General features: G+C 38.1%; 14 protein-coding genes, 1 long non-coding RNA gene, 5 other non-coding genes and 4 pseudogenes across 59 annotated transcripts in view; 9 read left to right on the top strand and 15 right to left on the bottom strand.

Moving 5' to 3' along the window:
- The window catches only part of CTNNA3 (catenin alpha 3), a 486398-nt gene extending 158090 nt beyond the window's left edge, over positions 1-328308 (bottom strand). The window contains exons 1-6 of the mRNA XM_073793552.1: positions 327825-328308; positions 325964-326077; positions 242721-242825; positions 225281-225473; positions 156709-156875; positions 134238-134357 (exon numbers count right to left, since the gene is read on the bottom strand). Coding sequence (XP_073649653.1) covers positions 134238-134357; positions 156709-156875; positions 225281-225473; positions 242721-242819 — 579 coding nt within the window. The 5' untranslated portion in view covers positions 242820-242825; positions 325964-326077; positions 327825-328308. The remainder of the gene's footprint in view (positions 1-134237; positions 134358-156708; positions 156876-225280; positions 225474-242720; positions 242826-325963; positions 326078-327824) is intronic.
- Positions 263368-264067, bottom strand: LOC117308473 (arginine-fifty homeobox-like; annotated as a pseudogene).
- A 167-nt stretch (positions 328309-328475) lies between the features above and the next one.
- TRNAS-UGA (transfer RNA serine (anticodon UGA)) lies at positions 328476-328557 on the top strand. The gene has a single exon. It is a non-coding gene; the product is annotated as a tRNA-Ser (tRNA).
- A 19082-nt stretch (positions 328558-347639) lies between these two features.
- LOC117308472 (ferritin light chain pseudogene) lies at positions 347640-348121 on the bottom strand (annotated as a pseudogene).
- A 6217-nt stretch (positions 348122-354338) lies between these two features.
- Positions 354339-388681, bottom strand: DNAJC12 (DnaJ heat shock protein family (Hsp40) member C12). The gene is made up of 5 exons (XM_019936210.3): positions 388468-388681; positions 377622-377700; positions 368117-368256; positions 360717-360921; positions 354339-355254 (listed from the first exon to the last, which is right to left on the bottom strand). Exons 1-5 carry the CDS (start codon positions 388543-388545, stop codon positions 355160-355162), a joined length of 597 nt encoding a protein of 198 aa, XP_019791769.1. The 5' UTR covers positions 388546-388681; the 3' UTR covers positions 354339-355159.
- Positions 388682-401262: 12581 nt separating this feature from the next.
- On the top strand, positions 401263-401369 carry LOC117308603 (U6 spliceosomal RNA). The gene has a single exon (XR_004522694.1). It is a non-coding gene; the product is annotated as a U6 spliceosomal RNA (small nuclear RNA).
- An 11746-nt stretch (positions 401370-413115) lies between these two features.
- Positions 413116-473672, top strand: SIRT1 (sirtuin 1). 4 transcript variants are annotated; one of them, XM_073793542.1, is made up of 12 exons: positions 413116-413287; positions 432489-432555; positions 439953-439994; positions 443979-444433; positions 445772-445888; positions 446972-447213; positions 448505-448657; positions 459838-459985; positions 460681-460760; positions 461585-461771; positions 463660-464223; positions 467281-473672. In XM_073793542.1, exons 4-12 carry the CDS (start codon positions 444061-444063, stop codon positions 467607-467609), a joined length of 2193 nt encoding a protein of 730 aa, XP_073649643.1. In that variant the 5' UTR covers positions 413116-413287; positions 432489-432555; positions 439953-439994; positions 443979-444060; the 3' UTR covers positions 467610-473672. The 4 variants fall into 4 exon arrangements, with proteins under 4 accessions (XP_073649643.1, XP_004320193.2, XP_019791766.1 ...); XM_004320145.4 differs by lacking the exon at positions 413116-413287 and having other exon boundaries at positions 430524-432555; XM_019936207.3 differs by lacking the exons at positions 413116-413287; positions 432489-432555; positions 439953-439994; ... (1 more) ...; positions 445772-445888; positions 446972-447213 and adding an exon at positions 459207-459331 and having other exon boundaries at positions 448519-448657.
- On the bottom strand, positions 473008-707192 carry HERC4 (HECT and RLD domain containing E3 ubiquitin protein ligase 4). Of its 10 annotated transcripts, none has more exons than XM_073793536.1 (26): positions 606576-609634; positions 604488-604792; positions 579114-579273; positions 571978-572054; positions 568659-568880; positions 567459-567550; positions 558193-558323; positions 545854-546014; positions 533631-533687; positions 527899-527975; positions 527152-527276; positions 525582-525641; positions 525332-525443; positions 524609-524798; positions 523079-523251; positions 512662-512781; positions 503601-503624; positions 501095-501193; positions 498990-499157; positions 498620-498763; positions 486489-486655; positions 485773-485839; positions 483265-483347; positions 479690-479873; positions 474558-474660; positions 473008-473672 (listed from the first exon to the last, which is right to left on the bottom strand). In XM_073793536.1, the coding sequence occupies exons 2-26, from the start codon at positions 604711-604713 to the stop codon at positions 473464-473466; spliced, it is 3231 nt and encodes a 1076-aa protein (XP_073649637.1). In that variant the 5' UTR covers positions 604714-604792; positions 606576-609634; the 3' UTR covers positions 473008-473463. The 10 variants fall into 10 exon arrangements, 9 of the variants coding, with proteins under 9 accessions (XP_073649637.1, XP_073649638.1, XP_073649636.1 ...); XM_073793537.1 differs by having other exon boundaries at positions 606763-609634; XM_073793535.1 differs by having other exon boundaries at positions 606592-609631.
- Positions 581790-581894, top strand: LOC117308606 (U6 spliceosomal RNA). Its single transcript, XR_004522697.1, has one exon. It is a non-coding gene; the product is annotated as a U6 spliceosomal RNA (small nuclear RNA).
- On the top strand, positions 634054-710136 carry MYPN (myopalladin). The gene is made up of 20 exons (XM_033842233.2): positions 634054-634268; positions 642422-643324; positions 657138-657313; positions 660425-660476; positions 663843-663957; positions 665090-665161; positions 671865-672006; positions 673786-673809; positions 676124-676240; positions 676731-677103; positions 683978-684568; positions 684944-685082; positions 694631-694852; positions 696179-696328; positions 697448-697530; positions 698700-698826; positions 700064-700271; positions 701838-702003; positions 705284-705417; positions 708254-710136. Exons 2-20 carry the CDS (start codon positions 642423-642425, stop codon positions 708421-708423), a joined length of 3963 nt encoding a protein of 1320 aa, XP_033698124.1. The 5' UTR covers positions 634054-634268; position 642422; the 3' UTR covers positions 708424-710136.
- A 2114-nt stretch (positions 710137-712250) lies between these two features.
- Positions 712251-764614, bottom strand: PBLD (phenazine biosynthesis like protein domain containing). Of its 4 annotated transcripts, none has more exons than XR_004522610.2 (11): positions 764483-764614; positions 756850-756949; positions 756387-756485; positions 754469-754578; positions 754225-754254; positions 751512-751600; positions 751096-751274; positions 748477-748539; positions 746880-747049; positions 744627-744706; positions 712251-712343 (listed from the first exon to the last, which is right to left on the bottom strand). XR_004522610.2 is itself a non-coding variant. In XM_019936205.3 (9 exons), exons 1-9 carry the CDS (start codon positions 764564-764566, stop codon positions 746937-746939), a joined length of 867 nt encoding a protein of 288 aa, XP_019791764.1. In that variant the 5' UTR covers positions 764567-764614; the 3' UTR covers positions 746240-746936. The 4 variants fall into 4 exon arrangements, 1 of the variants encoding a protein (XP_019791764.1); XR_002176564.3 differs by lacking the exon at positions 712251-712343 and adding an exon at positions 741679-742000 and having other exon boundaries at positions 744500-744706; XR_002176563.3 differs by lacking the exon at positions 712251-712343 and adding an exon at positions 741679-742000.
- ATOH7 (atonal bHLH transcription factor 7) lies at positions 720797-741532 on the bottom strand. Its single transcript, XM_073793550.1, has one exon. The coding sequence runs from the start codon at positions 721832-721834 to the stop codon at positions 721376-721378; it is 459 nt and encodes a 152-aa protein (XP_073649651.1). The 5' UTR covers positions 721835-741532; the 3' UTR covers positions 720797-721375.
- RUFY2 (RUN and FYVE domain containing 2) lies at positions 764504-847299 on the bottom strand. 11 transcript variants are annotated; one of them, XM_073793547.1, is made up of 18 exons: positions 847191-847299; positions 837342-837515; positions 833366-833483; positions 828219-828320; positions 826397-826520; positions 826142-826203; positions 825018-825083; positions 822045-822114; positions 819951-820052; positions 819731-819847; positions 818718-818885; positions 816649-816746; positions 814103-814222; positions 805791-805920; positions 805391-805485; positions 800935-800989; positions 794828-794905; positions 764504-764627 (listed from the first exon to the last, which is right to left on the bottom strand). In XM_073793547.1, the coding sequence occupies exons 1-18, from the start codon at positions 847279-847281 to the stop codon at positions 764616-764618; spliced, it is 1782 nt and encodes a 593-aa protein (XP_073649648.1). In that variant the 5' UTR covers positions 847282-847299; the 3' UTR covers positions 764504-764615. The 11 variants fall into 11 exon arrangements, 9 of the variants coding, with proteins under 9 accessions (XP_073649648.1, XP_033698119.1, XP_073649645.1 ...); XM_033842228.2 differs by having other exon boundaries at positions 800941-800989; XM_073793544.1 differs by lacking the exon at positions 764504-764627 and adding an exon at positions 791336-794738.
- On the bottom strand, positions 768466-781958 carry LOC141276767 (uncharacterized). Its single transcript, XM_073793734.1, has 4 exons — positions 781955-781958; positions 781536-781865; positions 780542-781261; positions 768466-770949 (listed from the first exon to the last, which is right to left on the bottom strand). The coding sequence occupies exons 1-4, from the start codon at positions 781956-781958 to the stop codon at positions 770882-770884; spliced, it is 1122 nt and encodes a 373-aa protein (XP_073649835.1). The 3' UTR covers positions 768466-770881.
- Positions 786124-791401, top strand: HNRNPH3 (heterogeneous nuclear ribonucleoprotein H3). 3 transcript variants are annotated; one of them, XM_019936199.2, is made up of 9 exons: positions 786124-786252; positions 786780-786918; positions 787428-787567; positions 788070-788156; positions 788444-788559; positions 789589-789724; positions 790460-790555; positions 790630-790722; positions 791101-791401. In XM_019936199.2, the coding sequence occupies exons 1-9, from the start codon at positions 786141-786143 to the stop codon at positions 791175-791177; spliced, it is 996 nt and encodes a 331-aa protein (XP_019791758.1). In that variant the 5' UTR covers positions 786124-786140; the 3' UTR covers positions 791178-791401. The 3 variants fall into 3 exon arrangements, with proteins under 3 accessions (XP_019791758.1, XP_004324496.1, XP_033698122.1); XM_004324448.4 differs by having other exon boundaries at positions 787428-787612; XM_033842231.2 differs by lacking the exons at positions 786780-786918; positions 787428-787567 and having other exon boundaries at positions 786130-786252.
- On the bottom strand, positions 846233-894798 carry DNA2 (DNA replication helicase/nuclease 2). Its single transcript, XM_004324452.4, has 21 exons — positions 894595-894798; positions 892962-893147; positions 891612-891795; positions 889008-889153; positions 880613-880744; positions 873397-873616; positions 869342-869459; positions 867674-867839; positions 866038-866232; positions 864268-864498; positions 861145-861261; positions 860952-861061; positions 860170-860279; positions 859306-859530; positions 853200-853393; positions 853018-853107; positions 852731-852935; positions 851130-851219; positions 850345-850527; positions 848066-848212; positions 846233-847382 (listed from the first exon to the last, which is right to left on the bottom strand). The coding sequence occupies exons 1-21, from the start codon at positions 894768-894770 to the stop codon at positions 847314-847316; spliced, it is 3294 nt and encodes a 1097-aa protein (XP_004324500.2). The 5' UTR covers positions 894771-894798; the 3' UTR covers positions 846233-847313.
- LOC117308600 (U6 spliceosomal RNA) lies at positions 878026-878132 on the bottom strand. The gene has a single exon (XR_004522691.1). It is a non-coding gene; the product is annotated as a U6 spliceosomal RNA (small nuclear RNA).
- Positions 894799-903280: 8482 nt separating the features above from the next.
- On the bottom strand, positions 903281-938658 carry SLC25A16 (solute carrier family 25 member 16). 5 transcript variants are annotated; one of them, XM_019936180.3, is made up of 9 exons: positions 938409-938658; positions 933357-933449; positions 928463-928596; positions 927683-927746; positions 917718-917839; positions 917404-917470; positions 913006-913168; positions 908515-908583; positions 903281-905410 (listed from the first exon to the last, which is right to left on the bottom strand). In XM_019936180.3, the coding sequence occupies exons 1-9, from the start codon at positions 938527-938529 to the stop codon at positions 905386-905388; spliced, it is 858 nt and encodes a 285-aa protein (XP_019791739.1). In that variant the 5' UTR covers positions 938530-938658; the 3' UTR covers positions 903281-905385. The 5 variants fall into 5 exon arrangements, with proteins under 5 accessions (XP_019791739.1, XP_019791738.1, XP_019791740.1 ...); XM_019936179.2 differs by having other exon boundaries at positions 903281-905162; XM_019936181.3 differs by lacking the exon at positions 903281-905410 and adding an exon at positions 905510-907184.
- Positions 917846-924533, bottom strand: LOC141276684 (large ribosomal subunit protein eL31 pseudogene; annotated as a pseudogene).
- Positions 938659-954209: 15551 nt separating the features above from the next.
- LOC141276683 (uncharacterized) lies at positions 954210-955712 on the bottom strand. The gene is made up of 3 exons (XR_012326610.1): positions 955292-955712; positions 955072-955182; positions 954210-954853 (listed from the first exon to the last, which is right to left on the bottom strand). It is a non-coding gene; the product is annotated as an uncharacterized lncRNA (long non-coding RNA).
- A 207-nt stretch (positions 955713-955919) lies between these two features.
- Positions 955920-1094753, top strand: TET1 (tet methylcytosine dioxygenase 1). 7 transcript variants are annotated; one of them, XR_012326609.1, is made up of 13 exons: positions 955920-956050; positions 963251-965277; positions 993342-993395; positions 1039013-1041332; positions 1043987-1044077; positions 1044615-1044708; positions 1066365-1066576; positions 1071209-1071359; positions 1071714-1071800; positions 1075657-1075746; positions 1077659-1077796; positions 1079627-1079884; positions 1084969-1085102. XR_012326609.1 is itself a non-coding variant. In XM_033841866.2 (13 exons), exons 2-13 carry the CDS (start codon positions 963373-963375, stop codon positions 1085979-1085981), a joined length of 6504 nt encoding a protein of 2167 aa, XP_033697757.1. In that variant the 5' UTR covers positions 955925-956050; positions 963251-963372; the 3' UTR covers positions 1085982-1094753. The 7 variants fall into 7 exon arrangements, 6 of the variants coding, with proteins under 6 accessions (XP_033697757.1, XP_033697758.1, XP_073649632.1 ...); XM_033841866.2 differs by having other exon boundaries at positions 955925-956050; positions 1079536-1079884; positions 1084969-1094753; XM_073793531.1 differs by lacking the exon at positions 955920-956050 and adding an exon at positions 956086-956211 and having other exon boundaries at positions 1079536-1079884; positions 1084969-1094753.
- Positions 1030098-1030508, bottom strand: LOC101327379 (large ribosomal subunit protein eL32 pseudogene; annotated as a pseudogene).
- A 2928-nt stretch (positions 1094754-1097681) lies between the features above and the next one.
- Positions 1097682-1151848, top strand: CCAR1 (cell division cycle and apoptosis regulator 1). 3 transcript variants are annotated; one of them, XM_019936170.3, is made up of 25 exons: positions 1097683-1097854; positions 1098925-1099050; positions 1109922-1110094; positions 1110510-1110554; positions 1112891-1112923; positions 1115394-1115587; positions 1117589-1117703; positions 1117800-1117992; positions 1120582-1120711; positions 1120969-1121130; positions 1123600-1123825; positions 1124415-1124528; positions 1125073-1125239; positions 1125974-1126184; positions 1127001-1127084; positions 1130213-1130398; positions 1135259-1135450; positions 1138469-1138708; positions 1139098-1139209; positions 1146350-1146432; positions 1146841-1146987; positions 1147841-1147961; positions 1148190-1148375; positions 1148909-1149114; positions 1150450-1151848. In XM_019936170.3, the coding sequence occupies exons 2-25, from the start codon at positions 1098978-1098980 to the stop codon at positions 1150507-1150509; spliced, it is 3453 nt and encodes a 1150-aa protein (XP_019791729.1). In that variant the 5' UTR covers positions 1097683-1097854; positions 1098925-1098977; the 3' UTR covers positions 1150510-1151848. The 3 variants fall into 3 exon arrangements, with proteins under 3 accessions (XP_073649631.1, XP_019791729.1, XP_019791730.1); XM_019936171.3 differs by having other exon boundaries at positions 1097686-1097826; XM_073793530.1 differs by lacking the exon at positions 1130213-1130398 and having other exon boundaries at positions 1097682-1097854.
- Positions 1124877-1124941, top strand: LOC117308587 (small nucleolar RNA SNORD98). Its single transcript, XR_004522683.1, has one exon. It is a non-coding gene; the product is annotated as a small nucleolar RNA SNORD98 (small nucleolar RNA).
- Positions 1151849-1153433: the final 1585 nt, after the last annotated feature.

Raw genomic sequence — 1153433 nt, 5'->3', positions numbered from 1 at the left:
ATGAATTCTACCAAACTTTAAAAGGAGAAGTAATGCCAATCCTTTTAAAGCTCTTCCAAACATATTTAACAAGGCCAGCATTACAGTGATACCAAACCAGACAAGGACAATGCAAGAAAAGAAAATTACAGGCCAATATCCCTGATGAACATAGATACAAAAATCTCAACAAAATATCAGCAAACCAAATTCAATAGTAAATTAAAAGGATTATATACCACGATCAAGTGGAATTTATCCCAGGGGTGCAAGGATAGTTCAACATTCACAAATTAATCAATGTGATGCACCATATTAATAAAATGAAGGATAAAAATCATATGATCATCTCAATAGATGCAGAAAGAGCATCCGATAAAATTCACCATCCATTCATAGTAAGAAAAAATAACTCTCAACAATACAGGTATAGAAGAAACATACTTCAACAAAATAAGACTGTATAAAACAGGCCCACAGCTAATTCATCATAATCAATGAAAAAGTTAAAAGCTTTTCCTCTAATATCAGGAAAAAGACAAGGATGCCTATTCTAACCATATCTACTAAACATAGTAATGGAAGTACTAGCAAGAGCAATTAGGCAAGAAAAAGAAATAAAAAGCATCCAAATCAAAAAGGAAGAACCAAAACTGTTTCTATTTGCAGATGACATAATATCATATAGAGAAAACCCTAAAGACTCCACCAAAAATAACTGTTAAAACTAATAACTGAAATCAGTAAAGTTACCAGATACAAAAAAATCAATATACAAAAGTCTGCTGCATTTCTGCACACTAATAATGAACTATCAGAGAAATTAAGAAAACAGTCCAAATTACAATTGCTTCAAAAAGAATAAAATACCTAGGAATAAATTTAACCAAGAATGTAAAGTGTCTGTATGCTGTAAACTATAAGACATTGATGAGTGAAATTAAAGAAGCCTCAAATAAATGAAAAGATATTCCATGATCATGAATTGGAAGAATTAATATTGTTTAAATGTCCATATTACCCAAAGAAATCTACATATTCGATGCAATCCCTATCGAAATTTCTACTGCATTTTTCACAAAAATAGAACAAATATTCCTAAAATTTGTAGGGAACTACAGAAGACCCTGAATAGCCAAAGCACTCTTGAGAAAGAAGAATAAAGCTAGAGGCATCACACTTCCTGATATCAAACTGTATTACAAAGATATAGTAATCAAACAGTATGGTATTGGCATAAAAACAGACACATAGATCAATGGAATAGAATAAAAAGTTCAGAAATACACCCACACATATACGGTCAATTAATTTACCACAAAGGAGCCAAAAATACACAATGGAAAAAAGACAGTCTGTTTAATAAATGGTGCTAGGAAAACTAGACAGCCACATGCAAAAGAATGAAACTGTACTACTATCTTATATCATACACAAAAGTCACTCAAAATGCATTAAAAACTTGAACGTAAGACCTGAAACCACAAAACTCTTAGAAGGAAACAGAGAGTAAGTAGCTCCTCGACAGTAGTGACAATGATTTTTTTGGATTTGATACCAAAAACAAACGCAAAAAACACAAAAATAAACAAGCGGGACTATATCAAACTGAAAAGCTTCTGTACAGCAAAGAAACCTTACAGAAAATAAAACAGATGTCTATGGGATAGGAGAAATACTTTTAAATCTCATATCTGATAAGGATTAATATCCAAAATATATAAATAACTCATACAATCAACAGCAAAACAACAATCCAATTTAAAGATGGGCAGAGAAACTGAAGAGACGTTTTTCCAAAGAAGACAAATGACCAACAAGCACTGAAATGGTGCTCAACATCACTAATCATCAGGGAAATGCAAACCTCAATGAGATATTACCTCACACTGGTTAGAACAGCTATGATGAAAAAGAAAAAATAAAGCATTGGCGAGGATGGGGAGAAATAGGAACCCTTGTGCACTGTTGGTGGGAATGTAAATTGATACAACCCCTATGGAAGACAAAATGGAGGTTCCTCAGAAAACTAAAACTAGAACTACCATTATGATATAGCAATCTCACTTCTGGAAATATAGCCAATGGAACTGAAAGTAGGATCTCAAAGATATATTTGCACCCTGGGTTCACTGCAGTATTATTCACAATAGCCAAGACATGAAAGCAACCTAAATGTCCATTAAGGGATGAATGGATAAAGAAAGTGTGGTATATACATACCATGGAATATTATTCAGCCTTAAAAATGAATGAAATCCCGTTATCTGTGACAATATGGATGAACCTGGAGGATATTATGCTAAGGGAAATAAGTCAGACACAGAAGGACAAACACTACATGATACCACTTACACAATGAATTTAAAATAGTCAATTCATAAAAGCCAGGAGTGGAATATTGATTGCCAGGGGCTTGAAGGAAGGGGAAACAGGGAGGTTTTAAGCGAAGGGTACAAAGTTCCAATTACACACGATAAATAAGTCCTAGAGATCTACTGACAACACAGTACCCAGAGTTAACAATACTGTATTGTACACGTAAAAATTTGCTAACAGGGGAAATCTTGTATTAAGTGTTTATATCACTAAATCTTGTATTAAGTGTTTATATCACTAAAAAATTATAAGAATAACAATAAATAAGAAAGAGGGAGGAAATTTTTGGAGGTGATGGATAAGTTTACGGCATAGATTACGGTATTAGTTTCACAAGTATATACAGGCATACCTCAGAGATATTGTGGGTTTGGTTCTAGACCACTACAATAAAGCAAATATCACAATAAGGCAAGTTACACAAATTTGGGGGTTTACCAGTGCATATAAAAGTTACATTTACACTATACTATAGTCTATTAAGTGTGCAACAGCATTATATCTAAAAATATACATACCTTAATTCGATTTTTTGTTTTTTTAATTAATTTTTATTGGAATATAGTTGATTTACAATGTTGTGTGCATAACTTAATTTTAAAATGCTTTATTGTGCTTCCCTGGTGGCGCAGTGGTTGAGAATCTGCCTGCTAATGCAGGGGACACGGGTTCGAGCCCTGGTCTGGGAAGATCCCACATGCCGCGGAGCAACTAGGCCCGTGAGCCACAACTACTGAGCCGGCGCTTCCGGAGCCTGTGCTCCACAACAAGAGAGGCCACGATAGTGAGAGGTCCGCACACCGCGATGAAGAGTGGCCCCCGCTCAATGCAACTAGAGGAAGCCCTCACACAGAAACAAAGACCCAACACAGACAAAAATAAAGAAATAAATAAACAAAATTTAAAAAATAAAATAAAATGCTTTATTGCTAAAAATGCAAATTATCATCTAATAATGCTGGGTTGCCAGAAGCGTTCAATTTGTTTTTTAAAAAATGTAGTATCTGTGAAGTGCAAATAAAGAGAAACTCAAGAAAACAAATTATGAATACATGTATATGTATGGCTGAGTTGCTTTGCTGTGTACCTGAAACTGCCACGACATTGTTAATCGGCTATACTCCAATATAAAATAAAAAGTTAAAAAAAAAAGTTATGCCTGCACTTATCTCCAAACTCAGGTTGTAGGCACTAATTGTGTACAGCTTCCTGTATGTCAAAAAAATTTTAAGAGCTAATGAAAATAGAGGTTGAGGAAAGGATGATGGTAATCCCTTCACATCACAGATTAGAGTGTATATAGTGAGAGACACTGCTGATACAAAATGTCTTTTAAGTAATATGTCACAATAAACCCCTAAAAGCTTGAACAAATACTCCAAAAAGGTGATGCAAGATATGAGATAGGTTGTTAAAGAAAAGCTCTGTACGAATCCAAAAACAAACCAGAAAAAAAATCACAGGCACTTCCTGCCTGACATCTTTAAATGGTGAAATCTAGCTAAAGAAAATATCAAGGGTCCTTAATTAATAAAACTTCCATCACATACCTCAGAAATAAGAGATGGTAAGTTTTACTGAAGGAGTTTACAAAATAGTAATATGTGGCCAGAAAAAGAGGAAAGATTTACCATGCCAATGCTGATGGTATTTTACAAGCTAACAGCTCCCCAAGACTTCTTGCTCCTCCTTCAGTTCTCCCAACCCCACACTTTCCAGCACACTACCTAGGACCCTTGCCTTGATAGCTTTGGCTCAGAACTTCTCTGGAGTCCTCTGCTGCTGGAATCCTAAACAACACACAAGGATCAAGGCAATGCCTGACTTCTATGTCCTGGTCCATCCAAGGTAAAATTGAAACCATTCTTATAACTGACTTTCCTGGAAAGAGCGTTCTAGAGGAAACAATTCTTTCTACTTTAATGAAAATGCACATGAGAATGGAAACAAATGTTATGTATGCATTGAGAAAAACCTATAGAAGATCCAAGGCAGGGTATAGGGAAGAGGGAAGAGGCAGAAATATAAAGACTAAGAAGAGAAAGTATAGCATTGTGAAGGTTCTGGACACAATCTACCTGAATTCAAACCCTGGCTTTATCCTTGACTTGCTGTAAGACTTTAAACAAACTGCTTATTATCTATGGGCCTCGTTTTCCTCATCAGGAAGTATCCCTTAAAGTTATTCTGTGATTAAATAATTAATAAATGCAAAATGTTTGGTGGATGTCTTCTATCTAGACTTGCTACCTTCTCACTTCTCTCTTCAGTATCTTTCTCATAGAAATGTAAGGGAAATAGACTTGTCAGGTAGCAGAAATTAATATCTAAATCTAATTGACTAAATTATACTAGTAATATACACAAATTGATTTAATACTGATTAAAAATCATAACGTATCTTCACATGCTGAGTTAAAACAATTGACATGAAAAGCTTTCTAAGTCCTGAATCTCTGACTTGTACATAACATGCTACTAGTTAATTTTTTTGTTTTACTTCAACAACTGAGTGTAGTGTCCCAAAATATAAACCACAACACTAGCAGTAGAGGTCCACTCAGTCATAGGCCAGTCATTTCATGAAGAAAAACATTATGCTTATTTTGAAGACTATCCTTGAAAAGTTACACTAGTTAAAACACAGTATTCTAGGTAAGTCTGTATTAGATATTGGGTGCTACTCTACCTACCATCTCTTTCTAAGAGATAGTACACAACCTACAGCCCCAAACTTCAGACTATTTCCTGAGCATCTCAAAATGGTCATTAGGTAACACAGCACATAAAGCTCTGTCCAATGGATGGAAATAATAATTGGTTAGGCAAGTAAGATTTCATCACTCTGGAATTAAAAAGGCTAAAATATGTATAAAATCAACCAGCGGAATTAGGAATTAACACAAAAAAGAAAGAGAGTCATATTAATGGCCTGGTACTACACTAAAGATCCATGTAACTTGTGTTACTGAGAGGACAACAACATTACCTGGCCCATACTCCCAAGGTCCTGTGAGAGTCTACTAACCTATCACATGCACTCTCATAAGACTCCTATTATTCATGTTTTCCATGACCAGAAATTGATGAACTAACTTACACTGACATTTAATTGTCATTCCCCCCCTTGTATGACCTATGTACTTGCTGGATCACCCTTTCAACACTCAAGAAGAGACTAAATTACAGTATCACATCTTTGAGACTTTTTTCCTACATTAAAAGTTAAATGGTATGCATAATGAGTACTGAAAGACTTCATTAATTAAACGTGCCCGTTAAGAGGGCTAAGCATAATGTTCAGATGAAAGAAAAAAATATAGAATTGAATCGAGGTATTTAAATACTGAAAATTAACTTAGAGAGACCCATTAGTCTAACCCCTCATTTGAGAGTAAGGAAATTGGGAGCTAGGAAGTAAGTCACTAGGACCTAAGAGACTTGCCAAAGTTGACACAGCTATTTAAAGGCAGAGGCAAAACCAGGACCGGAGCTAAAAATTTCTACTTCAAAACTTTTTTCTCTTACCATAAGAGAATTTCTATTCTCAAAAAGTTGACTTCCACTCTTGGTCTGAATTGACTCCTTTTAATCTCTTTGCCTTAATTCCAACATCTTTGAAAGATGCTAATATAATTGAGACTATGGAAAGAATGTTATTTCATTTTGTGAAGAAGTCTGAAGACACACAGCACCATTACAATTATGACTGATCTCTAAAAGTTTAATGTTTCAACCTTTACTTATTATTGTCTTTTTATGCAGCATGATTAATGCAGTCTATTTCTTGTGACTGCCACAAGAGCCATGAAATCTCTCACTTCTTTCGTAGTGACTTAGTTTGAAAAAAGCATGCACAGTAACAACTTTCCTTGAATGCTTGTGTACATAAATTTACCAAATAAAAAGCTTATACCATTCACTCACCATCATCAAGTGAAGCAGTATTGCATTTTACAGCATCTCCTAGCTCAATGTTTGTGGGAAGTCTAAACTGCTTCATAAACCTCAGCTGCTCTGCCAAATCTGTAGGAAAATATATGGGAGTGGCAGTATGAGTGTAAGAAAAAAACAGAATAAATGAGGGGGGAAAAGGAAATGAACGTGGAGGATGAGCCTGGGAGACAACAGATGAGGCACAGAGAAATGAAGAAAGATAATTAGAATAGGTATGTGTATGTCAGTATATATGTAGGCATGGGAGTCAGTGAGTGTGTGTAGTGTATGTATGTGGTTATGTGCAGCTGATCACAAGAATACAATCAGAAAGAGGTCATCATTACATTGTTCTGAGTGATCTGTTGCAGAACAGGAACTGTGATAAAAACAGCAGCAAATAAAGTCAACTTAATTTTGATCAATATATAGTGACAACAATAAGTAGTTTCATTATCAATCCATTAATTCTCCAAAGATCTCAAATAACATGATAACAAAGCAAAAATGCTAACCCAATTAATCACACTGTTCCTGGCCAAAGGTAGCAGCATTACACTCCTGAGAGTATTCTGAAAATGTCAGTACAGCATTGTTCTGTACCAAGATCTGTTGGCAGCCTGCAAGTGTATCTTTCTAAAAAATTGCCACCAAGCCATCCAAATTAGAAAAGAAGAAGTAAAATTATCTGTTTGCAGATGACACCTTATATGCAGAAAACCCTAAAGATTCTAGAAAAAAAAAAAAAACCTGTTAGAATTAATAAATTCATAAAAGTTACAGGATACAAAATCAACATACAAAAATCAGTTATATTTCTGTACATAACAATGAACAACCCACAAAGGAAATTAAGAAAACAACTCTATTGACAATAGCATCAAACACAGGCCCCCAGCTCACCCCAGGGCCTGCCAGCTCCATAAACCCCAGGTGGTGTCCCCAGCACCAGGATCCCAGTGGATTCTTGTGAACCCAGGCCCCCAACTGATCCCAGCACCTGCCAGATCCAGCAGCCCAGACAGCTCCTATAGCACCTGGCTCCCAATGGGCTCCTACAAACCCACACTCCCACCATATCCTAGGGCTGGCCAGCTCCTGAGGCCTTCAGTGGCTCCTATGGCCCCAGGCTCCCGATCAGGCCCCAAGAACTGAAGCTCCAGGCAGGCACTGCAAACAGAGACTTCCAACCAGGGCCCACACAAAACCAACTCCTGCAGATCCACGTTTTCAACCCACCCCAGCACCAGGCCAGCTTCCATAATCCAGGCCTCCCAGTCAACCTCAGCACCAAGTTGGCCCCTGAGAACACAGACTCCAGGCCAGACCCCGTGGACCCAGACTTCCATCCTTCCTCAGCACCGGGCCAGCCCCCACGGCCCAAGCCCTGAGGCCAGCTCCTGAGACCTCAGGTTATACACCTACTCCCATGGACCCAGGCTCCAGGCTCATCCCAAAGCCAAATTGCCCCACATTGTCAGAGTGGTCCCTTGACACCTGTTTAGTGCCTGAGGACCCAGAATCTAGAACTACCCATGTAGACACAGGTACGAAGCCCATCATGGCAGACTCAAATTCCCGGCCTATCCTGGTGAATCCAGGCCCCAGGCCCACCCCTGTGGACCAGGCACCAGGCTGGTGATCATGTACGCAAGCATCAGGCCTGCTTACCTGCTGTCCCAGGCAACAGACCTACCCCCCAAGAACTCCAGGAGTAAGCCCACCCTACTCTCAATATTCCTATTCAACATAGTCCTGGAAGTTCTAGCCAGATTAATTAAGCAATCAATCAATCAAAGAAATAAAAGGTGTCCAGATTAGAAAGGAAGAAGTAAAGCTGTATCTGTTTGCAGATGATATGATCTCATATATGGGAAATCCTACGAATCTGTTAAAGTTACAGGATACAAAAACAACAAACTATGTGAAAAAGAAACAAAGGAATCAATCCCATTTACAATGGCATCAAAATGGCAACAAAAATAAAATACTTAGGAATAAATGTAACCAAGGATGTGAAAGATCTGTATGCTAAAAACTGTAAAACATTGATGAAAGAAACTGAAGAGGATACAAATAAATGGAATACAAATAAATGGAAAGTGCTCACAGACTGAAAGAATTAATACTGTTAAAATATCCATACTATCCAAAGTCATCTACAGATTCAGTGCAATCCATATCAAAATTCCAACAGCATTTTTCACAGACAGAAAAAACAATCCTAAAATTCATATGGAGCCTCAAAAGAACTCAAGTAGCCAAAGCAATCTTGAGGAAAAACAAAGTTGGAGGCAATTTACTTCCTGATTTCAAACTTTATTACAAAACTATAGTAATCAAAACTATATATATAAACTATGGAACTGGCCTAAAAACGGACATATAGACCAATGGAACAGAATTGAGAGCCCCAAAATAAACCCACACATTTACAATCAACTAATTTTTGATAAGTGTGCCAAGAATACTGAATGGGGAAAAGATATTATCTTCAATAAATGGTGTTAGACTATTCACATTCAAAAGAATGAAACTGTACTCCTATCTTACACCACTCACAAAAATTAACTTGAAATGGATTAGACTTAAACATAAGACCTGAAACTGTTAAACTCCTAGAAGAAAACAGAGGAAAAATGCTCCTTGACATTGGTATTGGCAATGATTTTTTGGATATGACACCAAAAACATGGGCAACAAAAGCAATTATAAACAAATGAGGCTACATCAAACTAAAAAGCTTCTGCACAACAAAGAAACAATCAGTAAAATGAAAAGGCAACCTATGGAATGGAAGAGAAAATTGCAAACCATCTATCTTATAAGGGGTTAATATCCAAAATAATAAGATTGTGTTTGAGTACACAACTCAAAAGAAAAAAATCCAATTCAAAAATGGGCAGAGTATTTAAATAGACATGTTTCCAAAGAAGACATGCAAATGTCCAACAAGTACATGAAAAGATGATCAACATTACAAATCATCAGGAAATGTAAATCAAAACCACAATGAGATACCACTTCACACCTGTTAGAATGGCTCTCATCAAAAGAGACATCAAGTGTTGCCAAGGATGTGGAGAAGAAGGAACCCTTGTGCACTGTTGGTAGGAATGTAAATTGGTACAGCCACTATGGAAAACAATATGGAGGTTCCTCACAAAATTAAAAATAGAATTACCATATGATCCAGCAATCCCAATTCTGAGTACATATCCAAAAGAATTATGAACAAGATCTCAGAAGAGGAACCAAGATGGCAGAATAGAAGGACGTGCTCTCACTCCCTCTTAGGAGAACACCAGAATCACAACTAGCTGCTCACAATCATCGACAGGAAGACACTGGAACTCACCAAAAGATACCCCACATCCAAAGACAAAGGAGAAACCACAATGAGATGGTAGAAGGGGCGCAATCACAGTAAAATCAAATCCCATAACTGCTGGGTGGGTGACTCACAGACTAGAGAACACTTATACCACAGAAGTCCACCCACTGGAGTGAAGGTTCTGAGCCCCAAGTCAGGCTTCCCAACCTGGCGAATCCAGCAACCAGAAGATGAATTCCTAGAGAATCAGACTTTGAAGGCTAGTGGGATTTGATTGCAGGACTTTGACAGGACTGGGAGAAAGAGAGACTCCACTCGTGGAGGGCACAAACAAAGTAGTGTGTGCATAGGGACTCAGGGAAAGGAGCAGTGACCCCACAGGAGACTGAACCAGACCTACCTGCTAGTGTTGGATGGTCTCCTGCAGAGGCGGGGGGGGGGGGGGGGGGGGGGGGGGCCGGGGCTGTGGCTCACCTTGGGGACAAAGACACTGACAGCAAAAGTTCTGGGAAGTACTCCTTGGCATGAGCCCTCCCAGAGTCATTAGCCCCACCAAAGAGCCCAGGTGGGCTCCAGTGTTGGGTTGCCTAAGGCCAAACAACCAACAGGGAGGGAACCCAGCCCCACCCTTCAACAGTCAAGTGGATTAAAGTTTTACTGAGCTCTGCCCACCAAAGCAACAGTCAGCTCTACCCACCACCAGTCCCTCCCATCAAGCCTCTTAGATAGCCTCATCCACCAGAGGGCAGACAGCAGAAGCAAGAAGAACTACAATCCTGCAGCTTGTGGAACAAAAACCAGATCCACAGAAAGATAGACAAGATGAAAAGGCAGAGGGCTATGAACGTGATGAAGGAACAAGATAAAACCCCAGAAAAACAACTAAGTGAAGTGGAGATAAGCAACCTTCCAGAAAAAGAATTCAGAATTATGATAGTGAAGATGACCCAGGACCTCGGAAAAACAGTGGAGGCAAAGATTGAGAAGATGCAAGAAATGTTTAACAAAGACCTAGAAAAATCAAAGAAAAAAAAAAACAGAGAGAACCAATACAATAACTGAAATGAAAACTACATTAGAAGGAATCAATAGCAGAATAGCTAAGGCAGAATAACGGATAAGTGACCTGGAAGACAGAATGGTGGAATTCACTGCTGCAGAACAGAATAAAGGAAAAAGAATGAAAAGAAATGAAGACAGCCTAAGAGACCTCTGGGACAACATTAAACGCAACAACATTCACATTATAGGGGTCCCAGAAGGAGAAGAGAGAGAGAAAGGACCAGAGAAAATATGTGAAGAGATTATAGTCAAAACCTTCCCTAACATGGGAAAGGAAATAGCCATCCAAGTCCAGGAAGCACAGAGAGTCTCATACAGGATAAACCCAAGGAGAAACACACCAAGACACATAGTAATCAAATTGGCAAAAATTAAAGGCAAAGAAATATTATTGAAAGCAGCAAGGGAAAAACGACAAATAAAATACAAGGGAGCTCCCATTAGGTTAACAGCTGATTTCTCAGCGGAAACTCTACAAGCCAGAAGGGAGTGGCATGATATACTTAAAGTGATGAAAGGGAACAACCTACAATGAAGATTACCCTACCGGCAAGGATCTCATTCAGATTTGATGGAGACATCAAAAGCTTTACAGACAAGCAAACACTAAGAGAAATCAGCACCAACAAACCAGCTCTACAACAAATCCTAAAGGAACTTCTTTAAGTAGAAAACACGAGAGAAGAAAAGGACCTACAAAAGTCAACCCAAAACAATGAAGAAAATGGTCATAGGAACATACGTATCGATAATTACCTTAAACGTGAATGGAATAAATGCTCCAACCAAAAGACACAGGCTTCCTGAATGGATACAAAAAAAAGATCCACATATATGCTGTCTACAAGACACCCACTTCAGACCTAGGGACACATACAGACTGAAAGTGAGGGGATGGAATAAGATATTCCATGCAAATGGAAATCAAAAGAAAGCTGGAGTAGTTATATCAGAAAAAATAGACTTTAAAGTAAAGAATGTTACAAGAGACAAGGAAGGGCACTACATAATGATCAAGGGATCAATCCAAGAAGATATAACAATTATAAATATATATGCAGCCAACATAGGAGCACCTCAATACATAAGGCAACTGCTAACAGCTATAAAAGAGGAAATCGACAATAACACAATAAGAGTGGGGGACTTTAACACCTCACTTACACCAATGGACACATCATCCAAAATGAAAATAAATAAGGAAACACAAGCTTTAAATGACACAGTAGACCAGACAGATTTAATTGATATTTATAGGACATTCCATCCAAAAAGAGCAGATTAAACTTTCTTCTCAAGTGCACATGGAACATTCTTCAGGATAGATCACATCTTGGGTCACAAATCAAGCCTCAGTAAATTTAAGAAAAATGAAGTCATATCAAGCATCTTTTCTGACCACAACGCTATGAGATTAGAAATGAATTACAGGGAAAAACACGTAAAAAACACAGACACGTGGAGGCTAAACAATACGCTACTAAATAACCAAGAGATCATTGAAGAAATCAAAGAGGAAATCAAAAAATACCTAGAGACAAATGACAATGAAAACATGACGATCCAAAACCTATGGGATGCAGCAAAAGCAGTTCTAAGAGGGAAGTTTATCGCTATAAAAGCCTACCTCAAGAAACAAGAAAAATCCCAAGTAAACAATCTAACTTTACACCTAACGTAACTAGAGGAAGAAAAAGAAACAAAACCCAAAGTAAGCAGAAGGAAAGAAATTATAAAGATCAGAACAGAAATAAATGCCATAGAAACAAAGAAAACAATAGCAAAGGTCAATAAAACTAAAAGCTGGTTCTTTGAGAAGATAAACAAAATTGATAAACCATTAGCCAGACTCATCAAGAGAAAGAGGGAGAGGACTCAATTCAACAAAATTACAAATGAAAAAGAAGTTACAACAGACACTGAAGAAATACAAAGCACCCTAAGAGACTACTACAAGCAACTTTATGCCAATAAAATAGACAACCTTGAAGAAATGGACAAGTTCTTAGAAAGGTACCCTTCCAAGACTGAACCAGGAAGAAACAGAAAATATGAACAGACCAATCACAAGTAATGAAATTGAAACTGTGATTAAAAATCTTCCAACAAACTAAAGTCCAGGACCAGATGGGTTCACAGGTGAGTTCTGTCAAACATTTAGAGAAGAGCTAACACCCATCCTTCTCAAAGTCTTCCAAAACACTGCAGAAGAAGGAACATTCCCAAACTCATTCTACGAGGCCACCATCACCCTGATACCAAAACAGAAAAAGATACTACAAAAAAAAGAAAATTACAGACCAATATCGCTGATGAATATAGATGTAAAAATCCTTAGCAAAATACTAGCAAACAGAATCCAACAAAACATTAAAAAGATCATATACCATGATCAAGTCAGATTTATCCCAGGGATGCAAGGATTCTACAATATATGCAAACCAATCGACGTGATACACCATATTAACAAATTGAAGAATAAAAATCATATGATCATCTCAATAGATGCAGAAAAAGCTTTTGACAAAATTCAACACCCATTTATGATAAAAACTCTCCAGAAAGTGAGCATAGAGGGAACCTACCTGAACATAATAAAGGCCATAAATGACAAACCCACAGCAAACATCATTCTCAATGGTGAAAAACTGTAAGCATTTCTGCTAAGATCAGGAATGCAACAAGGATGTCCACTCTCACCACTCTTATTCAACATAGTTTTGGAAGTCCTAGCCACGGCAATCAGAGAAGAAAAAGAAATAAAAGGAATACAAATTGGAAAAGAAGAAGTAAAACTGTCACTCTTTGCAGATGACATGATACTATACATAGAGAATTCTAAAAATGCCACCAGAAAACTACTAGAGCTAATCAATGAATTTGGTAAAGTTGCAGGATACAAAATTAATGCACAGAAATCTCTTGCATCCCTATACTCTGATGATGAAAAATCTGAAAGACAAATTATGAAAACACTCCCACTTACCATTGCAACAAAAAGAATAAAATGCCGAGGAATAAACCTGCCTAGGGAAACAAAAGACCTGTATGCAGAAACTATAAGACACTGATGAAAGAAATTAAAGATGATACCAACAGATGGAGAGATATACCATGTTCTTGGATTGGAAAAATCAATATTGTGAAAATGACTATACTACCCAAAGCAATCTACAGATTCAATGCAATCCCTACCAAATTACCAATGGCATTTTTTACAGAAATAGAACAAATCATCTCAAAATTTGTATGGAGACACAAAAGACCCCAAATAGCCAAAGCACTCTTGAGGGAAAAAAACGGAGCTGAAGGAATCAGACTCCCTGACTTCAGACTATACTACAAAGCTACAGTAATCAAGACAATATGGTACTGGCACAAAAACAGAAACATAGATCAATGGAACAAGATAGAAAGCATAGAGCTAAACCCACACACCTATGGTCAACTAAACTATGACAAAGGAGGCAAAGATATACAATGGAGAAAAGACAGTCTCTTCAATAAGTGGTGCTGGGAAAACTGGACAGCTACATGTAAAAGAATGAAATTAGAACACTCCCTAACACCATACACAAACATAAACTCAAAATGGATTTTAGACCTAAATGTAAGACTGAAGACTATAAAACGCTTAGAGGAAAACATAGGAAGAACTCTCTTTGACATAAATCACAGCAAGATCTTTTTTTATCCACCTCCTAGAATAATGGAAATAAAAACAAAAATAAACAAATGGGACCTAATGAAACTTAAAAGACTTTGCAAAGCAAAGGAAACTACAAACAAGATGAAAAGACAACCCTCAGAATGGAAGAAAATATTTGCAAACAAATCAACGAACAAAGGATTAATCTCCACAATATATAATCAGCTCATGCAGCTCAATATTAAAAATACAAACAACCCAATCCAAAAATGGGCAGAAGACCTAAATAGACATTTCTCCAAAGAAGACATACAGATGGCCAAGAGCACATAAAAAGCTGCCCAACATCACTAATTATTAGAGAAATGCAAATCAAAACTACAATGAGGTATCACCTCACACCAGTTAGAATGGGCATCATCACAAAATCTACAAACAATAAATGCTGGAGAGGGTGTGGAGAAAAGGGAACCCTCTTGCACTATTGGTGGGAATGTAAATTGATACAGTCACTATGGAGAACAGTATGGAGGTTCCTTAAAAAATGAAAAATAGAATTACAATATGATCCAGCAATCCCACTACTGGGCATATACCCTGAGAAAACCATAATTCAAAAAGACACATGCACCCCAATGTTCATTTCAGCACTATTTACAATAGCCAGGTCATGGAAGCAACCTAAATGCCCATCGACAGACGAATGGATAAAGAAGATGTGGTACATATATACAATGGAATATTACTCAGCCATAAAAAGGAACGAATTTGAGTCATTTGTAGAGATGTGGATGTATCTAGAGACTGCCATATGGAGTGAAGTAAGTCAGAAAGAGAAAAACAAATATCATATATTAACACATGTATATGGAACCTAGAAAAATGGTACAGATGAACCAGTTTTCAGGGGAGAAATTGAGACACAGATGTAGAGAACAAACGAATGGACACCAAGGGGAGAAAGTGGAGGGGGGGGAGAAAAAAATTAGAACATTTCACCATAATATTTAGCAACTCAAAATCACTAGAATAAAATAAACATTTTGCTTTAATGAAAATGTAAAAAAAAAAAAAAGGTAAACAGTTTCTGGGTATTGAATGCATAGCACCTTGACTACCTTTAACAATACTGTATTGTATATTTAAAAGTTGGTAAACTTTAAGATGTGATCTTAAAAGTTCTCATCACGAGAGTATAAAAATTTGTAATTATGTGGAAAAAAAAATCAAATACCTGACAAAACTAATTGATAGTCACCAAAAGCATACCTGTGGTTTCCTGTGGCCAGGAATGGGGAGGAGTTGACTGCAAGGAGGCATAAGGGAACTTTCTGGAGTGAGGGAAATATTTTGTATTTTGGTTGTGGTGGCTACATGGGTGGCTACATGTCTCAAAACTCATTCAACCATTAAAATGAGATTTCCTTGTATGCAAATTATATCTCAATAAAACTGATTTTTAAAAAATCAAATGCCTGGAAAAGCACATTCTCAGTCATATATCTAAGTGTCTAAGAGAAAAATAACATCAAAAGACTTTTAAAAAGAATCTTGCATGAATAAACAAAGCAAGGAAAGCATTGAACTATCCTATAGTCTTAAGGAACAATGTGTTCTAGAAGAGTAAATTTTATAGAATATTCAAGCTTACGTTTCATAAAACCTCCTATTTTTCTAACTCATTTCCCCTAGCATCCCCATCCCAATATTCTTTCTACCTCACTGGGTCACTGAATCCATCAATCCTGTCACACATGAGTAAGACACACACACACACACACACACACACACACACACAAACACACACACACACACACACACACTACCCCACCACCAACATACTACATCCCATGTCATGTCTTAACTTGGATTTTAGGAGCTGATTTTTCTAAGAGTTATGCCTAAAAGGCTTTTGAACAAAAGATTTAAATTATATTTGAGGAAAATTATTAAAGGTCTTATGGTTTTCACTGGAGCCCCCATTCAGAAAAAGGGACTAGAGAAGAAACAACTGAACTGAGTTTTGACCAGGTCGACAGAATGAGGAAGAGCATTCTAGGCAGTGGGAGGAGAATACACCAACAAAAGAAATAGCTCAATGTATCAGGGAATTGTAAACAGTCAATTTGGCTGGAAATTGTGAGAGGAGAAGAGGAGGCTGGACAAGCACGTCAAAGAAAGGGCTTTGAAGTCTGAAGTGCTGTGGTCATTGATTCTGTGACAGCAAAACCTGGGTTTTGCTTTCTGGTGTAGCTCTAGGCCCTAGCAAATAATTCCCTAGCAAATAGTGAATGCTCACTAACTATGTGACAAATGAATGAACATATGGATAGATAGATGGATAAATACATGACTTAAACTGTGAAGGGTTTAGTATATTATGGTAAAGAATCTGGACTTTGGTCTAAAATTCAGGTTTTACCAACCATGGTGATAAGTGGCCATTTATGAAGTATTTCACAAGTAATTTTTTAATAATGAAAGCCAAAGTACTGCAATTTGCAAATGATTTATTTTTTAAACATAAATAAGAACCTGTTCAAGATTACCTTACAATATTACCCTCATGTTCATTCCAATATAGTTTACTGAGTACAAGAGTAAAAAATGGAATTTTAGCTAGTTTGCCAGTAACTGCACATAATCTATAGCCTATCTACTCTAATTCATGTTTGTTAGCAAATCACCACTGCTAAACTATCAATAACCATGGCAGTTATAAATTATTGAAGCCTGTACTTCCTAAAAATACACTCTGGAGTTTTGTTAGAATTGGGGTATACTCACTGCAGTATATTAGGCATGTGAATATTATCAGTCATGTGACACTAGTGAAGGCACCAGTCATTGTATAATTTCAAGAAAAAGATTGATATTATATAATTAATCCTAGAAAAAAATCATTTTTGTGACAAAGTAGATGAGTGGAATATACGAGACCTAAGACAGGAGAGTGTGACAAAACTATAGAAGAGACATGGAGAAAGTCTGAACTAAAATAGTAGCAATGGATATGTAGAAAAGAATGATAATAAAAGCATATAGGCAGTAAAATCAACAGACCTATGCATCCATCAGACATGCTAGTTGGGGTAAAGTGGCTTGGCTTGAAAAACAGGGTCCAAAATAGAACCTGGGTAGGATATAAAAGAGGGTAACAATAGGGAGGAAAGATAATAAGCTCCATGGTAGGCATGTTGGATTGCATACAAGGATGCCAAACTTAAAGAGGTCTGGAATACAGGTCCCAATTAAGAATCCAGGCATAGAGATGGTGGATGGAGTAACCTACAAAGAGTGTGTGTGTGTGGAGCTAGCAAAAGAGAATGTCAGACAGAACTTGGGGAAAAACACACATTCTTAAGGGCTAGGACAAGTAATAGAAAACGAAAAAGAAGGTGCACATAGAATCACAGACCATGAGTTCCTCCAAGGATAGTTCCCATTCGTGCAATTTCTGGCACAGTATAGTTACTTGATAATTATAGTGAATAATTTGAAAGCAAAAACTACAAAGGAACTATAGAGATCATCTACAGCAGGGCTGGGAAACAAGTTTAAGTTCAAGACTAACTGCAGTCAATTGTGTATGACTATCTATTTAGAAAACTATTTCAATAAAGATTTTGAGGTCAAGACTGGGCTCCAAAGGAAAGTTGTGGGCCCACAACTATTATGTACTGTTAAAGCTATGGGCTCAGGAGGGGAGAAAGAATCCCTCATGGGTCACATATTGCCACCATGGATACTTCGTTTTTATTACATAAAATTTACTATATACTTCATTTTCTATTATAAAATTTTAACTTTGAAAATCATAAAACTTCATGGTAACACCAAATGATACAAGAATAAAGAAAATATTAATAATTTCCACCAAATTGCTCCGGTCTTATTTTTCTCAGGTAACCAACATCCATAAACAGAAAAATGTTTTGCATGTATGTTCTTACTCCTTTTTCTTGCTCATCTGTATATACAAATACATAGCGTTTTGTTTTTAATATCTTTGTTTTTCTTTCTTTGTTTTTAGTATCTTTATTGGAGTATAACTGATTGACATTGTTCTGTTAGTTGCTGCTGTTTAACAAAGCGAATCAGCTATATGTATACATATATCCCCATACACCCTCCCTCTTGCGTCTCCCTCCCACCCTCCCTATCCCACCCCTCTAGGTGGACACAAAGCACTGAGCTGATCTCCCTGTGCTATGCAGCTGCTTCCCACTAGCTATCTATTTTACATTTGGTAGTGTACATATGTCAATGCAACTCTCTCACTTCGCTCCAGCTTACCCTTCCCCCTCCTGGTATCCTCAAGTCTATTCTCTACGTCTGCGTCTGTATTCCTATCCTGCCCCTAGCTTCTTCAGAAACATTTTTGTTTTAATGCCATATATATGTGTTAGCATATGGTATTTGTTCCTCTCTTTCTGACTTAGCTCACTCTGTACGACAGTCTCTAGGTCCATCCACCTCACTACAATAACTCAATTTCGTTTCTTTTTATGCATGAGTAATATTCCATTGAATATATGTGCCACATCTTCTTTATCCATTCATCTGTTGATGGACACTTAGGTTGCTTACATGTCCTGGCTATTGTAAATAGAGCTGCAATGAACATTTTGGTACATGACTCTTTTTGAATTATGGTTTTCTCAGGGTATATGCCCAGTAGTGGGATTGCTGGGTCGTATGGTAATTCTATTTTTAGTTTTTAAGGAACCTCCATATTGTTCTCCATAGTGGCTGTATCAATTTACATTCCCAACAACAGTGTAAGACGGTTCCCTTTTCTCCACACCCTCTCCAGCATTTATTGTTTGTAGATTTTTTGATGATGACCATTCTGACTGGGGTGAGGTGATACCTTGTAGTTTTGATTTACACTTTGTTGAGCATTCTTTCATGTGTTTGCCAGCAATCTGTAAATATTCTTTGGAGAAATGTCTATTTAGGTCTTCTGTCCATTTTTGGATTGGGTTGTTTGTCTTTGTGATATTGAGCTGCATGAGCTGCTTGTAAAAATTGGAGATTAATCCTTTGTCAGTTGCTTCCTTTGCAAATATTTTCTCCCATTCTGAGGGTTGTCTTTTGGTCTTGTTTACGCTTTCCTTTGCTGTACAAAAGCTTTTAAGTTTCATTAGGTCCCATTTGTTTATTTTTATTTCCATTTTTCTAGGAGGTGGGTCAAAAAAGACCTTGCTGTGATTTATGTCATGGAGTGTTCTGCCTATGTTTTCCTCTAAGAGTTTTATAGTGTCTGGCCTTACATTTAGATCTTTAATCCATTTTGAGTTTATTTTTGTGTATGGTGTTAGGGAGTATTCTAATTTCATTCTTTTATATGTAGCCGTCCAGTTTTCCCAGCACCACTTATTGAAGAGGCTGTCTTTTCAACATTGTATATTCTTGACTCCTCTATCAAAAATAAGGTGACCACATGTGGGTGGGTTTATCTCTGGGCTTTCTATCCCATTCCATTGATCTATATATCTGTTTTGTGCCAGTACTATACAGTCTTGATTACTGTTGCTTTGTAGTATAGTCTGAAGTTAGGGAGCTTGATTCCTCGAGCTCTGTTTTTCTTCCTCAAGATTGATTTGGCTATTCCGGGTCTTTCGTGTTTCCATACAAATTTTGAAAATTTTTGTTCTAGTTCTGTGAAAAATGCGCTTGGTAGTCTGATAGGGATTGCTCTCAGTAGTTTAGTCATTTTCACAATGATGATTCTTCCAACCCAAGAACATGGTATATCTCTCCATTTGTTTCTATCATCTTTAATTTCTTTCATCAGTGTCTTATAGTTTTCTGCATACAGGTCTTTTGTCTCCTTAGGTAGGTTTATTCCTAGGACTTTCATTCTTTTTGTTGCAATGGCAAATGGGAACTTTTCCTTAATTTCTCTTTCAGATTATTTGTTGTTAGTGTATAAGAATGCAAGAGATTCCTGTGCATTAGTTTTGTATTCTGCTACTTTAAAATTCATTGATTACCTCTAGTACTTTTCTGGTAGCATCTTTAGGATTCTCTATGTATAGTATCATGTCATCTGCAAACAGAGACAGTTTTACTTCTTGTTTTCTGATTTGGATTCCTTTTTTTGTTTTTCTTCTCTGATTGCCATGGCTAAAACTTCCAAAGCTATGTTGAAAAATAGTGGTGAGAGTGGGCATCCTTGTCTTGTTGCTGATCTTAGTGGAAATGCTTTCAGTTTTTCACCATTGAGAACGATGTTGTCTGTGGCTTTGTCATATATGGCCTTTATTATGTTGAGGTAAGCTCCTCTATGACTACTTTCTGGAGAGTTTTTTTATCATAAATCGGTGTTGAATTTAGTTGAAAGGTTTTTCTGCATCTACTGAGATTATCATATGGTTTTTATCCTTCAATTGTTAATATGGTGTATCACACTGATTGATGTGCATATATTGAAGAATCCGTGAATTCCTGGGATAAACCCCATTTGATCATGGTGTGTGATCCTTTTAATGTGCTGTTGGATCCTGTTGGCTAGTATTTTGTTGAGGTTTTTGCATCTCTGTTCATCAGTGATATTGGCCTGTAGTTTTCTTTCCTTGTGACATCTTTCTCTGATTTTGGTATCAGGGTGATGGTGGCCTCGTACAATGAGTTTGGGTGTGTTCCTCCCTCTGCTATATTCTGGAAGAGTTTGAGAAGGATAGGTGTTAGCTCTTCTCTAAATGTTTGACAAAACTCGCCTGTGAAGCCATCTGGTCCCGGGCTTTTGTTTAAGATTTTTAATTACAGTTTCAATTTCAGTGCTTGTGAATGGTCTGTTTAAATTTTGTATTTCTTACTGGGTCAGTCTCAGAAGGTGGTGCTTTTCTAAGAATGTGTCCATTTCTTCCAGGATGTCCGTTTTATTGGCATATAGTTGCTTGTAGTAATCTCCCAAGCTCCTTTTTATTTCTGCAATGTCAGTTGTTACTTCTCCTTTTTCATTTCTAATTCTGTTGATTTGAGTCTTCTTCCTTTTTTTCTTGATGAGTCTGGCTAAGGGTTTTTCAATTTTGTTTATTTTCTTGAAGAATCAATTTTTAGTTTTATTGATCTTTGCTACTGTTTCCTTCGTTTCTTTTTCATTTATTTCTGATCTGATCTTTATGATTCCTTCCTTGTGCTAACTTTGGGTGTTTTTTTTGTAATTCTTCTTCTTTCTCTAATTCCTTTAGGTTTAAGCTTAGGTTGTTTATTTGAGATGTTTCTTATTTCTTGATATAGGATTGTATTACTATAAACTTCCCTCTTAGAACTGCTTTTGGTGCATCCCATAGGTTTTGGGTCATTGTGTTTTCATTGTCATTTGTTTCTAGGTATTTTTTGATTTCCTCTTTGATTTCTTCAGTGATCACTTTGTTATTCAGTAGTGTATTCTTTAGCCTCCATGTGTTTGTAGTTTTTACAGATTTTTTCCTGCAATTGATAGCTAGTCTTATAGCGTTGTGGTCGGAAAAGATACTTGATATGATTTCTTTTTCTTAAATGTGCCAAGGCTTGATTTGTGACCCAAGATATGATCTATTCTGGAGAATATTCCATGAGCACTTGAGAAGAAAGTGTATTCTGTTGTTTTTGGATGGAATGTCCTATAAATATTAAGTCCATCTTGTTTAATGTATCATTTAAAGCTTGTGTTTCCTTATTTATTTTCATTTTTGATGATCTGTCCATTGGTGAAAGTGGGGTGTTAAAGTCCCCCACTATGATTGTGTTACTGTCGATTTCCCATTTTATGGCTGTTAGCATTTGCCTTATGTATTGAGGTGCTCCTATGATGGGTGCATAAATATTTACAATTGTTATATCTTTTTCTTGGATTGACCCCTTGATCACTATGTAGTGTCCTTCTTTGTCTCTTGTCTTTATTTTAAAGTCTATTTTGTCTGATATGAGAATTGCTATTCCAGCTTTCTTTTGATTTCCATTTGCATGGAATATCTTTTTCCATCCCCTCACTTTCAGTCTGTATGTGTCCCTAGGTCTGAAGTGGGTCTCTTGTAGACAGCATATATACAGGTCTTGTTTTTGTATCCATTCAGCCAGTCTATGTCTTTTTTTTGGAGCATTTAATCCATTTACACTTAAGGTAGTTATTGATATGTATGTTCCTGTTACCATTTTCTTAATTGTTTTGGGTTTGTTATTGCAGATCTTTTCCTCCTCTGTGTTTCCTGCCCAGAGAAGTTCCTTCAGCATTTGTTGTAAAGCTGGTTTGGTGGTGCTGAAATCTCTTAGCTTTTGCTTGTCTGTAAAGGTTTTAATTTCTTGTTGAATCTGAATGAGATCCTTGCTGGGTAGAGTAATCTTAGTTGTAGGTTTTTCCCTTTTATCACTCTAAATATGTCCTGCCACTCCCTTCTGGCTTACAGAGTTTCTGCTGAAAGATCAGAAGTTAACCTTATGGGGATTCCCTTGTATGTTATTTGTTGCTTTTCCCTTGCTGCTTTTAATATTTTTTCTTTGTATTTATTTTTTGATAGTTTGATTAATATGTGTCTTGGCATGTTTCTCCCTGGATTTATCCTGTATGGGACTCTCTGTGCTTCCTGGACTTGATTGACTTTTTCCTTTCCCATATTAGGGAAGTTTTCAACTATAATCTCTTCAAATATTTTTTCAGTCCCTTTCTTTTTCTCTTCTTCTTCTGGGACCCCTATAATTCAAATGTTGGTGCATTTAATGTTGTCCCAGAGGTCTCTGAGACTGTCCTCAATTCTTTTCATTCTTTTTTCTTTATTCTGCTCTGCAGTAGTTATTTCCACTATTTTATCTTCTAGATCACTTATGCGTTCTTCTGCCTCAGTTATTCTGCTATTGATTCCTTGTAGAGAATTTTTAATTTCATTTATTGTGTTGTTCATCATTGTTTGTTTGCTCTTTTGTTCTTCTAGGTCCTTGTTAAACATTTCTTGTATTTTCTCCATTCTATTTCCAAGATTTTGGATCATCTTTACTATCGTTACTCTGAATTCTTTTTCAGGTAAACTGTCTATTTCCTCTTCATTTGTTTGTTCTGGTGCGTTTTTACCTTGCTCCTTCTTCTGCTGTGTATTTCTCTATCTTCTCATTTTGCTTAACTTACTGCATTTGGGTTTCCTTTTTGCAGGCTGCAGGTTGGTAGTTCCCATTGTTTCTGTTTCTGTTTCTGGTGTCTGCCCCCATTGGGTAAGGTTGGTTCAGTGGGTTGTGTAGGCTTCCTGATGGAGGGGACTGGTGCCTGTGTTCTGGTGGAAAAAGCTGGAAATTGTCTTTCTGGTGGGCAGGACTGCATCTGGTGGTGTGTTTTGGGGTGTCTGTGTACTTAGTGAGATTTTAGGCAGCCTCTCTGCTAATGGGTGGGGTTGTGTTCCTGTCTTGCTAGTGTTTGGCATGGGGTGTCCAGCACTGGAGCTTGCTGGTTGTTGAGTGGAGCTGGGTCTTAGCATTGAGTCGGAGATCTCTGGGAGAGCTCTCACCAATTGATGTTACGTGGGGCCAAGAGGTCTCCCGTAGTCCAGTGTCCTGAACTCGGCTCTTCCACATCGGAGACTCAGGCCTGACACCCTGCCAGAGCACCAAGACCCTGTCAGCCGCACAGCGAGGTACGTGGGAAGTTTCTTACCTTTTGGCAAGTCTGAGGTCATCTGCCAGCATTCAGTAGGTGTTCTGTAGGAGTTGTTCGACATGTAGACCTATTTTTGATGTATTTGTGGGGAGGAAGGTGATTTCCACGTCTTACTCCTCTGCCATCTTGAAGGTCCTCTCCTTGTTTTGTTTTTGTTTATAAAATTATTGACAAAGGAAAACACTATGGCAAACAAATAAAATTTCCAATATTCAAATTTATTGCTGGACTTGCATCTAACTTTATTTCAACATTTTAAAAATATTGTCTATTATTATATATAATATTATATTTTTCATTTTCACTTTTCTTCTCTAATTAAACTTATTGGTAGTTTACCTGCTACATTGATCTTATCAGGGACCCAAATAACTTCTACATGGCCTATTGCAATGTATAATTTCCAGTCTTTATCTTATTCAGCAGCATCTGACACCTTCAGTCACTTTCTCCTTCTTGATATTTAAAGCGTGTTTTCTACTAACACAACATTGTAAAACAACTATACTCCAATAAAAATTAATTTAAAAAAATAATTTAAAAAATTAAGTATGTTTTCTTCCCAGTTTAATGGCAGCTCCTTCTCTGTTATCTTTGGTATTCCTCCTCATTTTTCTGAGCTCTAACTGCTGGAGTGCAAGTAAGGTACAGTGCTAACACCTTTCCTCTTCTCCATCTATACTAACTCTCATCCAATTCAATGTCCTTAACTGCCATCTTTATACTGTCAACTCCAAATGTGTATCTTCAGCCCAACGTCTCTACTGAACTCCAGACTCATTTTCCTACTGCCACTCGACACTCTGACTTCATTGTCTAACATCCATTCAAACTTCACATCAAAACTAAACTCCCCACTCTCTCCCCATCCCAAAATAATACAATTTGATCATTTTAAAATTGATAATATTGCCAAATTTGGCAAACTGGCTATTCAGCAAATTGACTGGCAACTTAGCAATAAATTTACCTCCACCAATTCTATTAAAGAAGTGACCACAAATAATATCTAAAGTACATTAGGGGAGCAAGTGTAAGAATTTTACGTTCAGTCAAGGTATCCATCAACTATCAATTAAATCAACAATCTTAAATATATAAAACTTTGTGAACAAAACACTTATGAGTACTTCCTTAAAAAATTCCTGAGCCACAAAATCCAGCATCCAAGAGCAGAATCAAAACAAAGAACTTACAATAAAGAAATAATAGTAAAAGGGTTGGTGACTGGTCAGAATTAATTTTTAAATGAAACGAATAACTTTGATGAACTTTTTAAATGAATTCAATAACTGATAATTATGGCTACAGAACAAAAGGAAAATATAAATTAAGACATGTATAGAGAATAATACATCAGAAATTAGAAGATGGGGGTATCCGATAAAAAGTATATTTGTATTGCAATATTTTTTCATCTTTCATAGAAAACTACTAATGGTTACACTACTTTCTGGATATATGCTCACTGTGTGCTCTACAGGCCTCTATATCACTCTCAACCATGCCTTGTTCCTGCGATTACCATGGCAACAGTGCACTAGAGAACAACTGAAATAGACTCCAAATGAGTAACGTTTTATTTGAAAATAAGAAATATAAAGTTTAAAAAATAGTGTTGATTCTAAACACTTAAAATAGTTTATACTTTTCCTAACAATAATGGGATATTTTATGCTCTATATTACTGTAGTAAAGAAATATTTTTCTGAGTGAAGTCAACAATTCCTCCAATTTTACTTCAATCTCTTTTCTTTCATTTAACTCAAGTAAATTAATACTTGGTATTTAAAATGCCATGTATACTGTGATCCCATTTTCCTAAAATTATATCTAGCTATATTTTGCTCAATAAAGACACACTGAGAGATGTTTGAAAAGATGTTCACATGTTGAGAACAGTTATTTCTGGAAAGCAGAATTGGGAGTGATTTTCTGCCTTCTTACTTTTCTATGGGTTTAAATTTTCATAATAAGCATATGTGATATAGATTATAAATCATATGTGATATAGAGCATAAAAGACATAATAAAAGTGATTAAAATTTTTGTCTAGAGCTTTAGTACAAACAGAATGATTCTAGTAGTTAAGTCTAGCCAAGTTTATCCGACCACCATCAACAAAAGCAAAGCCTTGCATGGTTACAAATACATAAAAGGAATCAAAACTATGACAGAAAGTCTTCAAGATCTTATATCTTGTGTGTCATATCAAACTTATCTCTTTAATAGTAATAGACATTTTATGCTTATACAGGTTTGATGCCATCTACCTGTTACAGAGCCACTAGTTGCAGCATTGGTTGAGACAATATACATAGCATAAAGTATTTAACAGCAATATCCCAAAAGACTGTAATATAGAAATATTGCTTAACGAACAGAGAATTTTTTTATCTGTGAAATAACATATGTCATGTCTTACCTCCTCATATTCAGAGGATGTAGTTAATGATTTTCCTCCTTGAAAATAAAAAGTATTTTTAAATGCCTATACTTCCAAATACATGTAATAATTAAATAGCTCTGAACCTAACCTTTAAAATTCTAGAGTCCTTTTTACTTTTTGTTTTATCAAAACAACAACAAAAAGGCATTATTAAATTGCCTTCCACAGCTGTCACCAAAATCATATCTTTATTAGCAAACGTACACCACAGACCTATGTGCACCCAACATTCATTTCTCTTTTGTTTAAAAGCAGTAAATGTTTGAAAAACTGCCAATCTTCTTTTCAGTCTGATTTCATTTTGAAAGAAAAAATTAGTAATTATCTGTTGACTTCATAAGAAGCTTATATCATCTTGGGTTTTAAGGTCAAACATGTTGCTTTCTGGATCTATGTTCACTAGATGCTCTTTAGCTGCATTTCACACACCTTTCAACTGTGCCTTCTTCATGTGACTTACAGAGTCGCGAATGAGAGAAGTTAGCTTTATTTTATTTCTATAGCCCTTGTGGAAAACTGCGGTTAAATCCTTTAAAAATAGGAGGCAGATTAATAAGCCTTTTCTTTATTAAAATATAGTAATAATGGGGACAAAACAGGAAGAACCTTACAAGCAATGAAAATAAGATTTTTATGGGGGAAGGGATAAGTGCATTTAATTGAATTATCATACATTCTATAAGAAGGGGAAACTCCCCTATTAGGTGTTTAATATTTGTTTTACCTCCCACTTACCCAGAGATTGGACACTCCAATCACTCTCTATTCTAAACAGAAAGAAATAACTGAATACATTCTGTCTCAACTACCCTGAGGCAGTTTGATGTTCATTTGTTATTAATTACACTAACTTTAGTAAAATGCAATTGAGTAAGTCACTAGGATTTTCTGGAACTTGAGGGAGAGATTTACATTCTACTTCCTATCCTCCATTCTCTTACTGATGACCATGTGATTTTAAACAAGACACTTGTCATCACTTAGCACTTGGTTCTCCAACTGTAAAATGAGGAATTTAGCCTAGATCTGCAGTTATTAAACATTGGGGGTTCATAGAATCTAAATAAATGAAAATTATTGGGTCTTTCCTTAGTGAAGTGCACACATACATAAACCCTACAATGTCAATGTTCTACAAAGGCCAATACAATCTGGCCACCAGTCCTCTCACCCATACTTAACTCTCTGAGTTCACCTCCATGTTAACTCTGATCCAGCTACAGTGGCTTTCGTGCTCTTTCTCAAATGTGACAAGCAAGCTCTCACCTTAGAGTAATTGCACTGGCTGTTTTCTCTGCCTAGGACCTTTTCTTAACCTCTAAGATGTTCAAGTATCACCTTCCCAGTGAGGCTTACTCTGATCACCTTATTTAAAATTGGAACCCACATCCCTTTCCAGCACTACTGGTCCTTGCCTTTTGCTCTAAAATTTTCCCCCAGAGCACTTATCATAATCTATCTATGTACAAAAGAATTAATAGAGCAGGCTTCACTGCTATCCTTGGAAAGCCTTGCTCATAAGATTGGCCCTTGGCTAGTCCCTAGGAACTTGGATTTCAGAAGGATTCTCACATACCTGGAACTGATAAGAGTGGCTCACTCCCTCTAAACTGTTCATGTAGACAATATGGTTTATGCTGAATACCTGTTTTCCTTCAAGGAGTGTACAATAATTTGATATGTGCCAGGCAGAGGATGCCTACATGACCAGGCGCCAGTAAAAACCCTGGGAACTGAGTACCTAATGAGCTTCACTGGTAGACATTTCATTCATGTGGTCACAACTTGCTGGGAGAATTAAGTGCATCCATGTAATTCCATTAAAAGAACACTCTGGACGTGTGTGCCTGGTCTCTCCCAAACTTGTCCCTTGTGCCTTTTCCCTGTGCTGATCTTGCTCTGCACCCTTTTACTATAACAAACCTTAACTGTGAGTATGATTATATGCTGAGTCCTGTGAGTCCTCCCAGCATATCACTGAACCCAGGAGTGGTCATGGGGACCCCCAACACTCTAACACAATATAAAATTTACTGATGAATTATGTTTACTTTCTGTTTACACCTGTAAAAATATAAGCTACATGAGAGCTAGAAATTTTGTTCGGTTCACTGGTATATCCTGAGAGCCTAAGAAATTGCCTAGCACATAGTAGGTGCTCAATAAATATTTATCGACTAAATGAACACACACAAAATTTTGCAACTAACTTAAGGAAGTTAATGGAGCTCCCTAAGGAAGCCCTAACCATTGATGCTACTGAGAATTCCTTGCCAAGATGGTGTCTACTGCCCTTAACAATTTGAACATTCAAAATTCTAAGCAAGAAGATCTATGAACTGGTTTCTGTTTAATTCCCTGAAAAATAGCCTACATATAAGGAAAAGAGGTAGAAGGAAGTACATACGTTTCAGAAGGGCAAACTTGGCAAACACTGTTCTCAGAATTAAGTGTGATAGCATGTTGTAAACTTTGTAAAACCCTGGCTATACACAGCCCTTGAAGGAAATGTGAGGTTTTCATTTTTCATGGATACTAAGGCTTCAGAATTAGACTCTAGAGATTCTCCTAAAGCCAAACTTTTGAAGCTCAGTAATCTTCTGAGCCAAGTTAATCTAGTGGGAGTCTCACAGCCTCTTTTAGGATGAAAAACATGGAAAGTTAAAGAAATTTTGAGGAGGAAATTGGAAGAAGCCAACTCTGAGAGCAAAGCCAAATATTCATCGAATATGTGCAGAACCGATGGGGTGAAGGGAGAGAGGAATGGAGAGTTGTTATTATTGTTAGTTGACTCCTCTAGGAATCAGAAAACAGCATGCAAAGCACTCTAATGTCAGCAATACTTCAACAGAGATAACAATTGGCTTGGAGGCAAGGCTACGTTTTTAAATACTTAATTTTTTCTGGTAGCAAAAAATAGTGCTCAACATATTTATTTTCGGAAAGCTGCCCACTCACAGCTCATAAAACTAAATTTCATGCTGGGTCCACAAAGGGAGCATATGAGTAGATTCAGTTATGGTGGACACGGTAGGAGTTCAAGAAATGCTAGTGAAATTAATAAGTGTGCCTGGTAGGTATTCAATAAATTTTAGTGAAATGAATAAATATGTGTAAGACACTAAGCTATGCACTGATTATAGCCTCAGTGCAAGCCATAAAAATGTCTTAGGCACTTTCTACAGTACATCTAGGCATATTACAGGATTTGAGGGGAATAAAAAGGCAGTCTCTTGCTCAGTGAATTGAAAGAGTAGCATTCAGATTGGAAGGAGAAATTTCTGATATTTTTAATTAATCAAATCCTAAATTATTTTAAATGTAAAAACAGATGCTGTCTTTATTTTTTTCAATTTTTGTCCTTAACTTACTTAGCAACAGCTTCTTCTCCAAACATTCCTCCCTCCCTCCCTCTCTTTGTTCCCCACCCCCTGACCTCACACACACACACACACACACACACACACACCACCTGCCTTTCGGTCCTGTTAAAACTTGTAAGAGTCTTGAATTCCTTTATTAGGAAAATTCTTTGTGGCCCAACACTAATGGCACTTCAATATATGATAGTATGAGAGTGCTGTGAAACTGTGAAAGCTCAAATGTAGCCAATTTTAGAGACAGAACATGAGCACCAATCATTAAATAACCAAGCCCCATGTTTATAGTTGCAAAGTATTATTATTCTAGAATTAATTTTTATCCTTGTCTCAAAGCATCCAAGAGAAGACAGATTAAAGAGATACTAAGGATCCAGAAAGAAATATTCTAAATTCTTTACACATTGAATTCTATGCGTTTCTAGAAGGAGCCCTTAGAATTCTCACATCAACAGTTCTTTAATGAAAGCATTTATTTGATTCCATTCTTCATTCCTACATATGACTTTAACTGCCCAGCTCCCCAGTCAGGACTCAACATGAGTAAGTGCCACCCTAGAGCAGATGGCATGGGTCAAGAGCATCAAGCAGACCAGTGGCACCCAGAGAAAGAGAAATCCACACCAGATTCCAACACACATCATAATCCTTTGATCATAACACATAAATTTATTACCATATTCACCAGGCTAGTTTCAGAGCCCTGTTCTTACCTTGCTCTATACTTTCTTCTTAGATGATCTCAAATATTCTCATGACTTTTCATCTCTATTGACACATATACACTATTGATACTATGTATAAAATAGACAACTGATGGGAACATACCATATAGCACAGGGAACTCTACTTAATGCACTGTAGTGTCCTAAATGGAGGAGATATACGTATATGTATGGCTGATTCATTTTGCTGTACAGTAGAAGCTAACACAACATTGTAAAGCAACTATACTCCAATAAAAATTAATTTAAAAAAAAGAACAATTGAAATGAGAGGGTTGTTCTGGATCTTCTGAGTGGGCCCAATTAATCACAAGGGTCCTTAAATACATCAGAGAGAAGCAGAAGAAGAAACTCAGAGGGAAATATGACTATGAAAGAATGGTCAAGGAGACACATCACTGCTGGCTTTGAAGATGACAGAAGGGAATGAATCAAAGAATGCTGGGGGCCAGTAGAAACTCAAAAAGCCAAGGAAATGTATTGACCTCTGGAGCCTCTAGAAAGAAACGTAAGTTTGCTAACACATCGTTTTAGCCTAGTGAAATTTGTGCTGGACTTCTCATCTAAAGAACCATGAGATAATAGTTTTGTAGTTTACAATAATAACATTTTATGACATTAAATAAATAAATAATATCATCTCTAAAATGACAACTCCAAATTTTGTATCTGCAATGTAAACATCTCCGCTGAAATGCAAACTCATTTATACACCTTGGCATCTATTTTGGATGTCTTCTCACAGACATCTTGAACTCAATATATGCAACATGGAACTGCTGGAACTTCCTTTTCCTCTACCTCATGCCTCAGATCTCTTCCTCTTCAAGTCCCTCCATCTCAATAAGCATCACCTCCCTCTACTCAGTTGCTCAGGTTGAATATGTGTGTCATATTTGATGACTCTTTCTGCTTCACCTCCCCACCTCCATATCAAATCCATCAGTCAGGTGTATCTCTGTGTGCTACACAGATCGCAAAGCTGTCCAACCCCTCTTACACTGACATGGCCCTTGTCCAAGACACTGTCATTTTTTTCCCTTGGTTTTTGGCATGGGGAGAAAATTCCATGCTTATAGTTGAACAAAAATGGACCTTTTATAAAATTATAATACTACAATTTTAAAATAGGCATTTCAGAAAAAAGTCTCATACATGTGTTTAAAGGAACATAAATTTTCTTTTTTTTAATGATTAATAAGACATTTTAGGACTTTAATGTTTAGAGCTCTTATATATACATACATTGATACATGTACATTTTCACCGTAATAATAATAAATTTAATATAATGTCAAATATCAGAATTCTGACTAGTAACATTACAGATAAACCTGCTTTTTACAGAAATCACTCTTTCTAATTGATTTAACCATTGATCCCACACCATAAACGTAACATTTAATGACAGTAAACAATAACTTACTTAAAGTGCATTTGGCAAAGTTTTCCTTTTAAAGTTGTAAGTTATTTTCTATCTAAAATTTGACCTTAATTATTAATTTAAAGGAAAAAAAACTCAAGTTCTATTATTGTCCAATGCTTTATATTTACAGCATGGTTTTGCATGCGGGATACAATATACAAATTGTTCTGCTCTTATAAAATAACTCAATAGATGATTCTGAATATTAAAATGAGAAGAAATTTTAAAAATAGACTCAAATCATCAAGTATTTCTGGAATGCCTACTATGCACAAATGGTAAGCTACTTACAATCCACATTGTCAAGAGGGCATGAAATAAGCAATCAGTTACCTCAAAATTAAAGACACCCAAAATTACAGTGCGGTAAACTAGACAGAAGTCTACTTTGCTCTCACATAAGAGTCTGAAGGTAAGGTGGTCCAGAGCTGGTATGGTTGTTCCACTCCATAAAGCACTCAGAAACCCAGGCTCCTTCAAGTTTTTCATTTCACCACCTTGTCCTCATAGTACCACAGGACAGCTAGAGTTCCAATCATGACATCCATATTCCAAGCAGCAGAACAGAGGCAAAGGCTACAAACAGGCTAACTTTTAGGAAAGTTTTCAGAAGCTGCCCAATAAAAGTTTTACTTACATCTCATTAAGCTTAATCATATCTCAAAGCACAATTACAGGGCTTCCCTGGCGGCGCAGTGGTTAAGAATCTGCCTGCAAATGCAGGGAACTCAGGTTCGAGCCCTGGTCTGGGAAGATCCCACCTGCCACGGAGCAACTAGGCCTGTGAGCCACAACTACTGAGCCTGCGCGTCTGGAGCCTGTGCTCCACAACAAGAGAGGCCGCGATAGTGAGAGGCCCGCGCACTGTGATGAAGAGTGGCCCCCGCTTGCCACAACTAGAGAAAGCCCTCACACAGAAACAAAGACCCAACATAGCCAAAAAATAAATTAATTATTAATTTTTTAAAAAGCACAATTACAGCTATAAGGGACACTGGGAAATTTAGCTCCTTTTTCTACTGGCCATGAATCTATCAGGATTCTGTTATTCGAAGACAAAGAAAACTCATATTGGGGGCAACCATTTCACTACCACATCACTCTCCTGTTTCTTTCCCAAAATTCACATTTCTGAACATTCAGCAACTAGTTTTCCCAGCCATGCTATAGGAGCCAGCATGGAGCAGTTGTTAAACACATGGGCTCTGTAGTTAAACAGCTTAGATTTGAATTCAGTCTCCAATGTGTCTGCATCTGTGAAATGGAGATAACGATAATATTTAACCCATGGAGTTTTTGTGAGAATTAATCAGTTTATACATTATATGCTCTTGGCATAATGCCTCACATATTGGAAGATAAGCTCAATAAATTTTACTGTCATATCAACTCAGTCAAGAAGAATTGGTAGGAACCTAACAGCAGGTTGAATATTCCCTGCAGTGTCATGAACACTCAGTGTCATGGGAGGCCTTCTAGAGAACAGAGAGCTACCACTACAGATTTCACAGATGTGCTGCTGCCATCCCAGTCCCATTCTTAATGAAAATAAAGAGGAACTGACTTGTATACAGTTCTATTTTATCCAAAAATTGGTCCTAATTCACTAACACATTAACAAGAAAATTTAAATACACAGATCACTCCTTAAACCTTCCACAAACAATGCCTGGGTTAAATTAATATTTCATCCTGACAGAGAGAAATAGAATGCAGATAAGTAGGAAAAGCAATCAGAGAAAGTGTGTTTGTTAAAACCTTTCAGCACCAAAGCTAAGATCGAAATTCAATATCCCTCTCCACTAACCCTGTGGACAAAAGAGTGGAATTCATGCTTGCTAAAACCACCTTCACCTGGAAATACTGAGAGACTATCCAACAAATCAGGCAATGAAAATAATGTGAAAGGAAAATTTATCGGGTTTATTTTTTCCAAGATATACTCAAAATTACTTTTAAGCCTGTACTGACAAACGTGACATTTTTTAAAATATATCAATAGTGGAAAAGCTATCAGATTACCCTATTGGAGTAGTGTTGCTCAGGTGTCACCTTTTTTCCATATTTTCCAGGTTTCTAATGTTAAATTTAAGCTCCTGTTGACAAACTGTTTTTCTTCTTTTACCTTTCTTCTGGCACAAAATGATTATCTTACTTCAACTGCCATAGTCTAAGCTTGTGAAATACAGGATGAAGAAAATGAATAAACCATCATGCTCCCATTTCCCAACATCATTTAATGTGCAGTGGGAAGCCCCAGGCACAAGCCACAGGGAACTATCACAAATATAAAACAATTCACTTAGGACTTATTTAGAAGCATGTTAATTTTATTTTATCTCCAGTGTTTGTCTATCCATGCTATAGTAATAAACAACATAGAATTCTTGTCTATAGTGGGAAAAAAATAAGAACAGGAAGGGCTAATTCAGAATTAGAACAGCACGACCCAGAAAGCAATTCTATCACTCAGTTACTCAAATGATGTGACCACCTGAACATCTTTTCCTTACTTAATATCAGAGTAAGATGAATACATATCTGTTAATATCCTCGATATGAGATATGGCATCTTTTCTAGCCAAACATAACCTCACCAAAGCCAACTTATTCCACATGCTTTAGAATACAAAAGATAGTATTTTTAAAGAAGTTGAGAACATCTGGAATTTATCACTAAAAGCAAGTTGCATGGGACTTCCCTGGTGGCTCAATGGTTAAGACTCCACGCTCCCAATGCAGGGGGTCTGGGTTTGATCCCTGGTCAGGGAACTAGATCCCACATGCATGCCGCAACTAAGAGTTTGCATGCCACAACTAAGGATCCCACCTGCTGCAACTAAGGAACCCACATGCCACAACTAAGGAACCCACATGCCGCAACTAAGGAGCCGGTGAGCCGCAACTAAGGAGGCTGCCTGCCACAAACACTTTGGCCCAAAGTGTTCTAGTTGAGTTACCTTGAATAATAAAGGATTAAATTTCCCAGAAAATCTCTGTCCCAAAGTAGAATGATTTTCTACTTCATACGTTTGATGCTTTATAAAATAAAACCACCATGGGTCGGGGAGGGATGGATTGCGAGTTTGGAATTAGTAGATGCAAACTATTATATATAGAATGGATAAACAACAAGGTTGTACTGTATAGTACAGGGAACTATATTCAGTATCCTGTGATAAACCCAAATGGAAAAGAATATGAAAAAGAATGTATAAATATATATGTATAATGTAATCACGTTGCTGTACAGTAGAAATTAACCCAACATTGTAAATCAACTATACTTCAATAAAACAAATTTTAAACAATAAATAAATAAAATAAAACCAAAGGGCATATATCTACTCTTCTTTTTCCCTAGGATAAAATAGTGTTGAAAGTAAAAACTAAGCCATAGTGGGGTTGAGTTTGGAAATATAAATGGCAAACCCGAGGACTCACTAAAGGAAGGTGAATTGGGAAATCATGTTCCTTATAACAGCTCCAGTACTTGTAAAGAAAAAGATAAAACCACTTTCTGTAAACTGTAGGCATATATTTCTCTAAGATGTCCTACTCCTATACAGTAAGTGTTGATCCAAAATTTTAACAAGAACCCAAGGTGGCTCTAATGGTAAAATTTAGGGAGGATGAACTGCATTTCCATGGAAACGCAATTCATTTTTTGAGAAACGCTAACTAAAAAAACTTTCCTGCTCTATAGATGCAGAATAAAATCAGATGGAACCATGCTACACTTCTTGAAATCTACTCAAGTTCAGTTTATCTTCTTAACCTGGATCTATTTCATTTCCTTTTCGAATTAAAAAATATATATATTTCACGTCATTTCATATTCCATGAACCGGAGGAGACTTCTCACTCTCAGTGAGAATGTTCCCACAGTCTTAACTCTGGAACTCTATTTCAATAACTCCCAAACACTCAATAAGCAATATGCTCACACCCCTGAAAGGTTTTTTTTCCTACCTTTAATTTAATTTAGCTCTAAGCTACAGCACATGAATGCCTCTACATTCTTTATGTATCTTTATGTGCTATTGCTACATACCAGCTTCTCTGAAGATACCATATGATCCACAGTCAGTATATAAGTTAACATAAACGTGGGAAGGAAGGGAAAGGTTTAAGTTTTAAATGGTGGAAATCAGGAAGAGGAGTCTAGGCATACTTAACTTTACCAAAACGGTACTGTAATGAAAAGTGTAACACTGCTTTCAAAAGAAAAGATTTGTAGTACATTCATTTCCTTTTTCTTCAAGTACTAGTGGAATTAAAGAAAGAGAAAACAACCAATCATGTACATTAGTGCCTCCTTCTCTCTATAAGTTCCAACATTCATGAGCCTCTGATGATCCAGCAGGACTGAGGCTACAAAAGCTGATGTTACTGAAAACCTCCTGGCTGACTCAGATAATAAGCTGGGATCAAAAGTTAACAACGGGTCAATACAGCTTTTTCCTCCAAGAAACTCTGTTGTTGTCTCATTAGATTTACACTTACATTGAGATGTTAAGATCTTGCTGTATTTTTATGATAATTATAGTTTGATATACATGGTATTTATCACTGACAGCTTATATATTTTGTGTGCTGGTTTTATGCCAGATGTAGTTTGAATGCTTTTCAGGGAATTGTACTTTTTTTCCTCTGCATTTTAAGAAACTGTACACAGGTCAGATGATAATAGTAGTAGCTCAGAAACATGAAGATTAGAAAACTGAATAAGGAAGACTCCAAAAGGACATGGAAGTTTCATACCCATATTATTTTGTTTGCTTACTGAGTAGGATAATGGAGTTAAAGAACACTGAAGCTTCCTGGCCTCTGCCGCCGCAGGCTCGCCCCACAACCGTACCCCTCCGTCCCTCGCCGCCAGAGTGAGCCAGAGCCCCCGAATCAGTTGCTCCTTTAACGCCGTCCTGTCTGAGCGAAGAATAGACGCCCTCAGGCGACCTACATGCAGAGGCGGGGCCACATCCAAAGCTGAACCCCGGGAGCTGTGCGAACAAAGAAGAGAAAGGGAAATCCCTCCCAGCAGCCTCAGGCGCAGAGGATTAAATCTCCACAATCAATTTGATGTAGCCTGCATCTGTGGAATAGCTGCTAGACAACAAATCATCCCAAATTGAGGAAGTGAACTTTGGGAACAAAGATACATATATATTTTTTCCCTTTTTCTCTTTTTGTGACTGTGTATGTGTATGCTTCTATGTGTGATTTTGTCTGTTTTGCTTTTACCATTTGTCCTAGGGTTCTGTCTCTCCGGTTTCTTGTTTGTTTGTTTTTATTACTCTTTAAAATTTTTTTATTAATAATTTTATTTTTCATTTTAATAACGTTATTTTATTTTATCTTCTTTCTTTCTTTCTTTCTTTCTACTTTTCCTCCCTTTTATTCTGAGCCGTGTGGATGAAAGGCTCTTGGTGATCCAGCCAGGTGTCACGGCTGTGCCTCTGAGGTGGGAGAGCCAAGTTCAGGACACTGGTCCACAACAGACGTCCCAGCTCCACGTAATATCAAACGGCAAAAATCTAGAGATCTCCATCTCAACGCCAAGACGCAGCTTCACTCACGACCAGCAAGCTACAGTGCTGGATACCCTAGGCCAAACAACTAGCAATACAGGAAAATAACCCCATCCATTAGAAGAGAGGCTGCCTAAAATCATAATCAGGCCACAGATACCCCAAAACACACCACCAGGTGTGGACCTGCCCACCACACAGACAAGATCCAGCCTCATCCACCAGAACACAGGCACTAGTCCCCTCCACCAGGAAGCCTACACAACCCACTGAACCAACCTTACCCAATGGGGACAGACACCAAAAACAACGGGAACTATGAACCTGCAGCCTGCAAAAAGGAGATCCCAAACATAGTAAGCTAAGCAAAATGAGAAGACAAAACAACACACATCAGATGAAGGAGCAAGGCAAAAACCCACCAGACCTAACAAATGAAGAGGAAATAGGCAGTCTACCTGAAAAAGAATTCAGAATAATGATAGTAAAGATGATCCAAAATCTTGGAAATAGAATAAATACGAGAAATGTTTAACAAGGACCTAGAAGGACTAAAGAGCAAACAAACAATGATGAACAACCCAATAAATGAAACTAAAAATTCTCTAGAAGGGATCAATACCAGAATAACTGAGGCAGAAGAACGCATAAGTGATCTAGAAGATAAAATAGTGGAAATAACTACTGCAGAGCAGAATAAAGAAAAAAGAATGAAAACAATTTAGGACAGTCTCAGAGACCTCTGGGACAACATTAAACGCACCAACATTTGAATTATAGGGGTCCCAGAAGAAGAAGAGAAAAAGAAAAGGACTGAGAAAATATTTTAAGAGATTATAGTTGAAAACTTCCCTAATATGGAAAAGGAAAAAGTCAATCAAGTCCAGGAAGCGCAGAGAGTCCCAAACATGATAAACCCAAAGAGAAACACACCAAGAAACATATTAATCAAACTATCAAAACATAAATACAAAGAAAAAATATTAAAAGCAGCAGGGAAAAACAACAAATAACACACAAGGGAATCCCCATAAGGTTAACAGCTAATCTTTCAGCAGAAATTCTGCAAGCCAGAAGGGAGTGGCAGGAAATATTTAAAGTGATGAAGGAGAAAAAATTACAACCAAGATTACTCTACCCAGCAAGGATCTCATTCAGATTTGATGGAGAAATTAAAACTTTACAGACAAGCAAAAGCTAAGAGAATTCAGCACCACCAAACCAGCTTTACAACAAATGCTAAAGGAACTTCTCTGGGCAGGAAACACAAGAGAAGGAAAAGACCTACAATAACAAACCCAAGACAATTAAGAAAATGGTAACAGGAACATATTGACAATTACCTTAAATGTAAATGGATTAAATGCTCCAACCACAATACATAGACTGGCTGAATGGATACAAAAATAAGACCCATATATATGCTGTCTGCAAGAGACCCACTTCAGACATAGGGACACATATAGACTGAAAGTGAGGGGATGGAAAAAGATATTCCATGCAAATGGAAATCAAAAGAAAGCTGGAGTATCAATACTCATATCAGAAAAAATAGACTTTAAAATAAAGACCATTACAAGAGACAAAGAAGGACACTACATAATGATCAAGGGACGATCCAAGAAGAAGATATAATAATTGTAAATATTTATGCACCCATCATAGGAGCACCTCAATACATAAGGCAAATACTAACAGCCATAAAAGGGGAAATCGAGAGTAACACAATCACAGTAGGCGACTTTAACACCCCACTTTTACCAATGGACAGATCATCAAAAATGAAAATAAATAATGAAACACAAGCTTTTGTGTTTTTTTAAGAAGATGTTGGGGGTAGGAGTTTATTAATTTATTTATTTTTGCTGTGTTGGGTCTTCGCTTCTGTGCGAGGGCTATCTCTAGCTGTGGCAAGCGGGGGACACTCTTCATCGTGGTGTGCAGGCCTCTCACTATCACGGCCTCTCTTGTTGCAGAGCACAGGCTCCAGATGCGCAGGCTCGGTAGTTGTGGCTCACGAACCTAGTTGCTCTGCAGCACGTGGGATCATCCCAGACCAGGGCTCGAACCCATGTCCCCTGCATTAGCAGGCAGATTCTCAACCACTGCACCACCAGGGAAGCCCAAAACACAAGCTTTAAATGATACATTAAACAACATGGACTTAATTGATATTTACAGGACATTCCATCCAAAAACAACAGAATACACATTTTTCTCAAGTGCTCATGGAACATTCTCCAGGATAGATCATATCTTGAGTCACAAATAAAGCCCTGCTAAATTTAAGACAATTGAAATCGTATCAAGTATCTTTTCCAACCACAACGCTATGAGACTAGATATCAATTACAGGAAAAAAAATCTGTAAAAAATAGAAAAACACATGGAAGCTAAACAATACACTACTTAATAACCAAGACACCACTGAAGAAATCAAAGAGGAAATCAAAAAATACCTAGAAACAAATGACAATGAAAAAACGACGACCCAAAACCTATGGGATGCAGCAAAAGCAGTTCTAAGAGGGAAGTTTATAGCAATACAATCCTACCTTAAGAAACAGGAAACATCTCGAATAAACAACCTAACATTGCACCTAAAGCAATTAGAGAAAGAAGAACAAAAAAAACCCCAAAGTTAGCAGAAGGAAAGAAATCATAAAGATCAGATCAGAAATAAATGAAAAAGAAATGAAGGAACCAATAGCAAAGATCAATAAAACTAAAGCTGGTTCTTTGAGAAGATAAACAAAATTGATATACCATTAGCCAGACTCATCAAGAAAGAAAGGGAGAAGACTCTAATCAATAGAATTCGAAAGGAAAAAGGAGAAGTAACAACTGACACTGCAGAAATACAAAGGATCATGAGAGATTACTATAAGCAACTCTATGCCAATAAAATGGACAACCTGGAAGAAATGGACAAATTCTTAGAAATGCACAATCTTAGGAGACTGAGCCAGGAAAAAATAGAAAATATAAACAGACCGATCACAAGCACTGAAATTGAGACTGTGATTAAAAATCTTCCAACAAACAAAAGCCCAGGATCCGATGGCTTCACAGGCGACTTCTATCAAACATTTAGAGAAGAGCTAACACCTATCCTTCTCAAACTCTTCCAGAATATAGCAGAGGCAGGATCACTCCCAAACTCATTCTACGAGGCCACCATCACCCTGATACCAAAACCAGACAAAGATGTCACAAAGAAAGAAAACTACAGGCCAATATCACTGATGAACATAGATGCAAAAATCCTCAACAAAATACTAGCAAACAGAGTCAACAGCACATAAAAAGGATCATACACCATGACCAAGTGCAGTTTATCTCAGGAATGCAAGGATTCTTCAATATACGCAAATCAATCACCATGATACACCATATTAACAAACTGAAGGAGAAAAACCATATGATCATCTCAATAGATGCAGAGAAAGCTTTCGACAAAATTCAACACCCATTTATGCTAAAAACCCTCTAGAAAGTAGGCATAGAGGGAACTTTGCTCAACATAGTAAAGGCCATATATGACAAACCCACAGCCAACATCATCCTCAATGGTGAAAAACTGAAACCATTTCCACTAAGATCAGGAACAAGACAAGGTTGCCCACTCTCACCACTATTATTCAACATAGTTTTGGAAGTTTTAGCCATGGCAATCAGAGAAGAAAACGAAATAAAAGGAATCCAAATCAGAAAAGAAGAAGTAAAGCTGTCGGTGTTTACAGATGACATGATACTACACTTAGAGATCCTAAAGATGCTACCAGAAAACTACTAGAGCTAATCAATGAATTTGGTAAAGTAGCAGGATACAAAATTAATGCACAGAAATCTCTTGCATTCCTATACACTAATGATGACAAACCTGAAAGTGAAATTAAGAAAGCAGTCCCATTTACCATTGCAACAAAAAGAATAAAATATCTAGGAATAAACCTACCTAAGGAGACAAAAGACCTGTATGCAGAAAAGTATAAGACATTGATGAAAGAAATTAAAGATGATCCAAACAGATGGAGAGATATACCATGTTCTTGGACTGGAAGAATTAATATTGTGAAAATGACTATACTACCCAAAGCAATCTACAGATTCAATGCAATCCTCATCCAAATACCACTGGCATTTTTCAGAGAACTAGAACAAAAAATTTCACAATTTGTATGGAAACACAAAAGACCCCGAATAGCCAAATCAATCCTGAGAAAGAAAAACGGAGCTGGAGGAATCAGGCTCCCAGACTTCAGACTATACTACAAAGCTACAGTAATGAAGACAGTATGGTACTGGCACAAAAACAGAAATATAGATCAATGGAACAGGATAGAAAGCCCAGAGATAAATCCACACACATATGGTCACCTTATCTTTGATAAAGGAGGCAAGAAGCTGTGACAAAGTGAGAGAGTGGCGTGGACATATATACACTACCAAACATAAAATAGATAGCTAGTGGGAAGCAGCCGCATAGCACAGGGAGATCAGCTCAGTGCTTTGTGACCACCTACATGGGTGGGATAGGGAGGGTGGGAGGGAGGGAGACACAAGAGGGAAGAGATATGGGAATACATATACCTATGTATATGTATAACTGATTCACTTAGTTATAAAGCAGAAACTAACACAGCATTGTAAAGCAATTATACTCCAATAAAGATGTAAAAAAAAAAGAAGGCTTCCTTTTAATTGCAGCACAACCAGTACAATTCACAGGCTGCTGCTATTTCTCCAGATTTTCAACTGGCATGAATGTATCAAGTTGTTAAACAATATTGCATAGGCTGTGGTTTAAATAAATGGCTTTATAAATAGAATAAAATATTATAATGAGTATAATACTTCACTTAGAAAAGGAAGAAAAACATCTAGTATATTTGTCATGTGTGATGTTTTCTTTTTTGGTGTCAATAGAAACTAAATAGTGCATAGCCTTCAGCATTTTTTTTTTGATTTATTTTACTGAAGTACAGTTGATGCACAATGCTGTGTTAATTAATGCTATACAGCAAAGTGATTCACTCTTACGTACATATATATATATATATATATATATATATGTTCTTTTTCATATTCTTTTCCATTATGGTTTATCACAGGATATTGAATACAGCTCCTTGTGCTATACAGTAGGACCTTGTTGTTTATCCCTTCTATTACATAATAGTTTACATCTGCTCATAATAATAGCATTATTTTTAAATAATCATGTTTATTTAGCATCTTACTGCAAAGAGAGAATTTTCAGAAATTAGGACCCCCAAATCCTACGGTAAAACTTCAATTCAAATGACATTTTTTTCTGTTCGTTATGAAAGGCAGGAAGAGGGTAAACAGAGGAAACAGGCATGGCAAGACAAACAAGTATAAGGTCTCCTGGTTTTTACAATCTAGTTATTGAGCTAAGACATATATACACTTTAAAAGCATAGACAAACAAAAACAAAAGACTGGACTTCATTTGGAAGAGGTAAGGCTTAGACCTCCTTAAAGGGCAGTAGCCGGACAGATTATGTGGAGAGACTTCTAGGTCTAGTCCGAGGTTTTCAGGCCTTGCTAATATTGTGGACATGGATGAAAGATTATTAATAGAAATAACGTGAATTTCTTAGCCCCACAACCTAATGCCAGGCCTCCTTCCTTAAGAATGTCTGTAAATCCTCAAAGAGTCTCAATATCATTCATTCCTGTCTTCCACTTGGGAACCCCTCTCTGGGACAGAATAAAGCCACATGGCTGTCCTTACTACTGGTGCCCTCAGGACAGACCGTGGAGAGGTGACCTCCAAGAGCTGCCTGCCCCCAAGGGGGTCACTGTGCCCTGCACTCCCTGGAGTCCTCCTGGGCCAAAATCACACTGACGAGTGTGAGTGTGCTGGGGCCTTCTCTTCCCCACTCTGTGGCAACTTATTTCAGCTAAGCACCAACACTACACTCATGAAAACAGGTTCTTCAGCCCTGTCTGTGCCCCTCTTCACCAGGCCAGGAATGCCGGTATAAGAGACAAACGGCATGCTATAATGGCTGTGCCAGGGTAACTCCCAGAGGCTTCGCTAATTGCTCCCCTCCAGCCTCAGCCTAGAGCTCCCAGGCAAAGCAACTCCTTATGACTCACCCACTTATTGATCACCCATACTCAGACATGGTTTAATCGCACCTAAACAGCAACTTCTGCAAGCAAGAACCATGTAAAGGGAGACTTCCCTGGCGGTCCAGTGGTTACGACTTCCCCTTCCAGTGCAGGAGGTGCGGGTTCAATCCGTGGTCGGGGAGCTAGGATCCCACGTGCCTTGCAGCCAAGAAGCCAAGACATAGAACAGAAGCGCTACTGTAACAAATTCAATAAAAACTTTTAAAAATTTTTAAAAAGAACCAAGCAAAGATGTCAAGGCACTCAGTAGATTGACTTCCTTATGTTAGAAGATTTGCAGTGATGATTGCGGCAGAGGGGCTGGCCAAATAAAAGTCCTGTGGCAGATGGTGTTCAAATACAAACTGCTGACGTGGATTGAGCCCTGACCACTTGGTGCAAAATGCTTTGTGCAGGTCATGTCATTACCCATTTTCAAAATGAGAAACTAAAGTTTAAAGAAATTAATTTGTCAAGATCACTCAACTAGCATGTGTCAGAGCTGAGAATAAAAGTATGTCTAGCTAATGCCAGAGTCTCTGTACATAAGCACTAGACTATATCAGGGTTGTGAGGGTCAGGGAGGGGTTATGAACAAATGATGGTATGAGGAAAGCAGCACTGTAGAAATGCTGGATCACAGGGAACAATGAGCAGGAGAGACCAGAGGGGTGAGAAACTGAATTAAAACTGTAGTTAAGTGGGGCCCATGTTGCTTTCATTTAGTGTGAAGTCACAAAAGTTCAGTCCTAATCTATAGCAATAGTTAAACTTCCTCATTGCACTATGCGTTTTCCTTGATAAACAGACTAAAGCAGTCACCGGGAATACCAGCATTACACTTAAGTTTTACGATTACAGGCACAAAGATCTCTGTGTTAATGATTAACAAAAAGTAAGAAAAAACATTTGTTTATGTTATAAAAACCCTACCACCACCAACAAAGTTACCCAAGATGATTGAGAAACATCTTAACACCACTATATACCTATTAGAATGGCTAAAATAGAACAAGTAACACCTAGTGCTGGTAAAGATGCAGAGCAACCGAAATTCTCGTAGTTGCTGGTAAGAGACTAAATGGTACAGCCACTAAGAAAAATGGTTGCCAGTTTCTCATAAAGTTAAACATACACTTAATATAAAATCCAGCAATCCTACTCCTAGGTGTTTACCTAAGTGAAATAAAAACCTCTGCTCATACCAAAAAAAAAAGAACCCTATATGTAAATATTTATATCAACTTCATTCATAATCACTAAAAGCTACAAACCACAGGTCCCTCAAAGAAGAATGGATAAACAGCGGTACATCCATACTATGAAATACTACTCGGCAATAAAGAGGAACAAACTATTGACTAATACATGCAACAAATGGATGAATCTCAAGTGCTTTATGCTAAGTGAAAGAAGCCGGATTCCAGAGGCTAAACAGTATATGATTCCATTCATTTATATGACATTCTGGGAAAGGCAAAACAAAACAGTGGTTGTCAGGTGGTAAAGGTGGGGAAGATGTGGCTTTAAAGAGATAGCATAACGTAATGTTTGGGGGGAGGAGTATTGTAAATGTTATGTATCGATTCTGCTGATGGCGGCGTGACCCTACGCATTTGCCAGAACTCATGGAACTGTACACTAGAAGAGTGAACCTTACTATATTTAGATTAAAATAAATTTTAAAAGAAAAAGGAAACATCTCTCCTACAACTAAGCATAAGGCAAAGCTTCACATTTTCTAAATGTTAAAACCACTGAAACATCACTTCACAGAGCACCATCTACAAACAAGATAATGTAACTGAGTATTTAAACCACAAACTAGGCTATAATTTTTCAAAAATTATATACAAGGCATAAAAACATGCTTATTAAAAGCATAAGCGGTTGGCCAGAATGTTGTTTACCACCTCTGAATAGCTATAAAATGTTTACAGATTTTTATACCTTTTACAAATAAAGTGGAGTATATTCATGCAAAGTTACCTTTCTAGGAGAAGCTGTCAAACTTTGCACTTTTGGCCAAAAGGGAATTTGTTATTTCCTGTTATGTTAAATTTGGCACTAAAGCCTGAATGAACCACCCCAAATGGGCTATTTACTATGATAAATACTTTCTCTTAACAAGAAGAAAACTGATGGCCTGAGAAGATAACTGCTGAGATTTTAATGCACTCTCTGAAACACTCTGACACACTCTGCTAGAGAGAATAATTTAATATCCATAGAAATCAGGCTCAAAATTCCATTTCCCATAAAAGATCATCAAAAAACAAATACAGTTTAATTCACCAAACATGTATTAAGTATTTACTATATGCCAAGTACTGTTATAGCCACTAGGTAAACAGAATTGAAAAAGAATATAATATTTGCCTTTAAAGAATGTACAGACTAGCAGGAGACAGACATGTAAACAGTTAACACTTGCATACAGTAATTTAAGTGTGATGATAGAAAGTGTGTTCAGGGTACAGGGATGACCAGAGGGAAAAGTGATAGTCTGAGTATCTAACAAAAAGGATATCAACAAGGTCCTAGGACTCCCTAAAATCTGCCTTCAGTGATAACTGCAATTCTAACAGCAATAAATGGAAGGCTGAATGGATTGAAGAGTCCACTCCTTGATTTTTGCACAAGGGGCTGTGCAAAGAGAGAAAAAGAAAAGAAAAAAGCTCTTCTCATAGCTCATGTTAAGTCCCTGCAAGTAACCATCCTACTAAAAATTAAGAGAGAAAAGCATGAATGTCTCATTTCCTCTGTGTGTTAGCTGTGGTCACAGATAGCACATAATTCCAACTCACTATTTCTAGTAAGGTTGACTATCACCCCAAAGCACCCACCATGGGTTAAACAAGTAAAAGTGACCATTCTGAAATGACAGAATTCCTACCCTCTCCTATGTTTTCAAGTGCCTTCCTGAAACTTCTGGCCCTATGAAGTACGACTACCCAGGGGACCTTCTTTCCTCCCTTATTTCTATTCTATTCATCACAAATATTAATTCCAGGTGTGTACACCATGGTCAAGTGTCAGGAAAGAAATCATCAGAATGTGTTAAAAACAAAATGGTATGGAAAAAACACAAGTGCTACATATTTGAGGAGCAACACCATGTTTTCGAAATTGGAAAGGCTTTATAGCTAGAAGATCTGGGTTCAGATCCTGCCTCTTCCACTTACTAGCTCCATGGCTTTAGACAACTTACCTTACCCGTCTGAATGTCAGTGTCCTTATCTGAAAAGTACTGGCATGATTATTCTTGGGGTAGGTACCATAAAGGAATGATTCTCAAGCTCGCTACATGCCAGAACGCAGCTGCCCCCCACACTGAGATTCTATTTTCATTGGTCTAGGGTGGGGCATGGATCGGAAAAAGAGTTCCCCAAGGTGTTCTACTGTGCAGCTGGGGTGACAACCACTAGATTACAGTATTTGAGAAAACTCCCTAAACTTTAATTCAGTGCTACATTTAGCGGTTTATTATTGTGTTTAAAAAGTACCATTGAATTCATCCTGTTATGCAAGTTGCATGTTCTGAGAGAGCGCTAGTAATTCAATAGCTAAATTTGATGTTTGTCTAAAATGCCTCACTTGACAAGAAAATCATCTTTATCATCAGCAACTGAGAACTGTTCTAAAGAGCTGAATAGAACATGTACAATAAATGACTAAAAGCCAATTAATGTGCCAAATATAAAATGACTTAGATGGTGGGATAAAGTTTATACTGCTTGAAATCAGTGGTTGTCAGGTGGTAAAGGTGGGGACGATGTGAGTTTAAAGAGATAGCATAACGTAATGTTTGGGGGGAGGAGTACTGTAAATGTTATGTATGGAAATATTTGTAAAAATATTTCCAGCATAATGTATAATGCATGGAACTCAATAAATATTTGTTAAATGAATAAATGAATGTGAGAATGAATGAATGGATAAGATAAATAATTTCTACAGGAATTTACCAAGAGTGTCAAAGACGGGAGTGTACGGGAAGGACTTCCTATTGGAAAAATGAGTCTCAGGGGCCCACCAGTGAGGCTACTATAATAAGCCTATAATGAAGAAACCTGAACTTCTCTTTGAAAAGTAAATTAAGCAGCTCTTGGCATTTCCAATGAAATCTTTTGACTAGTAACCTACCCTATCCCCATTCTAGGCCCCAATCCTGACTATCCTCCAATCTTGTTACAATAACAATCAGCAGGAGGGTCGCCTTTCTCAATCAAATTTCACTATTATTAGGAGCATTACAAAAGGCTTGCTTTCTGAGCGTGTATACCTGCTTAGGAGCTAACAAATGCATAGTATAAACCAAAGAAGAAAAAGGATATGGATCTACCCAACTGGATCAGCCAAGGGGCCTGGGAGATAAATGGACCCAATGCACACACACCATTTCACACTCTCCAAAATAACCCTAGATGGTTGCAGCAGAGCTTAAATTAAGGAATATTTATTGCTGAGTTTATTATTTTTAAACATCCTTTTTCTGAGCACCTAGCAACTAAAGTGATAAGTACCTTCAAAATTGCAAGGATAAATGCTGCCAGTATCTAGGCTGAATTCCCCATTTGTATGTTTGAAGTCTGAATTCTCCATTTACATTTTTTATTTCTTAAAGAGGAGAATAAACAACATGACAAAGAAAGGAGATACTAGAAATTTTCATTGATATACATTTGAAGGTTTTCAAGGTGGTAGAAAGCCAAAAGGCTCCTTCAGCAACAGATTTATTCTGCAATCTAATTAATATTCACCAACTACATTATTTATGAAACAAAACAATACATCTAGGGAATGCAACTGCATACAAGCAAAAGTAAGCATATGAATGAGTGAAAAAATCTTACAAAATCAGGCTAGGAAAAGTATGTGCACCGAAAAATAATTTTTCTTCAAAACCGCACTCGAATATTGAGAACAATGGGTGGGTCCTCTTTAATTGCTGGTTTTATAATAAAGCAAATGTTAAATTAGGGTGACAGTGTGAGCTTTCCATGAGAACTCTGCCAACAACAATCTAGGGCATCAACCTCTCATTTGAAAAGGAATGAAGTGCTTCCTATATCTATGTGCAAATGATTATGCAAGACCATGCAAATTCTAGACCAATAAGCTTACCAATTTAATTAATTAATCAAATTCCATATTAATATCCAGTTATTTTCCAAATGATATCTTAAGACTAACATTGATTTATTTATTCCCGTTTCCTTTTTAATAACAACAAGCACAAGCTTATCAATGATCACCAAAATAGGGCATGTCACTAGGATGTGAGAAGAAAATTTCAGAATGTCTATTTTATCAAAAAATAAAAAGAAATTAAGCTTTACTGATATTTAACAGAGATTACAATGGCCCCTCCCCTGTCTGTATGTCAACTGTAAACAAGACAGCCATGAGATATGTAGAAGGAAGCGGGAGGAGTTGATGGTGAAGCCCTCACTCCTCTCCTAGCTTTACAGCACATTGCAAAGTACCATAGTATGTATAGCCACAGTTAATTTACAGATTATATTATCTAGTTTTATCTAAACTAAGCCTACAAAATAGAAAAATGAAAATAACATTCTTGCAAAGAAACACTGGATTGACAATTATACTAACAATATAAGCACAAAGAAATGATGAAGCTGTCATCTCTGCCCCTATGGTGAGTTCTTCATCTGTGATTTAAGTCAGACCTGACAAGAACTCAGGCAAACAAAATTTTTAATATTACAAAATATGGATTTTCAATACAGCATCATTAATGGTAAAGGTCACCTTGAGTACAAAGAGTGCCTTGAGATAACATGTAATGATAGCTCAAAGCTACTGTGATTAACAAACCTTTTTAAAATGTTCCTTATTTCATCTTTATCCCATTCTCCTTTACGTATGTTATACTGTTTACATCCTGTATTAGTTCAACACTATGTGTATATAATTTATAGTCAAGAGGGCGCTCCACACATTCTCATTCTCCAAGTCACTCTCTCCTCTCACAGCCTCCACACCATCACCTGCAGGAGTTATAGCTCCAAAGCTCTACATGCTCCATCCCCACAACATTCACAGCCTTATAACTTTGGAGACCATCAAAAATAATTCCGTCAAGTTCTCTGTCACCACAGGAAACCCAAAGTTCCTAGATTGTCCTTTACCACTAGATATCTCTGATCTATGCATCCCTTAATCTTATCCTATCTTCCTATACCCAACCCAAGTTCAGAACCCATTATACTGTGTTCTCTTGAGATGATAAAGTCCCTTATATGTTCCACATCCTTCTGAATAATGTTGCCACCTTTTTGCGCTAAGTAAAATCCAGCTGAAGCAAGGAGTGATGTCAGCAAAATGGCCACTTAGGAATTTCTAGTGCCCATCCTCTCCCAAAGTCATCAATCTGAATTTATTGAATCAATCTGTGAGTCAAAATAACTTCACAAGAGCTAAGGATTCTAGGTGAGAGGTTACAGCGACTGAGTGAAGCACAGAAATAAGAAAACACATGTTAAGGATGGTAGGAAAGATAGATTCACACTGCTCCCATCACCCTCCTCTCAAGTCCAGGTGGTCCAACCTGGAAAGAGATACCCTCCCTGTGAGAGAAGGAGAGTGAAGTGAGTGCCCAACTCCACCATGGACCCTAGCACCTGCACACTCCAGCACTGGGCCAACTCCTACAGCTCTAGGGGGGGTCCTATGGCCCAAGAAGGCTCTTAGCAGGCTCCCACAAACCCAGGTTCCCAGCACAGCTTAGCACCAGCCAGCTCCCATAGCCCCAGCTCCTGTAGCACCAGGCTCCCAGTGGACTCCACTGAACCCAGGCCCCCAGTCCACCATGGTGCTGGCCAGCTTCCATGGCACCAAGCTCCCAGCTCACCACAGCACTAGGTAGTTCATGCAGCCCTGAGAAGCTCCTACGACACCAGGTTCCTGATGGGCTCCTGCAAAACCAGGCTTCCAGCATATCCCAGCGCCAGCCAGTTCCCACAACCCCAAGTAGTTCCTGAGGTTCCAGCTCCAAGAACCCAGGCTACCACAGGCTCAAGCTTTCAACCCACATCAGCACCAGGCCAGCACTCACAGACCTAGAATCTAGACTGGCTTCCACAGGCTATTATCTAGGCTACCTCAGTACCAGGCCAGTCCCCATGACCCCAGCCTCAAGACTAGCACCCATGGACCATCCCAGCGTCAGACCTGCCCACACAGACTCAATCTCCAGGCTGAGCTCAAGGTTCCGGATTATAGGCTGAGCCCCAAAGCCCCAGGCTCCAGGCCTGGCCTAGTGCCAGACCAGACCCCATGATCCCAATCTCCAGGCTGACTCCCGAAAATCCAGGCTGCCATCCCATACCAGTGATAAACTGGCCCAGAGGAACCACTGGCCAGGCCCACCCCAGTGTTCCCCAGTGTCTGGTTAGCCCATGTGAATGCAAGATTCCTATCTGCCCACAAAGATCCAGGTCCCAGGCCCATCACTACAGGCTCAAACACCAGGCCCACCCCAGCAGATCCAGGTAATAGGCTGATCTCCAAGTACCCAAGCACAAGGCCTACCCAACTGCTGACCCAGACACAAGACCTCCACCCAAGGACTCCAGCAGCAAGCTCACCCACAGACAACCATACGGCTCAAGCAGAACGTCTGGATGGGCTGACTGGTGAAGGCTCTGCCTGCCAAAACCAGTCCATAAACACGTGGAGTGGTGCCTACTTCCTCAAATGCGCAGACAATAATGCAAGGCCACAAGGACCATGAAAAAAATCAAGAAACATGACACCACCAAAGAACCTAATCAAACTCCAATGACTGTCCGTAAAGAAATAGAGATCTATGAACTGTCGGCCAAAAAATTCAGAAGACTCCTCTTAAAGAAACTGAGTGAACTACAAGAAAACAAAGATAGAAAACTATATGAAATTAGGAAAACAATGCATGAACAAAATGAGAAGTTCAACAAACAAAGAGAAACCATTAAAACACATACACACACAAACAGAAATCCTAGAGTTGAAAAATAAAAAAGCATTTAATAGGGATCTTCAACAGCAGATTCAATCAAGCAGAAGAAAGAATGAGTGACCTAGAATACAGTTAATTTGAAATCATCCAGTCAGAGGAGCAAAAACAAAAAAAGAATTGTAAAAAGTTAAGAAAGCCTACATGAATTATGAGATATCATTAAAAGAAACAATTTATATACTATTGGAGTCTCAGAAGGAGAAGAAAGGGAGAAAGGAGCAGAAAGCTTATTTAAAGAAATAATGGCTGAGAACTTCCCAAATCTGAGATTTGGATATACAAGTTCATGAAGCTAATAAGTAAACCCAAAATTTTAGCCTAAAATGATCTTCTCTAAGACACATCATAATAAAACTGTCTAAAATCAAAGACAAAGGCAGAATTTTAAAAGCAGCAAGAGAAAAAAATAATTACATATAAGGAACCCCCAAAAGGCTATCAGCAGATTTCTCAGCAGAAATCTTGCAGGCCAGGAAAAAGTAGGATGATATATTCAAAGTGCTGAAAGAAAAAAACTGCCAACCATGAATATTTTACCTGGCAAAGTTTCCTTTCAGAAGTAAAGGAGAGATAAAGACTTTTGCAAACAAACAAAAGCTGATTATCCATCAGTTGAACCTTGAAGGGTATGTAAGGTTGCTATTGTCATCTAATGAATAGAGACCAGGGATGTTGCTAAAATCCTACAATGCACAGCACAGTCATCAAAATAAAAAATTATCCAACACTAAATGTCAATAACTCTGAGGTTGAGAAACCCTGTCTTAATGAAAAAAATACTCCTCTGTCTCACTGAGAGTGGTCAATGACAATCATATGTTAATTAGAACTGATTTTGGCTAACAAAACTTGAAACAAATGGTAGTTTATTTTCCTGAAATCAAATTTATAAAAATGACTGCCCACAGTTAAGCATCAAGGGCTAATAGCCTCAAGGTCACAAGATGGCTGCTATAGCTACAGGCATCACTACCACATTCAAGGAAGAATGTAGAGATGGAGGAGAAAGCAGTGAGCACTAGACACATCTGTGCCTTTTATCAGGAAAGCAAAACCTAACATCTCAGTGGGAGGATCTACCTTTAAGAGACTTAGTAGACAATTTTAAAAGTGGCACTTGCTTCTTTAATTGACCCACTGGTCACACATTCTGCTTTACATTATACTGTGATTAGATATTAAGTTAGGAAGCAAACAAAAGGAACTGGTAAGCCAAGTACCTCTCTTTTTCTATAGAGTGGAGAGAGAAACTAAAAAGCTATTGATCAGAGACTAACATAGTGAAAAATCTTGGAAACCTTCTTCAGGGAACACTTGGGAAAGCAGTTTAGTTACAGACAACAATCTCAGCTGTTTGCAGGAAAAGCCATTCCTGACTAGCCTGCTGGGGTCCTTCAGAGATATTACGGCCTTGATAAGGGAAATTCAATATATGTCAAAGCTCAGAGATATATGTTAGAGCCCATAGGTATGATGCCTTTTGAATCTGTACAAAGCCAGTGGTATAAATTCAAGACTCTTTGACTTACATTTAAAATGAAAGAGGCATGTTTGTGATCCAATGTGCAGATAAAAAGAGGCCTCTTCCTCTGGGGAAGGACATATCCTAACCAGTCTAATATACTTTAATTTGGATTTCTGTTTGGTACATAAACAACATGGACCCTGCTGAACTTTATATAAGCCCCAGCAGATGTAACATGTTCAGATTTTCAAATGGATATAAAAAGATTCAACCTCTGAGATTGCTGCTGAAAGAAAACTTATGAACTAGAAAGTAAAATGTGTGCACAGCAGCCAGTAGAAAGAGGAAAGAAGGTATCTATTAAGAAGGAGATAATGAGAAGCCGGCAAGAGGGAAGTCTGTCACAATAGGTTAAGAGTTGGGACTAGTTGAAGCCTCCCAGGTCTTTTCAGTTCAGCATGTCTAGAGGGAGATGCTATAGTTAAAGTAATTTCATATGATAAACTTGAATTTCTCATCTTTATACTTTCCAAAGAAAATTTTCTTTACACTGATATTTAACAACTGATTAAAGTAACGGTTCTGGAAATTTTCAGATAAATTATTTTCAAACTCTTAAGGTTTGCTGAAAACTAAGGTTCAAATTTTTGGTTCAGTCTATTCTTTTTCTGCAGAAAGGTATTATTTTATAAAATGTTTTATGCTCTTTAAAATTTATTTAGTTGCTGTCATAATAGGTAGAATAAAAGGGCAACTTCTTGGGGGGCATTTTGGACTGTGAATGGGTAACTGAGCAATTACGAGATTCATGTCAGATAACGGGCACCTGATGCATTTCTGCTGCCATTCATCAAATTCTATTGTCATTTGCCCACAATGACAAATACAGAGCTTCTTTGCTGTATTTATGCACCAAACTATGCACCAACCATTTAAAAAGGAGCTAAAAACGTATGTCTAGGACTTCCAAATATAAATTTTAATGTTTTGTAAGAAACACTCACTACATACATAAACACATAAAAATTCACTATTAGCATAATTCTGTTATATTTTTTTTTTAAATCATTCAAAGGCCACAGTGTATAGCAAAGAGAACATAAAACTAGGAGTCAGAATATCTGTATTTTGGCTCCAGTTTCAAGCTTGGATAAGTCATTGAAAACTCTTAAGCCTAGGGGCTTCCCTAGTGGCGCAGTGGTTGAGAGTCCGCCTGCCGATGCAGGGGACACGGTTTCTTGCCCCGGTCCGGGAGGATCCCACGTGCCGTGGAGCGGCTGGGCCCGTGAGCCATGGCCGCTGAGCCTGCACGTCCGGAGCCTGTGCCCCGCAACGGGAGAGGCCACAACAGTGAGAGGCCCGCGTACCACACACACACAAAAAAAACCCTTAGGCCTCAGTTTCAACCTCTGAAAAGTGAAGGTGATATAGCCTGCTTGCCTAATTCACAGGGCAGCCATTGATTCATTATATGCTATGATCCTCATGAAAGTATTTAAAAATTGTAAGGCTTCATAGAAAGATATTATTAATATGAGTAAATACAAATAAGAATATAGCATGTGGGAAAAAGTGGTGGGAGAAAAGAAGTGAAAATATGTATCTTTAGAAATCATCACTTGAACATGATGAACAACAACATGTTTCTTTTCCCAAAGGCAAAGCAGGAACAAATTCAGATTTTAAAGGCTCTCAGTCACTTTTTCTCTTTAAACAGGGTCAGTATGTGACAGGTCCAAACTTAATACAAACCACTTGATCAAAATAAGAAATCCAAGACTTTAGAGAACAGAGGTAGAAATCCTAAGTGGAGCATAGAATTAATCTGCAGAGCAAACAGAACACTATAATAAGAGAAACAATATGCCTATTATCAAATTAACCTGACTTCTATACAAGGCAATGTTTTTTTTTGTATTGTGCTAAAGATGAAATAGTAGGAATCTGAGAGGTCTTAGGAACCAATTTCGGGAAGATTATATTTTTATTCAAAATGGATCAGATAAAGTTCTCAAGTCTAAGAAACTCCAAGGTACAATATCAGAAAAAAAGAGAACTTACTGTAACCTCTGAAATAGGAATGAAAAAGAAAGTCAAGTAGAAACTTTTCACAAGATATTACTATTCAGGCTTCCCTGGTGGCGCAGTGGTTAAGAATCCTCCTGCCAATGCAGGGGACACGGGTTCGGGCCCTGGTCCAGGAAGATCCCACATGCCACAGAGCAACTAAGTCCGTGCGCCACAACTACCGAGCCTGCACTCTAGAACCCGCGAGCCACAACTACTGAAGCCTGTGCACCTAGAGCCTGTGCTCCACAACAAGAGAAGCCACCGTAATAGGAAGCCTGCGCACCACAACGAAGAGTGGCCCCCGCTCACCGCAGCTAGAGAAAGCCTGTGCACAGCAACGAAGACCCAACACAGACAAAAATAAAATAAATAAATTTATATTAAAAAAATATATATTACTATTCAATGAATAAAAGAATATGCCTAGAGATTAACCGTAATCTTCTGAGAGGCAGGGCTGCATGTAAAAGTTAATTCAACAGATATTCATTAAGTTGGTACCTAAAATATTGTATAGGGTGGGAAGGAATATGTGTTATGATCCCCGCCATGCTCATGAAATACTAAAAGACCAATATTTTTTATAACTAAGGAAAAGTTTAATATACTCAAGTATATAAATGAGTGGTATATATGTTATCACACAGATGTTTCAACATTTGCTAATAAGTGCCAAGAACAGTCAGGAAGATAAAGATAGTTTGGAATACCTAAGAAAGACTTCATGAAAAAGTGGAGGCCAGAAACTGGTCTTAGAGGATTGGTAGGATCTAGGAAGGTGGGAAAGCAACTACTCTCACAAGGGCCAATTACTCATTTGCAGTCTTAGAGAAGGGAAATCCTGAAGGGGCTGCTTCCATGTACACCTTTCATTTTTCATTTGTAACTTTTTAGAGGCTCAGGTGGGTTAGCAGAGGTCACTAAAAAGAATCACCAAGAATTAGAATCCTAAAACCTCAGTGTTTTGGAGTACCAAATAACAAATCCATTAACCTGACCTCAAGCCCCCAGTCCAGTATTCCCCCTTATCCATGGAGGATACATTCCAAGACCCCCAGTAGATGCCTGAAACCGCAGATAGTACCGAAACCTACATATACTGTTTTTTCCTATACATACACACCTATGATAAAGTTTAATTTATAAATTAGGCACAGTAAGAGATTAACGATAGTAACTAATAATAAAGTAAAACAATTATAACAATATACTGTAATAAAAGTTATGGTAGATCTTAGCAACCTCAGATTTTTTTTCCTCTCTTTATTAAGTTGAAAACTCATCTTTTCACTTAAAGGATGTATGCTACGGCTTCTCTTTGGCATATATAAATTGCTAGCATCACTACTCTTGTGCTTTGTGGTCATTATTAAGTAAAATAAAGGCTACTTGAACACAGCTCTGCAACATTGCAACAGTCAATCTGATAACCAAGATCGCCACAAAGTGACTAGCGGCCGGGTAGTTAATACAGCGTGGATACACTGTACAAAGGGATGATTCACGTCCCAAGTGGGACAGAGTGGAAGGGTGCACAATTTAATCACAGTACTCAGATCACCATGCAATTTAAAACTTATGAATTGTTTATTTCTGCAGTTTTCCATTTAATATTTTCAGACCAAAGTTTATCATGGGTAACTGAAATGGCCAAAAGCAAAACCATGGGTAGAGGGAGACTACTGTACCATGGTTCTGATGAGTGTCTCTCCTCTCCTTGAGTACCTTCCACAACTCACAATTTCATGAAGCAATCAATTCCCCCATTCTGTTTCAGAATATTTCACGGATATGAATTGGAAGCCTCTATAGTATTTTAAGTACACAGACAAATATTTCAATTTCCTGGTCACAAAAACACTGAAAATTCAAGGGGAAACATTTGCATAATAAAATGAAAGAATTTCACATAATTTTTAGGTTTCAAAGCTAGACAGTCTGTAAGGAGACTAAAACCCAGACTTGCCTAGGGTCACAAAGCAATTTAGTGGCAGAACGTGGTCTAGAAATTCAATCTCCTGCTTCTTAAGACCTTTCCATTATGTGTTAACTGTCCCTTAAATAATCTCTTGAGATTTGTTTCCCTTCCTCTGTGTATTATAATTCTTTCCAGTAAAGCAAGGTCAACATCTACTTTATGTAGCTCTAAAAATTGTAAGAGGTTAATTAGAAGATCTAACTCAAAGCTTAAGCTAAATACACCACCCCCTCAGCATACCACCACCCTCCTCTCTGCTACCTTTCATATAAAAAATAATACATTTAACTTCTGTTATCCATGCACTCTCTGCCTATGGAAATTGCATGCAGAACATATGGAAATTGCATACAGAACATATGGAAATTCTGCAGATTCACTCTATTTCCATATAACCACTTTCAAAGGAAAAACTGCAAGCACTGGGTGCTTTCTAGAATTGAAAACACTCACTCAGAAACAGAATCTCTAGCCCTTCTTGACATGTGAAGCCCTGTTAATCAATCATTGCCCTACTGCCTTTTTTTCTTTCTGTTTTTTCTTTCCTTTCTAGTAGGATCAATTTGAAAAATATTGCTATCCAGCTGTGAGCTTATCCATCACATTCACACATTCATTGGAAGTTCTTTGGTAACTACTTTAATACTTAAAATTATTACATTAGTTCACTTAAACCACATCCAATAACAAATAGGTCATTAAAAAGCCTTTGTACACAGAAGCTGCTCCACTGACAGTTCATCAGAAACCAATATTAGTTTCTTTTATACCAACTTTTTAATTAGTTTAAACTAAACATAGTTAGGAATGGAGGTTTTCTTCAGCCATCCAAGTCTCTCCAGTTTTCCAGAATGCTTTGTCTAGTTAATTCTTGCAACATCTACTAAAAGGAGTGCAATAATTTCCATAATCAAAGGATTCCTGCCAACACAGAACCCGAGGCACTGAATCCTGTTAGTCACAGTGCTTACACAGTGCACTTAAAATTCTTAATGAAATTGCATTTTTTTTATCAATTTTCCTATCTATTTTTATCAATTTATCCTATTTTCTAAAAGATTTAAAGCAATGTATGATAAATACATACATAAAATAATAAGAATTAAAACAAGAGTAAACTAAAAATCAACTAATGAAGGTATGTTATAGAAATTATTTTAGAAAACCTTAGCTTATAAGAACTACTATTAATCTCCAAGGTTTAGCCATGAACTCCCTGGTAACATCAGTTCTTATCACCTGCTAAACGTGGACCCATTTGTTTTTTACTCTATTATACATTCACATGTATATGCCTCCGTAAGAAGACACTGCAGTGTAATGGCAAAGCATGAACTTTTCACATAAGTCTTGAAATTGTATTCCTTACTTAGTCTTAACATTATATTTCTTAATAAATTTAATTTATCTTATTAAAAATTAACTGTCCTTAATTTTTAATATACTGGATAATTAGTTTAAAATATGTTTCTAAACAGGAAGTATAATGTTTTAATTCATTTCTTCACCTATTTATTCAACAGGAAGATAGAGACAGCCAATTCATTCAGGACATACCCCAGCTTTACATGCATTATGCTCACAACAGTCCTGGAAAGAAATTATTACTACATCCATTTTATGGCTGAGGAGACTAAAGCTAAGAGAGATTAGTTCATACTGATAAGGAACAGAATTGGGATTTGAACTCGTTTACTTAATTGCAAATTGATATTCTCACCACTACATGATGAGAGGTCTCATAACAAGTACTAACTCATCATGTATTAGGCACCAAAAACCAACTCAAAAGCTAGTATAAAATCAGAATCAAAACTAGAATATCGTCCTTAAATTTTAAGAAGTTTACACTCCACTTAACCTCACTACCCTAACTAGAGCTATGGCAGGTACATCTTGAAATTCAATGACTAGTTAACAATAAATTCAAATATATAATCAGCCAGTAGATATGTACTGAGTTCTACTAAATGGTGGCAGCATGCAAAGCATTGAATATATCAAATAAAGCAAAAATAAACCACTTCTAACATTGAACAGTGATGTTCATTAAAATCAGAGACAGACGCAATATGGAGGTAAAAATAATCTATAGGGTTTTTTTAACTGTTTCCTCCAGGTTACTGGAATTTATGTTCCACCTAACGCCAGAACAGCTTTCCTGATTTATTTCTGAGTCAGGATTAATGCTCTAATATTAAGAACCACTAACTGATTCCTTACTCTTTGCACCATTAAATTCTACAGAATTAAGATAATTCTACACTTGTTAAGAGACATTGCTGTCCTCATCATTATTTATATATTTATACATCACCTTGTACCAGAAAGGCTATAGAGTGGCTTATAGGGATACATAAAATACAAATCAGCACAATTAAAAGTTGGTCGAAAGAAAAATTAAGGTGAAGAAAAGTTTAGCTATATATTACTGGGGCGGACTGCAAATGTGGCTCTTTACTTTTTATTAGCCAACTTCACATAGGAAAACATCACTGATAGAATTTACAATTCCAAGGGATTTTTTTTCATTGCCTAAGAGAAATACAGTTATCCTTTGTATTAAGATGTTTTGGTGATTTCTCCAAAACATCTTAAAAAACATACGTGAGCTAATAAACAACTATCTTCATTCTTCATTCACACAATATATGCAACAATATTTTCAAAGATCTGGTTTTTATTGCTCTTGGAATAAAAGAAAAATATTGAGTTATATATTTATAACCTTCTAGATCCTCTAAGAGAACAGATTACTGTTTGTGTAACGAATTCTCAGGCCCCCACCCATTACACAGGCTCAAAGTACTGGGAGAGAAGGAAAAATAAAATAGGTCCCTGAGGCTGGTTTCATCTATTTAACAAAACTGAGCCAGAAAGGAAAGGGAAGAAATATAGGGCGCTTGTACGACTTGGGTTAGAGAAAGAGCTTTCTGGGAGCGTATACCACTGTAAGAAAAGAGAAAAATTCTATAGCTGCTCCATGTGGGAGATCTTGAAAATGAGAGAATGAGAAAAATATTTAAGAAAGCTTTACTTTGTTGTATGCAGTTATTCGCCTTTGGCTGTCTGATAAGACAAAGTAGTAAAGATTTAAATTTACTTTCAATTATTTTGGATGTCACTTTGTTTCTTCGAATGTGAAATGCTACACAGAGCATGAGATGGCTAACTTTATGTAACTCTAATGACCTCAGTATAGAATGGCAGTATCCCAGGCCTCCTGTGGTTCCAACCATCTGCCCACTGTCTCACGGTGGACAAGAAGGGACTTCTCTCCATCTGTCCAGAATTCACGTATGCAAGAACAAGACTTATTAATTTTTTTAAACCTTAGAAGTTTTCTTTCAAAAACTACAAAAACATAATGGGGAAATTTAGACCCAAAAGACCACTTGAACCAAATATCATTTTTCACATGTCTCAAATCTTTACAGAGACCTTTACAGAGAACCTTTCAGTCATCAGATATTGGTTACAGTAGTGTTTTCTGGCCTTCTTCACAAACTTTCATAGGCTAAAGTTCGCAGTATTACCCTTTGACTATAAAAATTCATATGTGTGTATGTAGTTAGAAACACTAGTTTAAATGAAGAAGGAATAACTTACTGGACAACTCTCCAATTCCTCAACCATTCTCCCCTCTTCCCCACTCCACTCTTCTAAACCCTGAGCTCCAGGCAGCACCACCACCAGGGCAAGACAGCTTTGCCCAAGAACCACATGCCCACAGAAGGTCTGGCAGCAGGTGTGATAGCATAAGGACTGGGGGGGACACACCCTGCAGGACCTCAAAGATAACTTGAGGAGTACTGGAGAACAGCAGAAGTCTCACAGCTATGCAAGTGGAGTCTACAAGCCCTTGCAGCAGAGCTTTAATACCCATGTGGCTTCCTAGATGCACCCAGGGTAGTAAGGGGATATTCAAATCATATACAAAATGGAAATAATATAATCTAACCTGCTATGTTTCCATACTGTTTTGAAGATTTAAAGATGAAATGCAGAAAAAGGCACTCAGAAACTATAATATACAATATACGTACATGGTAATGTTATACTAACTTCCAAAGTTAAAAAAATTACTTATCAATTGGCTACAATGTTAACCCTGATCATGAATATCTAAATTGCCATGCACTGTAGGGAAGATGCTTCTAAAAGTATACAACTTATTTGGAGACCCTGAACTAAAGCATGAGTTCTTACTTTTTATATCCAGACATTGAATTTCATTTTATTTATTTATGTTCAGCCCTGTTCTCAATTCTTGGAAATTCTTCTGAGCAGAAATATTTCCTTATACGGTCCTTACATCACACACAGGTCTCAGATTCCACATTCCCTTGCATGTCCATCTCTTTCTGCCATTTCAACATGCCATCCTTCCTCCCCTCTCTTCAGATGGCAAAATGGCCCTTCCTCACATTCTTTTACCTTAAGATTTAACTTCAATACTTGTTTGAACTGTGTCAAAGGACTTCATTAAACACCAGCAAAAACAGACTGTGACAAACTATCCCTGAGGAAAGTGAGCAAAAGGGAGAGAATTCTTCTCAAAATACTGTAGGAAAAAGAGGAAAAAAAAAGACATAATTTAATCCCAGTGGTCTTAATATATGTTTTGAGAAATGTGACAATGGAGTGTGTTAATGGAATATGAGAGTTTTCATTTACTTATGACTAAAACACTGAGGATGATTAAGGTAGGAAATAATGTCTGTTACTTACAAATCACCTGATAGTAAATAACTTAAGAAATCCAGTCACAGCATTAACATGAGCTCCACATAATGTTAATCTCAAAGCAAACCATAAATTTCTTTTTATTCATTCAAGTCTGTTAAAAAAGTATAAAATTCTCATAAAAGTTAAGCACTTGCTCAGACCTCATTCCAATCCTCTACCTTGCCTAACTATGCTCCTTTAAGTCATCTAAAGTTCTGACCTGCAACAGGAAGTCTATTAACTAAATCAGCATGGGAGGTGGGCATTGCTAGAAAACAGCAGCTCACACCAGTGTTGTAAAATACAGAAAATCTTTCATAAAATGAAAAATAGCATGGATATCTGTGAGAGGCACGAATGCTTTGAACTATGTCTTAGGAATCTTAGCACTACACAGTACCTACACAGAGTTACCTTTTGGCAAGGAAAGAGTAATTCTCCAAAACCTTACAATATTCCTGCACAATACTGGCTAAGGTCATTTTGAACCACTATGACTCAGCCAGCTGTCACATTATAATATCTGTATTAGAATGATGATTCTCACCTCTAGGATACTGTCAAACAGGATTCTGATTACTAACTTAAATAAAAATATAGGGAGGGAGCATCAAGTATCCATAAAAAATTGTTTACAGTAACTACAGTCATTAAAGTTATTTCTAGAGAAAGCCTATCCCCTGGGACAAGGTTTCTTTGACATTTTTTTTATTACTGCATAGCTCAAAAGTGCCTTTCATGCTCAGCAGGCACATAAAGGCAAAGAACTGATAAACTGAAAAGCTCGCATAAGAATATAAATCAAAAATCCTATAAAATGTGGCTTATGTGCCCAACATGTCGAAAACATGATACACTATGTCAGTTATTCACCACCAATAAAAAGGAAAGTTGGAAGCATTATATTTTAATTCTGATTTTTACCCATATAGATATCCCCATACTTATCTTAAATGATACTTAGGTACAATATTTTCCCCAATATATATTTTATTAGTATCTTTCCCTTAAAATGAAACAAAATCATAGCAGTTTCTCTTCACATCTAAAAAATTCATTCAGTAAAAATATAACCAATTAAAGTTTCTTCTCTAAAAATAAATCTAACTCTTAACCATAGGCCAATGATTCTTAAAGGAATCTCTTTGCAAGCTGATCACCAGATGGGACATCTCTCCTAGACTGCAACACAAGGAGAAACTGGTGAAAAAATCTAAAAGACTGTTTGTTAGGAGAGGAAGTATAAGGGACACCACAGGAAGGAGCCATTTATAATCATTTTCTCCTTCACATAATTTAAAGCTGTGGACTGGGAGCCAGATGATGGCAGGGGACGTACCTCCCACTAAGTAAGAATTGAGATAACCAGCTCTAATATAAGCAACACAGAACTAACTATTCTCATAAATCCTTTCACAGTGTTAATACAAAATATCAACACTATGGTGTTGATAGCAGCAGGCAGGAAAGTGGTAGAAAATTTAGATCCAGTACTTCCCCTTAAAGTTAGGTTAACATACCACAGTGATATCTATATCGGAAGACTGCAAATAGAACTAGACAGAGCCATGATGGAACAAGTTTGGGAATCTGAATAACAGGAAATATTTTCAGATTACAACATAGATTCTAAATGATAAAGTTACATTAGCAATAATTGCTAAGATTTTTTAACATTTACATTAAATCCATTAACTAACTTAACCCCCCAACAATCTATATATATCAGATTATTTCTCCATTTTACAAACAAGGCAAGAGAGGCTTTCAGGCTATATCTAGTCTAATGGCAGGGCCACAAGTCTTAGTTTCCATTTCAGTGATCTTTCCAATATCTCAAACTGCATATATATATGCAAAGAGAGAAAAAGAGAGAGAGAGAAAGGGAGGGAAGGAAGCAATTTTTTTAAATTAGTTTATTTACTTATTTTTGGCTGCATTGGGTCTTCATTGCTGCACGCAGGCTTTCTCTAGTTGTGTCGAGTGGGGCTACTCTTCGTTGCGGAGCATGGGCTCTAGGCGCGTGAGCTTCAGTAGTTGTGGCTCACAGGCTCAGGAGTTGCAGCTCATGGGCTCTAGAGCACAGGCTCAGTAGTTGTGGCACACGGACTTAGTTGCTCCGTGGCATGTGGGATCTTCCCGGACCAGGGCTCGAACCTGTGTCCCCTGCATTGGCAGGCGGATTCTTAACCACTGCGTCACCAGGGAAGTCCCAAGTAAGTGAATTTTTTAGAGTATTACTGTGACTTAAAAAATCAGAAAATTATCTAAAGATAAATACCAACATTAACTTCTAAACATCAGTTATTCAGAAATGAAATAAAATATTGTATCTAAGAAGATACAATATTGTATCTAAGAAGTTTGAATCTAGAGAAATAGGGTTATATGTTTAACTGTGTAATTTATTTGATATGAGACTATTCAAGAGAACATCAAAAATAAAATGTTAAATGAGATACTTCCAGCATTGACTTAAAATTTTATAGATACTGTCATTAATATAGTCTTATAAACATCATCTTGATAAAATTATCCTCCCAGCTATATAATATTATTGTGTTTTATTATAAGTATGAGAAAGCAATGTAACTGAATTATTAAAGAGTAACAAATACCACTTATGGTCAAATTTTAAAACATTATTATTACTTTCATAGAATTTTATCAGTATTTTTCTTCAAACATTTGCTACATTCAACTCCCTAGACTGATTAAAATCTTAAATCATTTTATTCATAATTAAATAAAATTTGCAGTTTTTGGCTAAGGCATTGAAGGTCCTCCACGCTCTGACTCTTCCTAACATTTCAACACCATTTCCTATCCTTTGATCCAAATATACTGAATATTTTATCCTTTTCCAATTTTACAACTTCTCTAAGGTTTCATCCAGCTGGAACACCTTCCATCACTCCTTGTTAAAATTATACCTGATCTTCAAGGACCAACTAACATGCTGTGGTGGCTTCCCTGACCCTGTCAACTATAGAAGATCTCTTCCTCCACTAGGGCCCCTACCAAAGTTTGTCTAATGTTTCTGATAATTGTCATACCTCCCAAATAACTATAAGCATCATGGTAACAGAGATTGTTTCAGACATCTGAATCTCATATTAACACTTACTTTAGTGCCTTTGATCAAGTGTTCATTGCATGTACTACAAAGTCAGAAAAAGTAGAATTGATATCCTGATTAAAATCCTCTAAATCAAATACTCTTAAATACATACACCAAAAACTTTCGAGATGTCAATAAGAATTTTAATTCTGTTGTGAGTGCTTATCATTTTTAACTATTTGTTCCCATATGTAACAATCTATTTTATCACTCACAAATGTTCTGTACCACGTGAAGGTATGAACTTAACAAATTTCACAATTTGTGAAATCAGAAAGAAATAATAACTAAGAAATAACTAAGAAATCAGAAATAAGCTTATAGATATATTTATTGTGACATCTTGTGTTGATTATGAGAATAACAAAATGAAAAATTCACAGAAAAGTGGTTCCAAATATCAAATCCTGTCACCCTATAAACAGCATATCCTAACATCTATGGAATGAACCCTTTAGGGGAAAGATGATACTGAGATCATACCATTTTATCTGGTTACGAAACAAAGGATTATTTGCAAGAGAAAAAACCTTTAAGGGCTAATAAATAATATACCATTCAATTTTTTTAAATAACCCCAAAGTTAAACACACAAACAAGTGGATTTTAGTGTATGTGTGCGATTGGTATAGGCAGTTATACCACCCTATTATTTACCAAAGTGGTGTTAACAATATGGAATATAATACCCTATAGGATATTATTAGGATATAATTTTATTGGGCTTTTCATTCATAATAAACCACACAGGCTAAATTTCAACCACTTGGAAAATTCATAATTAAATTACAGAGAAGTTTACAACTAAATTAAGAAACTGTCAACTAAAAAGTCTTTATTAACATCTTAAACCATGAGAGCTTATCTAATAACACGACTCTGGACTACTAAGTGTTATGTTTATTTCAGATATAAAATTTTCACATAGACTATTCCCAGGCCAAAACAAAAATTAAAAATATAAAAAAATAAAACAAAAATACCAATTACTAGTAGTCATCACATGTTAAGACAGTGATATCATAAGCATGCCAGGGATAGTACAAAAGCCAGGGATTATCAATACTAAAACCAAAATACCTAATGAAAATCTAAATGAAGCAAAAGCCTGAGAAAAGGGAAGGTATTAAATCAGGGTCTGAGTTTTCATAGTGGACCCACCCTACAAGACCCCTTTAGAAAGTCAGTGTTTTTTAATGCAATAAAACAAGAGAAAGGAAATAACTCTAACACATACGATAAGGTTATATATTATAAAGATGATGTTTCATCTGTATATAAGAGAAAAAATACCTTAATGAGGACAGCCCATTTACCGTATAACTATGAGGAAAATATGTTAAATTTTTTATATTTAATCTCTCCACTTGAAGTCTTACATATAGTGAATAAAACCAAATTTCCATCCAAATGTCAGCATAAGTATAGTTCAGTATGAAATTGTACGTCCACACAAAAACTTGTACACAATGATCATAAAAACATATTCACAATGTTCAAAAGGTAGAAACAACCCAAATGTCCATCAACTGAATAAAGAATGGATAAAGAATATACAATGTGATATATCCATACAACAAATATTACTCTGCAATAAAAAAGAATAAAGTATTAATACATGCTACAAAATGGAAGGACCTCAAATGCAGTTTGTTCAGTGAAAGAAGCCAGACAGGAAGACCACATATTATATGATTCCATTTATTTGAAATGTCCAGAAAAGGCAAATCCATAAAACAGAAGGTAGACCTGTGGCTGCATGGGGCTAGAGGTGGGTACAGGGAATAATTACAAACGGGTATAGAAGATCTTTTGGGAGTGATGAAAATGTTCGACAAATTGGATTGTGGTAATAGTTGCACAACTCTGTAAATTTGCTAAAATAATATAATTATATGCATTAAATGGGTGAATTTATGGTATATAAATTATACTACGATAAATTATTTATACATATAGTTCAATTATTTTAAAAATATAGTTGGCCCTTGAATAATACAGGTTCAAACTTCTAGGATCCACTTATACATGGATTTTTTTTTCAATAAATGTGTACTATAGTACTAGACCACTGAGGTTGATTGAATCCACTGATGTAGAACCACCGATATCTACCACCCACTGAAAAGCTCTATGTATGCACGAAGGGTAGGGGCCCCAATCCCCCTCTTCCCTCTGACCCCCCATTCCACCACTCGCACTTCTTGAAGGGTCAACTGTAATGTCTAATAAAGCTAAATTAAATTTTATGGCTCTCTACCTTCATTAATGAAGACAATGACTGTACATTTAACATGGCAGAAAATGCTTAAAAATAATTTTCCATACAATGTTTCAGTCAGTCCTCACAACTAGGTGAGGTTGCGGGGAGGACATTAGTAGTCCCATTTTACAAATGAGGAAGGTGAGACTCAGATGTTAAATGACTTTATTTAAAATTCCATGTCTAATGGCTGGGAACTAGGACTAATCTAATACTTGTTCTACTACACTACACTGTGTCTCCGTTCACATAAAATGGAACTATGAAGACATTTAACAGAATAAATCTTAAATGAGTTATCTAATTAGATAGGATAGTACCGAAATATGCATCACCCTTGCCTTCAAAGCAAAAGAAGATTTCTTTTCATTCCTCTATACATGCCTATAGAGTAATTTGGCATCAACTGCAAATAAATGAAAGCACTTTTTCATATTCAGGGAAGAATGTAAATGAATATCAGCAAAACAATGGTCTTCAGAAATTTAGAAACCAATGTAAGTTTAATCTTTCATTTGCCAGGGAACATATGTGCCAACTGAGATACTCCAGAGTTATGATTCAAATTTCATTCTTTTACAAAAATAACAGTACAGTAGCTATATTCATAAAATTCCCTTCCTTTAATTACGCACATATCTAATGTACTAGTGTTCCTTCAGGGTTAAACAGGATACATTAAAAGCCATTATCAACTAACAAACTAGCAGCATTTTATTCTTATTAGCGAAAGTGCATTTAAATCTATTTGTGTAGTTTGTACATTCAATCCCCTAAAACAAATTTAAGAAGAATTAACAAATGGTTGTTGTAAAGATTATGCACAATGGTATAAATTTTTTAATTATTATTATTAAAATAGTATCTTTAAAACATCTCAATTATACATTATTTTAAATTATAACATAGTACAAATAACATAGTACATATAACATAGTACATTCATCTAATTGGTAACTGAATAGAGGTAATTTGTTAATACAGTGGACTCACAAGGCAGATTCCCTGGGTTCAAGCCCCAGCTCTGCCTTTTCTAGCTGTGTGACTTTGTAAAGTAATTAAACCTCTCTGTGCTACATCTGAAAATTGTAATATTAGTATCTACCTCATATAGGAGTTTTAGGAGGACTAAATGCACTGATATGTATAACACTAAGAATGTTTTCTGGTATGCAATAGGTACTTCATGAGTTAGCTATTATTATCTTTATTTTCTCAGAGAACAGAGTTTTGTTATAAGACATTAAACGAATTAATAAAATTGTTGACTCTCCCCTTATCACTAATACAGTACCTATAGTTCAGGGGCTAATGAGTCTAAGTTGAAGTAAGGATTGTCTTCTATCAATAGTTAAAAGTTTTTGCTGTTGTTTTTAAGAAAAGTAATTTCAATTCATTTACTATAAAATAATGAAGTATGCCACAGATACAGTGTACATGTAAATGTCTCTGCTTCATAATTAAATAACATTACCTTTATCTTATAATTTTAGAACATTGCCTGACAGCTCCTGTTCAGTAAAGAAAGTCTAGGAAGTAGAAAAGGAAGAAGGTGAATTCCTCTTAACCATCTGAATCAAAAGTCATCAATAAAATCCATGGAGCATAGATTATTATTATATGTATTGACACAAAAGACAAGGTCTTTCATTAATACTAAAGTAAAAGAACTAAAAAATTTGAACATCGCTGCTACTTTGCAGGTTGCAGAAAGTTACATTTAACAGCAAGGAACGTCAGTATAAACTGGAAAACATTCCAGTACAAATTCGGCCTTGGAGATTTTTCCCTATAATTATAATTTCATGGATAGCTCATGTAGTTAAATTCTTTCTACAACCTAGTATTTCAGTGGGTTTTTTTGTAGACTAACCTCATCTGCTCTAACATCCTCATAGTTGCACTTGAAGAACAAACGTGCCTCTAGTACAATAATATATCAGTTTCAGAAGACTAACCACAAGCGCACCTTTCCCAAATCACATGAGGACCATGTACACCTCTTTATACCTCATGGGCTTTGTGTTTTAGGTACATTAAGTATTCAGCTTATATAAAAATTAAAGAAACCTTCTCTAGGTTTCTTTAATAAACTGAATATTGATTTCTTCTTAGACTACTTACAAATCTTCATAAATTATGTTTTTCATCACCAAATGAAAGAAGTCAGTCATATTAATAAGACTTTTCTGATACAGATATTTCCTCATATTCTTTGTAAATTTCCAGAGTAACTAATAAGGTACTCTGCATGTCATATAAACTCAAGAAAAAAGGAAAGGTGTATGCTGAACAAATTAATGTGTTGGTATTGGTAACATCAGAATAAATTCATAGATTTTTATGTAAATAAAGAAACACAGATGTAAGTGTATGTGTATGTGTGTAATATCACTAATATTGGGATAAACAACATCATGTGTACACTGAAAAGGACACAACATCATTTTTGTGCTATTTCTGTCAAAAATGTATAGTCTAAATCTAACCATGAAAACATGAGCCAGACCCAAATTGAAGGATATTCTTTCAAATAACTGGCCTATACTCAAAAAAAAAACAAGGTCAAGAAACACAAAGGAAGCTTGAGAGACTCCTCCAGATTAAAGGAGAGTAAAGAAACAAGGAAAGTCAATGTAATGCATGACCCTGGATTGGTCCTGCACTGTGAAAAATAGTCACAATTTAGGGACAAATGACAAAATTTGAATATGTATGGACTCTAAATTAGGTAAGAGTATTTTATCAGTGTTATATTTCCTGATTTTGATAACTATATTGAGGTTATTTGGGACAATGCCCTTGTTCTTAGAAAATATACAATGAAGTTTTTAAGGGTGAAGGATCAAAGTGTCTCCAACTGACTCTCCAAAAGTTCAGAAAAAGAAAGAGAATAATAAAGTAAATGATACACAATGTAAATAATTAATAAATCTGGGTAAAATGTATATAGGTAATACTATAAATGTTCCTTGTACTATTCCTACAACATTTTTCTAATTTTGAAATTATATCAAAGTTTGAAGTTACCCAAAAATGCAACCATCAAAGAGAAATTGAGGAGTGCTCTTTCTAAAATGCCTAGTCATTCAACAAAGAAGAAAAGGTATTTGATCTTTTTTTCTTTTTTGCGGTATGCAGGCCTTTCACTGTTGTGGCCTCTCCGGTTGCGAAGCACAGGCTCCGGACACGCAGGCTCAGCGGCCATGGCTCACGGGCCCAGCCGCTCCACGGCATGTGGGATCTTCCCGGACCGGGGCACGAACCCGTGTCCCCTGCATTGGCAGATGGACTCTCAACCACTGCACCACCAGGGAAGCCCTGATCTTTTGAATAGAGGAGATTTCTAACATACTTTAGAACTTCCTGATTTGGTCAAATTTATTTTGCAAAGTGATATAACATTCTAGATTACTTTTAATATATTTAGGAAGTTTCTTCAGATAAGTCACAAAAACAATTAAGTTTTACATTTATTTGTGGTAGACATCTGTTATTTTTGTCTGCCAGCATCTTTTAGTCCTTCTTCAAGAAACAGCACCTTTTTTTCCCACTAGCACACTGACCTTCCCTCACTTCATGTGATTCTATAAAGGCTGTTAATATTTTCAGCTTATTTTTCTCTTCTCAGGAATAGGCACAAGATCTATGTTGACCAATCAGAACATCTTGGTCGAAGGTTTTACATGGCCCAGGCAGAGCCAATCGGAGTGTTTGGGGGAACTGACATGGGGAAAGAGGTTAATCATCAGCTGAAAAAAAACAAGAATAAAGTAAGCCTGGAGTTGCTAAGAACCCTCTTTGCTATTATGAAGCAAGTCAGCCTAAGAACAGAGCTAACCCAGAGGAAAGCAAAAGCCAGTATGGATTGTATTCCCAAGACAGAGATGTATCTAATTCAGAAATAATACACATTAAAGGCTTCTTTAGTTTTAAACCAAATTCAGAATAAGAACCTGAATATCCATTTTATTGTCTTATCACAAACTTCTCCCAACCAAACACACCACATAAAGAAAAGAGCCAACACAATGGCAGTACATTAGACAAAATTAACATTACTATGATGATTGATGATAGTGTATATTATTTTCTCAGTCACAGAATAGATACATACATACAGTGCCAAGAACAGAACTTGGCACATAATGGTTGATCAATGTTTGCTGAATGAATGAAGGTTGGCAACACTGAGCTCATACAAACTACTACTGTAATCATAAATGGAAGTGCCTAAAAATAATAACTAACAGAGAATGCACATACCATCTTCCCTTTGAAATATTTTCTAAATTTCAGACATAACTCTTTCTGGGTCTTCTTATTAAGACAGCATTAATGCTGTTTCAGTTAGTAAAATTAGTAGGTACCCAAAATATTAGCAGGTCTATGAAATTTAGGGCAAATGGCTCTAATGAGTATTCTGCTACTTTCTCCCATCTTCACCCATTATCTCTCAGGCGTGACTGATGAGAATGCTTAGATGAATAAACAAATGGATGCCTTCTTCTAGACACTTTGTATTACTGTTAACATTTATCAACAAGCATTCAGTCCCAATTCCTTTCAACAACAGACTTTAAAAGATAATAAAATTCTTCTACAAGCTTCCAATTCAGTGCTCTTGTCATTATAAGAAAACAACTATTAAAGATGAAATGAAAGATATGACGGGGAAACAGCTAATCTGCTGGGAATGTATGGCTATTCTCCTCTTGATGTTCATATGAGTTTCTACATACATACATATTATTTTTGCTTCTACAAATATCATGAATAAAAATTTCAATAGAAAGTAAGTTAATTCATTCCCAATATTAAAATTGTTCCTATAACAACACTTTATTTATTAATATCTTTAAAGATAACTGCAAGGTTCTGATTATACAGCATTTGCTAAGATTTCAAGGTTCCCGGAATAAATTTCCAAATACCTTTCTTTATATTTTGAGGCAACCAATTTCTAAATACTGTTTCTTTCCAAAACTGAAAAAATATAATTATTATATTTGACAATTTTCTTCATACCACTTAACACAACTCTCTAAACAATTATTTCTGTATTTATTTAATTGCTCTCACACACTAAATTATAAGTTCCATGAACAGAGACTGTGTTTGACAGTGTTGTTGATCTTCGTTAACCAGTACCAAGCTCAGCCCATAGTTGGTGCCCAATAAATATTTGTTCAATAAATAAATGGTTTGCCTGCCAACTTGCCCAATCCTTGTGAAAATATTCAAGAAACATTACATTCAACTCAAATTTATTTAGTTCCTACTATTACTTTTAAAAGGTATGTATTAGAAATGCTTCCAGAATTGGGGACTTAGATATCTGTGCGTTTCTTAAAGCACTTAGCATAGTAACTTCTAAGGCGCTCAATAAGTATGAAATTGAAATAAAGTACATGAAATAAAAGTTACTTTGTTTTACTTGTGAAATGCAATAGGGGAAATTTAACAACACAGCAGAATTCAAAGATGACAACTTATTTTTGTTCATTTGTGCCATATCCTTCATTCACTTAACATTTATTACTTACTTACCTACCATAGGCCAAGCACCATACTAGGTGCCAGAGATACCAAGGTAGATGAAACACAGGTTAGTGAAGGACATGCGTGAATGAGTAACAATGGCAAATACAATATGAAATGTCTGAAACAGAAGTATACACAAAAGAGCTGCTGGAGCATAGTTTAGTAGAGAGGTGTAGCAGGGGGTGGGGTGTAGAGAATCAGGAAACTTCAAAGACAATGGACGGGGCTTCCCTGGTGGCGCAGTGGTTGGGAGTCCGCCTGCCGATGCAGGGGACACGGGTTCGTGCCCCGATCCGGGAAGATCCCACATGCCGCAGAGCGGCTGGGCCCGTGAGCCATGGCCGCTGAGCCTGCAGGTCCAGAGCCTGTGCTCCGCAACGGGAAAGGCCATGACAGTGAGAGGCCAGCGTACCGAAAAAAAACAAACAAACAAAAACAAAGACAATGGATGATCAGGCAGAAAATAGGGAATTATTAATTTCATACGAAGGGAATAGATGGAATGTATGGTTGGTTCTGCAAAACTGGATTGCTTCTTCTCTTTCGCCAATGTTGTTCTATGATGCTTTCTGGTGAGAAGAAAACTGCAGAAGCAGAGTCTATCTACTAAGGACTTAGACTTCCTGAACTTTCTATCAAATATGACAGCAAGCAACATCCATATATTATCTGCTCTGCCTCTGCCCTCCATCTGAAGGTGGGATTCTTAAAGTGCCCAAGTGGGGTAAAGCCCTGGAGCTGGTTTCACTCACTCTGTAATGAGCAGAGAGGTCATCTGCTACCCAGAGCTGGGCCACTGAGACCATGAGTCACTCTTCTGAGATGAAGAGGGACAGACAGAGGTCTATGACCACTTTTATTGCTCTTAGCAGAGTGAAAATTATCAGCCCAGGGGCTTTCCAATCACAGCTTCCTTACCTCATATTCTGTTCTGAGGGGGAAGCTGTTGCCTATTCATTTATACAAAGCACAGAAAACATGATTTCTAAATAAAAATACTTTATTCAGGAGATTTGTACACACTATACATTCTCCCACCCTGTTTCTGGAAGAGCCTTGAAGACCAGAGACCCTGGCTTACTTGAGAACTAGGGCCACCCTGTGTTAATCACAAGGCATGGCAGGCCCTAAGGAAGAGAGTTTACTAGAAGGTCATAAATCATGAAACAAACTCATGAATGTTCCAGGATATGGTATGTTCAGAGGCCAGTAAGAACTCCCATGTGTCTAGAACACAGAAAAAATGAGTAGAAGAAGCAGAAAATGATGTTGGAACATTAGGACTAACTTGTGAAGAAGTTTACATTCTATGATAACAAGATTATAATGACTTTATCCTGCTGGCAATGGGGAACCAAAAACACTTTCAAAACAGAGAAATGAAGCAGTATGTTTGGATGATAACCATGTGGCAACATGAAAGATGGACTGAAAATGAGAAGACCATGGGAGCAAGGGAGTCAATTTAACTGGAGAAGCTTATTCAACCTAAATAAGTGAGTTAACATGGTAGACTCAACTGTGGGATTTCTCTACTTATAAAACAGAATATTCTAGCTTGGCTTGACCTAGACCAGTTTGAAAAACATAATCTAATAGTACTAAAGTTTCCTGGGTCTGTCTACTCATTGATTAGCATTAAGATGTAAATTTTTTTCTATTTATTAATGTTTAAGTACCACATGTATGTTTTGTAAAAATCACTTTTCTTACTTCATAAATTGAAAAACATCTCTGAGGAATACACTAACCAAGTAGAGAAATTAAAAATCACTGTGCTGTAAGGTTTGCCATTAAAACAAGTAAGAAAAGGAAAAATAATGTTGGTCTAGAGAGAAGAGTTATCAGTTATTGTGTTTAAAAGAAATGCCCAGGAAATTTTAACAAGCCCATGAACAGCCGCCAAAGATAGCATGATGGGAATTTAATGTGTTCCATCCATAGGATATATTGGTTATATTGTTTTCTAGTATCAGCTGAAGTCTGTCAAGCCTCTATTATTTCATTGAGCTGTCAAGGCCACAGAAGAGACCACTCAGAAACATCTGTTCTGGCAATAGCCACCTGCAACAACTCTAAGTTAGGTGAAATACTTTTGTCTTATCTCACTAAGAATGTGTCAAGAAAGTGATAACTTGAAAGAGTGGTTGAACCTATTTGGAAATTTGTTTAAGTACTTGTTTGTTCCCTTAAATTATAAGTGTTGTCTAAAACTTGCTTTTTCTTAGATGGAGTAGGCATGGAACTATCTCTGAAGAAAAAAAAAAACATAGTGGGAAATCTAGATTATTATAAGTAATAAGATCCTGTATTTTGAAACTGTTTGCAATGGAAACAATACTATGTAATATTTCAAAATTCATTTAAGAGGCAGCACTAAATAGCTAGTTTTGTGGGGAGGGAGACTAAAAGAGGAGAGCAAGCATTTATTCCAACAATTCATCTGGCTTACTGGTGGGAATTCAGGAAAGTGAGGAATCTTTTTCAAAGAAGAAAACTCCTTTTAAAAAGGAAAAGTAGATTTTAGAAATTGGACAGAATCCTGCTTTGGACTATAATGATAAATTCCTTTGTAATCTAATTGATGCATAAGGAAACAGCCACTCTGGAGGTAATGAATAGGAAAAAACAATTCCCAAATTATAAAACAGGGATTTTTGTTTTATAATTTGGGTATTAATGATCCAAGAGTGTGTGGACTACTGTCATTTTTGCCATAGAAGAAAAAACTTTCACCAAATTGCTCTCTTTACCATCTTTTCTTCTTCCCTGATTTCCCTCGACCTGAACACCTGAAATACTGTTCTATTTCTCCAAAGGAAAGATATTTGTTGTTCTCATTCTAACAGTTATTGGAATTTTCTCCATTTTTTCAGGATCAAAAAACACCTGTGTGGTACAATCAGCTAAAAGCAATCATGGGCAGAGTCAAAATTTCTCACTGAGGAGTAAAATGATGCTCAGAGTAAACTGTGAATTACTCCTGGAAAAAAAAATCACTGTGATTAGCTGGCACATCATAGTGCTCTCTCTTATATTCTTTTCTTATTGCAGGATTCCCAACCTAATGCAAAACTCTGTATTTTATCATTCCAAACCCTCCCAACACTGGGGAATTGTAATGGACACACGTAAATGTAAGGAAAAAGAATATTGATCATATATACTTCCCAACTTAAGATTCAAGTTCACAGATCCCAAGTCACAGCAGCAATACTCCTGGCAAGAATGCCTGTGTTTGCAGGGGAAGAGAGCCAAAAAAGATACCTGAGCCCCAAAGCAGAGATACTCACACTTTAGCGTGCATCAGAATCACCTGGAGGCCTTGTTAAAGCAAAGATTGCTGCACCATATTTCCAGAGTTTCTGATTCACTAGGTCTGGGATGGAGCCTGAGGCTTTGCAGTTCTAACAAGCTCCCAGGTGATGTCAATGCTGTTGGTCAACAGACCACACGTGAGCTAGCAAGGTTCCTGATGCCTCCCTAAAATCACCTTTAGGTATAAGAAAAGTGTACACCTTTATTTAGGAAAATTAGCCTCTGACTTCCAAATACAACTCTTTGTTGACAATCCCCCATGAACTATATATGGGGGAATGTATATAATTAAAGCTGGAATTAATGTAACTTTGTAAGAGTAGAAAGTTATAAGTAGTAGAAAGTTGTAAGAAAATCTTGAAACAAAGATGCAATTTCACTAGCTAACCAGTCAGCACATTCATGATACACTAGGCTTGAAGTTTCAATGTATAGGAAACTCCATTTTTTTCTAGAGTCTCTCAGTTATCAAGAGACTGTCAACATGATTATGAAATAGAGCATTCATTTCTTATCATTTCACTTAGTGCAGGGTAATTAATTTTTCATTTTCATCTAAGATAAATGGACAGAAACCAGGTGGTTTCATTTCATGAGCTTTAGGAAAATTATTATGTCACTAATGGTCATATCTGAGTCCTATTCTACCTGACTCTGTGTAGGCACCAGGTATCTTTTGGAAAATGCCTAAAGGATCCACTAATTTTACTTCAGCAAAAGCCTAAATGAAAGTGGAGTGACTAGGCACACACTATAGCTAGATGGTTCCTCTAGGAGTCCCTACCCGCAAGACTGAGGCAATCTCACTGCCCTAGAAATCCACTCTGAGTCCAAGCCCCAAATAAGTTTCTATGTTCCAGAATATTCCTAGAGGGAATAATAAGCCAGAGGCAGGAAGTACTAAAAAAAGGCAAAGTTGTAATTAAATATAACATATTGTTTGCTATAATAGGATAGCATCCCTGCCTTACTTAAACAAATTCATGAAATTTTGACCCCTTTGTTTTGTAAGAATTGTAAAAACTCATAATACTGCTGAGAAATCCCATTGCTTTCTCAAGAGATTACTTTTCCTTCAACTTTTACAGTGGTCCTAGATATTTTTCTCATACATTGTTTTATACAAAATAAACAAAATAAGTAAGATTCAAAATACCCAACCTTGTTAGGTGTAGGGTCTCTTCATGTCTAAATTAATAAAAGGAGCAGGGCAAAATTTGTCAGTGAGTTGGGGGAGGGGGGTCTGAGGGATTCAAATTCATCCATTTCTGGCTTCAGTTTGGTACCACCTGTTAACGCTGTTCTCTCCAGGTTTTGGTCTAGATGAGGATGATTCTGAGTCCTGGGGATGGCTAGACTTGCAGAAAAGTAGTGATGATTACAGAAAACCTCCATTAATACTCTAGTCCTCTTAACCCGTTCCAAGGAGCCTGGGCTCAGGGTCTACCTTTCATCTCCTTGCTCCTACAGAAAATGTCTCCCCACCAAACCTCCCCCTTCCCTCCAGGTCTCCCCTAGAAATTTAGTCTACCATTTTGAGAACAAGGGCTGGGAGGAAAACAGGAGCCAGTCACTAATAGTATTATATCTAAATCAGAATCTGAAATCAATTAGCATAATCATTCACCAACAGTATTTATATGAATAAAGATATCAAATCTCTCAACTCCAGAACACATAAATGAGGCAGTTCAGAAATTAACAATTGGCACCCTAGATTATTACGGTAAGTTAAATGTGCTTACCTAATTCCATAAGCTTGCCTTTATAATTGTGGGGTACTTTTACTATCTAAAATATTTTTCTATTAACTAATAAACAATAAAAGGGAAATCATTTATATACTATTAATGAGTTGAAAATATACACATGAACAAATCATTTTTAATGGGCCTTAGAAATAGAACTATATACATGCAAATTAATTAAGAACATATTTTAATAGGTTTTACCCAGAGCACAACTATAATAATTGCAGTTGTAAAGAGAAATATTAACATTGTAATATAGCATAATAAATGGACAAATATCTGGGGAAATGGATTAATTACCAAAGTAGTTTCAGTCAAAACAGAATAATTGGCAACACTTTCTTTATTCCTGCAAATTTCAAAAAACATACTCCTTCCAGAACTTGATTATATTTGTTTTTATCCTTCTTGGGATATGGTCATCACACATTAACCCTATGAAGTGGCATTTTCTTTGGTTTTTTTTTGTTTTTTTTGCGGTACGCGGGCCTCTCACTGTTGTGGCCTCTCCCGTTGCGGAGCACAGGCTCCGGACGCGCAGGCTCAGCGGCCATGACTCACGGGCCCAGCCGCTCCACGGCATCTGGGATCTTCCCGGACCAGGGCACGAACCCGTGTCCCCTGCATCGGCAGGCGGACTCTCAACCACTGCTCCACCAGGGAAGTCCTGTATTTTTCAAGTATTTATTAGGTTACTAATTAAAACTTTAGCCCCTCCTTACAGATAAAAGCCCCCAAAGTATTAAAATAAGCCCTCAAACTTCTCTCATTTACTTTCATTAAAATAGATTAAGAATAAAATGATCTGGTTTGTATCCATCTTTTTTCCTATTTTGATGTATTTTAAAATGTTTATTATAAAGGTAAAATAGCTTCAACAGGAATAACTGATATTAAAATTTGACTACAATAGTTGTAGTGTGATATTATTAACCAATAAGTGATAATCCCTGTATAAAGATGTTTTAATCCCAGGAGTTCTATTTTCTTAATAATTTTGAGGAGAATGTGAACAGATTAATGATTCCTCAATGTAAGAAATAGCAGGCATTTATTTGTGTTGTATGTAGTCTGCTAAGTAGAACTCATTATTGGCTAGTAGAACTCATCAACCTTCCAAAACAATCTGATCATTATTCATTTCTATTTGCACTTGCTAGAAACAGAAATCAAAGGCAACATTAAGAAAAAGTATACAGAACACCTACACAGACATTTCTCCAAAAGAAGACATACAGATGGCCAAAAGACACATGAAAAGATGCTCAACATCACTAATTATTAGAGAAATGCAAATCAAAAGTACAATAAGGTACCACCTCACACGTGTCAGAATGGCCATCATCAAAAAGTCTACAAATAATAAATGCTGGAGAGGGTGTGGAGAAAAGGGAATGCTCCTTCGCTGTTGGTAGGAATATAAATTGGTGCATCCACTATGGAGAACAAATGGAGGTTCCTTAAAAAACTAAAAATAGAGTTATACCATACAATCCAGCAATCCCTCTCCTGGGCATACATCTGGAGAAAACTCTAATTTGAAAAGATACATGTACCCCAATGTTCATAGCAGCACTATCTCAATACAACAGCCAAGACATGGAAGCAACCTAAATGTCCATCGACAGAAGAATGGATAAAGAAGATGTGGTAGAGTTTATACACAGTGGAATATTACTCAGCCGTTAAAAATAATGAAATAATGCCATTTGCAGCAACATGGATGGACCTAGAGATTACCATACTAAGTGAAGTAAATCAGACAGAGAAAGAAAAACATTATATGATATCACTTATATGTGGAATCTAAAAAGAAAAATGGAAATAGACTCACAGACATAGAAAACAAACTTATGGTTACCAAAGGGGAAAGGGGGGGAGAGATAAATTGGGAATTTGGGATTAACAGGTACTACTATATATAAAATAAACAACAAGGATCTACTGTACAGCACAGAGAACTACATTCAATATCTTGCAATAATTTATAATGGAAAAGAATCTGAAAGAGAATATATATATACATATATGTATATATATATATACATATATATAAAAAACTGAATCACTTCGCTGTACACCTGAAAAAATGTAAATTAACTATACTTCAATTTTTTAAAAATGTCTCCCCAAGTTGATACTGAAAGGAACAAAAAGGAAAAAGAAAAAGTAAAGTATTAAAAACATCCAAGTTTGCAGGGTTTTTTCCCCCATGTCAAGGCCCTTGATACTCTACCCAATCCAGAATCCCCCATCTTTAAACTGGTAAGAGAATATTCTAGAAGACTATTCTCCTGAGAAAAACAATTATACATGTCCTCTCAACGTAAGTAAGCCTAGCAATTTGGAAGCATTGGTTTTTTGTATAGCACGTAAAAAGAAAAAACAAAACTGTATAAGAAAAAACGATCTCTCTCTCTCTCTCTCTCTCTCTCTCTCTGTCTCTCTCTCTCCCCCCGCCTTTCTCTCACTGCCTAGAAACCACAGTCATCAACTAACAGAATCACCAAGAGTTAAACGATAAAGGAAAGTGTTCCACTGATATTTCTACATGAAATTTATTTTAAATGAGGGGAGCATATTATTTTCTCTTGGTTTACACTGGCAAATCCCTTGTCCAAATCCTTCATATTTCATTCTCAGATGGCAAGGCTACTTGGCTCCCAGCTCCATAGTCCTCCTATTCTGAAACATTACAAATATGACAAACAATGCAATGTCCTTAATCTACTGCTTTAGCCACATAATTACACAATTCACAATTACCCAGTGCAACTCAAGGAGCACAGTTGTTTTCCCCAAAAGTACTGGACTAGTAATATGAAGACCTGGGCTATAGTTTTGGAATATAAATTTACCAGACATGTAATCAAGACAGCATCATTCCAACTCTCATAGTCTCTATTTTCACAGGTGTAAATGGTGAGGATTGTATTAATTAGATGACCTCTCAGATCTCTTCTACCTTAATGCAAATATGGGATCTTGTTATGATTAAGAATTGCTACTCCAGAGGACAATTCTAAATTTAATGGTAGAGGGAATTTATATATTTAATGATAGCCTACCAAATTTTTTTAAAAATTTTCACGTGTAAGGGAGATGTAAGGAGATACCAGAAAATAGTTTTGATCTCCTTCTTCATGGATATTCAAGTCATTCATTTAATCAAAAATATTTATTAAGCCTTTGATATGTGCTAGACATACTGAGCACTAAACAGCAGCAAGCAGGTGAAAAACATCCTTTAATGCAGTTTGTGTTCTGGTGGAGGATAAAAGGACATCATATTACATGTAATTACGGGCTGTGAGAAACTGGTCACATGCATCGAATAAGCATGCATGTACACACCTGCACACGCACGCATACACACACACACCCTACTCACACTTTTAGTCTAGGATGAAAACAGTTCTTAGAGTGGGCAAGAAAATATTCTCGTATCCCAAGCCTAAAGGCAGCTAAAGATACTATCTTCAACAAATATAGTAGATGAATTTATGGTTCTTACTTAATTCCTCTAAGTTAATTTATAACTGAAACTTCAGGCAGCTCCTTAGCCAGCAAAATGGATTAAACAGCATGAGGGGTGAATTCAGCCATTAAAGGAAGGCAGTTGCCTTACTCTCCTGCCAGTTACCCTTCTCAAATTATCGTAGATAGAGTGCAGAGGAATCACTCGCAGCTTCTTTTATTTTAGCTTTCAATATCACTTTAGGTCAACAAATAATGAAATACACCTCGTCTTCCTTCTGATGTCAGCATTTGAAGTAAGTACATCCCTATCCTGAAATGAAGAAGGATGGTAGTTATCTGTGCAGCCTTATTCCCTGGGTACCGTAAACTTTGCTTTTAAAAAAGGTTCCCTTTGGGCTTTTCAGAATCTATGACTTCAAACTTCTGTATCACTTACCATCAAGTATCAGTGTGTAAACCACTTCTCCTGGTTGTGTTTCACAAGCGCTTCTCAATGCTTTATGATAAATAACTTATTTAGCTCTAATAACAATCCCAGTACCTGTGTTATTCTCATTTTACAGATAAGCAAACTGAGGTTTCACAACTTGTATGGCAGAGATGGAATTCAACCCAGGCCATCTGGCTTCAGATTCCATGCTTTTAACCACTTAAGATATGGACACTACTGTGCAGCAAATGGCAGAAGATACAAAATAACTGGCATACTGAGAATATGAAATAACTCCCAACTGGGACCCTCCTGGCTAATATGTATTCCTTCCATATTAAATAACCATTCAATTAAGATTAACAGATCTTTTTTTTAAGAGACAGGGTTAAGAGTGTTACTTTTCTCTAGAAAAATAAGAATGAAAGTGAACCCACATGATTTGAAAAGGAGTTAATCAAACAGGAGCCTTGCCAGAGACAGAAACACTGTCTCCTACACCAGCGGTCCCCAACCTTTTTGGCACCAGGGACCAGTTTCGTGGAAGACAATTTTTCCACGGACAGAGCGGGCGGGATGGCTCAGGCGGTAATGCGAGCGACGGGGAGTGATGGGGGGTGGCAGATGAAGCTTCGCTCGCTGGCTGGGCGCTCACCTCCTGCTGTGCGGCCCGGTTCCTAACAGGCCGCAGACCAGTACCGGTCCATGGCCCGGGGGTTGGGGACCCCTGTCCCACACAATTCAGTTTCATAATCCCAAACTAAATCTTTTCCCCAACCATGTTCCTCCTCCAGTGTTCCTACCCTAGTAAATGGTAAACACTAGTCACTTAATTAGACACCTGGGCACCATCTGGACACTAGGATTTTCCCCAGCCCACGCATGCAACCTAAATTCCCTTAGTTTCTGACCCTAGAGAGCACTATAATCCAACCATTGTTTGAAGCCCAAGTCACCATGATCTTTTTCCTGGACCAACATTAATTAATGGCTTCCTAATTAGTCTCTCAATATTATCTACCCTGCCTCTCCATCTCTGTTTACTCCACACCAAATTTACTCTCCACAGCCAGAGATCTTTTTAAAATGCAAATCTTATCATGTCACTCTCCTGCTTAAAACCCTGTAATGCCTTCTGGTTACCTTTTTTAAAAAGTGTAAAAAAAAAAAAAATAGTCTAAAATTCTTAGCATTCCCTGATGCCCTGACAGCCTGATCTATCGGATCTGCCCCCTTACTTCACTTCCTCTCCCACTTTCTCTCCTACCCTTCTCTCTCTCTCTCTCTCTCTCTCTCTCTCTCTCTCTCTCTCTCTCTCTCTCTCTCTCTCTCTTCCTCACTCATGAATGCACTGTGTTTGCTTTTGCCTCTGGGTCTTCAAACAAGCTGGTTCTTCTCCACCATATACCCTGCTTTCCCCCTCCTCACCCACTTCACTTTATTAACTCCTATTCATTTTTTTAGCCCTCATTGTAGAAGTTATATCTTAAGAAGATACACTGAGTGATCAGAATCTCCCATCACTCAAGACCATAGTATGCTGTGTTTCACCTTTGGCAGCCCTTGTTATACTAACGTTTATTGTTTCATTCACATATTTTTTTTTTTCTGAATGTAAGTTTCATGAGAAAAATGACCTTGTATATTTTGTTTATTGTTGTATATCCCCAGAATATAGGAAAGTGCCCAGCAAAAGGATGCTCAATAAATACTTGTCCAAAACACACATAAATGACAAACTTCAAGGTGTGGTCCTGGAGGTAAGTGGCTGAAGTGGAGGGAAAGCTATCTGAAGTTAAAGAAGACACTGGAGTAACATCTTCAAGGTGTTGAAGAGAAAAGTAAAACAAAGATGTTTTCAGACATACAAAAGCTGAAAGAATTCATCACCGGTGGACCTTTGTCAATAAAAATGCTTAAAGGGAGTCCTTCACGAAGAAGGAAAATAATAGAAGATGGAAAATGGGATCTAAACAAAGGAATAAAAAGAACCAGAAATGGTAAATATGTAGGAAATATAAATATTTTTTCCCAATTTTTAAATGACTACAAAATTGACCGCTTAAAGCAAAAAGAAAAGCCAATTACAGTGCATTGTGAGATTTATAACAAATGTATAATGTGTTACCAGCAATAGCACAAAGGCTGGGAGAAATGAAGTATAGAGTTGTAAGGTTCTAACATGAAGTAAAGGTAAATAAACTGTGATAAAGATATATACTATATATATATATCTCTAAAGCAATTGCTATAATACAAAAAAAATTCATAACTAATAAGCCAAAACGGAGATAAAATATATATTGAAAATAAGTCAATTAACCCCAAAGAAGGAAGAAAGAGAGGGAAAAAGGAACAAAAAGCAGATGGGATAAATAGAAAACAAATAACAAGATGGTACATTTAAACCCAACTCTATCCATAATTACATTAAATATAAATATTCTTTATATTTGTTAAATTAAAATGAAGAGCTTTTCAGATTGAATCAAAATCAAAATATTTGCTATGTATAAGAAACCTACTATTAATATAAACAGGTTAAAGGTAAAAGGCTAGGAAAAGATACGCCATGCTAACAATAATCAAAAGAAAGGTGAAGTGACTATATTAATATCAGACAAAGTAGATCTCAGAGGAAAAAATATTATAAGAAATAATGAATGAATGTCATTTCATTAATGATAAAGGGGTCAATTCATCAAGAGGAAATAACAGTCCTGAACGTTTATGCCCTTGTAACTGAGCTCAAATTACATGAAGCAAAATTAATAGACCTGATAGGATAAAGAGAAAAATCCACAATGATTACCGAATATTTAACACCACTCTCTCAATAACAGTATAACAAGTAGACTGAAAATCAGTAAGGATATAGAAGTCTTGAATATTGACATACTAATTGGCATTTGCAGAATACTGCACTGAACAGCAGAATACACATTTCTTTTAAGTGCACTGGAATATTTTTCAATATAGATCATATTCTGGACCATAAAAAATGTTTAAATAAACTTAACAGATATCAAATACTACAGAGTATCTTCTCTGACCCCAATAAATTAAATCAGAAATTAATTACAAAAAGAACTGTTTTCTTTCCACCTTCACATCTATGTGAGTGTTTGTGATATGTGTGCTTATGCTTAGAAGAGACCCTTCCTTTTAGCTAATTCCTTTGCACTCTTTACAACTCAGTTCATGGATTATCGACCTTGGTAAAACCAGAAAGAACGTTTTTTTAAAAAACCCAAATATTTGGAAACTAAATATCACACTTCTAAATAACCCATAAATCAAGGAAGAAATCAAAAAGGGTACTATAATATTTTGAACTGAATAAAAATGAAAACATAGCATATGAAAATTAGCAGGTATAATTAAGCAGTGTTTAGAGGGTAATTTATAGCACTAAATACCTATATTAGAAAATGAGAAAAGTCCACCTCAATAAAAAAAAGAAAGAAAAAGAGCAAATGAAAGCCAAAATAAGCAGAAGAATGGAAATTTAAAAGATTAGATCAGAAATAAATTTGTAAAAGAAAACAGAAAAACTTAAGAGAAAATGAATGAAACCAAAAGTTGGTACTCTGAGGAAGAACAATAAAATGGATAAGCCTTTAGTCAGACTGATCACAATAAATAAAAAGTGAGAGAACAACCCATCCTCAAATCCAAATCAAGGAGGATTCCAGGGTGCTGGGTAATTTGAGGCCTCTCACAACTCCCCACCTTCACATGGCACAAAGATTCTTCACGAGTAGTTACCCACTCTTCTCGAGGCTCAGCTTTTGCTGATCTGTGTGCCCCTCATCTCCAGCCACACTGAATCACTTGCATGTAGGTTCTTAAATGAGTCGATTTTTTTTTTTTTTCTGCCTCCAGGTCAACACTGCTCCAATTCCATCCCCCTCCTCTTCTAACTTCACCTGTACCCTCCATTTTTTCTCTATAAGAGAGACAACTAGTCCTTGTTCTTAGATCCCAGGAAGTACCTCAATAACTCTGGGAGGACTTCTTGCTAGTTAGGTGCCATTCTTATGTGCTTCCACTATATCCTGTTTACATTCAGCGTTTCTATGACCTTGGCAGGTCACTCGTCCTCTTCGAGTGTCAGCTTCTGTGTGTAAAGTGAGGATAGCAACACCCGCCTTACAAAGCCATTGTCAAGATGAAATAACACAATGTATATAAGCAACTAAACACAGTGTGAGGTTCCTTGGATCTGTTCAGTAAATGGAAACACAATTGCTGCTCTTGTTTCAGTTACTCAGCTGTTGTTGCAATTATCAGATTGTATAATAATTGCTTATTTTTCTGCCTTTCCTATTAAACTATGATGAGGGCAGGAAATAAATCTTATATTTTATTGTATTGTCTGTATCAAACACATTAAACACTTGTAGTAAGTATTCAGTGAATTGAATATATATTGAAATATGTAATTATTGGATGAAATGTAATGAATAAGTATTGAATGAATGAACAAATAAATGAACAGATGAATAAACAGTGGAAAGTTTCTATCTGCATCATCATTATATACTCCTTAGACATTACTTCCCACAAGATCTTGGAGTGGACATATCTGAATTACTCCTAGCCATACTACCTCTCTGAAAAATGGAGGAGTTTCAAAAAACTTTTCCCAAAGTTCAGACTTTTACATCCACTAATTATTAGGCAGTCAGAGCTGCCTGCATTTCTTGTACCTCTCTCTCCAACACATTCTTTCTCACCTCTGAGCTTTCTGCCTAGCCTGAGAACAACCTCCTCAGCACACTTTTATAATTTTGACATTTCAGGGACATTTTTCTCTTGAACCATATATTACTCTTTCTTATCTCCCCTATTAATCTGAAACTCCTTCAAGACAGGCTTTTGACTCTATTTTAATATGTCCCTAGAATCTAAAAGAATAAAAGAGCCACAGCTCTGGAATGAGTCAGACCTAAATCTGAATCCTAAGTGTTTGTTACTTAAAAGCTGAGAAGACTTGAGTAAGTTACCTCAACTCTCCATCTCAATTTCCTCATTTGGAAGTTGGCAACAATAGCATCTACCTTATAAAGTTGTCATTAGTATTAAATAAAATGAGGTCCATATATACCTATCACAGTTTCTAGCACATATTAAGAACACCACAAACAGTACATATAGCAGAGATGCTTAATAAATAACAGGGTTATTTTTCCTTCAGGAAAACAGGAAGTTATCACAAGATATGTACACATTTTAACAGTGTCCAAATTAAATCTATTTTAAGTGTGGAAAGCATTCCCTGTTATTTCCTGAGTTTAATATATTAACCATAAAAACTTAGAGGGCACTATATATCTATGTGTTTTTGTCTGTGTGTGTGTTTATGTATAAGTCCAACCTAATAAAAAAATTGTTCCTAATATATGTATCCCCAACAGTTCAACTATATTCATACCAAAACCCAAAGCAAGTCATGGAAATTTAAAGCTGAAATCTATAAGGGATCCGAAAAAGCACCTGATTGACGCCTTCATTAGGAAACCTGATAAGGAACCTGAGGCAGAAAAAGGTCATGGCTTACCAAATTCATGCAGTTAGTACTTGGCAGAGCCTTGTAGCTGCCCCTACAAGTACTTTTTGAAAGTATTACCATTTTCTATCTAAACTCACATTGCCTGAATCTTCTATCTCCTGAATACCTGTCAAATTAGAAAGCAATCTTAACAATAACAAAGGAGTAGACAGGTATACAGATTACTTCCAGAGCAGTGTGACATTATGCCTATCGTTCTGATGTATTGCTATAGGAATATGCTCCATTGTTCTACAAACAACCAATAAAGCGTTTCTCTTTGTTAAATATTCAAATGTTTTTAGCTTTTTAAAGGACTTCTCTCTTTTTCTTTCCTTACTTAACTTTTGTTTGTAATTAGTGTTAAGACATGAGGTCTTTTTTCTCTTAAGTTTTAAACTCAATTTCTATTGTAATTTCAGATGTAATTACTGCTTTTTTCTGGCAAGAGCTCTGAAGTAAAACCCACTTTCATTCTGCTCTACGACATATATAAACTCAGCATACCTCCATTCATTCTTTCACATTTTATTCTTAAGGACAGATTTCAAAATGGCAATAAACAATAAGCTTGAGGCCCAGTAAATGAATTAAGAAGAAAGAGGTGAGCACCGTTGGCTCAAGGTAAAGAGGTCATTCCTGCTTATGAGGCACTTGGCAACTGGGTTATGGTGGGGCATTTATAACCACCACCGCTACCAGCACCACTTCCACTACCCTTGCCTTAAAAGAGAAAAACTTCTGTTTCTCAACATAGGTGAGGCAAAGCTGCCAAAATTATCACTAGTGTGTACATTACATGAAGGCAGGAATTTTTTTAGTTTTATTCACTGCTGCGTCTCACAGAACAGTCGCTGGCACACTGCAGGCTCTCTTCAACATCTGCTGAATGAAGGAAGTACACAGGCCTTACCTGCCTTAGCATCAGATCCTGACAGTGTAATTCTTTTATAACATCACTAAGCATCTAAAATTAAGTCCAACTTAAAAGATTTTTTTCTATAGCAGAGTCAGACAGTAAGCCTCACACAGGAAAGAAAGGAAGGCAGGGAGGAAAGAAGTCTTTTTAGTTCCTAAAGCAATACCAGTATTTTAAGGCAAAGCTAAAAGTACCCTGTGTATAAGTACCCTGTGTATACATTCTTTGTATAATAATAACATCACCAATAGAACTTTTATATTTGCGATACAATTATGGAATTGCATATAAATTTCATCTGAGCAAGTCAGTGCACATAATAGCCATCACAGAATTTATCACCTTGCACTGAAATTGTCCATACATTCATTCATCTCCCCAAGTAGAACAGTGAACTTCCTGAGGGCCGAAAAGCTTCTCATTCATTTTATCCTAGTATCTGGTACATGGCAGATGCTCAATAAATATCTGAGAGAGAAAAGGAAAAGGGGGCAAACCAGTTGACACACTGATCTATTTATTCCCTCAGATGATAATGAAACGTAGTTTGCAGGTTAATCTTTCATTCAGTGAACATTAGATATAGTCTCTGTCCTCAAACACCTTACAATACAGAATGGTAGAGAAGGTGTATGTGAAGAGAGATGCCTAGATTTTAAATGGTATCTGTCATTTGTGAGCACTGTACATTTACTCATCCAACTGAAGCCTCCACCCCTCCTAACCTCTAAACCCTTCCACTGTGCCCCCTAAAATCCATCCATAAGCAAAGTGCTCTCTCCTCTTCTGCCCACCCCCACCCCCAAATCCCCCCTGTAGCACCCTCAAGGACTGAGACCTCCACCAGAACTCTCCTCGGTCAGCCTCTTCAATTCTCCATGAAGGAGAAAGGGTTTCCTTCTAAAATCCTGAAGGAACATCTCATTCCTCTGCTTAGAACTCCCCAGGGCCCCCATCTCGATCAAAGAAAAATCTAAAGTTCTGACCATTTTCATATCATTTGATTCCCTCTCTGACACACTGCCTATACAAGGACAAATAAAAACTAAAAATAAGAGGCCTAATTCTTCCTGTTGAAAATGAGGGAAGAGATCCCACCCTATCCCCCTCTACTTAGAGCATTTTCTTTAGAAAACATGTAATTATAAGACCTCTTTTGAGCTTTATGGCCCAGGAACATCTTTCTTACGGACCCAGGAGCTAACTCTTTGAAATGTACACTTCAAGGGAGATAGCACCATATCTATAAGTATGTTTCTGTAGTCAATATTTTATAACTTTAAATGGAGTATAATCTATAAAAATTTTGAATCACTATTTGTACACCTGAAATTAATACAATATTGTAAATCAACTATACTTCAGCTTAAAAAAAGGAGGTAGGCACCCCATCTGCCAGTTCCTGCAAGGGGACTGGAGCCTAACATAGGTGGGCATCCTTGCTCCAAGCTGCAAATCTACCTCCTGTCATTAAGATATGAGAAGTTTGTTTTCCCTCTGCATAAAGCCAATTACCTAACACAGATGGTCACCCCAATTACCAGATGAATCCAGGATAAACTATATGTGACAAATGGTGCTAAGTCCTTTTCCTCGAGGACTAGTTGTTTGTCTTGGAAACATGTATGTAATGGGTTGCATCTGCTAGGCTCTATAAAAAGGTAAGATTTCCTTCTGTCTTTGCAATCCCCTAGCAGATTGCCTATGATGCATACCACATTCTGGTTTAATACACAATCAATAATAAAACTTTTCTCTCTACTGTCTTTATGGAGAGAGTCCCTAGGGTTGGGAGAAGATTTTGTTTTTAATTATATTTCTCCAACACCTACCACTTTTTCCCTTGCCCTTTTCTCCTTCAAAGAATAGCCTCCACCTTTGCTCTGCCCATCCCCTCTGTTTAGAACATTCCTTACCATTACCCCTCACATCTGCATGGTCCCTTCCCTCCCCAGGTGTCTCTCAAAGGTCACCTTTACAAAAAGGTCTTCCCTGACCAACCTGTATCAAATAACACCCCTCAATCATCATCTCCTCTTCTTGCCTGGCCTTATTCATCCTCATAGCACTTATCACTGCCTGGTATATAAGTATTAATTTATTTGCTCATTATCTGTCTCCCTGACTCTGATAAAATCACCACAAACCAGAAGCTCTTCCTATTTCATTCACTTCTTGTATCCCCAGAGCCTAGAAGAGTGTAGCACAAACAACATTAGTTGTTCAGTGAATAAATGAAAGATCATTATTAATTATACAAACTAAAAGAAGTTCAACTAAAATGCTATTAGAATTGAGCCACTTAATTTCACAGAAAGTGCAACTCTGTATAGTTGTAACTATAAAAGAGCTAAGCATTTAGCTATAGGAATACCTGAGTAAGAATTTACTATAGCTCAGTGCTTCTTGTTACCTCTGCTTTAAAAATATTTACAGACTTGTAATTGGTGGCAGAGAGTTGTCTGCCACAAAAATTTTTTTTTTAAAAAGACTATGTGAATAAATGCCCTTACATGGAAAAACTGATCCTGGGCGTGAAGACAAAGTAAAGATGAGGAATTCTGTCATTTAAAGGTTTATGTCCAATCAGAATACAAATGTAAATTTGTTCAGAACTTGGCAAAATAATTCAACTGAAAAATTAAGCAGTTAAGATAAGTCTTTTTCTAAAAGACATTATGCATCTTAAAACCGTAATAATAAAACAAAGAAAAACTGACATAAAAGTAGATTAATAAAACAGGATAGCTAGTTTAAAATAGAAAGAGAATTTAACTCATAATTTTAAAAACAACCCAATTCAGTGGTTTTCTATTAACAGATTATACATTCAGAGAAAAAAATTAATTTGAACACTTGATTTATATTATATACTAAAAAAAATTCTATATGAGTTAAAGAGTTACAGATGGAATCCCATAAAACTTGGAGAAAAACGGCTATTTATTATCGATATAGAGGGAATGGACTTTCTAGGCTTAGAAACTATAGAAAAAAAATGTAAAGGAATATAAATATGTGGCATTAAATATCCAAAGTAAAAAGTAATTCTGAGAAAAAGTTTTTGCAGTAAATATGACTGATCTAGTTTAACATGTTGACTATACAAAGAAATCAAACAGATAAGAAAAACACTGAAATCTCAAAAGACAAATAAGCAAAGGTCAAAAACAGACAATTCATAAAAGAGAAAATACATCTCGCAAAGAGACATGTGACGCAGGTTCTGCTCTTCTCCTAGATTCTGCTTTTGGTATCCAATCCACTGAGTTCTTGGTTTCACACTTCCTGACAGCCAATAATTGGCCTCTATATTGCTCTTCAACTCTGCCCTTGCTTTTCAAATGGAATTTGATGTTTTATTGCCGCTTCTTCTGTTCTGACCCCTACATAATCTCATATCTGAGACTTACTGTGCCATGCCTTACAGGAGTAAGAAAACTATAGGAAATCTCTACTTTTCCCTGCTTTACCTTTTACCATTTTACTAATTCAGTGCTGCTATATAAAGGTCTAAATTTTTCATCACTTTTACTTTTATACTACAATATCCAAACGAGTGAGCCATGCACAATGATCCATGTTATGATGTTGCAAACACACAGGTAGGGCTCAGTAAGTACTTAGAATGGAAGGAAAGGAGGGAAGAGAAGACTCTCGATGCAATATTTCAATTTAAAGTATCCAAAGCAGCTATGAATTCCAGGGTGGTGTTAATCTACTAGGCACTATGGACAGAGTTTTGGGGACTTAGAATCTTTTCCAGAGTCTATGAAAAACTTATATCAATATCAAAATATAAAAAGAAAAATTGCCCACAATTTTATTATGGTCACTCAATTCACTTTAAATTGTAGCATTATAAATAATTAATTATATACAAAAAGTTTGTACACTAGATGATCTTATGACAAAAGAATTCCAAAAGGTACATAATGATGGCAAAGAAATCACAGCACACATAAATTATTTATTCATAAGAATGTAATTTCAAGGTGTATTTATAAAAAAATTTTCCTGCAGCAACATGGATGGACCTAAAGATTGTCCTACTGAGTGAAGTAAGTCAGACAGAGAAGGACAAATATTATATGATTTTGCTTATATGTGGAATCTAAAAAAATGGTATAAATGAACTTATGTACAAAATAGAAATAGAGTCACAGATGTAGAAAACAAGCTTATGGTTACCAGGGGGGAAAGGGGGGGAGGGATAAATTAGGAGATTGGGATTGACATATACACACTACTATATATAAAATAGATAACTAATAAGAACCTACTGTATAGCACAGGGAACTCTACTCAGTACTCTGTAATGGCCTATATGGGAAAGGGATCTAAAAAAGAGTGGATATATGTATATGTATAACTGATTCACTTTGCTATACACCTGAAACTAATATAACATGGTAAATCAACTATACTCCAATAAATTTTTCTTTTAATTTTCCAAATTTTTCTATATCAAAAACTATATTTAGGGTTGGATCGTGAGTACATTTAATATATTTGCTATGAGGTGACTGAGGCCTCCAAGTATAAGCGTGCTTAAGGCTGCAAAGGTCTTTAATCGTCCTGGTGCGGGCCACAGAAATTCAGACACGTCCAGGAGGAGGGGAGGATTTAATTTGTTTAATGGAACTCACCTTGAAGAAAAAAATAGTCAGGGACACAAGTCTGAGGCACAGATAATACGCTGCAGTTGAAGAGTGATTTTGAAATAGCACAGTAATGTGCTATTAAGATTGCCCTCAGACTCATCTAAAGCCTGGCGGTGGGAGAGAAACACTGCAACAAAATGGCAAATAAAAAAATAATATAACCACATCAGTGAAATTTCTACAAGGAACCATGAACACAACTTGGCACAAGCAGTGGGGAGAGTGTTGGCCACACTTCCACATGTGGCTGTCAGAGTGTTTCTTTGACACTCAGTAGAGAACCAGTATCTTCTACTGTGTTACCAGATCTAAAGGGAGGCAGCCAGTCATACAGGAGCACTACAGTCTGGGCACTAGGCCAGCTACTTCCACTGCTCATCAGCCTGGGAACTGGGCCCATGTAGCCAGTTACCAGCCAGAGAGAAAATAGTGACTGTTTGGTGAGTGTTAAACTCAGAAATACATGTGAAAAACATGTGAAAGTCCCACAATGCTGAAATAGTCAAAGACATTGTGATGATGATGATGATGATGATGATGATGATGTTCATCATGATCATGATGATGGTTACTCTATTACACTCTGGTGAGGCCTGAAGAAACAAGGGTTGTATAAAGAATTCTATTCATTAGACACATAAAAATCCTCGGCTATGCATTAGAAAATAAACACTAATGAGCATCAAGTGATCGACTTCACCATGTTATTTCCTGAAAGAATATTGTACACGGTTTGTGGGAAACTTTCCCAGGTTTATCTTCTGCTTTTGTCCTTGCAAGGACTGTTGTTGCAAACTCATGGTAAAATATTAGTCAGATCTAGATCGACAAGGACACTGCAACGTATTTCCAGCATGGAAAACAAACTTCACTTTCCATATTCCAATTTTGCCAAACCAAGTGATGCATCCATTTGGAAAAGAAACGAAAATAAGGGAACTACTTCAGAGGAAGACTTCATTAAAGAATTCAGAACAGTTTGCTGTAAGCAAAAATGTGCAGACAGGAGTGGAAGGAAAAAAATCTGCAAGATTCCAAGGCCTTGTTGTGATGAATGCACCATGACAAAACAAGCTTGTAAACAGTATTATGTGAAGTTCCACTTTGTTAATTTGGAATTTGAATATTTTAGGTCCAATTTCCTAAGTGCAAAAGTGATCAGTCCTAGAACAACATGATACTGTTTCATGGGACTGTGGATAGAAACCATCACAGTCATACGTTTACTCTAAAACAACAAACACTGTTATTTTTATTTACTTTTTTTTATTTCTCAGAAACCACATACATACAGAATAAAAATTCCTGTGCATGTGAACGATATAAATAAAGTATACATTGCATATGTGATAACATCATATGAAATCTACAGAGAAAGAAATGTTTCTATTTATCAAGCAAAATCACTGTGTTAAAGATGAGTGAATTCTCTCAAGACTCTCAAACACTTTCAGTCTGCCTCTCCTTTAATTTTAAGGTACAATTTTTATTGTAATAATATTTTTTAGACTTGATCCAAGAGATTAAAAAATGTATTTAATCCAAGAGATTAAAAAATGTATTGAAGGCTTCAATAGACAAGAGATGGATCGGAATTCTCTTGGCTATTTAAGAAATACATATATAAGTGAATTCAATTCACAACGGAGACTATGTTTCCTCTATGATGATAAAAATGCTGAAAACAAGTTTCAAGGGGTAAATTTCTCTGGCTTTACTGGAAAGCTCAGGCCAAAGTCAAAGAGAAAGGAACAACTACAGCAATCTAGTTTTCCCCACGTGAAAAAAACTCTATTTCAAAGCAATGAAATGCTGATTCACAGTGAAAATTTCAAGTCAAATAAAAATGAAGCATTGTTGTATAGTGGGAAGAATATTGGCCTCACGTTCAAAAGTCTTGCCTTCCAATCTCACCCTGTTCTTGCTAGCTGATAACCTGTGCCAAGTCTCTTATGTGCCTTACTGAAGAATAAATTAGATCATTTCTAAAGATGTTCAACTCTAATATTTTATGATTCTATGAATCTCTACAAATGGAATCAGTGTACAAGAAAATGAGTCAAACAAAAGAAAGTAGGAAGGTACTAAGGAAAATGGAATAACTAACAGAGATCCGTACACAATTTGCATTGAAAAGACAAAACCTTTTGTACCACTGTAATCCCTTAAATAAAATATAACCAATCTACTATGTACAAAACACAATTTATATAATTACAAAATAAGAATAACCCCCAAATCTAAAAAGTTTATTCTACTACACATATAAGGAATTTTGAAGTTATTAAATTTGGGGTGATATTTCCAGTCTTGTAAAACAGGATAAGATTATCCTAAATTACTGCAAACAAAATTTAAGAAAGAATTTCTTCACTATACACTTAGTAAAAAGTGTTTCTGAAGGAATTTGTGGAACTGTCCTTCGGACAATCAGATTATACTTCATATTATATTGTATGACATCAATTGTAGGAATTTGTGAAACTGTCCTTCGGACAATCAGATTATACTTCATATTATATTGTATGACATCAATTGTAACACAGATTTTTTTCACATTTTCACATGTTTACATTTCTCAAATTAAAATATGTCTTCCAAGTGATGACATCTTAAGTACAATGAAATACAGCAGTTTTTTATATGCATTCCTTATCTTCTCTATCAGATTGTACTTGACAAGGGAGAAAGATTAGAACTATGGAAGAAATAAGAATCAAGCCATGATAAACAAATGGGGGAAAAGAGACCACCTTCCTTACAGACTTTCAACTTCACCTCTGTGGTCTTCCTTTCCAAAACCCATAACCTAAGTCTAACCATGAGAAAAACATCAGACAAATCCCAAGTAAGGGAAATTCTACAAAATATCTGCCTGGTACTCCTAAAAACTGTCAAGGTCATGAAAAACAAGGAAAGTCTGAAAGACTGTCACAATGCAGAGGAGACTAAGGATACTAATGATTAAATGTAATGTAGTACCTGGATCGGATCCTAGAACAGAACAGGACAGTAAAGGAAAAACTAAGGAAATATGAATGAAGTATGGAGTTTAGTTAGTAATAACGTATGAATGTTGGCTTCTCATTTGTGACAGATATATCATAATGTACGATGTTACAAGAGGCACAGAAGAACTCTCTGTACTATCTTTTGCAACTTTTCTGTAAACCTAAAACTATTCTAAAATTAAAAGTTTATATTAAAAAGTCAAGCCATGCATAATTGCATACACATATTCCATAATTAATTGACCCTATTGATCAAAAACAGAAACTCAGAATTCGATCCTAAACAATTTTCAGGTTTTAGAAAAATAACAAAAGTAGTAAGTGTAATAATAAAAAAAAATAAAATGCATCAAGAAATAAGAGGGTCTTATCTTGAGATTGTCATACTGAGTGAAGTCAGACAGAGAAAGACAAATATCATATGATATTGCTTATATGTGGAATCTAAAAAAATGATACAAATGAACTTATTTACAAGACAGAAATAGAGTCACAGATGTAGAAAACAAACTTATAGTTACCGGGGGGAAAGCAGGGGGTGGGGGGAGGGATAAATTGGGAAATTGGGATTGACATATACACACTACTATATATAAAATAGGTAACTAATAAGGACCTACTGTATAGCACAGGGAACTCTACTCAATATTCTGTAATGACCTACATGGGAAAAGAATCTTTAAAAAAGCGGATATATGTATATGTATAACTGATTCACTTTGCTGTACAGCAGAAACTAACACAACATTGTAAATCAACTATAGGCCAATAAAAATTTTTTAAAAATAAAATAAAGTTCCAACAGAAAAAAAACGAGGGTCTTAAATCTCACTGAGGATAAAATTTTTCATTTGTGACAAAACCTGAAGCATATGTTAACTCATTTAATACAAAGTAACGATCCAAATAGTTAAATCCTCAGCTGTTGTGCACTCCTATGGGTAGTAATATTTCTGGAATAATGAACCTTGTCCTCCCCTTTTCTGGTAACTCATCATAACTCTGGATGTCTTGAGTTTCCAGGAAAGACTTACGGGAAAACATGTGAAATAAGTCATTAAACTTGTGCTTCAACTGATGCATAGCTCATAAAACAAATAGAATTAAACTGATTTATTTGAGCCATCCCATTTTTTGCTCAAGAGATAAGGCCAAAACCACTCTTTAGGGTTAAAATGGAATATGCTTTCTGTGTATGAAAGTCAACAGCGTAGTCAGCAATCGCTATGCAGTCTAATTCACTAATAGACTATAAATACCATCAGGCTCCACTTTATGATCCAATTGTTTTTTAAACTTCTGTCCTATCTGTTAGGTGTAATTTATAATACATGTTTCCAATGAAAACAATCATATAAAGAATTGTTAAATTCATAGTCTAGCTCAGAAAAACATTTTTAACCCATAAAGTAAATAAAAGATGTTAAGAGGAAGGTAACCAGAGTGACTACTGGACTGGGCATTCTGTTTCTCATGTCCTGAAAATACGTAGTGAGCCAACTGTAGGCTTAGAAAGAGAAAAAGAAGAAGAAGAAAGAAAAGAATGTGCAATCCTGGGTTATTTTCTACTCAGTTCATGTTTGCTAAGGGGAACAAAAAGTAAGCATCCAGGGCAAGGCAGTTTGAGAATGGAAATAGGTGGAAAAATGGGATTTGCAATGGATAAAAAGGAAGGGCTGCCAATATAAGAAATGCCTGAGACACGATTCCTTTTTCCTGACTTTCAGCAGCACTAGGGTTTCAAGAACTCCATAGCTGGGGACATTTCCAAGGCTCTGAATAGAAAGGCATGGAAAGTACTCCCCTGCTAGAGCCAAGATGTGGTCAGTAAGACTTTGAGCAATCAATAAAGGCACCCAGATAGGAAAAGACACTACCGTGGCCCACTGAGACAGGCAAGAAAGTCCTGAGCCAGGGACCTGCCAAGGATATCTGAGGGATTCCAGGTAACAATTTAAGGCAACATACCAAATAGAGTGTAGGCTTTGGGAATAAACACCTGGATTTGAATCCTCTGCCTTTAGCCCTGTGATCATGAGAATGTTACTTAACTGGGCTCTCAGTTCTCTTATTTATAAATTTAGAATAAAACCACTCATCTATATTAGTTTTATATTGCTGCTGTAATAAATTACCACAAATTTGGTGGCTTAAAACAATACGATCTCTGCTTCTCTCTCTTCTGCCTCCCTTTTCCTTTTCTAAGGATCTTTGTGATTACATTGGGCCCACCCAGATAACCCAGAATAATCTCCATATCTTAAGGTCAACTGACTAACAACCGTAATTGCATCCGTAACCTTAATTTCTCCTTTGCCATATAACATAACATTTACAGGTTACAGGGATTAGGACGTGGATATCTTTGGGGGACCATTATTCTGCTACTGCCTCATCACATACAGTAACTGTGAGAATTACATGCAATAATGTATATAAAGTGGCTGATATATAAATTCGAAAAGTAATAGCACTCCCAGCCTCCCTAGGCTCCCTCCCCATTTACCATCAAAGCTTTATCCTCTAATAAATCTCTTGCGTGCAGTTGGCATCTGCTTCTTGGAGGCCCTGATTAATCAGCTGCATCAACTTCAGCAGAGCATCCATACCGTCAAGAATCACAGTGGTAGAACTGGGAACCATGTAAGAAATCCTCTATTCCAGTCACTTCATATTACAAGACCAGAATGAAGGACGCTTGCCCAAGGTCTATGGCCAGTAGGCAGCACAGCTAGTGCAAAATACCTATAGTGCTTTTAGGATTATTTTACCCCACATGAGGGATTCTAGGGGAGAAGCAAGCTCTTTTCTGGCTATAGGAATTAGAGTTCCTACGTGCAGTTTCTACAAGTGAAAAAGAAGGTTCTAACAGTAATGACTCTTAACAGAGTAGGAGTAGAGGAAAGGGGTCCACTGATGGAAGAGGATCGTTAGAGGGTTATGACTCCTTGGTAGTAAAAGCTCCTATGCAAACTCCAGTAGGAATTGCAGAAGCAGCATCAGCCATCATGCTTATCTGTTCATAAGTGTGGGACTGCTTATGCTATATACTAAGGTATAAGGGAAAACATTTCCAGGGAAACATTTCTAACGGAAATGTAAGGGAAAATGTGTCCAGAGCTTCACCTAGGAATTCAGGCTTCTGGGAACAGCCACCACTGTTTACACTCACAGACCAGGGTCCTTCTCCATCCCCAAGAACATAGATTCTTTCTCATTTTATTTCCTCTAACAAAACTTTTTCTTCAACTCCCTAGAAGTTGGTGGTAAAAGAAAGTACACACCATGGCGACAGCATCAAACAACAGTTTTAAGAAGGTGATGCCTAAAACAGAACAAATATGTGAAAAGGGGGTACCACTGTTAAATACATAAATTGAGTACCATGTCTACTTCAACCACATATTGAATATTCAATATATATCTACATTAGTGCTATCACTAGAAACTCACTATCTTTCTTGTAGTATGCTCATTATTTTCACCCAAATAATAGAGTCCTTTCCCACAATTAGTATGAGTCTGGAGGAAATTATAATGGTCTACGGTGGAACATCCCATGTAATGAGGAACTGGCAAGCGGATGCAGATCCAAGATTGATGCATTCACATTGTTTGAATATCAGGCTTTGCATTGATGGAGGCGTCGAGGATAGGATAATATCAATGTCTCATTTCTACCCATATGGTCAGCCACCATTAGCAGCTTTTGCAGAAAAGCGAACACATGAAAATTAATTTGAGCTTCTCTCTCAAATAGGCTGTTTTCATCTTTTTAAGCTAAGGCACTGCATTTTTTCTTTGATGAATGTTTTATAAGTCTTCTCTATTTTCTCTCCTGCATAGTAACGCTTCTATTGGAAATGAATATGATTTAGAATTCATGACTGGCTGTGACATGTCCTGAAAACTATTTTCACTGCCTCAGATCATAAACTGTACATGTCTCATGTTTATGGAGCAAAAGCAAAATGTCTTCATCACTTTTTAAAATTACTATGTAAGTAAATTACTCCTTTGACATATGCCTTAAGATTATCTTTTCATCTGTTGGCAAAGATAAAACGCCTTAACTTTTCCTTTGCTTTACAAAGATTTAACCCTACTTCATATACCCCCATCTTTGAATCTGACGACTCTGCATGCCAACCAAGCATGCTCCAAAGTCAAAGGTCTCACATATTCCTTCTCTCTCCAGAAGTACTGTAATATCAACTTTCGTTTTTATGACTCTCTTTACCTATCCTCACATTCTTACCATTTCTCATAAATTCTTTCTCCTTCTTTGCATTTTCATAATTCCCTCATCTTGCCCCAGCAACAAGATTAAGGCATATGAGTGCCCCTTCCTTCATACCAATATTCTTTAAATAGGTATTCAACATTTGTTTATATACTTAACACTGCCTAGGAGAAGGGCAAAGAATGCAGGCAGTACTTCCCCATAACTTTGTTTTATTCTGACTGATGAATTAGAGGTAAGCTTAAACTTTAACTTCTGGACATAGGGCCACTGGTTGAACCTGAACTCAAATGAGCTGATGTTATTCCCAGAACATAGTCCATGGAAGAAAAAAAAACAGTATTGTAATTGACTAATACTAGTAATATGTCAAATGTGATATTCACATTGCTTAAATTTGCCCAAGAGATTTTTGTAGTTGATAATCTCCATTTCTATCTATCTATCTCAAAAAAGGATTCACTACAATTAACGGAAACTACTTGAGAGGTTTTCAAGACATATAGATTATTATTCCAAAGGGAAAAAACATAAATAAGATAGATTACTTACTTTTTCATTTTTATTACTTTTACTTCTAGGATGGTAATGTGTTTTAAGATTTTTTCATATATTTATTTTTGCTGCTGAGGGTCTTGAGACTTCTTTTGGCATCCTTTTTGATTACAAGGAGTACAAAAAATGTTTTTTTAAAAAAAATAAAAGGCCATTTGGTTTTCAATACAAATTTAATTATGGAGATGATATTAATCATAGTAGAAGATACTAACCAAAAAATAGAACAAAAAGAAATGAAAGTATATTGTGTCCAGGTTAGGAGATCTCTGAGAAAAGACAACTCAAAATCCCCCAATGCTATACAATAAACTACTAAGGTAATAACGTCCTCTCATGTGAACATCCAGGCCTATTGTATGTCATATGATTTGTGAGTTGGTGGTGTGTGAAGCTGGCATTAAAAGCAAGATCAGTGAGAAATTTAGATTAAATGTGCTGAATTTATAGAATTTACACCACTTAGATACTTAAAATTGTCAGGCATTCTGTCTCACTAAAAGTTGCTGGGGAAAAAGGCAAGTTCTTCCTAGAACAGCAATTCTCAAGCTACAGTCTAGGAACAAGCACTTTTCTGAACATTTGGCTTGGTAGGGTAGAATGAACATACTATAGAGGGAAATATCCCAAGAGGATATTGCAAGAACATTGATATATTAGGTTATTTCTCTTTTTCAGTGAGTTTTCAGAGCAGGACATTTGGAGAACCACTGACCATAAAAATTGTATTCCAAGAACTTAGAAGGACATCCTAAGTATCTGCCTTATGTTCCTATCACTGATGCTCCCCAAACCCACTATTCCTGACCTACTTATCATGTAGTCTATGAAAAAAATGGGATAACAATAATGGGGTAAAGAAAAATGGAAAGTTGTCAATGTGGTATACAAGTTACATTTTTCAATTTGGCATTTAATTATATGGCCATAATTAGGACAGCCTCATTATTTACAGTTTTCTGAATCACCTAAAAGGATTAAATAAAGAAGCAAAAAAGCTTACACAGAGTGACTACAAAAGAGGCACTGAAGGTTACTGCAAAATTTCAGCAGAGTAAGAAATCATTAAATGATTTGTTTCCCATTCTCTATTCCTCTTTGGGCTCTATTTGGTGCAAGTCTTGCCTAGTCAGTACACCTCAGCAAGATACCATTAATCTGTACTCATATCATTGAATATTCTGTTTTAAAACATCACACATACTCCTTTAAACATCCAGCAAGACAATCAACATGACGAGTTAGGATATGGCTAGTCCTGGAAAGAGAAGCTTTGGCTAACCTTTATTTTCTCACATAAGAAATATGAGTTCACAGAAGAAGCCTGGGTGGCCACACTGAGGTCATCTATGCCACTGACCAGCCTCCAGAAAAGAAGTTACTCTGTTTTCAATCACAGCTTTCCAAAGAATAGTGTAATAATTGCATGACTTCCTTGATAAATCAAGAGAAGCTCAGATTCAATTCAGGTTCAATGTACCACATCCCTGGGGGAACAAGAGCAAAAAGCAGTGAGGTCAGCACTGCTCTGTTACAGATTTGGAGATTGCATCAAACATACCTAGGCTGTTTCGACCACTGCTACTGCTTAACCCTGTGATGAATATGTTCTTTTGGGACTTGGTATCCACTGCCACCCTCTTTCATCCCTATCACAAGAGCTGCACGGCTCCTTGCCCTCCTTTATCACAGAAGCAACAAAGCTAAAATCTACACTTCCCCATTACCAGTCAGCTAGAATATCCTATATGCAAACAGGATCTGCCAATGAGGTGCATTCTTGAGATTCAGAAAGCAAGAAGAGAGATAGAAGCCATCTTCTCACTGTGTTGGCACTGGCAAGGAAAGTTGGTGGGTCATGTTTGCAGCAACCAGATGCCTCATTATACTTCCAGACGCCAATTTTTTGGGTGTGAAAGGAAGCTGTTGTAACATAGTAGTTGGTGGTAGCAGCTTCATGACCTCTGGATCTCAGCTCTGAATCTCAGTTTCAGAAATAGCCCCTCTGACTGCCACTGTCCCAGCCATTCCTGCAGGTTTTGTAACCACCTACATCTCTCTATTCCTTTGATTCCTACTGAATATATAATACCTAGAGTGGTTACTATTTCCTGCACTGAACACTCATTGACAGATGCCTTCTCCAGCTCTACTTTTTCAGTAGGAAGTGCTGTAACCATTCAATGTTCAGGTAATCGATATCCTCAGTCAACTAACACACACTCCCAAATGCTTACTTATGTTAAACACACTCACAGTGATCTGAACTCATAAGTATTTTTCATATTACTTAAGGGCACATCATTAAACAGGAATGGAAGAAGAATGGCACCACAAATTTGCATATTTCTCTTCAAGAGAATTTAGAATGAAGCAGAAATGTTAGTCTCATACAAAATCTCAGGGCAGGACTCTGGCTCAACTTGGATCTGGTATCTGGTATGCATCCCTGGACCAATCTATTGTGGCTAGAATGAAACTCATATAGCAAAATATGGCTTTATTCTCATAAATCTGTTTATAATAACTTCTCAAATTTTAATGTCTTAAGGATCTATAGTAATATAGCATTAATTGCTGATACTGTATTTTTTCTAATATAAGCATTTGAAGCAATAAATCTTTCTCTAATAATGTTTTTTAAAAATACACATAGATAGGGACTTCTCTGGTGGCGCAGTGGTTAAGAATCCGCCTACCAATGCAGGGGACATGGGTTCGAGCCCTGGTCTGGGAAGATCCCATATGCTGCAGAGCAACTAAGCCCGTGAGCCACAACTACTGAGCTCATATGCCACAACTACTAAAGCCCACGTGCCTAGAGCCCATGCTCAGCAACAAAGAGAAGCCACCGCAATGAGAAGCCCGTGCACCACAACGAAGAGTAGCCCCCACTCACCGTAACTAGAGAAAGCCCGCGCGCAGCAACAAAGACCCAACGCAGCCAAAAATAAATAATAAATAAATAAAATTTTTTTAAATAAATAAATAAAATTACAAACATAAAATAATAGTACATGTGGCATATAAATCTTGAAAATGTCTCAAATCTTGTTACTCATACTTTGACTCAGCTCAATTGTGAAAACGTCTCCAACATGAAGCCTTCTCCAGTCCTACCCTCCCTTTCTACAACCTTCTGCCCCTTGCTCATGCTCCTCACTTATGCTTCTATGATTCCACAGCTCTATCTCTGAAACAAGCTCCCTCTAATCCCCTCTACTTCAGTTCATCCTCCTTATCACCATCAAATGCATCTTTCTGAAACACTGTGTTACATATACCACTTTCCCACTCAAAATCTTTCCAGTGCTTTCTATTATCTAAAAATGAAGCTCTACCTTGTCATTTAAAACATTCTATAATCTGGCTCCCACTGATTTCCCCATTTTATATCTCTTGTCTTCTATATATATCATCCCATAAACTGATGTACTCATTGTTGCACTTAAATCATCTTTCTTTCTTTATTCCCATCCGTAGCTTTTCCTCACTAGAGGAGCCTTATCCTTCCCCCATCGTCTTTACCCATTTAAATTCTTCATGTTGTTCTACGTCCAGAGAACAAAACAAGTTAACTCCTAAATAAAAAGTTCCTTGATCCCTTTAGTCTCCAGTAATTACCTCTCCTGCGACTCTGAAAATAAAAGTTACTGTTTATATCACTCCTAAGGCCCTTGTCACATACTGTTTACTCACGTAATTTGTGCTGTTGTTGTGGTTGCTGCTGCTGCTGCTACTGCTATTGTTTTATAGGAGCAGCAGACAGACTGTATGTTTCTTGAAAGTAGGGCTGATCTCAGACCTCTTTGAACTTCCCAGCCAACCTTCCAGGGTACTTTGTACATTCACTGACTACACAGTTCAATAAGGCTAAAAGACAAGAAGGCGTCTATGTAGCCCTCTTTGTAGTAAGTGCCTTTTAGCAATTTGCAGTCCTTTTAACACAAAAGGTTTGAAATGATCCTATGAAGAAAAGGAAGGGCACTTTGTCCCCAAGAGAGAACTCCAGGGAATGATTATTCAGGATGTGTATATCTCTGGACTTTTGTTCTGTTCCCCTTTTACCTAGAGCCCTCTATGTAAACCATTTCCATACTACCTATCAAAAGTGTAGGTAAGACATTTTTTTAAAGTACAGATCATTCAGGATTGCTCCTTCTTAGAAGCTTCAAGGGGAAAATGTTTGATGGGGAAGAAACTGTAATAAATGCTTAAAAGATTTCTAATGTTTTGTGAATGCAATTGCCTTCATTTCTGCTGTCTCTCATAACCATAGGTGGGTAATTGAGAGTTAGCGTCACTTCTGTCAGATGCCATGGAAGCACTTAGTTTCAAGCTAGAAAGATCCAATGACATTTTGCATCATTTTAAATAATAATGCCTTATGTATATGGGATCATTATAAACAGAAACTTTTGATATTTTAGGGACTTCTCTGGTGGCGCAGTGGTTAAGAATCCGCCTGTCAGTGTAGGGGACACGGGTTCGAGCCCTGGTTCGGGAAGATCCCACATGCCATGGAGCAACTAAGCCTGTGCGCCACAACTACTCAGCCTGCGCGCCACAACTACTGAGCCCATGCACCACAACTACTGAAGCCTGTGCACCTAGAGCCCTGCTCCGCAACAAGAGAAGCCACCGCAATGAGAACCCTGTACACTGCAATGAAGCATAGCCCCCACTCGCTGCAACTAGAGAAAGCCCACGCGCAGCAATGAAGGCCCAACACAACCAAAAATAAATAAGTAAATAAATAAATTTATTTAAAAAAGGAAACTTTTGATATTTTAAAAAGGTTGCATTCTATTTAGAAAGGAATCCTTTTTTATATAGAATTTTTAAGTAGCTATATTACTCTCATTCTCCAGCCTAAAAACATAACAACTTTTCAACTTTAATTACTCAACACGAGTGTCAGCTAAAATACTCTCATGCAATAGAATGATGGTTTCAAGGTTGTCCTCCCCGAGTATTTAACAGTTTGTACTTCAGATTGTAGATGGGAAAAGAAAAGTAAAAGAGGGGGAAAGAATGAGACTACAATCAGTTTTCCTAGTAAAGTTTCTTTCCTAAAACACAGCTATCTGTAAGACCAGGATCTACTTAGCTTATACATCAAATTATGATGCCTGTTGTTAAAAATGTGAAAATCCAAAACAAACAAACAAATAAATAATAGAGGTTTTAAGTAAACAGCGTATTTCAGAAAGGCTTGATAGCTTTCAGGGAAAGATTTACCATAAAACAATTATCCTTGATACTACTGTATGCCCTTGTTCCCAGCTTTGGTTATAACTCACCCCGGAGGTCAACTCAGCACCCTGGGGAGAAAACTACTGCCCATCAGGAAAATAAACAACAGGAAAATAAAATATATAGGAGACTGTGGAATGTCCTTTTTATTTAGAGATGGAAAGCAGTCTCTCTACTGCACATACACAGAAATTAATAATAACCACACGAATATAAAGCATTTAGTTATTTTTTCCCTATATCAAAAGACTGCCATTTACCCTGTCACCTGAGAACAACTCTCCTCCTAAAGTCATATTTTTGTTTCAATTTAGATATTATTTTCACCTGTATGGTTTTTTCTCTATAGAATTTCTACAGGTTTGTTGTCTGTCAGGTTACTTTTCACTTTATCATTTCAGTTTGCATCTAAAATTTTGTATATGTGTCCTAAGAAGAACTGAGATATTCTGAAGTTAATTGCACTCAATTATCAAATGTTTCTTGGATCTAAAGGCAACCTAATATGCATCACAATTTGTTTCTGCCATAACACATTTTTTCTTCTCATCTGTGCAATGCTGTTTTTTCTGATTATATGGGATGCATTATTAATGGTATCTCTTAGGGGAAATATGCCCAGATTCCTTTTTAAAATGTAAGCATCTAAATATGCTCAAAGTTGTGTCACAGAACAACGAACTAGAGTTAGAAAACAACACAACAAAAGTTTTCGGGGGCAATTAACCCAGCAATAGCTTTATATTCTTAGCCAACTAATCAAATATAATGGTGAAGTGTAAATATTATAGTATAACCAATTGTTTTCTCCTCTTACTACTTAATTATAATTGTTTCATTCTGGAAAAGTTTTTGTGTTGCCATTGCTTTTAGGATAATCAGATATGCAAAGCCAAAAACTAGGATATATTTTTCTCACTAAGAGGAATTTCAAATTTGGCAGTACATTCATGTGTGAACAATTCCAAAGAAGATTGCAAGAGTAAAATGTGAGTTTGTCTATCTCTCCAGAGGGAGAAAATTAGCTTAAGGGGAAAGGAAGGTAGAGAAATATCACAAACTTAGAGATGTAAGCCAATGTTTGACAATCTAAATATTGTCTGTCAGTAGCCAGTATATACACATAAAATTGTTTCTGAAGTATCACAATAGTTTCTTGTCTTCCCAGATTTCTATCACTTTCCTACTGGTTTCTTACCATAACTTAAAAGATCTGACTTTAATCTACACTGCTTTAAATGATCTTCGTCATATTATAGTGAAAATCCACAATAAAAAATAATAATGAGTGGGTGCTCCCTCATTTAAATGTAGAATTATGAGGGAGCAGATTGGAAAGCAAAAGGCATACTGAACAAAAAGAAAAATGTTGAACTGGAGTCAAATCTCATAACAATCACATTTAAAAATTTCAGAGAGAAAGCTACCTTAATCGCTAAAAGTCTGCAGTCTGATCATGCTTAATTAAGTTTTTGACTATACATTACTATCTTGGTAAACCAAACATTGACAGACTATCCCATCCTTTTCCCATGCCCAACAACCATAATGTATATGAGATACCATGATATCAGCCCTGTTCAAGTTTAGAGGATCTCAGTCCTTCATAATTTTCCCTACTTTTAGACTTTGTTTTCTATTAGAATTTCATACCATTTAAATATTGCTTTTTAAAATTCCTTTGTTATATATTCCCTATGTATCACTTCATACAGCCCCTACAACTAAAATAATCATCTGATTCCCATTTACTGAACATTTTAAATAACCTTTTTATTTAACATTTTATGGAAATGTCTTTAAAAACATGAGCTCTGTAGCTGCTTCATTGGGTTGTACTGTGCATAACCACATGACATTAAGTTTCTTAACCTTTCTGGGCCATGATTTGTTCTAAAATTGAGTAATATTTTTACCTACCTCATTAAAATATTTTGATAATCAAATAAGTTAATACACGTAGAACTCATGTTAGTACATGCAAAAAATACATAGAAAACTGACACGGATTATGAACTCAATAAATTTTATAGCTATAAAACTCCACCTTTCTTAACAGAGTAGGAAATATAATTTTTTAAATTAAAGAATTGTTTTAAATATGTGTACCACCATCACAGATATATAACTATATATATTGAGCCAAAGAGAGTTAAGAAATAAGTCTATCAGAAATTGAACAAATTTTACATGGCACATTCTGCCCTGCCATAACTCAGAATTGTGGCTGAGATGCAGCTCAGGCCCCCTTGCTTTCCACTTCTACTGTTTAGAAGCAGATAGTACAGTGGCCACAACATGGAATAAGCTGAATTTATTCCTGCATCCCTGAATCACCAGGTGGAGGCAAGTTGTCCAGCAAGCAGGAACACACATTGGATTGTTCGACAAGCCAGGAAACAACATCTATTGTGAGCACCCCACTGAAATGAGGGGGTTTCTTTGTCACAAAGGTAATTGACACCTTAATTAAAACAACCCATTTTTCTTATTTCTTTTCATTTCCTTTGAGGAAAACTTGTGTTGGTATAAGGAAGCTTAATCACACTGCTCTGAGGCTGATGGTTGCATCTTCCATCTACTGTCAGAGGTAGCTGGGAAAAAAGGAAAGGTTGGAAAAGTGTGCCTGGGACCAATAATAATTGGTTCTGAACATTTCATGAGCTGAAAACTCTTACTAAGAAATCTTTTCTGGTCCCTTAAACCTTTAAAGAGCACTGCATAAAAAAATTACGAGAGCAGAAGGTATTAAAAAAAGATGCATACTGCTATTCATTATATCCTAAAATCATTCTGATTTCCTGATTTTTCTCCTTACTTTTAAGTTTCTTTCTACATCCTAACATTCCCTCAAAATATGTGAAATTTAAAAAATGGAAATTCAAGGATTTCTCATGAAGGACATTTTAGTCCCCCTGAAGTTCAAATCAATTTAATCCTTTGTGAAGCTCCTGCATTCACTCTCTGAGGAAAATACATATGTTTAAGCACCTTTTTTAAATCAATTTTTCAAAGTCACTCCAGTCTTTCAGGTAAATACATAGTTTAGTTGATTTTTTAAAGGCACAAAGCATATTAGGTACCTGAAAGATCACTTGGAGCTTGTCTAGGTACACAAACTGCTTTAAACAAATGATGTTACCTTACCCAACATACTAGAACTGTGTTATCTAGCAAACACACACACAGAGCAATAAGAGTATAGCTATTACCTAACTGGCCTCATCATCTGGTCCTTCCTGGATGTAAGAGAAGTACCATTCAATAGTCTGGTAATAGACCAAACCAAATATCTGTTACTTTAAAACAGGATTTCTCAACTCCAGCACTATTGACATTTTAGACCAGATAACTCTTTGTTGTGGGGGGCTATCTTCACATTGCAGGATGTTTCCAGCATCCTCTACCCACTAGATGCCAGTCACACCCCTCCCCCTCCTCTCACCACAGTGAAACAACCAAAAATGTGTCTAAACATTGCTAAATGTCCACTGGAGGGCAAAACTGCCCCTGGTTGAAAACCACTGCGTAAGCAAAAAGTTTTTATTCCTCTTAGAAGATCACAACATACTAAGAGTATACTAAACTCACACAGCAAGCATCCATTATGAAGCTAAATTTGCATTTCAATGGCTTAAACTTCTGCTGGAGCAATGGTGCTAGACTGCAGTCTATAGTTTTAACTCTGTGGATTTAGTAATTCCTCCCCAACCACAAATTTCCCATTTGAAAATTCTATTACATGAAAATTTAATTCTATTTAACTCTTCAACAACTGAAAAAAAATTGGATTCCTCTAACCAGAGTAGCAAACCCCTCTTGTTGAGAATAATAGGAAAAAGAGGGAACTGGGGCTTAAAACAAGAAGAGAAGCAAAGGAAAAGGAAAAACGAGTAGTTTTTGCATCCATGCCTTCATCTTCCCAAAGGAAGAGGAAGCAATGTAAATCTTGGCCTTAATTTTGTATGCTTTTGTCTCCTTGAGGACGAAGATATATTATTTAGTCAAAATATTTATTATGTGCTGATTAAGGACCAGACACTATTCTAGGGTCTTTCTACAAAGAGAATGAGAATGTTTGCTACAAGTATAAAATGACAGTCAATGTCAGATACATAGACCAATAATGAAAACCACTGTTCTTTTGTCTCCTGCAAACTCTTTGTTAAGACAAAGTAGCAAACCTGTGTCCCTCCTGAATCAAATTCCACCACAAAAACTATATCCTTATAATTAGAATATTTTTCCAAAATCACCATTTAACAATTCAACGATTGGATATTTACTGGTTGTTAGGCACCTTGGCAGATGTGTGAAAGGTACACTTCATGGATTTGTTAGGGAACTGTTGACCCACCTTGGCCAGGCCCGCTTCCCTGAGCTGTCTCACAGCAGGAGATCCCGATAAGGAACATGGTGCTGTCGCCAAAAACTAACCAGGAGAATTCGGGAGGGGACAAAAGAAGGAGGAGACGACCAACCTCCCAGAGCCCTTTTCGCTGGGATCCATCTTGGCTGAGAGATGCTCATGCCACCAGGAAAGACCCTGAGTCAGACTATGGGCCAAGCAAGATGACTGGCCAGAGACAACCCAGAAACTAACCCCATTACCATAAAACCCGAGACTGTGAGCCATGTGGCAGAGCAGTTCTGGGTTCCCTTACCCTGCTGCTCTCCGTCTGGGCGCCCCTTCCCAATAAGGTCTTTTGCTTTGTCAGCATGTGTGTCTCCTCGGACAATTCACTTCCGAGTGTTAGACAACAGCCCACTCTCGAGCCTCGGAAGGGGTCCCCCCTCCTACAACAGATTCACTCACCAGGAAACGCATACATTTTTGAGGGAGTTTTGATTTACAGACTACATTCCAGTCATACTAAACTACTTATAGTTCCTAGACCTGCCCTTCTATTTCATATCTCTGTGTTTTTGCACTTATATTAATCGGTATATATTAGAATTATGTTTTCCCCCTTCTCTGCCTGTCCTGTCCCATCCACCTTTCAAAATGTGACTGAAGAGCCACCTTCTGTAAAACCCTTCATGACCTTTTCCCTAAATGAGATTGATCAGGTCCTCCTTTGTTCCACTTTTATACCTGTATATATGTTTACTCAATTTTCACAAGGAAAATATTGAAGCAAAGAAACGAAAGGTAGCTGTAGTGAAAAAGAGGGGCCCTGGGCCAAGGTAATGACCATAGGATTGTATTCATTACATCCAAAATGCATATCTTTCCCATGTTTTATGAAATACCCAGAAACAATGTCACATTTGTTATATGAAGCTTATTTGAAATTGAGACTCAGATGGCAAGCTGGCCTACAAAATTAAAACTCTCTAGTGACTGTGTTGACTCATGTAAGTCATGGCAAGAGCACCCAAGTCAAGTGGCAGAAGTACAGTGGAAGCTAGACCTGGTTGTGAGAGAAATTAATCCCTATTTCATTTTCTCATCATTAGCTTTTCGTTTTCTACTAGAAACAGGCGTTAATATCCCCTTAGAACAGTAGTATGTGTCTTCACTGCAGCATTTCCAGTTAGAAGCAGAGGCTAATGACAGACCCAGCCAAGCCCACAATCTACAGAAAAGGCCCAGCTTTCATCTGAATCCACTCAGAAAAGCTCTCTTTCAAACAAAGCAACTAGAAGTGTCTTCCTTTGAAGGCCAGCTGTCATCATTTGATAAGAAACACTTCTTCGTTGATTTTCTTTTCTTTCACCAAGACTAGTATTTTCCCCTGCAGGTATATCAGTAATGCCATACCTTCTGCATTTTAAAAATCCCAAATTAGAAGCCTGTTATATAATAAAGCTGCTAAAAAGCAACTCAAACCTAAGGGAATTTCAAAAGGCAGGTCACAGCCAAAGCTGTGAAGTCCAAGATGTCAATTTATGTGGCACCCACACAACTGCATGGGCTATCGGAAGCAGTCTACTCCAAATTCATTCACCTGTTCTCTTTGTGGGACCTCCCAAGCCCTGGGAACAAGGGTCTCCTTTAACCAGAAATATACATAGGTTCTCTGGATAAAGCTGAAGTCTGTGTCCATAAGCAAAGTCTTTTTGCAGATGTCACCTCATATCTGAGGTGGATGTCACACTGCTTATCTGGATACTGATGTTCACTCCCTTGCTTTACCATATGGGTTCATGAGCCACTGCCCTTCCCCAAGCCTTAATTCCAGTGGACCTTCTGGTTCCTGAGAGTCAACTAAGCACTGTGGCTCATGGACACATGTGGCACGTGATTTTTGCTCTTTTAACCACTACTCTTGCTTTACTATCTACTCCTAATTTCTGTATTCTTGCTTGATTTCTTATCTGTGACTTATTTTAACAGCTAGTATTTGTATATGTGTTCAGTTTCTGCTTCCCTCACATATTTTGTAGGTCCTTGTATCCCCCAAGTTTAACTTCTATGAGCCTCAATTTTCTCATTTGTAAGATGAGGAAAATTATAATATTACTGTAGTTAGAACAAGGATTAAAAAAATAATAGGTAAAGTGATTAGCACAAACTGAGATAGTGAAAGCTGCTAGATAATTGCTAACTGCATCCAAGCATATATACACCTGGATAACAGAGCTTTACCTTCTCATTTTGCTCTGCATTCATAGAAGTAGACAATAGCCATTTTCCACAATAAGAAAGACAAATTCCTTTTTTATGCATGAAGAATTATGGAGCCCCTTCTCACCCTTCCCTTCTGAAGGTTAAGTAAATTCAATTTCTTTCCAGTGACTCATGTTTTCTCACCCTTTAGTCATTTTTTCTACTTTCTTCCATTTAAGTTCCCCAACCTTAGTTTGGCAAAAAAGAATACAAATTTCCAATAATGTTGATGCCAAATTTAAAAAGCACTTACTAAAACCTATCCTCCCAGTTGATTACCTGGAGCCCCCAGTCATGATATAGGCCCCTACCAATGTCCCAGGCAGCGCACCTCATTCTGGATAAGGCTTCAGAGGAATCAAGATGCTTCCGACTGCACTAAGCTCTGAATCGCTGCTCTAGCACATGGATGGTGGGAAAAAGAGCAGCAACAAGGAAGCCTGCAGGAAGTGTCAGTTTTCTGTGTGTAGTTCAGTTAAGAGCTAAATAAAACTGACCATCCTAAGCGTGATGATTATGGTTTGACAGTAAGACAGCTTCCTCAGCAAAACTCTCTCCTCCACTGGCTGCACAGTTTCCTGATCATCCCAGCACCACCTGCTGTGCTTTCATTAAGTCTTTGCTAGCTGAAAGGCAGCCAGCCTCTAGACCAAGAAACCCATGGAAGAGTGAATTTGTGTGTCTTCTCTTGGCTTCTGGCCAAGCTGCCCAAGTCAATAGTCACTGAAACATAAAGGTGGCTACCTCCACCAAAGTTAGGTGATAAAGGGAGAAAGGCAGGTAAAATCTCCAGTCACTCAAGGACTACTTTCAGGGAAAGTGGGCCATTTGTGTTTAAGGTCTAAACATGAACCACCCCACACACTGGGTGGTTACCCATGGGGGAAAAGAGGATGCACTCAGAAGAGCTGGAGTTATAACCCAGATCTCTGGGAACATAACTACAGCTAGTGGGAAGAGCTGTGCACATAACTGATAAAGAGTCCGGCAGGCAACCTCATTCATGTGGGAGGAGCAGAATCCTGAGTCCTATTCCTGACAGAAGAGCAGAGACTAGCAATCCCATATCCCTAGCCAAGGTAGTGATGACCCCCAGCTTCAGTTCTGGCCATCCTAGCTATCACAGCATGTCTTTTGGGAAGAGAGGCGAGTGTTCAGACTTGCTGCTATTAGAGCTCTGTGAATGAGAGGGCTCTAAACTCTGAAGCCAGACAGGAGGGTACCTCTAAGAATCCCAGGCTTGGGACAGACAGAGGAGGGCATCCTGCTCACATCAACAGTTTAGCGGGGATTAGTGCATCTGAGTATGTCTGTGAGGGAGGCAGAGGTTGGTAAATTAGAAATACAGATCTTAGTCAAGTTTCTAAATTGGTGGTTCCCAGGCAACAAGAGACAGTATGGGGTCATACAATGTGCTGGGAGGAGAGGAAGAGAAAGACAGGAAATAAATAAGTAAAAATGTGGATAAAATAGTACAGGGGTATAAGAATGGTATTCAGAAAAATAAGGGAATATTAACTTTTAAAAACAAGAAATGAAGACATTGAAAACAAATAAATAGCTCTCTAAAAGGCTGTATGGGGGACTTCCCTGGTGGTCCAGTGGTTAAGAATCCACCTTCCAATGCAGGGATGCGGGTTTGATCCCTGGTCAGGGAACTCAGATCCCACATGCCATGGGGCAACTGAGCCTGTGTGCCACAACTAGAGAGCCCGCATGCCACAACTACTGAGCCTGCACACTCTGGATGCTGCACACCACAACTCAAGAGAAGCCCACGCACCACAAAGAAGAGCCTGCATGCCACAATAAGATCCCACATGCCGCAACTAAGACCCGATGCAGCCAAATAGAGAGACAGATAGATAGATAGATAGATAGATATTTAAAAAAATAAAAGGCTGTATGGGCCAGAGATTCCTTGAATCAGCTGATTTCTTACTGTATTTGATTCTTTTTCCCTAACATGTATCACTACAGCAAGTAGTACATAGGCAGCAAACCAAACTAAATTCACTTTATAAAACAATTATCTTCATATCTCTGTTAGTATATCCGTTACAGATTGCCCTGGGAGTCTTTTTTATATACCTAAGATTTAGCTTTCACTTGTAGTAAATTATTCAAATGCAATTCAAAGTGAAATACATTTTTAATTACTAAAATACATTTTTTTAAGGTCTAAGGCTGATTATAAGTGAATAATTTCTCCCACTCCTCACACAGCTACCTCTGCAATTGCCATCCATATGAGCAAATTAGTCTTTTTGGTTGTGAAAAATGAACCATTTGTCCTCAACCTAAGTTGCAACTTGTCATTTTGCATCTGAGCATTTATTCACTAGAAGCTTATGTGGCACGTGGTTTTTGCTCTTTTGACAAGAACCAAACATTTAAGCATGGAAAGAGGCCAAGAAGAGCACCTTGGCTCACCTCAGGGGCTTCGATAAGTATCCAGACAAAATCAATATCATGAAAATGAAATGCCAAATTGTTTTAAAACTGCTTAGCTCTCACTATTGTACCTAGTACTTAGCTACTCTTCTTGAAGAAAAAACTCATCACAGATATCTTTAGCATAAAAGCACCAATCTTGATGTAATTTTATTCTCATGTATTTTTCCACTGATCATAAATTCTGAAGACCCTAATTTGCTTTCTATCACCTATGTCCTAATCTGAATTTGTCCAAGAATGAAACTGGTGGTAATTCTTACCTTTTCTCTACCTTTCTTAATGGTAAGCACCACATTTGTTTTATAACTTGATGCTGTTGGACAATTTATGTATTCCAACAGAAATGTCACAACACTTATTGAAGAATGTCTCAAATTATTTTTTTCAAAAAAAAATAAATTATATTACTAGGAGATAAATGGGAACATTGTTTTTCAATCCTTTTAAACATTTATGATCAAAATATGAATAGCTAATGTAATGGCAGCCACATTAACTCCAAATCTCCCAGCATACTCTCCAAAAAAATAATTAAAAAGCAAATAAAACTACAGGCATACCTCACAGGTATTGTGGGTTCATTTCCAGCCCACTGAAATAAAATTAATACCGCAATAAAGCAAGTCACAAATTTTTTGGTTTCCCAGTTCATATAAAAGTTATGTTTGTGCTCTATTGTAGTCTATTAAGTGTGCAATAGCATTATGTCTAAAAAAGCAATGTATATACCTTAATTTAAAAATACTTTATTGCTAAAAAATGTTAACCATCATCTGAGTCTTTGAGTCCTAGTAGTAATATCAAAGATCACCGATCACACGTCATCATAACAAATATAATAATGATGAAATGGTCTGAAATATTGTGAGAATTACCAAAATGTGATAAACATGAAGCGAGCAAATGCTATTGGAAAAATAGCACCGACAGACTTGCTTGATGCAAGCTTGCCACAAACCTCCAATCTGTAAAAAACTCAACATCTGAGAAGAGCAATAAAGCAAAGCACGATATAATAAGGTATGTCTGTATGCAAAACCTATTCTCTTCAACAAAACTAAAAAAGAGAGAACAACCTAAATTTCAAATTACTTGTAAATAGAAAATTAATACCAAATCCCAGCTTGCATCCCTCACAATTCTGATACAAGACTTCCTGGATATCAAGGACAGTCTGGGGAAGAAAACTGCACTGAAAATTGAAGAGAGAATCCAGCTGTGATATTTACAATTGATCTAAAAGATCAAGAGAAATTCCACCCTAATTGCAAAACTACTGAAAAAAAGTCCTGGTAGATCAGAGCCAGCTAGAGGGAAGGAGCAGTGTCCCGGACTCTAGGAGGCAGTCTTAGAAAGGCCTTGGGGGAGAAGAGGGTAAAAAGGAATGGAGAGACACACTCTGAAAACTGCACAGTGAACATAAAAAAATTAAAAAGGAAAATTCAGGATCCTGCCACACAAAAGAATATTTATAAAACTGAAGGATTAATAATCCTTCCCCCACCACTCCTTCTGAAAAAAGTCATCCAGGAAATAATCTATACTTTACAAACTTGACAGAAGAACTTGAACTAGGAATCTTGAAAACCATCCCAAACCATCACAGAATGCAGAGGCTCAAGCAATCTACAAGCGTAAAAGACTAATACAACAAGAAAACGGAACTAAGAACCAAAACGATTCAGTTGATGAAAATATCCCCCCAAAACAACAGTGAAGCAAAAGAAAATGATAACACAATACACCAAACTGAATTAAATAGCCTCAGAAGATTATGAAGGCTTCCCACTCCCCGCAAACAAAAAACAAAGAGAGAATGAGATACATACAGAACTATGCAATTACTTGTGCACTTGACGACTAGACATTAAAATGTTAAAACCAACTTTGTCCCTGGCACTGTTCTAGGTGTTGGGGAATAGAGAGAAAAGAATTTTCTCTGTGACTTCAAGGAGCTTATTATATAGTGAAAGGAGACAGAAAAATAAACAAAGTACACTATGACAAGTGATGTGATAAAAGTATGCATGGAATGCTTTCAAGACAGCGTAAAGTGGCATCTACTCCAAATTAGGAGCAGTCAAATCTGCAACTTGAAGTATAAGTAAGAGCCAGGCCAGGAGACTCTGGGAAGAAAATAATCATGCAGACGTAATGGCATATGCAAAGGCATGAAGCCAGAGGAAATGTGATATATTCGAAGAGCAATAAATATTCTGATATGGCTGAAAACAAGGCTCTTATTGGAAGATGATGGGTCTTAAATGCCTTATAAAATTTCGATTTTATTCTAAAGGCAATGGAGAACCGCAGAAGGATTTTACATGAGGACATGCTCAGATTTGCATTTTTAAATAATATTTCTAGCAACAATATATAAGCTGAATTAGAAAGGGGTGAAACTGAACGCAAGAAAATCAATTAGCAGGTATTTGCTAAAGTAGGAAATACAAGTGGAAAGAAGGCACAGGGAAGGAGGGCAAGATGAGATAATAGTCAGTTTTTGATATGTTGAGCTGGAAAAGCCCATTAAGTAACCAGATAAAGTCTGGATTGTAGAGAAATATTTGGGGTAGAAATGAAGATATGGGAATCATCTAATCATCAGATTAGAGGCAGTTATTTAGTCTATGGGTATACATGAGATGACTTTATAGGGTATACAGAGGGTACAGAAAAAATGAAAAATGAGGAGGAAGGAAAAGGAAAAGTATTCATGTTCTGGGAAACATCAACATTTACCCAGAAAGGATCTGACAAATAGGAAGAAATTTTGAAAGAAAAAAAGAAAGAAAGAAAATTAAGATTTATAGGAAGGAAGGCCAGTTAGTGTTAAGCCCGTTATAGAAGTTAAGTTAAAAGGTCTGAAAAATGTCAGTTGGATCCGTGATCATAATAAGAACAGTGTTGGTGCAATTAAAGGGCAGAAACCAGATTACTGAGAAGTAAAAGATAAATTGGAGGTTAAAAAAAGGTATTATATACCTTGTCCAGGGAATACACAAAAATGTTAATAACATATTGCCCTAAATCTGAATGCAGTTTGAAGATCCTTGAAGAAATAAAAATGCTTGTGATTTCTGAAGGTAGCTTTACTGAGAAAAGAAGGGCCTTCCAGACCACACTTCTTTGGTCTCCTATTTTCTGAAGCCTCACCTAGGCCAACCCATGAAAAAAAAAATCATGAAGGGAATATTTATAACACAGCTTTATATTGAGTTTGATTTTATAGGCTTCACACCTATTTGAAAAAAACCTATATTTATATTACCTGTTTTTATTTATTTTCATGGTCAATTTGGGGATTTTTATGGTATCTGATACTTAATAAGACAACACCAGTTAATAATAATTAGCTACAGGAAATATTCAATTCCCTCACTTCTGTCCAAGAACTGATGTAGTTAGTAAGCAGGTTAGCTCACCTAAAATCTTTCAGAAACTTTGCTCTGAGGAATAGGAGATAGGACTGTTACTGGAGAGGATACTGCTTTGAATGAAGGTTGCCAATGTAGTTGCTGTTTGGACCAAACTTTAACAGGTTAATATGCTAGGGAGGAAAAATGAGTAAGAAAGTTGAAACTAAAGAGAAAACAGGCATTCTTAGTGGAGCAAGGTCCTCAGAGAACTGAAGGAAATAGATCCAGAACACTGGATTATTCTGGGACACAAGAGGAAACTAAGTGTAAAGAAAGGAGGTTTGTGACATTGGGATCTTAACACAGTTACTGAAAGCCAACTATCCAAGCTAGGTGAAATGCTTCACAAAATCAAACTGTATTTCACTGAAGTAGAGAAGTGAGTTGTTTTTGTAATTGCTTTATGATTTTAAAGATGCTAATAATTAGAGCTATTTAACTCAGTACAACATTCCTCTAGATGACAACATTGTGTCACTGCACTATTTTGGCTAAACTCCCACTGGTTTGATTTCAGAAACATCCTTTGAATAAAACGCTAAGTTAAAAAGAAGTAGCATCCCATGATTTCTTTAAAATAATTCAACTAATTTCAAAGGCATGATTCCTGGAAAAGATTTCTAAGGTTCCTTTTATAGGCTTGGCCATAAAGGAAGAGTACATTAGAAAAGACAGCAGCAGCTACCTAACCACCCAGATTTTAAGAGTACTTTTCTTTACACAATAAGTATGTTCGTAAGAAGTTCTTTAAAAGTTGAATTTGTATTGTGAAGGCCATTTAGACCTGGAAAACCTGATTCTGCCACTTACTGTTTGTGTGTTCTAGAAAAAGTTACTAAACAGGTTACTTTCTTGCAATTTTCTTAAACTTTTCCATTTCATTTGGCCTGATTTGGGTGTCTCAGAGAGCCACCCCAACCCATCAAGATGAACCAAGAACTGCCTCTTCGATGAAATGTAATATTAATACCTGTTGTGCAGCACCATCTGTTGTCAAATGTCACAGACTGATGGAGTAACGTGCAGGATAGTTTTATTCCTTCACTGGCTAAGTACACCAAAGAGTAGGGTTGCCAGATTCAGCAAACACTTGCAGTCAAATTTCAATTTCCAGCAAATAATGAATACTTTTTTAGGATAAGTAGGTCCCATGCAATATTCAGGACATACTAGAAAACTACCTGTCATTTGTGTAAAATTCAAATTTAATTCGACATATTATATTTTATCTGAATTGATATCTCATCTCCCAGCTGGCTATGGCCGAAGTGGAATACAAAACCAAAGTAAATGATAACACCTCTAGTGCTACACACACACACACACACACACACACACACACACACACACTTACCCCCATCTAAATCCCCGCTGTATTTCCAAACATAATAATGTTCCCTCATTCAGTTCTGGATTTGGAACTTTATAGCAAATACAACTTTCACAGACATGAACATGAAGGTGCAAAAATGTAACTTTGGGTTTTTTTTTCAGCTTTATTGAAGTATAATTGACAAATTTTTCTATAATAAAATTAATTTTTTTCTACTCCAGAAAATTTTGCTTAGGGCAGAAATTTCATTTAATCCCTTTCAAGTAAACTCCGCCCATTTCAGTGATTTCTCAGTCTGCTGAGTTTTATAATTCAATCACGTTCAGGTTAAATTGCTCTCTCAGATTTTTCTCCTGATTCCTCCTCCCTGGGGATGAGTCTAAGCCACAGAAGGGTTCATTCAGCTGCCAACACAGGACAGTTGGGAAGACAGCCATCTATCTGGATCTGCCCTGGTCCTTCACAGGCCTCCTGTTCCTGATGCAACTCTGCCCACCTGCTCTTCAGCACCGGACAGCACTCACTCATATGGCAACTGGACAGTCTGTAGCTCTCTCAGTTCCCCCTGCATCCTGTGGCACTGGTGATAACCTGAGGTCAGCTACGCCCTCCCTCACCCATCCTTCTTCTTTCTGCTTCCCTTGTTGCCTCCATGTGACCAAGCTCCCTGACTCCCTCTCTTAGATGAAACCTGCTCCACACTCTGGTCCCAAGGAAATTATCTGATGTCCTTCCACACTAATTCAGAATTGAAAAAAACTTCTGGCTGACAACATGGCAGAAAACACTCACTCTGCCCTAAGATCTCCAGAAACCTGTCTACTCTCAGGTTAGATCTGTGATTCACTGGTCATCTCAGATGTCCCAAACTTCAATGGAATCTGTTATTTCATGTCTCCCACACTGGTGAAATGGGAGAGTAGTGCAGATAGTGGTAGGAGACAGGAACAAAAACAATGCCTAGGCTTGTCCTACTCCCGTCCACTTCTCCTCCTTCTCCCCAGCTTGGGGGGTGTTTCCTAGGGTGGCAGGAAAGAGGTGAAAAGACAACCTGTTTATGACTACTTGCCTCTCCTTAAAAGATATCAAGAATTTGCAAATTTTTATTATGTAGCCCTTATTTGAAACTTCCCTCCAGTATGGGTAGTCCAGGAGTGAAAATAGAAAAAAGTATATAATTAATTTCTCAAAGTAAAATTATGCCACACAATCTTGCATTTTGCTTCCAAGAAAGTACCCCCAATTCCATATTACCTTGAACTCTAACACTTCCATATCAATCTCCCTTCTTAATATTCCTTTATCAGTTACCATGTGCCCTCTAGACCACTGGTTCCCCTTATGGCTACAAGGTGCTCACCCACACCTCTCCTTGTTAAACAGTGTGTCTTCTGAACTCCCTCCAGACAATCCCACTGCCTGCACATTAAGCATTAGGAGTTCCACTTTGGTCTTTTTAATAAGGAATTGGGAAAGGATGGAGGGGGTAGGGACCAGGACCAACAGGCCTGGGACATTACGAGGCACAGGTCATAACCTTATAATAACATTCCCATCACATGGTAATTGTAAGATTAGGTAAGCTAAAAAACTAACCTGGGTAGTAGACATTCCCACAGCTTCAGAGATGGGAAATCTTTATTCCTATAGAGTGTCAAGTAGGCAGTTTCTCCTAACATTCCAACCTTTCTGTCAATAATCTATAAATGAACAGTTATGTGCACTAGAAGTCCCCTGTTATTTTGTGAATAATTATCACCTATTTTTTTTTATTAAAGTAAAATGTTGCATAGTATGCTTCTTACATCAGAAAATGTTTACATAAGGCTTGGAAGAGTCTATCCTCTTTCCATAAACTCACTTTCTTTATAATTCTATTATTTTTTTACAACTCTTTCTAGTAGAAAATGATTTCCATGCATAAAGAACACAGCTTTTATCTTGCTAGGTGACAGACTCATCATATATGTCTATTTATTTTCAACAGACTAGCCTCACACACTGGTGGGGCTTTTATTCATGAATATATGGCTTGTGTTAGTGCTTAGGAGGAAGATAAATTTTTAAAAATAGTAAAGTACTTTCTGCCTTAATTGAAGCCAAGTTCCAGGTTTTTATATGATTTAATATATTATCTCATTATTTAATGCATTTGCTTTAAAAAAAAAATCCAAGCTTCCCAAATCACTGCATAATAATTTTGAGTTTCCTTTTCAGCAGGAAGTTCTTACCTCCTGTTGTTTATTCCAGCCCTGGCCTAAGAGAACCTTTTGTAAAGCCGAGTTTTAGAGTATGGTTGAGTTAAGGAGAATATTCATTTAAGTGGCTAGATATGAAATGAGTTATTGTTTTGAGAACATGGTTATCTGTTATGAAAAAATTTTTAATTGCTTATACACGATGCAATGAAATGAATTCTTAGCACCGTCCTAATTCCATCAATTTTGGAATACAGTTCACGATCAGATGTAGCAAATAAGAAATGTGGATGATAATTTTCATTATTAATAATAAGATATATATTATTCCTGGTGTCTATAATACCTCTGATACACACATTATTTTCAGAGGACTCGTAGAGACTAATCATTTCACCTTCAACATGCATTATGTCAATCTTAACTATTTTTTATTATTCTAGAGTGTTAATGCTCTTTTCAATTTACTAGTCTTCAAAATAAATGTTTTAATGCCAAATTTCATAAAAATAGTGTTATCACTCTCATCTACCTATCCTAAAAATACTCATAATTACCCATGCTCTTCAGTATCACCAAAAATTTTTTTAGTCTACTCTAAGATCTTAGATTGTATTCATTGACCTCAGGTCTCATACAGAACCAGATGCAGAAATACCTTAAAAATGTAGAATGATAACATCTATTCCACTTATACAAACATTCTGGAAAATTCTCATCTTCAATTTTTTTCATATTTATATCCTAGTGACATTAAGAACTTACTGATTTTCTATAGCAGCAATGTGCACAAATGGTTCTTACATCAAGGGTAAGAAATAAACCATTCCAAACCCTCTTGAAACTACACAGTAACAAATTTATCAAGATATTCTCTATATCTGCAGAACCAGATGTTTGGAGCACAAGAAAATATACAGCCTTTGATACAAGTCTCTCATGAGAACCACATGTTCACAAGTGCTAACTTATCATACATTACTTAATACAGAATCGAATTTGCTTCCTTCCCTTCATAAACACCCTACTGCTGGTATACTTTTATTTTCTCTTTCAGGGATCCAATTCTAGCCCATTATTTTAGCATTAAAAAAAAGGTCAAATACCTTAAGTATCTTAAGCCAGGAGTCATGTACTCCCTGTTTTCAAGAAAAAATGTTTCCTGATAGATTTCAAAGATATTCCAAAGGATAATTTCTTCTAAATTCAAAACAAAGTACAGGTATACTTAGTTCATTTACTTCAGCTTGGTCTTTAGATTTAATGTTTCCCATGTCCTAAGTAAAGTAAACATCATTCCCCAGTTGTCATTTTGAACTTAAGTGTGTCTACTCTTACTATATAATACAGACATGTTTTTATTAGAGTGAGCAAGAGGCAAGCTAAAAGCTTCTATCCACTTTTTCTCAATAAATGCACACTGCTGCTTGCCAAAAATTTTTCTTTATTCCCATGATACAGTATCACACCCCAGGACTTGCTGCTCTGATCCAAAGTGAGAAGTGGTGCCTTAATCCTGAAAAAATGAGCTTTGAACTTAGACTCAAAAACTGACAAAAAAGCCCCAAAGCTTGGAGATTTTCCAAAGTAATTTACCACATTTCATTTCTCTAAATTCACAGATGATGATTATCAAAATTGTCAAAAGTATCCTAACTATTCTTAATGACTCTAACATTGAAGCCGGGGAAATGACCTAAACTCAATTAACTTTAATTTTACAAATATAAATTTAAGATGAAGACATAAATGTATAACTATCTGCAATGAAACATTTGGTAGACCATTCATTCTGCACCAATGAAAGTACCAAGAGAGGCTTCAGTAACTCCCAGTGTTTGGGTGGAGAGCTTAGCACAATAGAGGTAAACACCAATATCTAAATCATAATGAGGAAATACTATAATTTCTTCACTGAGCAAAAAGTAAGGTTACAACAAAATACGTAAGTTAAATTCAGAGCACAAAAAAGGTCCTCAAAATAACGAAAACAGTTTAATCCCCTAATCTATCAACCAGCATATTTGGAAAACCAACCCAGGTCAGCTGTTGATGCTGTATGGATGCAGCCACAGATCATTACCTACTTAATTGTGTATATATCTAATAGGCTCATACAGCTCCTTTGGAACAAAGATTTTATAATAGAGTAGATGATAAATACTTAGCTATGGTGCAACCAAATGCTATAATAATAAAAGCAGCATTTATACAGAGAATATTAGCATGTATTAATGCTGTACGCTACAATAGAGAAAAAATTAGATTCATAAAAATACAGTTAAGGGAAGAATACAATGTAAATTATAGGTTGATTGTGGCATCTTGCTAAAATCCCCTAGGTGATACTAAAAATATTAATAAGCAAAATATGGTTAACTTGATCAATGACTATAAGTGTCAGCTGCCCATAGAAGAAAAGCTATTTACATTGCAAAAATTCAAAGATATCCCATGTAAAATGTACTATGACTTTGAAGAATATTAACTAGGTTAATTTTTTTTTTTTTGTCATTTGAAACCAGAGTGCATGGAAGAAAACCTATATAGGTACATAGCCTTTTAAATCACTGAGCAAAATGTGGAGCAAGCCAGCAATGCTGCCCCGTCTTCCGGTGATACTTCCCCTCACCTAGATGTATTTCAGCATGTGCTTCTACTGCTGTCACATTTGGAGCATGAGAAATAATATAAAAGCTGACTAGCTTCCTCCTAAATAGCAACTTGAAACTATCCAAATATGGTATTTTAGAGAGCAAAAATTGAGTACGCTTTTAAAAAATAAAGGAAAAACTGAATTTCTCATTACATATTAAACTAGCCGCAGGCAATTAACCCCTTACAAACAAACAGCCTAACATCTACAAAAGGCTACATGATTGGTGGGTTCATGTTTAAATCTCTGGTGTCAGCAGAACTGTTGGCCTCATCTAAGCAGCATCAACACTTCCTTTGAATTTTAGCCAGTAGCGCTCTAGGCATGTTCCCAGCACTACTATTAACATGGAGAGCTGTAGCTGTAGCAGTAATCTTTTCACCTGACAAGGACACAGTAACAATCATTGTGATGCTTTCTGATTGTACAATCAGGTAGAGACACACAACTTGGATACACAAATTAATTAAGAATGTGTTTGAGACTTTAGTTTTCATCAGTTGTATAGTAAGTATGTGACCAAGCTTGCTTTTCTGGAACAAATGCTGCTGAGTCAATACCAGCTGGTCCCATGGTCAGTTTGGCCAAGTCACAATGTACACTGCAGTGTTAAAATACTATTGATACATTCTCACTCTTCTTCAGCTTCCTGTACCTTAGACTCAGTTGCTCTCATATTCAGTCTTTCACTTGTAGCAAAAATATACAAAGGACAACTTCTACAACTACTGAAATATGTAATCTATAAAAACACAATACGTACGTGCATAACATGTCTTTTCACATGACAGTGAAACATCAAAATAAACAATATAAAATTTGTGATAAAGGATATTATTGTAGGCTAGCAATATCTTCTATGTCCAAACATAGACACAAATCTTACTACTGGATCATAATTCAAATCCAAAATATTTATTAAGTACTTACTATGTTCCAGGGACTATATTAGGCTCTTGAGACACAACTGTAAATAATGCTCTCCTGCAATTTATTATTAAAACTCCTTTGATACTTGAAGTATGATCCATGGACCATCAACATCAGCATCATTGAGGAACTTGTTTGACTCTCCAGTCTCAATTCAAATCTATTGAATCAAAATTTGTATTTTAACAAAATTCCCCTTGTTATTTGTATGCATATTAAAGTTTAGGAAGCACTGGTTTAGAGGGCACAGGATCTAGAAATTGCCGAAGAAATGAAAATTCCTATACAATAGAAAAGAACATAATGATGTTTTCTGTATTATTTGTGTATCCATGTATTGAAGTGGTTGAACCAGGTGATGCATATAATTTCTACCTCTTCTAAAATGCTGTAATATTATTGCATTGTCTTTTCATTTTAAAAAATGGCACTACTGAATGATCTCCATTTATAGTCATCTCTCAGTGTCTAATACAGCTTATACATATATATGGATGTTATAAGCATCTATAGTTACATTCAGAATACAAACCAGAGATACCAAAGAATCAGTATACAACTGGCTGACTTATGCTAAACGACTCAGAAAAGAACCAAAGAACATATCACCTCCTGTTATTGTCCCAGCTCTACCACTAGCAAAGTGTACAGCTTAACAGAAGACAGCTAATCTCCTTGGGTCTCATTTTTCTTCACATCTAAAACAGTTGAGTTAGATGAATTCTAAAGGCTCCTTAGTTTAAGGTTCACGGATTCTTCTATATCTTCTTTAGTTTTCATCTTAAACCACCAGAGGTCATAATCCTAGCGGTAAAAAGTTATCTGATTTGTATACAAAGGTCATTTTCAAGCTATAAAACAGACTAGCGAAGATATCGTTTTCAGGGTTAACTCTTTTAGAACTTTAATTTCTCATCAATACCAACTTCTAATGACAATCTTATGAACGCGTATGTCAATATAAGACATGCACAAATAACTGCCACATTGATGCAAACACTAAAGTTTTTTACCACTTCTAAAATTCCTATCAGCATTGTAAGTTTTGAAAACAAGCCATGACAAAGAATTAACTATTTCAATGAGCATACCCCACTACAAAGTAGCTATAAGCTCCCCGTAAGATAAACTATCATATAGCAAACAACCTTGTAAAAAAATTAATAAATCTTTTCTGGTGCATAAAAATCAGCTGGTATGTGCTTGATTCAACAGCTTTCTACCTAATTGCCACCAATAAACGAAACCCTTGAGACAACAGATGGAAATAAAATAACAAACCTTAGAACTTAAAAGATTTCTCTGCAATGTTTTTACTTTACTAATTTAATAGAATACACTTACTTGTCATGACTATTAACTATACCCAATGTGGAAATCAAACTTTAGAAGGAGAACAAGTATATAATATGCATCATTTTGATTATTTGTTTTTAAATAAAGGGTGAGGTTCTTATATAAAAATCCATAAGGTTTTTTAACTTCAGACTATAACTATAGAAAAAGAAATCACCCTATAAAGATCTGTAGTTTATGAAGGAGTAAAAATGGCTGAATGGCTATTGCAATAAGCTAGAAATTAGGAAATGTGGATATTAATTCTGAATCTGCTACTGACTCGGAATGACCTTGAATGATGTATCCAACCTTCTTCTCTCTGTCTGTGTCAGAAAACTGAAGAATAAATGTAATGCCATCGCTTTCTTTTTCCTGCGAGACAAACAATTGAATGCAGTTGAATAAAAATGGAATTGCACATGCAGTGGACAGAATAAAGCACATTTGGGTTGGCTTGAAACTTACTGTAGCACACTGTATTATAATCCAGCATTTTTTAAATCTGTGTCATTTTTAAACAATGTCTGAAATGCTCTGGGATCTTCAGAAACAGTTTTATAAATGGCATAAATAATCATTTTACTTGACTGGGCAAATAAGAAACAGAATACCGTCTAAGATAGACATGAATATTTTAATGCAGCAGTCTTTGGTTTACTTACTCTTAAAAGGAAGAATTCAATCAGAACTCTTTCAACAGAGTTGGATTAATTACAGAATAAGGAAGGGAAGGCTCTTCTCCCAATTGAGCCATTAACATATTTCATCTAACAAAGGCCACTGAAGTGAATCTATTCTTATAGAACTATCATTCTAGAAGTTTAGCACCTTACCATAACACTCATTCAGCCCCCAATTATACTCTTCTTTAGACTGCAGCTAAATAATCCCAGATGCATATGTACTTTATTTTTAAAGGTCTTAAGTAAAATATACTTAAAACTTCTACTTTATTGTTAACGTAAATGGGAAGTTAGTTCTCCCTTACACTGTCCTTACAGGTAAACAACTCCCAGTGCAATATCACTGTATATCCCTTTATCCTAGATGATCCATAACATTTTTTATAAAAAATGTTATAAAGTCTTGCTGTAAGTCTTTACGTGGTTAAGGACTATTACTTGAAATCATCAACTTCTCTACTCTATGTTCTATAGCACAAAAACAGCAAAGCCTAACAATCATCCATTTTGTTTTGCTAAGCGTTGATTTCACAGGAGTCCTACATTGCCGTATTGTGTCCCTCAGAGTTCTTGAGTTTCCGAAGAAGCTTAGGATTCTTTTCCATGTGTTCAGTCATTATCCACCTAGAATTTTATTTCTCAATGCAAGGTGTTAACCTGCAGTCATTCTTACTAAATAAAATTCATCTGATTTATTTCTATTTTTCTTCATTGATAAGGGGTCATTTTAAATTCAATTCCTATTCTGTAAGGTATTGTATGCCCTTCAGGTTTTGGAGCTGTCTTAAGGGGTTAACTCAGCTCAGAAAAAGAAAAAGGCAGCGTTCACTCCTGAACATCATCACTAAAGAGAGAACAATATTATGCTGAATGATATCACCTGGAACCACAAAGGAAGTTTAGGCACACATGATGTAATTATAACATGAGTTGGGGTTTAGCCAGAACACTGGGTCTAACACCCTACCTTATGTTATAGTTTGCCACAGCAAAGTACTCAGGACCTTAATTCCACTGCCCATCAAGAGACACTACCTCAAAAACACATTAGAACCAAATACTGCAACTCCCTTCTCAAAAGGTATCAACATTTTTTTTGACAGAGCTCACTAACCACTATGTTACAAATGTCCAAAATAATCCTACCCTCTATGTTCATAACAGTGCTGGACCCTACGTGAAGTACAAAAGTATACAAAACAGACAGTGTATTCTTATGGAACTTACCAACCATCTAGGATGAAGACAGATGAGAATAATACAAAAACAACATTATAATAACTACAGCTTATACTAACCACATGCCAGGCACTATGGTAAGTCCTTTATATACTGATTCCTTTATGTATTTTAAAGGATTTAAAGCATATATGTACTTTACACTTTATATATTGTTTTCTCAAAACAGGTTATAAGTTAGGTATTATTTTCCAAACATTTTAAAACAAAAAGCTGCAGTGCCTAAAGCAGTACAAATAATCTAACAAGATTTGATTGACTGCAAAGCCCACACTCTAACCTGCACTACATGGATCTTTAATAAGTGTGTAATCAGTCAGATTCTAAATTGTATGACATGGATAAAAGCTAAGAATGGCAAAGAAGGAAGAGCTTACATACTGATTGGAAGCCATAGGATAAAGTATCATGAGGGAGGCTAGACTTCAGTTTAGCTTTAAAGAAAGATTAGTAGTTAAATAGGTAAATAGAAAAGGGCTAGATATCCTAAATATCAAGTTTATGAACCTTGTGAAAAGTTCAGAAGGCAAGAATAGCATGCCATGATCAGGGAGACAAGAGGGAGATCAGGGATTGTGACACATTGAAACATGGATGTATATCTGAGGTATGATATTTTAATTTTACATATTTTCACATCAGTGTGTAAATGTGCTTCAGTCTACATAATGTTCAACTCAATAATGTCAAATTTAATTCATACCAAAGGACTTTAAAAGTTTCTGAAAACAGGCTGTGTCTTATAATGCTATTACTTTTTACACTTCTTAATACTTAAAATAGCATTGTAAGAATAGAAGAAAGGAATAAAATTAGAGTCTAGAATATCAAACTTTATTTTATTTTATTCCAGAAAAACAAAGCTCCAAGGAAATCTCTTGATTTATAAACTCTCAAATTAATACATAAACCTGGGCTCTATATAATAGCTGCAGCTTGCTATTACCATTCCTACGTATCATCAACCTGGAGGATAAAAACCAAGCAGTCTAAACAAACTCTAAGACTGCATTTTCAGATGTAGTAAAAACTGAAAAAGTCTCCAGATTCTTGGTAATATGGCTTTGTCATCCATTTACTTCAGATGGCTTCATCCTGAGAATCCCACCACCTCATCTATCACAGCCTCCTCTCACCTTTTCCAACCAAAGCTATTTTTAACATTAGTCTTTTTGACATTAGGAAAATGGAGAAATGCTTGTACCCCAACCTAAAATATAGCCCGAAGAATAGTTGAAGTGTAAGCACTCACTCTTTAAAAGACAAACAAACAGGAAAGAAGCAGGAGCAGAAAAAGGGAAGGGAAGGGAAGGGAAGGGAAGGGAAAGGGAGGGGAGGGGAGGGAAGGGAGGGGAGGGAAGGGAAGGGGAGGGGAGGGGAGGAAAGGCGAGGCTAGGAAAGGCAAGGCAAGGCAAGGCTAAGCTTACACCTAGGAGAGAAAGCACAATAATCCGCGCCCACCAACCCTTAAAAAAAGTAAAAGAATAGAGCAAAGTATTCCAGGGATATATGTGGCCTACGGAAAGAAATCTCTCAAAATGATGTTTAAAATGTCACAGAAAGGGACAGAAAATAAAATCTAATGAAAGAGTCCAAGAAAATAATTATAGTCAGTTTATTGGGCATCCCTAATTCATGGCTAAGATAATATTGATGTTTTGTGTTTGTTTAAAGAAATAGATGTAAAATGAAATATGTTAGGAGAAAACCTAAATAATACATAAGGCAAGGAGCAATCTGTCAACGTTTGGCATCCAGGAAGCCTCAGGGTTAATACCCTTCTGAATTTTAAAAGTGCAGTAGGGCTTCCCTAGTGGCACAGTGGTTAAGAATCTGCCTGTCAATGCAGGAGACACAGGTTTAAGCCCTAGTCCGGGAAGATCCCACATGCCACGGAGCAACTAAGCCTGTGTGCCACAACTACTGAGCCTGTGCTCTAGAGCCCACGAGCCGCAACTACTGAAGCCCACGTGCCTACAGCCCGTGCTCCTCAACAAGAGAAGCCACCGCAATGAGAAGCCCGCGCACCACAATGAAGAGTAGCCCCCGCTCGCCACAACTAGAGAAAGCCCACACACTGCAACAAAGACCCAACGCAGCCAAAAATCAATAAATAAAATATTTTTTTAATTATATAAAAAAAGTACAGTTAAACACATCAATTAATTGCCTATAATCTGAGGCTAAAACTTTTGGCATGCTTCCTTGTTCATAGCAATAACAGCACCAACAAGTATTTATTGAGTGTTAGCCATGGGTCAGATACTGCTGTGAGCACTGCAGAGCATACAGCATTGAAGGTGACAGACAAGGCCCTGTCCTTACAGAGCTTACGTTCTGTCACAAAGAGAAATGATAAATATGGTTGGACCAGGGAACAAAGCATGACTAATTCTCTGGTACAAAGCATCCTGCCTTATAAGGCAGAAGCTTTCTTGCTGAAGGGCAATTTTACAGAGATCTAAATCTTTTCAGGTAGGGGAAACTTACTAATGTGTGTTTATAGGTTTGGGGGACTTTACAGAGGGTAGGATAGGACATAAAAGACAAATCCCACCAAGTCAGAGAAAAGGTAATGTTCTGACTCTTTAAACCCTGCCCATCCAGGAAACACAACAATTCCTCTGTGGCTTTGGTACAGAAGAACCTGGTTAATATAACAAATTTCTAGGAAGTTTTGCTACATTTGGAAGCTAATGGGAAACAAAGTTTGTCTTTCTCTTCTCTGCCACCTCCCTCATTCACTATGTCTTCTTGTAATTATCTCTTTTTTTCCCTTTCTCTATTTTGAGATTTTTTAATTCTTCAAAAATAAACGCTTTAACTTACTAAATGCATGTAGTATAAAATCAAATATAGCTTTATTTCCCTCACTTTATCCCTCTTATCTTATCCCTATAAGTCCCTTTCCCTCTTTTTTACCGCTCTTTGGTCCCTGACTTTCTTTCTACTCTACCATCCTTTTTCTGACCATTTCACTCTAATTCCCCTTCCATCTTTTCCATGTAGAAAAAATGATCACTAGATATAGGGAAAAGCAGAATCAAGTAAAACAAAGGGTTGACAGTATTCTATGTATGCAGGTAAGTCTGTTTCACAAGAATTTGTCCTTTTGAGTTGAAAAAAATTGCTTTGTGTGAATAAATTTCACTAGAACTAGGGTTCCTAGATATAACACTCAAAGATTGTAAACATAAAGTTTTATACATTTTCTTAGCTGTCTGAAGATATTCTTTCAAAAATTCTTTTGTGTTTTTGTCTATACTGAACAATTTGCATGAGAGAAAGAGAGGAGGAGAGAGCTGCCCCTGTCTCTGCCTCTCATCAGATGCCCATTTTCAAATGTCTCTTTAAGCCCCATGTCTGTCCTATCCTAAAATTGTCTTCAAACTGCATGCCTAGAACTCCTCACTTTACTATCCCCCCAGCCTGGCTCCCTGCAGGGATATTGGAGAAAGCCCAGGTTTGGAGTCACTGATACCTATTTGAAGCTCAGCTTTACTTGCCTAGTGACTTTAGGCAAGTTACTTAACTCTCTTAACAGTTTCCTCATCTGTAAAATGGTGCTCATAAAACCAACCTTATTATATCGTCACAATTATTTAATGATCTAATCCATAAATGTTCTAATCACACTATGTGGCAGACAGTTGTCATTTAATAAATAGAATATAAGATTTATATATGCATAAACATACGTATACATATATAAATAACGACATGCCCATCTTTCTCTCACATACACATGCAATTTACCTGTCTGTCGTCAATGCCATTCTCCCAGAGTTATGCCCTTTTGCCCTTGAAGCATTCACATTTTTCCAAATTCCCAATTAGCTAATGTAAGAATCTAATCACTGAAAATGTGCTAATGAGAAAGGATAAGAGAAGAGCACGCTGACTACTGCCTGCCAACTCAAATACCCCCCAGTGGTATAAATATGGCTCTTGGAAACAAAACTGTACTAAAAACTACATAGGCCAGAGCAGTGACTCACAGTGTGAATTTTAAGCAGCATCATTTGGGAACTTACTGTAGTAGCTCTCAGTAACCGTGTAACCGTGATTGCTTCTGTTACATGTGCTGATTCCTAGGCCTTCACTAATATAAAATCAATAAATAAAACAAATGGATATTGTGTCTTTTTTCATATAAATTAAAGTATGTGCAAAGATATTGTATTTGCCCCAGAACACTCTACAAAACAAATATAACTCCTAGGAAAATAAGATCATGAGGTTAAATGCCCACGTAATATCTATTATAAAGCCAAGCTTAGAACACAATTCTCTTTTCAAGTCACTATTTCTAGACCACACCATGTTGACTTCATGAGGTTTAACTAAATAAAGGAAGTACTGCTTTGAAATCCCCCTTCCAAAAGATCCAAAATTGGTAAATTAGGCAACATCAAGAGAGTTACACCCTTTGCCACACTAACAGAAAACAGTCTTAAGTAATGGACTCGGTGGTTGGCTATGGGAGTCAGCCACTTAGTCATTTTTCTAGATGCTATCCATCATTGAGCACATTCCCGAATTTCATGCAACCTAATTTAAACATCTAACTGGTTGTTCTGATCGGAACAAACATTCAGCCCCAGTAAAAGCTTGATGATCCTGACACCTAGTGGATGTGAAGAAACTGGAAAAGATCCAGTTTGGGAAAAGTAGCTAGCTACTATGGCGGTATCTTGCAAACACACAGAACTTAATGATTATTAATATTATAAAATATGAACTCTAAAACCAGCCCTATAAAAGTCTATTTTGGCTCTGGATTTATCTTGTGGTCTATAAAAAGAGGCTAAAAGACGTGCACTTGGAAAGCATGTTTCCCTTTAACCTTACACATTTAGCAAATTTTTACTCATCTTCAGAGATCAAACAAGAAAACTAAAGCTAAACTAAAAAAAAAAAAAAAAAAACAATTTGGCATATTTATGACTCCTTTCTTTAAGCTTGTATGTACATCCACATCCTTTTCTTGGTCTTGAGGTGGTTTTTCTCCTCACGTATCCCCTGTCAAATATAAAAGCCACCTGTTCAAGCTACATAGAGGTTCCCTTTATGCCACTAAGGCATCCTTAGTCAAAGGGTAGTTGAACCTTCACAAACCAGCAGGAGTTTTCTTTAAAAGAGGTAATAAGGACACTCGTGGAAACCCCCAAAGTGCACATATAAAAGCAGGACAACGTTGAATGCCGCAGGAAGCCGTGTGAACACGGCAGGTCAGCACCACAAAGCACAACTTATTTCTGCCCTAAATATTAGAAGATAAGTCTCCCCAGACCCACCTGAGCCTCTGACAGGCAGGAAGGCGAGAAGACTAAAGTGTTCGTATCGTCCACCAAGGAGAGCTCTAAATCCTACCTGCTGACGTTTGAAGGCTAAATAGTCCAGATTTTCCAGCTCCTTCCCAAGCTTCTGGTAGGTTTTCTGGAGGTCAGATTTGTTGGAAACATTTTTAAGAGACTCAAATGTCCTCTGAAACTGAAATCAAAAACAAAAGTAAATCATTAGGATAGCAGCATATTTTTCTCAAATTCCTAACCAGTAACACAGACAAATAGTCAATACTGAGCCTCAGTTTCTCCTATTCATAATACAGAGGTAACAGAGGCTAGCTAATTGCCTTTGAATTAAATAGTTAGGCACAATTATACAGAATTAGAAACTATGTGCTAAGTACAAGCAACATTATTGCATGAATGAGAAGCCTGTTTAGTCCTCATTCTAACAGAAGAACATACTGCATTAAAAAAATTTTTTCTTTAACTCTTCATGTCTGCTACCACTCCTAAAGAAAAAAATTGCAATGAATGTATAATTTCAAATCATAATGAGAAAGTATTAAAAAGAGGTCTCACATCCCAATCATGGAAACAAATTTATGTAAAGGTAGCCACTTGCCTCTATAGAAACATTTATGCAGAATAGGCACCCAGCAAACTTCAGCCAGGAAGATCTCTCAGATCTTATATTTTGAGAAGAAAGGAGAACAAATGTCTTGATGATCGAAGCATATGTAGCATGTTCAGCAAACATTTATTCATTTCTGCTCTATAACGGACATGAGTTAATGAAATCAGTTCTGCTGAATCAGAATGCTCCATTCATTTTTAAGTCAGATACTAGATAAACACAAAGAAGACAAATTGCAGTGTATCACAGAATATTGTTCTGCTACTAATAATTAAGCAAAAGGAGCTCACAAGAAATTGAATTCTTGGTTTATTTTAGTAAACTAGAACATACTTTAGAGGATTAGTGATTGAAAATGTCAAGTAATATTTGCAAGACATTTGCATCTGCTCTTTCTTTATGTCATTTATTTCCCATATTCTCAATGTGTGCCATTAGATAGAATTCTACAGAGACTTCACCATCTTAAACACACCAGAATTCCACTGTGACTATGATGCTACGAGACAGGCTAATAAGATTTTATAGAATATAATTAAGTTTCCAGGGAAATGATTTGACCCTTACTATTTCAAACTCCATGGAATAAGTCATATTATAATGGCATTCTACTGAATTAAATCCTCAATTTCATGAAAGCAACATGTTTATCTCAATCCAAGGTGACAGAGGAAAAAGAAACAGGAAATAATAGTGCTAAACTTTCACAGCAGGACAATAAATTAAATTCAACAAACAATCTTTTAGAGCCTACTATGTACAAGGCACTATGAATATAAAACATACTTCCTGCCCTAAAGTAACTTATAGACTACCAGGGAAATTAGACATGAAACTCAGAAATGGGAAAGATACTGACATTTACTGAGTGCCTGCTCAGTGCCAGGTACTTTATCCTTTCCAAGTTACTCCTCACAAGAACCACTGGAGTTCCTATTTGTCTTCCCATTCTACAAGTAAACTGAGACTCAGAAAGCTTGAACCATTTTTTTTCAATAATACATAATTTTAATTCATAAAAAGATACATTCATTAATTTTTCTTTCACCCAGCCTTTTCTCCTAATCTGGCTTTGTCCAGGTTCTCCTGAGAACCACAAAACCTTATATTAAGCCAAATGTTCCTTTTTTTCCAGTTTTATTGACATAATTGACATATAGCACTGTATAACCTAAGGTGTGCAGCATAATGACTTGATTTACATACATCACAAAATGATTATCACAATAAGTTTAGTGAACATCCATTATCTCATATAGATACTTTTGTAAGAAAGTATTTTATATTTCTTTTTAAAGAAATATAAAAAAAAAATTATTTCCTTGTGATGAGAACACTTCGAATTTACTCTTAACTTTCAAATATAACATGCAACATTGTTAAACATATTTATCATGTTGTACATCAGATTTCTAGTACTTATTTACCTTATAACTGGAAGTTTGTACCTTTTGACTACCTTTGTCCAATTCCCTCTCCCACCGCACCCCGCCTCTGGTAATCACAAATCTGATCCCTCTTTCTACGCGGTTTTTTTTTTGGTTGTTTAGTTGTTTGTTTTTGAAGTATAACTGACCTATGTTAGTTCCTGGTTTACAACGTAGTGATTCGATATGTCTATACATTTCAAAATGGAACTGGATTTTTACTATAATGTTTATGCTTTTTCTACTCTACCATTAACTTTAACACAAGGCAAAGTAGTAAAAGGAGTGCAAAAAAGGATTTAAAAGTAACATGTGGTGGGACTTCCCTGGCCGTCCAGTGGTTAAGACGCCACACTTCCAATGCAGAGGGCATGGGTTTGATCCCTGGTCGGGGAACTAAGATCCTTAATGACGCAAGGCATGGCCAAAAAAAAAAAAAGTAACATGGTAAAATATTAAAAAAAAAACATTGATACTGACAGAGAGACTCAGGTCATATGGAAGACATGAGGGAATTTGAGGTGGGCCTCAAAGGAGTTTTCAGAGCCTTAAATGGGAACTGGTTCTACCCATCAGTTTAAACAGCCAAAGTCTGTTCATTTTCCCCCTTTTGTAGCATAGTAAACAACTTTCTTTTAACATAATTTTAATGACCTTTATATAAACTATTTATCATGTTGTATGATCATTTCTGTGCCTTGCCCACTTCTTGGTCCCTTTTCACTATGTTCAAATCAAACTAACACCAGATCTGAGATTCTAAACAATTTAAGTAATTTTATATATAAATTAACATAAGCTATTTTACCAATCAACCTATTTAATTCTAAAGCATTCATCATCCCCTGCATCTTCTCTTCCCTAAGAAATATAAGCTCTATTTCTTAACTATTTCTTCTTCACATTTATCTGTGAATTTTATACAACTCCAAATAGGAATTTTAGGGTAAACATATTTTCAAGCCTTCAAAATAAGAAACATGAAAACCAATACATCCAGGTAATATTTCCATGGCCAAAGAAAAAAGGGGGAAAATCCAATAATGATACATCCCCACAAGATGTTTTCATTAAACATCAGAGTTTGCATAATGTGGAGATTTAAGCTTGAACTTTCATTATCAGAACTTACATCCTCCATTTATTGATACTAAATAGTTCCAAGTACTCAAACTATGATGATTCATTCATTTAAGTTCATTTTTTCACTTAAAACAACAAATAATTGTCAAGGAGAGGTAATACAAAATCTATAATATAACTTTAAGCTAGATCCCTATCAAACACATCCCATTCCCGTCGGCTCACATATACACTTAAAGATGCTATAGAGTAAAAGCAATAATTTTACCTTGCAGGCGCAGCTGAAGTACAGAAGACAAAAATAAGACAAAGGTTAAGGTGAGATTTATATTTTACTTAAAGAGATTTAATGTTGCCTTGATTTGAAAATTTTTTGTTCCAATAGGCCACTGTGCTTGATAATTGAAACAGACCTCTTGAGATTTTCTACATTAGTTTAGTGCACTGTAGTCTCATTATATTGACTGCTTCTCAAAATAAATGACCTCTCAGTTGAAGCTGGGAAAGGAAGCACAATCTAAGAGATTTTAATATTTCTGGATTTTACCTGTTCAAAGTTTTCAGTGGGAATTTTAAATGAACCAAAACCCCAAAATAATTTGTTGAACATTGAGTTTATCCTGTGTTAATATTTTTAACTCCTTGCAAACCAAATTCAAACTTTAAACAAAAAGCCCAATGAATAAATTTGAATCCAAAACAAACCTAGGTATGTTCTAAAAATGTCAAAACTGAATATTAAAACGGTCTCTGTACTGAGAAAGAAATCCAAATTCTGTCCTATTTGACTACCTTACCAAATTTCACACACAACAGACGAGAATAAGAAGATGCAAACAGTATCTCTAAGCCCAAACAGTAAGTATTGTATACCATAAAATTAAGCAATGTAAACACACCCAGAGTTTTTTTGTTTGTTTGTTTGTTTGTTTATTTTTGGCTGCATTGGGTCTTTGTTGCTGCACTCGGGCTTTCTCCAGTTGCGGTGAGTGGGGGCTACTCTTCGTTGCGGTGCGCGGGCTTCTCATTGCGGTGGCTTCTCTTGTTGCGGAGCACAGGCTCTAGGCACGCGGGCTTCAGTAGTTGTGGCACGCGGGCTCAGTAGTTGTGGCTCGCAGGCTCTAGAGCACAGGCTCAGTAGTTGTGGCACATGGGCTTAGTTGCTTCATGACGTGGGATCTTCCCAGACTAGGGCTCGAACCCGTGTCCCCTGCATTGGCAGGCGGTTTCTTAACCACTGCACCACCAGGGAAGTCCCCAAAGTAGTAATAATAGTAATCCACAAAATAATACAACAGAGACCATGACTGCTCATCTCCCATTAAAATAACTGAAAATCTGCTTTGCAGAAAACAGAAGCATGAGTAAGACAGAAAAGAAAATATCTAGTTTGACTCAGCATTCCCTCTTCCCAAATACATTTTCCTCCTTTTCCTGACAACATGTTTTGAAATAAATCTAAGTCAATGTTCTATACAAACTACACATTCAATGAGTTCATGAAAATTATGTAGATTCATGGAGTAATTTGAGAAAGAGAACAAGAAGAAACCAGCTGAAGCAGCAGGAAAAAATGCAGCCAGGGCTCTGGCAAGTAAAGTTTCCCTGGCACTCACCGCCAATGCCCTGGCTTCCTCTTGTAGTCAGATCAATACAATCAAATAATTCCACAGCTCCAGCAGCCTACTAATTCCCATAATGAAAGAATATTGAGTATCATTGCTCCAAAAGAATAGCCAGCTCAACAGTTGTCATTTTTCCTTATTTAATATTTTGTGCATTTGTACAAGGTACTAGATGTTACCTATAACATAAAAAAAATTCCATACTCACAGCATTATATATACAAAAGAGTATCCTATAAGTACCTGACTGAAGGCACTGAATCACCAAGTGTGATCTTAGTGTCCCTAAAATGTCAGAGTGAAATAGTGCCAAAAGATTCTGGAAACTAAAGCAGACGGAAGTAATGAGCAAAGACTAAATATTAATGCTCTATAAATATTAATGTTTAGAGTAAAAAGAAATTGTTTTAAGCATAAGAAATGGCTAATCCATCCTACTTAAATATGGCAAATACAGAGCAACCAAAATGAAGTAATATTGAGAAAAAAAATTATTTCATTTTCTGAAGTCAGTACATTGACTTTCATACATATTTTCCAAATGAACTTACCAGATGATAATATCACTCATGAAAAGGAAGTTTACAGCTAATGCTGAAAATTAAAGGACACATATATCTCAAATGATTTTTTACTGTAAGGAATGATAACCAAAGTTAAATTAAGAACATAGAACAAAATTGGGCTTGAAATCTAAACTAGAAGTAGTCCTGTGGAGTTTAAAGTACACTGGCCTTGAAGTCTGGGTTCAAGTCCTTGTTATGCCGTTTAATAATTTCATACCTTTGGACAAGTCACTACTACTCCAATTCTTGATTGTGTTACCTGTAAAATGGGAGAAATTGTCCTTGCCTGCCTGCTTTATAAGATTGTTGTGAAATCAGCTGAGGAAAAATGGAACACATTCATTCTACAAATCTTTTAACATGGGCCTGGCAACATGCCAGCCATGAAAGAAATGGAGGAAAACAAAAGAGAAATAGCTCTTGCCCTAGAAAAGCAAATCATCTAGCTTTACAGATTACTGCTTTATAAATTTTAAAGTTCCATAAAATTGTAAGAGACCACTGTCATTAAACTCATGCCCATTCAGTAGTGAATGAGGACTGAACAAAAGAGTAATTCAATAATTATTTATTGAGCATCTCTGAGCAAGGGATTTTTGAGGGAAATAGATACACTTATTTAGATTTTTTTCTTCAATATTACTACAAAACTTATTTTTATTTATTTAATTAATTCTATTTTATTATGGCAGAATACTTAACATGAGATACATGCTTCTTGAATTTTTAAGTATAAAATACATTGTTCTTGTCTATAGGTACAATGTTCTATATGAGATCTCTAGTTTATTCACATAGTTTAACTGAAACTTTATGCCCACTAATTCCCCATTTGTGTGTTCTTGGCACCCTTGTTGAAGATCAGTGACTGTATACACATGGATTTACTTCTGGGCCCTCCATTCTGTTCCACTGATCTACATGTCTCTCTTTATGCCAGTACCATACTGTTTTGTTTACTGCAGCTTTGTAATATTTTTGAAATACAGTAGTGTGATGCCTCCAGCTTTGTTCTTCTTTCTCAGAATTGAGTTGACTATTTGTGGTTTTTATGTGGTTCCGTATGAATTGTAGAGTTGTTTTTCAATTTCTGTTATAAAAATGTCACTGGGATTTTAATAGGAATTCCTTTGAATCTGTAGATCACTTTGGGTATGGACATTTTAACAATATTAAGTCTATCAATCCATGAACATGGGATGTCTTTCCATTTGGGTCTTCTTTAATTTCTTTCATCAATGTTGTATAGTTTTCAGTATTACAAATCTTTCACCTCCTTAGTTACATTTATTCCTAGGTATTTTATTCTTTTTGGTGCTACTGTAAATGGCATTGTTTTCCTAATATCCTCTTCAGATAGTTCATCATAAGTGTATAGAAATGCAACTGATTTCTATATCCTGATTATATATCCTACAACTTTACTGAATTTGTTTATTAGTTCTACCAGTTTTTTTGGTGGAGTCTTAAGGGTTTTTTTTGTATATAATATCATCTTATCTGAAACTAGTGACAGTTTTTCTTCCTCCTTTCCAATCTGGATGTCTTTTATTTCTCTTTATTGCCTAGTTGCTATGACTAGGACTTCCAATACAATGTTGAATAAAAGTGGTGAGAGTGGGCATCCTTGTCTTTTTCCTGATCTTAGAGGAAAAGTTTTCAGCTCTTCATCATCATGTATGATGTAAGTTGTGAGCTTGTCATATATGGACTTTATTATGTTGAGGTGCTTTCCTTCTATTCCTAGTTTGTTGAGAATTTTCAACGTAAGGTAGCTAGCTAGTGGGAAGCAGCCGCATGGCACAGGGATATCGGCTCGGTGCTTTGTGACCGCCTGGAGGGGTGGGATAGGGAGGGTGGGAGGGAGGGAGACACAAGAGGGAAGAGATATGGGAACATATGTATATGTATAACTGATTCACTTTGTTATAAAGCAGAAACTAACACACCATTGTAAAGCAATTATACCCCAATAAAGATGTTTAAAAAAAAAATGATGTTGAATTTTTTTCAAACTTTTTTTCTGCATCTATTGAAATGATCGTGTGATTTTTACCCTTTATTCTGTTCATGTGCTGTATCACATTGATTGATTTTCATATGTTAAACCATTCTTGTATACCAGGTAAAACCCACTCGGTCACAGTGTATCATCCTTTAATATGCTACTGAATTCAGTGTGTTAGTATTTTTTTGAATATTTTTCCATCTATATTCATTAGGGATATTAGCCTGTAATTTCTTTTCTTGTAGTATTCTTATCTGGCCTCATAAAATGAGTTTGAGAGTGTTCCCTCTGCTTCAGTCGTTTGGAAGAGTTTGAGAAGCACTGACATTAATTCTTCTTTAAATGTTCAGCAGAATTCACTAGTGAAGCCATCTGGTCCTGGGTTTTTCTTTGTTAGGAGGTTTTGATTATTTATTCAATCTCCCTTCTTGTTATAGGTCTGTTCAGACTTTCTATTCCTTCATGATTTAGTCTTGGTGGTAAGTTGTATGTTTCTAGGAATTTATACATTTCTTCTAGGTATTGTTCATTGGTGTATAATTATTCATAGTAGTTTTGTTTTGTTTTGTTTTGTTTTGCGGTACGCCGGCCTCTCACTGTTGTGGCCTCTCCCATTGCGGAGCACAGGCCCCGGACGCGCAGGCTCAGCGGCCATGGCTCACAGGCCCAGCCGCTCCGCGGCATGTGGGATCTTCCCGGACTGGGGCACGAACCCGTGCCCCCTGAACCGGCAGGCGGACTCTCAACCACTGTGCCACCAGGGAAGCCCCATAGCAGTTTTTATGATCATTCTTTATTTCTGTGGCCTCAGTTGTAATGTCCCATATTTCATTTCTGATTTTATTTGAGTCTTCTCTCTTCTGTTCTTAGTCTAGCTAAGGTTTGTCTATTTTGTTTATCTTTTTAAAAAACCAACTCTTGGTTCTGTTGGGTTTTTTTCTCATTTTCCTAATTTCTATTTCATTTATTTCTGCTCTAATGTTTGTGATTTCCTTTCTTCTTCATTCTTCTAACTGAGCTTAGTTCTTCTTTTTTAGCTCTTTGAGGTATAAAGTTCTTGCTTGAGATCTTTCTTCTTTTTAACACACTATTGACTGGGGGATTCTTGCAGAAACGAACGCCTCTGGCTGGCAATTTGTTATGTAAGTGAATACTGAAACACCCACGTTTGAGTAAATATCAACAACTTATTTTGCACTTAATGTATTTCTCTGAAGCTTTGTACATGTCTTACTAAACCATTCTAATATTTCATTAGAGTGTGATAGGCAGTATAGCAGGCACCTCTGTGCAGGGGAATAGAACATCTATTCCAAACATACCGTGTTTCACTGTGCTTTACCCTGGAAGAGCAGACTCTACACTTTCTGGCTGCACTTGTCTTTTTAGCCTTGTGGTTATTATTTCCTCTAGAATATGTTCTTTTATTTTACCTGATAGTCGACAAGGTGGATCTTTGCACAGGGCTCTTTTAGAAACACCACAAGAAGGACAAGGTGCAGGACTGCCACTACATTCACCAGAATGGTCAGTTACCCATTCTCTAGGTATTGCTAACAAAAATTGCTTGTAAGTCATTTTATCCTGTGCATTTAGGCTACAATAAATTTTAAAGCACTGAATAAACCATTTTCGAGTTTTCTGGAGGATATTGAAGTTTTCCAGATATTGATCAGATCAATCAACTCCTTTCATATATTTATTATACTCTAATATACAAGTGGGCTTTAGTTATCTGATGGCCAGTCCTCCTGTCTTCCTTTCCTGTAGATGCTATGGGGAGAGGCATCATGAATAGTTGTCAGCATGCAGACTAGCCTCTTGCCTTTCCAGAGAAGAAGAATCATTTCTCCCTTCCATAAGAACGCCATTTCTCCCCTCTGTAGATTTTTCGATTTCTCCTTTAATTGGTTTGGTAGACCACAATTCTCTCTTATAGTTCCACAAACTCTGGCTTTATTTTTCAACAATATTTCAGATGTGGACACACTGTTGTAATAATTGTCTTGGTAAAGATGGTACCATGAACCAAGATAAGGTTGTACGACCAATAATAGTTTCTTGCAGTTTCTTTCCTTCACCCATGTAAATCTCAAGGTTGCATATATATCCAGTTTCACTTTTGCTAACCATCCTGACCAAAATTCCATATTTTGTAAGTTTTCCAGGGTTAAAGGTTTTGAATCTGAGTTGTCCTCCCCACTTTATCATTGCCTCATCAAGTAATAGCTCTCATTTGGGTATATAGATCAATTGAAATTTTGGTAGAAATAATCCAAAAGAGGTTTAACTTTTGAAATTCTGTCTGCAGGAAGTGGAGTTTCTGAGTTATCATTAAAGTGAAGAAATGTCATTATTTGTTCAAACCTTCTTCCTGTCATAATCTTTGGAAAGATAGGTGTTTCAAGTAAGGGATCAGTCGACCAATATTCTCTCCAGTGTGACTTTCTTATTTGTCCCATCAAAATTATTAATCCAAGAAACTTCTTCATGTCACTATTGGTTACATCAGTCCATTTTAAAGCCTTATCATACTTTTTATATGATTTTTCATTCTGTTAGTAATACAAGTTTGTTTGAGAAGCGACCAACTCGAAAAAGTCATTACCAAAAATTAATTCTGTTATTTCACTAACACTTCGCGGGTTATTACATTCAACAGTTACACCTGACGCACCTGTAAAGACTTCAAATTTTCATGAAATGTTGTCTTCAAGCCACTCTTCTGTAGAAGCAAAGGAGCATTCTCTAGCACTGTGAGTTTCATTTTCACTTTCTGTATCAGAATCAGTCACTAAGGTTTTTCGTCTTTTTCTTGGTCTAATATTCAATTCACATCATCTGAATCAGAACTATATTCTGAAGAACTATAATCTTCAGAGACACTAGTATATATGTCACCTGGACAATCAGAGAAAGTATCTGCAAAAAATTCACCAAAAAATTCTTCTTCACTCAAAATTTCATGGAATCATTGTTTTAAATTTTACAGTAATAAACTTGCATTTATAATATATACAAGGTGGGAACAAAAACCTAACAGAGCAAAATGTGAATGATAATGACAATCATAAGTTGTATAATGAACCCCTGATCAATTTTAAGCTCTAACAACTTCGCATGGTGATGTTAATTGTATCACTCTCTAAAAACGTATTGATATGTCTCCGGTCAGTAACGTTCAGGTAACAAAAGATGTATTAATAGGTCTCTGGTCAATAATGTGTTAATGTAGGGATTTATCTCTGTGAACTTCCTTCTTAACACTAGTTTTGCTGCATCCCATAAGTTCTGATATATTTTCATTTTCATTTGTTTCAAGGAATTTCCTAATTTCCTTTCTGATTCCAACTTTGACCTAATGGTTCAAAAGTGTGTCATATAATTTCCACATATTTGTAAATTTTCCAGTTTTCCTTCTCTGTCAATTTCTAGTTTCATTCCATTGTGGCAGAAAAGATCCTTGATATTATTTTAATCTTCTTAGATTTGTTAAGACTTGTTTTGTGACCTAACATGTTATCTATCCTGGAGAAAGAGCCGTGTGCATTTGAGAAGAATGTGCATTCTGCTACTGTTGGGTGAAATGTTCCATATATGTCTGTTAGATCCATTTGGTTTATATTATTGTTCAGGTCTTCTGTTTCCCTATTGATCTTCTGTCTAGATGTTCTATCCATTTTTCAAAGTGAGGTACTGAAGACTCCCACCTATTGTATTGCTATCTATTTCTCCCTTCAGTCTGTCAATGTTTGCTTAATACATTTAGGTTCTCTAATGTTGGATGCATATATATTTATAATTGTTTTATCTTCCTGGTGAATTTACACTTTCACCATTATATAATGTCCTTCTTTGTCCCTTTTGATAGTTTTTGACTTAAACTTCCTTTTGTCTAAATATAGCTCCTGATCCCTTTTGGTTACCATTTGCATGGAATATCTTTTTCCATCCCTTTACATGCAGCCTGTATGTATCCTTAAATCTAAAGTAAGTTTCTTTTGCACAGCATACAGTTGGGTCTTGTTTTTTTAATCCAGTCAGCCACTTTGTGTCCTTTGATTGAGTTTAATCCACTTACATTTAAAGCAATTATTGATAGAGAAGGATTTACTATTGCCACTTCATCAGTTGCTTTTGTTAATCTCTTAGTTCTTTTTTCTGTCTTTTCCTCTCTTGCTATCTTCCTTTATGTTTTGCTGGGTTTTTTATATTGATACACTTTGATTTCTTTGTGTGTGTGTGTGTGTGTGTGTGTGTGTGTAACTTCTACTGTATTTTTTGTGGTTACTTTGGAGTTTACATAAAATGTAACAGTCTGTTTTAAGCAGATAACAACTTAAGTTCAGTTGCATACAAAAACTGCACTTTTACTTCTCTCTCTCACACACACAACACACACACACTTTATGTTATTGTTCTCAAAATTTACATCTATTCATGTTGTATAATTTTACCATATTTTTTAGTCATAGCTATTTTAAATATTTTTTCTCTTAACTTTTATACTAGAATGAAAAGTGATTTACCTACCACCATTACAGTAATACAGTATTCTGTATTTGTCTATATATTTACCATTACCAGAGTTTCATACTTCCTTATGCTGTAGTGTTGCTATTTCAAATCTTTTCATTTCAACTTGAAGTACTCCCTTTAGCTATTCTTGTAGGCCAGGTCTAGTGGTGATGAACTCCATCAGCTTTTGTATGGTAAACTCTTTTTTTAGTTTAAAAAAAAAAAAAAAAAAAAAAAACACCTTCCCTGGCCTTGAGTAGTACCATGTTCACTATGATGTTCTCAAGCTCCACAGGCTGTGGTGCCAACAGGCCCACTGGGCTGAGCCACCAGCCAGGACTACACAAGGGAGCTGGGACCGGATGGCAATTGCCATGGCTCTATTTGGCTCACAGTGACCACACCATAGTTTCCCAAGCCTCCCTGGCTGATGCCGCCTGTCATGTACTCCCCCTCACCTCCCAGTACCACCCTGATAACCTTGGAAATTCTTTATTGATCCATTTTTGAAGATAAGTTTTGCTGGGTATAGTATTCTTAGATGGCAGTTTTTTTCTTTCAGCACTGCCTCTGGCCTGCAAAGTTTCTGCTGAAAAATCCACTGATAGCCTTATAGGGGTTGCCTTGTATGTGACAAGTTGATTTTCTCTTGTTTGTTGTTTTTCACTCCCTTTTTCTCTTTGACTTTTGACAATTTGATTACAGTAGTCTGCCCTTATTGCAGGGATACATTCCAAGACCCCCCAGGGATACCTGAAACTATGCATAGTACCAAACCACATACATACTGTTTTTTCTTATACTAACAGGCAGGTAGCATAAAAAGCATGGATACACTAGACAAAGAGATGATTCATGTCCCAGACAGGACAGAGCAGGATGGCATGAGATTTCATCACACTACACAGAACAGCATACAATTTAAAACTTATGAATTGTTTATCTCTGGAATTTTCCATTTAATATTTTTGGACCACAGTTGACCATGGGTAACTGAAACCAAGGAGAGCAAAACTACAGATAATGGCTACTACTGTATAATGCGTCCAGCACAGATTTCTTTGGGTACATGTTTTTCAGTATCTTTTGGGCTACTTAGATCTGGATTGCCATTTCTTTCCCCAGATTTAGGGTATTACCAGCCATTATTTATTTGAATAAGCTTCCTGGTCCTTTTTCTATCTCTCTTTTCTCCTGCTGATACTCCCATAATGTTTAATGGTATTCAATAAATCCTTTAGCTATCTTCACTCTTCATTTGTTTCTTTTTGCTCCTCTGACTAAACTATTTCCAGTGACCTATCTTCAAGTTCACTGATCCTTTCTTCTGCTTGATCTAGTCTGCTGTTGAATTTTTCAGTTCAATTGTTGTGTTCTTTAGCTCCATGATTTGTTTCGTACTTATTATATTTTTTACCTCTTCGTTGAAATTCTCACTTTGTTCATGCATTGTTCTCTTGGCCTCAGTGAGCATCTTTATGACTGTTATTTTGAATTCACTGTCAGGTAAATCATATAACTCTGTTTCATTAGGGTCAGTTTCTGGAGATTCATCTCATTCCTTTGTTTGGAACATCTTTGCCTGATTCTTCATTTTCCTTAGCTCTCTGTGTTGCTGTCTACATATTCGACAAAGCAGGCACCTTTCCTAGACTTTGTGGACTGGCTTTATGCAAGAGAAGACCTCCCACCAAACAGCTGGGCTTCTACCAACTCTCACTCCCTATGGAGAAACAGGCAGCTGCAGTTTTTGTCTACTTACTCTGTGCTGAGCCAGAGGGGGCAGGGAGCTGTGGTGTTTTACCAGTCTAAGCCACCCCCTCCATTTCTCCCTACCAGGTGGCTAGACTTTGATGGATCCATCAGAACTCCAAGACAGGCAAGATAAAGCCAGTTTTCTGGGGAGCCCCCTCAGAAAGGCTAGAGTGCTGGACTATGAACCAACCCCCAGGGGCAGGGACTCCAGTGAGAAGGTATCCCAAATATCCCTACTGAGGCAAGACTGAACACAAACCTGATTCATCATTCAGTGAGCATTCCACCAAACCACAAGGTCTCAAAGATTTGTGAACAAAGGTTTAAGTTCACCCTAGAAACCTTCCCCAGGTGACCTCATACAAACCAATTGCTTCTCCTAATGCTTACTTCTTGAGGCTTTCCAATCTTATTCGCTCCAAATGTATCTTTCAATGTCTAGTACCTCTCATACATGCCTCAAATCCAATATGTATAAAATCTATAAACTGCTTCTCCTCTATGTAAACAGCAAACCAATGTCCTCAAAGCCCAACTAGATTCCTCGAAGGTTGCTTGATGCTTCCCTTTCCTTCTGAGCAGATTCCAATCACTTTCCAAATTGCAGACTGTTCCTCCGTCATTTTTATCATTCATTCCCCACCCCACACCATCATTTCACAACCAGATGACATCACCTCATCACTGGCATCTCTGCCTCCACTCTGGCCCCCTTGCCCACTGCTACCAGAATAATAGTCCTAAAATTCAAATCTTGTATCATTTCCCTGCTTAAAATCTTTAATAGTTCCCCCTTAGCTTTCAGACTAAAGTTCAAACTTTTTAACTTAGCACATAGGCCTGTCACAAGTAGGTCTATGCCTACCTCTGCAGCTTCAACTCTTGTTCCTCCCACAAAATCATCCTTCATCCCAGCCGTTTAGAACTACTACTGGTCTTTAAGCATGTACTATTCCCTCCAGGTAAAATGCTCTCTGCCCGCACCACTTTCTTTGTCTAGTTAACTCACTCTCCAAACTTAGCCTTGCATTATTCATTCAAAACACTCCCTTGATATAACTGCCATCATGCCTCCACAATAATTCCAGGAGAACAGGACCATGGTAGTGTATTTTCTAAATCTGACTCTCTAGCACATATTATGGTGACTGGCACACAGTAAGCACACAAAAAATAACTGTCTGCTGAATGGACTAATTAATGAAACTCGAGCTACCTGGAATGATGCAAGTCCTTTTTAAAAGTTAAATTTTTTTACATGGCTTAAATTTCCTTTGTCTCTAAAGTTTTCAATATGAAATTCAGCACAAATCCAGCAATTTGTGTCCTATTTGCCTCCATTTCTTATTTCTCCTATTCCATCTAATACCAGTCCTGTGACTTGGTTTTTTCTTTAAACGTTAAAAGCTCTCTACATATTTTGCCAAGAATCTCCTGTAGAATATACTTGGCTTCTAACAGCAATTTAACTATATAGTAATTTCCCTCCTTATAAACTGCTGATATTTTTAAAAATAAGATTTAGAAACCCTTTTGCTGGTACATATCTGCATTTTAACAATAGAAGGTGGCATCAAAAAGTCTCAGTTACCATTATTGTAATGTGTGATTTTCTGTCAATGTTATGAATATTCTTCATATTCAGAATTATTGTTCAGTATACAAATGCTTTATAGCAATGCTTGTAGCAAATATTAAATATGTATTTGACATAAAAAGTTATTAAATAGAGGTGCCATTTCCTATAATGACATCGGTCTATTTTTTAATCCAAAGGGACAAATATTCCCATTTAAAAAAAATAAAACAGGCTATGGTATGATAACAGAAAAAGTCAGAGAAGTTAGTTCAACTCAGGAGTTAATTTATTTCCCTTCATTTTTAGGAATAAGGAGAATATTGCACTGCAGGAGTCGAAAAATGGGAGCAAGGTACCATAGTGCAAAAAGGTAGGACAAGGAAAGGAAGGAAGGTGAAAGAAAATTTGCACCAGTTCTTACAACGTATTTTATATATTATATCATTTAATCTTCACAAGGCCCCTAAGTATTCAGAGTAAGTTTTATTATCCATATAGCTCAGAAGAAGAAACTAAGGTTCACAAATTTTTAATTTTCCCAAAGTCGCCCAGCTAATCAACAACAGAACCAGGATTCAGGCAAGGTCTCCCTGCTGCCAAAAGCCACCTTTGCTCTCCATCTTGCCCTGACCCCCAAAGAAAGCAAGAGATATGCAAGCCAACATTCTCTCAAAGAAAACTGACCCTTACAAAATTCATATGCCAATAAAATAGGATGTGGAATCTCGAGATGTATAAATAGTACAAAAAAGTTAAAAAAAAACTTGAACAGTACCAGAGAGAAATTTTTAAATTTAAATTCCCATAGAAAATTATCAGCAGTGGTGGTAATAAAGCCAAACTGCCTTTCCAAGTTTCTACAATTAATTACATACTGAAATATCATTGCTTTTTTTCTCTGTCCTCTCTTACCTTTGATTTGGACTTAATTCCCCCCAGAAGAAAACATGTACTTCCTTAAGGAACTAGACACATTTAAAACTGCCAAGTCAGGAATCCTTGATATATTTAATTATATATTAACTCTGTATTGGCTGGCAGTACTTATCCTATGGAGAGTTACTCAGTGAATCATGTTTGCATGAGTTGGTGGTCTCAGGCTACATCTTCATAAATGTTTGATCATAACTGCATCTCTGGGACAGTCTCAGTGGAAAGAGGATAATTTAATAAAGATAAGGAATCAGGAAATATATAGGTACGGACTATCAATCAAAAGTAGAGTAATATCTCATTTACCCGACTTATAAAAGGAAATATACCTCAATAGGGATGAAGAATTTTGTTATTTAGAAAAAAATTATAATAAGGAAGAAAAGAGTAAGGCCACTTAAGAAAACATTGTGATAGCAGAGGAATTCTTTGACACTGTGCAATAAAGAATAAATACCAAAAAAAATGTAGCAGGGATTTTTGTGAGTGTTATTGGGGGGAGAAAGCCCAAACTGAGCAGAAGCTTGCATAAAATAATAAGACTGGAGGAGAGGCAGGTCTTTGCCCATCATATTCAAAACTAGGAAAAGAAATAAAAAATTAGGCCACTGCTTTTGAAAGAAGAATGTGTGTCCAGAAGAAGAAATCTAGATCTTCAAAGTTGATGCCCTCCCCGCAAAAAACATAGATTATTTTACAATAGGATGGTGTGTATGTGAGAGAGAGAAAGAGACAGAGAGAAAAAGAGAGAGAGAGAGAGAGAGAGAGAGAGGGAGTTGACTACAGAGTTCTTAGGAAAGGAACAGTTTATATTGAGGAAAATACCTTCAGATGTAATTTAAGAGACATAGTGATATCTGAGGACACAAATGAGCAGAGGCCGAGTCAACGGTGGCTTGACAGAATATTTTACTCCTTAGGGGTGTGAGGGAAAACAAAGGAGAGTAGGTAGGGAGAAAGGAGGTAGAAGGACAATGAGATGAAGTTGCTTCAAACGATTTTGAAGATTTCTAATATACAAACTGAAACCACTTAGAATATATTGTTACACTACAGAACCCCCTCCCTTCCACCTTCCAAGTTTCTAATAGATTTGCCATATACATGAACATGCCTTGTGCAGGAGTATTTGTATGTATATGTGTGTGTTAAAGGGGAAAAGGGTCATCTTCCAAGTATGAATTAACATACTATAGAATAGCAGTAGAAAGACCATCCATAACCTAAAGTAATTCTGTGGAAGCAAGAGCTTGGAGCCAGAGATGACCCTGAGAATATGAGCCTAAGAAAATTTGCAGAAATCTTGGGAGAACATTGTACTTTACAGGACGTGGAATGAGGGTTCAAACCAATTATATCTAGATCTTAAGGGCAAGGAGATGCTAGCAGATGAGTGGTTTATAACCATAAGTAAGTAGGATGTGAGTAACTGAAAAATGAAAGTCAAAAAAAAAAATAGAAAAGGAATAATACCAAGCAAACAATGGTCACTTAGAGCTCTTATGGGGTTATTAAAAGTAAGTCATGCCAAACTAACGTCATTTCCCTTAAAATTGGGGCTACGAGACTGGTAAATCTGTGATGCCACAGATATAATACATCTTGATTTCAGAAAGGCCTTTGAGAAAGTACTAGAGAATAAAATAAAGAAACATGGTTTATTCATTCAAATGAAGTGAGTTTGAAGCTCATTTCAACGACTTTATTCAAAACATGTTAATATTTGATTGATGCTATCTAAAAGAAAGCTATAGCATTAAACAATTTTTAATGAATAAATTGTTAAAGAAATCTGAAAATGACACCAATTTGGGAGGGGAAAACAAATCAAATGTCAAAAAGATCTGGATGGGGCTTCCCTGGTGGAGCAGGGGTTGAGAGTCCGCCTGCCGATGCAGGGGACACGGGTTCGTGCCCCGGTCCAGGAAGATCCCACATGCCACGGAGCGGCTGGGCCCATGAGCCGTGGCCGCTGAGCCTGTGCATCCGGAGCCTGTGCTCCGCAGTGGGAGAGGCCACAACAGTGAGAGGCCCGTGTACAGCAAAAAAAAAAAAAAAAAAAAAAAGATCTGGATGGATATAACAAAAAGACAACTAAGAAGATAAAATGCATTGAATATAAATATAACATCAACCTTTACATATAAAAAGATAAAACTAGTATCACAGGAGGAAGATCTAGATTAAAAGTAGTCTGAGTTCAGAGACTTGGAGGTTTTAATTGCTCACAAAATCAGTAAGAACCAACAGCATGACAAGGCTATCATAATAGGTAAGATAATACTGGACATTAAATCAGGGAGGTAACTGTCCAAGTATAATATGGAATGTTCACATGAAAGCATTTGTTTTTATTTCAAGATGTTTTGATTTCAACATTTTATGGCAGTTACCTATCTAGAATATGCATAGGAAAGGATTTACAGAGATGATTTGGGGGATTTTTGTTTCCTATATTAGCAAATTAGTAAGTCACAATTCAACCCTCTGCTGAAGAAAACTAACAAAATTTGATGAAATATAAAATACTTCATGTTAAAAACATCAAAAAGCTAACAAAACAGTGCGGAATTTCCTGATATAAGTTCCAGAAGAGGTAACATTTAGTATACAAAGATAGCCATTCACATGAGAAGACAAGACACCATGAGCATAACAAAATGACAGCAGCACAAGCAGACACCCAGGGAGTCCAGACACTGAAATTTTCAAATTTTAACCATAAAACAAATCTGCTTACAGTGTTAAAGTACATCAAAAAACTTAAAAGCTTTTGCACAGCAAAGGAAAATATAAACAAGATGAAAAGACAACCCTCAGAATGGGAGAAAATATTTGCAAATGAAGCAACTGACATAGGATTAATCTCCAAAATTTACAAGCAGCTCATGCAGCTCAATAACAAAAAAAACAAACAACCCAATCCAAAAATGGACAGAATACCTAAATAGACATTTCTCCAAAGAAGATATACAGATTGCCAACAAACACAAGAAAGGATGCTCAACATCACTAATCATTAGAGAAATGCAAATCAAAACTACAATGAGATATCATCTCACACCAGTCAGAATGGCCATCATCAAAAAATCGAGAAACAATAAATGCTGGAGAGCATGTGGAGAAAAGGGAACCCTCTTGCATTGTTGGTAGGAATGTAAATTGATAGAGCCACTATGGAGAACAGTGTGGAGGTTCCTTAAAAAACTAAAAATAGAACTGCCATACAACCCAGCATTCCCACTACTGGGCATATACCCTGAGAAAACCGTAATTCAAAAAGAGTCATGTACCACAATGTTCATTGCAGCTCTCTTCACAACAGCCAGGACATGGAAGCAACCTAAGTGTCCATCGACAGATGAATGGATAAAGAAGATGTGGCACACATATACAATGGAGTATTACTCAGCCATAAAAAGAAATGAAACTGAGTTATTTGTAGTGAGGTGGATGGACCTAGAGACTGTCATACAGAGTGAAGTAAGTCAGAAAGAGAAAAACAAATACCGTATGCTAACATATATACATGGAATCTAAAAAACAAAGAAAAATGGTTCTGAAGAACCTAGGGGCAGGACAGGAATAAAGATGCAGACGTAGAGAATGGACTTGAGGACACGGGGAGGGGGAAGGGTAAGCTGGGACAAAGTGCGAGAGTGGCATGGACATATATATACACTACCAAATATAAAACAGATAGCTAGTGGGAAGCAGCCGCATAGCACAGGGAGATCAGCTCGGTGCTTTGTGACCACCTAGAGAGATGGGATAGGGAGGATGGGAGGGAGACGCAAGAGGGAAGAGATACGGGAACATATGTATATGTATAGCTGATTCACTTCATTATAAAGCAGAAACTAACACACCATTGTAAAGCAATTATACTCCAATAAAGATGTTAAAAAAAAAAGACTGAAACAAGATCATACAAGACATGGAAATTCTAGAGTATCCAGAGTAGTCTGAAACTGTCATATAAGGAACATTCAAAGGTCAAGAAATTTTTAGCTTAAATAAGATAAGACATATGTAAGTCCTAAGAGTAACCATCAGTTACTTGAAAACTGCATTTTCCTATTGCCTTGATTCTGTGTAACTCCAGAAAGTAAACTAGAAGCAGTGAATGGAAATAGCAGGGATGCAGCTTTAAGCTCAGTTTGAGAAAAATGTCTTCAGCAATTAGAATTATCCAATATCTGCTTCACTGTCTCACAGAATTGAGATTGCTATCACAGAAAGTGATCACATATATTGTTAGACAGTTGTGTGTATCGCATATTGTAGGACAGTCTATCTACTTCAATAAGATACTAGAGTAGAAGGGCACTGAAGTTTATCCACTACGATTTTTTCATTCTAAGTAGAAATTTAATAGAACCATAAACATTAAAAATATTCTAAGTCACAATATTCCAATGTATGGTCTGAGAATGTTCCGGGATTCATATATTATAGAAGAGTTCTGGGGTCAAGAAATTTGGGAAACTCTGGGTTAAGCAAAGTTAAACAACTTTCTTTGCTTCAATATTTCTCACCAACTTTAATGCTAATGTGCATCAAAAACATTCAAAGGGAATTTCAGTGTGCAGCACTGACCATAATAAAAACTTTTTTTCATGTTGCATATTTATAAGACAGGTTCTGCAGAATACTTTTAGGGGAATATTGGGCTAAATAATTCTAATCTTAATCTCCAAAAATATTTTTCAATTTGCCTTCATTCTATGTGAAACCTTGAAAGAATTGAGTTGAATAATACAATTCAAATATAAATTTTTATAAGGATGAAACAATAAAAAACTATCACAATTTACCACCTCCTAATTGATTATAAAGGCAGTAATTTTCACCTTACCAAAGCCTTTCATTCTGCCTATCCCAACAAATCTAGAGTTAAAACAGGAAATACTGAGTCATTGGAACTAGGAATTACCTGGCATTTAATCTTTCATGCTCACTTCTGGTTATAGCATTTATTAGTGTCTATATTCAAATATAAAAAATAAAGCTCAGAAATTTTCAGGGATTTGTTTAAGGTATCCAACAAACCAGTAGCCAAGTAACAAAAAACATTGTTCAAATATCTCACATACAAATCTATTGGTAGATAGTTGCTAGTGATGAAAACTAATCCCTTTCCTGAAAAGCTACTTAAACAACAGCTACAACAAAAAGGTGCCAAATTGCCTTTTTGCAGTAATAAAACTATCAAAAGAAAAGGAATCTGAAAGTATAAAGGAAAGGTCACTCTACTTTAGGGTTAAAACAAATATTAGTAAGTAAGAGAAAGATTAAAAAAGGTTTAGCTTAGCAATTAGAGAAAATGATTTTGACAAGAAGGTCAATCAGACAAGGCCATCATTTGCCTAATAACGTAGTGATACTACAGTCACCAAGCGCCTTTATGAAAATGCAGATGTATTAATGAACAGAAGAGCAAGGGTCCTATTTAAAGTAGGAGAAACAGCAGCGACTCCAAAGAGTTCTTTGCAACCTTTTCATCTAGACACTATTAATGACTTGGTCAAACTAAATAAATTAAGAAAGTGAAAAAGGCTGAAATAAAATTCTCCTTCTACTAAGCTTCTGCTAAATGGTTTTGTCTAACAAAATAAAGCAAGCAAGATATCTTGCTGCCTTTGTAGTCTCTCCTAGTTAAAATATGTTCTTTACTCTTACTAAATCCATTTATACATTTTCATAATGGATTACTACAGACAACACAGACTACCTGCAAACATGCACTGTTTATCTTAGATCAAGAGGAGCTGGCAGGGCTTCCCTGGTGGCGCAGTGGTTGAGAGTCTGCCTGCCAATGCGGGGGACACAGGTTCGTGCCCCGGTCCGGGAAGATCCCACATGCCGCGGAGCGGCTGGGCCCGTGAGCCATGGCCGCTGAGCCTGCGCGTCCGGAGCCTGTGCTCCACAACGGGAGAGGCCACAACAGTGAGAGGCCCGTGTACCGCAAAAAAAAAAAAAAAAAAAAAAAGAGGAGCTGGCAAAGTAGTTTTCATTTACAAACTAGCATAAGCTTCCACATGCCTTAAGCTTTTAAGTTTCTCGTTCTCAAATTATTTATATTTACATATTTGTTTTCTATATTATCTATATAATTGTTACTATATATATATTTATATAGGGCATAATCATTTAAACGGTCAAAAGCCTAGAACTTTCTCCTAGCCATTTCCTTATCAGTAAGTCATCTTCTGTTTTTCAGTCTCCCACTGGCTTTAAGACTAACTTCTGGCTTCATTCTTGTCAAGTATGCATTAGTTTCACAACCCAATCCAGTCATCTTCTGATGGGTGACATTAAGAAACGTGACTGAGGCCGGGATGCGCTCGGATTGATGCCAGGTTCAGAAAATGGAATTGTAAGTGAGAACAATGCCAAGGTAAACTAAGCCATCTTTTACTTACAGCTGACACATGCTGCAAGAGACACATGACATCAATCATATCTGCGAGGATAAGGAGTCTGGTAACTGCAGCCAACAAGGCACGGGCAGCTTGAACCACAGCCTCCCTTTTTGGGAGATAACAGGGATCATCTGCAAATCTCTCAGCTGATACTTTCAGAGCTTCACCTGAAACACATAATCCCAAATAAGTTATACTTTAATTTCACTTATGCCTGTTGCAGCATTTATCATCCAACCTAATTCCAAGTACATTCCATAACTAAGGATAATATTAAAATACTGTCACGACACTAGAACATCGTCTCTCAATAAACAATGCAGTTTCAAACTGACATTTGTTTTTGATAAATGCTCTGGAGTTTAAGAAGCGGGACACCATTTTCCCGCAAGAAAATTGTGCTCAATTGACTAGCAGCATCTAATAAAATTGCTGTCAACTTCTGCATTTACTGAATCTCATTTGCTATGAAAGGTTTCATTACTAAGACTTCAATCGGAAACAATCTTGTTTATAAAAATAAGGTAAATCTTCACTGAGTTACTTTTGAATTCAATGGATGCTAGAAAAGAGCTAGCCTTTAAGACAGTAAGACAGCAGATCTCTGGTAAAAGTTTAACATAGGCAGATTTATTCTAAACTGTCAATATAATGAACAAACTATACCCTAAACTTAGTCACAGAAATAATATTTCATAGTACTTGTTACAGAAATATGGTACTTGTTACATAATAGTACTTGTTACAGAAATATGTTACAGAAATATGTTTCATTTTTTTAAATGAAAAAATAAGGTTTTTTTCATTTAAAATGTTTTATTATAAAAGTAACAGGTACTCATTTATTTTCCAAAGTTCACAGTTCAGAAAGGCATAAAATAACAAGAAAATGTCCCTCTTTACCCCCACTCCAGTAACATAATTGTTAAAGATTTACCACATCCACTATTTTTTAAATTTTTCAATTTAAACTTACTTTTATTATGAAAGCAATATGTGACTCATTACTTTTAAATAATTCACCAAAATAAAGAGTATAGAGTGCAATTTTTTTTGACTCCATACTAATCCCAAAAACATCCATTAAGTTCTTGTATATCTATCCAGAATTTTTTTTATGAATGTATGCATTATGTGGGGGCTTATGTATACGTGTACACTTATAAATTCATATTATGTTTTATTAGTATATTCACATATATTCATATATTTGAAAGATTTTATGTCAAGAGAAAACATTAAATAGGTATTATATGTTATAAAAGGAACATATAGAAGATAAAGATTCTTTTCACAAACAGTATTATACTAAAAACTTTCAACAATCTGTTCTTTTCACTTATCAACTTATTTTCTTTTCACATTGGGATACAGATGACCACGAAGCAATAGAGCAAAGAACTTAGTGTGGGCAGAAGCCACTTAGCCTCTTTATGTTTCATTTTTCTCCACTGTAAATGGAGCTAATAATAATATCTACAATTTTTATGAAGATTAAATGAGAGCAGTAGTTGGAACTTAAAGACTTAATTAGCTGTTATTGTCATTCTTTTTAATGCTTTAATAAAGTTGCTTTTTATTGATATATTACAACTTATTTTACCAGGCCCCCCCTTTTCTTAGTAAGTTCTTTTTCCAGCTTTATTGAGAAATAATTGGCATCTATCACTGTATAAGTTTAAGGCATACAGCATGATGGTCTGATTTATACATATTGTGAAGTGATTATCACAGTAGGTTCAGCTAACATTCATCATCTCATTGTTTATTTTCAATAAAAAGAAAAGAGAAGATTTGAGAAGCTGGCGGCAGAGTGAAACGCGGAGATGACCTTCCTCCCCACAGATACATCAGAAATACATCTACACGTGGAGCAACTCCTACAGAACACGCACTGAATGCTGGCAGAAGACCTCTGACCTCCCGAAAAGCAAGACACTCCCCACGTACCTGGGTAGGGCAAAAGAAAAAAGAATAAACAGAGACAAAAGAATAGGGACGGGACCTGCACCAGTGGGAGGGAGCTGTGAAGGAGGAAACGTTTCCACACACTAAGAAGTCCCTTCGCATGCGGAGACTGTGGGTGGCGGAGGGGGGAAGCTTCGGAGCCATGGAGGAGAGCGCAACAACAGGGGTGCGGAGGGCAAAGCGGGGAGATTCCCGCACAGAGGATCAGGGCCTACCGTTACTCAGCAGCCCGAGAGGCTTGTCTGCTCACCCACTGGGGCGGGCGGGGCTGGGAGCTGAGGCTCGGGCTTCGGTCGGAGCGCAGGCAGAGGACGGGGGTTGGCAGTGTGAACACAGCCTGAAGGGGGCTAGTGTGTCACGTCTGGCCAGGAAGGAGTCCGGGAAAAAATCTCAAACTGCCGAAGAGGCAAGAGACTTTTTCTTCCCTCTTTGTTTCCTGGTGCGCGAGGAGAGGGGATTAACAGCGACGCTTAAAGGAGATCCAGAGACAGGCACAAGCCGCGGCTATCAGCGCGGACCCAGAGACGGGCATGAGACACTAAGGCTGCCACTGCAACCACCAAACAATGCTGTGTACAAGCACAGGTCACACTCCACACCCCCCCTCCCAGGAGCCTGTGCAGCCCGCCACTGCCAGGATCCCGTGATCCAGGGACAACTTCCCGGGGAGAACGCACAGCGCGCATCACGCTGGCCCAACGTCACACCAGCGTCTGCCGCCGCAGGCCCGCCCCGCACTCCATACCCCTCCCTCCCCCCCCCCACCCCCGCCCCCCCCCCCCCCCGGCCTGAATGAGCCAGAGCCCGTGAATCAGCTGATCCTTTAACCCCGTCCTGTCTGAGCAACAAACGGACGCCCTCAGGCGACCTACACGCAGAGGCGGGACCAAATCCAAAGCTGAACCCCAGGAGCTGTGGTAACAAAGAAGAGAAAGGAAAATTTCTCCCAAAAGCCTCAGAAGCAGCGGATTAAAGCTCCACAAAACACTTGATGTACCCTGCATCTGTGGAATACCTGAATAGACAACGAATCATCCCAAATTGAGGAGGTGGACTTTGGGAGCAAGATATATTATTTTTTCCCCTTTTCCTCTTTTTGTGAGTGTGTATATGTACGATTCTGTGTGAGATTTTGTCTGTATAGCTTTGCTTTCACCATTGTCCTGGAGTTCTGTCCGTCTGGTTCTTTTTTCCTTTAAAAAATTTTTTTTCATAATTATTTTTTATTTCAATGACTTTATTTTATTTTATCTTACTTTATTTTATTTTATGCTCTTTCTTTCTATTTTTTCTGCCTTTTATTCTGAGCCGTGTGGATGAAAGACTCTTGGTGCTCCAGCCAGGAGTCTGTGCTGTGCCTCTAAGGTGGGAGTGCCAAGTTCAGGACACTGACCGCAAGAGACCTCCCAGCTCCACGTAATATCAAATGGCGAAAATCTCCCAGAGATCTCCATCTCAACACCAAGACCCAGCTTCAATCAACGACCAGCAAGCTACAGTGCTGGACACTCTATGCCAAACAACTATCAATACAGAAACACAGCCCAATCCATTAGCAGAGAGGTGCCTAAAATCATAATAAGGCCACAGACACCCAAAATACACCACCAGACATGGACCTGCCCACCAGAAAGACAAGATCCAGCCTCATCCACCAGAACACAGGCACTAGGTCCCCTCCACGAGAAGCCTACAAAACCCACTGAACCAACCTTAGCCACTGGGGACAGACACCAAAAACAATGAGAACTATGAACCTGCAGATTGCAAAACGGAGACCCCAAATACAGTAAGATAAGCAAAATGAGAAGACAGAAAAACACACAGCACATGAAGGAGCAAGGTAAAAACGAACGAGACCTAACACATGAAGAGGAAATAGGCAGTCTAACTGAAAAAGAATTCAGAATAATGATACTAAAGATGATCCAAAATCTTGGAAATAGAATAAATACAAGAAACATTTAAAAAGGACCTAGAAGAACTAAAGAGGAAACAAGCAATGATGAACAACACAATAAATGAAATTAAAAATACTCTAGAAGAGATCAGTAGCAGAATAACTGAGGCAGAAGAACAGATAGGTGACCTGGAAGATAAAATAGTGGAAATAACTACTGCAGAGCAGAATAAAGAAAAAAGAATGAAAAGAACTGAGGACAGTCTCAGAGACCTCTGGGACAACATTTAATGCACCAACATTCGAATTATAGGGTTCCCAAAAGAGGAAGAGAAAAAGAAAGGGACTGAGAAAATATTTGAAGAGATTATAGTTGAAAGCTTGCCTAACATGGGAAAGGAAATAGTTAATCAAGTCCAGGAAGCACAGAGAGTCCCATACAGGATAAATCCAAAGAGAAACATGCCAAGACACATATTAATCAAACTCTCAAAAATTAAATACAAATAAAACATATTAAAAGCAGCAAGGGGAAAACAACAAATAACACACAAGGGAATCCTCATAAGGTTAACAGCTGATCTTTCAGCAGAAACTCTGCAAGCCAGAAGGGAGTGGCAGGACATATTTAAAGTGATGAAGGAGAAAAACCTACAACCAAGATAACTCTACCCAGCAAGGATCTCATTCAGATTTTATGGAGCAATTAAAACCTTAACACACAAGCAAAAGCTGAGAGAGTTCAGCACCACCAAACCAGCTTTACAACAAATGCTAAAGGAACTTCTCTAGGCAAGAAACAAAAGAGAAGGAAAAGACCTACAATAACAAACCCAAAACAATTAAGAAAATGATAATAGGAACATACATATCGATAATTACCTTAAATGTAAATGGATTAAATGCTCCCACCAAAAGACACAGACTGGCTGAATGGATACAAAAACAAGACCCATATATATGCTGTCTACAAGAGACACACTTCAGACCTAGGGACACATACAGACTGAAAGTGAGGGGATGGAAAAAGATATTCCATGCAAATGGAAATCAAAAGAAAGCTGGAGTAGCAATTCTCATATCAGAAAAAGTAGACTTTAAAATAAAGACTATTACAAGAGACGCAGAAGGACACTACATAATGATCAAGGGATCAATCCAAGAAGAATATATAACAATTGTAAATATTTATGCACCCAACATAGGAGCACCTCAATACATAAGGCAAATACTAACAGCCATAAAAGGGGAAATCGACAGTAACACAATCATAGTAGGGGACTTTAACACCCCACTTTCACCAATGGACAAATCATCCAAAATGAAAGTAAATAAGGAAACACAACCTTTAAATGATACATTAAACAAGATGGACTTAATTGATATTTATAGGACATTCCATCCAAAAACAACAAAATACACATTTTTCTCAAGTGCTTAAGGAATATTCCGCAGGATAGATTATATCTTGGGTCACAAATCAAGCCTTGGTAAATTTAAGAAAATTGAAATTATATCAAGTATCTTTTCTGACCGCAATGCTATGAGACTAGATATCAATTACAGGAAAAGATCTGTAAAAAATACAAACACATGAAGACTAAACCATACACTACTTAATAACCAAGTGACCACTGAAGAAATCAAAGAGGAAATCAAAAAATACCTAGAAACAAATGACAATGGAGACACGACGACCCAAAACCTATGGGATGCAGCAAAAGCAGTTCTAAGTGGGAAGTTTATACCAATACAATCCTACCTTAAGAAACAGAAAACATCTCAAATAAACCACCTAACCTTGCACCTAAAGCAACTGGAGAAAGAAGAACAAAAAAACCCCAAAGTTAGCAGAAGTAAAGAAATCATAAAGATCAGATCAGAAATAAATGAAAAAGAAATGAAGGAAACGATAGCAAAGATCAATAACACTAAAAGCTGGTTCTTTGAGAAGATAAACAAACTTGATAAACCATTATCCAGACTCATCAAGCAAAAAACGGAGAAGACTCAAATTAATAGAATTAGAAATGAAAAAGGACAAGTAACAACTGACACTGCAGAAATACAAAGGATCATGAGAGATTACTACAAGTAACTCTATGCCAATAAGATGGACAACCTGGAAGAAATGGACAAATTCTTAGAAATGCACAACCTGCCGTGGCTGAACCAGGAAGAAATAGAAAATATGAACAGACCAATCAAAAGCACTGATATTGAAACTGTGATTTAAAATCTTCCAACAAACAAAAGCCCAGGACCAGATAGCTTTACAGGCGAATTCGATCAAACATTTAGAGAAGAGTTAACACCTTTCCTTCTCAAACTCTTCCAAAACAGAGCAGAGGGAGGAATACTCCCAAACTCATTCTACGAGGCCACCATCACCCTGATACCAAAACCGGACAAAGATGTCACAAAGAAAGAAAATTACAGGCCAATATCACTGATGAACATAGATGCAAATATTCTCAACAAAATACTAGCAAACAGAATCCAACAGCACATTAAAAGGATCATACACATGATCAAATGGGGTTTATTCCAGGAATGCAAGGATTCTTCAATATATGCAAATCAATCACCATTATACACCATATTAACAAATTGAAGGAGAAAAACCATATGATCATCTCAATAGATTCAGAGAAAGCTTTCGACAAAATTCAACACCCATTTATGATAAAAATCCTACAGAAAGTAGGCATAGAAGGAACTTTCTTCAACATAATAAAGGCCATATATGAAAAACGCACACCCAACATTGTCCTCAATGGTGAAAAACTGAAACCATTTCCACTAAGATCAAGAACGAGACAAGGTTGCCCACTCTCACCACTATTATTCAACATAGTTTTGGAAGTTTTAGCCACAGCAATCAGAGAAGAAAAGGAAATAAAAGGAATCCAAATCGGAAAAGAAGAAGTAAAGCTGTCACTGTTTGCAGATGACATGATACTATACATAGAGAATCCTAAAGATGCTACCAGAAAACTACTAGAGCTAATCAATGAATTTGGTAAAGTAGCAGGATGCAAAATTAATGCACAGATATCTCTGGCACTCCTATACACTAATGATGAAAAATCTGAAAGTGAAATGAAGAAAACACTCCCATTTACCATTGCAACAAAAAGAATAAAATATCTAGGAATAAACCTACCTAAGGAGACAGAAGACCTGTATGCAGAAAGTTTTATAAGACACTGATGAAAGAAATTAAAGATGATACAAACAGATGGAGAGATATACCATGTTCTTATATTGTAAGAATCCACATTGTGAAAATGACTATACTACCCAAAGCAATCTACAGATTCGATGCAACCCCTATCAAACTACCAAGGACATTTTTCACAGAGGTAGAACAAAAAATTTCACAATTTGTATGGAAACACAAAAGACCCCGAATAGCCAAAGCAATCTTGAGAACGAAAAATGGAGCTGGAGGAATCAGGCTCCCTGACTTCAAACTATACTACAAAACTACAGTAATCAAGACAGTATGGTACTGGAATAAAACCAGAAATATAGATCAATGGAACAGGATAGAAAGCCCAGAGATAAACCCATGCACATATGGACACCTTATCTTTGATAAAGGAGGCAAGAATATACAGTGGATAAACGACAGCCTCTTCAATAAGTGGTGCTGGGAAAACTGGACAGCTACATGTAAAAGTATGAAATTAGAACACTCCCTAACACCATACACAAAAATAAACTCAAAATGGATTAAAGACCTAAATGTAATGCCAGAAACTATCAAACTCTTAGAGGAAAACATAGGCAGACCACTCTATGACATAAATCACAGCAAGATCCTTTTGACCCACCTCCTAGAGAAATGGAAATAAAAACAAAAATAAACAAATGGGACCTAATGAAACTTAAAAGCTTTTGCGCAGCAAAGGAAACCATAAACAAGACCAAAAGACAACCCTCAGAATGGGAGAAAGTATTTGCAAATGAAGCAACTGACATAGGATTAATCTCCAAAATTTACAAGCAGCTCATGCAGCTCAATAACAGAAAAACAAACAATCCAATCCAAAAATGGGCAGAAGACATAAATAGACATTTCTCCAAAGAAGATATACAGATTGCCAACAAACACATGAAAGAATGCTCAACATCATTAATCAGTAGAGAAATGCAAATCAAAACTACAATGAGAGGGCTTCCCTGGTGGCGCAGTGGTTGAGAGTCCGCCTGCCGATGCAGGGGACATGGGTTCGTGCCCCGGTCCGGGAAGATCCCACATGCCGCGGAGCGGCTGGGCCCGTGAGCCATGGCTGCTAAGCCTGCGCGTCCGGAGCCTGTGCTCTGCAATGGGAGAGGCCACAACAGTGAGAGGCCCGTATAATGCAAAAAATAAAAAAAAAAAAAAACTACAATGAGATATCATCTCACACCAGTCAGAATGGCCATCATTAAAAAACCGAGAAACAGTAAATGCTGGAGAGGGTGTGGAGAAAAGGGAACCCTCTTGCACTGTTGCTGGGAATGTAAATTGATAGAGCCACTATGGAGAACAGTATGGAGGTTCCTTAAAAAACTACAGATAGAATTACCATATGACCAAGCAATCCCACTACTGGGCATATACCCTGAGAAAACCATAATTCAAAAAGATTCATATACCAAAATGTTCATTGCAGCTCTATTTACAATAACCAGGACATGGAAGCAACCAAAGTGTCCACTGACAGATGCATGGATAAAGAAGATGTGGCACATATATACAATGGAATATTACTCAGCCATAAAAAGAAACGAAATTGAGTTATTTGTAGTGAGGTGGATGGACCTAGAGTCTGTCATACAGAGTGAAGTAAGTCAGAAAGAGAAAGACAAATACCGTATGCTAACACATATATTTGGAATCTTAGGGGAAAAAAAAGTCCTGAAGAATCTGGGGGCAAGACAGGAATAAAGACACAGACCTACTAGAGAATGGACTTGAGGATATGGGGAGGGGGAAGGGTAAGCTGTGACAAAGCGAGAGAGTGGCATGAACATATATACACTACCAAACGTAAAATAGATAGCTAGTGGGAAGCAGCCGCATAGCACAGGGAGATCAGCTCGGTGCTTTGTGACCACCTAGAGGGGTGGGATAGGGAGGGTGGGACGGAGGGAGACGCAAGAGAGAAGAGATATGGGAACATAGTATATGTATAACTGATTCACTTTGTTATAAAGCAGAAACTAACACACCATTGTAAAGCAATTATACTCCAATAAAGATGTTAAAAAAATAAATTAAATTAAATTATTTAAGGAAAAAAAAGAGAAGAAAAGGGGGAAAAAGAAAAAATGTTCCTTGTGATGAAAATTCTTAGGATTTACTATCTTATCAATTGTATACATTATACAGCAGTGTTAACTATAGTCATCATGTTGTACATTACAACCCTAGTACTTATTTATATTATAACTCAAAATTTGTAGCCTTTAACCACATTTATCCAAGTCCCCCTCCCCCCATCCTCCACCTCTGGTATCTGCATGTCTGATTTCTTTTTCCATAAATTTGTTCTTGTTTTAGTTTTTGTTTTTCTGATTCCACACGTAAGTGAAATAATACAGTATTTGTCTTCCTTTGTCTGACATTTCATTTAGCATAATGCCTTCAAGGTCCATCCATGTTGTCTCAAATGGTAGGATTTTCTCATTTTTTATGGATGAATAATACTCCATTTTATATATACCACAGCTTCTTTATCCATTCATCCATCAGTGGACACTTAGGTTGTTTCCATGTCTTGGCTATTGTAAATAACACTTCTATGAACACAGAGATATCTTTTTGATTTAGTGGTTTTTTTGCTTTAGATATATTACCAGAAGTGGAATTATTGGATCACACAGTAGTTCTATTTTTATTTTTTTGAGAATCCTCCATAGTGTTTTCCATAGTGGCTGTACCAATTTACAATCCTACCAACAGTGCATTAAGTGCTTATCAGATATATGGTTTGCAAATATTTTTTCCCATTCCATAGGTTGTCTTTTTAATTTGTTGATGATTTCTTTTGCTATACGGAAGCGTTTTAGTTTGATCTAGTTCCACTTGTTTATTTTTTTTTATTTTGTTGCTTATGCTTTAGGTGTCATATCCAAAAAATCATTACCAAGGCCCATGTCAAGAAGATTTATTCTTATGTTTTCTTCTAGGAATTTCATGGTTTCAGATTTTACCTTTAAGTCTTTAATGCATTTGGAGTTAATTTTTGTGAGTGGTGTAAGATAGGAGTCCAGTTTCGTTCTTTTACATGTGAATACCCAATTATCCCAGCACCACTTATTGAAGAGACTGTCTTTTCTCCTTTGAGTATTCTTGGCTCTCTTGCCAAATATTAGTTGACTGTATATGCTTGGTTTATTTCTGGGCTCTTGATTCTCTTCCGTGTGTTTTTATATACCAGGTCACTATTGAATACATAAATTATTTCCAACTTTTTCCTATTTCAAACAATACTACAAAGAACATCCATAACATATATCTTTGCATGCATGGGCAAATTTAGCTGTAACATAAATTCTTAAAAGTAGAATTGCTGAGTCAAGGGGTAAATGAACTTTAAGTTTTGATATACATTGCCAAAAAATTCTCCAAACACACCCATCTCACCAACAACATATAAAAGGTCCTGTCTTATCTAGTTTACTCCACGAGTATTTTGTTTCCATTTATTCATGATCTTCAGCATAAAGAAAATGAATTATTGTTATTAAAAATAACAAAGAATAGTATTCCTTATTGCAGACAAAACCTGTGAAAAGGGTCTGAGACATTCTCAACTTGTCAATATGTTATCAACACATTTAGCTCTCTTAAGAAATACCAAGTTAGGAACTCAGACTGTGAAGTCAGATACTTCTGAGATCAAATTCTTATCTGCCACTTCTAGTTCTGAGACCTTGGACACTTAAATACTTTCAGTGTCCTCATCCATAGGAAAGGGATAAAAATATTACTTATCTCATAGTGTTTCTGAGGCGTTTAAATGAAATATATTTTATAATATATATTTAGCACAGTATCTGAACATGAAAAGTACTCAACAAATATTAGCTGTTATTTTCTCAGGAAATTTCTAGTAGAGACAGTAAATTTTTAAGACCAGTAAATGGTGATTTTTATGTGTTTCTCTGTAAGTCAGAATTGCTGCTAGGAGACTGTGAAAAATTAAAGTGACCTCTGAAATTAAGAGAGCCAATGAATTCCCACAAAAAGAAGATTACCTTTTCTTGTTATGTGTCTGAATTGGAAAGTTATGATAGGCTTTGTAGAATACTGTCTTTGACTTCAAATACTAAAATTAAATATATATTTGAAAAGAATTATGTGTTCTTGACTCTAAAGATGTTAAAATGTTGAACAACTGGCTGAAGAGCCATACTCAGAAAAAGGTCATTAAACATTAAACAACTATTACAGTCTTTATCTCTGTTAAGGTAATATGAAGAGCCAGCCAAGTAGCATTGTTGGGAGAAAAAAAAGTCACTCCTGAAATACATTAATAAAGATGCGGTAAGTAAACTTTCTATTACTGGACTTACCACCCTCCCTCCTCTGCAATACTTCCAATTCTTTTCAGCTGGTTTCAGTTCATAATTCTGGTTTCAACATAAACATCTATTAGCATCTGTGCTTTATAAAGTCTACATGTGGGGAGTCTATTCTGAAATATAATTCCCAATCTTTCTTATAACACTTTTACCTTGAAATTTAATAAATAAGAAATTTTACTTTTAAAATACATATAAATAAAAATTACATTTTTCCTTTAAGAAATCCCACTCCATACATAAAAGCAAATACTTTTTACTAAATATCATGAAAATACCACAAGAACTAGATTCAGAAAGTTTCTTTCTACTGGAGCCATTTTGTTCCTTTCCTATCAACTATGCTCTTTTTAATCTTCAAAAACTCTGTTATGAAATGCCTGCTTGAATATAGTACTGAGGTATAAACTTTACTACATTCAAAGTTCAACTCCACTTTCTAAAAGTGATTATATTGATTATAAACGTGCAAATCAAAGAAAACAATGTATAAGCAAAACATCCACAGGAGAAAGGGGAAAACCAAAATGAAAATGAGCAAGTACTTTGAAATTTGAAAGATGAAATTTCCTCCAACTTTTATAATTAACATTATATTGATGATTCAATTAAGGTTTCTAGTTATGCCTTTGGCCACCTTTCTATGTGTGTTTTAATATACCATACACATGTAACAGGCACTAGTACACATTAATTGATTCAATATACTCTGGTATAAAGGAGTTCCCAGGCTGAGATTGGGCACAAGGGGGTTGGTTTTATTTGTTTTTAATTGGGAAACAGCCATTTAGAATATGAAAACTCCTAAGAGGTAGGAGCTTAAATGTTTTTTAGCGGTATGCGGGCCTCTCACTGTTGTGGCCTCTCCCGTTGTGGAGCACAGACTCCGGACGTGCAGACTCAGCAGCCATGGCTCACGGGCCCAGCCGCTCCACAGTATGTGGGATCTTCCCGGATCGGGGCACGATCCCGTGTCCCCTGCATCGGCAGGCGGACTCTCAACCACTGCACCACCAGGGAAGCCCTAGGAGCTTAAATTTAACTTTGAATCAGATTGATTTTGGGAGGAGGGCAGGGAGGAGGGGAGAATGACTTCAACTAGGTCCTAAACTTATGCAGATGTTTAAAAATAAGCAAAGACCCTCCTTTAAAATGTCTGAGCCAGTTTGACAGCAAGGAGCAAAAATGTTTTATATAATAAATAAAACCTTATCATGGCAAAGGGAAAGGCTGGAAAGCTAGCCATTGTGTGGACATGGGCTTAGGAGCTACAAGGACATCAGCAGAACCTATGGGCTCAGAATATAGATGCCTATGGTTGCCTTTGTAAGCATGTGTTTTATTTCCCTTGCATTATCTTCAAACTCTCAATTAAGTCTTATTAAAATTTATACTTTGGTTCCAGTCAACACACAGGAATAAAGACCAGATATCTTTCTCACCTGACACAACCAAAAAAATAGACAAAATATATGAAAACATGGTTGTAAAGGTAGTGGGCATTAGCCAGCAAAGGACAGTATTCCCTGAGAAATGGTAAAGAAAACAGGATGAGCCCTTTGATAGCCCTAGCTTACTGCCTTGAGAGACTTCAGACCACAGATAGGAAGGAGAAACTAAGACAGGGACTGGCAAACATTCTGAGCTAAAGAGACAAATCTGGCTTCCCTGGTGGCATAGTGGTTGAAAGTCCGCCTGCCGATGCAGGGGACGTGGGTTCGTGCCCCGGTCCGAGAAGACCCCACATGCCGCGGAGCGGCTGGGCCCGTGAGCCATGGCCGCTGAGCCTGCGCGTCTGGAGCCTGTGCTCCACAACAGGAGAGGCCACAACAGTGAGAGGCCAGCGTATCGCAAAAAAAAAAAAAAAAAAGACAAAGCTGAAAGTCCAGGGAGATTGTGGCAGCTAAAGGACACAGGACAGAGAATGAGAAAGAAGAGAGCTACAAAGAAAGAGAACTCAGAAGATCTGAGAGTCTCCCCCTTGAATATTCAGCTGGAGACTGATCAACCCATACATGGAAAGAAACTATCCAAGGCTAGGGAAAGAACCATCCAAAAGGATTTGAAGTAACAGTACTCAGCACTTACACAGAGCTGGGAATACTGCTTGTTCCCACTACCAGAATGGAAAACTTCACGACTCATGGGACATTGAGTAGAGTACATAGAAGGGCCTTGTCTCAATAATGTGAAAAAATTAGCCCTAGACTGAGCATTGTCCCAGTCCCCCCTGACAAAGAAATTCAAAAGAGAGCAGAATTTCCACCTTAAAGGCCAATAGCAGTCATGCCTCAGAGAATCGCTATGGTCACGTAAAGGCAACACCAGGAGAACATATTGAATTAACTAAAGTGGAAGGACATAGGCAACTTCCCACCAAGCCCTGTACCATTGAGAACAATCAGAATGAGTTGGGGAATATGTTGATGGAGCTAATTCCATAAAATTATAAATTTTATAAACTATAAAATTTGATGGGGTTAGTTTCTATAAAGCTGATGAAAACATCTCCTAATGTCATAGTTGAGATATAGTAGAAGGTCTCATAAGAGAGCTTCTCTTAACCATCTCGCTAGACAAATCAACTCTTTTTATTTCCTCTCCGCAACATATTAATGATCCCTCCTTCCTGCTCAATACCAAAGGATTATCTCAAGTATACTGGAGCCTTTCTGTTCCCACTTATTAAGGCATGTGAGTTGTAATTATAACTGTACTTTTATTAAGTATATAAACTTATCCAATAACAGTACAAAAAAGGTCTGTCATTTCTTTGAAAAGTAATTTGAATGCTTGAATGCTCAATAAAGGTGAGTTGCTAAAATTATTGTCAAATTGAATGTGGAAGAAAAAATGGTAAAAGTTGGGGTGCAGCAAGGGAGGAGATTATAAAATATCAAGGATTCCACAGTTAGGTAGCTACTCAAGTGTCATTAAGTTTTCTTCCATAAAGACACCAAAATAGGAAATCTAAGTCAATGTATTAATAGTATGGGTGTGATTTAGGCAAAAGCGATTATATGAGACTCAATCAACAGACCTATACTAAAAATGGGCCCTGGCTGAACATCAAGAGATTGGCTAATGTTCATGTTATATTCATTAAGATAAAATACTTAAGGTGTAGGGGTGTGTGTGTGTAGAAAAACTAACGAACTTTTCACTTCCAATAATAAGAACTATATATTTGAAGCAAAAATTGTCTGTTGTGCCTTAAAACACTGGAAATAATCTTTAAATTTCAATCCTATTTAGGCAAATTTTAATTAGATATTTATATGTAAAAATACATAACTCAATGCTTTAAAAACCTTTATTAATATCTTTTATGTGTAAAATATTTTATACAATATATCTATAAACTATCCTTCTAAATAAATTTCAATATAGAGCTTTTAAAATAGAGCTAGTGACTTCCCTGGTGGCACAGTGGTTAAGAATCCACCTGCCAATGCAGGGGCCACAGGTTCGATCCCTGGTCCGGGAAGATTCCATATGCTGCGGAGCACCTAGTCCTGTGTGCCACAACCACTGAGCCTGCACTCTAAACCCCACGAGCCACAACTACTGAGCACACATGCCACAACTACTGAAGCCCGCGCACCTAGAGCCTGTGCTCCACAACAAAAGAGGCCACAACAATGAGAGGCACGCGTACCACAATGAAGAGTAGCCCCCACTTGCCGCAACTAGAGAGAGCCTGCGCACAGCAATGAAGACCCAATGCAGCCCAAAATAAATAAATAAATAAATTTTACTTTTAAAAAAGTTTAAAATAGAGCTATATGATGACACTTCAAAATTTTGAAGATGATGAATAATTTTTTTAATTGCCAAAGAACTGACAAAGTAATTTCATGTCATATTTTAGATTGACAATAATTTTAAGGCAATAAAATACATAAAATATATTTGAGTTTACATTTAAGATTGTACTTCCTACAGCATTATCTCCTAGTATTAGGAGTATCATATATTTAAAGCTATTTATTGCTAAAAAAAAAAGTGGCAACAGAACATAGCAATCCATATTGTAAAACAAACAATAAAAAAGATAGTAGTATGGATTTGCAACTTAATTAAATGTTCAAACTTTGAGGTGAAATAGCTGCCCACAACTGCTGTCTATTGAATTTTTCTCCAAATAACCTATGGACTAATATGCCACCAGTAAACATTTTCTATAATATTATTCTTGATGTCAACTTAATTCTTCTGAGAAGAAAAACTAAACCTTACAACTAAGATGCCAGACTAAAGTTAATTATCCATTATTTTTTCCTTTACTTGCTAAATCTGAGCAAATTTATTAGCTCTATTGTATTATGCTGAATTACCAAAACCTTGTAAGCTTGATTTTTTGATATCTCCTGAAAGAATCTCATTTTAGTGATTTGAAATTGAAAATGGCAATACTATCAATTTTTTCTAAGAAGTGATACCTAACCCTTACAAAGAGCTCATTCACTCATATAACAACTACTTATTGAGCAATACAGTATGCAAAGCACCACGGAGTATACAACGATGACTAAAACATGGACTTTGCCAAGTATCCCCAAATAGGAAAACAAAGCACTTCAATAGGAAGATTCTTCTATTTGGTTTTTTTTGTTTGTTTTGTTTGTTTGTTTTGCCTCTCACTGTTGTGGCCTCTCCCACTGCGGAGCACAGCCTCCGGACGCGCAGGCTCAGTGGCCATGGCTCACGGGCCCAGCCGCTCCGCGGCATGTGGGATCTTCCTGGACCGGGGCATGAACCCGTGTCCCCTGCATCGGCAGGCGGACTCTCAACCACTGCGCCACCAGGGAAGCCCTTCTGTTTGGTTTTAAATGTCAGCACATTCAGGTATATTCCCTTCAAGTATAATAAAATAGAATTCCATAGCACCAGAAAAACATACATATACATCATAATAATCCTTCATATGCACAGATCCTAAAGTCTTTACTATTATTTTTAAATCATTAAAAAGTTCTAGAGTCCAGAATCCAGTTCAAGCTGACAACATAGAAGGACCATGAAACTCACCTCCTCCCATGAACACACCAAATCTGCAGCTATATATGGAACAAAAAACAACCTCTGAAAAAAAAAAAAAAACCTGAAAACTGTCTGAGCGACTCCTACTCATCAGGTGAACAAGGGAAGGCCCACATCAAACTCGGTAGCAGACGCTGGGACACAGTCTCACCACGAACCCCATCCTGAGCACAGCAACCCACAGTGAGGAGAGAACTCAACACCCGGAGCTTCTCCCTGAAAAGTGAAGAATTTGAACTCCATACCAAGCAACACAACTTTTAAGACCTGCAACTGAGAAACAAGCCCCCAACATATCTAGCTTTGAAAACCAATGGGGTTCACATCCAGGAGACCCACAAACCTACAACAAACTGAGAAATGGCTGTTAGAGGGTTTGTACGTGGACTCACCTGCCCCAGGGCCCAGCGCAGAGGTGCCTAGACTTTAGGTATATTAGGCTCATTTGCTAATCTTAAAGCAGCTGCCTGAGGGGCAGGCATCTAATATTTCTAATTTAGCACACATCTAGGAGCCTGCTGGCTGGTAGGCACCATCTTCACTCTCTCTCTCTGCCTCACTGTAGTCAGCAGAGGCCACCTTTATTTTCATTTCTTTTTTTCCTGCAGGTGTCATCCATATGCTCTCCCTCTGCCTTATTCCAGCCAGCAGGCACAGTATTCACACTCTCCCTCTGCTGCCCCCCAGAGTGCCAGTATCTCCCAGAAGGAAGCTTTTACACACATGTGATGTCCAGGTTTTTATATACGGTGCTCCGGTTTTTGTGGCCGTCACCCAGGGTTTGCCCTTTGATTACCTGGCTCTGGAGGCCAGGTGGGCTTGCAATCCTGGGTCTCAAAGGACTGTAACAATCAGAGAGACAGTTCTTAGCAGACTACCACCCCCAGGGCACAACACAGAGAGCAGACTGAAACACAGTTTCAGTCTTTCTATGAAAGAGGCCTATCCGCTTGTCCAGGAGCTTCAACATGAGGGGCAGCCTTCTGGTTTGGCACACACCTATGGGCCCACACCAGGCACTCTCAAGGAATGGAGGCCAGCAGACACAATCTTTGTGCTCTCCCGCTGCCTTCCTCCAGCTCACAGGTATCTCCCAGAAAGGAACTTATCCCCATGTCTGGCACCTTGATTTTTTGTGGCTGCACCAAGGGACGCCTTTACATTGCCTGGCTCTGGCGGCCAGTGAGACTTATGCTCATGGGTCCCACAGGACTGTAACCAATGAAGAAAGATTTATTAAATGGCTACCACCCCCAGGGTACAGCAAGAGGCAACAGACCCAGGAACTCAGTCTTTCTGTGAAAGTGACCTATTAGCTTATCAGCATAGCTGCAGCCTGAGGGACAGGCTTCTAATTAAACACGCATCTAAGGACTGACTATAATCATTTCAAGAAACCGCAAAGGGCAGGTGCTATCTTTGCACTGTCTGCCAACTGTGCTCCAGAGCACTAGTACTTCCCAGAGGGGAGCTTGTACATGTATCTGGTGTCTCAGTTTTTGTGGCTGGTGACCAGGGAATGCCCCTTGATCACCTGGCTCTGGTGGCCAGGGAGGCTTTTGTTCTTGGGTTCCAGAAGATTGTAACAATCACAGAGAAAGTTCTTAACAGACTACAACCCCCAGGGCACTGCACAGACAACAGACTGAAACAGACCCCCAGTATTTTTGTGAACAAGGCCTGTCTGCTTCTCCTGGAGCTTCAGCCTAAGGGGCAGGCTTCAGGTTTGGCACATACCTAGAAGCCTACAAAGGTGCTCTTAGGGGACCTAGGTCAGCAGGTGTCATCTTTGCACTCTCTCTCTCTGCCTTGCTACAGCTTGCTGCTATCTCTCAGAAAGGAGCTTATATACTATACTCATCTGGAGCCCCAATTTTTGTGACTGCCAACCTGGGAATACCTCCAGATCACCTGACTCTGGTGGCCAGCAGGGCTTCACTTGTAGTCCCGCAGGGCTGTATATATTTGCACACTTTAAAAGCTGCTGCCTGAGGGTCTGGCTTCCAATCAGCTTGAATCTAGGTGCTGGCTGAGATCCTACCCTTTGGGACCCTGACAGGTATTGGCATACCCTTAACCACTGGGAGCCACAAAAATAAAATAGGCTGCTTGTACAATCAGCAAGGTTTGAGAGACAACCAAGAGCTAGGGCGGGGTTGAATGATAAGGTTCATCTCCTACACAAGGCCACTCCATCCAGTCTAAGAGAGATGGCTGCTTCAACAAATGCATAGAAACCAACACAAAGAGTCAAGCAAAATGAAGAAACAGAGGAATATGTTCCAAATGATAAAACAAGATAAAGCTTCAGGAAAAAAAAAACTTAACGAAACATAAATAGGTAATTTACCTGATAAAGAATTCAAAGTAATGATCATAAAGATGCTCACTGAACTCAGGACAAGAATGGTTGAACACAGTGAGAACTTCAACAAAGAGAGAGAAAATATTAAAAAGTATCAAATAGAAGTCACAGAGGTGAAAATACAATAACTAAACTGAAAAATACACTAGAGGGGTTCAGTAGCAGACTAGACAAAGCAAAAAAAAAGGATCACTGATCTTAAGGACAAGGCAATGGAACTCACCCAATCAGAGCAGGAAAAAAAAAAAAAGGAAGAAAGAAAGAAAAAAGTAAAGATGGCTTAAGAGACTTATGGGACAAAATCAAGCAGACTAACATTTGCATTATAAAGGTCCCAGCAGGAGAAAAGAATGAGAAAGGGCCAGAAAACCTAGTTGAAGAAATACGGCTGAAAAACTTCCCTAACTTGGGGAAGAAAACAAACATCCGGATTCAGGAATCCCAGAGGGTTTCAAATAAGATGAAACCAAAAAGATTCACACCAAGACCCATTAGAATTAAAATGTCAAAAGATAAAGACAAGGAGAGACTCTTAAAAGAAGCAAAAGAAAAACAACTTGTTACATACAAGGGAACCCCCATAAGACTATCAGCAGACACTGTGCAGACCAGAAGAGAGTTGCATGATATATTCAAAATGCTAAAAAAAAAAAAAGTTCCAGTCAAGAATAATCTACCCAGCAAAGTTCATTTAGAATTGGAGACACAGTTTTCTAAGACAAAGGAATTCATCACCACTAAACCAGCCTTTTAAAAATGTTAAAGGGACTTCTTTAAGGTGAAAAGAGACAAGTAACCAGAAACATCTGAATTTATAGAACTCATTAGTAAAGGTAGTAGATTAATCACTTGTAAGGTTAGTATGAAGGTTAAAGGAAAAAAGTAGTAAAACTAACTATACCTACAATAATTTGTTAATGAATACACAAGATAAAAAGATGCAAATTATGACATCAAAAACATAAAACATGGTGGAGAGAATAAAAATGTAGAACTTTAAAATATGTTCAAACTTAAGTTCAACTAAGACTGTTATCAGTATAAGATGTTTTACATAAGCTTCACAGTAACCACAAAGCAAAAACCCTTAGTAAATACACAAAGACTGTAATAGGAGACAAAGAAGGTTGTTATATAATGATAAATGGATCAATCCAACAAGAGGATATAACATTTATAAATATTTATACGCCCAACATAGGAGCACCAAAATATATAAAACAAATATTAACAGATCTGAAGGGAGAAATCAGCAGCAATACAATAATAGTACTTCAATATCCCAGTTTCAAAAAAGGATAGATCATCCAGACAGAAAATCAATAAGAAAACTTTGAACTTAAACTCCACATTAAACCACATGAAGTTAACAATATTTACAGAGCATTCCATCCAAAAGCAACAGAATACACACTCTTCTCAAGCACACAGACATTTTCCAGGATTGATCATACATTAGGCCACAAACCAAGTCTTAATAAATTTAAGAAGCATCAAGCATCCTTTCTGACAGCAATTATATGAAAATAGATACCAGTTACAAGAGGAAAACTGAAAAATTCACAAACATGTAAAGATTAAACAACATGCTACTGAACAACCAATAGGTCAAAAGAAAATGAAAAAAAATATCTTGAGAGAAATGAAAATGGAAATACAACATACCAAGACTTATGGGATGCAGTTCTAAGAGGAAAGTTCATAGCAATAAAGCCAGTAGTAAGAAATGAAAAAGACCTCAAATAAATAACCTAACTTTACACCTCAAGAAATGAGAAAAAAATGAAGCCCAAAGTTAGCTGATGGAAAGAAATAGCAAAGATTAGAGTAGAAATAAAGAAAATAAAAACTGAAAAAAAATAGAAAAGATCAATGAAACTAAGAGCTGGTTTTCTGAAAAACCAACTAGTACTAGTACCTATTACTAGTAAAGAGATGGAATCAGTTAATTAAAAACCTCCCAATAAAGGTCCAGGACCAGATGATTTCACTGGTGAATTCTACCAAACATTTAAAGAAGAATGAAAAACAACCCTGCTCAAATTTCTCCAAAAACAGAAGAGGATGAAATACTCCCAGAGACCAGTATTTTATTTCACAAAGAACATATTTTTCCAGGCCAGAATTCCCCTGATACCAAAACCAGGCAAGGACATTACAAGGAAATTAAATTACAGCCAATATTCATGATGAACTAGATATAAAAATATTCAGCAAAACATTAGCAAACTGAATTCAACAATGCATTAAAAGGATAATACACCATGACCAAGTGGGATTTATTCCAGGAGTGCAAGGATGGTTCAACATTCACAAATTAATCAGTGTGATACACCACATTAACAAAATGAAGAATAAAAATCATACGGTCACCTCAAAAGATGCAGAAAGATCATTTGACACAATTCATCATCCATTCATGATAAAAATAACTCTCGATAATGTGGGTACAGAGGAACGTACCCTAACATAATAAGACCCTGTATGACAGGCCCACAGCTAACTCATCATACTCAATGGTGAAACGCTGAAAGCTTTTTATCTAAGACCAGGAATAAGACAAGGATCCCCTCTCTCATCACTTCTGCTCAACATAGTATTGGAAGTCCTAGCCAGAGCAATTTGGGAACAAAAAAGAAATAAAAGGTATCCAAATTGAAAAGGAAGAACCAAAACTGTCTCTATTTACAGATGGCACAATATTATCTATAGAAAACCCTAAAGACTCCAAAAAACAAATTTTAAAACTAGTAAATGAATTCAGTAAAGTTGCAGGATACAAAATTAATACACAATGGGACTTCCCTGGTGGTGCAGTGGTTAAGAATCTGCCTGCCAATGCAGGGGACATGGATTCAAGCCCTGCTCTGGGAGGATCCCACATGCCACAGAGTAACTAAGCCTGTGCACCACAACTACTGAGTCTGTGCTCTAGAGCCTGTGTGCCACAACTACGGAGCCCGTGTGCCACAACTACTAAAGCCTGTGCGCCTAGAGCCTATGCTCTGCAACAAGAGAAGCCACCGCAATGAGAAGTCCATGCACTGCAACAAAGAGTAGCCCCCACTTGCCGCAACTAGAGAAAACCCGCACGCAGCAATGAAGACCCAATGCAGCCAAAAATGAATAATATAAATAAAAATAAATTTATTTAAAAAAATTAATACACAAAAATCTGTTGCATTTCTATACACTAATAATAAACTATCAGAAAGAGAAATTAAGAAAATCCCATTCACACTTGTTCAAAAAGGATAAATTACCTAGGAATAAATTTAACCAAGGAGTAAAAGACCAGTGCATGAAAACTATAAGACACTGATAAATAACATTGAAGGCTCAAATAAATGGGAATATATTTCATGCTCATGGATTGTAAGAATTAATATTGTTTAAATGGCCATATTACTGAAAGCAATCTACAGAGTCAAAGAAATCCCTATAAAAATTCCAATGGCATTTTTCACAAAACTAGAACAAAAAATCCTAAAATTTCTAGGGAACTACAGAATAACTCATAGAAAAAGCAATCTTGAGAAAAAACAAAGCTAGAGGCATCACACTTCCTGATATCAAACTATATTACAAAGTATAGTAATTAAAACAGTATGGTATTGGCATAAAAAGAGACACACAGATCAACGGTACAGAATAAAGAACCCAGAGATACATCCATGGTCAATTAATCTACAACAAAGGAGCCAAGAATATGCAATGGGGAAAGGACAGCCTCTTCAATAAATAGTGTTGGGAAAACTAGACAAATACATGCAAAAGAATGAAACTGGACCACTATCTTACACCATACACAAAAATCAACTCAAAATGGATTTAAAGTCAGAAAGAGAAAAACAAATACCGTATGCTAATACATATATATGGAATCTAAAAAAAAATTGTTCTGAAGAATGTAGGGGCAGGACAGGAATAAAGACACAGATGTAGAGAATGGACTTGAGGACACGGGGAGGGGAAAGGGTAAGCTGGGACAAAGTGAGAGAGTGGCATTGACAGATATACACTACCAAATGTAAAACAGATAGCTAGTGGGAAGCAGCCGCATAGCACAGGGAGATCAGCTCGGTGCTTTGTGACCACCTAGAGGCGTGGGGTAGGGAGGGTGGGAGGGAGACATAAGAGGGAGGGGATTATAGGGATATATGTATATGTATAGCTGATTCACTTTGTTATACAGCAGAAACTAACACAACACTGTAAAGCAATTATACTCCAATAAACATGTTAAAACAAAAAATGGACTTAAAAGTCTTGAACCTGAAACCATAAAACTCCCAGAAGCAACTATAGGCAGTAAGTGCTTTGACTTTGGTCTTGGCAATGATTGTTTGGATTTGACACCAAAAGCAAAGGCATAAATAGCAAAAATAAACAAGTGGGACTACATCAAACGAAAAAGGTTTGTAGAGCAAAGGTATCCACCAACAAAATGAAAAGTCAACCTCAGGAATGGGAGAAAATATTTGCAAATCATATATCTGCTCAGGTTTTAACATCCAAAATACATAAAGAACTCATATAGCTCACTAACAAAAAAAAAAAACTGATTTAAAAAGTAAGAGAACAATCCCGTTTACAATCACATAAAAAAGAATAAAATACCTAGGAATAAATCTAAATAAGGCAGTAAAAGATGTGTATTCAGAAAACTATAAGATAGTGATGAAGGAAACTGAGGAAGATAGAGACAGATGGAAAGAAATACTATGTTCATGGATTGGAAGAATTAATATTATTAACATGACCAGAGTACCCAAGGCAATCTACAGATTCAATGCAATCCCTATCAAAATACCAATGGCATTTCACAGACCTAGAAAAAATAATTCTAAAATTTGTATGGACACAAAAAAAATACCCCAAATGGCCAAAATAATCTTAAGAAAGAAGAACAAAGCTGGAAGTATCATGCTTCCCGATTTCAAACTATACTACAACGCCATAGTAATCAAAACAGCATGGTACTGGCACAAAAGCAGACACATAGATCAGTGGAACAGAATAGAGAGCCCACAAATGAACCCACACTTATACGGACAAAGGAAGCAAGACTATAGAATGGGGGAAAGACAACCTCTTCAATAAATTGTGTTGGGAAAACTGGACAACTACATGCAAAAGAATCAAACTGGACTACACTCTCACACCATGCACAAAACATAAATTCAAATATAAAACCTGAAACCATAAAAATTCTAGAAGAAAACATAGGCAGTAAGCTCTTTGACATTGGTCTTAGTAATATTTTTCTGGATATGTCTCTTCAGGCAAAGGAAACAAAAGCAAAAATAAACAAATGGGGCAAATCAAACTAAAAAGCTTTTGCACAGTGAAGGAAACTATCAACAAAACAAAAAGGCCACCTATCGAATGGGAGAAGATATTTTCAGAAGACATATCCAATAAAGGGTTAATAGCCAAAATACACAAAGAACTCATACAACTGAACATCAAAAAAAAAAAAAAAAAAGGAAACAACCAGATTAAAAGACAGGCAGAGGATCTGGATAGAAATTTTTCCAAAGACGACATACAGATGGCCAACATGCACATGAAAAATGCTCAACATCACTAATCAACAGAGAAAAGCAAATCAAAACCACAATGAGAAATCACCTCAAACCTGCCACATGGCTATCATCAAAAAGACCACAAATAACAAATGTTGGCACAGATGTGAAGAAAAGAGGACTCTTGTACACTGTTGGTGGGAATGTAAATTGGAACAGCCACTGTGGAAAACAGTATGGAGGTTCCTCAAAAAACTAAGAGTAGAACTACCATATGACCCAGCAATTCCACTCATATATATATATATATATATATATATATATGAAAACAAAAACACTGATTGGAAAAGACACATGTACCCCAATGTTCACAGCAGCATTATTTGCAATAGCCAAGATATGGAAACAGCCTAAGTGTCCATCAACAGATGAATAGATAAAGAAGATGTGGTATACACACACACACACACACACACACACACACACACACACACACACAATGGAATACTACTCAGCCATAAACAATATAAAGTTTTACCATTTGTAAAATCATGGATGGACCTGGAGGATATTATGCTTAGTGAAATAAGTCAGACAAAGACAAATACTGTATGTTACCACTTATATGTAGAATCTAAAAAATAAAAAAAATGAATGAATATGACAAAACAGACTCACAGATATAGAGAAGAGCAAACTAATGGTTACCTGTGGAGAAAGGGGGAGGGGTAAGATAGGGGTAGGGTATTAAGAGGTACATACTACTATGCATAAAATAAGTAAGCTACAGGGATACATTGTACAACACAGAAAATACATCCAATATTTTATAATAACTTTAAATGGAGTATCATCTATAAAAATTTTGAATCACTATGTCATACACCTGAAACTAATACAATATTGTAAATCAATTATACTTCAATAAAAGTATTTTTAAAAAGAAGAAAAGTATATGCACCCCTTTGTTCATTGCAGCATTATTTACAATAGCCAAAATATGGAAGCAACCTAAGTGCCATTAGTAGATGAATAAATAAGTGCCATTAGTAGATGAATAAATAAAGAAAATGTGATACACACACACACACACACACACACACAAACACAAAATGGAATATTACTCAGCCACAAAAGAGAATGAAATCTTACCATTTGCAGCAACATGGATGGACCTAGAGGGTGTTTTTCTAAGTGAAATAAGTCAAACAGAGAAAGACAAATACTGTATGATTTCACTTATATGTGGAATCTAAAAAGCAAAACAAATGAACAAACATAACAAAACAAAAGAGTAATAGTTACAGAGAACAAACAGGTGATTGCCAGAGGGCAAGGGGTGGGAGGGAGGAAAGAAATAGGTGAGGAAGCTTAAGAGGTACAAAATTCTAGTTGCAATAGAAATGAGTCATAGGTTTGAAAATACAGTGTGAGGAATATAGTCAATAACTATGTAATATCTTCATATGTACAGTGACAGATGGTAACTAGACTTATTGTGGTGATTATTCTGAAATGTATAGAAATATCAAATCACTATGTTGTTTAACAGGAACTAACACAGTGCTGTAGGTCAATTATACTTCAAAAACAAACAAAATCATAGAAAAGGGGATCCGATTTGTGGTTACCAGAGGTGAGGAGGGGGAAGTGGGGGAATTGGATGAAGGTGGTCAAAAGGTACAAACTTCCAGTTATAAAATAAATAAGTACCAGGGATGTGATGTACAACATGATAAATATAATTAACAATTAACATTGATTTATGTTATATATGAAAGTCATTAAGAGAGTAAATCCTAAGAGTTCTCACCACGAGAGATTTTTTTACGTTTCTTTAATTTTGTCTCTATATGAGATGATGGATGTTCACTAAACTTATTGTGATAATCATTTCATGATGTACGTAAGTCAAATCATTACGCTGTACACCTTAAACTTACACAGTGCTGTATATCAATTATATCTCAATAAAACTGGAAGAAAATAATAAAACAGCATTTTAGAAAAATTAAATTTTTAAAAAAACAAGTTAAGTATTGTGCATGGTTAGTGGAAATATAAATTGGGGCAAACACTATGTAAAGTAGTACGGCAGTTCCTCAAAAAATTAAAATTAGAACTACATATGATCCAGCAACTCCACTTTTCATATTTATCCGAAGGAAACAAAAACACTAACTTGAAAAGATCTACACCCTCGTGTTCACTGAAGCGTTATTTACAAAGCTAAGACATGAAAACAACCTAAGTGCCCATTGATGGATGAAAGAATAAAGAAAATGTGGTGTATATATATTAAATGGAATATTATTCAGCCACAAAAAAGGAAGGAAATTCTGCCACTTGCAACAACGTGGACTGACCTTGAAGGCATTCACTAAGTGAAATAAGTCAGATAAAGACAAATAATGTTATGATATCACCTATATATAGAATCTAAAAAAAAAAATTGAACTCACAGATAGAACAGATTGGTGGGTGCCAGAGGTAGGAGGTGGGAGTAGGCAAAATGAATGAAGGTGATCAAATAGTATAAACTTCCACTTATAAGTTAAATAACTTCTGGGGAAGTAATGTACAGCACAGTGACTAAAGTTAATAATACTGTATCATACACTGGAAAGTTGCTAAGAAAGAAAATCTTGAAAGTTCTCATCACAAGAAAAGAATTGTAACTATGTGAGGTTATGGAATGTTAATTGAATTTATTATGGTAATCATTTCACAATATATATATCTATCAAATCATCAGTACACTTAAAACTAATACAATTTTATATGTCATTTATATCTAAATAACTGGCAAAGTATTCCTTTTCTTGTAATTGCAGTGAAGAAATAAATCTTTAAAATTCAAAAAAGAGTTATATGAGGAAAAAATGAAAAATAAGAGTGACTACACTGAGGCACTATTTGGTCATTTTAAAATAAGATCACCAGTTCTGACTTATAACCAATCTTAACAAATCTCCATTCATATTTAAGTAAGTAAAAGTAAAAGTCATCCTTCACTGCGCTAAAAAACTCAAGGTCCCACAGCTCTGATCAAAGAAATAAATGTCTAGCAAATTTATTCCTTCAAATATCATCTTATTCACAGCAGTGCTTTTGCACAGGAAAGGAAACCATAAACAGACGAAAAGACAACCCTCAGGATGGGAGAAAATATTTACAAATGAAGCAACTGACAAAGGATTAATCTCCAAAATATACAAGCAGCTCATGCAGCTCAATATCAAAAAACCAAACAACCCAATCCAAAAATGGGCAGAAGACCTAAACAGACATTTCTCCAAAGAAGATATACAGATTGCCAACAAACACATGAAAGGATGCTCAACATCATTAATCAGTAGAGAAATGCAAATCAAAACTACAATGAGGTATCACCTCACACCAATCAGAATGGCCATCATCAAAAAATCTACAAACAATAAATGCTAGAGAGGGTGTGGAGAAAAGGGTACCCTCTTGCACTGTTGGTGGGAATGTAAATTGATACAGCCACTATGGAGAACAGTATGGAGGTTCCTTAAAAAACTAAAAGTAGAACTACCATACGACCCAGCAATCTCACTACTGGGCATATACCCTGAGAAAACCATAATTCAAAAAGAGTCATGTACCACAATGTTCACTGCAGCTCTATTTACAATAACCAGGACATGGAAGCAACCGAAGTGTCCATTGACAGATGCATGGATAAAGAAGATGTGGCACATATATACAATGGAATATTACTCAGCCATAAAAAGAAATGAAACTGAGTTATTTGTAGTGAGGTGGATGGACCTAGAGACTGTCATTCAGAGTGAAGTAAGTCAGAAAGAGAAAAACAAATACCCTATGCTAACACATATATATGGAATCTAAAAAAAAAAAAAAATGGTCATGAAGAACCTAGGGGCAAGATGGGAATAAAGATGCAGACCTACTAGAGAATGGACTTGAGGATACGGGGACGGGGAAGGGTAAGCTGGGACAAAGTGAGAGAGTGGCATGGACATATATACACTACCAAACATAAAATAAATAGCTAGTGGGAAGCAGCCGCATAGCACAGGGAGATCAGCTAGGTGCTTTGTGACCACCTAGAAGGTACAATGTTGTGTTAGTTTCTGCTGTATAACAAAGTGAATCAGCCATATGCATATGTGTTAGTATGTGCCATATATGTTAGCATATGGTATTTGTTTTTTTTCTTTCTGACTTACTTCACTCTGTATGACAGACTCTAGGTCCATCCACCTCACTACACATAACTCAGTTTTGTTTCTTTTTATGGCTGAGTAATATTCCATTGTATATATGTGCCACATCTTTTTTCTTTTTTTTTTCTAGCATCTTTATTGGAGTATAATTGCTTTACAATGGTGTGTTAGTTTCTGCTTTATAACAAAGTGAATCAGTTATACATATACATAGGTCCCCATATCTCTTCCCTCTTCCATCTCCCTCCCTCCCACCCTCCCTATCCCACCCCTCTAGGTGGTCACAAAGCACCGAGCTGATCTCCCTGTACTATGCAGCTGCTTTCCACTAGCTAGCTATTTTACATTTGGTAACATATATATGTCAGTGCTACTCTTTCACTTCATCCCAGCTTACCCTTCCCCCTCCCCATGTCCTCAAGTCCTTTCTCTATGTCTGCATCTTTATTCCTGTCCTGCCCCTAGGTTCTTTGGAACCATTTTTTTTTTTAGATTCCATATATATGTGTTAGCATAGGGTATTTGTTTTTCTCCTTCTGACTTACTTCACTCTGTATGACAGACTCTAGGTCCATCCACCTCACTACAAATAACTCAATTTCGTTTCTTTTTATGGCCAAGTAATATTCCATTGTATATATGTGCCACATCTTTATCCATTCATCTGTCGATGGACACTTAGGTTCCCAGAGCAATTTTTTAAATGATACATTAGACAATCAAAAATTAAAACTTTTGGACCCCAAGTAGCCAGAGCAATTTTCAGCAAGAAGAACAAAGCTGGAGGTATCACATTCCCTGATTTCAAAAAATATTACAAAGCTATAAGTAATAAATACAGTATGGTATTGGCATAAAAACAGATATACAGACCAATGGAACAGAATACAGAGCCCAGAAATACCATACATATGCGGTCCACTGATCTTCAATAAATGTGCCAAGAATACACAATGGAGAAAAGATATTCTCTTCAATAAACAGTTTGGGAAAATTGGATATCCATATACAAAAGAATGAAATGGACCATTTTCTTACACCATATACAAAAATCAAATCAAAATGGATTAAAGACAAATGAAAAACCTGAAGCAATAGAACTCTTAAAGGAAAACAAAGAAAAAACTTCTAGACATTGGACTGGGCAATGATTTCTTGGATATGACACCTAAAGCACAGGCAACAAAAGCAAAACTAGACAAGTGGAATTACATCAAACTAAAAAGCTTCTGCAAAGCAAAGAAAATAGTTAACAAAATGAAAAGGCAACCCATGGAACAGGAGAGATTTTTAGCAGACCATATATCTGATGAGGGGTTAATATCAACAAAAAAATAAGGAATTCCTATAACTCAATAGCAAAAAACAAATGAACATGCAAACAAATAACCCAGTTGAAAATGGGCAAAGAATCTGAATAGACATTTCTCCAAAGAAGACAAACAAATGGCCAACAGGTTTATGAAAAGGTACTCAACATCACTAATCATCAGGGAAATGCAAATCAAAACCACAATGCAATATCACTTCACACCTGTCAGGATGGCTATTATCAAAAAACCAAAGGACAACAAGTGTTGATGAGGATGTAGAGAAAAGGGAACACTTGCACACTGTTGATGGGAATCTAAACTGGCACAGCCACTATGGAAAACAATATAGAGGTTCCTCAAAAATTTATAATTTATCCAAATTGATCCAACAATGCCAAATTGATTCAACAATGCTACTTCTGGGTATATATCCAAAGAAATTTAAATATGGGCCTTATAGAGATACCTGCACTCTCATGTTCGGTGCAGCTTTATTCACAATATCAAAGGTAAAGCAACCTAAATGTCCATTGACAAATAAATGGATAAAGAAAATGTAGTATATACATACAATAGAATATTATTCAGCCTTAAAAAAAGAAGGAAATCCTGCCATTTGCAACAACATGCATGGACCTGGAGAGTATTCTTCTAAGTGAAATAAGCCAGACACAGAAGACAAATTCTGTATGATCTCACTTATACGTGGAATCTAAAATAGTTGAATTCATAGAAGCAGAGAGTAGACTGGTGGTTGCCAGAGGCTTGAGAGAGGGGGTAAAGGGGTAATGTTGGTCAAAGGATACAAAGTTTCAGTTGTGCAAGATAAAAAAGTTCCGGATGCCTACTGTACAACATAGGCCTATGATTAGCAGTACTGTACTTTATACTTAAATTTTGCTAAGAGGGTAGATTTTATGTTAAGTGCTCTTACCACAAAAGGAAAAAAACAAAAAGCAAATAAAAGGGGGAGGGAGGAAACTTTTGTAGGTGATGGATAAGTTTATGACATTGCGATGATAATTTCACAGATGTATACTTATTTTCAAACACATCAAGCTGTGTACATTAAATATCATAGTTTTTGTATGTCAGTAACACCTCAGTAAAGCAGTTTTTTAATTTTTTAAACTTTTGGACTTCAAAAACCATCAAGAAAGTGAAAAGACAAACCACAGAATGGGAGAAAATATTTGTAAATCATATATCTGACAGGAGGCTTACATCCAGAATCTATTAAAAAAAGATTACAACTCAATAATAAAAAGACAATCCAATTTTTAAACAGAAAAAGGATCTAAATAGACATTTTTCCAAATAAATATAAATGGCCAATAAGTACATAAAAAGATTTCCTATCAAAAATATAATCTAAATTATTAAAGCTTAATTTAAAATGTACAAGCATTTTAGTAAAGCCATTTGTATAGGTTATTTTTTCACTGTTTAAAGATAGGTACTTTTTTTTAGTAGTCAAAAGCAAAGGACTAAAAACTTACCTGTACCGGAGATAAAAGACAATGAATATATATGCTTTTATATATATATATATATATATATATATATATATATACACACACACACACAATATACTATATATATAGGAAATTGTCACTATAATAACTGTTATGTACAGTGAATAATTATTATAAATGAAGTAGTAGAAAAGCAGTATTAGAAGTAAATCAGAAAGAAAAAAAGAAATACTGTATGTTAACACACATATATGGCATCTAGAAAAATGGTACTGATGAACCTAGTGGCAGGATGAACCTAGTGGCAGGACAGTGGCAGGTACTGATGAACCTAGTGGCAACCTAGTGGTACTGATGAACCTAGTGGCAAGAGAGAAGCAGACATAGAGAACGGACTTGTGGACACAGGGTGGGAAGGGGAGGGTGGGACAAACTGAGAGAGTAGCATTGACATATATACACTACCACGTGTAAAATAGATAGCTAGTGGGAAGGTGCTGTTTAGCACAGGGAGCTCAGCTCGTTGCTTTGTGACAACCTAGACGAGTGGGATGGGGAGAGTAGAAGGGAGGTCCAAGAGGGAGGGGATATAGGTATACATCTAGCTGATTCACTTTGTTGTACAGCAGAAAGTAACACAACATTGTAAAGCAATTATAATCTAATGAAGATGAAAAAAATAAAAACAGGTGGAAAAAAAAAGATTTCCTAGGTAACCCTCTATCAAATAACATTCTCTCTGAGCCTCAGTTTCTTAAAAAATAAAAAGAAAAAATTTTTAAACAAATTACAACTAAATTCTCTCCCTGAAAAGAATATCAAGATCATTAAAAGAGTGGGAGTAAAGGATGATGAAAACTCTTGTTTACAATGCTGCAGCTAAACCCTGAGCAGAATGCACCTCCCTTAGAAATCCTTGGAAACCTTATAGAGCCCACTATGTAGCTAAACACAAATTTTGAGCTATAAAAATTAGTTCTCTTTTGCACAAAATTTAACAGCAACAGAAATTGGTTTTCATTTTATTTTTCCCACCAATGATAAATGTAGTCTGAGAAACAGGATTTTTAACAAGAAACAGGTGAAATATTTTTGTAACTCCGTGAATTCTCAGTTCTTTTATCTAAGACAAGATGGGAAAACTATGGAAAACCGGCCAAATCCAGCCTGCCCTGTTTAGGTACAACACAGAAGCTAAGAATGATTTTTACATTTTTTAATGATTTTTTAATGATCATTTTTAATGATTAGAGAAAAACTCAAAAGAAGAATAATATTTTGACATGTGAAAATAATTTGAAATTTCATTGTACATAAATAACATTTTATTAGAATATAATCACGCTTTTTTATCTATTGCCTATATATACCTATGGCTACTTTCCCACTTCAAAGACAGAGTTGAGTAGTTGTGACACAAAGCCTAAAGTATTTACTATTGGGTCTTTTGGGTCTTTTACAGAAATGTTTGCTAACTCCTCATCTAAGGTAAGTGAACATTCTTAATCTCTTAAAAAACAAAACAAAACTCAAGCACGCCACCAAAAACAACAACAAAGTTCACACAACTAACAAGTGTCTCCATTTTGATGTACATGAATGTGGCTCTAAAAAGCCAATACTTTTTCATAAAATCTTCAATTGGCTTTTATGCCTTAGGCTAAATGCAGGGACCTAGCCTGAAAATCCCAGACAACATAAAGTCTGGTTTATCCCTTAAAAGTATAAAATTTGACCCAGCATCCTTTGGCTACAGTATTTACACATCTAATAATTTTAGCATCTCAGGAATTTTCCATATGCCTCTGTAAAATGGTTTCCTGAAAAAAGTTTAGCCAGCTCCAAATAGTGCTCCCAGTGTGATGCCACAAGAAATTATGAATTTTCTTCTCAGCTCCAAAGTATAATAGTGAAGAACTGTATTACAGGGTCAACAGCCAACTCATGTAGCTTGTTCACTAACTATCGATGAAATTCTGAGCAAGTCACATAATTTTTCAGTAACAATCTCTTTATTATACAAACACAAAGATTATGGAAACACAAGAAGGAAAACAAGTGAAAGCCTTTAGTCCCCAGAGAAAAGTGTAATACTAGATAAACGTCCGCAGAGTTCTTAAAAGGCAACAGTGTTCTTACTGCCATATTAATATTTTATATCTTTTTATGTGAAGATTTATCATATCAAAATCAAAGCTATTCCCATGAACTTGCAGAAAAATTTCTTAACTATGGAGCTTCAGCAAATTCTCCCATGTCAGTCCATCATGAACCCCTTGCTACCAGCCACACAATTTTAAAGGTTTAAATGTTCATAACCAGTGGATTATCAATAGTGACTCAATTCCAAATGCTTCCCTCCAGGGAAGGTTGAAACCAATATTTACTGAACTAGGTAAATGCCATAGGCTGGAGAAGAAAAGAGAGGTCAAAATATTGGGCAAAAAAAGCAGCAATGAAAACTTTTAGAATGTAGGGGGGGAAAGCGTGAAGAAAGTAAGGAGGAAAAACGTCAGTTTCTTTTTTTGGATTATCACTGTAGGTTGTGAATATTTGGTGAGGAAGATAAAATAGTAAATCTCATTGAGAGCTTCTAGCATCAAAAAGATAAGAAAAACAAGAAGTAAATACTATCTTGTAATGTATCAGCACAGAGAAAAGGGTAAGAATAAACATTTGAGAATACAATCTAACAACAACTCAGTGTTTAATTTGATGTCATACATCCATGCATATTTAAGTACAATCATTCCACATTTCATAGTCTTTTAGACCCAGACTCGCCATATCCATAAGCCAATCTAGTAGAGTAGTTGCAATTTTCATGCAGTACTCCTTTTTTTTTTTTTTTTTTTTTTGCGGTACGCGGGCCTCTCACTGTTGTGGCCTCTCCCGCTGCGGAGCACAGGCTCCGGATGCGCAGGCTCAGCGGCCATGGCTCACGGGCCCAGCCGCTCCGCGGCATGTGGCATCTTCCCGGACCGGGGCATGAATCCGTGTCCCCTGCATCGGCAGGCGGACTCTCAACCACTGCGCCACCAGGGAAGCCCACTACTCCTTTTAAATAGAGTCTTCATTAAAACTTTTTTCTCTGGCCCTTTTTTAACCCTATTTTCTTTAGCACTCATTCCTTCACACTACCAGGAATTTCTCTTGTTCTGTGATACCAAATTTTCACTGACTTGGGGGTAACACTGTGCCTCATGGTTTTGTCCTATAACCATGATTATAATTTGAGCATGATATTAATATGTTGTGTGGGTGAGTGGGTATGTGTATGATAAAAACAGTTTTACTGTAAAGAACATGCTCTTTTTAAATTTATTTTATTGAAGTATAGTTGATTTACAATGTTGTGTTAGTTTCTGCTGTACAACAAAGTGATTCAGTTATGTATATATATGTGTTCTTTAACACATTGTTTTCCATTATGGCTTATTACAGGATATTGAATATACTTCCCTGTGCTATACAGTAGGACCTTGTTGTTTATCCACTCTATATATAATAGTTTGCATCTGCTCACCCCAACCTCCCAATCCACCCTCACCCACCCTACCTCCCCCTTGGCAACCACAAGTCTGTAAACAGCATGCTCTTCAACTAACTTCAGTAATTCCTTTCTCTCCACAATGACCCCACAGGCACTCAGACACACTAGCTCCTACAATCCTTTGTAACTAACCCCCCTGGACTTATATGAAATTTAATTCATTTTACCTAGGCTTATACATATTCACTGGTATAATATCACTGATATTTTTAAGTCAATCCAGCCTCTCTTACTACTTCTTTTGTTAGAAATGAGCTAATAAGCTCTGATTCTGGAGCAACACTTTGGGTGACCAGCTAAACCTGAACATTTTACAATCCTCTTAAAATATTACTGTTAATTAACTCAGAAAGTCTCTAGCCCAAAGTATCTCACATTGGTGTAGGAGAAATAATAATAGTCTCCATGTTAAAAGACCTACTTTCGGGGCTTCCCTGGTGGCGCTGTGGTTGAGAGTCCGCCTGCCGATACAGGGGACACGGGTTTGTGCCCCGGTCCGGGAGGATCCCACATGCCACGGAGCGGCTGGGCCCGTGAGCCATGGCTGCTGAGCCTGCGCGTCCGGAGCCCGTGCTCCGCAACGGGAGAGGCCACAAACAGTGAGAGGCCCGCGTACTGCAAAAAAAAAAAAAAGACCTACTTTCTACATATTAGCAGTATTCAAGGAATGTCATTTGAAAATAGAGAAAAGAAAATTACCCTCTGGAAATTAAACTCTGTAGTCACCACAAACACATGGATTGGAGGAGAGATATACCCAAAGGAGAAAGAAATTTTCTTCTCACATCCAAAAACATTATAGTGATGAATTATATTGCTAGGGTCAAATGAGCAGTCATCTTAACAAACAGAATGGATCCAAGCAACAGTGACTAACCTTGACTACAAATTTATTAAAAGCATTAGCATGTCTAAAGAAAAACACTGCCAATCAGAAAGGGATGCGTCAGCCATCAAAGAAAGAAAATCACAAGAATTGGTGATATCTACCCAAATACTTTCCAACAGAATAAGAGCTTTATATAATTAACTTTAAATACTATTACCCCATTGGTAAGATTATCTCTATAGAAATGATAGATTAACCTGACAATTTTTAACTTTATCCCATTAAACATTCAATTTATCCCACTTCCTTTGTTCTATTTCCATGCTCACTAACAATCGTCTGGTTATTATTTATGTTCCCAATATTGGTCTGTTTATAATGAGAAAACATACTGGTTGTATGGGTGTACTTTGTTCTGCATAATAACTTCATTTTTCATTACAAGTTAAAAAATGGTTCTGATTTTACATTTTAGCTTCATGATCTCAGTTAATGTCAGAATGGGCCTAAGGGACAAATCTGGTCTTGGCATATGTATCTGACAGGAATCATAGTTGCAAATAATAGAATCCACTCTAGCTAATTTAAAAGAAAAACAATCTGTTCTGGATTATTAGGTTATTTACAGAATTTCCACAAGGCCTGAAAAAGCCAGGTTTGAATGCTACTCAGGCATGAGCAACACCCACCAAGAAAAATTTTCCATACACCACAGTTCTATTTTAGGGGAAACCTCACCACCCTTCACTCAATACCTATGATACTGGCAAGGAGACTTGAGAACCTCTGTCAGGACTACCCCAAAAGAACAAAATGCTTCTGCCACTAGCCTGCAAGAAAAGCCTACTTCTCCATGAGTGGACACCCTCATGTTGCATCCCAAGACTCACTCACTAGTATGCATATTTTTGGCAGAACCTGGGACACATTCCAAGCTGCAAGAGAGCCTGGGAAATGTAGTTTTCATTCTTCTAACCTCTTCAGTACTGGAGAGCACACCATAAAGGAGTTAGGTCAGGTTAACCAATCCCCAATGTCTATCAAAAACTTCTTAAAATACTCAGACTAAAGAATTGTGTGATACTTGACATATTTCTCTTTCCCACTCTCTGACTCATAAAATTAGGATATTAATATCTATCCTATTTCCTCATAGAGATTGTAATAAAGATCATGCCATTGACAAAGATCATGCCACTGATATATGTCAAAGTGTTTTGAAAAGCAAGAAACTAGATGACTATAAGGATGACTAGATGACTATTACAAAAATTACCAATTTGGGGGGCTTCCCTGGTGGCGCAGTTGTTGAGAGTACACCTGCCGATGCAGGGGACACAGGTTCGTGCCCCGGTCCAGGAAGATGCCACATGCTGCAGAGCGGCTGGGCCCGTGAGCCATGGCCGCTGAGCCTGCGCGTCCGGAGCCTGTGCTCCGCAACGGGAGAGGTCACAACAGTGAGAGGCCCGCGTACCGAAAAAAAAAAAAAAAATTACCAGTTTTTGAGAGCTTTCCATGTATCATTCATGGAACTAAAAACTTTAGATTTAATATAACAATTAAAGCAGAAAAGGTAGGGGAAAATCCAAACCACTACACAATATTGCCTCCTCTCATTATTCAGTATGTGACTATTTAAAAGAGTTAAATTCCCAGATACTTAAAATTATTCATCTATTTACTTAGATCAAATAACTCTTAAGCTCAATGCTTAAAATTAAACCAGAAATGTAAAAGTAAAGAACTGTCTATTTTTAATAGAAACCTGCCCAGAAAATGACTTTCAGAAGTTTCACACTTTATAATAATTAAACCTAGTCTGCTAAACTATATTCATAACAATACTCAACTGCTTAAGAATTTACTGCTGTTCCCTGATCTCTACGGTATTAAATGCGATGTTTTCTGTTTTAAGGTGAGTTCAACTCTGAATGAGCTGGCCCTAAATTATTTACTTTCACTTAATTAATTCTCTGTTTCAGGTAAACTATTTACCATATTCCTGTTAACCCTATTAACTTACCTTGGCTCAGACCATTACCTCAACTGGGAGGTCCATCGAGTCCATCAGTTCTTTCAAGATGACACCTTAAGCACTCTTTTTTAACCATATCTTTTTCCAGACCTCACTGAGATGGAAATTTAAAAGTACAAAAAGGAATAAAAACATAACAAGATTGTTAAGAAGAGTCAACAACAGCTGAGTGCCTTTTGGAATACGGAGAGCTGACTGAAGGACTTGACAGATGAAAACAAGAAGAGAAACCTACAGTCTAGAATATGCCTTGAGGAGTCCACAGAGAATACTGGAGTCATTCTGCCTGTTGGAATCCAAAGAGGCTGTAGCTTGGAGGTATGATATAGGGCAGAAATAAGCAGTGGTCTGAACACTGGGGTGATTAATTGAATTCTTGTATATGAAATGCGTGCTCCCTGCCCCTTTCTCTATTGCTGTTTGCAAAACAACATGAATCTCAACAGTTACCCCCAAGTCATAAAAAGGGGGCTTTTTATCCAAAGAACAGACAGTTCATCTGGGGAGAACTGAAGCATCGGATGTGTTATTGAACTCCAGAATAAAGCCCTATTTATTCTGACATGCAGAGAAAGAGGTTCACAGCTGTTTTGTGGCAAGAAAGAGGGAGATGTCAGAAAGAGAAAAATATGGGATAAGGAACATGGTGTGCCTAACCCAGAAGTGTCTGGAGATGATAACCAAGTTGATACATTATTGAAAGAATGACATAGGGTTGCGGAAGAGATGTCTCTGTGGAAAAAAACAGAAAGGAGGATTCCATGAAACAACTATTAGGATTGAAAGAGAGACCAAACTTTTAAACTTTAAGATGTGGTAAAGCGATTCACCATAGAAATCTCCAAGAGAATCTCCATAGAAAACCATAAATACACATAATCAAAATAAGAACTAGACCAAATGGTAGCATTTAGTAGAGAAATCAAAGCTATTGATAACTGTCTAGCAGTTAGGTAACTCAGAAACAAGCATCAATACAGGTATGCAAAATGTTGCCATTTCCGTGTAATGAGTTTCATGCTTAACTGCCCAAGAAAGACAGACACCTAAGTAATAAAATATTACATGGGAGGGCTTCCCTGGTGGCGCAGTGGTTGAGAGTCCACCTGCCAATGCAGGGGACACGGGTTCGTGCCCCGGTCCGGGAAGATCCCACATGCCGCGGGGCCGCTGGGCTTGCGCGTCCGGAGCCTGTGCTCCGCAATGGGAGAGGCCACAACAGTGAGAGGCCCGCGTACAGGGAAAAAAAAAAAAAAAAAAAAAAAAAAAAAATATTACATGGGAAAAAGCATTGGAGTTTGGCGATTTCCATCCTTTAAGACTTACTAACTGTACAGTGGTCTTTAAGCAAATCCAATATAGCACATAGCAGATCTATGGTCAAGTTTATGAAAGCCTCTCTCAAATATTCAAAGCTATATTATGCCTGGAACTTATGCCTTGAGGTGGGTAAGGAAAATAAAGAGTGGCCACTAGCCAATGATTAATTGATTCTAGGACACAAAAGGTAGGTTGGCTCCCTTGCCTCAAGGGGAGACAACTCCAGTGCCATTCATCCTCCAGAGCTCCTGGTGGGATTAGGCAGAGACAGACTTTTTAGCTCAGCACTGTCCAATAGAAAACTAATGTGAGCCACATACATTAATACAATTTAAAATATTTTGGTAGCCACATTTTTTTAAAGTATTAACATTAAGAACTATTTTTTAAAGTAAACAGGTAAATAGTAAAAAAAAATTTTAATGTAAAAAGAAATAGGTAAAATAAGTTTTTAAATTATCTATTATTTACCAATATATTCAAATTATATCACTGTAACATGCAATAAAAATAAAAATTATTAATGAAATATTTTACATTTTTTCATTCTGTCTTTGAAATCCATTATGTATTTTTTTAACATCTTTATTGGAGTATAATTGCTTTACAATGTTGTGTTAGCTGCTTCTGTATAACAAAGCGAATCAGCTATATGTATACATATATCCCCATATCCCCTCCCTCTTGCGTCTCCCTCCCACCCTCCCTATCCCACCCCTCTAGGTGGTCACAAAGCACCAAGCTGATTTCCCTGTGCTATGCAGCTGCTTCCCACTAGCTATCTATTTTACATTTGATAGCGTATATATGTCCATGCCACTCTCTCACTTCGTCCCAGCTTACCCTTCCCCCTCCCCGTGTCCTCAACTCCATTCTCTACGTCTGCGTCTTTATTTCTGTCCTGCCTCTAGGTTCTTCAGAACCATTTTTTTTTTAGATTCCATATATATGCGTTAGCATACAGTATTTGTTTTTCTCTGACTTACTTCACTCTGTATGACAGTCTCGAGGTCCATCCACCTCACTACAAATAACTCACTTTCGTTTCTTTTATGGCTGAGTAATATTCCATTGTATATATGTGCCACATCTTCTTTATCTATTCATCCATCGATAGACACTTAGGTTGCTTCCATGTCCTGGCTATTGTAAATAGAGCTGCAGTGAACCTTGTGGTACATGCACAAGTCTGTTCTTTATGTCTGCAAGTTTTGTTTCTGTTTCACAGATATGTTCATTTGTGTCATATTTTAGATTCCACATCTAAGTGATATCATATGGTATTTATCTTTCTTTTTCTGACTTACTTCACTTACTATGATAATCTCTAGGTGCATCCATGTTGCTGCAAATGCCATTATTTCATTATTTTCATGAATGAGTAATATTCCATTGTATGTATATACCACATCTTCTTTATCCATTCATCTGTTGATGGACATTTAGGTTGCTTCCATGTCTTGGCTATTGTAAACAGTGCTGCTATGAACATTGAAATGCATGTACCTTTTTGATTAAAGTTTCCTCCGGATATATGCCCAGGTGCGGGATTGCTGGATCACATGGCAACTCTATTTTTAGTTTTTTAAAGAACGTCCATACTGTTTTCCATAATGGCTGCACCAATCTACATTCCCACCAACAGTGTAAGAGGGTTCCCTTTTCTCCACACCCTCTCCAACATTTATTATTTGTAGACTTTTTAATGATGGCCATTCTGCCTGGTGTGAGGTGGTACCTCATTGTAGGGTTTTATTTGGTTTTTCTTTGTTGCGGTATGCGGGCCTCTCACTGTTGTGGCCTCTCCCATTGCAGAGCACAGGCTCCGGACACGCAGGCTCAGCAGCCATGGCTCACGGGCCTAGCTGCTCCGCGGCATGTGGGATATTCCCGGACCGGGGCACGAACCCGTGTCCCCTGCATCAGAAGGTGGACTCCCAACCACTGTGCCACCAGGGAAGCCCCTCATTGTAGTTTTGATTTGCAAGAAATAGCTGATCTTTAATCACTCGATCCAACAAATTTTTCTTTTCTTCAGAGGTTTTTAAATCCTAGATCAAAGTTAATGTAATAATTCTGGATTGTACTTTGTTTTGTATGTCACTTCACATCATTATGAAAATAAAAGCTTTAAAAGATTAAAAAAAAGAAATAGTTGATCTATATTTAGATTTCATTAAACTCACAGTTTAAAAAATGGAATCAAGTATCCATTTTTAAAGTTTAAATTATAATTAAATAAAATTAAAAATTCAGATCCTCTGTCTCACACACACTATCCACACTTCAAGTGGTCAGGAGCCACATGTAGCTAGTGTCTGCCATACTGTACAGTGCAGCTTTAGCTCAGCTTTGCTCAGCGTCTTCCCTGCCCCACCCTGCTTCTTTCACCGTCTCATAGGCTGAACTAGAGACGACTCCTTCAGTAAATCACTAGAACAAGAACTCCCATCTCAGGTTCTGCTTCCAGGGAACCCAACCAATCTATATAGACTATAATCTATTCCTCTCTTGGAGATTTGTAATACAACTTAGCATTTTTAAAGCACTGACTGAGAGATCCTCCGGTAAAGAATCCTGTTTTAAAATTTTAATCTAAAGTTCTATAAATTTATGTAACTGATTTTTCTCACAGAAGAGCTCTTAACATCTCCAAGAACACTAGTTTCTCAAGGAGCAGTTTGAGGCTGTACTAGAACATTATTCTCAAGTAATTTCAAAGATACTTGGATAAATAAGACTACAGTATATTAAACGACCACAAAAATAAAGGGAAATACATATGTAAAACTACAAAACTGTCAACAAATATTTCTTTAGTATAGCATCATGAAATACAGTCCAAACTCTGCCAACTAGCTGGGTGACCCTAGGCAAGTCATTTTTTCTTTCTAGGCTTAAGTTTCTTCAACTGTATAATAGCAATAACAGTATTAGCTACTTAACACAGTTATAGTCAGGATTAATATCAGTGTCCACTACTGTGATCAACACTTTTTATGTGCTATCTCACCAGGATGCATAAATACTAATATTATTATAGTTGCTTTTGTTATCATTAATAGTAGATAGGCACTATGGAGATGTAACTTCTCTACCTTCTATATATTAATGCCAGATAAATCTCCCTAAAGCACAGATATAGTCCTGTCACTGTCTGGCTCAAAATTTCCTTTGATGCCTCCATGTCCTTACTTTGCTTCAATGATCTCCAAAATCTATCCCAAATCTATCATCACAAGTTGATTTCCCACTTTGCTTTCCATGCATCCTATGCAATCAATGATCAGGCTTTAAGGAGTTCCAACATTAGATGACCATATTTAAAAGGCTGAACCGAAAAGGAAATTGAGAGGAAGTAGCTAAAGAGTTAAAGAGGGAAAATCAGCACTGTGTGGTACTCCATTATTCAAGGAAACAGGGTGTTTAAGAAAGAAGCAAATAATCAGCTGTGTCAAATGTGCTGAGAACTCAAGTCTGATGATGCTAGAGACATAAAAGTTTGCAAAAGACTTGTGAAAAAAAGATGAGTTCCATTTATACACGATAAGTATAAGGTAACACAAAAAAAGCCAAAAAGTAAATGGTTAGAGCAGTAGTGTTGACCACAGTATGTACCACTTCTCACTGGAGGAAAAGTGAATAGTGTTTCAACAAGTGTGTTGAGAATCACGCATTCCCAAGAATGACCACTATTTGCGGGAGTGAGTTGAGCATGATTATCAATGTGTTAACATAGAAAAATGATTTAAAAGGACTCAGAGTTTGGCAGTGGAGTTTTATATGATAACTGAAAGTTGTCACCAAAGCAGTTATAATTAAAGTCATGAGAATGAAAATGCTCCCCCCGAAAAAAAAGAGAGAAGAGAGGACAGAGAAGATCAAGACTAAGACTTAAGAAGAATCGTAGGAGACAAGAGGAAGAAGTCCACAAGGAAAAAGAAGGGGGTTGTGGAGAAGTATTAGGACAATTTAGTGTACAACGTCTTAAAAGAGAAAAGGATAAAATTTCGAGGTGAAAACATAAATGCCAAATGCAGCAGATGAGTTGAAGAGAATTAAAATTGTGCAAATTAGAGGGGCAGAGTCAAGATGGCGGTGTAGGAAGATTCAGAGTTCGCATCTCCCCACAACTAGGGCACCTGCCAGTGCTGGTGTGGGACCTCGACACCCAAGGAGACAGGAGGAACCTGCAAGCAAACTGGTAGGACATGAGGGGACTGAGGGGGGAGGAGAAGTGGAGGCCGGACAGGACCGGTGCCCCTGAGGGGTGGCTGAGAGCGGGGAGGGGTTCCCATGCCTGGAGGGACCCTCGGGGGCTCGGATCAGGGGAGTGCGCCCAGCGTTTCCCCTGCCCAATCAGCCGGGGAAGTCTGCCTGGCTCTCGGGTCAGGTCCTACACCCTCAGAGGCCCCCTCTGGGCTACGTTGGTCCTGGGGGAGTAGGAGGGAGGCCGGGGGGAGAACAGGAGAGGCAGGTAGGAGGGGCCCTCCAGGACCAGAGGAGTGGGAGAGGAGCAGAGGTTGTTGGCCCTAGCCACTCAGGCCCGGGAAGCCTGCTGGGCTCCCACACCATGTCCCAAGTGTTCCAAGCCCCCCACTCCTAGGCCACATTGGTCCTGGGGGCATAGGAGGAGGCCAGGAGGAGAACAGGAGAGGCAGGCAAGAGGGGCCCTCCAGGACCAGAGGAGCTGGAGAGAAGCAGAGGGCATTGGCCCCACCCACTCGAGCCCGGGAAACCTGCGGAGCTCCCAGACTGGGTCTCCTGCCCTCCAAAGCCCCCTCCAGGCCGCATGGGTCCTGGAGTCATAGGAGGGAGGCCAGGGGAGAACAGGAGAGGCAGGCAGGAGGGGTCCTCCAGGACCAGAGGAGCAGAGAGCATTTGCCCCACCCACTCGGGCCCAGGAAGCCTGCTGGGGTGGGGTCCCGCACAGGTCCCAGGTGGGGTCCCCTGCCCCCTGAGACCAAAGCTCCTGTGGTGGGAGCTCCAAGTCCAAACCACTGGACTAACAGAGAACCTCAGACCCCAGGGAATATTCACTGGAGTGCAGTCTCCCAGAGGTCCTCATCTCGGCACCAAGACCCAGCTGTACCCAACAGCCTACAAACACCAGTGTTGGAGGCCTCAAGCCAAACAACCAGTAAAACAGGAACACAATCCCACCCAACAACAACAAAAAATGAGATGGCAAAAAATATGTCACAGATGAAGGAGCAAGGTAAAAACCTACAAGACCAAATAAATGAAGATGAAATAGGCAATCTATCTGAAAAATAATTCAGAGTAATGATAGCAAAGATGAACCAGAATCTCGGAAATAGAATGGAGGCACAGAATGAGAAAATACAAGAAACACTTAACAAAGATCTAGAAGAACTAAAGAAACAGAGAGGAACAACACAATAACTAAAATGAAAAATACACTAGAAGGAATCAATAGCAGAATAACTGAGGCAAAAGAACGAATAAGTGAGCTGGAAGACAGAATGGTGGAAATAACTGCCAAGGAGCAGAATAAAGAAAAAAGAATGAAAAGAATTGAAGACAATCTCAGAGACCTCTGGGACAACACTAAACGCACCAACATTCGAATTATAGGGGTCCCAGAAGAAGAAAAGAAAAAGAAAGGGTCTGAGAAATATTTGAAGAGATTATAGTGGAAAACTTCCCTAACATGGGAAAGGAAATAGTCACCCAAGTCCAGGAAGCGCAGAGATTCCCATACAGGATAAATCCTAGGAGAAACACACCAAGAACATATTAATCAAACTAACAAAAATTAAATTCAAAGAAAAAATATTAAAAACAGCAAAAGAAAAAGTAACACACAAAGGAATCCCCATAAGGTTATCAGCTGATTTTTCAGCAGAAACTCTGCAGGCCAGAAGGGAGTGGTAGGATATACTTAAAGTAATGAAAGAGAAAAACCTACAACCGAGATTGTTCTACCCAGCAAGGATCTCATTCAGATGCGAAGCAGAAATCAAAACATTTTCAGAGAAGCAAATGCTAAGAGAATTCAGCACCACCAAACCAGCTTTACAACAAATGCTAAAGCAACTTCTCTAGGAAAGAAATACAAGATAAAAAGAAGACCCCCCCCAAACAAACCCAAAACAATTAAGAAAATGGTAATAGGAACATACATATCAATAAAAACCTTGCATGTAAATGGGTTAAAAGACTGGCTGAATGGATACAAAAACAAGACCCATATATATGCTGTCTATAAGAGACCCATTTCAGACTTAGAGGCACATACAGACTGAAAGTGAAGGGATGGAAAAAGATATTCCATGCAAATGGAAATCAAAAGAAATAGCTGGAGTAGCAATACTCGTATCAGGTAAACTAGACTTTAAAATAAAAACTGTTACAAGAGACAAGGATGGACACTGCATAATGATCAAGGGGTCAATCCAAGAAGAAGATATAACAATTATAAATGTTTATGTACCCAATGTAGGAGCACCTCAACACATAAGGCAAATGCTAACAACCATGAAAGGGGAATCAACAGTAACACAATAATAGTAGGGAACTTAACACCCCACTTACACCAATGGGCAGATCATCCAAACAGAAAATAAATAAGGAAATAGAAGCTTTAAATGACACAATAGACCAGATAGATTTAATTTATATTTATAGAAGACTGTACCCCAAAGTGGCAGAATACACTTTATTCTCAAGTGTACATGGAACATTCTGTAGGATAGATCACATCTTGGGTCACAGATCAAGCCTAGGAAAATTTAAGAAAATTGAAATCATATCAAGCATCTTTTCTGACAACAACGCTATGAGACTGGAAATCAATTACAGGAAGAAGACAGTAAAAAACACAAATATATGGAGGCTAAACAGTGCAGTACTAAATAACCAAGTGATCACTGAAGAAATCAGAGAAAAAATTTTAAATACATAGAAACAAATGACAACAAAAACACAATGACCCAAAACCTACAGGACACGGCAAAAGCAATTCTAAGAGGGAAGTTTAAAGCAATTCAATCTCACCTCAAGAAACAAGAAAAACCTCAAAAAAACAATCTAACCCTATACCTAAAGCAACTAGAGAAAGAAGAACAAAGAAAACCCCAAGTCAGTAGAAGGAAAGAAATCGTAAAGATCAGAGCAGAAATACATGAAATGAAGAAAATGACAGCAAAGATCGACAAAACTAAAAGCTGGTTCTTTGAGAAGATAAACAAAGTTGATAAACCCTTAGCCAGACTCATCAGAAAAAAAGGGAGAAGACACAAATCAATAAAATTAGAAATGAAAAAGGAGAAATTAAAACTGACACTGCAGAAGTACAAAGGATTATAAGAGACTATACAAACTATATGCCAATAAAATGGACAACCTGGAAGAAATGGACAAATTCTTGGAAAGGTACAATTCTCCAACACTGAACCAGGAAGAATTAGAAAATATAAACAGTCCTATCACAAGTAATGAAATTGAAACTGTAATTAAAAATCTTTGAACAAATAAAAGTGCAGAACCAGATGGCTTCACAGATGAATTCTATCAAACATTTAGAGAAGAGCAAACATCAATCCTTCTGAAACTCTTCCAAAAAATTGCAGAGGGAGGAACACTCCCAAATTCATTCTACAAAACAACCATCACCCTGATACCCAAACCAGAAAAAAGATATCACAAAAAGAAGAAAATTATAGACCAATATCACTGATGAACATAGATGCAAAATCCTCAACAAAATACTAGCAAACAGAATCCAACAACATATTAAAAGAATAATAACACCATGATCAAGTGGGATTTATCCCAGGGATGCAAGGATTCATCAACATATGCAAATCAATCAATGTGATAAACCCTATTGACAAATTAAGGAATAAAAACCATACGATCATCTCAATAGATGAAGAAAGAGCTTTTGACAAAACTCAACACTGATTTATGATAAAAACTCTTCAGAAAATGGGCATAGAGGGAAGCTACTTCAACATAATAAAGGCCATATATGACAAACACACAGCAAACATCATACTCAATAGTGAAAAACTGAAAGCATTTTCACTAGGATCAGGAACAAGACAAGGATATCCACTCTCACCAGCCTTATAAAACATTCTTTTGGAAGTTTTAGCCATGGCAATCAGAGAAGAAAAAGAAATAATAGGAATCCAAATTGAAAAAGAAGAAGTAAAACTGTCACTATTTGCAGATGACATGATACTATACATAGGAAATCCTAAAGATGCCACCAGAAAACTACTAGAACTAATCAATGAATTTGGTAAGGTAGCAGGGTACAAAATTAATGCACAGAAATCTCTTGCATTCCTATACATTAACAATGAAAAATCAGAAGGAGAAATTAAGGAAACAATCCCATTTACCATAGCAACAAAAAGAAAAAAATACCTAGGAATAAACCTACCTAAGGAGACAAAAGACTTGTACTCCAAAAACTATAAAACCCTAATGAAAGAAATCAAGGATGACATAAACAGATGGAGAAACATAACATGTTTTTGGATTGGAAGTATCAATACTGTGAAAATGACTATACTACCCAAAGCAGTCTACAGATTCAATGCAATCCCTATCAAACAACCAATGGCATTCTTCACAGAATTAGAACAAAAATTTTACAATTCGTATGGAAACAAAAGACTCCAAATAGCCAAAGCAATCTTGAGAAAGTATAACAGTGTTGGAGGAATCAGGCTCACCGACTTCAAACTATACTATGAAGTTACAGTAATCAAGACAGTATGGTACTGGCACAAAAACAGAAATACAGATCAATGGCACAGAATAGAAAGCCCAGAGATAAACCCACGCACATATAGTCACCTAATTTATGACAAAGGAGGCAAGAACATACAATGGAGAAAAGACAGCCTCTTCAATAAGTGATGCTCAGAAAACTGGACAGCTACATGTAAAAGGATGAAATTAGAACACTACCTAACACAAAAATAAACTCAAAATGGATTAAAGACCTAAATGTAAGGCCAGACACTATAAAACCCTTAGAGGAAAACAAAGGAAAAACAATCTTTGACATAAACCACAGCAAGTTCTTTTTTGACCCACCTCCTAGAGTAATGGAAATAAAAACAAAAATAAACAAATGGGACCTAATTAAACTTTAAAGCTTTTGCACAGCAAAAGAAACCATAAACAAGATGAAAAGACAACCCTCAGAATGGGAGAAAATATTTGTAAATGAAACACGGACAAAGGATTAATCTCCAAAATATACAAACAGCTCATGGAGCTCAATATCAAAAAAACAAACAACCCAATCCAAAAATAGGCAGAAGGCCTAAATACACATTTCTCCAAAGAAGATACACAGATTGCCAACAAACACATGAAAAGATGCTCAACATCACTAATCATTAGAGAAATGCAAATCAAAACTACAATGAGGTATCACCTCACACCAGTCAGAATGGCCATTATCAAAAAATCTAGAAACAATAAACGCTGGAGAGGGTGTGGTGAAAAGGGAATCCTCCTGCAATGTTGGTGGGAATGTAAATTGATACAGCCACTATGGAGAACATTATGGAGGTTCCTTAAAAACCTACAAATACAACTACCATACGACCCAGCAATCCCACTACTGGGCATATACCCTGAGAAAACCATAGTTCAAAAAGAGTCATGTACCACAATGTTCATTGTAGCACTATTTACAATAGCCAGGTCATGGAAGCAACCTAAATGTCCATCGACGTATGAATGGATAAAGAAGCAGTGGCACATATATACAATGTAATATTACTCAGCCATAAAAAGAAATGAAATTAAGTTATTTGTAGTGATGTGGATGGACCTAGAGTGTCATACAGAGTGAAGTAAGTCAGAAAGAGAAAAACAAATACTGTATGCTAACACATATATATGGAATCTAAAAAAAAAAAAAAAAGGTACTGATGAACCTAGTGGCAGGGCGGGAATGAAGACGTAGACATAGAGAATGCGCCTGAGGACACGGAGGGGGTGGGGGAAGCTGGGGTGAAGTTAGAGTGGCATCAACATATATACACTACCAAATGTAAAATAGATAGCTAGTGGGAAGCAGCTGCATAGCACAGGAGATCAGCTCGGTGCTTTGCAACGACCTAGAGGGGTGGGATAGGAAGGGTGGGAGGGAGGGGATATGGGGATATATGTATGCATATGGCTGATTCACTTTGTTGTACAACAGAAACTAGCACAGTATTGTGAAGCAATTATACTCCAATAAAGATGCATTAAAATAAATTAATTAGAAAATTAAATGTAAATAATAAATTTGTGCAAATTAATTGTATTAAACAACTAGGTCAAAGCAGAAAAATAGACAAGGTAAAATAGCATTAGGAGTTAAGAAGAAAGTACTATAGACTAAAAGGAAATGCAATTTTTATTAAATATTTGCCAGCCATCAGGCAGGGGTAAGCTAATATGAGTGAAGAAAGAACCAGTAAAAAGGAATATGAATGTACAGCCCAGAGGAAAAAAAAAGATAATTGTAGAATAAAAGTCTCTCAAGAGAGAAGAAGGAATGAGCTAGGATCCAAGTAATGATTGGAAAGATTAGTTTTAAAGTGTAAAAAGGAACACCACTTTCTTTGAAACTGAAGAAAGATGAGAAGAAAAAGTCAAGGACAGAAATTCTAAGATACTTATTGCTGACCCTGAGAAATTGTTAACAGCTTAATGCACTCTTTAACACTTGAGTTTGAAACAAAACAATAATGTTCAGACCTGTTTTCCATGAGCATAAACTTTTTTTTTTTTTGGCTGCACAGCATGCAGGATCTTAATTCCCCGACCAGGGATCGAACCCATGCCCCCTGCAGTGGAAGCACGGAGTCTTAACCACTGGACCACCAGGGAATCCACAAGCATAAACTTTAGATTACTTGTCAGCATTACACCTACTCTGTTACCTTTACACACACTTATGAAATAACTACAGCGCAGTACCATCCCTCTAGCAAAGTGCCACACTAGCAAAGCTATGGCTAATATATGAATCATGCCTTTGATTTCAGACTCTACTAGCTGAGGTTTCAGACCAAATTTTAGTTTCTAGGACTCATCACTTACAAATTAATCTGTTAACATGCATTTAATCTTTGCTCCTGTCTTTGAATTATACATCAAAGTAAACGGTATATAGGTTACAGAATTTCTCTTACTTTCAAAACTGACATGACTGGTATTTCGCAAAAAATCAGTCTGTCTGTATGTCATAGGTCCAGCATATCATGTGATTGAAATTGAGATGGCTGCACACACACATTAAGTACTTCCCAACTGCCTACACAACACTTCAAGATGGGTGACTCTGAAGAGTTTGCTGAGGATATCAAATGCACCATAAGAAGAGCCTGCTGCTGGGATTAACAAACTACTATACATAAAAAAGATAAGCAACAAAGATTTACCATATAGCACAGAGAATTATATTCAATATCTTATAATAACCTATAATGGAATACAATCTGAAAACATATATATAACTGAATCACTTTTGCTGTATACCTGAAACCAACACAATATTGTAAATCAACTATACTTCAATTTAAAAAAAAGTCTGCTGCAGATTTTTCAAGTGAATGCTAAGGGATGCCATGTTGAGTATTTTCCAGCAATTAGTAGTTTACAAGCAATGTAGCTAATTAGCTCATCAGTCTTCAATGGAAGTGTTTCCATAAACATTCTGCCAGCTACAAGACACCATGCATGCATGTTAAAATGTGTTTGAACAAGAGTTCGTCATCCTCTTTCTAATGAAGAATGAACTGCAATTCCTAAAGCACACTGTACTTGGCTGAAAAGATTATAGTATTCGTGACTTTATACTTATCTAAGAACACTCTTATAATAACAGTTAAATACACACAACATCAACATAGCAATAGATGGAAATAACAAGGCAGCAGCTGTTGCCTTTGAAACCATATATAGACTGTGAGAAAGTGGTGGTAAATACCAAACATTTTATCTAAGTCCTAACTGCAACATTGTTGAGCAGAGTGGTTGGGGCTAACCTGTTACTTAGGCATGGTTAACTAAAAATGAACTGCTATTTTCTTTTATTGAAAAATGTTCCATAGGGAATTCCCTGGTGGTCCAGTGGCTAGGACTCCGAGCTCTCACTGCCAGGGTTCAATCCCTGGTCAGGGAACTAAGATCCCCGCAAGCCATGTGGCATGGTCAATCAATTAATCAATCAGTAAAAGGACTAAAATTTTTAAAAAAGAGAGAAAGAGAAAGCGAAAACCAACCAAAAAAAAAAAGATGTTCCATAGATCTGAGTTTCAAAAGATAAGATCTTTCAACTCAGGTCACCCGAAATGGACACCAATAAATGTCCTTAAATCTCTACTTCCCCTAGGAAACAATTTATTTCCCTCTACAAAAAAAAAAAAAAAACGCATTGAATAATCAGGAAGGCAATAGGTACCATTTTAAAGGTTCAATATTGTAAATTCTATAATGGCATTCGTTGTTTGAGTACTCAAGTATTCTGATAGGAAGACTAATTACACTTTCAAGATACAATTTTCCAGGAATAACCGTTTCTAGAAGTAATTGTTTTCTCTGACTAATATGGATGATAGTAAGTCTTCATTCCTAATTCCTGCTGGGAAAAAAAAGTGCAAACCTAGGGTTTTGCAAATCATGAAGATAAAGAACTATGGAAATGTAGAAAGAGGGATAACTTTTTTAAATACCCTGAATACATATATTATGCACAAGAGGAATGCGTACATTTTCCTTGTTTACTTCTCACTGGGAAGGAAGATAGTCCCCTAGCTACAAGCCACATCATCTACCCTGCTAGAAATACTCATGAGCCATGCAAAGTGGGGCAAGTTGTCAGCTGCTAATGGCCTAAGCTTTACAAACATGCCGTTAGGCACCTACATTAGTAGACTAGATAGCATAGCATTTCTTTTAGTATAAAATACCATAGCCCATATTTGAGAAGAGCTATATGAATTAGAGGACCCCTGATGGACTAAAAAGCTCCTCATTTATTGGCTCATGGTGGCCTTGGTGGAGGCCCACAATTAAAAATAGATAGGGAGGTTGAGGAAGATGGCGGAAGAGTAAGCCGCGGAGATCACCTTCCTCCCCACAGATACATCAGAAATACATCTACACGTGGAACAACTCCTACAGAACACCTACTGAAGGCTGGCAGAAGACCTCAAACCTCCCAAAAGGCAAGATACTCCCCACGTACCTGGGTAGGGCAAAAGAAAAAAGAAAAAACAAAGACAAAAGAATAGGGACGGGACCTGCACCAGTGGGAGGGAGCTGTGAAGGAGGAAAGGTTTCCATAAACTGGGAAGCCGCTTTGCGGGTGGAGACTGTGGCGGGCGGAGGCGGGAAGCTTCGGGGCCGCGGAGGAGAGCGCAGCAACAGGGGTGTGGAGGGCAAAGCGGGGAGATTCCCGCAAAGAGGATCGGTGCCGACCAGCACTCACCAGCCCGAGAGGTTTGTCTGCTCACCCGCCGGGGCGGGCGGCGCTGCGAGGTGAGGCTTGGGCTTCGGTAGGAGGGCAGGGAGACGACTGGGGTTGGCGGTCTGAACACAGCGTGAAGGGGGCTGGTGCGCCACAGCTAGCCGGGAGGGAGTCCGAGGAAAAGTCTGGACCTGCCAAAGAGGCAAGAGACTTTTCCTTCCCTCTTTGTTTCCTGGTGCACGAGGAGAGGGGATTAAGAGCACCGCTTCAAGGAGCTCCAGAGACGGGCACGACCCGCGGCTAACAGCGCGGACCCCAGAGACGGGCATGAGACGCTAACGCTGCCGCTGCCGCCACCAAGAAGGCAGTATGCAAGCACAGGTCACCCTCCATACCTCCCCTCCCGGGAGCCTGTGCAGCCCTCCACTGCCAGGGTCCCGTGATCCAGGGACAACTTCCCCGGGAGAACGCACAGTGCGCATCAAGCTGGTGCAACGTCACGCCAGCCTCTGCCGCTGCGGGCTCGCCCAGCATCCGCACCCCTCCCTTCCCCCCGGCCTGAGTGAGCCAGAGCCCGTGAATCAGCAGCTCCTTTAAACCCGTACTGTCTGAGCGAAGAACAGACGCCCTCAGGCAACCTACACGGAGAGGCGGGGCCAAATCCAAAGCTGAGCCCCGGGAGCTGTGAGAACAAAGAAGAGAAAGGTAAATCTCTCCCAGGAGCCTCAGGAGCAGAGGATTAAATCTCCACAATCAACTTGATGTACCCTGCATCTGTGGAATACCTGAATAGACAACGAATCATCCCAAATTGAGGAGGTGGACTTTGGGAGCAAGATATATTATTTTTTCCCCTTTTCCTCTTTTTGTGAGTGTGTATGTATATGCTTCTGTGTGAGATTTTGTCTGTATAGCTCTGCTTTCACCATTTGTCCTAGGGTTCTATCCAGCCGTTTTATTTCTGGGTTTTTTTTTATTTGTATCTTTACTTTTTAAAAAAAATATTTTTCTTGATAATTATTTATTTTTTAATTTAATGACATTATTTTATTTTATCTTTATTTTATTTTATTTTATCCTCTTTCTTTCTTTCTTTCTTTCTTTTCCTCCCTTTTATTCTGAGCCATGTGGATAAAAGGCTATTGGTACTCCAGCCAGGCATCAGGGCTGTGCCTCTGAGGTGGGAGAGCCAAGTTCAGGACATTGGTCCACAAGACACCTCCCAGCTCCATGTAATATCAAATGGCGAAAATCTCCCAGAGATCTCCATCTCAACACCAAGACCCAGCTTCACTCAATGACCAGCAAGTTACAGTGCTGGACACCCTATGCCAAACAACTACCAGGAAAGGAACACAACCCCACCCATTAGCAGAGAGGCTGCCTAAAATCATAAGGCCACAGACACCCCAAAATACACCACCAGACATGGACCTGCCCACCAGAAAGACAAGATCCAGCCTCATCCACCAGAACACAGGCAGTAGTCCCCTCCACCAGGAAGCCTACACAACCCACTGAAACAACCTTAGCCACTGGGAACAGACACCAAAAACAACAGGAACTACGAACCTGCAGCCTGCAAAAAGGAGACCCCAAACACAGTAACATAAGCAAAATGAGAAGACAGAAAACCACACAGCAGATGAAGGAGCAAGGTAAAAACCCACGAGACCTAACACATAAAGAGGAAATAGGCAGTCTACCTGAAAAAGAATTCAGAATAATGATACTAAAGATGATCCAAAATCTTGGAAATAGAATAGAGAAAATGCAAGAAACATTTAACAAGGACCTAGAAGAACTAAAGAGGAAACAAGCAATGATGAACAACACAATAAATGAAATTAAAAATACTCTAGAAGGGATCAATAGCAGAATAACAGAGGCAGAAGAACGGATAAGTGACCTGGAAGACAAAATAGTGGAAATAACTACTGCAGAGCAGAATAAAGATAAAAGAATGAAAAGAACTGAGGACAGTCTCAGAGACCTCTGGGACAACATTAAACGCACCAACATTCGAATTATAGGGGTCCCAGAAGAAGAGGAGAAAAAGAAAGGGACTGAGAAAATATTTAAAGAGATTATAGTTGAAAACTTCCCTAATATGGGAAAGGAAATAGTTAATCAAGTCCAGGAATCACAGAGAGTCCCAACAGGACAAATCCAAGGAGAAACATGCCAAGACACACATTAATCAAACTATCAAAAATTAAATACAAATAAAACATATTAAAAGCAGCAAGGGAAAAACAACAAAAAACACACAAGGGAATTCCCCATAAGGTTAACAGCTGATCTTTCAGCAGAAACTCTGCAAGCCAGAAGGGAGTGGCAGGACATATTTAAAGTGATGAAGGAGAAAAACCTACAACCAAGATTACTCTACCCAGCAAGGATCTCATTCACATTTGATGGAGCAATTAAAACCTTTACAGACAAGCAAAAGCTAAGAGAATTCAGCACCACCAAACCGGCTTTACAGCAAATGCTAAAGGACCTTCTCTAGGCAGGAAACACAACAGAAGGAAAAGACCTACAATAACAAACCCAAAACAATTAAGAAAATGGTAATAGGAACATACATATCGATATTTACCTTAAATGTAAATGGAATAAATGCTCCCACCAAAAGACACAGACTGGCTGAATGGATACAAAAACAAGACCCGTATATATGCTGTCTACAAGAGACCCACCTCAGACCTAGCGACACATACAGACTGAAAGTGAGGGGATGGAAAAAGATATTCCTTGCAAATAGAAATCAAAAGAAAGCTGGAATAGCAATTCTCATATCAGGAAAAATAGACTTTAAAATAAAGACTAATACAAGAGACACTATAGAAGGACATACAAGAGACACATACAAGAGAAAAATACACTTTAAAATAAAGACTAATACAAGAGACACTAAAGAAGGACACTATATAACGATCGAGGGATCGATCCAAGAAGAAGATATAACAATTGTAAATATTTATGCACCCAACATAGGAGCACCTCAATACATAAGACAAATGCTAACAGCCATAAAAGGGGAAATTGACAGTAACACAATCATAGTACGGGATTTGAACACCCCACTTTCACCAATGGACAGATCATCCAAAATGAAAATGAATAAGGAAACACAAGCTTTAAATGATACATTTAACAAGATGGACTTAATTGATATTTATAGGACATTCCATCCAAAAACAACAGAATACACATTTTTCTCAACTGCCCATGGAACATTCTCCAGGACAGATCATATCTTGGGTCACAAATCAAGCCTTGGTAAATTGAAGAAAATTGAAATTGTATCAAGTATCTTTTCCAAGCACAACGCTATGAGCCTAGATATCAATTACAGGAAAAAATGTGTAAAAATTACAGACACATGGAGGCTAAACAATACACTACTTAATAACCAACAGATCACTGAAGAAATCAAAGAGGAAATCAAAAAATACCTAGAAACAAATGACAATGAACAAACGACGACCCAAAACCTATGGGATGCAGCAAAAGCTGTTCTAAGAGGGAAGTTTATAGCAATACAATCCTACCTTAAGAAACAGGAAACATCTCAAATAAACAACCTAACATTTCACCGAAAGCAATTAGAGAAAGAAGAACAAAAAAACCCCAAAGTTAGCAGAAGGAAAGAAATCATAAAGATCAGATCAGAAATAAATGAAAAAGAAATGAAGGAAATGATAGCAAAGATCAGTAACACTAAAACCTGGTTCTTTGAGAAGATAAACAAAATTGATAAACCATTATCCAGACTCATCAAGAAAAAAACGGAGAAGACTCAAATTAATAGAATTAGAAATGAAAAAGGAGAAGTAACAACTGACACTGCAGAAATACAAAGGATCATGAGAGATTACTATAAGCAACTCTATGCCAATAAAATGGAAAACCTGGAAGAAATGGACAAATTCTTAGAAATGCACAACCTGCCAAGACTGAAACAGGAAGAAATAGAAAATATGAACAGACCAATCACAAGCACTGAAATTGAAACTGTGATTAAAAAACTTCCAACAAACAAAAGCCCAGGAGCAGAGGGCTTCACAGACGAATTCTATCAAACATTTAGAGAAGAGCTAACACCTATCCTTCTCAAACTCTTCCAAAATAAAGCAGAGGGAGGAACACTCCCAAACTCATTCTAGGAGGCCACCATCAACCTGATACCAAAACCAGACAAAGATGTCACAAAGAAAGAAATCTACAGGCCAATATCACTGATAAACATAGATGCAAAAATCCTAAACAAAATACTAGCAAACACAATCCAACAGCACATTAAAGGGATCCTACACCATGATCAAGTGGGGTTTATTCCAGGAATGCAAGGATTCTTCAATATACACACATTAATCAACGTGATACACCATATTAACAAATTGAAGGAGAAAAACCATATGATCATCTCAATAGATGCAGAAAAAGCTTTCGACAAAATTCAACACCCATTTATGATAAAACCCTCCAGAAAGTAGGCATAGAGGGAACTTTCCTCAACATAATAAAGGCCATATATGACAAACCCACAGCCAACATCGTCCTCAATGGTGAAAAACTGAAACCACTTCCACTAAGATCAGGAACAAGACAAAGTTGCCCACTCTCACCACTATTACTCAACATAGTTTTGGAAGTTTTAGTCACAGCAATCAGAGAAGAAAAAGAAACAAAAGGAATCCAAATCGGAAAAGAAGAAGTAAAGCTGTTACTGTTTGCAGATGACATGATACTATACATAGAGAATCCTAAAGATGCTACCAGAAAACTACTAGAGCTAATCAATGAAGTTGGTAAAGTAGCAAGATAGAAAATTAATGCACAGAAACCTCTGGCATTCCTATACACTAATGATGAAAAATCTGAAAGTGAAATGAAGAAAACACTCCCATTTACCATTGCAACCAAAAGAATAAAATATCTAGGAATAAACCTACCTAAGGAGACAAAAGACCTGTATGCAGAAAATTATGACACTGATGAAAGAAATTAAAGATGATACAAACAGATGGAGAGATATACCATGTTCTTGTATTGTAAGAATCAACATTGTGAAAATGACTCTACTACCCAAAGCAATCTACAGATTCAATGCAATCCCTATCAAACTACCACTGGCATTTTTCACAGAACAAGAAAAAAATTTTTCACAATTTGTTTGGAAACACAAAAGACCCCGAAGAGACAAAGCAATCTTTAGAATGAAAAATGGAGCTGGAGGAATCAGGCTCCCTGACTTCAGACTATACCACAAATCTACAGTAATCAAGACAGTATGGTACTGGCACAAAAACAGAAATATAGGGCTTCCCTGGTGGTGCAGTGGTTGAGAGTCCGCCTGCTGATGCAGGGGACGTGGGTTCGTGCCCCGGTCTGGGAAGATCCCACATGCCGTGGAGCGGCTGGGCCCATGAGCCATGGCCACTGAGCCTGCGCATCCGGAGCCTGTGCACTGCAACGGGACAGGTCACAGCAGTGAGAGGCCCGTGTACCGCAAAAAAAAAAAAAAAAAAAAAAAAAAAAACCAGAAATATAGATCAATAGAACAGGATAGAAAACCCAGAGATAAACCCATGCACATATGGACACCTTATCTTTGATAAAGGAGGCAAGAATATACAGTGGAGAAAAGACTGCCTCTTCAATAAGTGGTGCTGGGAAAACTGGACAGCTACATGTAAAAGTATGAAATTAGAACACTCCCTAACACCATACACAAAAATAAACTCAAAATGGATTAAAGACCTAAATGTAAGGCCAGAAACTATCAAACTCTTAGAGGAAAACATAGGCAGAACACTCTATGACATAAATCACAGCAAGATCCTTTTTGACACACCTCCTAGAGAAATGGAAATAAAAACAAAAATAAACAAATGGGACCTAATGAAACTTCAAAGTGTTTGCACAGCAAAGGAAACCATAAACAAGACCAAAAGACAACCCTCAGAATGGGAGAAAATATTTGCAAATGAAGCAAATGAAAAAGGATTAATCTCCAAGATTTACAAGCAGCTCATGCAGCTCAATAACAAAAAAACAATCAATCCAAAAATGGGCAGAAGGCCTAAATAGACATTTCTCCAAAGAAGATATACAGATTGCCAACAAACACATGAAAAAATGCTCAACATCATTAATCAGTAGAGAAATGCAAATCAAAACTACAATGAGATATCATCTCACACCGGTCAGAATGCCCATCATCAAAAAATCTAGAAACAATAAATGCTGGAGAGGGTGTCGAGAAAAGGGAACATTCTTGCACTGTTGGTGGGAATGTAAATTGATACAGCCACTATGGAGAACAGTATAGAGGTTCCTTAAAAAACTAAAAATAGAACTACCATACGACCCAGCAATCCCACTACTGGGCATATACCCTGAGAAAACCATAATTCAAAGAGTCATGTACCACCATGTTCACTGCAGCACTATATACAATAGCCAGGACATGGAAGCAACCTAAGTGTCCATCGAGAGATGAATGGATAAAGAAGATGTGGCACATATATACAAGGGAATATTACTCAGCCATAAAAAGAAACGAAATTGAGATATCTGTAGTGAGGTGAATGGACCTAGAGTCTATCATACAGAGTGAAGTAAGTCAAAAAGAGAAAAATGAATACCATATGCTAACACATATATATGGAATCTAAGGGAAAAAAAAGTCATGAAGAACCTACGGGTAAGAAGGGAATAAAGACACAGACCTACTAGAGAATGGACTTGAGGATATGGGGAGGGGGAAGGGTAAGCTGTGACAAAATGAGAGAGTAGCATGGACATATATACACTACCAAACGTAAAATAGATAGCTCGTGGGAAGCAGCCACATAGCACAGGGAGATCAGCTCAGTGGTTTGTGACCACCTAGAGGTATGGGATAGGGAGGGTGGGAGGGAGGGAGACGCAAGAGAGAAGAGATATGGGAACATATGTGTATGTATAACTGATTCACTTTGTTATAAAGCAGAAACTAACACACCATTGTAAAGCAATTATACTCCAATAAAGATGTTTAAAAAAAAATAGATGGGGAAATATTTTAGCAGTGGCTGGATTCCAGCAAATTTGCAAGTCCGCTCCTATGTGACATACATAAATACGAAGGGCACAATACATGTTTCAACGGCTGGCTCTGGTAGGCAAAAACTACCAAGACTACTGATGTTAGACTACACGTTCCAGCTCCAGAAAATTTAAACCAAAGTATCAATATATGGGGATTTGATAGGTGCTGTGCTCCACCTGTGTAGGCACCTTGGTTTGTATGGCAATATACAAAAGAGTTGAATTGTAACCTTTCTCTGAACACACTTGAAATCTCAAATTAATTATCCCTTTATACATTAAGGGCCCCATACTTTTATATCTAAAAATGTGTAATTTTTACTAAGAATCTAAAAATGTGTAATTATTAAGATAAAGCAGTTAATGCTTACGTGAGAAAACTAAATATTATTTTTAAATGTTCTAAGGAAAAAGACTCTGATTTAACTGACAAATCTTTAAGACTTTTGCTAAATCCAGATGATTAGTTATCTTTTTTCCAAACAGCAAAACTAATAATATCTTTGTTTATTAATTATCTCTAGAATTTATTATGAAAGACAGTTCATGATGTTAACAAAACTTCAAACTGTAGTTATCCCAGCTGCCACAATAGACCATATATCACTATACTTATCTTTCTATATATTAGAAAAAGTAGCATCTTTAGAATTAGAGACCTGAGAACAGCACATATTCCTAAATGTTTATGAATAGAAAGTATGTATAATCTCTGTTAAAACAATTCTTTGTTCTTTGCAATTTTGTATATTAACAGCAAATGCCATATACTATGTCACATCACTTTTGTAAAATTTGTTTCTAACGTAAGCCAAATAAAGTACCATAATCTTACCATTATAAGGATCCCAAAGAAACAGGCCATGTGTGTTTGCATGTCTCAAATGTTTCCCTCTTTTTAAAATTACTATCCAAAGTTTCATTTCAGAGGTAATACCTCAAGAAGTGCCAATCTTAAAATGACAACTGCATTTCTACACACTCACAACACCAGAAATATAATTGATTTGAGTTCAGAAACATACCCATATGTAAATGGAACTTTGGCATTTGACTAAAGTGACATACCAAAACTGTTTTTCAAAATAATTGTACCCATTTACATTCCCATAAGCAATGTATAAAAGATACTATTGCTTCAAAGTCTTTGTAACACGTTAGACTTTTAAATTTTTGCCAGTTGAATTGTATAAAATGGTATCTCATTTGCATGTCCCTGATCATTAATGAGGCTGAACATCTCTGTATTTTTGTTGGTGCTTATTCTTCTGTAAAAACCTTTGCTTTTCTTATTGATTTATGAGAGTTCTTTATGTGTTCTTGTTATTAATCCCTTGTTGTGTTTATGCCAATATCTTTTCTAAGAGTGTCTTTTCATTTTCTTTAAAAATTTTTTTGATGTAAGAAAGTTCTTAATTTTGGTATAATAAAATGTCAGTCTTTTCTTTATAGTTTTTTGTTTCATGTTTAATAAATCCTGTTGAACATCCAAAGCCTTAAAAATATTCACCCTTATTTTTCACTGAGTTTTTAATTTTTAGATCCTAAATCCACCTGAAGTTGACTTTTTTGTATACGATTATAAGAAACCAAATGGCAGAGAGACTGAACAAGAGAGAAGCCAAAAAAATGGCAGCTGAGACAATGAGATGTTAAGCAAAGAATTTTTTCCTCCTTCAGGAAGTCAGAGAGATAAAATTGGAGTTCTGAGACTGCCTAAGATGAAATGTCCTGTTAAATATCTTATGCTTTCAATTGAGACCTCTGAGTTGCTACATCCAAGAGTAAGGGCTGGCTAGAAATAGAACAATCTTTAAAAATTAATTATAAAATTTTCATCCACAATACCCAGCATTTGATCAAAAACTATCCAAGACACCAGGAGACAAAATCAGTTACTTTAAAAACCAAAAGGAAAAAACAGACAATAGAAACAAACCTACAGGAGAGCAACATATTGGACATGTCAGATAGAGAAATTAACTGTAATGGAGATGTTCAAGAAAAGTAATGGCAAGACAAAATTTCAGCAGGGAACTAGAATTTGGAAAGAAATTAAAGAAAACTATTTCTATTTCTATTTTCACAGATATAAAAACTATTTTTAAAAAACAAATGAAAATTAAAGAAATAAAAATGCACAACAAAGTGAAAAATTCACTGGATAGACTTAAAAATAGACTAGAGAAGTCAGGAAAAAAGTATCATGAATTTGAAGATAGATTTAAAATTAAAATGTTTTAAAGTACCATTTACAATATCATTTAAAAAATGAATTACATGTTTTTGAATCAGAAGACTCATTACTATTAAAATGTCACTTCAGCACAAATTGATCTATAGATCCAATTTAATCCCAATCAAAACCCCAGCAGGCTTTTTTGTAGAAATTGAGAAGTTGATTCCAAAATTTTGTAGAAATGCAAGGGACCTAGAATAGCCAAATCAAAATAATTTTTATTTCAATATTTACTATGATATACAGTAATCAAGACAATGTGTTATTGCTATAAGGATATGTGAATCGATGGAACAGAAGAGAGTTCCAAAGGAGACTCATAGATATGGTCAACTGATTTTCAGCAAAGGTGCAAAAGTGATTCAATTGAGAAACAGTAGGGTTGTGAGTGTTTTTTTTCAATAAATGGTACTGGAACCAAGAAACTTCCATATGCATCTATATGATATTGGATTAATTTTATTTCCATATGAAAAAAAAGTGAATCATGACCCCTAATTCACACCATTCATAAAAATTTATTTCCAGAGGGACTGTAAAGGTAAAACAATAAAGCCTCTAGATAACAATACAAAAGGATATCTTTCTCACTTCGTAATAGGCAAAATTTTTTACAAAACAGAAAAATATCTACCCATAGAGGAATAAAATGATTAACTTGAATTTATCAAAATTACTTCTGAATATCAAAAATGCTTAAATTAATGAAAGGGAGAAGATTTTTTAATATCTACAACTAAAAAAGACTCATAACAAGAACAAATTAAAACTACAATGGGTCTCCCAAGGCAATAGAAATAAAAGCAAAAATAAACAAATGGGACCTAATCAAACTTATAAGCTTTTGCACAGCAAAGGAAACCATCAACAAAACGAAAAGACAACCTACAGACTGGGAGAAAATATTTGCAAACAATACAATCGACAAGGGATTAATTTCCAAAATATACAAACAGCTCACACAACTCAACAAAAAAACAAACAACCCAATCAAAAAATGGGCAGAAGACCTAAATAGACATTCTCCAAAGAGACATACGGATGGCCAATAGGCACATGAAAAGATGCTCAGCATCGCTAATTATTAAAGAAATGCAAATCAAAACTACAATGAGGTATCACTTCACACAGGTCAGAATGGCCATCATTTAAAAGTCTACAAATAACAAATGCTGGTGGCACAGTGGTTAAGAATCCGTCTGCCAATGCAGGAGACAAGGGTTCGATCCCTGGTCTGGGAAGATCCCACATGCCACAGAGCAACTAAGCCCATGTGCCACAACTACTGAGCCTGCACTCTAGAGCCCATGAGCCACAACTACTGACCCTGTGTGCTACAACTACTGAAGCCCACGCACCTAGAGCCCGTGCTCCACAACAAAAGAAGCCACCTCAATGAGAAGCCTGCACACCACAATGAAGAGTAGCCCCCACTCGCCGCAACTAGAGAAAGCCCGTGTGAAGCAATGAAGACCCAACGCAGCCAAAAATAAAAATAAATAAATTTATTTTTTAAAAATAAATAACAAATGCTGGAGAGGGTGTGGAGAAAAGGGAACCCTCCTACACTGTTGGTGGGAATGTAAATTGGTGCAGCCACTCTGGAAAACAATATGGAGATTTCTTAAAAAAACTAAAAACAGAGTTGCCAGGTGATCCAGCAATCCCACTCCTGGGCATACAACCGGAAAAAACTCTAATTCAAAAAGATACATGCACCCCTGGTACTTTCTCGTGGTCCAGTGGCTAAGACTCAGCTCTCCCAATGTAGGGGGACTGGGTTCGATCCCTAGTCAGGGAACTAGATCCTGCATGCCTCAACTAAAAGATCCCGCATGCCACACTGAAGACCCGGCGCAGCCAAATAAATAAATAAATAAATGTTTTTTTAAAAAAAGATACATGCACCCCAATGTTCATAGCAGCACTATTTACAATAGGCAAGACATAAAACAACCTAACTGTCCATCAACAGGTGAATGAATAAAGAAGAGGTAGTATGTATATACAATGGCAGCCATAAAAAAAGAATGAAATAATGCCATTTGCAGCAATATAGATGGACCTAGAGATTATCATACTAAGTGACATGTCAGAAAGAGAAAGACAAATACAATATGATATCACTTATATAGGGAATGTAAAATATGATACAAATAAACTTATTTACAAAACAGAAACAGACTCACAGATACAGAAAACAAACTTATGGTTACCAAAGGGGAAAGAGGGTGGGGGAGGGATAAATTAGGATTTTGGGATTAGCAGATACAAACTACTATATCTAAAATAGATAAACAACAAGGTCCTACTATATAGCATAGGGAACAATATTCAGTATCCTGTAATAAACCATAATGGAAAAGAATATGAAAAGAATATATATGTATAACTGAATCACTGTGCTGTACACCAGAAACTAACACAACACTGCAAATCAACTATACTTCAATTAAAAAATAAAATAAAGAAAAAAAACTATAATGGGATACCACCACACACACTTTAAATTAAATCACTGACACTTGTTAACACCAAGTGAGCAAGAATATAGAACCACTGGAATTCTTATACCTTTACTGATGAGAGTGTCAATTGGAAAATCCACTCTGGAAAATTGCTTGGTACCATCTATTAAAGCTGAGTGTATACCTTATGACCCAGCAATTTCTTTCCTAGGTATAAACCCAACAGGAATGTCTACATTCATGCACCAGAAGTAATGCATACATAATAGCAATGTATATTAAAGCCAAAAACTGGAAACAACTCAAATATCCATCAACAGTAGAGTGGATAAATAATTATGACCTATTCATCAATGAAAACAAATGAACTACTATATGGTAAGACACATTGAGCAAAAGAAGCCAGGCTCAAGAGACTGCATACTGTATGATCCCACTTACATAAAGTTCAAAAAGAGGGAAAAAAAACTAACTTATGTAATAACCAGGATAATGGTACTTGTGAGGTGAGGGAGCAGTAAGTGGCACAGGGGTTGCTTCTAGGGTTCTAGTAATGTTCTATTTCTTGATCTAGGTGGAGGTTACATTAGTGTATTCACAATGAAAACGTATTGAGTTGTTCATGATAATATATGCACTTTTTGTGTATATGTCATTCTCAATAAACCACTAAAAAACTATACATATTGTATAAGCAATTGTGTGACTTAGAAGCAATGTCTGCTGTAGGGGAGCAGAGGCTACACAAAGGTAGTAAATATGCTATAGGCAAAATATATACTCTAGACATTATAAACAATTCTTAGCTAATTCCTAGATAACTGTAATGTGAATATGCTAAAACTATTTAAATAAATACCAGATTTAATACTTAACCATTGTATAAGACCATGAGTGACCATATATAATCACTATGTGGACGTTTTCTGGATCTTGACAGTTTCACCTTTCCTTTCACCATTCCCCCCCGCTACCCCGCAATACTATCCATACCTATCTTCTACAAGCATATTCTTTAGGTAACCAAATGCCCATTTTATTTAACACTTTGACTCTCTAAAGCCAGTAAAGGCAGTAAAACAGAATAAAAGAGAATCCTATAATAAGGCTATATAAATTACACTATATTTTTATTAGAAAAAAAATTCTAAATTACTCTCAAAATTCTTCTTCTTGAAAATAAGTCAATATATATATAGAAAAAATATCATCTACTTCCAATATTTTTCACTTTTTCAAATGCATTAAACTTATCATTTGCTCTTTACTAGTCCTTCACATTATACCACTCGACAAAGCCCTTAAAAAAAAAGAAAAAAAAAGAATGAAAGCAGGAAAATTTTAAAATATGTTTCCAGTATCATACAGAATTGCCCGGATCAGAACTCATTCTCCTGATACTTCAACTCCACCACTGAGCTAAAATTCCTTCCAAGTTTTAGAGAACAGTGCTCTTACTGTCACCATCTCTGCTAACCATAGGATAAGCATTGGCCATTCCCCAAATTCCAGAACCACTTGCCATTTCACTGCTTTCTTCCTACACTCTAGTGGCAGTAGCTCAATTGGGCAGCTTGTCAAAAAGATTCAGAGTATAAAGCACTTGGTGATCTTTAACCAAATGTATTTGTTGTGTATACAGCATATGCCATATATATGTATTTCACACATTATAACAGAACATAGTGAAGGACACACTGCATAATCCTAGAATCCAAAGACTTCTCTTTTAGAACTTTTCCTTAAAATAATTTACTTTTATTGAGCTAAAAGTGTTGATTACTTCTTTTAAAACAAGCAAATACCATTTCTTGACAATTATTACAATTATTGTTCCCTTCGAAGAAAGACCAATGGCTTACAAATTTATTGCCACGTGACTTGTGGAAACTGTATTGTCAAATAGATCACACTCTCTGAGAGAAGCAGTACCAAACAGGGTTCATATTCCTTCCAAAGACTTAGCAAAGGAACCATGAGAGATAATTTTTCATAAAAGAAAAGATAAAACTATTATAAATGTTTATAATATAAAATGATAAAATGATGCTTAGATTCCTTTTTTATTTAATAAACATTTATCAGGTGTCTGGTATATGTCAGGCATTGCTAATCAAATAGACTTGGTGCTTGCCACCTTGAAGAAACTGAGTCTAGGGACTTCCCTGGCCGGCCGGTGGTTAAGACTCTACACTTCCACTGCAGGGAGCATGGGTTCAATCCCTTTTCGGGGAACAAAGATCCCACATGCCACGTGGTGTGGCCAAAAAAAAATGCAAGAAATTGAGTCTACATTTATTGAACAAATAATCAATGTCTGGTGTGTGGGGTGGTAAGTGCTATGAAAGAGGGATGCCTAGTCTGTCAGGACATAGAAGAAGGGCATCTATATCAGCATCAAGGTGTCAGTAAACACTTCCTGTGAAAGATGACCTGGGCTGAGTTTTGCTACGTAAGAATTGGCTGAGTGAAAAGGGCAATCCAGGTGAAGGGAATCGCTGGTAACAGGCACAGAAGCATAAAGCAACATGTATCATTCAAGATGCTATGAGTCCTTACTTGGAAGAAAGTTTGAGAGGGGAACAGAATCAGGAAATGAGAAGGGAGAGGATAGTAGAAGCCAAATCATGGAATGTTGTGGTTTAAAAGTTTGAACTTTATCCAGAAAGACAGTCCCCTAATCCTTCAAAGGTTACTAAAATGATTTTAAGCAGGGAAGTAAAATGAGTATATTTTCATTTTTAAAAAACATGTTTGGCTTTGGTATAGGACAAGGCTAAGGCAGTAATCCAGAATTCAGAAGGCAACATTAGGAATGGAGATGAGAGAACAGATCTGAGAAACAAAAGGAGATAGAATTTGTTGAACTTGGAGGCTAATTGGAAGAGAGGGTAGAATAAAAATGAAGAGTCTAACTGACTTGGTAACTAAGTGGATGGTGGTACCAAAGCAGAGAAGATAGGAGAAAGAGTGGGTCTGAGGTGGTAGGGAGCAGGGAGGAATGATGAATTTATTTCAAAATATCTTAGGCATTATTGTTTTCTATATATTGTCCAAAGAATCCCTTTAATATATAAATCATATATAACTATAGCAAAAAACTCCGCTGTATTTGACGTAAAGTTTATTGTGACTAGTATATTCATTTTAACTAGTTAATTAGCAAAAATTTCCTGATTTTCTTAAAGTTATGTTTGGGATGGGGAGAGGAAAATTTTGAACACCCCGCAGTCTCTTTTACAAAGCTGAACAGGAAAATTTGCTTCCTTATCCTCTCAAAATAGTTCCTAGCAGCAAGCTGATATATAAAATCATTCCATTAACTAAAGAATATTGTGCAGTTCTTTATAAAATAGCCTTCAAATGAGACATTCATTATAATAAAACTGTTCAAGATATCAAAAGGTGAAATATACACTTTTATTATGTAATATTTTTGTGTGTGTGGTTTTTTTTTTTGGACTGTAGTTGATTTACAATGTTGTGTTAGTTTCAGGTGAACAGCAAAATGATTCAGTTATACATATGCATATATTCATTCTTTTTTAGATTCTTTTCTTATATAGGTTGTCACAGAATATTGAGTAGAGTTCCCTATGCTATATAGTAGGTCTTTGTTGGTTATCTATCTTATACATAGTAGTGTGTGTATGTTCATCCCAAGTCCTGATTTATCCCTCCCCACTACATTTCCCCTTATTATGTAATGCTAACATAGCAGCAACATGAGTTATACATAGTTTATGCAAAACAATTTTTATGTTTAGGAAATCTAAACCTCCAGAATAATGAAAAAATAAAAAATGTACCTCTGAGGTGGCCAGTTCTGAAACTTCCATCTCCAACTGTTTACAAGGAACTTTATATTTTGTTTACGTATGGGAAAATATGTCTTCAGCCTCATTAGTCACTTCTCATTTTATGACAAAAATTGTACATTTCTCTTTGTTTATTATGGATAAACTATGGCATGAGGGGAACTGAACAACTAAAGGAAGAACCAGGAGGGGGGTCTGAGTTTTGGAGCTGCCTAAAGAGCCACTCTGCTTCCAACAGCTAGCTCCTCAGAGCTCTACAAAAGACTAACTAAACTCAAGTCAACTAGAACACAACACTCAAATCTAATTCGGTAACTAACATCAGGAGTGGTCTGCTCCTGAGCAGAGGACCAGAGTACTCACTTTCTTTGCGAACGTCCTCAAGTGCCCCAGTAAGTTCTTCCTTTAAAACTGTGGCTTCTTGAGCAATCTTCTCTCCCTTGTCTAATAAATTCCAAGTTGCTTCCTCCACAGAAGCTAGAAGGACTCTGGCTCTTTTAGAACGTCCTTTTTTCCTGTTGGAAGGATTCTGGGGACAATTTACAAGTGTAGTAACCTAAAATTGGAAAAATACAAGTCTCTCATTAGACAAATTGTGAGAGGAACACAGCCCTGGGATATCATAGCCCAAAACAAAAGGAAGTATTTCTTAATAACATGATTCATTCCCAACACTACTGGTACATTCCCAAAAGTCAGGTCAAGGCACCAAGAGCAGTATTACCAGCGACCACAGAGTTCCTAACTAAAGACAGGAAGGAAGGGAGGGACGGGGGAGTGAGGAGGGGAGGGAGGAAGGAGAGATAGAGATTGAATCTCACCAAGTTTTACTATTGGACCAATGCAAAATACACAATACTCAATATATATTATTTGATATACATATAGCAAATGATTATTTATATCACTTTGTAGCCAGCAATCTATATTAAGAGGGAGGCAAAAATAATTATAATTAAGTCAATAAGTATTAATATATGTAGGTTAAGAATAGAGATTACTAATGTTGGGGCGGGGGGTGCAGAACCACTCTGAAACATGTAAAACAGTGGTTACTTCAGAAGGACAAAACCCAAATCGTTACTATGATCTACATTCTGGCCCTTTGTAAACTCTTTTACCTGTCTCCCACACTCCCTCCAAATCAGTTGGCCTCTCAAGCAATCAAGTCCTCCTCAAAGTACCCTATCAAGAGGCCTTCCCTGACCACCCCAATCCCCACCCTCTCCCACTCTGTCCCCTCACTACACGTTATAATTCTTCAGAACATTTATAGAGCCTGACATTTTTTATTTGTTCATGTATGTTTATGGCATCCTTCTAATACTAAAATGTAAACTCCATGAAAACAGGAAATGTGGTTTGTTCTCCCTCACTCGAACAATCACAAAGTAGTTGTTCAATAAATATTTCTTGTATTAATGGCTTAATGAATGGGGTAGTTGAACAGAGGGACGTTTTGATGTCTATATTTTGAATTGCCTGAATATGTTAATAATGAGCATGTATTACTTCTGTAAATTTGTTTAAAATAAGAATAAACTCATGGGACTTCCCTGGTGGTACAGTCATTAAGAATCCGCCTGCCAATGCAGGGGACATGGGTTCAAGCCCTGGTCTGGAAATATCCCACATGCCACGGAGCACCTAAGCCTGTGTGCCACAACTACTGAACCTGCACTCTAGAGCCCACGGGTCAAAACTACTGAGTCTGCGTGCCACAATTACTGAAGCCCACGCGCGTAAAGCCCGTGCTCCACAACAAGAGAAGCCACTGCAATGAGAAGCCCGTGCACCGCAACAAAGAGTAGCCCCCACTTGCCACGACTAGAGAAAGCCCACTCACAGCAATGAAGACCCAACACAGCCAAAAATAAATAAATTTTTATTTAAAAAATTAAAAGAATAATCTCATAATAAGAGCATTGTTTGGAGATAGAAATTAAGCACTTATATTTGGAAACAAAACCTTATACAAAATTACATTGTGAAAAATATCCATTTCTTAATTAAACCTTGAATTCCAAGAAAAAAATTTGGTTTACATTTTCATAAGCAAACCTGGAAGATCCCCATTGCAGAGGAAGAAAGAAAAAAACCTTTTATCCAGTATTTAAAATAGAAGACCTGAAAGTCTTATTGAAAGCTAGGCTGGTGCATGTCATCAAATAGCCGAGGCTTTTAACAAATATGCATCACGTCTTTGACAACAGACTATACATAATCCTTCCTGCTCTGCAGTCCCTGGCGATTTTGCTTGTTTATTATTAATGGAGCATTAAGTATTTGTTTATTTGGTTATCTGGACCCAGTTCTTAGCCAGGAACTGAGAAAGAACTTACAAGCTATGGGGGAAATATGTGGATGAAAATTGTTTTTGTCTGCTCTGCTATTCCCTTCCCCTGTCCAAAAGACCCTCTTCTTTATTCTAATTTGCTTTATTCCCATATTCACAACCCAGATTGGAGTTCCTTGTAGCAAGCCTTTATTTCCTTTCTTGGAAAATGAGAATAACCATATTATCCTATAAGATTATATGAAGTTTAAATAATATAAAGTGTTTTGTAAGATGCATAACATGACACAAAATTTGGATGCCATTTAATGTGTGTTTTCTAGTCCATTCCCCATGGAAACCTTGTCAGAGATGTTCTCTCTGGGTCTACCCATATCTTGCTCTTAGGGTCCCCTGTGCTAAATGTGATGAAGTCAATTAACAAAGCACATTCTATATGCTTTACAAGCAGTCAAGTAGGGCCATGTGTCTTTATCATGCATTATGTAAAGATGATAATAAGTCTGATTTATTACATGGGTTTTCACATATTCCAAAAGATGAATATCTCGCTATTATCAATCTAATTTATATATCAAGAGTTAAAAGATACTTGCCCAGATAAAGACAAATTATAGCACCTTGTTTAAAACCTTTGTCTAAAACGAACAATAAGTATCATTGTCTAAAATCTTCCTTCAGAATTTATTTTAAGTGCCACAATTCATGACGCTTCCCACTGAACATTCCTCTATTGTTCTTTAGATCCTCCAAGCACCAAATGTTTTCCATAGAATAGCCTGAGCTTTGAAATTAAAATGAGCATTCCAGAAATGCTTCGTTCCTTATAATAAATGCCAGAGAAGTAAGAAATGTGAAAAGAACATTGTATAAGAACATTGTGCTTCCATCAAAAAAAAATGCAATTGCAACTTGTTCAAGTTTAAGCTGTCTTCTTTTTAAATACCCCAACATACAATAGTTATTTAATATTGATTAAACTAAAGTCATGATGCTTTCAATGATTCATTTTATTTCAGAAAGTAAATATGGCTTGGTAAGCCTGGAGGGGAAAAAAAGAAAGCTAAAACTTTTTTTTACCCCAAATCACCTATGGGGATCTAACTGACTCCCATAGGTGATTGTGACTACTGAAAGGAGATGATTCTCACCAAGGGTTGGAGGGTGCCTATGTTATTTGAAAAAGTCTCTCATCTCTTCAAGGAATACCAGCAAACAGTAAAATTAGCCCTGAAGTTATTTTGTAAAGTAATTCATATTTCTTTTTTCAATACAAAATCAGTTATATTTTTACAAATACAAAAATTTTAGTTGGAATTTACAGCAAAGATTATTCTAATATAGGCTCCAAGCCCACATCTTGCTAGCCTTTCTTTTATCACTGTGCACAACTGATCCCTTTCCCTCTTTATCAGACCTTAGGGGGTCCCTCTAATATGGATAATCTTTGACTTCAGGTGTGCATCTCTTAAAGAACTTGGGTTTATTCACTTTTCTTCAGTCTATAAATCTGTATTAGGCTTCATCATAGATACAGAATGAGCTCCCCACTGAAGTAGTCCTAAATTAGAGGCTTTGAGTAATATAAAAAGAAGAAATTCCCTACTTTATTCATTCTGCACATGTACAATTCCATAAAACCAGATGTATTTTAAGAGTATGTAATATTTATATATTGAAATTTAGAGTAACAAAAAATAAAAGGGCTTTCTAATCTTTCCTAATTCAAGTGTGCTTCCCTAGTTGCTCCAAACATACCGAAAATTAAGTTGTCCAAAAGACCCTTCTTCAAGTCATTGATAATTTCAACTGTTCCTTATTTCCTACAAAAGCAACTTTCACTGTGTTAACAAAAGTACTGGGAAAGACTGAAATGTTAAGAATCCAGAAAATACATATCCTTCGATTAACATTCAGCACTCCCCCAAAACCAAATACAATTTTCTTTTATTTCCTTTTAAGCCAATAAACATTTATTGAGCACATATTATGTTCAAAACAATATCCTAGCCATTTAGAAAATAAAGATAAAGAAGCTTCAGTATGGTGATATGAAGGGTACACAACTAGCTGCAATATAAAAGGCAGAATAACTGCTTAAACTTATAAGTAAAAAGAAGTGCTGAAGAGATGATAAACATTCACAAGGATTAAGCAGGGCTTCCAAAAAGAGCCATTAAAGACAGATGGTTTTCTGGCATGACAGATAGAGGGGAAGGCAAGCCAGGTGAAGGGGACAATGTACAAAGGGGAAGAGATGGAAATTATTTTTGTCTGAGAGTAGCAGACAGTCAAGTTTGGCAGACTACGGGGTAAAAACAGGAAATTGGTTCACAAATCAGTCTAGGAAGTAGGTGGTAGCTTAAATACAAAAAGTGCTGAAAGTCAAGGAAAGAGTTAATATTCAATTTAATAGGCAATAGACACTTCACACAGCATACCCAAAGTGGAAACCTTCTTCCACCAACCTGCCTTTCTTTCATCTGTTTCTTACCTCAGGCACTGACACCTCTAGCCTAAGGCAGAAACCCAGAGGTCATCTGGGCTACTCCCTCTCTCTTATCCTCCTCTCCAGGTTCTTTATATTGTCTCTTTAAAAGCTTTGTTGCTGGGGGACCTTCAAGATGGTGAAAGAATAAGACGCGGAGATCACCTTCCTCCCCAAAAATACATCCACATGTGGAACAACTCCTACAGAACACCTACTGAACGCTGGCAGAAGACCTCAGACTTCCCAAAAGGCAGGGAACAGATGCCCTCAGGCACCCTACATGCAGAGGCTGGGCCAAATCCAAAGCTGAACCCCAGGAGCTGTGCGAACAAAGAAGAGAAAGGGAAATTTCTCCCACCAGCCTCAGAAGCAGCAGATTAAATCTCCACAATCAACTTGATGTAGCTTGCATGTCTGGAATACCTGAATAGACAAGGAATCATCCCAAAATTGAGGCGGTGGACCTTGGGAGCAACTGTAGACTTGGGGTTTGCTTTCTGCATCTACTTTGTTTTTGGTTTTATCTTTATCTACGTTTAGTATTTAGAGCTTATTATCATTGGTAGATTTGTTTATTGATTTAGTTGCCCTTTTCCTTTTTCTCTTTTTGTGAGTATCTATGGGTATGCTTCTTTCTGTGATTTTGTCTGTATAGCTTTGCTTTTACCATTTGTCCTGGGTTCTGTCCGTTTTTTGTTTTTTTTTGTTTTCAGTATAGTTTTTAGCGCTTGTTATCATTGGTGGATTTGTTCATAGGTTTGGTTGCTCTCTTCTTTCTTTCTTTTATTACTCTTTAATTTCTTAATTTTAATATTTTTTTATTTTAATAACTTTATTTTATATTATTATTTTTTTCTTTCTTTCTTTCTTTTCTCCCTTTTCTTCTGAGCCATGTGGTTGACAGGGTCTTGGTGCTCCGGCCTGCTGTCAGGCCTGAGCCTCTGAGGTGGGAAAGCCAAGTTCAGGACATTGGTCCAGCAGAAACCTCCTGGCCCCATGTAATATCAAACAGCAAAAGCTCTCCCAGAGATCTCCATCTCAACGCTAAGACCCAGCACCACTCAACGACCAGCAAGCTACAGTGCTGGAAATCCTATGCAAAACAACTAGCAAAAGAGGAACAGAACCCCACGCATTAGCAGAGAGGCTGCCTAAAATCATACTAAGGTCACAGACACCCCAAAACACAACACCAGATGCAGCACTGCCCAAAAGAAAGACAAGATCCAGCTTCATCCACCAGAACACAAGCACGAGTCCCCTCCACCAGGAAGCATACACAAGCCACTGAACAAACCTTACCCACTGCAGGCAGACACCAAAAACAACGGGAACTACAAACATGCAGCCTGCGAAAAAGAGACCCCAAACACAGTAAGTTAAACAAAATGAGAAGACATAGAATTACACAGTAGAAGAAGGAGCAAGGTAAAAACCCACCAGACCAAAAAATTGAAGAGGAAATAGGCAGTCTACCTAAATAAAAATTCAGAGTAACAATAGTAAACAGGATACAAAATCTAGGTTATCAAATGGAGAAAATACAAGAAACGTTTAACAAGGACCAAAAAGAACTAAACAGCAAACAATGATGAACAACACAATAAATAAAACTAAAAATTCTCTAGAAACAATCAATAGCAGAATAACTGTGGCAGAAGAATGGATAAGTGACCTGGAAGATAAAATAGTGGAAATAACTACTGCAGAGAAGAATAAAGAGAAAAGAATGAAAAGAATTGAGGACAGTCTCAGAGGCCTCCGGAACAACATTAAACGCACCAACATTCGAATTACAGGGGTCCCAGAAGAAGAATAGAAAAAAAAAAAGGGGGACTAAGAAAATATTTGAAGAGATTATAGTTGAAAACTTCCCTAATATGGGAAAGGATATAGTCAATCAAGTCCAGGAAGCACAGAGAGTCCCATACAGGATAAATCCAAGGAGAAACACGCTAAGACACATAATAATCAAACTATCAAAAATTAAATTTAAAAAAATATATTAAAAGCAGCAAAGGAAAAACAACAAAAAACACACAAGGGAATCTCCATAAGGTTAACAGCTGATTTTTCAGCAGAAACTCTGCAAGCCAGAAGGGAGTGGCAGGACATATTTAAAGTAATGAAAGAGAAAAACCTACAACCAAGATTACTCTACCCAGCAAGGATCTCATTCAGATTTGATGAAGAAATTAAAACCCTTATAGACAAACAAAAGCTGAGAGAGTTCAGCACCACTGAACCAGCTTTACAACAAATGCTAAAGGAACTTCTCTAGGCAAGAAACACAACAGAAGGAAAAGACCTACAATAACAAACCCAAAACAATTAAGAAAATGGTATTGGAAAATACATATCGATAATTACCTTAAATGTAAATGGATTAAATGCTCCCACCAAAAGACGTAGACTGGCTGAAAGGATACAAAAACAAGACCCATATATACGCTGTCTACAAGAGACCCACTTCAGACCTAGGGACACATACAGACTGAAAGTGAGGGGATGGAAAAAGATATTCCATGCAAATGGAAATCAAAAGAAAGCTGGAGTAGCAATTCTCGTATCAGAAAAAATAGACTTTAAAATAAAGACTATTACAAGAGACAAAAAATGGCACTACATAATGATCAAGGGGTCAATCCAAGAAGAAGATATAACAATTGTAAATATCTATGAACCCAACATAGGAGCACCTCAATACATAAGGCAAATGCTAACAGCCATAAAAGGGGAAATAGACAGTAACAAAATCATAGTAGGGGACTTTAACACCCCACTTTCACCAATGGACAGATCATCCAAAATGAAAATAACTAAGGAAACACAGCTTTAAATGATACATTAAACAAGATGGACTTAATTGATATTAATAGGATATTCCATCCAAAAACAACAGAATACACTTTCTTCTCAAGTGCTCATGAAACATTCTCCAGGGTAGATCATACCTTGGGTCACAAATCAAGCCTGATTCTGCCTGCAGAATCAGTTAATAAATGAAAGATCTAATTCCACAGCTAACCTAGAAGTGGATATCTGTGGGATCAATCTGAATCTGTGGAGGAAAAGGTTCAAAAAAAAGTATTCACAGAAGTGAAGTGGATCAGAGGTGATCAGAGAACCCAGAACAACAGGGCAACAACATTGGAGTAAGTAAAAAAAAAAAAAAGAGTCTGATAGAATAAAAGGCCTAGGAAGCAAGCTAAGAAGAGGTGAAGCATGTTCCGCGACTGACATCTGCCCATAGCTAAGTTCAAAGCTATCACGTTCTGGTGGTGGGGGCATCCCTTGTATGTTCACCATACACACTCCCAATGGACTTGTGCTATTTTAATCAAATAGCTACCAGATTTTCTTATCTTTATTTTAATTTAAGAAGTGGCTTCCTTTTTCTCAACTATTTGTTTCTCAAGGAATACTATAGCTTAACAACTTTCCCATGGGAGCAGTTTTCTAGCAGTAAAGGAATGCAGAAATTGAATAATTCACTTTATTAGAATCAACTATACTGAATCACCTTAAACTTTAAAGCATTAGAGACGCAGAATTAAGTTTATTTCTTCATCCTACTGTAAAAATAACATCTTTATACTTATTAAGCCTTGGACATATAAGTAGTTAAAAGACATTTACTTTACTAACTTTCAAGATTACTTTTTAAGATTATAGTCAAAACTCCAATATTTGATTATAATCTACAAGAACACTATATGTGTGCAGACTTGTCTTTGAGATTTTCTTGGAAGCTTCAAGATTAATTCTGACATAAATTCTATTGATAGAAAAAACAGCAAGGATGAAAAAAAGAAGCTTGGAGATAAAACCAAAGAAATATAAGTAAATGGCATCATGCTCATTCAAAATGACCTATAAAAATGACAGAAATCAACCACAAACAAATGAAACCTGAATTATTTTCTGAAAGAAACAAAGGAAATTATATTCTAGGAGGTTAAGAAGCCAAAGCAGGTCCTCTCCCTGCTACCCGGAAGTCAATCAGATCTCTCTGTAGAAATGAACCCTTTGGGCATCAAGGCATCTATTTTTTTTTTCCCTTGGCTAAAAGAGAGGAGAAAGAAATTATGCTGAGAGTGCAGTATGGCAGAGAGGTTCTGCATAGGAGTCAGGGAGAAAAGAAGGACATGGCGCTGAGAGGACTAAGGATTAACAGTTTCCATCCAGACACTTGGACAAGGAGAGGAAGGAGATTAGGGGAAAAGCCGAAAGGGGTTGTTCTCATAAGCAACTTTATGTGATTCTAGGTACATGATTCATTGGGACCCAGATGACAGAGTGAAGCACAGTTAGGAAGAGAGGTATTCTCCCCTCTTATGAAGGAGCCCAGTTCTGCTACCTTGAAGAGAGGTATTCTCCCCTCTTATGAAGGAGCCCAGTTCTGCTACCTTGAGGATTCGAAGCTTTAGAGGCATTGGGACCTTGGCATGTACATTTCTAGTCTTAAAATGGGTATCATTGGCAGTTACCTCCCACACATCAATAAGATGCAACCAGCCAAAATGGAAAAACATGGTGGATAGACTGCTTTGGGGGCACTGGTGAGTCAAATCTCAGAGACTCCAAAAATTGGAGATGAAGAGAAGAGCAGCAGAGAAGCTTTGAAGGAAAATCTCCATTCTAGCATAAGTAAGTGAGGGCAATTATAAGAACCCTGGCTTGCTGCTACTAACAGAACTTCTTTTGAACTTTCAGCCACTGAGGAGACTGGAGGCCAGGGAATCTGATGACATAAGGAAGACAGGCATCGGGCCTACCACGGCCCATGCTCAAGGGAACTGGAAACTGTGAGGCCCCACAGAGGCTAGAGTATTATTCTGAGACTAGTTTGTGGTTTAGAAATTGGAAAGATCCAATTAAAACCATGGTAACTAGGTAATCTTACTGCCCCTCAACAGCAGGAGTTTGTGGATCTAAACTTGAAAACTGCTCCAATAGAACTTTCCTCCATGTCTCTATTTCTTTCTGTGTGTCTTTCAGCTTTGCACATGATATAATTGTTTAACGGTAGGTAACTGCATAACTCTCCCCGAAGTCAATTCCCCAAAGAGAGGATGGCAATTGGATCAATTCACCATCATCCCCCAGAGGCAGAGCTCTCATGACAGATTGCCTCACAGGCTTCTTGTCAACCTATAATTGTCAATAAGACAGTTGCCCATCCTGATAAAGTCAGCTGTGATCAGGGTGGAAAGGTGACTAGTCATTAGATGCAAAGTTAACAAACAAGGAACCCTTAAAAAGGAGACAATGGAAAGATAATAGTTTTTAGGGCTGTTCACAAATATTCCCATTCTCCTGGATACAGGGCAAGATCACACACCTAGCATCCCCACTGACCACATAACTTTCTCTGACAAAAGCAATGTGAGTGGAACTGACATATGTCATATCCAGGTGGACATTTTAGGAGCCCTTGCAAGATTCATAATGTTCTCTTTCCCTGTTGTAACCATAGTGGAAATAAATATTGAGATGGAATCTACATTAGCCTGGGTCCCTGAGTGCCTGTATTAAAGCAGAGACCCCCAGCCAACTCACATTAAAAATGTAGCTTGGGGCTTCCCTGGTGGCGCAGTGGTTGAGAGTCCGCCTGCCGATGCAGGGGACACGAGTTCGTGCCCTGGTCCGGGAAGATCCCATGTGCCACAGAGCGGCTGGGCCCATGAGCCATGGCCGCTGAGCCTGCGCGTCCGGAGCCTGTGCTCCACAACGGGAGAGGCCACAGCAGTGAGAGGCCCGCGTACCGCAAAAAAAAAAAAAAAAAAAAAATGTAGCTTGACAATCCCACTATTGGGCATATACCCTGAGAAAACCATAATTCAAAAACAGACAAGTACCACAATGTTCATTGCAGCACTATTTACAATAGCCAGGAAGCAACCTAAGTGTCCATCGACAGATGAATGGATAAAGAAGATGTGGCACATATATACAATGGAATATTAGCCATAAAAAGAAATGAAACTGAATTATTTGTAGTGAGGTGGATGGACCTAGAGTCTGTCATACAGAGTGAAGTAAGTCAGAAAGAAAAAAACAAATACTGTATCCTAACACATATATATGGAATCTAAAAAACAACAAAAATAATGGTTTTGACAAACCTAGGGGCAGGACAGGAATAAAGATGCAGACGTAGAGAATGGACTTGAGGATACAGGGACGGGGAAGGGTAAGCTGGGACGAACTGAGAAAGTAGCATTGACATATATACACTACCAAATGTAAAATAGATAGCTAGTCAGAAGCAGCCACATCGCACAGGAAGATCAGCTCGGTGCTTTGTGACCACGCAGAGGGGTGGGATAGGGAAGGTGGGAGGGAGATGCAAGAGGGAGGGGATTTGGGGATATATGTATACATATAGCTGATTTAATTTGTTATACAGCAGAAACTAACACACCATTGTAAAGAAATTATACTCCAATAAAGATGCTAAAAAATAAAATAAAGGGGAGGCATCCCTTAAGAAATGAGGGAAAAAAATGTAGCTTGAGCAGGAAACGAACTTTTGTTAAGCCTCAGAGATTTGGGAGTTGTCTTATCACAGCATAGCCTAGCTTATGCTGACTGATAAAAAGTTGAGCAGATACTCTTCAACTTGACCCAATGAGTATTATAGAGTACATAAAAACCATTCCTAAGGGACTCCAAGAAATAGATGTGAAACACTATCGAAGTGGAAACCTTGAAAAGGCTAAGAGGTCCTATAAGAGTTAGAGGTGGGAGCCAGAGGAATAATGTTTATTACTATTGATCTAACTCTATATTCACCACTTGAAAACATGGGATATATTTACATCAGAAAATATATTTGAATCTTCGCCCCAAAAAAGATCTTCTATCTCATAGGAGATAACATTATAAGGAGCTTGTTATTGTTCTTATCTTAAAGTATTTTAAATTAATTCTTCTAGCTCACATTCGACATGAATCTGACACATAGCAAATTATATTTTGAGGCAAATAAGATTATAGACAGTTCCATTATGTAATGACTGTAGCATGATTTAAGCAGTTTATATCTCCTTCAGAGAGTATACAACATAGAGATGTAAATTCTTTTCATTGCAATTCTGCATAAATAGACTTTCTGCAGTGCATTGCCAAACTTGGATCTTAAAAGTGATAAAGTACAGATGCCTACAGTTGCAATCATAAAAATGTAATTGCTGAGAAAAAAATTATTTCTGATCCATTGGAGGAATTTATTACAGAGGGATGAAACTGTGTAAGTTATCACACACAGAAAATGAAAGTGAATGATTGAAATATATCCCAGGCTGAACATCCCTGAAAAATGACCTAGTGATTTACCTGTCCCCAAGAGAAAAAAAAATAGATTAAAGATAAATCAAGTTTGGTGGGGAAGACTCTGGTAACTATAAAAAGAGCAGAATAAAGATTTATGAATAAATGAATTTAGAAGTCAGAGTGGCATAACAGTATCTATGACTAATTACTCCAAAAATTAAAACATAGTTTTGACTTTGAGTTATATACAGAGATGGTAAGTAATTTCTGTGAAACCTTGAAAGCAAAGGAATATAACATGAAGATAAATAATGATGAAAGGTGAAAAATTTTTAATGGGGTTACTAAACTGATAATATTATCTGGTGGCATTATGAACTTAAAGATCATTGAATTCTTTTGGAATGTTTTCCACTATAATCAAAGACTATATGACATGCTTAAAATAAACCATGTAACTATTTCAAATTAAACACTCTCTGAAAAAAAGGAATATGATGAGATATTTAGTATGATGCTATTCTAGGAAAAAAACCTTTAATATAATTTAATGGAATTTTTTACTTGTATTAATAGGTAATACATGATCAAAGTGACAGATACAAGAAGGTTATGCATCAAATCCAAAAAGGTTAGTTATTTTAATTTAATAACTTTGAAATGTGCTGTTTTTTTATAAGGAGAAACCCATTATAATGAAAATCAAGAGTGTATGCAAATAATTTTGATGTACAAAAAGTCTCCTTTATGAGATAGTTCCTGAAAATAGTAAATATTCTATAAATTATTTACATTTTTAATTTCATTTTACTTGAGTATTACTAAGATCTAGAAACTTTTCTTCTGAGATATTGGTGAAGTAGTATACCAAACTTCCTTGAAGATAAAATTAGCACTTACACTTTCATGTAACTGAGAACTATCTGGCATACAATAAGTACTAATTTCTCTTCCCCTGACTCATTTACTTGCAGATCATGAAAAGTCTGAATCCAGGCATCACATTAAAAGCCCTCTAAAATTAGCATAATCACACTTTTCAAAAGAGTTAAATTTCTTCTAATCAAGGTTATCTTCACCCTTCAGGTAATTTTCACCCTTCTAATTTTCTAGGTGGATTCAATAAATGTTTATAGATTAAATAGTTTTTAAACATGCCAGAAAAATACACCTATATTGTGAACAGCATACTCTTTTATGTGAATTTACCGAGAACACTCTCTATTGACTGCTGTATCAAGGTACTTGAATAAAGCAAAATACCTATTGATTTCATTTAGAATATAAAAAGTAGTTTCTCCATAATGATACTTGCTCTGTTCCTAAGAAATATGTCAGCAGCCTTTGTGATTAACAAGTCTTAAGTCCAGCTCTAATGTTCCATAGTTATAGTACAAATAAGGGTTATGCAGTGGCATTAATGTACTTGGCCTTTACCAGCCATCTCCAAAATGAAGGTCATTTCCCCACCCCACCCCCAGTAATTGCACTGGAACAAAATCTGAAATAAATTGTGAGAACTCGCTTAATACCTTCTCCAAACTCTTCCAAAAAATTGCAGAGGAAGGAAAACCCCAAACTCATTCTATGAGGCCACCATCACCCTGATACCAAAACCAGACAAAGATAGTACAATAAAAGAAAATTACAGACCAATATCACTGATGAATACAGGTGCAAAAATCCTCAACAAAATACTAGCAAACAGAATCCAACAACACATTAAAAGGATCATACACCATGATCAAGTGGGATTTATCCCAGAGATGCAAGGATTCTTCAATATATGCAAATCAATCAATGTGATACACCATATTAACAAATTGAAGAAGAAAAACCATATGATCATCTCAATAGATGCAGAAAAAGCTTTTGACAAAATTCAACACCCATTTATGATAAAAACTCTCCAGAAAGTGGGCATAGAGGGAACCTACTTCAACATAATAAAGGCCATATATGACAAACCCACAGCAAACATCATTCTCAATGGTGAAAAACTGAAAGCATTTCCTCTAAGATCAGGAACAAGGCAAGGATTCCACTCTCACCACTATTATTCAACATAGTTTTGGAAGCCCTAGGCACGGCAATCAGAGAAGAAAAAGAAATAAAAGGACTATAAATTGGAAAAGAAGAAGTAAAACTGTCACTGTTTACAGATGACATGATACTATACATAGAGAATCCTAAAGATGCCACCAGAAAACTACTAGAGCTAATCAATGAATTTAGTAAAGTTGCAGTATACAAAACTAATGCACAGAAATCTCTTGCATTCCTATACACTGATGATGAAAAATCTGAAAGAGAAATTAAGGAAACACTGCCACTTACCATTGCAACAAAAAGAATAAAATACCTAGGAATAAACCTACCTAGGGAGACAAAAGACCTGCATGCAGAAAACTATAAGACACTGATGAAAGAAATTAAAGATGATACCAACAGATGGAGAGATACACCATTTTCTTGGATTGGAAGAATCAATATTGTGAAAATGACTACACTACCCAAAGCAATCTACAGATTCAATGCAATCCCTATCAAATTACCAATGGCACTTTTTATGAAACTAGAACAAAAAAATCTTAAACTTTGTATGGAGACACAAAAGACCCCGAATAGCCAAAGCAGTCTGGAGAGAAAAAAACATCACTGGAGGAATCAGACTCCCTGTCTTCAGACTCCACTACAAAGCAACAGTAATCAAGAAAATATGGTACTAGCACAAAAACAGAAATATAGATCAATGGAACAGGATAGAAAGCCCAGAGATAAACCCACACACATATGGTCAACTAATGTATGACAAAGGAGGCAAGGATATACAATGGAGAAAAGACAGTCTCTTCAATAAGTGGTGCTGGGGAAACTGGACAGGTACATGTAAAAGAATGAAATTAGAACACTCCCTAACACCATACACAAAAATAAACAAAATGGATTAGAGACCTAAATGTAAGACTGGACACTATAAAACTCTTAGAGGAAAACGTAGGCAGAACACTCTGACATAAATCACAGCAAGATCTTTTTTGATCCACCTCCTAGAATAATAGAAATAAAAATAAAAATAAACAAAGGGGACCTAATGAAACTTCAAAGCTTTTGCACAGCAAAGGAAACCATAAACAAGACGAAAAGAAAACCCTCAGAATGGGAGAAAATATTTGCAAATGAATCATCAGACAAAGGGTTAATCTCCAAAATATATAAACAGCTCATGCAGCTCAATATTAAAAAAACAAACAACCCAATCCAAAAATGGGCAGAAGACCTAAATACACATTTCTCCAAAGAAGCCATACAGACTGCCAACAAACACATGAAAGAATGCTCAACATCATTAATCATTAGAGAAATGCAAATCAAAACTACAATGAGCTATCATCTCACACCAGTCAGAATGGGCATCATCAGAAAATCTACAAACAACAAATGCTGGAGAGGGTGTGGAGAAAAGGGAACCCTCTTGCACTGTTGGTGAGAACGTAAATTGATACAGCCACTATGGAGAACAGTATGGAGGTTCCTTAAAGAACTAAAAATAGAATTACCATATAATCCAGCAATCCCACTACTGGGCATATACCCTGAGAAAACCATAATTCAAAAAGAGTCATGTACTGCAATGTTCATTGCAGCACTATTTACAATAGCCAGGACATGGAAGCAACCTAAATGCCCATCGACAGACGAATGCATAAAGAAGATGTGGTACATAGATACAATGGAATATTACTCAGCCATAAAAAGGAACGAAATTGGGTCATTTGTAGAGATGTGGATGCATCTAGAGACTGTCATACAGTCAGAAAGACAAAAACAAATACCGTATATTAACGCATATATGTGAAACCTAGAAAATGGTACAGATGAACCGGTTTTCAGAGCAGAAATTGAGACACAGAAGTAGAGAAAAAACACATGGACACCAAGGCAGGATAGCAGCAAGGGGTGTGGTGTGATGAATTGGGAGATTGGGATTGACATGACATTTTATACACTGATGTGTATAAAATGGATGAGTAATGAGTAATAAGAAAAAAAATTTAATTAAAACAAACAAACAAAAAAAAACCTTCTCCAAAACACTTGGTAATATATATGAAAAAGCATAAGAATTCTCTTATCTTGGCCACTTACTTTTACATTTAGTAACTAATCCTAAGGAAACAATTTGAACGGATGACAAAAATTTATGTACGAAGATGTTCAGAAGAGCATTATTTATAATGGTAAAAAACTGAAACAACCTAAATGTCCAAAAACGAGAGGCTACTTTAAAAAACTATGGTGCAGCCATATAAAGGATAATTAAACAGCAGTTTTGTTAAATCTCATTCTTACAAAGAATGAGGAAATTATTAAAATATCATTTTAAATAGAAGAATGAGATAAAAGCTATAATGAGATAAAAGCTATATATACAGTACCATCTCCACCTTGTACATATATATATGCTTTATATATTTAAGATATATCTACATTCTTTAATATTATAAAGTACTAAGAAGATAACAAAAATCACCCATTATTTTACTGTACTGGAAGTACATGCATCACAATATTAATGTTTACCTCTTACTGTTAAAATTGTATTTTTTTATTTTCTGGTTTTTCATTGGGTTTTTGTTTTGTTTTGTTTTGCTTTTCCTATTTTTTTAGTGAACTCTATTAGAAAAACAATGAACATGTTTGTTTGTTTCTTTTTAACATGAGACCATTCTGTGGGTGGCTAAGATAGGGACTTCAGTGGAGTCTCAGAGTCATCTAATATCAATTTCATACCAGATATTAGTGCCTTTTAGATGCCAAAGTTCATGACTAAGCTATCATCAGTGAGGCACTTGTTTTGAATTGTCTTTCCAGTAGGAGATATCGACTGTGCTAAGTAAAAAAGTGTACAAAGCCTATTCTCAGAGCTACTCCCCTCCCCACCATCCACCTCACAAAGAATACAAGCAGATTTTTAAATTATCAGAGGTAAGGTCACTATTGATTCTCACTTAAGAAACCCTTGAGTACTTCAAGGCCTTAGAAAAAGGGACAATTTGTCTTAGGATGTATGACATAAGGTGGCCTAAAGGGAGGTTTGCTCGCAAATTTTGGGTTAAAAACAAGAAATTTAAATCTATATTATAGTATAAGTTTCTTAAAGCTCTGCTTTAAGAAAAGCCAATGAATAAACTCTGGGCTTACGTAATAAATAAGTCAGAGAATCATTATGCATATTATCAAGGAATTATTTACTTTATGAAAGACTTTATCACAGAATGCCTTAAATCTCTGCTTTTCTCATACATTTTGGTATTTCAAAAATAATTTCCTATTTGACAAATGAGCCACCATGTACTTTGGGGCAAGTTACTGAAATTCTCTAGGCTGTTTCCTCATCTATGTAACAAGGATGGTTTTAATCATGCTGCCTGCCTCACTCAGTTTTCATGACTATCAAACAAGATAATTTACATAAAGTTACTTTGAAAATTTCATACGCATATTATTACTTCTGTTGCTTTTAAAAGAGAATCTGGGGAGGAACTTTCAGAATTTTATCATTACTATTACTAAGTACATACTTTTGTACACTTTAAAAACATTTTGAAGGACAATTTTAGATAACATATTCATTCTACAAAAATCAAATCTTTCCTTAGTTCATTATCTATTTTTCCTATGTTTTTTAGTTCTTTTTCAGTTACTACATGTTGTAATTTCCATGGTATTAATACCTGGATTATGAGAGGCTCCAGCAGCTTCTCTACGGTGAATGTCTGGACCTGCAGATCCTGAGGATTGACATTCAGTGTGATTGGTGTTTCAGCTGACATGACTGCCTGGGCACAAAAACAAAAAGACACTTATTAATAAAGAAAAATACCTTCTAAAGGAAAGCACTAATGAAAATCATAGTGTACATGAGATTAGTATTCAAGCACCTCCTCCTGCTATCAGTTGTAGCCCTCAGAGGACCAGGGTGCCAAGTCCACCTACAGAGAAACAAGATATTCCCCAACTGTTCTCTGAGGTCATGCTTCTGGGCTTAGGTCCTCTGACAAATTAATCTACGCTAGTATGTTCATGACTGAAATAATAACCAGCCAAGGTGACTTTGCATTTGATCAGGAGTCTTAAGTGAAAAAGAATGGCTGAGTTGGTGAGACATATCTTACAGCAAGCAAGTGCTTTGACTTCCATGAACTCATAGCACTGAGACAGCCAGAGCCCATATTTTGCCTATTGTTAATGACAACTCAGATGAGGAATCAGATAGGAATTTGGAAGACAGGTGCTACGTCTCTACAGGTGCTATGTCTCTATTTGTCTGGGGAATTGTTTGAGGGTTTTGATTTGGAGAAGAAAGTTTGGGGCAATTTACTTTCCTGTACAGAAAAAAAACTAATATAAATTGGCATTGTTATTATAAAATGACAAATCTGAGAAGGCATTGATATTTGAGCAAGACAAAATAAGAAAAAAATTGCAAGCCATTCTTTAAGACATGAACATTAATCTTAAAAGTCGATGCAGTGAGATTTTCGCATAAGAATACATATATATATATCAAATGACCATATGTGGAATTTCATAACATATCCAAAGTAACACATCCGCCGTGAAGACTATTACCCAAATCACTAAGCCCACAGATTTGTATTAACTTGTTCACAGTCAATAATCACCCAGCAAGTATTTACTGAAGGCTCACGGAGATAAACAGTAAGAAACACATCTATCCTATATATAACTTAGCCTATTAAAAATAAACTTAGAGTCTACAGGAATGTGTGTTACTATCAATGCACAAATCTTTCCATTTAACTGTTACCTATTTTCTTTCAAAGTTTCCTATACTTGCAGGCTAAGAGAACATAAGAATCTGCCCCTAGAAAATATCTTGATATTCCCTACAATACTCATTGAAACTAAAACAAAAAAAGAATTAGAATGCATTACTTTTACTTTAGTTTCTCTATTTATTATTTTAGATATAAGGGCAGATAATTGTTTTGTTTTTAGTTGACTGGTTGATTCTATGAATGGACTATGGATGGATAGATGAATGAGTGAAAGAATGAATGAATGAATGAGGACACATTTTCATGGTGTCTCTTTTATCCAGAATCAGTCCTTTTAAGACTCCTCTCACTCTCAGTGATTCTAGGAAAGATGATTGTTCTTTTTCCTATACCTATTCCTCCAACCTCTAAGGGAAATCAGAATCTCAGGGTAGGGCCCATGTTCCCTCCCAACTTCTTCCCCTGAGAGTCTACCCCCATTCTCCTCCAACCCTTTCTCCACTCCCACTGGTCTAGTTCCATAAAATCAGCATATCTTTGCTCTTCAACCTCTCCCACTCACTGGACCCTTCCCCTGGATCCATAAATGTGTTACTGTATATAACCAAAGATAATAATGATGTCTTTGTGTACATGTAACTGAAAAGATCAGTGCTTCACCAAGGCCTTTCCACACCACATATCTGATACATGTGCAGAGAGAGATGCACAAACAGAACCACCCTATAACAAAAACTCTTCCTTCTTGGATCTTATCTTAATGTAATCTAATTCTTAGATTAGTAATAACAGTTTTTTTAAATAGAGACAAATACTATAGAACCTAGAAGTCTTACTGCTCTCCAAATATTGGGCTGGCCAAAAGGTTTGTTCAGTTTTTTTCCATAAGATGGCTCTAGTAGCACTTAGTTGTCTTTAACTTCATTCAAAACAATTTTGTTAGCTTGTATGTGACAGCTGTCGTATCAGCGTGCATTTAAAGAAGACATCAAAATTGATGAATTTTTGTGTAGCCATTTTAATATTGAAGATGGAAGAAAAAAGGCAACATTTTCAGCATGTTATGCTTTATTATTTCAAGAAAAGTAAAAAAACAACCGAAATGCAAAAAAAAAGATTTGCGCAGTGTATGGAGAAGGTGCTGTGAATGATCAAACATGTCAAAAGTGGTTTGTGAGGTTTCGTGCTGCAGATTTCTTGCTGTACGATGCTCCATGGCCGGGCAGACCAGTTGAAGATGACAGCGATAAAATAGAGACATTAACTGAGAACAATCAATGTTATACCACATGGGAGACAGCCGACATACTCAAAATATCCAAATCAAGCGCTGAAAATCATTTGCACCAGCTTGGTTATGTTCATTGCTTTGATGTTTGGGTTCCACATAAGTTAAGCAAAAAAAACCTTCTTGACCATTTTTCCTCATGCAATTCTCTACTTAAACGTAATGAAAATGTTCCGTTTTTTAAAGAAATCGTGACCAGTAATGAAAAAGTGGATACTGTACAATAATGTGGAATGGAAGAGATCGTGGAGCAAGCGAAATGAACCACCACCAACCACACCAAAGGCTGGTCTTCATCCAAAGAAGGTAGATGTTGTGTATATGGTGGGATTGGAAGGTAGTCTTCTATTATGAGCTCCTTCTGGAAAACCAAACAATTAATTCCAACAAGTACTGCTCCCAAGTAGACCAATAGAAAACAGCACATGATGAAAAGCGTCCAGAATCAGTCAACAGAAAGCTCATAATCTTCCATCAGGATAACGCAAGACTGCATGCTTCTTTGACGACAAGGCAAAAACTGTTACAGCTTGGCTGGGAAGTTCTGATTCATCTGCTGTATTCACCAGACATTGCACCTTCAGATTTCCATTTATTTCGGTCTTTACAAAATTCTCTTAATGGAAAAAATTTCAATTCCCTGGAAGATTATAAAAGGCACCTGGAACAGTTCTTTGCTCAAAAAGATTAAAAGTTTTGGGAAGACGGAATTATGAAGTTGCCTAAAAAATGGCAGAAGGTAGTAGAACAAAAGGGTGAATATGTTGTTCAATAAAGTTCTTGGTGAAAATGAAAAACGTGTTTTTATTTTTACTTAAAAACCAAAGGCACTTTTTGGCCAACCCAATATATGCCACATGGCTACACTCCATGATTCTCTTACTGCAAAAATGGATGTGTGAAGTATTCTTGAGAATAATAGGAATCTGCCAAAGACTGTTCCCAGTGACTTACCATAGAAATTTGTACATAGTCAAAATAGTGAATTTCAAATATGCTTATAATCAAATATACTCATAATATTTATAATTCTTTCATGTGTCTTCAGCAAAGTTTGATATTAAAAACAAAGATAATTATGCTGAAAGTTTCAAAGGAAACAATTATGACAAATCTAATAATTTAAAGCATTTAAATACAACTATATACTCCAAAATTGACTATACTATTAAAAACACTAATACATATTAATCACTTTGTGTATAGTATCAAAACATTTTCTAGTCAACTCAGGAAATTGATTTGGAGATCAAGGTAATAATAGGCAGAAAACTGTAGAATTTTGCAAATGAAGTCAAAGCAAGGTCAAAGTCCGACAAATTGTTAGACCTCTTGTAGCAATAACACAATGTGAATCCAAAACAAAAATTCTACTAGGGTGTGGATATTATACCCCAAGGCGTTTGCATTTTATAATCCACAAAATTTTAAGAGTTAGAAAGTACCTCCCAAACAATTCAAGGACACCTCCTACAGCGTCCTTCATTTCAACAATGTACTGGGCTTGGATGAATAGAAATGAGATGCTCACTATACCATTAGATGCCAGTGATTACTTTTATAAAGTTCTTCCTTACGTTGAGTTGAAATCTGCCACTTTTCAACTTCTATCCAACAGAGACTTCATAAAGTAGGAAAGGTACAGGTTTGGAGACAGGCAGACTAGATTAAAATCCTAGTTTTCAGAATCAAAGGGAGGAAAACAAATCTCTTGACAGCAGTAATAGAGGTCTCTAGGGATAGTCCTTAAGGCAGAACAAAGTACCCATGTGGATCCTTCCCGTCTCCCCAAGTTGTCTTTGCCCATAATGCCTGAATTTTCTTTACTCCACTTTATTCCTTGCTTTAAATTGAGCTTACCGCAATTTTAAATTCATTTAGTTAACAAGCATTTCATTTTTAAATGCAGTTAACTCTGAGAGGTCATGGGGGACACACATTCAATCATGCTTTGGAAGAGTACATGAGACCAAGGTGATGTGTCCTCCCAGAACCCATATGTACCCTTTCTGACACACTCAGGATATCCAGTACCCCCAACTCTCTGCTCAATCAGCCCAAGCCTACTTCCAGTACCTATGCCAGCCTCTTCCTGCAATCCATCCTTCCAAGAGTGAATTACAACATGCCCATCCTTACACCTGAGAGGTAGCCAAGAGGCAGCTGTTTGCTGATGAGTATGTATGGAGCTTGGACATGCAAGCTGGGCTGTCCACTTGCATGTACCCAAGGTCTCTCAAGTGCAAGACAGAGCCACAAGTGGAAAGAAAAGGAAGCTGACCATCAAGGTCAGGGGTGAGCTCCCCATCCACCACCTCATTCTAACAAGAAATTTCAAAGAGTACAAGAATTCTAAATACAGATCTATCCTTCCAGGTCATTTTGAAGGTATATTTCTCAAGGTAGAAAGATAGGAGGATAGAACCTACTTTAGTAGCTTGTTAGCTTGACTTGTAGCTTTTACATATGTAAGTATGGTTTGCAGGCCTCCATTTTATACTTTCAATCTGCTCACTACAAATGTTAAGGATCAGCCTGCCCAAACTTTCTAGAACTCCATATCACCAAGTTCTTTCTTTTTTCGGTCAGATTTGCTCTTTCATTGTTTCCTCAATCTTCTAAGACATGCAGTTGACACAGAGGTAGGGTAAAAAGTCATCAGTTCTTCCACTTTTAGGAGAAGACTTCCAAGCTTCTATAACAAAATTACTTCTCTTTTCCTCTCTTTTTTCCCCTCATTCAAATGCTCTCTGTTATTATTTTTTCCTTAAGTTTATAGGTTTCCATGCAAGAGTATATGTATATTTCTTTACTGTTTTATTAAAATTATTTTTGTGATCATTCAACATTACATTCATGAGAAAATAAATAAGTATATAAACAATTTAAATACTCAAAAACACAACAAAATTCATATTGATGACCTGGGTGGTGGCAGCAGAAGTGTACAGAAGTGGTCAGATTGTAGATATATTGTGAGCCAATAGGAATTCCTGACATATTGAACACAGGATAAAAAGAACGCAAGATATCTTTAAGTTTTTTGTCTGAAGCAACTGGAAGGATGGAGTGGCCAGTAACTGAGGTAGAGATTGCTGCAGAGAAGGAACAGGAATATGAAGAGCCCAGTTTGGGACATGATAAATTTGAGATGCATATTAGACATCCAAGCGAAGATGTTAAGTAGGCAGTTGGATATATGAGAGCAGAGTTTGGGAGAGAAGTCTGGGATGAAAATACAAATTTCAGAGTTGTCAACATAAAGGTGGATGGAATGAGACAACCAAGGAGGAAGTAAACAGGAAGAGACAGGTCAGAGTGAAAGGACTACTGTGAGTCAGCGGAAATATAGGCAGTGGTACTCAGAGGTTTATAGAATTAAGATTAGCCTTTGAGGGACTTCCCTGGTGGTCCAGTGGCTAAGACTCTGCACTCCCAATGCAGCAACCCCTGGTCAGGGAACTAGATCCTACATGCCACAATAAGAGTTCTCATGACACAATAAGAGTTCACATGCCACAACTAAAGATCCCATGTGCCGCAACTAAAGATCCCATGTGCCGCAACTAAGACCCAGCATAGCCTAATTAATTAACTTTTTAAAAATTTGCCTTTGATTGAACTAGTAAAATATGGCTCTTCTGGAAGACCAGTTAGAAAAAGGGTAAACATAGCCCAGTAGGTATTAGCAGGAAGGCCCCCAGTTTGTCCAGCAGAGGGAGGGCTAGATTTCAGCTCCTCTCAGCCCCTCAGCAGGGCAATATGCAGCAGCCAGTGTGAGACAAACTGCTGCTCCCCTACTCCCATTGTCTGCTTTATAAAGATTCCTAAATTCTCCTACATTTCATCACCATTGGATCTCAGTAATTAAGAGCACTGGCTTTGAAGTTGGACTACCTGGGTGAGAATCTAGGCTGTGTTCCTTGCTCACTGGTGACTTTAGACAAGCTAGTAAACCTCCCTAAACATCAATTTTATCATCTGTAAAATGAGAATAATAAGAGTACCCTCTTCAAAAGGATCTTGAAGATTAAAATTAAAAATCCATATAAAAGTCATAACTTGACCCATGCTTCAGACACCTACTAAGGGCTGAACAAATATTAGTTGATATTATTACCCCCTTTTCAACAGGAAAGCGGAATCTACTTGTCTACATTTAGGTTAAACATATCTCTTTCATCTATAGAGCTTGTAATTATTATTCAAGAATGCAAGAATGCTTTCACTCTTAGTTCCCATAACTAAAGGGCTTAAAACAGAGCTTCCCTCTGGTGACTCATTTCATTGGATCTCTTGACTTCAAAATCTAAGGCATATTTCCTACATGTGCATTAATTAGAAATGCAACATGCCTAAATACTCTTTAAAAAAAAATTCCTAATGCATAACAGCCTCATAAAGGATCTTGAGCCCTTTGAAAGTAATTCCAGAGTGATACATAAAAGGTATGCACTAAAGTTAGGGCTACAATTGTTAAATGCACTACATGTCCAGATCCCCAAGACTCTGAACTTTTTATTTCCTTAACTTCCAAGAATTCTGGGTTTCAACACGATAAAAAAAAGTTACATTTCATAATAAAAAGTAAATATCTTTAGCATGTGAAATTCAAACTTTCAAAAACTTCTTGGAAGCATTTGAAGTTCTTTTTAACAACTTTTGGATAGTCATCTTACTGATGTTTTTTGAAAAATAATCAAATTGAGCTCCTCCCCCCAAAATTATGAGTTTTATAGATTCTTTATGAGAAGACTCAAATTAAATTAAAACGTTTGCTTCCTCTGTTCATAGTAACCAAAATAAAACTTGTTTCCCCACACACAACCTAAATGACAGCTGCAAAAAAACGTCAGAAAACAAACAAAAAATCCAAAAGACTGACTTAACTAATATGAAATAAAACAAAGGAAAACATCAGATTCTACTTATATTTAGGTCTTATATCCTTCTTGTAGTGAATGGCTGGTCAAGTCTAACGGCCCTCCAAAATAAAGCAAAACGTTGTAATTCAATTTCTGATTTAACTGAAAAGTAACATTGTATATAAGAATTTTATAAGATGACCTTATTACCCCTCTTCTGATAACACACCTTTTATGTTATTTTATGAAATGCCAGTTCACACTAAAAGCTCACCCTGCCTTTCACAATGGCACACATTTTCAAAATTGCAGGTATGAAGAAAGGACAAAAATGCCCCATGGTTATTCTGTGTAGCAATGCCTTTCAATTTAAGGACATTTTGTACCATATAAAATTATACCAGAACTGAGATCCTATCTCATATAAGCCCAGCATAAATGTTACCCACCTGTTATTTAAAAAGCCAAACAACTAAATTAGTCCAATTGAAGTCTAAGAAGAAGATAATCTAGTGTGTGAAAGCTCAGAGAAGCTTTCATTGAATCACCCACAACAAGAATAACCTTCAGCTATAAGCATCAAGTTTAAGCAACCAGGGCAGAAGTAACATGCCCTTCATATATACCTTGAAAGTGACAGTAGCTTTTGTTGCTGCAAGTCCAGTGGGCCTATGGGTCAGTTCCACTCCATAATATTATAAGACAGCTCAAATATATGTGAATTCTCCTAAGGTCTGGTATTTTTGAAAAGCAGAGAACAAAACAGAAAATAGTGAAAGAAGTAGAATTCTTGTCAACCTCAATTTGAAGCAAAAAAATTCCCATTTCTTCTTTGTTCTCTGATTACCTAGAAATAAATAAGAGCCTGCTTATCATAATAGCGAAAATAAAACCAAAGTCTTTGAAAACACTACATTCATTTTTCTACAAATCTATTAATATACTGGGGGAAACCAATAGTATATAACTGTTTTGAGAACTTCAGCTGCTTCTCTGACTCCTGGTTTTCCATTCTTCCATATTCTCTGAAGAGAGGTTTTAAATCTGCCAGAATCTTCAATCTAACTGTCCAAGTTCACTATTTTACCACTAGTTTTCAAAATTTTCTCCAGGAACTCTAGCTATATACCTATTAACCCTATTTAACCATTTCTCATCCCACATGCTAAGTATTCTTTCTATAGTAAACAAAAGACTTTCTCCTCTGGCTTCAAAATACCGCTTTCTACCCTTCTGCCATTCTTTCCCAGTATCTTTTACTAGCTCCTCCTTATCTACTAACTCCTGTTAACTAGGGGTCTAAACCCCAGGATCCATCCCTTACATGCTAGTCTCTGCTCCACACTATATTGTTCTTTCAGAACAATCTCATCCTAGAGTTTCAGTTCAACTTACAGCCTCTGATTCAACAGTCCAGACCTCTCACCTGAGCTTCAGAGCCCCCAGATCCACACACACACACACAAGCACATACACACTCATGGTAGAAGTAAGCAATGCTTTACTCTGTATACTATACAGAACTCTAAGAGAATCACCATCATCTCCTAGGATTTACTATAAAATATGGTAGAATAAATACATGTTTATGTCACTTACTTCCATCAAAACTAATGGAATACAGAAAAACTCAAAATCAAAATTTCCTCCACCTTCAAGGAAACTTGGCATTACCCCAAATTATGAATAAAGAAATAAAATGAAATCTTGACTATTTTTTTAAAAAGGAAAGTGAAAGTCTATACACACCTCAACAGGAAATAATTTTCTCTAAAAGTGCCACGACCCTGAAATTCCTGTCCAAGCGTCCTTTGATTAGAGAATTAAGATGTAGGGCATGGATAGGTCCAGTAATCAAAGGGGATATCCCTATTTGAAAGACCCAGTTTGATACTGTAGAATCACAAAAGTGAGAAGTCAGGATTAGCACGATGACATGCCATTTCTGTCTGTGACTAAGCCCACGTAGCCAGGGGAACTGCTAGAGGTCAAGTAGAGTCAAGGAAAGAAGGGACGTTAAATCATCAGCTCACAGTGCTAACAGTCTGTGACTTATAGGACTTTACCATGAAGCACACTGAGTTTTGGAGCACCAAACAATGAAAGGAAAATGTTCCTAGGAGCAAAAAAATAACAACTTTGGTTAGAAAGTAAAACTTGCCAACAACCTCAACTCACTCCCGCCCAAGCCTGATCCTCCCTACACTGTTCAGTAAATGTCTGGTGGTACACAAATATCAGTAATGGGAACACTACATAAAAAGTGCCAAAAAAAAAAAAAAGAGAGAGAGAGAGAAAGAAGAAAGGAGAGGAACCAAAAAATGTATATGAATAAGGATTAATGAAGGAAACAGAGGAGTTATACTACCTTTACACAAGAAAGCTGTGACTGCAAAAAGGCTTGCATTCTTGCTTATACTTTCTTTTTTTTTTTAATACATCTTTATTGGAGCATAATTCCTTCACAATACTGTGTTAGTTTCTGTTGTACAACAAAGTGAATCAGCCATATGCATACATATATCCCCATATCCCCTCCCTCCCACCCTCCCTATCCCACCCCTCTAGGTCATCGCAAAGCACCGAGCTGATCTCCCCGCTGCTGCTTCCCACTAGCTATCTATTTTACATTTGGTAGTGTATATATGTAGATGCTACTCTCACTTCACCCCATCTTCCCCCTCCCCTAACCATGTCCTCAAGTCCATTCTCTACGTCTGCGTATTTATTCCTGCCCTGCAACTAGGTTCGTCAGTACCATTTTTTTTTTTAGATTCCATATATATGCGTTAGCATACGGTATTTGTTTTCCTCTTTCTGACTTACTTCACTCTGTATGACAGACTCTAGGTCCATCAACCTCACTACAAATAACTCAATTTCGTTTCTTTTTATGGCTGAGTAAAACAACAAGAATAACAACCAGAAAAAAAAAAAAAAACCTGAAGGATAAACCGAAAACAAATTAAAATTGTTGTCCTCAGGACGAGGGAAAGAACAGAGCAGAGGAGACAGAGATGAATGCTAGACTTCTCTGAATATACCTAGTTTTAGAGTTTTGATGTTGGAGCCACATAAATGTTTTACGTAAGTAAAAAGCAATTAACTCATAAATCAATTCTGAAAAATCAGAAGTAAACAAAAAAAAAAACCTTAACTATATTTCACATTAGCTTCACATTAGCTTCATAAACACTCAGAAATAATTTCAAGGAACTTCAAAACACAGTATTTTTTAAATAAGCTTTAAGGATATATTGTACAACACGGGGAATAAAAGCAATATTTTATAACTATAAATGGAGTATAACCTTTAAAAACTGTGAATTACAAAAATTATGAACCACCTGAAACTTATATAATATTGTACACAACTATACTTCAATAAAAAATAAAGTTTTTAAAAAAATTTTTTAAGTTAAAAAACAAACAAACAAACAGTATTTTTACTCTAATCCTAGAGGGATATCCTCCAGGACAAAAAGAATGTCAAAGTAATTTTAAACTACACTTAGTATTCTTATTATATATGTGTGATATATATATTCTTATTATATATGTATACATACATGTGTATACACACACATTAGGCTAGAGCAAATAAATAATTATATTCATACTATTAGGAAATAAGATTTCCAGCATAAGAGAAAAAGGAGATACAGATGGCCAACAGGCACATGAAAGATGCTCAACATCACTAATCACCCGAGAAATGCAAATTAAGACTACAGTGAGATATCACCCAACACCTGTCAGAATGGCTACCATCAAAAAGAACATAAATAACAAATGTTGGCGAGGATGTAGAGAAAGGGAACCTTTGTACACTGTTGATGAGAATGTAAAACTGGTGCAGCCACTGTGGGAAACAGTATGGAGTTTCCTCAAAACACTAAAAATAAAACTACCATATGATCCAGCAATTCCACTCCTGGGTATATATCCAAAGAAAACGAAAACACTAATCCGAAAGGATACATGTACCCCAAAGTTCATAGCAGAATTATTTACAATTGCAAGGTATGGAAGCAACCTAGGTGTTCATCAACAGATGAATGGATAAAGAAGATGTGGTATATAAATACAATGGAATACTACTCAGCCATAAAAAAAGAATGAAATTTTGCCATTTGCAACAACATGGATGGACTTAGAGGGCACTATGCTTAGTGAAATAAGTCAGAGAAGGACAAATATTGTATGTTATCATTTACATGTGGAATCAAAAAATTAAAACAAATTAGTGACTATAACAAAAAAGAAAGAGACCCACAGATACAGAGAACAAACTAGTGGTTACCAGTGGGAACAGGGGAAGGGCAAGATAGGGATGGGAAATTAAGAGCTACAAACTACTAGGTATAAAATAAATGGGCTACAAGATATATTGTACAGCACAGGGAATATAGCCAATATTTCATAATAACTACAAATGGAGTATAATCTATAAAAAATCTGAGGGACTTCCCTGGTGGTCCAGTGGCTAACACTCCATGCTCCCAGTACAGGGGGCCTGGGTTTGATCCCTGGTCAGGGAACTAGATCCCACATGCCACAACTAAGAGTTTGCACACCGCAACTAAAGATCCTGCATGTTGCAACTAAAGACCCTTCATGCCACAATGAAGATCCTGTGTGCGGCAACAAAGACTTGGCACAGCCAAATAAATAAATATTTAAAAAAAATTTTTTGAATCACTATGTTGTACACCTGAAACTAATATAATACTGTAAGTCAACTATACTTCGATATAAATAAATAAATAAGAAAAAATATACAAATATAAAATCAAAAATTTTAAATTAAGCCCTATAATCTTATTTTGAGTTGGAAATATCAGTATGATCTGATTATATATTTTTCCCTTCCTAAAACACAATCTATTTCCTAGCTATGTTCACAAAAAAAAATTTTTTAATTGGGCAACAATGGCAACCTGGTGCACAGATTATGTTCCCTAAATACTATTTTCCACTAAAAAGACTTAGGCTCCTCGGTGGAAAGGCTGATTGAAGATCTAGTGCAGGAAATGTACAAAATGAGCCTAGAACATCTTCTTGTGCTAGAAATCAAGGCTCACTTGGGTTTTGTCAAAATGCTTAGTAAACAATTTAAAGGGGTTCTCAATGGCCAAAAATGGGGAAATTTGAGCATCAAAAGAATAAAAAATTACAGTATTCTGAAATATGTCCCACATATAAAAATTAAAAAAAAAAAAAACCTCATTGGTCACCTTCCAAAGTTGCTAGAACACCATCCTCTTTTTCTGAAAATTGATAAACAATGGGAAATAATCAATATTTTCCTGATTTTCTGGTATGAACTATACTTTTGACTAATGAAATAGTAAGGGAAGAGTACTTTATAGCATGATCCCAACTGATAAAACTAATAAAGAATTATAGAATGATAAAGTCACCATTTACAACCCCTTAAAAAATAATAGGCTATACAATAATTACCAATATGAAGGCTAAAATCATTAACTGACTGATTAATAGGGAACTATGAGAATCAGGCTTACAGAGCATGAATGCAGTGATCAATTTTAACATTACCAAAAGTGAGATAACCCAGACTCGTGTATTAGACATAATATTAAATGGACAATTGATTTTCAATAAAGGTGTCAAGGTAACTCAATGGAAAAAAGGTAGTCTTTTCAACAAAGGGTGCTGAAATCATTGAACAGCCACTCATAAAACAGGAACCTTGACCCTTTCCTCACACCATATACAAACATTTACTTGAAATGGATCATAGAGCTAAAGATAAGATCTAAAGCTATTAAATTTCTCAGTGAAAACATAGGAGAAAAGTTTTGTTACCTTGGGTTAGGCAAAGGTTTCTCAGATACATCCAAAGCATGATCCATAAAAGAAAAAAAAAATCAATAAACTGCTTCAACAAAATTTAACATTGCTGCTCTCTGAAAGACAATGTTAAGAAAATGAAATGGCAGGGACTTCCCTGGTGGTCCAGTGGTTAAGAATCAACCTTCCAATGCAGGGGATGCGGGTTCGATCCCTGGTTGGGGAACTAAGATCCCACATGCCGCGGGTCAACTGAGCCCGCGCGCCACAACTACAGAGGAGCCCATGCGCTGCAAGGAAGAGCCCGCACTCCGCAATGAGAGGTCCCACATGCCACAACGAAGATCCCTCAACTAAGACCCCATGCAGCCAAATAAATATTTAAAAAAAAAGAAAAGAAAAGAAAGTGAAATGTCAAACCACAGCTGAAGGATGGGATGAAGCATTTTTTTTTTGGTGGTACGCGGGCCTCTCCCGTTGCGGGACGCGCAGGCTCAGCGGCCATGGCTCATGGGCCTAGTCGCTCCGCGGCATGTGGGATCTTCCCGGACCGAGGCACGAACCCGTGTCTCCTGCATCGGCAGGCGGACTCTCAACCAGTGTGCCACCAGGGAAGCCCGGGATGAAGCATTTTAAAAACCCATATATGAAAAAGGACTTGTAACCAGAAAATATAAATAATACTTAAAAATCAAAATCTTTTTTAAAAAATTCAGTTTTTTAAATGGGCAAAATATTTGAAAAGACACTTCACCAAGAAGATGACATATAAGCGCATGAAAAATGCACATCATAAGTCACTAGAGAAACGCAAATTTAAGGTCACAATACATACTGCTACACACCTACTGTAATGGCTAAAATTAAAAAGACTGCCAATACTAGAGCTAGCAAAGACGAGAAGCAAATGGATATCTCACACATTTGCTAGTGAAAATGAAAACTGGTACAGCCACTTTATAAAACAGCTCGGAAATTTCTTATAAAGTTAAACATGCACCCAGCCTATGACCTAGCAATTCCACCCCTTAGACATTTACCCAAGAGAAATGAAAGTATATGTCCACCTAGAGACCTATATGCAAATGTTTATGGGGGCCTTATTCACAAGAGTCAGAAACTGAAAACAACTCAAATTTCCATCAACAGGTAAATAAACAATTTATGATACCATCATACTGTCACATGTTATGCAAGAAAAAAATGAACAACAGATACAGGCATCAACATGAATATCTCACAAAAGCATTATGCTAACTGATAGAGTCAGACAAAATTACACACTGCATGATGCCACTTATATGACATTCTTGAAAGGGCAAAAATATAGGCACAGGAAACAGATCAGTAGTTGTCAGTGACTGAGGGTTAAGGGAGAAGATAACTGCAGATGGCACAAGGAAACTTTGGATTGACTCAAATAGAAATGTTCTATTTGTTTATGGTGGTGATTATATGATTGTGTATAACTGTCAGAAATCATCAAACTGTAAACTTATAAAGAGTGAATTTAATGCATATAAATTTTTCCTTAATAAATCTGACTTTTAAAAACTCTTTTCTGTTTATCTCTTACCAGTGACACAAAAAATATTTCTCAATTACTTCATTTACTATATAATTACAGATTTCTACTGATATCCATTGGCTCTATAAGCTCTTTGAATGGATCTCTCACTAGGATCTCTGAACTAATGCTTTCGAAAGCTAATTTGTTTTTCTTAAGCGTCCTTGACCACTCTGGTACATCACTCAGTTTATTTGGTGCCTAAATCCTACTCAGCTTCTAAAGAATATCTGCTTCCCAGGTTTCAGATATGTGTGTCCAGGTTATCCACAATCTCATCCCATGCAGCTGATGTGTTATCTATCCGATTGATAATTTTTTCTGGCAAGAACTCTAAGTCAACCTGCATTTGTGTTTACAAAACTACAAAAATAAAACCTTTGAGTATTTGCTTTGTTTTTGTAGTGCTTTTTTTTAAAAGATAATCATTTCTTATTGATTTTATTGTTAACGGAATATTTAAAAAATCAGAGCCAAATGATTGGCCCTGACTCATCATGTTAATTTAATATCTGAAAATATCACTGAAGATCCTTAGCAAAACTTTAACTGCTACACTTTTGTCCCTTTTCAATACTGTTGGGTGAAACCAGTGAGTTTCTAACTTTGTTCACTTATACAAGCCAGTTTTAGCAGGGTGTGCGACACCGAGTCCAGCGTCTTCAACACAGTAGTTGGTTTTTGAGTATTTGAAGATCAAAGTACATTAAGAAGTCCTGCCTCTGAATTCCTTCCTCCTACCCAACAACTTTTTTCCAAGTTAGATTGATCCAGTTAATTGTGATCGAACAGAAGTTGAAATTCAAATTAAATTTATAACCAAATTGAGTGAAAGGAAGGAAAGTAGCAAATAACCTATTCAGAAAAATTTTAAAATACCAGGACTAGATTCATAGATTCATACAAAATTGCCAGATATATTCTAAACATGGGCTTGATCATGTCTGTTCTAATGTGTACATATATGACCTTATTTAAATAACTTCTTGTTTCCAAAAAACTATGCCTCTTTAATCATTCTTCTGAATTTAGTAACAGACCAAATTTTATTCTGCTCCTAGAAAACTTAAAGCCACACTTATGCCTATATAAATCAGCATGTGGGTTAAAAGGGCAGCAGTTCTCCACTTTTTTTCCCACTAAAACACGAGTGACATTTAAAGTATATTTAATATTCACTGTCCAACATACCTCTCCCACTCTGGACTGCCACCCTTGGTAAGGGAGATAGCTAGTTTGCATGAAATTCCCCCACAAGATTTCTATATATAATCCTATATTTTGTCTCCCATCAATCCATCATACACCAGTGTCATAAAACCATAGTCAAGAACTGCTGCAGCTCAGCCTTATTCCTGGCTCTGTTTTATATCTCATACGTATTTTTCTTTCTACTTTCACTCCACTTTTATCCTTTTTTGAATTTCACATAGCCTTGTAAGTCACCTTAAATCCTTTCTAGAACAAGGTAAGGAATAAATAAATAATCATTCCATATATCTGCAAAAGCAATCTCTTCTCATTTACCCTAGATAAAGCCTTAAAACTTTAACTACTTGCAGCCTCTTAACTATTCTCTACCATATTAAACATACAAGTATCAAAATCACAAGTTCCTATTTTTTGGTTTTATTAATTTTCTTTTTAAAAATATTAAGGCTGCATACAGAAAAATACAGGAAAAGTATCCACGCACAATTTAAGTTTAGAGGCCCATAATAGAAATTAAATTGTTTGCACAAAGAACCTGCTTGCTGCATAACTTTTGTGTCTAAAGAATGTAAAGCTTCCAGTGTCTTGTATACAGTTACTCGAATAGTAATAGCTCAGCTACAGAGAAGGAATTTTTAAGTGCTTTGATATAAAACTACTATAGCTTGGGCATTGGCACACAAGAATTCGTTTCGGCGCTATTTTTAAAGCCACTAATAAATACTTCAAATACCAGAACTGAGCCTCTGCTCAACTGAGTCTGCCTCAATTGACGTGAAAGAAAAAGTATGTAAGAGAATCATATTTTTATTTAAAACTGAAATGCCTGCTAATCTACTTGGAAAAGTATATATAAAATTGGAACTTTCATAAAGTAATTTAGAGTTTAGTGTTGTTAAAAGGAAAATTAGTTATCAAAGTAATAAATGCACAACATAGTAGTTTCTATTCATCCCATTTTATAGAAATAATGTCCTTTAATTTCCCCCAAAGTTATCCAGCCAAGTAACACATTATCTATAATTAGGATTTGCCTTATAGCAAAGTTTGATTTTAAAAAGTTTGACACTTCACTCACCTACTGCAGGACAGAGTATTGCCCATATACAGATACTAAACCAACTGTCTAAGCAAGTTCTTGTGTTTAGAAATTCAGTGCCACTATTATGGCTCACAATTTGCCTTATGATGCATTTGTAAGCAAACAGCCTGACAAGCACCCTAGTGTATTTCAGGATGACTGACAGGACACAGTGGCTCAAACAGGAAAGGGGGATGGGTGCTCTTAAAGCAACATACCAGTGAAAGGCAACATTAAACAGTAGAATCAGATTGAAATTATATTTTTCAAGTTTGCAATGAAATAATAACATATTGTCCAATTCAAGCTTTTAAACATAACTTTCATGTCATTATGTGCCCCAAACACTGTAAATTCCAAACAGACTTTAAGAATTTAAAATATAGAAAGAAAAAATTAAAAACAAACATGCTAAATGATACTTCCCTGTACCTATCAAACTTCTAAATTACTTAAGACTATTCCAATTATTTTTAACAGAAATTAGGTCAGGGTACCCAGAGAAAAGCAGTTCTTATCTCACCTCTAGATATTTGCCAATCACTCTTACAACAGTAATTTAACTAATAAAAGTAATTTAAGTAGCTTGGATTATTCAAATCTCTTATTGAAGATGGGGCAGGAGATCTATATATTTTGCCCCTGCTGTGTTTCTTCCCTGTGACCTACTTCCATTGTTTAAAAATAGATCATTGGGTTAGGAAATTTCAATTATGGGTATTTCCATATTAGTTTCACTTGGAAAATATTTAAGTGATACATTGGCTTCATTCTTCACATTTATAATTTTTCCTATATTATCTTACGATACTCTGCACTGTTCAATCCTTTTATACAACAATCAGCCCTATTTTTTTTTTAATATCTACATGGAATTCTGTTATTGATTTGCTGTAATGTGTTGGGTCTTCGCTTTTGTGCGAGGGCTTTCTCCAGTTGCGCCAAGCGGAGGCCACTCTTCATCGCGGTGTGCGGGCCTCTCACTATCGTGGCCTCTCTTGCTGCGGAGCACAGGCTCCAGACGCGCAGGCTCACAGGCCCAGTTGTGGCTCACGGGCCCAGTTGCTCCGCGGCCTGTGGGATCCTCCCAGACCACGGGCTCGAACCCATGTCCCCTGCATTAGCAGGCAGACTCTCAACCACTGCACCACCAGGGAAGCCCCATCAGCCCTATTTTTAAAACAAAAAAAAGCCATTCATTTTTTCATAATATTCATAATATTTATTTATAATGCTTTTTATTTCTGTAAGGTTGGTAGTTACATCCATTTCTGATTCTAGTAATTCGATTCTTCTTCCTCTTCCCCCTCCTCTCCCCCCTCCCCCTTCCCCTTCTCCTCCCCTTCTTCTTCATCTTCTTCCTCTTCTTCTTCTCCCTCTTTTTCTTCTTCTTCTTCTTCTTCTCAATCTAGCTTGCTTGGATTTCATTGGTTTGCTCTATTGCTTTTCTATTGTCTATTTCATTTATTTCCACTTTAGCCTTTACTTCCTTACTTCTCCTTGCTTTGGATTTATTTTGCTCTTCTTTTTCTAGTTTCTTAGGGTGAAAAGTTATTGAGTTGAAAGCAAAACTATGGAGACAAGGATCAGTGGTTGCCAGAGATTAGGGGAGAGGGAGGGATGAATAGGTGGAGCACAGAGGATTTTTAGGGCAGTGAAACTCTCCCATATGATACTACAATGGTGAATACATGACAATTACGTATTTGTCAAAATTCGTATAATGTACAACACTGAGAGCAAACTCTAATGTAAACTATGGACTTCAGGGGATAAAGATGTATCAGTGTAGGTTCATCTGCTATAACAAATGGACCACTCTGATGTGGGTTGTTGATAGTGGGGGATGCTGGGTGTATGTGGGAGCAGGGGCTATATGGGAAATCTCTGTACCTTCTGCTCCTTTTGCTGTGAAATGAAAACTGCTCTAAAAAATAAGACTATTAAAAAAATCAAAAGTAATTTTTAAAACAAACCAATAAGCAAAAAACCTCACAACCTAAGGGCCAATGTCTCTACCCTAGGTCTGCAGTCTTGCCCTGCAAGATCCCTCTGTGATGACCCAGAATGTGATGGGTAACAGGACATTCAAACCTGCTACTGCCACTATCTCTAATACTTTCCCCCAGTGAATGCTGATCCAGTTATTGTTATTATATAATGTATGCTACCAGATTATTCACATAATTTCTCCCATCTTGATTAATTGCTTAGAAATGTTCTTTTTACTTTCTAAATTGAGGGAGAGGTTGGAGTTTCTTCTAATTAAATTGCCTTATGATCAAAGAATGCTGTTTGTATGTTATTGAGTTTGTTAAGATTTGCTTCACGGTCTAATATGTAGTCATTACGCACTTGAAAAGAATGTGTGTTCTCTACCAGTTGAATGCAGAAATCTATATACTTTCATTAAATCAAGCCTATTAACTGTACAGTTAAAATCTATACCCATACAAAATTTTTATTCATTTGACCTATGGATAAAATCATCTATTATGACTATATATTTGTTAAGTTTCCCCAAGAGTTTTGTTAATTTTTACTTCATATATTTTGGGAATATGTTAAATGTATACAATGAATTATTGTATCTTTCAGGTTAATTGCTCCCTTTACCCTTGTCTAATATACTTTTACTTCCAACAAAATGTTTTGCCTTAAAGTTTAATTGGATAGATATTAATATAACTATGCCAGCTTCCCTCCTACTTAAAAAAAGGTTGATTTGAGATCTTATTCTTTAAATATAGGCTTTTGCAGCTATAGATTTCTTTGCAAGCACTGATTTAGCCTCATCCCGTAAGTTTTGGTAATATTGTGTTTTTGTTTTCACTCATCTTTGCATATTTCCTAATTTTCCTTCTGATTTCTTCTTTATCTATTGGTTATTTAGGAGTGTGCTTTTTAATATCCATATATTTGTGAATGTCCTGAATTTTCTTCTACTATTGATTCCTATTTTCATTCCATTGTGTTTGGAGAACATGCTTCATATGACTTTAACCCTGTTAAATTGATTATTTTATGGCTTCAAATGTCTTTTATTGAAAACATTTCCAATGTCCATTATTAAGTTTTAAACTTTTCAGTACAGAGGCCTTAATTTTCTTAGTTAATTCCTAGATACTTTATATTTTTCATTGAGAGGTACTTATTTTATTATGTGTTTCTTTATTATTGGTTTTGAGAGGTGCCATTAATTTTGTTCATTAATCATATAGCTGGAAAATTAGCTTAACTGTCAAGTTTGTTGGAAATGTAAGTTTATAAACCTGCTGCCATTAAAAGTGGATGACCCCTAAAGGCTACTGACCTTTTAAAAAGTCAAAGATAGTTTTGGGAAGAGGGAATTTTGGAGTCTCATTGGCCATCGAAGGGACTAGGAAGGCCTCTCCAGGGAGAGTTGTGGGGATGATTCTGTAGTACTGAGCTATACTTGCAGGAAACTCCTAGTTTTTACAACATTTCCATGGAAATCAAAGCAACACTGAGCCAGATATTTGGGTTGAAAGCAGACAAAGGCAAGAGCATGTACAAGATGCAAGAAGATCCTTTTTCTCTACTGTCTGATATATATTAGTACTTTGATCAGAGACATCCAAAGTGTACCATACTGGAGGGGTTCTGGAATTACAGGCTGTCTCTCAGACTGTAGGCTGCAAAGCTCCAGTTTGTCATACTGAAGCAGGTTTGCCCAGGAGATAAACCTACAGCTGGATCAGCAAAGATGCTAAGAGAGGAACTCTATTCTAACTGGGCCTTGTCGGTGAGAGATACTAATACAGAGAGTGGAAAGAAGAGCTGGCTATCTCATCCTCATCAGGAAAACTGTACAGTTCCATGATTTGTGCTATGTCATAGGCATCAGAGTACAAAGCAGGAACTGAGGCCACTAGCCTCTCCAATTGAGGATCTTGCATTTGGACATCACTTGTAGCAATCTCAGTGATGATAGTCCCCTGCCCAATGGAAAGGGTCTAAGGGCTGAGGTAAGTGGGAGCTATAAGAATCTGAAACTGCAGGGAGAAAAGAATGAGGACTGGTTGATGCTGTGGGCACATTCTTGGCTGGAAGGACCGACTGCTGCTCTTGTCGCTGTTGCTGCTTCCTCTTTTTGAACCGCCAATTCCTGAACCAAATCTTTACTGTTCATTCTGGTAGGCTGAGTTTTAAAGCAAGTTCTCTCTGGAGGTTTTTATCTGGAAACATGTTACAGCTAAACAGAACCTTCAACTCTTCATGCTGTGTGTGTGTGAATGAGGTGCAATCGTGAGGTTTCTTCCATTTTGTGGGACCAGATGGTATCTGTGAATCAACCTCGAAGTTCATGCTGGAATCATCCATGTAGACAAAAGGGTCTGGTTGGGGATTCTCTTGGACTATTTTGTTCATCAGGGGTGCTGACATATGGCAAGGAAGGTCTGTCATGAATTCCTTTGGAGTGCCCATTTTCAAGCCCTCTTGATGTGTCTCTCTGGAAATGCAGTTCCTTTCCAGCCATTCATTTTTAAACGCAATCCCACATTTAGCCAGCAGAGGGTATCATCTGATTCTGAAAGGCCACAGTATTGAGTCCAATGACATTTCTTTCTATACTTGAACTAGGAACTGGGGCACACCATTTCAACTTTCCCTATTAAATGTGTTTAGAAATATCCCATTTTATTTGCCCATATAAATTTGACTTATAGAGCCCATATTAGTGTTTAATATTTCTCATCTGTGACAAAGTCTACCATTATTTCTTCCTCTATCAACTCAATCACATGCATCAGAATTGGGTTCAATCATCACAATGACTTTGCACAACCCTAGATCTTCTGGGACAAAAAAGCAAACAACAAAAACTCTACATAAAGATTCTAAGCCCCATCAGAAAATCCAAAAACAAATTCCAAAAAATAAAACTGCCCTATTAAACAAAATAATTAATTTATCTTCAAAGTTTATATATGACATTTGTAAACTGTTTAATATTTTCTAATTGCCCTGTTTAATATTGGCTGTCGATTATATATTAGGAGCTATAAGGTAATATTAGAAGACATGTTTCCTGTTATCACTGCATTATTTCTCATGAGCATGAAATGTTATGACTAACAAAGTCCTCATACAAGCTGCAAATTCTTTATTTTACAACTTAACACCCACTTCAGTTTGGAAAAGCATGAACATTGATTTGCCTGATTTACTCTAAAAATAAAGATCTTACTATCTAATTAGCTAACATCATTAACTACCACAAATTTATCTTGACCAAAGATAAAAATTTTCCACACTTCTCGAAAGCTATTATCACAAACATCAAGTCTACTGTTAACTATGGCAAAAATAAAACAGATCTAAAGGCTCAGAGTGATCTCTCTTCTCATGTTCCTAGGCTTGCCACTAATGACATATCCTTTATACGAAAGTATTAAATTTTCCAAAGAGAAAAGAAATAATCATTCTCTTCCTCAGTTGTGATTCAAAATAGGAAATTATAGCTTCTTTAAAAGAGAATTCTATTCCTTATAATGAAAGCAAGTTTGGGGTTCTTCACTCTATAAAATTATTTTTAATACCTGAATATGGCAGTTTCTTTCCTCATATAGTAACTAATGGTAGCCATTAAAACTTATATTTTACATTTGGAAATAAAGTATAACATCTCAACTGTTATTGATTCTTTCATAAAATTTTGTAACTTCAATTTTCTAAACTGATGTATTCTCTATAATATAAAAGCAATACTTAAAATTATTTCTCAAATTAACTTATAAGATAAGCATCCAGGAGGAAACAGAAAAGTCTGTTTTGCAAGTAATTTGCTTATCCTTCTTACCTATCACCCACACATTTTAGAATATACAGATAACTAATATTTTTTTTCTGTTTTCAGTTAACCACTTAATTCCACTTTACTTTCCAACTCAGAGTTTGGTTCCCTGACACAGGCACTCCTGAACTGCGTCCCATTTAATGATTTTTGGTTTTCCCAGGTGCCTTAAGAACCTATATCTAAAGGCCTTATTAGACTCCATTCTATTTGTGGCTTAGAAAAACAAGGGGGAGCTAGAAATTCAGAATCCTGGAGCTCAGGAGAAAAATCAAGATATGGTAACTATGCATCCGTGTTACGCCTTAAACCATGAGAGTAGAAGAGCTCTCCCAAGGCTGAGTAGAGGGAGATAAGGCACCAAAGATAGTACTTTGCAAAACAAGTACCCACTAGGGGTAGGAAAAGAAGGGAAGTCGTGAAAAGAATAGGCAGAAAGGCAAGACAAACTTAGTTCAGATTCAAGCCCTACTTTACTTTGCTTGGCCTTGTCCACATTGACTCCCATTTACCCTGGTTTCTTCATGTGAAGTGAGACCTACAAAGCTGATATGAAGGGTAATTACTTATAAAATTACTCATAGGCTCTAATGGAGTGCTAATTATAGTATTAAATAATCCATTAGTCAATTATTGCTATTTTGTGGAAAGATAAGTTTCTCTTTGTGGAATTCTACTTTTCCAAATCCAGATGTCATTGAATTTTAGAAGACTGCTGTGAAAGATAACAGATTGCCCATCTGATTTAAAAGTTGGTGAAGAGTCATTAAGTTCACACATTATTATTTAGCAAATTAAATCCATTTCACCAAGGGAAGTTCTACCCCATCCATGATAATAATTTATAATTAGGTAACAAGGAATCATGGTCCTAAAATGGAGGAGCTTAAAAGCTGCTTCCAACAGATGAATGGATAAAGAAGATGTGGCACATATATACAATGGAATATTACTCAGCCATAAAAAGAAATGAAATTGAGTTATTTGTAGTGAGGTGGATGGACTTAGAGTCTCTCATACAGAGTAAAGTAAGTCAGAAAGAGAAAAACAAATACCGTATGCTAACACATATATATGGAATCTAAGAAAAAAATAAAGGGTCATGAAGAACCTAGGGGTAAGACGGGAATAAAGGCACAGACCTACTAGAGCATGGACTTGAGGATATGGGGAGGGGGAAGGGTAAGCTGTGACAAAGTTAGAGGGTGGCATGGACATATATACACTACCAAACGTAAAATAGATAGCTAGTGGGAAGTAACCGCATAGCACAGGGAGATCAGCTAGGTGGTTTGTGACCACCTAGAGGGGTGGGATAGGGAGGGTGGCAGGGAGGGAGACACAAGAGGGAAGAGATATGGGAACATATGTATAACTGATTCACTTTGTTATAAAGCAGAAACTGACACACCATTGTAAAGCAATTATACTCCAATAAAGATGTTAAAAAAAAAAGCTGCTTCCAAAGTCACAACACATGCTTAATAAACACAAGACATACTAACACATATTAATAAATTGTGTATGTTATTTAGAGGATTGAGTATGGGATGGTTTAAGGACAGAATACAAAACTAAAAGCAAAATAATGACAATAAGAAAAAGAAAGGAAGGAAGGAAGGGAGGAAGGGTCGTCTGGTGTCTTGTTCCCACATAAGACTTATGGAGTTGTGCCAATCTGCTTCATTCCAGAGCAGAGAGCCAGTCAGTCACTGAGACTATATTAGAAAGAGAAGAAGGAAATGTTTCTCCCACTCTCTGTTTCCAAAGATAATAACAGAAAACTAGAGCATGATGGATTTCACTACCAAGTAGCCAGGTTTATTTTACTCTTGTCCCCACTGACCCTCTAAAAGTCAACTCTACTAATTTTGCATTATGGAACACAGGAAAAATATGTACAAACACAAAGAAAATCCATGTTTCAAAGCTTACAATATCCCTAAATTATCCAAAAAATAACTGCTACCGAGGGCTTCCCTGGTGGCGCAGTGGTTGAGAGTCCGCCTGCCGATGCAGGGGGCGCGGGTTCGTGCCCCGGTCCGGGAAGATCCCACGTGCCATGGAGCGGCTGGGCCCGTGAGCCATGGCCACTGAGCCTGTGCGTCCGGAGCCTGTGCTCCGCAGCGGGAAAGGCCACGGCAGTGAGAGGCCCGCGTACCGCAAAAAAAAAAAAAAAAACTGCTACCGTCCCTAAACTTAAACTGTAATATCAGACCTTCAACTGTAGTGAAAAGAATGGTGCTTATCACAGAGTAAAGGAAAATAATTAAACTCAGTTGTTAACATAGTGAATCACATTTTTTTCTACTCTAAATAATGACCTTGTCCAATAGTCTGAGTAACCCACACACATGACCTGACTCATCCCAGCTTTTTTCCTTCTGGGTCTTGAATACAAAGAATTAGACTGACACAATCAATCATGCTTCTCTGTGAAGTTCAATTCATGCAAAGGGTCTGTGAAAATCCTGTTTTTTGGTTGTTGTTTTTTGTTGTTGTTTTTATCATATTCTGTATCCCTCAGTCTCAGTTCCATTTCCCTCCCTCCTTCCTATAGGCATCCAATCTGTAGTATTTCATGGGTACCTTTCCAATCAACTTTCCATAAGTTTTTTTACATATGATATATATACCTTTACAATGGTATATATCTTTACGATGGTATATGGCCTTATGTGTGTGTGGATTTTTAAATTTACACAAACAGTATTGTACTTCCCATCTCTTCCTACTTCTCAATCTTTCTCTCTCTCTCACTTTCTCATCTCAACATTACATTTTCACAGTCTATTGATGTCAAACTATAACCACAGGTTAGCTCACTCAATACATAAACCCAGCTCCCCCTTGCCTTTCACTGCTATGGAAGCAAGACATTAGATTTTCCAGCCTTCTTTGCAACTCAGAATGGCATATGACAGAATTCTGGCCAATGAGATATCAGCAGATGTTTGCTGAGAGGGTTTCTGGCAAAGCTTTTGCTTTCCCTATAAAAAGGATGTCAGACAATGTTGCCATAGCCCTTCACCCTTCCTTCTATTACCTGTGGTATGATGCCTGGACATAAAGCAGTCTTACTGCAAACCTGAGGAAGAAAGATGACAGAGCAGAAGTATAGAAAGAGCTTAGGTCTTTGATGTTATCAGTTCTGAACTTCTCACCTACAGATTTCTTATTATTTGAGAAAAATGAGTTCTCAATTAATGTGACTGATTTAGTTTGTTCTTTTATTTTGCATTTGTAGCATTTTATCAGACGCATTTATAATGTATTTTATCTGCTCATATCCCTATTCAAGTATGTTTAGGTAGTATTCAACCCTTTACTATAGGAAACAATGCTATAATAAACATTGTCGTACATGTATTTTTGTGTACCTATGCAAGAGTTCCTCTAATATATATATATTCTGCTGTGGGCTGAATTGTGTCCTACTCAAAATTCATGTTTGTAGTACCAACCCTCCGTACCTCAGAATTTGGCTTTATTGGAAACAAGGTCTTTAAGGATGTGATTAAGTTAAAATGAGGCCATTATGGTGGACCTTAATTCACTATAAATGGTATCCTTATAAGAAAGGGGGTAAGGACACCAACACACACAGAGGGATGACCATGTGAGGTCATGCAAGCCAAGGAGAGAAGGCTCAGGAAAAAAACAAACCTACTGACACCTTGATCTTAGACTTCTAGCCTTCAAACTATGAGAAAATAAATTTCTGTTGTTTAAGCCACCCAGCACGTGGTATTTTGTTATGGCAGCACTAGAAACTAATACAATTCAGAAGTAGAATTTCTGGGTCAGAATGTATGCGAGTATTCAATTTCAACAAATACTACCAAATTCGTCTCCAAAATATTACCAGCAGACCACATGGACTCACATATCCCCATCTCCTCACCAGCACAAGATACTGCATGACATTTCAACTTCTGCCACCATGGGAGGTACAAAGTTGATCTCATTGTTGTTTTAATTTTCATTTCTGATTACCAATGTAATTGGTGATCTGTTTTAGGTAAACTAGCTTAAAACACTCCTTTCTGTGGACTGCTTACCTGTATTTTTTTTTACCAATTTTTCTCCTAGGTTGCCTGTTTTTTCTTAATAATTTCCAAAAATTCTCTGTATGTTTTATATATAATCCTTTGTCAATTATATTCTTCAAAAATATCCTCTCCCTGCTTACTATGTCTCTCTTTGTATTCTTTTTTTTTTTTCTTTTGGCCATGCTGCGCAGCATGCGGGATCTTAGTTCCCTGGCCAGGGATCAAACCTGTGTCCCCTGCAGTGGAAGTCCAGAGTCTTAACCACTGGACCACCAGGGAAGTCCCTCTCTTTATATTCTTAAACATTCCACCATCTGTATATAAAAGTTCTATTTTCTTCACGTCCTTATAGATACTAGGTTATTGCCAGACATTAATTTTTGCCAATCTAATAGGTATGATAAACTATCTCATCATTGATTTAATTTGTATTTACCTGATAACTAGTGAAACAAGTTAAATGTCTTTTCACTTATGTATTGGTCATTCCAATTTTCTCATCTATGAATTACTTTTTCACTTATCATGGACCCATTTCCCTGTTAAGATTGTTCTTTTCCTCATTAATTTTTTAGGAGTTCTTAGATCATTTTCATTGAATGAGTCTATGAGCCAGCTATTTCCACAATAAGGCTACATAAGAAACCATCCTAAAACTCAGTGGGATAAAACATTTATTCTCTCTTGTACATTTTCAGGTTGGCTGGGGGTCAGCTAATGCAGGATGGGCCTGGCTGGGCTTACTCCAAGCTGTAGTTTTGGAATCCAGATCTATTCCACATGTTTCTCATCCTCCTTGGACATGCCGGCTACCAGAACCATGTTTTTCCCATGGCAACAACAAAAATACAAGGACAATGGGAAACACAATGCCTCTTAAGATATAAGCTTCAAACTAGTACTCTGCCTCTTCTGCCCACATTTCAATGGGCAAAGCAAGTCACACAACCAAGTTTAACACTAATGGTGCAGGGAAATATACTCTGCCTCTAGTGGGAAGAACTGCAATATCATATGGCAAAGGGCCTGGATACAGGGAAGGAAAAGAATGGGGAAAAATAATGCAATCCATTTTATATGAATGATTTATAAATATATCCTCTCAGTTGGTAGCTTTCATTTATCTTCTTTTATGTTACTTTTTTCCACAAAGAAGGGTTTTATATTAATATAATTAAATATTTCAGTCTTTTACTTCATTGCTTATGTTTTGGCGGTCTTAGTTAAGAAATTATTTCCTACCCTAAGACCATAATAAACATGCTCCTATATTTCTCCCTAGAAGAATGCAATCAAGAGGATCAACAATCAATATGTTTTAACTTAGCATGTGTATAAATGCAAGATTATATGATATAAACTAAGGCAGCAAAGTTAAACAAGTAATCAAAATTTTTAAAATTACCAAGGATGACTAATTATTACTGGTGAAATTTTGAGCTTGGTCTTTTAAAAATATTAATGGATACAGACTGAAAAAGATGAAAAATATGCAAGAATTGTAAAGAATCACAAAACTTGATATTCTTCCGTTAACATATATTTATTTATCTAAGCTATATTTTTAAAACTGCTGAGCACAAGACCACAGGAAAATATATATAGTCTTCTCAGGTCATAACATCTTGGAAAAAGAAAAAAGAAACTTTTACAGAACTTAGCTATTATAAAACAATATCTTATGATGTCATATTTGTAAAATATATGTATATATGTGCTAATAGTAGGAACTACTTCAATAGTTTGGGGTAAAAAGGAGGTCCCATCTATTAATTTTTCAAATTAAAACCACTTCCCAATTGCCAGACTGGCAGGGAGCCCAGTATCTCTCTTATTCCTCAAATTGTTCAAGAACTCTGGAGGCCTCTTGATCCACATACCTCAGAGAGAGAAAACCAGAGAATTTTATTAGAATACAAGTGGGCCCTGTTGAAGGCTGCTGCTGTTCTGCTCCTGGCACACAGTTTACTCATGAAAACTGATCCCCTGCAGTTCCATGTGACCCTTCCACCTGCTGTGCTCTTGCCTTTGCTGCTGCAAGTACATGGTCACAGGGATTCTTCAAGAGAGAAGCAGCCTGCTCCCTTAGAGGTACAGCATGGCAGCCACGCCTAGAGCTTTTAAGTTCACCAAGCACCAAGCGGATGCGTCGGCAGGGCCTTCTGCCTCCAGTTACACAAGTGCCCAGACAGCCTCTCCCATTGGGCAATGCAGGCTACAACAAGGAGTCCTAGCCTAAAGTCTTTGATGTTTTTTCTTACTAGGTCTTTTTTTAACAGGGACCAGTTCAATGCACAAAAAACTTTCTAATAATAAATGCAGGGAAGGAGTCCAGGTCTTCACTCTTTTCCTCTCTGAAGGTTCCCAGACTCTACAAACTTCTTCCAGTCCTCCCAGTGTTGACCAGCCCTGAAGGTGAAGAAAGACTGTGAAGGGCAACCTTTACAAAACCAGAAAAAGACCCTGCTGCATCAGTACCTGAGACACAAAAGGATAAAGACCTCATTAATGGTTTCAAACACTGGTGGGGGGCGGATTTCTCTTACCTTATAGTTGCCAGATAAAATACAGAATGACCAGTTAACTTTGCATTTCAGATAAACAATGAATAATTTTCTGGCATATGCCCTATGCCAGAAACATACTTATACTAAAAAATTATTAATTTGTTTACCTAAAATTCAAACTTGTGTGTCTTGTATATTTATTTGCTAAATCTGGCCACTCTACCTTATCTTACTTCATGAATGGAACAAACTGGGAGGAGGGGGACCTAGAACTCCCTCGTGCCTAAATTTAAAGCAGCCACAGAGCCAGACCCTCACGTCCATGTATCTTGACATCCTATCAGAGACCTGAGCCTGAGAGAGTCAAACAAAAATTCAGCTCTCACCCTGCTACTGCACAGCAGCTGCTTTTTAGATAGCCAGCGATATTTCCTGGCCACCTCCCAGCAATATATTTCTAACTACACTCACTTGGAAGATTTTAGTTCCCAGAAATGCAACACAGGATAAAATAGAACAAGGGAAGAATGACATATTGTGCCCTGGGATATTAGAGCCCCAACAGTAGGAGCAGAAACACAAAAAAACACTGGCAGAGGCTATTCTAGAGATTAGGTTTTATGCGTCTCTTTTAGAAAAGTGAATCTGAATTGCTTCAAATTACCTAAGATTAAATTCACCTCGGAGTAGAGGATCAAACAATAGGAATAGGAGAATAGTTGCCCCAAATGAATATATAGCTCCTGTAGCCCAGAAATTCAGCAAGATACTTGCCCTCCACTTTAAGAGTTGAGAGGGAAATTCTGTGGTTCCAAAATTGATAGTGACAGAGCTCAAAAGGGATATAGATATGTATATATCTCACTTATGACAAACACCAGGACTGAATAAATCTCTTGTCTTTCAAAATAAGTAAACAGAAAAAATCCAAAATTAAAAGACTGTATAACAATAAAAGAGGAAGACAAGGGAAATTATCCTCAAGACAAAAGAAAATTTAGAATACATCTACTCTGTGCTCTCAGTGAAATACCCAAACTTAAAAATTCTAGGTAAGAAATGATGGAAATGTTAAGTAAAATGAAAAGAAAGTTGACTGAAGTGAAAGGTCAAGATAAAAAGAGATGTGGCAAAAATTTTTAAGTAAAAGAATTCAGCAAACCCAAAGAGACAATAAAGTAATTAAAACCTGCCCTGAGGAATCACTCCTCTCCTTTATCATCTGCCTATCAGCAACTTCATCATTCAGAGAGCAAAAGAAACTAAGAATGGAAGGGCTACCCTGGGCTTAATTCTTACCAACAAAGAGGAATGTGTTAGTGAAGTCAAAGTGACAGGAACCTTGGGAAAAATTCAACATATCACCTTAGAGTTCATTACGGCCAAGGAAGAAAACCAAAAGCAAAGTAAGACAGGTACCTTAGGGTGCTTAGCAGTTCAGAGAAAATATAAGAATTTCCCAGAGGCAGAGATTCTAAAATGAAAGACAGGTGAAAAAATAAAACCCACTACTGCAATCACAAATGAGGGGGAAAAAACATGGGAGAGCACGTATGCAAATATAACTCAATGTGCTATACAAGGTGCTTTCTAAAGGCTGAGATTTTTAAAGGACATACAAAAGAAGACGGAAAAGGGTAAATGTAAGGATGAATACATAAGTGTGGTATTAGCCTATCAGAAGAGTGGACTAAAACTACAATGAGCAAAGACTTGTAAAAAACACACAAAACAACACAAAAACTTCTAGGTTGCATGTGAGGGTGGAAGGACAAAAAAGTTACAACCTCCCTCCTCCTATGTTAACAAGGTACAGAGAGGAAGCAAAATGACAATATTCTGAGTTTGCTTTCATATTATCTACTAAGGAACATGGTCTTTAAAATGGAAAAATTGTGCCAACAATCTTGAGAAGAAATTGATAAACCACAGAAGAAAAGATAGTGGGCGAATGTTTAACTGTTTAGATAAATGTCCTTTTCCAGGTGTATTTTAGTACAGCAGGCTTCTCATTCCCAGCACTATTGACATTTTAGGCTGGATAATTTGTTATGGGGGGCTGTCTTGACTTGTAGGATGTTTAGCAGCATCCTTAACCTCTAACCACTAGATGCCAGTATCACCAGCCTCCTCTTTGTAACAATCACAAATGTCCCTAGAGATTGTCAAATGTCTTCTGGGAAGCAAAAGGACTCTAGGTTGAGAACCACGATATTGCAGAGCACTGAAAATCTGCATATATTATCACAGAATTATTGTTAGCATCTGTGAGTAATCATGGCATTGGGAACTGACAAATGTTATCCCATATATCAAAAAGGTAGGTTCTGAATATTTGATGTTCATTCACAGCAAATTTTAATACAGTATCAAAATATTATTAATTGGAAAAGAGAGCAATGATCCTGTGAATTCTGGTATAGTTTTATTAAGAGCCACTCAAACTAAACTAATATAATTTTTTCTCTTCTTTTTTTTTCAGTTTCATAACTAAAGAGGGTAAATTGGTTTCACTAAAACATCTTTTAAATCTTTTTTAAAATCTTCTTTGACAAGTTAAAGAAATGTTAGCTGTCTCATATACTGTTGGCTGAAGTATATATTGGTAAAAATCTTTTGGGGAGGCATTCTGGCAACATCCATAAATTTTATATGCACAAATTCTTAGACTAAACAAATACATTTAGGAATCTGAACATGTGTACAAAGATGGATGTCAAGGACAGCAATATTTTTTGTGATAATAAAAAGCTAGAAACAACCTAAATGTGCATCAAAGTGGGACTAGTTAAATAAATTGTCATATATTCTTTCATTGGTGTGATTTGAACTGTAACCAGAGAAAAGGTCTTAGGAAGTATACAGAATCCAATTAGATTTCATTTGCCTAGAAGTAGGGGAGATATTAAAAATATTTAACAACTAGCATGGCTTAGGTACCAACCAATCAGAGTCTAGCTTGGAGCTGGGTCTTGGAAAGCTCCATCTATGCAAGGTGTTCACCCTTTAGTTGCTGGGTCTAGGGGAGGTCTAGAGGGTTCTAGGCAGAGACCAAGTGGAGGAAGGCCACTAGTGAGGGGGAGAGGAAGTACAAAAGCATTTCATATTTTAACAATTTGTATGGCCTTACTGGGGAATATCAGTCCTCACCAAGAGATAAAAACAACATTAAAATAATCCAGAATAGCACAGAACAATAAATTGGTTAAATTCAACCAAGTGGCAGCTATGATGAAGAGTAAATTCATACATACTGATGTGGAACAATTCTTTTTTTAATTTTCACCAGAAACTGGTAGCAGTTTCCTTGCGAAAAGAGGACCAGAGAGCTTCCCTGGTGGTGCAGTGGTTGAGAATCTGCTTGCCAATGCAGAGGACATGGGTTTGATCCCTGGTCCGGGAAGATCCCACATGCAGCGGAGCAACTAAGTCCATGCGCCACAGCTATTGGGCCTGCACTCTAGAACCCATGAACCACAACTAGTGAGCCCACGTGTCACAGCTACTGAAGCCCACATGCCTAGAGCCCATGCACTGCAACAAGAGAAGCCACCACAATGAGAGGCCTGCGCACCACAACAAAGAGTAGCCCCCGCTCACCGCAACTAGAGAAAGCCCACATGCAGCAACAAAGACCCAACACAGCCAAAAATAAATAAATAAATTAATTAATTTAATTTTAAAAAAGAGGGCCAGAGAACTGAGGATCTGAGGTCAAGGCAGAAGGAAGATGTATTCTCACTGTATACCCTTTGTGACGAATGCTATGTTTGCTAACAGCCCATCCAGCCCTCGCCCGGCTTTCCTCCTCTACTAGAGAGACTGGAAAGCTAAGAAACCTACTCTTTTCAGACTCCCTTGAAGTAGTGCGACCCAGATTTCACCAACCAACGACAGCTTGGGTGAGATTTTTAAAGGTCACAGGCATCAGATCCTTCTGGGAAGGTTGTGGTAGGACTCTACTGCCCAGTGCAAAAGCCAGGAAAAATGGAAGCTAGCACACCTGTAGGACCATTCCTCAGGTACATTTGGACATTTTTCCTAGCTTCATTGTCTTTGGCTGTTGCTCTGGCTCTCCAGGAGACTCTATGAGCTATCAAATAACATTTATGAAACTCTTTCTGCTGAAGCTAGCCAGAGCAGACTCTTTGTTGCAATCAAGAACCCTAGCTAATGGGAAGCAGCCACATAGCATAGGGAGATCACCTAGAGGGGTGGGATAGGGAGGGTGGGAGGGAGACGCAAGAGGGAGGGGATATGGGGATATATGTATACATACAGCTGATTCACTTTGTTATAAAGCAGAAACTAACACACCATTGTAAAGCAATTATACGCCTATAAAGATGTTAAAAATAAAAACAGAACCCTAGCTAAGGCACCCTTTGCTAAAATAAAAATAAATGTACATATATAAGTTTTTCAGTTTAAAAAATTAAGTTTTATAAAAATGTTTTAAAAATAAAATTTATGTGGGCTGGATGGTGGTACAGTTCAGGGAGGACACACCTAACTGAAGAAGCAAATCCAAATAAGCGAGCCCAAAGATCTGGGTCCCCAAATCCCCTTTGAATATCAGCTGTTGTCTCAACCACCAGAGGCCATCTTAGAAATATGGACTCAAATCAATGGCTCCCCTTCTTACAAATAATAGCCAATTTTAAAAATATGATGGAAGGAAAGATACCAAAATATGATGGTACCAAAGATACTTGTGTAAAATGTATAAAATACTTGTGTAAAGACAACTTTAAAACTCTACTGAAGGATGTAGAAAAAGAATTGAGTAAACAAAAAGATGATATATAGGTAGATTAAACATTAAAAAGGCATTATTTCTCTCTAAATTAAAATACTCACAGGCTATTATAATAATTTTATAAAATGTTACACTAAAATTCATCTGGAAATAAACATTATGTAATTACATGTAGGAAAATCCTGAAGGAGCAGAAAAGAATAAGGAGAAAGATTAATCCTTCCAGATATTAAAACATGTTATAAAATAAAGTTATTTTAAAAGTAGGGAATGCATCAGCAAGGTAGCAGGATACAAGATTAGCATACTGAAATCTGTTACATTTCTTTACACTAACAATGAAAAAAAAATCCCATTTAAAATCACGTCAGAAAAATAAAATACCTAGGAATAAACTTAAAGGAGATGAAAGACCTATAAGCTGAAAACTATAAAACATCGACAAAGGAAATTGAAGACGATTCAAAGAAATGGAAAGATATTCCAAGCTCTTGGATTGGAAGAATTAATATTATTAAAATGGTCAGGCTTCCCTGGTGGCGCAGTGGTTGAGAGTCCGCCTGCCGATGCAGGGGACACGGGTTCGTGCCCCAGTCCGGGAAGATCCCACATGCCGCGGAGCGGCTGGGCCCATGAGCCATGGCCGCTGAGCCTGCGCGTCCGGAGCCTGTGCTCCGCAATAGGAGAGGCCGCGGCAGTGAGAGGCCCACGTACCGCAAAACAAAAATAAAATAAAATAAATAAATAAAATGGTCATACTACCCAAAGCAACCTACACATTTAATGCAATCCCTATCAAATTGCACATGACATTTTCCACAGAGCTAGAACAAATAATCCTACAATATATATGGAACTACAAAATATCCAGAATTGCCAAGGCAATCCTGAGGAAAAAGAACAAAGCTGGAGGCATAACCAGATTTTAGACTATACTACAAAGCTACACTAATCAAAACAGTGTGGTACTGGCACAAAACATATAGACATATAGATCAATGGAACAGAATAGAGAGCCTACAAATAAACCCACGCACCTATGGTCAATTAATCTACGACAAAGGAGGCAAGAATATACAATGAAAAAAAGACAGTCTCTTCAACAAGTGTTGGGTGTGGGGAAAGCTGGACAGCTACATGTAAATTAATGAAATTAGAAAACTCCCTCACACCATATACAAAAACAAACTCAAAATGGTTTAAAGACCTAAATATAAGAAATGACACCATAAAACTCCTAAAAGAGATCATAGGCAAAACATTCTCAGACATAAATTATAGCAGTATTTTCTTAGATCAGTCTCCCAAGGCAAAAGAAATAAAAGCAAAAATAAACACATGGGGCCTAATCAAACTTCAAAGCTTTTGCACAGCAAAGGAAACCATCAACAAAACGAAAAGACAACCTACAAAATGGAAGGAAATACTTGCAAACAATGTGACCAACAAGGAGTTAATAGCCAAAATATACAAAGAGCTCATACAACTCAATATCAAAAAAATAAACAACCCAATCAAAACATGGTCAGAAGATCTAAGTAGACATTTTTCCAAAGAAGAGAGAGATGGCCAACAGGCACATGAAAAGGTGATGAACATTGTTACTTATTAGAGAAATGCAAATCTAAAGCACAATGAGGTATCACCTCATAACACTCAAAATGGCCATCATTTAAAAATCTACAAATACATGCTGGAGAGGGTGTGGAGAAAAGAGAACTCTCCTACACTGTCGGTGGGAATGTAAATCGGTGCAGCCACTATGAAAAACAGTATGGAAGTTCCTCAAAAAACTGAAACTAGAGTTACCATATGATCCAGCAAACATACTTCTGGGTATATGTCAAGAAAAAAAACGAAAACTCTAATTCAAAAACATACATGCACCCTAGTGTTCATGGCAGCATTATTTACAGTAGCCAAGACATGGAAATAACCCAAGTGCCCATTAACAGATGATTGGTTTGACAAGATGTTGTATATATATACAATGGAATATGACTCAGCCATAAAAAAGAATGAAATACTACCATTTGCAGCAACATGGATGCACCTAGAGAACATTACACTTAGTGAAGTAAGTCAGACAAAGACAAATACTATATGATATCACTTATATGTAGAATCTAAAATTAATAATACAAATGAATCTATATATAAGACAAAAACAGACTCACAGACATAGAAAACAAACTTATGGTTACCAAAGGGGACAGGGAGGGAGAGAAGGACAAATAAGGAGTATGGGATTAACAGATACAAACTACAATACATAAAATTAATAAGCAACAAGGATTTACTGTGTAGCACAGGAAATTATATTGAATATCTTATAATAACCTATAATGGAATACAATCTGAAAAAGGAAATAACTGAATCACTTTGCTATATACCTGAAACTAACAAAATATTGTAAGTCAACTATCTTCAATTAAAAAAAAACTTTTTTTAGAATAAATAAATAAGAACAGAAAAGGGGGGGAAAAGTAGGGACTGCAGAAAAATTAGATAAAAATATTATCAGAACAAACTTATGGTTACCAAAGGGGAAAAACAGGGTGGGATAAATCAAGAGTTTGGGATTAACATATACACACTACTATATATAAAACAGATAACCAACAAGGACCTACTGTATAGCCTAGGGGACTCTACTCAATATTCTGTGATAACCCATATAAGAAAAGAATCTGAAAAAGAATAAATACATATATATATATATATATATATATATATATAGGTATAACTGAATCACTTTGCTGTACACCTAAAACTAACATAACATTGTAAATCAACTACACTTGATATAAAATAAAAATTTTAAAAAAAAGAATATTACAGAACAGGAAGAAGAGTGAAACACAGACTCTAATATAAATTTAGCTTATGATAAAGACGGCATTTTAAATTAGCAGGAAAGGGGACTTCCCTGGTGGCCCAGTGACTAAGACTCCGTGCTCCCAATGCAGGGGGCCTGGGTTTGATTCCTGGTCAGGGAACTAGAGCCCACGTGCCACAACTAAGAGTTCGCATGCCGCAACTAAAGGTCTCACATGCCACAACTAAAAAGAGATCCTGCATGCTGCAACTAAAGATCCCACATGCCACAACTAAAAAAAAAAGTATCCCACATGCCACAACTAAGACCTGGCACAGCCAAATAAATAAAAAATATATTTTTTTAATTAAAAATAAATTAGCAGGAAAAACAGTGACTCAAATAAATCATATTAGACCAACTAAATAAACATTTAGAAGAAAAATTAAAATACAGCTGACTCCCAGCCTCACTCATTTGCTCAAAATCAATTCCAGATGTAGCAAAGACTTTTAAATTCTGAAAGAAAGTATGAGTGAATTTATATATAATACATTTATGTATAATAATTAAAGTAGAAATTCCTTTCGAACCAAACACAAAATCCAGAAACCATAAAGGAAGAAGTTTTAAAAATTGAACACAAAAATATTTTATTTTATGTATGATTTAAAAATAAAACATAAAAGTAAAAAAAAAAAAAACAAATTGGGAGAAAATACTTGCAACACATTAAACAGACAGAAAGCTAATTTGCTTAATTTACTATGAGGGAATAAAGAGAAAAAATGAGTACCGGAACTCCTTGCCAGAGCAATCACACAAGAAAAAAAATAAAAGGCATCATATTTGGAAAGGAAGAAGTAAAACTGTCTCTATTTGCAAATGACATGATTTTATATACAGAAAATCTTAAAGATCCTACTGAAAAACTGTTTAATCAATGGATTTCAAAAAGTTGCAGGATACAAAATTAACATACAAAAATCAGTAGCATTCCTATACACTAGCAACAAATTATCTAAAAAAGAAAAAAAGAAAACATTTCCATTTACAATAGCATGAAAAACAATAAAATACTTGGGAATAAACTTAACCAAGAAGGTAAAAGATCGCTACTCTGAAAACATTGATGAAAAAAATTGAGGAAGACACAAATAGATGGAAAAGTATCCCATGTACATGGATTGCAAGAATTAATATTGTTAAAATGTCAATCTCTAGACTGACCAAAAACCATCTAAAGATTCAATGCAAATCCTATCAAGATTTCAATGGCATTTTTTCAGAAGTAGAAATAAACAATTCTAAAGTTTATATGGGATCACAAAGGACCCAGAATAGCCAAAGTAATCCTGAGAAAAAAGAACAAAGTGAGAGGCATTACACTTCCTGATTTCAAGCTATACCATAAAGCTATAGTAATTAAAACAGTATGGTACCTGCATAAACATGACAAATAGACCAGTGGAACAGAATAGAGAAACCAGAAGTAAACCTAAGCATACGGCCAATTAGTATTTGACAAGGAAGCCAAGAATACTCAATAGAGAAGAGTCTCTTCAATAAATGGTGTTAGAAAGAATGGATATTCACATGTGAAAGAACAAAACTAGACCCCTATCTTACACCACTCACAAAAATTAACCTGAAATGGATTAGAGACTTAAATGTAAGGTCTAAAACCATAAAACTTCTAGAAGAAAACATAGACAGTAAGCTCTTTGACATCAGTCTTAGTAATATTTTTTTGGATGTGTCCCCTCAGGCAAGGGAAACAAAAGCAGAAATAAACAAATGGGGAACTTCCCTGGTGGCGCAGTGGTTAAGACTCTGTGCTCCCAATGCAGGGGGCCCAGTTTCGATCCCTGGTCAGGGAACTAGATCCCACATGCGTGCTGCAACTAAGAGTTTGCATGCCACAACTAAGGAGCCCACGTGCCACAACTAAGAAGCCCGTGAGCTGCAACTAAAGAGCCCACGTGCCACAACTAAGACCCAACACAACTAAATAAATAATTAATTTAAAAAATAAACAAATGGAACTACAGTAAACTAAAAAGCTTCTGCACAGCAAAATAAACAATCAACAAAGTGAAAACATAACCTAAAGAATGGGAAAAAAATACTTGCAAATCATATATTCAATAAGGGGTTAATATCCAAAACAAACAAAGAACTCATTCAACTCAATAGCAAAAAAATAAGTAACCCAATTAAAAATGGGCAAAAGACCTAAATACACATTTTTCTGAAGACTATATACAAATGGCCAACAGGTACATAAAAAGATGCTCAACATCACTAGTCGTTAGGGAAATGCAAATCAAAACCACAATGAGATATCACCTCACACCTGTTAGACTGGCCATAATCAAAAAGATAAGAGATAACATGCGTTGGCAAGGATGTGGAGAAAAGGGAACCCTGTGCATTGCCTTGGTGAGATTGTAAACTAGTACAGCCACTGCAGAAAACAGTATAGAGGTTCCATAAAAAATTATAAACAGAACTACCATATAATCCAGCAATTCTACTTCTGGGAATACATCCAAAGGAAACTAAACACTAACTCAAAAAGACACCTGCACCCCCATGTTCATAGCAGCACTATTCACAACAGCCACAACATGGAAACAACTTAAGAGTCCATCGGAAGGTGAACAGATAAAGAAGTTGTGGTCTATTATGTACCGTGTAATGGAATATTATGCAGCCATAAAAAATGAGGAAGTCCTGTCATTTATAACAACAGGAATGGAACTTGAGGGCATTATGCCAGGTGAAATAAGGCAGACAGAGAAAGAAAAATATTGTATGAGCTCATTCATATGTGGAATCTAAAAACAAAAAAAAAACTAAACTCATGGAAAAAGAGATCATATTTGTGCTTACCAGAGATGGGGGTGGGTGAAAGGAGAACTGGAGGAAGGTGGTAAAAAGGGAACAAATTTCCAGGTATAAAATACATAACTACTTGGGATGTAATGTACCATATGATTATAGTTAACACTGCTGTATGACATGCATGAACGTTATTAAGAGAGTAAATCCTAAGAGTTCTCATCACAAGGAAAAAAATTTGGTTTCTCTTTTTCCCTTTTCTTTTTATTGTATCTACATGAAATGATGGATGCTAACTAAACCTATTGCAATAATCATTTTACAATACAGTTGACCCTAGAACAACATGGGGAGTAGGAGCACTGACCCTCCCAGCAGTCAAAACTCCACAGATAGTTTATAGTCACTGTTCATATCCACGGTTCCTCCATATCTGCAGTTCTACATCCAAAGATTCAACCAACCACAGATCACGTAATACTATAGCATTTACTATTGAAAAAAATTCACTTCTAAGTGGACCTGTGCCATTCAACCCATGTTGTTCAAGGGTCAACTGTATATGTAAGTCAAATTTATTTAGAGAGATACACCTTCCATAGACAGAACGTGGTCAGTCTCAAAAGGCAAGAACAGGGGCTTCCCTGGTGGCGCAGTGGTTGAGAGTCCGCCTGCCGATGCAGGGGCCGTGGGTTCGTGCCCCGGTCCGGGAAGATCCCACATGCCGCGGAGCGGCTGCGCCTGTAAGCCATGGCCGCTGAGCCTGCGCGTCCGGAGCCTGTGCTCCACAGCGGGAGAGGCCACAACAGTGAGAGGCCCATGTACCAAAAAAAAAAAAAAAAAAAAAAAAAAAATGCCAGAACAGCCTTGGGAGAAACAACTCCACAGAGTATGAGCCATCTCAGAAGGCAAGAGGCCCCAAAATATGGGATGGTTAGTTTTTACGGGCTGGGTAATTTTATAGGATAATGAGTGGGAGGATTATTCCAACTATTTTGGGGAAGGCGTGGGTATTTCCAGGAATTGGGCTACTGCCCGCTTTTTGACCTTTCATGGTTAGCCTCAGAACTGTCATGGCGCTGGTGGGTGTGTCATTTAGCATGCTAATGTATGACAATGAGCGTATAATGAGGCTCAAGTTCCACTGGAAGTCAAATTCTCCACCATCTTGGACCTAGTTGGTTTTAAACAGTTTATGTAGTGTCCTGTGGCTATGTCATTCTTTTAAAGGTTGTGCCCTGCCCCCTTCCCTCCTGTTTCACATACAGCAGTAAAATACCATGAAGCCACTGAAAAGAATGAGGTAGATCTACATGAATTGCTATGCATCTGTCTTAACTAAATGTAACTGTCCTAATCCACGGAAAATGTGGGGATGCAAGATGCAGATCAGTATGCATAGCATTAAGCCCTTTTTTCTTGACCTAAATCAGGGTTCTGTAAATTAGCAAGAAGAGCAGAATGCATAGATATTGCATAGGCAACCAGCAGTGCCTATCACAGATTATTTGATTCTTAAAACTAGGATTCTTTCGGTACCCCATATTGGGGAAATAGGAACTGCTGATTCTAACAGAAAAGCTAGTTAATCATGCAAATTTCCATGGAAACATAATCTATGAGCTCCAGCCCTGGACTAAGACAGACCCTGGTACTTCTGGAGAATCACAGAGAGGTAGGTTTTACTTCTCACTCTCTCTTCATCCCTATCCACAAAAACACAAACACTAGAAAGGAAACACCATATGGGCAGGGCTTTAATTTGGTTCACTAGTATCTATCCCCAGAACTAAGAATAATATCTGGTACACAAGTCATCTAGAAAGAGTAAAATAATCCAAAGCCAACGTTGGAGTAGAGCCAATGTAGCCCTTTGAGGAATCCTGCCTCTCAGTCATTCTATGTGTTCTCAATGAGCTAACCTAGGGCATTTTTGCATTGATACTACCTCCAGAAGCCTCATCAACTGAGACCTGGTAATTCATTTATTATCTAGTTAATTGTACACCTCAATCCCAATTCTCTACTCCATATGCCTATAAATAAGGAAGATAAATGCTTGTGTGTTCCCTTTCATCTGTTTCAAGTAACAGATTGAGAACTGTTGATCACATTTTGAATGGTGCTAATACAAAATAGGGTCTAAAGTCTTCAAGTTCCAGTACTTGAAGGTCTTTCTTTGTGCTAAACATTGCCTTCTCCATCAAATCTTTTTCACCATTAATGGCAGGACCTGAGGCAGCACAAGAATACCAATTAGGATAATGAAAAGCAGGAAAAAGAGGTGAGGGAGTGGCAGTGACAAATAAATTTGACCTAATTTACAATTTTCCACATAGGAACTTAGTCACTTCTCAGACCCTGGAAGTTAGTGATTAAATTGGTAGCAGATTACTGGCTGTGTCCCAGACAGCAATAATGTAATTAAAAATAGTAATTAAGCATGTGAAAATCAGGTGCAACAGTTAATAGTCATGTTCCTTTTCAAAAATTCTATAGTCTCAATTATCTGTCACTTTCCATTAGGTTTGCAACTTGGCGAAACTCAGGAGTTCCACCCCACAATATCATGTCACTTAAAATCCAGTATCCTAGCAAGATTTAGAAAATCATGCTTTTGAGTCTCTAGACTAACATTCCCATGAGCCAATGATCCATAAATAAACACTATTTTTAAGTCTTCATTACGAAGCACATAGTTTCTCTTCAGGCAATATTGGGCTGCCAACTTCTCTACTTAAGTCTTAATCCCTTCTATTCCAAAGAAAAAATAGAAACATGCAAGCAGAAATTCAGAGTGAATAAAGAATGTAACTCCCATCTTTCCATACCTATGATATTTCTCTAAATATCACTGTAAGAATAAAATTCTACAATTTAAAAAATTTTAATGCAGGCAGAATATATTCTTTAGGAATTCACAACCCTCTACCTCACCTCCCATCAAATACTGATGTCTCTACTCTCTCCACTTTGATTTCTGTACCAGCTACTACTTCCAAAAATCAAATCATTTTATTTATCACCAATTTCTTAGCTTTTTTACTTCAATATATTCTATTTCTACAACCATAATTCCCAAATTCAATACCAATAACAGAATTAAAATTTCATATCTTCCCTAATTCCCACCCTACCCATGCCTTATTCCATTCTCATGTTTCCCTAAGCAGAAAATCCCAAAACTGAAACTCTGCTTTTGCATGTACCATCTATCCTTTTTCTTTCCACTTTGCTGCCTACAGATTTTCTCCAAATAATTCTAATTTCCAAAAAATTTTATTATAAAATATTTGTTCTTCCTAATTCTATTTCTTTGCCACAGTTGGATCATAAAATTCATATAAATCAGAACAACATATAGATGATTCTCTACGAAGGTTATTTATAAATTCTAAAGTCCAAAATAATGTAAGCAGTCAATAATACTGTCTGTCGGTTTCAGGGAGAGATGAAGAATTTTTAACATGTAACTTTGTTGATACCTGTGAAAGTCCATAAGTTGAAATTTTGTAAGTAGAGGAGATTCTGTCCTTCCAAATACTAAGTATATTGCTATCTATGTGCCTGATAACTGTGTTTTGCATCTCATGGACACTCAATAAATATTTCATTTGGGAGATAAGGAATTTTACAAAGCCTTAAAAGAAAAACAGTAAAAACCCATCTTCTTAAAAATCACAATCTTTGCCTTCAACTCTAATGTTCTCTAATCTGACAAGTACACATTTAAGAACAGAGCTTAAAGAAATGACCTTTAAAATAAATAAATAAATACACACACACACACACACACACACACACCCCCACAGCACCCAAATGTTCAACACTGATTTAAAAAAATTATATATCCATTCACTTGGAAGAATGTTAGGCAGCAGTCTAAAATAACATCTATGTAGATTAGGTAATATTATATGGAAAATATTTTCGTAAAGGTTAAATGAAAAAGCAAGGTTCCAAATTTTATCTACAGTATTACTGCAATTCATTTTAAAGCTGTACAGAGAAAAAAGACTAAAAGAACATGCATCAATGAGATTACAGATAATTTTTCTCTGTGCTTTCAAAATTCCTACAATAAGCTCATATTACTTTTATAATGAAAAGAAAGTAAGTTTTACTATAAAAATCCCAATATTTTACTCAGTTAAGAAGGAAGGCTCAGACCATGTATAGGACACAACAAATAGAAATAGCTGTATATATGCTGTTGGCATTTTGGGCTTCTCCATTTAACAAATGTGTCCTATGCTACTATTAAGGTAATTCTTTATGGTGGGTAATGAAATTGTAATAGTCCATCCAAATATGCCATTCGAATTTGACTACTGATAATCCACATCTCCAAATCACAATTTTTCTCATATATGCTGACACTTTAGTCTGTCTAAAAAAGCTAGCCACAAACCCAGGACCAAGGCTTATCTGAAATCCTATTTTTCCCACATGTGTGTTTTAAGCAAATCTTTGGATCTCCTGTATCTTCTGATATGTTGCAACTGTCTTTCTCAGTGGTGCATATCCATGACTCAAAACCTCTACAGTTAATGAACCTCCCGATACCTAACCTAAATTTCTTCTTGTTTCCATTCGTACTTATTCCTCCCAGTTCTGTCCTCAGTGCAACTGAGAGCAATTGCTCGCAGTCACTCAGACACCATCAGATAGTGACCTTCTATTTACATTATTACTTCCCATATTCATCTCATACAGTGTAATTTTCATTTGATTATAAATGGTGGTAAAAACAGTTCTGAGAGATTCCTCAATTTCTTAATGTTACTGTCAATTATAAAACAAATATATAAGGCAAATATTAAATTCAAAAATTAAGGCTTTTGCCACTATCTCATTTTAAAAATCTCCCATTTACTGTGAACAAGCTTTGGGTTGAAAGTAAAATTCCTTCAAATATTTTGCCCCAGCCCCATGCCAAAGCACAAGCAACCAGACAACATCTTATCTTTTCCTGCACAGGATCCCAATCGGTTTTTTATAGCCAGAAACTCTCTGAATGCAAAGTACGACCTTGGCTACTAGCTTCCCCTGGCACTAGCTTGAAAGTTATTTATAACTTTAAACTTAGCGTGAAAGCCTACATTTCTCACCATAACTAGTCAAAACATTCCCGTTTTATATAATAATGTGTTCTTTAATTCAGAAAGAAACCCCACATTTTAAACCTATAATATATAACTAAGGCAGAGCAATTTCAACGCAGAAACAAAAAAGCACTGAAGTCCAGCTCCTCTTTTTACAAACTTGACTCTTACCTTTCTGTTGCTTCCTATAAAGTAAATGTGTTTAAAATTCAGCTCTTGTAGGAAATTTTCCAAAAAGAGTTTGGGGGAGAAAAAAAAAAAAAAACGACGACTTCTTGGTTAGTCACAGAGTTACAGAGTACCAAATTGAGAGGCAGTGACAGTGGGGCAGTCACTTCAGCTGAGCGTCATTCACCCAGGATGAGAAAGAAGGGGGAGGTTACAAACCAGGGTGGGTGGTATCTAATCCTGAACTGCTAGTCACTGACCTCACTGACAACTTGTTACTGAAAATACTTTGTTGAAAAAGGCCAGACACATACTTTGCCTAGAGATCTACAAACAAAGCTGTCAGGAAGCTCTAAATAAGTTAGATCTGCATTTCTCTAGTCCCTTTCCAAAATAAGGACCTCTTACATCTAATTAAAGCTGAACGCTGGAATTATCAAGAGTGAAAAATGATAAAGCAGGAATAGTCCAGGAAATCCACACATCAAAAGATCAATTATGTAAAATTCAGTGTCTTCAGTACCACAGAATTATGTGTCACATTTCAGACAGTGTCTTTCCTCTGAAATCTTACCTGTCTCATACCCTTGCACCAAGCATCACACTCTCTGCTTCTGGGATTTATTTGCACCTACATAATTATCAGTAAAGAATGTAAAGTGAAGATTTACCAAAAACTCCACAGGTGGAACCATTATTAAAGTCACCAAAAAAAAACAAATTTTTCCAACAAAATTTTTTTCTATGGCTATTCTTTTTCATATTTTCTCTTTCCTTTTTTTTAATCTCCTCTCCATCAACATCTTACCATTCACTGGAACAATCGTGCATAGCCCTGCCTTAAGCTTTATCACTTCATCTATTCCTTGACACCCCACTTGAACTTGTACCATATTTCCTTAGGCATTACTGCTTTTGTGACTTTCTTCCAATAGCTTCTAAAAACAGCGGTGGTAACTGCCCCTAAAACAGAACTACTCATCTGAGTTTGGGCATTCCTGTTCTTAAAAGACTGAATTCAAAAAAATTTTAAGGCATTTATTTATTAGCTCTACAGACACTCTTAGAACAAATATGAGGGAGCTGAGAGGAAAAGGCAAGGTCTGGAAATTGTCAGAGAATCAATTATGAAAGAGGTTTCATTTTATATGATTTCTAGGGAAATCTCTGAAATAACTATTTTTATGTAGCTTCCTCTAAAATGTGCATAATTGACATTACATTTATCTAAAGATTCTTAGTTGCTAACACACTGTCCTCTCCAATTTTTTTTAAAGCAGCTTTTTACCCCTGGAGAATCTAGGAACAGCCTCTTTTCACAGTGAAAACAAAGAGTAAGTTTTATGTCTCTCACTCCATCTTTTCTTGAATAAAGAAATCACTTGACACTTGCAAAATAGAAGTTTTTGTTTTAGAGCTTTAATAATGAATGTTTTCTAAACACAGACTGTTGAATTGAGCCCAAGATTAGATATCCAAATTCTATTATGAGCCAGCCTGCCCCCACTTTAAAGGCACAAATAAGTTATTTACCTGCTCTGTACCTCTCCTTTCCATCTGCAAAATGGAGATGAAAACCCCTATTCTTCCTATCTACTTTTCAAGGGATATGCGAAATAAATGGATAAAATCTGAAGTGCTTCAAATTACATTGAACTCCTCAGAGATGCAATACAGATGCAATTACAGTACTTGGTGTTATCAAACCAACTGAATATTATAAATATATGAAATACAATTTTAAAGAGCTATAAACAGTTGGGTTTTTTTTAATTCCCTCATAGAAATGTCTGCAGCCTCCAAGAGCAGTTTTAGCTGAAGTATTCCCCACTATAGCCACAAGAGGTCCTCCTCCTAGCAATTCAAATCACGTCGGATTTGATGAGCAGAGGCCCCATAGTCCTCTGTATTTACATCGGTTGGCTGACAGAAAACACAGATCACCTATGTCAGATTTCCATAGCTAACTATAGGGTAGCAAACAAAACCGGAAAAATCTGGCTTTCTCTGGGTGATCACTGAAGCATGCTGAACACTAAATAGTTCCTGTAAACTACACAGCCGCTGCATTTTGCACCCTGGCCGCCTTCCAGATTTGCACAGTAATTCTGTCTTGTCACCTTGCCCAGTCTTGTTCAGTATTTATTCTCCTTCCCTATTTACTTGTTTCCTTTCTTTATACTTTTGAAACTTTAAAATTTTGGCTCACATTCTTCTTGCAAGCAAACAAAAGTTAGGGATAGAGGAGCTAGAAAAAAAGAGAAAAAAGAATAAATCAGAGACGTTGTAGAAATCCTCCCGAGATAATCAAAGGTTCTTTGGCTCTAGGTATCAGGGCTGGTCCCAGACAAACTCACTCAACCACATGCACTGAGGAGCCCCTTGATGCAGAGCCCTGTTTTAGGGGCCAGCTAGATTACAGGCACAGAAGGGAGGCCTCCTGAAAGAAAACAATTTTATCCCTATCAACATTCCCTCCTGGAAAATAAGCCCTTCGGGGTACAATCAGTTCTTTAATCAGAATGGAATACAGTTTCTTCTTTTCATTAAAATCCCTTAAAAAAATGAAAGTAGCTTTTGCATGAACCATAAGTCCATTTTATTCTATACATTACACCTCAAAATATTCACAATTTCAGGTTGGGGCCTAAAAAATATATATAATTTTCTGAACAGCTATAACACCTTTTTAAGATAAGATTTAAAGCAAAGAATACTTTCAGTTTGCGATAATTAAAATTATTTTATTCCAATACTATGTGATAAATAGTTCCAGCACTTTGCTGGCTGTTTTAGGTGAATCTAAATCAATCTGCCCCTATTTCAAGGTTTGTGTACTGTAGCAAAAAGATGTTTCCCACTCTCCCTTCCCACCCACCCTGTTATTAGCTACTAATCAACTCTCCTGCCTCATTCGCAAAAACAGAAGCCATCTTGGGAAATGTCCCTTACCTTCTCATCATCAAATCTACGAAACCACCAGCACGAGCCCTATCTTCTCTGCCTTCTCTCCTATTACAATTCAAGTTGTACCCTTGCTCCTACCAAAAGCTAATCTCTCCTCTTCTGCTCTGGATTCCTCCTTCTCCCGTCTTCTCAAGGGCTCTGCTCCTTCATTATCATCTCATGTACTACATTATAACCCCTTTTCTAGTGATCGGCACCAACTCTACATTAAAAATATCAACAAACAAACATTAGCTTCACCTTACAGCTCCCTCCAGCTGCTCCTCCAAGTTCTCTGCTGCCTTCATCACAACACTTCCCTAATGAGTTGCTTGCCTTCCCTATGTTTTCACTTCTCATTTACTCCACAACCCACTCCATGTGACTTCTATCACCTCCACCGCCATAAGGGCCATTTTTAAGTCTACCAACAACTTCCACGTGGCCAAATCCATAGTGTTACCTCAGGGAATACATCATCCAATCCTATGGCTTTAAATGAGATCTTTAATAGGATGCTGAGTGGGATTTTTCTTGTTGCTCAGGATTGGCAACTAAGGCTCAAAATGAAAGAAAAAGAATCCATCTGTGTACATTGCACGCTAAGGAATTTCCAATATCTGAGGGCAGACATCTCACTCCAGGGCTTACTAAAAATCATTTAAGAAAAGAGCTTTATGCTCTTCCTCTCCTATTCCCTCTCCTAGCCCCAACAATAGAGGAAAAGTTAGGGAACTTGAAAAATCAGAGGAACTAGGCCAACTACTCTTCTCCTCTCAAAGATACCAGAGCAGTAAAAGTGGTAGAAAAGTCAATCTTGCCCCTTCCCCATTTCAAGTCCCTCAAGAGGACATCTGGTCAGCGCTGGAGGAAAGGGAGGAGATGAGATTTAAACTGGAATCAGATAGGAGTTTTAAACTGGACTAAGCAGGCCTTAAAGAACTGAAAATGGCAGCAAAATTATGGAGCCCACCCAATGTATCATTTAGGAATGAGAAAGGGAGATGCAGCACAGCAAAGTGAAATGCAAGGACTGAAGAAACTTGTTCACTCAATAAACCAGTCACACCTTCACATGCCAATGATTCTCAAACTTGTATCCCAAACCCAGACCTCTCTCATGAGCCCCAGAGGCATATATCTAACTACTGTCTCCATTTGGATAACAAATATGCATTTCAAACTTAATTTGTCCCAAAAAAGAGTTCTTGATTTTCCCTCTCAAACCTATTTCTTTCAAGGTGATCATTTTATAATAGAAATATCAGATCAATATGTTGTGTACCTGGAACTAACAGTGTTGTAGGTCAATTATATCTCAATTAAAAAATAATAATTTAAAAAACTAAGGGATGGAAGGGGGAAAAAACCCTATTTCTGTCACTCATAGTCTAGTAATCGGTACCATCACCTAGTTCCTTAAGCCAAAACCTAGTAGTCATCCTTCATTCATTCTTTTCCCTCACAATCATCAAGAATTTCCATTCTATTTCCACTTGTCTCTATCTCCCCTACCCCAACTCTTCTGAGGCATCTGCAATCCATTCTCTACATAGCATCTAAATATTTCAGAATACAGTTTAACTCATGTTATTCTCCTCCTTAAAATCATCCAATGGCTTCTTATTACTCATAGCACAAAATCCAAATTATTTACCAAATCTATAAGGCCCTGCATGATCTGGCTCCTGTCAACCTCTCCCACCGTGACTCACAGCACACCTCCCCCTAGTTCATTGACTTCGATTACACTTTCTGTTCAGAAAACATCCAAGTTTATTCCCTTAGGGCCATTGCACTTGCTGTTCTTTTGCCTGAAATCATTTTCTCCCAGCTGTTTACATGTCTGGCTCATTCTCATCCTTGATATAATCCCTCAGAGAAGTAATACCTGATTATCTTATCTCACTGCCCCCAGTCACTTATCACAACCTTGCATATTTACTTATATGTTTACTTTTTGTGTCTTCACCACTGGAATAAAAGCCAGGGGCAATGGTAGTATCTTTAACAGCATGGCATATGAAAATTAACTGTACAAGATAAAGCATCAATAGCTATAGGATTTCAAAGGAATGAGAGAGAGCTCTAGAATGAGGGGGTAATCCAAGAAAATTTCTTGGAGGGAGTTATATTTGCCTTGATACAGAAATGAAAGATGTCAGAGTCATAATAGAATATTCTATTAATTTTATTTCTCAAATATCCTTCAAATCCATTGCCTCTCCATCTTCACAGCTATTACCCTGATACAAACTACAGTTGTCTTGCTTGTTGTCTTTATATACTTATCACCTAATTTCTCCCTCTCCCTCTATTTCACTTTGTGTAAACCCAAATACAGTATTTAAATGCTAGTCAGAATATATTTATGCTAAATTTTAAAATCTCAATTTAACTATTTCAGAACTACTAAAATTGACACGTTAACCTCATTGCCTTGGTGACAACACAAAGGCTAAAATGAATGTTCTTCTCATTAATTTTTCTCATTTAATCTTCTCAGAGTGCCATGCCTCAACTCTTGACAGCTCATCTTGCAGTTAGTCAATAACCTTAACAAGCACAGTAATTACAGTCAATCATGTCTGCTTTAGTTCATTGATTACTTTGTTACTTCTTTTTCAACTTGTTAATGAAAATTCCCAGCACAGACCTCTTGGGTAACATTTCTTTTATTAATTAACTACCCTATCAGTCCCTTGAATATATTAAAAAAAAAACAGAGCATCTTGTATTGATGGTTCCAAAAACAACTTGCTCTTGCAGCTTTGAAAATCAAAATCATTTTCAGAGATACAGAACACCTAGAACAAAATCAATATTTACTGTCATTGAACCTGCCTTTTTATTTCAAATTATTTAAACAACAGATGTATTATATTACTTCTGAAGGATTAACATATTTCATTTTTAATTGATACAGCTTTTAAAATTTTAAAGAAATTATCTTGTATTTGTGATTCTAACCTCAAAAGCTAGTTATAAATGGTGTAAACAAGAAATGTAGCATCCTAAACTAGAGGCACTCGGAAAGGGGTGTGGTAGTATTGATATCATTTAAAGTCAGAATCAAAAAAAAATGTCAGAATCACTTTTGGCCTCCTAAGAGTTTGAGGTTAAATTTACCTTTGAAACAAATTGTCTCTTGGTTCTAAGAAAACAAATATAGTAGATTTTCTAGTTGTGTAAATGTTAAAGCAAATTTCACTTAAATGTAAGGAAGGAAATGACTGTCATTTCACTCAGAGAAATTCAGTGAGGCATGTCTCTGCAGAATTTTATTGCTTCTTAAAGAGAACCATTTCTTTTCCCTGTATAAATTTACATGGCCCTCAAACCCATCAGAATTACACCCCCTTTATTAAAAAATATTTTCCAATGTCTTTTCTTTAACATCCTGAAATGAAATTCATACTTACTAACTACACACTGACTATACTGAGTCTTTAAAAATTTATATATATTTTATATATAAATGTTGTTTATATAGTATATGTATTTTACACAAATTATATATTTGCATTTCATTATGCAAATACTCAGGCACACTTACATGCGAACACATAATAAAAGAGTCACTTTTCTCCTTATGCATATAGAATCACTGTGAATGTGACAGCGACAAATACAGATTGATGAGGATGTATTGTATTGGCAGTTCAAATACCACAAGCAGCATTGAAATAGTGATGTGCTTTTTCTGAAATGGTGAACGATACAGAACAAAAGAACAATCTTCCTTTAATATACCCAATTGGTTGCATTCCTGAAAAATTCAGTGTATATTAAAACTGTGCAAAAAATACTTTGTTTATAAGTAAAATCAGAATTCGTTTCAAGGCTTAGAAAATTATAAACAGGACCTACATGAATGTCCAGTGAGATATTTGAAAGTTGCACAGGATGTGGGACTATTCATTTTAGGGGAGAGTTTCAAACATTGCAAAACCTTTAAGCTTCTTTGCCTCAAGTCAATTAAATGACAAATATGCCCTACAGCTACTATGGCAACCAGAACTGCCTGACCCTGGAGCAAGGAGAGAGAGTGGGGACTTGAGAACCACTGATGTAAAACAATGCACGTTTACAAGAGCCCCAAGGCTGAAATGAAGAAGATATATAGATGATGGATGGATGGATGGATAGGAGGAAGGAAGGAGGGGAGGGAAGGGAGGGAAGAAGAAGGGGAGGGAAAATTCTATAACAAGCTCTAACTGGAATGGCATAGAACATCCTGGAATGAACTACAGAAGTCCCATTTAGAGAATAATTCAGATCTCTAGGAAATGTATTAAAAGACAGCTATGGTAATTGCCTAAAGGAGAAGTGAAGATGGGCAGCACCCACAGGACCAGACCATATCCTACGAGTGAGGGAGTGAGGTTTCCCCTGAAAAGAATGGATATTCCCACTGTTATTTATCCTGGGGAAGAAGTTGATTCCAGGACAAGAATGAGAAGTGGACAGCCAGGTTTTTAGCTGAAAAGGGGAAAGTCCCTTTTCCCTCTTAAGTCCCAAGGTTTGGGAGCCTAGACTCCAAATAGAAGAGACAAGCCAGAGAGTTCCCACAGTGGAGAGCAAGCTGGCATGTTCATAATAGTGGTAGACGGAAACAAGTTAGAGGAGCACTTTTCAAGGAAGTTTTGAAAGCCAAGCAGAACTTGGACCAGGGGATTCTGAGCATGGCCACAGTTACTGTCATACTTATTATGTACTGTCTTTTCTTTATCCCGTCTCTTTCTATAAACGCTGGTTAAAATGCTATCCTGTGGAAAATTAAGGAAAGGGTCTGTTTTTTGATTTGGATGGAATATCAACCTGAAGGACAAGAGCAAAGGCAGCAGCGCAGCAGCATGACACGGCATCCAAAACAGGAAAGCATGATGGACCTCTTCCTAAACACAACTGAGAGAGCTCTGGGCATGACTTAGAAATAGCGCAGAAACACTGTAAGGGGCTGATTTCTGGCACTAAGACGGTAGGAATTTAAGCTACTGGAATCTAGATATCTAAAAGAATATATGACCTTATTTTATAATACAGGTGTTCAGACTCAAGTTTGAATGACATGCAGTAAAGTCTTCAAATAAGTGGTAGCTATTTTTAATCATGTAAACTACTTAGTATATGGTATATACTTCACACTGCATTTTAGGCAGGCTCAGTTTAAGCAGTGAGCAAGTACAAGAGAAAGAACCAAGCAACAATAAAGAGCTGAGCAAGAATATGGCTAGAGAACTGACCAAATGATAGGGCTAAACCCCAAAGAGACTTTGATGGCAGCCCAATCAAAGTGGCTTGGTGGCCTAATACAGCAAACTTGTATTTAATTAGGACCAGTTTCAATGTCCAAGAACCAACAATCTAGTGAGTGGGGCACTGCAGCAGGAGTCTCCTCCCAGCAGTGTCACTCTATGTTAGGTGGTGGTGATGCCCTGTTTCAGGTGGTTCAATTAGAAACGCCCAGCCTAAGGCAGGAAGTTAGAGCCCCAGCCAAGTGCACTGGGCAGAAACCCAGTTACCTAGATTAAACAAACATGGTGGAGAGTTAGATGAAAGGCTATGATTCAATGGACACAAAATTGCCCAGGCTTCACCCAGGCGCACCAGATATGGGACTAAAATTCCACCTTCCATCTACAGGGTGGATTTGTTTAGGAGCTGGATCTAACGAAGGCTGCAGATTGCAAACATTACTATCAACACAGGTGAAAAAGTTTGGGGTAGGCCTTCTTTACATAATGCAGGTTTAGTTCTTCTCAAATAATCAATGCAAATGCTTATCATGTCCTGAGTTGTAAGAACTCTTTGCATATACGTACTCTTAAGAGGAAGTATCTTAACTGACTGCCAATAGTCAGCTAGATAAGCAGAACCCTTACTATATGGCACCTAGGTATGAATGATCCTTGTTTGGGTGGGCTACTCCTTTCAATAATACAAACATAGGAGTTCAATGTGTTATCAGAATTCAAATTATCAAATATAGGAATATTAACACTTACCATGTGCAAACCAGGAATTTACATCTCAGAAATTATGCAAAAAATCTAGGTATTAGAGATTTTAAGGTACTTTGAAATTAGGGACCTAATTAAAACCACTGATTCAAAAATAAGGTAAATCTCAGTAGCTTAAAAACTAGACCATGGGGCTTCCCTGGTGGCGCAGTGGTTGAGAGTCCGCCTGCCGATGCAGGGGACAGGGGTTCGAGCCCCGGTCTGGGAAGATCCCACATGCCGCAGAGCGGCTGGGCCTGTGAGCCATGGCCGCTGAGCCTGCGCGTCCGGAGCCTCTGCTCCCGGCCACAACAGTGAGAGGCCCGCGTACCACAAAAAAATAAAAAGTAAATTAAAAAATATAAAAAACTAGACCATGACTCACAGACACTTTCTAATTCTGTGAATTTAAATAAGTTAAAACTTCTATTAACAATTTCAACTGTTTCCTCTTGTTCATACACAAAATCGGTATTTTACCTCAGAAACTAGTACAAACGCTAAGAACTAAATTTTTAAAATTCAGTACTGGGCTTTACATCTAGCAGAATTTCACAAGATCTCAAACTATTCACTAGTTTGGAAAACGTTCAAAGACAAAGAGACAAAGGAAGGTGAGTAATCGATAAAAGAGGTTATGAGAGGATTCTTTTCTAGTAAGACTAGGCCAGCTCTAGCTTTTGTTCCTCTTTTTCTAAAAAAATAGCTAAGGCAAAGCATGAATCATGTCACGTAGTTTTCACTATCCTCCTTGCTCTCCTTGAATTTTTACAAACACCTAAAGGCAATCAAATACACAAATAATTCACAGATACTAACCTCAAAGAGAGGAAATAACCTAAGGATGATATCCCAAAATAAACTGTCAGGGAGGAAAAGGTTTAATTAGAGATTTAGCTATGAAGCTATACTGTTATTTTGTCTTTATTCATTTACTAAATGGAAAGAAATCACACAAAGACCTACAATTAAGTAGTAGAAGTGTTAAAACTTCTAAAAATATTATCTAAAAGAAACAAAACAGAAATAAGGCCTAAATCTCATCAAAGTTGTTTTATATCATCCCTTATTCCTTATAAAACACCTAGAAGACCCTTTAAGGACTTCCCTGGTGGTGCAGCGGTTAAGAACCTGCCTGCCAATGCAGGGGACACAGGTTCAATCCCTGGTCAGGGAAGATCCCACATGCCATGAAGCAACTAAGCCCTTGCGCCACAACTACTGAAGCCGGCATGCCTGGAGCCCATACTCCACAACAAGAGAAGCCACCGCAATGAGAAGCCCGCGCACCACAATGAAGAGTACCCCCCACTCTCAGCAACTAGAGAAAGCCTGCGTGCAGCAATGAAGACCCAACGCAGCCATAAATAAATAAATATTTTTTTAAAAAAAGACCCTTTAAATGACTTCATGGTTTCATAAATTGTTTATATTTTCACATTTCTAATATTAAATATTAATTAAGTGAATTTGCCCATGTATTTTCAATGTTTATGCACTTGATTAAATCCTTTCTATGGGTTTCTTATGACACAGAAACACTGCACAACCCAGAGTTTTACTTGAGGAAGAGAAAAGAGAAGGGAAAAAAACAACCACATTTGCCCCAAAATTTTTTCAGTTCTCTGATAAGCAATTTAATCCCACAAGACCCATGATCCTAAATAGTAGCTTCACTGTGAATAAATGTTTAGTCCACCTTTCAAAACATTAGAAGCCAAGTATCAGCTGTAACAGAAACTTCTGGTTAGCCTCACCTCTGATTCCCATCACACCTGTGGAAGATAGTTCCTGGCAGGCCACAACACCCTCACACTGTCAGTGTCACACCTCATGTCTTTCACTGTCCACTGGGAGGCTTCTCCTATACCACAGATGACACGGGGAGCCCACTCAGTATGTGTATATCCGTAGAAGTTCCCAGGAGTGAGTGTCCAAGATTAACACAACAAGTGAGGGTAAGGAACTGGTAGACAACTGCTCCTTCCAATTGGCCCCCACGTAGAGAATTCTAAGTGGCATTCTACACAATCCTCGGAAGGTTCTTGGTGGCATCAAGTCCCAGCTGGGCTCAGCAGTGACTCTGAAAACACAAGCTTATCTTATATTATCCTTTTCTGTTTTCCTCACTCTGCCCAGTACCTCACCCCTGCTCCATGGTGCTGCCATCAAATAAACTACCTAGACACAAGTCCCTGTCTCAGGTTCTTGCTTTCAGGGAGAATCCAAGCCAAGACTGTTTATACCAGGAGTGGGCCTAGAAAGCAGGCCCTTGGAATGGTACTCATGAACCGGATCACTCACAGGCCAGACAGAAATGAGAGCCCATTGCTGGTGAGTTGCGAGTGGCATCTCACCTACTGTGGGGTGAGATGAAGTACAGGTGAAAGTGCTGATTGTGAGCATCTATTCCCAATTTTGCATTCAGTGCCATCATGCAGGTAATTTGAAAACGGCCATGGTGAGGAGTATTCACACCCCAAAATTTGCAAACACTACAAATCAGGGCTTCCCCATTCCCCATCATTCTATCGAGAGAACTGTATGATTGGGAAGGGGCTATGAGACTCCTTCATATACAGAAGTTTGGCCAACACTCCAGTTTTCAGCTTCCTTCTTCCCATACCCCATTTGAAGTGGTACCCAGTACGTTTTCCAGGATTTATGTCATAAATCACCAAATCCCAAGGCTACTCCTGTCCATGGCATAAATCAGCTGCTTCCACTATGGTCAGCCTTTATCCAAGTGCAGGAAGTCTATTTTTAGCAATTAAAAAATCTTTTAATAGTGAGGTTTGGGAAAGTTTCTATATAGTATATTGCGGTTTGCCAGTGCTCAGGTTAAGGATTCCATAAACAGGTAATACATGTTAGTCATATTCTATTTTTTATAAAATTATATCATTTGTACTCTCACAACAATTTATTTTCAAACTTTTTCATACTCGGGGCACATGCTATTTGATAAGACAATGGGTCTACAGTCTCTGCATGAGTCATTTAACTATGTACTCACCTAATAGAAATATGAATTTATTATATTGCTTTTATATAGTAAGATCTCCCTGTCTAGTATACTCTAAGGAGGATAGACTTTTATTTCTCCCAGTGTTATCTTTTGTCACACATCAGAGTACCCTGACCAAATCCAGAACAGAACAGTAATGATCAATATTGTAACAGAGCTAAGATAACCAAGGGAGAAAAAATGATAGAGATGGAGATAGAGATAAAGATAGAGAAGGTAAGAAGAAGAGCTTGCTCCAAAACCAACACTGGAGATCGGTTCTAGGAAATGCAAAAGGCTCAAGAAAGTTAAACCCTTCCCTATGCCACTCCTAACTCCCAAAAACTTAGAGTGTTTAGGTCTTATTGTAGATCCATAAGGTGCACCTTACTCCACAGTGAGTAGAATTATCCTTAGAAGATCTAAAGTAAGTAAAATTACTTTTAGAAAACCCCTAAAACAACTCCCAGTTTCTTCTTACCTTAGGAAGAGAGTCATGTTCAACTATTCCCTCTCCCCTCCTACACAATCAGTCATCAAATCCTAATGATTCTAAATTCTCTGAACTACTGCAATAGCTTTCTAAATGATTTCTCAACTGTTATCATTCTCAGTATTACTACCTCCACCACACCATAACTCCACCAATCCATTCTCCACTTTAGTATCACAGACTTCTTTCTAAAATTCAGCCTGATTATTTCATGACCCTGCACACAAAGTCTTTGGCGCACTCCCAGAATAAAAATACAAACTCTTTAGTTCGGCATTCAAAGCCCTTTGCCATCTGGGCTTTCCCTATCTTTCCAAATACCAGTCCCTAATTAAAAGCATACAAATATACTAAGGACAAGAAATTTTTCTCTCTCTGAGTGGTTATCTTTCAGTGGTAAAAGCATATAGATAGCTAGAGGACTTGCCAGTCTCTACACAAACCATGCTCTTCTCTCTGCAGTGAGCTTCCCTCAAAACACCTTCCAACCAATCCTTAAGACTGTCCGTTTCCCCACACCCTAACCAGCCCCCTGAATTACCAAACATTTTATTTCTGCCGATACGGTGGATGAAAAGTGGTCTCTTTTGAGACCACTTTTAGTGGTTTGCATTTAGTTTGAAATACAAACTAAAATTTGTATTTCTTTAATTGTGAGTAATATTAATATTAGTAATCGTTTCATTTGTAGTCAAGCCATCTGTATATCATTTCCCATATATGGCCTGTTGTGCTGTTATTTTTCCACTGAATGCTTTCATATTTAACTGTAAGATAACTTTATATATTAAGGAAATTAGTTCATCTCACACAGTTGTTGCCAATCTTTTCCTACCAATCTGTCACCCATTCTTTGATTTTTCTTAGGTATTTCTTACTAAGCAGAAATTTACATTTTCCTTGCAATCATAATAGACAAATCTTTGCCCCTGTTGGATCTGGGTTTTGTTTCTTACTTGAAATAACATTTCCTACTCCAAGATGATGAAGAAGATGATAATGATAACAATGTGAACTACCCAATCATCTAATACTTCTAATTTATGAATGTACTCATATCTTCTTCCAGTATTTCTAGTTTTGTATGTTTAAATTTGATCCATCTGCAATTGATTCTGATGAAAGAAAAGAGGCAGATGGGGCTTCCCTGGTGGCTCAATGGTTAAGAATTCGCCTGCCAATGCAGGGGACGCGGGTTCGAGCCCTGGTCCAGGAAGATCCCACATGTCGCAGAGCAACTAAGCCTGTGCGCCACAACTACTGAGCCTGAGCTCTAGAGCCCACAAGCCACAACTACTGAGCCCACGTGCCACAACTACTGAAGCCTCTGCACCTAGAGCCCGTGCTCCGCAATAAGAGAAGCCACGACACTAAGAAGCCCTCGCACAGCAACGAAGAGTAGCCCCCCGCTAACCGCAACTAGAGAAAGCCCACGCACAGCAACGAAGACCCAGCACAGCCATAAATAAATAAATAAATTTATTAAAAAAAAAGAAAAGAGGCAGAACCCAATTTTTCTTCCTCCAAATGAATAGTTAGGTGTCCCAACATCATTTTCTGAACAATTCATCTTTTCCTCATTAATTTTAAATGAATTTGATTGCACACTCATTTCCTATATATATAAAGGTCTATTTGGGGGGGGGGTTCTATTCTGTTGATTCATAGGCCAGTATTAAAGTTTTTCAAATACTGTAGCTCTATAAAAGTTCCTTTTATATCTCCCCCATTTGAATATGTTAGGACTGGTCACTCATTATTACTCTTCCTTTTCACAATTTTATCAGCTATTCATACATATTTATTTTTCACATGCCCTTTAGAATCAGCTTATTCAGGTCCCCAAAAATCCTACTAATACTTCAAGATTGCACTACATATATGGAACAATTTAGGAAAAACTGAACTCCACAAGAACAAGGACTGTCTTTCCATTTGCACGTCATCTTTTATTCACCTCAGTAGAGTTTTACAGTTTTCTTCCTATTTGTGCTCTACATTTCTCATTAAATTCATTCCCATTTATTTTCTCTTTTGTTATTATAGATTTGATTTTGATCTTTCTTCCTTTCACTCTTAGGTAAAAGAAGATTGAGCAAATCATATTCCTCTCAGTTTACAATTGTCACTATTGGTCTACGCAAGGCCCCCTTTTGTTACTGTATTCTTTTATACCTTGAGCCCCGCCTCTTTCCCCACATCTTCAGAAGCAACTATTCTAATATGCCCAAAGTGCATCTTTATGTTTGTATTTGTTCAGGGAAATGTGTGTTGTTTTGTGTCCATATATTTGTAATTCACATAAATGGTAATAGTGTTATATATCTCATTCTGTTTCATTTTTCCACTCAGCACCATGATTTTACAATTCATTCATGTATATGTGTTTCTCACTTCTAATTACTGTATAAATCTCCATGCTTTGCATACACCATAATTAACCTATTTACTTTCCTTTTTTTCTAAGTTAGATTATCCTTTTATTAAAGACTGAGAAGTACATATTTTACAAAGACTTCCATCAAAAAATCTTAAAATGTATTAAATGTGTAATGTTGTTTGAAGGGAAAAGTTATATAGAATGTTGATTGACAAGATTATTTTTTTAACATCTTTCATGGACTATAATCGCTTTACAATGGTGTGTTAATTTCTGCTTTATAACAAAGTGAATCAGTTATACATATACATATGTCCCCATATCTCTTCCCTCTTGCATCTCCCTCCCTCCCACACTCCCTGTCCCACCCCTCTAGGTGGTCACAAAGCATGTAGCTGATCTCCCTGTGCTTATGCGGCTGCTTCCCACTAGCTATCTATTTTACGTTTGGTAGTGTATATATGTCCATGCCACTCTCTCACTTTCTCCCAGCTTACCGTTTCCCCCTCCCCATATCCTCAAGTCCATTCTCTAGTAGGTCTGTGTCTTTATTCCCGTCTTGCCCCTAGGTTCTTCATGACCTTTTTTTTTTTTTTTAGATTCCATATATATGTGTTAGCATACAGTATTTTTTCTCTTTCTGACTTACTTCACTCTCTGTGACAGATTATAGGTCCATCCACCTTACTTCACTCTCTATGAGAGATTATAGGTCCATCCACCTCACTACAAATAACTCAATTTCGTTTCTTTTTATGGTTAATATTCCATTGTATATATGTGCCACACCTTCTTTATCCATTCATCTGTTGATGGACATTTAGATTGCTTCCATGTCCTGGCTATTGTAAATAGTGCTGCAATGAACATTGGGGTGCATGTGTCTTTTTGAATTATGGTTTTCTCAGCGTATATGCCCAGTAGTGAGATTCCTGGGTCATATGGTAGTTCTACTTTTAGTTTTTTAAGGAACCTCCATACTGTTCTCCATAGTGGTTGTATCAATTTACATTCTCACCAACAGTGCAAGAGGGTACCCTTTTCTCCACATCCTCTCCAGCATTTATTGTTTGTACATTTTTTGATGATGGTCATTCTGAACGGTGTGAAATGATATCTCATTGTAGTTTGGATTTGCATTAGTTTTGATTTGCATTTCTCTAATGATTAATGATGTTGAGCATCCTTTCATGGGTTTGTTGGCAATCTGTATTTCTTCTTTGGAGAAATGTCTATTTAGGTCTTCTGCCCATTTTTGGATTAGGTTGTTTGTTTTTTTGATATTGAGCTGCATGAGGTGGATGGACCTATAATCTCTCATAGAGAGTGAAGTAAGGTGGATGGACCTATAATTAATTTGGAGATTAATCCTTTGTCAGTTGCTTCATTTGCAAATATTTTCTCCCATTCTGAGGGTTGTCTTTTCGTCCTGTTTATGGTTTCCTTTGCTGGGCAAAACCTCTGAAGTTTCATTAGGTCCCATTTGTTTATTTTTGTTTTTATTTCCATTTCTCTAGGAGGTGGGTGAAAAAGGATCTTGCTGTGATGTATGTCATAGAGTGTTTTGCCTATGTTTTCCTCTAAGAGTTTGATAGTGTCTGGCCTTACATTTAGGTCTTTAATCCATTTTGAGTTTATTTTTGTGTATGGTGTTAGGGAGTGTTCTAATTTTATTCTTTTACATGTAGCTGCCCAGTTTTCCCAGCACCACTTATTGAAGAGGCTGTCTTTTCTCCACTATATAGTCTTCCTCCTTTATGAAAGATAAAGTGACCATATGTGCATGGGTTTATCTCTGGGCTTTCTATCCTGTTCCATTGATCTATATTTCTGTTTTTGTGGCAGCACCATACTGTCTTGATTACTGTAGCTTTGTAGTATAGTCTGAGGTCAGGGAGCCTGATTCCTCCAGCTCAGTTTTTCTCTCTCAATATTGCTTTGGCTATTCGGGGTCTTTTGTGTTGCCATACAGATTGTGAAATTTTTTGTTCTACTTCTGTGAAAAATGCCAGTGGTAGTTTGATAGGGATTGCACTGAACCTGTAGATTGCTTTGGGTAGTATAGTCATTTTCACAATGTTGATTCCTCCAATCCAAGAACACAGTATATCTCTCCATCTATTTGTATCATCTTTAATTTCTTTCATCAGTGTCTTATAATTTTCTGCATACAGTTCTTCTGCATACAGGAATAAACCTTAAGTAGGTTTATTCCTAGATATTTTATTCTTTTGCTCACAATGGTAAATGGGGTGTTTTCTTAATTTCACTTTCAGATTTTTCATCATTAGTGTATAAGAATACAAGAGATTTCTGTGCATTAATTTTGTATCCTGCTACTTTAACAAATTCATTGATTAGCTCTAGTAGTTTTCTGGTAGCATCTTTAGGAGTTTTCTGGTAGCATCTTTAGGATTCTCTATGTATAGTATCATGTCATCTGCAAACTGTGACAGCTTTACTTCTTCTTTTCCAATTTGGATTCCTTTTATTTCTTTTTCTTCTCTCATTGCTGTGGCTAAAACTTCCAAAACTATGTTGAATAATAGTGGTGAGAGTGGGCAACCTTGTCTTGTTCTTGATCTTAGTGAAAATGTTTTCAGTTTTTCACCATTGAGGACGATGTTGGCTGTGGGTTTGTCATATATGGCCTTTACTATGTTGAGGAAGGTTCCCATTGTGCCTATTTTCTGGAGGGTTTTTATCACAAATGGGTGTTGAATTTTGTCAAAAGCTTTCTCTGCATCTATTGCGATGATCATATGGTTTTTCTCCTTCAATTTGTTAATATGGTGTATCACATTGATGGATTTGCATATATTGAGGAATCCTTGCATTCCAGGGATAAACCCCACTTGATCATGGTGTATGATTCCTTTAATGTGCTGTTGGATTCTGTTTGCTAGTATTTTGTTGAGGATTTTTGCATCTACCTTCATCAGTGATACTGGCCTGTAGTTTTCTTTCTTTGTGACATCTTTGTCTGGTTTTGGTATCAGGGTGATGGTGGCCTTGTAGAAGGAGTTTGGGAGTGTTCCTCCCTCTGCTATATTTTGGAAGAGTTTGAGAAGGATAGGTGTTAGCTCTTCTCGAAATGTTTGATAGAATTCACCTGTGAAGCCATCTGGCCCTGGGCTTTTGTTTGTTAAGTCTGGCTAATGGTTTATCAATTTTGTTTATCTTCTCAAAGAACCAGTTTTTAGTTTTATTGATCTTTGCTACCCTTTCCTTCATTTCTTTTTCATTTATTTCTGATCTGATCTTTATGATTTCTTTTCTTCTGCTAACTTTGGGGGTTTTTTGTTCTTCTTTCTTTCTCTAATTGCTTTAGGTGTAAGGTTAGGTTGTTTATTTGAGATGTTTCTTGCTTCTTAAGGTAGGATTCCATTGCTATAAACTTCCCTCTTAGAACTGCTTTTGCTGCATTCCATAGGTTTTGAGTCATCGTGTTTTCAAAGTCATTTGTTTCTAGGTACTTTTTGATTTCCTCTTTGATTTCTTCAGTGATCTATTGGTTCTTTACTAGTGTATTGTTTAGCCTCCATGTGTTTGTATTTTTCACAGACTTTTTCCTGTAACTGATATCTACTCTCATAGCATTGTGGTCAGAAAAGATACTTGATACAATTTCAATTTTCTTAAATTTACCAAGGCTTGATTTGTGACCCAAGATATGATCTATCCTGGAGAATGTTCCATGAGTACTTGAGAAGAATGTGTATTCTGTTGTTTTTGGATGGAATGCCCTATAAATATCAATTAAGTCCATCTTGTTTAATGTATCATTTAAAGCTTGTGTTTCCTTATTTATTTCCATTTTGGATGATCTGTCCATTGGTGAAAGAGGGGTGTTAAAGTCCCCTACTACGATTGTGTTACTATCAATTTCCCCTTTTATGGCTGTTAGTATTTGCCTTATGTATTGAGGTGCTCCTATGTTGGGTGCATAAATATTTACAATTGTTATATCTTCTTCTTGGATTGATCCCTTGATCATTATGTAGTGTCCTTTTTTGTTTCTTATAATAGTCTTTGTTTTAAAGTTTATTTTGTCTTATATGAGAATTGCTACTCCAGCTTTCTTTTGATTTCCATTTGCATGGAATATCTTTTTCCACCCTTCACTTTCAGTCTGTATGTGTCCCTAGGTCTGAAGTGGGTCTCTCATACACAGCATATATATGGGTCTTGTGTTTGTATCCATTCAGCCAGTCTATGTCTTTTGGTTGGAGCATTTAATCCATTTACATTTAAGGTAATTATCAATATGTATGTTCCTATTACCATTTTCTTAATTTTGGGGGGTTTGTTATTGTAGGTCTTTTCCTTTTCTTGTGTTTCCTGCCTAGATAAGTTCCTTTAGCATTTGTTGTAAAGCTGGTTTGGTGGTGCTGAACTCTCTTAGCTTTTGCTTGTCTGTAAATTTTTTACTTGCTCCATCAAATCTGAATGAGATCCTTGCTGGGTAGAGTAATCTTGGTTGTAGGCTTTTCTCCTTCATCACTTTAAATATGTCCTGCCACTCTCTTCTGGCTTGCAGAGTTTCTGCCAAAAGATCAGCTGTTAACCTTATGGGGATTCCCTTGAGAGTTACTTATTGTTTTTCCCTTGCTGCTTTTAATATGTTTTCTTTGTATTTAATTTTGATAGCTTGACTAATATGTGATTTGATTTATCCTGTATGGGACTCTCTGTGCTTCCTGGACTTCATTAACTATTTCCTTTCCCATATTAGGGAAGTTTTCAACTATAATCTCTTCAAATATTTTCTCAGTCCATTTCTTTTTCTCTTCTTCTTCTGGAACCCCTATAATTCGAATGTTGGTGCGTTTAATGTTGTCCCAGAGGTCTCTGAGACTGTCCTCAATTCTTTTCATTCTTTTTCTTTTTTCTGCTCTGCAGTAGTTATTTCTACTATTTTATCTTCCAGGTCAGTTATCCGTTCTTCTGCCTCAGCCATTCTGCTATTGATCCCTTCTAGAGTATTTTTAGTTTTATTTATTGTGTTGTTCATCACTGTTTGTTTGCTCTTTAGTTCTCCTAGGTCCTTGTTAAACTTTTCTTGTATTTTCTCTATTGTATTTCTTTACTATCATTTTTCTGAATTCTTTTTCAGGTAGACTGCCTATTTCCTCTTCATTTGTTAGGTCTGGTGGGGTTTTGCCTTTCTCCTTCATCTTCTGTGTGTTTCTCTGTCTTCTCATTTTGCTTAACTTACTGTGTTTGGGGTCTCCTTTACCCAGGCTGCAGGTTCGTAGTTCCTGTTGTTTTTAGTGTCTGTCCCCAGTGGCTAAGGTTGGTTCAGTGGGTTGTGTAGGCTTCCTGGTGGAGGGGACTAGTGCCTGTGTTCTGGTGGATGAGGCTGGATCTTGTCTTCATGGTGGGAAGGTCCAAGTCTGGTGGTGTGTTTTGGGGATGTGGCCTTATTATGATTTTAGGCAGTCTCTCTGCTAATGGATGGGGTTGTGTTCCTGTCTTGCTAGTTGTTTGGCATATAACCTATTTACTTTCATAGTGATGGACACTAGGCTTATCTTGAATTCCCCACAATAAAAACACTACAACAAACACTACTGTAGGGACTTCCCTGGTGGCTCAGTGGTTAAGAATCTGCCTGCCAATGCTGGTGATACAGGTTTGATCCGAGAAGATACCACATGTCACAGAGCAACTAAGCCCATGAGCCACAACTACTGAGCCCGCGTGCCACAACTACTGGAGCCCACGCACCTAGAGCCCATGCTCCACAACAAGAGAAGCCACCGCAATGGGAAGCCCGCACTACAACAAAGAGTAGTCCCTACTCATCGCAACTAGAGAAAATCCCACAGGCAGCAACAAAGACCCAACACAACCAAAAATAAAATAATTAATAAATTAATAAATAAAACACTCCTGTAGTAATAGTTAGGATAATGTTACTTACTGTAACAAACTAACCCGTAATTTTAGTGCTGTCTCTTGGCTCCAAATCTACTATTGCTTTTTGATAGTGGAGCTGGAGCTCAGCACTCTCTCCTTTGCTAGCTAGTTTACTGTTAGTTTCTTCTAAGGACACTAGAAGGAAAGAGAGTAGATGGAATTTGCTTCTTCCTATTTCCTTGCTATTCATAAAGCTTAACCCAGCAACGTTTCTTCATCCCATGAACTACCAATAGCTGTTCCAGTGTCAGCTCCTTCACAGACCCAGAAGTGACCTGTCTGTATGCCCTCATCCTGACAGTACCCTCTCCTCAGACAACTGAGTCCCAGCTCCACTGGACACTGCTCTATGCTTGAAGATTCTAAGAACCCTAATTCTTGCATTTGTTCTCCCAAGGGTGATAGCTGTTTCCTGTATTCCCTCTGGTTTCCTGGTTTTCAGCCCTCCAACACCTATTTAGCCATTTCCCAAAAGTGAATTAGTTTTACTAAACCTCCCAGAATGGTTTTTGATTTCTTGTCTAGACTCTGATATACATATACAGTTGATTCTCATTAATTATTCTATAAAGTCACCATAAACACTGAATTAGTGACTACTGAACCATTGCTCCTACAAGAAATACAGTTTCTGTGAGTCTGTGGTCACAATATTTCCCTTACAATCAATACTTAGGCTTGTTTTATGTGTGTTTCTGTTTAAAAACATCTTATTTAATATATTCTTAATTCATGAACATTGAACTCTTGGCCAACAGCCCTATAACTCATGTCTGAACAAAGCTTATGTAACATAAATATTTTCTCCATAAAGAACATCACAGCCTCCTTGCACTTTAGAACACTAGAGAGCACTTCAGCACTATACATATGCAGGAGTCATTTTAGACAGTGAAATCACTATCAGAAAGCACAAAAATGCAGAAAATATGGCATTAAACAGACTACAAAAAATGACATATTTTGGGCTTCCCTGGTGGCACAGTGGTTAAGAATCCGCCTGCCAACACAGGGGACACAGGTTCAAGCCCTGGTCCGGGAAGATCCCACATGCCGCAGAGCAACTAAGCCCATGAGCCACAACTACTGAGCCTGCGCTCTAGAGCCCATGAGCCACGGCTACTGAGCCCACGTGCTGCAACTACTGAAGCCCGTGCGCCTAGAGCCTGTGCTCCACAAGAGAAGCCACCGCAACAAGAAGCCAGCACACCACAACGAAGAGTAGCCCCCGCTCGCCACAATCAGAGAAAGCCCATGCACAGCAACAAAGACCCAATACAGCCAAAATAAATAAATAAATAAATGTATTTTAAAAAGAAAAGGACACAGGTTTACAGTATGAAAGCTGAAACAAGGAGACACAGCATCGGCTTTTTCAGGTGGGAACACACTCTTGCTTATCAGGTGACTCAATGTCCACTCTGTGCACATTGGTGAATGACTACCAAAGCACTATGCATATTGATTTGAGGCTTACAAACAAATTTTAGCATGTAGGTGAATTCAGAAATACGGAACCTGTGAATAGTAAAAACCAACTATACACATGGCATGTCTCCAAAATCTCTAAGCTGTTTCATTGGTCTATGTGTAATAGTAGGGTTTTCTAATATGTCTTAATATGTCTTAATATCCAGAATGATAAGTGCCCCCCTTTGCTCTTCTTTTTTAAGGCTAGCTTAGCTATTCTTGTACCTTTATTATTCCACATAAATTTTAGAGTAAATGTATCAAATTCTTTAAAAAATCCAACTGTAATTTTAATTGGAATTGCAACTAATTTATACATTAAGGGAAAACTGACATATTTATTAACATGTTCCATCCAGTACGGGATACACCTCCATTTATTCAGCTTGTCTTGTCTTAGGGTTTCAAAGTTTTTGCCACAGAGATTTTGTGTATTCCTAGATATGTTAAAGATATTGTTATATTATGAATGGATCTTTTTATTATATTTTCTAGTTGGTTGTGATGGGTATAGAGAAATACTATTAATTTTGTAAGCTGATCTCATATCTGGCAATCTCTCAGAACTTTCCTTAGTTCTACATTTCTCGGTTGATTCCTATGTCATCTACAAATGACACCAGTGGTCCTTTTATACCCCGCTCTCTGTTCCCTCAGACATACCAGCCTGGGCCCCTCTGAACTTGTTTCTTTTATTCAATGCCCAGCTCAGTCAAACATTGTCTTTGACAAGTCTTACCTAATTGCCTGGCCTCATCTACAACTATCAATCAGTGCTCCTTGTTCCCCACCTAAGTTAAATGCCAAGTTAAATGTGCCAACCACATGCTTCTATACCACCTTCTACATACCTCTATTATACAACTCAGCACTTTGTATCAAAATTACTTGTGAACATATTTCTCCGCAAAAGAATGAACTCTACCATATCTTACCCATGCTTATCAGACTAGCACCAAGCATGGTACCTAATACATAATACTCACTCAATAAATGGTTGCTAAGTAAATGAATAAATTTAATAGGTCAAAGTGTTGCACTCTGCTCACTCTGCACAGGGAGAGAACAGATAACTATAATCACTTATATGAGTAACTCATGATAAACAGCTTTCTTGGAGTCAACACACATTTGCCCAAAATCCCAAAAATTATACAAAATAAGAATAAAGCCCAATCATGATTCTTTTTTTTTTTTTTTTGGCCGCACTGCGCAGCTTGTGGGATTTTAGTTCCTCAATCAGGAATCGAACTTAGGCCCTCAGCAGTGAGAACATGGAGTTCTAACCACTGGACCAACAGGGAATTCCCTTCTTTATTTTTCAGTTTAGTATTTTAAGTTATGATGTCTAAGAACTAAGCACATTCGCAGATTACAAGGAAAATATTAAATGAGCTTATAATTAATAGTACACTAATATATGCTTTTCTCCACAAATTTCTAGGAAATCTGTAATATTATAAAGACAATAAAAATAAAATTACCAGGGCTTCCCTGGTGGCGCAGTGATTGAGAGTCCGCCTGCCGATGCAGGGGACGCGGGTTCGTGCCCCGGTCCAGGAGGATCCCGCATGCCAAAGAGCGGCTGGGCCCGTGGGCCATGGCCGCTGAGCCTGCGCGTCCGGAGCCTGTACTCCGCGGCGGGAGAGGCCACAGCAGTGAGACGCCCGCGTACCGCAAAAAAATAAAATAAAATAAAATTACCAAAGATAATTTTGTCTGAAAGACAGTTTTTTATACGTTTGAGTTTTAAAAAAAGAAAAATTAAACAGGAATCTGAGATAATGCCTTCTTAAAACATCTTTTCCATAAAATTTTAAAGTTTAAATGTAAATGTAGGGAAAAGTAGAGCCAGTTTTCCATTAACATGAAATATAAACAATTTAAGCATTATTAGTCACAAAAATGAAGAGCTAAAACCAGGAATCTCAGCAACTGTACAAAGATGGCTCTAGAGTTAAACAAACACTAATAGCACCTCTAAAAGTAATATCTAACAGTTATTGAAGATGTATTATGTCAGACATTATACTAGCACTTTAGATATAAAGTAATGCTCACATCTATAAATTATAATTTAGATATAATGTAATGCTCACATTTCTAAATTAGATACTGTTAGATTATTAGGCTGTTAGATTAGCTAGTCTAAGCTCAAAGGTATTTGTTTGCCAAAGACAGAAAGCTAATAAGTGGAGAGATGGTTTATCTGATTCCACAGGCCCTCTATTAACCCCTAAACTCAAGTAAGCAAGCACCTCTATGCTGAGATTAAAGGCAAGGAAAAGGAAAATACCTTCTTCAATTATTTATCATAGTCTCCAAATTCCTGCCTTTAAAGGCTTTAAGATAGGACCTGAAAACACTGTGAAAATATTTAATGGAAGAAGTGAATCAAAAAGGACCAGACCAGAAGAATGAGACACTGAGCAGCAAAAGGGTCAGTAAACTGAGGAGATGGGAAGTACACACTCCTAAAAGGAGGTCACAAAAGGAAAAGACGTGAAATGAAAAACACAAAATTGTAATTAATTATCATTTTTAAACACCAAAAATTGCCTGCTTCACAGTTTTACCAAATTTGTCTATGCCTCTTTGACAACATGAGAAGATATTAGTAAGTATATTCAAAAATAACACTGCAGGCAAGGAACTGCTCCCTCCTCTCTCCTTCTAAAAACATAACCTTCCACAGTACAAATATGGAAAATAAACAGAATGAAATTATGAACTTTTAAGCAGCAACATACTTTTAATGACATTTACGAAGTACTTTTATGGAATAATGCTTATTCCATAATGTTAAGTCCAAAAAAGACCAATGTTTAAAACTGTATAGATCGTATTTTCTAAAATTTGTAGAAGTATACAATCTGTATATTTGATTGACAGAATAACACAACAAATTTGGCTTAACTGCTACCCACAACTAACCAAAGCTGGCGAGAATCTGCTTTCCAGAGAGAACGTTGCTTCCTTTGAAGCTTCCTTATTAATTTCTAAATCTCATTTACAAAATAAACAAACAGCTGTTAATAAGAAAAGCAGGAATTTGAAGGCAATCTAATTTTTAAAAATAGAGTTTTAGGAGAAAATGAAAAGATAAAAGCAGTCTCCCTACTCCCTTCCCTACTCCACCCCCCCTTCCCTACTCCCTTTTCTTCTACTCCCCACCCCCACCCCAACCAATGGTACCAGAAATTATTCTCCATGAAATGCCACCCACTTTAAGCCCTGTTCAAAGGAGAATCTCCATCATGGAATGACAATGATGATCATCCTATAGCATGTGACAAATGAGAGTATAATGTGCTGGTTTAAAAAAAAAAAAAAAAGCAGAAACATTTACAGATCCATTAACTTATTTGTTAAACGAACCATTTCTTTATGAGATATGCCTACTCTGTAGCCTACGTTTTCAAAGTCCTGTAGCAGTACACTTCTAAATATACTAAAACAAAAAACAATAAAGACAATGGTAATCTAATTTTTGAATACTATGTTCTAGTTTAATTTCTACATTGCTAGATTCAAAGAACACAATAGGAAGGAAGGACATTAATATTCTTTTATGATTTTCTGATAAGAAAATATAAACTGTGTACAGTACAGTTCTGAAGGAACTGAATGGTCAGAATATAATAAATTGGCTGGTTTCCACAGTGGCTGATATATTAAGCTAAATTTTGAAGCCAATGTACAAGTTTATGTCCTAAGAAAAGAATCAGTATCAAGATTTGGTAATCTTTTGGGGATGATAAAACTGTTTTGGAACTGGATAGTGGTGATGGTTGCACAACACTGTGCGTGTACTAAATACACTGAATTGTTCACTTTAAAATGGTTGATTTTTGTTTTGTCAATTTCACGTCAATTAAAAAAATATGTAAAAGCAAAACCAAAACTCAGCACAACTTTCACAATTTCCAAGCCCTTTTAAGATTCTTTCTCCTGGCATATTAGAAGACGAAAAAAACTTTTAAAAGGAAAATGTTAGCTTTCTTATGTATAACCCTATGGCCAAATAATCTTGAATGCTAACCTCGCAAAAGTATTTAATTTGATTGGTGTCTCCCACCCACCTGTTTCTTCATCTACTCTCCCTTATCTCTTGGAGGGACAGTCCCAGTCTGACTTCGCACAGTATTCATAATTCTAGAGAAATTTTCAAAAATTTCTGAGTAAAACTTTACGCATATATCTGAGTGGTACATAGTCTTAGAAAAGAAAGTGTCATAAAATCTCAAAAATCATAATTTTTACAACCATTGTTTACTTTATCTTCTTGATGAGTAAAAACCTTATGTTACTAATTTCACCCAAACTGAGAAGCCACTTTATGTGTTCTAAGCACTTATTATTGATACAACTTCCTAATTAAAAATGTACTCTGTTTTAAGATAAAAATAAATAAATAAATAAGAGCCCATCAGTGATACAATGGCCTTACTTATTACATATTTACTCGAATAATAAGCCAACAACACAAAATTTGGGCAGCACTTTTGTAATTGAGATATTCTCACAGAGTATAAAATTAGATAAAATTTCTTCTAACTTACAGTCTCTCTCACAACATGTTAGTTTCTCATTATCTTTTCATTTGTCCATGTAACTCTATAAGACCTGAGTATTAAAACTGTGCATTGTAACTTATAAAGAAAATATTAAGAAATAAGTTAAGGATGGCAAATTGATCACACCCTTATCTTCTCTCCCTCTCAAGACTCCATTAAAATTGTACAGTTGAGCAAACAAGTCCAGCTCCTAAATGATCAGACAGCAAACACACCAAACCTGGGAGAGTGTTCATGGGAGAAACGCACCAAGATGGGAACAATAGTGGGTTCACAGTCCCCTGTTGCCTATTACATAGCTAAAAATATAAATGTTTAGCTATGTAATACAGATACTTGCTCAAAAATAAAAAATAATAATGCAGTAGAAATTGTAATGAGTTACACATGTACCTGTATTACATATATTTATTTAAATTTTTAATTTAAAAATCAGTAAAATTCAGTTTTGAAAAAGCTGACATTAAAAAATGAACTGGCCCACATAAATTTTCTATGACAAGTTGCTATTATACTTCCAGTTCAAAAGATTTGATTTTTCCTGAAAGGGTACCAAGTCAAATCATGATAAATCTATTTGAATGTGTCAAAGGCATTTCAAATATAATATACATCTACAGTGGAATTCTGTATCCCTCAACACTCACCCTCAACCTGCTCTCCATTCCTGAGATCACATCCATATCCCACCTCAGTGCCTTTATTCAACATTTAGGGAAGAGGCTGTTCTCTGCTTGGAGAAGGGCCACAAGGAGGACTTCTGGTGATGTGTATTCTCTTCTATTGCTAGAAACAATTCAGTACTGGCCCTAAACTTGTACTTGCCCCTTAGCAAAGGAAGAGTTGGACTCACCTTCCTTGAAAAGTACCTACTGGACACACCTTCCTTAGAAAGTAGTTTAGCAACATAATTTTTTTTCTTTTTGAATTTTATTTTTTTAAACAGCAGGCTCTTATTAGTTATCCATTTTATACATTAGTGTATACATGTCAATCCCAATCTCACAATTCATCACATCACCACCACCACCCCCTTGATGTCCTTGCATTTGTTCTCTACATCTGTGTCTCAATTTCTGCCCTGCAAACCAGTTCATCTGTACCATTTTTCTAGGTTCCACATATATGTGTTAATATACGATATTTGTTTCTCTCTTTCTGACTTATTTCGTTCTGTATGAGTCTCTATATTCATCCACGTCTCTACAAATGACCCAGTTTCGTTCCTTTTTATGGCTGAGTAATATTCCATTGTATATATGTACCACTTCTTCTTTATCTATTCATCTGTCAATGGGCATTTAGATTGCTTCCATGACCTAGCTATTGTAAACAGTGCTGCGATGAACACTGGGGTGCTTATGTCTTTCTGAATTATGGTTTTCCCTGGGTATATGCCCAGTTGTGGGATTGCTGAGTCATATGATAATTCTATTTTGTTTTTTAAGGAACCTCCATACTGTTCTCCATAGTTGCTATATCAATTTACATTCCCACCAACAGTGCAAGAGGGTTCGCTTTTCTCCACACCCTCTATAGCATTTGTTGTTTGTAGATTTTCTGATGATACCCATTCTAACTGGTGTGAGGTGATACCTCATTGTAGTTTTGATTTGCATTTCTCTAATAATTAGTGATGTTGAGCAGCTTTTCATGTCCTTCTTGGCCATCTGTATGTCTTCTTTGGAGAAATGTCTGTTTAGGTCTTCTGCCCATTCTTGGATTGGGTTGTTTGTTTTTTTAATATTGAGCTGTTTATATATTTTGGAGATTAATCCTTTGTCCATTGATTCGTTTGCAAATATTTTCTCCCATTCTGAGGGCTGTCTTTTCATCTTGTTTGTAGTTTCCTTTGCTTTGCAAAAGCTTTGAAGTTTCATTAGGTCCCATTTGTTTATTTTTGGTTTTATTTCCATTAATCTAGGAAGTGGACCCAAAAAATCTGGTTGTGATTTATGTCAAAGAGTGTTCTTCCTATGTTTTCCTCTAAGAGTTTTATAGTGTCTTACATTTAGATCTCTAATCCATTTTGAGTTTATTTTTGTGCTTTGTGTTAGGAATTGTTCTAATTTCATTCTTTTACATGTGGCTGTCCAGTATTCCCAGCACCACTTATTGAAGACACTGTCTTTTCTCCATTGTATATCCTTGCCTCTTTGTCATAGATTGGTTGACCATAGGTACGTGCGTTTATCTCTGGGCTTTCTATTCTGTTCCATTGATATATATGTTTTTGTGCCAGTACCATATTGTCTTGATTACTGTAGCTTTATACTATAGTCTGAAGTCAGGGAGTCTGGTTCCTCCAACTCCGTTTTTTTCCCTCAAGACTGCTTTAGCTATTTGGGGTCTTTTGTGTCTCCATACAAATTTTAAGATTTTTTGTTCTAGTTCCATAAAAAATGCCACTGGTAATTTAATAGGGATTGTATTGAATTTGTAGATTGCTTTGGGTAGTATAGTCATTTTCACAATATTGATTCTTCCAATCCAAGAACATGGTATATCTCTCCATCGATTTGTATCATCTTTAATTTCTGTCATCAGTGTCTTATAGTTTTCTGCATACAGGTCTTATGTCTACCTAGGTAGGTTTATTCCTAAGTATTTTATTCTTTTTGTTGCAATGGTAAATGGCAGTGTTTCCTTAATTTCTCTTTCAGATTTTTCAGCCTTAGTGTATAGGAATGCAAGAGATTTCTGTGCATTAATTTTGTATCCTGCAACTTTACCAAATTCATTGATTAGCTCTAGTAGTTTTCTGGTGGCATCTTTAGGATTCTCTATGTATAGTATCATGTCTTCTGCAAAGAGTGACAGTGTTACTTCTTCTTTTCCAATTTGTATTCCTTTTATTTCTTTTGCTTCTCTGATTGCCGTAGCTAGGACTTCCAAAACTATGTTGAATAAGAGTGGTGAGAGTGGACATCCTTGTCTTGTTGCAGATCTTAGAGGAAATGGTTTCAGTTTTTCACCACTGAGAATGATGTTCACTGTGGGTTTGTCATATATGGCCTTTATTATGTTTAGGTAACTTCCCTCTATGCCTACTTTCTGGAGGGTTTTTATCATAAATGGTGATGAATTTTGTCAAAAGCTTTTTCTGCATCTATTGAGATGATCGTAAGGTTTTTATTCTTCAATTTGTTAATATGGTGTATCACATTGATTGATATGCATATATTGAAGAATCCTTGCATCCCTGGGATCAATCCCACTTCATCATGGTGTATGATCTTTTTAACGTGTTGTTGGATTCTGTTTGCTAGTATTTTGTTGAGGATTTTTGCACCTATATTCACCAGTGATATTGGTCTGGAATTTTCTTTTTTTGTACTATCTTTATCTGGTTTTGATATCAGGGTGATGGTGGCCTCACAGAATGAGTTTGGGGGTGTTCCTTCCTCTGCAATCTTTTGGAAGAGCTTGAGAAGGATGGGTGTTAGCTCTTCTCGAAATGTTTGATAGAATTTGCCTGTGAAGCCATCTGGCCCTGGACTTTTGTTTCTTGGAAGATTTTTAATCACAGTTTCAATTTCATTACTTGTGATTGGTGTGTTCATATTTTCTATTTCTTCCAGGTTCAGTCTTGGAAGGTCATACCTTTCTAAGAATTTGTCCATTTTTTCCAGTTTGTCCATTTTATTGGCATAGAGTTGTTTGTAGTAGTCTCAGGATGCTTTGTATTTCTGTGGTGACTGTTGTAACTTCTCCTTTTTCATTTCTAATTTTATTGATTTGAGTTCTCTCCCTCTTTTTCTTGATGAGTCTGGCTAATGGTTTGTCAATTTTGTTTATCTTCTCAAAGAACCAGCTTTTAGTTTTATGGATCTTTGCTATTGTTTTCTTTGTTTCTATTTCATTTGTTTCTGCTCTGATCTTTATGATTTCTTTCCTTCTGCTAACTTTTGGTTTTGTTTGTTCTTCTTTCTCTAGTTCCTTTAGGTGTAAGGTTAGATTATTTGAGATTTTTCTTGTTTCTTCAGGTAGGCTTGTAATGCTATAAACTTCCCTCTTAGAACTGCTTTTGCTGCATCCCATAGGTTTTGGATCGTCGTGTTTTCATTGGCATTTGTCTCTATGTATTTTTTGATTTCCCCCTTGACTTCTTCAGTGATCTCTTGGTTATTTAGTAATGTATTGTTTAGCCTCCATGTGTTTGTATTTTTTACCTTTTTTTCCTGTAATTCATTTCTAATCTCATAGCATTGTGGTCAGAAAAGATGATTGATAGGATTTCAATTTTTTTAACTCTACTGAGGCTTCATTTGTGACCCAAGATGTGATCTACCCTAGCGAATGTTCCATGCACACTTGAGAAGAAAATGTAACCTGCTGTTTTTGGGTGGAATGTCCTGTAAATATCAATTAAATCTATCTGGTCTATTGTGTCATTTAAAGCTTGTGTTTCCTCATTAATTTTCTGTTTGGATGATCTGTCCATTGGTGCGAGGTGTTAAAGTCCCCCATTAGTGTTGTGTTACTGTTGATTTCCTATTTTATAGCTGTTAGCAGTTGCCTTATATATTGAGGTGCTCCTATGTTGGATGCATATATATTTATAATTGTTATATCTTCTTCTTGGATTGATCCCTTGATCATTATGTACTGTCCTTCCTTCTCCCTTGTAACATTCTTTATTTTAAAGTCTATTTTATCTGATATGAGTATTGCTACTACAGCTTTCTTTTGATTTCCATTTGCATGGAATATCTTTTTCCACCCCTCACTTTCAGTCTGTATGTGGCCCTAAGTCTGAAGTGGGTCTCTTGTAGACAGCATACATATGGGTCTTGTTTTTGTATCCATTCAGCAAGCATGTGTCTTTTGGTTGGAGCAGCTAATGCATTCACGTTTAAGGTAATTATCGATATGTATGTTTCTATGACCATTTTCTTAATTGTTTTGAGTTTGATTTTGTAGGTCCTTTTCTTCTCGTGTTTCCCACTTACAGAAGTTCCTTTAACATTTGTTGTAGAGCTGGTTTAGTGGTGATGAATTCTCTTAGCTTTTGCTTGTCTGTAAAGCTTTTGATTTCTCTGTTGAATCCGAATGAGATCCTTGCCGGCTAGAGTAATCTTGGTTGTAGCTTCTTCCCTTTCATCACTTTAAATATGTCATGCCACTCCCTTCTGGCTTGTAGAGCTTCTGCTGAGAAATCAGCTGTTAACCTTATGGGAGTTCCCTGTATGTCATTTGTCATTTTTCCCTTGCTGCTTTCAATAATTTTTCTTTTTCTTTAATTTTTGCCAATTTGATTACTATGTGTCTCAGCATGTTTCTCCTTGGGTTTATCCTGTATGGGACTCTCTGTGCCCCCTGGACTGGGGTGGCTATTTCCTTTCCCATGTTAGGGAAGTTGTCAACTACAATCTTTTCAAATATCTTCTCGGGTCCTTTCTCTCTCTCTTCTCCTTCTGGGACCCCTATAATGTGAATGTGGTTGCGTTTAATGTTGTCCCAGAGGTCTCATAGGCTGTCTTCATTTCTTTACATTCTTTTTTCTTTATTCTGTTCCACGGCAGTGAATTCCACCATTCTGTCTTCCAGGTCACTTATTTGTTCTTCTGCCTCAGTTATTCTGCTATTGATTCCTTCTAGTGTAACTTTCATTTCAGTTATTGTATTGTTCTTCTTTGTTTGTTTGTCCTTTAATTCTTCTAGGTCTTTGTTAAACATTTCTTGCATCTTCTCGATCTTTGCCTCCATTTTTTTTCTGAGGTCCTGGATCATCTTCACTGTCATTATTCTGAATTCTTTTTCTGGAAGCTTGCCTATTTCCACTTCATTTAGTTGTTTTTCTGGAGTTTCATCTTGTTCCTTCATCTGGTACATAGCCCTCTGCCTTTTCATCCTCTCTATCTTTCTGTGAATGTGGTTTTTGTTCCACAGCCTACAGGACTTCTTGCTTCTGCTGTCTGCCCTCTGCTGAATGAGGCTATCTAAGAGGCTCGTGCAAGTTTCCTGATGGAAGGGACTGGTGGTGGGTAGAGCTGGCTGTTGCTCTGGTGGGCAAAACTCAGTAAAACTTTAATCCGCTTCTCCTCTGATGGGTGGGGCTGGGTTCCCTCCCTGTTGCTTGTTTGGCCTGATGTGACCCAACACTGAGCCTACCCGGGTTCTTTGGTGGAGCTAATGGTGGACTCTGGGAGGGCTCACGCCAAGGAGTACCTCCCAGAAGTTCTGCTGCTAGTGTCCTTGTCTTCACCGCGAGACAAAGCTACCCCATGCCTCTTCAGGAGACCCTCCAACACTAGCAGGTAGGTTTAGTTCAGTCTCCTGTGGGGTCACTGCTTCTTCCCCTGGGTCCCGATGCGCACACTACTTTGTGTGTGCCCTCCAAGAGTGGAGTCTCTCTTTCCCCCAGTCCTGTCAAAGTCCTGCAATCAAATCCCGCTAGCCTTCAAAGTCTGATTCTCTAGGAATTCCTCCTCCCATTGCTGGACCCCCAGGTTGGGAAGCCTGACGTGGGGCTCAGAACCTTCAATCCAGTGGATGGACTTCTGTGGTATAAGTGTTCTCCAGTTCGTGAGTCACCCACCCAGCAGTTATGGGATTTGATTTTATTGTGATTGCGCCATTCCTACCATCTCATTGTGGCTTCTCCTTTGTCTTTGGATGTGGGGTATCTTTTCTGGTGAGTTCCAGTGTCTTCCTGTCGATGATTGTTCAGCAGTTAGTTGTGATTCCAGTGCTCTCGCAAGAGGGAGTGAGAGCACCTCCTTCTACTCCACCATCCTGAACCAATCTCAGCAACATCTTTCATTACTGGAGCATGTTGCCCACAAATACCCCATGATTAGCCCTTCCCATCACTCCAAGTGTTTTACTCCTTCCTACCATATTTACTTTTCTTCCTGAGAGCCATTCAGGAAAACACCTTCTCCATCCCATTACTTGCCATTGATGTTTTAGTAACACTTATAAGTGAACATTCTGGGAGCTCCCTCATGGCCAGAACCTAAATTTGACACTGGCCTTAAGAGATTAAAAAACAAAAGCAGAAGCCACAGTCCCTATCCTTCAGACTAAAAGTTTCCCTTTCCATGAAAAGGCTGCATCTGGACCATTAAGAAGGAGACAGATTTTCAGAAAACACTTACCCTCCACCAGGGAATTTATTTTGTCTCAGAACAACCACACTAGGATTGTTTTTATTATATCCAGCCTAAACTCTTCCAGGAGCAGTTTCAGCTCCTTCTATCATTTATGTAATACCCACTTATAGACTTGAGATCTTATTAAATAACCCTTTCCCTTTCTCTTTTTCTGGCCAGTCAATTAAACTTCCTTTAACCTTTGTTCAGATATTAATGCTACATTTTAATTAATTCAAATTAATTGTCTTTTTTTAAAAAATATTAACCTAAGAACTGTGTGAAGATGGACCACGACTATGGTCAGAATCAGTGTGCAGATGGGACTGAAACATCAACAATCATATAACGTGTGCTGAATCTGGAAGCGAGAGTTGAAGAATCTGCTGTTGCTGGGAATTCAAATCAAACAGATAAAAATTTATTGAGTGCTTACCTAGGACAAGCCTCCAGTAAGGACACATACAAAGAAACATAAGACTCAAAAACATATCTGATCCTGAAAGAGTGAATAATCTAGCAGAAGAAAATAATATGAAGGATTTTACCTACTGCATAAAGGAGAATTCACTTAATTAATCAAAACAACAAGAAGATACTTTTTATTGTTTATTATCAAAATTTAGCAGAATGATAAGAGTGTGGGCACAAGAAAGTCAAGAGTGCAGAGAAACACACACTAAGACACTTTTGGTGTGAAAACAAATTGGGAAAACATCTCTGAAGGGCAATTTGACAACAAGTACCAATACCTTTTTAAAAATACATACTTTTGACCAGAAATTGCATATCTAGGGATTTTTCCCAAATAACCAGTCTAGTATTTAAAGATGCATGTGTACAAGGAAGCAAGCAACATGGCTTGCAACCATGAATAACTACAAATAATCTAAATGTCCTACGATATGGACATTAAAGTGATGATGTAGCTGGCTAAACATATCAACATGGAAATATCTTTAAGGTAGGGTAAATGGAAAAATGTAGCTTTATTAAAAGTACGTAGTATTTCTCCAAGTAATATGTATCACTGTTTCTAAAGACAAGCAATGTCCCCCCCAAAAAAATTAAAACTTAAGTTAAAATTTAAAAAATTTAAAACAATAAATAAAGACGAGCAATGTCCCCACACATTCTAATATGAAAGCCCTAGAACAAGGCCTGGAAATGTGAATTTTCAACATGCTCCCCCATGCACACACAGATACATACATGCACACATTCACCTGGGTAATCCTGGTGCAGGTGTTCTGCAGAGGGCCCTCTGAAAAATGGTGCATTAACATATCTCAAATTTGGGAAAGAGTGTATGTGCAAAATAGAAACACGATAATATAAGAATCTACAGTCTGGAACTGATGTTGAATTAGGAAGAGTAAGAGACAAAACAATAAGAAAATGAAATATAATACATCCAGTCGGACTATCATGCAACCATTAAAACAAAAACCACGGTGACACAAACAGAGAATATGATATATTTTTAAGTTATGTTAACACCAAAAAAAGGAACCCCACAAAAATCTAGTTCAAAAATGGGCAAAGGAATCTGTGACAACACAGATGGCCCTTGAGGGCATAATGTTAAGTAATGTCTTTCTCAGACAGAGAAAGACAAATACTGTATGATATCACTAATATGTGGAATATTTTTAAAGCTGTATTCATGAAAATAGAGACTAGAATAGTTGTTACCAGGGGCTGGGGGTAGGGAAATTGGGGAGATGTTATTTAAGGGAACAAACTTGGAACTAGTAGATAAATAAGTCCTGAAGATCTAATGCACAACATAGTGACTATAGGAAACACACTGTATTACAGATTTCAAAGGGACTAGATCTTAATTTTTCCCACCATAAAAAACGAAATAATAATTACGTGATGTTATAGAGATGTAAGTTAATGCTATGATGGTAATCATATTGCAATATATAAATGTATCAAATCAACACATTGTATACCTTAAACCTACACAATGTTATATATCAATTAATTTTTTGATTTTAAAAAATAGGCATAGGACTTACATAGACATTTCTTCAAAGGAGATACACTAATGGCCCATAAGCACATGGAAATAGCTCAACATCATTAGTCATTAGGGAAACACAAATCTAACCTTAGTAGGTATGAAGTGAGATACCACTTCATACCTACTAAGATGCTATAGTTTTTAAAAATGGAAAGTAAGTGTTGGTTAGAATGTAGAAAAATTGGAACCCTCATACATTGCTGATGGGAGTGTAAAATGATGCAGCCACTGGAAAACAGTTTGGCAGTTCCTCAAAGAGTTAAAAATAAAAGTACCCTATGACCCCACAATTCCAATCCTAGGTATCTACCCATGAGAACTTAAAACAGATGTTCAAATGCTTGTACATGAATGCTCATAGCAGCATTATTCATAATTATAGCCAAAAAGTAGAAACAACCCAATGGTGAGTAGATAAACAAAATGCAGTATACCTATTCAATGGAATATTATTCAACCTTAAAAAGAAATGAAGTGATACTTGTACACCAATGTTGACAGCAGCGTTATTCACAACAAGCAAAAGATAGAAACAACCCAAGTATCCATCATTAGACAAATGGATAAACAAAATGTGGTGCTATACACATACAATGGAATATTATTCCGCCAAAAAAGAAAGGAAATTATGATACATGCTGCAAGATGGATAAACCTTGGAAATATTAAGTGAAATAAGCCAGATACAAAAGGATAAATATGGTATGATTCTACTTATACGAGATACCTATACAGACAGAAAGGAAAACAGAGGTTACCAGGGGCTGGAGGGAGGGAAGAATATTTAATAGGTACTGAATTTCCATTTGGAATGATGAAAAAGTTCTGGAAATGGATAGTGGTGATGGTTGTACAACACTGTAATTGTACTCAATGCCCCTCAATTGTACATTTAAAAATAGTTAAAATGGCATATTTTATGTTATGCATATTTTATCACAATTTTTAAAGGCAACACAGTAAATTATTGTCAAAACAAACACACAAAAATAAAGAAATGAAGTAGTGATACATTGTATAACCACATATGAACCTTGAAAACATCATGCTAAGTGAAAATCTGGACACAAAAATCCACACATCATATGATTCCATTTATATGCAATGTACAGAGCAGGCAAACCCATAGAGGCAGAAAACAGATTAGTGATTGGCAGAGAAGGGAGAGAGTGGAGAAGTGGGGAATGAGTGCTTAATGGGTACAGGGTTTCCTTCTAGAATGATGAAAATGTTCTGTAGTAGATAATGGTGATGGTTGCACATCATGAATGTACTGGAAGCCCCTGCAGTGTACACTTTAACGGTTAAAATGGTCAATTTTATGTTACATGAATCTATCTCTATAAAACAAAAGCAGAAAAACCATCAAACACACACAATTAAAACTATGCAAAGGGCTTCCCTGGTGGCGCAGTGGTTAAGAGTCTGCCTGCCAATGCAGGGGACAAGGTTTCAAGCCCTGGTCTGGGAGGATCCCACATGCCGCGGAGCAACTAGCCCCGTGAGCCACAATTACTGAGCCTGCGCATCTGGAGTCTGTGCTCTGCAACAAGAGAGGCCGCCATAGTGAGAGGCCCGCGCACCGCGTTGAGGAGTGGCCCCCACTTGCCGCAGCTAGAGAAAGCCCTCGCACAGAAACGAAGAGCCAACACAGCCATAAATAAATAAAAAAAATTTTTTTTAAAAAGGCAAAATTCCTTTAAAAAAAAAACTATGCAAAAACATATGTAAGTATAAGGAGAAAGACAAAGTAGAAATACAAAACAAAAAAAAGGCTTAGGTGGGTCAGGTTGAGTTTTTTCTATTTTTTCAAACTTTTTATCAACATTATTATATTGTTTTCATAATAAAAAGAGAACTATCAAGTATCAAGTACCTACTAAAAAATTAAGCACTGTACTAGGCATTTTCATGAATCATGAGTACTCTCCCACATGCTGGGTGAACAGGAAACATTTGATAGAAACATGGAAGGGAGAGCAAAAGAATCTAGTTATGGGGTGGGGGGACTGAATTCATTAGTTATGTATTGCTATCCAACAAAAACTCCCAAAACATGGCTTTAGGAGACATGTTTGTATATTTAATGTGTGAGCATAGATGAACTCCCTAAGGTCAACACTTGATTTTCCTATATAATTTAATAGCCCCAAAGAGAAATCAGAATTAATAACAGACAGCATTCTTTTATAAAGAAGCAGGACAGTGTTATAGTTATAATTCCTTAAAGTTATAAGAAAACTGGTCTGTGAGTCTAGTAAATTCATGTTGTTTTATGCCACTAAGTTTGTGGTAATTTATTATGCAACAACAGAAAACCAATATAAGTCACATGCCCACCCCTTACCTAGAGCAGGGTGGAATACCTTGATAAACAGGCGAAGTAAGTTTGCATCCAGTGGGGAGGGGTGGTCCTCCTTAAGTGCAATTGAAGTGTCATTACCCGTTGGGAGGATGGATACTGGAAAAAAGAACAAAAATCATCCACCACAATATATTCAGCATCTGACATCTCATAGGCTTTCAACATTCAACTCACAACTCTCCCCTACCGTTGGCTCTCTCTACTGCCATATACACACTTCTAGATCTACATGCCACTGAGCCAGAGACTAACAAAGAATACATGAGGGCAACAAAATCTAGCATGAACACTAGGCTAATATAACGAATTATAGTCTTGAATCTGCACTAATTAGCTATGTGACCTTGGGCAACCACTCATGGGCCACAGTTTCCTATCTGTAAATAAAAGGATTGGAGTAGCTTTAATGTTTCTTCCAGCATTAAAATTCTGATTTATTAAAATTCTAGGGGAGGGCTTCCCTGGTGGCACAGTGGTTGAGAGTCTGCCTGCCGATGCAGGGGACACGGGTTTGTGCCCCAGTCCGGGAAGATCCCACATGCCGCGGAGTGGCTGGGCCCGTGAGCCACGGCCGCTGAGCCTGCGCGTCCAGAGCCTGTGCTCCGCAACGGGAGAGGCCACAACAGTGAGAGGCCTGCGTACCGCAAAAAAAAAAAAAAGGCAATTTGATTTTTTAAAAAGCCTACAATAACTCAAATAAGTTGAAAGTTAAATGTTAAATCTAGGCATTTCACTTTTGAAATGCTGCAAAGAAAAATTAATCACAATTGTTCTTAACAAATACACATTAACTTTGTAATATATTCTTTTCCTTTGCTGTCTTCCTTTCCCCTCACCAAAAAAAAAAAAAAAAAAAAACCTCAGTAGAATTTCTGATTGAACTATTTTAACCATTATCAATTCCCATTACTGTCAAGCTTTTAGGCAAGTGAAGAAAATTCTTAAAAGAGGAAGGGGAAGTTAAGGAAGAGTAATAGAACTTTCCGTTAAATATTATCCTTCAACTGCACAGAAGATAGGAATTTTTAAAAGACTTCAAGATACAACTAATAAAATAGTAAGATTAAATTATAGGTTATCGCAGCACACATAGACTCTACGAGATAAAAAGAAAAAAGACAAAACTTTACTTCTTCTTGGATAGTATCCTATTGGAAAAGTGCAAGTAATGTTCATATAGATAAAATTTATGCCTGGGAATGTCAGGAATAACATTGCTCCCATATAATATTCATAGAGAAATGGAGACCACCCGTGTAGCTCTCCCAAATTAAAAACAAAAAGAGAAAATTTCTAAAAGCAAAATCTCAAATTAGATAAAACTTATTCTTACAATTCCCAGGTATTTTGCTCTCCTTCCACAATTAAATGGATCTAGACACTTAGCACCTTTATTTAGTTAAGAGAAACGGTACTTAAAAGTCTCAGGAAAATTCACCCAAATATCAAGCGAGGTCACTTAACATCTGGCCTTCCCAAGTGCAAGGATTTGCCTTCCTGCCTTAATATGAAATGTAACATTATGAGAAAGATGAAGTTCCCCTGAACAGTTACAAATACTTAAAATAGTAAAAGGCCCCTACTGTTTTCTGGAAATCTTCCATCAACAAACAACTTGCTGCTCTCGGGGCGCCACGTGCTACGGAGCTGCGCGTGCGCCCTGGTTATCACCAGCGCCAATTCTCGTGCCTCGTTCCCCGCCTCATTCCCTGAGGTGAGCGACCATAGTACAGACCTACCCGGTTCTGAGAACTTTAACGAAATAACGTAAATAAAGCACTTAGCACAGTAGCTACACTTAACAAGGGAGGAAATTAATGGCATTTAAAGGTAAAATGCAGACCTAATGCACAGAACTTTGTTCTCAAACCACCTGCAAGTCTCCCCATCACTTGAGAAAGCTTGGGAAACACTCGGGACACGATTTCTTCCAGTAGGGCTCAGCAACGAGGGAGTCATTGTGGGGAGAAGAATGAAAGATGACTGAATGAGCAGGAGCCTGCGAGAAGCGAGCCCACAGGCAGCGGTCGACTCCTCACGCCTTCACTCACACCTCCCTCTCAGAGGAGAGCTCGACGCGACCTACGCGGCAAACGCAGCCGGCGACGCAGAAACTTTCCAGGGCGCGGGCCCGGAGCACTGAGCGAGACGAATCTTTGTTTCACAGTTTTCTCGGTGACGTAGTGAGGAAGCGGGAGAGCAAAAACCAGGTCAGAGACCAGAAGCCAAGCAGGGTTGCGACTTTCGATTTTCCGAGCGCAGGGAAGGGCTTCTAAGACTCGCCTTTAAAGGCGTTTACTTAAACTACTTAAGGGAGTTTCTATTATTTCCTCGCGTTCACGGGGTAATTCCCGCAATTTGGCCAGTCAGCCTCAGCCACCTCTCACACAGCAGAGCTCGCGGAAGTTGTAAGCCCCGCCCACTCGTGAGGCTGGTGCGCATGTGCCCAGTTGTTTTAACACTAAAGGATTTCCGCCTTCACGTCTTCTCCGTGGCAGCGATGGCCGAGTGGTTAAGGCGTTGGACTTGAAATCCAATGGGGTCTCCCCGCGCAGGTTCGAACCCTGCTCGCTGCGGAAAAGGAAGAAGCTTTTTTACCCACTTCCAACAGATGCTGTCATACGATAATCCGTACTCTTCCGGCTGTATTTCCCCTATCTGCCCGCTAAATGGCCCGACTGCAGAGAAGTTAAATGTCTCAAAGAAAAGCCAGTAAATGTCAGTGCTGTAAACATACGCTGTTTACACTAGTGGGAATAGCCTTTATTCCCTTTATACTAAATAGTAACTAACGGTTTTAGAATCTTGTTCCTTGTTCACAAAATAAAAATAAAATGAAGATAAATATTGCCGGGAATTTTCAGGCTATCACAGCCAGAACAAGATATCATCTCATTAAAACTGATGGCAAGGCTAATGCGACCTCTCCTTCCATCCCAGAATCACCTTCAACGGTTCCCCCACCACATCCAAAAGTGGTGTGAAATGGGAGATAATAAAAACTTTTAAAAGTTCAACTTCTAAAGTATGATAGGTAGATCCACATGATGGAACACTGCATGTAGCCACTAAAATGATATTAATGACATGGGAAGACTTTCCCAATACATTGCTAAATGCAAAAAGTCGAACAGGTTGGAAAACAGTATATATTATGATCACATTTTTGTTAAACAATTCAGTTATATAACCGTTTATGTGGCAACAATGGCAGAAAAAAAGAGAGAGTGAATGGGGGCTGGACAGAAAGAACCAAAATGTTAGCAGTAATTATTATCTCTGGGTGGTGGGATTTGGGGGTTTTAATTTTCTTAACAGATAGTTTCTTGCTTAACTGAGTTTTCTAAAATGTGTATATTGATCCAGTATTTTTTTTAGTAATAAAAGGAAATCATGAGGTTAGTCTGAGACCCTGCACATCCCCTTTCTGCTCCCTTCGCCCACTTTCACAATCTCCCTCCCACTCCATGCTTTCCAGGTGTTCTTATGGAGCTCCCTAACACCTTAAGGCTATGGATAGCTTTCTGTGGTACCTGAAGTAGATTCCATCCACACAGCCCCCATCCCATTTGAGACTTGACTGAGCATACACATTCACCACATTCACATCTTCAGTCCCTCCTCTCTGCCCAATCCCCTCCTCTTCTGCCCCCATTCAAGCCACTTATAAATGACTGTATTAGTTTCCTAGCTGATTTCCTTCCCTCTTTCAGTCAGGATCACATTCAGCAGTAATTAACAGAAAAATCTAACTCTAGTGACTTAAATACATAAGGGGTTTGTCTCAAGAAATCTGGGAATAGGCAATTCTCAGATGGAACAGGGAACAGGGCTCTTTCCAGCTTTCTGCTTGCCATTTTTAATGCATAGGCCTCATCCCCTGCTTGTTGTCTCATTGTCCTAAGATGGTTGCCAAATCTCCAGACCTCACATCAGTATCAGCTAGAAAGGGGAGAGACAATACCCCTCAGTTTATATGTCATTTACATGCACTGTGTAACATGGCTACCACTAGCTACAAGGAATTCTAGTGAAATAAGTGTTTTTAGCTGAGTGTATTGCTACCTAAGTTAAAATTAGAATTCCACTGTTAAGGAAAAAAGATGGATGGGTACTGAGTGGGCAACCAAATGTATCTTCCACACTCTTCTAACAGGAAAGTCAAAAGGCCTTCAAAACAAGTCCCCTGTCAACCTTCCCAGCCTTCCCTTTCTTCTCTCCCATCTCCTTTTATTAGAAGGCCTCCCAGCACTGTATGATGGCTCATGCCTTTGAACCTTGTTACATGTTCACATACAATTACCTATACGTAATCCTTCTTTTGCCTTAACACTTTCTCCCTTCCTTTGGAGAAGAGGACTGCCTATCATTTGAATTCCCTTCCTAGTTAGAGGACTGGCTCTCTTTTCGAATCTACATGTAAGACTCTAATTCATCTTTGCTCCCCCTTCCCCCATCTCCATCACAGAAGCTGAAAAAAGCCACTTATTAGCTTCCCAGACTCCCTTGCCACTAGGGAGGCAGCATGTGACCTAGGCCCAACCAATCAGATGTGCCCACCCGCAACTTTCAATCAGAGAGATTAATGCAAAGAAGCAGGGAGGGTAAGGATCCAACCTGGTGGTGAGCAGAGGCCATAGTAGCAGCTGCAGGGATTGCTAAGGGCAGCAGCACCAGGGCTGCAATTGGGGTTTACAGTTGTTCAGCAGCGGCGACAGTAGTGTTTATACCCAACTTGCTCTGTGGCGTCATTCTGCCTTGATCTTGGGCTTTGCCTAGCCTAACTTACTCCTGTCCCATTTTCCAAAAGTGGCTTTAGCCCTCCTGGCAATTCTGTGAACTATTTAATATCCTTCCAGTAAGTATTCTGCTTAAATCAGCTCCAGTCAATTTATTTTCTTCCAAATATCAGATATAGCTTCCCTCTTCACCCCACTATCACCTGCTGGGAAAATTCATGTTCTTTCTTCCACCTTCTGAGTAAAGCATTCCTGCAATTTCCAGGGTTGACCCAGAAGCCCCATTTTTATTCTTTTATTCTTGCTACTTATTATAGCAAGGCTCACATTGATCTATTTCTGCCTGTTTGCCTCTCTTCCCGCTAAATAGTAAATTTCCTGCAAACATAAAAAGGGACCATGTCTCTTATCTTTGTACCCCTGCCTCACACAGAAAAAGTACTCAATAAATCTTTAACGAAGGAATGAATAAATACCTGAATCTGCACACAAATCCACACTCAATCCCTAGAATACCCCCAAAAACTGGGCGAGGGAGGAAGCCAACTTGCTATCCTCCTTTTGAAAGTCACTAACCTTTGCCCTTAGCATGAGTTAATTCAATATACAATATCCTCTTCTCCTTCCCTTTCCATTGCCTTCCCTTTCCTTATTTTTTCCTTGCGTTCTTTTTATTTGTCTTCTGTTTCCTTGTCTTCTAGCACTGAAAGGGCAGATTGAACCAGGAGGTAAGTGCATACAGACCTCCATCTCTCTGGTCACCCCCCATGCCCATCTCCCTGAGAGTGGTTCACTTTCACCCTGGCCGCCGTGTAACCTGAATGTCAGCTCTCTCCATGGGGAGCAAAGGAACATCCACCAAAGACTTTAGAGAGGAGATATGGAAGAGGTTCTGCAGTGCACTCCTCAGAGGACACAACCTCAACATTTCTCTTCATCCAAGTCCCCCAGCCCCTTCGCTCTCCTGTGCATCCCCTGGAGCCTGCCTTTTCCAACCCAGCTGCACATGGTGCATGACCTTGAGGATTTTCCCTCAAGACCCCAGCTTTTTCATTCTTTTAGAATACAGAGTAATCCAGCTGTGTCCCTGTGCATTGGCATCAGTGTGCCCAGCAATCAAAGAGCTACCCTTAGAAGGCAGAGGAGGTTATAAATGTGATACCAAAGTCTCCTGCCCCACCAAATATTTCTCTACCCACTTCTATTAATACAGGATTAATCCTGCAACTTCCCAATCAGGGTTCAAAAAGGTTTTCAGTGTAGATGGACCGAAGGGAATTTTTTGTAAATTGTAATCAGTTGATCTGAAGGCAAATACTGAACTCATAACCATCCCTCCCTTCCAAATCCAAGTCCTTCTCCATGTTCTTCCAGTTTGTAGCATCTCCTGCCACAGAGCAGGACACACCCACTTGGAATCATCCTGATACTTGCTATTCCTCACCTCATTTCCTATCCAACCCAAGTGCCACTGAGTTTACCCCTAAATATTCTCAGAATCCACTTTGTTCCAAATCTACCACCACCACCCAGTCTAAATCAACATCACCTCTCATGTCACACTTGTTTTAAGATAAAACTTCTTTCATAAGTAATCCTTCATATCGGCTGTTATGTCTTCACAAGCCCCCCATGCCCACCTTTGGAGGAACTGCTCCCCAGTGTGCCCATGTCCCCAAGAACATGGTCTTAGGCTCTCTCTAAATGCTAGAATGCAAACAACTAACGACGATACCTAAGTCTTAGCTCCTGCAGGGGTTAGAGTGACAGAACCTCTGACACTGGAATTTTCAGACAAAACAGATGACTTTTTTCTGTCTGAAGCACTGATGGAGAAAACTTAGAACTTTCAGCTCTTGTTCTAATGACTACTTTTCTTCCCAACCTACATGAAGGTAATCAGACAAGCTCACCCAAGCTAGTAAACTGGATGTCACAGGAAATTAGTTATTTCTTTTTCCTTCCCACTCTCTCCCACTTCTACTCATTAGTCCTAGGTCTGGGGACACTCTTTCATGGACTGGATTCTGAGGCCTAAAAGAGTGGATGGGATGGACTTAGATTTACCTTAGTTGCTTTGCCTGGTACTGGGCTGCCAGGGGAGGCATGAGTGAGCAAGGCCAGGTCTCCATTGGTATCTCTAGGCCATTCCGAAGACTCCAGTGACAGAGAACATGGCCCATGGGCTTCATGCTCTTGAAGCTTTCTGCTGCCTGAGGTCAGGGATTGGTAAGATTCTCACTGAGGTACTGAGGTACGGCACAGCCCCCGCCTGGTCAGTTCATCAATCCCAGGTCCCATTCCAGGGATCTCAGAGCCCTTTGTTCTTTCATATCACATTTATTCCCAAACACTTTTGGGGGATATGTTTCCCTCCCAAACATATTCATTTGAGACAAGATTCTCAGAGTATTTGTCCAGCAAGGGACTTTTAGACATATTTCACCTGACACCACATAAGATAAGTATACACAGTGTCCATCCAAAAAGTATTTATCTTCCAGATGTTAAGATACATACATCAGTGGAGAAAGACTGTCAGTGTTTTAAAATAACATGTATTAGGATGTTGGAGCACAGAAATGCCACACTTTTTGGTACACACCTCTACTACAGAGATCAGCAAACATTTTCTATGAAAGGTCAGCTAGTAGATATTTCAGGCTTTGCAGGTCATGTGGTTTCTGTTGCAACTACTCAACTTTGCCTTTGTAACATGAAAGAAGCCATAAACAAATGAGTGTGGCCAAGTTCCAACAAAACTTTATTTACACAAGCAGGCAGAAGGCTGGATTTGGCCCACAGGCTGTAGTTCACCAATCCCTGTTCTACAGGACTCTTCCCAGTATAATAAAAAAAAAGTTTTTCCAAGTTATAATTGTTAAGATACAATTATTTGGGACATTGTTAAGAGGCTGGTTAACATTTTACTCGTTCTTTCCAGTTTATACGTATCTATGATATCTTACAATTTCCATTAACATAAAGATATCAAGAAAGGACATCAGTAATATATGCATGAGACAAAAGTGGGAGTGAATGCTTTCTAAGATCATTTCCTCTCAATACATCAGAATGACCCAGAACCTTCACAGCAAAGTGAATCAGTTATACATATACATATATCCACTCTTCTTTAGATTCTTTTTCTATATAGGTCATTATAGAGTATTGAGTAGAGTTCCCTGTGCTATACAGTAGGTCCTTTTTCGTTTTCTATTTTTTATATAGTAGTGTTACATGTCAATCCCAGTCTCCCAGTTTATCCCTCTCCCCTGCCCTTTCCCCTCTGGTAACCATAAGTTTGTTTTTTACATCTGTGCCAAATCCTTATTGATGACCATTAAAGTTGTTTCCAATCTTTTGATTTTACCAAAGAAAAAAAGAAAAAAGTGCTTCGAAGAAAATCTTGTATATATGACATTTTCTAAAGGAGGGATCTTAATCCCAGTTATCCATTTTCATGTACAATTGAGAGAAAGCGATCAGCCCTTTGTGCAAGTAACAGGAACTGGCTTCAAGAAATCAAACAGTTCTAAAAACATAGTCTAACCTCAATAAAGCTGAAAAATAAATTTAAAAAAAAAGGTATAGTCTACGCAAATACCCTAGAAAGAAAGGGGAAGCCTCCACTCTGCTAATCTATTCCATTTCCAGGGGAAAGGAAGGGCTAGAAGTAAAAGTACTCATTTATCTTCTGACATCTCAAATGAGTCAATTCTTGGAAATTTTCCCTTCCCTTCCCCCTTCTGTCTCCCCTCTCCTCTGCTTAGCTCCATATTGTCCCCAGTAATTACTGGGCTTCCTGGAATTTTTATTAACAATTCAAGATGCTCCAAGAGTAATTTCTGTGACCACAGTCTCTGCTAACTCAGTGCTCTCTGGGGACAGTGCTCACTGCCTCTGGCTCATAAAAAGGACAACAAAGTCTGGAGTTACAAAGAATGCAGGTCTGAACCTTCCCTGCAGAATGACCATGGTTATTTGTAAGGCAAGGGAGTGATGAGAGGTCCACCAGACCCACTCTCAGCTCCTGTTTCTACTTGTAGAAACTTTCAGGGGTAAGATGGATGACTTGAGGAATTTTTTTCAGTACCTACATTAATATCATGGCACAGTCCCAACTACTTTGCAAGACTGACTTGAGGGTGGATTCACTGTAGAAACAAATTTATTTCTTAAATGATGGCAAAGAGGTTCAGAGACACTCTTATCTATTGCTTTTCCTGGTCTTGCTTTGGCCATGAAAATTTGCCAGTATATCGTTCAAATCTACTTGTGACAATTTGATTTTGCTTCTCGTTCATCCAGGCTTGAAAAATGACCACAGCTCAGGCAGATTGATGCTTCCCGGCCACTCGTTTCTAACATGTATTAATACATCAGCACCACCTTCGAGTAGTACATCTTTCTAAATTATTCTTTGTTTTTATCCCCAGTGCTTTTTAAGCTTCGTTAAAAAAATAAACCTCTAACCATTTTTCTCAAGATTGTCTCTATAAAACACCCAACCTGCCACTGACTAGGCTATATCTTCATATTTCAATTTTTTAGTTGCTCTTTTTTATTATCTGTTACTATTACTATAGCATTCTCATTGAGGGGAATATTTGGCTACTGAGGAAATAAGGAGAGGTTTTCATCTGTCAAAAACCAAAATTCGGGCTTCCCTGGTGGCGCAGTGGTTGAGGGTCCGCCTGCCAGTGCAGGGGACACGGGCTCATGCCCCGGTCCGCGAAGATCCCACGTGCCGAAGAGCAGCTGGGCCCGTGAGCCATGGCCACTGAGCCTGCGCGTCTGAAGCCTGTGCTCCGCAACGGGAGGGGCCGCAGCAGTGAGAGGCCCGCGGACCGCCAAAAAAAAAAAAAAAAAAGAAAAAATTCAACTGTGTAAATTTGAAGATCTAAGTGGCTTTCTTCAACAATTCTTGAATCAGGCAGCATCCCATCTAGTAAATAGAAAGGCTCTGAGACGTTGTACAAAAATGGAAGGTTTTTACAGGCAGAATGGGGTGGGACAAAAAGGTAATAGCAAAAGAAAAGATTGTTTCAGTCCAGGCTGACTTCTTTGGGGGGAAGGGAACGGTAGGAGTCTTTGTCACACAGGTTACCTCAGTAGGGCTGATGAGGAAATTTCAGATTGACTGTTCAAAAGGACACATTTCTGGGAGGAGTTGAAACTGCAATTAAGTCTTGCTGTTTCAGGGACAAATGACTTCATTTGGAGCCTTTTTTTTTTTTTTTTTTTTTTTTTTTGCGGTACACGGGCCTCTCACTGTTGTGGCCTCTCCCGTTGCGGAGCACAGGCTCCGGACACGCAGGCTCAGCGGCCATGGCTCATGGGCCCAGCCGCTCCGCGGCACGTGGGATCTTCCCGGACCGGGGCACGAACCCATGTCCCCTGCATCGGCAGGCGGACTCTCAACCACTGCGCCATCAGGGAAGCCCAAGGGGCCTCTTTTTTTTAACACATCTTTTCTGCTAAAGCCCACCACATAGCTATAACATTTCCCAGTTATGACTCTTCTGCAATGTCACAGGTTCCGGTGGGTATTATATTTGAAAAAAATGATGAAAGTATCAAAATGCTTATATCTGTTCTAAAATGTAGGTTTAATTATTCAGGTATGGTGAGGACAACAGATCCAGAGATTACCACTGAAAAGATAATTTGTTATTTGCAGTGTTGACTGAAAAGAAATGCACAAGGTGAGAGTTGTGAATTGTTTTATTGGGGGCCAAATGAGGACTCTGGCCTGGGAGACAGCCTCTCAGAGAGCTCTGAGGTACGGCTCCAAAGAGGGCAAGGGGAAGATCAATATTATATATGAGTTTAGTGAAGGGAGATACGTGTAGTCAAGCACACATCTAAGCAGAAGGTTGCTGCTAGTTATGAGGAGCAAATGTCTCCATTAATGATTTTAGTGCTTTTCTAGATATGAGAAGATGCAGGAAATTGGGCTCATAAAATCTGAAAATATCTAACTATCTGAATGCCTGTTCTGCCAGTTTTTCCCAGAGCACAGAGTGCCTCATTCCTGAACTCCTTTCAGGGTATGTTGAAGCTCAGCAACTGCAGTGGCTTATGACCTAATCCTTGGAAAGGCAGATGGCAAGTGACGATTTTTAGTTGGCAACAGTTACCAAAGGGAGGAGTCATACCAAGCCATTGGGGATGGGGGTGGGGCAATGCTGGGAAGCTCTGGGTCTGTCCAGAGTAGAGGAAGCATGGGGGAAATGTGGGCTAGTCTCTACTTTGATTTCTGTGAGAAGGAGCTGGTGAGGCAGGGTAAATAGGTTTAGGATTGGCTAGTTTGAATGATTTCAGCAGGCTCCTGGGTGTATAAGGGTTGTTCCTAGTTGCCTGGTATCTGGCCCTCGAGTGATGAAGACCTGGGAATAGTGGCCCTGAGGTGGTAGGGGTGTGGGCTGAGGGTTGGTTCATTTGCATGATCTGCAGGTGAGAGACATGCCTGCAGGTGAGATGCTTACTGTCTCCAGGAATTGGCTAGCCTGGGAGGGACAGTCTCTCCAGGGTTAGTAAGGCCCTTAGATGTCAAAGTCTCAGAAATACAGAAAATAAAAGTATATAAGTATCGGTAAGTATCTCAGCAAGAAACAGAAGGCACACTCAATTTATGGCAATTCTATATGGGTTTAATAAAAAAGACTATTTTCAAAGGTATGGAGAGGGTATAGAAAACCCACAAGGGACAGCAAAGTGGTGCAAATAAAGAATGTCCCTTGCCATCCCATTCTACAAGGATTAAGTCAGTAGCCACTGCAGTCACTGGCCTACAAGGACACCCTGAAAGGAATTCAGGACTCAGGACAGGATGAGGCACTCTGTGCTTTGGGAAAACAGGCAAAACAGGCCCTTAGATAGTTATATTTCAGGAAAAAATTTTATGAACCCGGATTCTTGCATCTTCCCATACTTAGAAAAGCACAAAAATAATTAACTGAGATATCTGTTCCCCATGACTAGCAGCAACCTTCTACTGAGATGTGTGCTGAGTTGTCCCTACTCCTTAGCCAAAATCACATATATACTGGCCTCTCCCCTTACCTCTTCAGAGCAGTTCCTCAGAGCTATCTGAGAGGTTGTCCCCCAGGCTGTAGTCCTCAGTAAGTCCCCAAGTAAAACTGAAACTCACAGTTCTCACGTTGTGCCTTTTATAAGGAGGCGGAGTGGCCACCGGAACCCAGAAGAGCGTTTTGGGGAGAGGGCTGCTCCAGAGGAGTCGTGCACGGTGATCCTGCAGGGAGAGGGCTGGACCTGCTCACTCTTCTCCCTCCCTCTACTCTCTGACTGCGCCTCCCCATTGGCCAAACGCCACTGATCAGTCTCTGCAGCTGAAAACAGGACAGAGAGTGGGTCTGAAGGGAGAAATGGAGATAGCCAGGACCCTGCCTTACATAAAACTTGGAAAACAGAAAATAAAAATAATTATTCATAACTGAGCACCTTAACACACCAACTTTATCACTTTATCTATTTCTTTCCTGTTCTATGTGTATATAGTTTAATACATAGTTGCATTTAAAATTAAATCACTATTTCAAACACAGACAGATACATAGGAAATAATACAGTATTAAAAAACAAAATTCAACTGAGTAGATTTTAAAGATTTAATTGGCTTTATTGCACAATTCATGAATTGGGCAGCACCTCATCTAGCAAGTAGAAAGGAGCTCTGAGGAGCTGTACAAAATGGAAGGTTTTTATAGGCAAAGGGGGAAGGGATGAGAAGAGAGTAGATGACCTCATCTTCCTTTGGGGGATGGAAAAGGGTTATGTGGCAGATTACCTCATTCTTCCTGACCAGAGAATTCCGAACTGACTAGTTAAAACTACATTCTGGGGGGAGATTGAATCTGCAACTAGGTTAGGTATTAAGTTTCAGTTTGATGATGTAGGCTTAGCACAGGTGACTCAATTTGTGGCCTGTTGCCTCTTTTTTTAACAATCATATATAGTATATTTCATATTTTTCATTAAAATTATTTCATAAGGTTTTTGCTCTTGTCTTCATAATCATGATTTTTAATGTCTCTCTAACAAACTAAACAGTAACTACATCAAATTTCACGAAGCAATTGTTGCACACTGAGGCTGCTTTCTTTTTTGTTTTTGCTAAACAATAATGTTAAGTAATGATGTGATGTACATCTCTGAGATATAAGCTTTTTTCCATGTTTTATGTTATTTCTTTAGGATCTACATCTCCAAGAATGAGAATATTGAGGCAAAGAATATGAACATTTTTGTGTCTCTAAATACATATTCCTAAACTGCATTGCTAAAGAGCTGTGCCAATGTATACTGCCACCAATAATGCATAAGAGAGCTGGAATCACAAAACCCTTATATACATTGAATATTTTCACTTGCAACTTTTATTTTGCTAATTTAACAGGTAAGCACACTCCTCATTTTTATTTGATCTGTTTTTCTTTGATTACTATTACAGTTTCTATGTTTTACCATACATTTGTTTACTAGTTGTACTTGCTGCCCAATTTCTGGCTTTCTAGTGAATCAGCTACTGGTCCCTAAAACTGCTGCTGAAATTGACCCTTAGGGGAATCCCTACTGAAAACAGTCGAGCGTCATTGTGAAAAGACAGCAATTTCAAAGGATAGAGGCTAATGAATTTCAAGCTAAGGGTTATCGTCTTAACATCTACCTTTGGGGTAACTCTATTAGATTATAAGATTTATCCATCCCTGCCCTAGTATCCTCCTTGCCCTGTGTTCCACCGTTTAAAAGAACTTTTTTTGCAAAACTAAATTCAGCCTGAATGACTGCAGTAATTAATCATGTTACTTTCTGGTTTTATTGGCAATATGATGATCCAGCATCTCTCCTGGGAGATATTGGGGGATAGCTGGCCTTGACTGACTGATTCTGAGATACATGTGGGTCTCTTATGGTATAGACCATCATCATAATCAATCATCATCATCTTCTTTCTTTCCTTACTTTACAGGCTATTTGAGGAAGTATCTTCCTTGACCCACCAAAATCCAGGGCAGTGAGGGGTTCTTTTTATGTCAGAGATTCTCAAACATTAGAAGAATCACCTATGAGAGATCAGTAAAAACACAATCCCTGCACCTCAATGTTGGAGATTCAGATTCAATAAATATGAGGTGAGCCCAGGAATCTACACTTTTTTAAATGATTGAGATGCAGGGGTGTCTAACACACTCCGTAAATAAAACACTGGTACAGATCCTTGGGATAGGAAGTGTATCTGTACTGAAAATAGTCAAGATAGAGGCAGAAAAGAGTCTGGAAATGGGGAGGAGGGGGAATGTAGTCCAGTAAGAGGTCCTTCCGGGTCCATTCTCCAAAAGTGTCATTGTGGAGGAAACAGTTCAAATAAGACCAGAATTGGGTGGAGAAGGTAGTCAAAGTGTGGCAACTTTTTTATATTCAAGGGATTCAGTGGTCAACAAAACAACCTGTCCCTATCCTGTTGAAGGTTACCACATAGTGACACTTAATTCATTATTAACATCATTTGGTGATATTTAATTATATTTTCAGTATTACTCCTCCCTACACCCTATTTCCTAACATGCTAAAATGTATCTCTAAGCTTCTGCATCAATCCTACCTATGACCACAAAGTTTCAGATAACCAGTGGTCCTTGGCGTGCGCACACGCACGCACACACACACACACACACACACACACACACACACTCCCTTTGTGAACAAAGTATTTCTCTTCCACACAGCATTGACATCAGCATACTGGCCTGAGCAACTTTCAGAATTGCTGGATTGCTTAAGATTTCTTCTAGGTTTTATTCATGAAATGTCTGTGGTGGACAAGGATACCAGCCGACCACACTGTAGAGGTGCAGAGGCAAAGAAACAACCAGATCTGGATTCTTTTTGCAACATCACAGCAACTAACAAGTGCTTTTTTTGGGGGGTGGGGGGGGGAACCCTTCTCCTACTACTAGCCCAAGGCTGCCATCTTGTGGCCATCTGAGGAATGGTGACACAAGCTTGCAGATTTTAAGAACTTTTTTTAAGGGAACCATGTGAATATATTGATGGAAGAAAAGTCTTAACACTTTCTTGTCATACCTTCCATCAATTTTTAGCTTAGATAGAACTTACTTTGGATAATTTTGAAAATAGAATAGAAAAAAATTCTACTCAGAGACGCACAGAAATTTAGAATAGAAAAGATCTTAGAAATCACCTTATAAAGAAATAGCCACACTTTTTGTAAAACTAGTTCACCAAAATGCCAAAGTCTTGACGTATCTACCACTCTGCCAAAATTGCTAGAAACCAGATTACACATTTTTCACACAGTAACTGTGCACTGTGAAATTCCCCTTTATCCTGAAATGAAACCACTCCTAAAGAAAGATCTCATTTGATACTCATTGCAGAAACCAACCTGCCTGTGTTTGAAGTGCTCTCCCTGACTCATTTTTCTTCAGGGCTTCAACAATACGTGCATATCTGCAGTTCTGATGTCTTCCCTTAAGCAAACAAACGTCCTTCTTTCCAAGCCCTTGTTAAACACCTACAGTATTGTGTCACTTTCTTGTTTCCTCTCTGAAACTAGTTGTAAGGCTTAACTCTCATCATTGAAAAGCACAAAACTTCAACCCAAAAGATATCTACCCTGGTGGCGCAGTGGTTAAGAATCTGCCTGCCAATGCAGGGGACGCGGGTTCGATCCCTGGTCCGGGAAGATCCAACATGCCACGGAGCAACTAAGCCCGTGTACCACAACTACTGAGCCTGCGCGCCTAGAGCCCGTGCTCCGCAACAAAAGAAGCCACCGCAATGAGAAGCCCGCGCACTGCAACGAAGAGTAGCCCCTGCTCGCCGCAACTAGAGAAATCCTGCATGTAGCAACACCCAGCATAACCAAAAATTAAAAAAAAAAAAATCTACCCTGGGCAAGCACTTTAGTTGTCCTCAGCACAGTTTTGGGCATTGTACCAAATGCACAAGCAATGTCAGAGCTCAGTGAGTTGGAAGCCCCGGTGGGGAGGGAGGCTCTCAGAGACTGACTGCCAAATAGAAGATCAGTCCCTAGCAGAACTCAGAGTAAAGAGTTAAAGGTTACATGCAAACAAATGGCTTTTTCTCTAGCTCTCTGAAAGAGAATTTTTATCATAGATTTGTATAAGATTATCACAAATACAGTGTCGTTGTACCAAGCTACTTTTGTTGGTCTACTGTGCATGAGGTCAGGGACTCAGTGAGGGGATCCAGTGGTGAACAAGACAGGTCCTGTTTCAAGAAGTTCACAATCTTGTAGTAGCGATAGACAGTAACCAATAACAAGCAGGTGATGCACGCTACAGTAGGCACAGATTGGTTCAGATGATGTAGGAGCACCTGAGCCAACGTAGGGCAAGCAAGGAAGGCTTCCTGGTGTAACCCAACCCCCTCACTTTACTGAGGAGAAAATAAATCTTTTGTATTGAATGGCTTGCCCAATGTCTCTGAGTTAGAAAACGGCAGATCCAAGATCAAAAGCCAAGTCTGTGACCCCAGGAAGGAACTAACAGAGGCCCAGAGGACCTTGGCTTATTCAGGAAATTCTAGGGGTCTTGTGGGGCTGTGTAGTTTTGTGCGGTGGTTTATGCATTTGTCTAGTTTTCTTCTAATCCCACCTTCCTTACTTCTACCTCAACCTCTCCCTCTTATTTAGATTTTCCGTTCTCTGTCATTGTCCTTATTCAAAGTAACAGAATATCATGTCCAAGATGGACCTATCTGAAGATGTTTAGATTATGATGTGGCAGAAGAGGAAGCAAAGAAGAAAAGAAGAGTTTAAGTTATGTAGTTACTATTTTAACTTTTTATTATGGAGTACATTAGTTTCCTAGGGCTGCTAAAACAAAGAACCACAAACTGGGTAACTTGACCAACAAACATTTATTGCCCCACAGTTCCGGAGGCCAGAAATCAAGGTCTTGTTAGGATCATGCTCCCTGTGAAGACTCAAGAGGAGAATCCTTCCTCGCCTCTTACTAGTCTGGCGGTAGCCATCAATCCTTGGGTTTCTTGGCATCTAACCACTCTAGTCTCTGCCTCCGCCAGTCACATGGAACTTCCCCTGTGTGTCTCTGTCCAAACTCCCCCTTTCCTGTTTTATTCCACCTTCAGTGATATACAACTGACATATAACACTATGAAAGTTTAAGGTGTACAACATGTTGATTTGATACACTTATATGCTGCAAAATGATTACCACCACACCATTAGCTAACATTGATACCTCCATTGCCTCACATACTTGCCATTTCTTTTCTGTGGTGAGAACATTTGAGATCTACTTTTGTATACTTTCAAGTATATAATACAGTATTATTAACTATAATCACCACGCTATACCTTGGGTCCTCAGAACTTATTTGTCGTATAGCTGGAAGTTTGTACCCTTTGACCAACATTTCCCTATTTCCCCTATCCTGGTAAACCACTGTTCTATTCTCTGTTCTATGATTTTTGGCTTTTGGGGGTTCCATGTAAAAGTGATACCATACAGCATTTGTCTTCCGCTGATTTATTTCGCTTAGCATAATGCCCTCAAGATGCATCCATGTTGACACAAATGACAGGAGTTCCTTCTTTCTCGTGGCTGAATAGTATTCCACTGTGTATATATACCACATCTACTTTATCCATTCATCTGTTGACAGACACTTAGATTGTTTCCACATCTTGGCTATTATGAATAAATAGGTAATGAACATGGGAGTGCAGATATCTCTTCAAGATCCTGTTTTCGTTTCCTTTGGATATATACCCAGAAGTGAGCTTGCTAGATTATATAGCAGTTCTATTTTTAATTTTTTGAGGAACCCCATACTGTTTTCCATAGTGGCTGCACAAATTTGCATTCCATTTACAGTGCACAAGCGTTCCCTTTTCTCTGCATCTTCACCAACACTTGTTATCTCGGGGTTTTGTTTGTTTTTTGATGATACTCATTCTAAGAGGTGTAAGGTGGTATCTCGTTGTGGTTTTGATTTGCATTTCCCTGATGATTAGGGATGCTGAGCATCTTTTCATGTACCGGTTGGCCATCTTTATGTCTTCTTTGGAAAAATGTCTATTCTGGTCATCTGACCATTTTTTAATGGAATTATTTGGTTTTCTGCTGTTGAGTTGTATGAATTTTTTATATATTTTGGATATTAACCCCTTATCAGGTATATTATTTACAAATATTTTTCACCCACTCCATAGGTTGCCTTTTAATCTTGTTGATTGTTTCTTTTGCTGTGCATAAGTTTTTAAGTTTGTTGTTGTCCCACTTACTAATATTTGCTTTTGTTGCTTGTTCTTTTGGTGTCATATTCAAAAAATTGTTGCCAAGACCAATGTCAAGGAGCTTACCACCTATGTTTTCTCCTAGGAGTTTTATGGTTTCAGGTCTTATGTTTTAGTCTTTAATCCATTTTAAATTAATCGTTTAAGCAGTATAAAATACAGGTCCAACTGTATTCTGCATGTGGTTAGCTAGTTTTCCCAACACGATTTATTTCAATAGATAAGACTATCCTTTCCCTGTTGAGTATTCTTGGTTCCCTTGTCAAATATTAGTTGACTGTTTAAATTTCCCCCTTCTTATAAAAACACCAGTCATACTGGATTAGGGCCCACCCTAATAACCTCATCTTAACTTGATTACATTTGAAAAGACCCTATTTCCAAATAAGGTCACATTCAGAGGTACCAGGAGTTAGGACTTCAGCATATCTTTTTGAAAGACACAATTCAACAAATAGCATGGAGTATTTTGAATATTATATATATGCAAGCATACAGAGAATTAGAGAGTCTAATATAATGAACCCTTATGTACCTATCACCCAGGTTCAACAATAACCAATTCATAGACAATCTTGTTTCATCTGTACCTCAATTCCCCTCACTCCTATGTAATTTTGAAGCAAATCCCAGACTTCATATCAATTCATCTATAAATATCCGATGCATCTCTAAAGATTAAGACTTTCATTTTAACATGACCACAATACCATTATTACACCTAAAAATGTCAATCATTAATATCCAGTTAGTGTTCAAATTTCCAATCATCTCATAAATTGTCTCAGGTTGGATAAGCAACAAGGTCCTACTGTACAGCACAGAGAACTATATTCAATATCCTGAGATAAGCCATAATGGAAAAGAATATAAAAAAGAACATATATATATATGTTTATAATTGAGTCAATTTTCTATACAGCAGAAATTAACTCAACATCGTAAATCAACTATACTTCAAAAAAAATGTCTTAGGTTTCTAACACTTTGTTTAATCAGGATCCAAATAAAAACCTCAGAGTCATTGACATTTAAATGGATTAACAATCTCAGCATCTTTATTCTCCCTCTGGTTGGTTGAGCACCAGATGGTTTTGAATATGTAAAGGGCACTCTGAATTTTAAGTGGATGGAGAAAGATGTTGGCAGGAGGGAGAAGGGAGTAGAAAGACAGCAGGGGAGGGGAAAGGTGGAGGGTGAGGTTCTAGAAGCAGGTTGTAGATTCAGGGGTACAAGGCTGGGGTGAAAGGAGCCCGGGGGGTAGGAGGAAGTGGCTCAAATAGTGGCAGAGAGTGGCTAGCAGACAAACTTTTAAGAACAAGGAGGTCTAGTAAATCACTTTATATATAATACTTTACACATCAGCCACCCAGAAATTTTCTTGCTAAACACACAAAGTACTGTCAAGCCTCCAAGCTGTTTCTTCCACTAAAAATACCCTCTCCCACTTCTATCCCAGCCCTTCAACCTGGAAAACTCCTGCACATCCTTCAACACTCAGCTCAGATATCCCACGTGTGTGAAGACCTCTCTGATCCCTCCCCCTCAAAGTTGGCTTACTCCATTATTTACCACTCCATAAGGCTTTGGACATACCTCTACTACAACACTCCTCAAATTGCACTCTCATTATCTATGCTCATAGCTGAGTCTCCCACGAAACTGTGGGCTCTTTGAGTGGACTGGCAATGTTGATTCATCTTTGTATCCTGAGTCTCTAGCACCATGCCTGGCACAAAGACAGCATTCAATAAATGCTTACTGAATGAAAAAAAAATTAAAGGAGGAGAGAGAAAAGAAAAAAGGGAAGGGAAAGCAAAGAAAAGATCAAAAGAAGAGAAGAAAGAAGAAACAGAGGCAAGAAAGGAGGACATACACAAGGCAAAGAACTGACCTTGCAAGGCAGAACTAGACAGCTTGATTTCAAGGTCACAACATCAAGGCCAAACGAGGCTTTCCTGAGTGTTTCCTTGGCTAGCACAGCATTTTTTAAATTTTGACTTAGTAATCAAAATTTAAGAATCACATAAAAATCCAGATGTCTAGCTTCTTAAACAAAAATAGAACAATCTATCCTAGGCTGGGCTTAGCCTCCTCCATGGTAACATTGGCTGTATCTAAACATGCTTTTCTCAGATTACCACAGTCACCAGCACTCCCAGTTGTCGTCCCAGCATGGATATGGAGTATCACTGGCCACTTACCATTGCCCTCGTGCTTTTGATTCTCTTATAACTGGTCTACTTCATTCATTTACTTCGCCTGCTTGGCTCATTTAAACATTAGAGTCTATCAACGTTGTCCCACGTAATCTGCTTCATCTAGATGCTCTGTGGTCACAAAAAAATAATTATAGTAATAATTATTCTAGAGCTGTACTGTCCAATAGAACCTGCTGAGATGGTAGAAATGTTCTGTAATCTGCAGTGTCCAATACTGTAACCACTAGCCACATGTGACTCTTGAGCTCTTGAAATACGGCTAGTGTGACTGAAGAACTGAATTTCTAATGTTATTTCATTTTAATTAATTTAGTTTTAATTTTAATAGCCACACATGGCTAGAGGCTACTAAATTAAAGATGCAGTTCTAGGGCAGTGCTTCTCAAGATTTAAGGTATATAGAAATACCTGGGGATCTTGTGAAAACACAGATTACAATTTAGCACATCCAGAGTGAGGCCCAAGATTCTGAATGTCTAACAAATTCCCAGGAGATGCTGATGATTCTGGGGTTTGGACCACACTTTGGGGAGGAAGATTCTAGAACGGTGCTGCTCAAACTTTAGCATGCATAAGAATCCCCTAGAGATTCCAGAAAGATTCCAAAACAGATTCTTGGGCCTTGCCCCTCATAGTTTCTGATTGAGTAGGTTTGGGGTGGGGTCCAATAATTTGTAATGAGCACCTGGGTGATGCTGGAGTACCATTTTAGAGAATGGGATGCTGTTGGAAAAAAATCTTTTTATTCACCCTCTGATTTTCTTTCCCAATCGTTACTATTAATAGTTAATATTTGTGTCCTTTAATAAAGGTAGTTACTATCCCATTTTACTGATGAGGAAACTGAGGCACAGGGAGATTAATGAACTTACCTAAGGTTACCCTGATGGTAATTGCTGTCTCCAGAGCCACCTTCTTAACCACACACTTCACACCATGGAAGATGTCACCATGGATGTCTGCCAGTGTACTGTCCTTGCCTTGATGCAAAGACTCCCTAATTCCTTGAATTTAAACCAGAAGAATCAAATCCAGAGCAGTCTGCTTTTGAGTCCCAATTTTCCTGCTTTTGTTTCACATCTCCTCATTTTACAAGGCAGGAAATGGGTTCTGAGAAGTAGAAGTAAAGGACTTGCCTGAGGCCACATAGCTAATCATTTCACTTTAAGTATTATCTGGTAAACGACCTTCACGTGGGCTTCTTCCCCTCCCCCCCCAAAAGCTTTATTGTTTCCATTTGGTCGAAGGCTTGGGAGAGGGCTGCAGGGTGTTTAAAAAGCTGTCTAGTGGTTGCAGAGAGGGGCTTCAGAGAGAAGCCCTGACACCAGAGGGACTCCTCAAAGGCCGCTGGGCTTCAGAGGCTCCTAGTGGTGCTTGAGGGTGAGTCTTTGGAAGAGATACTCGCCTAGCCCCGCCTGGGGACCAGCCACCCTGCAGAGGCTGGTCAGGTGGCTGCCATCTTCTTGATGAGTTTCACTTGCCCATCTAGGAGGCGGCTCTCCAGGAAGTCACAGAGGTGGAAGTCTGCGCGGGCAGACCATGAGTATGGTGGCTTCCATTGCGTCCTGGGTTTTACCCCATTCATCTTGAGATGGCTTCTACACATCCTGGAAGGGCTTGCGGCAGCCGCACTAGTTTTGTATTTCCAAGAGAGGCTTGACACCTCGCGCTTCTCCTCAGCCAATTCCTGTAAAAGGTGTCCCACGCCCTCCAGAGCCACATGGTGGAGGTGGAAATAGAAGCCCAGAGAGAGGTAGGTGTAGGAGGCACGCAGATGCATGTTGACCAGGCGGTTGACGACAGCCTCTACCTCCGCGGAATAATTCTGAAGAATATGGGCGCTCATGGTTGATCAATAATAAAGAGTTAAGCTCAAAAAATGGTGTTGGCCAATCCCGGTGGCCGAGGATAGCTGAGGGCTGATTCTGAAGGTTGCAACTGGAAAAAAGTTTAGAGGGTGGTTGGGGCCTGGAGCAAGGGGCGTCACCGGGTCGGTTCAGTCCAAACACTGTTGAAGCAAGCGACACATCCGCGGGACCTCAGAGCCCACTGCTGGGCTTCTATTTCTAAACGTCTCTATACCACATTTCTATTGCTTTCACACAGATGGAATTCCTAAAACTGAGCACTTTTAGCTAGTCGCTACTGGTGGAGACACATCACCCCCCTCCACACACTCAACCCCCAGAATCCTGTGCGTCATCAGTCCATGCGTTCCTCCGCAGCCCCGCCCCTCCAACCCGCCCCCAGTTGGCAGAAGAAAGGCATTGGGGTGAGGCCAAAGTGAGAGAGGAGGTGGACGGGAGGAGAGAGGTAGGTCGGTGCTCCCAGTCAAGCCGGGAAGTCAAGATCTTTGACCAGTAGGTTAGGGGGCGAGTCCTAGCCGCTGGGGAACTGTTGAAAACCGTGAGAACCAGCCTCAGAAACAGGACCCGGAGGAGGCCTTTCTTCCCGCCGACAGACGCTCAGCGCCCGTCAGCGGCAGCAGGGGGCGCTCCAAGCGGCCTCGTGGGCTGGAGATGAGAGCCAGAGAGAACCCTGGCGAAGGCTAGGCGGTAGCTGCCACTCATAGACCTGTTTGGGAGCCCAAATGAAGTTCTTCTGGGGCCGTGGGGAGCCCCTGAAATAACTGGTGGCACGGAAGGGAGAGCTCTGGTCTCCTGTATACAGGTAGAGACATCAAGACGTTAACCGTTTCACGTATAACCTATTTGTTTAAGCCACGTGTTCCTCAACCACATGGCACTTTAGTGTTACCTGGAGCTGTGAAAACCCAACGCCCTTGGGATTGACACAGAGGCCAATTAAATCAGAACCTCTGGGTTTGGGACCCAGGTAACAGGGGTTTCATGTTCCCCAGGTGGATTCCAAGATTGAGAACACTGGTTTAAAAAAAGTGGGTTTTTTTAATTAAATTTTAAAATCTGTTTTCCATTCTATTGTGGGTTTTAGGATGTAGCAAAAGGTACAAATTCCTCAAGAAAATGGAGTTAGTTGTGACAACAAGATACATGAGAAAATCCTTTGGAAACTGGTAAAGGTAGGAGTTGTTGTTGTTATTATTTATTATCCCTGTTTTAGAGCCTCCTCTGATAGTCTAACAAGCTGGAAAGTATTTAAATATTGTACTATACTCCGAAAACAAATCGCCATTGTCGTCAGAGGCGGGATGCTATCAAGAATGATATCGAACTCAGCTGAATGTAAAAAAGATAATTGAGGTGTTTAAGGCTGTGCATCTAGGTATACACACTTAATTGTAATCTGTCGTTTTCTATCTCAGCCCTTTTACTTAAAAGAACAGTAAGAAAGGAAGAGTTATTAGAAAGAATGATGGGAAAATACACGTCTGCTTTCTCTGCGTTCTCTGTCGTCACTAACCCTTGACTTCTACTTCTGGACTACATACTCCTTATCAGTTTCCATGCTCTCCTGGCTCCCACCCAAGGCCCTAAACAGGCCAACTCTGGACCTGGTCCTGAGCCAAGAGCCTATGTTCTATGAAGAGCAGATTCTTAATTTCAACCACAGGTACAAGAAAGTGAATCAGAGAATTCAAGTGATTTGCCCTAAATCCCACCATCAGTTATAACTAAAAAAAGAAAAAGATCTAGTTCTCCATAAACCTAACCTAGATTCCACTGTGAAAACATTTACTCTTGGCTGCTAATTAATAAAAGAAATCATCATAGCAAAAAACATTGGAAGAAATGAAAGAGCCAGGGTGGGAGGAGAAAGGGTGAGGATGATCTTCCTGTTACAAAATGTTCTCCCACCATGAGGGTAAGAAGACACAGGGAGCTGAGAATAATACTAGAGACACAGCCACACTGATGCATATCACAAAACCTGAAATTGAAGGAAATTGAAGCCTTTCTTTGTGAGACATTTCATCATTTTCTCAGTAATTGCATCAGTTTTGTAATTTCTTCCATCACTGACCCCCCAGTAACCCTGGCATCTTCTCGTCTGTGATGTGGACGTGGCGGGTGATGGTGTTTGCCTCCAGGAAATTAAAGACCCCTCTCAATAACTGCATTAGTCATTGACACTTGCCGCTGTGATTGATCTTGTAACTACCATCAGATCTGGGCATGGAAAGGATATGAAAATTCACAAGCGGGAAAACAACCTTATCTTCCCCTGATGCAGCCCTCTCTTTACAAGAAATATCTGCAAAGTCTTTTTTGCATTTCTAATTTGCTCGTCAAAGGACATGTTTTTGACAGGCTGGTATATGTCCATGGGAGACTGGAAACTGTTTGGGATCATAGGAAATTGTGAATTCTGCCTGGGTTTTCCAGAGTTGCTCTACTGAGTTGCCCTTAAAAGAGCAAAAAATGTTTTAGAATTGTGTTTCAACATTTCGGGACACCCAGAAGACAAGAAGCCATAACACTGAAAAAACACCCTGATCTCGTCCTGTCTCTGTGGAAGGTACCAGAAGAAAAGTATACTCTGATTTTATTACTGCTTTATATCTTGGGCACTCCCTGGGAAGACAGCAGTGGGGGGGCAGCTGGGTAAATTTTTCCATAAGCATAGTGCTTCAAACTGAGCCACTCAACAGAGTCTATCCTAGAGTGAAAAAGACTAAAGACAAGAATCGCAATGAACGCACACTGTTTTCTGGGTTTTCCAATTCAGTGGCCCTAAGATCTCTGAAACTTGCCAAATTGCATCTATTGTTTGCTTAAGAATATGGTAATCAAATTCTAAATGTACATACATGCTCTTTGATTCATTCCAGTAAGAGGTATTTATCTTACAGGTATACTTCATATATAAGAATACTGTGTGTAAAGCTATTCACTACATTGCTATTTGTGTTTGAAAAAAAAAATGCCTGTAAATAACCTGGAAAGGCTTCAATAGAAGACAAATTAAGTAAATTATGGTTCATCCACACAATGGAAAGCCATGTAGCAGATAAAAAGAACAAGGTAGCACTTCCATATTAAAAATGGAAAAATCTCCAGTACATAGTAACTGAATAAATGGGCGATGCGCAGCAGGGTACTGTTCCCATTTGGGTAAAGAAAAGAACAGAAACACATGTACGGTGTGTAAAGCACAGGATATCTATGGAAGGATAGGCAAGAAACAGTGCCTCTGAGATGGAGAACTGGAGGAAAGGGATTGAGGAGGGAGGGAGGCCACAATTCTGTTAATTGATTATCACAAGGTTTAACACATAAGAATAGTAACTAGTACACATAGTGCTTACCATGTGCCCAGCATGTTCTAAGCACATTATGTACTTAAACTAATGCAAAGTGCTCCTTTTAAACTATAAGATATTCAGATACCTGTCTTATTTCACTAAATTATCAACTACTTGAGAGCATAAACTTGACTTAAGCATTTTTTATATCCTGCACAAACATTGGTACGATATATATCACATAATAATGTTCTCTAGAAATATATGCTTCATTCACTCATTCAGTATCAAATATGAGAGAAACTAATTATCTTTACCATTTAGAGCTGACTCAAGAGCTTCATCACCTTTATATAAAATTATCTTTTCATAATCAGTTTGCTATGCCATGAAGTCAAGCCATAATCCAAAAATAAATGGCTTTGAAAATGTGCTATTACACATACATACAATTGTGGTTGTGCTGGACACACTGGGGCATTCAAACAAATTACTTAAGAAAAGTCCAGTTTTCTTCTTTCTTTTCATTCAAAGAGAAACACTATTTATCAAAGCACAGTCCCCTCCCTTTTTAAACTTTGAGTTCAGGAGAGTATTTAAGAATGAAAGGTCTACTAAGTTAGACGGGATCAAGCAAATAAAGTGCTTAGCACAAGCCTGACCCATCAGAAACCCCTATTCAAGTGACACTATTTCTCATTTCTTACGTGGAGGCTTCAAACATCATGGGAGAGGAAAGTAAACAAGAGCAAGCGCTCAGTCTTGTCAACAACTGGGAAATATGTCTGCGACAAAAGCAGAGCAGATCATGGGAGTGGGAGTGTTTTTCCCCTTGACAAGTCATTAGAAGTCATCAGTGCTGTAAATCAAACAGACTGGGGAAAAAAAGAAAAAAATTAAAACCTTGATTCTTAGATTGAAAAATTCACTTATTCGATCTGGCATTTATTTGAGTGCCCGCTTGGGTCAGGCAGGCATTATGACAGGCAACTGTAGTCCTAAAGCTCATTTGATTCATTTAATGTGCTATCTCTTTTGCATTTACTTTCTATCTTTGAAATAAAATTTGCAGATATAGTAACAAATCCCATTTTACTGAAGTAGTAAAATGGTGGTAGAAAAATTCTCTAAATGTCTGGCCCTGACTTTTGGATTTGACAAAACAGCAGAACTTCAAATAATATTAAGGGGGCCTTCCCTGGTGGTGCAGTGGTTGAGAGTCCGCCTGCCAATGCAGGGGACACGAGTTTGTGTCCTGATCTGGGAAGATCCCACATGCCGCGGAGCGGCTAGGCCCGTGAGCCATGGCCGCTGAGCCTGCGCGTCCAGAGCCTGTGCTCCGCAACGGGAGAGGCCACAACAGTGAGAAGCCCGCGTACCGCAAAAATAATAATAATAATAATAATATTAAGGGAACCAATACAGGGTTGTATTTGTTAAAAAAAAAAAATGGTTTCATCTATTTTATGGACTGAATTGTGTTCCCCCAAAATTCATTTATTGAAGTCCCAACTCCCAGTACCTCAGAATGTAACCTTATTTGGAGATAAGGTCTTTAAAGAGATGAAGTTAAAGGAGCCTTTTAGGGTGGGGGCCTAATCCAATGTGACTGCTGTCCTTATAAGAAGAAAGGACTTTATGAGGAAAAAGTGGCCATCTGCAAAGCAAGGAGAGAGGCCTCAAAAGAAACCAAATATGCACACACCTTGATCTTGGACTTCTAGCCTCCAGAACTATGAGAAGTATTGTTTAAGGCACCCAGTCTGTGGTATTTTGTTATGGCAGCCCAACAAACCAATACAATCTACTATGATACTATTTCATAAAAGGAAGCACATTTTGGGGGACTTCCCTGGTGGCGAAGTGGTTAAGAATCTGCCTGCCAGTGCAGGGAACACAAGTTCGAGCCCTGGTCCAGAAAGATCCCACATGCCGTGGGGCAACTAAGCTCGTGCGCCACAACTACTGAGCCCATGTGCCACAACTACTGAAGCCCGCGCACCTAGAGCGTGTGCTCTGCAACAAGAGAAGCCACCGCAATGAGAAGCACATGCACTGCGATGAAGAGTAGCCCCTGCTCGCTGCAACTAGAGAAAGCCCACACGCAGCAATGAAGACCCGACAAAGCCAAAAATAAATAAATAAATAGTTTTTTTTAAAAAAAAGGGACTTCCCTGGTGGTGCAGAGGTTAAGAATCTGCCTGCTAATGCAGGGGACACGAGTTCGAGCCCTGGTTCGGGAAGATCCCACATGCCGCGGAGCAACTAAGCCCGTGTGCCACAAGTACTGAGCCTATGCTCTAGAGCCCATGAGCCACAACTACTGAGCCCACAAGCCACAACTACTGAAGCCCACGTGCCTAGAGCCCGTGCTCCGCAACAAGAGAGGCCACCGCAATGAGAAGCCTGTGCACCACAACAAAGAGTAGCCACCGCTCACTGCAACTAAAGAAAGCCCATGCACAGCAACAAAGACCCAACACAGCCAAAAATAAATAAATAAATAATTTTTTAAAAAAAGCACATTTTAAACCACAAAGGTAGGAAGGACATAATTTTTGAATAATTTTGCTTTTTAAAGAAACTTCCTGGGACTTCACTGGTGGCGCAGTGGTTGAGAATCCGCCTGCCAGTGCAGGGGACACGAGTTCGAGCCCTGGTCCGGGAAGATCCCACATGCCGTGGAGCAACTAAGCCCATACGCCACAGCTACTGACGCCTGCACTCCTAAAGCCCATGCTCTGCAACAAAAGAAGCCACCGCAATGAGAAGCCCGCACACCACAACAGAGTAGCCCACGCTCGCCGCAACTAGAGAAAGCCCACGCACAGCAACGAAGACCCAACGCAGCCAATAAATAAATAAATAAATAGATTTATTTAAAAAAAAAAAACTTCCTATATTTGTATTTTTTTCATTTTGCTATAGGCCAGTGAAAACTCTGTTTTGACCAAGGAACCCCTGCTCTAAAATCATCTTTCTTCTTAATTTTTCATTCACTTGTTTCCAAACAAAAAATAACCATAGACTACACATGGCAAACCTAGTAATTCCAACCTAAAAAGGATGTGTTATGTAACAGGCCCATTTTCATAGTTAGAACATAGTTTATAAGTTTATCACCTGCTATATAATAAATCTTGTAAAAACATTTTCTCAAATGAATAATAACCTTTTAAATTTATAATTATTAAGATTGAAGTAGAAATACTTATTCAAATTATTTTCAAAATACAGTTGAATTATAAATTCATTATGAAGTTTGGGAAAATTATTTATTTTATTCAATGGAGTTTAGACAAGTAATTTCACATTTCATTTTAAATCCAGAGTCAGAAAACATTTCTTGTACATCTAGCACTCATAAAGATCATGGTATATCAATGAAATATTTAAATATAGAGATCGATTTTTAATGGATTTCTATAAATAACATTAACAGGAAAACGCACATAATACAATCTACTCTGGATCTAAGAGCCGTAATTTACTCAAATATTGAAAGAAACTAGTCTGAAAATTTTCTTGTTTAGAAAACATATTGAGAGAACAGGATCAAGGGTGGAGGAATTAATTTGTACTCAGCAATTCACAAACATGACATTTTTAAGATTTGAACAAAGGCTGTATGTTGGCAGCGCAGGGAATGATCTCTCTCTCTCTCTCTTTGTCTCTCTCCCTCCCTCCTTCTCCCTCTCCCCCCTGTGGAGCAGGGACATTTCATATTTCATAGTTTCTGAATTTCCTCAGGAGTTCTGAAGGAGCATCCCCAGACCAGCGGAAACGAAGGTGCCAACAGTTCACATCTGAAAAACCTGTAGAAGAGAGAAGAGAATATTTTAAAATCAGAGGTAGGAAAAGTCAAGCTTATTTATAATAGTAAAACAGCTTGTTGATTAGATTTCATTGCAGTAAGTGAAATGTAAGGGTAAGTCTTTGGTATGAATTAGTAATATCTTACAGAAATGGATAAGCAGACTATTGAATCCTTATGAACAGGAATTGGTTTATATGGATGAGAGGGCCTTACGTGTTTAAATGCTTATTAATAAAAAGATATTTATAGATACTTCCAGTGGTGGGAATTTTGACAATTCATCTGCAAGCAAATTAGAAACTACTTTCAAACAGCTGTCAAAAGTAGCAGGTCAATGGAAAGGATCCCTGGAAATACAAATAATTTATTCCACAGTAGTAAGATTTTTTTTTTAATTCTAATAAACAACTTTGTGGAAAATTAGAGGAAAGGTCATTTTCATTCTCTACTGGAGGAAGTGTAAACTGGCAAAACTTCTAGCAGGCAATTTGGCAATGTTTATCAAACTCATTAAAATATATAAACCTTTAAGCCAATAATTCTACTTCTAGAAATGTATCCTAATGAAATAATCATGATGTGCTCAAGGACTTAACTCTAAGGATGTTTATTATGATACCATTTGTAAATGTTTAAAAAATAAAGAAATAGTCTAAATCTTCAGTAATAGAAAATTGGTTAAAAGGCTTTGATATAATCATTAACAATGTTTTAATATTTATCATCATAGAAAAATGTTCGTAACATATTGCTAAGTAACTGGTAGTTACGAAACAGTTTAGACAGCATGATCTCGTTCATAAATTCATATTTACATGGGTATTTATATAAAATTTTTTTAAGTCTCTAAGTAATTACCCCTAAATGTTAACAGTAACTATTCCTGAAGAGTTGGAATAGATATGATTTTCATTTTTTATACTCTTTTTTTGTTTATCTGTATTTTCCTATTTTTCTGCGATGAACAAGTATGCCTTGTATCATTTTTTACTTTTATAATATTGCTGATGTAAAAGCAGGTTACAGAATAATATATTAAATATGCCTCCATCGATATTTGAAATATTATCTAAATATGTAGTAGGAAAAATATACACAGAATAGTTGACAGTGATTATCCCAGGAAAATAGGATCTGCACTTTCTTTAGAACTATCAGAGAAAAAAATCTAAAGAATTGCCATTTGGGGAAAAAGCAAAAAGGAAATTGTTTCTGACAACCTGTAATTGAAACACACACACAAAATATGTACAGTAATATCCTTTTCATTTTAGGTATACTAACATATCTTAAAATATACCAAAATAACAATAATACATATTTCCCTAAGTGGTAAGACTACAAGTTATTGTATTTTCTTCCTTTTGCTTGACCATATTTTCTCACATTTCTACACTAAATACATGTTATTTCTGTAGTTTGAAAAGATGTTTTCGAGTTTGGGTCCACCTAGAAGTAGACCCCAGACAAGAACTTGAATTCAAGTGGCTAACTTGGGGAGTTAGTTGATCCCAGGAGACCCTGGTAGGGAAAGGAACCAAGTTTGTAAAGACCCCTGAGAGTTATTCCACTTGAGGGGTGAAGGCGCTGGGGAATTTAGCCTCCCACTCCCATTCATTATCATCCGATGGCTACACCCAGAGCGTGTTTACTCCCTGGTACTTAACTGCCCGCTCACTGCTGCCAAGCCGGACTCACTGCCGGAGAAAGCACTGGTGGGAGCCGTAGGGTTGGCAATGCCCAGAGGATATGTTAGCACATCAACAGCATCTGCTACATTTGTTTTTATTTACTCCAGGATGTTTGATTCTAGAATTGTATTCATCAGAAGGCACATTTATTGCATATTTAAATGAAAAGAAAGTAAAAGTAAGATTGTCTCGCACATGGGTTTTCAGATGCCATGCTCCTTATTTTCCTGGTTGCATTGAAGAATCAGAAAATCATGGGGACTATTTAATAGAAGCTCATCACAGAAGAGGCATCAAAAGGCAAACTTCAAAGTAAATATCAAGCACTGCTTGAGGAAATTAACAAAAATGCTGAAAAGTTATGTGGGAAGCCACTCAGGGCTTGGTAAAGCTGACATGAATAATATTTCTTAAATGCTGATGTTATAAAAATTTACAGTGCAGTCAAATGAAATTATAAATAATCAGGCAACTGTGCTTTGGCATATGAAACCCTAACTTTAAGGCACTACTCAGAACAGCCAATAATCTCTTAAACAACATTAAGAAAATACTGGTAAATGCAGCTTTCAGCAAAATTGCGTAATTCTTATTCTCCAACAACAGCTTTCAAAACAGTGATCCTCCCTCCTCTCACCCCCTCTGCTTCATTCCTCAACCACAGTAAGAGAATACATTTCACAATGTGAGGGTATCAAAACTGGCATCACAATTTGTTCTGAGTAAATTACAATATATCTACACTGTGGAATATTTATCAGCTGTTCATTCTAATGAGTTCATTCTAAATATAAGGGTCTAAGGAGGAGTCCCATAGTAATAAAAGCTAACGTTAAAAAAGCAATGGTCAGGCTTCCCTGGTGGCACAGTGGTTGAGAGTCCGCCTGCCGATGCAGGGGACACGGGTTCGTGCCCCGGTCTGAGAAGATCCCATGTGCCACGGAGAAGCTGGGCCCGTGAGCCATGGCTGCTGAGCCTGCGCGTTCGGAGCCTGTGCTCCACAACGGGAGAGGCCACAGCAGTGAAAGGCCTACATACCGCAAAAAAAAAAAAAAAAAAAAAAGCAATGGCCATGTACCAGGTCTAAATATTTTACATATGTTATTTACTTCTCAGAAAGACCTTACAAAAAAAAAAAAAGGCTTCCCTGGTGGCGCAGTGGTTAAGAATCTACCTGCCAATGCAGGGCACACGGGTTCAATTCCTGGTCCGGGAAGACCCCACATGCCGCCAAGCAACTAATCCCATGCGCCACAACTACTGAGCCTGCGCTCTAGAGCCCGTGAGCCACAACTACTGAAGCCCGCACACCACAACTACTGAAGCCAGCATGCCTAGAGGCCGTGCTCTACAACAAGAGAAGACACCGCAATGAGAAGCCCCCGCACCGCAACCAGAGAAAGCCCACACGCAGCAACAAAGATCCAGCACAGCCAAAAAAAAAAAAAAAAAGACTTTACAAGGTAGAGGTAGACACAAACATTTTAACTAATATATAGAGATAAGAAAATGCAAATACAGAGAGGTTATCTCACTTGCCCAAGGTCACACAACTCATCAGTGGGAAAAGCTAGGCTCTGGTTCCAGAGTCTGTGCTCTTAGCTACTGTACAACAGAGAGGAATGTGCACAGTATAACCCCATTCTTTATTTGTAAAGCCCTCACAAACGAACATATGCTTATACATGCCTTTGTTAGCATAGACAAACAAAGGCTATGGAAGGAGACACACCTGGGCATCTGCATTGGTTACTTCAGGAAGTAGAAGCAGAGAAGGATGAGACTAGGGTAGACACTAAATTGTTGTCTATATGTGATTCTTTGAATTTTTAATGATAAGCTCATATTACTTTGGGGTTTTTAAATATCTAAATAACTGTTTTTGAAAAGAAAGAGAATTTTATAGAATCTTATGAAAGGGATTTAAGTGGGGCCTCAGTGTGAGAATCTGACGTGATCAACCCCCTCAACTCTGGTGAACTCAGAATAGGTCTGAATCTGAAACATATAGTCACAGGGAGGCCCAAAGGGTTCCGGAAGCCCAGATCTGAACATTCCACGGCTAAATGGAGAAACATTCACGTGTTTGCCTGTGAATGCCTGTGGGTGGGTGTTTGTATGTGTATGTTTGCCTAAAACACTGTTTTTAGGACATTCAAGCTTCTGCTTTGATTGGTTTGTTATATTATAACCACTGCCAGTTATGCGGCTGATGCAGTCAACTGCAGGCTCTATGAAAGGATCTCTTGGGTAACCAGCAGAGGCACCTGAAGGAAGCTCTAAGAATCTTTATTCCCAACAAGTAGTGAGCATGTAAAAGTTCTCCCCAGAGAGAGTTTTGAAGTGACTGTCTCTAGAAAGACTATAGTTCACCACAAACTATCGAATTATCTTCTTTTTTGTAAGAAGTGTTCGAGAACATTCAGGAACCTTTTACTTAAAGGCTAAATTCTAGTGGGGTGTTGTATCACAACCATGAGAATCAAGAATTTGGAGGACAGTTAACGTGTGTGTACATAACACACCTGTACAAGATAAATACAGTGGGATGGCCAGATAGACAAAGAAATGATAACAATAGCTAACAATTATCCAGGGCCTGCCATAGGCAAATCACTGTGCTAAGCATTTTGCATGGATCGTCTCATTTAATCCTCATGGTAACTTTATGAGAAGGTACCATTCTGATCTCTATTTTGTAGATGAGAAAACTGAAGTGTAGAGAAGTTAAGTAACTTTTACCCAGTAATACAGATAATAAATGGTAGAGCTAGGATATGAACCCAGGTTGTATAGCTGGGGAGCCAAGAGTTTAACCTCTGTAATACCCTGCTTCAATGGATATATACATGGGTCAGATGTCTATAAATCTACTTACAGGTAAGGTATCTTCTCAGGATAGTGCAATGCCTTAGAATGCAGACTCTGCAACCAAACTGCCTCAGTTCAGACCTCTCCCCTGCCACATACAAGCTGGATAACCTTGAGAAAATTATTCAACCTCTCTAGGCTTCAGTTTTCTCATCTATACAATGAGAATAATATTGGTACCAACCTGGGCTTCCCTGCTGGTGCAGTGGTTGGGAGTCTGCCTGCCAATGCAGGGGACATGGGTTTGATCCCTGGCCCGGGAAAATCCCACATGCCATGGAGCAACTGGGCCCGTGCGCTATGGCTACTGAGCCTGCGCCCTAGAACCTGCGTGCCACAACTGCTGAGGCCCGCACGCCTGGAGCCCGTGCTCCGCAACAAGAGAGGCCACCGCAGTGAGGGGCCCGCTCACCACAACGAAGAGTGGCCACCACTGGCCGCAACTGGAGAGGGCCGGCGCACAGTAACGAAGACCCAACACAGCCAAAAATAAAAACAAATAAATAAATTTATAATATTGGTACCAACTTCACAAACTTGTAATGAGGATTAAATAAATTAATATATGTAAAATTAATATTAAACAAGATAATAGATGTAAAGTAATATATGTAAAGAACTACACATAGTAAATTCCCAACACATGTTAGCTAGTACTGTTTTAGTAAAGCGATGACGATCCCAGAAATGTCTCAAGTTTTCCCTTGCAAGGAATGTATTAAGGAATATATCTTCTAGTTTCTGTGTCAATGCTAGGTAAGTATCTTTTAAGGTGCTAAACCAGCCCTTATATTTGGCACTACTATGTAGCTGGAAAGGTTGAGAATAAATACAATATAAAATGAGCCTTTTAATTTCACACCTTCTCTGTTCTGCAAAGCTACATGACATGACTTACCTGGAGAATCTGGATTTTGTGAGGAGAATGACTTCTCCATGGATTTGGATTCTTTTTGCTCCATTTTCTCTGTGGTTGGACCGAACTCCTCATTCTTTATCTCTTTTTGCTCATTCAGTTCCTCATTTTCAATTTTATTGGTATGAGCCTGGTCAGATTCTTCCAACATCAGATCTTTTTTACCTCTGGTAGCCCAGTGCATTGACTACATTAATTGAAAGCAGATGTATAATATAAAATCAATATTATATAGTTTCTATATTTAAAGTTCAATATGTGGTAACACCTAACCTGCTAGTATAGTGCTGATTAACAAAATGTTAGACTTGACTATTAGCCAGATATTAATTAATTCAGATGTTAATCAATTAATCCTCACTGATTTGGAAAACTAATGATATAAGGAGAAATCCATATCCTGGTAGAAAGCAAAGGGACCAGCATCAGAGAGATTCCAAGAATGAGATGTTTTCTTAGAAAGTTAGGCATAAAATTACCATATGACCCAGTAATTCAATTCCTAGACACAAAAGAATTGAAAACAAGTGTTCAAAGAAAAACTTAAACTCAAGTGTTCATAGCAGCACTAGTCACAAGAGCCAAAAGGTGGAAACAATCCAAATGTCCATCAATTCGTGAATGAATAAACAGAAATGTGGCATATTCATACAATGGAATATTATTTGGCCATAAAAAAGGAGGAAAGTACTACAAAGTGGCTAAACCTTGAAAACACTATGCTTAGTAAAAGAAGCCAGAAATAAAATGCACATATTGTATAATTCCAGAATAGACAAATCCATACGGATAGAAAGCAGATTAGTGATTACCAGAAGCTGGAGAGAGGGGAATAGGGAGTGATGCTAACAGGTACAGGGTTTCCTTTTGGGGTGATGAAAAAGTTCTGGAACTAGATAGTGATGATGGGTAAACAACATTGGGAAGGTACTGAATGCCACTGAAATGTACACTTTAAAATGGTTAAAATGGTAAGTTTTCTGTGTATTTTACTATCAAAAAACAGACAATTGGGCTGTGTACCTTGAGCCATGCCAGAGATTAAACCTAACTACTGTTGTAACTACTATCCCCACTCTACTATTGTGACCTTCCATCCAGCCATGATCAATGAAGAGTTGGCAAATATTAGAATTCTGGGTTATACATCTTCTCTTTAAGAAAACTCATGGCACAAAGCAGAAAGTCAATCAATATTTACTGTGAAATATTTGTCCTAATTTTAAGTGGATTCACTTAAAGTCCAGTTATCATCAAAATAATGAGAACTTTCTAAATATCTTTCCACTTTTTAATAATAATATGAATGTGTATGTGTATACTGTATGGAAGGTTTCTGGAAGGAAACACAAGAAGCTGCAATGGTGGCTTTCTGAGAGAGGGGAGTAGAACTGGAGTCTGGAGTAAGGATGGACTCACTTTTTATTACATATCCTATTGTACTATTTTGATTTTTTTTAACAAAAGTGTTGTTTTATTATATTTTTTTAACTTACAATTTTAAAAAATCAGGGACCATAAATCAAGTGTCGGGCATTGCCCACTAACTTCTGGTAAAACTTTTATATTTTTAGACAAACACAATATCCAAAACACTTGAAAACACCCCCCAGAAACCTGACATCCTAGAACTGCGTCCAATATACTTGGGTGGTGGTCCTTTGTCAAGTAACTTAATGGTGTAATTTTTCCAGCCTAGCTCTGGCTTCTGATGGTAGTGTCAGGAGTGAGGAAAAAATGAAAAATGGATCTTCAAAATGGAACAAAAGCACAAGACAATTACTTTTCCCCATACATCCTTTTGTACCTTTTTCACGTGTGTCCTGTATATGTATTTCCTTTGTCTTTTTTTTTTTTTTTTTTTTTTGGCTGCACTGTGCGGCTTGCAGAATCTTAGTTCCCTGACCAGGGATTGAACCTGGGCCACAACAGTGAAAGCACCACTCGTAACCACTGGACCGTCAGGAAACTCCCTGTGTTTCCTATTAAAATGTTTAAAATTGGATGGATGGGTAGATAAATGAAAAGACAAATAGATGAATACAGAGTAAGAAAGAGTGAGAGTTTGCTGTGTCAAGAATATTTCAAGTAGAATAATTAGCCCTGACATCAACCAAAATAATAAACATAACTGTTTCTTGAAACCTCATCTGGATATTGTGGGATGCTATTTCTGAAGCACTGCTGAACTGTAGCATACTACCTCTGTTGCTCAGAAACCCAAGAAAAACCCATAAGCCACATATTTGGGCAACTTTAAAACCCAGAATATATTATCCTCCTAATATCCAGGATATTCTTTTCCTGTGCTGCAAAAAAAAAACAGAATAAAAGCAAAGCAAAGAAACCAAACCAAATAAAACATTGATTTTTCTAAAGTCCAAGGCTTAGCGAATAAGCTCAGAAGTTGTGACATTTAAAAACTGTGCCACAAAAAAAAAAAAACTGTGCCACAAACCATGGCAGGGGCCACTGCCTCTGCTACACACGTGCCCCATGTTGCAAGGGGCATCGGGCTTTTCATCTTTAGTGCACTGAGGTCTGAACTATCTCAAAATACTGCGGTTGCCAGCTTCTCCCCAGAGCACCACTTTATTTGCTAGTTTAAACAAATCAACGTAGGCAGGCGGTGGCCCATTATGTGTGTATTTGGCCAAGTTCGCTACGTGGGGTGGAGGGAGGTGGGAAGTGGGAGGTGGCGGGGAAGGGGCAGAGATCACTAGCACCTTAAAGAGCTTAGAGAGATACCACAATTTCTTACCACCTGTCTCAGGAGCCTTAACACTGTGCACACAGGCAGGAGCCAGGAGAAGTACCTCACCATGAAGAAAGGGGTACAAAGAAAGTACAAAGGGGTAAAATGCCTTCTTGGACTCTTTTAAACAAATCTGTTCATCGTTTTTTAAGAGAATTGGGAAATGTTAATGACATGGTGTTTATAAATAATAGCCAATATGATCACAAATAGCATGATCTCAACTAAATTAAAAGCTGGAAAGATATATTCAAATATAGATATATAAATATATAGATAGATACATATACATAAAATATACAGACTGGCGGGCAATATAGCCTGTACACAGCCTAAAACCTTAAGTATATTCAAGCCTTCTGCCCTAATCCAACCTGAAAACTCACTTCTTCCCACATTCAACCTATCTCTCCCCAACTGCAAAGGAGCGTCATCCTGAATCCTCTTCCCCAAAAAAAGACCCCATAAAGCAGTTACTGCCACCATTCAGTGTAACCGGTTCTCACACTAACAAATGAAGGACAGAAAACACTGGAAGGAAATGTACCAAAATACAAATGGGGTTATCTTTGCATGGCAGCATTGTGAAGTTATTTTTTCTTTTCTTTCTTTTTATTTTTTGGTGTGTTCTAAATTTTCTATGACAAGATTATACATATGTACAACTAGAGTTTAAAAATTAGATTGAGTTGTGGTTGCCAAAATGTACCAATATAAGGAGGGAGCTTCTTGGTGCCAGTAATATGTGTGTTGGGGTGAGGGGTGGTGTATACAGAGTGTACACTTCACAGCCACTTGCTAAACTGTAAATGCAGGTTTTGAGCATTTTTTTCTGTAGGTTTTATATCAAAATAAAAATGTTAATTTTAAAAAGAGGCAATGGCCTCAGCTAGTGTAAAATATAATCTGCTTGGTTTGGTTTGTTGTTTTGTTTGCTTAGTTTCTTGGGTTTTTTACATGTGAGCGGAATAGAGGAGGCTGGCCAGTGGCTTCGTTTGTGGAGGGGGAAAGATACTGAGAAAGTTAGTGAAAAGAGCTGAAAACGTTAGATGTGTGTATCACAGGTCAGCTAGGTGGCCTGTATAAAATGTATCAAGAGCTGAAAACGTTAGATGTATGTATCACAGGTCAGCTAGGTGGCCTGTATACAATGTATCAACTTTTTTTTTTTTTTTTTTTTTTTTTTCGGTACGCGGGCCTCTCACTGTTGTGGCCTCTCCCGTTGCGGAGCACAGGCTCCGGACGCGCAGGCTCAGCGGCCATGGCTCACGGGCGCAACCAGTTCGCGGCATGTGGGATCTTCCCGGACCGGGGCACGAACCCGTGTCCCCTGCATCGGCAGGCGAACTCTCAACCACCGCACCACCAGGGAAGCCCTCAACTCTTGCCTCAGTACTTTTCTTTTGGAATAAAAGTGCCTACAGTCTGCCTTAGATGGGTGGTGAGGGTTAATGACTGACCTATAGTAAACACTTTGAAAGCATTTGTAGCAATTGGTACAGCATGGGACATTTTTAACGACTTATGAGAATTTTTTCTCAGAATTTTATTTTGACTGCAACCATTTTCCCACAACCATCCTAAAGCCATATATTTTGGAGCAAGAGGGAGAGCCATTCATACCCTGGATCCCTTGGGGTAAAACCATTTAGCAAGACAACGATGATTTCTCTGAGATTCTTTGAGCTGGAAAGGTGTCTGTTTTCAAGTTATTCCAAGATCCCAAAGGCCATAGTTACTGAAGTCCTCACTTCATAGTCCCTTTTTTTAAACCAACATCACATATCTAGACTTAAATTTCCAGCATATTCACTAACCTGAATGAATTCTTAAAATATTTTTACAATTAGACTATCAGGAGGAACTTCTAAAATGGAAAACAAAACTTAATAGCTAGTGAAGTGACAGGGACTTGGTGTGAGGAAAAAAAAATACCAGTTAGAGTTTCATCACTCTTGGATGATAGAAATGTGTCCACCCTGAAGCTATGGTTCATTTGAGGAATTCTCCCAAGGAGATTCCTGTATTATGAACCTGTGTGACGCTGCAAAAGTACATTGTGATTTGTCCTGCACTTTTAGGGCAAGAGAACGTGCAGATGTGTTTTAGATAAACGTCACCTAAAATTTCACCTATAATCCTAAATTATAACCATTTTATTGTCAGAATGACCTATGTAATATACCTAATCCAAACACCCTAATGGTGATGTTTATCTACAAAAAGATGGTGATCTAATAGGTGATGAGCAATACTAGGTATGGCAATTGTTATTAATTTCTCTAGTGAGTGTGAAAGGATGGACAAATGAAATGCACACACACAAAAAAACAACTAAAATGTTGTAGAGAGAGGTGAGGTTTTCACATGCAGAAGTCACTGTGAGGATTAGAACAGAAAGGAATGAAAGGAAGTTTCAGAAAATCTATCGAATGAGGTACAAAACACATGAAATTTGGTATAGGGGTTTCAAAGTTCACTGAGGAATAGAACAAAAGTAAGTCAGAAACGACAAGGTTGAGCCCAAAGAAGACTGTGCAAGGAAAAATATCACTGCTGATTTAAAATAGGAGGATATGCATCTCATCATTTTTGTACCACTAATAAAAATAAATCCTGAACCAAATGCTAGCCCAGCATAATATTTCAAGTTTGCTGACAAGACTAATGATGCAGCCAGTAAGATCTGATATGTAATTATTGTAAGACCTCAAAGAGTTCATAGTTAAGCTAAATTCTAAGCAGAAACGATGTGTTTGGAGACAGGACATTAGTGTTTAATGGAAAGACGTCTGCAATATAAATTAGAGCAGGGGCTTGGAGAAGAGTTTTTGAAAAATCCTCAGCTAACTTGATATTAGCAGTTAAAGTTAAGTAATAGAGTTCAGTGGATCATCAAGCAAAATGAACTATAAATCAAAAGGCATTAAAATAACAAGGGTCACTAATTCAGTAGCAGTTACAGTGTGTAGCACTCAAGAGACTAGAAATAGTTATGTAGAGGTGGCAGAACAATGTTTATTTAGTCAGTGTTAACAAGGAATTTTGGATATACACAATGTAAAGGAAAAAAATCTTATTTTTGTGTATGTGAAGCTGTCACTATTTTTTTAGAGATTCTCTCTAGTTATTTTGTGTATATATTCAACCATCTTGTGGTTAGTCCTTCATAAATACTTAACCCACCTTAAACCATTTGAATATACACTGCATTCCAAAATGAGATTAAGAAAACAGTTTACATGTTATGTAGAGTGGCTTTAACTACATTCCTTGAGAGTTTTTCATTGTTCTTCTCCATTACTTCAAAGACCCTCCCTCATTGTTGCAGGTTTTTTATCAGTGACAAAACAATTTGCTCGAGTCTCCTTAAAATAAAAACTATCCAGAAGGAATCTAAATGTAACCTTGAAGAGCTATAATTCAAGAGATGTGAATCACTTTATACACTAATTCTAATATGTCCCTTAAGACTTCCTTATAAGGTAACTTATGCATTCTATGTCTCATGTTATTGAAAAATGTCCCTGTAAAAAAAAAGCCAGAAAATAAATCATGTCTAAGAATGTAAAAACTGGGCTTCCCTGGTGGCGCAGAGGTTGAGAGTCCGCCTTCCGATGCAGGGGGCGCGGGTTCGTGCCCCGGTCCGGGAAGATCCCACATGCTGCGGAGCGGCTAGGCCCGTGCGCCATGGCTGCTGAGCCTGCGCGTTTGGAGTCTGTGCTCCGCAGTAGGAGAGGCCACGACACTGAGAGGCCCGCGTACCACACACACACACACAAAAGAATATAAAAACCTTTAAAATTATATTTTCTCTACAAAGGTCCATGGAAGAACAAAATAAATACATAACACAGTAATTACAGAGATTATTTTGTATTTAGCTTTTCTAATGCCATGAAGGAAAATAACACAATGGTTTAAAAAGTCTCTCTGCATCTATCCAACAATTCTTTCAACAGAATTAATAATGGGAATAATTTACAAATAATTTACAGATTTCTTTGATTAATTAGGTCCTTTTTTTTTTTTTTTTTTTTCGGTACGCGGGCCTCTCACTGTCGGGGCCTCTCCTGTTGCGGAGCGCAGGCTCAGCGGCCATGGCTCACGGGCCCAGCCGCTCCACGGCATGTAGGATCTTCCCGGACCGGGGCACGAACCTGTGTCCCCTGCATCGGCAGGCGGACTCCCAACCACTGCACCACCAGGGAAGCCCAGGTTCTATTTTTTATTGAATTTATTAAGCCTTGAGAAGAGAACAGGCTCATATGAACTAAAAAGATGGAGAATATGAATTTGCAATGGTTCAAGGTTCGGCAGTATTATATGAGCAACTTGAGAAGCGCAGTTATCAGAATGTATAAAACAGTAAATGATAACGGGGAGCATATACATATACTGAATCAAACAGCCAAAGAGACTGACAAATGTAGTCAGAGGCTCTTCTGGCCCTGATGTACTGACTTTCCCTTCACAGGATTTTGTGGACACTGTGTTATATCTAGATACTACCAGCCTCTTGGTCTTCTCTCTCCTCTTGTCTGCTGACTCTTTAAGCTACTATGTGAGTCTAATCCAGGGGCAGCCTGAGCTTCATAAATTCAGTTAATCCCAGAGAGAAACCTACCGTTTTCACCGAGTCACTCAAAGCTTCCCACTGCTGGAATGGCATCGATATCTGGCTCCTTCTCCAGTGGTCATAGCGGGCTCGACTTGCTCCATTAGTCAAAATCTCCTTTGCCTTCTGCAGTTTCTGAAAAGTCTCCACTAGAAAACAAATTTTAAAATGAGCACTACTTTCCCGGAGGAGTTATTTTTAAACTCCCATACAATCTAACTGATCTCACTGAAATATGTCTCTGTTATTTACCAGCTGTGTAACCTTGGGCCAGTTCACTTCATCAAGCTTTAGTTTCCTCATTTGTAAAGTGCATCATAAGGACAAGTGAGATTTTGTACATAATGTACCTGGCTCACTGTTTATCCACTCCCTTTACTGAGCTCCAGTGATGTGCCAGGTGCTCTCCCAGGTGCTGATGACACAGATGTGAACAATAGACATAATCTACCTCACAGGACAGACGTTTATAAACATTGGGAAAATTACAATCTTGTCTACTAGGAAGAAAACTACCTTTTCTAGTGGTAGTGTGATAGAGGGTAATGAGCAGGCTAGAGGAACAGTGTAAATGAAGACTCTAAGGCAAAAAAAAAAAAAAAAAAAAAAAGCATGTTTATTTAGAGGAAGTAGAGGATGCCAGTTTGGCAGGAAGACACGGGTCAGGGGAAGAACAATGAGGGGTGGGCCTGTAGAGTAGACAAGGGCCCGGTCACCCAGGACCTTAGAGGTTATGCTAAGGATTCTGGTCTGTTTTTTCTTGTAAGAGCAATGGGAAGCTCCTGGGAGGTTTTAAACACAGGAAATAACATGGTAGGTGGTTGATAAATGGTAGCTTTGTCACTGATCTATTTGACCAGATGGCATATAATAGAAACTTTTGAAGACCTGTTGGAAACACTTCCAATATGTCTTCTGCTCCTCAGTGAAGTTAAAACTTTCTGTAGAGCAGGATACAAGACCAATATACAAAACTCAATTGTGTTTCTATACATTAGCAATGAACAATCTGAAAATGAAATTAAGGAAACAATTCCATTTACAATAGCATCAAAAAAATAAAATACGGGCTTCCCTGGTGGCGCAGTGGTTGAGAGTCTGCCTGCCGATGCAGGGGACACGGGTTCGTGCCTCGGTCTGGGAAGATCCCATGTGCCGTGGAGCGGCTGGGCCCGTGAGCCATGGCCGCTGAGCCTGCGCGTCTGGAGCCTGTGCTCCACAACGGGAGAGGCCACAACAGTGAGAGGCCCGCGTACCGCATGAAAAAAAAAAAAAAAGATAGATAATAACAAGTGTCGGTGAGGATGTGGAGAAATTGGAAGCCTCATACAGGTGGGATTGTAAAACAATGTTCCTGCTTTGAACTACAGTTTGGTAGTTCCTCAAAATGTTAAACATAGAATTACCATTTGACCCAAGAATTTCAACCCTAAGTATATACTCAAGAGAACTGAAAACATATGTCCACACATATAAAAACTTGTATATGAATGCCCATAGCAGCTTTATTCATACTAGCTAAAAAGTGGAAACAACTCAAATGTCTGTCAACCAACAGGTGGATAAACAAAATGTGGTATATGCTACAACATGGATGAACCTTGAAAACATTATGCTAAATGAAAGAAGATAGATAGTCACAAAAGGCCACTTGCTGTGTGATGCCATTTATATGAAATAGTCAGAATAGACAAATCTATACAGTAATTAGATTCGTGATTGCCAGGGGCTGGGCAGGGGGAAATGGGAAGTGATTGCTAATGAATATAGAGTTTCTTTTGTGCTCACAACAACTTTATGAGGTGGATATTATTAGTATTATTCACATTTTATATAGTCTAAGGCTGAAGGAGGTTCATATAACTTGCCCCAAGTCCCTAAGCTACAAGTGATGGAGCCACAATTCAAACCCAAGCTTGCCAGGCTCCCCAGCTAGGAAGGCTACACTTGACTACCTTCCTGCCCCTTCCATTTTCCTGCAATACATATGACCCTCTAATCTCCACTTTCTCCTTAATCTCCAGGGATAATAAAAATCTTCCTTGTTCATCACTAAGATCCAGGTTGTACCCTTGAGAAACTCAGAGTCTAGTAAGGAAGCAGACATATAAGCAAATCATTTCAATACAGTGTGATAAAGAGAAATATAGAAGCAAGACTGGTTCTGCATGGGGAGTCAGGACATACTGTACTAGTTTTCTAAACACTGGGAGTCATCCTTGACTCTTCTCTTTCTCTTACATTTCATTTGTAATTCATTAGCAAATCCTGTTGGCTCTACTTTCAAATGTAGCCAAGTCCTGACCTCTTGTCCCCGCCTCCACTGCCATCACTCTGGTCCAAGCCACCATCCTCTCTTGGCTGGATTATTATACTAGCTTCTCAACTGATCTCCCTGCCTTTGCCTCAGTCTGTGTTCTACACAGCAGTCAGAGTGATCTTTTTAAAAATAAGTCACATAGGGAATTCTCTGGCAGTCCAGTGGTTAGGACTCTACTTTCACTGCAGGGGGTGCGGGTTCAATCCCTAGTCGGGGAACTAAGATCCCACAAGCTGATCCCACAAGCCTCACAGCCCAAAAAAGAAAAAAAAAAGTCACATAATGTCACTCCTCTGCTCAAAGTTACTTCCATTTTGACTTTTAATTTCTCTTAGAATTAAATTGAAAATTCTTACCGTGGCTACTAGGTCTGACATGCTCTGCCTGCCCTCTGCCCCTCTCTTCCTTCTCTGACCTCAGTTTTTTTATATTTATTTATTTATTTATTTTTGGCTGTGTCAGGTCTTAGTTGCGGCATGCGGGATCTTTCATTGCAGCACACGGGCTCTTCCTTGCAGTGCTGAGGCTTCTCTCTAGTTGTGGGACATGGGCTCAGTAGTTGTGGCACTCAGGCTCTCTAGTTGTGGTGCACGGGCTCAGTGGTTGTGGCACGTGGGCTTAGTTGCCCCACAGCATGTGGGATCTTAGTTCCCCAACCAGGGATCTAACCCACGTGCCCTGCATTGGAAGGCAGATTCTTAACCACTGGACCACCAGGAAAGTCCCCTCCTATTTCTCCTATTTTTCCCATCTCCCTTGCTACAGCCATAGTAGGTTCCCTGATGTTCCTTGAGTACACCAGACACACTCCAGCCCCAGGACTTGGCACTTGCTGTCCTTTCTACCGAGAAGGCTTTCACCCCAAGCACTCACATGACTTACTTCCTCCAGATGTCAGGTCAGATGTTGTCTTGTCGATGGAGTTTTCTCTGACCATGCTACATAAAATAACTGCCCACTCCATCAGCCCCATTCCTTTATCTCCGTTGCCCTGCTTTACTTTTCTTCATAGTACCCCCTGACATTATATATAGTTATTTGTTTATGATCTATCTCCTCCATGAGAATACAAACCCCATGAAGGCAGAGACTTTGTTTTGTTTCTGCTGCATCCCTTGTACTAGAGCAGTGTCGTAGGTGCTCAAAAAGTATTTGTTCAATGAATGAATGAGTGAATGCTTCCAATTTGGATGTGAATATAAAGATATTCATATAATGCTATTCCCTGAGCTCTAAGCACCAAAGAAATGACACATGCCCTTAAAACATTTTGTGAATTAGGCACGTTTTAATAGTATAACTGGGAAAAATAATTAAAATTATCCTGATGGTGCTTAAAAATACCTCACGGGAAGTAGTCAATATCCTCTGGTACAGAAGACGTTAGGGCAAATGTACAGTCAATACTGATGGTACCACCATACCAATTGTGAAACTACTGAAATACTTCTGTACCTCAGTTGGTACAGAGCTGCTGTTCCTGAGCTTTAATCCCCCAAACACCACCACTTCAAGTGTTCCTCCAGCAGCCAGAGGTACTGCCAACCATGGCAGGGCACCTCCAGGACCCTGTCCAAAGCTGGGCAGCACAGGTACGTAATAGGTCATTGAATATTTAATATCACTGCTGGAGGTAGTAGCAATTAATAGATTAAAGGGAAGACCCTAAAGATGGGGTTATTAAAAGCTAAGGAAGGGGCTTCCCTGATGGCGCAGTGGTTGACAGTCCACCTGCCGATTCAGGGGTCGCGGGTTCGTGCCCCGGTCCGGGAAGATCCCACATGCCGCGGAGCGTCTGGGCCTGTGAGCCATGGCCACTGAGCCTGCGCGTCCGGAGCCTGTGCTCCGCAACGGGAGAGGCCACAGCAGTGAGAGGCCTGCGTACCGCAAAAAAAAAAAAAAAAAAAAAGCTGAGGAAAACAAACACATAAAAAACATCTTGCAATAGCTGCTAGCTCCAGTGAGTAAAATCCTTCCTGTTGCTGACGACAGTGTAAATGTCCCGATGTATAAATGACGTGTCACTTTTTCCAACGGGATAAAAAGCTCATTAAATTATCACCATGGATGCACATGCCAGTTACTACTAGAGCAGAGGCTGTAAAGGTTTACATTTTTATCTATGATTTACCTTCTGTTTGCACATTATTGTTGGCCTCATTTTCCAGAGTTTCCGGAATGAAAGAATTATTCTAATATCAATCCCTCAACGGCAGTTGATAAGCAGAAAGCAAAAGAGACCTTACCTTTCCTGTTAGGTGGCCTTTTCCTTGTTCCATATCCTTCACCACATTTAATAAAAGTGAGTTTGGATTTATATTTGTCCTTTAATATATCCACTAATCAAATGACTCATACAAGATAAACATATACCAGTTCTGGGAAGAGAGATCTCATTTTATAAGCTTATACAAGCAAATGATGATGGAACCTTTAAGAGACATTCTGATTTAACTCCTAGGTCTACTTTGAAAATACGAGGTTCTTTTAATTCATATTTCATAGTATAATTTGTATTATTATTATTATAGCCACAATTTAAATGTAGACCACTTACAATTACTTGAGAAATAATAATAATAATATGATATCAGGACATGCTTTGAAAACAATCTGGAGGAAAATACACCAACTGTTAATAGTGGTTCTCTAGCAAAAAGAGATAAGAGCAGACTTTCACTTTCAACATTATTTAACACTGTATGTTATTTTTATTCCAAGGGGGAAAAAGCAATAAAGAGATTTTAAAGTACGAAAACATTGAAACATCGAAATATTTCAGTGAGTAAGAGACAAAGAGTTCCCCTTCTTCAAATATTCAAATGTCTTTGAAGCCTGCAAATCAATAACAAAAATACCATTTCACGGGTCCTTAATTTAGTTTGAAATCCCTTTCTTCAGGCTCAAAGAGAAGTTAATAAAGCATTGGCCTGAAACCATTACTGTTATGTGCACATAGGACTGGCATGAGTACCAGCCAGAGGCTTTTGATCTCAGTGACACAATTTCTATAGCACAACCAGTCCTGCCTACATCACCCACAACTGCAGAGCAAAGATCTCTAAAAGCCTTAGATTTAGATTTTTTTTTAATGAGAGTGAGAACGATCTAATGTTTACTTACAAAGAGAAAACTATCCCATTTTGTTAAATTTTTATCTTGGAATGCTGCATAAAAACAAGGAAAGAAAGTCCACTGACTCATAATTGCCAACATTCATTGAGTTCTTCCTACATGCAAGATACATCATTTAATCCTCACAGCAAACACATGAAGTAATAATATGCTATTAGTCTACCCATTCTACCTAGAAGTATGTTGAGGCTCAAAGAGGTTGCCCAAAATCAACTAGCTCATAAGTGGGAGCTAGGAGCAATCCAGACAGACAAACCTGTGTTCATATCTACTACTCCGTCATGCTACCAAATCAGTCATTTCAGTGGCAGCGGTTGAGACTACATTTAGCAAACCAAAAAAGTGTATATACAAGTTTAATTTCTTCTACCTGCAGTTGTTCTAAAGGCTTAGCCTTTCACCTTAATGAAATATGTTTCAAAATCTGTCCAATATATTCTGGATTTCAGTCAAGCTAAAATCAGCATCAGGGTGAATTTTTGTTTCACATTTTAAAATATTTTTATCAGTAACCTTAACCCTTCTCCAAGTGTGTAAAGAACCACTTAAACGTTCAGAAAGCCATATTAATCCAAATTAAGGAAATGGATGCTTAAACAGATTTCAAAGCAATTTCTACCCAAAGGTTGAATCATCTATCTACTGCAAGCCTTACAAGGGAAGATATTGATGTCTGTGTACCCTTTCATTTTAAACAATATTTACACAGTCCAGTGTTTCTCTGAACAAGCCTTGTGGTAGCCCGTACATGAAAACTCCCAACACTATGGCCACTAGAATGGCAATGATCGCACAATGATTCATCATGCGCCCTGAATAGAAACTGTTTGCTGGGGACAGAAAAACAACTCAAAGCCATGCTTTACTGGAGAGGAGCCCAGTTAAAGAATAATCTGTGGTGGCGGGTTTTTTAAGTGTTTATCAAATTTTTATACTTTTATGCTAGGACATCTATCTTAATATTAACTCTAGTTTAGAGAGGTAATTCATATGTCTCCTACAGAAATGTTCACAAGTTCATTCTTTCACTCATTCAAGAAATTATGTGCACAAAGTAGCTGTCCTCCACTGCAGGTGCTGTGCTCGGTGCAAGGCATACCACCTTGAAGGAGATAAGCAGGAAGCCAGGCTCACTGAGCTTCCAGTACGACTAATAAGCAAATTGTCGACAAGAGGACAATATGATACACAGCTGGCCACCTGACATATACGCAGGGTGCTCTGGGTAGCTGGGGCACACATAAATCCCAGAGGAAGTGATGGCTAGGCTGAGACCTGAATCAGGAGCATGACCCAACCAATCAAAAGCAGGGCAGGGAGGTGGGCAGGCCTCGGGGATGTTCCAGGCAGAGAAAGCAATAGACATAAAGGTCTAAAGAGTGGAGAGCAGGGCACATCAAGGAACCAAGGTAGTTGTGAGTGGCTGAAACATGGGGTTGTAAGCATGGTGGTGGAGAGAAAATGAGGATAGAGATAAGTGGGGGGAGCACAACATGAAGGGGCTTGTACCTAAAGGCCCAGCAATGGCAAAGAATGAGCTATCGCTACACGTACAATACGGGCAAATATCACAGACGTAAGGTAAAGCGAAAGAAGCTACATGCAAAAGAATACATACTGTATGATTCCATTTACATGAAATTCAAAACTAGGCAAAACTAATCAATGATGATAAGATCCAAAAATGGGAGAGGGTGCTGACATTGAACAGGATATGAAAAGGGACTTTCCCTGGGGTGGTGGAAATGTTCTACATCTTCATCTGGGCAGTGGTTAAACTGGTTATATGTGGACAAAAATTTATCAGGTTTACACTTATGATTTGTTCACATTGCCTTAATGAAAAAGGGGAGGGACTTTCCTGGTGGCCCAGTGATTAGGATTCCATGCTTCCACTGCAGGGGGCCTGGCTTCAATCCCTGGTCAGGGAACTAAGATCCTGAAAGCCATGTGTCGTGGCCAAGAAAAAGGAGGAGGGTCAAATGAGCAGAAATAATGGTTAAGTATCTAACAAAAGATGACTTCATACATTGGAAAATGACTTGTTTATACAAATCAAAGGGATCAGTGATTTCTATAGAAAATTAATTAAGAGATTTACGATAAGGTAAAAAATTTTTTTAATGAAGAGGGGTTGGGTCTTACCATTTGTGAAATATGGAGTTATAGACAGGTCTTAATCATAATATTTTCCTTATAGAAAAATCACATGTATACACATACTATACACATACCTATAGTATACACATATAGTAAACACAGTCATCAAATTTAAGATAGTATTACCTACCCTGAGGGTAAAATCAGGGTAGGAATACACAAGAGATTTCAACTGCACTGGTAAAGTTTTAAGCTGTGTGATACACACACAGGCATTTGTTATAGTATTCTTTGTACTGTTTTATACATATTAAATCTTTCATTTCTTTCCGTAACTAGAAAGAAAGACCACTATTTGCAGTGTGAAGCAATTAGAGTCCTGTAAGGATTCAGGCATGAAATGATAGTGGCTTACCTACCGCAGTGGCTCTGAGGATGGAGGGAAGAGGACCTACAGGAGAGAGATGCGGAAGGCAAATCACCAGCATTTAGTAGTCAATCAGATGTAGATGTGAGGCAGAGGAAGGAGACAGGTTTTTGCCTGACCAACTGAATGAATGGTGGTGCCATTTATTGAGATGGGGAAACATAGAAAAATGAGCATGATTTTAAGAGGTGAGAGGAGGATGAATAACAAGTCCAGTTTTTCACAGAGTGACTTTGAATTGTCTCCAAAAGGAGATTTCCAAGAAGCAGGTGAAGCTACAGTCTGAAACTGAGGAATGAGAACTGAGTTAAGGATAGATTGGAGAGCCATCAACAAATAGCTGATGATTGAAACCACAGACTTGGACAAAACTCCAGAGAAAAAATGGGGAGTAAACCCAGAAGAGAGTTTAGAAGGGAACCTTAGGACAGAAGGGAAGGAAGTCACAAAGGAGACAGAAAGAGCAGCCCAAGAAGTAGGAGGAAAAGCATAAGGGCGTACGTATCCTGGTAGCTAAGAAAAAGGAGTGTCAGGAAGGTGAGCATGGGGCTTCCCTAGTGGCGCAGTGGTTGGGAGTCCGCCTGCCGATGCAGGGGACACGGGGTCGTGCCCTGGTCCGGGAAGATCCCACATGCCGTGGAGCGGCTGGGCCTGTGAGCCATGGCCGCTGAGCCTGCGCGTCCGGAGCCTGTGCTCCGCAACGGGAGAGGCCACAACAGTGAGACGCCTGCGTACCGCAAAAAAAAAAAAAAAAAAAGAAGGTGATCATGGTCAATAGTGCCAAATTCTGATGCAAGCTCAGGGAAGGTAGGGACTACAATGTGGGCCATTGAATTTGGCAGCCAGGAAGTCCTTAGTGACTATTACGAGAACTGTTTCCTAGAAAGGTGAGGAGGAAGACTGGGATAAATTGAAAAGGGCAAAAGGGAAGTAGAGATACCAACTGTGGACTTCTTTTTCAGGAAGTTTGGCTCTAAAGGGAAGGCAAGAGATAGGGAAGGAGCAGGAGGGCAACAGGTTAAGGAAGGATTATTGGTTTGCTTGTATTTTTTCAAGCTGAGATACACAAAAGCATTTATGCATAAATTTATGATCATGAAATGTAAAATATAAAGAAAAAACAAATGTGCGAATATATTATTATATAATATATATGGACCTATTCAGGTCTTCAAAATGAAGAAAACACAGCAAGGTTCTCATCAAGACAGCCACCTGGTTACAAACATATTTAAGTCATGTTAACATTTGAGAACTGGTGAAATAAAGCATAAACTGGACAGATTTGAAACCATGAAGCAGAACATTATAGCAGAAAGATAAATGAATATCAAATGACTACTGTTAGAAAGATAGACCTTACCCAATTCCCTCCTCACCTTCCATCTGATAGTGCAAAAATATTCTTTGGCATTGAATGAAAGAATAATTTTGAGTGTAAATAGATAAAAGAAAATGAAGTTACTATTAAAGCCATTGTAGATCTCTATGCTCTACATTTTCATGAGAAACAGCCATTATTAAATACTTACCAGCTTTGGAGTTTTCAGGATGCTTGTCAGGGTGACATTCCAGGGCCCTGACCTTAAATTCTGCCAGGATTTGTTCAGCCTAAAAGAAAAATCAATGTTTAAAATAAGGAATCTAGGGCTCCCCTGGTGGCGCAGTGGTTGAGAGTCCACCTGCCGATGCAGGGGACACGAGTTCGTGCCCTGGTCCGGGAAGATCCCACATGCCGCGGAGCGGCTGGGCCCGTGAGCCATGGCCGCTGAGCCTGCGCTTCCGAAGCCTGTGCTCCGCAACGGGAGAAGCCACAACAGTGAGAGGCCCGCGTCCCGCAAAATAAATAAATAAATAAATAAAATAAAATAAGGAATCCAATTTGAATGGAATGAAGGAAGAAGTTGGGTGTCAGTTTTTCCCAAAAAAGCCATGATCACCCAACTTTTTATTTTGATCCCTATATTTGTATTTTGACTTTTTACTCTTAAGAAATTATTTTCTCAATAACAAAATTCAGAAAGTATCCAGTAAAAGTTCCTATTCAAATAGTAGTCTGTGATGACAATTTAACTTGCTACTGTATTTAGATGATGGCCCAAGACATCTATGAGTTCAAATGTCAAAAATGGTCAGATAGGGCTCCCCTGGTGGCGCAGTGGTTGAGAGTCCGCCTGCCGATGCAGGGGACACGGGTTCGTGCCCCGGTCCGGGAAGATCCCACATGCTGTGGAGTGGCTGGGCCTGTGAGCCATGGCCGCTGAGCCTGCGCGTCCGGAGCCTGTGCTCCACAACGGGAGAGGCCACAACAGTGAGAGGCCCGCACACCGCAAAAAAAAAAAAAAAAAAGTTAAGATTCTAGCAACTGAAACTCTAAAAAAAAAAAAAAAAAAAAAAAAAAATGGTCAGATAGGTTTATCCTAAGAATATATGAAAGGTGAGTTTACACATCCGAGTTCTTCTAAGGATGCTTAGCCACCAACCATTATTCAAGATGACTATCCAGGGACTTCCTTGGCATTCCAGTGATTAAGACTCTGAGCTTCCTTTGCAGGGGGCATGGGTTCAATCCCTGGTCGGGGAACTAAGATCCTGCATGCCATGTGGTGTGGCCAAAAAAATTAAATTTAATTAAATTTTTAAAAATCAATTAAAAAAAAGACTATCCAGTTTATAAATTACCCATTATAAAGTTCTTTCTGTCTGCCTTTTGGCCCTTTTCTTTTTTATTAAGAATTTCACAGTTGGGAATTAGGAGGTTAGATAAATGTAGTCAAAAGGTACAAACTTCCAGTTATAAAATAAGTACTAGAGATGCAATGTAGAACATGATAAATATAATTAACACTACTGTATGTTATATATGAAGGGTGTTAAGAAAGTAAATCCTAAGAGTTCTCATCAGAAGGAAAAAAATTTCTATTTCTTTAATTTCATATTTATGTAGATGATGGATGTTCAATAAACTTACTGTGGTAATCATTTCATGATGTATGTAAGTCAAATACTATGCTGTACACTTCAAACTTATACAGTGCTATATGTCAATTATATCTCAATAAAATTGGAAGGAAAAATTTTTCACAATTTTTAAAAAAAGGATAAACCTGATAATTTTGTTACCAATAAACAGTTTGGTTAGAGATTTCAACCCAAACTAAAATGAGATTTGAGGGCCATTTATGATTTTATTTGATTTCACTCACCCATCTAATCCTTATTATCATGAATTATCAAGACTTGGCTTCATTAATTATAATTGCAATGTCAACAGCAGGATACAACAGTGGTTATGTGGCTCTTGGATTCTGATTACTTTGTTTTAAATCCCAGTTCTGCCCTGAGATTTTAGGCAAGTTGTGTAATTTCTATGTGCCTAGGTTCCCTCATCTTTACGTTTCATGAATAAGTTGAGCACTTAACACAAAGCCCAATCACAGTAAGAACTCAATAATAGTAGCTATTATTAAATGTCAGTGGTTAAGTAACTTGAACTCATTTAGCTTATTACTATAGAAGCTGAGTTTTTTGTTAACTAAGCAGATGGAATTCAAATCTAATAATCGTAACCACTGTTTTATGTGGCCGAATTCTTCAGACTTAGGGACCTATTATCAAGTACTATATTTACTATACATGAATTAATGAAAGCAAATTGCCTCTTGTTTGAGAAATGAATTATCAAGCAGTTCAGCTCAGTATTGTCAGAAGATTCATGGGAAAAACATTTTTATCAGCTCCACGTCATCCTTAATCAATTCTCATAAAAAAATCTTCACTTTTACAATCAAAGACAGGCTGTATTAGATATGAATATGTTTAAAGCCCAGACTGGTATCTCTACTCTTTTCCATGTTAAGCATGTACTGGGAAACACTTGGAATAACAGGAAGAGATATATTTCCTAGTAAGAACTGTAATTAATTATGTTCCCTCTTCCTGGGTGCTCCCTTTACCCCTTAGTCACCATAACCTGCTAATAGAATGAAGAAAATTGAGATTGGGGCTTGTTTTTAAATTTTAAAAATTTTAAAGAATCTATTCTTAAGCTTTTTTTTTTTTTTTTTTTTTTGCGGTACGCGGACCTCTCACTGTCGTGGCCTCTCCTGTTGCGGAGCACAGGCTCCGGACGCGCAGGCTCGGCGGCCATGGCTCACGGGCCCAGCTGCTCCGCGGCATGTGGGATCTTCCCGGACCGGGGCACGACCCCGTGTCCCCTGCATCGGCAGGCGGACTGTCAACCACTGTGCCACCAGGGAAGCCCTAGTAGTAAGCATTTTTAATTAACAAGTAATTTATGAATACTCACGAACTCTGTTTGAAAAAATTTCTATCAATACAGAATTTTTTTAAAAAAACCTTTACTCCTTTTCCCCTAAGATAACAGAATCCTTCAAGACACATTTTTACACACTTATATACATATTTATGTATATATTTTGGGGGGATTTAATAATACAAATGGATAAAATTATACCTATCTATCAAAGGTAGAAAGTTTGGGGGTTTTGTTTTATTTTTTAATTCCTATCCCATCTTTAAAAATTAAGAATAATCCATATCTGTCTTTCATTACTTTTCATAGTTTTATTGTCACAAAGTTTATTACAAATCTCCTATGTACGGCTGGTTCTGGGTAAACTAACCAGTAAAGAGGCTTAGTTTGTCTTGGGCATGTTCTATTTATCTCCTGGCATCACCACCCCAAGTGTGGCCCATGGACAAGTGAGGCTCTCCATGTCAAGGTCCTCTGAATCTTGCCTTCCAGACCCAATGTCCAATGGTCTGGAAAGCTGCCTACCCTATTGGCCAATAAACATACAAAAAAGGTTCAACTTTACACATAATTAAATAAAACATCCACGGGATGATCATGACCAGTGTCACTGAGGGTGCAAAGAAATGAACTCTCTCATGCTTTCCTGGTGAGGACGTAAATGGTTCACATTTTCTGGAAATCAATTGGGATATACACATATATAAAAATCCTTGGGAATTCCCTGGCGGTCCAGTGGTTAGGACTCCACGCTTTCACTGCCAAGGGCCCAGGTTCGATGCCTGGTCGGGGAACTAAGATCCCACAAGACAGGTAGCACGGCCAAGAAAATAAATTAAAAAAATTTTTTTAATCCTGTAATTTTTTTCATACTCTTTAGTTCAATTTCAATTCTAGGAATTTGGCTAAGAGGATAATCAGAGGTAGGAAATGGATTTAGTTATAAGAAAGTTCAATGAATTAAAAGTTATACACTTTAGGGCTTCCCTGGTGATGCAGTGGTTAAGAATCCACCTGACAGGGCTTCCCTGGTGGCGCATTGGTTGAGAGTCCGCCTGCCGATGCAGGGGACACGGGTTCATGCCCCAGTCCGGGAAGATCCCACATGCCACGGAGCGGCTGGGCCCGTGAGCCACAACTACTGAGCCTGCACTCTAGAGCCGGCGAGCCACAACTACTGAGCCCACGTGCCACAAATACGGAAACCTGTGCACCTAGAACCCATGCTCTGCAACAAGAGAAGCCACCGCAATGAGAATCCTGCACACCGCAACAAAGAGTAGCCCCCGCTTGCCGCAACTAGAGAAAACCCACATGCAGCAACAAAGACCCAATGCAGCCAAAAATAAATTCATTAAGTAATTAAATTGAAAAGTTATACATTTTAAACAAAAACCTATGTGCCTAGTAATAGGATATTTGTTAACGTTAATTGTAATATAGCTTTAAGATGGGATATTTTGCAGTCATAAAAAAATCATCTTTTAGTAGAAGACAATAATCTGAGAAATTTATATAATGCATTCTATGAGAAAAGGTAAGCTACAAAGTATTATGTACGGTATAAAACCTTAATGTTTTCTCAAAAGGAATTACATAACATGTGAATATGTAAAATAAAGATAATGATAATAATAGCTAAGATTTATTGAGACCTACTCTGTGCCAGGCACTGTTCTAAGTACTTTATATATAGCATCTCATTTAATTCCCACAGCAATTCTATGAGGTGGGTACTATTATTATTCCCATTTTGCAGATTAGGAAACCAAGACATAGGAAAGTTAAGTAATTTTTCCAAAGTCACAGAGCTACTAAGTGGCAAAGCCAGGATTTCAACTCAGACAGTCTGACTCCAAACACATACAAAAAAATATATATAGGGCTTCCCTGGTGGCGCAGTGGTTGAGAGTCCGCCTGCCGATGCGGGGGACACGGGTTCGTGCCCCGGTCCGGGAGGATCCCACATGCCGCAGAGCGGCTATGCCCGTGAGCCATGACCGCTGGGCCTGCGCGTCCAGAGCCTGTTGCTCTGCAGCGGGAGAGGCCGCGGCGGTGGGAGGCCCGCGTACCGGAAAAAAAAAAAAAAATATATATATATATATATATATATATATATTTATATATATATATTTATACATATACACATGTACTTATTACATAATACATAAATACAGCATATATGTACGCATAATTGGCATGCCTATGTCATACTCCCAAACATTAAGCATTTTTCTCTGTGCTCTCTTCATACTCCTCATTTCTTTATTGAACATATATTAATTTTAGAAATTAAATTTTAAAACTTAAAAACTTATCTTTTCCATATCCTAATAGCATAGTATTTTGCTCTGTGCCAGGAAATACTCATGTGCAAGGACTAATTTGATTCCCACTTGAATGGATCTTCTCCAGCTTTTCCCTGGCCACACAAATGCCCTCTGACTCTCCCTCCATGCATTTAAATTTTAACCAAGTAAGATCGTTTCATGCCCCATCTCTTCTCTGAAGTCTTCTCAGATATTCTTTCCTTAATTCCTGTTGCACTTATAAACAGTACCGCACAGCACAGTACTTATTTGTCCTGGAATTGTTTCCTGTGTATGAGCTTTGATTCTTCGACTGGATGCCAATTTCCTTATACACTCGCACCATGTCTCACTTTTTTGTTTTGTTCTCCCCCCATCACGTCTAGTACTGGACCAATGCCAAGTGTTGAATGAATACTTGATTATAGACTGACAGATATTCTTCAAATAACATGACTGTAGTGTAATAGGAGCATTCTGAAAATGTGATTTATTCATTAAAAGAATGCATTGATTCATGTGCTGGAAATGTATATGCTACAGAATATGTTGCAGAAAAGACAAGACCCATTTTAATAAGTGGGTTAACATCCATCATTTCGATTTACTTAGTTTGAAACTGGATTTTTCCCACAAAACGCCCGATATTAGTAATATCCCTGAAATAGATTTCATGAGAGATCATCTTACATCATTCTAATGAAATGATAATTAATTAACATGAGCTATAGAAGTGATTTGAGCCATAAAATATACAATGGTAATACTGGGTTAAAATCCATAAAATACAATAACTATCTATTAATCCACAGTGACAAAAATAGCTGAATAAGTAAGTAAATATGGGAGAAGGGGTAGCTTTTCTTTACAGAAGAATTCCAAGTAATAAATGTAAACGGATGAGGAAAATAGAAAGTCACCATTAGGCAAACACCATAACAGTAACTCTTATAGGCAAGATTCCCTAAAGGATGCTAAAATCAGTGGGTGAACGTTTGAGGAGAAACACTGTGGTCTCAAAGAACTGTCACCAATATATTCGTTAATTACAAAAGGGAAAATAATAACCCTACACTGCAAAAACCTGGCAGAAGAAAGCTGACAGACACATCTTAACCAAATGATCAAGGTTAATAAGACATATTATATCAGGTACCCCTGAAATGATGCACTGGGAAAGGCACACCATCACTTCTGTGGTGTTCTTTCCAAAAACACATAAACTCGCTCTAATCATGGGAAAAGATCAAGCAAACCAAAATTGAGGGACATTCTACAAAACAACTCACCACTACTCTTCAAAGTGTCCAGGTCTTGAAAGACAAGGAAGATATGAAAAATTGTCATTTTGGAGGAAAATAAGGGAACCAGACAACTAAGTACAATAAAGGATCCTGGCTTGGATCTTGGAAGAGAAAAAGGGCATCAGTAGAAAAATTGATGAAATTGGAAGGAGCCCTATACTTTAGGTCAGGGGTTGACTAACTCTGGCCCACAGCCTAAGTCTGGCCTACCACATGTTGTTTTTCCTTTGTTGTTTTTTTGGGTTTTGTTTTGTTTTTGTTTTTTTGTTTTTGCTGTACGCGGGCCTCTCACTGTTGTGGCCTCTTCCGTTGCGGAGCACAGGCTCTGGACGCGCAGGCTCAGCGGCCATGGCTCACGGGCCTAGCGGCTCCGTGGCATGTAGGATGTTCCCAGACTGGGGCACGAACCCGTATCCCCTGCATCGGCAGGCGGACTCTCAACCACTGCGCCACCAGGGAAGCACCCACCTGTTTTTAAAATAAAGTTTTATTGGAAGACAGCCATGGTCATTCATTTACATGTTATCTATAGCTACTTTCTCACAATGGCCGAATTGAGTGGTTGTGGCAGAGACCATAAATCCTGCAAAATCTAAAATATTTGCTATCTCAGGGTCAGCACCAAGAGGACACACACAGGGACTTCCGTGGCGGTCCAGCAGTTAAGACTCTGCGTTCCCAATGCAGGGGACATGGGTTCGATCCCTGGTCAGGGAACAAAGATCCCGCTTGCCACACACGCAAAAAAAAAAAAAAAAAAAAAAAAGACAAGCAGGACACCTGGGTTTAAGGAAGTACTCACTCTCTCTCAGGTCTCTGCACTTGCAGAAACCCTGAGAGTTAGTGCCTCCTTAAATTTTGCATCATAAGCACTCTGCTTGCCTCACCCTAGTGCTGACCCTGTCTATCTGGTCCTTTACAAAAAATGCTTGATGACCACTGGTTAAGTTAATACTATTGTACCAATGTTAATTTTCTGATTTTGATAATGATACTACCATTAAATATGATGTTAACATTAAGGAAGCTGGGTGAAGTGTATACAAGAACTCTATTATGTTTGCAACTTTTCTGTAAGCCAAAAATTATTCCAATATAGATGGAGCACAGAGGATTTTTGGAGCAGAGAAACTACTCTCTATGATACACTATGATAAGGTGGATAAATGTCATTATACACTTGTCCAAACCCACAGAAAGTACAAACCCAAGAGTGAACCATAATGTAAACTATAGACTTTGGGTGATGATGATGTGTCAATGTAGGTTCATCAGTTGTAACTCTGATGGGAATATGGATAATGGAGAATCTATGCATCAGTGGAGGGGGCAGGTATATGGGAAATCTCTGTATCTTGCCCTCCATTTTGCTATGAACCTAAAATTGCTCTTCAAAAACTTCTATTAAAAATCATTTCAAAATAAAATATTTTAAAAATAATGCGAATTATAGAATAGAATGGGGACTTCCCTGGTGGTGCAGTGGTTAAGAATCCGCCTGCCAATGCAGGGGACACAGGTTCGAGCCCTGGAAGATCCCACATGCCACAGAGCAACTAAGCCCGTGCACCACAACTACTGAGCCTGTGCTCTACAGCCCGCGAGCTACAACTACTGAAGCCTGCACACCTAGAGCCCGTGCTCTGCGACAAGAGAAGCCACTGCAATGAGAAGCTTGTGCACCACAAGGAAGAGTAGCCCCCTCCTGCAGCAACTAGAGAGAGCCCATGCGCAGCAATGAAGACCCAACGCAGCCAAAAATAAATTAATTAATTGATTTTTAAAAAATAGAATAGAATGAATTTATGAAGTTCCAAGTGTACAGTGTTACTGTGAGGCCAAAACAACTCCCTCAACCACGACAACTTACTATATGCCAGGCACCATTCTAAGCACCTTATGTATCATGTCTCATTTAATCCCAACAACACCTCCATGAGGTGAGTACTATTATTATCCCCATTTGCAGATTAGGAAACCCAGCCATAGAAAAGTGAAATAATTTTCCCAAGGTCACATAGCCAATAAATGGTTAAGATTTAAACCCAAGTGGTCTGAAGTCAATAAGAAAGAGAACTAGAAAAAAAAATAGGTGTTTCTATTTATTGAGTTTATGCTCAGTTTTCAAGTCCATGAAATCTTGAAATGAGAAAGTCTTATTACTACTGAAATGTTGACCAGATATTAAAAAATTAATTAAGATCCACACCCAAGAGGCTGCCTTACACCACTAGTGTGTGGTATATGCATCAATAAGGACTTCAGAAGATTTCATAGCATGCGTCTATGTAAAATCTGATTTAGGGAGAAAAAGCTAACTGATTTGGGCTCAAATTTCAGTAAATGTTTTTGAACAGGGGGTATTTGTTTCCTACTCAGCAGCATGGAAATCCTCCCATGGCCTTATATATGTCATTTAATTAATTTCCAACACACGCTTTAAAGTGTAAGAACTGTATACTAAAGCAAAGAATTATGTGTGTATCTAACTCAATTGTTGTAAGTGGAATCAAAATATCAAGCTGCTTTGAAATTATAACTGCTAAATTGCTCTTGGATAGGAACAGTTCTGGTTAATTTTTTTAGAGCATCAGATCAAGGAATATTTGAAGTAAAGAAAATCCATGCAACACAAGTAAAGGAAATGTCATAGTAATACTCAAAAAAAGACATTAAAATATTTTTCAGTGAGAAGGATACATATAAAAAGAGGGGAGAGGGGAATTCCCTGGAAGTCCAGTGGTCAGGACTCCGCCCTTCCACTGCAGGGGGCACGGGTTTGATCGCTGGTCAGGGAACTAAGATCCCACAAGCCGATCCGGTGTGGCCAAAACAAACAAAAAAAAAGGTGGGGCACGGGGGAAGATATATATAAAAAGAATCGACAAAATTGTGACAGGTCATTGCATTTTAAATAAATGACTGTTACCTACACATGCTATGCCATTGACAGAATTAGTAAAATACATCCAGAAGAAGGAATGTCAAGACAATGCTTTTATTCTCCTTTTAATATATGCTACGGTATACACCGTAGTCTATTCAAGACTAATCTTTCTTTGTGGAAAGATTGAAAAGACAATAACATAACTACAAAAGACTGACTAAAGGGTCAAGAGATTTATTAAGGGGCTATTACAACCTTTACTTTATAACCTAGCATGACAATATTTTTTATAAATCCAAATCGTGAAACTTTTCAAATTAAATTATGTTCCTTTGATTCAGATAGTTCCTTCAAAAATTATCTGGCAAGAGTATAATCCAAAGTATGAATAACACATAATAAGCTTTCTCAGTTGCTCTAAGTGTGTTTAACTACAAGGAACCTAAGATAACTTCCTCAGGGTGACGAAATTAGAGATAATCCCTTGTGTCCAATATTATTCTATTCTCCAAACAAAATGAAGTACATTTTATTACTTAACTCCAGCCTTATGAAACAAAGATGAATAGAAAAATAATTTGCTTTAAAATATTTTAATATTAATAGCTATATTTTAGTAATAAAATAAAATAAATATTTTAATACTTGTTATATAAATATAAAATAATATGAACATATTTAATAATATAATTGAACTATATTTCATATTCATCTCAATATTTAAAATATTAAAAAACTGTAAATAAATGAAATGTTTAACAATAAGAGAATAACCAATTGTGGTACAATAGTAAAATGAAATATGCAATCATTAACATATATATGAAGAATCTTTAGTAGCCTGGAGAAATCCTTGTTATAATGTTAACAGATAAAAAGCGAACTTGTCTTCAAAAATATATATATAGGAAAAAAGACTGGTGATTAATATACCAGACATTAATAGTGTTACCCTTGGGAGGTAGAATTATAAATGAGCTTTCCATAATTTAAAAAACTTTTACAACCTTTATAATTATCTACGGGGACCTTTAAAAACATTGTTCCATTGTAGATCAAGTGAACAATTATAGAGTTTTCACACATTTTGTTTCAGAAGCCAGACTTTAAAGAAGTAATTCCTCTCACACAATTTGAAATATTAACATAAAACGATGTTTCTTGGTTTATATAATTTAACTACTCACATAAAAGTACATATTTTAATAAAACATTTTAAAATCACTAATTGCTAGAAAATTACATCTCATCTCAATTACAGTGTAACTTACCATAATAAAGAAATAGCTTATGTATACTATGAAACACTGCCAATAGCAATTACAATTAAATTTCAAATATGTATTTTTAGTATATTTGAAATAGAGTCTATGGCCATGTGACAGAATACACATATTCAATCAGAAGCTTCCATAAAACTGAAAAAGGACATTATTCAAGTAAAGACCCAGCACATATTTAAGTCCTTAACTTTCTCTGAGCCAAAAGTGCTTTAAAATAATACAAGATTAGATTTTTAGGCAACGTAAGTTCCAAATTAAAACCTTAAATAAAAACTTGAAATACTGTTGTGAAAAAGAACGGCATTATTCACTGCCTTACCGAAGACAGTTCATCACATCCCAGTAACGTGTAGTAATCTTCACTATCTTCCAACCTGTAATTCAGTATCGCGTCCATTTAGATTACTAAATCAGCTTTTCTTCCCTCTGAAACAAGAGGCACAATGAACTGCGAATTAACAGGAAAAGCCCTATGAGGTCTGGTTTACAGCTGCGCGTTCCAAACGACAATAACTAGATTTAAGTCTGGCCACAGTCAACACACCAGATGTCATCCTAGACCTTTGTAAACTCTACCTTTCATTGGCTGTTTATACAAGAGAAAAGAATAGCCCACGAGCAGAACTGTTGCAGTGCTGCCTGGGATCTGTAGTTTGAATTTATGTAAGCGACGTAGATGAACCATTTCTCTCACGAGTCGACAAAGACTGTCCATTTTTACACACTCCCCAAATTGGCCATCTCTTCATCTCCTATATATTTTTATCTTTTTCCATTTTTTTTAAGGGATAGAAAAAAAATTGAAGCATTATGGTAAAATCTTAGGATTTGTTAAACATGAGTAGTAGGCGCTTTTCTGAGTGTTTACAGTATTTCATAAGTTTTAAAATAGTTTAAGAGTAGAAAGAAATAGACTAAGAAAGCAAGTTTGTATTCATTTGACAATCTATTCATTCAATAAATATTTATTGAGGACCTATTTTATATTCAGCACAATTGTAGAAAAAGGTGTGGTAAACAAGTCTCTGTTTTTAGGGAGCTTACATTCTGACAGAGGGAGGCAGACAAGACACATGCAAACAAAGAGGATTATTTAAAATAGTGATTTGTGTCACAAAGGAAATAAAATGTGCCAGTGAGAAGGAGAACTGTATGATGACTGGGGTCTGATCACTGTGCCATTTCTCCTGGGCTGGCTCTCTCCACACTCAGGAGTGTGTCTGGCCTAGGGTGGGTCCAGGGTGCCTGTATTTCAGCTCACTGTGGCCCTAAGAAATGCAGGATTTAGAGAAGAAAGTGAGTGGTCAGGGATACATTTTAACTGCCTTAACCCTTTAAATGCCTCCATAAACTATTGCCTTAAAGAAATACTTTTTCATTGAGCTCACCAATATACATTTTTTAAGGTTTATTTCTAAAGAGAAATCACTGAAGTCCCATTTTTACTAATCCGTCATTATATATCATTTCTTGCTGAAAGTTTGGTGTGGAATTTTAAAACGAAGTACAAATTTTGTTTTGGAAATTTCACAACCCTTGAGGTATTTGGAGGCCCATTTGGGCATCCCAAAATCCTGACCAGAATAACTAACAAATGGCCTTAAAAGGATATGAAGTTACAGCTGTGAAAAACAGTGGTGATTCCTCAACAAATTAAACATAGAATTACCATATGATCCAGCAATTCCACTTCTGGTATACCCAAAAGAATTGAAAAAAGGAACTCAAACAGATATTTGTACACCCATAATCATAGCATCACTATTCACGATAGCCAAGACGTAGAAGCAACCGAAGTGTCCATTAACAGAAGAATAAACAAAATGTGGTATATACATACAATGGGATATTATTCAGCCTTAAAAGGGAAGGAAATTCTGACACATGCTACATGGATGAACCTTGAAGACATGCTAAGTGAAATAAACCAATCACAAAAGACAAATTCTGTATGGTTTCACTTATATGAGATACATAGAGTAGTCAAATTCATAGAAACAGAAAGAAAAAGAGAGGTTACCAGGAGGCTGGGGGGAGGGACAAATGGGGAGTTACTGTTTAATGGGTATGGAGTTTCAATTTGGGAAGATGAAAAATGTCCTGGAGTTGGATGGGCATGATGGTTGCACAACAGTGTGAATGTTCTTAATGCCATTGAACTGTACGCTTAAAATGGTAAATTTTTTGTTATATATACTTTACCACAATCAAAAAGAAAAGTTATATCCCTCGAACACTAGACAACCTTGCCCAGAAAAAAAAGTTTGCTGCCATTACTCTCTATCCTGAGAACAGGCAGGACAATGCTTTGATGTTGTTCTAAAGAACAAAGAGAAAAGTTGATTAAGAAAGGAATTTTGGTAAAGCAGCCACTCATGTTTTATTAAATGCAATGGAAGGCTCTTTTCCTAGACCAATATTGTTCTCACCTTCTGCATATTAAAGTTAGTAAGGAGTCCTAGACACATTCAACATCTGCTGGCAACAGGGGACTTCCCTGGTGGTTCAGTGACTAAGTCTCCGCACTCCCAATGCAGGGAGCCTGGGTCTGATCCCTGGTCAGGGAGCTAGATCCCACATTCCTCAACTAAGATCCCGCATGCCAAAACGAAGATCACACGTGCTGCAACTAAGAACAGGCACAGACAAATAAATAAATGAATATTTAAAAGAAAAATCTACTGGCAGCAGAAGAAACTGGTACATCCTTTCTGAAATGGAAATTGGCTTTCAAAAGTCAGAATTTTACATAATATTGTCTAGGCAATTCCATACCTAGGAATTTATGCAAAGATTATAATCAAGAATGTGTACAAAGATACAGCTGGTTATCTTTACCAAAACACAGTTACAATAATGAAAATTTTTTAGGAAAATTAAATGTCCAACAATCATTTAAATAATGATCCACAGTAGTACACCGTGTAGTCATTTTAAATGATATAGAAAAATATTTAATGCCTGGGAAACGTTCACACATTGTCAGATGAATAAAAAGGTTACAAACAATATGCATTATTGTAAACATTCACTGAGCATTGAGACTTATGCACATGATTGGGTATAATTTAAAAAGGAAAAAAATATAAAAGTTAAGTTTTAGAAGTATGGTATGATTCCTGTTTTGTAAATATACAGATCTTCCTTGACCCCTTACCGTGGGGTTACAACACGATAAACCCATCCTAAGTCAAAAATGCTTTTAACCCACCTAAATTGCTGAACACCATAACTTAGCCTAGCCTACCTTAAATGTGCTCAAAACACTTACATTAGCCTACAGTTGGGAAAAATCACCTAACAGAAGCCTATTTTATAATAAAGTGTTGAATATTTCATGTAACTTATTAAATACTTATTGAGTATCATACCACATGTCGCTAGCCTGGGAAAAGATCCAAATTCAAAGTTCAAAGTACGGTTTCTACTGTACGCGTATCTCTTTTACACCATTGTTAACTTGAAAAATCCTAAACTGAACCATTGTAAGTCAGGGACCATCTGTATATGGTATGTATATTTATAAAATATGCAAAAGCATATACACCAAAATAGACCAATTGTCACTAGGTAACAGGGTCACCTATTTTTATATATTTCATTCTTTTTGCTTATCTACATTTGCTAAGATAAACATATAATATTCGAGTAATAAGAAAAAAGCAATAAAAAACAAGTCAGTTCACGTATACACTACCAAATGTAAAATGGACGGTTAGTGGGAAGCTGCTGCATAGCACAGGGAGATCAGCTTGATGCTTTGTGACCCCCTAGAGGGGTGGGATAGGGAGGGTGGGAGGGAGGCTCAAGAGGGAGGGGATATGGGGATATATGTATACATAGAGCTGATTCACTTTGTTGTACAGCAGAAACTAACAACACTGTAAAGCAATTATAATCCAATAAAGATATAAAAAAATAAGTCAATAAAAACTACAAAACACCAAACATCACATAGCTATTTACTGACTTAGTAGAGATGACAATTCAGAGGGCGCTATTCAAGAATTTGTTCTTCAGTTGGTTTGGTTTGGTTTGTTGCATGCTCTACTGCATGTAATAAGCCAATTTATTCACCCTTCGAAGCAGCTAACACTGTGCAGTGGGTTGAACATAGAAGAACGAAATGAATCCTGCCATCGCAGAGCTTCCCCTCTCACAGGGGTCTTGGCCACTGGCAGGTCCAATTGTTGTCTCCTCTGAGTGATCCCTTGCTTACAGGAATCACAGTGCAATGGAAACAATGCTGAACCCTGCTCCTTATTCCTTGAATAAGACTATGCTTTAATCACCACACCTCACATACCAGAAAATTAATTTCGTTGAGAACACAAGATTAACTCAAATTAAGCTTTAGCACATTACATAATCAAATGCTAAATTGTGTGGTTTTGAGGGAAAATTTAAAAGAAATTCATAGACGCATTCACAAATTACATGGAAAAAAGGAGGAAGGGGCAAAATGCAAAAGCTGTCGAAGAGAGATGAAAATGTCCATAGCATGTTCAGGGAAAGGTGAGGAAAACAACTTTACAGCAGAATGTGTTGAAAAGCCTTTAAGACTAGTGTTGAAGATGAGCCCTGGGCCAGAATGTTGAGAGCCTTGATGATCAGGCCAAGAACACTGAACGAGTGTGGAGGTAACAGGGAACTGCTGTAGTTTCTCAAGCATGTGACATGTTAAAAGTGAAATTTTATGAAGATTAAATCTGGTGGCTGTGTGCATTTGAAGCAAGAAATAGCTGGAAAACAATGACAAATGTGGTTTAACCCTGAATTTGAATTTTAAATTTTATTTTTTAATGGGCACTACATTCACATAGAACAAAAATTTTTTTTTTGTTCTCTCTCTCTCTCTCTCTCTCTCTCTCTCTATCTCTGTCTCTATCCACACACAAATCTTATTGGTTTGGTTTCTCTGGAGAACCCTGACTAATACACCTGCAATTCTTTCTTTTTTTTTTTTTTTTATGTCTCATGACTTATTTTTCGCTTTTTTTATTTTTAATTTTTTATCAGAGTAATTTGATTACAATATTGCTTGTTCTAGGAATATACAATCTGATTCATTTGTACATATACATACCTATTCATCTACAGATCCTCTTCCCATTTAGGTTATTACAGAGTGTTGAATAGACTTCCCATGTTATACTGTCGCTCTTTTTTCTTTTTTGAATTTTATTTTATTTATTTTTTTATACAGCAGGTTCTTATTAGTCTTCCATTTTATACACATCAGTGTATACATGTCAATCCCAATCTCCCAGTTCATCACACCACCATACCCACCACCCCACCGCCTTCCCCCCTTGGTGTCCATACGTTTGTTCTCTACATCTGTGTCTCTATTTCTGCCCTGCAAACCGGGCAGACCCCCAACCACTGTGCCACCAGGGAAGCCCTTCCCTTGCTGCTTTTAATAATTTTTCCTTGTCTTTAATTTTTGCCAATTTGATTATTATGTGTCTCGGCATGTTTCTCTTTGGATTTTTCCTGTATGGGTCTCGCTGTGCTTCCTGGACTTGGGTGGCTATATCCTTTCCCATGTTAGGGAAATTTTCGACTATAATCTCTTCAAATATTTTCTCTGGTCCTTTCTCTCTTCTCCTCCTGGGACCCCTATAATGCGAATGTTGTTGCGTTTAATGTTGTCCCAGAGGTCTCTTAGGCTGTCTTCATTTCTTTTTATTCTTTTTTCTTTAGTCTGTTCTGCAGCAGTGAATTCCACCATTCTGTCTTCCAGGTCACTTATCCGTTCTTCTGCCTCAGTTTTTCTTCTATTGATTCCTTCTAGTGTAGTTTTCATTTCAGTTATTGTATTGTTCATCTCTGTTTGTTTGTTCTTTAATTCTTCTAGGTCTTTGTTAAATATTTCTTGCATCTTCTCGGTCTTTGCCTCCATTCTTTTTCCGAGGTCCTGGATCATCTTCACTATCATTATTCTGAATTCTTTTTCTGGAAGACTGCTTATCTCCACTTCATTTAGTTGTTTTTCTGAGGTTTTATGTCATTCCTTCACCTGGTACATAGCCCTCTGCCTTTTCATCTTGTCTACATTTCTGTGAATGTGGATTTTTTTCCGCAGGCTTCAGGACTGTAGTCAGAACAAAATTTTAAGGGTACAAAACGGTAGGCATGAAAGGTAAGTGTCCCTCCACCCTTGGTCTCCCAGCCCCCAGTTTTCTTCCCAAGGTAACTGAGGTAACCACTGCTAACAGAGTTTCATTTTTGCAGTCATTGCATTTACAAATATATTTACATATATGTGTGTGTGTGTGTGTGTGTGTGTGTGTGTGTGTCTCAGTTCCTTAGTGTCAGACACTTCCAATCTTCGGCTCTTACAGAGAATACTGCACTGAATCCTCTTGTTCTTATGGTCTTTCACTCATGTTGGCACATGTTTTAGAAAAGAAACTTAACATGTGTAAGTCAGTAGGGATTTACTGAGAGCCTATTGAATATATACTCACAAAGTACCTGTAGTTTTTGCTTCTTTAAAAAAATAAAGAATTCTGATAATTTCCTTTGCTCCCCCTACATCTTGTAACTGAGTTTTACCAAAGTTATTATTCCATGTAGGCATAATATATGTGACAGAATAAAATCAACTAAAGGTTTCATTCCTTTCCTCAAAAATCTGGAATTAGGCAATTCTAGTAATAGACTACACCTGCATCATATTGTATTATCTATCATATTATTTACTAAACTGTGGCTTACATATCTGACACCTTGGCTCTGAATGGCTCCTCCCTCCTTAGTGTCCCCAATTCACAGCACCCCTTGGGATACAGGTAAGGATTAAAGAGAAAGAGCTCACAATTCAATAAGCACCCAGTTGAAGGTGTCCTTTATATTGTGATGTTACAGGTTTACACAGCATTACTGGTTATTTTCCTCATTTTGATATCTCCACATTTATTGTCACTATCAGAATTCAGTAAAACTCTCCTTCTCAACTTGTTTTAAGCATTTGAGGTTTTGTTATTTTTTAATAATAGTACTGACTGGCTTACTTACAAGATCACATCCCCCAAATAAAAATATAAATTGTAACAACTTTGCATGGTAATGGATGGTAACTGGACTTATTGTGGTGATTATTTTATAATGTGTAAAAATATCAAGGGACTTCTCTGGTGGTGCAGTAGGTAGGACTCCGTTCTCCCAATGCAGGGAGCCTAGGTTTGATCCCTGGTCAAGGAACTAGATCCCACATGCATGCTGCAACTAATAGTTTGCCTGCCACAACTAAGGAGCCCCCAAGCCGCAACTAAGGAACACACGTGCTGCAACTAAGACTCAGCGCAACCAAATAAAAATAAATAAATAAATATTAAAAAAATAAAATAGTAGCACCTGGTGTTTAAAAATATGTATATGTATATCGAATCATGGGAGTTCCCTGCTGGTCTAGTAGTTAGAATTCAGTGTTTTCAGTGCCTTGGCCCAGGTTCAATCCCTGGTTGGGGAACTGAGATGCCGCAAGCCATGCGGTGCGGGAAAAAAAAAAAAATTGAATCACTATGTTGTACACTTGAAACTAATGTATTATTGTATGTTACATATAACTTAATTATATATATTTAAATGTATATTTATATATATTTACATAAAACGTTGAATTTGATAAGCCCTTGATGAAAATGCTTACAGTGTGATTTTATAATCAGAGAAAAAGAAAATCTTAAAAGGAAGTGCCCAACCAAACATCCTCATGTTTTTCTTATTATAAAAACTAACACAAACTTCACATTTCTGTTTTCAAATTAATTTTTATTTACATCAGTGTTGTACATCCTCATGAGTTGTGGGTTTTTTAAAGGACATAGTATTCCAAGTTTTTAACAAAAAAGTGGAAGACTTGCCTCATACCTCCCTCTGCCTAGAGGCAAATATGGTAAAACATGTAGCTATTTCTTCTTGTATTTTTCACCATTTTTCTAAATGATGTTTCTACTTCAGAACTTCTTTTAAGTTTAATATATTGCACCGCTGTATCCGCACTAAAGCCTTGATCAAACAATAACAAAATGGCAAGAATACATCATCCAGGCCTGAATAAAAGCCAAGTCTAAGTTTCACCAATGAGACAATGCAAAAACAAAAACAAAAAATGAGTTTAGGGCCATATTTGTACATATTACATATGAATATAGTATATATATTATATATAAAATAGTCAAATGCCTACATGTAATACTTAAATTTCATTATTTAGTTATATATAAAATGGTCAAATGACATGTAATATTCAACTTTTTAAATTTACTTAAACATATTTAAAATACTATATTATGAAAAACCGTATTAATTTAAGAATAGTGCTATTCTTCCATTGTATGAGAAACTTTGTAAGGTTACAAGTATGAGGCATCTACATGTTTTTCTAAAGGATGATCTGGGGAAAAGCTTTGCTTTATAATTGAACATACATAATACTTCCTCAATTTGGGAATTCTTCAATCATTTTAATTTTTTAAATCATTTTCACAATTTATTCTCTTTTTTAAGTTGTATATTGATTAGAAAAGTCTTCATTACTTATTTTAATAAATATTAGCACCTTTTTGGAGTATTACTTAATACAGGTAAGCATGTGTTTTCAGAAAAGTAGAGTGCACTTATTTATTTCTACTCTTTTCCCCAAAACTAACCTTTAAACTTGCTGCAGGACTTCCCTGGTGGTGCAGTGGTTAAGAATACGCCTGGCAATGCAGGGGACACGGGTTCGATCCCTGGTCCGGGAAGATACCACATGCCTCAGAGCAACTAAGCCCATGCACCACGACTACTGAGCCTGTGCTCTAGAGCCCACGAGCCACAACTACTGAAGCCCGCGTGCTGCAACTACTGAAGCCCACGCACCTAGAGCCCGTGCTCTGCAACAAAAGAAGCCCCTGCTCCCCGCAACTAGAGAAAGCCCACGTGCAGAAACGAAGGCCCAACGCAGCCAAAAATAAATAATTAATTAATTAATTTAAAAAATTTAAACTTGTTGCAGCACCTTATGATAGGGTGTATTTTTAATGTTCCCTGGGTTTTTCCCTCTAATGGTAAAGGTAATAAAAATCATGTTGGGACCACTGTCTAGTATTTTGAAGAAATGATAAATGATAAAGCTACAGCCATTCCTCCTTATATCAAAATAAATTATACATAACCAAATAACTCAGAAGCCATAGAAAAAAATTAATAAACATGACTATGCAAAAATTAAGCACATGTGGGCCTCTCACCTTCTGAGATGGCCTACACTCTCTCTGTGGAGTGTTTCTCTCTAAATAAATCCACTTCTTACCTTAAAAGAAAGAGAAAAAGGACTTCCCTGGTGATCCAGTGGTTAAGAATCCCCCTTCCAATGCAGGGAACGTGGGTTCGATCCCTGGTCGTATTAATATCCCACATGCCAAGGAGCAACTAAGACCACACACTCTAGAGCCCATGCGCCACAACCAGAGAGACCGTGCGCCGCAACAAAAGATCCCGTGTGCCGCAACTAAGACCTGACACAGCCAAATAAATAAATAAACATTTAAAAATAATAATAATAAAGAAAGGATTTTCTCTAAAAAAAATATTAAGCACATGTGTGTGGCATAAAAATACAAAAGCAAAATCAGGAGATAAACAATGTACAAGGAAAAAAATTTCACAATTCCCGTAACAGACAAAAGGCTGACTTCCCCAGTTTAAAAAAAGTGCAAACAAATCAGTAAGTAAAAGATTAACAGGACTTCCTTGGTGGCACAGTGGTTAAGAATCCACCTGCCAATGCAGGGGCACGGGTTCGAGCCCTGGTCCGGGAAGATCCCACATACCGTGGAGCAACTAAGCCCATGTTCCACAATGACTGAGCCTGCTCTCTAGAGCCCACGTACCACAACTACTGAAGCCTGTGCACCTAGAGCTCGTGCTCTGCAACAATAGAAGCCACCACAATGAGAAGCCGCACACCACAACTAAGAGTAGCCCCCACTCGCCGCAGCTAGGGAAAGCCCGAGTGCAGCAACGAAGACCCAATGCAGCCAAAAATAAATAAATAAATTTATTAAAAAATAATATTAACAACCCAACAGAAAATTGGGTCAAGAATATGACTACCTTCAGAAACATAAATAACCAATAAACATATAACTATAAGTGCAACCTCAGTCATAATTATGAAACTGCTAATCACTCAGAGGAAGATAAATTGTTCACCTCTCAGAGAAGCAAAATGTCTAAAGTTTGATAATACCCGGTGCTAGAGCAGAAGTGAGAAAGTAAACACCTTCATACATTGTCGGATATGAGTGTAAATTGGTACAATTTAGCAATTTGGTGGTATTTATGAACTTTTATAAAACTTATATTTTGTTGACTGGACAATTTTTCTCTACAAATTTACCCTGTGATGTACACCAAAATATGTTCAAGAAGGCCATTGCAAAATTCTTTGCAACAGAAAAAAATTGGAAACAACCAAAATGTCCCTCAATGGGATGGAGAAGAAGAGATCAGTGGATGAATAAAGTACAGTATTTGTGTTATGAACTACTACTATAAAGCCATTAAAAAAAGAGTAAGATACTCTTTTTGTGCAGTATGGAGAGATCTCTATGATGGATTATCACATGAAAAAGGAAGGTTGAGAAGAGTATGATAGCATTATCTCTTCTGGGCAGTTTTTCATAATTCATATATTTATTGAAAAAAAAAATCCCTGTAAAAGTGGACCCCTGCATTTCAAATCCGTTTTGTTCAAGGGTCAACTGTATGTACATTTGCACCTGATTTTTTTCTTTAAAAATCATATATGTGAATGCCTTTTCAGAGAAGGAGCTGGGCAGGTACAGAAAAAAGGCTTTTAGCTTCAGCTAACATCTTTCTGAACTGTTTGTACGAAGTCAATATAGTCATCTCACCACTTTTGTTTTCTTCTTTATGCTTTTTTCGTATGCTTTTTAAAAGAGCAAATATAATTTAACTTACAAATGCTGGTTTTAAAAAAAAACGCTTTAAAAATACATAGTACAAAATATAGCATAGAAATCTCATAGAACTTTTTAACATCGCTTAAGTTCTTTGCACCTCAAGACGCGCAGCGTCAGGGCCCCAACCTCAGGACCAGAAAAACCGCCCAGTCTCCTCGGCCCCTGGCCTACAACTCCCACAAGGCATCACGAAAACTGCGTATAAAGGAGCGACAGGAGACAGCCCAGTTACTTCCGGTCTCTAGGAAACGTCCCTCCGGAAGTGCTTTTTTTTTTTTATCGTCACAGGTCGTAGGCTTTAAGTGGGAAGAAGAAAGCTAACTCTGCTCAAAAGAAAAGGAGAAAGGCTGGAAGGTAAGCGTTTACAAGCCCTAGAAGCTCCGAACGAGGACAGAAATTAGGCAGCCCATAGGTGAGCTCTGCGCGGCCAGCTACCAGAGTCGTTCTCAGATGTGCAGCTCTCCTCCTGCTTCTCCCTTTTCCTTCCAGTCTCACGCTAAGTTCTGTTGTGCAGGGCAAAATCGGCACATTTCCCTTGCGGTTCTTCGGAACCCGAGCTTCCAAGGCGCCAAACCCCAAGTTCCAGAAAGTACCTGCAACCATTCGTTCTGATTTCCCTGCTCCCGGCTCAGGCTGGGATTTTGGACACCAGCTGAGCTCTCTGATAAAAAGGCCTAGTTTCCGATTTAGCTCCTACCTCCCAACGTCTTTTCCACAGAACCTGCTGCTCTGTTCCAACATAAGATCCAGTGGAAAGAAAACGGAACCTGCCAGGACCTTAGCCTCCCTATGTTTTAGTCCCTGCATTTTATTAGGCTGCCTGATAAAATCCCTCCCTGACTGCCAGAGTAAAACAGCATTCTGAGACAAGAACAGGATATATTTAAAAATTTTTTTTAAAGTCTTTCTGTTAAGTCAGACATAGAATCTGTAAATGATTCGTTAAAGGCTGTCGAAACATTGCTTTGAAGTTTTAATCAAGTGCAAAGTGCAATGACAAATGCTAGTAATTCACTTGTTAATGTGTGCGAATAGCGATAGTGGGGGACGGGAGTAAATGGGAACTCTGCTTAGTTTGGCTGTGAACCTAAAACTGCTCTGAAAAATTCTTTATTTTTTAAAGATAATGGTAATAACAGGAAGTATAATCACCATTATTGAGCTCCTACTCTATTCCATTGGTAAAGCTAGCATTTGAACCGTGCTGTGTCTGACTCCAAAGCTCATAGTGAATAAAATGCATTAAAACACTGCACCAGATTATCTGGCCAGAATTTAGGCATTTCAGAAAATGCACTTGACAAGGCTGTTAGGAGACCTGATTTGTCGTATCAGCTCTCTACTGGCTCCTTGTTGACCCACACTTACTTGATTTGAGAAGGAGGATGTCAGATCAGAGCAATGATTCTCAAACTTAAAACTGCACACGAATCACCTGGTGATTTGGTGAAGATAAAACATCTGCTTCAGGATGTCTAGGTGAGGTCTGAGATTCTGCATTTCTGACAAGCCCCCAGGTGAAGTCCCTGTTAATCCAGGAGCCACACTTGGAATAGCAGAGGGCAGGATGATCTCTGAGATCCTTTCAAGTTTTAACACTCTCACAGTGGATCGTTCTTTCCCCCCTCTAACCTTAGCACCTTTGCTCTTAAGGAAATATTGAAGGATCAGTCAAAAAAAGAGAGTGACAGGGGCTTCCCTGGTGGCGCAGTGGTTGAGAGTCCGCCTGCCGATGCAGGGGACATGGGTTCGTGCCCCGGTCCGGGAAGATCCCACATGCCGCGGAGCAGCTGGGCCCGTGAGCCATGGCCGCTGAGCCTGCGCACCCGGAGCCTGTGCTCCGCAATGGGAGAGGCCACAACGGTGAGAGGCCCGTGTACCGCAAAAAAAAAAAAAAAAAAAGAGTTACAGAAGTAAAGATTCCTAACTGAAGCCAAAATATGAAAATAAAATGTAACTTTATAATGTCTCTGGAAAGATACCCAGGAAACCCATAAGAGTAGCTGCCTTCAGGGAGGCAGACTTGATGGCTCAAGGACAGGAATGGCAGGTAAACTTTACTGTGTACTTTTATACCTTTCTCATTTTTACTATGTGTGTGTGTGTTCTCTCTTTTTAAAAAATAATTCATTTTTGTGCTCGCTTCGGCAGCACATGTACTAAAATTGGAATGATACAGAGAAGATTACCATGACCCCTGTGCAAGGATGACACGCAAATTCGTGAAGCGTTCCGTATTTTTAGTCATGTACCACAATGTTCATTGCAGCTCTATTTACAATAGCCAGGACATGGAAGCAACCTAAGTGTCCATGGACAGATGAATGGATAAAGAAGATGTAGCACACGTATACAATGGAATATTACTCAGCCGTGAAAAGGAACAAAATTGAGTTATTTGTAGTGAGGTGGATGTACCTAGAGTCTGTCATACAGAGTGAAGTAAGTCAGAAAGAGAAAAATACCATATGCTAACACATATATATGGAATCTAAAAAAAAAGGTCATGAAGAACCTGGGGCAAGATGGGAATAAAGACACAGACCTACTAAAGAATGGACTTGAGGACACTGGGAGGGGGAAGGGTAAGCTGGGACAATGTGAGAGAGTGACATGGACATATATACACTACCAAACGTAAAATAGATAGCTAGTGGGAAGCAGTCACATAGCACAGGGAGATCAGCTGGGTACTTTGTGACCAGCTAGAAGGGTGGGATAGGGAGGGTGGGAGGGAGGGAGACGCAAGAGGGAAGAGATGGAGATATATGTATATGTATAACTGATTCACTTTGTTATAAAGCAGAAACTAACACACCATTGTAAAGCAATTATACTCCAATAAAAACATTAAAAAAATAATTCATTTTTAATTATCACGGAAAAGTGGTTAATATGCCACTCGTTAGTGAGGCAGAAGTCACTGAGTTATTAGTTTGGACCTACTATTACTGTAACAGATTTCTTTTAAACAGAAAGAAATTAGTTTAACAGTCACTTGATTATGTTTGGGAAACAAGCACTTGAATATCTCCCTGACATTTCAGCTTTCTTCCTCTCTTCTCAAATAGAATTGCAGTGGAGTATATTGGTAATATAGTCGTCAAATCAGATATGATGGTAGTTTTAGGAAAATAGTGACTTAAGTGCATGAAACTGGGCCAAATAACTCATGAGATAACTTCTGGCAGTAAGATCTGAGATTATCTGGTCCTATGAGTTCTGATTCCCAGAACCTAGACCAGTGATCCTCTAGTCTGGCTACACATTAAAATCACTTGCTGGGGAATTCCCTGGCAGTCCAGTGGTTAGAACTCCGGGCTTCCACTGCAAGGGGCCCAGGTTTGATCCCACAAGCTGGTGGCCCACCCAAAAAAAAATCACTTGGTGCGTATACGTATATACACACACACATGTACATACACATACATGTATATACATATATACACACATACCAGTGCCAGGACCCTTCTGTAGGTCAATTAAAATGGAGTTTCTAGGGGCGGGGCATGGATTTTTTTTTTTTTTTAAGCTATGGCCAGTGATTATAATGTGCATCAAGGTATAACCTAGACCAAGGATATTAATCTGATACTCAGGAAATATGAATGGAATAAAAACAAGAAACTTGGCCTTCCCTGGTGGCGCAGTGGTTAAGAATCCGCCTGCCAATGCAGGGGACACGAGTTCAAGCCCTGGTCCAGGAAGATCCCACATGCCACGGAGCAACTAAGCCCGTGTGCCACAGCTACTGAGCCTGCGCTCTAGAGCCCATGTGCCACAACTACTGAAGCCTGTGCATCTAGAGCCCATGCTCCACAACAAGAGAAGCCGCCACAATGAGAAGACCGCACACTGCAACGAAGAGTTAGACCCATCTCGCTGCAACTAGAGAAAGCCCGCCTGCAGCAACAAAGACCCAGTGCAGCCAGAAAAATTATGATAATAATAAAATAAATAAATTTTTTTAAAAAAACAAGAAACTTTTAATGAATACTTTCTGTGTCGTAGGCCCCATTGTTCTCTTTCGTAAATTCAGAGAATCCATTTGATTCAGCGATAAGTTCACAGATACTGTGATTCTGTAAAAGCCCACACTTGCTAGATAACTGTTTGCCAAAAGGAATTGAAATCTAAATATAGAATAATACTCATGAGCAGCTTCACGGCTGAGCAAAAAATCTCTGAGTACTTGGTTTGTGCCTAGCACTGTGAGAGATGTAAATGAAATCTGTTTTAGCAGTTCCTCACAAGGAACTTGCATTGCAATTAAAGAGACAAGATTGAACTTGTGACCCAGTGATCAAATCAAAATTTGGTCCTACCAAACCATGTTCCTAAAATGTTGTGAAATCATTGCCAACATTTTTTTTAGCATCTTTATTGGAGTATAATTGCTTTACATTACTGTGTTAGTTGCTGGTATAACAAAGTGAATCAGCTCTATGTATACATATATCCCCATATCCCCTCCCTCTTGCATCTCCCTCCCACTCTCCCTATCCCACCCCTCTAGGTGGTCACAAAGCACCGAGCTGATCTCCCTGTGCAACGTTTTTAAATTGGGAGGTTTTGCATAAAATTCCAGACTTCTACCTTCTCTTGAAAAATTGAAAGATCTGATGATTTGGGATTCAATTACCATTCCCAACGGCAGCATTTGTCTGGAGCTGAGCTGGGAACACCCCCTTTAGATGGGGCCCATGCTGTTGAGTTTGTCACAGTCTCCTAACTCTGTTGCTCTCTGATACTGAGGCCAAGTGTCAGTTGCCAGGCATTATCACAAATCTTTATAAGAGGAAAGTGAAATATTTTTGATCCCTATTTTATCAAATGTAGAACAAAAAATGGAGCACAAAAGCCACATGTTTCAAGAAAAACAAGGGAGGACATATCCCTTTGAGAAAATAAAGACAATTATGGGCCTTCCCTGCTGGTGCAGTGGTTAAGAATCTGCCTGCCAATGCAGGGGACAAGGGTTCGAGCCCTGGTCTGGGAAGACCCCACATACTGCGGAGCAACTAAGCCCATGTGCCACAACTACTGAGCCCGTGTGCCACAACTACTGAAGCCTGCACACCTAGAGCCTGTGCTCTTCAACAAGAGAAGACACTGCAATGAGAAGCCCATGCACCACAACGAAGAGTAGCCCCTGCTCGCCGCAACTAGAGAAAGCCCACACGCAGCAACGAAGGCCCAATGCAGCCAATAAATAAATAAATAAATAATATATATATATATATATATATATGTATATATATATATATATATATATAAAAGACTATTATGTCAGGTTCTCTGTACTCACATCCTGGTCCCTATATACATCTGAATTTATGCCCTGTGATCTACACTGATTATATAGTCACTACCTATCCAAATAAAAAACTATATTCGAGTGTTGATTGCTGGCTAAATGCCTGTGGTCTAGAGTCAGACAGGGATTCAATTCCAAGCCACCACTTAGCAGCCCTGATCCTACTTTATGCCCCGATGCCTCAGGTCTACCTTCTCCATCTGTATAAGGCAGGTAATAACAGGACCACCTCACAGGATTGATTTGAGGATTGAACAAGGTAACATTAATTAACGGTGTCTGGTACCCAGTGACAGCTCCCTAAATGTCAGCTATTTTTATCCTTGTCAGGAAATGCCAAGGGATGAGTTGAGGGGGAAAGCAAGTTGTCGGGGGAAGCTATGTAGAAGGGGTGAGCTGACCAAGAGGGGTGGGAGACGTAGCTCGTCCAGGTGGAGAGAAGACAGGGCAGTATAGGCCTGAGGAAAGGCTCAGAAGAGATGGTGTGACCAGGGCCTGGATGTTTAAGCCACACAGTTGTGAGACTACTGCACTGGAGCGTTTTCCTCATGTTTTGATTTTAAAATCTGAAGACTTTGCTGGCCCCTGCTTTATGGTATACAGTAGCGATTTTTGGATTTTTCCCACTCACCATGTGGCAAGGATTGCACGATTTCAAGAATTCAAACTTTTGAGTATTTCAGAGTTCATTAACTTTAGCATCTCACCATGGGATGCTTGTGCTTAGACACTGTCACCAGCACTGCCCCACAGCCGCCACTAGAGGGACTAAGACCAAAGGAATCAGCAAGCTTCTAGGTACAAAATTCACTTTCCTAGATTCCTACTTCAACACTATTTACATTTTTTTCCTTTGAAGCATATTTCTTTTATGCACTTTAAAATACTTTTAAAAATCCAAATCCTGCTGGAGTGTAGGAAATTAGAGTACTACTAACCATTATCCCCATAAAATAGCCACTTAATAATGTTAATAAGGTTTTGTGTGTCCTTCCAGATATTTTCAATATATATACAAACATACGTATTATTCTTTTATTTAAACCCATGATTTGTCCCCTGACTACCATTCTGACTTCATCTCCTACCACTCTCTGCCTGCTCTACAGACTATATTCTAGATCTTCAAACTTGCCAACTTGTTCCATTCTCAAGACCTTTGCACTCGCTACATTATCTTCCTGGACCACTCTCTTCTCCCAGGTTATCCTCACTCAGGGGTTAGTTCATAGGTTATTTCCTCAGAGAGATCTTCATGACACCCATCAAGTAACTATTCCCCAACCCAAGTCACTCCCCACCACCATGTTTTATTTCTTCCATCACTGTTTGAAATTACCTTGTTTATTTATGTGCTTGCCTACCTACTCATTACTAAAATGTAATCTCCATGATAGCAGGAACCTTGGCTGCCTTATTTTCTTCCATATCACTAGTATCTAGAGCATAAATTAAGGACCTAAAAGTATTTGTTAATTGAATAAGTACATGAAAGAATACTGTACTTACTATTCTGTAACTTTTTAATTTCACTTAAAGTATCTTGAGATGATAAGGTTTATAGAGAATTCAGAACAAATGGAAGCATGTCCCCAAAAATGAAATAGATGGGAAAAATGAAAACTAGAAAACTAGAGAGGGGATGTAAAAAAAAAAAAAAGCATCTTATATAAGTTGTATTTTACTTACTGTAGATAAGCTTATTCTTTTATTTCAGTCATATCCTTAATTTTTAAATTTAATTTATTCTGGTTAGGTATTCAAAAGCCTCAAAAATAAAAAATGTAAGAGGTATTCAGTGGAAAGTCTGACATCCATTTCTGCCTAATAGCTACTTAGTTCCTACTCAACCAGGTAACCATTTATATTATATTAGTTTTTGTGTATCCTTCTTTATGCAAACACACACATAATATATATATTTTTTTATTTATTTATGTATTATTATTTTTTTTTTTTTGCGGTACGTGGGCCTCTCACTGTTGTGGCCTCTCCCGTTGCGGAGCACAGGCTCCAGATGCGCAGGCTCAGCGGCCATGGTTCACGGGCCCAGCCGCTCCGCGGCATGTGGGATCTTCCCGGACCGGGGCACGAACCCGTGTCCCCTGCAACGGCAGGCGGACTCTCAACCACTGCGCCACCAGGGAAGCCCACATATATTTTTTTATTCTTATTTTCATCCCTTTTTTGCACAAAACAGTAGCATATTATATATATACTGTTCTGCACCTTCATTTTTTAACAGCTGCACGGTATTCATAATTTATAAGGATCTATCATTTATTTTGCTCAGTTGATTGACTTTTGGTTGTTTTCAATTTTTGTTATTGTAATCAATGTTTTGGTAATCATTTTTATGCTTGATAACTGTACAGTGGCATAAATTCCTGGGAGTGGAATGACTAAATCAATAGGTGTGTGTATGTGTATATATATACACCTACTGATACAGGTTCATATATATATAGAATCATGAAACGTCTTACCAGATTTCCCTCCAAGAAGGCTGCCTCAGTTTCTACTCCCACCAGCAGTGTACAAGAGCACCAACTTCCCCACACCCTCGCCAAGTCCTAAATATTATAGGCTTGAAAATGTTTGCCAATCTGATGGATGAAAAATGGTTGTTATTCTTATTTTCATTTCTCTAAGTATGCATGAAGTTGAATACCTTTTCATATTTTTAAAATAGCTTTATCGATGTAAGTTCACATAACCGTGTAATTCACCCACTTAAAGTATACAGTTGAATGGTTTTTAGTATATTCACAACCATCAACACAGTTGCACAGAGGTGCAACCATCACCACAGTTAATTTTATTTTTTTATTAATTTTTATTGGAGTATAGTTGATTTACAATGTTGTGTTAGTTTCTGCTGTACAGCAGAGTGAATCAGTTATACATACACATATATCTACTCTTTTAGATTCTATTCCCATATTCCCATTACAGAGTACTGAGTAGAGTTCCCTGTGCTATACAGTAGGTTCATATTAGTTATCTATTTTACATATAGTAGTGTGTATATGGCAATCCCAACCTCCTAATTTATCCCTACCCCCCCCACAGTCAATTTTAGAACATTTGTGTCACCTCAAAAAGAAACCCATATCCTATAGATGTCAGTCCCCATCCCTCCATTACCCCCAGACCTAAGAAACCACAAATCTACTTTCTCTATAGATTTGCGGTTTCTGGACATTGCATATAAATGGAATCATATAATGAGTAGGTTTTTGTGAGAGGCTTCTTCCACTTAGTATTAACGATTTTAAGATTCATCCGTGTTGTATCATGCTTTGGTACTTCATTCCCTTTTATGGCCAAATAATATTCCATGGTATGAATAGATATTTTTAAATCCATTTGTCATTTGATGGACATTTGTGTTGTTTCCACCATATATATATATTTTTAACAACATAGAATTTTAGAGTGGGCAAGGGCCCTAGAATTGTGACAATAAGACTACACTTAACAAATAGTCTCCTTAATTACTATAATTGAGTGTCGGTTCTGGTGGGTAAAACATTAGCCTAGGAAGCACATCACTAAAAATATCAACCTTACCACGGGAGGGTTCTCTGTGTAATTTTAATATTTGTCTTCTTTGAGCCTTCGTTTCTGTATGAGCTCAGGCTGCCTTAACAAAATACCATACACTGGGTGGTTTAAACAACAGGAATTTATTTCTCACAGTTCTAGAGGCTGGGAAGTCTAAGATCAAGGTGCCAGCCAATTTCATTCCCTGGTAAGAGACTTCTCTCTTGCAGAGGACCACCTTCTCACTGTCCTCACCTGGCAGAAAGTGGGAGCACTGGTCTCTCTTCCTCTAATAAGAAGTCTTCCCATAAGGACATTAATCCCATCATGGGGATTACACCGTCATGACCTCATCTAAACCTAATTACCCGCTAAAGGCCCCACCTCCAAATACCATCACATTGAGTGTTAGGGTTTCATTGTATGATTTTGGGGGGACACAAACATTCAGTCCATAACAGTTTCCCAAATGTAAATTGACGTCTACCTACACTTCTACTAAGGAAGAATGAAATAGCATCAAGCTCTTTTAATTTCTTGGAGAAATGCTTACCACTACTGTGCTCTTTAAGAAAAAAAAGGAAGGGGAAGAAACTAATAAATATGATATCTTCTACGTAGTTCCAGTGGAATATATACCTCAAATATCAATTATTCCCTGATAGTATGTCTACCGTTAAGGTTTTTTTTTAATAAATTTATTTATGTATTTGTTTTTGGCTGCGTTGGGTCTTCGTTTCTTCTCGAGGGCTTTCTCTAGTTGTGGCGAGCGGGGGCTACTCTTCGTTGCGGTGCGCGGGCTTCTCATTGCAGTGGCTTCTCTTTGCTGCGGAGCATGGGCTCTAGGTGCGCGGGCTTCAGTAGTTGTGGCTCGCGGGCTCTAGAGCGCAGGCTCAGTAGTTGCGGCGCACAGGCTTAGTTGCTCCGCAGCATGTGGGATCTTCCTGGACCAGGGCTCGAACCCGTGTCCCCTGCATTGGCAGGCAGATTCTTAACCACTGTGCCACCAGGGAAGTCCCATACCATTACGTTTTTATCACAGACTAAAGCAAGCAGTCTGACATAAATAGATAATTTTCTAAGTAAGGTAATTTAAATGCAGTAAGCTTTTACCTGTATGATAGTCTATGAAGTATCACAAAATGAGGAACCACAGGCCATGCCTACTAGATTCATAGAATTGTATTATAGTGTTTCTCAACATATACTTTGGATAATACAGGGTTGAGACTGTGTCATACAACGCAAGACATTTAACATTCCTGGTGCTCTGAGCTAATAACTGCCGATAGTGGTCTCCAATTATTGTGGAACTGTGGAAAATACCCCCATATATTTCCACGTGCTACGTGGAGGAGAGGCAGTACTGATGAAATGTTCTAGTCCAGATCCTGCATTTTATAAATGAGGAGATGGGTTACAGGTCCAGAGAAGTCAGCAAACTAGGTGATCTGACTTCTTCCCGAGTGTTCTTTCCATTGTTGTATATAACACACTCCTCACTCTCACTGTTCAAGATTAAAGAGGAGCAGTTCTCCTTCGGAATCCCACTCTTACCTGCCCACATCTTTCTTGCCTTTCTTCCCCATCTCTCTTTTTTTTTTTTTATCATTTTGCAACTCAGTAGGTTCAAGAGTCAAATTAAACCATTTTATTCATTTATTTTATCAAATATTTATTGAACACCTAATATGTTTCAGGCTCTGGGCTATGAGCTGGGAATACAGTGGTGAACAAAACAGACATGGCCCCTACCCTTGTGGGTAAAGTGAAGGAGATAGACAGTTTTAAAGTAGAATAAATACATGTAACCAAGATCCAGCATACCATGCAGCACAGACAAAATTTTTTAAAACAAGTATGTGTAAATATATAATTACTAACTGTGATAGTGACAGAAATGAAAACCTAAGGAGAACCTAATTTAGAATTGGGGCACCAGGGAATGCCTCTGAGAGGAGGTAATATTTAAGACAACGCCTGAAAGTGAGTAGGAGTTAACAGGGGAATACAGCTGAGCCAAGTCCCCGTCCCCAGGTAGGAAGGAGCTAGGAAGGGTAACCAGGCTCGCTAGATCACCATCATAGTAAGCACGGGAGAGAGTTGGGAGGCAGTGCTGGAGGATTAAGAGGGATACAGGCCCTTTCTGGACACAAGGAGAAATCTGGATTTTATTCCAAGAGTAGTAGGGAGCCATTAAAGGTTTTCAACAGAGGATTTACATGATCCAATTTTGTGTTTTTAAAAAGATCACCGTGAAAAGAGTACCTGATGTGTAATTCCATTCCAATTAAGTTCAAGAACAGGCAAAACTGATCTAGGAAGGTGGAAATTGGAAGAGTGGTTGCTATGGGGAGAGGGGTAAAGGGCATAAAGAAATTTCCTGGGGTGATGGAAATTTTCCACATCTTGGAGTGGTGCTTACACAGGTGTTGTTTTCATTTACTAAAACTCATCAAAATGTAAGTTAATATTCGTGCATATCTGTATATACATTTTAACTTCATTGAAAAATAATGATCGAGGGACTTCCCTGGTGGTGCAGTGGTTAAGAATCCGCCTGCCTATGCAGGGGACACGGGTTCGATCCTTGGTCTGGGAAGATCCCACATGTGGTGGAGCAGCTAAGCCCGTGCGCCACAACTACTGAACCTGTGCTCTAGAGCCTTCGAGCCACAACTACTGAGCCCACGTGCCACAACTCCTGAAGCCCGTGCCCCTAGAACCTGTGCTCCGCAACTAGAGAAGCCACCGCAATAAGAAGCCCGCATACCACAACAAAGAGTAGCCTCCACTGTAGCAACTAGAGAAAGCCCACGCAAAGCAACGAAGACCCAACGCAGCCATAAATAAATAAATTTATTTTTTAAAGAAAGAAAGAAAAACAGTGATCTGGAATTCCCTGGCAGTGCAGTGGTTAGGACTAGGCACTTTTGCTGCCAGAGCCAGGTTCACTCCCTGGTCAGGGAGCTAAGATCCTGCGAGCCTCTGGGGTGCAGCCAAAAAAAAAAAAAGAAAGAAAAAGGATGATCGCTTCACTCCGACTGCAGTTACTTTGTGAAGCAGTTTCAAGTTCAAACTACATAAAATTGAGGTTATAGAAATTTGTTTAAAACCCTGAAGACCCAGGAACACTAACGTAGAGACTCTCAGGCCTCAAAGTACTATTTAGTTCGCTTAAAACTTCTGGGCTCTAAAAGAAAAAAGGAAGGGAGGAAGCCAACTAAGAAATTTGATCCTTCTACAGTAGCTTCTGTGGAATATATGCTCTAATTATCAATTATGCCCCGATATATCTACCTTTGAGTTCTTCTCACAGACTAAATCAAAGTTTGACTTAGAAATGTATTAACTTAAATGCAATGAGCATCTGCCTGGAAGGTTAAGAACTTGGTGTCCCAGCTGTCTCCAAAAGAGTCTTTCAGTAGGACTTCATTGTATACTGGAATCAGCTGAGCAGCTTTAAAAATTTTGATGCCTGGGTCCAACTCCCAGAGATTCTGATATAATCAGCCTGGGGTGCGGCCTCAGCATCCAGGTTTTTAAGAGCTCCCTAGAGAGAAGCCAAGGCTGAAAATCAGTGCTTGCCCAGTTCCACCTGGATTCCATTCCTCTATCGTTAAAATGACTCCCTTCAAAGATTCACTGAGCAGTTTTTGCATAATAAGGGCCCTAGAAACTGCCATCGCTTTCTATTGGATTATTTAAAGTAAACTTTTAAGATGCTACATTAAAAAAAAAATTAAAAAAAAAAAGATGCTACATTAAGATTTAGATTTCGGTACCTTCCCAGTCCCCAGGTCTCACACTGGTCTTAGTGCTGACCTGGAATCTACTGCCCTCCACGTCCCCACCCCGATTTTGGGACGTCTGCCCTCTGGATATAATCCTCCTATGGTTCAGTATCCGGTTCCCCTTGGCAATGCCCTGGGTTTGCTCTGGGCTGTGTTTTCTGATTGACCTTTTTCCAGCTCAGTGGTTAAACTTTTGTGTCTCCACATCCAGCTCCTTTTGGTCTGAGAGGGAAGGAATGTACGAGGGAAGAACAAACCTCCCCCCTCCCCGCTGTTCGCCCTGCAGGTTTAACAGGAGAGTGGGGAAGTGCAAACCCCAGTTTGATGGGCAGTACTGAGTGATTACATTCGAGCTTCAGGCAGAGCAAAACTGCCTCTTTCCGTCCCATTGTTTTTTCTTTTTTTTTCAGGTATATTGTTTGCCTCCCCCCCCCCCCAACCTCCACCCACAAAAAGTCTTCTAAAAGTTGTTCAGGATTTTTGGGAACTGTCTCATTTCCACCACATGTGTACACTGCACCCTGAGAGTGAGTTAACTGCATTATTCATTTGTTTTTCCTGTTTATTTTCCTTTCCTTTTTTTTTTTGGTTTGATTTTTCTTTTTTGTTGTTTCAATACACGTTTGTTGCCCACCTACCAAGTGCCAGGTGACACATCCCTGAGTCCCGATGTTTAATTTACAAAATAAAGTGCTCTCCTCAAAACACATTCAATTGCGTTACAGTACTTTTCTTCCTCGGACAGAAAAGCAGATGCACTATTTGAGAATGTGAATTATAAAATGGTAAAATCCTGTGGTATAAGAATATTAATACATGTTCTAGTGAATGTGTAAATATGGAGAAAATGAACATTTTCCAAGTTAAAAAATTCACCAAGAATTATATGATTTCAAAGCTGGGGAACTGAGGCCATTGCAGATATTGTTGCTACCTGAGCTGCTAAACAAAAATCATTTCACCACAGACTTTTGTCAAATTAGTCTTGAAAAACATTTGAATTGATGGGAGATCTTCAGGAGGATAAATGTTGTTTAAAACAAAACGATCTTATGTCTGAGTTTTCTAAACGTGAGTCTATTTCCCCATCTGGACTGCCAGTTCCTAAAACTCAGGAACCTTCTTATCTCAACATCCCCTCCCCCAGTGAAACAGAATTTTTGCATGAGGTAGGTGTTCAACAAAACTCTGTTGGGGACTTAGAGGGAATGGTTCATTTCACATGGTAATGTGCCTTTCTGAAATAATGAAGTTAAAAAATGGCTTTCAGGAAATATGTAACGGAGAATTACAAAGCAAGAAACTGACTGTGGTTATCCTGCCTTGTCCAGTTAGGACAGAAGTCTCCTGTCTCGGAGGACATTGGGACGCCATTGTCTACTGTTATATTACCTGCCTCTCCCAGTGAGTGCTAAGGGAGGGGAGGACTGGAAGAAATACAGGGAGGAGCCCGTATTCTAGGGCGAAGGTGTTCAAACTGCAGTACTAGAAGAATGTCCAGGGGTAAGTAGCTGTGTAGAATTTTTAAGAAATTCTGTACCCAGACCCTCAACTGTACCTTTCCATAGCATGACTCAGGCTATCCGTCCCCTTTTTCCCTTCACAACAGCATTTCTCCTACCTTAAAGAAAAAAGACTCCTCATGTCCATCCTGAATGTTACTGCAGTATAACGATGTCCCAAGTGTGAGAACTTCTAAGATGCTGTACAAATCGACGATTGGAAATGTCCTCTCTAATGTTTAATCAAGATGCCATAAATCCTCCTTAGCTTCCAGCCTTCCCCAGACTTAAACATATTTCTGTTAAGGGTGCATCACTGATTTATAAACGGGGTGTTTCAGCCTTGGAATGTTCTAAAATAGTGTGGACAATGGGAGTGGTGGTGATTCTTACTTAACAACCTCTTTTTTTTAATTCTCCAACTATTGTCCAAGAATGCACTGCTCATAAAAGAAAGTCTGGGGGAAGCAAAGAGCGCTTCAGTAAGAAATAGTGAAAGGCTTAAAATAGCTTTTATTATGAATTTAAGTTTAAAAAATTCTCATCTATTACAGCACTAATCCTCAGGATGTGTCATTAGCGGGAAAGAAAACACAGTTGGGTAGCTGAAGCAGTATAGGTTAGTAAGGCTAGTTCTTTTAAATGTAACTAGAAGGTTTCCGTGGAGTACCAAATCTTTCAAAAGTTTTTGACACTGGATTAAAACCCATAGATAAACATTTTAAGTAATTTAGATTCTGTGTGGAGTATTAAATATAATAATTACAGCATGTTTCATTAAGTCACACCCAAAATATTTATTATCTTACTACAGACCATCTGTTTTCTATATTGCATAAAAAGTAACCACTGGGGGGCCTTCCCTGGTGGTGCAGTGGTTGAGAGTCCGCCTGCCGATGCAGGGGACACGGGTTCGTGTCCGGGTCCGGGGAAGATCCCACATGCCGCGGAGCGGCTGGGCCCGTGAGCCATGGCCGCTGAGCCTGCGCGTCCGGAGCCTGTGCTCCGCAACGGGAGAGGCCACAACAGTGAGAGGCCCGCGGACCGGAAAAAAAAAAAAAAAAAGTTACCACTGTTACCTGAAAACTAGGTTTGCTTCTTGGTGGGTGTTGAGCCAAAAGACACAACCAAGCCAAAGAGCAGGAGAAGGAAGGATTTATTACTTGCAGTAAGCAAGGAGAACACCGGGGATCTTCCCCAAAGCAGAAGTTTTAAGCTAAGGGTACCTGTTTATTCATGAAGGGGTTTGGGCTGGTGTATGCATATTCATGAAGGGGCTTGAGCAGAAGAGAATTCAGCATAGAATTGGGGCAAAGGTTGCCAGAGTCCAAGGTTTAATTGATTGAGGTCACAAGGGTCAGAAAAGAACATCGTCATTCCTTACATTCAGACCAGTTTGGGGTCTCAGCATCCTCCACCTGGGTGGGGGCCATAGTTCCTGCAGAACTCGAAGTTCTGTATTAGATTGTTATGTATATCCCTTGAGGAGGAACCAGCATTGTATTTATTGCTCATGTATTATTTCTTGACTGCTTTTCCTTTGTTCTTGCACTCCCTCATTTGTCTTAAGATCATTAATTACTGAGACCTGTTAAAGGGCAAGCGTTGTGGCCAGGAGGCAAAAAATGGCTTCTCTTGTGTCAAGAAAGCCATGCCTAGTTCTCTTTCTCTAGGGACCTCCTACCCTATCTGCTTATACCAGATAGGTGTAAGCTTACAAGCTCAAAGAACATACATTGACTGCACAGAGGGTCGGTATCCCTAACCCCTGTGTTTATTTATTTATTTATTTATTTTAAAACATTTATTTCTTGCATTGCTCTATTTAGCCAACCCTTAATATTGCCCTGAAAGCTAGCTAATCTGCAGCTTATTTACTCTTTACGCGGGCCTCTCCCGTGGCGGAGCACAGGTTCCGGACGCGCAGGCTCAGCGGCCATGGCTCACGGGCCCAGCCGCTCCGTGGCACGTGGGATCTTCCCGGACCAGGGCACGAACCCGTGTTTCCTGCATCAGCAGGAGGACTCTCAACCACTGCGCCACCAGGGAAGCCTTTCTGCGCCAACTTTTCCTCAGAAGGTCTGTGCTATTAGCATGGAACCTCACTTACTAATCTGAAGTTAGCCTGTTATATTTACCACTTAACCACAGAGAAATTTCTGCCACATGAAGTCTAGGAAAAATTGTTAGACTACAGCAGATCATTCTGATTTATACCATTATCTTTCAAGTATGGAGACATATTTCGAAAGAGAAAATACTGTTCACGGGGCTTCCCATCATTAGGAATTGGAAGCCATTGAAGAAAATATTACTCATCTTAGTTTTCTCCGTTGGGTTTCTGACTCTTCCTTCGAGGCACTAGTACCAAAACTTAATTGGCTATGTGAAGTTATACAGTATTAATGATTACGAACTTTATGATTCATTCAAAAAACATTTATTGGGCTTCCCTTGTGGCACCGTGTTTGGGAGTCCGCCTGCTGATGCAGGGGACGCGCGTTCGTGCCCCGGTCCGGGAAGATCCCACATGCCGCGGAGCTGCTGGGCCCGTGAGCCATGGCCACTGAGCCTGCGCATCCGGAGCCTGTGCTCCGCAACGGGAGAGGCCACAGCAGTGAGAGGCCCGCCTACCGAATAAAACAAACAACAACAACAACAACTAAACATTTATTGAGCTCCAGAGCAATATGCTAGGCATTGGGTGAAAATCTGAATCCAAAAGTGAAAAAAATAGGTGGTCGCTGACCTTACAGAATGGAAAAGAGGTTATATTCATTAAAGTTTTTGTGACATTGTCGAATACTTACTTTTAAAATTCTATTAATTATACATTAAATATATTATTTACAGAAGTTTTCGTAGTATGTAAGTTGATCTTACAAAAATGTGATTAAATATTTTTTCTATTTATTCATTTTTATTTTATTTTTTATTGAGATATAACTGACATGTAACATATTAATTTCAGATGTACAACATAATGATTTGATATACGTATATACAGTTGACACTTGAGCAACACAGGCTTGAATTGCATGGGTCCATTTATGTGTGGATTTTTTTAGTAAATATGTACTACAGTACTATACAATCTGAGGTTGGTTGAATCTGCAGATGCTGAACTGCAGAAATGGAGGGCCAACTGTAAAGTGGATTTTCAATTGCAGGAGGTCAGTGCCCCTAACCCTCAAGTCATTCAAGGGCTGACTGTATTGCAAAATCATCACCACAATAAGTCTAGTTAACATCCATCACCACACATAGTTACAATTTTTTTTTCTTGTGATGAAAACTTTTAAGATCTACTCTCTAGCAACACTTAAATATAGAATACACTATTACTAATGTAGGGGAGCAAAATTTGCCACCCCAAAATGTGTCTCTTTGGCATGAAGATTATATTAGCCTTTTATTTTTAAGGCCCAAAAGCCGCAGGAAGAAACTTTGACCTTCCCCCTAACCTCTTAAAAGAATGTTCCAGGAAGGGAGCTATCACCAGAGATACTACAATACAAACTAGGTGTGGTAGATAGGGAGGAACCTAGCAAAATCCTAGTTAAAATTCCTCTCTGTGTCCCATTGTCTCTGCATGACCCAGCAAACATTTGTTTACCTAATATCTGCTTATGCATCTCCATGTAAATTGCCTTCCTCTCCTTTGAAGTCCCAAACCACTACCCCAATGCCCTCTTTTGTCTTTAGGTGAAGATGGTATTTAAGGTGAGGGTTTAGACCATTACTCAGTTCTCCTGGGTCTTTCCTGTGTACACATGTTCTAAAACTTTTGTTTGATTTTTCTCCTGTTAATCTGTCTCATGTCAATTTAATTGTTAGACCAGCCTGAAGAACTTAGAAGGGTAGAGGAAAACTCTTCCTCCCAGATACTAGCTATAGTCACCATTGCTGTACATTACATCTCCAGAACTTACTTATTTTGTAACTGGAAATTTGCACCTTTTGACCACCTTTAAAATCTTATTTGGCTGCTTTTAGTAATCTATTTCATATGTTTTTATAGTAGTTTAAAAAGTGTTATATAGTTTATATAGCTTATAAAGTGTTTTGATAACAGTTACATTGCACATTAACATAATTTTTGCTTGAGAAATGAAGACTTTTTCTGACAGAAAGTAAATTTGATTTTTCTGATTAGGTTGATAATGAGGACTAGCTTTACTATTTAGATTATGTGGTGGACATTTTCTAAACCTACACTGCCCAGTAGAGTAACCACTAGCCACATGTGGCTATTGAGCTGTTTAACTGTGTCTAAGGTAACAGAAAATTTTTCATTTTAAATGTGAAAAGTAAAGCAATGTAAATTTTATGATCAAAAGTGTTTTGTTGTATTGAATTTAACAATATTTAATATTCTAGCCTTTATTAAATTAAACAAGGTACCTCTAATAGAAGAAAACTGGGTATAATTGGTAGTTAGTAAGTCTTGCTAACCTTCTCGCAAAATGAAGAAATGAATGACAAATCACTAAGTAACAAATCCTTTTGAAAGTCAGGTAGTTTCCAGTTCTTCCAAAAACCAAAGGAGAAACTAATCAAATTGACAGCTATTAAATCATTAAAAATAACTTTTGAAAATAGAAAATTATGTGATTTTTTTGGCATATAACTAGGAAGAAGTTCAAAGCATTGGGTGGCAGAGCAATAACAGAATTCCTTCCATTTACATCTACTTATATAGATGGAGAAGGTTTTTCAGAGATTATTGATGCTGGACCTGTCCCATTCTAATAATAACTAATATTCATTCACATATATTAAAATAATTTTTAAAAAATTTAAAACTCCTATTCATGTCATTAGGATAGCTCTTCCAACAAATTTTTTTCTTAATAATTATTTATCAGAACCATATTAATGTTGTTTTGATAAGTTGCATAATAATAATGGTAATAGTAACTCAATCCAGAAGAAATGTTTTTAACACTCAGGGGAATTTTTTAAACTAAATTTCAACTTAAATATATATTTTTATAGTACAGAAGTATGATATGTGATCCATAAAAGACTTTACAAGACTTCTGGTACTGACCTAGATGGAGTAAGCCCACTACACCCTATCTTTCCCAATGATTAGAACTAAAAACTCTGGACAAAAATACAAAAGGACTCTTTAAAAGTAAATAGTAGGGACTTCCCAGGCGGTCCCATGAGTGGGACTTCATGCTCCCAAAGCAGGGGGTCTGGGTTTGATCCCTGGTCAGGGAACTAGATCCCTCACGCATGCCGCAGCTAAGAGTCCACATGCTGCAACTAAGAAGAAGCCCGCATGCTGCAACTAAAAACATGCCACAATGAAAATCCCACATGCTATAGCTGAGACCCAGTGCAGCCAAAATAAATGAATAAATATTTTTTAAAAAGAAAAGGAAATAGCTTTAAAAAGTAAATAAATAAAAGTAAATAGTAGCAGGCAGATTGGGGAGGGGACCCAAAGGTGAAGAAGGACACATACAGGAATGAGTTTCCCATATTTTTAATCTTTTATCTCCTGGCTTTGACCCAAAGATAGCCACAGCATATAACTGCACAGTTGTCACAGGCTTCAGAAACTCCTAGTGAAATGCTATATTTCTGGTCAGAAGACCATGAAAGGGAGTTCCTACAAGCAGGAGAATGTGGAGGAAATATCCTTTTTTTTTTCCTCTTCTGGCCCTACCACAAGCACAGCCCCAGTCACAGAGCTATACTGTGGTGGCAGTAGCATAGGAATTTAAAATCCCAACAAGAAACCCATCTTTTAGGCCAGAAGAACTGAGATAAATGGACCCTGTGATCTGAATAGTGTCAGGGGAATCCGCATTATTTCTTCTCTCTTTTATTTCACTGCTTTGCCCAAAAGTTGGCCCCAATCATGCAGAACTCTGTGGCAGCCTGGCAACTAAAACTCCAAGAAAAAAACTAATCTTTCTAGTGAGAAAACTGAGAAAAGGGGACTTCTCTGGTGGCCCAGTGGTTAAGATTCTGCGCTTCCACTGCAGGGGGCTCAGGTTCAATCTCTGGTCAGGGAACTAAGATCCCACATGCTGCATGGTGTGGCAAAAAAAAAGAAAACTGAGAAAAGGGGACCCTGGTAGCTAGAGAGTGTGGGGAAAATCTGGAGAGGAGAGAGCTGGAGAAGGAAATTCCCTAATTCTGATCAATGAAAGTAATAAACCTCTGGCCAGAATGACCAAGAAAAAAAAAGGACAAGACACAAATTACCAATATCTGGACTTCCCTGGTGGTCAGTGGGTAAGTCTCTGTGCTCCCAATGCAGGGGGCCTGGGTTCCATGCCTGGTTGGGGAACTAGATCCCACATGCATGCCGAAGCGAAGAGTTCATGTGCTGCAACTAAGAAGTTCACATGCCCCAACTAAGAAGTCCACATGCCACAGCTAAGACCCAACACAGCCAAAATAAATGAATAAATAAATATTTTTAAAAGGAACAAATTACCAATATTAGGAATGAAAGAGGAGGTATTACTGCAGACCCTACAGACATCTAAAAGATAATAATAATACAGTCAGGGACTTCCCTGGTGGCGCAGTTGTTAAGAATCTGCCTGCCAATGCAGGGGACATGGGTTTGAGCCCTGGTCTGGGAAGATCCCACATGCAGCAGAGTAACTAAGCCCGTGCACCACAACTACTGAGCCTGTGTTGTAGAACCTACGAGCCACAACTACTGAGCCTGTGTGCCACAACTACTGAGTCCACATGCCACAACTACTGAAGCCCGTGTGCTTAGAGCCCATGCTCCACAACAAGAGAAGCCACCGCAATGAGAAACCCATGCACCACAACAAAGAGTAGCCCCTGCTCGCCACAGCTAGAGAAAGCCTATGTGCAGCAACGAAGGCCAAATGCAGCCAAAAATTAATAAATAAATATATTAAAATAATAATAATACAGTCATGCCTCGTTTTATCACTCTTCAGTTTATTTCACTTCACAGACTTTGCGTCTTTTACAAATTGAAGATCTGTGGCAACCCTGCATTTTCAGAAGATGGTTAACATTTTATTTATTTATTTATTTTAAAATTTTTATTTATTTGGTTGCGCCAGGTCTTAGTTGCAGCTCACGCACGGGCTCCTTAGTTGCAGCTCACTGGCTCCTTAGTTGTGGCTCACCACCTCCTCAGTTGTGGCATGCTAACTCTTAGCTGTGGCATGCATGTGGGATCTTGTTCTCTGGCCAGGGATCAAACCCGGGCCCCCTGCATTGGGAGTACAGAATCTTAACCACTGTGCCACCAGAGAAGTCCCGGTTAGCATTTTTTAGCAATAAATATTTCTTAAGTAAGATCATTTTTTTTCAGACATCACTTACTAGGCTATAGTATAGTGTAAACATAACACCTTTTATATGCACAGGGAAACCAAAAAATTTACGTGACTCACTTTATTGCATTTTTCACTTTATCATGGTGGTCTAGAACCAAAGCCGAAATATATCCGAGGTGTCACTGTACTCCAAATAAGTCTAGTCCCGTTAATTAAATTACTTAGAAGAAAGGGACCAATTCTTTGAAGGATTAAAAAGTACCAAAACTCACACAAGAAGAAATAGATAACCTTCTTAGTTCTAGACCTATTGAAGAAACTGAATTTGTAGTTAAAAGTCCTCCAACAGGGCTTCCCTGGTGGCACAGTGGTTGAGAATCTGCCTGCCAATGCTGAGGACATGGGTTTGATCTCTGGTCTGGGAAGATCCCACATGCCATGGAGCAACTAAGCCCATGTGCCACAACTACTGGCCTGTGCTCTAGAGTCCACAAGCCACAACTACTGAAGCCCGCGTGGGCCTAGAGCCCATACTCCACAACAAGAGAAGCCACCACAATAAGAAGCCCATACACCACAACGAAGAGTAGCCCCCACTTGCTGTAACTAAAAAGAAAGCCCGCACGCAGCAATGAAGACCCAACGCAGCCAAAAATAAATAAATAAATAAATAAATAAATATATATATATATATGTTAAAAAAAATCCTCCAACAAAGAAAACTCCAGACTACCAACATTTAAGGAAGAAATAATACCAGAAAATAGAAGAGACGAGAACACTTTCCAACTCATTTTGGGAAGTCTGCATTACCCTGAATCCCAAACCAGAGAAAGCTATTAGAACAAATTAAAACTACAGATGAGTACCACTAACATAGATGCAGCAATCTTTTACAAAATGTTAGCAAAATGAATCCAGTGGAAGTTATCCTGGGAATGCAAGGCTGGCTCAATATTCAAAAATCAATCAGTGTAACTCACTGTTTCAAGAGACTAAGGAAGAAAAACCATATGATCATCTCAATAGGTGCAGAAAAAGCATTTAAGAAAATTCAGGGACTTCCCTGGTGGTCCAGTGGGTAAGACTCCACACTCCCAATGCAGGGGGACTGAGTTCGATCCCTGGTCGGGGAACTAGATCCCGCATGCTTGCCGCAACTAACAGTTCACATGCCACAACCAAGAAGTCCGCATGCTGCAACTACAAAGTAACCCACATACCACAACAAAGATCCCACGTGCTGCACCTGAGACCCGGCACAGCCAAAAATAAATAAATAAATATTTTAAAAAAATCTTTGGGAACAAAAAAAGAAAGAAAGAAAAGAAAATTCAACATCTGTTTATGATTTTAAAAAAAACCTCTCAGCAAACTAGGGGTAAACAGAACTTTCATCTCCTGAGAAAGAACATCTATAAAAAGTTACAGCTAACATCATACATAATAGGAAAGACTGAATGTTTCCTTCTAATATCTGAAGAAGGCAAGAATATCTACTCTCATTATTCTCATTCAACATCATATTGGAAATTATAACCAGTGCAGTAAGGCAAGAACAAGAAAACACATACAGATTTGAAAAGAAAGAATAAAACTGTCTCTATTCTCAGACAACATGATTGTTTTTGTAGATAATATCAAAGAATCTACTAAAAAGCTCCTAAAACTAATAAATGAGTTTAACAAAGTCACAGATAAGTAGGATATTTTAAAAATCGATTGTATTTTTATATTCTGGTAATGAACAATTAGAATTCTAAAAAATTTTAAATTACCATTTATAGTAGCCACCCAAAAATGAAATATTTGGGTATAAATCTGATAAAATATATGCAGGATCTATATACCGAAAGCTACAAAATACTGTTGAACTATATCAAAGATCTAAAGAAATAGGGAGGTGTGCTCTGTTGGAATATTTGAACACTTAGTATTGTTATGATGTCGATTCTCTCCAAATTGATTTATTGTTTCAATGTAATCCCAGTCAAAATCCCAGCAAGATTTTTTCGATAGTACTGATAACCTGAATCTAAAATTTTATATGGAAAGTCAAAGGAATTAAAATAGCCCGAACAATTTTGAAAGAGAAGAACAAAGTTGGAGGACATATTACCAGAATTCAAGATTTACTATAAAGCTACACAATTAAGATAGTGTAGTACTGGTGAAAGAGTAGAGATGTACATCCATGGAACAGAATAGAGTCCAGAAAGAGACCCACGCAAATATGATCAATTGATTTTTGACAAAGGTACAAAGGCAATTAAACATAGAAGGGATAGTATTTTCAAGAAATGGTGATAGAACAAGTAGATATCCATAGGCAAAAAAATAACAAAACAAAAACAAAAAGTTCCTTGACCCATACTTAAATACTTTATGCAAAAACTAACCCAAGGGCTTCCCTGGTGGCACAGTGGTTGAGAGTCCGCCTGCCGATGCCGGGGACACGGGTTCGTGCCCCGGTCCGGGAAGATCCCACATGCCACGGAGCGGCTGGGCCCGTGAGCCATGGCCGCTGAGCCTGCGCGTCCGGAGCCTGTGCTCCACAACGGGAGAGGCCACAACAGTGAGAGGCCCGCGTACCGTGAAACAAACAAACAAACAAACAAACAAAACAACTACCCCAAGATGAAGCATAGCCTTAAATGTAAAGTGTGCAACTATAAAACTTCCAGGGAATTCCCTGGTGGTCCAGTAGTTAGGACTCCACACTTTCACTGCTGAGGGCCTGGATTCAATCCCTGGTCAGGGAACTAAGATCCTGCAAGCTGCACAGGGTGGCCAAAAAGAAAAAATATTTGGGACATTGGGTTAAGCAAAGAGTTTATAGATATGATACCAACAGAAAAATTCATAAAAGGAAAAAGAATAAATTGATCTTTATCAATATTAAAAACCTCTGCTCTGCAAAGGAGCTGGTTAATAGAATAAAAAGACAGGTTGCAGACTGGGAGAAATAATTGCAAATCAAATATCTAAGAAAGGAATTTGATCCAGAATATATAGAGAACTTAAAAAACACAACGAAGGAGCCAAGAATATACAATGGGGAAAGGATAGTGTTCTCAGTAAATGGTGTTGGGAAAACTGGATAGCCATGTGCAGAAGAATGAAACTGGACCACTATCTTACACCAAACACAAAAATCAACTCAAAATGCGTTAGACTTGAATGTAAAACCTGAAAACATAAACTTACTAGAAGAAAACACAGGGGCTAAGCTCCCAGACATTGGTCTTGGCAGTGACTTTTTAGATTTGACACCAAAAGCAAAGGCAGCAAAAGCAAAAATAAACAAGTGGGACTACATCAAACTAAAAAGCTTCTGTAAGGAATTCCCTGGCAGTGCAGTGGTTAGGACTCAGCACTTTCACTGCCAGAGCTCGGGTTTAGTCCCTGGTCAGGGAACTAAGATCCTGCAAGCCGTGCAGTGTGGCCAAAAAAATAAATAAAATTTTAAAAAATAAATAAAAAGCTTCTGTACAGCAAAGGAAACCATCAATAAAATGAAAAACCAACCTACCAAATGGGAGAAAATATTTGCAAATCATATATCTGATAAGGGGTTAATATCTATCTATATCTATCTATCTATCTATCTATCTATCTATCTATCTATCTATCTATCTATCTAAAACTCCTACAACTCAGTAGAAAATAAAATAATCTGATTAAACAATAGGCAGAGGATCTGATAGACATTTTTCCAAAGAAGATATACAAATCCACAAGAGATAGATGAAAAGGTGCTCAAAATCACCAATGATCAGGAAAAGGCAAATCAAAACCTTACACCTATCAGAATGGCCATCATCAAAAAGATAAGAGGTAAGTGTTGGGGAGGATGTAGAGAAAAGAGAACCTGTGTAATGTTATTGGGAACGCAACCATTATGGAAAATAGTGTAGAAATTCCTCAAAAAATTAAAAATATAACTACTATATCATCCAACAATTCCACTTCTGGGTATTTATCTGAAAAAAACAAAATCACTATCTTGAAAAGATATCTGCACCCCCATGTTCATTGCAGCATTATTTCCAATAGCCAAGACATGGAAAGAGCTTGCGTCCATCAACAGATGAATGTATAAAGAAAAATGTAATATATCTTATATGTTATTCAGCCATAAAAAAAGAAAGAAATCTTGTGGTTTCTGACAACATGGATGGACCTTTAGTCACTAGCTTTTTTTTTTTTTAATATTCTTTTGACCGCATCATGTGGCATGTGGGATCTTAGCTCCCCAGCCAGGGATGGAACCTGCACCCCTTGCAACCCTCCAAAAAGTGTGGAGTCTTAATCACTGGACCACCAGGGAAGACCTGGATTGACCTTTAGGGCATATGCTAAGTGAAGTTAGAAAGAGAAAGATAAATACTGTATGATATCATTTATATGTGGAATCTAAAAACAAGCAAACAACTCATAGAGAACAGATTGATGGTTGTGGGGGTTGGGGGAGGGGAGGTAGGCGAAATGGGTGAAGTTGGTCAAAAGGCACAAACTTCCAGTTAGAAGATATGTCCTGGGGTATAATGTAGAGCATGGTGACTAGACTATAGTTAACAATACTATATATATATATATTTTTTTTTTTAATAAATTTATTTTTGGCTGTGTTGGGTCTTCATTGCTGCACGCAGGCTTTCTCTAGTTGCAGTGAGCAGGGCCTACTCTTCGTTGCGGTGCACGGGCTTTTCATTGTGGTGGCTTTTCTTCTTGCGGAGCAGGGGCTCTATGTGTGCGGGCTTCAGTAGTTGTGGCACACGGGCTCAGTAGTTGTGGAGCATGGGCTCTAGGTACATGGGCTTCAGTAGTTGTGGTGCGCAGGCTTAGTTGCTCCATGGCATGTGGGATCTTCCTGGACCAGGGCTCAAACCCGTGTCTCCTGCATTTGCAGGCGGATTCTCAACCACTGTGCCACCAGGGAAGCCCAACAATACTATATTATTTTTTGAAAGTTACTCAGAGAGTTAATCTTAAAAATTCTCATCACACACAAAAAATTATGTGTGATGAAAAATGTTAACTAAAGGTATTTTGGTTAACATATCATTTCACAATATATACATATATTGAATCCTTACGTTGTACACCTGAAACTAATACAATGTTATATGTCAAAATTTTTTAAATGGGGAAAGAAAAAGAAAACAAACAACTGAATATAAAGAACAAGATTGGTAAATTAGTCCACATTAAAATGAATACTTCCATTCATCAAAGAACATCATTAAAGAAGTGGATCCACTAAGTGATAAGCTAATAGGAAACTTTTTATAAAGTTATAATGGGTGGAACCAATGGACACACTAGTTACACAGTTTCACTGCTACCTTTTATTTATTTATTTATTTATTTGGAAGTATAGTTGATTTACAAAATTATATTAGTTTCAGGTGTGCCACATAGTGATTCAATATATTTATAGATTATTTTATACTGGATTTAAAGTTATTATAAATCATGGCTATAATTCCCTGTACTGTACAATATATTCTTCTTGTTTTTTTATTTTATATATAGTAGTTTGTACCTCTTAATCCCCTACCCCTAGCTTGCCCCCCCCTTCCCCTCTCCCCACTGGTAACCACTAGTTTGTTCTCTATACCTATGAGTCTGTTTCTGTTTTGTTATATTCATTTGTTTGTTTTATTTTTATTTTTGATTACTTATTTATTTATTTTTATTTATTTTTTTTTGGCCATGCTGCATGGCATGCAGGATCTTAATTCCCTGACCAGTGATTGAACCTGTGCCTGCTGCAGTGGAAGCGTGGCATCCTAACCACTGGACTGCCAGGGAATTCCCTGTTTTATTTTTTAGAAACCACATATAAGTGATAACATACAGTATTTGTCTTTCTCTGTCTGATTTATTTCACTAAACATAATACCCTCTAGGTCCATCCATGTTGTTGCGAATGGCAAAATTTCATTCTTTTTTATGACCAAGTTTTATATATATATATATATATATATATATATATATATATATATATATATATATATATATAGGCTACTGTAAATAATGCTGCTATGAACGCTGGGGAGCATGTATCTTTTAAAAGTAGTGTTTTGTTTTTGGTTTTGTTTTTGTATATGTACCCAGGATTGGAATTGCTGGACCCTAAGGTAGTTCTGTTTTTAGTATTTTGAGGAACATCCATACTGTTTTCATACTGGCTGCACCAATTTACATTCTCACCACCAGGGCATGAGGGTACCCTTTTCTCTACTCCTTGCCAACATTTGTTATTTGTAGACTTTTTTGATGATAGCCATTCTGACAGGTGTGAGGTGATATCTCAATGTGGTTTTTTTTTTTTTGCGGTACGCGGGCCTCTCACTGTTGTGGCCTCTCCCGTTGCGGAGCACAGGCTCCGGACGCGCAGGCTCAGCGCATGGCTCATGGGCCCAGCCGCTCCGCGGCATGTGGGATACTCCCGGACCGGGGCACGAACCCGTGTCCCCTGCATCGGCAGGCGGAGTCTCAACCCCTGCGCCACCAGGGAAGCCCCCTCAATGTGGTTTTGATTTGCATTTCTCTGATGGTTAATGATGTTGAGCATCTTTTCTTGTGCCCATTGACAATCTATATGTCTTCTTTGGAAATATGTTTATTCAGGTCTTCTGTCCACTTTTTAATCTTTTTTTTATATTGAGTTGTATGAGCTGTTTATATATTTTGGATATTAACCTCTTATCTTTCATATCATTTGCAAATATTTTCTCCCATTCAATAAGTTGTTTTTTGTTTTGTCAGTGGTTTCCTTTGTTGTGCAAAAGCTTTTAAGTCTAATTAGGTCCCATTTGTTTATTTTGACACTAAAAGTGATTTTTTAAATGTTTTATAGTCTTTAAAAATTTTTTTATTTTATATTGGAGTATAGTTGATTAACAAATTCAGTTATGCATATACATGTATTTATTCTTTTTAAAATTCTTTTCCCATTTAGGTTGTTACAGAATATTGAGCAGAGTTGCTTGTGCTATACAGTAGGTCCTTGTTAGTTATCTATTTTAAATATAGCAGTATGGTCAATCCCAAACTCCCAATCTATACTCCCCCTACCCTGGTAACCAGAAGTTCGTTCTCTAAGTCTCTGAGTCTGTTTGTGTTTTGTATATAAGTTTTCTTTTTAAAGGGTGGGATTGCTGACAAGATTAGGGTGTGTCGTGCAGGGTCTCAGGTGGTCTCCTAATCTTTTTTTTTTAAATTTTTGGCTGCATTGGGTCTTCATTGCTGCACGCGGGCTTTCTCTAGTTGCGGCGAGCAGTGGCTATTCTTCCATGCAGTGCATGGACTTCTCACTGAGGTGGCTTCTCTTGTTGTGGAGCATGGGATTTAGGGGCATGGGCTTCAGTACTTGTGGCACACGGGCTCAGTAGTTGTGGCACACGGGCTCTAGAGCGCAGGCTCGGTAGTTGTGGCACATGGGTTAGTTGCTCCATGGCATGTGGGGTCTTCCTGGACCAGGGCTCGAACCCATGTCCCCTGCATTGGCAGGCAGATTCTAAACCACTGTGCCACCAGGGAAGTCCCTATAAGTTTGTTTGTACCATTTTATTATATTCCACATATAAACGATATGATAATGATATTTGTCTTTCTCTGTCTGACTTATTTCATTTAGTATGATAATCTCTGGTCCATCCATGTTGCTGCAAATGGCATTATTTCAATCTTTTTTCTTTTTTTTAAATCCTTTTACTTTTTTAAAATTTATTTATTTTATTTTTGGCTGCACGCGGGCTTTTCTCTAGTTGAGGCGAGTGGGGGCTACTCTTCATTGCGGTGCACAGGCTTCTCATTGCAGTGGCTTCTCTTGTTGTGGAGCACAGGCTCTAGGTGTGTGGGCTCACTAATTGTGGCGCACGGGCTTAATTGCTCTGTGACATGTGGGATCTTCCCAGACCAAGGTTCGAACCTGTGTCCCCTGCATTGGCAGGTGGATTCTTAACCACTGTGCCACCAGGGAAGCCCCTATTTCAATCTTTTTAATGGCTGAGTGATGTTGCATTGTATATATGTACCACTTCTTCTTTATCCATTCCTCTGTCGATGGACATTTAAATTGCATCCATGTCTTGGCTATTGTAAATAGCACTGTAATGAACATTGGGATGTATGTATCTTTTCAAACGATGATTTTCTCTGGATATATGCCCAGGAGTGGGATCACTGGATCATATGGTAGCTCTATTCTTAGTTTTTTAAGGAACCTCCATATTGTCCTCCATTGTGGCTGTACCAATTTACATTCCCACCAACAGTGTAGGAGGCTTCCCTTTTCTCCACACACTCTCCAGCATTTGCTCTTTGTAGACTTTTTGATGGTGGCCATTCTGACTAGTGTGAGGTGATATCTCGTAGTTTTGATTTGCATTTCTCTACTAATTAGCGATATTGAGCATCTTTTCATGTGCCTCTTGGCCATCTGTATGTCTTCTTTCAAGAAATGTCTATTTAGGTCTTCTGATCATTTTTTTTTAAACATCTTTATTGGAGTATAATTGCTTTACAATGGTGTGTTAGTTTCTGCTTTATAACAATGTGAATCAGTTATACATATACATATGTCCCCATAGCTCTTCCCTCTTGCATCTCCCTCCCTCCCACTCTCGCTATCACATTCTGATCATTTTTTGATTGGGTTCTTTTTTTGATATTGAGCCACATGAGCTGTTTGTAAATTTTGGAGATTTTTTTCATTTCAGTTATTTTATTGTAATTCTCTGTTTGTTCTTTAGTTCTTCTAGTTCTTTGTTAAACATTTCTTTTATCTTCTTGATCTGTGCCTCCATTCTTTTTCCAAGAACTTAGATCATCTTTACTATCATTTCTCTGAATTCTTTTTCTGGTAGATTGCCTATCTCTGCTTCACTTAGTTGTTCATCTGGGGTTTTATCTTGTTCCTTCATCTGGGACATATTCCTCTGCCGTCTCATTTTGTCTAACTTTCTGTGATTGCGGTTTCTATTCCACAGGCTGCAGGGTTGTAGTTCTTCTTGCTTTTGCTGTCTGCCTCCTGGATGAGGCTGTCTAAGAGGCTTGAGCAGGTTTCCTGGTGGGAGGCACTGCTTCCTGCCCACTGGTGGGTGTTGCTGGGTCTTGTCCCTCTGGTGGGAGGGGCCATGTCAAGGGGTGTGTTTAGTGGACAGTTGTGTTCTCAGGAAGACTCTAAGCAGCCCGCCTGCTGAGGGTGGGGCTGTGTTCCTGCCCTATCACCTGATGCATCCCAGCACTGGAGCCCATAGGCTGTTAGGTGGGGCCAGGTCCTGGCAAGAAAAGGGTGGCCTCCAGGAGAGCTCAGGCCAATGAGTACTCCCCAGAACTACAGCTGCCAGTGTCCTTTTTTTTTTAATTTAATTTTTTTTGTCCTTTTTTTTTGAATTTTATTTTATTTATTTTTTTATACAGCAGGTTCTTATTAGTTATTTATTTTATACATATTAGTGTATACATGTCAATCCCAATCGCCCAATTCACACACACCCCCACCAACCCTCCCACCACCACTTTCCCCGCTTGGTGTCCATACGTTTGTTCTCTACATCTGTGTCTCTATTTCTGCCTTGCAAACCGGTTCATCTGTACCATTTTTCTAGATTCCACATATATACGTTAATATACGATATTTGTTCTTGTCTTTCTGACTTACTTCACTCTGTATGACAGTCCCTAGGTCCATCCACATCTCTGCAAATGACCCAACTTCTTTCCTTTTTATGGCTGAGTAATATTCCATTGTATATATGTACCACATCTTTATCCATTCGTCTGTCAATGAGCATTTAGGTTGCTTCCATGACCTGGCTATTGTAAAGAGTGCTGCAGTGAACATTGCGGTGCATGTGTCTTTTTGAATTATGGTTTTCTCTGGGTATATGCCCAGTAGTGAGATTGCTGGGTCATATGGTAATTCTATTTTTAGTTTTTTAAGGAACCTCCATACCATTCTCCATAGTGGCTATATCAATTTACATTCCCACCAATGGTGCAAGAGGGTTCCCTTTTCTCCACACCCTCTCCAGCATTTGTCGTTTGTAGATTTTCTGATGAAGCCCATTCTAACTGGCATGAGGTGATACCTCTTTGTAGTTTTGTTTGCATTTCTCTAATGATTAGTGATGTTGAGTAGCTTTTCATGTGCCTCTTGGCCATCTGTATGTCTTCTTTGGAGAAATGTCTATTTAGGTCTTCTACCCATTTTTGGATTGGGTTTTTTGTTTTTTTAATATTGAGCTGCATGAGCTGTTTATATATTTTGGAGATTAGTCCTTTGTCCATTGATTTGTTTGCAAATATTTTCTCCCATTCTGAGGGTTGTCTTTTCATCTTGTTTATAGTTTCCTATGCTGTGCAAAAGCTTTTAAGTTTCATTAGGTCCCATTTGTTTATTTTCATTTTTATTTCCATTTCTCTAGGAAGTGAGTCAAAAAAGATCTTGCTGTGATTTAAGTCAAAGAGTGTTCTTCCTATGTTTTCCTCTAAGAGTTTTATAGTGTCCAGGCTTACATTTAGGTCTTTAATCCATTTTGAGTTTATTTTTGTGTATGGTGTTGGGGAATGTTCTAATTTAATTCTTTTTTTTTTTTTGCGGTACGCGGGCCTCTCCTGTTGTGGAGCACAGGTTCCGGATGTGCAGACTCAGCGGCATGGCTCACAGGCCTAGCCGCTCCGCGGCATGTGGGATCTTCCCGGACCGGGGCACAAACCCACATCCCCTGCATCGGCAGGCGGACTCTCAACAACTGCGCCACCAGGGAAACCCTAATTCTTTTACATGTGGCTGTCCAGTTTTCCCAGCACCACTTATTGAAGAGGCTGTCTTTTCTCCATTGTATATTCTTGCCTCCTTTATCAAAGATAAGTTGATCATATGTGTGTGGGTTTATCTCTGGGCTTTCTATCCTCTTCCATTGATCTATATTTCTGTTTTTGTGCCAGTACCATATTGTCTTGATTACTGTAGCTTTGTAGTATAGTCTGAAGTCAGGGAGTCTGATTCCTTCAGCTCTGCTTCTTTCCCTCAAGATTGCTTTGGCTATTCCGGGTCTTTTGTGTCTCCATACAGATTTTAAGATTTGTTTTTGTTCTAGTTCTGTGAAAAATGCCATTGGTAATTTGATGGGATTGCATTGAATCTATAGATTGCTTTGGGTAGTATAGTCATTTTCACAATATTGATTCTTCCAATCCAAGAACATGGTATATCTCTCCATCTGTTTGTGTCATCTTTGATTTCTTTCATCAGTGTCTTATAGTTTTCTGAGTACAGGTCTTTTATCTCCTTAGGTAGGTTTGTTCCTAGGTATTTTATTCTTTTTGTTGCAGTGGTGAATGGGATTGTTTCCTTAATTTCTCTTTCTGACCTTTTGTTGTTAGTGTATAGGTATGCAAGAGATTTCTGTGCATTAGTTTTGTATCCTGCAACTTTACCAAATTCATTGATTAGCTCTAGAAGTTTTCTGGTGGCATCTTTAGGATTATCTATGTATAGTGTCATGTCATCTGCAAATGGTGCCAGTTTTACTTCTTCTTTTCCAATTTGTATTCCTTTTATTTCTTTTTCTTCTCTGATTCCCCTGGCTAGGACTTCCAAAACTATGTTAAATAATTATGGCGGGAGCGGACATCCTTGTCTTGTTCCTGATCTTAGAGGAAACGCTTTCAGTTTTTCACCATTGAGAATGATGTTTACTGTAGGTTTGTTGTATATGGCCTTTATTATGTTGAGGTAGGTTCCCTCTATGCCCACTTTCTGGAGAGTTTTTATCATAAATGGGTGTTGAATTTTGTCAAAAGCTTTTTCTGCATCTATTGAGATGACCATATGGTTCTTATTCTTCAATTTGTTAATATGGTGTATTACATTGATTGATTTGTTGCCAGTGTCTTTGTCCCCACAGTGAGCTACAGCTGCCCCCAGCCTCCACAGGAGACCCTCCAATACTAACAGGTAAGTCTGGCCCAGTCTCTTATGAGGTCATTGCTTTTTTCCCTGGGTTCTGGTGCACACGAAACCTTGTGTGCGCCCTTCAAGAGTGGAGTTTCTGTTTCCCCCAGTCCTGTGGAATTCCTGCGATCAAACCTCTTTGGTCTTCAAAGTCAAATTCTCCGGTGGCTCCTCCTCCCTTTGCGAGACCCTCAGGCTGGGGAGCCTGACGTGGGGCTCAGAACTTTCACTCCTATGGGAGAACTTCTGTGGTATAATTATTTTCCAGTTTATGGGTCACCTACCCAGCAGGTATGGGATTTGATTTGTGATTGCACCCCTCCTACCATCTTGTTGTGGCTTCTTCTTTGTCTTTAGATATAGGGTATCTTTTTTGGTAGGTTCCCGTGTTTTTTTTGTCAATGGTTCAGTGGTTAGTTGTGATTTTGGTATTTTTGTGAGAGAATGTGAGCTCACCTACTTATACTCTGTCATCTTGTTTCTGTCTCCCTTAATGCCTTTATTTATTTATTTATTTTTTGCCGTACACAGGCCTCTCACTGCTGTGGCCTCTCCTGTTGCGGAGCACAGGCTCTGGACATGCAGGCTCAGCTGCCATGGCTCACAGGCCCAGCCGCTCTGCGGCATGTGGGATCCTCCCAGACAGGGGCATGAACCCGCCCTGCATTGGCAGGCGGACTCTCAACCACTGCGCCACCAGGGAAGCCCTCCCTTAATGCCTTTTAAAGTTTACCTGTAGGGACTTCCCTGGTGGTTCAGTGGTTAAGTATCCGCCTGCCAATGCAGGGGACACAGGTTCGATCCCTGCTGTGGGAAGCTCCCATGGGCCACAGAGCAGCTAAGCCCGTGCACCACAACTACTGAGCCTGTGCCCTAGAGCCCATGTGCTGTAACTACTGAAGCCCACATGCCTAGAGCCTGTGCTCCACAAGAGAAGCCACCACAGTGAGAAGCCCGCACACCACAACGAAGAGTAGCCCCCACTTGCGGCAACTAGAGAGGGCCCACACACAGCAATGAAGACCCAATGCAGCCAAAAAAATAAAATTAAATTAAATAAAAATAAAATAAAATAAAGTTTACCTGTAATAGATTTTCAGTTGGTAGATGATGATTCAGTTTCCCACATGTTGTTTTTTTTTTTTTTTTTTTTTTTTTTTTTTTTTTTAGTTTTTAGAATAATAAAAGGTGATTTTTTTTTTTTCTTTTTTTTTTTTTTTTTTAACATCTTTATTGGAGTATAATTGCTTTACAATGGTATGTTAGTTTCAGCTTCACAACAAAATGAATCAGTTATATATATACATATATTCCCATATCTCTTCCCGCTTGCGTCTCCCTCCCTCCCACCCTCCCTATCCCACCCCTCCAGGCGGTCACAAAGCACCGAGCTGATCTCCCTGTGCTATGCGGCTGCTTCCCACTAGCTATCTACCTTACGTTTGGTAGTGTATATATGTCCATGCCTCTTTATCGCTTTGTCACCATTTACACTTCCCCCTCCCCATAGCCTCAAGTCCATTCTCTAGTAAGTCTGTGTCTTTATTCCTGTTTCACCCCTAGGTTTTTCATGACATTTTTTTTTTTTGTGGTTTAGAATGTTTCAGATACATATATCTAGGGTTCCAAAGAGAGATTTGGACCATTGAGAGATTTTTTTGTCAAATCATTAGCATATTCCAGATGGTAATTGGAGCTACTGAAATGGATTCTAAAGTGATTATTGATAGCTATGTATTTATTGCCATTTTGTTTCTTGTTTTCTGGTCGTTTTTATAGCTCTTCTCTGTTCTTTTCTTGTTCTCTTGGTTTTGTTTCCTGTGGTTTGATGATTTTCTTTTTCTTTTTCTTTTTTTTTTTTTTTTTGCGGTACGCGGGCCTCTCACTGTTGTGGTCTCTCCCGTTGCGGAGCACAGGCTCCGGACGTGCAGGCTCAGCGGCCATGGCTCACGGGCCCAGCCGCTCCGAGGCACATGGGATCTTCCCGGACCGGGGCACGAACCCGCGTCCCCTGCATTGGCAGGCGGACTCTCAACCACTGCGCCACCAGGGAAGCCCTTTCTTTTTTTTTAAATTAATTTATTTTTAATTTTCGCTGCATTGGGTCTTCATTGCTGCACGCATGCTTTCTCTAGCTGTGGCGAGCGGGGGCTACTCTTCATTGCAGTGCACAGGCTTCTCATTGCAGTGGCTTCTCTTGTTGCAGAGCACAGGCTCTAGGCAGGCGGGCTTCAGTAATTGTGGCACGTGGGCTTCAGTAATTGTGTCTCGCGGGCTTTAGAGCGCAGGCTCAGTAGTTGTGGCGCACGGGCTTAGTTGCTCCACAGCATGTGGGATCTTCCCTGACCAGGGCTCAAACCCATGTCCCCTGCATTGGCAGGCGGATTGTTAACCACTGCACCACCAGGGAATCCCTGATGATTTTCTATAGTAGTATGCTTGTGATCCTTTCACTCTAGTTTTTGTGTATCTATTGTAGGTTTTGTTTTGTTTTGTTTTTTGGCCACACCATGTGGCTTGTGGGATCTTAGTTCCCTGACCAGGGATTGAGCCCAGGCCCTTGGCATCGAAAGCGCAGAGTCCTAACCATGGACCACCAGGGAAGTCCCCCTATTGCAGATTTTTCATTTGTTGTTACCATGAGGTTCATATATGTTGACCTGTAACCATATCTATTACTTGTTTTAAACTGGTAGTCACTTAAGTTCAAACACATTCTTAAAAAATCTATATTTTTTACTCCCCTGCCCCATGTTTTGTGTTTTTGATGTCATATTTTACATCTTCATGTTTATCCCTTAACTGTTTGTTGTAGTTACAGTTGATTTTACAATTTTTTTTTGTTTTAATCTTGGTATTAGCTTATTTAAGTGGTTGATCCTCAGCCTATATTATATATTTGCCTTTACTATTGGGATTTTTCCTTTCCAATAGATTCTTACTCCTTGTTGAAGACTTTTCTTTTCCACTTAGAGAAGACTCTTTAACATTTCTTTTAGGGTCGGTTTAGTATTCGTGAACTCTTTTTTTTTTTTGCGGTACGTGGGCCTCTCACTGTTGTGGCCTCTCCTGTTGTGGAGCACAGGCTCCGAACGCGCAGGCTCAGTGGCCATGGCTCACGGGCCCAGCCACTCCGCAGCATGTGGGATCTTCCCGGACCGGGGCACGAATCCGTGCCCCCTGCATCAGCAGGTGGACTCTCAACCACTGCGCCACCAGGGAAGCCCTCGTGAACTCTTTTAATTTTTGCTTTTCAGGTAAGTTGTTTATCTCTCCTTCAATTGTAAATGATAATCTTGCTGGATAAGGTTGTAGGTTTTTCCCTTTCAGCACTTTAAATAAAATCATGCCACTCTCGTCTGGCCTGCAAAGTTTCTGCAGAGGAATCAGCTGATAGCCTAATGGGGGTTCCCTTGTACATGACTCTTTGTTCTTCTCTTGCTGCCTTTAGAATTCTCTCTTTCTCCTTCTTTTTTGCCATTTTTAGTTATTATATGTTTTGGTGTGGGTCTGTTTGGGTTTATCTTGTTTGGGATCTCTTCTGCCTCCTGTACCTAGATATCTGTTTCCTTCTTTAATTTTGGGAAGTTTTCAGCCATAATTTCATCAAACACATTTTCAACCCCTTTCTCTCTTCTGCTTCTGGGAACCCTATAATGAGAATGTTGATATGTTTGATGTTGTTCTACAGGTCCCTTTAACCAGTCTCATTTTTAAAATTTGTTTTTCTTTTTGCTGTTCTGATTGGGTGATTTCCATCATAAGTTGCCTTGCATTTATGCATTTATGCATTCTTCTTTATCACCTACTCAGCTGTAAATTCCTTCTCTTGTGTTTTTCATTTCAGTTATTGTATTCTTCAGTTCTTTTTTAAAATATTTGTTTGTTTATTTATTTATTTATTTACTTATTTTTGGCTGCATTGGGGCTTAGTTGTGTATAAGGATCTTTCATTGTGGCACATGGGTTTCTCTCTCATTGTGGCGCACAGGCTCCAGAGTGCATGGGCTCAGTAGTTGCGGCACACGGGCTCTCTAGTTGTGGTGTGCAGGCTCAGTAGTTGCAGCGTGTGGGCTTAGTTGCCTCATGGCACATGGGATCTTAGTTCCCCAACCAGGGATTGAACCTGCATCCCCTTGGAAGGCAGATTCTTAACCACTGGGCCACCAGGTAAGTCCCCCTGTATTCTTCAGTTCTGACTGATTTTTTTTTCTAGTTCCTTGTTAAAATTCTCACTGTGTTCATCTACTCTTTTCCCATTGTGTTAGCATTCTTATTACTAATGCTTTGAATGCTTTATCTGGTAAATTATTTACCTCTGTTTCATTAGTTGTTTGTTCAGGGTTTTTCTCTTGTTCTTTCATTTGAAACAAATTCTCCTGTCTTCTCATTTTGCCTGACTTTCTCTGTCCCTATGAAATTAGGTGAAACATTTACTTATCCAGGTCTTAAAGGAGTGTCCTTGTGTGAGAGCATCCCTATACAGTTTGCATGTGCCCAGTGGCCTTGGTGGGAGAGCTGTATCTGACATCAGTGTGAGTCACATCTTCCTCCACGGTGTCCTGGCAGCTATCATCTTGGTGGGAGGTGGGTTTAGAGATGGAGGGGCTAGATCCAGGGCAAGGTGTGAGCTGGGGCTCCTCCTCTGCTCAGTGGCCAGCACCAGCCTACTGGGGGTGGGGGCAGGTCTCAAGTTGTTGGAGCAAAAGCCCTGAGGGTTGGGTCCATGTTTGTTTTTTCCCCTCTAAATGTGTGCTCTCCACCCTCCCAGCATTGGTACCCTCACCCCAGAGGGGAGCAGTGCTGGAGCAAGAGGGACTGAGCAGGTGCTTGGTTTGGGTTGTGGCATGAGCTAGAGCGGTCCTGGCACCAGTCAGAGTTCCAGACCACTCCCTAACTGCTGCCACCCCAAGTGCCAGCAATGTCTGTCCTCACCTGGCTCAGTTGCTGTTTGGGCCTGAATCAGCTCTGTCCCCTACCACTGCATACTCTCCTTGCCTGTGACAGTCCTTGTCCTAAAGTGGAGCTGCATCATGGAACCAGTGGGGCTGGAGCTGGTGCTTGACTCAGCCTGGGTCATGCACTGTCGGTCGCAGGAAACAGGCCAGTGTCCCAGGCAGTTCCATTCTGTTTCCTCTGCCTTGTTTCAAGAGTAAACAAGTGTGTGCACACTGTTCACAAGCAGAGTCTAGGTTTCTTACAGTCCTGCTATAGTCCCACTGGTTTTCTAACCAGCTAAGGGGACTCATCCTTCCAGTGTCGTACCCCAGGGTGGGGTGCCCAGTATTTGGTTTGAACTGCTCACTCTCTGGGGAGGATCTCTGAGTATACATAATCCCCCTCCTCTTCTATGTCCCTTCCCAGGCATGCAGGCCCCAACCTGATTGCTTCTTTTTCCCTCCTCTCCAATTCCATGTGGATCTTCCTTACAGCCTTGGTTTTACAGGAATCTTTCTGTCTGTCTCCAGTTTGATTTTAGTGAGAATTGCTCCACATGCAGATTTTTAAAGAATATTTATTTATTTACTTATTTTGGCTGTGCCAGGTCTTAGTTGCTGCATGTGGGATCTTTGTTGTGGCATGCAGGATCTTTAGTTGCGGCATGAGGACTTCTTAGTTGTGGCATGCGGACTCAGTTGTGGCATGCATGCAGGATCCAGTTCCCCCCAGGGAACCAGGGATTGAACCAGGGATCAAACCCGGGCCCCCTGCATTCGGAGCGTGGAGTCTCACGCACTGGACCATCAGGGAAGTCCCTAGATGTATTTTTGATGTATTTGCAGAGGGAGGTGAACTCCAAGTCCTCCTACTCTGCCATTTTTATCTCCTCCTGGACTATATTTCAATGCTGATCATTGTCTGTTTGCCCTCAGTTCCATTCTGTCACCCTGAATGATACAATTTCCCAGGCTTCCTTGTGTATAGCCACATGACTGTAGGCCAGAGTTTCTCAACTGTGCACTTGACATTTTGGCTGGGTAATTCTTTGTGGTGAGGGGTTGTCCTCTTCACTGTAGAATGTTTAACAGTATCACTGGCCTCTATCTGCTGAATGTCAGTAGTACATCCTCCCTCTGAGCTGTGACAACCAAAAATGTCTCCAGATTGCCAAATATCCCCTGGAGGAAAGGGGGTCAAAATCACTCCAGTTGAGAACCATTGGTCTCGATCTTTATACTGCTGGTGGAAGGCAGGCTACATTACCAAACTGTCTGTTTGATTTGGTTTGGAAGTCCCACACAGCTTCCCTAATGGTGTTTGATAAGGTACAGAATACTAAATTCTGTAGGGACGTATAACACTTATAACCTAATAAAAAAGACAAAAGAACACGTGAAGCTGTGAAAGAATAACATCTGCTAAACTTGTGGTTATACGTAGGAAATTTAAAAAGAAGCAATGTAAGACAGGAAAGTCAGCCAATGGCTCAGGCCTCACAGGGTGGGAAGGGCTTTTTGAGGCCACCAGAACCCAGAGCCTAGCCCTCAGGTTGTAGTTTCAAAAAATGATTACTCTTTTGCTTTTAAATTATATTTTTTAAAAGTGTTCATTTTAATACATATTATGGCAAGAAACATTTTTTGAGGTGTCTTCAACCCTGCCAATAATTCCCACCCACTTCATCATGGATGTTAAAACGTTAGCATTTTGATATGTAACTTTCCATACTTCTTCCAAGCCTCTACAGCCATATTTGTATATAGGTTTCTATATAGGTATATAGGGGTTTTAAAATAATAAAAAGGTATATTTATTAAATAATAAAAAAGGATCATAATATACACATTTTTGTGCAACTTACTTTTGTCACTCCCAGTGTATCATATAAACAGTCCTCAAGAACAACAGTTATAGATCTTTTTAATGGTTGCATAATATGCCATAGTATGTATACATCATAATTTGATCAACAGATTTTCTGTTGAAGACATTGGGATTGTTTCTGGACTTTTTTCCCAACAACATTAATGCCATAATAAACATTCTTGTGTTCATAGCCTTACATATTCACACTTTTATTTCTTTAAGCTAAGTGAGATTTTGAATTGAAATGTATAGGTATATGTATGGTATTTATAATTTTAATAAATATTTCCAGATTACTTTCCAACACTATGAGAATAATATATTATAGTATCAGTTCCCCCATATCCTGGTAAGCAATAGATGGTAAAAATAAAATTTGTTTTGTTTTTGTGTGAGGAGTGAAAAATGGAACCTCATTGTTTTACTTGCATATTACTGTCTACAAATAGATTTGAACATATTTACAATTTTTATATAGTAAAATATATCTATTTTAAATGTTTCCTGTCTCAGTTAAAAAGGTTTTTCTTGATGCAAAGTTATATAATATTCTAAAATGTCTTATAATATTTTTATTGTATTTTTTCCTTTAGATCTTCGGTCCACCTGGAATTTATTTTTGTATCTAGTGTAAGGTAGGAATCTGTATTTGTATTTTTTCACAGTAATAATCATTCTGCCAATATCATTTTAGTACAAAAAGAGTTGATACTAACTCCCCTACTAATTGTAGTCATGTGAGACATATCAAGGGTATAAGGCCAATTTATTTGTTTATTTAAATAGAATTGTGAAGTCAGCCAGAATATTAACGTTGGCTCTTTGAACATTTTCTCCCAAGTGGAAAATTCCATATGGGAAACCAAATTACTGTTGAAGTCTGCTTAGAAAGCTGAGGACTAGGGGAGTTCCCTGGTGGCCTAGTGGTTAGGATTCTGCGCTTTCACTGCCATGGCCTGGGTTCAATCCCTGGTTGGGGAAGTGAGATCCCACAAGCTGTGTGGCTTGGCCAAAAAATTAAAATAAAAAACAAAACAAAACAAAAAAAGAGAAAGCTGAGGACTAGAAAACAAGTTAAAAATCTTAGTGACTAGTGTCTGACGTCTATGACAGTCTTTGGTATAATACAAAATATTTTGTTTTTGTCCCCTGTTCCAAACACAGAACTCCTAACACCCTTGTAGTTTCCTGAGTGATAGGAGCATCATTTATTATTCATAAGAAGGCCCTTCCAGCACTCCTGAGTTTATGCTAATTAGGTAGCTTAAGGTAGGCCTTAGGGTGGGACCCCCAAGATAGCTTTGAGATGGGCAGGTCACCAGAAAGACCAAGTGATTAGAGGATGGGAACTTTTCAGCTCTACTCCTGACCTCCAGAGTGAGAGGCAGGGTGTGCTAGAGATTAAGTTCTATAAAAACTCTTGAACAAAGAGATTCAGAGAGCTTCCAAGCTGGTGAACACAATGAAGTGCTGGGAGGGTAGGCACCCCAACTCCATGTGAAAGAAGCCCCTTTGCTCAGGACCTTTGTGGACTTTGCCTTTGTACCTCTTCATCTGGCCGTTCATGTGTATCCTTTGTAAGGATACAAAAGTTACCTTTACTTTGTAATTATAAGTGATGTGTCTTATTGAGTTTATTGAGTTCTGCGAGCCACTCTAGGAAATTATGGAACTTTAGGAGAGTGTCATGGGAATTCCCAATTCATAGCCAGTTGGTCAGAAGTCCAGGAGGTCTAGGACTTGTGACTGGCATCTGAAGTGGGGGCAGTCCTGTGAGACTAAGACCTTGAGCTGTGGGGTGTTCACCAACTCCCAGTATTCAGTGTCAAAAATGAGTTGAAGTGTTGAACACCCAGTTATTGTCTGGAGAATCAGAGATTTGGTTGTTGGTGTTGGAAGACACCTCACAGCCCAATGCACCAATGTTCATCCTGTCAACCAAGGTACCAGAAATCTCATATTGTATGTTTCACTAACTTTCTCATGTGAACTGTGCTGGCTACAAACCAAATTTCCTTGCCTTGCCTTTTTTTTTTTTTTAATTTTTTTTAAGCATCCATGCTTCCCATCACGCTTCATTAAATAATTGTTTTCCTATGTGCCAAGATTCCTTTACGTTCTTCATTTATTCTTTCATTCAATAAATATATGTGATAAATATATGTGCCAGTTCTCTACTAGACAGCTGACAATACAGAGGTGAACCAGATGAACAAAATTCCTGCTATAGTTGGGGGAGACAGTCAATAAAACACACAGAGAAAAATAACAAATGAAATAGGGAATGTGCTCTCTAATCATTAGAGTCTAATGTACTGAATAAGGAGTAGAGAGGACTTGTTCTAGGGAAGGAGGCACAGGCAGAAAAGTATGACAAACACGTGGCAGGCACATATGTATTTTAAGTGCTTCCAGAGTTATTTTGCACGTATAGAAGCAAATACATACATTTGGTCTCCTTTCCACACACCCCCTTTTATTTTTTCACAAATAGCACTATACTGTACACACTGTTCTACATTTTGCACTATGCCACTTGGAGATCATTCCATATGAGAACTTGAAGAGCTTCCTCATTTTAAAAAAGTGGCTTTGTAATATGAAAAGCTCAATTTAGAGAATAGTAATGCTAAAAATATTTACAAGAAGGTCAACACCAGATTAAGGGGAGTTTGAAAAACTGAATGTGAATTTGCCAGGGTTAGGGGCTAAGAATGACCTGAATTTCACGCAAGTAGTTTTCAACTACTGGTAAGGCCATAACTCTAGTTAGGAGGGTTCATTTTGTTTTGGAATACAATTTCTGTCTCTCATTTATCCTACCGGCCATGTGTGCCCCATCTGACCTTTCAGTACAGGAGTAATCACAGTGATCACACAGCATTTAATAAACACCATCAAGTGTCTTTTATGCACAACATATATAAATGAATGAATGAAATAATAGGATGTCCATAAGCTTACAAATGTCGTTTTCAAAAAATCTGGGACTTCTCTTTCTATTTTGATAGGATACTGACTCTCATTTTATATATTACATCCTACCAACATAGCTGAGAATCAATTTATGAAATATTTTGTGAGATAAGATAGATGAAGTAGGGAGGAAACAGGGCCAAATATGTCAGCCAGGAAGGGTGAGGTGCCTATGTAGTTAGGAACTGGAAAGAGTGTAGGAGCGAAGAAAAGACAACAGGATTTGCTGACTGATTCAGTAGAGGGCATCAATCTGAAGGAACACTTCAATGATTTCAAGGCTTCTAGGATGAAGGAGATCATCACTTTCAGCAATGAAGCAACCAGTTGTAAGGAGAGATTCTCAGTTTAATTTGAGGTACAAAGACTTTTGGCTTTAGATGGGACCCCAGAGTTACATTTTCAAAATTAGAACTTTTTTTTTTTTAAGAAACACCGTAAGTTGGTTTCTTAAGTTCAAACAGTAATTGCCATGGTATAGGCAGAACCCACTTTAAGCTTAAGGACTGATATACTATAAACTCACAGAGGTCCCCTAAGTGGATAGAAGTGCCATGTCCAGAGGCAGAGATGCCTGCCAAGTTTGGCTCTGGATCTGCCATGTATTATATGAGTCCTTACTTAAGGCTAGATGTGGAGTGACAGAGTCCTGGAAATTTCAGGAAAAGTGTAAAGTAGAGGGCCTTCAAGTAGGAAAGTAATATTTTTTAGCTATTATGTACCCCTCACTTTACATCTGGCTATCTTATTTCTCATCACAACCCTACAAAATAGGTATTAGCATTTTAGAGATGAGGACATTGGGTTTAGAAAAGCTAAATAAAGTGCTCACGCTAGAAGGGAAGGACCTCAAATTCTAACCCAAATCCAGATGTTTATAGGGGCCAAGTCATGCTCAGTCCAGTTCTCCTCATAACGCCCCACTTTACCCTGTATACTAATTCCATGAAGCCCAGAGAAGGTAAATCCCACATTTGGAGCCAAGCTGGGGCCAGAAAGCAAATAGGCTGATCACCCTCCCACCCCCGTCAAAGGTCCTTCCAGAGCTGACACACGCCTTTCAGGATATGACAACCTACACCACCCTACAAGGGATGGAGAGAGGGAGAAAAAGCAACCGGCTCAGGAGAGAAGCAAAGAGAAAAAAGGAGGCAAAGAGGAGTTGTTAGAATGGGGTGAGGAGGTTGAAGAGTTAACTGTGTCCTTTTGCGTCTACTGATAACCGTAACAAAGAGACCGACTACCTAGCGTATTTCAGGAAGCTGAGCCTTGGCCAGCTTCATTCCTGATCGCCTTTCAGGAACTAAGTTTTAACCCTTAGCGTAAATCCAGAAAAGACAAAGTAAGGCGAGCAAGGTGTGCACTTCAGGCAAAAGCGGAAACTCGCAGTACGAACCAAAACTTGACCCAACCAGGCAGCAGTAATTTGACGACAGTTTGAAAGACAAGTTTGGCTGCAAGACTCGCCTGCCGCCGAGGGGTGGGGCCGCAGCAGCCCCGGCCGCGTTTCCTCCAGGCCCACACCGCCTCCGCCTGCCACGTGACCCGCCGTGTTGTGGTCCGGCCCGCGTGGGTGGCGGGAGCGGCGGGAGGGCGGGGGCGAAAAGGGGCGGGTCACGTGACGGGGTTTAAATCTCCCGCAGCCGGAGCCGCGGGGGCGCCAGTGCCGCGAGTCGAGCGGGAGGAGAGGAGGCGAGGGAGGAGGGCCAGAGAGGCAGTTGAAAGATGGCGGACGAGGCGGCGCTCGCCTTTCAGCCCGGCGGCTCCCCCTCGGCAGTGACGGCTGAGAGGGAGGCCCCGTCGCCTCCTACCGGGGAGCCGCTCCGCAAGAGGCCGCGGAGAGACGGCCCCAGCGTCGGGCGGAGCCCGGGCGAGCCCGGCGGGGCGGCCCCCGAGCGTGAGCTGCCGGCGGCGGCCGGCGGCTGCCCGGCGGCGGCGCTGCGGCGGGAGGCCCAGGCGGCGGCGGCCGGAGACGGAGACAATGGGCCGGGCTTACAGGGCCTATCCCGGGAGGCGCCGCCGGCCGACGACTTCTACGACGACGACGACGACGAGGGCGAGGAGGAGGAAGAGGCGGCGGCGGCTATTGGGTACCGAGGTGCGCAGGGCGCGGGCGGGCCGGGACTGCGCATCCCCCCCCCTCCTCCCGGGGCCCCTCCTGGGGTGGGGGAGTGTCGGGCGGGCTGGGGGCTCGGGGCTGGCTCTGCGGCGTCCCCCTCTCCACTAGGGCCCCTCTTAGCTGCGCGCCTCCGGGGCTGCGGGCCCGGCTGCCGGAGCGGCCCGGGGACTCACTCCCTCCCTCGCTCTCTCCCCTCCCTCCTCCCTCGGCCGGCGGCCCGCCCCAGTGGCCTCGCGCTTTGCGCAGCCGCGGGGCGAGCTAGCCTCGCAGCTGGTTTAAAAAAAAGTTTCTCTCCCCTCCTACTCTTTTAACGTATTGCTTTTGTTAAATGTCTTGCTTCTCCGCCCACCCCCCAGCCCCGCACACTTAAACATGAAACTTTTTGACTGTCCCTTGCACCAACCTTTTGCAGTTGCCTTTGCAAACTGACACCTGTGCAATTTGTGTGTGTGTGGTTTTTTTTTTTTTGGAGGGCCTTTATTTTTAAACTTGTTTTAAATTTTAAAGAGTGTAGTTGCTTCTAAAGACGTTACCCCTCTGTGGTGCAACTAATAGTGGGCATAGGAGAGTAATAGTAGTTTTAGAGTACTTTGAGTAGTATTTTTTCTCTAATCGTGTTCTTAGATTAAATATCTTCTTGTGTGTGTATATGTAACCCTGAAACACGAATTGACATTTTTCTGGCATAGTAAAGCAGATGTGATAGTTGTATATGTCTTGTCATCCTTGAGTGTTTCAGAGTTTCTATCCGGATAGATGTGCGTCTTTATTAATATTTGTATCAAGAAATCCAGTCAGTGGGCCATTTGATCATATCAAAAGGCAACAATGTGTGCATTAGGGATTGGATTAGAGAAACAACCCCTGTTTTCAAGATACATAGTTTAATAAGGGAAACGAATAATGCAAAGGTATTTTTGTATGTTTAGTGTTATATGAGAGAAGTGCAAGTTGCCATGGTAATATTAGCACGACTTTTTTGGGTAAATTTTTATTTGATAAGTTTTATGAACTATTATTTGTGATCGATAAATTCAGTCTAACTAGGTTGCTACTTTTTGTATTTTGATTAAGTAGACATAATTTTTTTCTAGATTTTGATGAACTGAAACTTAGATTCCGAGCAGAATCCCTAAAGATGAGGATATACTGTTCCTGTGAATGGTGCAGATTGATCCAGTAGGCATTCTTTACACAGGCACTATGAATGTTAAGTGTTTTATTCATTGAAAATTGTTGCATCATAATTATAGATCTTCATAATTTTAGATGCAGATTGTTTCAGAAACCTTGAGTTACTTTTGGTTTCTTTTGCAGATAACCTTCTGTTTGGTGATGAAATCATCACCAACGGTTTCCATTCGTGTGAAAGTGATGAGGATGATAGAGCCTCACATGCGAGTTCTAGTGACTGGACTCCAAGACCACGGATAGGTATGGTTTCACAGTTTAAGAGCTATCTTTTTCAGTATTCTCTTTTTATGTCAACAAAAAATATATTTCTCTGTCCCCTTGTAGCCTGGTGATAAGGTTCTTAGGTGTTTGATGAGATTTAATATCATCCTGGTTTTAGGGAAAGTCTAGTGCTTTGTACTGTTTTTGTTTTAAAATAATCTCTGTATGTAACTTTTTTATTGCTGGTTTCCTGTACTAGAATATAAGTCCCATGGGGGCAGGGATTTCTGACTGATTTGTAGACTGTTTTGTCAGTGCCTAGAAAAGTGCCTGGCACATAGTTTATCCTCAGTAAATATTTATTAAGCATTTTGATGAAATGAGAAATATTTTGAAGTAGAGCACAGTATCAGATTTTTATACCAAGTAGTAACATGACCATCTCAAAATGTTCTTTCTCTTAATGTGCTGGGTTTTTTCAAAAATGCCTTGACTGCTTAAACATAGTAATGATTAGTTCATTTTTAGTGTTTATATTTACTGTATTTTTGGTTTTCTCAAGCTAGGAACTGATCTAAGAAATTTCAGGGTAAAGAATTAAAGCTCAGAACATCAGCATTGTATGTATCATTTTGGGAGACTGGTTAAGATTAACTTGAAGATTGTTACTGGAAAAATTTTAAAGATAGTAAAGTATAAGATTTCCTTTTCTTTTTTCTTTATGTCTTTAATGGTAAATAGTGTGGGCTTTCGGGACTGGTAAGATCTTTCCTGTGTTGATTTGTAGAACCCTTTTGTACATACTTCTGTCATGTTTATGTTGTATTTTTCTAGATTTTAACCATAGAAATTTAATTCTAGTAGTTAATTAGTTTGACTCTTAAAATACATACTTGGTATTTTATAGCTCTAGGGGCAGGCTCAACTCCTGATCTCTCCCTAATAATCTCTTTGGGATATAGCGTTAGATCTGAAGATGCTGTGAATGAAACACCTTTATAGTGCATATTTTTACTCTGCAAAACAGTGTTAAGCATTGCTAATTTCTTACTTCAAAAAATAAATGAGATTTTCAATTACTTGGAAGTGGATCTGATCTAGTTCTTTTCCCTCTTGATATAGGTCCATATACTTTTGTTCAGCAACATCTCATGATTGGCACAGATCCTCGAACGATTCTTAAAGATTTACTACCAGAAACAATTCCTCCACCTGAATTGGATGATATGACACTGTGGCAGATTGTTATTAATATCCTTTCAGAACCACCAAAAAGGAAAAAAAGAAAAGATATTAATACAATTGAAGATGCTGTGAAATTACTGCAAGAGTGCAAAAAAATAATAGTTCTAACTGGAGCTGGGGTATGTAAGATGTATAAAACACTAGTATGGGAGGTGGTGTATGTTTTTTCTTAAGCCTTGCCCAATTCAGAAACATTTTTCTGGTGTAGAATTTATCCTTATATGATGATGGGCATTTGTGTTTGAAACTGCTAAAAAGTGAGTGCAGGAGCAATTACTAAATTGGTTCAGTTTTTTAAAAACCTCTCGATAACCTTAAAAAAGATTCACGTCTGTTTACTGGCACAGTAGGTAAGTGGAATTAAGGCAAGATTTTTACCTACATTATACCACAACTTCTAAGGAGATGCAGGGAATTCTGCTTGCATTAAAGTGTGTCAGGGTCTGATAGAAATTGGTTATTTGTTTGACCTTCATGGGGAAACCGGGAGCCTAATATGTGTTGGCAAGTAATGCAGTGTTGGAAAGGTAACAGATTCCTGCCTCTCCTCCATTTTAAATTAAGGTGATGTGATTGTGGTGGGTTGAGATTTTTCATTTGTTCCACTTTAGGTCTCAAATAACTAGTTACTTAGGCTATTTCATATTGTGTGTTGAATGCAGAATATGTTAACATGGTAGCGACCAGGACAGCTGTTGGAGAAAAATCAGTCCTGCTTTCTAACCTTTTGGTTAAGGGAGGGTGTTATTTAATCTTAAATGATCATAAAGAATAGTTGCACTTTGCTCCCCGATGTGATTTAGGCAAGTTTGTTTTGCTCTGAGGCTAAAGTGGAGTAAATGCTGACAAAATTGTGAAACAAAAGGATAACTTCTGAAGTCCCTATTTGTAATGTCAAGGTTTATTTGTAGAAAAAGCATAGTGTTTAAATCTATTCTTAAAAATTGAAATATTGTACAACATAGTTTTTTAAGGAAAATAAAGAAATTTAGCGTTCTTGAAGTAGTAGCACTCTAACCCAGAAGAAGGATTTCTTTGGAAATAGTTCACTGTGATAGAAATTCTTGCCTGCTTTCTAGTTAAAATAATTTGGAATGGTTTACTTCGTTCTCAATCAAGTTGGTATTGTTTTAATTTGTTGGTTAAATGCTTATAAAGGTTTAAAGTTAGCCTGACTTAAAATTCTTTACCCCATTATGAATGGAATATGTGATGGATTTAATTATACTGGTTTTCTGAGTGTTTTATTTCTATTAGAAGTTAAAGTAGGGCATTATCTCCATTCCCCAAAAGAAGTTTCAAACTAAAAATATTTTTCAGCTCTTCCCTAACTGTGTGATAAGAGGACTAATAATTATTAAGGTAGCAGTAGAAGATTTAATTGTACAAATTATGCCATGCGTATTTCAGGTTTCTGTTTCTTGTGGAATACCTGACTTCAGGTCAAGAGATGGTATTTATGCTCGCCTTGCAGTAGACTTTCCAGACCTTCCAGATCCTCAAGCAATGTTTGACATTGAATATTTCAGAAAAGATCCAAGACCATTCTTCAAGTTTGCAAAGGTACTACAAACTCTTCTAGTTGTTTCTTTGACCTTCTCTCATGAAAAATTGTTTTAAATGGCAGTCTAGTAAATTGACTATTAGTACTGTGGTGGAGTAAAATCATTGAAATAAAGTCATTTTAGTCAGAATTCCCTTCTTCCCAGAAGGGACTGTCATTTGCTTTTCTTCATTTTAGGATTGAGCTTATTTTCAAAGAAGAGGCTATTGCATATTTTTCAAATTTGCACTTCAGTAATGGCCTTTACATTGTCCAGGCTTTTTTAGAGGTTAGTAGATCATATAAAAGTAACATCAGTGTTTTGATTTTGAATATTTTTTATGAATCATAAAGATTATAACATCTGCCTTTGGTATGTTTTTTTTTTTGCGGTACGCGGGCCTCTCACTGTTGTGGCCTCTCCCGTTGCGGAGCACAGGCTCAGTGGCCATGGCTCGCTGGGCCCAGCTGCTCCGCGGCATGTGGGATCTTCCTGGACCGGGGCACGAATCCGTGTCCCGAACCCATGTCCCCTGCATCGGCAGGTGGACTCTCAACCACTGCGCCACCAGGGAAGCCCTGGTATGTTTTATAGTAGCTAGGTTTTAACACACGAGGATGTGCCTGAGAAATTTGTGATTAGAGGTGGAGAAGAATCTTAGATTGCATTTGAGTCAAGGTTGATCTGTTATGCTGTAGCGTCTTTAGTGCTCCTCTGTTCGGTTCAGAAGCCATTTGCCACGTGGGGCTGTTGAGTGCATAAGTGTTCTGAGATGTTATGTAAGTGTGGAAGACATACCAGATTTTGGAAACCTAGTATAGAAAACATGCAAAATATAAATTCTATTCTATTATATATATATAAATAATGATTATGTGTGTAAATAATAATACTTTGATATTGGGTTATAAATGAGGAAGATTTCACATTGTTAATGTGGTTACTAGAAAATTTGAATTGTGTATATGATTCATACTATGTTTTTATTTGGCAGCTCTGCTCTGGAGTTTAAAGTTTGATGTTACAGTCTTCCCTTGGTATCTGAGGGGGATTAGTTCCAGGATCCCTCAGATACCAAAATCTGAGGATGCTCAAGTCCCTTATATAAAATGGCATAGTATTTGCATATAATCTGTGCACATCCTCCCTGTATACTTTTTTTTTTAATTTAATTTAATTTTTGGCTGCATCTGGTCTTAGTTGCTGGATCTTCGTTGAGGTGTGAGGGGCTTCTCTAATTGAGGAGCGCGGCTCAGTTGCCCTGCGGCATGTGGAATCTTAGTTCCCTGACCAGGGATTGAATGTCCCCTGCATTGGAAGGTGGATTCTTAACCACTGGACCACCAGGGAAGTTCCCTCCCTGTATACTTTAAATCACCTCTAGATTACTTATAATACCTAGTATAGGCATACCTTGTTTTATTTTGCTTCACTTTATTGCCCTTCACATATTCTGTGGGCCTTTTTTGTTTTTACAAATTTGAGGGATTGTGATCAAGTGAGTCTGTAGGCGCCATTTTTCCAACAGCATTTGCTCACTTTGTGTCTCTGTGCCACATTTTGGTCATTCACAGTATTTCAGACTTTTTCATTATTTGTTACTGTGATCTGGGATCAGTGATCTTCGTTATTGCTGAGGACTTAGATGATGATTAGCATTTTTTAGCAATAAAGTATTTTTAATTAAGGTATGTACTTTTTTTGGAGACATACTGCTATTGCATACTTAATAGATTACCATATAGTATAAAAATAACTTTATATGTACAGGGAAACCAAAAAATTCATTTCACTGACTTTACTGGGATAATTCACTTTATTGCTTTGGTCTGGAACCAAACTCATGATGTCTCAGAGGTATGCTTATATGATGTTAATAGTCGCTGGTGCAGCAAATACAAGTCTTGGCTTTTGGAACTTTCTGGAATTCTTTTTCTCTGAATATTTTCAGTCTACAGTTGGTTGAATCCAAGGATGTGGAACCTGCAAATATGGAGGGATAACTATACATTATACCATACCCAAGAAATTTTATCTTTTTTATTTAAAAAAAAAAAGATTTATTTATTTATTTGGGTGTGCCGGGTCTGTAGTTGCTGCGCGCGGGATCTTGTAGTTGCGGCACGCGGTATCTTATAGTTGCGGCATGCAGGCTCTGGTTTCCTGACCAGGGATCGAACCCAGGTCCCCTGCATTGGGAGCGTGGAGTCTTTAGCTTTTGGACCACCTGGGAAGTCCCAAGAAATTTTACTTTAGATGTCTTTTTTCTATAGTTTAGCTTTATGGAAAGAAACTGTAAAATTGTTGTTGCTAAACTTTAGTATATTTGAAAGGGTCTTTTGTATTAGTGATTATTTTTTAATGAGCATAGAAGTGAAGTGGACCTGAATTTCCATTAAGGGATAACCTCAGCTACTTTCAAATCATGTGGTCTATTTATATACCTATAAGAAGAACTCTGCCAATTCAGAATACATGGTACTAGCTTAGATTGATGGACTGTCTAAAGAAATAATTTTGTTTTGTGCAAGTGTGCTTATAAATGGGAATTAGAGTAAAATGGGGAAATTACATTAGATTTTCTTGGATATGATTTACTTGCTAGAACTGAAAACTAAATTTGAAAATTTTGTAGGCTACTAAGAAATTTGAATCTTTCCAGTAATCAACTTGAAACTTATAAAAAATTTGGAACTTCATGTATCAGCGGTGATGATGGCCATCTATATCTAGCCTTTAGAACAGACAGCTGGTTCACACTAAATTGAACAAATAATGTAGAGTATCTCTTTTCCTTTGTTACAAGAATATGAATTCATGAAGATTCACTGTTTTTAACATACTGGTGCTAGGGGTTCTACTGCATGACTTTGAACACCAATGAAATATCACTTAGTTACTGGTTTCTTGAATTGGACCTAGGACACTGGCTCTAGTTATCAGAAATTAACAATTTTTTTTTTCTGGCCGCGCTGCATGACATGTGGGATCTTAGTTCCCAGACCAGGGATTGAACCTGTTCCTCCTGCAGTCTGCAGTGGGAGTGCGGAGTCCTAACCACTGGACTCCCAGGGAATTCCCCAGAAATTAGCACTTTAAGAAAGGCATCAAGTAACTAGAATTTACTTTGATCATCCATCTGATTATAAGAGCTTGATTCACTAGTGCATTTATGTAATGCTCACAAGGTTTTTGTTGTAAATTCTTTGTTCTGAGAGGAAACAAAAAACATGCTTAAACTAACTTTTCAGCTTTTTCCCCATCACTTCAGTGTATACTAAATTGCCTGACACTTGGGGAAAATGCGGTAACTGAGAATACAAGGTGAGAAATGCAAGGTGAGAAAGATTGTAACCTTAGTTGTCTAAGGCATATAATGGGTATTCAGTTTTAGCTTAAACTGGTTTTGACATGTAAGAATCTATAGAAGCAATTAAGAATTATTCTTACAAAGACAAATTATAAAAATACACATAATAGAAATCTAGACAGTGCTTAAGAGAAAATAAAATATCTGAATTGGAGTAAAAATGGCACAGTGTTAATGTGTTACAGTGTACAGATTTCATAGTACCTAGGAGAAGAAAAAGTTGGAGGGGCAGCATGTTTCGCTTCTCTATGAAAGTTTAAGTTATGGTAGGAGCTAAATAAATAATCTTTATAACTACCACTCATATAGGATTGTTGTACTTCAATTCTTACATTAGGAACTGCCAAAAGGAAAGTACCTAGTTGGTGAAATAGCACTTAAATAGTAATAGGTAAGAGAGACTGAGTTAATTTGGGTCTAAAAATGAACAGGAAAAAGCTGAAGGACAAATAAGTAAGGACAAAGAATAAAGGATAGTATTTAAAAATGAAGGATGGGGAGAGTATGTAAATATTGTAATATTTTACTGGATTCCAAAAAGAATACATGAGTAAAATAGTCATAACCTAAAGTTTTCTTCCAGTGTCTGTACTAAGGAGAAAGTTAATTAAAAGATGGTTACTTTGCTAGTTATGAGAGAAAATGAATTTTTTTTAATTGAAGTGTAGTTGATTTACAATGTTGTGTTAGTTTCAGGTATACAGCACAGTGATTCAGTTACACATATATATGTATCCATTCTTTGAATTCTTCCCCTTATAGGTTATTATAAAATATTGAGTATAGTTTCCTGTGCTATACAGTAGGTCCTCATTGGTTATCTATTTTATATATATATATAGGAGTGTGTATATGTTAATCCCAAACTCCTGATTTATCCCCCCTCCCCTTTCCCCTTTGGTAACCATAAGTTTTTTCCTATGTCTGTGGGTCTATTTCTGTTTTGTAAATAAGTTCATTTGTATCTCTTTTTTTTAAATATAAGTGATATATTTGTCATTGTCTGGCTTACTTCACTTAGTATGATAATCTCTAGGTCCATCTATGTTGCCGCAAATGGCATTATTTCATTCTTTTTTATGGCTGAGTAATATTCCACTGTACATATTTACCACATCTTTATCCAGTCATCTGTTGATGGACATTTAGGTTGCTTCCATGTTTTGGCTGTTGTAAGTAGTGCTGCAATGAACATTGGGGTTGCATGTGTCTTTTTGAAGTATAGGTTTCTCTGGATAAATGCCCAGTAGTGGGATTGCAGGATCATATGGTAGCTCTATTTTTAGTTTTTTAAGGAACCTCCATACTCTTCTCCATAGTGGCTGTACCAATTTACATTCCCACCAATAGTGTAGGAGGGTTCCTTTTGAGAGAAAATAAATTTAATAGAAAGCCATGAAAACAGGAAATATTGTGAATTTAGGCATTTTGGAAGGAAAGTTTCTACAGATGTATCAAGCCATTGATTGTATATAACTGAGAAGAAGCAGATTTCATCTAGACTGGAAACTCAAAAGTAACGGAGAGGTGTGTGAAAGAGGTAACTGGTTCATTAGAGCAGTTTCTCAACCTGTTGACTCTGGGATGGATAATTCTTTGCTGTGAGTAGCGGTTCTGTGCACTGTAGGATATTTAGCAGCAACCAATGGCCTCCTCCCTTTAAATGCCATTAGCCCCCCACCCCAGTCTTGACAATCAGAAATGTGTCAAGATGTTGCCAAATGTCTCCTGCAAAATTGCTCCCTGTTTGAGCACCAGCATGTTAAGTGCGCCTAGCTTTAGTACCACTTTGAATTCTTCTACACAAGAACAATTAAGGCCAACATTAAAGCTATATATATTCTTGTTCTGAACTGTTGTCCTCTTGCATAATAAGGGTTTAAATTGATAATGAGGTTGTGGTCATGGTCCTGAGGAGTCTAAATTCACTGGTGCTGATAAAAATGAGTGGTTTAAGAGTCAGTGAAGGTGAAACTGAGGTTGTATGAAATAACTTTTTTTTTTTTAAAGGACTGTGTTCAGAGAGTGTAGTTGCTCGCCCATATTGAATACAGTGAATGTTCTTTCCCTTAAAGTGATAAAATTCAAGAAAAAGCAGAGGGAGAAATATGAACTTCCAAAAACATATATTTATTCACTAAATTGTCACTTTATTGATAATGTGCAGATATACCAGATTATGTAGTTATAAAGCTAAGAAATCTCAAAACCAGCTCATTACTTAAAAATCAAAAAAAGCATACACCCCCACCCCCAAAAAAGGCCACAGTCCCATTCACTTGAAGACAGTATGTTAATACTGACTTGTGTAGGTGGATTACATATAAGTGTAGAGTATTATATTTGGGTGCATATTATAAAGATGGGGTCTTTTACCTACTGCTTTGGATTTGTAGTATTTCTGTTTAATAAACTTTCAGATGCTTGAATACTTGATAACGGTCATAGTGTTCATCAAGTGGTCTACTGTAACTAATCCTGCAAGTGTTCCTTTTGGATGTTTCCTGCTTTCTGTTATTAAAAAGGTATTGCTGTGATTGTCCTTTCTGGTATGTTTATAATGTTCTTAGGATAAATTTCTGAAAGCAAAACTGCTAAGGGTCCTGATTTGTTTTACCTTATTGCTGCCTGGAAAGCAGGCAGCAATATATACTCCCATCAGAAGTATAATACATACTCCCATCAGAAGTGTAGAAGTGTACGAGAAAACTGATTTAGCATGCCCAAGCCCTCTCCCCCACAAAAAAAGCCTCCCGTGATACGTTATTAGTATTAAAGTATTTTTTAGAAAGTGTGTGTGTGTGTCTGTGTGTGTGTTGGTGTGTATGTTGTGTATATGGTTTTTAAAAGGAATTCAAACAGTACACAACAAACGATAGTTGGCCTCTCCCTTCAGTCTTCCCTACATCTAATCTCTTTCTCAAAGGTTACCATGGTAAAATGTTTCATTGGGTTTCCTTCTAGGGAAAAAAAAAAAAAAAAAGAGTAAAACTGTTTGTGTGTCTGTAGGGGGGAGAGGTATTGTAAGTTTCTAATAATACTTTAAAAATGATTACCAACAGAATCACATACCCTTTTCTCTACAGTGCTTTTTTCCCATTTAATATCCGCGGAAGTAGTTTCATGGCGGCACTTAGATATACCTCATTTTAAAGAAAAGGCTGCATAGTACTGTTTGATAGTTGTACCCCAATATATATAATCAGTCTCCTGTTAGTGGATATCTAGAGTTGTTTTTAAGGCAGTTAAAACTATCAGTGTAATAAATAAAAAATTAGCATGTTCTCATTAGTATTCAGTTTTTGTTTACTAGTGTAGATGACTGCTTCTTACTACTTGCCATGTGTATATCTTTGAGTTGCCTGTCTGTTCTTAGCTTTTTTTTTTTTTCTTTTCCACTGAGATGCTTTTCTTTCTCATACTGATTTGTGAGAACATGCGTTTTTTTGGCCGCAACCTGCAGCTTGTGGATCTTAGTTCCCTGACCAGGGATTGATCCCAGGGCATGGTAGTGAAAGCACCAAGTCCTTAACCACAGGACTGCCAGGGAATTCCCGAGAACATGTGTGGATTTTTTTGGTTTTTGTTTTTTTATTTATTTGGTTGCGCCTGGTCTTAGTTGCCGCAGGTAGGCTCCTCAGTTGTGGCTCACCAGCTCCTTAGTTGTGGCATGTGAACTCTTAGCTGCAGCATGCATGTGGGATCTAGTTCCCTGACCAGGGATCAAACTAGGGCCCCCTGCATTGGGAGCACGGAGTCTTAACCACCAGCCAGCCACCAGGGAAGTCCCCAAGAACATGTATTCTTGAAGAGTGTTTTTACATTAGAGGGTGATTGGAATTCCAGGCTCCACTAATCCCATGAAGGATGTGCAATGTGAAATATACTTACTAGATTCGTTTTAGTGGACTGATTTGCAGTACCTAATAGAAATGGTATTTAGCCTAAAAGAAAAATAGGAAACATGAGGTTGAGGGATCAGAAATTGCATAGTGGTTAAGAGCTGCACTTTGGCATCAAAACTGGGTTTGAATGATAGTTCTGCTACTTGCTAGCTCTTGTGACTTTTGGCGTTACTTCTGTGATTTGGTTTTTTCATCTGCAAGATGGGGGATACATGTCTACAGGAGGGTCAGCAGACCTTTTCCTGTAAAGGGCCAGGTAGCAAATGTAACCTGCTTTGTGGACCACATGGGAACTCTGTCATACTGTGTTCTTTTCCTTTACAGTCCTTGAAAATGTAAAAACCCAGTCCTCAGCCCAGTCTACAGCATTATTATAAAGTGCTCCTGTTATGCCTGTTACTTACATTAAGTAGTAATGAATGCTTGACTAATTGAAATTCTCTTGTGTTAGATTAGTACAGGGGCCGGCAAATTACAGCCTCAGTCCAAATGTGGCCCACTGCTTTTTGTACAGCTTTGAACTAAAATTTTTAAATGGATGGGGAAAAAAATCAAAAGAATAATACTTCACATCATATGAACATTATATGAAATTCTAATATCAGTGATTGTAAATAAAGTTCCACTGGAACACAGCTATGCTCATTCATTGGCCTATTGCCTGTGGCTGCAGATATACTACAATAGAAGACTTGAGTGGCTGCCACATAGACCGTAAGGACAGAGACTGAATGGCCCACAAAGTCTTAAATACTTGCCAACTGGTGTCCCAGTGTGGAAAAAGTTTGCTGAAGCTTGAGTTCCTTGGGGAAGTCACATGTTTAACAGGAAAAAAAGTAGTTAAATTTGTCAGGTGACTTAACTTTAATTTGCAAGTATTGAATAGGTAAGATTTTTAGTAGTCTATGGTTTAGTGGAATGAATGAAACAAGACCAGGGATTATGAGGATTTTCCTTACCAGGATCAATTAGTTTCACTTATTTTTTGACAGCATGGAGAATGTAAATTCTAGTTTCTTAACAGCTCTACCTACTTACTACCTAGCAAATAGTGGCATCTCAAACTTTGATGAGTCCTTTTAGTTTTGAGGGGCTGCAGTTAACACCCCTGCTTTTGACTGGAATCTCATTCATATTGCTAGAAATTTTAAGAAGCAAGCAAGCAAGCAGAGAGCATCTCTGGAGAAAAACCATTATTTCTACATGAAAGCTTACTGGGGCAGATAGTTCTAAGCTTTAGTTTTGGTCACATTGGTTGCCTATGGCCAATTACTGGATTGTTCGCATGTTTCTGGACACTGCTGTGAAAGCAGCCTGTCATTTTAATAGTATTTGAGCCGTTGGTCCCAGCTGTGCTTCCACTCTATTCTAAATGGATCCCTGTGGCAATAATAATGGTCCAGCCCACATGATTGGTTCCTTAATGGGCCTTAAGGAGGTTCAGATTTGGGATGGCCTGTCTTGCTTAGAACTAAAGTGTCACAGTTTCAACTTGAAGAATTAATCTATATTTTATCTGAAAGTTGTATCTCCAGTCAATTAGTTTTTAGCTAACTTTCCTTGTTAAGTAAGAGCCTGATTTAGGAGTAGTTCTATTAAAAAAGTCATTTCAGAGTAAATTTTTTCCCATTATTTCAGATTATATCCCTTAGTTGGAACACAGTATTAAATCTAATGATTCAGACATGGTCCACTACATATTTGAAAGAAAAGAGACAAAGTTAAGTTTCAAATCATCATAAAATGTAGGCTTATAAGATGAAACAAACCCTTCATAAATTACTCCCAACTACAGGAATTGATTGGTAAATTTAAGGACTAAATTTCCCTGAACTGATACATGAAGGGAAACTAGAGTGTAGAGCTGAATCTAGTGTCCCACAGGTTTTTGTTCTTCTTACCCTCTTTTTTTTTTTTTTTTTTTTTTTTGCTGTACGCGGGCCTCTCACTGTTTTGGCCTCTCCCGCTGCGGAGCACAGGCTCCAGACGCGCAGGCTCAGCGGCCATGGCTCACGGGCCCAGCCGCTCCGCGGCACGTGGGATCCTCCCGGACCGAGGCACGAACCCGTGTCCCCTGCATCGGCAGGCGGACTCAACCACTGCGCCACCAGGGAAGCCCACCCTCCCCTTTTGAAAAGGGTGGGGATAAGGCACACAAAAGTTCATTCCGGGAGGATGGAGTCCTGGTACTCTGCCCAGCCTTGTTCTGGAGGTAGTCAGCCATTTGTTCTTGCGCCGCTTTTGGCATGCTATTAGCACTTTCCTTACTACTTTAGATCCTATTTTATCTGTTGCCTAGAATATTACAATATTTGTTAAAATACTCTTTAACAGCTGTTTCCAGAGGGGAGGTTTGCAAGGTGCTGGTGTTTAATCCTCTAAATGTATTAGAACAGAGCAACCTGGGAAGAAAACAGTGATTAATAGAGAGCACAACCTAATGGTCCAAAACGTAATGTGGCTTTCAGTTTTCTATAAACATTAGCTTTAATAAACTCTTCACTTGTTACTTCTTTCTATATGCATTCTCTTTCTTAAATTGCAAAGTTCATGAACTTTATGATAAAAATTTGAGAGGCAAAATTTTTGGGTTTTATATAACATTTTCAGCAGCATATGGACATGGATGTGATAGTCTTATATAATGAGATTTGCATATTATTTTTACTTAAAAGGTATCCCAGTAGTTTTTTCTAAACTTGAAATATTAAGTAGTTTAGAAGTAGTCATCTAGAATCTTAACTGTCAGACTTTTTTGTATAATGTCAGAAGTGAAGTCCCCTACCCCCCCATCCCCATTTTATAGATTGTTTGTATCCTTCCTGACTTGATGTTTAAATTAATGTATCTGTATACTTTGCATATACTTCCCATTTTTGCTTAATAACAAAACAAAAACAAAGCTATACACAGTGGTGACTAGCTTGATTTTTTTTCACATATGTCATGGCCATCTTCCAGGTCAGTGTATCGAGACCTCCTTCATTCATTTTAATGGCTGCATACTCCACTATTACTGATGTACCCTATTTCTCTGACCAGTCCTCTGTTGATGGACATACGGTTGTATCTTGTTTTTTTGCTAGCATTGTAATAGGTTAGAGGCTGTAATGAATGGTAAGGAAGTAGGCAGAACTGCTACTTCAAAGAAAAAAGAGAAGAAACTTCCTTTGCCATAGTCACTTACTAAATGAAGTTTAATGAAAACACTGTCAAAAGTTGAGAGGACCAAAATTGATACTTTTTCTCTGATCTTTTTGCCATGTGTATATCTGAATTCTTTGTTTTTAAAGAAGAAACAGCATTGAAGCATTATTTGGGGGGAAAAACACACACACAAAATCCAGCAACTCAGCATTCATGAGCAACTCTATACTATACCAGTATGTGCCTGTGCAGTGGAAGGAAAACAATTTTGGTAAGGAATTAAAACTTCAGCTTTAAACTTCCAACAGGTTGATATTTATAATAAATGATGAATCAAGAAATTTTTTAATATTATGTTGACAGTGCCTTTTTTAGTTTTAAAAAAGAAGTCACCATATCTTTGATATCTTTAATTTCAATTTAAACTTTTTCCCTTTTTCCTTACAAAAAAAAAATCATTTGCAGCCAACAAAAATTAGATATATATTAAGGTATGTATTTCTTCTGACTTTTATTAAAATATCAATTAGCATTTATAAGAGATGTTTGTGGGTCGACTTTATCCTTTTCAAGAGGCCATGTTCACTAATTGCTGAGTTTTACACATATGACAGCAACAATCCTTTCATAAGTGTGTGTGGCATCCATCTAGATGCTTTGAGATGCTCATGTATTGTTTTTTAATTATCATTGGTAGTTTTGTTTTTTTGTTGTTGTTAAACCTGTGATATTTGTTAACACTTACATAATCTTTTTTCTGCTTTTTGCGTTATCTAGGAAATATATCCTGGACAATTCCAACCATCTCTCTGTCACAAATTCATAGCCTTGTCAGATAAGGAAGGAAAACTACTTCGCAACTATACTCAGAACATAGATACACTGGAACAGGTTGCAGGAATCCAAAGGATAATTCAGTGTCATGGTTAGTAAACTTCAGGATTGCTTTTTCTGTTACATATTAGTTAGTTTTGTAGGAAAAGTTAGGATTAGAAAAAAGGCTGCCATCCAGGAATGGAGATTAAGCCTTATTGTTGAATCATGTTATCTGATCAATTGTAGATAAATGAAGGAAAGTAGATTGCAAAAATATGAAACCAGAAATATTGGCCTTGACACTTAATTGTACAAAATGTCAGATATTAATGTGCTTTTGGATTTCAAAAGATGCAGCAATTATGTAACATTAAATTCTTTTAAATAACCTTTTTTGATTACAAAAGTAGTATTAGCTATGGATGAAAAAAATATGGCATCTTTAGGAAACCAAAGGAACTGCTGAGTAGTTCAGATGTAGGCTTCAGAAATTTGAAGACTAAATCTAAAACAAGTGTGAACAGACCATTTTCTTATGTATCTAAACTGTTTTTGAAACACAGCTGTTAAGCTAAGGTAATACAGTTGTAAACTTCCAAGTCTGCAGTTTTAGTCCTGGAGGAGTTGGTATATTTTATTAAAAGAGTAGCTTTAGGAAGCATCATTATATCAGCATTGCTCTCATGGAGTCTCTTAAAAATTTTAAAGTCGCTAGCTTTTTTGTTGTCAAGCTTACATTGTAACTGTTATTTAAGAAATGGAAAAATTTCTTTAATAAAGCATATATTTGTTGGTTGTTTTTAGGTTCCTTTGCAACAGCATCTTGCCTGATTTGTAAATACAAAGTTGACTGTGAAGCTGTACGAGGAGATATTTTTAATCAGGTAATTTATCACCCATATCTTAGGAACTGTGCATGTCTCTGATCTGTTTCTTTTACCTCAGTCCTTTTTTTCTGGAAGTATTTATGTGGTACAGAAACATCCAGGAAAACAAATGTTAGTTACCATTGGGAATTCCAGAGAAATACACAAAAACCTTTCAAAACCTTAAGTTAAAAACATTGCTACATAATCTCTTGATTGATGAAGTTAACTACCTAATATATAAGCCTAAAATAAAAACCCAGATCATTAAGTGTGGTGTTACTTAACATTAGTTTTTCTCCTTACTCTCCCTTTTTAAAAGTGCCTGTCAGATTCATTTTGTAAAAAATATTTCATGTACGCTCATTGACCAAAAAATACAGGAAAATATGGCAGAGAATAAAAACCATCCAGAAATAAATTCTGTATGCTTAGTTGCATATATAGTTAATCATATAATTATGAGAAGATAGCATATTAAAATGGAATCGTATTTTACAAACTTTTTTTAAAAGTTAAGTCTCACCTGTGTACATATATACACATGCTGCTTTTTCCTCTTAATATATAATGGACTCTTGAATATCAAATGTAGGTCTATACAGATATAATAGCAGCATACACAGATAATAGCGAAATTGTATTTCATTGTATGTTAATAAACTTAACGGGTCATTGATAGTTGATGTTTAGGTTTTATCCAGTTTTCCCTGCTATTTATCCACAGCTTTTCTGTTTTGTTTGATAATTTTGAAATGATTTCTTGGAAAGTGTGGAAATGTTGACTCTAACTCGGGCTTGCCCTTCTCTTTCCCACCTCAACTAAAATCTGGAACATGCAGGTGGTTCCTCGATGTCCTAGGTGCCCAGCTGATGAACCACTTGCTATCATGAAACCAGAGATTGTCTTTTTTGGTGAAAATTTACCAGAACAGTTTCATAGAGCCATGAAGTATGACAAAGATGAAGTTGATCTTCTCATTGTTATTGGGTCTTCCCTGAAAGTAAGACCAGTAGCACTAATTCCGAGTAAGTGGGTGATGATTTTTTTTAGAGAACCATTTCTATATATTTTGCCATGGGTTGTGGGTCTGTAGAGTAGACCTCAATGATATTATTCTGTTTTTTGTTCAAGAGTGGTGAAGAGCCGGACTTTTTTTTTTTTTTTTTGGCTGCGTTGGGTCTTCGTTGCTGCACGTGGGCTTTCTCTAGTTGCGGTGAGCGGGGGCTACTCTTCATTGCTGTGCGCGGGCTTCTCATTGTGGTGGCTTCTCTTGTTGCGGAGCATTGGCTCTAGGAGCACAGGCTCAGTAGTTGTGGCACACGGGCTTAGTTGCTCCGCGGCACGTGGGATCTTCCCAGACCAGGGCTCGAAGCCATGTCCCCTGCATTGGCAGGCGGATTCTTAACACTGTGCCACCAGGGAAGCCCCCAAACTTTAATTTTTTTAGGTGACAATATTCTTGCTCAGGAAGATTGGTTGGTTAATCTGACATTTCAGTGGGGCAAGAGGGCTTTCAAAACAGAAGTAATAACAAGGGGAAACAGTTCAACTTAAACTTTTCAGTGGAATGTGCTTTAATGTGGCAGGAGTTAGCATGAGCTAATTTTACATATACTGAGGAAACATATTAAAAATAATCTGTATTTTTAGTCTTAATTTGAGTAGTTAATCTTTGAAATGTAATTGATTTTTGGTCCAGTAAGTTCAGATGTATAGCTTGATAGATGTGTAACGTACTCATGTAAGATAGAATTTGGGGGCTCAACAATGATTGGTTTGTTTTTGTAAGAATAACAATCATGCCTTGTCAATCATTGTATGTGGATCAGCTCTACCCACAAGGGTGTTCATGTGTATAAAAATGCTCAAAAAACAATTTAAGTCCCTATTATTCTCAGGAATATTTCTTTAATCCATGCTCCCATACTACCTTTTTTCTCCCTCTAATGAGCAAGCAAGGGGGACTAATTTAGTAGCATCATTTGTGCCATAAAAGTGAGGGAAGGAGGAGAGGAGAGTATATCAAACCCTTAACTGGAGAATTAAAATTGGACCCCCATACCAGCAAACAGAGCAAAGTGCTGGAAGAAACAGAGTTAAACTCTCCAATTCTGCATCTTTTTCCTAGCCCACATGTAGTGGCTTTAGCAGTTTAACTCAGCCTTCCTCAAGTAGCTGTGAAATTCTGTTAAAGTAGATTATAGGACAACTTGTAACTAAAAAAAAAGAAAGAAAATTTAATGTATAATTTGCGTGTTATTTTTTTCTATTTAAATGTGAGGCAGAGAACTTCTTCCAAGTTTCCTGTGGGGTACTAAAACGTGTTGGTGATAGGCAAAGGTACTTTTTAAAAAATGTAAGACATTGGTACATATAGTGGAGAACAGACTGGTATGAATTTTCACATATCAGAAGCCATTTTAGTAGAATAACTATTACCTATACTGTGCCAAGAACTCTTCTCTGCATATTAACTCAGTGCTCACTGCAGGCTTGTGGAGAAGTACTGTTATTACCCCATTATACAGACAAGGAAATTGAATACAGAATAAAAAGTGAGGCGATTACCCAGAGGTAACCAGGTGACAGGAGCAGAACCTGAAATTTTGCTGCCCATCTGTTTACTTGATAGTTTGATGGTATGTAATAGCTTGGTTGAATACTAGAGTTGGGTGTCTTCTTTGGTATTGGGAACATGTTAGATTTTTTTTTTTTTTTGGCCATGCCTCACGTCTTACAGGATCTTGGTTCCCTGACCAGGGATAGAACCCTGGCCGTGGCAATGAAAGCGCAGAGTCCTAACCACTGGACTGCCAGGGAATTGTTAGATTTTTACATAGTGCATTTCTTTTGGTTTTATTAGTGTACCTCCCTTCCTTTCTCTAATTCTTACTTTTTTCACCCTATTCTTAGGTTCCATACCCCATGAAGTGCCTCAGATATTAATTAATAGGGAACCTTTGCCTCACCTGCATTTTGATGTAGAGCTTCTTGGAGACTGTGATGTCATTATTAATGAATTGTGTCACAGGTTAGGTGGTGAATACGCCAAACTTTGCTGCAACCCTGTAAAGCTTTCAGAAATTACTGAAAAACCTCCACGAACACAAAAAGAATTGGCTCACTTGTCAGAGTTGCCACCCACACCCCTCAATATTTCAGAAGGCTCAAGTTCACCAGAAGGAACCTCACCAGCAGATTCTTCAGTGATTGTCACTCTTTTAGACCAAGAAACAAAGAGTAATGTTGATGATCCAGATGCGTCTGAATCAAAAAACTGTGTCGAAGAAAAATTACAGGAAGTACAGACTTCTGCTAGGAGCATTGAAAGTGTTAATGAACAGTTGGAGAGTCCGGATTTGAAGAATGTTGCCTCCAATACTGGGGAGAAAAATGAAAGAACTTCAGTTGCTGAAACAGTGAGAAAATGCTGGCCAGCTAGACTCGCAAAGGAGCAGATTAGTAAACGGCTTGATGGTAAGAAAGGCTGTTGAAACATTTTGAAGGTTACGAAGGTTATAATTATTCTAAAGAAATATTTGTAAGAAGTGAGTATTTGTAAGAAGTGAGCAATTTTGGCAGGCTAGTTAGGGTAATTTTATGCGGCTAAATGTAATAGTTGAATTGTGTTTAGAGAAAGTGTAAAGTTGAGATTTTAAGCCAGAAAAAGAACGGTATCTTCCGTAATATGGGGGAAAAGTGGTGTGAAAGCATGCTCTGTACCTTGTGTTTCTCTAGGGAATGAGAAGGTAAGCATTTAATTGGGAAATACTGAGTGCTCTGCCATTTTCTGGTGAGAGCTTTAGCTAGTAGAAATGATTGAGATTTGGGTACTTACTGTGGGGCAGTGACTTCACATTTTCTGATTTTAGTATCCTGAGGCAGGAACTATTACTACTCTGGTACAGGTGGGAAACCGAGGACCAAAGAGGTTAAGTACCCCAGGCAAGGTAACGACTAGGGTGTGGAAGAACCAGGTGGATTCTGGGTTCTCTTAACCATTAGGTCGTGTTGTTTCAGATCTAGAAAACAGCTGGTTCTTTACCACTGAGTATCAGAAATACCATCTACCCTGTTTTGACACATGGGAAGTCTTTTTATCAATTAGCTTTTTAAAAAAATAATTAATTTTGGCTGCATTGGGTCTTTGTTGCTGTGCACAGGCTTTCTCTAGTTGCGGCGAGCGGGCTTCTCATTGCGGTGGCTCCTCTTGTTGTGGAGCACGGGCTCTAGGTGCATGGGCTTCAGTAGTTGCAGCACTAGGGCTCGGTAGTTGTGGCACACGGGCTTAGGTGCTCTGCAGCATGTGGGATCTTCACGGACCAGGGCTCGAACCCGTGTCCCCTGCATTGGCAGGCGGATTCTTAACCTCTGCGACACCAGGGAAGTCCCTATCCATAAGTATTAACATAAGTGAAATCACTTTCTACTTTTTGAAACCACTTGTGACCAAGTATTAATCAAACAGAAACTTGTGCTCTTAGATGCAACAACTTTGTACAGCTTAAAACATTAAGTCCCATTCCACTTACTATACATGGTGAAAACTGACAAATTTGAGACAAATGTATTAAGTGTTGTAATCATTTGCTCTAAATAAATTTTAGTTCAGTTGAATAAGCCTTTGGGCATTTTCCATACAGCAAGTTCTGGAGACACTGATCAAGCTACTGATATTTGTGTATATAATTAATTACAAAAATAGGTGATATTTTAAAAGGTTTATGCTACTTGGAGGGCACTAGGTTATTGAAGGCTTTCTAAAAAACCTAAGTTCTCACTTTGGTCTTGAACTGTAATTAGGGAAAGTCTACGGGGGGAAAACTAGAAAGAGCATAGAAGAATACTTACGCTTTCAAATGTGGCAAGTGTCAGAAGTAGAGATTGATTTAGTCAGGTAAGATAAGTCTCTATCATACACAAAGTCCCCCTAGGCACTGGCAGCATTCTGTGGCTGTCTTTTTGATAGATGGGTCAAACATACAAAACTCTGCCCCAGAAAATTGGTATTATACCTTGGTTTTATTCTACCAATTTAGACCTTTTAAGGTACAGGCTTTGGAATTAGACTGAGTTGTCAGATCTACTTCTCTCTCATAGCATTGTGAGCATTTGAAAAGATAACGGATGTAAAGAGTGTAAAACTTAACATTTTTAGCGGTTAAAACCACACAACAGCTGGACTTTACTCATTTTAGTTTGCCACTGTTTGTTGTGAGGTCGAGGCAGAAAGGGGAGGAAGTTGGAGCATATAGGAAGTCGAGGCTGAAAGGAGGAAGTTGGAGCATATAGGAAGTAAAATGTAAATGTCTTGAGGGTTGCCAAGAGGGCAAAAACAGACAGGTATAGGGTATGTCCACTGAGAAATAGATGATTCAGTTCTTCAGGGGAGGCCAGAGCAGAAAGAATTTGTTTTTTAATATATTTATTTTTTTGGCTGCTCTGCACGGCATGCAGGATCTTAGTTTCCCCAGCAGGGATAGAACCCAGGCCCCCTGCATTGAGAGCAGAGTCTTAATTTAACCACTGGACTGCCAGGGAAGTCCCTGAAGTGTTCTTTTTGTAAACATGGCCTAACCTATAGAAAGAAGGGGCAGGGGAGCCATGTGCTGGGACCCTTTAACAGACTGTGAGGGGATGTGATTCAAAGGACATGGCCCTAATTAGAAGCACCAGGTGGGGTTTTCTTTCTCCAGTCACTGAAACACAATGAAATAAGTGGTTTCCATGCTACAACACATAATAGGTGAGAACTGGGTCATGATGGGGTATAAAAAGCTTGAAAGTCATTTTGAAAAGAAACTCACATACGTTTGGTAGATGTTATGTCACTCCAGATAAACTATGCAGTTAGGCTTTTGTGAATCAGTCTGGGATATGGTTCAATAAATATAACACGGTGTGATAACAGACTTAAGTCAGAAGGTACTTGGTGCTTGTGAACATAAGGGCATAAAATATTTCATCATTAATGTTTAAGGTTCCTACCCATTCACTTACATCAAAATGTAAACAAAAGCAGGGAATACTTCTTACCATCGGAGGTCAAATCTTATACTGCGAATGCTAATTTGGGAGGGTGTTGGGAAAGAAAGCTTAAAAGGCCAGCACTAGATCAGTGCTTCTCACACTTTAACGTGATAGGACTCTTGTAAAAATAGATTCAGAGGGTGGGTGGTGGGCTGGATACTTCATTTCATCTCATCAAATCTGTTCAAAGGGAGTTTCATTGAATGTGGCTGTCTACATTTTTTTCATACTTGCCTCATAGGGTTGTGAAAATTATTTCATATCCAGATGAGGAAATTGAGGCACAGAGATAACTCTCCCAATTTACAAAGTTGATGAGTGGCAGAACTAAGATTTTCATGCAGGACTGCGTCTATAGCTTGTGTTTGAGAAACTACAGTAATAGCCTCTAGTAATGATACTCAGGTAAAAGGCTAGAAGCTACACTTTATTCCAGACAGCCCACTCAGACCAAGTCTTAGAAAACTGGAAATAACCCACTTCTCTCTTATTACTGTATTTCAGGTAATCAATATCTGTTTTTACCACCAAACCGTTATATTTTCCATGGTGCTGAGGTATATTCAGACTCTGAAGATGATGTCTTATCCTCTAGTTCTTGTGGCAGTAACAGTGATAGTGGAACATGCCAGAGTCCAAGTTTAGAAGAACCTATGGAGGATGAAAGTGAGATTGAAGAATTTTACAATGGTTTGGAAGATGATGCTGATGTTAATGAGAGAACCGGAGGAACTGGATTTGGAGCTGATGGAGGTGATCAAGAGGCAGTTAATGAAGCTACATCTATGAAACAGGAAGCAACATGCATTAACTATCCATCGAACAAATCATAATGTAATATTTGTCCAGGTACAGGAATTGTTCCACCAGCATTAGGATCTTGAGCATGTCAAATTGAATGTTTACTTGTGAACTCAGTAGAGCAAGGACACCAGAAAGGTATATTATTTATAGACTGGTAAAAGCTTTTTTTCCCCATGGGTAATTTTTAACTTACTTATTTCTGTGCTTATACACTCAAACACTAACTCTTTTTTTAAAACAGAAAGGTACCTAAGTATCTTTAATCAGCTGTTGGACAAGACTTTCTTTTAAAGGTTCATTTGTATGATACATCCATATGTATATATAATTTTGTTTTTGCCTAGTGAGGTTCAACATTTTAAAATTTTCAAAAAGCCATTGGAATGTTAAATTAATGTAAAGGGAACAGCTAATCTAGACCAAAGAATGGTATTTTCACACTTTTCTTTGTAACACTGAATGGTTTGAAATCCTCATTCTCTGTTCCGCTAAACTTTTGATTCTTTATTAGCACAATTACCTATTTTCAAACACTGGCATTTTCCAGAACTTGTGGCAGCTAACTTTTAAAAATATCTCATGACATGCAATCTGAGTAGAAGGAAGTCAACAATATGTGGGAGAGCACTCAGTTGTCTTTGCTTTTTAAAGTGAGACTTGGTGCTAACAGTTTCAGGAATATTGTATTTGTTCAAATGAAGATGGCTTTTGTACTTCCTGTGGACATATAGTAATGTCTATATTGGCTTATAAAACTAACCTAAAAAACAAATAAATGCTTTGGAAATGTTTCAATTGCTTTAGAAACAATAGTGCCTGCCTGGGTCCCCTTAGTTTTGAGAATATTTGCCATTGTTGTTTAAATATACCTATCAATCAATCACAGTGGTAGAGCTTGCATTGATCCTTTCCATAAGTATTAAACTGCCAAGATGTGAATTTTGCAAAGCCTTTATGAATCAATAATAATGGTACTTCAACTGGGGGGGAGAGTGTAGTATTTTGGACCGTTACCTCTCCCCCCGCCCCCCATTAATGAGAGCAGCAGACCCCCTGATTACAGTTTCAAAGCCAGTAAGTACATGTTTCCTGTTGGGAGGATTTGGTGTGTAATAAACACCAAACAACTAGCCTAGTATTATGGAGATGAGCGTGGTGTAACTTGTAATAGCAGAATAGTTAATTAAACTAGTTCTTATAACGTATTTAAAAGCTTAGCCTGCCTTAAAACTAGAGATCAACTTTTTCAGCTGCAGAAGCTTCTAGCCTTTCAAAACAGTTCATACTTTATAAAATTGCACAGTAAGAATTTATTTTGCAGACCTTTCCCCCAACATTGCTTTCAAATAAAGTATTCCTGTGTTGCTTTAGTATTTATTACAGCTTAACAAAAAGGGTTTGAAATATAGCTGTTCTTTAAGCATAAAATACCCAGCTAGGACCGTTACTGCCAGAGAAAAGAATTTTATTGAATGGCCATTTCCCTACCTGAAAGATGTCTCAATCTGAATTTGACTACACTAAAGAATGCAGTATATTTAGTTTGCCATTTGCATGATCTGTGTTTGTGCTATAGATAATATTTTAAATTGAAAAATTTGTTTTAACTTATTTTTACAGTGAAGACTGTTTTCAGCTCTTTTTATATTGTACATAGTCTTTTATGTAATCTACTGGCATATGTTTTGTAGACTGTTTAATGACTGGATATCTTCCTTCAACTTTTGAAATACAAAACCAGTGTTTTATACTTGTACACTGTTTTAAAGTCTATTAAAATTGTCATTTGACTTTTTTCTGTTTAAGGTATAAAATTTTAAAGTTTTGCAGCTTTTGTACAGCTTTGAGGGCTATATTAGATGCTTTCTTCTCATACTACATTTCTTCATTTAATTTTATCTATCAGTCTCACCAGAACAGTACTTTGGCAATGAAAGTTCTGGTTGTAGCAACTGGTGCATCACCAAACGTTTCAAAACTAATATTTCAACCATTCTAGGCCAGGAGCCTCAGGCCCTGCCTTTTCCCCTCCTATTTAACCCTGCCTAAGAATAACTAACCTGACGTATTAAGATTTGACAAAGGACCAGCACTTTGAACTCATGTGCTGTAATCCTGTGTCCAAACACAAGGAGTGGACAAAAAATGACTCTAGATCATATTTGGTATGGACTTTCCTACTATTCAAGAGGGCAGGAACACGCCCCTTACAAAGAGGTAATGAATAAATCTTGACTGGCAGGTTCCTGCTCTCAGGTCGCTTGCCTTCTCCCCAGCAGACTTTTGAAGTGAATCTAAAAAACAAGAAAACCCCTCTGCCCCTGTGTATCTTGTTTGCACTAGAAAAATTACCTGTAGAACCCCATCCACAGATGTTATAAAAATAAGAAACAGCGACATCATTCCATATATGCACAAAATGGAAAAAGAAGTCAGGTAGTTCACACCTTAAAAAGGAGGGTAAGTGGTCGTTTTAAGTAATCAAGTACCTGGCAAGACCTGATTTAATTAAAGCCATGTATTCAATGCTGTTTCCACTTCCTTTGGTTAATGCATCATATATTCCACTGGTACAATACCCTAATTAATGGCACATGGTTTAATTAGCATCTGCCTTACAGCATTATTTGATAAATTTTATTTGAAACAAGTCTCAACTCCTAGACATAATCAAAAAGCTCTTCCGACTCCTTAAAAATGAACAGAGCCAGCCTTGGGATGCTAGCAGAAATGGGGAGAAATGGCCTAATGACTCCTCTTTTTAAGTGCCTTCCAACTGGGATTAAAGATCACTGGGAAATTTCTGGAAGTAACCTGAGCATTTAACAGGCCTAAGGTGGGGCTTGCACATAGTATTAAGAAGTAGCCCCAGGTGATTCAAAAGTATAGTAAGGGTTGAGAAGGGAAAGGAGTTGGGGAGTTCCCTTCTGCATTTAACACTCCATTCCCGGGGGCTGGCCTAACAGGGAAGGTAAGGCAGACTTATATAAAACAAACAATTCCCAATTTATCTCTAGAAGTGTTAGCGGTGTAAGAGTGGGCAGCTACTGAACTATTCAGAAGGGAGAACAAAACTCTATAATAAGGAGTTTGGATGTGGCCCAAGTGCAAAACAGGCTGGGGATTGGGAAGAGGCTGGGAGCAGGGCCACTCGCCCGTGCTTTCAGAGAGCTCACCATATGCGGAGGAAGACTGCCTTCTACATGTTACACTTCATCAAAAGACTTGCTTAAACTAAATGCAGTGAAGATCATCTACAGTGCAAAAAAAAAAACCAAACCTGTTAGAAATAACCCTAATGAATGGTCCTTATGAGTGGGCCCTATGTGAAGGCTGGAGCTCTTAATTTAGGTCTCTGTTTTGAAAACTACATTCTGGTTTTATTTCATGCCAACTTAAAGGCGTGTCTTGGTTCTACTGCCTTCTCAATCAGTCTGAACAATGGCTATTGGTTAAAATTACTACTGACTTAAAACAGGGGAGCTAAAAACATACAGTTGCTCTTACAAATAGGTCTGTGTGGAGGCCAAGTATTTTCAAAAGTTTAGCCAACTCACTAATCATGGTCCTTATAATTTAATGAACTCAGCATTTGCCTACTTTCTAATCTATAAAGCTCAGTATTTTTGTTGCTTCTTAATAAGCAAATGGCAATTTGAAAAATCTTCAGTGGTATTTTAATTTTCTACCATGAATCTCCCTGCTGTTAATTCTACTGTAGGTCTGCAGCAACAGAAACAGGAAAATATCAGACTTACCCAAATTATGCCTTGTACTGTTGTGTTCCCAGGTAAGATGTCAGGCCCTTGTTAAAATATTTGTTAAACGAACTCCACCTGTATTAATCCAAAGTGGCTGCTACTTCACAGGTGAGCTTCATAGCAAACAGAGGTTACTAAAAAAAAAAAGCATCTGATACGTAACGTTTAGTTTTTGATGTGAATAATCAATATTCTCAAGGAATGGATGTGCAGAGAAATAGTATAATAACATATATGGAAGAATTTTCATTGGGAAAAATGTACTTTAAGGAAAATTATTAGGGCTTGTATCTATAGAAAGACACCTATGGTCCACCAAAGTTTGTTAAGTTAAACTACTTAAAAGTACAGGCATCCATGGGACTTCCCTGATGGCACAATGGTTAAGAATCTGCCTGCCACGGGTTCAGTCCCTGGTCTGGGAAGATCCCACATGCTGTGGAGCAACTAAGCCCGTGCGCCCCAACTACTGAGCCCCCGTGCTGCAACTACTGGAGCCCGGACACCTACAGCCTGTGCTCCACGACAAGAGAAGCCACCGCAGTGAGAAGCCCGTGCACCGCAACGAAGAGTAGCCCCCACTTGCCGCAGAGAAAGACAGTGTGCAGCAACAAAGATCCAACGCAGACAAAATATAAATAAATAAATGAAGTTAATAAAAGTACAGGTCCACAATCCCTTCTCCAAAACCCTTGGGCTCATTTGCAGCATTTTGGAATTATGAATGTTAAAGAATTTTTTAGAGCACACATAATGTAGCAACCCATAGAGGTCTGAGGCAGCACCTAGATCAAACACAGAAAGTAATCAAACATTAAACATTGCCACAGTAAAACGTAAGAATAGTCCCATTTAATACCATAAATAGCCTCAACAGTTCAGATCAGGTTTTGCTGTAAAATTATATACACAATTTTTTTCCAGAGTTGCTCTGGATTTTAGAATTACAGATAAGAGACTTGGGGACCTCTATAAAATGGATGAATTTGTATGGGAATGGGAACTATCCAAAATTTTAAGAGACCTTCCCTGAGACATTACTCTTTTTGAAGAATTTGGAATCTTATGTGAGAACCAATGAAAGTTTAAATATTAAACCAATGAATAATATTTAAACAGTTTTCATGGCATTTAAAAAATAAATTAAAAAAAAAGTTGCATTATAGCAGAAAGTCACATGTGTTGCATCACTCAGTGTTACAATTTAATGACAGGAGATAACTAAGCATCAGCACCATAAAACTGTTAAGATGTTTCTTAAAATTCAAGTAAACAGTTCTAAAGCACTGAAAATTCCGTTTAAATACCAACCTGCAGCATCAATAGTTTTAAAAGCTATAACCCAGTGACTGGTTCTCACAGTAGTCAGTGACTGTATTCTGGCAACTGTAGGACAAAGTTCTTCCATTACTAAATATTAAGCTTTCTGATAACCTCCCATTTATCAATAGTATCTCAAGAGTCACAAAAGGAAAGAACTATAAGTTATTTAGAGAACTCTATTTGTAATTTAGATTTGCACAAGGACATGTATTCTAGCAAAAAAGCAAAGACTATTTTCACCATACTAATTTTTTGCTTTCATAGATTCTCAGAATAAGGTTTAAATAATAATTTTTAACCCTTAAAAGTCAGCTCAGTTCAATTACAACCATAGAAACTGTACTGGTATCAGAACATAACTATTTTATTACAAAACTTAACAGTATTTACAAAATGAAAAAATAATCAAATGACTATTGCAGGCCAAAGTTAAAGGTTTTTGAGCCGTGATTGAAGAAAAATTAAGCAACATTTTCATGCACTCACACACCAGATCATTTGTGAAATATGCAAACTCTTAAAATTCATGTTAGTAAAACTTCCATGTATTCACAATACTTGTATGTTTATTGGAAGATGGCAAAAAAAAATCCATGGTTCTGTACAGTAAGTTTAATATTAACACAGTTTGTTCATTTCCTTTAATGTTTTTTGGCTTTCATGAATACTCATTGCATTGAACATTTTGCAAGTAAGAATTATAATAGTACCTCTGTCACCTTGCTGGATTCATCACCACAAAAAAACACACTAATAGTTTAATGCTTTTGCAGTAAACTGAATAGTTATAACTCCAAAGTTATATTAAACTGAAACCTTCATTGTGGTCAATAGCTTGGATCAGTTTAGAGCGTAGAGTTTCTTTGTCCGTGTATTTTGGAAGATCCAGAAGATTAAAACAGGTATGGGAAACTGGGAGATATTCCTCACCACCTCCTGTTGACTGGATGACTAGTATTAGACTCTTCATACCAAGAATAGGAATGCGATCACTACCTGTCAAAAATACTGCCAAGAAAAAAACCATTGAGCCAACTACTTTTTATCAAAACAACAACATGGAGTATCAAGTTATTAAGACAATCACCACAGCAAAGCTTTATAGTAACATTTCCTCTAATGGAAATGTTACTTCTACTGGAAGCCTATCTCCAGAATTTGTGGAAGCATTATTTTGAGACACATCCAAACAATATTTTTTCTTTAAAAGTGTAATCTTAATATTAGCACACAGGAGATGCTTAATAAATGTTTGGTACATGAATTACTATTGTCCCTGAAACACTCTAAGAAAACTTCTTTTTGAAAAGAATAGCCATTTAGAACTAGTTTATAAACAAAATGCAGTTTTGATTATGATCCCTTTTTCTACTTGTCTTGTTTCTGTCATTTTTAAACAGAAATTTATAATTGGCAGCCAAATCTCAAATCACTGAAGAATGACCTGTCATCCTATGATATGCAAAACAGACACAGATTAGGCTATAAATAAGAGAAGTCCTGGAATAGAAGAGTTCTATTTTCTACACCAATTCCCAAAGTTTTCATGCAGAAGCAAGGAGAAAAAGAAAATGAAGACTGAACACAGAAAAGAGCTATACTGCAGAGATCTTTTTAGAAATTTTAAAAGGAATTACATCCCTAGTTTATTGTAATCAGTGTTATAAATTGTTTTCTTTCATCTGAAAGAAACAATTCTATTTTGGAAGCTAACTGAATTTAGCTTTCAAAATATGAAAACACATGTAATAATGTAGATTAGAAAAATTAAAAACAGGACCTTGGTATATAATAAGGAAAAAACCTTACCCACTAAAGTGAATCAATTAATCTCCTGTGAGAATAAGTTTATTAGATTCCATTCTCATAAAACACAAAATTAGAAATACTTACACAAAAATTGCTTTTTCTTTTCCAATGGTAATTCGTGAAATACTTCCCAAAACATTTTTATTGTAGGATGTTCTGCCCAATATTCTCCTTTGTATTCTGTATTCTAACAACAACACAACCTTTTATTAATATTAAGAGATATGTTTTATCTCAAATCTGACAAACTGGCTTCCTTAGCACATAAAGCTAACATTGTCCAGGTGTTTGAAACTCATGTGATTCAGTTAACTACTTACTACTTCTTGGGCATTCTGCAACTGTTAGTTCCAGGGGAAAGGGAAGAAAATATGTATGAATCAGCAGAAATGTCTCCCCCCTCCCAATTCAAAGAACATGATAGGATTGTAATATCATCTTCCAAAGTAAATATTTAAAGGATAAACCAGAATTACTAAAATATTAATGGATTATTAAAGTTCAACATGGAATTAAGTATCTGTAATAATTATAAGATTTTCTTTCCCTATATTGATGAACAGAAGTCATACTAATTATTTTGTATTATTCTATCTTCTCTTTAAAAAATAAATGGTTCTAAGAGTAATTTTCTGTGGTAATTTTCTGTGGTAGTTTCCAAGATGGCCCTCAAAGATCTCTGCCTCCTGCTATTCATGCCCTTGTGTAGTCCCTTCCCACACTGAACAGACCTGACCTCTAATGATTAGGATATTGTAGATATGAGAATGCATGACTTCTGAGGCTAGATGACAAAAACTTCTGTAGCTTTAGCTTCTTTTTGATCACTCACTCTAAGGGGGAGCCAGCTGCCATTTCATGAGGACATTCAAACAGCCCCATGGAGAGGTCCTCATGGTGAGATTCTGAGGCCTTTGGTCAACAGCCATGTGAGTGAGCCATCTTGGAAGGGAAATTCTATCCTGAAATCTCAGATGACTAACAGCAACAGTCAGTATTATGACTGCAACCACGTGAGAGACCTCTGAGCTAAAATCACTGGACTAAATACACCTCTGAATTCCAGACCCTCAGAAACTATGGGAGACAATAAATGTCACTGTCATCTTTCAGCCACTATGTTTTGGGGTAATTTGCAACAAAACAGCTAATACACTTCCCCTTTAACACACACTCCTTTCTTTGTTCATCAGGCTAATTCCTATTTATCCTTTAGGGTTCAGATTAAATGTCACCTAATTCATTCATTGACTCATTCAACACATATATAATGAGCTTTAGTCAAAGTTTGGGGCCGTGGGGAAACTTCAGTGAACAAAGTTCTTACTTACCTGGTGGAGTGCACCATCTATGAGACGCTTTCCCAGTTTCTGTAGCCTAGGTCAGGCTTCTCCTTATATACCATTCACTAAACTCCCTTCCTTTATATTCATCACAGTTCAATTACTTAATGTCCAGCTTCCTTACTAGAGGACAAAGACCATGTCTCAATCTTATTTACTGCTCTCTTCCTAATCTGTTGCATAGTATCAGGCAACCAGTAGGGGCTCAATGAATATCTGCTTGTGGGCTTCTTGAATTTGGGGCTCTTTTTGTAGCCATGATTATCTCAATGACTGAACGCCTGAGAAATCCACAACATATTTGCTATTAAATTTTTTTTTTTGCGGTATGCGGGCCTCTCACTGTTGTGGCCTCTCCCGTTGCGGAGCACAGGCTCCGCACGCGCAGGCTCAGCGGCCATGGCTCACGGGCCCAGCCGCTCCACGGCATGTGGGATCTTCCCGGATTGGGGCACGAACCCGTTTCCCCTGCATCGGCAGGCGGACTCTCAACCACTGTGCTACCAGGGAAGCCCTTGCTATTAATTTATAAAGGTTTGGAGAAAATGGTTTGAATTTTAGAAATCAGCTGATGTATTAACTTGTTTGAATTAGTCTGTGACCATGTTAGTGGGGAAATGAAAGAAGGATGCCTAGTTTTTTCTATTTTCCTTTTTTTTTTAAACCTCAAGATGGTTCTGGGGAAATGTGTACACAGTCCTGATGAAGAAGAGCATCTAAAGTCATAAATCATAATCAATGAAATTATAATGAATCAGATACACAGTGGAAAAAACTAAGTATACTAAGTACACTAAAATATACTTAAAAAAATGTCCTGTCTTACTGAATGAACACTTCTATCAGTTGTATCTTCAGGCAAGGTTTTAACTACTTGCTGAGTACCCTTCTAAGGCTCTGGAAATAAACCAGTGAACACAGAGAAAAAAATCCTGCCTTTATGGTGCCTACATTTGTAGTGGGGGGTAAGGAGCAGCAGACAGTAAAGACAAAGTTTTATTTAGTCAAATTCAAAGAAGAAAAATAAAAGCACAGAAGGGAGATAGGGATGTATATGTGCACATGTGCAATTTTTAGTAAGTTACCGAGCGAAGGTCTCTGAAAAGATATAAAGACATAAAGGAAGTGAGAGCAAGAAACATTTGGAATTACCAAGGTGAAGGGAATTCCAGGCACAGGAAATAGAAAGGCCACAAGACTGGAGGGTTCTAGGCTCAGCAAAGAAGCCAATAAGGCTGAAGCAGAGTGAGAGGAGGAATGAAAGAAGATGAGGCAAGAAGGATAAACTGTGTAGGATCTAAAGTGTGATGAGAGGTCATTACATTGTTTTCATTGTAGAGTGACTGGAGGTGGGGTCCATTTCCACTGGGGTATCCTTAAAGTCAATACAGCTTTCTTCTCTTCAGCAGATCAATTTACCCCCAAAAAGAAATCTTCACTCTCCTTCCTAGAGGATTTAAGCCTGGCTACCAGCTTTCTGAGTGCCAGCTTCAGTTCTACCTGTTTTCCCAGATTCTAAAGCCTCTCTCCAGAGTTGTATTTTGCTGGGTAGGAAAGGGGATGTGAGAGGTCTAATAATTCCTTAAGTTAGCTCTGAAGTAATCCTATTGCTCTTAGCCCTGCCCTGCATCCCTGCCATTACAGTAGCATGATGTGCCAATTCCTGAGCCTTTCAGAGATTCTACATTGTGACACGGGTTGCCTCTTGACAACCCTGTCCCTCTGGAGGCTTCAAATTCAATTTTCTTTGTTCTAAGTCACTCAACTCATCCACCTATTCTCTCTCTTTTTAAAAATATTTATTTTATTTATTTATTTTCCTTATTTTTTTTGGCTGCATCGGGTCTTACTTAGCTGCAGCGCATGGGATCTTTGTTGAGGCATGCGGGATCTTCTCGTTATGGTGCCACTGTCTGTTCGGGTCTCTCTCTAGTTGTGGCATGCAGGTTTTCTCTCTCTAGTTGTGGCGTGGGGGCTCCAGAGCGTGTGGGCTCTGTAGTTTGCGGTGTGCAGGCTCTCTTGCTGAGGCGTGCGAGCTCAGTAGTTGTGGCGGGCGGGCTTAGTTGTCCCGCGGCATGTGGGATCTTAGTTCCCTGACCAGGGATCAAACGCACCTCCCCTGCGTTGGAAGGTGGATTCCTTACCATTGGACCACCAGGGAAGTCCCCATCCACCTACTTTCTATCTTCTAAAACTATTTTTTCTCTTGCTCACTGTATTTTTTTGGGGGTGGGGGTGGGGGTGGTTATTCCTATTTTTATTCCTTTACTGTCATTCTAGTGAGATTTTGGGAGGGAGCAGAGAAAAATGTGTTTATTCCAATACGTCTAACCAGAAGTCCTAACTTTTTTTTAATTTAAAACTTTTATTCCCTAGATTATTACACAGTAAAATTGACTTTTTCTGATGTGTGTATAGTTCCATGAGTTTGAAACACATGCAGAGATAAACTACCACCACAATCAGGATACTGAACAATTCCATCAACCCAAAAGAACTCTCTTGTGTTACCCCTCTGCAGTCACACTCTCTCCATCCCTAGCCCCTGTTCACCATAGTTTTGGCTTTTCAAGAATGTCATATAAGTGGAATCATATGGTATGTAATTCTCTGAGACTGACTTCTTTCACTCAGCATAAGGACTCTGAGAGTTATCTCAGGCATTGCATGTGTCAATAGTGCCTTCCGTTTTAACACACAGTAGTATTCTACTGTATGGATGCAGCACAGTTGGTTTATCCATTCACCCACTGAAGGATATCTGTGTTGTTTGACTTGTTTGCAGATTTTTAAAAACATAATTAAAAAAAAAACTTGTAGTAAAATACACATAACCTGAAGCTGATCATCTTAACCTTTTTAAAGTGTACAGTTTGGTAGCATTAAATACACTGGCATTACATGCAACCATCACCACTTTCTATCTCCAGAAGAAGCTTTTCATCTTCCAAAACTGAAACTCTGTACCCATTAAACAATAATGCTTCTTTCCTCCCTTGTTTACAGATTTTTGTGTGAACATAATATCTAGGAATGGAACTGCTAGAGAATGTAACAAATATATGTTTAATTTTATAAGAAAATGTCAAACTGTTTCCAAAGTGGCTGTATCATTTGTATTCTCAACAGCAATGTATGAAAGTTCCCAATGCTTTGTATCCTTGTTAGACTTAATAACATATTTTTTAATGTTAGCTAACTTAACAGGTATACAGTATAGAACTACTAATGCAAAAGCTGTATCAGAGGTTGCTAGATTACAAAGATGGAAAAATGTACAGATCAACCCTGCATACATCTTTCTTAAAGTTGACCTAACGTAGCACTTTTCACTAAATGTTTAGCTGAAGAAATATCTGAGAATTACTTGTATAGAAAAGAAGGAAAAGAAAAAAGTTGTTTAAAAATTCCCAATCTTCTCCCTAAAGTTTCCTGTATTGGTTAAGGCATCAGTAATGAAAATCATGAGTATTATTTATTCTCTGATAAAAAACTTAACATTGAGACTAATCAGAAAAAAAGGAAACAAAGATCTTAATCACTGTGAGTGCTTTTCATAATGGTTTTCCTAGGATTGAGGCAGAATGAAAGCCCATTAAGTTTTAGCTGGGGCTTCTATTCAGCCTCTGTCATAGATAATATTTTTCTATATGAATACCACCAATACCAGAGATATAAAAATGCTATCTAATTCATACAATTAAAATTCATTCATTGTGGAGTAAGAAGGGTACAGTGTTTTCCTATAAAAACGATAGTACTAAATAGTGTAAAATGGAAAATAATAAATGAAAGAGCAAGATTTCCATCAACAAGCCATGTTTTCCTTTTGCCTTTCCATTTAAACAATATCAGAGATTTGTTTTCCCCTACCTTTTCCAGTTCCTTCCAGTCATAATTTGTATTTCCAATAACCATTGCTTGTAGTTCATTAGGCTGGAAGAGCTGAAGGACTTTTCCTCCACAGACCTTATGAAAGCCCGCATGAAAAGCATCAAATAAGGAAGCCACTGATTTATTGAATATGTAATCCACATAAGCATCAACAAACTCCTGCCTGGAAATGAAAAAGCACACATGCACAGAATATAAAAATCATTTTTTATAGAGAATACATATTGAAGTCTTATTAAAACTTTGAATGCAGCTGTACTTTTTGCTACTTATGTATAAAACTGAGAAAGTATGAATAAGGTTCAAAGGGACAAAGTCTTTATGAAGAAGTCTATTATTCTTTCTATACAAAAATCTGGTATATCTATGAGGCATGTACAATCTCTCATTTACAGCCATTCTTAGGCTATTTCTAAGTGAAAGATTTCATTTCCTAATGGGGAGAATGATGATACAAATGGCTATAAAAAATTTTTAAATTCACAAATTATTCAGAATTTATACGTACCATTCCACATACATCCCTAAAAAGAATAACCTCTTAAAAATACTAGGTGACAAAAAAAAATGAGAGCTTTGGGATTCAGACTATTTGACAGACTACAGTCTGTTCTTCCTTGGGTTTCAAGGAATCTGATAACACAATTTATTTAAAAAACTAAAAACCCAAGAGGGACACTAAGTATTCTTTAAGGATAATCATTAAAGATTACAAGTGCAGTTTCTTTTCAAATGTATGTGCACATACATATAAATACACACATACACATGAACACTTTGGATGCTTTTCTTCCTGTTATGATACAAAAGGAAACCCCTTTACCCAGTAATTAGAACTACAATTTTATTCAATTTGTTCTGTTAGCCACAAACACTTTATGAGCTATCTGGTCAAACCAATAATGAGAATGGGTACTAGAGGATTTTGATATTTCATACTCCTGTTTTCCAAATTAAAAAGGATGATTCTATAAATGGGAATACTGGTAAATTTAGTCATCTACAGATAATCATTTTAGCAAAGTTTAAAATAATACCAAACTGAATTTACAAAGAGGGAAAAAAAAAGGTTAAAGGAGGATATTATAAAACTGGGTGGCCCTAAGGAAAAATTAATAATAGCATATGCTTATCAGCATAAGGTTCTGATGAGAAGAAACAGGTAATTTTGTAATGCATAATTTTATAATTAATCTAATGAGAAAGTCAAATTTATACTAGTTAAGTCTCTTAAGTACAAAAGGTTAAATTGTTTTATGGGCTAACATTTTTGCCTTCAACACTTTCATTATGTAACTAGGACTGGCAGTACAAAGATCAAAATTCTTTAAATTACTTCTAAATAACCTATGGGAAACAATATTTGTTAGAAACTTAAAGAATTAGTCCAACAATAGAAACTTTAAAAGCTGAAAAAAACAATCTTTCTAAATCATAGTCAAAGTTTTTCAAAACCAAGCTTTTTTTTAAAGGGTAAGTAGAAAGACCTAAATTATTTTCACATTATTTTTAAAACAGCTTTATTTTTTATCAAAGTAGAAGTATATACATTTTAAAATGTCAAACAGTAATAATCCTAACAGCCAACATTTACTGAGCACATACATGTGCTAGGTACTACTCTAAGCATTTTAAAATTATCGCCTCATTTAATCCTCAAAATAACCCCATGAAGTATGTATAATTTATCATCCCATTTTATGGAAAAAGAGACTATGAGGCATGGAGACATAAACTAATTTACCTAAACTTAGTTATACAGCTTCTAAGTAGTAGAATCAGGATTATAATCATTTGGATCAAGTCCCTGGCAATTTGAAGAAAACTATTTGTTAACTATTTTTGCTATTCCTTCTGATATTTACCTTCAAACTTCAACAACACAGTTCTATTGTTATTCCTTGATTTACAGTTATAAATATTATCTGATGCAGTGAATAATGAATATTGGTTCAATATTTATTAACATTTTTATGATTATAAATATTCAGCTAGGGAGTATTCTATGATTACTTTTCTTAAAAAGAATTTTTGTTTCCCTTAGGTTGCTACCTCATCTCCAACTTCAACAGAAATGTCAATCTCCTCTAGATTCATTCAAATATTTTAGGTTGCATTTTTCTCCTGAAGACATTCCTCCTGGAGCCCTCCATCTTCTTGATCTACCGCAGACTGACTGCTCTTTCTAAATCATGTACACACTGCTGTTCCTCTTTGTCTCTATTTGTTTTTTTTTGGATCCCCTGTCTTCCTCGTTCTTGGTTCAATTCCTTGTTTTGGTAGGACACATCCTCCACACATTCTTAAGAAAAATGCGCTGGAAGTAAATTCTCTGAGACTCTGCATGTATAAAAATGTTCTTATACACCACATACTTGATAGTTTCAATATAGAATTCTATGTTAAAAATAATTTTTTTCCCAGAATTTTGATCTCCTAGCTTCAGTGTCATTCTTTAGAAGCCTGATGTTATTTTGATTCTTAATTCTTTGCGTATGGTCTGCTTTTTTTTTTTCTGAAAGGTTTTAGGGTCCCTTTTTCTTTGGGTTTTGAAATTTCATGTATTTTTGCTTTGGCATATGTTTTTTCAGTTCACATGCTTTCCATCTTAAAAGGCATGTCATCCAGTTCTGGGAAGTTTTTTTTCGTACCATTTCTTTGACAAATTTCATTCATTCCATTTCCTTCAGTGAATTTTTTTCAGTTTTTAATAGTATCCTTATGGAAGCTACTCTTACCATCTTGAGGATACTGATTTCAATTTTCATTGAAGTTTTGTTTTTCATCCTATACTGTTTGTGTTTCCTTGGCATTCTTTTTCACTGTTTTGGTCCTTTCTTAAATGTCTACTGATCTTTGGTTATTCACTTACATTTAAAAGTTAGGCAGTTTTCCCAGAGAAGAATCCTCCAATATAGAGTGTCAAGGAGGAGGGAGCTGTAGACTGTCACTTAATCTCCCTGTTTTCATTTCAGCACTTTGTCCCTGGCTGTACCTAACTGCCCTCAAATCCACAGTTCCTTTAGTTCAATCTCCCCAGAATGTAAGTTTCCAATCTGCCTAGGCTGGAGAGGGGAAGTTGCCAGCTACTTGTGTACTAAGGGAAATAGGTTTCTAACTGCTTCTTATAACAGCCAATCTTTCTGTTTCCAGCTTCCCCTTAAACTCCACAGACATACACATTTTAACCTGTTTTTTATTCTCAGTGCCTGAGGCCTCTGTTCTGCAATATGAACTGTCTGCCTTCTTGGTTCCCAGTCCATCTTATGTTGCAGCTTTTTCTGGCTGGCTGAAGTTAGGCACCACTGGCTTCTAGCTTCCAAAAACGAGTTTGCTGTTGTCTCCTCTCCCTTCTCTTTGTTCTTGTTGTTAATGATCTTTTAATCCCTTTATTAATGTCTTAAAAGGAGCAAAAGGAAGATTAATTACGTCCTTACCATTCAAAATAAGTTTTATCTGAGTAAAAACTTAAGGTTGTGACATATTTCTAAATACAGAAGAAAATGCCTACTGAATCTTTTTACTACCACTGATGCTGCTTATAATTCACTTACCGATTTTGTTTGTTAACAGCTGTGTCTGCACCATTTAGAACCAGTTCTTTCACTTCTGTTGCACCAAAGTTTTCAACTGTGATCTATTAATTTAAATTTTTAAAAAAAGTCAATGTCAGACTCAAAACTTATTAGATTATTTTAATAACCTATTATTATAATCTACCTTTCTCTCATTAAATATAAGAAGTAATAAATTTGCAGTAAAATTCTGCTACCATAAGCTTATTTGTGAATTCTGCATAAAGCCACAACTAGAAATCTTCATCTTCTCTGGCAGTTTGAAATCCTACCTTGACTAACTAATTACAAATCAACAAGTGTTTGGTTTGTTAAAAACAGGAAACTGAGTATTTATCATGTGTAAAACTTCAGAAGGGTCACTACAGGAGTAAAATATTAGAAAGGATGTTTTCCACGGACAAATGAAAGACTCAAAGTCAGAATGCATTCAGTTTAGACTAGCTATGCATTCTTCCCACATGATAGCTGCTACTCTTGAATTCTTCCTTGCTGCATTCTTAATTACAAGTTGTTCTTCCAGTTTGCCATTAATTTGGTCTATAAAGAGTCGGTTATTTTGAAACTTTTAATTTCCCCTACTAGTGTACTCATTTTCCTAATGTTACCATTCCCACCTTTGAATCTTTCTTCTTCCTATTCCCTTTTTTTTGGAATATTATCCTCTTCTTTTAAAACATTTTTTTTTAGTATCTGTTGTCTATAAAACACTATGGTGGGAGTGGGATGATAAGAGATGAATAAATCCCTGCTCTGGAGTTTACTATTTAATGAAAGAGGAGAAATGTGATATGTAAACAACTCATTATAATAAAATCAATGCTATAATACAGACATGAACAAAATACTACCAGACCACAGAAGAAAGAAAACTTACTTCTAACTAGAGGAAGTATTAAAAACCTTGAGGAAGAAATGTCATTTGAAAAGCACCTGGAAGGGTAAGTAGGGCTCTGAAAGATTAGGAGAGGGTGGAAATTTCTGACTGAGTACAGAGATTGAACAAAAGAATAGATATAAGAGCAAATATCAAAAAAAAGTATGCCCCTAAAAAGCAGGGATGGTAAGGTATATAAAAGAATATTGTGAGACATGACAAAATGCAGTATGAATGGAAGGATACAATGAAAGTTAGAAAGAAAGCCAGATTACAAAGGTCTTTTAAGTCCATTATAAAGCTATTATTCTGCAAGTAATAAAGAGCCACTGAACGTCTGGGAAAGAAATGGTAGTAGGAAGGAATGTTTCAATTACCACAGTTCTTAGATATACTAAGCATTCACAAACTTGGTGATTGATAAATCAGAAATTAAACTGCTTGGAACCCAATGTTTCAGTCAATTGAGATGAACAGTAAAGATTCAATGATAACTGACATGGTTATAAGTGAATCAACTGAAAAGGAGAACTAAAATTTAATAGTAAACAGAAGTCCAAGGAGAATTTTTTTTCTTGAAAACTATTAAACATTACTAAAATAAATTAACTTATTTCCCCTAAATCTATCAAATTTTCTTACAACTAAACTATGTGCCAATTCTTAAAATGATCAAAGAATGGATAAACTTTATTGAGGGGGCACATAATTTTTTGGCAAGTTGTGTGATAGTGGAATATGGTATCTTTTGTCAGCTTTGACCATAAAAACATAAAGAGAACTGTTTAGGGGTGGGGGACAAACAAAGTTTTTGAAAAGACATAAAAAAAGAAAAACTGAAGGTTTTACCATTTTCCCAAGAGTCTAATTTATAATACTGAAATTGTTACTTCTGAAGTGACTTATAATCCTTCCTGATTTTCTCTTCTTTAGTTGTCAACTAGTCTACTTCTGCCAGATTCTCATTTGTCAATGTCTTTGCATGTAACTGGATGATTTACTGAACACCCCTCTCAGAGAATTAAGTTCTGCATCTTTTACAAGATTTGCAATTTCATCTTCCAAATAATATTCCAATGTATTTGTATTTGTATTGCATCCAACCGTAAGACTAAATAGGCAAGGATGAATGTTAGTGTGAAAGGGATATCTGAGTGGGAATTAATCTTTTAGGTGGCAAATTCATTAGTGAATATTTTCATGTTACAATAACCTATGCTTCTCTAAACATTCTTGTAACTGCAGACTCAAAAAATGAACACTTTAATAAAGAGGACCCCTTGTATTTGTAAAGATCTTTAGTATAATGTTAAACAACATAGGCTTTGAAGTCACAGAGCTGGATACAAATACTATCTCTGAAGTGTGATGACTGTTTTCAGTTTTCTTTATATGTAAAATAAGGATAATAATACCCATCTCTTGGGATTATGAGGATTAAATGAAATAATGCATGTACTGTGACTAGCATATAGTTAATGCTCAATAAATGTTAGCTAAAGGGTTCTTTAAGAATACCATCCATTAAAATAAAGAAAAACCATAAGGCACAGCTGATAAATAAAAAGGGATGATGAACACGCAGGCTACTCTATGTCTTTTCATCTTACCGTAAAATTAAGACAAAATGTTTCCTCAACATCATCTTCTGGATAATCCAGTAACTGTTGCATGCTTCTGAAAAACAATATATATGTTTCTTTGAAGTAAAATATTATTGAGTATTTTGACTATTTTGCTTATGACTAAGTATATATTTTCATTCATTCTTGATCAAATCCTTTTGTTAATTTGTACTTTTATATTTGTTTCAGAATGGTGGATGTACAATGGAAAACTTATAAACAATGCTGAAGAAAAAGCAACCTACTCTAAGGCTTTCATCTCCTGCTTTGAATACAAAAACATGTATCCACCTATTTTCAACACTTGTTCTTATTTATATACAATTTTTATTCCATTTTATGTAATAAATAAAAAGAAACTTTACATATTACATGTAGGAATGAAGGTGATTAGAAGTAAAAGTCCAAATAAATCATTTAACTACATTCAGGAAACATTACCTTCCTAAATTTATTATCAGATATTCACAAAGTATTGTTAAACTAAAAATTCAGTACATGGTTTTATACACATAACGCTTTCAGCAGAAAATTCTCAGTCTGAGTAACACAATGGGTTTTCCTTTATTAGAAGGGCTATTAGTTTATTTTGGAAATTCAACAAGAACAACAGAAACATAATTATTCCTAAAAGGAAAGCTTCTGGACATTCCCCATTTCCTATTTTCTAAACCCCACTCTTGCCACTTTTTACAACTAACCTCCCAACATCAGGCATTAGTTCTTTCAAATCATCCAGAGATGGCTTCTTTTTTAGCAGTTTCTTATACAAAGCCAAAGGAAAATGGAGGTCCACAATAGTAAAATTATAAATTGCTAATCCACAGATAACACCAATCAAGTGGAACAAATCACTGTCTTCAAATGTCTAAAATTATAAGGGAAAAATAAGTAAAGACTTGTTCTCCAAGTTAAAACATTAAACTTTCTCTGATTACAAAAACACATACTTGTGGTAGAAAATTTTGGAGACACAGAAAAAAGTAATGAATAATAGGAAAGAAGTTCATTCTCATTCCCATCTCCCTGGGACAATACCACTGTTAGTATTTTTGCACATTTGCATTCAACGTATTTTCTGGGACAAACAAAATTAAAATTTAGTTGAGATGATACTAAATATATAATTTCACAACTGGCTTTTTCCCCAGAAATAGAATCGTTTTCACATCTTTAAGCATTACATTAATAAATGAAATGATTACTAGAACATTTTTTCTGATTTAAAAAATTATACACATTCAAAATTTGGAAAATAAAAAACCTAAAGAAGAAAATGAATTAAACACCTGTAATCCAATCACTTAGAAACACCCAAAAACAACGACTTAAAATTTTTTTAATGTATTTCCATCTACTATAAGTTCAGAAAAATAATTTAAAACATTATACTTAAGGCTTTCTCATTTTTCTAATTACAACACAAGTATTTTCTTATGTCATTAAATATTCTTCCAGGACCTCCCTGGTGGCGCAGTGGTTAAGAATCCACCTGCTAATCCAGGACACGGGTTCGAGCCCTGGTCCGGGAAGATCCCACATGCCGCAGAGCAACTAAGCCCATGCGCCACAACTACTGAGCCTGTGCTCTAGAGCCCACGTGCCTAGAGCCTATGCTCCACAATAAAAGAAGTCACTGCAGTGAGAAGCCCACGCACCACAATGAAGAGTAGCCCCTGCTCATTGCAACTAGAGAAAGCCTGAGCGCAGCAACAAAGACCCAAAGCAGCCAAAAATAAATTAATTAATTACAAAAAAAATTCTTCCAGAACACAATTTTTTTTTTTTTTTTTTTTTTTTTTTTTTTTTTTGCGGTACGCGGGCCTCTCACTGTTGTGGCCTCTCCCGTTGCGGAGTACAGGCTCCGGACGCGCAGGCTCAGCGGCCATGGCTCACGGGCCCAGCCGCTCCGTGGCATGTGGGATCTTCCCGGACCGGGGCACGAACCCGCGTCCCCTGCATCGGCAGGCGGACTCTCAACCACTGCGCCACCAGGGAAGCCCCAGAACACAATTTTTAATGGTTGCATATTATATCATATAAAAGTTCCATGGCTTACTAAGTTAGCTATTTTAACTATAGTTGGACATTTAGATTATTAAAATATTAAAAACAATGCTATTCCCCTCACCTGTCCCACCCCAGTAATCTTTAGAGAATTAACATATGGTCACAGGAAATTCAGTAAGCATGACAATTAAGAGCAAACAATTTTTAAACTAGATCTGGGGCTCCAGACCTGGTTCATTCATTATCTAGCCTCACTGTTTTCAAGATAAAAGTAGTATTAATTTCATATGGTTGTTGTGAGGATTAAGTGGAATAATGTATGTAAAATACTTTTAGCACAGTTCCTGAAGCACACAGTGAAGGCTCAATAAATATTATTCGAATTAGCTAGTAATTTTCAAAAGAAGATGGGCATCTTTTTTGCATATATTTTGGTCCGTAGCTTGGAATACCTCCTTAGAAGAAATTCTGCTTTGCAAGGAAGAATTTCAAAGTCAAAGGAAAGTTAAGCATACTATCAAACTCTTTTCCTCCACAACTGTTCTAGTTTGTACCGCCATTTGTAGTCCAGGAAAATGACTATCTTTCCACATTTTCATCTGCATACACATACCACAGACACATAAAACATATTTCTGAGTTAAAAAAATGACAACTTGTTTTACTATATATTTTTTACTATTAGTGATACTGAAAATTAGGGATTTGTGTGTTTGTGAAATGCCTCTTTGTATACTTGGCCCATTTATCTTTTGGGGGCTAGTGTTTACTTATATATTTGTATCTGAATTCATCATATGTCAGGGTTATTACCCTGTGTCATCTTTGTTACATATATGCTTTTTATGTTTTGTTATATCATATTTTTCATTGGTCAAATTAAACTTTTTCTTCTGTGATGTCCTACATTATGTTGAAGTTTAGAAAGTCCTTCTTAAGTAGGGCAGACTGAATATGTGTTAATCTCTCTTCTTCCAGAAATCCCTCTAAGTGAGAATAAAGAATTAAAAATGGCATAAACCCACAAGAAAAAAAGAATAGGGGAGGGTTTTAATAGCACTAAAGAGATTTCAATATTTCAAAATATGAGAAGTAAATGGATAGCTTGTCTGTTTCGGTAAAGCAGAAAAAACTGAAACAGTAGCTTTTAGAGGAAAGCCAGTAAAAAACAAGTTCATCTGTCCTGTAGGCTCAGGAACTGGAAGTACCAATTAATACCTGTAAAGTCAGAGGTAGTCCAGGTAGCTCAGTTAGTAAAACATAAGAATCTGAAAGAGGTATCAGAGTGGGGTTGAAAATAGGATGCTTGGTGGAAAGGCTGTTGCCTTTTTGGAAAGGATGAACTAAAGAGGCTCTGAAATCTGAGGTAGCTGATGGTCAGGGTGCTGCCTTAAACAAAGGGATCGGGCTTCCCTGGTGGCGCAGTGGTTGAGGGTCCGCCTGCCGATGCAGGGGACGCAGGTTCGTGCCCCGGTCCGGGAGGATCCCACGTGCCGTGGAGCGGCTGGGTCCGTGAGCCATGGCCGCCGAGCCTGAGCGTCCGGAGCCTGTGCTCCGCAACGGGAGAGGCCACAGTGGTGGGAGGCACGCGTACCGCAAAAAAAAAAAAAGAAAAAAAAGAAAAACAAAGGGATTAAAATGAAGGTCTGTACAGTGAACAGTGAGAATCCTAGCTTCCCTTTGCAGTGTTTGGAACACTACTAGAACACTGACAGCCAGGGCTACAACCTTTCCTGTAAACACAAAGAATAAAAAACTTATATATGCTGACATTTGAGGGTTCGCCCTTGAGAGGCTCCCACCTAATCACTCTATGAATAGGGCCAGTACACAGTGCCCATACACATAAAGTATCTAGGTAGCATTTCAGTGTCACACTCTAAAATAATAAACAGCCAAGAACCACAAGAAAAAGACAAAAGAAACAAACACAAGAAAACTGGATGAATAAGAGGTATTATGGGAAACAAAGAAAAACAATAAATTTTAAAAGACTACATTTAAGAAGATTAAAATCATAAAATATATCTTTTCAGAACATAATGGAATGAAACTAGAAATCAATATCAGAAGGAAATATGGAAAAGTCACAAAGATGTGGAAATTAAACAACACACTCTTAAAAAAACCAATGGGTCAAAGAAGGCATCACAAGGGAAATCAGAAAATACTTAAGAGACTCCTGAAAATGAAAATACACACACAAAAACTTATGGAATGCAGGGAAAGCAGTGTTCAAAAAGAAGTTTTTATATTTGTAAACATCTATTAAAAACAAGGGGACTTCCCTGGTGGCCCAGTGGTTAAGGATCTGCCTTCCAATGCAGGGGATGTAGGTTCGATCCCTGGTCGGGGAATGAGGATCTCACATGCCACAGGGCAACTAAGCCCATGTGCTGTAACTAGAGAGCCTGCGTGCCACAACTACTGAGCCCACGTGCTCTGGAGCCCGTGTGCCACAACTACTGGGCCCGTGCACTGCAACTACTGAGCCCACGCACCACAGCTAGAGAGAGGCCCGCGCACCGCAACGAAGATCCTGTGTGCCACAACTAAGACCTGATGCAGCCAAATAAAAAAATTAATTAATTAATTAAAAAGAAACAATTTCTCAAATAAATAACCTAACTTTATATCCTAAGGAGCTACAAAAAGAAGAGCAAACCAAACCCAAACCTAGCAGAGGGGGAAAATAATAAAGATTAAAGTGGAGATAAATGAAATGAGAATGGAAAAGCAATACACAAAGCAACAAAACCTAATGGTGATTCTTTTTTTTTTGGCGGTACACGGGCCTCACACTGTTGTGGCCTCTCCTGTTGCGGAGCACAGGCTCCGGACACGCAGGCTCAGCAGCCATGGCTCACGGGCCCAGCTGCTCCGTGGCATGTGGGATCTTCCCGTACTGGGACATGAACCCATGTCCCCTGCATCGGCAGGCGGACTCTCAATCACTGCGCCACCAAGGAAGCCCCAAGGTGATTCTTTTAAAAGATTAACAGAATTAACAAACCTTTAGCTAGAATGACCAAGAAAAAAAGAGAGAGGTCCTTACTAAAATCAGGACCGAAAGTGTGGACATTACTATCAACCTCAGAGAAATAAAAAGGATTATAAGAGAATACTATGAATAACTGCATGCCATCAAAATAGATAATCCAGATGAAATGGACAAATTCCTAGAAACACACAAACTACTAACTGACACTAGAAGAATTAGAAAACCTAAAGAAACTTATAACAAGAGATTGAATCATCAATCAAAAACCTTCCAACCAACAAAAACCTGAGACCATATTCTACCAAACATTTAGAAGAATTAACACCAATCATTCTCAAACTCTTCCAAGAAATGGAAGAGAAGGAAACAGTTCTTAACTCATTCTATGAGGTCAGGTATACCATGACACCAAAGCCAGACAACGACATCACACACACACACAAAAGAAAACTATACAGCAGTATTCCTTACAAATAAGAACAGAAAAATCATCAACAGAATACTAGGAAACTGAATCCAGCAGCACATTAACAGGATTACACACCATGACCAAGTGGGCTTTATCCCAGGACTGCAATGCCGTTCAACATAAGAAAACCAACCAATGTAATATATCACATAATGGAATGAAGGAAGGAAACCACATGATCATCTCAACTGATGCAGAAAAAAACATATGAATAAAATCCAACACCCCTTCATGATAAAAAACTCAGTAAACTAGGCATAGAAGGGAATTTCCTTAACATGATTCAAGGTATTTATGAAAAACCCACAGCTGACATTCCACTCAGATCAGGAAAAATTGAGAAGCATGTCCACTGTCACCACGTGCATTTGAAAGCATACTGGAAGTTCAAGGTGGGGCAATCAGACAAGAGAAAAAAATAAAGGTATACAAATTGGAAAGAAAGAAGTAAAATTAAATCTATTGAATTTATAGATGACATGATTTTGTATACAGAAATCCTAAAGAATGCACAAAACAAACTATTAGTGCTAATAAATGAATTCAGCACATGATCAACACAAAAAATCAGCTCTATTTCTACACAGTAGCAATGAACTAAAAATAAAATAATTCCATTCACGATAGCATCAAAAAGAATAAAATACTGAGAAATAAATTTAACCAAGGAAGTGTAAGACTTGTACACTGAAAACTATAAAACATTGCTGAAAGAAATTAAAAGACCTAAATAACTGGAAAGACATCTAATGTTCATAGACTAGAAGATAATATTGTTAAGGTGGCCATACTTCCCAAACTGATTCAATGCATTCTCTATCAAAACCTCAATGGCCTTTTTTGCAGAAATGGAAAAGCTAACTGTAAAATTCATACAGAATTGTAAAGGACCGCTAATAGTCAAAAGAATCTTGAATGAGAAGAACGAAGTGGGAGAACTCACACATTCCAATTTTAAAATCTACAAAGCTATAGTAAACGAGACAGTGTAGTACTGGCATAAGAATAGACATATACACCACTGGAATAAAATTGAGAGTCCAGAAATAAATCTATAGCTACAGTCAATTAATTTTCAACAGGGTGCCAAGACTTAACAAACAATGGTGGGACAACCAGGTATTCACATGCAAAGAACGAAGTTGAACTCTTACCTCACACCATGGACAAAAATGAACTCAAAATAGATGAAAGACCTAAATGTAACAGCTAAAACTATAAAACTCTTAGAAGAAAACTCAGGGGTAAATCTTCATGACCCTGAATTTGTCCATGGTTTCTTAGTTATAACACCAAAAAGCACAAGCAATAACATAATAGACAAAAAAAAAAAAAAAGACTTCACCCAAATTTAAAACTTTTGTTATCAAAGGACACTAGCAAGAAAGTAAAAAGATAATTCATACACTGGGAGAGAATATTTGCAAATCATATATTTGACAAGGGTCTAGCATCCAGAATACATAAAAGAACTCCTAAAACTCAGCAACAAAAAGAAAAACAAGCCAATTAAAAAAGTGTATAAGACTTAAAAAGACATTTTGCTAAAGAAGGCATACAAATGGCCAAACAAGCACATCATTAGCCAGTAGGGGATGCAAATCAAATCACAATGAGAGGGACTTCCCTGGTAGTCCGGTGGGTAAGACTACACGCTCCCAATGCAGGGGGCCCCAGGTTCAATCCCTGGTCAGGGAACTAGATTCCACATGCATGCCGCAACTAAGAAGCCTGCATGCCACAAGTAAACATGCCGCAGCAAATATCCCACGTGCCACAACTAAGACACGGTGCAGCCAAAATAAACAAATTAATTAATTAATTTTAAAAAACCACAGCGAGATACCACTTCATACCCACTATCATAATAAGAAAAATACAGAAATACATATATAAAATATATTTAAATATATATATATATATATATATATATATATATATATATATATATATATATATATACACACATACATACATATATATATATATTTTTAAAGGAAAGTGGCAAATGTTGACCAGGATTGTAGAGAAATTGTAATCCCCATGTATTGCTGATGGGAATGTAAAATGGTATAGCCATTGTGGGAAACAATTCGGTGGTTCCTCAAAAAGTCAAACAGAATTATCACATAACCTAACAATTCCATTCATAGGTATATACTCAAAATAACTGCAAACAATAACATGTACACAAGTTTTCACAGCAGTACTATTCATAATATTTAGCCAAAAGAGGTAAACAACCCAAATGTCCATCAACTGATGAATGAATATACAAATGTGGTATATCTATATAATGGAACATTATTCAACTATAAAAAGGAATTAAGTACTGACACATGATACAACATGGATGAGCCTCAGAAACATTATCCTAAGTGAAAGAAGCCAGACACCAAAGGCCATACACTATATGGTTTCCATTAACAGCAAATATCAAGAATAGACAAAGCCACAGAGATAGATAGTAAAGCAGTGATTGTCTGAAACTGAAGGAAGAAGGAAATGGGGAGAAACTGCTTAATGTCTACAGGTTTCCTTTTGAGGTAATGAAATGTTCTGGAACTGGAGAGTGGTGATGGTTGCACAACACTGTGAATGTACTAAATGCCACTGAATTGTACATTTTAAAATTCTTAAAATGATGACTTTTATGTTATGTGAATTTTACCTCATTAAAAATAATATTAAATTAAAAAGAACATATAGCCCTCTGCCTTCCTCCTTCTTTCCTACACCTTCTCTGAGGAGGTGGTCCAGTATGTCTGGGGCTAAGCTTTTGGCCAATGTAACCAGAAGACTAGCTACTTACTGAGTAAATACCTGGAAGATGATGGCTGTTAAGTTTCTCACTAGTGATTTAAGTCACATAAAATGGAAAGGGAGAAGGCTAAAGTAAACTCTGTGGTGTTTGTATAGAATTAGAGGTGTCAGTATCATCTCATGGTTTTTAACATGTGTGTATGTATATATATACACACACAAATATGTGTGTGTACATGTATACATATATATAAATATCCATACATGTTGAAATCCAGGAGATGTATGCCATGTGTGTATACATACATATAGTTCCTAGTTCTGTCTGCTGTGAGACTCTGAAAGCAATGACTCCTTGGTAGCAGTGAATACACGTAGCATCCAGAGCTTGACTTCTAAATACCATTTTATACTTAAAGAAGTCAGGGCTCTTAGGAGAAATGGCTAATGCCAGGACTGGGGTAGAGAAAACACAAAATGAGCCTGGAACATTTTCTGTACCAAATGTAATGAATAATTAGAGAATAATGGGAACATGTCAAAAGTACACAGAAGAGCAGCTCTATGGGGCTCCGATTGCCCAAATCAAGATATAACTGAAAAGGTATAAGAGATCCACAAGGAATTCCCTGCTGGTCCAGTGGTTAGGACTCCGCACTTCCACTGCAGGGGGCATGGGTTTGAGCCCTGGTTAGGGAAATAAGATCCCGCATGCCGCAAGGGCACGGCCAAAAAAAACCCACAAAGATATACAATAAAGCTTGTTACGACTGCCCCTCCCCTGGTCTCAAAACATTACCTTTCTGCAGAACTGAATAGAGGCCCATAGAACTCTTTGTGTTCCTGGCAGACAGGCGTCCACCCCACGGACACTCTTCAAATTCTATCTGCTACACCACTACAAACTGCCCTAAGAGATCAGCGCCAAGAAAGAGACCATAATTTGAACAGATTGTCCACCTACCTCAGAGGCCATCAGGACTATTCAACCATGTCTTACATGCCTAACTGTCAACAAAGGAGGCCTAAAAACTCACAAGTTGTCCCTAATCCCACTTCCATGTGGCAGTGTACAGGCCCTAAAATCTGACACAATGTTACTAACTGTCCCTGCTCCACCAGACCCCTTCTCTCTTCTGGAACTCACAATCTATCATTTGGAAAACTGCCTATATCCTAAACTTCTCCAAATTCTCCTTGCCCCTTTTCTAAATGAACAAGGCTGTCTCCTGAAGATGCTGTTTCCCCTGCAGCTCATAATAAATGGTGTTTGTTTAACCTTCCAACCCCTCATACAACCAGGCCTAGAGAGAGGTCTCCTGGCTCTTCACTCCTTCTAGACCTCCTTCCATTTGCCTTCTTAAAATCCCAGCTTCTGTCAAACACATGCCAACTGACCATTTTCCCTGCTACTGTTCCTTGTGCTGACATCTAAAGACATTCACAGTGCACTCATTCACAGATTCTGGCACTATCTTTTGCTTTCTTTTTCTACCACTATTCCTGCCATCGTTTTTGACGATTTCAATACCCGGGCCAAAAAAGGCATCCAACACACTAGCCTCTCAGTTCCTTAAACTGCAATTTTCCAACAAAAAATTTCCAACCGTCTTGTCCTCCCATCACATCTCAGACACCCATTCCCATGGTCATATTTTATATTTAAATGCAACCACCCAAATTTTAAGCATTCCCTATCTGACCATCATTTCTTACTTTGTAACTCACCCCCCCCAATACTTTGACTCACACTACAACTCAACTCCACCAGCAACTACAAGCCATTAACCACACTACTTTTTAAAAAATCATCACCTCCCAACCAAGTCCTTACATTTTCCTCCTTACAAAGCTTAAATTCTATAATCCATCAAGATAATCAATCATTCCCCTGCTCTTTCTTCCCTTCTGTTTATACTCACTTGCTAAAACCACAACCTAGTTAATCAACTGTCTGTTTCATTTTTACCTCTACCTAAGCAGCTAAATGTGACTAAAGAAAATAAACACAACCATGTTGATTGGTCTCCTTTTAAAATTCATGAACGTACGTTTCAAATGGGCCTCCAATGCCACCAGTCTAACCCTGTATTTATTTACATGGTCATCTTATTTTCCCACTCCCCTAAGTGATTATTTCACTCTTTCTCCTTTCTTCTTCAAACCTCCAACAACCTTCCCCCTATTCGAACTTTTTAACAAACTTGCGTCTTATTTCACTGTAAAGTAGAAATAATTCTAAGAGAACTTGCACAACCTCCCACCATCAAATCTACCAGAAGATTTGTATTTACATATATACTTGGCTTTCTCTCATGATATTATGGATCTATGTGTCTGATTAGAGTCAATCCTCCACTAGCATACTCATCTGCATCTTTTCTTCACAATTTAAGGACTGTGCTCCTGCAGCTGATATCCCCTCCTGCATAGCTGATTTTCTACTTTCTGAGTAATTCATCACAACAACATGCAAACATGCTTTAATTTCTCATGTAAAATAAAATACCCTTTCTTGATGAAGAAAAAAACATGTATAGTATAGCACTTCTTTTTAAAAATACTTCTTATTTTCAAATACTTTAACACTCACAAGAAATTACACAAATAGTACAAAATTCCTCTGTACTCTTTACTCAGTTTTCCCCAATAATAACAGCTTAAATAACCATACTTAAAACCAGGAAACTGACATTGGTATGTGGTATACTACTACATACGTACTTATATTTATTTTTTCAAAAACGGTTAAACTGTAACATTCCTTTTGAAAAGAATAACTTTAAGAGGAGGGAGGAAGTACAGTGGAGGGGGTAGAGACAAAAGTTATACTTTTTTAGATACGTTATTTTGTAGACTTGACTTTGGAACTATTGTAACTATTTCATATAACTATAAAACTAAATTGAAATTAAACAAGCAATCCCTAAAAATTAAAAATTCTACAAGTTAACCTACGTGTGTATCTACTTGGTATAATGATACAGAGTGTACCAATTTCAAGTGATATCAAAACACAGTTATTATAAAGATGTTAAAACAAACAAACAAAAAACACAGTTATTTGCCTGTGTATCTCACCTGGGGTATACTCAAAGGGCAAAAAAACCCTGCAAAATACTTAAAAATGAAACAAAACAAAACTACAGTTGACCCTTGAACAGCTCAGGGGTTGGGGCGCTGATCCCCTGTGCTGTCGAAAATCTGAGTACAATCTTATAGTCAGTCCTCCATCCTTAGATTCAACCAACTGAGGACCGTATAGTATCACAGTATGTATTTATTGAAAAAAATCGGCGTATAAGTGAACCTACACAGGTCAAATCCATGTTGTTCAAGGGTCAACTATATTTTCAGTTATCATAATATTGGTTGAAAGGTTGGTATTGTTAGGCAATAAATGTATAAGTCTGGAACATTTTATCACACCAAGTACACCAGGTAGCAAGGAAGCTACTAAACAGTATTAAGATTGTGTCAAAAGGACTCAGGTGCCAAGTTGAAGAGCTCTCCCTGGACAAAAGTGGGATAATATTAATAAAGATAATAACTGCAACAGACTGAAAAACATCAACTATGTTTAAGTCCATGAATATATAATAATATTCGAAAACAAAATCAAAAAATGAATTGTCACCACTGGAGCATGCTAATTCTTTTGAAAAATAACTACAGAGAGAATTCTTTCCCATATGAACTGTACTAATAAGGATTAAATAGCAGATATGAGAAAATTTCTTTACATGTAAGTATCCAAGCTACAAAAATGAAAAAGAAATGTTAGAGTAAGAGTAGTACCATTTTGCCACCCCTAATAAATTAACTAGCCTAGGCACTGATCATCATGACTGCTAACATCACAAAGGACAGCCAGTCTCCTGGAAGAATGAATAAATAATACATCAAGGTTTTTAGAACAAACAGTAAATAATTCAAATTTCTTTCAACTCAGAGTTCTACAAACTGAACCATCCATTTCACTTACAGTTTCTAAATCAGGGGCCGGCAAACTTTTCCTGTAAAGGGGCAGACGGTAAATATTTTAGGCTTTGTTGGCCATAGGGGCTCGTTGTAACTCCCCACTCTGCCTCTGCCAGTTTTAGCTAGAAAGTAGCAATGGACGATAGATAAATGAGTAGGCACTGACTTTATGTGCTGGGAAGAACTTTCATGGACTGTAGTTTGCTGAGTAGTTACCTCTGCCCTAAATTATAAGGTAGAGAAATCAATGATCCCTAATGATAAATTAATTCTCCCCAGAAGAAAAGTTCATCTGGTACTTATTCAATCCTCAAATCTAACTCAGCAGAACAGTCAACATCATTTTCAGGATGACCATTCCGTAATTTATTTTGCTAATTTGAAATGTGTGGTAAGCATTAATGTGTTCTGATGACTCTGAATCCAAACGTTTATAATTTTTAAAATTGTAATAAAGAAGATCTGTAAATAAAATGTTAGGTATCCAGTAATAACTCCTATTTATTACTGAGCTAAGTTGAAACATATAGGTATATATACATAGGTGTATACAGACAGACAGACAGATAGATAGATATAGAAGTAATTTAGACGGTTGGACTTTTTACCTTATCAGAAAACCAAATGAGCCTGGAATCTTCATAATACCTAAACATGCCATATTTAGGATCCAATAATTCCCTCATGATGAGCAAGAAAAATTCTTTGCGTACCCCTCCTGCATCAACAGCATCTTCTCCAACAAATATAACCTAAAACAGGTTAATGCAAACACTGAATGTAAAGAAATGAACGTATATTCTGGAAACCCTACAACACGTTATTTATTACGAATAAAAGCGTGGCAATTAATAGCTAAAAAATTTTTAAGTATGTAATTTTATTAAGATTCAAAGATACACTAAAAATGAACAGGAAAACTTTAAACATATTTTCTAAATAAAAGTTCCAATTATACAAAAGAAAATGTTAAATTACCTTGAGTGGCTTTTTGTAGTCTATATTCTTTGTTTTCCTAAGGACTTCCATTGCATCTCCTACTATATTTTCTCTACGTACCACTAGAATTAAGCAAGGATTCACAGATTCAATCACTGGGAGAAAAAGAGAGGAGACATTCTGTCTGTGGGCCTGGTCAATAGCCATCTAGAAAACAAAAGAGTAAAAATTTAATAGCAATGCTATAAAGAAGCTGCTGTGACTGAATAAGCTAACCTCTACCTACTAATTATAGATATCCTATAATTCCTATACTACTGAATTCACACAGCACCTAACACAGTATTCAGCACAGCATCAGAGCTTAATAAACTGAGCATAAAGAGTATCCTTTTGAATTTTTTTATAGTAATGTATAACTGATGATACCATTAAGCTAAGTAAGCATGGAACTGTAATAATTATGATAAATCTGAACACTGTTGTTTCTCAAAAAATAACTAGGATGGAGAGTGAGGAGAAAAAGAAAACAGCATTAAAACAACCCTTTAAAGAGAAAAAGAAACAGCCTGGCCAACTAAAAGGTTTATAGAAATTCATTTAGTAGAGTTATCACCATATATGCTCACAAACCAAGCATTTGGCTTTTACCATTTAAAGCTTTTATTTTTTTCCTATGATTTTCCTTGTGTTCTTAATTCTAAAATGGAATATCCTACATTGAAAGCACCAAGTGATTAACTTTCTTTCTCTCTCTTTTTTTTTAATATTTATTCATTTATTTGGCTGCACCAAGTCTTAGTTGCAGCACACAGGATCTTTGTTGCCGCATGTGGGATCTAGCTCCCTGACCAGGGATCGAACACCGGCCCCCTGCATTGGGAGCATAGAGACTTAACCACTGGACCACCAAGGAAGTCCTGATTAACTTAGCATTTAACAAAGATTGCTAAAAAACTAGCAATCTAGCTGTTAGTATAGAATCCTACAAAAATATTTATTTCTTCTGTTGATGAAAATGGAAATAAGCACATCTCTAAAATTTCTCCTACTATTATTGTTTAAATATATGGAAGAATTTAGAATAGTAAACGCATTTATTTTAAAGGAATAAAAATTGCCATCAAAATTGGGGGAGGGGTAATTTTAAAAAGCATTTTTAGACTATTAAGTGTTCAAGGTCTCATCTCATCCTTAGTCCTCAGCCTCTATAGTCTGATATTCTATACCAGAGGAAGAAACTCAAAAACTTTTAAATTTACAAGTCCAAATGATAAAGCAAACTTACTGTAGTCCTTCACGGTCATAATGTAAACTAGTTTTAAAATTTCTCATTATAAAGGAAAGAAAGTTCAGCTTAAAGTGGGGGGGCGGAGGGGAAGGACAGTGGGGAGGAGGAAGAGGAGATGACCAACCTCAGGAAAGTACCTTATTTATTACTAAAACGTTCTTCACGGACATTTCATACCCTCCTCCTAACAACTGATCAAATGCCTCCTACTTTTTAACATCACCTCACCTCTACTGATTTTCATCTCTTACCAAGTATATAAATAGGGAAGATATAATAAAGCAAGATTTGAAACAAACCATTTTATCAAGTAAACTAGTCAAACTGTTTATAAAGACTGTATATTTCTATAATGAAAGAAGATTATACCATTTTTTAGATATAAAATGATAAAAATCTAAATTATTCTATGTCCTTTTAAATATATATAAGTATCCCTCATAAGAATACACATTTCACATGCAACAGTCTTCTTCATAGGTACCAAAGGTGCTTTGGTAAAAGTAGCTTTTTTTTTTTTTTTTTTGGTATGTGGGCCTCTCACTGCTGTGGCCTCTCCCATTGCGGAGCACAGGCTCCGGACGCACAAGGCTCAGCGGTCATGGCTCACGGGCCCAGCCGCTCTGCGGCATGTGGGATCTTCCCGGAACAGGGCACGAACCCGTGTCCCCTGCATTGGCAGGCGGACTCTCAACCACTGCACCACCAGGGAAGCCCGTAAAAGTAGCTTTGCAAAAGACAGACCACAAAGGCACAAAATATCCCCAAAGACATTTCAAATACTTTAAAAAAACACCAGAGAAACAATTCAAAAACTACTCTCAAATTAAATTAGTACTATACAATATTTTACCTGCATCTGTAAGACTGCATCTGTTTGTAACAGAGTAGTTTTTGCTTGGGCGTCAAATACAAATGGATATGTGCAGATTGTAACAGGGATATCTGCCAACTAGAAATAAAAAATTAGCTTATTAGTACAAATTGGTTTGTAACTTCTTGTAGGTACTGTCATTTCTTGTGTAAAGTTGATCATATTCTTGGTTTATTCACTTTTGTGTCATTCAGGAATTATAAATAAAATGTGGCTTATTTCTTTTTTTAATTTAATTTTATTTTTTATACAGCAGGTTCTTATTAGTTATCCATTTTATACATATTAGTGTATACATGTCAATCCAAATCTCCCACTTCATCACACCACCGCCCCCCCCTCCCGCCACTTTCCCCCTTTGGTGTCCATACGTAAAACGTGGCTTATTTCTGAATATAGAATTTTTACTGATAATTAGATGAGGCATTGGAATAACCCTAATTCCTAATTTTAGGAGATAACTGTATACTTGAGAATCCATAAAATTGTAAATTACAGGTATCTTTTGCTTAACATCTTAACTCCAAGTTTCAGTGAATTAGGCTGCAAATTTATTCTAAATGTGGGGCTCCTATGTTAAATACAGTTCCCAGTTCTTATATGTTAGGGCTACTCTAGCAAGTGAGGCCAATGATAAGCAATCTACTTATTCATTCAACAGATATTTACTGCCAGGTCATTAGGGGGACAACACTATTATAAGCCCAACAATCTGTTCATTCATTTAACTTACAAAATAAGCACGATTAGTATTATTATTTTCTGTCAATCTTCAAAGTTGATCAGTAATAGCTGATCTATTATTACCATTATCAGACATTAGTCACCTTATCAACAATTATTTATCCTAGCAGGTAAAACATAGTGATTGATTGCTAAGTTTTTAACAGGGCAGAAAAATACAAAGAGCTATGAATTGCCAGTCACAGATCTTGCAGTTGGAGGATGTTATACTACCATATACCCAACAAAGCAAAATTTTTGTGCCAGCCTTGACACAGAGCCCCTTCTTATTATAAGGCTTCCAGTGAAGACTTAATACACCATGAAACAATCCTCTTCTTTTTAAGTTCTTAGAAAGTTCTTTATATTAAGTCTGAATCTGCATTTCTATACATCACTTCGTTTTCTATTTCAGTCTTCATTCTGCCCCTGCAGGGAAGTTTATATGGTTTAGATACTTCGTGCTGCCATGCTCTCCCTAGGATGTCTTTTTCCCACACTAAACATGCCGTTTTTCCAACCATCCTGAAAATAATATGGTTTCCAGCTCTACTCCATCCTAACCGCCTTCTTTTATTTTATTTATTTATTTATTAGGCTGCGCCGGGTCTTAGTTGTGGCATGTGGGATCTAGTTCCCTGACCAGGGATCGAACCTGGGCCCCCTGCATTGGGAGCATGGAGTCTTAACCACTGGACCACCACGGAAGTCCCCAATAACCTTTTTTTAAATGTATTTCAATTTGTCTAAGCCTCTTTCAACTATGGCCATCAAAAACAATGAAATAATTCAATAGTGCCCAATCAGTATAGAACACAAGACTATCAACTTGTTGTTCTCAACATGAAAGACAATATGCTGAGCGACATTAACCCTTAAGTAAGTTATCATTCTTGGCTATTTCTCATATGACAAGTTTACCCTCCACCCTGTATTTGTGTCACTAACTAGCTATGGATGATAGAAAGTCTTTTTACTACTCTGAAACTCTAAAAGACTGAGATGATTTCTAAAGTCCCCTTTGGCTCCAAAACTCTTTGATTTCATAATTTTATGTGCTACTTCTATTTGACGATGAGGAAGCAAACAATGTCAGGCCCATAGTTTAAAGCTACTTCTAAATGCTTCATTGGTTCAAGTGCTGTGAAAAAAGCAAAGCAAACAACAAAACCTGAAGTCTATAACAGAAGTATAATACAACATTCCCAGGTATTAAAAAGGTGGCTCAGGATTGTTGATTATGTAAGCCAAAGTGCCAGAACTTTATATATTAAGATAGTACATTAAACAAAGTGAGGGAGATGACCATACTGAAAGTTTATTCTATTTTATGGCCATTTTGAGTGTCAATTATTAGTTTAAAAATTGAAAATCATTCTACTTCTCCAACATAAAACATTTTCTGCCTTCTGGGTAGGCATCTGTGAAATTTTATAAGTTTGCTTTTTTGTATTCTGAGGACACCGTAAATTTTATACTGGAAGGCTTTAGGAGGATAGGAACTATTTTAAGACAAACATTGTTAAAAGGCATCATATATAGGTGTAATGCTAACTAAAGCAGAGGGTCTAATTTTCTTCAGAAAATTCCTCTGAAATGTTATACAGGGCAAGTTCTATACACTCATTAAAATATATATGTATACATACATATATATATGTTTTAAAGTCACAAAAAAGAGGAACTTTGGGGTCTTCAATCACTTAAGACAAAACAGAGTATATCTTACTCTGAACATGAGACTTTATTACACCAAACTTACCTCAGTTAATCCATGGTTGACATCCTAAGACAGCAGTGCAGAACGTAACAGTAATGAGGAAAGAGCATTGTTAGTGTCCAAATTTAACTATTTCTATTCAAAGCAGCATTTCATTTATTTTGCTATAGCAGAATACTGAATTAATGAAGTAGACCAAAATACATCTACAACAAAACTTACCCTTTCCACATATACCTGATATATCTATAAATGTAATAAGACCTTCGTTTCAGGTATCTTGTGATCATAAAATCATTGAGGCTTGAACATAATGAAATTTGGTTTCAGCAACTAAGTTACGCCATTTGCAGAATTTAGGTAGAACAGGGAAACTAATCCTAAGCCTAACTTGGTCTTGAAGAAATAATTTTATGGCCCAATCTCTCCACCTGGAAAATGGAGAAAATATCCCCCAGATTTTAAGACTTGGTTAATCTTGACAGAATATTTGAAAAGTGTTTAGTAGATTAAAATGCTATGTGGAAAGTGAGAAAATAAGCCATAATTGTTTTTATTCATCAGAAATAAACAGTGAAACACAGGTATCTTATATTAAGCGTTCTTTAACACTGAATTAGCTAAAACAGAAAGTACAAGACAGGGCATAGGGGTTGGTAAGTAGAAAGAAGAAATGAAGAGAGAAAGAGGTATTTATGAAGGATATAATAAAGAAAATTATAATGAAAGCTTACCACTGCATTGAACAGAAATGCACAACATTTTCTTGAAGAAAGCTTTCATATATTCTCAGGGTATAGCCTCAAATAAAGTGCTAGAATCTCCAAAAGTACGTTACTAAATTTGCAGATGGCACCTCGTATACTGAGGAATTAATCTTACCCAAAGAGAGGTCTGATTTTGCCCTCAGCTACTGGGAGATGATCCACAGGACTTTGGAACGTCATACCTGGACAGGAGTATCTTTGTTTGCCTGGAGGCTCTGGGACATGTGGTTATCAGTTCTGCCTCCAGAAGGTCTGGAAAGTAAAGGTCAGCCACATGGGCAGTATGTGATGGAACCTCAATAAAAACTCTGGGCACCAAGGCTCCAGTGAGCTTCCTTGCTTGGGAATACCCTGAGAGTATTGACACAGATGGATGCTGGGAAAATAACTTGTCCATGACTCCTCAGGGAGAGGAAAACAGAAGCTCAGCCTTTGGTACCTTTCCCAGACTCTACCCTTATGCACTTTTTCCCTTGGCATTTTAATCTGTACTCTTTCCCTATAATAAACTATAGACGTCACTATAACAGTTTCCAGTTAGTTCTGTGAAGTCTTGTAGCAAATTACTGAACCTGAGAATGGTTCTAGGAATCCTCTAAGCTTGCAATTGGTATCAGAAGTGAAGGCAGTCTTGTGTGGACGATTCCCTCTAACTTTGTAATTGGCTAAATTCTTGCACGCCACAAGGGGTATCACTGGAAGTTTTAAGGTATTAGCAAACACTTAGGGTTTGTTCACTATATTGTGCTAAATAAAGCCAAAGCAGTGTAAGCATAAGTAAAATATGACTCTAACTTCCTGTTCTGAGAAAGGTAATTATTGATAATAGCTTCTTTCAAAAAATTCAGAGTACCAAGTTATCACTATATACGTACCCCATTGGGCACGTTAACAGAAGAATATATTTACAAGCTGTTTGCAGAAAAACCCTTTTAGATTGCACTCAGTTTAATTTAAAGCAATTTAACAGGAACAACTGAATACTTTTATAGTATATCTTGTGGGATGTTTTTTAAAGTGCTGTTACAGCTAAGAAGGTGTGAATAAGCAAAGAAACACCTTTCAGTATTTTCTGACTACCTATGGCCAGCTTGAAAACTATATTTGATACCTGGTATCATGGAAGATGGATTATATTCTTAATAATGAAACATTACTATATATGCACTTTTTATTGCTACATGTAAAAGATAAAGGTTCTAGGCATATCCTTTAGCACTGGGAAGCCAATAAGATAGTCATAACTTATAGTGTAACTAAACCATATTAAAGCAGAACAAAAGTTTGATGGTAGAGACAGATGGGAGCTAGAAGGAATATGAAAAATAATGGGACATGTGGAAAACTTGGGAAAAGAGACTATTAGATATCAGGCAAAATGATTTACCTAGGGGAGAGCCATCAAAGGGAAAACCATATTAAGGTCATCATTAGAAATTTCAATTTAAGTGTTAAGGATCTAAGACAAAAGCTCAAACATTTAAAAAGAAAAAAAGTAAATATGTAAAAAAGTAAGGATAAACTCCTCTGGGAAATATTAGAGTTGCAAGATAGTTGTTATATTAGTTGAAACTCTAAATGAACCAAAGTAGTATTTCCAAGGAAAATTTAGAAGGAAAAAATGTGGTGGGGGGTGCGGACAGGATATTACAAAATACGTGAGGTCAATGAAAGGTCTATTGCTAAAAATTTACCACATCATTCAATGTGTGACCTACTAGTGGCTCCACATCCACATACTCAAGCACTAACTGTTGGCTGTTTGTAGACTGAGGGCCCTGAAATTAGGTCAAGGCATGCCTAATTTTAGTTACCCAATGTCCTAGAAACTTGAGTAAGAAAGACCTAAAGGAATGTTCAAAAGTCAGGGTCTCATGGTCCAAAGCAGACTTTCACTAAGGCTGCTTTTAACATCAATGGTTAATGATAGTTCTAGTTAGTTATAGACAAAAAAGATGCAACTCCTTGGCATGTTTTAGTTTCAACAAATTACTTATGGCAAAACACTGTATCATTGCTGGTGAAATCATTATTTAAGGGTATAACATAGGATTATTCTGAGGAGGTATAAACAGAGGATACCGAAGTTACTGAAGTAATTCAAATAAATATGAAAGGTGTTGGTGACTAGGCAGAAAAAAAAAAGATACTTCTAAAACACGAAGAAAATGAAAAATAAACCAATATAACTTGGTAATTCAAGGCATAAGGAATCAGTCCAAGAGTCTGCAAAACATTAATGCCATTAAAAATGACAAGGGAACTTTAAAAAGCTAGTATGAACCTTCTGGGAAATATTATAGCTGCAAGGTTTATACTGCAAGTATTAAATGTATTGCAATATTAAAGAACACAAATGTATTTTAATTTCTTCATTTCATTAAATGAGGAAGAAACTCAAACCTAGAAAGTTAAGTACTGGCCTATCTTCCCAAAGCTGGTCTCCCTAGCTGTTATGTCAGTCTATCTTCCTAGTTTGCTGATGAGCATGTCATGTTAGCTCAGCACTGTCCGCAGTTAAAGTACAAAACCTTAATGCCACAGAAGAAATACAGTAATGATTTACAAACACAGCACAATTAATATTGAAGTAAAATTTATGACTTAAAAATATATAAAGTGTAATATCAAAGACTGTAAAAATGTCACCAATTTATCAAATGTATTTATTAGTACTTACTTGTATCTGACATTTCTTACATAGGCATACAGTTCTTGAAATATGCACTTTAAAAAATGCTTAACTTGATTTTTAATTATAAGAGGCACAGACTCAGCATAGACCTTTCTACACTTTATTCTAAATTAATCAATTTTTAACTAGATATATATTGATACATATGTACAGTAACGAAAAGTATAAGCAAGGGAAGAAAAAAGAGCAAAGAGTTTAGTTGTAACCACTAAAGTTGTTTTGTTTCTTTTGTTTGTGTTTGGCCGCACCGTGCAGCTTGTGGGATCCTAGTTACCCAACCAGGGATCAAACCTGGGCCTTGGCAGTGAAGGCATGGAGCCCTAACTATTGGACTGCTAGGGAATTCCCCACTAAAGTATTTTTATAAACAATTTTAGAGCAAAGTTAAAAGAGGTAAGCAAATAAACTGAGACTAATACCTAGAAAGTGGAGAAAAACATCAAATAGCAGAAGATAAAAAGAGAGAGAACTCATGTGCTCTTTTATTTTGCCAAGAAATTATTGTAGAGGGAGAAAAACAGATAAAAAGCAAAAGGAATCCAACTGAAAAAATGCCATACCCTAATATCAGAGTCTGGAAAAACAATCAAAACAGAGAAGCTTATACAGTAACCAGCAGGAGTAGGAGGATCAAGCAAAAACTTCATGGAAACATGAAAAGGGAAACAGGTGAAACAAGATGGGAAAATGGAAGAGGATGAGGTGAAAAGTTAGTCTCAGCTGTACAAGAGGATATTACAAGGAATGCAAAGAATTTCACAGAATTAGTTTTTAATGTTTAGAGACCAGGAAAGTATATACCTGATGGGTTCTCTTTTTTATTTTGTTTTTTTCCTTCTAGTTCTACTGAGATATAAATGACATACAGCACTGTGTTAGTTTAAGGTGTATATTCCTGACGGATTCTTAAAATCCTTGACTGGGAAAGAAAGGAAATGGAGAAAGAAATCTCAACAGACTATGGCATAAAGAGAAATATAATAAAGGTAATATATAATAAAGGTAATATAATAAAGGTAAAATAATTTTCTTGCAGTGTTTAGAACAAGGTAAAGTTTTACATATATACGTGTATATATTTATATATAAAATATATGTGTATATATATAAATACAATTTATAGACATATTTCTTATAATTCATAGTAATTATCTTCTATCAAGGAATATTTTAAACTTTCACATGAAGGAATGGAATTATTTCAAGATAACTCCTGTTCAATAATGGTATACATATGTACATTGTATACATAGATATAAGTACATATATATGTGTACATATGTCTATGTGCACATAAATACACATATACACATTTATATAATCACAAAACAGCATATGAGTATCTTTAGGATAGACACTTTAAAACTTTACTAACTTTACTTACAGGGCCAACATAATGTTCAACCTAGTATTAAGACTAGTAATGCAAGCATGAATTTTATTAAACAGCCTCAGGAAAAGTCTTTAGTGTTATGTGTAAATGTGAAAGTGATCTGAGCTCTCTCAAAGAAAGAAGGACCTTCAGATGTCATAATATAAATTAATAAACTACTTAAGAGTTAGTCAAAGACCTTCAAAGTAAATTGTCAGCTTTCTATTTCCGGAAGACTAGAAGAACCCAAATCACGGGTTCTAGATTCTCATTTCTAAGATGTGACATTAAGTCCACTATGCACATTAAAGAACAAGTTTCCACTGCCACAACCACCTATTCAATACCAGTCTGTCTACAAATGGAGAGAAAGGAAAAACATGTGGTTGAAATAGTAGAGCAATTTTCAAGTATATCAACTTAGAAAGTCTAGAAATAAGAATGTGGTCCTCTACTGTCTCCCTCTTACCAGAAAACAGTAGCACTGAAAGAATTCCTAAGGAAATTCAATTTGATATCATCACAGATACATACCAAGAGGAGTTTGGATACAAGTCTGCCAAGCTTAAAAGCAAACATTCAAACCATAGCTTTTCCATGTAGCACAAGATTACAGCTAGTTTAAAAATCCTATTAGACTGGCATTTCTCTTAACTTGTTCAGAATACAAGTAGTTTATGACCTACATACCAGAAAAAATTCGGATGTCAAAGAACATCAGATCTAATTCACAGTGATCCAAGAGGATATAACTCTCCAGGAGAGAGTGAAATGCTTAGTGAAATAAGTCAGACAGAAAGACAAACACTATATGATATCACTTACACGTGGAATCTAAAAAATAATACAAATGAATCGATATACAAAACAGAAGAGACTCACAGACACAGAAAACAAACTTACAGTTATCAAAGGGGAGGAGGGAGGAGGGACAAATTAGGAGTAGGGGATTACAGCTATGAACTACTATACATTAAAATAGATAAGCAACAAGGATTTACTGTATAGCACAAAGAATTATATTCAATAAAAAAACTAAAAAGAAAATGTTGAGGTGGGATATAAAGCTAGGTGCTCTTATGTCACACTCCTTCCTTATCATATTTACGTTGTGAGCTGAGATTCCTGATCAAGAGAACATAATCATCTTCCATATCAAATATTAACTTGATTATTAAATTTGTAGAGTTATAATTAATTTACCAATTTGTTATGCCTTAAGAATTCTTTTAAAAGCTATGTACCAGGAGTTTAGAACTAGTTTAGTGTTTGTATATATCTAAATAAGATAATCGTAAATAAGGTAAGTGAGCTCCGGACGCGCAGGCTCACGGGCCCAGCCGCTCCGCGGCATGTGGGATCCTCCCGGACCGGGGCATGAACCCGTGTCCCCTGCGTCAGCAGGCGGACTCTCAACCACTGCGCCACCAGGGAAGCCCAACACTAAGCTTCTTAAAGGAATTATTTTATTTTAAAAGGAGTCTATATAATCACTCCAGTCTCAAAAACACTGCTCAAAGACCTAGGGCATCTAGGTGGTGTATCAGGGTTTACATGCAAGTTTTTCGATAATAAAAGTTCATTTTCTGAATCATCAGTTTTCCTCAATGGTAAATAATTTTAATCCCTTTTATATTGCAGTAAATATTTATTTATTTTTGAATTTTATTTATTTTTTTATACAGCAGGTTATTAGTTATCCATTTTATACATATTAGAGTATATATGTCAATCTCCTAATTCATCATACCACCACCCCCCTGCAGTAAATATTTATGAAGCCCCAAATTTGCATTCTCTTGAAGATAAAATATGAGACTTCACACAAATCCTGCAGAGGGAAAATTAATAACCTCAAGAAATATGTTTTTTCTCCTGTCTTAGGGGTTCACTGGAGGAAGAGTTTGAAAAGCTTTATCTAGGTGAGAGCTTTAGTTTAAATAGGGAAGGAAAAAGGAAATATTTATTCAAAGCTTTCCAGAGGTCAAGTATTTTTTCTTAAAAAACTGTTGTCCCTTGACACCAGCTAACCACCCTACTTTTTTACTCCCTTCTCTTCAGCACAGAACTTCTTGAGAGTACTGCCTATGGCTTTTGTTCCCTATCCTCACCCCTAAATTTCTCTTAAGCATACTTACTCTAGACGCATTATCAAGGTTACCAATGACCTTCACGTAACCAAATGCATTGATCAATTCTATGGTTTTATCCTATTTCTCAGCAGCGTTCAATATGGTTTCTCCTTCACTTTTCAATTTTGGTTCCCACAACTCTCTCCTAGTTTTCCTCCTACCTCTCTTAACCTCCTTTGTTGATTTCTCTCCTTTCCTCATCTCATATCCATCAGCAATTCTTGGCCGTCTTACCTCCAAGAGGTACCCAAGTCCATTTCTATCTTCCATCTATACAACTACCAATCCTAGTCAAACCCATCATTTTCTCTCCCCTTATCTACTCCATTCCCCTCACTCCATCTTCCACAAAGCTGACAGAGTGGTTATTTCAGAATATAACTTACACTGTACAGTATTCACTCCCTGCTTACCACCCTCCAATGGCTTACCATAACACTTCAGATAAAATCCATGTCCCCGATCCTAATTTACTAAACCTTGCATGATCTGGCACCTGCCCATTTCTCTGATCCTTTCCCAGAACTCTCCCCATTCCCATATTTTAGCCATACTGGCCTTTTTCTATTCTTCAAACATGACAAGCTTGCTCTCACCTAAGGTCTTTTAGTAGATGTAATTTTTCCTGAAATTTTCTTTGCTCTGATCTTACATGGCTGCTTTTTGTCATTTAGATTACAGATCATACTTCATTAGACAAGACTTTTCTGATTACCCAATCACAAGAAACCATCCTGTCTTTATTACCTTCTCTTATTTTAATTGTCTATATAGTGCATATTATAAGCTTTTTTTTTTTTTGCTTTACTTGATTACTATCCATCTTGTCCACTAGATTATAAGTTTCATGAGAACAGGGCCTTATCCATCTGGTTAATCACTGTATTTCTCATACCTAAATAAGTGCCTGTTACAAAGGAGAGTCTTAATAAGTATTTGTTGAATATGCAAATGAGCAGACATAAATCTGTAGGATGTTTGTAAACTTGACTGAGTCTCCTAGTGATTCTGCAGGAAAAAATAAAATCAACAAATCTCTCCCAATCCAGATCCAAGTATCTAGGGAAGCAAACATGTACTAGAAGTGACCTGATTCCTATAGGTAAGAGCATCCTAAAAACAGCATGCACTAACTGCACTGCCATTCAAAAACTACTGTACTTTCTAAGTGCCTACTAGACATATTTGAGATACTGTAAGAAGTGCTGGTGAATAAACTGACAGAGTGCCTATCCACAAGGAGCTTGCAGTTGGTACCTAGCAAGCAATGAAAGGCTATTCACCTTCCTAGAACTGTTACAAGCATGTTGCTTAAATTACCTGCTTCAGGGGTGGAAAAGTTGGCCTTAAGTATATTATAATGGTTAGCAAATAAGAGTCTAAACCTGTTTTATATCTAGCTGCTTAGCAATTTCTATACTGAAATTTTGTGTGACTAATTAAAGTTTTATAAGACTATGATATTAGTTTTATTTTTATTTTATTTTTTTGGCCATGCGGCACGTGGGATCTTAGTTCCCTGACCAGGGATTGAACCCTCACCCCCTGCGGTGGAAGTGCAGAGTCTTAACCACTGGATGGCCAGGGAAGTCCCTATGCTATTATTTTAATTAAGTATCTAGTTATTAGAGACTTAGCCACATGGAAAGAAATATGTGGCACTTGTGGAGGTATGCCAAAAAACTGAAATCAAATTAAGCACATAAAAGGGGAAAAATAAAAACTAGAATCAATGGTACCACAGCTCACTTCTGGTAGTTCTGAGGCACCGATCTCACAATTTTAATACGTTCTTAGAGTTCAAGTATCAGAGACTCCAGTATCCTCAACATTAGAGAATTAAGAGACAACCTCATGCAAAGTAAATGAGACTTAGAAAAATAAGTCATATTTGCATTTTTCTGTAGAAAAGTGTAATCTATCTCTTTGGTTTGGCTTTGGTATAAGAGCAGAATGCTTACTTATAAATACTGTATAATATATAACTGCTCCTTTGCAATATGCTTTTATTTAAAAAATGAGCTCTGAATAAAAGCTCTGAAAAAGCTTTGTTGTTTCAAAAATACACAATTGTTCCTTTTGTATTAGAACAAATGATACATAAAAATGAAACCATAAAATGCAATAGGAAACATACCATTCCATAGGCCTGCTGTTGGACCCAGTTGATATAATCATTCCGTATGTCTATCAATTCTTGTACTTCATGTATATAAAATTTATCATATTGTATAATCTGTCCAGTTTTCTCATTTACCTACAAAAAACAAAAATGTAATTAACATTAAATTTAACCAGTACCTAAGAAAGAGACTGAAAAATGTTTAAATAGAATTGAGACTTCTTAGCTATTTTCTCTTCCTATAAAAGAATAATTTACTGAGTGCCTACCATATGCAAAATGCTAGTTAAGTGCTACGGGAAACACCAAGATTTATAAGATGTGATATCTGTATTTAGTATCTCAAAATCCATTAAAAAATATTTATGTAACCACCACACAATAGGAGATATGTACCATAAGTATATATATTATACAAAGACTAGAAACTATAAAGTCTTCTGGTTGGGAATGGGACTTAAATAATAGTAAGAATAGCTAATGCTTGTTAACCATCACTCAATAGTGGCATCTGATTATAATAAACTAAGAGGATGACATTTGGGTAGGATGTGAAAAATGAAGACAGTGCAAATTACCATACGAGAAAATTACTTACTAATTACAAAAGGAAAAACAAGTCTTAACAGTGGAGACCACCACCTTAACTGAGTGATCAAACTAACCACCACCCATACTGGGACAATCAAATATTATGTTCCTGCTGGGACTTCCCTGGCAGTCCAGTGGTTAAGACTCCGCGCTTCCACTGCAGGGGGCGCAGGTTCGATCCCTGGTCAGGGAACTAAGATCCCATGTGCCTCGAAGCACGGCCAAAAAAAAAAAAAAAATTTTCCTGCTGATATAATGCAACAGGAAGTACAGACATTATCTGTGAACCAAGAAAATGTCTAACCTGAATCTAGTCAAGTCCTTGATTCAAATTCCAGTTTATAGGAAATACAGGAAAAGAGGAACAAGTTAAACATCATTATAAGGAAACAGACAATTATCCTAATTGTAGGAACTTTACAAGAAGACTGGCCAGGACTCTCCAAAAAGTCAAGGTAATGAGATCGAAAGGTGGGGGTTATTCTAAATTAAAAGAAACTACAAGAGTTCTAGTGCTGGATATGGCAGAGTACTTTTTATCAGACTAATCCTCCTGACAATAACAGTTATAATCTCTGAACAGTATATTAAAAAAAACAACAATTTAAAAACACTGGCGATCAACCCAAAGCAGGCAGAAACAAGAATGAACACAATCTCTGAAAAAAGGAAAGCACATGTTGAGAACCACATTTTTTTTTTAACATGGGAGTACTTCCAAAGCAGCATAAGGGGTAGGGGATGTAGCACATGCAGAAAGCAACAGTTTTATCAGACAGAGAAGTGTGAGATTGAAGCTGCCAACATGGCAGACAATGAGGAAGAAAAATCCCAGAAAGGAATCCTGAGGACAAAGTCCCCAAATCTGCATGTAAATCCCCCCCACCTCTTTGGCTAACTCTTAAACCATGAAAGCACAAGTGAGATTTGGGGTGGGGGGACAGGGACGGACAACACCCCAACAGAAAGCAGCAACTGGGAGGCTACTCTTAAGAGTACATTTCAAGACAAGCATCTCCAGAGGGGAAAAAAGGTACATTTCATAATGATAAAAGAATTAATTTATCAAGAAGTCATGACAACCCCAAATAACAGCGCTTCAAAATACAAGAAGGGAAAATTGACAGAACCACCATCATCGTTAGAAGTTTTAACACCCCTCTCTTGGTAACTGATTTACAAAAAAAAAAAAGAAGGGCAAAATCAGTAAGTAAGATTTGAACATCAGTTTCAACCAACTTGAACTCGTTGCCAGAAGAGAGGGAGGTGAGGGCAGGAGAGAAATAGGTGAAGGAGATAAAGAGGTACAAACTTTCAGTTATGAAATAAATGAGTCACAGGTATGAAAGTGTACAGTGTGGGAAATATAGTCAATAATTATGCAATATCTTTGTATGGTGACAGATGACAACTAGACTTACCATGGCAATCATTTTGAAACGTATAGAAATATCAAATTATGTTTTGCACCAGGAACTAATATAGTGTTATAGGTCAACTGTACTTCAAAAACAAACTCAGAAAAGGAGATCAGATTTGTGGTTACCGGAGGTGGGGGTGGGGGGAGGGGGAAGTGGATGAAGGGGGTCAAAAGGTACCAACTTCCAGTTATAAGATAAATAAATACTAGGGATGTAACGTAAAACAACATAAATATAGTTAACACTTCTGTATGTTATATGTATGAAAGCTGTTAAGAGAGTAAATCCTAAGAGTTCTCATCACAAGGAAACAAATTTTTGTCTATGTCTTTAATGTTGTATCTATATGAGATAATGGATGTTGAGTAAACTTATTGTGGTAATCATTTCATAATGTATGTAAGTCAAATCATTATTGCTGTACACCTTAAACTTACACAGAGCTATATGTCAGTTATATCCCAATAAAATGGAAAGAAAAAATAGAACATTCCACCCAGTAATTGTACATGGGATGTTCACTAACATATATCATAACCTGGACCATATAACAAGCCTTAATAAATATCGTTAAAAAAATCCAACATATACAAAGTATGTTCTTTGACCACAACAGAAATAAACTAAAAGTCAATAACAAAAATATATTTGGAAAATCCTAGAAAACTGGCAATTAAAACACTTCTAAATTACCCCAAACTCTCCTTGTATCCATCAGAGAGCTAAAGTCACAAGATAACAAAGTAGCCTGAAGTCCAAGGATGGACAGATACTTCCAAAGAAATGGGTCACCATGGCAGAGCAAGAGGAAGTTTAGCACTGTCATACAAGCAGCGAAGAAGAAATCAGCTAAAATTCTAAGAAATTGCTTAAGGCTGAGTATGGGATAACTTGAGAGGATAAAACCCCCGGGAGCCTCAGACAGTTTGCACTCACTCATAGACTCTTGACACAGACCTCTACTGGGTGCCCAGGAGGATGAGTGGAAACAGGGCAGGAGATCAAGAGACTCTCTCAGTGGTGCAAGGCATTGGCTGCCTCTGTGAGAAAGAAACAAGGCCTGCCACCCCGTCCAGATCCTTCTCTCACATAGAGAAAGCAAAAACTTTAAGCCACTGAGGAAGGGGAAGCAAATTCTATGCCATGTTGCTGGAAGAGGGGAAAAATCCTCAATCCTTGGGAAGAAGGGGGACAAGAACTGTCCTGAGCCCAGAATCTTGTATCAGTAGCGCTAGAGGCTCTCTACTGCTGGGGGTGGGAGCAGAAACTCTGAGAAAATCCCATCCCCGAGACCCTGGTACACACCCAGCTATCTACCTAAGACCAACACTATACCACAATAACAAAGAACTTTTTCTGTCCCTTCTCCTCTACCAATTTTGAAAGCACTAAGTAATAAGCAACACCAGCTCACCACTGAGGAGGGGCAAAAGTGGGGAGAGAAATCCCTCTTTGGAGCAGGCATGCAGAGTGAAGCACAAACACTGAGAAGAAATCTTTGACATTTCACCTTCACCTTAAGCATCAGACAATATTAGAGGAATCTGAGGTCTCCGGTGCAATGAAGTTAACTACATCAAACTAAAAACTCAATTCCAGTTCAACTGCAGATTAGATTGGCTTAAATCCCTACACTAACAACCACATAAGAGGTATACACATACAGGATGTAAATCTAATTACTTCAGCGTTTACTATTTTACAGATAACCAAAAATTGTGACACATATCAAAAAGCAAATAAGTAAATAAAACAAAGACCACATAAAAAAGTCTAGAGACAAAGTAATCAACAGAGCCAGACTCAGAGATGACTTAATGAAAATAAAAACACAATACATCAAAATTTGTGGAATTCTGGTAAAGTAGAGCATAGAAGGAAATTTATAGCATTAAATGATGTTAGAATAAATGGTCTAAAATCAATGATCTAATAAGCCTCGGCTCAGGAATTCCCTGGTGGTCTAGTGGTTAGGACTCAGCACTTTCACTGCCATGGCCTGGGGTTCAATCCCACACGCTGTATGGCACAGCACCCCCCTCCTCCCCCCAAAAAAAGCCTCAGCTTTAAGAACCTGGAAAATGATGATCAAATTAAGGACAAATCAAGTAGAGAAAAGGAAAGATATGAAACAGAAAACATAAATTACACTCTATTTATTTTTTAAATTTAATATTAAATTTTTAAATTTCCCAAAAGAAAATTCCAAGCCAAGATAGCTTCACTGGTGAATTCTATCAAACATTTAAGGAAGAAATAATACCAATCTTTTTTTTTCCCAAGAGGTGACATATCTAAGTGGTTTTGTTTGTTTTAAATTATATATTTATTTATTTTTGGCTGCAATGGGTTCTTGTTGCTGCGCGCGGGCTTTTCTCTAGTTTCAGTGAGTGGGGGCTACTCTTCGTTGCAGTGCATGGGCTTCTTATTGCAGTGGCTTCTCCCGCTGAAGAGCACGGGCTCTAGGCGCACAGGCTTCAGTTAGTTGTGGCACATGGGCTCAGTAGTTGTGGCTCGCAGGCTCTAGAGCGCAGGTTCAGTGGTTGTGGCGCACGGGCCCAGCTGCTCCACAGGCATGTGGGATCTTCCCGGACCAGGGCTTGAACCCGTGTCGCCTACACTGGCAGAAGGATTCTTAACCACTGTGCCACCAAGGAAGTCCCAATAATACCAATCTTAAACAAACTCAGAAAACAGAGAAAGATAGATCATTTCTTAATTCACTTTATGAATTAGGATAACCCTGATACTAAAAAGCTGATGAGAAACAAAACTGACTAGATCAACATCACTCAACAAAATATGAGCAAATTAAATCCAGCAATATGCATAAAATAATACAAAATGTCCAAGTGGAGTTTATCCCAGGAATGCAAGACTGGTTTAACATTCAAATATAAATGAATTTCACTAAATTTCAGAAAAAAAGCAAAATAAATAAATAATTGTTCATCTCAATAGATGCAGAAAAAAGTATCTAACAAAATTCAACATCCCTTCATAATAAACACACCCAGCAAACCTGGAATAGAAGGGAACTTCTTCAAACAGATAAAGCCCACCTTAAAAGAAAACAAAACAAAAACACAACTCTACAGCTAACATCATATTTATGGGTAAAATATTAAATGCTTTCTTTCTAAGATGAAGAATTAGACAAGAATGTCCACTGCAACCATTTATATTCAACACTGTACTGGGAAGTCTTAGCCAATAAAATAAGGCAAGAAAATAACATGAATGTGCACATAAAAAATCCAAATTAATCTATAAGAGAAATATTAAATTGATTTATCAAGGTCACAGAGTACAAGGTGAAAACTCAACTAAATTTTGCCACACTAACAATAGAAACTCAACTAAATTTCTCCATACTAGCATCAGAAAATAAAAAATTTTAATTATCATTTACAATAGCATCAAAAACATAAGATAGAGTTGAGCAGCTGTAACAGAAACCACGCAGCTCACAAAGTATAAAATATTACTATCTAGCCCTTCATAGAAAAAGTCTTCAGACCCTTGCCCTACAGCCAAACTCTTTCTACCAAAAAAGAAAACATACCCAATAATTACACACAAAAACTCATTTGCTTTTCCCTCTCTAATATTTATGTTTATAAAAATATACATTAACTTTTATATTACATTGGACACTTAAAAAATTTAGTGACGCCTGGGACTTCCCTGGTGGTGCAGTGGTTAAGAATATGCCTGCCGGGCTTCCCTGGTGGCGCAGTGGTTGAGAGTCCGCCTGCCGATGCAGGGGACACGGGTTTGTGCCCCGGTCTGGGAAGATCCCACATGCCGCGGAGCGGCTAGGCCCGTGAGCCATGGCCGCTGAGCCTGCGAATCTGGAGCCTGTGCTCCGCAATGGGAGAGGCCACAACAGTGAGAGGCCTGCGTACCGAAGAAAAAAAAAAAAGAATATGCCTGCCAATGCAGCGGACAGGGGTTCAAGCCCTGGTCGGGAAAGATCCCACATGCCGTGGAGCAACTAAGCCCGTGAGCCACAACTACTGAGCCTGAGCGCCACAACTACTGAGCCCACATGCCACAACTACTGAAGCCCACGTGCCTAGAGCCCATGCTCCGCAACAAGAGAAGCCACCGCAATGAAAAGTCCACACACTACAATGAAGAGTAGCTCCCACTCACCACAACTAGAGAAAACCTGCGTGCAGCAACAAAGACCCAAAGCAGCCATAAATAAATTAATTAAACAAACAAACAAACAAATAAATTTGTTTTAAAAAGTTTTAGTGACTCTTGTTGAAAATGATTCGTGTGCCACTGACCTCTGATACATACTTTTCTTTATCTGGAATATTTTTTATTTTTAAAGGTAAATTTTCTTTCACCAATAGCAACCAGTGTTTGCAGTTTTTACATCCTGCAGATATGACACATGTTTTTGAAAAGAAATGCTATGTTAGAATAAAAACTAACAATTTAGAAATCAGGTTTGGTTCAGGAACAAGCAAATTTCAGTCAAGCTTAAGACTTGGTGGGAAATGATGGCTGATAGTTAATTCAGACACAGTGATTTAATAACTAAAGATAAAACCAGTTAATATTGCTTTAAAAATAGGGAAATTAGGCACTGAACAGAAGACTGATCCAAAAGACGTGGATATAGATTTACATATAAAATCAACAGTTTAAAAAATATATATAAAAATACATTTGTATGGTAGGTAAGATTGACAAGACATTATTTTTTTCAGGAAGTCTTCTTTAATTCTTCCGAGTTATGTGCCCTCCTATGTGTTTTCATAGCACCCTTCATTTTCCTTAATCTAGCACTTACCATGCTGCATCATAAATGCTTATAATCTTTTTTTTAAGCATTTTTAAAATATTTATTTATTTGGCTGCACCAGGTCTTAGTTGCGGCACTCGGGATTTTCGTTGCGGCACACGGGATCTTTAGTTGCAGCATGTGGGATCTAGTTCCCTTACCAGGGATTGAATTCAGGCCCCTGCACTGGGAGCATGGAGTCTTAGCCACTGGACCACCAGGGAAGTCCCTACATTTATCATCTTAACAAGGGCAGAAATCACATCTTTTCCTTGTCACTGCATCACTACTGTTTAGTACCATGATAAGCACATAATAGGCACTCAGTAAATATCTGTAAAATGAATAAAAAAGAAATCATATGGTAGAAGTTCAAAACAACCTATACAATCAGTGTTACTGCCCAAAATGTACAAAATAAAATCTATGTATGTTTGATCATAACATTTCGCATTTTAATTACAATTTAGTATTCTGATTTATAAACGTGAGTTCAGAGGAGGAATATGGTAGTATACATATGTCTTATATGTTTGGGTTTATTTAAGGGTTCCTTGCAAAAAAAAGGGGGGGTTGAAAATCACTGACTTAGAAGATTAACATGATACGTAGCACTTAGGCTAGTCAAAGTAAGTCTTTTCTTTTGTCATTATTAATATTTCTATAAGGTACTGTGTGAAAACTCAGAAACTACTAAATAACACAATTACTTGCCAGCAAACTCATTTACGTGGTAATACATCCATTCCTGACAGCAGGTACCAAAATTATCTTTCTTGTGATGCCATTTGGAGCACTGTGAATAATTTCTAATTCAAAGCTTCCCAAAGGACATGTCATAAGGGAGAAACAAGTCATTCATATATCCTGAAATGATCAGGAAATAGAGTCCAGTTCTATAGTTCCTAATCCTGCTCCAGGATTAGGTCAAGAAGGAAATTGTGTGAGAAACTTTTCCTAATTCTTAACCATGGAGCAGAGAGAAGAAATATATACAATTGTCAGACATAAGGTGTCCTCAAAAACACAAATCTCTGATTAGCAATTTAGGTTCCACTAAAGATGAAAATGAATCATCTCTGATAGTGAATATCCACAGTTATCTATGACAGATTAGGATCAAGTAAAGTTTTCTCCAATGTAAGAGGTAAAAGAAAGATAAATGATTGTCCTAAGGACTCCCAGTAAGAGATGCTTATGAAACTGATACCATTATTACCCTGCTTTTGAGTATTTAACAACTTCAAACAGGAACTCAGTTTCCTCATGACCAAATGAATCAAGATAAAAGTAGCAATTTCCCATCCAAATGGTGGTGGTGATAACAAAATCTCTGAATGTATAATAATTATACATATTATGTAATCTAAAAAATACATCAATCCTGGGAAACCATCAGGCCATTATTTCAATCCTTATTTTATAGATGATTCTCCATTTGCATATGTGATAAAGACAAAGACTTGTTCAAAATCACACTGATAAGAAGCAGCACAGATCGAGTTAGAATTTTTTTTTTTTTTTTTTTGCAGTACGCGGGCCTCTCACTGCTGTGGCCTCTCCCACTGCGGAGCACAGGCTCCTGACACACAGGCTCAGCGGCCATGGCCCACGGACCCAGCTGCTCCGCGGCACGTGGGATCCTCCCGGACCGGGGCACGAACCCGTGTCCCCTGCATCGGCAGGCGGACTCTCAGCCACTGTGCTACCAGGGAAGCCCCATGGTCTTTTTTCAACAATACAATGCTATCTGTAATCTGGAAGTATAAGCCTCTAGATCTAGGGACATAAAATAAAAGCAAAGAACCATCTAAACATATTATATTACTATATCTGCTGATGCAGAAGTACATTAGAAACAGCAGGGACTTTGGAAGTCGATTTGGATTTGTATTTCAACTCTGCTACTTACTGGTTTATGACCATTGATATTCAGATTAAGGGTCAAAATATAACTGTAAAGAGTTTAAAAAGTTAAATGAGGGATATACGTAAAGTGCTCACACGAATTAGTGTACGATGGAGGTTTCTAACCTTGGCCACTGTTACATTATTTTCCTTTCCCTTTCAGCTAGCAATAATTTAGGATCCTTGTTCTAGCATGGCTCCATCAAAAAGGTCTCTGGAGATGGAACCCCATAAGGTTCTCCTCAACAGAGACTGAGGCTTCTGAGCCAGGCACATAAATTACTTGCTCAAGTTCTGTCTGTAATTATGAAAGACAAAAGGTTCAATTTCCTCCTCCACTTCTCCTTCCCTCACTTTCATTTGTAGAAAAAGACACAGCTAAGGGAAAAAAGAATTTTTTTAAGAGGTAATGCAGATAAGAAAGGGGGGGGATGAATAATTATTTGGGAAGAGGGTCCTGCTGACAAAGGATGGTTCACTGAAGTAGTAGGAAAAGAGAATCCAGAGGAAAGAAAGAATCTAATCAACCTCTTGAATCCTAGACAAAAGGCATAAAGAAAAGTAGAGACCCATTCCATAACAACAGAAGATCTTAACAGCAGTTTACTGCAGAATCCAGTTAACCCTAAAGTGCTGCAAGAAAGCCTTGGACTGGGAAAGGCAAACATAAGAATGACTTATTTCCCCCTATGAAAAAAATGGCTATCATATCTTCAGTTATAATAAGAGAAATGACTTGTTTTTCTAGAGCGCTTAGACATACTAAATACAAAAGAAAAAAGTTCAAGAAGTAGTTGAGAAAGTACCCAGGAACTTCATTAAAAGAATAAAAAGGAAAAAATTAATGGTCCATAAGAGTTCTTTCTTACAGAGAACAGAAGGACTTATCTCCTTTACCCTTTATCATTTACCTTAGTACCAGGCAAGAAGGGTGTGAAAACACTAAAGAAGCTGTTAAGGGGAGGAAACTAAAGATTAATGGTTCATATGGGTTTTTCAGTCATTCTAGAGGCTAGAAACATATCCTTCTCCCTTAGGTCATGTCTCCCAAAATAGCATCTTAAAAATACCAAATGGCACAACAGAGATATACCTACCAGCTGTCAGGGATGTCTCAAATCCATCTTTAATTAAACAGCTGAGACTCTACTTCTTCATATAACTTTGAACTGCTACAAGTGTAAAGGGGACTATTTCTTCCACTGGGAAGAAGGGCAGGAAAGAACAATAGGCAAATTAATGAATTATATATGGTTCCAATTTCAAGTTAGTCATCTGTTTCAAAGGTTGTACTTTGACTGAAGCTATTAGTACCCAACAGCAAAAGGAACATGAGTTTAAATGTTCAAAATCACAACTAGGATGTAATCTCGTTCATATTATAACCATCAATAAATAACAAAAAGCGTATTATTTAAACTAACAAATCATGTTCTTCAAATAAAACATAAGGAGAATCTAATTCATTAGTATGCTATTGTTCTGCCCAACTACAGACAAGTTATCCATAAACGCCTAACAAAGTCAAATAAGACCAAAGCTCTAAAGTATAGATATATTCTTTCTTTTAAAGGAAAATTTAGATAACTTCTCCAAATTCCTATATCTTTTATGTCAATCTAATTCTGTAATATATTCATGTTAAAATAAACATCATCAGTTTGTTAGTGGCAATGGGGAGAGAGGAAAATAAACGGACTATTGGACATACCCTATGTAATATTTCTAAAACCTTTAATGCGGTATGAAGAAAACTGTTGAAAATTCTTCTTTCAGAAGGGGGAATGCCGATCTTGTAGAGTTTCAAAAGATGTACCACAACCTCCTTAAAAAGTTCTACAATCTTGAGGAATAGTGGAGGTTCAAGTACTGACCACCAGTTTTCTGTTATTAAAGGGTGAACACACAAAATAAAATTTAAAAAGTCACAATTTTCAAAATCATACTGACTGTTTTTCGAAAGCAGTGGCTCTTAACCCTTTGAAAACCTCAGGAAGATACACATAATATGGTATTTTACGTAACATTTCTAGGGTTTATAGATACCACCCCACCCTCAAGTTAAAGAATACGGTTCTAAAAGCTCTCAAAAGCAAAAATAAAGTTAGAAAGGTCTATTGAATTTACATTCTTGGTTTCCTAAGCTACATTAAAAACTTAATAGCTAGTACTAAAACCACTTGTTAAAAAAAGTGCTTTGGAAATTAGGATTTTAATTTTTAAACAAAACACTTTTAAAACTGTATTGCTCCAATATTTAAAGATCTCTCCAACTTTTATCTTTCAACTTACGTAACATAAAGTTGAAATATTGTGAAGCACCATCCTAAAAATGCAAGGTACTCCTGAAAATCAAATACAGATACTGAACAATGTAAAGTATACCATGTCTGTCCTTCCCCACGTTCACTATTTGTAGTTATTAACTACAAATATGACAATCTTATGCAGCAGACAGAAGGGAATACAAAAACTTCTGACAACATGGAAGCAATATGCTTTTCAGTCCCTGCTTCACTCTTCTAACCACTGGCTAATTCCCTCAGATTCCAGGATTCTACCCCTTGCTTGTTGCTTCCTCTGCTCACCCTCAGCCTAAAACTTCTTGTACTGATTTTATTACTCTTATGTATCTCAGATTCACATACCTAACAAATACTATTAAGAAGGAAAGCACTGCTACTAAATGTAGCAGGCAAACTATAATGGTCAGCAGATAGAGATGAAATTATACAATTAGAAAAATTAAAGTGAGGAAAGTTTAGGCCAAAAACCCAGAGGAATAAGATCAAATAAACAGTGGAATCTCACCTACATGCACAGACATCAGAAAATTAGCAAGTGAGGGAAATACAAGGCAAAGGGTTAATAAAGTTCAAGGAGGATTTAATACCCATGTTTGTTCAGTTTTAATTGCTCCTCCTCCTTTACTTCTTTAACAGTAAGATGACTCTGGAGGGGATGAGGAAGGCGAATACCAAAAACAGTTTTTATCTTTCCCGATACTGTCTCTGCTGTTGTGCTTGATTAAAATTTTAATATTTAACATGCTTTGCCTCCAACTCTAACAACTAGCATCAGATGACTAGCAAAAAGCAACAAACTGAAAAACAGGTTTATCTCACCTTAAGACAATGTCAAAATAAGCACGGTAGCAAAATTTCAAACAGCAAAGAAGTTATGAGCATTTTCATTTAAAGAGAAAAGGTTGTAAAAAAAAAAAGAGTATTAAAATTCTTACCAAGTACTTTCAGTGGTGCCTTTTCTAGGTTCACAAGAGCTGTACCAAAGGGAATTGCTATTGTGGTGAAATTGTTGGAATCACTCATCAGGGGACATTCTGGTAGAGTAAGATAAAATCTCAATGCTTCAACATCAGGTAAGGAGCTAGTCAGTTTAGGAATAAGATTCTTTTCCAAGCTAGCTGCCACCTATATTTTGACAAAAAGTAAAACCTACTTCATTTAAAATGAATGCATATTCCAAAAAAAGAAAGAAAAAGAAAACCTTATACTACAGCAAACGTGAAACGGTGAAGGGAAAAAAAAAAAAAAGAAACCATCTTACAATGAATTAATGAATGCACTTTGGAGCACAATGAAAATTAATGCCTAAGCAGTGCTAAGAGAATTTTAAAAATCTTGCATACAAGATTTTTATTTATATCTCAATTTAAACTCTACATCTATAGTTATACAGACTTAACCAACATGGTAATATTAAGTAATTAAGAGTCTGCTCTGAACATCTGGAAAGATTTACAGATATTTGACAGCTAAATTACAAACAGTTTAAAATAATACCCTATTTTAATTCTTACATTAGTATATTAAATAAAATTATACAGACATCTCAATAAAGTGTATGAAACTGTAAAGTTAATTAGGTCACAAACATAAAAAAACATGGAATAAAAAACTCAACAGGCTACATAATACAAATATAAAATGCTTTAAAAACAAACCTGCTGAGATATCTGAGGATGATCAGATTGTATAAGTTTGTGGAATAAAAGCCTAGCAGCATTCATATCAACCCCTGAAAATCTGGTGCCCGTTCTATAGTGATCATCATTGCTATTTAAAAAAGAGAGAGAGAGAGAGAGAGAGAGAAAATAATAAAATGCAACTTTAAAATTTTTTCACTTCTTTTTAATGACATTATTTAATATAATAAATTTGAAAAATTTGGTATACCAAAGAATTGTCACTCACCTAACAGCTAAAAAACTTCCATTTAGACAACCAGACGAAGAAAACGTTCCATCTATTTCACTAAAAAGAAATTTAAAAATCACAAAATCACAAAATGAGAAATCTAATTGTTCACCTTTGGTGGTTTTTTTTTTTTAGATCTTAATTGGAGTATAATTGCTTCACAACACTGTCTTAGTTTCTGTTGCACAACAAAGCGAATTAGCCATATGCATACACATGTCCCCATAACCCCTCCCTCTTAAGCCTCCCTCCCATCCTCCCTATTCCACCCCTCTAGGTCATTGCAAAGCACCAAGCCAATCTCCCTGTGCTATGCTGCTGCTGCTTCCCACCAGCCAACTATTTTACATTCGGTAGCGTATATATGTCAATGCTACTCTCACTTCACCCCAGCTTCCCCCTCCCACCCCATGTCCTCAAGTCCATTCTGTATGTCTATCTCTTTATTCCTGCCCTGCAACTAGGTTCATCCGTACCCTTTATTTTATTTTATTTTTTAGATTCCGCGTATATACATTAGCATACGGTATTTGTTTTTCTCTTTCTGACTTACTTCACTCTGTATGACAGACTCTAGGTCCATCTACCTCACTACAAATAACTCAATTTTGTTCCTTTTTATGGCTGAGTAATATTCCATTGTATATAGTGCCACATCTTCTTTATCCATTCATCCCCTTTATTTTTTAATAAAAAATAAAATCACCTTTTATTTATTTTTTATGTGGATAAAATCCACATCACCTTTATTATTTAATAAAAAATAAAATGTAGTATTTAATGCTACAGAGCATTCCTCCAACCAACATTCAAAATAAATCAGAATTCTATAAATTACTAAAGATTAAGTAAATCTTGATAAAGGTATTACTGTTTATCTCTTTATTACTCTCTCAAACATTACTACTGTCCTCTGATTCATCAAATAAATCTGATGTTCCTAAAAATTTTTTTTTTGTTATCTAAAAAATTTTTTTATATAAACATGCACATTTAACTTTCTTAATTCCACATGATGGTAAATCTAATCTGGAATGTTATTTTTCTGAAGACTACACTTCAGGCTTTTAAGAAAAATTTTAGTTTGGGAAAATAATTTCGAATTAAAAAAACAGCTGATCAGCTATAGCCCCTCATCCCAAATACCTACACTACCTTCAACAACAACAACAAAAACTTTAAGTACTAAACAAGTCCATCTTCAAGAAAAATATTCAAGAAAGAAGAAATACTCAACTCTTCCATGGAATAAAGAAGTTAAAAGACAGTGACCACTATGAAGCTAGAAGGAACATTTTTGCAAACCCAATCCTAAAGTGGCTATATTTAATATTTTAAGTTATCATTTAATATATCATTATGTATATGAAAGAATTGTAACTTATAAACATCTACATGAGATCTCCTAAAATATCCACTATTACAGAAATTCTAGACAATTAAACTTTTGTATATAAACCATTCTGTAAATGATATTTAATGAAATATTTATTTAAATAAAAACCCCTAAGTACAGGTTCCTCTACCATGAAGTTAAGACTTTGTGTAGATAAAATATTTTTCTTACTTGGCTATCTCTACAGGAAATCTTCCAGAGGGGTAGCTCAGCCATTTTTGAATTAGAGCTTCATTCACAGTCCATATCTGCTTCGAAGGATCAGGATATCTAAAGTCATCTGGTGGCCCACAGTTCTAAATTTTAAAATAAGCAGATGAGTCAGAGGGAAGAGATATTATATATAAACCAAGACACACCTCCACTATGTATCTGGAAGTTAATCTCTACTAAACACCTGGAACAAAAACTTATCAAATGGGGACTTCCCTGGTGGCGCAGTGGTTAGGAATCCGCCTGCCAATGCAGGGCACACAGTCTCGAGCCCTGGTCCGGGAAGATCCCACATGCTGCGGAGCAACTAAGTCCGTGTGCCACAACTACTGAGACTGTGCTCTAGAGCCCACAAGCCACAAATATTGAAGCCCGCGCACCTAGAGCCCATGCTCTGCAACAAAGAGAAGCCAACGCAATGAGAAGCCTGTGCACCACAATGAAGAGTAGCCCCACTCGCTGCAACTAGAGAAAGCCCATGTGCAGCAACAAAGCCCCAAAGCAGCCAAAAATAAATAAAGAAATAAATTTAAAAAAAAACTTATCAAAAAAAACCAATTTATCAAATGGATCTGAAAAGTTTTGTAGACTTGAGGAAAAAAAATTAAGGCAATTACTTTGTAACATATAAAGAACATTAATATGGGTTTAAAAACAACTTCTAAATTATCTGAGCTTAGTAATTATTTATATGATTACTATTACCTGGGGATTAGAGTAATGTGAAAAGCTTTGATCTCCACCTGAGAAAATTCTTTTTACACAGAAATATTCTTCAGAATCTGTAATAAAAATAAAATATAAAACATTCAAGATTTATATGCATTTTTCAGAGCATCAAATATGCTACTGGACTTTCTCTTAATCATCTAACTTAATGAGACCTCCCAATCATGGGCTCAATGATACAAAATGACTGGGAATGGTCTGACTGCTATGGAGATGAGACTGACCAAGTGACAAATGTTAATGATCCCACAAGCACAACAAGCATTTGATAAGTTTTACAAGTCTTTCTTTTGACCTGCTCACCAAAAAATGGCAGTTTCTAGTCTAGATCTTTATTATCTCAATATATTTTAAACTAAGATGGTGTGAAATTTGAATGAAAGGTATAGAAGATAGCTCAGAAGAAAATAAAAATTAAGAATATTCATTTTGGGGAATTCCCTGGTGGTCCAGTGGTTAGGACTTGGCGTTTTCACTGCTTGTGGCCTGGGTTCAATCCCTGGTTGGGCAACTAAGATCCCATAAGCCTCGCAGGGTACAGCCAAAAAAAAAGGAATATTTACTTTTAAAAAGAATGACAACAAACAAGTATATGTTAAATCTTCCTGAGTAATGCAAAATTCATAATGTAAAATTATTTTCTCTTTCAATATAGCTGTACAAAAGAAAGATGACACACATAGCTCTTTGTTAACAACTATTTATCAGTAACACCCAAATCAGGTCCAAAAACAAAAAAGTTAATACGCAAATTTAGTAGAAGTAAAGAAGGAACAATAAAGCGCCTTTTTTTTCAAGTTTTGTGTTTTATTGTGATGTTTATTTTTCTTTAAAAGTTTGTTTCTTTTTTTTTTAACATCTTTATTGCCGTATAATTGCTTTACAATGTTGTGTTAGTTTCTGCTGTATAACAAAGTGAATCAGCTATATGTATACATATATCCCCATATCCTCTCCCACTTGCATCTCCCTCCCACCCTTCCCTATCCCACCCCTCTAGGAGGTCACAAAGCATGGAGCTGATCGCCCTGTGAGATGCAGCTGCTTCCCACTAGGTATCTATTTTACATTTGGTAGTATATATATGTCAATGCCACTCTCTCACTTCGTCCCAGCTTACCCTTCCCCCTCCCAGTGTCCTCAAGTCCATTCTCTACGTCTGTGTCTTTATTCCTGTCCTGCCCCTAGGTTCTTCAGAACCTTTTTTTTTTTTGGATTCCATATATATGTGTTAGCATACGGTATTTGTTTTTCTCTTTCTGACTTACTTCACTCTGTATGACAGACTCTAGGTCCATCCACCTCACTACAAATAACTCAATTTCGTTTCAGTAAAGTGCCTTTTTAAAAAGACATTCAAAGCCTCTTCCTTTTTCTCCTCTCCTGTACCTCAAAATGGAAAGAGTATCTATTATCAAAAATACCGCTAGCCTAGTATTTAGAAGTATCACATACCAAAACACCATAGCTACACAATGTAACTTAAGGCCAGTTATTTCCAAATATAATCCATTTCTGTGTTCCTACTGCTGACCCCCCACTCTTTAGTTGACTAATTCTTTTTTTTAATATAAATTTATTTATTTTTGGCTGCGTTGGGTCTTCGTTGCTGTGCGTGGGCTTTCTCTAGTTGCGGGGAGCAGGGGCTACTCTTCATTGCGGTGCGCAGGCTTCTCATTGCAGTGGAACACAGGCTCTAGGTGCACGGGCTTCAGTAGTTGTGGCACACAGGCTCAGTAGTTGTGGCTTGTGGACTCTACAGAGCGTGGGCTCAGCAGTTGTGGCGCACTGGTTTAGATACTCCGCAGCATGTGGGATCTTCCTGGACCAGGGCTTGAACCCGTGTCCCCTGCATTGGCAGGTGGATTCTTAACCACTGTGCCACTAGGGAAGCCTAGTTGACTAGTTCTTCACCTTGTATTATTTGTGACCACCACTGCTACAGAATTATAAATTCTTAAGGAAGGGACCACATCTTAATTTTCTTGATCATTCCCTACTACCAAGCACAATGTTTTATTTGTAAAAGAACTCAGTAAATATTTAATATGAATATATAATATAAAAAATTATCTAGCTTAGATAATAATAAGAGCTTCAGAGATCAGAACATTAATATGACCAAATTTTCCACAACAGGACTGCTCTACGGCCAAAAATTTTTAAGAACAGATTAAAAGGGTAAATCTAAAATATTAAATAAACCAATCATTCAACTTAAAATCTTTTCTCTACATCATCCTCACAAGTCTACATGAAGTCATGCACTTCCTCAAAAGATTGAGCAGAATGTTATTCGTTTGTTCCTAAAAGGTGATTCTGCCTTCTTTAAATAATCATCAAGTAAATGATGACTAATCTATAGTACATGAATGGGTTTCTGGGGGCTGTGAGTAGGGCACCAAAAATTATTTTCCTTAATTTCCTTTTAATTACTACTGTAAAGAAGTCTGTGAAACCTAGTCATTTGCCCTACACAGCTTCCTGCAGATTGGATTTTGCTGATTATATCCTCAAGGATTCTCCTAACACTTCTCTCAGTCTTCTGTATTTCCTGTAAATTGGTAGTTGGATCTAGAGAGGTGTTAATTAGATTAGTCAATTTTTTTTTAAGAAGATGTTGGGGGTAGGAGTTTATTAATTAATTTATTTTTGCTGTGTTGGGTCTTCATTTCTGTGCGAGGGCTTTTCTCTAGTTGTGGCAAGCGGGGGCCACTCTTCATCGGGGTGCACGGGCCTCTCACTATCGCGGCCTCTCTTGTTGAGGAGCACAGGCTCCAGACGCACAGGCTCAGTAGTTGTGGCTCACGGGCCTAGTTGCTCTGCGGCATGTGGGATCCTCCCAGACCAGGGCTCGAACCTGTGTCCCCTGCATTAGCAGGCAGATTCTCAACCACTGCGCCACCAGGGAAGCCCCAATCAGTCAATTATTTTGACAAAACTATTACATGGTGGTGGAAGGGGCTGTTCTTCCATCAGTAAGCACATAACGTATAGCTGGGTTCCTTTTTGTGACGTTAGTAACCATTGATTTCCAATGCTTAGACCATTAATTCATTGTGGGTTGAAAAATGATACACTAATATTACTTCCTCATCTTGTGGTTGGACCATTAGCTTCCCCCTATCTACCACATAGTTCATTAACCTGTAATAGGAAAGACTAATGCTGTTCTTTTCCATTTATTTACTATCATCTGGCTTTTTGAATCTGCATTTATTTGATTATAATATTTACATGTTTCTTAGTAACATGGATTTCCTCAATGGGAATTTCCGTTAACTTCCTTTATCTATTACATGTCTAAATGTTTGTCTTATTCATTTATTAGGTGTCTTACTGTTTTTCACACCAATATGTATGAGCACTTTGGATATTCAGGCTACTAACCTCAGGTTATATTCGTTACAAACATTTTTTCTAAATAATTATTTAATTTTGACTCACAAGTTTCTTTTTCTATTAAATCAAATGTATTTATCTCATTCTTTTTTTTTTTAAAGAGGAAGTGGGTTTCTTTATAAAAAATATTTATTTATTTGGCTGCATTGGGTCTTAGTTGCAGCACACAGGATCTTCGCTGCAGCGTGTGGGATCTAGTTCCCTGACCAGGGATTGAACCCGGACCCCCTGCGCTGGAAGCGTGGAGTCTTAGCCACTGGACCACGAGGGAAGTTGGCCCTCTTTCTTAATGGTGACTTTCACTGCCATAATGGTGAGAAAGCTTTTTCCCATCCTCAAATTATAGAATTATTTTCTTGTCTTAAGAACTCTTTTACATTTAACTTTAATCCATCTATAATTTATTTTAGTTTATACTGTTAGGTTAGGGTCTAAACTGACATTTTCCTCCCAATTTTCATGTGTTGAATAATTCTTTCCCCTTCTCCACATATTAGTGATGCCCTATTTTAAAGTTATGAAGAGACACTACACCTCTTCTACCTATAACACGCTACACTAAAAAACTTTGGCACTCTCCTCCATCCCGAAAGTGTTCTCAAAGTCCTTCTCATAACTTCCACTTCGTACAGTCCTTCCTATAACTCCAAGAGCCACTGCCAATCAACTGGAGTTTGAACGAAACCTATATATTGGGTTGGCCAAAAAGTTCCTTCGGTTTCTAAGTAAAAATAAAAGACACATTTTTCATTTTCACCAAGAACTTTATTTAACAACATATTCACCATTTTGTTCCACTACCTTCTGCCATTTTTCAGGCAACTTCGTAATTCCATCTTCCCAAAACCTTTTATCTTTTTGATCAAAGAACTGTTCCAGGTGCCATTTACAGTCTTCCAGGGAACTGAAATATTTTCCATTAAAAGAATTTTGTAAAGACCGAAATAAATGGAAATCCGAAGGGGCAATGTCTGGTGAATATGGCGGATGAATCAGAACTTCCCAGCCAAGCTGTAACAGTTTTTGCCTGGTCATCAAAGAAACATGTGCATTATCCTGAAGGAAGATTATGCGTTTTCTGTTGACTAATTCCGGACACTTTTCGTCAAGTGCTGCTTTCAGTTGGTCTAACTGGGAGCAGTACTTGCTGGAATTAATCGTTTGGTTTTCCAGAAGGAGCTCATAATAGAGGACTTCCTTCCAATCCCACCATATACACAACATTCCTTCTTTGAAGACCGGCCTTTGGTGTGGTTGGTGGTGGTTTTATTTCGCTTGCCCCACGATCTCTTCTGTTCCACATTATTGTACACTGTCCATTTTTCATCACCCATCACAATTTGTTTTAAAAATGGAATGTTTTCATCATGCTTAAGGACAGAATTGCATGCAGAAATACGGTCAAGAAGGTTTTTTTCCACTTAACTTACGTGGAACCCAAACACCAAAGCAATTAACATAACCAAGTTGGTGCAAATGATTTTTGATGCTTGATTTGGATATTTTGAGTATGTTGGCTATCTCCTGCATGGTATAACATTGACTGTTCTCAATTAATGTCTAAATTTTACCGCTATCAACTTCAACTGGTCTACCGGACCGTGGAGCATCGTCCAGCAAGAAATCTCCAGCACAAAACTTCACAAACCACTTTTGACACGTTCGATCAGTCCCAGCACCTTCTCCATATACTGCACAAATCTTTTCTTTGCATTTCAGTTGCATTTTTACCCTTCTTGAAATAATAAAGCATAATATGCCAAAAAAGTTACTTTTTTTCTTCCATCTTCCGTATTAAAATGGCTACACAAAAATTCACCAATTTTGATGTCTTTTTTTAACACACACTGATATGATAGCTGTCATAATACAATCTAACAAAATTGTTTCAAATGAAGTAAAAGACAACTAAGCGCTGCTAGAGCCAGCTTACGGGAAACCGAACGAACTTTTTGGCCAATCCAACAATAATGGCAATACATGGATTCCCCTCCCACCCCCGGATTTCCACTAAGCTATAATAATCTAAATGTCTAGGGACCTCCCTGGTGGTGCAGTGGTCAAGAATCCCCCTGCCAATGCAGGGGACACGGGCTCCTGGTCTGGGAAGATCCCACATGCCACAGAGCAACTAAGCCCGTGCGCCACAACTACTGAGCCTGCACTCTACAGTCCGTGAGCCACAACTACTGAGCCCACATGCCACAACTACTGAAGCCCACGCACCTAAAGCCCATGCTCCGCAACAGGAGAAGCCACCGCAACGAGAAGCCCGCGCACCACAACAAAGAGTAGCCCCCACTCACCGCAACTAGAGAAAGCCCGCAGGCAGTAATGAAGACCCAGCGTAGCCAAATAATAAACTAAAAAACACACAAAAAAGTCTATATGTATACGAATAATCTGATTTAACTGTTACAGTTTTATAGTATATGTTGTCATATCTAGGAGGGCTAGTTCACCTCCTTATTCTCTACAAAATACACTGTCAGGAAAAACAGAAAATTTTGAAATAGGCTCCCCTGCCCATGCACTCTCCCCCCCCACACCCCCGCCATTTACTGAGTCTTGATTAGGGCACTCTTCAGAAACTTATCTACCTAAATGATGTGTTTGAGCTATTTACAATTCTGTAAAGTGTACTTCTATTTAGGAGCAATACTGACAGAGATACAACTATGTATGTGCCTTTGACTTACAAGGAAAAGAAGTAGTTTTTTGATGATCCCTGAATCCCTTTACACTCTTAGGACTTATTCAGGACCCCAAAGGGCTTAAAAGCACTAATACATAACACATCAGAATTGAAAATTAAGAAATTTAAAAAATACTCATAGACTTATCTGAAAGTGAACAAGAACAAAGGCACTGCATGTTAACACAGATAACAGTACTAACATGAAAGTCATTCTAACCTCATGAACCCTATGACACAATACCACTGTCCTTGAGCAACTATCAGCTGGTTCCACAATATGGAAGAACATAACTGAAGACACAACATGGTAAGTGACTTTTATTTTCCTTGGTTTATACTTGATTCTGAAATAAGTTATACGATATGTTAAAATCTTAGCAAAGTTCACTCAATTTTGAAGGGTGTGCTCCCATGCCTTCACCTATGTTATTTTTTTACTTTTGTGTAATCTGCCAAAGAGCAAAAATTCTGTGTTTTACTAGAATAATTTTCTATACCTGATGTTGATTTTGTTTTTCATTATTTAAGTGGAAAAAAAAGAACAAAGACTCCTCACTTATGAATAAGCTAAAGTTCTTTTCAATTACCATTTACATTTATTTTGAAATGTTTTATTGTCACTTCAGTAAAATAGGTAACCAAGTATTATTTCTCAAGCATCAAAGGTTACATCTTTTAATAAAGTGTTCCAATCTCCCCTCACAACTTTTTTGATTTTTGTCTTCCTGTTATGGGCTGAATTGTGTCCACCCCTGCCCCCAAATTCATATGTTGAAGCTATAATCCTCAGTACCTCGGAATATGTCTGTACTTGGAGATCGGACCTTTAGAGAGGTGATTAAGGTAAAATGAGGCTGTTAGGGTGGGGCCCTAATCCAGTATGCCTGCTGTCCTTATAATAACAGGAAGAGACACCAGCAACACACGCACACACACAGAGAAAAGGTCACATGAGGACACAGCAAGAAGGTAGCCATTTGCAAGCCAAGGCTTCAGAAGAAACCAAACCTGCTGACAGAGTGATCTTAGACTTCTAGCTTCCGGAACTGTGAGAAAATAAATTTCTGCTGTTTCAGCCACCCAGTCTGTGGTATTTTGTTATGGCAGCCCTAGCAAACTAACACACTTCGCCGAACCAGATCCTAAACTTAGGAAAATAAAACTTCCAAGATACTTTCTATGTGTTAGTGAAAATATCTTTGAGATTTCCGAGAGAGGCTATGGAGAATCAAAATGATTTGTCCTTTCAACATATAAGTAGAGATGCTAGAAATAATTAAGTTTATTTGATGTGTTACTATTCTAAAGGTTGCATGGGAAGAGTTGTCAAATCAGAAGACACTTAACCTTCCCTAGGTTAAATTTATATGGTAAAATTAATATAAATATTTCACCTCTCTAAATTAATAAAGATATTTCAAAAATGTAATTACTATAAAAATTTCTAATTTATATGGTAATATAAAAATTTCAAAAATTAATATATTTCAAAAAGTGTTTTATGAGAAGTCCATGGAGATTCACCAATGTCCTTGCTTACCATATGTTTAAATATGAAGGGAAACATTATTCAAAACTCTTATGAAATAGTTCTGTCAAGTTTTCCTGTATTTATAAGAGTTCTGGCGGTACAGTGCTGTCTGTTCTAATGTCAGGTTTCGTTCCCCCAATTTCAGTTATTATTGAATCTTTATTTTATTCACATCTATCATCTTCTAGGCCAGTGATTTTCAAATGGCGTTTTATAAAAATATAGATGTCTAAACTTGATCCCTGACTTACTGAATCTCTTTACTTGATATTCTTGGTGTTATTCCTGGTACATTAGGTCTCAGGATTATCATATTATATCTCAAGATTTTTTTCAACTGTAAAAGGTTATACTCATTCATATTCATAAATCAGATGTAAGGAATCACTGACTTCTTTGAGAACAGGCTTAATCATCATCTTTAGAAACATTCTTGTTTAAAAACCTTTTTGGAATACAGGCATAACTTGCTTTATTGTGCTTCACAGATATTGTGGTTTTTACAAATTGCTGATTTGTGGTAATTGATGATTTGTGTTGTCAGATGATTGTTAGCATTTTTTAGTAATAAAGTATTTTTAATTAAGATATAATATGTACATTTTTTAAAGAAATAATGCTACTGCACAATTAACAGGCTACAGAATAGTGTAAACATAACTTTTACATGCACCAAGAAACCAAAAATTTTATCTGACTCACTTTATTGTGGTATTCTGGAACCAAACCACAGTATCTCCAAAACATGCCTCTAATGTGTTCTCCATGTCACAGAAACAACGAAATTTCCTTGTCAACTGTATTTATTCTTATTATGAACCCTCGTCATATCTTTCCACTTGACAATTATCAATAATAAATAAGCCATAGTCATTTTAAGCCTCTTTCATCTATTGACTAGTTTTTGTTTTATTCTGATGCTTGTCTGAAGGCCTTCCTATAAGCTACAGGCCAGAGTTTGTACTTTCAACAAAGAAGGATAGTCTCAGAGCCCTGTGAAAAGGACTGTACCTGTTATTTGAAACCACTTATACATCAAAGAATAGATACTTGGGTACAGGCTTCTGAGGAGACGTGGCTTAGAGAACTTTCAAAAGACACCAGTGGACTACATTAGGATTTCTCATATATTTTTTTAAGCTGATAAGCAGTTTTATGAAACTGACAATCCAAGATCCATAATGTTTAACTTTGCTTTAATTTTCTGTTTTCTGGATCTCCCTTATAGGGAGTCATTTCTCCTTCTTCTAAAGCAATCTAATTCACATCAATTTTGTAAACTCTGCTTTGGTACGCTGAAACGAAATGTTAAAAAACATTTCTCTTCTCCCTTCAGCTTGCCAGTATCTCCGGGAAAGGAGCTTATATCCTCTTCTAAGGCCCTGATTTTTGCAGCTGCCATTCAGGGCACACCTCTAGATCACCTGACTCTGGGGGCCAGCGGGGGATTATGCTCAAGGGTCCCACAGGACTAAAACCAATGGACAAAGAGTTCTTAACTGACTACCATCCCAGGGCACAGCAAGAGGCAACAGACTGAGGTGCCCAATCTTTCTGTAGAAGAGGATTATTAGTTTACCTAATACAGCTTTGGCCTAAGAGGCAGGCTTCTAATTAAACCCACATCAAAGGGCTTGTTGTAATCCTCTCAGAGATCTCAGAAGGAGGGGCTTATCTTTGCAACATCCCTCTGCTGCACTCCAGAACATCCATTTCTTCCATAGGGGACCTCGTATTCCCATCTGGTGTCCCCATTTTTGTGGTTGCCACCTAACTGATGCCCCTTGATTGCCTGGTTCTGGTGGACAGCTGGGCTTGTATCCTGGGTCCCACGGGACTGTAACAACTGGAGAGACAGTTTTTGGTTGGCTACCACCCCCAGTGCACAGCACAAACAACAAACAGAAACATACCCCAGTTTTCTGCGAAAAAGACCTATCTGCTTGTCCTGGAGCTTTGGCCTAAGGTTTCTACACCTCTAGCAACCTACTGAGGTGATCTTTGGGGACGAAAGCTGGTGGATGCCATCTTTGTGCTCTCCCTCTACCTTGCGTTAACTTGCCAGTATCTCCTGGAAAGGAGCTTGTACCCTTAGCTGGTGCCCTGATTTTCACAGCTGCCACCCAAGGGACACCTCTAGGTTGCCTAGTTCTGGCAGCAGTGTGACTTTCTCTTGCAGTCCCACAGGATAGATATACATTTGCATACTTAAAAGCTACTGCCTGAGGGTCTGGCCTCAATCAGCTTGAATTTAGGTATTGCTGAAATTCTCCCCTTTGGGATACTGACAGGTCTTGGCACATTCTCAACTGAGAGCCACTTAAAATAATATAGACTGTTTGGACATTAACAAAGATTTGAGAGACAATCAAGAGTGAGGGCAGGGTTGAACTATATCACAACACTACAGTAATCAAAACAGTATGGTATCAGCATTAAAAACAGACATAGAATACAGAGCCCAGAAATAAACCAATGCATATATGATCAATTTATTTAAAACAAAGAAGCTAAGAATACACAGTGGGAAAAGGACAGTCTTTTCAATGAATAGTGCTGAGAAAATTGGACAGCCACATGCAAAAGAATGAAACTGGACCACTATCTTACACCATACACAAAAACCAACTCAAGAGCTTCCCTGGTAGTACAGTGGTAAAGAATATGCCTGCCAATGCAGGGGACACGGGTTCAAGCCCTGGTCCAGGCAGATCCCACATGCTGCGGAGCAACTAAGCCCGTGTGCCACAACTACTGAGCCTGCACTCTAGAGCCTGCAAGCCACAACTACTGAAGCCCGTGCACCTAGAGCCCGTGCTCCGCAACAAGAGAAGCCACTGCAATGAGAAGCCCGCGCACCACAACGAAGAGTAGCCCCGCTTGCCACAACTAGAGAAAGCCCGCACACAGCAACGAAGACCTGATGCAGCCAAAAATGATAATAAAAATAAATAAATTTATTAAAAAAAAACTAACTCAAAATGGACTAAAGACTTGAATATATGACCTAAATCATAAAACTCCTAGAAGAAAACATAGGCAGTAAGCTCCCTGACATCAGTCTTGAGGATGATTTTTTGGATTTAGCACCAAAAGTAAAAGCATCAAAAGCAAAAATAAACAAGTAGGACTACATCACACTAAAAAGCTTCTGCACAGCAAAGGAAACCATCAACATGGATTAAAGACCAAAATGTAAGACCTGAAACCATAAAACTCCTAGAGGAAAACAGGCAGATCACTCTTTGACATAAATCGTAGCAATAGTTTTTTGGATCTGTCTCCTAAGGCAAAGGAAACAAAAGCAAAAATAAACAAATGGGACCTAATTAGACTTAAAAGCTTTTGCACAGCAAAGGAGATCACTGACAAAACAAAAAGACAACCTACTGATTGGCAGAAAATATTTGCAAATGATATGACTGATAAGGGGTTAATATCCAAAATATATAAACAGCTCATATAACTCAACATCAAAAAACAAACAGCCTGGTTTAAAAAAATAGGCAGAAGAGCTGAATAGACATTTTTCCAAAGAAGACATACAGATGGCCTACAGGCACATGAAAAGATGCTCAACATCATTAATCATCAGGGAAATGCAAATCACAATGAGATATCAACTCACAGTTGTTAGACTGGTTATTAACAAAAAGACAAGAAATAACAAGTGTTGGTGAAGATGTGGAGAAAAGAGAACCCTCTTGCACTGTTAGTGGGAGTATAAATTGGTGCAGCCACTATGGAAACAGTATGGGGGTTCTTCAAAAAATTAGAAACAGAACTACCATATGATCCAGCAATTCCACTTCTGGGTAAAACAAAAACACTAATTTGAAAAGATGTATGCACCACCATGTTCATTTTAGCATTATTTACAATAGCCAAGGTATGGAAGCAACCTAAGTTTCCACTGATGGATGAATGGATAAAGAAAACATGGTGTGTGTGTGAGTGTGTGTGTGTGTGTGTGTGTGTGTGTGTGTGTGTGTGTGTAAGTGTATACATACACACATGCATATATACACATACATACAAATATACATACAATGGAATATTATTTAGCCATAAAAAAGAAGGAAATCTTGCCATTTGTGACAACACACATGATTCCTAGAGGGCATTATGCTAAGTGAAATAAGTCAGAAAGAGAAAGACAAATACTGTATGATCTCACTTACACGTGGAATCTAAAAAACAAACAACAACAACAAACTGAAACCAAACTCATAGATACGGAGAACAGATTAGTGGTTGCCAGAGGTGCCTGGGGATGGGGGCCAGGCAAAATGGATAAAGGAGGTCAAAAGGCACAAAATTCCAGTTACAAAATAACTAAATCATGGGACTGAAATGTTCAGTATGGTGACTACAGTTAATAATACTGTACTGCAAATTAGAAAGTTGCTGAGAGTAAATCTTAGTTTCATAACAAGAAAAAAAATTTTTAACGATGGTGACAGATGTTAACTTGACTTATTGTGGTGATCATTTGCAATATATACAAATATCAAATTGTTATGCTATATACATGAAACAAATATAATGTTATGTCAATTAAAAACATTTTATCTGATTCTTGCTGATCCCCAGAATTCAATAATAATTCAAATTTAATAGGTTTCTGTTCTTTTAACAGTAATGTTGCTATCTGCATGGGTTCAGTAATATGTTCCCCTTCCCACTAGTTTGTACTTCTTTCATAACTGATTGAGCAAATCAATTATGTAACAAAGAAGTTACCTGAAATGTCATATTAAGAACAATGGCTATTGAATTAGATATGACAAGTCATCTTAAAGAATAAAGTTGGTTGTACTTATGGAGCCAATGCTTATGATGTCTCTGGCGCAGTAGAAGATTAAAACTTGTCAGGTCTGGGACATCGTCATGTGATGAATTGTGCTCCCCCAAAATTCATATGTTGAAGTCCTAATCCCTAGTACTCTCAGAAAGTGACCTTCTTCAGAAATAGGGTCACTACAGATGTAATTACATAAGTTGAAGTCATATTTGAGTAGGGTGGACCACCAGTACAAAATGACTGGTGTCCTTATAAAAGAGCGAAATGTGGACACAGACAGGCACATAGAGACAATGCCATGGCAGGATGAAGGCAGAGATCTACTAGCCAAGGAATACCAAAGATTGCCAGCAAACCACCAAAAGTTAGGAGAGATATATGGAACAGATTCTCTCTTATAGCCCTCAGAAGGAAGCAACACTGCCAACACCTTGATCTTGGACTTCTAGCCTTCACAACTGAGTCAATAAATTTGTATTGTTCAAGAAACTGAGTTTGTGATATTTTATTATAGCAGCCCTAGCAAACTAATACAGTTGTCCTATATACTAATACTATACACATTCTAAAGAAAGGTTTGGGGCTTCCCTGGTGGGGCAGTGGTTGAGAGTCCACCTGCCGATGCAGGGGACACGGGTTCGTGCCCCGGTCCAGGAGGATCCCACAACCACGGAGCGGCTGGGCCCCTGAGCCATGGCGGCTGAGCCTGCGCATCCGGAGCCTGTGCTCTGGAACAGGAGAGGCCACAACAGTGAGAGGCCCGCGTACTGCAAAAAAATAATAATAATAAAAATAATAATAATAAAAGAAAGGTTTGCCCTTTGCCTAGTTCCAAGGATAGAGTCTCAAAGTCTTGGGAATATCCTGTTAAGAGTGTCTTTTTATAGACCCCGAATAGCCAAAGCAGTCTTGAGGGAAAAAAACAGAGCTGGGGGAATCAGACTCCCTGACTTCAGACTATATTACAAAGCTACAGTAATCAAGACAATATGGTACTGGCACAAAAACAGAAACATAGATCAATGGAACAAGATAGAAAGCCCAGAGATAAACCCACGCACCTATGGTCAACTAATCTATGACAAAGGAGGCAAAGATATACAATGGAGAAAAGACAGTCTCTTCAATAAGTGGTGCTGGGAAAACTGGACAGCTACATGTAAAGTAATGAAATTAGAACATTCCCTAACACCATACACAAAAATAAACTCAAAATGGATTAGAGACCTAAATGTAAGACCGGACACTATAGAACTCTTGGAGGAAAACATAGGAAGAACACTCTTGGACATAAACCACAGCAAGATCTTTTTTGATCCACCTCCTAGAGTAATGGAAATAAAAACAAAAATAAACAAATGGGACCTAATGAAACTTCAAAGCACAAGACGAAAAGACAACCCTCAGAATGGGAGAAAATATTTGCAAACGAATCAATGGACAAAGGACTAATCCCCAAAATATATAAACAGCTCATGCAGCTCAATATTAAAGAAACAAACAACCCAATCCAAAAATGGGCAGAAGAATTAAATAGACATTTCTCCAAAGAAGACATACAGATGGCCAAGAAGCACATGAAAAGCTGCTCAACATCACTAATTATTAGAGAAATGCAAATCAAAACTACAATGAGGTATCACCTCACACCAGTTAGAATGGGCATCATCAGAAAATCTACAAACAACAAATGCTGGAGAGGGTGTGGAGAAAAGGGAACCCTCTTGCACTGTTGGTGGGAATGTAAATTGATATAGCCACTATGGAGAACAGTATGGAGGTTCCTTAAAAAACTAAAAATAGAATTACCATATGATCCATCAATCCCACTACTGGGCATATATCCAGAGAAAACCGTAATTCAAAAAGACACATGCACCCAAATGTTCATTGCAGCACTATTTACAATAGCCAGGTAATGGAAGCAACCTAAATGCCCATCGACAGATGAATGGATAAAGAAGTTGTGGTACATATATACAATGGAATATTACTCAGCCATAAAAAGGAACGAAATTGAGTCATTAAGAAATTAAGTCATTGAGACGTGGATGGACCTAGAGACTGTCATACAGAGTGAAGTAAGTCAGAAAGAGAAAAATAAATATCATATATTAACGCATGTATGTGGAACCTAGAAAAATGGTACAGATGAACCAGTTTGCAGGGCAGAAGTTGAGACACAGATGTAGAGAACAAACGTATGGACATCAAGGCGGGAAAACTGCAGTGGGATGTGGATGGTGGTGTGCTGAATTGGGCGATTGGGAATGACATGTATACACTGATGTGTATAAAATTGATGACTAGTAAGAACCTGCAGTATAAAAAAACAAACAAACAAAAAAAAACCAACTAATACTAAACTTTCTTTGGGTTATTTGTATGGAAATATGTTAATATAAATGTTTCAGACATTACATGAAATGTCTAAAAATCTTATATGTTCTGGTATAATGTTATAAGTCATAATTCTAGTTATTACTTTAAAATGTATATCTCAGAAATAACTAAATTTCCTTGTCAATTGCCTTATTATGAACTTTCATCAAATCTTTAACCGTGGTCATTTTTAAGTCTTTTGTCATTTACAGACAGTTCTGGGTGTACTCTGATGCTTTTGCAAAAATGTTCCTATAAAAGGGTTTCATCGTCAAGGAATTCATGGAAAAGACTCTGACAAGTACAGGTTTCTGGTAACTGACCATACTGATGAACTGAATGAATAAGCATTTTCAGAACTCTGATGGAAAACTGATGAATTCATAAAAGTGCTAACAAAAGATCAAGATGAAAAAAAAATTAATTATATGGGACTGAGTGAACTGATGAGGATGATTATAATTTTTGTGACTTTCTGTTTGAATAAAAATAATAATAATAATTTAAAAAAATAAAATAAAATAAATCCCACAAGGGCTCAGAGGCAAAAAATATACAAATCAATTTTCACTGCAAAGTAAAGGACCTGATACAGTGGAGGATTACTGGACTGAATGTCAATATTATGACATGGTATGAGTGTGTTTCGTGTTTGGTAATTGCAATCATTGTTGCTTTTGTTGTGGTCATCCATTTACAATGCTTGGTGTCAGTTTATTTATCTCTTGTAAAAATAAAATACAGTGTGTGTGTGTGTGTGTGTGTGTGTGTGTGTGTGTGTGTGTGTGTGAAAAAAAAAAAGAGTGTCTGTTTTTACCTGTGGCCTCGAGGCCATACCAGATAGTTTATGCTAACAATGTGATTGATTTATGGTGGGGGGCCACGGACTTAACTTCTAGAGGGGCTGAGTAAATTAAATTCACATTTAATTAGTTCCTATCCTGCACAGCTTTAGTATAGTACAAAATAATTATCAGCCATTATATATATTATATATATAAAATAGTGGTAAGATATACGTAACAGAAAATTTACTGTTTTAACCATTTTAAAGTGTTAATTCATGGCATCAAGCAAATTCACAGTGCTGTGCAACTAACACCATTATTCACCTCCAGTATATTTTATCATCCCAAACAGAAAATCTGTACCCATTAAACAACTCCTCATTCTCCCCTCCCTCCAGACCCTGGAAACCAGTGTTCTCTCTGTCTCTATAAATTTGTTCTAGGTACCTCATACAAGAGGAGTCATACAATATTTATCCTTTTGTGTCAGGCTTCTTTCACTTAGCACGTTTTCAAGGTTCTTCCATGCTGTGGCATGTACCAAAATTTCATTCCTCTATATGGCTAATATTCAATTACATGTATATACCATACTTTTCTATCCATTCATCTGTTGATGGACATGAGTTGTTTATGCCTTTTGGCTACTGTGAATAAACACTTTTTTAATGAAACTAAATTGTAGCAAAAATGACTGCTTTTATAACTCCATTTCCTTTCCCACTTTAATGTAAATAATCTTAAGGTATGCAGTTTCAAAGGCAACAAAATGCATCTCTAAGTGACTAAACTGTATAACAGAAATACATGATTCCTTACAATATCCATGCTGCTTTAAATTACAAATCTCTTTGTTAGGTTATTAATGGTGCCTTGTGGAAGAAACTGATATGATGAAACACCAACATGCTCCTAAGGACATAAGAAAAAGAACAATACTACTAAAATAAATGCAGGTTCCAAACCTAAGAGTGACTGGAAGAAAGCGAAGCCATATTCTAACACAAAATCAAACAAAAAAAGAAAAAAATAGTATCATATCCTGACGTTTGTTAAATAAAAGTATAATAGAGATATCCTTTTAGTTACGAAAAAAAAAGTATCTTCAAAGGTAATTCATAATAAAAAGTGATGGACCTTTTCAAATGTCAACCTTCATAGTAGGTTCATCACAGAATAGTCTTGACTCAAGTCCCACAGCTCAGAGAAAAATCCCAAAGACAATCAAACATAGATAAAATAAACGAAAAAACAATTCTAAGGTGTAGTTTAGGATGGTAAAGGAAATATTTTAAGAAGTACATTTTGGTTGCAGCATGTCAAAGAAGTGAATGAGAAAACAGCATCTGAACATTTCAAATTCTTTAAAAGTAGTAAGTTAGGATCATTGAAAAGATAACCAGATCTATTAAAAGAGTAACAGAAAACAAAAATATAGATTTGGCTAAAGCAGTAGGGATATAAAAGCAAATTTTAATATTTCGAACAGGTAATATATTCATATGTTCAAATTTCAGATAAACAGAAAATGTTATATAATTTTAAAGTCTCGTATATACCCCAAAGAATTGAAAGCAGGGTCTTGAAGAAGAGATATTTATACACCCATGTTTATAGCAGCATTATTCACAGTAGTCAAAAGGTGGAAACAATCCAAATGTCCATCAGCAACTCACAGATAAACAAAATGTGGTCTATACACACATGCTGTAACATGGATGAACCTTAAGGACATTATGCTAAGTTTATAAAACAAGCCAATCACACACAAAAAAAATACTGTATGATTCCACTTATGAGATATTTAGAGCTAAGTCAAATTCACAGAGACAGAATGCAGAATGGTTGCCAGCTAGTGGGAAGAGTGAATGGAGAATTGTTGTTTTATGAACACAGAGTTTCAGTTTTGCAAGACAAAAACGCTCTGGAGGTAGTTACATAACAATGTGAATGTACTTAACACTACTGACTGTGCACTTAAAAACAGTTAAGTTCATAAACTTTGTATTATATGTATTTTACCATAATCAAAAATAAAAAACAAAAACACTTCCTTCCCACTGGTATCTAGTCACCATTCAGTTCCCATATGCCCAACGTACTTTCATTATTTTATTTATCCTGGGTTTCCTTATGCATATATATATATACAAACTAAGCAACCATACAGTTGCTTAGTATTCTGTATTCTGTATCTTGCTATTTTCACTAAACAATGTATCTCGTGATTCTTTCATTTAAAACATAGAAAAGTTCATCTTTTAAGAGCAACATTTTAACAATAATTTTAGTATGTGCAGCAAAGCTTTAATGTAAAAGAACTTACCAAAATCTGGTGGACATTGTCCATTATAAGGGAACCAATTTCCTTTCACAGTGAAAGGACTTTTTCTGTTGCTTGTTGAACCAGTTCCTAGCTGTCCATTACCACCAAGTCCAAAAGAATAAATTCGTCCTGATGAAGGAACAAAAGCAGAAGTGTGCTGCCTAGAGTAAAATGATAGAAAACCTCAGACTTAATGTTACCTTTCAAACAATTTACATTCAGAAAAGCATAGCAAATATTACTGATATAATTTTTGTCTTCAAAAGTAAGTTAATAAAACCATTATAGTTTTAAAATTTTCTGTACGAAATATTTAATAGCCTTACTCTATACTGAATGAATTCTGTACCACACAGGCAGGCTGCATAAAGCATATTCCAGAAAATTCCCAAAAATGTCCAAATTTTAAAAGGCCCAGCTATATACTGGAATCCCTTACAATATATGATTTAGCACTAGAGGCAGCAACTAACTATGCTGTCCAAGAAAGCTCCCCAGCCTCCTTCCCTCTCTGTCAGGTTCTAGCTTAGAGCTCTGTGGTCTATGAGGGCCCACCACCTGGGCATCACTCAAAAGTTTTAAGATAAGAACTGGGCAGAAGATTGGTATATATAAAACTCATGATAAAACAATGTTTCCTTTCTTCAAAAAAACAATGTTTCCTTTCTTCAAAATAAATTTATCCTTATGTATACACACTCAGACTCCTCTAGAGATTGCAGAGTGGAAGCAAACCTAAGAAATTACGGAACCGAAGCTAAAGAAAACCCACTAAGCAGTGAACCTATCCAACTCCTTCTGATGCTTCACTACTGTATGTTTAGGAATGGGTTAAAGGTGATTATCCAGCTCAGACCTTGTGTTCCTCAATCTCAGGTTTTATGGCTTCAATCAAGCCTGACAAATTCTTAAGTGTTATTTCTGCAAATACTGTCTCTCTCCCATTTATTCAATTCTCTTCTTGATAATATTAGACAAACGTTTTATCTTCCCAACATACCCAACAAGTCTTTTAACTTCTCTTTAATATCCATACCCCTTGTGAGTAATTTCCTTGGATCTATCTTTCAAGTCATTATTTTTCTCTTTAGCAGTGTGTCCAACCTGCTGTTTCAACTATCCACTGAATTTAAACTTTTAATGACTATGTTTTATACCATTTCTAGTTCTGTTTTTCAAAACAGCCAGCCAGTTACTTCATTTAAAACCCTTAATATATTGTGAAATATAATACATATACACCAACCCAGGACTACTCTGACAAGCCCCAAACCTACTTTAGGGCAGTCCTGTGGTTACAAATTCTGAGGGGAGATCCAAACCAGAAAATAGGCCAAGGCCAGAAAAGTCTCCTTAAACTAGCAAGAGAATATTGCATTGTGAACTCTTCCCATGAGGCAGCTTTACTGGGAGGAGATGGTTTCACAGGCCTCACTACTGCCTCTACCAGTTCTTAGGTCTCATCTTCTTTTCCAAACTCCTTTGCCATCTGTGATATACTGTTTATGAAAAGGACCCAAGGGGCTTCCCTGGTGGCACAGTGGTTGAGAGTCCGCCTGCCGATGCAGGGGACACGGGTTCGTGCCCCAGTCCGGGAAGATCCCACATACCACGGAGCGGCTAGGCCCGTGAGCCATGGCCGCTGAGCCTGCACGTCCGGAGCCTGTGCTCCGCAATGGGAGAGGCCAAAACAGTGAGAGGCCCGCGTACCCCCCCGCCAAAAAAAAAGAAAAAAATGGACCCGTTATTCTTTTCCCTGTACCCATTATCCTTACAATATGACTTCTGCAGGTGTTCCCACCAAGATGGTGAATCTATTTCTCCATGTCTTAAAACTGGTCTCTGACCTGTGGCTTGCTTTGAACAGAATGCAGCAGAAATGACAGTGCATCAGATCTGAGCCTATGCCTCACCAGTGGCTTTGCACTCTTTCCCTCTCTCTTTTGGAACTCTGCTCTACCATCATGAGAATAACCCAAGGTTAGCATTTGAAGGATGATATATAATCTGAAGCAGAGACAAGTTGACCCAGCTAAGGTCCCCACAGACTACCCAGCCCCTACCCAGATCATCGGCTGATTAACTGAGTTCAGCTAAGATGAGAATTGCCCAGGGACTTCTCTGGTGGCGCAGTGGTTAAGAAATCTGCCTGCCAATGCAGAGGACACGGGTTCGAGCCCTGGTCCGGGAAGATCCACACACTGCAGAGCAACTAAGCCCACGAGCCACAACTACTGAGCCCACGTGCCACAACTACTGAAGCCTGCACTCCTAGAGCCTGTGCTCTACAAGAGAAGCCACCACAACGAGAAGCTCACGCACCGCAACAAAGAGTAGTCCCCACTTGCCACAATTAGAGAAAGCCCACGCTCAGCAACAAAGGCCCAACGCAGCCCAAAAAAAAAAAAAAAAAAAAAAGAACTGCCCCAGCTAAGCCCAGCCCAAATCACTGAACCACAGAGATATTAGCTAAATAGGTCATTGTATTAATAAGCCACTAAGTTTTGGGGTGATTTGTTTAGCAAAATAAGCTAATTAATACATTACCTAGATTGGCAAATTTTTTCAGAGCAGCTCCAGAGTCAGTTCAAACTAAAAGGTATGGTTTTCAGATTTTTGCCCTGCGGAATTCCCTTTACTTGCTGGCAAACTAATCTATATTATTTAAAAGGTGTTTTGGGTTTTTTGTTTGTTTGTTTTTGTTTTTTGCAGTACGCGGGCCTCTCACTGCTGTGGCCTCTCCCCCTGCGGAGCACAGGTCCGGACGCGCAGGCTCAGCGGCCATGGCCCACGGGCCCAGCCGCTCTGCGGTATGCAGGATCCTCCCAGACCGGGGCACGAACCCGCATGCCCTGCATTGGCAGGCGGACTCTCAACCACTGCGTCACCAGGGAAGCCCTAAAAGGTGTTTTGATTCAAAAGGGTTTTCAAGTTATCTAGTCTGTTACATTACTGGAAAACTAAGTAGAATCTAACAACCGTCTTATCTCAGAGCCAGATGAGCCAAGGTTAATAAAAAAATTCTAAATCAAGGATACTCTTAACAAAATAAACATTAAATGGAATCCTAGCATATAAAACAGACAAACTGTTCTGGCTAAAGAAGGGTTTAACATTGCCCAGTCTGCCTCCTTCAGGAAGCAGCCGCTGTGACATTTCAAAGGAACACATCAACAGTTTAAAAACAACTGCTCAATACTAGTTTGTTAAATTCCTCCTCAAACTGGTCTACTGAAGCGGTGGTTCTTAACCCTGGCTGCATTTTGGAGTTGCCTAGGAGTGAGCCTAGGCAACAACACATATTACTAAAAACTCTCCAAAGGATTACAGCATGAAGTCAAGAGTTGAGAGCCACTGAACAAACATAACTATCTCAAGTCCTATATTTGATATAATAGCTCAAAAACAATATGACGCTATACTACTGGAATCTGAACCTTTTCCGTTTGGATTATCTCTTTAATGAGTTCACATTTCTGGTGTCCCTTGCCTGCTTCCTTCAGGAAGTTTCGGACAATTATTTAATAAGGAAATAATACATAGTTCTTACAGTACCAACTATCTGGAAATCAAACTGGTCATGATACCAACCGACATTCCCTCTGTAGATAATTTTTTACATCTCAATTAATATATAACTGAAATTCCACCCCCAGTCCAATAATTAAATAAATAAAATTACTGGAAAGAACTAAGTTTACAGAGCTAAGAATAACTATTAAAATCACGCACATTTTTACTGTTAAGAATTACAAAACTGGATAACGTTAAACAATCTGTGATATCTCACAAGAGACTGATTAAATATTTCACTGGAAAAAAATTACCTAAAAATATTTATAATCTTTTAATGAATTACTCATGAAGTGGATAAACAAGGAAATTTGAACTCTCTACACTTTAGTGAATATATATTCATGTATAACTTCAACAGTCTAATAAACAAGATTAAGATAGCAAGCATTTCTGCTCACTTATATGTTGAGCTTTTATTTACCTTTTATCCTGATTCATATATGAAAAAAGGAAAGGAAGGCTTTGTCAAATCATCCCCATAAATAATTTTTCAAATACATGGTCAAACACACAAAACTGGGCAAAGAAACAGGGTACCATGAACAAAACCTAGCAGAAAGAATAAACAATAGAAATAGATCCCTAAAGATTTCAGATATCAGAATTTTCAAACACAAGAATCTAGAATAATTATGTTTAATACTTGTTTAATGTCCAAGAAATAAAGGCCGAGGTTGAAAACTGACAGACAGCTGGAAAGATTAAAGAAAAAATTTGTTTCAGATTTTTAAAAAGAACCAGTACGAAACACCAGAACTGAAAAATCACAATAACCAAAATCAAGAATACAGGTTTAACAAAAAATATAGTATGAGAATTAATGAACTGAAATATAAATCATAAAAGTAATCAAGAAGGCAGCAAAGAGGGACAAAAATGTGGAAAGTAAGACTACAAGGTGGAGTGAGACGATTTAATACACATCCAATCAGAGTCCTATGAGGAAAGGAAAAGTTGTATCTAAAGAGAGATTATTCCACAGATTCAAGAAGTCCAGTAAGAAAATCCATACCTTGACAAATGAAAGCAAAACTGAAGAGAGAGAGAAAAGAGACAAATTACCTTCAAAGGAGCAACATACCAGCAGCCGACTTCTCAGAAGAACTGAAGCCAAAAGACAGTAGAACATTATCTTAAGTGCTGTAAGCAAATGCCAAGCTAGAATTCTATAACCAACAACATCATTCATGAACGAAGGTGCAATACAGACATTTTTAGATACACAAAAGAGTCTGCCACCTGCAAATCTACTTAAAGAAAATTCCAAAGGGTGGCTGATAAAAGGAAAATGAAACTAATTGTAAAAACTAAAGAGAAAAAAATGGTAGTAAATGTATGTAGAGCCATTTCTAAATGTACACTGACTATATGAAGCAATATTCTTCTGGGGTTTAAAAATATAGAGAGAATGAATGGGAATTCCCTGGTGGTCCAGTTGTTAAGACTCTGCACTCCCAATGCAGGGGGCATGGGTTCGATCCCTGGTCAGGGAACTAAGATCCCACATGCTGCACGGCATGGCCTAAAAAAGAAAATAAATAAATATAGAGAATGAAAAGTTGGGAAGGTAAATGGAGGTCTTACAACTTCCAGAAAAGGGGGAAAGTATTAACATAACTTAAAGATTAATGTTGTTATTTCTAGAGTAACAACTAAAAAAGAGTTCCCATATTTCCAAATGGGTAGAGGGAATTAAACTAACTAAAAGGACTTCCCTGGTGGTGCAGTGGTTAAGAATCCGCCTGCCAATGCAGGGGACACGGGTTCAAGCCCTGGTCCTGGAAGATCCCACATGCCGCAGAGCAATTAAGCCCACGAGCCACAACTACTGAGCCCGTGTGCCACAACTATTGAAGCCCACGCACCTAGAGCCCGTGCTCTTCAACAAGAAAAGCCACTGCAATGAGAAGCCCATGCACCGCAATGAAGAGTAGCCCCTGCTCACTGCAACTACAGAAAGCCCACGCGCAGCAACGAAGACCCAACACAGCCATAAATTAATTAATTAATTAATTAAAAAAAATAAACTGACTAAAAAAATTATTAATCCAGGCTTCCCTGGTGGCGCAGTGGTTGGGAATCCACCTGCCAATGCAGGGGACACGGGTTCGAGCCCTGGTCCGGGAAGATCTCATATGCCGCAGAGCAGCTAAGCCCGTGCGCCACAACTACTGAGCCTGCGCTCTAGAGCCCGCGAGCCACAACTACTGAAGGCCGCGCACTAGAGGCCGTGCTCTGCAACAAAAGAAGCCAACGCAATGAGAAGCCCGCGCACCACAAGGAAGACCCAACACAGCCAAAAATAAATAAATTTTTTAAAAAAATTATTAATCCAAAGAAAGGCAAAAAAGAAAAGAAAGAAAACGAAAATAAACTGGTAGCACAAACAGTACAAAATATGATGGCAGGTTTAAACCCAAATATATTAGTAATAATTAAAAAAAAATAAAACTTGCCAAATCTGTCCATTTAAAAGACAAAGATTGTTAGGATGGATTTTTTAAAAAAATCTAACTTAATGATATTTACATGAGATTCATCTAAAACATACAGAAAGACAAAGTAAAAGAATAGAAAAAAAATAGATAAAAAAATATATATATATCAATATAAAAGCAGGTGGAGCTCTATTCACATCAGATAAAACAGATTTTAAGGAAACAAAAATGATATTAGAGATCTAGAGGATCACCACCACAAAGACAAAAGGTTCAATTCATCAAGAATGGATAAAATTTAAATTTTATACACTTAAGAACACAGCCTCAAAAGCAAAAACTGACAGACATACAAGGAGAAATCAAGAATAATCAAACTGGGATAGACACACAGATTGAAGGAATAAGATAGAGAAGACAGAAATAGATCCACATACACATGGAACTTAATTTATGGCAACAGTAGCACTAAAAAGCAGGAGGGCAAAGGAGTTTTCAAAGATGGAGCTATGAGAGGATGATTCTGAGAAGATGGTGGAGCAGGAAGCACCAGGAATCTGTCTCCTAACTTAGACAACAACTGCTGTGACAGAATCTGTCTGATGTAACTATTTTAAAACTCTGGCGTCTATTAAAGGCTTGCAATTTCCAAGGGAAGGCTTGGGTGGTAAACTGCAATTAATTTTGATTAATTTCAGCACTTAGCACAGTAGTAGCTACCTACCCCCCCTTCACCCTCAGCCCTGTGACAGGCAATAATCCACATGCTCCAAGAGTATCTCAGACATAGCTTGTGGGAGCCAGGGTAGGCAATAAGGTCCTTATATTTGAGATTGGTCCTCTGATCACTGATTGCTGCTTCTGATCACAGAGGTACAGATACAAACGTGGGTAAGTCTTTTCTGCACCCCTTCTGCCCACTGTTACAAGCCTATTCACCTCCAGCTGAAGAGACTTCTAGAGGATTTAAAGGGCTAGTGTTTTCTTCCCTTTTATTTTCTTCTATTTTCTCCCCTTTCTTTTTTCTTCTGCCCCTTTTAGAAGTCAGTCATTTAAGATCTAGGATATTCAAATGTAACTGCATATACACAGGAATTTAGAAAAGTCATTGTGCATGCCCCGGAAAAGGTGCAGTCTCAGAAATGACCTGAGAAGACCTTATGTTTACACCTCAGGCTGATCCTTGGCACAGAGACAACCTATAAAAATCAAAAAATAAAAACAAAACAAAAAACAGCAAACCCTAGAGAAGGGAAAGAATATTATTTCTAGAGTTACCACATTATTAGGTTCAAATGTACAGTTTTCAAAAAGAAAAAAAATCACAGAGAATACAAAGAAATTGGAAAGTAAGGCGCATTCAAAGGAAACAATGATATAGCTCCTTTGGAAGGCAGTTTTATGGTTTTTTACAAAACTAAACATACTGTTACAATATGATTCGGCAATTGTGCTCTTCATTATTCATCCAAAGGAGTTAAAAACCTGTGTCTACACAAAAACCTGACACAGATATTTGTAATAGCTTTATTCATAACTGCCAAACCTTGAAAGCAACCAAGATGTCCTTCAGTAGGTGAATGGATAAACAAACTGGTACATCTAGACACTGGAATATTAGTTAGCATTAAAAAGAAATCAGCAATCAAGCCATGAAAAAACATGGAGGAACCATAAATGCATATTACTAAGTGAAAGGAGACAACCTGAGAAGGCTACATACTATGTGACTCCAACTATATTTCATTCCGGAAAAGGCAAAACTATGAGAGTAAAAATCAGTGACTGCCAGGAGTTAGGGAAGTGGGGGGGATAAATAAGGGGAGCATACAGGATTTTTAGGGCATTGAAATTACCCTGTATGATACTATAATGGTGGATGCACATCATTATACATTTGTCCAAACCCACAGAATGAACCCTAACATACACTATGTACACCTGTAATGACCTGTCAATGTAGTGATGAAATGACCTGTCAATGTAGCGATGAAAGAAATTTTCACATATTGAGGTATGGGGAAGTCATCTGGCTTATACATAAGTTAATGTGATTTTAATCCTAACTAAAACAGCCTGTTTGTGGCCTATCAAATTACAGTATATCTGCTGTAATTATTAAAGAGAAGGGCACAATGACCAGAAGTAAAGAATATCCATGTTAAAAATAAAGATTAAATCCCTCCCTTCCTGGGATGCCAATGCTGGTACTCCTTAGATGGTAAGACTCTCTTCCCAGGTGCCAAGGCCATATGGACTTGCTGTGTACATGCTGATCTGTTTTTTGGGAAACCCTGAAGGAATGTATCCCTGACTTGTTTGATGTTCTTTCTTCTGACAAGATATAAAACTGTGCTGAAAACCATGCTTCTCTGGAGGAGTAGTTCCTCAGAGTTACATGAGAAGCTGTCTTCCAGGCTATTGTCCTCAGTTTGGCTCAAATAAAACTCCTTTCTTTTCCTATTACAGATTGTTTATTGATTATTTTTGTCAACAGCAGGTTCATCAACTGAAACAAATATACCATTTAATTTTCTGGTGAACCTAAAAATGCTGTAAAAAATAAAGTCTACTTTAAAAAAATAAAACAGGGTTGTTCCCTGAGAACAACCAGATGATGAACCTTAACAGACAAAATCTAAAATAATTTTCTTAAAGATGCTCAAATAACAAAAGGAAGACATGGAAATAGTCAAGAAAACAATATATGAAGAAAATGGAAATATCAATAAAAAAATAGAAAACCTAAAAACACACCAAAAGGAAGTTCTGGAGATGAAAAATACATTAACTAAAATAAAAAACTCACTGGAGGGATTCTAAGGCAGATTTGAGCAGAAAGAAAAAAGAATACAGGAACTTGAACATAAAACAATTGAAATTATTAAGTCTCAGGAAAAGAAAGAAAAAAGACTAAACAAAAGTAAAGAGAACCTAAGGGACCTAAAGGACATCATCAAGTGGACGAACATAGGCACTGTGGGAAGTTCCAGAAGGTAAAAAGATCATTTGAAGAAATAATAACCAAAAAATACCCAAACTTGGACATAAACATCAAGAAACTCCAAGTAGGATGAACTGAAAGAGACCCATACTGAGACACATTACAATCACACTGTCGAAAGACAAAGAAACCTGAATGAAGCAAGAGAGAAGTGACTTGTCACATACAAGGGATCCTCAATAGGATTATCAGTAGACTTCTCAGCAGAAACTTTGCAGGTCAGAAGGCAGTGGGCTTATACATTCAAACTGCTGAAAGAAAAAACCTGTCAACAAAGAATCTGATACCTGACAAAACTGTCCTTCAAAAGTGAGAAAGAAATTAAGACATTTACAGATAAAAGCTCAGGGAGTTTATCACCAGACCTGCCCTTTAAGAAATACTAAAAGGAATCCTACAGGTTGAAATGAAAGGACACTAGACAGTAACTTGAAGCTGTATGAAAAAATAAAGATCTCAGTAAAGGTAAATATATGGGTGATTATAAAAGCTAGTATTATTGTAATTTTGTGTTTTTCCTCCAAATTTTGTTTTCTACATAATTTAAGAGACTAATGCATAAAATTATTAATTTATGTTTTCTGACACACAATGTATACTAAAGTTATCTTGTGACACCAATAACTGAAATGGGGTAGGGACAGAACTATATAGGAACAAAGTTTTGTATATTATTGAAATTGACCTAGTATAAATTTGAGTTAGAGAGTTAATAACTTTAGGATATTAAATGTAATCCCCATGGTAACCACAAAAAGATAGCTATAGAATATACAGAAAAGGAAATGAGAGGAAACTAAAACATTTCACTGCAAAAAATAAACTAAACACAGAAGAAGGCAATAACGTAGAAAATCAGGGACAAAAAAAAGTGTGAGGTATAGAGAAAGTAAATAGATAAAAGATATACAATGAAAACTGCAAAATATTACTGAAAGAAAGTAAATAAATGGAAAGACATCCCACATTCATGGCTTGAAAGCCTTAAAATTGTTAAGACATCAATACTTCTGAAAGTGATCTACCAACTCAATGCAATCCCTATCAAATCATGGAAATGCAAATTAAAATCATGATTAACTACCACTATATATCCAAGAGATTAGCAAAAATTTAAAAGTCTAACAATACCAAATGGTGAAAAGGACATAGGAATTCTCATACAATAGTGATGGGAAGGTAAACTGGTATAACCATTCTGGTAAATAGGGTGACATTAACCTGCAAAACTCAAATTCAGTATACTCTCTGGCCCAGAAATTCCATTCTAGGTATATACTTTAGAAATATTAAAGTTTATGTATATTACATAATAAATGTTCAAAGCAACATTATTTGTAATTGCCAAAAACTGGAAATACCCAAGTGCCCATGACTGAGAAAATAATTATATATGCATATAATTGAGTAAAACACAGCAATAAGACCTAACGATGGAGAACCATAGCTATACACATATGGATAATCATACAGCATGATGTTAAAAAAAAAAAAAGTCACCAAAGGCTACCTACGGTGTAATTCTGTGTACTTGAATTAATACTGGAAAACTTAACTATATTGTATAAAGATACATACTAGCTGGAAAACTAAGCTAAGTGGTCAAAACTGAGTGAGTCAAGCAAAGGATATTTTGCCTCTGGGGAATCCACCAAAATTTAATCCATCAAAGGTGAAGCTCAGTTACAAAGCTCTGATTCCTATCTACTCCCAACAACTGGGAATCAGGAGATCAGTAGTCCAATTCAACTTTCACCACTAACTAATCTTATGTCTTAAGTAATTAATTGGTCAATTTCTTCATTCTTTAAAGAAAAAAAAGGTGGAAAAGAAAAAAAGACGATCTATAGTTTCCCTTCAAGTGTGATGTTACATAAAATAAATTATATTTACTTAATGTTATATACAGTATTACATTTACCTTATTAATATCTTGCCTCAGATAAATTTGTTTCAAATAGAGAAAGGTAAAATAATCAGTATAAAAGAACTTTCTCCTCTTACTATGATTCCTTAGCAGCAAATCAGGCAGGTAGAAGATAATGTTTTTTTGTTTTAGATTACTAGATTCCTGAACAATTCATTTTAAAAATCTCCACTTTCAGTTGGAACTACTATATTACAGTAATTTGCAAAAATGACTAACACAAAGGGAAAGAGGAGAGGCACCACTATATCTTATCAAGGCATTCCAGAAAACATGAAGTTCCTCCTCTGGCCACAACACATGCAAATCTACAAGAAACTATGTGATACTGTAAACATCAAGGAAATGACACTGTTCAAAAAGGAATGCCCCACAAATGTTACCAAGGTAAAACTGGAAGAGTCTACAATGTTACCCTGCATGCTATTGGCACTGTTGTAAACAAGTTAAGGGCAAGATTCTTCTTGCCAAGAGAATTAATGTACATATGAAGCATATTCAGCACCCTGATAGCTTCCTGAAACATATGAAGAAAAATGATCAGGAAAAAAAAAAATGTATCCCAATGTTCATTGCAGCACTATTCACAATAGCCAGGACATGGAAGGAACCTAAGTGTCCACTGACAGATAAATGGATAAAGAAGATGTGGTACATATATACAGTGGAATATTACTCAGCCATAAAAAGGAACAAAACTGGGTCATTTGTAGAGACATGGATGGACCTAAAGTCTGTCATACAGTGTGAAGTCAGAAAAACAAATTCATATGTTAACGCATATATGTGGAATCTAGAAAAATGGTACAGATTATCCTATTTGCAGGGTAGGAATAGAGACACAGGATGTAGAGAATGGGAGGGTGGACACAGTGGGGGAAAGGGAGTGTGGAATGAATTAGGAGATTAGGATTCCCATATATACACTACCATGTACAAAACAGATAGCTAGTGGGAACCTGCTGTATAGCACAGGGAGCTCAGCTCAGTGTGTGATGACCTAGATGGGTGGGATGGGGGGTGGGGTGGGAGGGAGGTCCAAGAGGGAAGGGATATATGTATACATATAGCTGATTCACTTTGTTGTACAGCAGAAACTAACAACATGGTAAAACAATTATACTCCAATTTAAAAAAAAAAAAGAAAGAAAAAAAAAAAAAGGAAGCCAAACAGAAAGGCACTCAGGTTCAAATGAAGTGCCAGCCTGTTCCACCAGAGAAGCACACTTTGTGAGAACCAATGGAAAGGGGCCTAAGCTGCTAGAAGCCATTCCCTATTAATTCATGGCATAATAGATTTAAAAAAAAAAAAAAAGACCCCTGGACTGTTAAAAAAAAAAAAATCCTAAATAATTGGGCTATAGATCAAAATACTCTTTTCTAAAACTGCTTACCTTCCACAAGCAATCTGAGTGACAATGCTTCCCATAAGTTCAAACACTTTCCTTGGGTTTATTTCATGACTGGTAGAGTTATGACCCAACTGACCATACCCTCCAGCTCCGAAAGTAAACACTCCACCTTCCTAAAACAACAACAACAAAAAAACCCTTTGTCATTAGAAAGCCTGATAAAAGAAAATAATCTTCAGGAAAATAAGTTAATCTTTAATATGGAGTCAAATTTTCTCTTCTATTGTCTTCACAATTTAACAGATGATAAGATAGTCAAGATACCTTGACTTTTCAAGGTAAAATGTCTTAAATCTAAGAGTTCCAGGCTGATATGGCTTATTATTTTCACATACTTCAAAAGTATTTAACTATGTTCTCATCATTATAAAGTCATCATTAAAGAGATACTAATGAGTATTTTTTTGCATTGCCTTTTACTATCATTATAGTCTTGATGAATCACACCTATAAAATTTCACAAAACCTATAAATGGTATCATTTTCAGTTTCCAAAGTAGCTCTGCAAAAAAAGAGTACATGTAACCAGAGAGTGTACTAATATAGCTATTCTTAGCATAAATGGTCTTAGCATAAAATATAAATGGTCTTTAAAATATTTATCATAAAAATGTATAACAGGATTAAAGGTTATGTTTTTAAAAAGTAATTCATGATGACATTTTAAAACAAGCACAGTTAGTACTTTTCAATTCAACTGCTTTTCTTCATAGTTGCAGCTATGTATACAAATTTATGCTACTAAATGATGAAAGCAGGATATTAGTATTTATACAGATTGCTATGTAAGGAAATTGATTTTTCTGTTTAAAATTTTTTTATCATGGGAAATTTAAACAAATGCACAAAAGACATATATACATATATATATTTATCTATATATGAATGATCACATAACATCACTCAGTTTCAAATGGCAAAACTCAGATAATCCTGTTTCATTGATGCCCCTCCCACTTCCCTTTTATGGGGGTACTTTAAAGTAAAAAAAGTACTGGAATACTTTAAAATACACTGTGGTCAACAAATCATTTCACATATAAATGCATATGTATCTTCAATGGCATATACCTCTAACGGATAAAAATATATGACGCAATACTATTATCAACAAGAAGTATTAATTTCCTTTTTTTGGACAGAAATAGCAAGTGTTAATTTTTACTTCTTATGTTTTTTCCAGTTTTATTGATATCATTGACTTGACATAAAATTGTGTATATTTAAAGGGCACAACATGACTTGACATACATATACTCTGTGAAATTATTACCAGTCAAGTTAATTAACACATCCAAACCTCATATAATCCTTGTGTGTGTGTGAGAAAGCTTCAGATCTGCTCTTAGCAGATTTCAAGCATAGAATACTGTATCGTTAATTACAGTCACCATGCTGTACATTAGATCCTCAGAATTTAATAATCTTGTAACAGAAAGTTTGTACCCTTTGACCACATATCCCCATTTCCCTCACCCCCTACACCCTGGCAACCACCATTCTACTCTTTGTTTCTATGAATTTGACTTTCTATCCCCACCCCACTTTTTTTGTTTTTTTAACAATGCCACATATAAGTGATACCATTTAGTGTTTGTCTTTGCCTGGCTTATTTCACTTACCATAATGCCCTTGAGGTTCATATATGTTGTTACAAATGAAAGGATTTCCCCTTTTTATGGCTGAATAATATTCCAGTGTGTGTGTGTGTGTGTGTGTGTGTGTGTGTGCGTGCACGTGCGCGCGCATATGCACACAAACATGTACACATCACATTTCCTTTATCCACTCATTTGGCAAGGGACACTTAGGTTGTTTAAGTATCTTGGCTATTGTGAATAATGCTTCAAAAAACATGAGAATGTATTTACCTCTCTGAGACCCTGTTTTCATTTCCTTCAGAAATACATCCAAAAGTGGAACTGCTGGGTCCTACAGTAGTTCTATTTTTAAGTTTTTGAGGAAGCTTCATATTGTTTTCCCTAATGGCCGCACCAATTTATATTCCCACCAGCAGTATACAGGGCTCCCCTTTCCTCCATATACTTGTCCTTTTTTAAAAAAATTATAGCAATCCTAACAGATGTGAGGTGATATCTCATTGTGGTCTTGATCTGTATTTTCCTGATGATTGTGATATTGACATTGAGCACCATTTTCATGTACCTTTTGGTCATTTGTATATCTACTCTGGAAAAATGTCTATTCTGGCCCTTTGCCCATTTTAAAATTAGATTGTTTTTCAGCCATGAGTTACGTGAGTTCCTTATATAGTTAAAGTATTAACCCCTAATCAGATATATGATTTACAAATATTTTCTCTCATTCCACAGGATGACTTTTAATTTTGTTGACTGTTTTCTTTGCTGTGCAGAAGCTTTTAGTTTACTTTTGCTTTTGTTACCCATGTGCTTTTGGTGTCACATCCAAAAAATGCCTACCAAGACTAATGTCAAGGAACTTTCCCAAGTTTTCTCCTAGAATTTTTACAGTTTCAGGTCTTACATTTAAGTCTTTACTCCATTTGAGCTACATTTTGTGAGTGGTGTGAATTAGAAGTCCATTTTTTGCATATGGATATCCATATTTCCCAGCATCATTTATTGAAGAGGCTATCCTTTTCCACTGCGAGCTCTTGGCACCGTATCAATGATTAATTGCATTTATTTCTGGGCGATCTATTCTGTTTGGCTGGTATATGTGTCTGCTTTTATGCCAGTATCATACTGCTTTGATTACTACAGCTTTGTAATATAGTTTAAAATCAGAAACTTATGCCTTCACTTCATTGTTCTTTCTCAAGACTGCTTTGGCTATTCTGCGTCTTTTGTGGTTCTATATGAATTTTAAGATTGTTCTATTTCTGTGAAAAATGCCATTGGAATCTGGATAGGGATTGCATTGAATCTGTAGCTCACTTTGAGCAGTATGGATATTTTAACAATATTACTTCTTCCTATCAAGAACATGAGATATCTTTCCAATTATTTCTGTCTTCTTCAGTTTCTTTCATTGATGTCTCATATAGTTTTCAGTGTACAGGTCTTTCATCTGCTTGGCTCACCTTTATTACTAAGCATTACGGGGTTTTTTATTGTTTGTTTGGTTTTTTTTTTTGCGGTACGCGGGCCTCTCACTGTTGTGGCCTCTCCCGTTGCGGAGCACAGGCTCCGGACTGCAGGCTCAGCGGCCATGGCTCACGGGCCCAGCAGCTCCACGGCATGTGGGATCTTCCCAGACCAGGGCACGAACCCGTGTCCCCTGCATTGGCAGGCGGACTCTCAACCACTGCGCCACCAGGGAAGCCCAGCATTACGTTTTTGATACTATTGTAAATGGGACTACTGCTTCATTTCTTTTTCAGATAGTTTGTTTTCAGTGTATAAAAACACAACTGATCCTTTAAAAAATATTTACTTGCTTATTTGTTTGCGTCAGGCCTTAGCTGTGGCACGCAGGATCTTCATTGTCATCTGTGGGATCTTTGTTGCAGCATGTGGGATCTTTAGTTGCGGAATGCAAACTTCTTAGTTGCAGCATGTGGGATCTAGTTCCCTGACCAGGGATCAAACCCGGGCCACCTGCATTGGGAGCATGGAGTCTTAGCCAATGGACCACAAAGGAAGTCCCGCAACTGATTTTCTTTTTTTTGGCTGTGTTGGGTCTTCGTTGCTGTGTGCGGGCTTTCTCTAGTTGAGGCAAGTGGGGGTTACTCTTCATTGCGGTGCGTGGGCTTCTCACTGCAGTGGTTTCTCTTGTTGCGGAGCACGGGCTCTAGGTGTGTGGGCTTCAGTAGTTGCGGTATGTAGGCTCAGTAGTTGTGGCTCATGGGCTCTAGCGCACAGGCTCAGTAGTTGTGGCGCACAGGCTTAGTTGCTCTGCAGCACATGGCATCTTCCCAGACCAGGGCTCGAACCTGTGTCCCCTGCATTGGCAGGCGGATTCTCAACCACTGAGCCACCAGGGAAGCACCCCCGCAACTGATTTTTATATGTTAATTTGTATCCTACAACTTCACTGTATTTATTGGTTCTAACAGATTTTTTGAGGAGTCTTTAGGGTTTTCTATATAAACTATCAAGACATCTGCAAAGAGACAATTTTAGTTTTCCCTTTCTAATTTGGATGCCTTTAATTTCTTTCTCTTGGCTAACTGCTGTGGCTAGGACTCCCAGTATTATCTTGAATAGCAGTGGTGAGAGTGGGCATCCTGTCTTGTTCCTGATCTTAAAGGAAAAGCTTTCAAATTTTCACCATTAAGTATTATGTTAGTGGTGGGTTTGTCATAGATGGCCTTTATTATATTGAGGCATGTTCCCTCCATATTCACTTTGACAGTTTTTATCATAAAAAGATACTCAATTTTGTCAAATGCTTTTCTTGTATCTACTAAGATGATAATATGATTTGTATCCTTCATTCTGTTAATGTGGTGTATAACACTGATTTGTAAATGCTGAACCATCCTTGCATCCCAGGGATAAATCCCACTTGATCACTGGCTATATAATCATTTAAATGTACTGTTGAACTTAGTTTGCTAGTATTGAGTAGTTCTGCATCTACATTCATCAAGGATGTTGGTTTGTAATTTACTCTCCTTGCAGTGTCTTTCTATTATGTCTTTGGTATCAGATGGTGCCGGCCTTATAAAATAAGTTTGGAAGTGTTCCCTCCTCTTCTGTTTTTCAGAGGAGTTTGAGATTGACTGGTGTTAATTATTTTTTAAATAGTAGAATTCACCATCCAGTGAATGAGCTTCTCTTTGTTGGGAGATTTTTGAAGACATCCAGTCCTGCGCTTTTCTTTGTTGGGAGACTTTTGACTACTGATTCTATCTCCTTACTCATCAGAGGCATATTCAGATTTTGTTTCTTTATGATTCAGTTTTGGCAGTTAGTATGCTTCTGGAATGTATCCATTTCATCTAGGTTATGTGATAAATTTGTTGGTATATAATTATTGATAGTAGTCTCTTATGAACCTTTGTATTTCTGCATTATCAGTTGTAATGTCTCCTCCCAATCTGATTTTATTTGAGTCTTTTCTTCTTAGTCTAGCTAAAGATTTGTCCATTAAAAAAAATCTTTTCAGAAAAACAGCTCTTAGGTGTGTTATTCTTCTCTGATGTTTTTCTAATCTCTATTTCATTTATTTCTGCTCTGATCTTTGTAATTCCCTTCCTTCTGCTAACTTTGGACTTAGTATGTTGTTTTTCCTAGTTCCTTGAGGTATAAAATTAAGCTGTTTATTTGCAATCTTTTTTCTTAATGTAGGTGTTTATTGCTATAAACTTCCCTATTAGAGCTGCTTTTGTTGCTTCCCATAAGTTTTGTCGTGTTCCCATTTTCATTTCTCAAGATATTTAAAAATTTCCCTTTTATTTCTTCTATGACCCAATGATTATTCACAAGTGTACTTTTTTTTTTTTTTTTTTGCGGTACGTGGGCCTCTCCCGTTGCGGAGCACAGGCTCTGGACGCGCAGGCTCAGCAGCCATGGCTCACAGGCCCAGCCGCTCCGCGGCATGTGGGATCTTCCCGGACCGGGGCAGGAACCCGTGTCCCCTGCATCGGCAGGTGGACTCTCAACCACTGCGTCACCAGGGAAGCCCAGAAGTGTACTTTTTAATTTCCACATATTCGTGAATTTTCTGGCTTTCCTCCTGTTAATGATTCCTAGTTTCATACTACTATGGTTGGAAAACATACATGATATTATTTCAATCGTCTTATATTTGTTAAGACGTGTTTTTGACCTAGCATGATCTCTCCTGCAGAATGTTCCACTGTTTGCTTGAGAAGAATGTATCTCCTGCTATTCTTGGATACAATGTTCTGTATATGTTTGTTAGGTCCATTTGATATAAACTGTACTTCAAGTCAAATATTCCTTACTGATTTTCTGTCAGGATGATCCAGTCTCTGTTGAAAGTGGGGTACTTAAGTCCCCTACTGTTACTGTGTTGCTGTCTATTTCTGCCTTCAGATCTGTTAATACTTGTTAATATTTGCTGTGCTGGGAACATATATAGGTACAATTGTTATATGTTCTTGAGGAATGGACCCCTTTAATATTTCTTTAATATTATTTAATATAGAGGTCATATTTAAACTTTCTTGATTAGTATTTTATTACACCATGTCAGAAAGCATATGTCTGATAGGTAAAGTTAAAAATAAGTAAGTGGGACAGTGTGTTTCAGCCTAATCTATACCCATTAAGCTTAACGATGATCTTTGCCTAGATCCATTATTTCATTAGGGAATACAAAATGGAGATTTTTCTAATCTTATTATTTCTTCTAAATTTGTTAGTCGAAATTCTTCTATAGAGAAGTTAACTCATCAACTATTGAGCTATTATAAAATACAATCTGCAATTAAGAGGTAGAAGAAATGCTTCTTTCTCATTTACAGATTTTTAGAAAAATAAGCTGTTGCCCTAGCAACCTCCAAAGATAAGCAATGAAGTTTGCTTTGTGTTGATTTGGGTAAGAAGACGATCATTATGAAGTCACAGATTTTTATATATTTGGTATCTTTCCATTTATTGCAGACATTATTTATTTTTGTTAACCACTGAAAACTCCTTCAAGTTGTCCTTGTGACATGATCTTAGTAGTCTTTGTTTTTGTGACACAAAATACTCAAGGCTATTTTCATACTTTTTTTTTGGTCCCAGGTATAAGATCAGGCTCTTCTCTAAGAAGCCCTGGTTCTTTTTAGTATAGAGTCTACAACAATCAAAGGATGTTCATTGCTTCCAGATTACAAATGTTTAGTTATTTCTAGAAACTTTTGGTGGTCATAGCCAAAAAAAAAAAAAAAAAAAAAAAAAAAAAACACAACAACAAACCACACACCAAAAAACCAAACAAAAACCAAACCAAACAAACTTATTTTAGAAGGAGAAAAATAAGAATTCACACTGATACTTGTGATTCAAAGCAAAGATTACAGGGTTTTGATTGCTACCATTTTATATCTCTTTTCTCTTAAGCTGAAAATCATAGTTTCTAATGAGAGTAATACAAATACTTAATTGCTTTATCCTATTCTACATACAATATACTGAAAATAAATGCTGCCAATTTTACTACTAACAATAAGACTACAGAATGCAGTTTAAGACCTCTTTGTGAATTTGGTTTATCTTTAGGCTATTTCCCATCAGTGATGCACAACAAAATACTATACTTTAAAATTCTTCTTTCTGTATTTGTGCCACTTGTAATTTTGAAGAATTCTTTTAACATATAAGCTTTTTAATTATGTGTAACAGTTTCTAGGTTCCAAAGTCAAACCTATAAGGCAAGGCTCATTTGGTCTACCTATTAATCCTTTTCAAATATAAATAACATGTACCTTCTTCTTTTTCCTTAACAATAATATATCCTGACAATCGTTCCACAACATAATATAGAGATCTTCCTCATTCTGTTTTACAGGGCATGGTACCACGCAGTGGAGTTACCATAGTTTACTGAATTAGACTGCTACTGATGGGAATCTGGATTTCTTCTCTTCTTTTGTTATTAAAATACTGCCACCATAAATGGCCTTGTGTATACATAACTTAGTATCTTTGGAACAGATTCTTAAAATTACTAAGGGATTGATAAGTCAAAAGGTATATGCATATGTGATTTGCATAAAGAATTTGTAAAAGAACTTGAAAAAAATTGACATCATTATGGTAGTGTCCTCATATCCATTAACATGCATGTCTTTCCATTTATTCTGATTTTAAAAATCTGTTTTAAAAGTTTTCCTAATGTTTGTTTTGCACAAGGAAACTGCTTTGTAAAGCAATACTAATCTATTTGCAAGAAGCTCTTCCAGAAAAGCAAAAGACATTGATATAGAACTATATTCTAACTTTAAACAAGGAACAATAAAATATTTTACTTTTGCAATATTTAAAACTATCTGATTTTGTTAAAAATAATATACACCAAGAATTCCAGTGAACAAGTATCACCAGCTACTGTTTTGAGAGAGAAATACAGAAAATTAATAGAATTGGCATTTTTTAAAAACTCAATAAAGAGAAATCTTTAGAAATCTTGGGAAAATAAGATAAGTGGTTGTCTGAAAGGCTGAATTTGAAAAGCATTAACATGTGAATCTTTCTACCACAAAGTTAGTCCTATGGAAAGATATTATACAAAGTATTTTTTACTATTATCTTCAATACAGCCTTATTTCTCCTAAATACGAATGATAGAAGAGAATGACTAAAATGTATAACTTGCCGACAGTAATTACATCTGCAATTTGAATGACAAAAAAAAAATCAATGAAATATGGTAGTAAGATCAGTAGGGATAGTAAATCTTCCTTACTCAAAAGCAAGTAATACAGAATTTAAAAAAATTAACTTTTGTAACTGGTCATTATAATATTTTTTAAAGTACCTTTAGTACACTATATTTGATAAGGACTGAGAATAATTCTTCTAAAATTCCCAATGTGGGAGTACGTGTGTAGAAATTTTATAAATCTGATTAGAAGTTAATTTTTTCTTGCCAATTTTATCTACTATGCAGGATATAAAGATAAAGAAGCAAAAACATTAATTGCTAATTTAGCCAATGATAAGTTGCCAGTTCCTTTATGTTAACATGACTATAATAAATAATACTGCTGGTAAAGGTTAGTTTAATGTTTTTATTTTCATTTTACTTCTAATTGCTAGAGAACTATACAGTATTGATACTGAACTGGCACATACCCAACAAAGTGAGAGGTCAGAGTTAAAGCCATTAACAAGATTGTGCTGAAAGCCCATTATAACTGCTTGAATAATACCTGGCCTTTGGATAATAGAGGGATTCAGTCTCTATTACTTGTTATAAGGCACATGGGAGCTACATTAAAATTAGTCAGAGTTATGCAATATAAATGGGATTGATACACAAAGCACAGCAAGCCTGACAAACTAAAAAGGAATTATTTCATTCACAGTATTATTAAAGCAGTATTTCACATGAAGTTGAAAAATTCAACAATATATATTATCATCACACAAACAGTAGATCACAATTCACATTTCATAACATGAAACAGCTGAAATTTAACGTAAAGTTTTTGAGAACAGATAATAACCTAAGTTCCTTTTTTAAGATAAATTATTTTTTAGACATCAATAACACTCAAGTTTCAAAGTAAATACCATGAAAATATTCACTAATTATGAAATAACTACCATAACTATTAATAAAAAAGTTTTATAGGAGTACAATACCTTGGTTAGTGCAGCAGTGTGATCTTCTCCACAACAAATATAAACTATTTTCTGAGTTCTTAGTGACTTTAGTAAATTAGGAACATACCTATCTGAAAATTCCAACAAGAGACATCAATGAACAGTATTTTTAAAATTAAAAGCTTCTAAAATGTGTTTCCTCTACAGCTTCCTTAACTGTGGAAGATGGTGATAACTAAACAACTTTAACAATTCAATGATTTTGTGGTACAAGCCTACTAAGTTGGGCTCCCACGCCTTTCTAGTCATGCTACTGTGATAAAGGAGAGCTCTAAAAAGAGTAACTTAAGTACTAAACTGCCTAAACGCCAATCTGCATAGGACTCCGCAATCAAGGAATTTCAAAGCTATCTGACTGCTTCTAGTACATGCACATCATTCTTTATATTCACCTCATGATAATTAAGCTCATAGGATCCTACTTTAAAAAGCCTGAAAATTATACTTTCTGCTATTTTATAGTAGAAAAGAGATATAATGTCCTAATCTGACATATTTTTCTCATGCAAAACAAAGTATTTTAAAATTCTTTCTGAGAGTATTATTTATCATTACCAGTTGTTACTAGATCAACAACTCACTTTTGTCTAAGTCATTATAATTATGTTGAACTTTATTAAATTAGTTTTTGTATTTCAAATACTGGCATTCAACCTAATGTAGCTATGAAAAATCAGTTTCCAAGATCCCAACTTGTTTTAAGCAGTTATAATTTTTTAAAATTCAAAAAGTTTATTTTCAAGACTCTAGCATCACTGTTAACAGTGATTAATTAAATGACTCAGATTTAAATATTTCCTTGAAATACTCAAATAGATGAACACTTCATGTTACTTTTCAGGATAATTTTATAATTTTTTTCCACTGATGGTGGCTGATAATATGATTACCAATTTGAAGTAATGTTTTTCTCAACTTTCTTTTAGTGAACATCCAACATTGAAGACTTTTGTCCAGATATACTTTCTATATTTTATTCTAGAATAAAATAATATTTTTGGCCTTCCCACAATCTCCTAAAAATATTATTATCAAATGGAATTTTAAAATTAACCTCTCATCCCCACCTCAACACCAGGGAAGATTTGGGTACACTTCTCTCTGACACTAAGAATCACTGATATATCTCAAAACATCATCTCTTTTTAAAAATATATTTATAAAATAATGCAAACCTACCATTTTCATCATTAAGACCTAGTTGACCAAATTTGTTGCGTCCCCATCCAAAGATAGCTCCAGAAAGGGTGAGTACAAAACTATGGGCTCCTCCTGCTGCAACTTGCATGAAAGGGATTCCAAGTAAAGACTTAATCAGTTGTGGTGAAGCTTGCTTTTTACAGTCAATGCCTAAACCCAACTGGCCATATTTATTCTGTCCCCAACAGAAGACTTCACTTGCTGTAAAACAAGAATCATAAATTACTATTTTTCTCACACAAAAAAAATTTCACTTGAAAATCATCAGTTATTTTGGGATATTCTTCCTCTTTGATGAAAATACATATTCCTCCTTATTAAATTTATTTCTTATATGGAAACAATACTACCTTGAATAATCCATGTTAATACAGTTTTAGTTTGACTTTATTGATGAATGGGTAAGTCACATAACTGGGGATAATCCCATTTCCTGATGTTCCTCAAGAAAGGACCATCTCTTTTTAGTATTCCTCAGGTCTCACTTTTATTCTATGACTTCTCCCAGGAGGTACTCATTCAAGCTCAAGGTTTCAGTTATCAATTATATGCTATCACATTCAAAATTTATCACTAGCCCAGATCTCTCCTCTGAGCAATAAACTCATGTATCCAATTGTTTACCTGACAGCTATACTTCGATATTTGAAAGGTATTTCCAGTTCAACATGCCCTAAACTCAATTCATGACCCCCATCCTACCTCCCATACCTGGACCTCTTCCTAGTGTTCCTCATTCTCAGTAGATAACACCTCAACTGATACAGCAGCACAAACCATAAACACAGGAGTCATCCTTAATACTCCTCTCCTCTCTTACCTTATATACAGATTTTTATCAATCTATCGTCAAGTTATATACAGTTTTCTTTCTAAAGAAAAATATGGTGAATAGATCCACTCCTCACCATTTCACCTGGTTCTTTTAATAGTTCTCGTCACATTTGCTCACCCACTGCTACATTTTTTGCAACTTTAAACATCTTTTTACTTATTTTTATTAAATAAATGGCACTAAACTAATAATTGACACACTAATATCTGAGTTTTAAAAATTCATACTATAAAATAGTACACACTTACTAAAAGTAAGTCTCCCTTCAAAACTAGATCCCTGGTTCCTCCCCCAAGAAACAAGCACTCTTACTAACTGCTGATATGTACTTCCAGAAATACTCTATGGACACACCAGGAGACATTTGTATATATACAAAGAGATATAAAAATGTAGATCTGATATAGGACAGACACCATTAATAACGGTCTGGATAAGTTTCAAATTAACTGTTCTATAAATTTATGTCTGTGTGTTTATTCTATAATAAATCTCAAATGAGTTGACTCTTTAAAAAAATGTAGATTTGAAATGCTGCTCACCTGAAAAAAACAGAAATCAGTGCTTTCTCACTGCTCTTGAGATAAACACTTTTAACAAGGCTTATAATTCTGTAAAATGTACCTATGTTTCTGAGCTCATTTCATACCAGCCTCTTCCCTCACTTACTATACTCTAGCCATACTCACCTTCCTTTATATTCTCCAATGACCATTTCTCACACACTTGCTGTCTCACACACTCTGCCTAAACCTTTCCCTCATCCTTGTCTAGTTTACTTCTATTGTCTCCCAGCAGAAAGCCTTCCTTGATCTGCCAGATTAAGTTCAGTCCCCTTGTTATATGATCTAAATATCCCAAACTTTTTTATTTATACTCTTTTTTCATAGTATGTAAACTATATTGTTATTTGTGTGACTGTACCATAAGGGCTGGTAGTGTACTGCTTACCACTGTTTACTGTACACCCTAATGTGCCTAGTTTGTACTGAGTGATCAAAAAAAAAAAAAATTTTTTTTTCCATTAGATGCGTTAGATACTACTAAAACATGAAGCTGAATAAGGGAAAAGAATACCTGTAAGATACGTCAAGATAGAAAAACTGTCCTCATTGGTAAAACGTTTGGGTTTAAATTTATCTTGGATTTACCTACCAAAGTATCAAAAGAGGAGTTGGCAAAGTAACAACAAAGAATACAGGGATGCCAGCCTCCACCCCCTACTTTATTCCTTTGATGGAATAAAACCAAATTCCTTAATATGGCATGTAAGGCCCTTTGTAACAGATTTGTTTTTACTTTACTCTCAACTGAAGTATGAAAATGTCTCCCATGCTCTCAAAATACCCACGTAAAACTATATTCCGATACTCAAATACACAAAATATTTCCCAGATTCTATGCCTTTACTAGTACTATTACCTTAGCCAATCCTCAACATTTTCCCTAGCTGCTTCACAACCTCTCCAATTCTGAAGAAATTGTAATCATCTTTCAAGACTTGCATCAAATATCAATCCCTTCTTTATTATTACCAATTCTATTGATTGAAACTAATTAAACTTTTTTCCTTATGCCCATCATATTTTACTTTTCCTTTGACCAAAAGCAGTATATATTTTTTCTGCCTCAATTATATTATTTGTATATCTGCCTCTTCTACTAGACGGTACGATCCCTAAAACCTTCTCTTAACTTATCCGTATTTCCCTATAGTTCTAGTCTACTGTTTCATTCATAGTAGGCCTTACTAGGCATTTAATAAATTAAAAATAATAATAATGAAGCCACTGGAACTTATTTTTTATATAATAAAAAACAAATATACGGCAGGTTCTTTACTAACCCATGTTACAATCCTTAGCTGGCATAGGAAGAAGTCAAATAAAGGTTACAGGATGCTTAGACTTCTCTGTTTCTATTCATAAAAAGTTTACCTGTAAGCGTAAATGAACTTGGGCAAGTTATAAACTTCCCCAGCTATGAAGGAATAATGTTCGGCAGGTTAAAGAAACAATTAGACACAAAAAATCAATTTCATGTCTATATGCTAGTAATAAACGATTTGAAAATGACATCAGAGTAACAAAAAATATCAAATATCTAGGGAAAAATCTAATAAAACGTATATAAGACCTCTCCACAGAAAATGACGAAATACTCTTGAGAAAAATTAAAAAGAGATTAAAATAAATGGAGGGATATAGCATGCTCAAGAATTGAAAGACTCAATATTATAAAGGTTTTCCTCAAACTGATTTAGAGGTAATGCAATCCCAATCAAAATTCCAACACTTTAAGTATCTGTGAAAACTGACTAGCTAATTCTAAAATGTATATAGATATGAAAAGGATCAAGAAGAACCAAGACAATCTTTAATAAGAACGAAGTTGGAGGAATTTCAACTCAAAGTATCAAGTAATAAAACTGAAAAGGGGAAAGAAAATAAAAGCAATGCTTACCTTTAGAAAGTGCAAGTGAATGATAGTAGCCACAAGCAACCTGTACTATCTGGATATCCGACAAACTTTTAATATTTCTAGAAAGTAAGAAGAGAGATCAGGATCAGTTAATTCCATTTAATAAATGGATCCTGAATGCTATTTATTTATGCGATTTATTGACCACCTACTATGTGCAAGTAGTCTCCTTACCAGCAGTTCCTTACTAGCATGACCTAGCAGTTCATGATATTTTTTCTCATACAGGCCCAATTTACCAAAAATTTATGCTAAAATCAGTAAACAAAATCTAAATATGAAAAAATTAAGAGATATGATGAGAAAACACTTTGAAAGGACAATATTTAAGCACAGTAAACTATGCTCACAGCTCAGTGCTTTCTTTTTATTTTTTTAATTAATTAATTTATTTATTTATCGATTTATTTTATTCTTGGCTGCACTGGGTCTTCGTTTCTACATGTGGGCTTTCTCTAGTTGCTGCGAGCAGCGGCCATTCTTCATTGCAGTGTGCGGGCTTCTCGTTGTGGTGGCTTCTATTGTTGCGGAGCATGGGGTTTAGGCACGCAGACTTCAGTAGTTGTGGCACGTGGGCTCAGGAGTTATGGCTCATGGGCTCTAGAGCGCAGGCTCAGTAGTTGTAGTGCATGGGCTTAGTTGTTCTGCGGCATGTGGGATCTTCCCAGACCAGGGCTCAAATCCATGTCCCCTGCATTGGCAGGTGGATTCTTAACCACTGTGCCACCAGGGAAGCCCCTGAGTGCTTTTATGATGCAGATATTACCATCAAAATGTGAAAAATCTTTAGTTTAAAGTATGAAACTTGGCAATATATTTGTAAAACAAATGTACATGATCCAATTTGTTGAAAATTGGTGTTTGGCCTAGTTTATTATATGTTCTCCTCTGTCAGGTTCCTTAAGAACCAACAAGGATTCCTATCATGTGGTGCTACCAATTCACAAATCATGAAACCTATTCCTTTTGGACTATCCTTTTGCTTTGCATCTAAATCAGTGATATTAAATTATTTACTAGAGAAATTTAATCAATTCATATGTATTATGATCAGTGATGTGTTCAGTCATATTTCTGCCATCTCATATTTCTTACTTATATTTTTTACAGTTTTTTTCCCCCGATTTCTGATTTTTCCTTAACTGCAACATAATTCTAAAGGATTTAAAACATTACAAAAATCAAGAAACTATGTGCATCAACCATCCCAGGTTTTCTTTATGTAGCTCCCCTTCACTTGCTCATTCTGTTTTTCCTGAATGTTTTTAAGAAAAAAGGGGGTGTGGAAATATATTATGTTTCTTATTTCCCTTTACCTGATACTGCCACCTGACCTAATTCTGCCATATGAGAGTCCAGAGCAAGTTCTGACCAGAGTGTCAATACCCATGATTTTCGGGAGGCAGCTTCAGCAAACCAAATTTTGAGTGGGAAAAAAGAGAGTTACTCTAATTCCATATTGTTGTATTAAAAATAATTTTATTTAGTGGATTTATGTCCTGCAAAGCTTGAGAGTTGTACTGCTACATTTAGCAGAATCCAACAAGTTAACAGGGTCCAATGTACCTTCAGATTTTCAAATATAGCAAAAGGTCATTTTTTTTTTTTTTGCAGTTAGCAAAATCAAACACTGGCAATGCAAAAACAGGAATAAAAAAATACACGGATACATACAACTGTGCTGAAGTTACTAAACATTTACTGTTACTGCTTACGCATATTAGGCATATCATACACTGACTAGTGAACTGTACTAAGTATTTTTAAAAACCAATTGCTCCAAATATCAAGTCCAATTTGCATGACTAAGTAAAATCTTTTAAAATTCTACATTCTCATAGCACCCTATGTTTTTTTCCTTCACAGCATTTATCTCTACTAATTACTGGTGTACTTATTCATTTAATTATTACTATTAGTATACTCTGCTAAACAATAAGCTCTGTGAGGATGGACTATTATTATCTTATACCCATGGAATCCCTAGACCTACCATAGTGCCTGGCAAAAAATATGGGGGAAAAAAAAAGTATGTGAAGTATCCACTGTTAGAGGATAAGTAAATCTGCAACTTCTTTGAGGCTTTAGTATTAAACTATTCATAAAATTTGCTTCCAAAAGACTTCTAAATTTACACAGCAATTTACAGAAAGTGATTCTCATTACCAAAATATTATCATACAGCTTAGAATACAACATAAACTCTAATTTCTTCAGCCATGTCTGCTACAGAGACAAGTTAAGATATTCTTCTGTGGCATTACTGTTTTAAAGGAAAAAAACCTCTCTTTTTATCTCTATGGAGATTGAATACACTGAAGATTGTGGGGGGGTGGGGAAGAGGAGAGGATATGCTTTCTTGTTTTGTTTTGTTTTAAGCTTTCAGGAATTTTAAAAAGAAACAAAAATACTTGTGAATAGTAAAACAACTTTACCACATTCCATTTTTCCTAAAGAGACAAATTAGAAAATTCTTAATGCAACAAAATTTTATAGAATTCATCAAAAATAATCCCCAATGAGTAAAAAAGATAATGTAAATGTTTTCTGGTTTTCAATTTTTAAAAGGATTCAAATGCAGTTAACAGGAAAGTAAAATAAGCCAGAATAAATTTTGTAAGTAAAATATATATACACACATACATGAAGATTCCTAATTAATCAGAACTATGAAAAGAAAATCAGAATTCAGATGTCTAGGGGAAACATTTTATAACTGCTTATAAATTTAAAATAACTCCCTAAAGTTTAGAGTTCTTGTCAAACATTTTTAAATGGCTATGACATTTAAAATTATTCCTTATAAAGAAAAGAATAATTTCGCCCTCCTGTTTTGCCTCCTGACCACACTTGCTGCTCCTCATGTGGTCTATATGATGTGATGTGGCCTCTTCTGTCAGGAAATAGGCTTGAACAGTGTTAGCAACATAATGGGCTCAATCAAAACGTGCAATGATCTGGATGACTTTTCTGCAAATTACTGCCATGACTTTTTGGATGTAGAAATGGCCTGGTGTATTTGCCATTTGCCTTTGAATGTGTGGAATCAAGTGATTTCAGCTCCTTGGAAGAAGCTGTTTTACAGAAACCAGACCCCAACCAGACAGAGAATGATGACCATGAGCACGTAGCCCCCAGACTGGCTGGAGCCTGAAGACTGATAACGTGATCAATCTCTGTGACCTCACCTGGTTACCTCACCACACACCAATCAGAAGATTGCATGAAATGATCACATTCCCCATGACCCTCATCCTCACTTTGTCTTTAAAAACCCATCCCTAAAAACCATTAGGAGGTTTGCGTCTTTTGAGCATTAGCTGCCCATTCTCCTTGCTTGTCACCTTGCAATAAATGCTACACTTTCCTTCACCAGAAAAAAAAAAAAAAAGAAAAGAATAATTTCTTTACTGAATTTTGAAACGTTTGAAATTTGTAAGAAAACAGTTAATAAACTTGGAAATAAGATTTATACACCCCTCCCTTAGGAAGTCTTGAAGTCAAAACATATACTGTTGAATATGTGTACTGTTGTGTTGTTACATTTTTCAACCTTAATGTACAGTGGCAATATAGGCAAAAACCAGGCATTTCCAATTGTATGTTAAGGTAAAATTCTTTAACAACTGTTAACAAGGACTAGTGAAAAGTTTATATTATATATAATCACGAAGTTGAAGAACTAAAGCATTAAATATTTTGCCAATTCCAAACTCATCAAGGTGTATACATTAAGTACAGCTTTTTGTATGCCAATCATACCTCAATAAAGTGGTTTTAAAAATATATTTTGCCAGTAAAACATAATCAACAATTTTCTATTTTTCAATTACACCACAACTTTCTTACTGATTTGAGAAAAGTCTTAGCACCAACTCTTTGATTTTGAAAAATTTAGGCTAACAACTGATCTAGTCTCTACCATTAAAAACTCTTCTAATTTTTTTAAATTTTCTTTTTAATCTGAAATGTTCTGTACTTTCAGATGCTAATATTAGGCAGAAACTGTAATAAACTTCTTTTTTTTGGGGGGGGGGGGGGGGAGCAGTGCCCCATAGCTTGCAGGATCTTAGTTCCCTGACCAGGATCAAACCCGGGCCATGGTAGTGAAAGCACCAACTCCTAACCACTGGACCGTCAGGGAATTCCCTGTAATATACTTTTAAAAGTTCAATCAAGAAAATAAATTTTATTTTTGACCAAGGCGACAATTCAAACATGTTTAATTAGTTCCTGTAGCCCAGAAATTGCTGTTCTCACAAGAATCATCATATTATACCATCCTGTCATAATTTTTTCTTACAAAGTCCAAAAAAAACAGAACTTTAAAAAATAAACTACAACCTCATTGCCAACAATTGTTTTTCTATTTACATTAAAAGACAGTAAAATCAGATTAACTTTTTTTAAAATAAAGGTGTAACATATATCCTACATATAAAAAGAAATGACTAGCCAGAAATGCAGGTCCACAGAGACCACTGATATTGAATAATTTGTCTTTCCCCAAGAAATAATGATTTCAAAACAAAACAAAATCAGAAGTAGGAAAAGATTACCAAAGAGTTTCAAATATAATTTATTATTAATTTTACATTCATCTTTAAAATTAAAGTGTTGCTTAATTTACATACTCTCATCTATTAACATAAAAATGGGTTTTGTTCTCAAGAAAATACAGCCTAATGTGAATATTCACTTTTCTGATCATTCTTATGAAAATTATAAACACTAATTTTTAAAAACCTATTCACATATGTCTGAGTTTCCTCCTATATTCTACACATTTTATTCAAAGTGTATGTGAAAGTTACAAAGCTGGCTGACATCTCTAAGCACCTAGAAAAAGCCTTGCATCTAAAAAATGATTTGGTGCTGAGATTTAAAAAGAAAAAAAAAATCAATGGTGGTCTTTCATAAAAATACATTTCTACTGAAATACTAAATTGCCCTTTAAGACATGAAAGTATCAGTAAAAATTATATATATACGTCACAACAAATCAGATTAGTCCATGAAAAACTGAAAAGACTGAACAGGAAAGATGCCTTAATACACAGCTGAAAATTAATATAGATGTTCAGCAAATACACAAACAGAGAAGTTTAAACCAAAGGACTCAAGATCTTACAGGTCCCTATCCAGGTTCATAAAGAGTAAAGTCACAGATACAGAATTATTGGGCAACCTTCAAATAAATCATTATATAATAAACTCTTCTCCTTATAATTACCTTTCTCTCCATTTACTAATCATCTATGGATTACTGACTGAGATCTCTTATATCAGAACTGAACAGCAAAAAAAATAAAAATAAAAAGTAAGTATGAGAATTAAGTGGAGTAAAAATAAGAGAAACTAGACAGCCTTGCTGTGAATCATGGTTTTGAAAATACTGACTTAGAAAATCTAACATGTCTCTCTTCAATCCTGAAAACACAAAGTTCTTAAAAACCTTAAATAAAAAATCCCATTCTACAACAATTACTTGTGGAAGGAAATAAAATCAGTAGACAATATGACAAATGTGAGATCACTCTGTTCCTCTGAATGCTTTGTATTTTGTAGCCAACAGCCATTTGGCTGCAAATTAACATTTTGTAAAAGAAATCAAAACTGAAATGACTAAAAAAATTCAATTTACTTAGCTTAAAGAAAAAAATGTCTCTCCCAACAGCACCATCATTAAAAGGCACTAAAAGCATAATGGGAAGTGTGTTATTTAATTGCTACTGCGGAAGAAACAAAGGGGAAGAAATTTGTTTGGGGAGTTTTGTGGAATTTGGTTACAAGTTCGATAAACAAAACATGTTAATGTGTGTATCCAGAAGTCTCAACAGACAGTTCATTACTAGAACAAACATAAAATGTCAAACTAAAGATGAAAAAAACTTTTACTATGCTAAAACAAAGCAAATGCTTCAAATGTATACTTTAAGTTTTTAAATAGACATACATATATATATGAAGGAAGGTTATGGGCTTTTATTTAAAAAACTCATTTCTAACGATAAGAGCTCCTGTTCTGTTTTTTCGTTTTTTGTTTTGTTTTTTTTTGCACTGCACAGCTTGTGGGATCTTAGTTACCAGACCAGGGAGTGAACCCAAGCCCGCAGCAGTGAAAGCGTGGAGTCTTAACCACTGGACCACCAGGGAATTCCCTCCTCTTCTGAAATATATTAGTTCCTGTGCTCCATTTTCTTATCCTAGTAGTTACATCTACCTCTTAAACCAAAACAAACATTATCAATGTTAAATTAAAAACAAAATATCTATATGTGTATATTACAAAAATGCTACCTGAAATATATCTAAAATTGGTGTAATACCTTGGTTCCCTGGAGAGTTCTCTTTTGTCCCTATAACTATTACTAGGGGGAAAAAAGAAAACAAAAAAACAAGAGTTTAAGGAGGCAAGAATTTGTATAATTTTAAACACTAAGCATGAGTTAGTGTATTAATTATATGTCTAAAAGAACTGGATACTCTTCTTTAAATCTTTATGTTCATGCTGACAGTTTTTAATATTACAGCAATGGTTATGTCCTATATAAACCTGTAAGGCTACAACATTGATGAAGCATTGCTTATTTTTAAATTTTGAAATAATTCTATGATGAATTAGTGGTTAGCATAAATTAAGTTGTGGTCACTGCTATGTAAAAACGTAGAAAGTGACTTATTCTTTCTACACTTTAAGCATGTGGGACTTCTATATTCGATAAAAACAATAAAGACTAAAAAAGAGAAAGAAACATGCAAACAACCAATATATAATAAATATTTCAATGGCTGAGGTACTCAAGATAGTATAATTAATGGTTTAAATTAGTCTTAACCCATTTAAAATTATTAGTGAGAGAAAATTTATAATAAAGTATGCATTCCCTACCCCTTTTCTTTACAAACATAAATAATTTGGGGAAATACGGAGTATATAAAAAACAGCACTCAATCCAAATTAAAGGCAAGAATCTACCTAGTAAATGCCTTAAGAACTCAAAGGGTAGAAGTAATTCGGTGTCAACTCTTAAATGCCCAGTAGTAAGCAGAATAACTTAGATAGCAAATTTATTATAAAAGACTGTTAAAGACCTCTTGTCGGTCACCTTTGTTACCTGGGTACTCTGATACATTCCTCTGATCCTAGCAGGCCAAGTTGTCCATCAGAATCGAGACCCCAAGCATACACCTGGCCCTTGTCGTTTAGTGCTAATGTATGAGCTTCTCCACATGAAACAGCAACGATATTTTGAGCATCCAGCGCAACAACCTGCTCTACAGAAATCAAGAAGAGAGACATTACATCCTAGTTTTAAACTCCCAACAAGAATAAAACAATAGTCTTCATCTTGTACAAAAAAGCTAAGGAAATGCTGAAATACAGACTAAGTATAACTTCAGTTATTCTCAAAAACTTAACAAATATGTTCCATACAAAATTCTCGCTGTGGTAAATACAGAGATATGTCATAGGGCATAATCAACTCAGAATACTAAGTAACTTTAACATTTGGGTAAAGAAATTAAGGGTTTATAAAGATTCTCTCTGAAAAGTGCTCTTCATTCAAAGCCATTACCAATAAAAGAAAGGAGTCCAGCTGAAAGGGAACCATTTAAATAACTCGGCTGTTTTTTAACAATAAAATCGTAACTGACATATACATTACCAAATGGATACTACTATGGAGTGATCCTGAAATTAAGGAAATAATCTGAATTAGCAATTTCTGACAGGAAACAAATTATTTACAGATCTCATAAATAAAGCATCTACTAGATACACTGAGGAGAGAACTGAAAGGCAATGTGACCATAACAAATAGATATCAGTTTATGGGCTGCTACTTTTAACATCAAAGACATAAAAATTCCACATGTGATTAAAACATCTCCAAGCTTTTAACCAGAAATTAATTTAAAATATTGGCCTTCATAAGACTATCAGTAGCCACTGACAAATCAGTAAAGAAAGTGAAATTGCTTCCTTAGTCTCTTTAAGATGTGCATTGTCTATCAGTTTTTTTTACTAGTACACTACAAGTTTTTTTTAAGACTTCATTTAAAATTAAACTTTTTAAAAAAAAATTAACCTTCTTTAGCCTAATAAGAAAGCTATGTCTTCATTAACTGAAAGTCTCTTGTTGCAGAGCTGTTAAAACTGAATCAGGGTTTCTTCAGAAGCACATTTTAGATCAATGTACAAATGCAGCTGTTCAATAATAAAGCAGATTACATGAAAGAAGTTTGAATCCCTATGTACAGAGAAATTCAAATTGTATCTGGGTTACTTATTCTGCATTTTGGGGTGGGAGGTCAGCCCTTAGACAGCCTTCAGGAATCTGTATAACTCTAAGGATATGTTATTTTAAGTACTTACCTTAAAGTACTACAAGTTAATAACTCGTGAAGTTGATGAATAGTACATGGACGTTCACTATACTAATCTCTCACTTTTTGTGTATATTTTGTATATATGTTCTTATAAAATTATATTGTAGAAACATATAAAAGCAAAACATATATAACACATTGCCTCCCCCCACGAGAAAAAAAAAGAAAAAGGACTTAAAAGTATGGCATCATTTATTTACATCAAAGCATCCCATAAATCTTAATTATGAAGAAGTAAAATGCACAAAAGATCTGTTAATTTTTCACAGAGGCCCCTGAAATGAGTCGGTATCTCTCCAAAACTATCCTCAAAGGAAATGTAGTAAAGAGCAGAAATGAAAGGATGACAAGAAGGATGAATAAGACTGGTTGGTTCAACAATAATATATGAAGAGTACTTAAATTAGATAGCAATGGCTGTAAAATCAAAGGCACCAAAAATCCAAGCAACAAAGAAACAATCATGCATACCAAACACTAATATTTATTGTATACCATGTGTGCTCCAAGCACTAGACACATAAAGGTAAATAAAACAGAGTTCTAGTCCTCAACGAGTTTACAGTCTATAGAAAAACAAGCAAGATAAGGATTGCTATTAAACGCAAAGGTAAAGACATACAAAAGGTACCAGGGCAACATGAGATACTTTTTAAAGCCCTGAAAGATACTAAGAAGAATTCTGGAAGACAGTGACACTAAGCTGTGTAAGTAAGGAAAGAGGAAGAGATTCCCTGTACCCATGAGAGAAAATTCAAATCATTTCTTCAAATACAGCAGAATAAACTAAAAGCAAAGTGAAAAGACTGATTAAAAAAAAACAGGAAAAATGTTATTCATGTCAAATAAAGAAATAACCTCCCTAATATTTAAAGACTAACTGGGGCGGGGGTGGGGGAGAGCAGTAATTAAATGAAAAATGGCAAAAGATGTGAATTGATAGTTCACACAAAGAAGAAACAGAAATGGCCCTTAATCCTATGAAAAGATGTTCAACTTCACTGATGAGAGAAATGAAAATTCAAACTACACTGAGAAGCCAATAATACGTTCACTTAGAAAATTCATAAAGCCATACACTAATTTTGCATACTTAATTATAAAAGTTTATCAAAGGAATGAGAAGACAAGGCACTGACTGGGAGAAAATATGTGCAAAAGACACATCTAATAAAGGACTGTTATCCAAAACAAAAAAAACCAAAAAAAACAAACCACCCTCTTAAAACTCAACAATAAGAAAATAAACCCAATTAAAAAAACAGTGCAAAAGACGTGAGCCGACACCACACCAAGAAGACATAAAGATGGCAAATAACCATATGAAGGCATGCTGTACATCATATATGAACAGGGAACTGCAAATTTAAATGAGATACCACTATAAACCTATTAAAATGGCTCGCTTCGGCAGCACATATACTAAAATTGGAACGATACAGAGAAGATTAGCATGGCCCCTGTGCAAGAATGACATGCAAATTCGTGAAGCGGTCCATATTTTTTTCAATAAAAAAGTACCTAAAGTACCCAAAAAAAAAAAAAAAGGCCAAAACCCAAAAAACTGACAATACCAAACACTGGTAAGGATACAGAGCAACAATAACTCTCATTCGTTGCTAATGGGCATGCAAAATGATACAGATACTTTGGAAGACAGTTTGGTAGTTTCTTACAAAACCAACCATACCATTATAAGATCCAGGAATTGTGCTCTTTCGTATTTACTCAAAGGAGTTGAAAACTTATGTCCACAGAAAAACGTGCACACAGATGTTTATAGCATCTTTATTCATAACTGCCAAAACTTGGAAGCAATCAAAATGTCCTTCAGTAAGTGAATGGATAAACTGTGGTATATCGAATATTATTCAGTGCTAAAAAGAAATGAGCTCTCAAGCCACAAAAACACATGGAGGAAACTAAAATGTGTATTACGAAGTGAAAGAAGCCAATCTGAAAAGGCTACAAAATGTATGATCCAACCATTTGACATTCTGGAAAAGGCAAAACTTTGGAGACAGTAAAAAGATTAGTGGTTGCTTGGGGTTAGAGGGAGGGAGGGATGAACAGGCAGAGCAGAGGGGATTTTTAGGGTAGTGAAACTATTCTGTGTGATACTATTACTATTCTGTACAATACTAAGTATCATTATGCAGTCATCAAAACCCATTGAATATACAACACAGAGTGAATGCTAATGTAAACTATGGACTCTGGATGACAATGATGTGTCAGTACAGGTTCATTAATGGTAATAAATGTACCACTGTGGTACAGGCTGCAGATAGTGGGGGAGGTTGTATACGTGTAGTATAGAGTGTATGGGAACTCTATACTTTCTGCTCAATTTTGCTGTGAACTTTAAACTGTTCTTAGAAAGTTTATTAATTTAAAAAAGTGTATTTATAAATACACACCAAGATAACATTTTTCATCTCATAAAAATCCATATGTTTGATAACAATCTGTTGGGGGAAAAGGCACTTTTGTATATTGATAGTGGAAGTACAAAACAGAACCACCTTTATGCAAAAGAATGTGGCAAACCCTAACAAAACATATGCAATTACCTTTTGGATCCAGCAATTCCATACCCTGCAGATACATCTAAGCACTAAAGGGCAGCAGAATATGCCAACCCAAAACATGCCACTTTGGCATAAGGACTGCTTTGAGCTGAAAGCCACTAAAAAGAAAAGCTCTTTGCTCTCCTATGTGCCTAAAAGCAGGAAATAAATTTGTTGAAGTGTCCCACCTTCCCTCTCTACCAGGAAGGACAAGAGTTAATCACTGGAGGCAACTCTAGACTTATCAGCTCAGAGACAGCACCAGCAGAAGCTACATAACAAACTTCACTAACTAGCCCTTATCTAAGTTCCCCCACATATTTACCTTCCCAAAATTTGCCACCCCAGAAACTCAAAAGTCCTTTTCGTCTTGTTACTTCTCTATTTATTGTTCTTTTATTAAGATGCTATATAAGCCCATGTTCTACTACCACCTTAAGTTACTCATTACTGAGTGCTCCTGCATGTAAACGCAAGGCAATAAACTTGTTTTGTTTTTCTCCCTGTTAATCTGTCCTTTGTCTAGACAAGCCCCAGCTGGAGAACCTAGGAGGGTAGAGTACAAATACATATGTGCGTGTGTGTGAATGTGAGTGTATTTACGTGTTTGCAGTGCTGTATATAATAACAAAAAGACTGGAAATATTCCCAGTATCCATCAATAAAGGATTCCATCCACACACTGGGACACTATGCTCTGAAAACATAAATAAAGAGGAAATGCTACATGCTGATATGGAAAGATCTCAAGGGTATATTAGAAAAGTAGGAAAAAAAATCAAGACGTGGAATAATGTACATGATTTGCTATTTTTTGTGTAAGGAAGAGGAAAGAATATGAATATTCATATTTGCTTACATTTACACAAAGAAACTGAAAAGATAAACAAAAAACTAATAAACATAGTTGCCCATAGGGGATGTGGGTAGAAGGGAAATAGGGTGGTCAAGTGTAAGAGCAAACCTTCTCAATGTGTATTTATATTATTTTGATTTTTGAACCATGCGGATATATTATCTATTCAAAATTAAAATTAAAATTATTTTAAAAATTAAATAGAACATTAGAGAAAATAGTTAAAGCAATGTATAAAAACCATTGTTTTCACTTTAAAACTGAACTGGGCTCTTTACTTTTTTTTTCTACACACTAAAAACTCAAGATAAATAATTTTGGTTCTTTCAGAATTTGAGCCCCATCAAATTACTAAGATACCTATTTTGAGAATGAATAACTACTGAGAAATATATTATTAAAGAAACATAATAACATATGTCTTGGGACTACTACTTAATACAGGCTTTTCAGACAACAAATATACAAACTGTTAAGTTCTTGTACAATTTTTTTAAACTACTTATTTTTTCCAAATGGCTAATTAAAATGAAAAACCTCAACCGTTTCCCCCCAGTATGCTAGAAAGTTAGGTCAATGTTATATTGAGACATTTCACATCCAGGTCAAATTCTGGATGAATGCTCGAAACAAGGTGGCTTGCAAAAAAGTCAATGATAAGCAAGAAAGAAGGGGGAATAAATGAACCCAGCAAAACAAACCAAAAAATTCACTAGAAAACCTGTCTTAATGATGCCCTGTATGAGAAAGAGAAAAAAATAAAACAAAACAGAATTCATACCAAACCTAACAGCTAGGATTTGTTGAGTGTTTATTATGTACCAGGTATTATGCTAACTCAAAGTTTTAATCACGAAGCTACATTTGCCTTTCAATGCCAACAAACACAGAAAAGGGAGGGGTAAGAGGGATTAAATTCACTTTAATTTAGGTTGAGTATGAATATATATGGAAAAGGACAGAAAACAAAAGAAAAACTTGTCAAGAAAGCCCATGAAAAAACAACTGAGGAGCTTCCCTGGTGGTGCAGTGGTTAAGAATCCACCTGCCAAAAAAAAAAAAAAAAAAAAAGAATCCACCTGCCAATGCAGGGGACACGGGTTCGATCCCTGGTCCAGGAAGACCTCACATGCCGCGGGGCAACTAAACCCATGCGCCACAACCACTGAGCCTGCACTCTAGAGCCCGTGAGCCACAACTACTGAGCCCGCACGCCACATCTACTGAGGCCCTACACGCCTAGCACCCGTGCTCCGCAACAAAGAGAAGCCATCGCAATGAGAGGCCCGCGCACTGCAACAAAGAGTAGCCCCCCGCTTGCCGCAACTAGAGAAAGCCTGCGCGCCGCAATGAAGACACAATGCAGCCAAAAATAAATAAATTTTTAGAAAAAGAAAAAATTCCTAAAAAAAAACCAAAAACAATTGATTCCTCTGATAAATGGGAGCTACAAGAAGATGTTAGAATTATGAGCGTATGATGCTAAACTTGTTGGAAAAAGTTTAGTAACAGCACATGATCCTTACAGTTGACTGTAATTCAGAATAAGGTACTTTTTAAAAAAATACAAATACGTACAGATAAAAACACATGGTAAAATGTTAACTGTTGGTCATTGTGCTATTCTTTCTACTTTTCTTTATGCTTCAAAATGTTCATATAAAAAGTCTGAGAAAAATAACGCTGTTCATATCAGTATTTATGGTTCACAATATTTCTCTTCAAGGAAAGAAAAAAGGAACATTTAGTTTGTGGAGGCACAAAAAAGCAAAAAAAAACTTAAGTGGAGGAGACTTTCTTGAAAAAGGCAGGGAAAAAAATACATTTTTCAGAGACAGGAGCAAAAACAGAAAAGATAAAGAACTAGATAGATATAACATATCCATCTTGTAAATACTGACAGCAGATATATTCCAAATACAAATCTAATAAGCCCTAGCTCATCATTACTTCTGGTTCTTCTTACACTTGTACTGTTAAAATGCAATATTTTTTTTTTTTAAATGCAATATTTTTGAAAACTGATGGTGCATCGTTTTATTAAGGAGAAAAAGGCCATCTTCTTTGCTCCATAAACACAAAATGTTGTCATTTTTAGATTTGTAAAAACCAATTAAAATGTTCAACCTAGGGCTTTCCCTGGTGGCACAGTGGTTGAGAGTCCGCCTGCCGATGCAGGGGACACGGGTTCGTGCCCTGGTCTGGGAAGATCCCACATGCCGCGGAGCGGCTGGGCCCGTGAGCCATGGCCGCTGAGCCTGCGCGTCCAGAGCCTGTGCTCCGCAACGGGAGAGGCCACAACAGTGAGAGGCCCACGTACCGCAAAAAAAAAAAAAAAAAAGATGTTCAACCTAATGACGGTTTTCATTTCTACATCATTTATTTCCTCCAATTACCTTTGTATCCACCTCTGACTTCAGCATTTGTTCACTAACAAACTGCATCAAATAAATTTTGCTGCAGAAACATCATAAAAGAAAGAATACAGTTGCACATCCTTTTAGCAACACAGAATAGGTCCAGGTTCTTGTAAAATGTTACATGATAAAATCCTTCCATCTGAATAAGAACAACCTATTTCCTTTGGGATCTAACAAATATGTTCACCAATTCCTGAGTTTGTGAAAATTCATGTAGAATATCATCTCCAGACTCATTCTTTAAGAGTTCACTTACATGATCAATTTCACCATATCCATACAGCGGTGTATCTACATTCACCTTCTGATATGTCTCATAATTATGAACATGTTCCTCTGTCAGTTTTCTTCTCTTTGCCATTATGGACAGAAAAAAAATTTTTTTTCATTCTCAACTGTGGTTAATGAAAGGTACAAAGAGAAAAATAAAAACTACAAAAACAGTGACTCCAAACTTCTTTCACACTTCCTTGAAAGATAATGCAAAACTCTGCACAATGTATGAAGAAAAGAATGCTAAATATGATGATTTATTTCACCACCGCACCACCCTTCTAGGAAACCCCATCACTGTTCCACTTATAATTTTTAGTCTTTTTATTTTAGTCTAGTTGGGAATACATCAATTCTTGTTATTCACAGTAGCTATGTTCCATAAAGTCACCACAAATACCTATTTAGCAAATACCGAATGACTGCCCCTAGGGAAAATACAAGATTAGGTTGCTACAAGCCTCTAATCACAACATTTCATCAACTGATCAATTCATAACCTTGTGTTATGTGCGTTTCCATTTAAAGACATCTTAATTATATTGTTGATTCATTAACATTGAATTCAGAGCCAACAGCACTGTAAACTCATGCCTCAATGGATTTTTTTCTTTGACACATCATAGCCTTCTTGTGCTAAGGAACACTAGATAGCACCTCAGCAATATGCTTGGGGGCCATTTTAAACAGTGAAATCACCAACAAAAAGTATAAAAATGCAAAAAGTGTGGCATTAAATATATCACAAAAAGGACATATTATAACAGGAAGGCAAAGCAGTGCTTTGTTGAACCTCAGCTGGGAATCTACACATCAGGAGACTCATGTATTTTGCAGCCCTGCATGTGTGCATGTCCAGGAATGACCATGAAAAGCTCTGTGAGTACTGACTGACTATGACCCAGACTGATTTATCAATAATAACAGTACACATAAACACTTCTTCCTAGACAACCAATCACAAAATATACAAGATGGTCTATTAAGTCTTTTGCTAAACGGGTTTTAACCTGATAATAAGATATAATCACCAGTAACAACATGCTCTGAGAACCTTGTAAACAGTAAAAGAAAAAAAAAAATGTGTGTTTTGGGTATAAAAGTAATACTACAGACACACCATTAGTAACATATTCACAACTAGCATCTCTTAAAAGTTGCATCTTATTCGAAATTCTAAACAGCTATTTGAAGGAAAATATAAACATTATCATTACTCTGTATCCTCTTTCATCTACAGATCTCAAAACCTTGTTATTATGGGATAAATTGGGTTACCCCCAAATTGATATGCTGAAAGTCCTAATCCCCAGTACCCCAGAATGTGACCTTATTTGAAAAATGGCCATCAAGGATATAATTAGTTAAGATGAGGTCATATGGAGCAGGGTAGGCCCTTAATTTGACTTGTGTCCCAATAAAAGAGGAAACATCATCACAGACAAGCACACAAAGAGAATGCATGTGAACGACTGCTTGCAAACCACCAGAAGCTAGGAGAGAGGCCTGGAATGGATCCTTCCTTCATAATCTTTAGAACGAACCAATGCTGAGGACACCCTGATGTTGGGTTTCTAGCCTCCAGAACTGTGAAACAATACATTTCTGTTACTTAAGCCACCTAGTCTGTGGTACTTTGTTATGGCAGCCCTAGCAAACAAATACACTTAAATAAATATTTTTGGGTTCAAAACATTCCTGTCAAGTTACCCAAGTACTACCATCTTTGTTTTAAAGGTGATCCACAGAAATAACTTATTCTGAATAATTCAATCACAGATAAACTTGATTTTGAAATTTAGAAGTTTCTAGTTCGAATTACATTATTTCCATACCAAACAACTTTTTAAATGGCAAAAAAAATTTACACAAAATTGGCAAAAGACACATTTCTCTAAACAATCTTTAAAATACAAGCTCAGAGCTTCCCTGGTGGTGCAGTGGTTGAGAGTCCACCTGCCAATACAGTGGACACGGGTTCGTGCCCCGGTCCGGGAAGTTCCCACATGCCGCGGAGCGGCTGGGCCCGTGAGCCATGGCCGCTGAGCCTGCGCGTCCGGAGCCTGTGCTCCGCAACGGGAGAGGCCACAACAGTGAGAGGCCCGTGTACTGCAAAAAAAAAAAAAAAAAAAAAAAAAAAAAAAAAAAAATACAAGCTCAAAAAACAAAAAGCTTTTTAGAGAGCAAGAGCTAGTTGGCAATGCGTATTACAATTCTAAACATGCATGTCCTCTGACCCAGAAACTTTCCTTTTGGGAAACAACAATAACAACAACAGGAAATAACGTGACTTCCAGTAACAGGTAGGTAAATAAATTATGGAATATCCATGTAATAGAAATCGGTGCTTCTATTAAAATGAATGTCTATACAGTATAACATGAAAAGACAAAAATACGTTAAATGAAAAAGAGAACCACAGAACTTTATGTATGTGTGTACAGGATTACATATTTTAATACAGGTATAAAAGATATGAAAATATAAAGAAACAGTAGTCATCTTTAGGATGTAGGGAAAAAGTGGCTTCCACTTTTCAAATCATATATTTCTGTAACTTTTAAAAAGTTATAAAAATGTACTATTTTGGTAATCAGGGAAAAAAAGAATTTTTTTTTTTTTAAGATATAGTAAGTCCCCAAATTATAACTGACCCCAAACCCCACAGGAACAAATGTCCTTTGTTTCTCCAAATCAAAATACTAGGGAAATAACTAACCTGGTCTAATTAATTTTCTTCTCTAGGAAACAATGGCTATAGTCAAGTATTATTTATATTTCAAATGTGATACACAGTTAAGTTAAATGCTGCTCACAAATATCTATCTTAAGCTTTCTGGAACCAATAAAGCAAGAGAGCTAAACAAGCCAGGATAAGTGATACGTGAAGATAATTTCTGACACCCAAATGTAAAACTCCAATGAATTTTTCTACAGAAAATGTTACAAAGCTCAGTTAAATATAATTATTGATAGAGTATTACACTTAGGTATAATGTGTTTTAAAGATTGGTTTGAAAACCCATTTATGATACCTAGCAGTATTTCCATGAGCAAAGAAAAATTTAGAGTTTTTAAAAACGCAATTCTGGGCTTCCCTGGTGGCGCAGTGGTTGAGAATCTGCCTGCCAATGCATGGTACACGGGTTCGAGTCCTGGTCCGGGAAGATCCCATGTGCTGCGGAGCAACGAAGCCCGTGCACCACAACTACTGAGCCTGCGCTCTAGAGCCCATGAGCCACAACCACCGAAGCCCACGCGCCTAGAGCCCGTGCTCCGCAACAAGAGAAGCCACTGCAATGAGAAGCCCGCGCACCCAACGAAGAGTAGCCCCAGCTCGACGCAACTAAAGAAAGCCTGCGTGCAGCAACGAAGAACCAACGCAGCCAAAAATAAATAAATAAATAAATAAAATCTACATTTAATAAAAGAAAATCTTAACTCTTAATGTGGTATATGAGCTTAATGAAGTTCTACATGTATGTTTAATTAAAAAAGAAAAAACTTCAACAGTTTGAACAACTGTCAGTGTTTTACACAGAGAACAAAAATCTTTGTTGATATTTTATTCTCAAGTTATCAGGGTCTAAAAAAATATATAGTTATGAATAGCAACAAGCACAGTCATGTTAATAACAATTACAAAACTGGAGGTCAGAAGGAATATACTTTGTGAAAAGCTAATTTTAAGAAGCTCCATTTCAGGGACTTCCCTGGTGGCACAGTGGTTAAGCATCCACCTGCCCGTGCAGGTGACACAGGTTCCAGCCCTGGTCCGGGAAGATCCCACATGCTGTGGAGCAACTAAGCCCATGCGCCACAACTACTGAGCCTGCACTCTAGAGCCCGCATACCACAACTACTGAGCCCGTGTGCCACAACTACTGAAGCCTGCATGCCTAGAGCCCGTGCTCTGCAACAAGAGAAGCCACTGCAATGAGAAGCTCATATACAGCAACTAAGAGAAGCCCCCACTCAAGCAACTACAGAAAGTCTGCACGCAGCAACAAAGACCCAACGCAGCCACAAAAAAAAGCAGCTCCGTATCAATTACTTAGTAAATGTTTAATTCAGCCAGAATCCTCTGCCTACTATGCCTCACTAGTTGCTGTAAATATAGATTTTCCTCTTCCCTTCTCTCTGAATAACTCAAAACTCCAACTAGAGCAATGCAAAGTTCACTTATATCCATCTCTAGAAATTTAATGTTCACAAGATGCTATACTGTGAAATTAAAAAGGTACTGTGTAACTCCATTCTTGTATAAAAATATGTCACATACAGCCCCAATATATATGCAGAGAAAAGGCTGGAAAAATAAATACTAAATTGTCAACACTGATTATCTACAAGTGTTTTTTTCTTCTTTTATGGTTCTTTAATTGTTTAATTGAACAAGTGAATGTGTAGTTGACACATCTTACGATGCTGAATTTTTAAAAGATGAAGACATTAGTCACTTGGGATTAGTGAGTAACACCAATAAATAATTCAGAATGCTTTTTTTTTACTTTAAATAATCATATTGCTAATTTTGTGATAGAGATAACAAATAACCAAATGGCTACTTCACTCAAGGCAGCATGCTATTTCCCTATTCCTAAAGTAAAATTATTGTTTACTGACACTTTTTAAAGGATGTCTAATATGATCATATAATGATCATCATAAAATATATTCTAAAAAATTAAGAATTAAGTAAAACTAAAACATAAAATATTTAATGAAAATGCTTATTCTCTAAAATTATTACCAATAATTACCAATAAGAATTTGGAATGGTACAACTCATAGTCATGAAAACATTTTAATAAGTTCTTTGATAAAATCAAAACTTAACATACAGTAACTTACATGTCTTAGTTGACAGCCCATAATAATGTTCATATGGAGATGTAACTAGATTAAAAAATTCTTTATAACGGATATGTTTACAAGCTCATACCCCTTTTATGCATTCTTACCTACATACAGGTATACAGGTAACATAAACAAGACGATTATGTGCCTGGCACTGTGCTAAGCCCTTTGTTTGTTTAATCTCATTTAATCCTCATAAACATCATGAGACAGGTATACCATCATCCCTACTTCACAGATAAAGGCACTAAGATATAAACATTTCCCTACTGATTGAACTGTTGTCCTTTTGTTAATAATACTTAAACAACAAGGTTATGTTTTAATAATCTATTTTCAAAACATACTTAAAACTGTATAAATACTTAGGGCTTTACATTATTTTTTCTTCAGGAGAGTCCTTTCTTTATGGCTAGGAACTGCTGAAATTAACTGCTTTGAAGAGGAAAGGAGAAGTAAAATTGAAATATAAAGACTCCAACATAAATATACTATCAATCAAATAACTGCTTTACTTCAATTTCTTTTTAAGACTAGCAAGAATGAACCCTCAGAATATACTGCCAGAATTTTTGTTCTGTGTTTTCTTAGATACATTTTGGTATATTTGGCATTCATTCATCACAGAGACAATTAACTATATTCTTACTTTCTATATTCTTGATGCTGACATAGGAATGGTGGGGGGAGGGGATTATAGACACCAGAAGAGTCGGCACCTCCCAGGACTAGCTAATTCCTAAAGATAACAACTTGCCTATCAACTCCTGCCTTTCATATGCAAATTGACCAATCCAGAGTTCATTCCACCAACTATCTCCTTATCTAACTCTCACACACCAAACCCTTATCTCCCTTACCTTAAATCATCCCAGGGCCAGGTATCAGGAAACAAGAAACCAACCCTATAGACCAAAGCCTGGAGGAATTAATCAAACTAGCCAATCCTAATCTGTTTATTCTGCCTAGTTTGCCTTTCCCAGGAAAACCTCAATAAGGCTACAACCTTAAAATCTCCCCTGAGCTCTTGTTTTCTGCCTCCTGACTACCCTGATATCTTCCCCTGCAGCTCTGTGTGGCATGCAGTGACCTCCTCTCTCTGGAACCAGTGAGCATAATGAACTTCCAAGCCTCATTCTCTCTTCCCTTTATGGCCACAATGACTTTACCATACCATATCCAACATATCCAACATGTACATTCTTAGAACAGTTTACAAATTTAAAAATTTAAATTTAAAGGTCAGCTTATCACTTTGGGAGGGGCAGGTTTAAAAGTATGAATAAGCAGAATTTAAGTGTCTGTTCCTCAAAATATCAGTACACAAACTATACCTTCTGTTATAGACTGTATGTTTGTGTCACCCCCCCCCAAATTCATATGCTGAAATTCTAGCCCCCAATGTTATGGTATTAGGAGGTAGGGCTTTAGGAGGTAATTAGGTCATAAGGGTGAAGCCCTCATGATTAGTGCCCTTTCTTAGACAGCTCCCTCACCCTTCTACCATATAAGGACATAATGAAAAGATGGCCATCTAAGAACCAAGAAGCAAGTTCTCACTAGGTAACAAATCTGCTAGCACCTTGATCTTGGATTCCCCAGCCTCAAAAACCGAGAGAAAAAAAAAAAAAAAACCGAGAGAAATACAGGGTTGTTGTTTAAACCACCCAAACTATAGTAATTTTGTTGTAGCAGCCTGAATGGACCAAGAAATGTTCTAATTAGTACTCTTCAGTAAATAAACTTTTGAAAATAAACGATTAATCTAACTCCTATCGTTTATGTGCTTCTCACAAGAAAAAGGCATCTATGTTTTTTCTGTTATTACTATATCTTTAGTCTAACAGTAAAGGAATTGAATTTATTTTATATCTTGCTCTAACATTACCTCTAAACAAAACAAACATACATTTTTGGGAAATTTTGGTATAATTTTTGAATATGAGCTCCAACAAGGTAACTGAAGACTAAACATAAGTACTTTCATGGTTAGCACAACGTCTAGGACAAAGTAGACATCCTCTGTTGAATAAATGCCTGAATTTCAGTTGTAAATGAAAGGATACGTATTGTCTATCTCAAGGAACATACAGAAACAGCATATAGCCACTTCAGTGTAAGGCTTACCTAAAATTACATTCTCACACTAACATTAATGGCTTTTTTCTTTTTAGAAAACATTTATTGAGCACTTACCACATGCTAGGCATTGTTCTTTGCACTTCATGTGATATCTCACTTAATCCCTTACAACCACCCTTGGCATGATTATCCTAATTTTACAGAAGCGAATACTTAACACAGAGACTAAGCTATGTGCCCAAGATAACATAGTTAAGAAGTGAAAGAGCCAGGATTTGTATCCAAGCACTCTAATTCCAGAGCCTACCCTTTTATTTTAAAAAAAATAACAGATAATATGTCTACATTTTTTTTTAAATACATGTACGGAAAAATCTGAGTCTATCATCCATGTCTTCTACCAGTCTAGTTCTCACCCCTTATCTTACCTCTGCACCAAGAATAAATATATCCATTATTAGTTGGATATATTCTTCCAGGGTTTTTCTTAATATATCTATAAGCAAATACAAATGTATATTTGTCTTTTTTTAATCCAAAATACAGCTTTATACACAATGTTCTACACCTTGCTCTTTTTACTTAATCTTAGAGCTTTCTATATTAGTATGCAAAAAACTCCTTCATTCTCTTCATAACTATATAGCATTACACTGACTGAATTATTTGACCAGTTCCCAACAGACTGTCATAAGATTGTTTCTAATATTTGCTATTATAAACAATGTTGCAGCAACACTCATTTTGTATATGTACAAACATAGCTATCAAATCAAGGGCTATACTCTTGGACTTCTTGGAGAAAGGGTTTGTGCATTTGTAATTCTGATATATGCTGGCAAAATAACCCTCATAAGGGTTTATCAATTTACACTAACAACCTATGAACACTTATTTACTGACAGCCTCACTATAGAGATGGTACCCCAGTCATACACATAGTCGTCTGCATTTCTCTTAGTATGAATGAGGCTGAAGAGTATTCACTGTTTAAAAGTCATTTGTACTTCCTTTTCTGTGAAGTGCCTCTTCCTATCCTTTGCCCATTTTGCTACTGTCTTCTTCTTATCTCATCAATTTCTAGGAGTGCTTTATATCTCGGAGACTTGCATTTTGATTTCAATATAAATATTAAAATTCATAAATATTTCCTATTTGTCTTTTGACTTTTACAGTGACTTCTACATAGCAAAATTATTTTTACTTCCATGCAGTTTACTTCATCTTTTCACAATTCAGAAAGGATTTCCTGACTCCAAAATAATTTTTAAGAAATTAGTCCATGTTTTCTTTGAGCACATTTATCATTGTAACCTTTACATTTAAATATGTGATTCATTTAAAATTTATCCAATACATACATGGCGTGAGGTATTAATCCAACTTTTTTATTCCCTAGATGATGCTTCTACTTATACCAAGATCATTTATTGACTATCCCTCACTTGAATTTTTTTCTCCGTTGATTAGTTTATGTCTGGGCTTTCTATTCTATTTTATTTAATATGTCTATTTGTGGGGCAGTTTTAACTACCAAGGCTTTAAAAGTAAAATGTTACTATATATTTTTATATATATATATATATATATATATATATATATATATATATATATTTCGCTCTTGTTTTTCAGAGTTTTCCTGGCTACATTGGTTTACTTTTTCCATATGAACTAGAGAATCCATTTCTCAAGTTCCTGGGGGGGGGGAAGAAAAAACACTTGCTATTTTTATTAGGATCATATTAAACTGATATTAATTTTAGAGAAACTGACAGGTCTATGTAGGTTGAGTATTCCCATCCACAAATGTGGTTTCAATTTTTCAAGTTTTTTCTATCCCTCATACGTGCTTTCAAGTCTTCTTCATATTATGTCTCACACATTTCTTAGGTTATGACTAAGTCATTTTGTCTTTTTCTTGCTATTGTAAACGCTGCCTTTGCTTTGACTGTTGACATCTAATTGAATCTTGTTTCCACTACGTTTTGTTTTTTAATTGAGGTATAGTTGATTTACAGTATTATCTAAGTTTCAAGTGTACAACATAGTGATTCCCAATTTTTAAAGATTATACTCCATTTATAGTTATAAAATATTGGCTATATTCCCTGTGCTGCGCAATATATCTTTGTAGCTTATTTATTTTATACAGAGTAGTGCCTCTTAATTCCCTACCCCTATTTTGCCCCTCCTTCCTTCCCTCTCCTCACCTGTAACCACTAGTTTGTGCTCTGTATCTCTGAGTCTGTTTCTTTTTTGTTGTCTTCACTAGTTTGTTTTATTTTTTACATTCTAGAACTTATAGGTAAAGCACCTAAACTTTCCTCCAATTGTCTTCAGAAACTCCTAAGGGTCCTTAGGGTCTCTTTTAGCCTTACCCTATTCCTTCCTCACTTTCATTTCTCTTTCACAGAAGCAACATCATTCTCTCACAGGGCACATTTCCCAGGGGCTCTTGCCTACATGCCAGCACATATACAACTTATAGTTACAATTATTTCAGCTATTAGTGAAATCAAGAACTTCTATGTGACTGCATCTTGTGACTTCAAAACCTTTGTTTCCTTGGGGACTTCCCTGGTGGTGCAGTGGTTAAGAATCTGCCTGCCAATGCAGGGGACACAGGTTCGAGCCCTGGTCCAGGAAGATCCCACATGTCGCAGAGCAACAAAGCCCACGTGCCACAACTACTGAGCCAGTGCTCTAGAGCCCACGAGCCACAACTACTGAGCCTGCACTCTATAGAGCCCACACGCCACAACTACTGAAGCCTGCCCGCCTAGAGCCCGTGCTCCACAACAAGAGAAGCCACTGCAATGAGAAGCCCGCGCACCACAACGAAGAGCAGCCCCCGCTTGCTGCAACTAGAGAAAGCCCAGGTGCAGCAACGAAGATCCAACGCAGCAAATATAAATAAAATAAATACATTTTTAAAAAAATGATGAAAGGTTAAATAATCATTAAAATATCCCTAAACAGTATTTTAAAACCATGGGGAAATATTTACTAAAGTTTTATTCAATTATTACTGAAAAAAAAAGTTGAGAAAGAAAAACATATTCCCGGTCCATAATCGGAAACATATATGAGTATAGAAAAACTGTCAAATGATGGCAGTATTTATCTGTGCATGATGGCATTATGGTTGATTTTTATTTTCCCTATATTTCCTGATTCCCCTCCCAAGAATATGTAATAAGGGACTTCCCTGGTGGCGCAGTGGTTAAGAATCCACCTGCCAACACAGGGGACACGGGTTCAAGCCCTGGTCTGGGAAGATCTCACATGCCGTGGAGCAACTAAGCCCGTGTGCCACAAGTACTCAGCCTGTGCTCTAGAGCCCCCAAGCCACAACTACTGAAGCCCATGTGCCTAGAGCCCGTGCTCCACAGCAAGAGAAGCCACCACAACGAGAAGCCCGTGCACTGCAACGAAGAGTAGCCCCCCCACTCACCGCAGCTAGAGAAAGCCCGCATGCAGAAACGAAGACCCAACGCAGCCAAAACTAAAAATAAATAAATAAGTTTTTAAAAAAGAATATGTAATAAAACTATGAAAAACTAAAAATGTGTTATTTCAGAATAGTATGACACCCAGCAAAGGAATAAAATGAAACTAAACTTAGACATTAATAAAGAAATAAGGTATTTTAAAATGAAAAACACATTACTAAAGAATTATAGAATGTTTTCCTTATGGCCAAGAAAAGCTAAAATAAAATTCTGCCATACTAGAACTGAAGAAAAAAGAGTAATTCCAGGTAAATAAATAAAATATTATGGTTTAAAGAAAGCCACCAAAATTCAAGAAATTTCCCTTTTAACAAAATTAACTCCAGTAATACAACTGTACACAGCACAGATTTTTCTAGCATGTAAAGGAATCACAACAATTCATTAAGATATAAAAATAATTATTGCCTTTTAAGTTCCATCAGCATAGGGAAAAAAAAAACCCATAGAAGCTGAAATAACATAAACCATGAGCTTTTTAATACGGATCCTTTATTAATGTTTCCCACTTTTCTCCAACTTAACACAATCCTAGTCCAAAGAAACCCTATAACAATGGCTGAATACATTTTCTCTATTAGTTTTAATATGTATCCCAAGTACATGATATGCCTTACAGCCTAGGAAAACTTAACATCTATGAAGTGAGACTTGATTTATTTCTTCAAAGCGATTTTAAAAATAATGGGGGAGCTTCCCTGGTGGCGCAGTGGTTGAGAGTCCGCCTGCCGATGCAGGGGACACAGGTTCATGCCCCGGTCTGGGAAGATCCCACATGCCGCGGAGCGGCTAGGCCCGTGAGCCATGGCCGCTGAGCCTGCGCGTCCGGAGCCTGTGCTCCGCAATAGGAGAGGCCACAACAATGAGAGGCCCGCGTACCAGGGAAAAAAAATACATGGGGTTTGTGAGAAATGAGCTTTAACAACAGTGCTACACTCGTGACATATCGGGGACATGAAACCCAAAGAATACAGTCGGCCCTCCTTATCCGTGAGTTCCGCATCTCAGCATTCAACCAACACGTGGATGGAAAGTACAGCTGACCCTTGAACAAGATGGGTTTGAACTGCAAGGATCTACTTATACATCGGTTTACTTCAATAAATATAAAGCCTGTATTTTCATTTTACAGATCTTTGTGTAAGGGAAAAGTTTATGCTCAGAGATCACAAAATGTGGAATAATAAAGCTAGGGTTTGAGTTCTGATTCTATCCAAACTGTTTCAGCTTCTTGCCCTTGGGTGAGTCACTTTCAATCCCTTTGTTCTTAAGGTAGAGATAGCAGTATGGAGCCTTTCACTTGCATGGGGGATCAGCACCCCTAACACCCATGTTGTTCAAAGGTCAACTGTATTTGGGAAAAAAAAAAAATTCCAGATTTCCAAAAAGCAAAGCTTGAATTTCCCATGCCAGCAGCTATTTACATATCATTTACATTGTATTTATAGCTATTTACATTGTATTAGGTATTATAAGTAATCTAGAAATGATTTAAAATATATGTGTAGGTTATATGCAAATACTATGCCATTTTATATAAGGGACTTGAGCATCCATGGATTTTGGTATCTTCGAGGCTCCTGAAACCAATCCTCCACGGATTCTGAGAGACGACTGTACTTATACTAAGGTGATAGAACCTAGACCATCTTGGCTATCATCTGTAACAAGAATCCTTAGTAACTGCTCAAACTGTGAAACTTTCCATACTCCTGTTCTTTCAAGGAACATATGTGGCTCACTTCCAATCAGAAAAGAACACTAACATACCAAACACAAAGAGAAAATCATTGGTTCCAAATCATTTAAAGAAGCCTCTATTTGTTAGACTGTTCAGATTAGGCATCTACTACTATCATTGCTTCTCTGTGGGTTAATGGTTTTATAAAGCATTCACCAAACCAATGCATCCTACAGAGAGATACATGGCAGACTTGATACAACATAATTAACCCAAGTTCCAATGTTAGCCACCAAATCAGTTGTGCCTGGCAGTTACTATGGACCTTGGATAGTAGCACAGCACAGCATTAGACAACAAAGGGATAGAGAATATGATATATAACAGAGGAAAGAAGACTGTGTGTTACCACAGTAAGTTTTTGTTCCTTTGCTTAAATATTCTTCATACCACACAAGGTTATGATGAAATACCAAAGTGGTATCACAATGCAAGCATCTTGGTAAAATAATGATTCATTTCAATAGGCCATCAATAGAATGGCAAAAAAACAATCTGTGCATTAGTATTTGATCTGCCTCAAATAGAAGATACTATTGTAAATAATTCTAAACATAAGCACAATTTAGTGAATAAGGTAGGAGACTGGTAGACTTAAATTTTCAGATTCAATTTATAGCTGTTCACCAGTCACCTGCTGTTTTGACAAGTTACTTACCAACTTGTGCTGCCATTTCTCCGTAAATTTATCCCCTAAGATGAGGATAATTCTTGCAAATTGTGTCACAAGCATTTTGAAAGGAACCATGAGTTATTGTGTAATGCTCTTGAAATTCCTCAGATGTAGGGTCCTACACAAAGTAAAGTATTATTATACATCTCTCTAACAGTAGTCATCTGTTTGCATTATGATTTTTTTTCCCTACCCTCAACACTGTGATTCTTGGACACTAACCTTTCTCAAAGTAAAGCATCCAAAGCAAGCCTCCATTCCTGAACCAAGTAATTATTTTTTCAAGTCTTCATATCATCCACATCCTTCTCTTCCTTAAAAGGTATTATGAAAATTAGTAGTTATAAAACATAATGAGCTTCTTTGGTTCATTAAGGAATATATGGGATTATTTGAATTTTTTAATCCACTCTTATATGAACAATTTTATTTCCCATATTTATACATTTATTTTCCTATATTACTTTTTAAATTTCAACTATATTTTAAGGAGTTCATTTATAGATTTATGTTTTATGAAAAGAGAGAGCAGGTCAGAAAATGAAGAAGAAAGGCAAGCAAATTACTGCTATATGACCAAAATGTTTTTATTGGAATGATCAACAGTAGAAATTACCATTTTGGGCCACAAAAAACAGAATCAATGCTCATAATATTTTTATCTTCAGTAGAAGAGTTGAGCACAAGCTACAAAAAATTTTATCATACTATTCAAAACTTTATCTATTACTGGCTTTGCAATGAAGTCAGTCTTCAGTTCAAGAATAAAACATATATATTTGAATTTTTAGTTAGTGGTGATACAATATTACATCTGAAACTAGAATTCTCAACCTTATTACACGGTTCCTAAAATGGCTTCTCTTTGAATTTATGCACAGGGAAGGGACTGGGGAGGGATTAAAAAAACATGATGTCATCATTGTATACCTTTAGTCATAAAATAGTAATTTTTAAGAGTTTTTTAAACCCTCAGAATTACATTAAAATAATGATGTAAACTAGTTTCCTCCTTGAATAAATATTCCTCTACCTTCTAAATATGGCAGGGGCAAAACTTTGTGGGATAAAGATAAAACCACAGGGTTTAGAATGTTCTCTTAATATTTACTACTCTAGTGGTTAAGCTCTTTTAACTTCAGTTTCCTCATCTGAAAAAGGGGGACCATAACACCTGCCCTAGCTAACAAGCAAGACTGTTGTGAGGATTAAATAAGATACATAATCTATTCAAAAGAATTTTGTACACCATAAAACGCTATTAAAACAGTCATTTTTAACAAACTGTATCACATTATTTTCAAATTATGGACATAAAATAGTTTAGCGCTGTTTCTAACACAAAACAAATGGAAACAGGTGTGTAAAACATATATTTAGGTCCATGGACACCAAATTCTACCTATGGTGGATACACAGTGAGTAAACAATCTTATTAAGTACACTTTCTAAATGTTATCTTAAAATTTCCAGAAGCAAATTTGGAAGTACAAAAATAAAACTAACACTTTATTTAGGTGGACTGACCTAGCACTTTGAAGATTAAATATACTATTTACCTGTTAGCTACGAATTAAGGAAAAAACTGAGCGCCTCTAGATTTTAAAAGGTTTAAAAAAATTCCTATGAAGGAAAAATACATACATGAAAGTGAAATAGATGTTCACTTCTCTGGAAATAGTTCAGAAAGAGCTAGTAGTGAAAGCAAGGATTATACATATACAAGAGAACGGAGATGAACATGGATGTAATCTGCACTCTTGGTATAATAAAGGAAATGAGTGAAATCTTCCCATGTGGTTACTAGAATGTCCAGAATGGAAACTTCTCCCAACAGGCCATAGGTCAAATCTGTTTACTACACTGTAAGGTTGAGTCCTCCAAGACGTTACCATGACTCTCAAGAATAGCTTATCCTTAATGAATGAGGCGACCTCTTTCTCTTTTACTTCTTAATATTCAGTATGCTTATAAAGCCAATCTCTATAAGAAAACAATTCTTAGCTTTCTGTTTGCTTTCTTCATGACACAAGTTTAAAGCTCTGATGAAGTGAACTATTGTTTATTACATGGTCCTAAAATTCAACCAGACTCATTCTGTTACCCAAAGACTTCAAAAGCAATTAAATGAGAACTCTGTATCTTCTAATTCATTCCTCAAACTCACAAATTTAAAAAAAAAAAGGCTAGAAAAGGAGTATATTTAAATCATTAAGGAATTATTCCAAAGAGAAATACTTTTGGTTAAAAACATTATTACATTTTCCACTCAATCCCCTTAAATCAAAACTGAGGTTAAAAGATTAAGCTCCTATCAGAGCAACTACCTCCCTTTGAACTTTTACTTTTTCCTACCTCTTTAACTAGGTACACTTCAATACATCACTGAATCTGGCCTTCTAGCAATAAAAAGTTTTTCTCAGGATAAGGATTCTCTTCCATAAAGCTATTTCAGCTCTAGATTTATTTTCTGGCTATTTATGTGACCAATCATTGAATTAAACTTAAGGCTTCATTTTCTCCCAGAACTCTTCAATTCTATCCCACAATGACATTTCCCATCATTTAAACTTCCCAGTCTCAAAATACATACCACATCAGGTCAAATTTCAATTCTCTCTAGTTATTTCATTTACATATGCCTTAATGCCCAACCCAGGCTCTAAATTTTTCAAAGACAAAGTTTATGCCTTTCATTTTTCTATTCCATAGACTGTGATGTACTCTGGACAACAAGGCAATCCTAAAGAGGTATCAAAAATTAGGTAAACCCACCCTCCCAACTTTATATCGCCAAATATTGCTTCCACGATGAATCAATAGAGTGATATAAATGTCACAACGTAATCATCACAGTGTCAGCATGACCACAAAGAAGCCTCTTCTGGCTAGTTAAGTTTCTCAGAACCTCACCTATAGGGTTAAAAGCTGTTCCAGGCACTATAATAATCATTATACTATTAGTGCACAGTGTCTATCACCCTTGTGTTGGACACAGGACAGATGTTTAATAACATTTAAAAAATGTAAATCTTAGTAAATTTCAGTAACTATATTGGCAATTTCTTTTTGCTAGCTTTGTACTTTCTACTTGCCCTGAGGCCTCTGAGAAATTACTAAAGCAATACAGAGATATGTTCAGTTATTTCTGTGGGGCATGTTAAGTACAAGAACAGTAACAGCCCCAATACCATGAAAATCTCAACCTGAGGCAGCATTCCAAGCTAAGCAAAAAAGGTAAAGGATCCATCTGCCTCTGAAGCAGTGATAACAAATACATATCAATAAATTACCATTCATGTCTAACAACATGACAACCTCAATGCCTAAGATTATGAAAATCTGATAAGATTCCATAGAATATTCTTCATGAGGTAGAGTACAAGAAAACTACCGTTTACCTTGAGTTTTACAATAATTAAACCTATTGTATTAAGCATCACTACTATTCATCCAAAAAAATTAAATTACAAATCAAGGCAGAAGAAAAGAGATTAAAACCCTGTCAACGAAGGATGAAAACTATACCATAATTTACAAGTTAGAAAAGTGAGGCTGGGCATGGTGGTGAGATGGTATGAAAAAAGAGAAACATACCTTAATTTAATACCTTATTATACTTATATTAACCTCTCAAAAGTAGACTAACAATAGAAACCACTTAAATAATGACGTGGTAAAGAAAGATAACTGCCATAGAAAATACTGAGGTGCCATTATTGTTAAAGTTAAAAGAAACTGTAAATCAGTACAGCTATAATCTTATCTGAATTTACCATCTTAAGAATTAACTTTTAGTTAACACAACTGAAAGTGAAATTCACATTAACAATTTTTCTAAATGTGGTAATATTTGACCTTAAAATATGTATATCCAGGAAAACAGAACATGAAATGTGACCAAATTCCTCAAAATTCTCATTACCCTACAAATTATTTTAAATTTGGTTCGTATGGCTACTACATAATCAGGACATCTCATAGACACAAAACTTTTAATAGCTAGTGTTATTACTTGAAAGTAAGATACTAGGGAAATAAAAGATATTTCAAACTAAATGGAATCATGTATTTAAAATATAATAGGAAGAACAAGAGAATACTTAGGATTATATTTTCAGCAACTAAGTGAAAGTAAAAAGCTTTCATCTTAATTTTCCCCCTTTCTGATACATGGAACACAACACAGTAAATTATGCATTTAAAATCTGCCCAGGGCTTCCCTGGTGGCACAGTGGTTGAGAGTCCGCCTGCCGACGCAGGGGACACGGGTTCGTGCCCCGGTCCGGGAAGATCCCACATGCCGCGGAGCGGCTGGGCCCGTGAGCCATGGCCGCTGAGCCTGCGCGTCCGCAGTCTGTGCTCCGCAACGGGAGAGGCCACAGCAGTGAGAGGCTCGCGTACCGCAAAAAATAAAAATATAAATATAAAATAAAATAAAATCTGCCCCCCCCCAAAAAAAAGAAGAAGATAAAAAATAAAATCTGCCCAGGGTGGCTGACCAGTACTGATAAAAGAGGACCTACATACTGTATATTCTATACCAATATACTTAGTACCAAAGAAGATCTATATACTGCAGGGTGGTTTTCGCTATTGTTTTACATCACCATAATTATGTTCTGAAACCACAGTTTCATACAATAAGGGTTTGTAGGGCTTCCCTGGTGGCGCAGTGGTTGAGCGTCCGCCTGCCGATGCAGGGGACGCGGGTTTGTGAGCCGGTCCGCGAAGATCCCACATGCCGCGGAGCGGCTAGGCCCGTGAGCCGCTAGGCCCGTGAGCCATGGCCGCTGAGCCTGCGCGTCCAGAGCCTGTGCTCCGCAACGGGAGAGGCCACAACAGTGAGAGGCCCGCGTACCGCAAAAAAAAAAAAAAAAAAGAATAAAAAAAAAATAAGGGTTTATAATAGCACTTGTTAAAAAAAGAAACCACAAAATAATTAAAGTACTTAGAAGCATGCAAACTGTAAAGGATCTATTTAATGCCTGGTTTGCTTTTAAAGCCTGATAAAAAGAAAACATGGGTTTAGGACTAGAGAAATTGTTTGACATTTCAAACTTAAATGATATAATTATTAGAAATAGCAAACAAAAAAAATTTCAACTTACCTGGTTTCTTTCTCGATTTTTCATGACCTAGCTGCCCTAGATCATTACATCCACATGTGTATACCGTTCCATCATCCAGAACAAATACAGTATGTCTGAGTCCACATCCTACATCTCGAACCTTTTTATTTATAAAAAAGTCACTTTTTCTGGGCTCTAGTACAATTTCTTCATCAATTCCACCCAAACCTAGCTGTCCAAAAGATGCATTTCCCCAGCACAACATGTTTGTGATTCTTTTGGTCTTCCAGTTTCAATAAAACATTCCCTTCTGAAACACTGGCAAGTTGGAGGTATCCCTATGTCTGAGAAGATAGAAAAAAAGTTAATATGACTTCAAAGGAAACATAATGTATAACTGCTCTTTCAAGTACTAGGCTACAATAATCACTATGTAGTAAACATGAAATTTACTTTATAATGTGTTACAGAAGTATCCTTCAATTTCAAAAACCAATCAGTTGTATATTTTTAAAATTATCATACAGAAATGTTTAGGAAAAATACATCACTCCCCATGATTCTTTGCAAAATCTAAATATTAACTAGTTTTGACTTTTTGTTGCCTTATAATAGACTAATCAAATTGAAATATTAAGTATCCTGATGAAGTTAACCTTTTTTTTCCTTTTTGCTTTGAATAATTTCAGTGGGAGCAAGAAATATGACATCTATCCACTGCCCCCAAAATCAGATATATACTCAGTGAAAAATTTAGCCAACTACAGAAACATAAAACCTTGCAATCTCCCTCAAGTCACAGGATAATTAGATTTTCTAACACCTACCTCCACATTAACAGAAAACTGAAGTTCTTATCCGTACTAGAAATAAAGCCAATAATGGAAACTTTAAGTTTCCCACAACTTAAAAGACTCTTCCAACTAACAGGCCCCAGATAAAATTACAGTTCTCTAGGTAAGCTTTGATATTAAGAAAATCACCTCCAAAGATCATACTTTACAAATCAAAATATTAACACTCTGACCTCACTACTAATTTAATTTAAAAACTCAATCAGTGTACCTAATTATAATACAAAAGTATGCAGTTTAAAGATCAAGACTGTCCCCCAAAATTCAACATTTTCTATTTCGACTGGGAACCATGACTGAAAAATATCTCCCGAAGCCGATCTACATCTATCTATACCCCTAAGACAATTATTTGAAGATGGAAAAAAAAACTGCAAATAACTCCGGCACTGCCGATTTTTCAAGAATAGAAATGCGGACTGGGACACTGAGAGTTTGGTGGCGAAATCTGTAGAACTTTCCAGTAGAGTGACTGAATATTTCTTCGCTTATATAGACACAGATAACAAAGAGTCCACTTTATCTAAACCTACACAGATTTTTAGATATATCGCGTTACTAAATAACACAATTACAGGAAGTCAGCCTTATTCCCGTGTAGGTACCCACATTCCTTACACAGAACCTAAGAAGTTTCAAAACCCAACTTTCCTAAGTGCGGGCTAGCAAGTGCTGAAGCTGTCTCATTCTATCCATGACCCATCCATTAAGAAAAGTTTGATGTTATTCTTTTGGGGCATCAGAACCCGATAGTTCCCGAGAGTTCTGCACTGTCTTCCCGGTTTTTGTTTTGTTTTTTTTAAGGAGAGGACAGGACAACACCCCAAATTCTAACGCACGAGGTTTAACAATCCTTTTCTTTAAAAAAGAGGGGTAATGGGAAAGGCGTCCTCTCGCCAGCAACAGGTAGGGGAAAGAGAAGCAGTTTATTCCCATCATTCCCTGAATATGCACTGAGATCAGCTTACGGGGACCGGGAGAGAGAAATCATCTGCACACACCCAACCTCGCGGGCCGACCAGTCAACTGCTGCAGCCGTCCGCTCGCAGTAGCCGCAGAGGCCGGCGCACGAGGCTCGGCACCTCGGCGGCCCTTGTCCCAGGGAGGCCCTTCCCCGGGGAGGTGCGACATTCCAGCCCCCGGGCCAGGGGGCCCGACACTGCCCTCGTCCCCCCACCCCCGCCCGAGGAAACGCTGAGAAAGCACCCAGCGCCAAGCCGGCCTGTATCCGCCCAGCCCCCTCCCTAACGCCGTCACACGCCCCCGAACCCACCGGGGCAACGACTCACCCGGCCCCTCAAGGCAGGGGAAGCCCAGGGCGGCTGGGGGCGGCGCCTCCCGCAAGAGGGAGGCAGCGCAGCAGCTGAGACAGGTCTCCAGCTCCCGGACCCTCCTCCTTCAGCCAGTGGCTGCGAACACCAGAGCTCCTCCGGCGTCGGTGAAGCTGCTCCGCGGCTCACCTCCTCGGCTCCTGTGAAACTTTACCGGGTTCCTCAGAGAAAAGCAGCCGCCACTGCTCTCTAGCCCAGAGCCAGCCGTCAGCGACCCGGATGGAGCGGGAGGGGAAGGGCAGGAGGCGAGCGAGGCGGAGAGCGCTAGGGGTGGGGAAGAGTTGGGGCAGACTGGGGAGGAGAAGGGAGAGAGGGAGGAGGCAACGCGGGGGGAGGGGGAGGGGTCGGCGTCGGCCGGAAGTGAACCGCGGAGCACGCGCGCGAGCCCGCCGACTTCGTGGCCCGCGCGCCTGCGCCGGAATCCTCCCAGGGCACACCGACGCGGGCGCCTGCGCAGTGTGGTGATTTGCCTTGCCTTAAGAGAAAAATGCCAAGCACAGAAGTTGGAATTTGCAAGGCAAATGCAGGTGTTTGGTGTGTCTTGTCACAGCGTTTCAGCGTGCACTAGGGCCTTTTAGTGAAGAAAATCTCTTCCTTTTTTGGCTAGGTTGTCTTTTTGCCTATTAGTTCCAGTTTCTATTATTTTATTCCACCTTTATCCAAGGAGAATTTGAAGTAGCAGATAAAACATCACAAATACGGATATAAAGGTTGTTGAAGTCTTTTATTTTATCCCTTAGCCCCAACTGGAGTTATTCTGAGGATGCCAGATGTATTGCAGCAATGATGGAGCCTACTGGCATTAAATATCAACACCACCAGTTCAGGCTCCTGATAAAGTGTTGGCTGCCATCACTTTCTGCACTCTCCCTGGAAGCTAAACTTATAACGCAGGGCCTCCTTCATTTAGAGAAAATTAAATAATGTATATGGCTAGAGTCCCTGCCTCACAAAAATAAACTCCGGATTTCCTAGGCCAGTCAAGGAGGAAAACCTGAAACAAGGCACTCTTGAAATTTTACGTCAGACTTTTCTAGTACCTTGACTTCAGAGTGAATGTTGAGAACCTAGAAAGAATTCCACAGTAAGCCATGTTTCTTTATCTCACTGAAAAATATATTTCAGATTGGAAAGTGTGTGTGCTAGAATATGTGTGTGTTTTAGTTTCTTAGGGCTGCCGTAACACTATACTACAAATTGGATGGCTTGAAACAACAGAAATTTATTGTCTCACAGTTATGGAGGCCAGAAATCTGAAATCAAAGAGGCAGCAGGATTGGTTGTCTCTTGGGGTCTCAGAGAATCTTCTCCATACTTCTCTCTTAGCTTCTGGTGGCTGCTGACAATCCTTGGCATTCTTTGGCTTGTAGATGCACCACTCGAATCCCTGCCTCCATCTCCACATGGTGTTCTTCCCTGTGTTTCTGTGTCCAAATGTCCCTCTTACAAGGACACTAGTCATTAGATTAAGACCCACCCTAATCCATTGTGACCTCTTTTTAACTGGATTGCATCTGCAAAGACCCTATTTCCCAATAAGGTCACATTCTCAGGCACTGGCAGCTGGGACTTCAACCATCTCTTGGCAACCCAATTCAACCCACAACCTTATTTCTGTATATTACAGAAATAAGAATAAAAATAACAAGGTACTTAAGCAAAGAAAGCATAATTTCAATACTAGGAGTGGTGATGTTGCCCATGAAACATACTTCTTATTTTGATAGCTTCATTGCCCTTGTAGGGCTTTTGTTGTCTTTTAACCTTCAGGACTTGATGCCTCCGAATATATTATTAAAGGGGAAGTTATGGGATTTGGGTCTTTAAGATATGTAATAGATGCTGCAACAAATAAACACTAAAATATGACTGTTAACATAATAAGAGTGTATTTTTTACCTTTTTAACATTCCAAGTGGGTGTTCCTAATGCGTCAAAACTAATTTCCAGGAACTTGGGGAGATGAGGGCACCAGGAGCTTCTTAAAACTTTTGTGTGGGAGGTGCCACATATCACATCGGCACACATAATGTTAGCAAGAACAACACCCCTAGATGCAAGGGGACTGGGAAACATAACCCCTGCTGAGTTCGCTGGTACTACTTTATGCCATAGAAGAGAGAGCATGAATTAGTGGACAGCTATCTCTGCTACATGGATGCATCTCTCGCTAGAATATTTTTAAATATAGGTCTTGCTTGTAGAAAGTGGAAAAGACTTTTCTAGATGTTCCTTTTAACCTTATAAATCTATGAAACTGTGATACAAGATCTCAGAAAATAGCCTGTGATTACCTTAAAAGTGAAACAAGTATAGGATCAGAAGTTTATTAGGATAATGTGAATTTGTTGTATAAAAGCAGCATGAGTAATTGACGATGAGTATGGCCTGTGGTGCTGGTTTGTCTGGACTCAGAGCCTGAGCCTACAGGCCACTCAGACCTCTGTCCTTCTATCCTCCCCAAAACACCTATAGACATTTACTAATGGTCTGTTTTACAGAAAATTACTTCTCAGTCACAATTTCTATAAACGGGGGAAGTTAATAATCCATACCTCACTGGGTTGTGAGGATTTAATAAGGTAACATGTACAGTGCCTTGAACATGGCCAGTATTTTGTAAATGTTAGCTTTATTATTGCTAACATTATCTCTCCTGAACTAACAAGTAGTAAGAGAACTTTTGGGAAAGCATTCCATATCACAAATAATGATATAATTCTTATTTAGAACAAAAGTAAAATATTTTTTACCTATCGTGTTATTTTCATTTAAAAAAAAGCTCAGAGTGTTGAGAGACCACTAAACTAGGTATTCATCCTGTCCCACTCTTTCCCCTGCTCCCTTCCATATAGCCATACTGCTTGTGCTGTACCCCACCTAACCTCCTTCATTCAAGTCTCTGCTCATGTCACCTCCCCAGTCTTCCCTGATCACCCTAACCAAAAAAACTAGCCCCTCACTCTCAATAACTTATCCTGCTTTTTTTATATCTGTTATCACTACCTGATATTTATTGTATAATACATAAATGTATAATATTTTATTTATTATATTCCATATGTTATATATAGATAAATTTAAAATAATTATGTTGGGACTTCCTGGTGGCACAGTGGTTAAGAATCCGCCCGCCATGGGCTTCCCTGGTGTGGCAGTGGTTGAGAGTCTGCCTGCCGATGCAGGGGACACGGGTTCGTGCCATGGTCCAGGAAGATCCCACGTACTGCAGAGCAACTAAGCCCGTACACCACAACTACTGAGCCTGCGTGCCCAGAGCCCATGCTCCGCAACAAGATAAGCCACGCACCACAACGAAGCAACTAGAGAAAGCCTGTGCGCCGCAGCTAGAGAAAGCCTGTGCACAGCAACGAAGACCCAATGCAGCCAAAAATTTAAAAAAAAAATTATAAAAAAATTAAAAGATAAAATAATTATGTAAAATCTATAAATATATATTATATAGGTAGATATATAAATTTGTCTTTTTCACTAGAAAGAAAACTCCATAAAGGCAGGGACTTTGTTTTCCTAAGTGCTCTGTTCCTTAATATCTTGAACAGTTCCTGGCCTATAGCATGTGCTCAAAAATTATTTATTGAATTAATTAATTAATGGTGCTGGCAACGTAAATTATTACAACCATTTTATAAGTAAATTCGGCAATATGTTTCAAGAGTCAGTAAATTTCATTTAACAATAGTTCATATTAATAGCAATAATTATTGTGAGACATTGCACAGAACTATTTACCTACATTATATCACTTCTGGACTCTGTCCTAAGGAAATACAAGGTGGATTCAACAAATCTTTATTAAGCACCTACTATGTGCCTCTTTCCCAATTCTGGTAGGTGAGAAAGATAAAAACAAAAAGGCAGGCAAATAAAACTGAGAACAAAGACGTTTATTGTTATATTATTTCTAAAAGCAAAAATTAAAAACAACATAAGTTCCAACAGTGGGGAAATGATATGTATGGCAAGGTTAATCCTTTTATTGTTAACTTTGAAAGGACAGGATAGGGAATTCTCTGGCGGTTCAGTGGTTAGGACTCTGTGCTTCCACTGCTGGGGGCCCAGGTTCGATCCTTGGTCAGGGAACTAAGATCTCATAAGCCGTGAGGAATGGCAAAAAAAAAAGGAAGGGAGAAAGGACAGGATGGTATTGTCCGAAAGAATTTGTCACCTACTGCCACCAAATTGTAGATTCCACCTTGAGTGGACAACAGGAAAAGCCCGTTTTATTTTATTTTACACACCCTTGCTTTCCAAGGTTGGAGCCTTCAATCAAGTGGTTGCATGGCCATGTTTTCTTCAGTCCCTCAGTGAGTCCCTCCATCTGGAGAATTCTGTCCTTTTAATCCCCTGTCTTATGGGCCCCATGGTCATCCCTTCTCATTGGTCTTTGACCTAGCATTATGGCTTCACCTTAGAATATACACATGGCAGTCAGATATTTTAAGATTCTTCAACAAATCTTTACTTAACACCTACTCCGTGCTGCCTTCCCGTTCTAGTAGTAGAGAGAGGAAAAAACAAGTAGGCAGGCAAATAAAAGTATTCCAAATTGTAATAAATACTAAGGAAACAAACAAGAGATAGAGATGGAGAATAATAGAGTAAGTCCTTGAACAGAATGGACAGTAAAGTCCTCAGTGGAGGAATTGTTATTAAAACTGAAACCAAAGAGAAGGATCAAGCCTTGTGAAGATAGGGCTGAGAAAATATTCTAGGTGGAGGGAGAAACACGAAGCCCTTGAGGCAGGAAAGAACTTGGCATTTTCCAGGAACTGAAAGAAAATTAGTGTAGATGGAGCACAAGGGTACAAGAAATGTTTGGTGACAAGCAGTCAGTAAGAGCACATTAAGGAGTTTTACTCTAAGTACTGCTCAGGGTTTTTTTTTTGGTTTTTTTTTTGTTTTTTTTTTGCTGTGTTGGGTCTTCATTTCTATGTGAGGGCTTTCTCTAGTTGTGGCGAGCAGGGGCCACTCTTCATCGCGGTGTGCGGGCCTCTCACTATCGCAGCCTCTCTTGTTGCGGAGCACAGGCTCCAGACGCACAGGCTCAGTAGTTGTGGCTCACGGGCCTAGTTGCTCCGCGGCATGTGGGATTCTCCCACACCAGGGCTCAAACCCGTGTCCCCTGCATTAGCAGGCAGATTCTCAACCACTGCGCCACCAGGGAAGCCCCTGCTCAGGGGTTTTAAGCCAGGAGAGGAGGGCAATGATTATATTTATTAAGAAAAAGATTACTCTTGTTGCTGAACTGCACAGTATTGCTGAATTACAGGAGGGTGAACATGGGCAGAGATAAATCATTTAGGAGGCTTTTATAATAATCCAAGTGGGAGATAATAGCGGTGGGGACTAAGGTGGTTGTGATGGAGATAAAGTAAAGAAGGTAGATTTAAAGCATACTTTGGGAATAGAATTAACAGAGTTGTGATGGATGGTTTGTAGGGGAGCAGAGAATGGGAGGAGTGCTGGGCCACTGGTAGTTTTCTGACTTGAGGACATTTACCAAGATGAGGATAGCTGCTGAAGGAAGAAGGAGAAGGACAGGTTTTGACCAGGAAAAATGAAGTGGCCTGTTTTTTAAGTTTGAAAAATCAAGAGTGTGTTTCTGTATTAGTTTGGTATGGCTGCCATACCAAAATACCACAGACTGGGTGGCTTAAAACAACAGAAATTGATTTTCTCACAGTTCTGGAGGCTAGAAGTCAGACATCGAGGTGTTGGCAGGTTTGGTTTCTTCTGAGGCCTCTTTCCTTGACGTACAGATGGCTACCTCCTCGCTGGGTGTTCCTATGGCCATTCCTCCCTCTGCGCATTCTCTCTGCCCTAGTCTCTTCTTCTTATAGAGACACCAGGTGTACTGGGTTGGGGCCCACTCGTTTTACCTTAATTACCGCTTTAAAGCTCCATCTCTGGGCTTCCCTGGTGGCGCAGTGGTTGAGAGTCCGCCTGCTGATGCAGGGGACACGGGTTCGTGCCCCGGTCCAGGAAGAGCCCACATGCCGCGAAGCGGCTGGGCCCGTGAGCCATGGCCGCTGAGCCTGCGCGTCCGGAGCCTGTGCTCCGCAGCGGGAGAGGCCGCAACACCGAAAGGCCCGCGTACCGTAAAAAAAAAAAAAAAAAAACCTCCATCTCCAAATACAGTCATATTCTGAGGTACTGGAGATTGGGACTTAAGCATATGAATTTGGCAGGGGACACAATTCAGCCCGTAACAATTTTTTTCTTCCTTTTGAACTGCATCATAAAAAGTCCTTTTTCTGTTATCCTACAGGGTATGGGCCTAGCCCAGAAGTGAGTGAGATGGGAGAAAGAATTCTCTTCTGCCACATAAATGAGAAAGCACAGAAAAAAATTTCCCCCTCTTTTTAACAGATGCAAGCAAAACAATTTTATTCATTATATTACATGTTATGATATATGCCACTTAACAACATAAAGAATAATAATTCTGGATATTTATTATAGAATCCTTCTCAACTTTCATTCTCACATTTATACTAATCTCATTTCCTGCTCTAAATTTACATTCTGACTCCAATTTCCTTCACAGTATCCCAGCGTGAAACAGTAGTAATGATCATATTATAAATACCTGAAATATTTTTTAAATGCTTTCTTTTTATAACTCTATAATTTCTTTGTGTTTGTTTTCCATCCAATTACAGGAATTCAGCTGGCATTCAAACAGGCATAAGCCTGAAAAAAAATCACATGTAATGTGGCCATTGACCAGTATGTGGGGATGTGTCCATGCCTTTGAAATTACAGTGTGATTATTCCAGTTACTATAGTTTCTAAACAGAGAAAGTGCTCAGAATGACTATGGTGTTTGTTGTTGTTGTTTTGTTTTGTTTTTGCAGGGGGGAGGGTTGGCAGAAAAAAAAAGTTGTTTTTAAAAACGAAGTCTTAACTGTATGATAAACTATGCTTTAAAATTAATTTTATCCCACAGCAATCATAAGATGAGAATTCTGCAAGTTCTAATTAATAATGAGCATCACCAAAGAAATATGGTATGAAGTGTGGGATCTGTACGTATATGAATCTTTTAAGTCTATGTGTTTTTCTTCTCTATTTTTTTAAAAATAAATTTACTTATTTTTTAATTTTTGGCTGTGTTGCGTCTTCGTTGCTGTGCGCAGGCTTTCTCTAGTTGCGGCGAGCAGGGGCTACTCTTCCTTGCGGTGCACGTGCTTCTCATTGCAGTGGCTTCTCTTGTTGCGGGGCACGGGCTCTAGGCACGAGGGCTTCAGTAGTTGTGGCGCACAGGCTTACCTGCTCCGCGGCATGTGGGATCTTCCCGGACCAGAAATCGAACCCATGTCCCCTGCACTGGCAGGCGGATTCTTAACCACTGCACCACCAGGGAAGTCCCTATGTGTTTTTCTTTTAAAGAAAACAATTAAAATAGCAATAAAGAGACAGAATCTCAACTACTAGAGCTTAACAGTCAAACTTTGGGTTGCAAGTTGAGCTATTTTGTTGCTACTGATTTCAAAGGGTCTCATAAAGATATCTGAGGTTGAAAAGTTCAAATTTAGCTGTTAGAAATATGAAATCTGGAAAGTTTGCTTTTTCTTGTTCCTTGTGCCAGGTCCCATACCAAAGTGAATCAGCAATATAACCTGCATCAAGCCAAAGGGTGAGATCTTATTTGTTTGTTTGTTTATTTATGGTTGTGTTGGGTCTTCGTTGCTGTGCCTGGGCTTTCTCTAGTTGCGGTGAGCCGGGGGCTACTCTTCGTTGTGGTGCGCGGACTTCTCGTTGCGGTAGCTTCTCTTGTTGCAGAGCACGGGCTCTAGGCGTGCAGGCTTCAGTAGTTGTGGCACGTGGGCTCAGTAGTTGTGGCTTGTGGGCTCTAGAGCACAGGCTCAGTAGTTGTGGCACACGGGCTTAGTTGCTCCACGGCATGTGGGATCTTCCCGGGGCAGGGCTCAAACCCGTGTCCCTTGCATTGGCAGGCAGATTCTTAACCACTGCGCCACCAGGGAAGCCCAGATCTTTTATATATATATATATATACACACACACACACATATATATACACATATGTATATATATGTATATACAAACACACATATATGTACATATGTATGTGTGTGTGTGTATGTATGTGTGTGTATATATATATATATATATATATATATATATATATATATATACTTTTTTTTGTTGTTGTTGTTGTTGTACGCGGGCCTCTCACTGTCGTGGCCTCTCCCGTTGCGGAGCACAGGTTCCCGATGCGCAGCCTCAGCGGCCATGGCTCACGGGCCCAGCCGCTCCGCGGCATGTGGGATCTTCCCGGACCAGGGCACGAACCCGTGTCCCCTACATCGGCAGTCGGACTCTCAACCACTGTGCCACCAGGGAAGCCCCATATGTATATTTTTAAGTGGCATGCCTCACAGCCTTCAAATAGAATCAGGACTAAAACTAATTTTAACTACAGGTTTTAGTCAAATTAACAGTACTATTTCTTTCATAGAAGTCAACCACAGCATGAGTATCTTCATCTATTGAATCCTTTATTACTAACTTTCAAACTAATGGTATAAAAGAAACAGACTTGCTGTGCATCTTATTCAATTATCACTTTTTATAAGAGAAATTGACATCTTTTTTTTTTTTTTTTTTTTTTTCCTCACAGCGTGCAGGATCTTAGTTCCCCAACCAGGGATAGAACCCGTGCCCCCTGCAGTGAAAACACAGAGTCCTAACCACTGGACCACCAAGGGGACTCCCAACAACACATTTCTTTTTTTTTTTTTTTTTTTTTTTATTTTGGTACGCGGGCCTCTCACTGTTGTGGCCTCTACCGTTGCGGAGCACAGGCTCCGGACGCGCAGGCTCAGCGGCCATGGCTCACGGGCCCAGCCGCTCCGCGGCATGTGGGACCCTCCCGGAACGGGGCACGAACCTGTGTCCCCTGCATCCGCAGGCGGTCTCTCAACCACTGCACCACCAGGGAAGCCCCCCACATTTCTTAATTAAGCATTAAAAATCTTACGAAAGCAGCACAGAGGACACAGAAGTAAAGAGACAGAAAAGCTTTTTAAACTCCCTTCCCTTTTCTCCTACCCCCCAGAACTCCTTACGTGCTCTAGAACCAACTGTTGGTTGCCTTCAGCATACAGATAACTTTTATACACATTGATTGCAAATGTTTAAAAAATGTGTACTGTTACTCATGCTTCTTTTGGAAAAAGGAAATAAACTGCCATAATAGCTGGCATTTAGAAATAAATAAAACACAGACATTTTTGTGGACAGATTTTCGTTACAGTTTAAAAATGTATTTTTATTGTCTCAGTGTAGATCTGATAGCCTGAAGGAACAGTTGAGCATCAGTGACTAGGAAGGACAGAGTGTTCCTAGAAGACAAATTATAGTTGCCACCTCCACAGCACCTAAATACAGTTTAACCACATAAAATGACAAACATGTTTGCCCAAGAAAAGTGCCATGCAGTTCAGCCTGCTGTTTTACTTTAAAAAAATAAAGAGAAGAAAAATTACTCTTTGTAAACATTGGGGTATTAAGAGGTGAACTGAAGGGTCGTGTGCTGTTCACTTTCAACAAACAACAAACAACAAACTTCATCTGTTCAATCTTTAAAAGGAAGCACTGCCCAGCAAGCTAACTTCCAAAGAGCAGCTTTCAAACCGCTCCCATTTGCAAGCACTGAGAGTGTCGACAATAAAACAGAAATCCTGTGGAATGGTGAATGTTAGAATTGTTTTTCGTGTGGAAAACATTTTTTTTTAAAGTACTACATCATCAGAGAATAAAATTGTACACTGAGTCTATGATAAGGGTGATACACCTTATCATCCTTCTCCTCGTTACAATTAGAGGGACTGGGTAAGATGGTTTCTTTTATTTAACAAAAAATTATTCTGTTTAAAATTAAATTTGTTTAGTATGGGAAATTCTCATTTAAAAATTAAAAGAGATTTTATTTTAAAATATTAATTATTATTGTTAATAATTTAAACAATTCAGTAAAATATAAAGAAGAAAATATCAGAGACACCACCTCAGGAGATACATACTGGGAACATTTACTGAATATCATTCTGATGTTTTTTCATACTCCAAAGTATGTTGCACAGACACAGAAATCAGTATGTTTACTCAATGGATCTTGGAATTTTGTAAATATTTTTACTCGACAAGGTGCTAAGGACCTCTTTCCAAGCATTGGGGAGCTTAGTTACGTTCACGTAGAAAACATGCCCACACCATGAATTTACAGGGTCAATTATCCACACATATAAATAATGGATAAGTTCAGTCTTATTCTGTTCAAGTAGAATAAAAATCTTTTTTTCAGCATTATTGAGATATAATTGACATATAATATTGTGTAGGTTTAAGGTGTAAAATGTCATGATTTGATACACATATGTACTGTGAAATGAATACCACATACATTAATTAACATCGCCATCACCTCGAAAAATCTTAAGTTGAATGTGTCTTGTTATACTGATAGTCATCACCTGTGCTTTGATTGCCTAGATTGGCTTCTCCAGGTACTTCAACCCCTCTGGCTCCATAGAATAACAAAATGCTCGGGGGGACATGTAAAGGAGAGCCTTGAGATGCTGCTTAGCGTATCCATTTTGTCTACTGCCCTTGTATATTTATATCCTTTAAGTTAATAAGCAATTTGTTTGATTCTGTCTATAACATATATGAAGACATAATTTCCATTCATTATATGAAAACTAAGTCTCAGGAATTTGTAAGCCCTGCCTCTTTGAATCTCTATGTATACTGAAATATCTAATGAGCTCTTTGAGGACACGGGCTCTGCTTTATTAATTTTTTATTCCCACGTCTGAACAGAGAGCACAGAACACAGTGGAAGTTTGATAAATCTGTTATCGAGATTACATCAGTGAAATACACATGTGCTTTGCTCATCATTGTATCCCTGTGACCTAATATCTTATCCACAGTAGAAACCTAGTTTATTTGTTAGATAAACATGATTTGGAAATCTGGCTACTGGGAAGGACAACTAAAATCTAATATAAAAAGTTTTCCTTAGTCCCTTGAATTCAGGTATAAACTCAGATTAGAGTAAGCATAATTCTGGAAGATATTTTATTTATTACTAAGAAATAGCTCAGCTATACAGAGGTGGGGTTGAGGAGGAAAAGGGAGAGAAGTTGTAAACAAATGAGACTCATAGGAGAAAATAGCTCCTCTGAGGGGAGCCACATGCTGATACCCAAGGTGGCTGCATGAGGAAGCAGCCTAAAATTAGCAGGATGGGCAAGCCCAGGAAGGGAAAGCCACGGCAGATTTCCCTGCACTCAGCAAGTGAGGGGAAGGGCCAGGAGCCCCCGTGGAACCCCCGTGGAGATCCACTGCAGTTTGTGCCAGGTAAGGCCCTCCCTCAGAACTCACCTTGGGAGGTAAAGCAAGCGATTTCTTAAGGGAATGTCCGGACAATGGAAAGATTTAATATTGCCTAGTAAAGAGATGCCTCCAGGAATCCAATGATTAAGAGAGCAATAAAACTATTCTTGTATCCATCCTCACCCAAGGTATTCATCTGAACCACACCTTTTCACCTTGTTGAACTGTGGCTCTCTGGGGTGTGTAGGTGCTGTTTTTTTTCAAGGGTTGGGGTAAAGGGAGGAGGCTGTCCTAGAAAATCTGTAAAACCATGTGGAAGAAGAATGAGGAAAGAGTATCTCCAAGTGATATTAAAAAAATGGATGAGATACTGCAGGTCCAAAAAGGAAAGATTAGAGATACCACAAATAGGACTAAGTGGGCAACACTGTGCTTTGTTCATGGGCAAAGTACAGAGTGGTTGAGCTGGTTGAAGACAGACAACAGAATCCTGGAGGAGGCCAGGATTTTCTGTGTTGTTGTTTCATAGAGAACTGGATCAGTGATTTACCTTAGGACACACATGAGTTATTCCCAGTTGGCGTATTTATCTATCACTCACCATGGTTTCTATAAGTTCCTACCTTCTGTGCTGGAATTCATTTTTATATTACCTGTTTTTTTTTTTAAGTTACTACTCATTAATGGTAAAACCCTCCCATTCTATTAAGAGGGTATCTCACAGGGTTGATCTGAAGGGACTGTGCAATTGGACGGCAGAAATTTAGAACTTTAAAAAAATTACAGCTGTATTGAGATATAATTCACATACCATACAATTCACCTATTTAAAGTGTACAATACAGTGGTTTTTAGTATAACTACAGAGTTTTGCAACCATTGCCACAATCAACTGTAGAACATTTCCTCACCCTCCCCACAAAAACCTATACCCAAGAGCAGTGACTCCTCTTTTCTTCCCACATTCCCCTCACCCACAACCCTAGGCAACCACAAATTTACTATCTGTTTCTGTAGATTTGTCTATTCTGGACATTGCATATAAATGGAATCACACAATATGTGGTCTTTTGTGAGCTTTTGTGGGGGGTGGGAGGGACGCTTAGTGTGTAGCGAGACAGAAAAGAACCTCTTCCGTTGGGAGTATTACTTTCACTTATTATTTACTAAAACCTTTGGACGTGTACCATATAAGTTCTCTAATGATACCCTAAATCAGGGGTCCCCAACCGCCGGGCCATGGACCACTACCAGTCCGAGGCCTGTTAGGACCGGGGCCGCACAGCAGGAGGTGAGGAGCAAGCGGGCGAAGCTTCATCTGTATTTACAGCCGCTCCCCATCGCTCGCATTACCGCCTGAGCTCCGGCTCCTATCAGCATTATGGTGAGTTGTATAATAATTTCATTATATCTTACAATGTAATAATAATAGAAATAAAGTGCACAATAAATGTAATGCATTTTAATCATCCCGAAACCATCCCCCTCTGCCCCAGTCCGTGGAAAAATTGTCTTCCATGAAACTGATCCCTGGTGCCAAAAGGGTTAGGGACTGCTGCCCTAAATGAATGCACTTCATTGCATCGGGTCATATCCAAGATGATCATTAAAAATCATCATTATTGAAAAGCATTTAATCATATAATAAATGAAAGTAAGATGTAGTGTATCTAGAACAGTGCCTGGCATGTATTAGCTTCTCAGTAAGTAGCCATATTTTCCTCTACCCTACTCCCAGCGTTAAACATTTACTCATATTATAAAACATATAGAGCAGATTTGAAGAAAATCTTAACTTAGCAGAGTACTTTCAACATACTAGTGAATAAATATCTTTTAAAACAAGAAACGAAGATATAGTCATGGATGTGTGCATTTTACAGCTGTGATATTATTTCATAAAGGCTATGGAAAACAGTTTCATATGCTGGACTAGGAAGCACCAATTATAATTTCAAGTTTGAGCTGATATCAACTGCAATCTTAGATAATCGACTTACTTCCTCTCGTCCTCAGTTTATCTACAACTCCAAGCTAAGAAAGATAGGCTGGATCATAGCTAAAACGCCATCCCCATCGTTCATATTGTGGAAGTATCTTATGGCAGTGTCTCCAAGACACACCTGCCATGTATTTATTTCATGCTAAAGGTCACACATTGAATTACAGGATTGCTTCTTAGGGAAGTCCAGTTGGTTGACTGTCATAAGATCTTGCAGCTTTTAATCACCTTGATGAAATCACCAGGTTTCATTGTCTGGTCCTCAGCTATCCAAGATCAGAAACCTAATTTGTTTTTCAAAAACTCTTATAGCGATCCAGTCCTTTTGCAGGGTATTTACATTAATCAAACTCCCAAGAGAGTAATACAGCATCCACATTTCCAATTTGTTAATTGACAATGAGAAACATGGCTTGAGAGCAAACTAAGTGCCATATTCACCTACCAACTTATTATTTAAAAGAAGTCTAGGGAATTCTCTGGTGGCGCAGTGGTTAAGAATCCGCCTGCCAATGCAGGGGACCACGGGTTCGAGCCCTGGTCCAGGAAGATCCCACATGCCGTGGAGCAACTAAGCCCGTGCGCCACAACTACTGAGCCCGTGCTCTAGAGCCCATGAGCCACAACTACTGAGCCCACGTGCCACAACTACTGAAACTCACGCACCTAGAGCCCATGCTCCGCAACAAGAGAAGCCACCGCAATGAGAAGCCCACGAACCGCAACGAAGACCCAATGCAGCCAAAAATAAATAAATAAATAAATAAATAAATTTGTTTTAAAAAATAAATAAGTCTATTTTAATAAAACACTCAATTGAGGGCTTCCCTGGTGGCGCAGTGGTTGAGAGTCCGCCTGCCGATGCAGGGGACGCGGGTTCGTGCCCCGGTCCAGGAGGATCCCACATGCCGCGGAGCGGCTGGGCCCACGAGCCATGGCCGCTGAGCCTGCGCGTCCGGAGCCTGTGCTCCGCAACGGGAGAGGCCACAACAGTGAGAGGCCCACGTACCGTACACACACACACACAAAAAAACTCAATTGAAATCAGAATGCTGTTGTATGAGCATGGATTGGAGCAAGGTAAGTAATTGGTTATGGCATCTGGTAGTGTTGGTCTGGAGCTGCCAGCACCACCATCAGGAGCAGATAGGCTCTCTTGGATGAACACTGCTGATTCTTTCTTCTTTGATTTCCCTTTCCTACTGGTAATTCCAATTATCTCTTCAGATGTAGATATAGATGTAGATATACACATATTTATATTTATATACAAACATATATTTGACAGATAGATAGGTAGGTAGAGACCATCAGTTAGGCTACAGCCAAATTTTGCTTCTTTTTTCTACTGGTGTCCTTGAAACTTTTTTTTTTTCTTTTTTTGCCTTGGGGGCAACTTTTACCATTTTTTTTCTCTTTATAACTATAATACACCCTTATTAGAAGTTTTTTAAGAAGTACAGCTAAGAAAAAATGAGAGAAAAATCTTCCATAGTTCCACTACATAGTTATAACCAGTTTAACATTTTGGAATATTGTACTCCAAAATTTTAAAAAATAAAACAGGGTCATATTATAAATACTGTTTTGAAGACTTTCTTTTTAATCTTATATAAGCTTTACTGCTCTTTAAAAATGAATAACTAAAGTTCAAAGAGGTATATACGAGCATAGGTTTCAAACTCTCAGAATCGAACTAATTCTTTCTCATTGAACTAATTTTTTTTTAACTAGTTAAATTTTATTCTTTAATTAGAAACCCTGGGGAAAAGAAGTCACATCAGGACTTAAAGGCAAAGGCAGAGACCCAAAACCAGCTGGTTTTTCCTTATTAGCCTGGAGCAGAGTTTAAACCAGGCCAGACCCACTCCAGCTCTGGCCACAGCCTGCTCTCTACGTCCTGGTCCCAAGGATTTGTTTGGTGGCAAACTGGCTTCACTTCATCCGAGGACCTAGCTTGAGTGAATTCATGGCTTCCTCAAGTGTGAGCATCCCTTGTTCCTGCCACTGGCAGTGCCACTCAGCCATGGACTTAGGAATTTGATCAAAAACACAAAAAAGCCCTTGGCATTCACACATTTAACATTTGGCATTTTTGTCTAAACAAGGAACTACCCTGAAAGGCCATGACACAATAATTTGTGATTTTGCTGAGGTATCACTTTGGACATGTACACCTGGACCTGGGGGTTCAGGGCTAGTCACTTACATGGTCCCTGAGCCTAAGCAACCATCAGTTCTCTAATTATGATCTCATACACATTTTATCTGAAAAATCAAATACAACAATGGTATAAGGGATCCACAAATGGCTTAGGGTACACCCTACTGTGAATGTCAAGGATTTATTTTATTCATATATTGTATAAAGAGTTTCAAAAGACTGAAGATGTTTTTTTTTTTAAGTTGTCAAGCTTTTTTTGTATTATTTATTTATTTATTTATGGCTGCGTTGGGTCTTTGTTGCTGTGCGCAGGCTGTCTCTAGTTGCGGTGAGCGGGGGGCTACTCTTCATTGTGGTGCGAGGGCTTCTCATTGCGATGGCTTCTCTTGTTGTGGAGCACAGGCTCTAGGCGCGCGGGCTTCAGCAGTTGTGGCTCGCGGGCTCTAGAGTGCAGGCTCAGTAGTTGTGGTGCAAGGGCTTAGCTGCTCTGCGGCATGTGGGATCTTCCCGGACCAGGGCTTGAACCTGTGTCCCCTGCACTGGCAGGCAGATTCTTAACCACTGCGCTATCAGGGAAGCCCCTAACTAGTTAATTATTTTTTATGTCAGCTTCCACATATGTAAAATGTGAGTATTAAAGCAGATCTACTGACAGGACTCTGATGAGAAATAGCTAATAAAAAACAATAAAACACTTTTCAAATGTAGTGTTAGTACAAAAGATCATTTAAATAATAGGATTTAAAACATCATTGCTCTTTGTATTTGACATCTACTCCACATCATCATCATCAGCATTTATTTAGTAGATCTAAATCTTCTTTATCTTATTCCATGTGGTGTTTATATACATTCAACATTAGTCCATTAGACAATTCAGGATCATGGGAATTCTAAGATATCCCTCACTTCCCTAGATTTCTCCTCTCTAAATCACTTAACCTTAACAATAGTTTTGTCAACCTAAAGTTTTATACCAATCTATGCTGACACCCTTTTCTAGATCAGATAAGAAATAAGATATTTACCAATACTCTCAATTATTATTTTCTTGTCATAAAGCACATACCACAGAGTGGATATACTGCTCTGATATTTGTCACCCCTCTACTTATTTGGCTAAAGTAGGCTTGTTTGATACTTGGGTTGTCAGATCAAATTATAATTTCAACCCTTTAGCTATGTTTAGCCCCTTGGCAGTGGCTGAGTTGAGAATTTAGAATTCAGAAGCAGATGGTTCAGGAGCACGGTAACTAGATATGAAGCATTTTACCTCTATGTCATTGGTTTACAACTGAACTTGGTTGATCACTATTGGTGTCCTATACAAGATGTAAGTGATCTGATTTGAATCTCTAATGAACAGCACCCATGTTAAAAAAACTCATCACTCTTGCACTAATTGGCATTTTTGTTGTCAGTGTCAGGACAGAAGCCAAGGACTGAATCAGTCTGGAAACCTGAACTGCGGCTGTGTCTGAGTCATCAGTCTAGATGACTGAGGCCCATTCAGCCTCTGGCCTTTCCTTAGAGTTTACAGCTCAGCGCAAATGTGTATACTTCACTCCCTGTGACTTCACAAAGCCAGATTAAAAGATGTTTACTTAACATATATCTTTTTATGATAAGAATGGTAATAATGATAGTTAACATTTACTGGCCACTTGCTAGGAGCCAGGTTTTATTCTAAGAGTATTTACTTAATTCTCACAGCAATCCCATGAGTTAGGTACTAATATTTCTCCCATTTTTTAGAGCTGAGGAAACTAAAGCACAGAGAAATTAAATAACTTGCCTAAGCCTTCTCAGATAATAAGTGGTGGAGGTAGACTCTAACTCTAAATACAATTTCTCTCTGCCTAATTATAGCATTTATTTGACTTCTTCTTTTAAACATCATACTATACCACTGATATAAATTTTAAATATTCTATGTTCAAATCAAACAAGGCATATATCAATGTCTCAAGTTTAAAACTGCTCATCTTTCTGTACTAGTTATTATTTGTTTCTGAAAAGTGGCGATGGATCTTTCTTAAATTTGATTCACGTGCATCCTTATTCTGATTTTTTTTTTTTAATATTTATTTATTTGTCTGCATTGGGTCTTAGTTGCACCACGCGGGATCTTCGTTGCAGCAATGTGGGATCTAGTTCCCTCACCAGGGATCGAACCTGGGCCCCTTGCATTGGGAGCGTGGAGTCTTAGCCACTGGACCAAGGAAGTCCCTTATTCTGGTTTTAAGGTAGTTAAAGACGTTGATTTTACAATGGCTTTTATGCTTACTTATTTTTTTTCATTGTTTGAGTTAAACATTACCTGAACTTGGAAACATCCTCTGACCTTAACATTTCTAACTTAATAGAGAAGAGAGAATTAAATCAAATAAAACCCTGCCTACCATGCCATCCCAATATAAACATAGTGAATGATCACCAAATAAGCAATCCAGCTGCCTCTTTTTGTTAACATAGTAATTGGATTTCTTCCACCTATTCTTCATACAAAATTAAAAAGCAGATAAGAATTTTTTTTAAAAAACTGAGTCTCTATTTTATGAGACTTCCCATAGTAGCTAGGAAGGAAGTTTTTAGTACATTGAGATAAATGACCTTTAAAATAAAGTTCATGAGCAATTAGATCATTTTAAAGAATAAAAGAAATTAATCTGGTTCTCACAGCTTTCTTAAGACTTAGAAAAATATTATTTGCTATAATTACCAGCTAGAAAAATAGAAATAGAAAATAATTACTTTTTTATGTTTCTTTTAGTTGCCATCTCTACTCAGTTATTCAAAGCATGTTCTAAGTCTCATTTAGCACATATTTATTGCTCCAGTTTTGCTAGTAGATAAACTTTGGGGTGTTCCCCTAAAAAAGCTCTTATTAAACTAAATTAATAATGTGAACTTGGCAATCTCGGTTTTACTGCTGATTTACACTTACATTTGCATGGCCATTCTAGTGTTTAATTTTCCTATGTACAAAATAATCATAATAAAGACCAACTTCACGGACAGTGGTATAGTTCTGTCATTGTTATTAGAACATAATAACCAATACATGACTGTAAATAACTTCAAAAAGATGAAGTGCTAAGTAAATGTCTACTTAAAATATGATCTCTACATGCTTAATTTCACTATGTCTAGTAATTTGCAGATAGAAATGCACCAAGATAATTGTTTATTATTTATGGTTGCTTCAATTTCTTTTAAGTTATTTCTTTGACCAGTCAGAGATAGGAAATCATCCAGATTTCCAAGGACTTGGAAGTATTTTGGAGGAAATCACTAAATCATCATAATCCTAATATCACTTGAGGTCTCCTTCTTGGAACTCTACATCTTCTGAGTTTTTTCAAAATTGATTCTCAAATGCATTACTAACAAGGGTGTATTCCTCTGAAAGGAGATGCCATGTAGTAGAGAAGAACTTGGGCTTTGGTGTCATGTAGACTTGGGTGTGAATCACAGCTCTGAGGGGGCCCTGTGGAAATTTTTTCTCTGATCTTCAGTTTCCTCCTCTATACAAAGAAGGATAATGATATAGAATACCTTGGATGATCTCAGGGTGTACCTCCTGAGACTTTTTCAGATCCCTGAATTTGCAAAACCCACAGTAGCATATAATTTTTTCAGTTTCATTCTCCATAAAATGGGGATAACAATTCACACTTCCTGGGTTGTTGTATTAAATTAAATTATGTATTAAATGTGAACAATAAAGCTTGGTTGGTGTGGACACTGGACAAGGTCAGCTAGGATCACCAGAGAGCTGAGTAATTCATTCTGGCTTATCTGCATTTTAATAAGTCCAATTTGCAGTCAGCCACCAGTAGTTGAAATCTTGATCTACATTAGAGAATATGTGTTTTAAGCGTACTGTACTCTTTATTTCTGAGAAAACAGGCAACTCAGTCTGTGACTTGAGCTGGAATCTCAAAAACCAAGGCATAAGAACAGACAGAACTGCCTCTCAGCTACGTGTAATAGGGTTTTTTGTTTGTTTGTTTTTTTGTGGTACACGGGCCTGCCACTGCTGTGGCCTCTCCCGTTGCGGAGCACAGGCTCCGGACACGCAGGCTCAGCGGCCATGGCTCACGGGCCCAGCCGCTCCGCGGCATGTGGGATCCTCCCAGACCGGGGCACGAACCCGTGTCCCCTGCATCGGCAGGCGGACTCTCAACCACTGCGCCACCAGGGAAGCCCCGTAGTAGGGTTTTTAAGTCCAAAACTCGAGAGGAGCAGTCTATGGAAGGAAAAAAGAGTCTGATTCTAGGGCTTGGACAGAAAGTAAAGACCTGATGTAAAACAAAGGTTGTTGCAAGGTGGGCAGGAAAAATAGTGGTTAAGCCAGTTAAGGAAAATGCAAAAGTATGAAAGTGCCTCTTATGGGGCACCTACAGAAGAACTCTTGGGCAAGGTGGGTGCTGTAAACAGCCCCAATCATTTCCAAAAGCGAAAGTCCCCCGTATCAATTATCTCAAGAATTGTGAGCATCCACTAGGCCAAAGCACATATATTGATAGTCATTGCTCAATGACTGGTGCACAAAGAACCACCAAACATTTTTAGCTCCTTTCCTCATTTGAATTGATTCTTAACAGTATTTCTGTGTTAAACTAACATCATAATTGTTAATGACAATTGAATCAGTTAATGTTGCTGAGAGTTTAGGTCATTTGATCTTTTCTGGCACACAATAAGCATTCATTAAATATTTGTTGAATTGTGTGAATAATTTAGGACAACTCAACAATTAATAGATTATTTTCATAGCATGCTACAGACAAATATTTATTAAGTGACTAATTTGTGCCATGCCTTGAGATTAAAACTGTGTGGCCTATATACATTTTTTTATGGCTTCGATTCTCAAGGAGTTGATCTAGTTAAATAGATAAAGCATAAATGCATATATGAAAACTCAGTTTAATTCAGCAATATAAGAAATGTTATAACCATTAGTTGTTTAATTACATAATAATTGGAAGAAACAATGAACAAAGGCAGGAAGGAAAGATAAAGCAAGGAAATACTGGTGGAACTTTTTGGAGACAAGGATTTGTGTAGAAGAGTGGCAGATCAGACCAGAAAGGTTGTTTATGTTTTATAGGATCAGTATGATCACATTTCTGATTATACCAAGGCTTTTCTTATTCCTATTTGAAATCTGCACAATATTGTCAGGCCAGTGGGCTGTCTACAAACAGATTTATCCCCAGCTCAGTTTACACTGTGGTAAATTTTTGGTTTAAGTCCCCTGTGACATTGTAAATATTTGCTTATCCCTTTTATTGACATTATCACCCACATTTTTTTTTTTTTTTGGCTGCGTCACGTGGCTTGTGGGATCTTAGTTCCCTGACCAGGGATTGAACATGGGCCCCCGGCATTGAGAGCGTCCTAACCACTGGACCTCCAGGGAATTCCCTCACCCACATTTTTAATTAAAGCTTATTGTCTACGTTATAAGATGAAAGGAGAGAATCTCTAATATATTAACAGGAGACTTCTTGGTTAGACTATGTTTTAACTAATCCATTCTCAGTTTGGAATGAAAAGCAGTTGGGTGATGAGGCAAAATAAAGGTTTTCCAGGTGTTCCATTAAAGTATGCGGACTTTGATAGGAAGTTTGCAAAAGCAAGAAACACCAAATGGGTAGATCCAAATGCAAATAAAAATAAGAACTTGAATAGGGATATAAAATACAAATTCCTTTTGATAGATTTCAGGTAATAACTTCTCGGAAATGTGTATTAGCCCTTGCTATTTCAGTCAACAAATTTTATTGAGTCTTCTTTGTGAAAACAGTCTAAGACTTAGTCTTATGCTATTTTTCTGTTCTCTTCTTGCTTCTGTTAAATAAACACCAAGTCCCTAAAATCAAAGTTAATAATTTTAATAATCCTTTGCCTACCGATACATATGAAAATAATGGCGAGTTTCCTTCTTTGGGTGATTTCTGATTTTTGAACTAACCTGCATAATTACTTTTCATGAGAAGATAGTGGGGGGGGCGCAATGAAAAGAGAATACATTTTAAACTAAGAGGCCTAGGTTTGAATTCACCCAGCTGTGCAGCTCACTGGTTGGCTACCTTTGGGAAAGCTAAACTTCCTTAAGCCTTAGTTTCCTCCTTGTAACATGCAAATAGCAATACCTTTCAGGGTTGCTGTGAGTGTTGAATAAGAGATAACTTAGGCTGCTCCTGTCTTAGAGTACACTTGGAAGAAATATTAATTCCCATTTCCTTTCCTTCACATCATTAGTGTTAGTGTGATTATTTGGGTCATGCATAAGAACACTGAACTTTATTTTCAGCTTTCTGAGATGTCCAAGCTGCCCAAAAATAGAATCTGAGTGGAATCACCCAGAGACTGGCACACTGGCATTTAAGATATTCAGTGATAGCATTATGAAGAGAGAATATTTCAAGTATTATTTTCCTACCCTTAACTTGCAAAAAATTTATTGACCCATGTTGATGTGCTGAGAAATAACACAAAGCATTGAAATTTACTTTCAAAAGAACAAAGGTCTTAAATTGTCTGAACAAAATGACTATCATAAATGGAACAAAAAAAATAGGTCTGTTAAAGCATTCAGATTGCCTTCCAATGCCCTATCTTTCAGCATTAATGCCTAATGTTTCGGTCCACATATCAATTCATATTCTCAGCTAAAATACTGCAGATACAATGTTTCTGAAAGCATTCGTTTTTTTCTTTCTATATTTTCTCTTTGCCTGTTTGTTTAGTCATACAAAAGAATTTCAGGGTTCCTTTCTGTCAGAAAAATTATAAACAAAATTCAACACAGTGTTTCCTTAAAGTACTTACTGAAGGAGACAGTAGGTTTTATGTTCATTTTTACCCTTAATTTTTTTTTCAAATACTGCAGAAATGCAAACTTTTAAATATGTGCAGTAGTTATGAGCACAGACTTAGAGTTAGCCTTAGGTTTAATCCTGGCCCAGTCACTCACCCATTGTGTTACCTTGGGCAAGTTTTTAACCTCTTTCTAAGCCTTAGATTCTTACCTGTAAATTGAGAATTCTAACAGTACCTACTTCATAGTTTGTTGAAGGAATATGTAAAATAAAGTACAATGTCCATGACATTAGGCACATGCTAGGCACATGCTAACACAGTGCCTAGCATACAGCTAAAGAATGTTAACTTACTTCTACTGAGATGATAAGTTTATATGTGTGTTAATATAATCATTATATTAATGTGGTGAGCAGGAGGAATCAATTGTAGACCTCAGGCTTACATGCCTGATACTAATTGTCTTGGATTTCTTCAGTTAATCATAGATGCTCTTTAAAAAAAAAACTCTGGGAACAGATTTCCTTCTTAGAAATAATACTTCCTAAAAAGTGTAATCTTTGGGGCTTCCCTGGTGGCGCAGTGGTTGAGAGTCCGCCTGCCAATGCAGGGAACGCGGGTTCGTGCCCCGGTCCGGGAAAATCCCACATGCCGCGGAGCGGCTGGGCCCGTGAGCCATGGCCGCTGAACCTGTGCGTCTGGAGCCTGTGCTCCGCAGCGGGAGAGGCCACAAGAGTGAGAGGCCCACGTACCACAGAAAAAAAAAAAGTGTAAACTTTGGTATGTCCTCCATATCAAAAGCACAAGTAAAGGAAGCCTTACAGTGCTTTCATGGAAACCACATAGTAAAGCTTTAATCTACCCCAAAACTGGGGGTGCACACATTATTATAACAACTGATTATTTTCCCATATTTACTTTAATAAATGTATCAACCATACTCTCAGTTTTGTATCAGGTAAAGATGTTTACACGTGTCACATGCATCCTCCGCATGGATATGTTGTGCATTCCTTATGTTTTATTCTTTAAAAGTTCATGTTTATTATCCTTTTCACCTCATCAAAGGAGAAATCAAGAAAGTCTGTTTCCTTAGTCATCTTAGTCATTATCTACCCACACCATCCATCCAGGTTAAGAACATCGCACAGACTGAGTTAGTAAAGTTGATCCGAAAGAGCAATCTGTTCTAAGTGACGGTCCCTGGATCTGCCACGGAACCCTGTAAGTACCCTTCATTACTCTGGCGGGGCAGTATCACATTTCCTTCATGCTACTTTTGTGGCTGACACAGTTAGGCAGTGAGATTTGGGCTCTGGATGATCCTGGTTGATTGACACAGGAACGGTCCTTCTCCTGGGACAGGTAATCACAAATTTACTTTTCAGGATAATAAGTATTCTGTTTACAGTTTGTTTAGATGTTTTTAGTTTTTAAAACTAAATAGGTTTTGAACTTATAGCTTTTTCAGTTTTTTTAGTTTTAAGCAAGTGTTTTCAGTACCGTTGAGATGAAAAAGACATTTCTTAAGGATTTAATTGTAGTTCTCAATTACACTGTATCATGGGGTTTGTTTAAGACCCTCTATAATCCACCATACATACATTGTTTTGGATGGTCAAGAACTTGCCTCTGCTGTGTTTTTCTCATTAGCAAAGGTTAGAAAATAATACAAGTCTCTATTCTTTTTTTTTTTTTTTTTTTTTTTTTTTGGAGTACGTGGGCCTCTCACTGTTGTGGCCTCTCCCGTTGCGGAGCACAGGCTCCGGACGCACAGGCTCAGCGGCCATGGCTCACGGGCCCAGCCGCTCTGCGGCATGTGGGATCTTCCCGCACCAGGGCACGAACCCGTGTCCCCTGCATCGGCAGGCGGACTCTCAACCACTGCGCCACCAGGGAAGCCCACAATTCTCTATTCTTTAAAAATAAGATATAGAGGATTGTTGTTTTTTCATCTGATACTTGAGGGGAATACCTCAATATAAATCTATAAACTTTAAGCAAAACTCATTGAAAATTTGGTATATGTCAGAAATTTCTTTTAAAGAGTAAAAATCTAAAGCAATCTGGAAAAATAGCAAATACAAAAATTTTATATGAATCTACTAGCACAGAAATTCTCACATGCTTATCCTCCAAGTGAAGACTTCCTCTGTCATAGATCTTCCAGATTCCTTGGCATTCCTGTGGATCACCCCAATGTGAGTAAACTGTTTCTATAACTGAGTGACTAAATTAAGAAAACAGCTGAAGGCAAGCACAAGATCATGTTCAAACCACAATAAACACATGTGTTAGATGGGCCACTCAACTTTATGGGGAAGGCTTAAGACATGTAAACTTGTGTTTACTTGTCACTTATGAAATTTGTTTTTAACTATGTTGGATATATTTTTTAAGTTTTAAAAAGTATTCTTTGTACCAGTAAACTCTGGTAAAATCTAAGCTAGTAGGTTTGTGGTGTAATGTTTATACAATTACTAAGATGATATGCAGGGTAGGGGCTACATTACTTGGGAGCAGAAACCAATTTTAAAAAACTAGAATCTAGAATACAAGGTTGATATACTGTAAGCAAGGTATCCACAGTTGCTGAATATTATTTATTTAAAATATTTATATGCAACTTTTTTTCAAAGAGCTCAAATTTTTTGTACACTGTATTTGAAAATGTTACAGTAAAAATGAAAGAAAGATTACTGCTATTCAGAAATTCTTTGTCTCTTTATTCTGTAACTTTTTTTTTTTTTTGGCATTTTAAACCGATTTTAATTCTTCCTATTGATTCCTAATTTCACTGCCCAACCAACTCTAGTTTATCTTTCAGTATGGGTCTCCTTCCACCTCAGTGTTCTATACCTGGGTGAAAGGTAGGATACCAGGCTTATCATGGAACAGTTTGCAAGGAAGCAGAAATATGTTCACTTACAGTGTGTGTAGACATTTCCCTTTAGAAAATCATATTGTAGCACATCTTTGTGCTAAATGAAATGGAGGTTTTACTTTTTCCTGTCCCGACTCAAGACTTAGCAGCACTTATATTGATTATGCATCAAGATCTGAAAGGGATAGTGGGGGAAAATCCTCTCTTTAAATAAAAAGAAATCGTTGGAGCACCTACCTAAATAGAAAATGCAGAAACACAATTAAGTAGTCGAGGTTAATTTCAGCACAGGTAAGAGATCAAAAAACCCTGTACATTGAAGATCTAGATTAATGCAGTAATGAAAATAACCTATCCATATAACTCAGTTATTCTTGTGCCCTCTTCCCTCCTTAGTAATAGTGCTTTCAGTCTGGATTATTTTAAAGTTTTCCTCAATAGTCTTTTTCATTTTGCCTGTGTAAATTCAAAGTTCCTTAACAAAAGGTATAGTGAAGCTTCTGATTTGATCATAATAAACAAAGTTTATATCTATTCAATATACTATAGGGAGTCTCTAGGTGACTGAAAAAGGTAAAAAGATCTCTTAGTAAATGCCATGAGGGCAGGAATTTTGGTATGTTTTGTGCACTGCTTTATACCCAGTACCTGGTACATAGTAGGCATTAGATAAATATTTGTTGAATGAATGGGAAGAAATTCTACAAGTATTGTGTGATTTAATTAAGAAAGGTAGGTTTATGGGCTTCGCTGGTGGCGCAGTGGTTGAGAGTCCGCCTGCCAATGCAGCGGACACCGGTTCGTGCCCTGGTCTGGGAGGATCCCACATGCCTCGGAGCGGCTGGGCCCGTGAGCCACGGTCACTGAGCCTGCGCGTCCGGAGCCTGTGCTCCGCAACGGGAGAGGCCACGACAGTGAGAGGCCCGCGTACCGCAAAAAAATAAAAATAAAAATAAGAAAGGTAGGTTTAAATCAATGTATTTTATGCTACCCAAATCTAAGAATGACCCTTAAAAGAAAGAAAAAAAAAACCCAATGGCATTTATCTGAATTTTCAAAACCCAGGCTTCTACCAAGACTGAAATAATGGGGTTAACTTTTTTTTTCCAAATTCATATTCTGAAAATATATGAAATTAATATCAAAGAGCCTATACTTTGACAAAGTAGGTTTTTGAGCAGATGTTGGTTTGGCTAAGGATTCTTTTTTATTGTTCGGCAATGCTTGTGTAAAAGAAGAAATCTGGCATAGACTTTTTCAAAATAATATACAGAAAAAAGTTATTCCAGGTACTCATAAATGAATAGGAGTTATAATATGTTACATTATATAGTAATTTTGACTTTTAAACAGTATCTGATTCGTTTTTTTTCTGAAAAAGTTTGTTCAAACTAATTTGTTACTGGGTTTATTCTCGGACTGATGGCTTTTTCCTCTCCATTTTTCCTGTGATCTCTAGTTAACAACTTTTAATGTTAGTTATCTTCTCTGCTTTTTCTAAGCCTTTGGACAAACAGTTAAAAAAAAAACAACCCTCAGCTTTAAAATGTTGGACCTCACTTTCATACTGGCTTTTCATAGCCAAATTTCCTAAAATGTATCAGTGATTAAATGAGAGTAAATTTCCCATGAATTAAAGTTAATTCTCTTACCTTCTGTGTAGTTCAGGGAACTCTACTCAGTGCTCTGTGGTGACCTAAATGGGAGGGAAATCAAAAAAAGAGGGGATATATGTATATGTATGGCTGATTCACTTTGCTGTACAGTAGAAACTAACACAGCATCATAAAGCAGCTATACTCCAATAAAATTAATTATTTAAAAAAATAAAGTTAATTCTCTTAAAAATTAAGAATTTTGATATATTTCAAAAAATAATGCCATTTTATTTGACAGATGGAATGTGTTATAATCAATTTAGTATTAATTCCAAACATAAATAAATAAACAACTTGGTCCTCTAGCTGTAAGTGAAATTCTATAGGTAGGAAAACTGACTGACCCCCACCTCCCATAGGTGCTGTCCTGCTGTGGAATCCCTTTGCTCAGTTTTCTCCTATCCAATCAGGTGGAATGTTTCACAGGCACATGGTTTATACAGCTCAAAATAACTTGGGACCTGTGAGCTGACAAATGCTCTGGCTCCGGTGGTGACAGGTTGTCCAGCTTCTAACAGCCATCTTCACTGAAACTAAGGTTAACTCCTCACTCTATGGACGGCTACTCTCCATTTCCAAGGACGTGAAGAATTTTCTTTTTCTCCTGTGCTTTCATCTAAAAGTTCTCCTTGGATAATTATCGTCACGGTGGAGTGCTTGGTTTGGACATCCTCATCTGGGTCAACTAAAAAAAGAAAGGTAATATCCAGATTTAAGTTCTCAAGTATGTTTTGATAACAAGAAACTGACAATGGGAAAGGGATATTTCCGAGACCTAATTACTGTTGCTTACAGTGAAACCGAGGATAACTTTCTAATTACGTAGGATGGGACACAAAATTACGTGAAAAATAAAGTTTTCTACGTGGTCAAATTTTGGAGGGGATTGATGAGACCCTCAGAGATCACAGCCTACTCGGGTCCTAAAGGAAAATATCTTAACAGAGGAAGTCGTGACATGTGTATTATCATTGGCATTTTCCATACATTCATTTATTAAAATTACGGTGTTTGTATAGAGAATATGTGTGCAATGCCTATTTCCTTTTAAAAGGAAATCAAATCTAAAATAATATGACTCCATAGTTAAAGACTTTCATTTAACATTTTTTTTTATCATGTAAAAGGATATGCTTGCTATATTTAGTGTTGGGAGATCTGCTCCCTGGATTAATGTACACAACAGCTGCAGAACGTCTTGCTCAAAGGACATTGCTCTTTCTTTCTCCTTTCTCTCCCCCTCTCTCTCTTTCTCTCTCTCTCTCTCTCTCTCTCTCTCTCTCTCTCTCTCTCTCTCTCTCTCTCTCTCCCTCCCTCCCTCCCTCCCTCCCTTCCTCCCTTTTCAGCTGCATCAGAAAGACACTTGACAGTCAGTGGCAAGTGTTTGGCTTGGTACATTGCACTATTAGCAGTAATTAGATGCACAACTTGAACTATATTTTAATAACCATATAAACAAAGAAAAAGAAAACATGAGTTAATCTGTATTTCCATTCCCAAAAAGTGAACATTACAGTAAGGGTGCTAAGAAATTTTATTATCTTATCAACAGATTTTTTTACTCATACTTGTTAAAGATACTAGCATCGATCAGTTTGAAAGAAACAAAACAGCTAACCAGTTTCCTTTCTCAAAACATTGTTATTCAACTACTTTCACATTGGTAATGATGAAATGAATTCTACAAGCTCTAAATTTAAAAATTGTTATAATTTTTTAGTCTCTCCTTAATAATAACTCTTAACTTCACATAAAATCCATATAATCCTTTTCTAGGATATTGAGAATGTCTACACTTATAGCTATAATAAACATATTTTTAAACAAAAATTAAGATATGCTGTCTGATACACCATTTGACAATAATCAAAATATTTAAAATCAAGGCCATCCCATGAAATCTGAAATATATGCACACTGTACTTACTTTGTCGGGACACAAAATTATAAACATTAGAGAATCTTATAATAATGGAATATGAAACAAACAGTTGGACATTATCCAAATTCTGGAGGTTTGTCTCTATTCCCACTTGTAGAATATGGCTAATGCTATTGGAACTCCTAACAACGTATTAAAGCACCAGTGTTCCATATGTGTACAATTTAGAATATAGACTCTACTACAGACTCTAATACATCTATTGTATAATAGAATATAGTTTCTAGCTTACAAAGGCACACATTCAATGGAATGGACTCAGAACCACAATTCACGGACACAAGAAATTCAATAAATTTTTATCCCAATAGGGTTTTGGAATTCATAGAGATGGTTTTTCAAACTTATTTTTGAAGAAACGGGACTACAGATAAATTAGGTTTCACTGTGAAAGGACTTTAATGAACTAATGTTAGTATATGAAAAGGTGACAGCTAAATTTTTTAGGTTAACTCCTGGATGCAATAGGAGTAATGAACTCAGCTCATTAACCTGAAAATAGAAGATGAATGAGACTGCTAACCCCAGAATAATTAGTCTCCTCATTGACATTGAGATTTGACAAAGGCATTGCTTGTAGCATGGCCGTTATTGCCTATAAAAAGCCAAAAAAATGAAAAGATTTTATCTCTTTTCCTCTCTTAAGAGATATAGAAGGATCAAACACCACAGAAATATTTTCCTAAATTTTTATGGTGCTTTACAGCTGATAAAGAGCTTTTAAAACTGCTAAGGCCTTGGGCTTTTGCTTAAAGGGAACAACCCGTGTACAGACAAAATGGTGTGTTGAGACATTTAAGAACATGTTTTCAGCAGTTACATTTTTGGTGGGCACAAAAGTTGGTGCGACTATTTACCTGCAGTCACTGAAGAGTTCCTACAGCTCATGTATAACTAGAGTCACCTTGACAAGCTCTGTATAGACTGTGTGCTACATAGCCCTCCACCTGGAGTCACAATGCACCCCACGGTCTGAGAGAGGCCCAGCAGAGCCTTCACACCAAGGGCTGGAACTAGCAAATGTGTCAATTAGGGAAGTTATCATTTTTCAAATCCTTAAACACCTAAAGAAAATGAACCCAATATTAAGAGGCTGAAGAAGGATGAAAATGTTTACTTTTTTTTTCTTATTTAAAATGAATCTTCGAGTTAATGGGGATTGACAAAGTTTTCTCATTTGGGACTTCGGTATAAGAGCTAAGTTCATCATGAATGGTGAATTGAGAGTGAAATAAAACCTCATTTTTGTGACTACCACCAAACCCTTTTTTTGATCCTAGATTCCTGAAGCCATCTTACTTGGCTTCATTACCTTTTTTAAGGGTCATAGAATTTACTTCTATACTATTTATTTGCTATATTTCAGATTAAATACTAACTTTGGGCTCTGGTTTTGGTATCCTTTGCACTAGTGCTCCCCTACAGAAAAGGATTACCTTAAATTTGTGTAGTGTTCTACATTTCTAAAGTTCCTTCACAAACAAACCCATGAAGTAAGCAGCGTAGTTCTGTTCCTCAGTTTAGAGGTGAGTTAATTAAAGATGTCTATCTTTTCCTATTCCAGCTCTCTAGCCAAATAACTATTAAATATTAGACTGTTTTTGTGTTCCCCTAGAAACCAGATTTGTTTTCTCATTTAATATCTAAGAATATTTCATAGCCAGAAAACTTCAGTATTCATGTTTTAATCCAAGTTACTTCATATTAGGTTTTGCCAATTCTCTGGTCAATGCCCCAATTTAAATGTTCATATTATAAGCAAAAGATGAGTTTACAACTCATGTTATTTCCAACAAGGTCTTCTCAGAACCTACAGAAGAATAGTGTTAACATGACTTGAGAAATATGCCCAAAGGTATCAGCATTAAGTTTTGTTTTTGTAAACGAGACTCTTAACATTTTCAGCAAGTTCTTAGGTCAGATCCTCTTTTCAGCAAAATTCGTAGGGAAAAAATATAGATATTTGGCAAAGAAAGTGAAGAACATTCAATAAGCATCCTATGTGGCTAAATTAGTTTACATGATCTACTAAAGTTGGCCCTGATGCCACATTAACTGCCTTATTTCAAATCTAAGACCATTTCATCAAAAGCACAATCTGTTTTCAATGGCATTTATTCATTCTTAGTTTGAAAGCAGTGTAATATCTGTTTCAATTTATAATAAACAGAAAGAAGGAAGCAATGTCCAATGTCACCTGAACACACCAGTTGAAATGTCTAAGAGCTGTGACATTTGTCAAATGAAATGTTTAAGAGAACCCTTCCTAAAACTTGCTCCTGCCTCATCCCAGTAAATAATTCCACCACTCACCTAGTTGCTTAGGCCATAAATACTGGAGTCACTCTTGACTCTGGTCTTTCTCTTGTACCCTACTTTCAATCCATCATTAAATCATACTGGCTCTATTTTCAAAAGATATCTCAAATCTGACCATTTCTCACCATCTTCCTCTAATACTACTCATTGATCCAAACCAGCATCATCTCTTGCATTCTTTGCATAGCAGCCACAATTGAACTTTCTCAAAACCATGTCATCTGCTTCAAAAAACTTTAAAATGGTTTCCCATTCACACATTTAGTAAAACTCAGAGTCTTTCCCATAGTCTGAAAGATCTTACATGCTCTAGCCTTCCAGTCTTCTTTCTCACTCACCTCCTGGCCCACTGGGCTTGACTTGGACACACCAAACATTCACCTCCCTTGGCCTTGACACTTACTTCTTCCTCCCAGATGGTCACATGGCTAACTTCTCCACTGCATGAGAAGCTTTGCCTGACATTCCTAGCCAAAATGTCCGTAGCACACCTTCTTCTCTACCTCATCATTCTCCAGTCCCTTGCCCTACTTTATTTTTCTTCTTAACATTTATATCTTCCCTACTAGAATGTCAACTCCATGAGGGCAAGGACTTTGTCTGTTGTTCACTGATGAATCCTCAGGGCCTAGAAGGGTGCCTGGCACATAGTAAATGCTCAGTTAATATTTATTGGATGAATAAATGAAAGCTGGGTTATCCATAGTAGCTCTCGGATTTTTTAAAACTATAACTTTTATAACAGATAGTTTTAAAATTAAATCTTGAAAGAGAAAGTAATACATTTTCATATTTCCTATTTTAGGTAATATTTATCAGTTTAACAATTTACACATGCATTTCCACCTGAGAACCATCTGAGATGGAATTGTTATTATACCATTTGATAGATGAGGATAATTGAGATTCAGATGCATTAAGTGACTTGCTCAAGATAGCAAAGTTATTTAGTGTTGGAGCTGGGATTCAAACCCAGGTTTTTTATGATAATCAGATGTTCTTTGATCCTTCTGGTATGAAAACAAAGCATAATTCCAGTTATTTTATCCACCATAAATAAATTTTTATTTGAAAGTCACTTTGAAGTTATTACTGCTTTTACCAGTTTATATTTTTTCTTTGTGTCTGTAAGGTTCCTTTGTAAATATGATTTCTATTTATCTGTCTTACTTTAGCCTGAGACTCTAAAAGAAGATAAACAACATAGATTTAGTAGGAAATTCTAATGAACAAAAGAATTCAACAGATACTTTCTGACCACCTTCTGTGTGCTGTGTGTGTACAGAGATGAGGGTGTACGAAACAAAATGAGGTAGACAGAAAAGTAAATAGGCAAATATGCATCGTAATAAGTGCTGTGTTTCGGGGTTAGGACAGTGAATTTTGGCAGCATAGTGGAGAGGTACCCAACCCAGAAAAAAGAAGAAATCCCAGGGCCAACTCTCAGCTAAGAACTGAAGATTGTATATGACTTGGCCCACTAAGATAGTGAAAAGAGGTGGAGAAAGGGAGCAGCCTGAGCAAACAGGATATGTACAAAGATCTGAAGGCAGCATAGTTTGTTCATGAGACTATGCATATTTCATAAAATACAGATACGCTGAATTAACTACAAATTCAAGTTCAGTTCCTTTTCAAAGTGTGTCCTTGGATCAAGTCACATCACTAGTTCTACTTCTACTTCTTATCATGGTATGTGGCCACAGTTGTTAAATAATAATAAATAATAGTAACTACCATATATTGAACATTTACTAGATGTCAAGCACATTAATCACCCTTCAACTTATGAAATGGCTACTCTTATTACCCCTGTTTTACAAACAAGCAGAGGCTTACAGAGGTTAAGTAACTTTCTCGAGTTTATACAGCTAGGAACTGTCAGAACTAGGATTTGAACCAGATCCATCTAACTCCAAAGTGTCAGGTAACAATTGTTAAATTCAAACATTAAAGAAATCCTTAATTTTGAATGCTTGAAATTTTTGTTATAATAATTTCTCATGACTATAAGCATCAGAACAGGCACACATTTACACCTCCTTTTTTTTTTTTTTTTTTTGGCCGCACCGCAGGGCATGTGAGATCTTAATTCCCCAACCAAGGATCGAATGGTGCCCCCTGTAGTGGAAGCACAGAATCTTAACCACTAGACTGCCAGGGAAGTGACATTGGCGCCTTTTCTATAAAAAACAACAACAAAGAAATAGTTGTAGAGAGAAGTGATTACTTATATGTGTATTTTCTTCTCCATTTTCACCATACATATAAACTTTTCGGAAGTTCTTCAACATTAACATCAGCTTTACCCATGTACTGTTTGTTACTACCATCAGTTGAGTGCTCATTATACTGGCTGGCCCTGTTTTACGAGATTTGCAATCATAATGTTATTAATCCTCACTCCCCTGGGAAATAGACATTAGCCATGTTTTACAGACGAGGGATCCAAAGATCAAAGAAGTTAAGTAATTTTCTCAAAGTCACACAACTGCTAGGAGGTGAAGACAGAATTTGAAAACAGATTTATCTGATTCCAAAGCCAATGTTCACTCCATGTTGCCTCGAGATAAAAGCCATCTTAAAGAGCTAGAGACAAAGTTACATTAAAACACAATATACAGTGATGTCTAATAGAGAGAAGACCATCCTGATTTATAAAGCACTGAATTTCCCCCCTCACATTTAAATATATACAGAAACTCAAACTTGGTTAATGGGATAGTTGATTTACAAATGGAAAGGATTTTCAATCAGTATATTAATTACATTTTCAAATAGCATTTTGTACCTTATTTCAATACCTTTAACTGTTCCTCTACAAAGTTAATGCACAAAGAGGCAAGTTTTCAGCTGGGATCTCAATTACATTTTCATATACTATTTTGTATATCATTCACTGTGCTTCAAAATGGCCATATAGTTCTATTTAATGAGCATATCATAATTTAACTAATTTCTTATTGGACATGGTTCCAATTTTTTAATATTATCATCCATACTATGATGAATATGTTTGTAGATAGATCTTTGCACCCTTCCAACCCCATTGCATTTTCAATTAATCTTTATTTAAGGCACAATAAAGCTCACCCAAACAAGCGGCTCCAGTAGTGTTCATCTCAGGCTATGGAAGCATATGAAAAAACATTTTGCTGCAGGTGATCCTTTTAGCCATCTTTAATTGTCCTCTCAAGGTGACTGCCTACCTTGTCAGTTTAGAGGTTAGTTTTAGATAGCACTCTAAAACTTTGAGAACTAGGCAGTCCCTAGGAAGCCCTATTTGTAATATTTTGTGATCTTACAAATATTTTTATTTATGATATGAGGCTGTCATATAAAAGAAAGAAGAAAAATTAACTGAAATAAATTTTGTCATAGAATGTTCAAGCCAGACAATATTTAGGAGATTACTTTCCTCTCCATCTTCCAAGCACAAGGCACACAGTAGCCAAGAATGACAGATAGGCTTCATCTCCATTACCATCTCTGAGTGGCTGGTGGTGGCTGAGGGACTGGAGAGTTAAATAAGTGAAGGTCAATGGGAAGAATACTGTAATCAGTTAGCTGCATCTCTTAAGGAGGCGAGAGAGGAGTAACAGCCTATGGGTTACAAGCTTGCTATCATTCTAGTAAATGTGTGAGTGAATAAATGGGTATAACATTAATAATATGAAAGTAGTTTGCATTACCAAAATTTCTAGTCCAAGGGACTTTGAACAAGTTATTGTACTATTTTTATAAGACTTTACGAATTATTTATTGTTGAATAAATATACCCATATAATTTATGTTAATATATAACTGATTAGAATATACTCGTATAATTACAATTTAAAATTAAGAAAAGGGTATACAGTGAAAAGTGTCCTGTCTTGCACCCCACTTCCCTGTCTTCCATATCCCCTCTTCACCAATATTAATTTAAGAGATTTTTAAAAAACCTATGCTCTCACACCTTTGTAGAAATTAAAATAATTATACCTTATTTGAAAAAGCTAAATCATTATAGTTTGCAAGAGCACACTGAGCCTAAAAACAACACTGAATTTAAACAACTTGTCTCTAGTCATAAAATAAAAGCATTATTTATTTTCATGAGCTAGATCAAGTTTATATTTTCAGTAACTAGATGAGATTATATTGTCAACATCTTTTAATTTCTGTTATTTTATTACATTCAGGGTAAGGGGGAGAGGATGGAGAGAAAACTCTCTGTGTATGAAAGCACTTTAAAACTAAAAACCCTTTACAGATATTATCAAAATTATGTTTAGAAACTGTATTTAATATCTCTATAGTTATAGCATAGCTTTCAAAATTGAACTTGTATTTAAAGAATTTAATAAAGTGATAATCACCATACTTTTATTTCCAATTTCAGGGAACCCTCATTCAGTTCCTCTCCATTTTACAATATGAGAATAATAATCTTTAAGTCTTTAAAGTAAATTTTGTGAAAGTATCAAAACTAGGCAATTTTTACTTTCAGATTTAAGTTCTTAAGCATCTATCATGCTGTAATAAACATAGACTTGTTATTCTGTAGAAATGATCCAAACTTTTTGTTATTATTGTTATTTTGTGACAGCATGCAAGACGACAGCCTAGAAGCTTCTACTTCCATATCTCAGCTTCTAAGAGAGAGCTATTTAGCTGAAACTAGACATCAGGGAAACAATGAGAGGAGTCGAGCAGAGCCTTCCTCCAACTCTTTCCATTTTGGCAGTCCTTCTGGAGCTGCTGAAGGTGGAGGAGGCCAAGATGACCTTCCAGATCTTTCAGCCTTTCTGAGCCAAGAAGAATTAGATGAAAGTGTCAATCTGGCAAGACTGGCCATCAATCACGACCCTTTGGAGAAAGCAGATGAAGCCCATGCTAGAAGATGTTTTTCTTCTGATCAGATGAAACACTCACCTAAATCAAGTTTGGACCCTAACTTCTGCCAGGATAACTCTCGAAGTCCTACCAACTCTAAAGAGAGCCTCCAGGAGGCAAAAAGGCCACAGTATAGTTCTGAAACCCAGTCCAAAAAAGTATTCTTAAATAAGGCTGCCGATTTCATTGAAGAGCTGTCATCCCTTTTCAAAGCCCATAGCTCCAAAAGGATTAGACCTCGTGCCTGCAAAAACCACAAGAATAAACTGGAATCTCATAGCAAAGTTATGCAGGAAAACAGCTCCAGTTTCTCAGATCTATCAGAAGGAAGAGAAAGATCTTCTGTTCCCATCCCTATCCCTGCAGATACCAGGGATAATGAAGTGAACCATGCCCTTGAACAGCAGGAAGCCAAGAGGCGCGAAGCTGAGCAGGCTGCCAGTGAGGCAGATGGGGGAGACACCACCCCAGGGTCTTCTCCTTCGTCTTTGTACTATGAAGAACCTCTGGGGCAACCTCCCCGGTTCACTCAAAAGTTACGGAGCAGAGAAGTTCCAGAAGGAACCAGAGTACAGTTGGATTGCATAGTGGTAGGAATTCCACCACCTGAAGTAAGGTAAAAATGTCTCATTAGTAATGTTTGGTAATTACTTTCCATCTACTGTGATCCTCCTCATTTTATCTTTCACGTACGTGGTTTCAAAAATTATATACTTTGAGTCAGAGTTTAAAGCAACACTGTCTTAATAGAAGTGTAATATTAGACATACATTCAATTTACAATTTTCTAGTCATCACATTTTTTAAAAATAAAAGGAGCTGGGTGAAATTAATTTTTAAAAATATATAATTTAACCAATATATTAAAAATATTACCATTTCAACATGTAATCAATATAAAAATTATTAGTAGGATATTTTACATTCCTTTTGTCACCGGGGCTTCAAAACTCAAGGTGAATTCTGCACTTAACAGCACATCTCAGTTTGGATGTTAAATTTTCCTAGGAAATACTTAATGTGCATTTAGATTTCAAAAAAATGTAGCTGAAAAAGTAGATTGTAAGACCCAAGTTGTTCCAAACATACTTAAAAGTTCTGTAAGAACTGAATTGAGTATCGGCTTTTACATTTAAATTAATTAAAATTGAACACAATTAAAAATTCAGTTCCTCAGATGCACTGGCCACATTTCAAGTGCCCAATACCACATGTGGCTAATGAACATGCATTAGCACAGATCTACAGCCTGTAGCTTAAAAAACAAAGTATTTATGACCTATACTTAATGAATACCTGTGGTATTTTTTTAATTAAAAAGAAACCAAATAATAGAATAAAGTCTGATAGAATAAAAGTAGAATAAGGCTGTGACAAAGATCAATTTAAAGATTTATTTTACATGTATTGTATTTATTATATAATTTTTGATATCCACTTAATGAGCACTCTTCTCCCTAATGCCAAAGTCTTTCCCTAATATGACTGATGAGTAGAAGGGATACTCATCTTTTATGTGTCTACCATCAGCTTTTCTGTGAAGTAAGTAAAGCTAAGCTTCAAGGCTCTTCATGTGCACAGGCTACATCTAATTTTGTGTTCTAATTTTATTTTTTTAAGAGGTCTTTACACTTTTATGAGCTTCAGGCCCCACAAAATCTGGATCCAGCCTTAACCCCCAGGGTGACATTTGCTACCTCTTGTATTATAATGTAATAATATATGAATAATGTGCTGGAAATATATTACTTTTATAGAGAATTACTGGTATTTAGAGTCCTATAAGAGTTACTTTGCCTCCCTAACCACCTAATTACTACTAGAATACTATTTAACATTTATTCTAGTTATGTAAGCAGGCCTCATCTTCTCTTTGCAAAATATTCATATTATAGGGTAATAATAGCATTAGTATTAATAATATCTTTCATTATGTATTCCTATTGATTAAAGGGATTTTAGTATAAAAACATATTCATATATTGAATTTTGCTTTTCAGAGTCAACATAAGGCAATATTAAATATTATTTCTACAATGGCGTATACATTTTACTATTTAGTTATCCAACTGGCCTCCTTGAGGGCAGGGGTTCTATTGTTTTACCTTTGGATCTTGAGCACCAAGCATGGCTTCTAGCCTGTAGTAGTTATGCATAATATAGTAGTCACTAAGTTACGAGTAAACTAATGCATAAAGAGACAGGAAAACAAGAAACTCAACTTAGATTTAAATCAGGAGTGATACAGTTGCACTAAGATGTGGCAAAGGGTTGGAACTGCACGACACAGGGCAGTGTCTACCCTTCTACTCTGTGCAAGCCTGATGACACTCCCTGGAACTCTGGCCAGTAATGTTGGCAAGAAGTCATAGCACTACGATGTATACCACTCAGTGGCATCTGGTCAGTCTAAGTAAGCTGGTAAGCACTCAAGTTACGGCACACATACAACTTACTTAGATTAATCCTATCCATTCCACTAGTTTCTGGTCATAGATTGGACTCTTTCAAAAAAATTAGACCAGATCATTCAAGACTCATCCTCCCCATTCTCGACCACGACAATCTCAGATACAAAAAAGACTTCAGTGCTCCCGTGAGAAAAATTACCCAGGAAGAATTACAAAATACCCATTCCTTGAAAACCAAAGTAACCTGGTGGTCACTCAGAAACTATTTAGTCAACCGATTAAATATTTACAAATTTAAAAGTGAAAGAAATATACACAACTTCCATGTAGCAATACTAGTTTTTACCTGGAGAGCATTTCTTCAGTGATAGAATTCATGCCTGTATCCCAACCACTGTTTTGGTGGCAGGAAATTAATATGTACTCACTATTTCCTGAATTTCATGACAGTAATCATATTAAGAAAAAACTTAGGGTTTTCCAAATAGACTATTAGCTGTCATTATTTTCCTAAGTACAGAACTTATATAACTCTAATCACAAAGCAAGTATGTATTGAGCTTTTGCTCTAAACTCAGCACTGTGACCAGTGCAATGACAGAGACGGTATAAATGTGTCCCTGCTCTCAAGGAACTTGCAATCCAGTTAAAGAAATCATCCTAACTCTACTCAGTACTCTGTAACGACCTACATGGGAAAAGAATCTAAAAAAGAGTGGATATATGTACAAGTGATTCACTTTGCTATACATGAGAAACTAACACAACACTGTAAATCAACTATACGCCAATAAAAAAATAATGATAACAAAAAGAAATCATCCTAATTTTTATAGGACAACCATAAGACTATCAGACTTCAGAGAAGGGCTGGAGGACTAGAAAGGTCAAAGGAGACTTCAGAGACATAAGGGGATTTTAGTTGAACCTTGAAGAGTAAGAAGAAGTTAGGTAGAAATTTAACTCATTTATGCATTCAACAAATACCTACTGAGTTACTGAAGTGACTCATTGATGGTACAAAACAATTGGGAGCTATTGGAGGTCAGGGACCTTGTTTTGAAACCAAGTCTAAAACTCTTCTAAGAGGGCAGCTCACAGTCTAATAGAGGAATCAGACAGACATATAATCAAAACATTGCAATACTGTGTAATAAGGGCTGTAACAGAAGTATGAATAGGATGCAATGGCAGCTCAAAGGAAGATGTGATATTTTGCCTGAAGTGCAGGATGAAGGAAACATTAATGCTGGAGGTGCCACTTTAGTTGAGAAAACTAAGGGTGGAAGAGGAAAGCAAGGGGAAAGGCCTAGAGACGAATGTTTCCAGGGAACTGCAAGTACTTGGCTATGTGACGAACATGGGATAACAGGTGAGGAAAGATGACAGAAAAGACAGAAGAGGTAGGCAGAGGGACAGGTCCTTTTAGGCCAGGTCAATTCAACATGTTTACATAAGTACAGATGCTGGAATAGTAATAATATCTGTAGATGACAGTGAGAAGACTGAACTAACTGGAAAACAGTGGAGCCAGATGATTTTGAAAAGCCTTGAAAGCAAAGTAGAATAGTTCAGAAGTGGTTTCAAAAGCAAGGGGAAAACATTTAAGGTTGTGTATAAGGACGTACTAAGATGAAAGGGAGAATTTAAGTAGTCTGGAAGAATGAGTTAGACCCCAAAAGAATGGAGCCATGAGGCCACTTAAGAAGCTGTGAAGGGTATTCCAGGCATCAGATGCTCTGATCAGACCAGGGTAGGGGTAGTGCAAAAGCAGAGAAAAGACGTGAGAGAGCAATATTTAGAATAAAAGAAACCAAGCTGAACTTGGTGACCGACTAGATAGGAAGGATGAGTTTGAAGCTGGGTACCTGAGAGGACTCTGGGGTCACTGTCAAGGTCTGAGAAACTGGAGGTGGATGATTTGAGTCTGAGGAGATGGAGGGACCATATCCAGTAGACAGTCAAAATGCAGGATTGAAGGTCAAATGAGAGGGTAGTGGAACTGGAGACATTCCAAGGAATGCCCTGGACACGGGGAAATTTGGACACAGTATCTCTGGCATTACAAAGGGACTATAAATACAGGTAACACTTGGAACTAACTTCTAGCTGTGCTAGACTGGGCCAGGGTTTTCCAACCTTCTTTTGGCAGTAATTCCTCCTCCCGTTTTTCTCCCCACAGTACATCTGTTACATGACCCCAATACATAGTTCACACACACATGCACTTTTTTTTTCTTTTTTTAAAAAAATTTTTATTGGAGTATAGTTGCTTTACAATACTGTGTTAGTTACTGCTGTATAGCAACACACACACACTTTTTAAAGATAAAATTAGTGCTTCTGGGATTGAAGAGAGTTGGGGTGGAGGGGGGCATGCAGTCCTACCTTTTTGCTCACCACTGAAATTCCTAAAGCAACTCCATAGAACCCAGACGCACAGATTTTGACTTGGAGAACGTCTTTAAAAATGCATTAAAATAATGAGACACTTTGGTTTGCCATAAAGGAAAACACAGTCAAAAAGAAAAGTATCCTTTTTGCTATTTTTGCAAGAAAATGTAATACATACACCTGGCAACTGAAGTCTAACCTTGTAGGTGTGTGCCTCTTTGTGTTCTCAGTATTCTACCCATGTTTTTATAACCCTAGTTTAGCAAATTGAAGAATCCTTTTTGCCTATATTTGTTGATTTCCAAGTTGACTGGGAAGAAATTGTTTTGTTTTGTAAGGGTAGGATCCTATATCATTAAAGCTAGCTGTTTTGAAAGCTTGTTAATCTTGAACATAGCTTCATCGGAGGAGCTGAAATACATTCATGCGTTAGCCACAGATGAAAGAGTCTGCAGGAATTCACAGCAAATGGCCATGATCCCTTTTTGTATCCTGACTCAAAATTCTTTTCCCAGGAATGTACAGCTGGGTCACACTAAGTATGTTTGCTTGTACATAACGCTCTGAAGCAGCAAAAATTTACCTTTTATAGATGCTGATATCTGCTTTGGCTATTAAGTTTTTGCTATTGCTACTTCTGGACATTTGCCTGTAAGTGGCGTGCTGAGGGAATAAATTAGCTGTAAAGACAAAGGATGCTTGGGAATTCCCTGGCGGTCCAGTGGTTAGGACTCCACGTTTGCACTGTCAAGGGCACCCGCTAAGATCTCACAAGCCGTGTGGCGTGACCAAAAAAAAAAAAAAAAAAAAAAGACAAAGGATGTTTTAAATGATATAGGGAAATTTTAAAATATTATAAATAATTATATATGATATGTAATGTAAAATATTATGTAAACATTTTAAAACATTACCTTATTTAGGGGCATTTTCTTCTACCTTCTGGGAAAATCTATATACCTTCATTTACTCATTCATGCAACAAATTTTAAGTGTTTATTATGTGCCATGTACTGTTCCAGGCAATAGGATTAAAGCAGCGAACAAGGAAAATTCCCTGCCTTCTTGGATCTTAGAATCTAGAAAAGAACACAGACAAAAATTCCAGTGATTATGTAATTACAATTGTGATAAATGTTATAAAGGAGGGTGCATAAAGCAAAGGGACCAAACCTTGTGAATGGGTTGGGGAAGGTTTTCCTAAAAAGTGGTATTTAAGCTGAGACATAAAAGATGACTAGGAGTTAGGCCAGCAAAGCGGAATTTAGGGAAGAGTGTTGCAGGGTGAGGGAATAACAAATTTGAGGCAGTGAGACAATGGTTAACTTTAAGGAACTGAAGGAACTGATGTCACCAGAACATAAAGAGTGAGGAGGAAATGGTTTGGGATAAGTTCAGAGAGGGAGGACAGAGTCTGGATTTCAAGAGCCTCCCAGAACAAGCTACTCAAAGTGGGTCCCTGGACCAGCAGGTCAGCATCACCTGGAGCCTTGATGGATATACAAATTTGCAGGTTCTACCTTGGACCTACTGAATTAGGATCTCTAGAGCGCAGGCCCAGACATCGGTGCTTTAACAAAGTGCCGTTTGTTTCTGTGCTGAGGACTTCTGCAATCTCTACAGAGACCTCATCGCCCGGGGGGCTGGCCCCTTGCTCTGCTCCTTGACCTGAAGGTTGTAATCTCTACTTCATGTTCTAGCACCTGCTCCTCAGTCCCTACTCCAACAGTACACCCCTCACAGCCTCTTTCTGTTGGTGTCACTCACCCTAGCAGGTGGTTCTCTGAGGTAGATCTGTTTTGAGATAGAAAACCAAGCTAATGTCTGTGGTGTCCACTTGGCCCATGGGAAAACCCACATCTTTGCCCTCACAAACTTTGGAAATGTTGGCGGTTTCCAACGCAGCACTCTCTTCTTGCTCTTCCCTCTTGGACAATGCTAAATATCCTTTCACCTTAAAAGTTTTTTAGGCGGGCTTCCCTGGTGGCGCAGTGGTTGAGAGTCTGCCTGCCGAGGCAGGGGACACGGGTTCGTGCCCTGGTCCGGGAAGATCCCACATGCCGCAGAGCGGCTGGGCCCGTGAGCCATGGCCGCTGAGCCTGCGTGTCCGGAGCCTGTGCTCCGCAACGGGAGAGTCCACAACAGTGAGAGGCCCGTGTACCGCAAAAAAACAAAAAAAAAGTTTTTGAGGCAAGAGCTGGGTAAAGCCTCTGTACCACCACGAACTCCAGAGGCTACAAGTCAAGATCTCCAAGGGATTCTTTCTGTAGAAGTCCCTGTCACTTGCCTACTAACCTTCTCTATTCAATCTCTCAACCTCCTTATCTATACTCCCAAAGTGGAAAAGGATCACCAGATGGAATTTTCTGAATTGTTTTACAAGTGCATTTTGAACAGATACTGAAGAATATCTACAATATGGATATATTATAAGAATAATAGCACAGATACCTGTGTGCCCACCTTACTATCATTTTTAAATCTACTGTCTTCCTGATCCTGTCCCTTCCTCCCTGCTCAGAGGTAACCACTAGCCCAAATCTTGTTTTTTCTTTAAATTTTTCTTAACAGTTTTTCTTCATAATTTTACAACGTATCCTTATGTCCTTAAACAATACTGGTACAGAAGTATTTACAGGTGAAACGACACAAAGTCCTATATTTACATTAACATAAGTCAAAGTGGGGAAAAGTGGAAGGTATAAAAGAAACACATCTCCCTTTGGTTGAAGCTCAGTGATGCGTGCGTGGGGGTTCATAATACAGCCTGTGTACTTTGTGTACATTTGTAAGTTTCCATAATAAAGAGTTTAAAAAAATTTTTTTAAATTTTACTGTTGTAAAATGCTTATGTAAGTGGAAGCATAATGTACGTATTCTTCTGCTACTTGCATTTTTTTCTCTAAAAAGTATACCCGTGATGCTGCGTGTAACTCTCATTCATTCACTTTCGTTGCTACATAGTATTTTACTGTAAGGTGAGAGAATTGTATCCCTGATGTACATTTGGGTTGTTTTCAGTTATTTTCCTAATAGGAACAATGGTATTATAAATGTTCTAGCATAGTCTCCTGGTGCACGAGTATGTCTAGGCATGGAATGGCTGGCAGAGTATGTACAACTTCAACTTTATAATAACACCAGATTATTTTCCAAAGGAATTGTTTCCATTTACATTCCGACCAACATTACATAAGTGTTCTGGTTGTTCTACATTGTAATACGGATATTATCAGACATTTTAATTTTTGCAAATCTGATAGGTATGAAGGCTTCTTGTTGTGATTTTCATTTTCACAAATCTCAACTAAGGAGGTTGAGATATTTTTAAATATGTTTATTGATCATTTAGGGTTCATTTTCTATGAGGGGTCTGTTTACATCTTTCACTAGTTTTTCTATCAGTTTGTTCTTTTCTTATTGATTTGTAAGAATTTTAAAAATGATTAGGAAACTAATCATTTGACATTGTGTGTTATGAAAATATTCTCTCCCCATTTGATCTTTCTTTATGGTATATTTTGATAATTAGATATTTTTAACTTTAGTATCAAATTAACTGAAGTTTCCTTTATGGTTTTGGTTTTTATAGTTTGAGTCTAGTGTGCCAAGAATTTTCCACCTGGAAGAACTCAATAAATGTTAATAAAAGTTAAAGCATAGACATAACCATCCCACCTGTAACCCCACACTCCTATGAGTGAAATATAGCCATTGGACATGAGAACTTAAGTTCGTTAACTCAGTAGTGGTCAAACAGGACATACAAAACACTGAATTGTGTTACGAAATCCAACATAACTTTGAGCCCTGTAAGAAAATGTCTACTATTATATACTCCAGTTGCACTTTCTATATGAAGAGTCATTCTCATGCATGGAGAGAGCTGAAGATGTCAATAAATAAATAAACTACCTTTTGGCTATTTCAGAGGGCTTACATTCTTTACTTAAGAAATCAGGCATCTAGTCCCCAAGCCTTCTTGAAAAATGAAAATGAAACAGACTAGAGGCTGTAATCATCTTAATTTGAATTCATTCACTTAACAGTCATGCAACAAACATTTTTTGGAACGGCTATGTCGTGCCATACGCTGTGCTAGGAACCAGATAAACAAGTGGTAAACCAAACAAAAATGATAATCTCTGCCCTGTGGTGTTTATTGTCCAGTAAGGGAGAGAGATCTTAAACAAATAAACCTATAAGTAAACATATAATTATAAGTGATATGTAGGTTCTGTGAAGTAAACAAACAGGGTATTAGGAGAGGGAGTAGTAGGAGGTGGGACAGGGACATTGGAAAGGCTGGGTCAGCGTTAACCGAAGGCTCTGAGTAATCATTCTTTTAATGAGCATTATTACTGGTGAGCCACAATAACACATTCAAATTATGTTTAGGAGTTGTTAATGTGCTAAAACAATGAGTCATAATATTTAGCCACACCATATTTTAGACAAAATAGTAACCTAAGAGCAGAATGGTGATATGTAGCTTAAAAGTCCAGTTAAATCTGAAAAATGTGTCTCTTCAGTGTCTTCATTCCCAGCCTTGGTAGCTAGCCAAATCAGCAGGTCTGGCAAGCTGTCCTTAGTGCATTAAAGATGGAGCCTTCTTTATCATTTGGACTTGTCCCATTTCCCCAGATCACTGACTCATTTCTGCTGAACCATGAATCATGTCTGGCACCCAGTGCCATTCTGTAAGTGTCATGGAGCTCTGGAGTTCTAAAAACATGCATCTGGGCAGGGTACTTCTATGAAAGCATTCCCTAACGTGGATAGACGTCTGAGGAGAGCATGTTTCCTCCTTCCCCTCAAAAGTCTTCAGAGTAGCTGGGTAAATTTTAATTTCTTTTCAGAAGGCAGCCTGACTGGTGCATTATTTCTCAGTGGGTCATGGTGTTAAAGTAAGAGTGACAGTGGTTACTAGCTGTCCTTTGGGGCTGGCTGAAGCCATCCTGGCCATCTGAGTAAGGACAAAAATGTTTCTGACAGAGAGTTTGGGCATTTGAATCACTCCACTTATCGCCTCCAGCTGTCCAATTGCTCAGAGATGTTTCCACTCTCATTTTGGTAAAGAAGAGAAATGTTATCCAAAGAAATGAGATAACCTTATAGTGTTTATATAAGGGAAGGTGTTTGTTTGTTTTGAAATATTTATATTTGTCTTATCAAATTAATACAGGTACATTGCTTAACAAGTCAAATAATATTAAAAAACGGATCATTTTCAACTATTTTTGCAGTTTCCTATTTATTCACCTCTAGATTTCTAAATTATATGCCAGTGGTTCTCAAACTTTTTGTTCTCAGGACCCTTTTACAGTCTAAAAAATTATTGAGAGGCAAAAGAGGTTCTATGTGAATTATATCTATAATTATCATGTTAGAAATTAAAACTGAGGAACTTTTTAAATAGTTGCTTACTTATTTTAAAATAACAGTGATAAACATGCTCATATGAATAATTTTATGAAAAGTAACTGTATTTTCCCCAAAAAATATTTGAGTGAGAAGAGTGACATTGTTTCATGTTTTCTGCAAACCTCGTTAATGTCTGGCGTAATAGAAGACAGCTAGATTGTCGTATCTACTTCTGCACTTGGTTTGCTGTGATATGTTGTCTGGGTTGCAGTTAACTTTAAAAATCTGGCATTGTACAGATATGTAGCTGGAAGCAGGAGGAATACTTTAATAGCCCTTTCAGATAATGTGGCTATTCTGATTTGATACTACATGAAAATTCAACTGCAGTAGTTTCTTAAAGGTTAGTTGCAATGTGAAATCTGAAACCACGCCAATGAACTTTTGTACCCTGCTGTACTAAAACCCTCTGTCTGTCTTGAACTTTGAATGGATAACATCACGTATTGGTCATTTGGAAAATGAGTAATGTGGATCTTCCAAATGTTGACACATTTTATTATATAATATTTAGAAACTCATATATGTTAATATCATGGATTTCATTAAAAATCTCTTTAAGTATTAGGAAGCCCTAAACTCAGTATGGGAGATACAAGTTTTCCAAAACTCTAATTTTTCCTTGAAAGCTCAAATTTCTTCATTGGCAACAAATGGGATCAGTTATTTTTACTTGAAACAACAGGCTTACTTCCTTCATTTTTGAGAAAACGTCTGCCAGATACCCAAATCTGAATAACCATAATTTGTCAGCTGTTCTTTCAAGTTAAGATACTGCCTCATGCATTAAGTGCCTAGTTCAACTTAAAAAGCCACACAAGTGCTCTTCTGTATTCAGGAGAAATGCCTTATGCTACTTCCCATTTCGCCACCCAGAACGTTAAAAAGATGTGGACTCGAGGTTGAGATGCAATAAATGTAATGATTTTTACTGCTTCATTGAGGACATTTTTAAGTGAACCTGGCTTTTTTTTTTTAACTGCAAGTGTGGTGGTGAAGAACCCAATGACCACTACTCAGTCTTATGCTGCTGAAGCACCAGTAATTTTACCCACTGTGGCTTTTGCACCATCAGTGTAAATGTTAACACAGTGAAAAGGCAAATAATATCTTAGTATTATAGGAAAATAGTTTAGTCTTCACAGAAAGTGAAAGTGAAGAGAACCACTGTAATATGCTTATAAACCACTATTGCTTGGTATGCTGATGCTATTTTCTCTTTACTTCCTGTTCCAGAAGATGGTGGTTTAGCACCCCTTCACTAAACCAGAACCTCCATTGTTCCTTCCTTCATTGCCTCAGTATAATCATAGCACACTCTTGTTTTAAAAAATTTAATGTTTAACTTCTTGTTACTATGTAAGTATTATTTTCTGCCAAGCCCAATAGGGAAAAATGACTGCTTCCTTGCTTGTATAACTTTTAATTTTCACCTGGAGTTGATGACTGTCTCGTTTTTTATATGCTTAGCTCTGTGGTCCTAAGACAATTCATCTCAGTTTTCCAATATATTTGTAAAACATTTCCTAAATACTCTGTTCCACACAGTTAAGCCGCCAGGCCCATCTATTTTTTACCCTTCTTCCTCTTGCTCCAATATGGAGCAGCTGCTCACACAGCCAACAACTCAGCCTTCAGCCTGGGGCATCTCCTAACTGCTCAGAAGAGAGGATGCAACCTGCTGGGGGAATCTAAATGTTCATTTTCTAAACCTGCAATCAGTGACCCTATTTTAAGCTCTGTATCTCCCTCCTCCATTGTCAGTGTGTTTCCACACCCCCAAACTTGTATCTCTAAATCCTGAAACTTGCTGGGATTTTGCTGCACAAATTGCTTTCTTTCACTGACATCCCCAAGTAGGCACTTAGTTTTCAGATTTTTCAACTCTCCTCGCTTCTCATTCTGCTTTCCACCTTCAAAAAGTGTTTGAGGTCTCAGGTCTGCTGTTATCTCCCTTCCCATTCTTTTGGCCCTTGTGCTTTTATCCCTTTAAAAACCTCCTTTATTCTCATTTTAGGGTCATTTCCAGCAGAGAGTAAAGATAAACACGTGTTTTTCTGGACATTCACTATCTGTATTTACAACTACCTTGCTCTGAGGGTTTGTTCATACAAGCTCCATGGGGTCCTGCTGAGATTCATGCTTTGGAAGATCTAGAAACCCATTTCAGCAGCTGCATGTACTGCTGCTGCCACAACAGATCAAACAATGGCAGAGAATTTGATGAAGCAAATAAAATACTTACGAAATATTAACTATCAATTCTTTCCATCATTTGGTCTTTCAACAAATCCAACACAATTTTTCTGCATACCTACTATGTGCCAGGATGCTGCTGTAAGTGTGGGATTATATTGGTAAGACTGACAAGGTCCTCTCGTGGAGTTTATAATATAGTAGGGGGAGCAAATAATAACAAAGTCAGCAAGCATATAAGATAATTTCAGATAATAATAAGTGCTATGAAGATAACACAAGAGGATAATGTGAGAGTGTCTGAGGATAAAGAAGCTACATTAGGAAAAGGTTCAGGGACGGCCTCTCCGAGGAGGTGACATTTGAACTGAGGCCTGACTGATGAGAAGGGCCTATTTTTATAAAGACTGGGGGACAAGGATTTCAGGAAGTACAAAAATCCTAACATGGAGAGTAGCTTAATGTGTTCACAGAATAGAAAGAAGACCAATGTGGTGGCAACACAGTAAAGGGAGAATGATGGGAGAAGGGATCCAGCAGTCAGAGCTGGGAGGCAGGTTTGAATGTTATCCCAAGTAGAAGTGATAATTGAAACTAAGGGATGAGGTAATGGCTAAAGGAGAAAGTGTACAGAAAACTGGACTAGGCAGTGTGGATGCTGCATGAGCTTGTAAGCCACCGTCCCTACCTTCAAAGAACTTACAATTTAGTGAAATTGGTGAGACAAGACAGATTCCCCAAATAGAGGATTATAAAGGACAGTATAAGGGAGATGGGCTCAGTGCTTTGCGATGACCTAGAGGGAGGGGATCTGGGGACATGTGTATGCATATGGCTCATTCGCTTTGTTGTGCAACAGAAATTAACATGGTATTGTGAAGCAATTCTACTCCAATAAAGAGCTATTAAAAAGAAGACAGTATATAATCAAGCCTTGCATGACACAGTATAGTTTAAAAAGAAAAAGGTAAACAATCATTGAGAATTGATGGTAAAAGGTGCTTTGCGTAGGAGGTGATACCTGAGCCAAACTGATGGATGAGTTATATTTGCAGTAGCTGAAAGGTGAGGAAGAGAATCTCAGCTAGAGAGAAACACATGAGCAGAGGCTCGAATGTAGGGGTGAATATGACATACGTATGGAACAGCAGAGAAAAGCTTAACTCTTGGGAAGCCATTGAATAGGTGAGTTTTCTTAAATGTGCTTTAGAATCTTGCTTTATAAATGGTGGGAGGGAGGGGTTCAAGCACTGAGTGGTTAGATCTCAAATTACAATAAAGATTAACGATTGCCAGGACTCCTTAATTTTTGACATTGAATAATGGTAACGTCTCCACCTAATTTCTTTTTAATACGATGTTGATTAATAATTATTACTTTAAAAATGAAAACAATTATAAAAAGGGGTACACTGAGACACCTCACCCTATCTGTCTTCATCCATCTTGTTTCCCCTCACCCCAATAGGAAGCCACTTTGATTTTCATTCCATTCTTTCCAGTTTTCCTTATGCATATGCAAACAACATGACTCTATCTTATTTCCTGCCCCGTTTTAGTTTCCTAGGGCTACTATAACAAAGTACCACAAACTTGATGGCTTACACAACAGAAATTTACTGTCTCACACTTCTGGAGGCTAGGAGTCCAGAATCAAAGTACCAGCAGGGCTGTGCTCCCTCTGAAACTCTGAAGACTCCTTCCTTGTCTTTTCTAGCTTCTGGTGGTGGCGTTCCTTGGCATTCATTGTCTTGTGGCTGCATCACTTCAATTTCTTCTTTCAGTTGTATCATTCTTAATAGGAGCCACTTGCTAATTTCCTGAAAAAAGTGTCACTGTGAATCCTGCCATTCCTTCTCATTGTTACAACCAAATTACACCATAATAATGGATTGTTTAATGTTCTGACTCTAAGTTTGCCACAGTTTTCTTCTCAGGGAATATCTGAAGCCATTTATGTTATTAATTCTCACATTTCAGTCATGCCAATGTTCTTCCTTGCAGGTGGTACTGTGAAGGCAAGGAGCTTGAAAATTCCCCGGACGTTCACATCATCCAGGCAGGAAAACTGCACTCACTGACCATTGCTGAAGCCTTTGAAGAGGACACAGGACGCTATTCCTGCTTTGCTTCTAACATCTATGGGACAGATTCAACTTCTGCTGAGATTTACATAGAAGGTAAAGCAAAATACTCTTGGAGCATGGCACTTACAGTAAGATATATAGTTATAATAAATAAGTATTTATTGAGGGCCTGCTCTACCACACACTCTTCAGTGGGGATAACAGCATTGAGCCAAACAGACAAAAATCCCTACGTTCGTGGATAGATGGCATTTACATTGTAATAGGAGAGACAGAAAATAAATGAGATAAATAAAATATATAATATGTTAGGTACATGAAATGATTCTGATCATCAGTTTCAATGTGTGTGTGTCTCATGGGGGAGGCGGTTCCCACACCAGCAACAAGCAATTCTTCACGGCACCAATTTGGTTTCCTACAGTTTAACTCAATTCTGACCCATCTACCTGGAGATGGGTGTCAGATCCAACAAGTTAAGGGCTCAGTCCCACAAGACTGCTCACCCCTACCCCCCTCAGATGCCAATCACACGCAGTAGGTGGACAGGTTACCCACAACTTCTGTCTGACTTGGCTACAAATTGGAGGTTCTCACAAACCCCTCTTCAGGTTCAATTAATTTGCTAGGGTCGTTCACAGAACTCAGGGAAACACTTAATTATTTTTACCGGTTTACTACAGGGTGTGATAAAGGATATAGATGAACAGTCAGATGAAGAGATACAGAGGGCGAGGTGGGAGGGTCCTGAGCACAGGAGCTCTGTCCCCGTGGAGTTGGGGTGCGTCACCCTCCCAGTGTGCTTACGTTCACCAACCTAGAAGCTCTCCAAACCCCATACTATTAGAATTTTATGGAGGTGTCCTCACACAGGCATGATCAACTATTAACTCCATTTCCTGCCCTTCTAACCTTTCTGGAGTATGAGGTGTGGGGCTGAAAATTCCAAGCGTCAAAATTATGGCTTGGTTTTCGGGTGACCAGCCCGCACCCAGGAGCCATCCCGAGTCACCTCATTAGAACAAAGGACGCTGCCAGTGCTCTCATCACTTAGGAATTTATTAGAGTTTTAGGAGCCCTGTGTCAGGGACCTGGTCAAAGACAAGTATTAGAACAAGAGATGCTCCTAAGTGCTCATCACTTAGGGAATAATAAGGCTTTTAGAAGCTCTGTGCCAGGAACCAGGGGCAGAGACCAAAATATATGTTTTCTGTTATCTTACAGCATATATGAGCATATGAAAGAAATAGAAAGCAAGGAAAAGGGATAGGAAGTATGTGTATGTATATATGTGGCGTGTGTGTTTGCATGCATGTGTGTGTGTGTGTGTGTGTACAGGCGGATGTACAAGACCTCACTCACCAGGTGACATATAAATGAAGACCTGAAGGAACTGAGGGAGTGAGCCACAAAGATAGATATTCAAGGGAAAAACATTCTAGGCAGAGAAATCAGTAAGTGCAGTGGCCCAGAAGAGGGAGTGTGTCTGTCTTAGGGGACGGAGATGAGCAGTTGAGGTCAGAAGTTCAAGATGGGGTGAAGGTGAGAGGAAGCAGGTGAGCAGATCATGTAGGTCCTCACGGGTCACTGCAAGGACCTGGCTTTTACTCTGAAGGAGATGGGAAGCTCTGGAGGATTCTAGGCAGAGATGTGACATGATCGGACTTAGTTTTTAACAGGGCCACTCTGGCTCCTGGTTGAAAATATACCAAAAGGAGCAGAAGCAGGGAGACCATTTGGGAGCCTTGGAAAGGCATTTATATCAGGACCAAAGTTAGATGACTAATTTTAGGGAACAAATCAATTTATTTACCTGTATATTGACCTCAGTTTTTGTATTTATTTATTTATTTATGGCTAAGTTGGGTTTTTGTTGCTGCGAGTGGGCTTTCTCTAGTTGCGGCGAGCGGGGGTTACTCTTTGTTGCGGTGCGCGGGCTTCTCATTGCGGTGGCTTCTCTTGTTGCGGAGCATGGGCTCTAGGCACACGGGCTTCAGTAGTTGTGGCACGTGGGCTCTAGAGCACAGGCTCAGTAGTTGCGGCGCACGGGCTTAGTTGCTCTGTGGCATGTGGGATTATTCCACACTAGGGCTCAAACCTGTGTCCCCTGCATTGGCAGGTGGATTCTTAACCACTGCACCACCAGAGAAGCCCTGGGAGCCGTTCTTTGGTACTTTTATCATCTCTAATACCTTATGTATGCCTTGCTTTTAGCACTTAAATATTGTATTATTATGCTATAAAGGCGGGAACTGTCTCATTCTTCTTTATATCTCCAACACCTTATATAGTACCAAGTACATAGTGGTTATTTAATAAACTTTTATTGAATAGATGATTGAATAATGATAATAACAATGAATAATATATGAATAGAAGTGTGTTACATGTTTTCATCCTCAAATATTCGGAGTACAATAAATACCTCCAGATTTAGCTGTGTGATATCTTCCTGGAATTCACTATCTTGAGAAGCAAAGCCAGGATCAAAGCTCTGCTAACAGTGCTGAGATTGGATTGCTGATTTTTAAAAATTTGTAGTAACAGAGCTTCAAACACCCCCACTCCCAAGATGAAATGTGACTTGTTAATATTAGGACTGGATGGAAGAGCATCCACCTACACCTACAACGTTTGGAATCTAATGTAATCCCTTCTTTTATTTAATCTATGTAGGCCAAGAGCAAGAGGATTTATGGACACCACAGAATGTCTGCAAAGACTGCTCTGTTAGTCTAAAGGCATCAGCAGGTGTTTTATATACAAGAACACGTGGAATTTGGACCAGTTAATTTGAACTCTGTCACTAACTAGCCATGTGACCTGAGCAAGTACTTCAACTACTAAGGGTCTAGTTCCTCATCTGTAAACTACGTGTTAGTTTAGGTAATCACTGAGATTATTTCTAGGTCTAAAATTCTATAGGTCTTCAAATGCCTAGGAACCAGTTTAAGAAATTTTTTTTTAGGGGTCTTCCCTGGTGGCACAGTGGTTAGGACTCTGCACTCCCAATGCAGGGGGCCTGGGTTCGATCCCTGGTCAGGGAACTAGATCCCACATGCATGCCGCAAGAGTTCACATGCCACAACTAAGGAGCCCACGAGCCGCAACTAAAACCCAGCACAACCAAATAAAAATAAATAAATAAATTAATACATTAAAAATTTTTTTTTTAAATTACATGTCTTATTTTTATTTTTCCAGGGGTTTCTTCTTCTGACTCAGAAGGGGACCCTAACAAGGACGAAATGAATCGGTAATTCCAATTTTCTATCTTATTTAGCATGCTCAGGTCCTGAGAAAGCTGCTAATTGTTTAGTAGAACTTGAAGAGGGGGGCTCCAGGGTTTGACCTCAAAAAAAAATAAGATTGGGTGGATTTGGAGAAAATGCTATATCTTTTGCTTGTTGCTGCTTAAAAGATTAATTTTAATATTCCCAATATTTTAAAAATGAAGTATCACGTATGAAATATCATCATACTTATATGTAAAGAGTAAAAAACAAATAACTCAGTGGTTAAAAAAAAATTCATGTTTTCTAACTAAATAATAGTATTCAAAATAACACACAGTCTGGTGAACAAAAATTTTATGTATGAGTGATCTGGGCAAGACACAGCCTTTTTGCTAAACGATTGTATTGGGTAGTGGACAAAGTTACATTACTTTCCACAACCATTGGCTAAGCACCTCCTCTACACCAGGAACTTCACTAGATGCACTGGGTACTAAGAAAAATCAGATGCTTCCTGCCTTCAAGAGGCTCACAGTCTAGGAGAGGGAAATATATGCATAGCAAATATAGCAAAAGATGTATACCACACATATAGACAGTAAGAGTAATAAAGTGTAATAGACTATGATATAACCGTGTGCAGGGTTTAAGGACTTGGCACAAAGGGCTCTTTATTGGTTGGGGAGGGAAAGAGAGATCAGGAAAGGCTTCACAGAGTTGGTGACCTTGAGCTGGGTCTTAAAAGAGCAGTAGGTGGACACCTCCGAACAAGGGAGGAAAGGGTATTTCGGGAAGAGGAGACTGTGGACAGAAGGCATGGGAACTAGAAACAGACACAGCAGCCATCCCTTGAGACTACCTGAAACATGGGCAATGTCTGGAAGACAGGTTAAGGAGCCGATAACTGAATTTGCATATTCTTTCCTCTCCTACAGAAGGCAAGCTCTTAAGGGCAGAAATCATGACTTATTCTTCAAAACGTGGGGGGTATGCCTACTTTGGAATGATAATTTGCTTTTAGCTTTTGTGCACACATGAAAATTCATAACCAGAGTAAATGATTTCTCCCTTTAACTCTCTTCCTTATCATTCTCATGGCTTCAGTTCAGTTCCTCTTCTTTCCTGTCTCTTTATGCCAGTCCCCTCCTTATAGATACTCCAACCTTTTTCTCTTTTTTTTTTTTTTTTTTTTTTTTTTTTTTTCCTTTTTCTTTTGTGGTACGTGGGCCTCTCACTGTTGCGGCCTCTCCCGCTACGGAGCACAGGCTCCGGACGCGCAGGCCCAGCGGCCATGGCTCACGGGCCCAGCCGCTCCGCGGCACGCGGAATCCTCCCGGGCCGGGGCACGAACCCGCGCCCCCTGCATCGGCAGGCGGACTCTCAACCACCGCGCCACCAGGGAAGCCCCCTTTTTCTCTTTTACAGTCTCCAAACTACATACAGCCAGTTCAAAGATAATTATGATCTTATCATTTTCCCGACTTAAAAAAATTATTACCTATGGGAAAATAAAAATCAAACACAAAACAAACGACATTTTAAAAAATCTCAACGTGGGCATACAAAGCTTTATTCAATAGAGTATCAACCAGGCTTTCCTGCCCCTCCTCCCCCAATCCCCCACCTCAGGCTCTCTACATGGCTGCCATCTCACTCAAACAATGTGCGGTTCATTTTCACCCCTTCGTTCAAGCTGTTCACTTTGCTAGGAATGACCTATCTTCTCTGCCTGGCAAACTCTCATTTATCCTTCAAAGCCCAGTCAAGTTCTATAATAAGCTCCTCTGCCATTGCACATACATCGCTCCTTCCTCAAGGCTCTCATAACATGGGTATGAATTAGAGCCTAATGGGTATGAATTTGATATACGAACTTAAATAAGCAAGAAATATCTCATTTGTTCATTTTCTTTAAATCTACTTGTAGTAGTTAGGATTTAGCTCCTGTTGTGTGTAATAGTGACCCCAAATAACAGTAACTTAAATAAGACAAATATTTTTCTCCTTTACATAAAAATATGAATTTGGCTGGTAAAACAGCTCCAAATTCCACTGGGTTCCGGTCTGCTTCCAGCTTTCTGCTTCACCTCATTCTAAGATGTGGCCTCATCTTCTTAGATTGAAAGGAATAAAGGACATACCCTACTCCCCTTTTAAGGTCATCTCTCTTAAATTACATACATCACTATCCTTCATATCCCATGACCAGAAAGTAGGCATGTGGCCACAGCTAGGTTCAATGAAGGTTGGGAAATGCAATCTTTATTTGGAGTAGCTATGTAAAGAAATCAGGGATTCTAACATTGTAGAAGAAGAAGACAGATGCTTCAGGAACACTGATAGCCTCTACACCATCAAATGATTCTGCTTCTGAGATTCCATCCTACCTGGCTCTGGGAAAAAATTCAATCAGTCATTATTGGGTGTCCCTTTCCCCCTCCAAATCTGTGCAAAGATTCCCGGGATATAGCAGATACAGAGATGTAGATATATAGTTTGATATTAAACACTGCTCTAAGCATCTTACATGAATTACCTTATTTAACCCTCACAAAAACCCTATGAGGTAAGAATTATTATTTCCTCATTTTAGAGATGAGAAAGCTGTAACATCTAGACAAAAGGAAAGGTAACATCCTGTCATCGGTCATCTATCCCCACAGGTTATGGGTGAGAGGCCCATGTCCCAGATCTCAAGGTCCCTTCAAGTCTAGTGCTTTGTTTCTTCCTGATATGTTTGGGTACTGATATCTTTAGCAAGATTGGGAGCCTTTAATCAAGGGATTGTCGTCCCCTCTGGACTCAGGTTCTCCCTCTTGTTAGGTTCTCTGGCAAGATCCCTGGACCTCTCTCTTCCCCACAACAAAACTGAAATAATCTACCCTCTGCAGCCTTCTCAAGAATACTTTCTGGCTCCCTTGCCCTTCAAACAATCTCTTTAATTTAATTTGTGTAAACCTGAAGAGCTCATTGACTCAGGCTATTTCTGCTTTTTGCCATGCCAGAATCCCAGAAGCAAAGATTTACAAAGCCTGGCCTCCTACTTGAAATAGGAGGGGGAGGGAAAACACAGAGGGCAAAACCAAAACAGATCTCAAACAATCTTCTGCACATGCTCTGTCACAGCACTTGTCTTGAATCTCAGTGAGTTGAGAATATGCTGGAGTCCCCAGCTCTGCCAACAGCAGCTAACTCAAGGACAGAACTGGCGTCTTATGATCTTCCTGTTTACACTGCCTAACAAAGTGTGTAGCAAAGCCCTCAGTAAATGTTTGTGTAATATTGTTGAACGAAGATTTCTGTAAGCATTTCTGAAAGCTTTGCTGAAAGGATTTTCACAATGATGATAGGTCTGTTTTATAATCTATATTTTAATCACTTCTCAGAATCCAGAAGCCAAGTGAGGTGTCATCCCCTCCCACTACTTCTGCAGCCATTCCTTCAGCAGTACCCCAAGCCCAGCCTGTGGTGGCCCAGCCCAGTGTGTCAACCGTTCAGCAGGTACAAGGGTCTAAGTGAGACACAGCGCCATGGATTGTGACAGGCAGGCCCTGTGACCATGACCATCTTGTATGGCATGATCATGTTCTCCTCTGTTGCAACTTCATAATGACCTTGGGCAACACACTTCTATAGTCATGATAATCACTTTGTGCTTCTGATGTACGATATCAGTAGTTCCCCCGGCTTTGGGAACATATTCTCTAACTTCATAGGCAAATTTCATAGCAAAAGAAACTCTACAAATTAGTCTCTGATATTCCAGTTTTATGAAGGGCATTGACTACATATACGATGAGCTGCCAGCTCTCACACTGGCCCAAGACACTCTGTATCATGAAACTGAGTTTCATGGAGCTATTAAAAAAAAAAAATTCTACTTTCTAAGATAGAGCAACCATGAAATTAATTTTTAGAAAACCTCAAAGTCTCTCATCCTTCAAGTTAACAATGATGATGATGATAAGAGTGATGCTTATTGTAAAAACATTTTTAAAATACAGAAAGTATATTAAGTAAAAACTTTAGTCAAGGTTCGACTCCTCTGCCCCCACTCTTCAGAGGTACCTCCTGTTAGTAATTTCTAGCAGATAGTTCCAGGCATTTTCTATGCATATCTATAAATGTATATTATGCATATACTTTAAAAATATGAAATCATACTAATAGAAACATACTTGTAATGTGTTATTGATATATTTAAATATAAATATTGATGTATATAAAGATCTACAACCTTTAAAAAAGTTTTTAAAGTACTTATCTGACCCATTTAGTAATGCAGAGGGGTCACATTTTAGTTCTAATTCAGTAGTTTTAAAACTGATCTGTGGAGCCTCAGGGGTCTATGGAACCTCTTCAGGGGGTCAGGGTTCATTACATAGCTCTATATGTGAGGGGGTGGGGATGGCCAGCACGTATTTACGGCCACCATGACCTAGAAAGAAATACAATCAGTTCAGCATGAAATTTCATGTCTGCAATTCATAGACTTAGAAAACGTCAGTCTTTGGTTTTAGATTAATTTCATACACCAAATTCTTTAGCTGTGTTATACCTATCTATCATCTGTCTACCTACCTATCTGATAATCCCAGTGACAATGAATCTATTGTTGGTTCCCTTCTAACAGTGTCAGAGCCCTCCCAACTATCTGCAAGGATTGGATGGAAAACCTATCATTGCAGCTCCTGTGTTTACAAAGGTAATCAAACTATAACTTCTTTCTGTCAAGGCTTTAAACACACCACAATACCCAAACAAAGTTGTAGGATTCAAAATTCACTGATTTTATCTCAGGATTTTGGTCTCTTATAAGTACAGGATAGGATTTGGGGTTTTGTGGTAGCTGTTACCATGTCACTCCAAGTTGCAGATTTCTAATATTAGTTTGTATAATAAGGGAAAGGTCATCCCCACTCATCACATTGATCTCTGTGGCCATCCTATTGCTTTTAAACACAGTAGCCACACCTAGGGGTCAGGTGATACACTTCTAGGCACTTACTATCCAAGGGTTTCTCTGGATGTCTTTGGTATTCAAGGAGATGGAGTTACATGCTCTTAAGAAGCTTAATACAAAGCCTCACTCTAGAACAAAGAGCTTTCTTTTTCTAATCCATGGTATCAACTACTGTGGTGGCATCAAATTCTGAGTCTCATAATCTTTGTATTTAGAACTGGAAATTTTACTCAGGCACTTTCATTTACAAATGAAAAAACCAAGGGAGGGCCAAGGAGATTAAACAATGTATCCAATGTCACAGAACTAGCAAGTGGCCGAATCAGGACTAGAAACAAGTTGTCCCAATTCTGTCTACTGTTCTTTCCCTTATATAACATAGACTTAGTTTATATGTTGCCCAGGACAATAAACTCAAAGGTGCAAAACTGAGTCATATTGGATTTGTTTTGGTATTATGAAAACCACATGGATGGAGTCTATGCCTGGATTTACAGTTTATTGTTTGTAATGAATACCAAACTTAAGCCCAAAGAAATTTTATCCACTCAGAAGTATGATTTAGAGGAATGGTTCTCAATCAGGGTTAACTTTGTCCCTCGAAGGACATTTGGCAATGTCTGGAGACATTTTTTTGATTTTCACAACAGGGGGCTGGCATCCAGAGATACTGTTAAATATCTTGTAATACACGGGATGACAGCCTCCTGCAACAAAGAATTATCCAGCCCAAACTGTCAATTAGTCCTGGGGTGAGAAATCATGCTATAGAGCAAAGTGGAAAAAAAAAAAAAATGTCTTTTCCAATGAGTACTGATCCTAAAAGTATTGCTAAATTCACAACTTCCACAGAAACATCCATTTTAGTGACGTTCCACCATATCAGCTCATCCAAGATGGTTTTCCAAAATCAAGCAGAGTCTAAGAGTGAGACATGTTTATCCATAACTGTATCAGGTTGGCAAACATTCTTATGTGAAACAAGATGCCTCTCAATTTTTCAGGTTTGTCTCTTGTAACCGCTTTCGGAATTTAAGTTTTGCTATTCTCAAAGACTTGAAGTAGGAAAGCAACATGTTGTGATTTGGTGAATACCAGACTTGGATGAAGAGTTATAAGTGGACCTGTGTGTGTGTGCGTGCACGGGCGCGCGCGTGTGTGTGTAATGTAGCTAACAGAGCTACCCCTAAGTGTCTCCTAGTTCACTGCTAAGTCACCTAGCCTTAAAACAGAGCTTTAAATGCCGAGAAATCAGGACACTTTAATTTGTCGTGCCTATTTGTCAGGCAATGCTGACTCTTCAAAGGCAACTAAATCACAGAATAATTTATACCCAGTCCCAAACTGACATCTCCTCCACTCGTCTCCTCAACACCATCTGCCCAGCTAGACAGCAAAGAGGTGTCCTTATCTCCCTCCACACTTTCAAATATTTTTGGGTGCTCTACATCACCTGGTACATGCCTCTGGTACAACATTTAGCACAATAATAAAGATGTTTAGTTTTCTGTCTCTCCCAAGCGCCTTGAAGGCTATCTCTAATATCTACATAGGAGTCCATAATGGTTATAATAGGTCCAAAGCCATTTTTGTCATTCTGAAAAGCCTAACAGGACTTTAAAACCTATTCTTTACATTTAATTTTCATGGACTGGTTAGCCTCAACTTTAGGTGCTTTTGTGTGGTGACTGATTACCTCCCTCTAATTAGACGCTCTGATTTGCAGATACCTATATGCCTTTGATGGATAAAAATGGGGAAGATAATTAGTCATTAGTATATGTTGTTAATTAGATACATCTCCAAAAACATTAGATCCATGGTGGGAAAACAGTCCCTAGTACAGGGACTCAAACTCCGGTGAGGCTTTCTCAGCCCTCGGGAAGTGTGCTTTTGCCTCCATAAATGGGATCAGGGTTGTTCAGACGTAGGGCACTAGCATAGGCTGTGGCTCAGATTCCAGAGGGACTTATCAGCAATGCTGTGCTTGCATTAGTTTCCATGAGTGAGGGTAGGATTGAGGTCATCGTCACTGCCAGTGACATTAGAAAATTTCTGAGTCAGAGCCACTGATGGTGGTAATCACGTGGCACAGGCCCTGATAACTGATCACTGGCATATGTTTGTTCAGGTTATTCCTTGCTCTGTTTACTTCTTTAGGGACTTCTGGCATTCCAATCCCTATGACTCACTTTCTATACTGCCCAACAATTATTTCTCTGCCAATAATGGCAAGAAGCCATTCTTTTGAAAGCAACGATTAGAGAGCAGAGTTTTATTTAACTCCTTGTACCTCCTTTGGTGATAGGGAAGTACTGGTATTATCTTCTTTTTAAAGAAGGTTAAAATGAAAATGAGGGTTGCCCAGCAAAACAGTGGTAGAGTTTGAAAGAAGTCTGGGGTCCCATGTGCTAATTCACTGCTCTACCTATAGAGGATACCTATATTTTTAAAATATTTTATGGAGATAGACTATCCTCCATCCTCTATACAGTATCAAAAACTTTCACTCTGTTTATGGGGGGAAAACAGTGCTCACACTCCTTGAGTGTGAAGGGAGGTAGATGATCAAATTAGAATCTTACTCCTATCACTGTTCCCACTCCAACAGCAGCTGCTCTGGCAGGCTTTCAAGGCTGCAGCCCTGGCTCCAGCTGCTTCAGCAGTAATTTGAAGAGTGCAAGGGGGCAGGGGAAGTGAGAATTTGAGGAACGGCACTTCATTATATAATAGCTGAGGCAGGAAACCCTGAAATGACAGGTACAGTGGTTGGCCCTAGATTCCTGAAGATTACATGGGCCCCTGTCCACAACCTGACAATTCCAGAGACTTCTCTGATTCAACTGTTGCACTGGGCACCTGTGACAATATAGGGGCAAAAAGGTCTTCAATCAAACGGTTCTTTATCAGTAAAAACTGCTGTGATCCAACTCCGGTCTAAAAGCACTATAACATTCACTTCCAGCATCTCCCAAGGTGCAAAAATAGCAACTAGATTTAAAAAAAGAATAAAGTGACAATATGAACCTTACAGCTGATATCTTTTAACCAATAAGGGAGATGCCTTTTCTCAAGGATGTCCCTGCATTATATCTGTGGGTATAGGTCTTCCTAAGCAAGAACTGTGTCCTTTCAACTCACATTTACAGCACCTGGCACAGAGCTTGGCACAAAGCGGGAACATAATTGTATTTATTCTGTGGTGAACTGCTTCCATTTCAGCTAAGAAGGAATTATTGCTTTTATCACTTTGTGGCTTCAGAGTGTTGTTAGGAGTAGAGAAAAAATCCAATGTCAAATGGCCGTGGAAGACATGCTTCTCAAGTCTCTGTGTTGTCAAGTCATCCTACAAAGAATGTCTTCCTGGATGGTCAGTATGGTGATGACACACAAGACAGATTTGCACTTTGGATACTGTTTACTGCAGGAGGTTGCAGACTTTTCATTATAGGGACTTCAGTTCAGATCCATAATTCCTAGTTAAGACCAACTTAATCTTAGCTAGTTGGGGAATGTTTCATGTCTTATTCGTCTTCAGTGAAGTCAAGATAAATATGATCAAGTCTTACACAATGTGCCATTAGTAACAGCCTAAGACCTACTGCTGTGTTGAACACGGCCCCATCTAAACTATGTTCAAATGGTGTAACTGGTTTGGACCGGATGTGCAGCAATGTGAGCCGATTTCTTCTTATGAGACTTTTGTAGAAAAGCACAGTTTTCAGCAGTAACAACTATCATTGTCCTTCAAATTATGACCTTCAACAACCCTTTCTAAGTGCCTTGTAAGATGACCCCTGGCAACTCCTTTACTGAGTATTGACGACGTGTCACACTGGAATGAGCTTCCATCTCATATCACAGTCCCTTAGCTGGCATATTCTAGAACTATAGTATCTCAGGTATCTGGCTAGACTCTCCAATAGAACACAGGTTTTGGCCTTCAATTGCAAGTGAATAATTACAACCAACTAATGTTGGTCTCAACTGTAACATATTCTCTCAAGGAGGTCCTTTTGCAAGCAGGACCTTGGTGTAACCTCTGCAGATTGAGAATTGGTTCATATATCTGAACCTCAAGCCATGTCAGAATGTAGATTGACCTCATTCTGCTTACATCTATTAATTATTTATTTATTTATTTTTACGGTACTCGGGCCTCTCACTGTCGTGGCCTCTCCCGTTGCGGAGCACAGGCTCCTGACGCACAGGCTCAGCAGCCATGGCTCTAGGGCCCAGCCAATCCGCGGCATGTGGGATCTTCCCGGACCGGGGCACGAACCCGTGTCCCCTGCATCGGCGGGCGGAGTCTCAACCACTGCGCCACCAGGGAAGCCCTACATCCATTTTTTAAATGTGCCATATTTTATTCATTCAATCCCTTCTGCCACCACCACTTTTTTTGCTTTGGTTTTCTTATTTGTTTGCCTCAAGAAGGAACGAAACTCCATTATGTATGAATCCCAGGGAGATGTCTGACTGTCATTAAAGTTTTCAATGGGCCCCCAAAACTACCATCTTAGCACAGAATTTGCTCAGATGTCAGGGTGGAGGGCATATTCACCAGCTTGCCAGGAGCACCCAAGACTCATTGATGCTCCCTGCTTACTGAGAACATTCCATTCTTATCACTAGAAGCTATTGTTTTGGGGTAGACAAGGAATAACCAGGTTTTTAATCAAATAGTTCCTTATTACTTCAACAACCACTCTGTGAAAATCACAGACTGAATTCCTTCAGCAAACAAATTTGGGAATGCAAAAAAAGAACAAAACACTAACTCCGAACTATAGCGCCCCCTGGCCGTCACAATATCAACTAACACATCCTTCTGAGGTAAAAGTCTCCTACTACAGCTAAAGCCATGTGGTTAAACCCACCCCAGTATTCCTAAAATAAACGCCATAAATATGATAGGTCTAAGCACAAAATATCATATATTGTTAAGAGGTATAAACAATCACAAGATATTTGTAAATGACAAAAGCAAAAAAACTACTGGCCTTCCCCTTCTCCAAAGCAAGAGCCAATATGTCCTAAATACAGACCCCAAAATTGTAATAATGGGAAAGCCTTGCAGCATTTGTTGCTGATAGAGCTTGTAGAGAAAGTTAATCACAACCTTTCCATGTTTATCATCTTTAGGCCTATATTAAAAATAAAAATGTGCCCACATATATGCCAAAAGAGCATTTCATAATCAAATGAGGTACCAACTACACAAACGTATGTGTGACTTTAAGCTCACAAATCATGATGAGTGAAAGACAAGTTGTGAAAGGAAAATGTGAGTTCCATTCTCCCATAGCATCTATTATAGAATATACCGATATTTTACAATGGAAAGTGATTTTTGTGAACTTTTTTGGGGGGAAGCGTGAAAGAGCATTTAACAATGCCTTCACAAAATTATGACATATTTTACCATGACCTAAGACTCCACATGTGACTATGATTTCATAGAGATTGTCATTGTTTACCTCCCTCAACAGACATCGAGGCTATCCTGTGAAGAACACATAAGGAAAAGAAAATAGCAAAACAAACGTCAATTTCCAGGACTACAGAAAGTAGGCAAGGCAAAGCCAAGAAAATAGTCACTTACTTAGGCCACAGAGATAGTCCACCTTGTGGAACAGTCTTGTGTGGAAAAATATACATTACTCCCATACTGAATACACCTAGTAGATATTCACTGCAGATTTTTTAAATTGTTATTATTTCTGAAAACCAAACTCTACTTGGGCATTTTCTTAAAGGAAGCAGAATTACTTTAATATTAGTATTAGTATTAGTATTAATATTAGTATTTTTGCAAACCCTCAAAATATTTCACCTAGTATTCAATAAATTTTCTGGCACTGCAACAGAGAGGAAAAGGAAGAAGCTAGTGAGGGAAAGCTTCCTATGCACTCAGATGATTCTGTCTTTAAAAACAGATTCAGGGACTTCCCTGGTGGCCCAGTGGTTGGGAATCCGCCTGCCAATGCAGGGGACGCAGGTTCGAGCCCTGGTCCGGGAAGATCCCACATGCCGCGGAACAACTGGGCCCGGGCACCACAACTACTGAGCCCGTGCTCTGGAGCCCACAGGCCACAACTACTGAGCCCACAGGCCACAACTACTGGAGCCCGTGCTCTGCATCAAGAGAAGTCACCACAGTGAGAAGCCCACGCACCGCAGTGAAGAATAGCCCCCGCTCGCTGCAACTAGAGAAAGCCTGTGCGCAGCAAGGAAGACCCAATGCAGCCAAAAATAAATAAATTAATTAATTAAAAAAAAATAGATTCAATGTGCATCCACAGAATTGAAGCTGCTGGAAATGTACAAGATATGGAGAAAATCCAAATATGGAGGCAATGGTACCTTTTTCGAAAATTCAGCACTGGGAGTAGATTCCAAAAATATATACTTTTTGGTTCTAACAATACTCTTCTCATTACAGATGTTACAAAATTTATCAGCCTCTGAGGGTCAGCTAGTTGTCTTTGAATGCAGAGTAAAAGGAGCTCCATCTCCTAAAGTTGAGTGGTATAGAGAAGGGACCTTGATAGAAGATTCTCCAGATTTTAGAATTTTACAGAAAAGTAAGTTGGTGCTTTAAAATTATTTTTCTGATAATTTTTATAGATTTATTGTATACATTTATTTTTATAACTTTTAACAACTAATTAAAATGTAATAAAAAGAATAAAATAAAAAACACTTATACTCCACCAAACTAAACCCTATTATTAATATTTTGGTATATATTCTCCAAAAATTTTTCCATGCATATATTTTCTTTAAATAAAGATAAATTTTTTTTGTAAATTGATTTTTTCACTCAACATTTCATGAACATCTTTCCATATTAATATAGCACTTTTTTACTTTTAAAAATAAGTTGATACAATCAATTTCATATTTACTTACTCTCCTATTGTTGAAAATGTAGACTGTCCACAAATTTTTACTGTTAGAAACTATATTTCAAAGCTTGTTAACAGAAAAGATCTTTGTGAATATCTATGAATAAATCTAAGTACTAGAATTGCTACTGTAAATTCACATTTTTTTAGGCTTTTAATATAAATCATCAAAATGCCATCCAAAAAGGTTGAACTAAATTTAGGATGATTATATAATTGATGATCTAACCTGGGACACCTTGGGGAGTAACAGAGGGTGCTAGTAATCATTACACAGAGATCCCAGGAATAAACCAGATCATCCCAGTTGAACTGGGACACATGCTGTTTCAATTACATTCTACTACAACCAGCAACATATGGGAACTTCTTTTGTCTTATAGCTTCACTATCAATGGGTATTAAACTGTTTTTAAATCTTCACTAATTTTATAGGTCCCAAATGGGAATACTTGTTTTAATCTGCTCTTCACTAATGAGATGTGGAAAGGAACTTTTTTTTCCTATTTATTGGGTCTTTGAATTTACTTTAAAATTACCTATTATATCCTTTGTTCATTGTTTATTGAGGTTTTACTCTTTTTATTGTAAGAATTATTTATATATCCAAGTAGTTAATTCTTCTTTTCTTGTCATGCAGTGCTTTCACCTTGACGCATTTCAGTCGTAAAATATGTTGAAAATTATTTGCTTCTTGGTTAATTTGTTTCTGCCTATCACAAAATAGATATATGAATCAAACTACTATCAGATTTAACAACAATGATATATTCTGAATAGCAGCAACAATGATATATTCTGAATACCATTTAAGCTGAGGCAAAAAACCTCCACTAGTTCTATCAGTGTAGAAGAATGTAACTAAATTCAACAACTATTCCTTGAGTGCCTGCAATTCTATAAACCTTAGTTGAGCACCTGTTTTCAGTACCAAGCGGGCACCTTCAGGAATGCCAAAGAATTTTAAGACAAAGAACTGCTCCTGAGGAACCTGTCATCTATCCTGAGGCTCTTAATATTAGAAACCTTAGGGCAGGAGGTCTACGCTACATTATATCAGGATGTGAGAGCCCGAAGCCAAGAATGATCTCTCAGTCTTCACAAACTTTTTCAGGTCAGGCTGAATGGGTACAATAAAAGCAAGTCATCCTGAATCCCAACTAATTCAGTAACTTTTCCTCACCTAAGGTTTATGTGTCCCAAGTGGAACCCAAGTATGTCCCAAGATACAGCCACATCATTTAGTTAGCAGCTCTCTTGCTGCCCTTCTGTGATAATGATCCTATCCCTGTCAAGGTCATTGGTGCTTAGGTCATTTTACTTAAAATTTACAGATTAGCCTCGCCAAATTACTCATGAGTATGCAAAAGACACTTCTATAGGAAGCTTCTGATAAAAATATCACCTCTCAGTAAAATAAATGCTCAGAATCTTTTAATTTTTTTTTTCTTTTAGAACCTCGATCCATGGCAGAGCCAGGTAAAGATCATTTTAACTTTAATTTCATTTGTATGTGATCCGTGACTTGAAATATATAATAAACATATTGAAATTACACTGTTGTCAAGAAAAAAAGTTTTACAAAGAAGATCGAAGCCAACTCTAGCTACGACTGTAGGAGAAGGAAAGGCAAGCATGTGCAAGTTTGGAATATATATTCAATAGCTAATGTGAATGCAGTTAGTTCTGCGTTGTTGAGGAATGTTTCTTAGAAATATTTTCCCTCTTTCATTGGCCCCTACTCATGACCTCCTTAAACTGGGCAGAGCAATTTCCATGATGCTATCAATTCCAATTCCAAAGCCTATGTATCTCAAAAGTTATGCATCAGATTTTGAAATTCACAGAATCAATAAAATGTTTATGATGTTATTAGATTTGGTTGGGAGGATATTAAGATGACACATGGAAGCTCTTACCTCTAGAAAATACAAATTGCTCACAAAACACAGCATAAACATCTGAATGTCCTCTCTATGATCACCCTGAAAAATAAGATTCTATTTGTGCCCATGGGTAAGAGTGATGGTTTGGAATTTCATTATTATAATTCTTGCTTCTGAAAACTGAATGGAAAGGCATTCTCGATGTAGACATTGAATATCCATGTTGCATAACCCTACACTAGGCCCTTGGGGATATAGTAAAGACCAGAGTGCTCTGGTTCTAGCATTGCTTGTAGTGGAGAAGCATTTTTCCCTTTGAAAATATTTCAGGCTTTTGATACTTTCAACCAAAGCAAGCTTTTTCACTAGGCAGTCTCATACAGAAAATAGTTTCAGAGTCACCCAAAAGGGGTCCCTGCTCAAAACAAGCCCCAGCTCCATGATCTAAAATTTCACGTTCAGAGAGTTCTTCTTTCCACCTTGGATAAAGCAAATACCCTTTGGAGACAGAATACTATATCTTATCAGGCAGGTATAGTGTAGTATGAATGAATTTATCAGATCATTTTCCGAATGCAGGTTGCTGAAAGATGAGAGTGCAAATGTTTGGGAAGGGAACAGAGAGAAGGAAGCATAAGACTCAGAGAAAGGTACCAAAACCAAACTTTGCCTCTCCATCATTTAGGATTCTTTGGGCAGCACGTAAACGAGACCTAACCAAAAATGGCTTAATCAACATGAAAAATGTATCTTGTTACATAGCATGATGCCCTAAGAAATGGTGGTCTTGAGATTGGTTAATTTAGCATCTCAGAGATCATCAAGGGCCAAGCTTTTTATTTTTTTTCCCCATTCTGTCATCTACAGAGTATCTCTTAGACTTGTTCTACTCATATACCCAAGACGGCTGCCACAGTTCTAGGTATTACGTGCAGATGACAACATCCAAAAGCAAAAATAGGGAAAAACGCTCTCTTTTACCCCTTTTAAAAGGCAAGAAAAACCCAGAAACTCCCCAGGAGATTTTCCCTAATATCTTATTGACCAGAATTGTGTGTCACATGCTACCACCTTAGCAAGAATAGAGTGGTAGGGCTTCCCTGGTGGCGCAGTGGTTGAGAGTCCGCCTGCCAAGGTAAGGGACGCGGGTTCGTGCCCCGGTTCGGGAAGATCCCACATGCCGCGGAGCGTCTGGGCCCGTGAGCCATGGCCGCTGAGCCTGCGCGTCCGGAGCCTGTGCTCCGCCAACAAGAGAAGCCACAACCGTGAGAGGCCCGCGTACTACAAAAAAAAAAAAAGAATAGAGTGGTATTTCACACAGACCTATTTTTGCTTTAAATCCTAATTTGTTTTTGTGATTTTTAAGCTCATTGTTTCTTGGTCCTTTTTTTTTTTTTTTTTTTTTTTGCGGTACGCGGGCCTCTCACTGTTGTGGCCTCTCCCGTTGCGGAGCACAGGCTCCGGACGCGCAGGCTCGGTGGCCATGGCTCACGGGCCCAGACGCTCCGCGGCATGTGGGATCTTCCTGGACCGGGGCACGAACCCGTGTCACCTGCATCAGCAGGCGGACTCTCAACCACTGCGCCACCAGGGAAGCCCTCTTGGTCCTATTTTTGACATCTGGACTGATGACATAAAAACAGATAATCTGCAAATCCATAATATACATTATATTATCATTAAATCCTCTTGTTGATTGTCTGCATGGAGTTATTCATTTTACTTCCTTTGGCTCATTTACTATGCTAATCAGTCAATTCAATCAAATAATTGGACTAAGTGTTTTCAAACAATTAATATAATCGGCTTCTTCTATTGACTTTTATAGAATCACCATCTAATATCAGAAAATTCCATAATCCATTTCCATAAATAAGTCAGTAACCATTCTGCTTTATTGGCTTTAGAGGAGATCTGTACTTTGGTCATTGCTGAGGTATTTGCAGAAGACTCTGGGTGCTTCACCTGTACTGCAAGCAATAAATACGGCACAGTGTCAAGCATTGCACAGCTAGATGTAAGAGGTAAGGGCTCTTTCAATGCCAGAACAGTTTAGTCTATGACTTTGATTATGAGTATGGACAATGTATATTACCCTCTCTTACTGCTTTTCATATGAAGCTAGCTTGGCTCTCCTAAAATTTTTTGAATTACTGAGGAAAGTGTCCTTGAACAGAATCCAGTTTTCAATTTCTCATTGCATTTATCACCACCACCCCAGTTATCCTACTGTTATTTATTATACTCCCTAAGAAAACATCTCCTTGATCTTACCTAAACTTCTAAAATTCTTTCCAAAATGGTACTTAGATTTTTTTTAGTTTTGTTTTTGTTTTTGTTTTTCCTGTATCCTTACCATTCTTTAATGTCCCAGATTGTGTTTTCTGTTTTTGACAAGCATTTCCATTAGCACATTTCGCCTGGGTTGGATACATGCCCTGTCTCAGGGTTATAATCCTATCTCAGTCTTGTTGAGTAAGGCTAACATCTCAGGTCTTGTTACCATCCTTTCAGGAAATGAAGACCCCAGAAACAATGGGTCTCTTCACTCAGTCAACTCTACCACCAACCTGGCTGTTATTGAGCAACAGTCATCCCCACCCAACCCAGAGCCTCCTTCTGTGGAACAACTCCCTAAACCCAAACTGGAAGGCGTTCTGGTGAATCACAATGAGCCCCGGTCCAGCTCAAGGATCGGGCTCCGTGTCCACTTCAACCTGCCTGAAGATGACAAAGGAAGTGAAGCATCCTCTGAGGGTGGCATGGTGACCACCAACCAGACCAGGCCTGATTCCTTCCAGGAGAGATTCAATGGACAGTCAGCAAAAATCCCTGAGCCTTCCTCGCCCGTCAAAGAGCCCCCTCCGGTTCTGGCCAAACCCAAACTGTAAGTAAAAATTAGAATGGATAACCAAGAGTGCCTGTGGCCTTCTCTGACTCTGCCCTTCTTAAAAATGATGGAGCTAAAAAGGGAAATTATGAAATGAGAAAACACACATTAAATGCTTTGCAAATCTTAATCCTTACATCAGTGTAAGTGTACTATCACTTTCATCCTTACTATTCATATTCTACCTCCAAGAAATGTTACTCCTAAACTAGCTCAAAAAGATGTTTGTCTAACATTAGAGGGCTCCAGGTGAAGCACTTCTACACTCTTCTTATAAAGCCCTTTCTCATGTCTAATAATCTTTACGGTGTGAAATTTCATCTTTCTATTCCCCATTTCTGCTTTAACTTAAGTTTTTGTAGTCATTATAGAAAAGATACCTAGTATTTTTTAGTTAGTTCCTTGATATGGCTAGATATGCTGTAGTAACCACAGGCTTCATATAAATGTAATGGGTTGAAATTACAAAGGAAGTGAAGCATCCGCTAAGGGTGGCATGGTGACCACCAACCAGAGTCACCTCAGGAGTCTGATGCAGTTGTCACCCAAACCCTCCAGAGAGCACCCATCAGAGTCATGTTGCAATATTTAACGTGCATCCATAGGATACTACTATGTTCTGTTTGATCCACACATCAAAGTGATAAAAATTACATTTATAACTACCTAAACCTTTAAATATCAACAATAAAATCTACAGTAATAGCACTCCCATCATGTGTTTCTCAGTGCTGACATTCATTGGAAGCAGTTCATGTTGCTTAGTTTTATATTTTTTCTCACTAACACACAAGGTGAAATTCTGGGCATAAAATTAATTGTTACAAAACATGCGGGTCACATCCAGAAATATCTCTGTCCCCTCAAAGTTCTGCCAGTTACAGGAAATAGGAATGTACTTAAAGTGAGAAGAAGGGAAGAGGTTATTGTAGGGATATAAGCAGCAATGGGCAACCAAACACAGCCAGGTCCTGCACAGAGAAGGAGAAGCAGGGAGTTAAGAGCTAGGATCACATACATGGTCAGTCCAGCCTCTGTCCCCTGCTCACACTCCGTCTTGAGCACCTCCTTGTTTCCTCTTTGCATATCCACTCTACTCTTCTCTCTTGGAAGACTCATCAATTCCTACCTGGCCCATGATGGCATGTCTTGTCACGATTTGTGTCAAGCTCCACTGCTACCTAAATCGTGCTCAGCAGCTCAATTCCAAATACCGAGCAGCCCAGCCTCGTCAGGGGCAGAGCATTTACATTTGGAGGGAAGAAGAGTCAAATGGATCAAATCAGAACTGTGTGTGAAGGCAGTTCGCAGAGAAGGGAGTTGTGAGAACAGGTAACCCCAAACAATCAATTGCCTCCTTTGTAGGGCCTCCTCTTACCCAGGGACTGTTTGGGGGCTATTAGGTATGTCAGTTAGGATGAGGTTTAGCTTCACGTTGCAGAAAGCCCAAACTAATGGTGAGTTAAACACATGAGGGTTTAGTTTTCTCTCAAATAAAGGAATTAGATGGGCAGTCTCAGGCTGTTATGATGGCTCCATAGTCACTAAGAACCCAGTCTCCTGCTCTGCCATCTTTAGCCCTGGCTTCTTCTCCAAGTGCCCTCCAAGCTGGCTGATGGTGGGCTAGTCATCCTGTCTGTATTCCAAGCAGCGGAAAAGGCAAAGTGGTAGAAGTCCAATTACTCTCCTTCAAAGGAGCCTTCTTAGGACTTACCCAAAATCACCTGCTTATATCTCATTGGCCAGAACTTAGTCACATGGTATATTAAGTACAAAGGAAGCTGGAAAGTGCGGTCTTTAGCTGCACATGTTGCCTCCATGAGTAAAATCAAGTTCCTTTACAAAGGGGAGAATTAAGTAGTCAGCCAGCAGTATCTACCACGTGAAACTTTCAATGAATATAAAAATTCTTTCTACTAAATGACACCCTCTAATAATCCAGTCCTCAGCAGTATATAATTCTTTAATATTTTTTGTCTTCCTTAAATTTTCACCTAATTGTGTGAATATAGGTTTGTATTAGTAGAGGTATGAATATGCATGTGCATGCTCACCTCTCTCTCCCTCTCTCTCTCTCACTCTCTCTCTCTCTCTCTCACACACACACACCCTTTGTGAATCCACATGCCTACAAAGTTTGCTTACTGGTTTTAACCTTTCAGGTTTTATGTTAAAATATATTGACTCAATAATCTTGACGATACAATTTTCTGCTTGTTCCTTCAATTTGCCATTTATACAAAAAATAGAATTCTTATAGATCTTAAAACTGCAACAGAGAGGGAAGCTGTCATTTTTCAACACTGTATCATCAAAGCCTGGATAATTCAGACTGACATTTTCAGCTTGAATATTAAGCTATTTAGAGAAGTGACTCTTCATCCTGGCTACACTCTAGAATGAAATGTGGAGCTTTTGAAAAATATTTATGCCTTCCAGCCCAGTTGAATGAGAATCTCTCCACAGATTATTTTAATGTACAGCCAGGTGGGAAAGTACGGGTGTAAAGTTGGAGAACCAGAGTTACAACCCTTTATCACCCCACCCAGCCCCCTACACACACCCCTCCACAGCCAGGAAAAAAATAGAAGAATTAACATTTAAAGTGAGTAAAATGTCAGACTAAAATCAGAATGTACTGGGTAAGCCTATGCTTTGGGGCAAGTGTTTCTTTAGAGCAGTGGTTCTCAGTCCTGGACGCAGACAAGAATCACCCAGAGCCTTGCTATTCAAAGCACTGGCATCACCTGGGAACTTGATGGAATCACAGATTCTCATGCTCCACTCAAGACCTACTGAATCAGAAACTCTGGAGGTGCGGCCTGGAAATCTATGTTTTAACAAGCCCTCCAGAGGGTTCTGAGGTTCACTAAAGTTTAAGAACTGACCCACATTTAAAAAGATTATAATAACTATGCCTGGATCCTTTCCCAGGCCAACTGACTCTCTGGCCAGTGGTGCCTAAATCATTAAGGTTTGTCTTTTATGCTCTCTGGGTGATCTAATGCACAACCAGCATAGTTACCACTGCCAAAACCACAGCTAAAAGCTGACTGCAGAGACATATTTACCCAGAATTAGTTATCCTAATCAGCAATGTGCTAGCAAATGTTTTAACTACCGGCAGAGGTGGGGAAGCCCTGATTTGTAGCATTTGCCAGTTTCCTCCCACCACGGCTGATTTCAAGCTACTAAAGAAAAGTCATTAAACTGGGAACTGGGATGAGGTGTATACGACCTGCCCTCCAGAGCCATCGAGAGCTGGCTCCAGCACACAGTGCCCCAAGTTGTTGTTGCCAAAATTGCTTTCAAAAGTATTTGATACAGTAGCCCAAGTTGTTCTGTTGTGTTTGTCATTAAGCCTTGACATTTTATCTCAACCATTTAAAATCCCTAAGAAATGGACTTGAGGACACGGGGAGGGGGAAAGGTAAGCTGGGATGAAGTGAGAGAGTGGCATGGACATATATACGCTACCAAACGTAAAATAGATAGCTAGTCGGAAGCAGCCGCATAGCACAGGGAGATCAGCTTGGTGCTTTGTGACCACCTAGAGGGGTGGGATAGGGAGGGTGGGAGGGAGGGAGACGCAAGACGGAAGAGATATGGGGATATATGTATATGTATAGCTGATTCACTTTGTTATAAAGCAGAAACTAACACACCACTGTAAAGCAATTATACTCCAATAAAGATGTTAATTAAAAAAAAATCCCTAAGAAATTCTTTTGTATTCCAGAAACCACATCAAGAAACATCCTTATAATTCTGAAACTCTAATTTTCTTACAAATCTTGAAATTGATATTTGTAGTTCAGAAACTGAAAAATATAATAGCCACCATTTATTGATCACTTATCTGATTTAGGTGATTTATCTATCAATTTTCACAACAACATGAAGAGATATTACTTACTCCTATCTTACTTATGAAGAAATCAGGGTCAGAAAAATCTAGAAACCTCCCCAAACCACACATGTAATCAGTGGCAGAGCCACGATTAGGACCTAAGTCTATCTGTCTGCAGAGGGCATATTCTTGAGCAGCATGCTTGAGCTAAGTTGTGGCAAAAGAGAAGATATTTTCAGGGAACCCAGGAGAGTTGATAATCTACAGAAAGAAAACTGGGTACAAACCTGTTTCAGAAATCCTCATAGCAACAAGAAATGAGCAGCTGAGCTTATAGCAATTTATGATAGGCTGTTATTTTGAATTAGAGAGGTTGCTCAGGGTTTTGTAATTAACCTTTCCTTCCTTTATTCTTTCATTGCACTTTGTACCTTCATTATTAAATAGTAAGTTCCATATGTTACCTGTAAATAACCACTGGGTATTTGTATTACATATACGTATAGTAAGATTTTTGAGCCCTGAATAGCTCACACTATCCCAGGCATATTTGTATCTCCTACAGTACCTAGCAAAGTAAACATACAGAAGATTCAATAAAAGTTTGTTGAATACTGGAATTGACACCTTGCCCTTATGTCATGAATAAGCAAATTGAAACAGCTGTTTTAAATCCCTTCTGAAACAAGACAGTTTAATAAAATTTGGGGGAAAAAACCCTGTCAAACAAAAGAAGACATTATTCTCAAATGAATTCTTCCAGAATCTTAGATAATCAAAATTATTCGATGCTGTATCTCATATATCATTATGTTTAAAGTTTGTGACCCTCTACGATCCGATATACTGCATTAAATGATAAGGGCTAACATGCTGTTTAAAGTCTTACTTAAAATTAAAAGCTGGTTCTTAGCTTTCATTCAATGGGAGCTAAAGGAAAATAAGAATCAATCAATACCAAACGACTTCCTGGCCCCTTTTTTTCATCCTTATCTTTCTAAGATTACTTAGTTTTCATATACTACTTTTTCTACTTGCATAACCACAATAAAACATTTCTGCAATACCATCAAATTAGAAGTTACTCAGACTACAATACAAACATGTCCTAAAAACCACATGGCATTTTCTTTACGCTACGGTAATCACAGAATGGGACCTGCCAAATATGAGATCCATTAAAAATTTAAAGGTTTTATATTTTCATGCCATTGGGAAAGTTAACACCAGCAGAAACAACGTTATTGTATATATTTTTCTAAGGATAATCTAACAAAGATATTTCTGCTTCTCTTGATTGCTGAATCTTTCATCTATGATGGAATGAAAAGATTTAATTAATTTTAATTATGTTACTTTATTCTCTCAGCTTAAATACTTACTTCTAAAAGGGAGGAAGAAAGTTACTGTGCCAAGTGGCTATACTTCTAAATTCTTAGTGTTCATAGTTGAACAGAGGACAAGAATTTTCATAGTTGAAAAAAGAGTATGTAGCATTTGACAGCAGTCATGAAAGTGGAGATAGGTCTCTACTTTGTGAAGTTACTTTTCCGTATACTGTGTATCAGAAATGTTAATGAAGGCAAGAGAAAAGATCTTAAACTCCAAGAATTTTTTTAAAAAATCACGACTATATTCAATATTCTGTGATAAACCATAATGGAAAAGAATATTTTAAAAAAAGAATGTCTCTATGTGTATAACTGAGTCACTGCTGTACAGCAGAGCTGGCACAACACTGTAAACAAACTATACTTCAATTAAAAACAAAATTTTTTTTAAATCGAAGTTTGGAGAACTTTCTGCCTCAACTTTATTGCTGCTGGTGTTGACTTTCCTGATGGTATGAAAACATAAAACCTTTCATTTTTAATAGATCTCATGTTCAGCAGATCACCTTCTATGTTCCAAAACATATTTTCAAAGAACATAAAACCACGGTGGGCTTGAAGCACTGTGGTCTCACTTGTGGCTGTTCCTATGGTTGTTTATTCAAGAATAGATTCTCCTAAACAGCAAAGTTTGACAGCCCTGACAACTTTATGCATATATGACTTTTAGACACTTTCGTTTTCCATTTTCTTTTTTTAAAAAATTAATTAACTGCTTTGTTAAGAGGAAGTAAATAGACTGTGGGACTTAAGGCAACTCATATAATGCTTCTGTGAGTCAGGTTCCTATAAATGGAGAAAGCGCTCCCAGCTTGATCTTTTTTTTTTCTTTAGGCACAAGAAAAGTCTAAGTAATGTTCATAATTACGGTGACCATATAATCCATCGTTCAAACCATGATATTTTTGAGAGTGAAAGAGCACAATTAATAATCATGCCAGGAAAACAGTCATAAAGCAGGACTGTCTAGAATGAATCGAGACATATGGTCACCTTCTCTATAAAGCTTTGTTGTCAGAAGAGGATGAGAAACGCCAAGACACATCCAGTTGCTTTGTTAAAGTTTGCTCTAAAATGAGGCACAGTGAAGAATATAGCACATTCTCAGGGAACTTAGCCCCCTTTAGTAACTCACATCAGTATGTAGCTCAGTGCCTTCTGTCCCGAAACACAGATACTATCTGCTCATCTCAGAACTTTGAGCACTTCCAACAAGAGGACCATTTTTCTATTTCTTCTTTCTAATTTATAACATTCTAAAATGGGGCTGCTGTGTTGCCCAACTCCAGGGTCACAACACAAAGAACACAACGTGAATGACGCCTCTTGGAGTTGTGCATCATGGTGGCCTTTCCCTTCTTCCTGGCAATCAAACAGATTTAGAAAGAAGGAGAGACAGGGACTTCCTTGGCAGTCCAGTGGTTAATACTCGCCCTTCCAATGCAGGGGGCACGGGTTTGATCCCTGGCCAGGGAACTAGATCCCACGTGCCCGAATCTGATCGGCTGGTTTCTGGCAACACTGGTTGTGTGTTCTTAATCGGCATCAAACAGTCAACAGCCTGTCTATACAGGCTGAGGCGATGGTGACGGATTTCTCTTCTCTCTCCCCACTATTGTTTTGCGTGCAGAGATTCCAGCCAGCTACAACAGCTTCACAACCAAGTCTTACTGGAACAACAGCAGTTGCAAAACCCATCTCCTTCATCTCCTAAGGAGTTTCCTTTCAACATGAGTGTTTCAACCTCCACTGCTGCCCCAGCGGTGCCAATGTCCGACAAGCAGGTGAAGGCCCCTTCATCACAGACATTCAGCTTGGCCCGGCCAAAGCACTTCTTTCCCTCCACAAGCACGACCGCAGCCACTGTGTCCCCTTCCAGCTCTCCAGTGTTCACCCTGATCAGCACTCCTCAAGCCATGCAGAGGACAGTGAGCAAAGAAAGCCTCTTAGTTCCTCAGCCCTCGGCGCAAACCAAATCTCTGGGAGGGGTTTCAGTCCAAAACGAGCCACCTCCTCCAGGTCCGACAGAGCCAGCACAACTGCCACTCACATTTTCCATCGCCAGCGGAAACCAGTTTCAGCCCCACTGCGTGTCCCCAACTCCTGTCTCTCCCACCAGCCGGATTCAGAACCCAGTGGCTTTCCTCAGCTCCGTCCTGCCTTCTCTCCCTGCCATCCCACCCACCAATGCCATGGGGCTGCCTAGAAGCGCACCATCCGTGTAAGTGTCATTGAGGTTTCTTGATGTAAAAGATGTCATTTAAGAATGGACCCATATAAGAGTAGCTTGGTCTGGGACAGGACTTTCATTTAGTGAATTCCTACATAATCCAATCTCTTTGACACAAAATGGATATTGAACACCTTAGGACAAAAGGACATGATTACTTTAAATAACGTTTTTATAATTTAAATACCGAAAACACCTCGACACACAGATTTTCTGGGCAGTGCTCAAGGTTTGCTCGCAAGATGCACTCCGTAAGTGCCTGATGGCTCCTGGCTCTGGTTGCCATGCCAACCACTCTGGTTTCTAGGCCTCTGTACCCTGGCCAGTGCTTTTCATGAGTGATTTAGGTGTGAATTTATTTTACAGGCCATCCCAGGGACTAATGAAGAAACATATAAAGTCTTCCCAACCAGTGAATGATGATTACATTCGTGAAACTAAGAATGCAGTGATTCTAGACTTGGGGAAAAAAATGAATTTCAGTGATGTCAGATCAAACCAGCAGGTAAGATTGTTGGGTTCAGACGGTTTACTGGAATTTCTTTGTAAGGAATGTAAGTTTGCTTAATTCAGTCCTTGGATGCTCAGGTCACCTGACCTTGGTGAAGCTGACACTGCAGTTTTGGAAGGCAAAGCACAGACTGTCCATGGTTCACGTAGGAAACTCGTCCACATGGATCCACAGTTCTTGATTTAGCCCGGTAGTTAATTCAGTTTACTTGTCTACGTGCGTTTACCTAGAATAGTGTATGTTAAGGAGAGAGACTAGATAGTCTGTTTTCCATTCCAACAATCCTCAGCTCAGTATTGGCAAACACTGTCACATCTTTGAGACATTTCAATATCTGAGCCTTGAGATGACCTAGACTTTAAGGAACTCTGGGGTTCCAAGCCATCCTTTATCTGGCTGCTTCAATCTAATGTGCTTGGGGGTTTGCTCACCAGTTCCTCTCAATCTTTACATTAGGTTGAAGCACGTGAAATAGCCATTAGCCAATATCCTGTGTTTCAACCTGTACAACTCCCTGCTTTCTAGGAAGTGTTTACACGGAAGGAGAAAAAGGAAAGTCATCTGTAAGCATCACATAAAAGAAAGACTAAGTATTTTATTGGAGCCATTTATTTTTGCTTTTTGTAAGGTGGTTATTTTTTAAATGCAGATTTACATTTTAATAATCTAGCTCTTGGTTTATTTCCCCAGGTGGGAACTGATAAAATCTATTTTAAGTATAACATAAAATTTCAGTGAAAACTATATACCAAATATTGTGGAATTTGTGACATAAGTGACCCCTGGAAACAAGGCTCCAGACTCCCCTGACCATATGCTGTTTTCCTTCATGTTTCTATCTCTTACTTCCAGTGGAGCCATTGATATACAGTATTTTACTATTGTGTTATATGTTGGACAATTTTTACTGAGTGGATTCTCTTGAAAGTCATGCTTAAAATGCTTAAAATAATAATGCTTAAAATAGCTTAAAATGCTTTTTAAAATTGACTTTAAATTATTGACTTGAAGCAGGATATTTAAGCTTGCCATAATTGAGTACACTTTTCATGTATTATCTCGTCAAATTACATATATTTCTGGGAGGCAAACACCAACGTAACTATTCTTCTCTTCCATCTTCTAGACAGAGAAACTGAAGCACAGTTGTCAAACTGTCAGTGGTAGAATGAGAACCAGAGCCCTGGTCTCCAGGACACTTTCACATTTTCCCTGAAACTCTGCAGCCTTTTTGCAGTTTTACGACAAATACCTCCAAGCCCCATAAACGTTGCTCTGTCTAGCACAGATTTGTTTTCCTATAATACTGTCATCACAGTTGTGCTTGTTAATCCTTCTAAGTGTCACTGAAATCAGAGCTGTGTTCAGCCTATGTCTTTAACAACTCAGACAGGGAGCAATTAGAACCCTGTAAAAATGATACCAGGTCAGCATACAGGCTGTTTGGTTTTACTTTTATGGTTACTCTGTAGGTAGATCCATGTTAATCCATTGCCCCCACTCAGAGGAAAGTAAGGTTTTTCTCTTAATTACCTGAAATGTGAGTACATATAAACATGAACTTCCATGAGTGGAGTGCCATAAACCCAGCAGAACTCTTTATTAAACCTCCATCATGAATTATCTTCAGGGCTCACAGCAGGAACTTGGAGTCCCAAAAAGCATCTCAATCCTCTTCATATTTCAGTGAAAACTATATACCAAATATCTGTGACACATCCGTGTTCTTCTGAGTGTTATTATGGTATATTAATTACAGAATTGATCTTACACAGCATTCTAGGCCAGGGATCATGAAAGCCAAGCTGCATAAATGCAATTCAGGAAACTAAGGAGCTGTCTGAGATGGAATGCTTGCATTAGGTTGGTAGATGTTGATTCTGAGAAAGTTTTGAGAAATAAATGATGACCATATTATAATATTGCTTTGTCCATTGCTGCCTTGGGAAATGACAGTGAAAAAGTCATGAAGCACTGTCTAAATGTATCGTGGCCCATTGAGGAAGTTAAGAAGAAGAAAATTTGCTGAGAAAAAGTGGAGAACAATCATAAAGAAACATGGGTATTGACAGCCACCTCCACCTGCATTTTGGGGACACAGGGGTCAAAGTGATCTGTTTTCTTACTCCCATATTAGCCTGCACATACAAGGGGGAAGCAAATGATTCCTTCTGAAGAGTACTCATTTGTTTTGTTTTATCTTGCTTTGACCACTTTTAGGTCCAGAAAGCTGGACTCTCTTGCCCTATGTTATTCCTAAGCAGATGAAGAATAGTAAACGTTCTAAAGCGTTTACGTGTTACGTTGAGCATGAACGTAAACCAAAGGTCCTTGAACAGTTAATATTATTGACTATAAAAAATGTCCTCCCCAGAACTCAAACTTCTAAGTTAATGCTTTAGAAATAGGGTTTCTTTGACGTATCTGCCACCTTGTATTTCTCTGCTGTAATACTTCAGCATTTATCCTCAAACTCATTTTATATAACATCTTCAATTAGCAACTAGCATTTGCTGGTTGACTCTTAGGACTTTGTGTGATACAAAGGTGTCATCCTTTCAGATGTTCATATTTATTAAACTGTTTAGCTTTCTAAACCGATAAAGATTTATAGATTTTAGGCTGCATCATTTCTTATTTTGAAGGGTATCATTCACCACCAGTGGATCTTCACTGGACATCACTTGGTTTAGGTTAGCAAGGTGAGTCTGAGAGGTCAGAGGAACCCAGGATCACACAAAATGTGATGGAACCTTCACAACCAACGATTTTAATGCCTACATGACTTAGTATGACGTTCTGCTCCCAGTAAATAGTTGGTGACTGTTAATGTCTAAAGCGCACACACACACACATTTAATGTCTTATTTCAACTTTCCTCCTTGACCTCATTTCTCTGGAAACTTTCCCATCTCTTTATTCTGCTCCTCCCCCCCATTTTTTAAATGAAGGCTTCATTAAAACTGCCTGTGGTTCCCAGATACTACCCTATATGACAGAGGGGGGAAAAGATAAGTACCTAATTCTTGCTCTGCCTTTTTTTCCTCTAATCTCCTTCTTCTCTAAACTGCTTAGTCATTTCTTCTATTTAAATCTTACCTCTTTCATCTCTGACCATGAATTCTTTATGAAAATTCTCTCTTGAGGGCAAACAGTCTTGCGATCTGTTCCTTTTCTAATAAGAATTCAACGTAGTCATTGGCCTTATGTTGCTCACTGTGGGCACTGTAGGACCCTGGGTGCTGGAATAGTGAAGTGTCCCCATGTCACCTGCTGTGGGCCCACCCAGGATGCACCAGTCACAAGCTCCCTGAGAGCGGGATTGGCAGGGGGTGGGAGGGGGTCTTGTTCATTGCTGCACCCCTGCTGTATCTGGCCCAGAGTAGGGGCTCAGGGAATATCTGCTGAATTAACTCACAACTTTGGGATTTACATTAATTTCAGATAGGATAACCAAACTTTTGACCAAGGGGAAAGTTTTGGATTTGTTGCATCTGTATGGAAAATACCTCACTTAACTATAGAGATTCTGATTATACCTAATTATAGACATTATCTACTATGATAACAATCTATTTTAATCAACTGACTAAAAAGATGAAAGCCTTTTTAAAAAACACACTGAAATTAAGCAAAACTCTGGTGTTAACTGAACATTTAAGTATAAAATAAATCTGTGAACCATTTAGTAATTATTTATTCTTAAAGACAAAATCTGGATTTAAAGTATTTTTATGCTCCTTGAAGGTAGAGTGTGTGTTTTATAGAATGCCGTGTCCCCAGTGCCTACTATAGTATTCTAAGAATTTGGCAGCAGGGACAGGGGGTAAGCCATGAAGCCTGGTTATTTCTATTGAAGGAAGCATGTAGTATTGGATAAATCATAAAAGAAGACATCCTCTGTGTAGGTTAACCTCCAAGTTAGTCTAGGAATCTCTTATCTGCTGTCCATACTGTGGCTCACCCAGGAACAAAAGGAGAATACTTTCTCTAACACATAAAACTTCTTTTAGTGAACACTGTACCCAGAGTTGGTTGGGAACCCTTTGGGCAGGCTCTTCCAGCTAGTTTGATCCTATCTGATTATTTGCCCCTGAGGCCCAGACTCAGACCCAGAGTAGAGGAAGCCAGCAGCACGCTCAGGGCAGTGAGTGCCAGATCATGGTCCACGTTTTGGAAATCTGGAACCTTGGCAATGCCGTATCTGATTGGGTTGTGTCATTACACTGTGGTTCTTAGCAGGAGGAAGGCACTCTCCACCACTCTGACAATTTGAAGAAAACTTCTGCAGATGTGTCCCAGAAACCAAATGCCTCAAGTTGTCAAACTATCAGCCTTAAGAGGATTATCTTTAAAGAAAAAAAAAAAAGGAATTATATTTTCAAGTGGCATACTCTTCTGATGTAATTTTTTTAGCTTTTCATTTTCTTTCGTAGAGCAACTGAAATTCTATGCAATTCATTTTCACTTAAGGTCTTTAACATAAGCCTGGAAAGGATGGGCCATATGTCTTTGACTTGCTTGCCACACAGACCAGATTTACACAGAAAAATATTCTCTCCTTTGACAGACATCACCTACAAGCAGCTGACGCAGAAACTCCTCCTTTTACTCACAAAGGGGACAAGGCAAGGGAAAATGGAGAACACAGCCCAAATCCAGTTCTGGAAATTCAAAGTGTACAGCTGCTGACAGTAGATCAGTAGTACAACCTTTGTGCAGAACAGTGCAGAAAGCACATTCAAATTTAACTTAAACACACTGCTTGTTTGCAAATGTCCTTACAAAATCTGAATCCCATCAGTCACAACTTGGCATGACAACCCTGATTTATGTATAAGAGGATTAGTTATCCTTGGAATAACCAACTCTTAGTTGCAAAGCACTACCAAAAAAAAAAAAAAAAAGAATTCCTGCTCTGGGGATGGTGTCCATCTTTGTAAACATCTCAGTTGTAAAGATTCACTGCTTTAGAAACAGGTCACATACCCCTTGCCACACAGTTACACGGGTTTCCTTGTTCCTGAGGTTCAACTTCCCAAATATTTTACGAAATCTTTCATGGAAACTCCTTGACCTACAGTACTCTTACTTTGTTGTGCATCTGTAACTTATACATTATACCACATAACTGGTACCTTCAACAACTGTATCTTAAAAGCAATTTTATTTTTTTCTCCCTTTATCCCTTTAAATTTATCTAGTGGGGCTAATCCTTCCCCTGGCAATCTCAAATGTGAGGTAATCTCAAAACCATTTTGACCAATTTTAGTTCATATAAGGTTCTACATTTACTTTGTTGCAAAGTACAACCTTGATCGAGTAATACAAAATGACCAGTCCTTGTGGTAACCAACACCCCAATCCTTATTCAAAAATAAGATCCCACACACAAACGCCCCCATCCACACCTCACACCGCACACCCCAGGGACCTCTACAAATGGGAAATCTAAAGCCAGGAAGGAAGTATGGCCAGCTTCTCTCTTTTTCACTCCCTCCTCCCCTGCTTCACTAACTGCTGTTCCCAACTCCTTCCTTTCCCAGCCACAGAGGGACAAAAGCTGACTCCACACTGGCTCTGTCTCATATGTGGCCCATATGTGTATGACAGGAACCATCACAAGTCCTCTGACCTGACACAGTGCAGTAGTGTGGGCCACTGAAAGCAACCTTCAGCTTGCCCACCAACAAAAACCCTCCTTGCTCCTCACTCTACATTTCTTAGGCAGGAGTCAGATACCAATCCACTGGAGGAACACAATAAACACTACAAATGGGTCTATTTAATCTCTCTCAACAAACTGGAGGTGAAAGGCAGGTACTCTGGGGGTAGAGGTGAAGGTGGAGGTGGGACACTCACAGACATTAATAGCTCTTTCCAAAGTCTTCTCACTGGATTTTCTCCCTCCTGACTCTTTCGTATCTCTGATGAAGGTGAAGAATATCAATCATCTAACCTGTCCTTAAGCACCTGCTTTGAAATTTCTGGAGGATACCTTGTCTCCCAACTCACTTGTTTTTTGATATCTAACTCATCTTGGTGCCTCAGCAGAATACAACTGTATCCTCAGTACATAGTTACAAATGGTATATTTTAGATAACTCATTGAGTGTTCTGTTTTCATCACCTCCCAACCTGTAGTACTGGTAGAATAGTAAATACGTAACCGATATGTGTACATTTATAGAAAAACAAAACCTGCGGATTTTCATCATATTGCTTCCATAGTTCCTTTGGTTAAATCAATTCAAACATTTATAAATTCCATAAAATCAGGTCCCAACTTGGTAAAATCAAGTTCCTAAAAATATCTGTTTGGAATACATGGAGACAATGTGGTATTTGTATTCTCAGGCAAGTGCTCAAAAGCCTTAGGTATCACCCATTTGTTCCTCAAGTATAGATATAATCATAACTTACCACAATGTACAGTAATACTTGTTTGGAAAAATTAGATCATACTTTCAATATAGAATTTCAGGAATTCATTTCCCCCCCCCATAATAACTCTGACAATGTAATTAGCCAGGAACTTACCAGCCCTCACCCATCATGCAGTAGGAGAAGCTGCAGAGAAGGTTCTTTAGCTTGGAGCAAGGACTCCACTAAAATAGTGGCTAGAGGCGGTATGGAATGGATTGGGAATTTGGGGACTTAAATGAAACAAGATGAGAAGCCATAAGAAGCTAAGACCCCTTGCCACCCTCACAAAAAGCCTGGGTTATCCTGAACTCCAGGATCTGTGTGTGAGGTTTGCAAACTATATGAATTATGCTTTTGACTATTATTTTTAAAATAATACAGCTATTTAGCACCTACCTCACATAGTAAGAGAATAAAATGACTCATTGGTTTTACTCCTAAACATCCAAAAAATAAACAAATTTGTTAAAAGGAAAAATAATACCCAGTTAGGAGCATGAATGCAATTCAACAAGGAAAAAAAATATATTCCTTATGGGATTTTAAAATGTCAAGACTAGGAAACATTTCAAATTTGTGGGATTAGTTAATGTATTTATGGAAAATATACTCGCTGTATAGTATTAGGTTGAATAATTTGAAATTGCTGATATTTTTACCTCTTTTAACCCTCAAAAACGGCAATTTCATGTAGTTCAAACTAATAAGTAGATAGTTGGAAGCTTTAAGTATTAACTTAAAAAAAAAATCCAAAATGTAGAAAATAGTCTTAATACTTTTAAACCAAATTGGGTTTCAAATTAGAAGTGAACAATCTTTTACTTTAATTAGTTTGTTTATCTGATTAAAAATTAATACGCTTCACTGGAGATTAATCATTTTTCTACCCTGAAAGAGCTGTAGATGTATTTTGTTCACCCAGTCTGAGATGAGGCCGAGAGGGAAGATTTAAAATTGGTTCTAAGAAATTAAAACCAAGAAACATTTGGTGTCCGTGTTTCCTAAGTTCCAATTCTGCACAAATTCAGGCGATGATATGTATAAGACAATAGCTAGAGGACATGAATGATGTGATTTAATAGCTTGAGAACATATCTCATGAGTCCTGAACTCAATTACTCTGCCTACGACTAGGGGGCAAATCAGCCATGTGCTCCCAAATTCCACTTTAGGGGCATCCTAGAACCATCTCCATGGGGCCTACCTAAATCATAAAATTATGGTTAACTAGAGTCACAAGTTTAACCAAAGGGCTCACCCTCACCCCAAGCACATGGCTCCAGATTCCTCAAAGATACAGTAGTGTTGGAACAAGTGATGGCTCCCATGTCATTCATGTATCCTTTCATTCTTCAGATACTCATGGAGCACCTGCCATGTAGCAGGCACTCACTATTCCATATATGGTTGATATAGTGGGATGCAAGACAGACAAGAGCTCTGTTTTTCTGATGCTAACATTCTAAGGCTTAGATATATTCAATCATTCAATCAATATACAAACAAGAAAAACACAAGATAGCAGTCCATGCTCTGTAGAGAATTAGAATTGAGAGTTACTTTAGATGAAGTGGCCTGGGAAAGTTACTTTAGGGAGGTGACATTTAAGCTTGATAGAATAGGGCAGGATAGGGAATCAGAGGAATCCAGGATAAGTTCTAGATTTAGGTTAACTCGGTGCACTCAAAGTGTGGTCTTAGACCTGTGCCAGTCTGCAAGCTGTCATCTCTCCACCTTGAGATAAGTATGGAAATTGAAGGTAACCATTAAGAAGTTTCTAGAGCATTTGACAGAGAAATTTTATGTCTACTGAATATAATAATTCTGCATGCTTTTTCTATTTTATTTTTCTAGTAATTCATTTTTATTTTATTTTTCTAGTAATTCATTTTTATTTTATTTTACAAGAGTACAGGTTGAAAAAATCTATTTTTAAAATCTGGTTTTCACCATAGGTAATGTGAGAAACACCAGCTTAACCACTTAATCAAATGGATGAAGAGTGGTGCCAGTTCCAAAGATGGGGAAGAGCAGGGTAGGAGTATCTTCCCTGGGGGACAGAAATCAAGTGCATGTTGTTTGGACCATGCTAAGCTGGTCCATGGGTGCACCCATGAGGCACCCAAGCCATGACAGAGAGTATACTGGTGGGTATATGACTCTCATGATGTAGAGTAGATCACTGGGCGTATGAGTTCTGGGGAGAGACCAAGCTGAGACACATGGATTTGGAGTCATCAGCATACAGAAGGTATCTGAAGCTGTGAGACTGGATGAGATCACCTAGAGCAGAGGAGGAAGAGCTAGTAAAGGAGACTGATAAGGACCAGCTAGGGGAAGAGAAGGAAAACCAGTAGGGTGTCATGGAAACCAACAGAAAAAAAATGTTTCAAAAAGGATAAAGTAGCCATCTGTGTCTAATGCTATTGAAAGGTCAGGTAAGGTAAGAACAGATAAGTGACAACTTATCTGTGGATCTGGCAAATGTGAAGACCCCGACAGCAGCAATCTCAGTGGAACTGTAGGAACATAAGCCTAATTGGAGTATGTTAGTGAGAGAACAGGCGACAAGGAAATGAGGCTATAACAATAGAAAATTCTTTCAAATAGCTTCGTCGTGAGGGCAGCAGAGACACAGTGTAGGCAGACATGGGGTCAAGGGAGATTTATTCAAGACAAGTTTTCCTCAAGTATGCAGACGGGAATGTCTAGTAGAGACAGGAAGCTGGTGATGCAGGCATGTATCAGAATGCAGTTCAGAATAATTTTGCCAAAATACCACAAAGGCAGCTCTACATATTGAAATGGACACTATTAGTAGCTACAAAAATTATACTCCATCTTCATTCCATTCCCTACAATATTCTACCGGGGCTCCATGCTGAAGGTGAGGAATCAGGGTTCACTAGGACAGTTTGGGATTGTAGTAGAAACACAAATCTCCTTCAGTGCTCCATGATGAGGAACTGGAAATGGAACATGCCTGGTTTACTGAGGTTCCACAATGTAAATCTAACATTCGAATCTTAAAAAGTTTCGTCCTCACATTGTATTGATGAACACATTCTTCCTCACCCACAGAAACTGAAATTAAAACATGTTTGCCATTTTGACAGGAGTACAAAATTTCAAGCTTTGAGCAGAGGCTGATGAATGAAATAGAGTTTCGCTTGGAACGCACCCCTGTTGATGAATCAGATGATGAAATCCAACATGATGAGATCCCCACGGGCAAGTGTATTGCTCCCATCTTTGACAAAAGACTCAAGCACTTCCGGGTCACCGAAGGCTCTCCAGTGACATTCACCTGCAAAATTGTTGGGATACCCGTCCCAAAGGTAGGAGAAGATGACCAGCCAGTTGGCCAACCAACAGTGCAAAACTATAGACAGTGCCTTCAAGAAAGTCTTACCAGACTCTAGTGCAGTATCTACAGAGGGAATGAAAATCAATACCAGAAAATTAACAAAGCCCAGGTAATCTGACTAAAAAGATACAATCAGGAATAGAATCATTAAATAGCCAGGCAAAAACAAAATCAGATAACTTATGGGTAAGTTAAAATTTTTATAGAAGTTGAAAATAAATTTCTTAGTCATGATCCTCTATTTTGGGCTATTTATTCTCTCAACCATCAAACTCACCAAACTGATACTTTTCTTTCTATTTAACATCTGCTGAATATCTACAGCCTGCCTGTTGTACAAAGTGAGGTATATTTGCATTATTACTGTTAGGTTGGTAAATGCCGAAAATGTCACATCGTTATCACTGGCTGCTGAAAAATCTTATGAGTCACCAGACTTTTTGGCAGTCAGCTGAGAGAAGGATTTACACCCAGTATGTCTACAGCAGGGAATCTATCCACTCGACTTTCACAAACATTAACATGGCGTTAGTATGTATGATTAGGTAACCAGGAAAGGTAGAGAAGGGCAGCTTCAACCAGTACTTTAACTCCCCTGTCTTTGAAAGATCTCCATGATACATGCAGAACTTAACTTGAAAACTATGTATAGTTAAATTTTAGTCAGAGGAGAAATTTAGCAATTTAGCAATTGAATCCTGGCCTCATTCCATTTGGTATAATAAACCATACTATCCTTTCAAGTAAGGTCAGCTATTCTAGGCCCTGAGATCTCGGGGCCTTCAGGAGACTTGAGTTTGTAAAAGGATAATAGGAAAAGTTCCAGGCTCCCGGTTTTAATTATTTTGCCTCTGAAGACATGTCTGGTCCTTAGGGTGGCTTTTTAAGTAATTATAAATATAATAAAAATAATCAAAAGCTTTATCTCAATCCTAAATTATACCTAATTTCTTACTTAAATATTGTATATGTACAAGTGGAGGATCATATTATACTGTCATTTGTAATATGTTTAAAAATTGTTTTCTAAGTGTTGTATAAGGGATGGGTTACTAGCTGTAGAGATGGCAATCAATCCTTGCCTTATCCTACTCCTTGTACCATTATCCTCTAAAGACGTACAGAACAGGGACTCCCCTTGTGGTCCAGTGGTTAAGACTCCACGCTCCCAATGCAGTGGGCACAGGGTCCATCCCTGATCAGGGAACTAAGATTGTGCATGCTGCATGGTGCAGCCAAAAAAAAAAAAAAGATGTACAGAACAGTGTGTATTCTCCTTGATTATTTTTCATTTCAGGTTTACTGGTTCAAAGATGGGAAGCAGATTTCAAAAAGAAATGAGCACTTCAAAATGAGGCGAGAAGGAGACGGGACATGTTCTCTGTACATCGACTCCACCACCGGCGATGACGACGGCAATTACACCATCATGGCGGCCAACCCCCAGGTAGAGACGCAGGGTTCCACGCTGTACTGCACTCTGAGGAAGGAGCGGTTCATGTCATTGTGAATAAACCTTGAGAAGTGCAAGTTACTAAGGATTTCTGAGGAGAATGAATAAGGAGCATAGAGACTGTGTAACTAGAGCACAGTATCACAACTTATAAGACCACTTAGCCACTGATGGGTCACGCCACCCTTCAGCCTTTGTCAAAGGACATTAGTAGTATCTACTCACTAAGTATATGCCCCAGACCTATTGGAGTAAATCTTGTTTTGATCAACTCATTGACTCTCTTGAAGAGTCAACAAATTATTCTAACAAAGAATGATTTGCGAGCTTCCCTGGTGGCGCAGTGGTTGAGGGTCCGCCTGCCGACGGCAGGAGATGCGGGTTTGTGCCCCGGTCCGGGAGGATCCCACATGCCGCGGCGAGGCTGGGCCCATGAGCCATGGCCGCTGAGCCTGCGCGTCCGGAGCCTGTGCTCCGCAATGGGAGAGGCCACAGAGGCCCGCGTACCGAAAAAAAAAAAAGATTTTCTAGTTTTTGTTCTTTAGAGAATAAGCAAATTACTTGTGAATATCCCTCACTCATAAAAAAAATTTTTTTTGGTAAAAGTTGGAAAGCCATAATCTTTCACTTTCCTTTTCTGAAGAGACCAAGACTTAAAATTCCCCTTAAAGATGTGGCAGAATAAATATCTTCAACTACTACTATAATAGGGGGTACAGAACTATAATTTCCACTCACCCACTCCTCCTATTAAAATGTTAGTTTTGAAGATAACCTCTATTGAGGAAAGTATAAAAATACTTGACCATGATCTCTGCATGTGCCCACAAATAATGCTAAATGCACAAGATTTCACATTTTTTTACATTTATGTCTGTTCATTTCTCGGCTTAAAAATGAAAGTCACAATATTCTTAAAAATCGTTTCCCCTGGAATATTAACAGTGATTTAAGGAGTTATATTGTTTTCATCACCCCTCCAAAAAAAAATAAAAAACTCATAATAGTTAGCCAAAAAGTTCATAATGTTCTGGTCCATAAGAATGTATATGTAGTGAAAACATGTAGAATTGTTTTTATTTATTTTAATCTCCTTCATTTTCTGTTTCTCAGGGGAGAATCAGCTGTTCTGGCCACTTGATGGTACAAGGTTTGCCCATTCGAAGTCGACTAACAGCTGCTGGTCAGCCTCACAGGTAAAGACAGTAAGAATCTCCCTTCTCTAGCCCCTCCCAAGCAGCCACCCACCACAATGAGCACTGAAGTATCTGGTCTACAAATTGTCACCTAAAGTGTAGTCCTCCACCTGCAGCACCAGCATCACTTGGGAGCTTGTTGCAAATGCAGAATCCCAAGCCCCACCTAGACATACTGATCAGAATCTACATTTTAATAAGATCCCCAGGTAATTCATAAGTGCATTAAATTTGAGAAGCATTGGTCCACGGCACACTTTTAATGGTTCAAAAATTGCAACCATCAGTAGCACCTGTGCACATAATATATAAATTAGACTCTCTGAATTAAATTACCTTGTCTTTAAAAACCAGAAACCGTTAATGAGTATATGTATACTGATAAAAGATTTCTGTTGTTGTTATTGTCTCCAAGATAACAGTTGTCTCCAACACAGCAACTGACTTTCCTCCTCTCCGATTTTACTAATCACTAAGAAGAAAGAGCCTGGCTTTCTCTCGAGTCTTACGGTGCCACAAAGTCTTAGCAAAGCATTTCATAGTTGCTGACTTACCAAAGGGACAAAAATAGTGACCCATGTTTCAGATACAGTATTTTACCACCGTTGCAACTCTACCTTCTTGTTCAGTTGTTTTTTTTTTTCCTTCTTCAAGAACAGCTGTTACTGTGGTCAGTCTTAACCAGTTTAAGTTCATGATCATCTTTAATGGTCTGACATAATTTATTAGCCAGGTTAAATTTTATTACTCAGAGACACAGGGATTGCAGCTGCCTTGTTCTGGGTGATAAACAGGACTTCTCTTTTGGCTCTTATTTGAGGTTCAGATTGAATACTGATTTCTTTATTCTGAAACTTCTGAACAACTGGTCAAACCCAAGGCAAGGGGAGCTGAGTCACTTAACCCAGAATGACTTCAGAGAGAAAGAAGCTAAAGCCTGTTTATTTAATTACAGATCTCACAAGATAACCCTACAGTGGGTGAGATAGCTAGTACTTTGCTTTTTACATCAGCTCCACACTATTATTTATTATCCCTTCATGGTCCAGCCACCCCCACCCCCCAAAAAAATCTTTCTCCAGGACCGAGAGCCATGCCTAAATGTCTATACTGTCATAAGTTTTGAAGTGGTTTCTATGCGTAATGCCTGAACATGCTTGCTGTTTTAGAGTAAGGTCCCGAGCGCAAGAAAGAGACAAAGAGCCCCTACAGGAACGATTTTTCCGACCACATTTCCTGCAGGCTCCTGGGGATATGGTAGCTCACGAGGGGCGCCTCTGTCGCCTGGACTGTAAGGTAGACTCTAGTACACCATTCTTGGTTCCAAATCTGTTCATATTTTGTATTTGTTTGTTTGTATGCACCTGTTTTTGTTTGTATTTGTTTTATGGTGGTTGTTTTTTCGGGGAAAGGGGACTGAGGAAGAGAGAGAGAGAGAGAGAGAGAGAGAGAGAGAGAGAGAGAGAGAGCGCGAGCACTTTTTCCCCCACAACATTCTTTTGGAGCATTTAATACCAGACAAAAGTATTTCATAAAATCTTTAAGTGTTTATATCTTAATAAAAGTTACACTGATACTGTACCAAGTTAACTCTATGCTTGTAAAGACAACCAAAGAGGTGATGTAATTCAGACACTTTCCATATGGTACCTGGAAAGTCTTTATTACTATAAAGGCATAAGGATGATTTCTGCAACCTTGAAGTGAATTGCTGTGAGGTACAGCCTTTGAAAACACTAGAGTCATGAAAAGATGGCTCCAAGGCAGTTTATGAAAACAGAAGCTGGTTTCTCATACAACTCAACATCCATCACCTTCAGCTAGTCTACATTCTAACTCTTCCACCAGAAACTAGGTTCAGTTGAACAGTATGAATATTTCTCAGTATGAACAGTAACTTAAGTCACCCCTTCTGTCCATAGAATGCTATGGAGATTCAGACACGAATTAGTAAAGGCTTAAGGTTACGCGTTTATAGAATCCACTTCTCTAGGTGGTTCTTGCTCTCTCATTAGTTACCTAAATAATATTTGGGATTAACGTCTTCCACCCTAAAGCCTAAAAGAAACCCATGACTGGGTCCCACCCCCAAAGATTCTGATTTAATATAGTAAGTGGGCATCAGGATGGTCAAATACTCCTCATGTGATTATGACACACAGCCGGCTTTGAGAACACTGGTTTAATGTCTGTGCCTTTCTTGGCTACCTGTTGCTTATTAGGTGTGTAAGCAATATCTCTGAAACTGATCCCACAGGCCTATTTCATCTATCTATTTAGCTTTTTAATTCTTACTCACTCTAATCTAGAATATAACCATGACCCGAATTGGGGTCCAAATACTATACGGTTTAAATGCATGAGGCCACCCATCTAGACCCCTCTTGTCCCTATGCTCCTGAGGAGAGGTTTCTCGGCACTGACACTCCGTTGCTATCGATGTGGTGCCAGACAAGGATGAAGAATTCAGCCACCAAATAAATCTGTCTGTCATCGATCTGTCATTTGCCTCGTCTGTCCTGTTGCTTATTAGGTGAGTGGCTTGCCGCCTCCGGAGCTGACGTGGCTGCTCAACGGCCAGCCTGTGCTCCCCGACACCTCCCACAAGATGCTGGTCAGGGAGACTGGAGTCCACTCTTTGCTCATTGACCCGCTCACTCAACGTGACGCAGGGACCTACACCTGTGTTGCTACCAACAAAACCGGGCAGAATTCCTTTAGTCTGGACCTCACCGTAGTAGGTAAGGTTTGCTGCTGGGACCCCTAAACGTAACTCCATTACGGAAACATGCAGAGCCTCTGATGTAACCCCTTAGTCCTTTGTCCCATGGAGTCTCATCTTAGTTTCTCCTTCACTGTAATAAGGGCCGTGTTTCCTACGTTGCTTTCGAAAACGTATCAGTAAGCTAAAAACGTAATATGGTACTTTGTGTATATCATGCTTGCAATAAATGGTAGTCATTGTAATTACTAATTGACTATCACTAAATTCAGGTCACTTGCCCTATAGCCCATCACTCCTGGAACACTCCAGGGTCTCCCCCCACCCCAAGCTTCCATGCCTTTGCATCCGTGGTCCCTCTACGTGGAATGCCCTTCTTTGCCTAGCAACCTCCTACTCATTCTCTAAGACTTAATTCAAACGTCACCACAAAGGCACAGTGGATCCACCAGGTTACATCCTCCTCTGTTTCCACAGCACTTAGTAAAGGAGAGTCTCTTACAGCACTCATGGCTTCGGTGTAACTATTTCCCCTTTTGCCTCCCTGAAGACACCATGAGCCTCTGAGGTCAGAGATTCTGACGTTCTTCTGTGTATCTCTGACGTCTGACTCAGTGCCTGGAATGTGGAAGGCACTTGACTCTGTAACTACACAACCAAACCCTGACCTTATAAGATGATGTGAACAAAACACTGTCATGTCCACAGATAAGGACAACAAGTCACTGTCACCTGGGAGGTGCCTGCCCCTCGGGGCAGTAGTCCAGCCAGAATTAGATTTCAGAATGTATGAAATCTTGTGCTGGGCTTTCTCCCGCTGTCTCCCTCGTATGGCCCCTGAAGGAAATCAGGGTAGCTTCAGAATGCTAATCCTCTCTCTAAGCTAGTAGCTGTCTCCTCAGTATATTTTTTTCTTTTTCTCATCCTTAATTCCATCTCACCAACAGAGTAGGAAAAGCTCATTCTGCGAGGACATGGTGATGGGGTTTTACTCTTTTCCCACTGTTTTGCTATTGACTAGGGAACCCTGAGATACGAGGTAGCTTTGCCTTAATTGGTTCTGTGGGGGGGGGGGAAAAGCCTCCTTAGGAAGCATAATTTATGTGTGTGGTTTTTTTTAAATAGTATACGTCTTTCAACTTTTCTGTAGCTATAAAATTTTTTCAAGATAAAAAGTTGAGGTAAAATTAATATATCTTCTACAAAATAAACTCCTCTAAAAAAGAAAAAAGAGATATATTTGGTACATATAATATACTGTTTCTCAAAATTTACTGCTGAGCAATAAAAGAAACTCCCTCAATTCCACACCTACCATATGCATCCCATGTGTGTGACCCAAATCCTTAAGTGTAGTCCCTCATAAGACAGGCAGAGACAGTTCCCTCATTTCTTTTTTATCAAGCTTCATTTCTGGAGCTTTTATCAAGGCAGTGATCTTCACTAAGAGGCTTGAGAAATGTTCTAAAGAAGAGGTAAAGGTGGGTGGGTGCTCACTCTGCTAGATTCCAGAACTGTAATTTGTTTGAGGCATGGACCCCAAGGCACTTACTCTTCAAACTAGCACTGCCCTTCTCTCATTCAGCCAAAGAAGTGAAGAAAGCACCTGTAATCCTGGAGAAACTGCAGAACAGCGGCGTTCCCGAAGGCCACCCAGTGAGACTGGAGTGCCGGGTGATAGGCATGCCTCCACCTGTGTTCTACTGGAAGAAAGACAACGAGACCATCCCCTTCACCAGAGAGAGGATCAGGTACAGGCTCCCCCCTCGGTCAAGTTCACTGAGGCTTGTCAGGCCGCCCAAATAACTCTGTAGCCTTTTGAATCTGGTTTCTTTCACTTAGCATCATGTATTTGTTTCACACGTTACTGTGCTTATCAAGAATTTATTCCTCTCTGTTGCTGAGGGGTAGCGCAGTGTACAGATGTCCCACAGTTTTAAGACCTTAATTTTCAAGCTTAAAAAGGTATGAGGAATTTATAAAGATAGTGCCTATTTTTTGTCATGTGTCTTCAGTCGCATTAGCACACAGAAAACCTTTTGACAGTAAAAAGCTAAAATAAAATAAAGCAAAATAAAATATTAAAGTAATACTCCTTCTCCATCCATCACGACAGGGCTGTTTTTTAAGTAACTTTAAGGATCCAGTTTCTTAAAGTGGGTGCTTTCCTTAATTTCCCCTAAGCATCCTTCATTCTTTGCCATTTTGGTTTTATGCTACAAAGGCAGCTTATGTACAGAAATTTCTACTGAGAATTATTTCTTCACAGTAAACTGAATTTGTCCTAGAAAATATTCGGTTTTACAGAATCTGGGCATCTAAAAAAGTCTATGTACATATAAGTCAGGGTTTTTCTCTGGTAAAATATAAGCAAGAACAGAGAATATTCTTGAGTTAACACTTCAGTGTAAATTAATGAAACGTGTCAAACACAGCCTGAAATTCTGATGTAATTATCTAGGGTTGCAATATGCAGTCAAGGTTAGTTAAGAACCACTGACATAGAGAAAACAGAAGGAAAGAACATGCTGATTTGCTCCTGAACTGTATTAAGCTAAATGCTGCACATGACCATGGATATATTAAGAAATACCCCCTCCACCCTAAAGACTGCATACAAAAACTATTAGAACTGATAAACAAATTCAGCAAGGTAGCAGGATACAAGATTAACATACAGAAATCTGTTGCATTTCTTTACACTAACAATGAAATATCAGAAAGAGAAAGTAAAGAAAAACAATCCATTTTAAAATTGTATCAAAAAAAAATAAAGTACTTAGGAATAAACCTGACCAAGGAAGTGAAAGACTTACACGCTAAGAACTATAAACGTTGATAAAGGAAACTGAAGATGCTACAAAGAAACGGAAAGATGTCCCATGCTCTTGGATATCCCAGCGTGGTATTGGCACAAAAACAGCCATATGGATCAATGGAACAGAATACAGAGCCCATAAATAAACCTACACACCTAGAGCCAATTAATCTTCGACAAAGGAGGCAAGAATATACAATGGAGAAAAGACAGTCTCTTTAGCAAGTGGTGTTGGGAAAGCTGGACAGCCGCATGTAAATCAATGAAGTTAGAACACTCGCTCACACCATACACAAAAATAAACTCAAAATGGATTAAAGACTTAAATATAAGACATGACACCATAAAATTCCTAGAAGAGAACATAGGCAAAACATTCACTGATATAAATCATACCAATGTTTTCTTAGGTCAGTCTCCCAAGGCAACACTGTAGAAATAAAAGCAAAAATAAACAAATGTGACCTAATGAAACTTATAAGCTTTTGCAGAGCACAGGAAACCATAAACAAAATGAAATGAAAACATACGGAACGAGAGTAGATATTTGCAAACAATGTGACCAACAAGGGCTTAATTTCCAAAATATACACACAGCTCATACAGCTCAATGTCAAAAAACAAACAACCCAATCAAAAACTGGGCAGAAGACCTAAATAAACATTTCTCCAAAGAACACAGCCAGATGCCAACAGCCACATGAAAAGATGCTCAACACTGCTAATTATTAAAGAAATTCAAATCAAAACTACAATGAGGTATCACCTCACACCAGTCAGAATGGCCATCATCAAAAAGTCTAAAAATAATAAATGATGGAGAGGGTGTAGAGAAAAGGGAACCCTCCTACACTGTTGGTGAGAATATAAATTGGTGCAGCCACTATGTAGAACAGTATGGAGGTTCCTTTAAAAACTAAAAATAGAGCTACCATATGATCCAGCAATCCCACTCCTGGGCATATATCCAGAAAAGACAAAAACTCTAATTCAAAAAGATACATGCACCCCAATGTCCACAGCGGCACTATTTACAATAGCCAAAACATGGAAGCAATTTGAGTGTCCATCAACAGATGAATGGATAAAGAAGTTGTGGTATATATATATATATATATACACACATACACACACACACACACATACATACATACATACACACAATGGTATACGACTCACCCATAAAAAAGAATGAAATAATGCCATTCACAGCAACATGGATGGACCTAGAGATTATCATACTAAGTGAAGTAAGTCAGACAAAGACAAATATCATATGATATCACTTATATGTGGAATCTAAAAAAATGATACAAATGAACTTATTTACAAAACAGAAATAGACCCACAGACATAGAAAACAAACTTAATGTTACCAAAGGGGAAAGGGTGGGGGGAGGGATAGATTAGGAGTTTAGGATTAACAGATACACACTACTATATATAAAATAGATAAACAACAAGGCCCTACTGTATAGCACAGGGAACTATATTCAGTACCTTGTAATAAATCTATAATGGAGAAGAATCTGAAAAAGTTATATGTATAACTGAATCACTTTGCTGTACACCAGAAACTAACACAGCATTGTAAATCAATGATACCTCAATTAGAAAGAAAGAGAGAGAGAGAGAGGGAGAGAGGGAGGGAGGGAGGAAGGGAGGAAGGGAGGAAGGGAGGAAGGGAGGAAGGGAGGAAGGGAGGAAGGGAGGAAGGGAGGAAGGGAGGAAGGGAGGAAGGGAGGAAGGGAGGAAGGAAGGAAGGAAGGGAGGAAGGAAGGAAGGAAGGAAGGAAGGAAGGAAGGAAGAAGAAAAGAAAAGACCCCATCCACGCTAACAGTCCATCCGTCCCTGGACTCTCGTTTTGGTCTACTTTCCCGTAGCTTTTTAACAAAGTTCTTGTTGCAATGTCCAGCCTGGTTCGGAAAAGAGATTTTCTCTGTACTTTGGTTGTGACAAGTGGGAGTCCTCCTGGGAGGAGAGTGGAGAGGGCAAGAACAGGTCTCAGCCATGGCTACCGACCCTCTTCTTTCCACCTTCAAGTTTGCCCCTGCTGCTTGCTTCCAGCTGAATCCCCTTCCCTCCTGCTAGGGTCAGGGAGGCGAGGAGAAGCACTGCACTGCCTGACTTGCCCGAGTTTCCTGGAGTCCTAAACTCGACAAGGCCGCTTCTGCCCCCAGATACAATACGGATACATTCTTTCTTTTCTCCAGCATGCACCAGGACACGACTGGGTATGTCTGCCTCCTCATTCAGCCAGCCAAGAAATCAGACGCTGGATGGTACACACTGTCAGCCAAGAATGAAGCCGGCATCGTGTCATGCACTGCCAGGTTGGATATATATGGTAAGTATAATGGCATCGGTTGATCTGTGTGGACAGGCAGCTTAAAAATCTTTTTTGGGGGAATTCTCTGGTTGTCCAGTGGTTAGAACTTGGCACTTTCACTGACTAGGCCCCGGTTCAGTCCCTGGTCGGGGAACTGAGATCCCGCAAGCTGCACGGCGTGGCCAAAAAAATCTTTTTTCTTTTAGGATAGATGTAGTATGTTTTCATAAATGAATTGGTTAGATCATATTTTAGTGCTTAAGCGATGGATTTTTTAAGTCATTTTATCCTAGTCACCTCAGGCTTTCGTACACTCTTTCATTTCACTAGAAGGTTAATCTTCTTCCAAAAGAGGTTAATTTTTCTGTACTTCTAATACTAGGAATTACAACTACTTCAGAGTGTACCTGTGCTTGTACTTCTAATCACCCAGCATCTTCATGCCATCTCCTTGCTGCCATGGGTCACCCACTGGAACTCCCTCCCCACTGCCTGTTATTCCCCAGTCATACCTCCACCCAGCAGAATTTTCCAGACCCTATTCATTTGTTAATTAATTCCACAAATATTTATTACTCCAATCTCACAATCAGGCTAATAATAGAGAGCTGTCCTAATGATACTGGTATCAGATGACTTTTGTACAGTGACTTGTAATTTATGAAATGGTACCCTAAGATCCTCCTAAACCCATGAGATTATTGTAATTGTTGTTACCCTCATTTAAATGCAGAAGAAATGCAGACTCAGAGAGATTAAGTGACTACAGCTGGAATGCAAATCCAGGTTTTATATCGTTCCTTTGAGCCATGTTTCTAATTTTCAAAAACATTTAACAAATTAATCTTTATTAATGTATTTGTGTACTCTACTCCTCTCCTCTATAATTTTGACATTAACTGGTATTTTTGAAGACATATTCCTTAACCCAAAAGAGTAAACCTTTTTTTTCCCCCTTTTAAAAGAACTAATTTGTTGGCTTAATAAGTTTCTTATTCATTACTGGTTTAACATGATTAACCAGAATAACAAATAAGAAACAGTAACTCTGCCTAGAACCTGAGGTCCCTGCTATTTATAGGTGCACCCGCCCCCCCCTTTTTCATTTTTTTTGGCCCTGCCGCGCGCCGTGCAGGATCTTAATTCCCCCACCAGGGATCGAACCCGTGCCCCCCTGCAGTGGAAGCGCGGGGTCTTAACCGCTGGACCGCCAGGTACCTCCTTTCTTTGGTACCATACAGGAGGGGTCTTGGCCTGCCATTTTCCCTAAGTCTAATATTTAGAGAAAATACATAGCTTTCTGGTTATCTTCCTTAATTCGTGGACTTGAAAAGAAGTTCAGCCGTGAGGGACGCTGGCTCGAATGTACTTTCCCCTGGGAGGATCCGAGGAGAGACACGCCAGTGATATGTTTCTTAATCCAGGCTAATGCCTTACCATTTCACCCACTTCACCATGTCAGAAGGAAACAGGTCTCCAACTAAGAAACTCATACCAATAAGCCCTGAAACTGATGACTCTTGTCGCAGTCCTGCTCATCCCCGGCGGAGTCCCCAGTTCAGTTAGTCCTGGCTCACCTCTCCCTGGCTCCCGTCCTGATTCTACAGCACTAACAACGCGAAGCGCTGAATCCTCAGCTGGGACCGGGGAGTGGGGCAAAGCATGGAGGATTGGGGGTAAAATCAATCCCGTACGGCCCCCCGCAATCACTTCCTACCTGTCCGAGGAACGGGTACAGTAGGCATCCGTCTCTCTTCGAAAAGAGGGCTTCTAATAGTACCTGCTATCAGGTTAAGGTGTCCGACAGAGCCAGGAAAGGCTAAGGGGCGGGGGGCGGAGGGCGGCGGGGAGGGGCTTAAACCAGTTCATGGCTGCCTTACTGAGTGCCTGCTCTCTCGTGGAATCGCTGTAAGTTTTGTCCTGTTTTGTAGCTTTCAAATTTTGATTTTATCAATTCACCTAGAGGCATTTAGATCCCGAAAAACTTATTCAAAAGAATGAAATCAACAGAGGACCCGTTTATAAGTGGGAATGCTACAAGGGTCCATAGCTTCGTAGGACCCAGAACGTCCATGTTTCCCACCTGGTGCTTCCCCTTCTCCACAGCAAGGTTCTTGGAAACCTCATGAGAAGACTGCTTGGTAATTTCTGAATCAGTGACAACACACAGGACTGAGCAAATTGGATGGATATTTCATTCAGGCCATGTTCAAGCCTAAGGATCCTGGCTGCTAAAACCAGTGTCCCTTTTGGACAGTGCTTGGTGAACGTGGAAATTCTAATATTCCCTTTTGTCCCCGAACCATGGTTGATTGCACATAAGTTACTTTTCAGTCTTCTTGCTGTAGCTCATTAGAACCTGATTAGGGCGGTAGGTAGGTGATCCCTGATTAGTATGATCAGGTGTGCGGTCAGAGGTCTGGACTCATCTTTTGGCTTCCATTTCCATAGATTTCTCATCTCCACCTTCTGAGGTGCCCTGCCTTGAGAGCCTACCGCCCTCTCTACACCGCCCTCCACCCAGCAGACTCCATGCTAGGTCAGGAGAAAATTTTGAGAAATCACCCTAGTCACCCACTGTTCCTTCTTACAGTCCCAAATTTTACTGGATTAGAATCATAGGGTTTGGAATTAGGGGATTAAAAAATCACCAGCCCAATTTCCCTCTTCTCGACAGGGAAGGAGAGATTTTATTTCTCTCTTTTACAAATGAGGCATTTCAGACCCAGATATATTTCAATGCTTTACTAAGATCCTACAGAAAGTGTTGGAATGAGCACAGAATGCACCCCTGACGTGTACCTGCTAGACTGTATTCCTTTGATTGTAACACATTATTTGGTCCATTTTCCAGCTCAGTGGCACCACCAGATCCCACCACCCATGTCTGTCCGGCCCAGTGGCAGTCGCTACGGATCTCTCACCAGTAAAGGACTTGACATTTTCTCTGCTTTCTCCTCCATGGAAAGCACAATGGTGTATTCATGCTCTTCTCGGAGTGTAGTGGAGAGTGATGAACTTTAAGAATGTCTGGGTGCCTGCTGTGTAAGGGGGTGGATTGTGGAGGGGGAAGGAAGACCAGCCAGATAAGATCGTTTCCAAGCAACTGGATTTGAGTAAGTTCCCACACTGCCCGACCTGTGGCAAGGAGAGCTTTGAGTAAGTCAGCTGGGGACTCATGCAGTCTCAGCTCAGGGAGAGATGGAGGGCTGTGCCTTTTAAGATTCCAACAAAATGAGAAGACAATACCGCCGAACCAAAGATGTCCTGCAGCTGCCATCCACTGCTTTGGGAAAAAGCTAGCATGCTTCCCTGCCCCCTGCTGCGTTGGGGTATTCAGGCCCTCCTAGGAGCAATTAGGGGTCAGATGCTTGGGCTGAGAGGAGTTGGACAGTAGTGACCTTTGGAATCACTAACTCACTAAACAATGCAAAGGAAAAAGTCAGGGGGGGTCTCCACCACCTTTCACTGATTGCATCCATAGCAGTAGTTTTGGTGGATTCATTAAATCAGCTTCTACTTAGCACTAGGAGTCTGTGCCATACAACTCACATACATGGAGAAGCACTTTCGATTTGCTTACCCTGGGTGTACTGAGCCACATAATAAAGTGCCAAAATGTGATTGAGATACCAAAAAAAAAAAATCACTGGAACACTAAATATTGCACAGTGCACTTATTCTATAGCCAAAACAGGGACCCACCACCCTGCCTGTACCATTTTCTTTTGGATACAATGGTGAGTGGTTTTTTTTCTGACTATATATATATATATATATATATATCCCTAGGCTCTAGAACTAAAGGGTTGTTAATAAACCAACCAGAAGGAAATCTTCTGCGGGGTCACTTTTAAAACTACAAGCTTCAGTTGCCACTTGCAAAAATATTCAGGCATCATCATCATCTGCCCAAAGAATATTGGCTCTCCCGCTTCTCCCCTTGCCCCAAAAGTCTGCAAGTATATGAAGCAGTGAGAAAGGAAGAAATGCAAACTAGAAGAGGAAGTGATGGGAGAGTGGTTTTTGTTTTTTCATTTGCCCGAGCAAAGCAGTGGCTGTAGAAGGAGACGTCTTTAATAGTTGTGAACTGCTTTGAGATCATTAGTCAAATTGCATTTTCTATACAGAAAATATTATGCTAACTGAGAAAGTGGGAGGGACAGGGAATGTGCATCTTTATTCTAACCCACTAATTCAAAACCTGCCTCTCCACTTAAGGAATTTTTAGACTTAAGTTCACGGTGATATCCCAGTGCCTAGAAGAGTGCTTAGCACAAAGTAGACATTCGATAACTATTTGTTGGATGAATGAATCTTATATTAGAGAAATCTACAATGTATGCACCAGTCAAAAAATTGCCCTAGGGATGGTCATCACGGCACGGTTTGCTCCAGATTCACCAGGGAAATGAATTGGAGTGTCTGTTACCAACTCCTTGTGCCCAAGTCCTTGGTGTTCTCTGAGCCAGACATCCTCAGCTGGCATCTTACTCAAGTGAACAAATAGTAATTGCTTAGAAAGGCTTGAAATTTTCTTCACTTCAAGGCAAGGATTTCCAGTATAAAAATAAATTCATTCACTCAAAAAATCATTTGTGTGTCCACTCTGTATAAGATGCTATGCTAGAGACTATGGGCCATACACAAATATGATAAGACACAGTCCCTGCCTGCAGAAAGCTTACAATCTAGTGGGGGAGGTAAGAAAAAAGGCATGTCAAGTGCTGCTTCTTTGGCCAAAAGTCTATTTTTTATTAAAGGGAAGTTTCTAGTACTCTTTACCCTGTATTTTTCCTGACTCTAAAATCATCTTAATTATTTTCAATCTTTATTTCTTAATTAAATAAAAAACCATAAGTTACATCCTTAAGAAATAAAGATTTCAGCCAATTATTTAGCAGAATTATTAGACTTTTTCCTTTCTTATGTATGCAGGAACAATAGTAAAAGTATAGGCAACTGTAATGAAATTGAATGCATTCCATACAGAATGCACCCTGTAAAATATTCTGTTTCTATATTGGCTTCTATTATCAAATCTCTTTATGACCAAAGAGCATTTTCTAACTCCAGGATTGCTTCTCCACAGTTGGACACCCAACCTCCTCATCACATCTATTAATGTAAACTCTAGACAGTCTCCTATGAGAGGATATTCTTCATCTCTCTATGTATTCGCTTTCTGAATTTTTTTTTTCTGAATCTTTTTTATTTGTTGTTTTACAGTGTTCAACAGTGAACTATGATAAATACTACATTTGGCCACTAGATGGCACTGTCGAACCTAAAATATAACAAGCTTTAAAATTCCTCGAATTTGAACTTCCGGATTATGTTACAGGAAAGTTTCTCAACCTCAGCACTCTTGACATTTGGGGCTGGATAATTCGTTGTTGTGAGGGACTATCCTGCACGCTGGAGGATGTTTAGCAGCATCCTTGGCTTCTACTCACTGGATGCCAATAGCAGAGCAACCCCTCCCCAAGTTGTGGCCACCCGAAATGTCCCCAGACATTGCCATATATTCCCCGGGAGGCAGGATCCCCTTTGTTGAGAACTACTGTGTTGAACAAATCCAAATTCTATTGGAATTCAATTACAACGAGGAATACTTATATAAGAAATTTTAGTTCTGCTGGATATGTGTGGACTCAACATATCCAAAATCAGATTCATCATCTTCCCTTTCATAAACCATTCATCATCCTAGTTTAATGATTTCTATTAATGGCACCATCACAGTCCTAGTAATCCAAATAAAGAGTATCCAAGTCATTTTTTGCTTCCTCTAATCAACTGACAAATCATGTTAATTCTAACTCGATTATTTCTTTTATATTCAGGCCTTCTTTCTGTCCCCCCGTGGTTCCCCAGTTCAGACTTTCATTACTCTCTTAATTTCCCTCAATTCTTCTGACTTCAACCATAATAAGAGACTTCTAATTGGCCTTCCTGCCTCTAGTCCTGCTTTTTCTCCCACTCAAATCTAGCTGAGATCTCAGCATCAGATCATTCTTCCTGAAGTACTGCTCCAATCATCATTCCCCAATTTTCGAATCCCCAGTGGCTCCTTGGAGCCAACCCAGGCCAGCTGTTCTGTCCTGTGCTACTCAAGCCTTGCTTCAATATGATCCCAAAGCTTTTCATCCATTACTCAGAAAACACACCCAGTGCACCAGCAAAGTTAACACAGGCCTCAGCTTTCCAGCCACATGGCTCTTTTTTGCCTCCAGCTGGAAGGCTTTCTCCCCAATCCCCACCTACAGAAATCTTACCTGCTCCTTAAACATCTCAAATGCTACTTTACTGCCTCTATGAAATATTTTCTGACCCCCCCCAGACCCCAATAAAATATAATTCTACTTTTTTTGAAATCTTATAGCAAATTTCTTGAGTCTGGAAAAAGAGAAGATGAATTTGTATAGTATTTTATATAAAACACAGCCTCTATATACCTGCCTGACTCTCCCCTTGCACTAGCCCAGTCTTGCCTGCACTAGATTTTAGCTATTTGTTAGTAAGGACTGTGTCAAAAGTTTGCCTTATACAGAGGAGGCACTCAATAAATATTTATTGACCTAAATTGGACTTTAAAATTCTATGTAAGTCAGTATGTTTCCATATAAAATGAATTGAGTCTAGAGCAGTGGTTTTTAACCTTGGCACACTAGAATCTCCTGGGGAACTTTTAAAAATCCCAATAGCCATGCCACAACCCCAAATCACTGTCATAAGTTCTGGGGTTCTGGCATAGGCATCAGTATTTTTAAAGCTTCCCAGGTGATTCCAACGAGCAAGTGAGATTGAGAAGAATCATTTTATTACCATGATTTGATCACAGAACTTACCCTAAAAGGTCCGAAGGGCTGCAGATAGCATAGGCTGTAGCGTCGGCGTCAGTGAAGAATGTACTTCCTCCTTGTTGCACGTGCAGTGCATGTCTGGAAAGTAGAAATAAACATGCACTTTGGTCTTATTAGACCCTACTATTTTGCACTACACTTGTCGGACATGCAGCATTCATGAAGCCCTCGGAGAAATCTCCAAAACTGCAAAAATGGCCCGGGGAAAGAGGGAAAGTTGGTACAATCCTTCTGGCCCTTTTTCCAAAAAGCTATGCAGATCTCACAAGCACCCTTCTTTCCAAACAAGTGAAGGCCTTTTCATAACTTGTTTAATCATGGAAATGGGGATCAGAGGGAAAATGGGGAAAGAAAATGCAGCATTAAAACCAAACCGCCAGACTTCCCTGGTGGCACAGTGCTTAAGAATATGCCTGCCAATGCAGGGACACGGGTTCGAGCCCTGGTCCAGGAAGATCCCACATGCCATGGAGCGACTAAGCCCGTGCGCCACAACTACTGAAGCTGGCGTGCCTAGAGCCCATGCTCCGCCACAAGAGAAGCCACCGCAATGAGAAGCCTGCACACCAAAACGAAGACCCAATGCAGCCAAAGATAAATAAATTAATTAATTTTAAAAAAAAAACCAAACCGCCAAGCTGCTAATAGAAGAAAGACTACTTCCTCCTTTTTTGTGTCTACATGTCCAAGCTACAGTGTCTGAGGTCCTTTCTGCTTCTATCCCCATTCCGTGTTTTTCTCTGAGATGCCCTGTGCCCCATGTTCTGTAACCCCCCCATGCTGTAACCCATCCCCTCACCGCTTCCCCACAACCTGCCAACATGCCTCATGCTCCAAAATGACCTAACTCCTGTTCCATGCATCTTGGCTTAGGGGTCAGAAGAAAGCAGTCCAATCGAACAAATCCTGAATGCCTGAGAGTCTAACTTCACAGAGGAGCTGAGCTTTTAAAAGCAGTTGCTTCCTTACTTCCATCAACTTCTAATAGATGGAACTGCTGGCAAAAGGAAAAAAAAAAAAAAAAAATCAGGCCGGGAGGGGAGGTCTAGAAAACTGAGTCAGACATCCAAGTTATTCTGGTTGATCACAGCCTCCTCCTGTCCTCTTCCTCCCTACACACTCCCAAAGAACCTTCCAAGCTGAGATCCTGGCCTGAGTCTGTTTGTATATGGGCTATTTATAAGTTGGTTGTAAACTCAAAGCAAATTTACTCATAATGACCTTTATTCAGGTCCCTTCAGGGGTAACCTGGACTCAAAGTATTTCCACTTACGGTCGAGTTGAAAATCACTGGGCCTCACCAGGAAGAAGAACAGATACTTAGATTGCAATAGAGCTTGTTGAAGTCCTTTTCACCACTGATTGTCTTTTCTTGTTTTAAGTGGATCAATATTTCAGAAAGTTAATTACTGAAGCATTGCTTGAAGAATGCCAAGCATCTTCTAAACTTTGACAATGCAGTGGTCATCAGTATGCTAAAAACAAGTTGCTACTACCATGTTTTTTAAAAAATCTGTGCGATGCAAAAAAAATGCATATTTGTTAAAAATATGTTTGCCTCCTTTTTCTGCCTAATTATATTAGTTAGCATACTTGGTGCTATAGAACCATAAACAGGCTGTTTTTTGTTCGTATTTAAGTAATGGCCACTTCAAACTCCGAAGAGCAATAGCCTTGAAATTGCAAGAAATAGAGAAAGAACACACTTTTCAATCCTCTGAGAATTGTGCCATAAATGCTGAGTGTAAGCAATAAAGAAAATTGCTGTACTGTAGAGGCATATATACTAATTTGCTAAAAGATTTAACATACAAGTGAGTAGAAAATGTTTCCCTAATAGTAAAAACTAAAATATTTCAACATTATTTGACAATAAATATTTGACAGTTGACATAAATGGGCATTTTTCTTTAAAATGCAGAAAACAGTGCTAGTTTCCAGGTTTAAAGATTGGTTTTTTTTGATGATGATTGAACTGATTTTTTAATGTACAAATACATATATTCGATACTTAAAAGAGATTTTTTAAATTATTCAAATTGTAAAAATTACCACATACGTTATAACCTGGTCAGATATCTCTAGAGGAACAGAAAGATAACTGGGTTTTAGTCTTCCTAAAATATCCAGCAAGTCCAGTAAACTTCTCATAGAATGTTTTTTACTTTCTAAGATAAAAATTCGTTCTACCTCCTAACTGAAAACAGGGACACATTAAAATGAAACTTAAAGATGGGAAAGATGGGGGTGGCAGGGTGGGGGATGCTTGACCAGTTTCGATTGGAAATGAATGGAGTTAGAAGTATAGTTTTCTTACAATAAGAAGTACTTTAATACACACTAGGAAACATGAATGATTTTCATATAATGTGGTAAGAATGAATTGCTCAATGTTCCAAAATTCCAAAGAACCTGATGTTTCTACACATATTCAGTGAGTTATCTGCAAACTGGAGACAGATTCCTATAATTTCCCCACAATTAGTGGGGCAAGAATCCAGTGAACTAACTACATTCTAGTATTGACCACAGCAGTCATTACCAAAAGATTACTAAATGTATGTGCACACAGTATAAACAGTTTTACCGTTTGGGGTTTTTTTTTTTGGCTGCGTTGGGTCTTCGTTGCTGCGCGCGGGCTTTCTCTAGTTGTGGCGAGCGGGGGCTACTCTTCATTGTGGTGCGCGGGCTTCTCATTGTGGTTGCAGAGCACGGGCTCTAGAAGCACAGGCTTCAGTAGTTACAGCATGCAGGCTCAGTACTTGTGGCTCACGGGCTCTAGAGCGCAAGCTCAGTAGTTGTGGCGCACGGGCTTAGTTGCTCTGCAGCATGTGGGATCTTCCCAGACCAGGGCTTGAACCCGTGTCCCCTGAATTGTCAGGCAGATTCCTAACCACTGTGCCACCAGGGAAGTCCCGTTTTACTGTGTATTTTAAGGAGAGGTAAAACCCTGAAATAATTCAAATGAGATCATTTGAGTGCAACTGTATTTTTTAATGCACACTGGTTAATTAACTTTTACTTTCTCAGTATTTTGATTTCAGAGGTACCATATCCTCTTTTCTGATTAAATTTCACTTATTTTTTCAAGCTTTAGCATTAAGTTTCATGACCTACTCTTCTCTCTCATTATCTTCCTGTCAAGATAAAAATCTATAAAACATTTAATAGCATTCGGAGAGCTCCTTATGTCTAGGAATTCTCAGGTGAATTCCAATAGGAATTTTAATCATTCAGATGAATTTCAGATACGTTCTCTAATTTTGTTATAACTCTGGAGTCTCTGTTTCTTTATCTGTGAAATAAACAAAATATCTGAGACTTTCCCAGGATGGAGGGTAGGATAAATAAATACTTATGAAGTTTACTGTAGAGACCCTTTAAAAAAGTGATAGCAGGGGTTTTTTCAATCCAAAGAAAATGGTAAAAATACTTTTCTCCAAAGTAAGTAGTTAATTTGTTTAACAAGTTCACATTTCTTCCCGGTCCCACTACTTTGTATTTCCTGAGAAGGGTAGTACACAGTGGGGGAATTTCTTCTTCCAAGATGCTATGTGTGAAGAACCTAGGGGTAAGACGGGAATAAAGACACAGACCTACTAGAGAATGGACTTGAGGATATGGGGAGGGGGAGGGATGAGCTGTGACGGGGTGAGAGAGTGGCATGGACATATATACACTACCAAACGTAAAATAGATAGCTAGTGGGAAGCAGCCGCATAGCACAGGGAGATCAGCTCGGTGCTTTGTGACCACCTAGGGGAGTGGGATGGGGAGGGTGGGAGGGAGGGAGACGCAAGAGGGAAGAGATATGGGAACATATGTATACGTATAACTGATTCACTTTGTTATAAAGCAGAAACTAACACACCACTGTAAAGCAATTATACTCCAATAAAGATGTAAAAAAAAAAAAGATGCTATGTGGTTGAAAAAAATCTGGAGAAAAATTAAATAAATTCAAGAAATATCCTATCTGCTTTCTACAGGCAGATTCCAGGGAAATTTATTTCAACATAGGCAGAATAGCCTAAGGGAACTCAGAGTCCTGCATCTATGATCAAAGCTAGTGGAAATAATGACTCCGCAGTGCACAGAGAAATAGGAAGAGAGTCCCTGTATTCCTTTCTGGATTACGCAGTTCAGGACAACTCCATTGTACTTCTCTAGGCTCTAATGAAGAAATATTCCATACTAGCATGTCATTAGCCTTATGTTGAAATGAATCAACCTTAGGATAACAGATGGATACGGACCCTCAAAAATGAACATATCCTTTGGTCTCTGTTTTCAAATTCTTAGCTACATCAAGTCTGAATTTAAACTCCATGATTCATTTCAGCCATGAGAACTGACAAAGTTCTTGTGTCCGAAGGCATGTGCACACACACACCAACACACACACACACCAACACACACACACACCCATAGCTAACAGTTCAATCATGGTCAAGGGACACATCTTATGCTTTTCCTTTCTCTTCCTGCATGAGTTCTTTCCACTTGAAAACACACCAGGCCCCAGAAGGCTTACAAACATGATATGCTTCCATCTCAGGAAGCTAGAGTCAACTTATTTTCTAAAGTACCTTTTTGGTTATTGAAATCCTAATGGAAAAACTATTTTAGTAACCATTTTGAAATGTGTGAACTATATAAACTGTATATTTCGTCTCTATTACTAGAAAGCAATGAATGGATCTTGGCTTTTATTCCTTTCCTCTGCATCGTGCATGTTAGATATTCTTTGGAAATGAAAACCAATGATCGCTTAAGCCAAAATGTTTGTGAGCATTTACTGTGTCTTTCTCCAGGAAGTATATGGCATTGTATTCCAGTAGCCCACATCATCTCCATGACACCCATTGCTGTTTCCTAGTTGTGTTTTCTTAAAGATTTATTGGAGGTTGTGTTTTGTTTGGAAACTTTGCAATTAGAAAAAGAAAAATTAAGAACCAGTATTTAATTCAACCTGGATGTTTTAAAAAGCAGTTTAGAGGATGTGATGGACTGTTTCTTTATTCATTAAATAAAATTTTATTTATTCTCAGTTAGTTACTGGGTTTGTTTTGTGTTTTGGTCCCAGACTTTGTTATGTGAGATGGGTAAGTTCTTGCTCTCAGTAGTTTTTTTTCGGCTTGGGTATTTTGGGGGTACACTACCAGTTTGAAACAGCCATCCAAAAGTCCTGTGTTAATTCAATAAAACACTCGTTAAAGCTTGCACCCTCTAGTATATTCATGATCAGAGCAAGGAATGGGTATACATGTGAAAAGGTTGGTCATATATTTATGGTCTTATAAGTGCTTTGAAATCTCTGTCACCCACAGGCAGCAAAAAGAGATATCTTTAGTGAAACCTAAGCAGAGAGCAGAGCAAAATTCAGTCCAAAATAACACTTTGCTTTTACTCTAAGATGGCAAAATTTAAGTAGTGAACTGAGCCTTAACTGTTGAATCCTGTAGCGCTGTTACCCACAACCCAAATACATTCCATCTGGCTCATATCCAGCAGAAATGTTAGATCTTCATTAATATAATGGTCACCTCATTAACTAAGAAATTGGGTGTAACTGGATGTTAAGAAAGATAGCCTAATCCTTCTTAAGATCTGCAAATACAAAGACTGTGACAACAATATAGTCAGTTTTTGGTAACAAGGTTAATGGTGTCATAGTAGATATTGTTTAATTAAGCAGTTCTCAACCCCATCAGCCAGTTAGCATCACCCGGAGAGTCCTGAAAAAATATCTATGCCTAGGCCTCACCTCAGAGCAGTTAAATCAATTCTTGAACGGGGGGCCCCAGATTTGGTATGTTTTTCAAGACTCCCTACCTGAGATTCTAATGAGCAGTCTGGGTTGAGAACCACTAGCTTAGATGGCCTTTCCCATCTTGATAGCCCCATTCACTTGTATAGGGTTCTTCAAGACTTCTGACCCTGGGGTTTGGCCTCTACCTGCAGCTGGCACCTAGGGAGAGCCCACATATAATAACTAATGGGACTCAAACCCTGCCTGGGAGTGGGTCTTCTTTTGTTACTTAATATCTCTTAGGAGCTCTTATGGTACATATTCCCGATACTCTACAGTTGAAGCATTCAGCTGCACTGTTCAGGGCGGCTTACTGATTAGTACATGTGTATTCTTCTTGGCTGCCTACACAAGGACAAGGATGATGTTGAAGAAGGCAGGGTATGGGTAGATGCTTGATAACATTTGTTGATTTCTTAAGAAAAGGAAGCCCGAATAAAAGAATATTTTTGAATTTCAATGTGTTCAATGTGTTATGAAACTAGAAAGAACAGATTTTCAAAGGCGAGACAATATACTATATTGTAGCAACTTTTAGGTTGCTTGGTAATCTAAATTCTGTTATGTATAGTAATAAGTGAACCTTAACTCCACAAATATTTTACATTTGTTTTATCCAAGCTCCTAATCCATAAACCATGATGGATTCCCCAACATACAGTTTGAGGAGTTTTATCATAGATTGGGCTTGATCACTGAGACCCATTTACTTTTCCCTCAAATACCTTTCAGGAAAAAAATAGTACATCAAGTGGGGTGGAAAGCTTAGGAATTTGGTAAGAGTTAAGTTGCTTCCAGAGATTTCCAAACCACAGAAATGGGCAACTAAAAGCATAATAGTTAGCAGATTCCCACTCTTTGGGGGGAATGGGGATGGGGGAGAAGAGGCATAGGATTAGAATAGCATCATTTTAATTAAATTGTTTGATTTCATTAAGAAGTAGACACAGATGTAGAGAACAAATGTATGGATACCAAGGGGGAAAGGGGGCGGTGGGAGGAATTAGGAGATTGGGATTGACACATATATACTATTGATACTAGGTATAAAATAGATAACTAATGAGAACATTCTGTATAGCATGTTCTCTACTTAATGTTCCCTCTTAGTTCCCTCTACTTACAGGGAACTCTACTTAATGCACTGTGATGACCTAAATGGGAAAGAAATCCAAAAAAGAGGGGGTATATGTATATGTATAGCTGATTCGTTTTGCTGTACAGTAAAAACTAACACAACGTTGTAAAATAACAATACCCCAATAAAGATTAACTTAAAAAAAAGAAACTGCTGTTAAGGTGATAAGCAAATGTATATATTGCATGTTTATCCCTGTATGGTTCTCTTTTGCAGGGTATTTACCGTCCAGAGAGAGGAATGTGCACCCTACCTAAAAAAAGGACTAACCATCTGAATACATCTGTGAGATCCTCTCTGATTAACACATTCTATTTTAACACTGATTTTATTTCATTCTACAAACTCCAGAAACTTACTGGGGCTACTAATGAAGCATTTTAAGTATAAATAAGTAGAGTATTGTGCCCAAATAGTGAGGAAGGCAGGTGCCCTTAGGGTTGCCATAGCCCCAGTACCCACTGCAGAGTGGAGTAGGACCAGAAAGTGGTCTGGGCATCATCACTTCTAGAGCCGTGTTGTCTGCTGGAACTATAATGTCTTCTAAGAGCTGCTGAAGTCAAGAGGTTAAACATTTTATTTTCTAATTTGCACCGAGGAAGGAAAGTCCTGAGGACACCTCAGTTTCTTATTAACAGATATCAGAAGGAAAGGGAAATTCATCATTAGTCTCTCAATGGATTTCTAGTGATACACTTGTGATTTTGTAAGTTTTAGTTTATGGGGAAGATACTTCTGCTCATTACAAACCAAAAGGATTTTGATAATCAGGGATAACTAAGAAAGTAAAAATTTTGATGAAGACTTTGTAGATAAACTGCAAATAGGTGGCTGTGCCTTGATGTTAGTTGTTGGAACACATAATAAAAGGGTTTGGGAAATGCTGTTTTTGTTGACTTGTGACAAGTTCCAAATGCACAGAGCCTTGCTTTTTCCAATTATTAGCAAGACATTCTCCCAAAAGCGTGCAGTGCTGTTGACCAAGTCGTTCTTTACATTAAGGACTTGGTTTATTCATCCAATGGTTAAGCAAATTTATAAAAGTAATTCAAACCAATACCATGTGTATTATATTGCTCCTTTTTTGATTAGCCTTGATGGTAGTGAAGCCTTTATTGCTCAACTGGTACTGATTAAAAGAAAATCACTTCCAAAAGCCATATATATATATACACACAAATGTATATATGCAAATATATTTGGGTACTTGTAAGGAATTAGTAGTTAGTAATTGGTTTAATAAGGAAAATAAAATATTAAGGAACTGTAAATCTAGTTTCTTAAAAGCTAAACATTATTTCAGTTAATTTAATCTTTTTAAAAACCATGAAAAATATATCTATACTTCCAAGTTGATAGAGAAAACTTTCAAATTAATTACTTGTACTCTCATCAGCTTGTCTTTTTTTTGATGAAGTATTACAAAACAGCACTTTGCCAATTGGTGGGATTAGATTTAAACACTCCACATCTTTACTCAGATAAGCACTCAATATCATCACCCCCCCAAACAAACAGGCCTTTAGTGCCATCAGGAAACTAGCAGGGCACTTGGCATGAAAAACAAACCCATGTTTTCAATTATATTTTACAAAATCTATATTTTAATAATGTATACACAGTTTTAAAAATACAGAGCACTCACGCCCATGTACTCTACCAAAAAAAAGAAGAAAACTTTCTACTACTTCATGCATGCACACACAATGCACTAAGCATAACTGCATTTACAAGACAGGAAGGCAGCTCTCTATTAAGTATACACAAGTAATAGATACTGTAACTTCACCCTAACAGGACAAACTTACAAAGTTTAAGAAAGTAAGGGCTAAACCTGCAGTATAACCTAATCCTATTTTTCTTAAGATTGTTTTCTCTCAAGGTAGTCCAGAAAAGGGGGAGGGGGCATTACTTTCAGCAATCAAAACCATTCCAAGATCCATTAATGAAATCTACAACATACTAAGGAGGAATAAAAGAAAAGCAATAAAGTCATTGCGTCCCTAGGACTGGGGATGCGAATAAAAGTAACTTGGAAATTTGTAATTTTATTCTAAGAATGCATCCTACGCCACCGATAACCCGACCAGCTACTTGGGGGAAGGTTACGGCTCCAGAGCGCGGATCACTGGGCGTCTCATTCCGGCAGGGTCGCGCGTCCTAACTGGCCATCTGGAAGGGCTCGGGCTGGAAGCCGAAGAGCCTTTGGCCGTAGGGCTCGCTCTCGCCCGGCAGCTTCGCGCCCGCGAACGGAAGGTAGTGGTCTCGGCCGAAGTGCTCACAGTGGAGATTGACCCAGTCCCGCTCGGAGCCGAATCGCTCTGCCTCGGCCAGGATGCGGGTCAGAGCCATGATGTAGCTCAGCGCCATCTGCAGGGTCTCGTACTTGGACAGTTTTTTATCCTGGCCCCATTGGGGTACCACCCTGCGCAGACGGTCAAAAGCCGTGTTGAGCCCCTGCATGCGGCGCCGCTCGCGCGCGTTGGCCGCTAGGCGCCTGCGCGCCGCGCTCTCCAGCCGCCCCTCCCCGGCGCACGTACCCGCGCACTCGGCGCCGCCCACGCACGGGGGCGCGGCACGCGCTCCAGCCGCCGGGTTGCTGCGCTTGCAGGACTTCATCCCCCGCTGGACAGAGGGAGGCGCCGAGCTCTCTGGTCTGCTCAGGACCTGTGCGTGGGCTGGTGTATGGAGCCGCTCTGCAACTTGGCTCTTCGTAGCAAATACGTCATGCACAAAGCAACCGTGTGGAATCGAAGTTTGTAGTGGGAGTGCGGAGCCCCGCCCTCTGTCCTATTGGATAACCAGATTGATGTCTCTTCACTTGCCAAAGTTTAGGGGAAATTGAGATGTGGAAGAGAAAGTCATTTTCCCAACGTGAAGTTGAAAAAGAGAAGGGAACTTTCCTGCAGCAGAATTGGTGTCGCTGGTTCGGGTAATGTCTTTCAAGTCCTCTGGGAAAGCCCGAGACTTCTTTTCTGGAAGACAAAAATCTTTCCCCAAGCTCAGAGAGGAAAGGAGCGCTTCTTCTGCAGTAGCTGTCGGAGAGTGCTGGATGAATCTTTGAAGGAGGAGAATTTATAGCAGAGGGCTGAAGGAGGCAAACAGGTGGTGGCAGGTGGGCGGGCGTCCCTCGGCTTCCATCTCAGCACCTTCCTACCCTGGGAACTGCAGGGGGGAAGGGGGACGACGCACGGCAAAATCCTGACATTACAGCCTTCGTCTGTTGGAAGTTTCTCCAAAGCTATGTCCAACACTAACACACCATCTGGAGTGGCCGGGCTGTCCCCAAAAGAATAACAAGGTGGGGGTGGGCGGATGGCTTGGTTCATCCTTTCCCATATCAGCGAGCAGCTTACATTACCAAAAACTGAACCAAGGTTTTTAAATTACTAGAAATCACTTGTGTGAATATGTTGGTCTTGAAAATTTAAGATATTTAGACGTTTAGTGTCAGAAAATTTCGCTTTGTCAAGATGTGTGGCAATTTTGCACAATGCTGATTGAATGTATTCAACTGAGTATATTCATTTTATTTTAGCTATTAAGCAAGTTGGGACAAACTAGCAGGTCCTAATATTATTTCAGACCTGAAATTTTACTGTGCAAATAATTTGGCTGTTTTCTGCAGAATAATTTATTACAGCATATTAAAAGATATTGATATGCTCACAGACATAGAAAACAAACTTATGGTTACCAAAGGGGATCGGGTGGGGGATAAATTAAGAGTTTTGGATTAACATATACACACTCCTATAATATAAAATAGATAAACAAGGACCTACTGTATAGCACAGGGAACTATATTCAATATTTTGTAGTAACCTATAATGGAAAAAAATCTGAAAAAGAATGTATATATAAACTGAATCACTTTGCTGTACACCTGAAACTAACACAACATTGTAAATTAACTATAGTTCAATTTTAAAAATGGTTTGAAAAAGATATTAATGTGGATGTAAAAGATGTATATTATCCTACTATATAATTGGATTGCGTGAGCTTGGATACTCAGGCAAATTCAGAATTTATACTAAATTCCCCCTGACACCGGTTTATAAATGTTTTTGGGACATATATTGAGATGATAATCACTTAATTATTTAATTTGACTTTTAAATCTAATAAAACTAATCATAATGTGCATACATGTGCAAAATGGAAATATCTAAGTGATTTGTGAGGTTTTAAAAAATAATTCCTAATGGAAGACTTTTCCCCCACCTCATAAAGCTATAAATATGTCATACTACTTGGATGTTTCAGTTGTGTCAGCTGTCCTCAGGAACAATAATGAAGCATGATTTCCACTATTGATAGTGATGTGCTGATTTACAGAGAAACCATTAACTTGATTCTATTATCTCAGCTTCTTTCTAGCTCTTAAGGAAGAGTAAGGTAGCAAAGAAACCAGTTCCAAATAGATTCAAGCCAGAATCATTTCTGGATTCTTTACTAAGACCAAGTTTGTTCTTTCTCCTTTTGAAATATGGATTATGTAGGCATTATTCTCAGATATTTTTGTTTAATTAAATTATCAACAAGCTCCCACAAATCAGGAGGCTTTTAACTGTGTCTTACTTCCTTCACCATTGCTTGAGACTAAAACCCCATTGTGACTGCCCTGACTCCAAGTCCTGTCTTCCCATAAATAGTTGATTAATCTCCAGCTGAAGCAATGACAATGAAATGAAGTTGAGTAACATGAAGACAATAGAATGCAATTGGACGTTAATGATCTCCAGCATGACAGATGTTGAACACAGAATTTTGCATGGAGACACTCAGCTCTACTACTCTGATTCTTAACAGCCTTGGTCAGGAACAGCAGTCCTATGACAGGAGAGACTATGTTTAGTCATCAAAATGTCAAATACATTTTTGTGAGTTTTCATGGAAATCAGCCCTACTAATGCTATTATTTCTCATGTTCATTTATCTCATCTGTTTCTCCCAAGGAGCCTCCTCTGTGCTACCCTTTGGAATGTTTCCCTAAAAAACATACTGTTCTGGACACTATTGACCAAAGTGCTAATGAGATGCATGATTTTGCAGACCATGTATTCAGGGTTGGTGAGATTATAGCCTGTGCACCAAGAGAATTGTAAACACAACCTGAAGAGAAAAAGGAAGCCCAGCAGTGTGCACACCACACAGCTATATTAGAACAAACTAGCAGATATCTGTGACATGAAATTGATCCAAGGATAGACAGTATTGCTGCAATAAAGGGCCTTAGAAGGTATATAGTAATTCATTGCCCAGATGTATTCTGAAGGACAATTTATTAGTACTACAAAGATGCTTCTGGAGGAAAAGGATTCCACTGTCAAGTAAATTTGGGAAGCACATCTGCTATCTCCTACTTAGAGTCATGAAGCAAAATTGGTATAGTAAAGTTTCTGAGAAGTCCTGGAGTAAAGAAACCTTCTGACTCCAGAGTTTCCTAGACCTTCTCGAACACAGAACCCTTTCTTCCTAGAAAGGTCTTTTAACAAAGTTCCTTGGAATACACGTTTCCACAGCTGCTCTAATACCTTCCATTTATTTTATAGAGGAGGAGACTGAGATCCAGAGACTAAACATTAGATTCAAAGGCACTGAGCAACTTAGTGACTGAATTAAGAAGTCAAATCTCCTGTAGCCTCTAATTTTAGAAGTTTTAAAATTGAGATCACTTAATACAAGCCCCTCAGTTTATACTGGGGCAGCTGAGATCCACTAATGACTTCCCAAAGTCAGCAGAATCACTAGTAAAAGTTTCAGGAATAGAATCAGAAATTTTGTGCTTAAAGGACAGTGTCATTTATTTCATAACCCTAGTGTCTAGCACAGTGCATAGAAAATAATAAATAATAAACAACCCAGCCTGAGTGGCTGAAAAAAATGTTACGTAAATGATAGATAAATGCCAATCAGAATGCGTGTGTTGCCAGTGAATAACCTTTACAAATAATTTACATTCCCTCACTTTGTAAAGAACACACATTAGATCCACATTTTGAATGCAGAATTGATCCTTTCTTATCAAGAAACACAACTATAGCCATTTGAGCCATAAGAATTTGCATGTCAGACTAATTTCTACCATGTTTCTATACTGAGGGCATGATCCTACCAGGTGAATTGGCAGTTACTATATGTCTAGGGTTGGCCAGAAATCAAAACTGGCAGATGGAGATGGGAGAGAGTGGAAGATAGAAAGAGCTTACACCTGTAGGAGCAGAAAAGTGGGAGAAACATTATTTTAGCGGTAAAAGATCAATGGCTGGAAATTACTACATTAAATGGATAGACTAGGTTAAAGGGTAAACATCTTAATTATCCAAAACTATAATTTTCTAAATAAAAACTCTCCAAAGAAACACACAATTAAAAGAGAGGAGAACACTTGTTCATTCTGAATTTGCAAAAATAATATGGAATATGAGGAATGGGGTTTGCTTCTGGAGAGCATGGCAACTGGGGGACTCTGAGTACCTGAAAGACATCAGAGGTGAGCCAGCAAAAGACAAAGGAACAATGAAGCTGAGTTCCACTTATATTTCATTAAAGACCAGAAGTGCAAGGTCTTAAACATTCTTGTGATTTTATAACGTGCTACGTAGTTACCAAGTGGGGAAAAAACTGCAAAAGGATTTAAGTGTTTAGAGAAAGGAAGGGAGAGGCAAAGTCTGGCATCTCTGTTGCCTGCCCCTCAATGATCCAGGGAAGAGAAAACCCAGTGGAGGGAGGAAACTAAGAAGCGACAGAGACTAACAATGGGGCCAAGAGAGAGATGAAAAAGATGGGAGGCCCTGTCCTAGGCCCCAGAAATGATCTCTCACCTCCAGAAAATACGGGCTCACTAAAGGGCCCCAGCTGATTCTCCAACCCCCAGCACATGCTGCTTGAGAATTCCGGCTTGGGAGTCTGATTTAGCTTCTAGTGCCAAGAGCCAGAATGACTTGTAGGGTTTGGACTCTGGGTGGTAGATCTTAGCCTCCTCTTAGTGTCTGGGCTGAGCAGCATCTTTGAAGTCAGTTTTGAATCCTGGATCTCCTTTCAGCTAGCTGTGTACTCTTGCACAAATCACTTCTCTGATTTCTCCATCTGCAAAGTGGAATCATAACACATACCTCACAGGGCAGTAGTGAGCATTAAATGAGGTTTTATTAAATAAAGACCTCTGCCAGGTCCCTAAGAAAGTCACTCTTTAAATGACATCTAATACTTTACAAGTGATAATGAAAATGATATTTCATCATCAGTTTCTGCAGCTTTTGACTTTAATGAATAATTTTTGAACCTTTTACACATAAAGCTACAGTTAAGGGGGAAGGGATAAACTGGGAGATTAGGACTGACAATATACATGCTACTATATATAAAATAGATAACTAATAAGAACCTACTGTATAGCACAGGGAACTCGACTCAGTACTCTGCAATGGCCTATATGGGAAAAGAGTCTAAAAAAGAGTAGATATATGTACATGTATAATTGATTCACTTTGCTGTACACCTGAAACTAACAACATTGTAATCAACGATATTCCAATTAAAAAAAAAAAGCTACAGTTAAGCATGATGTGAATTCCAGTCGTGTGACCTTGAGCAATTTACCTAACCTCTCTAAGCCTCTTACCTTATCTGTAAGGAGGGTTAATAATAGATCTTATAGAACTGATATGAGGATTGAGTTAGTTCCTCTTTGTAAAGCACTTAGACCTATGCCTGGCATACAATTAAATGCAATACAGGTGCTTGTTTAGATAAACAAAATGACCTGTTGCAATTATCCAGATCATTTTTATTTCCTTTCTCTTCAGTGCTTGACCCACAGAGTGAATAGGGACAGGGAGATGAGGTTAAATTCAAAGGAGCTCCTTCTGCCTTTGATACTGGAGCAATCTAAGTTTGAAATATCAGAGGCTAAAAAAACGCAGCTCAGGGCCTTACTGGGTAGCAGATTTGGTGTTTTCATTGTAGTTAGAGGTTCAATCTCACAATGACAGACACATATTTTAAAGCATTAATTTTCAGGAGATGCTCCACTTTTCCAGTGACTGAAATGTTTGCACTCACCATCCAGGGTCCTTCCCTTCCTAGAACTGAGGTAGGTATCTGAGAAGATGAATCAATAATCATGATGTTTCTCAGACGTCCCTGGCGGTACAGGGTGGGCAAGACTCTGCACTCCCAATGCAGGGGGCCTGGGTTTGATCCCTGGATGGGGAACTAGATCCCACATGCATGCTGCAACTAAGAAGTCCGTGCTGCAACTAAGGCCCGGTACAGCCTAAATAAATACATTTTTTAAAAAAAAAGTAATAATCATGACGTCTTTTCATGAACGTAGATAGATGCATAACAAAGGGAATCAGTCTCAGGGGTGTGCTGGACTGTTCTATGGTAAATTTGGGCTGGGAGCTATGTTTTTTAGAATGCCCTTCCCTGTGTGCTTCTGGGTTTGAGTTAGGCAAAAGTGAAGCTGCATGAGCTTGGGAGGCAGAAGTGAAGCCACCATGGTCTGAAGATCAGTGTAGATTAGAGGCCGTGAGAGACAGATGCAGAGGTGCTGGTAGATCCCAGTTTGTCCTTGCTCCTCCCCATGCTGCATCCAGTGCTCCCTCCCAACCGCCAGCCCTGCTGACCAACAGCGGCCCCAGGCCCACCATCAGATGCTTCACGTGAACTCACAGAGGTGGTGGCCTCAAAGAAGAGGACTTCTGCACCAATGCCCCCACCCAGTCTTACTCCTGCAGCTGGACATGCTTGGCTTCCAGACTCCCCTGCAAGCTCTGACTCGTTCAGCCCAGCCAGGGCTGCTTAGCGACTGTTCTCTCATCCTTCAAGAACCCTTTTTGGAACTTTATGTCCCTAGCTCCTTCCCCAATTGTGTAAGGACTCATCCTTATAATAAATTCCTTCTTCTATAAGACTCACAGTGGCTCTGCTTCCCTGGTTGAACCCTGACTGATACAAGGAATCTTTCACCTGGCCACAGAAAGGCCACAGGACCTATCCCTGCACAGAGACCCTCCACACTGGTGCCCCATGGTCTATGTGCCCGCCAGAATTAGAGCCTTTGTCTCTTGGACAGTAATTACTATTTCCATCTGTTCAGCCCTGTGCCAGGCAACAGCAGGGATAAGACAGCATTTAGCCTAATGGAATCACCATCTAGTTGTGGAGATAAGATCCAAGACACATCAAAAAAGTTGCCTGAGGGAAATTCCTGGCGGCTCGGGATCCAGCAAGCCTTGCAGTGCAGCCAAAAAAATAAATAAATAAATAAAATAATAATAATAAAGAGAAGCTTTAAAGAAAAAGAAAAGAAAAAAAAAAAAAAAGACTAGCCTGAGTAGTAAACCAGGGTCATGGCCCCCAAGAGGTGCACTAGATAGTCCATTAGAGTATGCGAAATGATTAGAAATTTTGCTGATTTATTTTATCTCATTCTTTTAATTTCTGTCTCAGGGTATGTTTTATAGTGTACAAAATATAAATACATATATTTATATGTGAGTATATACCAGTGCTTTTTGTTTTTTTTAACTGATAGGAGCACATGAGCAGAAAAGTTGGGACCACTGTCCTAGGCATGAGGCAGTGTGTGGTTAGTACAGTTAGGAGCTCAGAGTAAGGAGATTTCACTGTACTCTGGAGGAAGAAGGATTTCGGCTACCTCTCTTACTGCTGCCCGCTCAAAAGGCTACTCCTCCCCCACTGCCCACATTCACCCACACCTTTGGGCTTCTTCACTGGTTGCTCCCCCAGCCTCAAATGCCATTTTCCCAGATCTTCCCTGGCTGGCTCTGTTGTATCATTCAGCTCCTGCTCTATCAGATGCTTATGTCCTTAGTTGTTTGTTTAGAAACTCCAGGAAGTCAGGGGCTTCCTCTGTACTGTTCCTAGCTATATCTCCAGTATCTAGAATTGTGTCTAGTACATAATAGATGCTCAAGAAATACTGGTTGAAGGAACGAAGGAAGAAGGGAGGAGGAAAAGGGAGATGAAGGGACCCCACACACAAAGGGAGAGTAGAAACTCTCCCCCTTAGTAACACAGCTCTTTTTCCTCCTGCTAATAGAATTCTTTGGGGGGAAACTGCGCCCTCCAAAGGCAGGGACCACAGGCCTGCTACTTTTGTTTCTGCTCTGAAATTGTGATATCTGCTGCTTCACAGTGAGCAGGTGGCTTACTCCCCCAAAGGGTGGCTCTCATTACAATCCAGGTTTCAGGCAGTACCTGAGTCAGCGCAGAGTAAAAGCCCAGAGGCCTCGTCGGCCCAGGCCAGTCGCTGATGCCAGCTCCCTGCCCCAAGGGGAAGCGGTTTTCTGTTGATTTGAGCTGGTGTTGCTTTTTTGTTTCCTTGTGCAGTTTCAGCAGCTTGGCTGCACAAGTTATTCTAAATGTCCAAACACCCAGGTCTTTTAATTCTGAGGTTGTGTCCCTGTCCCTCCTCACCATCGTGTTTGAGTCTTACTTTCCTGCCTCCTACTGACTTCCCCTGAGTGGGGAGCAAAAAGAAATCATGCCTAGCTGACCAGATATCTGTACCCATCAGATTCCTAGGCTCTGTCTAAGTGGAGTCTGACATTGGTAGTCATAGGAGTATATACTCTTTTCTATTCATTTGGCAACCATATACCAATTTGTTTCAAACTAATTTTCATTCGTTTATTCAACAAATATGTATTGCACATACTATGTGCTGGGTACTGTTGGAAGCCCTAGAAATACTGTTGACTACACTGCAAAAATCTCCACCCTCATGGATATTTAAAACTTGGTATTGTTGCTATATTCTGATGAATTTATTTTCTGTTTCTCCAGATAGGTTATAAGTTTTTTTGAGGGAAGGGGCAAATTTTAGATATCTGGGTCTAGAGTGTTCAGTGAATACATATTTGCTGTTGTTGTTGACTGAAGGTCTTACTCAGGCTGATCTTAAGCAAAGGAAACCAATATCATCACCATAAATAAATTAACACCTACAGGAAACACCAAACTTACCAGGTCTTAGCTCCTAGCCTCATCATATCTTTTGAGTAGGGACTGTTACAATCTTCATCTTGTGGCCAAGAAAATTGAGGGCTCTGGTTAAACTAAGCTACACAGCCAGCGACTAGATATGAAACCCAGTTCTCTTTCTTCCTAGAGTCCATGCGCCATGCTGCACTGAGTCTTGTCTAGAAGAGCTTTGATGTCAGAGAAAGAGACTTATTCATCACTGGGCCCCCAGTGCCTAGAATGATGCCTGGCACATAGTAGATCCTCATTAAAGTGCTGTGACATGTTCACAGCACTGTGTCAGTCCCAGCAAGTCTCAGCCCTGCTAAACAGTAGGCAGTGGGGTGGGTTATTGGCAGGCAAGATTAGACTATTTCTGCGAACCAAGTCTGAGGTTTCCTTGGAGCACCATCTCGCACTGCTGGTATAGAATTAGTACCTAGTGCTGAGCTTGGAGTCTGATGTGCCTGGGGGTGGATCAGAAGCTTCTAAGGACTCATTGACCTCAGGCTTCCTCTTTGGACCCTTCTGCAACACCCTCAACCTCCACTTCCTGTCTCCCACTGTGTCACTGTATGCCCTCCTCCTTAGGTTCCTGGAGCCTGTACGACCCTCAGTCTGGTTACTGGGGTCCCTCATTTACCATGAGCTCTCTTCTCCCAAGAACTGGTCACTTGCTCTTCTCTCAGAAGAGGACAAGGGGTCTGCCTCATCCTACACATTCTTCTGGAGCCCCAGGACCCACCACTTGATCATTTCCACATTTCGCCACACATAAAGCCTCCTGCTTCTGCATCTCTTCACACAGTCTCAGATCCTCAGAAGTCAGTACCAAAGGAGAGGGAGCCTAAGTCTGCAACACCCCTCTGACACTGGGCTCCTGACCATCCTCCTCCTGGGCCAGTTTCACCACTGAGTCGGCTCTTCCAACTCCAGCCTTCCACTGCTTGCATGTTCACCTCCCCGCCACTGCCTGCTCTTGAGGCTTCAGTGGACCAGACAACTGAGCACCTGACGCTTTGCCAGTCATAAAACCACTGCTGACTGCAGTGCTCAGAATACAAGTAATGCCCGCAACCCCTTCCTTTCAGCTCACTTGTCCTGTTCCCCAGTGGCTAACGCCCGGTTGCCATATAATCTGTCACTCTAGGTCATCTGGGTAACTTGATTCACCCTAGCAAGTTTGCTTTGCTACTAACTGATGAACAGGGAATTGGGACCCAGGTTACACTGGTTCAGGCCTCCATGCTCCCCCGTGTCACGCAGGATGCAGGTAAGTGATCTCGGATGGAAGCCAAAAGTTTACTTAACTACTTGATGACTTTAGGCCAAGAAACATCCTGGAGCACAAGTTTTCTGCAGAAGCCCACTATAAGAACCTTTTACCAATTCGACCTCCCAAGTGTCTCCATCCTCAAACAGGTCAGAGAAATTCCAGAGTGCTGTTTCCAACCTTCAGTGCCCCCTTTCTCCCATGCCTCACTTCACCCAGAAGATCAGCTTTATTTGTTCCCCCAAAGTATGTTTCCCAAAGTGTGCCCTGAAACTCTTACCCTTCGATAAAGAAAAGGAAATTCTGGCTTAAACAAAGGTGTACAGGCTTTACTATGATCATGGTCCTTCTCAGAATGGGAAATGCAGTTTCCTAAATTATGTGGCCATGGAAACTCTTCATCTCAGAGGATATCCAGAGAGCAGTACCCACAGAAACATTTTTGGAAAATGCAACCTGAGTCCACACTCCTACATTAAGGAAAAGGCCATCTTAAAAATATCTGTGTTTTTTTTTTTAATCTGTATATCTTTACACTCAAAAGTTTAACTTGCTATTTTGAAATGAAGGAACCAACCTCTTCTCTTTGACATTCTAGTCATTCTTTTGAGTCCTGAAGATTTCTCTTATAAAGTGACTTGGGAGCATGCAAACGCTCCAGGTAGTGCTGAGGGTGAGGTGGCTGTGCTGGGAGAAGACTGTTGGGGCTGAGAAAACTTTCAGGGCAAAAAACTGGCTGGTAAACAGGATGGTCAGAGATCACTGCTCAGCTGGCAGCCAGCCCAGAATGTGACTGTACATAAAGGGACCCAGGAAAGGAAGTTGCCAACAGAGAGAAGGGCATCGGTGGCAGGGTAAGATTCAAACTCCAGCCTAACCCACAGTTTATTGCCAAGGCCTGGTGGTAACACATGCCTGTGAATAACCTACCACTGTTATTTGAATGTTTCTAACTATTGTCCAGTTAATCAACTAAAAAGAGATAGAAACAGACAGAATCAGACATTGTATGCCTCCTGATGGAAAAACACAGCACCTGGTGTATCAACTAAAAAGTTGAACCTGAATCTTATTAGGCCTCCACTTCCAACAAGCAATTTGCATGACCTCCAGGGCACAGAGAAACATGTTAAGAGATACCACGTGGAGCGGGGTGGGGCGGGCACAATCAGCAAAATCCAGAACTGAGAATCTCAGTAGGACAACTGACACATTGATAACAAGTATCCTGCATGAAGAAAGTGAAGAGGGAACCTAGGAAATTAGAACAAGAGGCTAGAACCATATCAACCAAGTACAATATGTGGATCTTGTTTGAATCCTGACTCAAACCAACTCTAAAAATATTTATGAGACAATGAGGGAAATTTGGACACTGATTGCACATTTGATAAGGAATTACTGTTAATTATTTTCAGTGTAATAAAAATATCATGGTTACATTAAGTCCTTATATATTTTTTTTTCTTTAATATTTATTTATTTGGCTGCGCCGGGTCTTAGCTGCGGCATGCAGGATCTTAGTTCCCTGACCAGGGATGGAACCTGGGCCCCCTGCATTGGGAGCATGGAGTCTTAACTGCTGGACCACCAGGGAAGACGCAAGTCCTTATATTTTAGAGATACATACTGAAATAGTCACAAATGAAATTATATAATGTGTGGGATTTGCTTCAAAATAATCTAGGGCAAAGGGAAATGGGTGGACGTATAGGTAAAACAAAATTGCCTATGAGTTAATAGTTGTTGAAGCTGAGTGACAGAGATATTGTGGTTCATTATAACTGGCCTGGAAATGGGACATGATTCAGGAATTCCCTGGAGGTCCAGTGGTTAGGACTCAGCACTTCCACTGCATGGGGCACAGGTTCGATACCTGGTCTGGGAACTAAAATCCCGCATGCCACCCTGGGGGCCAAAAAAAAAAAAAGAAATGGGGACATAACTCATAACAGTAGCAGTGTGTGTCTTCAGGTTTCAGGTGCTGGTGGACAGCATCAGTGCCTTGGGGTCAAGGAGGTGACCCAGTTCAATCAAACCACCAAGTCTGCTTCTGAAGCTGATCCAACTCTTTTCTGGTTTTATCCAAGACCTGCCTGGAGATACACCTAACTGCTTCCCCCTGATCTGGTCCCAGTCCGTTTACCATGTGGGGAAGAGAGGAAGAGTGGGAGACTTAAAGAGACAAATGGAAGGCACTAGAGTCCTCAAGCAGGAAGCTCAGTAAGAGAAGGCTCTAACTGCTAACTTATGACATGGAAACATGAAAATTCTGGGAAGCTGGCAGAAGTTTTGGTGAATTATGTGAAGTCTAATAAGCTAAAGCAAGACCACTGATACTCCAAGTGGCTCTTGCAGAAGTGAGGATGGGTTGTGTCGAGGGCAGCCATCTGGGTGGAGGCTGGTCATGTCCATAGGGGGAGGATGCACTCCATGGCTAGAAAAGAGCAGGAATTGAACTGGCCCTAACAGGGATTCATGTCTTTAGCTCTGTTACAAAGTTACCCACCGCTTGGTGACATCGTATGAAAATCTCCCTATTTGAGGGAGCTAGGAGGGAGACTTTGTTCTCTTCCTCAGGGATTTTGCCCAGCTTCAAAGATGTCACTGATAAATGGACCCAACCTCACATTTGGATCCTCAGAGGAAGCCCTTTGCAGAAGATGAGACCCGAGCCTTCCTAGTCTGAATCAGTGCCCGAATGTGGATTAGAAGCGTGGATCCTATGGAGGAAGCCATTTCCAGTAATAACTGTAAGAAACCCATGGCTTGCTTCACTGGATGACTGGGACAGCCGAGGCTGTTTTAATTAATCACTGAAGGTAATGCTATAATTCATTTTTTAAAAATGTACTTAGCTGTACAAGTTTGTGCAGCTTAGATGAGCCCAGGGCCTTTTTTTCACGGATTTTAGCACTTGCAAAATTAACGCTGCAGTGTCACCTATATACTTGAGGAAGTGCACTTGGTTATTTTGTGTAGGCACAAATTTAAATCCCAGGTTACCAGACATAGATGTAAATCGCTTAGCCAAAGAACAGATCCAGCTGGCTAACCATCTGGCACATGCATCTCCATGCAGCCTTATAGCTCTTGTGGCTGAAGATGCCTTTTGTGGGGGAAATTTTATGTTATGATGATATTCTCAAGGTTGGAGAACCCAAAGATTTTGGATTAAACCACTTGCAAACATCACAAACTTACTGTACAAAACTTATCCCTCTCTGCTTTTTTTTTTTAAGTTTTCAGTAGGTAACATCACTTAAGGTTCTTGCAGAAGAAAAAAAGAAAATGGAACCAGTCTTTAAGCAAAAAGGAGATATGGAACGATATGAGGAGTAGCTCACTAAATCAAAGGAAACAAACAACCCATTCTCTGGCAGGACGTGAATGGAGGTGACCTGGGACCTTAGCAGCCATTGCTCTTGGCCCTGGAGCATTACCATGAGATGACTCTGCTCCAACTTGCTTGTCTATTCCAGTCAAGTTTTCAAATACCAGGGAGAGAGAAATGGACTGGCCAGCTTGTCAGGCATCTCTAGCTATGGCTAGGAAACAGTAACATGGTCACTGGGGGCTGGTTGTGAGCTAGAAGCCACTGCAGTTTGTGTCTGTTAGAGAAAGGGGGACCCTTTCATCCTGCCCCAATGATGGGGATCCAGCAGAAACTGTAGATAAAGAAAAAAAGTAATCAGGCATCTCATGGAAACTGAGATTCTGGCTATAACACAGTTCTCAGCCAACCACTGCTGTCTCTTCATCTGGGAGAAACGGCCCTTCCTCTCCTCTGTTCTCCTCATCCAGCTCCACTCAAAAGCAGGGCTCCTCACCCCTGTTGCCTTGTTGTCTATTGCAATAAAATTGCCTCTGACAGAGGAGAGGAAGCTTGGAGTACATGTGGCCAGGCAGGCCCATGCACCATCAGAGTGTCTGGCCCTGAAGAATGCAACCCCATCCTCAGCTACACAAAAGTTTTTCTCCCATGTGAGTAAGCACTTGATCTTGATCTCTCCACATCTCTCCTGGGAATCTTATCTAACTGTCTCCTGGGAATGATCCACCTGAGAAACACAACAGAAGTCCTTGCCATGGCTGTTGCTGGGTTCCCTGGAGTTCTGGTTCTAACAGGACTGGGGACTGGCATGAAGCGCTTCTAAAGCAACAACCCATTCATCACAGCATCACAAAATACGGTGTTATGCCTGGATCTTTATCTCTTTGTTGACAAATAAGAAAGACTCATGAATGAGAACAAGGGAGAAATGAGCAAGTTAAATAATTCACATACAACTTTAAGACTGTGGAGTTTGACGGTAAAATGTTAAAATTTAAGATTTTAAAACCAGCACTGCTCACTCAAGTCTTCTGTTCCTGCCTATTTTAACATGCCTACCTTGTTCATATTTGGCCGCGATTATCATTATCCTTATTGTCATTTTTAATACCCAAGATGTATTAAAAGTACATCCATGTACCAGACACTATACTAAACACTTTCACCATATTATCTTATTCCATCCTCTCAGCAGCCCAGTGAGGTAGGTACAATTATCCCCATTTTACAGATGAGGAATGTGAGGCCCAGAGAGGTTAAGAAACTTGCCCCAAGGTCCTTCTGCTGGTGAGTGGTGGAAACTGGATTTGTCTGACTGCAGAACATGACCTCTTAACCACCATAAAATCGGAGTCGGAACATTGATAATGATTCAATATTGCCACAGGCAGAGGAACCCACATGTCTCCCTCAGGCTGTGGTAAAGCTTTGGGGGCTTACATGTACTGCATTTGTGGTCAGACCTTTAGGGAACTGTTGACCGAAACCACCTGCCTTGGCCAGGCCCACTTGCCTGAGTTGTCTCACATCAGGAAGTCCTGATAAGGAACATGGTTCTGCCTCGAAAGCTAACCGGGAGAATTCAGGAGGAGCCAAAAGAGGGAGGAGAAGACCAACCTCCCAGAGTCCTTTGCTCTGGAGCCCATCTTGGCTGAGAAATGCTCGTGCCACCAGGAAGGACCCTGAGTCAAGACTATGGGCCAAGCAAGATGATTGGCCAGAGACAACCCGGAAACTAACCCCATTACCATAAACCCTGAGACTGTGAGCCATGTGGCAGAGCAGTTCTCCTGGGTTCCCTTACCCTGCTGCTCTCTGCCCAGGCGCCCCTTCCCAATAAAGTCTCTCGTTGTCAGCACACGTGTCTCCTTGGACAATTCATTTCGGAGTGTTAGACAGTAGCCCACTCTCGGGCCCTGGAAGGGTTCCCCCTTCCTGTCACAAGACCTCCAGGTCTTGGATAAATAGTGGCCTGACAGCCAGGCTCCAACACTAGCCTCTAGTAAACAGACTCTTTAATTTAGCTTATCGATGGGCAGTGAAGACGTCAGACTCCATTGGAGCAATCCTGGGAGGATGCTCTGAGCTCTGCCCTGCCCATTAGGAGCTGTAAGTTTGTGCAAACAACCAGAAAATTAAACCCACCCAGGGAGGGGACATTGATTTCCAATTGGCATAGTTCAGCAGATGCTGTTTGGTCTAAGAATTGCTTGACCTCTACTAGTGACGCCACCTGCCCTTGGCTTTGGAGGGAGTGTTCCCAGCAGGGAAGGCCACTGCACTCCTGCTTGCTGCTGGAACTTGGGCTGTAGGCGTGGCGGGCTCCCCATATGTTGCAGGGGAGAGGCCAGCCACGCCCCAGGATGGATTCACCCTCTTATCCAACTCTGGGGCTAAAGCCAGCCCCAAGAGATTACAGGCGCTCCCACCCCCAACTAATTAAATAGGTGGCCTCCTGATGCTAAAAGGGAATGAGGGCAGAAAAACAGCCAGACCCAGAAACCACCGATGCGGGCCTAAACAGTCTCTAATGGGTCAGGGTGGTTCTATGCCTGAGACCTGGCGTTCTGTATAGTTTCTAGTTTTCAAATCTTATAGTTCAAAACGTGTGTCATAGAAGCTTTACACATTACTTAATATTACCTATTAATGAGTGTATCTTACAATTATTATTATTACACACCAATCCTTGTGTTAAAACATTGAAATAAAAGTAACTATTCAAAGACAATATTTTTTCTCATGGGACAACCTGCAGATGATTCTAATACTTTATACAACACACACACACACAAACACGTAAGCGGAGGCTTCTGGATTCAAAGCTAAGTGTCTGCCTAAATTACCTAAATCTAAATGTTCATGCAATTATAAGTTTAGATGAAAACTAAAATCATGGTTTGGATTAAGGAAAGAAACCTTTAGAGTTTTTCAGGAGTTCAGCCCTCAAGTGAGTTATTATTAGTTGTTCTGCTTTCCATTCTGTTTTGGCTACAAATGGTTTAGAAGAGGATCTAAGATGCAAAGAGGAAGACAGTTGCAATAATAGGAAATTGGACTAAATTAAAATGATACTAAGTCACAGCACAACTTGGCCTCTTTGCCACCAACTTTTGACATTCTAATTAGGGTAAATGGTTATGTAAATCTAGTCAGTCACTCATTTCTCCCCCAGCCAGAGCGCGTGTGATTGTTTAAGTGAGGGCTGTTGATGGCATAATTAAAGCTCTCCTAAAAATTAACTGGGAATTGGAGGACAGCCTCCAAAGATGCCCTAGTTTGTGGGCAGCCCAGCACAGCTGTCCTTTTGTCCAGCCTGCCACCAGGACTCCTCGAGTTTCCCCATCAATATAATAGAATGTGACACTCGAGGTGTTCTCAAGCCTCAGTCCACAGGATGGAGTGGAAGACACAGACCGGCAGGAGTCTGCTGTACCCAGGGTTGCCTCCTGGGTATGTTCAGCTGAGAAAATGGGGTTTCAGGTGACCCCAAACACGGAGCACAGAACACCTGGGTTTGGGGGTCAACTATGAAACAGAATTAATTGGTTATGAGTTGATAAACGTTGAAGCTGCATGATGGGTGCAAGGGGTGGGGAGCAGCAGGGAAGAAAGCCAGGAGTAGTAACTATAGTATCAATATTTGTTTTGTTTTTGTGCATGCTTGAAATTGTGCACAATAAATACAATTTTTTTAATGTGTACAATACTGTTAATTAAACAAGGAGGCCTTTCAAAATAAACAAAAAAATAAATAAACAAGGAGGTCGTTAGACTCAGGTGGTTCTCATACTTAGCTACATAAGCAAACCAAAACCTAAGCCCATAAATGCCTCAAGGGTAAAAAGTCAAAACCTAAGGACAACCAATTACAGACAGCCAACTAGGCTTTCCCAAACGATGTTTGAGCTTAGCCAATCAAATAATTTCCTTGCTCTGCTTCAAAGTCTTCTCGATAATAAAGTCTTGTCTCAGGCCCTGTCAGTGAAGTGCTCCTAACCACTTCTGGTTTGGCACTGCCTGATTGGAATAGATGTTTGCTCAAATAAACTCTTAAATTTTTAAAATATGCCCCAGTTTATCTTTTTTTTTTTTAAATAAATTTATATATTTATTTTTGGCTGCATTGGGTCTTCGTTTCTGAACGTGGGCTTTCTCTAGTTGTGGCGAGTGGGGGCTACTCTTCATTGCAGTGCGCGGGCTCCTCATTGCCGTGGCTTCTCTTGTTGCGGAGCACAGGCTCTAGGCGCACAGGCTTCAGTTGTTGTGGCACACGGGCTCAGTAGTTGTGGCTCGCGGGGTCTAGAGCACAGGCTTAGTAGTTGTGGTGCACGGGCTTAGTTGCTCCGTGGCATGTGGGATCTTCCCGGACCAGGGCTCGAACCCATGTCCCCTGGATTGGCAGGCGGATTCTTAACCACTGCGTCACCAGGGGAGCCCCCAGTTTATCTTTTAACACTACCAAGAAATAACATTGACCATGAGGAGGAAGTTCTTAGTAGCAAAAGTCAACTTATGGTTATCCTCTTAAAGAAGGAGAGTCATAGAGCATCTACTGGTTAATATATGAGTATGCTGTTCTATTACTTCTTATCACATTAACAACACCCCCCACATCCCACCCTGACTCTTCCCAGTAAGGTCCCAGCTTGGAATGAAGAGCAAAGACTGAGGAGAGACCAGGAGAGAAATGGGTCCAGGTAAGAGACAGAAGAGGGGAAACCAGCTGAGAGGGTGAGAAGAGTGAGATCCCCAGGTATCCATCCAGAGGATAACTGAGAGTTGATTATGAATTAATTCTATGTCGCTGTTGGGCTGCACCCTGCAGGCTTGCAAGCCCTGTACTTGCCCAGCTTCAAGAAAGCCTGGAGTCAGCAGCAGAGACATCTATGGGTTGATGGATGGCGGAGCTTACATGTCTGAAGCAAGGTCGTGGAGCAAGACCGCACAGTGTGCGGTGGCTGACGGGCAAAATGGCAGCAGTCTTGGCTTCTGGGGGGCGGGGCGGGGGGGGGGGAGGAAGAGAGATCAGGTTGGCTCATTGGTTACCGGGGAAACTAGCAGAAGGGCACGCCCCTCACCGCCCTTTTGAGAAGCTATCAGGTAAAGATGTTCAGATCTAAAGATTAGAACAATTACTAGCTGGGGTCTGGGGCAAGTACATACATAGGAAGGTCAGTCATGGGAGTAGGTATAGATGAAGCAGGCACTGGTCGAGGGGATGAACAGAGAGCAAGAGAACAGACACCTTGAGTGGCCTAGGTGGCCTAAGCATACAGTCATAAAAAACCAGTACAATCCCATTTGACTTTAAAATAACTTAAGTAGGGCTTCCCTGGTGGCACAGTGGTTGAGAGTCAGCCTGCCGATGCAGGGGACATGGGTTCGTGCCCCGGTCCGGGAGGATCCCACATGTCGCGGAGCGCCTGGGCCCGTAAGCCATGGCCGCTGAGTCTGCGCGTCCAGAGCCCGTGCTCCGCAACGGGAGAGGCCAAGACAGTGAGAGGCCCGCGTACCGCAAAAAAATAAAAAATAACTTAAGTAAACACTGCTAAATTTAAAAACTAAAAAGTACCTGATAGTCAAGGGGCAGATTCTCTCGTGTTTGACAAGCTTCCCTGGCAGCCATGAGTTAAGATGCAATGGGAAAAGAAGTTGGTAGTTTCAGTCCTATGGGTGGAGGTTTTTTAAAGACGGGAGCCCCTTGGCTACAGGAATCACAATGCAAGATAGCTGCAGGCCTTGGAAATCACCTATCTTCCCCAGTGCAGAATGATGTTTTTTCTTTCTTTTACAATTATCCATGTCTAGGGTGACAGTAATTAATGAGCTAGTAAAAAGCCTCCCCAGTCAGGCTGTGCCCAGGATTTCCTAGCTTTGTTAGGAAAACTTGAGAGAACCAGTGTGGACTAATTAATTGGTCTTCAGGTAGTAACTAAATCAAAGGTGTCTTGGGTACCCTGGGAAACCAGAATCTCCTCTTTCTTGAGAATCAATCAGCTTAAGATTGATGAAGGGCTGCTAAGGTCAGGCTTAGAAACACAAAACCATCTGCCAATTCTCTAGGGCTGGTACCTGCAGTAGAGCAATTTTAGAAGAACAGGTGTTCACTTTTAACTTACCTCTTCTTTTCTTTATTGCTGAAATCATGACTTTAGCTACGAAGAGCCTCCAGTTGGTTGATGAAATTCACAAACGGCCTATTGTAACTTAAAATAACCTGGCCCAAAGGTATTGTGATAACCTCAACCGTTCTTGCACAAAGTCATAAACCACTCATCCCGGGACCTCCCTGGTGGTCCAGTGGTTAAGACTCCATGCTCCCAATGCAGGGGGCCTGGGCTTGATCCCTGGTCAGGGAACTAGATCCCACATGCCGCAACTAAGAGCCTGCATACCGCAACTAAAAAGGTCCCGCACGCCAAAACGAAGATCCCGCGTGTGGCCACTAAGACCCGGTGCAGACACATATATAAATATTAAAAAAGAACCAAAACACTCATCCCCGACAATGGCCACTCTGGCCTCTCTGGAAGAATTTGGCAGCATCAGAAAACAGTAACTACAAGGCATTGCCCCAGAACGGCCGCCATTGCCCTAGAATGGCTGCCATAGACTGAAAGTTTGTGTGTCCCCAAAATTCATACGTTGAAACTGAATCCCCAGTGTGATGGTACGTGGAGGTGGGGCCTTTGGAAAGTGCTTAGGTCACGAGGGTGGAGCCCTCATGAATCAGATTAGTGCCCTTATAAAAAAAAGACACAACAAGAAGATTGCCATCTATGAACCAGGAAGCAGGCTCTCACCAGGCATCAAATCTGCCACTGCCTTGATCTTGGACTGCTACCTTCCAGAACCATGAGAAATAAATATTTATTGTTTATAAGCCACCTAGTCTATGGTATTTTTGTTATAGTAGCCCAAACAGATGAAGGTAAAGACTAAGCCAAGGAACACTGTTTCACTCTGAGTGTGGAACAGATCCAGTCTGGTCGATCTCTTTTGCAGAGTAGGCCTGAGAGCCCACAAAGTCCATAAAACCTGACACTTAAATGTTTCTGGTTCCTTGAAAGTATCTCCAGTAGGCTAAGAACATTTTCATAAGTTTTTGATGATGATCTATAAACACATCCATATGTTTGTTGATGATGGCTCAATGACTATAGTTGTTGTTCCTCTATTAAAAAAAGAAAGATTCAGGGTTAACACCAAGTTTTCTTCTTTTAAATGGAGGTATTTCTTGTCCTTGCTAACCATTTATGTCTCCAATTTCCCGAGAATATGGGAAATTCCCCAAAACACTCTTGTGGTAGATCGTATTTTTCCAAAGATTGCTGCAGTCAAATATACCCCATCTCATATGCTCTTATTACAATGTGACATTAACAATCCTCCATTAAGAATGGGCTTTGTGTCCCTGCCCCATGAGCCTGGGCAGACCTTCATAAATGCCTCAACCAATAGAATGCGGCAGAAGTAAAATCATGTCACTTCCTGGTATAGTCATAAAAGGTGAGACAGCTTCCACTTGGTTTTTTTGGGGCCTTGGGAGCCAAGCCCACATGGAGGAAGTCCAGCTCTCCTAAACCCACCATGCTGGAAACATCACGTGGAGAGATTATGTAGAGATAAAGGTGTTCAAGGAGGCCCAACTGGGGACTTCCCTGGTGGCACAGTGGTTAAGATTCCACACTCCGGGCTTCCCTGGTGGTGCAGTGGTTGAGGGTCCGCCTGCTGATGCAGGGGACGCGGGTTCGTGCCCTGGTCCGGGAGGATCCCACGTGCCGCGGAGCGGCTGGGCCCGTGAGCCATGGCCGCTGAGCCTGCGCGTCCGGAGCCTGTGCTCCGCAACGGGAGAAGCCACAGCAGTGATAGGCCCGCGTACCGAAAAAAAAAAAAAAAAAAAAAGATTCCGCACTCCCCATGCAGGGGGCCTAATCAAGGAACTAGATCCCACATGCCTGCTGCAACTAAGAGTTTGCATGCCACAACTAAGGAGCATATGTGCCGCAGCTAAGGAGCCAGCGAGCCACAACTAAGGAGCCTGCCAGCCGCAACTAAGACCTGGCACAACCAAATAAATAAATTAAATTAAATTAAATTAAAAAAGGAGGACTTCCTGTTCCAGCTCTCAGCTGTTTCAACTCTCAGCTGTTTCAGTGTCCCCAACTCAGGCTCCAAACGTGTGTAAACAAGCCTTTGATGATCCCAGCCCTGCCTTTGAACCACCCTGGCTGACACCAGGTGGAGTAGAAACAAGCCTTCCCAATATGTCCCGTGCAAATTCCTGGGGACCCACAGAATCTCCGAGCATACCTGTAAATTTGGGGGTAACATTATACAGGACAGTAACCAAAGCAACCCTCTAGGGATATTCCTTGAAGTATAGCAAGGGCACTAGATTTGTCATCACATAGCCTGGTTTTGAATCCAGATCTAACCATCTCACTAGCAGAGTAAACTTAAGCAAGTCAATTTCCTTTCTGAGCATTACTTTCCTCATCTATAAAACAAGGATAATAATGACTGCCTTAATATACATCAAAACATTGGGGAGAAAATTTCCACACCTATGACAGATAAAAGTTCATAATAAAGAAACTGGTAACAACATGCAATCGAAAAAAAGCAAAATACATGAATAGAGAGTTCAGAGAAGATAAAATATAAGTAGCAAGTTACTGTAACAAAAGATGTTTAACTTTCCTAATCAGGTAAATGCAAAGTAAGTAATACTAAGCTATCACTTATCAGATTAGCAAAATTCTGCTGGTGGGTTGTGGTGAAAAGGATACAGTGCTCTGGCAACATGAACAGCTACAGTCTCTTTTGGAAGGGTATCTGACAATAGCTACTAAAATGAAAAACACACACATTCCTCTTTTTTTTGCATGTGAGATCTTATTTCCCCCACCAGGGATCGAACCCATAGCCGCCTGCATTGGAAGCGTGGAGTCTTAACCACTGGACTACCAGGGAAGTCCCCCAAAATACACACATTATTCAAACCAGAAATCTCTCTCTCTCAAGTCTATCCTAAAGAAATAAAAGTACCAGGACATAGAAAATAAAATAAAGTTGCTCTCTGCAGTACAGCTTCTAATGGTAAAGCATCAGGAAATAAAATCAAAGGTCTTCAATAGGAGACTGAGGGGGGAATTCCCTGGCGGTCCAGTGGTTAAGACTCCGTGATTCCACTGCAGGGGGCACGGGTTTGATCCCTGGTCGGGGAAATAAGATGTTGCATGCCACGAGGCATAGCCAAAAATAAAAATAAAAAAAAAATAGGAGACTGAGGGGATTGATTAAGTGGTGTAACAGCTAATAATGTTAGAACAAGCTAGAATGAGCTATAGTATGGATCTCTATAGTATAGGTCTCTAGCCACCTCTACAGTACTGCTTCCCTTGTTCAGGATCCACATTTCCAGGAGATGGTTTCTGATTTGGCGGAGCCCGAGTAGCATGCCTGCCCCCTGAAGTGCAGAGAGAGGTAGCACCTTGCCACCTTGGCTTCCTTGGAGGAAGCTGGCCAGTACCTACTTGACTATTCACAATGATGCTGCATAACTCCAAACAAATCATCATAACAACAAAAAGTCAGGAAACGGCTTTAATCTATCTTGAGCTAAAAATTGAAAACAATTTTCCCATTCTTTAGCTATCCTTGAGTTTACCTGATGCCCCTTCAGCTGGACAGTCTCATTTCTTTCTCTGCTCCAATAGTACAAGGCTGTGACTCCTCTTATTGTGATTCAATACACAGGGTGTTCATGGTCTCCAAGAGTTCAGTCTCGCACTCACCTGATGCTCTCTGACACGAAGGACTGGTTTGTGGTTTTGACTGTCTCTGCTGTATGTCCCATCCCATCAATCAATGGTCTCTGTTCAGCAAAAGCCATTTTGCATGTGTATAAAAGAGAAAATAGGCTTGAATGATCTTCCCCTTTACTAGAATCTCACTAGAGTGCTATATACTTTTTGATATAGGGATCAATCCCTGCTGGGAAAGATTACAATATTAACTTGCAGTGAATGACTAACATTGCCAAGCCAACTCCCTAATATTGCATAAAATAAAATGTTTTGGCTCCCCTAAAAATCAGGGTTTCTTATTCTTGCAGGTCTCAGCAGCCCAACTTGTTTTGCATATGGTTGCATGTTTAATTAGTGATCCTTCTGTAAGTGTCTGCAATTAGCACCATGATGATTAATAAAATAACTCCTTTAAAGCTCCATTTAGCTAGCAGAACTGCACAATCAGGTGTAATTAATTCATCATTAATAAATCATGGCTGATTAATCTGTATATTACCAACATTTTACTGAACAGCTCCCACCTGAGCACAGCTAGTTTTTCTATGCTGAACAGAACTGGAAACTAAGAGGAAAAAAAAAAAAATCCAGCTCCTCCAAAACTGCACTAAGCAGCAAGTATATTGGTATGGTCAAGGAGATTTTGAGATAATGCACATTTAAAGTTATTGAGCTACATAGGCAATTGTCACTTGGGAGGGAAGAAAACAGTGGCTGAATACTAGAGATTCTCAAACCTAAGTATACACCAGGATCACCTGGAGGGCTTGTTAAAAACCAGATTTCTGGTTTCTATCTCCACAGCTTCTGATTCAGTGGGTCTGGGATGGGGCCTGAGAATTTGCTTTTCTAACAAGCTCCCAGGTGGTACAGATGCTGCTTGTCCAGGGACCACACCTGGAGAACCATAGTTCTCCCTTTCTCATACCCTGGGGATGACTCACAATCGCCATGATTCCTATGTCCTTTCTATAGGTTTTAATAGTTTAAAAAACAACAATAAAAATAGCTTACAGTATTATTTATCTATCCTTGTGTTTACATGCTATCTCTTCAACTGGATTGTAAGTTTAATAATTACTTTCTTTTATTTCTCTCAGCCCCCATAGAACCTAACTACTTTCAAGATGTAGAAACTCTAGACAAAACCCAGACATGCCATGTGCACTCATCTCTGAAGCCTTGCTCATGCCCCAGTCTTTCGAAGCCCTGTCCTTCAACACTCCCCAGACTACGCCATAGCATTCAGTGTCTGCCATATGTAGACCCTAATCACAGACCAGTGCAAGTGCTCATTATCTTTTCATGAAAGGATGAGCCTGGTTTTCCCAGTTAGATTCCCTTGAGAGCTCTATAAGCTTCCCCTCTAATCTCCTTTGCAGCCTGGCCCCCAGCTCTCCACCCCACCAGCTTCTAGCCCAGTGTCTTATACACAGGAGACAGCAAATTGCTTTTTACCAACCACGTCAGATTGCTGAGCAGTAGATCTGACACATGGGCTGGGAATTCAGATCCCAGCTGGGCACCTAACTTGCAGAATACATGGGAGCCACAGCAAGGGGAATTCCCACCCCAAAAAGAACTTGGAAAGAGGCAAGATATTACTTTTCATGTTTAATTTTACTACCACTCTATCACACATACATTTAAAAAAATTCTGGGCTTTTTAGTTATTTAGCTACATGTCCTGATTTTTAGTTATTAAACATGAGTGTGTTCCAATGAAGAAAATAACTTTTTAGGTACATTAAAATTACTCCAATCTTACCCTCTACACGTGAACTCTTTTCACTTTTCTATCTTCATGATCCATCTCTGTCCATATAAGTTCGTATTCTCCACAGACACAGCATAACGTCGCTAACAGTTTATACTCTACTGTGATTTTCTTTCTTGGTATTGTATCATGAAATTTTTTTTAATATTTCCTCATAGTTATTGGGTCTTTTCAATGGCTACAAAATAGTCTATCTGGTACTCACACCTAAGTTTAAATGGTTTGATCTTACTCCTCATAAATTTGTTCCTCATTTTGTGATTGGTACTCATAATCAAAGGTGACATTATTCTTCGTTATTAGTTACTTACATTTCAAATATACTCACAGGTAGAGCCAAAACTCCATTAGTTAATTAGTCAGGAAGCATTATTAAATTTCCATTAATATGTCTTTGTTGTTCTATGTCTAAGGTGAGGATTAAGTAGACTACTATGCAAACTTTATTCAAAGCAGCCCCTTACATTTCTTTCTACGTGGAAAATAGTAAGTCAAGATCGCAGCATCGCGCACAAGCGCGTCTAGGCCGTCAGCGTGCCCTCTAAAACAAGAGCAGCACGTCCCTTGATGTCAACTCGTCCATCAGGACGCAGGGAAATCTTCAATTCTCCTCCCCGGCTGGAACACTGAAAGGCTAAAGAAAACATAAAACGAGTCACAAATTAAGATCATTTTCACCCTTTTTAATTAACAGGGCATAGTGACAGACCACGTATTACAAGCTCTAGAATCCTCCCAGGTCAGTTTAAAGAACAAATTCCTTCAAACAAACAAAAACAAAATAAATGAACAAACGAAACACAAATACATAGACACAGAGAACAGAGGGTGGTTGCCAGAGGCAAAGGGTCAGGGAGGGGCGGGGAGATCAAAATGGGTAAAGGGGATCAACTGTACGGTGAAAGATGGAAAATAAATTTTTGGTGGTAAGCACGTTGTAGGGTATATAGAAGCAGGAATACAATGTACACGTGAAACTTATATGATGTTATAAATCAATGTTACCTTAATAAAAATCAATTAATCTTAAAAAATTTTTGAAATAGAATGCATTCCTTCCTCTGTGCATGGTATTGCCCAGCCCACCCCATTCTCCTGAGGACTGAGACCACAGACGCAATTTGATCCACAGAATACACAGCTCTACGGCTTCGCTTCCTGAGCCACTTCCTCTATTACTTCCTGTAATGCCCCAGACATACCCCGCCCATATAGCATCCTCCCTGGCTCTGTCTAGAAGGCAAGCACATGTGAAAAGACAGAGGCAAGGACTAAAAGTCTAAGAAGATAAAGAGGGGTGCTCTTGGCCCTTCTGAAAAGGCCCCACCTTCCGCGGTCTGAATAGGATAAAGGGAGTGCTTTACTCATTGCGGTTAGCAAGCAACCACACTTGTCAGGCAACCATGAGGCACAGCCTGAGGCTTCCTAAGGTCAGAGGAGTCATTAGGCTCACCAAAGAAAGAGAACAGTCACCGTGCTGTTCCCAAGTCAGGGTCACAGAGGCTTAACCATCCCACTAAGTAAGAACCTCCATCCTTTAAAGTCAAACTCCTACTTTGATTGTGTAGCCTGTACCACATACAGACTACTAGCGGCGTAGTACTAGCTGTGTAAATTCCACTGGCTGCCATTTATTTTCTCTGCCTCAGGCACTATGTAAATCACCAGGAGACTTGGTTCCAAAGCAGTTTGTTTGATTTCATCTCATAACTAGCAGCAGCAGTAAGGAACCTTGGTAATCATCCAGTCTCAACTTGTCACATTATAAATAACCTTTCTGGGTCAAAGTTATACAGCTAGTTAACTTTATTCAACAAACATTTATTGGGTACTTACTGTATTAGAAGTGTGTCCTTGTGTTGGGAGAGACAGAGGTGGAAGATGTTTGGGGTGGAGGATGTTTTGAGTAGAAGGTTCAGGGGGAAGGAATTCGAAACCTCTCATTTTCACGTGGGTGATAGTTAACACTTTATTACATCTTCAAGTGGATAGTACATATGAGAAGAAATACTGGCTTCAAGTTAAGCAAATTTTTTAAAATTTGAAAACAAGCTGTCCTACCGTGCATGACTTTCTTCCCCAGTTGCTGGGACCAGTAGCTGCTGAGAACAGTATGTGCAGACCCTTAAAAGAAGTGAAAAGTCATGGTACAATCCCAAAGAAAACAGGGGCAACTCTGTGCTAAGTTCATAAACAATCAACTATCCAGTTTGACTAAACCTTAGATGACGTAGTCATTATGTTGGCCGTGGCCACAGCCAAGTGTGGAATTAAGGATGGAAATAGAAAGGAATACATAGAATTTACGGATAACTCCTCCAAACGATGTATCTGCTGTGTCTTATACTTTCTGAAGGCTGAATTAAACTGTAGGTTTTAATTCTTGTCTACCAGTTCATTGTCAGCCCATGGTAGAATCAAGGTCTTCACATAAATCTGTCTACATCTTTCAAGGGAAAAATATCTCCTTCTTCTTAGGACACACATGAAAGAAAAGGTGGGAACTCTGACAAAAGGCTATATTTCCCACCAAGTCAGCATTCACAGGTTTTCGGTGCCAGAAGAACTTTCTTTTAGTGAGGTATTTTTTCATATGATTGTGCCCTAGGTTTCGATCAGAGAATAGATATTAAAATGAAGAAACAGGGCTTCCCTGGTGGCGCAGTGGTTGAGAGTCTGCCTGCCAATGCAGGGGACACGGGTTCGTGCCCCGGTGCGGGAAGATCCCACATTGCCGCGGAGCGGCTGGGCCCTTGAGCCATGGCCGCTGAGCCTGTGCGTCGGGAGCCTGTGCTCCGCAACGGGAGAGGCCACAACAGTGAGAGGCCCGCGTACCGCAAAAAAATAAATAAATAAATAAAATAAAATAAAATGAAGAAACAAAATGTAAAGTAATAACTGACAGAAAAGTCTTTGGGAGAAAAAAGGATGGTTTGGAAAAGGTCTCTCCTTCAGGAAAACTTACTAATGTTATGGGAGGTCCACATAGGGTGCCCGAGCATCCCAGTATGCCTGAGACTGTCCTGGTTTTAGAACTGAAGATCCTGTATGCTGAGAAGTCCCTCAGTCTCAAGCAAACTGAAATGGTTGGTCATCGCTGCCCTTCCCACTCTAGAAAAGCATCATTACAGGGGGAAAAAACTTGCCCTCTGTGGTAATTAACATCTTTGGGAAGCAGCTGTGCAAGTGTAAGTCCACTCAGAACTTCTTTTCTATTGGGGAGGGTTGAGTTGGACCAACAGTCGCTGGGCATTTTCCTGAGTCTTTAAAAGTGCTTGCTTGCTGAGCTTTGAATTTCACATATTTTGTTCCTCAGAGTAACTAAGTCAAGGCCCTGAAACCATCCCAGCCCCTGCCATCTGACCAGAACAGGAGGCTCACAGTCTCTGCTCGGCCTCCTTTTACCCTGGTCACTATCCCATCCACCAGTCTCCTCCATCCAGCATCCCCCCTTTTGTGGCTCAGGCCATTCTTCTCCAGGAGGATGAAAGTACGAGGCTTCACATTTTTGCCCATCTTTGACTTCATCCCTCTGCTTCTGTCTGGTAGAAGATCCTGAATACCCACGTTCCTGAACCCATCCCACCCACTTTGTGGGCAGGTCAGGGAAATGAGGAAGGGAGGAAAAAACAAAACCACTATGCCTGTCCCAATTTCCCACCAGCAGTCCAGGGCTTGATCCTTCAAAAACCAAATCTTATCTAGATCAATGATCATGCAGGCTGGTCACTGAAAAGGAAAAAAGGCTTTGGGAATGTAGTAGACATTGGCCACTAGATTTTGCAAATGGCAGCTCTAGAAGTGTTGGCTCAGGGAGCCAGTTTTTTTTTGTTTTCTGTTTTTTTTTTTTGCAGTGTGCGGGCCTCTCACTGTTGTGGCCTCTCCCATTGCGGAGCATAGGCTCTGGACACGCAGGCTCAGCGGCCATGGCTCATTGGCCCAGCCGCTCCACGGCATGTGGAATCTTCCCAGACCGGGGCACGAACCCGTGTCCCCTGCATCGGCAGGCGGACTCTCAACCACTGCGCCACCAGGGAAGCCCTGTTGTTATTATTAAAATACCTAATAGCTATTGGGCACTTACCATGTGCCAGGCACTGTGTTGACCACTTAACATGCGTTGTGTTTACATAACCTATGAGGTATTATCCATATTTTATAGCCAGGGAACAAAAGCTTTAAAAAGTTAAGTCAGGGACTTCCCTGGTGGTCCAGTGGTTCAGACTTCGCCTTCCAGTGCAGGGTGTGTGGGTTCAATCCCTGGTCGAGGAGCTAAGATCCCACAGGCCTCGCGGCCAAAAAAAAAAACAAACAAACTCCAAAACATAAAAATCGAAGCAATATTGTAACAAATTCAATAAAGACTTTTTAAAAAATGGTCCACATCAAAAAAAACTCTAAAAAAAAAATGTTAAGTCATTTGCCCAAGGTCAACAGCTAGGAAGCTAAGATGCAAACCCAGCCTGTCTGACCCTAGTTTAACCCTGCTATACTGCCTCCTTAACTCTGTTTTTCACATGAGACTTCAGCGAAGGGGTGGGGGAGGGGTAGGTAGGGAAACAAAGGCAGCTCAAAAACCAAACAACCTGAAAGGTCACGTGGAGGGCACAGCAACAGCTACTTGTTATCCTCCTCCCTCTCCACTGTTTAGCCCTCTTCAGGACTCAAGTCAAAAAGTACCTGTTACAGGGTCTTCGGCCACACCAAACCATGGAGTGAAATATCTGGAGTAAAAGTCAAACGCTTGAGTCTGCCCATCAGGCTCTCCCTTGATGGTGAGAATGAGTCCTTTCACCTTCCCCGTGTTTTCCACTTGCGGCAGATTCTGTGTGTTCACTTTCAGGCTCTCCAGAAATGACCTTGTTCAGAAACGGGGTGGATCAGGACAAAGCCATTCAATAGACTACCCACTGCCCACACTCTGTAAAGCAGGCCAGGATGCAGCTTGCCAAATGGCTCACCAGGAGGGGAACAAAACTCTCTGGCTGTGTAAATCATGGTTTGACAGAACATGGCACAGCCAGACCAAGCCAGAGCCATAAATCTGGGTGCTCGGCCATCCCCAGGGTGCTGACGAAGCCAAAAATCTTGTTTACCTGTTGTAAGTATCACTGAGCCGGACCAGGAGCTTTCGGGTATCTGGGGAATAGCGGATGTCCTGAACCAGTGTGTCACCTATGGCAGTCTATGGAGACAGACCAAAACCTCCTCAGGAATTTATGAATTTGACCCATGTTTGGAGAGCAACCTCTCACGAGTGTCTGCTCTGTGCCAGGCACACCCAACATCTCCAATCCCAGGAGTTTCAGGTCAGTTTCGGGACTCAAGGTATTGCTCAAGAAGGCCAGTTTCCTGGCAGCCAGAGACCTTGATGAGGGTTGAGTTTACCCTCTGAGTTTAGCCAGAGATAGGCATTGTTCACACATGTTACTACGTCCCTCAACACACAACTCCTTCAGGTGGGTATTTTCCCCATAGATAAGAAGATTCAGAGAGGCCCAAGGTCACACACACACACACACACACCCCTTGACCCAGGTCTGAGGGGCCCTGGAGTCAAAGCTCTGAATTACTACTGTCTACTATCTGTAGAGGTGCGGGCTTCATGCCTGCCTCTTGGAGTTGTTGTGAGGATTAAGTGAAATAATATGTGGAGTTCCTGCAGCAGTAACTAGAAGCTTCCACATGGGAAGGACTCAGGGCCAGCAGTCTGATTGGAAGTGGGGACTAGGGCACTTGTCTCAAGGCTGCTCTGCTTGGCAAGCTCGCTGTTCTCACGTAGACTTTATGCTACAGATCAAGAACGTAGCAACATTTTCAACATTTTCTAGAGATACCCTGATTCACCCTTTACTGGGCTGCACATAGCCTCGCTCATATCCAAGACACTGTATGTGTCTTGTGCCCCCCCGAGTCATCCTGTGGCACCACCACCAGCTGCCTTCAGAACAGACAAGAGTTACACAGTAGTTGTCTGGTTGTCACTAGGTGGCTTCAGGTTCTCTAATCTTCTTTAGGGACTGAGGTGTTCTAGGTCCTATCGCCAAGACTCCCTCTGCCATGGGTGATGCCTGGAATGCTGCCTCTGTGACCACTGCTGACCAACGTTCCCGACCCCTCCCAGAAATGGGAACGCCTACAGCCCGATCCCATCTGCTCTCCGGGGCCTCTCAGTCTCTCTGAAGGGTCATTCTCTGCATGGATTCTTATGTCAATTTGAAAGTTTAATTCTCAGCTGAGAATCTTATTGCCAGTTTCTAGGAACACAAAATGACAATACTCACAATAAATAACCCTTCATCATCCTCATTTTACAAATGCCAACCCTGAGGCTTAGAGAGATCAGGTTAAGCTCTTTCTACCATGAACAAGGTCTAGCACTGTGAATATTTTCCATTTTCTTGCCAATATGTTTAAAGTAGTTCATTTATGAATTCGGCTTGTCTCCCAAAACTCAAGCCATAGGTAGAGCTGAGTGTAAAATCAGAATCCATGATACTTGCTTATACTCTGAAAACTTAAAGCAAAACACTAAAGAGATTATAAATCCTGAGTTGAAAATTCACTGAGAAATACCACAATACGCCATTTTACAGAATCATTTTTTCTCATGGCTGCCCTTGGCCTGGTCCTGACCTGGGCCCTTCCTGCTCTACAAACTAAGCACCTGGCCATCCAGGGCTGCTCTGGCCTTCTGGAATCTCTGGGAGACAACTGTAGTGCTTGCTGCACTGGGTGGCAGTGAGAATTAAATGAGATAATACATTAAAACACTTAGGGCTTCCCTGGTGGCGCAGTGGTTGAGAGTCCGCCTGCTGATGCAGGGGACACGGGTTCGTACCCCGGTCCAGAAAGATCCCACATGCCGCGGAGCGGCTGGGCCCGTGATCCATGGCCGCTGAGCCTGCGCGTCCGGAGCCTGTACTCCGCAACGGGAGAGGCCACGGCAGTGAGAGGCCCGCATACCGCAAGCAAAAAAAAAAAAAAAAAAAAAAAAAACAAACCACTTAGTGTGTGGCACTGCACAGGGGAGACTCTCAAAAATGTTCATTGTCATCATCGTCATCATAACCATCATCATCAAGCCCCATTCCCACACAGACTCCTTGAGGAGGCCAGTCTATGTACCTTGTCTTCTCTATCGAGGTTCCCATGCTTTCCTGCTCTCTTCCATCAAAGCACAGCCCTGTCATCTCAGGTGTATTCTCCACTAAAGACATCAGGACTCCGACAGCTGCCAGGCAGTTTCCACTCTTTCCTTTCACTCTCAGCCTGCCACACGACAGCCTCCCCTCCCCCACCTTTCCATGGAGGCTAATCGGATAATGAAGAGTCAAGGAAAACTGGTCAACCTTCTCACTAAATAGATTCAGTATTATTTTTCTTTTTTTTTTTCTGGCTGTATCGGGTCTTTGTTGCAGTGCAAGGGCTTCTCTCTAGTTGTGGCTCACGAGCTTCTCTCTAGTTGTGGCTCTCGGGGTCTGTAGTTTGCGCACCACGGCTCTATCGTTGAGGCGCACGGGCTTAGTTGCCCCGAGGCATGTGGGGTCTTTGTTCCCTAACCAGGGATCAAACACCCATCCCCTGCATTGTAAGGTGGATTCTTTACCATTGGACCACCAGGGAAGTCCCTAGATTCAATATTAAAATTCAAATCTCAAATGCACGGTGCAGTATTCAACCAAGCTTAGAATGGAACACTTGTACTGGTAGAAGGCCTATCTGTTGAGATCAAATAGTACCGAATCTTTGTTCAAATGATAACAGATGATCATATCACACGGCTCAGGTTTGATTCTTTTCACCAACCTTTATCAAATCCTCCACTTCATGGAAGTCCTAGATTGGGAAAAAAGACAAAACTACTGTAAAACAGGAAAGCTGTCAGTTTACGGCAATAATTAAAAAGAGCTGGGAATTCCCTGGCGGTCCAGTGGTTAGGACTCCATGCTCTCACTGCCGAGGGCCTGGTTCAATCCCTGGTCAGGGACCTAAGATCCCATAAGCCGTGCAGGGCAGCCAAAAGAAAAAAAAAAAATTAAAAAGAGCTGACCTGGGGATGGGCTGGATAAAGAGGCAGGTCCAGGACGATACCATCCTCTTCTCTTCTGGCCTTTAGTTCCCCACTCAGAGTGACAAACGTTAGGGTGCTATTCATGTTTTCTGGCCAAAAAAAGAATTCTATTTTGTCAACTAGAAAACTTTTTGAAAGGAATCAAGAAATAGGAAAATAAACATTGTTATATAGTTGCATGTCTGTTTTGATCACTGTTATGTAGTCTTAGATTCTCTGGCAGTGTTGTTCTTTCCAGTAAAGGGGTCCCAGGTTTGGGTTACTTGGGTCCTAAGTGGAGAAAACTCTCACTGGATTCTAACTTGAGAACCAAGAACATAACTGATTGGACTTGACATCATGCTGTGCCCTTGAAAAAATTATTTAATCTCCTTAAACCTCAATTTCCTCATTAATAAAATGGGGTAATAATTAAAACCATACTAATTTCATTTTACCAATAAATTGGGGGTAATAATTAAACATAGCTCATAGGGATGCTATAATGTTTTCTAATGCAGATTTTTAACTATACTATATTTTTAACTATACTATATTTTTAAATACTATAGAGTTATAAACTCTACTAGTTTAAGATAAGCCAAAGGGATGACAAATAGAACATACAGGTCATGTACAACAGTCTGAGATGAACAAATCAAGCTTACCATAAACAAACCAAACTATATATAAAATCTTGATTTAAAGATTAGATCACCAAACCTGATATAATATCCCTTCATGTTACTGATACAACTTGGGCCACTTATCTCAGTGTGGGTAACATTTTTAGTGAAAACAAAGATTTATGACTTAATTCTTTTCTCTTCCCTAATATTTCTGTAATACTTAACCATATCTCAAAGGTGAGAAAATTCAGCACCGCTGATTAACTTTCACAGAATAAAATTTACATTCTGAAACCCAAAGTTTAATTCTTCTCATTATAATTGGTGTAAGACGTCATTATTTACCAAGCATTTTCTCATGGAACCTCAGGCCCACCCTGGGGAGGACTATCAGGTCTTTCTTTGGTGCTACCACTTTGCAGTTCAACTTCTCCCTGTGTTCAGTTCTGCTTTCTTTTACTCCCTTAACAATACTGATCTCAAAAACACTGCCCCCAATTCTTCTGGCATGCCAGTGTGTCTCAGAGTCTGCTTTCTGGGCAAACCTGACCTATTAACACCTTCCCTTATCATCCCCACCTAAGTTGCTCCCCCAGAGAACTTCTTTTTCCAACACCCTCCTCCCCACAGTTACCCCTGTGTCGTATCATCCTGTTTATTTCCTTGTTTAACTTTCTGTTTGTGGTCTACACTTATTCATGGCTGCTTCCATCTCCACTTTTAGGACATTTCCAGGCATCTCTCTGCCCCATTCCCACAAAGCCCTGATCTTTATCTATTATACTAAGTGTAGCTGAGATGGACACAGGTAGGATTAAGGTGCTGCATCCTCTCTTCACAGGGTAAATGTATACAGCGGGGGCTCATTAATATTTAAAATTCAGAGTAAAAAAGCTCTTATTGTGAAATGAATTTCAATGTGGGTGGGGACATATTCGGGGCAAAGTTATGTCTTTTGGTTCCCCAGTATCATATCATGTTAGACAACTATTCTGTCTTGCAAACTCTGCTCCTGTGTTTGTCAAAGAGACCAGAGAGCTCCTATTTAGAAGAAAATGGCATTCCAGGAAACAATGACCATGGCTTTCCAACATGCAATGGTACATACTCTGAAAGATCAAAGTGTTATAGAAGCTTGCTGTTTTTGTTTCTGCATAATAAATCGCATGAAATAAACTTTGCAGTGTCTTTATACCAGTCACTTTGGTTCACAGGAAAGAATGTGTGCGAGTTTTTAAAAATATTTGCTATTTGCTAAATGGTAAGTTCATAAAAGAAAATCACGTTACTTATTTTGTGAAACAGCACAGCTGCAGAAGCCAGGGTAGCGTGGCCACAGAGAGGAACCTCACTCACTGGTGTAAACCACCTTAATCCAAAGCAGGAACCTTCAGAGGAGAAAAAACCAAAGAGAGATGAGATCATTCCCATACAAGGGGGTCGTAAACTTTTCATTTTCTTATTCTTTTCTAAATATTTCATTAGCATGATTCATCACTGAAACATGTTGTGAAAGGAGGAGCAAAGTCTAGGCAAGCCTCCTAGGGCCCCCCAGTGCTAGATCTGGAGCTGAAACACTCAAATTCACCAATACCTGCTCCCCCAGATGAAATGAAAACCAGATTAGAAGCTCCCCCCCCTCTCCTATCTGCATGCAAATAGTAAATGGACATTTCCCTTAACTATCATTCCCCCACTGGAAAAGCAGCTTCTTATGCCATTCAGGAATGGTTAAAAAAAAAGCGTATTTACTTTGTGTAAAGTTGTCAGTTGGGTGTAGTTTTTGGATAAAAGCAGTTTCAGAGAGATTCATTTCCTTTGCAATTTTTTGATGCATGTCTTCATCCAATTTCTAAATTAGAAACAAAAGGTTATTGAGACTCCAGAAACAAAAATCTGACTTCCTTGGACAGCAACTGCCACTAGTAAATAACAGTTTATTAATATTAAAAGTTATATGCCTAAAAGGAAATAATCACCAAGGAATTCAAGGCACTTTTATAAAGATGGTTTTTCAGAAATCCATGCATGCAACCATGTGAAGAGCTGTGGAGGTTAAAAGCTAGAACAGATTCTGAAAACCTACCGGCCTGGGCTATCCTTTGTCAGATTATTATCTAGTCTATCTGAGAGCATGTGTTCTCTTCTAAAAATAATTTCTGCAAATGGAAACTCCACAATCTCTCTTTTCTGTTGGATGAAGAGATGTCAGGTGCCCACTCTGAGCAGGCTGGACCACTCTGCCCCCATTTATGCACAGTTCACTCCCTTTCATGAGTCAGGCCTCAGGCCAGAGGTCACCTCCTCCAGAAAGCCTTCCAGACTGCTCTGTCTCTTCCCCAGTGCATAGACCACCTGAAATTACTTGCTACGTCCTTTTAATGTCTGTTCCCCTCACCTCTGACTCTGGCTCTATGAGAGCACCAACTGTGCTACTTTGCTTTGTCCTGATTTAGAACAATGCTTTTATTCATCCTGGGATGGAAGGAGGTCAATAAATATTTGCTAAGAGAATAATTATCCAGTTAACCTTCATTTTAAACACCCTCAATATAGATATTTTTATCCACTTACAGATAAACAAATTAAACACAGAAAGTTTATGTAATATCCTAAAAACACAATACGTCTAATAAATGGTAGACTGATTAAGAATGTGGGTTTTGCAAATGGTAAGAACCAGTGAATCTAGAGAAAAAGTATGTAGATGTTCATTCTTGAAATTTTTCTTAAGTTTTTTAATTTTTCAAAATAAAACAATTTTTTTAAAGTAGGCTTTGGAAACATACATAATTGGATTTGTAACCTGGGTCAGCTCCTAGAAACAGTGCAAGAGTGGGCAAGTCATTTCACCTCCTGGAGCCTCAGCTTCTATGCCTTTAAAGTGGGAATAATAGTACTTAGGTCGAAGGGTTATTGTGAAGACACCTACATACATATACATGCATAAACACATATACACATTCCTCTTAACTCAAGGGAAAAAATGGGCTGAAGCATGAATTTTCTTTTTGAGAATGAAAAGCAATTTTTTTAATCAACAAAATGATCACTACTTAGATTTTGAATTCTAAAGAAATCTCAAGACATTAACTATACTCCAATAAAAATTTATTTTAAAAAAAAGAAATCTCAAGACAAATGCATTTTTGCTTTGGCAAAACTTACTATTCTTGAGCTCCTGAAACCCAGAAATAAGAATTATGCTTTATTCTAATAAATTCATAATTCACTTATCTGAGTTATGCAAGTTAAACACCCTTGTCTTTTAGTTGATTCAAATTCTTTTGAAACACTTTCCGTATACTCATATAACATTACAGATATGTTTACCTATTAAAGTTTCTGTATTGAAAAAAAAGGCATAAAACAGCAGTTGTGAAAAATCAGTCATGATTTTTAAAATATCAGCTGATGTAAAAATCCTAACAGGGGACTTACTAAGCTTTTCTTAAAGGAGCTCTGTATTAAAAATCTGTAGAGGCTCTGTAGTCCTACAGAAAGAGAAATCACTTAAGAAATAGATACTTATTTTCTGAAAAAAATAACACAATGGGTTTTTCTGTTTGTTTTTTACTTAATGTTTTTCTTTCAAAAGATTTAATCCAATAATGCATATAAAGTGCTCATCACAGTGCCTGATGCATAGTGAGTACTTGATAAACGTTACCTTTTTAAGTGGTTCAAAGCCAGTGCTTTAACCTGCCACGCCGCACTGCCTCCCCATAACAAGGAAATTATTATTATCCCTTTAACAGGCTGCAGGCAAGAAAACCAATGTCTATCAGATAAAATGGACTCCTGCAAGCAGAATCAATCACTGAGTGCCACGCTAGGCCACCAGCATCAGCACCATTCCCAAGGGAATGTGTTAGAAATGGAGAGTCTCAGGCCCTGCCCCAGACCTTCTGGATCAGAATCTCCATCTTAACCAGAAACCAGGTGATCTGTGAGCACATTAAAGTCTGGGGAGCCCTGGTGTGTAAGGTATGGTCCTCTGGTCAAGGGCCTGAGCCTCTCAGTTGAGAAGTCAAGATAGATACAGAAATCAGCAATGGATTTTGACATTAAGTACTCTAGGACTTTAAAGGTGAGGACTTGATGTGGACCTAGAAAAAGGGAAGATTTTGTTGAGTTGAACAGGAAAATGTGGGCAAAAAGCTTTGTATTGGGGACGCTTCTTGGGCAAATCACTTGACCTCACTTCTTTCTCCTTCTGTTAAATCTTTGACACTCTAGGATTCTGTAAGCTAAGGTAAGGAGAATTAGGATGGTAGGAATGAAGTGGAATGAGCACATGTCACACCTCTGGGCACCTGTGGGCCTGGGGAGTGAGAAGTCCCACCTGAGTAGAGGAGGGGGTTGGGTGCTGCTGAGGCCAACAAGGCAACAATGTTCAGAAGTGAACTCAAGCGCTTCGCAGTGGCCTGTTGAATGTTCTCCATGGAAACTGGCCCACCTGCCCGTGCATGTAACACCTGAGAGAAACTCAGAGCCATTTAATTCCCCAGTGCTGAGTCTGCAGTCACAGGCCTCAAAGGTGATTGAAGGGTTAATGAAGAAAAGCCTGGATTTGCCTCCTTGACTAAAGGAACCTGCTGTGCCTGCCAGTCCCTCCTGTATCTGATCTGGCCAAACTCCCTATCCTTGTCCTTCCTTTCTTTGCCTATTGCTTCCCGTGATCTTTAGGACCAGAGCCTCTAAAAGTATTAAAGCATTTCGCATTGTAGCCAAGCTCACCATCTATTGGTAATAGATTCCTTTGCAAATGGGCTTCTTTGCACATCAGCTAAATCACACACTTCACAGACCATCAACTCTTTAATCTTCTCTGCTTTGGTATATTTCACCAATTACAATTTGAATTTCTATAAGTGCAATTTCTGCCCCAGAACACTGAAAATGCACCTGCTATTTGCCTGAGGGGCCAGAGACAATGTAGAAAGTATGATAGTAGCAGCCCTCAATGTGCACCACATGTGGCTGAATTTCTACACTGGAACCAAAGATCAAAATAATGGTGAATCATGAGAAGATTAATATTGCTTCAACTTGGAGAGCTTTAGGAAAAAAAGAATGAGACTACATTCATTCAAAATACTGAATTTTGGTTCCAATAGTGTTTCCATTTTACACTACAAGCTTATTTTTAAAAGTAACATAATAGTTTCAAACCAAACCGATAACTGTTAGTTCTCTTGCTTTAATATCCATTTCCTTTTGCCAATTTCACATGAGTCAAGCTTCCAGCAGCAAAATTAGAGCCATGTTTGTTTTTCTGCCTTCCAATGTACTGCGTTGGGACACTGCGGTTCCATCACTATATGGCCCACAAAAGATTAATGATCAGAAAATCAGAGTAAAGTTTTAAAATACTCCCACCTTGTGGCAGTTTAGAAATATGACAGCCTAAACAGGACAGTCCTGCTCTGTTCCTTTGTCCCTCTGCTTTCCTTCCAGCGACGTTAAAGCACTTGGATGTAGAAAGTTCTAAATCATCTAGGAATGGGAGATTCCTTTCGAGGCACTTAGATTTCCGATTGTAAAGTTATGCCCATACAATGCAGCACTCAAACTTCAGGCCATCTTCAGTTGCTTCTAATGGATCTTATAGATGCTTAGTGTCTCCAGCTCCATCACAGAACCCAAAGAACATACTCACTTTGCATACCCTGCCCAACCCTCCCTACCAATGAGAACAAAAGATGAATAACTGTTGGCTAACTAGAACTCTTAGAAGGAGATTTTTGCCATAGTATCACTGATTATAATATTTTCACTTTCACTCAACAGATATCTATTTAGTGCCTCCCATGTGCTAGGCCTTGTGTGTTGGAACAAGTCAGAATAGATTAAGATCTCATGGAATGTACAGTAGTGAGAGAGACAGGCATTGAATGAATTACAGCAAGAGTGATGCATGTTATCAACTGGGAAAGGGTGCCGTGGGAGCACATAAAAGAGGAAGATATCTTAGTCTAGTATTGAGTACAGTGGGTTAAAAGCATGGGCCCTGCAGTCAGGCAGACCTGGGGTGGGATTCTGAAGTCAGCCATTTAACCTTCTTCTGCCTCCATTTTTCTCATCTGTAAAATGGGGATAATAATAATAAGACCTACTCATAGAGTGGTTGTGAGGGTGAAATGAAATAATATATGAAAAGAAATTAGCACAGTATGTATCTGACTGAACTTGCCTGAAGTCACTGCCCTCAAAGCTGAGAGTTATGTTCTAGAAGCCAGTGAGGATACTTGGGAAGCACCAATTCCCACATTAACATTTCCTCTTCCTTTGCGTTGCTCTCTTCCCTCAAATACTTGGCAAAGGAAAACACTTCAATGTCCTAGAAGAATCTTCTCTGCACTTTGCATCATTTTTCTGGGCATAAAAATGAGATATGAGGTTGTAACCCTCTAGAAACCCCAGGAGCCTCTGACCCAGTGTGGTCACACTGAGCCAGTGATCCTCTCTCTAAGGAAGGGTAGCAAGTTTGGAAATGGCCACTGCACATGAGTTAAAGCATGGATTGAACACAGCATTGCTATACACCTGTTTTTCTTTAAATATATAACCCACCAACCTGTAAAACGGGCTTTTGGTTGTCCCTAAATTTAACCAGAAAAACCAGAACAGCAAGTACTTTAGGAACTAAAACTAAGCATTCGTCTTTAAAAGTGTGAAGCCAGGGACTTCCCTGGCGGTCCAGTGGTTAAGAGGTCACTTTCCAAAAGCAGGGGGTGCAGGTTCGATCCCTGGTTGGGGAGCTAAGATTCCCACATGCCTCAGGGCCCGAAAAACCAAAACAAAACAGAAGCAATATTGTAACAGACTCAATAAAAACTTTAAAAAAAAAAGTGTGAAGCTGATCCTCCTTGCTGTCACTGGAAATGATTAGTCGTGTTTAAAAGAACAGAAACACACATGTATGAATATTACATTTGATCCTGGCACAGTGTCCAGCTTACGGTAGACAGCCAGTAAAGGCCAGCTGAATCGGGATAAATAAATATACTGGGCACACAACAAAGTTGTTTTTATGGATAATTTAAACAGGAAAACTCCAGAATAAGCCTCTCTTTAGAGAAGGTATCTTCTGAAACAATGGTTTTCAACTGGGGGCTTTCTCTAGTTGCGGCAAGCGGGGGCTGTTCTTCGTTGCGGTGCTCGGGCTTCTCATTGCCGTGGCTTCCCTTGTTGCAGAGCACAGGCTCCAGGTGCACGGGCTTCAGTAGTTGTGGCTCATGGGCTCCAGAGTGCAGGCTCAGTAGTTGTGGCACACGGGCTTAGTTGCTCCGCGGCATGTGGGATCTTCCCAGACCAGGGCTCAAACCTGTGTCCCCTGCATTGGCAGGCGGATTCTTAACCACTGAGCCACCAGGGAAGCACCTATATTAAAACTCTTGACAAGCAGATTTAGTCAATTTCAAAAGTCCTTGACGTGAAGCTATGTTTGCCATATTGTTTCTAAACAAAGTTCACATTTTAGAATCTGGCTGTTATTCTCTCACTAATACTCCTAAGCTCTTGTGTTACTTGACAAAGCCTATTAACTTTATTACTTTCTGCACTTTGTGGTTGGAAAATGCCAACTGCAAGGTTGCATGATGAATGCATCATCAAAGTAAGATGAGGACTCTTTGTTTTGTTTTGTTTTATTTATTTACTTATTTTTGGCTGCGTTGGGTCTTCGTTGCTACGGGCGGGCTTTCTCTAGTTGCAGTGAGTGGGGGTTACTCTTCTTTGCGGTGTGTGGGCTTCTTGTGGGGTCTTCTTGTTGCGGAGCATGGGTTCTAGGTGCGGGGGCTTAAGTAGCTGTGGCGTGTGAGCTCAGTAGTTGTGGTAGGTGGGCTCCAGAGCGCAGGCTCAGTAGCTGTGGCGCAGGGGCTTAGTTGCTCCATGGCACGTGGGATCTTCCCGGAGCAGGGCTCAAACCGGTGTCCCCGCATTGGCAGGCAGATTCTTAACCACTGCGCTACCAGGGAAGCCCAAGGTAAGATGAGGACTCTTGATCACCATTTTGCTGCTCCATTTTACGGAGAAAATAAGTATACCAAAGACTCAATTAACAATATTCACCTGTCTCAGTAAAACCTCAGCCATTCTCCATCTTGATTTACACTAGAATCACCCCGGGAGCTTTAAAAAACAGTGCTGCTTGGGTCCCACCCCCAGAGATTCTATTGTGATTGGCTGGGCATAGGAATTTTTAAAGCACCTCAGGTGATTTTAATCTGCAGCCACCTTGATGTTTGCACTCAAAGGCCCCAACTTAATAAGACTTTTTTTAATGTGTTATTTTTTTATTGGAGTATAACTGCTTTACAATGTTGTGTTAGTTTCTGCTGTACAGTGAAGTGAGCCAGGTATAGGTATACATATATGCCCTCCCCCACCCCACATCCCACCCATCTAGGTCATCACAGAGCACAGAGCTGAGCTCCTTGTGCTATACAGCAGGTTCCCACTAGCTATCTATTTTACTCATGGTAGTGTATTTATGTCACACTTAATCTCCCAATTCATCCCACCCTCCCCTTCCCCCCACTCCCCACCGTGTTCTCTACCTCTGCCTTTCTATTTCTGCCCTTTAAGATCATCAGCTGCTTACTGTGTTCCTGAAGTAATTTTCAGAAAATCTACTCTTGTACTAACTGCTCTGAGTAGAAGCGTACCTTGGCTTGTTTCCTAACACCCAGGTAACAACACAAAGCATCTAAGGTCAAAGAAACTTTGACTATTCTGTTAAAACTTATCCAATCAAAGAGCCATTTTTAAAATGAGACTTTCAGTAAGCTGAGTTCTCTCTATGTTAGAGCTTAATTCCTTCTATCTACTACATTACTTAAGTCCTTGCAAAATGTCTCATCTTTGGTCCTGAAAAGAATCTCTAATTGTCTGAACTATAGGTAAGGTTAAAAATATCCAGCTAGAATCTTTTAAGCTAAATGTAGTATCAGCCATGTCCAGTCACATAAAACTCATCTAATTTCATTCTCCTCCCCATTTGGTGCTAACTAAATGAAAACACAGAGGCTACAAGGAGCTCGAGCTCTTTTTTGGGGGGGCGGGGGCGGGGGTCTCAACTACCAAACCACCAGGGAAATCCCCCACACACTTTTTTTTTAATTGGCTCTAGTTCTTCTTTACATGAATCTTCATTTCTCTTACACCTGCATCTAGGTGTAAGCAGTCTCATCATAAGATTTGGTCAATATCAACTTGCAGACATGAACATTGCTGATATCATTTGACAAAGAAAACAAACCAGAGAGGTACACAAATAGGTGGGTCTGATTTTTTTTTTTTTTTTTTTTTTTAGGAAATACTTGGTTCTACAGGAATCTAGGATTTGAGGCACTGCACTTCAAAACAAAATACTACTTACATTTTCTAGGAGGCAAACAGCAGCAGGATTCCCACGAAATGCTTTTGCTGTGAATGCATCTGCTATGAAAATAGGGAACTTCATTTTCCTTGCAATGTTTCTGCAAGCTCTCAAAATTGCTAGTAGCCTGCTTTCATGCTTGTTGCTGCAAAAAATCAAAAAGTTAATGTTTTACTAGCATTTTCCAGGTACAAAGTCAAGCAATTATTCTAACACACCTAATACACATTTAAAGTGATCCTCTGATTTTAAGCCTCTAAATTGAATTTGTTTTAAATTACTGGATTAATATTTTTTCATAGTGTACACATACTTAACAACATAATCATATTCCTAGAGTAGCCAAAACTACATTAGGCTATGCTTTTAATGAAGTGCATGAAATTTTCAAGGGGCATATATGTTGCTTATAGTTTCCCAATGAATATTACTGCCCTTTTAAAATAATGCATTTTTTCTAATTATAAAAGTATGCCCATTATCGCTTCCTTAGTGGCGCTGTGGTTGAGAATCCTCCTGCCAATGCAGGGGACACAGGTTCAAGCCGTGGTCCAGGAAGATCCCACATGCCGCGGAGCAACTAAGCCCGTGTGCTACAACTACTGAGCCTGCACTCTGGAGCCCATGAGCCACAACTACTGAAGCCCGTGCACCTGGAGCCTGTGCTCTGCATGAAGAGAAACCCACGCACTGCAAAGAAGAGTAGCCCCCGCTCGCCGCAGCTGGAGAAAGCCCACGCGCAGCAACAAAGACCCAACGCAGCCAAAAGTAATAAATTTATATTTTTTTACAATGCCCATTATAAAAAAAACTTGGAAAATCAAAAAGTGACTCATAACCATGTAAATCAGCAATAACTTTTTTTTTTTGGACTTAACATAATCAAAGGAGCCTCATGCTTTAATTTTGTGTTATTTTATAAATCTGCAGATGGAGACTTTTTAACTCATGATATAGATTTGTTAAAATAAAGCTTTTCATTATAAGAATAACACTTTCTCTTTACTGAAAACCTGTAAAATATAGAAAAGCAGGGTGGGGAGGGGATCTCCTGTATTCTCATGCCCTACAGAGAGAAATTCTGTTAAACATTCTCAGTGTTTCCTTTGCTTTACTAGAAAGCATGGGTTTTGTCATAGGCATGGAGGGATTCTTCCCTCCCAAAGTTATAGAACTTTTAAAATATTCAGCAAATTAGAAGGTGCTTTGTTTAAATCTAAAAGAAATTAACCTATCCTAACATGTATTTCTTGTTCTCAACATTAAGATAAATAACAGTGGGACGCCTTGCTGGCGGCCACACCTGGCACCAGCCCACTGGCAGCTCCCAGGCCTACAGGTTTCTTTTTCTTTTCTTTGTGTGTAATTTATTATACAAGTGTTTTGCTTAACTTTCTTGCCAAATGCCTACGTTTTTCTGCCTTTTTTTTTTTTAGGTATAACTGATGTGTTACTTTCAGGTGTACAACATACTGATCCGATATTTTTATATATTGGGAAATGATCTACCACAATCATTAACTACCTACTTAATCCATCACCATACAAAGTTACAAAAAAAGGGTTTTTTTGTGTGTGATGAAATTTTGAAGATCTACTCTCTTAGCAGCTTTCAAATATGCAATACATTATTGCTAACTATAGTCACCATGCTGTACATGACATTCCCGGGACTTATTTATTTTACAACTGTAAGTTTGTACCTTTTGACCCCCTTCAATAACTTCAGTAAGGTTGCACCTTCTGACCTCCAAGCAATAACATTATTAATATTTTAGATATACAGTTTTTAATCATAATTTTTACCCTTTTAACAGTATAGCATGCGTATAAATGCTTCAAAAACATCATTTTAATAGATTTACAATAGGTTCATGCATATGCTATAAATTATTTAACTATTTCCCCTTTGGTGAGTATTTATTTCTAATTTTTCACTTGTAAAGATAATGTAGTGATCAAATTTTTTGACTGTAAATCTTGGTCTGCATTTCTGATTCTTTAATTATAATAGATTCCCAAAAACCAAATCCCTGGGTCAAAGTGTACAGACATCTTAACTTACACATACAGTTAAATTTATCTTCAGGGCTTCCCTCGTGGTGCAGTGGTTAAGAATCCGCCTACCAATGCAGGGGACACGGGTTCAAGCCCTGGTCCGGGAAGATCCCACATGCCACGGAGCAACTTAGCCTGTGCGCCACAACTATTGAGCCTGCGCTCTAGAGCCCGCGAGCCACAACTACTGAGCCCATGTGCCACAACTACTGAAGCCCACGTGCCTAGAGCCCGTGCTCTGCAACAAGAAAAGCCACCGCAATGAGAAGCCCACGCACCGCAACGAAGAGTAGCCCCCGCTCGCAGCAACCAGAGAAAGCCTGCGCACAGCAATGAAGACCCAACGCAGCCAAAAATAAATAAACGAATAATTTTTTAAAATTTATCTTCAGAGAGTGTATCAACTTAGCATATGAGAATGCCCCACCATTGGTGATCTGATAGATTTTAAAATACCTTGAACTTTCATTTGTGTTTCTTGGATTATTCTAACCAGACTGCAAAGAGCATAAAGTCAGAACCTCTTCTTGTTTTTCTTTGCTACTAAAATCTCAGTTTCTAGAACAGTGCCTGACACAATAAATGTTTATTGAATTAAGTAAATAATATACTGAGCATGCATCACAACTGAACTTTCATACATTGACTGGCAAATACTTAGGGCTTCTCAACATGGTATCATCTGCCAGCCAACATTTCAGTTTCAGTAGCATCACCATTACTGACAGTACACTGCAGTTTGTTGATGTAATTATTTGGAAATTTTATTACAGATTGCCTTTATTATTTTAGAAAAATTGAATAGAGACCAGAAACAAATTAAAGTTCTGACAATGAAGCATAGTTTTCATAAATAGAATTGACACTGTTACAGAAATCATAGGTATGCCAAAAGGAGCAAGTTTTTAGCCTCATTGAACTACAGCCCCGTTGGTCTCAGCCATCAGCTATGTGTTCAATTGGATGAGAAAATCTATATTGAAAAGACTGTATAACTTTTCTACAGAGATCATAAATTACATGTTTATGTTTTTAAAATGTTTCTTTAGATAGTCTTGTTTTCTTGCTCTAATTTGGTACAGAAAAATAAAATTCTACAACTAAGTACTTTATCAGGCTTCTAGAAATACTGCATTGCTTCTCAAGTGAGAACATTTCTTTAAAGGGAAAAATCCTCCAAGACTCTAATATCCAATGTCATTTGCCTGTTTGACAACAACTCCTCTCCACCCCACCCCTCCCACACACACACTTGCACTTCTCTTTTTCTAAAAGAACTCTGATTTTGTTTGGGGAGGCAATGCGCCCGGCCCCATCAATGTATCATAAATGGTCTAAGCCAATCTGTATGATTTCATTCTCCTGTGCCAGATGCTCCCTCTTCCAGATCCTCTTGCAGCTAGAGATGGCCATAGGACCCATTTAGAGCAAGATTGCTGGAGAGATTCTAGGGACAATCTTTGGCTTTCTGATAAAAGGGGCAGATGAGAAAGGAAAATGGACAGCCTCTTTTTCCCCCTCCTCTTTTTCCTGTCTTGAATATGTTGCTGATGCCTGGGAATGCAACGATCATCTTTTGACCATGAGGTGACAAATATGAAGAGAAAAAGCTAACAAACTAGGTAAGGAAGAAATAGTATAGGTTCTTTACAATGTAGTTAACCTGCTAAATCAATGTTAGATCCTCCTACTTCCAGACTTCTTAAGTAAACAGCAAATATCCTTAAGGTTCAAACTATTGTCAATCCATGGAGTAGCCAAAATAATGGCCGAAGTAGCCAAAGGTGTCCACATTCTAATTCCAAGAACTTGTTAATGTGCTATGTTGCATGGCAGCAGGGAATTAAGGTTGCATATGGGATTAAGGTTGCTAATCAACTGATTTTTTTTTTTTCAACATTTGAAGGCAGGACTTTTTAAAAAAATTTTATTTTTATCTTTGGCTGCATTGGCTCTTCCTTGTTACGCGCGGGTTTTCTCTAGTTGTGGTGAGTGGGGGCTACTCTTCGTTGCGGTGCGTGGGCTTCTCATTGTGGTGGCTTCTCTTGTTGCAGAGCATGGGCTCTAGGTGCACAGGCTTCAGTGGTTGCAGCAAGCGGGTTCGGTAGTTGTGGCACCCGGCCTCAGTAGTTGTGGCTTGTGGGATCTAGAGCACAGGCTCAGTAGTTGTGGCACATGGGCTTAGTTGCCCCGCAGCATGTGGGATCTTCCCAGACCAGGGATCAAACCCGTGTCCCCTGCATTGGCAGGTGGATTCTTAACCACTGCACCACCAGGGAAGTTCCAACTGACCTTAAAATAAGATTATTTTGGATTATCCCAGTGGACTAAATGTCACAGGGGTCATTAAAAGTGGAAGAGGGAGGCAGAAAAGTTCAAGGCAGTGATTTGAACATGCTGTGCTGCTGGGTTAAAGACAGAGGAAGGAGACACAAGCCAAGAAATATAGATAGCCTCTAGAAATTGAATAAGGTGGGACTTCCCTGGTGGTCCAGTGGTTAAGAATCCGTGCTCCCAATGTAGAGGGCATGGGTTTGATCCCTGGTCAGGGAAGTTCCTCGACCCCATGCCATGGAGCATGGCCAAAACAAACAAAAAAAATTGAACAAGGCAAGGAAACAAATTCTCCCCTAGAACCTCTAGAAGGAACAAATCTGGATTAGTCAGTTGAGGATGCCATAACAAACCACAGACTGTGTGGCTTAAACAACAGAATTTCTTTTCTCACAATCTTGAGGCTGGGAAGTCCCAGATCAAGATTGATTTTATCCCAGTGAGACCTATTTTGGATTTGTGACCTTCAGAACTATAAAATAATAAATTTGTGTTATTTTACTCACTAAATTTGTGATAATTTGTTATAGCAGCAACAGGAAATGAACACAATCCAGTATTCTGTTACTTGCAGCCCAGCAAAATCCTAACTGCTGCACAAATTTCCAAGAACAATAATAATAAATACTTACTGAGCACTTATTATGTGCTAGACATGGTTCTAAGAGCATTTAATCCTCAGAGCATCTCATGAGATAGATCCTTATTATAATCTCCATTTCCATTTTACAGGTGAATAAACAGAGGCTCAGAAATTTTAAGTAACTTGCCCAAGGTCACATATTTAGGCAATGCCTAAATTTGAACCCAAACAGTCTAATTGAAGAGTCCATGTTGTTAACCACCGTGCCTTAGAATATATCCCAGGACCAGAATTTGAGGAACTCTTACTTAAGGAACTAAAATCTTAGTTCCATGAAATTGTAAACTACCACTGCATAAGAGAAATTTTGTCTTAAGTGTTAAAATACTTTAGACCATCTTTGAAATGAAAACTCAAGAGTTTAAAAATTCTCTTAGAATTTGCAGACACTCAAGAATACAAAGGACCCTGGTACAAGAAACACTAAATAATTGTACTATGTATGAAAACTAAACAAGATTTCTGATTAAGTAAAAAGAGCTCTTGGTCAAGTGTGAAAGTTTCTTAAGCATTTTTATTTGTTCTAGAACAGTGCTTTTCAGATTTTAGCATTCATCAGAATCACCTGTGGGGATGTATTAAAACACAAATTGCTGGACTCCATGCCCAGAATTTTTTATTTCATAAGTTGTATTAAAACACAAATTGCTGGACTCCATGCCCAGAATTTTTTATTTCATAAGTCAAGAATTTACATTTCTAACAAGTTCCCAAGTGATGCTGATGCCGTACTTAGAGACTCACTACAAAAAGAGCATGAAGTTTCTAACACCATAAATGTATTAAAACTATCTTTCTAAAATGTATTTTATAAATTTAATTTTTATTCTCAAAGGGGAGCAAAAGTATTTTTATTCATTTAATTTGATTAATATTCCTGTTTGTGCTCTATGGTAACCAGTTATGCTTAACATAGGGTTCACATTAACAATTTAATTTTCAAAAATTACTGTGTATTTCCTAAACACCAGGTACATGCTAGATTTGGGGGATAAAATGATGAACAAGTCACTAACTCTCTGTCAAGGTATTCTCAGTCAGTGAGGAGACCAATGTAAAAATTATAAAATATAAAATAAAAAGATAAAGATACAATGCTTATGAACACAAGGAGAGAGCAATAACTCTGCCCAGGAGACAGTCAGAGGGAGCTGCAGAGATGAGGTGACATTTGAATGGGTCCAAAAACATATACAAAAAAATGTCCAGCAGTTCCATAAGGGGGGAACAGGCATCTTGGGCAGAGTGCATGGATTAATCCCAGGGTAAACAATTCAATATGGAAATAGATGTGGCAAGAGGATAGGAGAGGGTGGAGTTAAGGCTGTAAAGATCTGCTGGAGCCAATGTTCATGATTTCTTCTTTATCTTTGTGGGTTCAGAAATCCAAAGTTCAGTTCAACAGCTACTGTGTGGCAGGCAGACTCCAATACTAGGCACCAGGGAGAGAAGAGAATCTCATGAATGAGCCATACACCTCTACCCTGAGGATCTAATCTAGAATTTACTTTTGAAGATGTCTTTTTTCTTTTTCTCTCTCTCTCTCCTTAAAATTAGTTTTGGTTTCATTCCTATAAGGAAAAGGCAGGATTAACATCCCCCTGAATTGCTGAGAGAAAATTTGAGGCAGGTAAAGTTTAAGCAACTTGCTTTTATTTACCCAGTAAATGGGCTTGCACAAATTTTGGCATCCAGTCAAATGGCTGGTCCTCAGGTGCAGCTATCAGGCAGGGCTCTGAGCAACTATCCAGCACTGTGTTTTTCAAATGATCCAAATAATTTAAATTATCCTTCTCTAGTTTCACTGACATTCCGTTTGGACACCTAGAGTGGCTTTACATGTCCCTCAATAATGCCAAGCAAATATGCTGTTTAAAAAGAAATAAATTACCCCCAGAGGGTACAAGCTCATAAATCTAAATTCATATGATTTCAGGACTTCCCTGGTGGCGCAGTGGTTAAGAATCTGCTTGCCAATGCTGGGGACACGGTGTCGATCCCGGGCCGGGGAAGATCCCACATGCTGTGGAGCATCCCATGCACCAGAATTACTGAGCCTGCGCTCTAGAGCCCGGGCTCTAGAGCCCGTGAGCCACAACCACTGAAGCTCGCGTGCCTAGAGCCTGTGCTCCACAACAGAGAAGCCACCGCAATGAGAAGCCTGCGCACCGCAACGAAGAGTAGCCCCCACTCACCGCCACTAGAGAAACCCCGCGCACAGCAACGAAGACCCAACGCAGCCAAAAATAAATACATAAAATAAATTTATAAATTCATATGACTTCTCAACTACTCATATTTATCTTTTATAACTCTTTAGTTTTTAATAATCAAATTAGTATATGAATATAATCCTTTTATAAACAATAAAATAGTACGGAAAAAACTAAAATCCCATTTGACAATTCCCTGTCCCACTACCTTCCCCGGAGTTCCACTGGGTTTGTTTTTGAGAACACAGTAGACACCTTCCTGAATTCTAATCTTGGTTCCATTTACCATGGAAATGTAGGGAAATCATAAACCTCCCTTGTTCAAATAGCTTAGTCATTAAACCTGCCCATGGGTATGCCTGGGAACACTGAGGCTTATTTGTCCCTCTGTAACTAACTGTCTTAGCTTGTTTACAGTCTCCTGTGGCTACAGACAACAGAAAGTTGATTTCTGTTATTCTGTAGCTGTTAGCATAAAAGAATCCACTTAGCTTTTGCTTATGACTACTGCCTCAAAACAAGGATACTCATTAATAAATGCCAGTTTAGTTCTTTGAAAATGTAAATACTTACTAATAGAGCACTGACTGGCATTCAAAGTGTACTTGAACACAGTCTACTTGCTGGTGAAAAGAAAATGAGTATAAAAAATAATTACAAATTATAAGTAAAATAAGTTTTTAAATAAAAATTTGGAAGAAAGTCTATTTTTAAAGTAGTTTCATTTAGCTACTAAGACCATATATATATATATATATACACATACACACACACACACACACATACACACACACACACATACACATATATACGGCATTCAACTACTTTGTGTTTACTTTTACCCATATTTCCTATACTTAATAGAAGCTCTGAAACACTTCCTTTGTTCAAATATTTTTAGACTCGTTCTGATTTCCTCAACTACATTTATGTTTGAATACCCACTGTTTTGGATGGAAATTTTTCACTTTTCTGTTAAAGTTTACAGTTCTCATCTTATCGTCATGACTTACCATTTATCAACCAAATTATTGTCCCCCGCTTCCTCTCCCCACTGGTAACCACTAGTTCTCTATATTTGTGAGTCCGTTTCTTTTTTGTTATATTCACTAGTTTGTTGTATTTTTTAGATTCCACATATAAACGGTAACATACAGTATTTGTCTTTGTCTGACTTATTTCACTTAGCATAATACCCTCCAAGTCCACCCACATAGTTGCAAATGGCAAAACTTCATTCTTTTTTATGACTGAGTAGTATTCCATTGTATAAATATACCACATCTTCTTTATCCATTCATCTGTTGATGGACACTTAAGGTTGCTTCCATATTTTGCCAATTGTAAATAATGCTTCTATGAACACTGAGGTGCATGTATCTTTTCAAATTAGTATTTTTGGTTTTTTTCAGATACATACCCAGAAGTTGAATTGCTGAGTCATATGGTAGTTCTATTTCTAGTTTTTTGAGAAACCTCCATACTGTTTCCCACAGTGGCTGCACCAATTTACATTCCCACCAACAGTGTATGAGGGTTCCCTTTTCTCCACATCCTTGCCAACATTTGTTATTTGTATTCTTTTTCATAATAGCCATATACATATGTTCTTTATAGATATTCATATTCATATATATAATATCTAGTTAATACAAAAGCAAGCAGTAATGGAGGAATAGAGAAACAATAAAGACATGACATATAGAAAACAAATAGCAAAATGGCAGACTTAAACCCCACCTTAATTACATTAAATGTAAATGGCTAAATTCACATCAAAGGGATTTTTTTAAAAAGACATGATCTAACTATATGCTTTCTATAAGAGACAAACTTTAAATTCAAAGACACAAATAGATTGAAAGCAAAAAAATGGGGAAAAGATATGCCATGCAAAGTATAACCAAAAGAGAGCTGGAGTGACTATACTAATAACAAACAAAATAGACTTTAAGACAATATTTGTTACTACAGACAAAGAATGACTTTTTTTTTTTTTTTTTTTTTGCGGTACGCAGGCCTCTCACTGTTGTGGCCTCTCCCGTTGCGGAGCACAGGCTCCGGATGCGCAGGCTCAGCGGCCATGGCTCATGGGCCTAGCCGCTCCGCAGCATGTGGGATCTTCCCAGACCAGGGCACGAACCCGTGTCCCCTGCTTCGGCCGGCGGACTCTCAACCACTGCGCCACCAGCGAAGCCCAAGAATGACATTTTATAATGATAAAAGTATCAATCTATCTGGAACATATGACAGTTATAAATATGCACCTAACAACAGAACCCCAAAACACATGAAGCAAAAACTGACAGAATAGAAGAAATAGACAAATCAACAATAATAGTTGGAGACTTCAATGCCTAGTTTCAATAATGGATAGAACAACTAGACAGAAGATCAACAAGATTTAACAACACTGTAAACCAACTAGACCTATCAGACATCTCTAGTACACCCCACAATAGCAGTAAACAGCACATCCTTCTCAAGTGCACATGAAGCATTCTTCAGAATAGACCACATGTTAGGTAGCCCATAAAACAAGTCTCAATAAATTTAAAGGCCTGGAATCATACAAAGTGTGTCCTTCAACCACAATAGAATAAAATTACATTTTAATAACAAAACAAAAAGGAAATTTGGGAAATGTGGAAACTAAACACCATTCCCCAATAATAAAAGTGAAGCTCCCCGGAGAAATGGCCGATTCTAGGGCCAGGGTAAGGAAAATACCAGATGAGCCTGCAGCATCTTCTAGTACCAGAAAGTAAGGCAGTCTCAAAAAATAAAAAGGATAGGGGCATGTCAAAGGGATATAGAAGCCAACCTGAAAGTGCTCCCAGTGGCCTAAGCAAGAACAATTTGAGCAACAAAATTAGTAATGTAGTAGTAGATTATAACCCAAAGTACAAAAATGAATACCCACGAGTCTGTACTGACATATATAAAAGATGAAAGAATGAAAGAAAGAAAAACCTTACAGAATAATATCAAATAATTTATCTAGCTACTCTCTCTTCCAGGAGATGGAGTTTATTTATTTATATAAATTTATTTATTTATTTATATTTTTGGTTGCGTTGGGTCTTCGCTGCTGCGCGCGGGCTTTCTCTAGTTGCAGAGAGTGGGGGCTACTCTTCGTCAACGTGTGCGGACTTCTCCTTGCGGTGGCTTCCAGGAGATGGAGTTTAAATACCCCTTGAGTATGGGTGCACTCAGTGACTTGTTTCCAAAAGAGTAGACCATAGGAAGAGGATAAAAAGCAACTTCACAGTGGAGAAATCTGGCAAACACTACCTCACCCAGGTGATTAAAGGTAACACCATCAGTGATAAGTCATGTTGACAGCATATACTTTTGATATGGTGTGATGGGAATGGCACTTTACTTCTGTAGTCTTCTTCCCAAGAACACATTACTCTTGTCTAATTATGCCAAAGACATCAGAGAAATTCCAACTGAAGGATATTCTACAAAGTACTTGACTAGAGGATGCTAAGGAAAATGTTGACTAATGTAATTTAGCATCCCAGATCAGATACTGGAACACAAAAAGGATGTTACAGAAAAACAAGTGAACCCCAAATGAAGTGCAGCGTTTAGTTAATAGCAATGGACCAATGCTGGTTCATTACTTGTGACAAACATACCATAGAATGTAAGATGTTAACAACAAAGGAAACTGAGTGAGAGGTATACAGGAACTCTTCGTACTATCTTGGCAACTCTTTTGTAAACCTACAACTATTCTAAAATTTTTAAATAATTAAAAAAAACAAAACAAAACTGAGGCCTGCCAATAACCATGTAAGGGCGCTTGGAAGCAGATCTTCCATCAGTTGAGCCTTGAGTAACTGCAGGCCCAGCTGACACTTTTTTTAAAAAAATTTTATTTATTTATTTATTTATTATCTTTGGCCACGTTGGGTCTTCATTGCTGCACATGGGCTTTCTCTAGTTGTGGCAAGCGGGGGCTACTCTTCGTTGCAGTGCATGGGCTTCTCATTGCGGTGGCTTCTCTTGTTGCAGAGCATGGGCTCTAGGCACACAGGCTTCAGTAGTTGTGGCACACGGGCTCAGTAGTTGTGGCTCACGGGCTTAGTTGTTCTGCGGCATGTGGGATCTTCCCAGACCAGGGCTCAAACCCGTATCCCCTGCATTGGCAGGCAGATTCTTAACCACTGCGCCACCAGGGAAGCCCCCTGTTGACACTTTTGATTGCAGCTTTATAAGAGACCCTGAGCCAGAGGCACCCATCTAAGCTGCCTTCAGGTTTCAGACCCACAGAAACAATGAAATAATAAAAGTCTGTTGTTTTAAGCTGCTAAGTTTTAGAGTAATTTGTTAACAGCAATACTAAGTAATACAGTATGATTTCTTTTTTCCCCAGTTTTACTGAGATACAATTGTTACACATTACTGTGTAAGTTTAAGGTATATAGCATAATAGTTTGACTTACATATATTCTGAGATGATTACTGAAGTTTAGTTAGCATCCATCACCTCTTATAAACACAATAAAAAGAGAAAGCAAAATAAGAAAAATGTTTCCTTGTAATGAGAACTTTTAGGATTTACTCTCTTAACAACTTTCATACATCATATAGTAGTGTTAATTATAGTCATCATGCTGTATATTACAACCCTAGTACTTACTTGTAAAGTATAATTTTTTTATATATAATATTCAGAAGCAGCCACTGCAAAACATAGGGACAAGATGCAGTCAATCTGTTTGAATTATATTTCTCATTATTCCTCATTGTAAGTTAATCTGTTCTCATTCCAGTTTTTACAAGAGATTCTAGACCAAATTTACCTAGCCTGAGCCTATCTCCCTAAACTATCAGAATGTAAAAGCAAAATATACGTTGGTGATCGCCAGCTATATATCCTAGCACATATTAATTTCCTACTAGACACATCCACTTGGATTGTATATGGCACCTCAAAATCAGTATACTCAAGTCCTATATTCCCTATGTCAGTTACTACCCACCATCAAACCCTAAACCAAAAATAACTCATCCTTGACTTTTTACTATCCATCCACAGCTTCTCTAATCAATCACTAAATCCTGCTGATAATGGCTCCTAAATATCTCAAAGACATCCTCTTATATCTATCCCAGTACCATTGTTCTAATTTAAGAGCTCATCATCTCTGCTGGGCCTTCTTTGCTAGACTGTGGTGAAAATTAGTTACTTAAATAAGTGCCTCCACCCCCAATATAACCATAGTTATTTATACACTAAGAGGCATAGGTACATATATGAAGAAACATATTTTTATCTACCACTCAGAAGCTTAAAATCATGTGTGGGGGAAGAGGGGAATGGTGTGTTACTCTTAATGGTACAGTGTTTTCTAAGTTATCAATGTGCTTATAAAATATGAAAAGCAGTACAATAGTTTGACTTAAATTCCTTAAGTAGCTATCTTTTGTAGCTGCTTTCCCTGTTCTTCACAGCAATCCACTGGGACAGAAATAATGTTCAACACTTTTAATTATTTTCAAAAATTAGAGAAAGTGTGCTGGGTGCTTTTTTCCTTTTAAGTTGCAATTTGTTTACTTAGTAATTATTCCAATTGGATGAGACCTTTTGGCTTCCCTAATCCCAGAATGAACACTAGGGTGACTTGAAGATACAAACAAGTATCAAGAATGTAAACTGTAATTAAGTCTTGTCTTGAGAAATAATTTTGAATTATGATGGAGAAGACTACTGCTTTCTAAAGAGAGTAGATATATATGATATAAATCAAAGAACAAGCATTTCACAAAACCTTAGTAAGACAGATTTAGTGTTCAAAAGGCATTAACCACCTTAATTAGACACACTCCTAGAAACTTATTTGTGGGTTTGTTACGTTTTTAGCTTATTTGATTTTCCTGTAGCTAAAAATATTGTAATCCAGTTTTTACATTATTTCAGAATGCCAGTGGGGGTATGTGAACAACTATCTTAGCCAATTTTTAGTTAATATGCCTTCCCTCCCCCAAAAGAGTACAGTCTCTTTCAATTTCTCTTTCTTTCTTTTTCAGGCTCTGCATGGAATTTTCCTGTTTCCTTCATCCTGGTGGTATAATCAGGATCACGTGTTAGCTGCCTTGTTTTCCTCTGGGCCGTGTGGGTACTTCTATTTCCTTCTCCTTTTTCATCTCTTCTCTCATTTTGGCCTCTAACAAGACCCTCTGCAGGGTCCCTCTGATCTCTGTACTAATAGGAAAGCACTGAAATGACGAAAAGGAAGACAAAGAGAGAGAAAAAAAAAGCAGCTGGGAGTCCTTAGTTCTAACCATCTCTATGGAAACAATTCCACAGAGACCAATCTGGAAACAATTCAGTACTGACCACTGGAGCAATGGTGAGCCAATCTCACCAAGCCTTACAGGACTCAACTTGCAAATGAAAACAGTTGATAGACTTTTTTTTTTTGAGAAAAGTAATAAAATAGGAAGCCAAATAAAAATTAAGTTTACCCCTATATAACATACTTTTTTTTAAACTCAAAACTTCCTACTTGCTGTAATAATAAAAAAGTCAAAGGCATGCATGTGCTAATTTCAAGTCCTTCCCAAGCATTCACACTGGCAAACAGCAGAATGCCCAATACAACGAAATGTGGCCAAAAAAACAAAGAAAGCATTGCAGTTTGGTGCTGAAAAGTCTTAAGAATGATTTTAGGATTATGGCCCGTAACAATAAAAATATGTGGAGAGAATGGCAAACTCATTCAGGCAGTAAACAGATTGTTTGAATTCACGCAAGGGGTGAAAGGGATTACAGAATTCCATCTACCAAATCAGATTGAAAGACAGAAAGAATAAAGTAGTGATGTAATTTGAATCCAGGGAAGAACTCCACCTGAAGCGGGAGCTTGGAGTCTTACTAATAAAGCAATCATTAGAGAGAGAAAAGAAAGCTCCCCTGACACCCTCACAGTGTCAGACACCAAGATACCAAGTTTCAGTCCTGTTCAAAAGTCTCCAGCCAATAAACCGTTAACTGCAGGTCTCCAGAGATGGTAACTGCAGTGTTAGTTAGAAATAACTTCAATTTGGGGACTTCCCTGGCAGTCCAGTGGTTAAGACTTCGCCTTCCAATACAGGGGGTGCGGGTTCGATCCCTGGTCAGGGAGCTAAGATCCCACATGACCTGGGGCCAAAAAACCAAAACATAAAACAGAAGCAATATTGTAACAAATTCAATACTTTAAAAATGGTCCACATCGGGCTTCCCTGGTGGCGCAGTGGTTGAGAGTCCGCCTGCCGATGCAGGGAACACGGGTTCGTGCCCCGGCCCAGGAAGATCCCACATGCCGCGGAGCGGCTAGGCCCGTGAGCCATGGCCGCTGAGCCTGTGCGTCCGGAGCCTGTGCTCCGCAACGGGAGAGGCCACAAGAGTGGCCACGTAACGGGGGGAAAAAAAAAAAAGGTCCACTTCTTAAAAAAAAGAAGTAACTTCAATTTGCCTAAAATGATGTTTGTTCCCTCAAAGGTTATTTACATCTCCAGGTAGGTACATAGTGCTTTAAGACCCTAAGCCCCTGGAGTAAAAACCACTTGGGTTTAATTCCTAGCTTCTGCCACTAGGTGTATGACCTTGGGCAACTTTTTACATTTCTCTAGAACTCAGGCATACCATCTGTAAAATGGGGATAAAAATAATTATTTTTCAGGGTTATAAAGAGTCAGTGAATTGAGCACAGCATCTAGCTCAAGCAAGCTCTCAATAATTGTGAGCTATCCTTATTACATTATCCAGTTTCGTTTTTCTATCTCTTGTAAATGATGACATTGCCCCTTCTCCCTTTCTCTAAGGGTTATTTTGAGGGAGTGGTCTCAAGAAAGACAGTAGGGCATTATGACCCAGACAATTCTTACTGTCGCACACTTGTCTTACGCAGGTTTGAGAATGCATTAAAGCCACGAAATGGAAGTTTCCATTATATGACGGTAACTGGCCTCCTGTCTCCACCCTACACACTGCAAACCTCATGAAGGAAAAATTATTCAAGCTTCTCCACTGCTAATACCCCTTGCGCCCCCTCATCCCACTCTCGACGGGCTTCCTAGTGCCTGTAGTACAAAGTACAAAGTCTTTGGATACTGAAGGTGTACAACTTAGGTTCGGCCACATTTGCAACCTTCGGGAACATTCCTGTACTCGAACTCATTTCCTTCTCTCCCTCGCATTTGACATACGTTCCTTCGCTTGCACTTTAACTTGCATTGATCTCGGTACCAGGACTGCCCTCCACTCTTACAGAAATTAGGCTTGCTTGTTTTTTGGGTTTTGTTTTTGTTTTTCCCTAAAAGCTGTCACTAGGAACCTCGGTGGTATGCGAGTCTGCACAACCAAAAATTATTTTTTAGGCGTCACTTGTTCGTGCAATTTTCAAGAATGCAAAGCACTATTCAGAAAACCCGAAATCGGGTGCCTCAAGCGGCTGATGGGTCACTGAGATTACAAAATGGGAGACATTACAGGTGAGAGAGAATGCGAAAGCGAGAAGAGGAAGCGAGGAGTGATCTGCAGGGAAACTTCAATCATGAACATCCTCCCCCTCGCCCCCAACGATGGGGCGGCTGGGCCGGCAGTGTCAAAGCCGGGGGAAGGAGCCCCAGCCCAAGAACCTAAATCAGGGCCTGGCGGACACTCTTGTATCTTCCCAGCTGAGAAGCCCTACTATTTTTACCGCATAATGCAAACATGGTGGACAAGAAATGCCCTCCCCGCGTTTGGCAGCCGAACCACGTGGCTCCCTTTCCACGCAGGTGACGCTGAGGTAGGGGCGGGGCCTTTACCGAACTTGTTCTTGGTGCGGCAGAGCAGCAGAGAACTTTTCCACACCCCGACGCCACGGTTCCTGCAACACAGGACCACTATTGCCTCTTCACATCCTCCCCGAGAGAGCAGAAAGGTGACCTCTGAGGATCTGATAGTTTTATGGGAAGCAAAAAGGTGGAGTTCGCAACCTCTTTCTTTAACTGGACTACCTCCGGGCTCCTCTCCACCTCTCCCCACAACAACCGGGCTTCTCACCAACGCGCAAGCGCACTTCCTGCCGTCCGCTCCAAGGCTGGGCTGACTCTCTTGTCTCGCGTGAGTGGGGCCTGCCGGTCTTCCTCGCTCTCGCTCCACCCCCTCCTCCTCGCTCGCTCTCTCCCATCCCCCCAAGCCAGTCGCTCTGCTGCGCAGCTCCCTTAGCGGTTGCCGCCGCCGGAGACGGTTGGAAGAACCGTTGTGGGAGCGCTGCACGAGGCGGGCGACTTCTCCCTGCTCACGACCGGACCCCCTGAGCACCGGAGTCGGTGCTACTGTCGCCCGACAGGGTATCTGAAGTAAAAGGGGGTAGGTTGGGCTGGTGGTTTCGAGAGCGGAGTCGGGAGAAGGACGAAAGAGCGACTGGGAGGGGGTGGGGCTGCGGGGGGGAAGTGTGGAGGTCGCCGCTCGGAGGCGGCCAGGCTGCGCCTCCCAGGCGATCTCCCACTTCAAGGAGGGCGGCCTGCCGGGGGGAGGATTTACTCAGGTGGAATTCAGTGAACGAAACCGAGCCCCGAAGTGGGGGTCATCCAGCACTTCTCCTTTCCCTGCTGGTTTGGCCTCCGCCATTTTGGGTACGGCGGCGCGGCCAGCTCAGCTTCCCGCCCTTCTCATCTCTTTCTGTTTTTTGCCCATCAGCTTCCGAAAACTGATTTATAAGTCCGTGGGGTGGTTAAAGGTCCGTGGAAGGGATGAGGGTGGGGAAGGAAGCGAGCAGGGAAAGGCTGGGCACTTGGGTGGCGGGAGGATCTGGGCCGTCGGGCGCGCTCCCGATGGAAATGGCGCCAGATGGGCCTGGCCTCCCACCGCGGCCTCCCTTCCTCCGCAGTCTCGGCTGGGCTACCTGGGCCGGCGGGACTGCGAGTGACTTCTGACGCAGATTCCCAAGATGAGAGAGGCTGGAGCTGGGGGAGGAAAGCCAATGGCGACGAAGGCGCTCAACTCCCAAATCCAGGACAAAGGAGCCAGACGGCCTCCTTTGTAATTCCGCCGCCCGGTGGCGAAGGTTTTTAAGCCAGGCTTGGCTGCCGGGCGGGGAGGGGGGGAAGGGGCGTACTCTCCCTAGCTCTTTGGTCTCTAGGGCAGCTAGATAAACGAAAAGTCTCCGGGGCGGAATAAAGGACGCTTAGCCGGCCCTTATAGTCCAGATTTGGAACTTCGAAAAGAGTACGTACTCATTTTCCAAAGGGTTTTTTTTTTCCACGCTTCTCTTAAACGTATCGAAAGACTTTGTGGGTAATTGTTTTGTAAGCAGAAAAGCGGGTGACTTACCAGATAGGAATGTGAAATGGACTTATTTCAAATAGGTCGTCTGGATCCAGTGAACTGTGGAACTAGGCTTTTGGAACCTGTGGGCGGGGGTGGGATGGTTTAGCAGTGGTTTTGTGTAGTTTGGTAAATATTGATTGGGTTAGAATTTAAGTAGGAGTTTTATTTTGGGGAAACGGTTGTTAAAACACAACCAGTGATGGCAAAACTGTGTATAGGAATTGAATGATTAAATCTCCAAGGGTTGGATTTTCTGCAGAGATTGTTTGGGGATTAAGGCTGTAGAAGTAAGATACTTAAAAATACAGTTAGGGTTTATTTTCTTTTGGTAGCTAAGCATGTTTTCTATTTGGTGTAGGGCTGTAGTAATGTTTTGACCAAGAAAATAAGCCTGCTCAACAGAAAGGCAAACTGCAAGTTCAGTCATGTGATGCTGTGATGATTTTCGGTCCTTAGAACAGTCGGAGAACTGGTTCTGTAATTTTCACTGAAGACCATACAAAAGGGACAGGCAGGCTATTTTTCCAGCTTTAAAAACAAAAAACTCTTCCTGTTGTTGAAGATGTTTTATGATTCTTGTGGACTTCGAAAAGAAAGCCCAGAGTTTTCTATACTAGTTTCCTAGTATGTGATGTAACAGTTTCCCTGCTTGGATTACTCTAGAAACCTTTTTTTCTGCCCTCTTTTTCATCTGCATCATAATCTGGAAATCCATCTAATTGCCTTTATATTTTTAATAACTGTTCTGGTGTTCTTGGCTGAACTGCAGTGGCTGGTAACATTGTTCTAGAGAAGAACTTGATCATTTTAGAGACCTCACCACCTTTAGGTACTAGAGGTGTCTCTAATTTTGTTTTTATTTAAAAGTAATGATGGGACTTCCCTGGTGGTCCAGTGGTTAAGACGCCGCGCTCCTAATGCAGGGGGCACGGGTTCCATCCCTGGTCGGGGAACTAAGATCCTACATGCCTCATGGTGTGGCCAAAAAAAATTAAAAGTTCAATTAAGGAGCAAGCACAGTGAAAGGGAAATGATGTAAAATTACCATGTTAAGCATTTCATCACCACTTATTGACCAAATATTGAAGTTCCTTCTCATTTTTTTAGCAGCAGTGGACTACCATTTAGAAAGTTATTAATGCATCAAACTCTTACTGTGTGTATTATACTTAGGAAAATAGTATATGCCTCTATGTTATAAAGGAATTTTATCTCTTGGTCTCTGTTAGATGCTTTTTCTTAACAGCTTTGGGATACAGTTCACATACCATAGACTTCACCCATTTAAAATCACACAACATGTGGTCTTTTGTGACTGGCTTTTTTCACTTAGCATAATGTTTAGGAAATTATATTTAAAATCTCATATAGAACTGACTGAAGTTATTTTAGTATTTCAACTGCTGGTATTTTAATTGGTGCTAACACTAGGAATTCTTTAAAAAGCATTGTGATTAGCCATGACACTGTTGCGAAGAAAGGTTGAGGTGGATTATCCTGAATAATTAGGAAATGCCATTTAGGTAGTTGCCGAGACAGCTTTATTAAGGTATTAGAGCAGATTGTCTTTTTTTATGTGTTTAGAGTTCGTCTTGGTTTTGTTTTGTAAATAGAATTCTAGGTTCAAATTTTGAGTTTTGAAGAGATAGTAGAGTATGGCTTTCTTTATTGTGTACTCTTCATAAACATGGGATGGAGAGTCACCCTATAAAATAGTTTGTCTTCCGAATCTGCTTAATTTATCCTGATTTAGAATTGTGTTAACAGCTTGGTATTTTTTTATAGGCTATGTTTGTTGTTTTTATATAGGTCTCATTGATATAGGCTGATCCAAAAATCAGAACTAGTTTGCCTAGTATTTCTTGGAAAGTGCTAATAAGATTTATAGTAAAGATACGTCAGTTTTTGTTTTTGTTTTTGGTATTTGTTCCTGAAACAGTACCTTTACATTGAAAAAAAGGAATGTTCTAAATGAAATAAAACCACCATATCTACGGTCTTTTCACAACAGATTAGATTGGCTTTGCAAAGTTCTTAAGTTTTTCATGAGGAAGTTAATATTTGAGGTTAGAGCCTCCCTATTTTTTCCTATTCTGTTCTTAAATTCCCCTTTGTAGAAAACAGTTTTTAGGTTGCTGACAGTTTTTGTTAAGAAAATGATAAAGATCTCCAAAATGTCTCAATTTTTTCCTCAAAGCCTACTTTCAGGGTGACTCTAGAGCTAGTTTTTTAATTGTCTAGCTAATCACATATCCTAGTAAACATTTCCAGAGACCCCTTTTTTTCCTCTTTCTCTCTGCTTTAGACAGTTCCTAAGGACACTTGAAAACTTAAGCCTTTGTTGACTTTGAAAAAGACTTGTAACAGTCCTTATTTCCTTTCAAGATTCAGGATGGTTTCCTATCCTTTAAGGTTCAGTTATTTTGTTTGTGGGTTATTTCATTAGTTTTACAGGGCCCCTTAAAATCCAATAACAATGGCCACCATTGAATGATTACCATGTTGCAGACAAAGCACGAATTCCTTAACAGTCCAGTGAGGTGTAAGTACCACTGCTGCACTTTACAGTTAAATGCAGAGGTTAAGTAGTTTGCTTAAGTAGCCAGTGAGTGGCAGACTAGGGATTCAAACCCAGGTTTTCCTTTCTCTTAAAAGTTCTTCCCAGTTATTTTTGTGCATAATAATTAGTTGTAATGTCAGATAAAAATTTGCATTCCTATTTTGAACATCTGTGTCTAGAGTGGCACTTAGCGTTCAAAAAAAACAGCGAAACAAGTACCAAATGTGATTCATGTGATTCATATGCCAGAGGTATTTGCTTAATAACCACATTTGGATAATTTCTACATTAGCTTGTTTTAAATGTGTGGATTCTAGGGAAAAAATTTTACTCTTTTGAGATGCTACCCCTAACAGTTGCACTGATAATTAGATTGTGTGAAATTAAATATTAGTGAATACTGTTTATATGAAATATAATCCTCAAGCTTAAAGGAGTCAAGTGAACAAATTGTTTTGTTTACAGGGGAGGAGGTGGTGAGGGAAAGGTTTGAAATATTCAGGTGAGTAGGATTCCTACAGCTGCATAGTGAAATTTATAAGATGTGGTAAGTTTCTGCAGCTGAAGGACTTCTGCATTAACCTCTTTAAAATGTTGGGGAATTTTAAAAGAAAGGATGATTGTCTCTTGGGAAGGGAATTTGGTGGATGGGTTCTTTTTTTTGGGGGGAAGGAGGGTGTCTGGTACCGTTTTTAATACTTTTTGAATGTGATTGCATTACTTTTTAAAAAGTTCTGTCTAAAGTAGTGAGTAAACTGGTTTTTAATATTACTGTCTTCAATAATTTCTAAACAGGTGGCTTCAAAAAACTGAAAGCCATTCACTTTTGAGTGCCCTTTTATCTCAGTTTTAAAAAGTCAGCCTAATTAACTCAGTAATTGTAAAACTTGCTTTTGGGGAGTGTTTAAATCAGGTTTAAACACAGATAGGAATTTTTCCCCCTTCGAAAACAATTTGGTGTGTTGAGAATTATAGTGCATCTATTAAGTTGAGACTTTTAATACCATTTTTCCAACATCAAAGGAGAATACTCATTGTACTTGTGACTTAGGCTCTTACTGTGAATGAATGATGGTACTATGTACAACTTTTGGGTAATTAAGTTTTAAAGAATTTGCATAACTATTGAAGTGAATAATAAAACCTGGAAAATTTGAGATGTGAGGAAGAGGCTAGAGTTGACATTAAGATGACAGGGTGAAGAAATAGAGTTTGAAGACTGATGATGGAATTATGTAAGTTTTCTTAAAATTGGTTAATATATAATATTTGATACTTAGAAATTCAGTACTTTGATGGGGGGGGGTTCAGGTTTCACTGCCTTTTCGCAGTCTTTTTGTCTACCCCCAAATAGAAGGTGTTGTACCGTTGTATCGTGATGCTGTCACTGAAGTCACTGAACCATAGTTAACATTTCCTGTTGTGCACCCACTGAGAGGTGTTTCTTCAGTACCTCTGGCAAGAGTGTATTTTGATTGACTGCTTTATGTGCTTGTTTATTTTTTATAGCATTTAAATCAAACGGTATTGAGATGGATTGGGTTATGAAACATAATGGTCCAAATGACGCTAGTGATGGGACAGTACGACTTCGTGGACTGCCATTTGGTTGCAGCAAAGAGGAAATAGTTCAGTTCTTTCAAGGTACCTCTAGTATTAGTCAAAGTTTAGTAGTATTTTAATTTTATATTTCTATTACTCAGTTTTTAATTTGTAAAACCCATTTGTTTGGGGGACTTTTTGATTTGAGTATATCTGGGTTAATGTATTAAGTTACGAAATGTGCTCCAGTTAATATTCAATACAGAATGTGTAAAAATATATAAAACCTAACTAATACGCAATAAACTTAATTGAGAGTAATTATGTGTGATGAAATGAATCATGAATTAGCATATGGAGCATAGTTAAGTTTGATTTTTTTTTTCCATGTAATATTAGGTGGGCTTTTAGAGTGTGTGTGTAATTTTAAAAGACATTGGTTGCAGAGAAATTTTTATGTAATCCAATAATATTTGAAAAAATCTTCCTTTTATATTATGGGGTGATGGGAAAACTAAGCTTTTTTGTTTTGTTTTGTTTAGACTTGTTTTAAATATTTGATTCAGATGGGAATGTTTCAGCCTTTAACACTGTTCCCCTTGATGGGGTTATTTGTCCTTGGGTTAAAGGGTTGGAAATCGTGCCAAATGGGATAACATTGACGATGGACTACCAGGGGAGAAGCACAGGGGAGGCCTTCGTGCAGTTTGCTTCAAAGGAGATAGCAGAAAATGCTCTGGGGAAACACAAGGAAAGAATAGGGCACAGGTGGGGATGGAGAGTTTGGGATGGTGTTAAATTTTTATTTTTGGGGGTTGTGGGTCACTATTGCTTAAATGGGGGGGTAACAGTAACATTTTTCTGGGGTAGTTTAAAAGAATTGATAATTATCTAAATTTAACTTGGAAACTACAGATTTGGGTGGGGAATTAATGCTATAATAGTTTGCTTAAATTAAAATTAGATTGTTTCCATTTTTTGTAGGATGTTGATAAATGCTTTTGTATAATCAACTGTTTTCTCTAAACACCTATTACATACTAAAGGAAACAAGCTTAAAATTATATTTTGTGAATTGTTTTCAAATGATTTGTATGTAAAACTTAAATATTAATTATTTAAGTTTGTAGGTGTAAAAAATGTTAACTTTTGGTGTATTTAGGCAATTTAAATTGGGTTATATCTAGACGTAGAAAAACTTACTGCATTTTGCCCAATATTTTATTTACTCTAGTACGTTTATGCTGAAACCTGTACCTTAAACCATTTTCAAATAGGTATATTGAGATCTTCAGAAGTAGCAGGAGTGAAATCAAAGGATTTTATGATCCACCAAGAAGATTGCTGGGCCAGCGACCGGGACCATATGATAGACCAATAGGAGGAAGAGGGGGTTATTATGGAGCTGGGCGTGGAAGTATGTATGACAGAATGCGACGAGGAGGTGATGGATATGATGGTGGTATGTGTATCTAATGAACAAAGGTTCTGTTGTCATTTTCTTAATGTTCCTGACACTTTGTCAAGAAATACAGAAATGGCAGTAATTCAGTACCTACTAGGTTTTAAAACCTGTTCATGAAAAGATGGATTCCCATGGCCAGCTATGGGACTTGATTGATGCACATATTGGCACCTGGTTTACTTAACACAAAAATTTTTTAAAGATTGTTACGTTTTGACATTTTCTGTTTGGCATCAGGGTGAAAATTAATTTTGATGTCTAAATGGATCCTTTTCATATTTTTAATTTCCACTAAGTGTTAACTGATTTTTTCATATGCACTAAGTTGGAAGTTGCAAACTTTGTGGGAGGGCAGAGTTGCCAGACTGCTTGCCACAAAACATGCTTTTGTAAACTGGGTTATAGAATTTGTCTCTTCAAAGCTTATTCGTGTATTTCTCCTTAAATTATGTAGGTTATGGAGGTTTTGATGACTATGGTGGCTATAATAATTATGGCTATGGAAATGATGGCTTCGATGACAGAATGAGAGATGGAAGAGGTAAAATATATATTAAAGACATAGTCATTTTTAGGTGAATTTCAGTATTTGCTTTACATGCACTTAGTGGTAATATAGGTGACTTGTATACAAAAGTCAACTCAGGCATATTTCAGTGCATTCCTGCATAGGGCTTTAATACAGATGTATACTTACAGGAAAATTCTCCATTTGATATTTAGAACAACTATAAGTATTAAGATTTCTTGGGATTGTCCAAAAAAGGGGTGTAAATAGGAAAAGGTGTGTATAGGGAAGAAATAATCTTTGGAAATCTTATTCTCTAGGTATGGGAGGACATGGCTATGGTGGAGCTGGTGATGCAAGCTCAGGTTTTCATGGTGGTCATTTTGTACATATGAGGGGATTACCTTTCCGTGCAACTGAAAATGACATTGCTAATGTGAGTAATTTTAGTAATTTATTAGTGACTTTATGCATAATCATAGTCTCTAAATTTTAAAACTCTTTAATGTACTCATCTTTGTCTTTTTAGTTTTAATGTCAAAAATCCCTTTAATAGGAAAATACATATGTCCTTACCTTCACTAGTTGATGAATGTGTGTCTGTTGTGTGCCAGCCTACATAAGATTCAAGCAAGTTAAAAGCTACATTTATAAAGTCCAGTTAATAATTTCGTGAAAGACTGACGAGCAGAGTGGTGATGACTGGAAGATTTTCCTTGTGTCACGTTTTGAAAGTGTTGTAAATATGTGATAAGTCAGTAAGTTTTAGTGGTGTGGTTTAGCTTTCTAGGCTTATGTGATAATCAGAAATTGAACTGAAAATAATGATAGTAGATGCTGCTATTACTGATTTGAAACTGGTTTGTTTCAAATTGGTTAGAGAATCAGCAAATTTCGGCCCATGGGGCCAAGTCAGTCACTGAGTAGTTGTGATAGAGACCCAGTGGCCTACAAAGCTGAGGGTATTTATGTATCAGCTAGCACTTAAAGAAAAATTTTGCTGTTGATCTTACTGAGAACCAATTGGACTAAGTTCCAGGTGCCTTTTGGGGTCACTTAAATCTGGCTAACTTGTGATTAGAACTAAATGATGTATTTTGGGAGCTCTGCATATACAGTGGGTAGGTTTATCAGACTCCATTGTTCTGAGTCATTTAACACCCAATTTCTCTGCATATGTCAGTCTCAGGTGACTTTTTTCAAACAATTTTGAAATACCTTTCTTGGGAGTGGGCTAGGGGAGCTTACTTTTCTCCCTCTCAGTATAGTAAGGAAAATATGGCTTTTTCATTTGTTTAAGGTAAACTGTTCTCTAACTTAGAAATGTTTTTTAAATTTAATATCCCCTGGCTTATTTTAAAAGAGATCTCTTCTTTTCATTTGTTTTAATATACTTAAAACCAAAGTGTGTGGTAATTGGCTTTCAGTAATCTAAATAGAAAAGTAAAATAAGTGTTTTCTTTAGTTCTTCTCACCACTAAATCCAATCCGAGTGCATATTGATATTGGAGCTGATGGCAGAGCAACAGGAGAAGCAGATGTAGAGTTTGTGACACATGAAGATGCAGTAGCTGCCATGTCTAAAGATAAGAATAACATGCGTAAGTGGTATAACTTTCTTATTTGTAATTCCTCAAATGTAAGAGGTTCTGGGATCTGTAGGTAACTCTTAGCAGTCTGGGGCCTGAAACCATGTGGCCTCTAATAAGTTCAGACTTCAGTGGCTTTCTAGGGGGCTTTTTATTGAAGTTTTCTCAGACTCTTAATACTTGACAGATTATTAGAGTTTAAGTTACTAAAGAGAAAAAAATAAGTATGTTTTTTGTACTTGCCCGAGTTTCTGTGCCATTTGCAAATTGTTTCTTAACATATTCGTTGATAACTTGGGTAAGTTATTCCTGCATGTCATCAAATCTGTTTTTAAGCCATTAAATTTTAAACTCCACTAGTGATTCCCAAATCTGGCCACACATCAGTCACTTGATACTTAATAAGTTGTTCCACACCCTACCCTCAAGCTACCCTCAATATTCTAATTCAGTATTATGAATGGGCCTGGAATATATTTTTAAGACGTATACCAGCAGGTTCTAAAATAATGTCAGCCCTTTTATAGATAAGGAAACTGAGGTGTCAAACACTTGTTACTTGTTCAAGCTTGAACAGTTTGAACAAAACTTAGATTTTAGTCCTATCTGGCCTTCACTTTGTCACTCCACTAGGAATTTGCAAGCATACTTTTTCAAGTTAATATCAGCCATTCAACCTTTTCACACTTCTGCTGATAAATTTGATCCATCATTCCTTTCTTCCATATTACTTTTTTTCCCCTAAAGAACATCGATACATTGAACTCTTCTTGAATTCAACTCCTGGAGGCGGCTCTGGAATGGGAGGTTCTGGAATGGGAGCCTATGGCAGAGATGGAATGGGTATGTAAAGTTTTTAAAATAAGCTGACTTAGACACTTAGCAATCAGTCTCAAACTTTTTTTCTTTTTTTAAAGATAATCAGGGAGGCTATGGATCTGTGGGAAGAATGGGAATGGGGAACAATTACAGTGGAGGATATGGTACTCCGGATGGCCTGGGTGGTTATGGTAAGTGTCTGATTACTTTGGTTCAGTTTGTGTTAGTCCCCTTATGTGGTGCAGAGTTAAAGTTCATTTATTGTTCTTTTTTAAAAAAATATTTACTTATTTGGTTGCGCTGGGCCTTATTAGTTGCAGCAGGCGGGCTCCTTAGTTGTGGTTCACTGGCTCCTTAATTGCAGCATGCTTGTGGGATCTAGTTCCCTGACCAGGGATTGAACCTGGGCCCCCTCTATTGGGAGCGTGGAGTCTTACTGTGCCACCAGTGAAGTCCCTTTTTTTTGTTGTTTTCTTTTTTAATTGGAGTATTTACAATGTTGTATATATTTTTAATATCTTATGCATTTATATCTTCTAAACGGTTCTTAATGTCTTTTTTTCCCTAAGGCCGTGGTGGTGGAGGCAGTGGCGGTTACTATGGGCAAGGTGGCATGAGTGGAGGTGGATGGCGTGGGATGTACTGAAGCATAACCACCGATATAAAAATCCTGACAACAGCATCTGGTCTACTAGACTTTCTTACAGATTTAATTTCTTTTGTATTTTAAGAACTTTATAATGACTGAAGGAATGTGTTTTCAAACTATTATTTGGTAAAGCAACAGATTGTGATGGGAAAATCTGTTTTCTGTAGGTTTTATTTGTTGCATACTTTGACTTAAAAAAATAAATTTTTATATTCAAACCACTGATGTTGATACTTTTTATATACTAGCTATTCCTGAGGATGTGCTGCTTTCATAAGATTTGGGTTGATGTATTTTACTATTAGCTGTACAAGAAGTAGTTTAGTGTAATCTTAGAGGACAGTGGTTCACCTCTGCATAAACTACAAGTCTTAATAAGCAGACATCTAGAATAGAGCTTGCAAAAAAATTAGTGTAACTCTTTAATAATTTCTCCTTGACAATACTGTAAATATAAAACCTTAAAGATGAATTTAGGTGGCTTCAGGAGTATAAATTCAGCTAATTCTATATTATTCTTTTTCAAAAGTCATTTATCAGGCATAGCTCTGAAATGTTAATGATCTAAGAGGTATCTGGCTATGTGAATATTCATAATTGTGTTACCTGCAGATGGGAGTGTTTAAAGTTTAAATTCTAGCCCTAGATTTTAGAATAAATCCCCTCAGCACTTGACTGACGTACCAAAAAAATGTTACCCAAAAGTGATAGTTGTAAGTTCTCAAAATGTCTTAGACTAAGTTAAGGTTCTCAGTGACATGAGCATTCAGTGCAAGTACAAAGAAATTTACCATGGAGTATAATTAATTCTCACACATGTATTTTCAGTTTCCAGCCCAGTAGTTAAAGCATATGGTTTTTTAATAACAACTGTATAGATGACTACTTTAAAAAAAAAATGTAAGACACAAGTCCATGTCTTGAGAGTCTTGAGATTGGATTTTGCATCTGATGATATGTTTGGAGTTTTAGAGCCATTGTGTTAAAAAATTATATGTAGCAAGGAAAAGGTGCTTTTTTACTTTTAATCCCTTTGATCAATATGGCTTTTTTCCAAATTGGCTAATGGATCAAAATGAAACCTGTCAATGTGAATTCAGTTATTGAACTTGTTACTTGTTTTTGCTAGAAATGTTATTAATGTAATAAATATCATTGTGGGAGATAAGAGTAATGGCGTCTGTCCTAGAATGCTTTGTGTCAGTTACTGATTATAAATCAAATTGGTAGAAGGTACTATGTCTAATTGAAGATTAGACAGAGTGCCTAAGGAATGATTTCTCCTTGTTAGAGAAGGCAGCTTGATAACGTAAGTGGAGCCTATCAACTGGAGTAGTGATTCATCTTATTGCCTGTACTCCCTTAATTACCTATTTAAGTACTAGGCTCATACCACTTTTTTTAAAAAGATGACGTGCTTTTATTTCCCCAGGATTACCCTATTAAAACATACGCCTTCTAAAGGGGGGTAATTTTTCAAATCTTTTATTTGTTATATAAAATTCACATTTTAAAACTGTGGATAGAAGAATTACAACCACAATTCCTTGGCACCATGATAGCATTACTGTGGTAGTACTCCTAGATGAGGGAATGGTATGTGAAGTTCACAAAGTACAAATTGACAGTTCTGTAACATAAAATCCAAAATTAGTAGAATGGTTTCTAGATAAAAGTCAAAACAAAATGGAGCAACTTGTATTACTGTCATAAAAGCCTGCCTACAAAAAGCCCAAATCAATGGTGATGACATGAGTTTTGAGTGGCAAAGAATTTAAAGGGGGACTAAAAATCATGGTTTATTTGTTGAATGAAACCAGCCTTGGAATTTAAGAAAATCACATTTTAAATTTAAGCAGTTATAAAAAGCAGTATTTGAAACTTTTCATTTTTGCTTATTCTCATTTTCAGCAATCATAAAAATGTTAATCCAATCCCATCAGTACAAAATAGTTCCAAGAATATAATTCATGTCTCAAATATTCCTATCAGAGCATTAAGGACCACCTATAAATCAGTATGTCAGTTCTAACTGAACACTGAAAACTGGATTAGGGAGAAGATAAATCTGAAAGTAAAACAATGGTTTCATACTTTGGCAATTTAGAAAGTTAAATAATTTTAAACTTCAATGGAAGAATGTGCTCTGAGGAAACAATTCTATAGAATAAGCAACCATATCCTAGCTGGGAGGGAGGTAGCCATGATTCATTAGCGCTCTTAGGAGTAATGTGGATACCTATGACATGTTTAAAAGGTTCTCAGACTTAAAGTGCATGATTTAAATTAGGCTTAAAAGTAGAACCCCAAGTGCTGAGGCTGTTCAAATGGTTAATTATACAAGGGTAACTGGATTAAATTCTTGCTATGGCAAGGATTAGTGTTTATTGACGTTCATGCTTGAAATAGTTCAAATATGAATTTAATGGCAGGGCTGAAACTACATCTTTACCCTAGGCCCTGGCTTGGGAGGTGCTCAGTAAATGGTAAATATTTTATTCTGTACATATACTGTAGTAGTAGACTGCTACAGTGTAATGCTTCCTAAAAGTTACTGGAATGGAAACAATACAGAATTTTTTTACTCAAGACTGTCATCAAAAGCAAAGTTTTATTGCACTTTAGACTTCTTAAATGCTTAGGGGAGAATCAAATCAGCCTGTAATCCCTGCTACTACATTTTTTTCTGGGGAAGGGTTTATGTTTTGACTTTCAAAGGGGGTGTGAGTCCTCCCTAAGAAATGCATATGGAATTTTAACTTACTTTCAAAATAAAAAGTTTTCAGGCAAAATAATACCTCTGTAACGCACTGTTATCTGAAAGTTATCAGCAAATGTCACATGGACTTTTTAGAGAAGGAAGGCCTTTTCTAATGCAAAATGGGCAGAGGAAGGCAGAGCAAATAAATATTGTGAAATCTTACCAAGGTAATGAAAAATGTGTTGAAATATAAATGCTTCTAAGATGTGCATTTCCAATTTTTCAGAACTGTGAAGCTTTAAAGTGCATTAAGAAAATTACAGGCACCATCAAATATCAGTTTGACAATCTGGAGAATCAAACAATCTGAATTCAGCCCTATTTTTAAGGTCTTTACAAAATAAGGCAAATGTGTTAGCTATGCTATCTGACCTCTCAATGGCATTAAGAAAAGAGTTAACATGATTACTACATCAGGAATTAGGATAAAGTTACTGTAAAGCATGCCCTATCAAATTCTGAATTACAGTGGGGGAGGAAATGTCAAATTATACAATTTATAATTCCCGTGAGTTGAATATGGGTACAGTAAAACTGGTACCAATGCTGTCTGAAAGCTGCTTAAGAGGGACAGTCTTAATATGCTGTATACACGTTCATACATAACATTCATCGTAGATACTTTTCATATATAAGAATTTAGTTCTGGAGTATTATGGCAAGTTAGATGAGCATCTTTGAATCAGTAATGCGTGACAGGAATCACAAACCCGTACTGGCTTTGGTGAAGAAGGCAAAGGCAGTTCGTTGTCAGAGCAAGCATTACAGAAAATTTCCCCACAGTTTCTACAGTGGTGCTATTAAATGGAAAAATCAGAGAAAAAAATTGAGTAAAATTAGCCATATTTGCAACATAACTTTTGGACTCACTTCCTATCTCCCTTACCTTTCTCTTAGAGAGTGAGAATTCCTTTTCACAAAGTTTACAATGTGTTGCTTCTTTGTCTTTCAACCAAACCAGTCCCTAGTAGGAAAAATACAAATATTAATGCTCAAGTTGGTAACAAAGTTACATGTGAAAATATTTTCAACTAAGAGCATTTTATAGGAATAGATACGTAGATTAACCAAAAATGAGTCCTTTTCTTTGAAATAGTTGTAGATTTAACGAGTGTGGAATTTGCTTCAAAATAATCTGGGTGAGGAAGAAGGGATGTGGGTTGAATATAAATAAAGCAAGGTTGGCCATATATTGATAAATAGTGAAACTGGGTCATGGTTCATTTTATTCTCTTTACAACAGAATATTTGAACATTAACATGACATGTTTTTAACAAAAATCTATTGTGGAAAGTAATTCTCTTTAAGGAAAGAACCCTAGTAAACCTACATCGTTGGAAATGCCTCATAGATTAACTGTGGTTTCCTTTACTCATAGAACTACCTGTTACATCTGTGGGAAAGAACTACAAAACAGAGCTGCCAAGTAAACTATGAAAAATGTAACAGTCAAACTTTTTATCTTAGGTATTGGCATATCCCAATGATCTGTTCTAGGGTGTGATGGCTTAGGAGTGAATATGATTTGAACCTAATACATTTTTAGAGGGTGTCAAATTCAGAACCAGGAAGATCCATCTCCTGACACTAAACATGGTCCTAAAGTAAATCGCTTGAGGAAATTGGATCCCAAAGATTACAGGAGGGGAATTTTGAAGTGTGTCTTTTTTTTTTTTTTTTTTTGTGGTACGTGGGCCTCTCACTGCCGTGGCCTCTCCCGTTGCAGATCACAGGCTCCGGACGCGCAGGCCCAGCAGCCATGGCTCACGGGCCCAGCCGCTCTGCAGCATGTGAGATCTTCCGGACTGGGGCACGAACCCATGTCTCCTGCATCGGCAGGCAGACTCTCAACCACTGCGCCACCAGGAAGCCCGAAGTGTGTCCATATTTCATTGGAGATCAAACAAGCCTAACTAAAAGAATTGTGGGCTGACTCACATGATAACTTATTTTTGAAAGGGCTATTTTATCTTGAAGATTATGAGTTTGGACGAACTAAGGTAACTGGCAGTGGAAAGAATCAGAACATGTGAAATTCCTTAAAAATTTATTGACTTAACTTTGTGTTACACATAATTTAAAAAAAAAACCCCTTTACACTTAAAAAACAAAAAAAAAAAAAAGGAAAGAACCCTAAAGAATATCCAGTCCAGAAACACTTAAGGATAAATTTTCATTATGTGAAATGCATGAGTCTGGCATTATGTATATATACCTTATATACAGCAAATCCACAAAATTTGAAGAGATTTTGGAAATCAGATGATTGATTTCGTTATTTTAGGTAAGACTTCACCTTAAATTCAGTTCTACACTGCTATTAAATTCCCTCACCTTCTGTAACTCACAAATTTAATAGTTACTATGTAAACTTTAGTGGCAAATATAAGTAGTGTCGAACAGGTGGAAGTTAACTTGATACCTAAAATTTCTAACTTGACCCATTCTTTCTTTGTTGTTGTCGTCGTTGATTTAAATTGAAAACAATTATTGAAGAATTTGGAGGGAAAATTTTGACCCATTCTTAACTAACCAAGCTCTTGGCTAGAAAAAGCATTTGTTTTTCCCCTATGAAAGCAACTTTGTTAGGTGGTGCCCATTTTATTTCAAGAAGACCTAAGTGAAAGATGAGTCCTCTGCTTCTGATTAATCTCATCACATCTCCCTTTCAGAAACAGCCCAGGCTAAGCTACATTGCCACTGCTTCTAAAGAACCAAGTATATCTGATTACCACTTGGGAGATGGAACAAGTGCCACCTACAACAGTGTACCTCTAAGGCATAAGACCTTTACCAGCTAATGAGAGAAAAGTCTTCCAAGCAGAAGAGCCCACAGACATATTTCTCAAAAGCCTGAGTTGTCTTGAAAGCCTTTTCTACCTGACAGAGTTCTCTGAAGAAAGTGAGACAAGGACTAAGTATTCACAGATCAAGGTCACAAGGTTAATATCAGCTGTTTTTATTTCACAGTCTTAACCAGCAGCTATTATCTGATATAGCAGAGGTAAGACAAACGGTGTTGGGTTACTGCACTTCAGGCAGTCTAAGGCTCCTTCGAACACAGGATTGTAAGAAGTGAAGGTTTTAAAAAAAACAAAGAAAAGAAAAGGGAAAGCCTAGACAGCTTATATCAGACACACCAGCAGAGTCATATGACTTGAATCGTGGAATTTTCTTTTAAAGCAAGATGGGGCCGTAAAGATAATTCAATCCAACTTGAAGAACACCATAAAAAGGAAAGTGATTTGCCAAATGTCCCAAAGCCACCTAGTGGAAGCAACTTTGCTTCCTGCCCAGCTATATTTGTAAGGGATGGAGAGCCTGATGTGAAGCAGATTTCCAAGCAGTATCATTTGGTTCAGAAGTAACCTTCTGACATCAGGGTTGAGCTTCCAACTTTATTTCCAGACTTATTTTAATTTGACTGAACTTACCCTGCCCCTCTCCCAAAGAGAAAAGCTGTACACTGTACGGTAAGCCTAGTGTATTAGCTGGAAGGGACCTCAGAGATCAGCACCTTCAAGCTTTCATTTTACAAATAACAAAACTTGACACCCAGACAGCTGAAGTAGCTTCCTCAACGAAACAAAGCTGTTTACAAGCAGAGCCAAAACTAGAAGGGAGAAAGCTACTGCTCGGCAAACAAATGGCTATTTTTCTCTGCCCAGTTCCAGAATGTCAGCCACACAGCTTAAACCCTCCTAACAGGATATTAGAGGATCCTTCTCTAGAGAAAGTCAACTGCCCCAGAGAGAAGTCTTGTAGGTACTAACATTGAGAAAGGATACCCATCAGTTCGGTAGTTAACAGATTTTTCTATGCTTGAGGCCTACCAGTCTATTACAACCCACCCCCATCCACCTAACCAACACAGGGCTTTCAAGATTTTCTTTTTGTGCCTTTTATTGAAATTGGGAGATTATCCAACATTTGAGGAAAGATTGGGGCATGAGGTACTCCAACCAAAGAACAAACCCAAGAATGGAATTCAGAAGAAACAGAATGGAAGTAGCAAAATAAAACTTTAAAGAAACTATAATGAATATCCTCAGAGATAAAATAACAGGATGCTATTTTAAAAAGGAAAAATGAGCGAATAAAAGCCTGCTGAGGGACTTCCCTGGTGGCACAGTGGTTAACAGTCCACCTACCAATGCAGGAGACACGGGTTCGATCCCTGGTCCGGGAAGATCCCACATGCTGCGGAGCAACTAAGCCTGTGTGCCACAACTACTGAGCCTGCACTCTAGAGCCCGCGAGCCACAGCTACTGAAGCCCGTGTGCGCCTAGAGCCCGTGCTCTGCAACAAGACAAGCCACCACAATAAGCCTGCGCACCACAACTAAGAGTAGCCCCCGCTCGCCGCAACTAGAGAAAGCCCGCACACAGCAACAAAGACCCAACAGAGCCAAAAATAAATTAATTTAAAAAAAGAGCCTGCTGAATATTAAAAATATGATAGCAGAAATAAAAAACGTCTCACAGAAGGCTGAACCTGAATCCAACCAAGCCTTTAGATTTAATTTCCAGTTTACAGGCTTAAATAAGGGGATAGAGTAACAAATTTAAGACTACTATGAACAAGCAATCAGATAAAATCTGAAATGTGAGAAACTGTAGGACAGCTGTTCCAGACCCATCAACTGGACAATAGCAAGGACCAAAAAAAAAAAAAGACAAAGTCACATATAAATCCATTTTCATACATATAAAAACAGGGAAATCTGGATAATATTTTGTTAAAGCTAGACATGAATGATAAAACTATAAGAAAAACAACATAATGATTAACAAAACGTAGAGGACTGTTACTACAGGGAAGGGAATGCAATCAGGGAGCACACATGTTCTATTATAAGCTAAAACAGAGTATGCCAGTGTTTTTTTTTGTTGCGGTACGCGGGCCTCTCACTGTTGTGGCCTCTCCCGTTGCAGAGCACAGGCTCCGGACGCGCAGGCTCAGCGGCCATGGCTCATGGGCCCAGGCGCTCCGCAGCATGTGGGATCTTCCCGGACTGGGGCACAAACCCGTGTCCCCTGCATCGGCAGGCACACTCTCAACCACTGCGCCACCAGGGAAGCCCTGTGCCAGTGTTTTTAAGTTATACTATATGTGTCCTCTTTTGCATATATGATATATATTTAACAGTGAAAAAATTTTACAGAGTTTAAAAAATGACAGTTGGGCAGACATCCCTACGTATCTCCTAAAAAAAGTGTGAAAGCAGAATAAAGGCATACAGATTCATAAAATCTTTATCTTCATTCACCATTTCCTAGGAGGCTACTAAAGGAAGCACTGCCCAGTGGGGATTCCCTGGCAGCCCAGTGGTTAGGACTCCACACTCTCACTGCAGAGGGCCAGGGTTCAATCCCTGGTCAGGGAACTAAAATCCCACAAGCCGAGTGATGTGGCCAAAAAAAAAAACCCCAAAACAGTTGAAAGAACGAATGGCAGCAAAGGGAAATGCCAAGACAAGAGTGACCAGACCAGGGACTTCCTTAGTGGCACAGTGGTTAAGAATTTGTCTGCCAATTCAGGGGACACGGGTTCAATCCCTGGTCCGGGAAGATCCCACATGCCGCGGAACAACTAAGCCTGTGCGCCACAACTACTGAAGCCTGCACGCCTAGAGCCCGTGCTCCACAAGAGAAGCCACCGCAAAAAGAAGCCTACGCACCGCAACAGAGTAGCCCCCACTAGCCGCAACTAGAGAAAGCCCACGCGTAGCAACGAAGACCAAAAGCAGCCAAAAATAAATAAATAAAATAAATTTATTAAAAAAAAAAAAAGAAAAAGAGTGACCAGACCAGACAGGAGCAGTAAAGAAAAGACTCCAGAAGGGATGACTCCGACGGAAAAAGAAAACTAACCAGTTACCCGATTCATTTTACTACGTGAAAACCTTTTATCAAGAAGCACTTTACAGATTGTTTGAAAGTATAAGAAAACTCTGATGCTCAAATATAACAAAACTTAAAGGGGCGGGTAGGGGGAGAGTAAATATTAACTCCAGAGGAAATAAAAAGTAGTTCAAGAAAGAAAATATAATTGCAATATATTACCTGGTCCGGCAAGGAACAATATTTAAATAGTCATAATGAAGAATACACAGTAAATAAATGTCACAAAAACTTTTACTTAATTATACTGGGAGGGCAGTGAAGAGAAGACAGACCAGGGTGAGACTGAACAAAACTCCTCATCCACCATGCTAATGAGGCAATAGATAGGTCTAAATAGTACTTAAGAAATAGGGGAATAAATACCAGAAGAAACAACTAAAGGAATTAAAAGTAGCCTCCTTCTGGTGGCAGGAGCTGGGGTGGATAAGGGACAAGAGGGTGAAAACAAGAGACTGCTTCCGTTTTGTTTTTTTAAGTTTTCCTTGTACAATTGGACTTTTTAAATTACTTTCATGTAACACTTTGATAAACCAAATGGGTAGCTTGTGTAGTAGGAAGCTATCTGCCACTGAAGTACTCGCACAGGGACTGTATTTTCTCCTGTGTTGTAAAGAGATTCTTGCATCCAGATACATTCAGAACCATATACTAATAAATTGTACCAAATCACTATCACATACATTAACTTACTCAATATTCAAAGCAACCCTATGCAAAATCATAAGCCAATTTCAGAAGAGAAAACTGAGACTCCATGGGGATATTTACTTGATGAAGGTCAAAAACTAGTAAGTAATAGACTAGCACAGGAATTTAAGGATTATCAAATTCAAATGCAATTTCACTCTATCTTGCCACACTTTGTAGGAAAGTGGAGAAAATTATTTCCAAGGTCATTTCCAACATGAGGAATTTTAATAATGTGTTCTAGAGGTATAGGGAAGAGATGGACCCCATCCTACAAGCTCCCCATTCACTGCTTCTGCTTCTATATATCCCAGGATTCAATAATAGTACACAGGGCCTTACCTTTACTGGAGACTTTCACATATATCCATACCTTCCTACCTGAGGAAAATACTTACACTCACCTGCAATGCTTTGTTGGCTTCTTTTATATCTTCTATTTTAAGTTTTGATCTAAAAAGATTATAAATAGGTCCAAATTTCAGTACACATTTTAAAATATAGACCATCTAGTAATTCATTAGAAAGGTATTGAATTTTCATAGGATATAAAATTGTATATACTATATTATTCTAATGACCTTCTTTGGCTAGTGGGATTATATTTAATATTTTCCTATATTTCCAAAATGTCCTAAAGCAAAAATAGTTTTGAGATTTAAAATTTGCTTTTTTAAAGAAACAATATTGGGCTTCCCTGGTGGCGTAGTGGTTAAGAATCCGCCTGCCAATGCAGGGGACATGGGTTTGAGCCCTGGTCCGGGAAGATCCCACATGCCGCGGAGCAACTAAGCCCGTGAGCCACAACTACTGAGCCTGCACACCTAGAGCCTGTGCTCCGCAACAAGAGAAGCCACCACAACAAGAAGCCTGGGCACCGCAACAAAGAGTAGCCCCTGCTCACCACAACTAGAGAAAGCCTGCACACAGCAACGAAGACCCAACGCAGCCAAAAATAAATAAATAAATTTATAAATTAAAAAAAAAAAAGCATATTGGTGTTTTCATGTGGTTATGACTACTAATGACAGCTATTATTTACTGTAGGCTTATGATGTACCAGACACTATGCTATAAACTTTGCATGCATAATGTCATTTAGTCTTCAAAAACACTTATCAAGATGAAAAAAGTGAGGCCTGCTGAAGTTTAGGTGGTAACTGGGGAAGCCACAATTCAAACCCTGGTCCTCTGAGAACCCAAAGCCGACAGGTTAACCATTATGAACACTATTTCTCTAGCAGATGCAAAAGAGTGGTAAGTGAGAGTGGAAATATTAAGGAAGATGTAATTGTGATAGTTTTTCACCTTTTGAAAATACATATTAACATACAGGCTATAAATAACAATAATTATCTGTGATCCCACTACCCAGAGATGATAATCTCTAAATATCAATGAGTATGTGTATTTCAAATGGAAAAATTATTTACACAGTTTCCCACATGACTTAACAATATATCCTGAAAGGCTTAGAGCTACTGACTTGTTATTAACTATCTGCCACATCATTATATTAAATGGTTACATGGTATATCATGAAAAAGAATATGAAGTATGTAGTTTATATAATTATCCAGTGCTGAACTTTCAACTTGTTTCAAGTTTTTTTGCCACAAAATTGTTCATTAAAGTTGAAATGACCAAAACATTTGTATTATTTTTCTTAGGATAACAACTTAGAAATGTAATTACTGGATCAAAAGGTACATAAAATACTAAAGTCTCTGCTACTGAAGCAGAACATTAGGAAACTTGCTTTGCCCTACAAATGCTCTGTTCCAAGACATAAAAACAAAGTGTTAGTCTTTTATCTGGTGCATAATGACTCTTACAGTGGGAATAATCAATGTAAAATTACACAGTATAAAAATATTAACAGACTAATCAAATTTTCTTGGCTGAATTCACATCTACAAAATGTATCCAAGGAAAATTGATGCTGGTGGGAATTTTGGCCAAAACAGTCACTGCTATATAGAAAAACTAAGTATGGAATAAAAGAGCTTACTTAATGGCATTCACTACAGAAATACTTTCTATATGAAAATTTACTGGTATTGATATATTTCTGGTTAAAATGCCTCTATTCATAAATATGGACTCTAAAAAGCTTGCCCCCTCTGATAAGAATTGCCAAAGTACCTAAAGAGTATCAGTTACAGTTCCACTAAACACAATGTACAAGAACAACTTTTCCTTGTCCCAGACAAGGAACAGATGTCTATATTATTAATTTTAATTAAATTCTATTTAGAAATATGTATTTGTTTGTGAAAATATTTCCACAGAATGAAAACACCATAGAGAAGGGTCAAAATAAAACATGAGAATGTAATAAATGTGATACAATTATGACACTATAGGAAAACATCCATAAATTGTACAAGCCTCTGATAATCCTGAAACTCCTCCTTTGAGGAAAAAAAATCTTTAAGTTTCTTTATATGGAAAGAATAGCATTTACAGAATACTACATTTGGAAGAGTCCTGGTAATTTCTTTTTTATTCTTTCTTTTTTGTGTGTGTGCGGTACGCGGGCCTCCCACCGCCGCGGCCCCTCCCGCCGCGGAGCACAGGCTCCGGACGCGCAGGCTCAGCAGCCATGGCTCACGGGCCTAGCCGCTCCGCGGCACGTGGGATCTTCCCGGACCGGTGCACGAACCCGCGTCACCTGCATAGGCAGGCGGACTCCCAACCACTGCGCCACCAGGGAAGCCCCATTCTTTTTTTTTAACTCATATTCTTAAGTAAAAAAAAAAAACAAAAAACAAAAAAATCCTACCCCCCCCTCCCACACACAAACCAGCAAACTTCAAAAGAACATGCATACAGTGCCGTTACACAGGGATTAGGTATGAAGTCAGTATACAAGGGAAAAATTTAGTAGCCAGAAAAACCCTTGAGGGGCTTCCCTGGTGGCGCAGTGGTTGGGAGTCCGCCTGCCGATGCGGGGGACGCGGGTTTGTGCCCCGGTCCGGGGGGATCCCGCATGCTGCAGAGAGGCCGGGCCCATGGGCTGTGGCCGCTGGGCCTGCGCGTCCGCAGCGGGAGGGGCTGCGGCGGTGAGAGGCCCGCGTACAGCAAAAAAACAAACAAACAAACAAAAAACTATAATTTGAGAATCAATGAACCAGAATAAAAGGAAAAAGGAAAACAACGAAATTCTGAATTCAGCTATCTGGACATCTAAGTGATCATGCCTTTAATACAACTATAAAGTCTCTAGTATTGAGTGGGAGATGGGTGAAAAGTAATACACATTCCTTGTTTTACTATTCTAACCTGTTTTCATATTAAACCTTTATGATCTTAAATAAATGTAAATATATTTTTTGTTGTGGGGATTGTTCACTGTTGAGTCCCTAGCACTTAGAATAGTGCCTGGCACATAGTATGTGTCGGATGAATACATGGAAAATCAGCACCTGGTCTGGCTCAAAATGATCAATGAATGGATGCCAGATTAGAATAAAAATCTTGCTTATTGAAATCATAATGCAAATTGTTCTTTGTAGAAACAAAAACATCTTTATCTTTTTGAGAGCTGGTATTTCCTTTTGTGGTTTTAGGGAACTACTCTTTTCTTGGCTGAGCCTCACAGCATGTGGGATATTAGTTCCCTGACCAGGGATCGTACTGGCGTCCCCTGCATTGGAAGCACAGAATCTTAACCACTGGACTACCAGGGAAGTCCCAGGGAACTACTCTTTACTATGCCCTTGGTAATCGTTCTCAAGACTTCCTAATGGAATCCCAACTTTAGCAATTAAGTCTCCATTCCAGTATGATTTCTATTCAGTTTAATGATTACAAAAGATATATATGACATATATATATAGTTAATCATATCCATATATATAATGAAATCCTCATATATGGATTTGTTCTGAGGTTAGCTAATTTTGGGGATTGATACTTGGGAGGAGGGAGGCAACTGTTTATTTTATACCTTTTGGTGCTCTTTGTCTTTTTTTGGCCGCGCTGCGCATGGCATGAGGGATCTTAATTCCCTGACCAGGGATGGAACCCATGTGCCCTGCAGTGGAAGCGCAGCGTCTTAACCACTGGACCGCCAGGGAAGTCCCCTTTTGGTGCTCTCTGAATTTTCTAACCATATAAGACATCAAAGGGATTTATATAGGTGATAGGCTTATGGGTCATTGTGGCTTTCTTTTACTTTTTTGTATTAAAAAAAAAAATGACACTATTTTTTTTTAATGTGACAGTGGTACATTCAATACTAAATTAAACACTCCAGAGTTTACCCTAGATAGCTGACAGTATGTTCAATCAGGGCACAAAGATGAAGCTAATCCAAAACACAGACCATGTGGAATAAGGAGGAAAATGTGAGAAAGACAGAACGCCATTTCTCCTTCTTGTCTTCATATAAACCCAGGAACACTTCATTGTGACAGAACCAACCACAATGCATGAAGTCAAGCCTCAACTCCAGACAACATCAAATACCATTCACTTTTCAAAATGCTGGCTCCTTCTCAGAACAGTCTGAAAAAGTTCTCTCCATATATTTTGAAAATTTGACTTTTGTTCTGAGAGAAATATATTAAATGAACTTCTGAATTCTCTGACTGGAAGAAATTAAACAAGAGTCTTAGATTTCATCTACTGGAAAATGTTTAGAGCTAACACTTACTAAAATGAACTTTTAAAAAAATCTCTCCAATCTACACCCTTATTTGTTAATCTTTAAAGTTGCTGTTTGGCTTTGTTTTTAATAGTTCATATCTTTCTATTTTATATTTAAACTCTTCTGTCTACTTGGTTTGGCACACTCATAACTTAATAAGGGTCAATGACTACTTAGTTGGAGGAAAAAAGAGAAATTACTCGCTAAGTTTGTTGCCAAGTTCTTGAAGAGCTTGCTCCTGTTCGTGATATATTTTCTTCAACTGGTGATTTTCATCCTGGAGGTGAAGGAACTCCTTCAAAACAATAAAAGACAGAAAATGCAATTTAAAAGAAACAAACTAGACACTGCATACATACAATTAAAGGATAGGAATGTATCCTTCAGCTTTTCATAAAAAATAGCTGCTCTAAAAAAAAAAAAGCTGCTCTATCAACTATCAGCTATTTTCCATTCATTTAATCTCCTTACTGATATTTTTAAAGATGACCAGTATACTCTGTTTCCTTGGTATAAAAATAAATTATTATTTGATCCTCTTTTTAAATAACTTAACTGTCATCAAGATAGAATTTTTTAAGTTTTACCACCATTATTTACTTTTTTAAGACTAAGGATTTGTTGGGTCTCATTTCTAAGATGAGATAAGGTGTCTTTCTCCTTTTGAAGATCTTCTTGCAAAGTTTGCCTCCATTCCTTCTCAATCTTCAGATCGGTTTCCAGTTGCACCCTTGAATGACAAATAATACAGAGAAGTTCAGTGTTGTTTCTCACATGACGGTTGTATGTATTCTTCATTAACAGCATCTCTTTGGTTGATTACTTTCACCTTTGTAATGCAATTCTTCAGGTAGTTTCTTTCACAAATATTTTTTAGAAAACAAGTTCAGTAGCACAGGGTTTTCAGATCTCAAAGTCTCAGTTAATTTGTCAATCACAAAAACCTCCTGCTAAATGACAATTTGTCATTTATTAACTCTGTATACATAAATGCTGTATAAGCATGGAAAATGCCTGGAAGGGCACACCATACTATAAAGACTGGTTATATCTTAGAAATTGAACCATGTTCTGGGCCATGAGAAAATTTTTACCACAAACTAATGAAAAGTATTATTCTGATATAAGGATTACAGCAACCACAAAATCAATTCAACATCAGAAACAGAAAAATCAGCCCTGGTGCCAAGTGCTACTTTGCAGATTACTGTTGGAAGCTGACCCATTACAGTACAGAGCTAAGACCAGGGAGACACTAGAGGAAAATTCACACTGTCTGAAAATGCCAGTTCACATTTGAAAGCTCTATTTCATCATTCAAACAACAGGTGCTAGCTGGAAAAACAAAAGTAGTCAAATTCTTACATTTTAGGAAACCCCCCCAAAATAATTCCAATAATTATTGCTCATAAGTAGTTGTAACAGGTGAGGTATATACTAATAATGCCATAGTTCCTAATACTATACATTTTAAATTATAATGTTATGTCATAATATTGAGAATATCACCGTATTACATTATATTTTTGTGTTAATATAATTACTTTTGTTTCCTCATAAAGTTAGCATTTCCATCTACAGCCAAATTATTTTCAGTGAAGCAATTTTAGATTTTATAATTAAGGTTGAAGAGACAAGATACCTCAAAATGGAATTTACAAATTGTTGAAAAATACCATTTCACCACAAATTTAAAAGGGATACAGAGGGACAGGTATATGCTACTAACACTGAAGTAAGCAAAGTACAGAGTGAGTGCATTGTTGAGTGGCCGCGTCATCCAGAATCAGAAAAAACTGAGAGAAAAAGCAAAGGAAAAATTTTGTTTTTAAGTTATTTAAAATATATTGTCAAAACACATGTTGACCACGAAGGGCAGAAACCATAAAGGGAAAAAAAAAGGGAAAATAGAACTATATAAAAATGTAAAACGTCTAAATGAAAAAAACCACTATGAACAAAGTTTAAAAATAGGGCTTCCCTGGTGGCACAGTGGTTGAGAGTCCGCCTGCCGATGCAGGGGACATGGGTTCGTGCCCCGGTCCAGGAAGATCCCATGGGCCGTGGAGCGGCTGGGCCCGTGAGCCATGGCCGCTGAGCCTGTGCGTCTGGAGCCTGTGCTCCGCAACGGGAGAGGCCACAACAGTGAGAGGCCCGCGTACCGCAAAAAAAAGATATAAATAAATAAATAAACAAACAAACAAACTATAGGGGCTTCCCTGGTGGCGCAGTGGTTGAGAGTCCACCTGTCGATGCAGGGGACACGGGTTCGTGCCCCGGTCCGGGAAGATCCCACATGCTGCGGAGCAACTAAGCCCGTATGCCACAACTACTGAGCCTGTGCTCTAGACCCCACGAGCCACAACTACTGAAGCCTGCATGCCTATAGCCCGTGCTCCGCAACAAGAGAAGCCACCGCAATGAGAAGACCCCGCACCGCAAAGAGGAGTAGCCCCCACTAGCCACAACTAGAGAAAGCCTGTGAGCAGCAACTAAGATCCAATGCAGCCAAAAATAAATTAATTTTTTAAAAACACACACAAAAAAACTATAAACTTAGAAAACATTTTCATTGTATGTGAAAAACCCACAATAAAAACATAAAGAGCTCTTATATAAATAAATATTAAAAAGCTGAACACCACAGAGGAAAAACTAGAGGCTATGAACTGGCAATTCACAAAATAAAGAAATACAAAAGGCTATTACTAGTAATCAAAGATATGCAAATTCAAACAATAAAGCACAATTTTTCAGGCTAAATGATTCCTTTAGGTTAACTGAGATACGATAGTGTAGACCTATAGTAACTGATATGATACAATGTCCATAATGTAGTAAATACAATAAACAAGATACTAAAGGGCATGTAGCATGATCCTCTTTCTATTGATAAAAAGCAAAAAATATCTATGCATACCCAAAAAGAATGTTCATCAAAATGCTAGAAAAAGGTATATCCAGGGAATTCCCTGGCGGTCCAGTGGTTAGGACACCGCACTTCCACTACAGGGGGCTTGGGTTTGATCCCTGGTTGGGAACTAAGGTTCCCTCATGCCACAAGCGCAGCCAGAAAAATAAAGGTATATCCCATTTTTATTTTCTTCACTTTTTTCCGTATTTTCTTACATTTGGTCAACAGCATGTAATATTTTCATAATCAGAAACCAAAAAAAGTTATTTCCATTTTAGGTGAAAAAATGGAATTTGTTTTTCCTGGACAAAGTCCCAACTGCCTATTTCTACAGAAACAGTTCCAATTTTTCTGAGGGATCCCCTTGATCTCCAAATTGTTAACATGTTTATGCTCTACCAAAATGGCACCCAATGAGAAATGAAATTACTTTCACAGTTTCAGCAGGGACAAACATCTTCTCTCCACAGCTGTACCCAAGACCTATTGAGTAGGTTAGCCCTACAGGGAAGGACCAGGTCCCTGGAGCATTATTTGGGTCATTCTTTGGGCAGGGATCAAATAGAGGCATCACTGTAGAATTAATATCAGACTTGTCTTACCTACCCTTTTGTCAAACTCTAGAAAAGTCATTCAGTAACACAGAGTACTGAAGTTTCAAGATTGTATTCTATTGACTGGCAAAGTGTCCCAGTCTTACTTTTCACATTTTTCCATTTGGCAGGGTACAGGGACTTAAACAACAAAACCCTTGGCACCCTTAATAAACTTGATGACTTAAATGTTCTTTGTGATTTCTGTTGCCAAGGGAGTCCTGAAAGTGCTTTTGTGAAAGTCTTAAAATTAAGAGAAAATGTTCGTTTGCCAAGTGGCGGGTTTTTTTGGGGGGGGGGGGGGGGGCGCATGTGAGTTTTAGTTTCACAATTTACAAATGATGTAAGTTTCCAACCAAGGTAATACCCCCTGGCCTAAAGCCTTATTCTATATACCAATTTCTCAAAATGTTATTTTTGTGGTAGATTTAAAAGGAACTTAATTCGGTTCTGAACAAGGTGGAGTAAACACATTTCTACCTACCCCTCCAACTAAGTACAGTTAAAATCCCTAGACATTATATATAAACAAACATAAGAATATCTTGAAAGGGGGAGAGAAGAAAGCAGACCAGCCAGAATTCAAGGAATAACATGGTGATGAGTTCCCTGAGGCTTCTTTTTGCCTTCCTTATAGCTCTGACTGGATGTAGAAGCCCACAACCCACAAACAGCAATGGGCACAGACAAAAAAAGCCCCAAGAAAAGCCTACTCTCTCCTGCCAAAGAGCTAGGAAGAAGCAGCCTAGCGTGATAGAAACCTTTTCAACGATAAATGCCCTATTCCAAAAAAAAAACACCAGAGGAAAAAACCATGCCCACTCCAACCACTGTCAGCAAAAGCCAAATGGGGAGCCTAGTTTCTACCCTCACCTGGCAATAATGAGGCATCCCTCCCAATTCCCACTGTTGTAGTATCAGAGAAAGAGCCAAGTGCGGAGCCTGGACTTTTTTACCACCACCCAGCAGTAATGAGGTATCTCTCCCCATCCACCTCTACGGTATTAGTGGAAGTCACATGGAGAGCGTGGACCTTTATTCTTATGCATCAGTAACAAGGCTTTTCTCACCCTCTCCACAGTGTCAGCAAAGGCCAAGTGGGGAGCCTAGATTTCTACCCTGGCCTGGGGTTAGTGAAGTACCTCTCTCACTCCCCTCCAGGGTCGTGTCAGCAGAGACCAAGAGGGAAGCATGGACTCCACTCCCACTTGATGGTAACAAGGCACCACTCTCCCTCTCCACAGTGGAGACTGAGTGGAAAGCACAGATTTCAAGCCCTGCCCACTAGTTAGGCACCCTTCTCCATTCCATCCAGGATGGTCCTGGGCTTCTACCCCCACTTGGTATGAAGAGTCAGTGTCCACATTCCCCTGCTGGTGTGGTTTCAGTAGAGGACTGCTAAAACATAAGATTTAAGTAAGATGCAGTCTCATAACATAGTTCCCAAAATGTCCAGAATGCAGTTGAAGAATACCTGTCATACCAAGACCCAGGAAAAATCAACAGATTCCAGGAAAAATCAACACATGGCAACATGTCAGATAATTCAAGATGTTGGATTTAACTAATAAGAATTTTAAAGCAGCCACCATAAAAATGTTCCCATGACCAACTAAGAATATGCTTGAGGAACCCTCCTACACTGTTGGTGGGTATGTAAATTGGTAAAACCACTACGGAGAACAGTACGGAGGTTCCTTTAAAAACTAAAAATAGGGTTTCCCTGGTGGCGCAGTGGTTGAGAGTCCGCCTGCCGATGCAGGGGACACGGGTTCGTGCCCCGGTCTGGGAAGATCTCACATGCCGCGGAGTGGCTAGGCCCGTGAGCCATGGCCGCTGAGCCTGCGCGTCCGGAGCCTGTGCCCCGCAACGGGAGAGGCCACAACAGTGAGAGGCCCGCGTACCGCAAAAACAACAACAACAACAAAAAAAAACCTAAAAATAGAGCTACCATATGATCCTGCAATCCCACTCCTGGGCATATACCTGCAGAAAACAGTAATTGGAAAAGATACATGCACCCCAATTTACAGCAGCACTATTTACAATAGCCAAGACATGGAAGCAACCTAAATGTTCATCGACAGATGACTAAATACAGATGTGTTATATTTATACAATGGAATATCAATCAGCCATAAAATGCCATTTGCAGCAACACAGACGGACTTAGAGATTATCATAGTAAGTGAAGTAAGTCACACAGAGAAAGACAAATATCATATCACTTACATGTAGAATCTAAAAAAAAATTAGATAAATGAACTTATTTACAAAACAGAAATAGAGCCACAGACATAGAAAACAAACTTATGGTTACCAGAGGGGAAAGGGGGAAGTTTGGGATTAACATATACACACTACTATATATAAAATAGATAACCAACAGGTCCCACTGCCTAGCACAGGGAAGTACACTCAATATTTTGTAATTACCTATAATAACCTATAAGGGAAAATAATCTGAAAAAATATATAGATGTACATATAACTGAATCACTTTGCTGTACCCCTGAAACTAACACAATATTGTAAATCACCTATAGTTCAACTAAAACAACAAAACAAAAAACTCCCAAAATGTCATTTCCTCTACCTGGAAATTCCCTCTCCTGCCCAGATAGTGACTTAGACTCTTGGGTATCATTTAAAATACAGTTTATATTTTAACTCCTCTGAAAAAAAAAAGAATATGCTTGAAACAAATTCATGAATAGGAAGTTTTGAAAGGAAGAAAGGAAATTTTGGAAGGGAAGAAGAGTCAAACGGAAATCTTAGAACTGAAAAATAAAATAATCTCACTGTATGGTCTCAATAGGAGAATGAAGATGATGAGGAAAGAATGAATGAATTTCAAAACAGAACAACAGAGATTGCCTGATCTGAACAACAGAAAGAAAACTGACCGAAAAAAAAATATATAGTGTCAGGGTCCTATGGGACTACTAAAAAAAAAAGACCTAACATTCATGATATCAAAGTCCCAGAAGAAGAGAAGAAAGCAGGTGGAACTGAAAAAAAAATATCTGAAGAAATAATAGCTGAAATTTTTCCAAATTTGGCAAAGATAAGCCTAATGACCCAAGAAGCTGACCAAAGGCAAAAAAGGATAAATCCAAAGAAAGAATCTGGAGGGTAACTACAGGAACAATGATTCAAATGACAGTCTACCTTTCATCAGAAACTACGAAGACCAGGGCTTCCCTGGTGGCACAGTGGTTGAGAGTCCGCCTGCCGATGCAGGGGACACGGGTTCGTGCCCCAGTCTGGGAAGATCCCACATGCCGTGGAGCAGCTGGGCCCGTGAGCCATGGCCGCTGAGCCTGTGCATCCAGAGCCTGTGCTCCGCAACGGGAGAGGCCACAACAGTGAGAGGCCTGCGTACCGCAAAAAAAAAAGAAAAAAAAAAAAACTACGAAGACCAAAAGAAAGTGGCACAACACTTTTCAAATGCTGAAAGAAAAGAACTGTCAACTCAGAATTTTAAGGATATTCTGAAAATATCCTTCAGAAATAAGGTGAAATCAAGACATTCTCAGATGAAAGAGAACTAAGGGAATTTGTTGCCAACAGACCTACCTTAGAAGAATGGCTAAATGAAGTTCTTCATACACAAAGAAGGAAACTTGGAGCATCAGGAATGAAGAAAGAACAATAGAGAGTTTTCTAAATTAAGTTTAATGGTTGAAGCAGAAACTATATCATTGTCTGATGTGGTTCTCAATATTACATAGAGGAAATATTTAAGCAAATTATATTGTAAAAAAGAGAACGTAAAAAGACCTAAGTGGAGGTAAGGCTTCCACACTTCCCTCGATATAGTAAAATGTTGATACCAGTGGTGAAAAGTTGCAGATATATGGTACAATGTCCAGAGTAAACACTTTAAAAAATCTATACAAAGAGATACACTAAAAAATACTATAGATAAATCAAAAGGGAATTCTAAATAATGTTCAAGTAACCCATGAGAAGACACGAAAAATCGAATAGAGGAATGAAAATACACAAAACAGCAGATTTAAGCTCTAACATATCAACAATTATACTAAATGTAAATAGGCTAAATACATCCTTAAAAGAGAGATTGGCAGAATGGATAAAAAACATGCACTATAGGAAACTTACTTCAAATATAATGATACACATTAGGCTGAAATTAAAAAGACAGAAAATGTAAACATTAATCTTTTGTTTACTACATGAAAACATTAATCAGAAGAAAGCAGGAGTGGCTATGTTAATATGAGATAAAATGGACTTCAGAGCAAATAAAACTACCAGAGACAAAAGGCACATTATATAATGATAAAAAGGTCAATTCACCAAGAAGACACAGCAATCCTAAATGTGTAGGCACCAAACAACAGAACTCAGAATACAAGAAGCAAAAACTGATAGAACTAAAAGTAGAAATATACATATCCACAATTATAGTTGGGATAGTTCAACAAATACTCTCTTGATAACTGATAGAACTACTAGACAGAAAATCATCAAGAATAGAAAAGAACTTAAAAAACACCTCAATGGATTTAAAGGTAGCTTAGCAAGTTACACATCATACATGGTATGTGATCTTGTTAATGATCTGTTAAACATAATATTGGGTTGGCCAAAAAGTTCGTTCGGGGTTTTCTGGAACATCTTATGGAAAAACACGAATGAATTTTTTGGCCTACCCAATATATAACTCTTTATTTTCTATTGTTGTTTTGCTGTTTTCTTTAATAACAAAGTGGTACATATTTATTGGGGAAAAAATACTGATGCTTATAAAGTAAAAAGTAAAATACCCGTCAATTTACCATCACTCCCCTGAGATAACCATTTTCCAGAATCTGTATTCTTTAAACTCTTTTCTATGTATATGTAAATACACACATACACAGTTTTAATTTTATAAAAAATGGGATAATACTTAGCATGCTGTCTGTAACTTACTTTTTTCAACTCAGTGACACATACTGACATCTTTCGTAGCTGGTAATATATAGATCTATCATATGAAGTACTAATAAAAATGTTTTCAGAAAATATCACTTTCTTTCATAACGTAAGCTCCTTTGAGTTACAAAGGCCTATTATACTCAGTATCTAGAAACATAATGGCCGTCAGATTAATGCTGAACAACAGCAAAAAGAATAAAAGTCTCCTTGAGCAAGAAGACAGCAAGACAGTTGAAAGTACTCTATAAACAATAAAGGGAGCAAAAACATAAGTTTTATCACAATTATGCTTTCTAGTTTTTTTTTCTTTTTTTTTTTGGAAGGAGAACTCCACAACCTAGCCAGCATCATTAAATAAATAAAAATATAGGTTGTCTACCATTATGTGCAAAAAAATGGGGGGGGAAGAGGGGGAAATTATGTTAATACAAGTATTTATTTCCAAATATACTCACAGCTGTTTCTCCTTTTGGGAGATTTGTTTCTGCAGACTGTCGAATTTACTCTGGCATTCTTGTAGATATTTCTTGTCCTCATCTTCAGTGTCCATTTGCGCCTTCTCTGCTTGCTGCAATCTGGTGTAATTCAAATCAACTTTGGGTAAAACTGAGGCTAGAACTAGGGTGTAAAAGGGTGAAGAAGACAAATAAAAGAAAAATGGGGAAATAGAAACATTTCTAAATGAAAACAAAGTTTGGGGGAAAACTCACAAACTCAAACGTGAAAGAGCCACACAATGTCTAGAAATTGTTTTGTGATTTTTTTTTCAATATAACACATAATATACCCAGAATACTATCTTCAAATGTGCTTTATTTCTTGTTCATAATTAACAATGCAAAGCAATATAGCCTTTACCACTTATGTAAAGCATAATGTGTTAACTTTCAAAGTATAATACGTGTGTTACTGCCTTTTTACAAAACCATGAAAGTATAGTACTTATGTCTACACTAGGTGAAGAAGCCACATTGTTATATATTATGCTAGGATGTGTATGCTAGGAATCAAGTGTGCTACAAGGCCAAGAGCAAAGACCTGCAATTACTTCAAATAACAGCCAAGTCCTCCCTATAGAATCTTTATACATTTACTAAATTATGCCAATGTTTTTTTTGTGTGTGTATATGTGTTTTAAGATTCAAAAGAATTTATTACTAGTTGGCAACATTCTCTAGAGATCATTTTTGTTCCTCATCACTGAATTTTTAAAATTAGCTTAAAATGTGTATTTCTTTTTTTCTGCTTTTATTTGTAAGTCATTGCTTCTCCCTGTGCTTAGCTCCACTCCCTGCCTCCTATGGCCATCTAGGATTTCTTAGATTTAACGTCACTACTTTTATAAGAAAACATCTCCCAAGTATTCAAGGGACATTAAGTCCTTGTAGGGGATCAAAAGAGAAATTTCTATTCAACTAACCAAAAAAATTACCTCTTCTTTTCTTCCTTAAAACCATGCCAATGGCGCAACCCTCACACATTTCAAAAGTATAAAGGCCACTTCCAAAAAAAGAGAGTTAAGTGTAACATTCAAGTTATCTCTAAATTTAAATTTAAAATATTAAGATGGAGAGATGGGAGACCCAAGCTTTTCTCTAAGGGTACAGAAATGAAAATAAAAGTCAGAGTGAGGTAGGCCTTGAAGTTGTGCTATCACAGAAGAGGGCTAAGGGGAACTGGAAAATCAAGGAGCTAAAGCATAAGATGATGGCCAATCTGGGTTATAAACTATTTTAAAACATAGTAAAAAATCAGTAAAGGAGCTAGTAGGCAAAGAGTGGGCCAATGGGGAAAAAAGTCTGTGCCAACACATTGTGAAACCAAAGATTAACTTATTATTAAACAATTTTTATATTTTCCATCAAAAAGTAGCTAAAAAGATAAAACTGCATTTGAAAATTCTGACCTTCAAAGGGTCAATACTCAAATAAGCCCTTGTGCACAAGGTATGAGGAATTTTTGGAAATCCAAGTGCACCCACTCTGCTTTATGGCAGTGTATTACCACAGCAGCTGATCAATAAGTGTACAGGGTTCCTAATACCCTTTCACAATACATAATAGCATAAATTCTTTTTCAATTTAATATATTATAAAATTGTTGGTTCTCTTTTAGTCTGTTTGAATACAAGTGGTTTTCAGAAAGATATATCTTTGACCAGCTTGTACTGGTCCTGAGTGTCACTGCTGGCACATTTCACCAATGACATTGCAATTGTTCTAGTTTGAGTTAACAAATCATTGTCACTTCATAATGGAATGGACAGAAATCAAAAACAGAAAAAGGTAATAAAGATGTCCAAAATGTAAAAATGGGGATAAAGAAAACAAAAAAGAAAAAAGAAGAAAGAGGATGTCAATAAAAGAATATTCATGTCAATAAAGCATTAATAGTTATGTTTTTCATAAGTAGATTCAAAGAAAGCAATGATAAGACATATGTTGACACCAACATGACAGGTCAATGGAAATACATTACACTTTCCAACAATAAAAGTGAAAAATGCCAATATAAAACAATTCAATTTAAACAAAATTATTTCCTGGGTTAGGCTGAGGGTCCTAGCTCAAAGAAACACAACTAAACTGCCAACTCAGAAAGCTTGATTTCACATAAAGGGATGGTGAATGACAAGGGATATGACAATCAATATGCATGGAAATCAATCAGGGATAATTCCACCATGGATTTTGTTCGTTTTTCACTTTTTCGAGGTTTTTGTTTGTGTATTTGTTTTATGTAATACATTGAACCAAATGAAACTGCCGATATTAGGCCTTTCTAAAAAATCTACAAAATGGCAAGTTCAAATGAATCAGGCTAATATAAAGCAACTTGATTCCATGCAACAACCAAAACAAAAAAGGCAAAATTCTGCTGGGCTTTAAAAAAAATTCCTAATCTAAATTTTCCTAATGGTCTTTGTGGCAGGTGTCAGAGTTGAATAAAGAAAAGGGGGGTAAAGAAAGGAAAAAAGAAACTAAGACTGGAAATGCTGTACCTTTGTTCCAGCTGCCTCATGGCTGCAGTAATTTTATTGGTTTTTTCTTCTAGTCGGGCAATTATTTCATTTTTTTCTTTCAAATCAGCTTCAGAACCCTATTTAGAAAAACATAAAAGCTACAGTGGTTTTGATTTTTAAACCTGAATATCTATAAGCTTTGTATATCATTTTGCTATGGGATTGTTACTTTGAAATGAGCAGAGTTTATTTGTTGATTAAAATACTCCTAGATGCACCCCTATGTTCATAGCAGCACTATTCACAATAGCCAAGACATGGAAACAACCTAAATGTCCATCAACAGATGAATGGATAAGGAATATGTGGTACATATATACAATGGAATACTACTCAGCCATAAAAAAGAAAGAATGCCATTTGCAGCAACATGGATGCAACCAGAGATTATCATACTAAGTGAAGTAAGTCAGAAAGAGAAAGAGAAATACCATATTATATCGCTTATATGTGGCATATAAAATATGACACAAATGAAACTATCTACGAGACAAAAACAGACTCACATACAGAGAACAGACCTGTTGCTGCCGAGGGGGAGGGGGAGTGGGGGAGGGATAGACTGGGAGTTTGGGGTTAGTAGATGCAACATGTAACATACAGAATGGATAAACAACAAGGTCCTACTGTATAGCACAGGGAACTATGTTCAATATCCTGGGATAAACCATAATGAAAAAAATATAAAAAAGAATGTATATGTGTGTATAACTGAGTTACTTTGCTATACAGCAGAAATCAACACAACATTGTAAATCAACTATACTTCAATAAAAAATAAATTAAAAATAAAATAAAATACTCCTAGATATAAAGCAGTACTACTACAACTAGTCTTCATTTAAAATGTAATAAAGGGAGAATTCCCTGGTGGTCCAGTAGTTAAGACTCTGAGCTTTCACTGCCGAGGGTGCTGGTTCAGTTCTGGTCGGGAAACTAAGCTCCCACAAGCTGTGCAGCAAGGTCAAAAAAAAAAAAAAAAGTAATAAAGGAAAAAAAACCTCAACCTTCAATATTTTCAGAAGATGACAGAATAAACTCGTGTAAAATATGCTATTTTTTCAAATTAAATTGTAAAGGGCTTTTGGCAACAAGTCTACTTAACAGCAATGTCACTTTATTAGAAAATTTGTAACAATTACAGTAAAGCATTTCAATCAAAATTAAATCTCTTAGGACTATACTGTGTAAAGAAGTTTACAAAAATGTCTTGCACATTTTGACTGAATTTTCCCAAAAGATTTAAGCTTCATCTGTTAATCTGTCAGCATTAAGAAACAAACTCAGGTAATTTTTTTGTTTGTTCTTTGACATTGCTACATTTCTTCAGCTTCCATTTAGGAAGTCACTGGTTTTTACTACAGACATGGCACAATTAAAATGGGCTCATAGGGCTTCCCTGGTGGCGCAGTGGTTGGGGGTCCGCCTGCCGGTGCGGGGGACGCAGGTTTGTGCCCCGGTCCGGGAGGATCCCACATGCCACGGAGTGGCTGGGCCCGTGAGCCATGGCCGCTGAGCCTGCGCGTCCAGAGCCTGTGCTCCACAACGGGAGAGGCCACAGCAGTGGGAGGCCCGCGTACCGCAAAAAAAAAAAATAAAAACGCTCATCTCTTAAAAACCGAATCTTTCATACAAACATTCATTTTCAATTTATTTTTTATTTATTTATTTTTTGGCTGCATCAGGTCTTAGTTGTGGCACACGGGATCTTTCGTTGCGGCACACGAGATCTTTCGTTGCAGCGCATGGGCTTCTCTCTAGTTGTGGGGTACAGGTTTTCTCTTCTCTAGCTGTGATGCGCAGGCTCCAGGGCGCATGGGCTCTGTAGTTTGCGGCACGCAGGCTCTCTAGTTGAGGCGCGTTAAGTCCAGTATTTGTGGCGCGAGGGCTTAGCTGCCCCACTGCATGTGGGAACCTAGTCCCCGACCAGGGATGGAACCGCATCCCCTGCATTGGAAGGTGGATTCTTTACCACTAGACCACCAGGGAAGTCCCTCATTTTCAATTTATATAACAAGAAGTTCCAAGAATTTAAGAACATTCCTTACCTGCAACTTTTGATACATCTCTATGTTAATTGCTTTAACTTCCTCTAGTTGTTGTCGAAGGCCTATCAGAGTATCTTGTTTCTCATGGATATCTTTCTCCAACAACTTCATGGCAAGTTCAATCTCATGTTTCATACTAACTTGTACCGCGAGCTCATTCTCCACATCCTGCAATTCAATACAGCCTCAATTCACACACTGCTTCAGGATGTCAAAGTCAGATACACAACAATTAATGACAACAAAAAACAGTTACTATTTATTATGCAGACTGCTCCTTTTGAGTTATAAGCCCCACTATAGGGAATCAACTAGGCCCTATAAGAACATTCTAAACATTTTCAAATGCACGTTTTGTTAAATGAAAGCATTTTCCACATTGTATTAATTATCACTATTTTAATGGCTAGAGAATTATGTATTCTTATGCCTCATAAACTCAGTATTAATTTTCCTTAAACAAAGTAATGAAGTAGTCCATATCAGTAAAGGCCAAAGATAAATCAAAAATCCCATTTCACAAACAGTTTTAATTTCTTCTCTTCAAGAATTTTACATCAGAAGGATCCTAACATTAAAGACAAAAAGCAAAAGGGATGGAAAGGCTGGCAATACTCTCTTCTTGACCTGGGTTGGTTACACAGGTATTTATGTTATAATCCATCAAGCTACATATTTGTATTTTTCTGTCAGTATTTCATAATTTAGAAAGGTTAAAAAATAAGTTAATTTTAAATATGACTTTACTATTTGAATATTGATATCTGAATACATCATTCTATTCTATTTTTTGTAATGCTGGTCACAATATACTCATTTCACAAACACAGACTGTAACATAGTTTAAAAACACTGTTTAAAAAACACTGACACAATGGGATTTTAAAGAATTTGAAGGGACTAAGGGGATCAGATTGCTATCCTACACCAAGGAAGATAAGGCTGATAGAGATTTTAGGTGGTGCTTAAGGGTAAACTATCATTTTTTCTAACGTAACTGTAACGTAACCTACTTGTCTTAACTGAGATTCATCTCGAAGCTGCCTTCTGGCTTCATTGTACATTTCATCTAGCCCCTGCCTAGAATGCTTATATGTTTGAAGCTCAGTTTCCACATCTACTTTGGTAACCTAGGAAGAAAACATAAAACTTTTAATTCTATAATCACTACTATTAATACAGCACAGATATATCCAGTCTATGCAAAAGTCCCCAAAATCAATCTATACTTACTTCTAGGTGCTGCTGTGTTTTCATTAAAATCAATTTATTTTCACTTCGTAATTGATGATTTTCTTCTTGGAGTTTAATGATATTATTCTTTGCTATTGCTAACTAAAAATAAAACAGGGGCAAGAAAAAAAGATTTTAAACATCTGTATTTATACTTGCTTTACAGGTTATGTTCATGACTATAACAATAGAAAATAAAATTCGAAAACTTGTAAAATATCTCTCACATCTACAGAAATTTTCGTTAAGAAAAATGTGCTCCTATTATCCCAAGATACCAATTAAAGGAATTATACTCTTATTTCTATTTCCTTTTGTTAACCAGTCAAATCGTATGTTAGTAGAAACATATTGCTTATCTGATTTATAATATGTCCTGAATACAAAGTGCATGAGTAAGCTTATGAAGAATTATATGGTAAACAGTAAGACTGTAAAGACTTGTGTAAAGGCAAAAACATCTATAAGGGAAGTTCTGCTATTATTGAAAATGTAACACAGACATTCATGATAATCAAATAGGACACCCTTGTGAAATCTGGGCATGCTGAGTGACTGACGATCACAAATATGAGACAGCTCTCACCCTCAGAGTTAAATATGAATGACTAAGTGACTTGGCTCTGAAGCCTAGAATGAAAAGAGGGATTCTAGGAAAGGAAAGCAGGAACTACTCCCCAATGTTGGCTTGCAAATAAATTTCTCAACACTTGGTCAGAAAGGCAACTCGAACTTCACAGTGCGCCTATTATGGTCAAGAGGCACAAACTAGTGAGGAGCTCTCTCTAATGGTCCCAATCTATCAAACTATCAAATGGTCCTAAACTATCAAAATAAAAATGCAGTCATGCAAACAGTCATGTGCTTCCTGGTTTGGGAAAATTAAGCCAATTCTAAAAGAAATATGAATTTTAATTAACATGTAAAGTAGGGTTCATAGCACTAATAACAGATTTCTTCCTCTAGCCTAAATAATTCTGAAAATGGAAAGCAATAATTCTTTTTAATTTATTTATTTATTTTATTTTTATTATTTATTTTTGGCTGCATTGGGTCTTCATTGCTGCGCGGGCTTTCTCTAGTTGCAGCGAGTGGGGGCTACTCTTTGTTGCGGTGCGCGGGCTTCTCACTGCTGTGGCTTCTCTTGATGCAGAGGACGGGCTATAGGCTCATGGGCTCTAGAGCACAGGCTCAGTAGTTGTGGCGCATGGGCTTAGTTGCTCCGCGGCATGTGGGATTTTCCCGGACCAGGGCTTGACCCCGTGTCCCCTGCATGGCAGGCAGATTCTTAACCAATGAGCCACCAAGGAAGTCCGGAAAGCAATAATTCTATGGTTAGATAGATTAAAACAAAACAAAACAAAAAAAACACAACTTATCTCAAAAGCAACTTTATAAATAGTATTAAAAAGAGATCTGAGGGAGTTCCCTGGTGGCCTAGAGGTTAGGATTTGGCACTGTCACGGCTGTGGCCCAGGTTCGATCCCTGGCTGGGGAACTGAGATCCCACAAGCTGTGCGGCATGGCCAAAATATTTTTTTTGAAGTTTTTAAAAAAATTTTTTAAAAAAAGAGAGCTGGGGTAAATTTCTGGTTCTGCAACCACCAGACAAGTACTTCAACAATGCAGGAAACCAGAGCACATGGGATGAGTTTTACACATGGGAGTGTGGAGAAAGGGCGTACATGATCATGGACTGATGCTTGTAAGGAAAAGTAATCTGAATAGGAGAACACGAGGGACAGGATCATTTTAATGGTAATTCCTAACTATAGGGGGTACAGGTCATCCAGATTAAAAAATGAGACTCATGGCTTATTTATAGAAGAGTTGTATGCATTTCATCTTTAGGGCTCATTTCTAGAAGCTGAGTATCTCAAACAATTCACAGATTCACCTAAGAATTTGCCAGAGAATACATGGTTTCTTTAGAACTTATGATCATCAATTACAACTACACTATAAGTATTCCATCATAATGATGAAAATGTGTTTTTGTGTGTGTGCACGCTTAATGCATTCATACTTAAAATGGAAAAGGATCACCAATACTAGGTCCATGAAAGGCAATTATCCATGGCTAGGTGACAATACCTCTTCAATCAGCTTAGTATTTGACTTTTCTAAAGAGTCAACTCTTGAATGGAGACTGCTGACTGTGCTGCTGAAATTAATAAAGAAAAAACTCATTCAGAATCACACAAACTCACAAAGGCAAGAAAAAGTATGTTATCCTGGACTCATCATGTTGACTGACATGCACCAACTGCCCTGTCTGAATTTTTGATTTTGGGAAATTTCATTAAGTTGGAGAACTTGATCTGACTAACAGAGCAATAAAATCTGTAGCAAAAGAATAAAATTTTCCATTAAAATTCCATTTGGTGCTGCTCATTATATTTTGCTGTCTTCTTAGGGTCCTTCTTACATTTAACTTATAACATTTAGGAATTAAAATTCCACACAAAGATTACTAAATATTGTTAAAACTAAATTCAAAATTATTTTAAATTTAGGATGAATTTATATGTTCACTTTATAATTAAGTGGCTTAATGAAGCTTGTAAATAGTGGTCTTCAACACAAGCTCCATCTGTTCACCCTCTCCACTTTCATAATAACTTAAAGACCTCCAAACTCACCCATGGTTTGGGAAATGTGAATATGAGACACCCAGCATCAGGTATCCAATCAGCCTGCAGCTAAGCAATCACCCGTCTTTCAAGGATAGAGTCAAAAGTCAGGTTACAGTATATGAACAAATTTGTTCTGTGCATTTTTACTTAAATCGATCAAGATTGGACATTATTGTACATTTTACTGAGTCATTTTTCAAGGCCTGCTTGATTCTACCATCTCAAACTTTCTCTAATAAAATGAAATATGCTGTATACGTTGCAGTAAAATCTATAATAGATTCAACAAATTTTACACTAGCCTCAGAAATAAGTAATGGCATATTAGTTTAACTGATGAAACAAGAAAAATGTTTTTCTACTCATATTAAATCATTTTTAAAATACAATCATTCTTAGGTAAACAACTTGAATTTTTCACAAACAGCACAAGGGTATCCTGATGGTGATATGTAATAAGTACAGGACTAGGAGATGGAAGACCAAGTTTATAGTCCCTGCTTTTCTACTTTGTAATTGTGTCACCTTCAAAGTTGTAAAACCTTTCTGAGCTTCAGTTTCCTTATCTATAAAATCAGACAATGATATGTGCCCTACTTTTATGTGAGAATCAGTAAGATAATAATCAAAAAGCACTTTTAAAAACAATAAACCCTCAACAGTTTTTTTCTTTAAGTGAAGGATAATAAGTGAGTTCTATTTTTTCTATTTTCTATACTTTTGAAATATTCTAAATGTACAAGAACTACTTTCTAAAGAGACAAACAAAAAATTAATACATAAAATATACAAAAGTAAGGTACCAATATTGCTGTAACTGAATAATACACATAATTGAAAAGGGAATGAGAAAGCTCTTCTGAACTGAATGAAATAAACTCTAAAGATAAACAGTTGAGTAAGAATAGTAAAATACAGACTAGTGTAAAAAGTATGCTACCTTATGTATCTCTGGAGGCATACACAAGAACCTAGTGTATTAATTACTCCCAAAGAGGGAAACCAGATGGTTGGAGATCAGGGAAGAGGGAAATTTTTCATTTTATGTTCCTTTTGAAGTTTGAACTATGTGAATATATTACCTATTCCCAAATAGTGAGTCAAAATTTAAAAGTAAATAAATAAGCAGTACAAGGTTGCATTCAGATATACAATCTCAGAAATACAAATTACAAAATACATATATATATGCATATATTTCCTATATCAATTATTAAAACTCCATGATGAAAAAAGAAAAGACACTGATATAAGATCTTTCTTCTCTCTCCAACTTCAGAGACAAAGTAAGAGTTACAACTTATTAGTTTCTTTTTCTAAAATGGGAAAATGTTTAACTGTATTTTCGGATTGTAATGCATGTTTATTGAGTGAAACTCAGAAAATACATAAAAGTATAAAGAAATTTTAAAATTATTCATAATATCACCCAGAGATAGCCATTTTTGAATTATTCATCTTAGTTAATGAGAACAGTCTGTTTCTAACAATGTAGTAAATATTATTCACTATACCTGTGCTATCTGGTATGGCAGCCATAAGCCACATGTGGCTTCTCTGAATTGAAATGTGCTGTAAGTGTAAAATGCACATTGAATTTTGAAAACAGTACAACAAAATATATAAAATATCTCATATTTCATGTTTCTTTTTTATTTTTTTAATGTGGTTACTAGATATTTTAAATTACCTTTGTGACTCACATTATATTTCTACTAGACAGAACTATACTATACTATTTTACACACAAGATCTCAGAAATTCTTCCCATATAGAGTATTCACTAACAGCTTCAATGACCAGGTGACATTGGAAGGAGAAAACTTCCACCATGGAAGATGACAGTCACACTGACACGTGAAGTCCTTTGAAGTAGGAAAAATGAATTTTTTTTTTTTTTTTTTTTTTTCGATGTGTGGGCCTCTCACTGTTGTGGCCTCTCCCATTGCGGAGCACAGGCTCCGGACGCACAGGCTCAGCGGCCATGGCTCACGGGCCCAGCCGCTCCGTGGCATGTGGGATCTTCCCAGACCAGGGCACGAACCCGTGTCCCCTGCATCGGCAGGCGGACTCTCAATCACTGCGCCACCAGGGAAGCCCGGAAAAATGAATTTTTGAACCACCAAAATGATATAAACTTTCACCCTATCTAGCCTTTTTTTCTCAAGGGTAGAGGAATAAGTCTGAAATTCTATTTTTAAATGTCTCTGAAGATTCTATTTAAAAATATGACTCTCATTTTCTGCTGAAAATCAGTTATTTCCAATAATTCTCTGTATTCTCAATTTCCATTCACTCTCTATCCCCTCAACCCCTTTTCAAAGATGCTTAGAAAAAAGGAATAGGGTTAAGATGACCTGAAGGGGGGGGAAAAAAAAACCTAAGACAACATCCAAAATGTACTAAGTATCCATGTGTCCATAATACTTACTTCAGTTGTCTATTTAATTCTTCAACATAATTCTTCTGGTCTAATATGGCAGCAATTTGAACATTCCTAGAGGAGGGGAAAAAGCAGCTTTGTGCTAACTGGAAAGGTATTTACTGGGTGACCAAAAAAAAAACCCCATAAAAGATCTAAATTATCTAAAATTGTGTTAAACCATAATGGTAAAACAACGTTATCTTGCCTTTAAAATAAAATCCAAGAATCTTTATAATCATATAGCAGCAAGCTGTGTACTAAATAACTATAACTTTTGTTAAATAAATTACTTGCTAATATTAAACAATACCATTAGTACGTTTTTAAATACTTTTGCATTTATTTATTAATTCATTAATTTTTTTTTTTTTTTGCGGTACGCGGGCCTCTCACTGTTGTGGCCTCTCCCGCTGTGGAGCACAGGCTCCGGACGCGCAGGCTCAGCGGCCATGGCTCACGGGCCCAGCCGCTCCGCGGCATGTGGGATCTTCCCGGACCGGGGCACGAACCCGTGTCCCCTGCATCGGCAGGCGGACTCTCAACCACTGTGCCACCAGGGAAGCCCCATTTATTTTTTTAAGAAATATATTTGACATATAACATTGTGTAAATTTAAGGTGTACAACATGTTAATATGATACATTTAATATTGTGAAATGATTACCGTTATGTCTTAAAATAAACCAGCATTTGTAAGCTTATGAATAATAAGCTTTCATTTCTTTTTATCACAGAAACAGAGCTGACTATTAAAATGGGTCTCCGGGGAATTCCCTGGCAGTCCAGTGGTTAGGACTCCATGCTCTCAGTAACAAGGGCCCAGGTTCGATCCCTGGTCGGGGAACTAAAATCCCATAAGCCATGCAGAACAACCAAAAAATAAAGAAAGAAAAAAGAAAATGGGTCTCTGAACTACTGGTATGACCAGAAGTCATACTTCAGATTAAAACCTCGTTCTAAGTGATTTTTGCTTTGTAAACCTAGTAAATGGAAGTGAAAACAAAACAAAGCAGGAACTACACAGAAAAAAAGGAAATAAAAACCATATTGCAAATAGATGGACCTCATACTGATTTGTAAAAGAGCTACATATAAAATACAACATGTGAAATAACTTATGAAAATCATACCTTTCTTTATTTCCAATATCTTCTTCATTCTTTAAATACATGGAAAAATCAATCACTCCAACCTAAAGTAAATAAAGTTATTCTTATTTAGAGGGTGGAAATTCTAGAAGTACCTTTAGCATACAACTGACTTTCATCCCTAATTTTTTTCTAGTGTTTAACAGCACTGTTTACAACTTAGAGTAATACCTGGATCAAAGAGGAACAGTACAAACTGAAAACACTCTGCATTTGGCACTAGTCATTCTCACTTACTTGTGAGTCTAAATCCTCTCCCTTTACACACAGATTAGCGTCTATCACATTCAGGCCAACCAGCAGCCCAACAATTACTGCTCCTTCTTCTTCCATCATTAGTGCATGATACTCATAGAATTCACTGTGAAAATTAAAATAATAAAAATCTTACATTACAAATTTATTTTGAAAACTAAGTTTTAAAATCTCAATACCTTATTACAAGAATGGAACCAATATAAATTAGGTAACTTGAAATTAGCCTTTCTATATGCAAATAACTTAAAATTTTTGAGATTTAAATGTCTATAAAGAAAACGTAAAAGAAACGGACTGAAGGAGATAAAAGAGGAAAAGGAATTTTGAGAGAGAGAAAAGAGAAGCAAACAGAGATTTAAAAAAAAAAGGGAGCAGCATTGAGCCCTGGAATGTTTGTGACTCTCGAAAGATACAGTGACTGCTGCTGATCTGATTACGATACTTTTTAGTACAGTTGAATTTTCATCCCAGGACTTATTAAGACGCTTAGGATAAAGACTAATGTGGGGAAACGAACATAAGAAACATTTCAAGTCCATTTTCTAGTCAATGCATTTGGTATATCTATTGCAAGTGCTCTTAATAGATAAGCATTAAAGATATTTATGGATATCTAGATCCCAAAAAATGTTCAAACAAGAGACTTGTGAAAGAAATAGGACAGCCTAAAAACTAAGACTTGACAACTAATACTCAGAAAACTATTTATCACTGTCTCATGCCTTCCTCAAGAAGTCCCATGTATATTACTTAATCACCTTAATTAACCTTCAGAATATCGTTGAGAAATTGAAGGCGTTTAAAGCGTGGTCATTCTCATTTAACAAATGGGAAAACCAAGATGTACAACTGGAGTCACAAGTAAAATAAAAAACGACCAGGGACTTCCCTGGTGGTCCAGTGGTAAAGAATCCACCTTCCAGTACAGGGGATGAGGGTTTGATCCCTGGTTGGGGAACTAAGATCCCACGTGCCAAGGGGCAACTAAGCCCACAAGCCACAACTACTAAGCCCGTGTGCCTCAACTAGAGAGCCCACGTGCTGCAAACTACACAGCCCACGTGCTCTGGAGCCTGCACACCACAACTACAGAGCCCACGTGCCATAACTACAGAGAGAAAACCCACACGCCACAACTAGAAAGAAGCCCGCACGCTGCAACGAATAGCCTTAGCACCGCAATAAAAAAGATCCTTCATTCCACAACAAAGACCCGATGGAGCCAAAAATAAAAATAAATTTAAAAGAAGAAAACATTAAAAAAAAAAAAGACCAGATTCTCCAAAATATCACAGAGGCACTCTAAGAGAACAAGGGCGAAGAGAGGGGCTGCCATGGGCCCACTCCCTTTGAGAACTGATATCCTTGCTTTGAAAGTCTGTCTTAAACATTTGGCCTTCAATTTAAACTGACAGTTTAAAAAGCGCCCACAATACAATCAAAGCAGTAGTTTGGACATTCAAGATCTAAAAAGAAACCTCCTGAATTAAAGCTCCAAATTCCAATACAAATTTTTATTCATAGAATTAACTAATTTAGGAAAAAATTAAAACTTAGAAATACGACATATAAATTTCCACCTTGTCAGCCAATAAAAATCTTACAGTATTCATTTTTTAGGCTAGTTCTTGATCCACGTTATGTCTCCACTATGCTTCTCTATCTCATTTTGCTCCTCCTTTTATTTTATGCCATCGTAATGTATTTTACATATCCTTTCATACTATATCTTCAACCATTTTTGGGAAACAGGATATAAATGAAATAAAAAATGAAAATGAACATGATTTAATGGTAGTACCTCAAGAGATCCCTTTGAATAATTAAGCAACGCAGGTAGTCAGCCATTTTTTTTTGCATGAGGGCTAATCGAAGCCACGCTCTTGCACGACCCAGGGGGGTCCTGAAAAGCAAAACCCAACAGTCAGAAAAGAGCCCCAGCCCAAAGATTATAGACTACATCTTCTATCTTTGTTGAAGTACACATTAATAAAGAAAAAAGCAATTTATCACGGTTTTATCTTAGTTTCTAGAGTTTCAAGCTGACTTAGTTTCAAGTCAGCTCTTTGAGCATGCAAACCAATCCCTGGGAGCTTTTTAAGTCTCTAAGATAAATCTGCGCCTACAGGACATCTAGGTACCATTTTATGTCTTGGAAAAAATGACTCTCTAAATAGTGAGGATAATTCCACAAGAAATATTTTATCAGAATAGGCTTAGCCCTCTAAATATGATTATGCAAAATGCATCAATAAAGGCAATATAATGCTCTCAAAAAATAACTGATATTATATCTGAATTTTAAAAATCATGACAAAGCTAAGAAGGTATCTAGATGCTAATTAATTAGAAAGAATCACTGCTTGCTATTTTTCAAATGTTTCTTTTATCCAGTTGTCGTTTAAAACATTAAATCTCCTCTTTAACGTGGAGGCCTGATGGGAACAGAACTTTTAAAACAATAAATTTGTCTGAAAGGCTGTGGACCAGGCCATTTTTGCTGGCTATAAGCAGTGTCTCTGGGACAGAGGGAGTACACAGCTCTTCTTAAAACTGAAGGTATCCTGCAACCTTACCAAATACGTTGATTAGTTCTAGAAGTTTTCTGGTGGCATCTTTAGGATTTTCTATGTATAGTATCATGTCATCAGCAAACAGTGACAGTTTTACTTCTTCTTTTCCATTTGTATTCCTTTTATATCTTTTCCTTCTCTGATTGCTGTGGCTAGGACTTCCAATACTACATTGAATAATAGTGGTGAGAGTGGACATCCTTGTCTTGTTACTGATCTTAGAGGAAATGCTTTCAGCTTTTCACCACTGAGAATGATGTTTACTGTGGGTTTGTCGTATATGGTTTTTATTATGTTGAGGTAGGTTCCCTCTATGCCCACTTTCTGGAGAGTTTTTATCATAAATGGGTGTTGAATTCTGTCAGAAGCTTTTTCTGCATCTATTGAGATGATCTTATGGTTAACAATGAAAGATCAGAAAGAGAAATTAAGGAAACAATAAGAGAATAAAATACCTAGGAATAAACCTACCTAAGGAGGCAAAAGACCTGTACTCAGAAAACTATAAAACACTGATGAAAGAAAACAAAGATAACATAAACAGATGGAGAGATATACCATTCTGCTAGATTGGAAGAATCAATATTGTGAAAATGACTATACCACCCAAAGCAATCTACAGGTTCAATGCAATCCCTATCAAATTACCAATGGCATTTTTCACAGAACTAGAACAAAAAATTTTACAACTTGTATGGAAACACAAAAGACCCCGAATAGCCAAAGCAATCTTGAGAAAGAAAAATGGAGCTGGAGGAATCAAGCTCCCTGACTTCAGACTATACTACAAAGCTACAGTAATCAAGACAGTATGGTACTGGCACAAAAACAGAAATATAGATCAATGGAATAGGATAGAAAGCCCAGAGATAAACCCACACACATATGGTTACCTTATCTTTGACAAAGGAGGGAAGAATGTACAATGGAGAAAGGACAGCCTCTTCAATAAGTGGTGCTGGTAAAAACGGATAGATACATGTAAAAGAATGAAATTGGAACACACCATACGCAAAAATAAACTCAAAATGGATTAAAGAACTAAATGTAAGGCCAGACACTATCAAACTCTTAGAGGAAAACATAGGCAGAACACTCTGTGACATACATCACAGCAAGATCCTTTTTGACCCATCTCCTAGAGTAAGGGAAATAAAAACAAAAATAAACAAATGGGACCTAATGAAACTTAAAAGCTTTTAGACAGCAAAGGAAACCATAAACAAGACGAAAAGACAACCCTCAGAATGGGACAAAATATTTGCAAACAAAGTAACTGACAAAGGATTAATCTCCAAAATATACAAGCAGCTCACGCAGCTCAATATCACAAAAAACAAACAACCCAATCCAAAAATGGGCAGAACACCTAACTAGACATTTCTCCAAAGAAGATATACAGATGGCCAGCAAATACATGAAAAGATGCTCAACATCACTGATCAGGAGAGAAATGCAAATCAAAACCATAATGAGGTACTACCTCACACAGGTCAGAATGGTCATCATCAAAAAATCTACAAACAATAAATGCTGGAGAGGGTGTGGAGAAAAGGGAACCCTCTTGCACTGTTGGTGGGAATGTAAATTGCTACAGCCACTATGGAGAACAGTATGAAGGTTCCTTAAAAAACTAAACATAGAACTACCATACGACCCAGCAATCCCACTATTGGGCATATACCCTGAGAAAACCAGAATTCAAAGAGTCATGTACCACAATGTTCACTGCAGCACTATTTACAACAGCCAGGACATGGAAGCAACCTAAATGTCCATTGACAGATGAATGGATAAAGAAGATGTGGCACATATAGACAATGGAATATTACTCAGCCATAAAAAGGAGAGAAATTGAGTTTTTGTAGTGAGGTGGATGGACCTAGAATTTGTCATACAGAGTGAAGTAAGTCAGAAAGAGAAAAACAAACACCGAATGCTAATGCATGTATATGGAATTTTAAAAAGCAGTATGGATGAACCTAGTGGCAGGGCAGGAATAAAGATGCAGATGTAGAGAACAGACTTGAGGGCACGGAGGGGAAGGGGAAGCTGGGACAAAGTGAGAGAGTACCATTGACATATATACACTCCCAAATGTAAAATGGATGGCTAGTGGGAAGCTGCTGCATAGCACAGGGAGATCAGCTGGATGCTTTGTGACCACCAAGAGTGGTGGGATAGGGAGGAGGGTAGGAGGGAAGCTCAAGAGGGAGGGGATATGTGGATATATGTATACATATAGCTGATTCACTTTGTTGTACAGCAGACACTAACACAACATTGTAAAGCATTTATACTCTAATAAAGATGTTAAAAAAAAAAACTGAAGGCATTTGTGCTCAAGATGAAAACTAATTCTATCTAGGCAAGAGATGTGATGTGTACAAAGCAAAAAACAACACAGTAACTCCTTGTGGCAAACTGAACAAAACCAGCCATCTAGGGAAAGGTAACCTGTGCTCATGGTAACAGTGGCATGGTTTGCACCAAATTCTGAAGCAACCTTCCTGCTAAGGTCATAGGACACAGAATCGGTGTGATGCTATACCCCTCAAGGATTTAAACTTATTGAAAAGTAAATAAATAGAAGTGTGGATTTGTTCTCTTGCTAAAAAAAATTTAATCTCATATCTCTCTTATCCAAATTCTTATCATTTAGTAAAAATAAAACCAAGTTTTACAGAACATGTACGACTTTTTTAAAGAGAAATACATCATTCACACTTTTATGTTTTCTTATGCAGAGAACATTTTAGCAGGTAATGTGGGAGGAAACTTAATCTTCACTTCAAACAGCTAACAACTTTCTCATGGCTTAGCATTTTATTTTATTTATTGTATGGCTTTTAAAAAACAATATGAACATGTATCTTCATATTAAAATGAAGCCAAATCTTATATTTCTCTTTTTGAGAGTTAAATTCCCCTTTTCCTCTCTTTGTTAAAAATTGCTACACCTTATATACCATTGTAAGAAATATGAAATGTGAACATCACTTGCTATTTAATTCTAAAAACTGGGTTTAAATCCTGGCTCTGCCACTTGTTAACTGTAACTTCTTTGATCTTTACTTTTCACATCTATACAATTATCACAGTAATAATCTCTACCCTAAGGTTGATTTAAGCGCTAGATGAGATAAGTCATGTAAAACAATTATCCTGTTACCCTGATACAGTACTCAATGAATAGCTATTTACTTTTATCACTCAATTAAGTACAATTTGCAAATTTGGATGTTGTGATAACAGAAAACACTACCATATTCCCTATAACATACAAAACCCTAAATTGTTAAGCTAAGAGAAAGCAAACTGATAATCTGACAAAAAATGGTAAGCATAAAAAAAAAAGTTATCTCATTCACAAGAATTAAGATAAACTAAAGTAAGCTCTTCTATCTTAATCACACCCTGAAGAACATAAAACCTTAGCCTTAACAGCAAAACACCTGCAAAAAATTTTCAACACTCATGAGTCACTAGCTAGAACATTCAGATTTTAGGACATTTCATATACAGTTTTTCCTCAGTATTTGTGGGGGATTGGTTCCAGGACCCCCTCAGATACCAAAATCCATGGATACTCAAGCTCCTTATATAAAATGGCATAGTATTTTGCATATAACCTATGCGCATCCTCCCATATACTTTAAATCATCTCTAGATTACTTATAATACCTAATATAAAGTAAATACTATGTAAATAGTTGCCAGGGTGTGGCAAATTCAAGTTTTGCTTTTTGAAACCTTCTGAAAAAAATTTTTTTGAATATTTTTGATCCAAAGTTGGTTGTATCTGCAGATGCAAAACCCACAGATATCGAGGGCCAGCTGCACCTTCATCTAGTCAAACAGGCAGATGACAATACAGATCCCAATTTTAAGAATAAAAAAAAGTAATTTGCACAAGTCCTGTGGTACATAAATGGCTTATCAGAGAACTCAAATCTCCTGAGCCTTTGCCCTGGATTTAGCTTAAATCAGTCTTCAAATAGTAAAACTGCCTACTACTGCAAACCAGCTTAATACTCAGGAAACGGAAATGAGTGATTGATACATCCTATCTTAAAAGAACTTGCCTATTTCCTGCAATACAATGCAGAATTTAAGTAAGTGATATAAGAGTGACTATAATGATAGCAGTATAAAAGAAACAGCACTTAATTCTTATTGAAGGGGCTAAGAAAAATTTCATAAAGGAAATGAAATTTGAGCTGAGCCATAAAGAATAAACAGAATTTTATTAGAAGAGAATGCAAGAAGGTTACATAAGGCTGCGAGAAGATAATAAACTAGACTGTGAGGTACTTTTAAGGAACAGTAAATATACTTCTACGGTGAAGGAGGAACAAGTAATAAGATTACTTACTTAAGACCAGGTAAATCCCGGACACTAGCTCCTATTTCCTCTGCTTCTGGGTACAGCTTCTCCACCAGTTCCAAAGGGCCCCATATAGTTTTGTTATAACTCAAAAATGATTTTCTTACTTTAAAAAGAAAATATAATGCATGTAACTTCAACTTACAAAACTGTAGTAACCTCATGTTAAATACTTAGTTTCAACATTTCTAACTTAACATACAATTATTCACAGACCTTTCCTCTCTTATCACTACACAGCCCTGTTGATCAGAAGCCTGTTGATTCTGATATTCTCCCTATCAGAAATATGCACCTTGGTCATTTTTCCATATCAGAAATATGCAAGTAGGTAATTAAAGTAGAAGAACAACTAGGCTCATTCTTTTTTTTTTAACTTTCTTTTTTTAATAGATGTTTATTTTATTTTGTGCAGGCTTCTCGATAGCTGTGGCGCACAGGCTCAGTAGTTGCAGTGCATGGGCTCTGTAGTTGGTGGTGTGAGGGCTCCAGAGCACACGGGCTCTCTAGTTGTGGTGTGCAGGCTCAGCAGTTGCAGTGCATGGGCTTAGTTTCCCTGCGGCACGTGGGATCTTAGCTCCCCAACCACGGATTGAACCGGCGTCCCCTGCATTGCAAGACCAATTCTTAACCACTGGACTACCAGGGAAGTCCCATAGGCTCATTCTTTACCAGTACAAAAATAAGACTGGTGGCCCTAGCAGGCTGATCTTTACCAGTTTATTCAATAAACCAAGGACAAATAGTTATTTTACTTTTAAACACAAAAAATTGTGACTTTACTTTTCCTTTTATTTGAATGTGAGATTCGGGTAATATAAAACCATGAAATCACTATGTTTCCTTCTAATACTGACCAGATCTCCTGTGGATCCAGTGTGCCTATCATATGCACCACCCAAAAGCCAGCAAGATAGGCAATTTTCCCTGGGGGAGAAAAATCAATCAGCACAAAGTAGCTTTATAATGGTTGATCAAGATAGGCATTTGACTGTTAGGATATGCCTCATGATATTTTGGGAAGTAAAGGAAAATATATTCAGAAAAGAGTCTAAAACGTAACTATCGTGGCCATCATTTGGCAATTCCATTTCAGCAGTCTGGGGGAAAATAAAGACCTATGTCACTGCTATTTTTTTTTTAATAAAAAGGAAGTTTTTCAAAAAGCAAATTAAAACTCAAGGCCTGAGATAAGACTGTTGACTTCCTGATGTATTAAAAGAAGTATTCAGAGACTGAGAATATCAAGAGTAGGCAAAAATGTGGGGAAACAAACACATTCACTGTTGTTTGATTAATCAGTGAAGGCTTTACAGACATCAGTTGCCTCTATCCTTTGACCCAATAATTCTACTCCTAAGAATCCTAAAGAAATCTTAGCACATGTGTACAAACATATATATCCAAAGATGTCCTTACAGCATAATTTTAATGATAAAAAACTGGAAACACCTAAGTGTACATTAAGAGGAAAGTAGTTAAATAAGTCATGGTATACATATACTATGAAATATTTTACAGCCATTAAAAATGTGATAAAGACTCTATGTAAATGGCAAAATCTCCAAACCATACCATTAAGTTTTTCTTTTTTTTAAATAGGGAAAAAAAGAAAGTCACAGAATAATACAGCATGATTTTATTTAGAGTAAAAGAAAAAATCACCTGTAATTCAATTTAAAAAAGAAAGAAAGAAAAACAGAAAAGAGCTGGAAGAGTGACAAAGATTCCTTTAGAGAGATGAATGGAAGAGAATGAAGGGAAATTATGTTTTTGCTCCATGTGCTTCTATGTTGTTTGATTCATGTACAAAAAGAACATATTTCACTATTATATATAATTTTTAAAATTATTTTAACTCTAATTAAAGAAAAAGTGGAATATGAAGAAACAAAAACAACAAAACCAAACTCATAGATACACGTTCCAGATTGGTGGTTGCCAGGGTTGGAGGGTGGGAATAGATGAAATGGGTAAAGATGGTCAAAAGGTACAAACTTCTAGTTATAAAAGAAGTCCTGGGGACGTAATGTACATAATGACTACAGTTACTGTATTGTAGATTGTATTGTATATCTGAAAGCTGCTAAGAGTAAATCTTAAAAGTTCTCATCACAAGAAAAAAAATCTTGTAACTATGTGTGGTAATGGATGTTAACTGGGTTTATTGTGGTGATCATTTCACAATATATAAAAATACTGAATCGTGTTGTACCCATTAAACTAATACGTTATATGTCAATTATATCTCAATAAATATAAACAAATTTTAATTTAAAAATGAATACATTAATAACATCACATATAGGGTTTCTCAAATTTCGATGCCAAGGCTCCTTCTCAGTTTAAAGTACATTTTATTAAAACCATGTTTAGGTAAATCTCCTCTTTTGTTTTTCACATTTACCCCTACTCTCATGTGCCATAGTCAGAAACTCCCCCTAAGTGTGCATCAGCAGATGAATGGATAAAGAAGATGTGGCATATATACACAATGGAATATTAGCCATAAAAAAGAATGGAATAATACCATTTGCAGCAACACGGATGGACCTAGAAATCATCATAATAAGTGAAGTAGTCAGTCAGAGAAAGACAAGTATCATATGATATCACTTTTATGTGGAATCTAAGAAAATTATACAAATGAACTTACTTACAAAAGGGAAATAGACTCAGAGACATAGAAAACAAATTTATGGTTACCAAAGGGGAAAGGAGGGGGGGATAAATTAGGAGTTTGGGATTAAAATATACACAGTACTATACATAAAATAGATAAGCAATAAGGACCTACTGTATAGCACAGGGAACTATACTCAATATCTTGTAATAACCTATAATGGAAAAGAATCTAAAGAAGAATATAGATATATAAAATATACATATATATAATATATATATAAAACTGAATCACTTTGCTGTACACCTGAAACTAACACAATATTGTAAATCAACTATATTTCAATTAAAATTTTTTTAAAAAAAGAACTTTCCAACTTACCCAGGCTTCTGGTATACCAACATAAAAGCAAGCTTCTCTTCTTTTTTAATAGTCACCTTAGTACACATCTCTTACATAGCCCTCTACACAGCTCTGATCATATGAACCAGAGATCAAAGTAGTTACTATTAGTAAAAGAACAGTAATATAATACAAACACATAAAAATAATTCAATGTGAAATGTATAGATGAATACAATATCCAGTTATCATCATTTTCAGGGAGCACTCACATTTCTACAATAACCCAGTCCAGAAGACAATTTTTCTAGATATGTTTCCATGCACTAAGGAGGTTCATATTTCAACAATCAACTATTTTAATGTATTTATTCAAGAGAGCTCAAACTAGTAATTATAGTTCATACCAGAATCACCAAGCTTAAGATTTTCTATATAACTCTATAGTTGTCCTAGAAAATGGAAATCAGCTCAGAGTATGTTGAAAACATTTTTAAATCAAATACACTTTTTACAGGGACTTCCCTGGTTGTCTAGTGGTTAAGAATCCACCTTCCAATGCAGGGGACGTGGGCTCAATCCCTGGTCAGGGAGCTAAGATCCCACATGCCACAGGGCAACTAAGCCGGCGTGCCGCGACTACTGAGCCTGAGTATTCTGGAGCCCGCGCGCCGCAACTAGAGAAGCCTATGTGCCGCAACAAAGAGCCGGCATGCTGCAACTAAGACCCGATGCAGCCAAATAAATAAATAATTTGTTTTTTTTTAAAACAAAAGAGTATACAAATACATTTTTACAAAACAGGAACAACTAAGGATTTTCTGAAGACCACCCATTAGAAAACATAAAGTAGTAGGGTATTTTCTCCTAAAACCAACCCACCCAGTATTTTTAAAGTAACAGTAATTATGGCCTCAAAACAAATCACATTTTCAAGGATATTTAAGATGGGAGGGGGGAGGTTCTATAGTTGGTTTTTTAAAAAATATCTCACAATACCTTTAAGACCATGTTTCAGACAATGCTCCATAACAACGAAGAACTGCTGCAAGGGGGGGTAATCAGAATCCAAAGTGCGGCCAAAGCTTAGAGCAGATTCAATGAGTCCTTTAATACTGAGTTTAGCCATGTTTAACAAGTTTGCTCTCTCTACAGCTGTAGGGTCTTTTGTAGCTGAAAGCACAAGAAAGGAGTCCAACATCACTTGCAACAACTGACATTGTAAACTATACAAACCCTTTCCTTCCCCTGTAAAACCAACAGTGGTTTGTTTTTCCTTGGTGGACAAGTAAGTCTTCCTAACATACACCCCTAGTTAACTTCTTTTTATGTCTCTCATGCATACCATAGAACAATGCTCACTCCAGCCAAAGTTTATGAATTATTCTCAAGATCCTGCAAATTGGCTATTCTAGGGTATTTATTTTACTTTTGTGGTACCTCTTCAGGGAGAATGAGTTTTTTTAAATCTTTCTCTGGAGATAAGAGTAACAGACAACATGTTTAAGGGTTCATGCAAAGGCAGACAGCAGGAACCATCACAGATGAATCCAAAAGCAAAAAACTGTTCAGAATAAACTGGCAATACAATAAAAGGTAGTTAAAATTCTAAGATTCCAATTTCACCCATAACAAACATGACAGGTAAGTAAAATAGGGGGCCACAAGAGAAGCCATTCAACTCTCACTCATTTTAACCCTCTTTCTATCTTGTCTCTTTTCATTGCAATTGTAGTTCTGTATTGCAGGACTCCTTTATTTTCCCAGAGGAAATAAAAGCAGGGTCCAGTTTCACCTTAAGGTTTCCTGACCTTCCACACAGCTGATCCAGTTGAATATCAAGGTAATCGATGCATTTTTTTAAAACTGATTTTACCTGATACTCTCAATTCACAAAAATTTTTCTTTCCCACAAATTTCATTCTCAGTTTTCTTATAAATTCAGATGCTTCCCCATACTCTCATCACTGTTGTGACTGGCAGAAATATTTTCAGCAAACACAGATGCCAAAATGAAGTGTAAAAAAATAAAGCACTTAGTATACTGTCTCATAATCCCTGACAAGTTTACTAGTCCAAGTAAACCAAATGTCCGTTTTTCCTTCACTGGATAAAAAGTCCAGGGTTCCCAATGATCTAGTATTTTACTTCTGACCACAGATAGCCAGGCGTGAAGCGTGACACTGAATCCTAAGCAACTTAAAATGCAAACAGTCACAACTGCTACGACCAAGCTAGCTGGTGGAGAATCTCCACACAAGACATCATTGCTTCAAATATGCATCGTGGTATGACTCTTTTTTCGGGGACGAAACCAGTCGATGTTTCATAATCTGCAGCAATTCTCATTTTTCTTAACAGTGCCCATCACAATCCGTAATGTACGGTGCGACAACCAGACAAAGGACGCCTTTATAACTACTCGAAGGTAGGTCCTGGTGGTCGCCGGCAGGTCCCGAGTAGAGGAGCGTTTGCACCCCAGCCGCGCCCCGCCCGGGCTGCGGCCCCCACACGCGCCCAAAGGCCGGTTCCCGCATCTTGCCTGTAGAACCCCTTCCCTGCCTCCCTGCCTGCCAGCCAGCAAGGCTGCCCAAGGGCTCGGGGCGCCCCGACACCCTCACGGAATGCTCACCCGGGGTCCTGCGCGGCATCGCTGCCCCTCTCCCGCCCACTGCATCTGGAACCCAAGCCCAAACCTGAGACGCTTCCCTCCGCCACCCCCAAACCTGAAAAGTCATCGCCCGTCCCCGACTATTTCCCCCGACCCGGGAGCTGCACCCCGGCCGGCCCTGTCCTCGCTCTCTGTAAGCCGACGGACCACCAAACCTCTGCCATTAGGCCCCTGAACGGGGAAGGGGGCGAGGGGGAACGAGGGGCGGCCGCGCGTTGCCATGGCGACCGCGGGCGCCCCTGCGCCCCCGGCTGCCTCCACCCAGGCCCAAACCCGGCTTCGGACCCCAGTCCCGACCCCGAGGCCTCCATGACCACACCACCAATCCTCCTGGCCCGGCCGAGCCCTCGGCCCAGCACGGAGGGCCGGGCGTCCGCTCTCGGCCTGCTCCGCTTACCCATGGCTGCGGCGGCGGCGACGCGGTCTCGGGCGAGGACTCCCTGGGCCCCGCCAGCAGCTCCCTTCAGGCGAGCGGCGGCCGCCACGGCGTCTGCGACCAGGCCCGCTGCGGCCCACAGCGCTCCCGGCGGCGGGAGGACGGCCGGGCGGTCCCGCGGCGCCCGAGTGGGGCGGGGGGCCGCGGAGCCTGAAGCCGGCAGCGGAGAAATCCAACCTCTCTGAGCCACTTCGGATCCAGCCGGAGCGGAAGGAGAAGGAAAAGGAGCGTGAGGAGGACCTCGCGTTGAGGGGAGGACCTCGCGTTGAGAGGAGGACCTCGCGTTGAGGAGGACCTCGCGTTGAGGAGCAGGGGGGCGGACCCTGGTCTCTCACCCTGGGGGCCTCGCCGGAGCGCTAGGGCTGCATTTCCAAGGGGATGCGAGTCACGTGCAAACGTTTTCATCTCCTGGGTCCGGCTGGGTTTAATCGAACACACCTGACCGCTTCCTTTCTTCACCAACTAACTCGCAGGGGACCACCAGTGAATCCACTGGTTTATAAAAAGCAACGAGGAATGGTCTCAGTAATCGAGGGAAAGGTGCAGAGATAAAGCCAGCGTTTTCTCATTTCAGGGAGTAAACACTCTCGTGGTCAGTTGACACTAGGTTTAAGTTATATCAATTTGGGGAAACTGAGCTATTACCTAGTTAGATCGGCAATTGTTTTTTTTTTTTTTAAGAATATATTTTTAAAATTTATTTATTTTATTTTTGGCTGTGTTGGGTCTTCGTTGCTGCACGCGGGCTTTCTCTAGTTGCGGCGAGCGGGGGCTACTCTTCGTTGTGGTGCACGGGCTTCTTATTGCAGTGGCTTCTCTTGTTGCGGAGCACGAGCTCTAGGCATGTGGGCTTCAGTAGTTGTGGCGCGTGGGCTTCAGTAGTTGTGGCGTGCGGGCTCTAGAGTGCAGGCTCAGTAGTTGTGGCTCGCTCACGGGCTTAGTTGCTCCGCGGCATGTGGGATCTTCCCAGACCAGGGCTTGAACCTGTGTCCCCTGCATTGGCAGGCGGATTCTTAACCACTGCGCCACCAGGGAAGCCCAGCAATTATTAAAACAGTGTCCGAGTTAGAAATAGACTGATATTTCGAGGAAATGGAGCGATGTTTATCTCTTCATCACATTGGTCAGCATACAGTTCTATTATGTTTCTTTACTTCTTTTGGTTTTTAATTTTCTTTATTGTGAGATAATCATACATGGATATAAATTTATAAAGCATATATACATTTAAAGAATCATAAAGTGAACAGCTGGGAAAACACCACCAGATCAAGAGAGCATAGAACAGGAGAGTCATCTTCCCTGGGGGAAAGGCCTTTAGCCACAATCCCCCTAGAAGTATTAATAAATACGATTCTGACTTCTATGACAATTGTTTCCTTGCTTTTCTGCATGTTACTACCACGTAAGTATGTGCCCCTAATCAATACAGTTTATTTTTGCCTGTTTACAAACTTTTCACAAGTGGAATAACATTACGAACATTACTTGTTTCTTTTGTTCAACATCGTCCATGTCCATGAGGAGTTTCCAGGTTAGGGTGTTTTCAGGTTTACATACTTCCTGGTCCCTATATGCAGGAGAGCCTCTAGGGCATGTAAATAAGAATACAATTACTAGAAATCAGGTATGCCTTTCTTTAAATTTACTAGATAATGCCAAACTGTTTTCAAAATTTCTCATAATTTACACTCCTATCAGCAGTGTTGTTTTTCTGTTGCTGTGTCCATTCTAATGCTTAGAATTTTGAGGATTTTTTCATTTTTTGCGTCTTGTGGGTAGGTAATTGCATGGCAGGTTTGTTTTTTATTTATCTCATTACTGATGACATTGAGCACTTTACCTATGTTTACTATTTGGAATTTCACTTTTGCAAAGAAATGGTGCCTGTTTTTCTATTGACTTACCTTTTTCTTATTGGCTTGTGCAAGTTACTTAATATTCTACATACTAATTTGATGTCAGTTATGTGTTGCCACTATCTTTTGGCTAATTTTTTTTCTCTCCTTATGGCAACCGTTGATTAAATATAAGTTCTTAATTTTCTTGTAGTGAATTTATAGTTTTTGCCTTAGTGTCTTAAGAAATCCTCCTTATTCCAAGGTCATGAAGATACTCTCTTTTAAGAATTACATAGTTTTGGAACTTCCCTGGTGGTCCAGTGGTAAAGAATCCGCCTTCCAATGCAGGGGATGCAGGTTCGATCCCCGGTTGGGAAACTAAGATCCCACATGCCGCGGGGCAACTAAGCCCATGCGCCACAACTACTGAGCTTGCACGCCTCAACTAGAGAGCCTGCGTGCCACAAACTACAGAGCCCATGTGCTCTGGAGCCCACACACCCTGGAGCCTGCATGCCACAACAAGAGAAGAGAAAACCCGCACACCACAACTAGGGAGAAGCCCACGCGACCAAACGAGCGCCACAACAAGAGATCCCACATGCCACAACGAGGACCCGATGCAGCCAAATAAATAAATATTTAAAAAAAAAAAAGAATTACATAGTTTTGCCTTTAATATTTAGGCCTGTTAGTGCACCCAGAATTAATTTCAGTGATGATGTGAGATAGGGTCAAATTTCATTTCCTCAACTATCCCATCACCCTTTCACCGTTCATCTTCCATGCCCATGAGCGTGGAAGTGAAGGTCAATGAGCATGTATGTGAAGGTCAGTTCCTAGGCCAAAACCTCATTTGATCTTCAGAACCACCCCATGAGGAATAAATTATTTACCTCTTTTACAGATGAAACTAACCTCAAAGATTAAATAACTCGCCCAAAGTCACAGTACTATTAACGAACAGAGCCAGAATCTGAACCAGTACAAAACTAGCCTCCATTTTCATAATGTCAAAATACATCTGTGGTTTTTACAGTGTTTGAAGGAGCCTAAAACTGATGACAAGTCTAACCCCTTCCACCATCTTGCTGTTAAACACTGAAATGACTGAATTGTTCATTTTTCTCTTCTCCAAATGATGAGCAAAAAGGGAGGGATTTGTGTTCCAAGTGCGTTTAGAAAAGCAAATAATGTTAAGTATATATTTATTTATTTTATAAAACCATGAGAACAAAGGAAAAGAGCTTTATTTTCTGAATTGCTTTCCCTCCAGTGACTTTATAGGTTACATGTAGGAAAGAAATTTAGTTCAGTAACAGACCAGCTTTATTTAAAGCAAAAAATATTTCTTCCTTTGAGGAAGATGTTCTTAAACTCCAAAATACATATTTGCTGGATACTCTAGCCACCTTGTATTGAACAGAATTGGAATTAGGGTGTATGTTTAAAACCTATTACACTTAATAGGTTTAAACTAGAATATGAATCTGTTCTGAGCTCTTGATGTACTAAAACTAAGAATCTAGGTTTTTAAACGTACAGATATAATCATGTAACAAAATACTGTTTTTTAAAAACTCATCACATACTGAAATATAGGGATGAAATTGAATGATGTCTAAAATTTGCTTTAAAACATGTCAGCAAGGAAAAATGGTTGAAAACAATTGCTGCAAAATCTAACTGTTGAATGTGGGTGATGGGTATATAGAAGTTCATTATACTACTTTTGTGTGTGTTTTTAAAGGTTTTATAATAATGTTCTAAAGCTCATCATGAAAAGAAAGCTAGTTAAAGCCTTAAAAATAATTTTTATGTAAAAATCTTTCATAATAAGCCAAAGCAGTATCTATACAAGAGCCGAGAGTCAGGAAAGGCAGACTTCACCCCCTGGGTCCATCTTGGTTCATACTTTCCAGGATCATGAGTCCCAATCAGCCGAGAGTCAGTGGTGACTTGAGTGAGGTTGGATGGGCCTATCCTCTTAGCTACAAGCAGTCTTTTTAATGAGCAAAGCTGTCCACTGAATCTACATAGACCAGCTGGTCAAATCATGCCCCAAGGTTTCCAGCTGGCCTGAGATGTGATTTGCTTACACTAACCATTGTAATGCTTTTTTTTCTTTTTGGCTGCACTGTGCGGCTTGTGGGATCTTTGTTCCCTGACTAGGGATTGAACCCCAGCCCTTGGCAGTGAAAGCGCGGAGTCCTAACCACTGGACTGCCAGGGAATTCCCAGCAATTGTAATGCTTCTAAACATTTGTATAGCACCTGGAAAATGTACACAACACTGAATGGGAAACACATAGTACCTGGGAAAATTGCTGAATTACTAATCAGAACATCTGGGTTCTAGCAATGACTTGCCCAGAGCCATATGCTAACGTGAAATATCTATGCTAGGTACTCTGTAGGGTTTAATTCAATTGAGAGAATATCTATGAAAATTATAAAGCATATTACATATTATTACCGCTGCTAAAAAAGCAGTAAGTGGTATAAAGCTACATATAAAGATGGAAGTAATTCTTTCTGGAAGGAAAAAAATCAGAAAAGGCTTTCTGGAGAAGGTAGCATACTAGTCTTTCAGCCTGGGTGAAGTTGCATAAATGGTATTGGAGAAACAGACAAATATAGATAGAGGATACAACAAACAAGAAAAAAGACATGTATAGGGAAGAGCAAAAATAGTATATTAGGGAATTCTCTGGCAGTCCAGTGCTTAGGACTCTGCACTTTCACTGCCATGGGCCCAGCCTGGATCCCTGGTCAGGGAATTAGGATCCCACAAGCTATGCAGTGCGGCCAGAAAAAAAAAAGTACATTAGAACAAATATGCAAAGAAATAATGGAGAATGACCTCCATTACATACCACACGTTCCAACCTATTAGTGGGATATGAAAGAATGTTAGTAGGTTGCAACCAGCTTTGTTTTTTTAAATTAATTATTTTTGGCTGCTTTGGATCTTCGTTGCTGCGCACGGGCTTTCTCTAGTTGTGGCGAGTGGGGGCTACTCTTTGTTGTGGCGCGCGAGCTTCTTCATTGCGGTGGCTTCTCTTGCTGCGGAGCACGGGCTCTAGGTGCGCGGGATTCAGTAGTTGTGGCACACGGGCTCTATAGAGCACAGACTCAGTAGTTGTGGTGCACGGGCTCAGCAGTTGTGGCTTGCGGGCTCTAGAGCGCAGGCTCAGTAGTTGTGGTGCACGGGCTTAGTTGCTCCGTGGCATGTGGGATCTTCCCGGACCTGGGCTCAAACTCGTGTCCCCTGCACTGGCAGGCAAATTCTTAACCACTGCGCCACCAGGGAAGCCCTGCAACCAGCTTTGCTTTTAATGGAATAGTGGAAAATATTAGGGTATATCACATATAAAAAGGGTAAATATTTTGTTAAAGTACTGTTTAAGGTGCATGCACATACATATGTTCATGCTGAGTCATGATGCAAAATGTGTTTCTTGTTGTGGGTTCTGGCAATTTTTACTCTTAAGCACCAGTCCAGATTATCATACACCAAACTACCAGTAGTTATAACTAAATGATAAGATTACAAAGAAACTGAATTTTCTAAAATTTGTAGTGTTTGAAATTCTCACTAAAATCATGTACTACTCTATAATTAGAAAAAAAAATTTAAAGAAAGAAAATTACGCCAAGACTTTTGAACTCAGAAAATGTGAGGTAGATGGTGTCCTTGACAGAAATAGAGATTACAGAGGAAGGCATTAGATGAAGATGGAAATTTACATTTTGTATGTGCTGACTCGGAAGTGCTCACAGAAGACTCTGAAGGCAGGAGCTGGAACACAGATATAACTAGAATCCAGAAGACATGGCGGGGTATACAGATTTGGTAAACAGCTACATAGGTCATGGCTGGAGGCAGTGACTGTCCAAGGAGGGAGAACAGGACCAGACCAAACATAGAGCTCTGGGAAAGACCCGTCTCTAGAGAGTGAGAGACGAGGAAGAAAAGAAAGGAATCAGAGGAGGCAGCAAGAGAGGTAAGGAGGCAGAACTCTGAACTGATTTTCAGGAATGGGGCCACTGGAATGGCTACACTGTCATCACATCCTGGCTTTACACTATAAGGAAGACCTTGTCTAGGCTAATGATGCTTTTGATCTGGACCTGCACAAAGTGACTGCCCAATAACATTAGAGACTGGTAGCCACTGCTGTCTTAGTCCTTGGCGTGGATGTCATACTTAAACTGCACTATTAGCAATTTGATGGCCCAGTCTGGGTTTAACTTACAGCTCACCCCAAGCCTCCAACTCACAGCATCTTATATATAAAAGACGAATCCTAACTCTTTCAACTAAGTGGCTAGACTCTTGTAATCAAGACAGAGTCCCAGGGCTTCCCTGGTGGCGCAGTGGTTGAGAGTCCGCCTGCCGATGCAGGGGACATGGGTTCGTGCCCCGGTCTGGGAAGATCCCACATGCTGTGGAGCGGCTGGGCCCGTGAGCCATGGCCGCTGGGCCTGCACGTCCGGAGCCTGTGCTCTGCAACGGGAGAGACCACAACAGTGAGAGGCCCGCGTACCGCAAAAAAAAATAAAAAAAGAATCCCAAATGACAAGAAACATGGAACCCCTCCCAGGGCTCTTCTTCCACAGGGCTTTGCAGGCCATACAAATCTGTAAAGCAACCACTGATTGAACCAAAAGAATTTACATTATTCATCTCACTCCCAGGAATATCTAACCAATATTTAAGCCTTATCTCTGTAAACTTCCTAGTTTTTCCTGTCTAATCCATAGTATCTCCATGATCAACTCCATCCTGTGTGTCCTTCATAAATCTCTTTATAATGTCAACACTCCTTGGTTTCAGCTTTAGAGCATTATCAATATTTCAGTTCTCAACACTGGAAAAAACTGTGGACAACCCTGAACTTAATTATTATTTAGTATTAATAATTGACACTGTAAGATCTAACAGTAAGAGAACAATTTATTTAATAAAATCTTCAAGTAATAATTTTTTTAAAACATGTGAGGTAGAGGCAGCAATTTTTAACATACTTAACATTCATTAAAAAGAAAACATTTAAGAGAAGTGAGAGATCTCCCTGCCAAAGATGGATACACTAAGGTTAAAATTGGTCACAATATAAGTAACCAAGCACTTTGAGGTAACTGTTTTACAAAACATTTTTATACCAAAAGAGAAAATTGAGAAATGCCCTAAAACTAAGGGGCATATGAACATGAATAAGTGAAAATAGGAATACACCTTTTTAATTTGTCATCAATTCAGCAAACAAAATTTCTTCTCAAAAGAACAGTAGGAATTATTTTCTTTCACTAGAATACTGAAAAGTGAAAATAACAAGTGGGAGAGTAAGGAGAATCAGAAATTAACTGGAAATAATACATTTATCAGTGATAATTTAAAAGACTAGGTTTAAAGTGAAAACATCTCTGATAGGAGAAAGCAAAAGTCAGGAAAAAAACCAGCAGAATGGCCTTTGAATCAGGGACCTCAAAATACAGAAAAACATCTTACTTATGTTCTCATCATCACAAGATTGTCCTTAAATGACAAAAGCGATCAATTTTCTTACCTAATCTTTCAAATAAACAAAATATGATTAAAAATCTAAAAGATCAAATTAATCTTGAAAATTTAGACTTAAAGGTTTAAGCCTCAGATTGAAAAATTCACCCCAGCTTTAAAAGGTGGTAGAAATTTATCAAACTCTAGATCATACAAAACCACATTTATAATACCTATAAATTTAGACTTTTCAGTTTTGTTTCACCTGTACTAAAAAAATACTATGTTAAATTTTGTATGGTAATAGAACTTTATGTTTAACAAGGTTATACCAAAAAATAAATAAAACAAAAAAACTGGAACTCTGAAAGAGTATATTTACATCATTTCTTACCCTTGGGATAAAAGTTATCTTCACAGTGTAACCAGGCACTGATTTTACAGCATATCCGAATTATAAATAGGCAACAGTTAGAGAAGATCATGATGGTTTGGAAAAAGCAAGGAAAACAGTGCTTTATCTTCTTTGAAAATCACCCAATATATGACAAAGACTTTCATGTTCTCCTGATGGAAGATCCATGATGTAAAATAAATTAAGGAAGATATATTTAACACAATGTGGAATTACATAAAAACATATATGACATTATTATCTAACATTCTGTAATTTGGTTTACAGGGCTGCTAAAAAAATTGTAAAGATTTTTATGGCATTCTATGGATAATAATATACTTAAGCAATATGGTTTACATATCTTATTAGCCTGAGACCTACATATAATTTTTTAAAGAGATGACCTATTTTTAAAATAATCTATTAATACAATATGACAAGTAATAATCTCCATTTTTAAATATAATACTTTGTCCTAGATTTTTTTTAAAAAAAGGTTATAAATTGAGGGGAGAGGAACCAGAAGGGATAACCAGTTTTCCTAGATGTATTCTAGGAAACATGCACCCTGTTCCTAAGGCAAAAAAATCAAGTCCCTTTTTTCCCCCCTTCTCATTTCACAAACTATCCTTCACCACCACGTTCATTATTTCACTTTTTGCTTAAAATTACTTCCTGTGAATTGTTTTCTCTCTTTCCTTTGCAGAATCAGATCTTTTGAAATATGCCCATGGAAAACAGGAGACACCGAGTTTTAGTTTATACAAATACATAAATGAAGTACTCACAATAGCACAATCAAATGTGACTATAAAAAAATTTTTTTTTTAAATTTTAAAAAAATGTGACCATATATAAAACAAAAAGGATATTAATTTTTCTGAGTTTAGATGATAAAGTAGCTTCCCCAAAGGAGGATAGCGGTTTAGTGAGGGCACACATCCCAGGAGAATCAGCTTATGTTTGGCTCTGGTTATAGCAACATTAAGACGCCGCCAATCTTTCAATAGTTCACCAAGCTGAAAGAAATTGTAATTTTCATTCTTTGAGTTTTCTTATTTATTTGAGTTTTCTGAGCAGTTTTCAAAAACATATACTGCAAAAAAGATTCATCAACACATTTAAAATCCAGACAGTTGGAAAAACTTGCCCACAGTAACAACTTCAAGTATTTTATCGTGGGTATGATATCCTAGCCATAATTTTAAATTATTAAATACATATAATAAAAATATACTAAAAATTTTAAAATATTAAATATATATAATACAGAATTGAAGTTAGGACTTCCCTGGTGGACCAGTGGTTAAGACTCCGTGCTCCCAATGCAGGGGGCCCGGGTTCGATCCCTGGTCGGGGAACTAGATCCCGCATACCACAACTAGGAGCCCACATGCCGCAACTAAAGATCCTGCACCCAGCAATGAAGATCCCAAGTGCCGCAACTAAGACCCAGCACCGCCAAATAAATAAATATTTAAAAAAAAAAAAGAATTGAAGTTATCTCCACTCAGTGTAGCATTGTTTTTTTTAAATATCTATGAAACAAGCTCTCTGTTTCTTTTTTAAAAAAATTTTTTTAATAGATTTTATTTATTTATTGGCTGCGTTGAGTCTTCCTTTGCTGTGCACAGGCTTTCTCTAGTTGTGGTGAGCAGGGCTACTCTTTGTTGCGGTGTGAGGGCTTCCCATTGTGGTGGCTTCTCTTGTTGTGGAGCACAGGCTCTAGGCACGCAGGCTTCAGTAGTTGTGGCACACGGGCTTCAGTAGTTGTGGCTCACGGGCTCTAGAGCGCAGGCTCAGTAGTTGTGGCACATGGGCTTAGTTGCTCCATGGCATGTGGGATCTTCCCAGACCAGGGCTCGAACCTGTGGTCCCCTGCATTGGCAGGCGGATTCTCAACCACCATGCCACCAGGGAAGCCCCGGTGTAGCATTGTTTTTTAACAGTAGTAGAAACTCGTCATAGTAGAAGACTCAGAGGAGTGGTTAAATATACCGTGACCCATATATACAGTAGAAAACTATGCATCTGTAAGAACAGAATGAAATCTCTGTGTAATGACATGGAAAGATCTCCAAGCTGTTAAGTGGAAAAAGCAAAGTCCAGAATAGTGTATATATTACCTTTTGTGCAAAAAAGGAGAGGAATATGAATACTGATTCATATCTTTAAGCATATGCTTAAAGAAACATAGAAGGTTACCAAAAAAACAAAAATAAAACAAAAACAAAAAACCAAACATGTGATTATCTGTGAGGGTAAGAACTAAGTAGAGGAACCGGGAAGAAGGGAGACTTTATACTATGTGTATTTTATTTCATTTATTTATTTTTGGCTGCACAGCGTGGCATGTGGGATCTTAGTTCGCTGACCAGGTATCAAACCCGCAGCCCCTGCATTGGAAGTGTGGAGTCTTAAACACTGGATGACGAGGCAAGTCCCTCTACTACATGTATCTTAAAAACCATATGAAGCTATCGCATAGTCAATAAAAATGAGTCAAGGAGAGATAAAAATGCAACAAAACAAAACAAAGCCTGGAATTATCTATAAATTTGAAAGTATACCTAGGGAAGCCTGTATGTTTAAAAATGCTCCAAACTCGATAACCAAGAGGTAGAAGCAACCCAAATGTCCACTGATGGATAAATGGATAAACAAAATGTGGTATATACATGCAGTGGAATAATATTCAGCCTTTAAAAGGAAGGAAATTCTGACACATGCTACAACACGGATGAACCCTGAGGACATTATGATAAGTGAAATAAGCCACTTACAAAAGGACAAATACCGTATGATTCCACTTATATGGAAAATTCACAGAATTCATAAAATTCTGTCAAATTCACAGAGACAGAAAGTGATTGCCAGGGAAAGGAGAGAGTGGGAATTAGGGAATTGCTCATGGGTATAGAATTTGTTTTGCAAAATGAAAACGTTCTGGAGATGTGTTGCACACACTGTAAATATACTTAATACTTGTGAATTGTACATTAAAAGATAGTTAAGAAGGTGATTTTTATGTTATGTGTTTTTTACCACAATTAAAAAAGAGAGAGGAAAATAAAAAAAGAGAGGTAAATAATGTCCCAAACAAATATAAAATACAAATCAGACAACAAAGCAGAAAATACAATTAACTCACAGTTCCATCTTCATTACTTCTAACAAAAGATACTAGAATGATACTTTTGTCTCTTCCTTGGTATTTGTCTACTGTATTAACTTCGACCATCCCAAGAGAAGAATGTGCCAATAAATCATTGATGACTTTTAACTGTTGCCGGTATGGTGCAATGATACCAATATCAGAGGGATTACAACCAGCCTAAACAGAAAAGAACACAATTTAAAGTGAAAAAATCCTGACTTTTGTTATTTAAGCTTTACTAAATTTATTAAATGTTTACATAATGTGCCCAATTGATGTTTATAATACATGTTCCTATCACAAGGAGTAAATACAATTATTGAGTTCACTCTAAGGCTATATCCACATTTCCTGAAATGAAATAATTTCCTCAAACATTGTTCCCTTGTTATTTAGAAGTTCATGGCAATATAATGGTTTGTATGCCACCAAAACAGTGTTGCCATACCAAAAAAAATACAAAGAAATACATTTTACTTTCTGCTATCCCTTACACCAGAGGTTTCCAATTGCCAATCATACTGACTTCAGCACTAAATTGAAACAATCAGAATTATCTGATGTTACAAAGTTATCCTAAATGGAAACTCAAAATGCCATTACTGTATAAAAAATTACATGTCTTAGATAAATGTTCTCAAAATAAAAACAATCAGGCTTCATTCCTCTTTATCTTAATGAACAAAAGTTAACTTTAGAGCTAAAGTTCCTGGCATTATAATATTCTATTACTCTGCACCTTAATATTAATTAGCCCTCAAAATTAAATTCTATGTTACCTTAATAAAAATTGAGGTCAGGAAAACAACGAGTTTGGCTTCTGTTATATTACTGACACCTCCCTTTTCAACTTGTTCTGGTGCTGGAACCTAAATAGAAAAAATACGCATCCTGCTTGCAAAACAATCTCTGAAGTTAAGAGTACTGTCAGTACACAGGTGGCCATAGAGACGGTACTACCACATGTGGAAACAGATGAAAAATATCTTCATCTTAAAGTTGAAGGTAAAAGAATTAACAAAAATGAATGATATTAGTCACTTTCAGAAAGCCACCCAGAGGCAACCCATCTTAAACATGCTACATAGAGTTCAGACTAAAATCTCTATGAAAGCCGACCATACACTGGGCTTCACAAACTTTACTGTGTTATCCCCCATTTTATAGGAATCAAAGGTCAGAAGAGATGAGTAGCCTGCCCAAGCCTCACAATAAATCATGGCACTAGGATTCAAACTTAGATCTGGCTCTAATATCTGTGCCCTTTCCATTTTCTTGTTGATTTTCATACAAATAATGGAGCAATAAGGTTCCCCAGTTTCTACCATACCTAGTAGAACTTCCAAAGGATTGTTTTGCTCCTACATCATTCCTTAGTAACCTTGATTAATTTTAATACAACTTATTTGGAATCCTGATGCCAAGAAAGAGGAAATGTGAGTAGCAAAAAAGACTCTGAAATATCACTGGTGAGGTTAAAAAATGGTAAATTATAACTAATAAATTAGAGTTGTGGTTTATAAAAGCAGTCATTTGTGAGATCAGTTTATGTGACTAAATATCCCAGAGCCTGCCTGCCCCTAGGTGTTAATTCTTCATCCTGAAACACTAAGGCAATGTCCAAGAGAATGAAAATCCCACCATGGTACACACATGATAATGCCCTATTTTTAACAACCAGCTGGCTCCACCCATCTTAATAACAAGAGATACACCTATTTTAGAATAACATGCATACATATAATTGGTCATTATATTTTTATTTGAACTTACATAGACTTCCAAATCAATAATGAGAAGCACTATATAAAACAAACTGTAGGAACATAGGGTCAAAACTTTGTTCTTAGTTCTCAGAAATAAGACTCAAGTCATTTAAAGTCCTTGTGCAGATTTTTTGTTTAATGACACATTTGCAAAGAGATCTTTAGATGCATATGGTGGGGGGAGGAGATATATGGGAAATCTCTGTACTTTTAGCTCAGTTTTGCTGTGGACCTAAAACTGCTCTAGAAAATAAAGTCTGTTTTTTTAAAAAAGGTCATCAAAAGAACATCAATTTATCGTATCTGCTGTCCATTTGTAAACCCAGACCTTTGACAATATCAATGCCAATTTCTTTTATCGGAAATGTAATTATACAGTTGAGTTCACTTTCTACCTTTCTGACTTCAAAAGCCAATTTTGACATCTATCAATCACCAGAATAAACCTCCCAAAGACAGTGAGTCTATAGAAAGAAAAGATTCTTTTGTGTTAAAGTACAAGAAGTACACTAGTTTTAACTGATAAGCTCTAAGGAAGCAATCGCTACTGAAAACTGAGGAATACAAATAACAGAGCAAAAGGAGAAAAACTAAAGAAAATGTTTGTTTTTTACCTTGTCTGTGTTAAGGAAACAAACAGGACTTTTTGGCTCGAAAACTTCAACCAGCCAAGGATTTTCAGAATAATCAGCATAAAACTCCAGTTCCAGCTTTACATCTTTAAAGTTAGGTAGGTGTATCACTGCATTGGCCACTTTGTCTGATCCACACTCCAGCTTTCCTTCGTATGTCAGTTTATTACTTAAGGACATAATTTTACTAAGGGAATTACAAAATAATTTTAGTTTTAGTGATGAACACAAATATAAAAATCACTCGTAGCTGACACTGTTACAAATACCTGTTCATTCTGTACTGCACGGTTAACTGTACGACAGCATTCTTATTCTGTTCCAGCCTCTTGAATAAGCTTTCACTCATGCCAAGAGCTCTGTCAACAAATCCAGTTCAGGCTTATCAGTGTACTGAAACTGTCCCTTAAAAAGAATCTAGTTTAAAATTGAAACCTCAACGTCTGCTTACCTTGCTTCGCAGTTTAGTACCAGGGGAGGAAGCTGCTGATGATCCCCCACCAACACAAATCTCCGTGAAAAAAAAAGTGGCCCTAGGCAAACTGGTTGGCTAATTTGAGAGGCTTCATCCACTATACAAAAATCAAAAGTTTTACGAGAAAATATGGGATGGTTTACTCCCATACATGTTGTTGCAACTATAAGCTAAAAAAAAATAGGGAAAATAGATCAGTTATTTAATATGTCCAAGAAATATACCTTGTTTTTCCCAGTTTTGAAATTAAAAGATCAAAAAAGAACTCTTTGTCCCCCAAAACAGGAATCCCCCAATATGATTGCAGAAACACATATAGCATACAAAAAATTTTAATTTTTTACTATAAATTTTTAAAAATCAAGTTAATTTTCCATACACTATAACAATGCTCAAATTTTGATATTTCAAAATGGAAATCGGAAACATTCAAGAGGCAGTAAGTTAATGAATTTATTTTTTTAACGTCAACCAGGACTTTACTTCTGGGAAGATGGAGTACTTTTCCCTACTCCTCCCACAAAGTACAATGAAAAACCCTGGACATTATATAAATATAAAACTATAAACATAAAGACTGAAAGGCGGAGAAAAGGTAGACCAGCTAGGAACCTTGGGACACGAGGAACACCACAGTTCCCTGGGTTTTCCTTTTGCCTCACATATCCCAGATTTGGAGGTGATAAGACTAGGAACACAGGAATGCCAATGTATGCAGACCAAAAGAAGTTCCAACAAAAGCCAAAAGAACAGGAAAGGGATAGCCTAGCAGACAGAAAACTTATACAATAATCACTCAACTCTAGCCAAACACCACATAAAAAACTATGGCCTCAATAGAAATAAAAAAACAAAAATAAATGGGACCTAATCAAATTTATAAGCTTTTTCACAGCACAGAAAACCATAAATAAAACAAAAAGACAACCTACAGACGGGGAGAAAATATCTGCAAATGATGCGAACAACAAGGGCTTAATTTCCAAAATATACAAACAGCTTATACAACTCAATAACAAAAAAAAAACAACCCAATCAAAAACTGGGCAGAAGGGACTTCCCTGGTGGTCCAGTGGTAAAGAATCCGCCTTACAATGCAGGGGACACCGCATTGATCCCGGGTCAGGGAACTAAGATCCCACATGCTGAGGGGCAACTAAGCCCACACACTACAACTACTGAGCCCACGTGCCTCAACTTGAGAGCCTGCGTGCCACAACTAGAAAGAAGACCGAGCACGGCAACTAGAGAGAAGCCCGCACACCACAACGAAGAGCCTGTGCGCCACAACGAAAGATCCCGCACACTGCAACGAAGATCCTGCATGTCACAACTAAGACCTGACACAGCTAAAAATAAATAAATAAACTAATTAATTTAATTTTTTTAAAAAAAGAACCACATCTCCTTTATTAAAAAAAAAAAAAAGTGGGTAGAAGACCTAAATAGACATTTCTCTAAAGAAGACATACAGATGGCCAATAGGCACATGAAAAGATGCTCAACATCGCTAATTATTAGAGAAACACAAATCAAAACTACAACGAAGTACCACCTCACACAGATCAGAATAGACATCATTAAAAAGTCTACAAATAATAAATAATAAATGCTAGCGAGGGTGTGGAGAAAAGGAACCCCACACACACACCGTTGGTAGGAATGTAAATTGGTGCAGCCACTGTGGAGAATAGTATGGAGGTTCCTTTAAAAACTAAAAATAGAGTCACCATATGATCCAGCAATCCCACTCCTGGGCATATATCTGGAGAAAACTCTAATTTGAAAACATACATGTACCCCTATGTTCATCGCAGCGCTATTTACAATAACCAAGACATGGAAACAACCTAAATATCCATCGACAGATGAATGGATAAAGATGTGGTATATGTATACAATGGAATATTACTCAGCCATAAAAATGAAATAATGCCATCTGCAGCAACATGGATGGATCTAGATTTCATACTAAGTGAAGTAAGCCAGAAAGAGAGAAAGACAAATATCATATGATATCATTTACACGTGGAATCTAAAAAAATGATACAAATGAAATTATTTACAAAACAGAAACAGACTCACAGACATAGAAAACAAACTTATGGTTACCAAAGGGGAAAGGGTGGCTGGAGGGATAAATTAGGAGCGTAGGATTAACAGATACGCACTACTATATATAAAACAGAGAAATAACAAGGTCCTACTGTATGCACAGGGAACTATATACAACATCCTGTAATAAACCATAAAGGAAAAGGAAAAAAAAAAACACATGTTCAATCTAATAAAGATTTTAGAAACTCTAAAAAAACAAAACCAAAAAATTATGGCCTTGCCCCCCTACCAAGGCCAGCAAAGGTCAAGGGGGGATCCTAGACTTCCACCTGCCTGAGGCTGGAATAAGGCACCCCAATACCTTGCCAGGGTGGTGTCAGAGAGGTCAAGTCAGGATTTTCATCCCTCTTGGCTGGTAGTAACCCTCACCCGGCAATGTAGTGGAGACTGCGTGGGGAACCTAGACTTCCTTCCACCCCTATCCAACAGTAATGAGAAGCCTGTCACCTTCTACATTAAAAGAGGCCAAGTAGGGATCCTGGACTTCAGCTCCCAGCTGGCAATAATGAGGTGGCATACACTCTTGCCCTACCAGGGTAGTGTTAGAGAAGCGAGCTAAAACAGCAGTTTTAAATAACACAATACAAAAATGTTCAGATTTCATCAAAAATCACTCGTTATATATAGAACCAGAAATATCTCAAACTGAATGAATATAAGACAATCAATAGATGACAGTGATGTTAGAATTACATGACAAAGATTTTAAAGCAGCCATGATAAGAATGTTTCAATGAACAATTATGAACACACTTGAATGAAAAGAAAAAGATATAAAATCTCAAGAAAATAAAAGTCTTGGCAAAGAAACAGAAGGTAAAAAGAAGAACCAAATGGAAATTTTAGAACTGAAACTAGAATAATTAGAATTTTAAAATCATGGAATAGGCTCAACAGCAAGGGACAGAGAAAAGAATCAGTGAACAAAGACATAGAAAAGTAGAAATTATACAGTCTGAATAACAGACAGAAATAGACTGAAAAAACAAAAACTACACAGAGCCTCATGGACCTGCAGGACATAAAGGATCCACCATTCATGTCTTCACAGTCCTAGCAGAAAAGAAAGAGGGAGGGGCTGAAAAAGCACTAGAAGAAATCATGGCTAAAAATGTCCTAAGTTTGGCAAGAGACATTAAATCTATAGATTCAATAAGCTGGGAAAACTCCAAACATGATAGAAAAAAATCCACTACAAGACATATCATAATTAAAATTCTAAAAACTAAAGAAAAGAAAAAATTCTGAAAAGGAGCCCAGGTAAACACCACCTTGCTACAAGGAAAAACATTCCAATTCAAAGGTCAGCATATTTCTCATCAGAAACCACGGAAGCCAGAAGAAAATGGCAGAATATTTTCCCAGTATAAAAGAAAAGAATTACATGTTTACCCAGAATCCTATAACTAGCAAAACTACCCTTCAGGAATGAAGGGGAAGTTGAGACATTCTCACTTTGTATATCACTATCCACCTATCAGAATGGCCAAGATGAAAAATAGTTAACACCACCAAATGCTGACGAGGATCACTCACACTTTGCTGGTGGGAATGTAAAATGTTATAGCTTCTTTAGAAAACAGTTTGGTAGATTTTTTTAAAACTAAACATGCAACTACCAAATGACTCAGACACTGGACCCCTGAGCATTGATCCCAGAGATATGAAGACTTACAGTCACACAAAACCCTATACATGAATGTCTATAGCAGCTTTATTCGTAATAGCCCCAAACTGCAAACAATCCAGATGTTTTCCAATGGGTGAATGGTTAAACAAATTGTGGCGCATCCATACTATGGAACAATACTCACCAAAAAAAAGGAGCAAAAAAAAAAAAAAAAAAAAAAAAAAGGAGCAAACTACTGATTGATACATGTAACAATCTGAATCTACAGAGCATTAGGCTAAGTGAAAAACACCAATCCCAAAAGATTACATACTGTATGTGAAACCAAGCAGGACCTTGTGGGGCCCTCCTAGGAACAAAAGCCTTTCTGGGTCCCCCATTTCTTATTTGAAGGATAAAGGCTTCAGCCTCCTCGATCTTCCCAGAGTTCCAAAGGGCATATTCAAACAGCTACTAATCAGGGAAATAGGGGATGCAGAAACAAAGGAGGAACAATCAAGAAACTATAGTGCAGGAATTAAAGAAGGATCCTGGTTCTTCCTCAAGGAATATAGGTTACAAATATCTTTGAGTTCCTTTTTTTTTTAAAAACTTTTAGTGCAGTATAGTTGATTTACAATGTTGTGTTTGTTTCTGCTGTACAGCAAAGTGAATCAGTTATACATATATCCACTGTTTTTTAGATTCTTTTCCCATATAGGCCATTACAGAGTATTGGGTTCCCTGTGCTATACAGTAGGTCCTTATTAGTCACCTATTTTATATATAGTAGTATGTATATGTCAATCCCATCTCCCAATTTATCCCTCCCCCGCTCCCTTGAGGTCTTCTGCAGGAAATAAGGCCGGCACCTAGGTGGAGGATAGTAACTTCAGGCTGAGCACAAGATTCCTGGAGCACCACCCTGTTACCTCACCACCAACCAACCAGAAGAAAGATACACACCCTGCAGCCCTCACCCCAAATTTTGCCTATAAAAACTTCTCCCTGAAAAGAGTTTGAGGTTTTTGAGTACGAGCTGCCTGGTCTCCTTGCTTGGCCCTGCAATAAACATTTCTCTGCTCCAAACTCTGACGTTTCAGTTTGTTTGGCCTCACTGTGTGTCCGGCACACGAACTTTTGTTTGATAACATATATTTCCACTTATATAACATTCTTGAAACGACAAAACTGTAGAAATGGAAAACAGAAAAGTGGTTATCAGGGGTCAAGGAATGAGTAGGCAGGAAAGAAGTGGGCATAGTTATAAAAGTACAACGAGAGTGATCCTTGTGGTAATGGAACTATTCTGTATGTAGACTGTATCACTGTCAATATCCTTGTGATATTTCACTTTAGTTTTGCAAAATGTTACTACTGGGCAAAGGGTATACATAATCTCCCTGTATTATTTCTGTCTACTGTATGTGAATCTATAATTATCTCAAAATAAAAACTTTTAATTTAAAAAAGTAAATCAGACATACATCTTAGCCACTTCAAAATTTTTCAATAATTGGGATAGATATTAGACAAAAGAGTTGTTAAGAAGAGTCTATTAAAATCTATTTTAGATAATTTTTAAGACAAAAATATCAGTTAAGACTTCCCAGTAAAAATACATACAGACATTAAATAAAAATTAGGTTCTGTATCAAAGCCTAAAAATACCTATCACAAGACTATTCATATACCATTACTTCTAATTCAAACTCACTAAAAAATCCTGATTATTAGTTTTCTAGGTGTGACACTATAATATAATAAGAAATACACATTTGGTCTTCCTTCTGGTTCTTGACCCAGAGCTCCTAAAACCCTTGGAATTCCCTGATTGCTGGGGTGAGGGGAACACCTTTCGTTATTCATAAGTCCCTTTTAATCATACCTGAGTTTATGCTAATGAGCTGACTTTCTTGAGTTCTGTGAGCCATTCTAGCAAATTATAGAATCCAAGGAGGAGGACACAGGAACCCCCAAGCTGGGCACAGGAGGCTTGAACTCGCAATTGAGAACTGAAGTAGGGGGCAGTCTTGTGGGACTGAGTCCTTAACCTGTGGAGTCTGCACTAACTCCACGTAGTCAGTGTCAGAAGTGTGAGTAGACAGAAACAGAGTTTTCTTTTACTAGAATATTTTAAACTAGAAGATGGGAGCCCTGAATAATAAACCAGAAACCGTATTTCAGTTCAGAAGCAAAGAACAAACTATAAACTCATAAACTGGTCCTGTGGTTTATATAAATTAATCATGTGCAAATTTGGTCAATGCAATTAAATTTCCCAACGTACCATTTCTCCCCTCATTCTGGATACAAAAATTACTGTCAGTATTATTATACAATAATTGTACTTACTTGACTATTGTAGAGTTCTTCTAGAAGAGCTAAGGATCTAATGGATTTTGATCTGCAAATATCCTCCTCTGTAAATTTCTGGATATCTGGATGTACCTTCTGAGTCTGACCCAAGCGCAAAAATCCAATTTTAAACTTTGCTAACTTCAAAAGAATATTGTCAACAGCCGAGTGTGTATAGCTGGTCAACAAAACACTAAAACCACAGGCATAGAGAATTCTTACCTAATAATGAATAAAAGAAAGGAAAACAGCATTACTTTTAACTCCTGGTAATTTTTAACATTTATATTTTTTGAATAGAATTAGAAAACTTAATAGGAAGCATATCTAAGAGCTGAGCCAAGTAACTTTTTAAAAAACTATATAGCCAAAATGTTTTATGAAAAAAACAAAGCATTATTATCATGTTATTAATGATATGTTAATAATATATTATGTCATAATAAAATTGAATACAAATACACTTTGACTAGTGCCTGGCACACAGTATCAGTCAATAAATATTTGCTGCCGTCATTATGATTATTCTAAGACTGCTCAGTAATTTACTGACATGAAAAAAAAATTCAAGAAAACTCTATTTCAACCGCCTCTGTACAACTTATCATTTTTTAAAGGGAAGGAAAACATACATATAACAACAACAGAAGGAGATTTTAGACAATCTTACATGCAAGATATCTACAAGGTGATCACAACTATTGGTAATTTAGGTTTTCTATTTCTCATGTCACTTTTAGTTTGAAATAAAGGCATTTTGACTTAAAATTCAGCCCTTTTTATATCCAATATCACATTCTCTGAACCAAGGAGAAGCTGATTTAAATATTCAGTTTCTAAGCAAAAGAATAATAACCTTACAAGAGTACATATTGTAGTTGTTTTTCCTGTTCCAGGCATACCCACGATGAGGGTGTAGTCTTTTGAAAGAAGTACCTTTTTCATGGCTTGCCTCTGAGGCTTATTCAAACCTACATTTAAATTTAAAAATAACAGGAAAAAGAGTGTTGAATTTCACTGAGCACCTTAACTATTTTACAAGAAAAGCTGACTCTATTCTAGTCTGTTCTTCAATACATCTTTTCAAAGTAAGGAAATATCATGGTGACAGTAAAGGTCACAGGTAAACTAATTCCAAAGAGATGCTGTCTAAAAGTTGTAATTACAAGTTTATAAATTATTAAAGGACTTCCCTGGTGGCGCAGTGGTTAAGAATCCACCTGCCAATGCAGGGGACACAGGTTCAAGCCCTGGTCCGGGAAGATCCCACATGACACGGAGCAATTAAGCCCATGCGCCACAGCTACTGAGCCTGTGCTCTAGAGCTCACGAGCCACAACTACTGAGCCTGTGTGCCACAACTACTGAAGCCCGGGCGCCTAGAGCCCGTGCTCCGCAACAAGAGAAGACACAGCAATGAGAAGCCCACGCACCGCAACAAAGAGTAGCCCCCAGCTAGCCGCAGCTAGAGAAAGCCCGTGCGCAGCAACAATAGACTCAACTCAGCCAAAAATAAATAAATAAATTTATTTTTTTTTAAGTATTAAAATGCTAGACTATAATATAGATTAAATTATAAATAGAACCAAGAAAAATTAATGGATGCAGACACGCTGATTAACATACCTTTTAGATTAACATACCTTTTAGAATGCAGGCAACTGTGTCCTTTGCATCATGTGGAAGAACAGAACTGAGGTAGGATATAAACTGCGGTTCGCGAAAGTCAATGATTAAATCTCGAAGTTTTTGACTGAAAAGAAAAAAAAAGCTTTTTTTTACTCCACGTTCCTTAGGAAAGTGGAGCAAAATTCAGATTCATTTATTGTTACAAACCTGACAGAAGTATTTTCCATCAGTTTAGAAAGATTTCCTAATGGGGTATCTATATTACAATGTTTTTCTTCCTGGTCCAATCTGAACAAAGTTGATTCTGGGAGTCCTGACAAGTTCCTAAAACAGAAAACAGATGTACATGAATGTTTTTCATTTAACATAGTCAGTGGGTCTGTATAAGAAATATGCTGCTGTCTGCTAAAAGAGTAAATGAGCCAGAATTGCTATTAAAATGGCTACCAGCCCCTAATACATACTTGCCAACCAGAGACAGGATGAGGCCCTGGATTGGTGGGAAAAGGGAGAAGGGGAAGGCACCAAAGTCAAAGCAGTTAATAATTGGGAACCTACAACATTTGCTAACAACTCAGTTGGACCTGGGCAAGTTCGACCTGGGCAATTCAGCCTGGGCTCACCACCCCAGAAGGATCCTAAGCATACGGCTCCTCCCTCCCCCAGCCTGGAGTACAGGTCTCTTTCCCGACAGCTTCTCCCACTCCTCTATCAGCCCCTAAACCATGATGTTCCCTAGGTCCCCTCCCTGGTCCTGTGTACTCTTCTTTCTTGTCATTTTTCCTCTCATCCCATGCCCCCATGTGGGTCTAAATCCCAACTCTACATCTTCAGGCCTGACCTCACGTTCCTCTCTCACCCTGTTTCTCACCCAAGCTTCAGGTTTGGATATCCAGCAAACAGCAAGATATTTATCTCCACTTAGTTAAAACCCAGGCTATGAAAGTTCAATTTTTCAAAACTGAACAACTCTTTATTCCAGCTGAACCCGATCCTTCTTCTGTGGTCCTGACCTCAATTAATGGCTCTTGCATCCACACAGCTGTCTTGATCCTTCCCTCTTCCTCACTCTCTTCCAACCCTGCACACTCGATCAGGATCCCATGTCAGACAGTTTTACTTTCTAAATACTTCTCAAAGTCATTCCACCTTCTCTGTCAAAACTACCCTGCCCTCAATCACCTCAAGCCTGGGCCACTACAACAGATGCCTGACTTTTCGGCTTTCAGTTTTGCCTCCATTAATTAACTCTATTCTCCACAGTGCATCCAAAGAAAAATGCAAATCTGATTATTATCATTCTTCTGTTTAAAACTCTTCAGTACATCTGAAAAAGTAAAGTCAGAACTTCTTAATATGGTATATAAGACCTTCTATGACCTGACCTCTCCAATCATTCCCTTCTTTATCTTTTACATTCCAGAAACTAATTATTACTTGTACTTTCCTGAACACTCCACTTCATACCATCAGGTCTTTCCACACCCTGTTCCCTCTGTTTGATATACTCCTCTCACACTGCTTCATCAGGCTAATTTATTCACCCACAGGGTGAAGATCTGGAATGACCTTTTTCACAAAGCCTTCCCTGAGCCTCCTAAAACTGGGTTAAATGCCTCTCCTCTGTGTTCCCATCAATCCAAACACTTGTCATATTAGACCAAAAACATATTTATTTATTTGTTACCCACAAGACTATGAGTTCCTCAAGGGTTTACAAAGCACGTAATACATGTTAGGTGCCAAATAAATACCTCAAAGGACTGACTGCAGGGATTCCTAAGAAACAACAGAAATATCACAGCTGATACTCCGATATCATGAAAGCTAGGCTAGGACTGGTTATGGCTTAACTAGGATTACTGATTAGCAGAGAGCAAGCCTGGACATTTCCACTGCATCCCAATTACTGATCTCCATCCACTAAGAAATGTGACGCATGCCGGCACTTAAATGCAAGAAAGGCTGGGGGTCCAGGAAGAAGGGAATATGGATTTTTTTTTTTTTTTTTTGCGGTACGCGGGCCTCTCACTGTTGTGGCCTCTCCCGTTGCGGAGCACAGGCTCCGGACGCGCAGGCTCAGCAGCCATGGCTCACGGGCCCAGCCACTCCGCGGCATGTGGGATCTTCCCGGACCGGGGCACGAACCTGTGTCCCCTGCATCGGCAGGCGGACTCTCAACCACTGCGCCACCAGGGAAGCCCGGGAATATGGATATTAACAAATATGGATATTAGTTTCTACCACAAATTTTCATACCGACTTTTCTATTTAATTAATATTATTAAATTAACTCACTTTGTTTTAACTTATACTTTATAAATATAAAGTATTTACAACTCTAAATGGAAAAACGCATCATCTTTAAAAAAATGAGGGCTTCCCTGGTGGTACAGTGGTTAAGAATCCACCTGCCAACGCAGGGGACACGGGTTCAATCCCTGATCTGGGAAGATCCCACATGCCACGAAGCAACTAAGCCCATGCTCCACAATTACTGAGCCTGCGCTCTAGAGCCCGCGTGCCACAACTACTGAAGCCCACGCACCTAGAGCCCGTGCTTCGCCACAAGAGAAGCTACCGCAATGAGAAGCCCACACGCCGCAACTAGAGAAAGCCCACACGCAGCAACAAAGACCCAACGCAGACAAAAAATAATAACAATAATAAAATTATAAAAATAAAATATTTTAAAAAAAGGAGAGAATGAAACGGTGAGTGCCCAGAGTGCTAAGAAGGAGAAATAAGCTTTACAGTCAACACAGGGCATCTGTCCTGCCTGCTGTACACATGGTTGTGAGAATCTGATAAGATTACATCCACATTAGCACTATGGAATGTAATGTATTAAACAAAAGTTTAGCAGTTGGATAATTGCTAAATGCCACTGAACTCTACATTTAAAGTGGTTAATGGTTAATTTTATGTTATGTGAATTTTATCTAAATTTTTTTTAAAAGGCATGGAGTACTGGTACATGCCACTACATGAAGATGATCCTCAAAAACAGTACGCTAAGTGAAAAAAGCCAGTCACAAAAGACCACATATTGTATGATCCCATTTATGTGAAATGTTCAGAAGAGGCAAATCTATAAAGATAGAAAGGGAACTGGTGGTTGCCTAGGGCAGGGGGTGTGACTACAGGATACAGGGAGTCTTTTGCGGGTGATGAATATGGTCTAAAATTGATTTTAGTGCTGACTGCACAGCTCTGTGAATATACTAAACATCACTGAATTATACACTTTAAATGGATGAACCATATGGTATATGTTTACATATCAATAAAGCTTTATCCCCCCCACCCAAAAAGGGAACATTTCATTACCTGTCTAATAAACAGGTTACAGTTGTCATGTTAATCTCCTTCACGTACCCCCTAGACAAAGCAAACAATGTTCTCTCTTCTCCACTTAAAATAATTCTGTCACCTGCCATTAGATTTGTGACAGGCATGACACCATTTTTATGTTGGAAATTATGTAAATATTGTCCATCACAAACTGTCTTTACATGTTCTGTTCTAATCAGGTTCCCAATGCAGCTGCCACTCTCCTCCCTATGAGAGAGAAAGAAAAAGAGAAATTAGTTTTAAAATAATCTCTCAGGACTTCCCTGGCAGTCCAGTGGTTAAGACTCATGCTTCCACTGCAGGGGGCACAGGTTTGATCCCTGGTCGGGGAACTAAGATCCTGCATGCATGCGACAAGGCCAAAAAAAAAAAGAAAATCTCTCATCACCAGATCTCTAGAAAGGTGCTAGGGAGCACCTCCCTTGTTGCACCCACAGTCTGGGATTTGCTTTTGTTAAATATTTATTTATTTATTTGGCTGCATCAGGTCTTAGTTGTGGAACGTGGGCTCTAGAGTGCTCGGGCTTAGTTTTCCTGAGGCATGTGGGATCTTAGTTCCCAGACCAGGGATTGAACCCAAATCCCCTGCATTGGAAGGCGAATTCTTAACCACTGGACCACCAGGGAAGTCCCTGAGATTTCTGAACAACTTGCATATCAGCACTTTGATTCTTGACTGACACCCCACCTCCTGTGCTGATACACATATAACACTACAGAAGACAAATCATAGTAACCTGACTCTGAACCTGAAGTGAAGAAAGTAGTAACGTTATTTCTTTACTGTTCATAAGAGAATTTATAATTATTGTTACTAAAACAATGGCAAGCAAAGTGATAAGTCCACTGCCTCTTAGAAGTAAGCATTAAGCATTTACAAACTCTCAGGCATTACTATTATACTAGAGAAGCTTGCTGGCGCGTACACTGGACCTATTTACTGTACTTATGTAGTCTGTTGAAAATGACTTAAACTTTGTCCACTGTAATGGTGCCTTGTGTTAAAGTCTAGTATTAAGGAAATAAAAATCTAAGGTCTAAAGTCACATTATTATCAATATTCATTCTGGAAAGAAAGAAATGGATCAAAAGCAACTAAATATGACATAAAGAAATATACTATGCAAAGACATAGAAAGTTATAACTTTACAAGTAACTTGTAAAAGAACGGATCTCACAAAATACAATATTGACCCACTTTAGAAAATGTGAATCTCTATCAAAACTTACAAAAATAAAGACTTTCAAAATGCTAGTATTTAAAATATTAAGTAAAACTTCATTAATTTCCACTGTACCAATATGCTAAAATTCACCTTATGATATATTCAAGTTTATAGTCTTCTCACTGATGAAAAAGGATTTAATTTCACTAGTAATTTTTTAAGTAAGATTTCTTGAGGTTTATTTATTTACATATTTGTGTATTTATCTATTTTGGCCGTGCCACATGGCATGCGGGATCTTAGTCGTCCACCCGCCCGCCCCACACCCTAAGGAGTGGAAGCGAGGAGTCTTAACCACTGGACCGCCAGAGAAGTCCCGAGGTATATTTAATCTACTGAAAATAACAATGGTGCTCTACTTAGAAACAATTCACTGACAGCCATCTGGAGTTGGCATGAATATACGAAACTGCATGGCTTTAACATGCTACATAACCTGTATTTGTCATGAATTACAAATTTCATACCACTGGCTAATCCAAATTACTGAAGTTTTACTGTATTAAATGGACCACTTACATATCTGAAGCAGGCGTTAACCATATAGTTTGGTAATTTTTTTTATTATGCTTTGACTGTGACTCCAGGGTTAACATAAGACACCAAAGGCTGAAATACTCTAAGTGTGTAAGTTTTAGATGCTGGGTTTCTTCTTTTATTTTGGGCTGCATGCTGGTCGGGACTGAACTGTCATCCATCTGTTGTTCAACCGCTCTAAAGATAAAGTTCCAAGTCAGAGATGCATATGAAACATTTCACTGGCTGGTTATGAAATGAGGTATTTCTAAAATAAATACACATATATGATAATCATCATAACTTATAACCACAGCCCCTAATTTTCTTTTAAAGTCATTTCAACATTTCATAAGCCAAATGGCTTTTTACAAAACAAAATGCCCTAGAAACTCAATACTGCATTATTTTGCCTTGAATGACTGTTCCCCTAACAAGTGCTGAAGTTTCATTATAGCCCAGTCTTCATTCCTATATGTAGCAAGTTTCGGCTTTTTGTAGGACTGCGTTTCTCAAAATCACAGTATTTGTACATCCAGCTCTGTGCCATTAAGAAAGTCAACATAAAAACATGGAGAACCATGTGGAGTATCAATTTTGCTCAATATTAATTTTGAATTTTTATATAGAAACAAATACATTATAGGATAGCATACAAAACATGGAGAGTAAAACTTAAGAGTTCAAAAATATGTGCTTGTACTATAGGCCCAGATTTCCCATGGTTCACAGTCTCTGCCATTAAGAGATCTTTTGATACAATACAGTTGACCCTTGAATAACATGGGACTGAACTCTATGGGTCCACTTATACGTGGACTTTTTTCAATAGTAAATACTACAGTACTAAATGATCTGAGGTTGGCTAAATACAGGAATGTGGAGGAATCTCGTATATGGAGGGCCATCTATAAGTTATACTAAGATTTTTCAACTGCAGGGAGGGTTGCCACCCCCAACCCCAGTGTTGTTCAAGGGTCAACTGTACTTTTAAAACTCCTTTATATGAATTTTCAGGCTGATTTAGAACTTTGGTTCTGATTTGATCGTTTCCTAGTCTGAATTTACATCTAACTACCTTCTTGTTTCCTCCAAAACTCTCACTGGCTATGAAGGTGTAAATACATATGATTGCTCACAAGACAGCTAATAAACTTCCCATATGTAGAAAAATAGACATATATAAGTAAGACAAGTCTACTGAATCATATCAAAGTGTCTGGAAGAACAAATTTCCCTATTTTGAGCTACAAAAGGTTTGAAATTAAAATATCAACTAAGAAAGGGAAGATTTCTTGAAATATCATTTAAGAAAAGCTGTATTAACAATGCCTATACTACATCTTTCTTAAATAGATTCCATAAGTTCTACAATTATTTCATTTCCCCAGGAACTATATGCAGCAAGATTAAAATATTCACTTTTGGAAAAAGTTTTAAAAGCATTCTATCTCTCCAAGGAAAGAGGCTTGTTATATAATATGAACTAGCTGTGCTTGGTTTTTTTTTTTTTCTATTCCCTTTGTTTTAAATAACCAAAATGAAACCATCAATGCCAGACCAGACAACAATGTAAAATCATTCTGAGTTGAATACTTACTTAACTGGAATTAATACTTTTGGAAGACAGTGTGTTTACCTGCTATAAAGAGCACAGTTGCCCATCTGTGAGCAATATTTACAGGTTTGCTGTTCCTCAATTATTTGTGGCAAAGGAGCAAGCTTTGTCTTCTCCTCTCCAGTAGCAGATTTGTTAATACGATGAAACAAAGAGAATGCCATCTGGTTTCTTAGCCTTAATAATTCTATGAGGGAAAAAAGGATGGGTGTTTTTTAAGAATTAAGTAAAGTTTATTATACATCTTTTCCATTATATATAACTTTCAGATTCAAAAACATAAAAAAGGAAAGAACAACATTCATATTTCCCACTATACTAAAATAACCACTGATAACATTTTGGTATATTTCCTTCAATTTTTGTTCACTTGATAAGTTCTTTGAATAACCATGAATCTCATAAGTAGTAAATATTGTGAAGCTGGTGTTTTACTGGCTGAATGCTAAGGACAAATACAGCTATCTAGAGTGTCTTGAATGTAAGACAGCAAGTTTAAAATAAAGTTTTATATAGTAAAATATTTTTAATTTATTTTTTAATGTATAGTTGATTTACAATGTTGTGTTAATTTCCACTGTACAGCAAAATGATTCAGTTATACATATATATACATTCTTTTTCATATTCTTTTCCATTATGGTTTACCACAGGATACTGAAAATAGTTCCATGTGCCATACAGTAGGACCTTATTGTTTATCCATTCTATATATAATACTTTGCATCTGCTAATCCCAAACTAAACGTCCATTGACAGAAGACTACATAAAGAAGATGCGGGGCTTCCCTGGTGGCGCAGTGGTTAAGAATCCGCCTGCCAATACACGGGACACCCTGGTCCGGGAAGATCCCACATGCTGCGGAGCAACTAAGCCCGTGCACCACAACTACTGAGCCTGCACTCTAGAGCCCACAAGCAACAACTACTGAGCCTGTGTGCCACAACTACTGAAGCCCACGTGCCTAAAGCCCATGCTCCACAACAAGAGAAGCCACCGCAATGAGAAGCCCGCACACCACAACAAACAGTAGCCCCCGCTCGCCACAACTAGAGAAAGCCCGCACACAGCAACGGAGACCCAACACAGCCAAAAATAAATAAAATTAAAGAAGATGTGATACATACACACACACACACACACACACACACACACACACACACACACACATCCATCGAATACTACTCAGCCGTAAAAAAAGAATGAAATAATGCCATTTGCAGCAACATAGATGGACCTAGAAGTTATCATACTAAATGAAGTGAGTCAGACAAAGAAAGACCAATACCGTATGATATCACTTATTGTGGAATCTAAACTATGACCTAAATGAACTTATATAGTAAAAAGGTTAATAGTGTTTTCAACTATACAGTATATTGTTCAAATTCTTTTTTTTTTTTTTTTTTTTGGCCACGCCGCACGGCTTGCAGGATCCCAGTTCCCCGACGAGGGATGGAACCCAGGCCCTCAGCAGTGCAAGCGGGGAGTCCTAACCACTAGATAACCAGGGAGTTCCCTAAAATTCTTTTTTTTAAAAAAGCACCACAACTTACCAATTACAACCTGTTTTAGGCCTAGCGATGGCAGTGAGTGATTGTCAGGTATAAATGTGCGTCACCAAAAATTGAAGGAAAAAACCAACCAACAAAACCCAGAGAAGTAAAATTGAGAGAAAACAGCTCTACCTCTTTTATCGAGATGGTTGGCAGGTACAGGGTACATCTGGCCGGTCTTCAGGTAGAGGAGCAGGCCAGCCTCTGGATCAGCTCTCCTCTCTTGGCTTAGCAGTGTGTACAGAACAAGCTGTGAAAACATGGTATATTTCATCAAATGAAACTTTAACTTTCTATATTTACATACATGTTTTGCAATCAATACATATCGTAATTTTAAAATCAAAAGGTGAATCAAGCTATTTCCATTTTGAAAATAACATGATCCAAATTTAGTAAAGGTAATACAATAAATTCAAAGTCAAATATTTAATTTCCACAAAACATAGTATATGCTTCTCAGTTTTACACAGACAAAAAAGAAATATTTAGAATTTTTCTTAGATGGTAAATAATCTCCAATAAGTTAAAGAGGGAAATTAATCAAGCTATGTTTTCCATTTTGAAGTTGTCTTCAGACAGTATTTTCCCTGTTTAAAATGAGTGGATTAAACACTAAAATGCATATTATTCATGTCATGGTTACTGTGACAACTAAATGAGACTAACTCTACTAACAGTTTACTGGGTTTTTTTCCAGAGCAGGAGGGAGCATTAAGTGCTTTAAGTTTATGTGGCACTCTTCAGAGAAACCATCTAAGACAAGTTAGAAATAGCTCCTTTAGTTCATGGAAACACCTTAGCAGCAACATTTGAGCCTATGTAGCATGTTTTGGGATGTCTTCTTATAAGCACTCCACTTGTGTTGCCTGATACAGCATAAGTAACCAAATAAAACTTTTAAAAATTAAAATGAACTCATAAATGACAGGGTGAAGCCTTGGGGCTGTGGACCAAGGGAGTCAACCCAAACTAATGGTCCATCTATGTTAAGTTTTTCCGTTCACGGGAACTGAGGCAGAAGGAAGAGGATTCTGCTTCTGGGACTTATTAAAAGGAAAAAATATCTGAAATGAAATTCCCTTCATATTATGATAAAAGAAAGCCGGACTGCAATTTTACAACACTGTTATAATCCAACTATATCACAAGTGAAATAGGCTTCTGTGAGCTGGTTTAGAGATCACAGCTCCATATAATATTTTTCCTTTAGAAAATGTGTTTCAGGGGGACTTCCCTGGTGGTCCACTGGTTAAGACTCCACACTCCCAATGCAAGGGGCACCGGTTTGATCCCTGATCAGGGAACAGAGATCCCACATGCCGTGCAGCACGGCCAAAAAAAAAAAACAAGAAAATGTTTCTAATGTCACATTACTGACTTAGAAATGAATTTTTAGAATACAATCCATTTATAAAATAAAGATCTTCCTTAACTAAAGTTAGTTTATAACATAAACTTTTTCTGTATTACCAAAGTGAGAAGTCAAATCTCCTAAAAGGTATATGTATACATATAGCAGATTCACTTTGTTATACAGCAGAAACTAACACAACAATGTAAAGCAATTATACTCCAATAAAGATGTTAAAAAATATATATATACATAACAAAAAAGGAAGTGATTTAAAATCTTTAATGAAAAATTATACCTGGATTTAATATTCTTTTGCTTATGCACTAGTAATTATATTCATTAAAGTTTTAATTTGAAGAAAAAAAAATTCCTAAAAGGGGAGATCTATGTCTTTCCTCATCCGCAATATCTATCTATTTACCTATCTATCTATGTATATATCTCAATGAATTACTATAATTATTCTTTCAATGTCTCCTTGTTTCTTACTCAATGAATATGCAATATGCACTCCAATATATTTGTTTGAGCCTTGTCCAAATCATTTTTCCTGTTTTTAAATATGATAAACACCACTGTATTCTTAAAAGTTCTTCTTCCAGCTTCTATTCTTGCAAAGATAAAAGTTCCAACTGAACAAAATTAAATACAGTAATATTCTTTGCCTTGAAGGCACTACAATTTAGAGCAGTGGCCTTAGAAGAAAGGTCTTTAAATCTAGACCACTTTAGATGCTGAAATGCTTTTGTATTTCTCTTCCTTTTAGCATTCAGAAGTGATTTCAAACAAACTTGTCCTTAAAAACACAAGTAAAAATTTTCAGCCTCACGTACACAAAACACATTTCTTCAAATCTTTGACTTCAAAATAGCTTTTCTTGGGCTTCCCTGGTGGTGCAGAGGTTAAGAATCCACCTGCCAATGCAGGTGACACAGGTTCGAGCCCTGGTCCGGGAAGATCCCACATGCTGCAGAGCAACTAAGCCCAGGCGCTACAACTACTGAGCCTGCACTCTAGGGCCCGCGAGCCACAGCTATTGAGCCCATGCACCGCAATTACTGAAGCCTGCGCGCCTAGAGCCCGTGCTCCACAACAAGAGAAGCCACCACAATGAGAAGCCCGTCGACGCAACTAGAGAAAGCCCACGTGCAGCAACGAAGACCCAATGCAGCCAAAAATAAATAAATTAAAAAAATAAATAAAAATTTAAAAAAAATAGCTTTTCTTCTATCTAGACATGATTTTCCTTTCACAAGAAGGCTTTAATCTAGCCAAGTCTTTGTTCATAATTTCAGCCATTTCTGTTTTACCAAAGTGAAAAATTCAAGTCTTCTGATAGGGGAAGCCTAATTTTTCCTCTACCTCCAGTATCTGTAAAACCCAATGATAGGTGAAACAACAAGGTTACCCTATTTTTCATTCCCAAATGGAAAAGCTTTTGTGAGAACCTTTGGTGCTTGGTACACAATTAAGAATAGCAAGAAAGATTTAATAAGGGAAGATCTTGTTAATCCCTGATTATACAATTCAGTACTTTGAATCTGAACCTATTTTACATAAAATCTGCTGAAATAAAATGTGAAAATTCCATGGGCAAAAGGAAGTTTAATTTATATTACAAATGCTATGTTATTTGTTATATTATTTGTTCCTTTAATACTTATTATACCATAAAAATACAATAATGTTACTACTTTTAGTTTTATCTTTGCTTATTTAAAAGTGTCTAGGGGACTTCCCTCGTGGTCCAGTGGTTGAGACTCCACGCTTCCACTGCAGGGGGCTCGGGTTCGATCCCTGGTGGGGGAACTAAGATCCCATGTGCCACAAGTACAGCCAAAATAAAATAAAATAAATTAAAAAAAAAAAGTGTCTAGAACATACCATAGACTGCCAATGTGGAGGTTGGCAGAGGGAATGGTAATAATTAGAAAAAATAGAACTTTATGTTAGTTACTTTGATTTGTTAACTCACTATAATTAATATAAATTTCAGGTCATTTTGAAGGACAACAGAAGACATATTTACCAAGGAGAAGATGATTAAGAAAACTTGAATTTAACTTAATGGTAAGATACAGTTCTATATTTCATTTTAAATAAAAATCAATATATTGGGACTTCCCTGGTGGTCCAATGGGCAAGACTCCGCGCTCCCAACAAAGGGGGCTCAGGTTCAATCCCTGGTCGGGGAACTAGATGCCACGTACATGCCACAACTAGGAAGCCCTCATGCCGCAACTAAACATGCTGTAACGAAGATCCCACCTGCCGCAACTAAGACCCGGCGCAGCCAAAATAAATAAATAAATATTTTTTTAAAAAAAAGAACAATGGGGCTTCCCTGGTGGCGCAGTGGTTGAGGGTCCACCTGCCGATGCAGGGGACACGGATCCGTGCCCCGGTCTGGGAAGATCCCACATGCCATGGAGCGGCTGGGCCCGTGAGCCATGGCCGCTGACCCCGTGCGTCCGGAGCCTGTGCTCCGCAACGGGAGAGGCCAAAACAGTGAGAGGCCTGCGTACCGCAAAAAAATAAAATAAAATAAAATTGTAAAAGAACAATGGGACATCTTTTTTTTAAAAAATCAACATCATTGGATTAAAGGTCAGAAGTAAAAGAATAAATTGACACTGCTGTTTCCTAAAGAGTATCCCATGTAGATGTTACATGAAAACACTAGCTCTGTGGTAAATTAGGTTTAGGAAATGCTGGGTTAAATTAAAAATCACCTGAATTGAATCAAAATATATAAAGCAACTACTTTTCAAACATATTAAAAAAATTTAAATATATTACACACTCATAATTTTCTTATTAATATTTATACCTGACTACGGTGTTCAATAGAATTTGATTCTTTGCCAGTTTTAAGTTCCAGTGGCATTATCTTATATTTCGTTTTACATCCTCTATGTATCTTCACGCCAACTGTAACATCTATTTTGCCCTTCAATCCAAACCTAGGAGACCAAATGCTTTCTTCAATATCCAGTGAGTTTATAACTTCGATATTACATGTTGAATTACCATCACTACCATCACTTGGCCTAAAAAACAAAACACAAAGATATTTAATTAATTAGAAATATTTAACTAAAATATTTAATTGAATGGAATTAGAACACTTAGCTCATTTCTTATATGCTGGCATTGACTCTACTGCATGCACGGAATGTGGGGATGGGAAGGAGTCTACAGACATTTATGGCAGTGATTCTCAAAGTATGCTTCCTGGATGAGTAGCATCAGCACCACCCAGGGAATGTGTCATAAATGCAAATTCTCAGGCCCCATTCCAGACCAACAGGTGAGGCCCAGAATTTGTTTAACAAACTCTCCAAGTGATTCTGATGCACAGGCAAGTTTGAATCCTATCAGTTCTAACTCATCATTTATTTATTTATTATTTTTATTGGAGTATCGTTGCTTTACAATTCTGTGTTAGCCTCCACTGCACAACAAAATGAATCAGCCATATACATACAGAGAGATATCCCCTCCCTTTTGGACTTCCTTCCCATTTAGGCTACCACAGTGCATTAGGTGGAGTTCCCTGTGCTATACAGTATGTTCCCATCAGTTGTCTATTTTATACATAGTATCAATACTGTATATGTGTTAATCCCAGTCTCCCAATTCCTCCCACCCCACCCCTTTCCCCCTTGGTGTCCATACATTTGTTCTCTACGTCTGTGTCTCTATTTATGCTTTGCATATAAGATCATCTGTACCATTTTTCTAGATTCCACATATATGCGTTACTATACGACATTTGTTTTTCTCTGACTTACTTCACTCTGTATGACACTTTCTAGGTCCATCCACATCTCTACAAATGACCCAATTTCATTCCTTTTTGTGGCTGCTAACTCATATAATTTAAATTTTCTTAATATTTATCGTCTGTCCCTTTCAGTTCATTCCCACAATAATCTTCCTAACTCAGGCCTTTATTTCCTCAAGTCTATCTATATTACAATGCAAAAGTCTCACTCCTTGGACGGCTGGAGCCACTATGACAGTCTGAATATTCTGATGTACAATTATTACACAGATTAACATATAATGGCTTGCACGTGGTTGCACCCTCGGTAACAAGGGATGTGTTTTTCCATGTAACACCATATTAACCTGAGTAAGAACAAGCTGTCTCTCCCCACTACCTATGCTGTGTGGGCCCTGATCACCCAGCGCTTCATCCCTACCCTCAACCCCACGACAGCCCTCAGAGAAGCTCAGGTGCTCCTGCACTTACTCATTATATCCTTTACTTAATCATTAAATGAATCCAGCTCTGCCACTATCAATATTTAACACTAAGTACTCAACATTGTTGTTTTATATTACAAAAGAGGTTCTGATTTTAGTATCTTACCTGTTAAATAAGCCAAGAGCACAGGAAGGAGGAAAAAAGGAATTTATGAATGTCAAAGGAATTAGAAGAGATGAAAATAACTTTTAAAGCCTCTTGCACTTCTCTTATCTAAGATTTACTCATTTTCAAAGCAGTAAGTTATTCTGCAGAAGAAAGGTCAGATAGGAACAGTCTTTTATTTATTAATCCTATTTTATACTCAAAGCCATATAAAATACTAAATGTAATGTAAATCTTAAATGAAAAGGATAAATTTTCTAGTAATAAAACATTTTATATCATTTAAAAATCAAGATTCAAAAAGTATAAGAATTCTGGCTGTCAGAATACATGATTTAGTTGATTTGTTTTGCTAATTTCATGTTATTTAGATCAGCATCTATTTCTTAACAAATGAGAATATTTTCTAAGAGGAAGAATGCTATCTTTGGTAATTTTTTAAAAACCTTTTCAGGATGCTTCAAATATAATCTCCAGGAATATACGTATACTTCTGCAATCTTGTTTTTTTTTTTTTTGCGGTACGCGGGCCTCTCACTGTTGTGGCCTCTCCTGTTGCGGAGCACAGGCTCCAGACGCGCAGGCCCAGCGGCCACAGCCCACAGGCCCAGCCGCTCCGCGGCATGCGGGATCCTCCCGGACCAGGGCACGAACCCGTGTCCCCTGCATCAGCAGGCGGACTCTCAACCACTGCGCCACCAGGGAAGCCCTTTCTGCAATCTTTGAAGAGGACAATAGAGGAATTCAGGGAAGCCACAACTTATCAGAAATTTCTTAAATATTAATCTGTTTTCTCTGATGGATGTTATCTGATCATGACATGTATTTAAATATACGTATATGAAATAAAGCAAACTTTATTAAATATGTCACATGTATACTTAGAAGATAGGTAATGAAACTTTTACTATTACTATTACTATTCTTTCCCCTAGAAAAAGAAGTAATGTGGTTTTAGTCTTAGATCTGTAGAACAAATGACAGGTACTTCAATTTAACTTCTATGCTTTTCATCAACATAATGCTATAAAACTCCTTTGAGAGTCACCTGATAGAGAATATAAGAGGTCATGAAGATTAAGAAAATACACATTTACTACTTATGGGTAAGAAAGGTTCTGTCTTGAAATGGCTTTTAAAGGTCTCATTCTCTGCTCTAAAGTCTAAAGTTTTGTTGTTTCTTTTAAAGACTAGCTATAGACTGCTGGGGAAATGATGCAAAGTAAAGTACAGAGAAGCGCCTCCTTCACAGACAGACACATAAAACCCCATCAGAAATAACTGAAACAAAGAAGAGTCTTACACCAAGCTACGGAGGTGAGAACACCAAGCTGAGAATCAAGAAATTCCTTGTTCTAGACTCTGCTCGACCACCGGTTTTTCACATAAAACCTGGACAAGTCACACCACCTCACTGGACCTCAATTTCCTTACTGGAAATCTAAGACTGAAATCTCAAAAATCCCCTTCAGGTCAAAGATGATTCTGAATCCCAAACTCTCCTAGGCTTCCATGATAACTTCTTCCAAGCTACCAAATCCCTTGCTGGTCCACTCCAAGCCTCCTTCGACGGATTCCACTCTCTCCCTCTGTCCTTATACAAGGTAACCTCCCAGGGTTCTATGCCTCTTCTGTTGCCCTCAGCAGATTGCTATTCTCTCTCAGCAATCCCCTCCACTTCTACATTTTCAACTACCACCAATACACCGAGTTCCTGGAGGGTTTTAGTCTCCCTGTAACACCTAGAACAATCCTGGGCACAGATGCAGCATGTAATACATTTTGCTGAATAGATAAGTCCATAAGTCTGTGAGAATATGGCAGCTTATTAACTCTGCAAAAACAATAAGCAAATTTTAGCCAAAAGAAAAAAACATGCAAACGAAATGCTAAAACAACAGTGAAAGAAAAGCTAGTATCTAAAACAACCATAAGGAATTCCCTGGCGGTCCAGTGGTAAGGACTTGGCGCATTCATTGCTATGGCCCTGGGTTCAATCCCTGGTTGGGGAACTAAGATCCCACAAGCCATGGGCAAGACAAAAAAAAAAAAAAAAGATAAAACAACCACAGAAATGGATATCCACCACAATTTTAAATCTCAAGCAAATTTAAATGACCAAAAGAAATAATAAGGGAGGAAAGAAAGGTAGGGAGGGAAGGTAAACAAGGATAAAGAAATAATTAGGGGGACTTCCCTGGTGGCGCAGTGGTTAGAATCCACCTGCCAATGCAGGGTACACGGTCGAGCCCTGGTCCGGGAGGATCCCACATGCCGCGGAGCAACTAAGCCCATGAGCCACAACTACTGAGCCTGAGCTCTAGAGCCCAAAAGCCACAACTACTGAGCCCACGTGCCACAACTACAGTAACCTGTGCGCCTAGAGCCCGTGCTCCACAACAAAAGAAGCCATGACAATGAGAAGCCCACGCGCCGCAATGAAGAGTAGCCCCTGCTCACCGCAACGAGAGAAAGCCTGCACTCAAGAACAAAGACCCAACACAGCCAAAAACAAATAAATTAATTAACTCATATATATATATATATATATATATATAAAGAATATTGCTAAGCAAAATGTTAAAAAAAAAGAAAGAATTAGGAACAATGGAAAACAAAATTCAGTTTGTTATTATTACAGAAAATCAAGAGACCAGAATGACAGAAATATTATAAAACAAAGCAAGGAACCAGGAAAAGAATGACTACTTAATAAACAGTTAGCAGATTATCACAATGACAACTAATGCACCAAGATCCACCCCCTATACCAGACATAGCAATCTGCTCCAAAGAAATAACAAAGAACAAAGCACTTATAAATTTATTTAAAAAACACTACAAGAAACTTTAACCAATTTACTCTAGCATTTTTTTAGGGTAAGGACCTGGTGGTAAATTTATGACCACAACAGAAGTAAAAAATATGATAAATAAACCCAATTCTAACAGCAAGATAAGCTTTGGTTTTTTTTAACCACTAAGTTTTTTTTTTATTGAAGTATAGTTGATTTACAGTGTTGTGTAAGTTTCAGGTGTACAGCAAAGTGATATACTTATAGATATATATGTATTCTTTTTAAAAATATGGAACGCTTCACGAATTTGTGTGTCATCTTTGTGCAGGGGCCATGCTAATCTTCTCTGTATCGTTCCAATTTTACTGCATGTGCTGCCACAACGAGCACAACCACTAAGTATTTTAAAAATAGATATATCAGAGTCCTATTGGCAAACTGATTGTGGTGATGGTTGTACAACTCTACGAATATACTCAATTATAAATAATTATAATAATAAAATAAATAAAATCTTACCGGCAGACACAGGACATTTAAACATTGCTAGCAACTTTCTAAAATGACTTAAAAAATTCTCAAAGAATTCTAGCAATATGCAAAAGGTTGTAAATTTTCCAAGTACCTTGGATGAAGTAGTCCAGTTATGAGGTTTTAATGCACAGAAATAACTGTCCCCGTAAGGTCCACCCCTCCACTTGTGTACTCTAATCCCTCTCTTTTACTCAATGACACAGCTCTAAGACTCCTCCCATCTCTTCTAAGTGTTAATGTTACCGTCTCTATGGAATTCTTCTCACTGGCATATAAACATGTTATACCTCCCATCTTCAAAACAACAACAAAGCTCTCTTAACCCCACATAAGCCATTCCATTTCTACATACCCTTTCATAGAACAACCTGTCAATATAGTAGTCTACATTCCCTGCCTCCAAATCCTCCTCTACCATTCTCTCTTGACTCCATTCTCATCACATTTTCTCCCCTGAAATCACCACTGACTTTTTTTTCCCTCACACCCTGCACCAAAACCTATCAGCACTACGTTGAAAATCTGACCGTAATCCAACTGATTCTCATCACTTCCACAACCCTCACTCTGGTCTAAGCCACCACCAACTCTTGCCTGGATTCCTGCAAGAACCTCCAAATTGGTGTCTCTACCTCTGCCCTTACCATATAGCATAGTCTCAAAAGATTGATTCTTTCAAAAGTAAATCAGATCAATATAGAAAGTAGCACAGAGAGAATAAGGAACTTGACTAAAGTTGCACAGACAAGTTGTGGCAAAACTGGGATTCACATCCAGGCTCAGTGTGTCCTTTGAACTTGAGAAAACACACTGGCACAAAGACCTGACTGTTCCCAAGATTTCTGATTCACAAATCTTAAAACAAGTTCAGATCACAAAATGTCACAAGATAAAATACTGAGAATATTGAGAAAAAGATAAGAATATTGATATAAAGGAAGTTATGACTACTTAAAGAAAAAGAAAATGTTGCCTGTTTAAAAAAAAAAAAAAGAAAGAAATCAGATCAAAAACCTCTGTACAAACCCTGCAATGGCTTCCCATGGTAGCCAGATTACACGTGGTCATGGACTCAGAATGGCAGCCAATATCCTGTAAGGCTTATGAGGCCCCAGGACAGCTGCTTCTCCTGTTCCACCTCACTCTGCTCCAGCCACACCGTAGGAGTGCGTTAGCCACAGGGCTTTTACCTGAGTGCTCTTCCTGGAAACAGCTGCATGGCTGCCTCCTTCACTTCCTTCAGGCTCCTGCTCAATGTCACCTTATATACAGAGGCCTTTCATGACCACTCTTGGGAAATAACATGTCCCTCCAACTCCTCTTTCTTATCCTCCCCATTGTTCTACACTGCACTTATCACAATCTGGCACCCTGCTGTTTACTTGTTCAGTAGTACAGAAGCACCATAAAGTCAGTTGCTTTTTTTTTTTATTTTTTGCTACTGTGATCCCAGCACCTAGAACATTACTTGGCACATATTAGGCACTTAATAAATATTTGCTGAATGGGCAAATAATGGGGGGAAAAAAAAGGATGACCTACAAATTTGTATCAATGCTACTTTAAGGGGAAAAAAGGTAAAAAACAAACCAAATGCCAAACAGTATTGAATGCCTAAACACACTATTTAAACATACAGCACAGGGCTTCCCTGGTGGTGCAGTGGTTAAGAATCCACCTGCCAATGCAGGAGACACAAGTTCGAGCCCTGGCCCTGGAAGATTCCATATGCTGCGGAGCAACTAAGCCCGTGCGCCACAACTACTGAGCCCACGTGCCACAACTACTGAAGCCTGTGTGCCTAGAGCCCATGCTCTGCAACAAGAGAAGCCACGACAATGAGAAGCCCACACACCACAACGAAAAGTAGTCCCCGCTCACTGCAAAACCCACGTGAGAAAACCCACGCACAGCAACGAAGACCCAACACAGCCAAAAATAAATAAATAAATAAATTTATTAAAAATAAATAAAAATAAATAAACATACAGCACAAATCCATGGTAATCAACACATGAGACAGTCCATATATGATAGTAACACAGAGAAATATATATGAAATTAGGACAGCCCTCCCATATATTTATAAACTGAAGATTTTATTAAAAAACTATACCTACATCCAAAAATTATAAATTTTACTATAGTGAAAATAGAATTTTCTATTCACTAGATTATTTTTTTTGTCCAAGAATTATACTCAGGACTGTAACTTATAAAGTAAGCAAACAAAAAGGCTAGTCATAACTTGACCTCTAAAAAGCTTTAATTCAACATCTTGAATAAGATCCTGGTCTAAAGATATGAACACCATATAAACAAAATGGGTTTCTTACAGAGAGAGCTGCATCTGAGGGAAGTCAGTTGAAGTATGTTTATGCATGAAATCTCCAGCCCATTTAGAAAATGAAGGAAGATACTCCTCTACTTCTTGTTTTATTTCATCTTGATTCAGATTTAGGCGGTACCTACCAAAGTAAGAGATATTAAATATGAAAGCTTAAATATGAAAAAAGTAAACAAGGAAAAAAACATTCAAATAAGCAACCCAAGTGCCCATCAACTAATGAACGGATAAATAAAATTTGATATATACAATGGAATATTATTCAGCCTTGGAAAGGAAGGAAATTCTGATACTTGCTACAACATAAATGAACCTTGAGGACATTAGACTAAATAAGCCAACAACAAAAGGACAAATACTGCATGACCGCTTACGTGAGGTACCTAGAATAGTCAAATTCATAGAGACAGAAAGAATGGTGACTGCCAGGGACCGAGGGAAGGGGGGAGTTGTTTAATGGATATAAAGTTTCAGTCTGGGAAGATAAAAAAAGTTCTGGAGGTGGAGGATGGTAATGTTTGCACAACAATGTCAATGTACTTAATGCCACTTAACTGTACCCTTAAAAGTGGTTAAGATTGTGATTTTTAATGCTATGTGTATTTTACCACACACAAAAAATCCAAATAACAGTGACATGACATCAAATTTCAGATCTGCTCCAACTCCTATCATCTCAGGTCTAATAGGTCCCAGCTACACTTTTGTGATAAAAAAGAAACCGTAGAAGATGTTGCTCCTGAAACCCAGCAATGGAAAGTAGAAAAGTAAAAGAGGAAAAAAGACTGTAGGAACAGAAAAGTCACATCAGCCTTACCGAATTAAAGGACAATTTATAGGAATGTTAACTTCTTAAGTCAGAAGTCAGCAAAGACTACCAGAATCTAGTCTCAGTTTTTCAGGGTGCCCATAAGGTCAAAACTATGTCATAATAATACTACAACATTATTTGCCTTTTTTGCTCTTGTTTTCTCATGAGTACACAGTGGAGATTTCTGAGTCCACATACACACATACAATATAGCAATATAGAGAATGAAGAAGCAGATATAAGAAACCAGATGTCTTTTTTTTTAATTGGAGTATAGTTGATTTACAATGTTGTGTTAGTCTCAGGTGTACAGCAAAGTGAATCAGTTACACGTTTACATATATCCACTCTTTCTAGATTCTTTTCCCATATAGGCCATTACAGAGTATTGAGGAGAGCTCCCTGTGCTATATAGTAGGTCCTTATTAGTTATCTATTTTATATATACAGGTGTCAATATGTATTAAGTCATAAAATTAAAACATCTGCAAAAATGTAAAACAATGCCACTTGTATCATTACGTTTTTTTTCAGAAACAGTTATTTTTCATTAGACTGTTATTTATATTAACATGGAATGGATTGTTATTGTTATTTTCAAATTAACCAATAAACATTTTAAAACTGTCTCAGTTTTCATTTCTAGTACAGTAATTATCTATAGATATAACCCACATAAACAAAATCTCCTCAGGGTCCTCAATAATTTTTTTAGTGTAACATGGTCCTGAGACCAAAAAATTTTGAAACCTGCTGTCCCCTTCCCAGGATAGTTCTCCCAGCTCCTTCTGCATGTTTAAGCATCACAATCTTAATAACTACTCTGGGGTGTTAAGAGCACACGTGTTTCTGTCAGATCACACCTAGGTTTGAATCCTAACTCTTTATTAGATGTGTAACTTTGGGCGATTCACTGTTAGCTGAGCCTCAGTTTCTTCATCTGTAAGGTGAGTTGATAACTACCACACAGTTAGTTTGATGATTAAATAAAACAGCCTACGTAAAGTATTACTACTTGGCTTATGATAAGAACTCAATAAGGTATGAAGATAATAACAGTGAATACTCATATAATGCTGACTCTAGGCCAGGTACTATTCTAGGTGCTTAACATGAACACTTTCAACCCTCATTATATCTCTATGAGATACTATTATTGTCACCCCACTTTAGAGCCAAGGAAACTGAAGCTCAGAAGTTACTTCCAAAGGACACACAGCTCTAGCTTGGGAACCTAAGTTCTTAACCCCTATGCTCCCTTCTACACTGTGTTTTAATAATTTACTGCCATAATTTTCTCCCTGCAGGCCTGAGTTCACCTGAGTACTGGTATAGCCTCCAACAGTCTGCAAACTCCTTTCAAAAAACACAACTTACCATTTTTCTCTCCTTCTGAAGATAGCACAATATTCAATAACATATTCATCAAAATCTGAGACTCCAAAACGCTACAAATTTACCATATAATAACTCTGTAACATTTCTAATACCAAATTTAATAAGCTCTTACTTTCCTAGGTTTCTGCTACCTCTGGCTTACCAGAACTAAGAAAGCAGAGCCCTACCAGTCCTCTGGGAGAGCCAGTTCAGCAGGGAAGACAAAATTAGCAATCCTAGCTCTGCCAAGATTGCTTGTCCTGACCACAAAAGCAACTTCAGGTTGAAGGCAAAGCTGAAGAATCTCAAACCAGGGAGCAATTACTGACACCAAAGTGCCCCGAATGACCTACAGAAACACAATCAGTCCACATAAGGCAAAGGGTGTTTGTCTGAAAAAGGCTGTTTGAAATCTGGGAAACTTAGAGTGGATGAAAGATGATATAGGTGAGGACGTGGGGGAAACAAGGACCCATATATTGCCTATAGAAATGCAAAATGAATTCTGCAATATACACACATATTAAATCATTAAGTTGTATACCTTAAACTAATACAATGTTATATGTCAATGATATCTCAACGAAACTGGAAAACAATGAATGGAAGAAAGAAACAGGACAATGTCTACATAGAGCAATTTGACAATATATATCAAAACTTTAAATGTACCCAGACCGGATCCTGTCCTGGAGGGAAAAAAATGCTATGAAGAACATTACTGGACAAAACTGAAATGTGCACAGTAGATCAGACACAAGTATTATAACAATGTTAAATTTCCTGAAGTTGATAACTGTTCTGTGGTTACATAAGAGAAAATCCTTATTCTTAGGAAATACACATTTAAGTATTTAAAGGTCAAAATAACACATATACAGCTTAATCTCAAGCGGTTTAGAAAAACACACACAGCAGGTAAATCTGAGTAAACAGTGTATGGATGTTCTTTGTACTACTCTTGCAACTTTTCTCTAAATTTAAAATTATTTTCAAATAAAAAGATTTGTTAACAAAAAGATACACCCCTATGTTCACAGCAGCACTACTCACAATAGCCAAGACATGAAAACAACCTAAATGTCCATCGACAGATGAATGGATAAAGACGTGGTACATATATACAATGGAATACTACTCAGCCATAAAAAAGAATGAAATAATGCCATTTGCGGCAACATGGATGCAACTAGAGATTATCATTCTAAGAGAGGTAAATGAGAACGAGAAAGAAAAATGCCATATGATATCGCTTATACGTGGAATCTAAATCATGACATAAATGAACCTATCTACGAAACAGAAACAAAGTCACAGACATAGAGAATAGACTTGTGGTTGCCAAGGGGAGCTGGTTGGGGGAAGGATGGAGTGGGAGGTTGACGTAAGCTCTTATAAAATGGATAAACAGGGCTTCCCTGGTGGCGCAGTGGTTGAGAGTCCGCCTGCCGATGCAGGGGACACGGATTCGTGCCCCAGTCTGGGAGGATCCCACATGCCGCCGAACGGCTGGGCCCGTGAGCCATGGCCGCTGAGCCTGCGCGTCCGGAGCCTGTGCTCCACAACGGGAGAGGCCACAGCAGTGAGAGGCCCGCGTACCGCAAAAAAAAAAAAAAAAAAAAAAAGGATAAACAACAAGGTCCAACTGTGATAAATCATATATTCGATATCCTGTGATAAACCATAATGGAAAAGGATATAAATATAAATATATATATATATGTATAACTGAGTCACTCTGCTATACAGCAGAAAATAATACAACACTGTAAATCAACTATGCTTCAATAAAAATTTTTTTTAAAAAGATTTTTTAAATGTTTAAATGTAAATATCCTCTGGTCCAACAATTCCACTTCTAAGTATTGAGCCCAGATATATGCCTGCACAGCTATTAAAATTAAAATGTACAAAGGTATTTATTATAGTGTTGCTAATAAAAGCAAAGACTGAAATGCCAGGGGCTCTTAAATAAATTACTGTACATCCATACAATGAAACATTTTGCCACTCTTAATTAAAAATGAGATAGCTCAATCAGTACTAATATGGAATAATCACCAAGTTTTTTTTTTTTGGCCACGCTGCCCGACCTATAGAATCTTAATTCATTGACCAGGGATTGAACCCGAGTCCATAGCAGTGAAAGCACTGAATCCTAACCACTGGACCGCCAGGGAACTCCCAAGATTTAATATTTATATACAATAATGTGTATGGTATGCTACCATTTATATAACAAATAATATATAAACATAAATAATCACACACACAATCACATGTAAATATTTGAAATCTCTGTGGAAGGACATACAAGAAACTGATAACAGAAGTTGCCTCTGGAGCTCGGTAGTGACTGACCAGGGATGCAGGGGTAGAAAGGACTTACTATCATTGTACACCCTCTTGTACTATTACAACAACACATGCTGTATGTGAATTTATAAGCTATTTAGAAATAATAATTTACTATTAAAAAAAAAAACCTGCACAACTGGGTAATCTTTTTCGTAAATAACCTTCGCAAACCATCCTGGAACCATTCTTCACTGTCACCATCTCCTTAGGCAGATCCTTCCTAGTGTTTTACTTTTTACAGACCAGGACTCTTCTAAGTTTCCAAACCAGTCCACACTGGTTATTTAAAGTCTTCTGCATTTGAATTCTGCCTTTTTAATTTCGAGCCAAATCACCGCAAAATGACATGTAACCACCTGTTCTTTCCTGAGGCTATAGAGATACTTAAGGTTTGGCATCTTCAAGCCTAGACTTTTATAGATATAATGAGAGGACAGAGCATGAACAGGTAAAAACCTGTTCTAAGATCTGTAATAAAGTAGAAGGGCCTATGAGAGAGGGCAGGAAAGAACTTTGGATCTGTTATTTTTAGGCTCTGGGAATTTTAAAAAGTATCCTTTGGAACAGGGTTGGGCAAGATTCATGAGAGAATTAGTATTTTCATAACTGAAATGAAACGTATTTCCCCTTAATGACTTAGGATATAATGATAAAAAAAATAATAATGCAGCAAAATGGGTGGAGAGAGATTACCATACTAAGTGAAGTCAGAGAAAGACAACTATCATATGGTATCACTTATATGTGGAATCTAAATATGATAGAAATGAACTTATTTAGAAAACAGAGACTCACAAACATAGAAAACAAACTTATGACTACCAAAGGGGAAGGGGGGGCAGGGGGGGTGGGGATAAATTAGAAGTTTGGATTTAGCAGATACAAACTACTATATATAAAATAGATAAACAAGGTCCTACTGTACAGCACAGGGAACTCTATTCAATATCCTGTAATAAACCATAATGGAAAATATGAAAAAGAATATATAGGGACTTCCCTGGTGGCTCAGTGGTTAAGAATCCGCCTGCCAATGCAGGGGACACAGGTTCCAGCCCTGGTCTGGGAAGATCCCACATGCCACAGAGCAACTAAGCCCGTGTGCCACAACTACTGAGCCTGTACTCTAGAGCCCGCGAGCCACAACTACTGAGCCCACGTGCCACAACTACTGAAGCCTGCGTGCCTAGAGCCCCCGCTCGCTGCAACTAGAGAAAGCTCAGGTGCAGCAAGGAAGACCCAACGCAGCCAAAAATAAAAATTAATTAGTTAATTAATTTTTTTAAAAAAAAGAATATATATGGGGGCTTCCCTGGTGGCGCAGTGGTTGAGAGTCCACCTGCCGATGCAGGGGACACAGGTTCGTGCCCCGGTCCGGGAAGATCCCACATGCCGCAGAGCGGCTGGGCCCATGAGCCATGGCCGCTGAGCCTGCGCGTCCGGAGCCTGTGCTCCGCAACGGGAGAGGCCACAACAGTGAGAGGCCCACATACCGAAAAAAAAAAAGAATATATATGTATGTATATGTATAAATAACTGCATCACTTTGCTATACACCAGAAACTAACACAACGTTGTAAATCAACTATACTTCAAAAAACATATATATATATAATTCAGTGATACCCAAGGATCTGCTAAGAATACATTCCTGACACAACACTGTAAAGCAACTATACTCCAATAAAAATTAATTAAAGGGACTTCCCTGGTGGTCCAGTGGTTAAGACTCTGTGCTTCCACTGCGGGGGGCATGGGTTCGATCCCTGGTCAGGGAACTAAGTTTCCTCAAGCCGCGCTGTGCGGCCAAAAAAACCAAAACCAAAAAAAACAAAATTCTGATCTTCATAGTTCTTATATTTTTTAAAAAGTTTTTCCTTTCCTGGGCTTCCCTGGTGGAGCAGTGGTTGGGAGTCCTCCTGCCAATGCAGGGGGCACGGGTTCGTGCCCCGGTCTGGGAGGATCCCGCGTGCTGCGGAGCGGCTGGGCCCGTGGGCCATGGCCCTGTGCTCTGCGATGGAAGAGGCCGCAGCGGTGAGAGGCCCGCGTACCGCAAAAAAAAAAAAAAAGTTTCTCCTTTCCTATACAGTAATGAAGCTATCAGCTCTCCTAATGACTATGAAGGTACCTTTCTCCCACATCTTAGAAACCAGATAAGACTGTTAGATATTAATGAAAAATAACAGATGCTGAGGGCATAAGAGACATTCCATTACATAACATGCACAAGGTTTAATACAAGGACATGAATTCTGAGCAAGGCTGCTCAAAATCCTTGTTTTCTTTCATACTTATATTCACGTTGGGTTCTGGACTGATCAGGTTACCTGATACCTGAATACCTGTGGTGGTTTAAAATATGTCCACAAATCCTTTGACACCCCGTTCAAAAGATGGCACCTAATTCCCCTACCGTTAAGGGAGAGCTAGACTTAGTAATGAGTACTTAATAAAAAAAGCAGAAGTGACATCATAGCAATCAGAGACTAGGTTATAAAAGGCACTGTGGCTTCCTGCTCTCTTTCTTGGACCCTTCAATCTGAAGGAAGCAGATTGTGTCCCAGGACATATCAGCCAGCCCCCTAGAGAAGCCCATATGGCAAGAAACTGAGGCCTCCTGCCAACAGCCAGCTAGGAAATGAGTCCTCCCCACAACAGACGTGTGAGTGAGTCATCACGGAAGCAGATGCTCCTGCCCGGTCATGCCTTCAGATGCAGCTCACATTGGAGACCCTGAGCCTGAGCCACCCAGCTGAACTACTTCCAAATTCCTGACTGACAAAAACTATGAGATAACAGGTTAGATGTTTGTCATTTTAAGGCACTAAGTTTTGATGTGTTTTGTTTCAGGGCAATGATCCATACAATACACAACAGATCCTGGTTAGGGTGTGACAAAAAATTTTTTTAATTTGAAAACCAAAGTGGCAACTAAAGCAATAAGTAGAACTCTTAAGCAAAAACTTTATTATAGCTATTCATATTCTGAAAGCCATGCTGTGTGTGGTTGTAACCAAGTGACAACTTCTCTGTGCTTCCATTTCTTCCTTTATAACAGGTTGCTATCAGATTATATAAGATAGCTAAAAAGCACTTAACACAGTGCCTGACATAGGGCAGGGTTCTAAAATGTTTTTAAGACAGTAGATTGTATGTCATTAGTAAATAAGTGTAGAATTATGGAACACATTTTTCTCATTTACACAGTGAAATGTAGAATTATATCTGGGAAAAGTAGGTTTGTATCAACTAGTCTGGAAAGCAAAATCACCACTAATAAAAAAATTTCTGTGAAAAAAAGATGGACTGCAGTAGGAGTCAAGAAAGAAATAGAGAATATGCCAATCCCTCTGCAGGTAGCCACTCATAAAACGCCAATGACTAGCCATTTGTGGGTTTACATACATTATCTCCATTGTCACAAAAAGTCTGCCAAACAGGTATTATCACCCTTTCCAGAATCTTTCAGTAACTAGTTCAATCATAAAATTGGCAAAGCTAGAATTTGAAAGGAGGTTCATCTGACTCCCAGCCCCATACAATTTTCAGGATGTCACACTGTTTCTAGAAGTAAAACAAAAAGTTCACACTCTCTGAGTGCAGCTGTGGAGTCTATTATGCATATAGAGAATATTTAGGTATTTTTAGCCAAAGAATTCCTGTTCTGCAATTTCAGAAGCTCTTCGCAGAATTGCAGTGGGATACTACAGCCCTGAAATCTGCATTCTAGTATTATACTGATTTATATTTAATAGTCTAATAGCCAAAAACCTTATAGATGCTAGGAAAGAAGTTATATAGCAAAACTGTATCTATAGTTCCTCTCGTAACTACTTACATTTCCTTCAGATGCCTTATTTCTTGAACAGTTTGAAAAGCAAGTTCTTGTAGCTTTCCTGGGGCAAAACTATCACTTATTGCTTTTTGAAATACTTCATGGAGAATGGTACCAATCAGCATTTGGCGTGTGGCTGGATCAGAGCTCTACCAAAAAAACACAAAAATCATACAAATATCTTATTTCACAACGTATCAACAGATGTGATCGTACATTTATTACCTAACCTATTGAACCACCATAACCAAAGTACACTGGTGAGACAAATGCCAAAATATGAAACAATTTATTTTTCTGGTGAGTGAAATTATAGGTGACTTTCACTTTCTTCAATTTAGAATTACCTGAATTATTTTACAAGTTATTATTTTCAAATCAGTATATTTCCATTTTGAAAAAAATTAAAATAACTTATATGAAAAAGTTCAATGTGGTCTCAAATATTTAACATATTCATCTCTAATTTCACTTTATAATGAACCCACATACAAAAGTCAATAAACGCATAGATCATAAAGTCATGTGAGTAAAATACTCAAAACATGAAACAAACTTACAGCAGAGATTTTTTTTTTTGGCTGCCCCACACACCTGTGGGATCTTAGTTCCCCAACCAGGGACTGAACCCAGGCCCCAGCAGTTAAAGCACTGAGTCCTAACCACTGGACTGCCAGGGAACTCTCTACAGAGATTTTTTTTTTTCAAATTTATTTTTTTTAATTTATTTATCTATTTTTGGCTGTGTCGGGTCTTCGTTGCTGCGCGTGGGCTTTCCCTAGTTGAGGCGAGCGGGGGCTACTCTTCGTTGTGGTACATGCGCTCCTCATTGCGGAGGCTTCTCTTGTTGCAGAGCACGGGCTCCAGGTGCACAGGCTTCAGAAGCTGTGGCTCGCGGGCTCTAGAGCGCAGGCTCAGTAGTTGTGATGCACGGGCTTAGTTGCTCCGCAGCATGTGGGATCCGCTCGGACCAGGGCTCGAACCCGTGTCCCTTGCATTGGCAGGTGGATTCTTAACCCCTGTGCCACCAGGGAAGTCCCCAGCAGAGATTTTTGACAAACTCTCGCCACTCAAACAGAAACAGTAGTTTTCAATTAACTCTTTTATTAGCCTGGACCATCCCCTTGAAACTATCAAAAAAAAAAAGAAAAAGTCCACAAGACACCCATCAGGAATTTTAAAAATTAATTTACAGGGAACTCTCTGTACTATTTTTGTAAGTTCTATGTGAGTCTAAAATTATTTCAAAATAAGGTTTTTAAAATATTAATATTCAGGTCTGCTTTATAATACGTGGTTAAAAGAGAAGTTAATAGTATCCCTACAATTGAAGAAAAAAGCTGATTTTTTTAAAAAAACTATAAATAAGTGATAACTAAGATGATTAGAAAATCTACTTGGGTATTTTTCCTTCTTTTATTCTTCTTGCTTAGCTGCATTTTTTTTTTTTTTTTTTTTTGGCTGCATTGGGTCTTCATTGCTATGCACGGGATTTCTCTAGTTGCAGTGAGAGGGGGCTACTCTTCATTGTGGTGAGCAGGCTTCTCATTGCGGTGGCTTCTCTTGTTGTGGAGCACGGGCTCTAGACCACTGTCCCCTGCATTGGCAGGCAGATTCCTAATCACTGCGCCACCAGGGAAGCCCTTAGCTGTATTTTTTGGTTTTCTACAGACATAGAGACTAATTGTATAATTAAAAGAATACCCTGGGAGGAAGAGGAAACTTAACAAATAAAACTCACGTTCTTCAAAAATAAATGGCATTGGGAATTCCCTGGCGGTCCAGTGGTTAGGACTCCGTGCTCTCACTGCTGAGGGCCTGGGTTCAATCCCTTGTCAGAGAACTAAGATCCCATAAGCCGTGCAGTGCAACCAAAAAATAAAAAAGAAATGGCATTGAAACAAAGGGAGTGGGTGTAAGGCAGAATTTAGATTAAAAGAAACTATGAGACATATCAACCAAACATAATATTGTTTGGATATTGATGCTAACAAACGAACTGAATAAAAAAAAATTTGATAAAAGACATTAGAGGTAAAACTATTAGATTAATTTAAGGAATTACTGTTCATTTTATTGTGTATGATAAAGATACTGTGTTTATATATATTTTTAAATCCTCAGCTTTCATTTAGTTGCAAAATAATACAATGTCTGGGAACAGCAACATGGGTACATGGGAGTTTATTATAATCATCTCTTTGCATATGTTTGAAACTTTCCATAATAATGTTTTTAAAAGAGACTCTCACATTTACTTTTAGTTCACTGGGAATCACATGAAGCCAAGTTTGGAAATGCCCAGATATATTAAATTAAAATTTTTATCACTGAAATTTATATTATTATTAGAACTAATTATTTGACAAAATGTTGAATAAGATTCAAAGGATCTTAGGGCACCTGGCCTTGAATCCCAACACTGCCACTTACTAGCTACAGTAACTTTGGGCAAGTCACTTAACTTCCTGATTTTCCCAATCAGTAAAATGCAGCTGATTAATACCATCTACTTCACAGGATTGTTGGGAGGATTAAGTAAGAGTGTAAAAGTGGTCTGTGAACTCTTAAGACCCTGTGGAAACACTGGCTGTTAATATTGTTCACCTTAAATGTTTCACTCAGGACAGCTCTTCTCATGCATCGAATACTACTGGCTATGCTTGTGCCAGAAATCAGCATGTCTGGATACAGAATCAAATATCCAAAATCTTCATCTATTATCCAAGTATCGGATATGCAGTCTCCCTCTAAATGAATGATGTCCCCTGGCTCTACTGGTACAGAGCACCTGAAAATAAAGCAAAATTAAAGTATACATATTTTAGATTCCTACATTTAAACATATTAAGGAGGCTTCAAAAATAACTGGAGGAAAAAAATAAAATAACTGGAGGGACCTCTCTGGTGGACCAGTGGTTAAGACTCCGTGCTCCCAATGCAGGGGGCCCGGGTTCGATTCCTGGTCAGGGAACTAGATCCCGCATACCGCAACTAAGAGCCCGCACACAGCAACGAACATCCCACGTGCCGCAACTAAGACCCAGCGCAGCCAAATAAATAAATATTTTTTAAAAATAAACAAATAACTGGATATCTTATATAAAGAAATAAGTATTTCTAAATTTCTGGGTCTTGCATTATCTACTGCAAAAGCTATCAAATTATTAACAGTGTATAGCTTCAATTATGGATGAGGTTGTTCTAATAATAGTTCTCTCATTCTTAAGACTTATACCTACAGCTTCTATAAGCCTTGAGGCATGAAGCCGAACACAATGTACCAAGAACAAAATCATATTTATCGAGTTCAAACCATCCAACTTGCAGCCTAGACAGAGTTAGACCTCCACCTTCTCTGCATCTCCCCTTCACCCCTCACATACCACACACTGCTTGAGAAGCAACAGCTAGAGTCTAAGGATGTTCTCTGCGGTACACAGGCCTCTCACTGTTGTGGCCTCTCCTGTTGCAGAGCACAGGCTCCGGACACGCAGGCTCAGTGGCCATGGCTCACGGGCCCAGCCGCTCCGCGGCATGTGGGATCTTCCCGGACCGGGGCACGAACCTGTGTCCCCTGCATCGGCAGGCAGACTCTCAACCACTGTGCCACCAGGGAAGCCCTAAGGATGTTCTTATGCTGTGATTAGTTTTCCTCTTAGTGAGAACTAAATGAGGTTTAAGCTGCAGTCCCAGAAAGCACTGGGAAATAGGAAGTAGTGATTTAATAAATCCCCTTGTACTTGATTTTCAAATGACAATAAAAGTTTTGGAATAAGGGACTTGAGATGCTAGTGTAATAGGCACAATCCTTATGCAAAATTAATTCAGGTTCATATCTACTCTCTTTATTAACAATTAAATTATTGCAACAGCCACACAAGCCCATGTGATAGTTTGTAAGACAGCACCCTTAAGACTCTGCCAGAAGAACGCCCAAAGTCACACAAAAATTACCAGTCATTCCTAAGGATACACAGTTCTTTACATTCTAGCGACTGCGAAGCAGTGATGATTAGGTGCTTTTCATGGTTTCCTTCTTCATTCTGTACAATATTGACTGCTAACACCAGGTACCGGTTATCCATTCCTCGGCTCAGAACTGCTTTAGAAAAGGAAGCTTCCACCTTCTTCTTCTGAAATCTAAAGCGTACACATACAAAACTACTGTAACACAAGCATTAAATAAGAAGCCATCCAATCTCTTTTATCTACAAACCAACCTTCTAGTTTTCTAGGTTTGTTTCTTCCAGTAAGCTTATCACAAGACCATTGGCTAAAAGAGGTAAAGAGAGAGAGCAAGGGCATAGCAGAATTCCTATTATAAAAACTTCCCAGAAGCAATGCCATTTAAAACATACTTATGACATGGATTTTTCCAAATATAAGCTCTATGAGGAGCTCTTTGGGACATCTATGATTATGAGGACGAATGGTAAATTGAAAAATATTAGACACAAATTCCTACCACTGGTGCAAACCTTCCCAAAGTACAAGTGAAAGGAAATGTCTAGGACACTATCTTTTTGTAAATAAAAGATGTTTGTTATGGAAAAATATAGTGTGGGTGGTTTGCTGGAAGTCCTACTGTGAGCTTCATTATTATATTAATCTTTCAATTAGGAGAGTACTTAGAAATCACCTAGTCCAACCTACTATTTAATGCAGGAAATCATTCTATAAAACCTCATTGGGGATCAACTAGCCTATGCTTTGTAGAGAAAGCAAGATTAATACCTGTCATCTTAACCATTCCTTCATAGAGTAACTCAGAAATGTCTTATTTATAATGGGCAAGTCGATTTCACAATTCTTTTATCCACTGATCCTAGCCGCCTGAAAACTGCAAAATACTCTAATCTCTCCTCTAGAAAACATTAATTCCCTCTTAAATCTTTCCAGTTTGACTGCAGTCTTTATCAGTGACAGTCCAAAGTCATTATCTCTCCAGTTATTACCCTAAAACTTTACCCTAAAACTGTCTTTGTCACCCAACCTTTGTAACCCACCTAGGTTATATTCCTCATTCACCTACCCACGTAGCCTCAGGCCATGAATTTCCCAAGGTCAGCTGGGACGCTTTAAGGATCTCCCAAAAGGTACTGCTGATCACAACTCAAAGCGCAAAGCTCCGTCGACAATAATTAGCCTCAATATCATTACTACTGACAATTCTACACTATGCTTGCGGGTCAATTTCCCCGACCATTTAAGCCGCTCTGAGGGTACAGATTTCTCCCTGGGATAACTTTCTCCAATTAAACATGAAGAAAAGCGTCTAGCAGTTGCAATTTCGCTTCATGAAGACATTTAAGTTGGCTAGGACTCCCCAAATTCAGGAAAGTGGTGATATCAAGATTAAGAATGAACTGCTGGGTGAGGGAGAATATTCAAGCCCTGGCCCGGGCTTGGCCCCAAAGAGAACCCTGGGAAACAGACCCCAGTTCCGGAGGCTCGTCGGGCGCCCCGGGACTTGAGCCTGGTTACTCTGTCCCAGCCCCGGTCCGCGGAGGCGCGGGTACGGCCTTTCCCGCTCCCTGCTTTTCAAATCTCCCGCTTTGTTCCCAGAACCTCCCCCCGCTCCGCTCACAGCTCCGCCGGCTGCGCAGCGTTATCTCCGAAACTCTTCTCCATTAGCAGCTCCAGTTCGTCCACCTGTTCCATCCCGACCGCAGAGACCTCAAACTGCCGCCAGGTGAATTCAGGGGAACCCGGAGCAACACACGGGGGGAAAAGGACCGCGAGACCGCGTGGAGCCGCGCGCATGCGCCGACCAGCCGAGGTCCCAAGTGACCTGCGCGGGCAATTCCTACGGCGCCCTGCGCGTGAGGCGCTTTTGCTCCTTTGCCTTAGAGTTTGGAAAACAGGGAGTCTTCGTAATCTGGCCCAGACTAAATGCTCCGGCTCCTCTGTCTCTCTCTGTCTCTCCCCCTCCCCCTTCCCCTCCCTCCCTCTCTCTCGACACGCCGACCCATGTCCGACACACGCACTTAGTATGAACAAAACTGCAGTTGCCCAAACCAAGGCGTCCCTTGTTAGCTTACGGAATTTTTCACTCTTTGGCAAACAACCTCTCCTCCTTTTTTTCTGGCTCAACTGAGAAAATGGAAGCTGTCAGGAAAGAACTTCCTCATCATGCCATGACTAAATCTACAAAACCACTAATATCTCCTCCCCATTTTATAACCTCTTTCCACTTCTTTTCAGCAGTGGACAGAGCGTTCCTCCTATCAATGGGCAATCCCTCTACTTCTACTTGGGATCCCAAGGCCTCTTACATTCTCAAGGGCATTACTTCTTCTGTTATTCCCTCATTCTCTACTATCCTCAATCTGGCCCTCATTATTGGATCACTCCCTGGTTTGTAATGCTTCCCAGTATCTCTCATCTTGAAATGATGTTACCTTGATGGAACCTTTTCTCTCTTGGCCACCCTCCTGAGGAAAACTTCTTTAAAGAATTTTTTTCAAGGCTATATCCAATTTCAACTCCTATTCGCTGCCGCAACTAAACATGCAGCAACGAAGATCCCGCATGTGGCAACTAAGACCCGGAGCAGGCAAAATAAATAAATAAATAAATATTTTTTAAAATACAGAAATGTGTAAAATCACTTCCTAAGGGTTTCACCCAACTTAAAATAATCTTTATCAAAAGTTATCTTTCACATTCATGTTTATTCATATAAAATTATGAAGAAGTTATGATCAACTTCCTGGAAAAACAAGAATGGAAAATCCTTGCCTGTAGTAGTTACAGATTTTGTACCTGTGATGCCATAATCAACTGGTTTTCTTCCAACATCGCAGGCCCTCCTCAATCTCCTTTACTGTCTCTTCATTTTTCTGCCCAATCTCTAAATGTTGAAAGTCCTCAGAATTCAGTTCTGAAAATTTTATTTGTCTACTAGCTCCCTAGGTTATTTCAACCATCTTCATGGCTTTATTTATTTTTATAAACTTATTTATTTTTGGCTGTGTTGGGTCTTCGTTGCTGTGCGCGGGCTTTCTCTAGTTGCGGTGAGCGGGGGCTACTCTTTGTTGCGGTGCACGGGCTTCTCATTGCGGTGGCTTCTCCTGTTGCGGAGCACGGGCTCTAGGCGTGTGAGCTCAGTAGTTGTGGCTCACGGACTCTAGAGCGCAGGCTCAGTAGTTGTGGCGCACGGGCTTAGTTGCTCCGCAGCATGTGGGATCTTCCCGGACCAGGGCTCGAACCCGTGTCCCCTGCACTGGCAGGCGAATTCTCCACCACTGCGCCACCAGGGAAGCCCCATTGTCATCGCTTTAAATACCATCTCTATCCTGCCAATTCTCAAATTCATATTTACAGGCAAAGCTTTTCCTCCAAATTCAAGAGTCCAACTGCCTGCTTGACATCTCCACTTGGAGGGAAGGGGGAAACTTCTTTAACATGGCCAAAATGGAAAAATAAAAATTTTTTTTTTGGCCGCGAGGCTTGCAGGGATCTTAGTTCCCCAAACCCAGGCCTCCTGCAGTGGAAGTGCAGAGGCCTAAACACTGGACTTCCAGGGAATTCCCTAAAATAGAACTTTATATTTCCCCAACAAACCTATTATTCTTCTCAGTAATAGCACTAACCACCTAGCAGATAAGGCCAGAAACCCAGAAATCATCCTTGATTCCTTTCTGTTACTACCCACATCCAATCCATAGGCAGACCCATAGATTCTGCCTCTAAAATGATCTAAATCTCTTCATTCCTTTCCATTTCCACTGTCACTACCTAATCATTATCTCTCACATGTGCGTCCATTCTTCTCTCCCTGCAATTTATTCTTTTCCCTTTCCTAATATTTTATCATAAAAACTTTCAAATGTACAGAAAAGTTAAAAGAATTATATCATGGGGCTTCCCTGGTGGCGCAGTGGTTGAGAGTCCACCTGCCGATGCAGGGGACGCGGGTTCATGCCCCGGTCCGGGAAGATCCCACATGCCGCGGAGCGGCTGGGCCCGTGAGCCGCGGCCGCTGAGCTTGCGCGTCCGGAGCCTGTGCTCCGCAACGGGAGAGGCCACAATAGTGAGAGGGCTGCGTACCGCAAAAAAAAAAAAAAGAATTATATCATGAACACCATATACCTATCACCTAAATTTTACAATTAACATTTGCTATCTTTAGCAAATGTTATCATTCATTATCACAATGTATATCTATCTATCCATCCATGAATTCAAGTGTTTCTTTTTAAATGCATTTCAAAATAGCAGACATCAGTGCATTTCACCCCTGAACACTTTAGCATGCACATCATTAGCTAGAGTTCAATATTTTGTCTGTGGTACTTTAAATGTTTTATGTAAATTTCATATGTGAATTGTAGAATTTACAATAAAATGAAATGCACAAATCTTGTGTGTACCATTTGATGAATTTTGACAAATGTGTTTGACACCAATGCTTATTAAGATACAGAATGTTATCATCACCCCCAGAAAGTTCTCTCATACCTCTTCCCAGGCAATTCCCACATCCATCCCTACTGGAAACCCAACCACTAAACTGATTTTTTTTCACCAGAGATCTGATTTGTCTATTCTACAAGTTCATATAATGAAAATCACATGGTATGTACTATTTTGTATCTGGCTTCTTTTACTCAGTATAATGTTTTTGAGATTCATCCATTTTGTTACATAAACCAGCAGTTTGTTCCTTTTTATTGCTGAATAGTAGTCTACTTCGTCAGTCTCCAGTTGACAAACACCTAGATTATTTACGGTATTTTGCTATCTTGAATAAAGTGGCTACAAATATTCTTGTATACATTTTTTCATGGATGTGTCCTTCTGTTTCTCTTGAGTAAATACCTTGGTGTGATATTTCTGGGCCATGGGTAGGTTTATATTTAGGTTTAACATAAGAAACTGACAGACCTTTATGCAAGTGGTTGTAACATTTTACACTATAGCTGACGATGTTTCAGAATTCCAGTTTCTGCATATACTTGACAATATTTGATGCTATCAGTCTTTTCAGTCTTAATTTGCACATCCCCATCACTAATGAAATTTTATCATGTGCTCAGTCATTTGTATATCCTCCTTTGTAAATGTCTGTTCAGATCCTTTGCCCAGGGACTTCCCTGGTGGTCCAGTGGTGAAGAATCCGCCTTGCAATGCAGGGGATGCGGGTTTGATTCCCGGTTAGGGAACTAAGATCCCACATGCCGCAGGGCAACTAAGCCCACGCGCTGCAACTACTGAGCTCGCGCACCTCAACTAGAGCCCACGCGCCACAAACTACAGAGCCCACGCGCCCTGGAGCCCGCGCCACAACTAGAGTGAGAAAACCCACACACCACAACTAAAGAGAAGCCAGAGCACCACAACGAAGAGTCCACGTGCCACAAGGAAAGATCCCGCGTACCTCCACGAAGATCCTGCGTGCCGCAACTAAGACCCGACACAGCCAAAAATAAATAAAATAAATAAATAATAAATAGGGCTTCCCTGGTGGCGCAGTGGTTGAGGATCCACCTGCCAATGCAGGGGACACGGATTCGAGCCCTGGTCCGGGAAGATCCCACATGCCGCAGAGCAACTAAGCCCGTGCACCACAACTACTGAGCCTGCGCTCTACAGCCCGTGAGCCACAACTGCTGAAGCCCACGCGCCTGGAGCCCATGCTCCGCAAGAGGAGAAGCCACCACAATGAGAAGCCCGCGTACCGCAATGAACAGTAGCCCCTGCTCGCAGCAACTACAGAAAGCCCGAGCACAGCAACAAAAACCTAACGCAGCCAAAAATAAATAAATAAAATAAATTTTAAAATAATAATAATAAATAAATCTTTTTAAAAAATCCTTTGCCCATTTTTTTCTTAACTGCATTGTCCTTTTATTACTGAGTTACAAAAAAAATTTTTTTTCTTTTTTGGCTGTGCCAAACAGCGTGGGATCTTAGGTCCCCGACCAGGGATTGAACTCAGGACCTAAGCAGTGAGGGCTCGAAGTCCTAACCACTGGACCACAGGGAATTCCCCGGAAATCCTTTATATAATTCTTAATAAAAGACTTGTCAGATAGGTTCTGTGAGTATTTTCTCCCCATCTGTCGCTTGCCTATTCATTTTCTTAACAAGATTGTAACCCAGCAGGACCCTATGGGCCTTCCCCAAATCCTCTGCTTTAGCTCCTCTCTGAAGTCCCTAGATAATAGTATCTGATACACATTTCCTGAGTAGTTCTATAGACGTGAAAACCCCCCACCAAATGGAAGATGTTTGGTTTTTTTTTTTTGGCCACACCATGCAGCTTGTGGGATCTCAGTTCCCCGACCAGGGATTGAACCTGGGCCACAGTAGGGAAAGCCGGGCATCCTAACCACTAGACCACCAGGGAACTCCCTGGAAGGTGCTAACTACTTGATGATCATGAACACATAGCCCCCAGGCCTGAGGGAGCCTGATTGATGATGTTAACCCCTGTGACACACCCTGTTACCTCACAAGCTGATCACATACCTTGCGACCCCACCCCCTCACCTGGCAAGGCAGGGAGAAGCAAGAGGGAAGAGATATGGGAACATATGTATATGTATAACTGATTCACTTTGTTATAAAGCAGAAACTAACACACAATTGTAAAGCAATTATACTTCAGTAAAGATGTAAAAAAAAAACCTTTGCTGAAACCCTTCGGGGAGTTTGGGGATTTTAGAGCATGAGCCCTCCATCCTTCTTGTACTGGCGCCTTATAGTAAATGCTGCACTTTCCTTCACCACAACCCAGTGTCAGTAGCTTTACTGCAGTGGTGAGCAGACCCAAGTTTGGTTCGGTAACAAGATCTTTAGATATGAGTAAATTGTAATATTTATGAAGTCTAATTTATCCATTTTTCTTCTGTGCTTTTCGCTTTCTGTGACCTGTGGAATCCTTGCCAACCCCTAGGAAGTAGAGATATTCTTTGTTTTCTTCTTGAAGTTTATTGTTTTATTTTTCATTTAGGTTTATGATCCATCTAAAATTAATTTTTGTGTGTGGTATGAGGTAGAGAATGAGTCGTGTTCCCAACCATGTGCATATCCAGTTTTTCCAGTAGCACCTGTACAAAAGACTACCCTTCCCCCATGGTATTGCTTTGGCACCTTGTTAAAAAAAATCAAATGACTATGTAAGTATAGGTCCATTTCGGCTCTCTATTCTGTTTTTTTGTTGTTGTTTTTTTTTTTTTTTTTTTTTTTTTTGCGGTCGCGGGCCTCTCACTGTTGTGGCCTCTCCCGTTGCGGAGCACAGGCTCCGGACGCGCAGGCTCAGCGGCCATGGCTCACGGGCCTAGCTGCTCCGCGGCATGTGGGATCTTCCCGGACCGGGGCACGAACCCGTGTCCCCAGCATCGGCAGGTGGACTCTCAACCACTGAGCCACCAGGGAAGCCCCTATTCTGTTCTTTTGATGTTTGTGACTCCTTATGCCAGTATCACATTGTCATGATTACTACAGCTTTACAGTAAGTCATACAGACAGGTGCTGTATGTCTTTGTTCTTTTTAAAGATTGCTTTGGGTATTCTAGGTCCTTCACATTTCTATATAAATTTTAGAATCAGGTTGTGAATTTCTACAAAGAGCCTGTTGAAATTATGATTGAGATTACATTAGATCTAAAAATCAATTTGAGAAGTATTGATTTCTTTAAAATATAGAGACTTCTAATACATTAACCTGGTTTATCTCTCCATTTATATAGATTTTCTTTAATGTCTCTCGGCAACATTTTGTAATTGTCAGTGTAAAGCTATTGCATATATTTTGTTAAATTTAAGTATATATATTTTTATAAGTTTTTTTAAAATTTATTTATTTACTTTTTTTTTGGCTGTGTTGGGTCTTCGTTGCGGTGCGCGGGCTTCTCATCGTGGTGGCTTCTCTTGTTGCGGAGCACAGGCTCTAGGCACGCGGGCTTCAGTAGTTGTGGCTCACAGGCTCTAGAGCACAGGCTCAGTAGTTGTGGCAGACAGGCTTAGTTGCTCCGCGGCATGTGGGATCTTCCCAGACTAGGGCTCGAACCTGTGTCCCCTGCATTGGCAGGCGGATTCTTAACCACTGCAGCACCAGGGAAGCCCTAAGTGTATTTTTTTATGCTATTTTAAATGAAATTGTTTTTTAATTGCTTCCTGCTAGTATATAAAAATACAATCCTTAAAGTTTACCTTAGGACTTTCCTGGTGGTCCAGTGGTTAAGATTCCACACTTCCAATGCAGGGGGCACAAGTTTGATCCCTAGTCAGGGAACTAGGATCCCACATGGCGCATGGTGCGGCCAAAAAAATAAGATAGATAAAATTTACCTTATATCCTGAGACTTTGCCAGTAGTTGTTTTGTAGATTCATTAAGACTTTCTATGTAAATAATCATGTCATCTACAAACAGAGGCAGTTTTACTTCTTCCTTTCTGATCTTTATGCTTTTTATTTCACTTTCTTAAGTTCACTGGTTAAATAGAAGTTCTGACACTGGGCATCCTTGACTTCTACTGATCTCAGGGGGAAAGCATTCAATATTTCACTATTAAATATGATGCTTAGCTGTAGGTTTTTCATGAATATTTCCTATGGTTATCTAATCTATGTAAAAAACAAACCTCCAAAACTTAGTGTCTTTAAACAACAATCTTTTTTAAAATTAATTTATATATTTTTGTGGCATGTGGGATCTTAGTTCCCGAACCAGTGATCAAACCTGCGCCCCCTGCAGTGGAAGCAAGCCCTAACCACTGGACCGTCAGGGAAGTCCCCAACAATCATTTTTTTAGCTTATGAATTTTCATTTTGGGCAGGGCTCTCTGAGGAAAGCTTTTCTCTGTCCATGAAGCATCAGCTGGAAGCTGGAGGATCCACTTTGAAGATGGCTTACTCAAATGGCTGGCAAGTTGAGGCTGGCTGACAGTTTCTCTACAGGGGCTGCCTGGCTTCCTCACAGCATGTCGTGAGGATTCCAAGAGCAAGCATTCCAAAAGACCAGATGGAAGCTGTTTCAGCTTTATGACATAACTTCAGAAGTAACACAGCATCACTTCCACTGTAGACACAAGCCCACTCAACCAGATGTAAGGGGAGGGAATGGTCTCTACCTCTTGATGGGATGAGTGTCAATGACACGAGAAGAACATGTGAGATGAGATGTATGGTTGGAAAATTAATCTGACAAAATGCTCTATCAGATTGAGGAAGGTCTACCCTAATGTGATTAATTTTTATAATGTATCAATTTTGAATTTTGCCAAGTGCTTTTTCTGTACTTTTGAAGTGCAGAAATTGAAGAATCATGTGTTTTTCTCCTTTATTCTGTGATTACAGGAAATTACACTATTGACTTAAGATTGTGAAACAACTTGGCACTCCTAGGATAAACCCAATTTCGTCACGATACAATAAACTTTTTATGTATTGCTGGATTTGATTTGCTAATATGCTGTTAAAGATTTTTCCATCTTTGTTCCTGAAGGATACTGGTTGGTAATTTTATTTTTCTGTAACAACTTGGTCAGGTTTGGGCATCAAGGTTATAGTGGCATCATAAAAGTGCTGTCTTCTAATTTCTGAAAGTTTGTATAAAATTATTTCTTTCTTAGATGTCCAAGAGAATTCACAATCTGAGCCTGGAGTTTTCTTTGTGGAAGGATTTTTGATAAATTCAGTTTCTTTAATTGGTTATGCAGATTTTGTTTCACCTACATCAGTTTTGGTTGTGATTTTCAAAGCCTCTGTCCATTTCATCTAAGTCATCAAATTCCTTAGCAAAGAGTTATTTAGAAATCCCGTATTATCTTTTTAACATCCATAGGAGCCATAGTAATGTCATCTTTTTCATTATTTTTTTTTTGGCCACGCCACATGGCTTGTGGGATCTTAGTTCCCCAGCCAGGGATTGAACCCGGGCCTTCGGCAATGAAAGCGTGGAGTCCTAACCACTGGACCACCAGGGAATTCCCCATTCTTGATATTGGTAATTTATGTTCCTTTTTAGTTATCAGTCTAGTTAAGGGGCTTACCAATTTTGTTGATCTCTTCAAAAAACCAATTTGGGGGTTTGTTATTTTCTCTATTATCTGTTTTTAATTTTGTTGATTTCTGTTGTTTTTTATTTTGTTGTTTTGTTTGTTTGTTTGTTTTGGCTGTGCCAGCATGTGGGATCTTAATTCCCCAACCGGGGATCGAACCCACACCCCCTGCATTGGAAGCACAGAGTCAACCACTGGACCACCAGGGAATTCCCTGATTTCTGTTTTAAGTGCATATAATTGTTGATAAAGCAGTAATCTTTGTAAAAATATAATCAGGCAATTTTATTCCCCTACTGAAAACCTTCAAGGCTTCCCATTGCATTTAGAATAAAAGACAAAATCATTACTACATCCTATAGAGCCCTAAATACATTGATCTGCCCTTTGTCTACTTCTCCAATCTATTTATTGCTACTCCCTCGCTCAGGGAGCTTCATTCACACAGGGCTTAGATCCACCACTTATTGTGTGAACCTGGGCAAGTTACTTGATATCCCTGGGTCTCAATTATCCCAACTGTAAAAAAGGAATATTTAATAGTACCTATCTTATAGTACTGTTATAGAGTTAAGGCATCAAATAACGATATCTGACATACTTGTATAGCAACTGTATACTTAAACACTTATGTCAATTCTCTGAATATCAGACAGTGTTACAAACTAGAAATGAATGACAAATAATAAGTCATGTATATTTCCTGGCAATAATAAGTCATATATATTTCCTGTTCCATTCCTTATTTTAAGCACTTTTGATGCCTTCGTCTACTTCTCCAACCTATTTATTGCTACTTCCTCTCTCAGGGAGCTTCAATGACACTGGGCTTCTGACAATTCCTGTGTCAAACTAAACTTTTTCCTGTTTCAGAGTTTTTGTACTGTGCTGTTCCCTTCATCTGGGCCATTCTTCCCCCACAGCTCTTTGCACGACTACTTCCTTTTCATGTGTAGGATTAAGGTTAAGCACATCAAAGAAACTTTTCCCTGACCATTCTAAAGTAGCACTCTGATCCTTACACCCAACAATTATTCTCTATCATGTAATCTATTTACTTCCTTAATAAGCACTTTCCAGTAATTTCCTGGTAGTCTCAGGGTTAGGACTCTGTGCTTTCACTGTCGAGGGCCCTGCATACAATCCCTATTCAGGGAACTAAGATCCCGCAAGCCACTTGCTGGGGGGGAGGGGGGCCAGGGGGGGCAAAAAAATTTTCTAAAGCACTTTCCAACATCTATAATCATTCTATTAATTGGTTTGTATTTATTACATATTAGAGCTTTATGTGAATAGGAAGGATACTACTGTGTTGAAGTATAGCATCATGGCTAGTAGACTACGCTGTAGGCTGAATCTTAGATCCACCACTTATTGTGTGAACCTGGGCAAGTTACTTGATATCCCTGGGTCTCAATTATCCCAACTGTAAAAAAGGAATATTTAATAGTGCCTATCTTATAGTACTGTTATAGAGTTAAGGCATCAAAAGTGCTTAAAATAAGGAATGGAACATAGTAAATACTCAGGAAATATACATGACTTATTATTTGTCATTGATTTCTAGTTTGTAACAATGTCTAATATTCAAAGAATTGATGTAAGTGTTTAAGTATACAGTTGCTATACAAGTATGTCAGATATCATTGGCCCAACTCTGCAAGGCAACGCATACTCATATAATATAGGTATTATTATTCGCCATTCATCCTGGCTCAAATTAGCAACAAGACATTTCTGTGAAGAAAAAACAAATAACTTTCTTTCTAAATTGCTCTTTCCCTAAACTATTTGCGCCTCGTTTCTCTCTACTAGAACATTTTCTCCAAAAACAGGAACCAAACCTTCCTTCTGCCCATCAGTAAACATCACTGAGCAACTATTATGATGCCATACCCTGTGCTCCTTAAAGGGGATGAAGGTATGACTCTGCCCATGAAGGAACCAATGGGAGGACACGTAAACATGCAGTAACCAAAAAGTATGGTACATACCCTGTTAGAGAAATACCCAGTGATAGATGCTATTGGGAATCCAAATCAGACTGCAAGTACAGTTAACAGACCTCTCAAGGTATGCCCCCATAATGCTGATATAATCCGTGGCACACAATGGGTGCTGCATAAATGGATGTTGAGTAATCTGGAGGAAAATGTTGTAAGATATTATTATATATACCCACTAACCTTTTCATCTCCACACAGACCACCATTAAGAGCTAGGAATGGTACCTCACTCATCAGTCCCTAAACAAAATCACTGCCCCATTCTATAAATCAGAGGGCTGTACCCAATAAAAGGCAAGGAAAGTATTACAATGGAGATCAAAACAGAAACAGTCAATATTCAAATTGAAGATAATCTGTCAAGATTCACTTTGCGTTATCAATCTGAAATAAATCAGATAAAAATACAGTCATTATTTTAAGTATTCTTCCATTATGTTTAATATTTGTGCTTCAATAATGTAAATAGTTAAAAGAGAGGAATAACTGTTGAAATATGAAAATTTATTTTTAATAACCTATGTATTCTGTAACAGACATAGAATGCAAATTTTTATTTAAAAAAATATTTGCAGTCCTCTTTTGTTAACATAACTGAGATACTTATTTTATAAATTTAAATTATCTTGAGATTTGATAGCAGTATTTAGCTACAGTGTAGCCAAGAAATGAAAATATACAAAATAGTTTTAGGAACACATGTATTTTTACCTGTGGGTACACTTATAAATCATACAAAGATACACACTTATTTTAAAATAAAGACTTTGAAAATGAAACCAGTTCATAAAATTTTTACCAAGTTATGACAAGAAATCTTTTATGCAAAAAAATAAAAATTGAAGCAGAAATAACACTTTCAATTTAGTTTTCTAATGTCTTAAAAATCACATCAATTCTACAAATTGCTGTTTCTGAGGACAGAACTATAACTGTTCCCCTCCCATTTTTGTCATGCTTATAATAAAACATAAAAACTACTCTAAACATAATAACTGGAATTCTTACATTTTAAACCATTTTAATATAAATGATAGCAATTCAGATCATGTTTTACATTTCTACTTAAGTTTATATTGCACTAAAATTATTTTACGTGGAAGAACTAGTTGCTGTGTCATAACATAATACTTGGAAACATTCTTTGACATTCACATCTATATTAATGGATATTTCACAGTCCACTTAAATAAATTTTCTAGTATACATCAAATCATCTAACAAAAACAAATCTATAATGCTAACTTGTTTTGAGAGCAAAGATATTCAGTATTTACTATTACTGCCTTTGGGAAATACACTGACTTTTAAAAACACATTTAAATCACTCAGAAACTGGGAATAACATTTGAGCAATACCTGAAAATTCTTGACTTACTGATGAGTCTCTACATGGTTACTTTTTGAATACAACATTTATCAAAACATGAAGAGAAAAAGTGTTTGTCCTTTTATCCAGTGGAGCAGAATTATGAGAAGAGAAATATTAAGAATACTTCAATACTGGCTTCTATGTTTTATATAACTTAAAATTTCAGCTCTCATCATTCTGCTGCAATATAACCAAGACTGTTAATAATAATAATAACAATAACAGCAACCAACACTAGAGTCTTTGAAAATCATGATTACAATTAAAAGCTTGGAATAGCATGATAAAACTAATGGCAACCTTTTGAATCCCATTTTAAGTTAGTTCTATCCAAATAATACTTTAAAATGGTTTCAAATAACCTTACTGATTAGCCAGCATCAGCTTAGGATTTTTTTGCAATGTTCTAAGATATAACTTTTGGCATAAAAGTATAGTAAGCACTTTTGATTTGTGATGAATAGAAAAATCAAGTACTAACATACCAGTGGTTCCTGTGACAGGGTAAATATCCCCCTTCAAGTAATGTTCTCCCCAAATTAAATTAACATTTTATTTTTCCCTCTGAGAGTTTATTAAGGAAAAGAAATAACGATATTTTTTAATTGAGGTGAAAAAACTGCTTCATAAGTTCATATGTTGTAAAAGCCACTGCCTGAGAAGGAACGCAGCGAATGTAATTAAGAGATAAACCACGATATAATCCTTTTCGAATTCCATGGTGTCCATAGACATACTTCATAGTCTCCCGCATGGTACTGAAAGAGAATGGTTAAATGATGACACCTTTACGCCCAGTCATGAAGAGACAATTTCAGGATCCATAATAGCATTTTTAAAAGAAGCTAAAAATGCCATCTTGAGTAGCTTTTGGAAGGCAAGTGTTAAAAGGAAGCCGGCGCACTGCAATGAAGAGTAGCCCCTGCTCGCCACAACTAGAGAAAGCCCGTGCACAGTAACAAAGAGCCAACGCAGCCAAAAATAAATTAATTAATTTTTTTAAAAAAACCAAGCTAAAAATTCATAATAAAAGAGCAATTCATTCCAAACAAGTACAAGCATTATGCATAGAATTCCGGGGCTCATTAATACAATATATTTTGTTTGCATTATGTCTGTGACATTTACTAGCAACACTATTTCAGAATAATATTTGAAATATTGATGTAGTCTTTTTAAAGGATATATGAGCAGTTGCCCTTTAAACTCTCAAGTTTCTGCTCAAGTTCTATGCTACTAAAGCTTGAAGGACTATCTTCCAGATTTCATCAATAAAGACTTTTTTGTTTCAGTGTTCTTTCCTTTCAAACCAACATTTTGGGCTTTGTCTTTCTCTTTCAATATGCAATGTAGACTGAAATATTCAAAAAATCTTTTGGGTGAATGAAGGCAATTCATGGTCCTGAATAAACATTCTGCTCTTCCCCTGAGGAACAACACATCACCAATCAAACAGAATGATTCGAAATCTCTACAGATTATAGAAAACTCTAGAGCTGTGCTATGCAATAGTGGTAGCCACTAGCCACATGTGGCTACTGAGTACATGAAATGTGGCAAGTCCTAAATTGAGATGTGCTGTGAGTGTAAAATACACCCTGGATTTCAAACACTTAGTGTTTTTTTTTAAAAGGATGTAAAATACTGAAATGTTGAAGTGATAAATTTTAAATATATTGGTTTAAATAAAATATTTTAAAACAATTTCATGTTTCTTTTTATACTTTTTTAATGTGGTTAGGTTACCAGAAAATTTTAAATTACATATGTGGCTCACATCATATTTCTATTTAACAGAGCTGCTCTAAAATTAAATTTGTTTTTGTTTTTTTTTTTGGCTGCAAGGCTTGTGGGATCTTAGTTCCCTGATCAGGGACCGAACCCTGGCCCCCACAGTGAAAGCACCGAGTCCTAACCACTGGACCACCAGGGAATTACCTAAAATGAACATTTTAACAGGAGGATTAGGACCTGATTAAATTCAGTTTACCAAAGAATATTATGGGATATAAAATGAAAGCTCTAGACTACTAGTGAGATCACAGTCCTATCTCCCTACTTACTATACACATTACATTTCCTAAAGAAATTGAACAATGACAAATGAAGAACTTACAGGCACTTTTCAAATTCTGGAAGAACAGTTCCTAACTGCATTCGCCGACGTGTTACATCAAATGGGTAGCTAAAAGAAGAAAAAGAAGGACTTAAAAATGATTTTTAGTTTTCTACTCAGCAATTATTGAATACAAAGCCCTATGTATGCTAGGAAATAATGTGTTCCTATTTTCTTACTGTTTTGTCTAATCTGGGAGTCAGGATATAGGCATATGAATAAAATCAAATAACAATACAGAGGTCTCCTTGCCTTTGCCTAAGTGGTTCCCTTGGGTTAAATGATTCTTCTCTTTCATCACCCATTATCAAGTTCTATTTATTCCCCCAAACCAAATTAAATGCCGCTTCCTGAGGAAATAGACTGGGTGCTTTCCATTGTTGTAACCCTAAGACAGGGTTTCTTAACTTTGGCACTATTGCCATTTTGGGTTGGAAAATTCTTAGTTGTGGGAGCTGTCCTGGGCATTGTAGGGTGTTTAGGTAAATCCCTGGCTTCTACCCACTAGATGCCAGTAGCACAACCCCAGTTGTAACAACGAAAAATGTCTCCAGACATTAATAAATGTCCACTAGAGACGAAACCACCCCAGTTAAGAACCACTACCCTAAGAGTATTCAGCAAGTGCCCCTGTATACAGTAGGCCAACAAAAAATTCTCCTTAAGGGCTAAAATTAACAATACAGATAATTGCTTATAGAGGATAGAGAAAATTCTATGTGAAAAGATTGCCTGATTCTGCAACTATGTATGGTGATGAATGTTAACCAGACTTAATATCAAATCATTATGTTATATACCAGAAACTAATATAATATTGTATATTAATTATACCTCAATTTAAAAAAAATTTTACAGATTGCCTAAAATGAAATATACAAAAGTAATCTCTTAGGAGTGGGACCCTAGGTGATTTTTTTTTTAAATTACTTTTTTGGGGCTAACGTTGACTGCTTATGTTAGGTCCTGTGCTAAGCAATTTATGTACATTATCTCATTCCATCTTTACAACTGTGTTAAGTAGGTACTGTTATCTCAATATTAAGATAAGAAAATTGAGTCTTAGGGCTTCCCTGGTGGCGCAGTGGTTGAGAATCTGCCTGCCAAGGGACACGGGTTCGAGCCCTGGTCTGGGAAGATCCCACATGCCGCGGAGCAACTGGGCCTGTGAGCCACAACTACTGAGACTGCGCATCTGGAGCCTGTGCTCCGCAACAAGAGAGGCCGAGATAGTGAGAGGCCCGCGCACCGCGATGAAGAGTGGCCCACGCTCGCCGCAACTAGAGAAAGCCCTCGCATAGAAACGAAGACCCAACACAGACAAAAATAAATATATAAATAAATTTATTTAAAAAAAGGAAAATTGAGTCTTAGAGACATTTGCCATGTCATAAAGCTGCTTTCTACTTCCCTATTCAAAGCTCTCGTTCATACACACATATATATATATACACACACATATGTATATATACATACATACATACATACATATAATATATACGTAAGTGATATATGACAAAAATAATTATATACTTTTATATACATTTAAATTTACTATGAAATAATTGTAATAAAAAAACCACCCGTGTACCAACCAAACAGCTTAAGAAATAACATTACTAACAGATGAAGAGCTCTATGCATCTAAGCAGCATCTCCATGAATTATCTTTTTTTTTTTGGCCCTGCTTCACGGCTTGCAGGATCTTATCTCCCCAACCAGGGATCCAACACATGTCCCCTGCAGTGAAAGTGCGGGGTCCTAACCACTGGGTCACCAGGGAATTCCCCTCCATGAATTATCTTTTTTAAAATTTTTAAAATATTTATTTATTTTTGGCTGTGTTGGGTCTTCGTTGCTGCACGCAGGCTTTCTCTGTTGCGGCGAGTGGGGGCTACTCTTCGTTGTGGTATGCGTGCTTCTCATTGTGGTGGCTTCTCTTGCTGTGGAGCATGGGCTCTAGGCGTGCGGGCTTCAGTGATTGTGGCACATGGGCTCAGTAGTTGTGGCACACGGGCTTAGTTGCTCTGCAGTATGTGGGATCTTTCCGGACCAGGGCTCGAACCCGTGTCCCCTGCCTTGGCAGGCGGATTCTTAACCACTGCGCCACCAGTTAAGTCCTGAATTATCTTTTAATGGGAGGTGGAGATAGGAAAAACCTTTATGGGGAATAAAGGGACCAAAACCTCAACCTGAAGGATTCAGTTTCCAAGCAGGAAAAGATGTGTCCGGGTAGAAAGAATTGATTAATAAAGAGAAAGTAAGAAGACAAAGTACAAGGATCAGAACTAGGGAAATAACAATGGGAAAGAAAGAAAATAACATTCTAGGTAATGTTTTTAAGCAAAAAAATGACAAAAATACTTGGATATGTACAATGTGAAAAATGATCTCAAGGTATTATCAGGACTAGAAGATTAATGGTGATCGATAACAAATAGGAAAGTTGGGGGCCGAGGACAGACATGGAAAAAAAGACAAGAAAGCAGTATATGAATTACAGAGCTTGAACTGAGGACAGAAGTCCAGGTATAAACATCCAAGAGCTTGCTAGAGAAGTAATGAGTCAGCAATGAAGATTTAAATAGAATTAGTTATCTGTACAGAGGTGACCATTGAAACAATAAAGATAGATGAGCTATTCTGGATGTTTACGGGAAGAGCAGAGGACCAAAGTCTGGCTAGGCCTTAAAAAAATCAGCACAGATAGGTAGGAGGAGGAAGACATGAATCAGCAAGATACCTGAAAAGGGAAAGTTGCCGCAACTAAGAGTTCGCATGTCACAACTAAAGATCCAGTGCAGCCAAATAAATAAATAAATAAATAATTTTTAAAAAAAGAGTCAGTGGGTGTAGAATATAGCTTATGAAGTAAGTGGAAAAGAGAAGACAGATTTTAAAGATCTAAACTGGAAGTAAATAATAAAGAAAAGGGGCAGTAAAACCAAGAAGAGAATCAGAATAGCTAAAGGTGATCATGTCTCCGCAAATGAACAAGGTTCCGCAGCCATGTTTCTAAAAGTAAACTACACACCTTTTTTTTTTTTTAATATTTAGTTATTTATTTGGCTGTGTCAGGTCTTAGTTGTGGCATGCGGGATCACTCTTGCCACGTGCGGGATCTTTTAGATGTGGCCTTCGGGATCTTTAGTTGCGGCATGTGAACTCTTAGTTGCGGCATGTGGGATCTAGTTCCCTGACCAGGGATTGAACCCGGGCCCCCTGAATTGGGAGCGCGGAGTCTTAGGCACTGGACCGCCAGGGAAGTCCCTATACCTTTTTTCCTTTACTTTCAGTCTAGTACGATCTGCTCCCACACACAAGCATACTGAATCTGCCTTCACAAAAGTAACCTTCATTGCGAAATCCGATGAATACCTTACTTTTCAGTACTTATCTTACTTTGAGTTTTCTTTTTCCATTGGATACTCTTTTTTGAGCCTTTGTGACACTACGATTTCCTGTTGTCTTCCTGTTTTTCAGGATACTCCTCAGTCACAGAGAGCTTCCCTTCTTCCTGTTCCTGAAAAGTTCCTGCTTCTTAGTATTCCAGCTCTTTTTTAATCTCATCTATCCAATCTCTCTTGGTCTACAGAAATTCTCTACAGCCAACTTTCCAATTACACTTTCCACCTAATTTATCTATGTCCCTAATACACTTATATTAATATAAAACTCCCTTGTATTGCTACTGTCTTAATAAGAGTATAGGCTTCTTGGGACTTCCCTGGTGGCACAGTGATTGAGAATCCTCCTGCCAATGCAGGGACACGGGTTCAAACCATGGTCCGGGAAGATCCCACATGCCGCAGAGCAACTAAGCCTGTGCACCACAACTACTGAAGCCTGCGAGCCTGGTGCCTGTGCTCCGCAACAAGAGAAGCAACCACAATGAGAAGCCCCCGCACTGCAACAAAGAGTAGCCCCGACTCGCTGCAACTAGAGAAAGCCTGCATGCAGCAACAAAGACCCAAGGCAGCCAAAAAAAAAAAAAAAAAAGAAAAGAGTATAGGCTTCTTGAGGCAATACTTTTGTTTTTCCTTCAGTGAAACTCCCAATGCCTAGCATACTGACTGGCACAAAGTAGGCCTTCAAGATTTAGTGCACGAGAAGTTGTACCTACACACATACACACACACACACACACACACACACAATAAATGGCTCAAATTTCAGAAAACTCATACAGGCAATTCATGAGGAAATATGGATGAAAACTATAGTGTTTCTTTCTAGCTTTCTTTTTCCTTTCTTTTAAAATCCACAGAAATTGAGTAGGTTCAAACTAATTTGGTCAATTTGGCACGAAGTTATTTATAATATGCTTAAAGTGCAGGCACACTGGAAAAAATGTATTAAATTAATATTTGTATTTTGCAAGGGATCCTGTGTCTTAATAATCTATTAGAAAAAATAAGACAACTAACCAATGCTAAAAATCAGTATTGGATAAATGTAATTTAACTTAATTAAGTTGATGAACAAACTTACGATATTGTCTGTGCTATTGCTCCAGCAACACCACCACAAAGTAAGTTTATGTGAGTTTTCAAAACTAAGACATTAGGATTGTCTGATGAAGGTCTGCCAAGAAGGGTAGGAGCATGGGAAAGCCCAACACTCTTTAAGGTACCAAAAGTAAAAAACGAAACACCTGAAAAACAAAATATAAATTCACCACAATGCTTAACAGAGATGTGAGCTGTGAGAAGACACCATTCTTACATAATAACCAATTAACTCAATTGGTTATTATCAACCAATTAACTCAAGGGACTAACTATGCATTTCCTGATTTCCAATGTTTGGCTTAATCTAAGACAAAAAGATTTAATTAATGTTTACAAATAACCTAAAGATAACAAAATTACCACCTATAAAAAATTATACGTTGGTTTTTCACACACTAACATAATGTTCAGTTCACTGAATAAAGGTAGTAGTTGAGTATAATGCCACCTTATACATGAATAGAATTGAACAGTTTTCCAAGGTTTTACATAAGTAAAAGTTAAATTAATGATTAGTAACCTTACGTAAACATATTTACAATAACAATGATGGTGATAATGTAAGGTAGAGGCAAGAAATTCAAAAGTGATAAAGCATTGTTATTTCAATTCAATGTCTAATGTTGTCTTCCAGGAAAAGTTATGACAATGAGAGACTCACCAGACACATGGAATCTAATGAATATTGAATTAAGTTATTGATAATGTGCAGTTGGTGCTGGCTGAATATTTACACGATTTTATAATAAAAGGATTAAAGTCATACATTAAAAAAATTAGCAGAACTCAAGTATACTTATCAACTAAATATTACTCAAGATATCTTGATATTTACTGAATTTTAAAAACATACTGTAAAAGATACTTGATTCTTAAGAACAAATAAGCACTAACAAAAATTCAGTCTAGGATAACACCTCAATATATGCATTTATCTTTGTATAAAATTCTTACGATCTTATAGTATTTTATAATGATGCTATACAACTTTAGAATATTCATATACTTTTTTTTAAAGAAGTGGTTTTTATTTTTTAATTTTTAATTTTAATTTTATTTATTTTCGGTTGCATTGGGTTTTCGTTGCTGCACGTGGGCCTTCTCTAGATGCAGCGAGTGGGGGCTACTCTTTGTTGCGGTGCACAGGCTTCTCATTGCAGTGGCTTCTCCTGTTGCAGAGCACGGGCTCTAGGCACGCGGGCCCCCAGCAGTTGTGGCACATGGGCTAAGTAGTTGCGGCTCGCGGGCTCTAGAGCACAGGCTCAGTAGTTGTGGTGCATGGGCTTAGCTGCTCCGCGGCGTGTGAGATCCTCCCAGAGCAGGGCTCAAACCCATGTCCCTTGCATTCGCAGGCGGATTCCCAACCACTGCGCCACTAGGGAAGTCCCCATACACTTTTATATATGGGAAATCTATTCTATAGACTTAAATACAGAAATTTTAACCACAGGAAAAGCTCACAACAAGGAAATTCATAGCAAATTAAACACAAGTAGAAAAAAAATAGAAATACCTTAATTATGCAGAATGGTATTCACTGAAATATGACACAATTAATAAAAATGTGAATACTATTCAGAAATATGAAAAACATTTGGGAAATGGGAAAAAATTAAGAAACAAAATTATATACATACTATAACTATGTAAAAAATGTATTTCAAAAACAAAACTGAAAACAAAAAAAATCAGAAAGAGAAAAAAATATAGTAAAAAAACTAAAGAGTTCTGATTCCAGCATAATGGCAGTCTAGGTATTCTGAGGGACTTTGTCATTGCAGAACAACTATATCCATTGCTGGGCTTACAAAAAGGAAGAGAAGGTTTCCAAGAATCCCTAGCAGCACCACCTTCCAAAAATATGATATGGGGCCCACTTGGGAATTGTGGCCCATGAGAGAGTTGGAGTGACTCTACATTTTGATGGCAATAGCAGCCAAGCCATTGAGACAGATCCTGCCACTGGGCTACAGAAGATGGAATCACTGGGTCAGAAACTCAGAGGTTAAGATCAAGTAATGGACTCATAATTAAAGACCGCTCAAAAGAAGCCACAAGAAATAAAACAAACAACAAACTAACTAACTAAATAAAGACCATCAAGCATAGGAGGAAGCAAATAAACTTATATATTTATAAAATATTGGGGGGGGGCTAAGGATTCAGAAAAATAAGCAAACAAGATAAGAAAGGAATAAAAAGAAACGTATAAAGAAAAACAGGGCTTCCCTGGTGGTGCAGTGGTTAAGAATCCGCCTGCCAATGCAGGGGACACGGGTTCGAGCCCTGGTCTTGGAAAATCTCACATGCTGCGGAGCAGCTAAGCCCGTGCGCCACAACTACTGAGCCTGCACTCTTGAGCCCATGAACCACAACTACTGAGCGTGCATGCCACAACTACTGAAGCCTGTGTGCCTAGAGCCCGAGCTCCGCAACAACAGAAGCCACCACAATGAGAAACCCGCACACCGCAAGGAAGAGTAGCCCCTGCTTGCCGCAACTAGAGAAAGCCTGTGTGCAGCAACGAAGGCCCAATGCAGCCAAAAATAAATAAATAAAACAAATAAATTTATTAAAAAGAATAAAAAAAAGAAAAACAAGTGGAAATCAATAGCAAGGTAAAGAAACAAGTCCAAATATATCAATAACCATTAAGTGTACTGTCAATTAAAAGATTTTACTGACCAGATTAAAGAAATACCCAGCTATATATATATAATGATTACAAAATAAATATCTAAAACAAAAACATGACAAAGTAGAAAATGAAAGGATGAAAAAAGATATCCCAGGCAAATATTAACTTGGATCTGGGCAAAAAAAATTATAAATGGGGGGAATTTGAAAAATGACAATATACTAGATGATATTAAGAAAGTTTCATAATGGTAAGACAAATACCATAAGATATCACTTATATGTGGAATCTAAAATATGACACAAATGAACCTATCTATGAAACAGAAACAGAATCATGAACATAGAGAACAGACTGGTGGTTGCCAAGGAAGAGGGGGCTGGGGGAGGGATGGAATGGGAGGTTGGGGTGAGCAGATGTAAGCTTTTATATATAGAATGGATAAACAACAAGGTCCTACTGTCTAGCACAGAGAACTGTATTCAGTATCCTATGATAAACCACAATGGAAAAGAATATATATATAAAAAAAAAGAATGTTGGGTTTCCCTAGTGGCGCAGTGGTTAAGGGTCCGCTTGCCAATGCAGGGGACACAGGTTCCAGCCCTGGTCTGGGAAGATCCCACATGCTGCGGAGCAACTAAGCCCATATGCCACAACTACTGAGCCTGCGTTCTAGAGCCCACGAGCCTCAACTACTGAAGCCCACGTGCCACAACTACTGAAGCCCACGCGCCTAGATCCCGTGCTCTGTAACAAGAGAAGCCATCGCAATGAGAAGCCCACACACCGCAACGAAGAGTAGCCCCTGCTCACTGCAACTAGAGAAAGCCCGCACGTAGCAATGAAGACCCAACGCAGCCAAAAATAAATAAATAAATTTATAAAATCAGTAACGAGCCAAAATGCCACGTATCATCACTTTTATTGACTACTGCACTGTAGGTCCTTAGCTGCTACAGTAAGATAAGATAAACATAAATAGACAAAGAAATAAGGATTTGAACAGAAGTAAGAAAAATGATGTTATTTGCACAGGATGTGATGGTCCACACAGAAAATCCAAAGCATTTACAAGTAGCATGGTAGCTGGCTATCATATCAACAAGTAGAATAATGGCTAGCTATAAAATCATATAAAAATTAAATTAAGCAATAAACTGAAAATGTAATTTTCTAAAAGACACAACAAAACTTATAAGATGTCTATGAATATATCTAACAAAAACGTCCAAGATCTGTATGCAATTTCATTCAGAATTCCAGCAAGGATTTTTGTGCAACATCAAAAAATGATTCTAAAATGCACATGGGGGCTTCCCTAGTGGCGCAGTGGTTGAGAGTCCGCCTGCCGATGCAGGGGACACGGGCTCGTTCCCCGGTCTGGGAAGATTCCACATGCCGCGGAGCGGCTGGGCCCGTGAGCCATGGCCGCTGAGCCTGCGCGTCCGGAGCCTGTGCTCCACAACGGAAGAGGCCACAACAGTGAGAGGCCCGCGTACCGCAAAAAAAAAAAAAAAAAAAAAAGAAAAACGACTTACTATAAAACTGCATTCTATTATTGTTTTAAGAAGTAGCACTACAGATCACTGGGGAAAGGAGAAATTAATCAGTGACTATTCTTAGGGAGGAAAAAAAGTAATTCTGGACAGATTAGGGGCTTAAATATAACATGCTAAACTTTAAAATTATTCCTACAAGAAAACGAAAAACGAAGATTTTGCCAAATTTAAAACATACCTGCATATGGAGCCATTCCTAATATAGTAGGCATCAAGCCTCTGTAAAATCCAAGGAAACCACCTTCCTTTTGAGTGAAGAAAAATTAGAAGTGAAATTACACTGGGCTTATTATGATAAATGCAAAAGAACAAAAGCATACATTATATAGGAAAAATTATTCTGGACCCACACTGAAACACATGTGTTTTCACAATTATGATTAGTATCAGTAATTATAAGTAAAACAATAACTATTCAAAACAATGACATTCAAAACATTTGCCTAAATATAAAAGGACATGTTATAGACAAGATAAGTAAAAATGAAATACCTTTGCATAAATTGTTTTGAATGCATGAATAATTCCCGTATAAGTATGTTCCCCTTTCACCTGGAATGCTAGGCGTACTCTAACCATATCAAGAGGGTAAGTACAGATAACTGCTGTCATACCTGAAAAGAAAGCAGAAACTTAAATGTATAAGAATCATATATTATGTGTATATATATATATATATATACCATTACTATCATTAGTAATGCTCTCAAATTATATAGTAATGACGAAAACCCAATGAAATCAAAGTAATATTACTGACAGAATTATATCATAATATTATCAGCTGAAAAACTTGTAAGTAAAAGGGTCAGTTTGTAAAATCTTTTCAAGTTCTTCCCATTGTGAAGTTATAATGTTAGCACCAAAATAGTACAGTATTAGTGGATCATGTTAGTATTTTTTAAATTCTATTACTTGTCTATTCACAGGTGAGACATCAGAAAAGAAAAACTGACTATCTCCAAAGCACTAGGCAGGATATTTGACTTTTTCCTTATTTTCTCTAATCCTAAAATGGAGAGATGCTTAACCTACCTAAGGAATTCTTTTAAAAATAAAATAAAGGCATTTTTTTAAAAAATTCAAAGCATGGTCACTATTTTCTTTTTAAAATTTAGGTAAGGGTAATTCCCTGGTGGTCCAGTGGTTAGGACTCCATGCTCTCACTGTCAAGGGCCTGGGTTCAATCCCTGGTCAGGGAACAAAGATCCTGCCAGCAGAGCAGCTAGACCAAAATAAAAAAACAAAACATACAGGAATTCGATAAATAAATAAATAAAATTTACATAAATTTGTTACTGACTAAACATAATAAAAATATAAATGTCCAAGGTCATAGGAACAATTTATTTTAGGAATAAAATCTCCTGATAAACAAATTTAGTATTAAGTTCTAGATTTTCATCAATATATGATTTCAAATTCCATAAAATATCCAGATGAATTTTTTTAAATATGTATTTATTTATTTGCTTATTTGTTTACTTATTTATTTATTTATGGCTGCGTTGGGTATTCCTTGCTGCACGGGGCTTTCTCCAGTTGCGGTGAGCGGGGGCTACTCTTCGTGGCGGTGCACGGGCTTCTCATTGCGCTGGCTTCTTTTTTTTTTTTTTTTTTTGCAGTACGCGGGCCTCTCACTGTCGTAGTCTCTCCCGTTGCGGAGCACAGGCTCCGGACGCGCAGGCTCAGCGGCCATGGCTCATGGGCCTAGCCGCTCCGCAGCATATGGGATCTTCCCAGACCGGGGCACGAACCCGTATACCCTGCGTCGGCAGGCGGATTCTCAACCATTGCGCCACAGGGAAGTCCCCCAGCTGAACTTTTATTTGCATCTTTTTTACTGAGGTATAGTTATGTATCAGTTATTTTTAAAATTAAAAATAATCTTCTATTTTTGTAAAGTACCAAAGAAATATATGCTCAAGGTAAAAAAATTAGAAAATAATTTTTAAATATACATATTCATCCTCCAGAAATAACCACCTAAATATATAATATTACAAACCTTTTATACAGGGGCATTTACACACATCTAAACACATACACACATTTAAAACATGACAATGGGTTTCGCTGGTGGCGCTGTGGTTAAGAATCCACCTGCCAACGCAGGGGACACGGGTTTGAGCCCTGGTCCGGTAAGATCCCACATGCTGCAGAGCAACTAAGCCCGTGCGCGACAACTACTGAGCCTGCGCTCTTGAGCCCGTGAACCGCAACTGCTGAGCCTGTGTGCCACAACTACTGAAGTCCACATGCCTAGAGTCCATGCTCTGCCAACAACAGAAGCCACCATAAAGAGAAGCCTGCACACCACAATGAAGAGTAGCACCCGCTCACCGCAACCAGAGAAAAGCCCGCGTGCAGCAACGAAGACACAACGCAGCCAAAAATAAAATAAATAAAATAAATTTATTTTAAAAAAGTACAAGATAATGGTGTAATTCTATTTTGTAGTAAATTTTTCCTACTTCACATTATATTGTGAACATCTTTCCACATGAGAAAAACATTACCTGGATGTACTATAATTTATTTAAACAATCCTCTTAGACATTTAGGTTGTCTCCATTATTTGCTACATGATACTGTAATAGTAAACAGTGCTTTGATGAATGTCCTTATAACTAAATATTTCATTATGGATTAAATTCCTAAAATAAAATTATCAGGACAATGCATAAGGCTTTTAACAGAAACTGCCTTCCAGAATGATTGTGCTGATTTATAATGTCATCCGTTAGAATATAAGTCCTATTTCTCTAACTTATCAGAAGTATTAGATAATTATTAGACAAGCAGAATATTCAATTATTAGATAATTTTTCCAACATTGGATGGGCAAAAAAACACTGTTATTTTGGTTTGTTTCTCATATGACATTCTTTTTCTTTTTTGGGGGGGGCGCAGGCAGTTTTATAACTTTCTTTGACAATCAGTGGTCAGTTCCCTTCCACATCACCTGTGTAGATTTCTGAGAGTGGTGACAGATTTTTGAAAGTGGTTACCTCCTTGGTACATAGGTAACCAACATATAGAGCTTGTTTGGTGAATCTTCATCATCATTATGTTTTCTGGACAACTGCACACAGATATGGTAGGGGATATTCCTCCTATCTTTGGCCCAGACAGCTTTGTTAAGCATAGTGTCAATGAGCACATCGGGAGTTCCCATCTCCTTGCTGGCCAATTTCTGGATCTCTTTGAGTACCTGAGGGGCACACACTTGAAGTCCACTCCAGGGATGTGCTTGTGAATGTTAGTGGTGTACTCCCTGGTCACGACCTGGTTGGTGAGCAGATCGACGCTTCGTCTCACCACCCTTCTTTGCAGGAACCATCCTGCCAGGCCCAGGTTGGAAAGGAAGAGCTTGAGGTATTGTCAAGACTTTCTTTTTCTCTGTAGGCTTTTAACATGATAATTTCATCTTTTTATTAGTCTTACTAAATGAAAATATAATTTTTTTGCCACAACTTCGGCCTACAATAGCATACTAGGCATAAAAGTGGCAATTTAAGTGATTTCTGTATTCTTAACCTAATTTAACTTTTTAGTTTTAATTTTTTTGGCATTTTATTATTATTACTATCATTATTATTATTATTATTTTGGCTGTACCACATGGCTTGCGGGATCTTAGTTCCCTCTCCAGGGATCGAACCTGTGCCCCCTGCAGTGGAAGCACTGAGTCCTAACCACTGGACTGCCAAGGAAGTCCCAGTGTTAAATTTTTAATATTTGTTTAATATTATTTAAATAGACCTGAGATACCTTACCCCACTTACTTAGCAAATGCTGCTGTAACTTGCATCCATTTTTTTTAGCCCAAACTTAAATCTATACTAATTTTCAGAGCTTCTGCCACTCTCCCAAAAATCTAAATCAGTTCGCCACTCCTTATACATGGATTAGAAAACAATGTTCTTTATGTTATTATCTAGGTATCTCTCATGGCATCTCTACCTGGGTGATTATAACATTATCTCTGAGCTAAAAATCTACACAGCTAATATACTGTTAATACTTTAATGCAAACAAATGCAACCCTTCATTCTCTTTTCCCCCGCTTAGTTCTCTCTTGAGAATGACCTCAATTACTTTAGACAATGAGCCGAAAGTCAGTTTGAATATGTTTAATTTTAAAAGCAAGGAATACTTTGTATCAAGATTAGCCTAATGGTACTCCGAACAGGTTAGACTCATAGAAGAAAGGCTGATTTATGATTCACTTATCTGCGATTTAGCTGTAAATGATATTTTAAACCTTCCTTTTTTTAGTTTGCACATAACAATAAAGACTGTCTACTATGTGCCAAGCACACCATACCAGGCACTTTACAAATACCACCTCTAATCCTCAAATACCAAGTACCACCAACAATCCTACAAGGTAGAAAATTGAGGCTCAAAGTAGTTAAGTGAGTTGACCAAATTCACAGTTTCTGTATCACAGAGTAGAATTTGAGACTAAATTTTCTGACTCATATCACAACATATATTGCCTTCCCTGTAATTTTCTTTTCTCAAACATTTAGTTAGTACTTTCTAAACTTAAATTTTTAGTTCAGAAATTCCATCAGTTCAGTGATTAGAAATGTCAGTCCCTCATTTCAGCCAATTTGATTTTGAGCTGTACATCTGAGCCATTTGTTTTCAAGCTATTCATTTTCAAACTTGTTTTTTATTTAACTTGTTTTTTATCTATTGGTATTCAAACCAGCCATGTCTGGCAGCCAAGGCAGTGACTCTTCTAAATGGCCTCTTTGAAGCTGAATCTAAACTAATACAGTACAAATGTGATGTTCCTAAGACAAGGTTTGGCAATAACATCACATTTAAGTCACAGCAAATACCTTATTATCCAGATATTTATAAAACTACATATTTCGCAGCTTGGTTTAATTTTTTGCAGCTTGTGCTAAATATTTTGCAAGGGAAAATTTTACAAAATAAAATGAGGAGAGATTATCTATAAACTAGTTCCATGTTTATTGAAAATGGTTCATATTAAGGAGTTTAACAAATATAGAAAAGAATCAAAAGGCTGACCATTTTAAGGCTTGATCATCCTGACACAATTTGAACATCAGATTTTGCTAGGATTTGCCCAGATCATCACTATTCATTTTTTTTTTTTATGCTTCTGTACATTTTTACAACTCCCATATTTTTTTTCTCCTCCCTATCTGGATCACTTTCGTCTTGCCTCTCCTATTTGTTCTCCCCACTCCATTTATTTCTTCTTTCCTTCTCACATGCTCCAAGCCTTCTCATTGTCTTCTTACTGGTTTCAAGTGGCTTAACATGAAATAACTGAATTAACAAAGTGATCAAAACGGTAAATTGGTAGAAAATGGAAATGGAAAATGGAAATTTCTGGGCATCCAGAAATTTCTAAAGGTAAAGGAGGCATTAGTTTAAAAGCTGTAAGACCATGAGTCAGGCTGAGGAACTGGCATAACCTAATTGTACATCAGAGAATGGTAAAAATAATGCCAATGATTACTATAATGCTAAACTGATGATCTAGTTTTACAATTTTTCGGCCAGTTTACTTCACTATGTTTTTATATGGTATATTTCTTTTGAATTTGAGCAATCAAATCTTCCTAAAGAAAAACAAAACCTTTTAACCAGGATGTTTAAAACTTTCAAAGTTTGGGCTTCCCTGGTGGTGCAGTGGTTGAGAGTCCGCCTGCCGATGCAGGAGACGCGGGTTCGTGCCCCGGTCTGGGAGGATCCCACATGCCACGGAGCGGCTGGGCCCGTGAGCCATGGCCGCTGGGCCTGCACATCCGGAGCCTGTGCTCCGCAACGGGAGAGGCCACGACAGGGAGAGGCCCGCGTACCGCAAAAAAAAAAAAAACAAAAAAAAACAGCTTACAAAGTTTTTTGTTGTTGCTGTTGTTCACTATTTCTAAAAACAACTCAGTGATTTAAATGTAATTTTAAAATTTAGAATTTAGCAAGAAGATTTTTAATAATTTTGTACTCCAATAAATCTTGAAAACTCTTTAAGATTTTAAATGTTTTCTTTTAAAAAAAAGATTTTAAATGTTTATTTATCCTTGGAATAAGTGGGATGTGAGAACTATTCTTCTGATAGTCATATTTTACGCTTCACTCTAAGTATAAAATTATGAAGCCCTCTACAGGCTGGATTTAGACTTTCAAAAGCTGTAAAAGTCTAAAAGCCCTAAATACAGAAAAGATTATGACATCTTATATTGTTCAAACGAGAAACAATAATGCACTGTAAAGTAAGTTTGAGCATATCCAACTAAGTTCTTTTTTTTAAACATTTATTTATTTATTTGGCTGCGCTGTGTCTTAGTTGCAGCACACGGGATCTTTTAGTTGCGGCATGAGGGTTCTTTAGTTGCAGCATGTGGGATCTAGTTCTCTGACCAGGAATCAAACCTGGGTCCCCTGCATTGGGAGTGCAGAGTCTTAGCCACTGGACCACCAGGAAAGTCCCTCCAACTAAGTTCTGATTCACTTCATGATGACTATGTCAATGCTTTTTTTTTTTTTTATGTCAATGCTTTTTAAAAATACCACACCATTAAGTTCCTTTTTCTCCACACTCTCTCCAGAATTTATTATTTATAGACTTTTTGATAATAGCCATTCTGACTGGTGTGAGGTGATACCTCGTTGTGGTTTTGATTTGCGCTTCTCTAATAATTAGCGATGTTCAGCATCTTTTCATTTGCCTGTTGGCCATCTGGATGTCTTCTTTGGAGAAATGTCTATTTAGGTCTTCTGCCCATTTTTTGACTGGGCCGTTCATTTTCTGAGGAATAAGGAATTCAAGCGGCTGGCTCAAGAAATGTAACAAGCCGCTGGCATGGAAAGTTTAATAACATTCCCCCATACTTATGGAGGACCTCAGATCTTTCAGAATGTTTTCACAGAATTCTTTACTCTGACCCTTAGAACAACTAAGAAAGAAAGGGAGTTGAACAATCATAAGTTCTACTTTAACAAATGGATAAATGAATTATGGCAGGCTCAGATGACCTGCCCATAGTCAAAGGACATGTATGTAATGGAGGCCAGCCACGATCCCAGGCAGTAAGTGTTCTGTCCATCTGACCTCCCAGCCTTACGCCAAGCACTAAACTAGAGCAGACCAGAACTGGCCACAAGCAGAACTCAGCTCGTTGCTTCTGGTTTCTGACAACTTCCTTCTTTTTCCTCTTCTCTATCCTGTCACTCTTAGTTTCATAGGAACTGGCAGATCAAGATTTATTTCAAACAAGTGAAACATACAGAAAGAAAGGAGAAGGCCTTCCTTAAATATACAAACCTTGATTCTCAGTCTCTAGTTTTTCCTTTTTGAATGACTGAGATTCAATATGTACTGGATTGTAGTTGTAGGATGAGGGAAAATGTTGAAGTTCAAAAAAGCTTTAAAATAAGCTCTGTTGAAATGATCATGAAAAACATACCATTTTTAATTTTGGCAAATATAAAATTTCCAAACTTATGTTCAAAGACCACCAAAAGTACAGAAGCAAAGATACCAGATATAAATAAAATTAACCAGAACATTTATTTCAACTGTTTAAAATCATAAAAGCAAAATGTAAATTATAATTACTTAAACATGGTAATAAAAAGAGAAATATTGGTTAATGGAAGCACTAGTCTTATCTATAATAGCTAGAATTTTTTTAACCTCTTTTCTTTAAAAATTAAAATTTATACTTGAAGTTCCTTTGGTTTATTATTATTTTCTAGTGTATATTGAAACCTTGATGTTAACACGTCTTTCATTTCAGAAATATGAACACGCTAGTCAAGAAATAATCAAGTGCCACGAAAAGGAAATAATACAAAGTCTTTAGGATTTTACTCATATTCATAATCCTACTTCATCTTTCCTACAACCCTAAAAGAAAGAATTTGACCTGTCACTTATAAAATCAAATTTAAGAGACAAAAAAATTTTTAAGTGATGTAAGAAATCATAAATTTTAAGATTTGGAAACTTTACTAAAATTTTCCTTCTGCAAAATGAGAGATAATCATAGCACTTTCCTCACAGTATCTTTCTGTGAACTACATGTCAAGTACTCAAAGATTACATGGCAAGTGCTCAGGTCTGTGAAGGGTACAAAGCAAGTGAACAATACATGCTAGCTAATGTTACTCACCAGCACTGCCATGCCAGGGTAAAATACTAAAATATTTCTATAGCAGTTGACAAATAGCTGTTGCTCCAGCTTCCAAGATCTCCCACATCATGACTCTGGTAGTCTCTTCCCCAACCAGAGCTCCCACCACCACCACATACTGTGTCCTGATCCAGCCATGAAAAAGTTAGTTGGAGGCTTTCAGAGCCTGTCCTATTTGTTAGTACCTCTACGGTTGGTTTGCTAAATATTTTAGATAATATTCCTGGTTACTTTTAATACTTATTGATCTTGGGTCAGTCTGCCAGAAGTCAAAAAGAGTTAAATAAACACTGCGTAAGGCAAAACCCTGGATAAGGTAGGTCAGGTTGGACATTATAAATCTAGGTCCAAAAAAATCAACTGAAATCCTACAAACCTTGTGATAACCACATAGTTAAGATTTTGATATACCACCTTCCAATGGTCTTATTTCCATTAGCAGAAATAAAAACTGTTAACGTGTTGGTTTATAACCTTGCAGATGTTTCTTTAATGAATATTTACATATGTATTTACTTTTTAAAAACCAAAATATGATATAGCATATTAAACATTCTCTTTTGTAACTTCCTTTCTACATATGATGTAAACATCCTTCTCTGTCAATAAATACAATTCTACAAATGTACAAAAAAAATCTAGTACTGGAAGTATAGAATTCTGACATGGATTTTTTTTTTTTACCACTCTTCTATTGCTACATACTTAAATTACCTTTTGGTGTGAGAAACAAAAAAACAATGAAAATCTAACATTTAAAAAAAAATCAATATAAAAAAAGTTTTAGTGGAAAACATGAATAAATGTTTTTATCTTAGAATGGGGAAGGCATTTCTCAACACAATTCAAAAAATTTTGAAGCCACAGAGGAAAAGACTAACCCATTTGGCTATGTAATATTTCTATATGGGGGGGAACTTTTGGATGATTTTTCCAAAAAAATCACAAATAAGGTTAAAAGACAAATCTAGAACTGGGAAATAAAATAATAGCAATATTTGACAGAAAAAAAATGTCTTAATTCCCAAACTCATAAAAATGAATATTCAAAGAATAGAAACAATTCAAGGCTGAAAGTAAGAAATACAAATGGTCAATAAACATTTGAAAAGCTGACCAAGCTTACTCATAATTAATTGCCAAATACTAAAAATTTAATAAGGCCCAGTGTTGATATGGTATGTAGGGGAAAGGGCTGCTGAAAGCATTAAGGAGATCAGTTGTTTGCAAAGGTCTATCAAAAATTAAATACAGGGCTTCCCTGGTGGCGCAGTGGTTGAGAGTCTGCCTGCTGATGCAGGGGACACGGGTTCGTGCCCTGGTCCGGGAAGATCCCACATGCCGCGGAGCGGCTGGGCCTGTGAGCCATGGCCGCTGAGCTTGCGCGTCCGGAGCCTGTGCTCCGCAACGGGAGAGGCCACAACAGTGAGAGGCCTGCGTACCGCAAAAAAAAAAAAATTAAATACACATATCCTCTGATAAAGTAATTTCCCTTCTGAAAATTATTCTACAGATATATTCACACAAGTACAATGTGTTATTTGCAAAACAAAAATTTTAACTATCCCAAACGTCAATCAATAGGGCACTGAGTAAATAAATAATGGGCCATTTTTACCGTAGAATATAACACAGTTCTTCACAAAATTAAGAAAGATCTATGTACTGATACAGAAGAGAGTCCTAAGATAACTATAAAAGTTCTAATCCTATAGAATAGTATTGGAAAAAAGCACACATAAGAAACTGCTAATAGTGATTGCTTCTAGGGAGCAGAACTATTTTCATTGTATAGGAATATGTATTACTGTAGTCATTATAATTTTTTTAATTTTTTGAAAGAAAAAAATAAACATTTCCAGAAGGAGAACTGTCAAAGGGAATGTATGATTTTCACATAGCTGTAAGTTTAGACTACTCCTTATATCTCCTACTGTAAAACACTCTGAGTTGGGATATTAATGATTTCTTGCATAATTGAGCACAGGAAGATAACAAATGTGTGCTACTTAATCAACGTCACACATATTACCTAAAGCAAATTAAGTATTTTAATAGAAAATTAATTTGCAGAAATAAAATATACCCACTCCTGTATAGCACAGGGAACTATATTCAATATCCTGTGATAAACCATAATGGAAAAGAATATTAAAAAAAAGAATGTCTCTATGTGTATAACTGAGGCACTTTGCTGTACAACAGAGATGGCACAACATTGTGAATCAACTCTACTTCACTTAAAAACAAAAAATTACCCACTCCTCTTACCTGCCATGGACCCAGCCATTAATCTGTGTACATGACCAGAAACTCCCAGTTTTGTAGTTATTAACTAGAAACCAAAAACATCAAATTATGCACTTTTACAGAAGCAATCTTGCCAAATGTACTATATTACACATTGATGACCACAAATACTCAAAGTGTGAATGGGAGTAGTAGGAATAAAATGCTACTATAGACAGTGAAGTCTTGATACTGCTTACTTTTCATTTTAAGATACCCTATGATAATTTTTTAAAAATTATTCTTAGAATACCCTATGAAATTTAATTCATTAAACTCCTTTCTGTGTTAAGATGTTTGAGAGAATAAACTTTCAGTCAGCCAGAAAAGAGAAACTTAGTATGATGGGAAAAGCTGTTAACTTACAGCATTACTCAAAAACAGACTTTCACAATATGGTCTCACTAGTTTATTTAATAAGAAAATCCAGTGTTCCTCTCCTACAACTGAGAAACAAAAAGCATATCAAAAAGCTATTAATATTTTATGGATTTATTATTAGCTACTTGAAGGATACTTTGGCTCTTCTTCATAAGTATAAACATAAACAATTTACTAAAAAATGACTAACAATCCTGGAACAGATAACTCCAAAACCAAGTTATATTTAAAAACTTAAACTATCACAAGCCTTAGTCTTTCAAGAAGGCATTACTTTATCCATTCATCCAAAGTAACTTTAAAGGTCAAAGCAAATGCCTTGTCAATTAAGTATGATATTCAAAGACACAAAAGAGGAAAACAAGATAAAGTTTCAAGTACCGTTTTATAATGCTCAAATGCCATAAACTGGATTGCACCATAAGGAAAAATTCGAATCATCATTGCACCATTCCCTTTATACAATCCAAGGTATCCCTCCTTTTGGGGAACAGCACGCAATGTAGAAAATACTCCTATTTTTAGAAAGATTTTTAGAAGAAAAATACTATTAAAACAGAGAAAACTACCTAAATTCAAATTTTCATGACAATCACAGATAAAGATTACTATGCCATCATTCATGATATAATTTTGCTTGAGGAATTACATGAATAGTAATTTCTGTATAACAGTTAAAGCTACGTAAAATACATCATATGTCCAAATTATGTAAATATTCCTCATGTAAAAATATAAAACATACTATAGCAAGAACAGTTACAAATTATAGTAAATTATATTTATAATTATTGTAAATTAATTAATCGCTAGCAACCTAAAAGAATATTAATAGAAATATATTCAACATCCAGATAATACACTGTGGATGACTATTTGGAAGGACGAAGGAAGGTTTCCCGGACTGACCCAGACACCTGTGTGGTTTGTTTACGAAAGAAACTGCTAAATAGAAGAAACAAATAAAAAACCTACCAATTAAAAAACTATTTAAATTGGGGGGCAAATTTTCATTAGTAGTACACTTTAATTAGGAATAGAGATAAACAAAGGCCTGAGTTCTGATCCGATATACTGATATGTTTATTATTCTAATAATGTCAATCACTAATCCTATTTGCAGTACAGACTTCTACATTCCATTATTAAACTATTTAAATTCCAATATTAAACTATTTAAATTCAGGTTCCTTTCCAAATTTTTCAAACAAAAATCAGATCAAATATGAAGGTAAATCACTGGGCTCATTTCGAATTTTAGAATTCAAGTAACCTTTTGATACCTTCGCAGAAATCAAAACTGTAGGTACTTACTAACATCCAAGAAAAGATATACTCTAAAAGCATTTTTAATAAGCAGATATCTAAGTGGACTAATAATGTATTAAAAAGAATTTTATTTGGGTTGTTCCCTGCTGGCCTAGTAGTTAGGATTCCAGGCTTTCACTGCTGTGGTCCGGGGTCAATCCCTGGTCGGGGAACTGAGATGTCGCAAGCCACGTAGCGCGGCCAGGGGGAAAAAAAAATAGAATTCTACTATATATATATATATATATATATATATATATATATATCTCCACACACACACGTACAGCTATATGTATAATATAAAGTTCTTCCAAAATACATGAATAATACAACTAAATATATTCACCCCTCCCTAAAAAAAATTCTATCAAAGACATCCTCTTGCTGGAAGAGAAGAGTAATGATAAGCTCAGTTTAATTTTATTTAAATGTGTTTGTAATAATTTAAGGGTAATCAAACTTAGAACAGTGGCCACCTAGCAGGAACAGGAAGGCTAACGATGAGAGAGAGTACAGAGGAGGTTTCAACTGTACTGATGATGTTTATTTCTGAAGTTCTGTGCAGCTCCCCATATGTTTATTATATTATTCTCTAAAACTCTTTGATTGTTACAAATATTTAAAGAGAAATCATTAGTAGAAGTGAAATAAAGTTATTTCAAAAAAAGGAAATCCAGGGACTTCCGTGGTGGTCCAGTGGTTAAGCCTGCGCTTCCAGTGCAGGGGAGCACAGGTTCAATCCCTGGGCGGGGGGGGCGGGAACTAGGATCCCACATGCCGTGGGGCCAATAAATAAATAAAATTTTTTTTTTAAAAAAAGGAAATCCAGGAAACAAGGAGCAGGGGAGGGTGGCTGGGGAGGATACAAGAAAAGCACAATGAACAGAAAACATAAATCTATGATTGAAAAGAAAATCTAAAAGATATAAATCCGGGACTTCCTTGGTGGTCCAGTGGTAAAGAATCTGCCTTCCAGTGAGGGGACACGGGTTTGATACCTGGTTGGGGAACTAAGATCCCATATGCTGTGGGGCAACTATGCCCGTGTGCTACAACAAAAGAACCCACAACGAAGATCCCGCTGTCACAACTAAGACCTGACACAGCGAAAAGTAAATAAATAAAACTTAAAAATATTTTTTAAAAAAAGATATAACTCCTTCTATTAAAAGCCAAACTCTCAAATTCTGTTAAAAGGCAATGCCTAACCAAATGCTTTTCACAAAAATCTCACCTAAAACAATAACACAGAAAGACAGAGTAAGACTGAATGTTGAATGTTTTCAAATGGCATTTAAATATCCATTGAGATAATCACGTTATTTTTCTCCTTCAACCTATAGTCTACTATTTTTACTTTGGGAAATTGAGATTTTCTTTATGGCATAACACTGAACCAAGTTTTGCATGTGTTACAAGCATATTTGGAAAGAATATGTATTCTCTGCAGGGTGCAAAGTCCTCTTGTCTATGTTATATCAAGCTTGTGTGTTATTTAGATCCTTTTCTGTATCTTTATTTTGTCAAGATAGGATTACAAGGAATTAACAGTTGGTAAAATATAAGCATATGCTTGTGTATATATACATAAGCTCTGAAGGAAAAGGGAAGAAAACTGTAAATGCTTGATTCTAACGAGGGGACAAGGAGAAAGACGTTTGCTTTTGCACTTTTTGAATTATGAACTTGTGAAAATATTATACATTCAAAAAATAAATAAAATGTAAAAATAACAAAATTTAAAGGATTTTTAAAGAATCCTATTATGATTCAGCTACCTATTTTTATATCACATTGACTGTAAAAAGTTAAATGGAGGTCAAAGATTTTTAATATACCACAGGAAAAAATTCTTTACATTCGGTGCAAATTGCGGAAGAAGAAATTCTAATTATACCCCTTCCTTTTCATTTGGCCACAATAATTTTGATTCAAAATAAAAAGTAGTTTTTGATGCCTTGGAAATAACGCCATACACTTTTTAAAAGAAGCTAAAGTACAAATTTTATTCAATAGCATACCTTTATCATCTTTAGTTTGACTGTGAAAAATCATGTTTTTAAATTTAAGCAAAACTGAAAAACTATCTTATGCATGTAAAAAGGGAGGCACCTAGAATAAAATGCCCAACAATATTTTTTAAATAAATTAATAAGCCATTAATACTTTTCTTTTGGCTTGTATATTTTAAAGATACATGAAACTCCATCCACTACACCAATAGTTCATTGCTGCACTACAGGAATTCTGTTTCAAATTCTGCATGCCTTGTAGGGTACACTGTAACCCGTGGCATGCAGCCCTGTAGAGCGTGAAATCTAATGTGAATATGTAAACTAACGATTACAAATCAGGAAACAAAACAACATACATCAGCATGGGGAGAAGTTTAAAAGAATAAAACAATACTGCTCAGACATTCATATGCTGGGTCACTGTCAAACACCACGAGATATTGGGTAATATAATTCATCTCCTTTTCACCCTCAATTTAGACTACAAAAGAAAATCATTTCCTTCCTTTCCAGTTTTATATAATCTCTCAATAAGTTCAAAGGTCTTATTCTTTCTATACATGAGCAGTACACTGAGAAGATATAGAATTCATTTCTAGATACAAAGATATTAGCAAAATTTTTCTTTCAATTTAAAGAACAGACTTTGTATTAAAAATATTGACAGGAAAATGAGACACGATAAATATAAAATCACATTTTAAAAACCCAATTGTTAAAATAATTGATTCTTATTCACTCTGTTAAGTATCTTTCTTAAAAATGATGCATAGATCATGCAGAGCACACATCATTCCCATTACTGAAGCATGAAACTGTAAAGCAATGGAGTAGTATGAGTTAGTTGCCTTGACCTAACTTCTTTCTTGGTCTCTATTCACATTAAATTTATTCTTTTAAATCTTCTTCCCTCTAATTGAAAATTTAATATATGTTTAACATGTATTATAAATTAGCTTAGAGGAAAAAAATTACCTATAATCTCACCACTGAAAATTAACCACTTAATGTTCATATTTCTCCTTCTAGCCTTTCGTCTAAACACATTTACTTAGATAAAAATGCAATATGATTAAACCATTTGCAACATTTTTTCATTTAACTAATATATTATGAACATTCTTCCTAGTCAATTAATATTCTTTTACAATTTTTTATGATTGCAAAATAGTCTATAATATGGACTTATCTATTTAAGTAATACTTTTATTTAACTTAGCCAATTCCCTATTAAACATTTTGGTTGGCTCTTTCTTTTTTTTAACCAACATAAATAATGCTTTCATTCTTGTATATACATATTTGAGCACATTTCTGATTACTTGCTTGAAACAACCTCCTAGAACTAGAATTGCAAGGCCAAAGAATATGTATCTTTTCAAGACTTTTGATGCATATCACCAAAATGCCCTCCAAAAAGGCTATAAAAAATCCTTACTCCCACCAATGATATATCAGAGTGTCCATGTTAATTATAATAGCTGGTTTTTATGTTTACAAGGAACAACTAAGGGCTCGATATTTTTTTAACAATGCAAGTTTATACTAATTGCATTGGATTCTGCTTGCCCTAAGATATCTATAACACATGCTTAAGTGTTTAAAGGAATAAACCTTATCTCTATCACTAGTTGGATTTTTTTTTTAAATCAAGCTGAGCTATTATGTGTGTCCATTAAGGATGTGATTTGTTAATCTCAATAAATAAATATGTAGTACTTACTTCAATGATTCAAAGATTTTAGAGTACATTAGTACCCTAAAATGATAAACATATATAACCATTATTGCAAATGAAATGATTAAAATAGCTAAGAGATACATCCCTTGTAAAATCTGCCCCCAAACTTGAACTCCCTTTTGTGTCCTCTTTCCACTATAATTCACAACTAGAAACGAAGACAGCAGATGGATAACATTTTCATTTTTCTCTTTAGCATCAATTAACTCACCCAAGTGTTTGTAATGGTGATTGTGAGCTTGTAATAAAACCTTCACTCGATCCAAAGGAGCAACTGTTGTTTTGGCACAGCATCCAGCAATACCTAAAAAATTTGAAAAGATCAGGAAGAAATTCCATATCATTTCTTTCCAGATGGAAATCATTATTTAGAGGCTAGCATACCCTCTAATCTCTAATTTGATCTCCATGGGTAGAAGTGCCCAGTAGCAGGGATATGTAGATGATGGGCCCCCATTCTCTACAATTTAATTATTGAGCATGTCAGACTTAATAAGTTTGAAGAGTGTAAATCTGCCCCCTAATTCCTGATGAACATTGGAATCTTGCTAAATGTGGTTATGGAGACAGACACTTGGAGGGACTTACCCACCTATAAGCCTCTGTTTGAAATAACATCTTCTTCTGGATGACTTCTCATTGAAATAATCAAATTTCACCCGTAAAATTCAGTCATTCATTTATCCACTCAGCAATTATGTATTTGGTCCCTACCACATGCCACTGTGCAGACATGTGGATGACGGTAAAGTGCATACATGGGCTTTAGCATAAATCAGAATCCAGGTGAGCCCTAATAGCTTGGCATGCTTCTAAGGTGACAGTATATAAAGATTTTTTGCTACAGACTGTTTGTGTCCCCCCAAAATTCATACGTTGAAAACTAATTCCTAGTGATGGTATTTAGAGGTGGAGGTGGTATTAGAGGAGGTGATTAGGACCCTCATGAATGGAATTAATGCCCTTATAAAAGAGGCCCCAGAGGGACTTCCCTGGAGGTCCAGTGGTTAAGGCTCTGTGCTTCCACTGCAGGGGGGCACAGGTTCAATCCCTGGTCGGGGAACTAGGATTCCGCAGGCTGTACGGCCAAGAAAAAAAAGAGGCCCCAGAGAGATCCCTGGCCCCTTCCACCATGCAGAAACACCAGCTATGAGGAAGCAGGTCCTCCCCAGATATTTGCTGGCACCATGACCTTGGACTTCCCAGTTTCCAGAACTATGAGAAAGAAGTTTGTTGTTTATAAGTCACCCAGATTACAGTATTTTTTTATAGTAGCCTGAACCATCTAAGACACTTCTGTAAGGTACCTTACATGTAGTAAGCACTCAACCAAATGAGTTGTTACTATTATAACAAGGTGGACAAAAATGTCCTTGGTGTCTTTTTTTTTTTTTTTTTTTTTTTTTGCGGTACACGGGCCTCTCACTGTTGCGGCCTCTCCCGTTGCGGAGCACAGGCTCCGGACGCGCAGGCTCAGCGGCCATGGCTCACGGGCCCAGCCGCTCCGCAGCATGTGGGATCCTCCCGGACTGGGTCACGAACCCGTGTCCTCTGCATCGGCAGGCAGACTCTCAACCACTGCGCCACCAGGGAAGCCCCCTTGGTGTCTTTTTTATGGTTATGTTAAGCTCTTCATCATTGCATATTTGTTAAGGAAGGTACAAGAGGACTGGGATACTGAGTCTCTTTACTACTGCATCCCCAGAGACCAGTTCAGGGCCTGGCACCTAACAGGTACTCAATACCTGTTTACTGAATGAATGAAGAGTCTTACTTTACAAACTTTTAAAAATATAAGACAAAATCACTCAAAATCCACACACATTTACTTAATAGCTCAGCATGTAACTGATGCTAAAATGCATATTCTGAAATACCCAAAAATAAAATGCCTATTTGTACTCAAATATTAAATCCACATATAAGTTTCTATATCAAGCTTCTCTTATCTGAACTAATGGAAATAACATTTATGGCTACTCAAAATTGAGAATAAGCTAAAAATAATTTTCATTCGGTATATTTGGTTTCAGAATAGTTTTTTATATAATTATCTTCCCATTCATTATGAAATAACCACATAAAAATTATTTAGAAACTGTTGAATAAGTAGTTTCTTTTAACAATATCTTTACTTGCTTATCACACCACTTTATAGCTCAATTAATCATCACAAAAGTCCACTGAGTAAGGTCAAGTAGCCTTTATCTTCATTTTGAACAGCTGAACTTAAGATATTTGCCAAAGACGACTTCCCTGGCGGCACAGTGGTTAAGAATCCGCCTGCCAATGCACGAGACACGGGTTCAAGCCCTGGTCCGGGAATACCCTGCATGCTGCGGAGCAGCTAAGACCCTGCGCCACAACTACTGAGCCTGCGCTCTGGAGCCCACAAGCCACAACTACTGAACCTGCATGCCGCAACTACTGAAGCCCGTACGCCTAGAGCCAGTGCTCCTCAACAAGAGAAGCCATGGCAATGAGAAGACTGCGCACCACAACGAAGAGTAGCCCCCCGCTCACGGCAACTAGAGAAAGCCTGCGTGCGGCAATGAAGACCCAGTACAGCCAAAAATAAATTAATTTATTTATTTAAAAAAAAAAGATTTGCCAAAGACCACTGCTAATCACCAGTAAAAAACATGTATGGGTCTTCCCTGGTGGCGCAGTGGTTGAAAGTCCGCCTGCCGATGCAGGGGGCACGGGTTCGTGCCCCGGTCCGGGAAGATCCCACATGCTGTGGAGCGGCTGGACCCGTGAGCCATGGCCGCTGAGCCTGCGCGTCCGGAGCCTGTGCTCCGCAACGGTAGAGGCCGTCGCAGTGAGAGGCCCACGTACCGGGGGAAAAAAAAAAAAAAAAAGAATCAGGTTAAAAACATATGGTGGGGCTTCCCTGGTGGCGCAGTGGTCTGCCTGCTAATGCAGGGGACACGGGTTCGAGCCCTGGTCTGGGAGGATCCCACATGCCGCGGAGCGACTAAGCCCGTGCGCCACAACTACTGAGCCTGCGCGTCTGGAGCCTCTGCTCCGCAACAAGAGAGGCCGTGATAGTGAGAGGCCCGTGCACTGCGATGAAGAGTGGCCCCCGCTTGCCACTAGAGAAAGCCCTCGCACAGAAACGAAGACCCAACACAGCAAAAATAAATTAATTAATTAATAAAAAAAACAACAAAAAAAACACGTATGGTTTCCTTTGTACCCGGTACTAGGCTAAGAGATTCAACTGCAGGCACTATGCCAAGGCTTTTACAGGTCCTTTCTCATTTAATCATTACAATTACATTCTGAGGTAGGTACTCTATTTTCTCATTTAAAGGATGGGGAAACTGAGGCAAAGGGAGGTTAAGTAACTTGCCCAATGGTATTTTCTCATATCACTTGGACCAGGAGCGCCTATAATGGTTATAAAAATCTGTGAGCAACTTTTTTTTTTTCCTTCCCATTTCAATGACAACTTCATCCTTTCAGCTGCTCAAACCAAAATAAGTCCCCCTTGACTTCTCTTCTTTACCCATCTCTAATCTGTCAGAAAATCATTTATTCTATCTATATCCAGATTATCACAATTTTTCACCACCTCCCCTGCTACTAACCTGATCCAAGCCACCATCATCTATCATCTGAATTACTGCAATAACCACCAAACGGGTCTCCCTGCTTCCATATTTACATCCCTGCAGTTATTCTCCACAGAGCAGCCCAAGTAATCCTTTGGAAACATGTCATATCATGTCACTTCTCTACTAAAGACCTGCAATGGCTCCCTACTTCACTCCAAGTAAAAGTTAGAATCTTTACAGTGGTTTACAAGACCCTTCATTTCCTGTCCCCTTTAACTTTCTAACCTCCTTCCCCCATCAGCACCACCTGGCTCCAGCCACGTAGGTCTCACTGCTGTTCTTTGAACCGATAAGCTCCTCCCTGACTTTGAAGACTTTGCTTTAGCTTTTCTTCCCACCTGGAAGGCTCCTTCTTAGACATCAACTTGCTAAACTCCCTCACGTTTTCAAGTTTGCTCAAGTGTCATCCTCCCAATGAGACATCACGAATTATCCTATTTAATACTGTACCCACGTAGCCTCTACATTTCCTTGCCCCATTCTCCTTTTTACTTCTTCCCATTCCATTCGTCATGTTCTAATATACTATATAACTTATTTTTTCATTTTGCTTATCGCCTTTCTCACAACAAGTCCCCAACCAATGTAAACTCTAGGATCTTTGTTTTATTCCCTTATATACACTGAGCATGTAGCAGACACTGAAATATTCCTTGTATAAATAAATGAATGACCTTTTTATCAGCAGAACAAAATAATTCTTAATACTATTGCAGCATACAGATATCTTTCTACAAGTCCTCATAATGTGGAATTTTAAAAATTCCCAGTCTTTACAAATAATTAAATGATGACAACCCAGACAGTCAACTAAGAGAGGGTAGAGACTGAAACACCTCTTTATGGGAAAGCAGAAGAAATTTCTGAGAGACAATATGAAACTTCTGGCCCGACAGTCACACCAATAGTAGGGCTGGGGCTTCCCTGGTGGCGCAGTGGTTGAGAGTCCGCCTGCCGATGCAGGGGACACGGGTTCGTGCCCCGGTCCGGGAAGATCCCACATGCCGCGGAGCGGCTGGGCCCGTGAGCCATGGCCGCTGAGCCTACGCGTCCGGAGCCTGTGCTCTGCAACAGGAGAGGCCACAACAGTGAGAGGCCCGCAAAAAAAAAAAAAAAAAAATAGTAGCTTTGTACCAGCTACCTGTCAAGTACCTGTGGCACAGTTTTCTAGAATCACCGGAACCAGCTTTGCTTGTAGACAGTTTTGCACAATTTCCCAGTCATCCTTAAAAAGCTGACCTCCCATGTTTATTTTCTTTTAAGCAAACATCAAAATCCAATTCTACTGTCCGTCGTGCAGTCTTTATAAAAGAAAGGAGTGCCCAGCATGTTGCACTGAAACCCTGACGTCCTTTAAGGGACTCCCCTCTTTTTCCTACTATCCAACCCTGAAGAACTGGTGCCTGGTTCAGCCCTTCCACGGCTCCAGCCGCTCCTCGACAGCTCGAGACCCTTCCTCCCCAGGATCCTGCTGTCATTAGTCAAGGGATTCTTAGAGGTTACAGCGGGTCCGGGCAAACACCTGCCAGGGCATTGGAGCAGCCAGAGTCCAAGAATGTTATCGCGGCCGCATACACCCGACCTGCCCCGGATCCCGCCCCGGCCACTCAGTGCGCGGCCAGGTCCTCCCGGCGGAAACCCACCTCCGGCCAGGAAGGAGCGCAGCCAGTAGAAATCTCTGCGGGCGGCTGGCCCTCCGGCTCCTGCCGCCTGCGGCATCGCGGGAGGTGGCTCGGCTGCTGCCAGGGCCGCCGCCGCCGCCATCAGGACCAGGGCCGCGTCGGGAGCTTTGGTCGCTAATTTATAACCCAAGCGCCCTAGCCATGGCCAGAGCAGGCAGTGACAGGGCACCGACCGCCGCACGGCGGGACGGAACACCACGGGCGGCGCGGCGCTGGCTGATGGCGTAGGCCAGGGGCGGGGCCTGGGTCAAGGCCCGAAGCGGGAGTCGCCGGGCCTGGACACCTCCCACTCTCACCAGCCTCGCACCACATCTCTACTTCTGGCCTCGCTGTGCAGGCGTCTTCTGTTACACGCGGATGAAGGGAAGAATGGCCAGCGAGAAGGTCCTTCCAAAACCCACCACCTCAGAAAGCACTCCCCCGCCCATCAACCCATATTGATCATTGTTCGACATGTAACCGTCCATCGGGCTGCCTTCTGACCTTCCCAAAATGAACCCTTTCCAGAACCAACCTTTGGTTCCTCACTATTTCCAGGAACTTCTGAAATTGCACTCTCTCCCACCTGATCAGCTATACCTTCTCAGATCTTCTCGCTGAACCTCACATTCTGCCTCCCTAACCCCCCCACCAACTAAGCTTCTATTCCACCCCCAACCCCTCTGCCAAAGAAATAATTGCTAAAGCAAGTTCTTCTTTCTTTGGGGTGCTACGAATTACACAAATACTTCTGCCTTGCCAGGACTTTCTGAATCTGTGCTTTGTGCTTAGCTCTGAAATTCCAGCGCTCTACTCCCCACCAACTCCTAAACTCTCAGGAACCTCCCAGTTTCTTCTCCCTGACCCCGCTGTATTACAAGACTATTTTTTTCAAACCACCCCTTACCCAGCACTATTCTCTTACTGTGCGTCCCTCATCACCTCCAACTGGAGCAAAATTCATACCTATTCTTTGTGACCAAAGTTGTTCTGAACTTTTATCCTCTTTTTCAGAAATTACCTATTATAATTTTCATTAATACTTACTCCAATCTTCCCTATTATTGACACTGGTCCCCACTTTCTCTTTCTATGAATATGCCTCTGCAAGGTGTTTCTAGCCAACATTTATCATTAATGGTGAGTCCAGATTTCAAATTTATTTTTTCCCATGCTCCCAATATTCAATTTCTACCAGAAAATACAGACCCATATAATAATATCATTATTTATAATTTGCATGTCTAATGTGAAGAATTGAAAGCTCCCAAAAGTGGGGATGGTTGCACAACATTGTGAATGTAATTAATACTACTGAACTGTACACTTTAAAATGGTTAAAAGAGTAATTTTTTTTTTTTTTGGCCGTGCGGCTTACGGAGTGACCAGGGATTGAACCCGTGCCCCCTGCAGTGGAAGTGCAGAGTCCTAACCACTGGACCGCCAGGGAATCCCTGAAGTATGTTTTATTACAATAAAAAAGTACAAGAAAAACCTCCCTAAGGTTTTTTTTTTTTTTCTTTTTTTTGCGATACGCGGGCCTCTCACTGCTGTGGCCTCTCCGGCCGCGGAGCACAGGCTCCGGACGCGCAGGCTCAGCGGCCATGGCTCACGGGCCCAGCTGCTCCGCGGCACGTGGGATCCTCCCGGACCGGGCACGAACCCGTGTCCCCTGCATCGGCAGGCGGACTCTGAACCACTGCGCCACCAGGGAAGCCCCCTCCCTAAGGTTTTTGTTTGTTTGTTTGTTTGTTTATTTTGGACTGAGTTGGGTCTTCATTGCTGCCCACGGGCTTTATCTAGTTGTGGCGAGCAGGGGCTACTCTTTGCTGTGGTGCACGGACTTCTTGTTGCGGTGGCTTCTCTTGTTGCAGAGCTCAGGCTCTAGGCACACGGGCTTCAGTAGTAGTGGCTCGTGGGCTCAGTAGTTGTGGCTCGCAGGCTCTAGAGCACAGGCTCATAATTGTGGCACACGGGCTTAGTTGCTCCGCGGCATGTGGGATCTTACCAGACCAGGGCTCGAACCTGTGTCCCCTGCATTGGCAGGCGGATTCTTAACCACTGTGCCACCAGTGAAGTCCCCAGGTTTTTTTTATGTAACAAAAAAAAAACAAAGGTCTATGCTTTCATATTACATAACTAGCAAAGCTGTCCCAGCTCCTAGTGCTAATGTGTATTTTTCCCCTGTCCTGTAAGCTGTACTAGTATCTCTTCTAATCCATTTCCGTTTCAAATGAGATGCACCTTACAGATTTAATTTATCACGTAATGGCCCTCAACTCCAAAACTCAATCCAGACCTAGGATGGAAAGTTTATATACATGATAACCGACAAGTCTAGTGACTTAAACATCCAATTATTTCTTCTCTACTCAGCTGGTTACAACTAAGCTACTCAACCTACAGATGTTATTACACTCACTCTCAGAGATCTTACCCAACCTCAGAGTTTTAAATACATTTATATGTAGTCATTGGGATGACTGCTAATCTCCAGCCCTTCCCACCCACTCTCCAAATCTATTGATCCATATTTCCCACATCTCCACCTGTATACCTAACTGGCATCTATTTATCATATCCAAAACTAAATTCCTCATCTTCTTTCCCAAACATGCTACTCCTGCAACCTTTCGTCATTTCATTAAATCACAACTCCAACCTCAGTCCATAAACATTGAGTAATTTCCTAATTAATCTCCCTGCTTTCTCTTGCTTCCTACTTTCTGTTCCTAATATGGCAGCCAAAGCAATTCTTTAAAACCTAAAACAAATCTTGTCACACCTTATCCCCAAACCCTTCAATGGCTTCCCATATCACTTGGGGGAATTCTTAAAATGGTCTACTGGTTTCCTGTTATATCTCTGGCCTCAACTCCTAGAACTTCCTTCAGTCACACTGGCTTCTTTGTTCCTCATAAATACCTGGCATGATTCCCTCAGGGCCTCTGCACATGCTCTTCTTTCCACCTGTACTACTTTTCCCCTAGATATTCCATGTAACTTCCTCTTTCTATATCCTTCTTCAGGTTTTACACAAATGTAAGCTTCTCAAGGAGGCCTTTTCTGGCTGTAATATTTAAAATTACTACCCACTCCACCCTCACCCCTACCAAAACTCTATCTCTTTTCTCTCCTTTAATTTTTTCCACAGAATTTACCAGTGCTTATAATATATATAAAATGTTTTTATTATTAGTTTTCCCCCACTAGAATGTAAGCTCCATGAAGGTAGGAATTATCTGTTTTGTTCATTTGATTTGACACTGAATAGATGATATACAATGGTGCCTCTACTTAAAGACCAAGTCTTTCTATGTGTGTCTTTCACTGCTAGAATATCTAGCAACTAGTGGCCAGAGGCTAAAGAAATGGAGAAAAATGAATCCCTTTCCTCAATGAATGTACTATTTCATGGAATGAATGTGAACCTAATAGTTAAATAAATAACATACACAAATAAAAAGTAGGGATGCAGAAAACAGACCATGTTTGTCAGAGATCATCAGGGAAGGAGGTAATTGAACAGGCTTTTGACACAGCCAAGCATGGGCCAGGGCAAACACACATACATGTATACACATGCATGCACATGTGCACATACACACACACACACACACACACACACACACACACACACACACAAATAAGGAAACTCAGCTTGGTCAAAGAACAAAGAATTGTCCAGTTTGCCTGTCTTAAGATTCTTGACACCCTCTCCTTGACTCCCCAACACTTGTATGGCAGACCACTGACCAATAACATTAGAGAAATAGGTCAAGGTTATATCATGAACAGTTTCAATCTTGGGCTAAAGAGTTTAGACTTAATTTAGTGGCTAATAAGAAACTGGTGACAGCTATGTTTTAGAAGAATTAATCTGGGAGAGATGAATACAATAATTGGGAAGACAGTCACTGACAGATCTGACAGTAAAGAAGCCAGTTAGGAAGCTTTTGCAATAATCTAGGCAAGAGAGTTGATGGGAGCATGAAAATATAATCAGAAAGAAAATGGATGGAGGAGATAGCACCTCTGGGCTTGCTAAGGAATTAAATATGGAAGGCAAGGAATAGGATAAGTCAAAACTGATGCAAAGTTTTTTGCTAGGGTGGTTAAAAGACTTGATGGACCATTAACAGAAGAGGGAAAACAGAAAGAGGGACTGGTTTGGGACTTCCCTGGTGGCACAGTGGTTGAGAATCTGCCTGCAAATGCAGGGGACACGGGTTCGAGCCCTGGTCCAGGACGATCCCACATGCCATGGAGCAACTAAGCCCGTGCGCCACAATTACTGAAGCCTGTGCATCTAGAGCCTGAGCTCTGCAACAAGAGAAGCCCACGCACCACAACGAAGAGTAGCCCCTGCTCACCGCAACCAGAGAAAGCCTGCGCGCAGTAACGAAGACCCAACACAGCCATAAATAATTAAATAGATAGATAGATAGATAGATAGATAGATAGATTTAGAAAGAGAGACTGGTTTAAGGCATAGAAAGGGGATGGAAATGTTGGCACAAACTGTAAAGATGAAAATATACAGAATACCAAAGGACAAAGGTTTGGCAAAGGTTTTTGTTTTTGTTTTTTGTGGACCATTTTTAAAGTCCGTATTGAAGGGACTTCCCTGGTGGCACAGTGGTTAAAAATCCACCTGCCAGTGCAGGGGACACAGGTTCACAGGCTCTAGAGCTCAGGCTCAGTAGTTGTGGCGCACGCCTTAGTTGCTCCGTGGCATGTGGGATCTTGCCAGACCAGGGCTCGAACCCATGTCTCCTGCATTGGCAAGCGGATTCTTAACCACTGCGCCACCAGGGAAGCCCCTGCTTCTGTTTTATGTTTTGGCTTTTTGGCCATGAGGCATGTGGGATCTTAGCTCTCTGACCTAAGGGGATTGAACCCGCACCCCCTGAAGTGGAAGGCGAAGTCTTAACCACTGGACCACCAGGGATGTCCCAGGCAGTTTTTCTTTAAATATGGGCAATACGTGAATACCATATAGACTGGATATAGCAATAACTACCTAAAAAGCCTTCTTTGGGGTCTTCCCTGGCAATCCAGTGGTTAAGACTCCACACTCCTGATGCAGAGGGCACAGGTTCTATCCCTGGTAGGGGAACTAAGATCCCATATGCCGTAGGGCGCAGCTTAAATAAATAAATAAATGTAAAAAGCCTTCTTTGAAAGCTTCACCCAACCCCACACATACCCCGACGTTTCATGAAACAGGGATAAATCAATGTGCCTTTTTTAATTATTATTATTATTGGTTTTCGCGGTAGAAAAGTCTTTTGTTATATTAGTCAGGCCCCATCTGGCCGGGCCTAGACCTGGGCCCAGGAATAGCTGAGAAGAGCCCGTCCCCCTCCCTACTACTCAAGCTTCTCTTTGTCCTGCTTCTTCTCCTCCTCCAGCACCAGGGTTCGTTCTCACTCTTTCACCAGCTGGACACCACAGTAGATGAGAAACAGGATGGCCAGTGTGGTCTGGGGGAACCCTGTGAGTAGCAGGCACTGGGCGACCAGCTCTGTGAACTCAAGGCTGCTCAGGCTTACAAGGTTGTACATGATGATGGCCCAGAAGTTCATGGCCCCAAAGATGGCTGAGACCCTGCGGGACATCTGCTCCCACGCAGAGGCCTCAATTTGCGCTAGGGACCCCCACTCTGACAGTTCCTGTACCCAGAGCTCAAAGGTGAGGCCAAAGCAGTTAAGACATGACCACAGGTAGACATTATCACAAGGCCCAAGCCACAGAGTGGTGATGGCAAATGTGGCCACACTGGCCCCCAACTCTGGAATCACCGCAGAGTTGAGTAGGCTAGGCCAGCCGGGGACAAGGGGCTGTCCCTGCCTGGGGGGCTTTACACCTTCCCCCCCACCCCCCACTCTGACCTGGGCCTCCCAAAATCCAGGGGAGGCCCCATTTTAATAAACATTGTCATGGACCTTAGCTATCTTTATTTTACTTACTTACTTATTTATTTATTTTTGGCCACACGGTGAGGCTTGCAGGATCTTAGTTTCCTGACCAGGGATCTAGCCCGTGCCCCCTGTAATGGAAGCCCAGAGTCCTAACCGCTGGACCATCAGGGAATTTCCTTAGCTATCTTTAAGTTAGGCTAGGTAGTCTCTTTTAGACCACAGATCATTAATGTTTATTTACTTATATTTACCAGGAATAAGCATCATATATCACAGATGCCTTATAATTTAAATAATTTTGGAGTCATATGTAATTTATCTGATATATAACACACGATCTTTGCTCCTTTAGTAGCATTTGTACGCTCTTTTATATGGTTAGATTTTTTTTTTTTTTTTTTTTGGCGGAGCTGCACAGCTTGCGGGATCTCAGTTTCCCAACCAGGGATTGAACCTGGGCCACGGCAGTGAAAGCCTGGAATCCTAACCCGTAGGCCACCAGGAAATTCCCTGATTTTTTTTTTAACTACTCTTTTTTTTTTTAATTTACTTATTTATTTATTTTTTGGCTGCATTGGGTCTTTATTGCTGTGCGTGGGCCTTCTCTAGATGAAGCGAGCGGGGGCTACTTTTCATTGCGTGCGCGAGCTTCTCATTGCGGTGGCTTCTCTTGTTGCAGAGCACTGGCTCTAGGTGCGCGGTTTTCCATAGTTGTGGCTCGCAGGCTCTAGAATGCAGGATCAGTAGTTGTGGCGCACGGGCTTAGTTGCTCCATGGCATATGGGATCTTCCCGGACCAGGGCTCAAACCCGTGTCCCCTGCATTGGCAGGCGGATTGTTAACCACTGTGCCACCAGGGAAGCCCCCTGATTTTTTTTTTTTAAAGCACACTTTGGTTATATTTTGACCTTAGGTAATTAGATCTTAAGAAATTGCATAAGATAAAGATGATTCTTATTATTTTTGACTCTAGAAATAATATTAGATATGCTTAAGTTGTGACGTCAGCTTTCCATGACTAGTGTACAGTTGAAAAAGTTTGTGAACATGAGGTAAAGTTTAATCAGGAAAGCAGGGATTTTAGGAAACAGCTTCAGGTTTCTTTTTTACTACGGCATTAGTAATCTGGTATTCAAAAAATGAAAAGTGACATTTTTAAATCAAATCTTTTGCTACAGTCCTCCAAAGCTGTACATTAAATTTCTAACAGAGTATAGCGAAAAAGAACAGAAACATGGAATGTCTGTTTCTCTACTTAGTAGGTAAGTGATCTTTTTTTCTAAATTTTATTTATTTTTTGGCTGCCTTGGACCTGCGTTGCTGCACATGGGCTTTCTCTAGTTGCAGTGAGCGGGGGCTACTCTTCATTGCGGTGCACCGGCTTCTCATTGTGGTGGCTTCTCTTGTTGTGGAGCACAGGCTCTAGGTGCACGGGCTTCAGTGGTTGCAGCACACAGGCTCAGTAGTTGTGGCTCGTGGGCTCTAGAGCGCGAGCTCAGCAGTTGTGGCGCAGCACAGACTTAGTTGCTCCGCAGTATGTGGGATCTTCCCGGACCAGGGCTCGAACCCGTGTCCCCTGCATTGGCAGGCGGATTCTTAACCACTGCTCCACCAGGGAAGTCCTGTAAGTGATCTTAAAGACAATACATACCTGATATACAGTTTCTAACCTGTAAAATATGGCTGATCCCCCAGATATGATATGGATATCAAATAAAATCATTTAGACAAAGGACCTACCACAGTGCACAACACATAATATGTGCTATATTCCTTTCACTTCCTCAGTATGTGCACCCCTAGACCTGCAGAACAGATCATTATTCATCCAATCCATACATATTTACTATCCACCTGCTGTGCACCAGGTGTTATGTTAGATGGTCAAGCTATGAAAATAAGATAAAATTCCTACAAAGACTTTTGTAAGAGAGCAAGCAGTTACAAAAAAGTAAGTATAATTTGCCAGTATTTGTCTAGTATTAGGGGTATGCATAGAGTACTATAAGGAACAAAGAGGGAAGAGACCAATTCTATTGGGGTGGGGTTGGGGGATGGAATTAAGAAAACCTAGAGAGTTGAACTGAGCCTTGAAAAATGAGTAAGAGTTTTCTGAATATTTCAGAAGAGGAACTACATCATCTCAGTGTAGTTACAATTATATATAGCAATGAACTGGAAATTATTTAGAGAACTGATCTAATTTATTTTTGTTGTTGTTCATCACGTATTTCTTGTACAGGTGCTAGGCATCAAAGATACAATAGTAAATAAAAACTTGGTCCCTGCACTTCAGGGAGCTTATATTCTAGTGGGAAAGAGATCTTAATCAAGTAACCACAGAAATTTATGTAAAATTTAAACTAGAATAAGTACTTCGGGGAACTAAGTTCCCACATGCTGCACAGCGCGGCCAAAAAAAGACCATAAAACAGGGATTGACCTAAACCAGTTTAGAGAAACCTTCCTTAAGGAAATGATGCTTGAACCCAAAGGTGAAGAATGCCTAGGGCTTAACTGAGGAAAGGAAAAAGAAAAAGCAGAAAAAAGAAACAGAGCTTATGGTGGAAGAGTTTGGTGTCTTCAAGGGTCCGATCACAACTTCGAATGCATTACCATGCTATGTCCTTCCAGGCTTCAGGCAGGTCACTCACATTGACAAATGTGTAAGACAATAGAGGGAGCTGCTAGACTGAAGAACTGTAAAGTGCTTGCTTTGCCTAAAATGAAACTTTTCTGCAAATGAAACTTACTGGTTTACAAGAGTGGAATTATTGGTTTGTAATTACAGAAGAAAGCCACTGAGGCTGGAGTGAGAAGAACTAGGATGTTTGTGATATAAGATGAGATAGAGAAATAGGTCAAGTCTTACAGCCACTAGCAGACTTATAGCCCGTGTAAGAGTCTTGACATTATCCTAAAGCAATATGAAGCCAGTATTAAGCTGTGGCTGACATGGTGAGGTGTGTATTTCAAAATGATCATTCTGCTCATGGCTTGGACAATGGAATAAGGACAAAAGTGGACGTGAGTACACTATTGCAAGACGTGGCAATTGGTCTAGAGTAAAGGCCATGGGAGTGGAGGGAAGTAGGTGGATTCGAGACACACTGAAGTGATGAAATGGACAGAACTTGGTGATCGATTCAATTAGGGTGTGAGGAAGGGGAGATAAAGATAATTCCTAGGTTCCTGGTTTACATGACTGGATGGGGAATTCCCTGGCAGTCCAGTGGTTAGGACTCTGTGCTTCCACTGCAAGGGGCATGGGTTCGATCCCTGGTCAGGAAACTAAGATCCCACAAGCCACGTGGCACGGCCAAAAAGAAACCCACAAAAAACATGACTGGATGGACTCACTGAGGCAGGAATCACTGGAAGAGGGTCAGTTTGTTGTTGCTTTAGGGCAAAGTGGAAGGACAGGGGAGAAGATGAGTTGCATGGTTGGGACACACTGAGTATGCGGAGGCCTCAGAGACATCTAAGAGGAGATATTAAAGAGTAGAATATATAAGGAGCAGCCCGGGCTGAAGATATAATATTAGTAAGTCAAGCCTAAAGAGAGAGTGAGAACCTAGAACTCAGCCTTGAGTAACTGCAACACCTAATGGCCAGTTGGAGAATGATGAGGCGGTAAAGGAGATAGAGGAGTAGCTAGAGATGTGTGTGGGTGAGGGGGCGAGGGTGTAGGATAGAAGCCAATGGAATAGAGTGTTTTAAGAATAATGTAGTATTGGAAACGTTGAGTTTAAGATGTCTATGAAGGATCGAAGCTGAAATATTCTGGGAATTCCCTGGCTGTCCAGTGGTTAGGACTCCGCACTTCCATTGCAAGGGGCACAGGTTCAGTCCCTGGTCAGGGAACTAAAATCCCACAGGCGTGTCCGAAAAAAAGGAAAGTCTGGAGCAATGGGATTCAGTCTAGAGAGATAAATTTGGAAGTTTGGGGCATTTACATTACAACTTAAAGCCATGTTTATTTAGAAAGCATAGTATAATGTGTAAAGACATTACTCAATCAACGGTAGCAATTGTTATTCACACACTTGAGCAATAATAACACTGATGGATTTACTTAGTGTTTTTCTCTGAGAAGATAAAAACACTTTGGAGATATTATCCAATTGCTTCTGTCATTCGGTATTTGACCTGTCAGCAATATTTATTGAGGGTATTACAGTAAAAGATAAGACACAAAAGAAATAGAAGATATGAGTCTTACCCTTAAGCTTTCACGTAGTTGGGGGAACAAAATGTTGACATATGCGGGCTTCCCTGGTGGCGCAGTGGTTGAGAGTCCGCCTGCCGATGCAGGGTATACGGGTTCGTGCCCCAGTCCGGGAAGATCCCACATGCCGCGGAGCCTGCGCGTCCGGAGCCTGTGCTCCGCAACGGGAGGGGCCACAACAGTGAGAGGCCCGTGTACCGCAAAAAAAAAAAAAGTTGACACATGCAATACTAATGAACAGAGTCAAAATTACATAATCAGTGATACAAATTAATAAAGTTCGGGCTTCCCTGGTGGCGCAGTGATTGAGAGTCCGCCGGCCGATGCAGGGGACATGGGTTTGTGCCCCGGTCCGGGAAGATCCCACATGCCGCGGAGCGGATAGGCCCGTGAGCCATGGCCTCTGAGCCTGCGCGTCCGGAGCCTGTGCTCTGCAACAGGAGAGGCCACGACAGTGAGAGGCCCGCGTACCGCAAAAAAAAAAAAAGAAAAGAAATTAGCCTCATTTGTGCAAATATATAGAATTACATAATCGCAGTCACAGGTTAAAAAGGACCTCTGAGAGGCGTTTATTTATTTATTTTTTAAATTTTTGGCTGCGTTCGGTCTTCGTTGCTGCGCGTGGGCTTTCTCTAGTTGTGGCGAGCGGAAGCTATTCTTCATTGTGGCGCTCAGGCTCAGTAGTTGTGGTGCACAGGCTTCGTTGCTCCGCGACATGTGGGATCTTCCAGAACCAGGGCTCGAACCCGTGTCCCCTGCATTGACAGGTGGATTCTCAACAACTGTGCCACCAGGGAAGTCCTCTGAGAGGTGTTTAACAAAGTTTCTTGAGCTATTGGGTATCTGCTTTGTGCTTAGTCCTGAGCTAGCACTGGGAATATAAAAAAGGAAGATAAGTCCTTTGAGAGACATACAGTTTGGTAACTGGAGTGGAGTGTGTGAGAAGTGCTAGGACAGAGATCTGGGGCTGCTGCAGAAGCAGTGTGGAGAGAGTTATGAAGCTCCTAATTCTGCCTGGGTTATTACATGAGGCTTCACAGACAAGGAGTTTTGTGAGCTGGGTTTTTAGGGATGAAGATAAGTTTGCCAGGTTGGCAGGAATGAGAATAATGTAGAGGAAGGAGAGGACGGAACCAGAGGGAGAAGGACATTCCAGGCAGACCTGTATCTGTCCCAACTTTTTCGTCCCCTCTATTCACAGAGCTGGAGAAAGTATGTTTGTTAGAACAGACTCACCAAATAATCAAGACAGCTTTAAATGAATTCTCAGAGGGGAGGAAGAAAACATTCAGAAATAATTCAGTCAGTTGTTTTCAATGTGCTTACTATGTAGAGGTCATGATGTGTGAGGCAACGAGAAGGAAGAATTAGAACGGAGCAGGTCCCAGAATGTCTCAGGTGAAAAATGCAATGAAAGAGGTCAGGAACACAGCACAGTTCTTCAGGGGTTAGAGATAATGGGCTGCAGTTACAGAGCAAAACCTTCAGGGCCGGGGACTTCCCTGGTGGTCCAGTGGTTAAGACTCCGTGCTTCCAATGCAGGGGGCACAAGTTTGATCCCTGGTCGGGACACTAAGATCCCACATGCCACGGGGTGAGGCCAAAAAGTTAAAACAAAACAAAGCCAAAAAATACCCTATTCACTCATGGTGGAGAGTCAGCTTTGGAAGTCTCTGGCTGGACCAGGAGTCTCGAAGTGCTTGCAGTGCCAAGAGGGGTCTGAAGAAGGAAGCATCCAGAGAAAGAAGATGGTGAAGGCATTTTGGTTGGACTTATAGGAGGAGAACCAGGATGGCCTATAGGTGTCGCAGAATTCCAGGACTGAGGAATTTCAAAATGTAGGGGGAAAAAAAAGAGAATGAAGCTGTGTTGTGAATGTAACTTCAGGAGAGTAGGTCAGTGGACTCAGAAATAAACAGATGTTATAGGAACAAGAAACAGCAAGAAACAGAATTTGTCATGGAGAGAAATAGGGCTAAAGGTAGATGGGAGAGCAAGGTCAAGCAAAGGCATGACCTGGGCATGATAAACATGGACAACCCCTAGACAGCAGAGAAGAAGGCGCTAATGAAGAAGAGACTGAAGATGCTAGAAGGAAGGGCTCATTAATGTAGTAAAAACTGCTTAAATAAAGTAGCATGGAGAGACCTCCCTGGTAGTCCAGTGGTTAAAACTCTGCACTCTCAATGCAAGGGGCCCGGGTTTGATCCCTTCTTGGGGAATCAAGATCCTACCTACCGCAACTAAACCTGCATGCCACAACTACTGAGCCCGGGCACTGCAACTAGAGAGACCTGCACATTGCAGTGAAGACCCAGCACAGCCTAAAAAGAAAAAAAAAAAAGTAGCATGGAGACTAAGCTAAAGGGCACAAGATAATGGACAGCCCCATAACAGGGAAGAAACTTCAGGAAAGGAAGGAAATTGAGCAAGGGAGGAAAAGATTAATAAGAAATCTATGGTGATCATTTTGTAATGTATAGAAATATTGTGCACCAGAAACTCACATAGTGTTGTAGGTCAATTACACTTCAAAAACAAACAAACAAAGAAACTCATAGAAAAGGAGATCCGATTTGTGGTTACCAGAAGTGGGGAGTGGGGGGAGGGGGGAGGGGGAATTGGGTGAAGGTGGTCAAAAGGTACAAACTTCCAGTTATAAGGTAAATAAGTACTGGAGGTATAACGTACACCATGATAAATATAACACTGCTGTACACCGAATATGAAAGTTGTTAGGAGAGTATATCCTAAGAGTTTTCATCACAAGGAAAAAATATTTTTTCTTTTATTTTGTATCTATATGAGATAAAGGTTGTTCACTAAACTTACTGTGGTCATCATTTCATGATGTATGTAAATCAAATCATTCTGCTGTACACCTTAAACTTACACAGCGCTGTATGTCATTTATATTTCAATAAAACTGAAGAAGAAAAAAAGAAACCTATTGCTTGAGGGCCTCTTTTTTTTTTTTTTTTTTTTTTTTTTTGGCCACAGCACTTGGCATGTGAGATCTTAGTTTCTTAGTTCCCTGACCCCTGCAGTGGAAGGGCAGTCTTAGCCAGTGGACCGCCAGGAAAGTCCCTTGAGGGCCTCTCTTGACAGCCTGTGCTATGGGCAGCTTTGGAGGTGAGGCATAGGAAGGCTTAGAACAGGTCCCATGGCAGAAGGATACTCAAAATCTTCCAAAATAGGGATTGCTGAGGAGAAATAAAGACCTCAGGCAGATTTAGGTCTTAAGATTTCAAAGTTGGCTAAGGCTCCCACAGAATTCTGCCGCTTGCAAACAGCAGAGAAAATGAATGATGGGGATATAGAAGTCAAGTCAGGGTGCTTCCAGGTTGAGTTTGGGAGAGGCTAAGCGGACAAATGAATTAGTGGGTTGGAAAGCTTACCATTAAAGTTGCTGGACAAGGCATAAATGGAGAAAATGGCCTAATCTTGTCATAGGAAGTAGGGAAGGAGTTTTCATCAAAATCATACTTGATCACACTCAAGTTCTTGATTTGATATACGGTCCTTTTGGAAGCTGACTATATTATAAAAGATCCTGTTTCATTATCATAACTAGACTGTATCTTCATGCTCTGCAGTTACTATGAAGGTATGCTAATTTTTCCAATTCCTTCCAAAACCAATTCTGGCAATTCCAATTTTTTTTTTCTCCCTCACAGTATCAATTTGATTTCCTCTTTCTTCCACCTTCTCTACTGAGGTGTCTTTTGGTTTGTACCTACCATGTATTGTATGTATTCTTGACAATCTCTGGATTCAATGTAGAAGCTTGAGTGAGAAAAAGACCTTAAGTCTGTGTCTGCCAGTAAACTGACCAGTAAATACCAATTCCTGCAAACCTGCTCCATGCAAAGTCTCTGAGAATTCCCTTGGGTCTTTTCTACTTTAAGTTTTCCTTGCTCTCTTGGACTCCTAGCAGAATTGACTGCGTTATAGCTTTTTCAATGCGGAGCTATTATTGCAGGTTTATCTTGCCCAGCCTCCCCTGCTCTTCCAGGACCTTGTAGATTGCAGTGTCCCAGATCACCAAGCGACTATTAACTTTTTCCTACCTACTATTATATTATCTATCTATCCCTGATGTCTTTTTTTTTTTTTTTGCGATACGCGGGCCTCTCACTGTTGCGGCCTCTCCCGTTGCGGAGCGCAGGCTCCGGACGCGCAGGCTCAGTGGCCATGGCTCACGGGCGCAGCCGCTCCGCGGCATGTGGGATCTTCCCGGACCGGGGCACAAACCCGTGTCCCCTGCATCGGCAGGCGGACTCTCAACCACTGCGCCACCACTGCGCCACCAGAGAAGCCCCCTGCTGTCTTTATAGAGAATCATAAGTTTGCCTTTCTTATTTGTTTGTACCATTTATACTACTAGAAATGTGTAAGAGTTCCTCATCAGCACTTAGTATTGCCAATTTAAGAAATTTTTCCAATGGAATAAAAAATTTTTTTTTGTCAATGGAGATTATATTCTTTAGGAAAGAAAGCATGTGTGTGTGTGTGTCTGTGTGTGTGTGTGTGTGTGTGAGGGGAGTATATACATTTCCCTAGGACACTGCCTAAGGTAATTAGTAAGCAGGGCAGCTAAGATGAAAGTCCGGTTATGTATTTAGGAAGCTATATAAGCACAATTCCAATACTCACCTTATGTGTATTTGGAAATACACATAAGGTATATTTGGAAATAAGACAGGAATTCTTGTTTTGTTATTAAGAAAGAATAGATAAGGATAGTGGGAAATTGCTTAAACGTTTATTCTTTGATATTGAGGACTGGAAATAATTGCATTTTCTTTTTTTCTCCTTGGGTAGACACCTCATGTTATTGTTTAGCTTCCCATGGCTTGTTCAACCTTTTAGTTTCTGTTATAATTATCAGACCCCTTTTCTAACAGGTTCAGATGGACACGACGTTGCTAGGTGCTATGTTTGAGTTTCAGATGCCAAGGTGGCTTTCAATGTCATCTATGTGCTGATGACTTCCAAATTTGTTTTTCCAAGCTAAACTTCTTTTCCAAACTAAAAATTGTCTCAGACTTGGTCAGTGGGAGTTTTTTATATATATATATATATATATATATATATATATATATATATATATATATTTTTTTTTTTTTTTTTTTGATGGGCACCTACAGTTTCCAATTTTTTTTTACCATTGTGAAATACAGTGAAATTGTGTTGCTGCAGACACAAACCTACCTTCAGGGCCTTTGCACTTGCTCCTTCCTTAGCATAAAATCTTCCCCGGTTTCCTTCCTTAATCTCTTTCAGATCTATTCCATGAGCTGATCGTTGTATTTAAAATTGCAGCCTTCCCCAGCACTCCCTGTCCCCTTCTCTGCTTTTTTTCCCCTCCCTCTGACCATCACCATCTGACACACTGTATGGATTCTGCTTTCTAGCCTTTTTTATTCTCCTGGCCCCATTCCATGATTGAATGCAAGCACCACAAGAGCAGAGGTTTCATTTTGCTCACTGCTGTTTCCCCAAAGCATGGGACTGTGCCTGGCACATGGTATGGACTCAACTAATATTTATGGAATGAAGAGAATAAGCATTGCCATGGTCATTTTTTTAAAATTTTATTTTATTTATTTTTGGCTGTGCCTGGTCTTAGTTGTGGCACATGGGATCCTCGTTGAGGCATGTGGGATCTTTCATTGCAGTGCACAGGCTTCTCTCCAGTCGTGGTGTGCAGGTTTTCTCTTCTCTAGTTGTGGCGCACAGGCTCCAGGGCACGTGGGCTCTATAGTTTGCGGCCTGCGGGCTCTCTAGTTGAGGCCCACGAGCTTAGTAGTCATGGCGCAAGGGCTTACTTGCCCCGGGGGCATGTGGGATCTTAGTTCCTTGACCAGGGATCTCACTGAGTCCCCTGCATTGTAAGGCGGATTCTTTACCACTGGACCACCAGGGAAGCCCCACCATGGTCATTTTTCTACATCTTTGTGTGATTTTCCCATTTCAATACTTTTTAAAGTTAATCATTTCAATTAATTGACAAAAGCCAGGATATGGCTATTACATGATAGTCTTTCTCCTTTTGTTCTTTAAGAAAATCAAGTTTTGAGTCAAACTCTGACAAGATATTAACAATTAGGCTTTTGGAAACATTGACTGAGAAGAGTCCCATTTTTCAGATAAGATTTATTTTAAACACCACATGTCTTTCTCCAATCGCTGTATTTATCTGACTGTAGCACTGAAAACACTGTAGTGCAGCCATTGGTTTGTTCTGCTTGCAAACCCAGAATGTGTTCCTCCTGGGTGGGAAGCAAATTGCATTCAACTCTGTAGGCCAAGCTTCTAACTCAATAATAAGTTTGAATGAATCAATCAGTGAGAAAGGTTGAAAGTTTAGGAATCTTTCTCAAAAGAACAATCTGGTTATGCTTATTAATGCAGGTATAACAAAGAATAAAAATTATGGGCAGAATGGGGATAGAATGGTGTGGAAGGCAATGATAGAAGGAGTCTTTACCTTCCGTTGAAGTTTGACCTGGGAGGAATGATTGTTCCATGAACAGCATTTTCCTTCCCACTGTGACTCCATTGAAGATCTGGATTTCCATGTCTGTTTAATAACTGACTGCTGGAAGAAGCAACAGCCATCAAACACTTAGGGAGAAATTCAGATGCCCCAGTCAGTCTTAATTTTGGCATAATGCTACTGGTTATTCCTCCTAATGATAAAAACTTACTTCTTCCTGTGCCTTCATTTCTTCATCCATAAAGTGAATACTGCCAAAGCACGGGGGCAAATAACTAACAAAAAATGTTATGACGACCTTTGCAGACATCAAGCTCTGAGTCAAGGGAACACAACCCTCCTCTGGCTTCTCTCTAAGGTATTGAGGCCAGTTTTCCATTGCTCGCCACGCAGATATGCCTCAATGGTGTCATCTCTGACCTGGCGTCCCATTAATGCACCTACAAACATTCAATTGAGAGACCCTAAAACTTTTCCCTCAGCCAGAGAGTCCCTCGGAAAAAAGATAATGACAAGAAAACGCTGACAACGCTCTCCCTCTTCAATACTCTCCTTTGACCTTAACAAAAAAAAAAAAAGAAAAAAAAAATGTCAAGAGAGACGAGGGCCAAGGGGAAGGGGAAGGGTCGAGAGATGAGTCCAGCTCCAGTTTGGGGAAATCCAGCTCGCGTTTTGCCTCTCGCTCAGTAGTGCAGGGTCCAGGGAAGGCAGAGCCCCAGCTTCGCTCCCTGAGGTCTGTCCTGGGGAGACACTGCTGCTCCGGGGGGCTGACCTGGCGGGGAGTGGCAGCGCAGTCCGCTCCCGCGCCGCTTTGTGCGCGCAGCCGCTGGGCCCTCTGCTCCCGGGTCTGCCCCCCGGGACGCCCCCCTGCCCCGCCCCAGTCATGCAACTCTACCTGCCTTTCCGCTGTGGACCTTTGGGAAGCAGTCGCCCACCCCGGGGGCTCGGGCCCTGACCCTGCCAGGAGCCGGTAGGTGTTCGTCCGGGGCCCGCCCGCGCCCCTCGCGCCCCCCGGGGCCCCGGACTCCGAAGTTGTGGGGACGAGCGCAAGTTGGAAAGTTTGCCCGAGGGCTGGTGCAGGCTTGGAGCCGGGGGGACGCGCGCAGCCCTCGGAGCCTGAGGGGGCCAGTGGTGAGTTGGGGTTGGGGCAGAGGGCAGGGGTCCGGGGAGCCACACGCGGAGGCCGGAAGGCGTTGAGAGGGGCAGTGCACCGCTGGGGCTGGACGTGGGCCGGGGCTCGGCGGCCGCGCGGCCGCCGGGGCCGCGGGGGTGGGCCCGCTCCCCGCGACGACCCCATACCCAGGGCTGCTTGGGGCGCTTTTGTTGCGGGTGATAAACAATGCCCCCCGGCCGGAGGACTCGGCTGCGGCGCCGGGTGAGGAGAGCTGGAGCGCCTCGAGGTAGGACCCCGGGCTCCGCTGGAAACCGGATTGGGCGGGGAGGGCAAGTGCGGCCTGAGGTGGGGATGCCTGACTGGGCCGGCGATTGATGCGGCTCGGGCTGAGGAGAGGGAAGAGTTAGGGCAAGTTGCGGGTAGGGAACCCTGGCTGTCCCACGCTCAAGCGTACCCCCAAACAAGTTTTCTCCCTCCCCTGTGCTAATATAGGGGCCGGTTCCTTGAGAAAACATTTGGCACTTGCCTCCTTGAGCTTTTCCGGGAGGGAGCTTCAGGGACGTAGCTTTTGGAGTGGAGGTAGTAGGAGAGTCTTGCCAGAGGCTTGACCTGGAGTTACGCTGATCTGGGAAGAAGGGAGTGGAGGAATAGAACAGTGTTCTGTCAAAATGGCCTAAAAACTCTTAAGAGCGCCACTCGTTCGCCGAACGCGCTGGCTTGCCGTCGCATCGGTCCCACTAGGGCGGAATCCCGGAGCGGGCCCCAAGGATGAGAGGTCCGCAGAGCCGGGTGCCGGGGACCGGCCGGGCGGCAAGTGAGGGGCCGGCGCTGGGCTAGGTCTCTCGCCGTCTCCCCCTCACCCCTCTCTCCTCTTCCTCCCCTCTCCTCCCTCCCTCCCTCCCTCTCACCCACACTCCCAAACGATTCGGCTACTGAGGGCTGTGTGCAGTCCATAAATTTCTACAGAAATTGGTCGGGAAGTTGCTGGCCTGCCCCAGTAGGCTTTCCACGGTAATGGGGAACACAGATTGGGCTTTTCTGACCCCATAAAAATTAATGTATCAACAAGAGAACAGATATTGCTTGAACTAGGAGTCTTTTCCCCCGCCGGCAACTCGTCCTCCCAAAGTAACCAGGTCGCTCCAGTGCCTCTTTCTCTCCTCCCCCGTAACACTCTCGGGCACACAAATGAGCTGCATCATATATCATAGTAAGGGTCAGTTTATAAAGACATGTTTGAAAAGTGTTTCAAGACCCTGAGGGAGGAAAAGATTAGGTGCACAGCCTAGTGTCGGCAGGGTGCGCTGAGCGCTTGCACCCACATGAGTTGAAGGGCGGCGCTACAGGGTAGCAACCCCAGGTCCGCCCTGAACCGAAAAGGGACCATCCTGCTCTCTTCCCCATCTCAACGTTAAAGAGTGAAATAAAAACGTTGGCTTCCTCAGTCCTCACTCAGGATGCCAAAATGAATATGGGAAAGGTGTTTGTGAACCAGTTAGGGCGAGAGCTTTTTAAGGCATATTAGGAATTTTGTCTACAATTAAACAAGGCGGGTGTGTAGATAAGGATGTGTTTGGGGACTGGTCAGCGTTGTTTCTAAGAACTAAAAGCCTCAGGTAACGTGATGTTGGGTGCGCTTCCTGATTTTATTGGTTTTATTAGTTTGTATTAGTTACACAGGTTAAAGCCCAAGTCCCTTTCCTCCCCAATTAAGAGGTCTTAATTAGGTTGGTTGTCAGTGTATGACAGTGTTCAAAACAATCTTATGATTTCAATTAAACTGAATCAAGTACGAGAGTTATTAGTATACACTGTCTGTATCTCTTTGCAAAGATTGGTAGCTCAGATTAACAACTCCTGGATCACTGCTTACCATTTTAATGAGGGTTAACTATGGCTCCCAGCTCTGGTCTTCCAGAATTGATTGGTTGGAGGTTTGGATCACCTCTGTCCCTGCCCTTTGTTTCTCTTCCTCCTCCAATCTTCTTTATCTTGTTCGTCCCTCCCCTCCCCCACCCTCTTCTTTGCCTCTGTATTTTTCCTTCTCTGTACACTTAAGTTTCTCTTTTTCCACCCCCTCCACCTTTCTAGCTTTAGTCTTCAGCATTTTGATCCCAGTTGTCTTTTTATATTCTAGCTTTATTACTATATAGTCCTTCCCCTTCCTCTACTTTTTGGCTTTTTTTTTTTTTTCCATTTTAGACATTTTCTTCCTTCTGCTTTTTCCTCTTCTTCCTAACGTGTTTTATGCTTTTCTTGTTTTTGGAATGGTCATTCCATCTTCATTTAACTTGTCCCTTCCCTTTTCTGTGGCCCTTTTTGGCCTTTTTTTCTTCGCTCTCTGCAGGGCAGCAGGGGTGTTTTACATATGGAAGGAGGCTTTGACTAAATCTGCTGGCATTCTAGTGAGTTTGCCTCCACAGCCTTTCCATGTGCCGAAGGCTCTCACACTTCCTGTGGTACAAAACTATCTAGGAACAGCAAGCAGCCCGCCCACCTCCTCTTCCTTTAGAACTAAGTTGCTGGAGGAAACTAAGCCAGGTGGTGCCTTTTAAAAAGAAATGTTTTAAGTCTTGTATTTCTCAGTCAAGTGCAGTAGCCTTTAAATTCTAAGGAGCTGAATGGAGTGACTATTAAATCAGAGTTTCTTTTGCAACTAGCTCTATGTATGCAAATACCACTTTTTTGGCCACTGCTGGTGGTGGGAAGGATTGCAGTATAATTTTAAATTGACATGTGGGCTGGATGGTTACATCAGTACAGCCACTTCCTGCCCAGGGGACTTTGGGAGATCCAGAAGGAGGAGGGGGGATGTAAGTGGGAGAGAATTTTTCTGACACGGTACTGTCGATATTGTCCTTTACAGACAACTGATACAGTTTAGGAAGTCAGCTTTTCAGTTTCTAGGCAAGGTGATCACATCAAATAATTGCTTTTTTTTTTTTTTTTTTAAGACTCTTTAGGGAAAGGCTGACTACTTAGTAAGCTCAGATAATATTGAGGCAAAAGTCTGATCCTGTTTGTTGACCAATTTGGTTAGGTATGTTTAAATTATGTGTGAATAATTAGCAGATCCTTACATAAGCCCTGGGGCCTGATCTTGCCACTTCTCCTCTTTCTCTGCAATCTTATATTTTCTTCCTTGGGCTGGCATCTCTTTTCATGTTTCAAATTATGAGTTGGCCCTTATCTCCTGGACAGTAATATTTGGATCTCAAACACTACTCCAGTCCCCTATGTCACAAGGACATCTTAGGAAAAGAAAAAAAAAATTTTTTTATTGTGGGTTAGGGGTCTTGGTGCCCTCTGGTGAAAAGACTAGTTAAGTAATGTTTTGCATCCCACAGTTGTAGGGAATTTTGTTTGTTTGTTTGTTTCACTTTGTTTTCTCTTCTAGGAAAACAAAAACTCACAGGATAGTGTCAATTAACTGCATGTGGTTCCCCCTCCGGGGCCTGCTATATATGTTTGATAACAGGGACATTATTCTCTTATTTTCTCTCCAATCATGTTATCCTGTAGCAACCTCAGTAGCACTCAGACTCTTGAATATACTCTAGAGTAGAATAAAACTGATTCTGAGAAATATTGAAATGTCAGTTTTCATCAAAAATGAAAAACAGAAGTGGAATTAGTATTTAATTGTAAATGTATTTTTCTATGACTTAAACACTCTGTAGTAAATAAAAGCACAAAAAAAGGAAATAAAGCATTTAATAATGTTTCCAAATTAATAAGGAAAATAAATTTCAGAAGATCTGTGTAGATAATTCCATATTTAAATGTGGATCTATATAATAGAATGGACTCCTCCCCTCCCTCCAGCCCTGGGGATAACTTAGTTTATTTACAAAAGGAGGTTACATTTCATCAGTGGAGCCAAGTAAAATTAAGATCTTGTGGGAGTCCTTATTTTGTTTCTGATTGTTTCTTTGGCTGGGTGGTACCCAGTGGTTTCTTCCCTGCATTTGGGTTTTTCAGGGGTCATTGGCCTCTTTCACAATCTCATAAAAAGGCTGTTACCATTCAAAGAGGCCACATCTTTCCAATCCATGTTGCTCATACCTTTTCCATTTCCTTGACAGGCTTTTTCAAGAGATAAGGTTTGAATAGTAAACATTATCTTAATTACAAGTCTGGATTTCTAAAGCACTTCCATTTAAAAATATAAAAGAATATATGAGACAGAGATCAATTTATAAACTACTTTCAAAAGCAGATCCCATGACACCCTCTGGCATATTCAGATTACTTGCAACATATATGAATTTTAATTTTCATGGCTGATTGCAATATTTAGATTATAGGCTCTTAATAATTTTTTAGCAAGGTAATCCTGATATAAGAGATAAAGCATGTTTAGACAGATATTGTTGAATTTCTAGAGAATGGAATGGATTGTTTTTTGTTATCCGAAAAAACATCCTTATAAAGATTGCTGACTTTCTGGAGATTAGAATTGGAATGTCTTTTGTTTTCTAAAAATGCTGGTTACAAAAAGCAGTGGTCTTTGGAGAAAATATCCTACAGCTTTTCACAGCCAAAGAGGTAGTGCAGCCAAACTTTTTTTTTTTTTAGGAAAAGGGGGAAAGCCATAAGCTTAGATGCCAAGAACTCAAGTGGAGTATTCTCTGGCCTAGTATTTGTATTCAGCACAGGTTTATCAAAATGTTATTTTTCTTGTGGTTAATGTTATCACTAATGTCTGTTTTAAAAGTCTTTCTTAAAGGCTCAATGCCTTGACTCTAAATGTTGTTCTCTGAGATCTTTTATTATAGTGTGTGGCCTACAACGTGTTAGATGAGAACAGAAACAAAAGAACTAGATTTTGTTTTGCAGGATACGGCAGACTGAGGATTAAACTTGTTCTACAATAATGATAACTACCATTAAGCTTATGGCTAGTAATGTTTCTGATCTGGAAATTGAACCCATGTCTACCTAATTCCAAAGTCCTCCTTCTTACCTCAGATATCACAAGGATGAAACCACTACCGCTAGGTTTTCCTCAGAGGAACCCATTGATATCTCAAAACAACCTCATTTCAGATGCAGAAACCTTGACTCCTGTTAAGTAGTTTGCTGAAGGACACAGCTGGTGATCACAGATTCAGATTCAGGGTTTTCTGATGTGACACCATCTCTAGCCACTAAACCAACGAGTGCATCCCAGGATTACCAGGATCAGATGAGTACAACAAAAACAAAACCAAGATTTGAGAATCGGTAGAGGGCCGTCAAATTTTTACTTTGCCAAGTAATAACATTAAAAAAATAAGCCTATCTCCACCCTTTCACAAAAAAAGGACTTTTATTACTTTATTTATTTATTTGGCCGAGCCTCGCAGCTTGCGGAATCTTAGTTCCCCAACCAGGGATCGAACCTGTGCCCTTTGCTGTGGCAGTGCGGAATCCTAACCACTGGACTGCCAGGGAATTCTCCACGTTTTTTAGAAAGGACATTTTAATGAGAGAAAACAGGAAAGCATGATTAAATAATAATAAATTCAACCTTATGAAAAACTTTATATGGCCTCATTTTTTTTTTAATAGAAGTGTAGTTGATTTACAGTGTTGTGTTAGTTTCAGGTGTACTCAGCCTCTTTTTTTTTTTTTTCTCATTTCGCCACAGACTGGTGATCACTTGGTTGCAGACCAGTTTTTGGTAACCATTCTCCTACACCAGATTTTCTTACAAATCCAGCAACCTGTCAACTGTTAAAGAATCCTCACCCAGTTTGTTGTCACACTCTTGATTCCATGATGTTTAGGAAGTCTACTGGTATGTTTTGTATGGTGAGCTTCACTCTTCCTCATAGCTTGGTCTTATTTGGGGTCAGGGAGGCAATCTGAGGAGACAAAAATGCAACTGATGATGACTCTTAGTCAGTCCCCTTTCGTTTTCTCCTCTTTTCTTACTTTTCAAATAATAGTTGCTTATCTAGTATGCTTTACTGTTCTAATTATCTCATTTTCTCTTTATTTCCAATTTCTTTGCCTAGGCATTGATCATGAAACTTTTGGGACCCTTGGTAGAAGGGAGTTTAGAACCATCAGTCTTTGGATTAAGTTGGGTGAAAGAGGAAGGAGGGACATCATTTCTGGGTGTGGGCCGTGCCCGCCACAATGCTTTCCTTATACAGAAGAGGTACTCAACAGTTATTTGTTGGACCTGTGAGTCTTATTTGTAACCTAATCTGTAAATACTAACTCCCAAGAGTTTACGCTACTTTTGTGTGCATGTATAAAACTCAAAATTTGTGTATGGTTAATTGGAATATGGTATTAATGTTACTGGATCTCCAAAGAGTAGAGTTTCTTGGATAATACAAGCCTCTTCTTCCTCTGGCTTTACCAGCTTTACTGTCCAACAGATGATACCTCTGTCTGTATGGTGATGTGCTGAGGAAAGAGTTTAAGAGATAACTTTTTAAGTATCCATATTTGTAAAGATTAGGATTTGAGCTTTAAACTACATGTAACTGCAGTAGTTGTGGTTTCTTTTTTTTTTGGTTGCATTGGGTCTTCCCTGCTGCGTGCGGGCTTTCTCTACTTATGGTGAGCAGGGGCTACTCTTTGTTGCTGTGCGCGGGCTTCTCATTGCGGTGGCTTCTCTTGTTGCAGAGCATGGGCTCTAGGCGCGCGGGCTGCAGTAGTTGTGGTGTGCAGGCTCAGTTGCTCTGCAGCATGTGGGATCTTCCCGGACCAGGGCTCGATCCCATGTCCCCCGCATTGGCAGGCAGATTCTTAACCACTGCGCCACCAGGGAAGTCCACGGTTGCGGTTTCTAATGTAAAGAAACTCCCATGCTTAACTTATTCAAACAACTTCATCACCTTAATCAGTTGTCACAGAAATTGAAGTTAAAGGAGCTTTATTTGTGAATCCAGGATTTATAGGATACTTTAGTATGTTTTATGTCTATTATATTTTCCTTTTACAGTCAATATTCTCAGCTCCTTAATTTTAATTAACTTGCTAGTAAATATTCTATTTCAAATGAGGGAATGCATAGGAAAAACACTCACTCCCAATGTTTTGTCATTGTTATTTCAGACCAAAACCTCCTGCGACTGAGCACAACCATGGTGCATCCGGATTCTCCTCAGAAGTGAGACTTTCCAAAGGACCAATGACTCTTTTCCTCATGCCCTTTCAGTTTTTCCTGCTCCGTAGCTATGTCTCGATCTCGCCATGCAAGGCCTTCCAAATTAGTCAGGAGGGAAGATTTAAACAAAAAGAAAAACAGCCAACTGAAGAAGGGATCTAAGCCAGCCAACAAAAATGTGGCGACAGTCAAGACTGTGAGCCCTGGAAAATTAAAGCAATTAATTCAAGAAAGAGGTGTTAAGAGAAAAACAGAACCCAAACTGCCTATGCCAGTCAGAAGCCTTCTGACAAGAGCTGGAGCAGCACGAATGAATTTGGATAGGACTGAGGTTCTTTTTCAGAACCCAGAGTCCTTAACTTGCAATGGGTTTACAATGGCTCTCCGAAGCACCTCTCTTAGCAGACGACTCTCCCAACCCCCAGCGGTCATAGCCAAACCCAAGAAAGTTTCACTGCCTAAGAATCTAGGAAAGCAACATGAGTGTGATTATAAGGTACTTACTGACATGGGAGTAAAGCACTCAGAAAGTGATTCAGTCCCAGTGCAAGACCCCTCAATCCCTCCTGATATAAAGAATCTAATTGGCATACAAAATGCATCATTAATAAAAAACGAGAGCCAAGAGACAACCCAGTCTTGGTCCCAAAGTGTGGAGGATTCCAAACTAAATCACTCTACTCATAGTGGCCCTGCAGCAGAGGTTCTTTCTGGGTCATTGGAAGGGACACGTGGTGGTGAAGGACTATTCTCTAGAGAGACATTGAATGATATTAGTGATTCCCCTAGAATGTTTGCTCAGGACACTTTCTGTGTTCCTTTGCTCCAAAAAGCAGCCCTCAGGGTTACCTCTGAAGGAAACCCCAGCATTCAGTTAGAAGATTTGGGTTCACGAGTAGAATCTCTTAAGCTATCTGATTCTTACCTGGATCCCATCAAAAGTGAACATGATTGCTGCCCCACCTCCAGCTTTAATAAGGTTGTACCTGAATTGGACCTTAGAAACTGTTTGTCTATTGGTGGGTCAATATATCCTACCTCATTAATACAACTCCTCTTGGCAGGTTCAGAACAAGAAACCCTTGGTGCTAAACCAGATCATCAAGAGGTACTCAAATCTACCCCAGATGAACAGGAAGTTGCTGATACCACCCCTGTCCTAGGACGGGCCTTTAGTGCTGTCCCACATCAATGGGAAGTTCCTGGTGCTAACCCAGTTCATGGAGAGCCTCTGGGTCAGACCCCAGGCCCACCAGAGATTCCTGGTGCTATTCCAGTCCAAGGAGAGGTCTTTGGTGCTATCTTAAATCAACAAGTCCTCGGTATGGTTGGTGGTACTGCCTCAGACCCCGATATCTTTCTTCCTGCTCCTCTTAACCCAATTGCTACCTGTAATGCTCTCCCAGAATGGCCTGAGCCCCAGAGCACTGTTTCATCTGGGCTTGAGGTCCAGGGCACTATGGAGATTTTGCCTTCGGGCTTAGGTCACACTCCTCAACCATCATCAAACTCAGAGATAAGTTCGGTACCTCCCGCAATGGCTATAAACAATATAGAAAATAAGAAGGTTCATATAAGCTTTCTGCCAGCTAACACTCAGGGGTTCACAATAGCCCCTGAGAGAGGACTCCACCATGCTTCACAGGGCATTGTCCACCTCTCCCAGGCCAGTCCCAGCAAATTGGAAGGAGAGAGCTCCCAGATCAGTGCCACCAGCATGGTTGACATCAACACCACAGTGGTGTCTAGGCCAGTGTCACTTGTCAGTACCTCCTCTTCTCCTTCCTACACAACTTTGCTACCTACTTTGGAAAAGAAGAAACGAAAGCGATGTGGGGTCTGTGAGCCCTGCCAGCAGAAGACCAATTGTGGTGAATGTACCTACTGCAAGAATAGAAAGAACAGCCATCAGATCTGTAAGAAGAGGAAATGTGAGGAACTGAAAAAGAAGCCATCCATCATTGTGCCTTTGGAGGTAAGTAAATACCCAAGGGGCTGGGGACACCTGTGAGACTTAGTAGTGTGATTTGTGTGGAGACAATTTGCTTCTGTATTACATCCTTTTGCTTTGGTAAAATGTTGCTTTAAGTTGCCTATAGGAATTTGTGGACCTACCTGAAGTACGTCTTGGGCACTGAGTGATGCATTAGCTTATTTTTAGAATTTGTCTCAGAAAACTAGAACATAAACATTTTCCATTATAAGTTTTGATGGAGAATAGGGAAACTGTATGAAATGTGGTTTTGGAAGGATTTCCACTGTGCCTCATTTTAGCCAGTTGTGTGTCTTTTTTTGGGAGTTACAGATTTAAAAATTAGGAGCACAAACTCACTAACTGTCCTGCAGCCTGAGAAACCAGAGGAATTAAACTTCTTTTCTTTTGAAAGAATAAAACTGTCTCTATCTTTAATCTTAAAACTTTGCCTTGGAGGTATAGTAATGATAAAGCTTTCGTCTCAACTTTTGGCTTGTGATTTTCACCTGCTCACAGGATTGTTGAGATTCAATGGTAATCAGAAGTTGAAAATGGTTTTTAAACTCCAAAGTGACATACAAACATTTGTACTTATTATTACAGTTATGAAACTAAGGTAGTAAAAATATTGGTTGCCTTAGACTTTGTTTAAAGGATTTTATGGAGGTTGGTTAATACTCAAACTTGCTTTAATTAAAGCAAGCTTGCTTTAATTAAAATACCTGTCAGCTATGGTGTTTTATGATTTTTAGATTACTCACTTGAAGTTATATTTATTTTGAGTCTACTATGAATATGGGTGTAGTAGAATAGATTAATTTAAAATATTATGAACTTAATTTCAGTCAACCTTTTTTCTATTTCATTCTGGACTTAAATTATGTCCAAAAATGCTGACTTCCTATTTGACTGACACGTTGCAAATAAGAGATCAGACATTTAGCCAATCATGTATTGATGACATTTAATATTTCTAAAATATTTTGTTATTATAAATCTTACTGCAATGAACTATCTTCTTTACTCAAGTCACTTCACACGTGTGAGAGTAGATCAAAATGTGGCCAGTAACTTAATAGTCTACATACTTACATCTAAAACACTTAGTAGCAATATTTTTATAACAAGAGTGATCTCCCTGATAAGCTCCTGATTTGTAACATTGCCAATAGACATAGTTGCCAAAGGTACTCTATCTCTAATAGGTATAAACAAGTTTGTTCTCTTCTTTTTGTTCTTTTTCGGTACGCGGGCCTCTCACTGTTGTGGCCCCTCCCGTTGCGGAGCACAGGCTCCGGTCGCGCATGCTCAGCGGCCATGGCTCACGGGCCCAGCTGCTCTGCGGCATGTGGGATCTTCCCAGACCGGGGCACGAACCCGTGTCCCCTGCATCGGCAGGCGGACTCTCAACCACTGCGCCACCAGGGAAGCCCTGTTCTCTTCTTTTCTAAACTGGCTCCTCCTCTTGCATTACATTTTTGGTTAACGGCTTACTGTCTACACGGTCACCCAAAATGGAAAATTCAGTCATGTTTAATGCCTTTCTCTCACTCTTGTAGTATCTCTTGTTCTACAACATCAGAGCACTTCTATCTCTCCATTTTCTTGGCTCCAGCTGTAGTTGAGCCTTTATCTCATACTGGGACAATTTCAGTGTCATCTTTATTATCAGCAAGTATTTATTGCACTTCTACTCTGGGTTGAGGGTACCAGCTAGCTGGGAAGTCAGGATGTTGAACAACAATTCTCCTTAGGTACAGTTCAAGTTTTCTTTCTATAACCCTGTTTCTCCTAGTTTAATACATTTAGTGCTCTTCTGTATATGTAATTTATCTCACTCAAAACAAAAGAAAATAGAGCAAAGTTTTCAGCGCCTTCCAGTTGTAGATGAAGCCTAGCTTTCTTAGCATGGAATACCAAGATTTTTTAAAATATATTTATTTATTATTTTTTATTTTTTGGATGTGTTGGGTCTTGCAGCACGTGGGCTTCTCTCTAGTTGTGGCATGCAGGTTTTCTCTCTCTAGCTGGGGCATGTGGGCTGCAGAGGGTGTGGGCTCTGTAGTTTGCAGCACGTGGGCTCTCTAGTTTAGGCACGCAGGCTCAGTAGTTGTGGCATGTGGGCTTATTTGCCCCGCAGCATGTGGGATCCTAGTTCCCCGACCAGGGATCAAACCTGGGTCCCCTGCATTGGAAGGCGGATTCTTTACCACTGGACCACTGGTGATGTGGGAAGGTACCAATATTCAAGATCTTGGCATGACTGATCTCCTCTGTCTTGTTTGCTGTCACTTCTTACATTATACTTGAAGTTTCAGCTGTATCCAGCTACTTATATATCCCCAAGCTCACCGTGCATGATCCTGCCTCAGTGTCCTTGCTCATGGTACATATTCTTCCTTTCCCTATCTAACAAGACTCCACCCATTCACTCACCCCTCCCTGTGCCACACCTGTATCTGTGCATGTTCCCCCGGTTTCATTCCAGGGGACTTTGTTTTTCTAGTGCCTATCTAGCCTTGGTACAGTGATAGGTGCTAAATAAACACTTGTTAGTTAAATGAAAAGAATACATTTGTAACTCAAATAATCAGGTTTAGAAATTTAGATGTTGGCATGTGGTTTATTTCTGTAAACTTGCTCTGGCAAGCAAGTGTGGCCACTGTTGTCAAGGTCCATCCGTGTGAGAAAAACCAGTATTTGTTAATGAATGAATGAATACCTTGGCTATAGCTCACAATCTCCTAAGCACCACATTCTTTATTAAAAACAAAACAAAAAACTCTTTTATTTTGACATGTCAATTTTATAGAAATATTGCAAGAGTAGTATCGAGAATTTGGTTTATCTTTCAGCCAAATGATAATATTTTATCATATTACTTTATCTCTCTTTTTAGCTCCTCCCCATGTGTATATTTTTTTCTGAATCAACTGAGAGTAAGGTTTTCATAGACATGATATCCCTTTATCCTTGCATACTAGAGAATATATTTCCTAAAAACAAGGATATTCTCTCCTATTATTATCAAAATTAGCAAGTTAACATTGAACCATTATTATTATCTAGCCCACAGACTTTATTCATATTTTGCCTATAAGAAAATATCCTTTTGACCTCCTTTAATTTGGAATAGTTCCTCAAACTTTTAAAACAACTTTACTGAGGTATAATTGACATATAATAAACTGCACGTATTTAAAGGGTACAGTTTGGTAAGTCTGACATATGTATACACTGTGTGAACATTACCACAGTCAAAATTCATTACTCCCCCAAATTTCTTTGTACCCCTTCATAGTCCCTTCTCTCCTACCTGCACCCTTTCTCCTCAGGAAAACACTCTTTCTATACATTAGTTTGCATTTTCTAGAGTTTTATATAAATGGAATCATATAATATGTACTTTTTGTGTGTGTGTGTGTGTGTGTGTGTGTGTGTGTGTGTGCACTGAGTGATGCATTAGCTTATTTTTAGAATTTGTCTCAGAAAACTAGAACATAAACATTTTCCATTATAAGTTTTGATGGAGAGTAGGGAAATTGTATGAAATGTGGTTTTGAAAAGATTTCCACTGTGCCTCATTTTGGCTAGTTGTGTGTCTTTTTTGGGGAGTTACAGATTTAAAAATTAGGAGCACAAACTCACTAACTGTCCTGCAGCCTGAGAAACCAGAGGAATTAAACTTCTTTTCTTTTGAAAGAATAAAACTGCCTCTATCTTTAATCATTACATTAGTTTGCATTTTCTAGAGTTTGATATAAATGGAATCATATAATATGTACTTTTTTTTTTTTGGTTTAGAATAGTTCCTCAACATTTGTTTTTAATGACATTGCTTCTTTTGCAAAATGCAGATTACTTATTTTGTCCCTCACTTTGGGTTTGTCTAATGCTTCCTCATGACTAGATTTGGATTATACATTTTTGTATGAATACCTTCTTACAGGAGGGATGTAATGTCCATTTGTCTGACTATTCATGATCTTAATTTTGATCACTTGGTTAAAGGTAGTGTCTTCTAGATTTCTCCATTGTAAAATCAGTATTTTTCACTTTGTATTTAATAAATATCTTACAGAGAGATCAAGACACGTAAATATACTGCTATCCCTCAAACTTTCACTCCCCGATTTTAATGTTCATCAGTGATTTTTGCCTGATAGTTGCCAAATTGTGGTTCTGTTTCCATTGTTTCTTCTAAATCTGTTAATTAGTTTTAAACTCCAAAGAAGAGCTTTTTCTTCTTATTTGTTTCAGTGTGAACCTGTAGATTTTTGTTATATTCAGTAAGTTACACTCCTTTATTATCATTACTTATTTTGTTGCTCAAATTTCCCCAAATCTGGCCAGGGAGCACCTTCAACCATTGTTTGAATAATTATTTATTTCCTGGGACAAGTATTCTAAGGTTTTCTATTTTCCATCCTGCCCCAGACCAGATGATCAGCTGTTTATCCAAGGAAACTTGGTTCTTTTTGGTGGAGAATGATACTTAGAAACCAAGATCTTGTTAATAGGTATTATCGTTGTTGCTGAAATGTCAGTGGTGTGTTCAAAAGTTAGAATATGCATATGTTGAATTAGTTCTCTCTCTCTCTCTCTCTCTCTCTCTCTCTCTCACACACACACACACACACACACACACACACACACACACACACACCACCCTAATGCTTCAATGTAGTTATGTTGTTCATTTGAAATACAATTTTAATTAGTTTATTTGTTTATTTTCTATTTCAAAGGTCCCCTATAGTTGATGATATTCATATTCTCTTGCTTTCCCCCTCCCCCAAAAGATTGCCCTTGCCCCTGACAAAGCTGATTCTGAAGAATGTATTGTGTTGTCCTTATACTGAACTCTGACAGTACAGAGACTTACGCATCCAGCAATGCGTGGAGAGGCAGAGGAGAACATAGGGAACACTTCTCTGAGGAATTTCATTCTGAGAGAGCAAGGAACAGTTGTACACTCATTTGTTTCTGTCTTCTTTTGCTTAATATTATGTTTATAAGATTTGCCAATAATGTTGCTTATAGTTATAGTTGTTCATTCTTGTTGCAGTGTAGTATTCCATTGTATGTATATATCACAATACCTGTATCCATTCTATTGTTAATGGAAAGTGAAATGTTACAGTACAGAACAGAACAGAAGAATGAACATAGCAGTACTGCTATGGATTTTTTTTGGGCCGGGGGTGGTGGGCTGGCCATGCAGCTTGTGGGATCTTAGTTTCCCCACCAGGGATCAAACTTGCCCCCTGCAGTGGAAGCACAGAGTCCTAACCACTGGACCACCAGAGAATTCCCTGGACACTTTTTTTTTCTATGTTAAAGTCTCTGTTTTTTTTTTAACGGAACTTTATATTTATTTATTTATTTATGGCTGCGTTGGGTCTTTGTTGCTGTGCGTGGGCTTTCTTTAGTTGCGGCAAGTGGGATCTACTCTTGCGGTGTGCGGGCTTCTCGTTGCAGTGGCTTCTCGTTGCGGAGCACGGGCTCTTAGCACGCGGCCTTCAGTAGTTGTGGCACAGCAGGCTCAATAGTTGTGGCTTGTGGGCTCTAGAGTGCAGGCTCAGTAGTTGTGGCGCACCGGCTTAGTTGCTCCGTGACATGTGGGATCTTCTCGGACCAGGGCTTGAAGCTGTGTCCCCTGCATTGGCAGGGGGATTCTTAACCACTGCGCCACCAGGGAAGCCCCCTGGACATTTTTATAAAAGTCTTTTGGTGACTATATGCATGCATTCTGTTGAGTGTATTTCTAGGAGTGGAATTTCTGGGTCATAGAATATGCGTATGCTTAGCTTCCATAAATATTACCAAACTGCTGTGATTGTTCCAATTAAGACTCTCATCAGTAGTGTATGAAAGTTCCACTTGCTCCACATCCTTGCCAACACCGGATATTTTCTGTCTTTTTAAAAAAATATTTATTTTCTTTATTTTTTTGGCTGCATTGGGTTTTTGTTGCGGCATGTGTGCTTCTCTCTAGTTGCGGTGCACGGGCTTTCTCTAGTTGCGGCAAGCAAGGCCTACTCTTCATTGTGATGCGTGAGCTTCTCACTGCGGGGTCTTCTCTTGTTGTGGAGCACGGGCTCTAGGTGTGCAGGCTTCAGTAGTTGCAGCACGTGGGCTCAGTAGTTGTGGTTCGTGGGCTCTAGAGCGCAGGCTCAGTAGTTGTGGCACACAGGCTTAGTTGCTCTGTGGCATGTGGGATCTTCCTGGAGTAGGGCTCGAACCCGTATCCCCTGCATTGGCAGGCAGATTCTTAACCACTGTGCCACGAGGGAAGTCCCAATTGTGCTTTTTAATGAACAGAAATTCTTAACTTTAATGTAGTCCAGTTTACCAATCCTCTCCTTTATGATAACTTTTTATTTCCTGTTTAAGAAAATTTTTTTGGACTTCCCTGGTGGCACAGTGGTTAAGAATCCGTGTGCCAATGCAGGGGACACAGGTTTAAGCCCTGGTCCGGGAAGATCCCACATGCCTCGGAGTAACTAAGCCTGTGCGCCACAAATTTTGAGCCTGCGTGCTACAACTACTGAAGCCCGTGCACCTAGAGCCCGTGCTCTGCAACAAGAGAAGCCACCGCAGTGAGGGGCCAGAGCACCAGGAGGAAGAGTAGGCCCCTGCTCGCCACAACTAGAGAAAGCCCGCGCGCAGCAACAAAGACCCAACGCAGCAAAAATAAAATATAAAATGAATAAATAAATAAATTCTTAAAAAAGAGAAAATGTTGTCTGTTTTTTGCAAATTCCAAGGTCATGAAAATGTTCTCTTTTGTTTTCTTCTTAAAAAGTTACTTTTTAAAACCTTTCACGTTTAGATGTACAAACTGGAATTGACTTTTGTGTATCACATGAGATAGGAGTCAAGACTCATCCTTTTTCATAGGGATATCTACTTGACCAGCACCATTACTGAAATGACTATCCTTTCCCCACTACTACAACATCAACTTTGTCACAAATCAAGTGATTAATTAGTTCTCAATCTGTTTCTAGACTGTTTCATTGGCCTTTTGTCTATTTTTCTGTCTGAACTCTCATTACTAGCCTTTACAACTAGTCTTGCTAACTGGTAGTATAAGTCCTTCAGTTTTGTTTTCAATATTTATTTGGGCTATTTTTTTGGTTGTTTGTATTTTCATCAAAAAATTTTTTTTAATATGTGTATTTATTTGGCTGCACTGGGTCTTAGTTGCCGCGTGTGTGTGGGATCTTTGTTGCTGCATGCGGAGTCTTTTTTTTAAAAAATAAATTTGTTCATTTTATTTATTTATTTTGCGGTACGCGGGCCCCTCACCGCCGCGGCCTCTCCCACCGCGGAGCACAGGCTCTGGACGCGCATGCCCAGCGGCCATGGCCCACGGGCCCAGCCGCTCTGCGGCACGCGGGACCCTCCCGGACCGGGGCACGAAACTGCGCCCCCCGCATCGGCAGGCGGACCCCCAACCACTGCGCCACCAGGGAAGACCTATTTATTTATTTTTGGCTGCACTGGTTCTTCGTTGCTGCGCGCAGGCTTTCTCTAGTTGCGGAGAGCAGGGGTTACTTTTCGTTGCGGTGCATGGGCTTCTTATTGTGATGGCTTCTCTTGTTGCAGAGCATGGACTCTAGGCACACAGGCTTCTGTAGTTCTGGTGCACAGGCCTAACTGCTCTGCGGCATGTGAGATCTTCCCGGACCAGGGCTCGAACCCGTGTCCCCTGCATTGGCAGGCAGATTCCTAACCACTGCGCCACCAGGGAAGCCCGTGGAGTCTTTTTAGCTGTGGCATGCAAACTCTTAGTTGTGGCATGTGGGATCCAGCTCCCTGACCAGGGATCGAACCCAGGCCCCCTGCATTGGGAGTTCGGAGTTTTAGCCACAGGACCACAAGGGAAATCCCTTCATCAAAATTTTTGAATCAGCTTGTAAATTTCCACCAAAAACCCTGTTGGAAGTTTTATTGTTTGTGTTGAATCTATACATCAGTTTGCAGTCTAATGCTCTACCACTGAGCTATATATACCCCCTCTCATCAGTTTGAAGAGATTGACATTTTTTTTTTTTTTTGCGGTACGCGGGCCTCTCACTGTTGTGGCCTCTCCCGTTGCGGAGCACAGGCTCCGCACGCGCAGGCTCAGCGGCCATGGCTCACGGGTCCAGCCGCTCCGCGGCATGTGGGATCTTCCCGGACCGGGGCACGAACCCGTATACCCTGCGTCGGCAGGCGGACTCTCAACCACTGCGCCACCAGGGAAGCCCCGAGATTGACATTTTTACAATATTGAATCTTCCAGTTCATGACCATAGTATATCTTTATTTATGATCTACTTTCTTTCAATAACATTTTGTAGCTTTCAATATAGAGTTATTTAGTTCGTTTTATTTTTAGGTATTTGATATCAAAATTTTTTTATATTTATTTTATACACATCAATGATTGAAGCCCATTTACTTTGATAAGTAAGAATATTGGTAAGCAAATATATTTCATGTATTTCTTCCTCACATCAGAATTATTTTACTTATTATTGAGAGTTGGAGTGAGAAAGAGAAAATACATTTACAGTTTTTAAATGTTAATATTTTTATTATTAGAATATTTATTTTATTATTTATTTATAATAATATATATATATTAATTTATGTATTTTGGCTTCGTTGGGTCTTCGTTGCTGTGTGCAGACTTTCTCTAGTTGCAGCAAGCGGGGGCCACTCTTCCTTCCAGTGCGTGGGCTTCCCATTGCAGTGGCCTCCCCCTCTGCGGAGCACAGGCTCTAGGCACCTGGGCTCCAGTAGCCATGGCACGCGGGCTCAGCAGCCGTGGTTCACGGGCCCAGTTGCTCCGCGGCATGTGGGATCCCCCGGACCAGGGTTCGAACCCGTGTCCCCTGAATCGGCAGGCGGACTCCCAACCACTGCACCACCAGGGAAGCCCTATAATAATATTTTATTATATGAAACAAATGTACATTTTAAAAACAGAACTGTTAGAATTTTTTTCTTCTAAAATATACTTAGCCCCCAAAGGCATATGCCATTTCTCAGAATGTTAACTACTAATGTCTGGGAGAAGTAAAAACAATTTTGATCTACTCTTTTTTTGATCATAGATTATATTTTTGTCTCCCAATAGTTTCTTTTAATTGAACAACAAGGTAATTAGATAGTCTTCCCAGTGATCTCTTTGGCCAAGAGATAAAGTGTTATTTTTTGCCAAGTTTAGTTCAGCTTAGTGTTCTCCATATTCAGAAATACAGTTAATTAAAACCATTGACTTTACAACTCATAGTCATCTAGGAATTTGCTCCTGGCTAGGTATTCCTCATTTTGCATTTGTAATTTAGCATACTGAGACATAAGCATTATTCTATTTATTGAATAGTGAGTGATGTTAGAAGCGGGGGAGAGGTGCTTTTTAGGGACTTAAAGTGTAGGTGCTTTGGCCAGGCTACACTTTCACACACTTTTTAGTATGTTCAAAAACAACAACGACAACAAAACACAGTTGTTTGTAGATATGCTTCTGAGGGCAGTGTTTTGAATTATATGTCTATAGCTTGATGATTTGGTATAGTATCACACATTTAAGTAATATGAATTGAATGACTAAGCAGTTTGTGAGTTGGTTGCCAAAGTGAAATAGTCTCTTAATATTTACTCCAATTAATCTTTTTTGTTTCTTGGGTTTTTTTGTTTGTTTTTGTTTTGCCATGCCAGGCAGCTTGTGGGATTTTAGTTCCCCGACTAGGGATTGAACTTGGGCCATGGCAGTGAAAGCTCCATGTCCTAACCATTGGACCACCAGGGAATTCCCTACTCCAGTTAATATTGATTTTTTTTCCTCCAAATATTAAAGGGTTATTATATGCTTGGTTACATTAATAGCAGTATATTAGATAACACTGTAAAATGTGCTATTTATTACCATGCTACCTTCTTAGCTAATAGAAATTACACCTGGGAAAATAGCAATACCTATATAGTTTGTGCTTGAAAAGCTAAAAGTTAAGTAGTATTATATGATACAAATTGAACCACTGACTGTTCACTGTCCTGTGGATAGTGTGATAACAGTCTAGTTCCGGAGATGTCCCTTCAGAATTGGTTGACATACTTGTTTAATTTTATTTTATCCATTTTAGTGGGAGTTGCGTGGGACAGGCCTCTTCTGGCCACTGCTTTTCTCAGTGTTTTCAAACAGCCAGATTTCATTTTGGCATATGTTATATATGGCATATGGAACAAATTTTTGCTACCAACTCTTGCAATTGAGGGCAGATGTTATATGTCCCTAAATGTGCCTTTAAGGAATCTCTTAGGATCACTATTGAGACTTCAGTAGCATACCTCACCACAGAGCTGACCATAGGGAAAAAGCCTGTGGCGTCTAGGATCTTTGCATGTTTAGAATATGTGTATATATGTATAACTGAACCATTTTGCTACACACCAAAAATGAATACAGCATTGTAAATCAAGTATACTTCAAATAAATAAATAAATAAAAATAAACCCCAAGCATGTAAACAAAACCATGCTGATCTTGATTGATTATGACTGGTGGGTGTTAATTTCTGGAATCTTGTCAGTATGGTTCAAATCTTACCTTGCCATTTTGTGTAGACCATCTTATCCAGAAAGAAAAATGTGTGAAACTGACTTAACACCTTCATCTAGTATCAGTATAATCCAAGTTATACTATCACTTACTAGTGAGCACTGTAGTTTGGTACATGTTTATTTTGCTACAGAGCTTATCTCCCCATGTCTTTGTTGGTCAGCTTCTTGATATTTTTATTCCAGAGTAATATTTCAAGAGTTGATGGTTTCAGAGCTGCAAAAGTCATTCTCCCGGGTTTCCCTGGTGGCGCAGTGGTTGAGAGTCTGCCTGCCGATGCAGGGGACACGGGTTCGTGCCCCGGTCCGGGAAGATCCCACATGCCGTGGAGCAGCTAGGCCCGTGAGCCATGGCCACTGAGCCTGTGTGTCCGGAGCCTGTGCTCCGCAACGGGAGAGGCCACGACAGTGAGAGGCCCACGTACAGCAAAAAAAAAAAAAAAAAAAAAGTCATTCTCCCTATAAAGTAGCCAGTCACTGTAGTACTATGATGGATGTGGCACTAGTGTAACCAGCTAGGAGAGAAGGTGGGATCATATATTTTTGTAGTATTATCATATTAAAATAAGACACAGCTAGCAAATGCATCAAACTAATCTAAGCAATTCAGGTTATTACCTTGATAATGAGACTCAGTGCTCAAGTCATGATTATCCAGAAAGTTTTGGCTAATTATCTATCATCAGCTCTTCATGTCTGCTAGTAAGCAACAAGAGAAATCTTGCTCTTTTCTGATTTATTTATGTCCTGTTAACACTGCTACAGTTTTTTAAAAAAGGGCATGGTGAGAAAGCAGGCTTAGAAGTGAGATGTTTAAATTACTTCTAAAGCCCAAGCTCAGGCTATAGAGGGTGCTAGCACATCACAGGTGCTCAATACATGTTTGCTGAACAAATGATTCAATGAATGAATGAAATCTCATAAAAAATGTAAGATTCAGCCTATCTCACATACCAATGTCTCTTAAAAAAAAAAAGTGCACTGTAAACCATTATATCCCATGTGTACTTAATATATCATCTTAGCAGCTAGTACCTCAAAACATTTTGGGGTTTATTCTATATATGTCATTTTCAAGTACCAAAGATATTAGGATCATGGGATGTCTGTAGCAGAAATTCAAGTAGAGGACTTGAGAAAAAAGTTTATAGGAAGTACACAGTGCTTTAAAAATATGCTTAAAGGGCTTCCCTGGTGGCGCAGTGGTTGAGAGTCCACCTGCCGATGCAGGGGACACGGGTTCGTGCCCTGGTCCGGGAAGATCCCACATGCCACGGAGCGGCTGGGCCCGTGAGCCATGGCCGCTGAGCCTGCGTGTCCGGAGCCTGTGCTCTGCAACGGGAGAGGCCACAACAGTGAGAGGCCCGCATACCACACACACACACAAAAAAGCTTAAAAAGCAGCTGCTTTTGTTGTTTAAAATTACTGCCATGTCCATTTGTGATTATGAGTTATACCAAGATGCAAAGTTTGGACACCTCAAAGTTCTAAAGGGAAAAGGACCATGAAAGCTCAAAATGACGCTTTTTCTAATTGTAAATGGAGTTTAGAAAAACAATTCTAGAAGGATACATACCTACCAAACCAAACTGTTGGAAGTGTTTACCTCTGAGGACTAGAGTTTTTGGATGGAGGATGGGTGTATTAGAAAATAAGTGACTTTAAATTTTGCTTAAATTTTTATACATGGTTTGAATTTCTACATAAAGAGCTTGTGTTACTTTAAAAAATAATAAAATCAAAGTAGTGTAATTTGCATTTGGAAAGCTTAGAAGCAGGAAAAAGACAAACTTTAATTCTACTACCTAGATGCAACCACGATGAGTATATAGGCATATTTACTTCCAGTGTTTTTTCTGCATTTATTTTTTAAAAGATTTTTTTGATGTGGACCATTTTTAAAGTCTTTATTTAATTTGTTACAATATTGCTTCTGTTTTATGTTTTGGTTTTTTGGCCCTGAGGCGTATGGGATCTTAGCTCCCCAACCAGGGATCGAACACTCACCTCCCTTCATTGGAAGGCGAAGTCTTAACCACTGGACCACCAGGGAGGTCCCTGCATTTAAAAAATAACATAGTTTTTAAATTTTTTCTTTTTGTTTCACTGGAAATATGATGCTCAGTTGTAAACGTTAAAAGCATACAAATTGTGGGCTTCCTTGGTGGTGCAGTGGTTAAGAATCTGCCTGCCAATGTAGGGGACACAGGTTCAGTCCCTGGTCTGGGAAGCTCCCACGTGCCGTGGAGCAACTAAGCCCATGCGCCACAACTACTGAGCCCGCATGCCACAACTACTGAAGCCCGGGCACCTAGAACCCGTGCCACCACAATAAGAAGCCCACACACTGCACGAAAAGTAGCACCTGCTCGCCGCAACTAAAGAAAGCCTGTGCAGCAACGAAGACCCAACGCGGCCAAAAAAAGAAAAAGTATACAAATTGCTTTGTTACAATAAAACTAACCGTGTATACACACACACAGAAAAAAATAAATAACATCTTTAAAGTTGAATGAGGTAAAATTTCTTCTTTTTTTCTCAGTATATCATCAACATTTCCCTTGCAAGTAAAAATTTGTAAAGATTTAAAAAGTATGTGTATAATATTCCTTTGGGTAAACGAACATAACCTACTAAATTACTTTTCATGACTGGATGAATTATTTTGGGTCCCATTTCAAATTATGTTCTTTTTTTTTTTTGGCTGCATTGGGTCGTAGTTGTGGCATGCGGGATCTTTTGTTGCAGCGCGGGCTCTCTGTCGTGGTGTGTGGGCTTCTCTCTAGTTGTGGCGTGCGGGTTTTCTCTCTCTAGTTGTGGCACACAGGCTCCAGAGTGCGTGGGCCCTGTAGTTTGTGGCAGGCCAGCTCTAGTTGAGGCACAGGAGCTCAGTAGTTGTGGCACGCGGGCTTAGTTGCTTCACGATATGTGGGATCTTAGTTCCCTGACCAGGTATCCAACCTGCATCCCCTGCATTGCAAGGAGGATTCTTTGCCACTGGACCACCAGCGAAGTCCCCTCAAATTATGTTCTTGACACTGGAATCTACTAGTCCTGAATTTCAAGCTAGAAGTATTAGCATAACCAAAAAATTTAGTATTTTGTTAATGATTTATTATTGCCTAATGGTTTCTAAATCTTTACCACTTTTGGAAACCTGAAGTTTGTAGTACAGGTAGGTTTTGGAAAGTCAGGTCCATTTCCTTCTCTCAAAAAGAGAAACTAAAATTTCTTTTACCTTCTTTCTGGTAAACACATCTTCATGCCCTCTCAAAGATGGGGGTTGAGCCAGCATTTAAGCATATCTCATTAGCGTAGCTAAATTACTGGACACTAGCCAGATCAGATTAGGTACTTGGTGTATTTTTAGCTACCATGGAAAAACCCAGAATTTTAAAGTTATTATTATTATATTAGTGCTTAAGTCCCACTAAATTTTCTACATGGTTTTTAGTTGCTAGGCAAGAGTTCCTAAGACTAATTTGATCCTGATTTAAATGATCCCAACACTTGTCTTTCATATGATGTTTCAAAAATCATAAAGTTAGAACTTCTACATCAGAGGTTTTTAATCTGGATGGGCTTCAGTGCTCTGTGATCCCATCTCCTCAAAATTATATGTAACATATTGGTTTTTTTTGATTTTTTGGGTTTTTTTTGCGTTACGCGGGCCTCTCACTGTTGTGGCCTCTCCCGTTGCGGAGCACATGCTCCGGACATGCAGGCTCAGCGGCCATGGCTCATGGGCGTAGCCGCTCCGCGGCATGTGGGATCCTCCCGGACCGGGGGGGCACGAACCCGTGTCCCCTGCATCGGCAGGCAGACTCTCAACCACCGCGCCACCAGGGAAGCCCCATGTTTTTTGTTTTTTAACATATTGTTTTATATGCATTTTTCTGGAGAGATGGTCTTTAGCTTTCATTAGATTTCACAGAAATATAAATCATGTCTCCTACTCCCCAAAGTAAAAACAAGTAAGGGGGTCACACCAATCTTTTAAGACTTTGAAGGAGTGAAATTGACAACTGTTACTCTGGTTAAGCTATATTAAGATCCTTTATTCCCCCCATGTGGTCATCAGTGTGAGAATGGATCTATTTGTAACATTGTGATAGACCCCTGAAGCAGGGATGCCTGAGGAGCAGAAGTGATGTCTACAAAGGGTCTGGTAGAGTCCTTGCTACATAGTAGGTGCTTAATGTGGTGGTTATTGTTTTATCCTTGAAGAGATTTGCCTATTCATTTCATTACTTTCACCCATTTCCCTCTTGCTACCTGACTCACGTTACTTAGAGGAAAGTAACTAAAGTCCTCAGAATTAGCCAGTACACACCATTTCACAGGATCTGCAAATGCATTTTTCCTGCAAGAGCATTAGGGTTATGAATGAATTGGTTTCACTGTTCCCATGTGATGCAGAATTATAGCTGTGGTTTCCGGCGAGACGATGCCACAGTTATTTTCTTGTCCTTGTATAATGAGAGGGTTTTGGTGTTTCTGCCATATTCTAGATATTTACACTACATAGCTCATTTTCGTATCATATTTCATATGGAACACCATTTTGTGGTGAGTTTTCTGTTAAAGGGCAAAAGTAGGATCAAGACAGGAGGAAGTGGGAGGACAAGACAGTGGAAGCCCACAGTTGATCCAAGCCATGGACTTTTTTGGAGGGAGCTGATCCAGTTTAGATTTAGAGAGAAAAGTGTGTGTGTGTGTGTGTGTGTGTGTGTGTGTGTTAGTTTCCTCCACACTTGCAGGAGTAAGTAACTTGTTTAGGAATTAACACAGAATTGCAGGGAGATTTGTCTACTAGGCAACATAAAATTAAATTACCTTCTTTATTCATCTACTTCCATTTTCTAGGGACATTTCTGGTACACTATGAGATGTCAAAACAAACAAAAATCAATAAAACAAGGAAAACAAAACAAAGTAGTGTTTAACTTATTTCTTTTAAAAAAGTCAGTAACCAGGGAACTTTGTCTTCATTGATAATTAAGTACATAAGATTTTAACAAAATTTAAACTTCTTTGACTTGCAGTGCAGGAAACTGGCAAAGGAAAGGAAAAAGGGAAAAAATGAACATTTATTGAGAGTCTACTATGGGCCAGACACTGTGCTAGAAGGCTTAATGTTACCATATTTGATCCTGACAGTGACCCATGAAGTGTAAGTATTAGGACTCTCATTTAGCAGACCAGGAAACAGAAACCCACATTAAAAAATGTATTAATTTCCCCTGGCTAGCAAGTAGTAGAGGCACTCTTTCCATTATGATAAAGGAGAATCAAACAATTTCTTCTTTTTAAAAAACTGAGATCTGGGGGGGGAGAGAAAAAAAAAAACTGAGATCTAATTCATGTATCATAAAATTCACTCTTTTGAAAGTATACAATAGTGCAATAGTGGTTTTATATATATATATTTTTTGTTTGTTTGTTTGTTTGTTTGTTTGTTTGTTTTGCCTGCAGAGCTTGCAGGATCTTAGTTCCCCAAACAGGCATCGAACCAGTGCCCCCTGCAGTGGAAGCACGGAGTCCTAACCACTGGACCGCCAAGGAATTCCCGGTCTTTAGTATATTTACAAAGTTGTGCAACCTTTACCACAATCTAATTCTAGAACACGTTCATCACCCCAAAAAAGAAACCCAGTATAATTAAGCAGTGACTCCCCATCCTTCTCTCCCTCAGCTCCTGGTAACCACTGATTTGCTTTTTGTCTTTATGGATTTGCCTATTCTGGGCATTTCATGTAAATGGAACCGTACAATATTTGGTCTTTTGTATCTGGCTTCTTTTACTTTAGCATAATGTTTTCAAGTTTCATCCATGTCATAGCATTTATCAGTACTTCGTTCCCTTTTATGGCTGAATAATATTTCATTGCATGAATAAACCACATTTTGTATAAACAGTCATCAGTTGATGGACTTCTGAGTTGCTTCTACTTTTTGGCTACTATGAATAATGCATTTACGAACATTTGTGTACAGGTTTTTTTTGTGGACATGTGTTTTCAGTTATTACGGGTATATCCCTAGGATTGGAACTGCTGGGTCATATGGTAACTCTTTGTTTAACTTTAAGGAATTGCCAGACTGTTTTCCAAAGTAGCTGTACCATTTTAGATTCAACAATCCTCATCAAAACTTATTATCTGGGGCTCCCCTGGTGGCGCAGTGGTTGAGAGTCCGCCTGCCGATGCTAGGGGACACAGGTTCGCGCTCCGCTCCGGGAAGATCCCACATGCCGCGGAGTGGCTAGGCCTGTGAGCCATGGCCACTGAGCCTGCGTGTCCGGAGCCTGTGCTCCGCAACAGGAGAGGCCACAACAGTGAGAGGCCTGCGTACCGCAAAAAAAAAAACAAACCAAAAAAACTTATTATCTGATTTTCTGATTATTGCCTTCCTAGTCGGTGTGAAGTGGTATTCCAGGATGGTTTTGATTTGCATTTCTCTAATGATTAATGATATCAAGCATCTTATCATGTCCTTATTGACCATTTGTATATTTTTTTTGGAGAAGTGTCTATTCAAGTCTGTCTTAGTTCGTTTGGGCTGCTATAACAAAATACTGCAGACGGGGTGGCTTATAAACAACAGAAATTTATTGCTCATAGTTCTGGAGAAGGCACCAGCATGGTTGAATTCTGGTGAAGGCCCACTTCCTGGTTCATGGTTTGTGCCTTCTCACTGTGTCCTCACATGGTGGAAGAGGCTAGGGAACTCTCTGGAGCTTCTTTTAGAAGGCACTAATCTCATTCATGAGGGTTCTACCCTCATGACTTAAGCATCTCTCAAAGGCCCCATCTTCTAATATTATATTGGGCTTTAGGATTTCAAAAAATGAATTTTGGGGGGACACAAACATTGTGTAGTGCCTGTCATTTGGTAGCCACCAAACAAATGTTGGTTGAATTAAATGATACTAGTCATAGATGTGGAACTGGTATGTAGTAAACATTGATATCTGAAGGGGTTAATAACAACTATTATATACTGAGTACTCACTAAGTGCCTGGTACTGTATTAAGCACTGACATGCTCATTATCTCATGTAATCCTTGTAATAATCCTATGAAACATACATTCTTCCCTCAATGTATAAAGTAAGACACTGAGGCTTAGACAGGACAAGTAACTTGTCTAAGACTACACAGTTGATCTTGGATTAGAGCCCTTGGCTTCGATGGTAAGTGCTCATTTAAAGCACCATGTTCCCGGGAATTTCCTGGAGGTCCATTAGTTGGGACTCAACACTTCAGCTACCGAGGGCCAGCGTTCGATCCCTGGTCAGGGAACTAAAATCCCACAAGCGGTGTGGCATGGCCAAAATAATAAATAAATAAATAAAATTAACCACCATGTTTCTGAGCAAGGGGAAGAAGCCAAATATGAAGAACCTGGAGGATAGAGAGAAGTGGGACCAAAATGTGGACTGGTTAAGGATAGCCCTGCTAAGGCGATTGCTGCTATCTTTTAGACTTTTGAAACTTTGAAAGAGATGTTGTATAAGAATCTTATACTAGGTTCATTTTAACAAGGAAACTATATAGCACAGGAAACTATATAGCACTGTATAGCACAGGAAACTATATTCAGTATCTTGTAATAACCCATGATGGGAAAGAATCTGAAAAAGAATATATATATGTGCATATATATATGCAACTGAATCATTTTGCTGTACACCAGAAACTAACACACCAAAAAAAAGCTCCCTAGGGACTTCCCTGGAGGTCCAGTGGTTAAGACACCATGCTCCCAATGCAGGGGGCACAGGGTCGATCCCTGGTGGGTGAACTAAGATCTTGCATGCCACACGGCACAGCCAAAAAAAAAAAAAGAAAGAAACTAACACAACATTGTAAGTCAACTATACTTCAATAAAAATTAAAAGAAAAAAGAATCTTTTTTTTTTAATTATTATTATTTTTTTGCGGTACGCGGGCCTCTCACTGTTGTGGCCTCTCCCGTTGCGGAGCACAGGCTCCGGACGCGCAGGCTCAGCAGCCATGGCTCACGGGCCCAGCCGCTCCGCGGCATGTGGGATCTTCCTGGACCGGGGCACGAACCCGTGTCCCCTGCATCGGCAGGCGGACTCTCAACCACTGCGCCACCAGGGAAGCCCTTAAATGAGTTTTAATTGCTTAATACCTTGTTTATTTGTACATGTTCATGTGACAGCCATCATTCTCCGTTGCTGTAGTGGAACCACCTGCAAGTCAGCTGCCATACCAGAAGCTTTTTTCATAGCCATTACAGCATTTAACCCTAAAGTCAGCTTTGTCCCTCACTGAGTCTATGGGGGGTTAACTTACTCCGGGTCCCATAGTTAATAAGCATCATTGGGATTTGGATCCCACCAAGGACATACTGATCTTGTATAAGATCATATTTTGATATTGTTTGATGTAACATCTTAAGGTGGACAAGCCATGAGGAAATACTACTTTCTTTTTAAAAAATCTAAATTAATTTTCTTTGATCACATACATAGTTACGATTAAGAGAATTGTTAGGTATAGTGGTCCTTCATCCCCACCACCCCCTCCTCAAACCCACTAATGCTTCATTTATGATGATGATTAGCAAAAGTAGCCTTATAAGAATATGGTATATATTCATAAAGTTGGACACAATCACAGCATCAGTGAATGCAGTTTGACTTATTCTCAAATGATGTGCATGAAAGAACTGTTGTTATGAGCAAGGAAAATATCAATTCACAGTTTATAAATATCTAGTAAAAACATTAAGAACCATTTATTTTATTTTAAACAGCAAGAGCTAATGTACACTTTGAATAAGTGTTTGGAACTCAGGTAAATCAAACAGATTTGGTGGAAAATTGCATTTTCTTAACTAGTCATTAAGAGTATCTATGGAAACGCCATTATAATCGTTTAGGCTAAAACATTCCTGATAAAGATAGGCAAGTTTTTCATTTAAATCTGCACAGTTAACACGGATATAACCTTGAGCTCCATACTTGTTGATTTCTAAGGTGGACTGTGGGGAAAATAACTTTTTTGTTTTCTTGCTACGACAAATATATCTCCTCTTGATCCCACAAGTTATTCCTAAAGGGCTTTACATTGCAAAAGCTCAAAATGATCCCCTCAGGCAATGAAATGGCAATCTCAAGTTAGAAGAAATGTCTCTAGGACTTCCCTGGAGGTCCAGTGGTTAAGACTCTATGCTTCCGCTGCAGGCGGCACGGGTCCCATCCCTGGTCAACCCCTGGTTGGGGAACTAAGATCCCACATGCTCTGCGGCCCAAAAAAAAAAAAAAAAAAAAGGTCTCTAGTAAGAATATCAAGGACTGTTTATTTATTTTAGTTTAAACAAGAGCTAATGTACCCACTGAATAAGTATTTGGATATCAAGAAAGTTAAACAGACTTTAGAAAAAATTAATTTTAGGCATTCTATAATTATAAATATTGTGGGCTTCATGTCAAGTTTTTTCTTTTTTCTCTCTACCTGAGTTAAGCTCAATGGAAAAGTTATTCATTGTCAGAGATTCCACAGGTGTTAGGCAGTGCCTCGAATATAGCTGGTGTTCTCTGTTCTATTTCTGGAATGAACAAAAAAGAAGGGCATCCCTTTCTCCAAACATCAGAAGCATCTCTCCAGTACAACCAGAGTTACCCAGCTGAAAGAGTAACATTTCTTGGCAGGCAAATCTTGCTTCTCCATAGATTGTGTGGAACTCGAGTAAATTAGTTCAAAAACTAAAGAGGTTAACCCTTCCTGAGTAACTGATCTCATCTCAACAAAAACCTACATACACTTATTCTCAAAATATTGCTTTATTCTGATTAGGAGACTTAGTTACATGAGAGTTTTTTCTAGCTAAGATACAAAGGTTTCAGACCTAGGATAAACCAGTCACCTCTCCTTAGTTCTCTTGAAAAGGTAGCTGTTTGTGTTGAACAACTTAACAGGGGTATCGTTGTCTTTTGAAAGGACCAATTATGGAAAGTTGAAGGATGGAACAGAAACATTTCAAACCAGAATGGTAGAGAATTAAGGCTGATTACATCTCTTCATATGCATTCTCAATGACCCGCATTAATGCCCATGTTGTAGCTATCTATTTATATGCATTTCTCCCCATAGTGTTACTGTCAATAGCCACAGTGATCCCAGTGTCCTTGTATATGTTGTTACCTCCATCTGGGGCACATACTTTTCTTCTGTCCCTCTATGTTTAACCAACTCCTACTTACAGTGGAAATAAATGTCAGTTCCTCTGGGAAGCCTTCTCTGGACTTGCATAGATTTCTGGGCTCATCCCTTTTCTATACTACTTCATAATAATTATCTGTTTCTGTCTCTCCTGAGATGGTACGGTCCAGTGGGGAGCGGGGAGCCCAGCACCATGTCTGCATATTGAAAGTGCCCAACACTTGTTTTAAAACAACACTATTGTTTTAAGTTTTTGGTTATTAAATGGGGGTATTTCATTGTCAAAACATGAATTAACAAATTGGCTTAATTTTGCTAAACTTAGGAGACACCTAGGTCTAACTTTCTCTGAAAGAAGTTGTATGTGTGTAAATGCTTTGAGCTTCTCAGTGAAACAAGACAGTTTTAGGATTTTGCTATTAGATCAAAAACTGAGGGTATTGGACTTCCCCGGTGGCGCAGTGGTTAAGAATCTGCCTGCCATTGCAGGGGACACGGGTTTGAGCCCTGGTCCGGGAAGATCCCACATGCCGCGGAGCAACTAAGCCTGTGTACCACAGTGACTGAGCCTGCGCTCTAGAGCCTGGGAGCCACAACTACTGAGCCCGCGCGCCACAACTACTGAAGCCCGCGCGCCTAGAGCCCATGCTCTGCAGCAAGAGAAGCCACCACAATGAGACGCCCGCGCACCACAACGAAGAGTAGCCCCCCACTCGCCGCAATGAGAGAAAGCCTGCGTGTAGCAACGAAGACCCAATGCAGCCAAAAATAAAAAATAAATAATAAATAAAACACAAAAAACTGAGGGTACAATGCTCTCTAGAGTCAGCTCTCTTGCATGAATAACATAGAGAAGGAGCCCGAAGGTACAGAACTTCCTTTTAAAAAAAAAAGAATAACATTAATTATAAAATACACAGGACAGACTAGGAATAATAAGAAGCATTCAATATATCATTCACAAAAGGGGAAATATTTTCTAAATTGCAGCATCCTTTGTGATTTGTTTTTGACAAAAAGCCATAGATGCTGTTATTGGATTTCGCTGTGCAAATTATGGATCTAGACTGTAATAGAGGTAGTAGACTTGTCAGTTTCAAGTTAGTACTACGAATTGTTGAAAAGAAATTGGGGAGAGGGGATATTTTAGCCCCGTTTAGTATCTGGCATTATCTATGGTTCACCTCATTGTCAACTGTTCTCACTTGGCAGCTGCTGAAGATCACTGCTTGCTTACTTGTTCCTTAGTTCTTGCTATTGAAGAGCAGTTATTTTTACCAGCAGTAAGCAGGACTGCTAGAGAGAATGGAGTTGGATACTTGGTAGACCAGGCCCCTTAGAGGGAAAAAGCACTACTGCAGATAAGCCTCAGGGAAGGAAGTGGGGGAGGGAAGCCAGGGAAAGGCTGTGCCAGGGGATCGACTCAAATCACTCACGATTAAAAACTGAGAAGATCTCCAGTGTTAGCCTTTCGGGTTCCTATGTCTCACACGACATAAAATTAAACTCACTTTAAGATCTCCATTAGAACTGTTAAAGTATGAACCGCCTTTTTTTTTGTGATTCTTATTGATTGGAAGTTTACAAAAGGTGGTACTTGGAATATCTGAACCAAGTATCACAGCAAAAGCTATGTCTCCAACAGTAAATAAGAGGAGACATATAGAAGGATTTCATGGGAGGCGAGAGTGTGGCTTATATTGGAAGGATTTTGTGCTGCGCAGGTATCAATTTTGAGGAATAGTAAATAACTCGAGATTAATTTAGAAGAAGACTCCTCCTAGGCAATATCTGTATGTCTAGTTTCTTGTGGGTGCAGAACTGCTTATGTTTAGAAAGAGAAGTAGGATTTTGAAATTATTCATAAATTTATCTCTGAGGGCACACAATATTATCTTTTAAAAAATACACCTAGGGCTTCCCTGGTGGCACAGTGATTGGGAATCTGCCTGCCAATTAAGGGGGCACGGGTTCAAGCCCTGGTCCAGCAAGATCCCACATGTCACGGAGCAACTAAACCCGTGTGCCACAACTACTGAGCCGGCGCTCTAGAGCCCGCGAGCCACAACTACTGAAGCCTGTGTGCCTAGAGCCTGTGCTCTGCAACAAGAGAAGCCACCGCAATGAGAAGCCTGCACACCGCAACAAAGAGTAGCCCCCGCTCGCTGCAACTAGAGAAAGCCCACATAAAGCAACAAAGACCCAACACAGCCAAAAATATATATTAATTAATTAATTTAAAAAATACTGGGGTTTCCCTGGTGGCGCAGTGGTTGAGAGTCTGCCTGCCGATGCAGGAGACGCGGGTTTGTGCCCCAGTCCGGGAAGATGCCACGTGCCGCGGAGCGGCTGGGCCCGTGAGCCATGGCTGTTGGGCCTGCGCGTCCGGAGCCTGTGCTCCACAACGGGAGAGGCCACGGCAGTGAGAGGCCCGTGTACCGCAAAAAAAAAAAAAAAAAAAAAAAAAAAAAGAAAACTAATCTTTGGACTTCCCTGGTGGTCCAGTGGCTAAGATTCCTCGCTCCAGGCCCGGGTTCCATCCCTGGTCAGGGAACTAGATCCCACATGCCACAACTAAAGATCCCGCATGCCGCAACGCCCACGTGCCGCAAGTAGGACCCGGTGCAGCCAAATAAATAAATAAACAAATATTAGGAAAAAAAATACTAATCTTCTTGAGCTGCTGTTGTAGCCTAAAAACGATGCATGTGAGGGGTTTTTTTTGGAAGTATTGTTGATTTACAGGATTATATTAGTTTCAAGTGTACAACATAGTGATTCAATATTTTTATAACTAAGGGTGTGGTTTTGAAGTGTTTTTTGTTTTTGTTTTGTTTTTGGCTGCATCACACAGCATGTGGGATCCTAGTTCCTGACCAGGGACTGAACCCGTGCCCCCTGCAGTAGAAGCGTGGAGTCTTAACCACTGGACCGCCAAGGAAGTCCCTTTTTTTGCGTGTGAAGATGGTTCTTTTAAGGTTATTTTGGGATATTTGCCAATTCTATTGTTGAGTAATGAAGAGGAATTATAGAGAGAGCAATGTAAATGGTTAGATTCAGGCTCAAGTTCAGGTTTTAACTTGCTGTGTAACCTGAGTTAAGTAATTTTACCTCTTTGGGCCTCAGTTTATCTATGACCTAAATTTTCTCTGATGTTCTTTTTTTAGCTCTGTAATCATGTGACTTTTAAGAGAAAAGAGATAGATCTCATTTTGTAATATTTGAAAAAACCTAATACACTTGAGTTATTACAAAATTAAGTAACTCATGCAACTTAATAATGGTTCCTTGTAGGGAAAAACAAATAGATTTAAATGACAAAAATAAGTTCTGAATAGGTTGGACTACAACGCAATGTGTCTTAGTTTCTCAACTTGTCATTCATTCAACTGGATCTAGTTGTATGCATTTTGCTCTAAAAAATAAGATAATGGAGGGCTTCCCTGGTGGCGCAGTGGTTGAGAGTCTGCCTGCCGATGCAGGGGACACGTGTTCGTGCCCCGGTCTGGGAAGATCCCACATGCCGCGGAGCGGATAGGCCCGTGAGCCATGGCCGCTAGGCCTGCGCGTCCGGAGCCTGTGCTCCGCAAAGGGAGAGGCCACATCAGTGAGAGGCCCGCATACTGCAAAAAAAAAATAGGATAATGGGAATGGCTCTTGACCTCCACCTTCTCTGCTAGTAATTTCTGATTATTTTCTCCATCAAAGTTCATTTCACCTAAGCCTTGAGCTGAGATGGACAAATCGCTAGGTATAGGATTTAGAACAGATGGTCACAACTAATTGATGTTACCAATCTACTCTGTGTTCAAACAAGTATAGATCTTCATGGTGTAGTATCAGTTGGATATTTGGAGTTAATGTTAGTTCTGGTCACTTCCATTAACCCCCATTTAGCTGGGATGAGCTTTGGCTTTATTATTAACTCATTTTACAGAACACTAAACATAGACCTTCGATGTTTGCTTAGGTTGCCAAGTGCGATGTTGTGTGGTTTCATGAGTATCCCATACAGTGAAAACGCCTGTCCATGGGGCTTTAAAAAATGGACCTCTCACCAGTGTGGATATTCAGTAGACCTAAGACTCTGATCCTGATTTTATTTTATTGAGGGAAACATATGGATCACACAGGTAATAAAATGATTTAAAATATATAATTATATCTTTTTTATTTTTTCGCCACACGGCACATGGGATCATAGTTCCCCAACCAGGGATCGAACCCGCATCCTCTGCACTGGAAGCACGGAGTCTTAACCGCTTAACGGCCAGGGAAGTCCCCTATAATTATATCTTAATATATCATGGCCATTTTACTAAATTGTGAGCAATCAACCTGGGAAAATGTTGATGCTTTTTAAAAATGTTATTCGGCTATTCAAGGGGAGAGGCATAACCTGTAATTGAAATGGAAGACACTTTAAGAAATATAGGGCTACCCTTGTGTGCATTGCTGATGGGAATGTAAAATGGTAAAAAATAGTTTGGCTGCAGAAAATGGTTTGGTGGTTCCTCAAAAAATTAAACAGTTGTCATATGACCCAGCAATTCTACTCCCAGGTATATACTCAAATGAATTGAATGCAGGGACTCAAATAGATACCTGTATACCCATGTTCATAGCAGTATTATTCACAATAGTCAAAAGGGAGAAATGACCCAAAAGTGTATCAACAGAAGAATGGGTAACAAAATGTTGTTATTCAGCCTTAAAAAAGAATGAAATTCTTAATACATCTTACAACATGGATGAACCTTGAAAACATTATGCTAAGTGAAATAAGCCAGACGTAAAAGAACAAACATTGTGTGATACTACTTATATGAGGTACCGAGAGCAGGCAAATTTATAGACTCGGAAAGTAGAACAGAAGTTCGCACGGGAGCGGGAAGTTACTTTTTAATGAGTACAGAGTTTCTGTTTGGAATGATGAAAAAGTTCTGGAAATGTAAAGTGGTGATACTTGCACAATATTGTGGATATACTTAATGCTACTAAATTGTACACTTTAAAATGGTTAAAATGGAAAATTTTATGTTATGTATGTTTTACCACACACACACAAATCTCCAAAGAGAAAGAAATGTAGGGTTAAAAGGTTTAGCACTCATTTTCAAATCTTGTATTTGGTCCTGTTTTCCTACCCATTCATTTCACGGTTGCTTCATTCCCCACAGAGAGCTTCTTAGCGTGGGCTCGGTGTGCTTAAAGTTGCCGTGGTGGACGTGGTTAGGTCAAAATCCACTGGTTTTGCTTGCTGCTTACATTTGTTAAAAATTTTGAAAGTGGGTGGGTGAGGGAGAGGTAGTTTAAAGTGGGGAAACAATGCATGTTGGACTTCCCATTCCAACAAGAAAAGCGTGCTTTTGTGGCAGACTGAAAGGCTAGGAATCAAGGGTGATGAAATACAGCCTTTCCGGCCCTCTCTCTGTTCCCGATTTCTGGTTGTGGGAATCTGTTCTGAATCCAACTGCAAGTGGAAAACCAATCTTTGGCTGAGCAGCCAGTGAGGCCCTCCTGCCAATCCCCCAAATGTGCTGCTGAAACTTTGGCCCTGTGAAGATGGAGCTGAGGCTGTCTTCCCAAGATCTGTGCAGCTGTCAAGGTGGCTGTGATGGGACTGTGACTGGCCTCTGCACTGCATTTTGGCAGTGACCTTGAGACCTGCCAGCTCAAACAGCTGTCCTGGTTCTTCGTCTACTGCCCCTGTTCCATGTCCAGGAAGCTGAAGGGAGGGGCTAAACTCCTCTGGCTCTGTCATTCCCAGGGTCTGGCAAGTTCTAACTGTGGTGCCCAGCTCTCCCAGTGCTTACCACCCACTGGGCATGGGGGCAGTTCAGGTGTGTTGAGTGTGGCTGGTTGCTTGTTCCACCTCTGGCTCGGCTCCCAATCCCTGGGAAGTAAGTGGCTGTGTCTGTCCATCAGCCCGTGCACAGACAGGCTCCACGTGGGGACTTGCTTGGCAGCTCTGCGGAGAGATGCTCAGTGACAGTTGATGATCCTGGGAGGCAGAGGAGCCAGAGGTGCTTCTTCTGTCCCAAAGTTATGAATCCGCCTTCTGGAAGGGATGGATTTCTTTGGGAAATGAAGGTCATCAGAAATGTCCAGAGCAAGAGAGAGAAATCTTTTTGAAACCTCCAGCCACTCAGAGTGGCAAGTGCATTTTGAAAACTCCTCCACCTCTCCTTGCCCTCATCCTGTCCTTTCCCTTTTAAGTGGCTTTATTATTATTTTTTAATCCGCCTTTATCATTGGACATTTATTGACAGAAATCAAATTGCTGTGTTTCTGGGCAAAGCGCCTGCTGCAGAGAGGTGTGGTTCCCGAGGAATGAGACACGCAGCCCAACAGCTGAGCCTACACTGTCCTCACATAACCTCCCTGCCTTAAATATCGCCAATATTTAGCCTTGCCTTATAAAGTAAAAATGCACAATACCTTCCAGAGTTTCAGCAAGCCCAAATGCCCCCATCAGCTCAGTTATATCTCCTGTACGTTAAAGATAGGACCGCGCACCCCTCCCCCCGCGCAGACCTGCCCTCGGAGCCGCCAAGAGGTTACTAATCAGGGAGAATCCGCCATCGATCCGATGGTGGAGACCTGGGGGATTTGTGTGCATTGTTTTTGCTGAAGCCTCCTGTGATTTCGGCGCGACCAGATCCTCTGCAGCGAACTCCATGTCGCAGCTTGTGGCTGCCTGTGTCCTGTGGTGAGAGCGGAGCCGCACAGGAGATCCTTTGTCTAGGAAGGCTAGGCAGAGAAGATCACTTTGGAGTTGCTAAGCTCTGCATTGCCATTGGCTGCACTCTTTGTGGGGCTGTTTTTGCAAAAGGCATGCCCAGCACGTCTACAGTGCTGGCAGGCCAGGGCTGCCTTTAAACACCATGATAATAATACCAAAAAGCAGTTTGCAGAACTGTTCAACTGTAGAGGCTTCCTCTGCAGAAGCAAGCAAGATGGCTACCTCGTGGGCTTCGCTGTGAAGAATGCAGAGGCTAATTAAGACAGACTTTAAGGGGAAAAAAGGGTATTTCCCTACTTCATCTTTATGCAAGGCTTTTTTTCAGTGACTTTTGAAGTGTACATTTTACATAAGCTCTTTAGGTTCTGTCTAGCAAACATGTTGATGATTTTAGATGGTATAAGTAGTTTTATAGAGAATAGCCAAAAATTTTTTGGGGGGGGAGGTGGGAGCTAATTTTTTTTCTCTTATATGGAGGCTCATTTTGCAATTTGATTTTTTTTAGGTTATAAAGGAAAACAAGAGGCCCCAGAGGGAAAAGAAGCCCAAAGTTTTAAAGGTAATCAGCTATTGATTAACTCATATTTAATATTTTTCCATTTCATATAGTATTTTTCTGTCACTTAGGGGTAAATTTGGAGTACAGTAGATGTAAATTCTCCCAGATTTTCAGTAGATAAATGAATTTTCACTCAACTAAAGTGTTTTCTCTCTCTCTCTCTCTCTCTCTCTTTTTTTTTGATACGTTGCATAATATGCATATTAGCATCCTTTATTTTCAACTCCACACGAGTCTGCAGACAGAAAACTTTATATGCAAGTGTTGTGAATAAAATTTGTGGCTTTTTTTTGTAGCTCCATTTGTAGCATCTGCATTTGTGGTGTTGCACCAGTGTGTAAACTTCAGCTCTTAAGGAGAAAGACACTATTTAAAGTTGACAGCTATGATCCATTGTGATTTTAATGGACCTTCCATTAGAGACTATTTTAAAATGTGTGATTTTTCCAAAGGAAAAGGTGCTTAGAGGTTCTAGTTCAGCTTAAAATGTGTAAGCCATTGAGGTTTTACAGCCAAATTACAATTGCTTAATCCCAAATTCTCATTATATCATCTTTAATTTGGGCATTCATGGAGCTGTAGGATTGTGTATGCTTTCTTTATTTTCAGTAGTTTGCCTAATGAGTATTTAGTAGTTACCTAATTCAGTGATAAGCTAGCAGTCTGTGTTATGAGCTTTGTATAGTATTTAAAATGGTTAATTTAAAAGCATATGACATTACTAAAAGTTCAAGACTAGCTTTAGCAAATAGGTGCTTATGTGTTAAAGGTTTCAAGTGGTATATTGCTATTATGAATGTAACTATCCTGAGCAGTCAAGCTTTTTAATTCAAGAAGACATATTAAACAATAAAACGACTGGTCTTTAAAATTATATTGTGTATATATAATTGAATATATCTTACCTTAATCTTAGCTTTTCTTCTGCAAATAAAGTTTTGGCACTCATAGAGGAACAACATGTTTGAACTGTGGCTATAGCACATTTTAAAATCTCATTTGTTTCCCCAGTTGTGTACCTTGAAAATGCTATTGACATGCAGAACCAAACCTTGCATTGCTTTCTAATTTGTCTGACCACTTCAAGTTTCTGTTTCCTGTGTGTACACAGCATTGCCATGTATATTTTTCATCAACCAACAAGTATTTATTTAATATTTACCACACAGTCATCAATGTGCCAGGCACTGTGAAATGAATGAGATTGCTTGGCACAAATTCTCACTGGGCCTGGACAAATAGAATACTGGTTATTTTCAAGGTAAATTAAACCCTTCTCTGTTTTTCTCCTGCATATTGATCCACCTGCCCCCTTTTAATCCTTTCCCCTCCCCCAATTATAGAGGAATATCATTAAAATCCCTAAGTATATTTCTCAATCTCTTTTTACACTTCCTGTGTTGGGTGTATCCATCTCAGGTGTTTTGTCTTAAAATCTTCAAGTGAGAAATAGTTTCAGTCCTGCTGTTATAAATGGCTCTCAAATTTGTGTGTGTGTGTGTGGGGGGGTGGCGTGGGGTAGGAAAGCAGCATGGAAGAAAGGGATGGAGACTGCATGGACAAACTAACATGGACTAATCTTGGTAGCTAAATCATCACCTGCCTTTCCTACAAGGTAGAATTGGACTTTGGGAATACTATTTAATTCTATGTTTATTTTGTTAGTCTGTGGGTGTCCTGTCACCTGAAATAAATTTCAGAAGTAAATATACTGTGTATTGCTTTTTTGAATCATGGCAATGGACCCTGACTTTTAAAAAGAAATAAGTGCCTGTGGATGGCTGAAATTCATGTGCCACAGCAAGCAGAACCAAACTGTTGCTCACTTCCTCTATAGTTATCAGTTGTTGTACAACAGTAGAAAAATGCTCTAAAAGGAAAAAAATTATTTTTTTTTCTGATGTTGGCATTTTTAAATGTTTTCTTTAATTTTCTGTTGGGCATAATTTTTTTTTTGTTCCTTTTCAAAGAAAGCTTTGTTTCTCTGCTCCACAGGAGAAATGCTAAAATACTTTCAGATTTTAGCTTGATATGTGTAAAATATAGTTAGAGCAAGTGTAGAATATTATATAGCCCGAAGGAGATGTTAAGAAAACTAAATCCAACTTTTGGGAGGGAGGGTGGAGGAAAAGTAAAGCTTTCCATTTAGGATTTTATGGGTGAGAACTTAACATTCCAGCTGGCTGCTACCCAGGGGATCAGTCACGGGAATCTACAGGTTACACCTTGGTTTCCTTTCATAATTCTTTCTTTGGTTTTGGCATTGTGCCAGACTTCTACTCTTCTTCCTTTGACTCTGGCCTCTTAAGTCTTCACATCTCCTGCGTCCCTTGCTCTTTGTCAGGGTGGCTGCTACATATAGGTATCCTGACTCATTTTCATCTTCATCTATTGGAAGGTAGTTGGATAAATGAAGAGTCTGACTAAGGAAATTGGGAATAGAATTGAAGCTTGTCTCATCCTACTCTGAACCTGCTAACTAAATACTGAATCCAGTTGTGGGGCTGAAATTGCCTGGTGTGTCTCACACCTCTCATCTTTAAACAATCTATTATCTATTATCTATATCAAACAATCTATTATCTATATCAAAAACCTGTATGCATTCTATTACAATTCGAAGTTTAAAACTATACATAGTGATCTGAAATCCCAGACTACAGAGAGCGTTTTCCTCGAGCTGAAATGACGATTTCTGTCCAAAGCACTCTAATGGCCAGAATGGGCACCAAATCATGGGGGTGAGGGTGGGGGTGCTCAGCACAAACTCCTGCCCCCACTGGGGCTGAAGGACCAGGTTCCTGCTCAGGCGCTCTTGTTGATCACTGGAGTTGATCTGTCTTCATAGATGGCAGCATGTTACCTGTGCTATAATTGTTTGCTTGACTGTTGAGTAAGGTGAAGGTATGAGATGATTTCAGGCCTTGATTCATGAACTTGTACTTGTGAGTGGCATGGTTTGGAGCTCCTCTTGGTAGAAACATTTATGTAAATAATCACTATTTTGTGTTTTGGGGTGGGAGAAAGTCAATTTTAAGGTAATATCACTTTAGTTAGGTTGTCACTCCCTGTCCCTAGAGAAAATCAGATTACACAGTCAGTTGGGAGTATTGGGGAGAATTTAATAAAGGGATTGTTTAAAAGAGGTGGGCAGGGTTCAGAAAAATCTAGGGATGACAAAGCATCCTGGGACTAATGACAGCAGAGAGATATTGCCGTTCCTAGGCCTGAAGGGACAGGGGCTTTTGTGTGGCCCTTGATAATGGGATCTTTCTTGAAGTGAAAGTCATGGGGAGGTGGGTATGGAAATAAATACTCTGCCATCCAGTTTCCTGCTGCTTTCATTGGTTGATCCCAATCAGAAGCCAAAAGGAAAAAGGGAGCCTACTGATGATGAAATATATCTTGTTCCGCCTCCTGTGTCATGTAAGAGGGTGTAGAAGATGGAGTGGGGACCTGAAGGGCAAACCAAACATACATTCAGCATCACTACTGACCACAGGGGCAATATGGTAGGGTCAAAAATGGTACCAGAATCATGGTTATGTAAGAAAGTAACACTGGACAGGGTTGGGTGAAGTTTATATAAGAACTCTATACTATTTTTGCAACTTACCTGAAAATCTAAAATCATGTCAAAATAAAAAGTGTGGGTATCCCTGAGAATGAACTGCATTTGTACATTCTGTAATTTCTTATCTGGTAAGGAACATTTTCTAGCTTTTTGATTATAAAATATCATCAAAGTATTATTTGGAAGAACTGGGTGAACAAATATAAAGAAATGTCAGTGTATATTAAACCAGGACACTGTCTACAAATGATTTAGAAATGAAAAAAAAAAAAGAAAACTAAGTGATCTTCCTGCTAGCTTCTATGCCACCAGCTCTGTTCATCACTGTTTCCTTCCTTCCTTGATGATGCTGATAAAAGTAGAATGAGTGGTTGTTGCGGGGGACAGGGGGTGGGATGGGGGTAAATAAGACATATTTCACTAGGAGAGAAGGACAAGACACTGGCGTGTAGCTATAGTGGTAAGTCTTTTAGAAACGTTTTAAAAGGAGAATCAAATCATAAATGAATCACATTCATATGTGGTCTTGATTTACATGACAGTGATATTCAAAATATTTAGTACCTTCATGGCCTGGCACACAGTTAATGCTCAATATGTGTTGTTTCTTGAACAACAGTATTATTAACATTCGATAAATACTTTTTTAGCCCATACTAAATGCTGGGCTACAATGGTGTGTAAGACCAAAGTGATTTCAGCCCTCAAGGAGATTAAATGTTGCTGAGGAAAGGCCAAAAAAAATTAAAGACAAATTGATAAATTACAAATTGTGGCATATACTTTGAAGGAAACAAAGAAACAAAAAAAATTTGCCAAGACAGGGGAAAACACCCCCTAGGGAAATTTACTTGGTATCTTTGAGAACTATTCCCTTCTTTTGTAAATTGTTACATACACTAGTGAGGGTTTAAAACTACCAAATTAGATACAATTGAGTTACCCTGTTTATCTTAAAAACTCATTAAGCTACAAGAAATGAAAGTAACAGGGTTACTAAAGATTTTTTTTCTGTGCACACTTATCTACAACTTTGTTTCAGTTAGTTAAAGAAATCATTGGTAAAATGATAAACTTTTCTTAACTCTAGTTATAAAGTAACATTCCATGACTTATAGCAGCAACATGTTACAAATTTTAGTGACATTCTATACTGAGCTTGATGGTTGTTCAGGGGGGAAAAAAGCCATTTGATAGTCTTTTTTTTGGCTGCACTATGCGGCATGCGGATCTTAATTGCCTGACCAGGGATCAAAACTGCACCCCCTGCAGTGGAAGCATGGAGTCTTAACCACTGGACCGCCAGGGAAGTCCCTTGATAGTCTTACATAGTCCCAGGCAAAGAATCCCAGACTTCTGAATATAACAGACCATGGGGGCAGTTGGGGGTGGGGGGCGAGGCAGGGGAGATTCAGAGTGGTGAGAGCATCCACAAAGGGATACCAGCTTTATAAACAAAACAATAACAACAACAAAAAAACCCCCACAAACATATAAATTGGAAGAAGATAATCTCAGAATATAGGGTGGTCATATAAAATTTAATAATTTATCCTTATGATTCAACACATGGTCCTTATTTTCCTCATGTCATAAGCTGGCAAAAACTATCAGAGACTAGTGCTTATCCATCAGTGTTTATTCACACGCTCAAAGGCACACATGGGGCTTCTGTTTTGCATACCCAGAAATTGTAACATAGCATTTTGACCAGGGACGATGAGACTGAGTTCAGGCTGAGAACTCAGACTCGGGGCTGAGTTCTCACTAAGTCAGCTCACATACAGTCAAATCATTCATTTATCATCGCAACACGAACATTTCCAGTGATTCAAAATTCATGTCCATTTTGTAATTTCTAGGAATGATCCCAAACAGAGAATCAGTGAATAGAAGCCAAGTGGGGTGAATAGGCTTGAAGAAAATTTCATTCAGGCTACAAAAAAAGTCTGTTGAGTTTTTCCTAGCTTAGAAAAGAACATATGCTTTGTGTCTTGAATCCTTATGCTCATCTGATAATGTGTTTGTGCTTTGATAGTGCTAGATTCATACTGTTTTCTGAGGTCTGCCTTGCTTGTTGTATAGCTCTCCATCTATTGGCTAGAATATCATCTCAATAGACAGGGGCTTCTCTGGGGCTTCCCTGGTGGCGCAGTGGTTGAGAGTCCGCCTGCGGATGCAGGGGACACGGGTTCGTGCCCCGTGTCCGGGAAGATCCCACATGCTGCGGAGCCGCTGGGCCCGTGAGCCATGATCGCTGAGCCTGCGCGTCTGGAGCCTGTGTGCCGCAGTGGGAAAGGCCAGCATACCGCAAAAAAAAAAAAAAAAAAAAAAAAAAAAAAAATCAGTAGATAGGTAAAAAAAGCCAAATAAGAACTGTTAAATTTTTGTTAAAACCTCACTAGTATCTTAAGTCATTTTCAAGTTATAATTAATTTTATAATGGAATGCCTTTCAATATTCAAAATGTGTCATAAAAATAATGTTTTTAAAGATGTGATGGCAAGGGAACTTCCCTGGTGGCGCAGTGGTTAAGAATCCACCTGCCAATGCAGGGGACACGGGTTCGAGCCCAGGGTCGGGAAGATGCCACATGCTGCAGCACAGCTAAGCCCATGTGCCACAACTACTGAGCCTGCGCTCTAGAGCCCATGAGTCACAACTACTGAGCCAATGTGCCACAACTACTGAAGCCCGGGCGCCTAGAGCCCATGCTCTGCAACAAGAGAAGCCACCACAGTAAGAAGCCCATGCACCGCAACGAAGAGTAGCCCCCGCTTGCTGCAACTAGAGAAAGCCCACGCACAGCAACGAAGACCCAACGTAGCCTAAATCAATCAATCAATCAATCAATCAAACACCATTTAAAAACCTTTGGTAAAAAAAAGACGTGATGGCAAAAAAAAAAAAAAAAAAAAAGACGTGATGGCAAGATTTATCCACCACAGTGGCCTATCCAAGAGAATGAAGGTTACAATGTCATTCTTTAACCTGTTCTGATGCTTCATAGTTTTAAATACTAACTGTTTTAGTATTTTTTGAGCTAAAAACAGGACTTTCTGCACATGAAATATTTTAAGGGAAGAGATGTTACAGTTTTATTATCTATGTTTAAAATTAATGATATATGAATTTGATTAAAGCATAGGTTCTTTTCATGGTTCTAGGGAACCAGATGTTAAACAGTAAACTTATTTTAGCAACTTAGTTATTTTTAAGTAACTAAATTATTTATTTTAAGCATTATATTGTGTGCTTAATTTTAAATATAGTATACAGAAATACACACTCATAGGATCATAAGATTGTTATAGACTTAAGTGAATTATTTAATACATGTTACATTGCCTAGGACAGCTTGACATATAGTAATTTCTCAATTAGTGGTGTTATTACATCTGAAGGTATAATTTATCCTACTAAAAATATTAAGTGAGCCTTTAAGAAAATGTGTATTTTCTTAGCAATATATTCGCTTGCCTTATTTGAGAAATATAAACCTGTATTACAAAAAGCCTTTTCTTTCCTTTTAAAAATGTCACTTCTGCTTTTTCTAATAAGAATTATCAGAAAGGAGTCTTTAAACCTTGAATATATTAAATTTCTCTCTTTCCTGTTTTATTTACATGTATATATTTTATAGAATCAATAATTCTATAATAAAGAGTAGAACATCATCACTATGAAAAATAATCTCACAGCTGATGGTTAGTTTCAATTATAGAACTCAGCTGCAAAGGACTAGGATGAACATATTTGAAACAGGATATAAGTTATAGTGACGTTTGCAAGTTCTGTACCTTAAGCATGATTTCTTCCAGATAAGAATCACATAAGAAAGTTCTCACTAAATTATCACAAAATTTATCTTAGATATCTGAAAGTATCTTTTTCTTAGAAAAAAAGTTTTTACTTAATATCTTGTGTATTATTCTACTTTAGAAAGGGGAAAAAATCTAATAACTGTGTATTCCACTTCTTGAAGTAAGTTTAATATTATTTTAGACATAACTTCTCTGAAAATAGAAAACACAAATCTGAAATTTTCTGAGTATTTAATTTTTTCTTTTGCCACTTGGCATGTGGGATCTTAGTTTCCTGACCAGGGATCTAACCCGTGCCCCTTGCATTGGAAGTACGGAGTCTTAACCACTGGACCACTATGGAAGTCCCCAAGTATTTAATTTTGATATCATAGGTATTTAGGGCTTTTGATTACTTTTAGTTTTAAAATTTAAACCATGTGTATTTTTGTGGTATCAGCAGTGACCAAAGGAAAGTGCCTGACTGAGGGAAATTTAATTGAACTATCTGAGAGCTATTTTCATTTTTTTTTTGGATTACTTTTTTCTTTATTATTATTAATAAATTAATTAGTTTATGGCTGTGTTGGGTCTTCGTTGCTGCGTGCGGGCTTTCTCTAGTTGCGGCGAGCGGGGCTACTCTTCCTTGTGGTGCACAGGCTTCTCATTGAGGTGGCTTTTCTTGTTGCAGAGCACGGTCTCTAGGCATGTGGACTTCAGTAGTTGTGGCATGTGGGCTCAGTAGTTGTGGCTCACGGGCTCTAGAGTGCAGGCTCAGTAGTTGTGGCGCATGGGCTTAGTTGCTCTGTGGCACATGGGAGCTTTTGAGACCAGGGCTCGAACCCGTGTCCCCTGCATTGGCAGGCGGGTTCTTAACCACTGAGCCACCAGAGAAGCCCTATTTTCATTACCTTTAAACCAGAGTGGATGTTCAATAAACGATAGCTATCATCATCATGATTGTTTTTGTTATGGTTGTTAATATAAAATAAAATCCTTTATAGAATATTGATGTGTTTAGATTTTTAGTTGCTTTTATTATTCGGTAAACTAGATTGTAAACCTCTTAAGCTTAGAGCAGCATTCAACTTTGTGTTCTGCAGTCTTAATGTAATGTCTTGTGCCTACAAGTCAATAAATGTTGGTTTAATGAATGATTGAATTAATGCATTTCATGGCCTAACTTTATTTAGTCAGTTAGGTCTGAAGTGTAGAAATTATTATAGTGACATCTGGGTATATAAGGGAAACTGTACTTTCTGAAATCATCAGGCCAGCCTTGAATAGTGTTGATAATGAATTGCTATGGAAATCAGGATATATAGCTAATATGTTTATTTTAATTTGATTAATTGTTCTGTAAATTTTATTTGAAAAAATCAAACCTACAGAAAAGTTGAAGGAATAACACATTGTCCATCAATATATATATATATTTTTTTGCTGGATCATGTGACATTTTACCTATAAATTCTTCAGCGTGCCTCTCCTTAACTGCAGTACAGTGATCACACTGAGGATAGTTAATGATTCAGAAGGTACTGTCCATTTAAAAAATCTTTTCCATCGTTTCCCCCTCTACCCACTCAAATCCTTTTTAGCTGTTTCCTCCTGATCTAGCCTCTAATCTTTTTTTTTTTTTTTTTTTTTTTTTGCGGTACGCGGGCCTCTCACAGTTGTGGCCTCTCCCGTTTTGGAGCACAGGCTCCGGACGCTCAGGCTCAGCGGCCATGGCTCACGGGCCCAGACACTCCGCGGCATGTGGGATCTTCCCGGACCGGGGCACAAACCCGCGTCCCCTGCATCGGCAGGCCGACTGTCAACCACTGTGCCACCAGGGAAGCCCTAGCCTCTAATCTTAAATCATGTCTTGGATTTGGTTGTCTTGTCTCTTTGTTCTCCTTTTATTTGGTCTTACTATCATTTTGAGTGTGTTTATATAAATTTATTTATTTTCAGCTACGTTGGGTCTTCGTTGCTGTGCGCGGGCTTTCTTTAGTTGCATTGAGCGGGGGCTACTCTTCATTGCAGTGCGCGGGCTTCTCTTGTTGCGGAGCTCGGGCTCTAGGCGTTCATGTTTCAGTAGCTGTGTCACGTGGGCTCTAGAGCGCGGGCTTAGTAGTTGCGGCGCACGGGCTTAGTTGCTCCGCGGTATGTGGGATCTTCCCGAACCAGGGCTTGAACCTGTGTCCCCTGCATTGGCAGGCAGATTCTTAACCATTGCACCACCAGGGAAGCCCGTGTGTGTGTGTTTCTTGATTGGTGATTTTGAACACTACTTCTCTTCCATTACATTTTTATAAAATGTTTTGATTTGAAGATCAAGCAATCTGGGTAAATTACAATAAATTTCAGGTGTCAGGTAGGTTGTCCAATCTACATTTAGCTGTTGGGGTCTTTGTCAGAGATTGTCCAATGCTTCCTGGATTGGATCCTAAATTCTTAATTAGAGGAAAGTAGCAGATTGAAAAAATAAATGTAGTTGGCTAAACTCAGATTAAATTGACCTGCCCCATCTATACCAGGTAGTAGCAGGGAGTGGAAGAGAAAATGGATACCTTAATTATGGTTTCACTGAAATAAAGAAATGAAAAAAAATGAAGTAGGGGTATCTATAGAACCATGGGGAAGCACTTTCAGTACTATTGGCTTGAAGTCAGGGTATTGATGAACCTTATAAAAATCTGACTGTTATTTGCTGATTAAAATAAATAGAAGCTATTTCAAAATGTTGATTTTTGTCACTCTACACCCATGAAATCTAGTTTATGCCCTCACTTAATGGACAGGATAAAATAACTGCAGTTTAGAACATTTCATCAGAAGTTTTTTTTTTTTTTTTTTTTTTTTTTTGCGGTACGCGGGCCTCTCACCGTTGTGGCCTCTCCCGTTGCGGAGCACAGGCTCCGGACGCGCAGGCTCAGCGGCCATGGCTCACGGGCCCAGCCGCTCCGCGGCATGTGGGATCTTCCCGGACCGGGGCACGAACCCGTGTCCCCTGCATCGGCAGGCGGATTCTCAACCACTGCGCCACCAGGGAAGCCCAAGGACCTCTTCTTGCATAACTATAGTACAATGATCAAAATTAGGAAATTAACATTGACACAATACTATTATCTACTGATCAGAATTCACTATTTGTCCTTAATAATGTAGAGCATATCAAAAGATAATCTCAGATTATGAATTTCATTCAGTTGTTCTGTCTCTTTAGTCTTACCAGTCTGACATTTTTCAGAGTAAGGTCAGTTAGAATGTCTCTTAATTTGGGTTTATTTGACGTTTGCTCATGATTAGATTCACGTTATGCATTTTTAACAGGAATGCCACAGAAGTGAGTTAGTGGGTTTTTTTTTTTTCCAGTGAATCATATCTGGAGGCACGTGATGTCAGTTTGTTCCATTATTACGATCTTTACTTTGAAAACTTGGTTAATGTGGCCTCTGCCAGGTTTCTCCTAAGTTACTCTTTTACCTCTTGCAGTTAATATCTCCTGTGGAGATACTTTAAAACTGTGTAAGCATTCTGTTACTTCTCATTGGTTTTTAGTATCCATCCATGTTTCTTGTCTGATGTAATTATGATGGACTCCATTTTAAGCTAAACATTTTATTTTGTATTTTGTTACCTTTAAGGCATCTTGACTTTCCTTTGGGCGTAGAAATGGCACATATTTTAAGTTTTAGAGATTAAATGGATAAAACTTTTAAGTAATAATGAAAAATGCCTATAACTCTATTTAATGTCCTCTTGCACAGTGTAGCCAAATGGTTAATTTGGGTTGAGAAAGTTGGACCCAGGTCACTGTATGATAAAATGGGTATAGTGAGGATCTGGAATGTTGAAAAAATGCAGGTATGAGGATGATGAGGCTAACTAGGCGTAGAATTCCAAGAGAATGTGACTTAGACTTCATTCCTTCTTTATCTTGTCCTTTCCACTTTTATCTTCCCGGCAACCCTATCTTACCAAGAACTCAATACAAAAGAAAGAAGCCTAACTCAGAGGAACTCAGTGGAGACAAAGTAAAACGGAAGATAACCAGTCAAGTAGCGACAGCCTACTCCCTCAGTCTAGGACAAAGTAGCATTAAAGACAAGAAAAAAGATTTGTTTATGAGGCAGATAGGAAGCAAATTACATTAAACATCTTTCAGGGTGTATATAAGTAACAAAACTCACAAAATTAACTCCAGGTGACCTTTATAGGTTATCAGAATAGCAGCAAAAGCATCCTAAAATCCTGTGTACAATTAGTGATCTGAGACAAACATCAAAGTGTAGTCAAAATTTTGTTGAGGAAGAAAATGCAAACATCAGGATGATTTAAAAGGAAATCCAATGAACTCATTTAACAATAGTTTTAAATTGCAAAAAAAAAGAATAATCTTGAAAGGAATTTGAACACAAGTGTTTGAAGGAAAGGAAAAATGTTCTCCTTTATACTCATTGTCCCTCCCTTCGTTCATCCTTATTCTCACACCTGAGGGGTATAACCTCTTAGTAGTTTTGTGGGTATTCTTCCAGATAAAGTCTGTATACATACCAGTGTAGCTATAGTTACATATATGTCATGTATATATACAACTGCATCAACTCATTCTTTTTAAACAACGGCCTTATTTTTTGAAATGTACTTTATATATGGTGAAATATCCAGGTCTTAAATATATTACTCAACCAGTTTTGATGAATGCACAGAAAGACACCAATCTTTTCTGTCATCTCAGCCCCTCTTCCTAGTCAACCTGCTCCCCCCGCCAAGCAACTACTGATTTGATTTCTATCACTTTAGGTTGGTTTTGCCTTTTCTGTAATTTTTTACATATGGAATTTTATAGAATATACTTTTGGGGGGGGTATTCGGCTTCTTTGACTCAGGACTAGGTAGGTAGATGGTTTTGAACATCCTTAGTTGTTTTTTTTTTTTTTTTGTAATTTATTTATTTTTAGCTGCATTGGGTCTTCGTTGCTGTGCGCAGTCTTTCTCTAGTTGTGGCGAGCAGGGGCTACTCTTCGTTGTGGCACACTGGCTTCTTATTGTGGTGGCTTCTCTTGTTGCAGAGCACGGGCTCTAGGCATGTGGGCTTCAGTAGTTGTGGTACACAGGCTCAATAGTTGTGGCTCGCGGGCTCTAGAGCGCAGGCTCAGTAGTTGTGGCGCATGGGCTTAGTTGCCCCACGGCATGTGGGATATTCCCAGACCAGGGCTCGAACCCGTGTCCCCTGCATTGGCAGGCGGATTCTTAACCACTGCACCACCAGGGTAGCCCCATCCTTAGTTTTTTGTTTCTGTTGTTTTTTTTAAATAGCCTTATTGAGATATAATATTATACTACCCAATTCACTTATTTAAAGTATACAATTCAGTGGCTTTTAGTATATTCACAGTCGTGCATGGATCACTACAATCAATTTTAGAACATTTTCATTATCCCCCAAAATAACCTATTTCATAGAAATAGGATCGTATGAAACGTAGTACTTTGTTAAGAGGTTTTTTTCATTTAACATAATGTTTTCAAGATTCATCCATGTTGTAGCATGTATCCTTCCTTCTTTCCTTCATTCCTTCCTTCTTTCCTGAATAATATTCCATTGTATGTATACAGCACATTTTACTTACCCAATCACCATTTGATGGCCATTTGGGTTATTTCCACTTTTTGGCTCTTGTGAATAATGCTGATATAGTCATTAACATACAAGTTTTTTTGTGTAGACATGTTTTAATTTCTCTTGGGTATATGCCTAGGAGTGGATTGCTGGGCCATATATTAACTCTGTGTTTAACTCTTAGAGGAACTGCCAGTGTATGAGAGGTCCAATTTCTCTGCATTCTGACCAACACATTCTTATACAAGTGCTTTTTCTGGGTGTGAACATATATTTTTCATTTATCTTGGATAAATAGGAATTGAATTGCCTGTAGGGTAGGTGTATGTTTAATATTTTAACAATCTTCCAGTGAAATTAAGGGAATATTAGTTGCTCCACATCTTCTCCAACATTTGGTGTGTCAGTTGTTTCATTTAGTCATTCTAATGATAGCTTTGTTCTTGTTCATTTTTACCCATTAAATGACTCTATAATAACTGCTTTAACTTATTTTTTAACTTATTTTTGAATAATATTCTATATATTACCTAAAATAGTAGCATTATCGATTACAATAACATCTTCAGGAAAATACTATTGTTCAGGAGAATTAATCGGCTTCTAGTTTTTCATCATTATAGTTATTGCTAAAGTAAACATACTTGAACACAGATTTTTAAAAAATGTTATATAATCTATGAGCATGTCATATAACATTAAGCCTGTAATAACAATATGAAGAAGAATAAAGTTAAAAGTGAGGTGAGATTTTTTTTTTTATTCTAAGGGTTTGTGTTTAATTTTGGTAACTGTAGAGAGGAAACAGAATTTATCCTGTAGTTTGCCATTTATTTGCCTTTGATCTTTAGATTAAAGCATAGATAGAACATAGAGAAGAGGAATTAAACTTACTAAGTGGTCAGCCTCTATAATAATTTGAAGAACATACATTATTATAAGATATCTTTTTTTCCCATATGAATTTGGAAAGGTAAAAGAACACAATTAGCAAATAAGGAAAATGTGAGTTGAAATGGGACAGTCTTGGAACTCTGTGAGAAAATAAATTGGTACTGTCTTTCTGGAGAGCAGTTTGGATAGTTTTGAAAGTGTGAGTGCCTACTTCAGTCTAAAGAAAGGAAGAGAGCTTCAACAATGTTGTTTTTTTTTTTTTAACATCTTTATTGGAGTATAATTGCTTTACAATGGTGTGTTAGTTTCTGCTTTATAACAAAGTGAATCAGTTATACATATGTTCCCATATCTCTTCCCTCTTGCATCTCCCTCCCTCCCAGCCTCCCTATCCCACCCCTCTAGGTGGTCACAAAGCACCAAGCTGATCTCCCTGTGCTATGCGGCCGCTTCCCACTAGCTATCTATTTTACATTTGGTAGTGTATATATGTCCATGCCACTCTCTCACTTTGTCACAGCTTACCCTTCCCCCTCCCCATATCCTCAAGTCCATTCTCTAGTAGGTCTGTGTCTTTATTCCCATCTTACTCCTAGGTTCTTCATGACCTTTTTTTTTCCTTCTTAGATTCCATATATATGTGTTAGCATACGGTATTTGTTTTTCTGTTTCTGACTTACTTCACTCTGTATGACAGACTCTAGGTCCATCCACCTCACTACAAATAACTCAATTTCGTTTCTTTTTATGCCTGAGTAATGTTCCATTCAACAATGTATTTTTAAAGTGAAAAAAATTAGGTTACAAAATGACATATGGTGTAGATCTCATTTTTGTTTTAAAAATATAGTGCATCAGGGGCTTCCCCGGTGGCTCAGTGGTTGAGAGTCCGCCTGCCGATGCAGGGGACGTGGGTTCATGCCCCGGTCTGGGAAGATCCCCCATGCCGCGGAGCAGCTGGGCCCATGAGCCATGGCCGCTGAGCCTGCATGTCCGGAGCCTGTGCTCCCCGCAACGGGAGAGGCCACAACAGTGAGAGGCCTGTGTACCGGAAAAAAAAAAAAAAAAAAAAAAAATATATATATATATATATATATAGTGCATCAAATATAATATATTTATATACATAAAAAGGAATCTGACAGACTTCATACTAGTTTTTCCTGGGTAGATGATATGGAGTCTTTCCTCTGGTTTTCCTTATCTATGTCTGCTGGGTTTTGTTTGTTTGTTTTCTGTTCTGAGAGTGTAATAAAGGCAAATAAATTTCTAATTAAAATTTAAAAACACAAACCCTAGGAAATATAAAAAAGAGGGGATATATGTATATGTATAACTGATTCACTTTGCTATACAGCAGAAACTAGCACAACATTGTAAAGCAACTATACGCCAATAAAAATTAAAACAAAAAACAAAAACCCCAAAACAAAAACACAAACCCCAATATTGTGATTAAAAAGCAGAGTGATCAGCACAGTGAACATTGTGAAAACTATTCCCTCTGTGTGAAAGTTCCAGTTAAGCTTTGAGAGGGGACAGGGGTCTTTGGGAAAGGGGAATGGGCTCTAGACTATGATAGGTATATATTTTTTTGACTTTTTATTTGCTTATCATTTTTAATTTATAAAAACATTGTAAAAATAGTACAAGAATTTCATTTTACCCTTTGCCCAACATTCCTAAATGTTAACATCTTATATCACCATAGTTCCATGATCAAAACCATATCATTGGGCTTCCCTGGTGGTGCAGTGCTTGGGAGTCCGCCTGCCGATGCAGGGGACACAGGTTCGTGACCCGGTCCGGGAGGATCCCACATGCCGCGGAGCGGCTGGGCCCGTGAGCCATGGCTGCTGAGCCTGCGCATCCGGAGCCTGTGTTCCGCAACGAGTGAGGCCACGGCAGTGAGGGGCCCACATACCGCAAAAAAAACCCCAAAACAAAACAAAACAAAAACCATATCATTGGACTTCCCAGGCTGTCCAGTGGTTAGGGCTCTGCGCCTCCACTGCAGGGGGCATGGGTTTGATCACTGGCCCGGGAATGAAGATCCCGGGCTGCATGACCAAAAAACCCAAAAACAAACTAGGTCATTAAAATTGACACAATACTACTACCAATTCTAAAGACCTATTTCAAATTTGGCCAATTTCCCCACTAATGTACTTTCTTCAGTGCAGGATTTAATTTTGATCCCTCATTGCATTTAGTTGTCAGGTCTCTTTAGTCACCAAACTGTAGTAGTTCCTCAGTATTTTGAAGTCTTTTATGACTTTGGCACTTTCGAAGAATTCTGGTCAGTTATTGTGTAGAATGTTTCTCAAGTTGGGTTTGTTTGATGCTCCCTCATGATTAAATTTAGGATATGTACTTTCGGCAAAAATCTACAGAAGCAGTGTACCTTTCTCAGATATCTTGTCAGGTCTCATATTTGAGTTAACATTGTTCACTTGCCTTAACTGCACATATCCTGTTTTCCATCATGTTTTTACCCACTAATTTTAGCATCCATTGGTAATTCTTTTTCTTTCTTTCTTATTTTCTTTCTTTTTCTTTCTTTCTTTCTTTCTTTCTTTCTTTCTTTCTTTCTTTCTTTCTTTCTTTCTTTCTTTCTTTCTTTTTCTTTCTTTCTTTCTTTCCTCCCTCCCTCCCTCCCTCCCTCCCTCCCTCCCTCCCTCCCTTCTCTCCTTCTTTCCTTATTTCTTTCTTGCTATCTGTGCCGAGTGGTATGCGGAATCTTAGTTTCCCCGACCAGGGATGGAACCCATGCCCCTGAATTAGGAACTCAGAGTCTTAACCACTGGACCACCAAGGAAGTGCCCCATGGATAATTATTGCCTCCAACAATTATTAATGTTGTGCTTACCAAGTGGTCATTTTCTATTTCCACCATTCCTCTCCATCTTTGCAGTGGGAACTCCACTGCAAAGAAGCACTGTCCCTCTTCTCCAACTTATTTATTCATTCAATTATTTATTACATCAATATGGACTCACACTGTTTATTTTATTCTTTGGAGTATAATCCATCACTGCTAGATAAATGAAGGGTTAAGGGAGACTCGCCCTGTTGGGTTCCAAGGAAAAAGCAGGACAGGTGGGTGAGGGGTGGGACAAAAGAGCACACTGGACTGTTTGCAGGTAGTTTCTTGTTCCTTTGAGTACTTAAGCAGAGGTTGATGGATTGCTTAACAGAGGTAATGCAGAGATCGTTCATGCTTGGCATCACTCCATGACCTTGAAGGTCTCTTCTAACCTTGAGATCCTCTCAGCAGCTTAAGCAGAAAACACAGATGGCCACTTTATAACTTACTTAACCACTAAGCTTGTGCAGTAAGGGTTTTATATCAGAGCATGTTTAGCCCCTGGTGTATCTGTCCCATAATTAATAAAACCCAGCCGGCACCACAGGCAAAGGGTAAGGTGTATAGAACTTCAATGTAAATAATCTAAAAATGCCAGACCTGACAGATTCCACTATTATTTTGTAGCTCAGTTCTCACTTCTTAGAACTAAACATTATGATGTGTAAGTTTAGCTCAAGGTGACTTCTTCTTGGGATGTGTAAAGGAGATTATTGCATTTGCTGGTATAGTTGTGTTTCCTAGTACCGAGTACATTGCTTTATGATTTGTTGCCTTAATGCCACTTCAAATCCTTTTTCATCACTTCTTCAGAATTTCAGCTTTGGATTTATTCCCCTCCAGACATTTCCATATTTATCAGATGAATTCTATACTTGTCTTTATTTCCATGATACTTCCTTGAAGCAACATAATTATTTTAACAAAATTATTTTTCTTATTTTGTATTTATTTATTTTACTAAAATCAAACTTTATTTTGATTGAAACGTTTTTTAAAATTATTTTTTTCCATTCTTCATTGAGGTGTAATTGACACATAACACTATATAAGGTTAAGGTGTACATTGTGATGATTTGATATATGTCTTTTAAAAATTTATGGCTGTGTTGGGTCTTCCTTGCTGTGTGTGGGCTTTCTCTAGTTGTGTCGAATGGGGGCTACTCTTTGTTGCGGTGTGCAGGCCCCTCTTTGTGGTGGCTTCTCTTGCTGTGGAGCACGGGCTCTAGGTGCGCAGGCTTCAGTAGTTGTGGCCTGTGGGCTCAGTAGTTGTGGCTCCCAGGCTCTAGAGCACAGGCTCAGTAGTTGTGGCACATGGGCTTAGTTGTTCCACGGCATGTGGGATCTTGCCAGACCAGGGCTCCAACCCATGTCTCCTGCATTGGCAGGCAGATTCTCAACCACTGCGCCTCCAGGGAAGTCCTTGATATATGTGTATGTTGTGAAATGATGATCACATTTTTATGTTCTTTTGGAATGTCACTGAAATTTTCTTCCCTTTTAGTAGCTTGTAGCATTAGTCTCTTTATTACTGGCCCCAATTTTGCTCTTTGCTGTGTTTTTCAATTAATTGTTAGTTAAAAGGTCTTAGATATTATTTGAATCTCTACTAGCCAAATACTGCTCACCCCTGGCAAGGGTCCTTTGTTTACCATATTTAATCCAGCTTTTAGTCCCTCTGATTGCTCATCCCCAAGCTGATTGGTTTGAATCAGTTTTGCAAGTAAAATACCAAGAGATCTTGTTGGAATTGCTTCCTTATCAATGCCCAAATGTATAACATCTGCTGAGGTTTTTTCGTGCCTGGAGTCTTGTGTTCTTAAAACTCTTATTAGTTTCCACAGTTGTCATCTCATTTGTTAGCAAGCATCAAAGTGGTTTAAGAACAAGCCACAAAAGTCTAGCTCACAGCTTTCCAGAGAGGTGCAGAATAGAGGTAATTTAGGGTCAGGTTGTAACTTTGTAATTTTTAAAAGAGAGGTGAGAAAAATTCAGTGTTAGCAAAAAGCCCTCAGTGTTCACAGACTAGGAAACCATTTTGTTGCTGTTTTTGTTTATTTTTATTAAAAGCCTTACACTCAGCTGTCAGTCTTTACAACCAAATTCAGTGTATGATATTAAAATTCAATGATATCCTATTTTATTGTATAACACCAGTCTTTTGGGAACTGCGAAATTCAGAATCTTCTTTCTGATTTATGACTTTATTCTTGTCTTCCTTTATTTGATTTGTATTCCATGATGTTTAAGATGTTTATGAGGAATTAAAAAGTAATGGAGGCCCAGAAGTGAATTTGTCTGTTTATAATTGTTAAAGAAATACTTAAAAGGAAGGGGGGAAATGCAGTGCCCTCCTCTGTATGATTATAATGACTTCTAACTTGGTTTTTTTTTTTTTTGGTAATGCCTACATATTTTCTGTAATGCCTTCATTTTCATCTGTGGCATTTTGTTTGCACTGTGAAGTACATGAAACAATGGTGGCAACTCATGTGCTGGTGTTTTATATCAAATAATGTGAGTCCAAGCAGATGATATTCTAGACACTTATTAAGTATCTTTTCCTTTAATTGTAAATTTATTTGTTGTGGACTATTAGCCTCCTCCAACTCACCCAGCTGGACAGTATTAACAGTTGTCTAATATTCTTTCAGATCTTTTTAAAAAGTATATTTATTTATTTATTTGGTTGTGCTGGGTCTTAGTTGTGCAGGCGGGCTCCTTAGTTGTGGCACGTGGGCTCCTTAGTTGTGACATGTGAACTCTTAGTTGTGGCAGGCATGTGCAATCTAGTTCCCTGACCAGGGATCAAACCCGGGCCCCACTATATTGGGAGCTTGGAATCTTAACCACCGTGCCACCGGGGAAGTCCCTTTCAGATCTCCTTTGTTACATATATAAGTACATAAAGAGAATGGTATCATACTATAATATATTTTGCCATATACTTTTTTTTTTTTTTTTTGCGGTACGTGGGCCTCTCACTGTTGTGTTCTCTCCCGTTGCGGAGCACAGGCTCCGGACGCGCAGGCTCAGCGACCAGCCGCTCCGCGGCATGTGGGATCTTCCCAGACCGGGGCACGAACCCGTATCCCCTGCATCGGCAGGCGGACTCTCAACCACTGCCCCACCAGGGAAGCCCTGCCATATACTTTTTAAAACGTTTTTTTGAGTTCTGAAATAATACATACAAAGTGTGTGTAAGATGTTTGTGTAGTTCAAACTTATTACAGGAACACTCAATCACCAGTCAAGTGGTTAAGAAATAGAATATTGCCAATACTGCAACCATCTGTGCATATCCTTCTATCATCTCATCATCCTACCAACCCCCACGAGGAAGTTTCTCTCCTGACCTTAGGATAATCATTTCTTTGTTCTTCTATATAAAGTTTTATCATTCTTGTATTCATCTTCGACAGTATAGTTCTTAAGGGTAAATTTCTATAGGATAAATACCTAGGAGGGAGATGGGCTTGTAGTTAAAAAATTTTTTTTTTCTCTTGCATAAAATTTTTATTTTTTTCTCATTACAAAAACGATCATGTTTATTATAAAGTTATTTGACATCATTCTACAAATTAAACAAACACTACAGAAATGTATGATATAAAACATGAAAGTAACCAGTAACTAATCCCATACCAAATAATATACATTTGGTTTATGTTCCTATACTACACTAACATTTATTATTATTTTATAAAAATTAGATTGTATAATATTACTTCTTTGAGGCTTCATTCTTTTCATATTAATTTTACGTACTTCTTTTCGGGTCCCGGTAAGTAGATTTCTATCATAATTTTAATAGATTGAGAAATATGGATTTAAGAGTACTATTTATTTATTTATTTATTTATTTATTCGGTACGCGGGCCTCTCACTGTTGTGGCCTCTCCCATTGCGGAGCACAGGCTCCGGACGCGCAGGCTCAGCGGCCATGGCTCACGGGCCTAGCCACTCCGCGGCATGTGGGATCTTCCCGGACTGGGGCACGAACCAGTGTTCCTTGCATCGGCAGGCGGACTCTCAACCACTGCGCCACCAGGGAAGCCCCCAAGAGTACTATTTAAAGACATAAAGGGAATCAGTCGTAAAATTAAAGTAGAGTGTATGTCTTTTAAATTAATAGAGGAATAGAGAAAAAAAAGAAAAACAACCCATTTAGCAAAACACCTGCCTGCACCAAACATGTATTATTACAATAAATGTTTATGAAATATAGTCCCCATCTAAAAGAAATGCCACAGATTGTATAAATAAAACAAAATCTAAATTAAATGATATATTGTCCACAAGAGACACTCCTAAAAGCAATATGAATTGAAACACAAAGGATGGGCAAAAAATATTCCAGAGAAATGTAAACAAAAATAGAATGTACTTCTAGGTGTAAATTGAAAATTTTTGATAGTTATTGCCCTCTAAATTTAAACCTGAACCAAGAGCGTCAAGTTTATCACCTCTAAATATTATCAATCTTTATTCTTTGTCAGTCTGATATTTTTAAGTGACTACATTATTTTCATTTTGAGATTATTACTGAGATTATTTTCAGCCTTATGGAGGTATAATTGACAAATAGAGGGAATTCCCTGGTGGTCCAGTGGTTAGGACCCTGTGTTTCCACTGCTGGGGGCACAGGTTCAATCCCTGGTCAGTGAACTAGGATCCCACAAGCCATGCAGCCGGGCCAAAAAAAAATTGACAAATAGATTTGTAAGCTATTTAAAGTGTACATTGTGAAAGCATTCCTTCCACTGAGGTAATTAGCACATCCATAACCTCACAGATTTATCTTTCTTAGTGAGAATATTTAAGTTCTACTGTCTTAGCAAATTTCAATTATACAGTACAGTGTTATCAACTAGAGTTACCATGTTATGCATTAGAAACTCAGACCTTATTCATCCTATAACTGAAAGTTTGCACCCTTTTACCAACCGCTCCCTATTTCCCTCACCGCCCCCAGATCCTGGCAATCACTTTTTTACTCTCTGTTTCTGTGAGTTTGCCTTTTTTGTTGTTTTTTTTTTAGATTCCACATATATGTGATACCATGCAATATTTATCTTTCTCTGTCTAATGTATTTTACTTAGCATAATGGCATTAGGTTGATCCATGCTGTTGCAAATGACAGGATTTCCTTCTTTTTAAAGACAATAAAATCCCGTTGTATATATATCCCACATTTTCTTTACCCAGTACCCATTCATCAGTGGACAGACACTTAGGTTGTTTCCTTACCTTGGCTATTGTAAAGAATGCTGCTACTTCATTTGAGGTGCTATCTCATTGTGGGTGTTTTTTTTTTGGCTGTGTTGGGTCTTTGTTGCTGCACGTGGGCTTTCTCTAGTTGCGGTGAGAGGGCCTACTCTTCATCGCGGTCCACGGGCTTCTCATCGCGGTGGCTTCTCCTTCTCATTGCGGGCTCTAGGCGCGTGGGCTTCAGTAGTTGCAGCTCGAGGGATCTAGAGCGCAGGCTCAGTAGTTGTGGCACACAGGCTTAGTTGCTCTGCGGCATGTGGGATCTTCCTGGACCAGGGCTCAAACCCGTGTCCCCTGCATTGGCAGGTGGATTCTTAACCACTGCGCCACCAGGGATGTCCTCATTGTGCTTTTGATTTGTATTTCCTTGATGATTAATGATGATTAGCACATTTTCATGTACCTGTTGGCCATCTGTATGTCTTCTTGGGAAAAATGTCCATTTAGGTCCTTAATTTTTATTTCTTTATTATTAATGGCAAGAAACTATTTTTCATAGAAAGTTTATTAATACTGAACTTTGGTAGATGTGGTTTTCTGAATTTTATTTCAATTTTTTTGTGTAATTAGAATTTTTTCAACCTTTATAATAAAGGTAACAGATGCTGGTTGAAAAAAATAATAAAATAGCAAAGTGCTGAAAGATAAATATTCTCTGTTTTCTTTGTACCCTCCTCTCTATCTCATACTTCACAGCAGTAACCTCATGACTAGGTTGTGTATTTTTTCAGATGTTTTAAATCTACACTTACATAGATAACTCTCCAGCACTCCCCACATACACATGGAGGACTGTATCACATGTAATTTTTCAGCTGTTCTTTTAATGCTATGTTTTGAACCTTTTGCCATTTCAGTGCATGCTATTTTAATGGCTACCTAGAATTCCATTGTATAGACATATCATATGATACTTCATTCACCCAGTCCTGTATTCTTTTGAAATATTTCTTATGATGCAGCTCAATCAAGCCTTACATAAATATTCTCATATTTTTTTACTCTTAGTAAAGAAAAATCTAAAAATATTTTAGTTATTACTTTTAATAAAAAGGGAAGGATAAAGAGAAATTTCCATCATTGTAAATTATCTACAAGAATAAGAGGAAAAAAGGACAACTCGTGATGGGAATTTTGATGAGTGTGTAGTACCTCTAAGCTTCATGACTGTGCCTGTAAGTGCTTATCTTGGTTTCTCTTCCTGACTTTCCAAAACTGAGTCATGCAGTAAGAGAGGAATTAGATGGAAAAAGACCAGAGCTGTGGTTAAGAAGAAGGGTGTTGTATCCAGACTCAGTGGTGGGTGACAAAGTTGATGCTAGATCCTGTAGACTGTTTCGCAAGAGGCAAGAAAAGAGTAGAACAAGTGCATCTAAAATAGCTTTTCCTAACCAATCCTGCTATTTAATGTGTCTGGTTCCAAAAGAGCCACATTCTGAAAAGAAGTATTGGAAAAGTTGACATTTAGAAAAGAGAAGGACTCTATTCCTTTATTCTAAAATAATATTTACAAATGCAGAGTTGGCAAATCTCCCCAGATTAAGCCACTGTGCAATACCTGTTTCTTCTTTATTTTAAAATCATTTGTGCATTTATTCATATTTTTATTCTTTAAGATAAACATTGAACTTTTTTTTAAAATCAAATTTATATTTATTTATTTGGCTGTGTTGCGTCTTCGTTGGTGCGTGCGGGCTTTCTGTAGTTGCACTACTCTTCGTTGTGATGCGTGGGCTTCTCATCTCTGTGGCTTCTCTTGTTGCAGAGCATGAGCTCTAGGCACACGGGCTTCAGTAGTTGTGGCATGCAGGCTCAGTAGTTGTGGCACATGGGCTTAGTTGCTCTGTGGCATGTGGGATCTTCCTGGACCAGGGCTCGAACCCATGTCCCTTGCATTGGCAGGAGGATTCTTAACTACTGTGCCACCAGGGAAGTCCCAACATCCAACTTTTTAAATGAAAATTTTCAAGCATAAAACAAGTTGAGAGGATAATGCAATGAACACCACAGTACCCATTATATCAATTCAATAATTGTCTTTTGGTATGTGTATTAACCATTGGAAAGCTGTAGGTATCATCCTTAAGGTTAAATCTCTTAAGAACATTGTGCACAATCATACCATTATTACCATTTCCTAGTATTATCTAATATCTAGCCTATATTTTGATTTCTTCCCCAAATAAAGCACACATATTTGAGTCTAGAGGACAGCCACCAAGATCTGTCCTCTGGGGACTAAAGTCCAAAATGAGGGGACAGCATTGCAAACAAATGAGTAAGTGCAATCAATTGATGTGATAAATATCTGTGCCGAGATAGTACAGAAGGGAGTGTTCAGTTTTATCTGAGTGAAGCAGAAGGATAAGAAATACTTGATTCTACCAGCTGGAGGATTGTTAAGAAATACTTGATTCCACTGGTCCCCTTTCCTCTAGTTCTCTAGAGGTGAATTGGTGCTTTAGAGGCAAATTGGATGGGGGAGGGTTGAATGACCAAAGAGCTTTCTATGTTGAAGCTGCTACTTGAGAAAAGACGAAGCTGCTTAAAATAGCCTAGAGGAAGCAGGGCTGGGGGTAGGGCTGGTGTGGGGAATACTGTTGTACAAGATGGTCTGTAAACTTTGGCTAGGGGTAGAACTGGGGAGGCCTTGCTTTGCTTGCTGGACTGAAAAATGTGAATTTTGCTCTTGGGATTAGTGGTTCCCACTTTCCTTTACCAGGCTACTCTCTGAATCTTTATGGGGTTTTTAGCTTCAGACCTAAGGGAGCCATGCAGGGGTTAGTTTAGAATCTGTGGTTTTCTAAAACCCACTTGGATGATGTTGATGTTTAGCCAGGTGGTGTGGAATACAGCCTAAAGCAATGAGATTTGCATTTAAAATGAATTCCATAAGTAACTGCATTGTCTAATAACTTGAAATTTGGATAGGACAACTGAGAAACTGACTTTGTGATTTTATTTTAATTAATTTCAAATTTAAAACTGAAGCAAAGTGAAATATTTTCCCATTAAATACAACTTTATTTTGGTACCACTACATTTTACTTTAACCATTGAATATTTAGCACTGAATTGTGATTCATTAAGTATAAAATATACACTAAATTTCATAGGTTTTATATAAAAAAGTAAAATATCTGATGATTTTTATATTAATTCCATGTTGAAATAATATGTTTGATATGGTGGCTTTAATAGAAATATATTAAAATTTATTTCACGTGCTTCTTTGTACCTAAAGAAAATACCTCCTAAAACCTTTAAAATGATTTCTGTAGCCCACGTTGTATTTCCATTGGACAGTGCTTCCTTGGAAGAATATGAAGGTTTGGGAGTGCTACATTCTGGAAGCCAATCCCAATTCTGAGATTAATCTACTAAGGGTACAAGATGAAAGATTAGGTTCTGAAAATGTTTGTAATCTAACACCCATTAGAATGTGAAGCCACTGCAATGAGAAGCTCACGGTGCAGCAACGAAGACCCAATGCAGCCAAAAATAAATAAAAATTAAAAAAAAAAAGAGCTGGTACCTTTTTTCTCCTATTAACCATACCTAGAGCATGTTATGGGTACTCCATAAATGTGTTGAATGAATGTACTGAGGCAGGGCAGTAGGAATGGGGAACGCAGGGATAAATGGAAGAGATTTTTAAGTAATAAGATCCATTGAACTTTGTAGCTGAATTTCGGTCTTGAACTAGGAGGCTTCTTAGAAGACTCATGGATCATTAGGTGGATTTGGGGGGTTAAAGCAGGCCCCAAGGACAAGGTAATTCTTTAACTTTTAGATGTGGTTCCATTTTTTTGTTTTTTTTAAAGGTTAGTTTCTTTTTTTTTTAATTTATACATTTTATTTATTCATTTTTGGCTGCTTTGGGTCTTAGTTGTGTGCGGGCTTTCTCTAGTTGCAGCGAGCGGGGGCTACTCTTTGTTGTGGTGCATGGACTTCTTATTGTGGTGGCTTCTCTTGTTGCGGAGCACGGGCTCTAGGCACGTGGGCTTCAGTAGTTGTGGCACACGGGCTCAGGAATTGTGGCTCATGGGCTTAGTTGCTCTGCAGCATGTGGGATCTTCCCAGACCAGAGTTTGAACCCGTGTCCCCTGCAGGCAGATTCTTAACCACTGTGCCACCAGGAAAGCCCCAAGATGTGGTTCAGTTTTAATTGCCAGGTGAAGATGTCCAGTTGGTGGATGACTGAATTTGACATTCAGGAGAAATATCTTGTCTTGTTGTGAGAATTAACAGCAAATAAGCGTAGACTGAAGGGCAAGTATGTGGATAAACGGGCGATTGGAGATGAGGCAAAGGGAGACACTATCGTTTATAAGTGGGCAGAGAAGCCAGCCAGGGAGACTGAAATGATGCACAGAGAATTGAAGGGAGGATCTTAAGTGAGAAATGGTATCAAAAGATATTCTGCAAGTCCACTGAATTTGGTATTGGACTACACTGGTGAATCTTGGGTAGTTTCAGTGAGGTGGTGGGAGCAGAAGCCTAATTACAATGGGTTGAAGAGTGCAGGATAGATAGGGTGATTGCAGTTTGGAGGAGTTCTTTGTAAAATAGGACAGTGAGGTAGGGTGGGAGCTAAATATTTCTGGAGGATTTCGTTTTCTTAAAATAGAAAAGATTTAAATTTGTTATAGCCTGTGGGGAAGGAGGTAGTTGGGAAAGATTTACAGATCTTTGGCTCCAGAATGCTCTCTGATTTTTCTATTAGGAATGTGTAAATACCTCTGTGCATACCATCACCAGCTAAGTGCTGAATAAATACTCAGTATTCTTGACGATTATATTCTTATTCTTAGAAAGTCTAAACTGAAATAGACATATTTTCTTCAAAGGAACACCTTGGAGGAAGGGAGTAGAGACCCAAAGCCACATGGGCGATGTGGAAAGAACTAAAAGCTGAAACCTGTCTTGGTGCCTTGTAGGATCATGAATTAACTAGTTATCTGATGGCCTTCTGGAAGGAGTTAGGTGAGGCAAGGTCCTTGAATATTATCTTTGATTGAGGGAGCATTCCAGGTGCGGTGACTTGATAGAAGCCAAACCCTAATGGAAAACAGGATTACAAATCTCCTGAAATCTTGAGGAGCATTTAAGCGCCATTAACAAAAAAAAAAAAAGAGGAAAAAAAAAAAGTGCATATAAACTGAATTTGTAAAGAACTAGCGTGATCAGATTAAATAATCTGTAATTTGTATGTCATTCTTTTGTTTTTTAAATTAATATGGCAATTCATATTGGGGTACTAATTAATACCAAGAAGTTTTCAACGAATTTTAGTCTCCTAATTATATGAAACTAACAATTTTTTTAACTACTTCAAGTTAATTTCTTTTTTTTTAAACATCTTTATTGGGGTATAATTGCTTTACAATGGTGTGTTAGTTTCTGTTGTACAACAAAGTGAGTCAGATATACATATACATATATCATCATATCTCCTCCCTCTTGCATCTCCCTCCCACCCTCCCTATCCCACCCCTCTAGGTGAATACAAAGCACCGAGCTGATCTCCCTGTGCTATACAGCTGCTTCCCACTAGCTATCTATTTTATGTTTGGTAGTGTATATATGTCCATGCCACTCTCTTACTTTGTCCCAGCTTACCCTTCCCGCTCCCTGTGTCCTCATGTCCATTCTCTGCATCTGTGTCTTTATTCCTGTCTTGCCCCTAGGTTCTTCAGAACCTTTTTTTTTTAAGATTCCATATATATGTGTTAGCTTACGGTATTTGTTTTTCTCTTTCTCACTTACTTCACTCTGTATGACAGTCTCTAGGTCCATCCACTTCCCTACAATTAACTCAATTTCATTTCTTTTTATGGATAACATTCCATTGTATATATGTGCCACATCTTGTTTATCCATTCATCTGTCGATGGACACTTAGGTTGATACCATATCCTGGCTATTGTAAATAGAGCTGCAATGAACATTGTGGTACATGACTCTTTGAATTATGGTTTTCTCAGGGTATATGCCCAGTAGTGGGATTGCTGGGTTGTATAGTAGTTCTATTTTTAGTTTTTTAAGGAACCTCCATACTGTTCTCCATAGTGGCTGTATCAATTTACATTCTCATCAACAGTGCAAGAGGGTTTCCTTTTCTCCACACCCTCTCCAGCATTTATTGTTTGTAGATTTTTTGATGATGGCCATCATCAAAATGGCCGGTGTGAGGTGATACCTCATTGTAGTTTTGATTTGCATTTCTCTAATAATTAGTCATGTTGAGCATCCTTTCATGTGTTTGTTGGCAGTCTGTATATCTTCTTTGGAGAAATGTCTATTTAGGTCTTCTGCCCATTTTTTTTTTGCGTTACGCGGGCCTCTCACTGTTGTGGCCTCTCCCGTTGCGGAGCACAGGCTCCGGACATGCAAGCTCAGCGGCCATGGCTCACGGGCCCAGCCGCTCCGCGGCATGTGGGATCTTCCTGGACCGGGGCACGAACCCGCGTCTGCTGCATCGGCAGGCGGACTCTCAACCACTGTGCCACCAGGGAAGCCCATTTTTTTTATTGGTTTGTTTGTTTTTTTGATATTGAGCTTCATGAGCTACTTGTATATTTTGGAGATTAATCCTTTGTCAGTTGATTCATTTGCATATATTTTCTCCCATTCTGAGAGTTGTCTTTTCATCTTGTTTATGGTTTCCTTTGCTGTGCAAAAGCTTTTAAGTTTCATTAGGTCCCATTTGTTTATTTTTGTTTTTATTTCCATTTCTCTAGGAGGTGGGTCAAAAAGGATCTTGCTGTGATTTATGTCATAGAGTGTTCTCCCTATGTTTTCCTCTAAGAGTTTTATAGTGTCTGGCCTTACATTTAGGACTTTAATCCATTTTGAATTTATTTTTGTGTATCATGTTAGGGAGTGTTCTAATGTCATTCTTTTACATGTAGCTGTTCAGTTTTCCCAGCACCACTTATAGAAGAGGCTGTCTTTTCTCCATTATATAGTCTTGCCTCCTTTATCAAAGATAAGGTGACCATATGTATGTGGGTTTATCTCTGGGCTTTCTATCCTGTTCCATTGATCTATATTTCTGTTTTTGTGCCAGTACCATGCTGTCTTGATTACTGTAGCTTTGTAGTATAGTGTGAAGTCAGGGACCCTGATTCCTCCAGCTCCATTTTTCTTTCTCAAGATTGCCTTGGCTATTTGGGGTCTTTTGTGTTTCCATACAAATTGTGAAAATTTTTGTTCTAGTTCTGTGAAAAATGCCATTGGTAGTTTGATAGGGATTGCACTGAGTCTGTAGATTGCTTTGGGTGTATAGTCATTTTCACGATGTTGATTGTTCCAATCCAAGAACATGGTATACCTCTCCATCTGTTTGTATCATCTTTAATTTCTTTCATCAGTGTCTTACAGTTTTCTACATACAGGTCTTTTGTCTCCTTAGGTAGGTTTATTCCTAGGTATTTTATTCTTTTTGTTGCAATGGTAAATGGGAGTGTTTCCTTAATTTTTCTTTCAGATTTTTCATCATTAGTGTATAGGAATGCAAGAGGTTTCTGTGCATTAATTTTGTATCCTGATACTTTACCAAATTCATTGATTAGCTCAAGTAGTTTTTGGTAGGATCTTTAGGATTCTCTATGTATAGTATTATGTCATCTACAAACAGTGACAATTTTACTTCTTCTTTTCTGATTTGGATTTCTTTTATTTATTTTTCTTCTCCGATTGCTGTGGCTAGTACTTCCAAAACTATGTTGAATAATAGTGGTGAGAGTGGCAACCTTGTCTTTTTCCTGGTATTAGTGGAAATTGTTTCAGCTTTTCACCATTGAGAATGATGTTCGCTGTGGGTTTGTCATATATGGCCTTTATTATGTTGAGGTAAGTTCCCTCTATGCCTACTTTCTGGAGGGTTTTTATCATAAATGGTTGTTGAATTTTGTCAAAAGCTTTTTCTCCATCTATTGAGATGATCATATGGTTTTTCTCCTTCAATTTGTTAATATGGTTTATCACATTGATTGATTTGCATATATTGAAGAACCTTGCATTCCTGGGATAAACCTCACTTGATCATGGTGTATGATCCTTTTAATGTGCTGTTGGATTCTGTTTGCTAGTATTTTGTTGAGGATTTTTGTATCTTTGTTCATCAGTGATATTGGCCTGTATTTTTCTTTTTTTGTGACATCTTTGTCTGGTTTTGGTATCAGAGTGATGGTGGCCTCGTAGAATGAGTTTGGGAGTGTCCCTCCCTCTGCTATATTTTGGAAGAGATTGAGAAGGATAGGTGTTAGCTTTTCTCTCAATGTTTGATAGAATTCACCTGTAAAGCCATCTGGTCCTGGGCTTTTGTTTGTTGGAAGATTTTTAATCACAGTTTCAATTTCGGTGCTTGTGATTGGTCTGTTTATCTTTTCTGTTTCTTCCTGGTTCAGTTTCAGGAGGTTGTGCTTTTCTAAGAACTTGTCCATTTCTTCCAGGTTGTCCATTTTATTGGCATACAGTTGCTTGGAGTAACCTCTCATGATCCTTTGTATTTCTGCAGTGTCAGAAACTAACAATTTTGAGGAAAAAGTTATGCTAGAAGGTAAAACATGTAAGGGTTATCCAGAAATAAAGAGGGTTATAAGCCAAGGAACATTTGCGGGAGGAAATAGACAGTGACCTCCGACTGCTTCCTTAAGAACTAGATTCTAAATTGTGTTCCAGTTTCACTCCTTTCTGTAATAAGTTTGCATGAACCCAGCATGCATATACTGAATTTGGAGATTAAGTTATGATATTTTGAATAGCAGTGTTGTACTGCTACAACTCACAAACAGATGAATAAAAGTAGACCTAAGAGAAAAACAGATACTGTATGCTAATGCATATATATGGAAGTTTAAAAATTGGTACTGATTAACCTAGTGGCACGGCAGGAATAAAAACACACATGTAGAGAACAGAATTGAGGGCACAGGGAGGGAAGGGGAAGATGGGATGAAGTGAGAGAGTAGCATTGATATATATACACTACCAAATGTAAAATGGGTGGCTAGTGGGAAACTGCTACATAGCACAAGGAGATCAACTCGATGCTTTGTGAGGACCTAGAGGGATGGGATAGGGAGGGTGGGAGGGAAGCTCAAGAGGGAGGGCATATGGGGATATATGTATACATATAGCTGATTCACTTTGTTATACAGCAGAAACTAAGACAACATTGTAAAGCAATTATACTCCAATAAAGATGTTAAGAAAAAAAAAAAGTAGGCCAGTCAGTTCAGAAAGATAATTCCCACAATCTAACAAAGGAAACTTCCATAGGAGCTGTGTTGTTCTTTTTAGTTCTAAGCATCTATGGCAATCTTAGTTCAGTAAGCATTAGTAAATATTAGTAAGTAAAGGAATTTGTTTTAAATGTTAATACTTACTTGCTGCTGACAGGATTATTTTTAGGACAGTGCATTTGGTTAAACACTAGGACCTTGTGACTAACACTAGGACCTCTCTAAAGAGACATTTGGTTTGAATTTTGGCTCAGAGCATTGATCTGACTTTGGCTAGTGACTTAACCTTATCAGAATCTTCCTTGTTAAAAGACTGGAGAAGTGAATATGATTTTTTTTTTTTTTTTTGGCTGTGCCACACAGCTTGTGGGATCTCAGTTCCCCAACCAGGAATTGAACCTGGCCCCTGGCAGTGAGAGCACCAAGTCCTAAGCACTGTACCACCAGGGAATTCCTGTAAATACATTTATCTCAGTAGGAAAATTAAATGAGATAATTCATATAAAGTGCTTATAATGACGCCTGGCAAGCATTACATGCTCAATACATAGGTAATAGCTATTAATAAATATTCTTTTCTTAATTGTGGATTTGAGACTGGAATTACTGAGTTTTTGCCATATATTGAAGGACATGTAGAAAAAGAACTACCTAATATGTATTTTTCCCTAAATAGTTTGTTTCTACACATAAGATCCAACACTTATAAATGTGTATAAATAAGTTGTTTGATTTAATCCCCACAATAAACCTTTTCAGTAAGTGCTATTACTAGTCTTGATTTATCTTTTTTAAATTTATTTTTTATTGAAGTAGAGTTGAATTACAATGTTGTGTTAATTACTGCTGTACAGCAGAGTGACTCAGTTATACATATATATACTTTCATTTTCATATTCTTTTCCATTACAGTTTATCACAAGATATTGAATATAGATATATATTGTGCTGTATAGTATAGTATTGATATATACTGTGCTATACAGTAGTTATTTATGTTTTTTTTAATAATTTTTTTAAATCCTGAGAAATTCTTTTTAAATTGAAGTATAGTTGATTTATAATATCGTGTTACTTTTAGGTGTACAGCACAGCAATTCAGGTATATATATATATATATATATATATATATGTATATATGAATATATATAACACACACAGATATTCTTTTTCAGATTCTTTTGCCTTATAGGTTATTAAAAAATATTGAGTATAATTCCGTGTGCCATATAGTAGGTCTTTGTTGGTTATCTATTTTATGTATAGTAGTGTGTATAAGTTAATCCCATAGTCTTGATTTATCTTAAGGAAACTGAGGCTCAATTAGCAAGGACTCGCTCTATGCCATGTGGTTGGTAAGCAGTCGGAGAGTCACCAGTTTGATTCCAGTAAAACTCACGTTATTAAAAATATATGAAACAGTTAAGATACATAAAAAGTGTAAAGAATAATAACTGGGGACTTCCCTGGTGGTCCAGTGGTTAAAACTCCGCACTTTCAATGCAGGGGGCGTGAGTTTGATTCCTGGTCGGGGAACTGTGATCCCACATGCCGTGAGGTGTGGCCAAAAAAAAAAAAAAAAAAAAAAACACTGAACATGAGAGTTGGTTATTAACTTTAAGCTTGGATAGGATTGTTCATGAAAAGTGCGAAGAACAAAAAGTCTGTGGGTTTTGACTTAGAATCCTCTATGGAATGGGCTCAGGGGGACACACCCACAACCAAGGGGCAGACACCCAAGAGTGAGGCTCCAGGGGAGACCTAGATTATAGTTTCAGTTGAGAATCTCCTTGGGGATCCACAAAAGAGCAGGTTAGGCCTATGATATTTAAGGAATGATTGGACTTGGCAGTTAAGAACTCATTTATAACCTTGGGGGATAACTACTTAAGATATTTGAATCAGGAGGGAATTTGATGGGATGATAGCTTGAGGCAGATTTGGGGTCTGCCAGGCTTTTTGTCTTTTGTTGTTACATGAATTAACCCATTTATTGTAGGCTAGCAATGTTACCAATGGTGGACCTTCCACTGGTCTTACAGTTCCTTCAGTCAGATTTTATAGCGATGGTAGGAGCGGTACTGTAGGTCTAGGCATCACCTGCAAGCTTTTCAGGAACCATGGCGCCAGGTCCCCAAAGCTCATTTCTTCATTTTGGTTTTGCCACCAGAGAAACAAGTGTACTTGGCGTGCTGGCTGATTTCAGTTTTCTTCACCGTCTTCCTGAGGGAGGCAGCATAATGGGCCCGTATTTACCGACAATCCTGACCGTAGTGCTTTTAGCATTGTCACCACAAACTAGCTCCGAGCCCAGAGAGTGGGTTTTTATCTTTTTGACTGGGAATAAATTATACTGACTCTTAGCTCCAGAGGAAGAGGTCTAGGACTAGGTCATCTGTGACTACAGAGGTTTAGCTCTTAGGTCAGTTTTGTATACATTTGGAACTAATCTGCAATTAACTTGGGTTTTTTTTTTGTTGTTGTTGTTGTTTGTTTTTATTTGCGGTACGCGGGCCTCTCACAGTTGTGGCCTCTCCCATTGCGGAGCACAGGCTCCGGACGCGCAGGCTCAGCGGCCATGGCTCACGGGCCCACCCACTCCGCGGCATGTGGGATCTTCCCGGACCGGTGCACGAACCCGTGTCCCCTGCATCGGCAGGCGGACTCTCAACCACTGCGCCACCAGGGAAGCCCCTAACTTGGTTTTTGATTAAATACAAGTTGTCCCTCCCTTTAGTAACTCTCCTCCTTTGCCCCACCCCCAAGTTAAAGGAATTACTTTAGATACTAAGACCCTGTGGCCAAACGAGGGTGGAGTTTTTGTTTGGGGATAAGAATAAAAACATTAGAAAAGCTGTCTGGATCTGGTGTCTGGATCTGACTGAGAGAATTGGGAAACATTTGAAGTTTCTGCCGTGGCTCCTATTCGGCGCAAACTTGGAAAAGCCGTAAGTCCGTATGGCAATGAGGTAGGGCAGGTGGGGATGCATGCTGACCTAGTTCCTTAGACTCCCCCTCTCCTGGCTGACGCAGCCCTGCCTTTCTGTGGCCTTTGAACCCCTCACCGGGTGGCTCTAGGCAAACTGGAGAAACAGAGATCAGAGGCAAAGCTCAAAGAATGTTAGGGCTACAAAACTTGGTCGGGCAGGTATTCCCTTTTTATGCCTAAAAAAAGGAAAAAGAGAGCTTAATGGCTGGGATTCTGGAGAAGGTAATTTCATTGCTATACGAAAATAAGGTAGCTTTTTGCAGGTCCCTTTTGAAGGGGGATATTTTTGGTGTATGTGTGTTAAATGTCTATTTTAGAATCCCCTTGGGTGGATCTTTGATGAGTAGCTGGTTCATCTTTACTTTTGACTTAAATTTGGTTTTGTTATCAAGCAGTTGTGGTTAGCATTGCATGGTGGTAGGTTGCAGAGCAGGGCTGACCTCCATGCTTCTTTTTAGAGAATGTGGGAGGGAAAATACAGTATCAGGCATGATTGTGTCATCTTAAAGTGAAAATTAATGGAGGCCCCAGTGGTTCTCCCTCAAAATTTTCTCCAAGCTCTCAGTTTTCAGGTTGAGAACGTAGATTTTGAAGGTGTCACTTCTGATTAGGAATAAATGCGCTGTGGGCTGCTCCTCCTGTTCTACATGTTTTTAAAATTGTTTTTTACTCTGAGGGGGTTTATATTGGTGGGGGGGCAGGGCGAAAAAATCTTAGATATTACAAGGGGGCCACAGTACGTAAACAGATACCCACAATATCTGTTGTATTAAGATCTCACGGGGAGGGCTATTAGGGAAAAAAATGTTTTAAAAGACTCCTGCAGGGACTTCCCTGGCGGTCCAATGATTAAGACTCAGCGCTTCCACTGCGGGGTGGGGGTGGCGGGGTGGGGTGTTAGATCCCTGGTTGGGGAACTAAGATCCCACATGCCCACGGGGCAGCCAAAAAATAAAAAAAAAAAAACTAAAAGACTCCTGCAGTAAGGGATGAAAAAAAATGAAAAGAAAGTTGAGAAACACACTGATCTACCTGTGTAGTAAAGGTCATAGTCTTGTAGGACCACGTCTCTGAACATGCTTCGAAAGTCTTTATTTTTTCATGTGATCTGGGTACCTGTTTCTTGATACAGGACATGCAGCATGTAAGGAATGTGAGTGTGTGTTGGGAGGAGCTACAGTCAGATCCGGTCCATAGGGCAGGGTCTTTTCAGAATAAAATACCCCTTTGCTCAGTGTCATTTGAGCTCCTTCAAGAGCGGGTGTAAGAGTATCCTGATGATAGGAATGTGGAAAAATGACAAGATGGAGGGGGCCTGGGAACTACCGGACCCAGATCTGATCTAAGGAGTTCAACATTCCTGTTAGTTCAGAGTGCGAACAACCTATAATCTTGAAATGGGTATAGAGTGGAAGACAGACAACTAGGGGAGTTTTAATCACTTACTGTCTTGTAAACTGTTCCCTTGGGCCCTTTTGGAGTAGCAGAGGACAGCAGTGGGACCGGAGAGGGAGGGGGGTTGGAGGAGGAGGAGAAGAGACATAAACACAGGTGGGTAGGTGGCAAGAGTTTGGTGTCCCCGGAGTGTACCTGAAACTTGAGGGGATAAAACAGCCAGCATTCCAATATTCTTGAAACACTTCACTTCCTTCAGAGAGTTGGCTTCTCTTTAGAGATAAATGTTAACAATAATAATTTGAGATTCAAGATAGATGTTCAGGAAATACACTATACCTAAGCAGATTAAATGTCAATAAAATCTTCATTAAAACAATGTAGCCACTGGGGCCTGGATTAGTGCTCTCAGTGGTGTCATGGAGACAGCTCCTTCCAGCTCACTAGATGTGTGCATTTCTTCCCAACTCTTGCTCAGGTGGTCACACTGATAGTTTACAATCCACCGTGGTGGGTGTATTTACACCACAAAAATTGGCCAACCCTACAAAACAGGGCTTTCTCCCCACCACTTCCCAAGTTGATTGTTAAACATTTACCAGAATACCACCGAGTACAGTTTCTATAATACAAATGTTGACAGTTGTATATACCCTTCCTGAAATATCTTAAACAAATATTAGCAAATACATATGTACTCTGCACTCTTCCTTTTGCTCTAATTTGTTTGTAATTTGATACTACATAAACTATTCTGCATTTAGGTTTTTTCACTTAATTGTACCCTAGAAATCTTTCCATAGAGTGCTTTGTCAATTTTGGTTTAATTTTAAAGGAAACATATTAAAAAGTCAAAACAGTGTTTAATCAGATCTGGGTCTAAATAGTTCCCAGGCCTCCTTGCTGTTTTCTCACTGTCAGGTATTGCTCCTAAACTAAACTCTTCCTATTCAGCATTAGTTTCTTTTGTATTCTTCCATAGTTTCTTTTTTTTAGCCGAGTCTTATGGTTTTATTAACACAAACTAAATGTGACGTGAGCTGTCTATTCATTTTCTTTGCTGAGCAACCTGGCGTTGGGATTGGTGATTCTGATGGCCAGCTGGGCTGCTCTTTCCACAATGGCTTTTGGTTCTTGGAGGAGAGGTTGTGAGCAATCTCAGCATAGTAAGCTTTGTTGCACATCAGCCTCACTTCAAGCTCCTTGACCAGGTGGACCAGGAACTTACGGAAGCTGCTGGGCAGTGTGCGCTTTGTTTTCTTGTTGCTCCCGTTACTGATGTTGGGCATCAAGATCTGGCCCTTGAATCTCCTGCACACCCTGTTGTCAGTGCCTCTGGGTTTCCACCAGTTCCGCTTAATTTTGACATATTGGTCTGACTGGTGCCGGATGAATTTCTTGGTCCTCTTTTTGATGATCTTGGGCTTCACGGGGGGTCTGAGGGCAGCCATGATGCCGAGTTGGAGACAGCTGCCACCTCCGAAGGCAGTGCTGAGGAAGAGCTGTATTCTTCCAGAGTTTCTTTATGCAAATATGAATATTATTTCTTTTTATACAAAAAGATATATTTCATATACAAGTACTATTTTTAAAAACATACTTTGGACATCTTTGCCTATTAGCTCTGTAACTTTTTATCATTCTTTTATTTATTTATTTGTTTATTTTTGGCTGTGTTGGGTCTTGTTGCTGCGCGCAGGCTTTCTCTAGTTGCCGCTAGCGGGGGCTACTCTTCGTTGCGGTGCACGGGCTTCTCATTGCGGTGGCTTCTCTTATTGCAGAGCACGGGCTCTAGGCTCGTGGGCTTCAGGAGTTGTGGCACACGGGCTTCAGGAGTTGTGGCACGCAGGCTCAGTAGTTGTGGTTTGTGGGCTGTAGAGTGCAGGCTCAGTAGTTGTGGCCCACAGGCTTAGTTGCTCTGCGGCAGGTGGGATCTTCCCAGACCAGGGCTGGAACCCCTGTCCCCTGCATTGGCAGGTGGATTCTTAACCACTGCACCACCAGGGAAGTCCCTATCATCCTTTTTTATAGTTGCAAGGCACTATACTATATTATATTATATCACAATTGAATTAGTCTGCTACAGATGGACACTGGGATATTTTCAGCTATTTGTTAAAATATACAAAGCTGTCAAAACATGTAATTATATGCAGGTATAGCTAGCTAAGATAAATTTCAAACTGCTGTATTAAAGTTGCACTTAATTTTGATAGTTAATTATTGCCAAATTGCCCTAGGGGTAATTGCATAGGGGTTACACTATTTTGTACTTCCACCAACATTTTATGAAAGTTTATCTCCCTACAGCTTGCCCAAGGGTCTAGGTGGTCAAACTTTTTCATTGTTATTCTGATAAATGAAAAATGTTATCTGTGTCACTTTAATTTGCACTTCTTTTAATGTTGAGCACCTTTTCACAGTGTCTTCATCAGGTTTGTATGAAGATTAATGAGTTACTGCAAGTAAGGAGTATATTAGAATACAGCTAACTTTTTTTGAATTATAACTATTGTAATGAAATTGTGCTCTCTCAGTGATAGCTCATCATCACTGTGCTCTTGAGTCATATTATCTCATCTAATTCCCATCACAATCATATATGATCTCTTAGAAGGAAGAAACTATAGTTTAGGCCAAGTACCGTCTCCTGGGTCACACAATTCCTAAGGATTGCTCTCTTCCCTTCCCCATCTTAGTGTTCAAGATTAACCAGTAATAGCACATAGGTTAGTTTCTTTTCTTTTCAACACCTGTATTTAAAAACAAACCTATGTATAGTTTGTTTAGATGTATGTATACTTTATTTAGATGTATCTATTTAAAAAGTTGATTTTATGCATTTTTAAAAATTGAGGTATAGTTTATTTAAAATATTATATATTATAGTTATATATAAAATATTATATAATTGTATGTTATAGTTTCAGCTATACAACATAGTGATTCAAAAATTTTATATAGATTATATATTCCATTTAAAGTTATTATAAAATATTGGTTATATTCCTTGTGCTGTACACTAGATCCTTATAACATTTATTTTATACATAGTAGTTGATATGTCTTAATTCCCTACCCCTATCTTGACCCTTCCCCCTTTCCTCTCCCCATTGATAACCACTGGCTTATTCTCTACATCTGGGATTCTGTTTCTGTTTTGTTATATTCATTCATTTGTTTTATTTTTTAGATACCACATATAAGTGATATCATACAGTATTTGTCTTTCTCTGTCTGACTTATTTCACTAAGAATAATATTCTCCAAGTCCATCCGTGTTGTTGCAAATGGCAAAATTTCATTCCTTTTTTAGCTGAGTAGTATTTCATTGTATATAATATACCACATCTTTTTTATCCATTCATCTGTTGGTGGACACTTAGTTTGCTTCCATATCTTAGCTATTTAAATAATCCTGCTATGAACATTTGGGTACATGTATCTTTTTGAATTAGTGTTTTCATTTTCTTTAGATATACCTAAGAGTGGAATCACTGAATCATATGGTAGTTCTATTTTTAGTTTGTTGAGGAATCTCCATACCGTTTTTCACAGTGGCTGCACCAATTTATATTTCTACCAACAGTGTACGAGGGTTCCTTTTTCTCCACATCCTCACCAACATTTGTTACTTGTGGTCTTCTTGATTATAGCCATTCTGATGTGAGGTGATATCTCATTATGGTTTTGATTTGCATTTCTCTGAAGACTAGTGATGTTGAACATCTTTTCATGTGCCTTTTAGCCATCTATATATCTTCTTAAAAATGTCCATTCAAATCTTCTCACCATTTTTTAATTGCCTGCGTTTTTTTTATATTGAGTTGTATGAGCTGTTTATATATTTTGAATACTAACCCTTTATTGGTCATATCATTTGCAAATATTTTCTCTCATTTAGTAGGTTGTCTTTTCATTCTGTTGATGGTTTCCTTTGCTGTGCAAAGCTTTTAAATTTAATTAGATTCCATTTGTTTATTTTTACTTTTGTTTCTTTTGTTTTAGGAGACAGATCCAAAAAATAATGCTGTGACTTATTGCAAAGAGTGTCTGCCTATGTTTTCTTCTAGAAGTTTTATGGTTTCAGGTCTTACATTTTGTTCTTTAATCCACTTTGTGTGTATTTTTATATGTGGTGTCAGAAAATTTCTAATTTCATTCTTTTACATGTAGCTGTCCAGCTTTCCCAAGCACCACCTATTGAAGAGACTATCTTTTCCCCATTGTATATTCCTGCCTTCTTTGTTGTAGATTGACCATAAGTGCATGGGTTTATTTCTGGACTCTCTATTCTGTTCCATTGATCTATGTGTCTGTTTTTGTGCAGTACTATACTCTTTTGATTACTGTAGCTACATAGTATAGTCTAAAGTTAGGCAGTATGATACGCCTAGTTCTGTTCTTTGTTCTCAAGATTGTTTTGGCTATTCAGGGTCCTTTGTGTTTTCATACAAAAATTATTTGGTAATTTTGATTTGGTATTTTGATAGGAATTGCATTGAATCTGTAGATTGCCTTAGATAGTATGGTCATTTAAAAAATGTTAATTCTTCCAATCCATGAATGCAGTATATCTTTCCATCTGTTTGTGTCAGCTTCAATTTCTTTCATTAATGTCTTATAGTTTTCTGAGTACAGGTCTTTTACCTCCTTAGTTAGAGTTATTCCTAGGTATTTTATTCTTTTTGATGGGATTCTAAATGGGATTTTTTCCTTAATTTCTCTTCCTGATGGTTTGTTGTTAGTGTATAGATATGCAAGAGATTTCTGTATATTAATTTTCAGTCCTGCAACTTTACCGAATTCATTGATGAGCTCTTATAGTTTTTGGTAATTTTTTAGGATTTTCTATGTATAGTATGTCATCTGCAAACAGTGGCAGTTTTACTACTTCTTTTCCAATTTGCATTGCTTTTATTTCTTCTTCTTGTCTGATTGCTATGACTAGGACTTCCAATACTATGTTGAATAAAAGTAGCAAGAGGGGCATCCTTGTCTTGTTCCTCATCTTACAGGAAATGATTTCAGCTTTTCACCATTGAGTATGATGTTAGCTGTGGGCTTATGGCTTATCATAATGGCCTTTATTATTTTGAGGTGTGTTCCCTCTATACCCACTTTGTGGTGAGTACATTATTTGGATGTATCTCTTTTTTTTTTTTTGGCTGTGCTGCACAGCTTGAGGCATCTTAGTTACCTAAACCTGGGTCCCTGGCAGTGAAAGCGCCAAGTCCTATCCACTGAACTGCCAGGGAATTCCGTTTCCTTAAAGTTTAGTTTTATAGTTAGCAGAGTGTAGGACATGTTTTCATGTACTTATAAACTTGTGATACCCAGTGTTTTTTAAAAGTTGCATGAGTTATAACTGAATAATAAGTCAATTTTTTTTCTAATATGTATACCAAGTATGTTCTATTACCTGCTTTGTCTTTGAAAAATGCAGGAGATCAAAGAATAAAACTATTGAAACAGCAGTCCAAGGGATCTAGATTGAGTAGGAAAACAAGAAAATCAGAAGTTGCAAAATGAACTGTGAATAGGTAGGGGTGGTCTAGAAACTAGAAGGTATCATAAAGTAAAGATCTTTAGTACTATCAGAATTCTTGGAAGTACATTTTTATTTTTCTTATTTTATTTTATATATATATTTTATATCTTTATTGGAGTATAATTGCTTTACAATGTTGAATTAGTTTCTGCTGTACAACAAAGTGAATCAGCTATATGTATACATATATCCCCATATCCCCTCCCTCTTGAGCCTCCCTCCCACCCTCCCTATCCCACCCATCTAGGTGATCACAAAGCATCCAGCTGATCTCCCTGTGCTATGTGGCAGCTTCCCACTAGCCATCCATTTTACATTTGGTAGTGTCAATGTTACCATATATGTCAATGTTATATTCTCTCACTTGGTCCCAGCTTCCCCTTCTCCCCCGTGTCCTCAAGTCCATTCTCTACATTTGTGTCTTTATTCCTGCCCTGCCACTAGGTTCATCAGTACTGTTTTTTAGATTCCATATATGTGCGTTAGTATACAGTATTTTTCTTTCTTTTTCTGACTTACTTCACTCTGTATGACAGACTCTAGGTCCATCCACCTCATTACAAATAACTCACTTTCGTTCCTTTTTATGGCTGAGTGGTATTCCATTGTATATAGATGCCACATCTTCTATATTCATTCATCTGTCGATGGACATTTAGGTTGGAAGCACATTTTAAAAAATTGAAGTTTAGCTGATTTACAATTTGTGTTAGTTACAGGTGTCCAGCAAAGTGATTAAGTTATACATATTTATATACATAATCTTTTTCAGATTCTTTTCCATTATAGGTTATTACAAGATATTGAATATAGTTCCCTGTGCTATACAGTAGGTCCTTGTTGTTTATCTATTTTATATATAGTAATGTGTATCCGTTAATCCTGAACTCCTAATTTTTCCCTCCCCCCCTTTCCCCTTTGGTAACCATAAGTTTGTTTTCTGTGTTGGTCAGTTGCTTTTTAATTAAGCTCATTAATTAATGAGACTGTCTTATGCTTTTAGTACATAAATTTTAAAAGAACCTCAAGATCGTCTCTGTAAGGGAATGTATAGTCCAGTGTGTTCGGATATGCATACCTATAAACTTAAAAGCTTCAAGTAAAAAAAAAAAAAATTCCCCTTTAATTCTATTTCACAGTGGTAACTATTATTAACATTTTAGGTTTATACTACCAGCTTTTTTTCTGTGCTAGACCAATTTGTGTGTGTGTGTGTGTGTGTGTGTGTGTGTGTGTGTGTGTTTGGCTGTGCTGCAAGGCTTATGGGATGTTAGTTCCCAGAGCAGGGATCAAACCCCGGCCACAGGAGTGAAAGTGCTGAGTACTAACCACTGGACCGCCAGGGAATTCCCAGTGTTTGTGTGTTTTAAATAAAAAGGGATGATAATGTCACATGTGCATCTTATTTTGGTTAATGATATACTAAGAATATTGATACATAGAGTAATGGCTGCACATTTTTCACAATATGATTATATGAGTTTATTTCATACTTTCTCTACTGTAAATGTTATGTTGTATTATGATTTGCTTACATACATTTCTACTTTTTTAGTTTGCAATTTGGATGGATGAAAACATGACATTTATTTTCACTTGCTTGTCTTCTAGTAAAGTTGGACAGCTTTTGATCCTTTTGATTTCCACCTAAGTGAATTGCATATGTCTATTCTTTCCTCACTATTCTATTGAGTCATTTTCCTTCTTAATTTGTTGGAGCTTTTTTATTAAGAATGGTAACTCTTTATATGTACTGCGAATATTTTCCCAGTCTGTCACTTGACTTTTCAATTTATTTTTGGCAATATTTCTCCTACCTTTATAAGTAGCTACGCATATCAGGAAATAAATACATTTTACATCACTATTCAATGCACAAACACATACATAAAAATTTATATGATAGGGTTTCCCTGGTGGCGCAGTGGTTGAGAGTCCACCTGCAGGTTCAGGGGACACGGGTTTGTGCCGCCGTCTGAGAAGATCCCACATGCCGCGGAGCTTCTAGGCCCGTGAGCCATGGCCGCTGAGCCTGCGCGTCCGGAGCCTGTGCTCCACAACGGGAGAGGCCACAACAGTGAGAGAGGCCCGCATACCGCCAAAAAAAAAAAAAAAAAAAAAAAATTATGATAATACTTATCTTTACTAAATGTAGTGTACACATTTTTCTTTAATATTCCATTAAAAGACACTTGTCGGGCTTCCGTGGTGGCGCAGTGGTTGAGAGTCCGCCTGCCGATGCAGGGGACACGGGTTCGTGCCCCGGTCTGGGAAGATCCCACATGCCGCGGAGCGGCTGGGCCTGTGAGCCATGGCCGCTGAGCCTGCGCGTCCGGAGCCTGTGCTCCGCACCGGGAGAGGCCACAACAGTGAGAGGCCTGCGTACAGCAAAAGAAAAAAAAAAAAAAAAAAAAAAAAAAAGACACTTGTCACAAAGCGTGATATTGGTATTGGGACACATAGGTTGTGATCAGCAATTTGAAAAGCATATTATGGTGTCTTTGCCTTTAAGATTGTTAATATCATATGTAGTTAAAGAATTCTATCTTTTCTTCTATGGCTTACCACTTTTTGCTCTTGCTTTGGAAGATTTTTCCTTACATCTTTTTATATTTACATTGTTAATGTATCTGGAATTTTTTTTTCTGTACGCGGACCTCTCACTGTTGTGGCCTCTCCCGTTGTGGAGCACAGGCTCCGGACGCGCAGACTCAGCGGCCATGGCTCACGGGCCTAGCTGCTCCACGGCATGTGGGATCTTCCCGGACCGGGGCACGAACCCGTGTCCCCTGCATCGGCAGGCCACCAGGGAAGCCCCTGATTCTTTTTTTTAGTCGATACTCCTGTTTTTTCTTTGCAGTCAGTTATATAATCATCATTCAGTAAGAAGTCTCCTAATTTTTTATGTTTAGATTTTACTGTCTTCAAGGCATTGACTAGAACATCCAGAGCCACGTTAAATATTATAGAGCTTATTTTCTATTTGCTCTTGACCAAAATGTCCCCTATTGTCTCCTCCTGTGGTATAATTTTGGATGAACTATTTCAAGGTTTAAAAAAATAGGGATTAGAGGGGGGAATAATGATTCCTTAATGGGTACAGTGTTTCTATTAGGGGTGATGAAAATGTTCTGGAATTAGAGGTGATTGTTGCACAACACTGTGAATAAAATCAGAATTACACAATTTCAGATGGTAAAATGATGACTTTTATTTCATGGGAACTTCATCTCAAAAAAATTTTTGAAAAGGGGTGTCACTATCCACTCACCAGAATGTCTGATGTGTAAAGATAGAAAATACTAATTGTTAATAAGAATGTGAGCTAATTGTTAATAAAAATTGAAACTCATAATTTCTGGTGGGAGTGTGTATTGACAACCACTGTAGAAAATGATTTGGCCTATCTCCTAAACTACACGCATATATACACACACTGAATGACTGAGCACTTCCACTCCATGCAATGTATGTACAAGTTCACCAAAATATAACAGTAATATGTTATAGCAGTGTTCTTTGTTATAGCCAAAAACTAAAACTAAATGTCCATCTACAGTAGAATAGAGATATACATTGTAGTATATTCAGTCAATGAATTACTGTATAGCAGTAAGAATGAATGGATTACAGTTAAACTTTACAACATGGATGACTCAGAAATATAATTTTGAGTAAAAGGAAGTCAGCTGTATAAAGTTGGGAAATAAGCCAAAGAAATCTATGATAGATGTGATAGCAGTAGCTACCCTTTGACAGTGGAGTGATGACTAGATGTGGTTTTTTTAATTTAAAAAATTCTTTTTGTTATTTTTGTTTTTTTATTGAAGTATAGTTGATTTATAATGTTGTATTAATTATTGCTGTACAGAAAATTGATTCAGTTATACATATATATACACATTCTTTTTTATATTCTTTTCCTTTATAGATTATCGTAGAATATTGAATATAGTTCTCTGTGATATACAGTAGGACCTTATTATTTATTAGATGTAAGTTTCTTGGTTGGGATCTGGGTATATAGGTGTTCATTTTGTAAAAATTCAACAAGCTATATATTTATGATTTATATTTTTTGTGTGTGTGTGTTCTACTTCAGTACAGTTTGCATTGAAATAATAAGTATTGTTCATTGAATGGCATCAATGTAAAAATATTTTAAAATTTTATTTTGGAAAAAAATGAATATACCAAAATATTAACAGTCATGGGAATATGATGGTTTCCACATCTCTTTTTTTTCTTTCCCCTTTTTGGTATTTTATAACTTCTAAAAATGTAAAAAGTGAAAATAAAATATTTTCAGGGACTTCACATTTAGTTGCTTTTAAATTGTAAAGCTCTTACAGCTCTTACTCAGATATTTGAGCAGATTATAAAAGTAATTTCTCTGTTTATTTTATAGGCAGATTTTGACAACAAACCAGTAAATGGCCCCAAGTCAGAATCCATGGAATACAGTAGTTGTGGTCATGAGGAAGAACAAAGATTGGAATTGAATTCATGTCCCTTAGAAAATGTAACTAAAAATGAAGAAAGTATGACAGGTATTGAAGTGGAAAAGTGGACACAAAACAAGAAATCACACTTAACTGATCATGTTAAAGGAGAATTTAATACAATTAAAACAGAAGCTGAAAATTTGAAAAGCTCTGAAGATGACAGGAAAAAAATCCTACTTACTGACCTCCTTGAACCTCAAAAGTTGTTTGCACAAACTGTAAGAAACGGCATTAAAAATGTACACTATTTGCCAACTGAAACAAATTTGTCATTTAAAAAAATCAACATTGAAGAACTTGGCAAGGCATTTGAAAACAATCCTTATAAATTCCTGAAAGACACTGCAAACCATAACAATGCCATGAGCGCCATTGCTACTAGTGCGAGCTGTGATCATCTCAAGGGGAGAAGTAATGTTTTGGTCATTCAAAAGCCTGGCTTTAATTGTAAGTCTTTTCCAGATCCTGCAAACTGCAACTTAAATAGTCATACAAGTATACACAATGAAAGTGATCAACCAAAATCCCTAGAAATTATAACAAATAGAGAACTAAAAGAAGGATCAACACTTCAACCAAGTCTTCTATCCCTAATGAAAGATAGGAGATTAACGCTAGAACAAGTAGTGGCCATAGAAGCTCTAACACAACTTTCAGAAGCCCCATCAGAAAATTCCTCACCATCGAAGTCAGAGAAGGATGAAGAAACAGAACAGAGAACAGCTAGTTTGCTTAACAGCTGTAAAGCTATCCTGTATTCTGTAAGAAAAGACCTCCAAGACCCAAATTTACAAGGGGGGCCACAAAGCCTTCATCACTGTCCATCTCTGGAAAAGCAAAGTTCATGCAACACATTGATGTTCAATGGCCAAAATATTTCTAAGTCACACAGCAGCTCACCTAGTGACCAAGCATCCACAAAGGCACAGGAATATTCAACAGTCACAAATTCAGTATCTGTTTTTATACCAAATTCAAATTCATCTAAAACCGATACCAATAAAAATGTTGCTCAAGGTAGAATTGCTCTTGACAATTCCAAAAATTTGCATCAGTTGACAACAACAACTAATAAATCGGAGTATTGTAACCAGTCACTGGACAGCAGCATCAAGTTGGACTCAAAGGATGATCCCTCATGTCAAGATACAGTTCATAGTAAAATAGAAGAAGATGTTGCTGCACAGTTAACACAACTTGCATCAATAATTAAATTCAATTGTATAAAACCGGAGGACAAAAAAGTTGAAAGTACACCAACAAGCCTTGTTGCATATAATGTACAGCAAAACTATAGCCAGGAGAAGGGCACAATAGAGCATAAACCACCTTCCAGTGTCCAAAATAATCAAGGACCTTCAGTAACAAAGCAAAAGAACACAATCCAGAAAAAGACAAAATCTACCCCATCAAGAGATCGACGGAAAAAGAAGCCCGTGATCATAAGTTGTCAAGAAAATGACCAGAAAAAACAGGAACAGTTGGCATATGAATATAGTAAGTTACATGACATTTGGATAGCATCCAAATTTCAAAGATTTGGTCAATTTGGTCCACATGACTTTCCTATTCTATTGGGAAAAATTCCTCCCTTAACCAAAGTATGGAAACCACTGACTCAAAGGAGCTCAGCATTAGAACACAAAAAATTATTTCCTCCACTCACTCAAATAAAATTTGAGCGGTATTATCCTGAATTAGCACAGGAGAAGATGAAGGTTGAACCCTTGGATTCTCTCCCCATAATCCAGTTGAAAACAGAATCCAACGGACAGGCGTTTACAGAAAATGGATATGCTCAGGTACAGCCAACAGTGAATGTCAATCAGAAAGCTCATCCTTTACTCCAGCCATCCTCTCCAACTAACCAGTGTGCTAATGTGGTGGCTGGCAATGACCAAACACAGTTCCAACAGGATGTTAAAGACCAAGTCACACATCAGAGGCTGCCAACATTGCCTGGTATCTCTCATGAGACCCCTTTACCGGACCCAGCACAAATTCTCAGGAACCTAAATGTAGTATGTTCAGGTGGAATTACAGTGGTTTCTACCAAAAGCGAAGAGGACGTCTGTTCATCTAGTGTTGGAGCATCAGAATTTTCCCCAATAGACAGTGCACAGAAAAGTTTTAATGATTATGCGATGAACTTCTTTACTAATCCTACGAAAACCCTGGTGTCCACAACAAAAGATTCTGAATTGCCTACCTGCAACTGTCTTGGTAAGTGAGTTTCTTCATTTTCTTGCATTAATGGCCTCAAGTTGTGAATGAATCAAGTTTGTTTTACATTTTATATATGACATTTTTGCCCCACTCATATTCTAGCTAGGATGGGCTAAATAATTCTATACCCATTTTTCTGTGGGACCTTTATTTATGCTGCTCAGATAAATGGGAAATCCAACTGGTAATTTGGAAACTTTCTTAAGTGGAAAATTTGATTTCTCTCAAGCTAGATGTCTCTCAAGTTGTTTACTGTGCATATCATAAGAATGAAGTCCCTTAATACGTTATCACAGTTTATTCTTCCTATATTCAAAAGAATTTCAACCTTTAAGTCTTTTGTTTAAAAATATATATATTTTAAATTGTGCAGTATAGCATGCATACAGAGAACATAAAATATATGTACAACTTAACAAATAACTATAAAGAAAAGTATCTGTGTAATTGCGAACCCAATCAAGAAGCAGATGGTTCATTAGTATATTCCAGAATGGGTGGTTAAAGGATTGATGGGAAGGATAAAGTAAATATATCATTCTGATATTTTTTTAACCACAATAGAAAAAAATAGTGAAGTGTAGCAATGACTTTTAGTTCTTGATTTTTCAAAGTTCATTTGATGCTCTGAAATGAATCCTTCCATTTCTCTGCTCATCATTCAACACTCAGTTTTGACAGCTTACCACATACCAGGCACCAAAGATAGGCTCCTCTGAGAATGAAGAGCCTCCAAGGAGGAGGATCTGACAATCTGGAAGGGGTGGCAATGCTGTCTGAGCGGGGTCAATTTGGCAGAATGAGAGATTCTTGGACCAAGGACAGAAGATTGTAATAATGATAACGGCTCCTATTCCAGGTCTTTTACTGCAAGTCTGATAACTGTCCTACACCCTTGACTTGTTATATTCACAACAACCCACCAAAGGGAATGCTTATTATCCCCATTTTACAAGTAAGGAGACTGAGTCAGAGAAGTTCACAGCTAGTAAATGATTAAACTGGAATTCTAAGACAGGCAGTCCCAGCTCCAGCGGCTGTATTTGTAACTTCCATCCTACGTTGCTTCAAAAATCTGAAGTGAAAAAGAGACTGTTTCTCTGAATATCATTAAAAATGGAAAAAAGGCCTTTAATTTAAAATGCCAGTAAGATTTATATACCTGAGCTCGTCTAATTTGACTGCATATATAAATTTCAATAGGATGATTGTCTAGTTTCAAGACCCTTATACATACTACCTTAACACAATGTGGGAGTCAAGACAGCCAGGCATTCAAAGTTCATTCAGTATCTGCAGTGGACCTGGAACTGTTGAATACCCTTGTCAGTTGCATGTTTTCCTATAATTGTTACATTTGAGGTTTTTGTGCTCATTGTGTAGAAATCGGAACTTAAAAAGAGAAACAAAAAAGTAGACTTCAGAAATCATCCAAAGTGAGGGTAAAGGATCCCAATCATATCTGAGGGTAAAGGATTTCTGTGAAAGTGTTATTATGTTCTAGCAAAATTAGAGTAATTAACCTTTAGATCAAGTTTCCTCAAATTTAGCACTATTGGCATTTTAGGTGGGATAATTCTTTGTTGTAGGGGGACCACCTTATCTATTGTAGGCTCTTTAGTGGCATCCCTAGCCTCTACTCACTAGTGATGCACACACACACACACACACACACACACACACACACACACACACGGGTGCGTGTTTGCAGTTGTCACAACCCAAAGTATTGCCAAATGTCCCCTTTGGCAAAAATACCCCTGATTAAAAACTACTGCTCTAGATTACCAATAAGTTAAAAATTATTCACCATATCTTGCTTAAGTAGCCCCAGAAATAATCCTATGTTATATCTGATATCTGATCAAAATGGTAAGTAATGATCTCTTGGTGTAGGTAGACATGCATTTCCCAGTGATTCTAGTTAGACATGAATCTCAGAGGCCAAGTTTTAAAATACCATTTTCTAAGAACTATGTAATTTACACAAAAATTCAAATGGTACAGAAATATGGTGCAAATGTCTTTTTCTAGAGAAAAACGGCTGTTATATTTTTTCTATACAAATTAATATTATTAGTGATTTTAATTTTGTTTCCAGTTTTACAAAATTTAAGGCTTTTAAAACATACTATTTAACTATTACCTCATTGAAAGATGTTAAGAGTGTTTCTCTTTTTTAATATTACGTACAATTGTAACAAGGAATATTCTTGTATACATGTGTATTATAAATACATAATTGCGCGCATGTGTAATAGAATAAAATCTTAGCAGTGCAATTGTCGGGCTCAATTTTAATAGGATTCTGAAGCCAAGCTTTTAAGATGTATTGCTCTTGGGTAGCTTAATTTTGTACCTCAATTTTTATAGAATTTTTTTAAAGCAGGAGATCTGAGAATAAATATGAACCACAAGTTAAAATATGTTTTTCCTCCTCTGATTCTTAGAGAAAGAGTGGACTAATTAGGAGCAGAAAGAAAGGGATAAGTTAAATTCCAGGGCCTATTGTCCTAGACTTTAATTACTAAAGCTTACCAAAATCTTGTCAAGATTCATTGTTCTGAATTGAAAAAAAAAAAAAATAGCTCTTCCTTGCCCCTATGCAATTCTGTAAAGTTTTGGGTCTAATAATCTTATTCCTTCCACAGATCGAGTTATACAAAAAGACAAAGGCCCATATTATACACACCTTGGGGCAGGACCAAGTGTTGCTGCTGTCAGGGAAATCATGGAGAATAGGTGAGGAAATATGCTTCCCTGTTAAAATCATTCATTATTGGGGATCTGACTCAATGCAGAGAAATCACCTCTGGGAACAAACTCGAGGTGAATGGAAAACTTCCAGGAGCATGAGTTTGATGTTTCTTAGGGCCCAGGAAAAGCATAGAGTCCTGGTGTCCCTGCTGAGTCACTCACATGAGCCATTGGGCACTCAATAAGACCTTCATAAAGCAAGGCTATCTTTGTTAAATGCAGACATACTTATTTTTATTATTGTATAATGGTAGAAATAGTTAAAATTACCTCTGTCAACACTGCATTCACATTCCTTTTGCTTGTCTTGGAGCCAGGCCATTTTTTAAAAGAGTGATCCTTAAGGACAAGTAAACAGAACTGGATAACAAATAAAAATACCTGCCACACGAAAGTAAATTTTTAACAAAGTTATAATTATGAGTGTTTGAATTTTGTACTTCTGTAAATCTATATCTTATGCACATGAAGATGTTAAAAGTGTATTGCAATTATTTTCCCTTCACTGTGTTTCATACTCAGGTATGGTCAAAAAGGAAACGCAATAAGGATAGAAATAGTAGTGTACACGGGGAAAGAAGGAAAAAGCTCTAATGGGTGTCCAGTTGCTAAGTGGGTAAGTATTTTGCACTTATACATTTTTCAAAATGGATATATTCCACATATAAACTAAATCAATTTTTTTCCATGAAGATGTGGACTAGAAAAATACCCACCCCCATTATTCCCAGGGAAAAAAGGAAGCTATTTGTCTTAGCCTGGGCTTTTTATGTTAATGAACAAAAGGGTATGGCCATTCTCAGTTGGTATCTTGTGATATAGGGTCATTAGTCTTAGAGTTTTTTGTTACTTTTAGACAGCATTCAGTGCATTTATAATTAGACAGTATAAATAAATGGTACTAAATTATATATATTGTTTCCTATATCTTTTTTTTGTACATTCTTTTTCATATTCTTTTTCATTATGGTTTATCATAGGATATTGAATATAGTTCTCTGTGCTAGACAGTAGGACCTTGTTGTTTATCCATTCTAGATATAAAAGCTTACATCTGCTCACCCCAACCTCCCACTCCATCCCTCCCTCAGCCCCCTCCCCTTTGGTGACCACTAGTCTATTCTCTATGTCCCTGATTTTGTTTCTGTTTCATAGATAGGTTCATTTGTGTCATATTTTAGATTTCACATATAAGTGATATCATATGGTATTTGTCTTTCTCTTTCTGACTTACTTCATTTAGTACGATAATCTCTAGTTGCACCTATATCTTACTTTTATCAGTTATTTTGAAATTCTAATTCATTGTCTCATAGGGCCACCTTAATGAAGATCATACAATATCGAAAACAAAACCAAACTTTTTACAACATATTTCCAAAATTGTTTTATGACTACTTTGAGTTTTCTAAATTTGCGGAGCTATAAGAAGAACTGGATTTAGCTTCTTTAGGAAGTTCTCGACTGAGAAACAGTATCATATCAGGAGGATGTTCACATCCACAAGGATATTGACCAGTTTACTTGGAATTCTTGACCAAAGGATCATTTGAGATGCTGTCCTATCATTTGTCAATAATGATGATGACTATAATAAAATAGTCAGTGAGTAAAATAATAACAACTACCTCTCATTAAATATCAGGAACCGTATTAAGAACCTGACATACATTGCCTCATAAATCCCTGTAGAGAGACTCATGATTTTGGAAAAGGGAAAAGTCATTGTTTTTATGCCCATTTCAGAAGAATAAAAAACATTAAATGCAAAATGGAGATAGGATTGGAACCACGGTATTCCTAAAGCAAGACCATTGAGACATCCTTATGTATTCCAGCAGACTGTATGACGTGGTTATTAATTAATTTATTTTTGGCTGTGCCGCGCGGCATGCGGGATCTTAGTTCCCCAACCAGGGATTGAACCCATACCCCCTGCAGTGGGAGAGCGGAGTCTTAACCACTGGACCGCCAGGGAAGTCTCTCTGGTAGGGTTTTGATTAGAATTGTATCAGATTGTATCAAACCAATTTGGGAGAATCCTAACCATTGGACTGCCAGGGAATTCCCTGTCTTGGTTACTTTTCAGCCTTTGGAGGGTGACAGCAGTGATGAGCACAAGAGCTGGGCACTGAACACTAAATACCTTAGAGTACTTTCAGTTTCTTCAATCCGTTTGGAGTGCATAGTCTTGTCAAAATATAAATGAACATATCAAGGAATTCTCCATATGTATAACACTACCCAGATAGTGATATAAATCTTTCTAGCACCCCAGAAATCTTTCTGGCCCCTCCCAGTTGGTAACTCCATGCAAAGATAACCACTATATAACCACTTCATTATACAGGTCTTTTTCATGATTTCTATACAACTAGAGTCATATAGAATGTACTCTTTTGTGTCTATCTCCTTTCCCTCAACATTTATAAAACATGGGTTTAATGGCTGGAGCTCCCACAGCCGACTGGAACCATGAATTGACTTGATAATAGAAGATATGTACTAGGATGGGGAGAAGAAAGATAGGAGCCCGAGTCCCTGATGATACCAATAGAAGCGCTGTACCAACCTTAGGCTTCTTAAACCTGGATTTCTGTAACATGAGAGAATTTTTTTCACTTCTTTAAAAACCTGTTACTAGACAGTCTTCTGTTACATTAAATAGAATCGAATCCCAAGTAAGATACCTGCCTTCAATTTGCTCAATTTCCACAAAACATTCACCCACACAAGTCAGTCTCCACATGTAAGAGTTTTGGTGAAGATATATCTAAACGGTAGTCAGAGTGATCTTTATTTTTATTTTTATATTTTATTCACTCTTGAGAAAGTTAAGACGGTCAATCCATAACATTTTAAAGTAGGAAATAATACAGAAGGGCCGTTTTTTCTATTGAGTTATTAGGCTTCTATTGATTTTTATAGAAGATCCTTTAGAAAACTGACTGTGGTAAGTTGCAAATATATTTTCTCTTTGTCTTGTTTCTTTGGCTGTGCTGCACAGCATGCAGAATCTTAGCTCCCAGACCTGGGATTGAACCCACGCCCCTTGCAGTGGAAGGGTGGAATCTTAACCACTGGACCACCAATGAAGTCCTTGTTTGTCATATTTTTTAACATACAGATTTTTTTTAATGAAATGAAATTAAAAAAAATTTTTTTTTTTAATTTTTGGCTGTGTTGGGTCTTCGTTGCTGCACGCAGGCTTTCTCTAGTTGTGGTGAGCGGGAGCTCCTCTTTGTTGCAGTGCGCAGGCTTCTCACTATGGTGGCTTCTCTTGTTGCAGAGCACAGGCTCTAGGTGCACGGGCTTCAGTAGTTGTGGCACCTCTGTCTCAGTAGTTGTGGCTCGCAGGCTCAGTAGTTGTGACACATGGGCTTATTTGCTTTGCGGCATGTGGGATCTTTCCAGACCAGGGCTTGAACCCATGTCCTCTGCATTGGCAGGCGGATTCTTAACCACTGTGCCACCAGGGGAGTCCCCAATGAGATGAAATGTTGAGTTAAATTTTTAATGGAAAACTTTGCTTTTATGGCTTCAGTGTGTCTTAATTAGAAAAATCTTTACCACTTCTACCTTATAAATCTCGAGTTTTCTTTTCATAATATTTTAATGATTTCATTTTTTTCTACACTTAACTGTTTTATTCATCTTGTGTGTAGAATGTTAGTCACAACTTGAGTTTTTTCAACTGGCTACCCAGCTATCCAACACCACTTTCTTTTCCCTACTGATTTGTATTTGTTTATATTAGTAGATTTTCTGTTCTGTCACATCATGTTATGAATCAGCATCAAATTACTCTAATTATTTGGGTTTAAAAATATGTTTTAATATCTGATAGAGCTAATTCTTCAGAAATTTCCTAAATATTCTTGCCTTGTTTTTTTTTCCGTATGAGTTTATGATCGCCTTGTCTATTTGCAAGAAATACCTTGTCGATTTGGGGGTTTTTTTTTTTGTTTAAGATTTATTTTATTATTTATTTTTGGCTGCGTGGGGTCCTAGTTGCGGCTCGTGGGATCTTGGTTGAGGCATGCGGAATCTTTCTTTTGTTGTGGTGCACGGGATCTTTTGTCGCAGCATGCAGGCTTAGTTGTGGCATGCAGGTTATCTCTCTCTAGTTGTGGCATGCAGGCTCCAGGGCACGTGGGCTTAGTTTCCCCGCGCCATGTGGGATCTTAGTTCACTGACCAGGGATCGAACCCACATCCCCTGCATTGTAAGGCAGATTCTTTACCACTGGACTACCAGGGAGGTCCCTCGATTTTGGTATTTTTATTGGAATCGTATTACAGAGAGAATTTGGAGAATTTACATTTTTGATGTTTAGTCTTCCTATCCTAAGTGCTATACCTTTCCATTTGTTGATGTCTTCTTTTGTCCTACAGGAGTGTTCTAAAGTTTTGTTCCCATAGAGTTTACATGCTTCTTGTTTTCCAATTTATTTCTCTTATGTATTTCAGATGTACAATCATAATCTGTAATGAGAAATTTATATTCTCCTTTCCAAATTTAAACTAGTAATTTCTTTTTTTCATTTAATACAGTTAGTCTAACATACTAACTCCAGGTTTATATTGCTTTAAATATGGTCTCATCTTTTTCCTCTCTTTAGTGGGAACCTTCCAGGGTTTTCTTCTTATGAATGGGTCATCAGGGAAGGCCTCACTGGGGAGAGAACTTTTAAGCTGAGGACTACTGAGTGACAAAAAGGAGCTGAGTATGCAAAGAATACCCCAAAGAATGCAAGGAAGAACATTCCTAGGCAGAGAAAACAGCAAGTACAAAGGTCAAGGAAGAGAGTACATTCTCTTTTTTTTTTTTTGTGGTACGCGGGCCTCTCACTGTAGTGGTCTCTCCCGTTGCGGAGCACAGGCTCCAGACGTGCAGGCTCAGCGGCCATGGCTCACGGGCCCAGCCGCTCCGCAGCATGTGGGATCTTCCCGGACCGGGGCACGAACCTGTGATGCCTGCATCGGCAGGCAGACTCTCAACCACTGCACCACCAGGGAAGCCCTAGAGTACATTCTTTAATAATCTGAGAGGAGTCTAGTGAAGTTGAGGAGGTAAAGAATGGAAATCGGAGACGGTAAAAAGGTAGGCAGAAGCCAGAGCGTGAATGGTTTTGTAGGTCATAGTGAATTTTAGTCCATGAACAACATGAAGCCTTTGAAGTATTTTAATTAGGGATGTGTTCTCTATCTGGTTTATGTTTTATAAAGAGCATTCTAAGTAATTACTTGATAAGCTCAGTATTATTTCTCTGTTGCTGCTGTACAAATTACCCAAATTTAGTAGCTTTGAACAAAAAACATTTATTATCTAATCAGTTTCGTGAGTTAGTAATCTGTGGGTAACTTAGGAGGGTGCTTCCAGAAGAGGCCTCTATCATCTCAAACTTGACTGGGGAGGAGGGTGCTGGAGGGTCCACTTCCCATGTCATTTGCAGGAGGCTTTAGTTCCTTGATAGCTGTTCACTAGAGGACTCACTTTCTTATCATAGGATTTCTTAAATGTTTTCTCATGTCATAGCAGCTTGTTTTCCCCCCGAGTGAGTCAATCAAAATATAATAAGGAGGAAGTCACAATGTCTTTTATGACATTAACCTTGGAAGTTGCTACATTATTGAGCCTTATTTAGTGTGGGAGGGGACTATGCAGGGGCATAAATACCAGGTGGTGGTGATGATTGGGGGCATCTTGGAGACTGGCTATTACAAAGTTCAATATCTCTTCTTCGCTAAAAATATCAATATGTTAAGGATACTACATTGACATTGTAAAATATAGCTATCTTAGCCCTATCCGATATATTTAATATATAATACATCTGATTGAATCTATCTTCCTTGGCCCTATCATCTCTAAAGGCAAAAAACTTTAATTTGTGAATCTTTATTCACAAAATAATGCTCTTAAGCAGCAACATTGTTCGTTATGGAATATATAAAAAAAAAGTTTGTAAAATATAAAGGTAGAGATGACCTATGATTATAAGTTGAACACTCATCAAGCAACTACCCAGGTGAAAAATACAATTTTTCTAGGTTCCCAGAAGCCCCAAGAACCCCTCCATCTTAACTTTTGTGGTAATAATTTTCCTGCTCCCCCCCCCCCGCCCCCCTTATGTATTTCTTAACGGTATGGTTACTGTTCTTTTGTGTTTTCCCCCACGTACGACCTTGCATATTTGCTGAAATAAGTGGTAGGGACTGGCTCCCAATATTTGGCGCTGATAGTTTACATAGGTTTGTTAATCTGTATCTGTTAGATATTTCTGAATATTTTACTTATTTGCCTTTAAGTAACAAAGGGTGAAAATATGCTTATGGCAGCTGGCTTCCTCTTGAGTAAGTGACCCAAAAGAGCAAGGTGGCTGGGTTAAGTGGTAGAATTTTGGGTGATTCTTCCCGCCGTTCAAACCTTCTCTAGCATAATAATAATTACACTGATCGAATTTTGATATATATCAATTCTTCTGTTTTTTCTATGAAGACAAATATGAAATCTGCAGCTTAAAGATTTTGGCAGCAACTTTCTGTTTAAGTCCTATTAATGGCTTAAGTCTTCTTAAGGGTTGCTAGGTATGTAAAAGATATATAGCATTTTCCATGAAGCAGCTATAGTAAAATTACTTTCTTTACCTTTTGCAATTTTTCTTTCAGAATCTGGCTCTTTTCACAAATACAAAAACAATTCAGAGACGAGACTGAAATAAAGTATAGTTGCTAAGAACTTATGCAAATTTTGATATCTACTAATGACAATGCAAAAGAATCTTTTTAAAAATTTATTTATTTATTTTTGGTTGCATTGGGTCTTTGTTACTGCACACGGGCTTTCTTTAGTTGCGTCGACCTGGGGCTACTCTTCGTTGGGTGCACGGGCTTCTCATTGCAGTGGCTTCTCTTGTTGCGGAGCACGGGCTCTAGGCACGGGCTCTAGGCACGCAGCATGTGGGATCTACTTCCTTGACCAGGGATCGAACCCAGGCCCGCTGCATTGGGAGCGCAGAGTGTTAGCCATGGGACCCCCAGAGAAGTCCGGCAAAAGAATAATCTTGATAACAAAACCAAGAATTAATTCTGTGTATCCGTGAAAAAAATAGGCCTCATAAATGATTATATGTGTTAGAAAAATCATAATGTTAATCGAAGTTTATTTGAAAAATCATAATGTTAATCGAAGTTTATTTGTTGCAAAATTTCCAAGTTATGTTGCTTGTGCCTGGAGCAATGCCCAGCACATATTCAGGACTCAATAAATTTCTGTTGAGTAAATGAATATAGAGCTTAAATAAGACTGTTATTGAATATTTTCAATTGGAATTGATACCTTAAAATAGTATTGCTCTGGTATACATTATTAGCTCTTTCCTGAGACAGGGGCCATTTTAAGTATTAGAACTAATAGTCTGCTAAAGTTGTCCAACCCAAATTTGAGCTCTTGAGATTAAATAAAAAGTAGAGTAAATGGTTAGGTTTCTCTATAGTCTACACTGTTTTTAGGACTTTATTATTTTGAATGACACTAGCACAATCAAGTCTTATATGGAGGGACTTCCCTGGTGGCACGGTGGTTTAAGAATCCGCCTGCCAAGGCAGGGGACACTGGTTCAATCTCTGGTCTGGGAAGATCCCACATGCCGCGGAGCAACTAAGCCCGTGCGCCACAACTACTGAGCCTGCGCTCTAGAGTTTGCGAGCCACATCTACTGAGCCCGTGTGCCACAACTACTGAAGCCTGTACACCTAGAGCCCATGCTCTGCAACAAGAGAAGCCACCACAGTGAGAAGCCTGCGTGCAGCAATAAAGACACAACGCAGCCAAAAATAAATAAATTTATTTAAAACAAAAAAAAAGCTGAGCTCTCCATTTAAAAAAGAAAAAAGAGTCTTATATGGATACTTAATACAGGAATGAAGAAAAAGGAGAGAGAGGAAATGAAGGTAAATCATTTTAAACTAAGGAATCTAATAAACCTTCAACTGGTAGATTGTATTGCTCCAAACTTACTTTTCATCTTGCATAGTTTACGTTTTTCATCTTGCATAGTTTATATTTGTCCTATATTTGATATTAAACATTAACGTAAATCAAGCATCTTGTGATTTTATGTACATTTTCTCATCTCTGTGTGCAGACTTATGTGTAGAAATAGTGGTTGAATTCTATCCTACTTTTTAAAAAATTAATTAATTTATTTATTTTTGGCTGCCTTGGGTCTTCGTTGCTGTGCATGGGCTTTTCTCTAGTTGTGGTGAGTGGGGCTTGGGTGTGTGGGCTTCTCATTGCTGTGGCTTCTCTTGTTGCGAAGCATGGACTCTAGGCGCAAGCTTCAGTAGTTGTGGCGCACAGGCTTAGTTGCTCCGCAGCATGTGGGATCTTCCCGGACCAGAGATTGAACCTGTGTCCCCTGCCTTGGCAGGCGGATTCTTAAACCACTGCGCCACCAGGAAGGTCCCTCTATCTTACTTTAATCATGATGCTCTTGCCTCCTTTTCTTGAAGGGAGGTGTTAGGGTTAGGTCACACACAGAAAGCCTAAAAACAAATTATAACTGAGTAGCACAATTTTCTAAGCCAGTTTCACAATGTTTTGCCTTTGTTCTTAACACTGTTTTAATCTTGGAAATGTTTCTTTGCCAGGGTGTCATTAACACTCCTCCTTAATTGTTAGCCTTTGACAGACGTTTGCGACTCTTCTCTGCCATCACTTTGGATCTGGTCAGGGAGTAGTTACCTTGTTATTCAGTAGATCTTGGTGGAAAGGGTGATGTAGTTTCTTGGATACAGTAGGCTCTATTAACTCCCTATACTACCCCCCCACCCCACCCCCCCCACCCCACCCCAACTGAGCCTTTGAGTTGGGAGAAGAATTCAAACAGCAAGCCTTCCCCAGATGGCTCCAGTGCTGAGCAATTCACACCAGGCCACCGGTTCATGGGTTCCCCTATGTAGGATTGTTTATTAGTCAATAGAGCAGGTGTGGCAATGAGTATGTACAAGTTAATGTTTTATTGCCTATTTGGGTGTGATGTGACCAGAGTTTTTGGGGTGAGGTGTAAACCAAGCTGAAGTATCTAAAAGTTTTAAAACTATCTAACCTGGATTTACACATTTATATAATCTTCAAAGACTTCCCTTTTTTTATTCCTTTGTTCCAAGTTTCTGCCTAGTATCTGCCTTGGTTTTCTTCACCCTGTACCATGGTACTGCTTATTTCTGTGCCCAAATCAGGCACCTCTTCATGTATTACCATGTCAACATAATAAAGGGGTAGTTGGTGTCCTGGGCTACTTGTTTGCTGTCTGCAAAATCTTGCTAATGTGAAAAAAACATTTTATACTTCAATGATCAAAATTAGGCAAAAGCCAAGAGGTTGATGCTATCAGTTGATGTTAAACTGACTTACATTTTTCACTGTCCTTGCTTTTCTTTTGTTATAAAACATTTTTCTTCACTTAATCCTACTGTCCACTAATGTACCATTAGAACTACTTTTATGTTAGCTTGCTTGCTTATAGAGTTCTCTTTTTTTTGGGTGCGTGCGGGATTTCTCTAGTTGTGGTGAGCGGACTTCTCATTTCAGTGGCTTCTCTTGTTGCGGAGCACGGGCTCTAGGTGCACGGGCTTCAGTAGTTGTGGCTCTCAGACTCTAGAGTGCAGGCTTAGTAGTTGTGGCGCATGGGCTTAGTTGCTCCGCGGCATGTGGGATCTTCCCGGATCAGGGCTTGAACTCGTGTCCCCTGCATTGGCAGGCGGATTCTTAACCTCTGGGCCACCAGGGAAGTCCCATAGAGTTCATTTTTTAAGGAAACTTTTTATTGAGCTATAATATACACAAAGAAAGTACACAACTCACAACTGTGTAGCACATTGAAGTTTTACAAAGTCAAACCATCCAGATCAAGAAATAAATTATCACCACCTCCCCAGAACACCCCACATGCACCTAATCATCACCACCACCACCCCCAAAGGATGAAGTTCATTAACTATAATATATAGGCGGATTTAAATGGATGATTTTGGTTTTGTTCACGGGGGTGTGGCCACCATCATTTGTGTTGAAAATTTAACCCTACTTTTCTCTCACATGGGTATGGATAAGCTCAAAAGTGATTTCTCTTTGGTAATATACCCGACACTTGACATAAACATTGCTCCTAGCTGTGATTCTAGCCAAGTCCTTCCGTGGAGCCCAGATTTTTATCGGAGCTGATGTAGGACCCTACTCACTGCTGCATCTTTAGAGCTAAGATTGTATTACAACAATTATTTTATTTGCTCTTTTTTTAAAGTAACATAGTTCTATAATGTTTATACAATTATTAAATTTTAAAGTAAAATTAAATTCAGTGTTAATTTGAAGTATCCAGTCAGAAAATTAAAATTCCATATTAAATTAAAATTAAATTTTAAAAGTCTATTATTTTCAAAATTTATCTTAGTTTTACCCTCTGAGATGATGATTAGCAATTTTGGGTATACCCAAACTAAGAGCTAGGATGTTAAAAATTGCAATTAAAAATTATGGACAACTGCTGAAGCATGTTAAGCAGAAGAGTGACAGTCAGTAAAACTTCTGGTAAAAACTCTTTATTCTACAACTTCCTAAATTTGAAGAAAGTTTGATTAAATGAACATAGGATTGTTTTCGAGCACAGGCCACTCAAGAGTTTTCGATTCTCTTTGCATACTGAAATAGAATATATAGCTCAATTCTTCATGGGTTGTTTGAATGCAGTATTAGAAATTATAAAAAAGGCTTCAAAGAAATTGCTTAATGTAAAAAAAGGCTGAAAAAGGATGAATTCTTCCCAAATTCTTAATTTATAATACTTAGTAAAGAATAAATCTTTTTCTTGTTAAAAACATTTTTACTATAAAAAAATTAATCTACTGGTGAAATTTATTTTGTCATTGTTTACCTCGTAAGTAAAAAGTCAATATCTTGGGACTTACCTGCTGGCACAGTGGTTAAGAATCCGCCTGCCAATGCAGGGGACACGGGTTCGAGCCCTGGTCCAGGAAGATCCCACATGCTGTGGAGCAACTAAGCCTGTGTACTACAACTACTGAGCCCACATGCCACGAGCCGGTGCTCCACAACCAAAGAAGCCACCACAGCGAGAGGCCACGATGAGAGGCCCGCACACCGCAACAGAGTAGCCCCTGCTCACTGCAACTAGAGAAAGCCCACAAGCAGCAACGAAAACCCAACGCAGCCAAAAAAATCCACTTCATTTTCCACATGTCCTCCCCCCCCCCAAAATTTATTTATTTATTTATTTATCTGCTTGCACCCGGTCTTAGTTGTGGCAGGCGGGCTCCTTAGTTGCGGCATGCATGTGGGATCTAGTTCCCTGACCAGGGCTCGAACCTGGATCCCCTGCATTGGGAGCTTGGAGTCTTAACGACAGCACCACCAGGGAAGTCCCATGTACATGTCCATTTTTGTTGACATTGTTCATTGACCCATTAGGTTAGACCATTGCTGGGCTGGTACTGCATTTTTTGCTATGGTTTTGTAGAAAAGTTTTAAATTTAGAAGGACATTTCCCTCTCCGTTGTTTAAAAAATCTTTTTCATGACTTAATGTTCATTTAATCTTTCATATGAATTTTAGAAACAAGCTAAATATATCTTAGAATGGGGAGTAGATTAGTGGCTAGAATTAAAATCTTTTAATGTCTAACCTTCCATCTAGGAACAGCTTAATTAAGATTTATTTACATGCATTTCCCTTAAGATAATCCTTACAGCTATGTTTAATTTAAGCTGTAAACCAAACTTCTGTTTGGTTATTGCTGGTATATATTAAAGCTGTTGAGTCCTCAACAGTTATAAAGAGCCACCTCTTTTACTCTCTTTAAAAATCCAGTAGAGTTTTCTTTGATTCTCTTGAATTTTCTAGAAAGAATTTTCTATAAAAAATAATTGTCTTCCAATTATAATACCACTTGTTTCTTTTTATTTATTTTTTATCACATTGTCTATTTGATCTAAATTCTCACCTTTAATTCTAGTTTTCAGAAGTAATAGCTTGATTAGCCTTTGTATGTTCAAATGTCTGCAGGTACCAGCAAATGTAGTAGTAATTCTGATCCAACAAACAAAATGCTGTGTTTCCAAAATAACAATTACAAAGTTTATATACCAGTAAGGGAAATTAGTGATTATAGTGGAAGATAATTAAATGTCAGCATACCATTCATTGACATTATGAATATTTTTTTGTTTTGTGCAAAGCAAGAATGTATATATCTAATTTTCTCTGGATTTTGGAGGCAGGGGAATTAAAAGGCTACTTTACTTTTTCTGTTAACCTATATAAATATACTATGGCTAGAATCTGAGTTTGCCTGCTATAGTGGAAACTGCTCTTGGTCTTTGAGACCCTTCTTTCTATGCCCTAAGAATATAAAGATATTGTTACCTACAGTTACCTCCTTATAAATTGCAAGAGTACTTTGTGTCTTCTCTCTCCACCAGTTTTTATATCCTTAGTAAAAAATGGCCCGCTTCCCTGGTGGCGCAGTGGTTCAGAGTCCGCCTGCCGATGCAGGGGACACGGGTTCGTGCCCCGGTCTGGGAAGATCCCACATGCCGCAGAGCAGCTGGGCCCGTGAGCCATGGCCACTGAGCCTGCGCGTCCGGAACCTGTGCTCCACCACGGGAGAGGCCACAAGAGTGAGAGGCCCGCGTACCGCAAAAAAAAAAAAAAAAAAATGGCCCTAAGCCCACTAGACCACCAGAGTTTATTTAGAATATCCCAGGTTATCACTCTTGATCCTGGTCTATCGTGCCTTAAGATCTCCCTGCGGGGAATTTAAATAGGTTGTCCCATCGAGACCAGGGTAACAGAAATAGTTTACAATGTACTTTTCAGAGCTATACATAAAGAGGCTGTTGAGGCAAAACAATTTATAACCCAGGACAAGGGGACTCCATCATAGAAATGCTAAGAAATCTTTTACTAATGATCATCAGACTGATCTTTTGTCTCCACTTCTCTGAAAGTACTATCACAATGATCACTAATACCTTAACTGCCAAAGAAAGTCTAGATCCTCAAAACCTTTCTTCAGCTGTTCAAACTGTTGCTTACACTCCTTCTCGGTAACATAGCTTTCCCCAAAAGATCACTCCTCAGTAACTGAAGTCAGCAGCCTGTCTATAATACGTCTTCTTAGGTGAAGAAGGCATGGCCATACCTCGTGTTATCCATGTGCTAGTTACTACTCCCCTATCACTTGCCCCTTGAAAATGGCATGTAGAGGGAACAAAGAGGGAGGAACCAAGAGTAACTTTTGGAGACGAGGTTCCAGGAAGGACTTTGGGGAGGTGTTGACCTTTGAGCTACATCTTGAAAACAGACAAAGCATTATCTTTATGTCAGAGATCCCAAAAATAGAACCAATTATGTATAATAATTTAATAAATGGAGTCTTATAATCACAGAAGCCATCTGGTATGAATACAATTGGCGGAATTCTTCCTTAAATAACACCCTTGCCTTGTAGGCTGGTTTTCCAAGAATATTAGAATTGCCTTTGTACTATCTTTTTTCTGGTGGCAAACTCTTTTTCAGTCTTTTAAGAAGGGTCTCCTCCATGAAGCCTTTCCACTCTCTCCAAACAGAAAAGAGTATGACCCTACTTTGCACCCTTATTCATACAAACCTCTCACAAGTGTCTTATATTCGCCCCTAAAAATATCACAGTAGAAAAATACATTGCTGATATTTTCTCCATTAATGGAAATGACCCTTTACGTTCAATTTTGGGTTTCACTTATGGTATTATTTGATCAGCTTCCCAGGTAATTATAATTTGCAGCATACCATGTTTAGGCAGAATAACGTCTTGCTAACCTGACAGTATTTTGGACCTGGCTACTAATTGCTTTATCTAAATTCATATACTTAATTTATATCATCAATTTATTTCTGACATCTAAAACAATACACATTGAATATCCATTGCCGCACAGATTGAGTATAACCAAAAAGAGAGATATTCACCCATTGTTCATTCCTCAGGTTATACAAAGATTTACTTGTTGCTCTTACATTGTTTCTGACAGTGGCCTGTTTTTATTTTTTTTTACTTTATTTATGTATTTATTTTTAAAATATTTATTTATTTATTTTGGCTGTGCCCGGTCTTAGTTGTAGCACAAGGGATCTTTAGTTGCAGCATGCAGAATCCTTAGTTGTGGCAGGTGGACTCTTAGTTGCAGCATGCATGTGGGATCTAGTTCCCCAACCAGGGATCAGACTCGGAGCCCCTGCAGTGAGAGCACAGAGTCTTACGCACTGGACCACCAGGGAAGTCCATTATTTTTTAAATTATTTTATTTTTCAGCTCTTGGACCATGTATCTTTTTTTTAAAAATTTATTTTATTGAAGTATAGTTGATGTGTAATGTTGTGTTAGTTTTGGGTATACAGCAAAGTGATTCAGTTATACATACATATATACATATATATATATTTTTAGATTCTTTTCCATTATGGTTTATTACAAGATATTGAATATAGTTCCCTGTGCTACAAAGTAGGACCTTGTTTATCTATTCTATATGTAATAGTTTGCATCTTTTGTTTCTCCTAATCCCAAACTCCCAATCCATCCCTCCTCCACTCTCTCTCCCCCTTGACAACCACAAATCTGTTCTCTATGTATTTGAGTTTATGTCTATTTAAGTCTGTGAGTCTGTTTCTGTTTTGTAAATAAGTTCATTTGTGTCATGTTTTAAATTCCACATGTAAGTGATATCATATGGTATTTGTCTTTCTCTTTCTGACTTACTTCACATGGTATGGTAATCTTTACGTCCATCCATGTTGCTGCAAATGGCATTATTTCATTCTTTTTAATGGCTGAGTAGTATTCCTGTGTGTGTGTGTGTGTGTGTGTGTGTGTGTGTGTGTGTGTATCTCACATCTTTTTTATCCATTCATCTGTCAATGGACATTTAAGTTGTTTCCATGTCTTGGCTATTGTAAATAGTGCTGCTATGAACATAGGGGTGCATGTATCTCTTTGAATTATAGTTTTGTCTGGTTATATGCCCAGGAGTGGGATTGCTAGATCATACGGCAACTCTATTAGTTTTCTGAGGAAGTTCCATACTGTTTTTCATAGTGACTGCACCAATTTACATTCCCACCAACAGTGTAGGCGGGTTCCTTTTTTCTACACCGTCTCCATCATTTATTATTTATAGACTTTTTAACGATGGCTATTCTGACTGGTGTGAAGTGGTACCTCATTGTAGTTTTGATTTGTATCTCTTTAATAATTTGCAAAGTTGAGCATCTTTTCATGTGCCTGTTGGCCATCTGTATTCCATTTTGGAGAAATGTCTTTAGCTCTTCTGTGCATTTTGTGATTGGCATGTTTGGGTTTTTTTGTTGTTGTTATTGAGCTGTATGAGCTGTTTGTATATTTTGGAGATTAATCCCTTGTTGGTCACATTGTTTGCAAATATCTTCTACTCCGTATATTGTCTTTTCATCTTATTTATGGTTTCCTTTGCTGTGCAAAAGCTTATGTTTGATTAGGCTCTTTAGAAACTTACTGTTTATTATCAGCTACTTTTCAAAATTGAGAGCATAAGGTCTTCATTTCCTTCTCCAAATTAGTTTGCAGAAGTATTTTTTTTCCTTGATAGCTGCTTTTGATGTTAATTTCTCTAGAAATTATAGGAGGATTTGATTAGACACAGCTTTAATAGCTACCCAGAACTCTTTTGCTCAAATAATTTTGATGATAATTTAGAGAAAATAGAAAATGCACGATTTAAACTCAGGAGAGAAATGGTGATAGTAATACAATGGATTTTAAATACAAATTTTAATCAGAAAAGTTGTATCTAATACATTAATTAATGAGAATGGCTTTTCCTGTGGAAATCCTACTTCAATTTTCTCTGTGATACAAAGTATTGAAATGTAGTGGTCACAGGGATAAATACTAAGTATGGGAATAAATTCTCAGAGCATACCAATCTCCAATCACTGGTCATTTTGATTTCGGCTGCTGTTTACATTCTCAGCATCATGTCTAAATGTATGAGTGTCCTATCTTAAGTTAACAGTAAAATATGTTAGAGTAGCCAGAATAATCTTGAGAAAGAAGAGCAAAGTTGGAAGACTCACAGTTCCATATGGCCAGGCAATTCCACTCCTAGGTATATACCCAAGAGAAATGAAAATGTGTCTATATAAAAACTTGTTACATGAATGTTGATAGCAGCTTCAATCATAATAGCAAAAGTTGATACAATCCAAATGGCAACCAATGAATGGATAAACATAAAGTTGAATATCCATGCAACGGAATATTATTTGGCAATAAAAAGGAAGTACTGATAAATACTATAAACATGAATGAACATTATGCTAAGTAAAAGAAGCCAGAAACAAAAGGTCACATGTTAGAGGATATCCTCTGTCCCAAATAAGCAAAACTTACAGAAATACAAAGTAGAGTAATGGTGGCCAAGAAAAGAGAGAAATTTGGCATGAGTGCTAATGGGGTTCTTTTCAGAGAAGGAAAATGTTCTAAAATTATATATGGGTGGTAATGGTTGGCCAACTCTGAATGTACAAATAACCATTGAATTGCATACTTTGAAAGGATGAATTTCGTGATATTTAAATTACGTTTCAATAAAGCTGATATCAAAAGACAAGTGGATGGTGGGACTTTCCTGGTGGCGCAGTGGTTAAGACTCCACACTCCCAATGCTGGGGGCCTGGGTTTGATCCTTGGTCAGGAACTAGATCCCACATGCAAGCCGAAACTAAGGAGCCCACCTGCCACAACTAAGAAGCTGGTGGGCCACAACTAAGGAGCCCACCTGCCACTAAGACCTGATGCAACCAAATAAATAAATACATATTAAAAAAAAAAAGACAAGTGGATGGTATTTACAAAAGCCATTTATTTTAAACATTCTTCATTCCAACATTATTCAATTTGGGTTATGATTTTAGCACAAGTGCTAAAAGAATGTGTGATGTTTCACAGATATAACAATTGCATAGCATGTAATATAAGAATAAATATTAAAAAGTGACAGGACAGTAGTCATGATCATTACATTACTCAGATGTTTGGGTGCATCATTTATCATCTAAAGTGAGTGTTGGGCTTCCCTGGTGGCATAGTGGTTAAGAATCCACCTGCCAATGCAGAGCCCTGGTCCAGGAAGATCCCACGTGCCGCAGAGCAACTAAGCCCATTCATGCTCTCTAGAGCCCGTGAGCCACAGCTACGGAGCCCGTGTGCCTAGATCCTGTGCTCCGAAACAAAGAGAAGCCACTGCAATGAGATCCCACGCACCGCAACGAAGAGTAGCCCCAACTCGCCGCAAGTAGAGAACGTAAGCGCTCAGCAATGAAGACCCAATGCAGCCAAAAATAAAATAATACAAATACATTTATAAAGTGAGTCTGTCATGAGGCCCCAGCTTCAATAGCTTACCAATCAATACTTGTTCCAGTTACAAAAAAAATGTGGTTATCTCCAAAAGTTTTAAAATTTAGACTATTCGTATCACTTAAAATCTGTTTCTGAAATGAGAGTTTCTGTCTTATTAATAGTATCACTTGGTTTTGAAATTTTCATAAAATGCAACCACATTGGGTTTTTGTGGGTTCGTTCAACAAATATTTGACGAGAGCCTCCCATAAGCTGAGTTCTGTGCTCAGGAGCCAAGTATGCAGTAATAAAGAGACATAAAATAGTGGGTAATATTTATTAGATCCGAGGTCTGTGCTCCTAAAGAAAGGTTAATAAAATTGCTACAATGTCCTGAGCCAGTAAATGACTAAGCAGTTTCTGTTTTTTGTTTTAAATTTAGGTTAAGGTACACTCTTAATCTTAGTGTGATATACATGCAGAAGACTTCAGAAATCCCTAAGGTCACAGAATTTTTCTAAAGTGTACACACTGGTGTAACCAGCAGTCAATATTACAGAAGTACTCTTGCACCCTCCCAGTCACTAGCTACTCCCTAAAGAGTAACCACTCTCCTGCCTTCTAACATTATTGATTAATCTTGCCTGATTTGAACTTTGTATGTAAATGCAGTCTTCTAATATGTATTCTTCTGCATATGTCTTCTGTCGTCTTCCTCACGGTATTATAATTGTGAGATTAAGCCATGTTGCTTGTAACTGTAGATCATTCTCATCTCGTTGAGCCATTCTTCTGGTGGTTAACATTTGGGTTTTTACCAGTTTTGGGTTGTCATCAATAGTGGTGTTATCTTTAGGAAATATAAGAATACATTTCTGTTTGTTATATACCTAGAAGTGGAATTGCTGAGGGGGCGGGATATGCATATGTGCAGCTTTGGTTGATACTAACACATAGTTTTCCAAAGTGGTTATCGTTTTTTTACGTTCTCATATGAGTAATGTACCAGTGTTCCAGTTGCTCTACATTCTTATCAGCACTTGACATTTTCTATCTTTTCCATTTTAGACAATCTCCTGGGTCTGTAGTGCTTTTTTAAAGAAGACTTTCCTCTCTTTTTTATTGTGGTAAAATAACACATAATGTAAAATTTACCATCTTAACCATTTTTAAGTGTACAGTTCAATAGTTTTATGTATATTCACATTGTTGTGAAACATCTCCAGAACATTTTCATGTTGCGAATCTGAAACCCTATACCCCTTAAACCAACTTCCTATTTTTCTATGACCCTAGCCCCTAACACCATTCAACTTTATGTTTCTATGACTTTGAATATGATTTGTAAGTAAAATCATAAAGTGTTTGTCTTTTTATCATGGGCTTATTTCACTTTGAATTATGTCCTCAAGGTTCATCCATTTGCCACATGACAGGATTTCCTTACTATTTTTTTTTTTTTTTTTTTTTGTGGTACGCGGGCCTCTCACTGTTGTGGCCTCTCCCGTTGCGGAGCACGGGCTCCGGATGCGCAGGCTCAGAGGCCATGGCTCACGGGCCCAGCCGCTCCGCGGCATGTGGGATCTTCCTGGACCGGGGCACGAACCCATGTCCCCTGCATCGGCAGGCGGACTCTCAACCACTGCGCCACCAGGGAAGCCCTCCTTACTTTTTAAGTCTGAATAATATTCCTTTGTGTGATTCAATGAACATGGGTTTGCAAATATCTGTTTCAGACCTTACTTTCAATTCTTTTGGATAAATATTCAGAAGTGGGATTGCTTGGTCATATGGTAGTTCTATTTTTAATTTCTTGAGGAACTTCATACTGTTTTCCATGGCAGTTACACCGTTTTATAATCCCACCCACATATGTAGTGCTTTTAAGTTTTTTTACTTTGCTAGATGACTAATAATGTTGAGCATATTTTCATACGCTCAACATCTGTTTGGATATTGTCTTGTGTTGAGCCTATTTAATTTTTTCAGCCAGTTTTCTACTTTGCTTTTATTACTCATTTGAGGAGGTTCTTTATATATTTTGGGTAAGAATAGTTTGTCGATTATATATATTGCAGCTATGTCTCCCACTGTATTGATTGCCTTTATACTTAATCTTTTGTTAGTTAATGCTTTTGATAAACAGAAGTTCTTAATTTTAATATATTCCAGCTTCTTAACTTTTTCCTTTAGGATTATTAAATTTGGTAATCTATTTTAAAATATTATACTATTCCAGGTCTTGAAGGTGTTTTCTTCTAAAAACTTAATGATTACCTTTCATAGTTAGATCTACAATATAACTTGTCACTCGTGTGAAGTAGGCATCAAGATTCTTTTTTTTTTTTCCCATATGGATGTCTATCCAGTACCATTTATTGAAAGACTGATTTTTGCCTTTCACTGCAGTGTCAACTTCGTCATACGTCAGGTGACCATATTTATATGGATCTGTTTTGTTCCATTGATTTCCTTGTCTGTCACTGCACTAATACTAGAGTATCTTAATTACTGTAACTTTACAGTAGATCTTGATACCTGGTAAATCACTTTCTCTGTCTTTGTTCCTTGTCACTTCTTGGTCCTTTGCATTTCCATATAAACTTTGCAACAAGTTTGTCAATTCCACCCCCAAACAAAACTAATTCTGGTAGGGTTTTATGTATATATATATATATATATATATATATATATATATATGAATTTATTTATTTATTTATTTTTGGCTGTGTTGGGTCTTTGTTGCTGCGCGGGCTTTCTCTAGTTGCAGTGAGCGGGGGCTACTCATTGCTGTGGCTTCTCTTGTTGAGGAGCACGGGCTCTAGACGCATGGGCTCTGTAGCTGTGGCGCACTGGCTTAATTGCTCTGCGGCATGTGGGATCTTCCCGGACCAGGGATCGATGCTGTATCCCCTGCATTGGCAGGTGGTTTCTTAACCACTGTGCCACCAGGGAAGTCCCTCTGGTAGGGTTTTGATTGGAATTGTATCAAATCTGGAAACCAATTTCGGGGAAATTGATGTCATTATAATAATTACTCTTTCATGAAAATGGTATCTCTCTTCATTTGTTTAGGTCTTCTTTAATTTCTTTTAATAATATGTTTATAGTTTTCAAAGGTCTTATACAGGTTTAATACTTGTCTTACTCCTTTTAGACTGCTATGAGAAAATATCAGACTGGGTGGCTTATAAACAACAGAAATTTATATCTCACAGTTCTGGGGTTTGGAACTTGAAGATCAGGGTGCCAGCATGATTGGTGATCCCTCCTCTCTTTGTGTCTTCACATGGTAAAAGGGGCTGCATAGCTCTGTGGGGTCTCTTTTATAAGAACACTAATCCCACTCATGAGAGCTTCCCCCTCATGACCTAATCACCGCCCAAAGGCCCCACCTATTAATACCATTGTTGGGATGTAGGATTTATTTTATGAATTGGGGGGTGGACATAAATATCCATATCATAGCAATACTTAAGCAGCTTATTAAACCTATATCTGAATTTAAAGACTCATTATATTTAGTTTTCCATTATTCACTGAAGGAAATATGCAAGATCTGACAAAGGCACAAATACAATGAATACAAAGCATTTTAGCATTTCCCACACAAAGACTGGATCACTATAACTTTGTTGGTTTGACAACATGAAGATTATCTGGTGTAATTTTGTTTGCTACAATATATCATTTTGCGTTTGAGCTTATTTGAAAGCAAATGTATTCTTATTTGGCTGTTAAAGGACATATAAATATAGAAAAAAATTTTAATATACGTAATTGTGTTTAGGGGGAAGGTCCTAAAGCCAACTCTACTCAAGGGATGCCTTGGTAGCAATGATTGTTAACCATCTGGAGTGACAGAAGAAAGTGATATTGGGTAACTAACATCTTAAGAAGTTTCATCTCAAGTTTTTGTAATATTATAGCAACAAAAATAGAATATTAATTATGCTATTGGGTGCTCCATTCTCGTCACAGGGGTGGGCAGTTTCATCATTTACTGATTAATGTGATCAGTCTCACTGTAAATTTGTGATATATGGAGGGACTTTTAAACATAGTTGGATGGTTTTACATGATGTCAATATTTTAATGTAATTTAAAAAAATAAACACTAGGATAAACACTAAGACCACCGGGCAGTATTTTAAATACTTAGGAATCCTTTTTTAGCAACTCATGGTTATGATGCAGTGTAAGATAAAAGGATAAATATTCAAAATGAATTGTTGTAATTTGCATTCTCCTTGTCAGGTAGACCACCTTAATCTTATGATAAGTTGGGTATGATAAATCCCTGTGATAGCATGGAAAAAAATCACAGGAATTGCAGGAGTATTGCTTTATGTATTAGTTATTCTATATGGCAAAACCATTTGCCCAAGGAAAACATCAATAACTTTCCTCAGATGCTAAATACAGCGCTCAGAGTTTATTTTTAATGCTGGGAGTACTAGGTTATTTCTATCTAGCTAGATTTGTCCTGTTGTGGCAATTATGGAAGAGCAGATGAGTTAATTAGGCTCTTTTCCATGGGATCTTCTGTTGTCTGTTTTGCAATACTGTATCAACAGTGAGATAAAACACAGACTGCTTCCACAGATTTCTGCCTGTTGTTTGTTAGTCAAGTAACCTTGGATACCCTGTGATGAGTTGTATGGAGGCAGCTAGTCTAACACCTGAAGGTCCTATAGGCTTGAACCCTTTAAGAAATAGTAATTTTTTAAAAACTAAAATGTAATGATGCAGAGCTTTAAAAACAATATCCACTGCATTCAATATTAGGTTTCTTGTTTTCCATAAATGTATGCATTCTGCTTTGGCAGGTTTTAAGAAGAAGCAGCGATGAAGAGAAAGTTCTTTGTCTCGTTCGACAGCGTGCAGGCCACCACTGTCCAACAGCTGTGATGGTGGTGCTCATCATGGTATGGGACGGCATCCCTCTTCCAATGGCTGACAAATTGTACTCGCAGCTTACGGAAAGTCTAAAGTCATACAATGGTCATCCCACAGACCGAAGATGCACTCTCAATGAAAAGTAATCAAATCTGTTTTGTACTGTTTTGCCATTCAGTCTATTATATCATGTTAAATTAACTACCAACTACATATGTTATATGGGAGAACAGAATTTTAGGTATTGTGCAACTAAAGAGTGAACATTTCTTTAACGAGAGACTTGGTTTCATAGTGGGCTAAGACCATTTTAGGATATTCTCCTTTAGAATATTCTTTTCTTGCTTCTCTCTTTGGTACCTGATCCTTCTCACCCCTGGAGTCTGGAGGAGAGAGGTTTTTCTATAAAGGAACAGCTCCTCCATAAGGAATTGTACAATTTTGCATTTCCTATAGCACTGTAAGAGAATATCTGTTTTTCTACAGTTTTCCAATGTTGTCAAACTTGAGTTTTTGCCCATCTAATAGAGGATAAATGTCATCAGTTTACGTTGATTTGAATTTTTCATATTATGAATAAGAGTATTTTTTCATATGGTTAAGAGCATTTGCCATTTGTTTGTTTTTTACTTTTTAAATTTTGTTGACGTATAATTGATTTACAACGTTTTTAATTTCTGCTGTACAGCAAAGTGATTCAGTTATATATATATGTATATATATACATATTCTTTTCCATTTATGGTTTATCACAGGATATTGAATATAGTTCCCTGTGCTATGCAGGAGGACCTTGTTGTTTATCTATCCTATATCATAACAGTTTGCGTCTGCGAATCCCAAACTCCCAGTTCTTCACTCCCCCACCCCTTGGCAACCACAAGTCTGTTTTCTATATTTGTGAGTCTGTTTTTGTTTTGTAGGTTTATTCATTTGTGTCGTACTTTAGATTCCATATGTAAGTGATATCATATGGTATTTGTCTTTCTCTTTCTGTCTTACTTCACTTAATATGATAATCTCTAGTTGTATCCATGTTGCTACAAATGGCATTATTTTGTCCTTTTTTATGGTCAGCCATCTGTTAATTATTCTACCCCCTATTTCAAAAGGAGTGTTCATTTTTTCTCTCCCTTTGCGATTTAATTCTAAATGCTTTTGCCACTTTGATATTTGTCTTTTTACTTCTGCTATGTCACCTTTTGCACGTTTTCTTTTTAATGTAATTTATTGTATCTATGTTTCCCCTTATTGTGTCTGAATTCTGAGTGGTATTTAAGAACATTTTTCTCTCACGTGAGTTATAGAATAATTCACCCATGTTTTCTTTTATTGTTGAAATTTGAAATTTTTAAAACGTAAATCTCTGATGCATTTCAAATTTATGCTGGACAGAAGTGGGAAGAGGAGATCCATTTCTATTCTTTTTTCCATTTATCCCAATACTACTTACTAAAGAGTACTTCTTTTCCCCTTGATTTGAAATACTACCTTATACAAAAACTGTATATAATGGAGTCCTCTCTTTTATATGAATTCTGTATCACTGTCTGGTCTTTTCACGTACCAGTACCACATTTTTTAAGTTATAGAGGCATTATAATATATTTTAATATTTGGTAAGGCTAGCTCACTATTTTTGCTCTTTTTCAAGACTTTCTTTGTTATTTTATGTTTGTGCTTCCAAATGAACTTTATAATCAATTTGTCTAGTTTTAAGATAAATCTAATGGTATTTTTAATGGGATTGCATTAAATTAACTTAGAATAAACTGACATTGTTACGATATTGAATCTTCCAGTCCCATAATATGATTTTTCTTTCCATTTGTTAAAGTTTACTTTTATGTTCTTCAAGAGTGTTTTGTGTAGTTTTCCTCATAAAGTTCTTTCTTTTTTAAAAGAAATGTCATTATACAAATTATAAACAAAATATATATCATTCACTCTCTAACCTCCACACAAGATTATTTGTGTACCTTCCAGAACATTCCTTTATGTTTAAAATCATTTCATTATATTTTTGTTAATCTTCCTAATCCCAAGTATGTATACATCACTTATTTTTTGAATTTTATTTTATTTGTTTTTTATATAGCACTTTCTTATTACTTATCTATTTTATACATATTAGTTGTATACATCATTTTTAATGTTTCTATTTTATTATGTGGATTCACAATAATAAAATACCTCTTGTATAGAAACAGTTCTAAATGATATACATATAAACATTTTTCCCAAGAATTCATAAATAGTTTTATTCTATATCACTCAATGTATATCTAGCCTATCACTTTTAAAAAATTTTATAATTACAGAAATGATGCAAGAATATTTCAGTGAACTCTTATATACCCCTTACCTAGATTCCACAAATGTTAATGGTTTGCTACATACACTTATACACATGGTCACACATACACATAAGCTTACATGTTATTATCATTATTGCTTTTCTATACTTTCTTTCAGAATAATTTGTGAACTAGTTGCAAACTTTATGACTTTTCCCCCTAAATAATACTTCAGAGGGTGTTTTCTAAGAATGAGGACATTCTCTTACTTAACACCAGTACAATTATCAAAACCAGGAAGTTTCACTTAGATAAAATGCTATTCTCTAATTCAAATATCATCTATTCTCCAGTAATACTTCATACTAATTTTCCCCTACCCATGATTTATGGATTGAGTTGTTTTGTCTTTTGGGTCTCTTAATCCTTTTATCTGAGTCTTTTTTTGTGTTTCGTGGCATTTCCTTTTTGAAAAGGACAGGCTAATTTTGTAGACTGTTGCTCAATTTTGGATTGTAGGATTGTTTCTTCCTGATTTAATTCAGTTCAGGAATTATTGGCAGGCCATAATATTAGGAGCTATTTTAAGTCTATTTGTCTCATCATTGGTGATGTTGACTGTTTAACAGAAACTTTTAGGTCTCACAGTTAAGAGTTAAACTACATTTTTCTACTTGTTTGGCAACTTCTTTGAAATTCTGCAATTTCAAATTTACCTTCTTTGATCCTATTTATATCCTATTTTTCTTCCTTTTCAAGTTATTGTAATCTTTTGCCCCTTTAAAAGCATATATTCCATCTTAGTGGAAGTTAGAATATTTAAACTATTCCTCCTTCCTTTTTTTCCTTCATAGTGTCTTAAATGATCCTTTTTACATTCAAATATATCAGGCATTTTCCTGACTTTCACAACTAAAAATACTTATAGTTTTTTTTTTTTAAAGATTTTATTTATTTTTGGCTGTGTTGGGTATTAGTTGCAGCACGTGGGATCTTCTTTGAGGTGTGCAGGATCTGTCGTTGTGCCACGCGGACTCTTCCTTGTGGTTCTCAGCCTTCTCTCTAGTTGTGGCGTGTGGGTCTTCTCTTCTGTAGTTGTGGTGCGCAGGTTCCAGAGCACATGGGCTCTATAGTTTGCGGCACGCCGGCTCCAGTTGAGGTGTGTGAGCTCAGTAGTTGTGGCACCCGGGCTTAGCTGCCCCGCAACATGTGGGATCTTAGTTCCCTGACCAGGGATCAAACCCACATCCCCTGCGTTGTAAGGTGGATTCTTTACCACTGGACCACCAGGGGAGTCCAAAAATACTTACAGTTTTGATCTCTAAATCTCTATATTCTTTTTACTCACTGTTTTTTAAAAACGTGTGTTTTTTAATTGTATTTTTTTAATTTAAGTAATTTAATTTTATTTATTTATTTATTTTTGTCTGCACTGGGTCTTCGTTGCTGCGTGTGGGCTTTCTCTAGTTGTGGCGAGCAGGGGCTACTCTTTGTTGCAATGCCCGGGCTTCTCATTGCGGTGGCTTCTCTTGTTGTGGAGCACAGGCTCTAGGCTCGCGGGCTTCAGTAGTTGTGACATGTGGGCTCAGTAGTTTTGGCTCACGGCCTCTAGAGTGCAGGCTCAGTAGTTGTGGCGCACGGGCTTAGTTGCTCCGCGGCATGTGGGATCTTCCCGGACCAGGGATTGAACCCGCGTCCCCTGCATTGGCAGGGGGATTCTTAACCACTGCCCCACTAGGGAAGTCCCTGTTTGTATTTTTAAGTCATATAAGTACTAATTCCATACTATTAGAAGTTTCAAGCATTATGCAAATAGGAACCACAAGGGTGTACATTCCTTCTTTGGTTTCACATCTTTGTGTGTATGTTCTTATCATTGTCATCCTTAGTATAGAGTCATTTTGGGGTTTCAGAAATGCCCCCAAGGTTATAAAATTACTCAGTCGCTGAACGAAACGAGCTTCCTCCTCAATTTTTTCTCATGACATTTATAAAGGCTTTCTTTAAAATTGACAAAGTGATTTCACATACAACACATATTATCCTTAATCAGTCCTCACAGGAGTATATCAATGTCATTTTACAAAGGAAGGATGAAGTCCAAAGAGATAATGAGATGCTTTAATTTTCACTTCTGACAGGAAACCAATCTTGGATTAAAATCCAGGCCCTTTATTTCCCTTCCTTGGACATCTCCAAGTCAAACAAGTTATGGATATATCAGATCTGTATAGTTTGTTGCCTTTTATTTGTATTTACAATCTTGAACAAACATTTCAATTGAAGATTTAGTTATATTCAAGTGCAGTTAGCCTTGTGTTGTTAACATAACACTACTTTAAATAAGTAATAAAATAGATGTGTTAAAATGATTTCATTATCCATCTATACTTCTATAGTTATATGAACCTGAAATGTTCTATTTGAGGTATTGTCCTACTTTATCAGTTCATTCCCTTTCAATTACCATCTTACAGTCGTACCTGTACATGTCAAGGAATTGATCCAGAGACTTGCGGAGCTTCCTTCTCTTTTGGCTGTTCTTGGAGTATGTATTTCAATGGCTGCAAATTTGGTAGAAGCCCAAGTCCTAGAAGATTTAGAATTGATCCAAGTTCTCCCTTACACGTAAGTGTCCTTTTTACTTATGAATTGCACAGTGAATATATAAGTACATTCCTTTTAAAAAATTTTTTAATCTTAAAAAAATTAAATATTAACAAGTAGTGACAAAATAGTAACTATATGTGTATATATATATATATATATATGAAAATAGTTTAAAATTCTAAATAATGTAGGTAAAGTCTTTAACTATCAACCCAAATTCCAATTGTCCCTGGCTCCCTCCTTCTTCTCCCCTAACCCCAAAGAGAATCACTGTTAAAAAAAAATCTAGAATTTTATACCCAGCCAAAGTAGGAAGAATAAATAAAGCTATTTGCCAACATTTCAAAGACTCAGTAAGTTTACTACCCACAGCACTACTATGAAAGAATTACTAAAGGACGTAATCCAGAAAGAAGATATATGAAACCGGAACCAATCTGTCCGGAACACGAGGCCATGGTGAGCAAAGAAATTAGTCAACCTTACTGTTAAGTTTAAATAAGTTGAGTACTTACATTTTTTTAATTGAAATAACAATAAGTATAATTCAATATTCTTATCAAATCAGGGGTGGGTAGGTAGTGGGAGGGGGTGGGGCACCTATATAAACTAAGTGTGGTAATGTTTTATGCTTTGTTTGGAGTTGGGAGGATTTAGATACTGATTAACTCCAAGATCAGTGTTTTTCAAACTTTGTGCTGTGACCATGAGTAAAAAACATTTTATAGTACAAACAACTATACAGGCATATATATATTCAAGTAAATAAATAAAACAAAACAATACTTCACCTTATTATATGTAGCAAAAATAATATTTAGATATTAAAAAGTTAATATATCCTATATAGTTATTGCTGAGGATCACTATGATTCAGTAAAATATTTTTTATGAAATTTTATTTCTCTTTTAAATGCTAGTTTTGACCTACTAAACTGATTTCATGGTCCACTAAAGAGTCATGACCCACAGCTTGGAAAACACTGCTCTAGATATTGTCAGAAAAACATATTTGAGAAGTGTATGTTTAAAAATTTTTTAGATGAATATGAATAGAATTTATAACATTTGAACTAGTGGTGGAAAAAAAATCCATTCATCAGTCAGCAAGGTTAGTTTAAAAAATCATTAGGGGCTTCCCTGATAGTGCAGTGGTTAAGAATCCGCCTGCCAATGCAGGAGACACGGGTTCGAGCCCTGGTCTGGGAAGATCCAACATGCCGCGGAGCAGCTAAGCCCGTGAGCCACAACTACTGAGCCTGTGCTCTAGAGCACATGAGCCACAACTACTGAGCCCGCGTGCCACAACTACTGAAGCCTGCGTGCCTAGAGTGCGTGCTCCTCAACAAAAGAAGCAACCGCAGTGAGAAGCCTGCGCACCATAACGAAGAGTAGCCCCCGCTCACCGCAACTAGAGAAAGCCCTCGCGCAGCAAGGAAGACCTGACGCAGCCAATACGTACATACATACATACATATATACATACATACATACATATATACATAAATAAATAAAAAATTTATTTAAAAAATCATTAAGATACAGGATAAATAGGAATCGATAAAACAGCAGGAATTAATCTAATTGTATCTATAATACAAGGAATATAACATACAAGGAAAGCTCAGAATAAATAAATAATCCCTTTAAAGAGACAATCAAAATTATTTGGTTTTTCTAGAGTTCCCATTTACTGTAATAAATGAAGGAAATGACTCTAGACAGAGAACTATCCTTTGCAGATAAAGTACCTTAGAAGAAATCTGACAAGAAGTTTATCAGAACTTTAGGGAGAAAACTATAAAAATTGCTAAAAAGACATATAAAATACCTGATAATGAGAAGATACCATGTTCAAAGGTCAGAACACTTGATAATGAGATGTGAATTCTCCCTTAAAATTTTTTTTTCCAAATAAGTATCTGATAAAGCTGTTAGTATACAAATATATTATTTATATTGACATGACTGTTAAATTTTTATTCTATAACAAATAACTCTGTTATATAATGAATGTAAGATCAGTTTTTGCTTATGGTTATTATTAACAATGAGTAATGTTTATGTAGTGTTTATAATACAGGAAGAAGCATTCCTCTTTCCAGGAACTGACAAAAGGCCAGTGAAGCACAGCAGGCAAGGGAAAGTGAGGTGCATAAAGCGACCTTGTAAACCATGTCAAGAATTTTGGAAGATCATTGAAGACTTTTAAGGCGGAGAGTGATATAATTAAACTTTTCTTTTTAAAAAGGGATCTCTCTGGCTGCTCTGTGGATTGGAGTTGGCCAAAAGTTGGTATAGCAAGATGGGCTAGCTTTGACAACAGTCCAGGGAAGGAATAGTAGTGACTTAGAATATGGCTGTGACAGAAGAAATGATAAGCAGTGGTTGTTCTGGAAAGATTTTTTTTAATTAGGTACTATTCCTTGACATAGGATATGCTGAAACAGGACCAGGTTTATAGAAGGCAGATTATTAATTCAGTTTGAATGCATTGGCTTGGAGATTCCTAAGAGAAATCCAAGTGAGGTTGTCAGGTCATTAATAAGAACCTGAAGAACCTGAAGCTCAAGGGGTGGTCTGTGGTCCAGGTGGTAATTGTAGGCATTGATGTGGAGAAGATGGTCCTAGAGATGAAGTACAGGGTGAGAAGGGCAGAGGGATGTAGGTGTGAGCCCCATTAGGTAAAGATCTGATAAGAAATCTCTATCCGACATATTCATTCTAATGAAACCATTAGAAAGTCAGGATTTTTACAATATGAATAAAGAACCTACATTCAAAAATGATACTAATAATCATCTATTTAAGTTTCATTTAATTAGCTTCTATTTGCCTACTTTATTTCATTTCCACATAATAAATGAGATATTCCATAAGATGACAAATTGCCCAGTCTGACTTGTGACACTGAATGATTCTTAATACTCTATTAGCAGTAAAACACAATTACCCCACCCAATATTTCAAGTGTTATAAAATATAATAAAGTCTTTTTAATAGGCATTTAAATAATAATTCCTGAGTTTTCCTCAAATTTATAATTAATGTGTGAGTATAGCTAGGAAGTGTTTTTAAAGTAGGGGTCTGACCTCCCTGACTATATTTATTAAGGTACATTGAGTAACAAATACATAATTAGACAGATGAATGGAACAGAGCAATCTAGATATAGACCCTATATATACATGAATATCCTTTTCAATGAAAGCACCAACATAAATGAGTAGGAAACCAAAAGGATTATCACTGATGCTTTGCAGTTGCCAAGACTGAGGCTTGTTAAAAAGCAGTCAAGAATTAACTTCCTGTGTCTATATTGGCTTTGGTTTTTTTATAATAGTCTGCTTCATACCAGAGATGACCTGGTCCACATGAAGGCTTCCTTCCTGAGTTCTAGGCATCCACCAAATCTCAAATGAGGCGGAAGCCTTCAAACCTTCTTAAGTCCTTCATTCATCCTTGCTGTCAGTTCTCCATCACTTGTCTTCCTCAGATGTGACTGATCATTTATCAAGTCTCTGACTTGGTTTAGGATATAATCATCTCTGAAAAACTACCACAATGGTTTTCCAACTATTGTTGCCAAAGGCTGCTTTCTCTTCTTCGAACCTCATGCTGTCATCAGTGACATTTTTAATATTCTTGTCATGACGGTTTTCCTTTGAAAAAATCTTACATGTTTCTACTGTCATTAGAATCTAGAATCTTGAAATGGTGTTAAGGCTTCTCCACAGTTCTATCAGATCTTCCTCAATTTATAGCCATTCCTGTGTAGAAAAGAAAACACTGGTTTTAGACAGCCCATTGCCTACTTATAACGTTTGAAGCTCTTAACACAGGATCTGATAACACGGTATGTGCCTTATGTGTGTTGCTCTCCCATCTCTGTTATAGAAACTTGTTTCACTGTCAGAATTCTTCCAAGTCTCCACTTGTTAGCAGGAAAATTGTCTTGATTTACTTCAAGTGCCCTGTACTATTGAATAAATATGAAATATGGTTCTTGTTTTTAACAACATGAGCAGTTTTGCAACTTACCTCTAACACCAGTTAGATTTCTCATTAGCTGATAACATAGACTTTTAATTTCAAAAGACTAAATTCAAGCATAACAGTGACTAATAGTTTAGATTTTATGAAAACTATCCATGTCATTTTCTATGGTAGCTCTTTTATCTGGGTAAGTATGAACCATGCATCAACCACACATCAGCAATGATGTATAATTCATTTTCATACGTTATATAATAAACTCATCACTCATCTTATATGTTATTATGAAACAACTTTTATGGACTGTCTCTTCCTTTAGGAAAAAAACCTTGAAGATAATTTACAGAGTTTGGCTACAGAATTAGCTCCAATTTATAAGCAGTATGCTCCAGTTGCTTACCAAAACCAGGTATGTTTTGGTTCCTTATACAGTACTCTTAAACATGGTTGAAATTTATATCTAAACAATGTCATTGTTAATAGAAAATTTTTTCAAATCTGAACTTAATGTAGATCTTTTATCAGACAGCTTAAAAAATTGTCTAGCGTTTTTTAAAAAGTCTATTATGGGGCTTCCCTGGTGGCGCAGCGGTTGAGAGTCCACCTGCCGATGCAGGGGACACAGGTTCGTGCCCCGGTCCGGGAAGATCCCACATGCCGTGGAGCGGCTGGGCCCATGAGCCATGGCCGCTGAACCTGCGCTTCCGGAGCCTGTGCTCCGCAACGGGAGAGGCCACAACAGTGAGAGGCCCGCGTACCGCAGAAAAAAAAAAAAAAAGTCTATTATGGCAATTGAATTAAATCTCCAGAGTGACAAAGTTATGATTGTTTCTAGGAATAAAACTTATAAAAGCAGAAATGCCTCATCAAGAAAGTAATTGGGAAGTGGTGGAGATGGGGAGATGTTGGTCAAGGGGTACAAACTCCCACCTATAAGATAAATACGACCTGAGGGGGGCTTCCCTGGTGGTGCAGTGGTTAAGAATCTGCCTGCCAATGCAGGGGACACGGGTTCGAGCCCTGGTCCGGGAAGATCCCACATGCTGCGGAGCAACTAAGCCTGTGCGCCACAACTACTGAGCCTATGCTCTAGAGCCTGCGAGCCACAACTGCTGAAGCCCACGAGCCACAACTGTGGAAGCCCGTGCACCTAGAGCCCGTGCTCTGAAGCAAGAGAAGCTACTGCAATGAGAAGCCCGCGCATTGCAACGAAGAGTAGCCCCCGCTCACCGCAACTAGAGAAAGCCCGGGCACAGCAACAAAGACCCAACACAGCCAAAAATAAATAAATAAATAAATTTATTAAAAAAATATATATATGACCTGGGGATCTGGTGCCCAGCTTGGTGGCTATAATTAACAATACTATATTATATACTTAAATGTTTTAAAGACATCCTAAATGTTACTTCTACACACCAAATAATCGTAATTATGTGAACAGATTGCAATGTTCACTAACCTTATTGTGGTAATCATTTTGTAATCCATACATGTATCTAATCATCACATTGTATACCTTAATCTTACATATGTTGTATGTCAGGAATACCTCAATAAAACTGAGTTGGGGGAACACATTGTTTTAAAAAAGAAAATGAAAAGACCACCACAGATTGGGAGAAAATAATTGCAAATCATATATCAGAGAATGGAGAAAATAAGTGTGTAAAATACCTAATTTTAAACATAGGGAATTCCCTGGCAGTCCAGTGGTTAGGACTCTGTGCTTTCACTGCCGAGGGCCTTGGTTCAATCCCTGGTTAGTGAGCTAAGGTTCTGCAAGCAGAGTGGCGCAACCAAAAACAAAAACAGAAACATAACCAGAAGTCCATATTTTTTTAAATATTTAATAAAAATTAAAATATTTATTTGTATTATCATGAATAACACGCTCTCTGTTAAATTCCAACCTTTCATTTAAAAAAGTTATTAATTTACTTTCTATACTGGTTCATGAATATATATGTACATCTACTTTATATAGACATTGAAAACTAGATACATGATCAAAGCACTGTATTATTCTTTCTTCCTAATGAAATATTTCAGGCTACTGTTCTTGTTTATCTACCCCCAGTAGGTATTAATGCCCTCACCCTGCCTTCAGTGATTGCCACTTTAATCCATGTAGTCTCAAATTCTTTACCCTGAATATTACTAAACTAGACAATCACTAAAATAATATACTGTAGTGTCAGATATCTCTGAAATTATAAAGTGTAATTAACTCATAAACTTTATCAGAAAGTGAGTTTTACTCTTTATTGAAGGTGATTCTTTCTATCTCTTAAAACCATGGGTCATACATTATTTTTCAGGTGGCGCTTGAACACGCTGCTCAAGAATGTCGGCTTGGCAAGAAAGAAGGTCGTCCTTTCTCTGGGGTCACTGCTTGCCTAGACTTCTGTGCCCACCCCCACAGGGACATTCACAACATGAATAATGGGAGCACGGTGGTATGTACCTGGATGGCTTTTGATTCTAAAGGCTCCATCACTGTACATTCAAGCTGAGGTCCTTAAGGATGATTATTGTGACAAATCCTATTTTATGTCTGTTCCACATAGTATATATCGGTAGTGCTCCCCAAAAGTTACAGAACCAGCCTGAAATACTTTGTTGAAAGTCTTGAATTATACATTTAATTGTGGTAGGTTTGTTGGGATGTAGAACTACATGATTATTCAAAGCAACCATTCTGTGCTATCAAACTGGTAGATAGGAAGTTAAGCAACTTACTCTTTCTTGCCATCTGTACTTCAGGTTTTTTGTGAGGGAACCATGCCAAATTTACCATCCTTTTTATTAATATTGGTTCTTAGTGCTCGTATGTAGAGATATTTAGAAGAAATATTTGCACATATATGTGCATACTATGTTTATAGCCATGAAAAGAATCACATGCCCATAGCAAGAAGTCAATCAAGATAATCTTAAATTAAGGAGAAGACCACAGGAAAAATCGTGCAATAATCCTTTTATAAGGGAAATGAGTTTGCTTCAAGTAGTTCTCTTCTTACCTAGTAAAACAGATTAATAGAGAGTGATTACCTCTATTTCTGCACTACATGATTTTGGCCTCTTAGAAGACATAGCTATGATTATTACATTCTGATTGGAAGTGTACCGTCTGATCCATCAAAAGGCAGCCTTCCTTCCTTATTTGCTCAATGAGGTCTATCAGTAACAGATTAAGGAGCCAAAACAACTTTTTCCCTATCACACCCTTTCACTGATGTTGCCTATGGTCTCTGAGACCAATGTTATTTCCAAATGCTGAAATTTTATACATCCATCCAGATGAATCTTAGCCAAAGAGTGATTCGACATCATGCTTGGCTAGTACATTTTATGTGAGTTGCTCTTCATTAGAGAATATTAGTGATCAGGTTGGATTAGGTTCAGAGTCAAACTAAGTTTTAGTTCCTCTTCTCATGTTTGTTTGTTTAATTATTTATTTATTTTTGGCTGTGTTGGGTCTTTGTTGCTGCGCGAGGGCTTTCTCTACTTGAGTCAAGCGGGGGCTACTCTTCGTTGCGGTGTGCGGGCTTCTCATTGCGGTGCCTTCTCTTGTTGTGGAGCACGGGCTCTAGGTGCACAGGCTTCAGTAGTTGTGGCACGTGGAATCAGTAGTTGTGGCACACGGGCTTAGTTGCTCCGCGGCATGTGGGACCTTCCCGGACCAGGGCTCGAACCCATGTCCCCTGCACTGGCAGGTGGATACTTAACCACTGTGCCACCAGGGAAGTCCACATTATTTAAGTATTAAGAAATAGTGTGAAAAAAAAAAAAGAAATAGTGTGATTTATAAGCTAAATATCTTTTTATTAGTTAATATTTAATATGAAGGTAGTGAACAATTCAGTGACTGTTCCTTAACTTAGACAAAGAAATAAGATGGAATGTAACAAAGAAGGTGACTTAAAATATTATAAAATGCATAAACATGTATAATATGTACTTACAAAATCAACTCAACATTATACTGGTCTGCTTACAAATAGTTGATAAGTTATTCAAATTGAAAAGCATTGAGTGGCTTGATATATAAAATATTTTTCCAAAATGAATGAATATACCAGCAGTAACCAACTGAAAACAGTTCCCTTTCACAATGGCAACAATAAGAAGGTAGGAATATCTATTATGAATGTGCAGGATCTCTAGTTCCCATTTCATGTTTTCTTCCTATCAGGTCTGCACTTTAACACGAGAAGATAACCGCTCATTTGGTGTTATTCCTCAAGATGAGCAGCTGCATGTACTTCCTCTTTATAAACTTTCAGACACAGATGAGTTTGGATCAAGGGACGGAATGGAAGCCAGGATCAAATCTGGGGCCATCATGGTCCTCGCACCCCACCGCAGAAGAAGAACACGATTTACTCAGCCAGTTCCTCGTTCTGGGAAGAAGAGAGCAGCAATGATGACAGAGGTTCTCGCACATAAGATAAGGGCTGTGGAAAAGAAATTTATTCCTCGAATCAAGCGGAAGAATAATTCAATGACAAACAACAGTAAGGCTTCATCGCTGCCACTTTTAGGTAAGGCTTATTGAGCCTGATAATTTTCTGTGCACAACTTTCACTGGCAGTTCAGTTTGCACTTGTCTTTGCATCTTATTTTTCTTTATTGTCTTTGCCACTCTCTTAGGAGTGAGGCATTATGAAAAGAAAAACTTTAGATCAGATATCTACCAATCAAGTTAGCCAATTATTTTTATATAGTTTGTTTAGAGTTTAAACTAAAACAGTGAATATATTTCCATGTACTTGCCAAAATTAAAAGCCAACAAAAAGGTGACCCATCAGTATTTCTTGGTATTTTTTTCTCTATTTATATTCTTTTTAAAAAAAAAAAGCAAAAACGAAACATGTTCTTATCGTTTGTTCCCCAGCTATTTTGAAGCAAAGCCCCTTCTCAGCATACATAAAATGACATCACTTCCTTGAAGTCCTACTTCATCAGCTTTTTTTTTCTTCTTCATCAGTTTTAGCATCAGTTTAAGTAGTCCATTCAACAAATATTACTGGGCACTACTTTGAACTGTTCGAGGTATCAGAAATGTAGCAGTGAATAAGAGGGGACAGAGTGCTGTGAAAGAATTCCATTTGAATAGGGTTGTCAAAAAAGGATTCACTGAGAATGAGGCATTTGAGCAAAGTCCTAAAGGAAATGAGGATCAGCAATGTTTTTATTTGGAGAAATAGCATTCCAGGTAGAAGTGGCAAGTGCAAAGTTCAGGAGATGGGAATTTACCTTGAATACTTGATGTAAGCAAAGAGGCCAGTATGGTTGGAGCACAGTGTGAAATGGGGAGAATTGTAGGATGTGAGATCAGAGAGGTAAGAGGGGCATCTGAGCCATTCATCTTGGGCTTTGTAGATTGCTGTCAAGACTTTGGCCTATATTTGAGTGAGAAATAGACAAGGGCTATAATCTGACTCAAACCTAACATCCCAGTTACTGGATTGAAACTAGAGTCAAGTGGGGTAGAGAATAGAATAGTAGGGTGATCATAAACAGGCTATCCTAACAACTCAAGAAAGAGATGATGGAGCTTGGACCATAGTGACTAGTGAGGAGGACAGGAGAAATGTCTGATTCTGGATGTTTTTAAGGTAGAGTCAATGGGATTTCTTTTCTTTTTTTTTTTTTAAATTACTGTATTTTATTTATTTATTTTTGGCTGCGTTGGGTCTTCGTTTCTGCGCACAGGCTTTCTCTAGTTGCAGGGAGTGGGGGCTACTCATCGTTGCGGTGAGTGTGCTTCTCACTGTGGTGGCCTCTCGTTGCGGAGCACAGGCTCTAGGCACGTGGGCTTTAGTAGTTGTGGCACGTGGGCTCAGTAGTTGTGGCTTGCAGGCTCTACAGTGCAGGCTCAGTAGTTGTGATACACGGGCTTCATTGCTCCGTAGTACGTGGGACCTTTCTGAACCAGGGATCGATGCCGTGTCCCCTGCATTGGCAGGTGGATTCTTAACCACTGTGCCACCAGGGAAGTTCTGGGGATTTCTGATAGATTTAAGTCTCGAGTGTGGACCAAAAAAAGTGTCAAGATTTACCCTGATGTTATTGGCTGGAAGAAACTGGAAGGATGGTTAAACCACCAACTATCATGAGGAAAGGAGGGAGAAGAACATATTTGGCAAGATAAAGAGGGAAATCAGAGGCCCACTTTTGGACATGGTAAAAGTTCAAGACACCTGTAGACATTCAAGTCTAGACGTTAGGTAAGCAGTTGAATAAGAGTGTAATTCAGAGAACAGGTTCAGACTGGAGATAAAATTTAAGAGGTCAACTGGATAGAGATGGTATTTGAAGTCTTGAGTGTGAATGAAATCACAGAGAAGGAGGTGAAAAGGGAATTTGATCGAGGACAAATCCTGGGAATTTTCAATTTGTAGAGGTTTCAGAGATGTGGACGAACCAGCAAGAGAGGCTTAGACTGGGAAGGTGTGGTGTGGTAGGCATGAAACCACAGAGGAGTGATCAGCCCTGTCAAATGCTGCTCCTGTGGCAAATGAGAGGAAAACTGAGATTTTATCTTTACATTTGAAGATGACTGCTAGAGCAGAGTGCAGAACAGTGGTGAGAATGAAGGAAGTAGGTTTATAGGGAAATGGGAGAGAAATGGAAGACATGCATGTTGGCTATAAAGGGGGTCAACTGAATGGAGTGAAGGTTATAGAGTTGAGGATTTTTTCCTTAAATGGAAATTTAAAAAAAGGTACAAAGTGAGTGAATTACATAATGAATTCCACTTCCCTCATAGACTCCTAGTTTAAAAGTTTTTCAATACATAGCCATTCTATGTCATCTATACCATTACCCAGGCCACATGGGTATGAAAATATAAAGATATGACTTGTGCAGTTTTTTGTTGTTGTTGTTGTTTTTGGTAACAAATTGTAGAAGTCATATCTTACCCACTGAATCATCTTCTATGTGTCACTAAAAGAGAGGGAATCTTTATACCCACAATACCTAAGACAAGCAAACAAAAATCAAATAACACCTTAATACCAATCAGTGTTCAAATTGCTCCACTTGTCTCCTAATTGATTTTTTGTTTTTCACATTTGGTTTGTTTAAATCAGTATCCAAACGAGGTCACACATTATATTTAGTTGATATGTCTCCTATACATTTCTTTTTAATTTAAAGCTTGCTTTTCTTCTTTTCCCTCATTTTTTCATTTTTCATTATAGCAGAAACCATTGTCCATAGAGGCAAATTCAACTTCAGTTTAAAAAAAAAAAAATTACTATGGCCAGAACAGTATCTGTGATTTATATACTCCTATTTCTTCACATCAGGAAGTACATAGTGTTTGGTGTGTCTTTTTGTGATGTTAAGACTAGGTCAGGGGACTTCCTCAGAGGTCCAGTGGTTAAGACTCAGCGCTTCCACTGCAAGTGGTGCGGGTTCGATCCCTGGTAGGGGAACTAAGATCCCACATGCCGCATAAAGAAAAAAGACTAGGTCAGGTGTTGTTAACCTAATTGACTGATTATAATGTTCCCTAACAGCTTTCTACCTAATGGTTTTAGAAACACTTATGGTCATATTACATATTCTTTATTTCATTAGGAGTTTGTTATTCTTTTTCCACTTTTTAAATCTTCTTTTAAAAAGAAATTGTCCTTGTAATAACTTGTTAATTCTGAGGTATGGGTGATTAAAGAAATCAGAATAAATGCTTAGCTATTTGCCTTTATTCACCAGTGTTAACAAAACAAGTTAGTTCCCAAGCATCTTCCAGTGTGATCAATTGTTTTTCTTTTTTTTAAATTTAGCATCATTTTGAACTTATGTCTTTTTTAACATAGTTTATATTTCAATGTATATTAAGAAGGGTTTTTTTTTTCCACTATATTTGAAAATGCTTTAAAATCTTCAAATTCATATGCTTTCATTCAAATTCCTGTCTTGGATCAGTAGGAACACTTCAAGGTGGCTTCTGATTCTTTTGTCATGACCCCGATTGTCTTTGGTAACTTCCTTAGTTTCTGTTCTGACAAGATGTTCCAGGTTCCTCTTATGTAATCCTGCCCCATATCTAAAATCAGCCATTCCTCCAAGGAGCCTAAAAAATTAAAAAACACTATTAATTTAAACTGACATTCAAACTAAGAATTACAGTGTATTCTTTAACTTCTTTGATTTTTATATTTTTAAGAGAAGTTGTTTGTTTAAGATGAGACAACTGACTGTGCAGACATTTATATAACACTGAGAAAGATTCAATAGAGATAGTGAAGAGGCAAGGCAAGGGACAATTATCATTCCTTTTTGCTTGTAGTTCCACTTTACAGATATTTAATTTAGGTTTATTTTAAGATTCACATATCTGGTTCCATGCTGCTTGTAAACAGTAGTCATAACATTTTCATCTTTGTGTCATTTCCTAATAGCATCTTTACATGCTATTCTTTTATATATATATATATATAGAGAGAGAGAGAGAGAGAGAGAGAGAGAGATACCCTATTAGTAGCCAAATGCACAATATTTGGCCTAAAGCTTCTTGTCCTTTTGTAATATTACCCATGAAAGCTTTTTTACAGGTTTTTCCAATTAAATAAAAGACTCATCATATTTTAAATCTTTCCTTCCTGTGAGTTGTACTTTGTTGACAACTTAACCTCTAAAATAGTAGATGCAGCCACAGATAGTAGCACAGATTTCTTGATATACCGCTCCTTGGGTCCTGTATATAAGTTCTCTTTAGACATGAGAATTATTGTGTCTCCAGGTTATATCATCTGAGGGAAAATTGCAGATCTTCTGAATTAGATAAATGTTTACTATTATATTAATTATTTTAAAACAAGACAACTTTGCTATTTCTTGGTCCTTAAAATCTACTACTTTTGCCTTGCAAACATTTTATTAGAACATCAAAACAGGGAGAATGTCCTCAAGAAAAATGTTTTCAGTTGATATTAGGTTTGTGTGGATATGTCAGAGCAGATGGCCCACCTTTTGTCCAATGTCATAATAATGATCTACCTACTTGGTGAGAAAGAAACAGAGCTTAAATGCACTTGTTCTGAGGGGTAGGAATAGCTTATTTATGTGACTTTTCTTTGCCTAATAATTAACTTTGCCGGTTATGATGCTTTCATTACTCAGAAATCTTTATAAACTGTTACTTTCTTTAACATTTTCAAAAATGAGATCATGCAATACCTAAAATGTATCTAAACAGCTCTTTGGGTAGTGAAATATTGCTCTTGGTCACCATATTATCACTTGCACTGTATTCTGATGTATGGTTTTAATATTTACTTCATAGCCAATTGGTTCATTTCCAATATCTTACCATTTTAGACAATGGATATCCTTCTGGCTAAATTTGTGAACTTATTTATGATTATTTCCAAAGTAAATAATTTTTTAAGAAAAAAATATTGGGTGAAAAAGCATACGTAAACTACCTACAATTTTTAACGTGTGCATATGTCAGGCTTAAAGTAAATAGAACAAAACTGGCCAAATTGCCACCATCAGTGTTCTGTTCTGTTATTCTCTGTACATCTCTTTAAAAATACTGTTTAAAGACAACAGCTACCAAAAGTAGTTTGTATTTATCTTCACATTTGGTGTCCTTTTCTCTGTTTAGGGAATAAAACAGAGACTGTGCAACCTGAAATAAAAAGTGAAACTGAACCCCACCTTATCTTCAAAGGTTCGGACAACACTAAAACCTACTCACCGACCCCATCCATTCCTCACCCAGTGAAAGAGGCACACTTAGCTCCAGGCTTCTCCTGGTCCCCTAAGACTGCTCCGGTCCCAACAGTTCCTTTTAAGAACGATGCATCAGTTTCGTACGGGTTTTCAGAAAGAGGTAGCAATCCCCACTGCACAATGCCTTCTGCAAGACACAGTGGTGCTAACGTAGCTGCTGGGGAGTGTGCTGAAATTGCACAGCCTGGTGAAATGGTTCCTCTTTCCACCTTGTCTACTCCCATGACAGATTCCCCGGCTTATTCTGAGCCTCCCACTGGTCCATCTGAGCAGCTAACTTCTGATCAGCCAAACCAGCAGCCCCCGTTCATCCCTTCTCCTCATGAACTTGCTTCTTCTCTGGCGGAAGAAGACGAGCAGCATTCTGAAGCAGATGAGCCTCCGTCAGATGACCCCCTATCAGACGACCCCCTGTCACCTGCTGAGGAGAAACTGCCCCACATTGTTGAGTATTGGTCAGACAGTGAGCACATCTTCCTGGATGCCAATGTTGGTGGGGTGGCCATAGCGCCCGCCCACGGCTCTGTTCTGATCGAGTGCGCCAGGAGAGAGCTTCACGCCACGACTCCTGTCGAGCACCCCAACCGGAATCACCCTACACGCCTCTCTCTTGTCTTCTACCAGCACAAAAACCTGAATAAGCCCCAACACGGCTTCGAACTAAACAAGATTAAGTTCGAGGCGAAAGAAGCAAAGAATAAGAAAACTAAAGCCTCCGAGCAGAAAGATCAGGCAGCTAACGAGGGTCCTGAACTGTCCCCTGAAGTTAATGAATTTAACCAGATTCCTTCCCACAAAGCGTTAACATTAACCCATGACAATGTTGTCACCGTGTCCCCTTATGCTCTCACACATGTTGCGGGGCCCTATAACCATTGGGTCTGAAGGCTTTTCTCCCCTTCTTAATGCCTTTGCGAGTGCAGTGTATTTTTTCAAGGTGCTCTTAAAAGAAAGTCATGTTGTCGTTTACTATATCTTCATCTCACCCATTTGAAGGCTGAGGTAAAAAAAAAAAAAAATGGGGGGTGGGTATTTCTTAACTGTGACTATATTTTGACAATTGGTAGAAGGTGCACATTTTAAGCAAAAATAAAAGTTTTATAGTTTTAAATACATAAAGAGATGTTTTGGTTAGGTGTTAACCTTGGTAGAATCACTCAGTTTGGTGCTTTAAATTGTTTACTATGAAACGAGTCATTTTTAGAGGATTTTAACAGGTTCATGTGCTATGATGTAAAATTAAGACACACAGTGTTAACTCTACACAGCTTCTGGTGCTTAACCACATCGACACAAAAATAAGCTGAATTATTATTTCATGGTGCCATTGTTCTAACATCTTCCAATCATTGCTAGAAACTCGGCATATTCCTTTGAAATGAACCAATGAAATGTTTTCTCTCTTAAAATCTCTCTCCTGTATAAAATAATTCATTATTGTTGGTGATGGTTGGAGGCTGTTCATAAATTGTAAATATATATTTTAAAAGCACTTTCTATTTTTAAAAGTAACTTGAAATAGTATAGTATAAGAATCCTATTGTCTGTTGTTTGTGCATATTTGCATACAAGAGAAATCATTTATTCTTGCTGTGTAGAGTTCCATCTTGTTACCTGCAGTATGTATTCTAATCATGTATATGGTTTGTATTTAAATGAGTCCTTTCTCATTCAAAGATTAGCTACTTATATAAAATAGTTAGGTCATGCAAAAATGGTTAATTCTCTCTAAAATTGGAATTAGGAAGCATATTACCAATATTGATTAACTTTTCTTTGGAACTAAATAAGAATGGTCTCTTCTGATTTATTGAACAACAATGGCCCTAATTTACTTTCACCCCAGCTTTCTCAATATAATCCATGAAAGGTGTTTCCAAAAGGAGATGAGACATAACAGGATTCTGAAGAGTCAAATGCTTCTAAAGTTTCAAGGTGATAAAATACAAAAATTAAGTAGCAAGAACCTTATCCACCCCAAATTGCCTTATTCATTCTGAAAGTCATTCTGGTCCAGAATAAGAATAAATGTCCTGTAGAAATATTTTGAAAATAAATTCCCTATCATCATCATCACACACACCCCCACACTGTAAACAAACAGTAGGAATGGTATTATAAGCATGGTTTGTCCATTAAGAGCTAATCCAAAGTAGTTCATCTAAGTATATTGTTCTGGGGAAATGTTAACTCATGTTCTTCTAGGTAATGGGAAAATAGGCATTCCATTTAGTTTAGTCCCCCCCCCATTATTTTTTCCCATTACTTTATTAACTCATTTTATAGCAAAACAAAAGTAATTGCCCAAACAAAGAACAAGAAGAAATTTCAATGAAATACTTGATTCTGTTAAAATGCAGAGGTGCTATAACATTCAAAGTGTCAGATTCCTTGGGAGTATGGAAAACCTACTGGTGCTTCTCCCTTGGAAATGCCATAGGAAGCCCACAACCGCTAACACTCACAATTCTGGTGCAAAAGCAAAAGTTCCAACAAGCTCTCTAAAGGAAAACTCATTGTAACTTATATTAAAATAATATATGGTGCAAAGTATCAGTTTCAAGCTTTTGACTAATTTTGACTAAAGGAATATGAAGGGATTGTAAATAACAAAATGTCCATTGATAGACTATCATCTTGTCGAGTAGATTTCTGCTTCTTGAATATGTAAAATAGAGTAATTCATTGACTTGTTTTAGTATTTTGTGTGCCTTAGATTTGTTTTAAAACATGTATATTTTTGTGAGCCTAAGGTTACTTATACATATAAGTATATAAATAAGTGATTGTTTATTGTTTCAGCTGCTTCAATAAGATATTACTAGTATTAGACTATCAGGAATACACCCTTGTGATATTTTGTTTTAGAATTTAGGCCTTAGCTCCCACTAGAAATTATTTCCTCACCAGATTTAATGGATAAAGTTATAAGATCCTTTATCCATCCACCCATCTATCCGTTCTTCCATTCAATTTTTATTGACTGTACCCCAAATTTAAGTATTAGCTTTTGTTTTTCTTTGTCACCACCCATGACATAGTAAACTTGAAGAATTAAAATCCTAAAAGATAATCTAACACATTTTTCAAAAATAGCAAATTTCCTTCAAAACAATCCATTGTGATACATCTGCAGCAATTCAAATCAGTTTGTCACCAACTTTAAATAAATTCCTTAACAATCTAAACCTGAAGCACCAATGTTGACTTAGGGGAATATTTGGATTTGTGAAGTTAGTTGCAATTTACCAAAACAAGTACATGAAAATACCCTATATCAACTAAAATATTTCCATTCTGTATTGTAAGTAACACCATGAATGGCCTGCCTCAACTGATAACCCCTTGGTGGGACCCACATATGATTCTTTCCTTGTTGAACTCTATTTCCTAAATTTCACAGTGTACCATCCCGTTGTTTGCCCTGTGACTTTTTTTTTTTTTTCAAAGCTCATGCTTATTCAGTGTCCTGCAGCATTGTGATTGTATGCTGGCTATACTGTTTTTAGAATGCTCTTTCTCATGAAGCAAGGAAATAAATTTGTTTGAAATGACATTTTCACTCAGAAAACTGGTCATCTAACATTATTTCTACACTTATGTTTTACTGTACTATCACCTTTTGTTTTACCCCTTTTATAGCACTCGTTGGGTTTTTAATCTTCTGCCTTTGTTCATGGTATGATAATTGAATTCATTGATACTTGACTCCCAAGTTAGCCCAATCTGTTCATAGTAGTTACAGAGTTACCAACTATAATGAGAGAATAATTCCTACCTGTTGTAGAATCCTACAAAGTGTCATGCTGCCCTTCAAAATCCTGCTTCTAATGGATCTCAGGCCATCGATGAAAAGTTTTTCTTGTGCTTGTCAGCCTCACCTACATCTTTCCAATTCATCCACAAAGTACCAATACATCGTGTCATAAACCTGATTGAAATATATTATTGGAAAGTGAGGCTAGCTGAAAATGTTTAACTATAGGTAAATTTTTGCAACATGTTAGCAAAATGTTTGCATCTTAAATAACCTTCCACATCTTTATTATGCAATCTGCATGTGGATGAAACAATTTCATTTGTTAAATATAGAATTTCAACTAGATGAGATTCATAAGCAATTAGACATAACCCCACTGCATAGTTAATTGAATGCATACCCCTGTGTAAATGAGATACTGACTTAATTCATATGAAGTAACCTACTTTCTAATGTTACTACTTCAGTGGACTCCTACAGATTATCATTTATTTCACAATAGCATGTATGAAAATCACCCCAATCTATTTAAATTAGTCTTCTTAAAACAAATTATATCTTTTATCTGGAACAAACTTTTGACATTGCATGACAACTTCCACTGAATATGGGCACAGCATTTCCTTTGAATGTGCCAAGTAAATCAGTAGCTGTATGTGACCTTTAATATATAGCTACCATCTATTTCACAACTTCTTGATGCATGGAAATCTTTTTTGTCTAGATTTAGTACAACTGGGAATTTTGATCTTTTGTAGAAATTTTTGATGAGAATTGTGAAATAAGGTACTATAGAGGCCTCTCACAGCCCTGGAAGACACCTTAGAAGACATACAATTCAATCACTGGAGCCCAGACAGCAGATGTGAGTGTCAATGTGCAATTATGTTTGTAATTAAAATTTAAACAGTCAAGTGAAGGCCACTTTGTGGTTAAGAAGACTCTAGGAAAACAGACTTGATCTGCTCACCCACAGGGGATTTTATCGCTGCGAAGTAACCTTATTTTTGGTACAAGTCAAAAATAAAATGGCTTTGAGTTTTTTTCTGAGTGGTTCAGGGAAAGAAGTTAAGTGAAATTGGATCAAGATTTCCCTGCCTGCAGAGTTCTGTGGGCCTTGTGTGGGAAATCTAGATTACTTTTACCTATGAAGCTGTTCTGTTAATTCATCTCACAAAATGTGGCAATAGTCCTATTTGCTATTTCAATAAACAAATATCAAGTACTGATAGAGTACAGGTTTTTATTTCCCCTCGAACAAGCGTTTGGCATATATAAGGAGTTAGAAAAGACTGAATGGTTAGAATAATTGGGGAAAGTATATTTCTATTGTACATACTCCCTAGCCATAGTTGTACAGTCTATTCACACTCTTGCCTAGTTGGCCTCACAACTAAGTCCCAGCATAGTTTATTTTGATGGGACTATCTATCAGTATTAGAATAGTTTTGTTGTGCACAGCTCCTAAACTTGCCCATAAATGTATGGAACTTGTATAACTTCAATGTCAATGGTTGTGGCACACTTATCCACGTGATAGAATCAGTGCTCTGATTTCTGAAGAAGTCTGGATTTATCTAAATCAAATTATGCTCCATGTTGAGCTTTCTTCTAACAGGTTTAGAAAATGATGCCAGGAGCAGTCCCTCAGAACTATCTGAGAGATTGCCTCCTGGGCTTGAATTCCTCAGAAAGTCCTCTGAATAAAACACAATCCTCAACTTAAAAAAAGATGCCATCCACGGCTCTGGAATACAGTTTGGAAAGAATCAGTGTGTCCTTTATCAGAAGTGGAATTTGTGTATTTCCTTAAAATGTTTTGAGAACATAGGAATCTTTGCTTTTCTCTAGTGTATAAAATAAGAGTGTAAGTTCCTCTGTTAATTTTGGAGATGGTGGAGCTCGCTTTTATGCAGGACATCACTTTTTTTGTCCACAATGAACTCTACAAACTTTAATTCTCTGCGTTCCAGGACCTGAATGACTTTGTTTCAATGCCAGTTTCTTCTGGGCACCCAATCGAATACCATTGTTCGCTTCAAAGGGCATGTGTTTTGTTCCTTCAAGTAATCCAAATGTATTTTTAATTTTGCCACTCCTCATTTTCCCTTCTTCTGTAAGGGCACCAAAATGTGTTTCTCTTTGGCTAGTATGCAATGTTTAATATTTCTAGCTTTAAAAGTCTAACATTAATCTTTTCTTTGTTGGTTGTACTCCTTTCCCATCCCTACTGTGGTGTCCGTGACCCTGCCTGGGTCATAAATTTTCTTCTAGTTCGTTCAGCCATAGTTGTCCCTTAAATTAAAGCAAAACTTAGTCTAAGGTAGAAATGTTATACATTAGTCGATTTAACCCATTTATGTGTGAGTGCAACTTTGGAAACCCTGGGTTAACAGTATAAACCTAGTTTTCCTAAAAAGAAAGAAGAAAAAAATTTCCTAGCAGCTGTTATGAAAGGCATTCTCTCTTGTCTCATTCATCAGGAAAAAAATCTCGCAACTGTCAGAAACATTTTCATTTTTGGAGAAACTATATTGGAAAGTAAATTGGTTTCTTCTCCATTTGGCTAGGCATAAACTTATCATCTTTGACTAGAAACTCTGCTTGTTATTATTTTTCTTTACTCATTTTACTGAAGCTACAATGTCACTAAGTGTACTTTCATTCTTTTTACAGTTTTTAATCCTCTTTAATTTTCTTTAAATTAAAACTCTATTGCTTCCACCCTCTCTGTTCTGTCGCCATCCCCCATGTCCCCTACACAAACACACAGGGTTCATTTTAAGGATAGCAGTGATCTAGCTCAGGTTGTCTTTTCCTGTCTTTTAAAATTGTTTCACCAATCCTTTTTGGAATAATACCAAAAAGAATTAAAAGCTTTTATTCAGCCCTTTCACTTAGAGGCAAATTAAGTTTTTAGGAACCCCAGGTTAGCATCAAGTGTTCCCCTTACCTATCCCAGCAATGTTTGACCCTCAACTTTATTAGTGTTTGAGTGTTTTGCAAAAAGTTGTGTAAGAAGTTATATATTCTAGCACTCTGTTTGGCTCTGCTATTTCTGTGTAACGCATCATACTAATTATCAATTGTCTGACTGGTGACTTTGAATTATCGGGTGTGACCTATAGCAGTGGTCCCCAACCTTTTTGTCACCAGAGGCCGGCTTCATGGAAGATAATTTTTCCATGGGGGGTGGGGTGGGAGGGGATGGCTCAGGCGGTAATGCGAGCGACGGGTGTGATGGGGGAGCCGCAGATGAAGCTTCGATCGCTTGCCCGCTACTCACCTCCTGCTGTGCGGCCCTGGGGTTGGGGACCCCTGATGTATAGAATAGAAAGTTGTTTTTTTTGTTTTGGGGGGTGGTTTTTTTTTTTGCGTGTTTTCCTCCTTATCTCCCAGCTCAATTTTGTGGATGGTTTCTATTTTCTAATGTAAATTTACCCCTTTGGAATTTGGTTGTTGGCAATAATAGGAACTGTTTTTTGATCTGGGCGAGACGCTTTAAAAAATGGACAGAAAGGAATCCGAACAGTTCTTATAGAAATCAGTCATCAGAAGCTCTTTTGAGTGCACTAGGGGGAAGTTAAGGGGCAGAAAAGAGGGAGAATTTTGTTGCTTTAAGCAGCCCGCACGTTCACCTACCAGCTCAAAAGCAAGTTGTAATGTTTCTACCCCCCACTCCATACCAGTTTCTTCTGAAAAATAGCAGCTCAATATGAGGAACCTTTTGAAAGCAAATATGGAAGTAAGAAGAATTATAATCCTTGTACTTTATAATGTTTTAGGCTATCAAACTGCTTTCCTATGTGCTGCTTTTTTCTCCCCAACACTGACGGTTGGACAGAGAACAATGTTCCCATCTTACAGGTGAGGAAGCTTGCAGATTGGCAAGAATAGCAAATGGCTTGATTCAAATCACACAGCAAGTCAACCCATGTGAAACTAAAACAGGTAATATCTGCAGGCTGCTGAACACATTTCTGTGCCATAAACTATGACTTAGAGAGTGTTGTTGAGTGGAAATTTTGTCAGACCTAATCTAAGAATAATACAAAATCTACTTATTGTAGAGAAAATACGCTTCTGAGGTATTTTGTCTCCACTATTTATTTTAGCCAGCTATTTTCTTATTCATACGTTGGAAGGTCTACCCAAATTCCTAGGACTTCTGCATTAGGGCTTAGATTAATGACGTTTTATTTTTTCCCCTGTAAAAAAATTTTTTTTCTTTGTTGTTTAAAGAATGTCCCTGTACTACTGAAACAAAGGGAAACCTCCTAAATAATATTTTTAAAGACCAAGGTCAGCAATTCATAATCGAAGTTTACTGTTTTCGTAAATTGAAATGCGATTTTCTTGAAGGGAATGTGCTGGGTAAACTGATTATTTTAGTTCCCAGGCACTCGTGGTAAAAATGTAAACTTTTTGGCATCTCTAAGAGATAGCTCTGCCTTCCACTTATTTGAAACTGTTTTGTTTTTTGTTCCACTTTTCCAGCCACATCAAATCTCTGGGTCAAAGATTAAACATACCTTGGCCCAGAGAGTTAAGAAAAATAATGAGATGTATTAGTAAAGTTTTTAGTAAGCTCTTTATAAAGAGGTAGGAAAGTTGGCCTATTTCATCAGTAGATTATGGGTTACTAACAAAAAACATAGGCCAGACTGCCCTAAATAGTCAAATAACATTTTTGGTGATTCAGTTCAGTAACTGCCTAGCCTCACTAACGCCTCTTTGTGACATTATAAAATAAATAGCTGATGACATAGGACTTTACAAAAAGAGCTCTTAAAAAAACACAAAGATATATGGACTTTAAAAAAAAAAACTTTTATGAGATAACATTGTGATAGGTGCTTTGAAAGAAATATTTTTCCAGAATGGTTTTGTGGTAAAAATAAAGGGCAGCTTTTGCATTGTTACGTATGGGTGGATGGTCCTCTTTGGGTTACTAAGAAATCACGAAGTGTTCCCTAAAGAGAAGGTCGAAAAACTACTCAGCAGAAAGAAAAGCATTGATTTCTGGTTTCTTCATTTTCTCTTATGATACGTGGTGACCTACCAAATAGATTCACATGCATATCAATATCCCGTTTTGAAGGAGAAGACATTATATTCATCATTAGTGGGAGTAAAATATTCAGATTCTTCACCATGGTGAAGTAGAGTACTACTAAATTCCCAATAGAGAATTATCAATTTCACAAAATAATATTCCTGTCTCTAGCTGACTTTTTCTCTCTTTGGGGTGTATTTACTATTTATTTTGTACCTTTGGTTTTTCCCTTTGGAGGATTTTACCTATTGCCGTCCTACTGTATTAAATATCCCATACATTGAAATAGGTTAGTAAGGAAAAGATTTTCAAACCCCACATATATCCGTTTTTGGTTCTCAACATAAGGGGGAAACAGTTTAAAGAGAAAGCACTTCAACATGTAGAAGGGAAAGAGATAATCTTAATTATGATGATTTCTATTCAGGATCAATATGTAGTGCTCTGCATACAAGGGAACACTTACTAGCAGTACTTGAAGACTTGTGAGTTGGAATTGCATGTTACTTGAAAGACCTAATTAAGCTAAATTTTGGTGCACAGCAGTTGTACATGATTTCATGTTTATGTAGCAAAATGCTTTGAAATGTACTAGTTTTGAAACATACATGTAAGATAGTTGTGAAAAGTGTCTATTATATTTTCCTGTGTGTCTCATTTATTTAGAGCATAAAGTTTTTTTTGATTGTTCTAACTGAATAAGGCTAAATGAATACTGTAATTGAAATTATATTTTAAATTTTGTCATGAGTTTTTAAAAAAACTATTGCAAATTGTATCATTCCTGATTACACAGAAATTTGTGGGTCGTTTTAAATAAATTTTATACTTCTATTTTGCACCTGGTGGTCTAATTTTTCTTTCCTCTTCAAAATCATAATTTTAAAATTTAATATCCAATAAAATTCACACATTTTTAACTACAAAGGACTATAAAATTTAATATTTGGAGATGACCAAATGTATGGATTGGGTTCAACACAAAATCAAGATGGCTACACTTATGGAATCCTTATTATGAGGCAGAAGCCTTGCATTTTATGTAAACTATTTATCCCCACAGTGATGCTATTAAGTATGGGCTCTTATCAGCCCCACTTTACAGATCAATTCAGGAGCTTAAAGTGGTTAAGCTCACACTCCTAGTTTTTAGCAAAGCTGTTAATCAACTTGGCTCTAGATTGACTCATGCCCTCCCTTGGATGTATCATTATTTTAATAAAACTTAATCCTGAACACAGTATGCTAACAGTATTTTAAAGTTGACATCCTAAAGTATTTATTGAAACCTGAAATGAAACAATATACTGACAATAGGTGTCTAGTGATATTCCAGCAAATATCACAGAAAAATAAGTTACTTTAAATTCATCTAGTTTGAAACCTACTTCTCTGTAGCATCCTGGTAGTCCTCTTCTTCCTTCTACTGATGGGAACAACTCCATTCCCCTCCACCTCCCCTTCCCCACCTCCTCCCCAGGTTCAGCTGGGCAGCTAGAGACTACATTTTCCACATTCTTCCTGACTGGTTAAAAGGGTAACATGTGAGATGCTGAACATACAAACAGACCTGGCAACACCCTAGGGGATGAAAGAATAAACAGCTCAACTAATATCCTTTATCTATATCTTATTTCCCCCACCAGGGACTAGGGACCAGGGATTGAACCCAGGCAGTGAAAGCACTAAGTCCTAACCACTGGACTGCCGGGAAATTCCTGCCTTTATCTTTTAGATGCTCTTTAGACAACAGCTTGAGTAATATTTTATATTTTATTTTTAAAAAAATATTTATTGGGGCTTCCCTGGTGGCACAGTGGTTAAGAATCTGCCTGCCAGTGCAAGGGACACGGGTTCGAGCCTTGGCCTGGGAAGATCCCACATGCCGCAGAGCAACTAAGCCTGTGCACCACAACTATTGAGCCTGCGCTCTAGAGCCCGCAGGCCACAACTACTGAGCCAGTGTGCCACAACTACTGAAGCCTGTGCACCTGGAGCCCGAGCTCCAAAACAGGAGAAGCCACGACAATGAGAAGCCTGCTCACCGCAATGAAGAGTAGCCTCTGCTCACTGCAACTAAAGAAAGCCCACACACAGCAGCAAAGACGCAACACAGCCAAAAATAAAAAGTAAATAAATAAATAAATAAATAAATAAATAAAATATATTTATTGAGACTTCCCTGGTGGTGCAGTGGTTAAGACTCCGCACTCCCAATGCCGGGGGCCCAGATTCCACCCCTGGTCAGGGAACTAGATCCCACATGCATGCTGCAACTAAGGAGCCTGCGTGCCACAATTAAGGAGCCCACCTGCTGCAACTAAGACTCAGACGCAACCAAATAAATATTTTAAAATTTTATTTATTTGTCTGCTCAGGGTCTTAGTTGCGACATGCATGATCTGTGTTGCCATGTGTGGGATCTTTAGTTTCAGTATGTGAACTCTTAGTTGCAGCATATGGGATCTAGTTCCCTGACCAGGGACCAAACCTGGGCCAAGTCCCATGAGTGATGTTTTAAAACAGTAATCTTTTAAAAACTGACCTTGGGGGGAATTCCCTGGCGGTCCAGTGGTTACAACTCTACGCTTCCACTGGCAGGGCCAGTTCGATCCCTCATCTGGGAACTAAGATTCCACAGACTGTGGTGTGGCCAGGAAAAAAAAAGAGATGTGAGAAATTGAACTCTGAAATACGTAATACATGTTGAAAGAAATTTTAAAAGACCTAAATAAATGGAAAGATACTCCATATTTATAGAATGGATACTTTATGTTGTTAACCCTGGGAATGTAAACTGGTGTAGTCACTGTGAAAACAGGTTCGCAGTTCCTCAAAAAGTTCAGTATAGAATTTACCAAGTAACCCAGAATTCCACTCCTAGGTATAAACCTAAGAGAATTGAAAACAGGAGTTCAAACAAATACTTGTATGTGAATGTTCATAGCAGCATTATTCATAATAGCCCCAAAGTGGAGACAACCCAAAAGATCAACTGACAAATGGATAAACAAAATGTGGTATTATCCATTAAAGGTAATTATTTTAGCTATAAAATCGAATGAAGTACTGATGCCTGCTACAACATGAATCTTGGACACAATATAGTAAATTACAAAGGCTAGCCACGAAAGGCCGTATGTTGTATGATTCTATTAATATGAAATGTCTAGGACAGGTAAATCCATACAGAGAAAGCCGATTAGTGGCTGCCTGGGGCTGGAGGGAGCAGGGATTAAGCAGTGACTGTTTAATGGGTAGGGGTTTGTCTCAAGGGAGGAGGCGATGGTGGTTGCTTTTCGTATTTAGATACTAAAAGCCCTTGAATTGTACAACATAAAATACTTAGAGCAGTGAATCATACGTTAAAAGAATTTCATCTCATCTCAATTATTTAAAAAAGTTAGCAGATGCCACTGGATATATCCATTCTCCCAAATACTTGTACAAAAAAAAAAAAAGCGAAAAAACACAAAATGGCGGAAGCCTTTTCGGATCACGTGACCGCCGATTCCTTTCCTTCCCACACTCAGGGAAGCCTTTTCCTTTGAGCTTGCGCAGAGACATAGGCTCATTATTATGCGAGGCCAAGGTAACCCTTCTTAGGCGCGCTCTAGTTCTAGCTGCGTAGTATGAGGGGTGAGCGCCTTGAAGTCTCGCTGGTAAGCGCGCACGTAGAACGCAGGCCCGTAAGCGCCGTTCCTCGGAGAGATAGGGAGGGGGGGGGAGAGGCGCGGAGGAAAAGGGGGAAGTTGGCGCATGCGCGTAAGGCTGACGGGTTTGAAATGGCTTCGGTGTTAGCCGGGACCGGGTTCAGGTGAAGGTCTGGTCCTCGCGGTTGGAGCGGCCGGCGGCTGAGCCGGGGTTCTTAACGTCCAGTCGGATCCGCGGAAGGGCTGGGAGCGACCGATTTGGTAGCACGGCGTCCGTAGGCCGGCGACGGTGGGCCTCTCGTGGGACTGGGACGGGAGGGACACGGTCCCTTTTGTGCGGGTCGGAGCAGGCCCCGCGCGGCCGGCCCCTCCCCCACCGCCTCGCTTTTTTCCGGCGGCCCCTCGGGTGTCCCCGGCGACCATCAGCCTCATCCTCGGCCTGGCGGCCTCGAAGGAACTGCTGACCGCCGTCCCTAGCTCTCGAGCCGCTGAGGCTTTAGCCTCCTGGGCTGCGGTCCGGGACGTCGGGGCCGCTCACGGCGGCACGGCTTTTGGGGGATGGAGGCCTTCTCCGCCCCGCCGGGGGCTTAAGGGAATCAGGGCTCTCGGTATCCCCCTCTTGGCGTTCACCTTGGCTCGTGGGACGGAGGTTTCCGCCTCCCCTGGTCTGCGGCCCGCGAGGAGCTAGGGCTGGAGGAAGATGGGTGGCAGAGCTCTGGCCTCTCCGAGGAGTGGGGGGAAAGGGAGTGCGCGGGCTGAGATCTTCGCCTCTTCTGGCTTGATTTTGGGTGGAGGGGTCTTCGCGATGGTTCTTTAAGGGGCAGCCATTATTTCAGCTGTCTTTCCCCTCGAGGGAGGGGAGAGAAAAGGAGCCCCCCAGTTCCTTCCCTGCTCTAGAAAGTAAGAAGATGTTCGTTATTTAAATGATATTCTTGAATCCCCTTATTCGGTGTCTCGTCCCAGCTTCCGTTATTGGTTTCTCCACTTTCAGCCCCCAGCTCATTGCCAAAAGAAACACGCAGGCTATATTTCTTTTGAACGTAAGGCTGTGTACTTTTTATTGTTAAGAATTGGATAGAAAACAACAGATGGTATTCTCTTTAAATGTGACAGTTTGTAGTCGCAGAAGGAAGTGCCTTTCTTGTAAGTCTACCCCAAATGTCATATATTGAAATTGGGTACTTTCGGTGAACTACTTGATGTGAAATGTTTTTCCTGCATATCGGACGTTCATATGCCCCTTGTTAAATAACTTGGCCTACAAAGATGTCCTTGACAAATTGAACATTTCTTTAAAATAATACTTTTGTGATATTTGTAGTTTGGTTGAACTTTAACCTGTGGATCCTTTCTTAATAGATCGCTGCTATAGAAGACAAACAAGTGAAGGTTTTCTCCCTCCCCCTTTTATCATGGCTCAGTTTGGAGGACAGAAGAATCCGCCATGGGCTACTCAGTTTACAGCCACTGCGGTATCTCAGCCAGGTCAGTCGTCTTCTGAACACATGTACTGTAGATGTATGTCGGGTTGGAGATAAAACTATGTGAATTAGGCTATGCATGATATTGTAAAAAAGTTTGCAAATGCTGTATGTTTTAAGCTTATCTGTGAAGCTTCTTTTAAAAATTCATGGACCAACTATCAAAATATGTTTTACACAGCAGTTTGGACAGTTATATATAGTTTTTCAAACATTAAATTGATTAATTGGTTTAATTATGTTAGAGGTTCCTCATTTGTCATGTTAAGGTGTCAGTATTCATAAGTTATACTTAAAAATAAATGTATTAATCCATACTTTATAAAAACTATACATGACTGGTTTTCAGTTATTTGAATTTAAAGTAGAAACACCAGCTCTAAAGAATTTATCAAGCAAAGGAAAATGATAGATAGATGTAAAAGGAGCAAATGAATATTTACATTTTCAAAATAAAGTCAACAAAAAGTCATTTTCAAAATAAAGTAACAAAATATGTCATTGAAAGTGTTTGTTTCCATATTTCTTCCCATTGCTCTTAGGAAGACTTTTTTTTTTTTTTTTTACTGTTTCTTGACTTATGGTTTGAAAATTAAAGCAAGTTTCCTAAGGAGTTTACAGAATGAAATTTTGGGTTTCTTTGAGTACCCAGAAAAGTTTCACCTTATTCTGTTAATTTGAATATATTTTTATTTATGACATACCTGGTACTAGTTCTTTGCTGCATTTTACTTAAAATTTTGTTATTTGAGGTCAGTTGCAGAGACAATGTGATCGTCTAACTTCGGTGTTCTAAATATGATGGACATGATTATCTTGTTATATAGGTGACCTTTCTCTTTTTCTATTAATTAATTAATTAATTAATTTTGGGCTGCGGTGGGTCTTCGTTGCTGCGCACAGGCTTTCTCTAGTTGCGGCGAGCAGGGGCTACTCTTTGTTGTGGTGCGCGGGCTTCTCATTGCGGTGGCTTCTCTCGTTGCGGAGCACAGGCTCTAGGCGCGCAGGCTTCAGTAGTTGGAGCTCGCGGGCTCTGGAGTGCAGGCTCAGTAGATGTGGCGCACGGGCTTATTTGCTCCGCAGCATGTGGGATCTTCCTAGACCAGGGCTCAATCCAGTGTCCCCTGCATCGGCAGGTGGATTCTTAACCACTGTGCCACGAGGGAAGTCCCGGTGACCTTTCTCTTTAAGGAAATGGATATATTAGGGTTTTTATTTTAATTACTCTTGATTTGAGGGGTTAAATGATCAACAGTTACTTCTGCAGACAACTGAAAATAATATGAAATAATAGTTAAAGATTATGTTTATTCAGATCTAAATATTTCTCCTCTGTGTTAAATAGTGGGGAACCTGATAATGACTTAGTTTTTTAAATAAATTTATTTATTAATTTATTTATTTTTTGGCTGCGTTGGGTCTTCATTGCTGTGCGTGGACTTTCTCTAGTTGCGTCGAGCGGGGGCTACTCTTCCTTGCGGTGTGTGGGCTTCTCATTGCGGTGGCTTCTCGTTGCGGAGCACGGGCTCTAGGCGCGCAGGCTTCAGTAGTTGCAGCACGTGGCTCGGTAGTTGTGGCTCGTGGGCTCTAGAGCACACGGTCAGTAGTTGTGGCACACGGGCTTAGTTGCTCCACGGCATATGGGATCTTCCCAGGCCAGGGATCGAACCCATGTCTCCTGCATTGGCAGGAGGACTCTTAACCACTGCCACCAGGGAAGTCCCAATGACTTAGTTTTGTTGAAACAGGAATTATTAGCAGCTACTTTGTGTCCAGAAACAAGTGCTGTGTACTGGTATTTTGGTAAACTAAGCATGTTTACCTGTTTTTTTCTGCATATAATTTGTTTTAATTTCGTACCAGTATTGTTCCAGTAGAATAGCTGTTATGGTGGAATTCTATTGTCTGTAGCTCTTAACATTTGTATTATAATTACTTAAATGTATACTATACTGTTTGTTTTTAAAACTTCTATTTTTTTTTAATAAGTTTATTTATTTATTTTTGGCTGAGTTGGGTCCTTGTTGCTGCGCATGGGCTTTCTCTAGTTGCAGCAAGCGGGGGTTCTTCTTCGTTGTGGTGCGTGGGCTTCTCGTTGCCATGGCTTCTCTTGTTGCGGAGCACGGGCTCTAGGCATGCGGGCTTAGTTGTTCCGCAGCATGTGGGATCTTCCCGGACCAGGGCTCGAACCTGTGTCCCCTGCATTGGCAGGCGGATTCTTAACTGCTGCACCACCAGGGAAGCTCAACAGTTTCTATTTGTGCTGTAGGAAATTATTTATGGATTTTCTGGGACCTGTCATTAATCACAGTTCTTCAAAATCTGATATATATTGTTTTTTTTTTAATAAAATCTGATATTTTATTGATACATTATGACTTCAGTAACTAGGCAAGTGTTTTGTTAGCTTCTGTGCTTAGTTTTCTTACAAAAATCCTGGAGTAGTTTCTAAGTGGAATTCTATTGACAATGTTTTTATTAAAATATTTAATTTTTAGGTGCTATATTTTGAGCTGTTTCCTGAAAGCCTGATATAATATTTTCTAACCTTCATTTTCAAGTCTTTGTGACTAATCATTATCTTATTAGAGTTGATTCTCAGAGCCAAGCTAATTTCTATCAAAGTTGAATTTTTTTCAACTCTAAGGCAATTAGAATTTTGTTTACACCTTAAAAACCTTATAGTTTTATTTACACCTCATTTCAATGGAGAACATTTTAGCCTAAGTATATAATGCCTTAAGTTTTCTCCTGGCAGCTTCAACTACAATTTGAGAAAAGATTTCAGCAAAGAGCATTAAAAGGACTTAATCTGGGTAATAGTATAGCTACCTGTTTTATTCTAGTTAAAAAAAATATATATATATATATATATATGCATGCCAGATATATTAGTATCAGAGGTCAATGTCATAAATCAAATAATCACGCAACAGAAAAAGGTTAACTGAATAATTCAGTTCAAATGAAATATTTTGATCTTTGTGGCTATGTATCTGACTCATTTTCTCCTGAAAGCAATATAAAAAATTACTACTGTTTCCTTTTTGTATATAACTTAAGGTGGTTTTGTTCAGTTAATGGCTTTGCTATTCCATTTTCTAGCAAGGTTATCTTGCATTTGTACTAACTCTGAAAATTCTCAGCTAACAGTGATTTGAAAATTTCAGTGCATTCACACAGGTGACGTATTTAAAATAAGATTAAAAACTTCAGTAAAAGCATGCACGCTAGCACTTTATTGCTGAAATCTGTCATAAAGTCCAAGATCAGTATTTGAATTGTTTCTGATTAATTTTAATGCTGAGTCTGTTCAATTAAGGAGTTAGTAATTTCTACATGTCTGTCATTTAATTTTCTTTTCCTTTATTTCCCGTATTCAAACATATATCAAACCTTGACTTTTTCCCCCCTTGAAAATGCCTCGAATATATTCCTCTATTTTACATTTAGGCCCTTTGCACTTTACATGTAGATAACCGCATCAGCTTTCTCTTGCTTGCAGATCTTATGCCAAAGTCTCTCACCTAACTTTCAGGCCCTTCCATACCTTTCCCAAAGCTTTATATGATTTACCGTAAATCATTCACTTAAGTCAGGATGCTCTTTTCCCCATGTATCACTTAGTCATACTCTATATTTATTATCCTCTATTAAGTTCTCACTGCTTTTATTTGCTTTCCTCTTTTACTGGATATGTTGCTTATTATTTCTCCCCCAGCTCCAGTGTGTCTGTCAGATATGATATTCCTAAAGCATAATTTCTATCTAAATTACTGAACTTTCCAAAGCTGAATGGGCCCTGAACTAGATTCTGTCTCAGTTCTTTTTTCTAACAGATGAAGAATTTGAGGCCCAGAAAAGTGAAGAAATTTGTTTATCAACAGAAGGTCACAGAAGAGTCCAATGTTAGGACCTCAAAATAGTGGTTATTGTTTCTTCCATTACTCTGTTCTTTTATTCATCCTCAAGGACTTTTAGAATACAGTTCAAACTCCTTGAGATGGTATTCAGGATCTTCTGTATTTCCAGCCTCATTTCTCATATCTCCTACACTGAAATACTTCTTTTTAAATATCTACCCTCTTTTCTATCTCCTAGCTGAAGTGCTGTATTACATATTCAATGACAGTCATAATTGGGACCAGAGCTTTAAGGTTTGAAAGCTTAACAGTTTTCTGTCATGTAAAGGGACATTGAGAGAGAGAGCTGGCAAATCACTGACTGAATCTTTAAATATCCCGTAGATTAATTATAGTGACTTAGGAGTATCTTCAGTATATTTGACTCAAAATATTTGCATGTGTATATGTACATAATTGCAACAGTATTAAAATGTTTGGGTGGATTTAGCCAATTCAGACCTATTTTCTCACCCATTTCTTTGACCATTTGTAAGATGACTACATTCTGGCTATAGACAAAAAAAAATGAACTAGTTCCGGAGTTAAGATCATAGTGCTATGTGGTACTTTAACACAGGTGACTGAGGCTAATACTATTGTTTTAAATGTGACTTCATTTAAAATTGTTTTATACGAATTTTATTTTATTTTATTAGTTTATTTATTTTGGCTGTGCCATGCGACTTAAGGGATCTTAGTTCCCTGACCAGGGATCGAACTCGGACCCATGGCAATGAAAGCACCCAGTACTAACCTGGACTGCCAGGGAATTCCCTATACAAATTTTTTTTTTTAACTAAAAAATTTTATTTATTTTTGGCTGTGCCATGCAGCATGTGGGATCTTAGTTCCCTGACCAGGGATGGAACCTGCACCCCCTGCATTGGAAGCATGGAGTCTTGACCCCTGGACTGCCAGGGAAGTCTCCCCTGTACAAATTTTAAAGGTCACACTTCATTTAAAGTTATTACAAAATATTGGTTATATTTCCTGTGCTGTACTATATGTCCTTGTTAGCTTATCTTACACTCAGTAGTTTGTACCTCCCGCTCCCCCACCCCAATCTTACCCATCCCTGCCTTCTCCCCACTGGTAACCACTAGTTTGTTCTCTGTATCTGTGAACCTGCTTTTTTGTTATAATCACTGGTTTGTTGTATTCTTTAGATTTCACAGGTAAGTGATATCGTATAGTATTTGTCTTTCTTCTGTCTGACTTACTTCACTTAGCATAATGCCTTCCACGTCCATCCATATTGCTGCATATGGCAAGATTTCATTCTTTTTTATGGCTGAGTAGTATTCTATTGTATATGTATACCCCATATCTTCTTTATCCATTCATTTGTTGATGAACACTAAAGACGCTTCCATAAAATATGACTTCATTTTTTCTACCTCTTTAATCTGGCCCACTGGTTGTCTTTTAAAACCCCTGTCTCTTGAGTCAGAAGTTCAAATTGTTAAACTGCAAGATTCATGATCCTTTTCAAACAAATAATAGCTGATGTACTATGTATACTTATATTCGTTATCTCTTGATAGAGCTGGATATTTCCAACTCATTTGGTAGAAAAAGAAGATTGCAGGAATTCCCTGGCTGTCCAGTGGTTAGGATGCGGCGCTTTGCCCACTTTCATTGCCGGGGCCCAGGTTTGATCCCTGGTAAGGGAACTAAGATCTTGCAAGCCAGCATGGCCAAAAAGATTGCTATTGGTGTGGGCTTAACTCTTGTTAAACACTACTAGTGCTATGTAACAAGAAACTGTCTCCAAAACATTGTTCTAAGAGTAAAAAAAAAAAAATGCACAGAAATCTGTTAAGGTTAAGCCTCATTGTTAGTACATATTTTCTCCCTTATCCTCTGAGCTTGCCTTATTTGTGCTCTCATCCAGTGAGAGCTGCATCAACATACCAAACCAGTGAGTGCCCGTCTCTCTATCCTTAGTTGAGTGTGCAACTCATGTTTATGCATTTGTGGCTTCTCTTGCACTATGTGTTTTATGAATAATTTTGGTCTATTATAGCTGAAAATGTATTGGAAGTAACATTGAAAGTTGGAATATTAACTTTGGGTGATACAAAACTCGTTGAAAGAAATGGAGTTGAAAACTAGGTAGATATCTGAGGCATTCAAGGATGGAAGAAATCATGACGTTACAAATAGTGTCTTTAACTTCCTGGGAGGGTTGACCAACATACTTGAGTAGTAGCTAGAAGAGATTATGGCCAGGATCACTAGTCATCACTTCCATGGGACTTCAAGAGAGTGGAAGAGCTGTTGTCTGCCAGGCTATTAATCTTTATAGAGACTCCCATATAACACTGACTTATTTAAGGCTTTGCCTCTTCTTTATAGAACAGTTCTCTCCACTAAGTAGAATTTTCTGTGATGATGAATATATTCTGTGTCTTCATTATCTAATATGGTAGCCACTAGCCACATGTAGCTCTTGAGCCCTTGAAATGTGGTTAATGTGACTGAGGGACTGAGTTTCTAATTTTATTTACTTTTCACTAATTTAAATTGAAATAACCATATATGGCTGGTGGCTAGTGTATTGAACAGTGCGGTTAGTATAGAAGATTACAACATTTAGAATATGTTATATTTAAAATACTATTTTGTGCCTTAATTTTTTTTAATATGCCCATGACTTATTTATTTTACAACTGGAAGTTTGTACCTTTGACTCCCTTAATTTCTTATTCTTAATGCCTTAATTTCTAATTCTTAAAAAGTAATGAGTATTTCCAGTTATTTGGGTACGTTATGGGCTTAGAATAGTACCTCAAAAGCAATAGCAATGCCTTGACCAGTGAGTTGTCTGATTGTAAGAAAGTTATCTATCTGTTCATGAGGGCATCAAAAGTTTTGAATTTCTATGAAATCTAATCTTTAAAGATCACTTTTTAGGAAGGATGTTGAGTTGAAGATGACACTTAGGAGACTTGTTCACTTGGTTTAAAACTTGGGTTTATACGTGTTTTAGTAAATCCACAAGTTATAAAGAGAATCCCCCACGTCTTTATGTTGTTTTTCTTTCCATACAGTGTAAGATTGCTTTTGAACATATATTGATATATGGAAATTTCGAAGAATAAAGCATTGCTTGACCAGTGCCTTAAAAAAATTTTGCAAAAGATGAAAAAAATGAAGTTTCTCGGATTAGCTTGAGTTTTTTTTTGTTTTTTATTATTTTGTTTTTATTTTTTATTTATTTATGTAAATTTATTTATTTATTTTTGGCTGCATTGGGTCTTCGTCGCTGTGTGCGGGCTTTCTCTGGTTGCGGCGAGCAGGGGTTACTCTTCGTTGCGGTGCTTGGGCTTCTCATTGCAGTGCCTTCTCTTCTTGCGGAGCACAGGCTCTAGGCATGTGGGCTCAGTAGTTGCAGCACGCAGGCTCTAGAGAACAGGCTCAGTAGTTGTGGCGCACGGTCTTAGTTGCTCCGTGGCATGTGGGATCTTCCCAGACCGGGGCTCGAACCGTGCCCCCTGCATTGGCAGGCGATTCTTAACCATTGTGCCACCAGGGAAGTCCCAGAGATTTTTTGTTTTTTTAGCCTAAGGTTGCTTCTAAGTAGTTTTTTTTTTAATTGAAGTATAGCTGATTTACAGTGTTGTGTTAGTTTCAAGTGTACAGCAAAGTGATTCAGTTATGCATATGTGTATATATATATATATATGAGGTTTTGAATTTTATTATTTCAGAAGGATCACCCATCTTAGTAAAGATGGATAATACATCTTAGGTATAAGGGTAATAAGGATTTTTAAATTTGTGAGTTTGATAAGATCAAGGAACAACAGACGGGACAGGTTTCTCTTATGTGTTTTAATGGTGTGTTCACTGGTATTCAGTATGTCATAACTACTAGTATGTCATAAAATGAAAGCTTTAGTCATATGAAACTGATTTTACATTTTAGAAAATAATATATTTTACATTTGTCCTTAAAGCTTTAAGGAAACTTACCCCTTAGATTTACTTATTAACCTCTGGTAGCCTTTGGTCATTTAGGGCTCATTTCATAGGTTTGTCTGTGGAAGTATTGTTACATAGTTATAAGTATATCTGTTTCAGATGGGCCATGAGACCTTCAACAATCATATTGAATCAGGTACAGATAAATGAACAGACTGTTCCAATCTGGGTAATTGGAAAAAAATCTCCAACTGATAAGTGTTAGGCCACTTATGGAGAGAGAAAGATTAAGTCAGAGATTCATACCTTTGTACTTTGTAAGTATAGAATTATCTTACAGAATATTGATTATAGAAATTCACAAGAAGAGTGGAGAATGCTATGAACAGGTATTCAAGGATACCTTCTTACATAGCCACAAAAAAGAGGAGCATTAATAAATTTTAATGAAATGTACTTTATTGAGGTTAAAATCGCAAAGGTAAATGATTTTAAAGAGAGCTACATTATACAGACATATAAAAGCCACAACCACATGCACAGTGATTTCACAAAATTTGAATTAACTAGCTAGTAGTGTGCAGCAACTACTACAATGTCAATTTCCTTCCCATAAAGTTCTCCTACCAATCAGTCTGCTTTGTAGTTTCTAATTCATCACATTGACTGTCAGCAGTGGAAAAGAGATTGTGGATATCAGCTATCATCCCACTTACTAAATGCTGTGTAGGAAAAAAAGAGCTCTTTCTGAGATATTAGCCCTGAGCCCTTCTGTGGCAGCTATCAGTACTTTCCAGTGTTCTGGAAATTGGTACCAGCAGATCTGAGGTCAGAGCTCAGGTGGGTGAAGGAGATGCATGCGGATATGGTACTTGAATCACAAGATGTTACTTTTGTCAAGTGCAGAACATCCCAATCTAAGAATTTTAAATACTAATAATTTTTCCTAGGTTCTTTCCCTGTCTTGTGTTTACAAGAGAATTTTGCTTCTGTTATCCTAAAACAGTGGTTCTTAACCTTTTTTGGGTCCGTTATCCTTTTGAAAATCTGATGAAAGCTTTGGACTTTCTTGTCTGTAATTTTACACACAGTTTCAGAAGGTTAACAGGAACTACTGGTTAGAACCTGTGCCCTAGTTTCATTACCATTATCTCCATTCTCACTGCAGTTAACTTCATTTTGAATTTACGTTGGTGTTAAGACATTCCTCATTTCTTTCTATTTAAATTAACTTTGTTAGTCTTGGTTTCTCCTTTCTGCCCATCTGTGGCGTCTGACTTACCTTAAAAACAAGAGAGATCTAGAAAAATGATACAGATGAACTTATTTGCAAAGCAGAAATAGAGACACAGAGGTAGAGAACAGACATATCGGGGCAGGGGGATTGGGATGAATTGGGATATTGGGATTGACATATATGTACTACTATGTATAAAATAGGTAACTAATGAGAACCTACTGTAGCTCAGGGAACTTTACTCAGTGCTCTGTGGTGACCTAAATGGGAAGGAAATCCAAAAAAGAGGGGATATATGTATACGTATAGCTGATTCACTTTGCTGTGCAACAGAAACTAACACAACATTGTAAAGCAGCTGTACTCCAATAAAAATTTAAGAAACAAAAACAAGGCTTCCCTGGTGGCTCAGTGGTTGAGAGTCCGCCTGCCGATGCAGGGGACATGGGTTCGTTCCCAGGTCCGGGAAGATCCCACATGCTGCGGAGCGGCTGGGCCCGTGAGCCATGGCCACTGAGCCTGCGCGTCCAGAGCCTGTGCTCCGCAATGGGAGAGGCCACAGCAGTGAGAGGCCTGCGTACCGCAAAAAAAAAAAAAGGGAATAAGAGATTAATGTTGTAAGGGTCTAGAATTGTGTATTCAGGACACTCAGTAGGTTTTTTTCCCCACCTTAGATTCTTTTTTTTTTTTTTCTCAACCTTTTTTATTTTTTAAAAATCAGTGTTTTAGCAGGGGATAATTTGTAATTTATATTAATTCCAAACATGATTTCTGGGATTTGTTTGTTTATTTTTGCCTAAGTTGGTTGGTTGGTTTTACTTTTGAGTAGAATTAACCTGGACTCTTAAACAACTGATTGATGATGAACCTCACACTTCTAAAGATTTTCTGGTAGATTCTAGACTAGGTGCTTTGGTTAATTCATTAATGATTTCTGTTCTTTTCCTGTAAGGCACAATCTGTTCTTTCTGTAGGGTTATTAACTTAGTAGCTATAGAGCAGCATTTTTTTTAGTTATTCTCAGATATAAGCAAGATGCTTTGGAAAATGGAGTGTTACATGAGCAAATATTGCTTTTATGGCGACCTCTTTGAGATTCACAATGCTTAGTGGCATATTAAAGGTTCTGAGCATTCCTGCAGTAAAAATATGTGCTTATTAATTCACTGTTTTCTAAACTTTTTAAACCTTGAACCCCTTTTTCCCAAACTTTAATGTCCCAGGAAGCTAGTCGTTACTCTAGGAGATACAGTTTGGGGAAGTGCGGTGCTAGACTGCTGTTTAGTGCTTTGTGTTTTTAAACTGTTCCTATTGTCTGTTTCCTAGTTTTACAGTTCTTTAATAGAGTAGAAGTACATGAAAATTCTCTCCAGTAGGATGTTTTAAGGGTGGGTCACTTCCAGCAGCGCTGCCCTTAATGTATGATTCTAATCTGCTTGAAGATAATACATTCTAGATTAGTAAAATAAGATGGTTTATTTTCTGCTTTTCTTACTAAAAATATTTCTCAAGGGTACTTTAGCCACTTGGTCTAGGTAAGGTTGGTTGGGTTCATTCTGTAGTTTAATTTTATAGATTAATGTTTTCTTATATCTGTCATGACTTGAGCATATATTTAATATAAAGCCATTGGAATCTGAGGTGGGGCATGAATCATTTAAATTCAACAAGCATTAGTAAAATTTTTCTTTAGGTTTTTACTAAGCAATGACAGACTGTAATTCATTACTAAGCACTCATTGAAAATTCCTGGACAGGATCCAAATAATCTTGATTTTTTTCCCCCTCTTTCTAATCTCATTTTAGCTGCATTGGGTGTTCAGCAGCCATCACTCCTTGGAGCATCTCCTACCATTTACACACAGCAAACTGCATTGGCAGCAGCAGGCCTTACTACACAAACCCCAGCAAACTATCAGTTAACTCAAACTGCAGCATTGCAGCAACAAGCTGCAGCTGCAGCAGCAGCATTGCAACAGGTGAATCTTTAATAGGTTTTAATATGTGACATGCAGAACTTTCAAATCTGAGTAGCTAGGGTAGGTACCTTCACATTTTAAAGAATGAATAGTTGTGGGGTTCTATTATGCTTATTGTTTTATTCTGGTGATAAAAATTCTTTATGCCCAGGACATACAGAGAGATGTAGTTGCATAGTCAAAATTCTTAAGTTCTTGTATCTTAATTATTTGAGTAAAATTCCATTCTTGATGAATCCCAAAGTATAAGTAATCATTATTTTGTTTATTTTAGATGAAGTGTAGATGTTCCAGAAAATTTCTTTTTAGTTTAATTCTGGTTATGTATTTGAATGTATATATATATATGTATATGGCTTTTTGAGAATGACTAAAACTAATGTCCATATTTTTCTTTAAAAAATCTTTTTTCCAGCAATATTCACAACCTCAGCAGGCCTTGTATAGTGTGCAACAACAGGTTAGTTTATATTTTCCATGTTAAAAACTGATTTTTAAAAAGTCATTTGTTCCAACTGAATTTTTGTAGATTTTATTTCCCATCAGTAACCTTAATGTGTGATTTGAATTCTTTTGGGGTGGAGGAAATGTGGTAGGTAAAACGGAATGTCTCCAAGGGAGAGGAGGACAGGAGAGAGGTCCTGAAGACTCAAATCCTCATCTAGTAGCCAGTCCTTGTCACATGTTTCTAAGAAAGCATGCAGAAGAATCTGGAAAGAATCACTCTATTAATGAGTCTTTGGCCTAGTACTCTTATTTGAAACCTCTAGCCCTACTGTGCTGTACTGGACCACATGTGAAAATGAAAAGCTCCTTTTTCCCATTTGAAGCTAAACCGTAGACAGACCTTTGGCTTTCAGCCTGTATTTATTTAAAACAATGGAACCCTGCCTTTTTTTCCCCTAATGAAATTGTGTATTGAAACCTAATATATAAAATATAAAAATAGTGTTGAAAATGGGAGGAAGCCTCCCCTTGTAGTTCTCACCCCTATTCCCAAGGCACATTTGAACAATTTGAAAACTCCTTACTTAGACTAAAAGTTTCTTTGGCTCCTTTTCCCTAAGCTTATACTCTAATCGTATTCTTCAAGGGTTATTATATCTGGGATGGTAGAAAGAGGTAACAAAGTGAACCCAAGGAGAAGCATATCAAGCAAAGAAGAGTTTGACTTGCTCAAATCTAGATGGGTTCCAGTCTAAGCACCCATTCTAGGTTTTCCAGGGTTAAGAGGTAGTCTTTGTCCCTTCCCAGTGCCATTAAGGAAGCTTCAGGAAAGTATAGCAGTCAGGAGAGGAAAAGGGGATACAAGAGACAAGGACCAAAAACTTGGATCCAGAGACACTGTGGAGAAACAAGAGGCTTCTCAATCCATTAACACTTGTCCCTAGATCCATGCCCCAATTTCATCCTTGCCTGTTAGGTTTCAGAAGCATTTCATTTGCCCTGAAGATTATAGTATCCCACTAATAATTGCTTTAAACTTCTAAAAAATTGATAAGAGATTGGGGTCCAAGTTGGCTATCTTGTTTTCAGATACCCTTAGACTTATTTTAGTACTGTTAGGAAATACATTATTAAAGCCTGTGTTTTATTTTGAACCACATGAAAATGGCAATACTCAAATGTTCTTGCCCTAAAAAAATGCCATTATTCATCCATTCTTAACTTACAGAAAAATGGAAATTTGATAGATTTAACCTTTAATACATGTCGACCTAGGTAAACAGTGTTTTGAATTAGAATGTCATATAGATTGTTTTCTCCTAGCTTATTTTTAAGTCTGACAAAGATTTATTGGGAAGCTTATTAGTCATAGTAAATAAGAAGTCATGAACAGAAGAACTGTGATCTTCAGATTCTGCCATTGGGCTTAAAACACTAGTTAGAAGCTAATAAGCATTAAGGATGTCTCAAGAGAAATCTTACCTAAGTCCAAATCTTACCCTGACCAGGATATCCACAAACACAGAAATGATGCCCATGTTCTCAGACTGCTTACCTGGGCAGTAGGAAAAAAGACCTTTTCCTCAAGCTATTAAGCATCATCAGGAGATTCCTGCTCTTCTAGCTGTAACCATGGGACACTAGTGCATGATAGACAACTCCAAGCTGGGCAGCTTGAAAAGAATGCTGAAGGATGACAGGGAGCAAGCAGGGATAAGTACTTCTTTGGAGACCCTCCTGATGGTTAATACAGACACAGTCCTGAGGCTTCAGAAAGTTTACTTCTGTTCCAGAGTTTTAAAATTTCCCCCTTCCCACCAATTCCTTTTGCTTTCTGGTAATGTTATACTTTGCTATTGCCAGAGAAACTATGTCAGGGTGTATGGTCCTTTATGGTCCCCATACCTTTGGCAAGTCTGACTGTAAGGACTGCTTCTCATATTAGAGGGATATATATGAATTGGACAGTGAGTAATATTTTTGATACAGGTAGCTTACGGATGATATTGAATCATTTCTGTAGCATGGTAATTAATATGGGGCAGAAGTAGAAATTTACCCCTCTAGGGACTTGTGGGGTTTTTTGGTGGGTGTTATTCCTCTGAAATAACAAAAAAAAAAATTCTTTATCATTATTGAATGAGTTAGTTATATTTAAAGTCTGCAGTTGTTAAAAATAGTTGTAGGAAACCTTATACCTAATGACCTCTGTTACTTTTCACATATTTCTTAATTAGAAATAAAGTACTTATTTAATAGGAATTTTTCCTTTTGTAAAACATCTGTGAAACAGCAGTTCTGATTGATTCTTTTATCTTTACTGCTTTTGTTTGTTTTTCCTGTTTTTAGTTGCAGCAACCTCAGCAGACCCTGTTAACACAGGTTAGTTTGGCATTACTTTATTTCTTATGAATATCTGAATGAAAAGTAGACCAAAGTTTTATTCCTGTTCTAGGTTTTCTTTCAGGGTTTTTTTTTTTTTTTTTTTAATATATTTATTTATTTATTTATCTGGCTGTGCCGGGTCTTAGTTGCGGCATGCCGCGTGCGGAATCTTCGTTGTGACATGAGGGATCTTTACTTGCAGCATGCGGTCTCTTAGTTGTGGCATATGGGATCTAGTTTCCTAACCAGAGATCGAACCCTGGGCCCCCTTCATTGGGAGCGCAGAGTCTTAACCACTGGACCACCAGGGAACTCCCTCTTTCAAGGTTTAAAGATGAATATTTGTTGGATTCATGTAATAGTTTTAGCAATATAATGTTAAATAAAGATGGAAAACATGTTTTTGTTTTTTCTTTTATGCTGTTTGATTGCTGTTCCTGCTGTGATCTAGTTTGAATAAATATGAGGTCTTATTTTAAATTTAATACTGATTTTGGCTTTTACATTTTCTTTGTAGCTAGTATTTTTAAGAATGTTTTTGTACATGTTATATCTTTTCTACTTTGACCTTAGGAGGTGAGTTATTGTGTTGCATTATCAGCTTGATTTTTCAGCAACATTAAGAAGTTTGTCAACTTTCGATATGTAATGCTACTTTAGGCTTTGTGGACCACTTACAGTCTATGTTGCTTTTTTTTTTTTCTTTTTAAACAATTCTTTAAAAGTGTAAAAACTGGGAATTCCCTGGTACTCCAGTGGTTAGGACTCTGTGCTTTCACTGCCAAGGGCCTGGGTTCGATCCCTGGTCGGGGGACTAAGATCCCGCAAGCCACACGCCGCAACCTAAAAAGAAAAAAAAAAGTGTAAAAACGACCCTTGGCTTGTAAGTTTGTGTAAAGATGATAAACTGTGGGCTGGATTTGGCCCGTGGGTTGTGGTTCACTGACCCCTGGTGTATGCAACTGTTAAAAAGAAAGCAGAACTTCTAATAGTAACTGGAGACAGTGATTGCCCCATGGATAGGGAACTAGGTAGCTAAGGAACAGGAATAGGTGAAAAGCTTTTTACTGTATAACCTTTTGTACCTGTATAGTCTTGAACCTGTTAGTTACTTTAAAAAAATAAAGTATACTTCAGTTGAGAAATAAACCTCACTTTGTATTTATTAAAGAACTAAAATTGGGACTTCGCTGGTGGTCCAGTGGTTAAGACTCTGTGCTTCCACTGCAAGGGGTGTGAGTTTGATCCCTGGTCAGGGAGCTAAGATCCCACATGCTGCACAACCAAAAAAAAAAAAAAGAACTAAAATTGATGAACACCTACGTCCTATTTTCAATCTCCAATAGTAGGATTTTCAGACTGAATAGAAAAGCTGTAAAAGTTAGTCTTTGCTTAGAATAACACTTCCCAAAGTGTGCCCATAAAGCATTAGTGTCTTGTCTTATTATGTTAAAGAAACTTTGTGAGAAAATTTTGTGGCTACAGTTTAAGAAATGCTGAGTTCCTTTAATATATATATAGGACTTAACTTTTTTTTTTAATTGTAGAACTTAGAGACTTGCTTTATTGGGCAGGTGTAAAACGAATTATGGAATTCATTTGAGTTGAAGAATCAGATGATCCTTTCTTTTTAATGGTTTTATTTCTGTTTACATACAGAAGTTTTAATCAGTAATATGTTGTTATTCATGTTTGATTATGTCAGAAGAGACCAATGAAAGTGTTACCTTTCCTCCCAGTTTGAGATATAATTGACATATAACATTGTATTAGTATAAGGTGTACAGCATGATTTAATAATACATATATATTGTGAGATGATTTCCACAGTCAGTTTAGTTAACGTGCATCACCTCTTGTAAGTGAACTTCTTTTTTCTTCTGATGAGAACTTTCAAGATCTACTCTCTTAGCAAGTTTCAAATGTAGGATACAGTATTGTTAACCGTAATCACCATCCTGTACGTTACATCCCCACTGGAAGTTTGTACTTTTCAACCACCTTCACCCATTTCCCCCACCACACCCCCTCCTCTGGCAGCCACCAATCTGTTTTCTGTTTTTATGAATTCTTTGTTTTTTTTAGGATCCACATATAAGTGAGATCATATATATATTTGTCTTTCTCTGACTTATTTCAATTATCTAGGACTTTCCTGAGTCTTTGTTATGCCATTATGGATTTTGAATTTCTAAGAGGGGGCTAGAGTATGCGGTGTTTTTTTAACTCATTGCACTGTGGTGACTTTTTCCTGAAACGTCCTGGGGAAACTTTCATCTGAGGGAACTTAATCATGAAATCGATCAAAAATAACGTAATTTTTCAGACTTGATTTTCATCTTCAAGGTGTACGTATGTGTTTTCTAACTTCAAATTGTTTTTAGCATTTTGAGCTATTTTTAACTAGTTTTAAGTTCTAGACTGCTTCATATCATTACCTTAATTTGGTGTTGATTTTGTTTTATAGCCGGCTGTCGGACTGCCTACAAGCCTTAGCTTGTCAACTCCTCAACCAGCAGCTCAGATAACTGTATCATATCCAACACCAAGGTCCAGTCAGCAACAGACACAACCTCAGAAACAGCGTGTTTTTACAGGGGTGGTTACAAAACTACACGATACATTTGGATTTGTGGATGAAGATGTATTCTTTCAGCTTAGGTAAACTTCATTAGGTGTTGACAAATGCCTTCTTGTATTTAGCATTAAGTATATTGATAAGACACCTACTTAACTGTGGCATGGAATTATGGTTTAGCTCTAATTTTCTGCTTTAATCATTCAACCTGTACCTGTGACATTTTTTTAAATTAATTAATTAATTTAGGCTGCATTGGGTCTTCGTTGCTGCACATGGGCTTTCTCTAGTTGTGGCGAGCAGGGGGCTACTCTTCGTTGTGGTGCGTGGGCTTCTCATTGCGGTGGCTTCTCTTGGTGTGGAGCACAGGCTCTAGGCACACGGGCTCAGTAGTTGTGGCTTGCGGGCTCTAGAGCGCAGGCTCAGTAGCTGTGGTGCGCGGGCTTAGTTGCTCTGTGGCATGTGGGATCTTCCCAGACCAGGGCTCAAACCCATGTCCCCTGCACTGGCAGGCAGATTCTTAACCACTGTGCGAGCAGGGAAAGTCCCCTGTGACATTTTTTGATGGAGAATGTGACTGAAGATATCTTTTTATCATTGAACAAAGTAGTCATCATGAATTCTTTATAAATGTTTTGTAGGAGTGATTTTACATTTCTAGCTATTCATGAGCAGACTTACAGTGAGATTAAAAATTGAAGGGGTTGGGCTTCCCTGGTGGCGCAGTGGTTGGGGGTCCGCCTGCCGGTTGAGGGGACGCAGGTTTGTGCCCCGGTCCGGGAGGATCTCGCATGCCGCAGAGCGGCTGGGCCCGTGGGCCGTGGCTGCTGGGCCTGCGCGTCCTGAGCCTGTGCTCCGCAGCGGGAGAGGCCACGGCGGTGAGAGGCCCGCGTACCGCAAAAAAAAAAAAAAAAAATGAAGGGGCTTCCCAGGTGACGCAGAGGTTGAGAGTCCGCCTGCCGATGCAGGGGACACGGGTTCGTGCCCCGGTCCGGGAAGATCCCACATGCCGCAGAGCGGCTGGGCCCGTGAGCCATGGCCGCTGAGCCTGCACGTCCGGAGCCTGTGCTCCGCAACGGGAGAGGCCACGACAGTGAGAGGCCCGCGTACCGCAAAAAAAAAAAAAAAAAAAAAAAAATTGAAATAGTCATGTGCCTTTTAAAATTTAATCTTTTGTTTGACATATCTAATGACATGTATGTAAAATATTTTAGTTGAAAAAATGATAGGATTAAATGACCTGGGCTTCCCTGGTGGCACAGTGGTTAAGAATCCACCTGCCAATGCAGGGGACACGGGTTCGAGCCCTGGTCCGGGAAGATCCCACGTGCCGTGGAGCAACTAAGCCCATGCACCACAACTACTGAGCCTGTGCTCTACAGCCCACAATCCACAACTACTGAGCCCATGTGCCACAGCTACTGAAGCCTGCGCACCTAGAGCCTGTGCTCTGCAATAAGAGAAGCCACGACAGTGAGAAGCCCGCACGCCGCAACTAGAGAAAGCCCACGTCCAGCAACGAAAACCCAACGCAGCCAAAAATATAATTAATTAATTAATTAAATAAATTTATTTTAAAAAACAGAATAAATGACTAATCAATGGATTTGAAATAGTATTTTGTTAGTGTTGTGATGGTTGCAGGAAATATATATTTCCTTAGTTATTTCAAATGTATTTCTAATTAGCTTCCTTAGAAATACTTTGGGAAATTAAGTTTAATTACTATATAAGCTTTTTCTGTACAAGTGGGTCTCCTGTTTTCCATCTTTTCTGCATTTCTCTCTTTCCAAAGCCCAAGGCAAATCTTACTCTTGGGTTATAAAAGAAAGTGCTTTAGAGGGAGGGACACACTATTAGGAGGATACAGGGTAGAAAATTATCTCTTACACTTGAAACGGTTTATAAAGCAAGGTTGAAACACGATCAGTTCTAAAAATAAGTCTAGGAGGTATGTCTATTTTTTAAAAGAGCTTTTTAGGCTTCCATTTCTGGTATAGTTTACTTTAAAATGCTAAATATATAAATCTTTTTTGGAGGAATCTCTTCTAATTGTGTTCGTATTTACCTTAATTTTTTTTTAGCGCTGTCAAAGGGAAAACCCCCCAAGCGGGTGACAGAGTATTGGTTGAAGCTACGTATAATCCCAATATGCCTTTTAAATGGAATGCACAAAGAATTCAAACACTACCAAATCAGGTATATAAAATAGGTATTATGAAAACTTGGTGGTTGGGTCTTCCAATTTACAAAGATTTTTCTTTTTAAAAATTTTTTTTCTTTATTTTTGTTAAGAATCAGTCGCAAACCCAACCTTTACTGAAGACTCCTCCTGCCGTACTTCAGCCAATTGCACCACAGACGACATTTGGTGTTCAGGCTCAGCCCCAGCCCCAGTCACTGCTGCAGGCACAGATTTCAGCAGCCTCTATTACGCCACTATTGCAGACACAGCCCCAGCCTTTATTACAGCAGCCACAGCAGAAAGGTATTACATGCAATGTATCTTTTCCTTTTAGGGTTCAGACTAACACACAAATGTTCGGTTATTGAAATAATGAGAGTATGGTATTAATTACAAAAAAGGCAGGAACTTCCAGAATACTTGAAAGGAAACTTAAATATCTTGTGTTAAGCACTTCTATTTGTATAGCAATTTGGAAGTGTTTTATTTTATTTCTCTTATTCAAAGACGTACTCTTTGTGAACTTAAATATCAAAACTAATAATCCCCTGTCCCCCTATTGGCATCTTATCATTTACAGAAGAAAATGTTTTGAGTCTTATTTTCTTAATGAACATAACATTTTATATACATGTAGAATCTGGTGGCAGCACTTTACTCATTGAACCATAGTGCATCAAATAAATGAGCTGTGTTTTATTTTTTTCTTTTTATTTTTTTAAATAAATTTATTTATGACTGCGTTGGGTCTTCGTTGCTGCCCACAGGATTCTCTAGTTGCGGAGAGTGGGGGCTACTCTTCGTAGTGGTGCGCGAGCTTCTCATCGTGGTGGCTTCTCTTGGTTGTGGAGCACGGGCTCTAGGCACATGGGCTTCAGCAGTTTGGGCTCGCGGGCTCTAGAGTGCAGGCTCAGTAGTTGTGGCGCACGGGCTTAGTTGCTCCGCGGCATGTGGGATCTTCCCAGACCAGGGCTGGAACCCGTGTCCCCTGCATTGGCAGGCGGATTCTTAACCACTGCGCCACCAGGGAAGTCCCTGAGCTGTGTGCGGGTTTTTTTTTTGTTGTTGTTGTTTTTAATTTATTTATTTTTGGCTGCATTGGGTCTTTGTTGCTGCACGCGGGTTTCTCCCTAGCTGTGGCGAGTAGGGGCTGCTCTTCATTGCGGTGCACGGGCTTCTCATTGCATTGGCTGCTCTTGTTGCGGAGCACGGGCTCTAGGCATGCAGGCTTCAGTAGTTGTGGCACGCGGGCTCTAGAGCGCATGCCCAGTAGTTGTGGCGCATGAGCTTAACTGCTGCGTGGCGTGTGGGATCTTCCTGGACCAGGGCTCAAACCCGTTTCCCCTGCATTGGCAGTTTGATTCTTAACCACTGCACCACCAGGGAAGCCCTGAGCTGTGTTTTAAATTTTCTTTTGCAAATTGATAATTTGAAACTCTGTACGTTTTCTTATCAAAATAATATTAAAAATGATAGCCTTGACTTTAGCAGAAGTCTGCTTAATTGGTATTTTTTTAAAATGTAATTGTGGCATTTTCTCTTATCATAAATTGACACAAATATAGCAAAGTTACAAAACAGATTTCAGTGTAATGAGCTATTAAAATGAGCACGCGTGTAATCACTACTTGTTAACTATTTTTCTTTTTTAATAGTTTTACTCTTAAGTATGCATGTTCATAAATATACTTTAGTTTTGTTTGTTTTTGAATTTTACATAATGTGTGATTCCACCTATAGAATCTTTTCTGTAAGACTTTTGTTCAACATTATGTTTTAAAGTTTTTCATATTTATTCCATGTGGCTCTAGTTTCTTTGTTTTCATTATTGCACAATATTCCATTGTATGACTATTGTACAATATTCCATTGTATGAATATTGTACAGTTTATATGTTTTTCTTTGCTAAACGTTTGGATTGTTTCTAGTTTTTGTTTTCTGAAAACACTGCTGTGAGTGGTCATAATGCAAGCATTATGACATTTCACCCCTGTTTATATTAAGCATGCCTTTCCTAAAAGAGAATCCTTTCCTATATTACCAGAATCTACTGTCACGTCTAAGAAGAAGCATTTAGATACCCTGTTTATATTCAGACCTCCCCAGTTGTCTCCGAAATGTCTTTTAAAAAGGTTGTTTTTTGTTTCCTAAACGAAAAGGTAGTCAAGTTTCATGTGTTGTATCTGGTTATGTTTCTTTAGTCTTTTTTATTCCAAAATGGTTTCCCACTTTTTGTTTCTTCGTTTATAACATTGACTTTTTAAGAAATTGGTCTAGTTGACTTGTAGATTCTTTCGGAATGTTGTGTTCTGGATTTGTCTTGACTCCTTATTTTATTTTCACCTTGTTTCTCATTCTGCCATATAAACTATAAACTAGAAGTTAAGTCTAAAGGCTTTTGGCAAGACTACATTATAGGTGATGTTTTCTAATTCATACTGCATCATACTAGAAGGCACGTGTAGTTAGATTCTTCTACTGTTATTGATGTTAAATTTGATTACTTGGTCAAGTGGTGGCCGTAGCTCTCTCCATTATAGAGGTTCTTTTTCTTTGTGTGGATAATGTCTGGATGATACTTTGGTGTTCTGCGAATGTCTTGTTGTATAGCGGTCTTTGGTTTAATATCTGTAGGTCAGAGATTGGCAAACTACACCTCTTGGATTTGGTCTGTGGCCTGGTTTTCTATGGTCCCTGAGCTAAAAATGGTTTTTACATTTTTAAACAATTATTTTAAAATATACAAATATGCAGATGGTCTCTACCATTTACCATTTATGGGTCACAAAACCTAAAATATTAGCCAAATTTTTCTGTATAAAATTTGACCAAGTAATGCTTTTGAGCTTCATTTAAATAAATTAAAACATCTTTTTCTGTGTCTTTTAAAGCTGGTTTATTGCAACCTCCTGTCCGTATAGTTTCACAGCCACAACCAGCACGAAGGTTAGATCCACCATCCAGATTTTCAGGAAGAAATGACAGAGGGGATCAAGTGCCCAACAGAAAAGATGACCGAAGGTATGTTTTTAAAAGTATACTTTTGATGGTGGTGATGGTTGCACAGTGTGAATGCACTTAATGCCACTGAACTGTATACTTCAAAATGGTTAAAATGGTAAGTTTATTATATTATTTATATTTTACCACAATTTTCAAAAAGCTATTAAAAATGTATACTGTGGATTTTTGCTTATATTACCTGTGACATTTATTTCACTAAAGAACTCTTCAGTAATGCCAGAAATAATAGTAATTTTAGAAAAATTTGCTTTAAGTCGTGAAAGGGAGAGAGAAAGACGTAGATCCAGAGAAAGATCTCCTCAGAGAAAACGTTCCCGGGAGAGATCTCCTCGAAGAGAGAGAGAACGGTCACCTCGGAGAGTTCGACGTGTTGTTCCACGTTACACAGTTCAGTTTTCAAAGTTTTCTTTAGATTGGTAAGTTCTTTTTTTCCCCATTGTTTTCTTAAATTACTAATTTCATAATTTTGTGTAATTTGGAGGAATGTGATACATTGAGAGATATTTTTCTTACAACTTTCATTTCCTGACATTTGGTGCTCTTAGTTATATAAGGGCAGAAATGCATTTGAAGTAGCATTTTAGTTGCAAGAGTGCATTATTTTCATACACTCATTAAAGATACCAGCCACTGAAAAAGGCAGCCCCTCTGTAATGGAGTAGTTCCTTAAAGGTAAAATTATTTAAGATTCAGATTTATTGATAACTTTACTAAGGGCTTACATAGTTCATTATGTATGATGAAGTAATGATACAGTAGTAACCAATTATTTTAAGTTAGCTGTGGCCATGTAGTATAATAGAAACACAGGTCTACATATATACTCACAAGACACGTAACATAAACACATATGTGTGTATACATCAATACATTTTTAACCTTTGAAATCAGAGGTCAGTAGAAAGTTACCAAGAATTTCTGAGCTTCACTTGTGAAATGGAACTTATATCAGCTAGCAGAATTATTGTGAGGTTGAGTTGATTTCATGTATCTAAAGCACTTATAACCCAGTGTATGGCAGTTGTAGATACTCAGTGGTGGTTGGGATGTGGTGACCAACTAGGTAATAGCTGGAAAATCCTAATTCATGTAGAGGCAAATTGGTAAATGACTAATTTGCTCTAATGGAGAGGAAGAATCATCTAAAGGTCTTGGGGCTGGCAGTTGTGTGTAAGATAAATTAATAGATGGAAAAAACAAATTTACAGTAAAATAAGAAAAATGAATCATTAATAGTGTTTAAAGCTGTTCGGCATAGGAACAAATAACTGTGCGCAGTGTCTTGAGAGGGTATTGCTGCATTTCAGCAAAGTATAATAATTAATATTCATAATACTGGCCTACAAAAGTTAAAATTTCTATTTATTCAGTTCTAGATTGAGTAAATCAGTGTAGTATTTAAGCTACTCAGTGCCCAAAAAAATCTTGCTTGATGACTTTGCTTAATTGTTAATGTAGTAGATGTTCATTTACTCTTGCATGTGGTCAAATCATCAACTATTCTTAATTTTTACTAGTTTTCTTGTTATCCCTGTTTACTTGTATACTTAAAAAATATCTTGTCTGCATATTTCAGAGAAATTCATTGGAAACAAAACCACTTCTCCAGCCCCAGAAATATTAACTAGAGCAGCTCTGCTTTTAAACTCATCTGTTCCCAGTCTAGAATGCTATTCTGGGAGGAGCTGATACTTAGGATATAAATTGAGCAGCTGTCTTTCTCCTTCCAAGTTAAATCTTCACAGTTTCACTTCATTACTTTTTTGCTGTACGCGGGCCTCTCACTGTTGTGGCCTCTCCCGTCGCAGAGCACAGGCTCCGGACACGCAGGCTCAGTGGCCATGGCTCACAGGCCCAGCTACTCCGCGGCATGTGGGATCTTCCCGGACCGGGGAACGAACCCGTGTCCCCTGCATCGGCAAGTGGACTCCCAACCACTGTGCCACTAGGGAAGCCCCATTCTATATTTCTTATTTTTAGGTTTCACATAAAAAGACATCCCTGTAGATACATTAGTTCATATTACGTACTCTTGCCTTTAGTTGTCATTTGAAAGGACGGTGTAGTTATCTTTTCATCTTACAGACTATTGGTGTTTTCCACTCTTCATTATGCTTTTAACAGAAATCTCTTGGCCTATTAACCAGATTGATTTACGTTTGAGTTTCTCTCCTTTAAAAGCTCTGTTTCTTAGGAAAAAGTAAATCGTCCTTTAAAAAAAAAAATTCATTATGCCAGATTTAAAAGGCAAGAAACTTATCCTCTCTTTACATAGTAAATAATCAGGTATGGATCTTAATCATTAGATAGAGAGGTATGGAGATGTGGATAATCCAAAAAACGTTTGGGTTTTGTTTTCATGTAGACTTTTATATTTAATTTTAAATTAACTATGCCTGATCTGGGATCTTACTGTAGAATAAAGGTTGTATTTTTTCTGACACTGTATAAACCTGATTGAGGAGCACTCATACTAATTGGTGCCACTCTTATTCCTTTTTTATATCCATTTTATATGAATCATAATTTTCTCAAAAATGCAGCTTCAACTGAGGCAGAATTGCTTTTGTTCAGATCTTTTCTGGAGCTTGAAGTTATTTCAAAGGGTCTTGTCTAAATGAATTTTAAGCTACACACAAAAAATAAAGAAATAACGGTAACACGTAGATACTAGTTATTTATTCAAAGCTGTAAGTAAACATATTTGAAAATGACATTTTCATGTACTTCTATGTAAATCTATAGCTCATTCATTAACAGTGACTGTTCATTTTCAGCTGGCTGTTAACTGTATCAAATTATATATTTAGCTTTAGAATTGAATGAATCTTTGCATAGTATTTGGTGTTAAGGCTCTTTATTCACTCCTTATGTCTGTTTTTCAGTCCTAGTTGTGACATGATGGAACTAAGGCGCCGTTATCAGAATTTATATATACCTAGTGACTTTTTTGATGCTCAGTTTACATGGGTGGATGCTTTCCCTTTGTCAAGACCATTTCAGCTGGGAAATTACTGCAATTTTTATGTAATGCACAGAGAAGTAGAGTCCTTAGAGAAAAATATGGCCATTCTTGATCCACCAGATGCTGATCACTTATACAGTGCAAAGGTTTGTATTCTGTGATACACAGCTAAAATTTCTGAGTAGTTATTCATATTAAGAATGTATGTGGAATTAATCTTCAGAAAGTGGTTATTACATTTAAGATCTGAATGCCTGTGTTTTCTTCTTGTCTCCCAGATTCTGTTTTGGTTATTTAAGTAATTTAACCTCTTTTTGCCTTAACTCTTGAGCTGTAAAAATGTTGTTATTGCTTTAACATTTTGAACCTTATAAAAATGTGAAGATGAAGTTCATTTTATTGAGCTTTTTGGAATGTTCTATGATTTCTGGTAGCCCCAGATAAAAATGTAATGTTGGGTGAATGCACTATATGTGAGTCTTCAGGGTAACATTCAGTACATTGTTTATGGTCAGTAGTTTTCTGCTATTCGAAAAACATTGATCAAAAAGCATTCCTTGAAAAGTTAAAACTATGTAATTATAAGGTATCTAATACCATTTCTGCTATAGTGTTTTACTTTCCATTTTTATAAAAAACTTCAGATATCTATTATGTAAGGATAATTAGTAGTGCTTCTCATTTTTTTACATTACTTTAGACTTTTGACAGGATTGAATTATTTGACTATAATAGGTAATGCTGATGGCTAGCCCTAGTATGGAAGATTTGTATCATAAGTCATGTGCTCTTGCTGAAGACCCACAAGAACTTCGAGATGGATTTCAACATCCTGCTAGACTTGTTAAGGTAAAGTGAAACATTTATTTTAACTTTAGGTGTATATTTGCTTTGCTTAGTTCTAACTGTGTATATATAGAATTAAAAAATACTACCATTTAAATTTTGTTGATTTGTTTTATATCTAATTTTAATATAGTTACGGCACTCAATGATGTAGATGTTTTTCTCATTGCAGATTAACGGCTATATCTTATTTGTATGTCACTAGTTCAACTGTCGTTTTGATGTTTTATGTTTGAAGCATAGTAAAATCTTAGTGATAATGGGTTTAGTGTATCAGGATGCTCTTAAACTTTGAATTATAGCTTGTTTCTTTAAAAGAACTTTTTATCTGAGGAAATATTTTAGAAGGATGAGTTATGATGTATAAATCCTATTCCATTGCTGAAATGCAGTGTGGAACACGATGAACTGAACTCTTCCTTGACTGACAGATACCCGAGGTAGTAAAAATGATATTAGAAAGGTTTGTTCCTTTACTTTTCCAGTATTTCATTTGTAATTTGACAAGTTGCATAATATATGTAAATGATTCTTTGTTTTAAATTAGTTTTTAGTGGGCATGAAAGGCAAGGATGAAGCCATGGCCATTGGAGGCCACTGGTCTCCTTCGTTGGATGGACCAGACCCAGAAAAAGACCCCTCTGTGTTGATTAAGACTGCTATTCGTTGTTGTAAGGCTCTGACAGGCATTGATCTAAGTGTATGCACACAATGGTAAGTACCAATTCATTTCTTGATTAGAAATGTTTTTCTAATAGTTATATAGATGTTCTTGTCTATCAGCCTTCTCCCCCACCCCTTATTTTAGCAATCTTGATCATGCAGGTAATCTCAAAGGAAAATACTAATTTTAGCAAAAGTTTATTTGGTGCCAAAAATGTTTGGGGGAAAAAGGATTAAGAACTAATCAAAATAAACTGAAATTTTTAATGTTTTGTTATGCTGAACTTTGGAAGTTGGATGTATGTTGAAAATATTTTTCATTTCATGCATAGCTGGAGAAGATCGTCAAGAGAGAACTTCATTTCATTATAATTCTTTTGTTATAAAATGATGTAGTTGCTGATTATTTTTGTTCAGCCATATTTTCTCTTGAGGCTTATTTGTCCTGTGTATTTTAGTATATTTCTTGTGACTTAATTGAGAATATTCTTTTTTTAGCACATGAAATCTGAACAGCTATCCAGCTTCTTCAGGTATTCTCTAAAATATGGGTAGCTCTGTAATCAAACTTTGAAAATGCCTTGGGGAACATATTCTTCTTTTAACCATAAAATATTGTACAAATGTACCAAAAGAGGAACTATGGCTTCTATAATTTTTTTTTCTTTAGACCAACCTCAAGTTCTTGCAGCAAAATTTCTTTACTTGATGTGCTACAAGTGAACTAGGGTCTTTAAAATGTATTTTAGAATTTTTTTTCCAACATGCTTCTTCCCTTGCAACAGGTACCGTTTTGCAGAGATTCGCTACCATCGCCCTGAGGAGACCCACAAGGGGCGTACAGTTCCAGCTCATGTGGAGACAGTGGTTTTATTTTTCCCGGATGTTTGGCATTGCCTTCCCACCCGCTCAGAGTGGGAAACCCTCTCCCGAGGATACAAGCAGCAGCTGGTCGAGAAGCTTCAGGGTGAACGCAAGGAGGCTGATGGAGAACAGGCACTGAACGCTAATCCCTTTTTCTATTTCCGCTTCTCACAGGCACAGGAACACAGGCACAAATGCACACCACACACTACATAACAAACACACATGGAGGAACATAACTGGTAACAGCGACTGGTAATCCAGCTTTCAGCAGTATAGTTGTATGTTCTTTTCTCTTATAAAAAAAAATCTGTCTATTCTAACTTTAAGAGTGCTGAGACCTCAAAGGAAAATAAGTTGTGCTTAAATTGCACAGAATTTTGTTTTTATCATAGGTCTAGTTGCTGGAATCTGGGACCAGTTGTTGAGCAAGATTCAGTATTAAGCCATTTTAAACATTTTGCCATTTTCTAAAATTTAAAAAATTTTCTCTTTCACGGTCATCAGTTCTAGTCATGGATATTTGAAATTGGACAACCACAAGTCTGAGAGATTTGAAATTTCAGGCTATGTGGCATCGTCTTTGGTACATTTGAAAGGTCTGACTAAATCAGTCTTAACTTTGGGTGGCTTGAAAATTGGGGCAAGATCACACACTGTTTGGTTAGTGGAGATCGGCAGTGTTTGTGCATCCCTGATATCCTTTGTGTTGTAATTTATCACCCTTTTGTGTTTCACAGATCTGGCTTTGATTGGCTGATGAGTGTCTTTGTGATCAGTTAAAAGTGGTAGAATGTATGTACGTGGACTTGCCTAAATAATAACTTTAGGAGAAGACAATCTGAAACATTTGTGACCTTGCACAGATCAGCAACAGACTTTTAAAAGTAAATTACCTTTATTTTAAGGTTTCAGAATAGTAATTCTGTTCTTTACTTTGTATATCAGGATGAAGAAGAGAAGGATGATGGTGAAGCTAAAGAAATTTCCACTCCTACCCATTGGTCTAAACTTGACCCGAAGACAATGAAGGTAACTTTGAAAGTAATGGTATTTAATTTGGAATCTCTGAACAGGAATAGAGGATGTTGTGGACAGTAGTTTTTCAGATATAAGCCATTAGAAATGAAGTCCACTGGTTTTATATAAATATTCTTTGTTGTTTGTGTGTGTGTGTGTCAAAATTAAATAAAAGGTGACTTCATACATCAGCCGCTGTCGAATGTAATATACATGTGCCTATAGTATGAGCAATATTTGCTTTTTGCTTTGGGAACTAACCAAGAGGTGGAATTTCTGCACTTAATTAACTTAAATTCAAGCAGAAGGAATGAAACATAGGAAAAAGATTATGCAGTTTTTAAATAAAATTTAAAAATAAAATGTGGATTGATATACATCTGAAATAGGAAGAAGATAATTTAAGAGGCTTTTTTGAAAATCTTTGATTAACCCATCATACTAGTTTGTTTTTGCTCCCCAGCGTCTTTGGACCTATTATCTTTTTGCAGTTTTGCATCTCTGGGCCTATATTGTGAATGTAGATCCATAGATTCTACGTATATAAATTCTACATAGATCAGAAGATCAGAAGCTGGCTTGCTTTTGCAACTTCCTGTTTAACACATAAAAGCTGACCTTTTTATTAACTTCTGTCCTCAGCAAAATACAGGTTTTTTTCTTTTTTATGAAAGTCTAGTTTTTAAACCAGCATTGCTTTGTTTGTTTGTTTGTTTGTTTTTTGCGGTACGCGGGCCTCTCACCGTTGTGGCCTCTCCCGTTTTGGAGCACAGGCTCCGGACGCGCAGGCTCTGCGGCCATGGCTCACGGGCCCAGCCGCTCCGCGGCATGTGGGATCTTCCTGGACCCGGGCACGAACCTGTGTCCCCTGCATCGGCAGGCGGACTGTCAACCACTGCGCCACCAGGGAAGCCCAACATTGCTTTTTTAGTAGAGAATGTGTATCATAAGAATGTGCTCTTCTTACACTATGCCAAGTTATTTTCCTCAACATCAGGTTTCATATAGAGTGCTATAGATTCAGAAAGTTAGATTAAGCCTGCACTCCAAGGACTTTTTGTCAAACTGATGGCTCTGCTATTGTTTCTTATTTTAAAGTTTGTATTCCTTTTCTTCTTTTTATGAATAGAAATTTATTATTTGTAAAGCACATTTCCAATAAAATTGGGATGATTTTCAGTATCTCTCCCTTAATAAAGAAAAATTTTAGTAAACAAGATGACAAATTACCCATATTATCACGAGAAATCTTTTTTTCTTTTTTAACATCTTTGTTGGAGTATAATCGCTTTACAATGTTGTGTTAGTTTCTGCTGTATAACAAAGTGAATCAGTTATACATATACATATATCCCAATATCCCCTCCCTCTTGGATCTACCTATCCCACCCCTCTAGGTGGTCACAAAGCACCGAGTTGATCTCCCCATGCAATGCAGCTGCTTCCCACTAGCTGTCTATTTTACATTTGGTAGTGTATATATGTCAATGCTACTCTCACTTCGTCCCAGCTTACCCTTCTCCCTCCCCATGTCCTCAAGTCCATTCTCTATGTCTGCATCTTTATTGCTGTTCTGCCCCTAGGTTCATCAGAACCTTTTTTTTTAGATTCCATGTATATGTGTTAGCGTACGGTATTTGTTTTTCTCTTTGACTTACTTCACTCTGTGTGACAGACTCTAGGTCCATCCACCTCACTACAAATAACTCAATTTTGTTTCTTTTTATGGCTGTATAATATTTTATATATATATGTGCCACATCTTCTTTATCCATTCATCTGTCGATGGACACTTAGTTTGCTTCCATGTACTGGGTATTGTAAATACTGCTGCAATGAACATTGTGGTACATGACTTCTTTTGAATTACGGTTTTCTCAGGGTATATGCCCAGTAGTGGGATTGCTGGGTCATATGGTAGTTCTGTTTTTAGTTTTTTAAGGAACCTCCATACTGTTCTCCATAGTGGCTGTATCAATTTACATTCCCACCAACAATGCGAGAGGGTTCCCTTTTCTTCACACCCTCTCCAGCATTTACTGTTTGTAGGTTTTTTGATGAAAACTTGTATTACTTTTGATTATAAATATAAGGCATGCTTATTTTAAAAATTGGTGTATGCATAAAATATTGAAGAAAAAAATTTCTCAAGCCTTTCATTCAAACACAGCTTTTCTTTAAAATTCTATGCATTTATATATGGAATTTAAGAAAAAACAAAACTGTCATGAAGAACCTAGGGGTAAGACAGGAATAAAGACTGTGTCCTACTAGACCTACTAGAGAATGGACTTCAGGATATGGGGAGGGGGAAAGGTAAGGTGTGACAAAGCGAGAGAGAGGCATGGACATATATACACTACCAAACGTAAGGTAGATAGCTAGTGGGAAGCACCCGCTTAGCACAGAGAGATCAGCTCGGTGCTTTGTGACTGCCTGGAGGGGTGGGATAGGGAGGGTGGGAGGGAGGGAGACACAAGAGGGAAGAGATATGGGAACATATGTATATGTATAACTGATTCACTTTGTTATAAAGCAGAAACTAACACACCATTGTAAAGCAATTATACTCCAATAAAGATGTTAAAAAAAATTCTATGTATTATTTTCCGTTATATTTTCTGGGTACAAGCTGGTTGGTTAGTTGGTTGTTTGGTTCTAATCATGTTGTGTAAAAAAGTTGCTGTCTCCTTTTCAATTAATAATAGAGTTTCACATGTAATTATTTTTAAATGTTCTATACTGTTCCATTTAGTTGATGTACTGCTTTTTTTTCTTTGGTATTACCCTTTTATTGGATATTTAGATTCTTCACTTTTTTGGAGGAAGGGATTATGACAAGGAATGTATCCATATAAAAAGTTTCTTTCTTGTGTTTAGGTTATTTCCTTAGGGTAAATTCGCAGAAATTAGAATTTCTGGGTCAAAGAGCATTAACTTCTTCAAAGCATCTTAAAACATGTTGCAAATTATTTTCAAAAAATACTCTGTCGGTTTGCATTTTCACAAACCTTTTTATGAGCTGTACAACTGTCCCTTTCACCAAAATTTTTAAAAAAACCATACAGAAGATCATTGCACAGCTCCCTATTTCACTATCCTGTTTTCTTTTTCTGTGTTTTTATGGTGTGTATATTTAGGTAAATGATCTCCGAAAAGAATTAGAAAGTCGAGCTCTTAGTTCCAAAGGGTTAAAATCCCAGTTAATAGCCCGATTGACAAAACAGCTTAAAGTAGAAGAGCAAAAAGAAGAACAAAAGGAATTAGAGAAATCTGAGAAAGAAGAGGAAGAGGAGGATGATAGGAAATCTGAAGATGATAAAGAGGTATATACTCCTAAAAATACCCTGTACCCCTTTGTAAGCATTTTCTTCTCCCACCCCTTCAGCCGCTGGAAGCCACTGATCTGTTTTCCTGTAGTTTGCCTTTTCCAATATATCATGTAAATGGAATTACATAACCTTTTTAGTCTGACCTCTTTAACTTAGCATGACGCATTAGAGATTCACCCATTTTATTGTGTTTCTATAGTTTGTTCCTTTACATTTCTGAATAGTATTCATAGTATCAGTGTATCACAGTTTGTTTATTCATTCTCCACTTGAGACACAGTTGAGTGATTTCCAAGTCACGTATTTTATTCCTCCCTCTTAAAAATGAATAATAATGTTTTAGATATAAAAAATGAAATGAAATTTGGTGGACAAAGCCACTAAGTTCAGAGATGGAGTTCTAGTGAAGTGCTTCTGTGAGAATTGTGCTGCTTTAAAGCTGTGCGTTTGATTGCATTTCAGTCCTTAAGACTCAGAGGCTGTTTATTCACTCCCATTTATGCCTCAGTCTTATGCCCAGAAGAGTAACTTATGGATGTTTTCTGAATTTGAAACATGGGGATATCAGAAGTGTGTTACAACACCAGTAATTGGATAAACTGACATTATGTGTTTCCCGATGGAATGCATTGTGAAGTATACGTCATTATTTATGAAGTATTCCTGCCGAAAATGTTTTACCTTAATCTAATTGTAAGAAAACATATAAATTTAGAATGTACGAAATTCTACAAAGCAGCTTGTCTGAACTTTCAAAAAATGTCCATGTAATGAAGGAAGAAAAATGGTTTAGATTACAGAAGGTTAACAAGACATGACAACTGAATGCACTGAGCGAAACTTGACTGGATCCCGGATAGAGGGGGAAAAAGCCATAAAGAGTATTTTTGGGGTAATTGGAGAAATTTGATTATGGATGTGATATTAGATAATGAGGAACGGTTAAATTTCTTGGATGTGATAATGATTTTGTAATTATGTAGGAAAATTACCTTGTTCTGAAGAGATGCATGATTTCTTATTTTACTATATAAGTTATATTTATTTTTATAGTGAAACTGTCTCAGAGTTGGCCAGCAGGAGGCCTTTCAAGTTGTCTTCTGTGTTCTTGGAAATGTTCTTGTCATTTTCTGAGAACTTTCTTATTTTGCAGCACAATACAGTGTTTTAGTCTCACCGTGTACTATCCCTGCCCTATTACTGAAATCAGCCATTTCCCCAGCAAGTCCTGGTATCTTTTAGTGAAGGATGGTACATCATATTTACTACAATAAAGTCATAAGTTTGTACTAATATCTCCAATTCTACTCCAACATCACAGAGTTCATTCTGGTTTTCTCTCTTTCCATGTATCTTAACTCCTTTCTCCAATAATGAGAAACATACCTTCTATTATACTTAATATATTTGCTTACTTTCTCAGTTGTCCATCATACTCCCTCTCCAATTTGAATATCCTCACTCTGCTCTCATTCCCTGCCCTGTGCTTTCTCTGTATGGATACCCTCCTTGCTTCATTTGGGTTTCAATTCCTGGTAACTGGGCAGCTCATCTGCTCTGGGCCATTGTAGCACTCCTTCCTCACTGCCTCCATCCCCTGTATAGACACCTGCTTTGCTTGTAGGAATTGCTTTAGAACTGAATTGTTCAGGACAGGAAGAGCAGAAAAAGAAGGCAAAGAGTTGATTTTCACTTTTTGATGTTAGTGGCCTTTGGTGCTCAAATCCTAGATGCATTGATTTATTGGGGTTCAAAAATGGTGATATCATAATTCTTATTCTGTGTTCACCTATTCCCCTCATCTGCTGTTTGGTTACCCAGGTGGTACAGGTTTGCCTTTTGGTAAATTCATATAGAAGAAGGCAGGATCAATACTTGATTCTTCTCTTTCTTTCTTTTTAAAATATAGAATATTAGGACTTCTTTGGTGGTCCAGTGGTTAAGACTCTGTGCTTCCACTGCAGGGGGCATGGGTTCAATCCCTGGTTGGGGAACTAAGATCCCACATACCACATGGTGCGGCCAAAAAATATTTGTGTGTGTGTGTGTGTGTGTGTGTGTGTGTGTGTGCTGCTAAATCAAGCACTATTTTTGTTTGTTTATCCAGCTTTCATGAAAATGCATTGGTTCCCTGCCATCTTCAGGTGGTTACCTGTTTGTTTTTATTTTATTTCTTTTTTTTGGCTGTGTTGGGTCTTCGTTGCTGCTTGAGGGCTTTCTCTAGTTGCAGTGAGCAGGGGCTACTCTTATTGCGGTGCGCGGGCCTCTCATTGCGGTGGCTTCTCTTGTTGCGGAGCACGGGCTCTAGGTGCACAGGCTTCAGTAGTTGTGGCACACGGGCTTGGTAGCTGTGGCTCATGGGCTCTAGAGTGCAGGCTCAGTAGTTGTGGCACACGGGCTTAGTTGCTCTGCGGCATGTGAGATCTTCCTGGAACAGGGCTGTAACCCATGTCCCCTGCATTGGCAGGCGGATTCTTACCCACTGTGCTACCAGGGAAGTCCAGTAATCGTTTTTTGGGGGTTTTTTAACATCTTTATTGGAATATAATTGCTTTACAATGGTGTGCTAGTTTCTGCTTTATAACAAAGTGAATCATTTATACATATACATATGTTCCCATATCTCTTCCCTCTTGCGTCTCCTTCCCTCCCACAGTAATAGTTTTTTATTTGTTTTGTTCCCTTGCTTTTGTTTTCTTTAAGGAATTCTGATGTCTTGTATTGACCTTTTTTGCTTCCTCAACATTGGTCACTTTTTCTTGAATACTTTTCATTTCTTTTTGATTTTTAAGATTTCCACATTACCTTCTGTTCTTTTAAGGCATTATCTCTTGAGTTTATTTTCTTTTTTATTCCTTCTAGTTTATTTTTAAATTTCTGAAACTATCTTTTCTGATTGTTCCCTAAATTCTGTCACCTCATTTTCTTTTTGTGTTTTTTTAGATATGGACCCTTTTTTTTTTTTAATGTATATATTTATTTATTTATGGCTGCATTGGGTCTTCGTTGCTGCGCACGGGCTTTCTCTGGTTGCGGCGAGCGGGGGCTTGTTGCGGAGCACAGGCTCTAGGCGTGCGGGCTCAGTAGTTGTGGCTCGCAGGCTCTAGAGTGCAGGCTCAGTAGTTGTGGCGTACGGGCTTAGTTGCCCCGCGGCATGTGGGATCTTCCCGGACCAGGGCTCGAACCCGTGTCCCCTGCATTGGCAGGCGGATTCTTAACCACTGCACCACCAGGGAAGCCCTGGACCATTTTTAAAGTCTTTATTGAATTTGTTATAATATTGCTTCTGTTTTTTTTTTTTTTTTTTTTTTGATGTTTTGGTTTTTTGGCTGCAAGGCATGTGGGATCTTAGCTCCCTGACCAGGCATCAAACCTGAACTCCCTGCATTGGAAGGCAAAGTCATAACCACTGGACCACCAGGGAAGTCCCTGTCACCTCATTTTCTACTTCTAAAATTCTTATTCATGTTGTTCTTTCATATCTTGTAACATTTTCTTTTCCTTTTTTTAATATTTATTTATTTGGTTGTGTCAGGTCTTAGTTGTGGCAGGCAGGCTCCTTAGTTGCGGCTTGCCGGCTCCTTAGTTGTGGCATGTGAACTCTTAGTTGTGGCCTGCATGTGGGATCTAGTTCCCTTACCAGGGATCAAATGCAGGCCCCCTTCATTGGGAGCACAGGGTCTTAACCACTTTGCCACCAGGGAAGTCCCTGTAACATTTTCTTAAAGTCTTTTAGCACACTTTAAAATAGTAAGTTAAGATTTTTATCTGCCTTTTGGCCATGGCTTTCTGGCCCACTTTCATTGTCTGCCAGAGATGTGATTCTGCTCCTTGTTCTTTTTTTTTTTCTAATAATAACTTTGGGATTTGACCTCAGTACTTTTCTACTGCTCGTGTTTATGTGAATGTAGTTTGCCTAAAGTTTATTAGGCGATTGCTTCAGATAGCTTTTCTAACTTCACAGAGCCCTGTGTTCTGTTATTTTCTTGTTCTGTCAAAAAATATGGTGGCTTGCTGAGATTTCGATCTTTATTGCCCTCTATCACTTTTTATCTGGACCTTCTCCTCCCTTGTCTCTGTTGTCCCTGTCCGGCTCACTATTGATTTTGTTCTCAGAAGTTTCTCCTCATTGTGGGGCCCTGTGCTGGAAGGATGCCCTGGTAAATCAGCTTTGCAAGTTCATAGGTAGGGCTAGAATGTCTGGGCCCTTTTAGATCTTAACACTGACCCCTTGTATACCCTTACTCACTTATTCCTATTTTTAGCTGCTATTCTTAAATTTACCTGCTGTGCTTTCCATTGCCTGATTATTTTATGGTTTTCCTGTTATTAGATCCAACAGGCAACCTCGTTGCTTCCTTCTGCTTCCCCACACACACAGATGTCAGTAACACATAGATGTTGGGGTCTGCTCACTTGTATATTGGGGTTTGTGGGGATACCTTATCACCTCGTTTTGTTGTGCATATACATAGATTTTGGTTTTGGTATCTAGATTATTCTGTCTCTTTTTAAATGTGAGGAGTCAGGTAGACCCACAAACTATGTTACCACCACTGTTTTCCCAGAATCTCCTGATTTATATGATGTTAATATAGGTTTGTCGGGTTTTTTCCTCTTTAGAAGGCAATTTCTTATGCTGGGAAATTGAAAAGAAAGAGAATTAGGAGCCATAAAAGCTGCTGTCCTCTTTATTAAATTTGAACTTTGCTCCCTTCTTAGCCCTTAAGGTTGATATTATCATCGTAAGGAGTCATAGAAATTTGCCCTTTTTCTTTACATATGGTATACATTTGGTATGTATACATAATGTACATGCAGGTTTAACCATTACTTAAAATTTCAAATATGTAGGAAGAAGAAAGAAAACGTCAAGAGGAACTAGAACGCCAGCGTCGGGAAAGAAGATATATTTTGCCTGATGAGCCAGCCATTGTTGTACATCCAAACTGGGCTGCAAAAAGTGGCAAGTTTGATTGTAGCATCATGTCTTTGAGTGTTCTTTTGGACTACAGATTAGAGGATAATAAAGAACATTCATTTGAGGTAATGTTTTAAGTTTGAATTGGGATCCAAATAAAGTTCACACGTTGGTTAATATATCTCTTAAATCTCTTTTGAGTGCCTCTTTCACTGTTTTTGTTTTTTGTATTTTCCTTACAGTGTATTTTTTGGGGAAAGAACAACCAGATGATGTTCGCTACAGACTTACTTTTGCTTATTGCATTCCTGTGATATGGTTTAAATGTTCTTCTGGCCTCTCTATTTCCCATAAATTGATATTTGGACCTAAAGTCTCAATCCGGTTCAGGTTCAATTATTTTTTTCCCAAGACTACATCACAGGTAGTGGTGTAGTGGTGTGTTCTTTTATCAGGATATTGGGAGACATACGATACAATAATCTCTAATTGCTTCTGTTGGGAATGTGGTAGCACTTTATTATTTACTCTAGAATTAAAATACCATTTAGTGGGATTGAAACTTTTACTTGTGATTGATTTAGGTGTAAGATAAAATAATTAATGTTTATATTTTCAACATAAATCTGTTTCTTTGTACCATTACTTTAGAATAGCTTTACAACAAACAGTTCATGTCATTTTTCAAAACAGTTGAAATGCACTTTTATCCCTAAGTAAGTGATTGCTTCATTCTTTAAACAAAACAATGTAAAATATCCCCAAATATCAGTTTTGTAAATAGCCTGTACAAAATTATAATTGTGTTCAATTATTGTATCTTATCAACATGTCTCACATTGTGTTATTTGATAAATTATATCGTAAAAATCAATCATACCTACTTGACCCAGGAGGCATTGGTAAGATAAAAATGAAGTGCTTAGACTAGAGACATTTGCAAACAAATATAGAGGACTACTGAGGCAATTAATAAACATGAAATGCATGTTTATTGGTCTTGGAATAAACTATGTTACAATATTAACATATCTATATTTTTTGAAACATTGATAATTCCGGTAAGCCAGTGACCTTAAACATTATATACAATGTGATTTTATTTTTATTACCAATTGCCATAAATTTAACTCTTAACAGTGCCTATCATGTAGTAATCATTCAAGAAGTAAATAAATGAAAAAAATAGTCTTTGGTATTACTGCTTAAAAAGTATATACTGTATACCTAATGGATGCTGTAAGAGGATGCCAAATTAATGCTGTTCGGTGGAAACAAGGTGATTTAGGAACAGCCCTCTGCTAGCAGAATGATCCTTTATTTTTCTTCCTCTCCACCTAACATACCCCCTTGGTTAGTTTCCTTTTAATCTATCATTAGAATGTAAGTCATTTTGGTATATGAATTTAAAAGAAATTATTACTAAGAAAAACCGTATATCAATAATAAATAAATTTTTGACTGATTTAATTTTAATGCTAGGTGTATCTTTGTCTTTCACTGCTTGTAGATGAAAAGAGATGTAGAATTAATACTTATCTTCTAGTTACTTCTCTAGGTTTCTTCCAAGCTAACACATTTTAATTGCTTTTTTGTTTGTTTGTTTTTTGATTATTTATTTATTTTTGGCTGCATTGGGTTTTCATTGGTGCACGTGGGCTTTCTCTAGTTGTGGCGAGCAGGGGCTTCTCTTGTTGCGGAGCACAGGCTCTAGGCGCACAGGCTTCAGTAGTTGTGGCACGTGAGCTCAGTAGTTGTGGCTTGCAGGCTCTAGAGCGCAGGCTCAGTAGTTGTGGTGCACAGGCTTGGTTGCTCCGCGGCATGTGGGATCTTCCCGGACCTGGGATCGAACCCTTGTCCCCTGCATTGGCAGGTGGATTCTTAACCACTGCACCACGAAGGAAGTCCCTTAATTGCTTTTTATTTGAGTAATAGAGATAGAAAAGTCTAAGAAAAATATGTGACTCTTGCTATTTACTTACACAAATGGAGATTTTATTTAATTTTTACATTAATGATTAAGAGAAAAGAATTCTCAACATCTTAATGGTCATTTTACTGATAATAGATTTCTTTTTATTTAAAATGTATAAAGATGGCATGAATGAAAGAAAAATAGATTGTAAGATCAATTATAGTTTTAATACATTGTATATTTCTTTCTGATCAGGAAAATAGTCTGATTGAAGTGTTTTACCAATTATACTGAACACATTGCCCAAAATTACATATTTTAGAACTGTTGTAACTATTTCAAGTTCTAGACCCTTTTAATCTGTTGAATGCAATTTCCTTAGATATATTTACATAGGGAATTCCCTGGCAGTCCAGTGGTTAGGACTCAGTGCTTTCACTGCCTGGGTCCAGGTTCAATCCCTGGTCGGGGAGTTAAGATATCCTACAAACCATGCGGCATGGCCAAAAGAAAGAAAGAAAAAAAGATATATTTACGTAGGCTATTTAGTATATAATTTTAGGTTCATGAATATATTAAAGCTAATTATCCCTGGATCCTTGCATAGTAATAATGCTTACTCCCTACTCAAGAGTTTGATTTGGTTTCCCCTGCGTGGAATGCTCTTCTGAGTATCTATTTAATGGCTCATTCCCCTTGCTGCCCTCACATCACTTTTCAAACGTCACTTGATCAAAAAGGCCATCTCTGGCGCCTCTCCCTTGTTACTCTCTGTGCTCTTATCCTGCTTGTTTTTCTTATAATTCAATGTTGATTTGATTATTCCACACTTTGTCCCACTAGATTGTTAGCTTATGAGAGTTGGGATTTTTATCTGCTTTCTTCACTGCTGTATCCCCAGTGCCAAGAACAGTCCCTGGTACATAGTAGGCATTTCATAAAAACTTGTTGAGTACACCTCATGATAAATGTATATGATAAAGTAATGCAGTTATTATTTTTTGTAATATTTGGCCCAAAGTATACCAAACATAGTATTTATATCTTCAGGAGAGTTTTTGAGGATTTTGAGGCTACTCAGCATCATTGACATCAATTATTATAATTTTATTGTTACTGCACATTAATTGTCAGATGTGACAGATTATCATTTGATAAATTACTGATTTGCTGGATTTGTTCAATATTTCTATTAAAGTTGGCTGGGTTACTGTTTGTCTTTTTATAGGTTTCATTATTTGCAGAGCTTTTCAATGAAATGCTTCAAAGAGATTTTGGAGTCAGAATATACAAATCATTATTGTCTCTTCCTGAGAAAGAGGATAAAAAAGAAAAGGAAAAGAAAAGCAAAAAAGATGAGAGAAAAGATAAAAAAGAAGAAAGAGATGATGAAACTGAGGAGCCAAAACCCAAAAGGAGAAAATCAGGCGATGATAAAGATAAAAAAGAAGATAGAGATGAAAGGAAGGTCTGTAAATATTTCCAGGACCAGCAACCGGGTTTAGTTTCTAATTAGTCTTCTGGAGTGTAACACATAACAATGAATTCCATCAGAATAGTAAAATGTAAAGGCCAAACTAAAAACTTTTAGTGTATTATTAGAAATTTAAGTCTTTGAATTAAGCCTATATAAGCATCTGTAACTAGTTTTCTGGTACTTTATTCTTTAAGGTATATAGCATGATGGTTTGATTTATGTACATTGTGAATGGTAGTTTATTCTTAAAGTATATTATTGTTACAAGATATTTACAATGTGATACTATTTCAAGTAAATTTAGTCAATTTAATGTTTTTCTTTTAGTCATTTGATGTTTGGTGAGATCTTGCTTAATTTTAAGACATTTTAAATTACAGAAAGAAGATAAAAGAAAAGATGATTCTAAAGATGATGATGAAACTGAAGAAGATAATAATCAAGATGAATATGATCCAATGGAAGCAGAAGAAGCTGAGGATGAAGAAGATGGTATGATTCCAATTTATTTTCCCTTAGGATGAAAAATACAATTTTTGTTTGGGGACTTTGTATCACTGAAATCTATAATTATTTTTTAGACTAGAAACAGTAAAATATTCTCTAGTGAAAATATGTTAAGTATTGTTTTACTAGTTTTTAGGTGAGAGGATTGTTTTAAGAAATGTTATTTTTAACTATCATATGTTCCATATATAATTAATGGTAACTCAACTTGAGGGAAAAAAAATTTCCCAAACGTGGTGTTAAAATGTGTCATGAAAAGGTATAATAGTCTTCCTTGTTTCATAGAATATAATCTTCTTCAGAAAACTAATTAATTATGAAGACTGTCATACAAGCAAAAGAGTACATATAGCATATAGAGTTTAAAGACTAATAATAATAAGCACCTGTATACCTATCACCCATGTTTTAAATAACAAACTTACCAGTAGTAATGATATTCAAAATACTTTACTAGTCATAGATGCCAGCCCTAAAGTACTTATGGAGTACCACTGAGTACCTGTCAGTTTCCATGTAGATTTGGGACTTTTTTTATTATTATTTATTTATTTATTTATGGCTGTGTTGGGTCTTCGTTTCTGTACATGTGCTTTCTCTAGTTGCGGCGAGCCGGGGCCACTCTTCATCGCGTTGCGCGGGCCTCTCACTGTCGCAGCCTCTCTTGTTGTGGAGCACAAGTTCCAGATGCGCAGGCTCAGTAGTTGTGGCTCACGGGCCTAGTTGCTCCGTGGCATGTGGGATCCTCCCAGACCAGGGCTCGAACCCGTGTTTCCTGCATTGGCAGGCAGATTCTCAACCACTGTGCCACTAGGGAAGCCCAGGGACTTTTTAACAAAAAAATTTTTTTTTTTTGGCGGTACACGGGCCTCTCCTGCTGCGGAGCACAGGCTCCAGACGTGCAGACTCAGCGGCCATGGCTCACGGGCCCAGCTGCTCTGTGGCATGCAGGATCTTCCCAGACTGGGGCACGAACCTGTGTCCCCTGCATCGGCAGGCGGACTCTCAACCACTGTACCACCAGGGAACCCCCCCAAATTTTTTTTTGAGGTGGCAAAATCATAAGAGTTTTTTTGTTTTGGTAGTACATATCTTTGAGGATTATTACTACTTAAGGTGTTTTTGGTTTGCCTCTACATTTTTTCTTTCTACGGCAGCATTTTATTTTTCTTCTAATTGATGAAAATATTCAGACATAAAAGAAGTTGAGAGAATAGTGCATTGAATACCTTATATCCCACAGTTGATTCAGTAGTTAATATTTTATCTTATTTGTGTTGTCTGTGTGTTTGCATGTGTATGTTTCTGATCCATTTGAAAGTAGGAATTCTTCAACTTGCCTAAGAAAATACATTCTCTTAATCACAATTCCATAATCACCCCTAAGAAAATTAACAATAATGTCATACACCATCTATTGATGCCATCTAATGTGTAGTCTTAATTGTTCTAATAATTCAGTAGCAGTGATATAATATGCATATATCCGTATTTATTTTATCTTCATTACCTGCTCTGCTCAATGAAGATTAGCCCTTTTTTCGGTTTTTTTGGCTGTGTTGGTTCTTCGTTGCTGCGCGTGGGCTTTCTCTAGTTGTGGTGAGAGGGGCTACTCTTCATTGTGGTGCACGGGCTTCTCATTGTGGTGGCTTCCCACTTTGTGGAGCGCGGGCTCTAGGCACGTGGGCTTCAGTAGTTGCAGCACGTGGGCTCAGTAGTTGTGGCTCGAGGGCTCTAGAGCGCAGGCTCAGTAGTTGTGACACACTGGCTTAGCTGCTCTGAGGCATGTGGGATCTTCCCGGACCAGGGCTCAAACCCATCTCCCCGCGTTGGCAGGAGGATTCTTAACTGCAGCACCACCAGGGAAGTACCAAGATTAGCCTTTTTTACAGTCCCATTTTCTCTCCCCCATCCTCCCAGTATTGTTTTATCACTGCTTTTGTTAAATCACTGAACAGTGTTCTCATTATTTTATGTCAGAATGTCCTAGCTCTCATCCCTTAGTTGTCTTCTTTATTCCTTTTCTACCACATAACTCCCTTGGTGGTGGTCTCTTCCATTCTCCCAACTTTAAGTACAATCTGCATGTACTGACAGTTCTCAAATCTATATCTCAAGTCAGACTTCTCTTATTCTTCTATATCAGCTGCCTGTTTGTCATCTCCACTTAAGTTATCTGACATTTCAAGATAAACATGTCTAAAACTGAACTCCTGCTTCCTTTTCACCATAAAGAAAACAAACAAAAAAATCCTCTACCTTCTGCCTTCCCCACCTCTTTTGATGGCAATCCCATCCTTAGAGTTGTTCAAGCTAAAATCTAGGAGTCATCCTTGACTCTCACTCTCTCTCTCTCTCTCTCTCTCTTTTTGTCATATTCCATTTCCAGTCTATCAGGAGGTCATATTGCCTCTATCTTCAAAATATAACCAGAATCAGACCATTTCTCAGCAGCGTCACTGATCTAACCTTAATCCAACCCATGTTGTTTCTTGCCTGGATTATTTTAATAGCCCCTTATATTGGTTTCCCTGCCTATCCCCTTCCTCTAAAGTCTCTTTTCAGTACAGTTGCCAGAATAACCTTTGTATAATTTAAGTCATTTATTTGTTCAAATTCTTACAGTTGTTCTCCATTTCACTCTATGAAAAAAGCCACAGTGTTTACAATGACCTGTAAGACCCTACCATATCAAGTCTTTAATTTTGTCTCTTACAACTCTTTGCACTTGTTCATTGCACCTCAGTCACTGGGACCTCCTTGAACCCATTATATATGTTCCTGTGTTAAGACCTTTGCATTGGCAGTTCCTTCTGCCTGCACACTCTCCTAGAGACCCACCTTGCTGACTCCCTCAACACCTTCAGTCTCTGTTCAGCTATCGCTTTCTCAGGGAGGTCTACTCTGCACCCTATTTAAAATTGCAGTCTCCTCCCCACCCCCACCAAAGTACACATTCCTGATGCCTCCTTATCCCCTTCTACTTATAGCACTTATAACCTAGTCTACTCTACTGTTTACTTAGTTTACTTATTGTCTGTCTTCTTTCCACTTGAATATAAGCTCTTAATAAGAAAGAGATTTTTCTTTATTTTCTTTGCTAATATATATTGGAAGTTCCTAGAACAACCTAAATATCCAAATAGGCTCTAAATAGATATTTGTTGAACTAATACCATAAACTGCAAAGCCAAGTAGGGTGGTATGATTATAGTTTTGGGTTTTTTTTGGTTTCCTTGGTATTTCTAATTGATGCTTGCTTATGTTATCATTTTTCCCCATACTTTGCATTTCATTATCCAATCAAGTTTCCAGAAGACCACTTTTTTCCTCATGGAAAAATAGAATTTGTGGTTAAAAATATATATATATTTGTGTGTGTGTGTATATATAGTGCCAGTTAATGTCTAAAATGGTGTTGAATCTTCTTAGTAATCAGAGGAGCAAATAACAGTGAGGGTCTAATTTTTACCTGTCAAATTGATGAAACTTAAGTTTCTAATAAAAGGTAACATCAGTTTAACAGGGGTAAAGAGAAGATTACTTTCACTCTTGGGGTGAGTTTAAATTGTTGCACCTTCTCTGGACAGAAGTTTGGAAATGTTAATTAACCATATCCTTTCAAATACCAATACGAATATTTATTTCATAATTATTTATAAAACAAAAAACTAAAATCAGTCTTAATATTCAACAATAGGGAATTATTTAAATGCATTTTGACATAGACATGCAATTAAATTCTGTGCAGTCATTGAAAAAGAAGTTAGAGGATAGTGATGCGGAAAAAGATTACCAAATGGTTTTTATAGACATAGACAGCATGTTCCAAGATGAGCAAGGATTACTTGGATTGTTTTTTCAGCCGTGCTGTGTGGCATGTGGGATCTTAGTTCCTCGACCAGGGATGGAACCCGTGCCCCCTGCACTGGGAGCGTGGAATCTTAACTACTGGACCACTAGGGAAGTCCCTGGATTTTTTAAAAAATACTTTAAAAATACAGGTTTCAGGGGAGATGATTTCAAAAGTGACACCTTTCAAGTTAAATACTCAAAATAAGCTGGGTCATGTCTGTAAAATGTGAATAAATGAAAGGAGAGGTTTCTTAACCATTTCTTAACTGAGGAATCTGAGGCTCTTAGCACTAAATCAATTTACCCATGATAATAAAACTATAAAGCAGCTGAACCACTCTGTACTGTAGTTCATATATATATATGAAATAATTAGGTTCCAAGGACATATTATCTCTCTTTCTTTAAAACAGTTTATTTCTGTTCTAATACATATCACAAACTCACCCATTTTAAGTGTATATAATTTAGTTTAATAATTTAACAATTTAATAATTCCTAGTAACTTCATAGAATTGTGAAACCATCACTACAATCCAGTTTTAGAACATTTGTCTATTTCCTTTTTTTAATAACAACTTGAGATATAATTCACATATCAACCAGTTCACCCATTTAAAAGTATACAGCTCAGTTTTTTTTGTTTTTGTTTTGTTTTAATATGTATTTGGGTGGTACGCCGGTCTTAGGTGTGGCACGTGGGGTCTTCGTTGCCGCATGCAGGATCTTTTAGTTGCAGCATGCAGGATCTTTTTAGTTGCAGCTTGAGAACTCTTAGTTGCGGCATGTGGGATCTAGTTCCCTAACCAGGGATCGAACCCAAGCCCCCTGTATCAGGAGCGTGGAGTCTTAGCCACTGAACCACCAGGGAAGTCCCAACTCACTGGTTTTTAATATATCCATCCATCACCACAGTCAATTTTAGAACATTTTCATTTCCACAAAAAGAAATCCTGTACTCATTAGCAGTCAGTCCCATTTCCCCCCCATCTCCTCAGCCCTAGGCAAGCACTAGTCAGCTTTCCATCTCTATAGATATCCTGGACGTTTCATATATATAAATAGAATCATGCAGTATGCAATCTTTTGTGACTGGCTTCTTTTCACTTAGCATAATGTTATCAAGGTTCATGTGTGTTTTATCATGTATATTCTATTTAATATAAAGTTTTCTCTGTATTGTTACTATTCGCGTACAACTTCTCCCTAAAGCAGTCTTTCCCAGAGTGTTCCAAAATACTAACAGGTATTAAGGTTAATAAAGTATACTGGGGTCAAATAAATTTGGGAAACTTGGGCTAAGCAAAGGTCTGCATGTTTTACTACAGAATTTCTTAGCTGCTTATGTATGTTGTGGATGTTCAAGAAGGGAATATAGGGCTTCCCTGGTGGCGCAGTGGTTGAGAGTCTGCCTGCTGATGCAGGGGACACAGGTTCGTGCCCCGGTCCAGGAAGATCCCACATGCCGTGGAGCGGCTAGGCCCGTGAGCCATGGCCGCTGAGCCTGCGCGTCCGGAGCCTGTGCTCCGCAATGGGAGAGGCCACAACAGTGAGAGGCCCGCGTACCACAAAAAAAAAAAAAAGAAGAAGGGAATATAGTGTGAAATATTATAAATTTATGCTGTGTAATATTTCAAGGGCTAATTAACTCCTAGTGTTTACTGTATCTCCTATTTTATCAAGAAACCCTTTGTTACTTCGGGCTTTCTGATGGAGATCCATTTGAGAGATCCAGAAGCCTCTAGAAACAAAATTTCTCTTAAAATTGTTGACAGATCATTAAATATCGACAAAAAAGCTGTTTAGTTGTATATAATTCATGAAAGGATGATGTATTAGTTCGCTAGGGCTACCATGAAAGGTACCTCAAACTGTTTAGCTCAAACAATAGAAATTTACTGTCTTCACGGTTCTGAAGGCCAAGTCTGAGATGAAGGAGTTAGCAGGGTTGGTTTCTTCTGAGGGCTGGGAGGAAGGGTCTGTTCCAAGCAGCTCTCCTCAGCTCTTGTAGATGGCCATCTTTTCCCTGTATTGTCACATCATCTTCTATCTGCATGTGTCTGTCTAAATTTCCCCTTTCTGTAAAGACAGCAGTCATTGTATTAGAGCTCACTCTAATAACCTCATTTTAACTTGATTATCTCTGTACAGATAGACCCTTTCTCCAAATAAGGCAACATTCTGAACTACTAGGGGCTTAGGACCTCAGCTTTGGAACTTTAGGGGATAACAGTTGAACCCATAACAGATTTATTCTTCATTATTAGTTGAATAACAAGCTGTTAATGGTGCATGACCTGAGGGCGATGGCTGAGGTCTTCAGGAACTGGGTAGCTTATGGATAGGTAACAGAAAGGAGTTTACTTTTTGTCAGTTTTCTGCTTATTTATTAAGAATAATTTATCGAATTTCCTATCTTTTTTTAAAATTTATTTATTTTTGGCTGCGCTGGGTCTTCGTTGCTGTGCACGGACTTTCTCTAGTTGCGGCGAGCAGGGGCTACTCTTTGCGGTGCGCAGGCTTCTCATTGCAGTGGCTTCTCGTTGCAGAGCACGCGCTCTAGGCGTGTGGGCTTCAGTAGTTGTGGCACGTGAGCTCAGCGGTTGTGGCATGTGGGCTCCAGAGCGCAGGCTCGGTAGTTGTGGCACATGGGCTTAGTTGCTCCGTGGCATGTGGGATCTTCCTGGACCAGGGCTCGAACTCGTGTCCCCTGCATTGGCAGGCAGATTCTGAACCACTGTGCCACCAGGGAAGCCCAAATTTCCTATCTTTTATCAAAGGACACATACATTAGTGTCAGCAAATCTGGGTATTAATACTGTTAGGTCTTCTTTATTAAGAACATTTCAATTCTCATATGTAGTTTTATTTTGCAATAATCCATCTGCAGTTAGTTTTACTATATTGGCTGTTTTTCCTTTTATCTTGTAGTAAATATTCTCTGCCCTGTTTTGTTTATGTTTCAGTTTTTTGTATAAAATTCATTCATGTTTGGGAACTAATTCCCCCAAATATTTATTGAATTGAGTCCTTGTATTTGAATCAGTAAAGTCCATTTTTTTCTTCCCTGTAGTTTCTTTATAAATTTCTTCCTGTTCTTATTCTTTATAATTTTCTTATAAAATCCAAACTGTTTTTAGTCGTATAATATTTCTTTGTTATTTTATCTTTTGAAAACTGATCAGTAATAGAAAAGTATTTTCAATCTGTACAGTAGTTGAAATTTTATCTATTAATGAGTCTTTTGCTGCTGTTGTATTTATTTTATAGATCGGGATGAGGAAGAAATAAACAAACGAGATGACAAAAGAGATATTAACAGATACTGCAAGGAGAGGCCCTCTAAAGATAAGGTATGTATTAAATACTGAAGTATGTTTGACATCCATTATTATGTTTAATGTGTACAACACAGTGATGTGACATTTCTGTATAATACTGTATTTTTTATAATATGATAATTTCCATTTCTTGCATAATCCAGACTTATTATTAAACATAACTAAGTGATGAACTTTATTGATCCTTGTATATCTATATATTACCACTCATCAGAATTCAGTCGGTTGTATTTTGGTATTTGTGGTTTTGTCAGATAATCAGTATGTCTTCTTTCTTCTCTGTACATAAATCAGATCAATTCATTTTAGCTAAGATGAGGTAAAGATGTTTGCAGATTTTTGGTATTATATGGACACAGTCTAATTTTCTCACTTATCAGGGGTAAAAATTATGTACTGTATCTTCTGCATTTTCTTTAGGAAAAAGAAAAGACTCAGATGATCACAATTAACAGAGATCTGTTAATGGCATTTGTTTATTTTGATCAAAGCCATTGTGGTTACCTTCTTGAAAAGGATTTGGAAGAAATACTTTATACTCTTGGACTGCATCTTTCTCGGGCTCAGGTAATCTATCTCGTGAATATTTAAAATTAAAAGCATGTTTAAGTAACTTTGTCTTTTTAGTACCTTTGACTTTTTGAAATATAAAAGCAATACAGGGACTTCCCTGGTGGTCCAGTGGCTAAGACTCTGTGCTCCCAATGCAGAGGGCCCGGGTTCGATCCCTGGTCAGGGAACTAGATCCCACATGCCACAACTAAGACCCGGTGATGCAAAATAAATAAATTAATTAAAAAAAAAAGCAATACAGGCTTATAGTAATACAGTTAAGCAATACTGAAATAAATAAAGTAAAAGAAGTTAAAAGTCTCTTCCTCTAGTTCCACTCCTTTGGTCTAATATATAAACTTCTAGATCCTTTTGTAAGCAACTCATATGTGTATATATATGATAGTTCCAGTTTTATAAACAACACATGAAATCATTCTAAACATACTGATGGACAACTTTTTTTCATTTAATAATATATCATGGGCATTCTACCATGAAAATGGAAACCCATTTTGTTCTTTTTCTTACTGCCTAGTATTCCATGGTATAGATGTGCCTTTATTGCCTTAACTAGTCCCAGTTGCTAAATGGCTTTCATTTTTTATAATTACAAGCTATGCTTTAATAAACGTGTTTGTACGTATACTTTATGTATTGACGTTTTTATCAGTTAGACTTTTTTTTAACAATTTTTTTCAAGTGATAATTTGATTTTAGGTTTATAGAGGAGACAGTTAAAAGCGTAAGTGCTCTAATTGAGTGGTAGTGGATACCTGAGATGCCATTGATGTTTATCATATGTGAAAATTAGAACACTGATGTTCAAGGAGAATCAAAAACTTATTTTCATCTTTTTAAATAACAGGTAAAGAAGCTTCTTAATAAAGTAGTACTCCGTGAATCTTGCTTTTACCGAAAATTAACGGACACCTCAAAAGATGAAGAAAATCATGAAGAATCTGAAGCATTGCAGGAAGATATGCTAGGTTTGAGTATATTATTTTAAGATCATGCCATTTTGTAACCATATTATTAATTAAAGAAGAAAATAACATAATAAAATATGGTATATTTTAGGGACTTCCCTGGCGGTCCGGTGGTTAAGACTCCATGCTTCCCCTGCAGGAGGCACGGGTTCGATCCCTGGTCAGGGAACTAAGATCCCACATGCTGTGTGGCGTGGCCAAAAGAATATGGTATCTTTTATATTATAGGAAACAGATTGTTACTTCCAACACCGATAGTAAAACAGGAATCAAAGGATGTGGAAGAAAACGTTGGCCTTATTGTGTATAATGGTGCAATGGTCGATGTAGGAAGCCTCTTGCAAAAATTGGAAAAGAGTGAAAAAGTACGAGCTGAAGTGGAACAGAAGCTGCAGTTACTAGAAGAAAAGACAGGTAAGGAAAAGCATTGGATATGAGGTACTTTTAACACTCTATTGGGATATATGTGTGTACACACGTATATACATACCTATACTTGTGCATATCCATACCTTGTTTTAGTCTAGACACATATGTAAGTTTACTTTTCACCATTTCTGTTAAAGGTTATAAAATTGCTTAGCTTTATAAGAATTAATCTTAGATCTTCATGTGCATTCTCAAGTTCGATTGTTGTTCTGTTGCATCCTTTTAATCCTCCCCGGTTCCACTTAGTCTTCATTAGTTTCTGCTACTTTCTCTAGTCTGTACAATTATCTTAAAATGGAACTTGGATTTAGAAGTAATACTAGGTAAAACTTAATTTAAATGAAATGAGTTATTACAGTGTGTTTTATAACTATTAAAATTGACACTTGTGGCCAGTTTAAAGAATTATATACACTTTTTATTCTCCTAGCTTAAGTATTTTTAACCTCAGAGTTAAATTGGAAATTTTAAAGGGTAAGATGGTGAATTTGGTTTTGTTTTGTTTTGTTTTTTGACAGATGAAGATGAAAAAACCATATTAAATTTGGAGAATTCCAACAAAAACCTCTCTGGTGAACTCAGAGAAGTTAAAAAGGACCTTAGTCAGTTACAAGAAAACTTAAAGATTTCAGAAAACATGAATTTGCAATTTGAAAACCAGCTGAATAAGACAATCAGAAACTTATCCACAGTAATGGATGAGATCCACACTGTTCTTAAGAAGGTTAGCTGTTTTGTACCTTCAACATTTTCATAGTTTATTCCTTTTCTAAAAAGTCTATTTCTGGCAAATTTAATATTATTAAGCTCTTAGTGGCTTTTCTAACAGAAAATAGTGGTAGCATTCTGTCCTTCATTAGATTAGTCAAAAGCAATTCCCCAAAGATGGTATTTTCCTAGAACTTACTTCAGATGTCAACATGATTTATTTGTCCAGACTTTTTTTTTTTTAATCTATTTTTGGCCGCATTGGGTCTTCATTCCTGCGTGTGGGCTTTCTCTAGTTGTGGCGAGTGGGGGCTACTCTTCATTGTGGTGTGGTGGCTTCTCTTATTGCAGAGCACGGGCCCTATGCATGCAGGGTTCAGTAGTTGCAGCACGTGGGGTTCAGTAGTCGCAGCACGCAGGCTCAGTAGTTGCAGCACGCAGGCCCTACAGCACATGGACTTCAGTAGTTGTGCACGGGCTAAGTTGCTCTGCGGCATGTGGGATCTTCCCAGACCGGGTATCAAACCTGTGTCCTCTGCATTAGCAGGCAGATTCCTAACCACTACGCAACCAGGGAAATCCTGGTGTGCAGACTTCTTAAAAAGCAAGTTTCACTTGCATTTCTTTTAGAATCAGAGGTTGAGTTTGAACTTGAGGAAGAAAAGCCATTCACTTTTTTTTTTTTTTTTTTTTTTGTGGTACACGGGCCTCTCACTGTTGTGGCCTCTCCTGTTGCAGAGCACAGGCTCCGGACGCGCAGGCTCAGTGGCCATGGCTCATGGGCCCAGCCGCTCGGCGGCATGTGGGATCTTCCTGGACCGGGGCACAAACCCGTGTCCCCTGTATTGGCAGGCGGACTCTCAACCACTGCGCCACCAGGGAAGCCCCATTCACTTCTTTTTTAAACCCATTTATTGGGCAGAGTTGAGAAACTTTTTGACACTATCAAAATTAATTTATTAGTATTCTTTGTCTCAAAAATATCTAGTAACTCAGTGCCCTTGTAAACTAACTTCAGTAATTGAGAGACCTTCCACCTCCTGGGTCTCACTCAAAGAACAAGAAGAAAAAAAAGAAAAACTACAGTGCAAGGAATATACTGCTGTTAGTAATATAGTCCTAAGAACCTCTAATTTCTTAGGATTGAGATGGCTTTCTCAAATACTAGAAGTCATTCTGCACAGAATTGAGAGATTTCTTTCCTACTCTCCCCTTCCCCCCACCCGGTTCAATTTTCCATAGATGGTGAAATGGGCTATCTGCAGTATCTCTGTTTAGTAATGATTATTATTTTTAAAGTTACATTTAAGAGAATTTAATAAAATATACTTTTCCTTTGTGTATTTTATAGGATAATGTGAAGAATGAAGATAAAGATCAGAAATCCAAGGAGAATGGTGCAAGTGTATGATACAATACATGTAGTGATGAAGAATGCTGATAAGTAATGTAATATATAAAATCATGATACAAGAATGTTTGAAAGTGATGCATGTTTGAATTTAGTAGTATAAATATCTGTTAGTTCAAATGATGTATAAAGTTTTATGAATGTGAGAGTCTTTGCTTTTGAAAATTGCTTGTAATTCCTGGCATCCAAATTATTAAACACTCCTTGAGTGAAATAATTTTGCATTGCAAAATGTTTTAGGATGAACTTTGTTATAGTTTTAACCCCAATAAAGTTCATCAGTTTAATTGACGGTAGTGTTCAATTACAAATCTCTTTTATTAAAAACCTAGACAGTTGTTATTTTATTTATAGAATTATCATTACTAGGGTTTTTTTTTTGTTTTTTTTGTTTTTTTTTTTGCTGTACGCGGGCCCCTCACTGTTGTGGCCTCTCCCGTTGTGGAGCACAGGCTCCGGACGTGCAGGCTCAGTGGCCATGGCTCACGGGCATGTGGGATCTTCCCGGACCGGGGCACGAACCCATGTCCCCTGCATCGGCAGGGGGAAGCCCTCATTACTAGTTTTTTAAAAAAAAATTTAGCCTTTTAAAATTTCAGTACGGGGCTTCCCTGGTGGTGCAGTGGTTAAGAATCCACCTGCCAATGCAGGAGAGACAGGTTTGAGCCCTGGTCCAGGAAGATCCCACAGGCCGCAGAGCAACTAAGCCCATGCGCCACAACTACTGAGCCTGCACTCTAGAGCCTGCGAGCCAGAATTACTGAAGCCCGCATGCCTAGAGCCCATGCTGGGCAACAAGAGAAGCCACCACAATGAGAAGCCCGCGCACCACAACGAAGAATAGCTCCCCGTTCAACGCAACTAGAGAAAGCCCGCGGGCAGCAACGAAGATGCAATGCAGCCAAAAATAAATTAAAAAAAAAAATTTCAGTATGAATCATAAAATAGGATTCTGCTTAAATTTTGCAAGTTTTTTGGACCACACTTTTTTTTGTTACTTGTCCTAAAATCCTCTCCAATTTTCAGTCTCTAAAAACATTTATTAAAAATTTAACTCATCCAAACGACAGTACATCAAAAACTAAGAAAATAATTGTTAATTGCCATTGTTATTATATATGTTAGGCTTTACATAAAACACATAGTTTTGATGTTAATGTTAACTGCTTTCAATTAACTGTTCTAGTTTCCCAGAATAGCACCTATATTACTTTTAATTTTGAGGGTTTTTTTTTTTAATGCAGTATATGTCAAATGTACGGTCTAGTACCAAGCCAGTAGATGTCAGTATGATGCCTTAAGTTAAGCCTTCCTTAATTAAAAATAGTTTGTTTTATTAGTCTGTGTATTTCCTTCAGAATTTTAGATACATAATAGTTTGTTAACTATTGAGTGAAAAGGTAGGAAATGTGACATACTCTAAAGCACTGGTTCTCAACAGGGGGTGCATTAGCCCCCAGGAGACGTTTAGCAGTGCCTGGAGACATCTGTACCCTTCCCACCAAGGTGAATGCCACTGGCATTAGGTGGTCGAGGCCAAGGATTTGGCTGAATCAACTGCTTTGTATGGGACGGCCCCCCGCAACAAAGCGTTGCCCAGCCCCATATGTCAGTAGTGCCCTGCTGGAAAAACTCTGGTCTAAAGGAGTACAGGGTTAAAAATGACATGTCTTTGAGATAACACTAGTGGAAGCTGAATTGCATCTGTAGCAAATATCAGGTTTTCTGTATGTAAATAACCCTCCCTGGAACGTTTCACTGTCGGAGAATTATATAGTATATTAGGGTTTTTATATTTTATTTTGCTAGAGTAATGATTTGGTGTTCCAAACAGGTTAATATGAGAATGTAAGTGCCCTGTTACATGTATCTTAAGCTGAATGGAATCCACGTAGCTCTTACTAAGAAATAGATTAAAATACTTAAAATTCTTTCAAACCAGTTTTTTTTCTTTTTACCTTAAGTTGCTCTTTCTGATTGTAATGGTTTGTTGAACTTCTCTGAGGTTGAATTACTGATTGACCCATAATTATACAGTTACTGTATAAATGTTTCTCTATCTTTTAGGTAAGATAAATCATTATAGGGTAGTTAGAAAGTTTTTTCCTCCGAGGAAAATCCTGGAGATAATCTTTTAACTAAAAGACAGTGAAGAATATAGTTCTTTAATACAGTATGATTTTTGAATGAGAAAAATCATTATAAAGTCTACCTGTCAGACTTATTTTTCCCAGAGATAGTTAAATGAGAATAATATTGGGAGAATGGAGAAAAAATATAAATCTTTCCATTATATTATTACTTAGAGGTAAATTACAAGTGGAAAATGAGGAAGCTAGGGGGGAAAAAAGTACATATAGAACAATTGGTTTTAGTGAAAATGAGGTAAAGAGAACCTGTTTTTGTCTTTCTATAAACTGTTTTGGATTTTCATTCAGAAGTAAACATGCGGTCTGTTCTTATATTCTATCAGCTGACATTGACCAAACCAAAAAAAACTTAATCAGATAACAAAGTAGGTCTATGATAACATTTAATTTTGTTTTCCCATTTTTTTAATGTTCTGGATGCCTGTTTTTGTATTTCTAATACTCATTTAAGTCATTTTAAGACAATGAAATTTTAAGATTTTAATATTTCTTTCTGACTATTGCCTAAGTTGTAGAAAATTACTCCTCAAAATGTAACAGCACAAAAAAATCCTTTTTAAAGAGAATTACAGTGACACTTAGACTTTATATGTGTACAACTTTTCACTCTCAAAAGAAACATGTGAATACCCTGTACTGGGTGGGCTGGGGTAAGTGGGACAGACTAGCTGATGCACTTTTCGTCTATCCTTTCTATGCATCCTAAAGGCTCACAGTACACTTCACGTGTTACCATACAACTGCACCTCACCCCTTGCACAAGTGCATGACGTG

This window comes from Tursiops truncatus, chromosome 16, assembly GCF_011762595.2.
Source record: "Tursiops truncatus isolate mTurTru1 chromosome 16, mTurTru1.mat.Y, whole genome shotgun sequence".
Classification (NCBI taxonomy): domain Eukaryota; kingdom Metazoa; phylum Chordata; class Mammalia; order Artiodactyla; family Delphinidae; genus Tursiops; species Tursiops truncatus.
This window is presented reverse-complemented; position numbering and strand designations above follow the sequence as displayed.

Excerpts from the sequence above, each read along its gene's own strand:
- DNAJC12 (XM_019936210.3), bottom strand. The coding sequence starts at position 388,545 with ATGGACGCGATACTGAATTACAGGTTGGAAGATAGTGAAGATTACTAC. Across the intron at positions 368,257-377,621 it reads TCCTGAAAACTCCAAAGCTG|TGGAGACTTTTCAGAAACTG; the intron begins GTAAGTATTTAA and ends TTTGTTTTCTAG. Across the intron at positions 355,255-360,716 it reads ACAAAATCCAGATTCTCCAG|GTTTTTCAGATGTGAACTGT; the intron begins GTAAGTCATGTC and ends TCTCTTCTACAG.
- SIRT1 (XM_073793542.1), top strand. The coding sequence starts at position 444,061 with ATGGCGGACGAGGCGGCGCTCGCCTTTCAGCCCGGCGGCTCCCCCTCG. Across the intron at positions 444,434-445,771 it reads GGCGGCTATTGGGTACCGAG|ATAACCTTCTGTTTGGTGAT; the intron begins GTGCGCAGGGCG and ends TTTCTTTTGCAG. Across the intron at positions 459,986-460,680 it reads AAGGATAATTCAGTGTCATG|GTTCCTTTGCAACAGCATCT; the intron begins GTTAGTAAACTT and ends GGTTGTTTTTAG.
- HERC4 (XM_073793536.1), bottom strand. The coding sequence starts at position 604,713 with ATGTTGTGCTGGGGAAATGCATCTTTTGGACAGCTAGGTTTGGGTGGA. Across the intron at positions 546,015-558,192 it reads ACTCAGATTGCTTGTGGAAG|GCAGCACACTTCTGCTTTTG; the intron begins GTAAGCAGTTTT and ends ATTTTACTCTAG. Across the intron at positions 525,444-525,581 it reads GGAAGTTTTTTAGCTGTTAG|CAATGATGATCACTATAGAA; the intron begins GTGAGTGACAAT and ends TTTTTTAAATAG.
- MYPN (XM_033842233.2), top strand. The coding sequence starts at position 642,423 with ATGCAAGACGACAGCCTAGAAGCTTCTACTTCCATATCTCAGCTTCTA. Across the intron at positions 665,162-671,864 it reads CAGCTCCTGTGTTTACAAAG|ATGTTACAAAATTTATCAGC; the intron begins GTAATCAAACTA and ends TTCTCATTACAG. Across the intron at positions 696,329-697,447 it reads TCATGGCGGCCAACCCCCAG|GGGAGAATCAGCTGTTCTGG; the intron begins GTAGAGACGCAG and ends TCTGTTTCTCAG.
- ATOH7 (XM_073793550.1), bottom strand. The coding sequence starts at position 721,834 with ATGAAGTCCTGCAAGCGCAGCAACCCGGCGGCTGGAGCGCGTGCCGCG.
- PBLD (XM_019936205.3), bottom strand. The coding sequence starts at position 764,566 with ATGAAGTTCCCTATTTTCATAGCAGATGCATTCACAGCAAAAGCATTT. Across the intron at positions 756,950-764,482 it reads CTGTTTGCCTCCTAGAAAAT|AAATTGGATGAAGACATGCA; the intron begins GTAAGTAGTATT and ends TTTCTAATTTAG. Across the intron at positions 748,540-751,095 it reads GGCCGAAGACCCTGTAACAG|GGTCTGCACATACTGTTCTC; the intron begins GTACTTTTTGAC and ends ACTTCTTTTAAG.
- LOC141276767 (XM_073793734.1), bottom strand. Across the intron at positions 781,262-781,535 it reads CATCGGGAGCGCGCCCGACG|TAAATCCTCCCCCCGGCAGG; the intron begins GCCCAGATCCTC and ends ATTCCACCTGAG. Across the intron at positions 770,950-780,541 it reads CCGCACCAAGAACAAGTTCG|TATTGGAGTCTGCCTGCCAC; the intron begins GTAAAGGCCCCG and ends CCTGGTGCCTAG.
- HNRNPH3 (XM_004324448.4), top strand. The coding sequence starts at position 786,141 with ATGGATTGGGTTATGAAACATAATGGTCCAAATGACGCTAGTGATGGG. Across the intron at positions 786,919-787,427 it reads AAGGAAAGAATAGGGCACAG|GTATATTGAGATCTTCAGAA; the intron begins GTGGGGATGGAG and ends ATTTTCAAATAG. Across the intron at positions 788,560-789,588 it reads CTGAAAATGACATTGCTAAT|TTCTTCTCACCACTAAATCC; the intron begins GTGAGTAATTTT and ends TGTTTTCTTTAG.
- RUFY2 (XM_033842225.2), bottom strand. The coding sequence starts at position 847,281 with ATGATCTTCTCTAACTGTTGCCTATTTATAATTCGGATATGCTGTAAA. Across the intron at positions 822,115-825,017 it reads GAATTAAATAGACAACTGAA|CAGCACAGTCAGCAGTCTCC; the intron begins GTAAGTATTATG and ends TATTAATTTCAG. Across the intron at positions 805,486-805,790 it reads AAATCCTTAGTCTTAAAAAA|GAGTTCCTTCACCTCCAGGA; the intron begins GTAAATAATGGT and ends ATTGTTTTGAAG.
- DNA2 (XM_004324452.4), bottom strand. The coding sequence starts at position 894,770 with ATGCGCGCGGCTCCACGCGGTCTCGCGGTCCTTTTCCCCCCGTGTGTT. Across the intron at positions 859,531-860,169 it reads CAACTACAATATGTACTCTT|GTAAGAATTCTCTATGCCTG; the intron begins GTAAGGTTATTA and ends ATTCATTATTAG. Across the intron at positions 848,213-850,344 it reads GAAGTAATGAAGATGGAACT|CTTGGTGAACTATTGAAAGA; the intron begins GTGAGTTAATTG and ends AATTTCTTTCAG.
- SLC25A16 (XM_019936178.2), bottom strand. The coding sequence starts at position 938,529 with ATGGCGGCGGCGGCGGCCCTGGCAGCAGCCGAGCCACCTCCCGCGATG. Across the intron at positions 933,450-938,408 it reads GCGCTCCTTCCTGGCCGGAG|GTATTGCTGGATGCTGTGCC; the intron begins GTGGGTTTCCGC and ends CAAATTTTTTAG. Across the intron at positions 928,597-933,356 it reads TCACCATTACAAACACTTGG|GAGTATTTTCTACATTGCGT; the intron begins GTGAGTTAATTG and ends TTCTAAAAATAG.
- TET1 (XM_033841866.2), top strand. The coding sequence starts at position 963,373 with ATGTCTCGATCTCGCCATGCAAGGCCTTCCAAATTAGTCAGGAGGGAA. Across the intron at positions 1,071,801-1,075,656 it reads GTCCGGAACACGAGGCCATG|GAAAAAAACCTTGAAGATAA; the intron begins GTGAGCAAAGAA and ends CTCTTCCTTTAG. Across the intron at positions 1,075,747-1,077,658 it reads CAGTTGCTTACCAAAACCAG|GTGGCGCTTGAACACGCTGC; the intron begins GTATGTTTTGGT and ends ATTATTTTTCAG.
- CCAR1 (XM_019936170.3), top strand. The coding sequence starts at position 1,098,978 with ATGGCTCAGTTTGGAGGACAGAAGAATCCGCCATGGGCTACTCAGTTT. Across the intron at positions 1,099,051-1,109,921 it reads CACTGCGGTATCTCAGCCAG|CTGCATTGGGTGTTCAGCAG; the intron begins GTCAGTCGTCTT and ends ATCTCATTTTAG. Across the intron at positions 1,147,962-1,148,189 it reads ATTGCAGGAAGATATGCTAG|GAAACAGATTGTTACTTCCA; the intron begins GTTTGAGTATAT and ends TTTATATTATAG.